The sequence below is a fragment of the Lycorma delicatula genome, chromosome 10, assembly GCF_047948215.1.
Source record: "Lycorma delicatula isolate Av1 chromosome 10, ASM4794821v1, whole genome shotgun sequence".
Lineage (NCBI taxonomy): Eukaryota > Metazoa > Arthropoda > Insecta > Hemiptera > Fulgoridae > Lycorma > Lycorma delicatula.
Window position 1 is genome coordinate 1,821,714 of NC_134464.1, and position 1,153,433 is coordinate 2,975,146.

A 1,153,433-nucleotide genomic window follows, 5' to 3' on the forward strand; every position below is an offset into this window, starting at 1 on the left:
CACTCTCGAACTAGATCACGGTTATTCGGAAATGCGTGTATATATATGTATAAAGTTTGTTCACTATCGCATCACCCCAGAACCAACCAACCGATTACTTTCAAATTTGTAGGATACATTCCTGTTATCCCAAGGAAGGTTCTAAGCCATCGGCCGAGGCCCTAGCTGCCTTGAAGGATAAGATACGTATTAAAAATATATATTATTTCTTCGCCCCCAAGTTGGGTAAAGTTGTGAATTAAACATATTCATTAAGAAAAAATATAGAATAATTCTTTTACTTCATTATTATATTTCTGCCAACATCGCACAGAAATCGGTTATGAATTTTTCGTCGTTAAAGGTGTGTGTACTTTAGTTACCATAACTGCTATCATTCTATCTTTTGTAATTTAGTTTCTTTTTGGATATAATTATTATTTACCAGTATTATTCTCACAACCGTGAGTATAACTTATAGTGTGCAGGTCCGGGAACTAGAGCCCTCTGGGTACATGGGAATGGCGAGCTCTGCGGCCATAGGGTAGGCCCCATGGCTCTGGGAGTCCCTGAGGAGCCTCTGAGTTGGCTTCCGGTTTCGCCTGGGCTGATCTGAGCGCCGAGGGTCCAGGTTCTGACTAGACGGACCGGCTAATATATATATATATTTACTTAATGAATTTCAAATAATTACCGATATGTTGCAAAAACTATTTATTTTTTTCTAGGTATTGAATAGTAATTGATGTTTTTATTTTTAATATCATCTTTTAAATGTTGAACTTAATGATTTAATGTTTATGTTAACATAAATATTAAATGAGCGGAAAGTAGATTTTTTATGTAATTGTGGTAAATAAAAACATTTAACTCCATAATTTTTCATACTGATCAACTTAAGCATACGAATTACCATATGAATGTATCACTGTATCTTAATACAGTAATATTGAATTATCAAAATATATATATATATAAATAATTATATTGGTAATATTGAATTACCAATTGAATACAAAAAAAAATTGAATTAGGATTAAAAAAATATATACCACTGTCAAAGGAATTCAGTTATCTATTGTACACTGTAAAATATAGCTTTGCTAATCTAAATATACTACATATTAAGTATAAACAATGATATAGAATGTTTTGCTAAATAAAACAAAAAAGTAATATCAATTAAGTTTTATGGTTGGAAAGATGGTAACTGCTGTTCATTATTTTATCTTTTTCAGATCAATCACGTACCAGTTAACGACCAATTGCAAAGTTAAAAAAAAAATCATTAAATATCAATAAAGTGAAGTTAGTATAGCTTACAAATATTTAAATTATGTATTATGTTAATTTAACATGTACTATGAAAATTTATAACGTTCTATCTAATATCTAGTGTAATAATAAACAATTCAATAATTTGTTAATGTTTTTTATTGTTATATTCAAAACTTCTCTCCAACCCCTTTACAGTCACAACAATTAGTGGCAACTGTAGGAAACAAAACAGACATAACTTATGGACATTACAGCACGGATAAAAATTCAGAAGTTTATTTTTCATATATTTTTATTTTCTTTATTAAATCACTTATTATGTCCCTCTCACCACTTATACCAAAATTTGAGATATGACCTAAAATCTTGGTGAAGTCCTTGGGACTTGTTCATCCAGTTACATGAAAACTAGTTTAAAAAGATAAATCGTATTAAAAGAGAACAACAGTTGGATAAATAAGGGAGACTTAGTACGCTGAATGCGACAGCAGTAATCAAGAGGTTGGAATGTCAACAGGTCGGTGATATTATGCTCCAAAATTAATTAATCCTAGAAAAAAGCCCTTTGCCCACGGTTCGGAATTAATTATGAGGACCAAGAAATCACATAGACCTGATTACTTACGTGCACGACTAGGAAAAATTAGCCAAGAACGGGTTTTATTATTCTTCTAACAATTTAGGTGTAAAATGTTATCGGTCCAAGACCATTGAATCGCACAATTTGGAATGTATGAACTGCATTAAGGAAAAACATACTGCTACTATTAGAGTCCAATGTTCCACGAGAAAATTTTTTTAAAATGCAATAAGCATTTCTGATGTAAGGTCTAATCAGCGCATGTAATATAGCTGTTTGTATTCATTATATCGCAGTGAACTTCAACAAATAGTTGAAGTTTTTCAAAATTGAATCAAATTCGTTGGAACCGCAGAAAAAATACATATATAATCTGTGACTGCATACTTTCCTTCTTGTCACCAATCTCGCACTAGGTTTTTTTTACAGTGGTAAGAGGTACATGGTAATCTGCATCTAGTGTGGAAAAAAGTATACAAATTGTAAGTACGGTGCAGAAGCAAACTGGATTTGTGAAAAAAAAAATTAAATTAAAAAAAACATAAAAAATATAGGAAAAAAACTGTGTCTAAGCATTAAACCCTTAACCAATACTGTTGGATAGAAATTCAACAACAGTCGCAAGGCGATTACTGAATGCAAAGATCCCAAGGGATCTATTATACAGTATGACAAATGATGAGGGAGTTGTAAGTTGTTTGACCACTGTCACATTTATCATCCTGAACCATCGTAAGGAAGACACCCTCTGCCACCCCGTCCGTTCTGAGCCCTTATGGACTTTGCCAGAGGTCATCTTCAAAACCTTGCACTGTTAAAGCATAGCGGGGAGGAGCTCCATCCTGCTGGTAATAGAACTCTTCATTATCCTATTGTAGCATGTATTGCCCCACGGCATGTTAAGATAGACATTGTAACAGTTGCATGGAAAAACGAGGCCCAATGACCCCTTCATATAAAAGGTATGCTCAAATTGTAACCCCAGGTTGATTCAATTGTTTTTCAATCATTACATGGGGGTTACCTGTTGAGTAACAGACACAGTTATGCCTATTAACAGCGTCTGAAAGTTTAAAATTTGCTTTGTCAGATCAACACATTTTTTGAATGATGCCATCACATTGTCTTTCTTCATTCAAAAGTATCTCCCAAAATTATAAATAGAGATCTGGATAATCCTCTATTAATTCATGAAGTAATATACATACATACATACATTTACATTTGCAAACCTAAACATTTCATTAGACAACCCAGAGATCTACAGAAAATGTCAACAAAAGCTCTCTTTTTGTATTTCTTTGGGCTTTAACTAAATGCCTGAGCAACTAACATTTAATTTTCACAGGTAGTAACACTGTTGGTCGACAACTCTTTGGCATATTACAGATGGACCCAGTTCTATCAAATTTAGCATGCAATCTGTAAATTGATAGTCTACTTGATGGAGGTTTAACAAATTCTTCTGCCCATTTCTGTCAAACCTGTTCAGCATTCTCTGTCTTCCAGAGAATGCTGTTTGGATAATCTGTTTGATTATCCACTTATGTTGGTTGTTGCTTAAATTACCAGCCATGATTCGAAAAGAAAAGAAAAGAAAACAATAACATTTAGAGCATAGTAACTACACCTACTTTTGCACTCTTCTGTATTTGGTAAATGGTATATTCATATGTATGATAACATCAGTATTTGTATCGTGGAAAGGTATACTGGAATTGATGCCAATGCTTTCTAATTACATAGAGAATACAGATCGTGATGGAACACAACATCATTTTTGGAAGGCAAAGAAAATATTCCAACTGTAGTTCTGAGTACACTTTGCGCAGACCTGTTGTAGATGAAGTGAAGCTGGTTACAGGTAAAGTGAATTTGTAGTCGCATATCATATCACAAATAATGAGGAAGGTGTATGATGGTTGATGACAGTTGCAGTTGAATGATGGATGTAGGTAAAGAATTATTGGTGTGGTTGGTGTCTACTGTGGTGGTGTCACGTGACCAAAGTACTGCAATCCTATTGGTTAGTGCCACTTTACCGTTCAATATACTAATCATCTAGATACTATAATGGATAAATTTTTATGGTTTTTAGAAACGTTGTCCTACTCAATATAATACTAATCATTTACATACCATACTAGTATAAGTTTGTGTTTTTTAGAAAAGTTGTGCTAATTAAATAGAAATTTGAATGTTAACAGTGGTGCAATGCAATGCATACCGGCAACATACAGCGCGCAGGTGGGTGCTAGCCATAATGCATTCCTGCTTCCTTTTACTGAGCACATCTTTCACTTACATCTTGAGAACGATGAATTTTTAAAAAATAATCAGATTAGGCAAAAGATGTTTCCTTTTCATTGTTTTACAGAATACCATCATTAAAATTTGTAAATATCCTAATCTTTTAATCTTGTCCCCCAAGGTAACATCCTCTTCTTTTTGGTTAAGACAATTTAAGATAGCTTTTATTACGTCCAGACCAAAGACCTGTTATTATTCAGAAGTCGGATCAGTTGAATCTGTGAAGCTACAGAAGGTAACAAACATATATTACAGAAACACATTACCATTCCTCTTATCTACGTAGTCAGGGGAAAAATTGAAAAACTTTAAAAATATTACAAAGAAAAACCAATTAAGTTTAGAAAAAAGTACAAGTCTCATAAAGTTTAAGATTAAGGCCAATTAGCTTCGAGAAAAGGAAGTTGAAAAGAAAGCTTTGCTTGAATAAATTCTAGAAAAAAAAAAGAAAAAATTTAGTTTAAAAAACTTAGTTTAAACTTTAGTTTAAAGAACTAAACTAAAGCAAAATCCAAGCGTTAAAAGATCTTCGCTGCCTAATATTACTATTCAATGAGGAATTTACAAATTAAACAAAAGGTGATTAATTTAAGTAAACAAAAGAAAAACAGAACTAGCAGAACAATAATGTTAGGTTTTTGGGGGTAGAACTAAGCGAGGTAGGATAGAGGGCCCCACCTATAATAACTTTCTTGCTTTTTTTTAAAATATTGAAATGGTCATTTAAATGCTGAAGTAAAACTGTTTATTTTTGAGATTTAATAAAATTCTAAAACTTAATGACTTTCTAATTACATTTTTTTTGTACTTAGCATGTAGAGATAAAGCTGAGAAAATCTTACACATATATAATACATGTATTTAATGTACAGTATTTTAGTGCATTATTTACATTTTAATCATTGAATAAAATTCAATAAAATTTTTTACCATTTTTTATTGAGATTAAAGTATAAGTTACTAAAGAACAAAGCTAGTTTTAAATGTTGAAATGATATTTGAAAATTACTTAAAAATGGTTTAAATTTTTTACATCATCATATGCTTTCCTATTAATTTTATGGTAATGAAAATGTGATCTAATATGGGATCAAATGTGGATTGTAATTTTTGTGAGAATGCAAACAGGTTTACATTCATATATTATCGTATATTACATTACCTTATTGCAAATTCTTGTATTATAAGATTATAGTTTAGGCATACTCATTTAAATCAAACACATACTCGCATAAATATACTATTAAATTATATTTATTGCAAGGACTCAATGAATTTATTGAGAAAGTATAACTCTAACATACAGGTAAACCAGTAGTGATCTATCCTACAAATAGGAGTACATCCTATTAGGTTTTATCCCTTTGCCAGCAAGGATACAATGTTGTCAATACTGGTATTCTTATGTCAATAGGAAATAACATAATAAGTAAGATGAAATAATAAACTCAATAGTAAAATAAGACAATATTTTAAATTAGTAAGATGAAAAAATACAATTTATCAATAAACATTTAATATTAATTGATATAAGAGAGGAAAAACTATTTGTAGAATTCATGTTCAGATTCATCCTTTTTGATATTATTTTTATAGCCTTTTTCAAAATCTTTAGCTAGTACAATATAACGATTTTCACGTACTGCATGCATGCCAGCCTGAAAAATAAAAATAAATTACATTTCTTAAAAAAAATTATGAATGAAAATTAGATAATCACTGTTTAAAGGAAAAATTACTCCTGCACTCGGAGAGGATTGTTTTTATCATTCAACAATATTTAGGTGGTACCAGCAGTTGGAAAGAGGAAATTTTAGCCTTGGGGACACTAATGTCAGGTCAACCATCTTTGTGTGTGACTTTACCACCAAACAGAGGTGTTCTTGGTCATTAATGCACCAGCAGTTTGTGCTATTCTGTGAGATCACCTACAAGTTAGAAAACTTTGTACCCTTTAGCTGCCGCAAAACTTGACCGACAACTAGATGACACAGCTTGTTTCATAGTGCCATGAAATGCTGGAAAAGTCTGAAAATGGGCAGTCTCCCTTTGTGAACAAAATTGTGATAGGCGATGAAACTTGGCTGTATTATTATGATATCCCGAACAAAGTGTGGGTGTTTGAACATACTGCAGCTGTTTTAAAATCCAGATCTGTGAAGAGAAAGATAGCTGTATTTTTTGTATTTTTTAGTGCGAGAAAAGTTTTAGAAACTCTCAGAAGACAGTTACACAGAAGTGATATATTGACGAGTGCCTGCCTAAAGTTGTCAAAGCTCTCAAGAAGCTGCGCCCAAACTCGATGATGAGCAAATGGTTTCTTCACCACAATAATCCTCCTGCAGACCACTCAAAACCAGTATTTGGCCAGCACTGGAGTAAAACTGTTAGAGCATCTCCCTACAGTCCTGTGCTGTTCCTCAAACAGTGCTGTTCCTCTAGGCAAAGAAAGAGTAAAAGGAAGGCATTTTGTGAGTGATGATAACTTCGTAAGGACATTTCTTTGAAAACCAATTTTGATAGAAGGAGACGTGCATAATGTGTGTTGAAAATTATTAGAAAATAAAGTCATATAGCAAAACTTTCTTAGTGTTCATGCTTAGTGCTTTCTTGGGCAGATATACATCTGGTCCTTGAAATACTCTATTTGTTAGTCATGTTATTATTTTCAAGTTATTGTTATTAATTTATCATTTATACTACATATGGGATCAGTTAGTTAACAAACTTATTTATATGTAGATTTTTTAATACAAATAAATAATATTACAGATTTTATCACACTGAAGACATATTTATATATTGATACACTATATGTATGTTATAACTATGCATTACAATTAACTATAAAAGGTATTGTATATTTATTAAAATAATACTAAACATCACATACAATTCAAAATAGTAAGAATGTTTATTTAATTTTTTTCCAGAACTGTTTTCATGAATTTTATATAATATTTAGAATAGAATATTTTAAAAATTAACCATGTAAATGATTGTAAAAATTACAAAACTTCCTCTTCTGGTGTGATATCAAATAGTGGAATGAACAAATTTTTCTCTAATACCAATTTATCAATATTTTATTACTTAAAACAGTTCTCCCAACTTAATCAAACAATTATCTTCATATTGAGTTTGTATTTGCTTCAAATTTATTATACTTGTAAGTATATTTCATTATAATAACAATTTCATTATTATTGTTACTTTCCAGATTATTTTCAATTAATAATGGCAGGATTAAATGGTTTGAACAATGGAGGAAAACTTCAAAAAAACAATACACAACTATTTTACAGGGAACTTAAGAATCTAATCAACAGTTACTCAGCTCCAAGTTTTAACTTTAAACAAGAAAATGACACAAGAAGGAAAATTGTAATATCATGGCTGAATATTTAAAAAAATTATTAAACTTTGAAACACCCAAAGAAAAACTGAACTTAAGCTTCACAAAACAAAATCCTAAATTTAATCCACCAGACAAGGAAGAGATTAAAAATGTGATCAACTCGCTCAAAAATAAATAAACATCAGGCGAGGATGGTACAATAGCAGAATTATAGAAGCTTACAGATGAAAATTTCATAACAGAAACCAAAACTCTTCCTGAAAATTTGGATAGACGAAAAATTCCAGATGATTGGCTTGCCGCATTAATTCATCCATTGAATGAACATAATAATTGCATGTGATTTACTAAATTTTCACGTAATCTATACCCAAATATTTTCAATGAACATACATACCTCTTGGCAAATAGCATTAATATCAGCTCCAGATATACGATCGGGTCGGGCGATATAATCTTCTAAATCAACTTCCTCACTAAGATTCATCTTAGCAGTTATAGTAGAAAATACAAGACGTTTTTGTCTGCGATCAGGAAGTGGGAATTCAATTTTACGATCCAGACGACCAGGACGTAATAATGCAGGATCTAATGTATCAGCCCTATTTGTAGCCATAATTACCTAAGAAAACATTTGAAAAAATAATAAAGGAAAGAATATAAAAATTAATAATTATTAATTAGCCTAACTTATTTAGATTAGGGTTATTAATAAGTGAAATTATGCTTTTACAACAATAAATTCAGCTTTTACGAAAATTTTGAAATTTATTAAAATTATTCAAATGATTAAATTTTAATGTTTAATGTTATACCATACACTATTATATTACATGGACACCAAATGACTTCCTTGTATGCCTATTAAATAATACATACACATTTTTTTTAAATGAAAAGTACATAAAATTTTATTTCATTAATAACTTCTGATATGTTTTCATATTTTTATTTTTATTGTTATTGAATTATTATTTATTGTAATTTTTTTACAGTGAGAGGTTAATAAACTATTAATAAATCAATATATTTAAATTAAAAAAAAAAGTTACAAAAAAAAAAGAAAATGAGATGTCGAATTTGAACCGATGTAGCCATTCCCTTGTAAGATCTAAATATTTCATTAATTAAAATTTTATTTGGCTATAACAATGAAACCAATGAAATTACGTACCACTTATGATATATGTCATTGAAAAGCTCTCAATGAGGGCTTATTACTGCAGTTAAGAAAAGGTCCAAAATCTAATGTTTTTGGATTTTGCGCTTTTTTGGACACTTTTTCCAGACGATTGCAATCAAAAGGAGATGCTAAATGTTATAACAGTCCTAAATTCAAAATTTCAACATCCTACAGCTAATCGTTTTTGAGTTATGGGTGATATATATGTATGCACGTACAGACATCATGCCAAAACTAGTCAAAATAGATTCAGGGATTGTCAAAATGGATATTTCCATACTTCCCTTACTTCAAACAAGTATAAAAAAAAATTAAATTATGTGTATAATTGAGGAAATCAACACATTTTGAATTATAGAGATCTGAGATGGGTATTACACTTCTGGCTAGCATAGTATGATCATATGTGACATTCAATTTTTACATCTACTTTAATGAAATGCAATTCTTTTTTCAATTTTCTTCACTAATTTTTCACTAAAACATTAAAATCATTGGAAAATAGTATAATTTTTTGTAAAAGGTTGTTCTTTCATTCCTTTTCTCTATATTTAGACTTGACTTTTCTACTGTTTTTATTTATTTTAACTATTTTTGAATTGATTTATTCATTTTATTTTATTTTTTTTTTTTGGACGATAAACATTTCTGCGTTCTCATTACACAGACACGATTTATTTGTTGTAATAAAAAAAGATACATCACATAACATATCTCAATTAAAAAATTAAAATTTCCAACTGCATAAGCAATTAGCATGAAATATCTTAAAACACTACAGAAATTTAAATATTTGAGTATAAATGATCACAGTAATCTGGTAATATATAAACAATTATTGTACTGTATAACACTATTCAATTTTATGATTCAGCCTGTTGAGAGGATACAAGAACTGGACCTTCTTGAAAGTAAAGGATTCACGTATCCATATCATTCCCTTTCTGGAGGTTTCCAATTACTTAAAAATACTTTGAAGATTTCTAATTTATTACAACCCCTCATTGTTCATATTTACAGAAAAATCAATTTTTTATTTTTTTTATCACCTTATTTACAAATTACCGAAAAATAAATATTGTATATATTTGTTAGAAATACTTAATTGTGTAAAGAAATATCTCAAAAAAGCAGCTCACTAAACTGTAATACTTTCCTAGTATCTATTATTTAACGTTATTTAGTGGAAAAATAATTAAACATGAAAAAAGCTACCTAAGATTTCTTTTTTGGGGGTACACAGTAATTTAACATGAAGTTTTATTTTAAATTTATTTTATTTTTTCTCCTCCCTCATCCCAACAAATCCACCTTCCAAGAAAATCTTTTTGATTTTCTATGTTTACTATGTTACATGGAAGAAACTAAAAAACGATCACTAAAAATAAACTAATAAAAATGAATAAACCATCTAAAACTCAACCAATAAAAAGTTACCTAACATATCTTTATTTGTGGTGGGGGGATGAATTATAATACAATTTTATTGTAATGTTATTACTAGAAGTATAATAAACTTTTAATAATATTAAAAATTCAAATAAACAAAGTTTTTTTTTTTTGTTTGTGACGAAAAACGCTTGGGCGTTATCATTGCCTGGAATTTTATTAATAAAAGGGTAAAATAATTCCAAAATAATAAAACTTATAGGGTGTAAAATCAATATTAATCATATAATAAAAATTTATTAAAACTTTTTTCAAAATCAATATTATTAAACTTTGGTAAGTTCCCCAACCCCAATATTGTCCCCAAAGTATTTTTTGGAGAGTTGCTTGCACTACTACTGTCTACGAAGACATTAAAAAAATTTGGTTAAAAAATATGAAACAAATAAAAAGATAGCTTATTAAGATTTTTGAAAGAGAACTTTTGGGGCAAACTTTTTTGTAAATAGTAAGATAAGTATGCACGCATGCAGTGATAATGTGGAGGTTGCTTGCAAAATTTTGAGAACATTGACCCCAAAATGTATCTACCCCACCCCCTGGAGAGATATAGACTCCAATCGTTCACAAAAAAAAAAATTGTCCCATATATACAACTCTTTGTACAAACTTTTATCAAAATCAGTTTAAAGTTAACCAGTCAAAAGTTATTAAGCTTCAAACACATCAATGCAAACTTACATATGTATGAACATTACCCCCTTTTAGATAGATTTCATAAGAAAGCTATCTATTGTAATGGGTAATCATGATTCGACTTCCGGAAAATTTCAACATATCTTCATGTTTCACATCACCAAATCTCAAAACCACCATCAGTTAAAAAGTTTATTAACTTAGAAAAAGTTAAAAGTTTATTATAAACTTAGAAAAACCTAATATACATAAATAAATAAATAAATATAATAAATAAACGCCTTTTCAGATCCTCCGGATCCATCATCAGTTAACACAATTAATAAAATATTAGGTAATCGGTCGCTAAGGTAAAACCAATTAAAACTGTAGCCAGACGTCAATGTGCAGATGTTTTAGCCAATTTAAATAGATTGTCATTTTCAAATGGTTCATCAAATTGAAGTTCTTATATTTATAAACCTAATATTTCTCTAAATTCTTTAGTTTGTTTTTTAACGTTACAAACTTCTAATATCTCCACATTATCTGCCAAGTTTGTAATTACGTGTTTATTTGAAATCAAATAATTCGCCATGTTTGAAAAGCATTTCTTCTTATTCTTGAATGCCCTCAGATATTCTGAGAACCCTAAACAATCTATTAGTTTTTCCAATATATATGGCATCACAGTCTGTGCACCTAATACTATATATGCCGCTAAGGTTGAATTTGTCAAAGATGTAGGTTGAGTTATAATTAAAGAACCTTGTTGAAACATTATTGACCGGTTTGTACGTGATTGTATACTTTTCCTTACTATAAACATTCACTATGTTATATGTGTGTTCGTTCACACAGCTGTAAAAAATATAACTTTTACTGTAATTTTTAGACTAATTTATTGGGACAAAAGTAGTGTTTTTGTTATATTTATTTTTCAAACATCATCTGTAAATACCTTTAACGAAAGATTTATTATAGCCATTTTGCAAAGTTATACTCCTTGTATGTTCTTGTTCATTATTTAAAACTATTTTATTATTATGTGAATAAACCATAGCTCTATGTATCATAGCATAAAATGTGTTCCTTTTATGTGACCACGGGTTATTTGAATCCCTGTGGATGGTTTTATTATTACTTGTTGGTTTTCTGTATATGCTTGTTTCAATCTAGTTCATTTGTTTTTATGTTTATGTCCAAAAAATGTATGGTTTTGTCAATGTCAGACTCCATAGTAATAATCTTATCAAACGAATTTACTTGTGTAATATTAATTGGTTTTCTAATGCTACGTTAGAAGTAAATATCATAAGTATGTCATCCACATACCTCACCCACGTTATTATGAGCGCATAATATATCATGTAAATTGAGTTTCTTAAAGTTCTGTAGAGAAATATTACATTTATAAATATACGAATTTCAATTTGGTGAACCATCAAACACATTTTGAAAACGACGATCTATTTAAATTGGCTATAACATCTGCACATTGACATCTGATTAACAGTTTTAATTAATTTTACCTTAGTGACAGACCTAATATTTTATTAATTGTGTTAACAACTGATGATGGATCTGAAGGGTCCAAAAAGGCCTTATTGAAAAAAAAGGATTTTAACACTTAAAGGTGGAATCAGTCTTATTTTTGTATGTATGTGTAAACATGGTGGTTTGTAAGCTTCTATACTATACTATACTACACCAAATGAAAATTTTTTACAAAAATAAAATTTTTAAAGAATGTTTACAAAAAAAAAATGGATTTACTAATGTTGCGATATGCGAAACAATGTATTAAGACAATGCTACTTGATAAGTTTATATCCTAAGATTAACATAAAACCAGTTACAGTAACTCAACACATCAAAAAATGTTACTAACAGTAATGAATATACATTATTTATTCGTTATGAAAAAAACTTTTTATATATACAAAAAAAGAAAAATAAATAATAAATTCATAAAAGGAACATATAAAACAAATTCTTTTGCCTAGTGGATATTTGACTCGGAACACCCATTAAACTATTTGAAACTCGTAGAACCCTTATTTTATTTATCTACTTGAACTTTGATATTTGCATATCAGAATTTCACAAATTATCTTATTAATACTTATACTAATACAGAATTGGCCAATCCAAAATTAATTCTAATTATAATTTTGAACATAATTTATCATTATAACAAGTAACATTTTTAATAGTTCTTTATTAAATAGTCAACAGATTAGTAATATTGTAATGGATCCATTACAAGTATTTTTGTGGAGAGGCCTTTAATAATAGTTTCTTATATCTTTACCCAGAATAAAACATTAATTGCAAACCTCCTAAACAGCTTTCCGAACAAAGTCACAGCATTCAAGCTCACACAGACGAATCCAAACACGAACTGCAACTTTCGATGGTTTCCCGGTCTAACCCCCACCACCAATCCTGAGTCAGTCTATGTTAGTGCATGTATGCAAACTAACGTAACACTTTCTATGGGAAACGTTTGTTCCCATTGTGGGCATGATTTCATACTATGTTAAATTTTTTTTTAGCAGGAATGTGTGATAAGAATTCAATTATGCGGTGATTATCCACAATCAGTCTTAGAATAAATCCATTTAACCTTGTATTTTAAAATCGTCCGTCAATGCAATACATAATTTATAAAATAAAAAGTATATAATACAAATAAAGTAACCAACTTAATTAAGCCCTATGTATTTTAGTCAAAATTTATAATAGTTACAGGTTCTTGAACTATATATAATTAATATATATATATTTCACACATTTTCTTGTCAAAACAATAACTGCCATAATTTTGCGTCAATCACTTTCAAATTGATACATAAAATATAACGACCCAAAATCTCGGTCGAGTTCGTTACGGCAAAATCATCGGACCATTGGGGTGGAAATAGGGGGGCTTTTTCAAAAAAACAAAATATCACTATAACTTTCTTATTAAGTAAAATATTGAATTCGTTTAAAGTTCCTACTATTCTTTGGATAAGGGCCTAAAACATATCTAAGTAAAGTTTTTTGATATCACCAACCATTGGCCCAGGGGTGGTAAACATGGGATTTTGAAGACAAAAAAAATTATACCTCCCTTAATAGGACGTTATCGAATCTGTTAAAGTGGTTGTTAGATCTCTTAAACCTTATGTAAAACTTCTGTCTGAAACAATTTTTGATATGGCTAAACCCTTATGGCAAGGGGTGGCCAAAATGTTGCTGAATTTGTAAGAAGATGGGGCTTGTTGCACGCTAAACATGTGAAATTCTTTTCACGTGCAATGTCATATTTAGTAAAATTTGAAGTTTTTCTTATCTTTAAGGTGGAAATCTTTTTATTCCCTACTTAGAATCAGTGAAATCTACCTCCGCCTTCCAGCGTGCTGAGAGATTTTTTTTTGTTTTTTGGGGTTCCTGGGTCATGAAACATCAAGAAATGCAAAAAAAAACCCATACCCATTTTTTGACTGATTACCATACTTCCTTCTTGCAGTGTAGCTCTAGAAATGCTAGGAAGTCAAACTTTAAATAACTTTGATAAAATTTTAATATATTAATTATTACGTAAAAGATTACATCTCTGCAAATATTTTAAGCACAAGCAAACAATTTTCATAAAATTATCAGAGGACATTTCTAGTTTATGTTCTTCACACTGTTTGTGTACATTTAGGACATATGGGGACGAGAACTTCAAACTTTGTATTATACAATAAGCCACTTAGAAAAAAAACATTACCAAAACTTAAGCTATTCAAAGAATTTGATTACAGAGTATTTCTAAATTAATTAAACAAAAGTGACCTTTAATAATGAAAAAAATAAATAACTACAGCAATGTTTGATACAAGACTGAATACAGTATATCTTCCAGTTTCATTTACAAATGTTCCGTATGGCTACCTTTAGTAACATGGCAGATGTCCCATCTGTAATCCTGCCAAATCCTATGAAGCACATCTTTATCTATAGTGACAACTGTTTGTTAACTGGTGCCGCAGCTCGTTGATATTTCCTGAAAGTGGAGGAACAAACACTCTTGTCTTTAATGCAATCCCATACAGAGAAGTCATTGGAGTTAATCAGGTGATTATGGTGGCTAGGAAATTGCTCCACCACATCAGCACTTTGCTATTGAGATGTGTGACAACTGCATGATGATAATGTGGTGGCACGCCATCTAGCTGGAATATGTGCCCATATCCTGTTGTATTTATGGCATTAGAGAATGAACATACATAAACCAGGACATGCTCAAGCGTAAATTTTTTGACAGCCAACAGCACAAAAAATCCTAGACAAGTCCCGTACATGTTCGATCATGTGATGTGGATTCTGCTCACCTCAAATATGAATATTATATTAATTCACTTTACTGCTGGTATGGAAGTTTGCTTTGTCACTGAAACAATTTTATTAAGATAATTATCTTCAGCCTCAGTTTTGTTTAACATGTTTACACAAAACTAAGTTAATTTTCTTTATCACCTTCACTCACAGCTTTCACCAGTTGTAATCTGTGAGGTTTATTAAATGGCAGTCGATTAAACGATATCCTCCATACTATAACCCTTGGAATATTGAATTCTAAGCTGGCATTTCCCATCGATTTACCTGAACTACAAATGATGTCTGCCGCACTTGTTCAATTGCCACATCAGAAACTGAAGGTCTACCCTGACCTGGTGCCCTATGTGATACACAACGTGTTTTAATGAAACGATTAAATTGTGCAATAACAGACTGTCTTTGAGGTGGTTGTTTGCAATATTTCTAAATAGTAGTAGCAGATAAAGAATTCACGAAACCATAAACAACACTGAGCACCGGTGTATGACTCCATAACGACTGAAGGAATTACACATTTGTGCGTGCCACCTAGCGAGAACATTGGGAACTAACCGTGAGTGTTAGCTGGGAATGAAACTTGAAGATATACTGTATTCAGTGATGAGTCAAACAATTCTGTAAGTTATTTACTTTTTTCATTACTAAAGGTTACTTTTTTATAACTAATTTAGAAATACTCTGTACTGATGAATATCAGGAATAATTTCATAAACATATGGAAAATCTATAGGTTCCCCCAAGGAATGTTCCAGATTACCAATGCTAATTCTTTTTTCTTGGAACTAAGAATTTAGAAAAGTTTTAGTAATCCTGAAACTTAAGTCATCAATTAATATGTACACAGTGGTCCAACCACTATTCAAAAATGAAGAGACGAAGTCAATATCTATCAATCACCACGAAGTCAAAAGAAAGTGTTTAATTAAGAGTTATTATTCATAAATTAAGTAAAAATGTATTTTAGTGATCATTGAGTAGCTTTGATAAAACATTTTAAAACAAACATTTTATTTCATTAAAAAAAAAATACACACAAAATGCAATGTTTTATTTTCTTTAAATTAATCAAAAGTGAAATTAATACTGAAAACTCTTAACACACTACATAGAACAAATAAATACATTTAAAAAACAGCAAACCTTGACATTAGTAGTTTGGTCAAATCCATCCATTTGATTAAGCAATTCAAGTAATATTCTTTGAACTTCACGATCTGCACCGGTTTGAGCATCAAATCGCTTTGTAGCAATAGCATCAATTTCATCTATGAAAATAATAGCGGGTGAATTTTCTTTAGCCAATCTAAATACATCTCTAACCATACGAGGTCCTTCACCCAAATATTTCTGTACGAACTCTGATCCCACAACCCTAATAAATGCAGCTGAAAAAAACAATTAGCTTTTTTTAGATATTTACTGAAAATCATTCGCAAGTACCTATTTTTCTTTTCATTAATCATGTAAAATCTATAATTAAATATAATTTATTTTTAGAGTACAAGATAAATGTAGCAGAAGCAACAGCAACAATAATTTAGAAGTTATAACAGAATATATAACAAGACAGATTTAAAATGTCAATAAAGTAAGAGCCTATAAATAATCACTAAATACAATGTAATCTTGTTAGATGGCACATGCATGATTTACAATAGGTACTTTAAAAAAGACTGAAAGCAATTGCTGAATTCGTGAAGAGAAAGAACAAACTGGTTTCAGAAGAGGCCAATGAACAACAAATGCCATTTCTACAATTAAATAGCCGATTGAAAAGAGTAGAGTATTATTTGGAAACATTATTGCATTAATTGATTTTCTGAAATCTTTTTACAGCCTAGATAGAACGAAGATATACAGCATTTATTATACTTTTCACTTAATCAAAGCAATTAAAAGTTTGTACGATGATACTTCAGTCGTTACTGAGTAGGGATGGATATAGATCAATAATAGACACTGAGAGACCAAGAAATTAGTTTGGCAAAGTACGATATCTGGATGATAAACACAGGTAGATAAATTTTTAACTCAGGGATATAGCTTAATCTGGAAGCACAACTCAGCATTACATATGGAGATGTAACTCCATCTCCAACTCAGCATTACATATGGAGATGTAACTCCATCTCCAACTCAGCATTACATATTGCATAATTACAAGTGGAATCCATGTTAGAGTGAGGAATATATTTACTATAAGATATGACCCCCTCTAGGAATCATGAGACCTTGCCGTTGGTGAGGGGGCTTGAGTGCTCAGGGATACAGAGTAGCTGGATCGAAGGTGCAACCATATCGGAGAGGTATCTGTTGAGAGCCAGACTAAGGAATGGTTTCTGAAAGAGGGCAGCAGCTCTTTCAGTAGTTGTTAGGGGCGTGAGTCACAATGACAACGGCCATATCAACATCACTCAGTCCTCTGAGTACTGCGCAGCTGAAAGCAATGGAGAACTACAGTTGTTTTTTTTCCAAGAAAATGTGGCTCTCTGCATTTTCACACAACAATAATGGAGGCGCCTTGGTAAAATATTCCGGAGGTAAAATAGTCCCCCGTTTGGATCTCCAGGTGGGGACTACTAAGGAAGGGGTCACCAGAAAACTAAAAAATAACATTCTACGAGTCGGAGCATGAAATGTTAGAAGCTTGAAAAAGGCTGGTAGGCTAGAAAATTTAAAAAGGGAAATGGGTAGGATGAAGGTGAATATAGTAGCAATTAGTGAGGTTCGGTGGGAAGAGGAAGGCGACTTTTGGTCAGGTAATTTTAGAGTAATTAACTCAGCGTCAAATAATGAGCAGGGAGTAGTAGGTTTCGTGACGAACAAGAAGATAGGGAGGAGAGTGGAGTATTTCAAGACGCATAGCGATAGAATCATTGTAATAAGGATAAAATCAAAACCTAAACAGACAACGATTGTTAACGTCTATATGCCTACAAGCGCCCATGATGATGATGAGGTAGAGTGTGTATACGAAGAGATTGATGAAGCAATTAAACACGTAACAGGAGATGAAAATTTAATAATAGTTGGAGATTGGAATGCAAGCATTGGAAAAGGCAAGGAAGGAAATATAGTGGGTGAATACGGGCTGGGCAAAAGGAATGAAAGAGGGGACCGACTTATAGAGTTTTGCACGAAGTATAATTTAGTAATTGCCAACACCCAATTTAAAAATCATAATAGAAGAATATACACTTGGAAAAAGCCAGGCGATACTGCAAGGTATCAGATAGATTATATCATGGTTAAGCAAAGATTTAGAAATCAACTCGTTGACTGCAAAACTTACCCTGGAGCAGACATTGATAGCGACCATAATTTGGTGATAATGAAATGTAGATTGGGGTTTAAAAACCTAAAGAAAGGGTGTCAGATGAATCGGTGGAATTTAGAGAAGCTTGAGGAAGAGGAGGTAAAGAAGATTTTTGAGGAGGACATCGCAAGAGGTCTGAGTAAAAAAGATAAGGTAGAAAATGTAGAAGAAGAATGGGAGAAGTTAAAAAGGAAATTCTTAAATCAGCAGAAGCAAACTTAGGCGGAATAAAGAGAACTGGTAGAAAACCTTGGGTTTCAGACGATATATTGCAGCTGATGGATGAACGTAGAAAATATAAGAATGCTAGTGATGAAGAAAGTAAAAGGAACTATCGGCAATTAAGAAATGCTATAAACAGGAAGTGCAAACTGGCGAAAGAAGAGTGGATTAAAGAAAAGTGTTCAGAAGTGGAAAGAGAAATGAACATTGGTAAAATAGACGGAGCATACAGGAAAGTTAAGGAAAATTTTGGGGTACATAAATTAAAATCTAATAATGTGTTAAACAAAGATGGTACACCAATATATAATACGAAAGGTAAAGTCGATAGATGGGTGGAATATATTGAAGAGTTATACGGAGGAAATGAATTAGAAAATGGTGTTATAGAGGAAGAAGAGGAAGTTGAGGAGGATGAAATGGGAGAAACAATACTGAGATCTGAATTTAAGAGAGCATTAAATTATTTAAATGGCAGAAAGGCTCCTGGAATAGACGGAATACCTGTACAATTACTGCGCAGTGCAGGTGAGGAAGCGATTGATAGATTATACAAACTGGTGTGTAATATTTATGAAAAAGGGGAATTTCTGTCAGACTTCAGAAAAAGTGTTATAGTAATGATACCAAAGAAAGCAGAGGCAGATAAATGTGAAGAATACAGAACAATTAGTTTAACTAGTCATGCATCAAAAATCTTAACTAGAATTCTATACAGAAGAATTGAGAGGAGAATGGAGGAAGTGTTAGGAGAAGACCAATTTGGTTTCAGGAAAAGTATAGGGAGAAGGGAAGCAATTTTAGGCCTCAGATTAATAGTAGAAAGAAGATTAAAGAAAAACAAACCAACATACTTGGCGTTTATAGACCTAGAAAAGGCATTCGATAACGTAGACTGGAATAAAATGTTCAGCATTTAAAAAAAATTAGGGTTCAAATACAGAGATAGAAGAACAATTGCTAACATGTACAGGAACCAAACAGCAACAGTAACAATTGAAGAACATAAGAAAGAAGCCGTAATAAGAAAGGAAGTCTGACAAGGATGTTCCCTATCTCCGTTACTTTTTAATCTTTACATGGAACTAGCAATTAATGATGTTAAAGTACAATTTAGATTCGGAGTAACAGTACAAGGTGAAAAGATAAAGATGCTACGATTTGCTGATGATACAGTAATTTTAGCCCAGAGTAAAAAGGATTCAGAAGAAACAATGAACGGCATAGATGAAGTCCTACGCAAGAACTATCGCATGAAAATAAACAAGAACAAAACAAAAGTAATGAAATGTAGTAGAAATAACAAAGATGGACCACTGAATGTGAAAATAGGAGGAGAAAAGATTATGGAGGTAGAAGAAGTTTGTTATTTGGGAGGTAGAATTACTAAAGATGGACGAAGCAGGAGCGATATAAAATGCCGAATAGCACAAGCTAAACGAGCCTTCAGTAAGAAATATAATTTGTTTACATCAAAAATTAATTTAAATGTCAGGAAAAGATTTTTGAAAGTGTATGTTTGGAGTGACGCTTTATATGGAAGTGAAACTTGGACGATCGGAGTATGAGAAGAAAAGATTAGAAGCTTTTGAAATGCGGTGCTATAGGAGAATGTTAAAAATCAGATTGGTGGATAAAGTGACAAATGAAGAGGTATTGCGGCAAATAGATGAAGAAAGAAGTATTTGGAAAAATATAGTTAAAAGAAGATACAGACTTATAGGCCACATACTAAGGCATCCTGGAATAGTCGCTTTAATATTGGAAGGACAGGTAGAAGGGAAAAATTGTATAGGCAGGCTACGTTTGGAATATGTAAAACAAATTGTTAGGGATGTAGGATGTAGAGGGTATACTGAAATGAAACGACTAGCACTAGATAGGGAATCTTTGAGAGCTGCATCAAACCAGTCAAATGACTGAAGACAAAAAAAAAAAAAGATATGAATAGAATATGGCTTAAAAATATCTTGATCGAGGATTCTGTGCAAAATACCCGATCAGACATAGAGATAAGTAGAATGATTTTGAAACAAGTATCTAGCTTCTATTACTTAAGGTATGCAGTATTTTTTATTTACGATTGGGGTGTTACAAGTAAACTTAACTTGTACAAGTATGTTTTTAAAATTATTTACAGAACTCTAAAGCAGAAGACCAAAATAGAAATAAGTTTGAAGTTCTGAAACACTGGCCATTTTTTTTGTGTAATGTGGACACTTAGTAAAAGAGAAATGAGATTCCTTATAGCAATGAAGGGCTGCAGACTGTTGGACAAAATACCAAATGAAAATATCAGATCAATTAACTGCCACTTTAAAATACAACTACGTATTGGGACATGTTTGAGAGATATGCAATACAGCTAGAAACAACTATCTATCAGTACATTATAATAACTTAAATTTTTTTTTTATCAGCTTAGCTCCATGTTCCTTCTTGCATTGGAATCAGAAATGAAGAGTTATCTAATTTTCAAAAAACTTTCTAGAAAATGGTTACTGTTGTTCTTGTTTCTAATACGAGCTAAATCTCATTGAAATATTTTTGACAGACACATTCTGCCTTTATAGAAGTAGATAAAATGCCATGTTTGTGCAAAGTCAAACAAATTGTTAGTATTCATTACACCGCTAGATCTATATAAATTATTACATAAATAAGCCAATTTAGACTAAAAAGAAAGATTATATCATTAAAATTTATTCAAACCTGTTGTATGATGAGCAACAGCTTTTGCTAACATAGTTTTACCACAACCAGGAGGTCCATACATTAAGACACCTCTAGGTGGATCGATACCAATTTGTTTATACAATTCAAAATGTGTAAGAGGTAATTCCACAGCCTCTCGTATTTCTTGTTTTTGCATATCCATACCTCCTATGTCTGCATATTGCACATCCGGTTTTTCATCTAAATAGAAAAATAAATAAATAAATAAAAATCATCATTATTATTCAAACAAAAGTAATTAAATTTTTAATAGTTAAATTAATAAACTGATGAATTAGAGAGAATACATAATCAATTTTAAACAATAACCTACTACTGATTTAAATGGCTATACTATACATCTAATTAACATAAAATATGGTTAACACTTTCACAGGGTACAAAAAAAGATTATAATTTACATTTAAGCATTAAAGTAATTATTATTGCAACATTTACACTAAATCTTCATTATTACTTACTTGCTTGAAGCATAGATATTGAAGAATCTGCCTCTGGTGGTAATACATCGACTAAAGCATTACTGTGTTTGTGAAGAGCAACACTCGCTGAAGGTTTTAATAACTCTCTATCGATTGTAGACAAGATACGAACATAATAATTTGAACCTGAGGAAGAAACCAAACACATTAAATAAAATATTAGAACTATTTTAGAAAAAGCTATTAAAATACTTACCATAACATTAACGATTATCCTACACATTAAATACTGAATGGTAATGGTATCATTCTTAACATATTAATATAGAGGGTCTATTAAAAAATAGAACTAGAACTATAGAGGGTCTATTAGAAAAATAGAAATAGAACTGATGCAATACTGCAATATCAGATAACCGGTGCTATTATTTCTCCTAAATCCAACTTGCCATCTTATTGCCAGCGACACCAAACTGACATCCCAAAGCTACGTGTTCTAATGCTTATAGAACATGTGTTATGTTAAATTGAGAAGATTGATTTTAATACTTCAACCTAGGGGAAACGTATTTGAAGATTCACAAAATGATTATACAAGTTTATAAAAACCAGTACATTAGCCTTTTACATAAATTAATAAAAAGTAAAGCAATTTAAGGAATATCAGCAGTTAAAAGAAAATCAATAACGGTAGAGAGGTGGTCTTCAATATCATCTGACACTGCTCGTGTTAAGAGTTTGTGAAATTAAATGTTCCAATCACTGTTTGACAGGTTTGGAAACAGCAGAAGAATTTAACAATAATATGACAATATTCTCACATTAGTAATATATTGAAAACATTTGGGGGAAAGTTAATCCGATAACCTCTGTCAAAATGTCATCGATCTGAAACTTTAAAATTAATCCGAAGACAAAAACCTTTGAAAAAAGATTATAAAGGTCAATTTCAAAATATAAGGATACACTGTGGAAACAATAATACATTTTTCACATAATGTTGGTAAAAATATCTTCAAGCTACAAAAATAATATAGCCTGTCAGGTTAAACATTATTTCAACAGAGAATTTTGAAAATAATGAGGAACACAAGTGATAATCATTAGTTACAAAAAAGAAACTCTTTTGTTTTTGATCATGAAAATGCAAAACAGCTAAGGTACCTCGATCAACTATACTCATATCTGGCTTGAGTTTATCTTTTTCTTCTTTCCAAAATTGAAATTCATTTTGCTAGAAAAATAATTCTTGATCAGTAGCAAATTATTCAATAATAATGGCCAGGATCAAACAACAATGCCAATGTGAATAGAATGATTGCGGTATGAAAAAAAAAAAAAAAAATTATCACATGTAGTCCTAAAATATTACAGAGAATAAAAACATTTAATTAAAACCATCCATCAGAAAATGCTATTGATGTTTGCTTGAAATCAGAGTAGTTCCTAAAAAATTAACCCACTGGGTTGGTCTAGCGGTGAACGCGTCTTTCCAAATCAGCTGATTTGGAAGTCGAGAGTTCCAGCGTTCAAGTCCTAGTAAAGCCAGCTATTTTTACACGGACTTGAATACTAGATCGTGGATACTGGTGTTCTTTGGTGGTTGGGTTTCAATTAACCACACATCTCAGGTATGGTCGAACTGAGAATGTACAAGACTACACTTCATTCACACTCATACATATCTTCCTCATCCTCTGAAGTATTATCTAAACGGTAGTTACCAGAGGCTAAACAGGAAAAAAAAAGTTCCTAAAAAATTAAGAATTTCAAAATTAAAAGGGGGGTGATAAAATAAGATAAAACCTTTCTTCAGTATTTCTCAAAAATATTTTAAAAAGCAAGGCCAATAAGGTTAAAATCTCATCTGAATAAAAATTAAACGTTAATCGTTGAACAAATGGGATTAGAACAGCAATATCTGAGTGAAAATAGTGCGTTACTAAATTAGCTAGAAAATTTATAACTACAAGGTGATTCAATGAATTCACAAAAAAAACTACATGAAGTTTGTTGATGACAGTAAAAATTTTGAGTGTGCAAATCTGATTTCTTTCAATAAAGATTATTAGTCAAATATTGGGTACAAAAGTGTAGATAGCTATTTCATACATACATTGCAACCAGAAAATAGAAAAGTTTTAGAAGTAAATAGATAAGAGTTAAAAAGTAGCTTACAAGAGTTTATCAATACCAATAATAATATGTATGTTTCCTGGAGTACCACAAAATCAATAAAAAAATATATATATATATATTTATCCAATCAACCTAAGTACAGATTAATAAAATAAAATGAAGTAGTAGACACCTACCTTATTCCATAATTCAAGCAAAAAGCGTTTTCAAGAGTCCCTCGCATCATCAGTTGCTCTATATAATTTTTCAAATCTTCTGTACCAAACTACACATTAAAATTAAAAATCTTATATTACACATAAGATTTAAAATGTAAAATTATTAACAGATCCTTTACCAAATTAAAATCAAAACATAGATTAAAACTAAATATTTTCAAAATTTTTTTTAAATTAAAATTAAAAATTGCAGATATATAAATAAAAAAATATGAAGTCATTTAATAAAATAAAATTAACATCAATAATAATAATTTTTTTGAGATATGCAATTTTTATTTTTAATTTTAAAAAATTTTAGTTTTAATCTCCGTTTTATTTTAATTTGGTAAAGGATCTTTTAACAATTTTAGTGTGTAATTTGGTACGGATGATTTGAAAAATTATATAGAGCAACTGATGATGCAAGGGACTCGTGAAAGCGCTCTTGCTTAAATTATGGAATAAGGTAGGTGTCATCCTATTTTATTTTATTATTCTGTACTAAGGTTGATCGGATTAATATAATTTCTATAGTGCAGAGAAATATGATTCTTGAAAGGATCAATTTTCTAAAAAAAAAAAATGATATATACACACATAACATTATTAAAACTGGTTCACTATTATTAAACATTATAAACTGATCTAAACAGAATTGAAAAATAAAAACAAATTTCAGAAATTTTTGAACAGATCTACCTCCTAAAGGAAGGTCTGTTAAATTCCTTGTCACACAAATTTTCAACATTAACTTTAGTGTTTTCAACAAACTTAAATTCATTTCCACCATTTAAATACAAACAAATTAGTATATATGTCATAAAAATTATATGAATGAAATTTCCAGCATAATTAAAGTTCTGTAAAAATAATGAACACAACTGATAGATTGTACAGGGTGATTCAAAGAAAAGGGAAATTTAAAAAAATTAAATAACGTTAATGAAAAATTTCTTTTAGAAAATGAATTTTATTTCATGTAATTGTACAAATGTTGCCATTTTAGGATACATACATTTTAGTTTATTTTTTAAAGATGACATCTTCCAGGTGACCTCCTCTTCTATGTAAACACTCACAAAGTCTTTTCATTAAATTGTTCGTGGTTTGATGTAACATCTCAACTGGAATTTCCGCAATTGCTTCTCGGATCTTTGCCTTCAGTTCTTCCGTTGTAGCAGGTCTACTGTAGAACACTTTGCTTTTAAGGTGACCCCACAAAAAGTAATCGCAAGCTGAGAGATCAGGCGATCTGGGAGGCCATCTAATGTCACCATTTCATGAAATGACACATCCAAGCAATCGGCGTACAGCTGCCATCGATATTCATGCAGTATGTGACGTTGCTTCGTCTTGTTGAAACCAGGCTGTGTTAAGAATCAGTGGAAATCTCATTTGTTGTTCCACAACAAAGGTTTCAAGCACGGCTACGTAACGAGCCGAGTCACTGTAATCGCAAGACCGTTGTCATCCTCAAAAAAATAAGGGCCTATAACACCGTAAGATGACATAGCACACCTATTATTTATTGAAAAATAAATAATTGGTCACTTTATTGAAAAATATTGGTCACTTTCTGGCTGTGCAACGGATGCTGGTGTAGCTGCGTAGGATTTTCTTGTGCCCAGTATCTGACATTTTGCTCGTTAACAAATCCACTGAGGTGGAAATGCACTTCGTCTGACATCCACAGTTCGTGAACAAACTATTTGTTATCATTTATCTTCTAAAGCATTACATTACAGAATTGTGCTCGCACAACTGCATCGTTCGGTTTCAGTTCTTGGACGATCTGCAACTTGTATGGATGGTATTGAAAGTCCTTCACTAACATTCTTCGAACAATTGAACTATGCAACTGTAAAGATGCTGAGAGACGACGGATTGACCGATGTGGACTTCGTGTGACAGCATCTTGTAAAGCTTAAACATTCTCTGGTGTACGGACGGTTCGCTCACGGCCTGGAGGTTTCTTTTTCATTGCCGAACCGGTTTCCTCAAAATTAGATATCCATGTTTTAATTGCATGTGCTGATGGAACACGGTCGTGCCGTCCCAGATTAAAATGACGGCAAAATTCTCCACACTGTCTGTTTTTTTAAAACGCTTTGATAGCAAATGCACATTGCGCACCACTCCAAGGATCCATGAAAACTAAATGGCAGGTTAGGTTAGAGAGGCTGGCGCCACTTATCAAGTGGTACCAATCGCCCATGGCTACCAACACAACTTTCAAAATTTCCCGTTTCTTTGAATCACCCTGTATAATTCAACCAAAATGACTTGTACGTAGGACACCAATTTTCTGATATCAGAAATTTTCAACTACATGGACCGCTTAAATCTGCAGTAAGCAATTAAAAAACAAATTAATACATCACTTAAAAAAATTAAAACAGGAAATATATTCTTATCAATTTTTGTTTTTACCGTGTTTATTAACTGATATTTCTTTCTGAAGAGTATTTAATTTTTTTAAATACATTTATTTTGTTCATATTGTCTTTTTATTAAATGTGATATCAATTAGACATTACAATGATATTTACCATACATATGATAAACAGTTTTTAATTTTCCTATTATTTGGATTTCTGATTATCCAAATTTAGCCTTGCAGATGTCAATTGAATATAAATATAAATATTATTTTATTGAACTTAATCTTTTTAAGATTCATATTATTCCTCTGTACTGCTAAATTATATTTTAAATTCTGTAAATATAAACCACTTAGAGAATATTGGGATAAGACATATCTTAACTTAATTTTATCACGATAGTAGTTTTTTGTGAGATCCTGCAACCTGTCATGATTAAATTATTTTATTAAACTGCATATTAAATAAAAATATTAAAAAATTAACAATATAATCTGTTACTAAAATAAACCATGCACATTCTGTAATGTTTGTTACAGTACTACGGTTAATAAAAAAAATTAACAACATACTATGTTACTGAAATAAACAGTATATCTCTACACTATTATATAAAGAAGAAAATGTTTTTTCTATTAGGGATAAACAAAAAAACTACCCAATTAATTGCAAACAAAATTTTTACCCATTTTTCTTGGCATAACTGAGAAGGTTTGTAAATATATTTGAAGTCGAAAAATCTTAAAAAAACAATAATAAGAAAAACATGTTAAAAAGATAATGCTTCACTATCTCCATACATAGTATGTTGACTCTCCACTAGGTGACATATAGGATGTGCTCTGGCAACTTTTTACATAGGGGGTCAATCAATCTGAATTGTTCCAAAAAAACATAAGCTGGTTGCTTGACCAATTAAAAAAAATTGTAACTTACCCACTTCTTTCCTACATGTTTCAGAATCTTAAAACTATTTTTTTTTTTTTTTTTTTTTTTTTTATTTAAGCAGTTTACATGTGGCGGCCATTTTTGTTATGATGCGCACACCTATTTTTGTAATTGTTAAGGGTTTACAGAAAAAATCATAAATAAATTAACTATTGGTCCTGGAAGGATGAAACAAAAAGCAATCTTTTCATATTTTCTCAAGGTAAAAGATTGGTTCAGCAGTTTATTTAACTATCTATCTTCTTTCTATGAGAAAATTACCGATAAAGTTGAACATGAAAAACAGTGAAATTTCACTTTTGATAATTTTTTTCTAGAGGCAGGTTGGTGTACACAGTTTGAATTATGTTTTTATATGTAGGTATACGTTAGTAGTTTTACGATAAATAATATTAATGGTGATATACTTACCCCTAAATTTTTATGAATTTTTGAATACTAATTTTTTTTATAAATTCAAATTTTGGGTTCAAGTAACTCTCAGATGGTGAGATAAATTACTCAATCTGCACAACTTAGTGTTTTTGTAGATATTTATGGCAAATAAAAAAATTTCTTGTGTACTGTACTAATAAAATGTTATAACCTTTCAAAAATCATGAAAAACTTGTTAAAAGTGATACCATTTTGACTCGACTAATAAATGCTCCAAGGCAAGAAGGCAAGAAGCCTAAAGGCTTCTTGCCTTCTTGGCACTTGAATATTTTTATACTTATTACTATAGTTGAAACAGACTTGTTTGAACCATTCAACTGCAGTGATCATGTAATAAACAGGCGCTTAAAGTCATTTCCAGTCATCAGGAAAATTCATGTTGCAACATGCTCATTTATGCATAATATCAATATTACCTGCAATATTATCTGTTATATTCAATAATATCAGACAATTTTAATTTGTTTCTTTGATATACGTATAGTAATCAGCATAATGCAGTTGTATTAGATTTCTCAGATAATATGATAAATTGGTTCTGTGATAGGTGATAAGTATTTGATCATTGAAATGTATAAAATTAATAAATAATAAGTAAATAAAAATACAAATATAAAATATAAATAAAAATAATCTACACTTACAAATTAAATTAAATAATCTGTAAATTAATTGACAACGGACTGCTTCTAGCAGGAGCAGTGTGCAACGGCTCTCTCACACTAAATAAACAATCCTTTTTTTTTTTTACTGGTAAATATTACCTAACCCTTTATTTTATTAATAAAATTAAATAATTAAAATTAATAAATAATAATTACAAAAAAATACAAATAAAAATAATCTATGCTTAGAAATTAAATTAAATTAAATAAACTGTAAATTAATTGACAATGGACTGCTTCTGGAGGGAGAGAGCATAAAGTAAAACTTTGCTTTTAGTGTGGAGGGAGCCGTGTGCAGCCACCTGGAGGTGTATGCATCCACCCGGCGCACCACCATTGGTCCCCTCTGTGCCAGTAGCAACTAAAATAAAAATTTGAGCACATACGACAACAAACTAACAAACCCATGCGCATCATTTTTTTTTCAGAGAATGAATTTGGTAGTAGTATTTGTTTAGCGATAAATATTTGATTCAAACTTATTTTTTTTATTTATCTACCTATTTTGGCAGTATTTGTAGAGTTCTTTTTTTAAAATAATACTGAAACGGAAGAGATGAAATATTGGTAGAAAATCTAGATGCGAGGCAAATGTCTATATCATGTTTACATGAGACTTTGGAAGAGCATGAGGAATCTATTTTATGATGCTGTACAATATAGGAAAGCCACTTTAAAGTTTCAAATTATTTTTGAATATGATCCTCATTTGCATAATATTAATAGTAAAGTTTACAAATTGGTGCAATGATTAAAATATGTAATCATTGGTTTGCTTAAAAATGGAATAGTGAAGCAGCCTTGGCATGTGTTGTTCTGGTGGGAAACTACATATTCAATAGATCTAGGCTTGCAAATACTGTTCAAATAAATATTTCAAAACTATTTTAGGGTGTTTTTAATTCCGATTTTTTTAAGTGGTGCGAAAGTATACAAGTGCTGTGGTTCAACCAACACAGCCAATGCCACTATAACTGTATGTGTATATAGCTGCACCTATCTTTGGTTACTTGACTAAAGAACATAAAATAAAAGAATTGACCGCCAAGGGAAACACAAGTAACCATGTAGCGCATGCGAAACTGTGATGGTGAGCTAGTGTTTTGGTGGTGTGTGGTGTTGGATGTGCTGCAAACGAAAGGGGTGAGCAGATACTTGTTGGCAGTCATCAACAGGTATCTGCACAAACGAACTCTACTAGTGGATACAGAGGAAGGACGGGAAGAGTTTAATATATTCGGTGGCATTCCACAGAGATCGGTCCTCAGGCCAATACTTTGGAACATGGCATGTAACAGCCTTCTGCCCATGGAGTTACCGAGGGGGTACTCTGAGATGGTCGCTTACGCCGATGATTTGATCCTGTTGGTGGCTGCAAATATAGAGAACCGGGTTGAAGAGTTGGCCAACGAAGCTATAAGAAGAGTCAGTGGCAGGTTCAGGGAAAAGGGGATGGAGCTGGCTCCCAATAAGACAGTGATGTTGCCAATGGTTGGCCGACAATTGATGGATATGGCTACTGCAGTAGACAGAAAAATAATAAAGGAGAATAGGGTAGTTAAGTACTTAAGGGTGTACTTGGAGAGATCCAGGAAATTTACTACCCATGCCTGGGAGGGTGTTGCAAAAGCTGAGAGGTCCATGATTGCTCTAAGGAAACTGATGCCGAAAAGTCTGGACCCAGAGCTAGTATAAGGAAGCTTATTTTATCAGTAGCAACATCTGTACTGTTATATGCGGCCCTGGCCTGGAGATAAGTTAGAAAAATTAACAGGAGCTGTGGGCTTTTACAGTCATTCCAGCGTAGACTGGCAATTGCATCAGCTATTGCATACTGAACAGTATCCAGGGAAGCAATCAAAGTAATAGCTAGTGTGCCAACGATCAGCCTCAGAATTAATTTCATTTCCAGAATTCACGATGGGGTTCCCAAGAAACAGGCAAGCCAAATACTGCTGGAAGAATGGCAGGCATCCTGGGAAGTCTCAACTGAAGGAGTCTGGACCAGGCATCTAATTCCCAGACTTGAACCTTTTGTCTGGAGGGGGTGTTGGTTGGGGGGGTCATCCCCCCCCATCACCCACACGAAGTTCCTTTCACGCCACAGGGGATTTGTAGCATACCTAAACAGGTTCAAAAGAGGATCCTCACCTGACTGTATATATTGTGGAGCAGAAGATACTCCGGAACATGTGTTTTTTGTTTGTGACAGATGGAATGCTTTTAGGGTCTTGCCTGCTTGTCACCGGAAAATGTGATAGAATTTATGGTGAAAGAAACTAGACAATGAGAACTGGTATCAAGTATGGTAGCAAATATCCCCAGTATGAAGGAAATAGAAGAGAAAACTGGAATGATGACAGACTGAGCTGGGTAGTTTGTAGGATTTCTACAGTTTCTGGGAAAAGTCCTCTGAGATAGGCAGAAGAGCACAACCAGAGGATGGAAGGTAAAAGGCCAACTCCCTGCTGAGCTGTCACTGCGCTTGCGTCAATCAGCGACAGTGATGATGCACAGGGACTCTGAATCCCCTGAGCCCAAAGGCTCCTGCTGGAGCTGCGGTAATGCTTCAATGCCAGTCTTGCCCCAGACGGGGGAAGTTGGTGAGGGGGTTTAGGTTATTAGTCGGTAGGGCGCAGGAACACATACACACTTTAATTAACACCTTGCAGTACTTGTGACAAGTCTGATACTGCCCCTTAGCATATGTAACTGTTATTCCCCTCCTCACAAAAAAAAATATATAAATAATAAAATGATAACTAGAGTCATCCCTCTGTGCACGCATTATAAAATAACTACTAGACAGATTTTAATAAAACTGCAGATTTAGGCTTGGTTTAATTACCTTTAAAAATTATCAGAATATTCGTAATAAGAGTTAAGATATTAAAGATATCATTAAATAAAATAATTAATTTTTTCTTTATTGAATATCTGTAATTTAATATTTAAAAAATGTTATTAGTTTATTATATCTTAAATAAGCACATTTAGCAAAGTTTTATTGATTTTGATTGTTATTTTGGCTATCGATCAAAGTTAAAAAAATACATAAACCTTTCTTATTATTCAAAGTTTGCTTTATGAATAATAAGAACACCTTGGTCTTCTAAAACATGAAATGTGATTCTAGATGAGCTGCTGACAGAGCACTACACCCACTAAACTTATAGCTTCGTCTACAACAGTTGCATATTAGAGCTTCTACAATGGGAAAAACATTGGAAGAAAAAGAGCTTTTCAGACTTTAAATTGTTATTCATTAGTATTATTCTCACAACCATGAGGATATCAAACACTAAACAGGAAGGGTGAGAAAAGCAAGCCCTCACCGACTAGTTTTATATATAAAAAGAAATAGATAAATAAAAAAAATTAAAAAATACATTTTTTAGGAGCTTTGTAATCAAAAGAAAAATTAAAATGATTTTTTCAAATTTCAGTTTTTTCAATTTACACTATGGACTATTATAATAAAATAAAAGAAGATTACAAATAAAAAATTTACTTTTCTACCAAGTAATAAATTTGTCACATCAGGGTAAAAAAAATTTTTTTGATGTTATTGAATTTAGGTACTTTGGCTTGAAAGTTTTTTTACATATTTATTTAAAATATGTAAATTATTGTCACGTTTAAATATTTTAAAATTTATTGTTGCAAATTTTTAAAACTAATCCATTAAAATTTTATTTCCCAGATAGGAACGCTACTCAAATAATTCTCTTATTGAATTTTCAATATTTTTCGTACAAAAAGAATAACTAGTTCATGAAATACAATATTTAAAAAAAAATAAATACCAATATTTTACTTAAAAAAACACTTGTAACGACTCAAAACAGCAAATAAAAAATACACACCAGTTGTGCTTCCAACAATGCCAGTATTCTGATCTACAGCTTCTAAAAACTGGCCAATTACAAGCGGAACACTCTGAATACGTTTCACTTCTTCTTGTGCATGTAAGTACTCCTTCTTTAAATTTCTTTGTTCATCTTTGATGTAATCTTCTTGAACTTTAAGAAATTCCAGCTGTCGTTGCAGTTTCTAAAAAAATTTAGATATTTTCATACATTACAATTTGTTTTCAAGGGTAGTAGACTTTTTAATACACATCTGAACTATGATTTCATACTACCACACTAGTAGTTTAGATCTTGATCCAACCCTAGGCAGAGGAACAAGAGCCTATCTCCAGGAAACCAGGCGTGTCATTTGCAGACAGAAGAAAGACCATTAATATATAATAGCAGTAAATAAGAAGCATTTGAATATGTAATCACAGACAAACAACCACTGTATCTGACATGGTAGGTGGGCTGTTGCACAACTGAGAGAATAGTACATCTAAAAAGTGCCCAAACTAATAAGATAATCTGCCAAATATAAATATATCCATATCTAAATACATTGACACATCCATCCCATAGAAGATACCAAACTACATCTCCATAAATAATTTACACGGATGCGAGCATAAACTTACTGATGGTTAATATGGCCTGAATAGTTAATCAGTTTTAATCTTTGAGTATTACAAAGCTGAAACCAATAGAAAATTACAGCAGTATTTTCTGACGAAATAATTTTCCTCATTCTGTTTAAATTAACATAACACATTCTCTTTTGTAGCAATAGCCTACAATTCAAAGACAATGCCCTAAAGACATACTACACAAGAGATCATTAGATATCATAAAAATAATAGCATTCTTCAATCAGAATATGGAATGTTAGAAATTTAAATAAGAATAGTCTAGATAATTTAAAAAAGAACAGATGGCAAGATAAATATGATTTTTGGACAAACATTTACAGAAATTAACACAAAATAAAAAATTAGCAAAGGGATATTCCATTTTAATTCAATAAATTTTCAAAAATTTTACTGCATCACTATTTTTTATTTTGATGATATTTGGTATATAACTACCCACCTTGTAGTGGCCAAAAAATATTTTTTATATTTAAAAAAAAATTTTTTCTTTAGTGATAGACTATTTTCTAACTACCAACAGGTAAAAACTGCCATTTTCAGCACTTCTTCCAGTTTCTTAATAAAGTTATAATTAATAAAATAATCAATTACAAAATGATACAAAGTCAATTACAGAATAATAAATAATAATTACAAATTGATAAATAATTCAAATAGATTTACAAATTGTTCAGTTCATTTTTACCTTAATTTACTCTTGCTAATGGAAGTTATGAATAAATCCTGCACTTTTTAATAACAAACTTAACACTAATATAACTTAGTGCTCCTGCCACTTTTTTATTGAGTAAAACTGATAAATCCTCATTCATCTTTGGTGTAATATTGTGTCCTCTTCCAGTAGTTGATAGAAAAAGTTCTGAAGGTGTGAGAATCTTTAAAATATTTTCCAGTTTAACCCTTGTTTGATTATCCCTCAATGATTTCTTCAATGAAGTACCAGGACTCTGCGGATGGAAATTGTGTATTCAATATTTCTCTTCATTTTCATGTACTTTGACTTCAATGACTTCGCCTAACCACTACTTGTCATCATATAAGCAGCAGATATAATTTTTACATTTTGGCTTTGGTAAACCTATACAGCAATCAGAAACACTAATGTCCTTGTATACCGATACTAATGAAAATGTTTCTGATTCAGATGTTTTGCCCAGACCTTTAGAAAATACATTTCTGACTTGTTGGAACATAACTATGAAAGGTTATTGTTTCTTGGACATTGTGATTACCTGATAATGAGAACTGTGGTATTCTGCAGTCTCTTGAACATCTTTATTAGAGCAGAAAATAAATGTTATATTTTTAATATTGTCTTTGCAATAATTGTACAATTCAGAAAGTAGAACAATTTGATTGTTGACTGTCCTTTGAAGGTTTGCTTTAATCACTGTTCTTTTTACAGTTCCACAAATACCATTGCATGGTCCTTTTCCATGGTATGAAGCAAAAAATCGCCATTCAGCTGCGATTTCAAAATCTTCTTTTGGTAGCACAAATTTATGAATTTTTTTTTCTTTTTATACTGGGCTGAGAGCCCATCAGAAAAATAAAAAAATAATTTAACTTGTGGTAACAGTGTTTTTACTTTATTTATAACTTGCTTTTGGAAGCAGAAGAACAACCTATTATTGTGATACTTAACAAGTATTCACTAATCACATAGTAGCTTTGGCTTTGTAATTTCCCTTCTTTTTTAAAATATGTGAGAAATGAATGTACTGTGGCATAAATTTTTGACCAGTGATATGACTGGACTTCATCCTGTACTGTAAAAGGAAAATTTTGAAACCTTTTATGATTATGATACGTTTTTAGATTATTTAAATTTTCATTAAGTTTATCTAAGTACTCATGAAACGGAAGAATTTGAGTAGTTAGTTTGCAACATTCAACATAAATCCACTGTTTGAATTACAGAATCAAAAACATCCCAGCTCTCTTGTAGTAATCTGAGCATTACATTTTTCACACTGTGACAGCATACACGTTTCAATTTCTGTTATCATATACCATGACTGAAAGGAGAATTTTATAATCAAATTTTAATTTTTAGAGCAATAACATGAGTTATACATTTTGGTGGTGACAAACACACAAACGGAATGTACTTGACCCACCAACCAGAACACAAAATTTAGGTCTTAAATCAGAAAATTTTGAAAAGCCAATTTTTAAATTATGTTTTTCTTTGAAGGCTGTGTACAATTCTTTTAAGTTACATAAGATAAGGCATTTGAATATTAATTTTCTTCCAGTCAGCTCCCACAATCCTTCTTGCCTGGCATCATTCCGCTGTGCTTATCATTCTAGTAAAAGTCCTGGACAAATTTAATAACATTTTTATCAATTACATGACTGGGTTTCTTTTTGCCGATTTGTGGCAAAATTCCATTTGTTTTAATTAATTGTTTGGATTGACAGGCTAAATACTGACTAACACTAAACTCATTTTCAATTTTTTGAATGCTCCAGCTGTTTGGTAATAAACTTAATTTTTTCCTGGACTATGTAACTGTTTTCATTTTAATGATTAATTCTTTCCCTACCTAAGTCAGCATAATTTTGTGGTAAACCTGTTTTCTTCTGTAGAAATATTTAAATCAAAGGAATAGTTTAATTTACTGCTAACTGACTTGGCTATTTTGTAACTTTATTTTTTTAAATTGGTTCCTTTGAGCTGATTGATAATTTTTGAATCTTAACGGAGTAAATGCCAAGTGCTGAACAAGCTTTATTCACAGACTCTACTACAACACATTGAGGCTCAAATATATCTTAACATTCCAGCTCACTTTCTGTATCATCTTGTGGTTTTTGTATTTTGTACACAGTGCTCTGCCTGGAATTAATTTTAAATTTGGATTGCTTGTTGATAGTGTCAAAAATATTTCTCGAAGAGATTTCTTAACCAGTTTAGTGCGATAGCTAAATGGGTCAGAGCAACTTTTCCTATTAATATGAACATATTTAAATAATTGGTTTTATGAAAAGTATAGATTTTTTTTCAGTACAACCACTTCTTAAAGATATCAATGTTATTTGCTGTTCAGTAAACTCTAAAATATCATGCAATACTGAAGATCTAAAGTCAATTTGTGACATACTGTTTCAGCATGAATGCAATCTAAACACTTCATAATCTGTTTTTATAAAATGCAAGGGTTTTTACAATAACAATACAGTAATATAAATTATAAAACTACCAACTGCACCTCACTCTGGCTTATCTCAGTTTCTCAAAAGCTAAAATAAAAATTTCTCCAATTAATAAAATTAAAAATAAAAGATATCGCATAAAAGAAACATTCACTGCTAATAAAATTACTTTTAAACAAGTGTACACTACCTAACCAGTATTAACACAAGCAATAATACAACATATCACATTGAAATTTATACTTATTGGTTAAAAGTGTTCCATGAATATTTCAAAAGGATAAATACATTTACATACTAGTTAAATTAATAATACTTCATAACTACTCTTTTTAAATTATTATTGAAAATACATACCTTGTATTTAGTGTATAGATCTTTTGTATCAAGATCATCATCATTTCCAGTTGTTTGACCAATTGCAGGTTTCAAATCCTGTCCATTTTCATCCTGTAAATTTTCAGAAATATAAATCAACGAATTGATTTTGGGAAGAAAAAAGTTACAGACATCTAATAACACCATGCATAGATAATATTAACTTTCAGATTCTAATTTCCCATTTAATAGTTCACTAAAACCATGCAAAAATATAGTGAAAAAACATAATATACAATAACTTCCACAATAAATAAATAATTCATCTCGTGTTTTACTTTATTTGCTTTTGTATATAAATCTGTTTATACATGTTCATAGTAACGCAAAAAAACAACATAAAAATTAAATAAAACATGAAGTATATAGAGTTTTAACCAACTGATAATTTAAAAATTTCGTTTAAAAATTGTGAAAGCACAGTTACTGTAAATACATCTAGAAGAATAATGATTAAAGAATTCTCGTTTTCAATAAATAAAATATATGAAGAGGTTAGGTATCACAACTACTGTTAATACCTTTTGTTAACTTTTGTAACTTATTTCAAAGCTGTAATAAAGCCCTTAAATACAAAGAAATGTCAAATTAAAGAATAAAATGTAATTGGATAATAAAAATAAAAGAAATAATATACCTTCTCTGGTAAAATAATTCCTATTTCCTCCATAGCTCATAACATAAAACAGCGAAGTCACTGGCTCGGTGGCACTCGCAGCGGATTTATCATGTAATTTGTTAAATTATATGTTAACATGATTTAAATACTTAGCATTACTTTTATTATACCTAGTATTATTTTTAACTATTATATTCCAAATTAAAACTTAATTATATTAAGATCAATTAATATAAAAGCCGTTGTTTGTATGTATTAATTACAATAATAAATAGAAAACTGGCAAATTGCAAATGATATTCCAGAAGTAGAAATCTTGTAAGAAATGTATTATATAAAATATATTCGCATAAAAACTAATACGGTACTTCTATTATTGTTTTTAGGAAAGCGTGAAATTAAAAGACTGCATTTTTCTGCCTTCAGTACATGTATTTTTTACATACGTTTAAAATGTATGTTAAAATATATATGTAATATTTACGAATTTTCAATCACAAGATCATAAAGGTCGTGACAGTGGATTAAGTTCTTAGATTACTGCTACGAAACGTATATTGATGTTTCTTCCCGTTCTGGAGAACGAATAACAATAAGGAATAGATTAACGAAAGGATTACATTGTAACCACAATGTGTTTTACTTTATGATTTACCATATTTTACTTTTTTTATGTTTACTTGTAGCAAGTTAGATGTAGTCCCTTAATTTGTTAATAATGGATTCTATCTTGCATTATATAATTTACACTCAACAATGTTAAGATAGGATAATATGATTAATTTGATAAATAAATAAAAAGAGAATATTCTTTTATAAATATATAATATTTATGTTTTATATTTTATAAGTAGTGGCAGTGGGTATGCGGCAATCCAATAAGAAAAAAAATCATTTGAAACTAATCATTTTTTATATTTTATTTATTTTAATTATCATATATATATATATGTTAGGTCATAAGGTAATCATCTTTGGTAATTAAACATGAGTCACAAATTGCTCCTGAAAATGGCATTGCTATTCTCAAGAATAACAAATATCTCATCCCAAGCTTATTGATGAAAATGAAGGGTGAATTGGTATTCTGTTGCCTTATTCAATAATGAACTATCCACAAACAATAAAATTGTAAGTGAAAAATAAAATGATTAAAGTAGAAAGAAAAAATATTTTTATGTTTTTCTCTCTACATTAATGAATCTTTTTTTACATGTGAAGAAATGAAAATGTACATGAATCAATGCTGTAATTAAATTGTGTTTGGGTCTATAATGTTTTAAGGGCAAGTATGATTTCCAGATGCTTTTTATTGCATCATTTCACTTTATTATTTTATTTACATTTTTAATTTCCTGCTTATGGTTAACGACTTTCCTTGAATCGCCAAGAATTGCAATTGTTAATAGTGTTTGATGTAGTAAATAATTACTGAATTGTAAGCAAACTGAAACCATGTTTATTAATTTGAACAAATGCATTATATTTTCTGATGATAGCCGTTGAAAGCGTTTAGATAAATTACAAATACACTTATGGACGAGATTGAATTTGATTTGAATATAAACCAACATAATTGTAATAATTGAACATGTTAAAGAATTGTTATATGCAAATAAATTAACATGACATATTGCCGTAAAGGGAAGAGAAAGCCTATCAGCAATATTTTTTTCCAGATAGAGAATGAGAATACCTCCACTAAGTGAATTATTGTTTTGTGGTGAAAAACGATGGACCTAACGCTTGCCTCCAATTACGATAAAAATCTTATTTTTGGATTGTTGTGACAATCTCACAATTCAAAATTGAGAGTTGTTTGAAAATGTTTTTCCTTGTTCTTCTGTAAATAAATGAGACACCTACCCACCATAAACTTTTTGATAATTCAGATGATCAGAGATGGTATTGTGGACTTGAACGCTGGAACTCTCGACTTTCAAATCACCTGATTTGGGAAGATGCGTTCACCTCTAGACCAACCTGGTGGGTTACAATATGCCTGATTTGGGTGCAATTTTGTCCACTTTGATTTGCTTACTCATAAGTCACAATTTGTGAATGGGCTCAATGTTGTCATCCACCATCACAGATTGTGAATTTGACTGCTATAATTATCTTCTATATCTATTTTTAAACAACTTGTACTATTTGGTGATCACCTGAAGTGAAATCACCACTTATCTTCACTAAACTAGTGATGCATTCATTACAGAGGTTTAACTTGTCCTAGTCGAATTGGCACAGATCAGATCTAGGCGATGATTGCTTAGTGTGGGGCTACAATATACTACTTTTTTTTTTTTGAGGGTGAAAAACGCCTACTCGTTTTCATCGCTCAAATTTTTTTTTTTTATAAAAAATAAAAGAAACTAAAGCTAATCTAAAAGATAAATAAAACTTACAACTAATATCACAGATAAAATCTAAAATAAAACCAAAGTAAATAGAATTTAACAAAGTCCGAAATGGGTGTAAAGGGCTCATTCTCGGATAACAAAAGTACTAAAAAGAAAACTCTAACAAAAGAAAAAACATAAAACTTAAAACAAGGTTAAAAACTAAAATAACAAAATTAAATAAAACTTAAAACTAATATCATTAAAAAACTTACAACTAATACCACTAAAATCTTACAACTAATATTACAGACGATCTTTAAAACATAAAAGCAAAAATAATAAGAAACTATATAAAATTTAACAAATTCCGATAGGGAGTGTAAAAGGCTCCCTACTCGGATAACAAAATCAAAAACACAGAACCACAAAAATTAAAAGTAAATTAAAAAATTAAGTATTAAAAACTCTTTCAGCACAAAAAATATACGCGACAATATTATTCTTTTTTAAATTAACCCAGCACTATGAAAAAATAGAAACATCCCGTTTAAAACTTCATTATCATTGCACAAGACACCACAGATGTTTCTGGGCAGATTAAATTTACAACGCAACGCCGCATAACATATGCAGTCTATAAGTATGTGGCTCACAGTCATGCACCAGTTGCATCGTGCACAAAGGGTTGCGTGTCCTCCTGACATCAGGTACTCGTGTGTGACTCTCGTATGTCCTATCCGCAATCGACAGAGTACTACTTCCTCATGACGATTTTTTCTGCATGAGGAGTACCATGGCAACACAGAATCTTTTATCTGCCGGAGTCTATTATCAATGGTAGCCGTCCAGTCACCTTGCCACTTTGCTCTTAGAGATTGTTTTACATAAATAAAATCAGAAGTAGCAACTCGGGTGGTAAAAGGAGGTTGATTACATGCTTCTTTGGCAGCAGAATCTGCATGTTCATTACCTGGAATCCCTACATGGGTAGGGACCCAGCAGAAACTTACTTCTGTGTTGCGATTATTCAACTCGGCGATTACGTTGTAAATTTCGATGACGATAGGATGTCTGGAATAAAAGTTTTCTAAGCCTTGGAGAGCACTATACGAGTCACTGCAAATAAGTATTTTTCTATACTTAGGGTTAATGATATTTAGAGCCTTATTTATAGCGTATAGTTAGCGGTAAACACACTCGTAATACCAGGTAGACCAAACATATAAGTTCTATCATTGACAACAAATGCACAACCAACGGTATCGTTTTGTTTCGATCCATCAGTGTATACCACCGCGTCTGGGTTCATCTTGGAGAGAACATACTGAAACAATTGCTGGAAGATAGTAGGTAGTGTTGATTGTTTATTGTATATCATAAGGTCAAACGTAAAATTTATAAGGTTTATTCCCCACAGAGGATATGAGCACGGATACGTTGGAAAGAATAACGGTGTGTCAAAATTTATATGCTGCAGTAGACATCAGGTACGGACACCTACAGGTGCAGTACAACGTGGATGGTCCTCATACCTTCCTAAATTAGAATTTCTAAGGACTGAGTAAAAAGCCGGGTGATTTGGCTGTCCTTTGAGACAAGAAAAATTGGATAATAAAAGCTGGTCTCGTCTATCCCAAAGTGATAGTTCACCACAGTCTATAAGTAAGCTTGTCACAGGGCTTGATTTAAATGCGCCTGTGGCAAACCGAAGGAAAGCACGATGTACAGCATCCAGCATTTTAAGTACGGTATGACGAGCTGAAGAGTAGGCAACACAACCATAATCTAACCGGGAACGAACAAAGGAATAATAAAAACGTATTATACATGACCGATCGGCTCCCCAATTGGGCATCATATCTAAAAGTTTGGATCATTTTGTTTTTAATTCTTTTATATGTTCGACCCAAGTAAGACGGCTATCAAAAAATAAACCTAAAAACTTAACGTAAGGAGAGATAGAAATAATCTCTCCGTTCAGAAAAAACTTGCGGAATAGAACGGTTTCGTAGCCGAGAAAGGACTACACATTTTGTTTTGTCGGATGAAAATGTGAAATCGGCAACCAAGCTTCAAGGTGAGATATAGTGTTGTGTAGAAGAGTCTCTGCTGTGGGTGTTGAACGGCTCGCAATCTAAATAGCAAAATCGTCAACAAATAGAAAACATGAGACAGGAGCCTGCACACAATTGGTAATACTGTTTTAGGCTACAGAAAATAAGGTGGCACTTAATACACTACCTTGAGGCACTCCATTCTCCAAGATGACACTACCTGAGAGCGAATCGTCTACACGAACACGAAACGTTCGGTGATTTAAGAATCCCCGGATAAAAGCAAGCATATTGGCCTTGATTCCCCATTCTTTGAGGGTGTAAGAATACCACGTCGCCAGGTCGTGTCATACGCCTTTTTTATATCAAAGAAGATAGCGACGAGGTGCTGGCGGTTTGGAAAAGCGTTATGTATGGCTGTTTCCATTGACACTAAATGGTCAATGGAAGATCGTCCTTGTCGGGAACCACACTGTTCTGGAGATAGAAAGCCATGTCTCTCTAAGTACCATGTAAGCCTGCGGTTTACCATTCTCTCCATTACTTTGCACAAAACGCTTGTTAAAGAAATAGGGCGGTAGCTTGAGGGGTAGGTTTTAGTACTGGTATAATAAATGCTTCCGACCAGCCGGGTGGGAAGACTTGTTCGGAGAATAAACCGTTATAAATATTCAAAAGATGTTGTAGTGCCGAATTAGGAAGGTGTGAAAGCATACCAAGGCGAATGTTGTCCGGTCCAGGGGAAGTGTCAGGTGAGTTTTTAAGTGCATGTAACAATTCCTTAAGTATGAACGGGGCGTTTAATTCACCGACCGAATCACCAATGTTTAACGATAATATTTCTATCTGTATCTTGTACCGTTGAAAATCGTTGTTATATGATGAAGTGAGAGACACCGAGCGGAAAGATTTTGCTGAAGTATTTGCCACAGCCGAAGATGATGAAAGAAGTTCTCCTTCATCAATAAGACCGAGAATAGATTGTTTCGGTGATCCGAAAATTGGACGAATTTTTTTCTACACAGTAGACGTGGGAGTAGTGCGTGAGATAGTGTTCACGTATTTCGTCCACCACTTCCTCTTAGCCAAGTATTCAAGAATACTCGACGGCATACCGCTCTAGCCCTGCGGTATAAATTTAGATGTTCAGTTGTAGGCCTACGATTAAATTTGCGTAGTGCCTGCCATCGATTCCTAATAGCATATTTGCAATCATCATTACACCATGGAACGGAAGGACATCTAGGATTACTCCATGTTTGTGGGATACATCTGTTGGTATTCTCAAGTATCATGGACGCTAAAGACGAACATTGGTCAAGGATGTTCGCACCATCGTCATACTGTGATTGGAAGGCTTTATAATATCCATTCCAATCCGCCTTTTCAACAATCCATCTCCGTGGCCTTCGTTTCACCTCACGGTCTACACCGAAACCAATAGTAATGGGTCTGTGATCACTGCCGTGAAACTCATCACAAACAGACCAATTAAAATGAGGGAGTAAATTCGGTGAGCATATGGAGAGATCGATATTAGATACAGTACCAGATGATAAAGACATGAATGTGTGTGATCCATTATTCAGTATACGAAGGTCTAAGTCTTGTCTCACTCTGCTTATCATATTTCCTCGAGTGGAGCAGAAGGTTGAGCCCCAGGAAATATGGTGGGTATTGAAGTCTCCTACTGTTAAGATGGAGATGGTATTTGAGAGAGAGAGAGAGAGAGAGAGAGAGAGAGAGATTTGAGATATCTAGAGCACTGAACTCAGTGTTCGGTGAGAGATACAAATTGCAGATATGCAATTTGAAGGGGATAGAGACATTTACTGCAACAGCAGGAATGAGAGTGGTTAGTTGAATCCTTGTAGCCGACACCTCATTCTTCATGAAAATAGCCACTCCACCACTCTCTCTACTGTCTACTAGACAGTCGTATCTCTCGCAGAAGTACCCTCTGAGTGTTATTTGGTCATGTTGTAGGAGATGTGTTTCTTGGAAACACATGATTAGTGGATTATGTGCGTGCGCCAGTACTCTAATATCTTCAATGCAGGACCGAAGACCCCTAACATTCCACTGAATAATGTTCATAAGTGTAAAAAAATAAATTCAGGAAACTATATAAAAATTAGTTGTACATGATTCGGTTTTTATTTTTTTTATTTTAAAGAACTCCGATGCCTTGGGGTCGGGTTGTTCTTTAACCATATCCTCCAGTATATGAAGTGATGGTGGAGGAGATTTATTAGAATGGGATGCCGCAGATGACATCCCAGAGGGGGTGGTTATGTGGGTTCCCTTAACGGAGGGAGAGCTTATTAGGTGGCTTACTGCCAGCTGTGATAATCCCTGTCCGCACCGGTAAAACTTTGGGAACAGGAACTTTCATAGGGATCACACTGTTGGTTGGATTCACTAACTGCGACGAAAGACTTTTTGTTCATCTTTGTCAGCTCTTAAATAGTGACTGTTAGTGATGCAACTTGATCAGATAATATCTGAACAAGTTTTTTTAGCTCACTGCAGGATCCGCATGGCTGATTGCTTAAATTTGTAGGAGTTTGTTGTGATGCAACGGCAGCAAAAGACACGTCTGATTTAACCAGGTTTCTTACGTTAACAGTTATTTTATATTCTCTGCGTGCCGCCGGAAAAGATAGTTTCTGCTCGGTAGAGATTCTGAGAATTGCCTTTTCTTCCTTAAACGTTGGGCAATCTCGGGAGCGAGCGTATGCGAACCACTGCAATTAGCACATTTTTCATCTTCTCGGCAATTAGTATCATTGTGGCCTTCCTTAGCACATCTACCACAGATCTCTGTTTTTGACCAAGATATTGTAGTGTGACCATACCCTTGACATTTGAAACATCGTCGTGGGTTGGGAATGAAAGATCGTACTCGAACAGATAACCAATTTTTATTTTTTCCGGTGGGATTGGAAGGTTGAACGTTACTATAAGAGAAGGTGTTGGTTCTTCCATTCCGTTTTGCCTTTTCATTTTACGCTTCACTTCTACAACGTCTTGAGCACGAAGCTCATCAGTTATTTCAGTCACCTCTATATCCATAAGATCTCGACAAAAATTTACCCCGCAACTCATATTTAGGGTTTTGTGGCATTCCGCACTTATTTTTATACTGCCCATATTACGGAGACGTAAGATAGATGACTCTGTTCATCGTTGAATGTTTCAATCATAATCGATCCGTCACGTAATTTTCTGATGTTCTTCGGGAAACCACTTGCACCTGTTATAGTTTTGTTTATTAAGAAAGGTGAAACCTTTTGGAGGGGGCCACCTTCCTGTCTATTTGGGAGAACGAATCTAATATTTTTAGAATTCAAGTCTAATGATTTGCGGTTTTCTTCAATAGGACTTTTATCCTCGTCAGACAAAGCTGACCGAGGTCTCTTCATAAGACTAGGTTTGGTGGGTTTTTCAGATGGGCCACCAACCATCGTAGTATTTATTATTGGAACTAAAATTTTGGCCCCACGAGTACCGGCGAAAAAACGGACCAATCCAGCAGAGCGCTTGCGTACTGTAGCTAGAGCTTAATTCATCTGGGTTCGCCCTGGTGCCCAGAAGACATCGTTTGAGACTCACTACATTCACCCATCGGCACGATTAGTTCCCACCTTGGGTTACGGTTGCGTTTCGTAAGATGTCGCAACACCACCGAGTATAAATGTAAGAAATATCAGTGTAGGATGTTGTTGTGTAAGAGTGTATGTTGTAATTTATGTAGTGCTGCTCGTGGTGTAGTATATGTGTATAGTGTAAAGTGTTCTACAGCTCAGTGCATATTGGGAAGAAAAGCTGCAGAGGCTACGCCCGTGGGGAATAATATACTACTACTCTTGGAAGACATTATATATACGGTGTAATAAATTTTACAATATAAACATAAATCCATATCATAAATTTTTAAACTATTCTTAGTCTTATATTTATGTAAAAAAATAAATTCAAACTGAATAAAACCATATATTATTATTTACCTAACTTATTTTTAAATACTTAAAGTAAAATAAAAATTAAATATAATTATTATCTTGACATGTAGGTATTTCTTCTTTTTACTTGTTCGACAATCCTTTATTCAGTAGAAGTTTTACACTTTAGATTTTTGGTTTGCTTGGCATTTCTCCTGCCACCAACCTAAAGCACAAGACCAAATGTCTGCACCACAAACACTGAGCCTTGAAACACTTTAGTCACCAGTGTCCTAACTAGCTCTTAGAGCTAACCTAAAAAAAAGCATGAGTGAAATAATTGTGGTACCACACACACTCGCTTGCGTGTTCCATCGCTCACTTATTATATATATCATTAAAATGGGTAGGCACACCCTGTCAACTACTAAAACATATATGACAATCAATAATTAAATTTATCTCATCAAAGACATCCCAACCCCATAGGGGGAAGACACCCACCTTGTGACGTTACCGGTCGCCACAACATCCCCTTCCAAGCCCTGAGGGGCTTTACCTGAGGTCGTCTTTAGACCCTCTAACTGATTACATCTCACAGTCATCAGCCAGGCCTGTGTCGGGATGCCACTGATGTAAATGCCTCGGCAGACATTTGCATCAGTAAAATACAAATCAAATTTCGCCTTCACGTAGGCCTCAAATGAACATCTTCACATCCAACCTAAATTATTCCCTCAAACTAACTGACCGAAACCGCGTAAGCGTGAACCCCATGCCTAGTAAAGATTTGACAACACCGTTCATGACTGTGACTGTCTCAGAAAATGAAAGAGTTTAAAGTTAAATCAATGCTACACTCATACCAATCAAAATTATGTTTTACACAATATAGAAATTCAGACCTACACCCAATTAAGGTCACCTAACAAGGGGAACGCAACCTCATTCCGGTCCGCGCAGGAGCCGGGGACAAACCCCGCACCCCCACGGTCTTATCATGGAGTCTCGTGTGGCATTACCAAGTCACAACCAGGACCACCACCAGCGGAAGGAAGCCACGCCCCCGGACTACCATACCCCGGCCACCCCCCCCACCAGTGGGAGCCCCAAATTGAATCACAAACAACACCAATATAACTGTGGCACAATGCCAATGCACCTACCTCCAACGAATCCAATGCCTAGGCCAGAACCCTAGGCACCCAGGATTCTACCACAATCAAATACCCCGATTAAACTCCTGCACCTTGTGGTGTGCAGACCTACACACCACAAGGGCGTGAAGAAAACCAGCCACTATAGACCACTCCTCGCAGATCATCCAGTTAATACAGAGATCCAAAAAGGGATGCATTCTCTCAAGTTCCCTAACAGCTCGTGAATGTTCCACCTTGTATCGGGGACAGATGTAAAGAATGTGGTCCACTGTATCATCACAATCCAGGCATTGATGGGAATCCACCAACGAAGCCTAGCCAAACTCGCCCAAATGGCACCATGCCCGAAGAGAAACTGTATGATGTACCAATAGGGGGAAGCCCATCTAATGGCACCTACATCAGACACTATAGGAAATACACCATGCGTATAGTGACCTGTGGGGGATTCGTTCCACCTGACCTCCCAAGACGAAAGGCCCTGGTCCTCAATCCCCTGCTTTCATTCTGATGTCAGTAGGTGATTTACCTTAGAAATGTAGCGTTCCTTACGCTCATTAGCTAAGATACCTATTGGTTTGTCTCGGCCATAACACAGACGCCTCCCTTGAAACTGTTCTATAACCATCAGCAAGAGGAGTCGCTGGGCCCGCAGCAAAATGTCCGCGTAACACCTAAAAGCCAAGCGGTGAGCCCAGACAGGTGCAGCATATAGCATAATAGCTTTGCTGACATCTTTGTAAAGGATATGCATGAAACCTAACAACTACCACAAGATAGGTGAACATTCGGCTTAGTTACTCCAAGTAAGGCTGCCTGTTCTCACGCAACCCCGCTCAAAAAAGTCAAAGCTTAAAAGCTCCTAATATAGATCACAGACCACCAGTGAGGTCAAAGCGAAATCATTTGCTGAGCCTGCCAGAGGATCAGAAAAATTTACTGGCCTCACGAACCTATGAAAATGGGGACACGATTCAAACAAAGGAAATGTCCTTATTTATCCAACAGTAGCACTACTTAACACACTACCCAGCTGTGTTGCCTAAACCCAACAGCAACATAGGTTGACTGACAACCACTGATCATTGTCAGCCCCGATGATGTGAATGTAAACACATTGTACTTGTTGAAGCAATATATTGCTACAGTTAGCAGTATACGCAGTTTTACAGCATGGGGCCAGAGGCTGAGAAGCAATCATGCTTTACGTTATAATGTATTTTGAAATTAATTTTGTAACTAGCACTAACACAATACAAGTAACTGATGTAAAAAAATTACAAAGTTGCCGAATATGTAGCACTTCACTCCCTAATGCATGTTCTCATCTTCTTCTGACGATTCTGATGAACTCTTGCTTCACAAATTGATGATGACATGTTCAATTTGTTGTTCTAGAGGTCCTTGCAGCTTACAATACTGATCTTTATTTTTTATAACATGTTCACAACATTTTATCCAGCCCTCTACAGAGATCTGTAAACTTTTTATGACAAATTTCCATTGTTGCAGCTATCATTAATTGTACATTTTCAACTGCGATCCAGTTCTTCACTTGTGCCCATATCATCTTGATAAGATTCAAATCGCTAAGATATGGGGGGTAGGTGTAAATCAGGGAACCCACCTTCCTCCAATATCTCTATCTTATATGTTTTCAGATGATATTTATTTTTTTAATGGTCTCATGCAACTGAGCTTTCATCAAATTTTCATGGAATTGTAAACTGTTAGTTTGTAACCGGTCAATCATTGATTCTGAATTCAGTGCTAGGCTTTCTTCAGCATTGTGATAAAAAGCATTATTTGAAATAACGACACTGTTTACTGGCAAGTTAGACATTAATTTTTCTCTTATCTACTTTAAAAACATGTTGCAGTTCATCTGAGGAAGATTTATTTTATACATTTATAAAACTACAAATAAATACATTTAGGCGTAAACACTAAGCAGTAACAGCCGATTAGTCTGTATAATACTGCAAAGCATATCTCTATTTCAGTATCTAATAAAGAAATAATTTAATAATATAACTCAGGATTAAATAAGTAACTAATAAATATAAGACGTAAGTTTGTTTATTGAATGGAATAAACAATAGTCATACTGAATAAATACTATAATTAATCGAGTAGCATAATACACCTGTGCTCATTAGGCAGCAAGATATACAGCTATGCTATTCATCAGATTGTGCCCATTTGGCTTGGACAAGCGATACACATCTTTGTGCCCACAGAAAATGAGTCGTCATATGGACTTGTAATTTGGATTCTACCTTGCAATTGATGCAATATTTATTGCTAACTGTTCCTACCATATGTGCAAAAAATTAGTACAACTGAGGTGGTGGAAGCAAAATCAGTGTTGTCAACAACTTTCATGTCACAATACCTTTTCTAGAAAAAAAATCTGATGTGGGAACCACATGACTTCCTTACGTGCTTATTAAATTACATATACACATTTTTTTAAAATGAAAAGTACATAAAATTTTATTTTTTTAATCACTTCTGATATTTTTTCATATTCTTTTTTTTATTATTACTGAATTATTATTTATTGTAAAATATTTTTACAATCAGAGGTTAATAATTAATTATTAATAAATCAATATATATAAATTTAAAAAAATGTAGAAGTCTGATTTGAACCAATGTGCCTTCCTCTTCAAAGATACAAATATGTATTAATTAAAATTTCATTTGCCTGTAACTCTGGAACCAGTGTAAATAAGTACCACATATGATATATCGTTGAAAAGCTCTCAATGAAGGCACTTAAGAAAAAGTCCAAAATCCAAATTTTTTGGACACTTGGTTCAGTCGATTGCAATCAAAAACAGAGATACACAACTAGATGTTACAATAGTCCTAAATTCAAAATTTCAACATCCTATGGCTAATCGTTTTTGAGTTATGCAAGATACATTACGTATATATACACAGATGTACGCACAGACGTCATGCTGAAACTAGTCAAACTGGATTCAGGGATGGTCAAAATGGATATTTCTGTTGAAATCTGAAATGTTTCACGATCGCAATACTTTCTTTACTTTGTACAAGGAAGTAAAAACAGGGGAAAAGAAACTAATTTCTTGACTGTACATTTATCCTTCCTTATACTTACCTTGTAAATTTATGACTGAAATATAAAAGGAACAGTCCAGACTGATGTCTAAGCTAATAATATTACTAGTTCTTAATCTGAAGTTACTGAATTTGTAATGGAGTATTGTACAGACCCCACTACAATAACCTAATTTGTTGCTGGGAGGTGGTCATAAATTGAGCCCTTAGCATCACACAGTCATATTAATGTAGGTTAGATGCATGAAGATCTTCCTTTAAAGTACTTTTTTTATTAGTAATTTAATGCAATTAAAATACTGGAGTGGCTTATCTACTAAATCAATCAAACCACTCTGTCAAAACCATGATCAAACCACGCTGGCACAAACCACTACTCATTTCACATTACTGTTGTTTTAATTTCTTTAAATACTGACAATGCCTTTGAAGAAATAATTGCCTGATGAAGATACATAACAAATGATAATCAATTCTGTTAAGATTTGTTTCAACTTCTGATTTGTTCTTTTATTTATTAATTTCTTTCGATAGTAGTATTGTGTCATTTCTTTCTTTTTTCATATACTTATCCTTGTTTTTTATAATATTACTTATTTCCGAATGAGGTATTTCTATTTTGCAGTTACTTCATACTTTCATACTTGAATTTTAGTTTTAAAATTTCTTGTATTTCTTCTAACATAATCGGGTCTTTATTGGATTTTTTGAAGAGGTTGTTCATCTACTTTCTGTCATTTTATCTCTAAAAGCTTACATGGCTAAGAAGTGATTTATACTTAATACTTAATAACTGATTTGAGTAACTTGATTACTTAATTAGTAATTTATTTGATGAAAAATAATAATTACAATTATAAAGTATTATGAAAATGTAAAATACTATAATAACTACATAATGCAATGGAAAAGCATGCTAACAGAAGTCTCAAACTGAGTGTTAAAATAAATTATTATAAAAAGGGTACACTAATAAGGTCAGGCAACAAGAAAAATAGATATTTTTAAAATTTTAAATCCCCATTGTAAAATATATTCATAGTATAAACAACTGTGTATGGGGATATAAAATGAGAGTAAAACTAAAAGAACATCAAAAGGCACAAGCATCCATTTAAATTTAGAGACAAGGAGGATTTGGGTTACTGCAAACATGCAGTAATACTGCTACAAGAAGTTTTAAATAGATAATAATAAAAATTCACTCCTTTTCTTTATCCGCTTTGTCAACCAGTTAGTTTTAATGCTTTGTCAATCGGTTGACTTAAATTAATGGAGCTGTTATAAGTTGGTTATTATAGTGAGCAGATAAAATGAACAGGTCTATATATATTATTCAAAACCACCTACCATTAAAAAAATATTTTATTTTGCATCCTTTTCTCCCCTATCTGTTCTTTCCAATCAAATCTACTGTTTCGCTTGTACCTAAACCGAGCAAAAAGATAAAACCCTTCTATTCATAAAATAAGGAATATACAACAGCAGTAAAATAATTAAAGAGAAGAATGGCAACAATAGAAAAACTACTTAATAAAATTAACTGAAACTATCTAATTTCAAGTTGGCACTCCTAATAGAAAATATCAGAAGTTTAAAGGTGTTATTTTAAAAATATCTCCATTATTACAACCTCACAGGTGTTACAATAGTACAATAAAAAGTTTAGTATCCGTGCAAAGTTTCATAACTGGATTAAATAGTTTAAGTTGAGCGGAACAAATGTCACTAATTTTCTTCATAGCAGAAGACCTGTAGAAGTTTTGAATAATGCTTTACAATATCATATTAATGATCTTACTTGCAAAGACAGACACATAAAAATTTGGGAAATTTGTTAACAGAAGTATCATTTTTTATTATCATTCACAGTCCATGATAAATTGAATTAATGCAAAACATATGGATGGGTTGTTTTCATGACGGTCGACTCGAAATTACAAAAACACCTGAATTCACATTTGTATGGAACAATTTTAAAAGAAGTATTAGTTTTTTAAATCGCAAAGTAACTAATTATGAGTTACTTGTGATTATGTTAGTGAGTAAATGGGATTCATAATTTTGAGCCGGAAATCAAATATCAGAATACGGAGTGAAAATATCTGAGAACACCCGCTAGGAAACAAATTTGAAACCTACAGGTCGGCAAAAAAAATAATGCTAACAATGTTTTGGGACTATAAAACCCCTACTGAAATTATTTGGAAGAGCAAGTACTACTATGACATGCTAGAAAATAAAGTGAAGCCCACAATGGGGAGAAAACATCCTGGTTCTTTCGTAAAAGGTAAATTATTGTGTATAACAATGCGTCCCCATACTGGTTAAAAGACACAGGAATCTAAAAGTCAGATTGGGAGTTGTTACTACAATCACCTTACAGGCCTGATCTTGCACAACCACATTTTTTTTTTACAAGGAACCGAGTTCAGTAAAAATGAGTGGTTCAACTATGGCTAACCCACCGGGTTGGCCTAGGGGTGAACTCATCATCGCAAATCAGCTGATTTTGAAGTTGGGAGTTCTAAGATTCCAATCCTAGTAAAGGCAGTTACTTTTATTTGGATTTGAATACTAGATCGTAGATATTTGGTCTTCTTTGGTGGTTGAGTTTCAATTAACCATACGTCTCAGGAATGGTCGACTTAAGACTGTACAAGAGTACACTTCATATACATTCATTCATATCATCCTTTGAAGTAATACCTTACGGTGGATCCAAAGGGTAAACAGAAAAAGAGAGAGAGGTTGAAGAATGGCTCAGACACCGATATCAACAATTCATTACCACTAAAATAAGACAGTTGGAAAGTGTCTAAATAAAACCGAGTGTGGTGTTGAAAAGTAGCATTACTTTCACTCTCATAGGATAAATAATAATTTTTCTACAATCATTTGTCTCTTAATTACTAAACGATCCTCGTACAATAAATGTATATTTTACACCTTATGGAATTACCCATTGGTAAAGTATATTTTATTTCTTATAAACATACAATACAAGTAAATAATACAAATATAACAATAATAACTATTATTACAATACACTCATGCAAATACAAGAGTACTGCTAAAAACTTTTATTTTATTTTTACTTACATTTTGTAACTGAAATATAAGATTATATATATGTTTATACAGATTAATAATGATAAACAATATTAAACAATTTAAATGTAATAATAATGAAAACCATTTCTTTAATTATTTATTTAATAGTAATAATAACAATGATTAATTGTCTTTAAAACCTGCTATACCATAAAAACAAATAATGCTGTCATATAATTTTAATTGATCATGGTTTATAATAATAGTAACAAATGAATTATATAATTGACAAAATTTATTATATATTTGTATAAGTATTCATAAACATAGCGATATATATATACCTACAGGTATTATATATATTATAATACCTAGAGGTGTAATGGTGTTTTCTCATAGTTAATAAAGATACAAACTAACATTGATAATATGTATTCATAAAAATAGAACATTAATAAAAATATATATTAATAATAACAGTAATAATAATAATAATAATAATAATAATACACTTTACAACTGCTTTCTAAATTTGTAATTACAAAATCTTATAATATTATGTATTATAAAAAAAAATAAATAAATATAATCGTGCAAACAGAATACAAATACATTGTTTCTTTTTCTAATAATATGTCTATTTAAAGATAAAAAAAAGAATTGTAATCAAATTATAATTTACATCAATCATTAATTTAATAGATAAATAATTTTAAAAAATTCTATAAAAAAATAAATTCATTTAAATCTTATTATTGACAAAGTTTAGTGGTTTCTTCATCTTAGTCTTTAAAAAATTAGAACCTCTCACATATAATATAATAATGTTTCTTATACTATTAAAAAATCTTATAAATGATCCAAGAATGAATGAATTACTAACCTTTGCTTAAAATAATAAATTGTCTAATTTTTAAATAAATTAAAAATAATTAAATTGCTTATTAATATACTTGCATTTAATTAATTTTACTTTTAATAATAATAATAATAATAATGATTTCATACATATATAAAATATATTGTGTTATAATTATATAACTGTATTTTATTTTTATACTAAATAAATTTATTATTATTTTATAATACAACAAGTAATGATTAATTATTTACTATTAATATTACACACTATATATATATATATATATATATATATATATATATATATATATATATATATATATATATATATATATAATTAATTATAAAAGGCATTGATTCATGAGTAAGTGAATAAATAAATATTTACAAAAATATAAAATAAAAATAATGTATATTAAAAAAAAAGTATATATACATTCACATATACTTAATTCTCAGTTATACTGACATAATCATTATGATAATTAATTTGAAAATAAAGAATAAAGAAATAAACAAAAAAAAACCTGAAAGGAATGTTAAAATAATAAATATACAAAAGGCAAAGTTAAAAAAATGTACATATATATAAATATATATATTATAACAATATCATAATTAATATGATAACTGGTGTATTTAATTTTTATTATACCAATAAATTTTACTACAATACATAATAGATTACAATTTATATATATATATATATATATATATTTTTAAACATCCACAATAACTATTAGATAAAATTAAAAAAAAAAAAAAAATATTATAACTGTAATATGCTATTATTGCTATTTTCATGCTTATAAAATATGTTCTTTACTTCAAGGCCACTTCTCTTATCTTTAGCAAAGTCTTAGCTATCATTTCTTTAATGATGTTTGAGAAAGTTTCACAAACAAATCATCTTAACTGCAGTAATTTAAGGAATGATGGTACAAAACTAATCTGTTATGACTAACTGGTGAATATATTTTAAAATATATCAAGACATAAAAAAGGAAGGAAACATTCAGGACAAGCTAATTTCTTAAGAATAACACTTTTAGCATTAAAAAAATTATAAATAAGTAAACAACAAATAAAACGAAAGAAAGAACATATTTCTTTAGGTAGAGCTTTATACTTTTAATTCTGTTATTTTTTTAAAGTCAAAACAACAACCTCTGACTTACTTTTTTTCAAAAAGAAAAAATGTAGCTTAGAAAAAGTTGTTTTCTATAAAAAAAAAACCTAATTAATTCATTTAATTAAGAGTTTTTTCTTCTCGTTAAAATTTGTTCATTATAATTAGCAGAAAGAGAAATTTTGAAAGAAATCTAAGAAAAATATTGCAAAAAGCTTTGTAATAAATACATCAATGTATTTAGAGCAAAAGTTAGAAAAATGAGCAAAATTGGGATAACAAAATTTGAAATATTGTTCAAGAATAGAGTTATCTAAGAAGGAGATGTCATATAAACGTTTCTAATAAAAGAAAAGAAAAATGAAACAACTAAATAATAACTGTTTATAAACCAGAATTTATAATCTAAAACATTTAGGTACTGGTGTGCAGTTATTTCTATAATTTCAATAAAACTTATAGTTTCTATGTTTACATGTCAACATGTACTTCGATAGAAATTGCATGTAATTACTAATATCATGTACTTTCAATGTAATATATGTTTTTACCACCACTAAAATTATTTTAAATAAATAATAAATCACAACTCTACAATTATAGTAGATTAGTAAACCAACAAAATACAGACATGATGCCACATAATATTTGTTATAAAACATAGAACTTATTTATTCATAAACTATCCTTTTGCTAAATCTTATATTGCATGTTTGTGCTGTGTCTTAAATCCATTACAAAAGGTATATTCAAAATGAATGGTTTAGAGATCAGTATAGCAGGGAGAAAATACTGATATTCCTAATCAACACTTAACTTCTGAATATTCTCAAATTTCTTTTTGATTACCTCATAATTCAATCGGTTTGATCAGTTAACTAGAATACTACTATGCAAAAGGGTTACAGAATTTAAAAAATTTTTTTTAAAATTAGTATAACAAATTATTATTTATAATTCAACATTAAATAAAAAAGAAAGTTATTATTTTATTTATGATTATTTAGAAGTATTACAGCACCACAGAGGAAAATGTAATTAACAACGTGTCAATTAATATTGTAATATAAAATTACAACAATTATAAATAAATATACACATTCTATTTATAATATTTAATTAATAATATAATACAACATCTGTATTCTTTTTATAACCTATTATAATTAAAATCCTGTCATAAATTTTTCAGATGGATGTAAAGTACACAGGTTTATTACTTATACATGCTTTATTGTGGTTTTTATGATTAAATATTTTTTCTCAACAAATTGTTATAGCATCAAATTACAAAAGTATAACAATTTTTCATAACAAAAATTACACTTATGAAAAACATACAGCGATTTGTTTGCATACCTACTTACAAGTATAAAGAAATTAATAATTTTTAATTATTTTCTCTTTTTAATTACAGTTACAAATATACTAGCATTTTTATATCGTATTAAGTGTATATTAAAAAAATGTAATTTAGTAAAGAAATAAATTATGTAAAATAATAATTTACTTTCTATTATACTAACTGAAGCTTCATTTAATTTAAATTACTGTCTTAACCAAGAGATGAAATTTATAGAGTGATGATAGTCGGATAGATTAAGAGAATTCATTTTAGTGATAACTTATTGTACTATCTGTATCGTAATTAAACTAACTGGCATTGAACTGAAGTTAGCAGACAGGAAAGAGATCTAAGCAGTCCAGAAGGTCATATTTAGAAGAAAAAAAGGCTCATAAAGTTGTAGAAGATAACACAATTTTATTTCTTAAGAGAGAAAAATTTTAGAAGAGACTGTAAATATTCTAAAAATAAATCAAATTTCAACAAAATTTCTATTATTTAATTGTTTATTGGGAACTGTAATTGGTCTTATCGATGGATATTGCTAAACAGAAAATCTGGATATAATGTTGTCAAACATTCTCATAAGAAAATTCATTAAAGAATTTAATGGAAGACTGCTGGACTCAGAATTCAGAAGAATTTAATGAATAAAAGAAAAATATATGCTTAGAAAATTAAATCAAAAGAAGAGTAGAAGAATTTTTAATAAATGTTCTGTGTTGCAGACTAATAATATGATGACCAACAAACTACACAGCAAGCTTAAATAGTTTACAGGCATTTGTGTTCCTTTCACTTGGTCTACTAGTTTAATAATTTGTGTATTACAGTTTTTGATAGTATCAGAAGCAGTGAAGTTTCTACTATTAATATTTTCCAATGCTTTTGTTATTTTGTATAAAAACTTCACAATCAGACAAAAGTAAACTAAATAATACTTACGATTCCCTAAAACATAGCCATAGCAACATTTAACATTCCATTTCTGAAATTTAAGAACATCAATGTTAAGTTTATTTAACTGGATACTCTAGGCATTTATGAATAACCTCAATGTTCCTGTGAAAGGTTATGCGTGCCATTTATGTATGATGTTGTGTTGTAAAAATTTGTAATTTTTAATAACCTATTTACAACAATACTGTTTAAAAGTTTTTTTTATAAATACTTTTTATATATCTTGTATTGTTCCTAAGCATCAGACTGTATTCAGTAGTGAATAAAGAATGGATTGGCCTAATTGTCCAGGTTATTCTAATTTGAAAAATGATACTAAAGCTATTTTGTTTATGCTGAATGATGATAGTGGTGATGATAATGATGATGAGGCTACGGCTATGCTATGAAATGATAGTTCTTAAAGTGAAAAAATGTAATGGAATCTTTGGTAAGTGAAACATTAAGTACATCACAAATCAAGGTATCCATTGACAACTGTATTGAAGTCGGTGAAATCGATAACAGTCCAGTATTTATCCAATTATTATTAATGAAAATCTAGGCCCTGTTCCACCAATAAATTTCAATTGTGAAATTGATCCAATTCACTATTTCCCATTACTTCTTGATGATGATCTGCTCAACCGCATTTGTAAAGAAACCAATTTATACACTGAGAAAAAGATTGCTAGCTACATTTTTCTGCCTCTAGGAGTTTAACATGGAAAGATATATCTTTGTATGAAAAGCTTTTTTTTTGTGTAATAATAAATATGGGCCTTCACTCCCTTCCAGATATATCAGATTAATTTTTGATTCAATGGGAGAGTATAATCCCTTTTTTCTGTGATGCATTTGGGTGGTATGAGTTCTTCAGATTATTTTTGAACTTGCATTCTAACCATGAAGAGGGTCAGGATGATATGATTCGTGGTAAAACTTTTAATTGCACCTATATTGAAACAAATCAGAGAAAAATGTGTATCATTTTACAATGTTACATCAAGTAGCTACTGACAAAAGTACAATCTCTTTCAAAGGAAAAATCTCTTTCCAGGTTTACAATCCAAACAAACCCTCAAAGTCCAGTATAAAAATATTTATTATATCTGATCGCAGTAACGTTATATTTATAACTTTCTTCCTTACTTTGGTAAACAGTATGTTACCCCTGGATACAAGTTATTAAAAACAACACAAATTGTTAAAACATTGTTTCAATCTGTAATAAAAGGTTTGCACAATCTGCCTTCTGGGAGTCAAGTACGCATTGACAGGCATTATAGCGGCCTAGAAGTGTGCAGTGAACTAAATTCAATGAATTTTATGACTTCTGGTACTGTAGTGCCTACCAGAAAAAGTATGCCAAAAAATCTAAAAAAACATAATTAGAAAAATGAAAAAGGGTGATATAAAATCATATTCTTGCTTTGTGCTGGAAAGATAAAAGAGTGGTAAACATAAGTGCAGCACATAAAGGAAGAAAGAATAATGTTGTAGAAGTATCAAGCAGGCACAATAAACCTCCGGTCAAAAAACCAGAATTAGTTCAAGATTACACACCTAACATGAGGGCTCTTGATTGTAGCGACCACCTACATATCACCACTTTCAAATGGTCAGAAAATTCTTTTTTTGGATTCTTGAAGTGAGCATTATAAATTCTTATCTCATATATATAAATCTGTTTAGGAAAAAAATGATAAAAAAACCCTCCTCACAAGATGTATTGAAAGAGTTTAGTCAGGGAGTTAGTAAAAGAAGTTGATATAAGAGAGATTGGAAAGAAGAGGCGAGGCGACTACCTCAAGAACCAAGTGAGGAGCACTTAGCTAAAAAAAAAAAACAGAATTTCATGGTACAGAAACCAAGGGGGTTGGGATGCATTATATGTGCTAAAAAAATATATAAGAAAAAAAACAATATAATTCTATAAAATGTGCTGAAAACAGCCATCTCTTCATCCTGATGAGTGTTTTGAAATACACCATATCCAAAAGAAATTTTGACCATTTAGTCTAAAATCAATGATTAATTGTAAATATTTTTACAACCTCTGTTTCATTGAACTAATTTAAAAAAGTATTATTTAAATAATTTAAAAATTGCATGTAAGAGTGAAAGTTATCGAGAACTAAAAAGTTATGAAGTTATTAGGGGATAACATTTTTTATTTTAAAAAAAATGTTCAAACATTAACTCACTTTTAAAAAATTGTAGTATTCTCTTCAAAGAAAAGTACTAATGAAATTATAGATTAGGACACCAAAACAACATAAAAAAGTGAATAACTTTTATTTGCATAACAATTAACTTTTGTGTATATTTTTACAGCAAGTTTAATGCCATTTAAGATCATATAAAACAAAAAAAAAACAAAATGTCTATTTTCATAATTTACTCTGAAAAAAATTTGGCTGAGTTAAAACTAGGTCAAAAACAGGCCAGCAAAGGAATGGTTAAAATAAATTATAAATAACAGTAATAAAGTGAATTGTTTTATACGAACATAGATAAAAACTTCTTTTCCGTTAAATTCAACACTTATAATTAATTAATAACTTTAAAGAGACATTTTTAAATTAAATGAATAATGAAAAATCCATCAAATTAAAATTAGAATCACAAATCTTTCTCTAGTTTATCAAAAAATTAACACAATTTTTAAGAAAATATAAAAAATATTCTGAATCTATCTTTATATAAACTACATTGAACAACAATCTTAACATAAAAACTATTAAATTTTATTAATTTAAAAAAAATTTTTAATTGTAAATTTTATATTTTAAATAAATTCTGGAAAAAATGTTTTTTCCTAACTTTCTACTAATACAAAGATTCACAATTACTCAAATAAGAATAAGCTAAAACTATTCTAGATAACATATGATATTGAACTCCATTACAGCACTTAAAATATAAAATGTATGTGCAAGCAAATAGCCAATGACTGGAAAAAACTAAATCAGGAATTAAAGAAATACAATTTTTAATGAAAGGTACATAAAATAAAACTGGTTTAGGATAAATTAAAATATAAATAATATGAATACTCAGTTATCAATTATTTCAGATGAAAGAATAACTTAAAATTTGAATAAAATTCATAAACAATTTAAATATCTATAAATTTAGAACGATACTGCAAAAATGAAATCGACATCTCTCTTAAAATAGTAATATATTAAAAAAACAAGAAAAAAAAGAAAAATAATTCTCAGTAATGTTTTTTTTTTAAATTAATGTTATATGTTACTAATATTTATCAATTACACGGTACAGTATGAATAAAAACTTACAATATTTGTTTAATTTTCAACTGTCATATTTTATTTCAATTGTTGTTTATAGATAGAAAATAATTTATGAATATATTAATATTCATTTATTTATTTTTAATTTCTGTATACAATGCTTCTAATATAATTTTTCCTTACAATACAGAATCTAATATTACTCATAAAAATATAATATAATAATTGAAAAAATAAATAATAAATACATATATTTAAAATGTTTCATATGTGTATACTGCTACTGAATAATTAGTTATAACAAATTTTATTCTAGGTTAGGTTTATCTGCTTTCCTCTGAAATATAGGTTTCTTTCTCACGAATGTATATGTCTAAAGGGGAGTTGTAGAGGAAAACTGTGTATTTTTCTTCACCCGTGAATTAGTATATCTACCATTTCTGATATAACCTATATAACGTGTAATTGATTTGAAAAAAATATTTATTTTTAATTTGACACCTGATTTGAAGTTACTTGATTTGAGTTACTAATTTGAACAATATAAATTAAAAACATTAACATAGAAACATTTTTCTGAAAAATATGCATCAATTATCTGGCTAAAGCAAAAATTTGGACTCAATATTGTGTTTTGGTTATGATCAGTTCTCAAAGTTATCATGAATTTAATCTGTTTCTGGTTTTACAAATGCCAAATATTATAACTGTACTAAAATAAAATAACACATGAAATAAAATTAATTTATTAAAAAAAATATGTTTATTTACATATACCTAATATAGGTATTTCCCAAATTACACAAAAAATATATATATATATATATTTCTAAAAAATCCAAGTTTTAACAAAAATCATGTAAAGTCCAGGACATTTAATGTAAGTGAATAAAATTTTATATTAATGGATACTAACAGATTATTGAAAAAATTGTCTTTTAGTTTAATTTTTTCTGTATCAATTAAAAAATTGATAATTTTTTAAGGTATATTTAACAATCAAATAAAAGTTCCTTTTCATATATGTTAAGTTACAATGTTAACATGTTTATATATATATATATATATATATATATATATATATATATATATATATATATATATATACACACACAAGAAGAAATTTATGAATAGTAAATTTAAATTATTTACCTTAAAATACTGTTTATTATTATATCTATTCAAATCACACAAGCACTTTCACTGTGGCTTCTTCATGCGTTTGTTAAATAGAATCTTAATATCAAGTTAATATCAACAATTTTTATAAACTTGTTATTCTGTTGGTCATTGAGTTAAAACTGAATTGCTATTACAAGATATTACATACTAAAACCTGGTGGTGTATTAGAACTATTCTAATATTTTTAAATTACCTAAAATTCTTTAGAGGAGATTAATATAAAAAAATACACAACTGTTATTAATAGTTATAAAACAAAACACATAGATCCATTAATCAATAAAATAAAAGAAAAACATAATAATAAGATTAATAAATTTACGATAATAATCAATATTTTCCGATTACATATAATATAATCAACAAGAATGAGAAAAAACATTTAATTAAAGAATTTAAGATAGCATACAAAACGAACAACCAAAGGTTGAGTAAGAAATTAAATGAAAATAAATCCACAATAATAAATATAATTAGCCAGGTGTGTGTAAAACAAAATGTGGTAAAGAAGATAAAGTTATAAATAGGCTATGTCTAACAGAAAGTTTTAAAAAATATACCAAGAACATTTGCAATCTTATATATATTCAAAACAAAGTCAAATTATGCAGAATGTATAAAAAAAAGCAACACATATTTAATGATTTAGACATTATAAAAATATTAGAAATAGAAATAAATATAAAACATTAACAATGGAAATATTATTAAATATAATTAAAAATAGTGACAATAAAAATGGTATAAATAAACAATTAGTTTTTGGTAAAAAACAGATTGATAAGGAGAATTTTAGATAATTTAAAGATAATATATAAATTATATAATACACCACCAGATTGGGTATATATCTTGTCAATAGCAATTCAGTTTTAACTCTATGACTACTGACAAAATAACAACTCTAAACAAATGCTGATATTAACTTGAGATTTTATTTAACACTTGAAGAAGCTGCATCCACAATGAAAGCATTCGTGTGAATTGAATAGATATAATAGTAGGCAGTACTTTAAGTTTAAATAAATAATTTTAACTTATTCATAAATTTATTTTAAAATTTGAATTTTACACTGCAAGATGCTTATATATATATATATATATATATATATATATATATACACAACACATACATATATACACTTTCTTTTTGAAGTAATTTAATTCAGCATTACATTTGGTGCTTACATGTATGTATATTAGTGGAATAAAACAGCAAAAAAAGTACTCCTTTGAGGTCTATAGGAAACGTGGATTTAAAAGACACCATATTTCTTTAGTATATGAAGTATCCTCAGCTAAAAACTACTGATAACTGATACTGTTTTTTTTAACACTGAATAAGTGCTCTTCATTTTCACAAACATATTCAATTGTATTAGAATTGATCTCAGACAACAAATTGCATAATAACGATTAAAAGTTCTCAAAATATTGAATTTACATTAATAGACTTGTTGTGTAACATAGAGGATTATCATATCATTAAGCAACAATAGGATATTATTACACAGAAATACTAAATAATACCATTTTATAAATTAATAGATATTACATAAGTTGTTATGGTATTATGGAGCGTAATTGATTACAGATTTAAAAATATGGTATAAATTATATTAATAATGGATGATAAAATATAAACATATTATTTATAAAAGAATTCATTTTTACAAAGAATAACTGCAGCATATTTATTTTAATACATTATGTAATACTAATAATAACAACAATAATAATAATAAAGGAAAATGTAACAATGAGATCAAAAAGTTTTTTTACTTAAAAATTAAACAAATCGCCTAAAAAATTTTAACTATATTATTTTTATTTAATTTTTATTAACCAGAGATCACATACAAAAAGGGTTTTTTAGTGGTTTAGTAGTAAATTTTATTAGTGCACATTATTTTAAAAAATCTACATTACAATTATATACAGAATGGAGCAAAGGAAACATGTTTTTTAAACCACTAGTACTCAGCAGCGAGTGGAGGTGACCTTCGGCGACCTCTCAGACTATTCAGTTTCAATCGCTATGGAGTGATGGAGTGTTGGAGCATAGAACATCAGGTGTTTGCTGTCTAGCAGATTTTTAGCAACGTGATTCTGTGGTCATGGTTCAATGTCTTTTCTGTCAAAATTTTAATGTCGAATGTTGAGGTGCAGTTCGAGACACCACACTCCAATGGGTTAAGGTGTTTAGAAGTACTGGATTTAAGAAAAATAAAAACCACCTGGCCTTCCCTGTTTAGTCTGAACTCTGGAAAATTTATATAGAGTGAGAAGGGCAGTTCTTGCTAGTCTGAAATGATCCGCTAGGCATCAGGCTCTAGCCATGATGCCATGATGATGGGTATGTCACGTCATTCGCTTCACCGCATCTTGGTATGGGCATTGGAGAACCTGCATGAACTATACCAAAAACCTCTCCACAGCTCAAAAGTAATAGTGTGGTGGTGTCTCCAAGATAGGAATTGTTGGTCCTTACTTTCTTGAAGAGGGGGAACCGCAGTTACAGTGACATCAGTGAGTTATATCGACATGTTAAACAACTTCCTGCATCCAGAACTGGAAAGGCATCGGGTGAACATGAGAGAAATGCGGTTCCAACAGGATGGTGCCACAGCTCACATGGCTAGAACATCAATTAAAGCGGTTTGACAAATGTTTCCTGGAGATGTCATTTCACGATTTGGTGATGTTTCTTGGCCCTCACGGTCTTTCGATTATCAATTTGTGACTTCTTTTTGTGGGGCTACCTGAAATCAAGAGTGTATGTGAACACACCAACGCACAATCAAAGACCTGAAAATTTCCATTCGTCAGGAAATTGAAGCTGTGTCAAGTGAACTGTTGGAGAAAGCTGTGCAGAGCTTTGAGGAGAGGCTGTGAATTTGTGTCTGAAAAGAAGGATGTCATCTTACTGACATTATTTTCTGAACCTAATTAAGGGTATGTTGATTTCAAAAATTCAATAAAAGTATTATTATTTAATGTAAACAAATTTTTTCTATAATTAAAACAACTGAAGTTATTCAGTAGTGAATAACATGCATTTCCTCTGTTCCACCCTTTACATATATATATGTGTGTGTGTGTGTGTGTGTGTGTGTGTGTGTGTGTGTGAGCATGAGCGTGAGTGTGTTGTTACCACTGGGTAAGTGTTCTTAACATTTATTGACTATATTTGGTGGTTTTTATAATAAAATTAATTATATTATATATATATACTTTTATAAAATATTTTTCATTAAAGAAATATAAATTTATTATCATAAAATTGTACATATTAATCATTAAAAATTCAGTTCAGTAATTATAATTATCTCAGTTTTTCATGGAATGTGTATTAACCCTTGAGAGGATGGTAAAAACCAAATGAAAACTTTAATCTACTTTCAAATAGAAATTTCATTCGTTCAGGTTTTTTCAGCTTACAGTTTAAAAATGAGAAAGGAAGTGTGAGACAGACTGATTTATTATTTGTTAGGTCTCTAAAGATCTATTGCAGAAAGAGTTAACGGTTAAGGAACTAAGAAAAATAATCTGGCCATCAAATTAAAGATTCCATTAAATATGGAAAATAGAAAATACAATGAATAATAAATATATCAATGAGTATAAAAGTTAAAATATATACAAGTTAAGAAACGAATGTAACTTCTGGCAAAAATTTTAATAAGGCAAGTTTATCCTTTTGAATCAATATTAAGATAAATGCTAACAAAACCAAGAAACAATGATTTATTTGGAATGATTTATTTTATCAGAACAAAATTTTAAAACAACAAAAATAAAATGTTCATAACATTTCTTAATTATGTACTTATTAAAAAACAAGTAAATAGTTTTCAAATTGAAGTATAATCAATTAATTTCAAACCTTTACTAAAACTTTTATCTACAAAACACTCATCCATTACACTTACTGCAATAAACAAAGTACAATTATTATAATAACTAACTCAAGGGTTAAATTTTAGTAAATAAATAACAAATTAAAGGTATTTAAGCTACCTATAAAAAAGTGATAAGATGTGCACATTTATACATAACAGCTTTTTTAAAATTATTAATTATAGTGTAAAATTTAAAAAAAAAATTAATATTTCATCTTTGGTTATTAATTTTGTTTTAATTAATAAAAACTGAAATAAATTTTGTTTACATATAATTATATAAGATAAAAACAAAATTTAAAAAAAATTACATTATTTTTCTAATTGTTACTTGCATTATTATTATTATTATTGTTAGTATTATTAATATTAGTGGTCCCAGGTCCAGGAGGCGTACCTATATTATCTATATCACGTTGTGCACGTGATATTTTCACTTTATCACGTGGAGTACCATCTTCACCAGTTTCCATGGCAAACATTTTCATTTTTTCTTTAAAACTTAGTTTTTCTGGTACAGTACCAACTTTGTTTGCAATAAGTTTTTGATGTTGTTCTTGTAATCTACGCTGACGAGGATCCCTATAAAAAAAAAAATAGTATTTTAGGAAAATTAGCTATGATTATCATTCAAAAAATTTAATAGCTTTTTCTGTTGCCTCGCAAAGTTTCTATGTTAAAATGATGTTTACCAAATAGAGATTCTCTTTTGTAAACAAAGTTGCTTTTATTGTGGAATTTTAATGGGTTAGCACTGATGTATAATTCTAATTATAAATACAAGATCACAGTAAAAGAATGGTAGGGTTTTATTAAATAAAAACAAAAATACGAGGTATTATTGTTTTATTTGCCAATTTTTCCATCTCATATTTTTTTAAATAATGAAACAATTTCAATATGCATGCCCTTCATCGCTCTGCAAATAAGGACTAAAGGATCTTCTGTTTCTCCCCACACACAATGTAATTAATCTTTCATTGTGGTTTAAATTGCTCCCTTAATTCTTTCCATTAAGTGATTTGTTTCAGGTCACACAGTTTTTGTGAGTAACCAATGTTTTTTAATAACTAACCAAAAAAAAAAAAAACAAGTGGATTAGTTCTGGACCTTTTGGAGGCTAGGGTGGAGAGCATTTTCAGTCAACCCCATCTATCTTCAGATGTTTCTTCAAAACCCGGATAATGAATGCATTAAAATTTGGGTATGAAAATTTTCAGATAAAAATTTTATCTATTTTTTCAGGACCAGTATATTTTTATTCAGGACTTTGGGGTTTAATAAAAGGCCTACTAAATATTTTTCAAATATAAAGATTTTACTAATTTTGTATTCTCTTTACTGTTGATTAGAATGTAGTCCTTCATTTTGGTTACAGTATATTACTATAAAAAGAAAAATTGTTAAGGGTGTAGAATTGTTTTCTAAGGTTAATTATTTAATTAAAGAACATTAATTGCTCCACAAATTGGTCAAAAATACTATTACAGACAATGTGTAGTTTTAATAGCTTAAATTAAATAAAAAAAGGAAAAAATTATCTTTATTTTGTATGTAATACAGAATTTGTAACAATATTGCATATAATAGTTATTTATTGTATATATTATTTTAGTTATTCCACATTCTTTTCATAAAAAAAGATGACTAAAATTTTTTTATTTACAAAGTTTAAATCCCATCAACCTGCAAATATTCACCTTTGTATAAAATTTTATACGTTTAAAATAATGAATTGAATTTTTCGTCAACAATGATAATTAACAGAAATTAAAAAAAAAAATTATTAAAAATTAAACACTGCTGTTTAGTTTTATTCTAAAAATCTTCAACTAAATGAATGATAGATGGATGAAGTTTTTACTTGATAAAAATCCATATTACATATTACAGTAACAGCTGTTACAGTACACAGGTATTCTGTTTGTTACAACTGAGAAAGGTACTGTGTACCGAAACACAGCTATTGTGGTTTTTTTAAATAAATTTTTTGTGAAAATCAAATATTTTATTTTTGGTAAAATGAATGATTATTTTGTTTTCTTTTACTTCAATTAACTGTTATATAATAATGTATTTGTAATAATAAATTATGTACAATATATTCCTTATAAGTTATTTAATTTTAAAGTTTATTCGATGTGTGAATCCTTCTTCTCGATGTACTGGAGCCTGGACAAATTATACAAATAATTTACCTTCAATATTCATATTAAGTTTATGTTAATTTAAAAGATACAATTTTTTGACTAACAAACAAGCCATGTGTTCTTAATGTAAAAGTAACAGTTAAGAAGAAGTAATTTATAACAAAATAATTAAATAAGAAGAAATAACATATGCTTCCATGATTGAACAAATCTATTCAAACAATATTTTTTTTCAAATTTCATCTAAATAATAATTAAGATTAATGTAATATTAAATTGTTAGACATCACAAAAAGATAAAAAAAAGGATCAACTACTTACTTGTAAACTTCTTGTGCACCAATTACACCAGGAGTTGTACCAGTAAAACAAGGAGTGTCTGGAGTTATAGGAGAGGCTAATAATGTTTCAGCCTCATCAATGAAATGCTAGAATAAAAAAAAATTCATTGTGACTTCCTACATTCATGAAGACGTTAAAAAAAAAAACAAATTATATAAGTTTTACTCATATATATGAGTAAAACAAACATATATATAAAATTTAAAAAAAAACGATCAATAAGACTAATAAAATAGAAAAAGTCAATAGATTCAAATACTTCATGAAATAATAGAACAAAATGAGATAGAAAAGAAAGCTCTAAAAGAAAAAAATAATAAAACTAAATAAAGCCTATGCACTAACCAAAAACGTTTTTAACAAAAAATGCTTATCCAGAAATATAAAATTAACACGATAGAATTTCATGATAACATCTGAATGCTTATCTTTCCATAATAAAAGTTCAGTAGAAAAAGTATGAAAAAAGAATTTTGCAGAAAATCTTCCCACCTAAAACCCGCAGAAGGCAACAAAATTCAACCTAATGAATAAACTAAAAAATTCTCAAATACAATTAAAAGGAAAAGACTTTAATTTTACAGCCATCTTTGTAGAATGAATAATAATAGATTATAAAAAAGATTCAATAACTTTGCAAATGAAAAAGTGTAACTAAAATGGTTTATAAAAATCTCATAGGATTAAAAAGAAAAAAGTACTTGTAGAAGATAGAGAAAAATTATCAAAAACATGAAAGAATTCTGGAAAAAATATTTTTCCAAAAAAGACGATAAAAGTGGATACAAGAAAGAAAAGAAAAACAATCAGAAAGAATGAAATAAGCGAAAAAATTGAAAAAAAAAAAAGAATCTGAAATGAAACCATAATGTTCACATTTATATATATAAACAAAAAATATTTTTAAAATACTTGTAACAATTAGTAAAATATTTTTATTTCTGTAATCATGAAGATTTTCTGGTAGTAAAAATGAATTATTGAAGAAAGAACTATAAATAACATAAAAGGAATAAAGAATATATGATATGTAAATGATCGGGTTTGGCTTTGTTATGCAACATAACAAATTGCCATTAGGAAACTCTTTCATATATACCTGCTGAAAGAATAGAATAGCAACCAGGGTAAGGGCAGAAAATTTAACAGAAGAATATTACACTGCAGAGATCATATGCTCTCCGTGCAACCAAATGGACTGAGCAATCTTTCCTTTTTTTTTAATAATTAATTCAGGAGAAGATTTAGAATCATAACTAAAACTGACACGTCCAAAATTCTGCTCCATTTCTTTCCATTTTCCTGGCGTCAGGTAAAATGTAGGAAATTTTCAACAATTTAGTCAATAACCGAAAAGATTTTTCCAGCAAAAGCTGTCTAATGAACACTACGATCACTTTAAACTGATTCGATACTGTGCCTATTAAGGGAGGTACAATTTTTTTGTCTTCGAAACCCAATTTTTTCCACCCCCTGGGCCAATGATTGGTAATATCAAAAAACTTTTCTTAGACAACTTTTAGGCCTTATCCAAAGAATAGTAGAAACTTTAAACAAATTTGATATTCTTTTTAAAATAGAAAGTTATAGCAATGTTTTGTTTTGTCGAAAAAGCCCCCATTTCCACCCCCATATCCGATTTTGCCCATTAACAAACTCAACCGAGCTTTTGGGTCGTTATATTTTACGTATCAATTTGAAAATGATTATTGTAAAATTACAGCAGTTATCGTGTGCACAAGAACATGAAATATATAGATATAAATGTATATATAAACTTTTGAACTGACGGTAGTTTCGGGGTCTGGGGGATGTGAAACGTGAAGATATGTCAATATTTTCTGGAAGTCAAATCATGGTACCCATTACAATAGGTAGCTTTCTAATGAAATCTACCTAAAAATTATACAAGATCTTTTTCACACCAATTTTCCAGCAATATAGAATGAAAGGATCTTCCAATTGTATGCCTATGGTGTGTTCAAGAAGTATCCATCCATACAGCATTAAAATAAACAACATTTTACACGTTTGATCATCGATGTACAATTTAGTCTTTTGATGAATGATTCTTGAGACAGATAACAACATAAACACTATTAATAATCGTGGATCCATATTCCTTATTGAAATCTGCTTAAAATGCAGCAACTCTAAGAATAAAAATTGAAGGTCTGGGAGACAGACCTTCATTGATATCAAAAATCAAGTTAGCCACAGGTTTAGAACCAAAAAAAAAGTTATATAACTAAACATAATTTTTAGAACAAAAATATTTACTTACATTAGGATCTTCTCTAATATTTTCTAATGGTGGTATAGTAGAAACAGGAGGAGATGGTGGAGTCGGTGTAGCATCTTGAAATGACACTCTTTTAGCAGTACCACCCCCGCTTGGTACTGTTGCACCAGAGGAATTAATATTTGAATTACTATTATTGTTATTAATATTATTACTGCTATTATTGTTATTAGGAGTAATTTGGCCACCACTAGATGATATGCTACTAGTACTGTTGCTAATACCATTATTAATATTATTAACACTATTATTATTACTATTATTTATATTTGTCTGACTTGTAGAAACAGGGCTTCTTAATGTACCTGAAATTAAAAAAGAATAAAAAAAATTAACAGAAATTTAATAATGTTGAATAAGACAATTATTTATGTAGCATAAAAATCACACAGTATCCCAATGTACAATGAACACATCCAGGATGAGACTACGGAAATTATCTATTTTGAACTCAGCAACACTAGTTTTTAACGAGAAAATTAGGTTAGGTTTTTTAATATTGTTAGAATATGTTTTGGATTGAATATATAGAATAATAGGTTGATATTTTTAACACTGTGTACTTGCAGCGATATAAAAGTGTAGTATAAATTCAGTAATCATTTCAACAAACTTTGGAGGCTGAGGTAGAGAATCAGTTACAACTCTAAACATTATTCTGTAGCAGAAAGTAGAACAATATGTGAAGCAATAAAAGAGTGAGCCTTTGAAAATTAAAACACTGAACATGTTAAAAAATATGTTGCACTAATTCAGTAAGAAGATATTCATCCATCTTAAATTTATCAATCAAAATCTTTGTTATATTCTTCATTTACAACCCTGCTTTTTACTACTACAAATTCAAACTGTTAAATAACTAATCAGTCAAAATAAATTAAATTATATTCATTTTTTCTTTATTTCTTAAAAATATCCAGACAGCCATTGTTTTTTTCAAATAATCCAGAAAAATCAATTGCTACTAGATATAACATTGATATCTGATGAGACACTGTCGAGCCTCAGAGCTTATAAACAGATTTTCTTTTTCAAACTCAAATCTAAGAAATTTTTACAAACGACTACTGTATCCAAACAGATACAGTTTGGTATCTGCTGGAGTAGGCAGCATTATCAGCATTTTTTTTAAGCAGAGTAAATCATTGACCAATGCTGCTGATGAATGATAAGTCAAGTTGAACAAGATTTTCTTTCAATGACAACTTGGACTATGACTGACAATATTTGGTTCCAACAGGATGGCACTATGCTCAACCGCAAGGCAAAGCATGGCAGTTCAAAATGAAATGCTTGATCTCTCAGTTTGGTGATATGAAATGACCTACAGATTCCCCGGTCTGATATACAGTGCCTTTTTTCTTGAAAAATATAAAAGAAAGAGAATACTTGCAGTGTATCATAAAGACTGGAAATCACAAGAGAAATGTGTGTGAAGTAAAGAACAAATTTGGGAGACTGAAATAATGTACAGAAAAAAAAATGGTCGCATGAATGAAGACATTGCTTTTAAAATAGAATATTCGATTTTTTGGATGTTTATTCAGTTTCATAATCAAAGAAAAAATCCTTTACAATAAGGTTAGTAAGGCTTTTGAGCTTTCAAAAAAAACAGTATTTAATCACTCAGTCTTTTTCTAAATTTCAGAATATTATACATTTAATTTTCCTGATAGTGTAGTATTAAATTGACAATTTTTCTATTAGTATCTACATTTCATGAAACAGGATCATAAATGTAGTGGTCTTAAATCAGTGTTACATGAGGACAGTTTACATTCATCAATCGCTTTTACATTCTTCAGAAAATTCACTCAGAAAACTTTCTCAATAGACTGAATTTTAGGTCAGAGTTGTTCAAAAGGCTACAACAAATAAACTAAACTCATTTATATCAAATTAGACTGATGTAACAACTTAAAGAGCCTGATCTTAACTAACAACTTCAGTACTGTAGGTGGTTCAAATGTCTCATTCGTGGTAATGTACGTGTTTCAGACAATGTTAATGATGCTGATGAACCATAGTCTCATCTTTCTGGATGAATTAACAGCCAAAACAATAGCATACGGAGTTCTGAGAATCCTCACATTTATCATGAAAGTTCATTGCGTTCTCAAAAAGTTGGTATTCGCTGCACAATTTGGTGATGAAGAGTTGTCAGTTATATTTTTCCATAGAAAAACTAACTGCAGGGCTTTATTCATAAATTATTACATATTTCATAGTACTGCAAAACTGCTAATTACAGCTCAGATGGTGCTACAAGCCTAACTGCAGCTATGGAGTTTACTGAATTTTTTGACGACCATGTTATTTCTTATGGACTATGGATTTCACACCCTCTTGGACTTCTCACCACCACATTCTAATTTATGGGGTCATCACCTGAAAGATACTGTTTTCAATAACAACCTGCATCTTTTGGATGAGCTGAAAGAAAATCAACATCTTTAACATCAAAGCAGCAACTCTTAGGAAAAACAAAATCACACTGAACATGAAGAAACAAGTTGACACCTACATCAATGCTCAAGACAAACATTTTGATCATTTACTGTGGCATGATGTCGAAAAAAATTAAAAATTCAGTCCACTTAGTATCCTGTATCATATAATTAAATTACTCTTGTCATTAAATAAAGATAGTTTGTTTTATTTAAGGACTGTGTGACTTTGTGAACACACTGTATTAATAAATAATATGTAATATTGTAATATAATACAATAAAACATAAACAGAACTACAGAAAAAAAAAACAATCCAACTTGATTATATACTGAACAAACTACTGCAAAAAGTTTCAATAAAAACTATCAGTAAATTTATTCAAAAATTGTACATACCACAGCTAATGAGAAATTACTTTTTAAAATTTTAACGTTATGTAAATAAAGAAAAGTTATTAAAGAAAATTAATGATTCTATTTACTGTACACATTTTAAGACAGCAATAATGTGAAGATTTCTGTTATTACCATCTTTTTAAAGGCACAGACCAATTAATCAATAATGAACCAACATGTAATTTTTTTTCTGTTTAGCCTCCAGGAATCACCATCAGGTATTACTTCAGAGTATGAATGAGGATGATACATATGAGTGTAAATGAAGTGCAGTCTTGTACAGTCTCAGGTTAACCATTTCTGAGAAGTATGGTTAATGAAACCCAACCACCAAAGAACACTGGTATCCACGATCTAGTATTCAAATCTGTATAAAAGTAACTGCTTTTACTAGGATTTGAACGTTGGAACTCTACGTGTTGAAGCAACATGTAATTATCCAAATGGAAATTACACCCAATATACTTTTCACTTTTTACCTTGTATGATCTACGGAACCAATTAACTTTAACTGTATTTAATCCTTATATCACATCCTTCAGTTCCTCAAAGTAGTACTGTTTCACATTTTGTGAAATTATTAGGTTGTAAGGATAGTTATTATTCTGTCTAGGAACCACTATTTTGTAAAATGTCAGAGGTTAACAAAGCTTCAGAGCATTTACTTTGAGAATAAGAAAATTATATTTGGTTAGATAAAAAGTGTGCTTAATATAAATCATCTGATTAAGTATAATAAAATTAAATAAAATAAAAAAATATTCTTTTATTAAAATAAATCACAATTTTAGATTTCATTCAATGATTTTAAAAATTAGTTTCATACATGGACATAGCCAACCGATGTTGCATGCAGTCTTTGCATATTATACAATAGACCTAACAAAATCAATTATTATACTCATTGTTTACTAATGTTATATAAAGAGAAGAGGTGACATATAGAAAATACAATAATTAACAAAATAGAAATAAAAAGTATTAAAAGTTCAAATGAAGTTTCAGTATATTTATTCAGGAAATCTCCATTAGACTTAGTGATGTTCATAAAATTAAAATCATGTAATTAAGAGAAAATTGATAAAAATCAATTTTTTTTAAATCACTGAACCAAATTGTAAAAACAATAATTCTTAAATAATTATAACTATTTTAAACATACATACCTAACTGTGATTGTGACATTATAGCATAAGATGAACCTCTTTCAGGAGGCTGAGGTGGTAAATTTTGTCCGAGTAAATTGTCCAATCTTTGTTGAGCAGGACTACCATAACCGTTCGGTGTATTGCCAGGTGATGGTATACTGGGTGATGGTGAATTTATAATAAGATTATCAAAACGTGTCGGCCGCTGATTTGAATTTGCATTCGCATTCGCTTGGTTCATTAGAACTTGCTGTTGCCTTGCATTATTTTGCCTAATTTCATCTTCCTAAAAAAAATCACATTCAAAGTAAATAAATGAAAGAAACATAATTACAAATTAATTTAACGTAAAATGTTCATGATCAGACTAAAAGGTTACTGAACCACCCAAAAAATTAGCAATACATGAAAGTAACATTTCTAAATGCATTGAAAATAAACATACAATATTATAGAACGTTTACACAAAAAACATTATCAACTGATGGTGTTTTGCTTTAATGCAGACTACTGAGATTTACTATTTCTCATTTTACTCTATTTCATTATTTCCTATAATTTTTTTTATAAATCATTTTTTTAACTGTTTTCTTTTATCTACTAAAACTGATCCTACAAATTATTTTAACCAAAGCTCATCTCCACATTATAATACAACTACAGTAGTTGCTTTTTTTTCTATCAACTATATCAAACATTATTATTTTCTTATCCTAACATCTTTATTTATTTATTAATAAATTTTTTCTAATAATCTCTAAACCCAGATCTCAAAGCTTCACTTTACCTTTTCTTCTTTCACAAAAATGTGGGTCTCATTGACATGATCCAAATATATACAAAAATTTATTTAAATTTGAATTCATTTCTCTATCGGATAACTTAGGATAACTACTGGGGTCGTTTCTGTTACATCAGTTTACATTTGTCTATGCTATATTTATCTTGTTTTTATTCCTTTTCTAATTAAAAAATGTATGAACAAAAATCTAGCAGAAGGGACACATGTTAAAATAAAACTACACTGAACCAATAAAAACCCAGATAAACCAGTGGAAAAGTAACTGAAAATGGTATTTAAACTTAGTTATCTAACCTAGAAAATCTTGCAAGAAAATAAAATTAACACAGATTTCAAACAAAAATTATGATAATTTGGGTATAAATGAAAAATGCAAAATAAATAATTAAACTTATACTAACTCTTCTTTTTAGCCTGCCTTCAGCTTCCATCTCAGCCTGCTTCATTTTGAGATCCTTAAGTCTTCTTAATCGTTCTTTCTCTTCAGCTCCAGGCCTATAAGCAGATGAAATATACAACATTAAAAACAATAACATAGAAACATTAAAACCCAACAAATATATACATATATATATTTAATATTAGTTATTTTTCTAAAATCACGTTACTAAATTGTATAATTATATTAAAATATATTTATTTATGATTCGCTAGTTTACTAAACTGTTTAGTAAAAATTTTGAAATTTATTACACATAAATTTTACTGTCCTTTTGCAAAACCTCTGTATTTTCCTTTGTTCTACTGTCATTACTGCCAACCATTAGATTGATTTTTATTAGGTTTTTAATTAAATCATCATCTTTGAATATCACAGTCTGAACACATAAACTTTCAGAAAAAGGATAGATAATTCTGAATTTCCAGAAAAGTAGGAGAAGTAGGAAAACTGTAAATGGAGTGATGAGATGAAAAAAAGATGAGGAAAAGGATGAAGAGTTTTTGGGAAATAAAGAAGACTGTGTAAACATGACCCTTAGAAATCAGATCAAAAGAAAAAAAAGCAATTTGTACTCCCTACCATGGCTTGAAAGAGACTAATTTTTCTTACTTATATAATTTTTTCAATATTATTTATCAGTTTTTCCAACAATATCAGAGTACCCCTTTCAAACAGAGTTTAATACATTAATACATATATTATTAATATGAGTAAGTCATATTATTGCTTCTCGGCCTCTGGCCCCATACTTCAAACTTGCATTGGCATTACCGGTTACGATTTCTGGCAAGAACATTTCCTTTGTTATTGCATCACATCCCCATTCTTAGGTTCGTAGGCCAATAATCTTTACGATCCTCTGGCAGGTTTGGGAAGCGATTTTGTCCTGACCTTGCCAGCGGTCTGCTCAAGGAGCTTTTACCTTTTGACTTTGGAGCAGGGCTATGTGAGAACAAGTGGCCTTGCTTGGACGTTCAACTTGTCTTGCATCTAGGTGATAGGATCTTTCAGACTGTTACTATAATGCCTGGTGGTACATTCAGTGTTTTTGTTCTCTTTGAGACACTATGGAGCAATCCGGGGGAGATTGCTTGGAGTACCTTGTTGGCGTAGCCAAGGACCTGGTTGCCAGTGACCTCTTCTTGCTGAGAAGGTCACTCGGAAGGTCTCCACTGAGACCATGGTCCTCTGAGAAGAAGGTCTCCACAAGGGCAGTACTGCGCCCACGTGCACTGGTGGATTGCACTAAAAATCTTGCTGACACCTTTGCCATGAGCTGTGCGAGAAGGCTGCAGTCAAAACTATGCAGGGAGTAGGCGACAAGCCAAGGCTGAAGGGCGACTCCCCACGCAGTTGAGGAAAGCAAAATCTGATGATGTGGAGATCGGCCCGGTGCGGAAGGTCCCCGAGGTAAAGCCTGCTGTGAGGCAGGTGAGCTCCTGATCTGACTGTATCGAGGAGATGTGGTCTAAATGGACCAAAGTCTCCTCAAAGAAAGAGTCGCGGATTGCACTGTAGTTTCAGGAAATGGTTGACACCTTTTTAAGTGAGTGTAGTTTGATAGTTGCGGGTCTGGCATTAAAATGCAAGGTGCTCCAAGGCACCAACCTTGGACTCAGTCATTTCGCGACTGTCAGGGAAGGTCGACCAGGTTGTGAATGTTGTTCGGGGTTTCAAACTCGTGACGGCTGAAGCTCCGGGTGAACTCCAGAAATCTATTAAGTGGGTGGAAGAGAAGACTAAGAAGCCTGCCTCTTTCACCTCAGTTGCTGCCGCGCATGCGCCTAAGTGGGTTGGTGCACTGCCGCCAGTTCAGGCGTCGGCGGCCAAAATTAAATGGGCCACTGTGAAGGTGGTCCCGCGTAAACCTAGTTCCGGGGCTTTGTTGGTAGCGGCAGAGCTAACCCTTAAAAAGGTTCTGGACCCGAGGAGAAAAAGGATTCAGTCTCTCGGGTTACGAAAACAAGGGAACATGGGTGATCTTGCAAGTTGTTAGTGAGCGGCAGGCGAAGCAGCTGCTAGAGGCCGACGTTCTGCAGAAGAACGAGCTGAAGGCTCAGTTGCTGGCCGAGCGAAGGCCGCAGATTTTGGTATATGGTATGCCAAGGGCGACAAGGGAAGAGGAGCCCGAAATCCTCAGGACCGTGCACGATCAAAATCCTATCTTGGATATGGCCGTCGAGAAGTTCCTTAGGGAAACCAAGGTGGTTCGGCAACAGGGGAGGACGGAAGCCCCAAAGAGTTACTGGGTTTTAGAGACCTCGCCTAAGTTCCAGCAGGTCTTGGTGGTCGGTGGACCTCATGTGGGGTTGTCGGCCGTATAGAAGTCGCCCGATTCTTCAAGTGTTAGGGTTTTGGTCATACCTCTTTCCGCTGCAGTCGGAAATGTGTGGTCACTTGTGCTCTTCCGGAGCACAGGGCAGCCAATTGCCCTGCCAAGTGCGCTGCCTATACCTTGGTGAAAGACTACGATGCTGAACACCGGGTCGCGGGTAGGCAGGGTAGGACGTATGAGATTGCTCGGGCGAGAGCTGCATAAAATACAATTTATGGCGATGCCTGAATTGGGGGGAAGCCTTTGGGGGATGGACTCCACCATGTCGAATGCTTGCGCCTGGGGCAGTTAAACTTGCATCATTCCCAGGCGGCCACAATGAAACTATCAGGCTATGTGAGGAGTACAATCTCGAGATCCTCTTGGTACAGGAGCCGTACGCGGTCGAGGGTAGATGATCGGTTTCCGGGTAGTGGATGTTATTCATTTCTCGTGGGGGACGGCCGCTCTCCGCGGTCGTGGTTGGCTCAGATTCGTTGAATGTATTCTGGATGCCCCATTGGTCTGATGAGCAATTCACCGTCGTGCGAATCACGAGGGGTACGCTCGATATCATACTAGTGTCGGGATACTTCCAGCCTGGAAGAAGTATCGATGACTTGCTGGCTAAGTTGGGCAGGAGTCTGGACGGTCTCCCGGGAAACAGAGTGTTGGTTGCTCTGGACGCTAAAGTTAAGTCTCCCGCCCGGGGTTCTCCACTCACTGACCCTAGAGGCGCTGGTCTCGAACTGTTCATTGAAGCCAGGAACCTCTACTTGATTAACGACGCAGAACTACCAACTTTCTCTTCCGAACTGCGGGAAAGTTACACCGACGTCACTTTGGTGATGGGCGACTTGCTGCGAAGTACAAGTAGTTGGACTGTCTGGCTCGAGGCTAGTGTGAGCGATCACAGTCTTATAACATATGAGATCGTTTACGGAGGCGGTCTAAGAACTCCAGATTCAGGAGTTAGCTACAACCTAAGGGCTCCGGAACCTCCGATACATTCGCCTAAATCAGGACAGGCTGCGGCGCGAGTGCGCAGCTGCCTTTCAGGGGTTGGAATGGCGCATGGAGGATGTGGAATTGATGGCTGAACAATTTGGCCGGGCCATCAAGACAAGCTGCGATAAGGTCGTACGGCGGCCGCGGCCAATGGACGGGCCCTTAGGTAGTGGCAAGTCCGTTGATTGGAGAGAGCCTGGAGCCATCATGACCTCTGCTTCTGTGAAACATCTGTTAAACGCAGGCAGAAACCCGGGAAAAAGTGGTGATTCTCTGACCTTAGCGTGCTGGGTGCAAGAGATAGATCCGCTAGGAGAAGATACCAGTGTCGCCTCCTAACGGGGATTATCATTGATGACATGCATGTTGAGCGTCTGCGACTCTACCGGCGAGTCCGTAATGAGTATCTTCATGCCATCAAGGAAGTCAGACTCAAGTTACGGCAAGACTTCATGTGCGAGTTGCAGCACAACCCGTGGCATCTCACAAAATCATGCTACCGGCCAAAGCCATTGCACGTGCTGTCCAGTGTTTGATGCGGGTTTGGTGTTCGAGACCACACTTTAATATCTGTGGCAACTTACCCGGCGTTCCCGCAATATTCTGTTTCCAGATGCTTTGGAGGGTGAAGAAGAGGTTGGCGTTTGGGTGGGGGCTATGACCTTCCCTGGTGTACGGGTTGTGGATCCCGTCTATACAGACCGAGTGGTTTCTCGAATGGCACTGAAAAAGACACTGGGGATTGACCAACTTGACCCGGATATATTCTACCATCTGCTACCTGTCATAAGGGAGTCACTTGGCAGGCTGTTCTCGGGGTGCCTAAGCTGGGGCTGCTTCTTGACTTCATCAACCTCTTGCCGGTAATCGGCAAGTTGCTTGAGAGGCCGGTTGTGGAATGGCTCTGGGAAAGCATTGAGGTGAACTGTTTTCTAAATCAAGGCCAGTATGACTTCACGAAAGGGGTTGGCACCGAGGATTGCATCTTAAATGCTCTTGCTAAGGTGGAAAGTGTTGACTGTAAATATGTTTTGGTAATTGTTATAGACATAGAGGCAGCATTTCCTTCCTTGTGTTGGAATTCTGTCCTCTATGAGTTGGAATGCCACAATGTTCTCCTAGCCCTGCAGGCCGTGGTACGTGATTATTTGTCTAACCGTACAGTTCTGTTTAAGAATGCAAACCTAGTTGTGGAAAAATCTGTTACCAGAGGAAGCCCACAGGGTTCTGTTCTCGGTCCCCTGCTGTATTAGCTGGTATTCGACGGATTTCTGGGATTGATATTTCCAAAAGGGATCAAGGCCCAGGCTTTTGTCGATGACTGTCTCCTGTTAGTTGATGGTAATTCACGACCACAGCTAGAAGATCAGATATAGGCAGCCTTGTCAACTGCAGAGGGCTAGATGGACATTTAAAAATTTCTGTGCCCAAGATGAAGTTTATACTTCTCAAGGTGCAGACAAATTATCGTACAGTTGTAAACCCCATAATTAATATAAAGGCTGAGTAATCAGCCGAGTTAGGGTTCGAAAGTACCTAGGTACTTTGTTTGATGAAAAGTTACTGTTTAGCAACCACATTAGGCAACTAGCGGTGGACACCGTCTCAGTGAATCACAAACTTAGGAGGATTACTCGGAAAGAATATGGGTTGTCGGGCTGTCAAATGTACACGGTTTACCAAAGTTTTTTTGAAAGCATGACCTCATAAACAGCACCCGTTTGGGCGCATAGGTTGGATATAGATAGAGCACTTCTTCAAAATTTAAGGAGTGCCTAGCACAGAGCCTTAATTGTATGCACTGGTGTTTTTAAAACAAACTCCTACGAGATTGTTTACCACCATGTTGGGAAAGGCTCTCCCAGTCGATGTAGTGGTGAAAGTTTGGGCAGCCATATGGAGATTGGGAAGAGGGTGGGAGGCCGAAGTATTTGAGATGCAGTTTCGAGACGGGCCAGTACTAGAGAGGTACAGTGATCACAAGGCACTGCATCTAAATTTCATTCAGTTGCCCATCTCCTGCCTGTAGAAGAGACTGCAGAGCCTCGCGATGGAAGACACCACAACTAAGGAAAGATCCTTGTATAAGTTTATACAGGTTCTGGGGGATGGCATGCCTCGAGCTCATTTTTAAGGGCAACGGGTGCCTGGGTGCTCACCAACCGTGTTAATGTAAACTGATATCTGTTTCGGTTCCGCCTGGCAGCTGATGAGCTAAGCGTCTGGGTGGAGGTCCAGTCAAATGAGTAGGGCTATCAAACCTGATGTTTGATAGCCCTACTCTTGGGGGGGCCAGAGACCGGGCCACCCTGGAACTTAGAGGTCAAGGGGAAAATTGGCCACTCAGAAACAGTGAGTAAATGTGGCAAAAGCCGCATTGTCGGACAGTGTGGGAGTTCCTTGATGCAGTTGCGTCGTTCAACCGACATCAGTTGTTTACCTAAGGTAAAAGGCTCCTACCGTGCTGCTGCGGGAAGCTAACCTAGAGATATATATGGCTGACCACCAGCCAATTAAGGATCCAAGCACTTTAATACGGTGGACAGGTACTTGCTGGAATTCAGTGACCTAGACGTGGCAACAAATTGCTGTCTCAATGAAATGAATTTTAATTTATGAATGTCACATAGGGTGCGCCTACCCATGTTAATAAATATATGACAAGTGAGCAATTGGGACACGTAAGCCTATGATGTATGGCACCATGCTTAGTCCGCTCACGCTGTTAGGTAAACTCTAGGAGCTATGTTAAGATACTAGTCGTTAAACTTTTCGAGGCTTAGTTGCCGTTTGTGGCACAGACATTTGGTCTTATACGCTTTAGGGTAACTGAATGGGGTGGTGGCGGGAGAAATGCCAAGCAAACCGATGTGTAAGTCATATCTAACTCCTTGTTATTATACAATGGAAGTGTGACATCACTGAATTTTATTTTATTATGAGAACATCATTGTATGACTGCAGTAAACATTAGCAGACCTCTTACTAGCTGACAAGGAGAGGTGCATATTTGAAGAGTTTATGAACTACTGCTGTGTACAGTCATGTTCCAGTGTTACTAGTAAAGCAATTACGACTTATGCCGTGAGATTAGATTGCTATTTTAAATATCATTGTCTGTGTGTATCGCATATCATGCGCACATATATAATCATGAAAATGTTACATAACATTATATTATTTACTAGGCTTTATTTTATATTAATGGATTAATTGAGGTCATTTTCATTTCAACGTTTAATAATAAAACATCAGTTTTTCTTCTGCTTAATTACAGCTATTTTTGTATAAATAATGAATTTTATCTTACAGGGCAATTGTTTTCTTTGTCAATGTCCTTTAAAACACAAGGATGATGAAAATATATCGTATTAAAAAAGTATATACAAGAAAATAAACTATAAATGTCTTACATCAAATGTTTTAGTTTAAGTAATGATAATATACTCCTCATAATAAATTATTTCGACAGATATGTTATTAGAAAAGAATTTCTTAACCCTTTGAGAACCAGACCTTTTTTGGAGATAATTAAAAAAATTGCATGCTTACATTATTGTTGGTAAAAAAACTGTAGTGTTTTACAGTGATTATTTGTAAGCTGGTGCTAAAAAAATTTATAAAATTCTTTATTACCAATATTTTTAGCAGTTTTTTTTAAATTTTAGGAAAGCCAATGCACTATCAACTAGGAATGTTTTTGTGGTCATACCTTATTAAAAAATATTTCTAAAGATTAAGAACCCCAAAGAAAATGTATTTTCATGTCACTTAAATCAAAATCAAAAAACCATTTTATTGTGGGAATCATAATTTTTAGAATTGTTGCCTTGTTTTGTGATAAACCTGAAAATTTCATGATTTTTGGCAAGAAATTGATAAATTTTTGTCAGATTTGTAAAATTAACGTTTTTTAGAACCGTCAGTACATACCACTATCAGACTGAACATACCTAAGTTCCCTATAATTTTCACTCGGTGTTTGAAATACACCGCTCATTTTGAGTATAATAGCAACTCGCTAATAAATATTGCCGGAAAAAAGAAAACAAAACAGTAAGATGAAATAAATATAAAATAACAATCCGTACATCACAAATAACAAAAAACAATGATAAACGCACAATGTTCTCAGCTAATCTACATAGTATGCAACATATCAACAAATAGTGTTGTAAAAAAAGTAAAGAAATAAAATAAAGCATTCCTTTGCACTCAGAACAAACTATGATTTCACGACCAACTCAACAATAACAAAGGAACAACACTCGCATATTATGTAAAATAAAAACATAAACAGTTGTTAAGATCAAAATAGTAATTATTTTTATTTATCATCCGAATATTAATTGTGATATCATGTGCGACTTTAAACAATAACAAATGTAATCTCTATCAAGTGGACTGTCATGTCTGCCATGAGAACCAAACACGTGATCAGTACAAACGTCATTTTGATACTGACAAAATTTCGCCAAATCATATTTTTCACATAAAATGAGACTGATGAAAAATCAACAGCTGGTCTTTTTTAGTATAAAACTGAACCTGATGAAAAATTGTTAAGCGGTCTTCAAAGGGTTAAATATTTTGAATTCTATATGGGAATACTTACTATAAGAAAATTACACAATTTTTGTCACAAGGAGCTAAATTTTACCACTAGCAAGGAAACACTAAGGAAAATTATAAAACCTATGGGTTTTCAATTCAGGAAGTATAAAAATAATAGACTGATTTTGTGGGAATGAGATGATGTAAACACAAAACGTGCATTTTTTTCTTACATATTTGAGAAAAAATGCAACTTGTGAACAAAAGAGACCGGGTTGTAAACGTAGATGAAACTTGGCTGCACACACATTATACGGTAAAAAAGTGTTGGCATAGTGATGATGAATCAGGTGTTTTTGTTGTTAGTAATGCCGGTGACCACTTAATTGTGGCACATGCAGATGGAGATATGGGATTTATAGATGGTACTTTTATAATGTACAATTTCAAGAGTAAAACAGAAGCTTATCATAAAGAAATGAACAATGAAAATTTTTTGAGGTATATTGAAAAGCAAATTATCCCAGGGCTACTAACAGATTATATGTTAGTCATAGATATCACATCATACCATAATAAACAAAAAAAACAACCTCCGTCATCCAATTTATTGAAAAAAGATATTCAAGAATGGCTCCAAAAAAATAAAATTAACTACAACCCAGATCTAACAAAAAAAGAGCTTTTAGAAATTTTCAAACTACACCACCCAGAACCACAATAAGAACTGGATGAAATACTAAATAACAAAGGAATTATAGTGCTTACATTGACACCTTACCATCCAGATTTTAACCCAATTAAATCTAGTTAAAAAAAATTTGAGACCATAATGTCCCACATGTCATTAACAGAACTGAGAGCCATTATATGAAATTTTGTCAATTACTGTAGAAGACTGGAAAAGATCAGTGTTGAAAGTTCAGGATAGTGGATTCTTACTGGAAAATAGATGCGTTAATGGAAGATACCATTGAAAGCATAATTATTAATATACGGATGGACGATGATGAGACATTAGGTAGTGAAGATGAATTGGAAATTAATTCCAGTGGAAGTGAAATGAGTCATGTTCAGAAATCAAAGGTTGGTGGCCTATCACAGAAGATAGTTCTACAGAAACTGCAGATGAAACTGGTTAAGGACTGTATTAAGGTAATATTGATCGTTTAATTATTTAGTTAATTAATATAAAAATATTATTTTATTTTTTATTTCAAAGCTATACCCAACTTGTTGCAATTCTATGACATATATGTCTTAATTATTATATTCAGCTTTGAACATAATGTTGTAAACTATGATACTATTTTAGTGAAAACATTTACTTAATTAAATTATTATAATTAATTGCAGGTTAAATTTATTTCATTTATGAATGCAGTAATGTAAATTAATATTTTTAATCGTGTTATTACCATATTCAGAAATAACTTAGTTCCAAAAGGTACAGTAACCTGTACCTTTTGGAACAAAAGGTAACAGACAACATTTCTTATTTAGAATGGATTGAGAAGCATGTCACTTTGTTCAGCAGGACTTACGCCCACACTGTACGTTGTTAAACCTCCATCTGTCTATAGCCAAACAAAACGACAGTCCTGCTGTCCTCCACGAATATGAACTTCGCCTTGTCCACTTGTACTAGTCATATCTTAGCTATATAATATTATACCTACTATAAAAATATTATGTTAATATAAAAATTGGTAGACACTGCATGATTTGGTTTTTATTGATAATATTGCAAACATTCAAAAAAATATTCATAGCAAATGGTAGTACGACTCGTGTATTTTAATAAGAAATAAATTTACCCAGATGGTGTGGTAGTCATTGCAGCATTAGGAGGTACAGTTGTTCTACCCACAATACCATTTACTTGTGGAGTACGAGGTGGCGCATTACCTCCAACATTCCCTCTTCCTACTCCACCACCTGATATTCTTTTATCATCTGGTGATTGAGTTAGCTGTTGTTGTTGTTGGAGCTGCTGCTGCTGCTGTTGTTGTTGTTGTTGTTGTTGTTGTTGTTGTTGCTGTTGTTGTTGTTGCTGCTGCTGCTGCTGTGTCTGAGCTACTCTTAACAAGCCTTGTACTCTCTCAGTAGTTTCCTAAATAAATGCAGTAGGAATAAATAAATACAAAAAAATCATCTACCTAAAATTTCTAATAAAAATACAAATTAAAAATAATACCACTAAAGAATTATAAATTTCTTATTTTGGTATTTTGGTTACGTATTTTTTACTGCAAAAAAAAGCATTAATGGAAAAAAAGTAATTTATAAGAACCATGTTATTTATATTATTAAAACTGAACGTAGGTTTAAATTTAGAAAAAGTAAAATTATTATTAACCATTTTATTTTTAATTATTTTCATTTAAAAGCATAAATAATTTATTTTTTAAATAAAATTATTTTATTCATCTAATAAAATTAGATGAATGATACCTTACTTAATATCCACTTAAATCGAAATGAACAAAGTAAATGACAGCTGAGCTGATAAGAAATAGCTGAAAAATTTAAACTTTGCAACATATTTCACGTAATAAATAAATACTGTGGTCTCCAGATATTATTTTTATAGCAGCAATTAATTAAAAGGCAGTTTTTCTACAGTTTAAAAAAATGAGGAGAAAAAATTACACATTGATGTTCATGCAATAAATATGAATTAAGTTAATAAACATGAAAACAAGTATTACAAGCTTCCTCTCACTTACTCTAAGAATACCTTGCTACATTCAAACTTCTTAGTCCAATAGAAGTTGCTGATTTTCAAATGATAAATTAATGTTACCTCTAAAGAAGGATGTCATATGAATATACCAGCATTGTTTTCCTTTTTCAAATATAGGTTTTTTATTTCTTTGCTGACCATATTTTGAAGCTTGTTTTCCATATAGTGTAAATATTTCTTTGTCCTACTTAGCTAATTATTTCAAAAAATTAAAATATTTTAATTTGTTTATTTTTCTTTTAGCCTGCTTTTTGTATTTTGCAATTTTGTATCAAAAAACAAGATTTTTCAGAAATAAACCCAGAATTTGCAATTTTCTACAAATTTTCTCAACTTTAAATTATATCTGTACATTTCATCACGTATACTGGTTTATATTAACATTTAGAAATTACAATTTGTGTCATTTTGACAAGTCTCTGCAATTCGTATATATAAGTTTTATCTTATATCATTATGGTCATAGTTTGTGTGATGTGTTCTTATTCAAATAAATCTTCTTTTAAAATGTTCATATCAAATGCAATTGCTTCTTGTAGATTCTGAATTGATTCTTCTTTTTTTTTTATGTAGCTAAGACAACTTTTCTTAATTCACATTTAGTTATTGTAGAGGTGTGGTAGAAGTACAACATCCATGTTTGAACTTGCCAAGGAAGTTTACTTGAAAGAGAATGCAGTACAGTACTTTCAGCAATGCAGAATTCTGTTTTGGAAAAAGAAGTTTTCTAATGACCATTAAATGGTCATATTGTTAGGAGCACAATCTGATTGTTGAACATGCAATAGAACAAAATGCCGAATGGAAATCGGTCTACTAAGGGATACATAAATGGAAAATTGTAGGTTATTGTTACGGATAAGATTACATTATTTATTTACCGCTGGTATAAGGAATACACCATGACCAAATTCTGCGTAATGAATTTGATATGGAACGGAATCAATCACAGATTGGAAGTGTTATTTGCAAGAAGTTTTGTGCTTATTCCTTAATTATTACCTGGTCAAGATCAGTGGGCCTGGATGCACAAGAAAAATCAATGAATTGCTTTCTTCTTCTGCACTTCATGGGTTAGGTAGATCTGCCTGTTCTGGAAACCATCTTCTCCTCCGGCGACCTACACACCTGCAGCCTCTAGGTTTGTAATCACGGGCTAAGCGGGGAAAAATGTCATCTTCCATCTGTTCTAGATGACTGCACCAGTTCCTCTTGTACGCCTTCATTTTATCTTCCAGACTAAATATACCAAGCTTGTTTCTTATATCTTCACTTATTCTGTCATGCAATGCGCATCCCTTGACTGCTCTTAGAAACCTCATTTCAGCAGCTGTTACTTGGTCTATTTGTTTCTTGGAAAGGGTCCATGTCTCACTCCTGTACAGCGCCAATGGTGTCACCATCATCTTATAAAACTTTAACTTATTATCTCTCTTCATTCTGTTTCAACACTCTCTGAATCGTCCCAAAGATATTCGTAAACTTATTCAGCCTATTTGTCACATCAGTATTATCTAGAAAAGATACTTGATCCTAAGTAGTTAAAGTATGATACTTGTTCCAGGATGTCCCCATTCACCTCAACGTTTGACTCGCTGCACATTTGCCATAAACTTTGATTTCCCAGCAGAAATCTTCAAATTGTATTCATTGCAGATGTTTTACAGTCTGAACATTCCTTTCTGCAACATGTTCTCAGATTCTTCAATTACGGTGACATCATCTGCATAAGCTATTATGTCTTATATAAGATAAGATAATATTATGATTATTATGATATTATGATTATATAAGATAAGATATTAAGTCTTATATAAGGACCGAGTTGTATCCATGAGTCTATACTTTGCTGCCATCTCTGAATGACATTGTCCACATAAATGTTAAAAAGTGTCAGAGAGAGATCAATGAATTGTACTTCTCTATATGAAAACATAATGGAGGTTGATTTTATCCTACTCATGGGTGTTCAAGAATGTTTGCAGAGAAAAGAGTATTATTTCTTGTATGCTGTGCCATACCAGTCTCTGAAACACTTACAAAGGTGATCACAGCCACAATTCTACACAGCACAATCATTATATCTGATAGATGGAGGGTATACAAAGCAACAAAATATCCTTGGAATACAGTATGAACAGTAGTGTCATTCATTCAGAAAATTTTGTTGATCCTATTACTAGTGTGTATACTCAAAGGATTAAATCAGCTTGGGCTGCTGCAAAAACATAGAAACAATCAAGAATGCGGGACAAACAAAGAAATGATAGATTTATATTTATGCAAATTTACAAGGAGAACTAGAAACAAATGTGTGAATCTACATGAGCAAATGGTATAAGATATAATGGAATATATCCCTCTTAACTAACTGGTGAGTGGTATGTTCAGTTATGGCATTAGTAATAGTTTTTAAAGCTGCAGGGACATTCCAAAAAAGACCCTATAACTTAATAATTTAGGAAAAATGTCAATCAATTTCTATTGATTGAGGCCCTACAGGCTGTTACATCCATTATTTTTTTAATCAATCTACATGTAGTTTGTTACATGTATGGATTACCACTACCATATGAGATGTGATGTTAATTACAACAAAAGAATGCGGCTAGAAATATTGATGGTTTTGAAACTGAATCAAGGAACTGATAATGTTAAAGTCCACCTTAACCTCTTTCACAAAAAAAATTTAGTAGATTAATCCTGCGATTACACTGGGACTCTAGAGAAAACAACAGTCTTCATTCAAATAATTTAAAATAAAAGATGCATAAAACTGTATACAGCTCATATAAAGTGTATGGTTAGACAAATGTCTTTGACAATCATTTCTAACATTAGAGAAGTTATATTTCAGAAAGTTAAAAATTTACTTGATCTTCATCATCATCGTCATCTTCTTCCATTGCTGCACGTCTCTGGAATTCTTTTTCTAAACGTAATGCTCTTAATTGTTCTTCTTGTTGTGCATTACGATTAGGCAAAGCTATCAATTCTGAAATTTGCTGATCCCTCCACTGTCTAGCTGCTTCTCTTCTCCTTAAAGCTTCCTATTGAATAGAAAAATATATACATTTAATTTATAGAAGCACAACTGAGAGTTCAAATATAAAATTAAATTAAATTAATTCATAAAAAATAACTGGAATTTTAAAAACATGAACGTTTAATTTTATTATAGATATTATATACAAATACAAACAAAATACCCAAAAAGTCCTTCAAATATGGATAACTTATTAAATATGTCTAAAATAATTATACGCATGACAAGTATGTTAACAACAAACTTTTAAAAATCACTATGAATCTTTTAGAGTCACTGGAAAATAATAAACTTAAAAATTCAAAATTACTTTTAAATGATCAATTAGACCTGAATAGTATACTGTTATTAAACTTATAAATGTAAAATGGATGGGATTTTTATCTTATTGTAAGTGCAGCCCTTTTTCTGAATTAACTGGTATTTAGTGTTAAATTTATAGATTACTGACACATGTGTACACTCCCTAATGTTGCTCTTTATCTTGTGTATGTCTAATCTTTATCTCTAATGTATTTTATTTCTTTTGTTTTATGTATTTATCTTTTTCTTTGTATCATACTTTTAAACTTTTGTAGTCTGTACATCTGTAACATCTGAAGACGATTCTGTGTACTGAAATAGCTGTCATTTTTTAAATAAATTTTGTGAAAATCAAAAAATATACTTTATTTTATTTTTGTTATGATGGTTTCATCCATCAATTATTTGATAACTTATTTAATCTCAACCGTTTCCCAAAAATACATTTGTCAAATATTCTTCAGTGTTCATCCAACAGTGATCTAATTTGTTGGGCAGATTTCATATCATTGCTTGGACTATAAAAACTATATAGCCATAATATGGCTACAATATTTTTGTTACAGTGACCTTGAGTTCATTGATGTTTCTTAGTGGTTATGTATTTAACATCTTTTACTCTGGAAATTATATGGTCTGGCAACATTTACTGAATGATCACCACGGATGCTTAGATTCTACTTTGCTGGAACTGATTTGAGATAGTTTCAACAACAACAATACGAAATGCAAGTCATATGACCACTCACTCGCTCTCACCTTCAAAGAAATAATGGACTTTATGAAAAAGTCATAATATCTGCAAGAAACTGAGTCCAAAACTAGTTCATTGCACCAACAGTCACTTAAAGGCAATGAAGAAGCTGTATTATGAACTATTAAGGATTCAAATCAGAGCAGTAATGATAATTTTGTTATCTCACTGTGATGTAATTTATAAAACAGGGTCATTTTATTGGCAAATAAGTTTTCTCAGAAAATGCCAAATGATTTACAACACATCTGCATGATCATTTATCACTGCATTTTAGCCCTTGCACCGGTTCCATATTATGTGAATGAAATTGTAAATCCTTGAGGTGAATTCTTCCTACAATGTGGTTAATTTTTTCATGCAGTTCTGATCAATTCCTGTTCTGAAAACATAAATTTAGTATTTATAAGTTTTACATATTTTTGCTTAGACTAGTACTATAACATGTATGTTGTGCCAAGTCTGCTTTCTGCTAAATTTCAGTGTTATCAATTTATTGCTAAGGTTCTTTTGGATTATTCTTACTTACAAGATTGTTCTATTTATTTATGTAATACCAGGTTACGAGTAGCAGCACAGTGACATGATGTCAAGGCATCTGTGAGCAGTCTGGTGTGTAAATGTATCAGTAAATGTGTAGTCTGGTACAGACTCAGTCCGACCATTCCAGAGACATGTGGTTAATTAAATCACATCAAAGCATATCTGTATCCAAGTTATTTTATTTTTATACATTTGCATGCTATATATTTCATACAAGTCTGTAGTACTAAAGTTTCTAGCATTCATTTTATCTTATTAGGAAAAACCAGTTTCAGCTGATTGATAGATTGACAGACAAAATCAAACACAATTTCAAAACTAAAATTTATTAAATAATTTTTTAGACTTAAAAACCTTACATTTGTGTGAAATGTTAAAGATTTATAATATTTTTGCAAGCAAACAACAAAATTATAAGGGAAAATATTTTTGTCAATTTAATGTGCTTCAGTTTATCTGTTGGCATTTAAAAAATATTATTCAGAAGGACTTTATTTTGATCACTGTTAGTGCTTGCTAAAATTCACTCACTAAAAAAACTAGGTGGTAATTTAAAAATTAATTAAATAAATAAAATTAATTTTTTTCTTTAATAATGATTATTTTCAATTTTTCATATTTTGCAATTCAGGATATTATAAAGCCTGTTCATAATGAAATTTAAAAATGAAACAATATATATGTATATGTTTACCTTTTCTCTTTCTTCTCGTTCCCAAGGATTAGTTCCTTGAAATTGGTAAGGCCTAGGTGGTGGTTGATTGCCTGGTGAAGATGGATAATAGCCACCCCGCGGAGGTTCACCCATACTAGCTGTATATCTAGTATTATCATTCCTCTGGTATAAAGGATGCGTAGATGTAGGTGGTGGTGGTGGAGGGGGAGGAGAATCTCTGTATGAAATATCATCCCCTGCTGTACCAGGTATGGGTGCACGTGATGGCTGTTTTGCTACTCTGTTGAGATATGCTGGATTATCTGGTGTATGGTAACCGTAACTACTCGGGGTGGGTGGTCCCTGTTGCTGTAATGGTGGTCCTGGATGTGGCAGTCGGCCTCCGCTATTTGGTCCCATTGCATTAGGAGGCATTGATCCAATATTAGGACCATTATTCTGTACCTTCAATAAGAATAAATGATTACATAAATAATGCATAAAAATTGAATGGCTACTTAAAATTTTAAGTGATATTTCTTTTGTTTTTTTTTTTTTTTACAGAATCATTCTTTAGAAATAAAGAATTCTTACATACTTCTTTTTCAATACTTACATTAATCTACCAATTAACTGAAATTATAACCATATTTCAACTTTTTTACAGAAAGGTTTTCTATGTCTAAGTACAAAATGCTCTTGAGGTAGTAGCATGCAATTAAACATAAAAAGTCAGTCTCAAAAACAACTACATGTTTATGCAGGGTATTTTGTTTATCTCATTATCTTTTATCTCATTTTCAATTGCTATCTATTCAAAAATGTAATATTACATTTTACATCTACTTCAAATATATCATAATAAGTTTTCACAGTATAAAAATATGATAGCATCTCAGGAGTGGACTGTAATTGCACTGGATGATGATTTTTCCCAGTGCAATTACAGTCAACTCCTGAGAGTGGACAGTATAAAAATAGACTGCCAGATCTTTATACAACACTAATAAATCTTAAACAAGTAGTTTGATATTTTATAAATTAAAAAACTGTTATATTTTCACAAATTTATATTTATAATTGTTCTCTTTTTAAAAAAAGTCATAAAAAATAACTACAAAATAACAATAAAAATACTTTTGTGCTACAAAGTTTCTACCAGCAAGAAAATTTTAATAATTTACCTAACATCTGTAAAGATCTATCAATCAAGTTATTTAACATCAAATTAAGATATCTACTAAAACAACAACATTCTGTTGACAAGCTATTTTTAAAATAATACTAATCAGTAATGCTTGAATTTTCTGAATACTTATTAATACTTAATTAAATACGTACTCAAATATGTTTTAATTAATGTCTTCAATATTTTTGCTCTGTAAAGATTTTATTTACTTCTCAACTTTATATAACTGCATCAAATTTCAATTAGTTTTATTTAATAATGTGTTCTTATTAGTTATTAAATTAATTAATTTTATACTGAAATAGTGTACTGATCAAAGTTTTTCCTTTGTCTTTCCAAATAAATGCAGTTACTTTTTGTAACTAGAGTTGAAAAACACAGTTTTTTATCTATAAAATCTATTTTGTTAAATAGTCAATAAACAAATAAAACTTATTTGTTAAATTGATAGAGAATTTAATTCTGAGAAAATTGACGTAAATTATCTATCAACAACATCCCACAACAGCAATTATGATGTACTTTCATGTGAAACAATAACAAAAAAAATTACACTAATACGTATTTGTCTGTCTGCAGTATTATGATGTTATTTCTTAATTATTAGTACATTATTTGCCCACTAGGAACGCTATATTGCTGTACAATATCAGTAATCTGTGTTTAATCTCCCAGAGAGCAAAGCTCTACAAACAAAATTTTCAAACACTATTGTGATTATGACACAGAATCTTTCTTCAGTGACCTTTATTTGTTATTGAGAAGTTAATTTTCAGTATAAAATTTTATTTAATTTGTGAAGCGGGCATTTGTGATTTAAGTGTATTTAAGTAGTTCATTTGACTGATTTTAAAAGCTACTGATAATAATTAATAAGGGATTTGTTCTGTAGTAAAAGAGAAATGCTGTATAAGTTTACAAATCAGCAATATGCCGACATTCATTTCATCTATAGTTTTTACAACAATAACGCTACACAAGCTGTTGAAGAATATTGAAGATTTCGCAATCAAAACATTCCTAACTCGCAAGTATTTGTAGATACTCACCAGCACCTAAGAGAAAGCGAAAGATTTAATCTAGCATTTGAATGGGAAAAACTGTGAATGAGCAGATTTTATGTATGATAGAGTGAAGTCGAACTACTAGTAATCATAGATTATTTGCATGTTTGGTGATTCCATGCAACAGTATACAGCAGACATTACCCAGAGAAGGTTACCCTATCAACATCATCATCAATCAGTTCAATGTTTTGAAAAAGGTGATTAAAATCTGTGAATGAATTATTGTCAGTTATTTCACAACGTGAATCCCTTGCAGATATTATTTACAGATGAAGCAACAATTATGTGAGATGGGATAAACTTACACAAATAAAAACATTTTTAGAAATATGACAATCTTATGAAACCATTGAAACTAATTTATAGCACTATATTTCATTAAATGTTAAGTGTGTATGGGATAATAGATAATGTTCTTATTGGACCTCACATTGTCAACAGTAGACTCACAGGTAATGGTTACCTTAACTTTCTTCAAAATGAGCTGTCAATACTTTTAAAGGATGTTCCACTTGGTGCAAGAACTAATATGTATTTCCAACACAATGATGCAACAGTTCATTTTTATTGTCATGTTATTCATTATCTAAATGAAACATTTCCTAACCGCTGGATTGATCGAGGTAGACCTCAACTGTGGCCAGCTAGACTACCTGATATGAATCAGGATTTCTTTTTGTAGGGATATATGAAAACATTAGTATATGCACAAAAATCAGAAAATGCAAATGAACATTAAGAAAGAATCACATGAGCCACTGAAGAAATAAAAATAACCCAAGAATGCGAGAAAATGCTTCACATCTGTAACTCGCTGTGCTGAAATGTGTTTCCAAGTTGATGGCAGACATTCTGAACAGTTAATGTAATATAAGAATAACTTAAGTTACTTCATGTGGTTTTAGAAGTTTAGTTTGTTTTTACAATTTTATCCAGTAATAGAAGGTTGTTCGTTTTAATCTAAAATTGTAATTCAGTATTTTCCACACTGGTGTTCTGCATTAAATACAATATTTTCTTGCACTATTATTTATTTTTTATTGACTTTATTTATATCATTTTTTTCAGAATTAAATTCTCTATCAATTTAATCAATAGGCTTTAATTGTTTATTATTTGGTTATTGACAATTTAACAAAGTTATTTTATGCCAAAGTTATTTTTAAAGTTAAAACACTGTGTTTTTCAACTTAATTTGATTGTTTATTAATTTAGTAAAATATAATGGTGATACAGTTATGGGACTCATTTTTTAAAACTTTTCAAGTCAAAAACCATAAGAAACCACTAAATTCGCCCCTTCATTTACCTTCCCAGAATTTCAATAGGGTGTCATTTTAACAGAGGAGCAGAAATTGGGGTGAAATCTTTCACTAGCCATAAATTGCTAATGAAGTGTTTTCAGACCCATGTGTATATCAACTTTTTTCATTGTTTTAATGAGAGAAATACATCTATGAAGTTTAGGAATTCCAGTACACTCTGTATATTATAATATACAGGTGTATCATAAAGTTCTCCTGGGACTTTCATAACCTATTCTATTCGTGAAAATAATGGAAACAATTCATATAAACATATGTCCTAAAATGCTTCATTTGTAAGTTATGGCTAATGAAAGATTTTGTTCAGATTACAGCTACTCCAGTAAAATGAGGTCATACTGAAATTTTTATGATATTCATTAAAGAGAAAAATGAGTTATTTCTTATGGTTTTTGACTTGAAAATCAAATAAAATAGGTCGCAGAATGTATCTGTTGTAGTTTTTGAGAAAGGAAAGCTGTAGTTTTTGAGAAAAGGGGAGAAAACCAATAAACTGGGGTAATAAACCCTGTTTTTTTATGTTTGACATGCAATAACTTTGTTAAATTGGTAATAAAACATAAAACTTTTGAGTAAAACTAGTAGAGGATTTAATTCTAAACAAAATGGTGTAAGATAAGTTGAATAAAAAAATTCAAATTTTATTTAGAAAGTACAGTACACACAAAGTGCATTCATTATGTGTACCAGTTTATATTACATATGCTCAAAAATGAGCCTGCCATTTCTAACAAATTTCTTAGCATGCTTTTGTACTGTTTTTGTTGCTCTTTTAAGTTCTTCAGGGCTGTCAAGTTGCTCAGCCGTATCCATAATGAGGACAATTAATTACTGATGAGAATATAATTTTGTTTCATATACAATATTTTTTACTCATTCCCATATGCAAAAATCTAAATGTGTTAAATCAGGCAATCTTAGTGGCCAGGAATGTAAACCTCCACAACCAATCCATTTCTCAGGGAAATAATAATTTAAGTGAGTGGAAGGAGGCATAACAGAAGGGGGAGGCGTGCAATTGTGCTGAAAGTATACTTTGCATCTCAGCACTAGAGGAAGATCTTCAAGCATCTGTGGCAATTCTCTTGAAAAAAGTGCAAGTAGACCTCACCATTTAAGCTGCTATGAGTACTCCAAATAGCCGACTATGAAGAAGACTGCACACTGATGATCAAATTGGTGTTGAAAATGTCTTCTACCGTTTCATGAGGATTTACTTCTGCCTGTGTATGCTCATTGCATAAATTGTTGAAGCCATCGTGAGTAAAATTTGCCTTGTCAGTAAACAAAACATACTTGTAGAGTTATTGATTTGTATCCTACCATCTGCAGAACAAGCAAAGCGGACCATCTCCTCCATGTAAATGTTGAGCTGGCTGTTTATGATAAGGATAAAACTTGTTTTATTTAAGTGTATTCCAAACCATAGACTGCAAAACTCCGATCTGCTTATAAAGACATTGTGTACTGATGCCTGGACTACGCTGAACTGCATCGATAATAATTTCATCAATAACATCGTCATGTTGGACAGATTGTTCATAGCTGGTACGAATACTACATGCAAATCTTTTCCTAAATATTGCAAAAAGTTGCGCTAATTGTTTTGGAATCTGGAATCCTGCAATTTGGAAAATACATTTAATGTTCTTCTCCAGCAGTTATATCATTACCATTACACACACTCAAAATGAATACTATATCAGAATATTCCTCTGTTGTAAATAAGTACAGCATTACTTCAATGACAAACTGAACGTGTTCAAACTAAAATTCACATAAAATCTTTGCTAATGACAGCTCCGTTCACAGTACCCGATATACTCAATGTACCTTACAGAATGATTTAAACACTAGTACAGTATTGAACATTGCTGATCGCTATTTTTATTTTATTGCCAACTTTGAAATAATAATTTTTCAAATACGTTATTGTATTTCTGTCATTAAAAAAAAATTATCATTTACATAATTTTTATTTATTTTTTTTGTTTTACAATTGTTGTGTAATTTCCAATTTTTTTTTTAAATTTTTTAACAGCAATTTTTAACAGTAAATCTTGTTTATACAAATTTTCAGATCACCAAAATGAATCTGACTTTTGTTAACATTAAATAAGTACTTTAATGACAATTGTAGTAATGTACTGTTTCTAAATAAAATCCAATTCTTCTAACTGTTCTTTACCAGGAGAACTTATCTTACCAGGAGAGAATTTTGTGATACACCTTGTATATTATTATTAAATAATTATATATTAAAATTTAATTAAGAAGAATAAATACTGTAAAAAATTAGGGAATTCTAACTTACAGGCATACGTTGAAGAGGATAATGTTGTGGAGAAGTAACTCTCATTTCTCGACGTCGTACTTCTTCTGACATTTCTTGTAGTTTTGCTTCTTGTCGTAACATATCCCTTGAAGACTGTGATCGAGGCACTAAGTTCTAAAATAAATTTCAAGGCAAAAAATTAAAAATAGTTTTAAAAATCAAGTATTATTAACTACAAGATCACAGGTATTCAATAAATAAATCTTCTCAATACGTCAACCATTAGCTTTTCTCTTAAGAGTTAGCTCTTCTCTAGGCAGGAGTAACTACGACTCTCTTAAGGCGGGCTTCAAGGCTGTTTAGCCTTTGCTGGGAGCTGGGCAGGCCGCCTTCTGTAGGTTGTGATGCTCTAACTATGGCCTTGGCCGTAGTTCAAAAGTTCTTACGAATAAGGAGAGGATGCAATAATGACAGTCGAAAATCTAGCTTTTGACTGCACCAGGTGCTTCAGAGGGGTTGGCCTATGTTGAATGCTAGCGTAACTGTGAGCTGCCCAATAGGGCTGGGACCCTGGCGTCTTTTTCAAGACGTTGCGTGCTCAGTCCCGCTGGAGGTTTTTCAGGCAGGTCGTGAGTGAGGGATGCCTCCACATGGCTCCCCGTGGGTGCAGTGGGCTTGGGGTTCCTCACGTGGATCGTGGTCACTTTTTCTAGGGTACTGTTAGAGACTTCATTCCCTGTGTGGAGTCAACTGTCTGCTGTAGCTAGGATGCCGAAGACATCTTGGCTAGAATTGATAGTGGTTTTGCTTGATTCTTCCCTTTTTTTTCTATTAAAAATGTAATTTTTCTAAATTTATTTTCCTTTTCCTTTTCCTTTTTGCTTCCCACTATCTCACCAGAGGGCTTGATACACTTAACTTCTAAATTATCCTGTAGTGGTGTATAACAGTGTTCCTCTTCCTCGGAATGAAAAATTTCTTTAAACCTTCTTTATGTACATTTCTGATCATCTGAGGAGCTCTTTAATTCACACAGCCTATTGGCAGGTGTGATAGGGTTGATGCTAGTCCCTGTGAAATATTATTTTTCTATTATGAAGAAAGGCTAGCTCGGTGTGAATTGATTTGATTGCTAATGTGCAAGGTTCAACAAAATGTTATTTTGATATCTATATTCTTACTTGTAATTTCTTTATCTATATTTAGTTTATAACCTTGTATTATTAAGAAACGAGACTCACCATCTCGAATGCTAATGGCTAGGAGGGGCCAGGACGCTGTTCATACATATTCTATCCCCTTTGAAGAACAGCAGTTAGCAATGTTAATTGCTATTTCAAACTGCCAGGGGTAGAAACGACCTTATGGACCACTATAATTGTACTCATCCCAAAGTGGCAATTGAGTGGTCTTGCATCAAATGTGGCACGATCTAATATTCTACTTATATCGTGGCACGTATGAACCAGGCTAAGTGTATAAGCCCAGCTCTTCCTGCGGAAGGTGAACATCGGTGCCCTGCTGATGGTTGTTCCTGGCATTCACTACCAAGAATGGACTCAGGGTGCACATCCAATGCTAACCAACTGAAAGGCCGCTGGAAAACCTGAGTCTAATCGAGCCTGCTAGTGTCCGTCACAGGATACTAAGAAGCCTGTGCACCATCTGGTGTATGTTGAGGACGAAGGGAAAGGTCTGTTGATGTGAGTTGCTCCTGAGCCTATGAGCGGTGTGAATTGCGAGGACTGAGCCGGAGAGTGAGTGTGGGAACCCACTGCTGCCCAGGTTATCAAAAGTACCCATTGTTGAGGCAGGTTATGATGGGAACGACCATCTCATCTCGATGGCTTGGAGGGCTAGAGAGGCCAACTCCCAGTTCATTGGCGATAAACTCAAAAAGTTTATCAACCAATTTAATGTTTTGCTGGACTGTACAGTAGTAAGCCATAAGTTCGGCTGTGAGGTCATCAACGGGTTAATTGAAAAACTCATCAATGCATTAAAATCTAAAATTCCTAATAAGAAATCCCATAATTCCAAATTTAATTTTTTGAATATGGGACGCACAAGTGGTAGAGGTCATAATAACAGGAAAAAGTGTTGTTATGTTAGAACCTAAGAACTCTACCGCAAGGCGCCACACAAACTTGCTGATATGGTACTTGCAGGCGACCTTTCCCTCTTCAAAGACACAGAGGAGAGGATAAATGCCCTGCTAGCTTGGATGAAGGAAACTTACACCAAGCTATGGGGGAAATCAGTTAAGCCAAAATTCAATTATCCTTCTTTTGGAAATATCCTTTCTTTTGATTCAGTCCTGTCGTCGTTTGAGGTTAAAGAAATTAGGCAAAGGGTAAAGCAACTCAACGTGAAGGGAGCTGTTAGCCCTGATGGCTTGCTTTGCAGTGATGTGCTCATTGTGGGCTTTGAGCACCTCCTGCTAAAGCTTCTTACTATTTTTTTTGTTAAAAATTACTACCTTGTGCCTTGAAAAGTAAATAGAACCATATTTGTTCTTAAGCCTAATAAGGATCTAAAGGATCCAGGGGATGGCGGCCAGTAACCATAAGTTTGATTCTGGCAAGGAAGTACGCCGGGGTTCTTGAATCCCATATTTGGGCAACAGTCCGACTGCATCCCTCTCAAGAGAGAATTTGTGTCTGGGAATGGATGTTTCACGAATTATTTTATATTGAATGAAGCAATTTGTGGGGCTAAATCAAGGAAACAAGCGGGAGTAGTGGTCACAATGGTTGATCTGGAAAAAGCCTTTGATACTGTCCCGCATGAAGCCATCTGGGTTGCGCTGAAGGCGCACAGTTTTCCTGACTTATTTGTCAGAGTCAATCAGGCCATGTACACTTGGGCCCAAACAGTATTCCAGTCCAAGGGTCAACAGTTCAACCCTGACCTTCTTAGAGGAGTCAAACAGAGTGATTCGCTATCTGTCTTTCTTTTTAATTTAATTAGTGACCCCATCTTTAATTTAACTATTGGTTCATCTTTAGGTGAGCTTGATGGAATGACTGGTGACATTGGGTTTACCGATGACTTGGTCCTGCTGTCTTGTTGCCCAAGGGTTGGGCAAAGGTAGTTAAATGTGAGAGTCCTTTTTTGAAGACATCGGCTTAAGTTTAAATTTTAATAAGTCTTTCACTGGGTATGTTAAATATAAAAATAAGAGCTACGTGTGCACCAATCCCAAACTATGGTTTCTGGCTGGTGTGGATTTCGGCCTCTGGAAATTGATGAAAAATTTAGATATCTTGGGGTTGCCTTCAGCTTAAGGAAGGCAACGCTTCCTGAGCAGCAGATCAGTGATATGCTGGTCACTGCGGTTACCATCCAGAGGCTGAATTTCAAGCCCAGACAAAAGCTAACTTTTCTTTAAAAGTTTGTTCTCCCAAATTCACTTGTTGGTAATAGCATGGCCATTTAATAAAACTCTGAGCGGGGCCGACAATTTCCTTTGTCATATAATAAAGGAAATTCTCCACCTGCATCAATCCACCACCGACGAAATCTTATATTCTATAAAAGTGAATGTAGGCCTTGGCATATCGAGATTGAGGAACCTAGTCAAGGCTGCAGGTTGGAGAGCTATGTCCCACCTTGTGAAGCTAAATACTCCCACAGTCCAACACTACATTCTTGTTTCTGGCGCTAAAAACAAGCTCCAGTCTAAATATCAGAATTTGATGTTCCCTGGTCCCCTTCAGCTGGTGATTTTGACCGGCTGAAACTTAAATTCAAGACAGAGGAGCTAGATCAATGGGAGCGCCTGCCAGTGATGGGTATAAAGGCATCACATACTTTAGAAACAATCGGTCAGGAAACTCCTGGCTTTATGAAGAGGGTCTCCTCATGGATTTCTAATTCATAAATGTCTTTAAATTGAGGTCGGACACACTCTGTACCAGAATCACATGCAGATGGGCCTCAGAGCTCAGAAGTGATACAAGTTGCAGAAAATGCAATGACGCCATTCAGACTCTGGGTCATGTCTTCGGCAGCTGTGTGAGCAACAAGGTAAAGCATATAAAAAGGCATGAGATAAAAACATGAGATAAAACAACTTCTTATCGATGCCTGGTCTTCTCAGGAAGGGACTGTGGTGGCTGTGGAGCAGACATTTTGCAGGCCCACTGGACCCAGAACCGGCGGGAATGGAGACCACTTGAGGCCGGATGTCGTTGTGAAAAATGATTCCGGTCTCTTCGTGGCTGATATGACCGTATGGTTTGAGGAGGCTTTATTCATGAGGCTTGTGGAGGAGAAAGCCATTAAATACCAACCCATTCTCCTTGAGGCATCCTGGGTTTTCAATTACTGTGGTGAACAGTGTGACATGGTTCCAATCGTGGTCGACAGCAGGGAAGCGTTCACAGATTTTACTGCGTAACAGCTGCAGTCGCTTGGGATTTATTCTCCAGCACTGGTTAAAATGATGTTACTCATCGCCCTTAAGTCCTCCCTAGAGATCATACTCTGGTACCTAGAGGCTGATCGCGGCTATTCAAAATTCATTTTCTTACATTTATAAGTCAAAACTCCTTTTCTAGCTATAAGTAAAATTGAAAAAAAGGCAATTTCATTTTTTAATCTGTGGTGAATTCTATCGCTTTTGTGAGAAGAATGTACAAGTCTTTTTAACAAGGCCCTATGGCCCGCAATTTAAGGACTCGCCACGCCTTAGTTTTAAGTGTAGTTATAAGGACAAAGCAATCTAGAAAGCTCTATGAGCTAGTCTGCTTAGGCAGAGTACCCTAGAAAGAAGAGCACCCTCCAATTTAATTATTACAGTTCTAATCATAGCAGCCACTATTCTAAATTGGTTCTATACTATTCTACTTGGTCCAATCTAGTTCAAATGAAATGACACTGTTCTACATTCCATTTCTATTCAAAAGTAATACATACAAACATAAATTTTTAACAAAATATATATACATACATATTGTAACAAGACCAGTATAGTGGGCCTGAGTAACAATTCCTGCCAATTAAGAAGAAAATAGTAGAAAATATAATAATGGGAGGAATCCAGAAAGGGACTAAAAGGAACCCTTTTAGTAAAGGTAACAGGTTCGTTTAACAATCATCTTTTGTTATACTGCTCGTTGACACACAATAAACCAATGTTTATACTGTGAGAAGAGTTACTGGACCAAGGTTTGGAACGCATAGGAACGAAAAGACTCGGTTGAGCGTTCTCACGCTTCAAGTTGGGTCCAGTTCAGCAGATAAAGAGGCTAGGAGCATAAATACCCCTTAAAAGACCAGTTAAAGATCAGTTTTGTGAACCAGTCCAACGAGACATTATGACATCAGTCCAGTGAGGAGAGTCTGTGGTGTAAGTCTGCAAGATGAGAGTGTGAAATACTCTCAGGGCATCAGCTCCATCATCAGCAGACTTAATTTATAAAATACACACAATTAAAATATGAAAATTAAAAATATTTCTATTAAAATTATATACAGAGCGTATCAAGAAGTTCTCCTGAGACTTTCATAACTTATTCTACTCTTGAAAATGATGGAAAAAGTGCATTCAAACATACATCCTAAAATGCTTTGTTTGTCAGTTATGGGTAGTGAATGATTTCGCTCGATTTCAGCAACATCGGTGAAATGAGGTACTGAAATTTTTAGAATGTTAATTAAGAAACAGAATTAGCAATTTCTTATGGATTTGACCTGAAAAATCAAATATAATTGGTCCCAAAACTGTATCTGAGTAGATTTGAGAAATCTGGAGTGAAAACCAATAAATTGGGGTAAAAAAACACTGTTTTTTATGTGTGATGTACAATAACTTTGTTAAATGGAAACGTATAAGACTTTAAAACAAAACTTGTATTAAATTTAATTATGAACAAATGTTGTACGATAAGTTAATAAAACAAAGGAAAGTTAGGAAAATTTTAATTTTTTTTATCTTTTTAATGTGTGGAATATAAATTCAAATTAATTAAACTTTTTTTGAAATATATCGTTTTTATTTCTTGTTTAATCCTATAATTTCATATATTTTTAATTGTTTTTTACTTCCTTGTACGAAGTAAAGAAAGCATTGTGATTATGAAAAACTACGGTTTTCAGACTTCAATGGAAATATCCATTTTGACTTATGTATGTATATCGCATAACTCAAAAACGATTAGCCTAGGATATTGAAATTTTGGATCTAGGACTGTTATAACATCTGGTTGTGCATCTCCCCTTTTGATTGCAACTGACTGAACCAAAAATGCACCAAAAAAACAAAATCCAAAAACATTTGGATTTTGGACTTTTTCTTAACTGCAATAATATGATAATCAAATCTAACAACTGTGAACATGTATAGGAAAAACCACCAGGTCAGTTCATGAAGAGATTTACTGAGTGCTATAATAATTACAATAAAACTATTACTGAATTTTCAAATGTTACAAACACATAATAATAAATAAACATAATATTACTGACAAAAAAAAATTAATTATTTAGAAATTTTAGAGGTAATAATAATAAGGAAATTGATACATTGAACAATATTATATTAAAAATAAAAAAATAAATATAAACTTATTAATAGACAGACTGAATTTGATAATAAATTGATAAATTTGGTGAACCTGACATTACCTGATATAATTCATTGCCTGAGAGTACTTCAGACAAATAAGTAAGTGTTCCTACTTTTTATGAACTATATCAGATGGTATAAATATTGTTATTATACTGTGCAATAATTATTTGATACAGCACTTGTAATGTTCAATAAATAATTTAAAAAAATATATATATATTTATTTATTTATATATATTTATATAAAGTATAATTTTGGAAGAATTGAGTCCAGACGGCACAACAGTGAATGCATTATTAGGAAGTTTTGATAAAACTGAGAGAAGGTCAGAAAAAATGACCAGAACTGTTAAAAAAATGGTTTTATTCTTAATCAGGGCAATACTCGTCCTCTCTGAGCGCTTTCTGAAAAGCAATTTTTACTGATAAACAAATTACTAGTGTACTGGAACATCCTCCATATCACCAGATTTGGTGCTGTATGACTTTATTCCTTTCCTCTTGAAAAGTAAAATTTGTGCTTAAGGATATGTTTTGAGTCAGTTGATGCAGTAAAGAAGAAAATAACAAATGTGTTAAAATGACTATCAGAAACTGGTTTGCTCCATGTCTTCTACCAAAGCAAAACAAAATTGAATCATAGTGTATGTGAATAGAGACTATACTAGAGCAGACATTCAATAAAATAGTAACACATGATGAGTTACTGTATTGGTTTTGTAATTTAATAGTCGGTTTTATTAAAATAGAGGTCACTGAGATAAATGTAAGACGTTTTTTCTTTTAAAGAAAAAGTTTAATTAAAGAATTGTTCAGGATTAAAAATGTAATCTTTAATGCAGAGCTTCTATGAAGAACTAACAAATTTACATAACTTAAATTTTATGACAATTATATTTTCACATTAGTACTTCTGAATTTTATTTGCATAAATAAATGGAAAAAATGGTCAAAATTGGTCAGCGAGCACACAATGATAATGCAAATCTAATTTTTCTTTCTAACTTAAAGATTATTTTTTCACATAAAATTTAAAAATAAGGTGTTCAGGCCGCTGAATGGGTTTCATATCTAATTACCAACTCTATTTTTCTCTTAATAACTGATAGGAATGTTAAATATATGAGAAGGAATTAAATAAACTTTTTATATCACACAACTTATTTAACAAAGGAAAACTATGTACTCAAGTGCCCCACCACATGACTATAATTATGTATAGCCCTATTGAGATCTAGACTTTATCTCTCATTTGAATTATAACAATTAGGTTTATTTAATTGTTAAAAGTAAAACAATTTGCTATTCAACTATTTTTTAAACCAAGATGCAGTACAAAACTGAATAAAAAAAATGTTTGAAGGCGTTAATATTCAGCAGTTTATTTCTATAACAATCCTCCTCATTTAAAAACTTGAAAAAGGACTTAATACAGTCAGAGAATTATCAATCTAGTAGACTTTGATAGCCTTTTTTTTAAATTATCTCCTTATTACAACTTATAAGCAGTTTAAATAAATAAAGACAATGCGCATGGTACACACCTGGTTTAGATGATGACTATGGGGAGGTAAATATGCCGATAAAGGACGATCTCGCGGTCCAGCACCTGGTGCTTGCTGTTCAGAAGGAGTACGACTACTTGTACTGAGAGATGACTGTGATCCACGAAAACTTTTATTATTAATATTATTGTGACTGCTATTCAAAAGATTTGGACTCCTAAAACAAACAATGAAAAATAAAATATAATGATTCTATTATTCTAAAAACTTTAGGGTAACCAATTAATTTAATGTTCTCAAAATAAATTATACAATTTAACTAAGAAATTTATAATAGGGAACCTGGCTTTAATGTAATACATACCTCAGCATTTGACTCTGACTTTTTTCACATTTTTTGATAGAAAACCTTGGACAGTTCCACAGGCATACCATCTTACTGAGCTTCAATAAAGAAGCGACTGACCTGCTGATCATCACAAGTACAAGCACGGCACCACAGATGAAGCAGGAGAGCCCAAGCCTCAAAGTTATTCAAGGAAGAAGAAATAGAAAAGGATTAAAAAATATAAGGATATAAAAAGAAATGACATTGATCAGGGTCAGTTGGAGTAGAAAATTTTACTGATAAATTGTATGGAAAGAAGTTATAATAATGAGAACACCACAGAAACTTCCTCAGTAAAATAAAGAGTGTATCAGTTAGCTGAAGAGTAAGGCTTAAACCTGCATAAAAAATATTAATAAGGTTAAATTAAGAGTTTGCTCTTAATTGAAGTCAATTGTTAATGTACAATTTTTATAACCCTAGACTACTAGCTGACCTTCGTGACACAAGTGGTAGCATCTCAGCCTTTCATCCCAGGTTTGAATCCCGGTCAGGCATGGCATTTTCAGATGCGCTAAAAATCATTCATCTCATCCTCTGAAGAAATACCTAATAGTGGTCCAGGAGGTTACAAAAAAAAAACCCTAGACTACCTAAACTACTAAACTAAAATTATGAATTTAAAAAAATTTTCTAATACTATTTTCGCTCTTACATTATCCTGCTGTTAACTGAAAAATAACATAAACTTCAAGTCATTATCAATAAAAATGTACATCAACATGAACAATATTTTGTGCATTTTCAGATAAGGTTAATTTACATGAAAAGAAAATTACATTTATTATTTTTTTAAAAATAACTTCAAAACTTGCATGTTTTCAGTACTGTGTGTATACCACCAAGTAGCCACATTTCAATGGATTAGAATTAAACACACACTGGTAATTTTATTCTAGTAAAATTGCAATTTTTAGTTTAAAATTAAAACACATAAGTTTTAAGAAAAGTTTTACCAAATTTGGTAAAATTACCAAATTGACTAATTTTTAAGTAAAAATTAGTCAATTACTAATTTTTATAAACTTTAACAATACAATAATAGTACCTGTCATCCTGAGGGCTGGGGATCTTTCCACGGCCAGATCCAGGATGATTTTGTGGTAAATAGCCATTATTTATTTCTTGATTACGATATACACTAAGATTTTGATAAAATCTTTCACCCTCTGGACTAGTAATTTGACCACCAGTAGGTGACTGTTGATACTGTTGCTGCATTGCCATTTGTTGTTGGTAGGGGAGATAAGTAGGAGATTGTTGTTGTTGCTGTTGTGGTTGTTGTTGATGTAATTGTTGGTGCTGGTGGTGTTGTTGTTGTTGTTGTTGTTGTTGCTGCAATAAGGAGGGATTTGATGCTTGTCTAGATACTAGGTTACTGCTAGGAACTTGTCTGTTCTCGGCTAAATTCTGACTTGACCTGTAAATAAAAATTCAATCATCAGTATTTTTCTTAAAATGCAGATTAAACTGGAAAAAAGTAATTATATTACGCTTTTGAGGGTAACAAGATAGTTTAGTCAAAGGGTAAAAGTGGTCTTTTTCACTCTATAATTTGACTCAGATAAATTGTTAATTTTGATTAATTTTTGTCAATCAATCTCTAATGAGTAGTTATCCTTACTAACAGGAGATGTTAAAGGTTATCTCTGAAATAGAACAAAATTATCCTCTAGCACACCATTGGCTATTAAAGGAGCTGAATTCTTCTAGTGTGTTTGTAGAGAATCAGTTCATAGATTGCTGTATCACTTTGTAACGTTTTGGTTACACTTTACAATTATGTTTTAAATCTAGAAGCAGCAAATCTCAATTAATCTTTTGTTCTACCACTGGAAAAACAAGATTGCTATTTTTATAATACATAACTTTTTCACTATGAAATACAATTAACAGTGGTTGAATTTAGAAGCTCATGTGTTCCAATTTATATATATGTCTTAACCTGTATATATATATATATATATAAACAATTTTGTTGAAAATTTTATTATAAATACCACTACTTCTTGTAATATTATACAAATTAGCAAACATGCATAGACAAGACAGTTAATCAGCCTCTTTAGTGCTAATTAGGATCTATGCAATAACTGATAACAGTATTTTAAATCAATCTCATTTGATTTTATTTAGTTCATTAACTGATAGAATTTGTTTCAATTACAAAAACGTTTTCATAAAATTATTTATAGTAAAACTTATTAGATTTATAGTTGACAGTTAAAAAAATATTTATACATGCAAAAACAATACACGATAATACGAGTACATTAAAAAGATAAAATAAGTTTTTTGTACCTTGATCGAAGTGTGTTCGGCATATCGTTTGTCTTCTGCGGAAGACTGTTTGTGGAAGAAGTCCGACTGTACCCAGGATTGAACACTTCGTGCGGTGCACGACCTCCACTGGCTGTTACTTGGTTCGGACTTAATGGCAACTGAGGACCACCACTCCCAACCATATTGTTGGTCTCATGGCTTCCGCCTTTAAAATAATTAAATTAAAATTGTTTATAACAAAAAAGAAAAAAGTGACCTAATTCTTAATACACACATAAATATAACAGTAAATGTTGATTTTAATTGACAGAAATGAGCAGATATTTGATCTCTGTGAGGCGTATTTTTAAAGTAAGGTCTGTTTTGCATTTGCCACCTACCTATATATGCAATGTAAGCAAATGGTGCTTGTATAGCTCAGTTATTTCAATCAAAGGCCAGCTGACAGCAAAATTAGTTTAGACATTTCGTTGTTAGTTGTTGATACTAATCCATTTATAATGATTGCCATATTTGTGATCCCACCAAGTCTGAAGTATGAGGAGTAATCTGATTTTTCTATGGCAAAAAAAATTCTACAGCTGAAATTGACAGGCAAATTTGTGACATGTACAGGCCATATAGGATGAGCGACACTAAAGTAAGACAGTGGTGCCAATCGTTTCAAGAAGGGTGAATGAAATGTTCATGAAGAAAACCATAGCTGGCCGGTCATCAGTGATAACAGATGATTTCATTGAAAAAGATGACAAAAAGTTCAAGAAAATTGGTGCGTTATCATGTCATATTTTAAGATTTCCTGGTAATTCATGTTCTTTGATATATGAAGTGAAAAAAATTTGTTATGAATAAAAAATTGTGTGTCAGTTGGGTGCCAAAGATGTCAACCAACACACACTAGGAAAATGTCTTCCTGCACAGCATGAATTTTTACGGCATTATGAAAGTGAAGGTAATGAATAGATTATTACAGAGATGAAACCTGGATTTCTTATTTGAACTTCGATATAATGCTTCAGGCAATGCGATAGCGGCATTCATCAATTCCTAGACTGAAGAAGGTTAAACAAGAATGTTTGATAAAGAAGCTTACGGATACTGGGACAAAAAGAGTGTCTTGCTTGTTGAATTTAGTGATCTCAGAATTACTGTGATGCTGATACAAATTGCAAAATGATAAAAAATTTTAGAAGAGGTATAAAAAAAAATTGACGTGGGATGCTATCACCCAAGGTTTTGTTTTTGCATATCAATGCTCAGTCAGACATGGCAAATCAGAAAGTGAGGCAGGTGGAAAATCTTCAATCATCCACTCTAGAACCCTGACTTTGTTCCCAGAAATTATTTTTTTTCATTACCTGACACAGTGGCTTGCATCTCAAAGGTTTGACAATGATGATGAACTGAAAAGTGTTATTAACGCCTGGTTAAAGTTACTGGTAGTAGAATTTTTCCAGTTGTTCAGTTTCGTATCCAATATCAATCCATCTGAGTTATCCTCAAGCACTCAATCTGAGGGTATTTTTCATTGATGTATTATGCTATGCTATTTGTTCTATAACCTTAGAAGATATATTATTCATAATTATTTCAGATATGAAGCGCAGATTTGTATCATTAAATAATTGCTGAATAGGTTTAATTTATAACCAAAGTGACTCTACCCGATTCAGAATTGTATTAAGATTTATTTCAACAGAATTGGGTGTAATCTCAGGATCTTATACTGCAACTTATCACTAATCGTTGTCGCTCAATTGGTTGTGATTTTGGTAAGCAAGACAACTTTGGCTTGTTGTTTTGTATTTCTGAAAAGATCAGTTAGTGGCTTGTACAAAATTGAAGAAAAAGGGCAGAAGTAATTTTCATGCTTATCTGCAGAGCATTGTTATGCAGTTTTTTAGGCCACTGAGTAGAGTAGCTGAATAGTAAAATATAACAAACGCTTTACTTCCATATCATGCCTGGTTTTACATACAATGGGTATTGTATTCTGATAATTTACCCGGATAGCTCCAGCTGAACATTTACAGAAGATGTAAAACCATTCAGGTTATTCTATTTTCTGATTAAGCTAGATCTGTAGGATCATACTTATTATATGTTCTGTATTGTAATGGTCAAGTATAAGCAATTTTCCGTAAGAAATATGTTATCTATAAATCATCAATAGAAAAAATACTAACTGTTCAGAGATGGGACAGACTTTGAGCTGTGTATCTGTGGATGAAACATCGGACCTGTTCTCGTCAACCGGTTGTGATTCTGTTGTTGTTCGCTCAGCACCCTCGCAGGTAGATCTCTCTCGCTCATCCTCCGTGGTCCTACCACAACATCGCATAAATATATCATTATCTTAATAAAAACAAGTACATAATTTATAATTGTAATTATGTTCAATTTAAGTATGCAGAGAAAATATACAGTATATAAAAAGACTCCAACAAATTGCACAGCAATCTCTCGGGAGATGATTCTATAGCCAAAAATTAGAAAAAAAAAGTTCATACAAACATAAGTCAGAAAACAGTTTGTTAATGAGTTTTGGCTTGCGAAACATTTAGCCCTATTTTCTGCTCCCTCTGAGAAATTAAACCATAATAAAATCCTTGGGGTAGGAGATATGTATTTATGTATATAATATATGTATTTATATATTTATAATATATATGTATACATATAATATTTTATATATTATATATATAAAATTTAATAATTCTTCCTTTAATTCTGCATTGTTATTTTCTATTTGTAACTAAATTCAATTACTATAAATAAATAGTTTATACTCAAAAATTCCAGTAGTAGAAAATACTGGCTGGATATTAAATCCCAAGTTCAACTCCCAGTTTGAATTATTAACTTTTCTATTTATTATCATCTCATTCTTATAAGATTAAGAATGCTGAAAAAGATTTTCTCTACTTTTAAGGATTCCTTAACCATTACAAAAAAAAAATTCTATAATTATTATATTCTATAATTATAATTTTATAAATCAATTATACATATATTTTATTATTGCCTTGCACATATATACAAACACTGTATATTTATAAACACATCAAATGAAAATTTAAAACAAAAATGAAATAATTAACATTATTATCACACACAATCATGCACATGCTATTTTTATTAGTAATACAATCTTAGACTTATTAATAAATTTCTATAAATGCATAAAAAATTCGCATTCAGTTAAAAACAAAAAATAATTATTCATACAAACATGCAAATCAAATCTTTAAAAAAATTAATTTTAATAGTAATGCTAATCAATGTTGGAGAGATTAAATAAAAATTGTGAATGAAAGATTCACAGCAATTGACACTGTCATGCATGAAACAATTTATATATGGCTGTTTATGGCAATAAACCAGATGAATATATGACATATACTCTGATGAATTATATGTATAAATATTTTTATATTTATATAAAATAAAAGTAAATAAAATATTTTTTTTTAGTGTTTCAAATGTCTTCTATCAATTTACAAAAGGATATGACTATATCTAAACAATAAAATAAAGAAAATAAGAGTGAATTGATGCTAGATATAAGCTCTGCTTTTGTTTGTGTTGTCTTGATCCTACACCTAGATTGTCTAATTTATTGCCAATCTTTATCTCGGAGAGATAGCATCTCAGCCTTTCATCTGTAAGGTCCTGGGTTTAAATCTTGATAGGCTAGAGATTTATTAAGTACCATATGATTTCCACACACAACCTTTAAGCTTAAAACGGTGAATTACTCATTACAGAAAAATTATAAATACGAGGTGTGAAAAAAAATAACAAGAATTATTTAATTCTGCCTGCTACGCCTTTTTTGGACTAAGTTCATCTTTTTCTTTTGTGATGGCAACACTGTCTATAATATATATATATTTGACCATATTAGTTGTTTAGCTCACCGGGCTGTTATAGTGGTTAACTTGTCGTCATAAATCACTTGTTTAACAGCTGATTTTCGAAGTCGAAGGTTCTGAGGTTCAAATCCTAGTAAAGATTAGTTGCTTTTTTACCGATTTGAACACTAGACAGTGGATACTGGTATACTCTGATGGTCAGGGTTCAATTAACCACACATCTCAGGAATGGTTGGCCTGAGGAGTCTATGCAAGACTACACCTCATTTACACATCATACATATCATTCTCATCTCATTGGGCCATAGGGATATTGTTTATTGTTCGTTAGTTAAACAGACTGCAACGTACACATTAGGAATAATAATAATAATATTAGATGCTTAGTCCAAATCTGGCAGCCAAGTAATTAGAATATATTTTATTACAAGTAGTGATTTATTTTGTTTGAAAATTATGCAACAAAGGATTTACAATAAATTTTGCATTAAAAATGGAAAAGGTGCAATGAAAAGGTAAAGATGTTGGAAAAGGCTTTTGGCGAGGATGTTACATCGACACCAAGGGTTTAAGAAAGGTACAAACTATTTCAAGAAGGCCATAAATACAAAAAAAGGGTTTGAAATCAACAAATAGTGAAAATATTGACAAAATAAAGGGCATTGTAATCAAAAATCATCGAATTACTACCAGAGAAATTGCTATTACAGCTCATGTGAAACATTTTGGCTGACATTGGATATGAACTTCGAATTAAGAGATAATTCCTGTCTGGCTTTTTTATTACTCTTGGTATAATTCAACTGCTGAACATTCAAAAGTAGATTTCTTGACAGTTACTAAAGCAATGTCAAAAGTTTTTTCATTAAACTTTGTAACTTCAGAATCCCTTTTAATTTCATAATTCTTTCATAAAAAGCATACATTATATTTTCAAAATACAAATATTTAACGTTATTTTTGCATCAATTTATTTAATACTTACAATAATTTATCATACATAAAATAAAAAGTCTATTATGCACGTATCCCTTATTAAACATCAGCGTGTGGTGTTATTGTTGAAAGTAAATATTTTTATATCTTATTTTTCAAATTATCCAAATGTTTGGATAAAATATCCATGTAATATTACTTAAGTTTTACAAAATTTTTGTTTTATTGTTAGTTTAAAAGTTTATTTTTTGTTTCGAGGATAAATGAAAAAAGTTCTGTTATTTAGTTTAATTTATTTAAATTACAAATAAATCATTTCTTTTTCTTAATTAAAAGGATTTTTCTTAAAAATATATAAATATTAAAAATTCAATGAAAATATTTTGATTATTAATAAAATAATATTAATAAAGCTTTCACATAATTCATTTTTTAATGATGTTAAATGTTAATTGACTATTATTTTTGGGAGTGACTTTGACTCGCATCAGGTCCCCAACAACCATTTTTATTATTTTCCACTTATATAAACATTAAATAAACAGACATTAATGTATTAGTGGATAATCAAGTACAACATTATTTTTAATTTCAAGGAAATAAAAGAATATATTCTTATATCATACATATATATATATATGATTTCTATACTTAGAAAATTATCCTACGATGAGATGTGATACCAAAAGGTCTTAATAATAGTTTTCCAACTCCAGGAATTATTACTGTACATTTCTTTCTTTTGCAACAATATTTATCACCCATTTATTAAATAAATAAATACTTTATTCAAATCATAACAAAATTATACATTTAATAGATGCATCAGAAATATTACATTGCATTAGAAATGTTATATATTTTATTTATAGAAATGATAAATAAAAAAAAGGAACTGCTTCAGAATTTGTCAAGAAAGATCAAGGGAAAGTACAGAAAAACCTTGATAAGAATAGGCTTCCGAAGTATAAAATAGTCTAAAAAAATAGACAAAATTATATAAAAATCATTACTTGATGAAATTAAACTGATGTAGTCAGGTAAAAATAACAACTAAATAAAATTTATACACAGTTTAATATGTTAATTCCTAAATATTTAAGTATGTATTAAAGGATACATTAAACAAAGTGTGCCGGTTTATTAACTATTACTTAAGTACCCATCAACAAAAAAATTCTTTTTTTCAAAAGAATTGTTTAATTTATTTTAAAATAAATAGATGGGAGTATCTTTTAAGACAGCAAGATAATTTATTAAAAATAGAGACTGAAGCAAAATAATATCCTTCTATACATATGTAATATTTGGTCTATAACATATAGCAATGCGTTACATTGGTTTGATGCAGAAGAATATTAATTTTTTTTTTGTTAGGAATAAATGATTATCTTTTTTTTAGAATATACTGTAAATTTGAAAAGATAAATATAGGGCACAATTTTTTTTTAAATTTACTAAAAATCCATCTTCATAAATTATATTATATTTATTTATATTATATTTTGTAACCAAACAAAGATCTATCTGATAGAAACTACATCCTGAAAACTTGTTCTTCAATTTTAAAGTAGCCCCAAGATATAATATTATATTTTAGGCATAATGAATATTTACCAATGAAGCTAAGTTTAGTACTTTATTAGAACACTTCAAGGGAGAAAAGTTTAATTTAAGCTTCTTTATTTATTATTATGTTTATTTTGTTATTTAATTAATATGATTATAATTTTGTATTCAAGTGTTATACTTTTGTTTTTATTAAGTAATTTTTCTTGATGTAAATTGTTATAACAAAACCATTTTTTTAATATTCATTAACCCAGTCATATTAATATAAAAACAGAAAGCAGAGTCATAGCCACGAGCTGCAGTGTAACTGCAAACAGACTTCTGTGCATCTGTTGGGAGTATAAAGTGCTGTAATTAAATTTGTTAAATACAACATAATACAGAATATCGTTAAACTAATTGATCTAAATATAAATAAAACAGATAAAATGATACTTAGAAAAATAAAAACTTAAAAGTTTTTTCTGTTGTAATATAATGCAGAAAATAAACTAACTTAAAAAAAAATATATTTATTACATTCTGGAAAATATAATTTAAATATTAACATAAACACACCACCACCACGCCTTAGAAGTCTTAAGTTCAATTTAAAATTTGTTTCCATAAATAAAAAGTTAAGACAAGAAGAGACAGTTTATTCATAAAATCACAATAAGCGAAATTATTTATGAATATCATTCTTACATACCTAAAATGGATAATAATAAAAAAAATCAAAGCTACTAGTGTCGTGCAATAATGTTTAAGTGATTTTTATATAATTAATTTTTGTACATTTTAATAACGCTAAAAATTACACTTAAATAACATTTAAAAAGTGATAAACAATTAATGAAAATAATAGGTGATATTTTAAAATATAAGTGCAACGCGTGCTACCATGTGTAAGAAACAGAATGTTATATATGAGGGCCACTCGGAAAGTAACCTCCGTTTGACTATAAATAAAAAACCTGAATAGATAAAAATGTTTTATTATATTCAACTTAAAACTACAGCTTTAAACTATTTTTAAACATATTTGCCATTTAAATTCAAGTATTTGTTATAGTGTTTCTCTAATTTACAAATACCTTCATAAATTTCAGCCGATTGGATTCCTACCCAACCTTTCGTGGCATTTTAAAGTTCATCTTCGTCACCGAAGTGCTGCAACACTAGCCATTTCTTCATGTGAATAAAGAGATGAAAATCACTCTGCACCAAGTCCGGACTGTAAGGAGGATGATAAATATGTCCCGTTGGAATCGATTCAAAAGTTTTTGAGTTCTTCGAGCAAGGTGAGAACAAACGTTGTTATGCAACAACAATGGATTGCTTGCTTAAGTTTCTTCAAAGTTTTACAGTAACCATGTGTCAAATGGCTTGCATCACAGCACTTCAATGACAAAGACCGACTTTGAAATGCTGTGAAAGGTTGGCTAGGTACCTAGGCGGCTGAATTGTAAGAAATTAGTGAAACCTTATGACAGATGCTCTAATTTAAATGGCAACTATGTTTAAAAATAGTTAAAAGCTGTAGTTTTAAGTTGTATATAATAAAATATTTTTATTTATTCAATGTTTTAATTGTAGCCAAATGGAGGTTAATTTCCAAACCGCCCTCGAATTTATACTCCTAACAGGTTTTTGAATAAAATTTTTTTTTATTTTAAGATTTCTACATAAAATGAACTTTTTCTAATAAATAAACTTTTACTATTTTGTTTAGACTTAATTAAGTTAAACTTCATTTTTTATTTGTAAACAATCAGTAATTTTTTTTTAATTTTTAAACTTACAACAATTTTACAAATTATAATAAAAATTCATCTTTAAGAAACTGCAATATTAACTAATTCCATGTCCTGAATTTATCAATAAAAAAAATAAACCTTGGTTTATTTTGTTAGTTTAATAAATCTAAATTTATAAATATTTTAAATAGATTCGACCAACTAATAAAACTGTATATTTTCATTTAAGGTTAATTTATTCAGTCAGTTTTGTATAACAAATTTTTTCAATATAATATTTTAATTACAATAATTTTGAAACAAATAAGTCTCTTCACACAACTTAAAACATAATTTTAAAAATTGTCATGTGCATTAATATTATAAACTGACTTAATAAACTGAACAGATTATTTTGATTATCTTGGAAAATTAGAATGAAAATAAGAAGGATTCTACATCCAGTGCATTTTAGAAGTAAGTTTACGATACTATGGATATCAGAATACTACTCATAATTGTCTACTGACAATTAACTGAGCAGGAGTGAAGTATCTTAATATGTTGTTTAAAGTAAACAGCTGTACACATTAGTATAATACCATGTGTACACTCTGTTTTCAACTATGTCTAATATTGGTCCTGTACAAGATGGTACAAACTATCCCGATCTGAGATGGTCTCCTTAAATTTGATCTTTCCTTCCCTTAGTTTATTTTATTATTTCTTTGGGAATGTGTACAGTGGAGGGGGAGTACAGCAAATGGAACTTTCTCGGTTCCATCTGTGGTGTCATGATAGCGGCAAGTTGGTGAATTTATTTATTGAAGCTCATCAGTGAAATTGTGTTTCTGTGTGTCCAAGATATCTGTCAAAGGACTCTGTTTCCTAAATGGTGGCTATACAAATAGCCAAATTAGTTTAGCAGCTGAGATATTCCTAACGGTAATGCCAGGCTTTCTATTTGTATTCCTAATCAATCAATGTTAATATGCAGAATCACAACCTAACTCACCACGGTTTGAAAATTACACAATAATTATTAATTAATGATGATTTCATTAATTACTTTAATAATTTTAAAATGTTAAATACAAATAACTAACATTTAGTCAATGAGTATTACAACTCTCAAAGTAAGTAATATAAATTATTTTTTGTTCATAAAAATGCCATCTAAATTTGTAAATTTTTTTCTAAAATTTCATTACATCTAACATAAAATTTCAGAAAACATTAAACTTGAAAAAAAAAAAATATATATATATAAAGCTGTAAAAAAACGATAACTGTAAATACAGTAAATAAAGTTGTCTATCATATAACTACTGCCTAGAGAGAAGTTTGAATGTGTGATAAGAGTAGTTTTATGAAACACCATTTTATAAAGAGAAGACAGTTTGTGTAGCATTGCCAATAGAATGCAATACCTGCTGGCATGAGTTCATGCTCAATAAAGCTTAATGAAGACATTCCTTAACAATGTTAAAGTTAAACGATAAAGATATTCCTTAACAACAAAGAATTAAATGATGCTGGCACTTATTAGACAGCAATTATAAATAAAATAAATAAATATTATATTATATATTATATTTTTTGGAATAAAAAAAAGACTTAAATAATTTTATCTTTACAAAACAATGGTATTATAATCTACCCAGTAAAATTTTACTTTCCTCAACAATTTAGGAGTTATATATAAATTATATGCGTAATTTTACCCGCATTTCAACTCTCTAATCACATCCTAATAGTTTCATTTCCTTCAGTACAAAGAAGAAATAATTAAACATTTAAACAAAAAAAAAGCATACACACAATAGTAAATGTTATAAAATGATATACTTAATCTCATGCTGAAATATGATAATACTGTAAAAAAATTAATAATACAGCGACACATGACTTAAAATAAAAGAATGCGTGCTAAAAAAAACAACAAATTAATAATTTTAACCAACTATGCTTGCAGTAACATCAATAAGCAAAGTGGCAGTTCTCACAGCTTACGGCAAGATGGCTGGTCATCGAAATTGATTGACATAGAAGGTTTTTCAGGAACAGAACTACGTCGTTTCCACCAAGAAGACGTACTATCAGAAGAAAATGAACTATCAGTTGAGATATTGAAAAACTGTTCACCGTCGACCGATTTAACAGTATCAGCATATCTAATAGGCGTTATAACAAATGATTTATATGTATCAAATTTTTTGCATCTTCGTAATTTTCTGCTTCGAATTGCATCTAATCGTTGTATTCTTCTTAAACTACCTTTATCTTCACTTTTAGTAGAACAAAAACTAATGCGAGGACGATCATTAAAATCTCTTGCATCATCATTTACAGCTGCGCTATCAACACTAATCCATCTTTTCATATTTCCAATAGATGGAACATCTTTTTGTATACCACCGCTAAATGTTCTATTTATTTCTTCTGAACTACAAAATCTAGCGCTAGATTTTTTAAAACTTTCTAATTTAGATTTACCACGTTCACTTATCATATCACAACTTCTTCCGATAACAGTATCCATTGAAGCGTTTTCACTACTAATGCTATCACTAACAGTTCGCATCCGTTTTAAATCAAATAAACTATTATGTTTTTTTAACTTTCTTAAATCAATTTCATCAACACTTATTGCTTTCTTTTTCAAATCGATTTTTCTATCTTTACTTTTGAATTTATTATAATCATCAAGACTAGAAGAACGCAACTCAATTTCTTGTAAATTTTTAACATATGGGCATTCTTCAAAAAAGATTTTTTCATTAACATCGGTAGGTGTGTTACACTCTGATTCAGATACTTCATATATTTTACTCAGAGGTTTGTTTTCAATTTCTGGTATGTGTGGCTTAAAATTATAAATTTCATCTTTAAGCACTTCTGAAGAACAAGAAAGACTAGTAGATTCATCTGGATCTTTATCCTGATCATTTGAATCTTTATCGTTTTCTTCATTTAAATTTTCAAAAATATTACTTTCATTATTATTAATTGTTTCATCAGATTTGCTTACAATTTCTTTATTTTCATCAGTAATCTCTTTTAATATAACACCTTGCCCGATATCTAATAAACGATCCATACTAAAGCCGATCGGTTGTATACCAACACTAGTTAAAACCATTCTAAACTGTTTATCACCGCTATTAAATGTAGTTGAAGCTGGTATATTCCAATTATTATCTTGTAATGATGATATATCTGGTTCAGAACGATACATATTTCTCATTTTATACCTTGGTCTGCCTCTACCGCGTATAATACCCGCTTCACCCATTTTAGAAAAATGACGAGCAAGTGCTGCTACTCTACCGCAACCAAACTGTAATATTTCATCCTCAGATGAATCATTTTTATTAATAAGAGTACCTCGATAATTATCACTTTCACTAGAAGAATCTTTTAGACCCGATAAATCTAATTTTAACATAGACGATAAAAAATCAGTCATTTCCTTTTTTTGACTTGTCGATTCCGTTTTTAAATCCTGACTACCAAATTCTGTGATTTTTTTAAGAAAATTACCGGATGCCATTTCATCTAATTCTTTTAATACTTTCACATATTCTTCGGAAGATAATTTATTTTTACTATTATTATTAATATTCGTTGTTGAATCGTTTAAAGAAATATTGCTTTTTTGAGGAGAATGATTTATTTTTGTTTTATTTACATCTTCTTGTAATGATGAAGTTGAAGTTGATTTTGGCGAACAGGATTCATTATCACAACCGCATTCCGATGAAGATGATGATACAATTTTTTCAATAATGGCATCATACGATGCTGAATGTTCTTTCGATAAACCTTCTTTAACGACGTAATCATGAATATGATGAGATTCGTCATTTTTAACAGACATTTCCCATTTACCGCTTTTAGATAAATAAATATCACTTTTACACCTTTTCATACTAGGAATTGGTATCCAACCCTCTAATCTTTTATTATCGCTTAATTTAACATCATCTAAACTTGACTTTTTCCAATCAAATCTCATACTCATAACATCATTATAATAATCATTTTTATTACGAATAACATCACACTTTGCTGCAGAAATGAATGATGTACCGATAGGCATAGATCGTGATGTAGTCATTTTTCTTTGATTTATTGCATTAGCATCTTCAGAATCACAATTTATTAATCTGGCTTGATGTTCTTGAAAAATATCTTCACACAGACATAAATCATTATCTGGTGGTATTTTATAACACTTAACACGAGCTGGAGGTACTGACAATAGATTCATACTAGATGACGCAGTCTGTTCATCGGATGTAACTTCTAATCTAATTGTTGGTACTGGAATTGATAGTGATGGAGGCTCTGGCTGTCCTAACAGATCAATGGATTAAAAAACAATTTTCAAGTAATAATAATTATATTAGAATAAAATTGAACAATATTACTTTTTATTCTTTTTATATACAGGAACCACTTATTATTATATTGTCAATAGAATGCATCATAAAAGAAAACAATTTTGTTTTTAAAGAGCTATATCCAACAAACTACTTCATGGGGAAAAATTTGAGTTTTATACAATGCAATTTCAATTTATTTGAAGAAAATTTGTAGAAATATCAATTCTGCAAGTTTATTTCATGTAGTAATGAATATACACAGTAATATTTATCACAAAAGAAAGTTCATTTCTTTAAATTGTTATACTTTATGAACTATCTTGAAAAAAAAAATAAAACATATTTTATGCTATATTAATCCCTATTCTATATACATTATTCATGAGCGTTTCAATTTATTTAATGAAAACCTGTAGAGATTAAAGAAACTTGCGCATTGAAAATCTCTGTTTTTGTATTTTTTTCGTGGTAGTACAGAATTATAGTAATTTAAGCATAAAAAGTAAGTAGCTATTCATTTGTCTTCCAGGTAGAACAATTTTAATATTCCATAATTTTGTTTAAAAATGACACAAATGATTAGTTATACTTAAGAACAAAGAATTATATATTTTTTAATAGTGATTTTTCTTTACGGCAGCGATTTTAAAAGAATCTGCTGTTTGGATTTCAATGATGTAGGATTTTTTTTATTAAACTATGAGTTTTAACAACTTGTGTGCACCACATAGTACAAAATTTAGATATCATGTTCTAGTCTCTACAGATGATTTGTTATGGAGCACTACAAAGTAAATCAGGATGTTAAGTAAGAAATGTTAATATTGTACTACCAGGAAAAAATACAGAAATGGAGATTTTTCATCAATGGCAAATTTCTTTACTCAGGTTTTCATTAAATAAATTGAAACATTCAAGAATAATGTATACAGAACAGGAATTAATATACTATAAAATTTGTTTGTTTTTTTTCAACAGATAGTTCGTTAAGTATAACCCTTTAAAAAAATAAACTTTCTTTTGTGACTAAAATTGCTGTCTACATTCATTACTACATGAAATAAATTGCAGAATTGATAAAAGATTGTAACCATATGGTAAGACACACTTTTCAAGTAATTCCTTGACTGCTATCCCAAATCTTAGCTCTTATCTAACCCAAACTACAAGTGACTGGAAAGAAAAATAAACAAAACTTATCATACAAGAAATGAAACTTGATATCATCCAAGATAAATGTACAGCAGTAATAGTGAGGTTGAAATAGAATCCATAATCCTTTGATATTAAAAAATTTAGTATGGGGTTAAATGAAAGACATTTCTGTAAAAGTATTACAAACAACAAACATGAACAAAAGGCCTCAAACTGAGAAAAACTCAAACCAAAATTAACAGAATCCTGCCAAAAACAGAATAAAACATTCAGATTTTAAGAGGTATTCAGCTCACAGTCACTGAAGAACATTGGAAATATATTATAGATGTATAGGTATATTCTGTAGATAATTGACTACTATATTATATAGATGTACGGATTATTTAAACAAAAAACCTTAACAAAAAAACTAAGACTCATAGTGCATATACATATTTTTAAATATACACTGTTTTATTAATGAACCCAAATTCAAGCAAATAGGTTGCTGTTATTGCAGATAACTGCATAATACATCAAAGCATTTAAGAGCCCACACCAGCATCACAATAACATCTGTTAATAATATAACATAGATGTGTAAGCTTTTAGCAAAAAACAGATAAAAAAGGACTGAGAAAATTTAGCTTGTTAAAATTAATTAACTTATGTACCACAATAACAGGCACAACCTATATACTCATGTGTCCTGTAAACTGTAGTGCTTGACTCTGACCTTAAAAAATAATTTAACAAATTAACATCTAACAATAAACTGAGATTCACTTTTTTTTTCTAAATGCTCTCCATTACGCTCAGTTAACAAGATTTCATATAATTCATACAGTAATTTCATAGACTGAATTGTCAGTGTTAAACAAGGGAATCTAGCTTACAAGTTTAGTTTACAATATAACTATATAATCCTTATTTAATAGGTACAATCAAAAAAAGAAATTAGCTATGAGAAGTTCACGTATTTGAATGATAAAATTTACAAAGAAAATAGAATAAGAAAATTTTAATATGAGTAATGCGATCTGGTACAGTTTTGCCATGTGAAACATAACCTTGAGTAAGGCAACATATTCTTAACACATATAAAAATCATAACAAAAAAGACAACTTTTTATTTATAGGTAAATTTTTGTGAAAAAGTTTATTTATTTATAATATTATACCGATCAGATCAGTTAAATAAAAAATTAAGAACACTCCTTCACCAAAATTTAAAAAAGGAAAAACTTAAATTAGCAAAAAGAAGAGTTATAAAACACAGAATAAAGGAAAAAATAAACCTTAAACCTTGAAAAAATTGTACATGTGTGAGTGAATTGGTTTCACAAACAACAGAAATCTCGCACCTGGATCAGTTCTAAATGACCAATCAATTAAATTTTCATCAAAACAATCAGAAAAAAGAGTAGAATCCTGGTATCCTAGATTGAACATCGAGCGACTTGAAGTAAGCTGACCACCACCAATACCAACTTGATTATGGTAATTTGATTTATTTGTCGATTTACTGCTGGTATTTTCTGCTGTAATTATTTTAATTAAGGCAAAAAAATAAAATAACAACAAGCCCCATAAAATTTTATTTGCACACACATTTATTATTAAAATTAAACAAATAAAAAATTTTTTAAAATTGAAAAATTTAAAACAGCTGTTAAATGCATAATTAAATAAAAAATATACCATTACAATACCAGCTAATAAATTTCAAACAAATATCTATATTTATAAAATTAAGATCAAATTTTATTCTTATATGAAATGATCAGCTGTTTCTGGAAAGTCCACAAAATTTACAGTTTTTTTTTTATAATTGTATAAGATCTAAAGCAACATTATTTACAAAATTTTAAATTGCTAAAGATAACCCACAATTTCTAGTCTTTCACTAGATTATAATAAAAGAAAGAAGATTTTAAAAATGGTGTCTACTGTCAACGCTTCAGTATAAAAATGAATGTTCACTAATCCTATCTGTAACAGCAAGTACAAACCAATAGAAAATTGTATCAGTCACAAGGTTAAAATTGTAGAACTAAGAACTTTCTGGTACATCACCTTATTGACTGATCAAATCTTTCATCAGCATACCAACTTCTAAATTGAAATAGTTAGGTGAATACCAAATATCTCAATGATTTTTTCTAGAAATTTGATAAAACTAAATAAATAAAAAAATTATTGCTGTTAAAAAATTGTGATTGATTTATAATATAAATTTTCTGTAAAAAATATAAATGTAATGGAGACTTTCATAAACCTATAAGATGAAATAGAGAGATACCATTCAAGAGAGCTGCAACCTTCATAACATGAAATTTGTTTCGTGATGTTTGGAAAAATTGATAATCTATATATATAAAAATCAATGTTTGTTTGTCTGTCTGTTCCAACTTAACTCGAGATCTACCAGACAGATTTGTCTAAAATTTTGCACACCTACAGTTTGAAGCCCTGCGGCGAACATAGGCTAATTTTTTTGGACCTCCGACAGAACAAAATTTTACAACGAAATTTAAAACACTATATTTCTTCCTTAAAGCTTATTTAATTTTCAAAATGACTTTGATTTTCAAGAAAAATTAAATTTTTAGCTAACATTTTTTTTTTTAACATTGAATTGATTAATTTTGAAAAGGGCTGAGGTTTTAACGTACAGTTATTCCTAAGTTTCAATTGATTTAGCGCACATGCATATGTAATTTTTACAATTCATTCGTTTACAATTTTTTACAGCTGTTTAAAAACATAAATAAATAGCTGCTGTTGTTTATCATGTGTGTGTTACTAATTTAAAGTGTGTAAAGTATTTAACTGCAATCTTTTAAATTCGGTGATCTTTTTGCAAAACATCATACCATGCCTAAAAGACATTCTTCAATTGGGAGAAATACAAAAAAAGCACGTATGATGAAAACTGTTCGTGCAACAGAGACTGAAGACAAAAGACAGTCAAGATTGGAAAGCGACCGAATACGCACAGATCAATCCCGCTCGACTGAAACAACTGAGTAACGGGAAATGCGATATGCCACCGTTACTGTATGTGTGACTGACTGCACCTGCCTCCGGTTACTTGACTAATAAATATAAAATAAAAAGATTGACCACCACGGGAAACGCAAGTAACCATATAGCACGAGCGAAGCTGCGCCTGGGAGCTAGTAGAAATATAAGAATTGGCAATAACTACAAAAAAAAGCATTTTGGTTTAAAAAAAATGTTCCAACTGAAATAAGATTGTCTTCTGCTGCTAGCAAGTAGTGTACATTAGTAGCGTAAGCAGTAAACTAAACCAAATATGTTTCAATTTTATAATACCTTGAATTCTTATGAGTAACTAAAAGAATAAATTTAAAAAAAATTGATTACTCAATCTCATTTGATGCATGTCAAAACTGAAATATAGGAGCAAATAATATACAAACAAAAGCTTCTAAAGAAACATATTATTTATACATTTTTATAGATGAAATAAGCTATGGTTTTAATAACATAATAAATACATACAAATAGTTATACAAAAATTATTTTAAAATTAAAAATTGTCCATTGTAAAAGTACCATGCTAATTTTTATAATAGTTCATAACCAACAAAATTTGTGTTTAATTTTTGTAAACCAAATCCATTACAAAGTTAGTAAAATGTTTATTATAACATCAAGACAGATTATTTACTCATAAAATTAAAAATTAATTTATATATATATATATATTAGTCATGCTATATGCCTTTAAATTAAACAGTATTTGGTCGTAGCTGCAATATAATCAGCGATTTATAGTGTGCATCATCAAAGTTAATATTAAAATTATTTTAACCAGAAAACAATGTCATACAGCTATTACATTCACAAGTACCAATTGTTTACCATAAATATAATAACCACAGAAAATTATTTTCCGTATATAATAACAAAAACATTAATTTATCAGCTCATACTGCTACACAACACTCATAGAATAGATATAGCCCTAATAATAAATACCAAAATATAAATTTATTATTATTAAATCTACGAATTTAGAAAGAACCTATCATAATCACAATGTTCTATTATTCAGTAAAACAAAAATTCATAATATATCTAAACTTTTTTAAATAAATTCTGAAATAAAATCATGTACAATTATTCAAAATATTACTTCTTTCTGGGAAAAAAAAAAACATTTACTGAATGCATTCAGAGTGATGAGTTACAAAAATGGATATTGTATTAAAATATGAAGATGGCTTTAGCATCACATAACCTCGTAACATACATTAAATCTGTCAACACTTGCATGCTTTTGAAAGGAGACATATAACTGAGTATTTTTAGAAAGATTATGATAACATTAGTTTATTTAATTAAAGGTTATTGCATCTTGAAAATGAGTGAAAACAGAAATTTCATAAATTTTGAAATTGTAATAAAAAAAAGAAAGAATGCAACTCACTCTGCTAAAAAACAAATGTGATTTTGATGGACTATCAGTACATGTTGCACAAAGCTGGTTCAATCATTTTCAATCTGAAATTTTGTGTCAATGATGCACCACGTGGGCAGCTGATAACATCATGGGAAAAAATGGGCAAGACCAGCACATTATCTGTTGTGATATCAGTAACAAATCAAATATCGACTACAAAACAATTGTAAACCATTCAAAGAAGGCAAGTTCAAAAAAAAAAACTTGGTGTTTGGTCGATACAGGAATTAACAATGAAAATTGAATGGATCGAAATCCCATCTGGGAATAATTGCTAAAACAGAACAAAATCAAACTATTTTTGAAATGGGTGATTACAGGCAATAAAAGAGTGAATAATGTACGACAATAGTATACTGAAAAAATCATGGTCGAAGCAAGGTTGAAGCTCCGCAAACTGTAACAAAAAAAGGACTGATGCCAAGAAAGTGATGCTGTTGTGCGTGTCTGAATCAGGAAGGAATGGTTCAGTATTAGCTGCTGCCACCTGATCAAACATTTGATTCTAACTTCTATGTCAACAACTGGAAAGATTATGTCAAGTGTTCAAGATAAAGGGACCAGACTTGATCGATACAAAAAGCACTGTCTTCCATCACATCACACTCATACATCTTTGGTGACAACTTTGGATCAAAAATTGAGGGATCTTGGCCAGGAAGTTTTATGATGCATCAACCACATGGTATGTGTACCTTCTACCATCAGACCATTTGCTTCAATCTTTACAGAATTCTCTTAACAGTATAAAGTTGGCTTCAAAAGAGGCCTGTAAAAATCACTTAACACAGTTTTTGATCCAGAAATTACATAAGTTCTGCAGCGACAGGATTATGATCTTGCTTCAAAAATGGCAAAAGGTGATTGATCAAATCGGCATATATTTGGTTTAATAAACATCAATTGAAATTTAAAAAAACTTGTTTTACTTTTGTGTTAAAATACAAAAAACCTATCCCCAACCCAGTATAAAAAAAATTAAAAACTATATATGAAAGAAATGATATCAGAATATTTTAATTAATGAAGTTTTACCAAAACTAATTTCATGGTAACTAGTCATGGTGAAGCTATATTATACTAAATATATATAAATAAAAATAATTTATAAATATAATTATTATATTAAATATACGATAAGCTATGTTTTACTTTGAGTTGCATATCAAACACTATAATATGGTAGATTCTTTCTGAAATATCTAGCGTACAAATATTAATATAATTAATATTATATAATTTTTTCTTAAAAAAATTTCCTTTTTGTAATTTATAAATTAATTCAAAAATTGAATAAAGAAAAAAGAGAAGCAAATATCAGATTGAAGGTAACAGATTTCTATGAAGTTGAAAGGAACCAAATCAGAAAGGATTAGGTTAGAAATTAATATACAAGAAAAATATTAACAGGAGCAGGACTTAATAAGTCTACATTAATGAACTAAACAGATAATTACTGTTGAAATTTCTTTTTATAATTTTAAAGGTAAAGAGTAGGTAACTGATTATTATTGAGATGACAAAGGAAACCGTAAAATGTAAGTAATGTTTTCTGAAAAAGTTGGTATATATTGGCTATATATAAATATATATATATATATTGGTTGGCTATATTTTGTTCAGTTTGCTTCTGCAAGCCAGTCAACTGGTGACTGAGACAAAAACGTTTGTCTGGCTTTTTGTTGTTCATTGTGTATTTGTTGCCTTTGAATGATTAAGATCGAGTCTTTCTATGTGTACTCAGAACGGTGTTAACTTTCAACAGTATGAATATTTCTTATTCAATACATCTTCCATGAGTATGGTGAGTACATACAAATTGTGAAACACCAGTTTTCCATTAGATTTTGAGGTACGCTGCTGGTTCCTAATCGACATTATTTAAGAGCCCTAATCTAGAAATTTCGGGAAATGGGATCGATAAAGGACTATGAGCAAAATGGTAGTAGACCATCAGTACTTGATGAAAAAAAGTATAGGACAAATCAGCTGCCATGCAATATAATCTCAACAAGTCTGTGCAAAAGTTGGCTCGACAGAAAAACATTGGTGTTGAAACTGCAAACAAGGTGTTTGGAGACTGAATCATTTCTAAGAGCTTGCTGCCAACTTGTCTCTGGACTTAACCTCACTGGATTTTTACTTCTGAGGTTTTGCAAAAAGTAATGTTTATAGAGGAAACTCCTAAACCTATAGAAACTTCAAACTGCTATTCATAATTTCACCAAGTGCATTATATATGAACAACTTGTAAGTTTTCAAGAACAAGAAGAAATGCATGTAGATATGTCTGGATGTTCATGGGGACCATCAACTACTCTAAGTTAAGTCAATGTTGCATATTGATATACTAATGCAGACTGATGTTTAGTTACCTTTTGAAAACACTGCATATCGTTGAATTTGTTGTAAAGGAAAGTCACTGATAACACTAAAGTACAGAATTGTAATGATCATATTCATAATTCATACAAACAAATTATACATAAAAAAACCATGTTTTCTATTATAGAATTAGGAGTTCTCACACAGAAAGTAAATTAGTCATAGCAATAAGCATATTAGAATTCAGATGTTAATCTTAATTGGTTTGAAAATCAGTAAAATAATTTGTTTTATTTTAGCCAAACTGCTCTTTAAAACAATCTACTTTTATGCCAATTTGAATACAAGACACATATAGTGGGAGATTTCTTTTCAAAAGAAATAAGAAAATAAAAACATGTGATGTGTGAGGAAAGTAAACAATTCAGGAAGATCTCAATGGGATAGATAAGCAATAGATTTCAAAAGAAAAGTTTGGATTCACACACACAAAAAAAAACCTTTTTTTATAAAATGACTGTATTAACAAAATAAAATATCAATTTTAATGCATGAATACAGATAAGTAATGTCTAGTAATCAAAAAACTAAATGAAATTTTATTAATTAATTACTCATATCAGAAGTAAAAATAAATATAGGACTGGCATTCAGCGTACTTCATGGTTTTAAAATGAAAAATGAATTATAAAGCTTTAAGATAATTTATAAAGCACAAAATTTTAATAATATAGCATAATTTTAAGTTTGAAAGCATATAATACTTAAAAAAAAGTAATATTAAAAAATAATGAGACTAGATAAATAAAAGTATTCAAATTTATCAATCTGCTGCAAAACATACTACAAAAAAAATTATGAAGCTGAAACAGACAAGATTAATGTGAAAAATAAATAAAAATTATTTAATGCCAGTTATAAATTTGTATTTACTTAAAATAATAAAACTTGAGGGTAAAAATTAAAAACAATAATAATTCATATTTTTAAAATAAAATTTATTCCTTCACCTCAAATTTTATGCAATACATATATTAATATAAAAAATATACATATATAAAAATAATCAAATAATTTAATTGTTATATAATAATAAAATCCATAACAATGTTAGTAACAGAATAAAGCATTATAAAATTTTCAAGTTTTCTCTATGTTTTTTTTTGTTAATTCCATCGATCAAATTATAATTTGATTACTTACCTCTGCCCATAACAGGAGAAGGTTGAGAAAGCAATGTTGCCAATCCATGAAATATTGCACCCTGTTTAGCAACTTCTAACGTAACAACTGGCCCAGTTCTAACAAGGTACTCAGCAGCCCTGTAATTGTAAAATGTAAAAATTAAATAAAGAAAGATAATGCAATACACATTCTTGATGAAACCTGAGGATCTTTGTGAGAGGTAGTATTGCTTATTGTGTCAACGGTAGGGTCAGATTAGTTTTTGTTCATTGTTTATCATTTCATGTTTTTAGTAAGCATGTACACTAAATTTTCCAATAATATTTTACTTTTTTTTTTATACAATTTTGCTACATTTTTAAGACTATTAATCTCACTGACTGTTCATTAGCATTTCCATGCCACTGCAATATCGGTCAAAGAAAACATTTTTATATACCCTTTTTTATTTATTTATTTCATGCAAACATTACATATACATCCCTATATTTATTTTTCCTAGATACTGAATGGTTTTTGTCAAAAAGAACTTAAATATGAGATATTACTATAAAAAAAATTATTATCTATATGCTGCCCATCAAAATATGTAACTGTATTACACAAATGTTAATGGGTTTTAGATTCATTGTTTTGAAATCATAATTCCTCACAAAATTAAACAGAACAAATATTTAAAAATTAAAACTAAGTAGCTAATTACAAATAAAATAAAAAATTGGTGAAAAACGTTTTTGCCCAGAAATGAAAAAAAAGAAGATATTTACATCTATTTCCTGCATATAAATAAATATACAAGACTTTCATTAAAATAATTAAAAATATTTATTTACCACATTTCAAATAAAAAAAATATATTTTCATACTTACAACATAAAAGAGACATTATGTACAATAAGAAGGTAAAAAAAACACACTGTGACTTCGAAGTCCCTGTACAATACTGTTTGAGCATTCAAACAATATTATATACTTTACATCATCACAAGATGGAAGCACATCTCAGAAACTTAGAAGTGTTACTTTTATTAACCAAAAACTACAGTACTACAGTAGAATAAATTAATGAAAGAAGAAATAATTAACAGCCACGCTACATTAAAATGAAATGCAGAAAGAAGATTTCATTGATTCCACTAAGGTTGAGTAAATCAGTGAAAGGATAAGTAATGTTTTTTTGTGCATTGTGTCAATTTTATTTAATATTTATACAAATAAAATGTGATTATTTTTCAACTGTTTGTATTAATTTCTTCTGAAACATATTAAAATTATAAAACACTACTTTATCTCTGAAAAAATTTCTTTCTTTCACTCTATATTGCCTTTCTGCCTTCAGATTTTCTGTTCTATTTATTTCTAGATTAATTCATTAAATATAAATATAATGTATTGTAATCAAAATAATTATTAATATTTATAATTATTTATTCCTAAAATTAATAATTATTTCTGTCCAATTTTTGTAGTTTCTTTCCGATTTATATAAGAATTAAAACTATTGTTTTACAGAAAGTTTTTTTATAAAAAAAAAATATTCTCTAAAAATGTAGTACTAATGCTATACAATTTTTACTATTCATTTGAGAAAATTTTTTTCTGACTTCATTTAAAAATCAGCAGATAACCGATAAACATAATATTTTATTTTATTCTCCCCGTGTGTACTTCGCAATCTGTTTAACTAACAAACAATAAGCAACATTCCCTTCCATGGCTCGATGAGATGAAGATGATATGTGAATGTGGTGTAGTCTTGTACAGACTCAGGCCACCATTCCTAAAACATGTGAACCCTGAGAACTAAAGAATAATGGTATCCACTGTCTAGTATTCAGATTCTTATAAAGAATTTGAATACTACACAGTGGATTAAAATCAGAAATAATTTAGGGAATCTACCAAAGAATAAATTCACATATTTTCTTTTATATTTAAAGACTTTTTCCGCATATTACCAGCCAGTCATTGTTCAATCATAAAAAAGTATCTTTGAAAAAGTGTGATAAATAAGTTAATTGTTATTTTTGAAATGTAATCTGACCGCTACAGTCATTACTCAATAAATGACAACATGTAATGGGTCATCACTATTTAACAGTTTTCAGGAAATTATTCCTTAAGACTTTCCAAGCCTAAATATCAGTTTAATCCTCATTGATGCTATAACCAGCCATTATACAATAGCCTAGAGAGCAGTTGCAGAGTACCTTAAACCAAGAGCTATAAGGTAAGTGGCTACTTTAGTACCTATTCTACAAATGTCTACAATCAGATAAGAATTGATCATTCAAAAGTGAAGAATGTAAGAAAAGTTTATAAAATAACAATTTAAACAATAATTAATTTTACTCATCGCCTACATATTTTGAATAATGAAACATAAGAGTAAGGAGATGAATAATCAAAATTAATAATAAAACAGAAAAGACTGTAAACTGAAATTTCTAAAATTCACTTCATACAATTAACAGGCTGAACAGATTATACAAGAAGCTATATGAAAAGAACATCAAATACTGCAGATTAACATAAAAAATTAATATTCAAAATAATTTAGAAGTTCAAGTAATAAAATGTTTTCAAGAAGATTATAAGATAAAAATCATAGAATAAAAATAATAATAATCGACTTTAATTGCTTCAAATTAATAATAAAAGGAAGGAAATGAAATAATGTAAAAGAAGGAAAGAAGAAAATCTAATCTGATTTCTAATAGCAAAATTCTGAAGACCAATGGTATAATATGTAAGTTGTCATATATATATACATACACGTGTAATGCTATAGTCGTGACTTGTGATTATGAAATAATAATACTTGTTAAAAAAAATCTTTGAATTTTTCAGTACTCAAAAATCTGCAATAACATTATTTAAAACACAAAAATTTATAGAAGTAACACATTTTAAGTTTGGATAAATCAAGACTCTGTGAACACGTAAACAGTTTTGTACTAACAGGAAGAAGAGTCCAGATGACCGTTGAAGCAGTGAAATTCAGACTGAAACTTAGATAATCTCAAAGAAAGTCTTCTTCCTTAATAACTTTTGTAAAGTGAAAAAAGTATTTTATGCGTAATCCTTGATAAAACCAAGAAAATTAGAAGATCGTCTGCTACTATAAAGAGTACAGTTGTAGCTCATCTAAGTAATTCTTATAATATTAATTTCTCAGCATCAACTACACATCTTAATGGATCAAGAAACAAAAAATGAAACTTAAGCAGAAAAAATTAAATCTACTGTATCACAAAATATACAATTCACAGTTCTTTTGAATATTTTTATCACCTGAAACTATGTTGTTTTTTTTTTTTAATCTGACCGACATAGCTTTAAACAATGAAATAATTATTCTTAATAAAAGATAATTTTTTTTCAAAACAACATTTGTATGAAATAATACTAACTTTTCCTGTGTAATTCCAACTAGGCTCTGTCCATCGACTTTCAAAAGCTGATCGCCGGCTTGCAGTCTTCCATCCTGTAAAATTTATAAAAATTAATATTAAAAATAATTTAGAAGTACATGTAATAAAATATTTTCAAAAAAATTATAAGATAAAAATCATAGAATAAAAATAGTAATCGATAATATTTACTACAAATTAATAACAAAAGGAAGAAAATGAAACAATGTATAGGAAGGAAAGAAGAAAATCGTATGTGATTTCTAATAGCAAAATTCTGAAGACCAATGACATACTATGTAAGTAGTCATATATATATACAAGGTGCTACACAAAAGTTCGGGGAATTTTACCATAAAAAAAAATAGCTTACCATAACTTACAATTTCCACTGTCTCCTTCAAAGTAATCCCCTTGGACATTGATACAGTGATCCCAGCGTTTTTCCCATGATTCCATGCATCCCTGGAAGTCTGCAAGTGTAAGTGTTCAAAGCACGTTCTGCGTTTCTTCCTGAATCTCCTCAATTGTGTTAAAACGACGGCCTTTCAATTGAAATTTTATTTTCGGAAAGAGAAAAAAGTTGCACGAGGCAAGGTCGTGTGAATAGGGTGGGTGGGGAATCACTATCGTCTTTTTGGAAGCCAAGAAATTCTGAACGGCTAGCGATGTGTGCGCAGGGCATTGTCATGGTGTAGAACCCAGCTGTTGTTACCTCACAGATCTTTACGTCTGCGCCTAATGCTTTCACATAACCGCTTCAAAACTTCACAATAGAACATCCCATTGACAGTTTGACCAAGAGGAACAAATTCCTCATGGATAATGCCTTTGATGTTGAAAAAAACAATCATCATGGACTTCACGTTGCTGCGAACTTGGCGACTTCCAGTGCAATGACTGCTACTTAGTTTCAGGGTCATACCCGTACACCCATGTCTCATCACCGGTTATGATGTTGAAGATGAAGTTAGGGTCATCTCTTGCTGAATTTTTTCAATTCACTACAGACAGCTATGCGATTTTGTTTCTGGTCGCTGTTCTACAGTCTCTGTATGAATTTTGCAGCAATGCGTCTCATGTTCAAATTATCCGACACGATGCGTTGCATGGACCCGTATGACATTTGTACGATTGCACAAACATCATGGATTGTTTGTCTACAATCTGCAACAATAGCCTCTCGCACTTTCATGATGTTTTACGGTGTTGCGCTTGTTGATGGTCTTCTTGAACACTCATCGTCATCTACTGTCGTTCGTCCATCTTTGAATCGTTTCTACCACAAAAAAGTTTTACTTTTACCCATAACATTGTCACCAAATATGCTTCCACAAGCATGCGATGGGTTTCTGCACCGGTCTTTTTTAAGCATGAAGCAAAATTTGATGCAGATTCTTTGCTCTTTAAAATCTGCCATTTAGAACTTCGCCGAAGCAGTAAAACACAACGTTACACAACCGCACAAAACTCAAAAATGATTCACCAGTTGTTGGAACACTGATTCACAAAAAGTACTGTTAGCCACATCTAGAGGCAGCAGGTCGCACCAGCAATAATTCGTGCGCGAAATAAAAATTCCCCAAACTTTTGAGTAGCACTTCATACATACATATCATGCTACGGTCGTGACTTGTGACTATGAAGTGATAATACTTATCAAAAAGAAATATCTTTGAATTTTTCAGTACACAAAAACATTTTCCAAAAAACAGCATAACTCATTCAATTAAAAATCAAAATCAAATCTATCAACTGTTAATAATTGCAAAGGAATACACAAAAAGCTAAATGTTCATGTATACTGAACATATTATATATATATATACATATTAATGTATTTAAATTAAATTTTTTGTAGTCCATATTTCCTCTGTACGTAAATTCTAGCTAATTAAATAATATAAACTTATTCAGCTACTCCACAAAGCAAAGACTTAAAGAACACTCTTACCTTACTTTTTTTTCATTAAAGCGCTTTTGGGCCTAAGCCCATCTTCAGTAATGTTTTTTTTAATTTTTTCTTTTTTACATTTACACATTAGAATACATACGATACGTTAAAATGTTTAAAACAAATATTTGTTGTCAATAGAAAAAAAAAATTTTATTGACCGAACAAATGTTTTTTCTAAAAATTTCAACGTATCATATGTATTCTAATGCATAAATGTAAAAATGAAAAAAATTTAAAAAATATTACTGAAGATGAGCTTAGGCTCAAAAATGCTTTAATGAAGAAAAAAAAAGTAAGGTAAGAGTGTTCCTTAATTCTGTACTTTGTGGAGTGACTGAATAAGTTTATATTGTATAATTAGCTTATATATATATATATATATATATATATATATATACACACACACACACACATACACTGATATATTGATAAGAGTAAAAAATTTTGTTTAATTATTAAAGAACAGTGATTTTAATAAACCTTGAGTGAAAGTATATACATATAATTAAAATAAAACAATTATTTAATGCATACAAGGATAAAATAACTGATTGGGGAAGCTGTTAACTATATATTAAAGTTATTTAAAACTTAACTTTAAAAAAAAATCAATGATATCTGTCAAACAATAAGTGAATTTGTTCAACATAAAGAAAATAAACAAAATAAAAAGGGAACGGTTTTAGTGATCACTTCCTTCCCTTTGTAGAAGTAATTTTTTAGTTTCAAAATAAATTTTCAAAAGCTGAAAATATGTTGCTTTATTGCACAGTAATTATAGTTTAATAAATACAGATTTAGCACTTTAACTATTTACTGTAATCTTTATTCTACAAACACTTAAATAAAATTTAATCCTTCATAAAAACAAAATTTTCAATAGATTCTTGAAATATATTAAAATTAGATGATGAAATAAAAAAAATAATTTTAATAAATAAATTATACTTTAAACAAGCCTAGAAAACTAAGTATTTAAAACTATTAATTACTGGCTTATTTCAAAACCCTGTAATAATCTAAATTGGTGGGTGTGGGGATGATGTGGTTACTGAAATGAAAAATCCAGTGAGTTTCAGTAAGGTAAAATGTGGTCATTTTTTGGAGTTTCTTATTTATACGCCGACTTAACAGAAAAACATTTCACTAAATATTATCATTCAAACAGGTTAGGTCAATAATTTATTAAACAGATAACGATTTTGCAATATAACTGCTACAATTAATTACTATAATTATTCATTATGTATGGTTTTTAACAGTGAATTTTGTAATATCTCCATAACTCATATTGAAATGATTTTTTTTTCTTTCATAATTCTGTGAATTTCAATACTTACAGCATCAGCAGCTCCTCCTTTAACAACTGATTTTATATATATTCCAAGCCTATCTTGACCGGCACCCTAAAAAAATAGAAATATTTTAATAATTTATTTTTTTAAATTATATACATTTTATAACATTTAAAATATGAGTATTATACCAATCTTTTCTTAATGTAACACATGTGTAATAGTTGTTTTTATACAAACATAAATATTAGCATACATACAAACTTTATTTTGTATATACTTTATTTATGCCATAATATTACAATAGTTTTTTTTTAAATGATTGTTGTATAAAATACATTTCATAAATACTCATTCAACTGGTTTTGAGTTCTTAATTCATAAATAGGATACATAAATAACTTTCTCGAATAATTTCATCGTATTCCTTAAAAAAAAATCATAAATTAAACAACCCCTCCCCACTGAGAGATCAGAGTTTACTATTCTAAGCTCTGTTATATAATATTGTTATAATGGAGATTAAATCCAATTAAACATTTAACATTAATTTTTAAATGGATTTGAATATCAATGATACTAGAACAGTTGGGATTTATGGGTTTTTATTATTAGTATTATATTAGTCACAACTTATCTGAAAAGATGGACTGGTTTACTTCACTTCACTTTAGGTTACAACTTATTGTGAGGTAATTTAATTTTTAAATAATTAAGAAAACTAAAAATTAACGGAGTAACAAGTGAGCACAAAATGTTCGTGTTCACATTAGTTATAATTACATCATAGATTCTGACGAATAATGACATAAATCAGGTGGATAAGCTTACAGTGAATAAAAGAACAGAGTAAGAAAATGCACAGAGAGTAATGAATAACTGTAGATTTTCCATTTAACAACCAAATTCTTTCAGTAGTGTAGAAAATTGACATTGCATACTTCTTTTAAATAAAACATGTTGTATAGAGTATTAGATAAACAATAAAACAAAGAAAAAGCTACACCAAGTAAACAAAAATGTTTCTTAATTAAATCAAAGTAAGATAAAATGTTGTACAACAATAAAATAATAAAACTTGCATCCTCTTTAAATAAAAATTAACAATAAAGAGATATTTTAAAAAATCTAATAAAATAAAATTATACAAAAGTAAAATCAAATAAAAATCAATAATAAAAAAAGATTCACCTTACATGTAATTTAGTTTAATGTCCTTTGTCCTTGAACGTGACTTAAGAGTCAGTGATGTGCGTACATTATATGTTACGTATTGTTTCCTGTGTCTACAGTAAGTTTATAATACATCAACTACATTACTTCCTTTCTTAGTTCACATTTCCCCCTTTAAAGAGAACTAACTCCCTACTACTTCAACAACATATATTATAATAACCCTGGGAAAATCATTTTAACTGATGTTAATCGCTTACTTCGTCACGGTCTGACAAACTAACTGACTTTATTATTATTTGAAAGAGATAAAACAAAATAAGATTGAATTACACATTTGTACATTTACGTTTACATGATCGTTTGCAGAATTAAACTTTAGAAAAAATCAAAACAAAAAAACACTAAAAAGATAATAATACTGAATAATTGTAATAGGTTAATACAAACGTAAACCACAAAAAAAGTTAAATGTTTTAAATATCAAAAGTTTTTCATACGAAAAATTGAATTGTCAATAATACTGTGGTGTAAAAACCAGTTTTAAATAGGGGCTAACCCCTATGCAAATTTTATATAAAGCTACCCCAATAAACTGAGAAATTCTGTATAGGGGCAGAATGCCCGCTACCAGGAAGGGGACTAAAGTTCTCTTTCAGGTCTTACACATTGTCTTGTTTCATAGTCCTTATGGAAAATACACAATCCTTTATTACTATTTACATCTTTTCTTTATCATCAATACCTTCCTTCTCGATGGTTTTGTAGTTTTGGTCAAACGCTCACAAAGTCTGAGCTACGGATATGGGAATTTTTAGAAATGCACATTGTACAAATTTTCATCATAACTGTACAATTGTGTTTGCATACAAACCATACAAATACCATCCTCTGTATTTGCACGATTAATGTAAAGTCTGTAGTCTTGTTTGAGTATGGTTAAATAATTGTACTTATATGCTATTTGTCTAACTTCTAGGCTGAGCAGTAGTTACAATTTATGTAGATCAGGCACATGAGTGTCAGCTACAAGTATCCCATTGCAATTTGGATAATTATAATCATTAATAATCATCATTAATATTATTATTATTATTGAAAAAATTACTTTTAAAACAAATAGTAATCTATAAGATATTAACTGTACATTCACATAATTATATGGAATAATTGGAAGGATCCATAAAATTAATGGATCAATTTCTCTGCCTAATAAACCAGTAATAGTAGAAATTATATTTATATTTAAGAAGAGAGCCAGGCCAACGTTCACTAAAATCTTTTTTTTCATACAGTTTGAAATGTACTCTAAAAATATTGTTATTGTTTCACTAACTTTATACAAAAAACTATTATCTCTTGAAAAATTTTGGTAATTTTTACAAATTGAAACTGAAAAGTTCAATTTTCAGAAGCCCAAGAAACTAAAAAAAAATGTTCAGATAGTAATAAAAGAAAATATAAATTTATTTTTGTACTTTATCATATTATTGATATGATGAAACTTACTATACAATCAGCAAAAACTGCTGATGCAATTCAAAAGAAAATGCCTGAAGGAAATTTACTCAAAAAATAGTAATGAAAACCCTGTGTGTGAAGAGGGAATGTAATAAAACCAGAATTGTATTAAAAAAAAAAAAAAACAAAACAATTTGAAGCAACTGTTACAGAAGCAGAAACTAAATACAATTTTTGTAATATTCAGTTTTTCATCCATGAAAAGAGTATGATTATCTTAACTCAGTGAGAGCAGTAATTTAAATCATTATCAATGGATAAAAATGAAAATTATATAGTAGGAAGATCATCTAAAATGAAATAAAAAAGAAAAGTATTGCTAAAAATTAAAAAAAAATATTGAACAGCTAAAAAGAGCCGGCTGAACGTGCTGATGAATTTCAAATAAGTGTGAACGTAGAAATTTATCTGTCAAATCTTTTTTGTGTGTTCAGTACTTTTCTGTTAACTGTACCCCATTCCTGAAAAATTCTACTAAACAAATAATATTGCTTAAAAATAAACTGTTTTATATTTCTTTATCGTCGATTCTAATTACTTAAGTTTGTAATACTAGGGGACCAATATCAGGTAAGTCGTTTCAAGTAATACAATTTATATGTTTATATTTAGAAATAACTGTAATTTTTAATCGGATATATATTCATTAATTGGAAAAATATATTGAGCGGCTGAAAAGTAACTTATAACCCCCCCTCCAACTTCTTTTATAATTGAGATAACTGGATGTGGTTTGCGGCATTCTTCCTTGTAATGAGAGGTTACTTCAATCAAAAATGATACCATTCTTTAATGAGAAAAATGATACCGTTAAAACTAAATTCTGATGGCCTGATCCGCAATGATGGCCAACAATGTGTTTGTTTCAGATAGCTATAACTACCTACGATTATACGCTCCCCTTTAATTTTTTTGTTATTTGAGATATCTCAATTCTCTTTTTGGAAATCTTCTCTGATAAGAAGGCAAACTCAGTAAGCTCCAATTTAGAATATTTGGCGGTGGGGGGAAATTAAATGGAATATACGGTCATGCAATATCATATTTTAAAGGTCATTGCAAGACAAGCAAACCGATGTCAAAAAAAATCAAATTGTACACATTGCTGGCTGCCATTTTGGATTACACGATCAGAATTTAGTTTTAATCGCATCATTTTTCTCGTCTCACAAAACTCTTTAAAATTATATATCAAATGACCGACAATCCTATTTGAAATTTTTGAGTAGCTCCCAACCCTGCCGCCCAAAAATCAAAAAGAGTAGCCCCTCGGTACAAAGAAGAATGCCACAAACAGCATCCCATTATCTCAATTACAAAAAAAAAGTTAGACGGGGTGTAAATTACTTTTCAGGCGCCCCCGATATATTAACAATATCTAATTGGAATATAATTTATTTTTCCATTAAATAAAATTTTCTGAATATAAATTTAGGTTTACTTTATTCAACAACGCGTTAAGAGGTACAGCAGTAGAATTACATCAACAATTTTCAAACTCTACGATTCTGCTGCAAAAAACTGATGCTATCGATTCGATATCTGATTAACCTATGCGAATTATTAAAGGACTGTGAATGTCGGATAAAGTTCAACAAACAAATGTTACGACGGCACAAAAAATGTTATGTTAGACAACTCCTTATGTGAATTTCTATGCGACTACCATTTTCTTCTCGATGTCGACTCATTTAAATAAATCTTACTTGAAATTAGCAAATATAGGCTTTCTCAACAGGAAAGTTTATATCTTTCAATATTAAAAGTGTTACAAAGGATTTCACAGCGGCTGGAAAACTACCACCATGTATTTTTCGTAAATTCATTTTTTTAACTTATTAATTGTTTATTAATACGAGTAGAAGAAAATCGATAACTTTTTAGTTTTTTGCGCCGGTATAACTAATCTATTTTTTAAATTGCCGATAAACTTGCTTCATTAGTTGCAGAATAAGTGTAAAATCAAATAATAAAAAAATATAGAACAATTATTTAAAGTTAAAAAAGCGATTGAAAAAATTATAAAAATATTCACGTTAAAAAAAAGAGCGATTGAAAATAAAATTATTTAATTTTTTTCATTTGATTTTTGTCTGAATTCGATTACTTCATAAAAAAAAAAACAGTTATAATTTTTTTTCTTGTAACCATCTCACCGTTACTTAATAAGATAGAAGTTGAAATTGTTGATATTTCATTGAAAGAATAAATTAAAAAAAAGATAATTGTTTGTTTTATTCGCCTAAGTTCCCCTTAACCAAGAAAATTTGTTATATATTACACCAACATTTTTTATTTTTAATAAATATTTTAATTTTGAAATCGTTTATTTTATTATTGTTTTCATAATGCTAAATAGTAAAAGAGAAGGAAAGAAAACCGGGAAGAAGGAAAAAACAGTAGGAAATTCAAGACTTTCTTTCTTTCTTTTTCCTGTTTAGCCTCCGGTAACTACCGTTTAGATAATTCTTCTGAGGATGAATGAGGATGATATGTATGAGTGTAAATGAAGTGTAGTCTTGAACATTCTCAGTTCGACCATTCCTGAGATGTGTGGTTAATTGAAACCCAACCACCAAAGAACACCGGTATCCACGATCTTTTATTCAAATCCATGTAAGAATATCTGGCTTTACTTGGACTTGAACGCTGTAACTCTCGACTTCCAAATCACCTGATTTGGGAAGACGCGTTAACCACTAGACCAACCCGGTGGGTTAAGGAAATTCAAGATGATTTCTTTTCACTCCAAGACCCATTCCATCGGATTCGCAATTGAATTTCACTCCACCGTACGCTAAATTTTATAAAAACCCCAGCCCGCTGCCTAACCTTCTATTTTATTACTTTTTTATCTAACAAAACAGTCTCATTTTTAATTAAATCTTAAAATACTTAAACAATTTTATAATTTGTGTTTTAAAACAAATAAAGTACGACAAAAGAGAATAAAGAATCGACAAAAAGATTGGCGTTTGTCGATTTCGACAAACGCCAATCGGTTCGACTTTTCGAGACGATTGTCTTTTACGGCGTTCTTTTACATCGTTATGTTCGAGTGAAAAGCCAGCAAACAAGTCGACAAGCAAGTAGAATTTTACGACACTTTATACGGCTTTAAACTTCAGTTACATCAGCCGAAGTTATAAAATGATTTTATAAAGTTAAAATGATTCTTTGATAAGTTATTAAAATAATAAGCTGTTTTTTTTCCACATATACGTCTAATAAGTTTCCGCTAAAGTACAATAAGTTTAAAAAAAAAAATTGAATAAAAATATTAATAAAATTATTTGTAACATTTTCGATGAATTTTTACGTAAATAAATAATAAAAAAATGTATATATATATATATATATATATATATATATATATATATATAATGAACATAAATATAACAGACAAAACATGAAAAATAGCGCAACAAAATGAACTATTAAATTATGTAATTAATCGCGTAAAAACGCTTTCAAAAGGAAGATAAAAAAAATATAAGTATAAACATCTTAAATTTCCCCTCCGTAAAATAATGCGTACATTATTTCCTTTGTTTCTTTTATTTTACTTATTTACGCTAAACACCGTTTCTATTTATAAAAAATTATGGAGAAAAGGTAAGTATTAAGTTTTCATTGTTAAAATTTTTTAAAAGCGTTTAAATTTTTGTAAGTTTTTAAAAGTTTTAAATTTTTAAAGTATGAAAATTGGCGGTTTTTACTCGTTTAAATGCGGTAAAAAAACACGCAAAAAACTTTTCAGAACGCAAAAATCTTTTCAGAACGCAAAAAACTGTAATACAACTTATTAAACTGTAAAATCATTAAATTACTAAGTTCTTATTTAGAAACTACATTTTAAAGAACCCTATAATTAAAACTATAAATAATATTCCAAAATAATATTTAAAAATATTTTCTTAACGATAAGAAGATAAAATATTAAATTTAATTTACCTTTTTCGAAAAAAATGATTTGGCCGCTAAAAGGAATTTATTTTTTCTAACTGCACTTTTATCGGTCTTCATTATAAAATTAGAAATTTAATAAAGATATATATTTAATGCGAAATAAAATATAAAAACTAATACGTATAAATATAATTCAAAACAAACACCGAAAAATAAATTTATTGAAAGAAAAACCGTTACAAAAAATAAACGAAAAGAATACACCTGTTGTCCGCATAAGTGACTGCTGTTAACTTCGTAACGTTCCGTCATTAGTCAACCGGAGAAATGTAAAAAAAAATTAATAAAAGAGGGCGATTAAAACACAACCCTCCCCACCACAACGCAAAACCAGGCCTACCACGAGTTTCTAGTAATACGAATTTTTTATTATTTATAAAAAAACATACATTATGTGAAATGTAAAACAATTTTAACAAAAAACAAATACAAATTATACGGTATTTTATTTGAAAAGGAATTAATTTACGGATAACATTTTCAGAAATAATCCGATACTTTTTGCCGCAACCGGGTTTTAAACCACATATTTTATTACGTTAAAAAAATAAATAAAAATAAAAACAGAAATAATTAATTTCAGTTGTTGAAAATTTCACAAATCTATTAATACAAATTTTAATTAAATATTAAAATACACAAAAAAAATTTTATTAGTAAAGATAAAAAAGTGTTATTAAAATGATAAATTAATTATATTTAAAAAGATAAAAATTTTATTCGCCCTCATTTCGGATGACGATAAAGGGGCATACTTAAAACTACGCTCTACGACTAAAAAATAAAACTATGAATAGCCGTAGTTTTCCGCTATCTATAGGGCAGAGAAAGAGATACGAGAGACATGAAAAACTTAACAGGCTGAATAACTCGATAAAGTATAATTTAGTGTTATAGAGTAAATTAAAAATTTAATTTTTATAAAGTTTTACTAAAATTTCCATACTGGAATTGTTTGATTCAGTTCGATGGCTTTTAATAAATTAGAGACAATATTTAATTTTTTATTTTTAAAAATCGTTTAAATAGCACCACTAAATGCCAACAGCATGAAATAAAACTGCGATTTTATTTAACTTTGATGATCTACAGATAAAGGTTTATTAAACATGGGTTCGGCCGTTTTACGTTTGTAGCCTCGCTTCAAAATCTTTACTGTCCAGTTTCTTGCTCTCTGAAACATTGCAGTATAGATCAGATTATACAAATTCAGTTTACCGTCTTAAACTTGTTTTTTTTTTTTTTTTTTTTTTTTTTTTAAGTTAGTCATGAAAGTGAAGTGTCTGAAGGTCAACAGTTATAACTCTTGAATTATTTTAAATTTTATATCATTTTAAATTTCCCTTATGAGTGAAGGCAGGGCGCATTATTTTTCCTAGAGAAAGGGACATGTTAATTTGTTGCTTTATATTACCCATTACAGTCTTTTTAGGTATGTAATGTTTATAACGCGACTAAGGCATAAGTTAACGATTAATTTCTCTGAAAATAATGATGTTAATTATATAGCAACTACTAATAATGAATCGAGTGAAGGTTGAATATCATCTGCATTTTGACGGGCTTGTTATGCTGAAACAGATCAGTACATTCATATTCATTAAGCTAAATAAGGAAGGGCATAAGGAACCGTTTAATTTCTCATTTATCTAATCAACCTGGCGTGGAACTTGTTATTCTTGGGAACGGTTACATCATTTACTGGAATGACTTTTGTCATGTCAGGTCGCTCTACAAACATTAGTTTATACCTAAAATAATACATACATACTTTTTATTGATTAACTTTTCTTTAAAACGCACTACACTAAAAGCATTGAGTAAGATACTTCTTTGAAGTACGAAAGGAAATATTTAATAAAATAAGATAACAGGAAAGTTTTCTGACAATTTAAAATCCAGTTTCTATAACTTCTTAGTTAGGATTTCTAATATACTCTGTCAAAATTTGATAAATTTTTTTATTTGACTTGACAGTTTTTGATAAATTAATAGAACAATCTGTAAAATCATTTTTTTAAATAAAAAGAACTAAATAAAATAGAATACAAAATATATAAATGCTGTTGATTTTTTAATTGTGTATATTTATGAAACGAACACGTAGAGGTCACTTTCTCATATCAATATAACACATAAAATAAAAGAGGATAATTATCCTTTCAAACATACCAAAAAATTACTTTGTATTATGTGTGTATGTGTGTGTGTGTGTGTGTTTAGACATGATGTGAGAGAGGATGCTTTGTTTATGAGAGTGTGAAGTAAAGTAAAAGTTGAAAGCGATTTAATAATTAAATAATGGTAAAATAACATATGTATATCCTATTTTTACAGTGCAATATAATTAAATGTAGTCATTTTTTTCTATTGGCCTGTATAATTTTAAAAATAAAATTAAATAAAGCATTAAACTGTTAAATTGTGATTATAATGAACGTATGAACTCAACAATATTAATATTGTTAATTAGACATACTACCAAGCCACAACATGTTTAACATATATTAAAAATTTTTTTTAAAAATAAATAAAAAGAATATAATCTAAAAAAAATGTTATAAAAAAATGAACAAAATTACTGAAGAACAAAACTAACTAACTTCATTTATTGAAGTTGTAGAACATAGCAAAAAAAGAAAAATGCCAAAATGTAAAAAAAATTATATTTTTTTTATTAATGCAAAATAACAACTACAATAGAATTGCAATTCAAAAATTTTACTCTCAAAAAAGGAAAATCTTCTTAAAAATGAATTCAAAATTTTATCAGAAATATATTTATGTAGCTGGAAATACATCAAGATGACCAGGACATTCAGAGTTGATATCAATAACGTATTAATTTAAATTCATTGTGGTAGATTTTGGAATAACCGTTTTTCCCATTTTCGGAATAAGCTATTCTGTTTTGGAATAACAGCTTTACCTTGATCATCAAGTTAGATGGCAGTCCGCAATCATAATTTATGTATTACTGCAGTGTATTTTTAGAGTCACAAATCAATAAATTAATCAGTTAATTTTTTTTTTATAATGCTTTCTCCAAACAAGAATGAAAGAATTATTGATGTAAATTCAATAGTGAATGAATATTTTATTTAGTACTTTCCTGACTGTACAATCAATCATTACCGTTAAGCCTTTTGATTTATATTCTAGGAGGGATTAGAAGACTCAATTTTAACTCAAAACCCTGATGACTTTGATCATTAGGCTTTATTGTATAATCACCACCGGACAGGAAATTGTCTTAAGATTATATTCCAGCGCTTCATTAGATATAAAGGATGCCGGACTACGGCATCCTCACGAAGGAACGAGTAGGGTTTAACCTGCAGAATCTACATGGAGAAGAAGCAATCTAGGTTAAGTAAAAGAGGTGGATGGTGACAAAGGATTATCTACTTACAGAGGAACTGCAGCACAAGATAAAAACATCCCGTTCAGAAGGTGGCTCAAAAGTACCTCCAAGCAACAGGCATCTATCTTACTAACAATCACTCAGATGATCAGGGGATTTTTACCAAGATGAGAGCAGAAGATTACCAATAAACAATTTTGTGTTTACCGGTTCAAATATACAATGAAACAAAACTTGCTTTTCCTTCAGAAACTTAATTGCCGTTCAAGAAAATGTTCTGGCTTTCTAAAAGAACCCTCCTATATTGGAATTAAGTGGTTTATAGAAGTACCCACGTAAAACACATAATAATTAATCAGCCAGAGCTCCTTGGATGATATAATTTTAGATAAGTTAAAGAAATAAATTAAAATGGAATTAAAATTAATGTACGTATTAGATTACAGATAATAGAGATAAACAGATAATAGAGCTGGGAATTAACTAATAGATGTAAAATGGTACTTGATGTTACGTGTAAGTAAATAGGTAATAACCTTAACGAAAATAAGTAATAATATAGAATATTTATCATGGATTTCAGAGGCTATGTAGAATCAAGTCATCCCAACATATCTTACGAATCAACATATTTTTGATTCCTAACATTTTCTTAATTCCTTTCATCCCCTCCAAGGTAATATGATTAATACATTAAAAATAACAACAAAATAACTTACAGTATAAGTCCGCCACCAAATCTGGGATTCTCAGGGCCTGGAAAAGGAATCATTGATAAACTAAAGGGTACAAACAACTACAATTTTCCCTACAGAACCCCTCAATTAACATGAAAAAAAATAGTGATATTTGAACTATTCATTTCTAAAAAATGTCTACCTTCATGGACAAATAAAAAACAAGCGGTGTTAAAAATGTTCAATACTCCATTCCTCCCAGAACCCTTGTCACGCACAAGTGGAAAAAAAGTGAATACAATATTTGAACTAATTGTTTAAAAAAAAGTGTTCATAGAGAGCCGTAAAATGCTTCAAACTGACATTTAAAGAAGAGTTACAAGACCCACTTACTCTCCTTCCAAAACATTATGAAACCAAAAAAATAAATAAATAATTCGGTTCGATTAACTTAAGTCAAAAAATATACATATAAAATACAGGTGTAAAACAAGTTTTCATTCCTTGTACCTAAATTACCAAAAACTGAAAAATTGTAATAAATAAAATTTAAAGGCAAAATTCAAGCAAACAAAATTTATGTAACTTCTGTTAAAATATACATAAATAATTATTATTACTTTCATCAATTTAAGATAAATCTTAATGTCTCCCCCTCCTATTTAACACATTTTTTGTGATTTAGTCACTTAAGATTCTTTTTTTTAAGGAAACAATTTATGCAATTTTTTTTACATTTTTACAGAAACTTTGTTTTTTCATTTTGATCTATGCATAATAAAAATGATTAAAGACTGTATTTCAAATCTATTTGGCCTTGTAATTTAAAAAGAGTAAAACACGTTTAGTCGTTCATATGACAGTAGAGAGTAATTGTTGTGACAGATTTACAAATTTTTGTTTGGCGTAAATTTAATTTGAAATAAAAATTAACGACTGTTATTCTCATATTGTGTTTAGCATATGTAGGTATGTATCTGACAAAAGAATAAGTTAATTACATTATAGTAAAGACTTAAATAAATAAAAAAAAACTACATTGAAAATTATGTTACATTATTTAAATTTTCTTGAAAACGTAAATATACATAAGGTATTAAAATATAATAGTAGCAAAAGATATATCTACTTATAATACATATATAACAAATATGAGATCATATAATGAAAATTTACATTCTTGAAAAATGCTATCAGGTGATACAAACAAATAAATGAACTTTTAAAGACCGATTCCTTAAACTTCAGTGTAAAGAAATTATAAAAATTGAATGTAATTAATAACAAATAATCCTCTAAACTGATACGATAAGGCTTTGTGATGAAAATATGTTTTTACTATTCTCTGAGTCTCAGGCAGAATGAAGATTTTTATTTCTAGTTTTATTATTTAAGTTAGGGTTTTAACTGAAGAAATAAATATTTTTCTATTTAAAATTCATATAAGTCATTAAAAAAATATATTTATCATGGGATCCAAGATATACATGAATAATAGCAGTAGTACAATGCTGAAATCTTACAGAGTTTGACATCAGATTTGCCAAACTTTATTTAACACCAACACTTGTTTTGACAGAAGCATTTACCGAATTGATAACAGAGTCAATATAATTCAGCTGTTCTGCAATATAATTAAATGGTTGACAATGTTTACCAAGACAATAAATACAGTGGTGAGTGCCACCAAGTAGATTTTTAACGGACTTGATGGGTGGAGAAAATGACTGCTCGAGTTGATTGCCACTCAACTTACTTCAAGCAATTCATAGTTGCTTTGTTGTAAGTTTGTTCTGACAGAGTAGTGTATAGGCTGTTTTCATTATTTCAGTATATTTATTTAATTTTTACTTTCCTCGCATATAGTTACGCAGTATAGTTATACAGTATACTTCATAAAGAGAAGTATGCTAATTGTATCAGATTTTGTTGTCAGAAACTTGATGTTTCATGATCCCCTCTAACAAAAAAAAAAATGTTGTACTGAAAAATTCTCAAAAGATATATATGTATGTGTAATGTACATTTTGTTAGCCTGTTTTTTGCTCATTATCTCCGGTCTGGATGAACCGATTAGGATAAAATTTGGCACTATGATTTCTGTATATGGCACATTGATGCCATTTAATTTTGTCACGACTGATCAACAAGGCAGGGATGTATGGACTTACGGTTCCTGTATTTCAAGATTTTACTCGAATAGAATAATTTTTTTACATAATTCTTTACTTACATACTGACATAAGTGTTCCATTTAATTTTTCTACAACATTTTTTATAGGTTAACAACAACATAAATTTCCTGGTTTCGCTGGAAAAGTTACTCAATTATTTGTCCGCTTTTTTATGTAGTTTATTATTTTTTTGTAATTTCTTTTGTTAAAATTTTACTAAATTTGAGTGTATTTTAAATTTAATTAAATTATAGTAATTAAAATAATTGGAATAACAGTTAAAATTAAGCTGGAATAATTAATTAGTAAAGTTAGCTTTTTGCTTTAATAATCATGAGTAATTTGTGAAAGTAGCCTTTCACATCCAAATAAATTTATAAAATTTTTCTTTGTCTTTTTTCATTCAGGAGAATAAATTATAAAAGAACCTCTCTCTATCCTACCTCCACAATTGAATGTACCCTGCATTCATCGTTGTTTTATTCTTTTCCAATGACAATAAATGATGTTGGAAGTATTTTCGCTTCTGCACTGTTGTACAGCTTTTATATTTTTTCCTGAACTTAAACACCTTCTTTCCTTCTATGATCAGATTGACATTGTAATCTGACATGTTAATCATAATCATAATAGATAAATGTGTCACTGCTATTAAAGAATGACAAATCCTTCGGTCAAAGCAGCTGTGTGTGTTACGTCTACAGCTTAATAAAAATGTTATCTCACATTTCTAATATGAAGTGCAATTAATTACTATAGCTCATGTATTTTTTTATAATAATATTAAAACAAAAAAAAATTGTGTTTTATGTCATTAAGTTGATTGTAAGGTGTTTGACAAATATTATGATGTAATTTGTTAGTAGAAAGCTTTTAGTAAAATACAGTTTAGAAACAAGTATATTCCCTTTTTTAATCAGATGCGTTGCAAATAGTTAAAATAAAAACATCACAAGAACGTATAACCTTCTAAAAAGCAAACACAATCAAAATTAAACAGTAATGTTAAAACTCTTTTAACTGTTCTACATCATGCAGTTAATTATATCTTTGGTAACAGACTCCAACTGAATATTACTATGAAATAATTTATAAGTTACCAGTCAGTTAATACAGTAAAATATTCACTAATCAAACTATAAAAGTATGAATAAAATCTGATTCAGTAAAGTTAACTTAACTAATTCATACTACCTGATGCATTTAACACATCTGAATTACTTGTAGTGTTAACATTCATGTAAAATAATATATGTAAATAAACAAATTTAAGGAAAGAAAAATAAAATTACTTCATAATACGAGGGTTATTTTTTTCAAGGTCCGATCGGTCACAAAATAAAAACCCATGCAAAAATCGGATGAACATTTGCGAATATGTGTTGCGCAGCGTCTCTAGTATGGCCTTCAATCACGTCACGTCACTTTGTTTAGTTCTGAACACGCAGCTAGTATGTAAACTTGTCTACAACAATAGCATCTCCCGCCAAGTGTGAAGTGCGTGCGGTAATTTGATTTCTTCAGGCTGAGGGGTGTAATGCAACTGAAATTCATCAATGAATAAGTAATGTGTATGGTGAAACTTCAATGAGTGACAGCAAAGTGCGACAATGGTGCAGGAACTTTAAAGCAGAACGTGCAGACGTTCATGATGCAGGCGATCAGGGAAGGAAGCAAGTGTCAACCCATGATCTCGTTGAGCGAGTGGATGAGGCAATTCAAGGAAATCGTCGGTTCACAATTTCTGTATTGAGCGATTCGTTTCCTGAAATTTCAAGGTCAGCTCTCTACACCAATGTGAGTGAGAGACTTCAGTACCTCAAACTGTGTGCGAGATGGGTTCCCAAGATGCTGCCCAACCATCACAAAACAATGAGAATGGACGCCTCCCTAACGTTTCTCCAGCTCTACCGCAATGAAGGAGAAAATTTTTTGAACAAAATTGTCACATGGGACCATTTCAAAACTGAAGAAACAAAAGAACAATCCAAACAGCGGATGCATTCTCATTCTCTCAGTAAACCAGAGAAGTTCAAGCGAACCGTCTCCAACAGAAAGTGTATGCCTACTGTGTTATGGAATGGAGTTCTCTTGGTGGAATTCATGGAACGTGGCACGACCATCACTGCAGCCTCATACTGTGACTCTTCAATGTCTACGAAGGGCAATTCAGAATAAGCGGAGAGGAATGTTGTCATCAGGCATTGTTTTTCTCCATGACAATGCTCGGCCACACACTGCTGCTGTAACAAAGAAGCTCCTGCAGCGTTTTCATTGGGAAGTGTTTGATCACCCACCATACAGCCTGAACTTGGCTCCGTCTGATTTTCACCTCTTTGCTAACATGAAATGCTGGCTAGGAGGACAACATTTTGGCACAGACATCAAGCTGCAGACCAGCGTAGAAACACGGCTGAAAACACAGGCAGCTATGTTCTATGACGAGGGTATTGGAAAGTTGGTACCACGCTACAACAAATGTCTAAATCGGAATGGCGACTATGTAGAGAAATAGTGTAACTATGAAAGTACTTGAAAATAAAAATTTTTTTTATTTTCACTGTGATTTTAATTTCGTGACCGATCGGACCTTGAAAAAAAAATAACCCTCGTATAATGAATACCTAACATAAAAAGAAATGTATGAGAAGAAAATTACTAGCATAAAGTATTAGGAAAATGATTTCTACCGCAGGAGTTGCATTAACTTCTTTCCACTAACTACACCAAATGAATTTACAATAATTTCTTACAGTGTATGCATTGAAATTAAATGGGAGAGATTATGTTTAGATGGCTAGAAAGAGGTAGTTTTTATAATTTGTAGGTTTTTTAGATCACTTTTAAAAGGAGTCACTCAAAAGTTTCTTAAATGTGCTTGTCAAAAGAAAGAAGAATATAGTACAACCAGATACTGCAATGTATATATTACATGAATCAGTCCAATAAGCAACAACACACTAAATAATCCATTAATAAAAACTTAATTTGGTTAGTGTCTTTTTGCAAATGTTAAGATGTTTAACGTTTAACAAAAATAAATGCATGTAATGTAATGTTTTCAATTTGGTAAAATATCAGTCAGTGGTTACGTGTAAAATAGTTAAACATGAATTTATTAATAGCACTAATTTAACTGCTTTAATCATTATAAAAACAGGTGAATGATCTAAATTGCAATTCAAGCAGTATTACATCCGATAATCATGTGAAAATGTGTACAACTATTCTTGTAAACTGCAAGAGGGCAATCCATAATGCTCGTAACATCATACAACTAACAGATAAAATTTTTTTTAATGTACTAAATAAATATGGCATTTATTTCTAGATTTCTGATTATTAAGCATTAGCAACACAAAATGAAAGTCAGTTTAGAACTTAGAACAACTCAAAAATTAATTTAACTTAAGTACTAAAATATATAGTACTCAATCAAAATTACAAAAAACTCAATAGAAGAACTATGACTTCTCAATTTATTGAATAAATATGTTTCTTACACTGATGATAATCTCTATAAGAATTTGTTATTTTATAGAAGATGAACAATTTAATGAATCCATTATGTCATTTGAATAAAGAGTACAGTACAGAAAGTAATTTCATTCCAATATTAACGCACCCATATACACTGGCTCAGGTGTTAGGTAATTTTTGTTTGGAAAAGAAAAAGGTTAAAATAAGAAGATTTGATATAATGAAGAACTAACAGAAATTACCAGAGATTGCACATTTTCTTAGCGTGACAGTATCATACTATGACTTCAGAATGTAAGGGATCAATATACTCGCTTCTAAGATAAGTTTTAAAAGAAAGAAAGGCCAATAATGAATTTTAAGGTAGACAAAATTTTTGCTCTAAATAACTGTACAGAATTAAACAAAAGATATCTTCTGAATACAAAAACTTAAGACAATTTTAGTATAAAAAAAAATCCAATTTGGACACCACATGACTTCCTTTATGTCTATTAAATTACATATACACATTTTTAATAGTATCAAACAATTTTATTTCTGATTTTTTTTTTATTATTGAATTATTGTATTTTTTTTATAATCACAGGTTAATAATGACTAATAAATCAATATATTTAAATAAAAAAAAAAAAAGTTAAAAAAAGAAATGAATTCGAATTTGAACCTATGTGCCTTCCCCTTGTAAGATCCAAATATTTCATTAATTAAAATTTGATTTGGCTATATCTCTGGAACCAATGAAAATCATCCTTTTATAGAGAATTGAACATGACCATCAAAAAGTATCTTAGCTACTAGAGGGAAATTAAATTATGTGAGAAAATTATTTACTCTTTAAGAAACATTTTGAGATATGGTACCTCCTGTAAGGTCCACATCTCCCCTTGACCATTTGTGAGCAAAATTAAATGGCATCATAATTCCACCAAAACAGAAATTATCATCCCAAGTTTCATTCAAGTCTGTCTATCCAGTCTGAAGTTAGCAAAAAACAGGCCAACATAAACATACATACATCCTTCTGGAATTTTTAAAAACTAAAATTATGTTTTTTTTTTTGTTAGAGGTCATGAAACATCTCGATCTGCAAAACTCCTGACATGCAAAATTTGATCTGACTGGCTTGCCTTTTCCTTATATATTATATAATATAAATGAAGAGTATAACTATATCAACCAAATAGTAAGAAATAACATAGCTGTAATCAATTAATGCAGATTATAAAAAATTAAATTTCTTATTCTACATTATCTTTTTTTGTTTTTAATTATCTATTACTAAACATGCAAATTAATTATCGATATCTTATTTAGAATATATGAAATGAAAATAATAGAAAAAAATTAAAATGTAACTCACCTTAGCAGCTACTATGCTGAGGCCCATTCCATTATTTGATTTATGCAGTTTAATAATCTGTACATCAGGTTCATGCTGAGGTCCAGCACATCCACCCGATCGATTACTCATTGCACTTGGACTACGAACCTGAAAAAGAAATGAGAATAAATAATAATATTACAATACCTGTAAGACCATAGATTTAGTTTCTCTATTAAAATAATAATTATTAAAAAAGTAATAATAAGCTACCTAACCTAAAAGGCTTAAAATGATTAATTATGCAAACGATTAGCTGATCTATTCTTAACTAATATAATTTGACCAGAAATAATTTCCTATCATATCATTCAGCTATCATTGTTTTCATTTAATAAAGAATAATACTCTGATATGCAATAAACAGTCTTATAATTCGTCTATTGCCATTTTTTATTGATTACCAATAATTTAAAATATTTCCTATCAAGCAAAATTAAAAAAAAACTTTCTTTTATAAAAATAAACATAGATATGGATAGTATTAAAAACACGCACGTGCGCACACACACAGTTTATTTATTTATTTATTATGCAATAATGCAGTTATTTCAATCATAACTGATGCAGAATCCTGTGAAAGTACCTTCATAAAAAATTAAAGTATGACACGTTGGGGGTAAAAATCAATAAATTGGGGTGAAGAACCCTGCTTTTTATGTTTAACTTACATTAACTTTGTTAAACAGGTAATAAATACATAAAACTTTTAACAAAATTTGTATAGAATTTAATTCTGAACATAATGTTGTAAGACAGATTGAAACAAAAAAAAGGATAGGAATAAAACCAAGAAAAGTTAGATAAATTTGAATTCTATTTAGAAACAGTATACCAGACCAAAGTGCATTATACGTACCAGTTTATAATAAAGGTTCAAAAATGAGCCCGCCATTTCCAAAGCATTTCTTGGCTCATTTCTGTACCGCTTTTGTTGCTCTTTTTAGTTCATCAGGCTGTCCTAAAGTTGCTCAGCTGAATCCATAATGCACACAAGTATTTCCTTATGAGAATGTATTTTTGGTTTGTATACAATATTTTTCATCCATCCCCTGACACAAAAATCTATTAGATCAGGCGATCTTGGTGGCCAGGAATGTGGACCTCCATGATCGATTCATTTCTCAGGGAAATGATGATTTAAGTAAATGAAAATTGCACAAGAGAAGCAGGGAGGCATGCCATCGTGCTGGAAGTATAGTTTGCATGTCAACGCTAGAGGAAGAACTTCACGCATCTGTGGCATTCTCTTGAAGAAAGTGCAAGTAGACCTCACCATTTAAGCTGCCCAGTAATATGAACAGTCCAAATAGCTGACTGTGAAGAAGACTGCTGCACCATACATTGAAGCTAAATTGGTATTGAAAATTGCCTTCCACTGTTTCATGAAGATATATTTCTACCTGTGTAAGCTCACTGTAAGTTGTTGATACTAACTCAAGTGAAATCTGCCTTGTCGAAAAACATACTTGTAGAGTTGTTAATTTGTATTCAATCAGTTGCAGAACTCCAAGCGAAGCGAACTATCTCCTGGGTATAGATGTTGATTTGTCTGTTTATGTAAGGATAAAACTTGTTTTGTTTAAGTGTCCTCCAAACCATCGAGCGCAAAACTCTTATCTGCTTAGAGAGACATTGTGTAGTGATCCCTGGACTCCGCTAAACTGCATCAATAATAATTTCATCAATAACAGCATCGTGTTGGACAGACTGTTCATAGGTGGTACAAATACTAGGTAGTGAACTTGGTTCTCGAATAATGCAAAAAGTCATGTTAATTATTTTGGGATCTGAAATCCTGCGATTCAGAAAGCATATTTCATATTATACTGCAACAACTGTAGCTTTATCAGTAATCATACCCAAAATGTACCAAATCAGTGTATTCCTTTGTTGTAAATAAGTACAGCATTACTTCAATGGCAAACCAATCACGTTCAAACTAAAATTCACAGAAAACTTTCGCTGACAGCACAGTTCACAGTACCCAACATACTAAATGTACCTTACAGAATGATTTAAACACTAATACAGAATTTATATAAAAATAGAATATCCACTTATCAACAATTGTGAGTATTGACTACCCAAGCACTTTCGGATTATTCCTCCATTATCAGATATTACTGATTAATTATGAATTTTATAGTTGTGCAAATAAATTTTTATAAATGGGAATTAAAATGAAAATAAAATTAAAATTATTAACAGTTGATTGTCAATAGTTAAAATAAGTCAACATTAAAAGAAAAACATCTTGTCAGTAAGATGTTTACATCTGTTATGTAGTATAAATTGAATCAGTTAGCCAACCTAATAACTAATAATTATTGTATGATTTTCTTGAATAAAATATCATCAAATCGGATTTGTTGATTAATAAATTTATTATTATTCATATATATATATATATAATCAGAATGTCCAGAATAATCTCAAAAAGATCGATTTTAGAAAAAAAAAATATATATATATAGTTTATTCCATATCATCAGTCTGTACATAATTCTAAAATTGCATCAACAAATAACAAAAAAAAGAAAAACCTAAGAATGTAGAAAATATAAACACTACAACCACAAAATTTGTAACAAAAAAATCCACCGCCATTACTGGAGGTTTAGGTTTTTCTGTAACTTTGTTTGATGGTTAAGTTGTTTTTTTTAATTTAATTGGCACAGTGATCAATATGTTGATAAATTATTTGAATCTTCAAATAAAAGTAAATCTTAAAAGTAAATCATAATATATATATATTATGATTTAAATTTAACTTTATATATATATTATGATTTTCCACATTTTCATTTAAAGTACGCTAGTAATATTAAATCATACAATTGCATTTAAATAACCATTTTCTAAATGGTTATTTTCTTTTTATTTATTTACTTTATTTATGTATTTTGTTTGCTATTGTTTCATATGTTTATTATTTTTATGTACTAATGTGGACTAACCAATTACATATAATTTTTTTAAAAATTAACCGTGTATTCTATGACGCTTATCTGATCATAGGTTGTTCCATTCAATCAAATACTGGGGCAGTTTCCTTTCTTTTTAATAGTATAACATAATTCCCCATTTATAACATGATCTACATAACGCATAACTATATTATAATCTGAATAAAATATTTATCAGGTGAATTTATCTTGTGACAGTTATTATAATAAATCATATGCCAAACTGTGATTCAAACAGTTGTTTGCTGTATAGTCTTCAGCAATGCTATCAACAAAGTCACTAAAACAGTCACTCGAACAGTTAAAATTGATCAACATCTGAATAACTTTTATGTACCGGTTGACATAAAAAGCTAAAACGATGAGATTACAAAGAGGTGTTGCCAGTTCTGGGAATTGTACAACTACAAAAAATGAAGAAAAAAACTTTAAAATATTTCCATTGATAAGCATGAGAAAAATGAAATTCTCTGGCACAGCCATGTAAGAAGAATGAATGACAATAAATTACCAAGGAAAAGCTACACATCAACTAAGTAAGAAAAAACGAAAAATGTTACAACATTTCTGAGTAAGCAATATGAAGAAAAAACTACTTGATTTATTTTATAAGACAGAAGTCAGGTACTGAAATTTACCTACATGAAACCTTTCATTGTGCTGCAGAATTCTTTTCATCAACCAGTTTAATTTTTTCTGCATCATATATTTAAAAAAGATTAAAATTAAAAAAAAGAAGAAATTTAAGAGAAACTAACTGACTTTATTTTATAGCTTACCATATTTGTATTTGTAGGTCCCATATAAACAGTCCAAAGTCCATTAGAAGATGGCTGAGCACTTAATCTGCATAAACCAGCATGTTGAAGCGGTGCAATGAAGTCAACCAATCCCTGAGGTACTCCTCGTACGACTTCACAACTATAACCATCTTCAGGTAAAAGAAAAGGTAAAGCTAATTCAGGATCTTCTTCCAATCTTACTTCTCTACCATCAGATCTAGCTAACTCATCAGCCAAATTCTCTGCTACCTAAAAATCAACAATTAAAAAATTAATTATTTTTTTTAATTAATGAGTTTAAAAAACAAATTAAAAGCACACAACTGATTGCTAGAATTATTATTCTAAAATAATGGAAAAACTTCAAAATTTTTACTGTAAAAATTGAAGTTACCCGGTTTGTTACCATCTTGTTAAAAAAAAACTCTTTAAAAGAATCGTTAGTTATAACTATTACTCGAATTAGCTTTACATCTTAAAATTAATATAAAAATAATAATAAAAGTTTTGTTCTATATTATTGTTATTTTTATTATAGATATATCTTTATAAAATATTTTAATCAACACACTACAATAAATATTAAAAACAAAAAGTAAAACGTACCCTCACCACATTTTCTATCATCTCATGTGGCAGTCTCGGTTCATCAGGAGATGGCTGATATTTCTGTAGCAATGCTCTTAACTGTAATGAGTTTAATTTAAAACACGTTGATGATAATGTAGCCAGATCATCTGCATTATATTTTGGTGCCTATATTCAAAGAAAAAATAAAAAAAATTGTAAATGAAATATAAAAAGTTAACATAATCTACATTAAATGACATACGAGGGTGGGATGAAAAGATCTAAGCCTCACACATAGATGGTGAGGCACATGAGATGGTGTTATTACACTTAATTTCTTGAAGGTGTCACATGATTCCATTCTTCATTAGTTTATGATAAGAGTTTCAAGCGCATCACTTAGTATAATGTTTATAGTTTGTCAAAGTGGAGAATTAGGACGTTTTTTGGAAAATGGAAAAGTTGGAAATTCGTGCAATGATTAAATACTGTTTTCTAAAAGGCTTAAGCGCAAAGGAAATTGAAGAACAGCTTGATACGACATTGGAAGACTCTTCTCCATCAAATACAACAGTTAAACACTGGGTCGCAGAGTTTAAAATGGGTTGAACATGCACTAGCAATGAACGATGCAGAAGACATTTTCTGAGGTGACTAGGCCAGAAATAATGGAAAAAGTGCATAAAATTATTTTAGCAGATCGATGATTGATAGCAAACGAGTTAGCAGAGTCTGTATTATTATGTATAATGTAAAAATAAATTAAAACAATAAACATTTTATCTTGGGAAAAATCCTAAGATCAATAAAAATAGGTGGTGGAAACAAATATTAATTCAGAACAAAGATCTTTAATAATACAACTTAAACTGAAAAAATATTAGGTTCCATCAGAAAAAAAGAATCAAATTCTTCAGCCACCTTATGAAAATGAATGATAATAGGCTCATAAAACAAATATTCAACCATATTTACTACAAAAAGAATGGAAATCAATGGACAACAATGGTTCAAAAAGACCTCAAAGAAATTAAAATATTTGAAGAAATAGTACAACACAGAACAATGCTCACAAAACTGACAAGATTTCAACAAAAAAGAAACTACCAATGTTTGGTTAGAAGACAGAAGGCAAAAACAAAGTGAAAGACTGAAGAACTACTAGAAGATCCGAAAAGAAAATTTCCCTTCCAAAAGGAAGGGAAATGAATGCAAAGTGTAGCTTCATATAGCCTTCAGTCGGCCAAAAAAAAAGAAAGTACGATAAAAAGAAATTTTTCAATTTAACATTGTATATTAGTATAGAAATAAGTTAAAATATATGAAAAGAATATTAAATAGTAAACAAACCTGTAATAAATGGGCAGCTTGCTTTAATCTTGCTAAATGGCAATCAGCAGCTAATTCAAGTCCTTGTCTTTCAGCCCAAGCTTCAATCTGCCCTAATCTTGCTTTAATTCGAAGACCCCACGCTCTTGAACAATATATCGAATTAGGTGCTACAACGTGGTTAAATGCCCAAACATTAACAAAATGAAACAGCTGTGAAAACAGCTGTATTGTCAGTGCAGCATTTACTCTACATCTTCTAAGTAATGCCATTGCAGATGACATAACTCCAAGTACCTGTAAAGAAAAGACAAATAATATAATTTTTACTTTCCTGGCATCATAGCTCTAAAGCTATGCTGCAAGAAGGAAAACATGATAATCAGTCAAAAAATGGGGTCTCTCTTTTTTTCAACATTTTATTACAAAGGAACCCAAAAAAAACAAAAAAAAGGGATAGGTAATGTTTGTACATATGCACATGGATTGGCATGTTTGAAGCTTAATAACCTTTGACTTTTAAATCAATTTTGATTATATTTTGTACAGAAACTTATGTATATGGGGCAAATTGGTGGTAAAATTTGGGGTGAATATCTACAGGAGATAAGAGGGTTTTTTGGGGGTCAATTCTCCCACTTTATATTAAGCTCAATACATATGTGTATGCTTATCTTATATTAAAAAAAGGTTTTGCCCTAAAATTCCCTTTCCCTAAAAATCAAAAGAAAAAAAATTATCTTTTTATTTGCTGAATATCTTTCCACTGATTTTTTAATGTCTTCCTACGTATAGTAGTAGTGCAAGTGACCTAAAAAAATACTTTGGGAGCGATATTTGGGTTGGGAGAACCAATCAAGGTCTAAAAATATCAATTTTTTTATTTTTTAAAACTTTTTTGGTTTAAATAATAAACTTTTAGTAAAAATACTACAAAAAAAAAATTTCATCATAATTCACACCCCCCACCCACAAAAAAAAAAAATTTCGGTAACTTTCTATTAGTTATATATTTTATATAGATTTTTTTTTTAGTTTTTTTCCATTTAACATAAAACATAGAAAAATCAAAAAACATTTTCTTGAAAGGTGATTATTTAAGATGGGGAGCAAAATAAAATTAGTGATTTACAGATTAGAGATTACAGATTTTTTGAATTTTTAAAACTTTTTTTGTTTTACTTAAACATATAATGATAATTTTACAATAAAACTTCATCATAAATTACCCCTTTCCCAAAAAAGAGATCTTGGTTAACTTTCTCCAATATTTTTCCACTATATAATAATACATAACCAATATCAGGAAATTACATCTTTGTTACCAGCTTTTTTTCTGAATTTAAAACGTAATATAGTCAGAACATTTCTTGAGTTGAATACATTTTACAGTTTATCAGATCTATTTTTAGCATCTTTTACAAGGATAAATCATACTAAGGAAACATGTATTGTAGTCAAATCTGCCAAAATCTTTATATATTGGGAAATGAAATTAATAATAAAAAAATTCTATTAAAAGATAAAGGCATCAATGTAGAAGGAAGGAAAGTAAATTGTGTAAAGTTGTATTTGGTGTTTTTAAGAGATATATAGGTTATTCACCAGATGTTTTTAGATTAGAAGACACTATAACACAGTATCAAATGAAATTAAATGTTAAAAAAATAAAAGTGAGGACAGCAGACTTATCAAATGAATGATACATAAATATAAAGATTAAAACACATAAGAAAGTATGGGTACTAATATAAAATGTTAAAAAAAATTGAAAAAATTAAATTTAAGTGTATTGTAAAAATTAAGCAAAGTTTTTTTTTCTTTTCTTACAATTACTGTTAATTACAATAACTAATAATAGAAATTATTAATTATTTGTTATTTAATTAATAATAGATGAAATAAATCAAATTAAAGACAAGACAAATTATTTTATTAGCATCAAAATATTTTCAACTAAACTGTAAACTCGATCACCACATGTAAAAAAATACTGAAAAATCATTAAAAATAGAAATTACTTACAGATGCAGTGGAAGAATCTTCAGATTCATGACCAATATCATCTCTTTCGGAAAGAAAATTGGGCATAACTGAAGCCAATTCACGTTGCAGACAACCAACTAAATGCCTGAAAATAAAGCATACATTAAAATCAAATGTTATATCTGCTATTTCAATGCAAAAGTACAACATAAATACAAAAACCATTTGAATGTAAGTCAGGATAAACTTTCAGAACAATCATGCTTTTGCTTTACTTTTTTTAAAATTATTTCATTCATCCTATTTGAATACTTTTACTTAAAAATAAATAAATAAACAAATAATTAAAGCACATACCTATATGCAATCTGAACAGAATCAGCTAATGTATCCTGAGCATCAAGACTAAATGCAGATACATGACGATCAGACTTTAAGAAATGTAATAATTCTGATGAATTAGCTAACCAAAATGCCAATGATTTTACTTCACAATATCTCTCCTGAAACAATTAACAAATAAATATATAAAAATAGAAATAAACACGATTTCAAAATTAAACTGTTAACTAAAAATTAAATGTTTGAAATTTCATTAAAGAAATATTGTAACCATTTATGAGCTGTTGGTTGCAATGTGCATCTATAGATTAACTTAATCTTTTTTGCAACTAGAAGCACTGTAAAAGGATACATTATCTCTTTAAAAACTTATGACTGAACATTTTTATATTCTTCATAAAAGAATATACATTTAATTTTTTTTTTCAGATAAAAAATCATTCGCTTTCTTAAGACAGAAATAAAATGACAAAATTTTTAGTCGGTAATGTTTACATTCTGTATTTTCACAATGAAAAACTTTAATTTTAGATGAATTAATTATTTTATTCCGATCCTGTCAGGAATAAATTGGTGAACAACTCCCAACCTCAGAACAGCATTACAATATAAAAAAGTAATAATAATTAGAAGAAAAAAACAGAAGCGGTTAAAGTTTAGTGTAATACAAGAAGTATTAACAATATTTTTAATTATTAATGTGCTACCTGAGATTATATAATACTACTTATTATGTTATGCAGTAATATGCGATACAGAAAATAATTACTATTATTTTTTTATTGTTTTTGTAAAAGGATTCTCCAATTACGATTTATTATGGTAGGCAGATGTCTCCAATTACGATTCTTTATAGTAGACAGGAGTCTAAGATCTTGTTTAAACCTTATATAGCACTTCTTATAAACATCTCGACTAAGGTTATCATTTAAAATTAGTTTTTGATTGACTCCACAGTTGTTGACTGTAATATTCTAAGGATTTATTATACTTAAGGGTATCTCTACTCAAGTCTTCTTTAATAACAGTTACAACTTCCATTTCGACAAAAATGTTCTTTATAATATAATTCAAATCTTAACTTCAGAAAAGGCAGACATTCAAGTACATTCATCTGTACAAGGCTATTATTATGGTTATTCGTTCTTCCCTCTTTTTCCCATTTTAATGGTTCATGAAAGAACGCATTCAAAGGCGGCAAATATTATATGTCGCGTAATAGGACAACAATACTTAATTTGAGGAATTACATTCAGTTTTAATCCAATAATCCAAACTGAACCTGACTCGTTAGCAGTCCTATTTAGTTATTTACAGTACCACAGAAATTCAGAACCTCTATCATCACAACATTTTCTCATTGTATGTCCATTAATTTTGTTCCTTAAATCTAATTACCTAAAATTTCCAATTAATTACTTACACTACTTCAACTACTCCAAAGGTTAGTGTAATCTATTTAAAGATGTTTTTCTAAGATTTATTTACATTATCCTCATCAATACAACAAGACTTTTCCTTTCTGTAACCTTTACGTTAAAGACTTACTATTGTACATATTTATTATATACAGTGATTTCCCAAACTGTGTGCCATGGCCTCTTCACAAGGGCACCGTGAAATTATGTAAAATCTTCATAATTAATTGAACCAAAACATTTATAATTATTAATTTAATGTTAATAAAGTAAAAAAATAATGAAGATCACGAGTTTTATTTATTTTTATCTTACTTTCTAGTAGTCATACTTTTCTCGGCCTTTCGTCCGGAGGTCCCGGGTTCAAATCCCGGTCAGGCATGGCACTTTCACACACGCTACAAATCATTCATCTCATCCTCTGAAGCAATACCTAACAGTGGTCCCGGAGGTTAAAAAAAAGAAAAGAACAACTTACTTCGGGTAGGGCGTCATGGAAACATTTTAATTTAAAAAGGGTGCTATGGCTCGGAAAAGTTTGGGAACCACTGCATTAGTAAATATTAAATGAAATTTCTTCAACCACGCAATATATACATGACATTATTATCCACGTTTATTCAGGTTATGACAGCCTAGCGATGGTTGTTGATGTAATATTTATTGGTTCATTAATTGTTTATTAACAATCTATGTGATTGAATTAATACTTTAAAAGAAGTAATAACATATTTTTAATGTATACTAACATTTTTTTCAAAATAAATAATATTGTGAACGATTAAAATATTTATATATTATATTATTGTATTCTCATTGATTTGTTTTCTCACAAATATGATTAGTAGAATCCAAATAAAGATATGTGAGATTATATAATTTATTTATGCATAATTGTATGATTCAATTATATTATATTATGTTATTTATTCATTGCCTGTTTTGTACAATATATTTATTCATAATAACATTAGAGAGATTACAAATCAAAGATTGTTATTATTACTTTTCATGTTATTACTTGTAACATTTTTATTACAATATTGAAGGAAGAAAAAATCACCCGATTTTTTGGAGGGTTGTTATGGTAAATTCCATGCATCACCTCCTCTCTATAAATAAATAAATATACGCTGTCACTTTCTTCTTACTCTTACAAGGTTGTTATATTATGTAAGCTTTGACCAGCTCATATTTATAATATATTATTAATAATTACTGAATAGTTCAGTACTAATTTATACATCATGTCATCACCATTATACAGTTATTAACACATTAAATTAACAATATAATAAAATATAATATTAAACATGTATCAGCATTAAGAGATAATAAAATACTTTTTTTAAATAGAAACTGAACAGTGACTTTAGTCACTGGCAAGTAAACATGTAGGGAATAGTGAAACCTAACTTAGGTACTGAACCGAGGCAGACACTGTTCTATGTTACATCTTATTTACATATATATATATATATATATATACATTGTTACTGTAATATGTTAATTAAAAGAGTGTATAATGGTGATGACATGATGTTTAAATCAGTAATGAACTATTCAATAATTACTAATAATGTATTATAAATAGCAGCTGGTCAAAGCTTCCATAACAACCTTGTAAGAGTAAGAAGAAAGTGACAGAGTACATTTATTTATTTATAATTAGAGAGGAGATGATGCATGGAATTTACCATAACTGCCTGCCAAAAATCGGGTGATTTTTTCCTCCTTTAATATTATAATAAAAACATTACAAGTAATAACATAAAAAGTAATAATAACAATCTTTGTTTTGTAATTTCACTAACATTATTATGAATAAATATATTGTACAAAACAGAAAATGAATAAATAACATAATTGAATTGTACAATTATATGTAAATAAATTATATAATCTTATGTTGTATTTTAGAAAATAACAAACAATTTAATCATGCATATTGCTTAATACCAGTATAACTGAAAAGGTTGATACATTTATTTTTCATTTAATATTAACAGTGATCATTCAATTATACAACGAATAATAATGAGATTAATAATAATAATAATAATCATAATGATCACAATCAAATAATTTGTGTTATTAAGTATGTATATATAAGCATGCTTGCATAATCTTGTACCTATATAGACTATATAATATGTTGTTCGTGATGCCATTGGCAAATTAAGGTGCAATAAGTTAAAAACTTACCACACCTTATAACGACTTATTGCATCTTACACATAAATGATTACTTGCTGCACCTTAAATGATTTAGTGCATCTTTATAAATAATCATATATAATATCTGCTGTCCTGTTTCTTCATAATCATTAACGTTTATATATATGTTATAAGTGTTGTATATATGTATTTGCGTTATGTGCTTGTATGTAGTATAATAATTAGTCTGTAAATTGTTTAAAGTGTAGGAGCAATATGCGTAAATACATCAACATAAATATGCATTACATTATAACAATAATATATAACATTTATGCGGATACTACTAATCATATTTGTGAGAAAACAAATCAATTAAAATACAATAATATAATATATAAATATTTGAATCGTTCACAATATTATTTATTTGAAAAAATATCAATAATATATTAAAAATATGTTATTACTTCTTTAAAATATTAATTAATTCAATCACATAATAGTTAGTAAACAATTAATGAACTGTAAATTGATGGGATTTTTTTAAAATTTTTATATTTAATTTATAATTAAGGTTTCATATTTATTTATTTGTTTGAGACCTAAAAAATAAAGAACTGCAAGTGATGTGGCCTTTCATTTAAAATTTACTTTTTACAAGAGTTAGAAAAGGTTTATTAGAAAAACTGTTTATCAGATAAAAGAATCTCTAAAAATTAGTCTGTTGCTTTGCATCCATGATAAAATAAACAAAAACAGATTGGAATAAACCATATGAAATGGATAGACAGAGGACTAAAAATTCCCAAAACATGTCTTAATTTACATGTCTGAAGTACAGAAAAGCAAGGACAAAAATTGTCAAGGAGAAACTTGCATTAATCAAGGATTAATGTGAAGTAAATGAGAAAATAATGTGAACTGTACCCATATATTGTAACATAAAAAATTTTAAAGAAAATATTTTTGAGTTAAATTTTATGCTGGAAATTTTTTTGACAACTGTAATTAACTAAAAAACTAATATATAATCTTTATCAAAAAATAAAAATGTATAAACAATAAATTAATGCTTACAAAATTATTAACACAGTTAGGATCACTCATGCAAATGAGTAATAAAACAATTCTCCTGGGTGCAATTACCAGCATGGAACTTGCATTTGTTTTTATCATATCAAATAATTTAAAAATTTAAAGTTCACACGAATACATTCTACCTAAAATAATCAATCAATATTTTCATTTGACTAGTCTATATTAAGTAGTTGACTTAATGGTTCTTTTACTTTCCTGGCATCATAGCTCTAGATATATGGGGCAAGAAGAAAAGTATGGAAATCAGTCAAAAAATGGGATATGGTTTTTTCTTGATGTTTCGTGACCCAGGAACCCCAAAAGAATAAGAAAAGGGGGGATAATGTTTGAACATATGTATGCGTTCTGGCAAGTTTGAAGCTAATAATGTTTGACCAAATAAACAGATTTTGATATTTTGTACAGAAAATTGTGTATATTGAGCAATTTGTTGGTAAAATTTTGGGAGTTAATATCTCCAGAGAATAAGATTTTTAGAGGTCAATTTTGTCAAAATTTTGCAAACATAACCCCACTTTATATTAAGCTCAATACATGAGTGTATGCTTATCTTATAATTTTAACAAAATTTCTTTCCAAAATTCCCTTTCACCAAAAATTAAAAAAAGGTATCTATCTTTATTTATTGCATAATTTAACCAAATTTTTTTAATTTCTTCCTAGGCACAATAGTAGCAGTGACCTAAAAAAAAATATTTTGGGAGGAAACTTTAAAAATATTAATTTTTTTAATTTTTCAAAACTTTTTTTGTTTTATTTAAACTTTTAATATAGTTATTATTATTATTATCATAATAAATTACCCCCACCCCAAAAAAAATAAATCTTAGGTTAATTTTTTTATGTATAATTACTTTTCCGTATATAAGAATAAATAACCTGTGCCAGGTACATATTAAACTTTGTTGCTAGCTTTTTTTTAATAAAATATTCAATGACTTACAAATTAATGTACTTTTCTTTTAAATGTCTTTTGAAGTTAACTACCAACAACTTTCTTTGTTAAACTATCTAATAACTTTACTAAAAAATACTGCTAACCTGTTCTGAAAGGTGTTCAGCACAATAATTTCCATTAATTTAAAAGCAAACTGTTTAATATTCAATAGTTATAAAAATGTTAGCATACTGTTTATATATTTTTTTTAATAATATTAATGTTGACATGGAAAAAATAATCTAAAAGCTCTGACTACATTTATATTCAGTTATGTTTTATGGCTCTGTTGCTTGGGATGAGATAAATAAAATATTATCATTCCAAAATAACAAAACTCTTTTGAGAAACATGTTATTGATCATTTACAAAAAAAATATTTGATATCATAACCCTAAATTGAACAATTTATAGTATAACATTTTAGTTTTATGCAATAAATATTTTATTCCATAATCTAAAATAAGATTTTTTTAAAAAGACCTGTTTCTGGTAATTATTAATAAGAAGAAATTCAAAGAAAAATCATTTTTTTACATTAATAGTAGTATATTATATAGCTGCAAAAATTAAACAAAAATAGATGGTAGTATACATATATACACACACACAAGAGATATTCAATGGAATACACAAAAAAAAATTAAGGAGTAAATTCTTCATGTAAAAATAATTAAAAAATAGTTCTATGACAGTGTGTTTGTCAATCTGTAATTTGTGCAATATTAATTTATGACATTTTAATAAAATTCAATGTACGATTCGTACCACACTCAGTTGCTTTTAATCATGTTTAAGCAAATTAGATATCTTTTTTGTTCATAATAAAATAATTGGGATTTTTTCTAATAAAATAAAATTTAAAAAAAAATAGTAATATTAATGATTTAAATTAGTAGCCATTCTAAAATTTGTTTAATGAAAAATTTTCATATTGTTTTTTTTTCCAATGAGAATGTCCGTTTAACCGTGCATCACACCATCCACTAATTTTAGATTCCATATTTTATATAATACACTTCTTCTCCCAGGCCAATGATGGATTTTTAAAAAAAGACAAAAGAAATTTCAATATTTTCTAATAACCTGTATAGTACTTTAAATTCCCCAATGATTAGATCGACCTGATTAAAATTCATTAATTTGAATTCTGTCTTTGTTCTTTTGTCATTGATTTAAACTGATGTTGAGAGGTGTGCTGTAGGCACACCCTTCAAAGCTAGGCCCTCTGGGCAGGTTGCCCTGGTGGGCGGCGTCTCAGAATGAGATTATCAGGTGTTTAAAATTGATTACATCTTGAGTAAAAATATTTTTTTTGGAATGATAACGATTGATATAAAAAAAGTTAAATTAGAAATTTAATTCTAGAAATTGATAATAACAAATTGAGATTTTCTGCTAGTGACCGGTACATTCAGGTGCCTTTTTGTTATAGTTCATTATTTTATGAAGAAAAACAATCACATAAATAAAAAAATATATTATTAATATATATTTTGCATATATATCGATATATAATAATAAAACAAGTAAACACCTGACCAATACAAGACATGTACTAACAAATCGGAATTTTCTGCTAGTGATCAGTACATTCCGGTGCTAAGCTAAGGGGGACAGACACACACACACACAGACCCACACGCAATGCCCTTTAGTAGGATAGGATTATTGAGTATTATTTATGTTCAAAATCAGCATAAACTCTTTTTTATAAATATTTAATTTTGTTTATAATCTACTTTGTTATTAATTGGTTTAATATTAGATGAAAATTAAAATAAATGCAGATACATTATTCTAAATTTTGTCCATTGTTTTTTATATATGAATCCTACACTATCATTTTTTTCATGTAATTCTTCCAGTTTTTTATTTAAAAAATGTTAGATAGCTTTTAAAACTACATAACCAGATGATCCTGGGAACATATCAGGCAATAATACCCTGGAAAAACTGAAGCGTATGAAGCAGGTAAAATGTCAAAGAGCCTAATCAGTTCCCATAAATCACTGAAGTTAAATATGATATTGTTTTACGCATGTTGTTGGCATTTACTACTGGTTAATGATAATAGCAGTGAATGCTATCTAAAATTTAAATAAATAAATAAAGAAAACTGCATATTTAAATAAATAACTAAACATTTAACTAAATAAAGACAATAATAGAATTTACCTGTATAACATTATGTATCATAACTGCAACACGAGCTAACATCAATGTTAATTTATGAGCACGTTCAGTCGGTGTTAATTCTGGTCTGTAGTGTGTAGAAGCTCGATATCTAGCAGCTAAATATAACGTATAAGCAGGTGCTAGTTTAAATGTTGGTGTGTTCGGTTCCATATCTGTAATAAGCGCATGTAATAATGCTTCTTCTGTTTCTTCACGTATTTCCAATACAGCCGGTAGTATTGGATCGCTACCTCGAGGATATCGTTCGTAATTCGATAATCTATAAAAAAAATAATAAAATGTATTTTACGTACATGTAAAAATGACACGTATATTTTTTGAATGATTTTTGTAACAGTTGTTAGTCCAATTACATCATAAAAGTAAATTTATAAATTCAAACATTTAATGCAAGATAATTACATAATAGAAATTAAACAAAAAAATTTGCTGATTATTTTGGCTTCCTCAATCGTTTTACAACAGAACACTTATCTAGTATTAAAGCGATCAAAATTACCATTTTCATTCGTTAAAAATAACTACAGAATTTTTTTAAATAAAATTTAAAACATTAATTTTTAAATATGAAATTATTTATTTACTTCCACATTCAAAAGGAAAGGAGATGTAATATAATATGAGAAAATAAAACCTGAAATGAATCAAGTCAGTTTGAATAACTACAACACTTAAAAATTAAAGAAAAAACTGTTTTACAACTATGTGCTTTACATACCATCTTTGTAAAGGATATGTATCAATATTTTACTTATGATACTACATGAATCAATTAATATTGTTGTAGAGAACATTTTGGATTTTTTTATGTTCATTGTGTAATTAATCTTCACAATAAATAGGAGTTTTTCTCACCACACAGAGAAATGTGCTTATTGATAAAGGTTTCTTTTTAATGATATATAATTAGACGTAGCTGCATGTATACAACAAACAAATAGCTTTAATGAAAGGGAACAAACACATTTGCATACAATAAAAATGACATAACTTGAAAAGTTACTTCCTCTGAGAACAATGATGTTCACTTCACAGTATTTGACATCACCTAAACATTTTTTTGTTGACTTATATGCCTATACATGAAGGCTTTACTTCTCAATTTCCAAAGTAAGCAAAATACAGAATGCTTATTTTTATTCAGTATTGCTTGTTAATAGGAGTACTTTTCTCAAGAATAACTGTTATCTTATGTCTATTCACCTAAAACTGTTTGATTAATCTATAATAAAAAATAAAAAAAGATACTAGTATCTAACAAATACATTTCTTTAGTTTTAATTTTTTTAAATTCAGTATGACATTTTATTTATATTTATGAACTCTAGCGTGCTTCTGCATATATTTTAACAAGAAAGATAAGATAGATGAAATATATAAACAATTCCAGACCAGTAATTGAACCTGAAACCAACTAATCTAGAAGGCAGCATGGTATATAATATCTATGCCAAACGACCACCCATTTACAATTCAGATTGCACAAAGATCAATAATGATGCAATACACTATTCTTTACTGGTGTAATTAACAGATTTCAAATGGAGTTGTGCTGTTGAATTTTATCTTTGAGTTTAAATATTCTCCTACAAAATTTTAGTTGTAGAAATGAAAAAAGAAATGCTAAAAAAATCAACATTTACAAAGCGAATAAAAAAATCTTAAGTTTAAAATAAAAATATGGAGATTACTGATCGAAATTGAAGAATATAATTTATGAAGGAATTTCAATTAAATTTTACTTACATTACAGAAATGTGAGAGTGGTAAAATCAAACATTTTTTATAGATTTGCATGAAGAAATATCTATCAAACTAAACTAGAAAAAAGAAGGAGGGTAAGAGAGAAGATAATTAATTTTCTTTTTGTAATAAAAAAGTTCATTTATAAGTTAAAAGTCTTCTTTACTATATTCAAACAGATTAACATAAAACAATGAAGCTCTTAATTTAACAAAATGTGTACTATACACATCATATGATTTGGGGTATATTAAAATTTAACTCCTTACCTATTACCATCACGACTACTGCTAACAGATCTTTGCGATCTAGTATCATCACGATTGCCTTGGCTAGATGTCGATCGTGTTTCAATATTACCATCGACGTCGAATGTAGTTTCGTAATTAACAGTACTTCCTGGTGATGTTACTTGTTCAGATTGTCCTTGAGGAGTAAGTCCAGGACTTGAATCTTCTTGTGTCGATTGTCTACGTACGAACAACAATGATACAACATACACACATGCAATTTAATGCTGATAGTGACATTCAAAAAGTAAAAAAAAAATAATACATCAACCAAATACATGCAAACCAAAAATTAAACTCTTTAAAAAAAAGTCTTGTACAGGCATAAATTAACACATGTATTGACAAAGAAAAAAAATCAGGTAAGTGTATATTATAGAGTTAAATGCAAATTTTAAGAAAAATCTTGCCCATTTTACTTCTACCTATACAGATCTTAACTCCTTGAGCATGATAGATATATAAGGCGTTCCATAAAACTATTGGACTTTTTAAATTTTAGTAGAAAGTACTATTAACAGGATGTGTAATTTGCTATGACCTAGCAACACTGGCTAGCAGCCCAAAGGAAATCACAATATAACAATTTGTTTATTAATGTACTACGCCTCTTTGTGTTGACAAGTGTAATATGCATCGGGCAATATTTATTGCATTTAAAAAGAGTGATTTTCATGCGCAAACAAATTAATGTGAAATTTTATGTTAAACCAGGAAAACCTTTTATGGAAACATCTAAAATGTTTAAAACAACATACAGGAATGAGCCTTTAAGCAGGACTCAAACATATCTAAACATTTCACCATTCACATACATCTACATACACGTATGGTGATCATACATCGTGTACATAATTTTACTGTTTACTGTTTACGAGGTAGCTGAAGAAATTACTATGCAAAATTTAGGCGTAAGTTGCACCCTAGCCAAATTTGTGCCTCATGTTTTGATTGACAAGCAAAAACACAACCACCAAACTTATACAAGTCAAGGGCTTCTGAATTGAGCTAACAAGAACAAACACATTTTTTAAAGCAATATCATTACTGGAGATGAGACATAGTCTCACAGAAGTGATGTTATAACAAAAGTTCAATCACCACAGGTTCTCCATGACCGAAAAAAACAAGAAAAATGCAGGCAAATATTTGTCATGCTGACAGTTTTTTTTAATTGCGAGAGCTTTGTTTACCATTAATTTTTACCAGAAGGCAAGACAATGAATAAGGAGAATTATCTTGATGTATTATCTCTATGAGGCTATCGGGGAAAAAAAGACCCAAAGCTTGGAATCAATCGGATTGGTGCTCCTTACTGACAATAGACACACACATAAAATTAATTAATCGGTCAGCCTTCAGTGAAACATAAAAGTTGTTCCACATTATCCTTATTTTCTCGATCTAAACCAGAAAACATTTTTTATTTCCCACATTAAAAAGTTTAGTTGAAAGATCAACAACAACTAACTAGGCAAACATCTATTTGCCAAACTGCACAGTGCTTGAATTAAGAGTTCCAGAAATATTTTGAAAGCTTGAAGAAATGTTGGGATTGATGGATTCAAAGTCAAGAGGAGTAATTTAAGGTGACAAGTTTGGATAGCTTCAAAGTAAGCGAAACATCTTTTAATTAAAAAGTTTGGGAATTTTACCAAAAAATCTAGAATGTATTATATACCATTGATAGGTGTATTGCGAGTCAATCAAGAATAAATAACTTGCCTCTCTAAAATAACAGTTCTTAAACATAGAATCAGAGTAATATAAATATTTGAAATCAAGTTTGTAAAATACAATACATTCAGAAATTTTAATCATGTTATGGAACAATTTCAGACAAATTGACATTGAAATTAATTTAGAAAATAATAGCGTCTCTTAAAACTGTTAAGTTTGACTGCTCTGTATTTTTATTACACATATGACAAACAGCAGTAGTATTTTTTAAATGTAATATTTGATATATTTATGAAATATGGCTGCTGGAGTTAGATTTTCTATCGGCGATTTAACTTAAAAATGTTAATTTTAACACATATCAGAACACCAAAAACTGTATTAAATATTATAAACTAAAGATTAAAATTATAATTGAATACACGGGAATTGAATACAAGGGAATAATATCTAAATACAAAAATTCCAAATTAGTATCTGATCTGACCCGTAAATGAAAATTTCATTATAAACTTCTATAAAACTTATTAATGTATAAAATTTTACAAACAGGTTTTGTAACTTACATTGAAAAAAATTATTTTAAAACACATTTCTAAAACAATAATGGATATCAAATGTGTTATCTATATTTTAAGATTTTAGCTATGTTATATGAGGAAAAAACAAAATACAGTAACAAAGTTCTGATAGAAACAATGATTATTAGGTTAAAATAAATTACAAAAATACTATATATTACAAGAAGCATTTACCACATTAAAAACGAAAAAAAAATTAATCATTAGAGTTTTTAACATAGAATTGTTCGGTGTAATATAAATTAATTTAAAACTAAAACATGAAATATAATTCGGTTAAAAATAACATTATTAAAAAAAAAACGGAGTACAATAAACAAGATAAAAACAAAAAAAGAACATTTAATTGTTAATATAAATAAATTATAAACAAATACAACACAAGATATAAACGTAAAAAGAATAAAGTTTTTTTACAGGCTTTTCATAAAAAAGTAACGTATTACTTTCAATCACACGGTGTGACTGAGAGGTGAAAATGATTTTTCTTTATGTTTTGAGGTATGAGGAGTGAGAAAATACCATTCATTAAAATGGGGTTTCCTTACATACAAGATCTGCAAATAAAGTGAGACTGGTTCAGAGAAACTTTTTATTTACAATCCAATTATACAAGGACTATCACCTTTGAAATAGTTCCTTTGGGAAGTGACACAACGCTTCAGACGGTTTTCCCACTCTTCATAGCAGTGTTCGAACTCAGAAACCAGAATATCCTTCAGATGGCCGGTTACATTTTTTAAAATGTTTTCTACTGCTCCAAAATGGTGTCTTTTGAGGTGTTTTTTAAATTTGGGAACAGGAAAAAATCGCAGAGACTCAAGTCAGGTGAATAAGGTGGTTGAAGAATGTTTTTCTTTGCCAAAAATTCATTAATTGAGTGCAGTGTATCATTTTTGTAATGCACGACAAAAACTTATTTTACAAAAAGTTTATTTATGTCTCATGTGGCAACATAAACTAAAAATATTAATACCTAATATAAATCAGCTGTTCATATAACCATATATTTATTAGTAACTTTACAGTGTTGCCACTTTGGCTGTCAAAAAAAATAAAAATAGTCTCATTACTTTAATTATAAACCTTGTAAATAAATAAATAAATAAATAAAAATAAATAAATATATATATATATATATATACAGGCCTATGTTAAAATTTTATGGATCAAAAATCTTGAAAACTACTACATCGATTTCACTTAAATTTTACATATGCTGAAGTAGTGTACCTGAATTTGTACACGTAAAGATTTGATGAAGACTAATTGAGTCATTTTCGAGTTACACTCAATTTAAGGCCAAAAAAATTTTAGTGAGGCAAGTTAGAAGAACAATTCGTTTCGATGCTGCAAGTCAGAACAGTGACCTTTTTTTTATCTGCAGTATCAATTGTTACCAATATTGTTTTGCAAATTGAAGTAGCGTTACCTACTTTGAGGCTCATTATGACCAGGTATGCGAGTGAGAAACATTGAAACAAGATAAAATAACAAAAAGTCAGTTCTTCTTTTTTTATTGTCAGTTACTCAACAGGTATGATGCAATCCTCATTTATTTACATTTTGTACTAATTTTTAAATTTAATAATTTTTTTATAATTTGACACGTATTTAAGCAAAGTTTACTTTTCTATGGAGTTAACCCTGAATGCTTAGGAGAGTAAAATGTATGGTGCAAATAACCTCATCCTACTAGATGTGCTATTATTGCTGAATCTATTAAAGAATAGGTGTTATTTTCCTATTTCTGACAATCGCATAAATATGAAAGTTGGAAAATTACCATAAAAAACTATGTAGTATGAAATAGTTGTGGATTTCCATTAAGGAGCGAAAAATGAAAAATCTACAAAATCAAATGTTTCTATCTCCTTTTGTCAAATAAAATTACTCATGTATAACAGAATGATTTTTATATTTAAAAAACTGAAAATGGAGTGGGAAAATGATTTATTTTGATGAATCTCATGTTTTATTGGTATATAAACAGCAGATAACTGGAAAATGTGTGGTATACTTACAAATTAACTAAGACTGCTTGATAACACAGTAAAAACAAATTTAGATAATCTTTGAAGATATAATTTTGAAATTATAACATTTATCGGTACATACAACAAATTAATATATACTGATCTAAATTCACATATTCTCTAGATTGAGTGTTTCATCTATAATTTCTGTTGAATAAAGAGATAACTAGATGGATGACCAAAGGTATATGAATGAACATCAGCTGTGTGTGTGTGTGTGTGTGTGTGTGTGTGTGTGTGTGTATGTGTGTTAACAAAAAATACTAAAAATTAAAGGAGAAGTATTAAAACCTAATATAAAATCTTAGCAAACAAAATTTCAGCAAATGAACAATTAAATTCAATGAAGAAAAACATAAATTAAGGATATTAAATAACAACAGAAAAAATAAGAACTGAAAAAATTTTTTTTAAAATTATATTAAAATAAAAATTCATGATTTATTTAAAAAAAATAATAATCTCTGCTGACTAATCACAAAGAAAGTATTTTTGCAAATAAAATAAGCGTGTATAAATAAATATGTCAAGATCTGAGTGAATAATAAAAAAGAGAGTAAATAATAAATATGACAAAAAGCGATCAAATAGATAGGACGATGTAGGTGCTTAGTGCCAAAAACTTAAGAAGTTACTTATACTTTCTGAGTAGCTCTGATCATTGAGGGATGAATAAGTAATTAATTAAACAATATTTCATTAAAGCTGAAAGAAAAGAGGAGAAAGCATAAGATCAGTGAAGCATATGAGAGTGCTTAAATGAGGGTAAATGTAGGGAGAGGAAATACATCACTACAAAATTCTCTATAACTAAAGGTGATAACTATGGAATTATATTTATAATGAAATATTTATATTTATATCCATAAAAATGTATAGTTTTAAAAATAAATAAAAAATTCCCATTTAAATACAAAGAGTGCAAATTAATTGTGAGCACACTTAATGCAATTAAATCAATCACATCCAAAAATTCACCATTTGATCGATTAATAATAATAATAAATGTTATAGTAATACATAAATACAACATACATTACAACCACAAAAAATAACAACTTGTGATTAATACTGCAACAAACAGAATTATATGTGATAAAAAAAAATTAAAACAAACATCCACCTGTCATATGAATAATCATGTAACGGTCTTGATGAATCTTGCCTTAATCTTCTGTCTTCTTGACATGGATCAAGAAATCGGAAACTATGTATTCTACCAAACTGAACAATCATACCGCTCTGGGAAAAAAAACAAAAAAAAATTAATATGATATAGCACGTACAACATTTAAAAAAAATTGTATATTGTTAAAGTCTAAAAAAAACCCATTTGAATTCAAAGGCTGTGAAACACAACTGGTACATTATTATGAGCCCAAAACTCATTGTTTTTAGGAAGAAATAAAAAATTATTTCAGCTGTACTACCTCTCAAGAACCACTTATCCCATACGTACTCTCTCATAGACCTACAAATGTTGCAATATACAGGAAACTGTCCTAAAGATATTTGAGTACTTTTTCACATTTTTAAAGTTAGTACTGCTGCATGTACATCCTAAACACTCATGAACTATAATTATCCATTTAACAACCCCTGAAATGAATGCTTTTAAAATAATACAAATACAATAAAGCTTGACCACTGAAATCTATAGTGTAAATATTAATTTTAATGGTCACTGAGTTTTATTATTAGACTTGAGTATATATAAGTGGTGCTTTTTTTAGTATCTTTAAAAGACTGGACCACAATCAAAACAGGTGGCTGCAAAATAATATGTAAGACAAGTCGTACACATAAAAAAAGTTCACTATATCTTTAGATATACTGAATAATGATGCCACACACAGTGACCACCAAAATTATATTCATCTATCTGTTAAGGTTATAAGTAATTAGTCTGTAATTTTTTTTAGTAGTATCTCGTATCAACAAGCTGACAATGTTTTAAATAGATGCAATTATAATTACATCTATTATATTTTAAATTGATGTAATCATAATTTACAAAAATTAAAAAGGAAATACAATAATTAATTAAAATTATTTAAATATTCCAATAAAATATATTTAAAATAAAAAATATATAAGCACAGCACTTTTAAATTAAATTTATACACAAGGGAACAAAAAATGAAAGGCACAATCTAATTACAATATTCTAGTCACTAGTCATAAGTCAATATATTATTTTTTTATTATACATTTACTAATCAATTTAAATGTGCAGAAAATAAAATCAAACATCCTCTTCTGCTATCTCCTTTGTATACTCTACATTTAGTCTTCTTCAAACTGTTTCACACAAACTTATAACAGAATGTGCTTCAGTGTATGCCAAAAATTACCAGAGATAATTTTTCAAATGAATCTGTTTAATTGTGTGGTGCCTTTCCATACCAGTTATATAAAGTTTTATTAAAAAATTTATACTGCATTTATAAGATCTGGTAACCATATAATTAAAATTTTAGGAGTAAATGACTGACTATTATCAGCTGAAAAAGGTTAATCAAAAATATCAGAATAGAATTATTTATTTTTAACATGCATTACATATAATCCATACGAGGAATGAATGTACTTGTGTGTATGAAGTAATGAAGTACAATACACCATTTTTGTATGGATGTCAGTTCAAGAGAGTTTAATACACAATATTCCTATTAAAGGGTAATTAAAATGTATAAATACCTGCAAAATAGTGGTTTCATAAATACGTTGACCGTTGACGTAAGTTTCGGCATCTCTACTACAAGGTGTAACCGTAACAATTCCTTCAGTATGTGCTATAACGCAATGTCGTGGTTGAACGTTTGGTCCAAAAAGTTGCAACGATTGACTTTGACTATGCGGTGAAGCTCTTTCACTACCGACTTCCGTCACATTAGGATGTAAACGATGTCTTCTTGCAGAACCACTAGCGACATCTGTACCATCTATATGATGCAAAATATAAATTACAACGGGTATTTTAAATACCTACAATTACTGATAAATTATAAAAGGAAAATACATATAGAGATAAAGGACAAATCTTGCTATATAATTACATTTACAGAGAAATTGCTAATCACACGATTTTTTATAATTTGTTTTTTGGATAATACAACAATACAATAACAGGAAAATAATATTTTGTTATTTTATCTGAAAAGACTGGATTACTTTAGTCAGAACAGAAACAAAAACATCTATAACTTTGATTTTACACTTTAAAAACACCCGCCGCTAAACAGATCTAATGTACAATCTGCAATAAGTGAATGTTTCTGCTATGAAAAGAATTTTTAACAATATCTTATCTAATCAATTTGAGACAAGCAGAAGACTTTAAAAAACAGGAACAAAATAATCATAGAACCCGATATGATTTTAAAAACAGTTGTAAAATGGAGCAGAATTTTAAGAATAGATTATTTTTAAGTGGTGAGGAAATGACAAAGGAATAACTAAGTCAACTCTAATGAAAATTACCTAAAAAGTACGTTTTAAGGCAGTAAAAACAACTTTTTTTTTTACTTTCCTCTCTATTACAGCAAAAAATACAGTATTCAGTATAGTACAAGGAGATATTATAAAAAGGGGAAGGAACTGTTTTTTTTTGCATTTCTCATATTCTGAGGTGTCCTGAATCCAAAAAAAAAACCAGGGTATAATTCTGTGTATATGTAAATATCTGTATGCATCTATTTTCTTAAATTCTCTGAGAAGGAAGAGGAAAACATATAATGATGATATATGATGACTCATTTAAATTACTCATTAATATTATTAAACAAATCTGAACAAGGGTATGATGTAGTTTCTTTCATACAGTTTAAGTTTATTCCTAACTGTTAAGTTAAATATAGCCAGGAAAATTAAACCATCATGTTGTCAGGTTTCCTTTTTTTTGGAAGGTGATGAAGCCAATAATATTTAAAGTACTGGTTCTAAAATTATGCAATAAAAATTGAATATCACTATTTTATCAAAATAATAATTTTAGCTTACATATTAATATTAATTTCTGAATAATAAAAAATATCCTTAGCGTAAGTCAGGAATCAAACCTAGAGCGATATTTATTTATTTAATTATTCTCAACTTCTTTATTTAGGTTGTTAAGTAAGATATAAAAAAACAGTAAACGCAACATGTGTCAATTTTTAAAAATCTCTAATAAAATGTCATAATTGAACTTGGCATATCACTACTTAAAATAACAATGCACTAGAATTCTCATATTAATTTTTCTTTTTGTAAGAGATAACCTGAGGGAAATAATAATTTTGTCTTTAAACAAAAATACTTTATTTTCTTTGCGACTCAAAGTATACAAACCGGTTCAGATTTTGTTGTAAAAAGAATTTTGTTATTTAGAACAGTATAATATCTTGAGTTTTTTTTTATACGGCTAACACAAACCTACATACTTATCAATCATTCTAAAAATATTTTAACACTTCAATTTTTTTTCAACTTAAATACAAAAATATTAAAAAGACCAATTTATATTTTTTCTGCACTACAATAAATGTAATAATCATTATTGTGCATAATTAAATTTTTTTTTCTCTTTTTCTCTACATTAATGATCCAATCTTTTATCATCTATAATTTTTACTCTTTACACATATTTTATCGAAGTCATTAAACCTGAATACCGTAAGATACAACAACCAACCTACTTTATCTTTATAGGATTCTACTGTAACTAATCAAAAAGCTTAACATTTTAAGCCCACAATTATAAGATAACCTTGTAAATAAAAACAATCATTAAGAATTATAATTCAGTATTTCAAATAATGTTAGAAATATTTTAACGGTGTTATTAGTTTTTCTTAATAATATAATAATGCTTTGATTCTAATTCTGTAGGATTTATAGTTAATTATTAAGCATATTTCCACATTTGAAAGAGGATGAAAGTCTGAAATAGATGATGGTCTACCGTTATGCATGAAGGACTATACTGTTATTTCTATATTATATATATATATAATATAAAATTATATAAATATATATATAAAATTATACTTTATAGTTATATTATTATATAAATATTTCTGCAACCAGTTTTCCAGCTACAGCTGGGTCTGGATGTGTGTGTATAGGCAAATGCAATTACATCTACCGGCATGCCAGCCCTAACATAGCTGCGGATGTAATGCAATGGAAGTGTAAATGTACCAATAAAAATGTAGTCTAGAACAGACTAAGGTCGACTGCTCCTGAGATGTATGGTTAATTGAAACCCAACCTCCAAAGAAATTATTACGATAAAACTAGTCTTTTATGGAATTCCTTTATTTTAAAACATTTACTATGTTGTTTATTGTGCAGTTTATTTCTATTTTCCAATTGAAATGCATACATGATTTATAGTGGCTACTTTGGATATTTTTTTCAAAATCTATCACTCATTTTGATAGCTTCAACAAATAAAACTAAAGAATTTCTCATCTAGAATTTAATGTAAAAGCATAATAATACAGGACCATTAATCAGGAGTACATATAAATTGATTTTAGTATTTTCAAGGTCAAAAAATGGTATTTGTGCAATGAATAAAAACTACAGTCACTCTGTTTCTTAAAAAATATATAAAAACTCATATACTTCTTAATGGAAAGAATTTTTTTTCTAGAAGGGAATACCATAGGTTCATTAAAACAATCAGTATAATTAATAATTTAGTTGTTATTAAATTAAACTCAAAAAAACACTTTAAAAATGTTTAAAAGAAATAGCTTCCTCTTTGTTCTTGGTTTTTTCAAATATTTTTACTTCAAGATATTTTTTTTCTCAGTAACATTTTTTTAAAATCTATTTCTATTTATAATATATTTAAAAAAAGTTATACTTTGCATCCAAAAACACCTTCTTTATTTCCCTTGAAAAATGGAAATATAACTAAAAAGGTGATGAAATCAACAGAAACTGAAGTTTCTTTTAAAAAAAAGTGAAATGAGAAATAACCCCGATAAATAATTATATAATTTATAATTAATTTGGTAATTTATGAAACTAGAAAAGTATAATTGTTGTTAAGAAAAGAATTGTATGCGATTAAAAAAACAGATTAAATTATTCATAATGAGAAAAAATAAATCTGAATTCTCAATCTTGTAAATAATTAAAACCACGTACAACTTTACCAAAGAAAACGTTCTACTTAGGTAAATAAACAAGCCATTAAAAACAAAAAATAGAATTATTTTATATATACTGTCAATACTTTCCATAAAAAAAAAATAAAAGAAATAAAACAATTTGATTATTTATAGTGTCATTTAAAAGAACAAGTAAGACAAAACAAAACTGGGACACAACAGAATTTCTTATTATGTAGTTAGACGGTCTACGTAGAAAACAACAATAAATGATAAGTAATGTCTCTGAAAACTATTACTGTTTAGTTAAACTTTCAACAACTGAAAAAGAAAAAACAACCAATAAAAGAAAAGTTTACTCGAACAATTTTTACTTAAAACTACAGCTTTTAGACAAAAATACCAATATTCATGATTCATCATATAAACTGAATACATCCGATAAACCTATAGTAAAATCGACATGCCACTTTTAATATATTTTCATATGGACCGGCACCTTTGTTTATTAAGAAATTAAATAGCTTTATGTTAAATACAAATAAATACTCTTCCTAAAATTAATTATTTAAATTATTTTAATCACATTATTCAGATAAGCAACACAAATTTAACATAAATAGACTAATAAATTACTGCATAGAAATACATAAGTAAAAACATAAAATGAAACATCTTCAGAAAGAATAACAACAATGAAATGTGCGGATGACTGAATGGAATGGATGGAATTAAAAAAGGAACTGGTTGTAATGATGAAGAATGTTTGTTTGTAAAAATTAGGAGAGTTCAAAATGAAAAAAAGGGTGACCAGAGTTAACAAGGAAGAAAGTTCCATTAAAATATCGCTATATAAAGTAAGATACTAAAACAGTCATTATGGGGTCTATGAGAGAACCTGGAAATATGTTTGCTAAATGTTTTGTATTGAATATTTTATTATATGAACAATCAGAAAGAAGGAAAAGTGGTACCTGGATAGTATTCAAATGTCAAAAGGAAATGGAGAAGTAAAATGGATAGGCAAAATTAAAAATGAGTAAGTACTGAGAAAAAATTAGAAGGTGCAGAAGTTAATGAAGATAATAAGAAAGAGAAAAATATTTTGGTTAAGGTGTATCCGACATGGAAATTATCTTTTATGAAAGATATATGAACTCATAGAAGATCTCTGTGAATTCATAGAGGGAAAATGGTAATGTAAAGGAAGAAGAAGAAGGACTGGAATGGTTGGAGACATCAGGAAGATATAAGGAAATGAATAAAAATAATTATGATAGATAAACAGTGGAAGTTTAATTTAAATCTATTAGTAGATAGAATCAAAAGAAGAATCAAACATCCAGTTTCTAATGAATGAAGCCAGCCATAAAATTATATAGGAAATTAATCACTGGCAAGGCTAAGAATTTTGATAATTATTTATAATATAAAAATAAAATAAAAATCAAACTTATCAACAATCAATATTGAATCTCTAGCGCTTTTGGTCATTTGACCATCCACAGGAGAAAACATTTTTCATAATTTAAAACATAAATTAAAGCTTTTATAAAATATTAAAAGCGTAACAACCGGTTGGCATAGTATAAAAATAATTACGCCAGTTCACTAAGAGAGAACAACAACCGGTTGTTATGAAACAACGTTCATAACAACTGAACATTCTTACTGAACTGGCGTAATTATTTTTATACAATGACAACCGGGTTATTATACTTTTAACATTTTAATAACATCTTTAATTTATGTTTTAAATTATGAAAAACATTTTCACCTGAGGATGGTCAAATGACTGAAGCGCTGGGGATGGATGTAACATAAATTGTTGGTAAGGTTGATTTTTATTTTATTTTTATATCATAATTAATTTTATATACCAACAGTGCCATATTTGAAAAATTTAACTTTGATAATTATGTTCAAAACAGATACTGGTAACTAATATTTAAGAAAATCATCTTAAACACTGTTTTCTAAGTATTATTTTTACTGCAACAAAATAATATGATTAGGTTTCTTTATTAATTATTTGGATTTTTACAGGAAATCATGTCTACAACCTAGCATAGTTTAGGAATTCCGTATAAACTGTAAATTAATTATTAGCAAGTTAAAAACGTAAAAATTATCTATTACTAAATTAAAATTAAACATTGATTATTAGAAAATTAAAAAGAAGGATGAAGTTAATAGATGAAGTGAAAATTGGAAACTTCAAACAGCAGAAGAGAAGGCTTGGGACAGAAATGGATGGAACCAGTGGCGGTGTAACGGACCTGCCACCAGGCAGAATACAAAATAATGAAATATAATAATCTTTACCACCTCTCAAAAAATTATTCCTTCCTCTTCTCACAAAAAGAAAATTTTGATTTGTTTATCTTCATTAGAATAAGTTAAACAAAGTTTTTAATATAAATATTTACCAACAAATTAAAAATTAAAAAAAAAAAATAATAATATTACTGATAAAATAAATTACTAACCAGGATTTAATTCAAGAAAATATGGCAATCTATCAAGCGAATCATAACGGTGATCCAAATCTGCCTGCTGATTCCATTTTTGTTGTGGTTTCTTCTTTCGTTTCCTTGGATGATAATCAGCAGGCCTTCGCCGGACATGAAACATAATCGACCCTAGAAAAAAAAAACAAAAATTAGAAATTATCAAAATAATATATACATACATTAAAGGAGTGCAAAACCATAACATAAATTAAAAAAATCAGAAAGTCAGGAAGAGTAAAAAAATTGCGATGTTCTGGCATAATTATATATATTTTAATAGACTTATTAAATTATATAAAATAACAAAAATGGTTATTTATAAATAAAACCTACCATCTACTATTCATTATGACAGACAGGACATTTCTGTAAAAACAGACAACTGAAAAAATGAGAGAGATAAATCTAATGAACAGGAAAAAACTTAGTTTTTAAGTAAATTCTAAAGGAATCATAAAAATAAAAAATAAAAATCAAGTTTATTCAGCTTTGCATTTATTACGAGTTAGCATTTAAATAAGTTGATAAATAACAAGAAGCCAGAAAATGGATGTGGATTTCAAAAATTGGATACAAATGTTTTTGATATTCAACACTTAAAAGTTTAGCTTGAAATAAAACCTGATGTTGAGAACTTTTAAGTGAAACACCGTTCGAGAATGAACAAAAGCACAAAATATATTATTCACATAATTACTTTGAAACTAAAGCATTCTACAACTTTCATGCAATAAATAATAGAAGTAAAATAATGATTTTAACATTGTTACATTAATAATTTAAATTAGTTAATGGAATTGTCTCTTCTTAGCATAACAAATATATTATAACCGAACATGAATATTTAAGTGCATACAAATTGAACTTGTATACAGTGTATTATTATACTTCACCGAGTTCAACCACAAAACACACACACACACAGAGATAACTTTTCTTTGTTACAGAATGAAAATTAATGTAACAAAAATGGAAATTTGTAATATAAATTAGCATAATACTGTTACAAAACTTCTATTCTAGTATAAAAATTTTCCCGTGTGTTACTAATAAACTTAATTTATACTTTATTTTATCATTTGTTTCTGTAAACAATGTGAATAAATATAAAAATGTAAAACTCAAGAAATAGATTGTATTAGGATAGAGAGATTATAGAAATGTAAATTGTTAATATTAAAATTCGAGGGAAGTGTATTTGAAGCAAGTGATGTGAGGTAACAATGAAGCTGAATGAATATTTTGCATAGTATGTTCGGAAACAAAATAATGAAATAAAAGCTCTCCAATAATATAATAATATAAGTAATTCAACCACAATAATAAATGCAATGAAAGTAAAGAATGATCATCCAGATGAACCACCATTTAATATATAATAAAGGGATTTGCTCCCTATATGAATCAGGAGACCTTGCCGTTGGTGAGGGGGCTTGAGTGCTCAGTGATACAGAATAGCTGGATCGAAGGTGCAACCATATCGGAGAGGTATCTATTGAAAGCCAGTCGAAGGAATGATTCCTGAAAGAGGGCAACAGCTCTTTCAATACTTGTTAAGGGCATAGGTAAAGATGACTTAAACAGCCATATCAACATCACTCAATCCTCTGAGTACTGCGCAGCTGAAAGCAATGGAAAACTACAGCTGCTTTTTTTCCAAGAAAATGTAGCTCTCTGCATTTTCATATAAAAATGATGGAGGTGCCTACCTTGGTAAAATATTCCGGAGGTAAACTAGTCCCCCGTTCAGATCTCTGGGTGGGGACTACTAAGGATGGGGCCACCAAAAAATTAAAAAATAACATTCTACGAGTCAGAGCATCAAATGTTAGAAGTCTAAAAAAATTTGGTAGGTTAGAAAATTTAAAGAAGGAAATGGATAGGATAAATATAGCTATAGTGGGAATTAGTGAGGTTAACAACCGACAACGATTGTTAACGTCTATATGCCTACAAGTGCCCATGATGATGATGAGGTAGAGTGTGTATACAAAGAAATTGATGAAGCAATTAAACATATAAAAGGAGATGAAAATTTAATAATAGTTGGAGATTGGAATGCAAGCATTGGAAAAGGCAAGGAAGGAAATATAGTGGGTGAATATGGGCTGGGCAAAAGGAATGAAAGAAGGGGCCGACTTACAGAGATTTGCACAAAGTATAATTTAGAAATTGCCAACACCCAGTTTAAAAATCATAATAGAAGAATAAACATGGAAAAATCCAGGCGATACTGCAAGGTATCAAAGCAACTCTGCAAAGATACAGAAATCAACTCGTCGACTATAAAACTTACCCTAGAGCAGATACTGATATAGCGACCATAATTTAGTGTTAATGAAATGTAGATTGGAGTTTAAAACCTGAAGAAAAGGTGTCACATGAATCAGTGGAATTTAAAGAAGGTTGAGGAAGAGGAGGTAAAGATTTTTGAGGAGGACATCGCAAGAGGTCTGAGTAAAAAAGATAAGGTAGAAAATGTAGAAGAACATTGGAAGAATGTTAAAAAGGAAATTCTTAAATCAGCAGAAGCAAATTTAAGCGGAACAAACAGAACTGGTAGAAAACCTTGGATTTCAGACGATGATGGATGAACGTAGAAAATATAAGAATGCCAGTGATGAAGAAAGTAAAAGGAACTATCGACAATTAAGAAATACTATAAACAGGAAGTGCAAACTAGCGAAAGAAGAGTGGATTAAAGAAAAGTGTTCAGAAGTGGAAAGAGAAATGAACAATGGTAAACTAGACGAAGCACACAAGAAAGTTAAGGAAAGTTTTGGGGTACATAAATTAAAATCCAATAATGTGTTAAACAAAGATGGTACACCAATTTATAATACGAAAGGTAAAGTCGACAGGTGGATGGAATATATTGAAGAGTTATATGGAGGAAATGAATTAGAAAATGATGTTATAGAGGAAGAAGAGGATGAAATGGGAGAAACAATACTGAGATCTGAATTTAAGAGAGCTTTAAAAGATTTGAATGGCAGAAAGGCTCCTGGAATAGAGAGAATATCTGTAGAATTACTTTACAGTACAGGTGAGGAAACGATTGATAGATTATACAAAATGGTGTGAAATATTTACAAAAAAGGGGAAATTTCATCAGACTTCAAAATGAATGTTATAGTCATGATACCAAAGAAAGCAGGAGCAGATAAATGTGAAGAATACAGAAAAATTAGCTTAACTAGCCGTGCATCAAAAATCTTAACTAGAATTCTGTACAGAAGAATTGAGAGGAGAGTGGAAGAAGTATTAGGAGAAGACCAATTTGGTTTCAGGAAAAGTATAGGGACAAGGGAAGCAATTTGAGCGCTCACATTAATAGTAAAAGGAAGATTAAGGAAATACAAACCAACAGACTTGGCGTTTACAGACCTGGAAAAACCATTCGATAATGTTGACTGGAATATAATATAATATAATGTTCAGCATTTAAAAAAAAATAGGGTTCAAATACAGAGATAGCAGAACAATTGCTAACATTTACAGAAATCAAACAGCAACAGTAATAATTAAAGAACATAAGAAAGAAGCAGTAATAAGAAAGGGAGTTCGACAAGGATGTTCCCTATCCCCGTTACTTTTTAATCTTTACATAGAACTAGCAGTTAATGACGTTAAAGACCAATTTAGATTCGGAGTAACAGTACAAGGTGAAAAGATAAAGATGCTACGATTTGCTGATGATATAGTAATTCTAGCTGAGAATAAAAAGGATTTAGAAGGAACAATGAACGGCATGGATGAAATCCTACGCAAGGACTACCGCATGAAAATAAACAAGAACAAAATGAAAGTAATAAAATGTAGTAGAAATAGCGAAGATGGACCACTGAATGTAACAATAGTAAGAGAAAAGATTATGGAGGTAGAAGAATTTTGTTATTTGGGAAGTAGAATTACTAAAGATGGACGAAGCAGGAGCGATATAAAATGCCGAATAGCACGAGCCTTCAGTTAGAAATATAATTTGTTTATATCAAAAATTAATCAAATTGTAACTTCAGTAGACAGGAAACTTATAGCCAATAAAATAACAATTCATAGATAATCAAATTATTCTTGGTCTCATAAAATTAACTAACATATATACAAATATAATTAACAGAGCTATCCGTTATACATAAAATAATTTAAAAAAAATTAAACATTGAAATATATATCATAAAACAAATTGCAATTCAAAATGGATATTGTGCTTTGTTAATTGATAGTATGTATAAAAAACAAACATCAAAATTTAATAATACTATAACTTTAAAACCAATACATAGCACACGGAAGACTGATAACGTTTACTTAAAACATTCATACACTAACAATATTGTTGAAAATATAACTAAAGTTTACACAAGGATAAATTAAAACCTGCAAATAAAACTAAAGCCACATAATAAAATAATCAAAGAACAATAAAATTACTGATTTATACAATTTATGTGGGGTTTATAAGATAGTGTAATGATTGTGATGATATTTATATAGATAAAACCAATAGATCATTTAAAGCCACATTTTATGAATATTTTAGGCATTATAAAAATAAAAAATTGGGCTTCTCTAATATTTCAAATCGTCTTATAAACAATAAACATTCCATTTCTGATGTTAATATTAATTTAGAAATATTAGAAATTAAAATAGGAAACAAATAAAAATCTAGATATTTTAGAAAAATATTATATATATAAACAAAGATTCAACTTAGACAGATTTTGAAGGAGACACACTCATAAAAGCTGCAATAGATAGCAGCACTTTCATAGATATTACATAAAATATTTATTTAAATAAAATAGTACAGTACTGTAGTATTTGGCTAGCTATATACATGTTATTAAATATTTGTTTTTATTTTATTTAACAACTTCATATATACTCTTGTATGCGTAATTACAATTTTAACCTTTTTGTCCTATAATTTTATGTTTAATATGCAATTTTATATATATTATACACGACTGATGATGCGGGATTCCGCGAAAGTACTTTTGTGAAAAATTATATAAATATACAAATTAGGTAAGAGTTGCCTTATATCTATACTTGAGTGGATTAAGTTGAATTGTATATATTTGAATATATATACTATGCCAAATTTGCAAGCTCTTTGCAAAATAAGGAAATTAGGGAAGAGTGAGTTGGTGAAAAATACAATGTTTAACATATTTTTTTCTTATTCTTAAACTGAATTTAAAAAAAATAAAATGGGTTAAAAGAGAAGTAGTTTTACAACTAGTAAAATAAAAGTACTAAAATGAATGAATAATATTTGGTGTACACACTAAAACCTTTAAATGAAATTACTAATTCATATATAGTATATTTAAATGGATATTTAAATATACTTATCAATATGTTACATTTTAATTTAATTTGGACAACTTACTTTCTTACACTCACTTTAAATTTCTTTATTTTCTAACTGTATCATGTTTTTATCCATTACTCCTACAAATATATTTTTTTCTCTTGACTATCCTCTCTCTCTTTATTAATTTAAAAACAAAGAATTACTTCAACTAGTTATAACGTTTCAAAAATTCAATAAAAACATTTTATTTTTTATTTAAATTCATAATTTTGTTTACACAATTTCAGGATACTTCAATACACTCTGCGAGAGGATATTCTTAACATGTTGCCCTTTATTTATATGCGGTGTTGTTTTTATTGTAAGTAGTAGAATTATCAAAACATAAATATATTTAGTTTATTACCTTCTTCTATGATAAACTATTAACGTTTATAATCTTTTGTTTTAAAAAATTTACGAGTTTCTTACTTTTATTTATATGTACAACAAATACCTCTTATAAAAAATACGTACATGTAACAAAACGCTATTGCTGTAATGGTCGTAGACCTAACATAAGTCATAAACTACTTCAGAAAATGACGCAGCTACCCTAACAAATAACAAACATCCCTTGCCCGACTTAATAGGGAAAGCAAGGAGTTAAGCGATTCCCTGTCAGGAACCAAATATACTTCGCATATCAACATGCCTAACCGCTGGACTGCAAGTAATATTCATCCCTACAAGTGACATCATTCTACTAATCAAACAGACTAACTACATATGAACAAAATTACTCTCACAGAAACAGTGTCACTCGCACCTCAGGTGCTTTCCAGGTCATATGAAAGGCTGGAGAAGTTATAATATCTTATGTTACAACATAATAAAAACTAAGTATTTATATTATTACTTTTCAATAGTGTAATAATTCAGCCTAAATCGCTGAGCACAGAGTTTGGTTTTTGTAACTGTAAAAGTAAACAACTATTTATTATTTTCCCTGACTGTTATAGTGTACAGATGAAGTACAGAAAAAAAGAATTAAAAAACTTACCTTCCTGTCAATCTTCATGTGTATCAAAATTTTGAGGTGAAATTTCAAACTTTATTACTGGTGGAGGAATTAAATTTTATATTCTAAACAAATACAGGTAAAGTTTAGCAAAATTGAACCGGCTTTTTTTTATAAATGTCTTCTTACTTAATTAACATTAAATAAAATTGTTCTAACTTTATATTTATATTTAATCTTTTCTTATTCGTCATAATTATATCATTTTTTTAATGAATAAAACAAAAACCAGATTAAAATTTTACATTCATTTTAATTTAATTTTTATTTTATTTTTCTACCTCAGACAAGCATTTATTTAAGTAATATAATATTTTAATGGAAAAGGTTGGATAGATAAAATATGAAAACATGCCAGACCATTATCGAGAACTGAAACTGTAACTAGCTGATAAAGAAGTCACGGTATTAATCACTATGCCAATTTGTCATTTTTTTTGGTTCATTAAAACACACCGTTTTAAATCAACATGTTTTGTCCTTAAAAAAATAAGCAAAAAAATTGAATTATATAATAAATATAATTTTGAAAACAAAAATCTGAAAAAGAATTTTTTTAAAGGAGTTGAAGTGCCATTTCTGGAAATTCACTGAATGTTTTTATACAATAACAAGATGTATACTCATAAAAACCAAAAGCTCATACACTCAAAGAAAATAGAGTTTTCTTATACAAAGTAAAGTGGCTTCAACAATACTTTGTAATTACAACACTCTACCATCTCGTTATTATGAAGAAGTTACATTTTTTCTACTTCATACTTCACAATGAATCAAAACTGAAGTTGATTCATTTATATGAAAACCCAATAAAAAAATTCTATTATAAGATTCAGCCTGATAAAATATTACAATGTTATTAAATTAGATAATTATTTAAGAAAAATAATAATACTGCTCGTTAATATACCTGATGGTACATGAAATCAGAAGGTTAATTACTATATATAAAACCAAATCTGATAATTTCTATGCTCATGTCGATAAGAACTATTTAGTACCTTCTTTCTCTTTTTGAGGTGGTACATCTGTTGAACAAAGTATTTCAAAGAACAAAAAGTGAAGAAATGTATATTACAAGGGACAAAATTATTGCACAAAACTATCATGAAATTCTTTAAGTCAAATTACTTAATTCAAAATTGGAAAAAGGGATGATGAAGATAATATAAATCCACAATCTAAACTTTTAATGCATAATTTTTCTGCAAAGATTTGGACAGAATGTTCTATAATATTCAATCTAAACTTAGGTCTGAATGTCTGGTTGAAAAGTTGAAGTAATTTTTGAATAGCGAGCGGATACCAGTCCTGGTAGATACCAGGACTGGTAGCAAAATAATAAAATGATGGTACCATGAAGCTCACAGAGCATTACATAAATGCCTCAATGTCAGTGGCAGTGATTATTTAGAGAAGTAGAGATAAAGATATGTACCCACCGGGTTGGTCTAGTGGTGAACGTGTCTTCCCAAATCAGCTGATTTGGAAGTCAAGAGTTCCAGAGTTCAAATCCTAGTAAAGCCAGCTATTTTTACACGGACTTGAATACTAGATCGTGGATACCGGTGTTCTTTGGTGGTTGGGTTTCAATTAACCACACATCTCAGGTATGGTCAAACTGAGAATGTACAAGACTACACTTCATTCACACTCATACATATCATCCTCATTCATCCTCTGAAGTATTATCTAAATGGTAGTTACCGGAGGCTAAACAGGAAAAAGAAAGAGATAAAGATACGTAGTTATGAAATAAAAAGGTTTATTTACAATATTTTAAAATTAAATAAAACTTTTATAACCGAATAGTTTTTATTTTTAAGACTAGAATGACTGTCAACACACATCAATTATGTGTTAAGTAATGATGAAAGTCTGTAAAACTAAGATTTTTAGTGGATATTAAAACTCATTTTGTATAGAAAGGAGATATGGGTAATAAGTTGAGCAGAAATGACCAAGATGAAATTGCTATGATCGATGGACATTTTAAGAAAAAGAAGAAGCAATAGAATGAGAAATACAGAAAATGAGAAACTTAGATTTGGAAACTAAAGTAGAAAATGAACCAAATGGGACTGAAGTAGTTATGTAAATGCTTAGAATAAGGAAAGAAAAATAGGAATGGAGAAGATAGATAACAAAAGCTATCTTCAGGCAGGAAATAAATAAGAAACGACTGACAGGTAGACCTAGGAGGAGATGGCTAAAATTGGTGCAGAAAGTAACTTCACTTTCTGAAATTGAGATTTTATTAAATTTATACCCCCTATCGGTTTTTGAAACAAATTGAATCACCTTTTAAATTATCTTATGCTGCATTCTTCAATTTAAAATAACCATGAAACTAAGAAACCTCGCCTCTTGTGTATCATACAGATTTAAGACAATATGATTTTGCAAATCTAATAATGATTCAAAAACGGATTAAGATACAAATTTGAAATTTTCTAAGTCATAAAGTAATAGAATGGGCTAGATTTTGTAAAAATTTTATCATAATGGTCCAGTAGTTTTTTTTTTCTTTAATAACACGTGATCAAAGTTAAGGTACAGAAAGCTTGAAAATGTACCTTTTTGTTTTTACCAAGATAACATACATTTGTCCAACAAACCTCCTTGACAAACTGCCTGACGGCAAAATTTATTGGAAGGCAATTTCAACCAAGAGCTGGAATGGCAAGAAAGCTGTCAACAATGACTGCTATTGGGTTGAGTGGGGATAAGACACCCTGGGCAAGGATATTGCTGGGACCCCTACCCCTAGAGGTTGCCAGTACTGTTAAAACTTCCAGGACTCTCTGAACCACTCATTGAAGCCCTGCGGGAAGTATACAGCATGCGTCCTAAGTAATGCCAGAAGATGGGTATCAGGGCGTGTTGTACCACAGGTAGGGGTTTTAGTTGGTGAGAGCCCAACACTGCCACCTGTGCAGACAGGCAGCAGCTGAAAGAGCTTTCCCCCCCTCCAGCTGGGGAAAAAAAAGATAACATCCTTAGAAAATTATTAAAAAGTAAAAGTTTAATATCGCACCAAAATAATTCTAAAAATACTACAATTATTTTTAAATGATGAAAGGTTTTATTTTTATAAACCTCATAGTGCACATAAGTGCAACCTCATAAGTGCACATAATTTCTATGCCAATGATAATCAGAATGTGTTATGAAGATAGGATATGATAACAGTTTACAAACTCAATCAGAACTGATGATTAGAGAAATTAAGTGGATTATAACTCATTTTAAATTTGGTTTTCATACTTAAATACAAAGCCAAAATTGAAAAAAATAAATTACATCATGGAAATAATAGCATCACCTACCTCTTGTAAATCAAAAAATAATATATAGTCTTCTACCAGAACAGAAAATGAGTTGTTTTTAAATTCAGTGAGTGAACGAATGTGAACGACTCAATAATCCACAAACATCGGTTTACTACAGTGTTTTGGCCATTTATCACAGAAAATGAAAACAATTATTTGTTTCTTTTATTTAGGTTAGTTTTTATCACTCATGTCATTTCACTTTACATTAAAGGTGATTTTCTCTAAAAATGTTTAGTACAGAGGAACCATAAAAATACAAAATGTATCATGGCACCATTTCGGCCCATCGCTTATCATCTTAAGATCAAACCGGTATTGATAATGCAGAAATACTTCTATAATTATTAATATAACTAGTTTATAGCACATTAATCTGGGCAAAAAATGATGTAAAATTATTTGCTATTATGTCTCCTTTAAATTTTTATATCTGATTTTGATAAAAAAATCTAATAATGTCAAAAAATAAATTAAAAAAATTTATTAAAATCTTAAAAAACATATTTTGCTTGTTAACAAGTAGATTAAATTTTTGTATTACATAGAATTTCTGTAAAAATATTGGAGTGATAAAATGCAACCATATGTGATATGATACGCTGAAAACTGAATAGTTACACTATAATATAAGAAAATAGGATTCAAATCTTGAGGGACAAACTTCTACACTCAATTTGGTTTTCTACTATTGAATTATTTAAAGAAAGTGATATAAGGATAGACAGGTTTCATAGACTCATGAGAATATTGTAAAATAAAAAGAATTTCAAATATAAATGAATGTATTTGTCATCGCATATATGCATACAAGATCAATTTTACATGAAAAAAGGACAAAAAACATCACAAAAAAGAGAGAAAATAGGAAAATAGATTTGTTTTCTTTTAAAGTTTTGTAATTTATACAAAAATATAAACTGATTTTTTTTTTGCATGTATTCTTTCTAAATTATATGTTATATTAATATTATCATTTCTTTATGGATACATAGTAAACATGATTGAACATATAAAAAACCAGACAAATTAAATAAACTATTAGTAATGCAATCAAAAATTATCAAAGATGATAAAATAAAGATTAATTAAATTAATTTAATGAATAATTCTATTACAAAAAAAAAATTGTTTACATTAAAATAACAAGTCAATATCAAAATAAAGGTAAAAACAGGTATTATTAATAAATATATAAAAGATCATTCATTTAGACAATTGTACTGTTGATATCAACAGGGCATCACAGTATAAGTAGGACCTCAACTTCTATGATCACAAAGTTCTTTCTTGTAAAATTTACAAAATAACAGGAGAAAGAAAAAATCCATTTAGATTAAATCATAGTTGTCCTGGTACATTAATTAAACTCTGCTAAGGACTTCATTCATGCCTTTTATTGTTTCTTCTAATTCTTTTTTATTTTCAGCAAGAATTAATATATTATCGATAAATCTTTATCTTTTCACCTTGCACTATTACTCCAATTAGATAGTTCTTTAACAATATTAAAAAGGAAAAATATTTAATTAAGGCAAATTTTAGATAACCCAGATTCTTTTATTAATTTATCTACTTTTTAAGGTTGCCCATGAGTTTAAAAAGCTCAGGAAATAATTACATATTATGCGCATGCATAAATGTATAAATCCTAATGTGTGTCTTATTAATATTAATTTATTAATAAGACACAGTTTTATATTAATAGTTCTAGAAGAGGTGAATTACTAAATCTATTTTACAGTGACTTGTATATACAATGCTTTGATCAAACTAAATTTTAATGAACATTGGACAACGGTTGGAGTTAAATACGGTCTAGAAAGTTTTGAAATCGTAATGTCATCTGGTCCTGAAGGGCAATTTGGAGGACTGCGCAAGATCTGTCATATAAGGCAAGTTTAAATTACTCTTGTGATGACTATACTTAATTGACTCACACGGTATAGATTTCTGAGAACTTCTAAGTCATTGTTTCTACCAAGCTTTGTAGACTAATCGGTATATAATTTAAGTATTTATTTATCTGTTGTATTTAAAAAATGAATACACAAGAACAGTGAAAATAAAAGAATTATGATTCTTCATTCAAGGTATGATTTGTGTATTTTTGAAAAAAAAATTAAAACAGTGATCAGATGTGGTGTTACCACATTTAATAGAAATTTTATGTGCAGGTGTTATCTACACATAATCAATAGAATGAAAGAATTATTAAAAAATGCCTCATTCAAATACACTATACAATCAGGCAAACCTTGAATTAGAGAACTGTACAGAAAAAAAGGGTTTAAAAAACAAATGATTGACTTAATTATTGCATGCTATGTTAATCATCTCTCTACACTGAAATGAGAAATAGAGAAAATTTCAGAGTAAGTATTAATATGTATTCCACAAAACCTATACCAGAAAACTTATAACAAAAAAAAAACATTTTTTTCAGTTGGTCTTTTTTTTCATTTTTCCTTTTAACAAATATAATATACATTTCAATTTACTTTTTAAAAATTAATTTAGAAAATAGAAGCATATTACTTTAAGCTTAGAGGTATAAGTCATAAGTCAATGCTTCCTTACATTTTAATAATTATACATATTTGTAATTAGTTCCAAAATCACGACTTTGCGGGAATTTAATTTTTTATATATATACATGTTGTTTGTGTTTGTATGTGTATAATGTACATTAAAATAAAATAATTATTAAAAACTAAAAAAATAAACCTGATTACTAATTGTACACATTTACCTAGAATAATTTTTTTCTGTCTTTGGTCATTTGACTGGTTTGATGCAATTCTCCAAGATTCCCTATCTAGTGCCAATTGTCTCATTTGGGTACACCCCCTACATCATATATCCCTAACAATTTGTTTTACATATTCCAAACGCTGTCTGCCTACACAATGTTTCCCATCTACCAGTCCCTCCAACATCAAAGTGACTATTCCAGGATGCCTTATGATGGCCTACAAGTCTATCTCTTCTTTTAGCTATATTTTTTCAAATGCTTCTTTCCTTATCAATTTACCACAACACCTCTTCATTTGTCACTTTATCCACCCACCTGATTTTTAACATTCTCCAATATCACCGCATTTCAAAAACTTCTAATCTTTTCTTCTCAGGTACTCTGATCATCCAAGTCTCAATTCCATAAAAAGCTACACGTACAAGCTCCTACACTATACAACATATACTATCAAAAATGTTTTCTTGACGTTTAATTAATTTTTGATGTAAACAAATTATATTTCTGAATGAAGGCTCGTTTCGCCGTTTGCTATTCAGCATTTTATATCGCTCCTGCTGCATCCATCTTTGGTAATTCTACTTCCCAAATAACAAATTTTTTATTATCTTTATATTCAGTGGTCCATCTACTTTATTTCTACCACATTTCATTACTTTCATTTTGTTCTTTTTTATTTTCATGCGGAAGTTCTTGCGAAGGACTTCATTCATGTCTTTTATTTTTCTTCTAATTCTTTTTTATTTTCAGGTAGAATTAATATATTATTGATAAATCTTTATCTTTTCACCTTGCACTATTACTCCAAATTTAAATAGTTCTTTAACATCATTGTTAACTGCTAGTTCTGTGTAAAGATTAAAAAGTAACAGGGATAGGACGCATCCTTGTTGGACTACCTTTTTTATTACTGCTTCTTTCTTATGCTCTTCAATTATAGAAAACTTATTATGAAAAAAAAAAGAAAAGTAGTTAAACAAGTTTTTCTTTCTTTTCTTACAGACATTTTTTCAGGATAAAGTAAGTTAGTAAATGATGTGAAATTTAATATAACTTTTGTACGTTTAATGTTGTAATCGGGTACCTGTTAGTTTTAATGAAGTGGAGACCATTAAAGTCACCATCTCATATAGCCTTAACAGGCACCCGACTGCAACATAAAACGTAGAAGTAATGTTAAATTTCACATCATTTACTAACCTACCGTATCCTGAAAAAATGCCTGTATGAAAAAAAAGAAAAAATTGTTTAACTATTTTTTGTTTGTTTTTCACAAACAAAAAATGTATTTAGTGCTTTTTTTGTTGTTTCCATAACTTTAACATTCAATATACTACACAATAGTCATCTAGATGCGATACCGGTATACATTTTTTGACTTAGAAATGTTGTACTTCTTAATATAAATTTGAATGTTAATGAATGATTTTGTGCGTGTAAATGCATTTACGTGCTAGCCTCAATGCATTCCTGCCATCTTTTTCCGAGCACATTTTTCATTTTAATCTCGAGAATGATGAATTTTTAAAAAATATTACAAGCAGCAAAAGGTGTTTCTTTTTTTATCGTTTAATGGAATACCATCATAAAAATTTGAAAATGCCCATAATTTATTAATTCCGGCCCCCAGTGCAGCGCTCCTTCTCTTTTCGGTTAAGATATTTTAAGATAGCTTATGTTATTTCCAGACCGAAGATGTGTTACTACTCAAAAGTTGTAATTGGTTGGATATGGGGACATTATAGAAGAGAACAAATATACATAAAAGGTTTACCATTCCTCCTATGTATGTAGTAAGGTAAAAATTATGTTACTCAGTTGACTCGTGACAGCTGTCCTACAAACTAATGCAAAAGACCTTTTGCGTTAAAATTGTTTATCGTTATGCATCAGTATTTTTTATTTCTTTTAAATTTTTAGAGAAAGGCAACATATATTAACAGGTCAAATACTTGGAAACATTTTGTCATACAGAGGTTAGACTACAAAATTTATAATAATTCTAAATTAAAAAATGTATAGTTTTGGGTAGATAATCTGCCAACTTTTTAATTATATAGTTTTCTGAAATTCTCTTATAAAATTAATAGATAACTATCTTATTTAGAATATCAAGTTTAATTTTATAAGAGATTCCAACTGCATTTTTGGTGAAAAATGTTCTTCATCATTTAAAATGATTAAAAGACAGTAAATAAAAAATGAAATAAAATCTTTACACAGGACATTTTCCTTTCTAATATTAAAGAGAATTCCGCTCCATTCTTTGAGAAATAAGTTGTTTCTAACAATAAATAAATAATAAAATTGATGAATAACAATGTCTGTTGATATAATGTCTAATATGTTTTTAACATTAAGTAACAGAATTAAATTTAGTATTAATCAGTTCAGAAATATATATATATATATATATAAAATCACAAAATTCAGCTAATAACACTTTATATAATAAATAATGAACAATAGTTTTAAAATTATAAAATAATAATAACAGATTATATTATTAAAACTATTTCCAGACTGATATAATACTGAAAGTGAATAAAGAAAAATCAATAAGTGACAAAAGCAAAACTAAAACCTGAACAAAGGAAGTGTATAAAAAAAGGGGGCAATGAACCCATGAAAAATCCTTTACAAACTTTAATGTTTATCATTTAGGATACAATTCACGGAATAGATATTTTCCATCTCTAAACATGAAATATTTATGACTCGATAAACTGGAGTTCTAAAACTTAAATAAGATCTTGAATAAACCCTACGTAAATCTTTGTTCAAATTTATCTAGGTGAAAAGATATAAAAATATCAAATAAAAATAAAAGTCTATTTGAAAACAAATAAGTAGCATCGTAAAATATCATTATCAGATAAAAGTAATAATATTATTAAATAAGTAAAAAAATTTAAAATACATTAAAATTGTATATTTTTATATAAACTTTAAAAACATTGTAAATAAATATCAATTTCATTTTATTTAAATAATAACTACAAAATGTTTTTCATAAACATACTTTTATTCCAATATTCTCATGAAAAAATGTTCATAAGTAATGAGTCGGGAAAGTATAGCAGTTCACCTTCCAGCCTTCTTCTTCTTTTGAACAATATGTGTATAACTAACAAACACAGCAAAAACCAGGCATTTCATAAATTAAAACTAAACCGTTTTGATATGAGATAAATTGATTTATGTTTTTATTTACTTTTTAAAGAAAACAAATTGAATTTGCTGACAAAATGTCAAATATTGACAATAAATTCTGCACAAATGCACTTAAATAAGTGCATGACCATTCTTGTAGAATTAGTTATCTATTCAGAGTTGTTTTTTATTCTACAATTTTTTTTTACATTTTTTTCAGTTGTGTGTGTGTGTGTGTGTGTGTGTGTGTGTGTGTGTGTGTTTTCTCTCTTTAGTGTTGATTTTTCAATGCTGTTTTATTTTAGTAGTTTTTAAATTTTTTTTGAGCATTTTCTGTCGAGTCATTTATTTAAATAACAGTTTTACAAAGTGCTTGATTGACTTATGCTTTTACTAATAAACAGAATAATGAAAAAAATAATACTTTTAAGCTAAAGGAAAATAATAAATTTCAAGTCAATAAGGCAGTTAAATCAATAATCAGACAAATGTGAAATCTAATAAATATTACTTACTTGTATTTATACTAACAATTAATAATAGAAATCTTACGAAATATTTTTCACACACATATGACAAAGAGAGAGAGTCGTGCGTAAATTTAAACCAAAAAGATTACTGTTGAAAAATTAAAATTAATTAAATGTATGTAACTGTACTGCGTAAAAATTTCACATATTATATTAAATATTAAATTAACACAAAAATTACGTAAGCAAGTTATAACAGTTCATGGTAAGGTAGCAATTAGAAATAAATTATGAAATAATTACGCTTAATTACTAACGGTTTGCGTGAATTAAAAAAATTACATTAAATATTAATATTTTCATTATACTTTTTGTCCTTATATAAAACCAAGAAAAAATTAATGCACGATCTAAATGTACAAGTGAACTAAAATTTTTGTTATAAATAAATATAAGAAAGACGTTATTTTTTTAGAAATTTCTTTAAAACATAAAAATTAAGAATTTAATAAAATAGACGAATAAAACAATCAACTCTTACCAAAATTCCACATCGCCCATTATTTAGCGCTAAACAACTAATTCTTTTATATTCTTTTTAAAATTTCCGTTTTTAAAGTCGGCGCCAAATCAAAAACCGAGTGATTCTTAATTAATCAAAAGTTAGAGATTTGAAGAACTTAAAACTAATTTGCTATAATTGCTATAATATTGTTAAAAAAATACTTAAAAAAAAGGAATTTTTTAATAAAAACTGTGTTTTTGAGGTTATAAAAGAATGAAATTAAAAAGTTGCGTATAACCGTGTTTGTCATTAAAAACCTACAAAAATAATCTATTCATATTTTTGATAAAACTTGTTACTCAGAAAATCATACTTTGGAGTCGAGCCTTTTTCAGATTTCCTTCGTTTTTCGGTCGTACAAAGTCGAACAAAAAGAAATTGTAGAATTGAAAACTCTACTTTTATTTGAACCATTTTCTTTTAATGCGAAGCTTTCTTAAAAATTGCGAAAAATGAATGTGAAAATATGACTTTTTTCAAAGGGTTCAAAAACGGTATTAATACTTTAAAAGGGCTATACTCGTTCGATTCCGGTCGTAGAAAGTCGCATCAAAAAACCGTTTTGTCGAGAATTTGACCTAGTTAAAAAAAAAATACGTGGATAGTCCACAATTTATAAAGTTTCAGTTATTTACGAAAATCCTTTTTTACCCTTCAACACAATAAAAAAAAAACCATTCCTAACTGGCAGTCCGAAGTTCTCAGTTTCTTAAATTACTTGTATTTACCAAAAAAATTTCCTAAGGTTTGATTGTGCCCCTAATTAATTCCTCGTTAAAAGTTTATTTTTACAGAAGTACAAAAATAGTTTTTTTTTTTTTTTTAATATCTGTTCATTGTTAAGAGTGAGTTTCGTAAGGAACATATGCGGTTCAAATTTGGAATTTCGTCTTGTTTTATTAAATATTTTTTTTAAATCGATCTTTATCTTACGTAGATTAATCTACGTAAATAGAAAATAAATAAATTTTATCAACGAGAGATGAGAAACAAGACGCCCATGTAACGCGGCAAGATACTCTAGTTCGAGAGCAAAAACGGGTTCATTTTGAGGTATTCGCGATTATTAAATTATTTATAAACTTTTGTAAATTATGTTAAAGAAGAATTTAAATTCAGTAATATATTCGACCGAAGGAAAAGTAAAAAATAAATTTATTCGATGAATTAAACCGCAGACCAAGATGAAGTCTAACAAAAAAAAAAAAAAACGTTATACAAATGAACTTTAAGAAAGAATATTTTTTATACAGCACAGAAAAATACAAATTACCCCGATTTCATAAGAGTTAAGTAGGTCAAAATATTTAAATTAAAAATACCGATTTTACAATTATAAGTCGGCACGATTCTAGATTCATCAACATAGAATGTAAAAGACTGACATTAATACCGTACATAAAATACATATGAAAATAAATTAATACTCTGTTTGGAAAAGGAATACCATTTCACGGTAAACGGTTCAATTTACGTAATAGGATACAGATAAATGAAAAAAAAAAATACTGAAAATAAAACATTTTATTTAAATAAATTGCGATTTGTATTAACGGTATAAAAAACACTTCATTATTATCAAAACTCTAATTTCATTGGTTTTTTTTATTAAATTAATACTAAATGTAAAAAAAACAATAGGAACTGTACAAAGAAGTAAACACACAAAAAAACTTGTAGAATTATTTTAATCTTATTAAAAAAAAAAACAAATGAAAACATTTTATTTCTAATAGAACTTCAAAAAAATAATCCAAATTCGCCTCCCAGCACAAAATTATTTCCCGTTCAAATAATAAAAACGTTTATTCCATTAATCAAAAACAAAAGAATTTATATAAAAGTACAGGTCGATTGAAAAGCTATACAGCTTATATGGGCACGCGCACTCGTTACTGAATGCCGCACGGCTCTCTGGCTCTACAATCTAAAATATATCTCGTGCAATAATAACCGAGTAAGACTTTCCCTTTCTTTCTTTCTTTTTTCTTCTAGTAAGTTTAGTAAGACTTTTTTTAAATGTTCTGACAGAACATTTTTTCTTTTATCTACAGGTGGCGCAAATGTCTATCGGGGTCATATACGAGGTGCGACAATAAAGTAACGAGACTGATTTTTCTTTGCAAGATGTGGCAACCCTGCAGCTTGCGTAGGCACACCATCTTTAACCTTGGTCTATAAGCTACTTCTAGTCCAAGCGGCACATTGATGCAACTGCTCGGTCGTGAGTTGTGCTGTAATAAGTGAACACGTGTTTGTGTCTCTCGTCGCAGAAATGAAACCGCAAAATATTGCGCGACGGTATGCCGTTTCGTTTTGCGTTAAATCGGGTGAAAACGCGACGACAACTTACGGTAAGCTTCAGAAGGCTTTTGGAGAGGAGGTCAAGAGCTCAAGTTTTTCGGCGGCATAAAATTTTTAGTGAAGGCAGAACGAATGTTGAAGATGAAGTCCGCAGTGGACGACCATCAACCTCACGGACAAATGTCAACTTGACCAGGGTGCGTGAAATCGTACGATCTGATCGAAGATTATCCGTGAAAATGATTCCAGAAGAACTCAACATCGATCGAGAAACGGTTCGTCTAATATTAACTGAAGTTGTTGGTACGAGAAAGATTTGTCCAAAAAAGGTCCCCCAAAAATCTCACACAACAACAGCGAGAAACACGGAAAAATGTGGCAGCCGATCTGTTAGAGCAAACGGAAATCTATCCAGATTTGTTGATCCGTGTTATCACTGGCGATGAAGGTCGGTTTTTTCAATACGATCCAGAGACAAAACGCCAAAGTTCGCAATGGTGCTCAAAGGGGTCACCCACACCAAAAAAAGCGCGCATGTCAAAGTCAAAAGTGAAACGCATGCTTGTGTGCTTCTTCGATTCCAAGGGAATTATTCATAAAGAGCGGGTGCCTCCTGGACAAACAGTTAACCGATATTTCTACAAAGAAATTTTAGAAAGACTTCGTAAACGAGTTCTTCGTGTCCGTGCCGACATTGCTGATAATTGGATTCTGCATCGCGATAATGCGCCATCCCATACTGCTCTGTTAGTACAGCAATTTTTAACCTCAAAACAAATTTCAGTACTACCACAGCCAGATATTCACCAAATATCGCTCCGTGCGACTTTTTTTCTATTTCCAAGAGTCAAAATGGCGATCAAGGGACACCATTTTCAAACAACACAAGATGTCCAAAAAGCTGTGACGAGGGTCTTGGAGGATATTACAGAAGATCAGTTCCAGAAATGTTACCGTCAACGGCAGAAGCGCTGGAATAAGTGTGTGCAATCAGAGGGGGAGTACTTTGAAGGAGACAACACTAAACATGACTAAAACGGTAAGCAAAATTTTTTTTTCATATCAGTCTCATTACTTTATTGTCGCACCTCGTATATTCCGAGTTAACATAATTTATTTAGCTCGTGTTTCGGTAGTTTTACGGCGTATTAGTCTTCCGTCGTTTTGGGGTCTAATATCGATTTAAAAAATCGATATTTATATATTTTATGCGATTTACTAAAACCTTACATTAGCGTGTTTCAACCGACTAGATAGCTTAAAACCGTTATTGCGTAATGATTATTACAAAATGTTAATCTTGGCGGCCATTCGTGTATTTTTGTAATCTTCTAAGGATGCGTAATCCGAGTCCGAAATCGAAATCGAAATCAAAATTCGAGACAAAAAATGTTCACACACACACATATTCAATTCGTTAACGAACTGTCCGTTCGTTGAAAATAAGACTTTAAAAATATAAGATAATGAAACGCAGTATACACGTGTTACTATACTAATTACCATTTTCAATCGGCGGTTTTTCCCACCGCCTGACAGTAGCATCTATTTGCCTTGTCCCCCCACTATGACCCGACTCTCCTACTCAGCGTGATCGTAAACAAGTTACCGCAAAAACAGTACCGTGCTTTTGCTGCGAAGTGAACGTGTACACAATGAACTGTACAAAAATTACCCGGTGATCAAAACATTGCTTACTTTTTAAACGGCCTGTGTACGTAGAACATATTTGTGCACGAATCGAGATCCTATGGACTGTATTAATGGTAACGAGTATAACACGATAACAACTTTATATATTTTAATTGTGTCGTAATAAAAATAGAATTCGATGTTTGAGCCGACTCAAATAATAACTATTTTCCATTTCCAGTACTTATTAAATTTCTGGCTGGCATCTTTCACCGATTTTTTTATTTCTCTTTTTTAAATAGTATATCTTTCCTTTAACAAAACGGATGAATAAAAGAAAAAACAAAAGATTTTACGCGTTGAAATTTACAAATTCTATTTCTATTTTTTATGTTTAAAAAAATGTCCTTTTTAATGCGAAAGCGCAAACAACAAGATTTATGGAAAATAAATTTAACTAAAATAATAATAGTAAAACCTTTCGACGTAAAATATTCTTTTAATCGTAAGAAAATGTATATTATAACAACCTTATAAAACATTACCCCGTTAAAAATTATTATACATCATTTACGATACGATAATAAAATGTAACGTTTTACGAAATAAAATTAATAAAAATAAATTCGTTTTAATAACGGGTCATAAAACAGATTTTAAAAAAATTAATAAATAATGTTTTTTTTAATTTCATCTTTTACTAGTCGGTAGTTTCAGTGTTAAATTAAAAATAATTAACGCTTTAATTTGATATCAACTGCAAAAGGTACAAATTAAATCATAATTGATATTTTTCGCTAAAATTTTAATTACAGACATTTTAATTTTCGCTAAAATACAGAGGTCCCGGATTCGAAATCCGATCAGATACGGCATCTTTTGATACGCTACCGATTTCCACCGGGCTAATGGCCGTAATTGTCGATTCCCTCTCCTTTGTAACAAAAAAAAGTCCGGTTCCTTTTCCTTTAAATTAAAAGTATAAAGACATTCAAAATACCGTAGCTTACGTGAAAATAAATCGTTTAAAAATATACTCAGAAAATGAAAAACCTACGTCTCAGTAAAAATAATTTAAAAAGATATCTCTGAAATAGGGGAAACAGATTTTTACCTGATTTTCCAGTAAATTTTCTCGAGTTTTCCCGTGAAATACTCTCAGTATAAGAATGATATATTGACGAAAATGTAATTTTTCATTTAAAAGATTTACCACTTAATTAGCGTTAAAAAACATACGACAATGGGACTAACAAAAAAACTTTAAAATAAATGGAAAAATCATCGAAATCAGTCATTTTGAAATGTATAACTAACGATCATCCGTAAAAAAAAATCAAAAATCAAATCGGGAACCTTCTTTTTTTTATAAATCGGTTAATATAAATATAAAATTATGTCGCAGTAACCGCGTCAGAAGGGCGGTTTTCGGTTTTAGTTAACCTTGAAAACGAATTCAAAAAATTCATGACCGGGCGCAGTAGCGATTTATAAATTCTTCGGAAATTCACTAAAATAAGAACATAAGCTGTATCAAGAATCAGGGATTATATTAACAACCTATCAACAACCAGAAAGCTAAACAAAAGTTCAGCAATCGTTCCTGGAAAATCTTAACGAAAAGCAGTTTTGAGACGGTGATCCCCTTATCCAAACTATCCGTGTGGTTAATACAAAAATTTAATTCCCGTTAACCGATTTGAATCCAGAACTTATTACCGAACACCTTGTAGCAGAACATCTGCAATAACATGCGATCAATTATCTTAGTATATTCGGTAATTTTTTATCTTAACCAACGGGCGGAAAATCGGTGGTTATACTTTGTGTAACTAAATAAAAATATTGCCGTTTCAAATTCAGATAACAATTAAGTTTTAACTTTTTAAAGGAGAAAATTTTAGGAAATTGATATCGATGATGTACACGTTAAATGTGAAAGCAATTTGAGATATTTTTTGGTAAAATTCATTTACTAATTCTGCGCCTAATTTACTAAGGATTTGCGTAGTCGTGCTTTTTTTTGTATAATTCCAGACTTTTAAAGTGAAATTTAATAAAAACAATATTATTTTTGAAATTATTTCAATAATTTTACGATACCTACATTGCATTATGATTTAAAAAATATTCATTTAGATTCAATTCCGTGATCATTTGTTCTTTACGCGTCTCCACTCTAAATGATAAATCAAAAAAGAATTATAAAACTTAAATAATTCACAATGGGTAATCGAATTAACTACCGTTCTGGTTCCATTATTCTGACGCTAATTCGCTAGTTCAAGATTAATAAATTAATATGATTAAAAATATCAGATTTAATGAAATATCATGTCGACTCTACGAGCTCTTAGTTAAAACTGAACAATAAAGAAATAATTAGTGTTACATTATTAATGTAAAATCTCAACTGTTAACAAGGCTAGCTGAATATTGACTTCATTTATTTTACAAAATAGTAAGAACTATACAGATTAAATATTTAGGAGGAGATTAAATATGAGTCTGACACACAAGTTTTCTTTTTCACCCAAAATTATAAGGTATTAAAAAAAAAATCCCTTTCGGCACGCCGGAAGGCGGAGGTAGGTGCTACGTAGGGGATAAAAAATATTTCCACCTTAAAGTTAAGAAAAACTTCAAATTTACTCGATACGACAACGGTTGCATATGAAAAAACGTTTCACGTGTTTAGCATACGACAAGCCCCATCTTCTTACAATTCCAGCAACATTTTGGTCATCCCTTGCCGTAAGGGTTGGTCATATCAAAAATTGTTTAAGATATAAGTTTTAGGTAACGTTCAAACGACTAACGACCGTTTTAAACCTATTCGATACTGCGCCTATTAAGGGAGGTATGATTTTTTGTGTCTTCGAAACCCCGTTTTTTCCACCCCCTGGGCCAAGGCCAAGCCGAAACTTAATGTCTTAAACGGCCTCCCAAGCCGGTTCATTTCTCCTTCTGGCATAGATTTCTGTTTTCTCTTATTCAACAAAGTCCTCTTCGTTTTGAATTTTACGAACCCGTTTAATTTTCCACATTCTGCAGAGGTTCAAAGGCTTCTATCCTTTTCTACTTCGTTTTTCCCTACCGTCCGCGTTTCACTACTATAAAATACCGGCTCCACAAAAATATATTAGAAGAATTTTTTCTAATCTTTTTATCTACCAGAAGTATATTTCGCGTGAAAGCTCTTTTTGATCGCGCCGGTCTATTTTGGATGTCTGACTTATTTCCTTATTCCTTTGTTATTTTATTCCTGAATAAAAAATTGTGTAATCTCCGGTTTACTTTTTTCATCTATCTCAAGACGTAAACTCTCATTTTCTGTCAGGATTTCATTAGTTTTGTTTTATTTTTCAGACTGAGGTTTTCCTACAGCGATAGATCCACGGACTGCTCATCATTTCGTCCGATTCATCTTCGGTTTTCTACCGAAAGAACAATCTCACCGACGTTTTAAAAAAGTTGACAACACAGTCGTAGGACTTACCCACCCGCACAACTTAATTTAAAATATTTATCATTTTATTTAAATATAATTTTTTTAAATTTAATTCAGTGATTCTAATTAAAGCGCGCGCGCACACCGTACTTCATTCGCGCGAGTGTGGCGGTACTTTTTTTCTGTTTAGCCTCCGGAATCACCGTAAGGTATTATTACTTCAGAGGATGATACGTATGAATGTAAAAATGAAGTGTAGGCTTGTAAATCTCAGGTCGACCGTTCCTGAAATGTGCGGTTAACCGAAACCCAACCGTCAAAGAACACCGGTATCCACCGGGATCTAGTATTCAAATCTGTATAAAAGTAACTGCCTTTACCAGGATTTAAACCTTGGAACTCTCGACTTCGAAATCAGCCGATCAGCGATGAAGAGTTAACCACTATATCAGACCGGTGGGCTGGGTGTGGCGGTACCAGCGGCCACTTAAAAATACTTTTTTACGCTTTAAATATTATTCATTTATTTAACTCTACCGCTCACCTGTGACGATACGACACAGCTGGTGCCGGAAAGAAAAAGAATGAAAGACGACTACTGCATCTGTAAGTCAGTGCTACACTAGCGCTCCTTGTGGTGAGAAGGGGTAATGATGACACACTGTACCCGCTTAGTCACTAGTTTATTTAAAACATTTTTGGTACTAGGGGTGCGACTTTTCAAAAGATTTTTTTTAGAAATATTATTATTCTTTAATCGTTAACAAATGTACCTAAGAAAAATAAGACCTTAATTAGGCGAAATCTCAAGATATTGAGGGTGATCTTGCTCTACAGCTTAACCTCTTGACCTTTTACGTTGAAAGTTTAATGGCATCAATGCTCTACATATAGAAGTAATTTGACAAAGTTTGGTCAAAATCGGTCCAGTAGTTCTGAAGATGTAAGATTTTGAAGCCAACACCCCCAAGTTCATAAAAAATCCGGAAAATTTCCATCCGGTTTTCTGGGTTTCTTAGGTATCAAAACGTCAAAATCCGGTGAAAACCGCATATGTACAAACCGGACCGATTATCATACTTTACCTTCTAGAGCTGTAGTCCTTCTATAACGCTACTCGGGAAAGTAAAAATGTATGTATATAAATAAAAAAATTTCGGTTTTGACGGTTTCGATCGACCGAATGAAAGTATTAAAATTAATATTTTCTAAATGAGATGTAATTATGACGGAAATAGTTCAGAGGAACTGTTAAAAATTAAAGGTATGCAATCTCCTAGCATTTTACACTTTCGACCGATCTAAACGTTTCATTTTTTTCTAAACGAGGCATATCAGGGGAGAAATAAGTTGCACGTTATATCATAATAGTTAGAAAGGAAAGTTTTAAATTCTTTTAAAAACTACTTTTTTGTTCTATAATATTTTTTCCATATCTCTACGATTTAAATTTATTTAGCAGTATCTCAAGACAGAGGACCTCGGTAAAAAATTGAATTTATATTTTTGAGGTTAATTTTTTATGTTTTTGAGGTTATAAACTGTTTAACAAATCGTTCTAAAACTACTTTTTTTCGTAGCAAAATTAAATGAAGAATTAAATTTGAAAAAATAAAGATATAAAAATATACTGATAACTTTCATCTCCGGGAAGAAAGATAAAAATACTTACAAAGATAAAAAGGAATACTTTTATTTCTTCTTCTTACATGAAGGGATTAAAATAGATAAAGTGAATTCCATTCCGTTTGAATAAGCTTTAGGTTTAAGCTTACATGAACTTTAGCGTACGTTAATATGATAAAGTTCAAACCGATCGAGTCCGGGTTTTGAAATTCACTAAATACTTCCTGACAGTTCCCTCTCCTCGATGCTGCTCTCGCTCCCACTGTAACTAGCGAATCGATAAATCCTGATAAAGTAGTGAATCTCTCTCGGCGACGTAGAGAAACGTATCGATTACGCCGATAAACTAACATATTTCAAAAATTTATTTTTCGATGAAACAAAGAGTTAATTTTTAAAAGGTTTTCCTCGTAAAATGTTGTACCGATTAACTTTTAATTAAAATACAGACCCGATAAATTAATATTTTATTTATTCGACTAACGATTACGCAGAAGGATAATCCATTTAGGTGGATATGTTTGACTTCCAATAACATATACATAGTATCTAACGATCTTTACGAAACGGTATCAAATAGTTTTTTTGACCCCGGGTTAATAACGAGATCGGATACGTTAAAATTTGAAGACAAAGCTACAACGGTAGACGGTATACCAAACAATTTTTCCGAACAGATTAACAGAAAATTATTCGATTTTATGAATCGTGTTTATTAATTTAAACGCTAGTAAATATATATTTATATACGGCACCGGAACTGTTGTATTATAACGGCACCTCTTGGAATTCTGTGTTTTTCAAATTATTCGAGCTCGATATAATAAGCGATTCTTAAATACTTATCGTCCCGTAATTTTACGATGAAATTTTCGATCTCGAAAAAATTTCTGTATTTTATTGCGGCTACTTAACAACGTAAATACAGGCCTGACATTTTTCAATCGTGACGGCCGGCGCCGGCTATATGAATCGGTAAACTTCTTCATAACTTCATTCGATGCGGTTGATTACAATATCGGACTGTCAGGAAGCGTACATAAAAAATTAGACGGAGGAGACCGTTTAGAAAGGATGTGGGAGTCGGATAAGCGGCCCGATAAAAGGCATCGAATGAATCCGTGCGACATCACACGGAAAGTTACTTTGTTGAATTCATATGGCGCTGTCAGATCGGAAACAAAAACCCTTTCTATGAAATATTAACGACTATAAACGACGTCTGTCCGCCGGAAGTGGATATCTGTTTACTTAACATAAGTAACGAAATCTATTTGTCCAATATAAATTTTCTTTATCTGTAGAAAGAGAAATGTGCGTGTACTTGCTAGTAAAAATCGTTTCAAACCCGCAAATTTAATCTTAATCTTTCTTCCGTTTATTATTTACAGGCTTCAAATAATTTATTCCAGATGTTATAATCGTGAAATATGACGAAAGAGAGTGGAACGCTATAAAACTAATGTGACTTTTGAAATTGAAAACTAGCAGGCTCATATTTTCATTATGACGGCGCGCATTCATTTCCCAAAACGTCTGGAATTTTTAATTTTTACACTATAAAAACCGACAGTATATTGAGCTCAAACACAGAATTCCGAGAATTACACGGTTTTAATGGAAAAGTACCAACTAATTAGACGAGTGAGAAATTCTTTTAAAAAAATTAAATAAAAACAGGATTTTGTTTTTAATAAATTAAAAGTTGCGAAATTGTTATTAAAAACAATTGTAAATCGAGTAAGAGAAAATTGTTAGAATAAATAGCTCAGAAAAAACTATAAAAACTAAAATTTATAAACAGTTGGAATATATCGGTGTAAGGAATACGAGTTTTTACAGGTTTGATGCATACACTACCAGTTACGCGTGTATTAGATGACGTGTACGTTTTCTTCTATATCCCATGAGAGCCTATTTAATAAAAAAACAATTTGAAAAAGCATTCAAAAATATATACTTCATTTTCATAAAACATCCGCAGCACTTTCTATAATAAACAAATGTTTTATGCGCATTTTTTTGTCCACATAATTTTACAGATCGACTTATCAAAACGAGGGCATTTTCAACAGTCTAATTTTTCTGTAATCTTTTTAGGTTCGACTTATTAATTTTTTCGTTAAGGTTTTCTAACGACCGCGTTAAAAAGTCTTCGATTCGAATTTTGTTTTTCGGCTTTGAAGTTTTGTCAATAATTTTTCATTCCTTCATTTTAAAGTTCGCTTTTGTTGTTCTAGGTTCGCCTTTTTTTGTCTTGAAAATTCTGTTAATTTTTCTATCGTTTATTTCTTCATTCTTTACGACTAATTCTTTTAGTTTTTCTATTTCTTTATACCGATAAAGTTTAAGGAAAATTCTTTAAGAATTATTATTTTATAATTATATTTTACATTATATCCGGACATTTAAGCTACTGCTACAGGCTGTGTTTAAAAACTACAGCACAATTATTATGATTTACAATAACATAACTAAAAGCATTGGAGCAAAAATAAAATTTCATTATAATAAATTTTTATTGGAGCAGAATATTATTTATTCTGAGTTTTTAGCCGACACACACATCAAAAGAAAAAAAGGACGATACTTTATAGATACGAGAAGATCGCTTATTCTTTCAAAATGAATCGTACATGTGCTACCTATTTTTTCAGAGCTAAAACTAGTCCTTTTAATAATTTACTTGTAACGGCATTCCTTCTTTCTCAAGAAAACGTTCAAATAAAGCGGTTAAACGTCTACAAAATTTGTTCTAAAATAACAGAGTTTTTTTTTTATCAGCTAATAACCGTTTTAGCAGCTACCGTTTTTGAATTCAATTTATCCATTTTTATCGATGCCAGGATTTTTTGGTCGTACTGTTCTCTTTTTTTTCTTACCTTTTTTACTTATAGTTTTATTGTACGTTTCAATTGCAATTACAAATGAAACAACTCGACAATGTTTCATAGTAATTACAAGTCTTCCAGACTACTACTTCGATAATTTACTTTTTCTCAGTTTTTACTAAATTTTTTTGGCAACAGTTTGAGGTTATTGTTTAAGCACAGATTTAGTAAACGTATAAATTGTCACAATATTTTATATTTCCGCTAACATTATCATAAACGATCCGAGTGTTATTTTCTGCCCTTCCTAGCAATGTCACTCAACATTCTTAGTTGACGTGACGCACAGCATAGCACTCCGGAGTGCTAAAACTAGTTATGACAACGCAGCTACTACGAAACTATGAATGTTTAGAGTGACAATTCTAAAACGGGCAGAAAATAACAGTTAAATCGATTAGTTAAATGTTTAATTCGATCGAAATATGTTTTTCAAAAGAGATTAATTTTTGACGCTCGCTAACGCTGGAGACTTAATTGTAATTTTCAAGTACATAAAAAAAAAGAAAGAAAAGAAAAATTAAAACGAGCGCGTCGGCGCGTGGACACACACACAAACGAAGCTTCTTACGCGATATTATACGAATTAATAACGGTAGAAAACAATGTATACTCTATATACACAAAATGATAAAACGTTTTATTAATAAAAAATATGAACTAACAATGAAATGCGATCTATTAAATCTGTCAACGGATAAATCTAATCTACGATTAAAATATTTAAATAAGAGTGTGATCAAAAACCGTTCACAAAAGCATACTTTCAACACGATTCTTGAACGAACTGTGTTATTGGCTGCGCGTGACGCTCATTTTTTCTCAGTTGACTCCCCATCCCGAAGTCTGCGTTAAGAAGCTTCGGTTTAAAAAAACTTGTAAAAGTTATTTATTTTTATTATTTACCGTAAAAATAAATATTCCAAGATAATAATAACAGTAAATATTAGTAAGACTTACATCATCGGTGGGGATATTTAATTTTACGAACTTTATTTATATTTTCCTTAAATTTCTAATTCTAGTTTGTTTTTTTTTTATTTTGTTATCGGATTATTTACGTTCTTACTACTGAAGATAGAGGGTCTACCGGTGGGGAAAACATCAAAAAGGCGACTGCGGCTCTCCCCACCGAGTGCGGAGAAGAAAAGAAGCCTTGGGCAGCAACTGTGGGCTCTTCTGTGGTTGGGAGTCTTGGTCTAGCGAACCGGTCCCGATGGAGGAGGCAACAAAGACCGTATCCAGTACAGAGGAGGATCCACTGGCCAGGAGGACGAAGAAGAGGAAATGCTTTGCGTTCAATGTGTCCTGTCTTCTTAGACGTGTTAAAGAACCGATCGAGTTAGTTGAATTAACGATCGTTAACCGAGAACCCCAACGTTTGTTTTTGTTACTCTCAAGGGAGGGTGGGACTCCACCTCCATAAGGTGGCCGAGTACATGGCTCGGAGGAATTCTACTACGCCCGGGTACACATAGACGTGACTTCGTTGGCCGTTACGAGGAGTCGGGTCCCGGTGAGGAAGCCGGTGGGGACCCTAACCGCGATAGCCGTAGTGAAGACGGCGGGACGGTCGTACGGATCTTCTCCGACAGTGAGAAATACCGTATCGCCGGGAGAGGCCAACATTCTGTCTACACGTAAGGGTCAGGGAGAAGACTTCGACATAAGAGTTCAGGATACTGGTGACGTTGCTGTCAAGTTGCGATAACAAATACTGGACAAGGTGGAAGGTTCACTGTCACAGCTGATAGGGGCTTTTTCGGCGGGTCCATTTGCTGATAAAGGACGTCGACGCCCTTACCTCGGAGGAGGAATTGTAACGTGACATGAGGAAGACTACTGGGGATTCAGTCACCATTGATGCCATCTCCCTGCGGTGGTTGTATGGGGAAACTGTGGTGGCGACGGTGGCGGTCCCGCCATAGCTGGCCGAGTAACTGCTAAAGGTCGGCCGACTTCGTGTAGAATGGGTATCTTGTCGGGTTTCGGGGAGGTCCGGCGAGGAACGATGCTATCAGTACTGGGGCATAGGACACCGGGCAGGGTTCTGCAGCGGCCCCGAAAAAAGGCGGCGTTGTTTTTAATTGTGGAGTTGAGGGTCACCTCCGGAAAAACTGACAAGCGGAGGCTAAATGTTCGCTATGGACATTCACTAGTTCGCGGGCATTCACTTGGGGTTCGGGGCTGCAGGGCCAGTAGCAAAATACAAGTCCCGTCGCCTTTGCTTATAAAGAGCCTAAGGTTGGAACAGCCCCGTCACGGAAGATGGGCCGTTTAGGTGTCCCACTATCGTTGAGTGGACGGGGACTCCCTTGTGTCTTCAACATGGAGAGGGCAAAGTAAGACCGTAGTCCCGTTGGGGATTCCTTTCGGGTTCCCCGTTTGAGGCGTGGCGTCAAGATCGGAGTCCCGGTGGGGGAATCCCTTCGGGTCCCCTCATTTTTTTAATTTTTACTTATAATATTTTTATATTTGTAGCGACTTTTCCGAAGTATGCTGCTTTATAACAGTTTTTTTATTTTTACTCGGAAAAGTTTAGAATTTAATAAAGCTCTTTTATCACTATTTACCGACCTATTCATCAATTTTTTTAACCGAAAACAATATTAAAACGCACTACCGTAGAATACTCAGGCAAATAAAAATTAAAGTTACAGGATTGGTAAACGAATAAACGGGAGGAGCTAGAACTATTACACGTCACGCCAGTATGTTATTCTACCCGATCGTAAAACACATAGAAGACGGTAGCAGAGGTGAACAGGCGGGAGAAATAACAATCGATAACATCGCTTTCTACCCTAAAATAGCTATTTTAGCGATAAAATTATGTACACATTAATCGAAATTATAAAATTTTAAGCTCTAAGTGTTTTTCCAAGGTGCAAATAAAGTCAAAGAACAAAATTTCACTCGTAAAGTATCAAACGGAGAAAGAATAATCACAACCGTATAACTCAGCAATAGGTCAATCGACGAGTTATAATACAGAATATAAGAGGAGGACGGGGGGGCAGAAATGACTGCCTAAACCGATAACGTTTAATAATACACAAACTCGCAAACACCAAACACCCGACGTGACACGTGTAAATGTTATTACAGTATCATCGTTTCTATTCAGTAATAAAAATAACAAAACAACAATCGCATTTATTATTACTCAGTGGCAAGTCCTAACTATACTATTATTATATAACAAACTGTAATTTTCACCGAATCCATTAATATTTCATCAATATAATTCGTATATAAAGCTTTTACACAATATACAGTATGAAAATAACTTTGTACCTAATATCATAATCATTTCATCGGTTATCGATCCGCTGAAAGATGAAGGCCTCTTCAGCACGTTTCCGACTCGGTATTGTGCGATTTTCTGCCGATTCGGTCCAATGTACTCGAAATATCATCCATCCAACGAGCCTTTGGTCTTTTTCGTAGGCGTTTAACATCTAGCGGTATCGATTCAAATGCTACTTTAGACCATTTTACAAAAGTACTAATTAAAAAAGCCGTTGACTCCTTATCGGATGGAGTCTTGTCCTTCCTGCCTTACGGCAATAAATTTCAGTGTGTGTCTGGCAATGGGCATTCTTAGCCATCCAAGAAAGAGATTGTACGAAAAAGAAACACCAACCGTTAGGGTCAGTAAGTTCTTCAAGGCGGGTCTCTCCCTCTCTTCTTTGGGGTAAATAACAAGCAAATAGTTAAATTAAATTATTTGATTAAATAACGTTTAAAATCGTTCTCTCTCCCTCATTACGAAAATATTTTGTGTAGAACCTTCATAATAAAAAAAAATATTGGTATTTTTTAAAAGACGGAATAATTTTGTAATAGCAAGACTAAAAAGCTAAGCAGTTTATTTTAATTATACATGTTCACTTTTTTTAAATATAATAAATTAAAAGTTAAATTTCTTTATTACAAAAAATAAACGAGAAATTCCAACAAACTTTTAATAAATTATTTAATCCTGTAACAAAAATTGTTCATTCGATTTCTAACAGCAATTTTTTTTAAAAATATTACTTATTTCAACGAGTAGATCAAATCGCAAAAATTACCTAAAGAATAAAATGAATTTCAAGGAGCACCATTTTCGTAAAATAATATACAGAATCCTAATAAAATAAAGGTACACATGATAGTTGGTCTCCAAGGCAGAACGAAACGTCTTAACCTTTCATCAGGATGGTTCTATTATATTTGAATACCGGTCAAAATTGGCATTTTTCCAAAGCTAAAAAATTATTTTTTTCTTTTAATATACAAAATTAAATGTAAAGTCAAACTTTAACCGTTACTTAACTTAATTTTAACTATATTGATTTTTGATAAATCTTAAATCTATCTACGCGGCGATAGTAAAGGATGAGATATAACCGTTATCGAAAAGAACGAAATTTGCAACGAGATAAGGACCACGATAGATTAAGATTTAATGTAAAATATCGAATTAAATTTTCACGGATTAAACCACAAATACATTTAATTCTTTTTATATTTGCTTCGGTAAAGGAAAAACTTTTAATTTTTAATAAAACAATTCGGGACACATTTGATACCGATGTTCGACAGATAACTCGCACAACATTTTTAATAACAGTCACGATTTCAAAAACAGAAAATGTAACATTAATTCTTAATTCCACATATTTTTAAATGTTTCCGTGTCGTCTACATTAATACTTGATAAATGTGAATTTTCAATAATGAAAATTAAAGTTTAAAGAAAATTTATATTTTAAGTACGGTTCCATTCGACTCTCTGGTTTACGGGGCTCAAAAAAATTATTTTTTTGTAGTAAATATTTACTTCGACAAGTCGGTGCAATGTTATTCAATAAGACTAAAAAATGGTGATTTACAAAAAAAATAATAATAAACGGGTACAATGTTGCCCTCTTGCCCGTCGAGATCGACAATGAGGCCGATGCTGGGTTATTAATTAGCCAAATTTCAACTTTTTTTTGCCGACGGCTTTTTAAGATACAGACAAACCGTTTAGAAATAATGTTGAATATCTTCCCACCCCTAACCCGACGGAATTAAAATCTTGGGATTTTAAATAACTAAAAAGTACATTTATTTTAGCTAATCGGTTTATTTATTCAAAACGGCAAAAAACATCCCTTCCCCTTTAATTTTGTACAAAATTTAAAGCCCCGTACACAGAAATGAGTCTAGCCGTTTTCGAAGAATTTAAATTAGGCCGGTCCACCGATTAATTAAAACACAGAGGCTGGCACACGAACATAGTCCGTACATCTTCGGAAATTTCAATAACTTTTTTTACATACTTTGCACAAAGGGTCTTGAAACGACATTTGTAAAAATCCTGATACCCAAAATTGCGGCCGGTCGCTATACTTTCGCTTTTTCTGCAAGCTGCTGCAACAGCAATAGCCAGCAAATAAAATAAGAAAAAAAAATATATATATATACATTTAAATTTCTCCCACAATGACAGCTGTTTCTTTTTCACCAAAATATTAATGTTTTATTAAGAATTCATAATAAAGACGTAAAATAAGAAAGATATTAAATTCGTTAATTAACATAAATTAAAGATTCATTAATCGGTTTCAGTTCCGGACATTATAAATAATATTAAAAACCAACGGATAAAATATAAAATACTATTATTTAAAAAATAATTTTATACGTACTTGTCCAAAAAACAGGAATAGTTCTTTTATTGATCTATACGATAATAACAAATTCCGAGTAGATAATATTCGAAAAGGTTATCGCGACAAGACTTCTAGAATAATACTGAATGATTCCCTCGACAATACCCTTGAATCTCTCGGTTTTTTTTTTCTATTCAGAGGAAACAGAATTAAAATATATATACAAGAAGAATCGATATAATTGATTTACTCCAAGCACTTTGTAAAATTACTTCGCTAATAATATATTTACAAGGGATGAAATCAAATAGGTAGGGGAAATAACTAACTTACATATAGATTTTTAATTTTCGTTTGAAATAAAACTATCAATATCACGTTAATAAGTAATCAGGGACCTTACCTTAACTTCCCACTCGTGTACTATACATAACAGTCGCGTTATATTTTTAAACTACCACTACACTCTCATTTTACCGTGTTAAAAGAATTGTTATTCATCAATACAAAGCGTAAACACACAATGCGCAGTAATTCTGTCTTAGATATCTAACATAGTACAGGTGTCCGAAAAAGAACTCCGCGGTTTTAAATTAAATTTACTCGATTACTTTTAAAATTACAAATGTATGAGTTTTATTACATGAAAGTACAAAGCCTATAGTTTTTTTTACCTATTAATGTAATTTAATACGACCACCGTTTGCATCCCTGAAGAGGTCCAACCGAAAATCCACAACATCCACACTCTGGCGAGCACGTCTGCAGGAGTGGCTTCCACGGCTGTTGTTATTTACTAGAGCAGGGCTTCTTAAACTGTGGGTCGCGACCCCCAGAGGGGTCGCGAGACTACTGAAAGGGGGTCGCAAAGATCTGATACTTTTCAATCATTATAAATAAAATTTTAAAATTAGTATACACACTACGTACAAATATAAATACAAATAAAAATCATACAAAATACTATTGTAGTTTTATTATAACTATTTTTTGAAAAAAGTGGCAATGCAAAACTGTTATGTAGGGCCTATAAATGAAAATATGGAAGTAGCATTTAAAATAATAAATACAACGCGCTCCTCGATTTTCAACTGAACGTTCGACATTGATGTCTGGCCGCCGGCGTCAGTGTTTGCAAGATAACTTAGTGATTATAAGTACCCAGACGCCGCGTCGCCTTACAGCTTACACATACAATACGGAAGCATAATCAAGCTAGGCTAGGCGAATCGGCATATTATTTTTATAAAAGAATAATAAAAAAAAATTAAATGAAAGCTTCTTTTTCGGCGTCTTTGTGATACGGTGCCTTTGTGCGCTGCACACTTTGAACACGCCATGCGTCGGGGTTGATCTGATCGTAATTTGTTGTCATTGCACTGGTAAAGATTCGAGTGTAGTTATTTTTCTGTTTGTACTTCAGTTTGGACTAAGCTTTGTCTTCGTAGTGACATGTGTGTATTTACTGTGTAATTTTCAGTTGGTGTTTTTAATTATTACGTTAAAGTTCAACTACATTTTGTTTAATTATTTATTATTATTTAACCATCATGGATAAATGGCTAATTAAAATTCCAACTAATAAGTCTGCCACGCCGTCACAACCAAGTTGCAGTGCTTCAAATCCGACTTCTAGCAAAACAAAAAAAAGAAAATATGACGAATCATATTTGCAGTATGGCTTCACATGCTCTTCTCACAACAATGAAGAACAACCAGTGTGCTTAATTTGCAAAGAAGTTTTGGCTGCAGAAAGCATGAAACCGTCAAAACTGCAACGACATTTGAATACTAAACATGCAACGTTATCAAAAAAGCCAATAGAATATTTTGAGCGTCTTTTGCAAACATCAAATATGGAAAAGAACACTTTGGAGAAGTATGTTACTTTGAATGATAAATATCTATTGGCATCGTATGAAGTTTCGTATTTGATAGCAAAAACGAAAAAGCCTTTTACTATTGGAGAGCAACTTTTACTACCTGCAGCTATAAGAATGTCTGAAATTGTTCATGGAAAACAGTATGCTGCTGAAATTAGTAAAATTCCATTATCAAATGACACTGTGTCCAAAAGAATTTCAGACATTAGCAATGATCAATTTCAACAGCTTCTTATGAGGCTTAAAGACAGCTCAAAGTTTGCAATACAACTGGACGAGTCGACAGACATTTCAAAAATGGCACAGTTGTTACTTTTTGTAAGATATATTTATGAGAGAAGCATTCATGAAGATATACTGTTTTGTCGTCCTCTGGAAGGTCATACTCGTGGAAAAGATATATATAAAAAAGTAAATGAGTTTTTTGAAAAAGAAGGATTAAATTGGAAAAATTGTGTTGGTGTGTGCATGGACGGTGCTGCAGCAATGACCGGACAAGATCTTGGTTTTACAGCGTTTGTTAAAGCTGGAAATGATCATATTACATTTACACATTGTATGATTCACCGAGAGGCACTTGTTGTTAAAAAAATTGCACCAGAATTAAACACTGTGTTTTTTGATGCAGTCAAAATCATTAACTTTATTAAAAGTCGAGCACTTAATAGTCGATTGTTTAAAAATTTGTACATTGATATGGATTCGGATTATACAAGTTTATTGTTACATGCTGAAGTTAGGTGGCTATCAAAAGGTCGAAGTTTGAAACGATTATTAACTTTAAAAGATGAAGTTCTTATATTTCTAACAGAGCAAAATTCTAATTTGGCCGATTATTTTCAAGATAATTTATGGCTTCTCAAGCTATGCTATTTGGCAGATATTTTTGATAAAATCAATGATATGAATTTATCAATGCAGGGAATCTGCGTTAATATGTTTATGTTAAAAAATAAACTTGAGGCCTTTGTTAAAAAAATTCTTATATGGAAGAACAGAGTGGAAAGTGGATCGCTCGAAATGTTTCCATTTACTGACGAGTATATAATTAGTAACAATATTTCAAAAAAAGATACTCCTATAACAAAAATTATAGTTAATCATTTGAAGGATATGGAAGTTTACATGCATAGGTATTTTCCCAATGATATCGATACACAACAATGGATTTGCAATCCATTTTCAATTGAAATGGAAGAAATTAATTTTTTAAACTTAAAAGCACAAGAAGAATTTGCCGAATTAACAAGTGATACTACCTTACGACTTAGATTTTCTCAAGTGCCTGTGCATGAATTTTGGATAGAAATCAAATCAGAATATCCCCTACTATCGGAAATGGCAATGAACAAATTACTGCCATTTTGTACAACATATTTATGTGAATCAGCCTTTTCCACATTAACTTACATAAAATCAAAATACCGATCAACTTTAATAAACGTTGAAAATTTATTACGATCTGCACTAACTCAAATTGAGCCTAGATTTAATTATTTGTGTAAAAATAAACAATCGCATCCGTCACATTAATATTGTTTGATGTTAATAATATGTTTTTATTAAAAAAATTGTTACAAAAGTTTATTTTTTCTATTGAATATATAGATATAGTTTTATGTTTTCTTATAAAAAAATTGTTACAAAAGTTTATTTTTTCTATTGAATAAATATATATATAGTTTTATGTCATTCTATTTATTGTGTTTTATTACGACCGATATCCCGTCAACGTTTCCAATTATATATATGTGAAATGAATGGGTACGTATTCTTTAATCCTTATTTTATTTACATTGTAAAATAGTGCGATATTACATCTACATCTACGGTTAATATATATTTCATTATATGGAGCAGGGGGTCGTTTAAAATTTCTTAACCTTGAAGGGGGTCGCTATATAAAAAAGTTTAAGAAGCCCTGTACTAGAGCATGAGGTCGAGCGAATTTTTTCTTGTTATGCGATGTCCTTTACGTAGCCCCAAAAGAAAAATCCCTCGGATAAAATCGGGAATTCGCGTCGGCCAAGAGGTGGGAGCTTCTCTGCCTACAGAGAAGCTCCCTGCTTCTCTGCTTCTACAGAGAAGGTACAGATTTTAGGAACCTGTCTACCAGCGCAGTCGGCACATTTGTATGATGCGGGGGTCTCCATTCTATCGTAAAATTTGGCTCTCCGTATTTTTAATCTGCGTCCGATTATATAACGCCCGTAATAGAGTCTGCATTTGGAAAAAAATGGCCAAAAAATTTGATTACGCATCATACCGCACCAGGCGATCGGTTTCGGACAGTTAAGAACGGATTTCACCGATTATTGTGGATTCTCTGAGTTCCATATTCGACAATTATGGCGATTCACGATTTCCCGAACGTGAATATTACTTCATCAGAAGACAAAATGAGCTCCGGGTAATTTTCATCAGCAGAAATGAAATCTAACACGGCCATTAAAAATTGAATCCTTTGTCTCTTATCGAAAGTTTAATTTCACGGCGTAGCTGTGGTTTATAAGCGCGAAGTTTAAGTCGCTCGCAAATATCACGAACAGAGTGCTTTTAGGAATGTTTATACATTCGAACGGGTGTGTTAAAGGGACACGTTTATATTTTTAAAATTCAATTTTACTAAATAGTTGAAATTAAATTTTTCAAAAAGTTAAAAACATTTATTCTTTTATAAATATTTATTTTTTGTCAGGATATTTTTGTAAAATATATTCTTTTATTAAATTCAATAATAAATAAAAACGCAAATAATTTTTGCATAAAAATATGAATAAATAAATAAGTTAACGTAGTAATCTTATTGAATTTAATTAACAGAAAATTAATCGGTTATTTTCTTTTTTTCTCGGGGTTCATCAGCTTTTATCCTGCCCCCTAAGCATGAACACAACTCCAGGGGGTGCCATCGCCTCAAACTGCCTAGTTGAGAACTGAAGTTCCCCCAGACAGCCGGGACTCGGTCTTTAATTAGTCGCCATGACTCTAATGAGCGGACCTCGTAGAGATCCCCCCCACCGGGACACCGGTCTTGACGCCACGCCTCAAATGAGGAACCCCAAAGGGATCCCCCACCGGGACGACGGTCTTACTTTGACCCCTCATCGAAATCCAATCGGAACACTAAAGGAGTCCCTGTTCAATCACCGGCAGCAGGACACCTAAGCGGTCCGCCCTCCTGGACAGGGCTGTCGCAACCCAGGTCTTCCCCAAAGCACAGGTAATGCAACTCATTATTTGGTCTTGGTCTTGCAGCCGCGTCCCCTGAGAGAATGCTCCCGAGAATTACAAAGGGTACATTTGGCTTCCGTTGGGCAATCGTTACGTAGATGCCCCGCAATTCCGCAGTTGAAACAACGGTAATTTTTGTTTGTTTATGTAAAACAGCACGGGGTTTATTTCTTTTTAGCTTTACCGAGTGAAAAAGGAAGTAAATTAAACTTTAATATTTTCCTTTCATTTCATACGTGTTACAATTTAAGACCATTAATTCTTAATGCGCGTGCGTGCGCGTGTGATATTTTGATACCAGAACGGCTACAGTAATTTTTATGAAATGTATATAAATTGATCGAATGATGTTCGTGAGTAATTTAGTATTTAACGATTGGCAATTCCAGATCAACAGTTAACCGATGTACTAATGCAGTTTGAAATTTATCAAATAACGAGTTAAAACGGGTTCAAGAAAAATTTACACATAGAATTTGTTAAAATTTTATTCGTACGAAACAGTATTAAAAACTTATTACCTGAAATAATTACGAATATATAATTTTAAAAAAATCATACCGCAAAATCGGATCGAGGAATAAAGTGTAATATTTCACGCGTTCAAAAATTTAAAAATTGCGGTCGCGTAAAGTTTTAATAATAATGGCGCTGATTTTAATTTCACACGGTATAAAAATATGAATCGTTCAATTAAGCCGTAAAGCGGCAAGTAATATTTATCGATACATATTTGATGGATTGAAATATATTTTTTAAAGTAGAAAATATACACGATGAATGATGAAGTTAAACTAAATTTAACGGTAAATTTTAATCGATTTCTTGTTACAGAACGATTTTATTTTTTCCCCAGAAAACATCTACAGATGTAAAAATCGAGTTGTCGAACAAAAAATTATATATTTCCTTCCGGTCTGACAAAAACTACTTAGAAAATTTTTTATAATGCGCTCCGCCGCTTTTACCCCAGAAAAAATTTCTGCAATCGGTTTGTAGAGAATAGATTAAATTTCAAACGACAAAACATTTAAGGGAAAATCATTTTTAACTACTTCTGAAGTAAAAATTTACTTATGAGACCGATGCTTATTTTATTGGCAAAACCGTAAAAGTAAAAAAACAGAATTAAAATAGATTTGAAACAAGCTAAGAGTGATTTTCCGATATTATTAGCCGAACAATAAATAGTTTTCTTGTAGTAGATCTGATAAAAAATTGATTAATTGAATTAAATTGATTTGTACGCTAAATTACACAGGAAGAATAAAAATCTAACGACTCGATTACTCAATGTCAGTCGGTTCATGAAGTCGGATTGAACGTATACAATTTTAAATTATTTGTGAATCACTAACGTAAATCAATAAACGTATCTAGATACAAATAAAGCTGTTTTTACTACCACATCGATGAAAAAGAATAACAAAAACAATACAACACAATAAAAAAAATAATAAAACCAAATAACATTTCGAAATATTAATATCAATTTATTTGTTAAAACTATAATTTCTGTTATAACAAATTAAAATAGCAATTTATTAAATAAATGGATTAACAATAAAACAAAAAGGGATTTTAGAATAAAAAAAATTTCTAAATAAACACAACCTTTCTTTCTTTTTCTGTTTAGCCTCCGGAACCACGGTAAGGTATTACTTCATAGGAATGTAAATGAACTGTAATCTTCTACAGTCTCAGGTCGACCGTTCCTGAGATGTGTAGTTAATTGAAACCGAACCACCAAATAACACCGGTATCCACAATCTAGTATTCAAAACCGCATAAAAGTAACTGCCTTTACTAGGATTTGAACTTACAACTCTCGAATTCGAAATCATCTAATTTACGATGGCGAGTTTACCACTAGACGAATTGGTGGGTTAAATAAACAACCAATTTTTGAACAAAAAAAAAATATATATATACAATAAATTACATAATACATTAGGTTATTGTGCTTATGATTATTATTTTTGTTTTTTACTTTCATTTTTTGGGAATTAAACAGATTAGATTTTTGGATATTTTTAATCACACATCTTTTCTCATGTCAATATAATAGGATACGGTGAAAAATTTCATTCCTAACCGGTAATTGAATTTGAAACGTTCTGTTGAAAGAAAAGACTTTCTGATAAAAAGATTTTTGTTATTATTTCGCCAAAGATCTATGAAAAAATTAACTGTTTAATCAGAATTATTGATCGTAATAAACAGTAACGCTATTAAATAAACCGACAAAAAAGAATATACGTTGTAGGTGACGCAACAAGATTTTTCCCAAGATTAGCGTAGTCATTCGTTCAACAAGATCTGTGCCAGGCTTACTAAGAAAACTAAAAAGTTGAATATTCATCGTTACTTCTTCCCGTAGCAAAAACGTACTATTATACAACGACATGTCGAACCTACCGCTACAAGAAACACTTTTACCGTGTATCACGCAGAGATGGATGCACAGTGAACATCATTACTCTCACAAAAAGAAAATTCGACAAGTTCCTTTTATACCTCATGCGCCTAACACGTTTAAGATAAACAAGTACCAACAAGAAAAAATTATGAAATACAAAATTTCTTCTATATAACGACCATCTAAGGATTTTTGTACGGGTGAATAATAATACAATTCTGTACTAAAGTATTACAGTATGTAACGCTCATAAAAATATGTAATTCACATAAGGAAGTTTTATAAGCGGTAAATTTCACTAGTTAAATTAGGATTTTACATGTTATGCGATGTTTAATCCTAATTTATTACGGTTTAAATATTCTACGGACCAGAACCTGACGATGCGCTATTAATTTTATTCCGACGTGTACACATCGTCTGAAAGATTTTCTCGCTTAACCGTATTTAGCAGACAGTTACGATTTCCTAGTTTCAAGGGAAATAAAATACGAACAGGATAGAAGCAAAACATGCAAGTTGGGAATACGCTTTTTTTATAGGATTACGCATCAGCTAAGTACATCCATTTGCCAAATATTAAGTGAGACGGGGACCGCGGTGACAGAGGACTTGAAGGGCGAAATGAAAATAAAAGGAAGGATAATAATAGTAAAAGAAGGCTTCGGTAAGAAGAGGGAATAACTATGTAATAAAAGGAATTACCGTGTACTTGGTGTACGGAAGTGAAACGTAGACGATAAGAAAAAGTGATTGAGGCTTTTGAGATGTGAATACGAAGAAAAGACGGACGGATAAAGCGGGGGATAAGGAAGTAATGAATAAGACTAAAGAAGAAAGAGCTCTTACTCAAAAAGTATACGAAAAAGAACCGGTTAGGACATAAGATTACGGGAAGTGGAATCTCGACAACCGCATCGGAAGGGTCGATAGAAGGAGAAAGGAAGTAAGGAATTTAAGAAGGATCAAATTAATAGATAAGGTGAAAACTGCAAAGTACACGGGGACGAAGGAGAAGGCTGAAGGCAGGGATTGATGGAAACAGCGGTGGCGTAAGGGACATGACGCCAGGCAGTACACCATATGATGATGATGATGATGAAATAAAGGCGGATAATCACGGATCCATTTTTGATATATGCGTTAACAAATTACGATAAATAAATCGCCAGCAAGAGAAAATAAAAAGGTTTTTGATGAAAATTCATACAGGTTTTACGAGTATATAGGACCGGTGAAGGATGTGCGCCGTAATATTTTTGTTTACCCGTAGCCAGAAGAGTTGTGGAAGGTACTTTCATAGAACGACTAGAAGCCGACTTTTAAAGGGAGAAAAGAACTCAAAATTTGGCTTAAGTTCGTAGGCTTAAGTTTGTAGGTTTAAATTTGGCTTACGTTTAAAAGGGGCGGATTAAAGCCTGCGGTTGAACAAAATAATCGGAAAGGAGCGCTGGACGTAGGCTAACTAAAGTTTTCATTAAATAACGGATTAATTTCTATTTTTGTATGAACGAACTGGAAATTTCCATTAACGGATGCCATTAACGGAACCGTTTATGTTCGTTCTGTTGACGGAGAAGAATTTCAAGCGTACCCTAAGGGCTAATGGTTTATGTATAACCGATCTATGTGATTTAACAAAACTGCAAGGAAAAAAGATCTTTCAAAGAAAAAATACGACTGCTTTAACGGACAATACGATATACGTATAAAGAGAATGGCCGGAAATATATCCTATATGAGCATCTTCCACTCTAAGATAAGATTGTATTGTCTTATAGTCTTGATAAAATTATACTGTTCTACAAGTAGAATAGTATAAATACAAAACAGCCGATAAAAGTTAAAAAAAAAATTATTAATCGTGAAGTCAACTAATAAATTGGTCTTATTTAGTAAAAAGAAAATAATAAAAAAATGTTTAGAAATATATAAGGAAAAAAAATAAATAAACCGCATAAAATAGAAAACTAAAATAAAGATTTATACTTGTCAATAAGTTAAGATAACTCTGAACTTCTATGAATCTGTTTTTCAATATCGGCTCAAATATACAAACAGGTACGAATATGAAAAAAAATTGAAAAACATCGAAGATTTTATGTTCTTGTCTGTATAGATATTTATCTGATAGATAAGTCTGAAGATAAGTCTGTATAGATATTTCCTGTAATGGGAATCTCACTAAAAGAAATAATTACTTCCCCGTCGTTTGTACTAAAAATAATTTATTCTTTCGATACGTTGACGTACTTCAATAAATACAAAGGGAAAAAAGCATAACCTCAAATGAGGTTATGCTGTCTGTTGTGGACTTTATATTGACCATAATTCAAGAAGTACTAGACCAATCTTCATCAAATTTTCACATGCACAACTTCGGATGCACTACTACAGCATATATAAATTTCAATCAAACTGATCAAGTAGTTTTGTAGATTTACGAGCTACAAATTTTATACACAGGCCTATATATATATATATATATATATATATATATATATATATATATACACATAAGGAAATTAATTTTAAATGAATGGTATTTTTGTACTGCCCACACCTCAAAACGTAAAGAAATATCATTTTAACCCCCCCCCCCAAAAAAAAAATTACCGGGTTGGTCTAGTGGTGAACGCGTCTTCCCAAATCAGCTGATTTGGAAGTCGAGAGTTCCAGCGTTCAAGTCCTAGTAAAGTCAGTTATTTTAACACGGATTTGAATACTAGATCGTGGATACCGTTGTTCTTTGGCGGTTGGGTTTCAATTAACCACACATCTCAGGAATAGTCGAACTGAGAATGTACAAGACTACACTTCATTTACACTCATACATATCATCCTCATTCATCCTCTGAAGTATTAACTGAAAGGTAATTACCGGAGGCTAAACAGGAAAAAGAGAATAATAAAAATAGTACGGTCAACGATGAAAAGGATCGCACAAAAAAAGAATCGTACAATAATAACTGCACATCTAATTTAATGTAATACCGATGCAATATACATTGAACCACTAGTTAACGATTTTTTTAAATTAAAAATACTTCTAAATTAAAATGTTTGTTTTTGCAATATTTGTTTATTGAATTATTAATACTAATTACGTAATTAGCATTAATAATTCACGAATTATTATTAGTTTGATATTAGTAATTATTATTAGTTTATGAATTATAACTAATAAACCAAGAAAACAGTAATAAATTAAACGCGCATAAATTAGGCGGGTGTAAATGTTTTCAGGTTCGGTAGTAATACAGTCTCGACCTTCTCCAGAAGATTCTGTCAACGTTTGATTAATTTTTCGGTTATACCAGATATCGTAAACGATAAGAGATACAACAGTATTAGATTTCAAGCAAAATAGCAAGTAAGAAAAAACGTATTAAAATGTACGGTTTGTTTTGACATTAATATTATGTAAATTAAAATAATTATTATTAAAAGCTACCACCCCTACTTTTGTATAAACAAACGTTATTAAACCGTATAAAATTACAGAGAATAATATTTACTTCCTCTGATGACAGATTTAATATCAATAAATAAATACGCCCGCTGAATTTGCAGTGTACTCAAATCGAGCGTACAAAATAAAATTTCCCGCATTATTCCGCTACCGAGCGATCTAATAAATCGTAAATTATTAGGTATAAAAATAATATTTGTTTAAATTTACAAATTTCAAAAATCGATGAAAATACCGACTTCCATATAAATTTTTCTTCCCTTGAGAACTGCGATTTTTTTAATCAGGAATACTCACCTGTAACAGAGAATAAGACTGAATAAATACAAATTGAAAACGACATCGTTAGTATTATAATTTACTAAAATTATACAAAAAAAAACTCGTTAATTAAAAATATAATAATTTAAAAATAGGAGATCTTAAAATTACTACTTATTTCAAGGTATAAGTGAAATAACATCTTTAAGAAACTCGATATCTCCCCTTCAACAGATCCGCCTCGGTGCATGTTACTCGTACATTACATCAGACGATGATGATGAATAAAGAAAGAGAAATATACTCGTAGAATATGGGTTTTTTAAATTTAATGTATTTAAAAGTTTAGAATTACCACCGAATATAAAATAAACTAGGAGCCGTTTAAATTTTAAACTTAATATAACTCTTCCTGTACTTTTAAAAAGTTTATTTCCTTTAGAGAAATTTAAACTTTAAATAAGATTATTTCTTCACCGACGTGGAATCGTTAAAATTTAAAAACCGTAAACATAATTCCAATAACGTGAAATCCTTAACCCGGTCAGGATAATTCATTAATATTAATAAAAACAGAAAAGAAACGAACCGGCTAAAACCAGTTCCAGATAAAGTTATGTAAACCAAGTGTAAGACGTAAATTTTCATTTACGCATGTTATTTTATAAAATAACTAAAAATTAAACGAGACAGAATAAAATAATTATCATTCGACATAAAACTGACATAGTTTAAATTAATTTCGAATGTAGAAAGTTCGTCGTATAAAATAAACAAATAAACCGTGCTTAAAATTTTACTTATTTTAACTTTATAATGTAATTAAACATCTATCTGATTAAGGAGTTGATTTAGAAAATCAACCCGATTAAGTCGTAAGACGTCAAAATTAATATAATAGTAAGTAAAAGTGACTGTTTAAAAGATAATTTATCTAAGTTAAATATTTTATTGTTATTTTACAACATCGGTAATTAATTAATAATAAACGGGCATAATGAAATTATAAATCAAATTACTCAAAATATTTTTTATAATACAATATACGAATGAAAAATTAAAAAAAAAAAAAAAAAAAAAAACATTAGAAAAGTTTTGTAGGTACTCTGACAAAAAAAAAGATTACTCTAAAAATTATTACTGTTTTCATGTTAAAAAAATATTTTTTTTAAATTATTAAAATAAAAGTCTGATGTGGACATCGCATAACTTCCTTGTACGCTTATTAAATTATATATATACTTTTTTTTTTAATGAAAAGTACGTAAGATTTTATTTCATTAATTACTTCCGATATTTTTTCATATTTTTTTATTTTTTGTATTATTATTGAATTATTATTTATCGTAACAGTTTTTTTTACAATCGCAGGTTAATAAATTATTAATAAATCTATATATTTAAATAAAAAAAAATAAAAAAAAGTTAAAAAAGGGAGATGAAGTCAGATTCGAACGGATGTGCCTTCCTCTTATAAGATCCAAATATTTGATTAATTAAAATTTTATTTGGCTGTAACTCTGGAACCAGAATAAGTACCATTTATTATATCGTTGAAAAGCTCTCGGTGAGGGCTTATTACTCCATTTAACAAAGAGTCTAAGATCCAAACTTTTTTGATTTTGGGATTTTTTGGTCACTTTTGGTTCAGTCGATCGCAACCGAAAGGGGAGGTCCACAACTAGATGTTACAACCGGTTCTGAATCCAAAATTTCAACTTCCTAGCTAATCGTTTTTGAGTTATGCGAGATACGTTCGTACGTAAAGACGTCACGCCTAAACTAGTCAAAAAGGATTCAGGGATGGTCAATATGGATATTTCCGTTGAAATCTGAAAACCGAAATTATTCGCGATCGCAATACTTTCTTTACTTCGTACGAGAAAATATAAAGATAACTAAGGATTTTGGGCAAAGTAATTAATTACATCCGCTTATAAGTTCATCGTAGTAACTGCGGTTTTAGGGATACACAACAACAGCCGGTTTTTCTAAAAAAAATCTGTATTTCCAATATCTTCATTCTCTACGATAATCAAAAAGCGTCCCTCGTTTGATATTTTTTACTATTATACGTCTTCGGACATGCAGCTGCACGTACTTCAACGAGGAGGATGAATAAATGCAACGATAAAAGAAAAAAATGTTAAGCTCGTGCTGAGAATCGAACCAGAGACCAAATGATACACAGAATGTATCAAGACGTTCTCCTGGGACTTTCATAACCTACTAATCGTGAAAATAATGGAAAACATTCACGTAAACGTATGTCGTAAGATGCCTCGTTTACGAGTTACGGCTAGTGAAGGATTTCGCTCGGATTTCAGCCACCCCGGTGAAACGAGGTCGTATTGAAATTTTTAGAACGCTAATTAAGGGACAGAATAAGTGATTTCTTAAGGTATTTGACCTGAAAAATCAAATAAGATAGATCCCAGAACCGTATCTGCAGTAGTTTTTGAGAAATCTGGGGTAAAAACCAATAGATCGGGGTATAAATACTACCATCGGTTAAGTCGTACCTTGCAGAAACAAGTAGCTGAAATTTCAACTAAGACCAAAAAATAATAAAATTTAGGTTCTCGCTTCAAGATGCAGAACGCCGAGTTCCTAACAATTGTTTTTGATCCGTTCCTTTGTTATTGTTTATCACTGACCTACCTCAAAATCCTGAGCCGTTCATTGTAACCCTTTTCGCAGACGACACATCTGTATCTATATCTGAAGATAATTATATAAAAGAGATTAAAAATTGTACCTTAACAATTTAAAAATTATTCAACGAGTAGATTGTAACCGTATAATTTTAAATACGGATAAAACCATCGGTAAAACCGATGTAGACAGAAAGGAAAACATTAATTTAACGCTTTTGACACACGTAAAGACTCTTGAGTGGCATTAGTCTAGATGATGCTTTCACTCTAGTAATGATGATCGTTACACTGTAAGAAAAGAATTTCTCTGTAATGAAAAGAATAAAGGATCCGCTTGTAAGGATGAATTTCGAAGGGGATTTGGCATTTTGATATGATAAAATTATTTTCGGATCGGTAAAAAATTTCACTCCTCATTTTTCCTCGCATTAGAACGCAAGGTTTACAAAGTAATATGGAAAAATTAAAAAAAAAAAAACACAGGAAAAGAAAATTTACAAATAATAAAAATCATTCAGATTTTCGTTCGAAAAACAAGTTTTCAAAATACAGTTGAAGATACTCAGCGCCGGGACAGTACAACAAACTTCGTTGACAGCTTTTTTTATAATATTAAGCGACTTTTATACTCTTTCAATAAACATATAACGGTTTTTTATAAACTGAAAACTTATAAAATCAGACGTTTTCAATTTAAAATTGTTATTCTTGTTTTATTCGTCGAGGTGTAATAATATGTTATAATTACTGTTTATATTATTTGAATGCGTATCTTCATCCGGTATAAATAAACATGTACGAAAACGCAAAGAAAAACGTGAAATATTTCTTTGCCTTGATAAAGAACGAATAACCATTTATCAAGCGAGGCAAAAGTAAGAAAAGAAAAACATTTAAATCAAAGGGAAACATAAAATTACGAAAAAGAAACTTAATCGTGAAAAATGTGTTAAACCGAATTAAAAATATTAAAATAAACAAAGCGTTAAAAAAAATAATAAGAAATTCTAAAACAATAAAAACAAAACAAATGAACCGTTATGATGAAACTAACTAATATAATTTAATTAATTTACGAAACAAAGTAAAAGTAGAACTAATGTAATGTAATATAAAATTATTCAAAGCTATGACGTCATTAAGGGATGAATACTCGTTCCTTAGGGAAAATAAAAAGCAAAAAGAAAGAGGAAGAAAAGCGTAAGTAAATGTCACGCGATATAAAATGTTACAGTCATCGCAATATTTTTATATATTAATCACGTCATTCTAACGGAAAAAAATTGCGATTTACAGAATTTATTTATTTAAAACTTTATCGACAAAGCGTATTAAAAAATTTAAATTAAAATGCGCAAAGGTGATTGTAAGGCGATATAATAAAATAGAAATGAAAGGCTTCGTGAAGTGAAGGAGGAACAAAAAGGTTAATAAGAGTAAAGAAACAAGACGGCAATAACCTTTACAAAGCGCTAAAAAGGCAATCATCTTAAAAAGAGAGATGATACTTGAAGAAAAATGATATAACGCATAGCATCAACTTAACCGACTTTTCTTTAAACGTAAGTTGTTTCCGTTAAAAAATATTCCGATAAAAAACCTAATAATGATAATTCAAACCTCGAAGAGAAGAATCAAATTTTTGTAAACCTTTATTAAAATAACATAAAAAATCATTATACATTTAACGTACTTTTAAAATAAATAAAATAAAAAACAAAACAATATTTACATCGAATAAAAAATACATAATGGAAAAATCAAAAAAAAATATCCCGAAGAAGTCGAGGGGAACAAAAAATGGAACGATCCATCGTATAACGCAAAACGTGTACAACAAAAAAAGTCCAAAGCATGCGTTTGAATGAATACAGCGATTCGTCCGAAAGAGATGTAAGATGAAAACTTCTGACGATGACCGACACCGGGTCTTTAAAAATAGATCAAAAATAAAGAAAAAGAATTTTACGGATATTTGGTTTTATAAAGGACGACAAACTTATAAAATGTAGAATCCGCTCCGCAAAACGGTATATCAGCGGTTTAAACGAATAACATAAATAATGCAAGAGAGAAAATCGGCTTTAACAGGTCATAAGAATCCGAAGAAAATCTTCTTTTACCTAGAAAAACAAGTAAAATCCCGTATTGTAATATAGTAAGGCTTAAAAAAACACAAATAGAAAAAACCGCTATTACAAAATCGGAAATTAATGAAGAAAAAAGCCGATATCTCGAAAAACGGAAAAAGGGGTTTCTACAAAGAAGAAAAACGTGGTGATAGAAGGATTCAGGAAAAAGGCCACCAGATCGGTCTAGTGGTGAACTCGTCGTCGGAAATCAGCTGATTTTCAAGTCGAGATTTCTAAAGTTCAAATCTTAGTGAAGGGAGTTATACAAATTTATTACAGATTTGAGTACTATATCGCGGATGCCGGTGTTGTTTGGTGGTCGGGTTTCAATTTACCACACATCTGAGGCTGTACAAGAAGACTACACTTCATTTACATCCTCTGAAATAATACCTTACGGTGATTCCGGAAGCTAAACAGAAGAAAAAGGCCGGTCAGTCAAAGGCTTAAAAAATATTGATAGGAAAATACGCAGAGAAACTGCTAAGATGAGTGTTAAATCTGGTTCACAGTCGGTCGAAAAATGTTGTTGCTAGTCAGCCACGCATCTCTACAGCTTATAGATGCACGGCTGACTATCAACAACATGGAGGTGTCCCCGGCCAAAAGCAGGTGTATCCTCTTCACGGGCAGAAGAAGACTTCGTAGCGTTCTAGTTACGATCCGTGGAGAGGATATAACAGAGGTCAGCAGCACTAAATACCTTGGAGTAACCGAAGATAAGAGCCTCAAGTTTGGCGGGCACATCGATAAGGTGTGCAAGAGAGTTGTTCCTACTATCAAAGCTATAAGAAAGTTATTTACAGAACATACAGTACCGGGGGCATCTAAAAGGAGGATGATAACATCTGCAGTGGTGTCTGCAGCGCTGTACGCGGCGCCTGTCTGGGCAGAGGCGATTAGAGTGCAAAGGAACAAAGAGAAGCTAAGAAGTTCGCATCGAAAGGCATTACTAGGAGTGGTGGCCGGCTGTAGAACATTGTCATACGAGGCGTCGTGTGTTTTGGCGTCGGTTCCGCCGATAGACCTGCAGGTCAGAAGTAGGAAACTAAGAGTGGAAGGGCGCAGTAGGGCTGAGGCTGAAGCGACGACCAGACAGTGGTGAAAGGAGGCGTGGGACGGGGCCGATGTGGCGGCCTGGACCAGAAGGCTCATACACGATCTGGATGCTTGGTCGGACCGCCAACACGGTGAAGTAAATTTTTATATTACACAAGTTATGTCCGGTCACGGGTGTTTTGGATACTACCTTAAAAGATTTGGCAGAAGAGATACGCCTTATTGCGACTACTGCCAGAAGGTGGACGATGTGAATCACACGGTGTTTGACTGCTGGAGGTGGGGACAATATAGACGATTTATTGCAGACAACAATTTGGATGCTAACAATATAATTGAGTGGGCGCTAGTCGACGAGCAATATTGGAATGTTTTCAAAAACTCTGCTAGCACAGTTCTTCGAACCAAAGAAGAAGAGTCAAGACGGGGGAACCGTAGGCGTATTCGGTGATAGGGAAGGGTGGACAGCCCCGTCTCTGAGAGCCTGCATGCCTTGGTGTGCGGGTTTCAATGAGGGGGCGGGGACTCCAGGGCAGAAATCGCGGGGAAAGAAAAGACCTAGACCCGGCCGGCGGGGCTGGTTCTGGGGGTGCGTGCGCTCCTGTGCTGGTCACGCCGGTTAGAGGCGAAAAGGCATAAAGACCGAGACCCGGTTCGTCGGGACGTGGGGGGGGGGGGTAACGGTATAGCCGGGCTTGGCCCCCCTTGGTGGGAATTAGAGGCAGGCAAACAAAAGATCTGTACCGGGGCGGTTGACCTGCCGTACCGGGTGTAAAACCGGCGGGTGGGAAGACCGCCTTACAGTCAAAGACACGTCCCTGGGCCGAGTATACTTAACTGGATGTCCGGCCCAGGGATGTAGGAAAAAAAAATTCTTGTTTTTTTTTTTTGTTCATTTAATTAATGTTATTAAACCTCAGTTAATCTACACCATGTTACCTTGTCCTAATGTTTTATAAGAAAAAAATAAAAAAATAACTCATCTCCATTTGCCCAGACATCGTTTAAGAACAATTGAACCTAATCAAAATTTTAAAAATCTTGCAAGAAGAATGGTGATCGAACTTTTAGAATGCTAAATAATATCTTCTAATTTAAAGTATTAGGCCTAAATATTGAATATTTCCTCCTAATAATGTAAAATTAATTATACTATATTCTCGCTTACGATGAATAATTATACTGTAATTCTGTACTTATTTTGAACGAAGGCTTGGCCCATTTAAAAAATAAAATACATATTAATGCAAGGAAATATAAATAAAGAAACATAAAATATATAATTATATTTTAGAATTTTTTGTTATTTTTTAGCCCTTCAAAAATTTTCAAGTTCAGTACACATTGGGTATAAAATGAGAAAGATACTCGTTTTTATTGTTTTTTTAAATGAGAGCACAGAAAGAAGAAAATTGTCCGTTATTTTAAATCTTTTTTTTCCCCTACTTCCCCGGGCCGGGTATCCATTCAAGTATGCGCAGCCCGGGAAAGTGTCCTTTAAACTCAAAGGAGGCCTCCCCATTCGCCGGCTGTTCGTCCGGCACAGCAGGTCAGCCTCCCCGGGTGGATCTTTTAATTTAATGTGCCTGCCTCAAGCCCCCCCGACAGAGAACCAGGTCCGACAAAGCCGTCCCTAGCCCCCGCCGAGGGAACCGGGTCTCGGTCTTTTCATTACCCAGTTGTTATGATCCCCAAACGAAGGAATGATCTTCTCCTCGTAGCTGCTTGCCTTAACGAAAATATTAAACTACTAAGTTACCACGGGGCCTCAATGGCGTCTTAAAAGGGCTACATCATCTTTAGCCTTTAGCACTATCTTGGCAAACTCCTCCATTTTGTTCCAGTTGTCAGTGGATCGCAGGAGAAAAAGAAGCAGATTCTCCGGATTTAATTCTTGCAGACCTGCAAGTCGTCTATGTATAGTCAATCTATAACAGTGGAACAGAGTATGTTCGGCAGTATCCGAATCCTGGCAGAAAATGCAAATAGGTGCTGGTCTTCTATCGAATAGATGTAAATAATATTCGAAGCTACCGTGCCCAGAAAGTATTTGAGTAAGATAATAACCGACCTCCCAATGTCCTCTATCAAGCCACATGCCCAAGTCGGGTATCAATCTCCTGGTCCAGGTAGCTTTAGTGGAAAGATTCCATCTGTCCTGCCATATGTGCCTGATGTTGGCTTGGACTTCTTGTTTTGGCATGCCACGATACCTAAGTGATCGCTCTTTAACAAAGAGGTCGATAGGGGGAACCGATGATAATACACAAGCCGCATCGTAAGAGATGGTGCGGTATGCAGAAGTGATGTTTATAAGAGCTTGCCTATGCAGAGTTCTAAGTCTTACGACATTTTTTGCAACACAAAGTGCTTTTCCCCATATAGGTGCAGCATACAATAATACACAGGTTAAAGTTGAGGCGATGACCCTCCGCCTAGATGCACGTGGAGCTTCATGTCCAGCCGACAATCTTGTTAAAGCCTTTACGGTATTCTCGACCTCTTTACATTTCTGTGCGAGATGAGGACTAAACTTTAGAGCCGGGTCTATAATGACACCAAGATATTTTGTTACTGCCACACGGTCTAGTCTGCGATCGCCCACGCGGAGATTTAGGTCTCTGAGTCGCCTTCTTCCAGCCAGAAAAATATAGTGACATTTATCTAAAGACAAAGATAGTTCTCGGTCCGAGAGCCAGTTATTAACCGATGTTAGCACTTCATTACCGGTAACTTCAAGGTCACGTTCAGTTTTGGCTTCAATTAATATAGCCAAATCATCGGCATAAGCAACTATTTCCGAGCCTTCAGGTAATCTCAGTCTGAGTATTCCATCAATTACTATTAGCCAAAGCAAGGGGCCTAACACAGACCCCTGCGGCACTCCTCCATGAAGCTGATATCTAAATTTACCTTCGAGCGCCTCGACCAAAGTCCACCTATCAGTCAGATATTCTCGTACTTGTCTTTTGATATAGGAACTAATCTGTTTGTCCGTGAGAGCTGCCTTTTAAATCTAATAATAATCTTATGACCATTCCCTTCAGAAAAAAGGAAGAAGCAATCGATTATTCTTTTTTATATACAATATTTTGAAACCGTACGTATACAAACTAGCTTTGATTATCAATAATAATAATAATAATAATAATAATAATAATAATAATAATAATAATAATAAATGCGCATCATGTATTAATTATTTACGTTTCATGTATTATCCAAAAATCATAATTAATTAATACCTTAGATTTTAATAAAATAAATACACACAAATCAGAAGAATTATTTCCACAATTAAGCAAAACTTCGAATTAGAACTTTTAATTTATTTATTTTGTGACTTTAGGTAGTGAAATTACCTTTTCATGTAAATTTCATTTAAATAATAGAGTAAAATATAACAGAGTCTCATTGTCAGCCGATCTCTGTATTTTGCATTAGTTTAAACAATCCTACCTACACAAAATCGTACGTAAATATAGGACGAAACAGACAGAAACAGGCCGTCGGTTCGCTAACTCCAACTTATTACTTTACGAGTACTTATACTATATCAAAACTTACGTATACCGTTCGGCCATAAAATATAAATTTACTTTTACACGCTTAATAACGTACTAATCGTGTAAAAATTAAAATAAATAACGCTAATATTTATAATTTAAATAAATTAAATACAGAGTGGTACTAAAGAAAAACGCAAAAGCCGATAAAAAAATTTAATTCCGAGGGTGAAAATACACGATCTCGTTATAGCAAATCTAACATGCTATCGCTATATAATTTCCTCCTTCGAGAAATCAATAGATGCTTTCTCCGAGAGTTATGTTTAATGTTACTTTACATAGTGCAGCGAACAGATTTATGTACGTCAAATTATTAACGATTATATTAATAAAACCGGTAATTTTATCTGGTACCGACCGGAAAAAAATAATATTAAAAAGAAAATTAATAAAATCGGCTAAATGAAAGACAAAATTTTATACGATACAAATATTATTCCTAAGGAGAGAACTATTTCTAAACGACTGCCGAAAAAATAAAATAATGTATTTAGGGTGTATGTATGCATGTATATTCCACCGTAACAGTTCAACGGCTGAACCGATTGAGATGTATGACCCCGCGTTGGAATCCTTACGTTACCGGGGGAGTGTCATAGGCTATTTAAATATGTAGTAGTGGAGATTTGCCGTTTGAACCAGAAATTTTAACAAATTGAATAAATGAACTGTCAACTTCGAGCTTCTATCAGCGGGTGAATCGGGTTTGAACTGCACGATTCGAATCGATCGAACGAATAACAATACAAAAACAGAATTAAATTAACGTCAAATAAAATAATATAAAATAAATTTAAAAAATTTCTGTTTAACAATAATGGGCTTCCCGAGGAGACTGCGTGTGAGACTGGGTGAGGTGATGCGAGCAACTCGTGGGAGCTACACCGATCCTCACCATCGACCGGTAACAAACGGGGTGTCCCTCGGGCGCTGATTTGGGATACGCAATGGGGTGCTCTTACAATATCTCGGCGAAAAATCGTACGATTTTCAAAATTCAAACGCGGTATTTGTTAACAGGTTTAAGGCTAACTTTTGCACGCATCAGGTACACTATCGATCTAACACGTCACGATTATTCGGAAATGTTGTTATATCTTCGCAACCGATCTTCCGATTTTCAAATTTCAAACGGGGTATCGGCTAGTATAATACAAAATCACGACCGAAATAAACCGGAACAAAAAGAAACCGATTTACTCAGAAATGGGCCTTATTACACGACTGTCCAAAAAGGAGTGCAATGTATTTAGGGTGTACGTATGTAAGTTTGTTCCACCATAGCAGCTCAACGACTGAACCGATTTAGATGTTGACCCCGCGTTGGAATCCTTACGTTACGGGGAGTGACACTGAATATACATAAATATATGTTTAAATAAATTGAAAACAATTATACTATATACAATACTATAAACAAAATTGTCACCCGCACGCTCTTTAATTATCCTATAGTAGTAACTATCCTACATTAAAGAGCAATGTTATTTTTTAGCAATCATGTTTTTTTTAATATTTATCTCTTGTTTAATTACATAAAAGCTTCTTATAATACATTTCTATCACATTTAATTTCCTCCAGTAGAAATTATTCCATTTTAGGAGCATCAAACGATTAGAATCGATTTTACCAAGCGATTTGAAACGTTTAAAATTTTACAAGAATCGGGTGTTTGAACAATTTGAAATCGTATTGAAGAAAGATCTAAGAAACTTCTCTTTAGATGCGCTGTATCTATTTTTCATCATTAAATATTTCGAATATGTAATTAAAAACATAGCAAACACCAAATACAACAGACAGACAGAGGAAAATAAATACAGAGACAGAGGAACAGACAGAGGAAAATAAATAAATTTATTTAAAAATTTAATTAAAAAAATATATTTACCACAAAGAGAAATATAAAAAACGATAACTAAATAATTAATACACAAAATATGCGGTTATACTGTTAAACCGGTTAACTTTAATAAGTTTACTAAAGCCACGCGATTCCGATTAGGTACAACGACTAACACACAAATCACAATTGAAAATCGATTAGATTTTAGGTGGTTTTCAAATTACGTCGTTCATTCAGCATCGAGGCACACAAATTAACAATGATTCGTCATAATTTGCAGAAATTTAGCAAACAATAATCAACGCGCGCGCATGTTTATACACATATCGATGTAATAATTAAATATATTCCAAGGGCACATAAACATTGATTGTACAGGTATTAATGCAAATAAAGAGAAAGATTAATGCGGTACCGTTCCGCTTTAAAATAAGATGAAAATATACGTAAATATTTCCAGCGAATAGAAAAAAATATTTTACGCACAAAAGGTCACAGAAATGAGAATAAGCAATCCGTGATTAGTATTGTTTTTAAATTTGAAAGAGAAAAATGAATATTGTACATAGAAAAACCGTAAATCCATCGACGACCCTATCGTTACTAATTCTCCGAGTTCCCAACCCTCAGCTAACTGAAAATTGTATAGTTATTCCTAATGAAGTATAATGAAAACTAAATTAAAATTGTTTCGGAATGTACCCTTAAGTAATTAAATTAAAAAGGAAATGGAAAACGGGATTACGAGTTCGAAAAAACAGAATATTTAAAACTCGGCAAGGAATGTTTTCCTTAAGATTTATCGACCCTTAAAGTTGAAAAAGTAATTTTCCCAAACCGACGTTACATCAAGTTATAACACCGTGAATATTCCCATACCGTTAAAAAAGTCAGTTAAAACCATTCCTAAAATGATTAAACCGGATTGAAATTGCATTTGCTTACCTTCGATTATCATCTGAAACCGATTTTATAATACAAACTTGAAATTTATCAAAGATGACGACTCCAACAATCTTTGAAAATACAACTCGGAATTATTCATTAATCCGTACCTAAAAGTATGAATCTGGATGAGGATAGCTTTCATAAATGTCGTATGAAAATAGATACCGGTTCTACAAAATAACTCCAAAAATATACGGAACAAATTTGAAACTCCTTTTAAGAAAACAACAAGATAAGTTAACCCGTTTAACCTAATTCCCCCTGTATATTTCTGACGCGTTAAATAAAAACTAAATATTTTGTAAAACCACCCGCTCACTTAATTCTACGAAAACTTATTTCAGTATTTCAAAAACATTCTTAAGCTTTACGTAAAAGAGTTATCGTCATGTAACTCTTCAAAAAGTCCGTTTAGAAAGAATTAAAATTTGATCGTTAATTTCCAGGTATAACATCTTATCTTAAGCTTCAAGGAGCAAAAATATTTTTTAAAAATCGTCAAAGTTAGGCGTTTTGGCATCGAGCCCCGGTTAGCTAGATATTCGCTGTTAGGATGAGATGGATGTGCGGAGAACTCTGTGATGGGGCTGCGGCGCGGGACGGTAGGCATCGACCTCGCTCCCGAAAGCGGACCACAGCAGAGAGAGATAGGGCATGTTTTCATTAAGTTTCGGTTAATTTTATAGTTCAGGATTGTAAGTTACGGTATGCGGGCGTGGTCGGAAGGAACCATACGAAGGCGATAGTAGGTTGTGAACATACACCGATGAAAATGTCTGCCAGACGTTTGCATCGGTGGCACCCTGACAGAGGCCAAACCGATGACGGTATTGTGTTATAAAGTTTGGAGGGTCCGGTAAAGCCATCAAAGTTAGGAAAGGAGGGGATGGTGTGGCGATCGGGATCGTCACAAGACGGGTGGATGTCTTCTCCTACGGGAATCTAGATGCTGCATTTGTAAATACAATCCACACTTTGATATTTATTTACCAATCCCCATAACGTGCGACTTGAATTGTGCGACATGAATTGTCATTGTCAGTTATAAATGGTAGACGAAATTCCATCGGAGTCACAACTACTACTGTAACCTATTTCTCTCGGGTGGTCAATAGCAAATTAGCGAATTCGACCGATGGACAAATACCGCGGTATAATATCGACAGGTACGCGTGCGAAAGATGTCGTTGGTATCCGTATTTCATAACGGTTGCCGGACGAGCCGACGCCTTGCCTGCCGCTGGAGTCGCGTCAGCCCAAGTAATCTATTAGTTTAAACGTTTGAATCGATAAACACAGCTCCAGATAAAACGACGATAATTGAATTGTAGTCTCGATGGTAGTCACCGTAGTCTAACGGTGAATAATATCCGCACGAGATGAAGTATTATTTGCGACGGATTTTTCTTCTAACTTTCCCAGCTTTGCAGAAAGTTCGTCTGCTATCGCAGTATCTGCGGTACAGCTTCCAGATATTTTCGGATATAGTACTCCAGTAAGGGATTCTACAGCGTAATTTCCTGTAAGATATATAGCACCGACGAGGCTGTGCCGATTTTCAATCCTATAATAGTCCCTGGCAAAACCGCGGATAGCCTGTCTATGTGCTCCAAGTATATGATCGCCGGCGGGGACTGAATCTTTTGTTAAGAAGATCCTAACCGGTAATCAGACTTTTGTTTTTTTTTTTTTTTTTTTTTTGTTCCCGTCAATGAACAATACGTATATATAGGGCGGGAAGACTATATTACCGCCAATATGAATTTTCCTGGATTCCTGGACAAAATTACCTTTCTTTCTTTTTCCTGTTTAGCCTCCGGTAACTACCGTTTAGATAATACTTCAGAGGATGAATGAGGATGAGATATGTATGAGTGTAAATGAAGTGTAGTCTTGTACATTCTCAGTTGGACCGTACCTGAGATGTGTGGTTAACTGAAACCCAACCGCCAAAGAACACCGGTATCCACGATCTAGTATTCAAATCCGTGTAAAAATAGCTGGCTTTACTAGGACTTGAACGCCGGAACTCTCGACTTCCAAATCGGCTGATTTGGGAAGACGCGTTCACCGCTAGACCAACCCGGTGTCTTTGGACAAAATTACCTGGGTCCCGGTAATCCTATCGATAACGGCGATCCGTTCGAGGTAGACAGACAGGCTATCCGCGATTTTGCGGGCGTAATTTTCAATCTGCCCACCTACAGGCAAACGAATAAGACGGTCCCGATTTCAGATCTATTGGCATCTTCTGAAATCAAACTTGGGGAATCCGCGAGTGTAACCTTTGAAAACTTGAAACAGGCTTATGAGGAACATTGCTCATTAAGAGCACAAGTTTTCCGCCGCCACAAATCATTTTTGGAGAGCCGAGAACACGTTAAAGATCGATCTCGCTCAGGGAGACCTTCAACTTCAAAATCTGACGAAAACGTTGAGCGTGTGAGGGTTCTTGCGAGATGAGACCGTCGTTTAACAATAAGGGTGATGAGTGAACAGTTAAATTTAAACACTTTCGCCGTACATCAAATTTTGACGGACGATTTGGACATGCGAAAGGTTTGTGCGAAATCGGTGCCGTAAAAGCTGACAACGGAACAGAAGGACAATCGTAGAAAAGAGTGCGTTGATCTTCTAGAGAGGATTGACAACGACCAAGAATTCTTCAATCGTATGATCACAGATGATGAATCCTGGATATTTCAGTACGACCCTGAAACAAAGAGGCAAAGCGAAGAGCGGTACACTCCGTCATCTCCTCGACCGAAAAAATGTCGAAAGAGCAAATCAACAATCAAAACCGTGCCGATTTGCTTATTTGACAGTAGGGGTATCGTGCGTAAAGAATTAGTTCCTCCAGGACGAACTGTCAACCATGTGTTTTACAAAGGTGTCCTCGAAAGGCCCAGGAAAAGACTGATTCGTGTGAGACCAGACATTGCAGACAAGTGGATGCTTCATCGTGACAATGCCCCGTTTATATCAGGCCATTTATATCAGGGAATTTTTGACCTCAAAACGCATTCCTACGGTTCCTCGATCCCCCTATTCACCTGATTTAAGTCCTTGTGCCTTTTTCCTTTTCCCGAAATTGAAACGTGTCTTAAAAGGACTCCGGAGAACATTCAAAAGATTGTGACCGACCGGTTAAAAGCCCTAACAGTAGAAGCTTTCCAGCGCTGCTACCAGTAGTGGGAACAACGACTCCGCCGGTGAATAGCTGCCCAAGGGAACTACTTTGAAGAGGATAATATTGTTGTTTGAAAAAAATAAAAACTTTGGTAAGTAAAAAGTCAATCTCATTACCTTTCTCACACACCTCGTACAAATGATTATTAATTTTTATACAAGGTAAAATTGTTACATTCGTTATCGCACTAGATGAAGTACCGCCAGAATCTCTAGGGAACAGTTTTTAGAAACCGATTTTTAACATCGTTTACAAAATTTTTTTATCAAGAATCGATTTTCAACTGTATTCCGTAATTTATTTTATCGATTTTAAGTAAAAATAATGAAATCATCAATACTTAAAAATTCAATAAATAAAGGTCTGTCGACCTTTAAAGGTGTATTTTAAACAAAGGTCTGTCGAGAACGAAGCCGGTGAAGTTATAAAACCCTTCTCCGGCTTTTTTTAATTTTATCTTTAGTATTATTATTATTAAAGTTTACTTGCGACTAAGGATTACACCAATTACTTTCCCGATGAGGGTTTTTAAAATAAAACCAAATAAATAAAACGTACAATATTTAGTTTATCTTTGTATAGATCGAATAAGATTAAAGAGAAGCAGACGTCATTTCTAGAGCTGTAGTATGAGAGGCTGTTTGACCAGCACAACCCTTTAACGACCACAAACGCCCTTGACAAAGGAAACAAAGAGAGGGAAAATAACACAATACACACAATATCTAGTCCAGAGTACAGTGAAATAGGACGGAATCCAAGGCAAACAGAGAATAGAAATGCAGTATCAATGTAACGATAGACGTTCGCTATTTAAAGCCTTCTCTTTTAGTTATCATCGTACCAAAAGGATTTTGTTTCATTTAACAGTTTTTTTTATCATTGTTTTTATATATAAATCGCAATCTCCATATACATTTTTTTATCTATGTGCTAATGAATGAATCGCAGGGCTGATTTGAATAATTTTTTTTACCATTATATTAACTGAATTTTAACAAAAAGTTAAGGGGAAAATTTAGAATGAAATTCAAATATAATGCAAGAAGTTGAACGATCGGTGTTTCTCCAGAACAAAATTTTATTTATTACAGTAAACTTCTAAGAAAAATTGTTTAAATTTCATTTGTTTTAATTATGATCCCCCTATAAATCTATTAATAAAATTTATAAAAATCACGCCGATCAATTTTTTCATACAACGGTTAAGTAGAAGGAACCCGTGTTTGAAATATCAAAAAGCTTCTGTGAAAGTTTTATATATCGATTCTACTTCCTTTAATTAATTAACGTTCCTTTAATTATTATTAACTCCTGTTAACGAGTAATTGCTATTACTCACTAACAGCCTTCGCTGTTAATTAGCGAATCTAATATTTTTCCCCTAATAATTCTTTAGTAATAAGTACATTCTGAACAAGGAAATACAAAAAAAAATATTATTCGACAAAAGGAATCAACCTAGTACAGCTATAATAATATTTGATGGTAATATGCGAAAATGCTAAATTTTTTTTCATATAAATTGAAATAAAATTGGTTTGTTACTTTCGGTTAAAACGAATTACGTCGTTTATCCGTAATCCCGTAAAAGCAGTAAAACAAATAAAAATCACGACGAGAACAATTTAAAATAAACAATGGCACTACGTTTATGAATGCACCATGTTTATTAAAAAGAATAGTCATTTAATACTAAAAAATAATTAAAAATAATATAAACCTCTATCGAACCAAATAAAAAAACGTTTTCGTATAAATTAAATCGATTCTTTGGCTTACGAGGAGCTTCCTCATTAAAATTCCGTTGTCGTTCTACCGAACGTTTTTTAAAAAATTCCATCGATTTAAAAAATAAACTTAAAAGATATTCTTTAACAGAAACAATACTATTCTTCGGATGAATGTTTAAATAACCTTGAATTTTCTGATCTCCGTTTTAACAAATACATAAAGACGCGCTCAAATAATTTTCATAAACGCTCTTCAAGATTCGTGATTTTTTTTGTACTTACAGCTTAACATTAATCAGCGTATTTATATTTTCATTTGATATAATACGGCTTTAACTATATAAATTTATTTTTTTTAAATTACGAATTAGTTGTACATTCTATTATGCTATCCTGATTAAGGTTTTATCAAGGTTTCCTCTGATCCATCCAGAAAAATGTCGGGGCTGTTCCTTTTTACACCCGCGGATTAGCATGCCTACCCGTTCCTGACGCGATCCGTATAATGCATTATTACGTATAAACAAGAATAAAAAAATTAATTATTAATCGAAGCGAATGCCCGTTTGTTTTGCTACGAAATGCAAAGATAACGCAGAACGCATCTTTGTGTTCTTATTTTAATTTTTTACATTTTGTAATTTAAAGTAATTTACAAAAATTACTTTTAGCGACAAAAAAAAAATTACGTCTACTTATTTATTAAAATCATATTACAATAATTTTTTCAAATTAAACACTTGATATTTTGAAAACCGGTCAACCCGATTTTTTTAATAAATGAAATACTAAAATAAATTCGGTCTTTTTTCTAAATTTCATTCCGAGAAACTATGTAGTAACATCTCTTACGAAACGTAATTTAATCGACGACTCAAAATATTAATACAAGAAACATTCACGCTAAAATAATTCACGCTCTATAAGCGTTACTACTCGTCTAAAGAATGGAGTTACCTTAATAAATTTACGCCTTAAACCGTCCGAAAAGTACAATAAATATAATTTTATTTAAATCATTCAGATCGGTCCAACAGTTTTTAAATTATTTAGCGAGCATAAGAATCAGATAAAATCTATATAAAAAAATAGTAAATAAAATAACCGGATTTTAAGCGCTGACAAATATCTTTTAAAAAAATTATCCCGTTTCTCAGCACCGACGCTAGAAATTATCTTTGAGAGTAACTGTAAATCTATAAATTAATTACTGAAATACGTGAAATTATCAAAACTTTTATATAAAAAAAAAAAAAATAAGGTAACTAATTCTATCGCATACCCGACGTTAGAGGAGAGGCACCAAACCTTACATACCGGTATTTTTCTACCGTAATGTGCTCCAATCTGTCGGAGGAAATATCAACATTTTCTGTTGTGCGCTGCGTAGCTGGAGTTAACGTAATACGAGGGCTATTCAGAAAGTAAGGAACGTTTCCACCTGACGCCGCCAGGCGCACGCCATCGCGTATATATTGGCGTGCTCGTGCTCGGCACTTCAGTCAGCGTCCAGCCCTGACAACGGGAACTTCTCCGCACTGCCCGTTTTTTTTTATATACAAATTTTAAATGTGTGCTGAAATCGAAAATCCCGCCAGTTGTGAGGTGCGGTCTGTGATTCGTTTTTTGTTGGCAAAAAACTTAAAACCAATAGAAATTCATCGGAAACTGTATGAAGTGTACGGGAACAACGTAATGAGTGAAAGTTCTGTCAGGAAGTGGTGCATTCAGTTTAAAAATGGCCGAACAAACGTGCACGATAAAGAGAAGAGTGGACGTTCGAGCATTGTGACTGACGATCTGGTTTTCAAAGTTGACGAAAAGATTCGTGAAAACCGCCGTTTCACAATAACTGAGCTTTCTCTATGTTTCCCACAAGTTTCACGGGCTTTATTGTTTGAAATTGTTTCACAGAAGCTAGGCTACTACAAATTTTGGGCAAGATGGGTGCGTCATTGAGTGGTTGAGATCACAGGCGGCAGAATTCTACGACACAGGAATTTCAAAGCTTGTCCACCGCTCTGATAAGTGCCTGAATTTGTATGGTGATTATGTTGAAAAGTAGTATTTTAGTCCCTCTTTCACATGTATATAATAAAACGTTTTTCTTGTACTTGGTTTTTTAAAATTCCAAAACTTCCTTACTTTCTGAATAGCCCTCGTAGAAACCGGTTCCCGGTTTGTATTGTCGTGCAGAAAGGTGGGGTTGGTTTTTGTTCGCGCTGAATTTGTTGTTCAATTACCTTCAAGAGCTTACTGTTGGTAGAAATCAGAGGTAAGAAACTTATTTCTCTACGCTATTTTGTCGCTGAAATATTGAACTTTTCAAATCGCTATAGTTTTTTTACTAACTACCAATCGTTGCTAGTGAAACAACCGTAGTAGTATAGGATTATGATGTTCTATAAACCGACAAACCTGAGTATACTACTTATAATCAGGCTACCGTATCGTCAGAGTAAATGCAAAATCGCACAGTACGATTAAACTTCGTTTGACTGATTTTGCTTTATTTTTTATTGATTTAGCCGAAAGACGGTTGGAAACACGTCACGGAATTCACCTCCTCATAATAAAGGAACTAAAATCCGTCAATGGTACCCGAGTAATACGGATAAGCGATAGCAGCTGTTCGAAAACTTGAAATGGATCGGTTGAATGCTTCAAAGACATTCCAGGCGCCTCGTAAAACTTTAAGAAGGCTAGCTGACGAAAAATACGGTATTCCAGAAGAAGCAGTTAATTGTAAACACGGAAGACCATCTGTCTTCAGCCCAGAATCGGAGCAGCAACTTGTTTGACTATGAAAGCCGGTTTCTTTGGTTTAACTAAAAACGATCTACTTAGAACGGCATTAAAACTTTATGTAAAAAATAACATCAAGTATCCTTTCAAATGACATTACGGCAGGAAAATCTTGGCTTAGCCTATTTTTACAGAGATATTCAGAATTACGTGTAGCAAAACGAAGAGAACCCACGCGGTCAGAAGGACCTAAAGCTAAATCATGTCCCAGGAAAAAACTGCAATTCTCAAAAAATAATGATCGTTCATCACCGCTTGAAGAATTCGTTGCGAATGCACCTACAAGTAAGTAACGATGCAAAATGCTAATCGATAATAAATCTTTTTACCAAATTTACATTTTTTAATAAATCTTTTGAAATTCGATAAATCTTTTTACCGAAGATTTTATCGGCAAGACAACAAAGGAGAGGAAAGGGTTCGGTGCATATCTTGTGAGGACTAGGCGCACACAGAATGTGCCGGTGCTCAGAAAGACATTTATATTTGTGATTATTCTAAGTAGATGCCGTTTAATTACTGTAAATTTTCTTTTTCGTTGTTCTCTGTTAATTTTTTTGTGAATATTTCCACCGTCAGAAGTTTCATTGTCATTATAATAGGCCGTACAGGCTTATATCTCAGAAATGTAACTTTCGAGATATAAAAGTGATTGTCGACGAACAATTTTATGTAATTATGATTTAATGAAGGAGTGGTTTCGGTGTCTGCCTGAATCTTTAGATAATTTTAGTTGGTATGTCGGTTTTGGGGTCTCATTTCTAACAGCAAAAACTGTAAACAAATAGAAATTCGCCAAATATATACCACACTTTTCACATAATTTGACATTTTGGCACAAAAAAGGTTCTTACTTACACACGTGCATATACTTATTAATTTCGGACTTCGGTTTAGAACCCAAAAACTAAATGGTATGTCGGTTTTGGAACCGACATTATTATCACTTTCCTCTACAAAAAGTGTTTATCACACACGTTACTTCAGTAATTACTTTTTATACATCATTACAAAATTATGTGAAAAGTAAGTACTTTTGTGCGTGTGCGTGTGTGTGTGTGTGTGTGTGTGTTTGTTTGTGCGCGCGCACCGAGTTATGAATGAACAGACATAGTGAATGTTACAAATACACAAAAAAATATACATACATAACTCAATAACAACACACAGGTTACGTCACGCCCAAGAGAAATATACGAGAATAACAAACTGCAGATTTAAAAAAAAATTAATCGATAAAAATACACAAATAAATAGTAAACTAAACTGTTGTTAATAAATTGCATTACACAGCTGTACAAAAACAATAGATGTAAAAGAAAGAAAAGAACGAAATGTTACCAACAATAAACCGATGGACTACGAATAAATATAAATTGAAACAAAACAAACAATTTCCATAACAAAGAATAACAAAACAAATGTAAATAAATAAATACGCACGCAGTAAGGGAATTCATTAAATACAAAAATAATTTGTTTCAGAAATACAGTGGGCGTTGGTAATTAAAAATCACTTTAGGATTTCGAAAAACCGATTCGATTAAATGTTTCGTACAAAAAGCCTGGAACGTTATAAAAATAAAAAAAATAAAAATAAGCAAAAAATACAGCGAGTGAAACCTTTTATACAAAAACCACTGCGATAAAAATGTGAGCTACGTTATCGGAAAATTATCGGTAATTTGATAAAAAAAATTTAATTATAGTATTTCAGAATTTTGTAAAAACGAAACGCAAAAAATAATAAAAAATAAAATAAAAACTTAGTTCGAAAGTAAAAAAGAATCGCTTGTTGCACGCCGATAGGTGCAGCGAAGATACAAGACGGTATAATAAAACTAATGGATTCAAAAGTTATCTGCAACAGGTGGAATACAAGAAAAAACAACTAAAGACCAAGTTTTTATCACCCATTTATCACAATAAGTATAGCTGAAGTTTCAGTAATAAATTCATCCGATCACAAAAAAAAATTATTTTTTACGTATACATAGGTAATAATAAATACATTTAAAAAAATTGTTATCGCTGGAAACTGAATCTAGGATCGACCGATTGAAAAAACAAAAACTGAACATCATATCCAGTAAAAATGTGATATGTCTCTAATAAAACAAACCCAGATAGTCACCAGGAAATTAATAGAGGAACCAAATTAATATAAGAAATTTATGTGAAAAATGAAATACGGGGACAACGGTATAAAAATTATTCTAAAAATGTACCCGTATAAAAACCGCACTGGATTACAAATCCAAATACGGGGTAGAAAAACTCAAAATTTATTATCGTTTACGGAAGTCGGATGTTTCAAAAAGGACGTAACCCTAAGATTAAGAAACTAGAAATCACGCATAGGTAAATCTTAATTCTCCCTAAATAAATAAATAATGAATTTTATTTCTCCTACATGTCAGTCGACAACACTATACTTGAGGTTAGCAGCCGAAATGTCCTTCTTACGCACTAGTGCTGTACCGGTATAAATTCGTTTCTATTGTGTCATCTATGATTATAATATTGTTTTCCAAGGACAAACGTGTGTTTATTATTCAGACTTTTACTGCGCGTATAAATTTTACAAACGAGTGAAAGACAAGTTTCGGATAAAATTTCCTGATCCTTCAGTTCCAAATAACACGTTCGGAGAAGCACAGATCGACCGTCACCGTTAACAGTAGAAGTTCTGAAGGATGTTAGAGAACGTCTGACTCGCTCGCCCAGAAAGTTATCTTCAAGGCCGGGCTTTCACAATCGCATGCTTATCGCATCGATGTCGTTCAAGAACTGAAAAAAGTAGACCGCGGAAAACGTTTACGTTTGTCGTCGGTTTTCTTCTCTAGTTGAGGAAAACCGTATTGAAATTTTGGTTCGTGTTTATTATAGCGTCGAGGCACGGTTTCACTAGGATGGCTACACCGACAACCCAAACTGCCGAATACGGAGCGCTGAAAATCCTCTCGCTTTTCATGAACGACCATAACGCGCACGTAAAATTGGTGTTGGGTATACGATCTCCCGGCGTTCAATTTTTTGACAAATCTGTAGACGGTGCGGTTTATCGCAACTTCATCTAATAGTTTATCGCCGTGTTAGATTTACACGAACGAGAATGTCGGTTCCAGCAGGATAACCCAACGTGTCATACCGCTAATGAAACGCTGGATACCAGTATATTACTGGAAGTTTTTGGCCGTTTGATATCAAAAGGGTCGTAGCCTCCAAGATCCCCAGATCTTACATCAATAAACGTTTTCCTTCGAGACTATTTAAAGAGTGTACTTTTTAAAAACATCCTCATCGCTTGACGAATTGAAGGCTAACACTGAAATTGAGATTTCAAACATTAACGGTAACGAGCAAATATTACGAAAAAGGCTGCAAATGTTATGAAACGTGTATGAACCTGCATCGCAATCACAGGAAATCATTTTGAATATCTATTGTCATCAAATTTATCAAATTACCTTTATTAAAGGCAATTTGAATATTGTTGAATAAGTATTTCATAAACATTAACGTTTTTGTAACAAATCCAAGACGCCAAACAAAGGGGTTGCGTCTTTTTTATATACTTCAATTTCTAATTATGTTATATTGTATTATATTACATATATATAATGTAACAAGACCGGTATAGCTGGCCTGAGGTACGGAGTCCTACCAATTATTATGAAAGTAATAGAAAATATAATAATGGGAGGAATCCATAGAGGGATAAAAAGGAAACCCCTTTCCGTAAAGAATAGGTCCGTTCAACAATCGTCCTTTGTTATACTGCCCGCTGGCACACAATAAACACCTGTTGTACCGTGCGAAAAGCTATCGGATCTCGTTATGGAATTCTTGGGAACGAAATCCTTCGTTGTCGCGCTTCGACTTGGGTCCGGTATGGTAGGTAAAGAGGCTAGAAGTATAAATATCCCTGAGAAAACCAGCTACAAATGAGTTCGGGCGAATCAGTCTAGAGAGTCGTTACGACGTCAGTCCCTCAAGGGTAGTTCTGCGAGGAGAGGCTGCGAGTAGTGTGTGTTCGGCGGAGTTCTGCAAACCAGTCCGGCGAGACGTTACGACGTCAGTTCAGCGAGGAAAATCTGCATTCTGTCTGCAAGACGTCAGTCTACGAAAGCATTCTGCGGAGAGGACAAATGAAGGAGCCAATTTCCAGTGTGAACTAAATTTAATACAATTCAGGTGACGCCACGAGGAATTTCAGTAAACAAGAAACACTATCGGTGAGTTACAGTAAAACTAAACAAAAGTGTAAAAAGGTAATGTAATAAATTTCATTCGTAAATTGTTAGGGTAGACAGCAAAGGTATTTGCAAGTGAACTTTATACGACGGTTTGTTAATACAAGACTAGCGGTTTCTTTTGCTAACGGGTCGGAATTCTGGTCTTCTATTTTTGGAATAAATTAACTTGGAATAAATTACGAACAATTATTTATTTTAACTCCGTCTTATGTGTAAATTGTATTAATTATTTACTATAGACAATTATGACTATTTGATGTGTAATATTAAGATTGTTATTCTTGTTGATTACGTTATGTATTACGGTCTGTTTTTATGTCATGTTTACTGTTTTGATTATGTTATGTATTAATTGTTTCATCTGTTTTTATTGAAAAGTAATATTATTATCGCTTACTACTATTATTAATACTATTATCCTGATTATTACTGTGGTTGTAATTACTATAATTAATATTTGTGTTCGTTAATTGTTTAATTGTTTTATTATTGTCACTTATTATTATTATTGTAATTATCACCATTGTTATTAATACTGCTTTGTCTTGGTGTAACTATGAACATCTTAAAACCATTAAAATGTAATCATATAAACATTCTAAATTGTTAATCTCTCAATATCCTGATCGAACCGCGAACCACGCGACAATATACGTACTTGGAATATTTAAGTTTCAAATTTCTATTTAGTATTTGAATGGTATTGATATACTTTTACTTTCTATGCAATAGCTGCTCTGTAGTAGCTGTAGCTGCAAAGGGAAAATACGTAGATCGGTCGAAAATTATGATATCCGGTTTTTTTTTTAAGTCGACGTTTCACAAATCCCCGAGTCCAAAAAAAAAAAACGTAAAAAAATGGCCCAAAAGATTTCTCTATATGGCGTATTAATGGCATTACAGTTTTAGCTAAATTGAAATATTAAAAGGGGTAATATTCGCTATTTTTAATTTTTTACCTTTTTTTAACGGTTGAAAAAAATTGAGGTTAGTACGTTGAAAGTATACATTCAGTTATTACCATTTCTAAGGTTTTAAATTATGGATTTAGGGTAGTGGGATATTCAACATTATTTTTAAACAGTTTTTGCCTCATATCTACCCGTTGACCAACAAAATTTAAAAAATTGAAATTTGATAGAAATATTTGGTTAAATATATCCATCCCAGTATCGCCCTAAGGATATGAGGCACCACGGAACACACACACACACACACACAGGTGGGTTCCATGATTAAAAAAATAAATGTATTTAAAAGAATAATACACTCTTTTTAACCATCAATATTTTATTTATATATATATATATATATTTGTTTTTTTTAACAATTATAAATACAGTAAATTTTCATGATAAAATGCAGGACACAATTCTTTCACAAATAATTTTGATTTGTTTCTCAATTTACTTTTACTACCTCATAATTTTTAAGGTAAAAATTACATTTGATCAACGAAAACAAATAGGACCCAAATTTTTTTACTGAACAATTAAATCTTTTAACTCTATACATTGCGTATTTAAATGAATAATATTTATATATCCTACGCGTATTTGAATTAAAAATCAGTCGAAGGAAAAGCCTGCAAATCTATGCAAACCTTTGTGCATTTTTTATCGCTAATGTTAGACATTATCTTTAGGAGAGTTAGATATCGATAACCTCGGGGGAAAAGACTATCTTCTCGGGGAGCCTGTATCTCTAGAGAACGCGTCCCCAGCTGGCGGATAGGGGGCGCACTCACCAGTAATCATGCAGCAAGAGGTGACTGGAGGGAAATAAAATACCTCCCGCGGACCACACAGGCCGGAGGACACTCATTATCAAACCACGTCTTCGGGCTTCTTCCACATATTCGGAGTAGAGACTGCAGGCGTGCTGTGCGTTCAAGCTGGAATGAATAGAAGGATCGACGGCGGTAGAATTTCGAGAAGATCAACGGCGGCGACCTAGTGTTCGTGTAAGGTTGCAGTCTTGGCATCAGGTGGCAACCGGCCGTAAAACGTCAAAGCCTAAAAGATTCTCTTGATCCAATATGAAAGTGCACCACAACAGTGAAGCGATAAATACTAAGGCATCGCGATACTAAGGAAGCGACGGTCAGAATTCCCGAACGAAGATGCAATTTATATTAGGGTATCCCTCCTATGCGACGTATTTAGACACAACGCTATTAATATGCGTATAGCAACATGTAACATTGGTTCACTGACCGGACACAGTGAAGAATTGGCTGAGATCTTATATAGGCACAGTATAAACACATGCTGCACCCAAGAAATTAAATGGAAAGGAGCTAAATCCGGGGTAACGGTCATGACCACCAACTCCTGCACATGCTCATCAACTTCAAGAAATGGCACGGGTATAATTCTTGACGCATACCTCAAACAGTGAGCTAATAAAATAAATACAATTAATGACAGAATAATGTGCCTAAAACTAGCATTAGATAATCAACCTGCCATTAACATTATCTCTGCATATGCGCCCTAGACAGGTCGCGATAAGGAGAAAGAGACTTTTTGGGAGGACTTAATACTTGGGATGTACTTTTGGGCATACGTAACACAGAAAGAAAAGTAATTGCGGGAAACCTAAACGGACACGTTGGTCAAAAGGCCCCCAAGGATACACATAGCCATGGGAACTTTGGATCTGGCAACCCAAACGATCAGGGGAAGGATATTTTAGAATTCGCTGTTAATCACGACTTGCCAATAGCGAACACTTTTTTCCAGAAAAGAGCAAACACCTAATCACTTACTGGAGTGGAAAAGCTCAGACTCAGATAGACGTTTTCCTGTGACTTTTCGATGCGCACGTTGTTTAAGGACTGTAAAGTCATCCCAGGAGAGCCTCTGACCAGCCAACATCGAATCCTCGTAGCCTGTCAGCGAAAGCCCAATCGGAACACAAAACGCAAACCTAAACCCTATCCTCGAATTAAATGATACAACTTGAAAACATTGGAGGGTTATCAGGCCGTAAAAAGAGTCGAAGATTATCTCGCTGACTTCATGATGACACCCAAAACGCTGACCCAACATAGAACGAGCTCCACGTCCAAATTAACAGCATTGCCAAGGAAGAACTCGGCGTACCTAAAACCAAACTGAATACCGGAAAAGATGCCAGATAGTGGTCTGATACTGTCAAAAAAAGCACGGAGAGAAGAAAAACAGCTTTAAGGTATGGCAAGAAACAAAAGCATCTTTATGCGGCGTAAAGATGCATATAAAGGTGCTTAAAGATGCTTATAACATTGCAAAAAAGCTGCTAACAAGCCTTTGCCATCGCCAAAGACTCGGCCAGCAAGACTCTGATCACCCTACTAGAAAATGCAGAAACAGATAAGGAAATATTCAAAATAGCCAAACAACGTTACAAACAAACACAGGATTTTAAAGAAAATAAGTACATCATCGATGATGCTTCAGCAAACTTACTAACATCGGACGATGAAATTAACAACAGATGGCAAGAGTACGAGTATTTCCAACATCTTCTAAATGAGGAGTTCCCAAAAGAGCGGCCCGCACCACACTCCCTCACGTACTTGGCCCTCCTGAAGTTATCGTACCGTCTGAAGTGAGAATGGCTATCTCTGGTATGAAAAATGGTAAAGCCATCGGTCTGGATGAAATCCCGAAGAACCGTAAAAGAAAACGGGCACAGCTGGAGTTATGTGGCCGACAAACCTTTGTAATCTCATCCGTACGTCTGGGAAGACGCCAGATATATGGAGTCTCAATAACATGATACCATTTAATAAGAACAAGGGGAACATGGCAGAATGTGAGAACTATAGCGCCGTTAAATTAGCCTCACATACCCTGAAGATACGGGAAAGAGTCATTATCGGTAAGCTAAATAAACTCTCCACCGTAACCACAAACCGGTGAGGTTTTGCTACCGGAATGGGCACCACGGACGCCATACTCTGCGTAAGAATACTGATGGACAAATATAAAGTCCTGAAAAAAGATCTCCTCTCATCTTCATCGACTTGGAAAAGGCTTTCGACCGAATGACACGCAAACTCGTATCGCAAGCGCTAACAACCCGACTAATAACAGAGCAATTCATCAGTATCGTACAAGACATGTATAATAACGTAACAACACGAGTGGTGCCACCGGCGGGTAAAAGCGATAGTTTTCAGGTAAAGGTAGGGTCCACAAAAGATCCGCTGTGAGCCCTTGCTTTTCAACATTGCCGTGGACTAGATCACAAAAGATTTCCAAAAAATAGCTCCACGGACACTTTTATAAACAACTTACGGTAACGAAGGATTAATTTTTCGTTTATATTATTTTTAAGTAACAAGATTTTAACGTTTTACTTATCGAACTACACTCGTTTGTTTATAGTATAACGATTAAAAAATATAGTTTTTTTAGTCCAAATCTAATCTAAATATACGAATCGAATAAAACGCGGGTGTTTTATAAGGTATGACCTCGTATAACAACGTACTACAATAATAATACGACATCGATTCGTAGTACGTATTAATGTTATCGATAACAGATTAAACGGACTAATATGATAATCGCTTGTACACACATATATACGCTGCGGTGAAACAATAAATGTGAAACGGTAGTAACACGGTATAGTGAACAACTGAACCGGTAACAGTGGGACGTGGGTAGTTTGGGACACTCGCAGATCGGTAATACTGTAACACAGTACCGACACATAATAAACTATAAAATAAGAACCGTTTTCGAATACCGGTATTAATTTTAAGAGACATAAACAAAAAGCGGAGCGGTAACGGGTTAAATACAGAATACAGAAGGGATACATCATTAAGATTTATGATGTATCGATGATAGCAGCAGGCTTTTAAATAAGCATGTACACAGGATATATAGACGTCAATTGTATTAGAATGTAAACCGTTCGATTGTGGTATAGGTTATATAAACTTTACTAGGATAAGGTTTGATTAATTATACATACATATTGACCGACGCAAATAGCAAATATATATGCGACACTGATGCTAAATGTCAACGGATGAGATAAAGCACATGACACCCGCATACATAATTTATCCACAGATCAATTGTATAAACTATAACTGAAAACTGTACAACGATAGACTGTATAACGACGTACGAAACGATAAAACTGGCCGGCCGGTTAATGTAGCGATTAGAATGTGACTTTTAAATCTATTAGTTTTGGTTCGATTCCTGGTAATCGCACGGTACATCGCTTAACATTTCAAACATGATATTACTCGTTAAAATATATGCGCGTCATGTCCATCGGGTAACTCTAAACGATAAAATAGAATTAATTTTCTTTTTCTGTAGGTTAAAAGGCAACACGTAATAGTACTTGTAAAAATAGTCGATAAATCATTTGGGTAATATATTAATGTAGTATAACTAAATAAAAATATGCTAAAAATTTTAACGACTGTAACGATGTTGAAGAGAAATTTGATTGTATTATATTATTAACAAATAAATTTCCGGGTTAAACTCTCATTCGGTGCTACGTCAGTGCGAGTAATTCTATTTAAACATACGAATGAACGCTTACGAAGCGATTCTTTGAATAATTTCTGTCGATTATAACAATCTGTTTCTTAATGGAATATTGTAATACGCGATTTATACACCGTATTAGAATAAATAAAAAATCCGATGTGGACACCACATGACTTCCTTTTACGTCTGTTAAATTACATATACGCATTTTTTCTGCACTTCATTTAAACTTTTTTCATTTGTACACGAGTTACGATCCTCCAATTCTTTAATAAAGTAAACAGTTACATAATTGCGTTGTGGTGGACAGCATATTGCATCAAATTTTTTTTTAGTACCCGTATCGGCATTTTAGTTTATATATTAATTTTGTTTCACGTGGCTTAAGTAGTTATGTGTTATTAGTGAGAACGTATCGAATCCGACTTCATATATATATTTTTTAACTTTTTTTTAAATTTAAATATATTGATTTATTAATAATTATTAACCTCTGCAAAACTTTTGAATTAAAATGAAAAGTACATGGAATTTTTTTTCACTAATAACTTCTGATTTTTTTTCACATTTTTTTTATTGTTATTTTTGAATTATTATTTATTGTACTTTTTTTTACAATCAGTGATTAATAATTATTAATAAATCAATAAATTTTAATTAAAAAAAAAGAGTTAAAAAAAGTATATGTACTCGTATATGAAGTAGAATTCGAACCGATGTGCCTTCGCCTTGTAAGATCCAAGTATTTCATTAATTAAACTTTTATTTAGCTATAACTATGGAACAAATGAAAATAACTACCGCTTATTCGTAAGCTAAATCGTAAGCTCGCAATTAGGGGCTTATTACTGCAGTTAAGAAAAAGTTTAAAATCCGAAAAATTTGATTTTCGGCTTTTTTGGACGCTTTGGTCCAGTCGATTGTAATCAAAAGGGGAGGTGCACAACTAGATGTTACGACAGTCCTAAACCAAAATTTCAACATCCTACGGCTAATCGTTTTTAGTTATGCGAGATACATACGTACGTACAGACGTTACGCCTAAACTAGTCGAAATGGATATTTCCGTTGAAATCTGAAAACCTACATTTTCGCGATCACAATACTTCCTTTACTTCGTACAAGGAAGTAAAAACAAATAAATCCATCGGTAACATCCGTGATAACATATTTTTTTCATATTTTCGATTATCATTAACATATTTAAAAATAAATGCATAATGATTAAAAGGAAATAAAGACATTTCTGATGATTTATAAAAAAATTAACTCTTATCCTAGTATAACTAAAATTGTTTTACAGGGAACGTTTGTAAATAGGTATAATTGCTGTTGACGCTTATACAAATTATTGCGTCGCATAACCGGTCACAAGATGGCCGTTACTCCCGCGGAGAAAGCTTTTTATGTACTCGAATTAGCCAAAAAAAAACTGCGTTATTACCGAGCGGAGAAGTTACAAAAAACCGATATCTACAAGGCGATCTACTTTTCGCAGGAAGAAACGATAAAAAATCACAGAGTGTGCGAGTATAAAGAAAGAATTTGGAAAATCTCCTACGGCGGAACAAGTCGATCGTGTTCTTGCCAAACGCCGACGTAATCCAGGTAAATATACTACATCGACGAGTTAAGCGTTAAAAACTGCACAATCGACGGTGTGGAAAATTTTGCGAGAACGATCGAACACGGTGCCTTACGAATGACACTTAAATGAAGACGATGAAGTCTTACGTGAAGATTTTTGTGCGCTCGTGCAGAAGACAAATTATCGAAGACGGTTTCTTTCATCGCCAAATCTTTGTCGACCGAGTGTTCGTTTAACATTAGGGGAAAGGTCAAACGACACAAGGTACGAATTTTGGGGAAAGAAAATCCTAAATGGACTGTGAAATAAATACGCTCTTCGCTTAAAGTGAACGCATTTTGCGCTATTTTCAGCAAAAAGGTTAAGGATTTCCTTTTTTCATAAACACACAGTAACTTTATTTAAGTAAAAATGTTAAACGAACGGTTAATATCTCGACTAAGAGCGCTGAGAACGTACAACAAGAGGAGGCTTCTCCTATCCGGTACATAAAGGTTCGAAATTATCTGGATAATTTCACCTTCCCACATCGTCGGATCGGCCGTACAACCGTGAAAAATGGCGTCGATACGTCGACTACCGAGAAATCCAAACTTAACTTGACCAGATTTTTTGTGAAAGTCATAGTTTTTGTCCCTCTTCCTGTTGAAGTAGACGAGCTAAAGAACGTATTATAACCGCTGTTGCTAGTATCGAGCGGGATTTTTAGCTTTACATGGTTTCGAATGAGTTCCGACTACCCTGTTAAGATCCGTCGTACGAATCACGATGCACACGTAAAAGTTGTAAATATACAAACTTTAAAAAATCTCCTTTAAAACCATATTTCGCAATAATCCTCATAATTAAAAAATATTTATTTTTAATCGTCAATAGTGTCTATTTCATTTGTAATCACCCTATTCTACAAAAATATCATCGTTTTATCATATGTAAGTATACATATATATAATATATATATGTGTGTGTGTGTGTGTGTGTGTGTGTATACAATTTCCTATAGAATATTGGTTCATAGCTCTAAGATTCCTGGTAATCCCTCCTATCTACCCTTAAAAATACTGGAGAAAATTGGCGTTAAAAAAAAGTGAAAGAAATATATATATATAAGTAAAGAACCAGACAGCCAGACAGACTGGAGTTAGATGTAATAAAAATGAAGATATATATATATATATATATATAAAACTGTCACCACCATCCTTTTTTTTGTAGAAAAGTAGTACAGAACACGTACTACGTTACTCACTGCCATTAATCTACAAGAGACATTTTCCATCTCTTGCAGCAGTAGGACATCTCAAGAGTTATTTTCTGTAATACAGGAATATACATTCCAAGAGTTATTTTCTATAGTACGGAAATAAAGTATGTACAGTCGAGGACAAAATAGTCTTGTAATAACTAAAAAGATACAAGGCAAAAAGAACACCGCACATCGTAAACAATATTCTTCAATTTTAAATTTTATATCAAAAAGACGTCATCCGGTTTAGAAATACGTCGATAAAAGCTAAGTAAAAGAGAAAAATGAAATAATAAAAAGGAAAAAAGAAAAAGGTTATCGAACGCGTCATAACTGAAATCTTAAATCGCACGACTTCACCGTTCGGTAAGAAATTATCTATATTCCGAAGGGTAAATATACTTGTAGTTATAACAGCGAAGAAACTTTAAGAAAACTTTAACCTTATATAAAATCAATAAGAACTTTGATATTACGCAAATAATAACGATCGTTTTAATTATGAGCTTTAATAAACAGTCCTATTGAAAATATAAATAAATAATTTTATTACGTAAGAAAAGAAAGACGAAAACCAAACAAATGACTTGAGAAGCGGGATTCATCGGTCCAGAAACGGATAAAGGGGATTTATAAATAATATTTAAAACAACGTTACGCTATTTTTTAGCATTAACAGGTTATTCGAAGAAAGAGACGAACAATTTAATGTAAAAGTCATGAAAATTGAAAACGTCGCTGAAATGGAAACATTCAGTATTTAGACCGCACCCATATCAATTTATTATTACGACTGACCGTTTTTCTTTCTATATTAATTTCCATACTTTTTTATTTACTAAACGATTTATTTTAATTATTTTCGATAAGAGTTTCGTACTTTTATAGAATCGTACGATATTATTACATCGATACAAAGTCGAGGAAATCGGTTTCTTAATAACAAGGGACAGATTAATCTCACGCTTTACATAGCGGTACAGAGCGAACAACTAAGAAACAAAAAAGAAGCGCGTATCGTAGAATATCGTCTTCTCTGACGTTAGTAATGTTCACTGTAAAGCCTGCGGTAAACAAAAACGAAGGAAAACTTAATAACAGCATTATTTGTATTTCCAAGAGATCAGAATGCCGACTGTACGAAAGTATATTCGGTTCAGCGAACGAGAAACAACTTCGCTCTTCGTTTTAACTAGTGTAGGACGCTTGTTGCGCTTAAGAATGGCTTTTCCGTTTTCGGAAGCGACTTAGAATTCCCGGTGTCAGAGCGTTCCAGATGTCCCGGTAACGGCACCTAAATAACTTTATTTTACGGTACGTAATTACGGATCGTTTACAAGTTAACAACGGATAGACGTATTAACCCAAGGATAAAAAAAGGAAACGGCGAAATTCCCTGGATAAATTAAGGGAAACCGGTAAAATATTGATTATTTGGAGATCCTAAATATAAAATTAACATATTTATTGAAGCGGTCTAATAAATACTAGAAAAATAAAATTTAATACAAAAAAATAGCAATTTAAAAAGTGTTAATGTAAATTATTCGAGCGCGTATTATTAAAACGGGTTAAACGAAGATGCAAAAAATAACGTTTTTATAAAATTATTATTATTCAAACCTATTAACCGAACGATATCGGTTCAGCGATATAGAATCTTCTTCATTTTTTTTATTATATAAATTACTGAAAAGTTCTTTAAAATCTATCGGTAAATACTTCGAGATAATTTAAATAAATCTTGTGCGCCGATGTATTGCGCTTAATCGCACGGATATACCGAGTATTTCAAAAAGGACTCCGCAACTTTAAAAGCATATAAAAATTTATTAAGATAACTTACAGATTAGGTCGTCCGACATTCACTTCGGTTCGACGCGGCATCCGTTTGTAATGCGACACACATCCCATCCGATTTCATTCCAGACTTCAGCCGGCAAGTCGGGCTTTATTTGTGCGGCTGCAATCTTAATTCGAAACCTTAGCTCGACAAGATCGGCAGGCGAAGGCGGTACATAAATCCCTTCCCTAATGAAACCCAGCAAGAAAAAAATTCAACAGGATCAAACCCGGAGAGCAAGGCGGCCGTGCGATTGTACCGCCACGACCGAACCACCGGTTTGGGGATCGAGTATCGAGAAAATCTCGGACTTCTAAATGTAGAGATCGCTACCGTCGCTTCCATCTCGGTCATAATCATCTAACCGAGGAATCGAACAATTTTGAAGTACGTCCAAATAAAAGAAACCATTTACGGTCGCTTGCTGGAAGAATAACCTGTTTACTAGGAGGCTCATACCGTACTCTTAAAAAATAACGTTAAACTGCAGTTGCTGACTGCAAATCGTAAAACCAAAACGCACGGCGAGCACGTTCCGTATCAGTAAGTGAATCCATTTTTAACACTGGTAACAGCGCTGGTGGCCAATTTAGGTACTAATGAACCACGGGAGCCAAAAGTTGTTTTTTTGTTATGAAATGAGACCGGTTCGGTAACATTTTTCAGAAAAAATTAAGATAATTCGTTCCTAAATAATATAAACATATATGATACTGAAATAATATAAACGACCTTTTAAATATTTTTATTACGTTCTGCTATAAGAGTTTCAAATAATTTTAATTTTTCGGCTCGTATAAATTAACTGTCGCTTTTTGATTTTTTTCATATATCCATCGTCATTAGCGCGTACAGACGAACCGTTTCGCGTTTACTTGATGAAATTCAGATCGATGCAACCGTTTAAACCTATTACCGGGTTAAAATACGATTCCGATTCTCTGAAATAGTCCAGTAAAACAAATAAATATAATTTTTCAAATTTTGAGATTTTAATTTTCGAACAACAAAGCTTTAAAAATAATAATCGGAGAACGCACAAAACTAAAACGTCCAATTACAGAAAATGAAAAATAATAACGTAATAAAAGTAATTCGAACGCTCCAGATAAAAGCTTCACTTTTATCGCTATATATAATTAAATATTAAGAAATTTGTTCCAGAAATACGATTTTATATATCCGATAAAACTTCTAAAAATAATTTTTATACATCCTTCGTCTTATTCGATAAAATAAGAAGAAAAAGGATTAAGCGAGCAGTAAAAAAATCTAATGTAGACAGAAAACGGTCGGTGACCTTAATCTACCGATCGTCTTAAAATTATTAATTTAAGTAACGTAGAAACCGATTAGAAAATTAATGAAAAACACACATCAGGAGCCGGGTCCGGCATAAAAACCCGATTATATAGCGCCTTCCCCTCGGCGATTTCAAAAAATCTAAGGAAAACAGTTGTTAAGATGTAGAATATAATTCTCATAAAATTACGGAACAAAAAATAAATTAAATAAGCGACGTTTAATTTCAATTATTTTCATCGTAAAATATTAATAACGATTTATTTTTTATTCCGCAATACAATAGCCGTAAATCTAGTACAGTTACGGAGGGAATATTGTCCGGTTTCTGAACAATACTCGTGAAACGAATACGATAATTAAACGTCAAATAAAATAGATAAATTATATAGCGTTATTTAAAAATAAATCCTACGACAACAAACTAAATCGGTTTCAAAAAAAAAAGAAAAAACGTTTCGGAAATACTTAATTTGTAATAAATAATACAACCTTTACTTTGCGACAAGAGACGTAAAGGTATTATGTGTTTAATTACAAGTAGAATTATTTGGAATCTCTTTCATTATAATTTTATTTATTTCTATATAAGAACGGAAACTACCGACCAAAACTTCGAAAAGAGATTCATCTATAAATTGTTTTTAAAATATTATTAGTTAATATTTTTCTTTTACAATTTTATTTTTTGAACATTTTTCCTGAAAACATAATTAAAAAAATAATAAATTAAATTTAGCTGTTTAAATCCTTAAAAAAATTAATAGTTAAAAGTTTGTTGGTTGAAAGTTTTACCTTCAGCGAATTAGTCGTTTATTAATATAACAATAACAAGCGTTTTACGCTTTTAGTTTATTTAATGTAAACGATTCGAAATATGTAAATTAAAAAAAAAAAACTTTTATATTCTAGTTGAAAATTTCAAAAATTATTTTCTAAAAAAAATTAATTTTTTTCCGATTAATTTTCTTGTACATACTCATTCATTACGAGTAAACGTTAAAATAATATATTTTGTTAAACAAACAACCAGATGCAAAAATAAAAAGTCTAGTAAAGTTCAAATAATAATAAAATAAAATCCGACAGGTTTTATTAAAATCTGTTCGAAGCGTTCTTGTGTAGTATACGAAAAAACTAACAAATATAAACCTAAATAAATATATATATGAGATAATTTTGCTTTTAATAGAACATAAGAAATATAATGAATGATAATTGTATGTGTGTGTGTGTGTGTGTGTGTGTGTGTGTGTGTGTGTGTGTGTGTGTGTGTGTTGTGTAAATCTAAAATTGCCTATTAGTAAACCTTAACTGGAAACTCAGAGAAAAACATAAAAAGTACGTATGTTATAAAGCATCATAAACAATAGTGAATATTAAAAAGTTCATTCGTATCCAGTAGTTCGTGGAAGAGATCCGCATACGCTAACACACAGCACAAACACGTGAAATTGATTTGAAGGAATTCAGAATTCAGGGATAGAAGACGGCAAACAAAAAATTAAAAAATCGAATTTTTCATCCGTAAAACACTTTATTCTGTTATAAGGAGCGCTAAAAGAATTCATAAGAAATTCTCACAAATCCAACAACTTATGTTTATATAAGGATAAACAAATACTTTCTACATTAAAAGGAAAACTCCTCACGGAATAAGGAAACACTAGAAACGGTCGTTCAAATAAGAAAAATAAATAACAGAATGAGAAATTTAAACAAACTAAGCCGATAAAAATATTTAAGAATTATAAGACAAAACCCGGGTATATATTTTCCTTCCCTTTTAGGTTAGTACGATGCCTTACTTCAAACGTTAAAGCGAGAGAAAAATATTAAAAATTAAAAAGCACGACTGCCAAAAATAAACATCGCTCTTTAATTTGGGATAACTAAAGAGCGTACGGGCGACAATTTTGTACATAGAAAACCTTTTTTTCAAATTCATTAATACATACTTATATATTCATATTTATATAGCCTGACACTCCCGGTAACGTAAGGGGTCGTACATCTAAATCGGTTCAGCTTCGGTAGAACAAACATTCGTACATAAAAACTTCCTAAATACATTACACTCCCTTCTGGACAGTCGTGCAAGGAAAAAATGATGGCGTCTGTTACAAATACAAAATAAATAAATTACGAAATAATCCGGGAATACTTTTTTATTACTCAATTCTTACTCTAACCGTCAGATGAAACTATAGTATTTCTTATCGAACATATCTAATGTATATAACGAAATTCGCGTAAACAAAAATTGCCAAAAAAAAGAAAAGAAAATGCAAGTAACTAATAAATTATTAAAATCAAACTCGGAAACAGATAATGAATAGCATTTAAAAAATTAAAATTTACAACAAAAAATTAAATGCGCATTTCGATGATGTATAAAAAATCATCATCGGTAGATAAAAGCATATTTGCAAAAGTAAATCGTAAGTATATAAACAAAATATAAAAAATAATTAATAAATCGGATGTACAATAAATAAATAAAAAAATATTAACGATAAAAACAATTAGAAAAAACCATATGAAACAGTAAACAAAAAGATTATTTCTACATTTTTATATTAAAAAAAAAAAAAAAACTTGAAAATAAAAGTATGAAGTTGTACCGATCATGAGCTCTTTAAAACGTACGTCTAATTTAAAATTTGTATACAGTTCTTATTCAAATGTCCTCTACAAAATAAAATAAAAATTACCGGAATCGGGACATTCGGATTTAAATGTATATAAAAAAAGTATTCGTGGAATCCAGGATCTCTATCGATAAAAAACAAAGAAAATATAGTTTTCAAAATCTGAACTTGGATTTGCGTATATAAAATTTCAAACCTAGCGGGAGAATCTAACGTCTACGTCGGGAGAGTCTACGTCGTACAACGAAAACCGTAAATTTTCATCGATGACGTATTCGTTTCCCTTAGACGGGAAAGGTATTCCGCTTTGCTACACCACTCTATTGTACAACTTTCACGTATAAATAGAAGCACATTATTAATAAGTTTGTATCGTCGATGTTATAATTTTCTCATACAGAAACTGAAGTGTTTTATTATCGATATTTAAAAAACTAATTAAATAAATTCGATAACTTCGATTTTTAAGAGACATATTTAAAAAAAAACAAAAGTAATGGAACATATTTCATCCTACTTGTTTGGGTGAAAAGGAGGAGCACACGTTAAACACGCAAAGAACGAAATGTTTGGTCGAAATTTCTCAAAATGTTGTTGATTTTAGGAGTAAATTTTTATGATCGTTTTAAAAAATAATTGTTATTTACATAAATAAGGTTACAGGATACAAAAACGTTGGTTTTTTCACCGGAAGAGATTTGAAAATTTTTAAAAGTTTAACACGATTCCAATAACTTTCTTTTTGTAAGAAATACCGCGTGATCTATCGCACAGTTAATTTGTTTCTTATAAATTTCCTGCTTCTTCTTCCTTGTTAAGTTACGTTTATCCGTAACATAAATTATTCTTCGATAAAGGTTTACCGATTATCCTCCGCTCGTTTATTTCCTTTAACCTTCAAAATAAACTTTTTTCCTCGACGATTAAATTATATATATATAATATATATATATTATAAATAATAAATTTAATGTTTACACGTGAGAATACGATACGTAATATTTATAACGTATCAAAAAGAATGCCAACCTAACCGGGGATTCGAACCTAGAACTAATCGGATGAAATACGAAGATGTTACCGCACCGCCATCTCAAAGAATTTCTTTTAAGGTAAATGTTGATGAATTACGCGAAACTGAATTACCTTTGTTACGTAAATAACTTAACGAATCCACGTACGCGTCATTAAACATCGACAATATGAAACGGGTAACATCATATACCAGTACAGTAAAGATATTTTATTTTACTAACGTGTACGTTGCGATCTGTTCAACTAGTGAACGATAAGCACCCCCCCCCCTGCAGGTTAATGAGATGAGGATGATATGTATAACATGCAAATGAGATATTTTGTACAGACTCAGGCCGACCGTTCCTGAGACGTGCGGTTAATTGAACACCGACCACCAAATTACACCGGTATCCACTGTTCAGTATTCAAATCCGGATAAAAGCGACTGAATTTTACTAGGATTTAAACCTCAGAACCTTCGACGTCGAAAATCAGCTGTTAAACAACCGATTTACGACCAGTTAACCGCTAGAACTATGTTAACTGGTGGGCTATGTTCAAGAGAAAATTTAATTCCGATCGACACTGTAATGTCGCTCGATTTATATTTTCGTGGTTGTACAGTTTTAACTGACACGTGCGAAAAGTCGATACAGCCAAGTAATAGTCGATTATTGCAAATATGCGTATTAATTTTTTTAGTAAAAGTGAACGATTGAAATTTAGAGCGGCGTGTTGATTTCATATTTTGTGAAAATTTGATTCGACCGAGTCGCGAATTATTAAATTAATTAATTATTAAAATCGGCAAAACAGCTATAGAAATGTTGTAGAGTTTGAAAACGGTAAAAGGTGACGATGTTCTAAAAACGTCGAATGTCTGTCCCGTTCGAAAGACGATTAAAAAAATTCATAAATACGGCAGAAGATGTGATCTTTATAAGATGGTTGTTATAAAGAACGACACAAAAAACCACAGAACTTTTGAAAAATGCAAAAAAATTTATCTACAGAAATCTAACCGTTACGATCAAATAATATATATAAAAACATAAAATATCAAATTATCAAAATACCTAATATCAGTTTTTTAAAAAATTAAGTCAGGTAGATAACGTCTTCGACTACGTATTCACTCTGTAGATATACGGTTAAGGTTCCCCGATGTTCGCTCTAACGAACGTGGAGGGATGCCACGAATTTCGTCTTGAATCGTTTGTTTCGATTCACACAGCGTCTTATATACCGCACTCTTAAGGTATGCTCACAAGAAAAAAACACAAACTGACAAATCCGGTGATCCTGGGGGCCAGAGAATATCACCGACTCATGAGATGATAGGATACCGAATTAATTCTCGCAAAGCTGCCACCGACTGCCTTGCAGTGTGCGACGTCGCACCGGCCTGTTGAAACCAGCCTTCGTGCCGGTAAGGGAAATGGTTCAACACAGATGTAATAAAAACCCACCGGGTTGGTCTAGCGGTGGACTCGTCATCGCATACCGGCTGATTTCGAAGTCGAGAAATCTAAGGTTCAAATCCTAGTAAATACAGTTACGTTTTTATGAATACTAGATCGTGGATGCCGGAGTTCTTTGGTGGTCGGGTTGCAATTAACCACACATCTCAGGAACATTCGACCGGAGACCGTACAAGACCGCACTTAATTTACATGTCATCCTCTAAAGTAATATCTTACAGCGGTTTCGGAGGCTAAACAGAAAACAGGAAAAGGTGTAATAAAAGATTGCAGCATGTGAACATACCGATCCGAAACGTCAGTCATCGTGATCCTCTCCTCATTTTCGAAAAAGTAAGGTTAGATGACCCTTCATAACGATACCGCACACCTTACCGTTATCTTGCTGCTGGGTAAGGCCGTTCATGAACTTCATCGGGGTTGCTGTCTGTCCGGTAACGACAGTTCTGCTTGTTACGTAACCTGTGAGATGGAAAAGCGCCTCATCCGACGTCCACAGCTTATCCAAATGTTCGTCGTCCTCGTTAATGTATGCCGTAATTTTTTGACAGAAATTAAAACGGAACTGGTGATCGTACTCCTTCGATTATTACACGATCTGTAACTTGTAAGGATGAAAGTCGAAGCCAAAATGAAGAATTCGGCAAACGCTCCTCGGGAAAACCCGACCGCAGCTGCTTGTTACGTATTGAACGCCGTGGGGTCTGTACGACTGAAATGCGTACAGCATCGATGTTGTATGGAGTAAGAGAGCTTCTTGGTCGTCCTGCCGGTTTCCGTTTCACAGCCGATCCGGTCTCTTCAAAGTTTTTAATTCAAATTTTTATCGCATGTTTTGACGAAACACGGTCTAAATTGTAACGCCGTCGGAACTCCCTCCGGGCACTTTCCAAACTATCGTTGGTTTTGTAACACATTTCTACGGCGAAAGCACCGTTCCGCTGTTCCATGACGACTTAGCGGCAAGGTTGCCTCTCCATAACGCATTGCTGCCAACTGTACATGGCTGCCAGTACGCATTTGAAGTTCCAGTTTTTTTTTTTTGTGTGTTACTTGTACCAGCGGCCTTTTACACAAGCTTAACAACCCAAAAATTAAGATCTATATGCTAATAGAGCGCAAGTTCGGTGCCGTCTGACAGATGAATAACGCGTCGATTATTGGACAATCAAAAGATTAATATAGTTGTGAAAATTTGACAAAAAAAAGTTTTTTTTTCACAAAAAAAAGACCTGAATGGATCGTTTATCTTATGCCGAGTCACGGTGAGCTGATCGTGAGAGTTTCTGACCGATTATCTAAAATTAGGTCGTCCTTCTTATTCCACCCGACGTTACAGAACGGCTTAAGACTATCCTTCTGGCCGTTACCAAAAGTAAAAATTACACTAAAAGGAAAATGATTTTCTGTTAACTTCGTTAACATCTAACGCATCGGAATAAAATGAACTCGACAGCAAAAGGAAAAAATGTACTACCAGGCCTGTTTCCAGAAACGGGAACCGTTTACCTTTTATACAAACGCACAAGAAGAATACTACACGGGCGAAAGTAGCTATCGTACATCGGTGGCTACTGAAGTATGTCTTTGGTGAAGATGTATTTTGGGAATTAAACTGTCACTTCTCGTACATTTTTATTTTATATTAAAGGAATTCAGATGAAATATAGTGAAATAAATCGTATCGGTATATAATCAGGTGTCGTGTAAAGATTTTTTAACTTTTTTGTTATTTTATAAAAGTTTAAAGTAGTAAATTTTAAACTCGAAAAGTTTTTCGCAGATGTCAGTGTAGAGTTATAACACGATTAAAATTATAAACTAAGATTGATTGCAAAGTCATTTTTACCCGGATAATTTAATAAGTATAATAAAAATAACGGTCAAATACAATTAATCTTGATTATAGACAAAAAGAAGAAAACAATATATATATAAAACAGATCAAAGATTTATTAATATAATTTCTTTTATTATCACAGCTATATACGATTGAAACCGGTTTTTTTACGCATAGCTTAGTCTTATTGGTAAAAATTTATTTACATATTTTCTAATTTTCAACCACGATCATACTTACTACGGTGAAAGATTGCCCGGAAAAGATTACTTATAAAAAATTAATTTTCGTTTTTTCTTCTATTAAAATTAGCAATAGGAAATTGGATAATTAATTAAGAACTGAAATTCTAATACCCTTGTCCTAGAAACGCTAAAACGAAATCATTTTCGGGTATATATTCTACGCATAACTCGAAAAAAAATTACGATTACAAAATTGTTTACCCTTTACAGGAATAAAAAACTTGTATACAAGTATAGTACGATTTTATAAAAATAACTTTTAGGACGACCCGCATCTCTTTTCCTACACCGTTAAAAATTGTACGTTTACATAGGGAAACTGCAGGTAAACAAACTGCTCTCCGATAAAATTAAAATTAAATCGGGTCGTTCAGCGATTTAAGCATTTTTGGCCTATTTTATTTAATCTTTATTAATTCTAAGTGTTTACGGCTCCTTTTTACGTTTATTAACTGTTGGATAAAGTTAACAAAAAACACACAGCTCGTATTTGCCAAAAGAAATTGGACTTTAATTATGTAAAACAACTGAACTTATGTTAAAATCATAATCTTAAAACAAAAAGGAATTATGAAATTAACATGACTTAATGATACTTAAAATATCAGACATATGAACAATGATGTTAAATGAAAAAATACATGAATATACATTTTTTAAATACACAATGTAACAAAGCCTGAAAACAAGAGAACATAAAACACCCTGTTTTCAACGATATACTTAGAAAAACAAAACATCAATAAACATAGTCTGACTGGAAAACTATTACATTACTGACATATGCTGTAATATTGAAAAATTAGCAATGAACAGATGTCATTAACTTAGAAAAATAAATTACAATAATTTCAGCATAAAAAAGACTTAATTACAATATAATCACATTAAAGTAAGTAATAATATAAATAGAGTTCATTTTGGTAAATAAGCATTTTTGAAAACATAAAATTACAAAGTCCTACAACATAACTGCACATCAGGAGTAACTTGCTTTAGGTTAATTTACGAGAAATATTATGAATACAGTTCACGAGTAGAAAAGGAATAATCTCGGCGATTAACAAGTTACAAGAATAAATTATAAAGTTAATTACAATAACAAATCGTAATAATTAAACGCGTAAAATAGGTAAGTCACCTATCATGATTGCACTTAAGTGAATAAATGGAATATAAATTAAACTTGAAATCGAAAGGCATAAGGTATGATGAACTGAATGTTCCACAAATTTTAATGATAAAATAACTGTTGAATGTAATAAATAATTGAACTTGCCTGTAGCACACAAATATTAGCAAGAGACGAACTCGTGAATGAAGGTAAATGAATACATACAGTAATCCTGGGCGTAGTCTGCAGTGGTGTATCAGGAATGCAGGGGTGAGACGTGGTTTAGAGATAGAATAATACGTAGCATCTCAGATATGTAGCAACGAGTTTGGAGATTCTGCATCGATGAAAATATAATCAGCAGCTAGAGAAGATTCGGCGTCGATAGAATTGGTAGTATGTAGTGATTGAAGAAAAACATAGACGTAATATAGTGAATTTGAAGAATAACTTAACAAAGAAACGAGGCTGGACGAACATAGAAAACTGTGAAATCACGAAAAACTGACGAGTAGAACTAGGGAAAATTTTGACAGAGAAATACGTAACATTAATGAAGACGAAGAAAGTATTAACATTATACGAGCGAAAGAGAACATCGAAGCCTGGTCCTCCAAGTCTGGAGGACCAGGATCCGCACAGCGTGAAAGTCAGGACTAGAAAAACCAAAGCTGGCGTGGTGAGAGTAGGGGAAGCAAACAAAAGCAATGGACAGAAGAGTGTGTGTGTGTGTGTGCGTGTGTGTTGATAACAAGAGTAGTGTCTAAGTGTTTTATGAGAACGATTAGAGAAAACGTGTGGAATTCGGGAACAAAGACAAAACAAAAATAATTTACAAGCAAGCAGACCACTAAAGAATTACGTAAGACAGATAAAATAAATTCTGAATACGCAAGTTGAAGAAATGACATCAGGGCAGACAAAGAGAAATAGACTCCTAGGAACTATGAAAATATTGAAATCGGTTGAGAATAAAAAACACTTAAGACTAATATATACATTAAGACCAAACAGCAGTAAATAATGCGAGATATGAAATAAGCTAACACCAATATGATGATGCAACAGTCAGACAAGCTGGAGCCTGAAAGAAATGATATCGAAAACAAACCCAAACAACCTATTTTAAAATACACGTATGATAAGCCTTATAAAAATGCAAAATAAAATTACCAAGCCTGTAAACTATAAGACTCGACCATAACCTTGAATTCATTGGAATAAAACGACTTTACGCAAATGGCGTAAACATTAACAGCAAATGTCATAAAAAAACGTCTCAAATCTCTTTGTAAATAAGTAAAATAAATACCAAGACGTCTACAAACAAAAAGAAAGATTATTATATAAACGGCTGAAAAATATGAACGTTTACTTACATGTCTGGAGAAACAGCGAACCGTAAAAAAATAATCGATAGACACAGAATATCAATAAAACTAAGTGTAACGATAGTTAAAGATACTTAAACGCATAAATTACGAAAAAAATCTTTTATAAATAAATAAATACAGTTTTTATTCGGATCGGCATTAGATCGTGACAGGAACGGCTAGTTATGCTATTCCACGGATAAAAAAAAAACAGCGACTGCACCAGAAGTTCCCCGCAAGGATCGAGTGAAACCACGACAAGATCCGAGATCAGAGCGGCATCACAAATCGCATAATTAATTATAAAATAAAAAAATACACGCGATTAAAGTCCAAAAGTAAAACCGTATGAAATAATGTTTCAGTACTACACTAAATATAAAAAAAAATAATTCACCGTTCAGAGAGAATGTAGAAATTATTTACGCGGAAAGGGATGTAGAAAATTCAGATTTTATTTTTATATTTTTAACAGTATTATTCAAAAATAAAATTCTTGATACATATATTTTCTGGAAAAAAGTACTCTTTATTACAAACTTTAACTTTAGTATACAAAGATCCTTTCTTTGAAGCGTAAATATTTAATTTAATTAAACGGTTTTGCTACAATCATTAATATGTTTTTGTCTTCAGTCATTTGACTGGTTTGATGCAGCTCTCCAAGATTCCCTATTTAGTGCTAGTCGTTTCATTTCAGTATACCCTCTACATCCTACATCCCTAACAATTTGTTTTACATATTCCAAACGTGGCCTGCCTACACAATTTTTCCCTTCTACCTGTCCTTCCAAAATTAAAGCGACTATTCCAGGGTGCCTTAGTATGTGGCCATAAGTCTGTCTCTTCTTTTAACTATATTTTCCAAATGCTTCTTTCTTCATCTATTTGCCGCAATACCTCCTCATTTGTCACTTTATCCACCCATCTGATTTTTAACATTCTCCTATAGCACCACATTTCAAAAGCTTCTAACCTTTCTCCTCCTATTTTCACATTCAGTGGTCCATCTTTGTTATTTCTACTACATTTCATTACTTTTGTTTTGTTCTTGTTTATTTTCATGCGATAGTTCTTGCGTAGGACTTCATCTATGCCGTTCATTGTTTCTTCTAAATCCTTTTTATTCTCGGCTAGAATTACTATATCATCAGCAAATCGTAGCATCTTTATCTTTTCACCTTGTACTGTTACTCCGAATCTAAATTGTTCTTTAACATCAGTAACTGCTAGTTCCATGTAAAGATTAAAAAGTAACGGAGATAGAGAACATCCTTGTCGGACTCCCTTTCTTATTATGGCTTCTTTCTTATGTTCTTCAATTGCTACTGTTGCTGTTTGGTTCCTGTACATGTTAGCAATTGTTCTTCTATCTCTGTATTTGAACCTTAATTTTTTTTAAATGCTGAACATTTTATTCCAGTCTACGTTATCGAATGCCTTTTCTAGGTCTATAAACGCCAAGTATGTTGGTTTGTTTTTCTTTAATCTTCCTTCTACTATTAATCTGAGGCCTAAAATTGCTTCCCTTGTCCCTATACTTTTCCTGAAACCAAATTGGTCTTCTCCTAACACTTCCTCCACTCTCCTCTCAATTCTTCTGTATAAAATTCTAGTTAAGATTTTTGATGCATGACTAGTTAAACTAATTGTTCTGTATTCTTCACATTTATCTGCCCCTGATTTCTTTGGTATCATTACTATAACACTTTTTTTGAAGTCTGACGGAAATTTCCCTTTTTCATAAATATTACACACCAGTTTGTATAATCTATCAATCGCCTCCTCCCCTGCACTGCGCAGTAATTCTACAGGTATTCCGTCTATTCCAGGAGCCTTTCTGCCATTTAAATCTTTTAATGCTCTCTTAAATTCAGATCTCAGTATTGTTTCTCCCATTTCATCCTCCTCAACTTCCTCTTCTTCCTCTATAAAACCATTTTCTAATTCATTTCCTCCGTATAACTCTTCAATATATTCCACCCATCTATCGACTTTACCTTTCGTATTATATATAGGTGTACCATCTTTGTTTAACACATTATTAGATTTTAATTTATGTACCCGAAAAGTTTTACTTTACTTTCCTGTATGCTCCGTCTATTTTACCAATGTTCATTTCTCTTTCCACTTCTGAACACTTTTCTTTAATCCACTCTTCTTTCGCCAGTTTGCACTTCCTGTTTATAGCATTTCTTAATTGCCGATAGTTCCTTTTACTTTCTTCATCACTAGCATATCATTAATATAAACAAGGATAAGTTAACATTTGTAAATTTCTAAAGGTGGGCGTACAGTGTTTCAACGGTGTAGACTATAAACGATCCGAGAGCCTATTTCTGTTCGTGAAAACCCGTTCTTACATATAAACACTACAAATACATACAGATGTACGAAAAACAACCGTTACATAATCGCGTTCAATAAAAGGAAGGAAGAACCGGGTATCATGCGCCTACAATACTTAACTGTCGGGCAAAAATATCGAAATAAAAAATTATCTTAGCTTATCGTATTTTAGTGCTTTTTTAGGCTAAAATATTCCACACATAAACAAGCACATTTACACTTATTTATAAGTGCCAAACGGGTACGCCCGTAGAAAGAGCACAAAAAAAAAATGTTGTATTTTTAACATAATAAATGTTTTTTTTTTTAATATTAATCGACTTAATTAAACAGAAAGTTAACAGATTTTCAAGAGTAAAATTTACGGAAAAATCTAAAAGAACGCTTTTCTTTATAACAGTTTTAGACAAAAATATGGCGTACAAAATTAAATGAAAGTAAAATAAATTTTATAATTTGGCGCTGGAAAAAAAATAGAATCGATTATATTTGGTCTTTGCGAACGATCTTAAAATTTTAGCGAACGACGAAAAAGAGGCCGAAATTCAAATCAATATTTCAGAATAAAATGCAAACAGGATTACAAATATCATTTGAAAAAAAAATGTTTCTCTACCGAGAAGATTCACCGAGTTTCTAAATACAGATACGGAATAATTAAAAAAGTAAACGGTTTTAAATATTTACTAAAGAAGTAACAATTTAACAGAACGTTAAAAACAAAAAAATAATGTAATGGGGACGATTAAAATGTTAAATGCGTAAAACCTAAATTTAATTTGCGTACCCGTATGAAATTTTGTGACGGTCGTAATATGTAAACCGAATAATCGTTACCAAATCTAGCGCGTATAAATTTCTTAAATCTTATAGACTGTACCTCACCTATTGACAAATTTCAAGAAATCTATGTTTTACAATTACGATACATTACACAAATATCTAATAAAAAACTTAAAGAAAAGTATTATAAGCTTACCTATACAATAAACGATATCCGACTTACATTAAGTGTCGGTATCGTTTCCGGTTTCGTAGTAATTTATTACACACTACGCTTCCGGGTGGGTATACGTCCATTCCGTCTTACCGTGTCTGTTAAACGTCTTTTGCACTCGCAGCAATACAAGCGTCCACAAAAAGGTTTTCTACTAGCTTTTCACCCGACACAACATTAAATGAGTAGTTAATAAATCTTTTCGTAACACCGACACAAATTAAATTGACGAGTTTCCTAATACCGTGGAGGCCATTTACCGCTTCAAAGGAAAGGCTACCCTCGATAACAAAAAAAAAACTCGTACAAAATCGTATATGTTACATATTCTGTAAACGATCCAGGAATAAAATGCGTATCGGCTTAACACAGCTGTAATTAAACTTCGAAGAACCAGATATGCGTGAACTGATAATTAAAAAAAAAAAAACAACCGTCCGGTAAACAACGATTACCAACTTTGTATTTGTTCATCGCTTTATCTATAAGTTTCTTTTTTTTAATTTTAGTAATACATATATTATTTTCGTAAACCAAATTAATTATTATTCGACGAAATACATTTTAAAAAATATAAGTACAAAATATTCAGTTTAAGATACGGAAAACGATCGTATCTAACCGTTTAAGACAAAACAAAAAAGGAAGAAATAGAATTAAAAAAAAAAATGAAACCGAAAGTGAAATAAGGAGAAAATAAAGAGTTTTCGTGACTACAATGCAAAACAAAGTTCATTTATTATTCTATAATACTGTATAAAGTAGATATTTAATAATATTAACTCCTGTGTGTTTATCAGTGTATTAAATTAAAAGTAAATTAAATTATAAGGAAAAACTTGCTAAAATTTAAATTAACTTATCAACAGTATATATATATATACACACACACATATATAATATAAAATGTAATAAAGTATGAAAATATATTTATGAAGGGCTTTAAAAATAAAAGTGGAAGAAGAATAAATGATTTCTTTTTTAAAATAAAACCGACAAATATATTTGCAAGTAAATGAGTTTTAAAATATCAACAAAATAACCCTGTAAATAAATAATTACGTGAAGATATCGTCCATTAAATCAAGGACAAAACTACGTAGAAATCTAAATAAATACCGCTGAAAACGAAACGCTAATTTTTGTTATTTTCATCGGCGAATATAAAAGGTATTCGTCGAGTAACAAAAGGATGATTTTGAAATATACTCCACTCGTAAGACATTCGTTTTTATTCTCCAACGTTTGATTTTCAAATATTAATGAGGGCATATAAACGGTAAGATGACGTGAAAATTTAGGCCACGGTATTAGTTATTAGCGGACGTATGCGCTAGTCTTTATATCGTGAAATTTCGCGTCTAACAACAAAGTTTGTTATCTAATGATGCTATCGTATCGATACGATGTCGATAAATATCGATGTTACACATATTAAAAAAAAAAAAAAACATATATATTTTACTAGAACCTTTTTACGACTAAAAAAGAGAAAATTGATCTAAAACAATTACGTTAAATAGATTTCACCGAAATTCAACAATTATACGATTGTGTTTTTTTTTTAAACCGACAAGGAAGGTATTAAAACTGATTAAACAAACAAAAGTTACGTTAGAAAATCCTGTCTAATTTTCTATATTTTGCTTATATTTATATTTATACTATACTATACTATACTATTTATAAATCTTCAAAGAGGAACACCGAAGATTAAAATTAACTGTACGTATAAACATACGTTCCCCCACTTCTAAATTTCTAATTTATTTTGTTGAAAGTTTCCATCGTTACCGTTATTAAAAAAAATCTTTTGTAGGTGGTAACAGTAGGTGTAGGTGGTAAAATCTTTTGTAGGTGGTAAAAACCTTAGGTTCTGCATCAAAAATCGTACATTGTTATTTAATGCATTCTTTAATGTATGTTTTTCAGTACATCTCAAACAATCTTTTACTATGCGTTTATTTATTTATTTTACTAAATCACGTTTTCACTATGTAAATTTGTCAATAAACCTATTTTTAGGGCCTTTATTTTGTAACCGATGTTTAAATTGTTTTTCATCATGTCGACATAACTTTGTAACGTTAAAAAAACCTGTTTTGTATTGATAATTAGCTTAAAATGATCGAAAACACAGGATGAATAGTCATCTTTAATTTGTTCGTAACGTACATTAATTAGACTCATTTTTATAATTCTACTGGCTTTTACCCGCGGCTTCGCTCGCGGTGAACCTTTACACGAAATACGCGAGCAACTATGTCATGTCGATCAGTGGCTTTTTACCCGGGCATTAGCTCATTAGTAACATCCTGCCACGGAGGATTACAGGTAAAAATTACAAAGAGGTCAGGCCTGCCGTAAGATCGTACATAAGCGAAAGCGTCTTGAGTGTATTCATGCAGATAACGGGGACTGTTCACAAAAGTAGAAGGCAGAATAACCATCTTGCCTATGTCGTTAGTTCGTTAGGTCTAATATTACCGTCTGCGCTAATCGCATCTTGTAGACGAATGTAATTTTCAGCTCGTAATTTCGTCTGGTTTATAGAAATGTAACGAAGGCGTTCGCTCTCTACTGTAATATACATATCTACCAAGAATTGATGAAAGAATCGCCTTGACCGCGAAAGGAGATTGAAGTCGTGCTCTCGAAGCATCATGTGATACGCATAAAAATCCATGCAGGAAACTTTTTTATCGGGAACTGGCTGTCTTGTGGTTGGATTAATAACTGGAATATTGAAACGATACCCTGGTTCACCTTTACTGAAAATTAACGGGTACTACAAAGCATCATAAAATTTATGATTATCGGCTACGCTTTTCAGCGTATTATCATGTACCAGTAACACTATGTCTCGTGGAGAGTGTGGGTCACCGGTAACCAAAACAGCAACTTCATTGATCATCCGCGCATTATAACGCCTCTCATGTTCGCCACGTGGAGTCCGATCAACATGAATGACCGCTATGTAATTATCTGGAGGCCAGTTTTCTATTTAACGGGAGTCGTCTTTCGTCCTCTATCTTTTTACATCTCTAGTAATAAGCCAGGCCTCGTTGGGATGCCACCGATGTAAATGCCTCGGTAGACATTTACATCGGTAATTTTTAAACTCGGATTTAAACTCGAATTTTTAAACTAGGACGAGGCCTACATCGTCGCCCTTTCAACTAGCTAACCGAGCTCGTGGAAGCACGAACCCTGCGCCTAGTTCTACTTTTCCAAGAGGTCCAACACTTTTGTCGATTAAAATATATGAATGAAGTTACAATGCAATTTCTGCATATAAGTTGTAATCTCTAGCCTTCCGCTTCCGGTACATATATAAGTTATTTAACTTATACGGTAAACTAAAGTAATCGACAAAAAACTGATAAACGCATTAACAACTGTAGTGTATTTGTTCTTATCTTTTACACGTTTCATTTTGGTTTCAATTAGTTATCCGTCTTCAGTTTTTTTACCCAGGACTGGACTTGCAATCAAGCATCACGCGGTCCTGGGAGGTGACTCGTCTCACCAGTCAGGACCTGCCGGCTATGCCGTCCACGCCAGAGCGACGCAAGTGACCGGGGCTCCGTCTTCTACTCCTCGCCTCAAGTGAGGGAAACCGAAAAGGGGCCCCCTACCGGGACTACAATCTGCCATTGCCGTGACTCTAACGGGGACCCCCCAGGGGATCCCCATCGGGACTATGGTCTTAATGCCTTGCCTCAAGCGGTTTAAAGTATTAAACGGTATTAAAGTATTTACAGTTATTTAAAGAACTACAGTATTTAAATCGGCGTTTCATAATTTCATAACTTTGCCTTTCTTTTTTCCTGTTTAGCCTCCGGTAATTACCGTTCAGATAATACTTCAGAGAATGAATGACGATGATATGTACGAGTGTAAATGAAGTGTAGTCTTGTACAGTCTCAGTTCTTGAGATGTGCGGTTAATTGAAACCCAGCCGCCAAAGAACACCGGTATCCGCGATCTAGTATTCAAATCCGTGTAAAAATAACCGAATTTACTAGGACTTGAACGCTGGAACTCTCGACTTCCAAATCGGCTGATTTGGGAAGACGCGGTCACCGCTAGACCAACCCGGTGGTGCTCATAACTCTGCCGTCGACTTAGTTAATCGCATGGTCTTTTTATCGCCGTGTGTACCAGTTACCGAAGGCGGCGACCAAGTAACGACCTTGGTTAATATGTGCGTGGAAATAAATGCAGAAGTTGACGTGGTTTGTCGGATAAGCACCTCGGTTCTAAACGTTTAGAAAACGGAGAAAAAAGAAAAAACCTATCTAAAGGAGCGCTTCATTCTTCAAAGATCCTCCAAATAACGGACACGAATTCCAGCAACATTTCTGGAGAATATAAATATATTTTTAATCGAAATAAGAACAGAAATGATATTTTCTCAACCGGTTAAAACGTACGCGCAATAACTAAATCGTTTTCCTCCAGATACTAAAGAGCCATCCGAAACGCATTTAAACTTCTTTAAGAAAAACTACCGATCGTTCTTTGAATCGAGCGGCAGGTGGACATATCGATAATTATAAATTATTTAGCTTGATTCACTTGAGATACACATTAACACATAGAAATCTTCAAGAACAAAAAGAATTGACGGTAAGAAATCGAAGAAAACGGACAACTTTATATAATTTTATAATATAAATTTACGATAATATAATAAACAATGAATTTTGTAAGAATTTGCAGACGCTAATAAACGCTAAAGGATTTTTTGTATACAAGACTAAAAGGAACACGACTGAGCTTTTAGCATCAAGATACTGGACGGAAAAGGCAGACGAATAAAGGAAACGCGAGTTAAAGAAGAAAATGGCATAGAAAGGGTAGGGCAGCGTACGGAGCTTTTAGTCTAGAAACTAGTGCGCCTCATTTAAAGCGAAACGGGAGAAGAAAGAGAAGGCGCGTGTGTTCCGGCGAAGGGGGATTTCAATGAGAGAGGCAAAGAGATAGAGCAGGCGGGTGAACGAAGAGAAGGGAACAGTGTTATTAATACCAAAGCGTGTTATATGAATTAACAGAGGGAGCGTTACGCCACAAACCTCCTCTTCCTCGTCGACTACTCATACAACCGCCTCATTCGATACACCCCGCTACCTAATCGAAAAACGCTTCCCCTTCTACCAAATCGACGTACGTTCCACCAACCGCAACACGACTAGATATCAAAGCTTTATCCGTAGCACAAGTCTCGTCCTACATCCCCGTAGTACGAATGCCAATGGCAAAATCCGAGCAAAGGATAATACGTCACAGTTCCGTTTCCCACGTCATCGTAATTCTAAAGCGATATATGACGATTAAATACTAGAATTAAATCTTTGAATCGGCTCTAAAATAGCCGGCGAACACGATACATTGAAATGCGGACAAAAGTTCTACGGCGACGGAAAAGTATCGTAACCAAACTGAATCGCCTTAAATAAAGAGAAAATTTTTATTTTATCCGATTTCAACAGAAAAAATATGAAATTACAACAGATCCATCTTTACTTTAGTTATTATTTATCAGATAAACGTAATACTGCCTTAAAATACGGAATGACATTTTTATAACGAATAAAAAAAGGTATAAATGATCGGGATTCAAACCTAGAACGTACATGATGAATAAACAAATTCACGTAAAAGAATGTTGATATATGATATTACAACAAGTTATAAAGCGTTATGATGCACAGCAAATTACGAATTGTATTAACCGTTCGTAATGCTGCACACACTTCAGAAAGGTTGTATTAACCGTTCAGAATCACAAATCAAAAAAATACGTAAAATATTCGGTACCGAACAAAAAATTTCTGTTTCTATTAATATGCAACACGGTTCAAGAATTTTTACGCCGCTCCCGAAGTTTATTTCTGGAAATAATTTAAAACGCTAAGTTCACGTAGAAATGTATCCGAATAACTTATACAAAATTTTTATAAAAAATGTGTGCGTTTTAAAAATAAGATCTTAAATTTTACATATAGACTTATGCAGGAGATATAAAAATAACGAACGGATTAGGTCAGCCATTTCAACAGTGGCTACGGGCATCTGTAGTTGTAGCATCTGAGTTTGCATACAATAGCACGAGGAAAATGATTCGATTCAGAGGATGTTCGGTAGTTTTCTTTAAAGAAGTTTAAATCTGTTTTTCGGGGACTCTTTACTAATCTGGTGGAAAAACACTTTGTTGTTGCCTGAGAAAAAATTATTTCTGTTCTTATCTCAAGCAGCTAAGTGCATCCGTAATAGTAGCTTTTTACTAAACAGCTTGAGTAAATTAAACAGGCGATTAACAAATCGTGAATAAGATAATAAGCCAGATCGTAAATACCGGTGTTCTTTGGTGGTTGGTGGCTTTCAATTAGCCACACACCCTCAGGAACGGTCGACCTGAGACCGTACAAGACTACACTTCGTTTACATTCATACATATCATCCTCATTATCCTCTGAAGTAATACCTAACGGTGGTTCCGGAAGCTAAACGGAAAAAACATATAGGCGATTAACAAAAACAATGAAACGTGATATATATAAAATAAAGGACTGCCCGATGTTTGTAATACGAGTAGCGATAGTACTGGTATAGTACATCACCAAAATTATACAAAATTTAATCTAAAATCTGCGTCAATGTAATTTACTGATGCTATTATTATTTTTTTTTTTTTTGTAAATAAAGTTAATCGTCATCATATATATATATAATCTATAAACGGTTAAAATAATTCTAACGATAATCTAACTTAAACAAAAAAAGGAAAAATTACGAACACGGTAAGGGAAAATAATCGGCCCCTACCAGACTACTTTGTAAATCAAAAAGATAATTTAAAAAGGACGATGATCACTAAGATGAGATTGCGTGCGGTCATTCGTCACATACTAGGAAAGCTTTCAGTGGTCGACGGGTTATAAAAACGCAACTAAATTACTATTTATTGTTATTTATATTTATAACATTATTTACTCCAATCGTTAACGGTAGCACCCCTATCGAATATGTTACAATGTAATATACTTCAAACACAGCTTACAATATTTAGCGTCCACCAATTTTTCATTGCGTAATACAATATTCGATTATTATTACTATTATATTAATAGTAAATTACAACCTACACGGTCGACCTTATACGATGACTTAAAGTAACAATATATAAATGAAGTTCGTATAATCAAATTTTAATGTACGTAGTTATCGGCGCGAGAGTCGTCACAAACGTAGTAATCTAATCGCCAGTATTCTCTAAATATCAGAAATAGACTAAAATTAATCGTAGAATTAATATCAGACCTCATAAAATTAATTAATTATTAATCAATTTTGTTATTATAGCGGACGGCGTATGCTGTGTACATAGGCTGACGGCTGGCTTACCGCGCTATTAACTATGCTGAAAATATACTAACGTAATTGCTGTTTTTGCAATTTATTAATGTAATTATTATTACTAATTATAATTACTAACATCAATAGCTTATTACCGTTAATATAATCGAATTACCTTGCATGTATGAGACATCCGTCAGATTTCTTGAAAACCACTTACCGATTCGTCACTATTAGAGATATAAATGTCACAATCACTATCTTTAATTATAAAGGATTCTAAAGCATTATCTATTATATAAGACTCTTTCGATCGATATTCATTTTCGATGTCTATCGCGTGATCGTATTTTTATGGATCCAGTCTTCCCATTAAATCGGATTGTTCCTCGGACTTTTCACTCTTTCAATATTAAATTCCGTATTTTGATCGCGAATGTATCGTTTTATTTCTGCCGTTTTATTTTCTATCGGGTTTAAATGCGGGGTGATATGGAGGCAGACGTAATACATTATGGCCTTCTTTTTCTAACATGTCGTCCAAAAAGTAGTGCACGGATCTCTTTTTTTTAATTTTATTATTTCATATAATTGCGGTTTAAGGAAGCTCCCACAAAATCCTATTCCTTTTTGTTTAAGCCAAGATATCATTTCATTTTTTGTGCTGTTAGATGTCGGTGCCTTTTCAGTTAAAACGTTGCGGTAAGAGGCATTATCGATTACAACAACAATTTTTTGGTTCTTTAGCAAGGTTAAGTAACAATTTTTCACCGATCCATTTCATATAATTAATCGTGTTCATTTAATTGTGTTAATCTCCTGAACCGCGTCTAGCCTGCCACATAGCGAGAATATAAGGAACAAATCCTCTTTTTCCTCCGGCACGGATAACGATCAAACGCTCTCCCACAGAGATCGTTGTCGAAGGACCTTTCCTGAGCACTATCCCTCAGGACTTGCCAGAAACATTATTATTCAAGACGTAACTTTCGTCCGTGTAAACAACGTTACGGCCGGATTCTCTGGAATATTTAACAGCCTGCAAATACTTTATCCTTTTGTCCCGTATATCACTCCTTTCCACCGATACAGAACGATTATTTTGAGTGTTTCGCCACTTAAAACCGAGATCTTTTAATATAATTCCGATATTCTTTCCACTAACGTTAAAATCAATCCTGTCTTTTAGTGCTGCGCGATAACTCGGTTGCTGGAAGATGATTTTCTGTTATGTGAAAGTTATACACCGATCTCCGAACAACACGTTTATCAAAATCGTCCGATACAATTACCGGCCTTAACTGTATAAAGTGTAATGCTATTACACTTCAAATTCATGACATCATCGTGCCGTGAAATATTCAGCATTTTTTTTTTTCAAATAATTACAAGTATTATATCCTAATAACTAATGACAAAGTTATTAAACTTTAATCGCATACAAGATTAATTTAAAAAAAAAAACTATTTATGAAAGTAACAACTTCCCAAACACAATAGTGATGTGAATTTGGTCACATCCCATAAGCTAACTTATCAACTGACTTAATAAATTAATAGATTTGTGTACTTTGAATAAGGTACGATTTACCTTTTTGCTATTACTAAACGTATTTTTTTAAATAAAGAAAATTAAATGGAATTATTTAAAAATTACACTAATTGAATTATTAATTGATTTCGATGTTAAAAATCAGAAGTTCTTGTAAAACGTTAATGTTTTTAACGATAACTATAAAAAAGTGAAAAAAATAAAATGTTTTTACACAAGGTAGGAAACTCTTGATAATTATTTTTATTAAAAATTTTCATATATAATCGAAAACAAAAATACAAGCTGCTATCGTATACCAAATTGTATGTACATTTTAGTTTTGTATAACAAAACAGTTACCGATCAATAAATACTCGAAGATTACTTTCACAGTTACAACACGAATGTCCATCGTCACTAACGCAATGTTTTTATTATTCCGATCTATTTTATAAGATGCTACTTATTCACGCATTACAGACCTGGATTTTAAGATTGTAAAAAGCGAGATTGTTTTATTTTTAATACTAGTACGCTTTTACTTATAATGATCGTGCAAGGAATAATTCCGAAAAGATTTTATCAAAATCCTTTATAAATTTAAACGCGTTCATCGATTTCGTCGATTTTTCATCCGGTAAAAGAAGATAAAAATCTAATTAAATACGAGTATGTAAAAAAAATGATAGTCTGAACAAAAATAAAGCGATCAAAATGCGTACTGAAAAAAATGCGGGGAGAGCAAAGTAAAATCTTTTATTCCGCAAATGAACAGTATCGGTAAAATACGCGAGGATATATACTAGGGAATTTCAATGTAACCGGCAACCGACCTTTAAATTCCAATACCAAAACGGCTAAATCCGCAAGGTCAGTAAAGTCATTAGAGTCAAAGTAATTTATCTCGATATTATTCCTATTACCAACCGTAATACTTCTCGATCGGACTTTAACATTTAATCGGTAAAAGGATTATAAAACTTCACGAGCTCTTAATCAGAAATTATCAATACTTTACTATTCGAAGCCTTTTTAATAATTAAATTACGATTAAAAATATTACATAATATTGTAGGAAGATTACTTACAACAAATTCCAGTAACAAAAATAGCGATTTGGAATTTTTACTTACCTGCAACAGAATAGAAAAAATTAATTAAATAACATCTATCTAAAAATAAAGTAATAATAATTTAAGCGATAATAGTACAAAAACAAACCTTAAAAGAAAACACGAGTAAAAGCATTTGGACTCGATAAAAAATATACGTACACAAACGCGCGTGCACACACATAATTTTTGTCGAGAAGTTAGAATTATCTGAATTTAAGATTTTACGATCGACCGGATCAGGAAGGGGAGTTCAAGTCGTCTTATATCCAGGTGAGGTGACTTTCGAGACGGAGGTTAATTGTATCTGTTACATCATCGATTATTTTCTACGCGGTTCCGGCGTGGACAGAGGCTTTTGAGAAGAAGAGGAACCTTGACCGCGTCTCGGCGCTGCAGAGGAGAGCTGCAATTCGTATTTGATCGCGCTATAAGACGGTATCCAAAATCGCCGTTGAGGTTATAGCAGGTATACCCCCTGTAAACTAGCGAACCCACATGTTGCGGAGAGTTTACGATGGAATGTCAAGGATCGAGGCAAGGAGACAGATGATTGGTAAACGGCAAGCTATGCGGGGGACATCTAGAACTGGCATCTGGACCAGAAGGATCATTCCGCAAGTCGATGTGTGGATTAACAGGGGTTACGAAGAGGACATGGTCACTTTGAAGCCTACCTCCACCGGTCTGGCAGGCGTTGCAATTCCAGAGTACCGATATTGTAACGAGCTGGATTCGGCTGAGCGCACGGTTTACTGGTGTTGCAGATGGGATCAGGTGAGACAAGCATTGCGACTGAGCGATCTGATACCTGAGAATACAATACAGTATGCGATGAGGGGGAGACATGAATGGAAGGCAGTAGTTACGATGGTAACTAGAATCGTAAGAAATAAAGAAAGAGACGTCAGGGAATGGAACGGGGTTTGATTTAATTTAATTCTGTTAGTAGGCGTTTACAAGGGCAGCCTTGATCATGAGAGGGCGGCTCGCCGAGGCGGGCCGTCACTGCTGACTGATCGGGGACCCCTTGCGTTCGGGGGAATAAATAAGCGACCGAAACCCGACTGGAGCCCACCTTCACGGGAGGGCACCGGTTAAAGGCGTGGCACAAAAAAAAGGACAAAGTCCCGGCGTACCGGGTGAGCGATCCCCGTAGGGCACGGCATAGAGAATCCTGCGGGATCTCGGGAGGATAGACGCCAAGGTACCCGCTGAAGATGCACAATGGTAACTGCTGGTCCAGCCTCAAAGGTAAAAAAAAAAAGTGGCAGACATCCAATAGACTTTTGCTCGCGGGATCTTATAAAATCCTACGTAATATAAATTGCACGCTAACAAATGGTAAACGGAAAATTAGAATTATCGACAAGAATTTTCAACACGGCTGAAATTAAACGAACAATCCTGACGCATTAATTACAGCAACCCAAGGAATGTTAAATCTAGCGGAATATTATGTAAATAGCGAAAGACGTTTTGAACAATTTAATAGAAAGCGGGTAATCGAATTATATTTATTTATTTTTAACGAACGATTTTGTTTCTAGAAATTTTCCAATATTGAAGTAATTCACGTTTCGATTTTAAATTATAATAAAGTATTTTTCTGCCGCTTTTCATTCGGTTTTCTTTTTCATAAAAGTCAAATGTCTAAACACGTCTTCAAATTCAATAGATGTTATACAGATTTTCTCGGAATAAATTCTCTACAAATTCTGATCTGTTTACTGGCAATTTAACGAAACTATAGTACGTCAAACCTAAAAAATTGTGTTTTTTGCGGTACCGATTTTGCATGTTACACTAATTTTCTCAAAAATTAGTAAATACAGTACGGAACCTGTTTTATTCAATTTTACACATCGATAAACCTTAGGAAACCACTAAATTTACCCTGTATTTTAGTTCTAAGAATTTCAGTACGGCTACATTTTAAACTTGGGACAGAAATATTTCGCAAGCTGTAACTCGAAATCGAAACGTTTCTTTATCCATGTTTACAAGAACTTTTTTCTTTACTTTTATTTCTAGAACGTGCCTTCAGATCCTTTTTATTTCTTCGTGAGACAATGTATATATAAACATACGAAAGCGCGAGAGCACGCGAGCACACACACAAACCGTAAATTAATGTTTTGAAATATTTATTTCCTTTAATACCGGTAATCTAGAATCTTGTATTACAATTTATCTCCAGCGAGTAAACCACAATAAACTAGTTTTAATACCGGTTGGGGAGGGGGGGGGGACAGACGACACCTTATCTATTTGCTTTAATTTTAACGTATTTTTTTTCGCAATAAGTAATTTTTGGTAGATTGTTCATCTACTTACTCGTACAAAAAATGTTGAATAACAATATTAAATTTCCTAGCTTCAAAAGGATAATTGGATTTAATATAGGGGTAAAAATGGAAGTCACGGTGTAATTTAGCTCGGTTCCATTCAGTTGTGTTCAGTGATTTAATTACAGAGTTATTATTTACCGCTATACAAAGCTTACAAGTTTCACCAAACCGACTTACTGCCATATTTTTTTTCATAAATTTATGAATAATACTTCTCAAAGTTCAGAAAAAAAAATCATTTTTTTTTTTATTTAATCGAAAAATTATCAAATTTAATTCTTAGAGTAGAATAAGAGTAGATAAGAGAAAGTATTTTTGTGTTCGTTTTTCAACCGACTCCATCGTTTTTAATACGGACATTGGATTTTGTAGCGTATTCAGTTGTAAAATACAACTAAAATAAAGTAAAAACCGTATTGAAAAATCGCACCGATTATAAAATACAATTTTTTTTCAAACTTTTGAACCGAAGCCAAATAAAGGGTTTGTAAGTTCTTGGTAGTTGTCAGTTTTAATGCGGCCCCAACTTTAAAAACTAAAAAAAGGACTTAAAATCTTAAATTTTGAAGAGGAAATGAAAAAGTATAATTTTTAGTGCGGTTTTTAAAATCGGTTTGTTATTCCTTTAAAGCTCATTTTATTTAAATTTTTTTCAAGTGTCACGAAGGAGCGAAAATATATTTTATTTTACATAACAAAACTGTTGCAGTAGTATGGTTTTTATTTTTGAATGAACGCTTCGAAAAATGGGAGAAAAAAGTAGAAGAAAATCGAAAAAAGTAGCTTCACAAAAAAATTATATGACAGTAAGGACGTTTAACAAACGGTTTTAAAACGAATCTCAGAAAAAATCTTTTTGTTACGTAAATCACGAAATTAATAATTCGTATACCGCTCGGGTTTGAGGGATTTGGTAACGGAAGAAGTGTAGCATTGAAAACCTGTAAGAGAAAGAAAAATTAGAATAAACAAAGAAAATAATACGGTACAGGAACGAAGAATGTTAAGATTAAAAGATTAGTGAAGAAAAAATCACACCTAAGTATTCTATTTTAACAAATAACGAAAACAAATAAAAGAAAAAAATTTAATTTACTTTATTTGAAAAAAATATTAAACAAGTCAATCGTTATTTATTATTATTTTTTTTTATTTCATTAATACAGAGTTATTTTACCCTTGAGATCGATTAGATGAAAGTAAGTCCGATCCTATCGATCTCAAAAACGAGGACACCCTGCCAGGAATGGTGGTGAAACCGCGGGGCAGAACGTCCCCCTTCCACCTGTTTTATCCCCGTTAAATTTCCCCTCTTTTTCTATTCGATTCGGTTAGATTTAAGTTCGATTAATTGCGGTGCAGAAGTAGAAATAGAGGAAAAATTTAACCTCGATAAAGTGGAGCCAACCGATCTCGTCCTGTAGTATTTGTAACGATCATGAATTAAAATTTACCTTCCGGTTATATTTAACTTTGAGACTTAATCGCTAAAACGTAAAACTGATTTTAATATCGTTCGAATAATTCGTACAACTCAAATTAAGTAAACGATATGACCGTTTAAATTAATTAAATCTACATAACTGAACTCGTGAAAAAAAAAAACAATTAAACCAAAATTAAAAAAAAATTATAAAAGCGTATTTAGTCCTTAAACTACGAAACCAGTAACTTCATAAAAGATAGACAACATTTAAATTAAAGTATACTTAAAAGTTATAACCTAAGTACACGAAAATTTAGCGATTTAACCGGACCAATTTGATGAAAATAAACTCTCTTCTCTTTTTTTGTAATCTTCTATCTTAACATTCTTTAACCGGTTACACTTATTCGCCTTATTTAAAATTTTCCTTCCCTTACAGTTTTCACCGCTACACTTTCCTCCGTTATTAAATCCACCAAGCCTCCTCTGATAAGGAATTTACAAATATTCCAACTCTGATATTCGTCTTGTAGAGTAAAATAAATTGAAAAAGCAAAGTTTAAATCCTCTGATAATTAGAAAATGTTTATAATAAATCCGTTAATAGATAAAATGTTTTTTTTTTTTTTAATTACACGGAATTTGTTTTTCCAGAAGATATTTCGTAGCTCCTACATCGACGGAGGAGTTTTATCGATGCCAATTTTTTTTAATAAACTTTCTAACAATAACAAGAGAGTAATTCCAATTAAGAAAAACTTGCAGTTTGAAATACAGATTGCTAATACATTAGAAATATAAAAGAATAATTTCAATGTTATCATATTTAATAAGCTATAATTAAATGAAAGAAAGCGATTCCGTGGGTGAAGAAAAGCAATTGCTAACGGTATTGCTTCACTATTTTGTTATTAATATTATTTTTAAATAAGCTATAAAAAAACAAAACTTTTCGTAAAATGTAACCGCATTTAAAACGTAGAACCTAAGGATTATTTTCTATTCCTAAACCGCGGTTAAATTTTAAACATATCAAGTCCAGCAAGTAATTTTTTAATCGACATTTTAGTATTTTTAGACTCAAGGGCCTTCATAACGTATTCGGAACAGTTACTGAGAAATGTTTAATAGTATTAAGCGAGTGAGATATTAGAACAGATCTTTTTTTCACGAGCCAAAAATCGGTTCGTATTTAATAAGGGTTTTACTTTTATACGAATTTTAAAAATAGATTATTACCGGTGATGTTTGGCGGTCGGGTTTCAATTATCCACACATCTCAAAAACGGTCGACCTGAGACTGTACAAGACTACACTTCATTTACATTCATCCTCTGAAGTAATACCTTAGTGGTTCCGCAGGCTAAACGGAACAGAAAAGAGAGGGCTGTTGCGTAACACTCGGTAGCAAAACCGACTAATAAACGGTGATGAACGGTTGGTTACATCAACAGTATAGCATCTTCACGCGATAAATGTAACGCTATAGAATTTTTTATACGTGATGTCTTTGATATATTTCATCAATTTTAATTTTTTTTCTTTCATACGTTTACTGTTATTTTTAAATAATCAACTTATTAATACTTTTATATCATTATATTTTACATAACATGTTCCTGTTATAATAATAAATTACGGATTAATAACAAACAAACGGCTAAAATAACATATAGAGTGATTCAAAAAGTACTTCACGACTTTAAAAGCATATACAAATTATTTAGATAACTTACAGATTCGGTTGACTTCTCGTTAAATAACAAAACATATCAAGTAAATTTTGATTCGCGTAGTTCATTAGTACCGAATTCGGCAACAATTGCTGCACCAGTGTTGTTAAAAATCGATACGTACACCAGTGCGTAACGTGCTCGCTGTGCATTCTGGTTTCACGGTTTGCAGTCAGTAACTGCAATTCGAGTACGGTAGAGACCCTCCCGATAGGCATAAAATTTCTCGGCACCAAACCTTCGTCGAGACAGGTCGTTCTGTTAAACATACAAAATCACCAGGACGCCCACGCATCCCTGAAGCTGCTGGGGAACAACCCGAAGGAAGCTTTGCGCGTATTCAGAAGAAATTAAATCGACGAGCGTCACATGAGACCGGCTTACCGTAAACGAAAGTTTGGCGCGTAATACGTAAACGACTGCATTTGAAGCGGTACAAAGTAACCGCGGTTCAACACATTACAGATGACGACAAAGTTGCTCGGCTACAGTTTTTTTGTGAAATGAGGGGTAGAACTGCAGACGACGATACATTTTTAGTGACGATTCAACGTTTCACATCAGCGGCAAGGTGAACACCCATAACTGCCGAATATGAGCTAGCGAAAACCCTGATGAAACTTTGCAACGCATTCGTGATAGCCCTAAGGTCACGGTTTTTTGTGCCGTAAACAAACAAAGACTGTACGGCCGGTTCTTCTTCAAGGAGGCGACCGTAAACGGAATCGTCTATCTGGACGCGCTTCAAAATTTTCTAATTCCTCAGTTAGACGATACTGACCAAGATGAACGCCATTACTATCACCAATACGGAGCGCCATCTTACTACCGCCTAGAAGTCCGAGATTTTCTTAGTACTCGATCGGGTTTATGTATCGCCTTTGCCTACCGATTTCGTTCGGCTAAGACATCGAATTAACGCTGTATCCCAACTCCGCAGGGGAAGAAGACACCCGAATTGTGACACTTCCAGCCGCCACCCCCTCCCGCCGTCAAAGCCTTGATGGGCTTTAACGGGAGTCGTCTTTCGCTCTCTAACTTTTACATCCCGTAGTAATGAGCCGAGCCTCATTGGGATGCCACCGATGTAAATTCTTCGGTAGTTATTTACACCCGTGATTTATAACTCGACTTATGCCTTCGCTGCAGGCCTCATCCGGACATCTTGAATGTTCTATATCGCTGCCCTCTGAACCAGCTAACCGAGTTCGCGGAAGGACGATCCCCGCGCCTAGTTCTACACTTTACAGAGATAATTTGTGCGTAATTGTCTCATAATATTCGAGGCGATTGAATAAATAGCATACCACCAAGAATTTTATACGCAAGAACGAAGTTTATTTCTAGTTCTCTCGGTGAACTCGACTTTCAGTTCACACCCCTAACTTGGTTTCATTTATGGACTCCGGTCTAGGACCACGGAGAGGCTGAAAGAACTCCTAATTCCACTCAGCTTCATCGCAGAGTCCCGCGTGACATATATTTTTACTTACTACCATCGTCGAGATACCGCTAAACCTCACGGCTGCATGGGAATCCACGCCCTCGGCAGTGCAGTCGCCATCCCGCCGACAGTGTAGTGTCGTCAAAACGACACTACACCTCACGGCTGCATGGTCACCCCAAATTCTCGTCAGTTCAGTCGTCGTTCCGCCGAAAGCTAACATTTAACAATAATCATCATTACTTTTACTAACTGCGGCTCGATGCCGCCTAGCCACCCGGGGTGCTATTATACTTACACCTCTTCAGTCGTTCTGCTCAAGACGAGGAAACGAAGGAAGCCGGCTACGATAGTCCATTCTCTGCGAGTCTTCCGATAGCAGAAAGAAATTTACTCTCTCAAGCTCCCTAACAACTCTGGTACGTTCAACCTCGTACCGGGGAAAAACATAAAGGACATGGCCCGCAGTGTCATCGACCCTAAAGTCCTGCCGCAAGCCCGAATCAGTCAAACCAAACCTAGCCAAACTATTCCTAAAAGCACCGTGTACTGAAAGGAATTGAGTTGTGTGCCGATTAGGGGAGATCCACCTAATTGCTCGCGACTCCCTAACCTTTGGAAATATACCGTGCGTGTATCGACCGGTAGAAGAATTGTTCCACCTCACTTGCCAAGAGTCAAAACCTTCGTCTTCAATTTCTCGCAAACGTCCAGAAATAAGAAGGCCTCCCTTCTTAGAAACATACCGCTTGCTACGTTCCGTAGCTAAAATGTCAAAAGGTTTTATGCCGGCTATTACAGAGAGTGCCTGTCTCCACACAGTCCTGTAGCCTCCGACAACAGCTGCGCTCGCAATAAAATGTCCCTATAACATTGGAATTGTTAACGATGAGCCCAGAAGGGTGCAGCGTACAAGATTATGGCCTCGCAGACACCTTTGTAAAGAATACACGGTACGATAATTCAACCCCCGATCGGGATGGATACGAATACAAAAAAAGGCACCTTCAGTTTCCTTGCGAGAAACTGAAGGTGCTCCCTGGATTGAAGCCTCTCATCAAGGACGATATCCAGATATTTCTGAACGGTGACATACTGAATCGGGAGGCCTTCCATCACAACCCGCGGCTGACGGATCGCGGCTAGACGACCTTTACGTAACATCATAGTGGTTTTCTCCCCATTGAAAACCATCTTATGCTGAAGACTCCACAACCTTAGTACCTTGCATGCCTGTGTCGCTCTGAGTTCTATAATAACGCCGCAGCTGAAAGAACTATAGCTCGACTTGCTGGCTGAAGTCTGAAATGAATCGACTTCATATGGGATGTACGCCGCATTACAAACGGAAGCCATATCGAACCAAAGCGAATATCGGGTAACAAACTCGATGTGTTTTTCTATGGAACGGGAGCTCAACCGAATCTGTAAGTTATATCTCGATCAATTCTTATACGCTTTTAAGTTTCTAATGTAATTTTTAATCAGTCTGTATTACTAAAGCGTATAAATAGATTTCACATGACAGATAAAGATTTTTTTTCAATAATTTTTGTAGTCTGTAGTACATGAAAACGATAGAAATATAATTTAATCGTATACATTCAGTGAAAATGACTGTAACACTCTTATTTTTTTTTTTAGTATGATCTAAACAAATGTTTATTTTTATTATTTAACTATAAATGAGATATGGCAGTTGCTTGTTATGAAATATAGAAATTATTTTACAATACGTTCACTTATTACGGACAACGCCGAGGTTGTATTTATTGACGATACAATAATTTTCCTAAAAAGCCTGGTTTAGAATTGAAAAGATAATTTTTTTAAATTTATAATACACGGTACTACAAATAAATAAAGGTAGAGACTTCAGAAACGTCCAGAACAGAACGAATTAAAGAAATCTGAAGTACACTGTTAATCAACAAGGCAGAAAATAAAAAATCCGAATCGATAAAAAAAGACTTTAAAGCAATATAAGGAAAATGACATTAAAAAGTTACTACAAAATAAAAAGGTATCAAGAATCAAATCGGTGACTGACAATAAAAAAATCTACTCGATTTATAAAAACATTTCGTTACTTACCTCCACCGTCCTACACGCATCAAGAAAAGTAAATTTTTAATCTTTTTAATATTTTTAATTTTATAATACGATCTAATTAAGAGTAATTTTGATAGTATTATCAAAATTTATAACGAACACTTGAAAAACGTGTCGCGAATTGAAACCCTATGAAGGTGGACTTATCTTATATCAGTAAAACATGAAATGCTAATCGGGTGTGATGATATTTAAGGTATTAAAATCGGTACTTTTTTAATGTATCTTGACTGATGTTATAAAAGGAAAATTTAGCAACGGACTGTGTTTTTTTTCGTTTTTTTTTTGTTAACAAATAATCACGGAAAGTAATATGTCAAATATGTTTACCTTATAGAACATAATAAATCTTTAGCTAATTTAATAACATTCTTTTTTGTAGAGTATTCCTTTTTTGCGCAATTTATTAAACCGTCTTGCGGTTTAAACTGTATTACAACAAGATTAATGGATTTTCGTATACCTGTTCTTGAACATAATTTTCTCCCTTTTCGAATATGGGCGCAAGCGCAAACATATACACACAAAAAAGATATACATTCACACACACATATCACCTATATTGATTTGTTAAAACGGTAAAGAATTATACATCTCTTAAAAAGATTCGGTCCCTTAGTAATTTAATATATTTTGGAGATAATGAGAATATATTTAAATTAATTTTGCGATAAAGGTTGAAAAATATACACCCGAATTCATTTTGCCAAAAAAAATTTGAAATAAATAACTAAAATATCATCTCTTACTTGCATTTATATTTCGAAATTTTTATCTTTTTTTTTTTTTAAATGTATCGATGATATTATTTACAATCATATTTTTCAATAAAAATTTCAAAACTAAGTTATTTCTTGTGAAAAATAGCACGAGTATCGATAGTAAAGCCCAATAAAATCTCGGTTCGATCAAAAGAATTATATTTGAATATTTTTATTCTACAAACACAATAGCGAACCAAAATTAACGTCTTCTCTGTTATACCACCGAACACGATAGAATAATTACGGCAAGTAATATGTCAAATATATTTACCACCCTAACCGCTACCTCAGGGTGGGTTTCGGGGATCGGCTCAATCGGTCCGGCCTTGTTTAAGACTTGTGTTAAGAATAGGATCTGTATAGGCGTCTTACACCGATGGAAATGTCACGTGTGGCATTCGCATCGGTGGCATCCTGACCGAGGCAAACGGCATATGTCTTGAGGCCTTTGAACCTCCTTAGGACTAGAATACGGAGGAGATGATGTGGCGTTTAGTTCCGTCGCAGGTTGATGTCTTCCCCTTCGGAGTCGGGATGAACGATAGAATCGGTTCGTTCGTATACGCCGCGGATCAAATTCAGGTTATAAGATCGTTTAGTCGTTTCTCTAGCTCTGAAATCACAGAGTCTCGCGTTAAAATATGTCTGCCGTAAAGCATTTCAAGACTTAATGAAATAAAGTATGCGGCGTAATAATAGTAAAATACGATATGTCAAACGGTAAAACTACAATCGATTGCGACTTCGGTCCAAGAGCATTAGGGTTATTTCATAACTTAAACCGATTTTAATGTTCTGGTAGTAAAGATAAGGAGCGGAATACCGTTTTGAGCTCCCTGTATTTTAGTAACCGTTCAATTATATCAAAAGAACCGAAAGTTTCGGATTTGACCGGAAGGGAGTTTTTTAAAACGGTAAAAATAACATTAAAGATGACAATTATATTACCTACAATTCAGAGCAAGTGTGTACGGATTTTATTTTGATGCGATCCGGTAATTTCGCCTAATTTGTTTTCTTTTTTTTTTTAATCTATTCGGATAGCACTTAGAGGTTTAGTATAATACAGTAATAGCAATGTAAATATGAAATTTAGGTCAGCCTCTCCTTTGTTCTCTGAACTGTTTTGCCGCTTCTTCGCTCCAAACAGCACGCACGATATCCTAGTTCACGCGTGGATCAAAGGCGATAAGAATATTTTTAAGGATGATCGAAAACGTATTTAAAATATGTTTTCGATAAGAAATAAAACAGGCAGAAGTAAAGTTTTCACGACGGTGTACTCTTAAGATTAATATCGCTTATACGATTCCGCTACTATCGGGTATAAATGATGTTCGGAACAAAAATACATCCGCTTTTAATATTTTGAAAACAAGATTTTAGTAATCATGAATCCAGGCGATCTAAAAAAAAGTTGAGAAATACAAAATCCAAAGAGAAGTAATCTTTTTTCTACGGTTACATAACTTTCCAGCTGTTTTACGAGTAGAAAAATATGAGAAAATTCAATTAACATAATTTGATTAATTTATATTACACTTAAAACAAGACAACAGAAAACAAATATAAATTTAAAAAATATATATACATACCCAGTAAAACCTCGCATTCCTTATTCCGTAAACGGAAATTTGTGTATGACCAAAGACCGATCATATTTTTGACGCTAATAAATGATTTACACTTAAAAAGTTTTTAAATCTTATCGCAACAAAAACAAACGACACTTACAAAACGTTTTTGTTCCCGTTATACATAGTATAATAATAATAATAAACAAAAGCGACACTTAAATCATAAAATACATCAAAATGTTTTTTTAATATGCACACAGATAATTTTCTTCATCTCTTTTTTTATAAGTCGGTCCTTTATAATATTTTTATACATCATAATTAAAAAAAAAAATTACGATTACCTCAGATTAATTCATTTAAATTAAACATTTCTAAATATCGCTAATAATAATGCGATAATTTTTTTATGAACTTTTAAATGTAACGATAGGTATATAACTAATGTTCTGTATAAAATATTCACCGTTGTTAGATATGGAGTATATATATTAAAAAAATATATATATTTTGATTTATTAATAAACAAATCGTTAATAAGTAATTTAAATAATTAAAATAAAACTTTCTACGTTAGAAGTACTCTTAATTACTTCTGCTTATACGAAAAATACTTATAATCATTACATTGGCAGCACAATAGATTAAGATTTTATCGTCTTTTATTATCTTTTTATAAACAATTTTTAATATTACACGGATTGCAAACTAGATTGCCGATCGGGTAGAATATGCGGAAGTTTACTAACAAGTGCGCACGCTCAGACTAGAGCTCATAGCAATTCGACCAAACTGTACATTTTTTTGTACCGAATCCTACTTTTATTTACTTTCTGTATTTATAATTCTTCTTATTAATTTTTACAGACGAGTAAATTCGAATGAAGATTATTTAACCATCAAAATCTATATCTTCTTTTAATATTTTTACTTTTTGAACAAAAAAGTCATTCGTTTTTTTTCCTTTTACTAATAACCGTCCGGCACAATTCAAATTTATCGAATAAAAACACGAGAAATAATTGTTTCTAATTGTTTTTTTTTTGTAACAGTTTTAAATTTTTTTTTTTAAATAACTACAGACGTAATAATAATTTGTTTTCTGTAATTATAACCGATCTCCAATAAACTATCACTAAAGTTAGAAATTAAAACAAGCATTATTTCGGAATGAAATTTTTGTATTTCTAAATGGGACTTAGAATAATTATCATACAACAAACAGTTCGCGATCACTTTTAAACTGTCTTTAGAAGCAAAAAATAAAAAAATGTATATTATATTAGTTTTTATATTATATTATATTACTAATGAATGGAAAGCAACTTTTACATTAGTAAACAAAACATATTTTTTTCGTGGAAAATTCTAAATGTACGATTTATATCTTTATAATGAGAAAAAGAAAACCTTAACGTTTACGTTTAACACCTATTAATTAATTAAGAAAATCTGATGCGGACATCACATGGCTTCCTTGTACGCCAATTATGTTACTTACATATACACATTTTTAATACGTGAAATTTTATAATAGTACATAAAATTTTATTCCGTTAATAACTTCTAACATATTTTCTTTTTTTTTTTTTTTTATTACTATTACTGAATAATTATATATTGTAATTTTTTTTATAATCACAGATTAATAATTGTTAATAAACCAATATACTTTAATTAAAAAATTAAAAAAGTTAAAAAAAAAAGATGAAGTCGGATTCGAACCGATCTGCCTTCCCCTTGTAAGATCCACATATTTTATTAATTAAAATTCTTTTCGGCTACAACTCTGGAACTAACGAAAGTAAAAATCACTTACGATACGTCGTTGAAAAGGTCTCAATTGCGGTTAAGAAAAAGTCCAAAATCCAAATGTTTTGGATTTTTGGCTTTTGTGGACACTTTTGGTACAGTCGATTGCAAACAAAAGGGGAGGTGGTGCACAACTAGATGTTACAACAGTCCTAAATCCAAAATTTCAACATTGTACGGCTAATCGTTTTTTAGTTATGCGAGATACATACGTACGTACAGAGTCAAATCAAAACTAGTCAAAATGAATATTTCCGTTGAAATCTGAAACCGAATTTGTTCACCATCACAATACATCGTTTCTCATGTACAGAGAAGTAAAAATTTCTCGCGTATTAAACAAAGATACCGTTACGTACGTTTAAATATTTAAAATCTTCATAAAATTAAGTGTAATATACGAAATATTTATAAATGAAATATACTTTATTTACGAGAATAATAAAAATAAAAATTTCTCTTTACGTAATTAAAAATGACAGTTTTCTTTTTCTTTTTTCTTAAATAAATAATAATTAAGGGAACTGTAATTATAAAAACAAATATAAGTTTACATTTCACGAACTGTACGCTACAAATTTTACCGGCATTGTTTACATTTTCTTCCGCGAGAAAGCATTTACATAACCAACAGAGCACGTTTCAGTAATCTCTACATATAACGTTCTCGAAAGTAAATTTTTGAAACCCTAACTATCTCCGTCTTTCTTTTATACACGGTCTGTCTCTCTGTGTGTGTCGTCTTTCAATACTCTTATATCAATATCTGACGATATATGACGTCATATTCCATCCGCAGCGTTAATGTTATAGCATCTATAGAACGCCTTTCATCAACCGCAAGTATAACCCCTTAAGCAAATATAACAGAATAAGATGAAAGCTCTCTACGAATATCAAAGAGTAGTACGAAACAATTTTACCAAACTCTTATTTAAATTAACAGAAAATATAAAATAATACTGTATTATTGACGATAAATAATCGAATAAATATCTTAACCCGATTAATTCATTAATTATATAAAAAGAAAACATCTAAGAAATACGAATCGCAAAATTAAAAATTATTGTTCTCATTAAAAAGTCGCTAAGTTAAATAATCTGCAATATTTTTTTAACAGGTGATTAAATTCGCTATAGACGATCCCGTAGTAGTAAAAATAAAAAAGAAGATTTATAAGCGGTATAAATACATTGAAATTATGAATACATTTAAAGAGGTGTCTGTGGTTCGAATCTCGGTCATGCACAACATTTTTCATAAGCTACAAATTTCCATCTCGATAATGAGCGTAGCAGTTGAGTCCGTAATATCATTAAAAAAGAAAGAAAAAATCTGATGAGGACACCACATGACTTTTTTGTACGCATATTAATAAATTACATATACACATTTTTTGCTGCACTTGATTTAAATTTATTTAATTTGATAGCGAGATACGATCTCCAATTCTTTAATAAAGCGGACGGTTACACGATTGTTGAAATATTAGTTTTTATTAACGTCAAATATTTATACGATTATTAATTAAACAATCTTGCGTGAAATATTAGGATAGAGTAAAAGTCTCTTTATTACTCGTATTACTAGATCGGTATTATTCGTGTCTTCGCGAGTTGCCGATTAATATAAGTTTCAGATTTCTGGTGAGTCGTATAAATAAAATTTAATAATTACACTATTCCGTTTAGTGAACTCCCGTATACCGACTACAAATGTTAATTTCGACCTTACGGTGTAAAATATTCAGTTTTTATTATTGGATTATATGGTAAATAATCAAAAATGAAAAAGTTATTGAATTTAGGTCTTAACAACATCTTCAACAGGTAAAAATAAATTTATATCCGCATAAAAGCTCATATGAAAAAAAACGTAAACTCTTTTTTTTAATAAAATGAAACAAAAAATAAACACGCTTAAATAATAAGAAATTACAAACGAAAAACATATTAAAATGTCATGCACGATGTTCAACGATGATGGCAGTTTTTTTAATATATAATTTACCACCGATTGTTAAAAGTAAATATCATTTTCGTAATAAAATATTCAGTAATATAAAAAATCGTAGTATAAAATTAAAATCGACCGCTGTATGAATACAGTATCGTCGAAGTATAATTACCGCCCTACAAGGACGTTTAAATATTAAAAAACCATCGTGCCCGCTACAAATTTCTCTTACATATAAAAAATAGCAAATAATTAAGGCGTTACTACTCAGAACCGATTTAAATTTAACAAACGTAATCTGAAAACATTACCGCTATCATCATCGTTGTATATTAATTAATTTATTTTATTTAATCTTATTTACGAGAATTTAATACCTTAAATTATACTTAGTCGACGAGAATTTTACAACCGCAATTCTATTTCTAAATTTCCTGAAAAATTTAAAATTCGAAGATGTACTTTTATTTTAATCATCTCGAGTAAATCGACAAAGAACAATGTATACGTAGTCGATGACGTATTATTTCTGTGTGTATAAAACTGTTGTCACGAATTATGGCGTTATGTCCGCCACCGATATGTCGTAAACAGAAAAACAATTTGGCAAGCTAATCTATGCGTAACGTATAAATAAATAAAAGAGGAAATAAGATTAAATGTGTTTTAAAGCGATAAATCCTTAATTTTGATGAGATAAAATAACTTGATTTTACGATTAAAAATGTACATCACGGTTACCGTCGGATAAGGCCGTTCTAGATACAGTCTTGTACCGAAGCGACTGGAGTACAGAGTAACGTTTTTAGATAATAACTAAATTTTATTAAAGATTTTTACAACGTCAACCCAACTCGTACAAGCGCGTGAAATATCGACCGGATGAAACTACTTTTAACTTTACCGTTACGGTTATCGAAATCGGATCGTTGCGCTACTAGTAAAGATTAATTTGTTATAAATATTTTTTAAAGGTCGTATTAATTATTCGATAAATTGTAATGTATTATACTGTAAATCATGCGTAGTGTAATAAAAAAAATCCCGCAGGGCTAAATATACAACCTATACATTTATTTTATATTTAAATTAAAAATTTCACACTTTGAATTAACTAATTAGTTTTTACTTCTGCTATGCATTCATTCAAACGAACCCTGTTGATATTAGTGCCCGCATAAAAACAACAATAACAAATTAAATGTTTGTTGTACTGTACAACGCGCGCACGCATTTATATAACACTAAAGCGCACTACCTTACGTTTTTACGGTCTACTTTTACACGGAATATACTACAGATTTAGAGTCCCGAGAAGCGTTGCGGGGTTTTAATAACTAGAGCGCACGCTCAGACTAGCGCTCTTAGTAATTCGACCCGCCTTTAAGCTAATCGCGCTGACCTATCGCATCACGAGCCGGTAACGTTTATTTTCATCCTAAAATTCATTGTAGACTACAATTTTATTCTTCCGACTAATACATCAGTCAATACGGTTAACTAATCGTCTTCTGACGATTTGTTAACGCAGAGTGTTAAAAAAGTGACGCAACCTTATGGGAAAACGGGTAAGTTACAATAGCGGTTAAAATGGCCTCCGCTATTCGATTCTCATAATTGAATTGACGTTTCACGCTCTTAAACGCACGTTGCAACGTTTGTTGAGGAATCGCAGCGATACATCGTTCGATTTCAGTCTGCTGTTCGAGAACGGGTTAAGGATGAATTGTGTAAGCGATATCCTTAAGGTAACCCCGCAAGAAAAAGTCAGAAGGGGATAAATCAGGAGACCGAAGGGGCGATAACCGCTTCGTAATCACTTGTCCGTGAAAATACTGATCTAAGAAAGTCATAGAGTTGTCGGCTGTGCAACCCGTATCACCGTCGTGCTGAAACCGGTTGTGCTCTGGCCGGTCTGGAGTGTTTACAAATCGTTGCACCATCTACACGTATCACTCATCGTTCGCTGTGCGATGGAAGAATGTCATGAAGATTCGCCTACGCGACATCGCACACCAAATACCCGCTTTTTGTCCGCGCTTCGTCAGACCGAAACCGATCGACGAGTTCTTCCCCGTCCGGCGTTACAGATGACACGAACCGCTGACAGAAAGCTACACGTTTTCCATTGTCTGTACACGACCGGCTAGACAGGCGTCGTACAGACTTGGGAGTAACAGAATACGCATCTTGCAAGTCGAAAAACTTTGCTGATGTTGGCGTTTTCGGTCGATCGCTTTTGGCTGCATCTGCCGCATTCCGTGTCTTTTGGAACTTGTCGTACGCCCGCTTGATGGAGGAATTGTTTGGTGCGTGTACACAAAAATTTTCTGTGAAGGCATGTCGGGTCTGTTCGTAAACGGCACATCTAATGTATCGAGAGAAAATTGCCGCATTGTGTAATCCGTTTTTCCTCATTTTCCTCAATTAAAGGCGCAACAAAAAAAGGAAAAATTCTTTCATAAGGTTGCGTCACTTTTCGAACACTCTGTATAAAAGAGAAATTAATATATAAATAAAACAGAATTTGCTAGAATAATGAAAATATAAAGTTATAAGAACTAAACATTATCGTCATTTTTTACCTTGCCTTTCATTTAAAATCGGGCCGTAATTTTTTAATATTAAACTTGTTAAATGCTATTTTTACCATTAAAATCATTAAAAATGAGTCGCAAGTTTAAATATGTAGCACTACAAAAAAATAAATAAATAAATAATTACCGAATATTTTTAAAACGTTTATTAAAAAACAAAACTAGGTTCAGTATACGCAACATATAACTTAAATAAGAGACAGTTTTTATTTTCATTAATAAAATTTTGGAGTGAATTTTTGAAAGAATTTATATTTTGTTTCTACTTCGCCGATATTCAAACAAAATAAAATCGTGTCGATTACATTACATAAAATCTATGTTTGATAAAAACACCTACTGCAGCATAACTAATATAAATAAATAGATCGATTAAATTATCATTATTTATTATTTGCTAGAATAATAACAAAATTTACCTTGAAAAACTATAATAAAAAATATCTTGAAGCAAAATTTTTCTTCAGATCAGAACAAATCGAACAATAAATAAAAATTGGGAGTTACGTGACAATATAATATCGCTAATACGAGAATAATATATGAACTGATCTTAAAAACGGAACTGAGAACTAAAACAGACATTAATCAAAAGGTTTCAAACAGACAGAGATTTGAAACAGCGACTATCCGATAAAAGTATCGAATAATTATATAACAAATATACTAGCGGCGAAACAACTATTTCAACAATTTAAAATTAAAAAGAACGATAATCAAACACGGGGGTGGAAATAAAACATATCGCTTGCAAACAGTTAGAGAAATAAAGAATTTTTTTAAATATATTCGGTATAAATTACTTAATTGTCAGTATATACGTAAATAATTTAAATATTTCAAAACGGAACAACCGTGTTTTGTATCGGATTTATATTATTAACACATCCAAATAATTCGATAAAAGTTAACTTCTAAGCCCCGTATTCCCCAACGGAAGTTATTTTGACGACGTAATCAATTAAAAATTATTATACCCAAAATACATTAAAGAAAAGACAATTTTTTACCAGCCGTTTTCCTCTTTTATGGAACGGTTTAAAATTTGTATATTTTAAGAAACCGATGTACTTGCGCTAAAAAGAATAACAAAAACTATTTAAAAGATAAAAAAAACAAAATAAAACATACAATATTATATATTTAAATGAAACATAAAAACACACGTTTATATAAAGAAAAAATATAAATACAAATTTTACACTATTTTTTAAGGAGAAGATAAAACAATATAAAACAAAAATTACATAAAGTCTACGTTTATTGATTACGTTTGAAGGGTACTAAAGGGGAAAGATTTTTTTTTTTTTTAATTTTTTGAAGTTTTATAAAAAATTATTTTACTACTTTTTTCTTAATTTAATTTAAAACATATTGTTGTACAAGAAAATACTTAACAAAAAATTAAAACCAAAATTAATTTCCTTCAATCATTAACCCGTCATCGTACAAAGTTCAAATGTAACCGTTTTAGGCGACCGCACGAGTCAAAAGCTACTCCAAAACTTAACAAAGCCTTCTCTTTAAAAATAAGAAATACCGCCAAAAAACGGGCCGTAGAATAATTAATTACCCGTAGAATGTTGAAATTTTGTATTTAGGACTGTTGTAACATCTGGTTGTCCACCTCCCCTTTTGATTGCGATCGACCGGGCCAAAAAAGACCAAAACCTAAAAATGTACGGTTTAGACTTTTTATTAACTGCAGTAACAAGCCCTCGTCGAGAGCTTTTCAACGATATATACTTTTTTCCATCGGTTCCAGAATTAATGCCAAATAAAATTTTAATTAATGAAATATTTTTATCTTAGAAGAGGAAGGCACATCGGTTCGAATCCGACTTCATATATACATTTTTTTTATTCAATTTAAATATATTGATTTATTAATAATTATTAGCCTGTGATGGTAAATTAAATTTTAACAAGAAATAATAATTCAGTAATAACAATACAAAAAAAATATATACGAAAAAAATCAAAAGTCATTAGTGAAATAAAATTTGATGTACTTTTCAGTTTAATTCAAAAAAATTTTACAATCAGAGGTTAATAATTAGTAATAAATCAATATATTGAAATAAAAAAACAGTTAACATATATAAATATATATATATATATATATATATATATATATATATATATATATATATATATATATATATATATATATATATATATATATATATATATGAAGTCATTTTAACCGATGTGTGAATGGTTACGGATCCTACACGTTCTCACTTACACCACATATCTTGAGCGACGTGAAACAAAATTAATATAAAATGCTAAGGAAATTTTTAGGGCCCTTTTTTTCGAGTATAATTGAATACTGCGTGTTACTATTTCGTGATGAAGACACGTAAACAGTGTACTATTCACACGCGCAATACGGTTCAAATCGGTGTTCCGAAGCCCGTGCCTTCCCCTTTTGGCTACAGTAATATGGATCTTGGGTGCCAAGTATATAAAAAAGTTATTTTCTTTCGGAATTAGAAATAATTTGCGTACGAAAAACAATTTCTTTCTAAACATTAAGCACGATCTTAGTATATTAGAATAATTTTATTTCCAAAGCCTATGTCGTTTTACCTTTTACACATTCTCAAAAACGATTAGCCGTAGAATATTGAAATTTTGTATCAGGACTATTGTAACACCTCATATGCGTGTTCGAGCACGACGCTCTCACAGCGAATATTATGCAAGTGACCAAATTACAAGGAGCAAGTCACGTTGAAATCTGTAAATCGCTCATGTCTGTGTACTCGTATACGTCGCTATCAGCGAGCAGAATAGTTTTAACTAGGTTTCATCGGGTTGTGGTCGGGAGGTCGCGAAATATTCATTATAATTTATTTTTTACTTTTTGGAGGTCGTGGAGCTAAAAAAGTTGAGAATCACTGCTATATATTTAAATAAAACATAAAAATACGTGTTTATTTAAATAGAAACATATAATAACCACAAATTTTATACGGTAAGAACGAAAGAAAACAATATAAAACAAACATTACATAAGTCTACAGTTATATTTATTTCCGTTAAAAAAACGTCTAAATAACTAACCGAAAAGTAATCGACGTCGATTTTCCTAACGGTAAAAAAAACATTACACAGTACAGTACCCTAAAATAAAATGAAGCTTTTACGTTCAAACTAAATCGAATGTAGCCATGAAAACAAGCTATTAACCTCAAACTCCTCGTTTTTGTGACGCGTAAACAAAAACCCTGCTACAGCAGGTTAAACGACATAAATTTAATAACAAAATTTAAGTTGAACTTTGTTAATGTACGTAAAAGGAACTCGTAATTAGAAGCACAGTAACAAACAATTATAAATACAGAGTAATTTTATTAAAGATACATTAATAATCTTAATTACTTAACGATAAATTCAAAGAAAATATTATACGCAGTACAAATCTACCTTGAAAATTTTCGCCTGAAAATCACCTCGTATTTTATACCAAATAAAATGCATTCTTATTGAAAAGTATTAAATACATATTTAATTACACCGTATTAATCGTTACGTTCAAAAGATAATACTTTTTCATCGATGCAAACATTATTTTTTTACGTAAAAATATCGTTTGAATACGGTTAAAAAGTAACATATCGACCGTTATAGATTTCAAAACGGTTTCCTTTACGCGTTAAAATAAATTACCCGATTAATAATTCAAATATTAAATGAGATATATATTTTCATACACGCACACGCAATGTATAAATAAATTATTATAAATCGACCAGAAAAATAGTTCAAGGAAATACTTCTTAATTATGTAAATAAATTTAAAAATATTTTTCACAAGAAGATCAACTATCGACTCGATTTAACCACAAACAGTCGTAAGATTATTATAATAGAATATCGTTATAACTTTATATATTTAAGTCGTATAATATTTATACATAACTCTGAAAACAATATACCGGTAGAGACACGGAGAATTCATAAACGATTCGATATAACAATAATAAAAAATACAAAAAATAAATATAATTTATTTAGACTGTAAAAGAAATAAATTAAATTTTAAGGAAAAATGATAAAAAACCTGTTACACAATTAAATGTACAAATCCTTTATTAATAAAACGTTAAAAATTGCCGAATTCCATCGCAGAAGGGTATTTTTTTCATCTTGAATATTTGGTTGTTATATCGATCGAATCGATATTTTAACAAAGTTAATATTTGTTTTATAATAAAATGCCAACGGTAGCTTTAACTGAACATCAATACGCGGTTAAATAAAGTGTATTTTATTTTTTGTACATATTATTAAAATAGGCGATTTGTTATATAGAAATTATTCATGATGTTAAAGTAAATACATTATATATATATATATATATATATATATATATATATATATATATAACAAAAACGGTTTCAGAGTACCCAGAATTCGAACCCATAGACAATTTAACGTAACATTAAGTTAATACACGTAATTATGTATGATAATCACATTCGTCCTATTTTAAAACAATAATAATAATAAGGAATAAAATGAAATAATTAATCAACCCAGTGATAAATATTTTTTCATTAAAAAAAAATTATTTTAAGAAAAACATAACCTACAACATAAAAACAATATTTTAAATATAATAAGTACAAATTCAGTCAAACTTTTACCCTTAACGTCAATAACATACACATAAATCTCATTAATAGTACATATATAAACAATAAATTGTTTACAGGTTATTTGAAACTATGAAAAGTTTATACGATTAGATTATAAAAACACACGCGTTAATAATTAATACGTAAAATCTACTAAAGTATATTATTTATAATAAATAACTACAACGTAACGATGTTCACGCACCGATCACGGTTTGACATCTGAAAATACGCGGCGTCATACCGGCCGGAATGTAATGCGAGTGTTTTGTGCGCGGGACAACCAAACACAGTGTAACAGAGAGAAAGATGGTATAAACGTGTGAGTGAGTAAACAGAAAATAACGCTTGCGCAGTAAAAAGATGTACAGACATTACATCTACCGCAAGTAACAACGGTAATAAAAATAATAATAATAAAGTAATGACAACTATCAAGAAAAATTACCAGGTAAAATTGTCACCGACCGACTAAGTTAACCTTAAATATCGATCGTAAAAACTATAGAAAAACTTTTTACACTGACTCGATAAGCCGGAATCCATTACAATATAGATAACAATATCACAGATTCGTGGACTTTTTATTATCAAATTTTATCAAACACGCTCTAGTGGATATACTTTATACTATTCTGTTCACGACTGTTCTACTTTTTCGATTATAAAGTACATATATATTACATGTAAACACCTAATTTAATAGTTTAAACATTAAACAGTTTCCTCTATTAAACATTTAATATTTAAAGCATTCCTATGTAAAATACGATTACGATCGATCATGAATACAGCAAAAATTAAACATCCACCTAAAATACAAAAACCGAAGTTAAAAAAGAAAGAAAAAAAGCATACATAAAAAAGGAAATAAATTTCACAATATCTCAAAACAGAAAAAAAGATTTAAACCGCAAAACAAATTTTTTCATCGGACAGAATCTCTACGTAATATATTGCTAAAATAAAATAAAAGTAATTACATTTCAAGACTAATTTAAAAAGTTTAACGAATATAAAGTGTTTTAAAAAAACCTAAAACCGTAAGTTAAAGGGAAACCGGAAATTCTCACAAAACATGATTTTAATTTAATCATTTCATCCGGTTTTGATTTGGTATTAAATAATGATAGTACAGGAATCGTTGCGTTATTATTCAGCATCGATAATTATATCGTAATTTTAACTTAAAAACAACAATTATAATTTTTTAAATTTACATTGAATTTTAAGGAAAAATTTGAAATTATAAATACAGATTCTAAACTATGGAAAATTGTATATTTTGTTTACGAAAAAAAATCATTAAAATATAAAAATATTTACTTTAATAAAATAACGTCATTCACAGGCGACTTTTAATTTTAAAATATTTTTACAGTACTTAACTTTAAAGCGGTAACGAAACCACAAGTAGTACTTCTAATGGTGTGCAAGTCTACAGCAAACTGATTTCTTCTTTAATAGAACGAAAGGGAGCGATGAGACAATCAATATAACAACACATAGATTGTCTCCGTAATAAATTCATATATATAGAATCTTAAGTATTCATATAAATTTTAATAATTCAATAAATCGTTAACAAAATTTTCAATAACAAAATGAAAACAAAAACTAAACGGCAGAAAGTTACTAAATTTTATGGCGATATTTATTATTAAGTAGACTGAAACAAATGCAAAAAAAATCTGATATAGACATCACATGACTTCCTTGTTCGCCTATTAAATTACATATACACATTTTTTTTTAATGAAAAGTACATAAAATTTTATTTCATTAATAGCTTCTGATATTTCTTCATATTTTTTTTCTTTTTATATTGTTATTATTTAAATATTATTTATTGTAATTTTTTTTGCAATCAGAGGTAAATAACAATTATTAAGTAATATATTTCCCTTTAAAAAAAAAAAAAGTTAAAAGGAAGGAGATGAAGTCGAATTCGAACCGAAGTGTCTTCCCTTGTAAGATCCAAATATTTCAATAATTAAAGTTTTATTCGGCTATAACTCTGGAACCGTTGAAAATAAGAAGTAACATTTATGAGCATCGCTGAAAAGATCTCAATGAGGGCTAACTACTGCAGTTATGGAAAAATCCAAAATCCAATTTTTTCTTTTGATTTTGGGCACTTTTGGTCCAGTCGATTGCAATCAAAAGGGGAGTGCACAACTAGATATTACAATAGTCCTAAATCCAAAATTTCAAGATACTACGGCTAATCGTTTTTGATTTATGCGAGATAGATACGTACGTATAGACGTCACGCCGAAACTAGTCGAAATGGATTTAGGGATGGTCAAAATGGATATTTCCGTTGAAATCTGAAATTTTTCGCGATCACAATACTTCCTTTCAGGGAAGTAAATATCAATAAAACTACTAGGAGCTAATGACTAAGAAGAGTACAAAGTATTTAAAAGACTGTACGTAAAATGAAAACAAATTATAAACGCATCGCGTACTACGATGCAAGGTGCTCTTGGCTAAAGAGAGTACATTGTCATGTACATACAGATTTTATAATATAGTTGAGTATATTTTGACAAACAAATCGATTAGGTCTGTGTTTCTCAACCTTTGGGGTGCGCTCTCCTAGCGGTGTGTGATAACACTTAATGGGCGTGCGAGCATATCGAAAATAAAATATTATTAAAAACATTTATTAATTTATTGAAAGGAAAGCAAAACAAAATAAATTCTGACATAATAAATAATAAAATACACATTTACACTGATATATAATACACTTAAAGATACGATTGTATCTGTACTGTACAATGTATTTAACAATTAAGTCATCGATACTAAATTAAAAACAAGTTTAATAATTATTAGTGACTTCCTTGGGCCTGTCTTGCAGAGCAAAGTAATTCGAAGGAAGGTTTAATATTAAAAATAGACACTTTGAGTTCTTTTTCTATATTTAGTCGAGATCAATATTTTGTCTTCAAAGCAGCCACCGCGGAAAATCCGGTTTCGCAATGTTGAAAACCGTAATAGTATACGAAATGGTTTGTTTTCAGTGCGGAAAACTCATCATCTACCCCTGCCCAAAATTCAAAAATTGATTTATTACTAAATTTTCTTTTGATTTCTCCACTTGCCGTGAAGGATATGAATATTTCTTCTAAGGCAGCCGAGAGCACTTGGGAGTATTTTGAAATGGATCACTAACCTAATCGTAACTTGCTACCAAGTTGTTGTCAGGAATAAAATACGTTTTAAAATTCTTTGCCCGAGTGACTTAAAAGACTTTCAACGGTTACAAAAACAAATTTCACATGTTTTTCTTCAGCCTTTAAAGTTTTAACATTCATCCACATTTGCAAACATTTGTAAATTTTTTGCTTTAAATTTCTGCTCCACAATTCCAATTTTCTGCAAAAAGTATTAACTTTATCACTCGTATTCGACATATGAGTATCTGCTACATGTAGTTAATGATTAAAGGTATTTAATTTCTCGAAATATCGTCAAAGTAACTCAATTACATCACAAATAAACCATCTAGAAACTTCTCGGCTTCCGGTCGGTTTTTCTCTTCTAGAAAAATGGCGATTTCATCTGTTAATTCGTAAACACGTTGTAAAATATTTCCCACGTGATAACCATCTTGCCTCGCAATAAAATAGTAACGCTGAATGTACTACACCCGTGTCTTTAAAGTGCAGAAAAGATTCTTGATTTTAGGGATCTCATTTTTATATAATTTACTACGGTTACAACCGTCGTTAGCACAATATTCAGATTACGGACTCATTTCTTTGGAAGCCAGAGCTTCTCTGTGGATAATGCGATGTGTCCAGACGCACTGTGGAGATTTTTGTTTCACAAGTGCTTGTACGCTTTGGAATCTTTCAGACACTGAACGAGCACCATCGGTGCGTGCAGATTCCGACGCAATTTTTCCACTCTATGTTTGCCTCGTTTATAAAATCGTTTAAGATAGCAAATAATGCAAATGCTGTTGTTTTGAGTTCTATTGGTTAGAAGAAAAGTAGTTCTTCTACTACTGACATACCATCACAAAATCGAACATATGCAATGAAATGAACGTTTAATTGCTATCTGTTGCCTCATCAAGCTGAATAGAAAACAATTTGTTACGCAACTTCCCGAAAAACTAATGCTGTATATCTTAGGATATATCACCGATTCGACGGCAACAGTATCATTTGATGGAGGTATAGACTGTAATTTTTATCAAAATTATCTCCAAACATAGTTTCTGCAATCTCAATTGCAGCTGACAAAATAAAACCTTCACCGATGGTGTAAGTCTCTTTAAATCAGGCTATTTTATATTAAACTTTGTAAGAGGCAAGTAAAGCTTTTTCATACAAAAATTTAAAAAAATGATATTTGCTTTTCATATAATTTTAATTTTAATTCCAAGAATTCTCGGTGTTTGTTAACGTACTGACTGTGAAGCGTTTCCAAATGCCGTTTAAGTTTATTAGGTTTCACGCTTTTTACTGGCAAACCTTTTGAGCAAATGACATACTTCATTTATTTGAGTACTGGTAAACCCAAAATTTAAATATTCTTGACAATATTTCCTTGATTTCGTTATCGGAACCAGGCTCGTCTGTGTACTTGTTGATGCTTCACTATCGTCTAATGTTCGCTTACGCCCGCTTAAAAATTTAACCACGATTCAGTATAAATGTACTGCCGTGAATATTTAATACCGTGAATTGCAATCAACACGCGATTTACAACATACACATTCACGATAGATTCGATAACGATCGACTCGACTGAGACTGGCTGGAATCGAACGAGGTGCAGCATTTACACACGTTTGCGTAGACGGTCGCGCAGTCGTTACAGAATGTTCGAGACAAATCGGAACTTCTCGCAAAACCACGAGAATGTCCGATATGATGGACGTAAGACACAGAGCAATAGAGAGGCATCGATTGTGGTTTTGTCAATGCACCGGATAGGTGTTGCCAAATGTCAATAAATTTACTTATTCTTAGTAACTTGTAACGTCTGTAATTACGGTCGTAGAGTAGATTTAGCGTCAAAATACATTACTAATGTACGACAGGGGGACGCGACAGTTTTCAATTATGATCAATAGGTTTTCAATTAATTTCAATTAGGGTCAAAAATACTGAAAGGTTGAAAAACGCTTGATTAGGTCTGTTGTGTAAAGTAGAGCGGAAAAAATGAATTCTCAAGCTCCATACTGGAAAAGATACTTAACGTTAGTTAACTAACTATTAAACTTTACATTAAATCTTTAACCGTGTTTTGAAAGCTTTAGTAATGACTAAATTAATTATTATTAACAGTTTTAAATACACATAATATCGACAAAAATAAAAATATTTAAATGAATTTAAGCTACACGACGTTTAAGTTATATACTTTTTTAAATTTTAAGCGTAAATCATCTATTTAAAAAAAATTCTCTTATCGATAACAATGGCTATCTGATTTCATAAATGGAGATTTATAAAAATTAAATATTCGATATACAAGTTTTAATCTCCGACAAAAATAAAAATAAAAACCTAATGGATAATATATGATGCAACCAATTACTTAATGTTCGATGAAACATTACATGGCCGCGTGGATTTTTTTTATTCTATAACAATAATATGCGCACGGAATGCAATTTTGTTTATTCGGAAGCGAAAGATTTGTGAAAACGGTTAGGTTTGAAAACCGTCACTGAAGGACGCATGCTGTAATAAAAAATAGTTAACGAGACAGAAACATTAAGCATTTTACGTTATTAATAAATCAAACGTTGAGAGTGTAGTTATTAATTTAAAAAAGAAAGTTAAGACAAAGAATTTATCCGGTCTACGCACAGAAGGGTTATTTAATTAATTTTTTTTCCCCATAATAGTATATTAACACAATCGCCTACTTAAGTAAGTAAATAGTTTGATAATAAGTACGTGATCGGGGTTCTTAAGGAATTCCCTTAATAAGTCGATCCGTAACAAAGTTTATCGGTAAGCAATGTTCTTCAAATTCATTAGTAAAATGATATACTATATAATGTTACCTTCAATTCACAGACCGTAAAAAAAAACCGATAAAATAAATAATCGATAAAAAGAAACAAAGAAAGAGAATCAAGCGATAGCTAGTCGAACAAAGAATAATACAACTTGTAGCTAAAAAAAAAAGTAAAGGAGTAAACAAAAATAACAATCACTAGATTTGGCGGTGGTAATTGCAAAAGATCATTCACTATCCCCTAAGTGAAACGAACGAAGATGTTATCTCCGTTGTTATTGAGCATATCGATCGCTAGGTGGTTGAAGTGATTTTCTACACGCTGTGGTTAATTAACGTTGTGCTCCGTCACAACATCACTAACCGTCGGAAAATCTAGATATTGGTAAATCTCATCGTTCCGCGCCGACCGTGGCGCCTCTGCAGTCGTCTTCGTTACCTTGTTTTGGAAGCGTATTATACTATCTACATTACTACTACTTGTTGTCCGCACAACTCCACACCTTTCACCCTCTCGTGATACTTTCAGATCAAACGCCGATCTAAGTGCAGTCCCAAGTATCTCGCACTCTCTCTGTCGGATCAAAACACCATCCGTGTTCACACCGCTTCGATTTATCCGGATAAAATCTTTTTTAAATGTTTTTTTGCCGTGCGCAGAGAAGGTCCGATGCCGTTTACAGTTCCTGCGAGGCTATTTCACGGCCTTTGTTAACAAAGGGGATGGCAGTGTCATCGGCAAACACGGCGACGATGTAATCTTCCAGGGTTGGAGGTCTGCAGTAAATATTAAATACAGCACAGGACCCGGTCGATTAAAAAATAAACTCTTAAAAACTAATACCAAGTATTCTTTCTATTATTGCATATACAAACTGGAAATCCCATTGCCGACCCCTTTATCCATATCTTTCTGCCAAATAAATTCAGTTTAAATGCGTATCCGGTTACGAGCCGAGTTGTCTGTCTGCAATCAGCTTACGTGAGTTTGCACAGCGAGGAAAAATAAGTGTATTCTAGGAAAGACGACTACCGTTACGGCCAATAGAATACGAATGAATAGATACGAATGCGGGGGTCGCAGTACATCTCCTACCGTGGATGTTTATTACAAATAATTAATTAACGAATTTATAGGATTATTTTATTTAAAAATAAAATAAATGGAAAAAAGATGTACGATGTGTGTGAGAAAAGTAATGAGATTGGTAACACTGAGAGCGATCTGGCAACGCTGTGTCTACCTGTCTGTGCTAGACCGGTTTGTTCATCCTTTCCACATGCTCAGTACGAGTTTCTACTCCATTCAGCCAACATTATTTTTGACAGCTTCATCAGTGAAGTTGTTTTTTGTTGTGTGTTATGAAAATGGAGCATCGGAATTTAGAGCGACGTTGTGGAATCAAGTTTTGTGTTAAACTTGAGAATCCGCGAGTGTGACCTTTGAAAAGTTGAAACGGGCCTATGGGGAACATTGCTTATGAAGAGCACAAGTTTTCTGCCGGCACAAATCATTTTTGGAAGGCCAAGAACACGTTGAAGATGAACCTCGCTCAGGGAGACCTTCGACTTCAAAATCTGACGAAAACGTTGAGCGTGTGAGGATTCTTGTGAAAGCAGACAGTCGTTTAACAATAAGGATGATGAGTGAACAGTTAAAATTTAAATACTTTCACCGTAAATCAAATTTTGACGGACGATTTGGACATGCGAAAGGTTTGTGTGAAATCGGTGCCGAAAAACGTCACGACGGAACAGAAGGACAATCGAAGAAACGTGTGCGTTGATCATCTTGAAAGGATTAGCAATGACCAAGAATTCTTCAATCGTCTGATTACAGGTGATGAATCCTGTTTGAGTACGATCCTGAAACAAAGCGGCAAAGCGAAGAACGGCACACTCCGTCACCTCCTCGACCGAAAAAATGTTGAATGAGCAAATCAAAGATTAAAACCGAGCCGATTTGCTTTTTTGACAGTAGGGATATCGCGCGTAAAGAATTTATTCCTCCAGGACAAACTGTCAACCAAGTGTTTTACTAAGGTGTCCTTGAAAGACTCATGAAAAGAGTAATTCTTGTGAGACCAGACGTTGCAGGCAAGTGGATGCTTCATCGTGACAATGCCCCGTGTCACACGGCCATTTCCATCGGGGAATTGTTGACCTCAAAACGCATTCCTACGGTTCCTCAACCCCCCTATTCACCCGATTTGAGTCCTTGTGACTTTTTCCTTTTCCCGAAATTGAAACGTGTCTTAAAAGGACGTCGTTTTGGAACTCTGGAGAATATTCAAAAGACTGTGACCGACCGGTTAAAAGCCCTACCGGTTGAAGCCTTCCAGCGCTGCTACCAGGAGTGGGAACAACGATTCCGCCGGTGTATAGCTGCCCAAGGGAACTACTTTGAAGAGGATAATATTGTTGTTTGAAAAAAATAAAAACTTTGGTAAGTAAAAAGTCAGTCTCATTACTTATCCCACACACCGAATATAATAAGCAAGGCAGTTCTTTACATCAGATATTACAGAACTTATGGGGTAAAAAAAATTACGTAATAAAACAATTGAAAAAAATGTTTGCTAATTTGTAAAACGTTTCAAAAATCAATAAAAAAAGTTAACGGACTGATATCTCAATACTTTTCTTAAACAATGGAATTTATAATTAAGGAAAACGTATAAATTTAAAAATCAACGATAAACAATAGGACTAAATGAAAATAATAGTAGTAATAAAAAAACTTCAGCCGAAGAGTTTATTTAATCCACGTTAACGGATAAAGAACTCGTTTATAATTAAAATAATTTAAAAAAATAACATTTTATGTAATGTTAAGATGCATACAAAAGAAGTAAAAACCAGTTTTTTTAATTTTACAGGAACAATTTATAAAAATAGATTTATTCAAATAAATTAACATTTAGATTAAAATAAAAAAAGGCAGACGCGATGAAACTTTTAAGAATAAAAAGAAAAAAGTACACTTCAATTAATAAATTGTTAATTTTCACCCAATAAAATAATTAATTTCCTATATCTTTAATTTCTTTTCGAAAATAATAATTCAAATAAAAAAAAAGCATTTTTACTGCTCCAATAATCCTGAAAAAAATCCAAGTAGAAGGAAAAGAATTGAATGTATAATTCTTCAACCGTAATTTTTTTTACAGGAACGAATTCTTGCACAATAAAAAAAGAAAAGAATATTTAATAGATTTCACCTTAATTAATTGTAAGGCAGTTTCTTTCATATTAAGTTAAGATTTGTAGGTAAAATCGTGACTATTTAATAATTTTTTTCTAACTATATTTCTCTATCGAAGAAAAAAAGCAGATCTCCTACTATTTAAATCTCAATTCTTTATTTCATCGTATCGTGTTTAACGTACGCATACATGCGTGTATATTTCTTATTTCAATTGAGCGAAAGAAATAAAAGAAAAAACTGTAGAAGTAAAGTTAATAAAGTAAGACAGAAGGAAAAGAATTAATGAAAAAGGTAACAGAACAAAAGGAAGACGATTTAACAAAAAAAAAAAAAAAAAAAGAAAGAAAGAAGTGATAAAAAAAGAACTCTGATTTTTCTTCATCAAGAATAGAATGACATAAGCTTAAAGTAGGTTTAATGCAGTTCTTTTTATCTCTTTGTTCTACTTTACATAACAGAATATAAATGCTAGTATTAAGGCAGAATTTATCTTCACTTTTCTTAGAATTTAAAATCTTTACTGAAATTAGAGTACGTAATTGGTACTTTTTTTATCCAGTTTTACGCACTATTAATTAAAAAAAAAAACCTATTAATTTAGTTTAAATGACAATAATTAACTAGTCACTCAGAAGAGTGAATTATTTACCGATTATCCGCGCGCACCTACACACTTTTTATAACCCAAGAGACGTACTAAAATAAAGAAGAAAAAATCCTAATCCACCGACCGGAAATAAATATAAAAACCTAAAATAATACCAACAAATACGATTTAAAAATCCAACAAAATATTAAAAACTGTATAATTTAGATGAGATCTCAGACAGATAAATTCAAGTAAACAACAATACGTTATAATATGATGTTGGTATAGGCATGTTTCAAAATAAAAACTGGTAGTTTTTCGTTTCTCACCCCAAAAGTGTGCGGGTTTTTCACCTGGAGATAACTGAAAATAGTAAGAAATGTTAATATTAACAATAACCAGGTTGAGAGAAATAACCCAAAAACCAGATAAAACCGTTTATATTACAATATTCTTATTTTTTTTTTTGTCTTCAGTCATTTGACTGGTTTGATGCAGCTCTCCAAGATTCCATCTATCTAGTGCTAGTCGTTTCATTTCAGTATACCCTCTACATCCTACATCCCTAACAATTTGTTTTACATATTCCAAACGTGGCCTGCCTACACAATTTTTTCCTTCTACCTGTCCTTCCAATATTAAAGCGACTATTCCAGGATGCCTTAGTATGTGGCCTATAAGTCTGTCTCTTCTTTTAACTATATTTTCCAAACGCTTCTTTCTTCATCTATTTGCCGCAATACCCTCTTCATTTGTCACTTTATTCACCCGTCTGATTTTTAACATTCTCCTATAGCACCGCATTTCAAAAGCTTCTAATCTTTTCTTCTCAGATACTCCGATCGTCCAAGTTTCACTTCCATATAAAGCGACACTCCAAACATACACTTTCAAAAATCTTTTCCTGACATTTAAATTAATTTTTGATGTAAACAAATTATATTTCTTACTGAAGGCTCGTTTAGCTTGTGCTATTCGGCAATTTATATCGCTCCTGCTTCGTCCATCTTTAGTAATTTTACTTCCCAAATAACAAAATTCTTCTACCTCCATAATCTTTTCTCTTCCTATTTTCACATTCAGCGGTCCATCTTGGTTATTTCTTAATTTTTGTTTTGTTCTTGTTTATTTTCATGCGATAGTTCTTGCGTAGGACTTCATCTATGCCGTTCATTGTTTCTTCTAAATCCTTTTTACTCTCGGATAGAATTACTATATCGTCGGCAAATCGTAGCATCTTTATCTTTTCACCTTGTACTGTTACTCCGAATCTAAATTGTTCTTTAACATCATTAACTGCTAGTTTCATGTAAAGATTAAGAAGTAACAAGGCTAGGGAACATCCTTGTCAGACTCCCTTTCTTATTATGACTTCTTTCTTATGTTCTTCAATTATTACTGTTGCTGTTTGGTTCCTGTAAATGTTAGCAATTGTTCTTCTATCACAGTATTTGAACCCTAATTTTTTTTAAATGCTGAACTTTTTATTCCAGTCTATGTTATCAAATATCTTTTCTAGGTCTATAAATGCCAAGTATGTTGGTTTGTTTTTCTTTAATCTTCCTTCTGCAATTAAACTGAACCCTAAAATTGCTTCCCTTGTCCATGTAGTTTTCCTGAAACCAAATTGGTCTTCTCCTAACACTTCTTCCACTCTCCTCTCAATTCTTCTGTATAAAATTCTAGTTAAGATTTTTGATGCATGACTAGTTAAACTAATTGTTCTGTATTCTTCACATTTATCTGCCCCTGCTTTCTTTGGTATCATAACTATAACACTTTTTTTGAAGTCTGATGGAAATTCCCCATTTTCATAAATATTACACACCAGTTTGTTTAATCTATCAATCACTTCCTCACCTGCACTGCGCAGTAATTCTACAGGTATTCCGTCTATGCCAGGAGCCTTTCTGCCATTTAAATCTTTTAATGCTCTCTTAAATTCTTACATTCTTATAACCGTTTATATTTATTTATTTATTTTATAAATATAATCTAATGAAACTTAACCTACGCTCGCTAACCTCGACTAATTAACAGTAATTTTTTGAATATTTAAACAATAAATTCAGTAATTACTGCAATTATTTATTATTTAAATAATCAAAACATTACTTAATAAGTCGAGGTTAGCGATAGAAGCGAGCATAGGTTAAGTTTGGTTAGATTATTTTTATAATTATAAGCAATCATGCTTATATTTTTAATATGTAAAATGTTAAATACGGAGAATGTTTAAAATGACCGATATAAAAGAGCATGTTAGTGTGTTATCTCCATCCTGGTTATTGTTAATATAAATATTTTCTGCTATTTTGAAACATGCGTATTCCCTTCTAATTCTTATTGGATATTAAAAATACATCGATTTTTGGCCCATTGGTTAAAAAATTAAGTGCTTTTTTTTTTGGGGGGGGGGGAATTCTGAAAAAGATCCATGGATTTCTTCACGAGAAATAATGATATATTTATTAATTAAGGACACTGTCGTTTCCCTTACTGTAATAGATGTAAACAACCAAAAAATAAAACTTGAACGCGTCACAAATAACAACGTCATATACTATACAACCTGTCCGTCTTGAGAACAGACTATGTTACTCTTAGGGATGAATGAAACGTGCATTTAGAGGTGATATCTGAAAAAACTCGGCTCGATGAAAAAGGAAAGAAGGACCCCCATCGTAACTCACTTTCTTTATAAATCTGCACGGATAACTTATTTAAAACAATACTTACTTTCGAAAATACGAAAAACGCGTAACGTCACTTACGACTGATGTGTTGTGGCATCTAAGAAAAAGAATAAAATGACGTGTGATATAACAGTGATCAAAATGGGAGTCTAGTGGATATTAACCGGTACCTGAAAAACAGTATATCGTTTTTTATATATCATTTGAAAAACACAACTTAACTTTATGATACATGTGTGTGTGTGTGTGTAGATACAGACAAAAGTTCTTAGATGATTTCTTTTGTTTCGAATCGTAAAACAAGTCTAGGGGATGACAAAAAGATACTAATTTTGAAACGGTGACCGAAAAGTACGGTTTTATTTCGAAAACAATTATGCAAAATTTGAGTGTATAGCACATTCTAACATCTGATTTAGGCGAGTCGAAATGATTATACGTGACGTATCCTATTTTTAGCAGCACGGCTCTGTTTCCGATTAGACTTGTTCTAACAGATGGCGGGCTGATTTTACAAACGCTAATATTAAACGCCTAGAACAGATGACCGAGAAGCAACCCGAAACCGTTACCCGATTGAACATCGAAGCGACACAATTTAAGGTCCTTGTGCCCAGATCGATATAAAATTTAGCTTTTTCAAACTATCGGTAAATTAAGAAGATATACGGCGTTTTTCAATCCTTCTTTTTAGTTACTCTTAAGACAATTTAATTTCCTGAACCGCTTATTTATCGACGATAAATACGATATAATTTTTAGTTAGAGATTTCTGAAAATAAAAAAAATCGATGGTTTTGGAGCACGCATAATTTAAAGACGATAAATCAGTAATTGTACAGACAACGTTCGAACCTTAACGCGATATAATACCCGTTATCGAGCAAAATAATGTAAAACTGAAGACATTTAAACGACCTAATTTTTATAACGCACGTAAAAAAAAAATCTTTATCGTTCATAATTTTTTTCTAAATTAACATTTCGGACTTCATACAAATCGATAAAATATTATTTATCGACTAGCTTTCAAGCCGATACATGGTGAAAACAGGTTGAATATTTCAGACCTTTTGGCAGGTCAAAGGGTCAAACGTAGTTTTGAGAATGAAGGTACTCGGAATCGCGTCGAATACAAACGTTAGAGTGACGACGCTTGGAATTAGAGCGACGCAAAAGCAAGGGGACTCTTATTCGAAATAAATCACAGAAATCTTACTGAATTTGAAGCCGAGTTTACAACCTTAAGTTCTTCGATTTAGATTATTATTTTATTATAAGATACCCAGTCGATTAATATATAAAATTTATAAGTTAATTGTAGACAATATTTTATGAAAAATTAAATAAAATTGAATAAATTAATTCTGTTTTACGTCAAATCTGCTAATTTCTTTTACAGTAAAATAAATAAAAGTGAAAAATTTTTTTGGGATTTTTGTATACATCAAAACCTAACGATAATCATCACAAAAGTTAAATACACTGTGATTTACAGAATAGCACGTTATTACATCCGATAAAATTTATCTCGTAATTTAACATCCAGGATCAATTATTTCATTATTAATAACGCCATCGTTTCAAAAATTTAAGAAAACGGACAACCTTTCGTAGAAAGAATACCCGAGCACCAGGAATATAACTTAAATATTAATCCTTTCTACGTCGATTAGCAATAGGAATTGCGCTCCGAATACATTTAACTTAACGTCTTTTTTTACGACGAGAAATTTATTTTGTAACCCGTAAAAAAATATCCAACCTGACTGAGATTTGAAACCAGATGAAGGAGAGAGAGCTATTATACTGCGGCAGAGGTCGTGTATGTATATATATATATATATATAATTTTATCCGTCAAAGTTATATAGATCACAACAGGAATCGATAGATGGTACTTAAAAGATATACAACTACCCTAGCGTTTATACGAAACAATCAAGGAAAACCGGACAAAACCTTGATCAGAACATTGCAGATTTTTGTTTAAATTTTTTCCTTTACAATCGGTTACATTTTTGTAGAAACCTTAGTAAATTATATCTCACACATACGCTTTAAAAACAATTCCGATTGAAATTCCTCAAAAATTATATACTCGTACTATATAGAACTTGTTAAGGTAGAACGCAGTACACAAGATAGTTTTGAAGAACTGTTGCGTCAGTGGTACAGTAGAAAACAACCGTAACAAGAATGGTAAAACAGTACATCGATGAAACAGAAAAAGAAAAGTTTACAAACGAAAGCGAAAACAAATCGGCGAGGAAGGGAACGAAGGACTGATTAATGCACATCTCAGCGGGTGCGATTACACTATAGAGTTATTAAAGTCTAAAAGTGCAGCCGCTTTTTCTAACATCCTCACCGTTGTCTACGCGGTCGCTTAACCGACGTTCATATTTCAAACTGAAACGTCGTATTTTTTCCTTGACGTACCGCGGACCCAAATATTCGTAGATTTATCTGATTGTAGCAAACCACGGCGTCTTATCTATACACCTCGCCGATTTGTTCTGAAACCGCTGAACGATTTCAACATTTGACCTGCTCGCCGTGCCCCATAGTCGGACGCCATATATCCACAAAATGAAAGTAAAGATAAATAAACTACACTAAGTAAATTTAAATTAAATAATAGAAAAACAAATCGATCAGAAGGTACGACGGTGTAGACAGAATTAATACTATTGAAAAACACGTCGGTAGATTGACAATCGGTATCGTACCCAAGTCTTATACATTTTATTTGAAATAAATCTGGAAGAGGATATTTTACACAGGTCGGTAAATTAAAAACGGTAACCGAAAAGTTACAGATCTTTTACATGTACGTCGAAGTATCGCGCTAAATTACACTAAGAACGGTTTAACGTTCCGGTTCGATAGATGTAGTTATTTCTTTCAGGAATAAACGAACGATATCTTACGAGCGCAACACGTAAACAATACTAACTTCAGAAATTGAAGCGATCGAAAATTAATCTGCAAGTCTATAGATTACGCGTATCGAAACGATAACCGCAACGAGCTGTATAATGCACATCAAATTACCGAGGAACATAATATCTGGATTTAATTAATACTACGATCTTAATAACGCTTAAGGGAAATTCACGCTAATATACAATTTCACTAATCTAATATATAAGCTGTAAGGTGTACAAGAGAGCGCCATTAGACGCCGATATAAGTGTAAATAGGCGTATATACGATATAGCTGTGTTAACGCGCAATTTCAAACTGTAATTAGTACGATGGAATAGGCAAAGCTACGGAACACATAAATCAAATAGAACTTGTAGCGCGGTAAACTATTCGGTTAAATTTTACGCCGATAGAAATTATTTAACGGAAAGGGTATTCGGTTAATAGAACTCCGTTAATTAATAATTAGTTTATCGAACGGAAACGTATTATGTACATATAACTTCATTATAAAAAATAAGTAATATTTTTAAAAAGCTGGCAATGATGTCGCTTAACTTTCTGTGCATCAAGTTGAATGACGTCAACTATTCAGTAATTTTTTTTTTAAATTAGTTTTTCGTATCAAATCAAAACACTTACGATTTCAATTTCTAAAAAAATTTTTTTTCTCTAAAAGTAAAATTTCATTACAAAAAGAAAACAAGAAAAAAATATAATTAAAAAAAACTCGATTTATTATTTTTTTCTAGGGCTGTATTATAACGTTTAAATTGCGCGGTTGGAACCTGTATCATAATAAGGGTCATTATGAAACATATTTTTATTACGATTCAGTCGCTCAACCGATCAAAAGCCTACTCTTTTCAACCGCTGACCGATCAGAGGCGGTATTGTTTAATGTATCGGTTGTTTTTTTTATTTCGATTTTAATCCGATTTAGTAGTTAGGAAGCAGAGGTTAATTTGAAGGTACACAGATTGGTAACCGAGTTTCTATATTACACTGTTTATCCTTTTGGTAATTACGTCGGATTGCGAGGAATAAATGTCTTTAAAACCGATCGATATTAGAGAAAACACAGCACTTATTACTAATGGCCTATCGCCACAGAAATGTATCGTTTTTTAAAAATGAAAAAAAAAAATTCCGTAAAAAATGTATTCATCATCGATTTTAATTAATAATCCCAATATTACTTCAGCCGTAGAAAAAAAAAGGTATGCGACTAACTCTCTTATATTCACTCGCTTAGGCCGTGTCGTAACTTTTTTCGCATTAACGGCTATCATTATAGGCTCGTTGCGTAATGTATTATTACTAATCGAGCAGAAAATTGTTTATTTTAATCAGAATTTAATATAAAAATTTTCCCGAGAATGTAACAAAAAATAATAAAAATCGAAATAAAAAATTATTACGAGAGTAGAGAAATTCACGTACCTCCGAGCTCTATATGAAAAATCGCAAATCGGGATCGCTTAATCGAAATAAAACGTCGAATTGAACAGACGCAAGTCGCCTTTATCAAAATAAGTCCTACGACGAAATGACACCGACTAAGTTTTGAAACTACGCTTCTGCACGGAAGATACTATCATTAAAACAAGTTTCGATATATATAAAAATACACGCGCGCGCATACACACACACATATACTGATATGAATATCGGTAACAATTATTTTCATCCGATACGACACAAGATGGCAGAATCTTTTAACGTGATGGTTTATTACAGAACAAACCGGATGACGCTTATCTAGAAGCAGATTAATGAACTTTAAATGAGTTCACTAGTGTTACTAGAAAGATCATCGACAACGCTCAGAGGAGCACGGATATAAAAAAAAATTAAATAAATGAAGCAAAACAATAGAGAAGAAAGTCGGAGAGAGCTTAGATAAAATTTGTTTATTTTATGGCGGTAAGGTAAAAAATATTTCTAAATACCACAACTTTAATGTCTAGGAAATTGGCCTCTGTCTTGGAAACGCTAAAGATAACGCTAAACCCGTCGAAGTAGCGAGGATTTATAGATCGATCGGTAAGGAAAGTAAATGCGATTCAGGGTAAACTAAAGGAATAAGTGAAACCAGAATAGAGAAAATGGCATTTGGCTAATTGTTAAATATACAAGACCAGAGAAAAGGGTGTAGCCCAGAAACAAAATTACTTTATTATAAAATGTACTTTTTTAAAATATTCATAATAAACAGGAATTAAGTAATTACCGATAACGGTGTAGAAACTTCATTTTATAGGGTATCGACATCAGCGATTTTAAATTTATCGCTTTCGTGAAAGTCTCCTATCATAAGAATACTAAATAGCTATCATCAGTGGTCCTTCCCTCATCTCTTAGAGCCGATGACCCGACTGATATCCCGCTGATAATTTCCCGCCACAGCTTACAGTCGGTTTCTTCAGTCGCCTCTTCAATTCGGTCCAGCCATCTTTTCGGCGGTCTTTCCCGTGATCTACTGCCCTCGCTTTTTCCCTGTACGACCAGCTACTCAAGATTTTCGCCGGGCCTAAGGACTATATGGCCGAAAAAGCGGAGGATGCGCCGGGAGTATGTCGCGGACAACCTCCTCTGTACAACCGGCTCGTTTGGAGTCGTTCTTTTCCGTCCGCGCGATGCAGTGTATTCTTCTGCAGGCCAACAACAATTTTCCTCCGGTCTCCTTGACGGTCCTGGGCTCAACGTCGTACATGACTGCTGGGAAGAATACTACCTGAAGGGGCTCGGCTTGTATTCCCAGTGATCGCCCTACCCCTCCGAATAGCTGTCGACTTCGTAAATCCTCTTTCACAAAGGTAATTCTTCTTCGTATTCCGGCCGACGAGCCCCCATCTTTATCTATCGTGGATCCTAAATATACGAAACGGTTTACCTTTTAGAAATCACACAGCGCCTCACCGACCGGAAAATCGATGGATCTGTATACGATCATAACTTTTGTTTTTCAGCAAAAGAGCCTCATCAGTTTCTTGCCGAACACGGTCGAGGATCTCCTTCGTTTCAAGTTCAGAGCCTGCGAACGAAGTCGTATCGCCGGTACACCGTAAATCGGTTACATACCGGCCTCCTATTCTGTTCACGAACGAGGATATCTCTTTAGTTAGTTTAAGTTTCATCAAGCCTTTATATTTTTTGAGATAGGCAAACCCATCCCACCTAAAAGAGGTGTTCGGTAAGTGACGGGAAAATCAGGATCGGACGTTTAAAAAGTTTAGGTATTTCTAAATTAAACTTACGCTTCTAGTATTAAAATTTCCGAGGCCGAAAACATTAATTTATTTTTATTAATATAATTATTTTATAATTCCGGTTAAACATATTTGTTTTCTCACCTTTCCTAAGTACTATTTACTTGCCGATCGATATAATTTATTATTTTTTTGTTATTACTTTATCTTTAGTTTTCATTTTATTTATTTTTTATATATTTTTTTTTCATAGCGTCTGCTGTGACCCCGTTTCACGATCGAAATGTTAGCGACGTTTAAATTTGAAATAACTTCTAATTCGATCGATCGATCAATTTTGGTATTATAATTTTTATTTCGTATATACATCCTTATTTATTAGTACTGCGTAAGAAAATATTTAATAAACAAGATTAACAAAATGAAATAAATAAAGATATACGACAAAAAAAAAAGTTAAAGAGTAATCTGGAACGGAAAGTTGATCGATTTTTTTGATTCGAACCCGGAGGTCCCGGGTTCGAATCCCGGTCACGCATAGCATTTTCACACGCTACAAAACTGTCACCTCATCCTCTGAGCGATACCTAACGTCGGTCCCAGAGGCTAAAAAACAAACCATAAAACATTTTAGCAGGATTTATATTGCCGATACACAGAAAATTAACGACTGTTAAATTAATAACAGTCTTCGTTACTTTTTTTTCTCTCAATTTTCTAGTACATTTAACAAAGATTTAATAAATGAATAAAATATTTTGCGCATATATATATATATATATATATATATATATATTAAAAACAACACATAATAGGGTATGGAGAATATCATTGCAAAAAGCAAAAAGAATCTAAACAAAAACAGATTGATTTACATCAAATCAATTTAAAATCATCGTTAAATTAAACGAATAAATTATCCGATGGCCAAAATAATAATAATAATAATTTATAACAACAATAATTTTCATTATTCTTTTTTTAAATGAAATGACAGGAATGCACGTGCACAAATACCTTTAAAATTATACCTGTCAAAAGTATATATATAAACCCACGAATATCTGGGTTTGCTGTATACTCGAGAAGCGATACAGCAATTCGTTACTAAGTATAAACTGCGGCCGAACAACCGCGTGAATTGTTAAGCTATTCTTCTACCTTCTTCACAATAGTGAAGACGTTAAAAGGCTAAAACGACTCTAAATATTGGACCTCGGCGACTTAATGCCATTTGAATTCGAGCTGCATTAACCGTGTGTTACCCATCGATTCATCCTTCGTCATTAATTATAGTTTTATTTTCATTTTTTTCTCGTCTATTAATTCTTATCGTTACAAAACAAAAGGATTTTAAACATATCTTTGGAACAAAGCGTAAATTTTCTCTAATTTTTAATTCCTAAGCCGAAAAAGATGGTGATTTTTCTATATCAGCGGATTATAATTTTAAAGAGAAAAGAACTAAAAACTTAATACGTGAAAAAACATTAATTTAAACGCTTTAAGATCAAATACATTTTTAAACAGACCTTTTAAAAAAAATAACAAATTTATACCGAAAAAAAGCGGATGTAATGACGGGAAAACACAAAATTACTAATAAGACGTAAATTAAATTTTTACAAGCTATAAAAAAGACAACAGTCGTCTATTGGGAACAATACTATATATATATATATATATATATTATATACGTTAAACGAGGATAGAAAATATTGATGAAATACGGTTTCGAAGAGACAAGAAAAGATAATTACATTTACAACAGAGGAGAACGAACCAAAGTTAATAATAAAAGAAAACGAGATAAAATATTAGATACATACAGAGCCGAATAAAATGAAATATATAATGCATTCCAACATTAAGTAAAGTATAGATAACAAAACTATTATTATATAGTAACACTAAACTGAAGAAAACACTTCCTGTTTAACGACATCCATCAAACAACGCTATGCGTTTAGTTTTACGATAACTAAATATTACAAACATTCTATAAATTATCAAATTAATAACTTACCTTTATCGTCAACTACACATTTTTGAAATATTTCTATACAACTTTTTAATTTTTAAAAAAAATAAAACTACGAAGTGGTTTATAAAAATGTTATACAACCTAATTTATAATAATGATCTGTTTTATTTTTTAATCCTTAAAAGTCCCTCTTTTAAAAGACCTAAAGGTATTTTTTACACCGATTCGTGGAAAAATTTAATAAAATTATTTTAAATCCAAAACGTAAAATAATATCAGGTCTTAAAGTTAAACTATAGTCTAAAAAAAAATAATCTCCAAGTACCGAAGGGGCGAAAAAACGTTCTACTGACGAATAATTGGCTTTAAACTACTGAACCGACAGCGAACTGAATTATCATTCTGCAGCCGATTATATATATATATGCGTGCCTTACACAAAGCGAAACAGGAAGTTACACCATTTTATTCACAACTAAATTCTCTAAAAGTTTCGTTCTATTTAACAAAGTTACTGTACGTCATACGTAAAAAACAGGACTTTTTACCTCAAATTTATTAATTTTTACCAGGAATTCTCAAAAACTATTGCAGATACGGTTCCGGGACCTATTTTATTCAATTTTTAAGGTCAAAGACCATAGTAAATCACTAATTCTGTCCCTAAATTAACATCCTAAAAATTTCAGTACGACCTCATTTCACCGGGTAGTTGAAATCCGCGCGAAATCTTTCACCAGTCGTAACTCGGAAACGAAGCATTTTAGGACATACGTTTTTACGAACTTTTTCAATTATTTTCACGAGTAAAATCCAGGGAAAACTTCGCGATACACCTGTATATGTAACTGCGCCAAAGTCTAGAAGACAGAAGGAGTAAAATAAAAATTTTGAAAGAATATTCATAAATTATTGTAGTTTCATTTATTACTGCATCTTCTTTTGGTTTCTTTTATTCTTGTTGTGGAAGAAGGCAAAAGAGACGATAGAATGATAATTTTAAAAAATTGTGTACAGTCTTATATATATATATATATGAAAATTCTACTAACAGCGAATATTCTTAAAAAAATAACAGTCATAATTGAAAATTTACTTTTATGTAAAACATTTCATTTATTTTATAACTGAAAAAATTAAAAAACATCTCTTTACATAGTTTTATCAAAAGAATCGTACTTACAAAGTAATAACTTTTTTCGTTTTTAGAATATTTTTTTAAAACATCATACAACGTCATTCGCAGGGCCAAACAATAAAAAATCTACTACAATTTACAAAATTCTCGAAACAGAATATCAAAGCCGCTTAATAAAAACCTAGTAAACAGTAGTTTTGTTATAAAGACAAAACTAATATATACGACGTAACTGACGGATATAAAATGACATTTTTTAAACTTTACTACATTAAAAATTGTTATTTAAAACCGACAAATGAATTGAAAAACCAAAGAAATGTTAAAATTAACTTCATCGAAAGCATAATTTTATTTTTTAGCAGGACTCAAAGGTATTTATTTTCTTTATAGAATACCTAGTTAGTATTCAAGCGACGTCGTAGGATAGCTGAATTTAACCTATCCTACGTACGATATAAGTACTATATAAGTATATAAGTATCTAGTACTATATAATACTAGTTTTAACGAGTTTGTTTGCAAAAACAAATAAACAAATCTGTTTCCAAATTTATACCGACTGTTAATTAAAATAACTTTTTCATTAAGTTTCGAAAATCGGACAAATTTTTTTTTTCTCTATATAGCCGCTTTTACACAGCAAAATCTTGCAGAGGAAGATAAGGCAGGTAGATAAAATTTGAATAGGAGACGACAGAGAAAGATTTTTTTTGAAAGCGATAAAACAGTTTAGTGAACTTGTATTAAAGCATCCTGATCTAATTAATTTCGTGATGAAGTAATGTACACGAGGTAAAAAAATTAAACGGATAACCGACGAAATAGGATATAGATAAAACGATGAAATTAAGAAATTAGAACAGAGATTAAAGACAAACAGCGTAAAATTAAACCGTCTCCGAGAAGTAGTAATATTTTCGCCAACCATCCGGAAAGTTCTGAGTTTCAATCTCGATTTGGCTTGAGTTGTAATTGGACAGCCAGTTGTTAAGATTAGTCGGCAGATAAAAAAAAGGGGAAAAAATTTCACACGCATGTAGGTCTATTTAAACTTAACAACCTCTGAACCGTTATAAATAAATCTTTCACGAATGCTTTTAATTGAAATTTCAAGTCGGTTTTATGTCGATAATCATACTAGGCGAGTAGTAGAACGTAAAACAGAATCGTTCTAAAATTAGTGTCGTTTTCCGTGTATTTTTGAAACGCTGACTAAATTAAATTCTGTAAAAGACAGCCCGACTGTTCCTGCTATCGAAATGAAGAAAAAACTGAATTTTAGTCTTTTATTTATCGAAATCGTGAAAACTATTTTCGAGATAGCAATTTATTTATTAGAAAATGTTATCGCCGTTAACTTTTCGTAACGTAAAATTAAAGCCGTATCTATAAATAACCGCTAAGGCGGATTTCATTTTCATATTATATTAGCATTCCGTACAAAACTAAAACAAAAGTTCACGGATTCTGTTTGTCTAAATTTCTTCTTGTATTTCAAAAAAGGGACTTTTTTTTAAATTTAAAGTTTGCATCTAACAAAATATTTCAAACGATGAAAAATTAACCGAGTTGTACAAAACATTCAAAAGTTTTCCTTCCTTCATTTTGCGGGACAGTTTTTATTAAGTAAATAAATGAATTTTAATACAAGACTTCACGCACGATACACTTCATCCGATCTCTTCAAAAATTTATTCTGACGTCGATGAATTCTGCTAATATACATGTAGAAAATTACACGATACACTAGGTTTTACCGTTCCGGAAATGTAAAGTAGAATATACCACCCGCACACAAAAAATTTACATAACTCAGACCTAGATTTTAGAATTTTTCAAAAAAAAAATGTTTTTTAGAAACATCAAAAAACAATACTTAGTTCTAAATGCCAATTTTCTCGAAGCTTAATAAACGTCTACGAAGAAGATTACGCCGTGATAAAACATCAGCATGAATGTAAGCAATTTTTTAACGATAAAAAATATCAGAATCGATTTTTATAAATTTGTTAAAAATCATATAATTAAATAATTCCGCTGAAAAAAAATTGTTTCATTAAAGTGAATTATATAAATTAAAAAAAAAAAACGAAATATTTTATTATATTTTTTTCAATAATTCAAAATTCTATTGTTTTATTTCATTATTTAGTAACAACATGAAACTACTTTTAGGTGGCTAACGGAGCGAAAAAACAACACGGTGGCGGTACCTGGCGTTACGTAAAAAAACTAACCAGAATCAACAATCGATATACGCTACACACAGTACACTATACACTGCACACTAAAAACCGTATTATAATTTTTATTATGCTGTAAATTTAAAAAAAATAATTATTATTATTATTAGGGCCTAAAGATCGAAAATCACTGAAAGCTAATTAAACTTTGATTTTTCGAAATTACTTTTGCTAAATGTATGTTTAAAATCGCATCATATAAAAAAAAAAGAATCTAATTATATTTCGTAAAGCTTAATTAATAAAAAAATTTGTTTAATAAAAAAAGAAATATATCGACGATAAAAAAATATATATTTACCATTATTTTAACATTTCAACTTTTGCGGGCGAATCGTAAAACTAGAAAATCGGTACAGCGGTATAAATAAATGGAACCGTTTACAGTATTGAAATATTAAATCGATCGTATTCAGGAAAGAGGATACACAGATTTTTCATATTAAAAGAGTTCTCATCACTCATTAGTTTATACTTAAAGCATATTTTTTTTAAATGCCTATACCGGTGAGGGATGGAAAAAATAGTTTGGAAGATGATGGTACGACTGGAGCCAGAGCGAGAAGGGCTTTTAATTGCCAGCACATTTGAGTATCGTCACTCTTGTGTCGAGCAACCCACCGGGTTGGTCTAGTGGTTAACGCGTCTTCCCAAATAAGCCGATTTGGAAGTCGAGAGTTACAACGTTCAAGTCCTAGTAAAGCCAGATATTTTTACACGGATTTGAATACTAGACCGTGGATACCGGTGTTCTTTGGCGGTTGGGTTTCAATTAACCACACATCTCAGGAACGGTCGAACTGAGAATGTACAAGACTACACTTCATTTACACTCATACATATCATCCTCTGAAGAATTATCTAAACGGTAGTTACCGGAGGCTAAACAGGAAAAAGAAAAAGAAAAGTCTTGTGTCGAGCAGTGGTTTTTGAACAAGGTTACGTAATACTGTATTGTTATTGTTCGTTAAAATGAAGTTTGTGGAGACGAAATCTCATGTCGCGTCTCGGCGAAAGTTCACGGAGAAATCTGAAACGGAAGCTCCAGTGAAAAGCGTTATTCAGAAGTTAGCGAGTTAAAAAATTCGTGAAACAGATTCGGTGTTAGACCAGAAAGGTGCCCGACACACGTCGTACAAGATGTTAAAGCACCGGTTACAATATCTCGTAAATCTTTGGGGAAACTAAGCCGGGAAAAAACGTTTTACTAGGTTCACCCCGCACTGGAGCGAGGAGAATGCTGAAATCTTATCCGAATCGAACGCAGGTTTTCCACGAGCTAACTAATGCCGATTACGCTAATCGGGTTCACTATTGTCAACGGTTGAAGGACTTCCTTAAAGGCAACACTGGCGTTTTAAATCGAGTGTTTTCACAGATATCTCGATCGATATGTTAATAGTCAGAACTACCGGACCTGGCGTACTGAAAACCCACATATTTTCTTTGAATCTATCCTACACCCGCAAAAAAAGCATATAACGTGCGGTTTCATTGCGACGAATAATAGGACTCTTGTTTTTTGAAGAAAAAAAAACTGTGAATGCTGTCGTCTACTGAGAAATTATCCGTCAGTTCATAGGCTACTACAAGAGAATGAGCATGAATACCGGTTGCAACATTAGACGCCGCTTGTAAAACGGCTCGCTCAACTATGGAGATGCTACAGGATTGCGGCCGCAAGATCTCCTGATCCGACTATTCAGACTTTTTTCTGCGAGGTTACTTAAAAAGAATTGTCCACACACCTTGGAGGAATCAAAGACAGACATTACAGATACCGTCCAACAGAAGAGTAGCCAGGAACATAGTCAAACGTATTGACAAGTGCATAGAAGCGGATGGACCGGTTTCAACACCCGCAAATTATTATGCAATTGTTTGCCGATAAACTATTATTTATAGACTAAATTAAGTGACGGGGCCCCTTTTATGTTAAACACCCTGTAATTACGTTTTTCATTTTGAGTTTTCTGATATTTTTCTACGAGTTTTTTTAGATATTTTCAAAAACGATTATTAAAATCTCATTAAGCTTGAAAAAAATACTCATTTACACGAACATTTTGGCATCAGACAAAGGGGTAATGTAATCAAATATACAGTAATACATACGGTATACGTTTTGTACAATAAAGTATTTTTTTTTAATTTCTGTTATATAATATTACAATATTTTTAAAAAACTTCTTCGCACGTATTTTGAAGTCAAGCCGAAATAATTATACGAGGTATACACTGCTACATTCGGCGCCTACATACTCTCATCTGGTGAAATATATCCTAAGAATCTTTAAAAATAACGTGCAGAAAACGATCTGCATAGTCGTTTTCAAAAATCGTTTAATAAATGCGTTATCTAAAATCAATTTCCAAAATTATTTTTAACGTTGTATTTTTTAATTTATTCGATCGATTTTTAAGAAATAATAACGACGGTGATTCCAAAAGACTGGAAAAAAGAATAATAATCCCCCGTATTTAAAAAACGGAACAAGATGTTACGCAGTAATTACAGAGATATTACAGTACTTTCACCCAGGGAGAAGTTGTTTGAAAGGGTATTGGAAAAACCGCATCAAAAGGAAGATCGGAAGAGAAGCAGATGGGATTCAGATACGGTGCACAGGCAAGCGGACTACAAAAAAAGTGAGATTATAATAAGAGATTAGTATAGCGACGGCGTTTCTGAACGTAGTAAAGAGATGAGTAGGGAAGTCGTAAGGCAGGCGCTAGAACAAATAAATGCGGCACCCAAACTGTTAAAACTGCGTGTGAGGAAAGCAAGAATCGTGTCAGGTCGAGGCTGAGGTGGTCAGATCGGGTTGAGATAGAGAATCGGTTGAGATAAGGAAGCGTTATATCTCCGCTTTTGTTTACGATAACCGCGGATGAAATCTTGTTGAATCTTAAGAAAGTTAAAAAGGAAATAGCAGAAGGAACGAACGACTTGTTATTTGCAGACGACCTGGTTATACGGAGAGAGTCTGAAGAGGATCACTGGACGATCTACAGATTGTGCGGTAAACGTGTGGAGTGAAAAGATTCAGAAGTTTGGCGTGTAGTTTAGCTTTAAGAAGAAAGCGATCGTGCGATACAGAAAAAAGGGAAATTCAGTGGACAATAGAAAAATAGAAACGGTACAAGCCTTTACTTTTCCAGAGACGGTTTTTTTTCTGAGGATGGGAGAACGGTTAAAGAAATAAGTACAGGAGTACAGAAGGAAATTTGTCTAGGACAAATGGCGGTTTTTTTAAAAATAATTAGCCAGTATTGTGGAGCGACGTGATTTTATCATATAATATTTACGGATTAATAAATTTAAAGTTACGCAGAAAAATTTAAAACGTTAAAAATAACACAAAATTAAAAAACTTTAAATTCCAGAAAAAGCTTCTTTGAAATATTAATTTACTAACGATATTTCTTCGGCGGGTTAAACATACGTAAAGAATAATTTTCACGATAAGGGAAAATTTCCCGATAATATCCATTTGTTTAAAGCAAAACCGTACCGAAATCGATCGATCTCTTAACTTTACTAGACGTACAACTTTTAATATTTTCAAAATGGCGGATACTTTTTCTAGAATCTAAATCACAGCCGATCATAAATTTCCATATTATATACGAATGTTCACCGATATATTACTCACCATTTTTATATCGAGATTTAATAGCATATACATCATTCGCAGAGATAATTTTGCATTTATGTATTTTACCTAAACGTATATATTTTATACATGTATGTAAATATTTTTTTGTCCGTCATCAAGACACGCGTAAAAAAATTAATTGTTTTAGTTTAGAAAAATAATTGAACAAAATCGACAAGCTTTAACGGGAGAACAATACAGAAAATTTTACGATAATTAAAATACTAACCCTGACGGGATTCGAACCCGGATCTTACTGATGAAAGGGTAAAAAAGACGTTACCACACCGCAACCTAATATGCCAATATTATCTATTATATATTTTCTATATTATCTATTTCAATAGTCAAATTACTATCCCACCTGACCGGTCTAGCGGTTAACTCGTCGACGCAAATCGGGTGTTTAACGACTGATTTTTCTGTGGTTCTGCGGTTCAAATCTTAGTAAACGTTAGTCGCTTTTATTCGGATTTAAATATTAGACGGTGTATTTTGGTGGTCGGGGTTCAATTAACAGCACGACTTAGGAACGGTCGGCCTGAGTCTGTACAAGACTACACCTCATTTTACGTGTCATTCTCATCTCACTGGGCCGTGAACGGGAATGCTTTTTGTTCACAAGTTGGACAGATCGCAACGTACACATTAGGAAAAAAAAACTGCGTTTTATACAAACCTTTTAAAAAACACACGACATCTTTAATTGTGTATATATGTCCAGGCGATAGGCTAAAAGGCTGAAATAGTTATTTTTGAAATGGAAAATTACATTTCTTTTAAATCGTATTTAACTGCGGGCTAAAATTTAGTAATACGGTATTTACTCTTTAAGAATAAGTTTTATTACAAAAAATCTGTACTGTAACAATCGTAACCCCTAATACTTGCAGTAATCCTGAGAAATATTTTATTCCAATTTTTCAATAAATATTCCGACAATCTTTAAGAAACAATTTTAAAAAATTTAAAGAAGTTTTAAATAAAATTAATGTAAAAATTAACAATAGTTACGCATTCATTCTCACCGACGTTAAAAAAAAAATATTTCAGACACCACAAAACCGTAGATTTTAAACTAACGATAAGAGTAATAATAAATTGCATTCTTCCGAAATTCCAAGATAAGTACGGAAGTGAAAAATTGTAATAGATAACACACATAGAAATAGGGCAAAATAGAGTAACTGGCAAAATTAGAACTAACACGAACACCCTCCTCCACCATTAAATCAGTAAGTTACCGAATTTCAATTATTTTTATTTGCGGCGACAAATAAATCACTAAAATCACCGATGATTAAAAAATAAGAAATCGTAATTTATATACACCCCTTATAAATAATAAAAAATATTTAATTAAAGTAATTATTAGAAACCGCTTTAGGATAAAAATCAAAACATATGTACCCGGATAATCGAACGATTATACTTTCTGATGCGTTAAAAATCTATCCTAAATTCCCCACTCGGTTGAACGTTTTCAGTCCTTAAGAAAAAAAAGAGCTTCAGAAGCGATATTTTCATCCTGAAATTTTCTAGGACAGGCCGGATAACGGAAATAGCGTTAAATTTATTAGAACGTCAATTAAAATATCGTAAAAAGGAGTACGGCGTCTTCCGACAAGGCGGAGCAACGTGTCGCGCATCAAAAGATTCACTAGCGCGCGTTCTTGGGGCTTTTAAAAAACGAACTATCAGGAGAAGAGGGTGGCTTTCGCGTTACCCGGATTTGTCTAGTAGCGATGTTTTATTTCGGGGTTATTTTTCGAAGGATAGTTTACTAATCGAATCGCCACACCGTCGATGAACCGATGGCGAACATTCGACAAGAAATGGCGGTATCGACGAAAAGGTTTTACGTCGGGTAAACTACTACTTTAGGTCGATACGATTACTCGAGCACGGTTCAAAATGTCAGCTTATGCTTACGTAAATACAGAATTTAATTTAGGTTTTTATCTTTTTTCACTTCATCGATAAAGTTTTAACCGAGTTAGCGATTATTTTTAGTCTGTAGCGGGTCGGTTTTAAGTAGCTCACCGGATATAAAAACATACAATGGCAAACGGTCGACTATATACAAAAAGTAGAGATGTAGCTGACGATATTCAAACGTAACGGTGATGTAGCTGGAGAAGAGCTGGTATGTCAAGACGGCTGGACACCGTCAACTATTGCAAAATTTATTATTATTAAGCGTTAGTCCGTCCATCCGAGTGTGTGTGTGTGTAACGCCATGAAGGTAAAGGGACATACCTGGCATGCATTTAAATAACTAAACCGCTATTTAATGCTAGATTTGGTAATTATAATAATCTGGCATTAAATTTATTAGTCGTCTGAATTCAGTTTATTATATTAACGGTCCACACGGAACGGATTATTATCTCCGCTAATTGATAGAACATAGAGAAGAGATAAAGATAGACTGAGAGAATAGGTCGTGCCATATTGTCAACAGCTTCGGTAAAGCTTGACGGATAATTAACTATAAATTATGCCGATGGCGATAACTACAACCTGCAAATCTCCACTAGGGGTTCGTCATTAAATACACTGGATAATACGATTGCAATCTTCGACAATACGTATTCCAGGGTCGAATAGATTTTACTCGATTATATATTACAGGATTAATCCATAATGCCGCCATCGATATACTTTCTAATTAAACGTGACATCACAAAATAACGATACGTATATTAAAAAAATCTATTATCTCCTTAAGAATGAATAAACTAAACTATTTTACAACAGATATTTATAAAAAATTACTCGTATACTGTAACTAACGTTTGCTTTCCTTTTGGCTTAACTCTACTGTATATTCAGTTTAACTTCGCGCTTTATTTTCTAAACATGTTAATTTTCTTATTTCACTTTTCAGTAACTTTGTCTGTCGTTCTTTCTTATTCTTATTTATATTATTTTTTAGTAATTCTGTTGATGACGGAAAATAATTAGAAAAACTATTGACCGTCGTTTAATAATCGAATACGAACTTAAATCTGAATTATTTTTTCATATAAACGGTTCTTAATTACAAATGATTAACCGTTTACTGTAGATTATTATACGCGAAGGACTTTAAAAAAAAAATTATAATCCAAAAATTACGTCAAAAAGTACGAACGAACCATGAAACTGTACTTATGTTTGTTTCACGGAGGCAAAATAAAGTACGGAATAAGGAAAAACATTTAGAAGATAAGAGAACAGAAAAAAGGAAAGGTTTGCATGAGATTAGACGGAATAGGTTTGAATCGCAAACGGTTTAGAAAATAGAGAATATCTCGTTATTATAAGGCACTTAAGGGAGCGATAAAGACGATGAAAGTTTTAAATATTTACGAATATATCTTTTGCAAAAAGTAAACCTCCGTACTTTTACGTTATAAATAAACAATTTGCAACGTATACTGATAAAGCGAAAACTTAATTACAACCAAATAAGCCGACTCAAAAGTTTCAATTTAATGATGAAGTGCAAAGGAATAATTTTTTTTGCACGTGTGAATAACATAGATTCGGTATTTATCCGATGAAATCGAGATACGGTCTATACACATGAAGACATTTATTTTTTCCGACGGAATAGATTTTCTATACAAAAAAATCAAATTTTTTAAGCAAAGTAAAGATGCAGTCAAATCTTACGAACAGATCGATATACATAAATGCATCGGATCCTAATTCGCAGCATATATTCAGAATTTTTTTCGAAAATGCGAAATACTATTAAAATGTTTTCAAAGAAAAACCGTGCTCGGTAAAAAAAAAAAATGCAATTACGGTCTACAATGTAAAACTTTTAATAAATAATCAGGAAACACAAAATATTTTAAATAATTTATCACGATATAAAGAAAATAAAATTTAAAAATTTTAATTTTACGTCGATATATCTAAAAAAGAGAACATATTGAAACTGAAAAGACGTTTTCGAAAACCCACGATCTGTTACAAAAAGTTACCGGATCTTTTTTTAATTACATTTCAAATTACAAACCGAAATCTATTAGATACATCTTGTGTCCGTAGATTAAACCCCGACTGCTCTAAAAAAGATAACAAAAAGAATTAAATTTCCATTTTAATTTTGAAACCGATACAGGATCTAACTTAGGAACGTGCCGCGATCGGTAAAACGAACGGTTCTCCAAAGTTTTGTCTACACTGAAATTTTGATGTCCTCTAGCAGACTAAAATTAAAATCTTGTACACGCGTATTCAACCGTCTTTAATTCGACAACGGAGAGATTTCTATTTCAAATACTCCATAAGGTATTTAAATATTAATGATTTAATTAGGCAAAATTAGAGTGTAATTTTAGGTAATATAAAAGGGACCGAACGGATAAATGTTTTGAAAAAATCGCATAACGGATCGCAAAATTGGCAGGAGGGAGTACTGATATCGAATGAAAATATAACTCTGAGTGTAATATTTACATAATATTAACGCGAAATTAAATATTCATGAAATATCGCGAAAATGAAAATCAATAGGAAAACAAACGCTGAAAAATTTATTTATTTTTTCCAACTTTTTAATCGATTGTATCTAGCGACAAGATCTTGTTTTGTATACGATTAGTCCTTAATCAGGATGAGCGTAGATTTCTAATCTTATCGAAGGGTTCATTAATCGACCTTTGGAATATACACATTAATAACTACAACACTTTTATCACCGTTGTTTTAGATCTTTTATTATCTTTCATTTCCACACGCGATATCCTTTATTAAGTACAACATACCGGCAACGGTTTAATCTAAAATTAAGATTAAAAATGGAAATGAAGTTAGAACTCAAAAGGGGTAGTAGATTTATTGAATATTACAAACACGTTTTTAACACGACTAACGTTTATTGGTCGTCCACGAAATCGATTTTTTTCTTAATAGATATGTTAAAAAACGTCAACTACATCGTTGAAAGGTTATTCGATATTCTACGGGAAAATGTAAAGTTTAATATGTAATTTTCAAAGAATCCAAGAAATCAGAAAAACAAAATTTTTACCGCTTAAAAATACAAATAGCATACGAATTTATTTGAAATCTAAAAAAAAACAGTTATTAAGAAAGAGAACAAGAAATAGAAGAAAAAAGAAGTAAAATGAACAAAGGGATTTTAAAAACATTCCAAAACCTAATCGTATCAAATGCAAATCGTATTCGCTTTAATGTACCGACTAACGTTCATTACTGTTAACAATATTCCGTTACCTATGGCAACCGATAAACATTTTAAAATTAATATTTATAATGACTATTAATTTCTCTCACGACTTAACAATATAATTTACGTAAAAAATAAACGAAGGTTATTATTCATATTCAGTCCGTCGATTTAATTATATACAGTTACCGTATCAGATAATCGACTGCGTTCGTACTACGTATATATAAAAAAAAATTAATTAAACCCTTTTTTTATAACAAAATATACGATATTATTAAGAATATCGTATTACATAATTACAAATTTCTACATTCTCTTTCCGGGAAAAAATAATACGCTTTTGAATCGAAATATCTTTGATTCGAGTCCAGGTCAGACTTGTCTTTATTCATACGTTAAACGTAAAACGTGTTCCTAAAAGAATCATCCGATTCGAATCGTTTATATTTTGAAAAATACCCGGTATAAAACCTTAGATTAGTTTTATATTAAAGGTTTATTCGTGAACGTTTTTTACATACCAAGTAATAGGTGCTCGATATGTCACCCTTGAAATGCACGGCGCAGTTCCACACGGTAGTTGATTCTCCCGCACCCTAGCAAGCGTTTCTCTATTCGCTTTTGCCACGGTTGCAGTTATGCGGTTCCGCAGTTCGACCGCTATAGCCGGAAGGGGAAGCGCGTAGACGAAATCTTTTACAAAACTAAAAATCGCACGCTGCGAGGTCTGGCGATCTCAGAAGTCGGCGATGTAAAGCTGAATCGTTAGATCCCGAACGGCCGATCCATCGTTGAGGAATCCTACGGTAGGATTCATACCGTTCAAAAATTCTCGAACGTACAGACTTAAGCGTAGTGTTGCTCCGTCCTGCTGAAAAATTAAATCTTCCGAATCGGCCTCTAACCGAGGGGAAACCAACTTTTCAAGCGTATCGAGATGCGTTGTTCCTGTAACAGTGTTCTCTAAGAAAAAAGTACATCTTTTCCCGAGAGATCGTACAAAACACATTAACTTTGAAGAATCTCTCCCGAGCTGTGTAAACTTACGTTGTTACTTCTCCGTACTTCACGTTCTAACATTACGGAGGTTTACTTTCCGGCTTAAATGAAAAGTAACTTGGTCACTAAACACTAAGCGCGTTACAAAATTGTCATCTTCTAACGACTCTGTTAAAGACGAATTCGCATAACTCCACGCGTCGTCGTTTGACATCTTCATAAAAAGCTTGCAGTACCCGAATCCTGTACTGCTTCGTAAGCCAAACACGTCATATAGACTTGTGGGAATGTTCAGTTGTCTACCGCCACGACGGTTGATTTTCGGGGGCTGTGTGAGAAACTCTGGCGGATGCGCTCCTTATCTTCGTCTGACACACAGGGTCGACCGCTTCATTTCCCCTTACACAAACGACCGGTGTCTTTAAATCGCCTTTACCATCGCCTAATGCTCTGAGCGGAAGGATGTTCCGTACCGTATTCGCTATAGAAATCAGGCCGAACAGTAATTACGGACTCGCACTGCGCGAAGCGTAGAACGCAAAATTATTTCTGTTGTGGTATCGCCGTTTTCTCTAAACCGAAGCGAACGAAGTTCTGGTGCTGCTTAGCGGCAACGCGTGAAACTCTAGAGTACCCTCTTTCTAACAGCATTTTGCTCGATCAAAACGAATTAAAATTCAAATAGTTATAAATTTTTTAAATCGGATGATTTTTCAGCGACACACCTAATTCTAAACTATTATAAAAAGAAGAAGACGGTTTTTGTTTGTTTGAGATAAACAAAAAAAAGTACTCGATCAATCGCAACCAAATTTTTACCCAGGCTTTTTGGCACAACCGAGAACGTTTTTGGATATATTTCATCTCGAGAAAAATCTCGGAAAAAAGTACATATACACGGAGATTTGTCGGTTGAAGCGCAACCTTTAATGAATTGAGGTAACAGATTTGTAACTACGAGTCTACCGTTATGCGAGCCGGGCTTGAACTGAAAGATTCAAATCGATCGATCGAATAATATCACAAAAGTAACAGAATTATATTTTTAATTTAAATAAAATAATATTAAAAAATTTCTGTTTCATAATAATCGGCTTCCCCGATTACCAGTCGATTGGTAAACATAGTGGTCAACTGTAACAAACGCGGTACCCTTGGGGCGCTGTTTTGGGAGGCGCAATGGGTTGCTCTCATAATATCTCAGCAAATAACCGTCCGATTATCAAAATTCAAACGGGGTATTTGTTTGTAGGTCGAAGGCTAACTTTTGTTTTCATCAGTGCATCCTCAATCTAACATATCGCGGTTATTAGGTAATGTTATCTAAAAATGAAAAATTATTTATTAAAATGTGTAAATAATAAATAATCGTTTACAGTGCTGCACTTCTCATTCGAGCCGTTGAGTGGCGAACCGCTAAATTCTCAGGCTTCTTTCTCACAGCGAGCCGCTCCCAAGTTACTTTTCAGTCGAGATATTTTCAACAGAGGACATATTAAAATTGAAGATAGCGTATCGTGAGCGATTCATAATCAACGCCAAAAAAACTACTGAAGTTAAATCATGAAAATTTGTACACGCGTCCTTCTTACGGTGTAACTACACATTAAGAAGGGACTTCTTGAAATTCCGAGTTTAAAGAATTAAAATGGAGAACCGATGAAATTTACAATTTTTTTTTTTTATTTGTCTGTAACAATGAAGATGTCAGGTTGATTTCTTTGCGTCTGTAATCTTCATGTAAATATCTAAAAACCAAATTCTAGATTTGTTTTATATTCCGACTTTCAAGGGTTTAAAATAGATTTTTGAATTATTTTGAAACCCTGCTACGTTTTTAATTTTTAGGTAACAAATGAAGAAATCGACCTGATTTTTGGCGAGTTTAATCTTCATGTGAATAAGCCGGTTTCTAGATTTTTGAAATTCGATCTGAAAAGCGGATGAAGAAACGTAAAACATCAAAGATCCAGCGATCTTTCCTTTAACCTATAGTTCATCTCTCTACAACGCTTTGTTCCGACCCCGCTATTATTTTACGGGTACATTATATTTAAAACACAATCTTTACTTTAAAATAAACCAAAAAGAGATATTCTCAAAAAAAAAAAACTAAATTTATAATCTTGCGTGCACATAGAACTGAAAGAAAAGTAAAATATCAAAAGGTAAAGTTTTTTAAATTACCAACGATCGATAAGTCGATTAATAAATAAAATATTTAAAGTAAACGTTAAGTGGAATTTAAAAGTAATAAACCGAGCTTTATTTATCGCTAACTAATAACCAATACTTAAAATTTAACTAATTTCAAGAAAAAAGAACTTTCTTAACGCGGGAAGTAAATTATTTTTATTAAAAAAAAATAATAATAATAATATAAAAAACATATTTACAATTATTTTACGCGTAGAAATAGAAAAAAAATTGAAATGTTAAAAGTCAACGCACTATTTGACGACTAAATCAATACATAAAAATAGAAGTTTTCTCTCTTTTTTATTAGAATATAAATATAATCGCATATAACCTAAGCTAGAAATTCTCATTATAACATTACCGTACGTTACAAATTTAAAACTAGTAAATTCCAAACACAAACGAAATATTTTATAATCAAATAACAGTAAAACCGTTTTAATAAAGCTGCCAAAAAGATTAAAAAGTGAATCCAGTAAAATTTACGAACAAAAAAAAATGTTCATCGTAAATATAAATAACACTGGTAAACATAATTTTTGTTTAATAACATGTCATACGTGATTTTAATCTGTTTTTTAATGCTGAAAACGAATATGAACTCAGAATCTTTTTATCACCCGCTATTTTTAAAAAAAGTTTTACATTTTAATTAAGGGATTTTTTTCATTTTTCAACGTATAGTTAGAATTTTAAGCTCTTATAGTATATTTTGTATGTTAATTCATTTTTTATAATTTAACTTTGTTAACGTAATTTGTAAGCTACAAATAAACAACACTAGACAAAGAATTAAATCATATCGTAGTCGCATATCTACTGAAGAGTGAGCCTTCATGAAAGAGATTAATCATGTCTGTGCAGATCAAAACATGTAGCTGAAAAGACAGCTGTGTTGTTTGTAGTAAGCACTGGGTTTAGGAATGAATTAATTTTGTTCAGTCTTATTGCCGTCTTAAGTTAGTTAACAGTGTAGTGTCGTAATGTCGTAACGCCTCGAAATTGTGTAAATGACGTGGATGCCTTTTGTTATGTATGTGGTGGTGAGTTAACCGTAAAATTAAATTAAAAAAAACATTACACCTTTAATTAAAAAAGCATATCATTTGTACTTTCAGTGTAAAATTGGTGATCAGGATAAGAAGTGGGCTACTCATATAGTATGCACTAGCTCTTCTGTATATTTAAGAGGATGGCTGAAAGGGTACACGGAAGGATTTGCCATTTGGTGTACCTGTGGTGTGGCGTGAACCAAAAGATCATGTAACCGATAGTAACTTTTGTTTAACAAGTGTGCCTGGAATTTCTAAAATATCTAAACGTACTGTAAAATATCCTTCGTTGCAATCTGCAATCAAGCCTGTACCTCACAGTGAAATTATTCCAGTTCCCGAGTCACCTGTGAATGCACGTTTCGAAAGCAGCGATGAAGAATCAGGCAGTACTGAAGACAACAATGATTTTGGTTTTAAATTATCTTCCAACAAGCCACATCTTATATCACAAGGTGAATTAAATGACTTGGTTAGGGATTAAAATTTATCAAAAAATCAAGCTGAACTGTTGGATCAAGGATCAATACTGCAAGGTTGAAATTTACTTCCAAAAAATACAAAAATTTCGGGCTTTCGAAGCCGACAAAAAGAACTTTCTCAGTACTTTATAAACAGAATAATTTGGTTTGTTGCACAAATATTGATGAGCTTATGTTGAACTTAGGACAAGTTCATAAATCTGAAGATTGGCGCCTTTTCATAGATTCGTCCAAGTATAGTTTAAAAGTGGTTCTACGACACAACGGTAACAAATATCCTTCGATGTCAATCGTTTGTGGTATTAATTTGAAAGAGACATAAGATGTGATGAAAGACGTTCTTGAAAAAATAAATTATAAAAAACATAGCTGGAATCTACGTGGTGATTTAAAAGTTATAGCTATTTTTTTAGGCGTGCAGTTAGGCTATACTACGTACATGTGTTTTCTTTGCGAACGGGACAGCCGAGCTAGAGATAAGCATTATGTTACCAGAGAGTGGAAGAAACGAGACAACTTAACTCCGAACGGGAAAAATATTATTCACGAGTCCTTAATTGAACCCAAAAAAAAATATTTTTACCCCCTCTCCATATAGGACAAATGAAAATTTCTGTAAAAGGAATGAAAAAGGATAGTCCCGAATTTTTGTACATAAGGCAGAAATTTCCGAATGTAATTGAAGGAAAAATTAAAGAAGAGAATATTTGTCGATCTTCAAATAAGAGAAGTTTTTCAAAGATGACGTATTTAACTCGATGTTAAATAATGTAGAAAGTGCAGCTTGGGCTTCATTTGAAGATGTTTGCAAAAATGTTTTCGGAAAACCAAAATTCGACAATTACCACGATTTGTTAATCAACTTCTTAGTCCATACAGAGCTATGGGATGCAATTTGTCTTTGAAAATACATTCTCTCCACTCACATCTGGATTTTTCCCCGGACAACCTCGGAGACGTAAGTGACGAATACGGTGAACGTTTCCACAAAGACATTTCAGTGATAGAAAGCCGCTATAAAGGAAAATTGAATGCTAACATGCTAACCGATTACTGTTGGACATTAATTCGAGATGTGGCTGAGGCTGTTACAAAAAAAAAGCAACAGCGAAATCACTGAAACACAGTTATGATCGTGCAAAATTATAAATTTTATACATTTTAATTATATTTTCCCTTAATCTTTTTTGAAGCGTAATTTATTTAAAAGTAAGGGTGATAGAAAAATTGTATTTACAGATCTGTAACGTACGCAAAAAAGCAATTCAAGAAATGATATCACACTTAAAGAAACATTAAGCTTTTTTTTATCTATCACTGATAATTACCTTCACATTGTAATGTATTTAACAGTACGAAGATCGTTCAGTAATTAAACAGACAAACAAGAACGGTGGAAAAACTATCTAATATAATAAACTGAATCTGTCTGACGTTCGTTTAAGATGCAGCCGTGAAATAGAAAATATCAGCCGTTCGAAAACAATTTCCATTATTATAAACTCTTTTTTTTTAAATACCCGCTCCGCTTGAGATGTACACCGTGAAAGAACAATGACAAAATAGCTGAAATTTGTAGTGCGAGTATCGGTACCGTCCATTCCATTATCGATGATAAGCTAAATTTCCGCAAAACCTGTTCGAGTGATATTCCGAGACGATCGACTAGAAATGAAAAGTCACCCGGATTTCGTAGTCGTACGGAACGTAAAGAACGGAAGATTTAAGATCGCATAATAATTCGTAATGAAGCCAGGAATCATGATAATGAAGCCATTATCATTAACATCAGAGTACGGAACGGAAAAAACATTCGAGTTAGACGGCCAGTAAAAAAATTCAAAACGTACACGTCAGCCGGTAACAGCGGTGCTAACCTTGTTTTGTGACCGTTAATAAGGCCCGATCGTAAACGCTGTCCATTTGTATTCATTTTAATGCCGTAAGTAAAATAAATCACCGTATTAAACTTTACAAGATAAACTTAACAGATAAAATGCACATAACCGTCCACATATACAAACAGTACAACGACTATGGCGAATAAACAAGACGACGATGGGTAACAACTGAAACTGTAACTGTAGTATTATTAGAACCGGATGCAGCCTATACAGAATGAATCGGTTTTAATAAAAATATCGTAACTTCGTTCCTACCGATAATAAGAACAGGATGTTAATAATTAAGGATGTATTCTGTATAAGCGGCATCCGGTATTGATAACCGAAATTCTAATATATATTTATGCGATTGAATTTAGGTACTTCTAAGAAAACGTTCACTTTACATAAATTATCCTGGCTAAAGGCTATCTTTCAAGTAAGCCCGCACCCTTATTTTTTCTCGCCAATTCCAAGAAAAAAAGTGCGGGGGATACTCGAATAAATACGGTATTTTACTGCGAATCTTGTTTAAAATAGAACAGAGAGAGATTAGAATCGATAATACGAAGCGCGCGGTCGCGTAATAATGGTAGTATTATATAAAATGCAACGCGTATATTATAAAAATATAAACTTACCAAAAGTTATCGCTTAAGAATAAACATTTCCTAATATTTAATTAAAATTTTATTAGAAGCCTGGAACCAGCGACGTTAAGAGTTCGCTTAATAAGAGACAATAAAATGTTTATTGCCGGTGGTAAGTTAAATCAAGCTCAATGAAAATGCTGGAAATTATAGCGACATCGTTGCCGGCTGATTCTTTGATAAATTTATCAATATATTAATTTACCGGGTAATTTTTCTTCGTAAATAAATTTCACTTCAGTACTAAACTTATAACGAAGAGTGAACGATTTGTAAATGAATATTAGAATAAAAAATAAATACAATTTTTGTTTGCTTTTATCATTAAACTAATCTGTTAATTTATCATTAAATAATATTATTTGCGATAATAAAACGCGTAATATATATATATTTTCTAAGATTTTATACAATAGTTGTTAATACTAAGCAGTAATTTTATAACCCCCAAGAAATTAAGTCACGCGATTCACGAATTTTAAAGCTTATTTAAGAAAAAAATAAACTAGACACTATATATTTACATAAAAAGAATTAGCGTAATAAAAAAATTAAATATGAACAAAACGAATAATTTAAATTAAATTACAATAATCATGTTACACGTTAGATTTATCAACCCGCACATGTTGCGCCTGAAAATAAAACCCGGTTAAAAATATCTTCAAAAAAACTTCATTATGTAAGATCAGAAAATTTTACGACGTAAACAAATAGTACATCGATAAAATGAAATTACATTATTGTTGCCCGACGATCGGCTTCCCGAAAGAGAGGAGTTTAAAATAAATAAATCTTTCGGAAATAGAACGATTATATACGAAAAAGACTCTCATTGTTTATTCATTTATTTTCCATTACAAGTTAAAACAGATTTCCTTATCTCGGTTCAAAACATCAACATTATGAAAGGGACGAGAAAATAGATGTAGAAATGAGTGACAAAAATATTACAGACGTTACAAACATTTGTTACCTTTTATAAGCGACGCGCACACAAAAGTGCATTACAGAAGGTTGTTAAGCTAACTTAGCGGGTACCAATGCTTAGTAGCGGGTACCATTACAAACTAACAAGTTTTCTTTGTAACCTAAGTAACGTCGTATGTTTACAACGTTACTAATAATAAGGAACTCCGTCTATACTGCAACGAGAGTCGCTGGCATTTCTTTCAATTACTTAGGAGCTTGATGGAATCAAAAGTATTTTTTAATTTGAATTTTGTATAACTCTGTTTTTAAAATTTATCATTTTCTTAAATACTTTTTTCGTCTCATTACATAAAAAATTTTTTTTTAAATTAATGAATCAGAAGATAAACTCCTTTCACGTTGAGAAACAGTTTTCTTCTTTTAAAAATTAGATTAAAATAATATATTAAATATTATAATGGGAATCGATCTGAGCAACATCGTTTATATTTACCGCATTTTAAATCAAAAAAGAGATAACGCGGTAAAGTACGGATGGTCCGGGTCAAATAAAGTAAAAAGCTAGAAATTCAACAAACAAAAAAATCAGGTTAAATTAGCTTAACTTCCGCGATCGCTTACGCGGGGAGGTGTTCAAAAATGTCTGCTTTCATATATGTGAATAGACCTCAAAAAGAATTATCGTGTTTAAAACGTTCACTATCTTAAAACAAAAATGAAACAAAAAACAAGAAAAACAAAACGAAATATAAAGATATGACTGAACAGAACAGAATAACAATATACACGAGGAAGTGTATACATACATAGTAGCGATAAAACGCATTCTTGGTGATTTTTTTTAATATATAATCTAGAAATCGGATCGATGCAGGTCGAATCGTGAACCGCAACACGACACAATGTATATAAAGAGCGCCCCGTTACATGCGAAACAACATTAACATGAAACTGCACTTCGGAAGCAAAGCGACTTATCACCGACACACCCGTACGAATGACGCATTACAGAACAGCAAAATACAGAAACGTATTCACGGCTAATAAACCGAAATGAGCTGTCACACTATTCTACATTATAAATATTTAACTCAAAAAGTACAGCTCGCGTGTCGATGGCAGCAAGTCAAAAAGTTTCGTAAACTTTACTTTTAAGCAAGATATATACGTACGCACATGTCGCTCTACAATATAATATTTACAAAATTAATTATAACCGTTAATTAAAATTACGTGCAAACGATTTCTTAATCTCTCTAAAGTATTTCTTAGAAGAGTCTTCTGTTATAGCGCACACAATATAACTTGGCGCCAAAGAATTTTACACCGCTAATGCGTTATTACAGAAATCTAATAAGAGATGTAATTATTTAGCTCTAAAATGCGTATTCATACAGCTACGTCACCGATCCCACAAACCGATTCGGTTCGAATTAATCGGTATAAAAAGATAAACCGGTGACTTTTAAATCGTCCGGTTTAAAGTTACAAAAATTAATACGAAAAAATCATAATCTTTTAATAAGAACAATAAACCTTAAATAAAAATAAATTTAAAAAAGATCCATTCAAAAAAGACTACGGAAAATAACCTATCTTTTCTACGTTATTTTTTCTCTACGGTCGATATAACGTAACTTGATGGAAACTATACATTTTTCACTAATCCGACCGAACCACCCCTTAACCCTTAAATATAAGACGTACACATACAAACAAACGCGATCTGACACGCTGAAAATCAAATTATCAAATACAATACACCTTTAATTTTTTTTTTCGCACGAACGTGAAATAAATAAAGGGTAACCGGAGAGTATAAGTGGTTTATCCCGGCTAGAATCTAATACGATAAAGAATAAATCGGATTTTATTCACGACTTTTTTCAGTTTGTTTTTGTCTTTCTTTCTTCTCTCACACGTAAACAAAAATAAAAACCACAGTCCAGAAAAAAAAGCATTTATTTATCTATATTTTGAACAAGGATCTTACATTACGCGAACAGATGACAGTTTCTTTTGTTTAAATATGCAATGATTTTTTTCTCTCCATTATTATTATTATTATATAGCATTATATTTTTGTCGTTTGCATTACTTCTGTTAACCGAACAGATATACTTATTTGCTTATTTTTTATCGAATAGATATTTGTTTACAATATTCCAGTCAGAGGTCGATAGTCGATTCATATTTTTCTTCGATATCTTCCCGTTTTCAGTCTGAAAGGTCAAGAAAAATTAAAATATTCTCCCTAGACAACGAACAGGAATTTAGAACGAAACAGATATTGAAACATAAATTACCGTATGATATTACACACTTACAACCGAAAACAAAACAAAACAAACTCAAAAAAACGCATGTAAATAAGAAATAAATTAATTTCAATTATCTTTAATAGGGCTAATCGAATTAATTAAAAATCTAATACCGAAAATCCAATGAAATGAAAGAACTCTGGGTATTACGCGATCGAAAGTATTCTTATAAGAAATAAAGACAAAGTGTGAATCAGGCCGGCGTTTGTGTACGGAGCAAAAATCTGACGAATTAAGAAATCAGAATATTGCGACGGACCTGGAATAACTAGCGAGATTAAAATCAAGAACGAGATAGCCATATTTAACACAAAAGCGGGGGAAGAGAAGATCGGAATGATGTGGACACATAATAAGAAGAAAGGAAACCTACCTACGGTGGTGCAAAGGCGTAGGGAATATGTAGACCAATAAAAAAAAAAAAGACTACCTGACTGCAAGAGAAAGGCTTTGAAAAAACTGAAACCACTTCTGGCAAGAAATTTTACGAGAAAACAAGTTGTTCTCTCGTAAATTTTAACCTTCTTCATTATTGGTTAACTGGCATTTCTCCCGCCACCACCCCATTCGGTCGCCCTATAGCAACCAAATGTCTGTGCTAAAAACGGCTACTGCGCCTCAAAAATAGTTTACCACCAATAATCTAATAGCTCCTAGTGAGTTTACCTAACAGCGTGAGTGGACTAAGCGAGACCACCTGCTTACGTGTACCAACCGCTCACTTCTCATACAATAAAACTAAACCGGGTAGGCGCACCCCTTGTTATTATATTAAAAAGACAGTCATTTCCTGTCACGCCTCGGTCGCTGAATGCCAGCTAGTATCTGTCCACCGTTTAAAAAGCTTGGAACTTTATCTGGCCGGTGGCCAGCCATTATCTCTGGATTAGCTTCCAACAGCAGCACTGAAGGAGTCGTTATACTTTACCCTTAACTAATCTGTCCATGTCGGTTGAATAACGAAACCTCATCGAGGAACTCCCACACGGTCCGACAATGCGGCTCTCGCCACACTCGCCGTTTATGATCGGCCAATTTTCCCCTTGATCTCTAAGTTCCAGGGTGGCCCGGTCTCTGCCCCCCCCCCCCCTTAAAGAGCAGGGCAGTCAAAAATCATATGCTCATTTGACTGGACCTCCCCGCAGACGCACAGCTCATCAGCTGCCTGGTGGAACCTTCTTCATTAGAAGGTTGTCATCAATCAGCTATCCCGAAGATAGGAAAATCTCCTGAGTAAAAGAAAATTGCTGTGAAAGATGCCATATTTTAAGCAATTTTAGGAAATTTCCAAAAAATTATTGAAAAAAATGTTAATACGTTTTTTCGGTATAAAACAGCAACCTTCGCGGTTGCAAAATTTAATATTCATCGAAGGGACTTCAAAGCGGTTGAATATCGGCTTAATACTAAAACGCTTCATCCAGAACAAACCGATCCAGATCGGGCCGTAAGACTTGCTGCAAGAGAATACGTTTAACAATCGCTCACGCGACTTAATAGTCCGTGCAAAGTCAAGAAATGGCTCTCGTAGTAAACCGATCAGCCCATTCTTAGTTTTCTGCGCATCCGCTAGGAGCGAGCACCGACTTTCAGTCAGATATATTTATAATTCTGTTGTCCGGAGTCGTTTCAGTCTACCAAATAATACGATGAGACTTGTAAAAAATATACGAAAGGAATTTCGCGGGTGATAACACGTTATCTTTGGAAAGGAAAAACCCGACGGAGAACAAAAGCCGAGCCGGATAAACACTTCGCGAGTAGGCGCCATCGATTAAAACGATTTACAAGTTATTACTTATTTTCGGAGCGGTCGTTCGAGGACGAACGACGCTGAACATTCCGGACGGTCTGTTGAAGTTTTAACTGCAAGGAATATCGAGAAAATTTGCGACATTGTGATAGAGGACAAAAGATTGAACGGGCATGACATCACAAAGGCGTTACGCATCTCGATCGAACGGCCGCAAGATATATTACACGAATATTTACGCGTACGAGATGGGTGCCCCACTCGCTCGCAATCGATCATAAGCGTAAACGAGTAAATATTTCTATACGCGGCTCGGGGATGTTTTAATGTAATCGAGAGGAATTTTTGAGCGGTCTCATAATAATTATGAAATTTAAATATATCGCTATCGACTGAAACCAAGAAAGTCAAAAACATGGGTTGCACAGTGGGGGAACTGGCTCCAAAGACATCGAAAACCGTTTTATCATCAAGATGATGCTCGCTATCTTTTGGGATGCTCTCAGCAAAATCTTAATTGACTTTCTGGAAAACAGTAATACAATCATCGGGCGATATAATACGTCTTTATCGGATCTATAAAACGAAGTAATAAAGAAAAGCGACTGCTCTTGTCGAAAATAAAAGCCGTTCTTAATCAACAAGATGCACCAGCTCATTTTTTGCGGTCGTGACATCTGAACCCCGAGGGAAAGCCCTGTGACAGGTACGACCGCCACGCCGCCCCCTTCTTTCCTAGCCCTTAGGGGTTTTATCGGAGGTCATTTTCAATAGCCTCAAGACATATTTCAGTCAGGCCGCTGTCAAGATGCCACCGATGCGAATGCCACAAGCGACATTTACGTCGGTATACGTCGTAACAAAACTAACTAAACCCTAATAAGAAGACAAGTTACCAAACAAAGTAATAAATCTACAAAGAAATAAAAACTATAAAAATATTCAAACAAGAGAACAACATTTATAACCATATCAAAACGTATAAAATAATAAACGACAAAACACAATAACAAAACCGACTAAACCCTAACAAGCAATCGGCCAAACAAAATAATAAAAACTACAACAAAATAACAAAACTATAAAAGCATTCAGACATGAGAATAACGCCTATAAATATATCAAAACTTGGAAAATCCCGAAGCAAGAGAAGCAGGGACATCAACGAAGACAACAGAAACAAGATGAACAGTCGCCCGTATTCTTACCGCAAGTGGCGTGTATTTTTTTGTCGTATCTAAAAACCCGGAATGTCAAAAAGTTAACGTAAAACAGACGTCTGGTAATCAGAGCGCGTTAACATTTTAAAGTCAAAGTATATTATTACGGGAAATGATATAATCGCTACGAGTAATAATTTTAAGGTCTGAAAATTAATTTACGGGTTCATCTTAGAAGTACTATCAAATCGATGAATTCTCACAGAATTTCTCATCGTTACAATACAATTTAACTAATGAATAAATACCTCGATGTATAATACGATAAAACAAAAAATCAGGCTACAACTACCCTAAATATTCGCATTAGTTTCTAGACAAAGAACATATAATAAACAAATGAATAAAATATAATTTTAAAAAAAATAAGGAAGATTAATAGATTATTTTCAACAGTTATCTATATTTATCGCGTACTTTAAAGTGAACTTTTTAATACAACTCGCATACATATTTTAATTAAATTTTAATAAAATCGCTGACTCGTAATCAAAATCTGTAACGAAACGCAAGACGATAAGCATATATATATATATGAACGAGAAAAAGGCACAGATCGAGAACATAGTATATGTAGTAGCAGAGGATGGGAGGCGGGAGAAAAAACTGCCGGTGATTCACAATAATTCTCTATCTCTATCGCGCTCTTTCTCTCTTTCAATATACATGCCCGTACACGCGTATACGTATAGATTAGTATACGCTAAAGATAGAACGTGAATTATAGTTAGCCGTACCACGTTGCTTCTGGTTGTGCTTGTATACATATATACATTGAAATATTTGTTTGTTATATGTCAAAGTGTTTGTTTATATGAAAGATTTCAATATGTACTCGTAATAATAAAAAAATAATTGTTTAAATTCGGTGTAAGTGTAACATATTTTAATATTTGTGAAGAATACTGGATAAAAAAGTGAGTACATCAAAAATGTATTTCATGTTCATATTTTATATTTTTTTATTATAACGTGTGCACGTGAAACATTCAAAAAGCATATACGGCATAATATTATGTATTATATATATATATATATATATATATATATATATGTGATGTGCGTGTGTGTGGGCCTGCATGTGTGCAATACACATTTTAATGGCGATTTTTTCTCTTTCTTCTTCTTTCTTACACAATATTATAAATGGGTTAGTTCTCACAAAATACAACAGATGGCGCCGATGTGTTACCGCGTACTTTAAAATAGTTTAATGAAGGTTTTTTTTTAAAATTGTTGGTTTCAGCCAATTGTTAATTTTTAACAATTAAAAGTTAGTCTGAATCGATAAAATATTTATTTTTAGCAGTAATAATTTATTTTAATTAAATAAATACCTGCTTAATGATTTTTAATTCTATTCAAATAATCTCACATCAATGAATCCATCTCCTGCATTTTAAGAGAACTAACCGAGACCGGCACTATGTATATTGTACGTTCTAAAATTCAGCAGATTCAAACATTTTCTGTTTTACTCCGCGTATTTTTAAATTTAACAAATTAATACATAATAAAAATGTCCTTTGTATACATTTAATTCGCGTAGATTTCAGTATGTAAAATATTATAATAGGTTATAGTATATATATATATATATATATATATATATATATATATATATATTCAGACCGAGCTTTATAATAATTTTAGAAAAAATATTTTATTAGGATCAGTTATGGAGGAAAATTAAGATAGATGTTAGAGTTCAAAAACAGCCGCAAAAGACGTACTGACGATGAAAGAGAAAAAGAAAATTTGACTTAAAAAATATTCAAAAAAGGAAAAGGTCATGAAGAGCATGACAGTAATAATGAAGAAAATGATGAAAAAATAGTGACGAAGTAACGGCTAAAAATGAACATTTAAAAGAATTAAAAAGATTACGAAACCAGCGTTATAGAGAAAGACACGACAGAAAATTTTCTCAAAAAAATGAACATTCTAATATATTAACCAGATTGCGTGTTCAGCGATATAGACAAAGGCAAAAGAGCAATTCTTCACAATCAAAAGTGTCTGATGAAAAAAAAAAAAACACGAAAAAATCAACAAAATTACGCGTACAAAAACATAGAGAAAAAAAATTGAAAATTTCTAACGAAAAACAAAATAGAAAATAATCATTGCAAAAAATTCACACAGATTTAGAGATAAGCACAGGATGGAACGATCGCATACAATTCACACTTCACAAATTGCCGGGCCATCAACCGTAGATGTTCCTTTTATTTGAAGTTTTCATTTCTGTCGGCCAGTCCCGCGACCGACACATTTTATTACGTACGAGTATACTTCATTTGTATTATGATTGTACTCTCTAAATTTGTATTAAAACATTTCTGGCACTTAATAACTAAATAAAATAAATAAAGCGACGATATCGATGTAGTAACACGCGTTTTCAATGGCAAATTAACTTCTTTTAAATCGGTAATCGTTTTTAAATTTTCTGTGAAACGTGGATATATACAGAAAGAAAGTATGAGTCCGAATAAAAACAGACCCGTACCCGATCACAATGTACGGTAATAGTTTTTTGAAATCCGTCTAGTCGTTTAAAAGAAAAAAATCAAACAAATAACGACATAAAAAGTTTTGATGAAAATTAAAACCGAACAAAAAATTAAAAAATGAGTAATTTAGAATTAAAAAATATTGTTTAAAATTTTCGAATGACTTACACGAATATTTTTGAGAACCTTAATCTTATCGACAGGAATACTCACCTGCAACACAAAAAACGTAAATAAGTATGTATATTTTTTAAATTATTAAAAGAAAATAAATACTTACCACCAAAAATACAATTTTCTACGTTAATAAAAAATGTAGAAATAATTGCTATTAATATTTTAAATAAAAATATACTAAACGTAATGTAATATCTATAAATAACGAGGATCGGTTTTAGCTGATTTTGTCAGTTGCTAATAAAGAAAATTTCCGGTTCGAATTCGGTTTCGAAGCGATAAACGTTTAATTTTTTAGGCTTATTAGTCGACCGCTATATTATTTTCCGGAAGCGACTGACGACTCATATCAAGTGGTCTACAACCGTTTCGATTATACCATCTCGTACCGATTTGACACGAGATATCAGTAACTCCCGAAAACGATATGTAGCCTTTTTCAAGAATAACCAGAACCTCATGCCAGGCTTAGTAAAGAACATTATTAGTGAAACAGTCTTTTCGTTTTCCTGTTTAGCCTCCGGTAATTACCTTTCAGATAATACTTCAGAGGATGAATGAAGATGATACGTATGAGTGTAGTCTTTTACAGTCTCAGTTCGGCCGTTCCTGAGATGTGTAATTAATTGAAACCTAACCGCCAAACACCGGTATCCACGATTTAGTATTTAAATCCGGGTAAAATAACTGACTTTACTAGGTCTTGAACGCTGGAACTGTCGACTTCAAATCAGCTGATTTGGGAAGACGCGTTCACCGCTAGACCAACCCGGTGGGTTTTAGTGAAACAATATACCGTTATCGTTTTCAACGAGTTTATTATATTATTATAGTACGACAGATTCTGTACATCAGAGTTTCTACAATGCAGCAGAGATATTCAGCCCTACGAGTAATTTTTAATCGATCGTACCGGATGTACTGTGATAGTCATTACTTCCAGAGAAAGTAAGTTTAGTTACATTTACAACTCAGCCCGCCGAGCCGGTCTAGCGGTTAACTCGTCATCGCAAATCAGCTGATTTCGAAGTGGAGAGTTGTAAGGTTCAAATCCTAGTAGAGGCAGTTACTTTTATACGGATTTGAATACTAGATCGTGGATACCGATGTTTTTTGGCGGTCGGGTTTCAATTAACCACACATCTTATCTGAGACTGTACAAGACTACACTTCATTTACATTCATACGTGTCATCCTCTGAAGTCCTTAAGGTGGTTCCGCAGGCTAAACAAAAAATTAAGAAAGTTATATTTACAACTCTTCTGTTTTAAATGTGTAACAACCACAATGAGACCGATAAAGCCGATGTGAAACAACAGCAGTAATGTTTCCCTGTTCATTTTATAAAACTGTAATCGAATTAAGCGTATTGACAAGGAATGTAATAATATGCAACGTAATGATACGATGAAAAATCACATCTAGAATACGCAAAATGAGTTGAAATAATTTCGATGAAAAAAAATCACTAAAATAAACTTTGTATGTAATAAATATACAGTTTTAAAGATACTCATTAAACGAAAATTATAAAACGTGTTTCAATTTATGTGTTCGAGTGTGTACGGATGTTATATGTATTATGTGTATGCGCGCGCGTGGGCGCGCATGTGTGTGTTGTAAGAGTGAGTGAGAGTGAATGCGCACCGCAGTATATGTAATGTCTATTTCTGGAGTAAACTGTAAGTGGTTTAGTTGTTAACGGAACACGAAACGATTATACCGAACGATAACCGTAACAATGAATGCGTATGTAAGTCAAACGGAAATAACTAGGCTAAAATTCGTTACCGCTACATATAAGTACCCGCAATTCTGTTCTACCAAAAAATTTAATTAATTAAAGAAAAGTTTGTAAAGGAAGAAAAAATACAACAAAATTTAATTTTTTTTTTTTAACAATAAATTAAACGTACAAAAATCCAAACAAGAATTTTATGTGTATGTATAATAGTCAGATCCTGTTACATCGGCGCGAAAAAACGGGCGCATACCGAACTCCTAGACAATTTAAATTTAAGTCGGTACATTACGATTATTAGACGATGGTGGAAAAAATTCAAATAAAATCTTCAGGTTTTGAACGAGGGCATTAAAGGGATTCCGAAATTTCTAAATTCCCTACAACGGATCTTATTTCGTAGTCCAAAAAGTTAAGATTTTACTTGAAATGTACACTTCTAATCTAAAATCAAATCTGTAATACCAGATATAATAAAAATACGTACGAAAATTATTTTATAAAAACAAATAGAAATAAATTTCTTTTCATACATACATCGTTAAAACACATCATTAAAAAAATATATATATACTATTTTATTAAAAACTGTATATAGTTTTAAAAAATCTCTTTTACAAACCGTTATCGTAGATATCCTGTTTTATAAATATATCAAATTATTTTGATTTTCCTATAAAGAAAACAACTTTTTTTTTAATGCGCATATCATGAAGTTACTCGTGCGATCAAGAGAAATAAGATCGATTTCATAAAAATCGATCCATCCGTTCTTAAACGCAATAAACATATACAAACTATATAACCGTTTTGAAATGAATTTTTTCTTAATCGATTTCAATCTTTCTTTTTGACAAACGATTCAAATTTATGAAAGATTACATTTTGAATATCCGCTGAAAAACTGTTTATTAATGCGAAAAAATTATTTCGATGCGGCAACCGATATCAAGACAGCCGTTTTGTTTTTCAAAGATACGCTACTTGATGATTAAGATAGGAGTTTATATTTTACCGTATACAAATAAACCACACATTCTATAAAATATTTTTGACGAGTAGTAGAAGACGGAAATAACGAACGCAAAGATCGTTTTCCTCGAGAATAAAAATGTCGGATTTATTGTCGTTTCAATAAGTTCTTTCTTAATTAATATAGAAAGTAACCGCAAGCTGCGGTTTGCCTATAAATTGCAATTTTTTCGGCGGTTTATTGAGAAATTATTGCAGTCTTAAGTTCAGGCGCATTATTTTAATCGACAGATTATAGTACATAAAAATACATCAGTACCTTCTACCTCCGGTCGCAAACATTAACCTGTTATCTGTACGGCGCCTTAAATGTAGAGGTATTAGATGACCCGATAATGGTCTCGAACCGAAATTCACAAACGTCGTAATAATTTTCAAGAACGGTAAATACTCCGTAACTCAGGATTTCTCGGGTAAATAAAAAGCGAAGGTTTCCCAACGCCGAACGGAATTCACAGTTGAATATCGGCAAGCCTTTCTCGTCAACGAGCACGTGTCATTCAGCCCTATTAGTGCGACACTTTACTCTGTTTACCGCAGAGATCGGCTGTTACAGAACATTTTTTTATCGTAAAAACAAATTGTCTAATTCCATATCGACTAACAAAAAAGACCAGAAAAGACAGAATGTAAAGCGGTAGAATAAATATGCCTCTTTCTGATGAGAATTATATATATATATTGTTTTAGTTAACTCGGAACGGGGACTTTTACATCAAGTGATTTTATCATTTAAAAAATAATAAAGGTAATATGAAGAGAATAATTTACTGAAATGTGCCGGAAAAGAGTAAGCAAATGAAAAAGGTTTTCGAAATTTCTGTTTTTATATATACAAACGTATTATAAACTACAAGAGATAGATTATTCAACAAAAGATTTCACAGATGTGAACGATATTAAAATATTATTTTATCGACCGGAAAAAACAAACTTATTTAAAAATAAATTAAAATATATATATACAAAAATAAAACGGTAAAAAGTAATAACAGAAGACAGAACGCTAAACAAGAGAAAAACCAAGAAAACTGAAATTTTACGACACAGAAAATCAATTCTGCCGGTTATAACGCGATAAAAAAACACATACACTAACAGCGCTTGACTGCCGGTCAGCTGCTACACAATAAAAAAACTCCAATAGATCGGTCAAGAACTTCAATTAAAAAAGGGGGTGAAAGAGCTTAAATTTTAAGTGCGTCTTAATGGAAAAAATCCTCCATTAATCGATTAAAATATTTAATAACTTTATCTTAACGGAAACTATACATAAACGCGAGCAAGTAATTCTTTTTAAATTGTATTTAGCCTACCGAGCCAATCTAGAGGTTAACTCGCCCTGATGTTCAAATCCCAGTAAACGTTAGTCGCTTTTATAAGGATCTGAATACTAGACGGTCGGATTTGAATACTAAATCGTGGATACCGGTATTCTTTGACGGTTGGGTTTCAATAAACCACAAATCTCAGGAATGATCGACCTGATACTGTTCAAGACTATACACTTCATTTACATTACCTTACGATGATTCTGGAGACTTAACAGAAAAGAGACAGTAGATACCGGTGTACTTCGGCGTTTTTTTATGTTGTTTTTTTTTTAACCTCCGGGGCCACCGTTAGGTATTGCTTCAGAGGATGAGATGGAATGATAATTTTTGTAGCGTGTAAAAAATGCCATGCCTGACTGGGATTCGAACCCGGAACCTCCGGATGAGACGCTACCACTCGCGCCACGGAGGCCGGTACGGTACTTCGGCGGTTGGAGTCGCACGTCTTAGGAACAATCGACTTATGTTTGTACCTCATTTACGCATCAGACATATCATCCACATCTAATTGGGCCGCGAGGGAGGTTGCTTTTTGTTCACAAGTTTAACTAACAGATTTTAACGTACGCATTAGGAAAATAAGAAAATAAAAACCGCGGTATTTTCATAGATTTTTACGTTGAAATATTTTAATAAAAGAAAATCCGACTCCCGCAGTGTGAATCATAATAGTTTAACCGACGGACGGTTTTTACTCCAGTAAAAACGGTAGTCAAAATGGTTTTTTTCTCTAGCAATATTTTTCTCGAAATACTTCGCTCGGGTTGCACTAAAGAACAAAAAAATAATTAACTAGACGGAAAGTAAAAAACCTAGAAAAAAAAAAAATAAATAAACAGTAAAAAATATAAAATATTTGATATATATATATTGTTGAAAATGTTATGAAATGAAATTTTTATCTAATTAAATGATATTTCGATAAACTGCATGTTTAACAGAAAAACTTATCATTTTTTAAGAGAAAAACGGGGTAAAATTGCTTATACTTGAGATTAATATAATTTTTAATAAAATTATACATAAGAACGTCTAAAGTAAAGTTTAGTTAAAGTTATTCCGTTTTTATATACCGTAAACTTACGCTACAATATAAACACAAAGTCTGCCCACGACTTGGTGTGGGCATCGGCGGTTAAAGATTGAGTTATCTTCGTCCTTATTTCTGAACCCAACAAAGAACGATTTTCACCGGTGACTGGTACACGGATGCGTACGGTGATGCAGCTATACGGGGAGTTTCCGGTCGCTATGCGATACTGGAGAAAAGACCAGGAAGGGGTTCATTGCCTTGACTTTGGATCCCTGTATGCTCATCAGTGCTTATACCCTCATCGGTGCTGTATATCACCCGATTGCGAAGATGTCTGTTTCGATGAATTTTTGGCCGACCTCGAGGAAGTTATACGTGTGTCAAGATGTCCGGTCGTCTTGACCGGTGATTTTAACGCCGAGTGTATCGAGTTAGGCGGAACGAGATCAACCCGTAGGAGTTACGTGCTGGCGACGTTGCTCGCAGCACTGGATATGGTGACGTTGAATATTCAACATTTCAGGGCTTTTGCGGCTAGAGGTGCGGGATCAAAGATTAACAAGACTTAGATTCCTGGAAGGTTGCTGTCAGGGGTTATTTATTGCAGAGTTATGAACGAGGAGTTTACCAGTGATCATCGTGCAATCCAGTTTAATTTACAACTCGTAAATCCGGTACATAGGGCTGCGGGACGAAACTGGAAGCCGACGATCGCTCGGATTTCAGCCTTTTCTGGAACGTCAATAGACAGGATAAGGAGCGAAAAAAACTTGGATCCGGAAGATTTTCTTCAGACGTTAAAAGAATAAAATGATATCTTGCGCCACAGTCCAATCAAACGAGACGCACAGTACATTGGTGACCTGTGTATAGCAACGCTTGCAGCACGACGCAAACTTCAACGTGCAAGAAAGAGACGCCCGGACGAAGTCAAAGGAGCGGGATCGGAATATAAAACGCCCAGAAAGATACTATGTACTAACATTAAGAATGCGAAACGGGAGGCGTGAAGGAAATTAGTACTGGACCTAAATGATGATCCTTGGGGGAAAGCGTACCGTATCTTGATGAAAGAATTTGCTACGCCTCTTCCCCTATTAACCAGAGTGTAGACGCCGCGAGCCATCCGCAGTCTTTTCCTGACGGAAGAAGTGATCCTCCTAAACATTCCAAGAGCGGTTATAATGGAGGAGGTAAAAGGGAGGAAGTTCTTCTTAGCTCTAGGAAGAAGTTCTTATTTGGTGACCACGATAAGTAGTTTTTTACACGACCGAGAACTGGTAACAGAGACAACAGACGGAGAGGTCCGGTTCCAGATGCAGCGGGGTGCCACGAGGATCCGTATTGAGCCCGCTGCTCTGGAGTATCGCATTTGATGGGATATTGAGAATAGGAATACCGGGAAATGTGTCCCGATTGCATACACGGATGACCTGGCACAATCGGCGTCAAGTCATTTAGAAGAATAAGCTGAGTTTGATGCAAATAAAGCGGTTAAACGGATAAGCTTCTGGCTAAGGATACGGGTATTAGAATCGGCTCCCCAGAAGACACAACTTGTTTCGGTGGTAGGCCGCTGGAAAATACACCAAATAGGTATAAACGTTGATGGAGTACGTATCGGCTTAATGCCCCGTATAAAATATCTGGGAGTACGGACTGCGTAGTCAGGACTATTCAACAAACATTTGGAAGAAATCTCGACGGAGACGGACGAGTCGTTAATTCACTTGGGCGCCTTATGGGATGCAAATGGGGACCGATGGCGGCAAAGGGTAAGCTCCTGATGGCAGCCGCTACGGCTATAATTTTATATGCTATACCGACGTGGTGCAGCGCATTAGACAACAAAAGGAATGAGAAGCGATTGACCTCACTGCAAAGGAGAACCATACTACAGATAACAACAGCGTATAGAACAATGTCGACAGAAAAGGCGAGTGTGTTGGCAGGAATGCCTCCCGTTCATCATATTGCCCAACACAGACAAAAATATAGGAGGGTAAGATAAGAGAGGTTGCTAAAACCCTCCTACGGCTATTATTTTTCGGATTTACTTATTATTATTTTAAATTTAATTAATTTCTGTCATCGATGTACATACATTAAACACCATAATAAAAACGATTGAAAGTGACCTTTTTTTTCCTGATTAGCCTCCGATAATTACCTTTCAGATAATACTTCAGAGGATGATGTGTACGAGTGTAGTCTTGTACAGTCTCAGTTCGATCATTCCTGAGACGTGTAGTTAACTGAAACCCAATCACCAACAAACACCGGTACCCACGATTTAGAATTGAAATCCGTGTCAAAATAACTGACTTTACTAGGACTTGAACGCTGGAACTCTCGACTTACAAATCAGCTGAATTGGGAAGACGCGTTAACCGCTAGACCGACCCGGTGGGTCGGTTGAAAGTGACCTGAAGTGAAGTACACGCACTCCCGAATACGGCACAGTCGATTTCAAAACTTTTTGAACATTTGTTGTCAAAAGATACGATGCGATACGGTATAAGGAAAAAAGTGTATACGTATACTTCCTCCACACAATAGAAGAGGTTTTTAAACGCATCGAAACGTAAAAAAAGAAATCGCTACAACTTAAATTTAAAATAAAAATCGAAGTAATAAATTCAAAAGACCAACAAATTCAGAAAATAAAATAAAAGGAAAATATCTGTTTACAATACGTAAAAAAATAATATACAAAATATATCCGAAAGAAACGGAAAGAATTTCAATAAGACGTGTTGTTAAAGTGAAAGTAAACACGGGTTCGGAAACGATTCGTTTTGAAGTAACGCTTGCGAAGAATTTGGTCGTGATTTTTCTCCGAAGGAAAACCGAAGGCGAAATTAAAAGTTTAGAACTTAAAGCGTATATTTGAGGTTTTCGACTTGAAAAATCCAATAAAAGGGGTCCCAAACTAAACGTTTAGTAAATTTTTAGAAAATTATTATAAAACAATTTTCTACGTTTCATGTAGATTAACTCTGTAAAATTGTCGTTAAACAAATAAAATTCAGAAAAAAAATTTGGAGAGAATTTAATTCTGAAAAAACTATGTAATTAACATCAAATGAACACGAAGGAAATTAGGAAAATGTGACTTATTAAAAACGCAAGACTAAAAAAAAAAAACACTGGACGAACCCTAAAAAGAATCATTAAGATATCGAAAAATATCAGAAAACAAAATGATTCTTCAAAATAAATTAAAAAAACATACTGCAAACTTACCGTTATAATAGTTGTACAAGACGTTCTTCACTGTATATACTAAAATGACCTGTTTTATTTAATCTTTCGAAAGAAAAACCATATTCCACGCCAAATTTCACGATTTTATGTTTCACCTTTCTAGAGAAAATACACAAACAGAGAGAGGCAAATGCAAATAATTACAACGTAGATAAGCTTTTTTTTTGTAATTTTTAAACTTACACGGTCTCAAAATGTTGAGAAATAAAAAAGAACAGTACCCAAAAACGTTACCCTTGCCGCAAAGTAATCTACAATATCAAAACCGTTATAGTATTTATTAATAATGAAAATATATAATATAAAAATATAATTATACAAACTAACGACGTAAAATCGATATCTTGTAAATAATAACTAATTTTTTAATACTAAATGCGTTCCATTTTCTAAACATAAAATAGAAATATATATATATATATATATATATATATATATATATATATATATACACACACACACACACACACACACACACACACACGTAAAAAATTAATTAAGTAAAAATGTTGTTTATAAAAATGGTGAAATAACAAAAAGTAAGATTACACAATATATACTGTGTTAATAAGTTAATGCGGCCTACAATGACGATCGATATATCGATTTAGACGACGAACAGCACCAAAAATATATATATATATATATATTGACACATCTGTCAAATGTTACCACCTGCGACTCACGTCAAAACTAGAAAACACAGATAATAACATAAGAAATTTACAGTTAATAATAATGATGATATAAAACCGAACCGCAACGTACACGTAAAATAAAAACAGTTTAACTTTAAAGTCGTAATTTTTATAAATGCAGAATAATTTTCTTATTATAAAATTAAAAATAAAACGCATTATACAAACGTTAAACAATAACAATAATAGAGAAAAAGTAAACGATAAAATTATCACCGAAAAAGGATAATAAAAATAATATTGTTACAAAGAAAAGATTATTCGCGTAAACATTGAATTCGCACGATTCTTTCCGTTAAAAATAAAAATCCTAGGGTAAATATTACCGGATTACGACTTAAATGATTAAAGCCCTTGAAAAATAATATCCAACGTCGAAATAAATCGTCGAATAAATTAACAGAAAAAAAATTACCGACCGTATTGAATTGTAGTTCAAAAATTTATATAATAATTGAGGTCACCGTTAGGAAATGTAATTTTACCTATTAGATTTTAGTTAACAGAAGAGCTATTCTACAACGGTCTAAACCACCGGTTAAGATTTTTATCCTCGTTTAAAGTAAAAGAAAGAATCGTCAAATCAATAAGTAGCAAATAAATAAAAACCTCCCCCCAGCCGGTAGAAGTTGCCTCCGTGACGCCGACATTCCGAATCGGATCGGCGGTTAAGTCCCGTGGAACCGATCTAATCTAAAAAATAGAGTAAGAAGACCATCCCTGATCGGCAGTTCTAATAAAATGTATATAAAAACACTCAAACGACGACAAACGTCGATACATCCGTTAATTAAATTTATACGATTAGAAAATTTAATAAATTTCGAGAGTAGAAGTACTCGGACGTAAATGCAAATGAAGAATTAACATTTACAATACATCATAAATACCCTAACAAAAATATTAGTTTATATATCGTGTAGAGAATGGATAATGTATTTTCAGTATGCGATGAAGGGCGCTGTATCGTAGATTTTGTAAACCCGTATCGTTGTAAGGGATGATTTACTAAATTTCGCTAGGCAGTAGGCGTTTTACGCGGTACTAAAAAGTCAATCCTAATTTCAGTTTTCGGCTCTTTAAGTATAATGTCTGAGGATGCGACACGAGTTTTGTCAAGAAATGCCTATCAGTTAATATAACAGTGATTTCACATAAGTGTATTTACTATTATAAAAAAAATTACAAAAAAAAACCAGGAGTTACTATAACCGTGGTTAATGTTACGGAAAACAGGAAATGATGAAAGCACGATATGAAAAATAACAAATCGCGTAAAACCATCCGTTTTTTTCAAATGCGGGTGGCCGTAGGCTATTTTTTGACAGAAATGTTGTCAGCCCGTACGAGATACTATGAAAGATAAGATGAAAGGGGAAGGCACATCGGTCCAAATCAGACTTCATCTCCTTTTTTTTTTTTTTAATTAAAATATATCGTTATATTTATTAACCTCTGATTGTAAAAACATTTTTACAATAAATAATAAAAAAAAAGAAAGAAATCAGAAATTATTAGAGAAATAAAATCTTATATACTTTCATTTTAATTAAAAAATTGTTATAGGTTAATAATTATTAATAAATCAATATATTTAAATTAAAAAAAATATATACGTATATGAAGTCGGACTAGAACCGATGTGAGCGTGGTTACGGATCCGACACGTTCTCACTTACATCACATAACTACTCAGCGACGCGAAACAAAATTAATATATAACCAATACAAAATGCCGATACGGACAGCGCAAAACAATCCACCGCAATGCAATTGTGTAATTGTCTACTTTATTAAAGAATTGGAGGATCGTACCTCACTTTCAAATGAAATAAGTTTAAATGAAGCGCAACAAAAAAGGCGTGTAAGTAATTTAATAGACGTACAAGGAAGTCATGTGGTGTCCGCATCAGATTTTTTTGGCTTTGGCTTATAATATCTTTGTTAAATTGCCAATAAACAAAAAAAAAAAATTATTTGCTAAATCGATGAGAATGTAATTCTGAGAAAACTGAAGTAAATAAAGACAATAAAAAATCAATATTTTAAGAAAATCATGTATTCTTAAATGCAGAGCAATACGTACCTGTGAAATACATATCGGTTCTTGTACTAAAAGGAGCATCCTCTAATAGTATTGACAGTTCATTTTGAAAAAAGTTCAAGTAATCATTACCTGCGAGCGGGACGTTGAAAATGTGACGTCCGTTAACAACATTACCTATTATCCCACACCCGACGTTTAGTGATAAATAGTGCTGGAAAGTAGTTTCACGGCTTCACCGAGGATTATCGCGTTTCGAAAAAATGTTTGTTTCGTGTATTGTTTATCCCATCTCGCGTAAATGTTGCTTCATCTGTAAATAATGTCGGCGATGGAACCACGTTGTTTTGCAATAACCGTCGACAATAATTCAGTCGCATATTGTAATCACCTTCTTCAAGATAAGGATGATATGTATAGACCTTCATCGTGTAATGTCCACCGTTTACTGTTGCGTGGAATCCGCAAACGTACAGATAATCTACGAGTACTAGTAGTTGGACTTCGCTCTATCGTAGAACGAAATTCTGAATCAACCGCAACCGTGTTTGAAAATTTTGTTTGCAGAGCTTTGTTCTCCGGGAGATTAAACGCAGGCTACTAATATTGTACGGCATTATAGCCCCCCCCAGCGGGTAATTAATGTACTAATAATTAAGAAAAAACTTCATAACACTGAGGCAGACAAATACGTATTAGAGCAATCTGTTTCACATCAAAGTACAACTTTGCCGTTGTGAGACGGTGGTTGATAATTTACATCTATTTTCTATGAATTAAATTCAGAGTTTTATTTCTTTATTAACAATTTAACAAAGTTACTTTAAACCAAAGCGAAAAAAACTGTGTTTTTCAACTTAAGTTTTTTGTTTAATACACCATTTTCGTAGAAAATAATGGTAATACAGTTCTGGGACCCATTTTTTTTTTATGTCAAAACCCATAAAATCCACTAAATTCGCTCCTTAATTTACCTTCCTAGTAATTCATTAGTTATTCATTTCGGAGGAGCAGAAATCGGGGCGAAATCTTTCGCTAGCCGTAATTCGCCAACGAAGCGTTTTGGGACCGTGTTTATATGAACTTTTTTTATTATTTTATTTTAAAGAAATACGCTTATGAAGTTTAAAAAAATCCTCCCGGGTATCTGTACACATACGGAAATCATAAAATTTCATCTATAAATGTGAAAACGTTTACAAAAATCTTTTCTTTATTACGTGTAATTTTATAAAGAAATAACATTTTTTTAAGTGGTTTTATTTAATAAATAAAAAATAAACTAAAAAAATCCTAGTTACAAAACCAAAGTCATGATTTCCGATCGTCTAGTACAGATTAGATAATCCTTCATGAAGGTGAAATATATTTGTAACGATTAATTGATGTTTTCCCAACGTAATTGAGTTTGGTTTGTCGACCTTCGCAGTCGGCGGAGTACAATAAACATACTGTATAATTTATAACCATAAAATTTAATGCATAATGTATAAATAATAAAAACGTATGAAAATCGTCAATGTTAGTTGTATTCAGTCCTATTTTATAATTTCCACTATTCTTAACGATTTTTTTTTAAATTAAAAATAACTAAAATATAAACGGGATATAAAGTCTATGTAAATACTTATAATCGGGCGATCCACGTTAGGTATATTAAGTTTTTTTTGTCTTCAATCATTTGACTGGTTTCATGCGGCTCTCTAAGATTCCCTATCTAGTGCCAGTCGTTTCATTTCGGTATACCTCCTACATCCTACATCCCCAACAATTTGTTTTACATATTCCAAAGGTTGCCTCCGTAGACAATTTTTTCCTTCTACCTGTCCCTCCAATATTAAAGCGACTATTCCAGGATGCCTTAATATGTGGCCTATAAGTCTATCTCGTCTTTTAGCTATATTTTTCCAAATGCTTCTTTCTTCATCTATTTGCCGCAACACCTCTTCATTTGTCACTTTATCCACCCGTCTGATTTTTATCATTCTCCTATAGCACCGCATTTCAAAAGCTTCTAAATCTTTTCTTCTCGGGTACTCCGATCGTCCAAGTTTCACTTCCATATAAAGCGACGCTCCAAACACATACTTTCAGAAATCTTTTCCCTACGTTTAAATTAAGTTTAGAAGTAAACAAATTATACTTCTTACTGAAGGCTCGTTTCGCCTGTGCTATTCGGTATTTTAATATCGCTCCTGCTTCGTCCATCTTTGGTAATTCTACTTCCCAAATAACAAAATTCTTCTATCTCCGTAATCTTTTCTCCTCCTATTTTCACATTCGGCGGTCCATCTTTGTTATTTCTACTGCATTTTATTACTTTCGTTTTGTTCTTGTTTGTTTTCACGCGGTAGTTCTTGCGTAGGACTTCATCCGTGCCGTTCGTTGTTTCTTCGAAATCCTTTTTACTCTCGGCTAGAATTACTATTAAATATGTAATCGTAAATTCTTATCCGTTAACTGAATTTTATATATCCAATTTAGATTCCATAGCCGAACATATTCTGTAAGGAATATAGTCGGGTACGACAACTTTATTTTTACGTACACCCGATACGATTAAGACAGGAACACAACATGATATCGTTTATAACAGATAAAAAGTGCGGCACCTTGAACACATTACAGTAGAAAATATTACACACCTCTACGATTACCGAAAGAAAACATTTTTCCCGTTTATTGTGTTCCATTATTAATTTATTTTGGAGATGACGGGCAACGACTGTTTTTATCATTATACCCTATGAGAACGGAAATTTGTAGCGTATGAAAAATTCCATTCCTGACCAAGATTCGAACCCAGAACTTCCGAATGAAAGGCAGAGACGCTACCACTTCGCCACGGAGATCGGCGGAGATTCCATTATTATTATTATATTCCATTTAACAGTATTCCACTATCGTTTTCTTTATTTTTTTTTAATATAGATAACGATAGGATTTTTGATTACGAATTAAAACAAAAATAGCAATTCAGATTAAAATCTCAAGTCGCAATCGGTGATTAGCTTTTACCTGTCATTCAAACCTAAGTGAAGATGAATATAAATTTAGACATATAACATGAGATCGAGGCGTTCAATCGGCGAACGTATGTCGTCCTACACTCAAATTAAGATTCATACAAATCGTTTAGCGATACTTTGTCATAATTATTAAATTTCTGGAAGAATTAACGATTGAATATCACATTTTTCTAATCGGATCTCTCAACCCGCGGAACCGCTGTCCGTCATATTATATGAACAGGAATAGTAATTTTATTTTCTCGCTTCAGTAACAAAAAAAACACTTAAATTCTGATATTCGTCTCGATATTAGAAATCCAAATTTTGTATACGTCTGTAACTTGAATATAAGACCGATACACCTTACTTACGTTACGATTAAAGCTTGACTTGTCATCGGTTAGTAAAATTTTATCGTAACCGATAATTTTGTAAACGAGTTAACAATTGAACGTCATATTTTTACAATTCTAATGGATATAAAGGCGCACTCGTATAATCGGTGTCCGATATCCTGTATAAATGATAATAGTAAATTTATAATTATCAATCCTACAGTTATTACACCCACGAAGGAAAATGCTCGTCTCTTTTGTATTCTGTCGATTTTATAAACGCACAATGATTTGTGGTCGGCCGAAACTTGTGCGGTAAGTCAAGATGAAAGATATAAATGTAACCTACGTACGCCGAATAACAATATCATAAACGTAGTTAATATAAAATTAACAGCCGAATACAGAGGCCGCGCCAAACTAACCCCGACCGTTTCTCTCTCGCTCGGACAAACAATTGAACGTCGTTTCGTTTCAGAGCTTGACGGATCAGACTTCTTCAACCCCCGTCCAAAGGTCCGCGGCGGATCTAAAGAAATTTTTACTTCAAAAAACTTATGTTTGTACTCCCAAAAATGAAATCTTAATACCTAAATCTAAATTTTATTTAAAATAAATACGTATTCAGGAAGCGATTCAATAACTGTAATCGATATACAGCTTTTGTATTTTACTGAAAAACACGAAAACGAATAATAATCACGTAAAATCGATCTACAAGACAACGATGATAATTAAACGGGTTTAATCTGTGGCATTTTAAGACGATAGAATCTTGTAAAAAGAAAAAACATTGCGAGAAACTCACGATATTGAATTCGTCTCGACCAAATAAGCAAGTGAAATTTAAAAAATACGGGAAAACAGAAACGCATGAAACGTAAGAAACAAAACAAACGATACTTACAAGATAATAAACTGAAAAAAAGAATAAAAACGAAAGCAATGAAAATAGAATGAAAAAGATTAAACAAAATGGAAAATGACAAAACATCGATGCGGAGAAGTAGAGTTACTGTCGGCAATAATACAAAAACAGAAAAGGGTTGAAACATTTATTATAATAATAATAATAACGAGTATAACTTAACATGTCAAAACATACTATCCCCCTTACATTAATAATACAGAACGTTAAATTATATATAACTAGAAACGGAGGTAATCTCAACGATTTATAAAGCTTTGAACTGTACAGTCCGTATATAAAGGGCAGCATCAAAATAAGTGACGTTATCAATTAATCACAGAGGACAAAATTGTGCACTCGCTAACCGTCCTTCATCTAAGTCGGACGCTTAAAATCCTACTTATTTAAGTTATGACAATCGATATAAGTATTATCTAACTAACAGATATAACTGATATTTGATCGACAACAAAGCCTTTCTACAAACCTTTTTAAACCGAAGTCCATAACAACCAAACATCAACACATATAACATATAACAAACCGAACATCATAAGATCATCGATCTTATTGGTAACAAAAATATTCCACAATCTAAGGATTATCAAACATTTAAAATTCTGTAGATAAATGGTTACAGTATATTAAAAAAAAAAAAAATTATTTAGACGAAGGTATAGAGGCGATTTAAAAAAAATATTATTAAACGAGAGTTATAAGTCTAACATTAACTGCGAATGAATTTACATAATATAGTTTTAATATAACCATTCCCTAACAACTAGTTATTTAGTGGTGAAAGTTCGAGTAGCCATGTGGAAGTTGCGAAGAGGTCGGGAAACCGCATTTGGGATGCGGTTTCGGGCCGGGCTAGAACCGACACCGAACGGCTATCACAATGCACCGGGTCTAAATTTCGAACAGTTGCCCATTTCCCGCCTGCGGAAGAGGCTTTGGAGCCTCGCGGTGGAGGCATGGCAGCATGAATGGCACACCACGACTAAGGGAAGATCTCTGTATAGATTTATACAGGATCTGGGGGGATGGTATGCCTCGAGTTCATTTTTAAGGGCGGCGGGTGCCCAAGTGCTCACCAACCATGTGAATTTGATGCAATATCTGTTTAGGTTTCGCCTAGCGGCTGATGAGTTGTGTGTCTGCGGGGAGGTCCAGTCGAACGAACATCTAATGTTCGACTGCCCTGCTCTTGGTGGGGCCAGAGACCGGGCCACCCTGGAACTTAGAGGTCAGGGGGAAAACTGGCCGCTCATAAACGGCGAGTCGATGTGGCGTGAGCCGCATTGTCGGACCGTGTGGGAGTTCCTCGATGAGGTTGCGATGTTCAACCGTCATCGTTAGATTGTTTAATTTAAATGGGATTTATTGATTCCTGTAGCGTGTCTGTGGGAAGTCTTCCTTGAAATAATGGCTGCCATCAGCCAGTAATAAGCTCCAAGCGCTTTAAATGGTGGACAGGCACTAGCTGGCAAACAGCGACCGAGGCGTGGCGGCTTAAATTGCCGTCTTTTTAACTTATAACTTTTTTAGTTTTAAATTGTAACAAGGGGTGCGCCTCCACGATCTAGTTTTAATGTTACAAGTGAGCGGTAGGGACACATAAAGCGGGTGCTGTACGGCACCCAGCTTAACCGCTCACGCAAGATAGGAGCTCACTAGGGCATTAGGAATAACGACGTCGCAAATCTGTTTTTGGGGCACAGTAGCTGTTATTTGGCACGGAACATTTGGTCTATGGTCTAGGGCGACCGAATGGGGTGGTGGCGGGAGACATGCCGGCTAACCAATATATTTCCCTAACAACTAAAAGAGTTTATTTTTTTAATAAAGAATGAAAAGGAACTGTCTGATTAATAAAAAATACGAATATTCTAAACTTTTCCTAGATATTTACCGATAACTTCTACATCGGTAAGCTAGCTATTTATTTAATAATGTAAATTTGAAACGCTAAAAATTGTATTATATTATTTGATTATCGATATTCTGTTTTCATTTTAGCGATAATATTACTTAGAATCATAAATCGATATGGTTTTTTAATAATTAAAAGTACTGAAGTTTTCGGTCGAAAAAAGGTATTTTAAAACTTCATATTTTTTTAAGTTTTACTATAATTTACTGAAGGGAAGGAAATGAATTTAAATCGAAATGCGAAACAAAAAATTCATCGACTTCGTCGCTTGTTTTTATTTATTTTACAAAGCTTTAATTTTTAATGAATTAATACGAATTACATACGAGTATCTAATAAAATTTAATGAAGTTGTTTAAAGTTTGATTTGAGAAAGGAACAGAAATAAAGAAATAAATTATAAACAAATTAAAGCATTTCACCGTATAAAGTTTATACGTATACATATGACGTTTATTAAATTCCCGAAAGTTCTATTTTGAAATTTTGACTACATAAAAGTATTACTGCGTTCGTTTTAGTTAACGTTTAAGCGGATATCTGTACAAGGTAGCAGCAGTTAGGAAACAAAATTAAAATAACAAATGACAGCATCACAAAACTCTTCGGTTCAATTCGACCGGCACAAATGCGTTTAGAGAATAACTCTTCTAAAAACAAAGCAAACCGCTGTAAACATTACATAAAAAAATGTAAAATTATATTTTTTAAATAATTTAATACTAAAGACAAAATGATAAATGGCCGCAAAAAGGATTTAAAGGTAAATGAAACCCGTTTTTGCTCACTAAATAGATAAATAAACGCTATTTAATTTATGTACCGTATTATCATTAAGAACAAAACAAAAGTAATGAAATGTAGTATAAATAACAAAGATGGACCACTGAATGTGAAAATAGGAGGAGAAAAGATTACGGAGGTAGAAGAATTTTGTTATTTGGGAAGTAGAATTACTAAAGATGGACGAAGCAGGAGCGATATAAAATGCCGAATAGGACAAGCGAAACGAGCCTTCAGTAAGAAATATAATTTGTTTACATCAAAAATTAATTTAAATGTCAGGAAAAGATTTTTGAAAGTGTATGTTTGGAGCGTCGCTTTATATGGAAGTGAAACTTGGACGATCGGAGTATCCGAGAAGAAAAGATTAGAAGCGTTTGAAATGCGGTGCTATAGGAGAACGTTAAAAATCAGTTGGGTGGATAAAGTCACAAATGAAGAGGTATAGCGGCAAATAGATGAAGAAAGAAGCGTTTGAAAAAATATAGTTAAAAGAAGAGACAGACTTATAGGCCACATACTAAGGCATCCTGGAATAGTCGCTTTATTATTGGAAGGACAGGTAGAAGGAAAAGATTGTGTAGGCAGGCCACGTTTGGAATATGTAAAACAAATTGTTAGGGATGTAGGATGATGAGGGTATACTGAAATGAAACGACTAGCACTAGATAGGGAATCTTGGAGATATGCATCAAACCAGTCAAATGACTGAAGAGAAAAAAAAAAATTATCATTAAAATGTATAGTTCCGTTATTCTAGAGAATAAAAACGACATTACATAAATTACCATTAAAACCGCTAAATAAAGAAGTAATTCCTTTAAAAAATGGTTGTACTCCAAAAATTTAAATTTTTCTTTACGTTTACTTTATTTCAAAAGTCATACGGTTCAAATTATTTATAAATATAATTTTTAACTCTTAAAAAAATATTCATCATATCTGATGATTGTTTTTTTTAATAGCTTTTTATTTAAAGTAACATCAACTATTAAAGTTGTTAGCGGTAAAGTCTTAGGCCGACTCAGTAAAGACTCGGTAAAGTCTTAACGGTAACAGACTCAGGCTGACAATTCCTAAAACGTGTGGTTAACCCCGACCGCCAAAGAACACCGATATCCACGATCTAGTATTCAGATACGAATAAAAAACAAAAACAAAATCAAAACCTTTATTACGATTTGAACCTTACAACTTTACGATGATTTTAAAATATATAAAAACTGAATAAACTATTTAATTTTTAAAAAAATTATCGTTACATTAAATATAAATTTCACGTCTTAATATGAAACGTAATAATAAAATACAACATTATTTTTTTAATTTCAATAATAACCGTATTTATAGAAATCCCAAGACGGTTTAATACAACAGTACTAAATATTGCATTTCTTGCCATCTTATCTTGTTATCCGACTTGGTTTTAAATGTCAGGAAAAAATATTTTTGTTCTTAAAAGAAAAACAAATAAAAAAATAAATTCTATTTTTGAACCAAAAGACAAAAATTAAAATAAAATAATTAACGTTAAATTAAAACAATATTACCGGATTTAATCGAAACAAATAAAACGTAAAGACAAATAGGGGAAGATTAGCGTGTTCGTACCGCTACCGTGGATGTTGCGCAGAATTACGATACAACCCAGCGACCGTAAACATAGAGGTTGAAATACGAGTACTACTATAGCGAGCATAAAAATTGTTTATTTTTACATATATTTTACTTACGAACAAACCGGTTCATATTCGAACGCGATTGATAATATAAAATATTAAAATATGTAGAAGATTCTGTGATAATCAAAGGAACTCTATTGAAATTATCGAGTAATGGATATGGAATGGAACGGGTATGTTGAATGTAAAACCTTTCACGCGATACAACGAACGGCAAAATGCAACATCGGCAAATGCTCTTATTTAATTTATTCCTGATCGAAGTACAAAAAAAGGACCTACTTTTTTAATACGCTTTCTTTACAGATTACACTTCGCTTCGTTCATATTATAAAACTCATTTCGTCTAGGATTCCATAGTAGGCTTTCAGATAACTAAAACACATTTTTTTATTATATAAGGAGTTTATATTTACGGACATATTAATTTTACGCGAAGATGAATCGAATAAGCGTCCCCGATCTCAAATTTAACGGGTAGGAAGTTACTTATTTCCAGTCGGAAGTAATCGGTAATATAATTACTATTGAATTTTGTAATTGTTATTACTAGTCGAATTCATTTATGTATTTGCATTAAGAATGAGGCGTTAAAATACACAAAACAAGAATGAATTTTTACAATTCGATTTTAGTGAAAAAAAAATCACGATACTATTACTGCCGACAAAAAACTGCATTCGAGATATCCTAATTCATCACTACGATTCGCCAGTTAGTTAGTTGATTTTCTGAACGCGGGTGTCATCAGGTGAAGTCGAATGCCTTCCCCGTCGAGGGTCATCGTCGATTGATTGAGGATCACTTTTAAATCGTGAAAACCATTCGTATCATTGCGTACGGCCCAGAGCATCGTCTCTGAAAGCTTGTTTCAAACGCTGAAACGATTTTGTGAAAGTTTTCCCCGGTTTTACGCGAAATGTTACATCGCATAGTTGCTCCCGAAAATAGCGCGTTAAAAAAATCGCTACTAACACTTAAACGCGTCGCACTCAAATAACAACACGAAAACTAATCGAGATATCAACGATCCGAGAACACGAGGTTACCGAGGAGGTTATACGAAACACAATGTTTCCAACCGCACGTCACTAAATATCTCCGTTGACGCGTAATTAAAAACGTTCGGTTATTTTCTGAGCAGACCTCGTATTTAAATATAATTAAATACGGTTTAATAAATGCATTTACCACGACGTATTTATGGCATAATGAAATATATATAATTTGATATCGCTGTGATTTTTTTCTCTTTTTCTTCTCCAACCCTGGGCTGGATCCTGCAGTTAAGTATTGCACAGCCCAGGGGAGTGTCCTTTACTCTAAAGGGCCTCCACATCTCGGCCCGCCGGTCGGATCTCGCTTTGCGCCCGCCTCAAACCTCCAGAGTAGGATCCGCTATGCCGTCTTTGGGTCCCCGCTCCGGGAGCCGGGACTCGTTCTTTATGAATCCTTATAGTTTTTATAATTATCAGACACCGATTATTAGTACCACCTCTGTAGATATAAATATGCCGATTTTACGCGAATATCGCTGCGATTTACAAAATGTATCCTCCACAAAAAATCAGTAGAAACGATTAGAAAAATATGTAAGAAGAAAAACACGATTCCCGAGTTTAAATCGGTCGTACTTCGATCGATAGTAATTTGTTTACGTTATTTTTCTTATTTTATCAAAAATTTGGTTTGCCGCCTTTTATGAACCGTTTTACTCGCTCCCGGTAAGACCAGGAACAATTTTTATAGACGTACACATTTATTAATAAATAATAAAAGTAATACTTAAAACAGCCAATTTCTTCTTTTCTTTAAGTACGAGCCAAAATTAAGGATTAGTAATTTATTATTAATTTCTTGAAAACCGATTTAAAATAGAATAGAAAGACGTTAACAATTTTTTGAAGTAGGGTTTATTTATTTATTTTGTATTATCATTAAATGCGCTGGATAAAGAACCGTTAAGTTCGATTAATATACCAAAATACATAATTTATGAAAAGTACAATTTTTAAAAAACGAAATAATAATTAACTAAAATAATATTACTCTAACATAGTAAAAATATTTGTGCAGTTCATAATACAATACTACGAAGAAAACTTGCTGAAGCACTGATTACGGTTTGTATAATTATTTCTGAAATTTTGCGATTAAAACAATTCGTAAACGGAAAAATTATAAATCAAGTTTTTAATTCTGATAGGTAACAGCATTCAAAATTTAAAAACTCTGATGTGGAGACCATATGACTTCCTTGTACGCCTATTAAATTACATATACACTTTTTTTTAAAATGAAAACTACGTAAAATTTTATTTTATTAATAACTTGTTATTACTGAATTATTTATTGTAAACTTTTTTTACAATCAGAAGTTAATAATTATTAATAAATCAATATATTTAAATTAAAAAAAAAAGTTAAAAAAAAGAAGATGGAAGTCGGATTCGAACCGATATGCCTTCCTCTTGTAAGACCAAAAATTTCGTAAATAAACATTTTATTTGGCTATATAAATCGATGAAAATAAGTACCGCTTATGATATATCGTTAAAAATCTATCGAGGGCTTATTACTGCGGTTAAGAAAAAGTACAAAATCCAAATTTTTTTTAGATTTTGGTTGGACGCTTTTGGTTCAGTTGATTGCAATCAAAAGGGGAAGTGCACAACTAGATGCTACAACAGTACTAAATCTAAAATTTCAACATCCTATGGCTAATCGTTTTTCAGTTACGCTAGATACATACGTATGTACAGACGTCACGCCGAAACTAGTCACAATTGATATTTCCGTTGAAATCTGAAAACCGAAATTTTCCGCGATTACAATACTTCCTTGTTCTTGGTACAAAGAAGTAATAAAAGTATTTTGATTTTCTATACGCCAGGTTAATATATATATATATATTTTTTTTTTTTTTACTTTTTCACTGGATGATAATGGAGTAATAAAGTAAAAACTTTTAACATCTGAACACTCTTAGTCATTAAAATGTTTGCGTGTTATCTTAGTATGTCATCGCATAAGGTCAAAGTTACCGTACAACTAATATTCCGTTCCAGATGCACTCTAATAGGATAAGTGCTTATATATGCAGACCGCTCTCTTACTTTTATTACCCTAATGGGAAACGAATTATAAAAATAGTAATTTTATAACTGCTCGATTAAAAAACAAAAAAATTAGCTTAATTAAAGGAAAATGTAACGTTGTAAAAGAACACAAATACAGATATTCAAAGAAAGGAAAAATTTGAAAAAAAAGAATATTTAAAAATCTATAACTTAATGACTATATCGATCGAATACAATTATCATCGGTAGTTAATAAAAAAAAGCTTCTATAAAAGAAAATAAATAAATTAAAAAAATATTAATCGACAAACAAAGAACTAATATTAACTTTTTTAAATAATTTATTAAAACTTATTTCAGCTAATACACGCCTACATCACGTGTTCTTTTTAGCCTTTGCCATCGTCCATCCCCTCGAAAATACCTCATCGCGTTTCAGATTTGGTTTACTTGGCATTTCACCACTAAATCGACCGGGTGAACCTTTCCCAATACGGTGGTAGCCTCGTAGGAGGTTGTTTTAAAAACACCAGTGCATACAATTAAGGCTCTGCGCTGGGCACTCCTTAAATTTTGAACAAGTGTTCTATTCATATCCAACCTATGCGCCCAAACGGGCGCCGCGTAAGAGATCATGCTTTCGAAGACACCTCGATACACCGTGTACATTTGAAGGCTAAACAAGTTATAGTCCTTCCGAGCAATCCTCCTAAGTTTGTGCATCACTGAGACGGCGTCCGCCGCTACTTGCCTAATGAGGTTGCTAAACAGCAACTTCTCATCAAACAAAACACCTAGGTACTTATGAACTCTCACTCGGCTGATTACACTGCCGTAATTACACTGCGATAATTTGTCTCCACCCTTGAGAATCATAAACTTCGGCACAGAAATTTTGAATGTCCATCCAGCCCTCGGCGGTCGACAAGGCCGCTTGCGCTCGATCTTCCAGCTGCGGTTGAGAATTTCCACGAACTAAAGGGAGACAGTCATCGACGAAAGCCTGAGCCGTGACCCCTTCCGGGAATGCCAATCCCAGAAACCCGTCAAATACCAGGTTCCACAGCAGGGGACCGAGAACGGAACCCTGCGGGCTTCCCCTGGTGACGGATTTTTCCATAGCTAGATACGAATCTTTAAACACAGCCGTACGACGAGACAAACAGTCACGTACTACGGCCTGCAGGACTACGGGAACATTGCGCCGTTCCAACTCATAGAGGACACAACTCCAACACAAGGAAGGAAATTCTGTCTCTATGTCTATAAAAATAGACAAAACATATTTACAGTCGGCGCTTTCCACCTCGACAAGAGCATTTAAGATACAATCTTCCGTGCCAACCCCTTTCGTGAAGCTTTAGCGACCTCGATTTAGAAAATAGTTCACCTCAAGGCTTTCCCAGAGCCGTTACACAACCGGCCTTTCAAGCAACCTACTGATTACCGGCAAGAGGCTGATGGGCAGACCTCGCTCGGATCCTTTACTGATTTTAATAGCATCCTCACCAAAGCCACTTTCCAACAAGTCGGGAAGCAGCCCCAGCTAAGGCACCCCGTGAACAGCCTGCCAAGCGGCTCTCTTCTGACAGGCAGCAGACGGTAAAATATATCTGGGTCAAGTTGGTCGGTGCCTTTTCAGTGTCATTCGAGAAACCGCTCGGTCTATATCTACGGGATCCACAGCCCATACGCCAGCGAAGGGCGTACCCCCGCCCTAACGCCGACTTCTGCTTCACCCTCTGGAGCATCTTGAAACAGAGTATCCAGGAACACCTGGTAAGTCGCCACAGATGTTAAAGTGCGGTCATGACCACAAAACCCGCATCGAACAGCGGACAGCACGTGCAACGGCTTTGGCCGGTAACATTTGCGAGCTGCCAGGGGCTGCGCTGCAGCTCGCGCACGGAGTCTTGCCGTAACTTTAGTCTGGCTCGCGTTTCAGATATTGCTGCTACCTGTAGGCGACTTCTTATTTAGAATGTCTATAATAATATACTTCCTCCATACCTAGCGATCACCCGAGATTCCCGCAGCTAATTTATCGATCCTTACACGCTACATGTTCGTACGATTCAAAAAAATGACCGGAAAAAATCTGGATTTGTTTTTACAAAAAAAAACCTTAATATTTTTGTTGACACTATTAAATATCTACTACTACTTGTACCATCGGAACAAATTAATAATACGTGTTGAATGTCTACAACCGACTGGAAGGAGATAAAGCCCAACAGTAATTAACATCTCCATATTCAGTTTCATTCTGGCTGGCACCCTCTAACGGCTGCCCATGTACGATAATGAAATGAATTTTTTTCAGCGAGTGAAAAAATGCCACGCCTGACGAGACTCGAACCCAGAACCTACGGATGAAAGTTAGAAACGTTATCACTACTCCACGGATATCGGCAAATAAAAAGTAATAAGGATTTTTTATTATTAAAGGAAAATCATTTTAAAATAAAAAAAAAATAATTTCCTTAAGGGTAATCCCGATCAAATTTTTCTTGTATCGCTCTTTTAATTGTCTTTCTCAGCTTTTGCTGCTCTTTCATCCGATCAAAAGATTCCAATCGAGAAAATATTTATTTAAAAAGAATTTTTGGCCGTCTTAAAAATATAAATGAACTAATAACATCGTTTTTTTTTTTCATTTATAAAAAAAAAACTTAGTCTTCGGACAAGTTAGTAAGTTTTATTATAAATTAAAAAAGCTTATTAACTTATAAGAACTTAAGAATTTTCTAGATACAGTTAAGTAAAAAAAAAATATTGAAATAAGAAGGAAATTATATTAAAAAATATACCGATGTACGCGAAAACAAAATTAAATAATAATCGACAAACGCTTAATTAACAAGAATAACTTTTTATTAAATCTATAATTACCCGATAGTTCGTAAAATAACGATTAATTACATCGATATTAAAAAAAAGAATTAAAACCTGTAAAAAATAATATTAAATCGGTAGTTCAAAAAATTATCATTATAATTGTAATTATCATTATTGATAATTTATATTATCGTTAAAAACAAAGCAAATAGAAAAAAAAGTCTATGCATAACGGCTATTTACAAGAAAGAAAGGGAAATAAAGCGTACAAATTTAAATAAAAGAAATTCATAAATAAATAAATTGATAAACGGGAAAAAGAATTATTTTTCCAAACAAAGAGACGTAAATCGACAAGTTACATAGAAACATATAATTTTGAAAAAGAACATTACGTCGTTGAAATGTCTAACAGCTTACTATAATTGAGAAATGCTGAAATAATATAATAATAATAATACGGTAATTTTCAAAAGAAAATAAAATTACAGAGTATTCGAAAATGTTGCTCAAACGTTCATAAAACAAATATTATTACAGTTAAACGTAATCTAATATAGGGCAAAAAGAGAATAATTAAAATATTTATTTTAAATACTTAAAATACAATTATAAGCTTAAATATTCTAAATTCGATTGTTTATCATATAAACAGCAATTTAAATCGTTTTTACCCTATTACGAAATAAATTTAAACAAAATAAAATTCCGTAAATGTGAAATCAATCGTTTAAAATATAACGGGTTTTAAATGTCTAGAGAATTTTGAAGTCGTTAATTACTTTAAGAAAGAATTAAAAAAAGGAAAAAATAAATAACATATATATTTCTACATTTAACATATTTTTGATAATATGCCTCCACATATGCTTCAAAAAAAAAAAAAAAAAAAATATCGAATAATTTCAAAAAATCAATAAAGTCCCAAACATTAAATTATATTAGCGTATATATAATTTTACAGTTCACTTATTTCTGAACTTTAATTATAGAGTATTCGATAGAATACTTCAATTCTCTTGTTTCTTATTAAAGAGTAAAAGAATCTTAAGAGTAAAGAGTAAAAGAATCTTATTTCTTTTGTATCGACAAAAGAAATAAAAAATACCACAATAATTTGATATGGAAGACATACATTTACTTCTTTATTGTTTTTCAATCCGAGAAAGTGTTTACCGCTTAATCTAATCGTAAACATTTTGAGATTTTTCTTTGAAAAAAAAAAGTTATATTAATGAAAGAAACAAGATGATTTTTTTTTTTATATAAACTCGATTGTGAAAAAAATCTTATCGCTGAACGTTCTACTTTAGCATTAAAATTACACCGAACGAAAACTCAAAAAGAGATACGCTAAGAAAGAATTAACTCTCTCAAGTCTATCTGCGAATTGAAATTCTCGTACTATAAATTTCGATCATAGAAGATCTTTCGATGACATCAGTAAGGGAAGTGATTCTACCGGATTGAACCCGACGAACAATAAATAAAGGACGACGAAACGATAATTTTTCTAGATCCTGATAAGTTGTAACGACCGATCGTTTAGAAGAATGAAAACACTAAAGGAGTTTTGATAACCGCGTCGAACCCGATCCGAAGCCCGTCTTGACAAAGGAGACGGATAAATAACAAAACGTTTTCGAGTTTTAATAAGAAAGCACCGATGACGAGAGGTACTTCAATTACACGTCACGAAATGTTCCAGTTTGTTTACACCACCGGTAAATCCTATCCCGATACGAGAAGGTGGCGAAGCATTAAATCCCAGTTTCTCGACTAAAGTACGGTTACCTGATAAAAGGGTCTTCCGGTTTGAGGATTAAGGGTCAAGGTCTGAACTCGTAAAAATTTACATCCGTTGTGAATCCTAAAATACAGTTCCGGAATCGGACAAGTAAAACCGACATTGAAATGGATCAAAAGAAAAACCGATAAACGGAAAACGGACCGGTTAATTTCTACAAGAGATATTAAAACTTTACGACGGGCAGTAAAGGGATTAAAAAAGAAAGTTACAGGGGGGAAGGCCGGAGACAGATGGTTCAACGCGTCTTCCCAAATCAGCTGATTTGGAAGTCGAGAATTCCAGCGTTCAAGTCCTTGTAAAGCCAGTTATTTTTACACGGAATTGAATACTAGATCGTGGATACCGGTGTTCTTTAGCGGTCGGGTTTCGATTAACCACACATCTCAGGAACGGTCGAACTGAGAATGTACAAGAATACACTTCATTTACAACTCATACATATCATCCTCATTCATCCTCTGAAGAATTATCTAAACGGTAGTTACCGGAGGCTAAACAGGAAAAAAGAAAGAGATGGTTCCATAAACTAGAAGAGGATCTCCGAACGAAAGGAAGTTAGAAGACGGTTGGAGAAACGTAATAAAGGAGACCAGAGCTCTTCAAGGGCTGTAGCGTCAGCATAAATATGTCATTAAACGGTAGCTTTCAAGATGAGGTTTTTTTTAATCGGACTTCCACCGGCGCGCTGACGTGGATTTTTCACCAATGTTTTTCATAATATTTTTTAATATAATCTTTGTACCGGGGACGAAGCAAGGCCAATATTAGACTTTGTTCTGCAGTACTGAGTTGTTTTATATATATATAAACACCGTGTTATGAAAACATCAGTTAACTGAAAATAAAGATAAACACGCAGCTAAAAATGTAATATACTTCATACCGTAAGTAAGCTTCAGTATGGATACGGACCTCTAGACGACGGTTAATGACCACAGTAATCGATTCATCATGTCCCCTTCTACCACCAAAAGAATAACTGTATGATTTTTTTATGGAAAGAGTCTACATCTGTACGTAAGAAACGGGTTTTAGGTCTTCAAGAACAGTGGATAATTTTAAGTTTTTCTAAAGATTTACTCCAACCGTTGTTTATATCCGTAAGAAATAAAGCAATCGCTTTTTATATGAAATTCACAAATATTTGTTTTCTCGTAACTTTTTTAAATTAATGTTTAAATAACAGATAATATTTTGTTATTGGTATTTTTTGTTACTAATTTCGAATTCTTTCTCTAGAACTTTCGATTATTTTTTAAATACTTCAAATAATAATAAATAATTTGAACGTGTATATATTTAAATATATTTATTTAAAATACTATTACGAATTATTTCATATATATATATATATTGATCGGCTACTGTATATTAGCCGATCACGGGTCTGCCCCCTGGACCCCTTGTGTTCATCAAACTCACTCACGCTTGTGAAAATAATAATGATAAATACAACTTAAAGCCTGTTCGATTTATAAAAATTCTCAGTATATTGTAATTTCTTCAGAGCACTATTTGGTCAGAACAGGACCCGAAACTTTAAGTGATCTGAAGAATGCCGGTTTCAAAACAGTCGGCCTCCATCACAAAATAGTTATAGATGGTTACCCGTCCTTAGTACGGATAAAACATTTTTCGCACGGTTCTTAGCGTTACCCGACAAACACTGTACTTCGTTTCTAATTTTTTTTTTTTTAGTCGAGTAATCGGCGGCAGTGTGCAGCCAGTCGTGTCGCACAAACAGTAACGGTGGCTGTGTCGATTGAGCAGCTGCATTCCTTAAAATATCGAAATTAAAAAAAATCCGAATACGGGTTATAGATATTTATTTGAAAGTATTTGTAAGCTCAAATTTACTGAATATATGGTTTAGTATAGACGGAAATTGAGAGGTTTGCAACCGTTTTTGACGCTTTTTTACCTTTCTTCACCCCTCTCAAGTCGAATTTCATAAAATTTAGAAATTGGTTTTTAGATATTCTAGATATTCACTTACAAAAATCAAGCTGATCTCTTCATTCGTTACCGAGAAATTAAAAAAAAATTGAATTTAATTGTTACTCCATTTTAACCCTTTTAACTCGAAATTTCAAAAAATCCTTTCTATTAATGATTACTTAAACCGTAAAAAGAACATTTAAACAAATTTTCATCAATTTATCTTCAACAGATTTTTCCCGGCGTTGATTACGAGTCGGGACATCTTGTTTTACAGATAAGAATTTGAAAACCGCTTTTGAAATATTTTATTTGATATCTATTTCGATTAACGTCAAATAATATTAATTATGCAAAATAGATAAAAAATTAAACCGTCTATGTCCGCATATTAATTACTTAAAATCGTACACTCGGTTTCACTCGGATGATTTTTTTTGTTATATACTTTTTTGTATGTTCTCATTTAAAAACAAACACATCAACCGGGTCAACATTTCTCCGGCAGATTAAGGTAAAATTAACAAACCACTAGAACGATAGATATCAGCAATTCTCTCGCTGTTGATTCTCACAAAACAGGGGGCGGAACTACGTTACAGTATTAAACAACGCGTACTGAACGATCAGCGATAGAAAATCAATAAATAATGTTTTGTAGAGTTACAATATTCAAAATAAAACTGAAAATTAAGTCTGAATATTAAGCAGGCATGCGACGTTTAATGAGAGGAGGAAACAGAAAACAAATAAACAAAGATAGATTTAATTGAATAAATTCCAATATCGGCTAAATACAAAAAAAATTTCAATCGAGAGGAGAAATGAAATGAAAATCACTTGTGATTGCCGGATACGTTTGGCCTCTTAAACAAACAGGACTTATCCCGTACCTTGCAGCATTTTAATAACAGGAACACCACAAAACGAAGCGTTAATCGCCGATCGGCTAATCCTACCTAACGATGACATAGCTACTAAAGTACGAGTACAGAGAAGAGAATTTACCCGTAAAAAAACCTACCGCATTCCTCTCAACCCAGAAAAACCGTGCAGAGGACTACAGTAAACATAAAAGAAATTCTTTTCCCTTGTTTTCTGCCATAACGCGAATTTTTCATAGTGCAGCAATGTTTTATATTTTATTTCATAGATACTTTTTAACAAGAAATAAAAAAAACGTTCGGCGACTTTCATAGTAAGAACATATTGTAGAAAATTACTACGAATCCGACTACACAAACTACAGAAATACTCGGAAGAAAAATATAATTAATAAAAAAATTTGACATTTCCACATTTCATCAAAAGATTAACGGAACATTATTAATAATAACCGTTAGATAGATTATTAAAAATTTATTCTTCTAAGTAGTTATTTTTTTGTTTTAAATAAAAATATATTACGGACAATTCATTATGCATTAGTACAATCCGGCGATTGAGTGCCGTAAAATATTTTATTTTTATTTTTTAGATGATTAATTCATCTCATAGGCTTGAAGCTTATGCGTAGGAATAGGAAATGGAAATTTCTGTAGCATTTAAAATGGTCAGACGTGGCATTTAAAATGCCACGTCTGACCGGGATTCGAACCCAGCAACTTTCGGATAGATGGCTGGGACTACCGTTCATCCGAGGATGTAGACCTATTTTGTGAGATAATGCTTACGATCGTTACATGAGATTTTTAAATATAAATCCGAATTTATTAATAAAAATTATTCGTAATAAAAAAGGCAATATTCTATTGAAATAGTATATGGAGTTAGGGATACTTTTTTATTTTAAATGTCTTACCGCTGTTGGACAACGTGAGGGAATCGATCCCTCGACTTCTCCCATCTTTGTTCGGATGATCGATACCGACATCCTAGACACGTGTAATACGCCCGTTCGTTCTACAGCGTAGTCCCTGTGATCTCTTGCACGCCTGATTCTTTCAGAACATCATTCGGAAGGTACGACTACGTTTCATCAGAGGTGTAAAACTATTACCCTCCGGCTTGGTCTAGTGGTGAACGCGTCTTCCCAAATCAGCTGATTTGGAAGCCGACAGTTCCAGCGTTCAAGTCCTAGAAAAGTCAGTTATTTTTACACGGATCTGAATACTAGATCGTGGATACCGTTGTTGTTTGGTGGTTGGATTTCAATTAACCACACATCTCAGGAACGGTCGAACTGAGAGGTACAAGATTACACTTCATTTACACTCGTACATATCATCCTCATACATCCTCTGAAGAATTATATGAAAGGTAATTATCGGAGGCTAAACAGCAAAAAGAAAGGAGTAAAACTATTAATTAAATACAATATAAATATCAAGAATATTGATACTACCGACGCCTTTAAATGATATTTCACTACTACTACTACCGATAGTTTTTCTCGATTTATTGCATCGGCCTGGTTTCGACACGTTTTTGATCTGTTACCGCTTATTTAACGATGATTATCATCATTTTACTGGCTAATGCGAATTTATTTGATAAATGTTTTTTTTTACAGCGGGCGGCGTATTGCTGTGCACATAGGCTGACGGCTGAGTTACCGCGCTATTAACTATCCTGAAATTCTGATAATGTACTGCAGACAATGTAATACGAGATGTTTTCGAAAAGGAATGACTATCTAACTGTTCCACCCGTCCTGTCGATCTATCTCTCTAGCACGCAATGCGCACAGCTATACGCCGCGCCTCCAGCTACACATCGTCTAAAAGTATTAATTACGATTTTTAATCGGATTTGTTATCCGGCAACCGTCGTATGACTTTATGTAAACGCGTGGTACATTATATTTTTGTAATTCATTATGTAACATCAATAAACGAATAAAAACAAAATAGCAATTTTTAATAGAAAGTGTAAGCGAGATGTATTAGCTTTACCTAAATATTATAGTTCAAAATGACATGGAATAAATTGTATTAATATATACAGTGATAATGTATTAAACAAAATAATAAACGGTTGTAAAAAAAGTACAGTGAAAAGAAGAAAATGGAAATCGTTGTAATTTGATAAGAAATCTGTGTAGAAGATTGCTCCTTAAAGTTAAGAAAATTGGTAAAGTATGGCGTGATATAAGAAAAACAATAACGCCCATTATAAAAGACAGAAGGAAGGAATTGAGGTATCGTCGATAAAAAGAAACAGAAACCCCGTAATAAATATTAATTATAATGTAAGATATTACAATCCAAATAATTTCATTTTAAAATCGTATAAAATTAAAAAAGGGAATACTTTTACTACCAGCTCCTTTTTAATTTTATTCTTACTTTAAATAAAAAGACGATTCGATTTAATTTTTTCGCTTATTAATCATCATCAACAGGTATTGCCTTTAACACGATCGATAATTTTCCCGCTTTTCTGTCCTCTTTTTTTAGCATCTTCTGCTAATCTTTCTAGTCCCGTTTTAATCTATTCTACACTTCTCACGATATATCCCGACCGGTTGACTTTCCGATTCTGAATTTTTCTGATTCGCTGTCCTCGTTATAACTTTCGTAATTCACCCCGTTCAATGTTCTTCAAGTCCAGATTTTAATAGCTTAAGAATCCTTTTCTTTCATCGTATTCTTAATTTTGACACGAGAGATAAAATAAGACGCTTATTCGTATTTAACGTCATCTCGCTAAAAAAAGAACTAGAAAACCACGAAATTTTGAAAGTTATAAACCGTTCTTGGCCGCAGAGAAACAACTACAAAACTGAAATTAGTACATCTTGATTACTTATTAATATTTTACGCGACCACAATCAATCGATACAAAAACATAATACGAGTATTAGACAGATAGTAAAAGGATGTCGCAATTCAAATATTCAATATATTGATTTACCAATATATTACAACAATTCATCTTACATTAGATTAGATGTCATCTGACATTAGATGCTTTTATATATATATATATATATATATAAAGAAACATATATTTAAAACTTTATATTAAAATAAAACATAATACTTAAAACAAGTTACGGAAAACTGATATAACATTAAACATTTTGAAAAAAAATATTAGTCTCAAAAATGAAAAGAAACTGTTAAAATTAACCTTAAATACCAGAAAAATTATAAAAAAGCTTTCGTGAATTTTTTATTTATATAACAAAAAAAAAAAATATTTTTTATTTTACGGTTCATAAGAATTGCTTTTAGCGGGATGTAAAGGTACAATAGAAAAGTTTTAAAAAGGAAAAACGCAAGGATTCTAAAGAAAAGAAAATATCGGGTCCGATTATGGAAGAAGACTAGAATTATAGGATACGATAAATCTCTGAAATGTACAACTTTTCTCCAAAAATAATAACGAATAATACCAAGAAAAGATGTTTTACGGTCTCCTTCAGAGAAGGGATGAAATAATTAACTAAAAAAAAATAGTTAACTTTTTGGAAAAAAGGAAAACCGTCCAGGTAAACGTTAGGAAGGACAAATCGGAAAATAGTTTAAAAAAATAGGAATTAAACGAGACTTAAAATCTGAGAGAAACAACAAGAGAAAGAAAATTTAAAAAATTTTAAATTTTCCAGGAAGAAAAATCTGAAATAAAATAAATCTAAAGGGAATAAAACTTCACAAGAAAGGAAAAAGGCCTTATACGAAGGTAATGATAACACCGGAGGAAAATCAAAGAGAATAAAAAGAAATAGTTATCTTTACGCGGTCCATAGTACACCCGCAACGAAAAAATAAAAAATGTTTGTCGAACGGCGGAGCAAATATTTCTCATCTTAACATTCCACCGCAAATACATATTCTACATACAAGCAAATACTATAAGAGTTTAAACGTAAGTTAGGTGCCACACGTCTACCGTGACGATTACTGAACCGTAAAACAAATGATTTTTAATTCGATTAATATCGTCTTAAATATTAACCGCTTAAAAGTATTTTAAACGATAAAGGACAAAACAGTTATAAGGTAAAAAAAGCATGTAACAAACATATAAACCGCTAAAATTTATACACGTAGAAGAGTAGTACTTCAAGTAGCTTCGGAACTGGTTATAGGAAGTAGCGGAAGAGTTTGTGTATTTCAGCAGGACGTCGCTCCACCGTATCCACTTCATCACAATACTGGCACGGTTCTGTACGCCTCTTTCCGATCCTGCTGAGGTAGACTCCGAACGACCCATGACCCGACAACCGCTGAGCAGTCCCGAAGTCCACCCCTCCATGCAGTCTATCGACCCAGGCAGCCACCTCTGGGATCAAGGTGTAGGGTCCGGTGCCCCTCCTTCGCACTCCGCCACCTCACCTGCCAGTCAGCCAGCAAGCGGCCCCTCGCCGCTTCGCTACCGTCCGTATCTATCTCTCTTTGGTCAGCAGGTTCAACGGCGGCATTCTTTGTCTACCCAGATGGGGGACAGGAGATACCACGTGACGATTGGAACTCGCCGGGGGAAGTCATGCGTTGATGATCTCTTCAGGTGGGGGGGGGGGGGGGGTTTGGAGTGCATGTGCCCGGTAGTTTAAAAGGGTGATACAACAGAAACCGATAGAGGAGGACCGCGAGGCGAACAACGATGTCAGTTGAGGGCAGCGATGGGCGCCAGCCTTCAAGGGCGGGTGGCGGGGGTGCCTCGGCATTGTCGTCACCAACGGCTCCCGCGGGACGCGTTCCTGTTGTCTGAGGCCGGCATAGCTGTGGGTATGTATTCTGAGCTGTATAAATTATCGATTGCAAATGTCGAGTGTAAACGGTGTCTGAATGCGTTCAGTAGTGTACGAATGAGAATGAGAGGTGTAAATATTTGTACGAATGTGAGGTGCTGAGGTTATGCCATCGACGGCGATTCCAGCATCACGTCGCGTGAGGGAATGGTTTATTAGCGGGTCCCGCTGTAGTAGGCGATGAACCCCACACACCCGATATGTACGGGCAGCTGGGCGTTTGGTTGAGACAAACTTTCCCACTTCGGACGTAAAAAAAAAAAATCAGGACGTCGCCATAACAAGAAACCGGTAGCCGATCCGGCAATCCATCCCAAACTTACGTGTCAACTGAGCTTTCTAAACTTTTTGACGAGTAATAAATAAAAAATTAGTTATTTTAATTTTAATGTTTCAGGTAAAGAGTCTGTTAATCACGTTTTCCTAACCTAATAAAGAATTATCCGGCCTAAGTTTTTGAACAAATTTTATATTTTAAAAGAATACAAGGAAAGATTCAATTTAAAGTGACTTTATAAAACACGTAAAACAAAAATCAACAATAACAAATAATTTATAATAAAATATTTAATAATCAATACGTATAAAAACTTTCACGATTCAAAACGACAAGAGTGAACAAAAAACTAAACGCGACCGAAGATTATTTTATAAAGTAAGCCGATTATAGATTCTCATCAATTTAGGGAGATAAAATAAATTTATAAAATAAACCCGGGTATAACAAATACAATATAATCCTACTAAACAAACGATCGACTAACTGTCATTGAATGTGCTAAAAAAAAATATTAACTTCAAACGAAAGAATATTTACAATACGTAAAATTAATGCTTCGAAAAACAAATAATCTAATAAACCTTTTAAAACTTTGTACAAACCTATTCGAACGATGTTTATCGAACCGATAAATAAAAATAACAAATTATCATTCGTAAATTTACGAAACGAAATCAAAATATAAACTATTAACCGTTCATCCTATTATATTATTTCATTTTTTTATTATTTTTTTTTTTTTTTTTTTTTTTTATTACACGTCTCTTTATTCAAATTGTTCGTATTCGATTTATATCGATATCGATGATTTCGAAGAAAATTACTTTTAATAACTATAAAAAGATCAAGGACGGTCTTAGTTTATTCCCTGGATGGTTGTTCTGTTAATTTCGTCCCGATTTTAATTTTCTGTCCCTAGTCTTCTCCTTTAGCACCATGTAGTTTCCGATCTTCATCTCATCTATTCCTTCCTCTTCCTCGCTTCCTTTATCCTTCTGCTGACCCATCCGATGCGGTCATCAAGATTTCATACCCTCTAACCGCATCGATTAACTAGTTTCCATTTCTTCTGCCTCTTCTGTTCCATATCTTCGTATTCCTCATCGTCCACGCTCACTTCCGTACTAACCTCTTCCTCACTCTGAGTTCAGGCTTTTACTTTATAGTATTTTCTTCTTATATTAAAGGCTTCCTTTCCCATCGCCGTCCTACATTTTATTTCCGTTGCGCTCTTTCAGTCCTCTGTTATCACAGTCCCCAAATATATGAAATGTTTTATACTTCGCCTATCCTTACCGCAAAATCTTCTTTGTTCTTTACTTATATTTATTTTCATTCCTTCCTCCAGGATCGTTAACGATCTTTGAAACGCGTTTGCGTGCCGTAAGGCAGAATAATCGGCTCGATAAATAAAACGATTAATAAGTTATTAACAGTCGGCGAATGATTCTTGAATTTTTAGCGAGTACGAATAAAAACGTTAACGGGACATTCTAATTTGTACGTAAAAAAATGGAAGTTTTACTTTATTTCGTTCCACTTATTTCACTTAAAATCTTAGCAAGAAGTTAAAAATTTCAGACGAAAATCGCAAAAATTATCGCTTATTTTTTTGAAAAATACAAATTCAAAAAGCTGATATTTTTACAAAAATAAATGTATTTATCGCATAAAAGAACAGAACACTATCCAGAACGTTTGTTGAAGAATAAAAATTCTACAGATTCCCGCCGAATAAAACTCTGAATGTAATTATTAATTCTGAAATCGCATCTCCTCAAAATTTTTTTTTTTTTTTTGTCTTCAGTCATTTGACTGGTTTGATGCAGCTCTCCAAGATTCCCTATCTAGTGCTAGTCGTTTCATTTAAGTATACCCTCTACATCCTACATCCCCAACAATTTGTTTTACATACTCCAAACGTGGCCTGCCTACACAATTTTTCCCTTCTACCTGTCCTTCCAATATTAAAGCGACTATTCCAGGATGCCTTAGTATGTGGCCTATAAGTCTGTCTCTTCTTTTAACTATATTTTTCCAAATGCTTCGTTCTTCATCTATTTGCCGCAATACCTCTTCATTTGTCACTTTATCCACCCATATGATTTTTAACATTTTCCTATAACACCGCATTTCAAGATTTCTTCTAATCTTTTTTTCTCAGATATTCCGATCGTCCAAGTTTCACTTCCATATAAAGCGACACTCCAAACATACACTTTCAAAAATCTTTTCCTGACATTTAAATTAATTTTTGATGTAAACAAATTATATTTCTTACTGAAGGCTCGTTTAGCTTGTGCTATTCGGCATTTTATATCGCTCCTGCTTCGTCCATCTTTAGTAATTTTACTTCCCAAGTAACAAAATTCTTCTACCTCCATAATCTTTTCTCCTCCTATTTTCACATTCAGCGGTCCATCTTTGTTATTTCTACTACATTTCATTACTTTTGTTTTGTTCTTGTTTATTTTCACGTGATAGTTCTTGCGTAGGACTTCATCTATGCCGTTCATTGTTTCTTCTAAATCCTTTTTATTCTCGGCTAGAATTACTATATCATCAGCAAATCGTAGCATCTTTATCTTTTCACCTTGTACTGTTACTCCGAATCTAAATTGTTCTTTAACATCATTAACTGCTAGTTCCATGTAAAGATTAAAAAGTAACGGTGATAGGGAACATCCTTTCGGACTCCCTTTCTTATTAGGGCTTCTTTCTTATGTTCTTCAATTGTTATTGTTGCTGTTTGGTTCCTGTACATGTTAGCAATTGTTCTTCTATCTCTGTATTTGAACCCTAATTTTTTTAAAATGCTGAACATTTTATTCCTCCTCAAAATAAATACGAATAATATTAGTTTGTAATTCAGCAGTTTGTATTATCCATACTCGAGCCGACATACCTTACAGTGTCAATAATTTAAATCCGATGAAGAAATTACATCGAATACACGGTTAAAATTAATAAGGACACCGAAATATACGTAATACCGGTTCATTAAATACCCGCCGAGATAAATTTCAACGGTTCAACGACGATGTAAAACAAAACTTTACAGAATGTTAAAGTATACTTTATTTTAATCAACAGATAAACCCGAACTATACAAAAAGAATAGTAAAAAAACCACCTCTTAAGAAATAAATGAAATAAAGAAGGGTAGATTAAGATAATACAAATGATTAATTTCAACATCTTTTGAATTCGAACAGGCAAGATGTAACGAGTAATACATCCCTTTTAATCAAAATAAATGATCCGTTTTCTAATTTCCAAGCTTTAGAATACAGGGCGTATTATGTAATCCGATATAACAGGAGGTCTAACGCAAGCGCTAACGTAACACGAGCTTTATCTAAAATTTACTTAAACGGGGTATATACAATCGATAATACAATAAATTAAAAAAAAAAAAAATGCAAACTTTAACGGCACTTTTTTTGTTCGTTATTAATTGCAAAACTGCAATTCAATTACGAATAATTAGCCGTACCGTTACGCTTAAGCTTGATGTAAGATATATTTATTTTCTTTGCAAAGATAAAAGCGTTTTGAAACGCAAGTTCAAATCGCAGTGCGTTCTTACTCGCTAAAATTTCTTCCCCTTTATAAGGCAATATTACTTCCGATACGTAAATTTCTTCCTGAGACAGATATTCCAAAAATCTAGCACGTTTCGTCAATATATTTTAATACTTAGAGATTATTTTCGTAAAGAAATAAAATGTAATCTTACAGAATATTAGTTTATACAAGAATTATAATTATTATTACTTTTTTTTAATTTACGTAGGTAGTACGGGTATTTGTTAATAAAAATACAAACTTAAACAGAACGGCAAACTTTCTAAAAATCATCTAAGCTAATAAATACATTTCATCATTTTCTATAGGGGGAATATATACATCAAGTAGATTAAAAATGGCAAAAATATTAAAAAGAATATAAAACTATCTGGAAGTTTTCTTCGACGAATTAAAATTTTATCGAAACACAAAAACGATAAATATAAATAGAGGAAAACGAGAAAACATTATTAAACAAAATAAGACATTTTTTCATAAAAATAAAAAAGAAGCTATATCCAACAGAAAAATACCATCTACGAGAGGAGAATAGTCTTTACTTAAGATCGATAAAGAATTATTTTAATACGATTAAACAAAAGCCCGAGCGCAGACTGCGAAAATAGAATTGCAAATCTAGATACGCATCTAATTTAGATTTTTAGTTTATTTTACAAACTATTCATAATATAACATGTTAACTGCACTTTCGTTGTATATAATAAATTTAAATAAATACGCATTATACATATAACAAATACGCGTACCTATACATGCAATAGGAAAATAATATTATACAGTTATATATATATATATATATATATATATATATATATATAAAGTATCAAGGTAAGAATTCAAATCGCTCTTATCAAATCTGCCAAAATCTATAAGACGTAAAAACGTTATGCGCCACTAACGGTACGGCAGATCGTATAAGGCGAACCCGGTCGCCGGTCCGATCCACCACCACACCGAGTAATTCTAAACGTTGACGAGTAATAAAATATAAATTCAAGGTAAGCAACATAAAACCTAACCCGTACGTAGCCGCTGCAGAATCGGTAGGTTGTGTTGGAATGAAATTTTATGAACGATACGGATAAATTAAATAAGAAAAACATAAAACGTCATTTAAATGTTGCATTTATTTACAAAAGATGTTCAAAACGACCACCCTGGGTATCGATGCAGTTTGCGCTCGACCGATCGATCGTATTGAGAGTCGTCTGACGCAAAACGTTGTTATCAATCGCTCTGATTTCTCGTTGAATGTTCACCTTCAATTCACCAATATTGCGGGTATTAGATGCGTAAACTCTCTCCAAGCAGCCCCAAAGGAAAAAAATCGCAAGTAGACAACTCTGTCAATCCACCGACAATGTTTTCGAGAAACCGGTCGCAATAATCAAGTCGTTTCGGTTTGTTTGGCTCCTTCAGTTGTAACGCGGTACGGCTTCGATTTTAATTCGTGAGGAATTTTACGACAAGATATGTATTTAACACCGGATTGTCGGGATAACTTGCGTAGTGATTTTTTTGGACCGGCAGTAATTCTCCTTTCAATATCGGCGATGGCCTGTGGAGTCCTAACGCACATTTCGTTTTGCATTTGAAACCGAACCTGTTATACGCCATGTTTAACTAAATGGTGTACGCTACTCTTCACTGGGATACAGGCATTCGGAAATTTTTCTACGAACACTTGACGAGATTCTTCAAACGATCCAGAACGAATGTAGGACTCGACTATAGCTATTCTCTCCTGTACTGAATAAGGCATTTTACACAAACACAACTGCAGTCGCAATACCGCACCGCAACAAAACAAAACGTATATTGCACTGATACGTAACCACCTGACAAACGGCAGGAACGATTAGTAGTAACATATAATACATCCGCTCGTCGGAATACTTGTGCGAGTCTTTCGTAAATAGCGTTAAGTAGCGGTTTAATTACGGGTTCGGTTTTACGTTGCTCACCCGGTATATTACTTCAGCCTTTTACAGGATTTAACACTTTTCATTGAATACATACTTAATTAACGGTAGAGAGTTATTTATTAACGAATCCATCCGCGTTATTAAAACCGATAATTCACAATTACAATTTATTGATCGCGATACAATTTTGAAACGTATGAAAACGGCAAGCGCGAACGGGATCCGAATCGAGAAACTTGAATTACAAGTATAAAGTCTTATCGAGTAAACTACCGTAAGAAATCAAATATTTGTATATCGATTTATACAGATTAACAACCAACAACAAATTGACGGTAGAATAACGAGTTTTTTAATTTAAACAAATATTAGGTTATAAAGTACCGATGATCAAAGTAAAATTAACGAGTTAAATCGCACCGCACAACAAAACTCGGTAATAAAATAAAGACAAACAAATACACAAAAATCAAAGCGGTAAAAATATGAAAAAATAAAACGAGACGTGAGTGTCACCGCTTTCGATACGTTGAATTACTGCATTTATAAGACGGTATCGGAAGAAATTCACGCTCTGACTTGTCAGTATACCAGTAAACCAGAGTGACGTGTGACAAATGTACTTGCCGCAATAAAACGAAATATAGAAGGATTCGAATAGAATTGCAAAAGCTAAAACGAACGAAAATATAGCGACAGCCGGGAGAAAAGATTACATAGGGAAACAGCACTGTCAATAAACGGTAGAATATAATAAAATTTTCCCTTTGCAAATATGAAGACTTGTTATCATATCGATATATCGATTACAATATTCTATCTAGACTGTCTACGACCGCAAAAGTAATACGACGCTTCCGTTGATGTTTTTAATAATTAATTATCAAACCGTTTAAAATAAAATTACACGTTTTCTTTTAAGAAGCGATATGATTCTGCCGATGAGTTTGTAAATAATTCTGATTAAACATTTTTTAATCCCGAACTTTCAGCACCTCCATTTATCGTGTATAATATGCGCTCAAATAATTTTCATCGATGCGTTTTGCGTTCCGAATAATTTTGCAGTCATTAAAAATATATATTTAGCGCCTTCGCGTATTTATTTTAATATTATTTTACGCGTTTACAGGTTTAATTATTAATACGGACTTCAACCGCTTCCAATTATTCCTGAAAACGGCACATCCAATATCTGGAATAACAAACATCCCTTTGGCTTCTTAAAGAATGAAGTATATTATTATTATAGTATACGCAAAACTAAAATCTTAAGCGGGTTCTGCGCGTAGAATATTTTTGTATTGCTGCGAGCGTAACGGCCAAATAAAATGCCGAATTATAACGGATACAGAATGTCGTAGTACCGTATAATAATAGTCATCCTCCGCAAAAGTCGAAGTAGTTCCCAAACATCTTTCGATGAACGGCACGGGCTGGGCCGTTTAGTATTCCTATTCCCCCCTCAAGCGCCTCGTAATAGTAATAAAAAATCGGCATAAATTTTAAAACAGCAATATATGACAACGATGAATGAGAGCCGAGCTTTGGCGCGTATTCCTAAGCGATTAATTCTTGCTAAGCGAACTAAATCTGGAGGAGGAATTTGTTGTCGACGGCGTTTGCAAGCGGTTCCATATTACGGGCTTACAGAACATTCTTCTACAATGTTGTGGGATTTATCGATTCGTTTTAAAAGGTCCGTATCGTTATATTCGATTTTCTAAATTTCGATATTTTTGTCACGTTTAACGTACACTCGACCCGACAATAAATAAACGGTAACGATAAATAAATAATTTCGGAATATATTAATGAAGTTTTAAAAAGCCAATTCTTCTTTAAAAGCGGTTTTTATTTCGCGAAAATCTGTTAACAAAATAGTGAAAATATTAATCAGCGCGCGAAATATGTTTTCTGCTTCTGAACGCTTAGGTACAGAACCCTCTTTACAAAAGCTATAATTTATAAGGTTTTATGAGTAAGTAAAATTTAAATATTTGTAAAAAAAAATTTAATCGAAAAAATACTGTACATTTTTATAGCTATAAGTAAAAATAGTTCCGCTTTTTCTTTTTTACAGAGACAAAACACGACTTAAAATTAGTTTTTACACAAAGAAAATTATAAAATAATAATATCTACGTAACTTAAAAGAAAAATGAAGGCGCACCATATACATAATAATTTGTTTTAAACAGAAAAAAACACAAAATAAACTCTATTAAATTTATCTCTTTAAAAAAATAACACCGACATCAACGTCATCATCTCTGCTTCTCATCAGGAAAATCCTGAATTTGAAAAAATACAAAATTAATTTTTTATAAAAAAGGGAGACCGAGCGACTGTAATCGGACGTAAACTTGTGTAAACAATCATTAAATAAACGTAACTATTTTACGACCGATTAAAGTTTAAAAAATGTTTCACCGCTATCGGTAAAAGAAAGGGCGTACAAAAAAATATAGAGGAATTAACGAGGACCTTCGATTGTTAATAGATCGTTAAAAATTATTCAAAACTAAATCTTTATTTAAAATGTACGTTAAAACGTTGTAAAATTACTTACAATCGGCACATGCAGCAGCAAAGATTCAAATGATACTCACCTGTAAAAAATAAAAATAAAACTGTAAAATTTACATCAACACAAAATAAAACGTCTACATCGACGATAAAAATATCATTAATATATATATATATATATATATATATATATATATATATATATATATATATAATACGATTAATTTTAACGATTTAATTAATTTAAAAGAGAACTGGTAATCGGAATGAAATTACGTTGAATTAATTCAAATCCGACAAAAGATGATGCGGTGAGCTTCCGTTTGAACTACCCCTATCGACAAAGAGAGGAAATATTTATGTCAGCGAAACGAGTCAGATTACAGGTCAGTAAGACGTAAAACTTAAAACGTTCGGTCGCAGTTTCAGAGTTAATATACGTAATTTAAAGCGGTATATCCGAACGATTGTAAGCGACACCTGACAAGATTAACAAGTCGTTTAAGAAAATGATAATAGCCGCTCCCAAGAATAACAAACATTCCGCGCCGTACTTAAAGAAAAGACGGGAAGAATAAAGCGATTACCTGTTGCCTTTTCGCAACGAACCGGATGAACAGTTGCGCATCGGCGTAAGCGAAGGGTTAATTGTATTTGAAGCGTAATTATTTCTGTACGGACGTGAAATAAGGTAGGGCTACTAAGAAAAAGGACGGTAAAAGTGAGGATCGAAGAAATAACGAACAGGATTAACAAAGAAAGCGCACTTATGCGGGAAGTATAAAAAATAAAAAGAAACCGGTTAGGACATCCGGTTAGGAAGCGAGGAAGAAGGATGAAACTGAAGACGGAGTAGATGAGATGAAGATCGGAAACCGCAAGGGAACGAAGGAGAAAGCTCGGGACAGGAACGGATGAAGTAGCGTCCCCCCCAAACAGAACATCAGATGATGATGATGAAATAAAAGGGACAAAACAAAGCTTGAAGGGTCCGGTAATCGGGCACGGAGACGGGATCGGTGAATATTAAATGAACGGACAGAGTGGAAATTAATAAAGAAGTAACGAGACGAGCAAACGAGAATAGAAGCTTATCTATAACGATACAATACGGGAAGGTCGAGTCACGGCAACAGAGTAGAAGCGTCGATTAAAATAAAGTTAGAAAGACAAGGAGAGGGCGGAAAAAAGGCAAAGTATTATAATCGATCTGCAAAGAAATGATAGCGAAGAGGAACTCAAAATTTTAACCGGAAGCAGAAGAGAATAGAGATCTGTCTGAAGATAGACATCCGCATATTAATGATTAGCATGCCATCATCGACCAAAATGCAGATTGTCAAGTATAAAGCTGTCAAGTGACAGCTTCATACTGTGAATTATAACCACCATTATCAGAGCGAAAGCGATTATTAACACCGACTTGTTTACTCGCGTAACAGCTGCAATAAAAAATAGGATATACTTTGTAAACGTTAAATTAATAATGTAACCGTTTCTATCGTAAACAGTGCAATATTATGGGCTACAAATGTATAAGGGAATGCAAAAAAATATATAAAAAAAAATTTAGTTGTAAACTACTTCGACGATAAATTTCAACCGACGAAGATGATCGGCGAGAAAAGCGCGATGAATTGTATTTTATGTTATATTTTGAAACAAACAATTCAAAACGAAAAAAAACTACGACGTATTTTACAAACAATAATGTTTTCAAGACGACTTGCACAAAGTAGCGACAAAGTCGCTGTGGGATAAACAAAATGATAAGGGACACTACGAAAGTAATTAGGGAATGCTAACTAAGCTCAAGTCGTATTTCTGCACCTAAAGTACGAACTAACAGAGAGAGAACGACGGGAGGAAGTAGGAAGGAAGGCGAGGAATAGTACGGAGGAGGAGGCGTTCCCGACAACACATCGACCCCACCATTACACTGTAACCCGAATAAAATGACGTCACAGGAGACAGACTACTCTACTATACTACATACACGCACCCCTCTCCTCTTCTAGTGGCTACACAGTTCCAGTAATAGGGTACTTGTATCTTACCGACCGCTTCTCTTCCTAATATCAAATTTATTTATTTCTAGAGAATCAAAAAGAAAGCTTGTTTACAAAAATATCCTGCTAATTTTAATCAATAAAAAAAAACACGAGATAACAAGATGTTCGGGGTAAAAATAAAAAATATAAATAGTTTATTTCTCGGAGAAAAAAAAATTGTTCGAATAAATAATACGCTGAAATTCTCGATTTTGTCTTCTGGAAGACAATATCGATAAAAAGATGTTGTACTCGTTGGATAATACGATTTTTAAATTATCAATTCGTAAAATCAAGTCGGTTTTTTTCATAGCAATAATTTACAGAACTCAAACGAAATAATATTTCCAACAACCAAAAGATGTAAGTGTTTATAAAACTTGATCGATGAAATAAAGAAAGCCTCCAATAATTTGTCATTACCTTTTGGCTACAACGCACGTAAATCTTATTTTTATTTATGTATCGCGTACAGTACCGTAAAAATGATCGGCTAAAAATATTTATCTAAAACTATTACCGTTTTAAAAAAAAAATATTATGAAATAAAAATAAATACGATAACGAAGTTGTAATACTTTCCTGGCATATGTTATTTATTAGTTAGTTATTATACGGTGGAAAAGTAATTATACATGAAATAATTATCCAACATTACTTTTTGGGGATGACCCCATCCCCAAAAAGAAATTACAATAAACAGAAAAAACAATAAATTATCATTATATAATGAAAAAATAAAAAAATAGTTTTAAAAATTTTTTAAAACCGGAATTTTTATATTTTTTCTGCTCCCCCGCTTACAAAATCATCTTCTAAGAAAACTTTTGATATTTTTACCTTTTACTATGTTTAGTGGAAGAAGTTAAAAAAACAAATCCACTAAAAAATGTACAATCAATATAAAATTATCTAAGATTTCTTTTTGAGGTGGGGGGTGAATTACGGTGATATTTTATTTTAATATTATAACAAAAAGTTTACTATTCTAACTTTTAATAATTAAAAGTCTAAATACATCCAAAAAAGTTTGGAAAAATTAAAAAAGCTATGTTTTTAAACTCTGAATAATTTTTTTCCCCTCAGCTTTACGGTAAGGAGAATTTTGGGGCAATGTTTTATTTAAATATTAAGATAAGCATGCACTGAATATAAAGTGTACACCTCCAAAACGTCACCAACACTTAAATATACTGACCCCAAAATTTTACAAACAATTTGATCCATATATACGAGTTTCTGTACACAATTTCATCAAAATCAGTTTATTCAAAGTTTTTAAGCTTCAAACACACCAACTCACGTACATACATACGTACGTACGAACGTTACCGTGTACGTTTTTTTTTTGGGGGGGATCCCTGGGTCACGAAAAGTCGAGAAACACAAAAAACCTCATACCAAATTTTTTGACTCGTTATCGTACTTCCTTCTTGCAGCTCAGGAGCTCAGTACAAGGAGAGTAGAAGGAAAAAATTCATTATCGATACCCTACAACAAAAGTCAACGCTTTAGCGTTTAAGATCAAAGAGTAAAATTAAAAGAAAACGAACAAGAAAAGGTAACCGTACAAATAAAAAATACAGTTAAAAAGTGGCATTTTCCTAAAGATTCGTTATCATATATCGCATCATGATACAACTTCATGAACAATTTAATATAAGTCGTTTCACCGGGCAAATAATTCTTATCATCATTCATACAAGTTTAGAATAAACATTTTGCGATTTTTGGGTTTCATTTCCCATTTTATAACTTGTACTTTATTCAAAATTATTAGTTTTTAGGGAAAAATTAAGTCTACCAAATTGCAACCTAGCGATACAATTTAATAATTTAAAAAAAAAATTAATTTATCACCCGATCATATCTACTTTATTTTCTTCAAGTTAACGTACGCAGAGATGTCTACTTCGTCAGATACATAAAGAAACGTTTAAATATACTTTAAAACGATAAGAAATCTGATTACGCTTATCAAATTAAAAATAATAAACAAACATTTCCAAGTACAGTGAACGTATAAATGTTAGAAATAGATTTGTATACGTTACTCTCGAAAAAATAAATATTTTAAAAAAAACAGTAAGAAAATATAATTAATGAACAAATAAAGTTTGTACGCGACTATCAGACTAGACAAACAGTACATTTAAATTAAATTATCCGATAGATACAATATACTAGATAATGGTTCTACGGACCTTTTCCGTTAAGCGGTAGAATTTCCGATTTTGTCGGGAATAGTGTAAACGCGCCTCGGTATAGGTTGGAATGATACTGTTGTATATTGCCGGCAACACCGCAGCGACTGCCCGAGATTCGACTGCACCCTGTACGACTGTATTGTCTAAGCCAGTGATTCCCAAAACTGTGCGCCACGGTGCCCCGGAGAGCCGCGGCCTCTTCACAGGCGCGCCGCCAAATATTGTAAAACCTTCATAATTAATTTAAACAAGACATTTATAACTTTTAATTTAATGTTAATAAAGCAAAAAAATAATTAAGATACACGAGTTTTATTTATTTTTATCTCTTACTTACGAGTAGTCGTACTTTTACTTAGGGTAGGGCGCCATGAAAAAATTTTAATCGAAAAGGCCGCCGCGACTCGGAAAAGTTTGGGACCCACTGGTCTAAGCAATAATTCAGTAGTCGATCGATACAATGATTTTTTAAACGGGTATTTTTAACTTTATTTAACGGTATTCGATAATGATCAGCGTACGCTATACAAAATTTCATTTTGGCACGCAGAAGGCGAAGGTAGATTTCACCGGTACTAAGTAGGTGATAAAACAGATTTCCACCTTAAAATAAAGAAAAACTTCAAATTTACTCAATACGACAACGGTTGCATATGAAACAAGGTTTCACATATTTAGCATACGACAAGCCTCCCGTATTCTTACAATTCTAGCAACATTTTGGTCATCCCTTGCCATAAAGGTTGGTCATATCAAATATTGTTTCAGATAAAAGTTTTAGGTAATGTTTAGAGGACTAACGACCGCTTTAAACCGATTCGATACTATGCCTATTAAGGGAGGTATAACTTTTTTTTGGCTTCGAAACCTCATTTTTTTCACCCCCTGGGCCAACGGTTGGTGATATCAGGAAACTTTACTTAGATAGGCCCTTATCCAAAGAATAGTAGGGGAACTTTAAACGAATTCGATATTTTACTTAAGAAAGTTATAGCGATATTTTGTTTTTTTTTCGAAAAAGCCCCCCAATTTCCACCTCCATGGTCCGATTTTGCCCGTTAACGAACTCGACCGAGATTTTTGGTCGTTATATTTTACGTATCAATTTGAAAGTGATTGGCGGAAAATTACTGGACACTATCGTGTCCACAAGAAAGTGGAATATATATATGTATATATACAAACTTTTAAACAGACGGTGGTTTTCAGGTCTGGGGGATGTGAAACGCGAAGATATGTCGAAATTTTTCGGAAATCGAATCACGGTACCCGTTACAATAGGTAGCCTACTTATGAAATCTACCTAAAAATAAACATACGAATGACAATATTGAATCAAGGATTCCACTCGCTTCAATCAATTTAGGAATGGAATACTGTAAATAGATTAATTACGGCGCGGTGGCGGCGGTAAGATTTACCATGAAGCTATGGTGTCACCCCATCCTATACCACGGCGTGTTTAAAGTATTCCAACAAAATGCAAATGCTGCCGCTTATCGGAAAAGATTCGGTTCTATTATCCGTCAGATTGCAAAATGCGGCGGAATAATTTATTTTATATCAGTAACTACGATAATAATCAACATACGCCCTTTATATTTAAAATTAAAAGTTTCTTCATTATTTAATTTTTCAAAATATCTTTTTAATTCATATATATGCGATTTCACATTTTCTGACGAAGCACAATTTTACGAAAACGCTTGATATCAAGAAAAGAGAAATAAATAAGAACATTAAGCCGGTAATTAATTTTAGTAAATATTAAATTTACGTCGGTCAACTGGATTATATAAATACTAAAAATTATGAGCTTGAGTTGAAGAAGGTTTTCATTAATAAAGATTTCATTTGTTTATTAATTAGTTAAATTAGTATAGATGATCCATCATTATTAGCCACAAAAATAGATTCCAACAATACGCACTCAAACTCCAATCACCGTTGGTAATTTTTTTAATCGGTTTATATGAATGCGGTTTAAACACGTTCAACAAACACTGTTGAAAATATAAATAATTTCAACGAGATAAAATAACAAATTCCAGGCTTTTAATAAAAGAAATTTAATAAAATTCGGTGAATTTTTTTATTTATTTTTTTTTTTAAATCGACTTTTTTCACTAGGTTAACTTTTATCGATATGAAATAAACTACGAAATTTATATAATATGTACTTATTAAAGAAAATGAAAAAACAAAAATAGAATGCGATAAATAGTAAAAATATTTAAGAGAAACCGGTGAAGAAAGAGGAACAAAAATTAAGAGATAAAATTTAATGTTTTTAGGGATACACGTTTAAAATGTTGAAATCGAGAAATTTCCTCGTAATAATTCTGCATCATATACGACAACAAATAAAACAGATACCGATAGTTAATTATACGTATCGATATAAATTTTTATTAAATAGCTACATCCGACAGTTTGGTAAAACAAAACGATAAAGAAAAGAAGGGAAAAGATAAATTTAAAACAAAACAAAACGTCACGACAACATCGTAGCTTCTTCGAATCGAAACGAAAATGAATTGTAAATCAGATACAATGAAACGACAGTATGACAATTGCAAAAGGAGTCGACATCCACACCCAAAAATAAATGAATACAATACGAACAAGTTCGAAGAACACGATGACGAAGAAGAAGTTTAATGTAAATATAAAAAAAAAAAAAACAATATACGTAAAACGTTTCATCGTTATTATCGCCACAAATTAAGTGAAAATACATATTTTAATACGATAAATATGGAATGAAACCAAAGTAATTCTTTCATTTACCTTTTGTTCTTAGAAAAAAAAACTTCGATAAAATGAATTATTATATTTGTATTGAAAAAATCGGCGAAGAAATTCTGCGGCTTAGATGTCAGACTAGGCGTAAAATTAGGCTGAACGTTAAAGTACATAACCGTGCGATTAAGAATTACGTAAAAACATTATTCTACTCGTTAAGTAAAATTTTGAGAAGCTGTACCCACGGTGACCCCTAAAAGTTAAATCCCATCGACGACCTCGATACAGAAGTCATCGTAGAAAATTTCATAAAAATGAGTTAATCTAGACCGAGGATATCAAAGGGGTGGGGTCAAAGACCCCACCCCTTTCTCGAATTTTTAATAAGATCGAACAGATCAGAAAACATCTTACTTGTCTAAGGGACATTAAATTGCGTTAAAAAAAAAAACTAACTCCGGAGTAAAATTTTGAGAATCAAGATAATAAATATATTCCGTATCTCTTTGCCCCGTTGACCGATCGTAACAGAAACTAAACAGAATCGATATACAATATTCATAAATCATCGTGCCAAATTTAATCCGAATCGGTTCATCCAGGCTGGAAATATTAAGCAAAAAATGTCAGGCCGACAAACATTCAGTCATAAACACATGCACACAGTACTTCGAATTTTTGAATACATGATTGTATTCGTGTATTCTAATAAAATATAATTGAACCCAATTATGAATACATATAATTTCATGAAATGGGCGCGTGAAAAATTGATTCCAAATCTTCCACCAAGGTCAGTAGTAGTTGTAGATAACGTCCCTTATCAGAATAAGGTAAATATAATATATAAGGTAAATAAGATAAAGCGCCAAATTCTGACACCAGAAGTAAACATATGACCGATTGGCTGCAGAAAACCCATATTCCGTATAGTTCAAAAATAATTCTGAAACCACAGTTATATGAATTAGTAAAGTTATATAAAACCAAAGCACAAAAATATCACTTTGATGAACTTTTGACAAAAACATGGGCATCGTTTTCTTAGACTCCCACCGTACCGTCCTGATTTGAATCCGATCGAGGTGGTATGGTCGGCCGTAAAAAGACATGTGGCGAGTCATAAATACAACATTTTCTATCACAAATGTTGAAAAATTAATTACGGAAAAATTAATTCAACGAATGAAGAAGACCGGAAACCCTATTGTGAAAAAGTAAAAATATTGAAAAACAATATGAACAATTGGAACCGCTGATAGATGAAATGATAGAACGTTATATACGTGTAGACTCATAGTGAAAGTGAAAATGAACGTGACAGTGACAGTGATTCTTTTAGCGCGGATGGTGAACTCGCTAGAAGTCTGAATTAGATGCATGAAGAAAATTCAAGTAATCTTTTGTTTATTAAAAATTAATAATTTAGTACAAATAAAGGTTATAAAAATATTAATTACGTGACGTTTATAATTATTAAATGTACATATGATAGTTATTACGGCGTACAATAATACTAAGTAAGCAAATACTTCGATTTGCTACGCAGAGTCGATGTTTTCAGGCCGAGCAGTAATACGCAGTCTGTTCATGACGTCACAAGCTCGTACATTGGCTATCTCTTTTCTCTTTTTCCTGTTTAGCCTCCGGTAACTACCGTTTAGATAATTCTTCAGAGGATGAATGAGGATGATATGTATGAGTGTAAATGAAGTGTAGTCTTGTACATTCTCAGTTCGACCGTTCCTGAGATGTGCGGTTAATTTCTCCAACCACCAAAGAACACCGGTATCCAAGATCTAGTATTCAAATCCGTGTAAAAATAACTGGCTTTACTAGGACTTGAACGCTGTAACTGTCGACTTTCCAAATCAGCTGATTTGGGAAGACGCGTTAACCATTAGATCAACCCGATGGCTTTCGTACATTGGCTGGGCCAATTGCACTTCACCGGATCTAACTTGGAATCAAAATAAAGCTGTTTGTATTACAATTATGTACGGAGGATTGATTACTATATATATATATATATATATACACATACGTTTAAAGATTATATAATCATTTTTATAATACGTGTGTGTGTATATATATAAATACACCCATATGATTTCTTGAAATTTGGTTTAGTGAATATATAAAAAAAATAATACGTACAAATAACAAGGCATAATTACGTATGAATTTTAATATTTAAAATGCACCACTTTTCTCTATTATAAGCAGTAAAAAAATAAAATCAGTAGATCTGAGAAAAAAACTCTATTATTATTTGTTTACTATTATACTAAAAACAAAATAGCGCAGAACAAAATACGATACTTTTAGGGGGAAAAAACAAAATAAAAACGATTACAATGAACACAACGATACAAGAGATAAAAATATTAATAACGTACAGAACTTAAAGCAAAATTGAGACAAAACCAAAAAAAAAAAACCCCGGTTAAAAAAAAAGTAATAATTTCATTTAGGATTAACAAAATAATCGAAAGAGAGAGGCGAATACAATAAAGAAATAGAGAAAGAAATGTAAGTAAATAAATCGAGTTATAAACAGTTCAAGAAATCTGAAAAAAGAAATAAGATATCGAATACGTGTCCTTATACTCGCGAACAACTACGGGAAAAAGTTCATTACATTTTCCTTTATAACTTATTTTAACGGAAAGTAAGTGAAAATTGTATGAAAAGTAGAAAGAATGCGATAAGGAAAATCTGATGAGATAATAAAATTAATTACAAAATTTTGATGGCCAGTGCATGATTTACTTCGTAAAACAGATAAATATAGATAGGTTAAATCATTTTAACGCAAAATGTCATTTTCTTTTTTTTTTAATTACGTACAATTTTCTAAATATCATATCACTTAAAATTATTTTAGAATAATAAACAATTAAGTTTTATTACTTTTTTTTTTGTTATTACTGACTAATAGGTGTTGAAGAGGTAAAAGGGTCGCTAATAAGAACCGCTTTCCTTGATAATAATTTTACAATCATTGCATCTTCAATCTTTGTGTAGAGCTAAACTACACCTCTATTTCGGTCGGCTTGGCATACCGATGTGCAACAGTTAAGTTCGGCAATGAAAACCGCTTTTCTCTTTCCCTTTTGAGTCTGGAATGGAATGTCTGTTATCTTACGAAATGCTTTATTATTTCAAAAATAGCTTGTATCTCGTTTCGGATCGGTTGCGATTAAAATAATTTTAGTTATGGAATCTAACGTTTAAAAAATAACACGGTATTATTAAAGGTTTAAAACTCTCAAAATATTTTAATTTCTAACCTCTGGAGAAAACCACTTATCTCTCTTATATCTGAATTCGTGTAAAATTTACGTAAATTTAACCGTCTAGAAAAGTTTTACTTCGGTTGAGATAACAGATAAAAAAATAAAATATCATTTTAGGGTCAAATTAAATATCATAGAAGAAGAGGTAAATTTAAAAAATCTACGAAAACCCTTAGTAAGTGAAACGATATAAAATTTGTCAGCATTTTTCTCGTTCTAATTCAGGCGTATATTGTAAAGTTTATCTTTTTTTAATATAACGAGAATTTTCACGAATAAAACAAATTTAAGGCGTTTATACATAAAAATAAAGATAATAAACGACCATTTTTATATGTTTTTGCCGCTTCTAATGTACAAATACATTATCTTATGTCATTTTTTCTTAATATAAAAAAAAAACTAATAGTAGAAGAAAAGAGGAAGCTTTACATTTACAGAGCACAGATCACAAAAGATAAGTAACGGCGGATGATTTTGCATATTGGCGGAGCATATCTGTGTATAGTCAACTGAACAACGACAAAGAAAAGCGTATAAACTGGCGATATAACCGAGAAGAAGGGCGGAAAAAGAAATACGGACCGAGGGAGTACGGAAGTGGAAAGTTAAGAAAATCAGACATTAGACGTTTTATCCTATCGATGATTTATGAAATTCAGCTCTAGAGAAGAAAATATTTTTTTCGTAAAAACATTTTAAAATTAAATTTAAAAGGAAATATAATCTGTATTGTTATTAAATTAAAAAAAAAAACTCGTAAAATCGATTAGTCCCTACTGTAATTGTAGCAAATCGAATAAGATCTTTAACAAGAAAAAATTAATTTCTAGACGTACATTAATCTTTGCCGATTAGTTTGAAGCTTAATAACTCGCTGTATGATAACTTTGTAAAATTTAAAGAGGTTTCATTTTCTTCGTTGAATACTTTCCTGTTAATATATGCGATTCCATTACATCATTTTTTTTTTTTAAATTCGATAAACGAAAATCACCGGTTAAATGATTTGACACCGATAATGAAAATCACCGGTTACCGGATGAAAAATAGAAAATAAGTTTAAAAAACCAAAAATACTTCCATCCGGTTCGACAGTAATAGCTAATGAAAACTATTAAGATATTTTAATTCTTACACCGACATACAAACATACATACAACAAACGGTTTTGGTGTGTTAACTATGGGAATACTTAAATTACTTTTCGATTGTCAAACGTAAGATGCGAAATTTGGCTAACGTTCCTACATCAAAACGACTTATTTTTCGAAATGACACCGCTACATCACCAGACACCGTGGAAAGCGACTTAAAAATTTGAATGGAAAAAATTAGGGTAGCGACATGATTTTAAAGGGCTTTAAAAAACCAAAAGCTTCTGACGTAAAACCAACGTGTAACGACAACCCTAACCAAAATGTAGAACAAACAACACGAGTGCAAACACGACACAACACTTAACACCAGTGCGATGCCGCTTTTGGAAATATTAAATAGCCGCCGATCCTGTTAGAATTGTCGTAGCTCAGACGTTTAGAGCATCAAAAGTTTCCTTTTTTAAAGAACTTTAAAATGATACGTCACAACCTTGATCTTTCCGTTTAAAATCTGTTAGTCCCTCTCCGATGGGGACCGGGGATGCGTCGGTCTCATAGCGAAAAATAAACCGTTTCAAGGTAAGATAATCTGTTAAATTTCATTTTTTTACGTTTAAAGGTTCGAATACTTTATTAATTAACAATCTACCTTCAACGCATTTTATCTATAGTGAAGTCGCCGGATGAAAAGAGTCCTTAGTTTCCAAGATTTTGGTCCGGTTTATGCCTCGGTTTAAGAATCGATTTGTAATTTTCTTTTTAAAACGTCTGCTTAACAGCTACACATTCGATTTGCATTTATTATTTAAGAATTAGTAATTATTTTACGTACTTATATTAAGCACCACTACCGCAACGAATGTAGACAACGTGACAGAATAAAGTTACTCCCAAATATTCCGTCGATTATCGGCAAAATAAGCCCGCTGAAATGCAGATGATATTGAATCCTATAACTGATAATTTAATCCGGTTCACCAAATGGACCGACTGTATAATTAACATCGTTATTCTCAGGAAAGCTTCTCAGATTAGCGGTAACCGAATCTCGATCGGATCATACACAAAGGTAATAGGAAAAAATATATATATATATATGTATATGTATATGTATAAAAAAACTGCCCTCATTTGAAAAATAATTTTACAACTGTATAGAATAAATACGTTAAATTTAATACCAAAATATGCCTGTCGCTTATTTCAATCGTATTACGAAAAATAATTTTAAAAAATCTGTAGATGATAAAGAGAACATCCGTAACGCATTAAAAACAGGGTAAGATATTAAGTTCTAACTTACGCTGCTTCCATAAGTAAAATGCATATAATTTACGCTTCTTACGTACATTCTCTACTTCTATTTATTTATTAATTTTAAATCTCCCACTACCTTAAACCCCCTCTTGCGTGAACTCGAACCTACTCGCTAACAAATTTACACCATCCTCGGAAATATACCCCGGTAGACGACTATGTTTTAACATTAACATATACATATTTTGAGCATATCATAGCGAATAGAAATTATAAATCCCGTAACTTAAAACGAATATTTAGTCGCAAGCGAAATACATAATGTATATTACTTCGACGTCATCGCCGAACCGCGAACAGAATGAGAAATCAGAAGAACGTTGAAGCTATATTTAGTAAATAATGAGAGAACGTCTACGTTACATTTTATAAAACGAGTAAATAACGGATTGAATTAAATATCAGGGTTCACAGAAAATACACGTACTAATGTATATAACTATTTCTAGTTTCCGAGTCGGGTCGCAATAAATAAATTATTCGAAAGACCAAGTGAAGTACAGATGAGACCAGAAAGGTAGGTTAAAATGTTACTTACCTAAAGGATATATACTCGCTATATATATGAGCATCTTAAAAAATCAATTTCAGCGTAAAAGTCTCTCAGACTAATCAAAATTTTCTACAAATTACAAATACAACCAATCCTTTTTCCGATATCAAATTACTTAGAGAAAATTAAAAAAACAACTTTTTTAGAATAACTGCTGTATTCATATACATGGTATTTCATTATTTTTACTAATTAAACAATAAAAAAAAAAGAAAAAACTAAAAATAAATTAAAAAAATAAGTCGATAAATAATTCTGTTAAAAATCTGAACAATAAATTTCAAGCACGAAAATGGAAAATCATAAAAAATAAGTAATAGATTTAATTGTAATTTTAAATTTCATTATCCATTAATTGTAATTCATCGAATATTAGGGTCGGTAACCTCTAAACCGCTTATCTTGGGAAAATATTTCTATTTGTTACATCCCTAACGGTAATTAGAATATATTATTTTAAAACGATTCAGCATATACGGCTAACATAAATTCAGTCGATCGAAATTAATACGAGGGCGTATCGAATATAAATGAGACTTTATTTTTTTTTTAAAGTTTTATTTGGTGTAATCAAATAGCCATGCGTACACATCATTTATAAACGTAATCTCCTGCTTTGGAAATGAATTTTTCCCAGCGGATCGGAAGGTTTTTGATCCCGGCATCGTAAAACGAAGAGGATTGTGTCAGGAGCCAACTGTACACACAGGCATCCACCGCCGCATCGTCTTGGAATCGTTGTCCTCCTAGTGCTTCTTCAAGCGCCCAAAGAGATGAAAAAAAGTCAGGGCTACAGGGAGGATGGTCAAGCGGAGGCCATTTCATTTCCTCTAATTTCTGCAAGTTAGAGCTGCAGTATCAGACCGAGCCTCACGGAGGAGAATAACGTATCGAAACGGTCGGTCACGTCATTTGGAACGATAAGAAACCTTTAACTCGTTCAAAAACTCACAGTAATGAGTAGCATTTATTGTGCGAAGCTAATGAAAAAATCAACTTGCAAAACGCCTCTCCGGTCGAAAAAAACAATCGCAAACATCTTGCCGGCTGACAGCCAAGTGGCTGCCTCCCCCTTCCACCGCCACACCACACCGCCTTGTTTGTTCGGGCGTGGACCCGAATTTCGTCGTAAATGACGATTCCATTTAAAAATGCATTCCTTCTTCTCTAAACCGTGCTGAAAGCTCCTGACAGACCTGCAAACGTCTCGACTTGTGTTCTGCTATCAAAAGCCGAGGGAACCGCCTGGCACACACTTTACGGAAACCTAGGTATTTTGTCGTGATTATTTGACAGCTACCGTAACTTATTCCAACCTGCGATGCGATTTCGGAAACTGTCAGACGTCGATCGCCTTCAATAAGGTCACGAATCGTGTGAATATTCTCCGTAATGCAGATACAAGGACGGCGATCGTGTTCTTCATTTTCAACCCGTTGTTGTCCTTCCTGGAACTCCTCATGCCAGGCAAACACGCAGCCCTTGAAAGTGTTTGATCCCTGAACTACGCAGTCAACCTTTACAGAATTTCTACTGGTTTCACACATTCATGAGCGAGAAATTGAATGGTAATGCGTTCCACAGCGGAAAGAAGCACCTATTTCTCTGATATCGGGAGCGCTACTGTACTGCCATACCGGTCTGAACTCGTCTTCCCACTCGTGACATCTCCACCGATGCAGTCTAGAAGCGACCGTCCGCTTCTTTCAGACTTACGCGCTCAGAATGAAAATTTTCGTTTATATCCATCTCCGTAACTAAAATGAAGAAGAAAGATGATGGAAATATCTAAAATAGCAATTTGAACGTAAATTTCAAATTACGCCAGGTGAAATATCGATTTTTTTCAAAAATAGAGGTTACATCGATTTAAAGATACCTACTAGCTATTTTGTAGCGTAAGACAAATACCGAGTCTCGATCATGAATCGAGCCCGTTAAACTTTCGGATGAAAGGCAGAAACGCTGCCGCTCTAAGGTAAAGATCAACAGATGAGGAAAAGGTTTTATAGTCGCCATTCAAACCGGTTAAACGCCTATCTACTACACATCTTTCACTCCACATCATCCATTTTTGAGGAACGTAAGAGTAAACTACATTCATAAAGAAAATGTTGAGCCAAACTGAAGATTTCTGAAATGTGAACTAGCGGAAGGATTTTGAAATCATCACGGTTCAGTCCGTAAATATACTGAAAACACACGTGCACATACATCTTCCGAAAAATCTATACCTTTTTGGGTAGATTTCATAATAAAGCTTCCTATTGTAATGGGTACCAAGGTTCGACTTTCGGAAAATTTAGACATACCTTCGCGTTTCACATCCCCCAAACCCCAAAATCATTGTCAGCTCAAATGTTTATATATACGTTTATATATATAACACTTTCTTGTGGACACGATAGCTGCCGTAATTTTGCGCCAATCACTTTCAAACTGTTCCCTAAAAACAACTCGACCCAAAATCTCAGTCGAGTTCATTAATGGCCAAAATCGGACCATGGGGGCGGAATTATGAGGGCTTTTTCGAAAAAAAAAAATATCGCTATAACTTCGTATTAAGTAGATATCGAATTCGTTTAAAGTTCCTACTATTCTTTGGATAAGGGCCTAAAATTTATCTAAGTAAGGTTTTTTTTATATAACCAACCACTGGCCCAGGGGGTGGAAAAAATAGGGGTTTGAAGACAAAAAAAAGTCATACCTTCCTTAATAGGCCCAATATCGAATCGATTTAAAGTGTTCGTTAGTCCTCTAAACATTACTTAAAACTTTTGTCTGAAACAATTTCTGATATGACCAACCTTTACGGCAAGGGATGACCAAAATATTTCTGGAATTGTAAGATAGGACTTGTCTATGCTAAACATGTGAACCTTTTTCCACATGCAAAAATTGTCATATAGAGTAAATTTGAAGCTTTTCTTAACTTTAAGATGGAAATCGTTTCTATCCCCTACTTAGCACCGCTGAAATCTACCTCCGCCTTCCGGCGTGACGAAAGGTTTTTTAATTTCACTTCACAGTCGAGTAGTTATTTAAGAGGTATATAAACAATTTTTGAGACCGGTTGAAAAAAAACCCATTATATTTTTGTTAGGGTAGTTGAATATATTGCAATTTATTATAACGGAAAAATATTCATATATTTAAAAAACGTAAAAATTGATCGAGTATATTATACGCTTGAAATTCTTGTAAGAAAATTCATTATGAAAATTTAGAAAATAAGAAAGATATATAAAATCAATGCAGTTAATAATCTGCGTAGTCATTGTGAATGTAAGTTAATATATTGATTTAATGAAAAATATTCACGCATCCCGAGCGATGTTTTTCACGTAGCATACAATCGTACAAAAACAAATAAAAAATTTTTTTACCGGTTTAAAAAAAAAGTTATTTTTATTTATTAATAAATGTAACAAGATTCACGAAAATTGTTACAAAAAAATTAAAATTAAAAACAATTTAAAAATCTTAAATAGAGGCGATTCAAAATAGAATGAAAATTTCAAAAATTATTAAAACAAAGGTTCAATAACCCAAAGTTAAATTTTTATATGTAAAAATGTTAAGTTCGTTTGTGTAGGCTTCAAAAACTCAAAATGTTCAGCACCGATTTAGCTCAAATTTTAGCACGATATATAAACCCGCATAAAATATTGTTTTCATCTATTTTTCGCATCAGTCACATACCCGCGATCGCGAGAAAAGAGTTTTTTAATAAATAAGAGGCTAATAAATCAGATGGAAATGTAAACAAAGGAAAACCAATCAGATCAATTCAAGATGGCCGCTGTCAAACACAACGACCAATCACAAAGAGCCCGTATGGCCGTCTTATACATCTTATTATACAGAGTGATTCAGGAGGATAGGGCAATACTTTGACAACTCATTCTAGAGGCTAAAAATAAGAAAAACGTTCATATAAACATAGGTCCGAAAACGCTTCGTTAGCGAGTTATACAGGGTGAAAGATTTCAACCGAGTTTCAGTTCCTCCGGGTAAATTACGGCTTTCTGAAATTCTGGAAAGGTCAATTAAGGGGCAAATTCAATTGTTTCTTACGGTTTTTGAGATGGGAAATCGAAAAAAATAGGTCCCAGAACTGTATCTCTCTTAGTTTCTAAGATTTCCCGTGTAAAACGCAAAAAATAGGGTCAATTTGATTACGTTTGACGTACAATAACGTCGTTATATTGACGATAAATCGTACATTTTTTAAACATAAATCGTAGAGAATATAATTATAAGAAGATTGATGTAAATAATGCCAATAGAAAACAAATAAAATTTTTAACATGTCGACTCTTATTAACAACAAAACCGACGAAAACTTAGAAGAAAATGTTACAAAATGTACTAATGTATCAAAAAAAAAAAAGTTTTAATTTTCATAAAATCATTCCGGTTCGATACCGAAAAAGATTCTATTCAAACATATAATATTAACGGGCAGACACGGATAGCTTCGTAGATTTCAAGGCAAGATATAATCTATCAGGGCTGCAACATTTAAATATTAAAAATCCCAACTGTAAGCGAACGGTTTATTAAGTAATTTATTTTATATTAGTTACACGCATTACATTGAGCTTGAATAGAAATATACAATGAAAAATTAAACTTTATGATTTAACTACGTAACAGAATATCTAACTAAAATTCTATAAATTTATAAAAAAAATTTAAAATTATCTAATATCGAAATATTAGAGAAAATTATCGGAAAGAAACCAAACTATTAATTTGTTAACAAAGCTTTTATGGTTAAACTATCGATTATAAAATTAAAAATATATTTCTATTCAAATATCAATTTAAAATTATTACATCTATTTTTTCTCAATTTATTAATATTATCGTAAGTTTTTTTCAAATAAATGATGGAACGGATGATGATAATAATAACCCGTTCGGTATTTTCCCATAAAATCTAAATAATAATTAAAAAACACGATAACGATATAATTAGTTTTAATTAGATCTGATCGCCAGTGTTTACTCTTTTTTTCGTCGGAGTGTAATTAACTGAAGTTGAAACGACCGGTCGATCAAGACTGACCTAACCGACTGCCAAAGTGTAAACTGACATCCAACAGCGCGTCGTGAGAAAATATACAATAACTGAATTAATTAAACACATACTAAAATTAATTTAATTTTTGTTGAATTCTTGTTAATAAAATTAAACGATAACGTTTTAGAAGTTTAGAAAAATTTATACGCAATATATTAACGAAAAAACATCCTTTAAATAAACCTATTGAAATTAAATTGTAAAAAAAAAACGACTGCTGTTACTTTATAAGGTGAGCTCTGAAGACGACGAACGGTTTAATCGTTGTATCAATTTTAAAAAACAAAGAAGATAATTATTTCTAAGTAACACTTAGAAAATACATTTTATTCACCCCTAAATTAATTATTTACGGCACAAAAAGGGAAGATCACAGTTTTTATTTTTTAGCGATAAAAAAAATAAAAATAAAATCTAGGGGGAAACGTAAATAACGGATAGTAAAGACAAATCAATTTTTTAATTCTGTTACTTTCTTAAACAGTTTATTTGGATATTTTTAAGAAACAAACCGGTTTTTTTTTTTAGTTTAAACATTTTACTTTTACGAGAACAGAGCCCGATAACATTTTAATAATACTTAGCAGAAAGATCACTAAATTAAATAAAAATCAGAAAGTAACGCAATTTTAATCGAAGAAACAGGTGAAAAACAATAAATCAAATATTAAAAAAAAAAAAAAATTATAATTAAAATAACTGAAAAAGATTCATTCGCAAAATGTTTATTTTAGATAATAAAAAGCTTTAGGATATAATAAACAACTTACGAACTATATTTTAATTAACGATTCTTTTATTTTAGGAAAATGAAAATAAAACGCAAGTAAAAAACCAATCATAGTTATACTTTATTAAAATATATTTCAACCCCCACCAGGTTGGTCTAGCGTTAAACTCGTCGTCTTAAATCAGCAGATTTCGAAGTCGAAGTTCTCAGGTTCAAATCCCAATAAAAGTATTTAGTTTTATACGGATTTGAATACTAGACCGTGGATACCGGTGTTCTTTGGCGGTTGGGTTTTCAATTAACCACACGTCTCAAGAGTAATCGACCTAAGTTTGTTCAAGACTACAAATTTACCCGTACATTTACATTACACCCTCTACAAACAAAAATATTGAAAAAAAATTATTAAAAAATAAATAACAATTAAGTTTGAAAATTTCATTTGAGAGAAAAATTGATAAGAGTAAAAATGTTCCATCTTTTTTTTTTTACTGCTTAAATTATGTTTAATGTTGAAAAAAAAATTAAAAAAAGAACATAGTCTTATATGCTACGAACACCCTACTTTTATCGGTTAAACTTTTTTACTTTTCTAAAAAAAAAAAAAAAAATAACTGACAACAATATATATATATAAAGAAAAATAAAAAAAAGATTTATTGTTATTCTTTTACCGTTAACGTACGAAGAGAGAACTCTGAGAAGAATAAAGCGGCTGAAGATAGCGGAAGCAAAAGGTTAAAGACAACGGTATGAGCAGCGAACAAAAACCGAATGAAAGATAAAATGAAGAGTACTCAGACGACTAAAATCGGGGATGGAAGATGAACCGAAGAAGGTATTCGGGGGATGAAGAAGTGCCGGGTGGAAAACAGTAAGGTTCAATAAGAGAGGGGAGGATGGTGCAAGGACTTTACACGGTAACCTTTTGTATATCGTCATCCAACTAAACATCTATCCTGTAAGCAGCCGTTGAATAAAACATAGCTTCTGAACCCGAATCGCTCCTTCCATTTAACTCATCCTCCCCGCCGGCTAACAAACTATTACTACATAGCCTATATATAAAACGGAACCCTACTTGATGAAAATTCAGCGTGCTGTGTCAGCACAAAACAGAAAAAAGCGCTACTTTATGAAAAACGGGGAAACTTTTGTTAAATACACAAAACATTTTGTACTAATAAAAATAATACAAACTATCATTTTTTCTTTTTAAGGAGCGTAAGTTCGAATATGAAATTAACACGACGAATAAACACACAACAAATATAAACCTGCTACAGTTTCGAAACAAATACCGAATAATTAAAAAATATACAAACAAACTGGAAAAAAAACGCAGTAAAAGATTCATAGGTTGAAATTACATTACTCATCAAATGTGATAAAACGTGCATAAATTTGATAATTTCTAAAAATAACAAACAATAAAATAAACTCGGATATAAAGAGGGTTTATTTTATATAGTCTGAAATTTTTCAAAAGTATTAACCAAAATTATTACTTTTATAAAATCTTTTGCAAAAAAATGTACATTCTAAACGCAGAATTGCACTTACAGAAACTATTTTCAGAGTTATTAGCCATTTCCCATAGGTATTTAAAACGTTTCTCTTATTAGTCGCCCTCATTAAAACGGTACGATACCCTCTTAGATTTTCACTGAACTTCACGTATTCGATCCGTAGTACCGTTTATGTTAATTTAATATACACAATATAAAATTTAGTGTAGTTTTAATTTTTTTTTTCTTGTCTTCAGTGATCTGACCGGTTTGATCCAGCTCTCCAAGATTCGCTATCTAGTGCAAGTCGTTTCATTTCCGTATACCCCTACATCCTACATCCCTAACAATTTATTTTACATATTCCAAAGATTGCCTGCCTGCACAATATTTTCCTTCTACATGACCCTCTAAAAATTAAAGCGACTATTTCAGGATGCCTTAATATGTGGCGTATAAGTCTGTCTCCTCTTTTAACTATATTTTTCCAAATGCTTTTCATCTATTTGCCGCAACACCTCTTCATTTGTCGCTTTATCCACCCGTCTGATTTTTAACATTCTCCTGTAGCATCGCATTTAAAGAGCTTCTAATCCTTTTTTCTCAGGTACTCTGATCGTCCAAGTTTCACTTTCATATGAAGCGACCCTCTAAACATATACTTTCAAAAATCTTTTCTTGACGTTAAATTTAATTTTTGATGTAAACAAATTATATTTCTGACTGAAAGCTCGTTTCGCCTGTGCTATTCGGAATTTTATATCGCTCCTGCTTCGTCCATCTTTAGTAATTTTACTTCCCAAATAACAAAATTCTTCTACCTCCGTAATCTTTTCTCTTTCTATTTTCACATTCAGCGGTCCATCTTCGTTATTTTTGCTACATTTCATTACTTTAGTTTTGTTTTGTTTAGTTTCACGCGGTAGTTCTTGCGTAGGACTTCATCTATGCCGTTCATTGTTCCTTCTAAATCCTTTCTACTAACTGATAGAATTACTATATCATCAGCAAATCATAGCATCTTTATCATTTCACCTTGTACTGTTACTCCGGATCTAAATTGTTCTTTAACATCATTAACTGCTAGTTCTATGTAAAGATTAAAAAGCAACGGGGATAGGGAACATCTTTGTCGGACTCCCTTCTTATTACGGCTTCTTTCTATGTTCTTCAATCATTACTGTTGCTGTTTGGTTCCTGTAAATGTTAGCAATCGCTCTTCTATCTCTGTATATGAACCTTATTTTTTTTAAAACGCTGAACACTTTATTTCAGTCTACGTTATCGAATGCCTTTTCTAGGTCTATAAATGCCAAGTATGTTGGTCAGTTTTAAATAAATGATATTTAAAAAAGATGAAATTGCGCTTTTTATTTTCTAAGAGTAAAATTTAATAAAACTGTGCGCTATGAGATCTGTAAGGGTCGATTCCGTTGTCGTATTCTTTATTTTAAGTATGTACGTTCAGTCTGCCCGATGTAATACTTATTATAGTAATCGCAGTTGCAAGATTATACAATTTTTTTTTCTTTTTAATTTAATTAAATTTCATCATCACGATCGATAAAGAGAATATTATATTTTTACTATTAGATTTTAAATATTACGATTTTAAATTAGACAAACGGAAACGTAGATTTTTGCTTCGAAGGTAGAGAGAAAGACAGTAGATTAAAACCCATTATTGCTACCGTCAGCGCATTAATTTTATCATACGTTTCGAATTTGAAGCTTTGTAAAATAAAATTAACCACCCGATTTCGAAACAACTTACAACACCGTTTAATAGTAATCGTTGTTTATACAAACTTTTACACTTCCCCGCCCCTCATTAGATCTCCAACTGTCGGTTTTCAGCACAAGAATTAAAGAGCTAGGTAATCATGATTAACCGATACTGTCAAGGCAGAAATTACGTATAAAAAAGTTTTATAAAATAAAAACGATTTCAAAACAAGTCGCACCACCTTTTAAATAATTTTGTTGTGTTTAACGGTGTAAAACGGGAATTTTTAATCTTTTAAATAATAAATTGCATTAAACGAATCGAGTGAACGAAGATACAAAAAAGAATTTTATGAAGTCCATACTGTATATACATAACCCGCATATCGTACACGAACATTAGAATCAAAGTAAGGAATTTATTTCTTATAGAAATATAAAATTACAAAAACAAATAATTAATAAAAAATATATATAAAAATAAAAACAGCTCAGAAATATTAAAATAAAAAAAAAAAACCTATAAAGAGAATATGCGGTACTGAACAAACGTGTAAACGTACGGCAAAATTCGTAAAACGATAATGAAAATAAAAAGAGCACGAATGTAAATAAACAATTTACAGTATTCGAATACGGATGAATGAATTTCAGTAAACGTAATATAAATGTATACAATATAAACCGTGGAACCGAACAGCAGCATTTTGTTTTTTCCATTTCGATACGAAATTTCATATACATATCCGAACGACAATAATAACATATCCAAAACTGTTTAAACAGTAACTGATAACCGTGTAATTAAGCTTTTGAAATAGATTATATACAAAAAAAAGTAAAAATGGAAATTTCCATACTAAATGCAACAATTCTCCCTTTAATTTGAAAGGTATATTTTTGTTCCACTCTTGTAAATTAGATTATATTTTTTAAATCGTTAAATATTATTTTGCATTTGCTTCTGAACAAAAGTCTAGTAATAAATTATTTTCGTTCGTTTGTTTTTTACGTATTAAAATAACAAAAGAAAATAGATTTTGCACGAATGATATTATAGAGAAAAAAGGTTACGCGCAACAGAATTTACAATCTTTAATAAGAAAAAAACTTAACCGAAGAGCTAAAAAAAGAGAAAGAATATCTTAGGACACGAGAAAGTAAACGATAACTAAAACCTCACCTTAGATCGAACAAAGAACCTAAAGAAAAATTGGAAAACTCACAAATTACAATCGACATAAGAAGACTGAAATTTACGTTATATCTACAGATGAACAAGGACAGAATCGCAAAAACAATCTTGACTTTTTTTTTTTTAACGGTTTAGGCCCTCATTGGAACAATTCTCTAGTCTATGTTGGGAAGATTATTTCTGGGAATTATTCTTTAATGCCCGATATTCTTTCATTCTTTTAGAGCTCTGGAATCTCTCTTCGTCAGTGATATAGTAATTTCTTTGCGGCTAAATGGCCTAAACAGTGGGGTTCCGCAGCACCCCGGTCTAATGCCGTTCATCACGCGTATGCAATAATCGGCAAAAACATCAAATTTTTAATTTTAAGCTACGACTCGCACGGTCTTACATATCTCAAAGCTTATTGTCAAATCCGTTCGGAGATACCATCCTAAAATTATTTTTTACCTTTTAGTGCGTTTAATTTAATAGTGGCGTTTGAAAATTTTTTTTTAATTTATGCGATTGTTTTCCTTCATAAAATAATGAACTATAACCAAAAAGTAGGCACCGGAATGTACCGATCGCTAGCGAAGAATCCCGATTCGTAAATATCAATTTGTGGAGTTAAATTTCTAATTTAACTTTGGTTATATTAATTTTCATCATTCAAAAAAAAATATTTTTACACAAGACGTAATCAATTTTGGACACCTAATAATCCCATTCCGAGAAGCCGCCCGCCAAGGTAACCCACGCGCAGGGTCTAGCTGCAGGGTGTGCCTCGGCACGCCCTGCAGCTGGTTTAAAATAAAAAAAAAGAAATAGTGGGCTTTTTAAGGCATTGTGGGTCGTAAAACCGGCGTAATTTTACATGAATTATACCAATATGTTTCTGTTTTTACACAACTGACCCGACTAAACGGCTGCTTCGAATGACCCGGGGTCCTGATTAATCGGGAATCACCGTAATACAGCCTTAAAAAAAAAAAATTGAAATATAAAAATAAGAACAACACGGTAATACTGTTTTTTTTTTTTTTTTGTTTCTTTTGAGGTATCCTTTAATCTTTTTAATATTTATTTTCTATTCCTAATATTCTTATTTTCGGTAAATAAATAACTTTATTACGGCATTACGAAAAATTGAAAAGTATTAATTTTTAAGGATTTTTCGTTTTTTTTAATTCGGTTTCATTTTTAAACAAGTTTCTTTTATCGTTAGATCGTTTACAATTATTTTCGTTTAAAATCGTCAAAATTTATAAAATTTTGATGATCTACATAAAAAGACTATTTTCTTAATAAGGTTGCAAACGTGAGAAATCTGTATCTTGATAAAACTAAAAAGAAAAGAATTTAGAATAACAAAAAAAAAACTGCTACTGAGCGTAAGTCACATCTCTCGAATACCGGAATATTTGCTAAATTCTACATTTTCCAAAACGATTTTTCTCGAAAATACGTGTTTTGGATCTCTAAATTATCTCCAGAATATATATATATATATATATATATATAATTATACTGTACCGTACGATATTATTAAAAGTTATAATTTTAAAAACTTTACAAGTTTTGGTAAATAACTCTTTTTTTGCAAAATAGTTTATGTAAACATCTTATTTTATTTTATTTCTTCTACATAATTATCTGGAACAAATGTCGCGACCACCAGAGGAACTTATTTACCTCATCTGCGAAAGAAATTTGAAAATTTATAGCCGCACTAACAAAGATCCGCTATTTTTGTCTACATTGAGCAGACCTTAGATAATCGCGGTTCCTATACTCGACTTTCCCCAGAATAAACCTATCATCTTACCGACGATCAGAGTATACGCAAAGGTCTCCTACCGTCGCATCGGGTCTCCCAAGTACTCTTTCGTTCCCCGATCGCCCGACGCGCGCCATCCTGAGAATCTACGACTTTCAATCGCTCCGACCGAATATAATGTACGAACCTCAAAGTTGTGTCGCTTCTTCTATAATTACTTTCGACAAATCCATCGGGGCAAATATTTTTCTAAATATATTTTATCGTCAAAGATTCTAACCTTTCTTTCATAAATTGATCCCATCGACCGCATCTTTAAAACAAATCGACCGTAAAATTATTTTGTTTCATACAGATCTTTAATTTTTAAATAAGCTCGATCACGGAATAAAAACACGCGTTTCCGGAACATAATCTTTTCTGAATTTTTTTTAAGATTTTTTTTACGAGTTCCTTTAGAATATTCCCTATTTATTTAAACGCATCGACTCTTTTTCCAAATACTCCCGTACGCGCAAAGACTAACTCCATCATTTCAGCTTCTAAGCATCTGTCATCGTAAACTTAGATTTCTCTTCGTCCATACTTACACCGATCTTTACCTCGCACTAGATAATTCGATTATGATTTTGGCGTAGTTTCCGATTACACAACTACTGCTGCCTATTACGTTCACCAGATAAACTGTTTTTCTTTCAAAAATAAAAATACGAAATCGTTACGTTCATTAAAGAGGAATACTTAATATATATACACACATCCGCATAGATATTTCTTGCTATTTTTGAAGTCTTAAAATGACAAATCGTACTGTTAGATCGACAGTAACGTATTTTCAGTAAAAAAACGGTTTATACATAGAACGAAAAGATCGAAACAAGAATTTTTCCGACAAAAAATTCATAGATACTTAAATATATATCGGTTTAAGATTTATTTTAACTATTTAAACAAAAAAGAAATATTTAGCGCTCGGTAGAGCACAAAACATTATCGTGCGCCTGAAGCAAAAATCACTTATATTACAAAACCCGATTTATTAATCCGATTAAAAAATCGACAATTAATGCAAATTATTTGAACACGTACATCGACAACGTTTAAAGGTTTTCGTAAACGGATAAAGCACACCGTATAATTCGAGTGAAAAATATTTTATTTTTACAAAACAGTAACGCGACAGAACGTTACATTAACGTAACAGAATTATACAGAATATAGATAGAAATATAATAATACTACTTGCGTCGCTTCAGTTTATATAAGAACTTAATTACAAAATACGTAAACGTACGCGCACGACAATGTTTGCGATACAAAACAGATACAACGCGTAACCGTACCGTATTTGCGTAACAACACTATGCCGGAGCCGATTAATATATCTCATACAAGTTTACAAGTCTACATTTAACGTATGACGTCAGTAAAAGTAGCTAATATTATAGGCGAACGCTAGACAAAACAATGGCGCGAGCGCTATTTGTTTATAAGGTCTAATTAAACACGGTTAATAAGAATATGAATAGAATCGTATAAAATTTTCGTGACATTACTTTCCCCGCCGTATAAAAAATCAAATCGACGGAAAGTACTCCGCTTCCCGTTTATATAACTATTACTGCCACCACCATTCCGTTCATCGCAACCGACTAATCGGTTTTAAATATAACAAATGCACTCGTATTTTTTCCATCCGTTGGGACACTTAAAATGAATATGCGATGTAAATTTTAAAATAAAGTAATTTTTTTTACGTAAAATATGAATTTAAATTAATTCCTTTAAAAAATAGTTTCTAAATGAATATTTTTTTATAATTTAAAAGCGTAACCGTGTTCTATTATACTGTTCGATAATCCCGAAATCAATCTAAGATAAAACGTACCGTATAAAGAGATATTATCGATGAAAAAGAGTCCCGAATCTCAGAAAATAATATCTTTTCAAGAGATGAACGATGCACTTAAATCGAGCACGGTTCGATTTAACCGATCTTTTAGATAGAAAATATTAACTCGATAATCTGAAATAAATTTACAGTAAAATTTAAAAAACATAATTAAAATCAGGTATGTATGTGTGTGTCCGCGCGCGCGTATATGTGTGAAAAAGAAAGCTCTACTTATCGCAGAACTTGGAGGGACATCTTTCCCGTGCTGCTAGAATTTTTAACTTAAATTGTATTTATTTTTACTCTTACGTATACATTTAGTCGACGTTATTTTTAAAAGTTCGGAGTTTGGGATTGCGTTTCGATCTTTTTTAGATCGTTAGTATAATAAAATTTAACCGAGGGTTACTTCTCGGAAATATTGCAAAATATTTGCGTCCTTCTCCCGTTGCGCGATTCCCCGTCGGTCGGACCTCTGAAGGCCTGACGATCTAGAAGGAACGCTAGACGCAGAACGCTAGGGTGGAGGCCCTAGTTTAGTTGCGGGTGTAATGTACTCCACGGCGGAATCGCACACATTGCCTGGAGGCATTAATATTTTAAGGTTTACCTTTTAATATTTTAAGGTGAATGAAGGAAGAATCTATCGGTTCTTAGATTCGTATATTTTCTTAGTCGGTTCACACAGAAAGCAAAACCGAGCTAAGATTTGCTGTTCTGTTTAGCTAATAACAGTCCTATATATTCAAGCGTGTTGATTTGGATAAAAGGCTAAGTAAGATAACTTAACGCTTTGTTACGCGGCGCTTTTTATTTCCTTCTACGAAGTAAAGGGAAGTATTGTAATCGCGAAAAATTTCGGGTTTCAGATTTCAACGGAAATATCCATTTTGACTATTTCGGGGTGACGTCTGTATGTATCTTGCATAACTAAAAAAAGATAAGCCGTAGGATGTTGAAATTTCGAATTTAGGACCGTTGAACATCTAGTTGTGTACCTCCCCTTTTGATTGCAATCTACTTCACCAAAAATGCCCAAAATAAAAAAAAAAATTGCATTTGGACTTTTTCTTAACTGCAGTAATAAGCATTCATCGAGAGCTTTTGAACGATATAATAAGCGTTACTTATTTTCATCCGTTCTAGAGTTATAGCCAAATAAAATTTTAATTAAGGAAATATTTGGATCTTATTAGGGGAAGACACATCGGTTCGAATTTTAAAATTAATATTAATATATATTTTTTTAATTTAAATATATTGATTTTTATTAATTTCCGATTGTAAAAAATTTTTTACGATAAATAATAATTCAATAATAAAAATAAAATAAAAAAATTATGAAAAAATTTCAGAAGGTATTAAGGAAATAAAATTTTATGTGCTTGAATTTTATGTTACTTTTTTTATACACATGTAATGTAATCTTTTTTTATACATGTGTATATGTAATTTAAAAGGCGTACAAGGAAGTCGTGTAGTGTCCACATCAGGTTTTTTTTTTTTTGTTTTTGGACCAGGGGCTGATTTTCCATTTCTTACCTTCACGTAGAATGCCGTAAGTAAACAACCAAATTGAACCGGATCGAAACATACGGATTCCGTTGTGGGGGGGGGGGGATATAACTTAAATTAGCAACGATTGTTAAAAATCCATCCGAAAAAATAAAAATAAAGAAGCACAGAGTAGTATAGTTTAGTTTAGCTTAGCTTTCTGTGCGAATCGCCCTTAAGACAAGTACAAATTTGTATTACCAATAACATTTATTTGTTACAAGAGTCGACAAAATTTAAGAAACGAGCGTTACATATACACATCCAGTACAAGGGGGTAAAATGTGACGATGACGTTCCCCATGTTTTTGGTCGTGCAAAACGACCCTAGCGCATTACAGTGTAACCCCGCTATAAAGCGGTTATCGGGATATTTACGTGACAACCGCGTTACAGAGAAGTAAATTTTAAATCGCAGAGGATATCGATTAAAAAAATAGACAAAAAATCAAGCGATAATAATTTAATAGAAAATGCCAATACAGTATAATGTGTACTTGCATAAAAACAAGTGCTGAAGATACGACATTTTTTCTTTGAATGTAAATTATTTTTTTAAATAATTTACATAATGCCATTTTTCTGTAACAATAACAAAGTTATTGTTTTTTGTTTCTTTTTTTATAATATATGATATTACACTTTGTAAATGCAATAAATGACGATCATCACTATTAGTTTGTTGCTCCCTCATGTTATTACACTATTCTATTTTCTAGGTCTTTTATTGAGGGTGTAGACCTCTGCAACACCTCCCTCTTAATTCTCAGACAGATTATTGTCAAGTTGCAGAACGGAGTTTACAATTTCCTCGTCGGTCATGTAATGAGTAACGGGTGTTTGATTATCTTCTTGCTCCCAGTCACTGAGATCACTTACATATAATTCTTGTCCGGTTGAATTTGACAATTCCAGTGCGTGTTCGTCAGTAGAAATATGAACATTTCCTGTTTCAATGTCTTCTGTATTACTCTATGACAATACCGACCAACAATTTTTAATCATAATAGAATTTCCGTTACTCCATGCTGTTGCAGCGCTGTATACAACACGTTGACACGGTTCTAAGAAATTCTGTTACTTGTAATTCTGAATTAACGATAGCGGTCAGTAACTCTCGTCGGTAATAAGCCTTAAATGCCCAAACTTCTCGATCTAATAGTCGGATTAAAGATGCGGTGTTCTTGGGTAAAAACATTGCGATTATTTTCCGAACTTTAGATTTCAGCAAGTCAGTAGGCGGATGAGCAGGGCGATTGTCAAGAATTAATAACGCTTTTTCTTCCGATTTTCGAACTCGAATAATTTTTAACGCAAGACACATTCGTCGTTAAAGCACGTTAAAATATTACCCGTCATGCAAGCATTTTTACTAATTTAAAAAATAACCGGTAACGAATTCATATTAACGCGTTTGAAGCAACGCGGGCTAGCGTACTTGCCGATGAGCAACGTCTTCAATTTATGATTTCCTGACTTATCGGCACGTAAAAGGAAAGTTACCCTTTCTTTAATCTTTTTTACACGAGACTTATTTGGTGTCCGGTCGCATCTTATGTTTTTGTCGGCGATAGTTTCTAATACAAAGCAGTTTCATCACAATTATACAACTTTTCGCCGCTGAACTTATCGTCTTCCGTAACCGATTGTAATATCGTTTGTGAAAGATGTTCGGCTGTCGTGGCATCTGCCGAACGAAATTCTCCTTCGATATTTACTTGGCATATGCCATGACGGATTTTCCATCGCGATAACTAATCGCTAGAAGCGCTGAATTCTTCTTCTGCGTTAATTTGTTCGCGAAAATTTAGCGCCTGAGCTTGAAGTATCGGCCCTGATAGCGGTACAGCGGTACTCCTTCGCTCCGTTTTTGCAAAAACCAAAGGTACATACACTCATCTACAACATTAACACCGAGTCTAACCTTTTTGCGATCAAGTCCGACTGTTTAATCTACCCGATCGATAAAAGAATGCAATTTATTTTCTTTCATCCAACCACGTACAGTACCTTCATGCACACCGAATTCCCGGGATAAACTGCCCTACGGACGACCTGTCTCAACCTTATCGGTAATTTCCAATTTTTCTTTTACAATATACGTTTTTTGTTTAGACGACATATTAGGCAAATACGAACGAAAAGAAATACTACAAAATCTAACACGGTAATAAAACTTAACGATACCGATAAACACAGTAAAAGCAGCTAATAAATCACAATACGTAATAACATTCAGATACCGTATATTGCGCCTTGTATAGGCAGCACATTGATGGTCTTACCGCTGTTACAGGAAACGAGTCATGTGCAGCATATCATAAGAATTTCTCCTATTACTGTACTAGAATCGTAGTTTAGTTTTATTGAATCGTGTTTTTGATAATTCCAAGGTTTTAAAATTGGTCACGACTAACTGACAGAGGTTACATTAAGAAGCGTATTGTTGACATTTTCAAAGGATTCGTGGTGGGTTTTACACCGATATCGAATACATTGGTAGGGTGTGGCTAATATTTCTTCATCCTATTTTATTTTTTCAGATATTCGGATTTATTTTGGGGGATAGATTATAATCCACGTTATATCCGTATCCGCGGTATATCGAGCCGCGTTATGGCTGGGCTGTACTGATTATTATCGTACCCGATATATTTATATGCTAGTATCGGGTTTTGCAAGTACTATTACTGTAGTAAATGAGATAAGGGAAAAATTTCACAATATTTTATATTTCCGCTAGGATTATCATAATTGCTTTGACGCGTTTCGGAGTACCTCCTTTCTCAAAAATATTTTAGCGTTTAGTCTTCCTGAGTCGGGATCGTCGAATAAATAGCGATGTTAAGCTCCTCCCGCTCACTATCCCTACCGTGATGGCCTTTTCTGTTTTGTCCCTCCCGCTCTAACGGTTATACAATTTCTTGAAACTTATGCTTTTTTAAATCCGTGAAAATTACATTACGCAGAAAAAAGAAAACGTTTAAATATTTCATAAAACATAGAAACATTAAAGCTAAAATTAAAAGAACAGGACACGATTAATGAACAAATAAACACTCGTTCCGATGTAAGGTTTTAAAAATGTTTAATTGTTAAAATAAAAAATCGGCAGGATTAGTTTCAAGAAATTGTATAACCGTTACTTATTCATTTATATCGATGTTACTGTATAACGTGCTATTAATTCGAGGATCCCGACTCATTAAGACTCGATGTTAAAATAATTTTGAAAATTGAGGTACTACGAAACGCGTCGACTACGAACGTTAGAGTGAAGCGCTAGGAAGGGCAGAATATAACACTCATATCAATTAGAATAGGGGAGGTACAGAGAAAGAGAAACTTCACGAGTTCTCATTAACCGCTAACAAGAACGGTGCAAGATCTTTTGTCGGGCGACAAGAGAGGGGAAAACTTATCTATCACGGGATACCAAAAATTCACGTACTAAACTTACGTATACGGGTGCGTACTGGAACTTCACACCTCTAAAAATCAGTCGTAGTTCTGAAGTATTTTCATTTGACAAAACATTTAAAAAATAGAGGTCTATAAAATTACCTCGGAGACTTCGCCGGTAGAACAATAGGCTGAAATATAAAGTTCTAATCCCATTTTTCATTTACTAAAAAATTCATTTTATAATTTACAATCAAACAAAAAGTATAATTAACAAAATCGTTTTGAACAATCGCGAAAGTTTGTGGGTCTATCTATTGTTTGTAACAGCATCTCGAAGGAACCGACAGACCGATTGCTTCCAAATTTCCAGGATAATACGTGTTATCTTAAGGAAGGTTTTAAACCGTAGATCGACACCCTAACTCCTTGGGGGTTAAGACATTAAAGATATTCATTAAAGAAAAAAAATAATCCTTTTACTTCATTATATTTCTGTCATCGTGGCAACAGAAACATAACAAAGTAAAATTACTAATTTTTTTCTTCTAATGGTTTCTGTAAAGTACTTAATATTCTTACAACCGTGAGGATAACGAACGCGTCGGGGATCCTGACTAATATATATATATATATATCTTTTAACCAACGTTTTACCAATACCACATATTTCAGTTGTAAAAGCGTAATGATTGTAGGCAATTTAACGTAAAATAAGAATCATTCCGGAAAACAGCATAACCATTTTTTTAATTGATGCGGTTACCCGTTGTCCCAGCCAAGCTAATCGAAATTCAACTGACACTTGGCTAATCCTAAAGTAACATTTTCACATCGGTCATCACAGGGGAGGCATCCCCTGCGATGTACAAGTACATCGTTATTCTCAGAGAAAATAACTCCGACTAGTATCGCTTGTATCTAAAGAAGCGTCATGTTATAAAGAAGAATCGGGATATATTCTAAAACAATAAATTACTTATCGGTTTCGTGCTAAGAAAAAATGCATTACGATCGTACATAATGTTTCCAATAAGTAGGTTTTCCCCTACGGTGGAGTAATTTCTTATAGGAAGTAGTAACAGAAATCGCTCCAGCAGTTAGAATTTTCTAACCGGTTTAACTTTTACGTTTTAAAATCGTTAACGTTTTAATATCAGATAACTAAAGCGATGAAAAAATACATCTTGGGTTCGATTTTCTTCCAAACATTTCTTTCAAAGGAGATATTTATGAATTTTTACAAACCGCTTTGAATAATTTTGCATAATCCAAGTCAAGTAATAAGTTTATCTATAACCCTATCTGAGAGATCAGATAATCGGTATTACAGCTAATATTACCTATTTAGGTGAAACTGAAATACTGTGTAATATAAAGGACCCAAACATACACACACACACCTATAAAGGACATACACACACACACACACCCTCGGAACGGAACAAACGCAAGTGTGACGGAGGATGATTTATCCCTCCTAGATATCGCACAGCCTGGACATTTGTCCCTTGTTACCGGGTCTTTCTACTTAGATGGCGGATAATTTAATTTTATTAGCGAGTATAGATTGTGTTTTTAATCGGACTGAATTCGGGATCGCGTTTCGATCGTTTCCTAGATCGTGAATTTTATAAAATTTACAAGGGGGTATTCCTCGAGAAAGTATCATATTATGCATCCTTCTCTCGGTGCGATTCATTTTTGAAGGCCTTTAGTGCTAGCGGCTTTCGGTCTAGTTCGGTAGGAACCCTAGGTTAGCGGTGGGTGAAATACACCGCTTCGCGCGCGCCTAGAAGAAATATTATTTCGTAGAAGCTCTTATCACTTTCACTTACTCACTCTCTCTCTCTCTGAATAGATTAATAAGGAAAACTCCTAAGTTTATTAACTTTTGCGTTATGCAGAAATAGTCCGCATCTAAGTTATATAAAGTACTTCGACGATAGTAATTTGCTAAAATTAAAAATTTAATCGTACATAGAGGTTACGTCGAGGAGGGAGGGTAATGCATGTCGAAAGGGGGTTTTTAAAATGTCAAGGACGAACAATACAAGCCAACCCCTCTTCGCTAACAGTCTACTGCGTTTATTCATTCGCTAATGCTATAAAACCCCATTTAAAATGCGGGATAGCGGTTTAAATATGACCCTTCTCGCTACAATTTCACGCTTTTATATTTCTATTATAAAGGGCATCGCATTATAAATTTATCTATTATCAATTTACTTTTATCATCCCCTCTGTCTGTCTGTCTACATACCTGTCGCTCTGAATTTTGTTATGATCGGACGTTTTTTAATTTTAAATTGATTTCGTCTAAAAAAGAATAATTAATTTCTTTCCTTTTTTATATATTATAACCGATGGAAATTTTTCTCTTTTATTCACGGACAATTTTCCTCGTTCTGATTACAAAAAAAAATTGATTAGGTATTGAAATTATTAAGGTAGAATATCTTTATTTTATTATTAATTTAAGGAACTTTACAAGTATAACCGTAAATTACGGTATCTGTACGACAATCGACCGTACAACCGTGTAAATTGTAACCGATCACAAAATTGGATCGGCATCGATACCGCTAATCTTCGTATTTGAAAAAGATCTAATAAAAACTAAAGTAGCAGGATTTTTAGGAGGATAATAACTACCTACAAATCGAAAACATTCAACCTACAAAATTCGAAACATAATCTCTCAACAATCTCTGATTTAGCCTCTGGTTTAGCTGGAAAAAAAAGTAAAGAATTACAAATTTATAGTGAAGAAAGCAACAAGAAACACCTTTACTCATTTTCTTTCGAAAAAATGCAAATATGTGAGAATAAGTGATCGTTTTCCCAAAAAAACTTTTCAATTGTTTTTTTGCTTTTTCATATTAAAAAAAACCTTAGGAGTACAGTCTTTATATAAGGTTCAAACCCATTTTGGGTTACATCATCAATATCATTTAAACCTGTAATCCTAATACTTTTTTTACATATTTGGTACAATCAGTCCCTTAATACGCATTACATTGTATTGTATCAAAAAGGAGTAGGCGTCCCGTCTTTACTCGATAAGCTCATCGGCCTCATATCGGGCATTTTGTAAACCCATCGGATAGAACAGAAATGCCTATAGACAGAGCCGCCTCTACAAAAGGACAGAAATATTCTTATCAGAAATCTGATCGGCATCTAAATAAAAACCCGAACCGGCAAAGTAAGTTATCGAAAGGAGCGTTTCTGTTCGTAAACAGAGGTGACATTTCATTCCGTCCGTAATCGCTCGGAAGATAACTTTACTCAGGACGGAAGAAGTATAGTTAGTAATCAACAATTTTGCTCGGATCACCTATTGTCGCTGCAACAAACCGGTTTTGGCATTAAAGTTTGGACAAAATTAAAGAAAAAAGAAAAAAAAACAGGGAGAGTTTTCGCTATTTTCAACTTTTTACTTTTTGTATAGCGGTACCAGATAACTGAGATTTAACACGATTAAAGTAGTTATTTAACATTTCAAAGGTTGAAGACGTCAGTCGAATTTAGGGATGAAAGAAATTCAACTTTATTTCTGATAAATTTTTGCGTCGTATCTCAAAAACCCAAAATCTGGCTATAGCGTGGGCCTGTTTTAACTCCATCGAACAAAGGAAGGGCATTAAAGGGGTGGTGGTATCAAATCGGACCCGAATTTTTTTACTGTAGGTTTTGATCTTTTCCGCAACTCTAAATATTAAATAATTTGGTCATTAATATTTAAGAACAATATGGCGTATTTGAAATAAAATCTGTCACGAGCAATGCCGGGAAAGACAAGCAAATCTTTTAAACTGTTTTCGAAGAATTTATGTAAATCCAGTACCAGATATAAACGAAAATACAGGCCGATACACGTACGTACGCGTTCCGGAGATTTATACAATTTTTTTCTGTTTTTTTTTTTTTTTTTGGACTAAGAGGATCATGAAAGCATCGATATTTATAAAAATTCCGAAACCCAACAAATTGGCCGATCGTTATACCTTTCCTTCATACGAGGTCTCTAAAGAAAGTAACGAGACTGGTTCAGAAAAACTTTTTATTTACAATCCAATTAAACATAAACTCTTACCTTCGAAACAGTTCACTTGGGAAGCCACGCAAGCTTCCAAACGGTTTTCCGACTCGTAGCAGTGTTGGAACTCAGAAACCGGAATATCCTTCAGACGGTCGGTTACATTTTTGTTTTCTCTTGTTCCAAAATGCTGTCCTTTGAGGTGCTTTTTTTTTAAGTCGTGAACAGGAAAACGTCGCAGGGACTCAATTCAGGTGAATAAGGTGGTTGAGGAACTACAAGAATGTTTTTCTTTACCGAAAATACATTATTAATCGAGAGCGCAGAGTAACAAGGTGCATTGGCTTTTATGATTGGTCTCACGCGGGCAACTCTTTTCCGCAGTATTTCAAAAATTTCTCTGTAAATATATTGACTTACAATCTGTCCTGTACGCAAAAACTCCTTATGGACAGTGCCATTATATCGAAGAAACAAATTACCGCGGTTTTGATTTACTCATTTTGGCTTTTTTTGGGACGCGGTGAGTTTGAAGTGTGCCATTCCTTGCTCTGGCGTTTTGTTTCTGGGTTGTACTCAAATAGCCAAGATTTATCACCAGTAATAACATTTTTTAGGAAATCAGGATCGGTTTCAACTCGCCCTAGAAGATCGCGGCACACTTCCACCCTGTTGTTTTTCTGTTCAACATTGAGGTATTTTGGACCGATTTTGCAAAAACTTTTTTTGTGTTTTATTTTTTTAAGTCAAAATTTGATAAATTGCGGTACGGTTCAAATTCAATTGTTCTGCGATCATTCAAACAGTTAATCGCCTGTCGTACCGCATCAAGTCTCTGATTCGTTCAGCATTGTCGTCACTTTTTGACGTTAACGGTCTTCCAGAGCGTGGATCGTCCGCAACCGATTCCCGGCCGTATGAAAATGCTTTAAACCATCTAAAAACTTGAGCTCGTGACAGAGTGTCGTCTCCATACGCCCTTTTCAATTTTGAAAAAGTTTCAAGTAGCAATCTGACCGATTTTAACACAAAACTTGATCGCAAAACGTCGCTCATAATTAGTATCGCTCGTTTTTGTAACGCGCAACAAAAACTCGTTTCGCGAAAAGTATGTTTACGTTTCACGCGGCGACACACGACATGTTTACTAGTAACTTAATAGTGTTGCAACGGATGCCAAAAAAATAATCTCATTGTTCATTTACACGTGTCGTAGCTATAAGTAATAGATTTATAGACGGGAAAGTAACAATTGTCGGGGTAAACACATTTTTTTACGGTTTCATTAATTTTTTTATTTTCCAGAAAGTGAAATGTAAGTAATTCTTTGAAATAATAAAAAAGTAGAAACAGACAGACAAGCCAGCTTCAACGCGATAATCAAGGCGTTAAGGTGATTATCAACGTGTTAATTACACAAGGCGGTGGCTGATTTGAGAGATTCGAAACTAAGATGTCAAAACCGTAAAAAGAAAAGAAAGGAAAGAAAAGTAAGAAATAATTTAGGACGATAACCTAAGAAGTCTATAAAAGAAATATAGAAAATGAATAAAAGGTAGCTACCCTACGACCTTAATAAGTCACCGTAGACAAGAAATACATTTCACCGGTTAAAGAACAGAACTGACGTCGCTCACAAACTAAAGTACAAAAAAAATACAAAACTAAATTTCCAGTTAAATCCTAATAAATAAAAATAGAGTAACTTAATCGAAAGTGTAATCGGATTAATTTTTTACGAGTGCCAAATTAAAAAAAAAATAAAAACCGATTCAAAATTTCAATCGATTCAAAACATCAGTTCTGTATTTTTTAATTTTTTTTTTAATAATAAACTTAATATTAAAAACATTACGCTTCTTCATATATATATATATGTTTAAAATAGATGTAGGTAGTATGTAGATGTCTAAAGAAACTTTTTCGAATAAGTCTAAAGCATTAAATATTACTATTTTTTTTCTTTTATTTCACTAAAATATTCAAATTACTTCCTGTATAAGTTACACCATTACTTTTCCGGAATAGGCATACGTTAAACGATTTCAAAATTTTTAGATAAGGTAAACATACCGAAAGTTTTTATGGGATAGAAGTTTTTTACTTTTTTTTTTATTATTTAATCGTATTATTGATCGCTATACTTAATCGCAACGAGTCGGATATTTTAATATTTACACTTAAACAGAAAACATAGCGTACATTAAAACGCAAAGTTTTGCGGAAACAGAAGAAGGGATACGTTAACTTTATTACTCTATGTTATCGACCCTAAATTTTCTAATATGAATAGCGACGTACAGTAAAGTATCTGAAATAAAAAGCACACCGATCAAAGTTTTTTATAATATCTGGAGGTAGGCGATCAGTTCCGTAAAAATAAATTTTAAACCCGTTTCATCACTGCTACGTCAATAAAATGCTGACGTAAGTTGCTTTTACTCTTAAGAATGGTTTAGGCGATTTTTTAACTATCGCTTATTAAAAATCGTTTAATTATTACAAGCGAAAGGTAAAGCTTTTATTCCCTCAAATTTATCGACGTAAACTTTATTTTTCGAAGAATTTCAATCTATTTTAAATTGTATTTTTACCTGAAAATTTACCTTAATTCATTTATTAAATGAAATTTTTTCAAGTTTTTTAACAGTTCGTAATTTATTTAAAGAATTTCTAAATATAATTATTTAATATACGAGTAAATCTAAAACTTTTTCCAGCGATTTAATTTTTATCGCTATTTCAGGGATTAAAAAAAATTTACATCTTTTTAAAGTGAATTTTTAGGTGCGCGTTATTTTTTTCATATATCATTGTAAGTTAAAATTAATCGTACACGTTACATTATTATTGTACTCGTACTAAAGAAAAAAAATTAATCGAATATAATATTTTTTTGTAATAAAATTATAAAACTCTTCAATAAAAACGGAAAAACATTTTTTTTTATCGTAAATATTTAAGTCCTTTTGGTACAGATACAAACTTCGTCTATACTTTATAATATGTTTTCCTTCGGTTTATTATAATCGAAAGGCTTTTACTTCCGACAAGATTACGCTGTATTAAGTAATAAAATCGTAGCGCTTTTCTTTTAGTCTTCTATATTTTTTCGTCCAGAACGTTCGGTTTCATCCGACGAAGTTTTGTCTACTTGGAAAATAATTAAAACACGTACATCTAAAATATAAAATGTCGCAAAACATAATATTTTAAGTTTTCAAAAGGTTTAAGAAACGTTTAAAAAGTAATGAACGTGGAATTTATCCCGTATCTAGAAGTAGATGTATTAGAACTACTAAACAAATTAAGAGTGATTTTTTTAATTTAATCTTATAATAACAATAGAAAAGGGGTGGGTAAAAAACAAAATATATTTATAATCCGTAAAAGAAAAACAATTTTTAATCTGTTGTACGTAAATAAATAAAAATTGAAATAATAATTATTTAAATAAAAAAATAAATGATCGAACGAACAAAAATAGAAAAAACAACATATTACTAAGGTCACTTCGTAACAAGAGTGAAATACTTTCCTGAAACACGTAGACCATCTCAGAAGACCGAAGCCACGTTTAACATAAAAGGATTTCTAATGATTAACTAACTTAAATACAAGAACAAAATTTCACTACTTCAAAAACAACAAAAAATCTCTTAAATTATATATATACATATATGTTTAAAATGTTAAAAGCTTTTATTTAACACGCTTTAGGAATAATCAAATCTTGCAACTGCTATATCTTTTGATCTACGTATTAAAATCAATGAAATTTGGTACACGTACGTAACTTCGATGACAATATAGCACTACGGTGTCGGAATTTGATATGACCCACCCCCACGCGACCACGCGTTACCCCTACGCTAAATTCATGTATTTAGTTGAAACTTTGCATTTCTCATGAACTATCGTATGAAAATGATTGAAATTTGGTTCACGTATGTAACTTCGATGTGTAAAAATAAATATTTTTACTTTTTTAAAAGCTTTTATTTTTAGACTTAAAAAAAATACAAAAAAAAATTACAAAAATATATTTGATTACATATAAAAAATTATTTTTTAAAAAAGCTTTTATTTAACTAATATTAATAAAAAAAGGAAACAAATTAGAAAGACGCTCTAAAAAGTAAAAAATAAGAATTAAATCAAATTGAGAATTTTAAACAAAAAAATAAAATATATTAACAAATATAAAAATACACTGAAAAGTAAAAAATAAATTATAACCGATAAATAAATGTAATAATTATTAAATTTTAAAATTAAAAGTAATGAAAATATTTAGTTAAAAAAAGCGTCCGATTAGTATATTCAGAACGGTATCCAATAACAGGGGAAAGTTCTTTTACCGATAAACTAGACGTTAAGTTTTAAACGTTTTTAAAACTAAAAAGATTTAGAAAAAATTCTATAATTTTAAAATTAAAACCGATTGCAAAAACGCACTAAAAAGATGTTAAAAAATTACTTAATTTTATTTTAAATTTTGACATTTTGGAGTCGGCACCGAATTAACAAAAAGCATCTAATAACAAATAATTTGATACGCGGACTTCAGAATGTGAAATTCAAAGAATAAATAAATAATATTATAATAAAATAACTACAACCGAACATAAGCGCTAAGGCTGTATGAAACAGGGACATATATTATTTTTAATTTCAGTTTCTCCAATAAAGTTTCTTGAATTTTCAAGTGAACATTACAATTAAATCAAGATATATTCTGACAAAGCAATTGTAGTAATGCTGACCAAAAAAATAAAGTAAAATTATCATATCGTCTACGGAACCGCAATTTCACATTAAAAAGTCATTCGGCTAAGTTATTTGTAAAATCTACGCAAAACTAAGGTGAATTTCTTTTATAAAAGAAAAGAAATCCTCAATATCAATCTATTTGGTGAGCAGTAAGACTTGAACTAAATACCAACTGCGGGTCGAATTAAAAAACTGATTTTTTTTTTTACATAAAAAAATGTATCACCACCTTATTATATCTTTTTAAAATATTGTTTTTATTTTTATTTTCAAGAAAACTCAGTTTTTTATAACCCCGACATTAAAAGACGCTGGAACTTACAAAACAATTAGAAGAAATTTATAAAACCGATAAAATAATCATAATGTATTAAAAAAGTATTTTGCTAGTTTTTAAATGATAGGTAATCTTTTGTGGTTTTTCAAGAAACTCTTATTCCGAATCTTACAAAAGAAAAACGTAATTAGTCAATTACAGTAAGAAGTAATTTAGAAAAAGAATTTTGGATAAAATCTATTTATTATAATCTATCTGCTGCAGGTGTTAAGGTATTTAATTCAACAGCAACGTCCACAAGCTTTTAATAGAAATCTTCAAGTTTTTTTGTGCCACGATAAATTTATAATTTATTAAGAAACCGTAAGACTGTCGCGGAAATAAATTAATAAAATTTACTACCGTAATTCATTCATTCAATATCGTAGCAGATCTTAAAACGCAACTATTTTCGTTACAAATAAGTCGATTCTGAAAATACTATCGATAATCGATTTAGAATCGTACGTATGATTTTTTGTGACCTTTCAGTTACTAAACTGAAGGACGTAAATAATGATCGGCGAATATTATTAAAATTTAATGTTTATTTTTATTTATAACCGAATGCAATGTTCTATCTTTTTCTTACCGTTACTATTATTATTATTATTACTGTCCCTATCGATGATGACTAAGCTAAAAACGCTAAATTATTACAAACAACACTGTTTTCACCCGCCGAGTAATTTTTTCCCCGATTCAAAACACGCAATACTAAAGGTTTTACACATATAATGATTAAGCGGTTTGTGTTCGATATTGACATTTTATAGTTTTTTACAGCGGTCATTTTTCCCTATTAAAAAGAAAATAGAAATAAATTTCAATAAAACAACGTTTAACATTTACGTGTTTAATCGGTAAATAAATACACTTCATTTAATTTTTTTATGATCGCTATATCGTTATTTTAACATTGACAAATGTCAAAAATGGAAAAATGGAAATTTATTTTTACGTTACAATAATTGAAAGGCGTTTTTCTACGTGAAATCTTTTATTTATTTTGATATTCTGAATCAATTTCTCAAGTTCGGCAACACCAGTCTGCATACAAGTCATATATTTAAATATATATATATACACACACACACACACACAAACACGAATATATGCAAGAGCAGAATAAATAAATTCAACCTCCGGAATATATAACATCTTACAGCCGATTAGATTAACAGAAATGGCTTTTGCTGATATTTTAATTGTTTTTAATAAAATGCGGAAGAACTGCACAAAGTAGGAATAAAAATAAATATTGCGAAATCCAAAACAACGATAGATACAGCAGCAGCTAAGAATTAATAACATTTAAATTATAACACCAAACTAAGTTCCAGCAGCTTGAAAGACCGATAAAGCACGACGGAAGGATGGAGGATTAGGAGGTCGGCACTGCGGGTACGGCTATTTAATGCTTTTACAAAATATTTCATTAAAAAAGGGAAATACAACAAAAAATATAAAGCCGTTTGTATTTCAGAAGCATCGCAGCAAGATATAAACGATGGAAATACAATATCTCTGGGAGTATGATAATAAAAAAAAGACGTTTCCGGTTAAGAAAACCGCATTATACGAGTAAGATAGACGGTAAACGTAGAGAAAAATAGAGAAATGTTTAAAAAAAGGTCACGGTTCCGACGGTTTAGTCGTTTACAAAACATAGACTCATAGACGGCTATCAAACCCAAAAGGTCATCAGATAAGTAAACGGGCGTGTTCTAGCATTTTACTGAATAATCAACGATTACATTAAATGAAAACGATCTAAACAAGACGCGTCTAGTTTTCGACCTTATTGAATAATTCTTACGTTTTTATTCTGAAAAATTTCGTATTATTCTGAGAAAAAACAGTAATACACTTCGTACTAATGCGAATATATAATTAATTAAAACGAATAAAAATTTAACATAAAATCCGCATTAGTGTCGTACCTTACGTTTTATTATCAGACCGATACTCAAAGGTGGTTGTAAGCAATTTTATACGCTTTACCAGATAAACGAATTTAGAACAGCTAGAATTACTGTATCGATGAGGTCCAAGGTTTAAAAGTACCTACGCGTATGAGGTTCACGAATTTGTTTAAAGTAATATAATAAACGACAAATAAAAAGGTAATCAGAAAAAAGAAAAAACCGAGCGAAGAAAAGAAAACTGGAAAAGAGTTATAGGGCCAGAGAGACAAAGCCTCTCGTCATCGTTTGTTCGGCGTTTGCAGACGACTACGCGATCCTAGCGGAAGATTTAAAAACGGTAAAGGAACAGAACAACAGGTGAGGAAAACGGCTGAAAAAAGGGTATAGAATATCTTTCGTAAAAAATATATCACAACATAGAAAATGCACCCGAACATCTTATTAACAAAAGATACGGTAAAATCAAGAGAGCCAACTTCAAGTACCTCGGAGCAATAATATAACCCGACGGACTAAACAAAGAAGCCGATAAAAACGAGATCACAAAACTTACAAAAGCCTGTGGAACGACCGAGAATGTACATAACAAGAACGGGGAAACCCCTGTTTCTTCAGATTACACGACAACGCCTTAGGAAACCGAGGTGTTACACAACGACGGAAAGACTCGAGGAAAATATTCACTCCGTATGCGACTGAACGCACGACTTTAGACCTGGAAGAAGTAAAGAAAATTGAAACGTACAAAGGAAAACACTAGCACCCAGAAAACCAGAAGGTCGGAAACTACAAAAAAATGATGAACTTTACCGTAAGATAGACAAACGATCGGACGCGATTAGGAAACGCAGACTCGCCTTCTACTACGGTCGACGAGACCGGAAAAACAGATTGACCGACATAAAGACGACTACCGAGAGGTTCAAAACCGTCAAAGAAGATATAAAGGGAACGAGGATAGAAACACACGAAATAAAAAACAGAGACACGTTTAGACAAACATTTAAAACGTGAGAGTTGCAGAAGAAATGAACAAAAGCAAAACGGGATCTACGGAAGACGAGAATACTCAAGCGAACTAAAACGGCTTCACAAAAAATAAAAGTATTAAAATAGACGTGAAACCGTTTATCGTACTCCAATAGTGACCGGTGCCGCTAGAAAAAAATGTTTTTTTCTAAATCATTATAAATTTAACGTAGATATAAGTAAATTTTACTGGCGAATAAACGAAGACAAAACAAAATAAACCGTTTTTTCTCTTTTTACTAATAACTTAAAAAAAAAAAAAATGCGGTAAAGAAAAAGGTTATACGAAAAAGTTCTCACAAAGCAAACCAAATTTAAAATTAAAAAAGAAACTTTACGCGCTATTTAAACATCAGAGACCCTTTAAATATTGCAAAAATAACGATTTATTAAGTTTTCCCTTTTAAAAAATTTACTTTATGCCCGGCAACACTTAATTACGAAAGTAAAATAAAAGAAACTTCTGAAATAAAACTGCCGGTATTTATTCTTTAATACAAGAAAAAAACAAAATGTTTTATTTTTACGAATAGTTTTTCTTGCTAATATAAACGGAATAAATAATAAAATATTAAGATAATTAAAATTAAAAAACTTTAAATCATGTGACCGCCGATCGATCGACAGTATTTTCTGTCGAATAAAAATAAATAATGTAAAAGTACGGAATAAATAAAATAAACATTAAAAATATACGAAAAGCAAAATAATATAAACACAAAACGCCATTATTACGATCGAATCTTGACATTTTGCCACGTTAAAAGTTATAAATAGCGGTAAAACACTACCGTTCCAGCTGTTGCTGAAATACACCAGGAACATATAATACGGCATAACTACGTTATACTATGAAATTTAGGTAATAAATATGCAAACTCGTATACTAACAGAAAACGTAAATCATTTTATACGACGAGTAATTAATCTATCTAATTACGTAATTTAACCGATTTAAATCGAATTAATAGATAATAAAATAAGAAAATAAATAATTGAAAAATATTAAATTCGTAGAATTCAATACCAGAAGAATATTCAGCCGACTCGCATACGAAAAATCATAATACATACAGGTAGTAGTATTGTGAGTAGTAAATAAATAAGAATGAAATACAGTAAATTAATTTGGGGTGAACCTATTTTAGAACGGCCTTTCAATTTTTAAAATAATGTAGAATCGATCTTCAGTAATATATTCCCGATCCGATCGCAAAAAATATCCCGATTTCTCGTGCGTCTGGAGTTTATTAATTTACATACGATGAATCCAGCGGTTACTAGTTTTGTTTTTCTACGATTCCTGCGCGCAAAAGGTAAACAGACCCGCAGTAGGACCTCGATGAGGATGTAAAAATACGTAAACCCGTTAAATACCGAATACGATTACTCCATGAATAATTTACGGGATTATTTCGTTTCCGAGCCGCCAAATTCTTCCCGAAATACAAAATTCAATACGTTAATGTAAAATAGATCTTATTTTAGGACTACGTAAATTAAACGATTAAAAACGTTTTTTGAATACCATAAATTACGCCCCTCTACGTTTAATCTACATTGAAAAAACCTAGGGATCTTTTTCGGAATTTCCCCCCCCCCCAAAAAAAATAGTTAATTTTTTAACTAATCGGCCAAAAATCGATGTATTTTTAATATCCGATAAGAATTAGTGGGAATATGCATGTTTCAAAATAGCAGGAAATATTGATATTAACAATAACCAGGTTGGACAAATAACCCGATAATCAGATATAAACATTTATATTACCATTCTTATAACCATTTATAATTATTTATTTTATAAATATACCAACGCTCGCTAACCTTTTTTTGAAAATGCCGTGCCTTACCGGGATTCGAACCCGGGACCTCCGGAAGAAAGACTGAGACGCTACCACTCGCGTCACAGAGGCCGGCAATTATTGATTATTTAAATAGTCTAATCAAAACATAGCTGTTAATTTGTCTATTTAAGCGATCGAAGCGAGCATAAGTTAAGTTTAATTAGATTATATTTATAATTATACACAATAATGATTTTATTTTTAGTATACAAAATATGTTAATATGGAGAATGTTTAAAATGAGGAATAAAAGAACACTGTTCCGTTCCATGTTGAGCCGGTTGGTGTTGCACTCTAGCGTCTATTAGCGCTGGCCGGCGAGTTAGTCTCGTACGATTTCATTCCGGTCGAAAATCCCACAGAGTGCGGTCATGTACATTTAGTACATAGTTTCTCTTTTTTGCTCTTGTTCAATCCTCTTATTTCTAAATCGTCCCTAAATTTCCTTCTATCCACTATTTCTTTTTCCGAGATGTCCAGTCGTTCCAGGTCGTCTTCTGTTGCTTTCAACCGAATGGACTTCACTCGCCTTGACGAAGTTGAAAATTTTCTTAGCGAGTCTGTCTTCACCCATCTTGCATAAGTGTCCGTAGAACTGTAGACGTCTTTTCCTTAACTTGTCGGTGATGGAGTCTGTGTTTTCATACAATTCCTTTACGGGTCGTTTGATCCAGATTCCGTCTCTGAGGACCGCACCGTGGATTTTCCGTTCTTGCTTCTCTATTTCATAGATCTTGGTCATTCCACTGATTACTGTGGTTTCTGCCGCATACAAGGCCTCCAGGAAGACGACTGTGTTGTAACGTCGTAGTTTCGCATCGCGAGACACTGCCCTTTTGTTACAATGATTCCACGTAAGCTTTGTAGTTCGCCTTTTGTAGTTTGAGTATTCTGTCTGTGTCGGATATGCTATTCGGTCCCGTAGGTCGGACGGTTTCTCCCAAGTACTTGAAGCGGGGTGCTTGTGAGATTTTGCCGTACCGTTTGCAGCAGGAATTTTCCATTCCATTTGGTGTCCATAAGGAATTTGGAGTCCGGTTTTACAGGATATTTCATGCGGATTCTCCGATGCGAAAACGGTTACATCTTTGTTGTTCCATAATATAGCCAGGTCACCTGCAACGACCAAGCGTTACACGGTAATTCTATTTCCGTTCCGTTTTCCGATTTGGATACCTTTGACTTGTTTCTCCCGTTCCTTGATAATTTTCTCCAACACGATGCCGAACTAAAGTGTCGGACTCCTGTGTGAACTTCGAACGGGTTTGAAATTTCTCCCGTAAATTTGACTTTTGAGGTGGTTCGTGATAATGTTTCCTGGATGATAGCTCTGGTCTTTCTATCGATTCTCAAATTCTTGTAGGTATTAAGCATGGATATTAAACTCGTCTATCGACAGAGTCGTAGGCTTTTTAAGTCGACAAATGCGACTGTGGTGTTCCGAGATCGTCTGGTGTGTAGTACGGTGTTCAGATTCCAGATTTGTTCGATACAGGACCTTCCTTTTCTGAATCCTGCCTGATATTCGCCAACCTGCGCGTCCGTTTGAGCTTCGAGTCGGTTCAGCAAGGCTCTAGTGAGGGTCTTATAGCTGTTTTATATATATATATATATATATATATATAGTCCCTTAATTTATACGGATTTAGTTCTACAAGATCAAATAATTACTAAGGTCCATATATTCAATGCATACAAAAAAATTTTTAATGCGTTAGAAAGGATACGTTCTTTTTTAGTTAATACTGCGAGTCAAATAATTGTTATTCAAAAATTACTTCCGTAAAAGAATATTAATATTAATATGTAATTAATTATTATTTTATTATTTATATTATTACTTTTCTATGTTAGTAAAAATCGTTTGAAAATATGGGAAAATAGAAAAAATTAACATCGAGTACGTAGTAAGAATTATCAATCGCCGAGACAGCGTAGAACACAAAACAACCTCCCGGTAAATTAAAGTTCAATTTTTTTATTATTATTATGAAAGAGCGGACATCAACGGCTACGGTCATTAACCCGGTGAAAATCGGTAGCGTATATAAATATATCGTGGCTGATCGGGATTCGAACTCGGGATCTCTACACGAGAAGCTACCGACTCACCGCGGAAACAAAAAACGTATCGAAAGATGGTTAAAAAAAGAAGGAACAGCTGAAACAGAAAAAAATTACTAGGAGATGATTTTTGTACTATAAACGCAATAGAGATAAAAAAAACTACTATGCTACGCGATGTTGAATTTCAGACGAAGTTTTCAACGAATAGACAGGAGGAACGTACGAACGAGAAAAGTGACGCTATTTTACCCGAAACAAACCGCTTATTACCGCTATTTATCGATTCGCAAAACTAATACTTTTAAATATATACATGCGATGTACATAAAAAAAATTAAAAGATACATTACCCGACAAACTTAATAGTGATAAAGAGAAGCGGGAGAAAAAAGAGGGAACGACATAAAGAAATAAAACACGTGTTATAAAAATATTAACGATTAAAAGAACGATCTTCTTTCCGAAATAGAGCGGTTTGATACAAAATTGTCCTAAGTTCACATCATTTACATGTACTCTAATTTTTATCGAACCTGTAGTCGTCTGTTAATCTCTTCCTACTTCATGTACAGGCCAAAAATCTATTAAAATCCACTCTATGATGCAGCCGTATGCTTTTTTTTAATTAGTCATATAAATATTAAAGTATTAAAGCGCATAAAAATTCAATTAATTAAAACTTAAAGTAGCGAGAAAGACTGATTATATTAAAAGAAAAGTTTTTATCTTAATGTTTAGCTTTACTACACTTTTTTAATTTACTGTAACGTAAATATCTACATAATACTTCAATTTAATTTAAAATTTAATAAATATATGTCAGTTAGTTATTTTTTTTTGCACTTAAGCCATTTCTCTCGAATAATAATGAACAATTCATAACGCTACAAGGAGGCTAATAAAAAATATATATATATTATTATTATTATTATTTAAACAGAAATACGAACCAGCAACGAAAATACACAAGGCTAGGACAAAATTTTACATTAAATTTATTTAAACGTTTCCAAAAAAATTAAATTTTACCGGTAACACAAAAATTATTTCAAAATTGACAAAAAAAAACAACGTTACTAATAAAGACCGCGATAATCATTGGGCTTTACAATTTGTAAACGATGTAAACAATACATCGATTAAAATTTAATGTAATAAATTTTGAAACTTTAAACGAATTTTTAAATAAGTTTAATAATTATGGAAATATCGGGGAATAAACATCTTAAAAATTTACCTAGGTGATTATTAATAAATTATTTCATAATTGAAAGAAACTTTCGCGAGAATTTTTTTTTTAATTAAAACAAAAAGCTTACTTGAAAGTTAGAATTTATACGACAAGAAACCGTTTATCAAAAACAAATTAAATACGGACAATTCAGTACAATTTTAAAACCGGAAGTCCTTTACTATTCGGAAACGTTACTTTTGTCCGACGTAAACTAGTATTAGAAGAATCTTAAGCGAAATCTTAATTAGGATCAAAAACGAAAATTACGTTTTGCGATGGAACAAAGAACTCTTTTATAAATTCTCGCTTAAGATGACCGACGGGATAAAAAAATTAAAATTACCTTTTACGAATGTATATAGAGAATGGATATAGACAGATTAACAAAAACGAAAAAATACATACTTTCTTCCGTAACAGAAAAACAGATACGAGTAACGGTCTGGGGGAAAACTAAACAAAAATTCTAAGAAATACAACAGGAACAGAAAACGATAAACGATACGAATTAATTTGTAGAATTCGAAAAATTCAAAAGGTTTTCAAGAAGACAAAAACAACAAGAACTAAACAATTAGAAAAGAGGAAAAAATTAAGGAAAATAGAAAGAAGTAAATAACCGTCATCGCTTAGTCGTGAGCCGCCCTTACGAATTCCAAAATCTAAATTCGTCGTTATGACATACATTACTTTTTCTTTTTTCCTGTTTAGCTTCCGGTAATTACCTTTTAGATAATACTTCAGAAGATGATATATATGAGTGTAGTCTTGTACATTCTCAGTTCGACCGTTCCTGAGATGTGTGGTTAATTGAAACCCGACCGCCAAAGAACACCGGTATCCACGATCTAGTATTCAAACCGTGTAAAAATAACTGACTTTACTAGGACTTGAACGCTAGAACTCTCGACTTCCAAATCGGCTGATTTGGGAAGACGTATGACCGACCCGGCGTATTTGGACCCACTAGACCGACCCGACGGGTTAAGGTATGCATTACTTAAATAAATATAGTTTCACACGCTTATGTATCGGTAAAAAAATTAAATTTTTCAAGAAAAAACAGCTAAGTACTGACATTTTTAAGTCGATAAGATAACTTTATTAGCTAAATATCAGTAATACACTTTACAAACTTAATACTTTATTAAGTTTAATAACATCAGGGAGATGTTAAAGAAGAGGAAAAAAATAGTAACGAACTAATTTCTTGTAAGAGAAGATATTTTGTTTGCCGGATAAACGATTTCAACCAAAATCGATAAAAGAGGTTTAATAACCCTCCTCGATAGCTTTTAATATAACACGATTATAAAAGTTATATTAAATAATAACCCTTGTTCAAACAATACTTTTTTTAATCGGTACCGGATGTAATTAAAAAAAAATTAAATTAAAATATTTCCTAACTTTATGAAAAAAATGCCGACGCCTTGTATTATAAGCAAACCTATAGAAAAGTGTAGATAATGTACATAAAAGTTCAAATAAACGGTTTAGAAAAATCTAGTAACTTTTTGCATAACTTCCCCGACATTTGCATGGAGCCTAACGTTTAAGCCGTTCCTCGATAATAAATTCGATTATATTATCGGGCTTATAATCTAATCTATTTCATTACTTTACTTCTAAAAAATAAAAACACTAACGATAAAACGTACTGAATATGTTAAGGCAGAAAAAACTAACTTTCTCTTCCCTAAAGATAATTTTAAAATATCTTTTCTTACTATTTTTTCGCTACAATTAAAACCGATGAAATATATATATATTTACGGTTTTAAATATAAACAAAACCATATAAAGCTTCTCTCGAATAAAACAAAAGAATTTGAGAATGTTTTTACGAGTGCAAATAAAGAAAAAAGTTCATATAAACACGATCCAGAAACGCTGAAACTTGCTTCTAGATATTTTACGTTGAAACGATTCTTGTTTCGGTTTAAAATTTTAATGCGGTTTTTTTCTGCCCTGTTTCTATAAGTTTTGTTTTTAATAAAATTCAAATTTCTTAATTCTTCGTGTCGGTCGACGTACTTAAACGCGTTTTCTCAGAATTAAAATCTCTACAAATTTAGTTAGAAAATCTGATTTATTTACCGGCAGTTCAAGGATATTGCTGTAGGTCCAACCAAAAAAATAGTGTTTTATTAAACTGATTTTTCGTTTTACAATAACGATCTAAAAAATTAAAAGCATATAAAAATTTATCTACATAACTTAAGATTCGATTGAGGTCTTATTTCGTAACAAAACACACTAGTACCGAATTCCGCTACCGGCGCTGTCAACAGTGTTATTAAAAATGTTACGTTTGATGATGCGGAAGGTGATCGCTGTTTCTTTTTTTTCACGATTTGCAGTCAGCAACTGCAAACGTAATTTTCAACGTAGTTTTCGTCGAGAGTAGGGTAGGGAGGTTCCTAGTAAGCGTACAATTTACTCTTGACAGCAAACCTTCGTCGAGACAGGTTGTTCTGTTAAACATACAAAATCCCTCGTTAAACATAGCGAAAACCCTCGTGAAACTTTGCAATATATTCGTGGTATGTCTGAGGTCGATGTTTTTTGTGTCCTAATCGAACAAAGACCGTTCTTCCTCCAGAAGGCGACCGTAAACGGTGCCGTTTATCTTTTCTTTCTTTTTCCCGTTTACCCTCCGGTAACTACCGTTTAGATAATACTTCAGAGGATGAATGAGGATGATATGTATGAGTGTGAATGAAGTTTAGTCTTGTACATTCTCAGTTCGACCGTACCTGAGATGTGTGGTTAATTGAAACCCGACCGCCAAAGAACACCGGTATCCACGATCTAGTATTCAAGTCCGTGTAAAAATAGCTGGCTTTACTACGACTTGAACGCTGGAACTCTCGACTTTCAAATCGGCTGATTTGGGAAGACGCGTTCACCACTAGACCAACCCGGTGGGTTGGTGCCGTTTATCTGGACGTGCTTAATAATCTTCTAATTTCCCAGTTAGACGATGATGACTAAGATGGACGCAATAGTATCAGCAAGACGGAGCAACGGTTCACTACCGTCTAGAAGTGAGAGATCCTCTTGATACTCGATTCCCACGTCAGCGGATCGGTCGTGAAGGTCCAATCGTATGACCACCTCGCTCCCCATTGCGTCGTAAATTTAAATTAGGAGCTAACATCCAAGATACTCTAGGAAACAATACGATGATGCTATCGAATATCTAACCGTTTCTTAAAACCGTGCATCTGTATTCGACTGTTTAATAATTATCGAAATACGTTTTCTTTTGTAATATTGTATTATGTTTGTTCCGGGCGATGATAACGCGAAAGCGTTTTTCGCTCTCCCGAAAAAGCAAACCCCGCTCCCCAGATTTGTTCCCGCTAGAGTTTTTCTTATAGGGTTTCATTAAAGATCGGGTTTGTGTACCGCCTTTGCCTGCCGATCTTGTCGAACTAAAATTTCGAATTAACGCCGCAGCTGCAGAAGTAACAACCGATTTGCCGGCTACAGTCTGGAATGAAATCGACTTCGGCCGGTATGTATGACGCATTGCAGAACTTGATGTGTTTTTCTACGACACGAGACCGCAATCCGATCTATAAGATACCTCGATAAATTTTTATATGATTTTTAAGTTGCGAAGTCCTTTTTGAATCACCCGGGTATACATGTAACGGCTGAAACCATTCCCGTCCGAAAAATTCTCATTTATTTACAATAACAAAATAACAAATAGATTTTCAACTTGATAGATTAGTAAAAGAGAAAAGTTAGAAAACGTTTTTAACGAGTAAATCAGAGATTTATTAAAAGGTGCATATTTAATACATTTTTTTAAATCGATAATTTTTTTTTTTAAATCTCAAATCGACTCAAACATAATACGTTTAAGCGTCAATCCCTAATATGTGTATATATATATATATATATATATATATATATATTATATATACTTGTATATAAACCATAAGCTATCGTACCGGATTTCACGATAAATACATTAATAGTAAATAGATTATAGAAAAAATACATTCAACATACATTTTTCATCAGAAAAAAATTTAATATTTTTGAATCCAGTGGACATTAAAAAAACTGAAATATATAAATATTTAAATGGCGCTTAATATTTTTTGTCGAAAGCAGTACACTCAATCGATACAGTACTACAATATAAAGTTCTTTTTAGGGTACAAAGTATATACGTATCTTTCGTTAAATTTCGACTTATTGAAATCTAAAACAAATGAAGTAAGGTTTTCGTAAAAGTTTTTAATTTGGTGCCGACTGCTAAAAGTAAAAATTTAAAGTAGAATTAAAAAGTATTCTTTTTAGTGAGAATTTTTTCAAAACGATTTTATATCGAACATTATTTTTATTCAAAACACGGATGGATCATAACGTGCTACCGATTTTAAAAAGAACCGTTTATAAGAAACGGAGATGAGAAACTTGGATCTTACAAAATTTTAAAAAGGGATGCAAAGTAACTAAATTAAATAATGTATAAACTAACATAAGCTAAGGTCTCTGGAATCCGAGAAAGCAAATTATTTTTCTACCGTGTTCTTAAAAAATAAAATTAAAGTAAATCGTGTACGAAAGAAAATTTTTTTTATATAAATAAATAAAATAATAAATCCATCTGAAGTAAATTTTAAAAAGGGACCGTAAAAATACCTGTAAAGTTAAGATGTAGATGTACAGATTGAATTAGGAATCATTCTCGTTTGAAGTCTGTAAAAAACCAACAAACGTTTCAAATTGTAACTGATCGTTTGTATGCAATCTAGCGCGAAAATATTTATTATTACTAACTGTACAAAATCTCTATAAATAAATAAATTATAATGCCTAGGATTGATTTAGCAAAAATACTAAATAAATATATTTAAAATGTAAACAAACTTTTCCTAATAAAAACCCATCCGGTTTATCGCTCGACTTCTAATAACTTTAGAACTTTTTAACTGAAAAACGGTCAAATAATAATACATACAATGCATTCAAATCGTGAAAGTTCCAAAATTAAAACGTATAGGGACATGCACAAATTAAAAAAATACTTTTTTTACATCACGTTGTGATGTAAAAACACGTTTGTGTTGTCTATTATGTCATTTCTTAAAGTATGGAGATTCTCTGTTGAAAATACAAAAATCTCGGTATAACTCTGTATTTTTAAATTGTAACCGCTAAACGTAGAAGTTTAAAACCGTTAATGTTTAGGGTACACAAATATTCCTTTAACATTTGTTTTTAGTTTTTCGACTGATATTCAGAAATTATATAATAGGGTTTTTAATCCCGATCGAATGCAACATTTTTTAAAAACTGAAAAATTCCGTACTTCATTTCTTGCAGTAGATTGAGCTCAGGCGGCGGATCGGCCATCGTTATCGCTACGTGATAACGACTTTATCGTAATCTATCTACTCGGCTTGAAAGAAAAAATACACAGAAAGTAGAATTTTTTTATTAATTTATAATCGTAAAAGATAAAATTTTAATCTTTTATAAAAAGTTTTAAAACCGATAAACGTTAAGTTTACCATTCGAGAAACGACCCCCTGACCTACCTGTATATCCCCACCGGTTTAAAACCCCGGTTCCAAAATCGAATAACTTCGATCAGTTCCAACCGCATATATATAAAAGACACCGGGCCAAATTTGAATATTTTTAAGCCTGAAGCCGGTATATCCCGATTTATAAATTCATACAGGTGCAAATATACACGTGTTTGCGCGCGACCAGAATTTACTCTCGGCTTCTTTATTTCTCGACATTTCATAAACCTTTTGAGTAAAAAGAAAGACGATTTTTGACAAGATATCTAAACCGGGTATAGTACGTACTTGTACCTAGAGAAAGTAAATATTATAATACGCAATCGCTACAATAACGAGAAATAGTGTAACAGATAAACATTTTGGGTACTCGAAATTTTTGTTTCTCGACGCTTTGAGGTTCCCTAATTAAAAAAAAAAGCTCTTGCGCAATTCTGCGCTAGAAGACCGACTTTTCGTTTACGACGCCCTCACACGATGACGTTCACAGTACAACGCACTACGTAGTTCGATTAACGAGTAAACCCTACGCACAAGCGTCGAGTTTAAACTCGCTCGACGCTGCTACTCGCTGCATAAGCGCATATGAAAAATACACAGATACAAAGTCAACATAACCTCAAATTTTGGTGACGTCTGTTGTCGACCTTAGCTTTAGCGCGACTGAAGAACGACCGAACCGATCTTCATCAAATTCTCACACGCACAACTTCGGATACACTACTACAGCATAGCTAAATTTCAATGAAATCGATCTAGTAGTTTTGGAAAGTTTCGAGCCGCATATTTTATACGCGTATAATTTTCCTTATAAATACAGGAAATTAGGTTTTAAGTAAACGGTATTTTCATACTCCTCGTATCTCAAAACGCAAAGAAATTCAATTTCATGCCACAACCGCACCGTGCAAGCGAAAGTAATATCGTACGTTTTTCCAAAAATTCGGTAATGAAAGTCTAATTCTTTAATTACGGTTGATCAACTACTATTTTGCTTAATTTATCTCTAGAAAGGGAAAACTTGCAATCATATGTACCCTGATGTTACAGTGACATGTGTATATACTAATAATTTGTATAAATAAACGTATATTACGTATACAGATTATTGACCGTTTAACATTTTTATAAAAATCGAAGAATTGAAAGGTAAAGTTCCTCTTTAATCCACGGTGGATTTAAATTCCGCCGGAAAAGTTTCTATACTACGTACGTCGCCTTTTTTTTTTAAACGAAGCCTTAAAATAGTTTCCAGCCGTCATCGCATCGGATAGAGAGTAAATAGTTTTTACTAAACTCAAAATATTTTTATCTGAGATTTTTTGTAGAATTACTCTTTCTGATAACGATAGCTCAGGATTGAACAAACTTTTAATGATTTGTGGAATAAGTACGTAATTCTAAAACTTTTGTTTTATCAGTATTTTTTGTTTTCGCATTAAATTTACAAGATAAACAAGATCATAGGAGTAAAACTAATTTTCAACTTTATTATTATTCTATACGGAAAGGTAAAGTTTTATGCATACCCACAAAAGTTCCAAAACATCATTATCGGCCTTTTCAACTCGGAATCCAACTATAATATTACTAAAATTTTTTCAATATAATAAAAATAAAGCAAATAACTAAAAATCAACGGATCTTAATTTATTAATGTAATATAGACCGATTATTAATACGAGTAAATAGTAATTTATATTTTAAATATTCATAAAAAAATCAAAAAATACCGCAAATTTTGGATATCTCTTAACTGAACTTATTATTATTGAACACTGTTTCACCGATTCTTTTTTTATCATTATTTCTTTTGGAATAGCGGTAGCGCATCTTCTAAAGGCATAAACACAATTAAAAGGTAAACAAGTACTGCCAAGTCGTTTATTAACGCTAAACATAACTAACATCAACAACACGTATCAATACGACACATATCTAATGTAAAATATTAAGTTGAGTTTGCGGTCGATTAGTCGAAAAGAAAATTTTTAAATACTTTTTAGCGCGCGTCCTAAATTTTTCATTCCGCTTTTGTAAACGAGCAAACAATATTTTTGATTTTAGTTATCCGGAAAATTTTCTTACGATTAATCTTCGTAAATTTTTAATTTATTTTTTTACCGGACAACCGAGCCGGATTTAGTATCGCACGAATATCAAAATTATTGAAAAAATTTATTAAAAAAATCCTATTTTAGGTGAAAACAATCTAAAAAAGCTTGTAATACGATTAATCAAAAGCGATAAAAAAAAACCGGGCCTTAAAATGCATTATCAAATAACATAATTTAACAAGCGATTAGTAAATAAAGCGAAAAAATTAATCGAGAAAAAGTAAGTACGCAAACCAATAATAAAGAAGGCGACTCGACAATTCAAAGCGGTTCATTATGAAATAATATCTGAATACGAAATCAAAATTAATTTTCAAAAAAAATAATTAAGGACAAATACTGTAAATTTTTTTCTTTATTTTTGCAAAATAATATTTATTTACAGTTCTACATAGAATAATCCTTAATTAAAAAACAATATTATAGTAATAAGTATTAAATATAAAAGATGTACGGTTTAATCGATGGAAATCAGGATCGAAACTAAATGTTCTTTAAACGTTTAGGACGACCGATTATGTTCTTTACATACAGTCAACAACCATATCTGCATTACTACTTGAATAAGAGCCAGATTAAACGTAACAAAAAAAAAACAGATGAACTTAATATTACATTTATACATTAATATATTGAAAAAATAAATAAATTTAAACCCGGCAGAATTCGTTCAATTTATTCTTTAATTATTATAATTAGTATTATTATTATTATTTAATCCACTAATTTAAAGCTAATTAAATTATTTGATTAGCCAATTAGCAAATTTAAATATATTTTTCATACTTCACAATATGAAAAATATATTTTTTCTCTACGACGTACTTTATCCGGTACTATAACTTTACAAAGACGTTTTTTTTATACAAAAAGAACGTTATTCGTGAAAATAAATTTTATTAGGATTAAGTAATCGGTTATCTTATAAAAAAGAGAGAAAAAACAACACTATAAGTCGTATTAAAATACTACATATTATAAAATAAATTTTAAAAATGTATATATATTTTTACATAATACGTATATTTTAATGAACAATATGCAAATATAACAAAACGTTCCAGGGTTCGACCTCCGGTTTGGGATTGTCTCATAATGAAAAAAAAAAACCTTATATACTATTTATCATTACAAGTAAAAGATTATTCGAAGTAAATAATTAAAATAAAATAATTATTAATTATTTCCTTTTTAATCAAAACTCAATAAGAAAATTAAACGAGACCGTAACAATATGAAAAGTAGCATAACGATGAAGACATTTGTATCATTTACTTTTATTTATATTTAATACCGCTATTTTTTTATCGCTTTTTAATAATTATTTCGTTTTTATTAAAACGATTTATTTATTTTTTATTTCGCGGTTACATAACTTTAGTAACCGTTTAAGGATAGGCGCTTAAAATAATTTTCATTAATGTTTTCTGAATTGTGAATTATTTTTTATTTTTATTATTGAACGTATTTATTTTACGAATTTATATTTAAAAATTTTTATTTTTTTATATTTACGATTTTAATTATTAAATAAAACGCGATTTATAACATTTATTATGTTCCGATCAGAGAAGACATTTATTTATTTGTAAAAAAATCAGTTTTCTTTTTTATAATTTTAATACTTTATTAAAAGAAGTTTTCTAAAGACTTTTTGATAAAAATAATAATTACAATAATAAACTAATAAAAATCACAACGTAATAATAAAAATTTCAGGCGATATAGTCAATTCAAATATACATTTTAAAAATAAAATTAAAAAATACGTACTTCTAATACCCCAGTCCATCATTTTTTAATCTTAGTCGGAGACGATCGAGTCGTATGACGATCGCGCGTATGCGTGTGCGTGCGTAAAGACGTCGTGCCGATGAATGCCGTCTGACCCCCGCTACCGTAAAATGTACCTGCTGTAACTACCCATCCCCACTACTTTCCCCCGTCAATCAATCGCATTCCACTCGCTATATACTTATTCTTCCTCGATTCAAACTCATCCCTACCGACTACTACGTCGAAAATTTTGTTTATGCGCGCGCGCGAGCTGTCGATCGCTTAATTTAGTCGGAGAGGTGTAAACAAGATTTCAAAATACAATAAGGATTTAATGAGAGAACATCTGCAACACAAATAACGGAAAACGTCGATTTTTACCGCTATAGTCTCGGCGTTTAATAACAGTTTTTAAGTCGATATATCAATCGGATCGACGGTCCTCTTGTAATTAAAAGAAATTTAATATCAAATAAAAAAAAAATGTATTAGTTATTAAGTAATTTTTAATTAAAAATCCTTACTTCTTTCTTCGATCGTATAGATTATACATTAAAAATGGAGAAAACATTAATTACATTTTGCGGGTTTTTTTTTTTACTCGATACTAGGATTATTATTAATGATGTTTCAATTTTATAATACATACCTCCTGTAATAGTAATCTCTTAAGTAAGGGTATATTCTTTAACGGAAAAGACTTAAAGGGGAAAAAATTAAAACTGTCCGAAGTAACCGATCTAATATTTTTCATCATTTTATATACCGTAAAGTACCGTAACCGAAAAGGTTATATGTTATGTGGCGTAAGTTACGACTTGAAAATTACATAACGATTATAAAAAGTAGAAAATATTCAACCGAGGTCCATAAGAGAGGCGATGAGAAAAGTAGTTTTCTATTATGTTTTTCACAAATTGTGAAATACATGCGACAATCACCCTATTCACAAGAGGGGCTGACCGCACAAAGATCTCGTTACTCACGAGAAAATCGACCATCTATGTCGCATTCGTAACAACGACGGAGACGGATAGCGCTTCTCAAACGCAAAATTTATACCTTTAGAAAAAATAAATAAATCGACGTAGACGAAAATTACTTTGTAATAAAAATATATGTTTTCGGTCGTGAGTAAAACGGTAAACTGAATTCCCTTAAAAAATTATTATACCGTAACGTCTCAAACATCTCCATACTACACTTATTTTTCACGGTTTTTATTTTCTAACGACACCCGACATTTTTTTCAAGTAATAGGGGCCGAACCGTTTACCGATCTAGAATAACCGCATCGTGTTAAATTAATAAAATTATAAATTCCGGGAGGAGTTTCTCTACCTTATTTTTATACTCGTCGCGTTGAATCATTTTAGGGTTTGAACGCTTAACCCACCGGGTTGGTCTAGCGGTGAACGCGTCTTCCCAAATCAGCTGATTTGGAAGTCGAGAGTTCCAGCGTTCAAGTCCTAGTAAAGCCAGCTATTTTTACACGGATTTGAATACTAGATCGTGGATACCGGTGTTCTTTGGCGGTCGGGTTTCAATTAACCACACATCTCAGGAACGGTCGAACTGAGAACGTACAAGACTACAATTCATTTACACTCATACATATCATCCTCTGAGGAATTATCTAAACGGTAGTTACCGGAGGCTAAACAGGAAAAACAAAGAAAGGGTTTGAACGCTTGTTTTTCTGCAAAAAAAGTCGACAGATCGATGTCAAAAAATATTCGCTAAATTTTAATAAGTACTGACGGTTTTGTATTCTGTTATCCGGTCGGTGTTTTGGTATCGCGTTCGATTTTACGATATGCAGGTCGGCTTGCAAACATTCAATGTAACATAGCTAGAGGCCATTCGAACATATTTTTGTAGAGCCGATTAAACGGAGCGCATAGTACGATAAAACATACGTCGAGATTAAAAGATTGAGGGAGAACAGGATCCGATCCGCCGACCGACATCAAAGAATAACGACGAGAAAAATGCTTCAATTAGAATCGAACGAGTCGAACGATATCGCAGTAAGGCTAATAAAACTGTTATCACCGGCCTATAGACCGATTTGTGCATTATAAGATGCTTTAAAACGTTAAACTTGTCGTCGTTATTATTATTATTATTATTATTATTCATTATATGCGAAGTATAATATCATCTGTTGAAACTCCTTCAAAAAATAAAAATAAGTTTTCAAGATACAAAAAATGTTTTCGTGTAACACAACAAGATACTTCGGCTTTAGAGAAAGGCGTTTTTTTCATTCGCTTCCATTGCCAGCAATAAATTACCGAACCGTTTTCAAAATATCATACCGCCAATTTATTGAAATATAATTAAAAGTTTTTCTTTTACAGAAACAATACAACTCCGCCAATGAATTTTGCAAAAATAGTAATTAAAAAAAAACTTTTACAATCATTTTTGTTATCGTATATATATATATATATATATGTGTGTGTGTGTGTGTGTGTGTGTGTGTGTGTGTGTGTGTGTGTGTGTGTGTGTGTGTGTCGCGTTTACATCAATACCTTCTAAACTGTGAATTATTTTGTAGTTATTTTTTATACTTAGTACTTTCATATATTTAGCTTAATAATTTTCACGCATTTTAAATAATTAATATCGTTTTCATCACAACTATTTTTTATTTTAAAATTATTATTATGCACTTTGTGATGGGTTTTTGAATTTTATGATGCTTCTGTAACCAAGGTTTTACCACGATTTCCCTAAATCTATTCAAGTAAATGTCGGGCAATTCTTATTTTACTCCCGGGTAGCATAATACTAGGCCCAGCCGATGTCGAGCTTGCGACGTCACGAGCAGACTGCGTATTACTACTCGGCTTGACATCAACTCGGCGTAGCAAATCGAAGTATTACTTATTATCGTATTGTACGCGGTAAACTACATATTCACACGTTTACTAATTACAAACAGTACTTAATTAATTCTTTTATAGCTTTTCCTTTATTTGTACTAAGCTATTAATTTTTAATAATAAACAAACTTACTTGAATTTTCTTCATGCATCTAATTCAAACTTCTAGCGAGTTCACCGTCCTCGCTAAACGAATCGCTATCACTATCAGAGTCTACACGTATGATATAACATTCTGTTATTTCATCTATCGGTGGTTCCAGTTTATCACGCACTTTTTCAATATTTTTTTATTTTTTCACAATAGGGTTTCCGGTCATCTTCATTCGTGGAATTAATTTTCTCCGTAGTTAAGTTTTCAACATTTGTGAAAAAAAATGTTGCGTTGATTCGCCACATGTCTTTTTACGGCTGATCGTACCATTTCGATAGGGTTTAAATCAGGATGGTACGGTGGGAGTGTAAGAACACCGTGTCCATGTTTTTACAAACGTTCATCCGAGTGATATTTTTGTACTTTAGTTTTATGCAACTACTAATTTATATAACCGTGGTTTCAGCGTTTTTGAACTATACGGAACACGGGTTTTCTCCAATTAATCGGTCATATATTTTCTTCTGGATTTAGAATTTGACGCTTTATCAATACCTGTATTGCGATAAGGGGCGTTATCAACAACTGCTACTGACATCGACGGAAGATTTGAAATCAATTTTTCACGCGCCCATTTCATGAAATTGTACGTATTCATGTAGCGGTGGAGTCGCCGCTTTTCGAACTGGCTTTCCAAATTATGCGTTCAGAATAAAACCTATTTCTCTTCCAGCAAGAATTACTATTAAACGGTCACCTTTATAAAACTGCATATGAAGTCCCTCAACAATATCATCAGACCACGACTATCTCGAACAATGGGAAACGTACGTTTCATCCGAATAAACGATTGTAGCACTGCTTTGACTGTACTTGCCCACTGCCTGTAAATATTCAATTCTCTTCCGCCTGATATCGGATTCTTCAATTAAACATTTTCTGCTATTTTCAGCTTTACGCCAATTGAAACCTAACTCTTTAAAAATAACAGCTAAAGTTGATTCACTGCCTTTAAGATCAATAGGTAACTGAAGTTCTTGCCTTATTTTTTTTTTAAAGTAGGTAATTCATTCTTCTTCGAATGAAATTCATTAACCGTTCTTTTAACTACACCTAAATCAAACCTGTCCAGTCCACTGACAGGTTTCGAACGTCGTTTATACTTTTTCGGCGTGCTGAAAGTACACGATTGGGAAGTCGATTGAAGAATCATGTCTTTTTTCTCTTCTGAGTTTTTGAACCTGTGTTCTTGATATTCCCCAAGCAGCGGCAGTTCCTTCTTCGCATTTTTGAATGCCAATTATACGATTGTCGTCACCTAATTTACCTACTTTTAGAGCTTCTATTTTCATAAAATCATACGCATTATTGATAATTTCACATCCTTGACTGCAGAGTTTTTTTCTTAACTACGGATTTAAATTCTGCCATAACAAACCGCATCAATAAATACGAACAAAAATACAATGCATTGCAATAAATTTGGGGGAAATAATAAGCAATTATAAAATAATATGACCGCACAAAAACGCTATCCGAATAACTTTACCGAACACGATATAAACTGGAATAAAGTTTACTTCTTTATACACACAGTGTACTACGAATGACGGATCTAAATATAATCGTGACGAAAAGGAATTGTTATTGTTTACAAGTCGAGCCATTGAGCATTTTTATATATGTTATCGACTCAAGCGGACAGAATTGAACACACAACAACATAAATGTATTGTCTGGGCCCCCGTATTGTTTTGTAAGTCGAAAAATGAAATAAAAATAATAACTACGCGCAAAAATAATGTTTTGGAAAACAATAATATAATGAAATGTCAGCACACGACGTCACAAGCTCGTAGATTCGCTGGGGTAACTATACCCGTTCTTAAAGCGATCTATTTATGTTATCTGCCGATCGTAGTAAAAGATCTACTTATTTATACGATGATATTCGACCTCAAAATTTTTATTTTTATAAACAGTATGCAAAATGTAAAATCGATTTATTGCAATAAGCTATATAACTAAAAATCAGACGTTTAATTTGTAAATAATATTTTTAAATAAACGCGGCGACCGACCGACACTCAAGGAAAAATAAAGGTACTTACGTATTAACACCACCGCATCAAAACAGGAGTGTTTTGATTATTTAAATAATAAATAATTACAATAATTACTGAATTTATTAAATAAATACTCAAAAACAATTACGGTGTTAATTAGTCAAGGTTAGCGAGCGAAGCGAGCGTAGGTTAAGTTTGGTTAAATTATATTTATAAAATAAATAAATAAATATAAATAACCATTTATTAAAATTAATACAGAGACTGTTCATTTTCCACCGAAATCCGATCGACTACTTTGTTTTTAAATAAAGCTGTAGCTGCGGTGGCGTTAATAAGTAAGTACCAAAATAAATAAAATATGTGCCGAATCACTGTGCTACAACGATGTAAAAAAAAAAATCTCATTAAACGACTAAAATTAAAGTCACCATTCCGAAAAAGAACAGCAAGAAACAAACAAACAACTTTAGTTTTAACTCGACGTTGAATTATTAACGAACAAATAAAGTTAACAAATCAAACAGCTATTCGAGGACAGACTTAGATCTAGGGTATTAAACAAACTAATGAACTTAAGCGCAAACCGCAGCGCTACCGACACATGTATACATTATTAAGGAGAACCGTTACCCTGACGTAATTCGTAGAAAGACCATTACATACGTACCCTCAAGTACAATAACCTTTTAGAATGAAATTTAAGCCGCTTTTGCGGATCGGTTTACTTTAATGTAAATAAACTATAAATTTAATAACCTTAATTATTAAGAAACCTAAAATTATGACTGTAATAAAACTATCATTAAATTAACGATTTTAAACAAATTATTTAATTTAAAATTACGTTTATCTCCACCGATAACAGATAATATTTATTTTATAATATATATATATATATCTATTTGTTTGCAAACTTATTTTCTAAAACGTTCAACAGATCTACGAAGAAAAAATAAATTTACATTCATACACTAAAATCAAACAATTGTACGCAAGAAAATTGTAATAAAAAATGTAATAAGATGCTGTTATCAGCACATAATCTAGGTCTTCACGATTTCAGACTTATGCCGTTTAAAAAGTATAAAATTACAAGTTTAAATAGAAAAGGATATAAAAATTATCAAACGAGAATAGTCGATAAGTAACGCACCTTCTAGAATTCACGAGTACAACGATGGTATGGCGTATTTATGATTTACACCGCATCTAGCCTTACGCAGTCCTCTATCAAGCCCTGATCGCATCGCTGCTATCACCGATCTAATGGTGAGTACGATCATTCTTACCGATCGACAGCATAAGATGAATACAGTATAAGGCTATCTATCATCTTTGTAAGTCGTAGGCTATCCCTCTTTACTTAATATTCCCGACGGCTATAAAAAAAGTTAACGCCCCGAAAGGAATCGATCGAAACCGATTTTTAACATAAGTAATATATAGCTGCGCAAATAAAAGTCCATCAGATTTTCTTTTTGGGGACAAACCTGATCGAGGGACCGCCGTAAGCGACAGAAACGGCCAAACCTATCTCGAGCTAACAAATATTATAGGAAACATGTCCAAATCGGCTTTCAGTTCTCTTTGAAGATCTCACATGTGCAAACATGACATTTTTTCTTAAATTTTTAACGTAATGACTGCTTCATGGCATTATCTTTCATCCTCCTTCTTGTTTCTCATTTACTTTATATATTTCTAATTGTCACGGCTTCGATAGTTTTTTCATTCGTAATCTAACGCGATTAACAATTAATCGCGCGCATTCATTTTATCAGTTCATCTGTATTTAATAGAGACCCTTAAATAATTTGGGAAATCTAAATTTCCAATTTCTTCATTAGCCGGCTACCTCATACTGACGTCGATGCAATATTATATTACGCAAGTATTTTTTTTTAAATTGAAAATTCATCTCACGGTACTGCTGCATTATATACAAAATTTTGCAGAGGTAAAATTGTATAATTTTACACAATTTTTTATCGAGGTTTACTTATTGTTTATAATAAAGTTAACGATCATACAAAATATTGTAAAAATTAAATCAGTTAATCAAGAGAAACGGTCAAATGCAGCTCCGGTTAGTCCTGCTTGACTAATAATAATGGAACTGTATTTAATAAAATTAATAAACGATGATTTACACGCGAAACAGATGAGTAATTAACGATTAGAGAGAAGAAAAAATTAAATCAAACATTACTTACGATTAAACATAAATAGAAAATTACTAATAATATAGAACATAAAAAATCTACAATACCTTTTAAAAATTTAACAAGTCGAACAACATTCTTGAACGCTCTTGAAAATATATCGTTCAGCAGAAACTCATCGACTTAAATTTACTTTTTTAAAACGTTTCCAATAAGTACATTATACTAAGTTCTTAACGCTTCAATATTATGTCAAATTCTACAGTATTAACCGTCCGACTGGTAATGCATTTTCAGTAACTTCATCACCCCGACAAAAAAATAAGATTACAAACTGCACTTGTATTATAAATGTGCCAAATCGCATATCGTGATTATCACAAAAGTTTGATTATACTTCTAATATAAAAATGTTTTTTGTTTTCCTTAAAGTTATAGTCCTTTGAATTCAATTACGAGTATTACATTGTTGTTTTTATACATATTTATACGTTATCTTTACTAAAAAATCGTATAATAATTTAAATGTAGTCATCTGTTTGAATGCAATATATTATTAAATTAAAAGTTATACTGAACGATTTCATATCGAAAGATCGATACATGATTACTATTCATCGGTAATTAAAAAAAAAGAAGAGAACCGAATAGTTTTAATGAACATATTTATGCAAATTATATCGTATAACTTTACGGAAACTGTATTATGAATAAGCCTTTCATAAAACAGTTTCCATAAAACAACTTTTACCTCTAAAAGTACCATAGTCTTTTTCAGTTAGTTTTAAGAAAACAATGATTTTAAGTTTTGCACCGCCGGGAAAAATCAGAATATTCATAACGCTAAATAAATATATTGTTTATACAATCCCTATAACTAATGTTTTCCATTACTGCAACTACTTTCTTTAGATTCTGCTTTAATTTTTCATTATTTTAGAAAGAAACACTCAGGTAGTTTTTCTACAAAATTCACTTCGCTTACGACTTCATAGAAATAATGAAGAATAAGAGTAAAGAACAAAGTAGCAACTCTTTAATTACTACAAGAATAAAGAAACCTGTCACAAAACAAATCCATAGATTTAACATTAATTTAAAAAAAAATTAGAGTCTGCAATACTCATTAACTGATTTTACTTATTCTACAAAAATAACATTAGAAGGAACAGCAATGAAGAACTTTCTTGTGATTATTAATACCACACTACAGGAGTTTAGTTTTTGCTTACTGCAAAAACTAAACTTCTTTAAGGAAAAAATAATACTCTGAATAGTTCACAATATAAAACCGATCTTACAATACGTATTTAAATTATTTTTTTTCCTTTTTTTTTTTTTTGGTTAGTGGGCAAAAAACACCTGGGCGTTATCATCGCCTGGTAGCTATTAGTAAAAGGGTAAAATATCTCCAAAATAATAAACTATACAAGGCGTAAACGTAATACCAATCGTATAATAAAAATTTACTAAAACAAGCTAAGAAGGCAAAATAAAACTCAAAACTAATACCAAAGACAAAGTTGATAAAATATAAAAGGTAAAATAATAGATTAAAGAAAGTATATAAAACTTACCTAACTCCGATGGGTTGTGCAACAATCCCCTCCCCGGACAGTAAAATTAAATACATAGAACCAAAAATCAAATTGAAAATAAAAGGTTAAAATTATTAGAAAAACTGTCCTTACAGAAAAACATATATGAGGCATATAAATCATTATTGATGACTATCAAGGAAAATGAAGTCTTACTACTTTCTAACGTACTCTTTGCCTCATTAACACCTCAACGGTTCTTTATTTTAGCAAAAAATCATACTGTAATGCCCTTTTGTTTTCATTAAACCTTTTTTATTTCGCCCATTTTTAAAAAAATATTTTTGATCTATGCAGTGAAATGAAATATGAAGAAAAAAATAATTTAAGGACCTATTTATGTACTTTTCTTCATGCAATATAAAAAATAATATTTCAAAGTTCAATTACATTGTTTACACGTGATGAACGAATGCGAAAGCCCATTTTGTACTAATACAGTTCACTTACAATACCTAATTGTCATATCAATAATATTACAAAACACTAATAATTCAAGTAATAACTCAAAGATCATTCGCTCGCATAACAAAAATACTAAAGTTAGGTTATAGTAAACAACAATGTTATTTTTTATTTATGTGTAGTCACATCCACAGACACAAACAGTTGTAAATAAAAATATGACTAAATATTACAAGAAAATAGTAGTAGAATTATGACAACGATAAGAGAAAACAATAAATAAAACAAAGAAATAATAAAACTAACACATACGCAACTTAAGGAACAATCAAAACAACAAAAACAAATGCATGGTAACAGCTGTTCAGAAGGATACGATACAAGACATAGAATAGAGAACCGATACGACAGTAGCACTTCACCGTTAAATTAAAGTAAAGATGGAACTAGACTCACACAAAGTAACTCGTCAAAAAAAACAGGCCAATTCATAATGACAAATTATTTCGTCTGAGGCAGTTTTCAGCAGAAATTGTATGACCAGTTATTTCATTAAGGGCGATTTTTATCAAAGTAATTAATGACAAGTTATCTTGTCAAAAACCAGTAAGGGGTTAATAACCTCTGTTTCTGCAACAGTATTCATTATGTCATCAATATCATCATCATTAATTTTTCTATATTGAAAATCAGTCTAAAGTACAGTCCCAGAGGAGTTTTTATTACGTTTTTCAACATCTAATGATTCACTCGATACATAACCTCTAAAGTCAACTTTTTTTCGTCTAATATTAATGTTATTATTCATAAATTACCCGGATTTGGTTCTGACACTTCTCTGACTTCATTTCTTTCAACTAATTTCATCAATAATTCATTTTGATTCATTTTTACTTTTGAAAACTGCTACTCATTCTTTATAAAAATACTTACACGACACGTTTAAAAAACACAATTAACAAAACCATGTAAAAGTAAAATTACCCGACCGCCATCCGGTCAGTCAGTGATTGAATCAGCTGAGTGTTGCCATAAAGTGAGTGTTATTGAGAGTGTTATTGTACAAAAATATAAAACAGTTGTAAATTAGTTTCATTTTTTTTATATCATAGAGTGAGTTTGAAAACTATACAAGTTATGTGTAAAGGGAATATTTATTGTATTTTTTCCTCGATAAAAAATTTATTGTTTTACACCACTTGTTTCATCTTTCTTAAGAGTATGAACTTTAGTTGCGAGTGATACTATTCAGAGATATTTTTTCTTCAAAAAAGATTACCTTTTGACTGATCCCTAAGATCAACAGAGTAAATGTGTCTCTTTTAGGCCTTGTTACATTGTATATTAGTACAAATAGTTTTTCATTTTAAATATGAAGTAGAAAAATTTAGCATGATAGCATAAGCAAAAAACTTCAATTAACCATACTTTATAAGTATTAAGTAAAATGATTGTTTAATTACAATTACACACGATAACTCTGACCTATAATTATATGATTACATATAATTAATAGTTCAATCTAATTAGACTCAAAACATCAAACACGTAACTACTGTCCAGTTAATGTACATAATTTGCTAGCGTGTTATTCAGTAACTCACTCACAGAATATCTCCCGTTGTAAGCCGATCTAATCTGAACAGAACCCTATACCTTTGAATGTCAATAAGGATTAATTTATCACAGCAACAAAATTACAGTATTATACAATTACTCAAAGTTACACCTACAGATAATCCACGTAATTTCATAAATCAATTTTTTTCGTTTTTTTATTAATTTTTATCTAATCAAAAGTTTGAATTAAGATTACTAATCTGGTTTTTCGAAACATACTTTTTTTAATTTATTCATTGTAATGACACAGAAATCTAACTACCAATTATAAAATTATTTCATTTATAACACTGCCATACCTGTATAAAATAAAATAAACTTTTATTTATATACATAAAAGACTATCTTTGTTTTGTATGCAGCTCAAAAACTACTCAACCGATTTCACTGAAAATTTCACATTAATTGTTCCAGGAGTGTTAATTTAACATTAACACATTAATGTTAACATTAATATTAACATTGTTAATATTATTAACAATTAACGTTAATTTACATTAACATTAATATTGTTGACATTGTTAATTTAACATTAACTGTTCCAGGAGTGTTTACATGTTATTATTTCTGTATGTTGAAAACTATTTAAAAGAGATACATTCAAGATTTAAAAACACAGACCATTATTTTAAATCGAGTTCAAGTTTTTGATCATTATAGACAATGACAATCGATATAGACAATATCTTTCAACAGAAACAACGGCATTATATTTAGTAAAAGAACTTTTAGGTTACTTATTTATACATTTTTTATTTTTATTTATGACATATATATATGACATTATATATAGAGTAATGAGATCGGTAGGGTTTGAACTGTGATAAAAACTCCTTGGGTCATAATAAAAAAGAAAGAAAATTAATAGTGAATTCATATTGTACAATTTTTACTATTTTCATCAGTTACAAAAATGTTAAAAAAAAACATAAAATAAAATATTAATATTTATATAGAACATAAAACTTTTATAATTTAAAAATAAAACAGGAGCACTAGAGCACTAGACAGGAAGGGTGAATGAAGGAAGCCCTGACCGTGATGGGAAACACAAATAACCATACAACACAGGCAAAACCGCAATGGGTCTGTTAGTAAAACATAATAAAACTAAATTAAAAATTACATAAAAAAGTAAAACCGTATAAAAGTAAAAGTAAAAAAGTAATGTTTCATTTTTTTAATCTTTAAATTCTGATTTTTTTTTTTTTTAAATCGGTACCAAATTACAAATAATTACTAACAACTTAACAACCCTTAATTTTTATAAGTTAATTTAATTTTTTTAATGGCTATTTAATTTATATTTCGAACAGTGTTTCTCAACCACTACCGCTGTCCCTGAACAAATTGGCTCACAAAAAAAAGAATTAAACTTTAAAAATATGAGAAAAAATGATTAAAAAATTCAAATAACAGCAATATAAAATTTATATATTATAATTTTTTAACAATGTTCTGTACTAATACATTGGCGAATACTGATGCATGTTTAATTTATTGAATGCATTGTACTCTTTGCATAATCAGCTAAATAAACTATCCTGCGACGCATAAAGTGTAGTAGCAGAAGATATCAAAACAATACTGCATTAAAGAGCATGGCTTTGACGCTACCTTTGTTTTATGACTTAGCTATGGCCATGTTCAATTTATTGAAAACACTACATTTACAATTACATTCTTTACTTTACGCAATCGACTACTAGTATTATAGTGAAGCGGTTTACTTTTAATTATTGCATAAGCACAAATTTTTATTCCTCTTAAAATGAGTAATAAAAGACAACAAACTTTACATAATTTTTTCTGCTCTGAAAGTTCAACTCATGGAAAATAGAAAAATCGAGCGAAACAGAAAATGAATGTCCTCCAAACAAGAAAAATAAATCTGCTTTCATAAGACGCTACAATAATGAATACTTAAAATACGGTTTTATACTTTGACCAGATTCTACGGAAGACGAAGTACATCCAATGTGCATATTATGTAAGGAAGTTAAGAATAATGATACCATGAAACCGTCCAAAATGTTGCGATATTTAAAATCAAGACATCCCAAACTAGAACAGAAACCACTGGAATATTTTGAATGACATAAACAAGAATTTAATCTCCAAAAGAAAAAAATTTACAGAAAGTTTTATTCAAAATAAATCGCAATTGAAATTTTCATATTTAGTTGCACTACGTATAGCCAAAACAAAAAAATCGTTCACAATTGGAGAAAATTGAAATAAGCAAGCGTTAAAAGATGTTTGCAATGAAATGTTTGGACCCTCGGCTGTAGATCAGATCAGATCAATTCCTCTTTCAAATGATACAATTAGTCGTTGAATTGAAACTATCTGAAAATACTGAATACCAGTTAATAAAAAGTATTAAGAATCACCAACTTTTGCCATCCAGATTGACGAATCATGTGATATTTCTAAAAAAACATTATTTTGCTCTGTTACATACAGTAAAACTACTCTTCTGAAGAAATTAAAGAAGAATTATTATTTTGCAAAGATTTAAATCCCAACATGACAAGTTCAGAAATTTTTGATTCACTGAATTTGTATATTAACAGCTCATATGAAAAAAAAAGTTGCAATAAATATAAAAAAGTACACACTCTTAACTTGATAAAAATAAGAAAAAGGATGTAGAGAAATGATGAACAAAGATTGTGACTGAGTGTGAGTTAAAGTTCTGTGTAATATGAAAATAATGTTACTTTTTTCATATTCCATTAATTTTTTTTGATTTTTACATGATGATATTTATGTATATCAAAATGACATGACATTACATATTTATATCATTATCCTATATAAACTCAATATTAAGCAACAACGATCACCAAAAGAAATTTTTTTAAATATTTTTAAATTGTAATTTTACATAAAAACAATCTTTTACTTAAGTTATGTGGAAAAACTCAGAACAAGATCAAAGAAACTTTCTATATAAAATAAAATGTTATCAAATTACAAAAAGAAATATGAAAATTAAGTGGCCAAGCAAAAAACATGAGTCTTTAAAAAAAATCCTTCCTTTTTTTTGAAGAAAAGCTAAAAACAAATGTACATTTGAAGTATTTATATAACAACCACATAAATATTTGTTTACTTCTACAGAAACACCTAGCGGCTGATGCCGTATAACAATTTCCAAGAGATGAGAATGAATTTTTGTAGCATGTGAAAAATATCAAGCCTGGGTATCAAGTTCTGGGTACAAACCCAGAACCTCAAAATGAAAGGCAGAGACACTACTACTCCCCACAGAGATCAGCAAGTAAATATAGTAATAAATTAAGTAGTAACACCAAAAATTTGATGCTGCTGTTAGGAATTTCTTTTCTTAAAACTTAAAGGGTGAAAAGCGCTTTGTTTAATCTTACAGTCATATTCCTACATTAGTATATATTCAAGCAAAGAGCTAAATAGAAGCAGCACTTAAAATGTTGATCCGGTTCAATTAAATGGCAATAGTTCTTACTTAATTTTTAATACATTTAATTTGCTAATCCAGCCAAACAGTAAAGATGACCGAAGTGAAACTGAAAATGTGTAATAAAATTAGTATTGACACACGTCAAGCATCGTATCATTAACCTTTTATGTTAAACTTTTTTGGATCTAAACCTGTTTGAATGCTCCCAGATGCTGATTTTTAGCTCAATTTGATTCACATTGATGGAATAATTTATACTTGAAAACTGAACATAAATTAATGCATAAAAGCAAATTACATGCGATAATGAAATCCAGTTAAAGTAAAAAATTTTAATTTCATTGTGACAAAAAACTTCAAATCGACAATCGTTTAATATTCAACAACAAATTAAGTTAATTCTACAATTTAAAAGTAAAATTTTAAATATAATATTTTCTAATATTCCAACAAAGTAATATAGAGCTAGACAAGAGCCTGAATATAATATGTGCGACGAGTAAGTAATTTTAATAAAATGAATATGCAATGGACAATACAAGAGAAATCTCCTAGCAAGCAAGCACCAGCTATATGAGTGGGGACATAAATAACACGCAGCGCATTCATTCTTTAAATAAGGCAGTCTCTTTTGTATTACTATAAATATTCATAAAGAAATTTAAATAAATATCAATTTCCCTAATGGCTTTATTTAATCAATATTACAAAAACTTTTTATGCATTTCAATTAATTAATTAAAGTAAATAAATTAAAATTTAGAGAATTGTGTAATCGAAAACGTTCTTTACACCAGCTTATGAAATATTTTAAAAATTATTTAATAAAAACCAGCACAAGTTATTGAACATTGCTGAAATTCATTAACCATTTAATCTTTAAAAAGGTAAGATTTAAATCAAAGTTAAGCACAGGCAAAACAATAAACTGTTCTGAATTATTGTGATGGGTAGATCGTCCTTTCTTACTACTCACTTTTATCCTAATCTTTATCCTGATTATTTTTCACCTTTTTCAGTTCTGTGGGGTTGATCTGACCCTGCTACTTTACTCAATATTGCAGGTGCTGGCACTTGAAGAAGCAGGGAGTCCTTAATACCTAGTAAATGACTGAAGTACTTGTTGGTTAAAATCAGTCTCGTAATTCAAAAAACAGAGCCAACAGCTTATTTTTTTGAAGCTTTATCTTGTTTACTTTTAGTATAATTTTTATATTTAAAAATATAAATTTAGCTTTTTTATCAGCCATATGTTACTAATTATTTTATACATTAACATGTATAGAGAAACATAAAAAACTGTTATTGGATTAAAAAAAAAGACAACACATTTTTATAAATTTGTTAGTAACAAGTAAAAAGATTTTCTTAAATACTTTAAAATTAGGTAAAATATTTATAAAAAGGAAAAAAGAATTTAAAAAATAAACATTCTTCTTAGATTGGCAAATGCTAACAGAAAGAATTGGAATGAAAACAGCAATGTAGTTAAGTAAGAAACAACTTACAATAAGATACGACAGAACTTAATATATTATTAGATAACATTACTGATAATAAAACAGAAGAAAGTGGGTATTAATTAGCCTTCTGAACAATAAATTACAAAACAAATCAATATACGAGGGTGTTTAAATTTTTTTTCTGATGCTTATAGAAATATTCTGAGATAAACAGTCGGCATTAATGTATAGTGTAGGAACTAACAAACAATCCCTCATCATATGTGTAAGACGATGTTTGATGCCTTTGGCGAGTTTTGCTAAAAGTGACTTACATGAACATACAGTTGCAGTAAAATTTCATGTAAAGCTTGGCAAAAATTTTATTAAAACACACAAAATAATTCAAGAGGTCCCATAAATGATTTCACGATCTGCATTGACTAAGTGAACGATCTGGTAAGATCAGACTGACATTTAACAAACAGTTAACATGATAGCAGAAGTGTCTGGGATTTTGGAGGGTTTATGTAAAAAATCCTACCCAAAAGATCAGATATATATTCTGTCGCCAAAAAGTTTGTTCCAAAGCCGTTGACATAAGACCAGAAAGACAATCATCTAGCAATTTTTCAGGAAATTTTGAATTCTGCAAGCGATGATGAAACCTTCTGGTCAATGATAATTACTGGAAGTATGATGTTAAATTATACTAACACAAAATTCTTCCAGATTTTCAGTAAATAACCTAAAATATGTTCAGAAATAATATTCAATTCGATAATTTTTGCTGATGTCTGAAAAGTCTGAATTTTAGTATCTACATATATTAATGTAATAAATATAATGCTGCTTTCTTTTAATGAATAATCATCACATACTTTTTTATAAATATAATAAACACAATTTAATTAGATCCAAATACTAAGACAACTTTGTACACAGAATTAAAGTTAGTCTGCACCACTAACACCTATTTTAGTTAAGATTTTCAAGACATCAACACATAAAAATACATTAATAACAGAACTAAAAGTAGCCAAGAATATCATATGATATCTAACAATGTTCCTTAGAAATTCTATAAATAGTAACGCTTTAAAACAATTACTACTTTTAAGTGGTAAAAATCTGACTCTTACTTCTTCCATGGTTAACTTAATTTTATCTGAAATAATTTACACAAATCACGAACATATCTTATAATAAACAAGAAATACATGGATTCAAGTTCAATTACTAAAGCTCCACTAACTTATACACAAAAACAAAATACATTTTTTAAAGATAAGAAATTACGTGTACAGAAAAAACGAAACGACGTACCTCTTGATTGCGGATGATTCATTAATATGGCAAGCGGACATTCATCATCATCCAAAATGTATTCTCTATTATTAATAGTATTGCTATTTGCAGATGCTGAATCTTTATTCTCAGTGTTGCTATCGACCGCAGTATTCACCTGTTAAAAATAAAACATATATATTTATATATGAAGGAAATCAAATATTGACAGTTTCACTGATTACTTTAATAAAAATTTTCAACTATAAATACACATACTTGTAATTAATTAACAATAAAAACAAATTTTTGTCATACTTATAAAAATGCAAACGATATGTTATATTTATTCACAAATCCTAAACAAATTTGTTTCGAGGTAATCGGCAACAACTCTATGTAAATTAATTCTTAAAATTTATTGTCATTCATATCGTTAGAAATAACGTTAGTTTTTTATCAAACTGGCTTCATTAACCGTTTATTTACGATAAAAAAAATTTATTGCGTGAAAATTTGATATCAATACCTATACTAACTGTGATTAAGTGCAAAAAAACAAAAGTATAAAATACTGGTATATTGCACTTGATTTTAAGGAATTTTGTTTATAAACTGGCAAGTCAAAAAAAACTGAAAAATTACAAAAAACATAACTATAAAAATATAAGCAAAAATAAGTACAATTTATTTAATCTTAATAATGTCTAAATTAAAATTCCCATATAAGGAAATTTTTTTACAATACTCTTTTCTTCAAGAAAAGAATATTTTTCTTAGCAATCGTTTCTGAATTCCATCTGAAGTAACTATAAAATTGTTGATATTATCTTTACACTCTTCTTAAAAATATAATGCATTAATGAAAACATCAATAAAAATCTTTAATCGCTATGTTCATTCTGTCAATGGATCTATACTACCAGATAGTATTTCACCGCTTAGTAGTAGTAAATATTTAATTCAATACTGGTTCTTAACTGAGGTATTTTAACCCAGAAATATCAACATCTGGCCATCTAAATAACTTTCCATAGAAACACCTTCACATGAAATGCCATCTTTTTTTTTTTAGAACTGTGACACCAGAATGCCTGCATCACTCTAAACATGATGAATGAGTATGTCGCAACGGTGTAAATTTACCCTGCTATACAAACGATTATTTAAAATTACAGAACAATACTCTAAAATTAAAATTTTAGATTTTAATTTTAATTAATCTTCACAAAAATAATAAGTAGACTGTAGCTTAAGTAAAGAAAAAATCTAATTTTTAATTTTACATTTAATTATTTATAATAGTTACAACCACAGTAAAAAATCATTAGTATTCATCAGTTTTTTCACACATTTACTGGTTTGACTCCTTGTCTAATTACTCATGACCCGTTCTTGATTTATATCTATCATAGAATTTGACAGTTAATCGGACAAAATTAAAGCAGTACCGGAATAAAATGACAAGTTAGCCGAATTGTAATCAAGATATTTCTCCATTAGCCGCAGACAAATAAAGTGAAAGTAATAATTGTCATAAATATCTAAATTTAACACCAAGTGTATAATAACATACCTTTTATTTAAAGTAATATAGAAGAAACAATAATAAATATAGAGAGTAAAAATTTAGAGAAAAAATAAAATACAGAATATACAATAAATAATATAGAATATAGAGAGTAAAAATTACAGGCCAACAGGAAACAAAAATTTGGAAGTAAATGATTAGATTAAAACTATGCTCTAAAATAATATAATTAATTCTTTAGCCATTAAGCTATTAATACATAATCACTACTCAGCAATGCACTACGTAATTTTTATAGATATTTACAAATTCAAAAAAATATATATATACATATAGTGAATTCCAGTTAATAGGACCACCAGTTATTCGGGGTAGCCATTTAATTGGGGAATTTTTGTTAAAACAGAAGCATATTGGTATAATTCATGTAAAATTATGCTGGTTTAACAGTCCAACATGGCGCTTATAAGGCCCACTAGCTTGTTCGTTTCATTCTTTTACTTCTAAAATACCACAATTTTATTAGCGATTTAAATCGCTTGACTGTTGTTCAATGTTGTGTTGAGGGAGGTAACTTCCGTCTATCATTGGTCTGCAGAGTATGTAGTGCGTGACGACACAGATGACATCCTGCAGTTATGACAAAGCAAATGTTTTTATTTTCTTCATTGCAAGTCCGTTGTTCAATATGTATGGTGCTGTTATTGTTTTTCCGTAATTATTTTTAGTCACGGGTATCTCTGTTATAAATACATCACACTATCTGGCACAAAAAACTAATGGATTGAATTACTGTGTTTTGTTTCACGAATACGTCTGGTGGTGACAAATTACAACTTCTTGTTATTGGTAAAGCAGGTAAACCATGATGTATTAAATAGGTTACAATGGAGAGTTTACCTGTGTACTTCTATTTCAATAAAAAAGCCTGGATGAAGAGTCTAATTTTTCATGATTGGCTGAGTGCTTTGGACGAGTTACAGAAAAAAAATCAAGATTTGCCTTTTTATGGCAAATTATGCAATTCTGCTGCCCATCCTAATGCAGATTTATGAAACATTCAAACTGAGTTTCTGCCACCAAATATGAGTTTAATTCAACCGCTCGGCATGGGAATAATAAAAAATTAAAAATTTATTTACTGAAGTAAACTAATAAGTTACATTTTACAAGAAATTGAAGGAAAGACGTTGACTTCCTCAGCTACAGCTAAAGATGTTAATGCACATGTAAATTCATTGCAGGCAACTCAGTTCGTAGTCGATAGTTGGGATGAACTGAAAAGTAGCACTATCAGTAATTGCTTTGCCAAAAATGGTTTAAAAGTCAATGCCATCGATGATACTGAAACAATCTATCCTGATGACAGTGATTACATTTTTTTGCAGCACTACGTTCAAAATTTTGAAAAGTTTTCAAATACAGACAAAAAATACTATGCTATGATCCGGTGATGAAAAAGTAATTAAAAACATTACTGGTACTCAACAACCGGATGAGATTAAAGAAGATGAAGATGAGCCCGATGTCAAACACGAATCTACACAAGATATAAAAAAATTTATTGATGGAGTTCAGCAGTATTTTATACAAGAAGGCAGTGAAGGATGCTTGCTAGAACTATGAGTCTGTGTGAAATTTGTAGTACACCAAGTATTAAAAGGGAGACGACAAAATAAAAGAATTCTTTCAAAAATTTTAAACAAGAGACATTATCAATTTTTTTTATTTTACTGTTCATAAATAGTAATTATTACTACTATATTTTGTACCTCTATTTTGTTTATTTATTAATCATTTTGCTTTACTTGTTTTTTTTTTTATTATGTAAGATAACAAAAACTATTCAATAATGCATTGTACCAGAACAGTAGTACTTTTTTAAATGTAATGGCCTGTTTTTATATGCAGCTATGTAATGTAAAAGGATAATATATAATGTATTGTATTTTATTAGACACGTATTGTACGGCAGAGTATTTAAATTTTTATTATGCTGTAATTTACAATATTGTTCACGTAATCTTAATATTAGAAATAAAATTTAGAATAGTAAATCGCTAATTCAAGTTTAATAATTAGAATACACCCGGATACCGTATTTGTGCATAGCTCCTCATTTTTTATTAATGTCGCTTAATAGGGCCAGCCATTTAATAGAGCCATTTGGCCCTGGTGTTGAAGGGTTCCAATTATACAGAATCTACTGTATATAAACAATGATAACTACCAGATCATATTTGAAGATGATGATTTCATTAAAAACATAGTAAAAAATATAATCTAACAGTTGGCAATAATGACAATAGAGAAAAGGAAAATAATATGTTTTAAATATTACATCGTTCCAGAATTGGACAGCCAAATTTACTGTTAACAAATTTCAAAATTTAAAAACTAAAAATTTTGACAAATTCACAAATTATAAAAACAGAATGTTTTAATATAATTATAGAATTCAATACCAGCTGAAGATGCTGGATCCAGCAAAAATCGATTATTGGAATTAATGTGCAAGTTTAACTAATATATTTACTTTGTTTTGGTGGTTTATATTTTGTATTAAATTTATATAAATATATATATATATATACACACACACACACACACACACACACATTTTATTTTTTCTGTTGAAAATTGTAACGACTATAATGAACCAGCATATCATGATGCTACAGACTAAATTTATGATACAAATGTGGAAGGTTCTTTCTACCCTATTAACAAAGGTTAGGTGCTAGTACTAATTAAAATAATGTTTATAATGTTATATAGAATACGTTGTATATCTTCATGTTTATAAATGAGCAGAAATAAATTTACCATTAAACACTAACTTTTATGTATATACGCAAACACACTGTAAGTGTTCACATATAGTTTATAACGCTATTACAGAACAGAAAGAATCCTCCACACATGTATCACAAAGTTTTCACATAATAAATCATACATTTACCAGCAGGTATTTAATAACTGTATTTGTATACCGAGAAAGGCTAACAATTTTTTGTAAATCTATAGATTTATCGTGCCATCAAATATTATATATATTGTTTTTAAAAGGTGCAAGAACTGAAAAAGCTTTATTCGTTTGTAGTAATGAGCAAGTAAAGATGAAAACAACTATACTTGTTCAGCTCCTAATAATATGCGACTTGATTCATTTACAGTAGTTACAGTATTTGATCGGTGTATTTTTCACTAAACTCATTTTAATACCATCAATTATGAAAGACTTCTGTAATTTTTTGAAATTAATTTGCATCAACAAAACTTATGCTAATAATGGTTATTTAACTTGCAGAGAATTAAAAAACTTGAGTTTTTCCATTAATTTCAAGCAGTAAAACTGGAGTTACATTTCTCAATAATCACAAATAGTGAAAGATAAAAACCTGACAAAGTAATATTGAACAAAAAAATTGGCCACGTATATGTATGTACATATATGAATTTCTAATTTAGAATCTTAGTAGTATACAATTATTGACAATAGCAAATATTAGCAGGAAGTTATCAGTTACTTCTTTTTCTTTTTGAAAATTCACATTAGCACTTTTGCAGTATGGACTGCAATTAGTAAAATCAAATCTTCCTTTATTGTTGTCCATATCTTCCTCTGTACTAATTATATTAAAGACTAAAAAGTAAAACTCTACAGCAGTCCACCACAGTACAGAATCGAATAATATTTCTTACTTTATTATTACCTCTTCATTTGTATCTCAAAAGCGCTTTTTAGGATTTTTCCTCATCAGTTGATAAAAAATTAAAAACTTTAAAATCACACATTAAAAAATCATACATCAAGAAATTAAAATTATCGCATATATGGTGTAAAATATGCAATAAAAAAATTTTTTTTTGTCTTCAGTCATTTGACTGGTTTGATGCAGTTCTCCAAGATTCCTTATCTAGTGCTAGTCGTTTCATTCTACCTGTCCCTTCAATATTAAAACGAATATTCCAGGATGCCTTAATATGTGACCTACAAGTCTGTCTCTTCTTTTAGCTATATTTTTCCAAATCCTTCTTTCTTCATCTATTTGCTGCAACACCTCTTCTTCATTTGTCACTTTATCCACCCATTTGATTTTTAACATTCTCCTATAACACCGCATTTCAAAAGCTTCTAATCTTTTCTTCTAAGATATTCCGATCGTCCAAGTTTCACTTCAATATAAAGTGACACTCCAAACGTATAGTTTCAAAAATCTTTTCCTGACATTTAAATTAATTTTTGATGCAAACAAATTATATTTCTGACTGAAGGCTCATTTCACCTGTGCTATTCAGCATTTTATATCACTCTCGGCTTTTTTTTTTGTTCTTCTTTATTTTCATGCGGTAGTTCTTGCGTAGGACTTCATCCATGACATTCATTGTTTCTTCTAAATCCTTTTTACTCTCAGCTAGAATTACTATATCATCAGCAAATCGTAGCATCTTTATCTTTTCACCTTATACTGTTACTCCGAATTTAAATTGTTCTTTAACATCATTAACTGCTAGTTCTATGTAAAGATTAAAAAGTAACGGGGATAGGGAAAATCCTTGTTGGACTCCCTTTTTTATGTTCTTCAATTATTACTGTTGCTGTTTGGTTCCTGTAAATGTTAGCAATTGTTCTTCTATCTCGGTATTTGAACCCTAATTTTTTTAGAATGCTGAACATTTTATTCCAGTCTACATTATCGAATGCCTTTTCTAGGTCTATAAACGCCAAGTATGTCGGTTTGTTTTTCTTTAATCTTCCTTCTATTACTAATCCTAGGCCTAAAATTGCTTCCCTTGTCCCTATACTTTTCCTGAAACCAAATTGGTCTTCTCCTAACACTTCCTCTGCTCTCCTCTCAATTCTTCTGTACAGAATTCTAGTTAAGATTTTTGATGCATGATTAGTTAATCAAAAATTAAAATTAAATATTAAAAATTAAACATTCTTAATAACAAAAAATTTGTTAAATTTTCTGATACGTGCCTGTAGCCAGCCACTACATACAGTACTCTACTAATATTTTATGAATTTTACTTAATATTTACTAAAGTACTGCTATCTATAGCAGCTTTGATAACAAAATCATTATAAAACTCTGTCTGCAGATTAATCAAGCTGAATTATTGTTTATATATATATATATATATATATGTATATAACATTTTTCTAAAGGGTCCAATTTTCTGATCATTATCATTTTCTTTTGTAATTTCAATTTTTTAAATTTGTTTCTAACTCGGTAATGGAATGTTTGTTAACTATTAAATGTTCGGCAACATTAGTAAGTCCTAACTTATTGTTTTTATAATGTCTAAAATGTTCTGTAAACCTTGTCCTAAGTAATCTATTAGTTTTCCCAATATAAATTTTATTACAATCATTACATGTTATTTTATAGACACCACATAAATTATTAGAATCATAAACATCATTAAGGTATTTTAAATATATATTACACGGGTGTTTGGCTTATATACTGATTTATATTTTTCATCATTATAAACATTAACCAGATTTTTGAATAACATTATTAGTATAAGAGTATTTTATATATATATTATCACCGCCATGTTTATTATTTATAGGTTTCAGTATTGTTGTGTTACTAGATTTTAACCTTTGTTTTTTTATAAATATTATCAATTAATGAGGTGCTATATCCATTTCTTACTGCAATACTTTGTATGATATTTATTTCTGTTTCTAATTTTTCCTTGTTGTTCTGTGTGTAATGTATCGCTCCATTCAAGATGTTTGTAAATATATTAATTTTGTGTGGCCAATGGTGATTTGATCTATTAATAGTTATTTTACTTTCTGTTGGCTTCCTATATACAGATGATATAATTTTCTGATTCTTATTAATTTCCATGTTTTGAATGTCAACATTCAAAATACTATTTAGTGAATATACATGAAGTTTTTCAGGTAAATTTGATAATAATGACCTTGTAAAGCTAACAAAAGGTAAGTTTACTGATTATGAAAAATTAATAATGGCAAATATTTTTAAATTTAATTTATCAGATAATAATAACAATAGAATTATTAAGAATATTGGTATTGATTCTGAAATCAAAATTAATGGAATTTACCATACTGACAAAGACAAAGAAAGACTACGCAATATTATTGGTAATAAAATCTATAAAATTAGACATATATATATATAAGAAACCACTTTTTAATAAGAAAGCAATAAATAATTTAAAAGAAAATAAATGTATTGTACTAAAATCAGATAAAACAAATACACCAGCTGTTATGTTAATTGATAAATACAATAATTTAATGAAAAAATATATAATTGATAATAATTTTAGACAAATAAAAGACAAAATAATAAATGCATAAAGATTACAAAAATTTAATCACAAATCATAAAGCAATTTTTAATTATAACAAAATCACACTAGATTATATCCATTTAAACCATTTGCCCCAAAACTTACTGGTCTTCCTAAAGTACATAAACAAGATAACCAAATACATCTATTAATTAACTTTAAATCTGCACCTTGTTATTTCATTATCAAAATAATTGAAAAAATACTCAGATCAAAAATTGTTTTACCCAACAAGTATAAAATAAAAAATGGGTATGATCTAGTTAACAAATTAAATAATTTAACAATAAATGAAAATACTAGAATGATAAGTTATGACATATCTAACAACTGCCCTAGTATCCCTATAGATCAAACTATTTTTATAGTAAAAAATAAACTGAAATAGAATAATGAGGATCCAAAATTGATCGATAATATTATTACCATCATTAGGAATATATGTCAACAGAATTATTTTGAATTTAATAACGTACATTACATACAAGAGAATACTTTACTGATGGGATTTCCTTTATCGGTCGTTATGTCTGAAATTTATTTACAGGAATTCAAAAATAAAATATTTTATGGTATTCAAACATACAAAGTTCAAATATGGGCTCGATATGTTGATGACAGTTTGGTAGTATTTGAGCCTGTTGTAAACTATGAACATCTTATAGTTTTGAAAAAACTAAATTCATATTATGATAATTTAAAATTTACATTTGAAATGGATAATTGCAGAAAAATAAGTTTTTTGGATGTTGACATGGAAATTAGTGAAGATAACAAAATTATAATGTCCGTATATATGAAGCCAACAGCAAGTAAAATAACTATTAATAGATCAAATTACCTTTGGTCACACAAAATTAATATACTTACAAACATGTTGAATAGAGTGATACATTACACGCAGAATAACAATGAAAAATTAGATACACAAATAAATGTCAATTCTTATTGCTATAAGTAATGGATATAGCACCTCATTAATTGATAATATTTATAAAAAACAAAGGTTAAAAATCTAGTAATACAACAATATTGAAACCTATAAATAATAAACATGGCAGTGACAATATCTGTATAAAATACTAATAATGTTATTGAAAGTTTGATTAACGTTTATAATGATGAAAAATATAAACCAGTATATAAGGCAAACAACCATATAATAGACATTTAAAATTCCATAATGATGATTATGATTCTAATAATTTATGCGGTGTCTATAGAATAACATGTAATGATTGCAATAAAATTTATATTGAGAAAACTAATAGATTACTTAGGGCAAGGTTTGCAGAACATTTTAGACAATATAAAAAAAATAAGTTAGGACTTTCGAATGTTGCCGGCCATTTAATAGTTAACAATCATTCCATTACCGATTTAGAAACAAATTTAAAAATAATTGAAACTACAAAAGAAAATGATAATAATGATAAAAAATTGTGGACATTTTAGAAAAATATTATATATATATATATATATATATACAAAAATTCAGCTTGATGAATCTGCAGACAGAGTTTTGATAATGATTTTGTTATCAAAGTTGCTATAGATAGCAGCACTTTTGTAAATAAGTAAAATTCATAAAATATTAGTAAAGTACTGCATGTAGTGAGTGGCCAAAGGCATGTATCGGAAAATTTAACAATTTTTTTGTTATTAAAACTGTTTAATTTTTAATATTTAATTTTAATTTTTACTGCATATTTTACATTATATATGCGATAATTTTAATTTCTTAATGTATAATTTTTTAATGTGTGATTTTATCGTTTTTAAATTTTTATCTACTGATGATAGGGGAAAATCCTTGAAAGCATTTTTTATGTAAAAATATTATATAATTATATATATATATATATATATTTATAGAGAGGGAGAGAGAGAGAGAGATTGAGAGAGAGCATGATTGTTACTGCTCTGCTATTTTTTGTTCACAATTTAAATGTAATTTCTTGCCACATCATAATTCTTAGTAGATTTACTTTATAATCTTAATATTAAACATTAAAAAATGACTATTGTCACTAATATACAATTTGTTTTATGTAGAAAGTTAAAGAAGTGCAATGATATTTCATATTGTACACAAAGCACTGATAGAGCCTTACATTTAATGTAGAAGATATTTATAATAAATGCATGTTACATCGCATTAATTTTTTTTATTATTATTTCCATACATGAAAGAAAATAAAATGTAATACACTCACATAATGAACACAGTCATTAATTAAAAAGAAAAAATGTTATAATTTTTAAAACATATTTTTTAAACGCATTTTGCATTCACGAACTGTTTGATTTAAATGTTCACTCTCGTCAGGGAAATATATAAAACAGATTGTAATTTATACATAAATACAGGAATCAAATGACAGATTAAATGAGAAAAATATGATGCTATCAACAAACTTTTAAACAAGTACTTAATGGATACTTTTACAGATTTAATGGGCACTTTGTGGGTAACAAATTTCTGTTTCTAGACCACAGTAGTGGGTTTTTAAAACTATACAGGGAAAACAGCATAATAAGATATTAGTTTCTCCTTCACAAATCTGCTACAGGTTTTCAAGTTCATTAAGAAATGAAAAAGAAAGAGTTTTCAAAATCCAAAATTGGGCTGTCAGACCATTGTCTATTGCCCATAAGTTATGGACATAAAGAAATATATGTTTATTGCCATCAGCAAGCTATTTCAATAATTTGACGTAAACATTTGTCTAGCGTCTTTCTGAAGAAAATGATTAAGTTTATGCCACAGTCTTTAAAGAACTAATGTTTCGAGTAAGGTGATCTGAAAAACCTGAGGAGTGATTTTTTCCATAAAAATAGATTCATCCAAGTGCAGCTCAAAAACAGTTCTGCTCCACAATAATAAAAATTTTGTTTAGTTCTTATTAATCGGTTATATAAGTATTAGTATTAAAGAAACATATAACAGAAAATTTTTTTACAAAAAAAGAATTATAGAAAGTATAGTAGGGATATGTGTGTAACGATTTTTAATTTACAGCCTTTCTTTTTAACCGTGAGACTGGGAAACAGTTAAGTAGTTATTCTTCTGAATGGAAAAATCAGATGAGATGAATACTTTGTCATAAAGTAAGAAAAACGCAGGAATTTAATTTCACGCAAAAGCATTATTCATGAGCTCCTATCTGAATCAAACAAAAATATTTTTATTACCGCTGTACGTAAAACTATGGTAAAATTTTTTAAACGTTACGTGGAGGAAAACTTAGGATTCTAATACAAAAATTCCAAACATAAGTGATGGAAAAATTTAAACAAAAGGAAACAGTAAAAAATAAAGCATTCAATTCCGCGTCGTTTTATATAGCTTGAACATCATTTAAAAGTTAATCTGAATATTTTCCGGGCATCAATAAATTATCAGAATACCAGAGAAAAACTTATCAGTTCAAACAGGTCCAACAGGGAATTTACTTCCCTGAAAATCGATTTCCTGCATTTTTATTTGGAATTCCTGTCTACAAAAAATTAAAAAAGGAAGCGATGAATTAACTGAATATTTGTTTGGCAGTGTAAAGCCATATGAAGATTAACCGAGTGCTTACATGGTGGTGAATTATCTTGATTCAAGATATATCTAAGGCTGCTTAAAAGAAGATTATCGGTTAGGAAATTCAGTACTTTTTTGTTAACTGTAAAAATAGTTTTTTGTTAGCGTTGAATTACTTAGACGCATATACTAAAAAATTCAATTATTTAGGGGACCATTGTCGGACAAGCTTTTCAAGTAATGAATGTTGTGCGTTTAAGCTTAAAAATTATATTCAGTAAGAGAAGTAAATAATTTACCGCGTAAAGTTGTAAGTTTGTTGGTGTAACAGTGGATTTATCATCAAAAAATTTTTGTACTCTACAATTTATGCCTGAATTGATAATGAAATATTTGTTCCTCAGTTCAGTACCTCATTACAAAAAAATGTGTTCATGAATTAACCTTAATTAAAAGGTTTAAAAGAACACTGGAAATCTCATAAATGTACAAATGTTCATGAGTGATTGTGTTCAAATTCATATTTAGAACAGTCTAGATTGGCATATTTGATCGTTTTAAAATTTATATACAAGCTGTCCTTCAGACAGACAATTATTAAATTCTGTGAAAAGGATCTCAGCATCAATCATAAAGTTGTAGGCAGGAACAATTATACAAGCAAGTTCATATGTTTAAATGTTCGCATATCCAACAAATATCAAAGATCCAGGTAAAGTGTTGCAACAGACAAGTCACAATTTACAAAAAAAAAGAACAATATAAGCGATCCATCAATGGATGTTTGGCAATGGAAAAAAGTGTTAAAAAAAAATTGATAATAGCTTAATAATGATCATTACTTGCAATTATGTCAATAACTAGCATCATATAAATGATGTGCTTATAATGGCGTATATAATCATAACTGATATCAATATTTTACAATAAATCATGCTGAAAATTTTGAAAGATTGTAGAAGTCTGCCAATCTCAATATAAAAAAAGCAATGGAACAGCAAATGAACTTTTAGGCAGCTGCTTACGTGAATTTTTATGATGCCATCATCATCAATCTATTCAAAGAAATTTTGCATGATTTAGCAATTATTGGCCCTCTCAACATTTTACTACATTAATAAGATTTATAACTCTAAGAAGAAAGGATTTCGTAATGGGGGACAATCGAATGAAAAAGTAAAGGAAATTTTAATGTACAATAAATATTAACACACATACATCTTATATATAAAGCTGAAAGTTTGTCTGTTTGTTCTCACACTACATGAGAACCATGCGACTGATTACTTTAAAATTTGTAGGATACATTTGTGATATCTTGGGTTGGCTCTGGGGTTCAACTAGGCCACCTCAGCCCCAGGGGTCCTGGGGGCAAAGCCCCAATCGACTAGTATATATATATATATAAAACATTAAATGGCATTAATTTTATGATTTTAAAACATTTCTGGACCATTTTTTTTAAACTAAGGATGATGGAAAATGCTGTTTATAGTTCTATAATCTAAGCCAAAGTAACAAATTTAAGAAAAAGATCAAATGTAAAAAACAATGAAAAATTGTTATTTTGTACCACTGTAATAAGATATATAAATAAAAAATCCATGAGATTTTAACTTTTAAAAGTTAATAATATTTAAAGACATTTGTCAGGTAAAAATTTTTATTATACTAGAAATTTAAATCAAAAATGAACAGATAAAGGAAAACTTAAGTTAATTTATAAATACCTTAGACATATTGATGTCATTTCAATTTATAAATTAGTAAGAAAAGTGTATGACTTCACAATTTCTACCCGACCAGGAAATGAATAAAACAGCGACTGAATGTTAAGCCGGTATTAATGCATTAGTGTAGGCATATGGTAATTTAAAATAAAAAACAACTTTGAAATCATTAATTCCTATTTTACCATTAGAATAAAAACCTTTTATAAGTCATTTATCTATTAAGATAGACTTCAAGACAAACTATTTACCTTAAAAAAAAAAAAAATAACTTATACATATCAACTGAAAGCCATAGAATTGTAACCAAAACTATCCGGAAGGTAGGGATTATTAAAGTCATTAACACAAAATCAGATTTTATTCATAAAGAATCGCCGAAGTACTTTAGAAATGCAACTTATCCTTTTTATGATACCCGGTATAAATTTTCCAAAAAGTATTATTAGAAATGCAATAAAATTAAATGACAGTATAGTAAGGACTCGGATTATTATTATCAGTAATTAAGTTTATTTTTGATATTATTCTGTAAACCTCTATTTATAATTACATTGAAATGGTCATCATGGGGACTTTTAGCTGCTGAATTTCCTTAGTGCCAAACAAGTTTTGTGGGCTAATCTTACTTCTCTTAGCTAACCTGGCCATCTCTAATTGCCACAGAATGCCTGTGTTAATAGTGAACTTAGTGCAGTCATCCGGTCAATATGGGTCACCTTATAGCAAAATTCTTGTCTTAAACAATCCATAATGCCTGACTCCTGAGTAGGTATATTACAGGAGTATATAAGATATCCTGTTCATGTTAGTCGATGTGAATATTTATAAATAAATAAGTATTATGATTATTTATTTTATTAAATAAATCGTAATAAAAAACAAAAACAAAAAAATAATACTTAAATGTACCTGAACAAGACAGTAATTATGTGGATCTTCTCTATCCAAACCGTACTTAACGAGCATTTCTTTGACGACTTGTGTCGCAGAATCTCTAACGCTTAACAATAATGTTTTATACGGAACATCACGACATAATGATTCACCATATATTTTTAGTGTACCTCCAGTATCAGGACCACCATCTTTACTACGAAACTGTTGTAATTTTCTTTCTAACTTTTGTTGTCTTCTCCGCCTCATAACTGCTTCTGGATTCGATATAGATCTTGTAAAACTTGTTTCTGGAAGCTCTGTAATTATAAAATAATAAAATAATACTATTAATAACAATTAAAAACCAAAATTGTTTGGGTGGACATTCATGTAGAATATTAAAACAGTTTTAGTGACAAAACATTAATCCATGCTTCTCTAGTTTTTTGAGTCACCTTTACTCATTAATCTTTTTGTAGATATTAATTTTATATACACCAATTTATGCAAATTATGTTTTTTACAAGGGCAGGTTTCATTAACTTAATTTTTTAACCTACATATTGATGTCCTGTTCATTTGTTTTAATCTTCTGTGAGAACTCACAAAGTACCTTAAATTAAATCATATCATTAGTTTCGGTTTTGATTTTTAAATATATCGCTCAAATATATTGAGTTTTCTGATTCTGGTAAAAAACATTTCCTAGTACAAAGTACAAGTATTGTAATCTTGAAAAATTTCGGTTTTCAGATTTCAACGGAATTATCCATTTTGACAATCTCTGAATCCATTTTGACTAGTATCGACTTGACGTCTGTACATACATACGTATCTCATATAACTCAAAAACTATTAGTCGTAGAATGTAAAAATTTTGGATTTAGGAATGCTGTAACATCTAATTGTACACCTCCCCTTTTTATTTCAATAGACTGGACCAAAAGTGTCCAAAAAAAGCCAAAATCCAAAAAATTAGAATTTTGGACTTTTTCTTAACTGAAGAAATAAGCCATCATTGAGAGCTTTTCAGCAATATATAATAGGCGGTACTTATTTTCATTGGTTCCACAGTTATAGCCAAATAAAATTTTAATTAATGAAATATTTGGATCTTACAAGGGGAAGGCTCTTTTTTTTTAATTTAAATACATTTATTTATTAACCTCTGACTGTAAAAAAAATGTATGACAAATAATAATTCAATAATAACAATAGAAAAAAAGTATGAAAAAAAATCAGAAGTTATTATTAAAATAAAATTTTATGTACTTTTAAAAATGTATATACGTAAGTTAACAGACGTACAAGGAAGTCATGTATTGTCTACACTAGATTTTTTATCTTCCAAATTTGGCTGTACTGATGTTTTTGTGTGGCACTAATCATCCTCTGACAACATATGGTGGAAGGAAAACAATGTTTCAGTGCTCACCAAACGCAACCGAGGAACACAAAACAATTTTAATTTAAAAATATTAAACTTTTTGTGACTATAAACTTACCAGATTATGTAATAAAACATTTTCAAAACTTTACTTCAAAAAAGTTCCAGCTGTCTTTGTATCATTGAGTAATGCTGCCGTTCTCATAATGGCAGTTATTTTGAATTAAGGGCACATGTATTTAACAAGCGATCAAAAAATGGATAGACTACATTTTAAATAGTATATATCTCCCTAATTCACAACAATTGCCAACAGTAATGTCACTCTTATCAAAGTGAGAGCAACAGCACTAGTTAAGGACTGTCGCAAATACGGCTGAAAACTTTAGTTAGGTTTTTTAAAACATTTTATTAAAAAATCTGGTTCAGTTTTAAGTTGCAGAAGTTCATATTTTTAAATTAATATCATTGCCCTCTGACATGGACAAAAGTGCAACAAAATAATAGTATTTGGCCTAAAAAATTCAGATGTCAACTGTAACACCAGTACATCTGTACAAAATTTATTTCATAATTTTATATATTAAAAAAAATTGAATTTTTTACCAGTCAAATAAGAGAATAGAGCATGTTTACCAACTTGTCAACCAGTATGGTCTTAGTTTACTTTTGGTTAACTCTACTGAAAGACTCGCTAAGGAAAAAAAATTTACATGAAATTGTGGTAACAAAGCAGTCTGCGTAGTGAATCATTATAAATGCTCTGATAACTTTACTCACACATATTATAATAAAACTGTTCGAATCATTAATGATTACATTTAGAGCAAAAATAAATAACGCTATATGCCATTAGATACAGCATGGATCTAAATGCAACTAACTAGTAACTAGTAAACTAGTAACTAGTAAACTAGTAACTAGTAAATGCGACTAACTAGTCGCATTTACTGTTATCAAATTTTGCATAACATATGATTGATTTTTCATCAGATATATTACAATAATTAAATTAAATTAATTAAAAACTGTGTGTTTTTAATTAAAAACTTTCATTAAGGAATTTCTCTGAGTAAAACCGATTATATTGGACAAACACAATTCTTTTATCGATTACAATTAATAAACAAAAATTTAATTTTTTTTAATTGCAATAAAAAACTTTTTGTCAAATAACAGCAGACTATTTTTCGCATATCATATCTCATTATTTTTCTTATTTTCTGACTATTTATACATTTTTAGATAATTGACACTATTGTGATTGGTTCTTCCAATACAATAAAAAAATGGGAGCCAATTAAGACCCATTAAGAACATAGGCCAATTAATTAAGGACACAGGCCAATTAAGAACTACATCGGTAGTTGGCATATACACAGTCATACAGTTCAAGAAGATAAGCTAAGACAAAATTAAAAAAATAAGTTAACAGAAGTATTATACAAAGAAAGAAGATTACAAAACGCCATTATAAACTGTTATACACAATGAAGGCAAAACCACCATAACAAATATGAAAAACCCAAAGACATAGCAGATCAATTTCAAAAATTAATTACATCTAACATATCTTCAAAACTATACAGGAAACAATAAAGTTAGCTAAAAAATACAGTTCTTCTCATTCATCAGTATTTTAATTAAAAGATGGAATTAATATATTTATTCCTTAATATACTTTTACTTTGGTCAATATAATCACATATTTGACTTAGTAAAAAAGACAACAGAAATAACTTCTTAGTTCATTTACTCTAGTACTTGGCACAGACTGTATGTTATTCTTAGGGGTGAGTATGTCGCTCACAAGCATTAAAATAATGGCACTTAATATACATGCAAGATTTTTTCTAATGAGTCAATCGCTAATTAAAATTTTATTCTTGTAAGTAAGAAAGAAATAAACATCTAGTCGATTACACTCAGGCCAGTATATCTCTTTTAATCTAATAATATTTTTTACAATAGAAAATGTTATAATCTGAATGTCAATGACAATACAAATGGTATGATAAGGTATTCCTATAAACAGTGATGTAGCCGCTTTTACTGAATTAATGCCATTAGGTTACGTTTTCTTTTTGTGATTGTAACCAGAGACGACCCCAATTATTACAATAAGTATGTAACATAACATTAATCTGTATGCTGCAGGGTTATTTACTTGAATCTACGATTACTAAATTTTGATCTTAAATTACTTTATAATAATATTAGAAGTCATTTTATTTGTTAAAGTGATATTTAAACAATATACAAATAAAGTAGTTAACATTAAAACCTAAGAATAAATCAAATTACATTTAATATTAATTAAAATGTAATTTTTTGAATAATAATAAAAAATATTGCATAATAAATAGTTAAAATTAGAAATAAATGAAATTAAAAATCATCTAGTAAAAAAATCTTTAACAATTTATTTATAAAATTTGATTCCATGTCAAGTTTGATTCGATAGTAATTTAGAAAAATACAATACCTGTGTATAACTTTTCTGCCACCCCGGCATCATTCTCATCATTATTAATTCCTCCAGTACTTTTCATTCGATTTAACTTTTCTTGCTTCTTCAATTGTTTCTTTTCACGTTTTGATAATTTTCTACGGAAACTAGATCCACCTTCTTGAAACGTACCTTCAGGCATCTATAAAAAAAAAATTGTAAAATATTTAAAACTTTTAAACAAATCATTTATAAATTTCATAAATATCTGAAAATTGTACAATTTCAAATAAAATTATAATCGATTTTGTTACACCTTGTTAAAAATATTTACACAGTTTATTGTATAACAAAGGAAAGTCGAAGGTAAACATAATTTTCATGAAGTGCACAATATAGGTTCATTCAGTAAAGGTCATGCTTACACATCGAGTTACTTATTTGCATATGATTATTAGATTGTAGAAAATAACTAGTACTGAGATATCAGTCCATCACAAGATGAGCACAAAATTTAATACTAAAAACTGTTTTTATTTTTTTACATTTTCTTTTTATACATTAAAACAATAATAATTAAAGCTACAAATCAATTTAAAATAAAGAAAATTGCTCATTGGAAAAAGAAATTGGATTCTAACAAAAATAAAAAAATATAAAAATACATAGCAGAATGTTGAATCGCTTAAATTAAAGAAAAATTTCATTAATTTAAAATACAAGATCTTTGCAACCGGTCTTTATAAAAAAATTTATTATGTTTACTGCTTCTTTTTAAGAAAAACTTTAGAACTTATGAACAAATTTACCATTTTTACATAAGAAAATGTAAACCTTGGTATTCCAAACGTATACCAAAAAGCATCATATCTTAAGGCCCATCAACATCACATAAATTTACAAAAGATTAGAAATTAATAAAGTTTATCTTTCCAAGATCCAGTATACCGATGAAGGTAAAAAAGAAGATTATATTCAAACAATTACAAAAGTTAAAATGAGAATTAATAAAAATTGTAAGCAGTTTAAGATATCCAAAAACTGTCATAAAAAACATCATTCGGTCGTTTATATAAGCTGTATTGAATTTAAAAAAAACATGATTTGATTAATATTATTTTTTATTTCTAAAAAAATACAAACTGTAAAACATTTTATATTACCATTTATTTTTAAGCACAGTTTAAGATCGTTTGTAACATATCTTATGTACTATGAATACCATTAAGCTTGGCAGACTTGCAGGAAAAAAAGGCTTAATAAATAAAAATTCTTTTCTTGTAAAAGTAAACAAATGGATGTTTTGCTACACCGAATTTGTTATATTCTAGAAAAACCATTAAATTTAACTGATACTAGGTTAAAATATGTTTTTCCTTGAACAAAACAGCAGAAATGAAACTGTGATTGATGAATAACACTTACTGCTGATTATTATACATAAAAAATGTATTTTTTTCTTACTAGTGGCAATAAACAATGATATTCAGTACCGTGCTCTATTATTGTACAACAGCGATCATAATTACAGAAAACTAAACAAAAGAGCAGCAAATGAAAATAAAACGTTACTGCTTTTGTCTTTTTATTTTAATTAAAGGTTCATTTTATTCTGTTTTGCTATTCACTTGGATTACATCATCACAGTAACAGTTCGATCGATTTTGCAAATATGAATTTCAACTCTTCAAAAATAATACTTCATGACAAACGACATAAATAATAAATCAATACGATTACAATTTAGGAGAAAAGTACAAATCTATACGAAAATATTATTGCTTAATCTACTATCATCAATGAAAGTAGTTTGAAAGAACAGTGATCAGCAGCTAAAAACAATTTCCAAGATGACAAAAATATCATACAATTACTTTGCAACCGAACAATGAACAACAATGGTGCTTTTTTTTATAAAAAATAAAATTTGGTTTAAAAAGAAAAGTAATTTCATGAAAGATTTTTTTCCAATAAGTTTTAAAGTTACAGGATCAGTAGAGCTGTTTTAACCTTCAAATCAAAAATCAAAAATCAAAAATTGATAGAAAAATTACAGTTATGGAACATATACATTAATTAATACTTTTATCACTAATTTACATTAAACTGTCTCAATTAATAGTCTAAATTGAGACAATATAATTTGTTCTTTCTTTTACACACATGCGCGCGCACGCACACACACAAACTAAAGCAGCCTGCCAACACGGAAATAAAAGCCCACCGATTCAGAAGTTAATATTTATTGTTTCTTACGTATATACCTAACAGGCACATGCCTGATGGCACCTAAACCAATTGTTTATTTTTACAATATGAAATGAATTGAAATTTTGTAGCCTGTGAGAATATCCTAAGACTGACTGGGATTTGAATCCAGAACTTTCTTGATGAAAAGCAGAAACACTACCATTCCACTGTAATAGATGACAATAATAAGGTAAAAATTATTTTTTAAAGGTTTTGAAAATAAAATCAACTGAATTTTTCTGATATAATTAAAAGCATATATATATATATATCAAATCACTACAACCATTTGAGAATATAATATAAAATAATGCAAATTATCGTTAATTAGTAAAATTATTAAAAGATTAAAAAAAATGAAAAAAGTGACATTTACAATCAATAATATTTAATTAAATTATATAATATATAGCTGATATTTTCCTTAGTTTTAAAAAAAAATTTTATAAGATATTAGGAATTTCAACAGATAGTAACTGGTTTTTAATAGGTCATTATAGTGTTATATATGATATCATATGAGACAAAGAGTATCTATTAAAACAACCATTTTTAAAAACTATTACAAAATAATTTATACCGACATGATAAGATAAAAAATAAAACACACAGTTGAAAATATGTTAAGCAAGTAATAAATAAAAGAAAAGTTTTACCGAACATTAAAATATCTATTTAAAATTTTTATGAACAGTGGAATTTAGATTATTGAGACTAACCTTTGCAAGTCTAGATTTCAATAATCAGGAATCCTGATAACTGGAAAATTAAAAAAGGTGTATCATACATACTGGAAATATCATTCTAATGTTTAACGGATATAATGGGTAATAAAAAGACGACAGTATAAAAATAGATATATTTTAGTAGCATCTCGACCTTTCACCCAGAGGTCCTGGGTTCGAATCCCGGTCAGGCACGGCATTTTTCACGCAAGCTACAAAACAGTCATCTCATCTTCTGTGGAATGAATTGCTTGACTGCGGACGTGGAGGTAAAAAAAAGAGAAAAAAAGGATGTATTTTAGTAAAATTAAAAAGATACTTCAGAACTCAAAATGCAAAAACTCAAATCAAAAATCCAGTAAAAAGCAAAGACTGATAAAATACACTTCTAGATGAAGCAAAGCTTTATTTGAATAGCAGTTTAGATTCTTATAGCAGGATGTATTAATTATTTTTTTAATTGCCAAGCCAAATGTAAGCAATCATAACAATTTTCTTTTTTTCTAGAGTCCGTCCCACTTTTTCTTATGGAAAATATTCCATAAGAATATTTTCTATAAGAATTATGTCGGTAAACATCATTACCTCTGATATATATAGTGAAGGTAAGAATATTGTATTACTTTTACAATTCACTTTACGAGTGATAGTAAGGTAGAATAATAACCACATTTCAAAGGTAATGGCAACAGTACGCTTGACCCGGTGAAGAAGCGATACGAAAACAGTTCACTTCTCATTTTCCTAGTAAATCAGACAGGAAATACTTACTTGTTATTGCTTAAAATAATCATGCTGCATACAGCAATGGTTTGTGTATAATTTTGAGTTGTCTTCAACTGTAATAGTTATTGTACATAACATACAAACAGAATAATCAATGATTAATACAGAATATCATTATGAAGACACTTCAAAAACATAATTTTCATTAAGAGAAAACAAACAAAACATAAGATGTAAATGCATGTATTACTACTTTAAAAATATGTTTATTATTAAAAAAAATTACAGAAAATTTAATTTAGATTATTTATTTTTATTTTATGATCAAAACAAACAAAACAAATCAATAAAAAAAAAGAAGAGATTAATTATATTAATATTAAAATAATTGATTCTTTACACATTCAAGAACCTAATAACAAATACCAAAACATTTCTTATTTAAGAAGACTTATTCAGCCAGTCTAATTCTGTACACTCTTCTAGGAATCATAAATCTATTATGTAATTAATAATGGAAATCCAGAACTAGAAATATACATTCAATAAATATTTCTTTAATAATAGTAATACAAAGAACAACAACAAATTGTATGAAATTATCATAAAATACATTGCAGAATAAAAATTAAAATGAATATATTTATTTTTTAAATAAAAGAATAAAGCAAATGCAGCTTTTATAACAATGATAAAACCTTTGAGTAAAATAAAAATCGTACATTATCATTATCTAATTACTACTTATATTGTCATTTTTTTAAACTGTAATAATGCACTGAATTCTAGGACTATTATTACAGAAAAATATGATGTGAAATAAAAACAATTCTAAACTTTGTTGCATGTACATCTGCATACATATCATTCAAATAAATGGAAAATTCTTTTTAAACAGAGCAACCATAATATATGTAAATAGTATATATGTGTGTGCGCACACGCGTGCGCAAGCATATATATACTGGGCTGTTGAAAAAATATACACTCGCTTTAAAATAGAATAACTGGTATATTATTGTGAGTATTACAATAATACAAGGGAAAAGTTACAACACAGACACAATTTCTTTGTTCTATTTCAATAAGTGCTCAAACTGTAAATCCCCAGCCTGCAAAAACTTCAAGCACAACGCTATACATTCCTGGTGACATCTTTTAGAGTAGCCACAAGACTGCTTCACAAGCCTTTTCAATTTCACAGCATAGGTCTGCTTGTGACTGTGGTTTCTTATTGCACACTACATCGATGATGATCCTCAAAATTAAAAATCTAGGGGGTTAAATAAGGTAAACAGAAAGGTACTCGATCAGGCCCCTTTATGTCCTATCCAACCTCCTGGTACGATGTTATCCAGGTAAGTACGCACACTGAATAAAAGTGCAGCGAGGCACCACCATCTTGTTGAATAAGAAATGGATTGTCACCGAACAAAGCCCTAACAGATAGTAAAATTAACGTGTCCAGCATCTCCAAGTACCTTGGTACTTGGACCAAGGTACAGATAACCGTACAGATGAAGTACAGATAACCGTACCTTGGAAAAAGAACAATCGAATTAGTCCCCTTGATGATGGCCTATATTATCATCTTTGTATTGGCATCACTATCTATCACACTTTGTCACTATATGACTTTGAATCAGCATCACAAAAAAACTAACTAACCGATCCCTCTCAAATTTGCAAAGTACATTTGTATAATCCCAGGAAAGGTTTTAAGCCATAGATTAAGGCCCTAGCCTCCTTGGGGGAGAAGTTGTGAATTAAAGATATTCCTGAAAGAAAAAAAATTAATGCGTTTAATTTATTATTATATTTTTATCACCAAGGCAACTGACATAGGTTGTTGAGTTTTCCTTGCCAAAGGTCTGTGTACTTTAGTTATCATAGTTATTACTACTGTGTCTTTCGTAATTTAGTTTCTTTTTAAAGTTGCTATAAAGCCTTAATACTTTATTTGTTATTTATCAGTATTATTATTCTCACAACTATAAGGGTAACGAACAGTGAGTGGATCCAGAGGCCTCCATCCCTGGCTAGATGGGAATGGCAAGCGAAGTGAGTTCTGTGGTCCTTGATTTGCAACTGTGAGATCTGGACTGAACTGTCATTACGTTAAAGTTGCTGTTGTGAAGGCACAAAATCGATTCAATAAACTGAAGAAATTGTATTCATATAGTAGATAAAAGTAACTGTTTGCCAAGAGATGATCTCATATGCCCTTTTTGTGGTGAGGAGTAATTTCAAAAAGCTAACGTTTGAGGAACATTCATCGATTGATGAAATGATTATAACTTTTAAAGGCAGATCTGCCTTAAAACAGTAAATAAAATCAAGCCCCCAAATAGAGGACAAAAGTTTTTATAGTTGCATCATCTACTGGAATCATGCACGATTTCAATATATATAGGAAATGGTAGTATACCTGATACTGATTGGCATTAGTGGTAACAGTTTTCAAATTAGCTGAGAATATTCCAAAACATAAAAATTATAACCTGTTCTTTGATAACTGGTTTTGTTCCTACACAATCCTCAATAAACTGAAAGAGATAAGACATTTTTTCTGCTGCTACAATGCGAATGAATAGATTGCTAATTGCAAGTTTACGAGAGACAGACACGAAAAAAGGAGGTGATGGTACATTTGACAGGAATCAGTTGTCTAGTAATAATATTTTTGCAGTAAAGTGGTTTGATAATAAATTTGTCCACACAGCATCATCATATTTGGGAGTAGAACCAATTGAATCGGTATGTTAAAAGACAAAAGATACATAATGGTTGAACAACCACATATTATCAAAATTTACAACAATTATACAGGTAGTGTCAACCTGCATGTTATGTTGGTAAATTTGCATCACACTGATTTCCATGTGCATTGATTCTACAGAATGTTCGGAAAGTTGCTATACACTGGAATTATGAAAATGTTGATAAAACTTTGTTAGTTTTGATCAATAAACTTTCTTAATTTATATTTTTATTTCATTATTTTATAGAATGATATTATAATAACGGGAATAGTTTATAACAGAAGTTGAAAATTACCTCCAAAATCAATACAAACTACACGTATCAATTTGTTTTCAAACACTTTAACTAGCTGATGTACTGGAATGCCTCATATGTATGCCATTACTGCGGCTTTTAGTTCGTCAATTGTGCATGGTATGTTGCAACACATAATCTGAGGGGTCAGATCAGTGATCATGTAGGCCACGAACCCCTCGAAATAGTTCATCCACCAAAGATATTTTGTAAAAATGTCATCAACCTGTTAGCTGTAGTGTCATCTCATTGAAAGTTGTAATTTTTTAAATTATTATTGGTTTTATTTTACATTGCGAGTCTTTTCATTTAGTTGATTTTTATTATTTTCAGTTGGATGTTTGATTTTTTCTTTTCTTTTATTTTTTATTATTCTTTCTTGTATTTTAAATGAAACTAATTGTTCTTCTGATTTTTCTGAGGGTGAATCTGAACTTATTTCTGGTTTTAATGTTAATCGGTTTCTGTCATAAATGATTTCCATTTCTATTCACAGACTACTGAAGTTTGTTAAAACAGCACAATAATGGTCATTATTAATTGTATTTTCAAAAAAAAAATTGGATCCATAATGGGCATTGTGTTCTACTCATACCAATCCAGACACCAATTTTTGCTTCATGGAAAGATTTTTCATGTAATTCATGAGGGTTAGTTGTCAACCACAGTCGTGTATTTTGCGAATTATTATGCCCTCCCAGATGAAACCATGCTTCATCTGTAAAAATTAAAATGTTGAGAAAACCTACAGAATTTTGATCACTAGAACAACAATAATTTAGTCATTTGGCATGATCTGTAGGTTTCAGTTCTTGAACACACATTACTTTGTAGGGTAAAAGTTACTTCTTTTTTTACAGTTTTATGTATGGTAGCAAGTCCGCTATATCTTTCTGCTGTACATATATGGTCTGATATCTTTAGCTGTGAATTGACTTTGATGAACTTTCAGCCATAGCATCCGAAATATCAACCAGCTTCTGTTTGTTTAGTTTAGATGGTCTTCCACACCCATCAGCTTTTTCAACAGACCCTGTTGCCTGAAAATTTTCAATAAGAGTTCGAACTGCACTGCGGTGAGGAACAGAAGTATTTGGAAACTTTTCAGAAAATTTGTGCTTCACTAAAGCTGTATACTTGTCACCTTTACGGAATTGTTCAATGAGAAAAATGCATTCCTCTACCAAAAGAATCATTACGTTTCTCACAACTATCGATTCTGATATACAAAGTAACACAAAATGAAACGAAGCACGTTCAATCAGAACTCAACAACTGACATCTTGTTTATTAGTCAGCAACACCCAATGAACCCATAGGGCAACCAACCTAATGCCGAAAGAACAGAATTCACCACATAATTCTAAAACTGACTGCACAGCGACTTTCCAAATGCAGTGTACTTATGTGTAATATTTTATTTGTTCGACATGTATGCAGTATAAATGCACAGTTATTGTACTGGAGGCAAACCAAACAAAATTGTATAAAGTATCTTTCATTAGTCAATTTCAAGTCTGATACAGCTAACGCTTTGCTTACAGCAAGGAAAGCAAAAGACAGAGACCATCATGTGGAAATAATGACAATGAAATTATTCCAAAAAAGAAACCAAGGGCACCTCTGTCAATTCAAGATATTCATTATGATGGAATAGGTCACTGGCCTGATCATTGAGCACAAAAATCAAGGTGATTAGGATTCTGTCAAGTCTTACTCAAGGATAAAATGTTTTAATGCAATCTGGCACTTTATTTAGAAAAAAAAATTGTTTTAAACAGTTTCATATGATATAATGTCAAAGTAGAAACTACATATATATATATATATATATTTTAATAAAATAATAAATTCCAAAATTTTATTATTCACACTTATTTCAATTATGTTGTGACTAGATTTATAACATTTTTAATTATAACATTTTTTATAAATATTATTTGTTTTGTAATACAAAAACTTATTTGTATAAGTTATATTATATTATATATAATTATGTAATATTATTATATAAATATTATATATATAAAATATATTATATAATTATATTAAATAATAATATTACTATTATTTTTACTTTATTATATTTTGTACACCATTCATACTGCACTGTGATTTCAATTGGAATTAAAATTTTATATTGTTTTTTTTTATAGAGAAAAATAAATGTTTTATTATATAGCTGTGTTATTTTTCTATAATAATTAAAGAATTGCAAAAACGTTTTTTTCTGGCTGGAACATAATGTGGCCTAGGAAGGGTTAAATAATTAGTAAGGGTTTTAATTACATTTATTTTTTATCTTATAATATATGCTTTTATATTTATAATCTTTTATAATCTATCTTATAATGATGCGATCTACACAATGTATTAAATATGTATCGGTCCCAATTTATTAATTTATGTAGTCGCACATCGGTATACACTGACATGCAGATAATATTCAATGTTATATAACTTCATAGAACAAAATAACTTCATTCTGTTCAACGTAGATACTGAATGTATAGCGAATATCTTGTAGTTGAAATTATTTATATGCATTATAACTGTAAGAAAGACCGGGATAGAGTGTAAAGCGATCAACTAACGTACTTCTTTCTGTAATCAAATAGTGCATTATACACACAGATTCAATTTAGCAAGGGAAAAACAGAATATTACCAAACAAAATAATAAATTAAAAACTAGTTAAAAGTAATTTAATAAAAAAAAATGTAAATACAACTAATAAAACAAAATAAATTTATCTTAAATATTATAAGACAAAATCATACTTTGTATTGTACAGGATAATTTTATAATGCCACATATTTACCTCAGTAGTTTTGTTGATGGTAGAAAAATAATACAGATAAATGTATTTGATTAAAGATAAGAGAAAAACAACAATTAATTATTACAAATAATATTAATAATTATAATTAAAAAAAAAACATGTTTTATAACAATGAAAAGCTACTGTTAAATAATAAGTATATTATGATTAATAGAAGAAAACACAATTTTTTGTGTATTTGTTTCTGTTTTTATATGTTACACTGGAAAGAAAATTATGATTAAAGTACATCATTTAATTATATTCATTACACAGTAAGCTTAAATAGTAACATTTTTATATTTATATTTTATCTGGTTTATTCTAATGTACGCAGAAGCAATTATGCTAATTATGAGGTCCAAATCAGAAGGAGGATGCACAGCTTTACAAATTCTGACTTCCTTGACACAGAACCGACCTAAAACGATCGAGGCCAGGGGAAAATAAGATGTATGATGAGGAAGAATAAACTAACCCGAATAGGAACTACTAATATAAGACTAATCCCACCCATTGAATAATTCACGAGGCACATCTGAGTACTGAGAACCCATCCCACCTGACCGCTTTGAAGATAAGGATATCATTATCCAAGATGGGATTCAAAACACGATCGATCAAAGATCATTCACTGAAACATGAATAGCTATGTAAACTATTTTTCCTTCAAATATTAAAATAACTACTCGCATCGGTTTCGTAAAAGAAAAACTTACCAGACGACTAGGTTAAGTACCTGACTGAATTAATTACTAACTATTCAATCAAACTCTGGTAAAAGTAATTTTATGTGTAAAAAATAACATAACCTTACAAAAAAAAAAACCTATAGTTTTACCCAGATTTATGAACTGTTTTTATTTTTAAACATTTCTGAATATTGTAAAAAAATTTGCAAAATATGGATATAGCAATAAATCTTCAAAAAAGATGATTAATTTGACTCAAAAAAGTAAATGAAATTAAAAGGTACAAGCTAACAAAAAATAAATATTTGAAAATAAATGATTATATTTAAACTAAGCTTTAAAATAATAAACTTCTTGATTGCTAAGCTAGAAATACATCACCAGTATTATTACAAATTTATTTTACTACAAATTCAAATATATATATATATATTTACATATGGAAAGAAAACCTCCACATATCTATCATAAATTTTGTACTTACTAAAAGTAGAAACTGGATTATTATAGCCATCATAATTTTCAAGAGAAAAATTAGTAGAAACACTTTCGCACAATAAATGATTCATTTAGTAATAAGTAACAACACCTTAATGCTCAGAATTTTAGGAATTGCATTTGTATACCAACAAAGACTTCTTTTTGTAATCTAGAAATTTATTTTGCCATCAAATAATGAAGTTAAGATAGATTACAGTTTTATACATTTTGTTAAAAGATGGAAGAATTAAAAAAACTTTTGTTGTAGCAATAAGCAAATAAAGATAAAAACAACTATACTTGTCAGAACACAGTGCTTAGTAATATGTGACTCGATTGATACAAAGTAGCCGCACGGTTTTAGTTTGTGTATTTTTCACTAAAATAATCTGATAGACCATCAATTTTGGTATATAATTGTATTCTTTTTTTCTTTTTTTTTGTTTAACTTGAACATGTAAGTTTGAAATGAAATAAGTCTACATACAAAAACTTTACCAGCATAGGCTTTTAGCAGGCTTTTGCTTTAATCAACCTTTTTCAAAACTGCTGTAATGAGCGCTAAATGCTACTGTGCCATCATATGTGGAACTGATGTCTGGATTAAGTTTTACAGGATCTTTGTTGCCGGTGATATAATCAAAGAAATGTATAAATTAAGTTTTATTTCTTCAATTAAATGTTTTTTCATGCGTTAACAACTCAAAATATAAAAAAGAAACATAACATTATAAACAGATAATAATCACTTTAAATCACAGGCTCAATTTGAATACATCTTGAAAACAAAGATCCTTCAAAAGTGAATTAAAACTACGGTACCAATCTAAAGACACGATAACAATCAAAATTTCCTGTAGCATTCTCTGGAAAGCTTGATTTTCATGGAAAAGCGTAGATTCAGGAAAGTTTTAGCATTTTTTATCTTGAATTACTGTATTTCATTTAACACTTGTTCTATTGTAAAAACAGATTTTGATTATAAGTTCATAATTTGAGGTCAAAAAGAAAGATTTGAGAAAAAGGAAAAATCTGAAAATAGGAAACTGAAATAACTGTTTCTGAGAATTTTACTTCTGTATCTTGTAAGAAATAGATAGTAAAAAATTGAATGAATATATAAAATTTATGTATTTCATAATGTAAACTAATATTCTGATTCTCAAAAAAGTTTTCGGATTAAAATAATTCTGTAAAGGGAACAACACTCTTGACATAGAAAATAATACATCTAAGTAACCATTTTAGGACATAATAATCACTATAAAAAAAATTATACATTAACTCTAAATTTTATAATATTTGGTAGGAAATGATTAGTTTATCAAATGGATTAATCAAGCGGTAATGGATTCATAAATCCATTACCACAGTAAGCCTACAGTGACATATAATTATTAAAACAAAAATAGTCTTTGTAACTTTCATTAATAATCACACGACTCACTGATATTAACAAAAATAACCAGAAAATAAAAATGAATCCGATTTCATTAAATAAGAAAAAATATTAACAGAAAAAAAGTACGATAATCAGTTCAAGAAAATTGTTACAACATATATAACAACTTACATTTGTTTTATCATCGATACGTCGTAATAAAAATCTACCTTCTCGGTCATCTTTATGCCAATTTAGTTGTACAAGAAGAGGTTTTTCATCTGTACTTAGTCGTCTCTCATCTAAAAATAAAAAAAAATAAAAATGTTCAAAACAATGTATAATATATTTAAATAAAAACAATAATATATAATGTAAAAATAACTTTTTTTAAATTTTGTAATACAGAATCTGGCATTTAAGTGTTCTCAAGAAATTTTTCTTAATAAAGAGGAATATGAACAAACCTTTAAATTAATTTTTTACTATTATGAAAAGGCATATTAGTTAAATGCAAAATTCAAACTTTGAAGAGAATCATGGAAAACTAAATGTCAGGATATTGTTCATAAATTCAGTCGAGTAATGTTGGTTCATGTGTGCTTTTAGAGAATAAATAATGGAGAATGAAAACTAAACAAACTAGGTCGTCGAGTTTTGGTATGCATTTTGTACGATTATTAGAAGATAATTAAAAAGGAAACAAATTCAGAGGAATGAAGACATCTTAAATTTTTTTTTTTAAGTTTAAAGGAACAATTGAATCATTTGTAAAAAACTGATTAGTCAAGATCACAGAGGGAAAATTCTTGCTTAACTTGTCCAAGGAAAGATTAGTTTTAATTTTTTATAATTGCTTACCGGGTAAGACACCTTAGTACATGATGGAAAGATGATAAATAAATGTAGAATCTAGGTTTAATCTTGATAATGGTTTTATTTTAAGTATTATCTTAACAACACTAGCATAAAGCGTAATGAATTACTACCAACCCTTCTTGTGTACAACTTAGCTACTCCTTGCTCATCAGCATGATCATCATGCATCAAACATTTAATGTTTTTTTTTTTTTCACGTTATTATTTACTATGATAAAAAAAACAATTTTAAGGCAACAACAGGGAATTTTTTTTTTGAACGCTTTCTCATCATTACTTTCATGCAAGCTCTTATTGCTGTGCTTCACATGAAAATAAAGAAATAAATAAGTTTTTTACTATCTAGCATTTAACATTTTTAAAAATTCTTAACATTTTGAACTGCTTTAATTCAAACCATAATTATTTTGTTCAATTTTGTTGTTTTTTTAGCCGTGCTCTTAGCTCAATATCTGTTGAAAAACAAAACAATGTAGACAAGATACTACTCATTCAGATATTTGGATTACCTAAATCAATTCAGCAACAGAACATTTTAAATGCATATACTAATTATCTTTTACATCAATTATTTTGTATTTTATTGAATTTTTAAAATTTTCAATTTGTTACAATGAATTTGTTTTCATCTGTTAAGAAATATGCAGGCTGAATCAATGAATTTATTATTTTTAGAAATCTGGAAATTTAATATTTATTCATCAATTAGCCATGTACTCGATTCATCTGAGTTGTCCCTCACAACTATCCCAAATGTTACTATGAATTCATAAAACATTTCCGATTAACTTTTCTGATCGGAGAAAAATATTTCACGTGTGATAAACTGAATATTTATATATATTATCTATGTATAAGAGCAAATCAACCGGTCTGACAGTTTTTTTTTATTTTGAAACACCACCTCCATGATGTTGGTTCCTGAAGGATTTGATATGTTTGAAATGTAGGAATCAATGATTAAAGTCGTACTTAATAAGTATACAAAAATAAGATCGACCCAGTAGTTTTTCACTTTATGTGAAATTTTCAAAATTTTGAATGGCCTAAAACCCATCTCGGGTTAAGATAGAAACAACTTGCGAGTTTCATCAAAATTTATCAGGCGGTTCAGACATGATGCTCTAACTGAAAGAAGTATTTTCATTCTTATAAATATGAATAAACGCATAAAGCGTATGGTACAGGTCACACATCTAACAGCTATATTCATCTGTTGAGTATAAGCTTTTGTAGTCTCAACAGCAGATAAAATTCATAGCTTGTTTGAAGAAATTTGGGTGAGATAATGACCTTAGTGTAACTTGATTTTCTTTATAATAGATCAAATTTATGTAAAAATGTTATTTAAAATATTTTTTTTCCTACAAATTTCACAATTACTTTGATCTCAACAATTTAAGTGACATTTCCAGATTATCTTTCACTCATCCAGACTGCATTTAGTCCCGCCAGATAAATAGGATAATACAACACATAAGTATCTGTAATCCGAGTTAAGATATAGTAACATTAAATTATAAAGTGAAAAAGAAAATGTCACTGCAGTAAACTGTTGGCGGAATTCAGATTTAGAGATCATTAATCAGAAGAATAATCAATTTTATTATTATTATTATATAATTCCTAGCACGACTTTTAAAACATTAATCTACACTTAGATCTAGTAGATTACATCAAATTTGCAAATAATAGTCAAGTCTTTAGGTTTTCATCCCATCAAACAATAATTTACAAATCACAAATTATTATTATTATTGGTAAAACTGAAATGAAAAAGCAAGAAAAACATGATAATGTTCTTGTACAACAACTACAAATAAATATGAAAATGAAATGGGGTGTGAAAAATGTAAGAAAATGAGGTATGAAAATGTAAGGTTATGAAGTTGTTGATGATGATGATGACTCGTTAAACTGACTGCTAATATATGAAGAGGTATGATGCCATATCATGCAACATCTACTATGATACCTTTGCATTCATTAAATCATTATATGAATCATAGCTCCAAATAACTTGTATTTAATTCATGAAATAATGTACTATGATGATCATTCACAGAAACGTTTTAATTTTGATAAAAAAAATGCGAGTTGCAATAATTATATTAATTCTTATAACTAAAATACTTTGAAATTAAAAGTTGTTAAGTCTTCTTCAACAGATATGAAAGCAGCATTTGAAATATAATTATGTATCTTTTTGTTCTGTAGATAACAAAAACATTTTATAGTTACTCCTATTTCAACTTAAAAAAACAAAAAAAAACAATGAGGCTTAGATTACAGCCAACAAATGACTATTTAACAGTTTATTAGTAATATTACTAACATAAATATAGTTGTTTTGATTTTTCATCTAAGCTAAATTTTAGTGAGAATAAAATATTATTAATTATAGTTGTTTAAATTAAATTTAACAAATCAAAAAGTAACACAGTTAAGAAATGTAAAAAATTATATTGTATAAATTGTACCGATATATCTGTGTTTTTGGTTACAATTTTAGGAAACACATTTATGTACTGTAGTATTACTTCTGAAGTAAAGCGATATAAATAAAAAAATAAAGATAGTTTACTTGCAGAATCACAGTTTTGTTTTAATAAAACTATAAACTACAATGTTATATGTTAACATAACTGTAAACTACAATTAACATTAAATATTAATTACACCTACATTCATTTGCATCTGAAATATAACATCATCTCTTGGAACGTCTTTTAAAACCCATAAAAATTTTTCAAGTCATAAATGGGACAAACAGATCATTCTTTATGATCAATAAATATGATTGGTCTTTAATAAATTCTTTTTTAGATCATATATATATATATATTTACAAATGTGCTGCTAATAAAAAAAAGTAATTTATTCATAAAAGATAACAATAACCACCTCTATCTGACTAGGCAACAGAACTATTATTGTGTAGCACAACCCGTTACATCAGTATATGAAAGGAGCCTTGTAATATTTACAATGCTGCTTTTAATAAATTTCCAACCTACTTAAATAAAACCCATTTTTTTAAAAACAAAATTAAAAAGAACCAATATTATACTGCCGATTAGTATTTAAGTAATTTTACAAAAAAAAATTAAATATTCAGCATATTTATCTTATGTGTAACATATACATACAAAATAATTTCCATTAACTTCTCCCATTTTTTTTTTGTTTTGTAATTAGTGACTACAACTGATCTAACGAAGAGAAAAACCAACATAAATTAATTCCTTTATATTCAGTTTTATTCTGGCTAGACCCCTTAACGATTGCCAGTGTACGATAACTATAATGTATATATAAGGTATAAAATATAATATAATGTATATATAAGGTATTAATGAAATGAATTTTTCCACAGCCGGTAAAAAAATGCCACACCGACTGGGAGTCAAATCCAGAACACATGATCGGAATGAAAAATTTATTTATGTTACATATTTGATTTATAATTCAAATGGTACTGCACGGTTGGCAGTAAAATGATGAATAAGGTATCTACTAACAATTAAAAATTTTTTTTTAAGCAGAAGTATTCTACTAATTCAAATTACTTTTTAAAATATTTACAAGGAAAAATTCCTTTATTTCAAACAAAAATGTCAGAACAAAATGTAATATCAGAAACCACGATTAAACACATATTAAATTACAGTATTACAATCATGGAATAATGAACAGTAATTAAATTACACTTTTATTTAAAATATATGTATGTGTATATATATATATATATATATATATATATACTTAAATTATTAAATAATTAGCCCACATTCAAAGATACAAAATGCAGTTTATAAAACATTTTTTCTTTAATTTTTACTGTTGAGTTTAATGTAAGTAAATAATAATTTTGACTGTACACAACTATTTACAAATCCTAAAAACAAAATGAGGAAAGGCCACAATAATAATAATAATATTTACAACTGTTTCATCATAAAAGGTAATGGACAGACAGATGAAAAAAAAAGTAAAACAACTTTATAAATTTGAATAAATTAAACACAAGAATAGCTTAAAACAATCAATGATAGATAAATTAAAGAAAAACAGATTGGTAGTTTAAAAAATATATCTATTATAAATAAAATTAAAAAAAAATATATATATATATATAAACTGATTACGATCAACTTTTACAAATTATTTCAGCATGTCAGATAAAATGAACAAATAAAATATTTTTGTTACAGAAACTGAAAAAGACATCATAGAATTTTTGATGGTGATACTTCAAATAAAAATCTGTTATGGAAACTTCTTAGCTATTTAAAAAATTTGTGGGTCTCCAACTTTTTGAGTATAAAAGAAAAATATAACAAAACTCTATGAACTTATGACAATTTAGGAATCATATTAATATATTTATGTACGATGGGCAGCTGAAATGTAATGTACACTGAAACAAAATTTCACACTAAGCAAAAGGTGCTGCCAAATTGTATTTTCATTCCTCTACTACTGACATCCTCTTATTTTCTGTCAGTCACCATTATTATGAAGCTGAGTACACCTGTACATCAATGCAACTAGAACAATGTGTAGCGATTGATATATTGATCGTCATCTAAAAGCCGCTTATGGTACTGAAACTGTTGATCTAAGTACTATGAGTAGGCGAGCGATAAAATTTGTGAATCAGAAGCCGGTAAAGCAAATGTCAAGGATAAAGTTGCAGCTGTTGGCCGGTTTCTTTGAGCGATGAGAAACATCTAAAGGAGATGTTTCTACCTCCTTTTGATGCTTGCTAAAACACCTCAAGAGATGAATATATTGTGTTTGACAATTCATGGAGCTGATCGATTCTGCAACATCATATTGCTCGGCTATACGCATCACAGGCAATCGCCAAAGCGCTTATGAAGTTGAAATTTGAACCTACTCCACATTATGGAGGTCATGAGAGACCTCCTTTACGCTATATTTGTTTCATTTGATTATTTCTTTTCATCTGCGAGTTATTAGTGACTGTGCATTACAGTTCAGCCGCCACTGTTATAATTACAATCAATCCAAGCATTTAAAATTTAGCGGGGTGCATATTTACAATACATTATTAATATTCTGATAAATATATAATTCTCTGCAACATGTTAGAGTTTCAGAAAGAAATAACAGACATATGTATATAATATTATAATTAATCTTTCATTGAATTACTTAATTACTACATCCTGAAATTAGAAAGTAATTATTCTAGAAAATATCGTTAAAAATTCATAAAAATCTAACAAAATAAACTATGACTATACAGGTTGGTAAATTTTTAATTATAAATGAAACGGAAGTAAAACATTAATTTATTTTTTACATTACGTTTTTAATACAGGGATTTATCATTAAACATTTCAGACTATGACAGAAAACACAATGATTATTGATATTCTTTGACATTTTGGGTAGGCAAGACAAATAACATAAAATAGGTAGGAAAGAAACACTCCATCAAACCAAGGAGTATTTTTATCTAAAATACTTGATGCCATAAAAAGCACAGATCAACTGAGTAGTAAATAGTCACAACCTCTGTTTACAACAACTGTTCGATGGTGAAAGTTTCATTCCGATTACAAAATACTCTAAAATATATTGTGTTTATTTTTTTTTTTTTGGTTTGCATTTAAGCAGATAAAATCAAAAGAAAGCTCATGATGTAAACCAGAAGCAACAGCGGGATAGAAAAGGAAAAACAAAAGTATAATAAAGCAGTAACAAATAAACGGTTTAAAGAGCTTCATAAGTATAGGGATTACACAAACACTATAAATTATATGAAATTAATTAATTAGATGAGATATACTTTAATAATACTCAAAGGATAAGAAAGAAATTTAGATAAATAGATTTCAAAAACGAAAAAAATAAAACAATAAGGAATAAAAATTGCTGATAAACCAGTTGCAAAGAGGATACTGATATCTCCCCATGTTCAGTTGTAAATAAACTTGCTCTAAGAAATAATAAATAATTACCTTTTGTATGATACATAATTAGCATACCTTTATTGTGAAAGTAAAATACATAAAAATCTAATAAAGGAACTAAACGAAACAATAAAATAGAAATTATCGTTAAAAAAATTACATTACCTCCATTTTCATGTATTTCATATAAGGCATATTCTGGTATAGATAACATACGCATATCTGGACGGAATTTTTCAATAAGCGTTTCAATAACAACTTGAGCGGTTGCATCTGATGCGACACGGATGCATTTTGTAGCTACCTTTTGACCTGAATCTTGGAAATAAAATCGCATTACTCCATGAAACTCCAGGTCCTGTAAAACAAATTAAATTAAAATTGTAAAACAATATAGAAAAACATACCTTAATCTACTTTTTAATGTTAAACATTAAAGATTTAAAAGTAACTAAAGGAAGAGTAAAAAAAAGTTTAGCTTAAAATGATACAAATAAATATTGTTGTTTTATAAATGTTGAATAAGAACATAGAAAATTATTAACAAAAAAAGAAAACCAATTGCAGATCACAAAAGTAAATTTACGTCAATCTATGTATTGAAGTAAAAATGTCTAAAAATAATTTTCATTTCTCTGAGATAAGGGCTACAATACGAGGTCTGTAAATAAAGTAATGAGACCGGTTCGGAAAATCTTTTTATTTAGTCCAATTATACATGAACTCTCTCACCTTCGAAATAGTACTGTTGGGAAGACATGTGACGCTTCAAATGGTTTTCCAGTTCTTCATAGCAGTATTGGAACTCAGAAACCGGAATATCCTTCAGATGGTCGGTAATGTTTTTTTTTAATGTTTTCTACTGTTCCAAAATGATGTCCTTGAGGCATTTTTTTAAAGTCGGAAACAGGAAAAAGTCGCACTCTCAAGTCTGGTGAATAAGTTGGTTGAGGAACAACAGGAATGTTTTTCTTTGGCAAAAACTCATTAATTGAGAGTGCATTGACATGATGCAGCATCCAGTTAGTTATCTTTGATGGCTGGTCTCACGCGGGCAATTCTTTTCCGTAGTCTTTCAAGAATTTCTCGGTAAATATATTGATTTACAGTCTGTCCTGTAGACAAAAATGGACAATGCCATTACTATCGAAGAAAAAAATTAGCGTGGTTTTGATTTTTCATCTGCTCATCTTTGGATTTTTGGAACTTGGTGAGTTTGAAGTGTGCCACTCCTTCCTTTGGCGTTTTGTTTCTAGGTCGTACTCAAATATCCAAGTTTTAACACCGGTAATAACATTTTTTTGGAAAATCAGGATCGGTTTCAATTCGCCCTAGAAGATCGCGGCACACTTTCACCCGGCTATTTTTCTGTTGAGTGTTCAGTGAGGTTTTTTGGGACCAATTATGCACAAATGTTTTTCATGACCAATTCGTTTGTCAAAATTTGATGGACTGTGGTACGGTTCAAATTCAATTATTCTGCAATCATTCTGACAGTTAATCGCCGGTCTACCGTATCAAGTCTGATTCGCTCAACATTGTCGTCACTTTTTGACGTTAACGGTCTTCCAGAGAGTGGATCGTCAGCAACTGATTCCCGGCCATCTGAAAATGCTTTAAACCATCTAAAAACTTGGGCTCGTGGTAGAGCGTCATCTCCATACGCCCTTTTCAATTTTGAAAAACTTTCAGTAGCATTCTCACCGAATTTAAAACAAAACTTGATCGCACAACGTCGCTCATAATTAGTATCACTCATTTTTGTAACGCACAACAAAAACTCGTTTCACGAAATGTTTGTTTACGTCTCGCGTGGCAACAATAGACAAAAAATATTAATACCTAATATAAATCAGCTGTTCATATAACCGTACGTTTACTAGTAACTTTATACAGTGTTGCCACTTTGGTTGCCAAAAAAACTAATCTCATTTAAATACAATTTAAATAATCGTATACTTATAAATATTTGTACGGGGTAATAAAAAAATAGATTTAATTAAACAGCCTGATTTAAATAAACAGACGAACAGTCGTACTAAACCTCAAGTATCAAAATCAAGCTATAATTCATTTTTTATCTTTACCTGCACAAAAAATGAAATAACACAGTGTAATACGAGAAAGAAACGATAACTAATACTTAGCCCGAAATAACAATATATCAGACCGCAGTATTAACAAAATAATTGTATATATCAACAGGTCAAATAAGTTCTTTACCGGATACAAGTAAAGAACTGCTCGTTCGGGTAGAAACAAAGTTCGGAAAAGTACAATTTTTCAGTCGATCATGAAAACTACAATCGGTACACGACGGATGTCCATGTATTCAAGTACCGTGTCGAACAGATGAATTTTTTACGTAGCTTAAGTCATATGAAAGAATCGTTCTCGTGCTACGACAATATTCCAGGCTTAATAAATATTGCTGCTTTCTGCGAATGGAGAAATATTTTGAACTCTTTTGTTCAAATAATATTTCATTCCTTGTTTGTTTTCTATAAAAAAAAGGATACTGCCCGTTTACCACTTAGCGTACTATTTCTCGTAGCGCTACAATTTGTATAGCGCTAATAATAATATCGCTTGAGGGTCAAACAGATAACACAGATAAATGACAGACTCATTTCGAATCGCATTTCTTAACGCGAATCCAATATAATGATGGAAATGATATTTCTTTCAAGAATTTTGATTCCAAATAAAATACGGTATTATAATCTTATAAAAATTTTGAACCGTCGCTATAATTACAGAAATAGCGAAACAAAATCTGTAAATGTTTCATACTCATCAAAAAATCGATAGCATTTTTCCAAAATACAAACAATAATTTATGGTTATACACTAAACGGCAAGAAGAGACGACCTACAAAGCAGTTATTACATAAAAAGTATCTGATAAGAATACTCCGTATATATTTATTAAATGACAAAATATAAAAACGAATATGAAAGATGTAAAAGATTACTTTTTTAAATCATTCAGATAATTAAGTTATAAAAATTATTATAGACGAATAACACAGGGGCAGTCAGACGTATCGCACGTACGGTAACATTGCCAGCGGCTGTGTTGTCTGAGCCGCCGCGCCGTACACCTTTCCGGCGCGGCGGCTTAAAAAAAAACCGAAAGCAGTTTTAGATATTTAGATATTTATCTAAAGAGTATTTATAAACTCATATCGAATGAATATCTCGTTTAATACAGTCGGAAACGGGGAAAATTTACTATCATTGTTCACAATTTTTTTACCTTTCTTCATCATTTTCGAGGTCGAATTTCAAAAAAACTAAAAATTGAAGATTACAAAACCAAAAATCAACTTTATATCTTCATTTTTTACCGAAAAATTAAGAAAAAATTGCCGGTTATCACAAAAAATTCAAAAATCTAAAAATCGTTTTTTTTTAAATATCCGCATGAAGATTACACTCACCGAAAATCAAGTTGACATCTTCACTTGTTACCGAGAAATTCAAAGAATAGTAAACTTCATTTTAACCCTTCAAACTCCGAATTTCAAAAAATCCTTTCTTAGAATGCACTTATACCGTAAGAAGAACGAGTATACCGATTTTCACAGATTTATCTCTAAAGGTTTTTGCTGGGCGTTGGTTTTGAATCGCTCACGACATGTTCTTTTATTTACACAAATATATAAATCTTCTATCCTCGCGTTCTACCTTTAATAAAAATTGCGGGTTCCTTCTAGAACATGTCTAATTCTGTCAATCGAAAAGGAATTTTCAAAGCGCTCTAAAACTTGGACAAAGAATTTATTTCAGTTAGAAATAAATCACAGAAAAAAGATAAGGTTATATACGGAATCAAATTTCGAGCCGACAGTAAGTATTTAACGTTAACATTCTTTGCAGAACGTTTTTTTTCCGAAGATAAATTGAAACTTCAAATGTATTTTATAGTGCAGTAAAGCAGCAGTCATATGAAAATTTAATTTAAATTCATATTCGATAAGGGGTTTCTTCTTCTGGAACTTCTGAACGGAAAACAAGTAGAACGAAGCGAATATTTACAGATCCTTAAAAAGAATATTAGTTCAAAAAAATATGAAACGGAAGGAATACGAACTATCGGTGGGAAGTTTAGAAAAAGAAGTAAAGAATAAGAGCATAATATATATTAAAGAAGTAAAAAGATATCCGATGATGATATTTAACGGAACTATTAAAACGAAGGTGAAAAGAAAATAGAACAAGAAACACGATAGCTAAAGCTAAAAAAGCATTAAAAGAAAAAGTTATATTAAGTATTTCTGTAATAATGTGAAACCCGCATACTCAGACGAGAAAGGACATGTCTCAAGGCGCACGATGATGCGATTAATATATTCGGCAAACCCTTTTTTGTTTACTTATTCCGAAGAATCGATAAACTTATTTTCTTCGGAATTACGATTAAATTGTAATTTATTATTAAGAAATAAACTACATATCTCTCTCTTAATAATAAACAGCGAAGTATAATGTTCTATAACATTCCCGTATTTACGATGGAATATCTTAAGATATGCGGGTAGGTTAAGTTGACAGAATTTACACCCCCTTCAAGGTTATGGAAACTTAATTATAATACCGATATTATTTCTTAATTACTTAGCGTTAATAATAATAATACCAATTAACGACACAAAGCTTTGACGTACGTAAGGAATTTTATTATCGAGTAGTAGACTGAATATAGCTGACCGTATTCTACTTCCTTATATACACTAGTATTTCTTTTAGCTATCACGATATCCATTATTTCAAGAAATAACAAAAACAGCTCTGTTAAAGTACGTAATTAACGGGGTATTAAAAATAGATTAACTTGTTTGTTCGCGTTAATTAAACCGTGACGACTTGAATAAACAAAAATCAATTAGAGATGAATTTTTAATAAATAAGAGAGAACTGAAATACTCAACTATTTTCATATCTACAAGATAAACGAGTAGCGCGTTTATCAAAGTAAATCGTATACACGCAGATTAAATTAAATCGGTGTTATCCCATCGATTTTATAACGATTGGAAGTCTTAAAACTACAGCTCCGACTAACTATTAAAGGGGATACTCCGTATATTATGAGGAAGTTTGTTGTTATCGAGAGGTAATAATAATTTGAAAAGAGTACCGAAAAAAGCTTTTGTCTCGAAAGCACTACAAACCACTACTTTTCACAGATTACAATATTCTAAAGGCGATAAATTTTTATATTTTAAGATTTCACGCGATCAGTGAGATATGCTTCAGACACCCTGTTAACTGTGAGATATTATTTCTGAAATAACTTGGCGAAACACGGCTGTATTGGAATTTCAGACGATGAGCTCAAAGACAATGCGACCGAAGATCAATTGTCTTTAACTTTTTTTTTTTTTTTTTGGCTGTATATATGTAATTTTTTTAAATTATATTTTATTTATTTTTTTATTATATTTAATTTTTTTTTTTAGTCTGTATTATATGTAATAATTAATCGCATGAGCCATAAACGGAATAGTGCGTCAGACGCGTTTCCGGGGTCGCGATTGAAAAGTTTGCGCGAGTTATATAGTTTGAAGACGTCAAACACGGTAAGTCGCGCATAAAACAAAAACGCGGTCTAAATTTAAAAAAACTTACAGTAAGACAAAATATCCCAGTAATTGCGACTCCTCCGGAAAAGGGGACGCATTGCTCCCTCCTTATAGCTAGTGCCCCGTTGTGGCGTATTCCTGCTAGCCTATTAAAGAGTTAGCACCGAAAGGACTTCAGTGGACGGTCTGAAGGGGAATTACGTCGGGAGGACAGGCTTTATAAGCCTAGCCTTCCGCGGTCGGCCCATGAAATGGGTTCGATAACGCTGGTTTAACAACGGATTGGAATGCAATTAAATCCGTCTTAAATTCACTAAAATAATAATAGACAAAACTTGAAAAATTAGATCCGAGATTAAAAAAATAACCCTTTTAAAAACAAGCCCGATTAGAATGATCCAGCAGCAAGGGACTCTGTCCAGGTTCTGCGATAAAGTAGGGAGTAATAGACTCCTGCCAACTTTGCATTCCATTCCATTCCATGTAATAATTACTGTAATGTGTTTTAAAGTTTTACAATTTTGCCTGCGATATTGTACGTTTTATTCTTAACTTTATTTGTTATATATTAATTTTATATAGTTTATTGCCGGTACTAGTTTTTCTATTGTAGAAGCATTGCTACCAGGCGCTTATAACGATTCTTCGTTGTGCGGCCCCCCAAAAAAAATGTATATTTTATACATTTAATTTTTATTTAAATATTTATTCTCTTCTAAATTAGAAATACAACAGCTGAAAAAATAAAAGCAGAAGGAAATTTTACATCATTCTCCTAATGATTTGACTTTAAAACGGTACCTCTGAATCGCACGATAGATTTTTTAAAACTACGATCTCCTTTGAAGCTTACGACTATTTAATAAACCGCCAAACAAGGTTTACCTTTACTTAAAATTCTTCAGATAAAAGTTTCAAAAACGGCTCGCCCTACGATTAACAGTAAATTCTTTTACGGTTTCAATAAATATTTTTTTAAAATTAATAATACAGGTAAAATGTAACCGCTTACGGGTAAAATAACCTCGCTGTTGTTTATTTAAACTCGTTACAGGCTAACTGCCGATTAAAACTGGCGTACTTAATTGTCGGATGAGAAAAGAATTTTGTAACGCACCGGGTCAGTGGGTCTAGTGGTAAACTCTTCATCACAAATCAGGTGATTTCGAAGTCGGACACGTCTAAGGTTCAAACCCTTAATTTTTTACGGCAGTTACTTTTATAAGGACTTGAATACTAAAAGGTGGATACCGGTGTTCGATGGCGGTCGGGTTTCGATTAACCGGACGTCTCAGGAACGGTCGACCTGAGACCGTACAAGACTATACTTCATTTACATTCATACATATCCTCGGAAGTAATACCTTACGGCGGTTCTGGAGGCTAAACAGAAAAATAAAACGCAAGAAAAAATGCCACGCCTTCAAAGTAATCCCCTTGGGTATTGACACACTGATCCCAGCGTTTTTCCCATGATTCCATGCATCCCTGGAAGTCTGCAGGTGTAAGTGTTCGAAGCACGTTCTGCGTTTCTTCCTGAATCTCCTCAATTGTGTTAAAACTACGGCCTTTCGATTGAAATTTTATTTTCGGAAAAAGTCGCACGGGACAAGGTCAAGCGAATAGGGTGGGTGGGGAATCACTACCGTCTTTTTGGAAGCCAACAAATTCCGAACGGCTAGCGATGTGTGCGCGGGCGCGTTGTCATGGTACAGAACACAGCTGTTGTTACCCCACAGATCTGAACGTTTGCGCCTAATACTTTCACGTAACGCTTCAAAACTTCACAATAGAACATCCAATTGACACTTTGACCAAGAGGAACAAATTCCTTGTGGATAATGCCTTTGATGTCGAAAAAACAATCATCATGGACTTCACGTTGCTGCGAACTTGGCGACTTCCACTGCAACGACTGCTACTTAGTTTAAGGGTCATACCCGTACACCCATGTCTCATCACCGGTTATGATGTTGGAGATGAAGTTAGGGTCATCTCTTGCTGAATTTTTCAATTCGCTACAGACAGCTACGCGATTTTGTTTCTGGTCGCTGTTCAACAGTCTCGGTACGAATTTTGCAGCGATGCGTCTCGTGTTCAAATTGTCCGACAAGATGCGTTGCACGGACCCGTATGACATTTGTACGATTGCACAAACATTATGGATTGTTTGTCTACGATCTGCAACAATAGCCTCTCGCACTTTCGCGATGTTTTCCGGTGTTGCGTTTGTTGATGGTCTTCCTGAACGCTCATCGTCATCGATTGTCGTTCGTCCATCTTTGAATCGTTTGTATCTCTAACAAGTTTTACTTTTACCCGTAGAATTGTCACCAAATTGCTTCCATAAGCACGCGATGGGTTTCTGCACCGGTTTTTTTAAGCACGAAGCAAAATTTGATGCGGGTTCTTTGCTCTTTAAAATCTGCCATTTAGAACTTCGCCGAAGCAGTAAAACACAACATTACACAAACGAACGAAAATCAATGCAGCCTCTCACCGTCACAGCTGTTGGAACACTGATTCACAAGGAGTACTGTTGGCCACATCTAGCGGCAGCAGGTCGAACCAACACGGTTCGCGCGCGAAATTCAAATTCCCCGAATTTCTGGGTAGAACCTCGTATATTACAAGGGCTAACAGTTTTCGGATAGTTTTCCTATTTTTCTTTTCTTATTCTTTCTCTCTTGTATCTACGTTCTGATTTTTCGTTTATTTTTAAATAATTGTTTTCCTAACTCTGCTTAATTACCTCGACGGCACGTAAGCAAATTCTCTGCTAATGGTTTTTACCGTACGAAACGAGACATTTTTTACAACGAATAATGTATATATGCGGTATATAATGTGTATATGTTATTTCTTACATTTCGTTATCTTTTATTCGTTTATGTATTTCAGAAAATAAGTATAAATAAAAATAACAAGATTTATAGCGAATCGTTGTAATTAATCCCATACGGAACAAGGTAATTTTTAAAACAATATCCCTACATCCAAAACAAGTATCATACGGCAGGAAATGAGGAACGTAGTAGTTTCTGCACAGAGCTTAATTATCATCCTACATGAACACAACACATCTGGCAAAACAGTGATATTCGGCCCTATAAGAAACAGACAGCTTCACTTTTTACAGCGGGAACCGGTCGTACAGTAAGCATCATTACGTTCGGAGAAAGCTGATGACAACCGGAAGAAAAGCTGTGGCGAAAGGAACAGAGCAAATTTTAATTTATCTCTTTCTCATAAGAAGTAACCGATTATATATAATTTCTCGACTTCGTACGGGTGATAAAAGAAACGATTGAAGAAACTTTTACAGTTTTAATGAAAGATAAACGACATCACGTTAAATATAGTACGAGCAGTAAGTTAAAACTGCAAGTAATAATCGTAATAAGATAAATTCCGTGTAAAGTCTGCCAGTTTTTTAATTTAAAATGAAAACTCTATGAAAATCAAATATTATTACCAAAACTAAGATACTGCGATCGATGTATATGGTAATAAGTAGAAAGCTGTATAGAGAAACAAGACTATAAATAGGAAAAAGCTTGCGATCGTAACCATATGTATCAATTACTCTTTTAAATAAATAAATAACGTTAAAAAACGCACGATAAATCATAGTCTAAACAATTCTTGATAAAAAAATGGACATTGAAACAAAAAACAAATTGTGTTAATTTCTTCATAACAATTTGCAAATTACGATATGCTTATTTACGTAAATATATTTTTATCATACGTAATCGTAATAAATAGACATTCACTTGTGAAATAAATCGAGATAAAATTCAAGGGGAATAAACAATATAAATGAATATACAACAGCACACGCAAAATTCACGCGGGCTGAAACACATATGCGCGTGAAAACACGTACAAAATGTAAACATTTTTTTAAACTGTTATTATTATAAACGGATTACAAACGTAGTTTGGCGTACAGTGTACACAGCCTTACAGTGTCGCTGGAGGAATGCCAATTATGCGATCGGAGTAGTTCAGGACACGCTTCCGGGAATTCTTTTTGCGTAGGTCGAATCACAACAATAATGTGTAAAACAATGATGCGACAAATATTTTTATAAGTACGTACGTACGTACACATGTATACAGACAACCTCGCCTATTATTAATAACGTATTACAATATTATTACTACGGGATAATTATACGATAAATCACCTCCGTACGGGTCACACACAACATAATATTTATATATTTCTTATATACCATAAAAACACTTTTTACGAGATCATTTCCGAATAAAATTACCAGCTCTTTCTTTTATTATACGTATAACATAATCGGTACGCTTATCTCTTCTATATTAAGAGAAGGCGATTACATCGTACGATAGGTTAATCGGTCAATTTTTGGTTCAACTTGGCAGATTTTTATTTAATTAATATACCGCCGAATTAAATGAAATAAAATAGAATTAAAAATCTCGCTTAAAGGAATCGATAAGTTTATACGGAAAGGGTAGGATCTTATTCATTTTGAAGTGCGAAAAACAATTTATTTTAACCTAAAAAATAAATGAGATTCTACAACCTTAATCAAAATAACGGTAATTATTTTTCAAAATCGTTTTTAAAAGCGGCTTTCGGTACATTCCAAGTAGGAATTATAGAAAAATATATCGTTTTCAGGAAAAAATTTTTTTATAGTATTTTATTGACGGTCATTATTTCTACAGCCGATGTAGATCAGCTTTGAAATTTGCGGTGAAAAATATTAAAACGGCAGTCACTTTGGTTAGGACTGTTGTAACCCAAAATTTTTAAAACAATATTTTGTTTGTTTTTATATACTCTTCAAAAATAAGTCACACCTCTACCCTTTTCATTAAGCATTATTAAGTCGTCCCATCACAAGGACTTTGGGTACGGTGGTGGTGGTGTCGTAAATTAATCTGCTAAATTTTATTTTTGTACGTTTAACGGTCGAAAAGTTAATACTTTATTAACACTCCGTATAAATTTTTATTATAAAATTTCAACTTACACACGCCAGGACTTTCAAAAGGTAATTTATTATCGACAAAAGTTTATAATGCTGTATAAAACGCTATCGATCGACGAATTAAAAAGGGTAAATAATATATTATAAAATAGGAATTTTCTAATAGGTTAAAAAAAAATTATTCATTAAATATCAATAGCCCTAAAAAAAAAGATATTAATGTAATCGCGTAAGGCTATTAAAAAGGGTACCGTATATACGTAATTTTTTTTTCGATGAGCAAACGTTAATCGGCTTAACAGAGGTTTCATTGTAATTATATATACACACATAGAACTACAAATATCTAGAAAGTTAATGACGTACATAGACGACTGAAAAAAAAATTGGAAAGGTAATCGAAATAAAAAAATGTAATATAAGGAACGTTAAGATTAGTTAATAGAAAGCAGAACGTTTTTACAGACGAGCTGAATCGGTATGCAGACAAAATAATAATTCTAGGTAGACGGTCAGTGAATGAGTCACACGTAAGCCATTCAGAACCGGTTGTGTACGAGTATGTTGCATTAAATCCGAAGGTGGAGCGATGGGGGAAGACGGTTAAAGAAATGAGGGACATTAAGATGAGTTCAAGAGTCAAGGAGATGTCATATATATATATAAAATACATAGAATATTAGTAATAGTACTTACAAAACCCAGCTGGGCAGTCGGAACACAGTCAAGCGACTCGAATTTACCGCTTCAATTATTATTATTACTATTCTACATTAACTATAGAGTCAGAAGTCAAACGTTTATCACAAAAGTACCGAAGGATTAAAAACCGCTCATCAATGAAATTATAAATTAAACTACGCTACACTACATGAAACGGACATCATTTAACGCAACAGTAGATCATTTTTAACAAAATTTAACGTTTCGCTGTTAAAAAAAGAAAAAATAGATTTCTTTAAATATTAAAGCGCCATGTAAAAAATTAACGCACGAATTTCATAAAAAAGAAGAATTTAATACCGTACAGAGAAAGTATTACGTTACGCAAAATGAACTTAAGAAAACGTTTCGTATAACCTCTGTTTATAATGAATTTGTAATAAATTAATATTTGTAATGTATCGGTATACCGCTTTAATTTCATTAATATAAAAAAAAGAATACGATCGATTACCGTATTCAGAAATGACTGACAAAAGTAGGTTTTAAATATTATTTTAAATTCAAGAAAAAGGTGACGGTATTTTATTATTATAAGTCATAAGAAATTATTCAAGCAAGGCATTAAAATTTGACCGAGATAAACATTGTACCGATATAGAATTAAGAGAATTTTTTATATTTCTACCGGTAAATTTGGACCGCATGCAAACTAATAAACTTCAAACTATCGCCCGACTTTTAAAAATATTTTCGGTAACAAATCCTTTACTAATAATGTAAATTAAATTGAATTAATAATAAATAATAGTTAATATTTATATTTAATAATAATAAGAATAATAATTTAATTTAAGTAATGCTGTAAATTTCTAGTAACTAATGATTTCAAAAGTACTTATCTGAAATGTAGTTCCTTTAAAAAAAAGCCTTTAATCTACTGGTACTGTGTACTTAAAGGGTTGTGAAGAAATAATAGGTAAACTGTTAAAAATTAAGATTAAATTCAGTTTTTTACAAAGACTAAAAGAATTTTAGAGGTCATACTCCAAAAAGTGAAATATGGGAAAACATTCGTACGAAAATGGATCCAGAAAATCTTCCTTTTCAGGTAATAACTCGAGAAAAATGTCATCCTGATTTAGTTTTTTAGAAAATTATTATAGTGTCCCACGAAAAAACGGAGAAACTTTCAGGACATATTCTGCCGGTGAAAGGCAGTTTTTACTACAAGCCTAAAAAAAATACTTGTTTTTCGATACCCAGTTTTGTTTTTTACTTCGGATATTTTAAAAACTACTGGAGTTACCGTTCTGGGACTTGTTTTATCATATTTCCCGGCTTAAAATACATAAGAAACCACCGACTTTACTCCTCAATTTGGGTCCCAAAAATGACAGTAGGGAACGTTTTTTTAGAAGAGCTGAAGTCTGGGCGAAATCTTTTTCTAGCCGTAAGCGTTTCCAGAGCTATGTTTATATGAACTTTTTTCATTATTTTTATTAGGAGAACATGTCCTGAAGGTGTCTCCTTCAGGTTTCGTGAAAAACCTCACGTGGTATCTCACGAAAAAGTTTTCGTAAGATACTGCGTGTAACAAAAAAAATTGGAGCGGTGAAACACAATAGGTTTGTCGTACGGTAAACAAAATTAATTTTTGATTAAGATTATGTAAGAAACGTTATATGAACTCGCAGAAGAGTTTAAGACATTCGACTTAAATTTTAAAAAATAACAGAGAGGAAAACGCGGAATAAAAATACTGCATTATAATTTAAAACCGAAAATTAAAATTTTTCAATACTGGAAAATTAAATAACTAAGTAAAAATTAAATAACTCAGTAGTTTAGTTTAATAATATTATTTAAATTTTTAACATGTACTAGTTAAATTAACGATAGTTTAAATAGCATTTTTAATTTTGTTCCAAAATTCTAATACTATTCTGGCAATAGAACGAAGTTACTGTCGATTAAACATAAAAAAATTGTGTTTTGCGACGCCAATTTTTTCTGTTTTACAATAAATAATTTTCTCAAAAATTTCTCGGTACGGTTCCGGAATCTATTTTATTCAATTTTTTAGATCAAAAAACCAAAAATTTAGGTATAATAGTACGAAACGTTTAAAACGATAAATATACCGATAAAAAAGGTGAAAAAAAGAAGCAGTACAAGAGAGGGAGGGAGGAAGAGCGTGTAACAAAGTAGGTCAACAAAAATCAGCATCGGTAATTCCTAACCGTCACTCTTTCATTTATCAAAGAAATAAGACATTAAAACAATAAATAAAACGACAAATAAATAACAAACACCAACGTAAGATACGAACGAGTTGGAAAAACAAAGATTAAAAAGAAAAGAATACGATAAAAATTAAGAGAAATTTGAAAATAAGAAGAGTCGTATAGAAACAGGTGAAAGTCGAATCGATGTCAACAACCACAATAAGGACGGTTACAATGAACAAGACAAAGACAACTAAACAACGACGTGGATGAGGTGTATTCATGTAAAGTATACATTTATTTAAAAATATTTAAAAAAAAAACAGCACAAAATACCTTTTAACATTCTTCTTAATAAACATTTTAAATAAAAAACGCACTTGAAAGATTCTAAAAATGTTAGAATATAATAAAATTAATCAAGAAATATCAGAGGATTGATTTAATAGGACGGGTTTTTTAAAGAAAAGAAAAATACAATTATTTTAATTATTATGAAAAGTAATCGCTACGTAAAAAGGTTATAGTTATTTGAAAAAAGATCACAGCCGTACCGGACAAGAGCCGCAAATTAAATCTAATCTCAAAGTCAGATTGAGCCCGCTTACCGAGAAATGATTATTTAAATGTTGTCTTTTTTCTTTTACTGAATGCCTTCTGCATTTATTAGTGCGCCTAATCTTTAAACTCGATTTATATATCATAATAAACCTTTAAATCGACCGATTTGACTTTAAGGTCGATTTTCTTTATTTACTTTAGTAATGTTAATATCGATTAGAAAACGTAAATGTATTGAATGACGATAAAAATAAAAAAGTTGTTATTCTGTACTATATAAAATAAATTACGATTATTAGCAATAAATATCGAACGTATTAAAATTTATTCTTATTTTCCTAACGCGTACGTTGCAATCCTTTCGACTAGTGGACAATAAGTAAACCCCCCCCCCGCCACGATGGCATGAGGATGATATGTAAATCAAGTACAGTGTTGTACAGACTCAGGCCGACCGTCCTAGTACGTGTGGGGTTAATTGAACCCCAACCGCCAGAGTACATCTAACGTGACACACGCATATAGAATAACAGGATTCCCACTGCCCCGACCCTACCGCCGGACGGCTAAAAATAGGTAATAAGTTATACGCGAACAAACATAAAAAATATACGGCTCGAATATATAACCTCCTTTTTTGAAATCTGCGGCTAACGCTCCACAGCTTGAAATATAACCTCGGTTGTCGGTTAATCGCAACTTATAAGGTCGTATTTGGATATTTATTTAATCGCTTTTTCGAATGTATTTATTATATTAATAAAAAAAATTTAGTCGCGATATTTCAGCTAATAAACTTTTATTAAACATTCTTTTGAAAAATAGCAGAAATTTACTCATTTCCTTGTTTTCCGAAAATAAACTACGGCGAGTTGCCGTATATTTAACAGGCTAATTAACAAAAATTCCCTTTTAAACATTTCACTTCTGGGTTCGAGTAAACGGTAATTATTTGTTTACCTTACATTTGATCTTTTTATATCGTCATTTCCGCTTCTAATTCAAGGACGAGCAACCCTTTATTAACAACTGGCCAACAACAAATTTAAAAATTTTGCGCGAGTGCGTATAAAAAACGTAATAAAATTTGAACACCAGACGATAAACACGAATATGAATATAAACGAAATGAATAAAATAAGAATCCCATAAAAAAAACACATAAATAAAACTTATAATAGAATTACCATAAAAAAGAGCAAAAGATAAATTAGCGTGGGAAAAATCTCTATCAAATTTTAATCAGAAGTTTGGCATCGCTTCTTTGCAATCAATCGATCTATATTTGCAAGTAGACTACGCACCAACTCGCACGCAGCTTTCCAATCGTACGTCACACAGCCTCGATCGGTTGTCGCTTTTAATTATATTCATTACGGAAAATAATTTAATTGCTCGCAAACATAAGTACTTCAAAAAAGTGTTCAGATTTGCATCGCGTGCGTGACTAATCGCGGAAACTTTTGGAAAATCATGTAATTTTGATAAAACTTTTGGATGTCCGCATTCAGAAATTTATTTCTCAAATCAGTGTTGTTTTGTAAATCTATCGATTCCATTTGTAACTCGTCCAGAACCGTTTCCACGTTAATATTAAATTGCGAGGAAAATATATTAAAATTAAGAACGGTTCTTTCCGATCTAAATATTTTAAATCGCGATTCATATTCGGTTATTTTCATTTCGGTATTTTTGTATTTGCCGGCCGTATTTTCATGTTTTCGAAGGAGTTTCTTTTCTCAAGTATCTATTATCTGACGACAGATGTTTGTTCCGAATTTTGTATTTGCTTTCAAAAGCTTTAATTTTATGAAAGATGTTACGAATAAACTATATTTTTCTTTCAGTTCCGTATTTAAATCGTTCAGATGCCGAGTTATATCGACGAGAAAGGCAAAATCACACATCCATTCTTTATTCAGAAACAGCCGAATATCATCTTTTAAATCATATACCTCTACTCAACCGACGTATTTCTGTTCTGTGTAATAAATTACGTTACCGTAAAAATCCTTTAAATTGGGGGTGATTTAATGCTCGATATTTGAGAAAATTCGAAAGTTTTAATATAGGCGAGGTGACATTTGGCATATTTAAATTTTTCGCGCAAAGATTCTGTCGGTGACTTAGGCAACGATTAATAAATATTTCTCTCCCTGTCATGTTTTTTAATTTTATTAAATATCAATCCCGCGACTCCTACATTCATTCTTGCTTTATCGGTTGATATGCCGACAATCTTTTCAAATGGAATCGATAAGTTCTCCAACAGCGATTTTACTTCACGGTAAAGGTCTTTACGTGTTGAAGTTTCTGTCATCGGCATTAATGAACCGGTTGTTCAGTCATATTAAAATCGGAATCGATTTCTCTTACAAATATCGCTAGTTGTGAAGCGTCACTGATGTCATAGTTCCCATCAAGTGCCGAGGAACACCTTCAAATTTTTTAACGCGTTCACCTAAAGTTGCAGTAATGTTTTCGGACAGGTCTTCTTCCGACTGTAAATCTTGATAAACTAATTTTGGAAATAACGTCTATTTTATCGGCAAAAACTATTTCTGCAACAGCAGTTAAGCATTCCTTAATCAAAGATTCGCCTGTTATATGCAAAAAATTATTATCTTTACAGATCAATTTACGAATGGCCGCTCTTTCAACGGGTTTAGTTTTATCTTTAGTGTTATCGAGGACAAAAGCAAATCTCAAACAAAATTTACGGTAACGTTAAAATGTGTATTTTAAAAATATCTTTTAACTTGTCGCGATACAGAACACGACACCCAATTTTTATTCGCTTGTTTGTAGTGAACCGCTGAAAGGCTTTATCTATATTAATAAGAATTAAAGCCTATCTTTTATCCGGTAGAGCATCACACCCGACCGAATCTCAATTTTCTGTACACTATCGGTAGTCTTTTTAGTAGTAAACCGTTGTATTCGGTCGTTTCTACATTAATTAAATTTAAAAATTTGTCTTTCTGTCTGTCGGGAGCATCACAACCGATCGAATTTAATAAAATTTCCAAGTAATGCCATCTTCATCCCGCTTCGGGGTCAAAATTTCCAAAATATATTCAGGGTCCCAAAAGAGGATGGAGATTAAAAATTCAAAAACCGGATCGAGTGACTGATGGTATTTTCTTTTCGGTATACGTGATAAGTCCTAAATTTTGAACTTTCTGGGCCAACAAATTGGGTAGGGATATTTTAAAATTAAACAAAAGTTTTTATGAATTTACAGCAATATTCGGGACAGAAGTGGGAATAACCCGGGTAAAGTCAGAAACGCGACTAATAAAATGCATTTCTCTTGATCAAGGGGTACCAGGGTTTCTCCGCAAACCGTAACTTTAAAAGCAGCCGTAGGATGAAATGAATCGTCGGTTATAACGCACATTAACGTATTTCCTCCCGGATATATTACACGTAATTTTTTTTCTTTTTACCAATTAATTCTACATCCAAACTGGATTTGAGATTCTCCCTTAAAATATTTTTTACGGACGGTGATATTTGTTAGTTTGGTTTGATGTTCATACTGCCATTATCTTAATAATGATAAGTTTTATCTACCCGACACGACTTATAAAATTGTATGTATTAAATCACGGTCGATCTGAATTGCAGATTATTTTTTTTTAAGTTATTTTTTAATTTTTTCTTATTCTAAAATTCCCGCCGTATTTATTAAGTATTGCGTTTAGCCATCAATAAGTATTCCTTTTTTCGTTTGAACTTTCTATAGACCTCTTTAAAACAACTTCACTTGGCATTATTTTACGCCAATATTTTTTTTCTTTCGCATCGATTTCTTTTTTGTACTTGTGTCCTAGGTTAGCATTTTTTTGCACTTGATTTTCTGAAAACCGTATAGTTTTTTCATTTTGTTTCTAGACATTCCTTTCTCCATACCTTCAAACCGATTACGAAGTAATTAAATATATTTTCTCGGTCGATCTGTTTTCACTCAATTTTTTTTTAATGTCAAAAAATTGTTTAATCTTCTTTTTCCTACCGAGTCTGTAAAATGTCTGATAGAGCCTTCATTTGACTTACATATTTTTTTTTTTATCTTTGCAGCTCGGACCTAATATTTTAAGAATTTTTTTCATTCTTGATTTATTTACTAGCGGTATTATTTCTATCAAATACAAACATTCAAGTTTTATTGTTGTGTTGTAACGCATAAATTTTGGGCTATAATTTTTTTCGTCACTTTTTGAATTTTTAACAATTTTTCAATAATAACTACTGACGATTATTAGTTAATCGAAATAACGTTTTTGGAGCGTTTTTTGATTTTCAATTTATTTAAATAACCGTTTAACGTAGCTAAAATTAATATAATATTAATCGTTACGACATTTCTTGGACTGGACTTCATAATTAACGTTAAAGGATTAAGAAGCAAGGAGATCCAAATTTAAGCCTAAAAGTATTCTTTTTTATACGAATAATTTTATTACCAGCTATAATGTAGTAATATTAAGATATCAAAACAAAATTGTACGCGTAAATAAATCAAACGAATGAATACAAATTTAAGTTACGTAACACTATTATACTGCAAAGCGACAACCAAAAGTTTCTACGGAATGTAATAGAATACAAATAACCGGGCCAAGGGCTATGAAAGTTGCGTCAGTAAAAATCAGAGTACAGGTGTTTTAAATTACAGTCAAACAGATAGACGACTTGAAATCATTGAAATGATTTTATAATAAATAAACAAACGAATACATAAAATTAGGTTTCAGCTATTTGTCTATTGATAAATAACAGTCGAGATTTAAATATTTATTCGTCTTTCTTTTTATAAACAGATAAATATAAATATTTATTATCGCCGGTTCTTTTAAATCACTCGATCGACGAAATAATTCTTTTTATAATAACGCAGAGCGTAATTCAAAACTCTCCCTTTTACGTTAAAAAAATTGGCTCGTTACAATTACAAGATAGCGACGGAAACAAGAGTTAAAGGATGGAAATAAAATACAAATCGAATAGGATTCATATAGACGGACTACGTCAGATAGTCGTTAATTATACGATAAAAAATCAAACGTTTTATTCTTTTGTATGTAACGGCATATCGCCCTTGTTTCGCTAGGTTAGAATTCCTCGGCCGGACTTATCGGCTAAAAAATTAATTTCTAATAACAAATAAAGATAGCGGCTGTAACCGAATATCATCCCGTATAAAGCGAAACTAAATAGTTAGGTAAACGAAGAAATATTTTCTTAAAATCTTAACCGTTTCTGGAATTTCATTATACCTTATCGTTTTTGTCGAATAAAACTTACGTTGTAATAATTCGATTAACGTAAAAAGATGTAGCGGTTTGCCGATTTGCGGGTAACGGATTTATTATTTAATTTTTCTTATTTTAAACGGTGGAGATGAAAGATTGCAAGTTTACATTACTTTTCATAGAAAAAAAAAGTAGCGTATATTTTTAACCGCAATAAAAAGAAACTTACTGGAAATTTAAATCCAAACATCCAAATTCATCGTAGATGTAAACGTCGGTTGGCTGAAACGAGTAATTTACTATAACAGCAATATAATTATAAATGCCGGGTGTGTTTGCTTCAAAACGGAACCCGAGGAAAATATTTTTTTAGAAAAGTTAATACGATAATTTCGGATGATAAGGTCAGCATTTATTTTTGGTTATCTACGTTTTATATCGAGAAGAAACGGTTTCGAACACGGAAGAAATCATTTTTATTGTGGAAAAATCTTGTGTTTTGTGCAAGAAGCTTTTCGACTGCGGTTCCCGGTTAAGAGTGTATCGAATAAATCTTCAGTTTGTCGATCGATAAAGAAATATAGAAGAACCGGTTCCCGTTTGCGATCAGAACGCAGCCGGAAACGTTCAGTACTTAATAACGAAACATCGGGTAAACTCGCCTAACAAATCGTTACGAAAATTTGCGTAAGAAAGAGGTAAGCTCTGTATAGCGCCTTTAACTCTGCCCGGCTACTTAACTTTAAAGCCGTACCCGATTCGTGTATCATAGGAATCGCACCCGGTCGATTATGCGGCTAGGTTTAAAGAAGAGCAGATTTTTTACAGATGAGGTTTGCTTTTATTTGAGCGGTTAGGTTAATAGTCGGAACGATCGCTACCGGAGCCCCAACAATCCTCACGTCTCCGTTTACGACCTATACACCCGCAGAAAATTAGTGTGCGGTGTGCAATCTCCAGGAAAAGAATAATCGGGCACGAATATGATAAAAGAGGGGGAAGGATTGCATCGATAAAAATGGTAGACGCTTTCCACATTCGATATAAAAAAATTTGATTTCTATATTGTTTCGCATAAATAATCGTAATACTTATAACCGATTGCATTAAATAGCGCATTATTTTTCTTTAAACCGAGTTGCGGTTTTAAAACAAACACCTGTATACAGACACACACGCGCACACACTTTCTTTGACCGGTGACAATAAGATTCTAGTTTTTTACACATTTTCAGGTAACTTCTATTCGATAAAAAGGATAGTACTCTCGTACAAACGAGATCGATCTCGTTTGAATAAATTTTCAAATATAAAAAGAGAATGAAAAGCCATTTCGGATCCGTTAAACGATCGCATTTTGAAAGCGAGGAATTAACTTTTTATCCCGTACAGATGTGTTTCTTCTTCTTTTTTTGTCAATTTACTCTTACGTTTGTTTCATTACTCACAAAAACGTCGATAGATTGAAACTTTTCGTCGTTAAAAGTTCATAATATTGGATTTTTAATCCGCTCTTGAAATAACTTTACCCTAAAAATAAGTTACATTCTTAAAAAAAAAAAGCTTTCGGATTTCTACTCGTTACCAATTTTACTGTATTAGCGAACCGTTTAACAAATTTTCCCACCGATTAATTTAAATTAAAATGAAGAAAATTTCTTGTTCTGCAAAAAGTCGGTCGTTTTAGTTCACATCATTTTATTGACTAGGCCTTAATTGTTTTGATTTCACAGAATTTGTTTCAAAATGTTTCCTAATTTTTTTCACGGTTGTTCCATATCACCGATATCGTCGAATCACCTACGCCTAATTCTCGGGCGATGTCATTAGTTTCGCCGTTCTCTAACCTCCTGCTAATTTGTGCCTTTTCTTCTATCGTGAATGTTTTTCGCGAAGTCATAATTAAATCGCTATCGAATGAATACACAGGATAAGTAAAATAAAATACTGTACCCGCACGCATACGATACGCTCGCAGCAAAAGATTAATAACGACAGAATGTGACCGCTTCGATTTACAATATTGTGGTACACGAAGAAGTTAAAAAAAAAAACAAAAAACTACAGTACATATTTAAGAAAAAAGGAACCTTCAAATTAATTATGCGGCTACAATTAGATATACTGTACTACGTTACTGATGATCACTTCTGTCCGTCACTAAAAACGATATAATGTTGAATCGCAGTATAGATTATAATAGCCGATATTTCGCTACAACCGATATAATTATAAGCAATATACGTACTGTATTTATGTATTAACAGCATACCAAGAGACAAGTCTTTAGTCGCTATATCCGATATCACTATAAACGATACTTACTATATTTTTAAATTTATAGTAACTGAAAACGATCGCTTAACGATAGAAATGCGCATTTAATTTAAATTGTTTTGCGAGGTTAACGGTTAACCAACTATTTTCTTGTTATTACTTATTTAAATTATATAAGTTAAAAGAATATTAATGAACAGTAAATTTATAAAAAAGTTAACTTTCAATTTAAAAAAGGAAGAAATCGATCGATTATAATTAACAAAACCGTTAAATGTATTTTTAAAAATAAATATAATTACACAAATGAAAAGTAAACTAATAACTTATAAATTGATTTTTAATAATTAAATACGACGTTATTGAAATATGACATTTACTTTAATTAAATTAATAAATAATTTAATCGCGTAAAACTTTGTTTACACTCGTAGTTTAAATATACGACACGTACTTTGAAAAAAAAGATTAGTACATATAAACGAGTATACAACTTTATTAGAATATATTGCGCGGAAGAAGTAATTTATACGGTGACATACATTTTTGTAATAAACTTTTAGAAATATTTATTTCCTCTTTTAAAAAGTATATAATTAATTATAATAATATAAAACTTAATAAACTTTTATATGCCCGCAAACACAAACGCACCGGGTAACTGTTAAATAATTTTTTACAGTTAAACTCTGAAAAATTAAATTTAGCAAATAATCGTTCCTCAAAAGGATACATTATTCGGTATATATACTGAAAAATTGGAGGAGCAACTCAAAACTTTTAACGAAAAGATTGTGAAAATAATTTTAAAAACGCACAAAAAACATCAGGCTACGACAGCCCTAACTAAAATGAACTACAATACATCAAAAGCGGCGATCACATACCGAAAAATAGATCGTACTGAAGTACAGCGTTTTTTTCTTCATAAGTGGTGAATATCCCTTTTGAAATTAACTGTGAAAAATTATGGACGGTCGTACACGGAAATTTTTACGTCAAAATTTTTATTTATCAATTTACAATGTTGCGTCGCAATCTAAACGTTTTTCAGTTGCTCTCCCTCACGTGTGCTTCTGCTAAGCGGGACTCAAACTGAAAAGCTAAATGATTTCCAAGTAGAAGCGATCGCTTAAATCTTATTAGCAGCTGGTGTTTGCGATATATATTTAAACATATTATTTTTACGTAACGTAAAAAAAAAATAAAATTATAATATAATTAAAATTTACAACCCAAAACTTAGGATGATTAGACTTAAATTTACCTTTCACGGCTACGTATAATAAATAGAAGAGAAAAGTAAACTTTGAAGATAAGGTTAAATGACGTAGGCCATAAACTTAGAAGCGGATAAGAGAAGATACTCCAGGAAACGGTGCGTTTAAATTACGACTCGTTAATATATCCTACTACATACATGTATACTGTATACTCAAATTTTATTAGATTACTGGTACTATGTTTTTCGATACTTTAACAGAGTACTTGTATAAATCATTTTAAAGAGTTTTTAATCTTTAAATTACTGGACCTTCATCTTTATTTAAAGATTTTTAATTTTGAAATAATCGGATTTAAAAGGACGTTTAAGATGAACCGCATTATTTTTACTTTCCCGGCTGTTATCGTCGCCGAAATACGGAAAGTAGAAATAATATCTAAGCATCAGGAATTAAAAAATACTAAAATTTAACTTAAAATGAAAAAAAAAAGATGATAAATCTATAGAAAAGAACGTTATAAAAGTATAAATCATCTTCAGAGAATTATATTAATATTAATACCGATCTCCATGGCGAAATGGTAGCGCCTCTTCTTTTGCTGAAAATTCGGATTCGAATCCTGATCGGGCGCGGCATTTTTCACACGCTCTAAAACTCATTGTCATCTATCAGTAATTATTACCGGACGTCACTCTGTTGTTATCGTATGAATAAATAAATTCATTAATTACTTTCTTCAACTATTTATCATGAACTCGGTTTTGGATGAAGGAAAGTTAAATTTAAAAAATCAGATCGGTAAATAACGTGGATTTTTAGCGGCGATATGAAACATCGAAAATTCAACTAACGATTTCAAAATTAAAAGACGTTACGACAAACTCGGTTCGAAGATTAATATTAAAAAAATAACACGCGAGAAAGATAGAAAACAATATGCCGACGAATACGTAAAAAATCGTACGAGAATATTTTAAGTGTTAGAGATCCTTACGTACGAGGTTAACGTAAGAAAACGAAAAAATAAAAGTAATAAAAACACGATTAGCAAAGACTAAGAAAACGGTTATTAAATAAATAATAAGATGAAGCTTCTTTTGAAAAACCGTCCTCTAAAGTTTTACGTTTGGAACCTACTTATGTTTGGATGTGAAACACGGTCGCGCTAAGAAAAGGATAAAATAAAAGCCGGATGAATATGAAATGCGGGTGTGGAAGGATTGGAGAAAATGACAGCGTAACGCTGTTTTATTTGAATCGATTCGGCCTCTGGGTATTTTTTAAATACGTAATCCTGCTTTCTTTTTTTTTAAACTTCAGAACACCCGATTTACTTTTGTAACGTTTGTCCGATTTTTTAATTTCAACTCTGCGAACAGTATCATTAAATGCAATTTATTTATTAAAATTGCAAAATTGTAAATTTTGGTCGTCGCTAAACGAAAACCATCTAATAAGTAGATCTCCATCAGTCAGATGTTTATTTTTACGTGTAAACGTAAACTTTAGTATCCTCAGAATATAGCGTCGTAGAGAGCTCAGCCATCCTCTCGTCGGAACAAATTTGAGTGAAGTAGTGGAAACCGTGAAGTACGTTATTTTACGTTTTGTAATCCTACTTTTTTTTTCAAATAAAATAAAATTTTTTTCATTAATACGCATTAAGAACGAATTCAAAAAATCTCTAAATTTTATACATATCACTAAGATCACGATAGCCGAATGACATTTTCGACTATCCCAACATTTACTCAACGGTTCCCGTCTGATCAAACGTAATAAATTTTTACTGTAAATGTATAAATAAACAAAAATAATGAGAGTAGAAGCTTATAAGAAGAATGCTAACCGACCGAAACATATGTCATGAGAGGAAAAAGACTGATCAAAACGGTACTAGAAGATGCGAAAAAGACAGGTCGGAAAAAAGCAAAATTTTAGACCGTCTCAAAAGGAAACGGAAGTTATCAGAAACTGTAAAAATTACCCGGGAATCGAGAAGATTAGAGATGGATAACGTCAAGAGACCTCCAACAGGGCAGATGATACGAGAATTCTGTAGTTTAAGATATTTTTTAACTATATTTTATGGTTATTTAAGAAAATTTTGTTATTTTTCTTTCGATAAGAAAATAACCAAGGTCGTACGGGTAATAATAATTATAATAACCGATACGAGTATTGTTTTCTGCCTTTCCTAGCACTGTCATTCTAACATTCGTAGTTTACGCGTTTCGGAGTACCTCCATTCCCAAAGCTACTTTTAGTACCGAGTCTTCCCGAGTCGGTATCGTCGAATAAATAGCGACGTTAAGCTTACTCCCGATTCGCAACCCTACCGTCATGACCACTTCTGCTTCGTCCCTCCCTCTCTAACGGTTATAAATTTTCTCGACGCTAATCCTTCTAAACTTTACGAATCTTCTTGAAAATAATCCTTAGAAATCGCATAACCGTTAGAGCGGGAGGGACAAAGCAGAAGAGGTCTTGACATACTGATGACAACTGGGAGGAGCTTAACACCGCAATTTATTGGACGATCGCGACTTAGAAAGATTCAGCTGTAAACGTAGTTTTGAGAATCGAGTTACTCCGAATGTTAGAGCGGCGATGCTTGGAACGACAGAAAACAACACTCAAATTAATTACAATAATCCTAGCGGAAATATAAAATATTGTAAAAATAATAATAATTTTGAACTTAATTACCGGGAAGGAAAAGTATTTGAGATTTTAGAAACGTTACTTCTAGCGCTTCAAATAAACATATACGATATTTAATTAAAATAAAATTTGTAATCCGAAAAATAACTAATAAAAATCTAAATTATAACACCTTTAAAATAAAATACCTTTACAAAATTCTTAAAAGTAAACTATTTAAATTTGGAACTAAGCTATCAAGATAAAAGGTGCGAGAAATTACACTTAAGATGCATCTATGTGTCAGCGTATAAAAATAAAGAATAATAGGGTTAAGTATACGTGTGGACACGGGCCAGAAGACATTCCATCGTGTGAGGAGAACACACGTCGCCTTCATTCTTCGACGTACGGGTAATACGAAAGTCTTTTGTGTACCAGTAAAAGAACAAAAACGACTACGACCACGGCGGACGGGGGGTCTTATAAAATAAATATTACAACGAGCTATTGTTTAATATTTTATTATTAATATACGTTCATTCGTTCGTATATTTATTATGTGCAACGTGTACTCGATACTCGTTTAATTCGCAGGCGTGAATTGTAAGTACATTATAAAACGACCGACTTTTATGTTCGACTGAACACGAATAATCGAACATCAAATAAAACAACGATTTAAGGCTAAAGGAATGGGCTTTTAATACGAACAATATTATCGCTTAATATTTAGCATTTCACCGACGTTTGAATCGTAAATAATACTTTGACGTTCGCGAATTACATCAGCCTAAAGAATGTTAAAATTTTTACCTAAGACCACGAAGAATGGATAAATAACAACAATCAAAACAACATTCTACGGAGATCGTAGAAGTTAGATGTAGATTTATCGAATACCGCTAGATACAGAGGGAATTTTTAATGGCTAATGATCGCACCGGTTGATCCCAATTTAAATTAAAGAATAAAAAAATATACAAACTTCGCCGTTTTAGACAATTTGTCGCAGCAATTTTTACAGCTTTGACGTAAGATTCCGATGTACAAGCAGCAATAGTCGTAGTTGATTTTTCTAAGAGTTATGATCTATTCATTAAGCGCTCGGTCCCCGTGGTAAAAAGAATAAAAACGTCACTTGTATTGCCTATATATACACAAAACAGTATAATTCTCTCCTCGCAAAAGGCATTGGGAAGCCATTTCATTCCTCTTTTTCCTCAATATACCTGACATGTGATGTTATTCTTGAGAACGATTAAGTTATTGATTTTCATCAGTGATTTGTAACTTACAAATCACTGATGAAAAACGGTTGTAGGTAACCTACAACCGTTCCGTTACACTACTTAAAATAACAATTTTCGATCCTCATAGTACGTCAGAGAGAGAGACAGAGAGATTGAATGTGTGTAAGGAAGGAGAGAGTTCGGTTAAAGAGGACCATACCTATTTCGATCCACAAGTTTCTAGTTTATGTGATCAATTAAAAATCGATCTCGAAGAAAATATTTGAAACGAAAATTGAAAAACTGAAATCAATTATTTACGAATAAAATCGGTTAAAATGATGACAGATTTGTGAAAAATAAAAAGACTGTACCATAAAGGAAAATTAAGAAGTAGTTGGAACATGACGACGAAAAGATTGGATAAACGTTTTAAAAATATACTAACATTCAATAAACTGTTGTGCATTACTGCCAAACTTGAGATATTGAAAATCCTTGTATAATGTTAGACGTTATATATACGAGGTCTGTTCAAAAATAACCGAACTTTTTTAATTACGCGCCAACGGAGACATTTAGTGATATGCGGTTGGCAGCATTGTGTTCCGCATAACCACCTCTGTAACCATATCTTCTTGGATTGTTGACGTCTCGTTTAATTTTCGTGCGACTGTTATTTGAGCGCGACGTGTTTAAGTGTTAGTAGCGATCTTTTTAATGTGCGATTTTCAAGAGCAACGATTCAACGTAAAATTCTGCGTGAAACCGGGGAAAACATTCACAGAAACGTTTCAACTTTTAAAACAAGTTTATGGAGATGATGACCCGGGTCGTGCGCGGTGTTGCGAGTGGTTTCCACGATTTAAAAGCGGTCGTCAGTCAATCGAAGATGAACCTCGACCAGGAAGGACTTCGATTTAAAACTGATGACACCCGCGTTTAGAAAATCAACGATCTGCTGCGTACAAATCGCCGATCGACTGTCAAAGAACTTGCAGAAGAGGTTAGCATCACGACTGGATCGTGCCATAACGTTTTGATTGAAAAACTGAACATATATAGAGTTGCAGCAAAGTTTTTTCTACGTTTGATTACCGAACAGCAGAAGGAACATCGAGTGGACGATCGCCGGAACTCCTTGAACAAGCCGATGGCGATGAAACGTTTATGCGAAGGATCGTAACGGGAGATGAAAGCGGATTTACGGCTACAACATCAAAAAAATCGCTACTAACACGTTGCACTCGAATAAAAGTAACACGAAAACTAAACGAGATATAAAAAATCCAAGAACATATGGTTACAGAGGAGGTTATGCGGAACACAACGCTGCCAACCGCACGTCACTAAATATCTCCGTTGACGCGTAATTAAAACAGTTCCTTTTTTTTTTGAACAGACCTCGTATTTATATATATATGTTTTATTTATATATATATAAAACTGACAAAAAATCCTATAAAATAATATATAAATTAAAGAATTTTATTTAATAAAAAAATTTCACACAAATTATTACAAACTATTTATTACCATTACATATTTTATACAAATAAATATTACCTTTTTCTACTACTCATATAACAAATACATAAAACAAAACAGATTTAAAAAAAGGAAACAGAATTTATGATAATTTTAAGAAATACGCACTATTGAAAAACTAAAAACGTTTTGTTTAACACAAATAGTTACTGTGTAATTTATTTTTTTTTACAAAGAAAATTACACGCTCGGCATAACAATCACACTAATTATAAAGAAAAAATATGATAGCTATAAGGAAGGAAAGATGCCGTATAGAATAACAAACGATATACTTAACAACATTTGAAGGACACAAGAGCATCCTGCCGTAAAAGGAAATAAAATAAGAAAAAAAGGATATACAGCGCTAAACTAAACACAAAAACTAAATGCAGTCAAATTACAAAGCAAAATAAATTTTGTATCAAAATACTAAGGACATCTCTTAAAAACAAAGAACAAATAAAAGGAAAAGCTAACAGAAATAATTACTTAATAGCTTTAACCTTTTTTCCACGCTATTCTTATACAGGAAATGCACTTACATTCGCATTAAATAAAATGATAACAGATTTTACTTTGAATATACCAAATGATTGAACTATGTATATTTTCATAGTATATTCGTTTATCTATAACGTGCGTGTGGTGGGGGTAACGCACCCGACCTAATATCGACTGTAGTACCTAGCCTTCTGGTAAATGCATAAAAAATGAATCTTAGACGAAATGTAAAATATATAAATTTTTTCACTGCAGGCACAAATATTATTTTTCTTACGGCGGTAGGTGAACTCGTCATCGCAAATCAGCTGATTTTGAATTCGAAAGTTCTAAGGTAGAAATCCTAGTAAAGACAGTTAATTTTATACGGATTTGAATTCTAGATCGTGGATACCGGTGTTCTTTGGCGGTCGGGTTTCAATTAACCACACGTCTCAGGAACGGTCGACCTGAGACTGTTCAAGATTAACACTTCATTTACATTCATACATATCTTCCCATTATCCTCTCAAGTAATACCTTACGGTGGTTCCGGAGGCTAAACAGAACAAGAAGAAGTTTCAATCCTGCATTTCTGAAAAAGGAACCCGAATATTTTCATAAAATATTAGCATAATTATTTCGGTAAACTCATCGTCAAAAAGTTGCAATCCCGAGAGGGATACCGTGTCCATCTCCTCTATTCCTAGCTAAACTTGTAAAACCCTGATAGCTTCGGTTTCCTTTTATATCATCTAAAATCTTTACTCTTTTCCAGCCACTACCTTTTGCAGCTCGTACCGATCCTTCTAGCACAATTTTAATCAAATCTTCTCCTCTAGTGATATATCTCTCTCGAAAAACTACATAATTCCGACTATATTTTTATTTCGATAGCTTTCCTCAAACCTTCTTCATCTCTTTTCAGTATTTATCTTTTCAGTATTCTTCAATCTCCTACACGCCTTCAATTCAGATATTTAGATCACTTTTCTTCAATTTCTTAGCGTCCGTGTCTCAAACCTACACTAAAGAATACTCCAAACTACTTCTACATAAAGCTATTTATTTTTTCATACGCTTATGATCTACGAAAAAATTTATACGGGTCTACGCGATTACCTGTAATATGATACAGCTACTCATATCGAATAAAAATGCCTCTACCTTTCGAAAGACTGTGGGCGGAATAGAGGTCTGCAGCCGTGGAATCTTGAGCGATCATCAGAACACCGGGATAGTTCTTTTATTCTTATTTTCACGGGTAGATCGTTCATTTTAATATATTTTACCTTTTTACCCGATTTTGAGTTCTGTAGATGCAGAACGTTGACCTGCGGTCTTACAATACTGAAGACTGAAACCCACCGGGTTGGTCTAGTGGTGAACGCGTCTTCCCAAATCAGCCGATTTGGAAGTCGAGAATTCCAGCGTTTAAGTCCTAGTAAAGTCAGTTATTTTTACACGAATCTGAAAACTAGATCGTGGATACCGGTGTTCTTTGGTGGTTGGGTTTCAATTAACCACACATCTCAGAAACGGTCGAACTGAGACTGTATTAGACTACACCGCTTCATTTACAACCATACATATCACCCTCATTCATCCTCTGAAGTATTATCTGAAAGGTAATTACCGGAGGCAAAACAGGAAAAAGAAAAATGAAGACGCTGGGACCTATACTCGATACGATCCGATGAAGAAGGATTAAATGTGCACCGATCGGGAAACTCAAACATTACCATAAAAAAAAATTTTTTTAGGGAGAAAATCGCTCACCGTATGGACAGTGAAATAGTCTGCGGTGACTAGGAGGTGACAATGATAACGGTTGACTGACAAAAAGTCACCGGTACGAGCGCCTATTTAACGGATAAGAGGGCCTATCGCTTGAAAGCGGATCGCTTAAGCTCTTTAATAAAAAGTTATTAAATGTAAAATACAACTCGGAAAATGCAATAAAAGTATAAAACGAAATGAATTACAAGTCATAATATAATAAAGCTTCTTGTTTATATATATATATATATATATATATAAATAGCAAAACGTAATTTCAGGTTATAGCGCCACAAAATATAGATCAATTATTAGAATAAAACAGGAACATTAATACTAAAAACAAAGAGGAACAAACAAGGTATGAACGAAATCGCCTAAAGGTCACAATTGTAAATTAGCTGTTCACGATATTAAAATGGAATCTTGGTAGGAATGAAGAACTTATAATTTATAACCGTTTAAACAATGATACTGTGTGTATGTGTGTTGCTTATATACATAAGCAATCGACAAACTGAATAACATCAAAAGAGAGTGTAACGTAAAACGTACGTTGTAATGAGTAGCAGTAAGAGTGGTGGCTGCCGTGGCAGGCTGGTTTCGAATGATACAGTTTGGTGACCCAGTTAACCACTTAGCCAGGAAACTGGCCATACAGCAATACTATATAATATTTTAATACGTATATCTAAAATACTACGACTGTACTACAAGAAAATAGTACCTTAAAATATTGTATAAAATGGTTACAAAAATATCGTGAGACTTTTCCAGCATTTGGAAAGCTTAAATTTTAATTATTTCGTCATAAAATTGTATATAATTGTGATATTACTCTGTTTTTAAAATATTTTTTTTTATTTTCTTACTGAAGAAAAATAATACGATAAAAAATTCTCAAAAATGATACAAGAAACTACGAAAAAAGTATGAAAATATATTGCGCAAAGGTACCTATAAAATATAGTATTAAAAACTCAAAGTAGAAAAATTGACGTAAAATACGTCAGTACCTTTTAAGCCGGTAGTAGGTCCCCCGACTAGAAAATCGGAAATTACGTTTTCGTGTAACGTTTAAAACTGCGAAATCTTCTAAACGACAAAACATCCACGGTTATATGATATGCCGTTTGATAAATGAAAGGAACAAAGATTATAAATTGCACAACACGAGCGCACTATTGAATCGGTCAACGCGACGAGAGCGGGTGGACAACTTAAGCTCGTTTAGCGCCGGTCAGTGCGCACTAAAATTAGTATACGAGTATCTCCGTATCGTGATAAATAGTCGAACGAGGTGTCGTTGAAATTGTCTCGTCGAATAGTATCTACGTTTTGTACTGTAATAGCGACAATATCCTTATAAAATCTTAATATTCTAAAGTTCTAACCGATTAAAATTGTAAAAATTATCTGTTTAAGACGAAACGTCGCAGCATACCGGTGTTAACGTGTTCATAAGTATAGCAAACGGAAACGGGAGTATCGCCTACGGGGGACTGAAATAGATCGTCGCAAAACCAAAAAGCATAAACGACCGATGCCGAACGTCAGAAGGTTTACCGACAACGTCTGAACCATAAGGGATTATCGGTTGAGCGCCGCGCGTTGCAAATAGCGCATTGAAATTCATGAATTTCATCGAAGAAACTTCAATTTATACCGCCCGGCGACGCCAGAATGTGAGTAACACCACATCCGTTTGACTTTTGCCCGAAAAATCAGCGTTGACCTCTGGCTTTATATATCGGCTACTTCTCGTACCGTAGGTCCGCTGTAAATAAAAGTCTTGCTTGAACCGATTATCTCACTCCTGTGAGGACCAATAAAATTTTGCGCTTTTTAAAACCGGATTTGTTATAGTTCACTTTCTTTCACAGCATATTAGCGATCCTACACCACACGTGACGTATTCTACGTTCTAAAGGCTTGCGGCCGTGGCTCCTAAACAAATATCCGCCGATTTTTTTAATAAGAGAGTTCTTATGAGAAATAAAATTTAAAACATTTATTTATAATAACAATAAGGTTTCTATTTCTAGCTAATTATTTTTAATTTATTTTATTTTATTTACAGCTGCGTGAACATCTGCTATATTAAATAGAATATCGCATTACCGATGAAAAAATAATATTTTACGGAGAAATTAATGCAGATAACGTTTCAGTAAAAGGTTCTTTTCATCGTATTTCTTAGTACCGTTAACAATTTTACTGACGGTCATTTCTTAGCGCTAATAAAAAATATTATATTATTTGGCTACTCTTTTGTTATTTTATTGTGTAAATATCTGTAAAAATATTACTAAAAAATATACAATTATAACTATTATAGAATTTTTCCCTGCTGAATTGAAGCAGTGCATACACGATTTCAGGGTGACGTTGGCCAAAATTAAGGGAACCATTCAAAATAACGAAATAAATAAAAACGTTCATATTGACAAATGACCTATCTAGTTTTATTCGCCCTCTGTCCAACGTTTTGCTTCTTTTTTTAAAAATAAAATCTTAAGAACGGATTTTGATATTTTAGTAAATTTTGTGTACGTATACATAACAACATCTGCAAAATAAATAAGTTTGTAAATTTTACCTTAGAAAACGTTTAAAACATCGGCCATTTAAATCTGTTAATCGATCGTTAATAGTTCCGTAAATATTATTGTTATTTATAATTATAATTTTTTATTAGATAAAACTTTCAGCCTTTTAATGAGATCAAAATGACACTTTCGTTCAAATCGGTCGATAAACAGCTGAAATTGTTAAAGTGTTTCGAAAAAATTAAGCAGCCTGACGATTTTATGCCCGTTTTCACTTCCTTCTTCAGTAATTGATTTAAAAGTTATTAATAATTTATATTATTAATAATAACACAACAGACACATAATTGTCCGATTAAATAAATTTTTTCGAGACACTTTTAACATTTTCAGCCGCATCACAGGTGTTTATCGACCGATTTCAATGAATTAGGTATCGCTTTTTCACAATTAAAGACTTAATGTTATCTAATAAAATATTATTCCATAAAAATAATTTTTACAGACCTATTAACGATTAGTATTTTTTTTAAATCGAAGCCTTTTTTAAATTTTTTAAAAATTTATTTATTTTCGTATTCTGTAGAAGATTTTGAGGATATATACATGAAATTTTTTGAGAATATCTAAACCTTTCTTAAGAAACAAATTTCTATTAAAAAATACAAAAGGCGGACAGAGGGAAAACTATGTGAGATACGACATTCGTTCGCGAGAGATTCTTTGTTTATTTTTTTGCCCCGAATCGGTCCCTTAAGTTCGGCCAATACCTTTTACGACATTCGGTACAACGCGATGTTTCACTACAGATCGGTACGTAAATTTACGGCTTTTTCTGAGAGTAAGGATAGAGATTATTATACAGCCACTCCCTGCGGTAAACAGAAGGAAGGTGTCATTTGTGCGACTAAATATTATCTACAGACCGAAGTACAATCGTTTATTCGGTTCGGTGGAGACAGTAGAAGTTCACTCCTCACAACCCTAATAAGTCCGATACGGGATTTTTTTGTTAATAATCACTTAGTAATTTATTTTAGAGTCACTAACGGCACGCCACTAACAGCATTATTTTCGTACTCCTATTTCATAAAATTTTATCTTTACGTAAAAAACTTTTACACATTTACAAAGATTTTTTTATATATATTTTTTTTAAATACGCCAAGAAATACAAATATTTATAGACGAGGGACTTCCCGGATTTGTTAACTTTAATGATTTTCTTTCTGTTATATTCAACATCAGCCGGAAAATTAAAAACGACATAGATATCGACACAGCATATTTGCAATTCTTTACAATTATCGAAGTAGTATATAAAAATTATACATAGGTATTTTTTTTTTTTTTTTTACCAAGGAAATATAAACGGCGAACCTTTTTTCGACCGACGTACTAGTCTAAATCAACTACTGTAAAAGACATCAATCGATGGCGCTATTACTATTATTTTTATAGAATGAAAAGCTTAACGAACAGACAAATTTTTTATTACGTATTCGAAAATAATACAATACATTAGCGTTAATTTAGGGCAAAATACTAAAGAAAAACTGCCCTTTTTTATAACAGTAACAAAAAACATTTCTCGGTTCACAGTAAGTGTACCGAAACACGTACGCGTATTTTATACGTTTTCCTAACAGCTACACACTTCAAAATCGAGACAGATTTTTTAGTAGAAATATCATAATAATAAAACACAAGGAGTAATAATCATATATTTATTTATAATATACGGCAAACCACATGCTGTTGCCCGGTAACAGTTACCGATGAACGATAATGAAATGAATTTTGTAGCGTATAAAAAATAGCACGCCTGACCGGGATTTGATTCCGGAACGGCCGGATAAAAATCAGATTCTTGTACTTCGCCGTGGAAATCGGCCGTATCGCGTCGATATCATAATAACAATAATTTCAAAAATAGGTGAAACTAGTTCCTTGGAAGCGCTTCAAAGACTTATTCGCTTATAAAAAAAAAACAGCTGAAATTGGAATTTGCAATTATTCGTATATTTTTAACTATATTACGCTCGCGTAAAAATAAATCACGATTAATTAATTGTACAAGACTTATATAGATAATTATTGTTTTAAAGTATACAAGGGTGAGAAATATTATGAAAGTTTTGAATTGCGATTACGACACAAAATGAGGTAAAGTAAATAATGAAGACTCGCTAAGAAAAACGGGGGAAGAAAAATGTATTTTTAACGATATTACAAAGAGGAATATCAAAGATTTAAAAACGAACTGATTTTCAAGGAATAATACAAGGGAAACGAGAAAGAGTAACAAAAGGGAAAAGGAAATATGTTGTTGTCTGATACGATGAGAGAAAGAAGTTACGTTCGGTTTAAGAAGAACGCATATATTGGTTAGCTGGCATCTCTCCCGCCACCACCCCATTTGGTCGCCCTAGAGCATAGACCAAATGTTCCGTGCCAAAAAACGGCTACTGTGCCTCTAAAAAACGGTATAGCGACCTCGATCCTATCTGCTTGTACTAGCTGCCTAACTTGCGTGAGCGAATTAAGCAGGGTGCCGTACAGCGCCCGCTTAAGTGTTCCAGTCGCTCACTTGTCAACAATAAAACTAAATCGGGGAGGCGCACCCCTTGTTACAATTAAAACTATTGAACTTCTTATATCTAAAAGGCAGCAAATTAGGCTGCCACGCCTCGGTCGCTGTATGCCAGCTAGTACCTGTCCACCATTTAACAGCGCTTGGAGCTAGTTTGGCTGGTGGCCAGCCATTACCTCAAGGAAGGATTCCTACAACAGAGCTTAGGAGTCATTATTACGTTACACAACCCTTAAAATGAACGATGACAGTTGAACATAGCAACCTCATCGAGGAACTCCCACACGGTCCGACAATGCGGCTCTCGCCACATTGACTCGCCGTTTGTGAGCGGCCAAGTTTCCCCCCGGCCTCCAGGGTGGCTCGATCTCTGGCCCCCCCAAGAGCAGGGCAGTCGAACATCACATGCACGTTCGACTGGACCTCCCCGCAGACACACAACTCATCAGCCACCAGGCGAAACCGAAACAGATATCGGTTCAGGTTTACATGGTTGGTGAGCACCCGGGCACCCGACGCCCTAATAACGAACTCGAGGCATACCATCCCCCCAGATCCTGTATAAAACTATACAAGGATCTTCCCTTAGTCGTGGTGTGCCATTCAAGCTGCCATGTCTCCATCGCGAGGCTCCATAGCCTCTTCCGCAGACGGGAGATGGGAACTGTACGAAATTTTGTTCCGGTGCATTGTGATCACCGTTCCGCTCCGGTTCTGGCCCGGCTCAAAACCGCATCCCAAATGCCTCGGCCTCCCGACCTCTTCGCAACTTCCACATGACCGCACGAACTTTCACCACTAAATCGATTGGGAGAGCCTTTCCCGATACAGTAGTAGCCTCGTAGGAGGTTGTTTTAAATACACCAGTGCATACCATCATGGCTCTGCGCTGGGCACTCCTTAAATTTTGAAGCAGTGCTCTATTTCTTTCCAACCTATGCGCCCAAACTGACGCCGCGTATGCGATCATACTTTCGAAAACGCCTCGGTACACCAAGTACATTTGGCGGACCGACAGCCCGTAATCCTTCCGAGCAATCCTCCTAAGCTTGTGCATCACAGAGACAGCGTCCGCCGCAACTTGCTTAATATGGTTACTAAAAAGCAACTTATCATCAAACATAACACCTAGGTACTTATGAACCCTCACTCGGCTGATTACACAGCCTTTATATTTAATATGGGGGTTTCGACTGCATGATAATTTGTCTGCACCCTTCAGAAGCATAAACTTCGTCCTGGGCACAGAAATCTTTAAATTTTGAATGTCCATCCAGCCCTCGACGGTTGACAAAGCCGCCTGCGCTCTACTTTCTAGCTGCGGTAGTGAATTGCCACGAACTAAAAGGAGACAATCATCGGCGAAAGCCTGGGCCGTGACCCCTTGTTAACCCCAGAAATCCGTCAAACACCAGGTTCCACAGCAGGGGGCCGAGAACGGAACCCTGCGGGCTTCCCCTGGTGACGGACTTTTCCACAACTAGGTGCGCATCTTTAAACAGAGCCGTACGGTTAGACAAATAGTCTGTTACCACGGCCTGCAGGGCTTCGGGAACATTGCGGCGTTCCAAAGCATAGAGGACAGAACTCCAACACAAGGAAGGAAATGCTGCCTCTATATCAATAAAAATAGGCAAAACATATTTGCAGTCGGCGCTTTCCACCTCGGCAAGAGCATTTAAGATGCAGTCCTCAAGAAGAACGCACAGGATAAAGAGCCGATCTTAAGAAGAAAAACGTTTAATTTGATTGTTATTTTCTGAACTTCTTAGTAATGTCACTCCTAACGGTCGCAGTTGACGCGTTTCGGAGCGCCTCCATTCTCAAAACTACTTTTAGGAAGGGCAAAAAATAACAGTCGTATCAACTATGATAATCCTAGCGGAGATGTAAAATACAATGAAAATTTTAAGAAAGATCTACGGCAAAATAATTTACGAGTCAAGAATCTGCACGTATTATAGAGTCGAGGTTTTTTTAAGGTATGAAAACCAATGGCTGAAACGCGTTATTTATTTTTGTTTCTCGTAAGGGAATTAAAAAAGGCGAACGTAGTAATCGCGGAGGCGAGATAAGAAACATTCGTGAATCGGATTTTACGTAATATACTAATTAATTCCTTTATGTGTTATAATTCAGTACAACAGACGAGTTAAAAAGAAAAAAAAAATAGTCGAGGTAGTTAAGCGTTTATTTACGTACTATATATTAAAATCTACTTAAATAGGAGAGCAAATAAAAAGAATAGAACTCAAGGGCGTCGCTTACTATTAATTTTTACACGTTAACATTAGTCACGCGCTACAGATCACCGTCGTTAACTCGTAATATTTCCGTCAACAATGACGTCATACTTATCGCCATATTTTAAAATACAGATTTAAATGGAAAAAAAAAGTTTAGGTGTTATTGCAATTTTTAAAATAATTTTTTTACGCGATAAACAACGCGGCTTTCAAAACCGATTAAATTTAATTTTTTTATTACAAAATACAACCTCTGATAAAAATTTTACTTTGTTTATTTTAAACTTAATTTGTTTTAACGGCCTCGGTCGGATTCCCGAAACCGTAACCGTTTTAAAACACGATTTGCCAGAGCGCATCTAGAAAATTATTTCGAGGAGGATCAAAATGGATATCGTGATTGTTTTTATTAAAACGAGAAATTTCTCAATTTAATTCGACGTAAAATACAAACTTTTAATATAATATACAAACAAACAGGTTTCTAAATAAAAATACACATCGGCCTTTACGAAGAAAACGTCGCCACCGTAATTTTTTGGATTGCACATGGACATAAAAAAAAATGTTTTTTTCGGTAAAACAAAAATATAATGATACTAAACCTCTTCTGATCTCCATTCCTTTCTGTTCTGTGCAAATCTATTAACCTTAAAATAATTACTGTATTCTACATGCTCAATAGTGTCTCTTTACGAAACCTTAACAAAAAAGTTCTGTCCTCTCCTATTCGTCTTAAGACGAATATTTCGCTTCACGTTTTATCGACCCATTTAATTTACAGCGTCCTCCTGCAACACCGCGTTTCAAAGGCATCTCTTTATATTTCTTTTCGTGTCTTATTAGAATTAAGTGTTACACTATGTACAAAAATTTTAATTCTTAAATTAATATTTTATTAACTAAGAGATTTCTTTTCTGCGTGAAATTTCTCTTCGCTTACGCCGATTAGCTTTGGGCGTTTATTTACTTCGTCCAACTTCTATAAATCTATTACGTAAACGTAAAAATTATTCAAATTCTGCATACAGTGTTGCCCTCTCGTTAATTCTATTATCTTTGGTTTATTCTTGTTTATTTTAGACTAAACTTCTCATCTAGTAATAACTCTCTGCCGTTTAATATTTCCAGCAACCGATCTTTGGTTTCTGTTAAACAACATGTCATCAGCCTTAACATTTTCATTTACTTTTAATGATTATTTTGAAATTTTAATATTTTTGGCGTCCTAACTTTGAAAAACTAACAAAATTAAGATACAAAATAATCATTTGGGTTTTAGGTTTCTCCTCTAACAAAGATAACTCGCGATTGTTAATTCTGCGAAAAAAGGAATGGAATCTGAAATGCAAAATTCTAAGATAAATTACAATTTGAGCAGTTTAAGTAAAATTTGGATAAATAATTTCAAAAATAAACAAAACTGAGATTTAAATCGTTATTTCAGTTGCGAATAAGTCGACAGAGAAATCGACTTATACAACTGAAGATCGCAAGTTTAAATTCGGGTTGTAACTGATAATGTTTGTAGGGTAAAGTTTAATTTTGTTACAGATGCGCGAACAAAAGCTTGTCCAAGAATCGCTAGTAAAATAAATTTCTGGGAATTACGTTATAACAATAGTCGGACATTCATATAAAGAGTAAAATTCAAAACCCTTCCTAAAATCAAAACGTTCAATTTTTTATCCTTTAACTACCTTACTTTCTTACAAAAATAATAATATAATAATAATAAAAAAAGGAATAATACAAGAACACAAAAAAACCATTCACCACTGAGAAAGTGATTATAAAAAACGACAAGTTTCCAGGAAAGTATACGTAAACAGAAGAAGAAAGAAAAAACACAGAGAAAGTTAATTAGTTATAAGATATTCCACAGCGGATAAAACGAAAAAAAAAATTAAAAATTGTTTAATTATTATTTCAGTTTTTATTATAAAACTTACTTTAATAGGAAACCTAAACGTCAATATTTTGCATTATTTTAATAACAATTAATTATTAAAAAACCACAGAATTTAATTTTCAACTCCGCTAATAAATATTATAAAAAAAGTACAATGTCTACCCGAGAAACATTAGAATTACAACAAAAAAAAATCATTTTAAAATTCTGAGGTCGACCGTTTGATACTATCGACACTTTTTAAAAGAAATTTACAAAAATATTGGGTAATTTTAGCATTGAGATTTTTTTTTAATTATTCAAAGTTACTTTCTATTAGATTATTTATAAACAAAAAGAAAAATTTCGGAAATCCATTTTCCTCGAAATATAAAGACGCCCAATATACGTTGGGTTTTGTAAGCAATTTTGACAGGTACCAAACGGTCGATGTTAATTATATTTTAATTTTTTTTTATGATAACGCCTTTTTAGTGAGTTTGATTTGATGAGGGTAACGACTCTTCCTTTGATTGAGGTTGTCAACCGAAATTTCAGACGCTTATCTTGTAAAAACAGGCTAATACTTCTAAATATAATAAAATACATATTTTTTTTTTTTTTGTGTTCAGTCATTTGACTGGTTTGATGCAGCTCTCCAAGATTCCCTATCTAGTGCTAGTCGTTTCATTTCAGTATACCCTCTACATCCTACATCCCCAACAATTTGTTTTACATACTCCAAACGTGGCCTGCCTACACAATTTTTCCCTTCTACCTGTCCTTCCAATATTAAAGCGACTATTCCAGGATGCCTTAGTATGTGGCCTATAAGTCTGTTTCTTCTTTTAACTATATTTTTCCAAACGCTTCTTTCTTCATCTATTTGCCGCAATACCTCTTCATTTGTCACTTTATCCATCCGTCTGATTTTTAACATTCTCCTATAGCACCGCATTTCAAAAGCTTCTAATCTTTTCTTCTCAGATACTCCGATCGTCCAAGTTTCACTTCCATATAAAGCGACACTCCAAACATACACTTTCAAAAATCTTTTCCTGACATTTAAATTAATTTTTGATGTAAACAAATTATATTTCTTACTGAAGGCTCGTTTAGCTTGTGCTATTCGGCATTTTATATCGCTCCTGCTTCGTCCATCTTTAGTAATTTTACTTCCCAAATAACAAAATTCTTCTACCTCCGTAATCTTTTCTCCTCCTATTTTCACATTCAGCGGTCCATCTTTGTTATTTTTACTACATTTCATTACTTTTGTTTTGTTCTTGTTTATTTTCATGCGATAGTTCTTGCGTAGGACTTCATTTATGCCGTTCATTGTTTCTTCTAAATCCTTTTTATTCTCGGCTAGAATTACTATATCATCAGCAAATCGTGGCGTCTTTATCTTTTCACCTTGTACTGTTACTCCGAATCTAAATTGTTCTTTAATATCATTAACTGCTAGTTCCATGTAAAGATTAAAAACTAACGTTATGATTATAAACCGGTAGAAAATTTTAAAATGTCAACAGTTGTAGAGTAACGTGTACAATATTCGCAGAATATTAATACAGTACAGTACGCGCAATCACTCTAGCGCACTGGTTCCCCAATTTTCCCGAGTCGCGGCGGCCTTTTCCGATTAAAATTTCCCATGGCGCCCTTCCCTACGTAAAAGGATTACTACTCGTAAGTAAGAGATAAAAATAAATAAAACTCGTGTATCTTCATTATTTTTTTTACTTTAATTAACATTAAATTAAAAATTATAAATGTCTCGATTCAATTAATTATGAAGCTTTTACAATATTTCGCGGCGCACAGTTTGGGAATCGCTGCTCTACCCAAATGTAAATGCGCCTAAAATTATACTGTATTATGAAAAAAAAAATCTAATGTAGACACTACATGACTTTCTTGTACGCCTGTTGAATTACATACCTTTTTTATACGTTCATATTTTTTATTACATTTTTATTCACATGCTTTTATTATTATTTTTTTGTCTTCTGTCAAATTTGACTGGCTTGATGCAGCTCTTCCCTATTTACTACCGTCGTTTCATTTCGGAATACCCCCTACATCCTACATCCCTAACAATTTGTTTTCCGTATTCCAAACGTTACCTGCCACCACAATTTTACTTCTACCTATCCCTCCAATATTAAAGCGACTATTCCAGGATGCCTTAATATGTGGCCTATAAGTCTGTCTCTTCTTTTAACTATATTTTTCCAAACGCTTCTTACTTCATCGATTTGCCGCAACACCTCTTCGTTTGTCGCTTTATCCATCCGTCTGATTTTTAACATTCCCCTATAGCACCGCATTTCAAAAGCTTCTAATCTTTTCTTATAAGGGTACTACGATCGTCCAAGTTTCACTTCCATATAAAGCGACGCTCCAAACATATACTTTCAAAAATCTTTTCCTGACATTTAAATTAAATTTTGATGTAAACAAATTATATTTCTTACTGAAGGCTCGTTTCGCCTGTGCTATTCGGCATTTTATATCGCTCCTGCTTCGTCCATCTTTAGTAATTCTACTTCCCAAATAACATTGTACTGCTGATATAGTACAACGTAAGAGTAAATGTATCGGTAAACATGCAATCTAAAACAGAATCAGGTCGACCACTTTTGAGACGTGTGGTTAATTGAAGCCCGACCACCAAAGAACACCAGTAATTAAGAAGGTAAGTAAGAACACGTGTCACTTTACGGTAATTCGTTTTAAATTACTTTTATCGCGATACGGTATATTATAAATTTAAATACGTTTATTTATATTATAATTTAGATATCACAATAGAAATTAAAGTTTAACTAAACCGCACCAAAACCGTTTGTCATCAAAATCATAAAATACAAGTCGACATCAAGTGACGAACAAATAAAGTGTCACCACTACACTTTTAATAAATTTCTTTTTAACAATTACTATTGTTTATACTTTTTAATTTATTTATTTATCGTACAGAAAAAAATTTTTAAATCTTATTATAAAGCAATAGTAGAAAATATTTATATAACTTTCACAAATATGTAATTTATGAAAGTTTACTTATTTTACAGAATTTTCTTTTCTTAGCGGTTTTTAAATCCTTTTAAAAAAAATTATTTTCACCAAACATCACGATTTTTTTTTTGTGTGTATGTGTATGTTTTTTTAATAAGTGAAATTATTAAATATATCTCTTTATTTAATTTTAAAAAAGAAAAGAGATTTATTTATAATAAACAGAATAAAAACTTTCACAATATTACGTGAATCGATCGACGAAATAGATTGGACAAAGAAGCAAATTTCAGAAAGCCTACCTCTTGGTAGAAAACTTAAGCGATTAATAGAAAACGTATCTATTAATTGCTTAATAGTTTAAGATTTACAACCGGGACCTTCTTCGATCAGTTCCTCGTTACACAACTTGAGATTGTTGCATCAAAACGAAAAAATTTCTTTTAAAAGTGTCTTGAGTCTGACACGACCAACCCTTTCCCGTTCCTATTAATAAAATTTAATATCGTTAAGAAATTTCATTTATATATATTCCTTCCGGCATTAATATACTTTACCGTTTCGACCAAAAGAGTGTGGACTAGTTCAGGACTCAAGTCCTGAACTAAGTCTTCGTTAGTTCATTAACAGGAATCTCAAGAAAAGAAAAACATTTTACGTGAAATGACTTAGCGCCTTCGATCGATCGGCAAAAAATTATGTAACATACAAGGTGTATGAGAAAAGTAATGAGATTGGTAACACTGCAAGCGGTCTGGCAACGCTGTGTCTACCGGTCTGTGCTAGACCGGTTTTTTCATCCCTTCCACATGCTCGTACGAGTTTCAAGTCCGTTCAGGTAACACATTATTTTTACAGCGCCATCAGTGAAATTGTGTTTTTCGTGTATGTTACGAAAATGGAGCATCGGAATGTAGATCAAGACGTAGACGTTATGCGATCAAGTTTTGCATTAAACTTGGGGAATCCGCGAGTGTGACCTTTGAAAAGTTGAAACAGGCATATGGTGAACATTGCTTATCAATAGCGCAAGTTTTCCGTTGGCACAAATCGTTTTTGGAAGGCCGAGAACGCGTTGAAGATCAACCTCGCTCAGGGAGACGACCTTCAACTTTAAAATTTGACGAAAACGTTGAGAGCATGAGGGTTCTTGTGAGATCAGACCGTCGTTTGACAATAAGGGTGATGAGTGAACGGTTAAATTTAAACGCTTTCACTGTACATCAAATTCTGACAGACGATTTGGACATGCGAAAGGTTTGTGAGAAATCGGTGCCGAAAAACCTCACGACGGAACAGAAGGACGATCGAAGAAACGTATGCATTGATCTTCTTGAGAGGATTGACGACGACCAAAAATTCTTCAATCGTGTGATCACAGGTGATGAATCCTAGATATCTGAGTACGATCCTGAAACATAGCGGAGAGCGCCACACTCCGTCATCTCCTCGACCGAAAAAATGTCGAATGAGCAAATCAAAGATCAAAACCGTGCTGATTTGCATTTTTGACAGAAGGGGTATCGTGCGTAAAGAATTTGTTCCTCCAGGATAAACTGTCAACCAAGTGTTTTAGAAACCTGTCCTTGAAAGACTCAGGAAAAGGGTGATTCACGTGAGACCAGACATTGCAGACAAGCGGATGCTTCATCGTGACAATGCCCCGTGCCAGACGGTTATTTCCATCAGGGAATTTTTTACCACAAAACGCATTCCTACGGTTCCTCAACCCACCTATTCACCCGATTTGAGTCCTTGTGACTTTTTCCTTTACCCGAAATTGAAACGCGTCTTAAAAGGACGTCATTTTTGAACTCTGGAGAACATTCAAAATATTGTGACCGACCGGTTAAAAGCCCTACACCAGTTGAAGCCTTCCAGCGCTGCTTCCAGGAGTGGGAACAACGACTCCGCCGGTGTATAGCTGTCCAAGGGAACTACTTTGAAGGGGATAGTATTATTTGAAAAAAAAAAAACTTTGGTAAAAAAAGTCAGTCTCATTACTTTTCTCACACACCTCGTAAATGATGCGGGCTAAAAAAAAACTCATAACAAAAAACCGATAAGCCATTTAAAAATCCCGAAAATCAGAATTTATTCACCCAGTAGTAATGAGATAAGCCGTTTTTTTCTATCGCAGAAATAAAATAACGGGGATCTAATTCGCTAATCCTGGGCAGATTACAATCCTGCAAATCTTTGAACAGTTTAGATTTTAACAAAACAAAATGACAACAGTTTTTTCTACATTCCCTAGTTTTTTTTGTGCGATGAAAATGTTTTTACCGCTAGTCCAACTATAAACGTTAATCCCTGTGTAGGTTACCGGACACGATACGATCGAAATAAAAATTTTAGGTGACAGTGTATTTTTTTAACGATCGAGAACCGATTATTTTTTTTTTTAAATCCAACCCAAACAGGCCGGTCAATCGTATATATTTTTGAATTGGATTTTATTTTAACGGTTAATAGACGATTACCCTTTTAAACCTCAAACCTCAATATAGAATAATGAGTTGAGGAAATAGATTAGGTGAATAATCTGCAACAACATTTTACCACGTGTTATATGTTATAAAAAATTTAATATTATAATATTTTCACCAAATACGAAGTAAAATCGATCAGCTTTAAAAAAAATTCTGCAGTTCAATAAAGCGAAAGAGAAAATGATGTAAGGAGAAATCTAAAAATTTAGGTTAAATTTTTAATGACTTCATTACCCGAGAAACTGACCGAATAAAACTTCCATTTCGACTAACTTGAAATAACGATAACAATATAATAAAATGTAAAGAGAGGTTGTTATAATAAAATAAATTAAAAGCCGAACCGGTGAACCGAAGAAAAAACGTTTAAATATATTCACTTACTAAACAAGAATAGCAGCGCGGTAATTTTAAGTGTAGTAATCTGGTTTCCGCCTCCCGCATGACGTTACTCTATAGACCAGGCGGTACGCAGCAGCAGCAGCGACGATATAAAAGAAAGGCTTATCTGTCGTTACAATGAGATGAATAGACTCTGAAATCGGGTGTAATAAAGCAGGAGTACACGATACTATTTGAATAACAAAGCCCTTCAGTTATTCCAGGTGTATCGCATATCGAACCGTACCGGCAAAGTGCGATACTCGGGCGTATAAAAGACGAAGATAAAGATATTTTGAAAGAAAATTAAGTAAAATCATACTCGACGTTAATTTCAATCACAAGAAACAAACGTACGTTATACGTTACGATTGATATAGCGGTATAATCTATCGTTTTTTTAATTTTTTTTATATATATTAAAACCACCCTTCAACCCTAACCTCAGGCGTACATACGTATTGAATAACTCTCCCTTCTCGACTTAACCGGACATAATACATACTCTATTAGCAACAATGTCTCATTGTTTGTTGTTTGATTAACATTTCGTATTGAAAATGATAAATCTCGTGTAATACGATATAACAATCTAACAATAAAAAATAGTTTCTATTCAGTAAAATTACATATGTATAATATTCGACTGATGTTTATAATACGTAGATTTCGTAACATAAATTTCTCTTTAAGCGTACTACAATCAACAATTAATTATTCGACTTACAAAAGAGTTGAATTTTTACATTAACGTTAATTAATTAACGTTAAATAATTACACAATTAATAGAATTGTTATCGGCAGAATTTAAAACCTAAAATAAGAGGGGGGAATAAATAAGCCTACTAAAGATTGCATTATTTTAGTTTAAAAAAGATTTGTAAGGTTGTACTCGATGGGAACTTCAGTCGTTACGCTTACGCGTAGCGACTAATTAGAAAAATAGTTCCCACATCGGTGCAGAGGACGTCGATCTATTACCGGCATCAGTTAATCACGCAAAACATCTAATATGGTAAAACGATCGCAGAAACGTCAAATCAAATATCGAGTAAAATGCACCGCGGTTAAATGTTCTTATAATCGATTCCCTCTTCCATCAGATCGCTCCGAGGGAATAGATTCTTCTCTCATATATGCTTAGCGTCGTCTATAAGCATTTCGATTTACGATCGCAGAACCTTGAACCGGAAAAAGACAAATACAATGAGAACGGACGGTGTACCCGCGCAACGATTAGCCTGATCCAGATGATCGATCGAAGCTGTTCCCTCGAGACAACAAGGACCTTTCCACTACAAAATCTCTTGGGAGATCGGGATATTCTTAAATCAGGCAGAAGCACATTATCGATCGACGATTTTGTATTAACGAGCGAACAAGAATTCCTGCTTTTAAACGATTACTAAAATTAAGATATTCTTAATCCGATCCATATTTATTATTTCTTTATTTTTTCACTCGGCCAATTACGGACACTTAAACACTTTTCTTGGCGTTTATCATATTCTTCCTCTCCTTATCAGACGTTTTAAGTCACTCGATTGTGTTTTCCCTCAATTCTTCTGTAATTACTCTTTTGTCTGTTGTAGAGCTTCTTCTTCTTATAAAACTTTCCGTAACAAGATTTCTTTTAATTTTTCACGATCACAGTTTTATAACCCCGGATATTTTCTTTCTGTTTTGTGTAAAACTTTGTTAACTTTATCGCAATATACGCTTTAATTTTTTTCAAGATAAAAAGAGTTTAATTTACTATTTTATTATCACTCGTTTTTAAAATGGGGCCACGAATGCCGATCTCCTCTTACGTTGTGTTTCTATTATTTCTTTAAATTTCTAGTATAACATTATACGGGGACAAAGTTTATACGTATTATGCGTGTCGGATCTTAATACGACGGAATATTTTTCTTAAAAATTTATTTTCTAACAAAAAATATTTGTCGATCATCGTCAAACAATCTGCAGCGTACGACGCGTCTGAGCAAATCACCTTATTCAAACGCATTAATTTTGCATTTATAGAGATAGATTTTTTGTTGTACACGTTTTGAGTCAGGCCGCCGATACCGCTTTGTTCACCCGATTTCTTACGGATATTATTTCCTAAAATTTCATTCTTTAATTTCTCCGTGGTATTTAATCGTTTAATTTTTTCTTTTAAGAAAGTAGAGCATTCTTAATATTTTTTAAAATATTTATAAGTTCTGTTGCTATTTTGGTACCGTCCGGTAATATAACCGAATCGTTTGTGAAGGCAAAGACAGTCGATAACTATACGTCTTCATACGGTAATTTTTAAGGGAGTACTGTTTTGCTCTTCCGGTTTGTTTCTCCACTCGTGGATAACATTTCCCAAAAACACAAATTAAAAGGATCGCTTAGACTCCATTACCTTGTCTTACTTCCGTTTTACGAGGAAGATTTAGAAAATTTACCCAAAAATTTGACTTTACATTTGCTTTAATATCCTCGCCGAATTCTTCTTCGCGTTTGAAACAGAAATAAATATTACAAATTAAAAAATACTACTGCCAAAAAAAAAATTCCTCTTTAAGAGAGGATAATTAAAGAGCGTGCGGGTAACAATTTTGTATATAGTTTTTTAAATTTATTTAAACATATGCCGCTTCCGGTAACGTAAGGATTCCGACGCGGGGTCGTACAACTAAATCGGTTCAGCCGTTGGGCTGCTGCGGTGGAACAAACACATATACTACATCCTACATGCATTACACTTCTTTTTGGGAAATCGTGGAAAAAGGATTGTCGGTCTATAGAACCGTAAACTTTTTTAAAGTTAACAAAGAAAGATTGCTACATAATTTTCAGCTACTCCTGCTTCACAGATAAGAAATTTAACAGAAAGAATGTGTTGCGCACAATTAAATAATAATAATAATTAAATAATAAACAATTAAATAAAATTACTCAAATTAGGGATAAAATCCTCCGTTATATTAGTTCCCGCATTGAAAATATTCACCCTCTTAAGGAATTCAATAATAGGAAATATATAAATTTTTACTAAATTAATCGATAAAAAAAGCGATATCGAATCGCATAACTTTCCCGGGTTCGTAGAGAAAGTATTTATACAAACGCAGTCCGCAGATATGAGCGATAAATACATTTTTTTAAATCTAAACCGCTAGTTTTAAAATTAAAATATTTACCTCGATAGGACTTTTAACGTATTTTACGCTGGTGACTATTAAATTAAAATAATTCCTACAATTAAATTATAAAAAAAATTATGAATTCCTGTTTAATTTATTAGTATTAAATTTAAATAACAAATACTAATACGTAACCGCTCTATCGCAAACGAACAAAAAAGTACTTGTTACAAAGGAAATAGCTCTTCACAGATCGAAGAGAAGTTTAGTACTTGACGTTCCTCCGAACTAAATTTTATATATACGGACTTAACAAACGTATTAGACTTTCTATCTGTCATCGATTTCAATTAACACCAACTTACTTAAGTAAAAAAAAAAAAAAAGCTTAAGCAAATAATTACGTTACTACATCGGATAGATCGAGAAAAATTACATCGATTTGAGTTGAAACCGGATAACTGAAATTTCGGAAATATGTTCCTCCGGTTCTGAACCGACGGATATAATTTGAAAACAAAAAAAAAAACGAAGCATAATTCACTGTAATTCAAATATTGGAATTTTTGGAGAAAGCTAATTTTTTTTAAACGAATTATTTCACGCTTAAAATAAATATTTTGTACAGGAAAAAGGTAATAAACTGATAAGATAAAGTATTCTTCCCTCCATTTTTATCGAGATATGACAACTCCTACAGATTTTTAAAAAAAACTGAACGCCTCATATAAAGAAGTCATCCTATTAAATTTGATAAAATAAATTTTTTTGTTAAACTATTCCTGAAGTATTAAACAAAACAGATAAAGTTTTGTTAGCGTTTTTTTCTTTCATCTCGACATTTCAAGGTTTCTATAAGTAAAAAAAAATTATAAAAAATATATATATGTCAGTTTCGACAAGACAACAGTACTTTCTTCCTACGATATGAAGTAAAAAAACATTATTAAAATTGTTTATGAAGGTACGGCTTTTAATTTTGATAAGTAAATTCATAGACGGTTATTAAATAGAGAAATTCAAAAGAAAATTCCCGGAACTAAAATTTAAAAAAAAAAAAATTGAGGGTACTGAATCGCGTTTTAAAGATTGTAAAAATCTGCATTTTTTCAGCGACACAAAAGTTATATACCGGGAGTCATTTTTACATTCGTATAATCGCGTTTTAAAAATTAAGTAAAATTAATAAATAATTTGACGGATATATAATTAAATTTAAAAATAATTTACGTAAATATCCGTTGCGATAAACAATAATGCGGTATTGTTATCATTACGTATTTCTAAAAACTCGAAAAACAAGGCGGCACAACATAAGCTGAAGTAACTGTCGGTTGCGGGACTTTATAGTACACTGAGTATAACGTGTTACGGTTGATGTAACGTAAACACCACCGGCAGAGCGAGTCGGTGAGCGCACTAGTCGACTGCCGATCAGTAGTTTACAACTACTTCTACTACTGTTACGACTACAGAAAACAGAACACCTGTCGGTATTTTCCCACGATTGCCAACTTCACACGACTCGTTTAATTAACGTAAGCGGCATAATGCGGTTACCTATCGATAACAAAACAAAAACTCGCACTGCAATCCGGTAACACATTTTTTAGATGTGTATCTATCATTCATTACTTAAATCGTTCACCGAAACTAATAACCGATTATTGAACGTAATACAGAATCGATTAAAAAATATCCTTATAACTATTTTTTTAAATATAAACGGAATATTTTGTTTTTTTATTTTCTTATATAACTTATTCTACAAACGACGTATATTTTTAATTTCAATTTTCGTAATAAAATAAAACAAAATATAAAAAATGTTTTTTTGTAGATTTATTTGCTCGGTACGATAATTTATTTACATAAATATAACAAAAAATCTTTAAAATATTTTTTACTTTATTTTAATAAAACTAAGTTAATCGTTTTAATTTTTTTTTTAATATTTTTATTTACAGTCGCATCAACAATTAAAGTCATTAGCGACTTATCAGTATAATGTAACCGACCGGCAAACGAGTGGTCTTTAACTAACTCACGCCGACCGTTCCTGAGACTTGCGGTTAATTAAAACCCGACCTCCAAAGAACACCGGCATCCAAGATCTATTATTCAAATCCGCATGTAAGCTTTATTAATAGGATTTGAACCCGAGAACTACCGACTTCGAAATCAGCTGATTTACGACGAGTTTACCCATAGACCGACCCGGTGATTTTAAATTTATTTTTTTAAAGGCGTCATAAAATTGAAATATTTTCGGGTAGAGAAATTTGTGATTAATTAATTATTTACTGAACATTTTATTCGTTTGCTTTGTGTTTTTTTTTAATTGATAAAATTCACGTAAAATAAATTGAAAATACAATCCCGTTATTATCGGATGTATAATAAAATTAAAATAAATAAAAAAATTATAATCTATAAATAGATGCAGACCTCGATCGCTAAACAGTTATCAAAAATATAAAAAAACGTTAATAAATTATTCAAAAAGTCACCGAAAACAAAAAAGCGCCTACGAAAATTAATAAAAAAAATAAAAATAAAAACCGACAGAGTATCTTTATATAAGGATAGCTACCGAGGGGACGCCCACGATAAATAGGATACTATTTAAGAAAAATTACGTGGAACATTAAATTATACAAATACGAAAGTAAAAAATTACGTAAAATAATTCTTCTACTCTTGGAATGAAAGTTTTAGATGCGGGACTCGTGGACCGAGTGTAACCAAAATTAGGAGACATCTGTGACCCGTATTCAGAATAACACCGAACATCATCACAAAGTATCTAGGTAGGAAACGGAGATTAAATTACGGGAAAAAATTTATCTACCCTTCCAGTGAAATTTTACGGTACAGAACGCATCAGTCCGGTATTTTCGTCCCAAATTTTCTTTCAAATTGGAATAAATAAGAAAGGATAAACATTTGCGATAGAATCTGGCGATACAATTAGTTAACGTATATTGTTTTTATGTTATTCATGTTCGATTAATATTTTAAAAAAAGGATGTGTAGAAGTAAAAAATACGCGTAAAAACGAGAAAGATGACATATATGGAAGATATAATTCAGGATGCATAAAGTAAAACTTTTTAGGGTATAATTTGATAATATAACAACCTGAATGTAATCTTTTCTTTCTTTTTCCTGTTTAGCCTCCGGTAACTACCGTTTAGATAATTCTTCAGAGGAAGAATGAGGATGATATGTATGAGTGTAAATGAAGTGTAGTCTTGTACGTTCTCAGTTTGGCCGTTCCTGAGATGTGTGGTTAATTGAAACCCGACCGCCAAAGAACACCGGTATCCACGTTCTAGTGTTCAAATCCGTGTAAAAATAACTGGCTTTACTAGGACTTGAACGCTGTAACTGTCGACTTCCAAATCAGTTGATTTGGGAAGACGCGTTAACCACTAGACCAACCCGGTGGGTTTTTGAATGTAATCTAAATCGACTACCCCTTACGTCCTTGACCGAAATATTAGGAAAATCAACGCTTACAGGTAGCAGTTAATTTTTTTTGTATATTTTAAGTTCTATTAATTTAATACAGTTTGAAATATGAATTAAAGCGTGAAAAATGTACAAGTTAGAGTAGAAACAAAAAACTTATTTAAAAAAGTCAATATACAATTCGGTGAATAATAATAAAAACCGATCTACAAAAGGAAGCAGGAATCGGCGTAGGAGAGAGCAAATAACAAAATTTTTCTACCTCCATAATGTTTTTTCTTCCTATTTTCACATTCAGTGGTCCATCTTCATTATTTCTACTATATTTCATTACTTTCGTTCCTTATTATAAAAAGTCAGTTTATCTACACGCAGGAGACGATCCGCTTCGCTCGGAGTTCTGCAACCGGTGAAATACAAATGGAAAACTCTACATGTATGTTTTGTTAACCGACGAGGCAAATTTCACACGAAATGATGTCGACAACTTACGCGATGAGCATACACGAGCAGAAATAAATCCTCGTGAAACGGTGGAAGGTAAGTTTCAACACCGATTTAGCGACAACGTACGGTGCGGCCTTCTTTACAATCGGCTGTTTCGACCGTTCATATAACAAAGACGCTTAAATTCTGAGGTCTACTTGCATTTTCTTTAAAGAAGAATTGCCGCAGCCGCTCGAGTATCTTCCTCTAGCGCTGAGACGCAAAGTATACTTTCAGCACGATGGTGCGCCTCCCCGCTTCTCTTGTGAGGAATTTACCTTCCGCATTATGGACGCGGTAGCACCTTTGAGACTTAAGGACAGACCTAAAGAACTAAATTAGGCTCATTTTTGAAGTTTATTATAAACCGGTACGTATAATAGATCCTTCGGTCCAGCGTACAGTTTCTAAATAAAATTAGAATTTTTCTAATGTTTCTTTAGTTTATTCAACTTATCTTACACCATTTCGTAAAGAATAATAATCTTTACAAGTTTTGTTAAAAAATTCAATATATTTATTACCCGTTTAACAAAGTTATTGTACGTCAAACAAAAAACAGGATTTTTTACCCCGATTTTTGGGACCGCATATTTTTGGAAATATGCGGTTTCCACCCCATATTTCTCAAAAACTACTGCGAATCCGGTTTTGGAACCTATTTTATTCGATTTTTCGGGTCAAATACCACAAGAAATCACTAATTCTGTGCCTTAATTAATTATGTTTTTAATCGGTGTAATATTCAATAAAACTAAATAAATTTTTTAAAAAAGGTACTGAAAAATGTAATACTTGAAATTCTATAAGGCAGAAATGTAATTCATTATTTACTTTATTAAAATAAATTAGATAAGCCTAGATAAAACCACAACCACAAAATATTTTCATTATCTATTTCAACCGCAAACCACATGTAATAAATACATATAATGTCTTCCAAATTGTATCAGATCAGAACGAATATTTTAATCGACATTCCCAATGAATATTAATATCGATGAAAAGAATAAAAATTTCTTATATTATTTAAGTTTAAAAAAGATAAACGATGATAAAGGAGTCATTAAAACAAATAAAACGAACGCAAATAAAATCAAAATAAAAAGCGATAAAGATTATAAAACAACGACCGGCATCCATACTTTGAACCTTTAAAAACATGATATCATCATTTTCTTTTTATAATTCAACCTTTTTTTTATCTTTTATAACTATTTAATTAAAAATTGTAATTGTTCACGTCCATTTACAACGAAAAACATAAAACTGCTTGACGAATGTATGTTTAAAATCGCATCATATAAAAAAAAGAATCTAATTATATTTCGTAAAGCTTAATTAATAAAAAAATTTGTTTAATAAAAAAAGAAATATATCGACGATAAAAAAATATATATTTACCATTATTTTAACATTTCAACTTTTGCGGGCGAATCGTAAAACTAGAAAATCGGTACAGCGGTATAAATAAATGGAACTGTTTACAGTATTGAAATATTAAATCGATCGTATTCAGGAAAGAGGATACACAGATTTTTCATATTAAAAGAGTTCTCATCACTCATTAGTTTATACTTAAAGCATATTTTTTTTAAATGCCTCTACCGGTGAGGGATGGAAAAAATAGTTTGGAAGATGATGGTACGACTGGAGCCGGAGCGAGAAGGGCTTTTAATTGCCTGCACATTTGACTATCGTCAGTCTTGTGTCGAGCAACCCACCGGGTTGGTCTAGTGGTTAACGCGTCTTCCCAAATAAGCTGATTTGTAAGTCGAGAGTTACAACGTTCAAGTCCTAGTAAAGCCAGATATTTTTACACGGATTTGAATACTAGACCGTGGATACCGGTGTTCTTTGGCGGTTGAGTTTCAATTAACCACACATCTCAGGAACGGTCGAACTGAGAATGTACAAGACTACACTTCATTTACACTCATACATATCATCCTCATTCATCCTCTGAAGAATTATCTAAACGGTAGTTACCGGAGGCTAAACAGGAAAAAGAAAAGAAAAAGGTTGGATATCTGAACCCACCGGGTTGGCCTAGTTGTGAACTCGCCATCGCAAATCAGCTGATTTCGAAGTCGAGAATGTTAAGGTTCAATTCCTAGTAAAGGCAGTTATTTTTATACGAATTTAAATACTAGGTCCGTGGATACCGGTGTTCTTTGGTGGTTGGGTTTTTCTATTAACCACAAATCTCAGGTCAGACCTTACACATCTATCAGGTCATAAGATCTTAGTCGACTTGGGACTGTACAACACTACACTTTGTTTACATATCATCCTCATTCATCCCCTGAAATAATACCTTACGGTGGCTCAGCACACGGTTGACCAATACGATAAGGGTAATAAAGGGAATAAAGAAACTTATTTCTAAAACAAAATTACGAATAATTATAGATGTTATTATACCAAAACGTTTGAAATCGCAATATTTGTTCTTAATGCGAACAAATTGGCTGTACTTACTACAAAACCCAGATTGTTTTTAACGCTATAGAAATTGTTTTCAAAATAAATCTACAAACCGATTCGGTAATAGTGATTCTTTTAAGAGTATTTCAATTTTACTTTAATCCCATCACCGCTCTTTAAGGAAACGGTCTAACAATAATTTATTTATTAAAGGTTATTTTAGGTTTCCAAAGAACCACTTAATGAACATTACACAAAGTACTGAAAAAATTAGGGTTCCTTATTTATATATTTTAAACTTGTTTCAAATCGCCTACACATACACACATACACATCTGAGAAATTTCGACGGAAACGGTAAACAATTAGAATAAAAAAGAAAAATATATATATGTATATATATATAATAAACCCATACAAAACATGTATAATAAATTAAACACTAAAATTGCGCAAATGAATAAAATTTTATTTACTACCAATAAGAAAAAAACAACTTCATTTCTTGCCTGTCACCACAGCAGTTAGCTGTTACTACGTATAAATATTAAACATTTATGGAATTTCAACGTGTTTATGAGCTAACATTTCAATAACGTGTCCTACATATTTTTATCACACCATATGTTTTCATCAATTTAACATATGTGTAAATAAAGATTACGTTTATCTAAATTTATATTAAGTTTAAAAAAACAAATGAAATAAATAAAAACGACGACACAAAAAAACAAGTTTTTCAAATTTTGTTTAAGTTTTAACTTTGCAAAAGTCGGCGACAATTAAAAACGACGACCTGATACTTGAATTTGGATAAGACTTCAAATGTTCATATTTAAAAAAAAATAAAAATTATTTTTTATTTTTGTTTAAAATTGGATAGGCTAAAAAAAAAAAAAAAAAAAAACCACTGGTTACTTCGGGCTTTGGTCTCGACAAACTGAAAAGTAGGAGAAAAATTAGGTGGAATATGAAAGTAAAGAATTTTGTTTAAAAAATAATTCTACTATTTCAGTTAAATTTTAAAATGCGGAAAAAAAAAATCAACCACAATAAAATCTAAAATCAAACAAACCATCAAAACATGAAAACAAAAAATATAGAACCTAGACAAAGCTGTAACCGTATTCTCGACCAAAATTAAACGTCATCGATGAACAATATTGAAAAATTACCACGAATAAGTTTGCAAAAATTTGATTAATCCGGTCAGAAAATAGCAAACAAAACAATAGCTTAAGAAAAAACAAAACATCAGGCTTATCATCCTCCCCTGAATTAAATCGCCCAAAAATACAACCTAAGTAATATACTAATATAATGGGGTCATCTAATTAGGAAGAATGTGACTTTGAGTCCAGAACCGAAAACGGTTATTCGCCCCACCTCTTTAAAAAAGGTGAATAAGACGAAACACGATCAGAAAATATATTAGATGCCTCCTTAGGCATCTAATATATTTAGGGCTCCTTAGCCCTAAATTGTATGAACAGATTTACCTACCCTTTGAAAAAAAATTTTGAGATACGGGATCCGTAAAATTCGTATTTTCAGCCCTCTTGACCGATCGTGATCAAAATTAAATAGTATCGATACCTCATATAAAAAAAGTATCGTAAAAAATTTTATTCAACCGGCCGTTTCAGACCGACCGTAGGCCGTTCGAGCGGTTAATTTGTCATCGTAAATCGGTTGTTTAACAGCTGATTTTCGAAGTCGAAGGTTCTGAGGTTCAAATCCCGATAAAAGTCGGTCGCTTTTATACGGATTTAAATTCTAGACGGCAAATACCGGTGTACTTTGGCGATTGAGGTTCAATAAACCTTAGTCTCAGGAACGGTCGGCCCGAGTCTGTACAATACTAAACCTCATTTACAGTCGTACATATCATTCTCTTCTCATCGGGCCGCGAGGGAGTTGTTTATTGTTCACTGATTTTACAACGTACACACGAGGAAAATAAAATTTCATTGGAATCGGTCCATCTAATCCGGAGATTTCGAGGTTAATTCTGGCCGACTTTTATAAATGCGTAGGTTAGAATCGGGAAAAGTCAAGATCTGCAAAAATCCTATCTATTATCACTAATCGCAGAAATGATTATCGATTACTTTTTTTGCTCTTCAATTTTAACAATTTCAACCGCATCTCAGCCGTTTAGCGATAGACGCGTTATTTTATTCACGATAAAAGGTTTTACGTTATTCGATAAAACTAATATTTACGGACTCATTAACGATTAACAAATTTAAATAACCGCCGGTTTTGAATTTTTTACGATAAAATTTACAACTTATTAATTTTTTAGATGCTGTCGGGTACACGAACAATAAATTTCATCGAACAACTCAATCCGTTTTCAACACAAATCGGCGGACAGAGGATAAACGAGGCGCAGTAGGGCATTTATCCAAACACTTGTTTGGATAAATGTTTTGTTTATTTTTACGTCTCGAATCGGTCACTTAGGTCTAGACAACACGCACGGGACGCTTTGAATGTAAAGGCACCTCTTTTTTTAACTAATGATAAATTTAAAAAACTTGGGGATTTTAAATTAAAACGGGAATCCTATTTTACGATTTGTTAATATCGATGAAACCGTATACTCTTACTCATAACAGTTTCCGGTACAACGTACCGGAAACGGGGATTTCACGGGTGCTTTACCTAGCCTACGATAATTTTCTACGATAGATTATTACGCGTATAAAACATTACTTTGATCTGTAACCTATTATTTAAGCTTAAGTTCACCAAAAAAGGAAAATAATAAAAATTGGACTTTATTTTTATATAATATACATTCGAGCATAAAAAAATGGAATACCGCATGAATTTTAACTTCCATAATCAAGTAGATAAAAGAAAGTAATGAAATAAAAAAAAAAAATCGTATTAAAACATATATAGCAAATAAAACTGCATTAAGAAATAGCTTTCAAATGTAAATTTAAAAAAATAATAATAAAAACTGAAATAAGTTACTTACATCATTAGGTTCAGATAGTTCAAAGAGGTCGAGGCGATTGGCATTCCACGCTTGAATTAAACCACGTAATGCCTCTCTATCCTCGTTCCTCTTCACAACCATTGCCATTTCCGGATTCATTTTGATAACCTGTCAACATACAAAATAATAATTGTAATAAACATATAAATACACGAAAATCGGTTATAATTAATCCTGACTGTGTTTCTTTCCTCCTTACAACAGTGATAACTCTCGGTTCGACTATCTATAATCGAGACTTCTTAAACGTTTAATATAGCATATTTAAGTAACAAATATATAATAAAACTTCGACCGTTTATTTTCTGAAAACCATTCTTCTTATAACTAAATATTTTCCGATCGATTATTAAAAAATAAATAAAACCTATCTCTAGCAAATACACACACGCGCGCGCACACTAACATCCTTGCCTCGGCTTCGCCCGCTCTGTATGGTTATTTGCGTTTCCCGTCGCGGCCAATTTTCTTTCTATTTTACATTTTTTACTCGAGCAATCGGAGTCTGGTGGAGCCATTCGCGACGCGCATACAGTAACAGTGGCAACGGCTACGTTAGTTGAGCAGTCGCGCCTTTACCGTCGCACCCCCTCCAAAAGGATTTAAGATATTTATCTAGAGTATTTGCAAGCCCAAATCTTGTGAATAAATCGTTTAATATAGTCGTAAACGGGGGAAATTTGCAATCTTTGTACAAATTTCTTTTTACCTTTTTTCTTCACTCCCTTGTCACGTCGAATTTCAAACATTAAGAAATCGGCTTTTAAATATTTACGTGAAGATTACACACCAAAATTCACGCTGATATATTCAATTGTAACCGAGAAATTGGAAATATAGTAAACTTAATCGTTACTCCATTTTAACCCTTTAAACAAGTTATTTCAAAAAATGCTTTCTTAGTGTGCACTTACACCCTTAAGAAAAACGTGTACTGAAATTTTCATCAAATTATCTTCAGTAGTTTTTGCTGGGCGTCGATAAATCGGTCAGGACAAGTCGCTTTACACACACACACACGACTGCAATGGTAAATATGAATCGTAAGAAATTCGTTTTACATTAGTTGTAAACGAATATATAAAAAAAGTCACTCTGGAAATATTAATAAACCAAATCTATTCGTAGAAATTTAATAAAAAATATCATTCGTTACACGCCTACATTCAAAATAAATTTTATTAGTTCGGTTTTTTAAAAAATTTATATGCATCCATTTTAAATTAGAAATTCTGTCAAAAAAAATCGAATGATACAAAAAAAATAAACCTCAGACACGAGTTTTCCTCTTGTCTCGCTTTAGTTATAAAAAAGAAAAAAAATGACGTACACAAAACTACTGCACAAATGAGCGGGATTAATATAAATAAGGTTTCTAAAAAGTAACTTAAGACGACGGAAATCTGTCCTCCCACAAAAGAGGCTTTAACTGCTGATGTAATCGTTATTTCATTGATCGTACGTGAGATTGATGACAACTGCAAAGCTGTCGAACAATGCACGATCGCACTCCAAGAATTATAAATAATATGTAAAAGAATGAACAATATACAACCGTATATTTTTAAGATAATCGGTTCAGCTTTATTAAATGTTGTGTGTGCGAGACTTCTTCGTGAAGCGACAAATCGGTTTAGTCGTATTATACTGATTTTTTGGTATTACCTTTACATCAAAATCTAATTCAGAGAAGATATGCGAATTTGGCGATCGATATGTTTACATGTTCCCGATTTACGAACCGCTCCATATGTAAATAGGAATTTTTTTTTACACCTCAACACTATTTTTATCGTATTCTTTTTTCTGTCCCGTTTTTTATTAATTACTATTCGTGTAATCTTTAATATTTCCAAATTAGACCCCGTTAAATTAAACGATAAAAAAGTATACTTAAGAAGATTTCGATAGAAATATTTTCTGTAAAAACATCGATTGTAAACGATTCGATTACACGTTATTACAGATGAAATTAAGCATTAAATCGTCGATTACTTAAAATATAAATCCGAGTACTTACGCAAAACACACCGTATGCTATGTAGAAAATTGTAACAAAAATCTGATCAAGTAATTTTACAACGTTCCAAACGTACAGCGTTTGTACTTATCCGAATACATAATTAGTAACAACGCCATATGCTACATAAACAACCGGCTCAAATTTTGCATGTCGGTTATTTTTGTGGATCTTGAAGTTTCATGACCCCCTCTAACGAAAAAAAAAAACAATTTTAGCATTGATCAATTCAAAAAGTAGGCGTACGTATAAACGTATATCATTCTGGTTTTTGCTTGATATCTCCGGGCAAAATGGACCGATTTGGATGAAACTTAGCAAGATTATTTCTGTATACGGAACAATAATGCCATTCAATTTCGGTTATAAATCGATCAAGGTGGCGAGAAAAGTATACGGTCTCCGTGAATCTCATAACTTCGCGGGGAAATCGTACAACGCTTTGCCGGCTTTTTTGACGAGAGTTTTTATAAGAGTTACATAAGAGATATGTTTATTACTTCGCAAAGGGGACCGTTTAACCTGATGAGAGCAAAGTTACGTACCAGAAAGAGATAGTCAAAAGGAGCGGTAAAGTCGTTTTTACTGCGTCTATACGATTAAGTTTTATGGCAATTTTTATTGTAAACCACAGTAAAAGAAGCATTATCATGCGAAGTACACGCTCGAAGATGTATTCTTAATATTTAATTGAGTTTATAATTAACGAAAAAAAATATCCGAGAAATCACTAAACGAAGCAAAATAATATCTTCCTAAATCTTAATATTACACGCTATACGCGATAAAACTATTTTAAAACGAATACCGTAAAAAACATTTTCTGCATTAAAAAATATAACAGCTTAATTTATCTACATGTACATTGTAAGTGGTGTTATATTTCCTGAAAACAACGAATAAGTTATGTAATTAAATATAAATTGACAGAACAGTATCGATTGACTTCATGTCAAAAAAAAATTATCAGGAACAGATTCTGTACTTACTTTCGATAATATTTATTATATAAACAAGTTTAGGTTTAACAAGTGTTAAATAAAAATACATTTACGTTGTTATAACCGCACGCATATACAAATCACACACCACGCACAAAACAACCGAACACCCAGAACAAAAAAAATTATATAAAAAATGTTCGACTATAAATGCGTTCGAACGACGCGATACAAAAACTGAATTCCAAAAATACAAGAAGCGGTTCCTTCTATAATGAATCGCTTTTGCACGATTTATACTTTACTCGAATAGCTAAATTGCGTAAAATAATTATACAAAATAATTTTAAAAAAATTTACAGTTATTTGTCAACGTAATATTACTATATGTCATTTGTAAGGAAAACAATCATAATTACTAGAAAGATTATATTATATTATACAACGAAACAAACAATTTATTCAGACTCGGAAGTAATAATGTAGCTGTAAACGTCACGGAAAAAAAGAGATGGAATAAGACAAAGTAGAATCCGTTAGTATTATTTAAACATAATAATAATAATAATACGTAATATACATTTTTACATAAAAAAAAAACAACAAAGATTACATATCAAAAAGCAGAGTGAAGAAATATTCAGGCTGTTATTAATGCAGAGAAAAATTTCTCGATTATTTAAAAAAACTCATGTTTAACAACATAGAAAAAAAGTGGAAAAGTATAGTTATGCTAAAATTATAATCAGTACTTTCCAAATTTGAATAAATAAAGAATCTACGTCAATATAAAAATTTATAAAATCGATTACAATTTAATTAAATTTTTAGGTTAATAAATTTAAGTTTCCTCACAATTCAAATCGGATAAGAACAAAATTTTTTTTGTTCAAAAAGTGACGCGACCTTATGGAAAATGTTTCGTTCTCTTGTTCCCGGTTTAATCGAGCAAAAACGTGTTACACAATGCAGCACAGAATATTCATTGTCCCCCAATACATCAGATATGCCTGATACGCCCGGACTCGGAATGCCTTCACAAAAAAGTACGGTGCGGATGCACCAAACAAGTCCTCCATCAAGCGGCTGTACGACAAGTTCCAAGTAAAAGGGAAAGCGGCAATTGCAGCCAAAAGGTGGCTGCAAAGGTGCAGCCACGGTATCGCTCAAGCGTTTAAAGGTGAATCTGTGTAGAATCGTGTTCGCCGGTTGTTACCTGTGTTTTTATTGCGAATTTGGATGTTTCGATTCCATACTCTGCCGTTTACTCTCCGACTCGTAATAATGGATCCGAGTTTCGTCACCTGTAATGATTCTGTGTAAGAAGATGTCCCGTTCGTTACCGTAGCGATCCAAATGTTTTTGGCAGATGTCCAAACGCGTTTGTTCATGCGACTGTGTGAGTTGCTTTGGGTCCCATCTCGCACACACTTTATGAAACCCAAGTCTGTTGTGGATGTTTTCGTAGGCAGAACCGTGACTAATTTGCAGACGATGTGCCGCTTCATCGATAGTTACTCGTCTGTCTACGAAAACCATGTCACGTGCACGCTCAATGTTTTCCTCATTTGTGGCGGTAAACGGTCGTCCGGCTTCTTCGTCGTGCGTAACACTTGTGCGACCGTTTTTGAATTTTTCAATCCTTTCCTAGACACTCTGTTGCGGCAACACACTGTTCCCGTACTATTCCGAAAGTCTTCGATGAATTTCGGCACCTGATACACCTTCCGACCGCAAAAAACGGATAACTGAACTTTGCTCTTCTTTGTTGCAAATAGAAAGCGGGGCAGCCATGGTTAATGGCAGGGCAGCGATAATGAGACTAACCTAGCAGCATCAAACCTGCACAGACATAACAATTAAAACACGCATGCGTGATGCTTAGGGCATGCGTCAACACGACAGTACTATCAGCATAAACAAAAATAAAACTAAATTGCGGATAATAATTGACTTACCCTCGTAAAATGAAACCTATTCAACACATTTTAAAAACAAGTTACACTAACTTTTAAGTTAATTCTTATAACTTTTGGACCTCATGAAATAACTTTGTGCACTCTTTTTTCTGCTTTTCTCCTCCTACTCCTTTAATATTTTTTCATTCTTCCACTAAATTTTTTATTTCTTTCATTCTTCTAATGAAATGTCGGTCTTTTTCTCTTCCATCTCCTGGGAACCCTATATTTTTTAATCTATTGTCTAAAATGTTTCCTTTTTAAATACCTTTCTTTTACTACGTCTTGTTTAACTTAATTTATCCGTTTCTTAACCGGATTAGATTTATCGGTTTGAAACGTTCAAGTATTTTCTTACTTAATGTGTTCTCGTGCATCCGGACTAAGTCACGTTATTCTTTTTTCTCATCTTGTTCCGATAGCTTTTCATTTTTCAAATAAATTTCATTGTTACTTCTTTTTCTCTATCCGTCTTCTTCTATTTTAGGTCCGAGATCTTTTCTAACTATTTTCCTTTCTTTCATTTCTAATTTCTCTATTTCTCCTAACCTCATCAAGGATAAATATTCTCTTGCGATTCGTTACTAACTGTATCGAAACGCCTAATTTTTGTTTCGAGAGACTTTTTTCGCGATTGTGGTCGCGAAAAATTTCGGTTGTCAGATTTCAACGGAAATATCTATTTTGACTAGTCTGTACGTACGTATGTATCTCGCATAACTCAAAAAGGGTTAGCCGTAGGATGTTGAAATGTTGGATTTAGGACTGTTGTAACATCTAGTTGTCGACCTCCCCTTTTGACTGCAATCGACTGGACCAAAAGTGTTTAAAAAAGCCCAAAAATCCAAAACATTTTAATTTTAGACTTTTTCTTAAGTACAGTAATAAGCCCTCATCGAGAGCTTTTCAGCGATCTATCTCAAAAGATACTTATTTTCATCGGTTCCAGAATTATAGCAAAATGAAATTTTAATTAATTAATATTTGGATCTTATAAGGGAAAAACACATCGGTTTGAATCGGACTTCATTTCCTTTTTCTTTTTTGTAACTTTTTTAATTTAAATATATTGATTAATTATTAACCACCGATTGTAAAAAAAAATCCGATAAGTAATAATTCAATTACAACAATAAAAAAAATATAAAAAATTATCAGAAGTTATTCGTGAAATAAATTTCATATACTTTTCATTCAAAAAAAGTGTATATGTAATTTAATAGTTGTACAAGGAAGGTATGTAGTGTTTACACCAGATTTTTTATTGTAATAAAAAGTCATCGTCAATCAAACGTTTTTCTAGCTCTGTTAGTTAACTTTCCCCTACATATTTACGTTTTTCTGCACTATTGTCTTTTCATATTTAAAATTTTTGGTGGATTTTTTTTATATAGGACTTAAATTTTCTTTTCTAAAATAAATATTTCTTGCTATTTCCTTTAATAATGTAATTTTTTGTATTGTTGTTTCTACATTTTACGGGGGAAAAATCCTGCATAACCATCTGCAAACACCAAACAATTTATCCACAAATTTGAATGTTCGCACCCAGACTTAATTTATTTTCTCCTATCTCTTCTCCCGTTCTCCGATCACTCTTTCCGATACGCAATTAAAAAGGGCCGGTTAAAATCTATCTCCTTACCGTTAATAAAATCCACCTCCGTGGCAATAATAAAGTTAGACTGAAAACATTTTTCATTTAATCTTTATTTCAAACGCAGAGTACATCGGATCAAATTACGTTTGACAATTACTTGTACTTTCGGTTTTTTTCTTTCATTTGATAATAAAATAAATAAAAAGTTAAGAAATAATTTTCCAATAAGATAGATTAGAAGAAATTTTAACCTCGATATAAACGACGGGAATGTTCAACGACGTCGTTTCCTAAGCGGAATCTACAACAGAATAGTACTCATCAGATTAGGCTAATTAATTATAATCGTAGCTTAATAAGTAGCAAAAAAAAAAAACGTACACAATAATTAAAATATTTACTTCGACGGATACTTTTTTTTAGAATATTCCCCCAGAAATTAAATAAATATACAAATTTTTCTGGTTAAAATGTACAATGATTAATTTTTTAACTACAGACAATTCATCGTTTAAAAACAACATCGCAGGAAAATTATGGGGAAAAAAGTATTTATTTAATTTTTTTTAAAAAGACGAACGACTTTAATTTGGACGGATAATAAGAATAATAAAAGCTAAAATTTCTTCCGGTAGTAAAATTTATTCGTTACGGTTTATAAATTATTTTACGACTGCAAGAAGAGGAGACGTTTCAAAATAAAACCTATCTATTAACTATTATATTATATCCTAACCTAGTCGAGACGAGAAAGAAAGCCGTACGTAAACTCTTACTATAAAACGGCTTTAAACACGATATACAGATGGCTACGATTATGCCACGAGTATTGTAATATTCTATTTAATTGTGAGGGTGAAAAAGTCTTCAAAGAGCAAAGAGGAAAAAGGGGCGACGGATGTTTCAAGTACATAAATATACATACAGTATATTTCTACGTACGTGTGTACATATACGCATGCGCAACTTCCGGTTCATTCATATTTTTTTTTTTTTACTAATAGATAATTTCTCAACTATTCTATACAACTGACAGACAACGATCATCAAATATATTCTAAATAAAAGGGCAGTTTTATATACGGAGAGAAAGAAAAAAAGAACACAAAATGCGTCGTAATAAAATTTATTTAAAAAAATATCAGTTAATACAAATTATTTATCTTTAAATTTATTGAAAAATTAATAAATAAAAACTATAATTAAATTAAAACCATTACGAGAGGTCATTACTATATTTTTATTTTCTACGGAGCGGGCCGTAAGTAGTATACCACAGTTTGAATGGCCATTAACTTCTAGAAGAAGCGCATTTTCAGACGGGTTTAATCTTTAACATATACCAGAGAAGTCATATTGTAATGTTCTAAAACGGTTTTTTTTACCGGTTGAACTTCTGTGACGGCGACTTGTACAATTCCTCTGGAACAACGAATTCGGTGCGTACGCTTGCGGTTCGCAACCGGCAACGTGCAGGAAGTTCATCGCCGTATGCGTATGGAGTTCGGGCCGGATGCACCGAAGACGAAGACCGGTGCGCATTTAAATAAACACTTCGATGCGACCGGCACGGTACCGATATGCCGCGTGCAAGGAGACCAAAAGCTGTCGACATAAGGAGCGGCTGCAGCAGGTGTTAGTGTCGTCACCCCAGAAATCCAAATCGACACGCCGTCTGTCCGCGGCGCTGACGATTCCCAGAACATCATTACAGCGAACCATATGAAACATATGAAATTGAAAGCGCATCGTCCGAGACTCATCGACAGGTCGAACGAAGAGGATCCTGATCGCTACCTGCAGTTCGTAGAAGAGCGGCTCGACGAGTCGGAAGAAGACCCGCAGTCGGAACAGAGTGCGGTGTGAACTGATGAAGCCTTACCTGTAAACAGACATAATCGTGTTTACTGGCGTACCCAAATGCGGTTGTCGAGTACGACGATAAAATTCCCGGCACAACGGTCCAGGGAAGTGTCACGTACCAAGGAGTCATCGGCCCTTTCTTCGTCGAAGAAGCCGTCGACGGTAACAATCATCTGGATCTCATTAGAGACATTGTTTATCCTTTTCTCCTACAGAGAGACCTCTTTGATCGGTTGCGGCGGCAGCAGGATAGAGCTCCCCTCATTGTGTCACAACAGTACGGAATCGGTCGGACCGGGCATTCCCTGGACGTCGGATCGGACATCGCGGGCCGATCGAATGGCCGGTCCTGACCTCACCCCACCGGACGTTTTCCTGCGAGGTTATTTAAAGGATAAAATTTGTTCCCGCAACATCAGCACCCTACAGGACCTAACGTATGCGATACAGAGAAATTTATCCTGCTGCTGTTCCTCATGAACCGCGTACAAAATCGTGTGAAAATGTGTCTTAGGCCATTATTAGACACTGGTGGCGTGCAAGTCGATCAGTGACAATGGAAAACCGATATTAAAGTGTTAGTTACAAAATAAACGATCTGTTTTCTTTTCACGTCTACATCGCTAGAAGTTACGGCGCGTTAAAATGCGGCTTACTACCGCTCTCATTGTTTTAGTAAATAATGGAAGAAGTATATTGTTGTCCACCCGCTGTGGGGGAATTTTTATATTTTTCAGTGTTTTGAGATCCCGTAATGAGTCCCAAAAATACTAAAATTTACGTTACATAATTCGATCTCTCTATCTCCTCTACCCCCTTGTGCGTGTATGTGCGCGCGTTTCTTTTTTGTATGCGCGCGTATGAATAAATGTTTGTTTTTATTAGCAGGAACGGTTAAAAATTATAATAATGATATTGAATACGAACGCATTGGTATGAATAACATCGATTCAACCCGTTTCCACATTTTTATATATCCTACAAGCAAGAAGTTTTCCACAAGATGAAAAATCTGTTAACAAACAGGGCGCTGTAAAAGGAGAAAAAATATTGTTAAAAGCTTCGCATCAAAAATATTCTATATATTAAAGACACTGATACCTAAAAATGAAAAATAAAGAAGCTTGTAAAGTTATAATAACGAAAGAATGTTGAAGTCGCCAAAAATATATTTATTAAAGTAAACGAAAAGAGAACATCGATAATAAATAAAAAATTAAAATTAAATAATAATAATAATAAATTAAAGTAAAATAAAACATTCAAGCGATAATGAAAAGGAATGGTATATTCATTTATCTATTTGACCGAACGAAACGAGGTCTTGCTACACGTCTATCATAAAGTATTCGCCTGTTCGTAACATACTTACGACCAAATATTTTAAATTTTAAATTCGGTTCCTTACTATTTCACGGAACGATATATGAGTAATGTAAAATAAAATTGTCAGCTTTAAAAACAGTGACCGTTTGAAATATCATCGGACTACGAGTCGTCTATCATTACCTCGTCACAGAGTGGATACTCTTAATAAATTATTAACTCTTTTGTACATTCGTTAATTCATCAGAAATATTTTTTTTACAAATCAAGTCGGTTTTAAAACAAAAATTTTAATCGGATATAAAAATGCTTTTAATAAAATTAAAGGACCTTTTCCGCAACAGGACTGTTGCACGGCTAAAAATCTTTTCTCGAATAAAAACAACTCGACTATAAGCAGTAATTACTGAATTAACAAAACTACAGGATAATGTTAATGAAACGAGGTTAGCGCACGCAGCGAGCGAAGGTTATATTTGGTTAGATTTCGTTGATTTCGTGTACCGACGAATCGTACGTACATCAATGTAACCTAACCTACGCTAGCTTCGCTCGCTAACTTTGCCTAATTAACGTTAAATATACAACCTAATATTTCATCGAAATTATTTTGTAACTCGTTAATTTCATTATTAGAAAACGTTTAAGCCGTAAAGTCCCACGGTGTAAAAGGTCTAAATTAAAAAAAGTAGTTTCACAAAAAAACTAAAACCTTCATGATGAATAAAAAAATTAGGGATTTTAAGCGTAGATTAGTAACGAATAAAGGTCTACGCAAGCGTATGAGGAAAACAGGGTTGACGTTCAGATTTTCATCAAATTTATAATATAAATTTTGTTTTAATAAATCATATTCTTATCCATACAAACGAAAGAAAACTTTTTTTTTATTCCTACATTTCAATCCAAATTTTTTTGTTTTTTTAATTACTGTTACTAATATAACTGTCATTATTATTATTATTAGGGTGAGAAAAATTAAAAAAAAAAAACTCCCACTATATATATATCCTATCGATAAAATTCCGACAAAAAAGATTCCCTCCCGGCTAACCCCAGAATAAAAATAATGGAAATTGAAACAAAAAGAAAATTCTTAATTTAAAACGGACCGATAAAAAAGCCAACACAAAAAAAAAAATATTTTCAATTGTTTTTTTTTAAAGGAGTAAGGCGATAAACGAATGTCGGTGATAAAAGAGTGATGATAAATTTATACAGTGAAAATAAAAAGAGAGGATATCGAATTGTGTTATGTCCAACAATATAATACGTAATTCACATGAAAAATATTGTATAAAAGTTTGGTGAAATACCCGTCAAGAGGGAAAAAAAATTATATATATATATATATATATATATATATATATATATATATATATATATATATATATAGAGAGAGAGAGAGAGAGAGAGAGAGAAAATGAGATAGTAAACGCATATCTCCGGTGTGACAGTTCATTACAACAGTCAACAACCTTTTTTATGACTTCATATACTGGTTTAATGTAGAAAATACAACTTAGTTTTTCTAAAAGAATTACAGTAAGAAGAAATTAAAACAAACCGTGTTTTAACATACAAAGAGACTAATTATAAAAATAAACAGAATATCTATACACACCACTTATGTGTGTGTGGGGGGGGGAATATATATATATATATATATATATATATATATATATATGTGTGTGTGTGTGTGTGTGTGTGTGTGTGTGTGTAAAAACCTTTAAACATGCAAATAACAAACAAAAAAAAAACTTGGAAGTTTTTTTAAGTTGAACCTAGAATTGATGCGCGTCATTTATATGACGCGATAGTTACCACGAAATACTACTAATGATATCCGGATAACTAATCTAATCTTGTTTACGAGATACAGAAAATCATCATACAAACGAAACGCCCAAAAATGTTGTTTAATTTTAATTATTCCTGCATAAAATTATTAGTTTCAATAAGTCACAAATTATCAGAATTGATTTTTTTTATTTAAAAAAATTTACTAACCGTTCTACTTTCTCGTATATATAAATAAATATATTTTGTCGACACTAGCCAGACGGGTTTCATGCGATACATTAATTTCCTTATTTAATATTACGATTAAAACGACGATACAAATATCTATTACCTGGAACTTTAAATAATGTAACTCAAATAAAATTACGTAAGATAAATTTAACGGTAGCGGCACTGTAAAGAAATATAACCCGTTCGTAAAACTAATAGGATCATTTTTAGGACAAGAGCTTTTAAAATATCGCTGACCGTTACGCATATTATTATTATTTTATACCTTATCACGAACCAAATGTTATTACTTTATTCATTTATTTTAGCGATTACAGATTAATCCCTTACTTACAGTTATTAACGAATAAGGATAAAATTGTTGATTACGAAACAAGAACCGAGCCTGACCGGGATTCGAACCCAGAATCTTCTGTACTAAAGGCGGAGACGCTGCCGCTCCAATAAACGATAACAAACGTTTAAAATAAATAATAATATATCGATAAACTTCAGCGCTAAGAAAACAAATTCTTTTCTTCAAATATAAGTATAAACACACTTACGTACTAACAAGTAAAGTTTTAACAAAAACTAAACTGTTACATCTATTTAAATAGTTAGCTTAACTGTAACCGACAATTAATTCGATCGGAATACAATAACTACTTTTACATATAAAGATGACGATACGTTTTACGATATAATACTTTATATAATTAAGTTGCGAATACGTAAAAATCTGACTAACACTACTCCGCAGTCGTTCGTTACATTGTTTTAATCGCAGATCATCTCTTTATATATTATCGTTTTCAGAGCCGGAAAATCCGGAGAAATTAACATAAAAATTAATATATACGTACGTAAATGATATCGTCGGTATCGATAAATATCGCTTCCGGATATAATATCAGAAATATAAAATCGTACGATTACCCGGGCTTCCTTAAAAATAACACAAGACGGTATAAATCTATATGAAAGCGGCTTCATTTATTAACTACGTTTAGAAATAAGTAAATAAATTCGACGTTATATATTTATTTAGTCCGCATCGTAATGAAACGATTAATTTATTCAAATAAAGAGATATATTTATCGACCTTCATTAATTTTTCACCGTTACAATTCAATTTAATTTATTTTTCTTATCGAATATAATTAAATAATAATTAAAGAACGAATTAACGATAGAATTACCATCTTATGAGTAAAAATAAATAAATGAATCGCACACAAGTACCATTGTAATTCTGAAAACAATAAATCCTTTCATTTATACGAATAAATACCGTTATTATTATTTTTTTTTTAATATAAATATATAAAGTAAATTTTCCCTCGAAAGTGGAAAAATATAATTTTTTTGTTTTGTTTAATTCCCACCTCAATTTGGATCTTGAAATTTATTATAAATTTAAAGTTTTAAACTTCATTTTCCGGAACAATTTTTTTTTGTTTTTAAGAAACAGAAGATAATAAAACCGCTGTAGAAAATAATAATTTGTAATATTCCCTCCTACGAAAATATAATGAAAAGTTAATTTAAAATAATAAAAATTCAATTTATAAACCGATAGGACAATACCAAGATAACGTAACGAAGTTTTATCGTGCGAAAGCGGGTTAAGAATATAATAAGTTATAAATTAAATGACGGGTAAGTTTTTAATAAAATAAATATTTTACTAAATATTAAACCGTTACAGGTGTTTTTCCTCCTACGCCACCCGCGTGAAAAATGGTTATTATTACGTAGTCTGTCAATAATGGAAAAAAAATCCGATTCTCGTTTAAAACTTTCTAAAATTAAACTATATTGCAAAAGCTCCTTTCGGCACGGCGGAAGGCGGAGGTAGATTTTACCGGTGCTAAGTAGGGGATAAAAAAGATCTCCGGCTTAAAGTTAAGAGAATCTTCAAATTTACTCGATACGACAAGCTCCGTCTTCTTACAATTCCAGCAACATTTTGGTCATCCGTTGCCGTAAGGGTTGCACGCAGACTGTTCGGGAGAGCGGCTGTGTCCGAACATGGCCACCTCCGGAACATCTGCCGAGAGGACCGTACTCCACAGGATATAACAAAACGGCCTCACGACGTATTAAACGAATCACCGTGAAGAGGCGGTACGAGAGCCAAAAAATGACAAACCAGGATTAGGAGCCTCTATATCGCGTAACCTATAAATGGAAACCGCGCGAAAATTCCGGCCGCGAAAGCGACCGTTTTCGCAATTAAATTTTGTTAAAACTATAAAAACCTAGAAAACACCCCACACCGTCCCACGAAGAGATCACGATTTCATTCGTTAAGAACGTGCGACCTCCTCCGGAGAACGGGGCGCATTTCTCCCACCAAATAAGTAGAGCCCCGGTAGGCGTATTCCTGCTAGCCCACAGGTGCCGGTACCGAAAGGACCTCAGCGAACGGACTGAAGGGGAATCCCGCCGGGATTACTAGGCTCAAAAGCTGTCTCCCACGGTCAGAACCGGTAAATAAATTTTACGCCGGTCCGTACGGATAGGAACGCAAATTGCCAAATCCGTCCGCAAATAAAACTTAAAATTTATAATCGCCATTAAATAACCGATGAAACCCGCCCGATAATAGAAGATACAGCAGCAAGGGACATCGTCCAGGTTTTGAGATCTGTAGGGAGTAATATTGAAACTCCCGCAATTCTTGCGTTCCGTTCCGATCCGTAAGGGTTGGTTATATCAAAATTTGTTTCTAACAAACGTTTCAGGTAATGTTTAGAGGTCTAACGAACACTATAAACCGATTCGATACTGTGCCTATTAAAGTACGCTTTTTTGTCTTCAAAACCCCATTTTTTCTACCCCCTGGGCCAACGGATGGCAATAAACTTGTATAAGTTGTAAAGCTCGACTAAGAGAAGCTATTTTGGCAAAGAACCGAAAGGTAGGTAGATAGAAAAACATCGAATAACACGGATTTGTCGCTAAAAGACAGAAAAGAGGATCGCGAGGTATTAAGAATTAAGTAAGGGCGACATAACACATCAGAAATAGAAGTTCGTTTTATTTTTAATTAGGTAACAAAATTAGAAAAAGTAGATGAAATAATGTAGACGTTGAAAAAGAAAGCTTTAATGGAATAAAAGCAGAAACTGTAAGTATCAAATACAGATCTAAAACTAGCGAGAAATTTTTTTAACTGTGGCGCTTCACAGCAGTGAAATAAGGACGTAATGTTATAAATGATACTGAAAATCGACCGGTCGATAAAACTCGAAAAGAATAATAGAAGAAATTCGATAAACTATTAAGAAAACCAAGTTTAGTTAACCGAGTAAAAGAGGTATATGTAAAAGGAAAACCGTACAGAAAGACAAACATCTAAATATATATTTTTTTAAAACTCAGACGTAGTAAATATATTGAAACTAAGATGTTTGAATAGAAAAGAAGGAAGCGGGGAAATACCGCCTTTAATGAAACATAACGACTATAAAAATTATTACTCAAAATTCTATTTTGTTTTCTATAACTTGTGATTCGCACAAAACCGAAGTAAAATCACAGTATCTTGATTTTACTTTGTCTTTTTTCCTCGCTGATTTCGTAACAACGGGTGAACTGATGATACAAGAGATAAATATTAAAAATTAAAACATACGACCGCCGAAAAAAAATTGCTCTTATTGTTCCGGTTCGGTTCCATAGTGATTCTGTAGCCCAAATACCCCGTCTGAATTTTGAAAATCGGTCGCGAAGATATAACAATAGTTACGAATAACCGTGATCTCCTAGAACGAGAGTGTACCTGATGCGTACCGAATTTAGCCTTCGACCTACTAATAAATTCCTCGTTTGAATTTTGAAAATCGGACGATTGTTTACAGAGATATAATATGAGCGCTCCAGGGGCACCCCGATTGTTACCGGTCGATGGTGACGATCGGTCTAGCCTCGCACAAGTTGCCCTCATCACTTCGCCGCGATTAGTTCTTCAGAACGGTGGGAAAAGAGAGAAAAAAAACCGTATCAATAACATACGTAGGTAATTTTATTTAAAATTTTGAATCCGTCGAAAACAATATTTATTCACTAAGAAAGCAAATTTTAAAAGAACAGTATTTTTTAACCTCTACTATTCATTTTTGCAAAACACGGCTGAAAAAGTGAACTTAAAAAGTAAATATTATGAATATACACTTAAACGGCCGCGTTGTAATACCCCGATCCACCCGAAGTTAATAACTTAAATAACGAAATGAAGCGTCAAAATATTATTCCAAATATACATTTTTATACTGCAATTATTAATATTTTATCAATCGATAAAAAATGCCAACAAAATACGATAAAAAGATAAACGATTGAAATTTTCCTTCTCGTTGCGTAATTAACCAAGATTACACCACATATTATAATAAATATTACACTATTTTTACAGACATTAATTTTATCATTAGAACTGAATTAATAAAAAATAAACACTGTCTGATAACAAAATATATAATATTAATAAAATATGATAAAAAAAAAAACTGTACTCAAAGTTCAACGACAGATGTGTTCAAGTCAATTAATATTGATTAAAAAGTTTAATTACATTAATTTATTTAAATAATTACAACTATTATTTTTTTTAATTATCATAATCTGACATATTACAACGCATTTTATATACGGTATTAAAGCGGGATAAACTATAAATTTTATCGTTACAAGAAATTCATAATAAAATGAAGACTTCACAAGTTTCCACTTTTGATGTAACTTTTCTGAAGCAAACATTTGTGACATTAAGTAGGTAATCGGTTAACGAATTTACATTTAAGTATAAAACTTATAACGAATAAAAAAAAAAAAATCTGTTTCCTAAATCACCTCACCTAAAGCCAATGGATTACTATCTGTGTAGACAAATGAAATCGTTACTATACAGGTATGTCGTGAGTGTAGAAAAGACAGTTCGTTTGACAAAATCATTCGATAGACGTTATATAATATTCTTCAAAATAATAAAATAATTCTTGGGCATCGACACAGCGAGCCCACAGAGTTTTTCACTGTTTGTAGACGTCTTGGAAATCCTTTTCTGGAATCTCGTTGAGCACCTTCGTCGGGCGTTGTATCGGTGTCCTTTCGATGCGCGTTTCATCCTCGGAAAGGGGAAGAAGTCACAGGGAAACAGGTCGGGGCTGTACGGTGGCTGGGGAAGCGCGTTTGGCCATGTCCGGTCTAAAACTGAGCACGACCGGGCGGGAGAAACCGATTCTGTTTATGATTCTCGACGATGAATCGGATGGCGATAGGAAACCAAATCTTTCTCGGTTACGATTCGATTCGATTCATCGCAATCTTTTTAAGGAGTCAAATAAAGGTTGAAAAGAGAAGAATCGAAGACGTTTAGTAAGTTTGCATCGGTTGAGTCGAACAGAAATACGAAGAGAAATGAATCGCTAAACACGGGTGAATAAGCGAAAGAAAGCATGCGCTGGAGAAAGTTTATAAGTAGTGGGAGCAAGAAAAAAAAATCGTTGAATCGGACAAACGATTCTTTTTTACGAATCCTTTCTGAGAAACGATTGCTGAAAAGAATAGTTTATCCCGCCACTATTCGAAGCCAACCGAGCTCATCGCGTTGTGAAGCTGAAGGTTCCCCCGCCAACGGTTCCCGATCAAGAGCAAGTGCGCGCAACGCCACGACTTGTCTCCTTACTTTTAGGACAGATCCTGTACGAAAGAATTAACTAGAAGGTAAGAATTAGTGTCACGACTTTTCAACGCGTGTAAAAATGAACGAAACAATCCTGATAGATTAAAAGCGACAGAAAAATTTGTAAATCCAAAGGAATATTAGGTAAATAATAGGCATTTTAAAAAATATTTCTAATACGATTTATTTGTTATACGTAATAACCAATTGTGTTTTTGATTTGATATTGATAACCGATTTTGTTGCAAAATTTTATTTGTTTATCAGTAATATAATGAAGTTACTGTACATTAAACCTAAAAAAAAATGTATTTTGCGACACCAATTTTCATAGTTTTTTCTCAAAAATTTCAGAGATATAGTTCTACGACCTATTTCAGTCAAAAACCGTGTAATACTTAATTTAAGTTACATGAATTTAAGATACGGCTTCCATTTTTCGTTGCACCAGAAACTTGCTGCGATAAATTTGCTCCAATACATAACTAAAAATACCATGCGTTTTCGGATGCACTTTAATGTGAACTTTTTTCTGTATTTTCATTATTAGAACTCGTCCTGAAATTCTTTCTGCTTCTTCTTTTATAGCTCGGCAGTATTAAACTGATATAATAAAGCGAACCGAACTCAGTCAAAGTACACTCGAGTGAATCACTGCGTTTTTTAAAATCCATCAACGCAATTTACTATCTGGATTAACCTTGAAAAATATTTTCAATCTTCCTGCTGAAACACGAAGCGGCCGGATTTGTCTTTTTTTGCAGTAATTAATTGAATGTGAAAATAAATGACGAAAGTGCCCAAGGAGATATCACCTAGCGGACATTTCGAGATTTATAAGTAGAAAATTAAATTGAAAGTAAAATTAAAAAAAATATATTATACGGCATATATAAAAGCGGCAACGACTTCATTGGCTCTACCTCTACCGCGCTGTAGTAAGTTAAACCGGATGTTCATCGGTTCATCTCCGCGTCAAAAACCACCCGCCGATCGATAATCGAAAAACTACGAACGAGTAACGCGATCGGTTGGCGATAAAGATTTTAACAGAAGAGAGCGATCAGCGGTAGAATTACAAATAATTTGTCGTTTCATTTCCTTTTAAAACCAAATATTAACAGCAAACAAATTTATTCAGGCCCTCGTTATTTAACATTATAATATTTAAAAAATCTGATGTGAACACCACACGACTTCCTTGTACGCCTATTAAATTACATATACACATTTTTCAAAGTATACAAAATATTATTTCACTAATAACGTCCGATTTTTTGCCGATTTTTTTTTATTGTTACTATTGAATAATTATTTATCGTAAAATTTTTCAACAATCACGAATTAGAAAAAAAGAAAAGGAGATAAAATCTGATTCGAAGCGATGTGCCTTCCTTTTTAATCTCCAAATATTTCATTAATTAAGCTTTTATTTGGCTATAATTGTGGAACCGATGAAAATAAGTAACACTTATGATATATCGTTGAAAATCTGTCAACGAGGGCTTATTACTGCAGAAAAAGTCGAAAATCGAAACGTTTCTGGATCTTAGGGTTTTTTGGACACTTTCGGTTCAGTCGATTGCAATCAAAAGGGGAGGTGCAAAACTAGTTGTTACAACAGTCCTACATCCAAAATGTCAACATACTACGGCTAATCGTTTTTGAGTCGTGCGAGATATGTAGGTACAGACGTCACGCAGAAACCAGTCAAAATGTAGTCAGGAATGGTAAAAATGAATATTTCCGTGGAAATCTGTAAACCGAAATTCTTCACGATCACAATTCTTCCTTTACTTCGTAGAAGGAAGTAAAAAAATTATTTTATTTTCAACCGCTCTTTTTAATAAATAAGCGGTACTTATTTTCACCGGTTCCAAAGTTATAGCCAAATAAAATTTTAATTAATGAAATATTTTGATTTTACAAGGGAAGACATATAGGTTCGAATCAGATTTCATCTCCTTTTTTTAATTTAAATATATCGATTTATTAATAATAATTATTAACTTCTGATTGCATAAATAAATTTACGATAGATAATAATTCTATAACAATAAAAAAACAAACAAATGAAAAAATATCAGAAGTTATTAATGAAATAAAATGTTATGTACTTTGAAAAATGAGTATATGTAATTTAATAGGCGTATAAGGAAGTCATCTATTGTCCACATCAGATTTTTTTATAACAACTTTGAACGAATTTACGAAATTTCTTATAAATTTTCGAATGAATCGCAAGCGGTCATCATCCCATATGAAAATGTTATGAAATTAAAAAAAAAAATGAAATAATTATAAATTTCTATTATTAGAAAGAACATTTTTTAATCCTTATTTTTTACCTAATAAAACAAAGTAGACGTGAATAAAATATAAAAATAAATTCGTCGAAGATTAGGAAGAAAGTCTACGTAATAAAAAATAGATTTAAAAAAGCAGGTGCAGAGAGACAGAAGCAGAGTATTATCATAGGTCGTTTCAACTTATAATATGCAAGCAAAACAGTACAATACACGCATCCATTCATCAGTTACCTGACACCATAATAAAATATAATACGATAGCCCCACGATATGACGATGCGATGATAATGTTTTATTGTTTTACAGAACATGTGGCTGGACGGACATGAATACACCCTTCTACTGCAGTCTAACCGTTTCTTCTTTTTTTTACCCGTAGAAAACATGATACGACATGCCGGTCGGACAGCTAAATCTAATCTTACTCAAGAAATATCTTTTTCATCGTTATAATACTGTATTTAAATCGTGTACCTATTTAAAACGATAAAAACCGCCCGGGCAAGGAGAGGTTAACAATAACCGTACACACACGCATCGATCCCAATTATTTCTAGGACTACGTTGTTAATTTCCGTACACTGTCACACGCATACGTCCCGAGAGTTGTCAGCCAAACTTAAGAGGACCGAGATACAAACATCAAAATAAACAAAAAATGTTCACGCACACAAAATGCTCATCTCGTTTCATTTTCCCTCTAGCCGTCGTTTTACGTCTTTTCAATAAAAATTTATATTCTAAGTACTTGTTAAATTAAATTTGGCGTATACGTACCTAACAACATCTTCTACGATTTAATTAAATTTGAAAATTCCAAAACGGCGGCCATTAAAGATTTTTAATCGTTAATAGCTCGGTAAATACTAGTTTATGGAATTTGATAAATTTAAACCTTTCATCGTGAACAAAATGACAACCGATTTATTCAAATCGGTCGAAAAACAACCGAGATACGGCCGATATTAAAGTCGACGATAAAAATTATGCCGTCAGACAATTTCACTCGCTTCAATAATAATCTCCACTGACAGTAATCGAAAGGACGGAAAACGCAATTTTGGAATCCACTTTAACAATTTTAGCTATATCTCAGCCGTTTATCGACAAATTTAAATAAATGAAGTGTAATAAAAAAAAAAAAAATACTAAACATTTTTTACTTACTTGTACTAAGTAAAGGAAATATTCCGATCGCGAAAAATTTCGGTTTTCAGATTTCAACGGAAACATCAATTTTGACCATCCCTGAATCCACTTTGACTAGTTTTCGGCGTGATGTCTGTACTTACGTAAGTATGTACGTTACATACGTATGCGTAACTCAAAAACGATTAGTCATACTATGTTGAAATTTTGGATTTAGGAGTGCTGTAATATCTAGTTGTGCACCTCCCCTTTTGATTGCAATCGACTGAACCAAAAGCATCCAAAAAAAGCCCAAAAACAAACACAAATTGGATTTTGGACTTTTTCTTAACTGTAGTAATAAGCCCTCATTGACAGCTTTTCAAATACGTATCATAAGTGGTAGTTATTTTCATCGGTCCCAGAGTTATAGCCGAATGAAATTTTAATTAATGAGATATATGGATTTTAGATGGGGAAGGCTTATCGGTTCAAATCGGACTTTATGTCCTTTTTTTTAATTTAAATATATCGATTTATTAATCTCCGATTGTAAAAAATGTCTACGATTAACAATAATTCAATAATAACACAAAAAAATATGAATAATGTCAGAAGTTAAGAATGAAATAAAATTTTATGTACTTAACAATGTGTACATGTAATTTAATAGGAGTACAAGGAAGTCGTGTAGTGTCCACATGAGATTTTTTTAAATTCTAGGAAACAAATGAAGATATCAACTTGATTTTTGGTGTGTGTAATTTTCATGTAAACGTCTAAAAAATACTTTATAGATTTTTCGAAATTCGATCTTGAAAGGTGTAAAGAAAGCTAAAAACGGTTTTAAACACCGACTACAAATTCTCCCCTAATTCGTTGGAAATTCTGACAAAAAAAACACGAGATATTCATTAAATCGGGACTTACAAATACTCTTCAGATAAATACGAGGATCTAAAAACCATTTTCGAGTTTTTTGAGTTTCGATTTTGTAAGGGGTAGGTTGGTGTAAGGCGCGGCGGCTCAACCCTCACGCAGCCATTATCAATGTTAGTGTATGTGCGACGCGACCGATTACTTTAAAAAATAATTTAAAAGATATTTTTTAAAAAGAAGAAACGTCGTACGGTCACTTCCTAGCGGTGTTTATCGGTTAACGCTCACAACCGGGGAAAATACATATTTAGCCGTACAAAGTACGGACAACCGGTACTAATAATTTTTAAGATGGAGGGCGACTGTTTTGAAATCCATATTCTTAGATCGGTCAAAGCTTCGAGTTCTGTACCGATCGGTCTTGCTCTGAAGAAATTGCAATACACTGATATTCATTTGTTTATTGAATAGGCTTTAATTTTTATTTATCATTATTATTCTCACAAGTCAGAGTTTAACGAACACAGAGAGATGCAGGGGGCAGAGCCCTCTTGCTAGACAACTCATGAACGCGACGGGGATGTTACTATACATATACATACACTTAAAAACTTTAGTCGTAGTTTTAAATTTGACTAATCCGAAAAATCAATCGAATCGTTTGACCGTTCAGTTCTATCGATTATTACCGATCAGATGATATATATACCAGTATTTTCATTCTCAGATAAAAGCGTAAATGCTTCTTCCGATCTAATTAAAATCGAATTTCAATGCCGACTTTCTTTAATATTTAATGTTTAACGGTACTCTCTGAAATAATTCTTATCGTGAGGGAACACGTGGGGTATACTTATTTTATTTTATTTACGTTGCAATCCGTTCAAATACTGAACAATAAGAAATGAGACGAGGATGTTATGTAAGACATATGTATATAATGCGTACAGTTTTGTACAGAGTCAGGCCGATCGTCCTGAGACGTGAGGTTAATTGAAACCCGACCGCCGAATTTCACGTATTCACTGTCTAGTATTCAGATACGTATAAAAGCGATAAATGTTTACCGATTTTTAACGAGTTAACCGCTTAGACCGGCCCGGTGGACGAAATAATCTTAAAATAATCAAACGGGGAAAAAACGAAACCGTGTCGATTGTTATGATACCGAATTATATCTGCGAATCACAGAACAGCCGTAATGAAGAAAAAATTACAACCTAACCGTTGATTTTCGTTAATGACCACGGGTAAATTCGAAACGATTAAAACAAATCTATTTATTAAAATCAAACTTCAAAGCAAAGTTTTGTTCTTCGAATTAATGAATATTAATTCATTTTGGCAGACAGTTTTTTTTTTTTTACCGTAGTACATAATAATAAACAGAAACCTACAACATAACCTTGTATAAATATAATAATAATAAAAAGAAATACAACGGATATACATAAGAACGGAACAAGTTAAGTGCAGAACACGACGTTAGCCCTTCACCTATATTTTCAAGGTTAAAACATAGATATATCCTTTGATATTTTATATTATTCTTATTATCAATAACGTATGTAATAGCATTTTGTTAAGATTTAAATCAAAGTCTATCGGTAACTGTAAGTTTATATTCAATAAATACGCGAATCTTAATATTTTTATTCGCTTAAAGTACTTAAAACTTAATCTAGAAAGATAAGGAATGTTTTCGGTTTCACATTCATAAAAGATGACAAATTAAGAGTTTTAAATAATAAAACTATAAAAAGAAAATATTTTATTACAAAAAACAATTTAACACTTATTTCGTTAAATAAAATTCTCCTTTTACTGGTAAACTCGTCGTCGTAAATCGGCTGATTTCAAAGACTAAATCCTCAGGTTCAAATCCTAATAAAGATAGTTTACCTTTATTCGGATTTGAATACTAGGTCGCGGATACCGGTGTTCTTACGGCGGTCGGGTTTCGATAAACCACATGTCTCAGGATCATTCGACCTGAGTTTGTTGTTCAAGACTAAAAATTTTCGTTACACCGATAAGTCGCTAATGACTTTCATTGTTGATGCGACTATAAATAAAAGTATAAAAAAATCTCATAATTTAGAAATTTAAACGAATACAATCAAAAATAAATATTATAAAATATTACGGACGTATTTTTAGTCGTTTGAATTTCGACTGATACCGGATTACAAACGTATTATAAATGTATTTTTTTTATGACGATTTCAACGAGCTGAACCGTAATTTTTTACTTCTCAGCAAGTTTTTTCAGGTATATTCTCCATCACTGTCATCTTTAAGCCGCTAAACGATGCAAAATCCATCTTTCTCTCCGTTTTCTTTAAAGAACGCAGTTCTTAGATGACCTTTATGCTTCTTTTGTATTAATTTTTTTTCAAAATATATGTAATTAAGAATTGAATATGATGTAATCTATTCTGCCCTACTACATCCGATCGAGTTTAACGCGATTTATTTTCATTCGCTTTTAGAACTCGTCCGTTACTTTTTCTACCGTTCCGGTATCTCGTAGACCCGCATTTCTATCGCCTCAATCTTTTCCCTTTTACCTTTCACATACGAACGTTAACGCGCTCGACACAAACGTTTCAGCGAACTTTTTCCTGATCTCTTAAGTTATAGGATAATTTATAAATAAATTAATTTTTATTCCGCAGCGCTTTTTTATTTAGGGTTATCTTCTATTAACATCTGCGTACGATACTTACGTAGCAAACATTTTCGATCGGATCCGTTACAATCGTATAGCCGCGTTTTATATGATTTATTTTCTTTTTTTTAAATAAAACATTTTTTAAACAGTTTTTTTCGATGTTAATCTTCGATTAAATTCTTTAACCGTTTCAGACTGTTTTACCAGCATTTTTCTTCATTTATTTTTCAGTCTGCATCAAGTTCTATATCGTCAATACAGTGAATACATCTTTTATTAATTTTTTAACGGGCTTGATATGCTCTTCTACAGGCAAGTTAATGACTAAATAGCGACTGAAAATATAACATTTCTTGTTATACATTTATTTAAAATGTAGATAGGCAAACAAAATACTTATTTTCAAAATCAGTAAACCGGTTCGATGCTATTTTCCATTCTCTTCTCTTCTGTGAAATCTTTTTCTTCTATTGTGTTTATTATATCCTACGTACACCAAACTTTGAATTTTATCCGTATCCCTCTTTAATCTAATTAATTAATCCTGCTCGTCTTAATCCTCGATCCTGCGCAAATTTCTCTCCTCTACTATCGGTTTTAAAACGATCTCTTCTTCATCTCGAATTTTAACTGCCGGCCTGATTTTCAAAAGCTTCTTACAGAACGGTAAAATAAGAAAAGAAATTAAGAGAAATAATATTTTATTTTTTTAAATGGCACCCGAAAGATGTTTTAAAGGTGTGATGCGGGAAATCGTATAACTTAAATCTTCAAATTAATTTTCTCTAGTTAATCTCCTCGAAAAAATACTTAACGTATTAGAATAACATCGGGATACATTAAAAGGACATAATCATGCAAGAGTAAACAGCGATACAGATACAAAAGTTACAGATTTAGAAATCGGTCCCTTAGGTGGAGAGAAAAAAATGGATTTATAAATACCAGAATAAAATAAAAATATTCCAACCCGATTCGGTGACGTATGTATTCGTTGCAGCTGAATAAAATGCATAATTCTGGACATTAAAAATAAAATAAAATATCAGATAACAAAATTGCAAAAACCTTTCTGCCATCGGTTATATATTTCTATACAACGGAAAAATAATTATACATGAAAAAAGTTAAATAAGATGGGGTGGGGGCAGTTTACAATGAAGTTTTATCGCAAAATTATTATTATATGCTTAAATAAACCAAAACAAATGTTTAATTCAAACAATCGGAATTTTTATTTTTCTGCTCCCCCCACCGCCATAATCACAACCGAGAAATTTTTTTTTATTTTTCTACGTTTACTATGTTAAATAAAAGAAGCTAAAAAAAAAATCAACTACAAAATATTCAACCGATAAAATTCACCTACGATTCTTTTTCGGATACGGGGTGTGAATTATCGTGATTTTATTGTAATATTATCACAAAAGTTTATTATTTAAAGTTTTGAAAGATTCAAATAATAGATATTTTTAAACTTTCCCACCACACCGACAACATTGCCCGCAAGTATTTTTTTTTGGTCATTTGCACTACTACTATCTCTAGGAGGACATTAAAATAAAAAATCGGTTAAAAAAATATGCAACAAAAAAGATAGCCGTTTCGATTTTTAGAGAAAGGGGAAACTGGGGCAAATATTTTTTTAAATTGTAAGATAAGCATGCGCGCATGCACCGAGCTTAATTAAAGCGTACTGAGCTATAAACGAGTCTGTACAAAATTCGATCGAAATCGGTTCACCCAGCCGAAAGACATTATTAAGCTTCAAACAAGCCGACGAAAGTACATACGTACGAAGGTATGAAGAATATTACCCCCACTTTATTTTATTTTTTGAGGTTCCTTGTCATGAAACATCGAGAAATTAAAAAAAAACCCGTACCCCCATTTTTTGACCGATAACCGTACTTTCCTTTTTGCAATAGAGCTCTGAAACTACGAAGCCAGGAAAAGTAAAAGTAAAACGGAAAGTTACCGTAAAAACGATAACAACACCTAAAAGCGACATAATAATGCGTTAACGGTATATATTATAACAATAACGTTGTTATCAATCCGACAAAAACGTTCAGCAAATACACGAAGGGTGATATTAATTTCCGTACCAGACACCTCTATACTACACTAATAGCTGTTACTATTAAAACAAGATTTACGATAAATCAACCGTATTACAATTCATTTTAGACCGATTAGACATCGTTTAGACTATTACTGTACATTTTACAGAGGAAATATTGGACAGAGAGGAAATTATAAGAGGGAGAGAAAGACAAATGCACGATAGCGCGTAATTAATAAAAGTATACAATCGTAACGCGAAACGACCCATCAAAATTTGAACGCGATATATCATATACGTGTTTTGTCGCTTAAACTCTTTACATTAAGTAGAATAGATCCAGACTTCTTTCATCGTTGCCATTTACGCGATAAAAAAATAACAGCACCCAAGCATACGTAAGATTATCTATCTGACATGCTAGCGGCATCTGGAGAAACAGCAATGTTTTCGTATAAACCGTATGAAAAGATAATTTAATTTTATAAACTGTACTATATTAAAAAAAGGTCAATTTTTTCCCTTTTTTGTAATAAAATTAAACATTTAAACGGTTTTTGACAACTTAATTAAAATAATAATAAAATTAAAATTGAATTTTTAATATTGTAGTGTTATTAAACGCTGAAACGCCCAGGAATGAACGAATAAATTTGTCGTTTTACAGAAATGGTGTACGTCCAGTAGCCGTCCTGTCACGAGAGAAAAAAAATGACAGAGGTTTTCAACTCTTCAAGCCAGGCTAACTAGAAAAAAAGTGAAGTGGTTTCCCAGGGCCTTCTGAACTAAGCCGCACATGTACGATTCTATATAAGGATGATAAGCCGATCGAAACGAAGGAGATATTAAATCTTACAAATGTCACCGCACTCTATGTTTACCGCGTACGGAGCCGGTTTTCTAGTAAACGTAATAACTTTATTTTCTTTTAGAGAGCGAAAAAGACTTTCGCGTTATCATCGCCCGGAATAAAATTTTCAACAATAATAATGGAAAAAACCTAAATAGGCTAAAAACAAAAAAAAAAATTAAACAAACAAAAACTTACAACTGATATCACAGCTAGAATATGTCCTAAAACACATTTAAAATTAATATCACAGTAGTAAACAAAATTAAAATAAACGGGAAAAAAATAGAATTTAATAAATCCGAGAGGGGTGTAAAGGGCCCCTTTTCGGATAACAGAATAAAAAACTAAAACCAAATTAGAACAATTAAAATAAAAAACAACACGTTAAAAAATTCTTCCCGGTACAAAATACGAGGGTAAGTCAATTATTATCCGCAATTTAGTAATATTTTTGTTTATGTTGGTAGTACTGTCGCGTTGCGTAGATGACGCATGCGTGGTTTAATTTTTGTTATGCTGTGCAGGTTTGATGCTGCTAGGTTAGTTCCTTTATAGCTGCCCTGCCGTTAACCATGGCCGCTCCCCGCTTTTTTTGCACCTAAGAAGAGCAACATTCAGCGAACCGTTTTTTGCGGTCGGAAGTTGTACCAGGGGCCGAAATTAATCGAAGACTTCCGGTTCAGTACGGGAACAGTGTATTGCCGCAACGGAGTATCTAAGAATTGATTGAAAAATTCAAAAAACGGTCGCACAAAGGTTACGCACGACGAAGGAGCCGACGACCGTTTACCGCCACAAATGAGGAAAACATTGAGCGTGCACGTGACATGGTTTTCTTAGACAGACGAGTAACTATCGATGAAGAGGCACATCGTCTGCAAATTAGTCACGGTTCTGCCTACGAAATCGTCCACAACAGTTTTGGGTTTCATAAAGTGTGTGCAAGACGGGTCCCAAAACGATTCGCACAGTAGCATAAACAAACGCGCTTGGACATCTGCCAAAAAAATTTGGATCGCTATGGTAAAGAACGGGACATCTTCTTAGACAGAATCATCACGGGTGACGAAACACAGATCCATCATTACGAGCCGGAGAGTAAACGGCAAAGTATGGAATGGAAACGTCCGAATTCGCCCTGCAAAAAAAAGTTCAAGACCTAACCGTCCGCAGGAAAACTGATGCTTACGGTTTTTTGGGACTCACAATGCCCGGTACTGGAACATTATGAGGAAAGGGGCACGACAATACACAATGCGCGTTACAGTGAGATGCTTACTGCCAAGTTGAAGCCTGCAATTCGAACCAAACGTCGAGGACTGCTGTCGAAAGGTGTTGTGTTGTTGCACGACAATGCCCGTCCACAAACTGCTGAAACGCTCCAGAAACAACTTTTAAGCACCGGCTCATGCTCCGTATAGTCCTGATCTTACCCCTTCTGACCGCCGCTTGTTTGGCCCACTGAAAGAGGCATTAAGGGGCCGTCGATTTACCTCGGACGAAACAGAGAAAGAAGCGGTGCATTCCTTGCTCGCAGCTCAACCGAAAACCTTCTTTTATGAGGGGATCAGGAAGCTTGTGCAACAAAGGACCAAGTGCGTTGAAATGCAAGGGAACTATGTTGAAAATTGAAAAGTAATGTACATATAAGTTTCCTATTTGTATTGCGATAAAATTTATAACTACATTGCGGATATTAACCGACTTACCCTCGTATATACACAAAAATATTAAATTTTATGCATATATTAATACGTCGTAAAAATCGCAACATCAGGTCCTAAAACTTCCTTATCATTGCCCATAATTCGACGAATGTTTCTGCGCGATTTAAATTTACGACTCACGGGAGCAAAACATATGCGATCCACAAGGATGTGGGGTACTGTTAAGCGGCCCTCGCATCTCTCGCATAGTCATGCGTTTTCTGCTGACATCAGGTACCCGTGAGTAGCTCTCGTAAAGGAGTATTCAAAAAATTAACACGACAAAAACTGTTTACTTTGAAAATCAATCGGTTATTAAAAAATGAAAAGTAAATAAATCGCACTTTCTTAAGTCTACATAATCGAAAAAGTAAATTACTAATTACCGTCTTTCAAAGAAATATTTCGATTAATTTTTAACGGCAGAAGACTTCTAGCCCAGAAATTGCTGTAAACGTTTCATTTATGTTTTTTTACGTCACTCGCAGTACAAACATTAATTACTGGCGGAAACATACTGTTGGGTAAATTAAATTATTTTAAATGTATGTTTAAATCTACAATGAAACCATATATACTGGGCGATTCATATAGCCTGGTGTGATTCACCACCTGCGGAACGAATTCCTGCGATACAAAATGTTCTTATAAATACGCATTCGAAAATGTTTTGTTTTCGATTCTCGGGTACCGAAAAATTTCTCTAATTTTTGAATTATAATTTTATAATATTAGAAATAAAAATAGTAAACGTAGTAATAGAAAAATAGAAAATGCTACGCTAAAATGTTTGGGATAATTTTAATAATTTGACTAGATAAATTTTTGAAAATTGGTCATAGAACTGTACCTTTAACAATTTACGATGTAATATCATAATCTCAAAGTGAAATCTAAAAAAAAACATAACTTTTTAGGTCGGCACGTAAATTACTAATCGCTTTATTTAAAAAGATTTTATTAAAAATTAATTATCAACAAATATGATGTCGCAAAGTTTTTATTTATCGACTAATAATCTCAAACCTGAAAAAATGTATTTTTCAACTACAATCACTTAACCTTTAAAATAATTTTCTCGGAAATTACTACGCGTACAATTCTGGGAATCGGTATTTAAAATTTGTGATTTTTTAAATAAAATACAGATTTTCAAATTCTCCTTTAAAAATGTCCGACAACGTAATTAATTAATATTTTATAATTATACGAATATTTTTTCTAAAAATATCAGGTTACAAATCTTACTTCTTTTTGTTATCGTCAGAATTTCAATATAACCTACCAAACCGACCCAGATAATTTTGATGTATATTTTATTTGATACATCGACTCAGCAGGAACTCCGAACATATTTCCAAAGAAGTCGATTCAGAATTCCAGGAACCGCAGTCGTATCGCATTAGCCTTGAAACAAAGAGGGATGATGAAGAAGAAAACGTCCTTATTCTGGTCGAATTGTATCAAGCTCTTTCGCAGGAACCGAAGGACGAGTAACGTCAAAAAATCCTTACGATGAAATATTGTCCGTTCCAGGATCTCCGATATCCATAATTAGGTACAATAAAGTTTTTCTCGGTAAATTAAAACAAATATAATCCGGTTTCATCGACAGTTTGCGGTAGCGTTCGTAACCGCGATTTATTAGCGAGTTAGAAAGCCTAATTTGGGCGACCGACAGTCCAAATAAAACCTCTTTACTCGCCGCGAAATAACTTTGAAGTACTTTCATCCAACGATTACGGAAGTAATCTCAAAACAGTCACGGTTCTTTAATATCCGATGGAGTATTCGGAGGTTTTAAATCGACTTAAAAAGACATGCGGTATCAATTCCTTTGCGGTTTCTTCGTTATCGGTGATTGTTTTTGCCGAATTTTATTAACCGTAATTTAATTAAGACTTTTTCCTTTTATATCACTCGATATACTAATGCTTCTAATCGTCGTTTTCCAAACATCGTACAGATGTTTTCACGCATTTCATTTCAATTCTAATCGTCCGTCATTCCAGCGAAAGCAATTTTACGGGTAAACACTGACTGTTGACGGTGCAGAAAATTGCGTAGTCGATGACCGGATTTGTCGGTCAGTATAAATCAGTTCATATTATCTTAATACGTTAAAAGTTTCTTCCGTTTAAACAACGATGCTCTACATTCTTAGAGAATATTTATGCGGGACCCTTCGGCTAATAGTCGTATAATAAATAAATCTAAGGGAATAAAACCGTAAAATTAAATTAAAAATTAATTAATTACAACAATATAAAGCCAAACGATGTACACTTACTTTAGTTTAATTAATCGTTAACTCGTTTCATTAACGACACCATCATATGGATAAATTTGCAAGCGATTTCGTTCAGATTAAGTCTAGTTAATAGAGTACAATAGTCACGTTAGGTTTAAAGAACAGGAAATACTCCTGAAATTAGAACAAAAAAAAAAGAAGCGAACAAGAAAGAACATAATAAAAAGTGTTAAGAAAATTTAATGAATTGAGAATTTTTTTCTACTTCATTATTTGTGAACAGTTTAACGAGCGAATTAATTATTAAAGGTAATCTGCAATTAAGACCTAACAGAACATAAAAAGTACTTGTACAAGTAATTAAACGCGATTCACATACAATAATACAACTGGTACGGTCGGGTTAATAATAATGCAACACCGTTTATAATCCACCGTTTTATTAATTTATACAAAAAAGACGTAAGGTTTGGAAATATTTGAAACTTAAGTACGTTCGTATGTAAAATATATATAAAGAAATATTAAGTTCTTAAAACGCAATCTTTACGAAATTAAATAAAACACGAATCTTGACGTTTCGAAGAAGAAGAAGGTTTCAGGAAAACGTTTAAAAACGTTTTACGAAAATTTACAAAAATGTGGAAAAGTTTATTTATTTTGAAAAATTTCAACATCGATTTTCTCCGAACTACTACTTGTTCGTAGAATACCGAAATATTATTCTTCGAATAAAGAATCTGATAAACGATTCGTACAGTTCGATCTGATACTTCCGTACGCCACGTAAATCCGAAAACGGGTAAATCGGAATAAACCACATCTCGGTCAGTTCTTTAGATCTTAAGGAAAAACGATATGTTGTAGCGTATATTTCAGACGAAAGAAGCAAAATCATCGATCGATAACGTGGTAATGCTTCGATCCTCAGGTGAATTTACCGCCGATTTACAGAAAGATTTCGGGCGGAATAGATATACACTATCCTAAAGGAGACTTAACGTACTTACTCGTACCTCGTACTTTACTGTCTCTTTCCTTTAGTTTTTAAGATACTTTTCGTTATTTCCGCGGTGGCGATTACAGAGACCTCTTTGAGTTACTGCGTTCTTGATTTAACGGTGGAGGGCTGTAGATTTATAGGGGAACTCTTCTTTTCTGCGGAGACAGTATAAAAAAAATCCAACCTGTGGTTTCGATACTAATCGGTTAAAGTCGAGCTTCTTAATAAAATTCACAACGGGTTGGCGCTATAGGCAATTTAAAGAATAATCTCGACGTTATACATTCAGCGGCTTTTATAAGATTAACAAAATTACACGATGAAAAATAGAACGCCTTCAGAGATGACGTAACATCAACGTAATTAAAAAAACACTAATCGTCAGGAAATTTTATAATTTATAACTAAAATTAGTTTCCACGATTTGAAATTCAGTTAAATGAAAAAAAAAACTTTGTAATAACAATATCGTGAGAAAGGCAATCGCCGATGTTCCCTGTCGTAATGTTATTAAAAAACTAATAACCGTACTAAGAAATAATCCTAAGTATTATGACGTCATAACAACGATTAATTGCCGTTAAGTTACTATTCAAACCGATTACGAAATAGTTTAATCGTCAGATCATTACCTAATAAAGCTTTTGATCGATGTAAGAATGCACTTAATTACCGAATTATAGACGATAATCAAGTTACTTTAAAACATATTCATAAAAAAAGATTTACGACGTTTACCTGGTAAGAAATTCTACCGTGAAATTAAAAAAAACCCTATAATATGCTTTTTCTGTTAACCTTATTAGAAATTTAATTAACGGGAAGAGGAATTAGTTGACCTTAACGGGAAATAGTACTTAATTTTGTCAACATTTAATTTCTTATCTCTTTTCCATTCCGTTTAAAATAAAAATCATTTATACGTAGACAAAAATAATAATTTATAAAGAAATAACAAAAAACAATCGATAAAAAGTAACAATAACAACGATAACTTTTATTTATTCTATTTTAATTTCTTTTTTTGTAATTCTGACCGGTTTATCTGATTTTCAAGTTCTGGTTGTTATTAAAAATGTTATACGAATTAACTCTCGGACAAGGGGTTCAAACGGGACTTAAATTTTCTACTCGGTAATAATCGCGGTTAAACAGGACTGAAAATATTTTACCGAGAATTTTAATTTTTTTCTAAATTATAGTTTTTAACTGCTAATTTTTTTCAAGTAAAATCGTCAAAGGCGAAAAATCGGTCCTGAATGTTTTTACTACTTATTACGATCCATTTCGTAATCGTACTTAAAATACCGGATAATTTGTCATTAATATTTAAAAATAGTACGGCGTATTTACGCCAAGAGCAAAGCCGAGAAAATTATGCAACTTTTCCGGATATTTTTTTTTACTGTAAATGTCGATTCAATAATTTATCTAACCGTAAATTTTAAAACTATATGTTTTTCCCCTACGCGAATGTACGGTAGAACGAGTTACGATTTATATGCAACAATAACAGTTATCTTATTTTAAATTACTACGTACGTAATGTAAGTAGTGTTTATCGCAAAAAACAAAACAAAAAACCGGTAGCATCATCTTATCGAATGCTTTCGTCAGCCGTGAAATGTTGGTCATAGTCACGGCCTCTTGCTAAACGATACGTAATCTTATACTTTTACCGTATTCCATTATGTAGCGCAATAATTGTACAGCGATCTAACAGTACGCGAAGCGAAATGAACTTTCTTGTGTTTTTTGTACCGATGTACGTTTAATTGCTATCCACGCTAAAATAGTTTTACGTAGAGTATTAAAAATTAAACATAGGAATAAATAACGATTCTGTTAAGTCACTACTGTAATAGTAATTACAAATGTCGTTTAATTGAGGGTAACAACTAGACAGACCGACACAATTATTTAAATTAAATATATAAAATTAGGTTAACGATTCATCTTTTGATTATTCAGAATTGTTTTTACGGTATTTTACAGACTAATTAGAAAAAGAAGATCACAGATGAGATCTTATCCACGAATCTGTACGATTCCGATTCCCGATAATTTTCAATAACAAAAATTATCGAAAGATCTAGGACGGTTTTTGATTTAGGTTTAAAAAATAAACAATAAACTGAAATTTACGTTAATAAAGTAAAAGCGTTGTACGGTGATTCGATCTATCTAATACTACTATCGGTACTGACGCAAAGCCTAGATAATACTAAAAAGGATATAACATTACACCGGTCGGTTCCTTGGCCGGAAGTTAAAATTTTAACCGGTGATATAAACGTATACGATATAGCGATCCTTAACAATAACAATAATTCCGCGCCAAGCTTATCGAGGAAAAAAGGTAAGGGGTTAAGTGTTTTTCCACAGGTTTCATTATCGAATCAAATATACGATTGTGTATCGGCAGGTCGAGCCCACCCGTTAAAATGACAACCGATTATCAGCGGTGAATCGACTATATAATGATTACTCGAAGAGAAAGCTATTCTGGCCGTTTCTTTTGTATCACGGCTGCTTTAAAATACACATCCAAGTAATAGAAAAACTGTAACCGTGAAATATTTCTAACGTGAAATAACGTTAATAATCCCTTAGTTCAGCGAGGGAAATTAAAATCAAAAATCAGAACGGCATTACGAACTAATAGATCTTTACTGCTAGTCATTCGAACGCGCACAGAAGGCCAAACGTTATATTTAATATACAGGAAAAAATCTAAAGCCGTACAAGAACGGCCTAACACACTGTATCGCACAGAAAAGGATACATTAATCGTTATTTACTTCTTTACGGCTGTAAAATTTATATTCGCGATTCTAGAAAAACAAAGAGCAAACGGATCAAATCGGTTCGAGATCTAACAGAACTAAGCGTAACAAATACGCCGACTAGCTTCTGAATGCGGTTTCGGACTAGGGACGACGAATGCTACTTTTTAAAAAAATTAAAGAAACGGTTTCTCTTCGCCTCAAAGGAAAGGCAAATGCAGCTGTAAAAGAAAAATTACTCCGACACAGGATAGGTTACGCGAGAGAAAAAAAAGTAAACTCGATCCGACATTATCTGCCGTGGACTTAAATCGAAAATTAACGGCCGGCAGATCAGATTTACACGCGACAAATATTAGACGACTACTTCATGCATTCGGTCGGAAAGCTCGTCGGCCGGCTCGCCGGGTCTATCTTGCGGTTAAACTCGTGGTCGACTGATTTCTAAGTCGAAAGTTCTCAGATTCAAATCCTAATAAGGGTAGCCGCTTTTATTCGGATTCGAATACAGATCGAGGATACCGGTGTTCTTTGGCGGTTGTGATTCGATTAACCACAAGTCTAAGGCACGGTCGACGCGAGTCTGGGTAAAACTGCTTTTCGCTCTCACGTTACGAATAAGGGCTCGGCCGCCTAAGGCCTCCGAATCCACAAAGCCTCGTAAATCGATCCAAAATGATCGTCTTTAAAAATCGTTTCGTAAATTTTACTTTGTTAAAATTTCGCGCGTAAATTTATGAAAAAGATATCGGCGAATGGAGAAATATCACCGCCGTGTATTACGATAAAAAGAAAGATATCGGTTAAAGATCTGTTGTAGAATAAAATTGCTGCAGGGCTTGCCTACGGCAGGCCTGCGCAGCTAGGGCCTTCGCGGACCGGTTACATGCGGGCGGCGTCTCGGAATTGGATTATTAGGTGTCCAAAATCGATTACCTCTCGTGTAAAAGTATTTGTTTTTGAATGATGAAAATCGATATAACTAAAGTTAAATTAGAAATTTAATTCCAGAAATTGATACTAACGAATCGGTATTTTCCGCTAGCGATCGGTACATTCCGGTGCCTACATTTTGGTTATACTTCATTATTTTATGATGAAAAACAATCACAAAAATTAATACAAAATATATAACAAATTTTTTTAAAGCACCACTCTAAAATTAAACGCATTAAAATGTAAAAAATGTTAGGACGGTACCTCGGAATGGATTTGACAACAAGCTTTGATAGTAATATGTAAGATTATGTGAAAGTCAGAGCTTCGAATTAAAATCTGATGTTTTTGCCAATTTTAAAAGATTGAAGAGCGAAAAAATTAGCAGAAACATCAAATTTTATTTGAAGCTCTGACTTTCGCATAGTCTTCTTATATATCACCATCAAAGCTTGTTGACAAATCCATTCTGAAATACTGTCGTAAAATTATTTTTTTACATTTTAGTGCGTTTAAATTAAGAGTGGTGTTTTAAAAACCATTTTTCCGCATCTTTTATTTTCTACTTTTTAGTGCGTTTAATATAAGAATGGTTTTTAAAAAAAATTTGTATATATTTTTTTTCTACTTTTTTGTCTTTATAAGTTTATACTTTACTGCTGCGCTAGCGCTCAGGTTTGAGCGTATTTAGCGAAAGATCGGATCGGTACGTTTTAAAGCGGGCGAGTGCAGTCAAAAAACAGGGCTAAACGATTTAATTTCCGGTTTACCAAGATCCGGTCGATCAAGAATGTACCCGATGCGTTAAATAGTTAGCGCTAAGACCGACCGTTTTCGAGATATTTACGATTTTCGTCCGAAAATTTGGATCCCGTTAAAAAGAACTAAATTTTCCTAAAACTTCAATATATATTTCGAACATATATTGATATATATATATATATATATATATATATATACGGTATATCGATATATATATATACGGTATATCGATATATAATAATATAACAAGTATACACCTGATCACCACGAGACGTGTACTAACCGAATCGGAATTTTCCGCTAGCGATCGGTACATTCCGGCGCTAAAAGGGGACGCAGACACAGACACACATACAAATAAAAATTACCCATTTAAATGTTTTAAATAGAAATAAAGGCAATTTGAATACCCGGATTAAAGAAATAATCATTAACGGAAACATACACCGATTCTTTTCCTACAGTATATATCGTATTTTTTTACAATCGCAATAAATATTTGTTAAAATTATTTTTGCTAAAATTTTATCATTTACCGATTAAAACTTGGTAACTTATCATTAAACATAAGTTATCGTTTTTCATGAATTCTAGTCTTAATAATATGGTGGGCGCATAGCATATAAATACGGTAAATAATCAGAATAAACAAATTATTTTTTTTTTTAGAATTAAGGTACGAAGTATATATATAAATATTAATTTATATCAAAATGAATATCAAGGAACATTAATACAATCGTAAACAATATGTTCCTATTTAAATTAAGTACATAATATATATATATATATATATATATATATATATATAGAAAGCAAGCGAATCTTATATATATGTATATACAATTCGCTTGCTTTCTATCCTAATAATTTAAAAATAAATATATATATATTAAATGAACAAAATAAAACAATAGCCGTAAACATTTTCGCTTAATATTTAATATTATTTAACCGATTCCCTCGATCATTCCAACGTTTAAAATAAATCTTAAGTAGATAAGTCACAAGCTGTTTACAAAAGTAATAAACCTTGAAATATTCTGTCAAGTAAATACGGTATACAAACTAAAAAAAAACAATCGACTGTATAGTACATTTGTTATATTAAATCAAATAATAATTCTGAATAACATCACGGTTCTAGATAAAATTAAATAAATTTAATCGACATTTAATATTCTTTATTTAATAAACACGATATTAGTTTTACAAACCGGTTTTTTAAGTATAAATATTTACTTATTAATCCAACCGCCACGCGAAATATAAAAATTAATATTGAATAATACAAAAATATTGTTTAAAAAGAAAAAATCAGCGGTAAAGTAGAGAATAAAAACGAAATTCAAATAAAGCGGCGATTGTGTATTACATGTCATCTTAAAGTAAAACCGGAAATCACTGGGTATTATAATAGCGGGAGTAATGTATAAAGCGAGAACTAGAAATACACGGTTCGCGATTAGTTATTTCAGTATTTTATTTAACGGAATATTATATCTTTTAAAAACGATGCGGTCATCGTACAAGTTCCCTTAAAAAGGAAAATACCATCCCTTATTACGTTTAAAAAAGCATATTCTCTCACCAGTATTACAGCCGATTCCAAAAAAAGACCGATTTGATTCGTCTCATATCAATATAAGATGCTATTGAAAGCCTATTTAACACTAAAGAAGTGTTCTCCGTGAAAAATTATACAGGTTCTGTACTTCATAAAAATAATATACTACGAAATAATTATCGGTTTGTTGTTATAGCCAGAGCGAACAGGTTTAAATTTGTTTATTTATATTTTATGAGGATAGGTAAATCTATTCTTTTTAAATTCCTACATATAATAATTTACTAAAGATAATATTTTATATACGTAAAAAACAGTAATATTAAGAAAAAAGCTACACCGTGCCCTATAAAATAAAAAAAAAATAAATTATGAAGGCCGTTTATAACGGTAAGCGGCTCGTGCTTTATTTTCAACCGACCGGTTGAAAGACGGTTCTCAAACGATCTACGGTTTTATTTTATAGGAAGCTACTGTAGGTAACGTTAACGGGTTTTCGTCAAAAAATAATATCGTTTTAAACGAAAAATTGTTAACGTGAAATATTCGATAAAAAAAATTTATATATTTATTTATTTTTTGTGAAAGACATCGTTGGATTTTTATAATTTAATGATAAACGGGCGATATAATAATAAATTTAAAGTGTTTTCGTGTGAAAGATAAAGAAAACCGGTTCGGAAAACTTCGGGTAACAATAAAAATAAAAAACCTACGCTCATGCTAAATCGCGCATCTTTATACTCGTGGTTCTCTGCATTCCTTTAATTAATTTTAATAAAGGAAAATATAATATACACTTCTGCGTTCCAGAGAACCTTATACGTTGTTTCTTTACGTTCCCTTCCCCTCAACTTTGCTTCGCGTTTCTTTCCTTTCCTGCCGTAACTCTTTCGACCTTTGATCGACATCGTCTCTCTTGTTAGAAAAATTTGTTCGTTTTATTTGTGAAAACTCTGAAATCTTTTATTTCTGAAAGTATTTCGGACAGAAATTACTCTAATATTTAATTATTTTACATCTTAACGATTTCTTGATGCAAATTATTTTTCAGTTTTTAATTTAGAAAAATAATTTAAGATTCTTTTCGTTAATCTGTTTTCCTCCATTATTTTTTACGAGTCTATAAATGTCTTTTAAGCGACTAATCGTACTTTTTTCTCATAATTTCCTTAATTTTTTCCAAAATTTTTTTCATTTCTCGTAAGATAATTTGATTATTTTTAAATCGGGTCCTAAAATTTTCCTTTCTTTTTTAATTATGTTTTCATATACGCAATTTGTATTTTTTAAATTTGATAAATGCTAATGCACTCGGTACAATTTTGAAAAACTACTTTTTTTTATTTTAATTTTAATTTTCGGTAACGATTGATTATTATCGACAATAAAAATGATCCTAAAAGCAAAATTTAGCCGATCTGATAACGAGAAGCGGGTGAAAAATCGTTGTAAGAATTTATCCGTAACGAAAGACACGGGATAGAAGTAAACCGTTTAGTATTAAGAAATAAGACGGTTAATTATCCGATCCTTAAATGGACACAAACGGTTGGAATTTTCAAATTGCAAGTTCTACGTTCGAATCCCTGTCGGGGTTGAAATTTTTCACATATTGCAAAATTCATTTCTCATTGTAAAAATAATGATAACAGTAAAAATATTAATAAAGTACTATTTTGTAGTTATTTTACGAAGCCGGAGTAATAATATATTTTTATTAAGCGGTAAAAGAATAATAAACAAAACGACGAAGACATAATTTAACATAATATTATAAATAACACCGTTCAGTTATCCACGGTTGTTTAGCGCTAAAGGAAGTGCAGATAATAAAATCTCAAATACTAGGGAAAAAAGAAGAAACATAATTTCAGGATGCAGGAAGTAGCGCGTATTTTCAGACTGACAGATTACTAAAGAACTCAAAAGCGACTGAAAATTTCATAATACGAAATAATAAATCAGCAAAAAAATAATTTTAAACAAAAAAGATTGTAGCGAATACATACATATTTTTAATTTTCCAACATTTTTTTTTTTTAAAATAATTGCGCAGGAAGCGATTAAGAAAAAATAAATTAAAATATTATATTTAAGCGAGTAATATTCTCGCGAATTAAAAAACAATTCAAAACGCATCAACATGCCACCCTCACTACGGTTACTACTTAAAAATTTGCCGAGCACCCTTAATATTATTTCTTAATCGAGAAATAAATACATAATGAAGAAACATTGATACGGTAACAATTTAATACAAACGTCTGTCGAGAGGGATATTAAATAATTTTTTTTTAAATTTCAATACAAATAAACCTTAAATTAGAGTCGATATATATTAAATTTCATCGACGCATCAATAGCTTAATAAATGTAAAACCGTATTTCTTTATTACAAAGACGAAGATAAAACCGAAAGAATTACGATGACTTTTTCTGTAAACCGGAAATAGATCGGGGCTTTCCAAATAGTTAATAATAAAAATAATTCGTGAAGATTTAAAATTATTATTTTTTTTTTTTTTTTTTATTTAAACAAAAAAAAATTATTCGTTACTTTTTTTAATACTATGCCGGAATTACAGTTTTTTTTTTTTTTTTATTTATAACGTGTTTTATTTTTCCGTTTTTGTAAATCCAAATCGGTCTGTATTGATTTTTATAAAAAGCCAACGATTCAGTTTTCAATCGCATTAGCGGCAATGAACAAATGAGATTATAAATAAACTATTGAAATGTCGAAGGATAAACGCCGTTTTTTTTTTTTTTTCAGAAAATTATCCGGTATAATATGAAATGATATTGCCTGTAAAGAGGGTTTTCTTTTAGACTAGACAGTAATAATAAAAAAAAGGAAGGAAAGAAGACATGTGAAAAATTACAAATACGGTTTGAAAATTCCCTGTTAGCTGTTTAAATAAACTTCATTAAAAAAAAAAAAAAACGCGTAACAATTTGCTACTCGATGGACTCGTTTCAACGAATTCAGAACCTTAATTCAATAATTATGTAAATATTTAACGATGTATATTTAGCGATGTATATGCGCTATACATCGATACTTACTGTCCTTTTAGTAGAATAACATCAGGAAGAACATTCGGCTACAAAAATACCGCCAAATCATCCAAAGCTTATAGGGGAGGGGGCGTAATAACAGGCCTTAAAAAATTTTTCGATCGGTATAATCCAATAAAACAGACTGTAATAAGGGATTTTCCCGTAGTCCGGTATTTTTTTTTTTTTTTAGGTTAAAGGTTTTACGATAATTTGGCGCTTAATGTAATTTATAAAGTACTCGAAAAATTAAATTTAATAAATAAAAATTTACTTAATAAATCCGATAAATTAACATTTGTTAATAAAGATCCGAATACAGACTTTAAAGCAAGAAATTTTAATTATACAAAAAGGGTTTGTTCAGAAGAGGATCGTAAAGCAAGATCATTAAGAACGACTAAATGTCGGGAGAAAGTAAAAGCTAAGAACTTAAGGCCAAAAGATCGGCAAAAAAACTTGAATTATTCTGACTAAAGTGGTCCTTTGCGGCCTTAAAAGTAAAAAAAAAAAGTACTCGAAAGATTTTTAAAATATCAATCGCTTTTTACAGATGTAATTTAAAAAGATTATTCGATTTAAAAAAAGACTGAGTAAATACCAACGATTACAAGCGAGATTAACAGCAAGAGTTTAATTTATATTTAGCGAAAATTACGTTATCGCATCCAACAAATTATCTTCATACCGCAAATAAAAAGAATAAAAGTATAAAAATTACCACAAAATGACAAACCGATTAAAAATAAACATATATATCACACACAAAATACAGAATGTTTCAATAAATACCGTATTCAGTATAATGCGTGCGACAAACACAAATGACAAAAACCATTGTAAACACCGACTCGGTACGATAGAAAAGAAACTTACCCGTTTATTATTACTACAACTAGAAAAGATTTACACCGAACAGGAAACAAACGATTTGTGGGTAACGAATAGCCCACCGCTTTCAACCTGAACCATTCACGATGCGAATAGGGGTTAAAACACCCCGTTATTTAACTACTAGCAGACTTACAACTACTACGGTATACGGGAATGAGGTAGAACGGTTGATGAACAAGGAAAAGGGGGGGGGGGGAAAGAAGAATGAATATAGGAAAAAGAGTACGTGAAAAGAAGAGGGAGGTAACATCAAATACGTAGCGGCGCGGCGTTCACAAGCAACTTGTTTCGTTCGGTACCAGTAGGAGACTGGTCTTTAAATACGATATACTACGAAATATAAGAGAATAGGGTAGAACTGCACTGTTTTACATATATAGCCTATTACAATAATACTATAAGATTGTTAATACAAATCGATACGACGTGTTTAAAACACGTGCTTTTTGTATACACTGCTAACTTAACGGTTATAAACTATTACGGATACGCCGTAACAAAAATATCGATATAAAATGGAAACTAAATTAAAACCGTTACAACAAATTTACCTGAAATCTAAATCTAGATGGCAACGGCCATTTTGTTTACTAAACGATCATCTTCACTAGACGCTGAAAAAAAAGTATAAATAAATAAAAAACAAGGGTAATAAAAAAATATACATTAACCGACAAAGATTATTTATAAACACGATAAAACGACCGGTTTAAAACAAACATATGACCGAAAACGCTTTGTTATCGAGTTAGAGCTAGCGAAAAATTTCGGCCGGATATTACTTCTCTCGTATGAGAATCACTATGAGGGCATAATGACATTTTTAAGGCGTTATATAAGGATGAAACTTGATGGTCTCTTAAACGGAATAAAATAGGTTCCAAAAACCGTATCTCTAATAGATTTCGTGATATCCGACGTAACAGAACAATTCGGTGTCGAACAACACGTTTTTTTAGGCTTAAGCTATAATAAGTTTGTTAAACGACTAATAAATACGAAAGTTTTATTGCCAGAACTGTACGGGATTAATTCTGAAAAAAGTGATGTTATGAAGCCTACGCAAACAAAAAAAAAATTTTTTTTCAGCATATTCTGCACGAGTAAAGAGACGCGTCAATTTTCAAAACTGAATTTCAATTTTTTAAATTCATATTCAACGGTAAAAATGTCGGTACAGTTTAGAGTACAAGAAACACAAAGACAATAAGTATCACAACTCGATTTTCAAAAATAATTAAAACAAAATTATTCAAAAACCACACCGCCGAACGTTTATTGCTATCACCTAACAAAAATTTTGACAGTAATGAGTAGTATTCGAATGAACTTCAAAGGATGCGGTTAGAGTTGCCGACCTAACTTTTTAAAGGTCTAAGTTTATTGAACTAAACACAGCGGTCTTTAATTTTTACAAATTAGTAACAATTTTCGGTTAAGTTTTGCATAGTTTTGTTTTAATAATAGTATTTTTTCTTTTGTTCTTTAATCGATTTTCTCAGAATTAAATCCTCTACAAGTACGACAATACAATTTACCCGTTATTACTCGTTTAATAAAAATTACCGTACTTCAAATCTAAGAAATGTTTTTCGTCACCGAACCTTGAGCGATAGGGGTCCACCGTAATATCTCGGCAACCCCTCATCCGAATTTTACGATTCTCAAACGGCATCTGTATCAGCAGGTCGAGCGCTAACTGTTTAACCCATCGGGTACACTCTTGATCGACCGGATCTTGGTTATTCGGAAATTAAATCGTTTAGTCCTATGTTTTGATTGCACTCACCCACCGTAAAACGTACCGAACCGATCTTTCGCTAAATACGCTCCAACCTGTGCGCTAGAGCAGCTATTAAGTATAAATTTATAAAACTAAAAAGTAGAAAAAAATGTATAAAAAAAAAAACAGATTAAAAACCACTCTTAAATTAAACGCACTAAAATGTACACAATAAATTTACGACGGTATTTCAGAATGGATTTGTTAACGCGTTTTGATGATGGTTTGTAAGATACATCGATATGATTATGGAATGGAATGCAAAAGTGGCGGGAGTTTCACAAATTCTCCCCTTCCAATCGCAGAGCCTGGACAGTGTCCCTTGCTGCTGTATGATTCTGAAATAGGGCGTGTTTAAGGGTTTATTTTAATCACGGGTCTAAGTTTCAAATTTTATTATATTTTATGGGCGGATTTATGATTAGCGTTTCACATCCGTTTGGACCGGCGTTCTCAAACCGATTTCTGGGTCAGACCGCGGGAGACTAGGCTTTTAAAACCTGTGCCCTCGACGTAATTTCTCTTCAGACCGTCCGCTAAAGTCCTATCGGTGTTAGCGCTTTAGGTTAACAGGAATTCGCCACAACGGGGCCCTAGGTTTTGGAGGGAGAAATGCGACCCCTTCTCCGGAGGGAGTCGCAATTGCTGATTTGATTTAATTAATTGTAAGTATTGACATTTTTTTTAAGGTACGGAAAAAGGAGAAGAAACTCTTCATCTACTTTTTCGGTGGCTGCCCTTCACGTTGCTTCTCTGCCGGGCTCCAGTCCGTGACGGCGGGTCTCTTTCTTCTTTTTTTTCTTCAGATGACCTCTTCGTTCTTCTTTGGCCTACACTTTCCGAGACTCGGCAGTAATCGAAATTACATGCCGTTAACCGTGTTGTTCCCGCGGCCCTGAAGGGCTGAACGGGGGAAAATGCAGGTTTCTTCTTTCTTCGTTCTCCTATGCCGTCGGTGGCTGATTGGCTGGCGACTGCCGGGTTCGTTCCCTCTTCTTCGTTCTTGAAAGAAAAGGAAAAAGGGGAACTTACAATTTGTGTAAAACATAATTCGCGATCCCGGTTTGAGAGCGGCGATCGCCTTTTGTCGAAGAAGTAAGAGCGGATTACGAAATGATTATGATTTCTAAGTTATGACGTGAAAGACAGCTTCAAATTAAAATTTGATGTTTTTGCCGATTTTTTCACTTTTCAAATTGGCAAAAACTACAAATTTTTATTTGAAGCTCTGACTTTCACATAATCTTACATATTACTATCAAAGCTTGTTGTCAAAACCGGGGAGGTTGACCTGTCGTACCGGATGTTAAGCCGGTGGATGGTGAGACCTCCTTAGAGTCGGAAGGACACGCCCTGGGCCGAGTATACTTAATTGGATGTCCGGCCCAGGGATGTGGGGATAAAAAAAAAAAAAAAAAAATAGTACGTTTAATTTAAGAGTGGTGCTTTAAAAAAATTTGTTACATATTTTGTATTAATTTCTGTGATTGTTTTTTTTCATAAAGTAATGAACTACAACCAAAACGTAGGCACCGGAATGTACGATCGCTAGTGGAAAATCCCGATTCGTTAGTATCAATTTCTAGAGTTAAGTTTCTAATTTAACTTTCGTTATATCGATTTTCATCGTTCAAAAAAAAATATTTTTACATACGAGGCAATCAATTTTGGACACCTAATAATTCCATTTACAGACGCCGCCCGCCAAGTAATCTGCCCGGAGGGCCTATAGTATATATAGTAATTGTAGCACCGATTCGACTTCATTTAAGTAATTTTAAAATTTCTACTAAATTCATCATAAAATAATCGTTAATTACGAGTCGAGTATTGAAAAGTAAAGAAAATTACCGATCAACATCTAAGATAGGTTACTGTGCTAATAGCGTTCTTGCGTTATTATTTTAAATGTTTGCTGCTTCCGAATGAGATAATCTAAAAAATAAATATAAAATTTGTGTTTGTAAGGAATTTTTACGTTTTATAATCTCTCAATATCCTTGTTGAAACGCGAACACGCGATAATACGTTTGAATATCCGAACGGTTTATCACGGTTTAGTTTCTTTCCCTAAATTCTTAAATAAAAAACCCTAATTGTGACGGCGTAGATGAAAATTTATATACCATTATAATTAAGAGTTAACGACAAAATCCCGGTCAAGCATGACATTTTTCATACGCTGCAAAATTCCATTTACATATTCCACGCACAAGCTTCAAGCTTATGTGGAGATATTATCAAGCAAGACAAAAAAAAAACGATTAAAGTAACACATTATCGTCAGTAACAATTATTTTTGGTATTTAATTTTTTCTTTTTTTTTAATTCTTATTAAATTATCTCGAAACAACAGATCGTTTCTCTTACAAAAGAAAAAGGAACAAATTCACATGATTTCTCATAAACGGGATTATCCCGGAAACGGCGACAGAAGAAACTTTTTTATTTACATCGTTTTTTATTCTTTTTAACATCGTAGGCGACCTGACACTAATTTCCACAAAAAAAATATATCTGTGAAAATTACAAGCATCCGACACCGGGCTTATTAAGCGACTAAACAAAAGCGGTTTACCGCCGCCTTTTTCTCTAAGATGAAAAAACTACTTCAGTATGTGATGACCGATGAAATTCGGTATATTCAGCTCTATAAATGGTGAAAAATTACATTCGATCGACACAAGAAACTTCTCGGAAAATTAACAATACTACTATCGACACTTTCTTTTTCCCGTTTAGCCTCCGGTATCTACCGTTCAGATAATACTTAAGACGATGAATGAGGATGATATGTACGAGTGTAAATGATGTGTAGTCTTGTACAGTCTCAGTTCTTGAGATGTGCGGTTAATTGAAACCCAGCCGCCAAAGAACACCGGTATCCACGATCTAGTATTCACATCCGTGTAAAAATAACCGGCTTTACTAGGTCTTGAACGCTGGAACTCTCGACTTCCAAAGCGGCTGATTTGGAAAGACGCGCTCACCACTAGACCAACCCGGTGGGTTAACAATACTATTATCACAGAAAGCAATTAAAACTGTCACTTGTAGGTGAGGTGTTTTATATGTTTCAGAGCCGTATGAAAGATTCGGGCAGGTAATTGTAGTTCAACAAATCAATATATCCATACCTACGGGGAAAAATATTTAAGTACGGTTTTTTATTTTATTTTTATTTGGTTTATTATGTTTTTTTTTCGTGTTCCGATTATTTCACATCAGAAAAAGATACCCTGTTGTATTTCTTATTACGGTCGAGACATACATAAAGTACCCGAGGTACAAAAATAATCGGTTAGAGTCGCTTTCTCAGATAGTAATGATACAATCGATCGGATCGATGAATAGTGTAAAGTGGCATTTCATTTGACAGATTAAATACGATTTATATTTCGGTACGGTGATACGTAACAGGTATATTTAGTTCAAGGAAAACCACTTTGCTCCTCATTTTATCGAGTAAGCGTGGCGTAATAAGGTGTTAGTTATCCTTGAAAATAGTCGTCATATTTTTGGAGCGATTTGTGATTTGCCTTTAAACAATAAAGAACATTTATTTAATTCTACAACTAGGGAGTTTCGATAAATTTATAGCTCTATTTTTAATAAACTACCGTATATATAGGAAAATAAACGCCGATGGAGATTATTATTTTAATTTTAATATTTAATGACAACCGTTAAACTGTTGGACAGTTACCGGAACTCAGAAAAATACGTCGATCGTCTACATTAACCGCCTTCTGACGTATTCACATCAAAATAAGTTGCGTTTTAAATATCTTATTAATATTTTCTTCAAAATTCACGCAGACTTAAAAAAACACCAAATCTAAAACTACACTCAACGTTATTCATTTAAGAAAAGAATACGATGTATAAGAAAAAAATGAAAACGTATACTAAACACCGTTATTCAGAACGGATAGTTTTATAAAAACATTTCCGGTGGCAGAATAAATAAAATGAAATATATAGAAAGAAGGCCGATAGAATATAATAAACATCGGCGGAAGATACCAGATACACGACGACTAATGTGTAATTTTCACTCGAACCTTCTCTACTGAATTAATCTGGTTTCTTCTCTTAATCTTTAACTTCGTTTCTGTTATACGTTTTTTTTCTGCTTCAACTAAAGCGGTTAAGTGTGGAACAGGAATCTTTAAATTAAATAATAATAACTGTACTAAGAAAGATAAAATTAGACTGCGTTTTTTTAATTTGAAAAATTATAGCGTGAAATCTACACGATACAGAACCACCGCACGTCTCCGTATAATATATATATATATATATATACGTATGCTACCCAGCATAATATAAAAATTACCTTTTTTTATCGCTGTTGATTACTAATTTAAGTTGGACTAACACAAACAGATATGCGACTGGATTTCCATATCAAAATCATGTTATTTTAATATCCATCGATCCTGTGTCCAGTGGCTATTATAGTTAAATATTTATTAACCTAAGTATAATCCCGCCTAAAATATAATATTTCATCCCTGGACAGTTTAGAAAACAAACAACAAATTTAACGATATATTAAGATTTTTGTTTGGTGTCGGTAAATTAACCGATTTTAGATAAAAATAAACGATATTAGGATCGACGGAAGGGAAACAGCTACGGGTAAGACAAAGGATAGGTTATAAAGCGAATTTCTGAACGGATAAAACCTGAATAAAAAGGAAGACGCAGAGAGTTCGATGTAAGCAACGAATGGACTTAGCAAAAAAATGGAGACACGGTCGGCATCTCCCGGGAAGATCGGGAAAAACGTGGCGTATAGGGTGCGAGAAGCGAAAGGATATTGTTACGTATGTTTGCTATAATTTATTTAAAAAAATAAAAAATAAATAAAAGTTCTACTTATTAGCTATAACTAGGCATATTTTCTGTTTCCCCCGCAGTGGTTGTTTTTATGTTACGTATTAGCATTTCAAGTCTAAAGGTCAAGGAATGCAATACTGAAGCTCTACAAGCACAAATTAAATAGTTTTTCGGAATCCGACATCCACTTTTTTCTTCCATATTAGTGGGTATTTGCACAAAAATTAAAAATATAATTTAACCAAACTTAGCCTACGCTCGCCAGTCAAGGTTAGCGAGCTTTCAATTCAACGCCTTTCTCCTCTGAATCGATTCGCCAATCTAAAAGAAACGACATCTTCACGGCACAATAACTAGACGCAGACTGATGACAGTAAGCGACAAATATTGTGCAATGTTGTACTAAGAGATCGGACATGTTTAAACATCACTTATTACCTAATGTAAAAAAATAAAAATAAAAGGCCCGTAATTAATTTCTATAATTTATTAAAAAAAAAAATTATTTGTAAGGAGCTGAGGGTGGTACACGGTAAAGTATTTCGGCTTAGGAAAAAGCGTAATTTAAACAATACCCGATTTATTTCAATTAAAATAAAAAATTTTTTTTATAAAAATAATATTACTGAACCGGTATGTTTTTAATATAAATGTTTTGCGTTTTAATACACAAATAATATTGAATTTTTTTTTATTTCTAAGAGTTCCATGCCGATAGGATTAAAATTTAATAATCATTAACGTTTTGAAAATTATTTTACTCTGGACCGGTTTACTTACTTATTTTTAAAAAATGCGTCATTTTTTACTTCCTTGTACGAAGTAAAGGAAGTAATGCGGTTTTCACATTTCAACGGATATATCCATTTTCACCATCCCTGAATCCATTTTGACAAGCTTTATCGTGACGTCTGTACGTACGTATGTATAACTCAAAAAAGATTAGCCGTAGAATGTTGAAATTCTGGATTTAGAACTGCTGTAACTTCTAGTTGTGCACCTCCTCTTTTGATTACAATCGACCGTCCAAAAAAGCCCAAAATAAAAAAAATTGGATTTTCGACTTTTTCTTAACTACAATAATAAGCCCTCATCGAGAGCTTCTCAACGATATATCGTAAGCGATACTTATTTTCATAGGTTCCAAAGTTATAGCCAAATAGAATTTTAATTAATGAAATATTTGGATCTTAAAAGAGGAAGACACATCAGTTCGAATCAGATTTCAATCATTTTTAAAAATTTTTTTTTTAATTTAAATATCTTGATTTATCAATAATTAAAAAAAATATGAAAAAATATCAGAAGTTATTAATGAAATCAAATTTTATGTACTTTTATTTTTAAAAAATGTGTATATGTAATTGAAAAGGCGTACAAGGATGTCATGTAGTGCCCACATCAGATTTTTTTTTGATTTCGAAGAGTTCCAAGCCGATATTTCTTCGTTGTTTATTTCCATTACTCCTTTATTTTCTCGGTACGCATCCGTTTTTCTTTCTTCTGTCCGTATTTTCAGGTGCTTTTCTAAACCTTTTTTCACAAAAAGAACTTCTGGGTTATAAATTATTTCTCTAAAATTCATTATTTCCAAACCGTTCTCCTTTTTTATCCAAGTTCATCTAAGGTCTGCTTCGTATATCCTGTTTGGCTCTTTAGCTATCAAAGTTTTTCGAATATTTATTTATTTAACGTTATTGGATTCATTCTGTGATTTTAATTTTCTGGGATTTTATATTTCCTTATTTGATTTCAGTCGGTACTCTTCTGTTGATTTTGTCAGGTCGTAGAATTTTTTTTCCCGTTTTGAGGAAATTATATAAACTAATCAAATTTGCTGTTTAAATTCCGCCGGTATGAGTACAGTATTGTAAGCCTCAATTGTGCAGTTATAGAAAGATTCTTTGTTGTATTCTAATTTGGATTTCCAAAGCCCGTTTGTCTGTTTCATTGATAATGACTGTTTCTTCTTTAACGCTTTAATCTGGATTGCGACAATAATTTTTCATACTTGGCCTCTATTGATTTTTCAGGATAATTATTGAGGTTTGACTTGAATTCTGTTTTTGAAAAGGAAATTTGCAAGCCTGTTATTTCTTTTAGATCGTTAAACGCTTCATAATTATTTCTTAATTATTAATATAAAATCAAACTATAAAAATGGTGGCGCGTGGATTTTTTTGTTTGATTTATGTGCTCACACCTTTATTTTAGCTGCTACTGGCGCAGAGCAGACCACGTGGTGCGCCTGGCAGCTGGGCATCTGCGCGCAGCGCACGAAGAATTCATTCGTACGAACGATTTATCTAAAATTATATTTGTTAAAAAACTACAACTCAAACGGCTAAAAATGTTCAGATTTTTTAATCTTTTCGTTGCAAAATTTTTGTTGATAATACGCTAAATTCATGAACGTTATTTTGCTACAATTGGCAAAAACATTTAAAAAAACTCACGTGTAATGAAACATACCAGTTAAAATTTTCGCGCCTTTTTTCTAGTATATTAATATAAAATATTACCAGCTTTTCTTTTATTTATAATTTTGTACCTTGTTTGTTTTGTACCCGTTCTGATGAAGGTTTTTACAGGGTTTCCCTTAATCCTTCCAAGCAAATACTCAAGCAGTTTTATTTATTATCCAAGGAATAAAAAATTTAGCGTTGCTGATGTAATATATAAATCTGTAATATTAACAAATTTAATACGATCTGAAAATAAAATATAATTTTTTTTTTTTATTAATTTGTTTCTTTATTAATAAGTAAATTAAAATTAAAGTTAAATTAACAAAAGAAAATACGTTAAGGTGATTTAGAAAAATAAATAAATAAAAATAACTTCACTGTAAGATAAGTACCGTAATCCTACCGTTATAAGCGACTTGACACAAGACGCTATCAGTCGCTCCAGAGAACGGTACTGGGATTCCAGTAATAATAACCGCCGAGCGTTAGGGCCATTAAGGAAAATGTGAAGTGAAGTGGTTTCCTGTTACCTTCTTCACGGAAAAGAAGATACAGATGTAGCGCATACATGACGACCGCTACTGAAACTCAAGCGTATTCATATTCAGCCCTACAAATGACATCTTTAATCCGTTCACCAAAGGACTGCTTGTTCAGCGAACATCATTAAAATTTGAAATTTTACAAAATTTTAAACGATGTGTAATGGATTTGGCAAATTATAACCATTCAAAGTACGATTTTAGGAATCGTACCTCTAAAATTAGATCCTCTTTGTTTGGATTTTGCAGAAAAATTTCTCAAACAAAGCGTATAGTTATAGTTAGTATTTAACAGCGATGATCAAACTAAACTCCTAAGTTTCATATTAATTTTTAAAAAATATGATCGTCCCCGTGTACCAGATATTATTTTATTCTTAAATTCGACCGCATATAACGTTTAGACCGATCGATTATTCGTCGAATAAATCGTTTAGTCGTGTAGGTTAGAAAAAGCAGAGTCGATCGACTAAACAATTCGGACGATTGGAAATCGCGATACACGAAAACATACCATCGATTTTGCTAGTCGTACTGAAGCGTGCTGTATTCTTTGATTGCAGCTTATTAGTTCGAAATATTAAAGGCATTATCGCTTTCGTTATCGTAATATATTAATAAAAATATACTCTTCAAGGCTTTGCACATACAGTACCGGAAGCGGTTTTATGTATATATTTTTCGACATCGTGACTTATCGAGTCCTTTATGGAATTTACTAGAAATTATTTATTCAAAATAATATATTTCTCGGGTACTAAACAAATTTCACAAAATTAAACAGCGAATGAATTTTAAATAAAGTAAAACAGTATATTTTCACGTAAAGAACAAGCGCGTTGCTAGAAGTCGAATAACCGAATACTCGATCACCAAATAAACTGTCGACCGTCTGCACGCTCTTGTCTGTTGCTGTTAAATTACATCGGTTGACCGATAACTACTTTATTATTTACTCGTATAACTCATCGACCGACCGCTTACGGCTAAAAACTAGAGTCGAATTAAAAGTCGTTTTCTGTATACGTCTACGTCAAACTCGATAAGTTTATAGAGAGCGATTAAATTACCGATCTAAATAAATCTATGTTACCTCAACCTTAATAAGACGGTAATATTTAACTACATCGGATGGGAGAAGGAGAAACGGTTCAGCTACATCACCGGGCCCTCGACGAGGAATGCAATGAGGAGCGGATGTTACTCTCATAGAGTCCGGTTGGAATGCCGTATCCAAGATGTTACAACATTCTCAAAGCGAAGATGACTAAGAAGACCGGCATGGACGTCTTCCTGCATAAAAAGGATCGGTCGGACCGCTTGAGGGGACAATGCCTGAGGCACGGGGATTCCTACAGGGTTGCCTCTGTCGAAGAGGCTGTCGGGACTCCACTGAATTCGGACAGAAGACAACCACGATGCGCATGAGTGTACGGGTGTGCAAGCGTGATGCAGCACCGACCACCTTTAGCCTTCTGTTCGACTGCGGTCGAGCCTTACTGGTCGTTATTCTTTCGGTAAAAAGGCTTTTAAGCCTATACTGAGCCGCGTTGAGACTTAGACTGTTTAAGTTCTGCGTCTGTAACGGAAGGTGGGCTTATTCAAGTCTAGCTGTTAAGATGTCTAGACTTGTATTGCGTCTGGGTAGTGGATTGCCTGGTCGCCGTAGTTGGGGATCATCGTGGTTTCTCTTCTTTGTGGCAAGGCTTCCCTTCTGCTGACGTCTGCTAACGAAGCGAGGCGGCATGTTCCGAAACGACGAAAGGTTGGTATCTGGCATGTCGCTGACGGGGTTTTTTTTTAGTCGTTCCTGGCTTGAGCGACCCGGGTCGGTCGGTTTGGGTGGAACCTGATATAACCATACGGGCGCACTGTGGTATCTGCGGGCAAATTTTTTACTTCCTCTACGTAACCCCCCCCCCCAAAAAAAAAAAGAAAACGCTTTCCCACGTAAACTGAGGCAGTACATACCTAACAAGATGAATCACATAAAGACTGAATATATTAATTTGTTTCTTTACATAGTTATGTTAGATTTTGTCACGGATGAGACGTAGTATATAAACCGTACGAGGTACAAGCTAAACTTATTTATTATTTTATGTGAAAGTAATGATACTCATCGAACTTCTTGTTATAACAGAAAATGAATGTTCTATATTCAGGCCGATTTATTTTTCACGTCGAACGGCTACAACCGTTTGATAATGACATTCACAAACGTTATTTGTTCATCATCACGACGTATTTCGTGATTAGTTTTGTAATCTCATTACGATACTTCAATACGACGACTAAAAATTATATTTTAAACTCAAAGGGAGAAAAAAACATTTACGTGAGCGACTAAAATTGTAAAAGAAAAAAATACAAAATAAATTTATTAAATAAAAAAATTACCTACTAAAAGATATGTAACGACTGACAGTGACCGCGAGCGACCTAATTCTATTGTCCATCTAATGGACTAAAGAATGAAAATGAATCGTTACTGAACAAAATTAAGCGGACAAATAAAAAAATGTATGTGGTATTTTTTTACACACGTAAATGCTCTCTTCAAATTTCATACAACATTTTCTCCTGGTTTTATTAGAAAAAAAAAAGGATGCAGTCTGACGGGAATAAAAGACCTCAATAATACTCTCTATTATAATAAATGCTACCTTTTTAACCGGTAAAATTATTTAAATTTTCCAATACTATCTCTCTCTCTCTGTCTATATATATATATATATATATATATATATATATGTTAACTGATTCATTGTGTTAGATTTGACAGTAAAATAGAAAATTGCATTAAGTACACGCTCTTGACATTGATATCATCTTATCACCTTCATTAAAACGTTTACAAGAAAAAATTAGTAACGGCATAAATAAAAATAAAACTTCTATCTGCACATTACTCACAATATCGTATTTTTATCAAATGTCTTCTTTTAACAGAAATTTCTAATATTTTTTTATAAATACATCTCTAATAACGTACGTGATGTAAAAATACAATGTCATACTACTATTAAAAAAAAATTAATAAATTAATTTGATTAATTCTATTACACTGGTCAACAAAATTTATTATTTTTTTGGTTAATCAGAGTGAATGGCCGATTCTTATAGTAATTTTTATGCTGATTTCATATACAATAATCGAATTTTTCTATCGGGCTCAGTATTTTTCTAACTGAAATTTCTTTTGAAACAAAAAATGTAAGGTGAACATAATATGACAATACATTAAATACATTTTGTAGTCGCGTAAAATCTACTTCTTTTGGATTTTCAGCTGCATGTAGATCTTTCTTTAGATTCCAACAGTAGTCGGCTAACATTTTTGGGTTCTTTTTTCCCGGTATAATGTTTCCATTGTAGATATCTTCTGGTGAAAGCGTTCTCCACCGATAGCGCCGAGGTTGTTAGGGAAAAAATCCAAATCTGAATGTAAGAAATGGATTTTGGGTGACGTGTTACACCCAACTTCTTGGTAGTTTTGAAGGAGTTCAGTCACAAGTTCTATCTAGTTATTGGTCTTACGGTTTTCAAGGAAGTCGCTTACCACATTTTTGAAATGGATTTGGAGGTCGCTGCATTAAAACATTCTTCAAACGCCGGATTACGCATTAGTTTTCTTATTTGCGGTCCGACAAATATACTTTCCCTTATTTTAGCATCGCTTATATTAGGGAATTTGTTTTTTAGAAACCGAAAACCAGCACCGCTGCGATCCATCGCTCTTTTGTGTAATGGTTTTTCCTATCTCGGCTGTTCCACTCGCACAAAAAACCACAGAACTTAAGGTATCCAAATTGCAGTCCAAGTAAAGGCGCTATTACTTTCAGATGTCCATAAATATTTCTCATACTGACTCCTGCTCGTTACAAGTTTCATATTTTCATAAGACTCCTTCATGTGAACTGCGTATGCTAACAATACCGTTAGCATACCCGTCAATACCGACGGGTATTTATTTCCAATGTTAAATCAAACTAAGCTTTAACAAGTCAGTAAAAGGTAACCGTTCATCAGGATGGTGAATATGTCCCAAAGCTTTCAGTAAAGAGTCCACATCGATACAGTATACTACGATTTCGTACCGAGAGAAGAACTCTTCAAATTCCGGCTGTCTGTCACGGAAAGCACTTATTTTAGCGTTTGGTTGTAAAAGATACCATCCTCTGTCTTGATGCCAGTATTTCTGCTTGATTCTTTGATAAATTTACATCAAGAACCGGATCATTTAATTCCGACCGAGTAATTAAACGGGTGTCAGTATATATATTTTCTAAAATGTTTAGATCTCTTTCTTCATCGCCCGTTAAGTCAGTACAAAATTCGACATTTTCATCTTCTAAGTTCCATGTTTCTGGTGGTACTGGAATTAGAAGCTCTTGGCTACGCGGCACTGACCACACGGCAGAGGAATAATATCAGGGTATTTAACAGCACGTCTAGTTTTAGCTGTTATCCCAGATATCTTTATTACACAAAAATAAAAGTCTGTGGTGTAATCCTTCGGTTCTCTTCAAACCATTGAAATTGAAAATGGCATGTGACGAGATACATTTAGCCGACAGGTCGAGAATGTTAACAAGAAGCGCAGCAAATACGAGGAACCCAAGAATTGTCCTCATCACCTAATTTATAAGAAAATACAGTTCATACGACTATTCTATCAGTGGAGTTATGTTTATTTTCTGAGATTTCTGATTTTCCCCATAGATGTAGCAGATTGTGTGGATAATTAATGTAACTGAGAGGCACTGTTAATACATTTCAGTAACTAATATCGTTTAAAAAGAAACGCTTTATAAACACGCGAATTTAATAAACATACACTAGCTTTATCGAACAACATATACCCGTAAATACGAAAGCCAGCTGCAAAATTGAATGTTACACGCACAAGAACTCGCACTTGAACGGGATTTAAAAATATTTCTCTAGTCTGCACGACAGTTTATACGTAAATAAGGAACTGTAATAAACAAACTAAAGGTTTTTAGTTGATAAATAATGTAATAAAGTACGTTCACAAAATGCTATGGTTATGGAGTTCATGCATGATACTGCCTGAAAATTAGAAGGGTAGTTACAAAAAAAAGTAAGCCCGATAGAAAAATTCTGATTTCACATTTGAAATCGGCATGAAAAATACTCGTACTATAAGAATCAGTTGCTCACTTTCATTTATCAAAATCATTGTTGATTAGTGTTATTACCAAAATGAATATCACGTGAATTAATCGATAAAAATGGCGAGAGGATAACGGAAGATGACCGAAATTTGATTAATAAACTTTGTTACAAGATTAAATGTTTTTTGACTTTTTAAAAATTAACCGGTCGATAAAAAAAATAAATCTACAGTTATGTTCATCTTATTGATAAATGAGGATAGCATGTTTATTTTTATAAATATATAACAGTAGAGTTTTCACGTTTTAACTGGAGTAAACGACGAGTTGTAACTAATTTAGACTGACGGATAAGACGGCAGACGGTCGACCTTTCTAACCGAAGTAGGATGCTTTAACTTATCTTGATACGGCTACATTTGTTCCAGTATTTACTTTTGCGTGTGAGGTACAAGAAAAATAAACATAAACTGAAAATGCTGGCAACAAAGCGCTATACTTACCCGGCGCAATTTAGATTTCAGGATTTTCCTTTACGGTTTTTATTTAATTAAATATAAAATAAATACTTGCTATCAAAACGTTGCATTTTTTACTAAAATATTTTTTCTCAAGAACGTAAAAAATGCTGAAAATTAAAAATTCGCAAATTTTCACGACCCTCTCGGAAAAATTGCGCGGAATTTTAACGCGATAAATACCTCATATATACCTACTGACAAAGAAAATAGGTTCGACTAGTCTGAAAATGTTTTTCGAAAAGCAGTACGACAAATGTTTGCGTTTTTTCATTGTAATGGACTCTTTACGGGTATAAAACGTCTAGATTTGTTAAAAACCCGATAAGTTATTTTTGTGCGAACATCGAACTTTATCTTATACATACACGAGAAAGAAAAATCAGTTCCGAAATTAATATCTAAACGTGCGGTAATCGAGACTTAAAAGTATCATTTGCAAAGCAGATATTCGGTTCCATGAAAAAGACAGTAATGAGAAACCGCTTAATTTCTTATATTCCCTAATAATCTTTGTCACGAGACGTTTATTACTCTAGAAAACGGCTGTCGTTTTCGATAATCTCACATGAAAACCATTTAGGATAATAATGTAATAAAATTTAATCGAATCTGAATTTATTTTCTAGAAAGTATATTTTGATATTTCAAAAGAAAAAATTCGTTTACTTCTAAATAAGTTTTTTTTTTAATACTGATTTATATATACAAATGACCACACCTTTATATGCAAATTTAAAAAATATGGCTAAGAAGCAAAACAGTTTAACTAATAGTAACTGGTTTGCGGGGGGGAAATCATTTATAATAGTTTCATAAAAGGTTTTTTGCAAATTTCTGTAAAAAAAAAATTTTTTACGGTTTAATATTGCATTTATCAAAGAATTTTTAATAATTAACTGTAACGTGCATTAAAAATTACATAATTCTAAATAACGTTTGTAGAATTTATGTTAATTCCAGACGAGACAAGCGTCTCATAGGGTAAAGGGATCCGTTCTAGGGAACGATTTTCGGTAGATAAAAATTAAAGCAAATAATAATTGAAAAGAAGAAATTCTTTTTTCAAAATTTTAGGAGCGGGTAGATTTAATTATAGGAAATAGATCGGTGCTCGGAAAAACACTACGGCGGGTAATCTAATCGTTCATAAAATTTTACGCTTACCGATTAAATATATATTGTATAAACCTACCGTAGATCCATCTCCAACAAATAAAAACTACCATCCCGTTCAAATTATTGGCAGCCAAAGCGGCAACACTGTAAAGTTACAAACATATGGTTATATGAACAGCTGATTTATATTAGGTATTAATATTTTTAGTCTATTGTTACCGCACGAGACAAACAAACTTTTCGTGAAACGAGTTTTTGTTATGCGTTACAAAAACGAGCGATACTAATTATGAGCGACGTTGTGCAATCTTGTTTTGTGTTAAACTCTGTGAGAATGCAACTTAAACTTTAACAAAACTGAAAAGGACGTATGGAGATGACGCTCTGTCATGTTTTTGGGTGATTTAAAGCATTTTCAGATGGCTGGGAATCAGTTACATCCCAAGAAAGCAAAAATGAGCAAACGGAAAATCCATGCTAATTTGTTTCTTCGATAGTAATGACGTTGTCCATAAGGAGTTTTTGCCTACAGGATAGACATCAATATGTTTACCGAGAAATTCTTGAAAAAGAGTTGCGGAAAAGAGTTGCCCGTGTGAGACCAGTTATCAAAGACAACCGGATGCCGCATCATGTCAATGCACCTTGTCACACTGCACTCTCAATTAATGAGTTTTTGGCAAATAAAAACATTCCTGTAGTTCCTCAACCACCTTATTCACCTGACGTGAGTCCCTACGACTTTTTCCTGTTCCCGACTTTAAAAAAACACCTCAAAGAACACCATTTTGGAACAGTAGAAAACATTTTAAAAAAATTTAACTGACCATCTGAAGGATATTCCGGTTTCTGAATTCCAACAGTGCTATGTAGAGTGGGAAAACCGATTGAAGCGTTGCGTGGGTTCCGAAGGGAACTATTTCGAAGGTGAAAGAGTCCATGTATAATTGAATTTTAAATAAAAAAATTTTCTTAACCACCTCATTACTTTATTTACAGACCTCGTGTGTGTGTGTGTGTGTGTGTGTATGAGTTTTTATATATATATATATACATATATATATATATATCAGCAATCATTCTTCTATATGTTTTCAGTGCAAGAGTATCGTATCTCAAAAGTTATTTAAATTCATTAAGAAATATAGCAGTAAATTTGGGTTTTTGTAACTTAATTAGTACAAGAGCTGTGCAGAGCTAAAGTTATGATAAACACTTCAATGTTACAAAACTTGAGATAGCCTTACATCAGGGGTGCGATATATATATATATATATATATATATATATATGTATATATTAAAAAAATCGGCAAAACTTTCCTGACTTCGCCTATGACAGATTTTTATTTCAAATACGTCTAACAGTTTTCAAATATTTGTTATTGTTATTAGTAAAGATCAATCAAATCGATAATAAAGTATAAAATGGAAAACGATTTTGGAAATCAAATTCACGAAACGAATTTAGAAATCGATTTCTACAGAGCGTTTTTAAGGTTTTCGGGATATTTTCCTAGTCGATAGAGGGCGGAGAATGTAGTAATGTTTACCTCAAAACTTAATATCCCATTTAATAAATCTCTTATACGGAAACATTTAAATTAAATTTCACCCTTAAATAGAAAAATCTGTATAATGATATTATGTGCCGCCTTACCCGATAGTCTGTCGGGGCCAAATTTTGTGGTTAATGGTTAAGCTGTTTTGGAAATAATAAAAATCTAAAACAACGATTTTTTAAGTATGTTAATTAACATCGAGGCGAAAATTTAACAGAAATTCGAATTTATGCAGACGAATACTAACGTTCAAAATTTCACGAGTTTTTAGTAATCAATTTCGGAAGCGTACAACAAAAACGGTAAAACAATTAAGCTAATTATATTCGCACACCTAACTTAAAATTTCAGTACTGTAAACAACTCGGTTAGTACTAACACTATCGAATTTCAATTTCCTACGGTGTCCCCACAAAAAACTTAAATTTTAAAACGCCAGTAAATATACCACCCCTATTGATTAACTTCAAAATTTAATGGCATCAACGCCCCTAATCGAAATATTTGGATAATTTTCAACAAATAATGTCGAAGCGGTCCAAAAATAATCGTAGACACAAAGGCCGAATAAAATCCTTCCGGAATTTTCTGCGAGCCTTTTTATGAATTTTTCGGTTACAAGGGATCATGAAACGTCGAGATTTAAAAAATTCCAGCCCCAAAATTTTGACCGATCATTCATTCTACTTTCCCTTATTAGCAACAGGTGCTGCAGCAGCAGATTTATAGCCGGAAAATTAAAAACAAATAAACAACATAAATAAAAAGTCTAAAAAAAAACAGTTCCGTTAATTTTTGCCGAACAAAGAAAACACGCTTCAGTAATAACTAAAGCGACATGAAGCTAAAAATAATTTTAGCTACAAGTACTTATATTTACTCCGCGAGAACAGATAAATTTAGTCCGAGTGTTTAACAGAACGATAAGCAGCTATTTTTGGAACCCTACCGTTAATTTTCTTTTAACTGGAGCGCCTAAATAAATCGTGTTCTTAAACGCTAAAATTTAACAAAAGAAGCTATTACGTTACGAACAATTATTTTCAAAATAAAATAAAAATAACGGTAGAAATGAAAAATAAATATAACGAGAAAGAAAAACTACTTAAACTGAAAAATAATATTTAAAAAGTACACCTCGTTGATTTCAAGGTTACCGGTGTATTCATTAAAAAAAATTATACAGGAAAAAATCTAAAAGAAAAATATCGATAAAAATGACTCCGGTTTATTTTCAATTACAATTATAAATATTATAAATATTAAATAACACCGTTCATATAGGTTAAATAAATAAATAAATATCCTCTTAACTACAAGGACAAGTAAAATTTATATACATATAAATAAACACAAGAGAAAATAACAAACTCCATCGACAATAAAAAATATTTAAAATAGATAATAGCGTAAATTATTACTGGAAAACAGATGAACATATAAAACCGATAAAAACAACATAACAATAACAAGAAAAAAAGTTTTATAATAATACATATTTATAATAACAATAATACAGACTGGTACTACCTTTCGTGCTTGGAACAAAATGGTCCCTATAGGTTGGCTATCTATGAAAAAAAAAATATGACACGTTTCAATATAGTATCAAACCGAATTAAAATTTGATTAATCGAGCAGTCTTTTTTTTTGTTTTTGTTGCACATTTTCGATAAAATAATGCAAAATACGGCGATTTTTGTTATGTTAAGAAAATTAAAATCAACTCGTAACATTAATCTGTACTATAATCAATACTATAAATACAATAATACGAAAAGTAAAAAAAAAAAAAAAAAAAAAAAAAACACCAAGAGGTAAAATTCAAGAAATCGAATTAAAACACCGTCAAATACGCGGTATATCAAACATATCCTAGAGTAAACTATAGTAACTAAGATATTGCGGAGGCCGGCATTTCTTCTCTACCTACGGTGCAATCGTGCTAGAATGACCTTGACGAATAGTACATTTTTTGTAGTCTATTCGAGAAGAAATATAAAACGAAAAGAACGAGAAACCGCTAAACTCCTCGATTTTTTCGAGGAAAATAAACGTATACGCCAGTAGAGAGTGTGCTGATGGAAAATAATCCAGATATCATCTACATAAATAAATGCTCGTTTGTTCAAAATCTTAAATCTCCGAAACTTCTTCACCGATCGCTTTGAAATTTTGACACAACGTTTCAATCGAATACGCGCGTGTTTTTATATACCTAAGTTGTCACACCTGTGACAGGTGAAAGATGATTTTTTTTTAAAACCGCGATATTTGTTGGACGTAAAAGCAACACACGCTTTACTTTAGTATAGCGTGTGTTGCTAAATGGAATCGTAAATTATTTATACTTTACGATTCCATTTCGATGTTTCCGCTATGTCTGTCCGCTACAGACTAAAAAACTACTGGACCGATTGACGCGCGGGTAAAAAGGGAGAAAAGGAAAATTCGGGAAAAGGAAATAGGGGTGAATGGAAAGGGATAAGGAGAAAAAATAAAAGAGGAAATGGGGAAAGGGAGGGGAAAGTGAAATAAGGAAAAGATAAATTGGGGGAGGAAAGGGAAAAATGGCGAAGGGAAATGGAATATGGTAAAAATGAAAAAGGAAAGTGGAGAAAGGGTAAAAAGGAAAGGTTAAATTTTGTGAAGTTCCGTAATGTTCATTTTGTAAATGTTTTATCAAACTTTCAATTGTGTTCATTTAATATATATATATATACGAGGTGCGACAATAAAGTAATGAGACTGATTTTTCTTTGCAATATGTGGCAACCCTGCAGCTTGCGTAGGCACACCTCTTTGACCTTGGTCTATAAGTTACTTCTAGTCCAAGCGGCACATTGATGTAACTACTCAGTCGTGAGTTGTGCTGTAATAAGTGAATACGTATTTGTGTTCCTCGTCACAGCTTTTTGGACATCTTGTGTTGTTTGAGAATGGTGTCCCTTGACCGCCATTTTGACTCTTGGAAAGAGGAAAAAGTCGCACGGAGCGATATCTGATGAATAAGGTGGCTGTGGTAGTACTGAAATTTGTTTTGAGGTTAAAAATTGCTGTACTGACAAAGCAGTATGGGATGGCGCATTATCGTGATGCAGAATCCAATTATCAGCAATATCGGCACGGACACGAAGAACTCGTTTACGAAGTCTTTCTAAAATTTCTTTGTAGAAATATCGGTTGTCCCGATAACTGTTTGTCCCCAGGAGGCACCCGCTCTTTATGAACAATTCCCTTGGAATCGAAGAAGCATGCATTTCACTTATGACTTTGACATGCGAGCTTTTTTTGGTCTGGGTGATCCGTTTGAGCACCATCGCGAACTTTGGCGTTTTGTCTCTGGATCGTATTGAAAAAACCAACCTTCATCACCAGTGATAACACGGCTCAACAAATCTGGATTGATTTCCGTTTGCTGTAACAGATCGGCTGCCACATTTTTCCGTGTTTCTCGATGTTGTGTGAGATTTTTGGGGACCATTTTTGCACAAATCTTTCTCATACCAAGATCTTCAGTTAATATTAGACGAACCGTTTCTCGATCGATGTTGAGTTCTTCTGCGATCATTTTCACGGATAATCTTCGATCAGATCGTACGATTTCACGCACCCTGGGTCAAGTTGACATCTGTCCGTGAGGTTGATGGTCGTCTACTGCGGTCTTCATCTTCAACATTCATTCTGCCTTCACTAAAAATTTTATGCCGCCGAAAAACTTGAGCTCTTGACATAACCTCCTCTCCAAAACCCTTCTGAAGCTTACCGTAAGTTGTCGTCGCGTTTTCATCCGATTTAACGCAAAAAGAAATGGCATAACGTTGCGCAATATTTTGCGGTTTCATTTTTACGACGAGAGACACAAACACGTGTTCACTTATTACAGCACAACTCACGACCGAGCAGTTGCATCAATGTGCCGCTTGGACTAGAAGTAGCTTATAGACCAAGGTCAAAGATGGTGTGCCTACGCAAGCTGCAGGGTTGCCACATATTGCAAAGAAAAATCAGTCTCATTACTTTATTGTCGCACCTCGTGTATATATATATATATATATATTATAAAAAATTACATTATTATTTTACAGATCACTGTCATTTAAAGTCGACACTAGAGGAATTATTATAGATGAGATCACTTAATTTCTTAGTAGTCATTACTTCTACGAGATTAAATGACCTCTTTCCTAACCGCTTGAAACATGTTCCTAAACAAATCGATTTAATAATCTTTTAATAATTTATTTCTGAAAGTATTTACAAAAAGAAATGTAATTTAAAGGTGTAAATAAAGAAAAGCGTGAGATATTCTTTTGAATTTCTTTTTTACTCTGGACAAAATAAGACCTTCATTTCATCCATTTTGATAAATATTAGCAATATTTCAACAACAACCTTAATTAATTTCCTTCATTGGAGTTAATCCCAAGTGGGCTTACAATAACGCCATGAAATTTTCTCTCCAATATTTTCTGTATTACATCTATATTGCGTTAATGCATCTAAATACGCTACTACTATAGATATAAGCATTGCATTGAAAATAAGTTTTTTTTTAAGATTTAAAATTTTATTATATATAATAACGTAACATTATCAATTATAATACAAGCAAGAAGGTCATCTAGACTTTTTCTTGTAAACTTGTTAAAAGTCTACTTGTTTCTAATAAAGCCTTCTATATCGGAAGTGACAAAATGATGTTTTCATCGCGATGACTGCGGTAAATTTAAGGTATATCGTCTGACATAAACGAAAGAGGACTCATCGTGAGCCCGATCGAATCCATTCGGTTTAAGAAGCAAGGATACCGTCGTAAATAAGGATTTGCGAAATATTGCAAATCGTACGATTACGACCATCCAAAGCGCACCGTAAAACATATCGCAGAAAAATATCTCGTGAGAAAGGTAAACGGTGGCTAGCTGGAAATTCAAGAAGCGAGACGTGTAAGGGTTTAAGAAGTAACGTCTAACTTTTAGTCTTAGCCGTTTGACCGGTTTGATCCTTTCAATGTCTTTCTTTTTTGTGCGACTCTATTCATCTGATTCTGCCAAATATTTCTTTCCTCTCCTATCCGTTTTAAGAAGTCTACATTTTAAGTTTTATCGACCCATCTAATTTTCAAAATTCTCCTGCGACTAAAAATTTCTACGGGCTCTTTTCTTCTCCTTTCTGTTTTTCCTTCTACACATATTTTCCACAATAACTGCACCCGTATAAATATTTTTACGTCGCTATAAAAATATTTTATTACGAGTTACTATTTATAAAAACTATAATAATAGTAATAAATAAAGTAAACCGTAAAAAAGTATAACGGCGATGAAACGTTAAATTATATCGCAAACCATCTACGCGAATAAAGATTGGACAAAGATAGTAATTTTTATGTAATTTTAAATGTCGATACCCTAATAAGATACATAGGTTGTCGATCACCAACTTTGATAAAGAATACGTCGATTTTGAGCTTTTAAACGATTTTATTTATTAAAAAAAAAAAAAACTGTAATCAAATTTTATATATGAAAAGAATCGAAATGTCAGGACAGAGATGTCAAACTATAATATTTATTTAAATTCCAGACTACACAAAACGAATGACATTTTAAAATAGTTTAAAATACTCCGCGATATTAAAAATACTTCCATCTCGTTTCAAAGATAAGATAAAAAGTGTTTGCAGTAAGTTACCTAACCTGCCGGGTATTATATAAAGATCGAAAAAAAAAATGAAAACGTTGAAAATCAAAAATACTGTTTTTCTTAACACAATACTGTGCCTGAATGTAGGCTTATTTTAAAATATAGAAAAATCTTAAACCACGATATTTGGAATATTTTATAAAAATAAATAATAATAACGACAATTTATCTTCTATTTCTTTGATAAAAAAAAAGTGTAAACTGTTTACACTCTGATGACCTCATTGAAGAAATATTTATAGAAATTCTTGTTTTTATTTGTTTTCGTGAAGCGGGTGGAGTTTATCACCTGTTAACCGTCAGATACGCTTTGACGACATATTCGGAGAAAAAATAATGAAAAAAGTTTCAAATCAGTAGGTCGATAGAGTAGTAAAGAGAACTTCTATTTTATTAACATCGGAAAACGTTATTATCCCCTTAACGCTGAGATAAAAGATTGAAAATTGTTTTCACAATGATAAAGCCTCACTCAGAATAGAGAATAATGAATAATAATAACGATCGTACTTCCAGCAGAGCGGCGGAGGGAGTTAATGAACTTTTTTTTTTTGACTGACCGAAACACCCGTAAGCAAACTTTTCATTAAGTCTAACGACCTTAAGTCGAACCATGCCTGGTTCGAATCCCGGTCAGGCATGGCATTTTCACACACGATACAAATCATTCATCTCATCCTCTGAAGTAATGCTTAACTGTGGACTCGGAGGTTAAAAAAAAAAAAAAAAAAAAAAGTCTAACGACCTTCGAAGTATTGCATCCGGTCGACTTTTTCCATCCGGAATCGATTAATTTGAAACGATTTTTAAACAGACTGATCTTCCTCCAACAAACGTCCCCGCACTAATTATTTGTTATTTTTGGATATATGGGAGCTCACACGTAGAGAAATAACCAAATCAGAAAAAGACGAAGGTTCAATACTTCAGACCGAAAGTTCAATACTTCCCGATAATTAGTTTTTGAAAAAAAAATGCCAATTACAAATTTTAAAATGAATAGCTTTTACACCTTACTGTGACGATAATTCACAACGCTCATACTAATTAGCTGAAAATTATAATGAAGATATTATTTTCTAAACAAAATTACATACAAAAAACAGCCCAAAAAGGTTTAAGAGCGGCAGAGGAAGAATGAAACTGTGAAGTGCAGAAAAAGTAAATCGTCGCAACGAAACACAGATTTATGCAATAAAAACTGGAATGAAAGGCGAAGGAAAAATGAAATACGCCTACGAAGAAATAAATCTTCACAAACGTATAAGAGTATTTTTTTATACGACTAATAGCAGCAGCGAGTATTAGAAGTAGAAACGCTAAGAGTACAATATTAAAAGAAATAAAAAATAAACCAAAGGATCCACAAAGAGGTAGTGAATAAAGGAAGGCATTCTTCAAACGAATGATTTATGATATATTGATAAGGTAAATTTAATATTTAAAATTGCGACTACGAATTTATTTTCGCCGAACATTTGAAAAAAATACAACTTTTTATTAACGCAAGTCGCTAACTACATTCCGAGGGCGAGTAATTTATTTTATTCATAACTACATTAAAAAAAAACTGTCTTTATTAGGCGTCAGTGATTCATCTCGGGAAAAATGTCGTGAACAGTTTCATAACACGAGTTTTTTTAAATAAAAAAAATCAAGACGAATTTAAATCGCGCGATATTATCCACGAATAAAAACAAAATAAAATTACAGTCAAAAATCTTTGTTGCTTTTTTTTAGCTTGAGATCTGATCAAGTTCGACTAAAACCAGTCAAAGATGGTGTCCTGAAACTTTACGCGATATCAGCGCAAGAGGAGAATTAATTTTCACCGCAAACAACATTTTCTCCTAACCTAAAAATGGACCGAATCTGCTTAACGCCGCAAGCAGAGGTAATCGGAGTGTTTAACCGCTTATCAGCGGAAAGAGAACTAACGAACCGCCCATCGGTCGCATCGCTCATCAAATACCTTTCGCCCGGCGAATGCCTTTGACATCGTGAGCGTAGACCACGATTTACGTGACTGATACCGTATCAGGAGTAGGGTGACTCGAGGCCTAAACTTTCAGGCCCCAATATTAATAGTTATACAAATACGTTTTGTAATGTTCACTTTAACATTAAGATTTTTGTTGACTTATTTTAAGTAAACAAACAATTAAAAATAAACTATTTCATCATACATTAACTTCCCCCCACCACAAATCTTTCGTTACATTTAGTTTCAAAAACAAGATATTCTCAATACTAAGTAGACAGTGTATACATAATACAGGGGGATTCAAAGAAACAGGAAATTTTGAAAGTTGTGTTGGTAGCCGTGGACGATTGGTACCACTTGATAAGTGGCGCCAGCCTCTCTAACCTAACCTGCCATTTAGTTGTCTTGGAGCGGTGCGCAACGTGCATTTGCTATCAAAGCGTTTTACAAAAACAATGACAGTGTGGAGGGAGCGCGTAGAGAATTTCGTCGTCATTTTAATCTGGGACGGCACGACCGTGTTCCATCAGCACGTGCAATTAAAACACGGATATCTAATTTTGAGAAAACCGGTTCGGCAATGAAAAAGAAACCTCCAGGCCGTGAGCGAACCAGACCGAACAATTTAACGAAGAGACTTCGTGAGTGTTTACGTAGAAGAGGAGGTCACCTGGAAGATGTCATCCTTAAAAAGTAAACTAAAACGTATGTATCCTAAAACGGGAACATTTGTACAATTACGTGAAATAAAATTCATTTTCTAAAAAAAATTTTCATTAACGTTAATTTAATTTTTTTCCCGTTTCTTTGAATCACTCTGTACTTCCTTTCCGATTAAAAAAAAGGATGACATTTTATAACGCATTACACTATCTCTTTCGGCTTTTGTTAAGAGCTATAACGCGTATAGAACATCTAAGATTCAACAATCACCGATCACGAGTCGCTTTCTCTGAGAGTAACTAAGTTTATTATACGGAATTTCCCACAAAGAATCGGAGAAACTTTCAGAACATCTTCTACCGGTGATAATAATGAAAAAATCATAAAACATAGGTCAGGATACGCTTTGTTTTCGAGTTACGGCTAGCGAAAGATTTCGCTCGATTTCAGTTCTTTCAAATTAGGGAGTAAAGTTGGTAGTTTCTTATGTAATTTGAACCGGGAAATAGGATAAAACAGATTCCAGAACTGTAACTCCAGTAGTTTTTAAGATGTCCGACGTAAAACAGAAAATTCGGTGTCGAAAAATATTTTTTTTTTAGGTTTGTAGTACCACGGTTTGTTAAACGACAAATACGGAAGAGTCAGTAACAAAACTTGTAGACGGTTTAATTCTGAGAAAATTAATGGAAATACAGCCGATAGAAAGTAAATAAAAACTTTAAAAATCGGTTTTTATTGAAGCTAAACTGACGAAAAATAGACAGAAAATCGTACTAACTGAATAATAAATTGTTCTGCTGATGCGCAACAATATATTCGACAGGCGACTGAGAATCTCTTACTTCGACGCTTACGGACTATAGGAACCTAGCTGCTATCCCGGTCGGTTCTCGCTCGGACTTAACCGGGCCCGGTGGATCCTATTCTGGGAGTCTGAGGCGGGCGCAAAGTAAGATCCGACCGGTGAGCCGAAACGTGGAGGCCCGTTTGAGTAAAGGATACTCCCCTAGGCAGTGTAATACTTAACTGCAGGATTCGGCGCGGGTCCTGAACCCTAAAATTACATATTATTTACTGTGTTATTGTATGTTATTAATTTTTTGACAATTTTATTTTAGCACAGTAAAAAATAAAAAAAGCTCTCGACATAGGATTACAATAAAACTTGCCGTTAAAATTTATATACTAGGAGGATAATCGTAAATCTTTCGAAATTTTGAATTTACACACGGGTATTTTCTCTATTCGTATAGGAAAGAAGTGGGAATATTTTCATATTATTTTAATCCGTTTAACCACGAAATGTACATCCATCGAAAATAGACAACAGGTTTAAAGTTAATTAGACGTTTAAAAATAAAAAAATATTTTCTAAATTGTAGAAACAAAAAACGATCGGTAGTAAAAACTTGGCAAACTGAAAGCGTAAATTTCTTTACCCGACACTTTCTCAAAACTAAAGGATCGGTTTCGATCGACAGTTGAACTATAGATCGGATCTTGTATTAATCGACTCTTTCTCGATATTTCAAAATTATAACAACGCATAAGATCATTTGGGGAGAAAAAAAGGCCGTGTAAAGTTTTTTACGATTTCCAATTATGAGATTTAGAGAAAAAAAATACCCCTTCTCTCTACGACCCGAGTAAGGAGTCGTAGCATCTGCACCGATTACGTGGATAAATATATTTGTTTCGTAAGGAAGAGAAAAATGATCTTTAGAATAAATAATGAATATTTTCGTTACATTCCAGGCGGGCAGGGAGAGTAAACATAGATCCTAAAAGGGGCGCACTAAAACGTCTAATACTATCTACCGAATAAAAACTCAATTTAAATAGCTTTCCGATTATAATTCATAACTTTCTAATTATTATTTTTCGATTACAAGTCCGAAGCTTATGCGATATGTATATGAATACGAGATTACGGAATTTTGTAGCCATGCCCCCGGCTGCAGTTCGAACCCGGCCTAGTTAAAAAGAAAAAATGCTACTAATCCATTATGTAAGTCGGTTTATGAAGTCGGTTTTGAACGTACATCTGTTTGTAACAAATTTACAATACTTTTTTTTTAAATTAATTTGTAAAGATTTTTGATATTCGTCGATTACTACAACGCTTTTCCTTATTGTACAGTATCTACCGGAAAGTAATCTATTAAATAAAAATTACAAGGAAAATATTCAAACCGATCTAATTAAAACCGATTAACTGATAAAAATATTTCATCAAAACCGATTAACGATAACGATACAAATCGTTAAAATTACATTTAAATATTTAAAGAACGACCCGAACTTCGTGATATTCAAATGTAAATGAAACGGCATTTATAATCGTCCATCGGTAATCGTATACGAGATAACAAAAAAAGTAAAAAAAAAATAAAAAAGGAATTTGTTACGTTTCATTTGTTGTAAAAAAGAAAAAAACCATTAACAATTATCTTAATTTAAACAGAGTGACGTCATACATAATTAAGATATATTCTCGGAATCTCTAAAAGCGTATTGGACGAACCGAATCGTTATTAAATTTGTTTTTGACGAACAACATCATTTCTTTTCGTTGTAAAACGAACGACTAGTCAAACCAAATGTCGATTTGCAATTTGTAACTATTATTAATGAACGATGCGATTTAGTATGAGAATAGGAAACTTCATTTTACGTCATCCGTTTAAGATTTCCTGTTAGTCATCAAATACTTTATTAAAAATATACGATAAAAAAATTCGCTTAAATTATTATTATTATATATTTGTTAATTTTTAAGAATAAACTTTTAATAAAAATTAATAACGGAATTGTAAATGAGGATTACCTTGACATTTTATACTAGTACAAAAACATGTAAGTTTCGCAACAGTTAGTAATAAAAAATACATATTTCCACAAAAAATACCGCTTGAAAAGTTTGAAAAATTTTCTTTGTTTTTGTAAAGGCAAAATAAAATGTAAATGTTTATTTAATAATCTGAAGATTTACCGTTAGAAAATTTAATCGACAGAAACTAATTTTAACTTTCCGTAAATTATTATTATTTTCCTGAAGTGTACGTCGCAAACCGTTCGACTAGTGAATAATAAGCAACTTCTACCGACTACTACCCGATGAGGCGAGGATAATGTGTACTTGTAAATGAGGTTTTAGTATTGTACAGACTCAGGCCGACCGTCATGAGACGTGAAGTTAATTAACTCCGACCACAATACGTATAAAAGTTATTAATTTTACTAGGATTAAAACCTCAAACCTTCGACTTCGAAAATCAGCCGTTAAACAACCCATTTGCGAGGAAGAGTTAACCCCTAGACTAGCCCGGTGGGCTTAAAAAAAAGATTTTTACGTTAATCTATGCGATTTCATTACTGAAATTTCTTTTCAAGATACTAAAGATTAGCGTTCTAGTTTTGGCAAACTTTTAAATGTTTTATGACATTCGAAGAAAAAACTGAGTTTTCCCTAGTAACCGATAATCTAACCCTTACCGAACCGTCTTCGCTCGATTGGAGCACTGTTTTTTTTTTTTTTTAATTAACAGTTCACCGTTTACGGGGAAATTTTTCACGTAATAGTTGTATCGGCAAAAAATTATCGTTATTAAAAACGGTTTATACCTTTGGGAGATCCCGTAGCGGATTATTCTGTGTAACTCGATCGGGATATTAACGAACAAAAAATTACACGTTCTTAACGGACAAATTGTTCTTATTTCTTTGCGTCGTTCTTGGTATCGGATTATTCGTAACTAAAAATAGGAAAAGAAGATGAAGGCAAATGCCGATTTTTAAAAGGAACGACAACGTTGAAGTCTATCCCCGTTTCTTTTTGATAATTTTCTCAGAACGATCAAATCAATTTCATTCAAAATAAAATCAAACCGTTCCTTTTTTTTGAATCAAATATTTATTACGCTTTCATATATGCACGTCTGAATCTGATTGAAAATCATGACTGAAATCTGATTCAAAACACAGAATTGTTGAAGCTGTTCTCTAATAACGCCGCAGATGCTACTAAATACCAGGCAAGAGTTAGATTATCGTTTAGACGTCTGCTGAGCTATAAAAGGCCATACATTGAACTCGACTAACCTAAATTAAAACTCGGTGACTTTACTGTATTTATTAAACAATATATTAGCTGGTTCTCTTAATACAAGCTGTTACTTTCGGATACCTTTAGCCCGGACACCCTGCTCTTCGGCTTACGAGAAGGACCTTATTATGCTTTCACCGCCATATTTAACAAATAATCGAATCATGTAAAAATTCTTCCCACGCATTTATTTAAAATACTGTAAAAAACCTTTTCTTTTACACAAAGAATATTGATCTATTGATACATTTTTAAATAATGCTAAAAAAAAAAGTTAATCTGAATCTCCTTCAAATTCTTTTTAATTGTTATTATTTTGCAGTCATTTTTTACGTTCAGTATCTTCGAGTATTTAAATTTAATAAAATAAATACGGTTTTTAATAATATCTATTTTATATTTTATAATTGACTATTTTGTGATACGCCTTCTGATCAAGGATTTACCACGGTTTCCCTTGATCTATCCACACGAATGCTGAGGCAGTTCCTTTTTTTTTACCGTAAAGTAGCAAACCTATCTACGCCGATTTTTTCCACGTAATACATTATTATGCGGTGATCAGAAGAAAAGATTTATTTATTTACAAGTAACAAATACAAATATTACAGGTGACAATTACAAATGATTTGCAAATCGCATCGTTATTTTTTGATAGAAATCAAAAATGAGTCGGAATGAATCTTGTTTATCTCAAAAAAAATTCAAATCGAAAATCTAAACTAAAGATCTTGCGATGAGGCAAAAATAAATGCGTGATAGTGAATAACATACCCTAAAAATTCCAGAAGATGGTCATTTAAATAGTAGCATTATACCGTACGGACGAAGGACGGTCGATATAAAAAGCGGATTGGCACAAGCGACAAAGCTTTTATGCAAGAAGTCGGCTGATAAATGCAGATCTAAAAATAAGAAAGCAATTTAGAAAGATTTGTACGGAGTATAGTATTTTTTGGTAGCGAAATACGAGCGATAAGATACGCGGAAAGGAAACGACTTGAAATACCGTATTGCAAGGTCGACAAAATTTTAAATGAAAAGGTCTTAACATGAATAATCTACGAGGAGAGCGATTGGTAACAAAATCTTATTTGAAGGGCATAACAGTAACAACCGAAGAAGTCCGATATTATGAAAAAAAACAAAAAAACATTATTAATCGTATCCATTACTCGGGTCTCATAACAACCTCCAGAGTTTCTTTGCATTGTTTTTTGTATTTTTATCGATTCGAGATTTGTCGGTTTTTACAAAAACATATTAACAAAATAAACCTGAGTGTAAATATAACGGAACGAAAAATACCTTGTTCAACATGTCTCAAAAATTTCGACGTTTTGAAGTTGTGGTCGAATTAACAAAAAAAAACCGATAAATTACAAATAACTAAATTTCACGCCCTCTTTTACGAGTTAAAATTTAAAGAATTTGAATTTTAATACAAAAATATAATTTAACTATCGAATTTTTTTTTACGAATAAAACCAATTAAATATAATCGCGTAGCTAAGTAAAATGAATTTCAAAATTCTACCTATACGTTATCGAACAAAAATCTACTTCGATTACGAAATAACCAGAAAAAAAGAATTACAAAAAAATGCAGGAATTTACAACAGAAACGCGTCTTAATTCCGAATGAACACGCAAGTCTATTTAATGTATAGTATAAAAAACAATCTTAAAGAGAAAAATCCGCTTCAGAACTGAATATTAAATAATGATACTACGTATCCGTCCACAAATCTACCCCGTAAATAATTTATTAAGATAAACGGCTAAAACTAATTACTTTCTGGAAATCATTTTTATCAGAAACCGATTCTTAAACAGTAATAGATAAACATACCTTATACGAGGAAAAACAACTCTTTATTAATAACAACAATAATACGAATTAACTGAATAAATCAAAAACTTAAATGTTTTAAAGAATGTAAAATAGAAGTGTTTAAAAATGAAACGAAATGTTTAAAAAATTAATTTCTAATGTTACCATTTTTTTAAGAAAATAAAAAAAACACCCTTTAATAGAATCAGTATTCCTAAGCGGCAGAGCGTTCTATAAAAATAACTCTATAATAATAGGAACTCGTTCGAACTGTTTAAAAAAAAATAGTAACCGCTTTTAAGATACACATACATAATGAAATATAACTGAAAACGTTCCAGCCGACAAAATGCAATAGAACTACATCTACACTATTAGCCTACATTACAAAAGGAGAAAAAATATTTTAAAAAGGTCTTACTGAATAAGGAAATTCTTCCTCATATATCTACGATTATATATTTCTAGTCAGATACGCTTAACGACTCCTTTTGATGCGTATACTTTTATACAGATGCTCTTCCAAAATAAATGAAATTTATGAATCGATAAAGGATTCGGTTGGATTTTTGTATATCCGGTAGAAATAAGAGACCGGCTATTTCAACACTTAAGTTTTATTTTAGCAAAATTTCCGGGATCGGTCAAATGTTTCCTTTTCGCAATATATCACACCAAGGCTGTACTAGAGTACACAGATCCCGGTATTCTTATAGACGTATCCACAACTACAACCGAAGAACCTAAAACGGGGAAGAAGGGATCGAGGACAAAGATAAGCTTGTGCGATGGAAAAGGACGATCTACCTTAAGAACCGAAGCGAAAGACAATTAATCCTATCAGAGGAAACTTTAAAGCTCCTTCGAAGTATCAGTAAATCAACCGACATCCCTCCCGCTAATCACCGAGGAGATTAGAGCGCTTTTAATCAAACGGAAGAAGAAGATAAGATCAACATTTTTGTATTCACAATCTTAAAAATACGCAGCAAAAAAAAAAAAAATACTTTTTACCGACAAATTAAAAGATCCAGTAAGAAGAAAAGGGTTTCTAAGGTAGCAGTATTCGATGAAAACATTTTATTGTTTGAGGATCGTTCAACGATCGAAAAGACAAATAGCAACAGCGAAAAAATTACTCGACAAAATAAACTGAAACGGTCAAAGTCGGCACTCCTGACGTATAAAATATCAACTGTTCTAAAAAAATTTTCATCATTATAACCTCTTTTGTTTATTTTTTAAATGTCGGCTCGGCTGGAATAGTGTACCGTGGAAAAACAGCGCGCTGTGATAAAATTGCTTTTTTCTTAAGGGGTAAAATAGTCGAAATTCACTCTCGCGTGTTAAAACAGTAGGAAAAAGTGTATTTAGTGTGCAAATTTTTTTAAGCGTATGGAACATTTTAAATAGGGCACAGAAGGAATGTTACCGATTTTCATCGTAGCGGAAGACCGGTAAAAATTTCGACTAACGCTTTGCAAAATTGCATTAATGATTTTATTCTCAAGGACAAATTTGGGAAATTTTGCTCACGATCACAAAGACTTCCGAACTGACATTTATACGGACCTTTAAAAAAAACGATTTTTTTTAGCGAAAGATAACGCTTTTTAGAGCGGATAATAATCTCTGATAAATCTTGGATTCGTTATTTTGATCCGGAATCCGCACCTCAGGGTAAAGAAACGTCCGAGTTCGTTCGCTAAGGAAAAATTCAAAACCTACACGTCACCCGGAAAAGCGATTTTAACGGTGTTTTTGGGACTATAAAGGCCCAATTTATTGCGATCATTTGGAAGAGAAACGATGAGTAACACCGTGACATGCGAAAAAATAAAAGTAAAAAAGCAATAAGTAGGAAACACGTCCGGTTCTCTCTCGAAGGCGCAATTCTTCTGCAAGATAACGCTTGCCTCAAACCGCTTAAAAGACACGGTATGTTATATTCCAAAGTCGGGTAGGTCGGAGTCGCCGCATCATTATAATTTTGATCTCGAATCATCAGATTCTTTTTTCTTTGGTTCTCTAGAAGTTTCTACGTACCACCTATTTCGTCAACAATCAACGAATAAAGAATGCGGTACGATAATGGCTCAGACACCGCAATTCATTCTACTGGAATAAGAAGCTCGCAGAAAGATCAAACGCACTGAGAAGTAGCTGCGGAGCAGTTGAATATAGCGTTAGTTACAAAGTGATCGAATAAATATTAATTTTTCTACACGGCTGAACGACTCTCGTACAAAAAAAATCCTTGGTTTTATTATCGCTCAAAATCACGGATATAAACAGGGGAATCAAGCTCATCATTACTCACAAAAAAATACAAATTTTTACACCTCCACCTTCAAAAGTAACAAAAAGAAATCTTCATGAAAATTCTACCGATATTTTTTTGGCGCCGTCGCGTGCATTTCAATTATTAATATTAATTCTTACATAAACACAAAATTTCCCAAAAGTATCCGTTAAGCAAGTAAGTTTTACTGGAAGTAATTGTGAATTCTATATAATTAATTAAATATATTTTTTATTCAGAATAAGACTAGACTGCATCCATTATAACCTAACGGTTTCATAATATCTGGATATCTCAGAGATCGGCTAAGAAAAAAAAATGGCGCGGTTCGTCGGATAAGTTTAATAATATAGCTTTGGTTTTCTTTATTAAATAGTTTTGCTTTAACTTCACAGACCGCGTAACTCTTTTTCGCCTAATGTAATTTATTAATGAATTACTTTAATAGGCGATTACTTCGTTATGTCTCTAATTAATATATTATACTTTTAATAATAAAATAACATTTACGCAGTATCATTTTTGCTTATATTTAAGCGATATATGAATCAAAATGCTTATAAATAATTAAATATTAATTAAGATTTTCGTGTAAACAGTGCGGCAGTACGCTGTATAAATAGAACAGACGTCTGCATTACATCAGAGAGTTTAAATATTAAAAAGCTTTCGTAAATATTTAAGTTAAATAAGCCAGGAAATAAGCGATAAGAAACAGCTGCAATGAATATTAGCTTAATACATCATATGTTGTAATATAAACTCCGTATTAAAACTTTAATAATCTTCTGCATTGCAGTTAATACAAAAAAAGAAAATTAAATTATTTTCACTTCATAAAATTTCACACTGTTAATTAACTTATAAAGCGAGGACGGTAATAAGTTCGGAAAGGCTTGTTCGTCTGAGAACGTTTTAATTTTAAAACAGCTGCACCGAATTTAAAGCGGTATCAAAAGATCGTCTAAATCAAAAGAGCGGCGTTAATTAAAAGATTTTTTTTAAAACTACGAACCGTACGCAACATTTTCTCCAAATGTAAAACCCGATCGAATTAACGCTGAATTGTATTTAGAGGCCCAAATTAAGTACGTCGACTCCAGGTCGGTCATTTTTTTGAACGGTCGTCGGAGCGGATACGAACTTCCCTAACGGGTGCTGCCAAAACAAAGTTATACAAACAGCGGGGAAATATAATTTTAAACGATCTGTAGATCCGTAGCGCGGATCCAGCGGCTATTAAACCAAAAATCGTAAGAATTACTTCAAAAATCGGAAAGGAAAGGGTCAAGATTAATAGAAAGCGGCGAGGAATGAAAAAGAGCGTATACTCGCAAAAGGATTACGAAACCGAACAAGATTAAATCTTGGCCGGATCGATAGAACTATTCTTTAAGAACCGCATTTACTAAATTTTAAGAAAGACCGCAGCAGTACCGTAAATTTATTTAGATATAAATACATAACAGAGTAAGCAAGCCTTAAGCCGATTGAGAGTCATATTTTACGGCGTAGAAATTTTTCGTCTTAATAATATTTGCGAAGACTTAAATCACACCCGATTATTTTCTCGGTCGAATATAATTACGAAAGATAAAGAGGACCGGCTTTTCCTGAAAGTACCTAAGCTCGAGTACAGCTATCGAATAGCAAATAAAATAATCTTCGGCTAGTTCTACACGAAGATCGGATCCCGCCGAAGCACACAAATTCTAAAAATGAAATAACTCAAAATGTCCGCGCATCCTTAACAAGAATCTGGCACGAGTATCTATAAAAAAAAACCTACAGACGCCCGTCGAAGAGAAAAGAGTTAACTAAAAGAAGTAGAATACGGTAAAGGGGCGATCTACCCGTAGAAGGACCGTGAAGCGAACGAACGATCGCATCCGAAAGAGTATTTCACGAGATCTCAAGAAAATGGGGATCGTTCTAGCCCGCAGTTCTTCGGACGATCGGAGTATACAAATTTCACAATGTTCGGAGGAAAGCGCTTCTGCGAATCGGTTAATTTGATAGTCCAGGGTTGCAAGTTACGGTAGCTGATCGTGGTCGGAAGAGGCCGTACGAAGGCGATAATAGGTCGTATAAATACACCGATGGAATGTCTGCCGTTTGCAGCGGTGGCATCCTGACCGAGGCCAACCGATGACTGCGTTATGTTTAGAGGGTCTAAAAGACGACCTACGGTAAAGCCCAACAGGACTAGGAACGGAGGGCGTCGAGTGGCGATCGGGATCGTCACAAGGCGGGAGTCTTCCCCTACGGAGGCCAAGATGTTCTTTAATAAAATGATGCGCTACAATTCTACTCCTTCCTTTTGTTTCCAGCGGGGGTTTGAAGTGTGATGGTAATCTCTTACCGAAATATCATTCGTTTCGAGTAGGAGCGTGGAAAAAATTATTTTTTACGTTTAACTGTTGAAATGTAATTTAAGGGTTCTCGTACTTTATTAGCATTACCTAAATTCCGTAATGGAAATTGCGATCGAAGTTTAATTTAATAATTAAAAAAATCAACGGAACGAAGCGTTTTTTGTAAATCTAAAAAAAATCCAATAAAATAATTTACAACAGATCAAAAGTAAATTGTGTAAACGATGAATAACTATGAATCATGCTAGACCTATGCGGTCGAATCGGTTACAAAAATATTACAATAAGAATACCAACAATAGCACGCATTCCATTCCAGTGTTGAATGACTGAATAATACTTTTAGGTTAGGCGGGATAGGATAATTATGTGGGCTTCAACATAGGTACGGAAGAGGAGTGCGGCGTGGTAGTGGGGATGGTGGTGGTAGTAATGGTGAAGAATCGAATGGGGGACGCTGCTATTTTCCAATAAATATATATATATATATGTAATTTTTACAGCATTGTATTTTATATTGCATATTGTTGTTTCAGTTCGTGCAACTAATTACAGGAAGCGGGACGACTCGTTCCATTGATTGTCCTACACCGTATTATTTCTCCCCTCTACTAAACAAATACCTGTTTAGTGTTTTCTCGTCTGTTTTTGAGCTTCATAAATAACACGGTAATTGATCGAAACAAAAACAAAATAGTTTTTAAGTAGTACAATTTTCAATTTTTTTTTACTATTCTTACAAGCACCTTGTAAACTAGATCCTTATTATATTCAGAACAAAGGACAACAATTAATCTATCTCCTTTCCGCTAGCTTAGAAATTATAAAAATATTTTATAAACAAGAAAGTACAGGTATATAAGGGATTTTTCTAGTCGTTAAAAAAATAACTATAAAATTTTACACGTAATCGATAAATATAAGAAATTATAAACTTATTGCCCGTAAACCAAACCGACTGATGTGGAGTAAAGATAAAAATAAATGTCCCCGAACTACTTGTAAATCACAACAGAGTGATAATTACAAGAGAAAAACTAGTCCATTATATATTATAATTCCGTAAATAGACATCTTTTTTCATAATAAATTCAGAAAACAAAAACGTGACGACGAGTTGCATAATTTTTCGCAATATTTGAGGGAATTTTTCAACCCTAACAAAAAAAAATGTTTAAATATAAAATTCAACGATAACAAATATCAAGTTTTTAGCGTCTATAAATTACGTTTTAAGACAAGAATTAAATTGCAATAGTTACTAAAAAGGTTTTTCCCAAATATTTACTTCGAAGAGACGATAAAACCAACTTGATCGTCCCTAACACAAGACTACTACTACCGAATCCGAATCGACTGAAATTCATACATCTGAAATAAAGGAAGGGATCTTTTTCTCAAAACGTTTTTTTTGTAAATAGAAAGAAGAAAAAATGTACTCTTCCGACATAAACCCCCACCTTCCGTATTTGCTGTCGTATTTCAAGCACGTATATCAAAACGAAACGAGGACCAAAGGCAAGCGTGCGATTTTTGCTGGTTCTTCCCGGAGTCAGAAGATAAACCTATACGTAAACAAACACACGAACAATCTCAATAGGAAATTTTTAAGATTACTGTCAATCTACTATTTTCCACAATAGTTGTCGGGAAAGAAAAATTGAAAGTGAAAATTTAAATAAAGAAAAGAAATTATTTTTTGGAACCGATTAAACCTTCATCGATTAATTACGATCGATAATTCTGATTTATAATTTATTTATACTTTCATTTCATTAATTAAAACAAATACGTTAGGGCTGAATTTGACATTTCATCACGTTATAACGAAGTGTAATTTAAAGTTCAAATAGTATTTATTTAAGTTTTTAGTTATGAAAACCGAAATTTTTTTTTAAATTTGCTCCTTTAATTTTAAAAGACCACCGTGCGTCGTACCAAAACTGTTTTATTTCTATTATTATTTAAGTATTAATTTTAGAAATATCTTTAGACAAATAACGTATTAAATTAGTTTTTTGTAAGGGACGATTTTTGAAATTTCAACGTTAAATTCTGAACGCATCAAGGGTACAACGATTTCTCTTCTTTTTTTTAAATTAAACCGTGCGAACAGATTTACACAAATTAAAAAGACCACAAAATTTCCTTAGGAATAATATTTTTCGGAATTATAACAGTTTCCTTGCACGTAACTGAGAACCGGAAAATGACAAATATTTCTACGGTTTTATTCATAGTAAAAAAAGAAGCAATCAAACATCTTGAGAAATTACATATTTTATTACAGGCATATTAAGAAGAAAAAGAATTCACGGACACAAAAAAAACACCATTTACTTAAATGATAAAGATAAAGAGGAAAAGACAATAACAACTTACAAAATAAAGTTAGCTAATTCTATTATCCATTATGTAAACCTGATATAAAAAATTATTATTATTACGATAAAAATAAGAAGGCGTTACCGTATGATGAAAGTACATAGTTACAATAACAAGACGTCCCACCTAACATTGAATTCTATAACTTCAGATAAATTAAAGAAAAAAAAAATAACAGAATAAAATCAAAGGTTAAGACAAAAATCCAACATCATCATAATTCAGATCAATGATGTAATAATGACATCACCTTAATTCCTCGCCTTATTTATCTTTTTTAATTTTCATTCATTATTATCCAACCTAACAAACAAATTGTACCAACAATTTTATAAAACTGTCATAATTATTAACGGCTATAAAAAAAAAAAAAAAAATACTTAATAAAAACAGCATTAAATCATCAAATATAACTTGACGAACAGAAGAGATAGCATAAGTAGCGACTGTAAGTCTTACTAAAGAGATAGCAGTGGGTGCAGTCCTATTTACTGAATCTAAATTAGGTTATGTTTAATATTTTTACTTCTTTCGACGGAGAAATTACGTGTACATCGAATTTGAAACTTTATAAAATGGAAACTAATCACCCGATTTCAAGTTAACAAACTTTTACACGGTTTTGTTCTGCGTTTAACGACGTTCAAAACTATATTTTTAAAATTATCTTATTCCGGCAAGAACGAAAATAGAACCATTTTTTCTGAGCCTTGTATCGTGTAGATAACTAAGCCGACTAGCTACTAAATATAAATTTATAATTGAATAAATTCGGTAACGTCTTAGAAAGAACCGATCACCTTTCCCTCTTTTTTTTCACGATTTTTCCCTCTTTTAGTACTCCTCTTTTAACAATTCATCTCTTCATAAATATAAATCTCTAAAAAAAAAAAAAGGCGGATGATTACACTGATAAACATATTTTTTTTGTTTCCTAACATGCGTACAAGATTTTAAGCTGTTTCTTGATGCTAAAAACGAATATGAACTCAGAATCTTTCACCACCCAGCATTTTTGAAAAGGTTTTATATTTAATTAAAGGATTTCTTCTTTTTTCAACGTATAATTAACATTTTAAGCTTGTGTATTGTATTTTGTTAGATCATTTTATTGTTTTTTGCTAACGTAATTTTTAAGCTATAAATAAACAATACTAGACAAAGAATTAAATCATATCATAGTCGCATATTATGAGATCATATCTAATACTGAAGAGTGAGCCTTTATGGACAAGATTAATCATGTCTGTGCAGGTCAAAACATGTAGCTGAAAACACAGCTGTTTTTGTATTAACCACTGGATTTAGGAACGAATTAATTTTGTTCAGTCTTATTGCCGTCTTAAGTTTGTCAACAGTGCAGTGTAGTAATGCCTCGAAATTGTGTAAATGATGCGGATGCTTTTTGTTATGTATGTGACGACTAATCCATTCGTTGAATCAAATAGAAAAAACATTACACCTTTACTTAAAAAATCATATAATTTGTACTTTCAGTATAAAATTGGTGATCAGGATAAGACGTGAGCTACTCATAAAGTATCCGCTAATTGTTCTGTATATTTAAGAGGATGGCTGAAAGGTACACGGAAGGTTTTGCCATTTGATGTACCTACGGTTTGGCGTGAACCAAAGGACATGTAACCGATTGTTACTTTTGTTTTTAACAAGCGTGACTGTAATTTCTAAAAATCTAAACATGCTGTAAAATATCGTTCATTGCAATCTGCAATCAGGCCTGTATCTCGCAGTAAAATGTTTCCAGTTCCTGAGCCGCTTGTGAATTATGTTTCGAAAGCAGCTATGAAGAATCAGGCAGTACTGAAGACAACAATGATTTTGAATTATCTTCCAATAAGCCACATCTTAAATCACAAGGTGAATTAAACGACTTGGTTACGGATTTAAATTTATCAGAAAATCTAGCTGAACTGTTAGGATCAAGACTGCAAGTTGGAATTTATTTCAAAAAATACAATCATTTCGGGCTTCGGAAGCCGACGAAAACAACTTTGTCAGTACTTTATCGATGAAAATAATTTGGTTTATCGCACAAATATTGATAAGGTTTTGTATTTAGGACAAGTTCATAAACCTGAGGACCGGCGCCTTTTCATAGATTCGTCCAAGTATAGTTTAAAAGTGGTTCTACTACACAACGGTAACAAATATCCTTCGATACCGATCGCTTATGGTATTAATTTGAAAGAGTCATACAGTGTGATGAAAGAGGTTCTTGAAAAAATAAATTATAAAAAACATAGCTGGAACATATATTGTGATCTGAAAGTTATAGCTATTTTGTTACGCGTGCAGTTAGGCTATACTAAGTGTATTTGTTTTCTTTGCGAATGGGAGAACATTCTTTGCTAGGGATAAACATTATGTTACCAAAAAGTGGAAAAAACGAACTTAATTCCAAACGGGAAAAATATTATTCATGAGCCCTTACTTGAACCCAAAAAAATATTTTTACCCGCTCTCCATATCAAACTAGGACTAATAAAAATTTTGTAGAAGCAATGAAGAAGGGTAGTCCCGGAATTTTGTACATCAGGCAGAAACTTCGGAATGTAAGCGAAGGAAAAATTAAATAAGGAATATTTGCTGGTCCTCAAACAAGAGAGTCGGTCAAAGATGGTGTATTTAACTCGGTGTTAAATAATGTAGAAAGGGAAGCTTAAGCTTCATTTAAAGACGTTTGCAAAACTTTTCTCGGTAAACGAAAATCCGAAAATTACCACGATATTGTTAATCGACTTCTTATTTCATACAGAGCCATGGGATGTAATATTTCTTTGAAAATATATTTCCTCCACTCACTTGTGCTTTTTCCCGGACAACCTCGGAGACGTAAATGACGAACACTGTGAACGTTTCCTCCGAGACATTTCGGTGATGGAAAGCCGCTGTAAAGGGAAATGGAATACTAACATGCTAGCCGATTACTGTTGGACATTAATTCGGGATGTACCTGAGGCTATTTATAATAGAAAAGAATCAGCGATATCATTGAAACACAGGTATGGCCATGCAAAATTATAAATTTTACAGTCTTTAATTATATTTTCCCTTAATTTTTTTTTGAAGCGTAATTTATTTAAAACTAAGGGTGATAGAAAAATTGCAGTTACAGATATGTAACGTACGCAAATAAGCGATTCAAGAAACTGTATCATACTTAGAGAAACATTAAAAAAAATGTTTTTTTGTCTATCAGTGTTATCAAATTATAAATTAAAATTATTCATCGATTTAAAGGAACGATGAATAGTCTAGACCCCGTGATTCTACGTGGAATAAAGATAAAAGGTTTTACAAATTGAATAATAGCTCTAAACGGTCGAAGAAATAAATTTGAAATTTAAGGGACGTTAAGCTAATAGAATGAATGGACTATCTTGTACATAAATTCCATCGGTATCGGTGGAGAAGTTTATTTTTAAAAACGGTCAAAATTTTTCGTTTCACACTGTTAAAAGCAGTAGTATATAAAAAATTATTCGACTTTTCTTAAAATCGGTTAAGTAGTTTTCATTTTATAAAGCCTGGTAGTCGAAAGTATGTGTTGAAAATTTCTACGACGACAGTAATACTGTGAATGAAGAAATGTAAGCACAATTACCTTGGTATTACAATTTTGTAAAGATTTTTTACAGTATAATACCACAAAGATGTTTAATTTGATTTAAAATTATACCACAGTTTTGGTACGTTATAAATAATATATATATATATATATATATATATATATATATATATATATATATATATATATATAACTTAATAAACTTTCATGTTTCCAGTTAACTTTACTTCAAATTAAAAAAAAATAAATTCTTTGTTTATTACCGGTTTAACAAAATAAAATTAGGCGAAACCAAAACAAAAAAAAAGACTGGTTTTTCGACTAACAAGTTTTGAATGAAAACAACGGGAGACATTTCTAGATACGGTTTCTTTCTCGGGTCAAAACTACACGTAAAACCACAAACTTTGCTTCATCGTAATTTGTAATCCAATATTTTCAGAATACCTCATTTTACTACCGCCGGAGAAAAATATCAGATCGTAAGTTTTTCACCAACGGCAATATATTACATTATAAACTTTTCTCTTTTATTTTCTTTATAAAAGATATACGGAAATTCCTTACATACCTTACATCAATATCTGTATATATATATTTGTTAAATGTAAGGCACACTGAAACGTATCGCACAAAGCGATAAGCGGCTGCCGTCATGTAGTTTAATCCCCTTTCTACTAACACTCTAAAAACTCGTCGACCCTCGCCCTCTCATTTTCTTTTTCAGTCGCCATGAAGAATAGTACGCTTATGAAGTCTTGTACGTCTGATACATCGACGCGTCTAAACAACGCCCGGCTACTGAATTTTTAACAGCGAAAAAACCGAACGCTATTGACATTCATCGTCTCGTAAAAACCATTTACGGTGATGATACGGTCGATCTACATACTGTGAATATCGGGTAAAGCGAATATCGGGGATGAACATCGCGTCGATAGCGTTCTGAGATTCCAAACGGGTGTACGCGACCGACCCGGAAGCCGGATCTCGATCGTAGATTCTGTCCGGTACACAGAGAAGTTAAATCGCCTTAGGAGAAGTGAACGTCGTGTTTGGCGATCCGCGGAGCCAATAATTCTGCAACACACTATAATACTCGGCCGCATGCATCGCGTACAGGTGACGAACTTCTCGTTAAGTTGAAATTTGAACTTATTCCACACCCTCTGTGTCGATTGGATTCGGCTTTGTGCGAAGTTCGGTTCTTCTACGATTAAAGAGGGATGTTAAGGGTACTCGTTTCACAATCGATAATGAACCGAAGCGTGCAACGATGTCGGAACAGAACGCAAGGATAGCGGGAGATTTATGTATCTCCCTACTGATCGCAGAGCCGGACAAAAAGTCCCTTGTCGCTGTGCCATTCTTTTTATCGAGCGGATAATATTTATTCGGCGACTGTATGTTTTAATTTCTCAATATTTTTTTTAATTTTCGGACGGAATAGCGTTCCGATTCCGTAGACCGGATCGAAAACTTTTTCCGGGGCTGACCTCGGTTTGATAGCCGCATATGCGCTTCGTTCTCCTTTCGGTCCGGCAGGAATGCGCCTTTCGGGGGTTCTAGTTGTCGGAAGATGCGATGCATTCTCTCGCCGGAGGGAGTCGCATGTGCTGACGGCAGACTAACAATGATGCAGTGAGATCGAGGAAAGAATGCGATCTTCTTTGGTGGAATGAGAAGACTGGTTCACCGTCGGGAGAAATGAGTAGCTGTAAATCGGTGACTACGTGCAAAAATAAATGTAAGTTTCTGTAGCAAATAAAATTTACTTTTATACCATACTTGTTTCTTTAAACTACATACTTCTTTTCATAAGAAAGTTATGAGGGACTGTGCATTACATTTCAGCCACCCCCTCTCGTGTACACACACACACACACACACACAAAACAATATCCTCTACATCCTACTACTACATCTTCCCTGATTTAACTTATGACGATAATATCCAGATACTGAATACCTAAACACAAGGTACGTATGGTACAACTTATTGAATATTAATATGTTTTGCAAGAAAAACGGATTTATAAAAAAGACAAAAAAATTCATAACAACGGTACATTTTCAAAAGTAAGCAACGTCTTGACACCAAATTCGAGTGTTTTGAGTAAGCGCGCAATTAATACGCATTTATATTTACCGACATAAATCAAGGTACCTTTGAATATCAGTTTTCTTCAAACACTATCGAAATACGACTTCATGAGTTTCTAAAAACATGAACTGGCAATTCACCTGAAAAAAAAAAGTATTAATTACAGATAGAAAAACAATGTAAATAATAAGAAATAACTATTACACAAACAAAAATCAACACGATCGACAAATTTGTTTAATTTTTTATGCGACTCATCCAAAATTTATTATAAAAAAAAACAATACAAAAAAAGAACAATCAAAGCATAATACAAACAAATTTGGGATTTATAAACGACGTTCGGAGATTAAAAATACTAAATAAAATTTAATATTATTACGATCAGGTTTAGCTTGAAATATAAATAAATGATTCTATATAACTACCAACCGTTCTCAATAAAATACATTACGGTAAATAGTTACATAGAAAAGCAAAACAGTTAAATAAATACGGCGAAAGAATAATGAATATAAGAAAACTGTTGCCAGAATACGGTGAATAAAATAGGAATAACATTATATCTAAGAGGTAGATACATAGTGCCAATGCGGTAATATAGATGCAAACAACGTAAAAAGTATCGTATATATTTGACTTGTAAAAATACGGCCCGACTAATAGAATCGTAGAACATAAAAGTAAAAAAAAAAATATACTGTTCAACATCGAACAAGTAAATAAGTACAACATATCGATCATGATTTTTATACACCTCGGCTACTACTACTACTACTACTAATGATAACGGCAGTAAAAAAGGTAGAAATGCGAATAAATAAGGATAAATTTTTTTTTGTTATTACTGCTCAAAGAGGGAAACGACTGTGTTATTACAAGTAAAAAGAAAAGTAAAATTTAAAAAAATTATAAAAAAGAATACAACAGAAAACAGCAGAATTCCGAGACTGATGTCTAGCCTTTGGGGACGACCTGGCTTTGTTATCGGAAACGGAGGAAGAAACTAATCGACAGGTAAAGGATCTAAAACTAGCGGTTGAGAAAGAAAGCCTACAGATATCCTTTAAAAATGAGGAAAAAAAACAGTTATAAAATATGACTCAAAAAAAAGAAAATTAGTACAGAATACGGAAATCATACTAGAGTGTAGAAAGATCGGAAATAGAGGAGAGAAGAAACAGATTGAATAAATTACTTTTCCCGACCGAAGGTATCCAAAATAAAAGGAACCTCTCAAAAACGGACGACTCAAGACATTACACCGCATCCTGCCCTCCGTAGGGGAAGACACCCGCTTTGTGACGATCCCGGTCGCCACGAATCTCCCTCCGTTCCTAGGCCTGTTGGGCTTTACCGGAGATCGTCTTTTAGACCCTCTAAACTTGATAACGCAACGCAGTCATCGGTAGACCTCTGCCAGGATGCTACCGATGCAAACGCCTCGGCAGTCATTTCTATCGGTGGACTTGCACGACCTAATATCGCCTTCGAACGACCTGTTCGGACCACGATCACCTACCGTAACTTACAACCCTCTAGTATGAAATTAACCGATTCGCGGAAGCGCGATCCTCGCGCCTTCCTCCAACAGCAAAGATTTCACAAAAAACTCTGATATTACACGGAAGTGAAACTTTACATCTTACCGACCTGGAACCGTTAAAGAAAATACAGAAAACGCTGAGAAAAATCCAAGGCCCCAAAAAACAATAAAAGGGTACAGACACAAATGTGACCGAGAACTGAATGAAGAGATAACGAAATAATATATATATATATATATATTATATATTATATATAATATAATAGATAATGATGAGGATAACGAAAAAGGTTTGAGAAGAAGGAGACCTGGGCCGTGTGTAAAGAATGAACGAACAGGCTTAATAATTAAGTATTCATTAAACTCTGTAAAAAAAGAGGGGCCGCGGATTCCTACTACAAATGAAAGGATTTCTACAAAATGAATAATATTCTTTATTCTTTCCGATATTGGGATATAAGAAAAAGAAACCAGAAAAAATGAGATATGCGTGATTCACAATTAGCCTGATCGCAACAGCAGGGAATTTTTAGAAAAACCTCAAAATATTCTTAAAAGAAGTAAAAGTATGAAAAATACTTGTTCTGCAAAATACTAACGGTCAGGTAATTGGGGAAAAGAAAGAAAAAAACAATAATTATGAAAAACCTAAATTACTTGCTAAACCCCTTCATAAACAACGTTAGAAGTTTAGGTATCAAAACGGGAAGCTTATAGTTGTGATGCAAACGTATGGAAACCTAAAAAATCTACGACAAACTTTTAATACTTTCCTGTCATTATATTATTTTTTCTTATATCGTGAAAAAATAATGATACACGACAAAAGTTACCAAAGATCGCTCTTTTTTTGGGGTGAGGAAATTTATGATGAAGTTTTCCTGTAAAATTACCATTATATGTTTAAATAAATCAAAAAATTAAAAAAAATTGTTGAATCTGTATTTTTTAATTTTTCTACTCCCCCACCTCCAAAATTACCTTCCAAGAAAATTTTGATTTTTCTATATTTACTGTGTTAAATGGAAGAAGCCGAAAAACATTCCGCTGAAAAATGTACAAACAATAAAAAATTACCTAAGATTTTTTTTTTCGGCGATAGTAGTGAATTATGATGAAACTTTATTGTAATATTATTAAGTTATATCAAAAAACGTTATTAAAGATTCAAAAAAATTTCTTTGATCGACTCCTCTACCACCGATACTATGCCTTTGAGAACATTAAAAAATACGGTTAATAAATAAAAAGAAAGCTTATTTCGATTTTAGGGGAACGGGAATTCTGGAGAAATTTTTTTCCTTTAAATTTCTATTAAGATAAGCATGCACGCATTTACCGCGCTTAATATAAAGTGAGGTTATGTTTGTAAATTGTTGAAAAATTTCGCCCACCCTATGGAAATTCTGGTCCCAAAAATTCACTAAAAAATTGACCCTTATACCCGATCTCTTTACAAATTTTCATCAAAATCAATTAATCCAGTCAAAAGTTATACGCTTTAAACACGCCAATACACGTACGAACATTATTCCCACCTGTTTCTATGTCGGGGTGCCTGGGTCATGAAATGTCGATAAACGCAAAAAAAACTCCATACCCCATTTTTTTACCGATTAACATACTTTCAATCTCGCAGCATAGCTATGATGCCAGGAAAGTAATCAGTAATAAGATCAGCGCTTCTAGCTTGAGCATTTTTCGACCGACCGACTTCATTTCACTTTAACCTCGTGGTTTTAATAATAGAATCGTAATCCATTTTTATGCGTTGTAATAAATCAATCTCTGAGCGGCAACCAGAAAGAATGCGCCACAAATACAAAATCTGATGGATTCCGCATAAACTTTTCTGCACTCAGAAGTACAAGGAGAGCAAGATTTTCTATTTCACGTAACGCAGGATTCACAATATTTTGGCCGTCAGAATAATCGATATACTTTCTAAACGGATGAGGTTTTTTAAAAGTAAAAAATTAAATTTTTTATTCATTATTTTCATAAATTTATATCATCTTTAATGTTTTCTAATAAAATTTAACGTGCTTTTCATATAAATATTCATAACGTGTAAACTTCAATAAAAGATAATTTAATGTGTGGCAGAAGCGGTTGTCGTATAACAAATAAAACTAAAAAAATCAAGTAAATCTAAAATTAGTAAAACTTTCCAATCAAATACATTTTCAAAAATGTATTTAAATCGTTTATACGTCGTCTACCTTTCTCCGATGTGAATCCGGAACAATGGTTTATAATTAAGTCGGATCCATTCACGTCTCGAAAAATAGTACATATTAGCAAAAGAAAATTCTCGAGGCATATATATTCTTAAGATTCGGCCGATAACATTTTTTTTTTGGTAAAAAACGAAAAATGTGTAACAAAAAATTCCGAATCGCACGGATTTAATTACTAAGAGGGAAATTTAATATATGTAAGCACTGATGTAATGAAATAAAGAATTACATAGATGATAAACACCAAGATGCAGAATTTCGATTTATAGTAAGTAAAATTACAAAGGATGGACAAAGTAACGTAGATTAAACAAAAGAAAAGCAGACCAGACCACCCCGAGCAAGCGAAATTTTCTGTATGTTTTTTTTTTACAAATTCCCGTTCTGATCCATCGGTGATTTTCAAAATCTTCAATATGACAATGAAGAAGATGTGCGATGTATCCACAAGAATCAGGAATCGAATCGAAACCCTAACATCAGATTTTTTATTGTTAGATCCAACAATAAAAAAGATATTCTAAAAATATTTACGTGAATTGTAATACTTCCTTAAAATACGATGATACACTAGTGAAATACGGACGACATCAAAACTACAACGGTAAAGAATAGACGTAGCATAGAAATGGGGATTCTTGGACAACCTTGACCTTTAATTTCGACCTTAACCTCACCCCCACCACCGACCTCTCAATCACTTACACCCTGACGTCACAAAAAAAATGTTTAATTTAAAAAAAATTTTTTTTTTTAATAAAGAACTAATCCCTCGTGTAATGTTGTACATGTGCTTGGTGACTTTGCATAACCTTGTTTACAGATTTTATAATTATCTGGTGATAATTCATTTGCGTCATATCTGTTTACTTGTTATTTGAAAGTTATCTCAATGACAAGGCCAACTGTTTTATATAAATAGTGGAAGATTATCATCATTTTTATATTACGTCTGCTTTGCTAAAGTGATTTTTATTCTTCTTTGCGTATTATCTTCGATATCATCTTTTTCAATCAGGTGAGTCTTAATCAATTATAAACTTCAGTGTAAATATAATTACTAATAACGCACTCGAAATAATTTGTAAAATATCTTCCAGTTAAATAGTACGTTTAAAAATTAAATGCTCAGTTATAAACTTTAAATGTTAAATATATTTATTTATTACACACTCTAAATAATATGTAAATTATTTTTGAGTTAAATAGTGCGTTTAAGAATTAAATGAAAATGTTTATTTTAGTTTTAATTACGCGCTGATTGTAATTTTATATTCCAGTTTTTATTACGCATTTTTAATATTTATAATATTTTTCCAGCTATAATATTTTATTTTAATTAATATGATCTCTAGAATAAAATAACGATATTTATTTATTGGTATATTAAGTGTATATTAGTTAATATGTTTATTTGTTTATACGAATAAAATATTTTGTATAATAGTAGTCAGACTAAAATTCATAAAGTTAAAACTGAATTGAATAAATAATATATCCCATGCTAGGATAATTAGTATTAAACACTTTGAATATGTAATAGAATTTTCATTGTATTTATTAAATAAGATGTAATTTCTAAACTTTAAATAAAACAATATTCTAATGAAAAATCAATTGATTGGTTTCAGTGTTAACATCTCCAGCAGCAGCAATAATTCCGTTTTCCAGCCGCTTTTAATTCGATTTTTTTCTGAATTTAATTGTAAGTAAAATACTTCATTTTAAACGCACTATAAATAATATATAAAATACTTTCCGGTTAAATAATGCGTTTAAGAATTAAATGTTCAGTTATAAACTTTAAGTGTTAATAAATTTATTAATCATACGAATAAAATAATTTTTATTAGTAGTTAAAATTGAATCGAATAAATAATATGTCCAGTTCTAGAATAATTAGTATTAAATATTTTGAATATGATAAAAGAATTTTCATTATATTTATTAAATAAGAATTAATTCTACATTTTGAATAAAATAATATTTTAATGAAAAATGAATTAATTAAGCACTAAAACAATACGTAAAATATTTTTCCAGCTAATTTTATTTTAATACAATCTGGAATAAAATAAAGTTATTTCTTTATTGGTATATAAAGTATACAGTAATTAATACGTTTATTTATTGGAACATACGAATAAAATAATCATTGTTTGTTTCAGTATAATTCAAGTTTTAAAAGACGCTGGCTTGTTGGATAGGAGTATTCCTGTATATTCGTCATCTTTTTTAAAAAACGTAACTCTAAAATTTATAGAACATTAACATAGATTTTATCCGGTATTTTGTTGAGTTCAATGCAAATATTGTTTCGCAGATGTCTCAATAAATGATTCCCAGTGACAGCCCGCAATTGGAGGATATTGTAAACGAGAATGAGGTGGAGAGGACTCCTTCAGCCGAACGGGGTTAAATACCACAAAGGTTACAGTTTCACCGTAACAGCGATGACTTCAAATATCAGAGATTACTAGACGATGAAGACGACGTTGACTTAGTAGAGATAGCTGGCATTGCGGAGGCTGCCGCAAATATAGAGGTATAATATAGAGATATAACGTCATCAATTACTACATTATTCTCGGTAGAGCGTCGCAATAAATTTCAAAAGTAAAGTGTTATTCATTTATATAATCGATTAAAAAATATTTAACAGTTTTATAGAAAAACTAATTATACTTTTTCCAATTTCAGTTTCGTGAAGAGGGTGAACATTTTGGGGTTGAACAGTTTAAATACAGAAGAAACGGAGATACAAAATATCAATGAAAGAAGATAATACTCAACTGCAAGAGGTAAAATTTTGCGCTGTGACGATTTTATCGGGTGATGATTCGTTAATAAAAAATGTACTGGGTTTTATTATAAATTAAAAAATGGAACAATCTTGCAAAAATATTTAAATTTTGGCTTTGAAGCTTCAAAAACCGAAGGAAAACCTTCCAAAAATAGTTTTCAGACTTAAGTTTTTTCCAAGAGTTAAATAGCATGAAGCTATAACTTTTCAGTTTTGAAAAAAAAATTTAATTCAATTTATTGTGGTACCATGCGGACGGACATACGTTTGTCATAACTGTAAATTTAAATATTTTTTAAACTTACCAATCAAATGTTTACTATATGAAACTTTATTTTAGTTTTAAATAAATGTTTTTAGTTTTATTATAAATTGATACATAGTTTTATTTTATTTATCTTTTTCAGCCAAACGAATCAATTACTGAGGACGGATTATACACAGTATATTCATTTTCTAATGATATAAAAGAAACAGTAATACTTATCGTTAATATGATAAAAATGCACATTCGCAAGGCCACGAACCGGAACAAGAAATACCTTCTTAAGGTGAAGATGAAATAAAAGAAAAAAACATCTGTAAAATTTGTTTTAGTAATTCGATAAAAGTAATTTACGTACCGTGTGGACATCGCGTATGCGACCCATATAACAAAGTTTAATGAACATAGAAAAAGAAAAGTCGTTTTTGTAGGCGTTTAGTCCAGTTACAGCTTGAAACGAGGGGTAAAAAGATATGTTAATTATTTATTGAGGTATAATTTTTCTTTAAATCTTTCATTTTTAATTATAATTTTTTGTTTTTGTTTAAGATCGATGTCGCAGCCAGGTAAAGAAATAATAAGAAGCTACTGTGAGAGACTGGACAATTTAAAAAAAGAATTGGAAGCACTACAACTTGATTTACGACTATATGCTATCGGAAGTGGAATCAAAAAAAATGTTTGTCCCGTTTGCGGCTCTGGACAAAAGGTTAAATACACTTTCATTCAAAATTATTAGATTGTTTTAAATCGTTAAGAAAACGATGGGTTCGTTTCATGTAAAGATTGTAATTGGACTGTAATCTCCGAATCTAATTTATTTCATTGTGGTAAAAATATAACGAAAAAAGCGAAGTTGCTGATGAATTATACAATTGCTGTGTATTTTTTAAAGATAGTATAGTTTGCTTTGACTTAATGATGAATACCTTTCATAATTGGGCTCAGCTTTTTCCGAAGGTTGAATCGATGTTAGAAGCAGGATTTTAATGCACTGGTGTGCTGGATTCTGTGGCTTGAATCGAATGCGGTGTTGAAATTTTTGAATGGTTGGATGACGACCCATTTAAGGAGCATAAAAAGGTTTCACCTAATTGTAAACTGATGAAAGCAAAACGAAAGGTGTGTTGTATTTATAATTATCATACGCACAATTTTATCATTAATTTTTAAGTAGTTGTATATTAATATTTGTATTATTTGTTCAAGACTGATCACCGATGGAGTGCTTCGAAGAAACAATGAGCTCATCTTCATCCGAGGGAGTATTTGAGCTGAATGGAAAAGAATTCTTCTGATGGGACTGCTTGCGAATCCGAGTCTGATATCACCAGAGATTCATGGATCATAGGATTCGTACCCGGAGGACGAATAAAATCAATAAATCATCTGTTATGTATTTTGAAGAAATACAAAACCTTATTAATACTTGAAGTAATAAAGAAAGGAAAATATTTTGGTAATAAAACTGAAGTAGTGAAAATGTAAATTCCAATTATTATTGAATATGAAAATTTAGGAAACAGATTAAATGAATGGAATTTTTGTCTTGTTTATTATTTGTAAAATTAATATATTTTTCTTTTATCAAAAGTATTCAATAAACGATTATATTGAATTATGCATTGAAAAAGAATTTATTATTTTATCCTTATTACAACCTTTAGTATGTAATGAAAGATATGAAAAAATCAGTTTATAATAAAAGATGAATGTTAAACAAGGAATAGCAAGACAGCTTCACAAGCCGGCTCGTAGAAGCTATTGGACAAGAAATGTCGAATTGAAAGGCATGATTTGTGTTAAGCTAACCTAGTAATGATACAATATTCCAGGTTTAATAGAGGTTATAAATATATTCTTACAATTATAAATTGTTTCTCGAAATTTGGTTTCGCTTTTCCATTGAAGAGCAAAATAGCAGATGACGTTGTAAAGGTTCTCCAGCCTGTATTTAGTAAATCTAAAATGAAACATTTTCAAACCGACAATGGAAAAGAATGGTTTAATTCAAAACTGAAATCTTTATTACTAAAATTTAATATAAATCATTAGCCAACTTAGCCAAAGTATTTATTTCTTAAAAAATTACTGTCTGATGTTGAAGGTATAGGTTACTATTCTTTTAGTGATAACGATATTATTTTAGAAGAAACAGAACCGAATTCAATAATGATATTTGATGATGTAATATGCGAAAAACAAAATAACATAAAATATTTTACTATGCATCGACATAATAACATTGACGTGTTTTATATGAATTAAACTTATAGCAAAATACCTAAACAATTAGTCCGGGATAATGGTAATTTTCTTATGGTTTTTCGTCAGGATGAAAGATACCTAACACATGCCACGATCATGTGACTCCCTATATATCGTTTGAAATGTTTAAAGAAATATGTAATGAGGCTTGGAACCGGACAAAAAATGGGTTCGTAGGGATTGATAAGGAACGGGATATTAATAAGGGTCAATACAAATTTAATTTTGACACATTCACTGAAAAACCGGAGATTAGCCAAAAAAAGCCTCAAAAAGCGTGTAGGCTAGCGCGCACTTTTAAAAAAGCATGCAGGCTAACGCGTAAGTTTCTAAGCCATACTTAAGCCGCAACGAATGATTGAATGGTACATACAAAATACGAATGGCTACCCTGGAGGATCGCGAGCGGGTTTCCACGAAGATAGCGGAGATCTAGAGTATTAAAAGAAAACAATGAATTGGTAAGAGCAAGATTCAAGTCCAACCTGAAGCTTCATGGAGAATTTAAACCTCTTACCGAACCCTTAATTAAGCTTGCTGATAAAATTAGTTCAGAAGGTGAGGAAAAGCAAATAAAAAAAGAAATATACCCGAAGGCAAGACCGCCACCGTTGGTATCAGCTGAAGAGCTGAGGGAAAAAGAAGAGGAATATTGGAATTTTGAAGAGACTCGACAGGGCTCAATGTATGATATACTAACCGAAGAAGATAGAATGAAGCTTGCTAAACGTTCCGTAATAAACGAAGGTCCAACTGAAGGAAGTAAACGGTCTGTTAGTGAGTTACACGAAAAAATGGATATGTCTATTATGTTTCCTTTCGGGGTGCTCAACCGTCCGATACGGTTGACGAGATGGATGGGGTAAGGAAACGACAAACTGCAAAAAGATTTATTCCTTACATGGTTCGACGACGTGCCGAAAAAGATACCGAAAAACATGTTGATCCGCAATCGAAAAATGAACTGGAAGAATCTTTGAAAACCCAACCCACCATTGAACACCTACTGCAAACACCTGATGAGAAGATGAAGGCAAGTATGACTGTAAGGACTAGCATTCGAGAACGGTTAGTGCAGGAGTATATGTTGGATGCCATTAGAGACGTATAAAATAACATGGATAACGTGTACGGTGTAGACTTTGATGGAAACGAACTAAAGATTGGTAATGCAATAATAGACTTTGACAGGGACAGTAATATTCTTATTAGGGAGGATATATATCCTGCGACTCGAGGGTTGTATGAATTGGTTTTTAAGAAAACCCCAGTTATACACAGAAGAGGATTTGGAAGAATACAAGAAAATTCTGATCGCGACAAACGCACACATAAGAAAACAACTCCGCTATAGAACGAGTAAATACAAATCCAGGATTCAAATATGTAGATAATAAGCAAACTTTTTCCGCCTCGAGCTACTAAAAAACCAGGGGAAGGACTCCTGTTAATACCTACTAAGAAGACTTTAAACGAAGATCGTAAAATCGATTACGTTTACTTCGATGAAAACAACGAAATATGTGAGAGGTTGAAACTGCTGATAGCATCTAAAAAGGCTGGAAATACGGCTCACGATAATGAAATAATATCGATAATTGAGGAATTGAAAGAACGAAGGCTAATAAAAGGAGACCGAGCTGTAGTCGATTCATTCGAGAAAATGCCAATCAACAGGTTAGGTCAGACGGAATTTAGAGCGAGGATCCCGTTTGGGATTACCGACGAAAGCAATATCGACCTTTGCGAAAAAAGAATTTGTAATTTGGCAGGCGCGGCAAGTACTGATGATGCTGTTAACATGGAAGATTGCTTGTACTTCATCGAGCAGTACTTTGAAGATCGAGATACTATAACGTGCGAAGAGCAGAACAATTTTAATGTCTTCGATTTTAAAGGCGCTCGTGCTAAAAATGCCGCCCATCCAGACGATGAAAATGACCTGATAACCATGAGATATGCAAGGTTCCTTATTCAGCAAAAATTCGACAAGCATCACTTGAATCGAAAACATGATCAAGAAAAGTGGTAAATCCTTTCACAAGTACAAATACGAACGATCCCGTTGTTGAACAGAGATTACGTGAAACAGACTGCCGATTGAGAATTGAGATTAGGAAAAATGCGGCAACCCAAACTGAAGAAGACTCAAAGTATAAAAACAGATGAACCATCTGAAGAATTTTAGTGAAATATAAAATGAGAAACGCGAACAAGCGATTAGTTAGTAAGGAAGCAGGACGCGGCTTATTAAGTTCTGTTGCAAGCCTTCCAGGTAAAACACTCGACATCGCAAGTGGAGTTGCAGGAACTGTACTCAATCGTGCAGTAAACTTGCTCCCTTTTGAAGCTCACATACCAGGCTATTAGTATTGCGGACCAAAGTAGAAAAACGATTGCAAAGGAGATCCGGAGATTAACGCGCTCGATAAAGCCTGCAAAGCACACGATATTGCGTACAGTACCTACAACGATTCTCGACGGGGGGCGCAGGCTAATAAAGAATTAGCAGAAAGAGCCTGGCAAAGGGTGTCGGCATCGCTGAGAAGGCTGCTGCATGGGCCGTAACAAACGCTATGAAATTTAAAAGCAAATTCGGTGGTAGACTAAAGAGACCTTTTGGCAGAGGTACGCAGAGAAAAACCATAAGAAAAAAGGAAGTGGTGTTTACCTCGAGCCATACAGTTCCAAGAAAGGATGCGGTTTAAAAACGACGATCCGCACGCCACCAGCCTGACGTCGAAAACGTGGGAAAAGAAAACATTAGAAATGTTGCGCAAGCTCCCCCATTTGTCCTTTGACGGGTATGAAGCTGATGCAATTTGCACGTAAAGTGAAAATATCACAATTCAGGGGAATTTTCATGCGCGATACTCTACCGACTAGAATAAACAGATTCGAATCAGGAATAGTAAATCTAAACAGCGTCCTCAATCCGGGCACACATTGGATTTGTTATAGAAAAGGAGGTGTGAACGTGGTTTATTTTGAGTTACGGAAATTTACGTCCTCCTAAAGTGTCGATTATCTTAAATCTGACGGAGAGAAAGTCGATATTAAGTATAATTTAGACCGTAAAGAGGATTTTGATTCAGTTTGCGGGCACCTGTGTTTGAAGTTTTTAATATGTTCTGCCTGAATGGAAATCGTCCGTGCTGACAGCAGATTTTTTTCCGCCGATAGAACTCGACAACGCTGCGTGGGAAATCGGTGTCGTTGATTTCATGTCTTACAACATTCCTAACGTGAAATAGGGAGAAAATAATATGTTTTATTACGACGATGACAAAATGGTAATGTTAATTCCGGGAATGTACAAGATCGAGGATGTGAAGGTGAAACTGAAACACGTGATGGGCGATTGCAAGGACAAAGAGGAAAGAGAACGAAGATCCGAACGTGGGCGATGATAAAAAACGGAAGCTATTTCGCAGTAAAGCTATTCATCCAAAATGCCTATTAAAGATTTAGTCGATCCTACGACCATGCATTCGCGGCTCTTTTGCGCTAAAATAGTAGATTTTACAAAACCCTATTCCATCCTTAGGATTTGACGAAGTGGTCCTGCAGGCAAACATGTGGCATTTATCTCACAGATCAGTCAGTATTTCATCTCTAAACGCTATACGCATAACCTGCAACGTCGTTTGGGGTTCGTACGTGGGCGGAGGTCATATAATTCACGATTTTTTTCCGAAAGTTGTACCAGGATATAAGATAATTGAAGTGCCGCGCAGTATCATTTATCTGCCAGTCAATACCAAGTCTATACAAAATATAACTGTGCGCGTTTGTAACCAAAACTCTGAACTGATAAAGTTCGACGAGGAAGTGACCGTAAGATTGCATTTGAGACGAAGAAACGATGGGGTTGATTTTCATTGATGATGTCGAATATAAGTCTCCTCCTACAGCCACGCTGTTCGACAGTCGATCAAGAAGCTTAAACGCTTAACATGAGAGAACGTGCGTTTTCTGGAATCTTTAGGTTTCACGGTCTTACAATAATGAGTGGATAGATAATAAATGTAAACTCTGTGAACGCAGTGTTTGATGAAAGCATTACGGGTAAAGAATACCATACTCATTACCCTTATGCGGCAACCACTTTTAATAATAGCGATGATAAGAATACCTATTCAGCAACAAGACATACACACTATCATGTGATAGTTAACCTGCATATCTCTGGAAAGTATGGTGATGCTAATGGAGCGGCTGAAGCGACGCTAAAATTGTGTAATAATTTCGGTGCTTTTCTTTTTGATGAAATCCGGTACGAGATAGCAGGACAAGAAGTTGATAGAGTGAGAAATGTAGGCGTGACTTTGACGATGAAAAATGCCCTCTCTCTGAGGATGATGGAAAAAGATGATATTTTCCGGCGGGTTGGTAATCGACTGGTACAGATGACATACAGCAAGCCAATGGCGCATATATCAGCGGTGAATCTGGAACGTTTAGTGTATTGCTTCCACTGAGATTGCGCTCAGGTTTCTTCGAAAATTATAACAGAATACTGCTGAACGTGAAACAAGAACTTATCCTGCTTCGGGCATCCACTGATAATAATGCGGTTGTTGTTCCACCCGGAAAAACATTCACTTTTAGTATCACGAAAATAGTATGAAAAATTCCGTAGTTAATGTATCAGAAGAAAGGCGGTTATCATTTCTTAAACTTGTCGATAGAGATAAACTTATTCGATGGCTTTCCGAAAGTGGAACCTGTACGAATATCCGTCTTTACCTAACAGTAAAGATATCATTTGGACGGTAAAAACAACCACGCAAGCGAAAAACCTTGTTATTTAATCTCGGATTTCAAACCTCGAGAAGAGAAGATGCAACTAAAAGCTCTTCCAATTTCGATTCAGTTTCAATTCACAACATCCGTCTATATTTGAATTCGATTTACTCTCCGTACGAAAACATTCAAGGAAATACACTCATAATGCATGAAATGTTTAAAAGTTTTTATCGAGCTTACTATAACATGAAATCCGAAGGAACGTTAATTGTACCGAGTAAATATGTTTCAATTCCGTTGATATTTATAGACTGTACCAAACAGAACGATTCTTTAAAAAATAGCGCAATACCGGCAATTCTGTTTGTTGACGAAGCCATTCGGATGAAAATGGGCTTCGTCACTCATTAACAATAACAAATTTTCATTTTCTTCAAAAACGATAAGCATTTGTCGACAAAATTGTAATCGCTGCGTGAAATCTTGTAAGGATGGAAATTAAGGTCTGTATGCAGAATTCGTCTTACCGTACTTGTGCTCATTTGAAGCGCTGCTGAATGCCTCTGAATAGAGCGGCGTGGGATTCTGACAATGACTTCCCTTACTCGTTCGATGTTCTCCGGAGTGCTAGCAGTTCGTCGGGGACCCGGTTTTTTTTCTTCAATATTGAACGGCTTGTTTGAAGGTTGTTTACCCATCGCAGTATTGTGTTACGAGAAGGAACACTTGCATTACGATGGATATTAAATTGACGGCGGAAATCTCGCTGAACAGCAGTTACGGATTCGTCATTTCGCACAAAACTGTCATGCGTGTACAGGCGTTCGTCTAGCGCCCACGGCTACATATCAACGACTAAAATGTAAATGCTATGAACAAAGGAAACGCCAGACACCAGCCACGTGCCCCTCCCGCCACGAACGCCCGCGTACAACCCACTTCAAAACATCCGGTTCCCGTGAATGACCCTGTACATCAAAAAATATTTCAGTAGAAAGAAGAGAAAACAATGAGGTCTCGTTTTCTTCATTCATTAAAAAGATGTACAATATCCTACACAAATGTACCCATTTATCAAATTTTTTAAACCCTCTGAATTAATCGTAAAAATTTTTTTTAAAACAATCATACCAAATTTCAGGATTAAACTCCTTACTAAAATTAAACTCGCAGTAAACATTAACATACAAATTAAACTTTGTTTTATTCAATAATAAAAACAGATGATTTAATTCATCGTTAATTTCGATCACACCACTCATATTATTTACAACCTGCATGCATACATATGCTACTAAGGTTAATAGGATATTAGCTTTATGATACACATAATTTGATATGAGAAACGTCTTAACTGAAAAAAAACAAAACAAATCAAAAAATTTTCAATATAAACCTATTTATTTCATATAAATAAAATACCTGTTTTGAAAATTTATTCAATATGCACTATAAAACAATTTGAAAAAATATCAGTCAGAATTTTTGTTATATTTTCCTGACATAAACGACCTTAAGAAAAGTTTTTAGAAACCCGAGACTTAAATTCTAAAGAAAAGTTCGTAATTTTTCCAAAATATGCAACCATCTGTTTGTATTCCGCTGGTAAATCACTTTCTTCCCACATCATATCCATTGACAAATCTTTTAACACATTATACCACGAGATACTTTCTAGAGGGCACCATCATACTCTTGAAAATCATCAATTAGAAACTAAATCGACAAAAACAATAATTAATTAACAATTTTATAATTAATAATTTAAAAAATTACTCCATACAAATATTTAAATAAACAAAACTATAAAAACGTTAACATTCAGATTTATTTTAAATTAATTAATTTCTTTTAAATAACTGCTTTAACTCAAGCGGAGTATTTATATGATCCCAAGGAATAGTATGAATTTTATCAATAGCGATACGTTTATCATCGTAATTACAAAGCTAATTTATTCATTTTAATCGTTTCAATTAAGTGTTTTTTAGATTCGAACATTTTCATAGATTTATAAATAACTACTGTGAAGTAAACATTTTTTTATAATCAAGTTATTTCAATTTTAATCACGTTTTTTAATCCCCTTTGCTTTTTAAAATCAGAAAATTCGGAAATTGATTTTAAATTTAGAAAAAAGTCGAATTAAAAGTGGCTGGAAAACGGAATTATTGCTGCTGCTGGAAATGTTGTTAACACAGAAACCAATCGATTAATTTTTCATTAAAATATTATTTTATTTTAAATTTAAAGTTAATATCTAATTTAATAAATATATGAAAATTCTTTTATCATATTCAAAATATTTAATACTAATTACCCTAGAACTGGATATATTATTATAAACTACAACTAAACTAAACTAGAACTACTAATATAAAAAATATTTTGTTCGTATGATCAAATAAATAAACATATTAATTACGATAACGTAATTACGGATTACCGATGATAACGTCAGTTGGGCGGGAAGACAATGTTGGATAGGCGGTGGGAGTGTGAGGTCAAAGGTCAAGGTTGTCCCAGAATCTCCATTTCTATAATGAAATATGACGTTTAGGTGGACGTTGAAAATTAGCTAGGTCGATAAAATGAGGGGAGAGAAACTTGCGGCGAGTAGTCTTAAAGACATTTAGCTTAAAGACGGCTATCCACGGATGTGCAGCATGTAAAAACTGTAAAAAAGGCAATGAATAGGTTATAGTGTACGAAACCGTAAACTGTGGATGTAGCAATAAAAAATAACATACAATGCTATTTTTTAATTGCTACAAAGGATCTGAGTAAAGCGTCAAGACGATCTAATCATGAATGAAACAAAAATTGTTGGAGAAGAAATTTTGATCCCTAAGAAATACTGGAAGTGGTGGTGGTCTTAGGATCAAAATGTGATCTTCGGTTAACTTTTTCGACTCGCTTACCGATTTACTGCAAGTATATAAAATATTTTTTCATTATTATATTTAAGATTTTGAAAATCCACCGACGGATGAGAATGAGAATTTCTAAAAAAAAAATTCCTTTAATATTTCGTAACAATTATATGTAATAAATACAATTTAAATAATTTCTTTATGACAATTAAAGTAAATAAATTATTATTTATAACGCGCATAAAATAAATTGAAGTAAAAACCCACTTGGGACGAAACTACTTATAGTATTATACCGCATGGAATTCACACGTCATACTTCAATAAAAACGCACCAAGAAACAGTACGGCTTCATGTAAGTTGTGACTTACAGTTACCGACTTGCAGTCTTATGTCAGTCGATATTATTAGCTTTCAGTACTACGGTATTCGCTGTACTACTACGTGTTTTGTGAATCAATAAAAACAAAACAAATTAGAACGCGATCGCACAAACAAGTTGCATAACGAAACGTCTTCAAAATAACAAAAATATAATTACTTATTATTTATGACAAAATGTTAATCGGCATAATAAATTATTTAATAAAAGAAAAATTTTTTTTTCTATTAACCGCAGATAGAAAAGGATTTCTTATGCCTGAGAATATTAAGATTTGAGAAGATTTACCTCGACTGAAATATGAACACGAAAAAATCCTGCAGTTTTTAAATACAAGTCCCCTCCCCAGGATAATAACATTTTTTTTAATCTATAAAATCTTATTTTTTATTATTTAAAATTTCCTTTAATTTTTTTTTAAAGTGAGAAAAACGTGATACGAAATTTAATCAGGTTAGTTTTTGACTACATAAATAATTTGATTATATAAAGGTCGTTTACAGGGCCCACATTTTAAAAACATTTGATCTTCTCGTTTGCTTTTTTGTACCTCTAACGAAACGAAACAAAACGCTTTCCTTTTTACTTTCTTGTACGAAGTAAAGGAAGTAATATTGTTATAGCGAAAAATTTCGGTTTTCAGACTTCAACGGAAATATTCTTTTTGACCATCCCTGAATCCATTTTGACTATTTTCGGCGCGACATCTGTATCTCCATAACTCAAAAACTATTAGTCGTAGAATGTTGAAATTTTGGATTTAGGACTGTTGTAACATTTAGTTGTGTACCTCCCCTTTGGATTGCAATCCGCTTCACAAAAAATGCCCAAAACCCCAAAAAATTGGATTTGGACTTTTTCTTAACTGCAGTAATAAGCCCTCATTGAGAGCTTTTCAACAATATATCATAAATGTTGCTTTAATTAATGAAATATTTGGAACTTACAAGGGGAAGGCACATTGGCTCAAATCCGACTTCATCTCCTTCCTTTTTTAGTTTGAATATATTGATTTAATAATAATTATTAACCTCTGATTGTAAAAAAAATTTACGATAAATAATAATTCAAAAATAACTACTACATATATATATATATATATATATATATGCATGAAAAAATTCAGAAGTTATAAGTGAAAAAAATGTTATGTACTTTTCATTTAAAAAAAAAAGAAGTGAAATGTAATTTAATAGACGTACAAGGAAGTCATGCGGTGTCCACATCACACTTTTTTAGGTTACGTAACTTCTATTTCTTCCAATGCTAAAACAAAATTAATTTTTTTTTTCTTATAGCAGCCCGTATTTATAATTAACGACAGTTCGGAAAAATATTATCTCCGTTAACTAACCGACCAAATTTATATCTCTTCTATAATTATGAAATCGGTTAGTCCGTAAGTATGTTAATACTAAATAAACGGCAGTTGACATTCAATATCCGCTGAATCTAAACGGTATAAAATATTCTTTTACCGAAATTTTTTATAGAAATTTAAGGATATTCAACCCGATAATAAAATTATTGAATTAACAACAACGCGTTAAAAACAGAAACGTACCGTATTTTACAAAATCATTTTTAACTTAGTGATATTTTTACTGGCCGACTAAATCACGTTTTGTTAAAAATTGCTCTTGGAGTTTCCGCGAATGTAAATTAACAAATTTTCAATTTTATTTTATTTCATGTAAATACAGCGATAACATCTACTTAATAAAATAATTTTATCGTTCTAAAATGTTCTAACGTAGATGACTGAAACGATTGTTCGCGACGAGTACACTATATTGAAACAATAAAGGTGTTAACTCTCGGTCGACGTGCCGACGAAAGAGAACCAATACGATTTTTTATACGGCCTTCTACAAGGCAGTGAATCATCCGAAATTTTATTTATTAAATATGTAACCGACTAAATACAAAAACAAACATTTGTACTACAGAGTTCTATTTATTATTAACACTGAATTACAGATAACACTGAATTAATATTTTCAAACAACTTTTGGGAACGTGCAAGTGGTACGCGCACATTAAAGTCAAAAATAAATATTTTAATCTATAAAAAAGTTTTGTAAGCTTAATTTTTTCATTGATGTGTAACTGCCTGGACAACTGCACTGGATTCTCGCATCCGTAAATTATTCGTTATTCGAAGACACTTTTTAAAGAGCGACCTTTGATACACATTTCTTAGAACTCTACGAAATATCAAAAACCTTGGCGATTCGAACTTTATTCGTAACGCTTAATTAACCTTACTTATTTAAAAAAAAAGAATATATTTCAGTCTCATCACAAGAATTATGACTTCGCCCTACTACAAATAATACATATGTAATTCCGGAAAACCTTTTAACGGTCATTAGAAGACAAACTGTGTACTTTAGTAAAAAATGTATAAACTTAATCCCAAATAATTATTTTATTAAATTTTCGGTTAACAAAATGAAATATTAAAATTATTCAGGAGCGTATTAAGGAAGATTTTTATTTTAAACTAGCTGTACCCGCCACGCTTCGCTGTGGCACATTGTGGTTGCATGGATGAGAAATGAAAAACAAAACAAAACATACGTTTCATAGAAGTTTAATTTTGCAATGATTGTGAATATATAAGAATTTTTTGTTTTTCCACTGTCTGCGTAGATATAAAGGCTATCTGGTTTGCCGACTCGGGAACACGCACATAAAGTTGTCCGTGTGAGAAGCAATCCGCATCTAAATCTAAACCACACAATTCTAAAGATTGACCTTTAGCTTTATCGATTGTGATTGCAAATTCCAATCCAATTGGGAATTGCAATCTTTAAAATTGAAATGGTGTATCGGTCGGGATTATGGGTATTCGAGGAATGAGGACATCTTCACCTTTGAAAGGCCTCGTTAAAATCGTCGCTTCCACTACGTTATTCATCAATTTCTTAACTGCAAGTCGCGTGCCGTTGCAGAGTTTTGGCCGATTAATATTCCGCAACAGGATAATTGGCACACCTATTTTCAATTTTAATATGTGTGGTGGCATCCCTGGCAGATCAAGTGAGTTTAAAAATTCCGTCGGATAATTAACTACTTGCATCTGCTTCCACAACGGTGTCTATCGACATATATGTAATTTCCTCACTTTGAATGCTGGATTGAATAACATTATTAAGTTGATAGATGTTAGGTAAAGTTAACAAAAAACACACAGCTAGTATTTGCCAAAAGAAATTGGACTTTATTGAAAATAAAACAAATGAACTTACGTTAGAATCATAACCTTAAAACATAAAAAGAAATTATGAAATTAAACATAAATCTTAATGATACATAACATATCAGCTGAATCAACATATGAACAATGATGTTAAATGCAAAAATACATGAATATACATTTTTTAAATACACAATGTAACAAAGCCTGAAAACAAGAGAACATAAAACACCTTATTTTCAAATTAGATACTTAAAACATAACATCAATAGAAAGTGGAACTGGAAAACAGCTGCACTACTAACATATACTGTAATATGAATATTAGCAATGAACAGATGTCATTAGCTTAGAAAAAATAAATTACAATAATTTCAGTATAAAAGGCGTTAATTACAATATAATCACATTAAAATAAGTAATAATATAAATAGAGTTTATTTTGATAAATAAGCATTCTTGAAAATATAAAAATTACAAAGTCCTAAAACATACCTGCACATCAGGAGTAATTTGCTTTAGGTTAATTTACGAGAAGTATTATGAATACAGTGCATGAGTAGCAAAGAATTAATCTCGGCGATTAACAAGTTACAAAAATAAATTATAGAGTTAATTACAATAACAAATTGTAATAATTAAACATGTAAAATAGGTAAGCCACCTATCATGATTGCACTTAAGTGAATAAATGTTTTTTTTTTTAACTAAACTTGAAATCGAAAGGCATAAGGTATGATGAACTGAATGTTCCACAAATTTTAATGATAGTTATTTTATCATTAAAATTTAAAGTAATAAATAATGAAAATTGAACTTGCCTGTAGCACACAAATAATATCAAGATACGAACTCGTGAATGAAGGTAAATGAATACATACAGTAATCCTGGGCGCAGTCCGCACTGGTGTATCAGGAATACAGAGGTGTGACGTGTTTAATGGTAGAATAATACGCAGCATCTCAGATATGTAGCGACGAGTTTGGAGATTCTGCATCGATGAAAATAAACTGCAGCTCGAGAAGATTCTACGTCGATAGAATTGGCAGCTTGTAGTGATTTGAAACACTATCCACAGAGACGTAATGTAGAATTTGAAGAATAACTTAACGAAGAAACGAGGCAAAACAAAACATTGAGACTGGTGAAATTACGAGACACTGCCGAGTAAAAGCTGGAGAATATTTCGACAGAGAAATACCGCAACGTTTATGCGGGTATGAATGCGATGAAAATATTATCGCAAAGTTTGAGAGAGAATGGCCATAGGCGACTGTACAGGAGGAATGTTGGATCTACTCTGCCGAAAAGATGGCGTCAAAGAAAACAGGGGGAAACCAGATCCAGGTAGTGGACAGGAGAGTGTGTAAAAAACAAAAGATGTGTGCATGTATTAGTACGGGAACGAATGAATAACGGGTGTGTGAAAAGGGTAGCCAAAAATAATTCGAAAAATGAATACACGTGGTCACTAAGGATGACGGAAGCAGACAATCTGGCTGGCGCCAGAAGTGTCGAACACGAGAACAAATAATCAAACAGGTACAAATGACCAGCACAAAAATACGAAACAGTAAAATTTAACATGCCTGTAACAAACAACAGGACCCAACCCTAGCTTTGAATTTATTAAAATAACGGAACTTTACGCATGGCATACACAATAGACATCTTTATTCTTTGCGGCAAGGATAGCTCGTTCACTGAGCCAATCGTGATTTCTATGATTAATTTGAATATCAGGAAATACTTTTTCGATCAGTTCTTCTTTCTATGTTACTAAATTACAAAAATTATCAGGAAATGATATTCATCTAGACGTCTCATCGACTGGCAGCTGTCCGTTTCCAATGTACAGTAACTGTCGTGAGAATACCTCAGCTGATCGATCGTTCTGCAACTGAACACGCATATTTGTAGTCGACTGCATTGTACGTACGTGTCGCCACTGTGTTGAATATTTCAGGCAAACATTTTTTTCTTCTGCTGGTGTCGATCGAGAAATTACAGGCAATGTTTGCCTAAAATCTTCTGCGAGCAATATCAAAGCATTTCCGAACGGTTTCCACGCAAATCTCGTAACGATCGATCAAGAGCTTTAAGCGATTTTTTATGTGCCATCGTGCATTCATTCCAAACAATGAGTTTACATTTTTGTAATACTTTTCCCATACAGGATGATTTGGAAATATTGCACGTGGGAGTCTCGACGATTTGCATGTTCAATGGCAACTTCAGAGCTGAATGCGCAGTCCTTCCATATGGTAACAATGTCGCAGCTATTCCAGACTAAGCAAGAGCTAAGGCTATGTCATTTTTTGATCGAACCGTTGCTAGAATCAATCTAATGAGGAATGCTTTCCCAGTTCCTCCTGGCGCATCCAAGAAGAAGGTCCCCCAACTCCGTCATTTATCACTTGCATTATGCGATCATAAATGCCTTTCTGTTCACGCGTTATTTGGGAATGTTTGATCGGACATATGACTGAAGATCACCAATGTTGTAACTCTCTTGACGGCGTAAATCCACATCAAATGAAGCAATCGCAACTGGGGTGGGTGCTGGCATTCCTAATTCAGTAAGAAGTTTATTTGCATTAGCTAAGCGCTTGTCTTCAATATTTACCAATGCTTCGTTGTAAATTCCTTCTGTAAATTCAGACAAAAGTGAATATTTACCCCAACAAAGGATTTTTTGGTCATTATGTAGGGATATTATTTTCCGTGTATTTGGATATTTCGACTTTTTTTGTTTGCATAGTCTTAAGTCTATCTGGGCTATAAGAAAGTTAGGTGTTTTAATTTATTTACTGTAAGTCATCCTTCTTGGTGGCTTTTCATTTGTTTTGGTGTTTTTTTATCTTTTTTTAATAAAATACAGATGTTTTAGTTGTTAAATATAATTCAAAGAAATCTGTTACTTAATCAGTTGTGATTTTGTTTACATTGGCAACGGCCATACGGGCTCTTTGTGATCGGTCGTTGTGTTTGACAGCGACCATCTTGCATTGATCTGATTGGTTTTCCTTTGTTTACATTTCCATCTGATTTATTAGCCTCTTATTTATTAAAAAACTGTACAAATTAAAAACAGATAGATAGAATTATTAAAAATAGATGAAAACAACCTTTGATGCGGGTTATGTATCGTGCTAAAATTTTTTTTATCATATTTTTTTAAAAATAAAATACAGATTTTTAGCTGTTAAATATAATTCAAAGAAATTTGGTCGTTGTGTTTGACAGCGGCCATCTTGCATTGATCTGATTGGTTTTCCTTTGTTAACATTTCCAAATTAAAAATAGATAGAAAGATTTATTAAAAATAGATGAAAACAATCTTTGATGCGGGTTTATACATCGTGCTAAAATTTGAGCTCAATCGGTGCAGAACATTTTGAATTTTTAAAGCGTACACAAACGAACTTAACATTTATATATATATAGATTGTATTATCTAACCTAGTAAATTCTATTTAAGTAATATATATACGAATAAACCGCCAGGTTAGTTTGCGTTAGTCTAAACGCGTCATCGCAAAATCACCAGATTTTCGAAGTCGAGAGATCGAAGATTCGAGACCTTGTAAAGGCAGTTGCTTTTATATGGATTGAATGCTATACTGTAGATACCGGTGTTATTTTGGGACCGGGTTTCAATTTACCACACGTCTCAGGAGCGGTCGACCTGAGTCAGTTCTTGACATGTTTACCGGTACATTTACACTTACGCAGCACTACGCCAGGCCTGGCAAGCCGGTAACGGTAATTCCACTTACCTACCTACCTACACACACGCGCGCGCACACAGACCCGTAGTAGCTAGAAAACTCGTTAATGGGGAAATATATATATATATATAAATATTAAAAAAAATTATAAGGCCTAACCATTATTTGATAGTTTTCCTCTTTTTCTTACATTATATTATGTTCCATCTTATTTTGTTTTTTTTATCATCTAGGCTGCTGAACTACCTCGTTAATGCATGAGCCAGGCTTCTACCATTGGTTTTCATCACATGAAATCGAATTCTTTACAGTGACCAATGTATGCAATTATGATGTCGAAACTTCTATTTCTTGTATTTTGTTATTTTTTGTTAATTAATGCATTTTGGTAAATAGGGATAAAATAAATTAAATAACATTACGTTAGGCAGCCTCCGTGGTGCGATTTGTAAGCGTCTCGGCCTTTCATCCGGAGGTCCCGGGTACGAATCCCGGTCTGGTACGGCATTTTCACACACGCACAAACCATTCATCTCATTCTCTAAAGCAATACCTAACGGTGAATCCGGAGATTAAACAAAAAAAAAACCCGTTAGGTCTGCGGTTAATATTCAACTAACCACGATGTTTTTTTTCATGTTATATTTGCGTTCCGTACAGCGCTTAAGTAATAGATAGGGCTTTTGCTTCAACGGCTTGAATAATTTCTTATACTTAGATTTGAGTATGTTTTATTTGCTTTTTCACGACCGCGATGAATGAAATTCTTCTAACTCGACGAATTTAATCGTCACGATTGAAAATGATATCGATGCCTTATTTAGAAAAGTATTTTCTAACGGTCCGCCACAGTTTGCTAAAAAAATTTGCTATTTATTCCTTAAGATGCACGTGACACCGCTTGAGGTTTTTATTCATATAAAGGGTGGTTTCATCATCCTTATGGTTAAATTAGCGGCCAAACGATCGATTATGGAGTTCTGAAAAACTCGCGTTCATAATGAGATACCATATCAATACTAAAAAAGTTGGTATCTGGTGTACGATTTCGCCGCGTAGAATTGTTGAATTTCTTTTTTGGTTTTTTTTACAGAAATATTAATTATAGAACCTTAATCTGCAAATGTTACGTTTTCATCGGTAGCTTGAAACTGAAGAGCGAAACTACTAGTTACCGCAAAATTGAATTTTTTATAACCGCGTAATTTTCCGCGGGTATGTCCTCAACAGTCCCTGGATCTCGCACCATTAAATTTTTTTTAATAGGGGATTATCTAAAAGGTACAGTTTCCTAGAAAAAAACCCGCATACTTCGAATAATTTGAAAGAAAGATAGCATTTCTATATCATTGCGGCAACCCTAAGGAAAATTGCAGCGAACATGAAAAAATGAGTTCACGCCCGCATCACCCCTTAAGGTGAAGATTTTATCGAGTCATTTAAGTCTGTTTATATTTCCTTGTATTATATAATTAAATAACTGCTGTTATTAAATAAATAAATATAGTTGTTCTTCATGAGAATCGGACAACTTTATCAACACTGTATTAATATAGGGTATTGTACCTTACTTCACTTCCATCGGTTCAACCGCGAGAATATTTATTTAAATTTGTCTAGATTATATCATTTTTCTAAGTTTCTTTTTAGTTTTTAAATTAATTACAAAAAATAAATAAATTTAATTATATTTTTTAACGGTAGAAAAATTAAAATGAAGGTTTCCGTACGCTTAAAGCAAAAGAAGTAATACAAAGTAATTAAAAAATGAGGTGCAGCTCACAGTCGATTTAAATGATACTTTAAGTTTTAAATGGATACGACTGTATGATATCAACGGACCAGTATGTAACACAAGCAGCAACGCTGTTGAAGTACGCGGTACTCTTGCTACTTAATTAATTGACACTTGTAAGTGTCAACCGCATACAATTGGTTCAACCCTCTGCTATTTACTTTAATAATAAACAATTTGTATAACCACAAGCGAGGGGGTCATTTAGTTATTAAATGCCTTTGACAAACAATATTTTCCATTTAAATACAGCATAAAAACTAACAAAAAAAAGATCATTTAAATTATGTAAATTAATAAGAACATTAAAAATTCTATTGTGTTAATAGTTTTGCCGATGAGTTTGAATTTTAATAATTCGCGTCATAATTACGATAAAAAAGATGGTTTTATTTTAGTCCCCGATATTTCTCTGAACGGTTTCATTTTATTGCTGCAATTTTTTTCTCAACCTTTTTCGGTCTACTTTTTAAACTTATTTGATTTATACGTGAATCGCGCATAATATTAATTAAATCCCCTAATAATACATTGCGTTCGGGAAGTCGCCGTGCAGTATGCTTTAGAATTATGAGGTGAATTCTGTTCTTTTGTCGTTAGTTCGGTTGCCTTGCGGGTTCGTCGGGCGTTGCCGAGTAATATACCAAGACGTCAGTTGCTGAGTTGACACTGAACTTTCTTCGTTTCGCTTCGCGTTTGTTTCGTTTATCGGAATCAATAGTTGCGACAAACGTAACGGTTCTTTCAGTAGAGGAACGCAATTTTCTCGTTAACACGTTTTTTGGTGACGGCGATAAGTATACTGATTATTTGATCCACAAGTTTTCTAAAAAAATTCCAAACACTACTGTCCCTCACCGCAATGCGGTTCGAACTCTTATCGAAAAATATTATCTGTCTATAATATTTTATAAGAGTTATAAAAATATAACTCTTATCGTCAATTGAAAAGAGCTGTTCTCGAGCAACCAGCAGTCCGTCGAAACGAGCCTTCACCTCCAGTGCGTCCATTACCTTATCATACCGGCAAACCGCGACCGCGGCCAGCCGGACATTCGCCAAGTATATGAGCCAAAGTCTCAGGACGACAGCGGCAACAAACAAGATCCGATAAACAAGGTCTACACGATGCAAATAACTCCTACTGGGGAACACATCACTCGCATCTTCAACAGGTCGATTTCTTCACCCGGAAAAAGCACAGGGTGCTGCAACCACGCACTGCCCGGCCTATTCCCTTTGAACATCTTAACGCCCTTCCCCTGCGACGGCTGGTCTGCCCGCGTAACAAGTTTACGAGATTTCTTCCACCGATCCAAATAACACAAAGAAGGAGGCCAAACCAAATCCAACGATCGAGCGAGAGCCTGAAACCTCAAACGATCAGGGTCAATCAAAACAGCCCCTCACTGCTTCATCAACAGTATCAGTCAAAACACAGTATGAGCGCAAAGCAGAGACCTGCACCCAATCGGTCAAGCGGGGCACGCCCAAACCGTCGTCGATACGACGACAGAAAGCAACCCATTTGAGGTGCACGTCGGAAGATGGTAGAATTCCTTAGCCAGCCGCCGAACCAAGACATCCAAGGACTTGAATTTGTTCAAAGAAGGCGATTGTAAAACAAAATGATAGAAATATCCAGGCAAGACATAACAGACCGACAAATCTACCTTCTGTCTAGGCTTAAGAGCGAAACGACCAACCCGCTCACAAGCAGCAACCATCTCGTACAAGCTCCGAGGGTTAGAAATCCCCTTAGCAATACTAAAGAAAGCTCCTAAATATCGCCATTCCTCATTCGCAACCAAATTCCATAAAGGGGCCCGTTCACCATAACAGTCACAGGAACATCAATTCAGCTCTTGCTTTTACGTTGTACGCCAAACACCCTACACTTGTCCGAAGACAACTGCAATCCAACCATGCGAAGATAAACCGTGAACTCGAAGAAATTCAACCCCCATAAGTGTAAAATAAATTATAATCAAAAGGTTGTAATGGGTCGTTTGAAATTACAAAAATAGTGAGCGAGTGATAAAAAAAATTTTTATTAATTTTCGCAACAAAAGTTTCGGTACAGTTGTAAGCCGGCTATACAAATGTAAACTTGGCTCGCCGAGCTAAGATCGGCGAACCGTGCTCGGGTATTATTTTTCTCCGTATGCTGTAAAATAAAATCGAAAATCGACGATATTTGTCCGAGAAGTTCTGCTTTATTTTTAAATATTGTTCGATACGACCTACACGTTGGGTTTATATACTCAAACGCACCGGATTTGATAAATTCTTTCACATTTCTGATTCCGTATGAAAACTCTGTTTCAGTCCTAGACTACAAGAAATTAAAATCCGAATTTTTTATTTTTTTCTCGAGTCACGAATAAAGTTTAGTTTAACGCTCCATCGCGTCTTGTCCTGTCCTTGGAATAATCATTTTTAACTTTCCACAATCACGGCAGTTATCGATAGGCTTCGACAAATCCGTGATGAAAGATGGATTCAGGAAAGCTGCGTCGTCTGACATCGTGAAATTAAACCTCCAAGAGGGCGACAGCAACCGCTCGTGACGAACTACGGATTGCTCCGTCCGAATACAAGACGAACCGAGTACCCGACTAAAATTATCGGCGAACCGAACCAAAATTAATCCGACCTGAAGGAAGACCCGAGTTCGTTCACGACTCCGATCGCTAGCATCCGTTCGCGGTAAATCAGGTTTGAAAGAACAAAATTCAACGGACCAGGTTTTCGTTATAACCCGCTTTACGAAGAATTTTGTAAATCAGCGTCACACATTCCTACATCGATCAGACGCCGAGGTAAAATATATATTTCAGAGTTTTGCCGAATCTTGCGTATAAATATAAAACATCTTCGGTTTGATTCCGCTTTGAAGGGTGTAGCATCGTAGGCGTTTAATTCAAATCCGGAAATAAGCCGCGTTCTTCTTTAAAACTCATGTACAAAAATTGTACAGCGATATTAATTATTTTTATTAATCTTTTTTTTTTTAATTAATCATTTTTATTGTAATTCAACGAGTTACTTTTTTAGTAACGACTGAAAATTGAAAACAATCTAATTAATTATTATTAAGGATGACGATCAAATTTGTTTGTCGCGTTTCGTAAAAGCGATCTCAAAACTAACATAAATTTTTTGGCGAACAATTTTTTTTTATAGTTGAATTTATATACTGGAGTTAAAAATTTAGTTATTTTCAGTTTATAAATTTGTTCGTCGCACGAACACGATGAACGAAAAGTAATTCGATCCGATAAAACAACGAACTGAACCGGACGACAAAAAACTAAAAAAAGAACGTTTAAAATAAAAACAAAAATATACATAGAAGAAAAAACGATTACTAAAATCACTTAAAAAACTACTAAACAAAAGAAATAAATAACAATTCTATCGGATTAATGGAATGTAATTCAAAGATAAGTAGAACTAGGTAAGGCTGAAGGAATGTGCGAGATGATGACGTCATCCTTTAACCAGCCACTTCACCAGACACCATCCGCATACGCTATAGACGTTACAAACAAGTTAAATTGAACTAAACTCTTATAAAAAAAGAAGAGCGAAAATTGATTTTTTTCAAGATACACTGGAATAAATAACATAAATAATAGCAGAAGGTTCGGTTAGGTTTTACTTCTTTTTTTTTTTTATTTGTATCCTGAAATGCACGCCATTCCGCAGTTCAATAGGTTTTCAATCCCAAAACCTAATTAAGAATATTTATATTTTTGTTCATACTTTTAACGACAATAATATATACAAAATTCTACTCTTAATTATCGAAGCTATTATATCTTATTTTTTTAAATGTATTAAAAATAATCTTATTAACTCCGGGCTCACTCAAAAAATCAAACTGAGTTTTCAAGACTAAAATCGTTCATCATATCACTGTTGGGCGCATTATTGTTAACAATATTTCTATTTGTACATATAAAAATAGTCTCTATCAATTAAATAATACTGAAAAGCATAATTATTCTTTCCTCACACGCGATAAATTATTTTAATTTTTTTTTGCAGCTGAAAACAAATAAGAATTCGGAATCTTTCTATCACCCATCGTTTTTGAAAAATGTTTAATTTTAATTAAAGGATTTTTTCTTTTTTCAACGTATAGTTAGCATTTTAAGCTCCCAGATTGTATTTTGTTATCTCATTTTTATTGTTTAACTTTGTTAACGTAATTTGTAAGCTACAAATACATAATACTAGACAAAGAATTAAATCATATCATGGTCACATATTATGACATCATATATAATACTGAAGAATGATTCTTCATGGAACAGATTAATCATGTCTGTACAATGAATTTTTAAAAATAAGTATAGTAAAAAAAAATCTGCATCTCACTCAACGTGTACGTAGAATATGCGCCTCAAATAATATTCATTAATGCTTTCTGAATTATGAATTAATTATTTTGTAATAATTATGTATTTTGTGATCCAAGGTTTTACCCGTTCTTCCTTGATCCATCCAAGCAAACTGGTGGGACATGTTTTTTTTTTGTTTTAAATTGCGTACTAGCATAATTTTACACTTCCGTGACGCGATGTATAAAATGAATTAGCATTATTATCGATCAAAATAAAATATTTTATTTTTTCTTAAAACGCATGAAGATAGATTATTGCTAATCCATATTAAATATTTTCCATTAAATAATAGATTATTCTTAGTTTCCTAGCTATTGCAATACAAAACGATTAAAATACAGAGCGAGCAACATAAAACCAAACCCATAATGAAACCGCTACCTACACTATTTATGAAAGACTCTCGCACAACTAGCGCGACTAGTGGATGTATATGTGACTATCGATTGTTGTTGCCGTTTGTCAGGTGGTTACATGTCAGTGCTGTATTGTTGCAGTGCAGTTGTGTTTGTGTAAAATGCCTTATTCAAGCATACACGATTTAGTTAAAAAATGGCGTACAACACGTTCGGTTTCAAATGAAAAACGAAATAGGCAACCTTCCGTTAGGATTCCACAGGCCATTGCCGATATTGAAAGAAGAATTACTGCCGGTCCAAAAAATCACTACGCAAGTGATCGCAACATTCTGGTGTTAAATACACACCTTGTAAAATTCTTCACGAATTAAAATCGAAACCTTACCGCGTTACAACTGTGCAACAACTGAAGCAGACAAACAAACCGAAACATCAAAACGGGTTAAATAAAATGTAGGCTGAATTTTTTTTAATAGCATATTAAAAAATTACCTCCTGAAAGTGAACTTTATCATTTTTTTATTTTATTTTTAAATTTAAGTACACAAAACTATTGTCAAGCGAAAAACTAATCTGAAGTACATCTTTAGAATAAATTCCAAGTTTAGATTTTTTAAATACATTGTTACGTGAATAACAACTATTCCATGAGTGTTTTCCACACCTATTTGTTATAGTTTTTTTGTATACGAAAATAAGTAACACTATAAGAATATTTATAACTTTATCGGCGAGGGAAAAGTCAAATATACGATTTATGAGACTTCCGGGAAAGATAAGTCACTGTTACAATAGTTGTTGATTTTAAAAAAAACTTCAAATTATCGATATTTATTATATTCAACAAAAGTGTTGCAAAATAATATAATAATAATTTCAGCCGTTATCGATCCGATGCAGGATGAGGCCTCTTCAGCACATTTCCAAGTAATACCGGTATCGTGCGATCTTCTTCCGATTCGGTCCGATGTAATCGGTAATATCATCAATACAAGGAGGCTTTGGTCTTTTTAGTAGGCTCTTAACATCTAACTGTATCAAATTAAATGCTAATTTAGTTCATCTGCTGCCTTCAGTTCTTCTCGCTACATGGCCTGCCTACCGACTTTCACGATGATTTCCTCCGTTTACAGGTTGTTGGGTAAAATTAACAAAAATAAAATGACACAGCTCGTATTTGCCGAAAGAAATTGGAATTTAATTGGAGAAAAAAACAACTTAACCTTTTCTTAAATCATAACCTTAAAAAATTAAATTAAATTATGAAATAAATTTAACTTAATTCTATACAGAATTTAAACAAGGAATATCAGCTGAATCGACATATCAATTATAGTAATACATGACGAATACATAAATACACATTTTTCAAATAATTATTTTGAGAGTCTTTTGCATTAAATACGAGTCTAAAAACAGTTTAAATAACTAAATACATTATTATTCAAACTACAAGATAAAATACAAAAGCAATAAATATTGCTAGAACAAAATCACGATATTAATTACAAAGAAGTCCAGAATCATAACTTCACATCAGGAGTTATTTTCTTTACATTAAATAAAGAAAATTAATATGAATTCAGTTCATGAATAGAGAAGAATTAATCTCTGCACTTAAAGTTAAATTAAATGAAATGTCAGTATTTAAAAACATTTCAAGTAAAAAAGTAATTTACCCTCAGTAACTGACTTTTGAACATAGACTTTTGATGAACAACCAGAATATTATTAATAATAGTTATCATTAATAACATATGAAATATGTCACACATGAAAAATAATAACATAACCTTTATCTAAGCCAACTTGCATGACTACACTTGAGTGAAGAAATGGTTGTTTAAACCGATCTTGAATTTCAAATTCATAAAGTACAATTAGTTGTGTATTTCACTAATTTTAATAAAAACATAACTGTTTAATAGAATAAATGATGAATAATTTGAACTTGCCGTAATCGCACATAAATATTTGTAAAAAAAGAACTCGTGAAATTAAAGTACACATAAATACATACAATTTATCCTTGGCGTAGGCTACAATGGCGTATCAAAAATACAGAGGTAAAACTGTGTTTAGAAATTGAATAATACGGAGCGTCTCAGATTTGTAGTAATGAGTTTGGAGAGAATTCTGCATCGATAAAATTGGCTTGTAGCAACTGAACCACTTTCAGCACTAGACGATATTTACTGAATTTGAAAATTAACTTAACAAAGAAACGAGGAAAAACGAAACATAGAAATCTGTAAAATTCACAAAACACCGACGAGTAGAGCAAGAGAGAATGACGACTGAGAATTCCCACAACGTTTATGAAGGCACGAAGACGACGAAAGTATTAACACACAAAGCGAGAGAGAGAGAGCATCGCCGGCTGGTCCTCCGGGCCGGAGGACGAGCTGTGCATCCAAACAACATGAAGATCAACATGAATGCAGAAAGAAAAAATGGCGTGATGAGAAGAGGGGGAAACAAACTAGGCAGTGGACATGAGAGAGTGTGTGTGTAAATGACAAGAGATGTGTGCATGTATTAATATGGGAACGAAACAGCAATAAATCATGCGTGATATCAATACACTGACACTATTAAGATGATAAAACAGACAGTCTGGCCGGCGCCAGAAGTGTCGGTAAAGAAAACAACCTATCATAAAAGTACACAAAGTACAAGCCCATACGAAAGAGCACAAATTTACCAAGCCTGTAACAACTACAAGACCCAACCCTAACTTTGAATTTATTGGAATAAACGATACTTTACGCAATGGCGTAAACACAGGTCTTCCTATCTCGTCTGGTAACTCCGAACAAATATAAATATATATATATATATATATACACACACACACACACACAGATCGATTCAAGAAGAATGTAATAAATTTTCAGAACATGCTCTACCGGTGAAAATAAAGAAGAAAGTTCGTTTAAACCGGTTCGGAAACGCTTCGTTAGCGAGTGTCGGCAGGCGAAAAATTTTGTCCTAATATTTGCGGTAACTGTATTTTTCGTAGTTTACGAAAAATCTTAGAGTAAAAACAAAAAGAGTGTTCGACTGACACACTAGATATTAACGAAAAAAAATTTCAAATCTAATTAAAATCTGCCGCTTTTTGTTTTTAAAAAACACTTCCAAAATTTTACATTTGTATTTAGTTTCTGGGGGCCTCATTCGTACCGTTTCGATAGAATTTACTTGTAGCGAATCGAATCTGCAAGTTTTGTATAATACTTCTTCCCGTTTAAAAAGTTATTTTACGCTGAACATAAAATAGTGTGTTTTTCGACCGTAATTTAATTCTGGTCGGAAGAATTACCATCTTTCGCCGGCGGACACTCGCTAATAAAGCATTGCCGAACCGGTTTATACAAACTTTCTTTTTTATTTTCACCGGTAGGGTCCTAAAAGTTTATTACATTCTTCACAAATCACTCTGTATATTTTATAACAAAGAATACCGATCACAACATAATTTTTGAACGCGTAAAAAGAAAGTATATTGTTTTACATATACTGAAAAACGGTATTATTTTAAGTATCAATTTTTACTGCAGGTAAATTTTTTTTAGTAGATTTGAAAAATATTTCTTTCGAAGTTTTTTTCTAATTTCTCGTTCGACCTATTTTATTTCTTTTTTTTTAGCAGAGGACCCACAAAACGTTTCAAAATTATCAAACGGCATTAAAAAATATTTTTGTCTGGAGACACGGAATTCTATTGATTTTTTAAATAGAATTTCGGATAAATAAAGACGCTCAAAAGAAATCGAGGCGACGCGTTTAACTAAAAACGAAATCTCATTAAAATTGTTTTTCCAATAAACATTTTAGATCCGGTAATAGGTTTTCTAGAATTTTCTAGAAACGTTAAGAAGGAGTATACTACTAAACATTAGAACCGACGTCCGTTCTTTTCACCGTGAAATACTCGTGCAAAATTTTAAATTTTTGCATTCTAAATGCTCCAACTCGGAGATGATTTTTAGGTCATAAGTGTAAAATGATGTATATTACATCATAACATGCAGTAATTTTTGCGTAGAATACAATGATTCCGTTTCGAGTCGCTAAGTCGATTAGTTTCTGAGTTACTGAAAAAACCGCAAACGCCAAAAATGTAAAAATTGCCGCGCGTGGGGCGCTGTAAAATTTAACCTAGCGCGTACAAACGATTTTTAAAAAATAAAAAAACTTAGTTTTTGACTCTACAGAAAATTACAAACGTCAAAAACGGTCAAGTTAAGACAACTCTAAACAAAATGGCGACCGTTCAATGTTTTTCACAGCTAGTTTCAGAAACGATCCACGATACCCCAAGTAGTGGTGACATCAAAAAACGGATGGTTTAGATGTAAAAGCATCTGCTAAATTTTCATTTCTTTTCATTTAACGGTGGAAAGTCATTTTAAGATTTTCCACACGTTATTAACACCCTATATATATTAGAAAACCGTGGTGTAGGTCGACCATTAAATACAAAATTTATAAATTTTTCCGACCACTGTACGAAAAATTATTCTCATCTTGTAACCGCTTCCCTTTAAAAAAAAATAATCACCTAACTGGTAGATCAAAACGATAAAAATTTAGAAAAACTCACGTAATTTTGCTTTTTAAAGTAGAACAAGTCTTTCTTGAGTTAGAAAAACCTTTAATATCGTTTCCAACGGAATTATTACTATTAATATTATTTTTAGTAAGCGATTAACAGTGCTACAAGCGCAACAAATAAAAATTGCTTTCTCTGACAGTAACGATGTGAAAAAACTGAAATTATTATTTGTAGAGTTGAATATCGGTAACAGGGTAATATACCGACAGTACATTTAACTTAGAAAAGAAGATATAGGAAAGACTACCTTACTCCTAAATTAATTATTAAATCTATCGTGAAATTCTTCGGAACGGATATACCGTTTTCAAAACTTTATTGTTACATCAAATCACCGACGATCATTTTGTTTAGCGTCGTATTCGATTATAATCGGTCGAAAACAAGCGAGTATAACATTTGAATAAGGTTGTCGTCGATTTATATATAAAAACCTGTCGATCTATACCCGTTCGTTAATCCGGTTAGAAAACACATTCACGATGGTAGGAAACCGCTCGAGATATAAATCAAAAAATATACCCGACACGTGTAAGCGTATTTTCTGATGAATTTACAGACATCGTACGATGAAGATATTTTGAAAGCTTTGACGAAGTTAATATCATCAAAATGCGTTCCGTGTATATTAAAAATGTCACCGTTAATCAACATTTACAAAAAATAAACAACGTTTGTAAGATAGATTTTTTATTTTATCATTAAAATACTCCACCTATGTAGACCTACGTTAACAGCAATAATTGAAAGCCGTTCGGCATAGATCATAAATCACTTTAGAAAGCGACATCCCAGTCAGATAGGGGGAAGACGCTCACCTTGTGACGTTACCGGTCGCCACACAGCCCCCCGTTTCCAGACTTGAGGGGATCGTCTTTAGACCCTCTAACTGATTACATCTCACAGTCATCGGCCAGGCCTCGGTCCGGATGTAAATGCCTAGGCAGACATTTCAATCGGTAAAATACAAATGAATTTTGCCTTCACGTAGGCCGCAAACGGACATCTTCACATCCAACCTAGCATGATTCCTTCAGAATAACTAACCGAGTTTAGAAAGCGACGGTCATTCCCAAGAATAACAAAAATCCCGTATTAAGTCTGCCGGACAAAGTAAGCAGCGAAGCATTAAAAAGAGTTTTTTTATCGAACCAAATATAGGATCGCATAATCGTTTTGCTGTACCCGCTGAAAGACAGTTTGTTTTATAAAAACAAACCCGTTCTATTATTTAGAAATCTAAAGAAACCCGTGAGCGTTACGATTTTAAATCGATATAATTGGAAATCGATTTTTTAACACGACGAAAAAAACTAAAACAATAGCGGGAATTTTATTAACGATGAAATTATCGCAGTTTTATTATTTAAAAAAAAAAACAAAAGTAATTAAAACATTTTTTTCTAAATAACTATTTTTAGAGAATAGAGATGAAAGTACTCGAAAGAATTTTTTAAATCTATACGCTATCTTAAAAGCCGCTCCTTAAAATAATCACCGATAATCCCAGCAACAGACATAAAGTGACGGTAAAGAAGTTAAACAGGCGTCTGGTATGGAATGCATTTTAAACTTTAAACATCAAACAACATTTTTTAAGAACGTTCCCTAGCTAAGAAGAGAGCGGGCAAAAAAGGGTGTACACCTATAAATCCATAATCGCTACAACTATAATAATCACTCCAGCAACCAAAACTTCGTATATAAACAGTTAACTTATATTTAACGTAAACTTTACAAATTTATGTATTTTACAATTATAAAACACTCCTACATATTTATACAGAAAATAACGATGAGCTACTTAAAATTCCCACGTGTAAAATAACATAATAAACCGTTCCTTAAAATTTGAAAACTTTATAAAACATTATGGAAATTTAAAGTTACGACAATTTTATAATTCTATATATAGGGGAAAAAACACAAATAAGATGGAAGAAACTACAAACACTTCATTCGTAGTTATTATGTTTTATTTTATTTATTCATCGTTAACGCAAAAGATACATGCATATTAAACAGTCTACCGTGAAGATGTCAGAAAACGTCATCGACATGCTTAGACGATTTTTTAATGAATCTTTTTTTTTAAAAATGCATTCTTCGTTTTTTTTAACATTATTACTAAACACTTAAACTAGATTTTTCAACATAAAAACCAGCAACGGAAAAAAAAAATTTCCGTTGAGGTTTGTTTAAAATGATTTTGTTGTAATTTTTTTTTTAAATGGACAGCATACAAAGTATTTATGAACCGAATATTTAAAATAAATAATAATACTTAACAATAATACATTATATACAAAAATATATGATATACCGATGCTTAATTAATAATAAGGATAAATATCACAAAAGAAGAGAGCTTTAGTTTAGTCAACCGCAACAAATAATGCAACAGAGTGGAATTTCATCTATTAGAAGTAATAATCTCTGAATAATAGATATCACTTTAACCTAAGCTTATAAACCCACAGACAGTAATAAACAGTTATAAAGCAACAATGCAAGTGGGCAATGGATATGACCGCTGAATGTGTGTTATATTAACTCTGACCGTAGCGTGATATTCACATAACACTCGACTAAATAATAAAAATCTATTAATTACAACGAAAAAAATTAAAATACAGAGTTTCATATAATGTTACCGGTGATTCCCGAGCTCATTCTATTGCCGAAAATAATGAAAAAAAAATCATATAAACGTACGCTCCGTTAGCGAGTTACGGCTACCGAAAGATTTCTCTCGATTGCCGGGCAAAGAGTGAAATATAACAATACTGAAATTCTACGTATCCAAATTAAGGGGTAAGATTGGCGGTTTTTTATAGTTTCTGACCCGAAAAATTAAATAAAACAGGTTCCAGACCCTTTATCTGCAGCAGTTTTCATAATATCCGAAGTAAAACGGAAACATTTGTCGTCTAAAAACACGTTTTCGTTTAAGTTTATATAACAAAAACTTTGTTGAATGACTAACAAACGCGTAAAAATTTATTATCAAAACTAGCAGTAGAGAATTTAATTCTGAGAAAATTGATGTAAAATAAATAGGCGGATGTAAATAAACAGTCGGTAACAGAAATCAGACGGTCAACGACGCATTTTACAGCGCGTCATCAGCGCATTGCATTTTCTGCGTTACTGCGGTGAATTGTTGCCAGTAGAATAGTTTAATTAAACGTGTATGTTTTAATCGGTGTCGTACAGCTGCAATGTCTTTTATTTACGATCGAGGAATACGCCGACTGACGGTGTTTGATGAGAATGCAACTGCTCCCGCTGCAGAATATCAAAGGCGTTTTCTTATTCGCAGAGCTTCAAATACTAAAACAATTGGTGGAACGTTCGGTACGCTAAGAGACACGGGTACACTTCCCGGTATTGACATCGTTCTGCCCGTACTGATGAAACCATTAGTACACGACGCCTTACCCGGCGGTTCGGAGTTGCCAGTTTACGGTGCGGAGGACGCTTCGTAACAATGAATTCTTACCGTAATCTAGTACAAAATCTTCAACCGGTGCTCTTCGTTTGCAACACTGTAACCGGTTCGATATGAACCGCCGATTGCACAGGTTCATTTTATTTTCCGAGGAGGCTTAATTTACTCGGGACGGGATCAATAACCTTTCAAACGAACGTGGTGAGAGGTCAATCCGCAATCGACAGCTGAACGTAATTTCCAATATCGATTTAGCGTCGATTGGTGGTGCGGTCTAGTTACGTTGGACAATTTGTTCTACCACGACGTCTAAATTTTGACTACGGAACGATTGCCGCTGCTGTGAGATGTTCCACTAGCATCAACATACAACATGTACTTTCAATACGATGGTGCGCCTCACCGCTTCTCACGTGTCGTATCGGCATACTTGAATGAACAATTTCCAGAGCCACACTCCGCACCGAGATCACCCTATATCTAACACCGTTAAGTTTTAGTGTGGGGTTGGATGAAAAGTACTGTGTACAACAGAAAAGTTCGCGCGCGTGAAGAGTATTTTGCTCGCCTTACAAATTTCGGAGAGTCGTGCAGAATTGCGGTCAACGCTAGCAATACGAAAGCGTGCAGCCAAATGTATCGACACTATTGTAATGTATTGTAAGGATAGATTTTTGAAAATTTATAGTAAACTTTATTAAATTAAATTTATCGATTACATTTAAATTTTTTTCATATCGTATCGATTTTACGTTAACTTCATTTTCTGTAGTCGATAACATTTAAAAGTTTTCATAGGTAAGTGTTAGAAATAAAACAAATCTCTTGAAATTTTGTTTGTTTTTTACCGTTTACATCAATTTTCTCAGATGATCTACAAGTTATGATAATAAAATTTATCCGTTTATTAGTCTTTCAACAAAGAAAAAAACGCGTGTTTTTAAACGATTAAAGTTTTCTGTTTTACGTCGGATATTATGAAAACTACTATCTGTCAGGCAAATTGAATAAACAACCGTATGAAACCATCAAGTTTACCGCTTAATTTGATTTTATAATATTTCACTACGGTCTTATTTCACTCTTCGTCCAGAAATCAGGGAGACCTCAGAAAGCACAGATAACATTACGTGAATCACCTTTATACTGATATTAACTAGTCCCCTAGTTAACAGCGGTAACCAAATTATTATTAAAAATAATGATTACTCGATGTAATATATGTATATTACAAACAGGGGGTAATACGTATCTTCAGTTGCTTCCATAATAGTAATAATAATAAAAAAATTATTTACATTAAATTTTATACTTACATATATTTTTAAAAATACTTCTATTTGACTTATAAGTAACCGTTTGATGTAAACGGCAGACGTTGTACAAATATTTAAAAATATTTCGTAACGAAAACGAGTAAAAATTGTAACTTTTTCAAATTTTGAATATACAGACGAGTTACTGAAATCCCTAACCGACCGAAAACAACGATATAAAGGGCTTTTCTCCCAAGAAATTCCCTTTCGTACAAATCTATATACTCGTATATTTGGAAACTCATCCGTTTCCCCAAAAAAAGAGTTCATCGATTTGCTTTTTTCGCACGAGCCGTAACAGACGTCGTTACGATTTTAGTTTATTTAAAGGAAAGGAGTAATAAATCAAAGTTGATTTTTCTGGTAAACAAAATTTTAATTATACATCCTGTAATTATTAATAATTGCAGCGATTAGCTTCGTTTCTTGTTTCTAATTTAATTTAAAACTGTAATTACATGCGGCTGTTTATTTGTCTTAAAAAACGGCTATCGAACCGTTGGCAACAGTTAAGGATACTTTTGGTTCACTCGATTGCAATCAAAAGGGCAGGTGCGAACTAGATGTAACAACAGTCCTAAATCCAAAATTTCAACATTCTACGGCTAATCGTTTTTTGAATTATACGAGCGAGATACATACATACATAAGTACGTAAGGACGTCACGGCGAAACTAGTCAAAATGGATTCAGGGAAGATCAAATTTTACACGTGAGGTTTATATTAAATCTTAAGTTTCATGACCTCCCTCTACCCAAAACAAACACAATTTTAATAGAATCCGAAAGGATGACTGTAGTCTGCCTCTTTTAGGTAGACTTCATAAGAAAGCTACCTACTGTAATGGGTACCACGATTCTACTTCCGGAAAATTTCGACATATCTTCGCGTTTCACGTCCCCCAGACCCCAAAACCACCGTCAGTTCAAAAGTTTATATATATATATATATATATATATATATATATATATCACTTTCTTGTGGACACGATTTTGCGTCAAAAACGTAATTTTGCGCCAATCACTTTCAAATTGATACATAAAATATAACGACCCAAAATCTCGTTGAAGTTCGTTAATGGGAAAAATCGGACCACCATATGGGTCCGAGTTTGGACTCCTATGGACCATGGGGTCCCATTGGAAATGGGAGGATTTTTCGAAAAAAACAAAATATCGCTACAACTTTCTTAAGTAAAATATCGAACTTGTTTAAGTTCCTAATATTCTTTGGATAAGGGCCTAAAACTTATTTAAGTAAAGTTTTTTGATACCACCAACCATTGGCCCAGCGGGTGGAAAAAATAGGGTTTCGAAGACAAAAAATCATACCTTCCTTAATAGGCACAGTATCGAATCTGTTTAAAGGGGTCGTTAGACCTCTAAACATTGCCTAAAACGTTTGTCTGAAATAATGTTTGATATGAACAACCTTTACGGCAAGGGATGACCAAAATGTCGCTGGAATTGTAAGAAGATGGGGCTAAAAGGCCCCAGAATTTCAAGATTGTATGCTAAGCATGTGAAACTTTTTTTCACGTGCTACCGTTGTCGTATTGAGTAAATTTGAAGCGTTTCTTAAATTTAAGGTGGAAATTTTTTTATCCCCTACTTAGCACCGGTGAAATCTACCTCTCTGCCTTCCGGCGTACAGAAAGGGATTTTTTTAGTTTGGTACCTCCAGGCCGGTTGTTGGACCGACTTGTATTAAATTTGACACGACTATTTCTGATAAGGATTTCATATTTAAAAATTTTTCTAAAAGGATAAGTACATCTTTTCATACAAGTGAATGTCCGTTAGGGAGCGAAGATAATGTATGATAGCGTTTGAACTTATTAAACTCCAATAAAGGGGTCGCGGCAAACGCCCGTTTTTATTTGTCATCGTTTCTAGAGTAAATACAATTCTCCAAGCGCCGCTTTTCTCGTCTGTTGACTACATACAGTGGAAACAGGCACACTCCGATCACTAGTATTAATGTACTACTATCGATCTACAAGGATTATTCAATAAAGAAACAAACGGTGAAGGTGGAATAGCTATTTAACAGAATAAACTGAAACCGCCTGAAGTTCAAATTGACACCCCTAAAATATAAAGTATCACAGATTAGAAAAGAATGTGTGTTACAACCTCTTTGGTTTATTTAAATATGTCGGCTCAGCTTGAAACGAATGGTGTTAGATGAGCGTGCTTGATAAGTTTTATTTTCTGAAGGTGTAAAACCGGTTAAAATTTACGCGGATGTTAAAACAAGTACACGGTATAAAGCTTATAGACTGTGAACATTTGTATAAACCGATTCGGCAAAACATGCGTCACCGATTTTCATCGTACCAAAAGAACAGTGGAAGTTGGAAGTTTCGACCGACGATTTTCCAAATCGCATTAACGTTCTTATTCGCGAGGCGCCAGTAGCAGAAATTTTTGGTGTGGAGTATCGGTGCTGTCCATTCCGTCATTCAAGATAAGCTGAATTACCGTAAAACGTGTTCGCGATGGGTTTCGAAACTGTCGACTCAAAATTATGGCTCCCAAATACATACGTGTACTGAACTTAAACGACGGTTTTCAGCGGAAGGTAACGAATAGTTTTATTGATCGCATACCTCGAGAGATGAAATACGGATTCATCATTCTGAGCCGGAACCCAAACAATCCAGAGGCAGATTGGAAACGCAGAGCTTTTACAGAGGTGAATAATTAATTATTTTCTACCAGAATAAAAAAGCTCACAGAAGACAGGGCGAGTGTCTGTCTATAGTCTGGGATTACGTCGAATGTTAGCGTTATTTATATCATCTTCGAATAAATCATTTTCCACAGCTGTTTGTCTAATTTACAACATTGTAACCGATGTAAAATATTTTAGTTAATATTACCGATTCTATTATCGATCGCTATACATAGATATCGAAGAAACTACTCCAAACGTACAATCAAGATTTATACGCGTACGTATACACCAGCCGATCAGCGGTCGGGGAACATAACGGAGATGGAACGATTATAATTTGAATGCGTCATGTAAAAACGAGAAGGAAATTCGACGAGAATACTTTCAATGTACTGGTATAGTACAGTACATTTTTTATAATTAAAAAAGATAATATACCTTAAATAATTAAGGTATATTATCTTTTCTTTTCTGTTTAGCCTCTGGAACCACCGTAAGATATTACTTTATGGATGATATGTATGAATGTAAATGAAGTGTAGTCTTGCACAGTCTCAGGTCGACCGTTCCTGAGATGTGAAGTTAATTGAAACCCAATCGCCGAACACCGGTATCCACGATGTAGTATTCAAATCCGTATAAGAGTAGTTACTCTTTACTAGGATTTGAACCTTAGAACTCTCGACTTAGAAACCAGCTGATTTGCGATGACGAGTTCACCACTAGACCAACTCGGTGGGTTAAGGTATATTATCTGTTACAGAAATCTATATGAGAAAAAGGAAAAAATACAACTTAGAAGATAAAAATGGATTTTGGTACGAAGATTAAAATAAATAATAAAAACAAATTTAAAATTAATACAAACGAAATAATAAACGATTATAAAATAAAAAATGAAATAACATTCGTCCAGATAAAAAAAAAACAAGTTTCAATCGGATGTCGTCAATTAACCGAGGCCAAACGAGGGAATGAAATAAATCTAATTATATATCCTTTTATCTAACAGTCATAACTAACAAAATGGTATGGAGAGACCGATAAATAAATAACCAACAATAAAAGGGGGAACAACTAAGGCGAAATAAAAAACATTACTAGCGCGATCTAAATATCATTAAAAAACTGTATTTGATTAAAGTAATTTAAAAAGTAAAATGCGATATGAAAATCGATTTTAAACAAAAATAAATTGCAAGATATCGTGCAATTTAATACAGAAACTTAGAATTGGAATACGACGTATTTAAATTCGACAATTTACTTTTAAAAATTTTCATAACTTTTAACCGCCTAGTTTTGCAACTAGGAAATCGTTCTTAAATAACCAGTCCCGTTTCGATAAGTCGAGTATGAAAATGTAAATTACCCGCTTCGTTTAAGTCTTTCTTAACTTCATCATAATAAACGCTTTTAGTTTTTATTTTTAAATAGAAAAGAGGTTCTTTTCTTCTGTAATACTAGTACTTAAGAACCGATCCGGGCAAAACAAACAAATTTTCAATAAACCCTGGAATCATAAAGGTCAAGGCGACTACATTAAACAGATGAAAGAAGAACTCTAACCGCTCAACGTTACAGAAAACGATCGTCTACGTCGAAGAGAATACAGAAAGAAAATGTTTTAATTAAAGGTTCTGTTACGCGAAAAGAAAAAATTCAACAGAGGAGAATGGACTGATGCAAGAAGAGCTAAACGGTCCGAGAGAAAGTACTTCTGTAAGAAAAAAAAAACGAAGTACACCAAATGATATTTGCGTGGTCCTCGAAGGCCTAACCGCGGAGAAAAAAAAACTCGTACTTAAAATATGGCCTACAGAAGCCAAATTCACCTCGTACATTATTTTTATTTCTTTAAATTTCAGATATACCGGTTTGTGGGGGCACAGTTTATACATATAGACAAAAGCGCGTACGTGTATAAATGTAATTTTAAGCAAACGTAAGCGTAAACATAACGTATTTACGCGTTTGCTTAAATACGTTACATATAACGTATAACGTCGTTCTTTATAGAACCGAATACGAGTACTTTCTTTAAAATTCATTTTTCTTTCTTTCGATATCTTTTTTAAAAGGCTAATTCGGCAGTGTAAACGCTTTTGAATGAATCAACGTATTTAAACTCGTTAATTTTGTCACTACAGCGATAAATTTTGTGTTATTCGACAGACAATAAGATATAGGCTAAAAAATACAAAAATAATCCTGCTACTCGTAAACGTAAACGTTTACGATAGTTTATATAAATTAAATAAATGGGAGACAACAAAGAGTAAAAAATATTATATAAAACCACTACCAGCCGGTTTACTCCTATTTCATGTATAATATTATTTAAGGTAACAAAAACTGAAAATTAAAATTTTACTTAAATAAATTTTATATATATTTATTTTAGGTAATTTTACCTATAAAATAATTTCATATTTAATTAAGGCGATTAAAATAACATTTAATTAAAAGCGAGAAAGGGGATAAACAGAAGGCAAAGTTGACATCGCGTAAGGGAAAGTAAAGCTCTATTTAACAAGGTATAATCTCTACTCACGGTGAATTCTGAGATAATAGCATAAAAGGAGTATACTCCTGTACCAAACAAGATAGTGAACCTCAAATTAAAAGAGACATGTTATCAAAGAACATGTCACAATCTACATTAATGATAAAATAAATAATCCACTTTATGCGTGTGTGTGGTGTTGTCAGCAAAATGTAATATTCTTGCATTTGTTCATCAATACTTGTTTTAAGTTTAGATGATATTAATATCAACAAACAAGCCGCTTACAAATTAATCAATAAACTTTTTATTTTAAATGATAAACGTTTAAAAAAAGCCGGGGACAACAGACTTGAATTTTATATATAAAACTTTCTTTCTTCAAAATTATCTTAAAATAAAACTGTACGTAAAAAAAAAATCAGTATACTCGGAAATTAAAATTAGAAATAGCTGATAATTTTCTTCTTCTACTTCTTCTTTCGATTAGATCTTGTTGCATTTCCTTTCCGTTGTTTCCGATACTTTTTCATTATTTTTGAGAGTGCTTGTTTTTGCTCTTTTGTAAATTTACTAGAGCTGTTCTTTGGTTTACCCTTTTCACCTAGTTTGAAAACGTTTACCGTTTTTCGAAATTCTATTCCATCTGTTATTATTTTTTCCACTCTTTATTTTATTTCTCGGTGCCCCCCTATTTTTGTTTTTCTATCTTTGTTAAATAATCGTTTTGTAAGTGCATTCACCCGTTCCTTAAATACGACCAAAAAACCTGATTTTTCTTTTCCGCATATAAATTTCTACATTTTTTATTTCTCGGTAAATTTCAGCCTATAACTTCCTGTTCTTTTGGGTCCAAAAATCTATTCTTCTTTTAAACAATTACTTACTTTAAATTCTCCTAAACGCTCGCTTGCATATAAGGCTTCCGGGCAAATTACTGTTTTGCAGGTCGTAGTTTAGTTTTACGATTTAAGGATGCCTTATCGTAAAACATCTGTCGTCGGTCTATAAACTATTTCCATTTTACAAATCTTATTTTTAATTATTTTTTTCTTTCGAGAACAGTCTGTGTTATTTTCTCCCCGAGATACTTAAATTTGCCTACTTTGTGTATTTTTTGTCCGTTTTCGAAGATCGTACAAAAAGATTCCTATAATCGACGTAAACGTTCTAGAATCATTTAGAATACTAATTTCTTAAATTTATATCGGAAAAGGCCGGCTACCGTGGGCTTGTACCTCGACAGATAATCGCTTAGGATGATAATGAAGTCGAAGATTATTATAGAAATCGGTCGATCCGATCTTAAGATATCGAACAAAATTATAAATGACAAAAAAAAATTAGGACTCGAAGTCACACTTCGAGTCCAGGAACGATACCAAAAAAAGGGGGGTTTGCTCCCCGTTTTATGAGATTCTGAATGAGATCAAACATCATCTAAGGGAAATGAAATTATTTGAAAAACTTTACCTACTGTTCCGGTAAAATTTTGAGATAAAATATCGGCTATAATATCCGTACCTAATATTATAATTTTTAATGTTTCTTTTTACAGTAGTTGGGAATTTTTACTCGGTCTAAAAAGTAAACCCGTGTAAATACTTTCGTTCGGTTTACACACTCGATTAGCTTTCGCACTCGGAAGACACTATTTCGATGAATGAAATCCTTGAATGCAGTGGGATTTTAAATAATCTATTACCGAGAGCAAAAGAAAATAGGTCACGAGGACGAGCGATTCTTCAGACCGAGAAATATCATCATGACATGATCGTAAACCGGGAAAATATCTATGGAACCTCTTACCGTACGGGTGGTGGTACAACTCTATCGTAAATATATTTTTCTATCTCCAAATTCTGGAAAGTTTAAAATCGAGGAATGTCCAACATAACGATCAGAATAACCCTGCGACATACGATTGTCCTCCTTTAAGAATAAAATCCCTACGGTTCTGAATTTTTACACAAGATACCGTCCTTTTTTGAGGCTATCTCAAAGATAAATTCTTTAAAATTAAACAGCAAAAAGATTATTGATCTCGAGGCATAATTAAGCTAGAATTGCAGCGATACCGAAAGAATGATCCATCGAAGACGCTTCAGATGGATTATAATTACAAGGATTATGCAAAAAAGGCCTGTTATGACTAATCTCATTTTATAATCGACGAAAAAATTCCCAGATCATTATACCAAACCCGTATGTAAATCGATCGATGGGAAATCGTCGGGGTAGTATTCTGCTGCGCGTATCCGGAGGCATCAGTTTCCCGCAATCTTTCTGACGGGATCGGTTGTCTTGAATCGCGGTTCCTCCGAAGATAGATCGTCCATTCTTAGGGCACCACCTTATATTATACGTCGACAATTTTTCCTCGTTTTAAGTCTGACGGCTGTACAACCAGATCTGATTTCGCTAGGTCCACGGTGAACAAGCCGGGAATTAAAGAGCCCCGAAATGTGACTGTACGGAGAAACTGAACGCATTGTGGTCTTTTTTTTTGTCCCGGGCTGCTCGATAAATCTCGACGGTTAAAACGCCTATCGGGACGAGCAAAGACGTGTAATTTGCTCTTCAAACACAAAATTGTAAAACTATTATAAGAAAACTGCGGATTTTTCGTACAGAACCTAATTCGAATTCGATTTTCTTCACTCGAAATCACAAAACAATTTGATTTTGGATATTTTTTTCGAACGACTATTTCAAGAAAAATCCATATTTAGCGATTCAAATATTATAAAATATTCTTTGCGGCGGGGAAAACTACGTAATATCAGTCGACTAATGAAATGTTTTCGCGTAAAAGTTTTAAGGGAAAAATATATCGCTTAATATCTTCCGTTAAGGTTTACCTACAAGAGACGCCGTCTTTAAACACGGACGGGTAAACCGTTATCGCTAATATTTCGCGGCTTTGTGCCGGAGTGAATCTCCTATTCATAAATTGAAACACCTAAAATCAAGATATATTTACAGGTAAACACAATGCGCTTTTGTTCAATAAATAGGCTTAATTTTCGCCCGATCAGTGAAAACTATTAATATTTTGTTAGTCGGTATTTTTTTTAAGTTAAAAGAAATAATTTGTTCTACAAATTAAAACGATAAATTTATATCAATTTTGTAATTATAATCTTCAATTTTGGATGAAATAAAAAACAAAATTTCTAAATCTACCGATTGAAATTAAATTAGATATGCTAGTTAAAGTCGATCTATATTGAAAAACTGATTTCATAATATTTGCAGTCATTTAAAAATTTATACCACTCGATCGTCAATAATTACATTAAATTATTTAGGTAATAGAGAATATGAAATTGGGTATTTTTTAGAAGGGATGTTTAAAAAGGAAGTAATAATAATAATAACAAAAAAAGGGAATGACTCAATTTTAATTTCGTTCGTTCTTTTAGTAACTCGATTAAAAATTCTACCCTTACGTTAGAAACCGTCCGGTGAATAACACTACAAATGGAATACGTATAACCTTAAGAGAAATCTTCCCCTAAAAAATAAAATCGATCGAAAGAAGGGTACAACAAACAAATCTTTTACGTCTATCTATTCAAGTATAACTTAAAAAATCGGACTTAAAATTCTATCAATATTTTATCAATTCAAAAAATTAATCGTCCGTCAACACGCTACAATGATTTCTGCCAAAATTAGCTTGTTTCAAATGATATTCGAATAAAAGAGATGTCAATTTATTTTTTTTATAATAAGCAGTTTTTAATTTTATTTTATAAAGCGTAATTTGAACGAACTAATTATTAATGAGGCATCTCGATGAATTAAAAAGTTGAAAAACATTTTCAAATTTAAAAACTTAAAACAACACGAAATTTATTTATTTGTAAGAAATATCGGATTTTATTTTAACTAGATGTTTTATAAAATTTCCGAATGAAGATGATAATATGCTAATCGACAAACGAAGGAAAAAATTAAACCGATTCACAGAACAAATAAAAATAAGAAAACCGCTATGGAACAATCGTTTTCCGTTTGGAATGTAAAAAGTTTTGTACGATTAAAAAAAAAGGTTAGAGGTATTTAAAGTGTGGATGTGGAGCGGGGAAACTTTTTTAAAAACGGGCAGAAAATTAAAAATGAAGTAATGAGGAGAGGTAACCGGAAGTAAAGTTTAATCAGAAACATTCAAAACGAAGAAACTAAACGGGTGGGACGTATGCCAGAAGAATCAATTAAAACAATGCTCAAACGATAAAAAAAAAATGATTACAGTTGATATAAACTAAATGAAGCTAAATACATCTTTAGTTTGGTACACAATAAAAAAGGAAATTAAATAATGAAAGAGATCTGTCTCGGGGCAGATCTCAAATCATTTCAATCGGTTTTTAATATGTGAAAAAAAGTTTTTTCTCATTTATGTGTATTTATTAAAGATTTTTTAATGACCTGAACATTCCCCGATGGCATTAATTGCGTAGCGATCTCTGATAAAAATACGGTAGGAAAATCAGAAAACAATTTTTAAACCGCGGTACAACTGAAAAACGTAAAACGTTAACTCGGTAATCCTTAGCATCGCATAACCTTATCGTTACAAACGGAACGGTCGGTCTCGGGTTTGATTCTCGTCAAGGCAATTTTTATTATCCTTCGCGTGACCTTTTTTAATCCGTAATTATTACAAAACTGCCCAAAAACAAGTGTAACGTATTTGGGGTATATGTACGTTTGTTCCACCGTAGCAGTTCAACGGCTGAACCGATTTAGATGTATGACCCCGCGTTGAAATCCTTACGTTACCGGGAGTGTCATAGGCTATATACAATATGAAGACCTAAGGCATAGAACAATCTAAGTTCTTTTTTTCTTTAATTGGGTTAGTGGTACCGTCTATTAAATTTTAATGGTTTTACAAGTTAAAGTAGTAATTTTGAGGGAAAAAACAGTCCATCTTCATGATAATCACGTTTGAATATTATGCATTCAAGGAAGTATCAATCATATTGTTCTACTAATATCACTGTTTTCTAGAAGAGCCAAACGTGACTTACACTGTTCTTTCCCTGAGGTCTTCATATATATATATATATATATATATATATATAAATAAAAAAATAAGTAAAAAAATTATACATTATACTATATTAAACACAAAATACTATAACAAAATTGTCACCCGCACGCTCTGTAATTATCCTATTAAAGAGCTAGCAGTTCAAATGCGTGTGGCGATTTACTTAATATGTACGACGGTGATATCAGTACCACTAGTATAATACCGATTGACAACGATATACCAAATACGAACTCTGTTTTACCTGATGTGACCGACGACCATCCGAGATCTATAAATCAGTGGAAGCGGTAAAACAGCTCCTACAATCAGCGCTATAAGAGAACAAAGGTTAGAGGAATCGGCACGGGTCAAACAGTTTCCAGACGGTGGGAACGGGTTCAGAGAATACCGGTCATTGCCCATAATTCCACTTGACTACTTCCGATGAAGTGGAATAACGAAAGGATACTGCAAATCGACGAGTATTTGTTTTACGCCCTCTCTATTGTAGAACATACAGCTCGACAAAATTTTTTTGTTTGTGGCTACTTACGCCAAAATGGAGTACTGTAATGTTGTTCACCTTGTGATGCGTAATATTCGAGGGACTCGGTCATAATGGCATAAAGCCTTCACGGATCTAATGATAACGGTCCGAAATTTAGAGACCATTCATTACACTGGCCGGACATTCCATTTTTTTTTCAGCAGTCCTGTTTTTTAATTTTAACAGATTTAAAATTTGTAAATCGTTTTGAAACATCTTCTGTAATTAAATTTATTATCACTAAGTAATTTGTCACAGTATTAATATATTAGTAAGTAATGATGTTTTTATTTACGTATATGGTGACTATCGAGTGTTATTTCTGATAAATCTATTGGTTAATGTATATTTCGAAACGCGTCATTTTCATGAACTTATCGGTAAAATCACACGATGTATAAAAACTTCGGGCCTTTACTGTTTTCCCCCACAATGGTTTCTTTTACGTGTTAGTAACTGCTCATGTTTAAACAGGAAGCCTTTTCTGTTAACTACTCGTAGGTTAAGTTTGGTTAGATTATACTTATAATTTCTCTGCAAATACCCACCGATTCGGAAGAAAAAACTGTAAAAAAGTGGCTGTCGGATATAGAAAAAGTACCCAGATTTCAAATACAAGTACGTAACGAAAAAAAAACCATTGTTGGGGGAGAAACATAAAAGAAACAAAACTTCCTACTTTCAAAATATCTTTTACAAAATAATTTTTATTAGTTACAATTCATTCAAGGCCTGTAAAAAAATTTACACTAAACATTACGTAGGGGTGAAAAACGAGTTGAATTGGTTCATTAAGTAACTGGTGTATTATCCAGTATGACAAATACTCGTAAATAAAAGAATTACTGGAAAACTATGAATATGCTCTACATTTAGTCGTTTATACGCTTTTTATAAACAAAAAAAAATTCTTACAAAATTTATATTGGAATAAACTAAGAAATCCAACTATTTAACACGGTAAACGTTTAACTTAACCCTGTTAGAAACCAAAATATATAAAGTTACAAGTTCATACGAGTTATAGTGCAATAATAAGGACAAAAAACTTTTAGTACCATTACGTCAAAAAAGTAAATGAGATGAAAAAACCTAAAAAAATCCGGCGATATTACTGTAGAACATACAGATAACAAAATACATTTTCACTGTATTATAAAATCAACATAGATTTTAATTTAATGTAAATTAACATAAACAAAACAACTGTTAAAATTATCACTTACACTTAAAGTACTTTAAAGTAAATAATTTAAATAACTTCGACTCTATGATATAAACAAATAATTTTTTTTAAAATTTAAAATAAAATAAAAAAAGTATAAACTGAAGATAATAACCTTTTAAACAAACCCTTTAAAACTGTTTAAACAGAATACGACTGATCTGGATATGAAACTTGGATTCCAGCGTTACATTTGAATTAATCAAAATAAAGTACGTACACTGGAAAACATATTGGAAATATAAATAAGTAATTTCGAGTAGTTTTACAAGAAATAAATAATTCTATTATTATGGAAAATAATTTAGCAAAATACTAAAGTAAGCTCAAACAAAAGAAGTTGAAACGTTGAATTTAATCACAATCAGCTAACATATCTCCTTAATAAAAGCAATATTTTAAATCGAACAACATAAATTTTCTTGCACAATTCGTAGCGATAAATTTAATAAAAAAGCGGCAAATATTTCTTACAAATGTTTAGAATCATTAATAATATATGTGAAATTTACAATTAAATACATAAATATTAGGTAAAATTTTGTATAAAATATGTAAATGTTAGATCATAAATTTACTGAATCAAATCAAATCAAATGAAGTTGAAATGAAGAATGAAAGTTAAATAATTTTTTTATACCGCTATAGTTTTAAATTGAGAAATATTCTATAAATTAGGATATATATTTGTCGTTAAACACTGTAATTCTGAAGACGTAATAATTTTGAAAGATCTGTTATTTGAAGATTATAAACATAAGTTAATCTGGTTATTAGCAAACGGTTTACTTTTGATTACTCATATAAAATTACCGAATAATTTTCTGAAATTCACGATTAAATAAAATAAAACTAATATAGAATATTAATATCCAGTTGAGGATAACTTCGTCCAGGGATCTGAATCTCTAGCACAATAATACAAACATAACATATACGTAAAAAAATTCAAAAGGTAAATAACCTGACGGCTTTATCAAGGCGCTTGCTCTAAAAGCGGCCATCTTAAACTTTCAATCCAATCCGATGCAGTTTAACCTTCAAAAGGTTCCCTCGTCAGATTTAAAAGTAATAGAGTCCAACTTAAAGATTATTTGGAATGACGTACTTCGTAAATATTACGAATGAAACTAATATAAACGAATAATATTTAACAACGAATTAATTTTAGGAGAAAATTTAATTAAATTACCTGTTGTTGCAATCCCCTCAAACAGGTAGCCGTAGGCTAACAGAGTAAAAACACAACGTCGCACTAAACACTATACACAACTTTTTAAACTTCATGTTCCCCACTCTAAACTAAATAACATTGCACTTATTTCACACGTTTCGAAGAATTTACTTGAAAGTGAAACATTATAAACAAACAAAGTTCATAAAAAAATATTTTAGTTAAGAAAACAAAATTATATACAATACAACAACCTCTAACGAGCAACCCACAAAAAGCACTAAACAAAAATCTAGTCCTTACATGGCGCATGCGCGTTGCAGTTGGACAGGTATGCGATGCGGCCTTGTGGAAGGGGAAGGGAAATCAACTGACAGTATGCACATACAATACGCTACCTGGTGGGTGCTATGTAAACCTAAAAAAAAAATATAATTCCTAGTAACACTACTGACATCTGGTGTCACTTCATTGAAGTACTGTTGTAAATTTGTTTGCCTTGCGTTAGAGTTGTTGTTAGTCGTAGGTTATGTGTTTCGCATTGTGAATTAAATAATGTAGTGTTGATAATTGTCTGTTTAGAATTACTAGTGTACGTAAAATGAGTGATGATGAAAAAAAGGATGACGATGATTTCGATATATATTCAAATCTACCAAATTTTCGATATGATGATTCCCTGCAGAAGGTCAGTTACATTTGTTACGGTAAAAAAAAAATGTGTTGTGCGTATGAAATTTATGCGTTGTAATAAAAAAACGTAATTATTGCGGTATTTTTTAAGGTATTTAACATATATTTAAGGATCTCTGTAGTCGTTCTATTTCGGTTTTAGGTTTGGTGTCATCATCTACATCTTTATGTATGAGTTACATTTTATTTTTTTGAATATCAAACCTTTTTAAAATTTGTTAGATTGCAATAATGAATATAAGTTTAACGCCTATTCTTTTATGTTTGTGGTGTTACCCAATTGTGAGGTTATCTTTCCATAACCTAAAATTGCAGTGTTTGGTTGTAATCTACTGTTTTGGTATTTTCACTTGGAAAAAATCTGTTTTTTAAGAACTGCGTTTCTATGAATTAAGTGTATTTATATTATAGCAGCATTTACATCATATTACATCATACCATTGTTGGGGTCTTTTCTGTTTTCCCCTGCACAGGTTTTTTTTTTTACATTATGTAATTGCGTATGATTATAAATATAATGAACCAAACTTAACCTATGCTGGCTTTGCTCGCTAACTTATTTTATATTATTAATTCACAGGTTATTATATTAAAATTCACAGCAAAGCTTTCTCTTGTGAGAGACATATAATGACCAACATTAATTGGAGTTCAGGCTCAAAACTATCCAGGTAATAGCCAAGGCAGTAATATGCACATATTAGTTAGGTGCCAAAAGACACCTACTAGTGTGATGCACGTAAAAGCATGTTCATTTAAAAAATATATATATTTTTACACTTCTGTATGTATGACATCAATTCCTATCATTTTCTTACGCAATTGTTTTATTTGTGATCTTCTCTATTAACTGATGTGTATTGTGTTTGTTATTATTTATATTTCAAAGTTTTTAAACAAAATTATAAATCATTTTGACTTTTGGCAGTTTGATAACTTTAAATATGTAGTGCGTTATTAATTTAGACCTGAAAGGTAATGAAAAATGAATCATTGATTATTATAATTATTTTTAAGGCTAAGTTTCCGTATTAGTGACTTTTCTCATGCTTCATAAATCTTGTTTGTTATTCATTGTAATTATCACAGTTCCTTTTTATATCATACAAAAATGTTTAATTACTAATTGCAATTTATTTCTACAATTTACCTTGTTTATTTTATTTATCTTGTTACAGTTACAGGTATTAGTTCATTATCCGATCGACCCCCCCAGTTTTCCATTCAGAATAATACTTATGGAGCTTTTGAAATATTTTTATCTTTATTGGATAAATTACACAAATTACGGTTGAATGAAAGTTATTGGCTAACTAATATCTTTGATAATAAACTTGATGCAATGTATTCTTGACAGTACATATTGTACTGTAATAAAAAGTGATAGTGTAGTACTGTAATTACAAGTAATAAGCATACTTGTTATCTCTTTTATATCTTAAAGGTAGGCCAAATAATTATTTTTCCCAATTATATTTCACTTAGTAGCACATTGTTCTGTTATTCTCAGTTTTTATCTATGCTCCAGTTTGCTTGTTTTCACATATAGTATGTCTAAAATCTTTGATTCACCCATATTGAAAGAAGATGCATGCAAATTATTACAAGAGAATAGCGATATACTGAAACAAATAAAATGCACTAATAATCATGAGATAAAGATTTATCTCACAAAAAAAAAATGTTTGGTTGTGCAATATAGCTGTAAACTACAAAAGGGGGTACGGCCAAATAATTGACTGAAAGGTCCTTTGTCAGCAGTAGTAATATATTGGTAGATGGAAAAATTAACCAACATTTGCTGGTGTGAGCGTCAGTTAAACTTGTGTAAAATTACCACTGTAGATCGGAATACTTATATGAGAGAAGTCTTTTGTTTTCACTGTTGAAAAGCTATCTGTAGAAAGTTTGAAGAAGCAGACAAAATTGCAGAAGTTTATGAGAGTATGTTCACCAAACAGAAGAATAATACCAGACAGGTTCTCCACAAGTTGGTTGTTTGGTGGAATTTATTGTGACACAAAGAGATCTTTCTGCAAAAGTTCTGGATAGGTCAGCGCACACTTTGTGAGCCAACATTAAAGAGAAAGTTGTTTAGAGTACAACAATAATTACAACTGCTGGAAAGGTTACAATGAACAAGAACTTGAAGAAGTTGGTTTTCACGAAGGTAAATCATACGTATAATTTTGTTGATCTCACTGCAAATATGCAGCATGTAGAAAGGGTGTAATGTTCAACTATGTAGCAAAAGAAAAAACATAGAGGAACCGCATGGCAACACTTGGACAGCTACCTAGTAGAGTTTATGTGGTGACAACATGCTCATCTAACAATGAAATTTATTTTATGGTATTATAAAAAAATAACAGAATTCTGGCCCTCATAAAATTGAATTGTAAGTGGTTTAAAAATCTGTATTAAATTCATTTTCGTTAAATATTTTATTATGGTCAATGAGTAATCCTCCTCTATGAATCATGAGACCTTGCCGTTGGTGAGGGGGCTTGAGTGCTCAGGGATACAGAGTAGCTGGACAGAAGGTGCAACCATATCGGAGAGGTATCTGTTTGAGAGCCAGACTAAGGAATGATTCCTGAAAGAGGGCAGCAGCTCTTTCAGTAGTTGTTAGGGGCGTGAGTCAGGACGACTTAAACGGCCGTATCAACATCACTCGGTCCTCTGAGTACTGTGCAGCTGAAAGCAATGGAAAACTACAGCTGCTTTTTTTCCAAGAAAATGTGGCTCTCTGCATTTTCACATAGCAATAATGGAGGCGCCTTCCTTGGTAAAATATTCCGGAGGTAAAATAGTCCCCCGTTCAGATCTCCGGGTGGGGACTACTAAGGAAGGGGTCACCAGAAAATTAAAAAATAACATTCTACGAGTCGGAGCGTGGAATGTTAGAAGCTTCAAAAAGGTTGGTAGGCTAGAAAATTTAAAAAGGGAAATGGGTAGGACAAATGTGGATATAGTAGGAATTAGTGAGGTTCGGTGGGAAGAGGAAGGCGACTTGGTCAGGTGATTTTAGAGTAATTAACTCAGCGTCAAATAATGGGCAGGCAGGAGTAGGTTTCGTGATGAACAAGAAGATAGCGAGGAGAGTGGAGTATTTCAAAACGCATAGCGATAGAATCATTGTAATAAGGATAAAATCAAAACCTAAACCGACAACGATTGTTAACGTCTATATGCCTACAAGCGCCCATGATGATGATGAGGTAGAGTGTGTATACGAAGAGATTGATGAAGCAATTAAACACGTAAAAGGAGATGAAAATTTAATAATAGTTGGAGATTGGAATGCAAGCATTGGAAAAGGCAAGGAAGGAAATATAGTGGGTGAATACGGGCTGGGCAAAAGGAATGAAAGAGGGGACCGACTTATAGAGTTTTGCACGAAGTATAATTTAGTAATTGCCAACACCCAATTTAAAAATCATAATAGAAGAATATATACTTGGAAAAAGCCAGGCGATACTGCAAGGTATCAGATAGATTATATCATGGTTAAGCAAAGATTTAGAAATCAACTCGTTCACTGCAAAACTTACCCTGGAGCAGACATTGATAGCGACCATAATTTGGTGATAATGAAATGTAGATTGGGGTTTAAAAACCTGAAGAAAAGGTGTCAGATGAATCTGTGGAATTTAGAGAAGCTTGAGGAAGAGGAGGTAAAGAAGATTTTTGAGGAGGACATCGCAAGAGGTCTGAGTAAAAAAGATAAGGTAGAAAATGTAGAAGAAGAATGGGAGAATGTTAAAAAGGAAATTCTTAAATCAGCAGAAGCAAACTTAGGCGGAATAAAGAGAACCGGTAGAAAACCTTGGGTTTCAGACGATATATTGCAGCTGATGGATGAACGTAGAAAATATAAGAATGCTAGTGATGAAGAAAGGAACTATCGGAAATTAAGAAATGCTATAAACAGGAAGTGCAAACTGGTGAAAGAAGAGTGGATTAAAGAAAAGTGTTCAGAAGTGGAAAGAGAAATGAACATTGGTAAAATAGACGGAGCATACAGGAAAGTTAAGGAAAATTTTGGGGTACATAAATTAAAATCTAATAATGTGTTAAACAAAGATGGTACACCAATATATAATAGGAAAGGTAAAGTTGATAGATGGGTGGAATATATTGAAGAGTTATACGGAGGAAATGAATTAGAAAATGGTGTTATAGAGGAAGAAGAGGAAGTTGAGGAGGATGAAATGGGAGAAACAATACTGAGATCTGAATTTAAGAGAGCATTAAAAGATTTAAATGGCAGAAAGGCTCCTAGAATAGATGGAATACCTGTAGAATTACTGCGCAGTGCAGGTGAGGAAGCGATTGATAGATTATACAAACTGGTGTGTAATATTTATGAAAATGGGGAATTTCCATCAGACTTCAAAAAAAGTGTTATAGTTATGATACCAAAGAAAGCAGGGGCAGATAAATGTGAAGAATACAGAACAATTAGTTTAACTAGTCATGCATCAAAAATCTTAACTAGAATTTTATACAGAAGAATTGAGAGGAGAGTGGAAGAAGTGTTAGGAGAAGACCAATTTGGTTTCAGGAAAAGTATAGGGACAAGGGAAGCAATTTTAGGCCTCAGATTAATAGTAGAAGGAAGATTAAAGAAAAACAAACCAACATACTTGGCGTTTATAGACCTAGAAAAGGCTTTCGATAACGTAGACTGGAATAAAATGTTCAGCATTTTAAAAAAATTAGGGTTCAAATACAGAGATAGAAGAACAATTGCTAACATGTACAGGAACCAAACAGCAACAATAACAATTGAAGAACATAAGAAAGAAGCCCTAATAAGAAAGGGAGTCCGACAAGGATGTTCCCTATCTCCGTTACTTTTTAATCTTTACATGGAACTAGCAGTTAATGATGTTAAAGAACAATTTAGATTCGGAGTAACAGTACAAGGTGAAAAGATAAAGATGCTACGATTTGCTGATGATATAGTAATTCTAGCCGAGAGTAAAAAGGATTTAGAAGAAACAATGAACGGCATAGATGAAGTCCTACGCAAGAACTATCGCGTGAAAATAAACAAGAACAAAACAAAAGTAATGAAATGTAGTAGAAATAACAAAGATGGACCTTTGAATGTGAAAATAGGAGGAGAAAAGATTATGGAGGTAGAAGAATTTTGTTATTTGGGAAGTAAAATTACTAAAGATGGACGAAGCAGGAGCGATATAAAATGCCGAATAGCACAAGCTAAACTAGCCTTCAGTAAGAAATATAATTTGTTTACATCAAAAATTAATTTAAATGTCAGGAAAAGATTTTTGAAAGTGTATGTTTGGAGTGTCGCTTTATATGGAAGTGAAACTTGGACAATCGGAGTATCTGAGAAGAAAAGATTAGAAGCTTTTGAAATGTGGTGCTATAGGAGAATGTTAAAAATCAGATGGGTGGATAAAGTGACAAATGAAGAGGTATTGCGGCAAATAGATGAAGAAAGAATCATTTGGAAAAATATAGTTAAAAGAAGAGACAGACTTATAGGCCACATACTAAGGCATCCTGGAATAGTCGCTTTAATATTGGAAGGACAGGTAGAAGGGAAAAATTGTGTAGGCAGCCCACGTTTGGAGTATGTAAAACAAATTGTTAGGGATGTAGGATGTAGAGGGTATACTGAAATGAAACGACTAGCACTAGATAGGGAATCTTGGAGAGCTGCATCAAACCAGTCAAATGACTGAAGACAAAAAAAAAAAAAGAAGAGTAATAATAAGTTTATGTTGGGGTAAATTACATTTTCAAAGAGATCTAAATTAATTTATTATTCTTAATTGCAACCGCTTTCTCCCATTACTTTTACTGAACCCAATTCTGAAAAATTGCATTTCATAGAAATTAATTTACAATTTATATAGCACTAGGAAAAAAGTGGGCCTATGGCCCGCCGCAAAAGTGTTACATGGTTTATGTTTCATTATACATGATTTTGTTAAATGCTTTTTCCACTTGAACTAAATAGGTTTATGAATTTAGCGTACTAACAACAACAAAAAGCTTCAAAATCCTGAACATTTTTAGCTATTTCTTGAGTGTTGAGTCTTGAGCTTCATCAGTTTGGTATCTCAAACCCTGATTTATGGCTTCTTATGCTATTTACCACTATTAGATAGAAAACTAATCCAATGCTGGCCCACTCACTCCTCTGAAGAAGCAGCAGCAGTTTTCCTTTTAGCTACTAAAAGGAGTAGCTGACTCAATTCCTATTGTATGTACCTAAGCAAGTGGAATAAAAGACAGTTTTTTGAATGCCCAGAATGTAAAAGAACGTTGACTCTAATAAGTTTCTCATACGAAAGGATGAGAAACATCATTGGATAATACCCAATGATGAGATAATAACATCAAATGTTACTATGTTGAATGAATTTTTTGCTTGGAGTGGTTTCTGTAATGGCTGGGTCAATTCTATCTTCAGTTAGATGACCCGTTTAAAATAAAAGATAAAATATCACACGTAAATAAAAAAATAATATAAATATAAAAGTTTATTTTAGTGATCTCTTACTTCTGTCTTAGCTGCAGTTTTTAATAGTAGCCTAAATAAATGAAAAATTCTGTTATGAGTTTATATTAAGGCTATCATTTCATAAGAAGTATAATTCATCTAGCAACAAAATTCATATTTGTATTTATTATTACGTCTGTTTAGTATTATTGTATATTACTGTTACGATTAATGAATATTTCTTTTTGTTGTTTGCTGGTATGTAAATTGATTACCAGTTGATTCATTATGTCTTAGTGCTTACTTGTAGAAAATGAAATGAAATGAAAATGAGTCATCACTGTAAGCTTATATTTCACAATCATATAGTTGAAAATAATGAAATTGCATTACTGATAACAAAAAATTGTTATGAATAATGCATTTCATATATTAATCTGTTGTATAAAAACTAGATTATCAATATATATTTTGTAGATTCATTTAATCCCCCCATTAAATTCATTAAACTTAGTCGTATTTTATTTGCTCTTAGTTCATTGTTTTTGTCCTTAGTTCACATTATATGTGTTCTAACAAACAAAAAAATGTTCAGTTAACAGTAATATATAAATTTTATTAAATTAAATTTTCAGTTGACAATAATGATGAAAAAATTAAGTTCTTTGTAAAATAAAATTCCTTTTACAGTCACGTTCATTTCACATAGCCCATTGATAAATGCAAATGTTCTTTGTAAGATAGATAAATTTTATTATTTTTGTGTAAATGTTTACTTTTACTTCAAATTTAATTATAAGGTTTCAAATAATGAGATTACTACCGATCTGTTGCCATCTGTTTGACGCACAATAGAAGTGTTTGTTTTCCTTTAGCATTTTGGCAGAAAGGAATGTTGGAATTTTTATTATTATATATGCTGATGTACTTCTATCTGCATTTTAATGAGGAAAATGAAATGGTAGGTGAAAATTTGCGAGACCCTTGCTAAAAATCGAAATATCAGCTGATATAATAGAAGTCAGAAAACTAACTGCTACAACTGAAAAATATTTAATTTCCTAATTCTGTGTATGTTATTTCCATATTTTATACCGTATTATTATATTTCACTATGAGTGTAATTATTGTATTCTTGTATTATGTAGTGATTTTAATACGTTATTTGTTGGTTGTTGATTTTGTATTAGTTGTGGATAGCTTAGTAAATTGAATTTCAGCAGCAGAATATGATAGAAATTTGTGTTGGAGTTTGTATATTGATGTTCTGTTGTATACATTTCCTTCAGAATTCTAATAAGACAAATGCCTTTGCAAATTTCAGAAAATGAAATAAAAACAACAAACAAAATCACAAAATTCATTACAATAGCTCTGAAAACTCATGTCAAATTAATAAAAATATATGCTGTGACTGCAAACATATATCAAAGTACTAAAAAAAAATTGCCCAAAGATATGAGAAAAACTCCTGTAAATGGTGAAATAAATTTGATTAATCCGAAGTATAATAGCTTGACACCGGACTGCAGTATGTTTTATAAAGTTGACAAGTTGCAGTTTTTTGCAGTAATTTAAACAACAAATGTAAAAGTACTCCACTTTACCGATGAGTCTAATTTTTTTAAAGATTTTATTGAAAAAATTCAAAAATAAACATCAGTATTAAATCTTATGCGTAAATAATTAAGGACGCAAACTAGACATACTTGAGCAAACGAAAAGGTACAAACTCATAAAACAGCATTTTAAATTTAAAAAAAACATTCGGAATGAAACTTTTTAAAGGCATTGAATGAGAAAAATAATTCAAAATCCATTTCAGATAACGTGGAATCATGACATTCGGTGTTCCCAGTTATAATCCAAAAAATGTTTTGTGTAAACTAGCTCAGGCAGAAGTAAACTTTTTATAACGTTTGCTTTAAAATAAAATCTTACTACAGTTGATTTTAAAAAAGTTTTGCTTGTAATACTTAGTTTTACTTGGGTGTTGGTATGTTGCAAAGACCATTAAAACTGATGTATTCCTTGTCACAGATACGGTTGAAATTTATCCATCGTGAAAAAATTCTGTACGACCAAGTAAATCATCTCAGTTTAATACTTAATAAATATCTTTTATTTGTAGGTGTGCCTGTATATGTATCATATTATCAAAGTATTTCATTGTTGTGCAGTAGTGAAAATAAAAATAGCTTACATTTTACATCAATTCATGTTATTCCATCATTTCATCTTACTGTATGCCAAATGTCCATTACTAATATACGCCATATTTTTTCATTACTTCCAAGAAATTATATAAATCAGATATATAAACATTTTTATATGAATGTACAGTGTTATTCGTTTTCTCCCTTTCTGTTTTGTTCCTTAATTTTATTAGAAGACTAAGATTTTGGGAATGCCAGAATAGAATATAATTAATATTTTGGATGAATTCAGTTAAAACTTTCACTTATAACATCAGGTGATATTCCTGAACTAGAGTTTCTCTATAAACCAATATTCTGGGAATGAAGAGTCTATTTCATCCTTTTTTCAAGTGTAGGTTTTCTTTTCTATTTACAATATTACAATAATTCCTACATTTATCGATTGTATTATATAGATTCTCTTTTTTTTTCTATGAAATTATTAGTTTAGAAATAACATTATTTTGTGGATTGGTAATATCACTTTTGAACCTTTTTTTCTGTGGCACTGAGAAAAAAAATTGCACTTCTTTGATCAGTAATTTAAACACATTGGTTTATTTTTTGCAACTGGAATACAAATTATTTTGTGTTTATTGTACTATAAATGAATTGAAAAATTACGAATCCCTTTAAAATTACAAAAAAAAAACATCATCACAGGTGCTTATAAGTTAGCGGATGTTTAGACGGCCCCAACCTGGACTATAGTTGCTTTAGTCAATGTTCCGGTATCATTTGGTATATAGTTGTGTTAATGAAAAGAGGTAGTGATGTTGAGGTTGGAAACTGAATACTGGGGAATTTTGACAAAGGTTAAGTGTTGATCAGTATGTAAAGGAAAGACTCCTGTGCTTGGAGAGGATTGTCCTTGTTGTACAATAATATTTAGGTAGTACCATGACTAGGAAAGAAGAAATTCTGGCCATGAGGACGCTCCATGGTAAAGTTGATCGTCTTCATTTTTGACTGACGGAAACATTGCTGCAGTATGAAAAATTCTTTGGATAACAGGTGTGTGACCTACCACTAAATAGAGATGTCCTTGGGCATTAATGGGATGAACAGTTTGTACTATTCTGTGAGGTCACCTCTATGTTAAAAAGCTTTGTATTCTTTGTATGCCACGTAACTTAACTGATAATCAGGTGGCACGTCGAGTTTCTTAGTGCCATGAAATGCTGAAAAATTTTGAAAATGGGAAATGTGAACAGTATTGTGATAGGTGATGAAACGTGGCTGTACTATTATCATGCCCCAACCAAGGCCCAGAACAAAGTATCAATGTTCTAAGATGAGGAGACCCCCGTGGCTGTTCGAAAATCCAGGTCAGTGAAGAAGAGAATGGTGGCCTTTTTAGTGATGTATTGTAGTGGTGGTATTTTTCAGTGTGAGAGCAATTTTAGAGTGAGGTGTGTCAGAAACTCAGAGGACAGTTACAGGGAAGTGGTATACTGAGAATCTCTGCCTAAAGTTGTCGATGTTCTCTAGAAGCTGTGCCCAAAGTCAAGGATGAACATGTGGTTTCTTCATCACAATAATGCTCCAAAGTTTGTTTCCAAGAGTGTTTTGCCATACTGGATTAAAACTGTTAGAGCACCCTCTCTGTAGTACCGATCTCACTACATGTGACTTCATGCTGTTCTCCCAAATGAAGAACCGACAAAGGGAGGCATTTTACAAACGATGATGAGTGTGCCCAGATATCTGATGTAACGTGACAGGGTTTCTTTGAAGACTGGTTTCAAAGAATGGAGAAATGTATAATATGTCGTGTAAATTATCTTTAAAAATTATAAAAAATAAAGTCTTATTGTAAAACTTTGCTATTGTCTTTTGTATGAGTATGTGTACACCGGAAAATATGTATTTATGCTGCTGCCCTACATACATATTTAAAAAGATGTATATTAAAAAAACTAGTATTTATTATATTTTTTTAAAACAATTTTCCCTCTCTTATCTTTGTAAAGATTTTTCACTATGGCAGTTGCTTGGGCCTGGCCACACCTAACCGTAAAAAAGATTGCAAACATTTTGATTTTGTCGCTTTAAGAGGGGTGTAGTGATCCCAAACAAAATGGAAAAAAATTCTTCTTGTTATCCACAAAAATATTATTTATATTTATATTACTATAAAGATTATTATTTGAGAAGGTGTTGTCACCAACAAGCTGACAGATAAAAAGTAGAAAATGAGATTAATTTTTAATTGCAGGGTCATAGTCCCCATTCGTAATCTTAAAATATTTTTTAATGTAACTTATGGTAGTTGGTGAAAATTTGTGTATGAACAGTTTATACTAAACATAATAGAATTTATTGAGTTCGTGGATACTTTGCTTAAAAATTAATCTATACTTTTTTTTTCAGTTGGAAACAAAAAATAAGCAACTGTTAAAAGAGATTTTGTTATTAGAAAAGCAGGTTGCAGCATTAACTAAAGAATTATCGAAATGTAAAGAAGAAAGAGATTTATTAGGGAAAAACATTTCTTCTCTATATTTGTCAGCTAAACAAGAAATCAGTAGAAAAGATAAACAGATCAAGGATTTGACTGAAAGGTAAGCTTTTTATTTGTAACATTTTAAATTAATAAAAATAGTTAACGTGTTTTTAGATAAAAACTTTGTACATCAAAATAATTTACAAATGGAAATTTAAAACAAGCGAATCTTTCATAATTATCCAAGGCATGCAGAGAAAAAGATTAAGATATATTGTGATTATAATTTTCTTCTTGATGACATGAGATTTGTTGAGTAAATTTCTAAATACTTAAATTTGTGCAGAGATAAATGTTATATAATATTTAATTTGATCATTATACATTGTTAGTAAGGTCAAAAAAAGTAGACCTGGTTATTTTGATTGATTTTAGATGAGCACTTTTCATGAGCAATGTATTTTGTGTTAAATTAGAAAAATCATTTACGTGGACATTTGAAATGTTAAAAGTAGGATTTGAGAACGAGACAATTTCAGTAAATTAAGATTTTTTTAATTAAAGAATTTCTTTAATCAAAATATTAAATATCTCATTGAGTACCAAGAAGATAACTATGATAAAAGAAAAAGTGCAAAATAAATTTAGCCCAACATTAACACGCAAAGTACGATGATGTTTTTTGTGATTTTGAGGTGGTTATTGTTCAATAAATTTATATCGTAAAACAAACTGAGCGAGGAATTTTATCTTTCGCTTATGGAATGTCTTCATATGAGGTATCAAAAAACTTCTGTTTGTAGGAAAATCTATTGAAATCTGATTCACTCGGTTATTGAATAACGACAGATTTTTTATTCTCAAATTGCAAATAACATTTAAAGACTAGTATTTTGATTCAAAAGGAAAATTCACTTGAAAACTTCATAGTTTCTCAAAAGAAAATATTCATGTTTCTTTTGAAAGTGATATTTCAAAGAATGAAAAAAATGCCCGCAGCAGTGTGTCAAAGGGTAGTGCTTTAAAAGGTTGGCTAGATGGTTTCTAAGATACAGTAGACACCGTTGAGGTATAATTTCCTAAGTTATTAAGATTAAGCCTTTGATAGGTTACACAAAGAAGAGAGGTATTTATTGATGTCGATATGTGTCCTTATACATCTATAAAATATGTTTATTACTTCCATTGATCCAAAAGTGATTTTTTTCTTCCAATAAAATTCACCATTCAGTGCTGATGTAATTTCATATTTGCTGTATTTTATATCCTAGTACGGTATGTTTTAACATGAGTTACTTTAGTGTGAAAATACATTAACATTTTTTGGTTTTATAATCAACAGTTTTACAACTGGGATTTATGATATTTTTTTTATTGTAAACTTGAAAAATATCAATTTTCTCACATCAGCTGGGATGCTTAGAAACCCTTTTTTATTGCAACATTTAGAGATTTTTGTTACTGTGCTGTTGCGTCATGTATGCGTAATTATACAAGTTATTATAGATTCATCTGTGATGTACATATAATGTTTACAAATATGAATACCTATATATTTATTATATTTTTCACTTTTAATGTTAATTTTATCTTAATTATTACTTTTTCTGAAATAAATTTTAATTATAATTAATATATTTTCATTAGTACATAAGTATATGTTAGCGATTTAAATTTCTGCCATTATATAATGGCACTAAAAGCAAATGTTCAAAAAATTTATGGAAGATAATTACTATAGAAGAAAATATTTTGAAACTAAGCGAGTCAGATATTCAAAAGAATTAAATAATCACAAAATTTAAATTATCACATTCATCTACAAGTAACCTACTATAAAAACAAGGATGAGTATAAGAAAGATGTAAGAAGTGGTATATCAGCATGAAGTAGCACATGCTTAGCTTATATGCTTCTTAACCAGGCAACAATTTCTGCAGACATTGTCAACTTTTATTATGTTAAAGCAGAATTTAGTCGAAACCAAAGAAATGTTCTGTATACCAGGAAAGGGTGGTTTAATCAGTTTAGAAATTTAATCAAATTATATAAGTATTAGATGACACTGCAACTGTAGATTTTTCACTGCCAAAGACTACCCTAATATGTTAGCTTAGTTAATAAATCAAGTCAAGTAACATGTGTACTAGATATATTAGTCATCACAAAAGTAACATATCATCATATCACATATTCAGAAGTCTTATTTTAAAAAGTTGGAGACTGTTCTGGATAAGCCTTGTAAGATGAATAATAAACACTTTGTTACTGTATTTGAGCCTACTTCACATAAAGTAGGTGAGTGTAGAAAAATTTTCTGTTCTTATATTAATTAAAGTTATTTACATAAATTAATCCACCAGTTATTTAATTATTAATCCACCCTTTACATAAAAAAGGTGATAAAACCAACCCTGACAACTGTAGGGGAATTTCCTTACTAGATTGCACTTACAAAATTCTATCAAGAATAATTTACAACAGAATCAAAGACCAACTGGAACAAGAACTAGGGGAATACCAAAGGGAATTTAGACCATGGCAAGGCTGCCCAGAACAAATTCTAAATTTAAAATTAATTATAAGGTATCATAAACTAAGGAATGAACAACTGGTAGTGACTTTTATTGATTTCAAGAAAGCATATGATTGTGTGCATCGAGAATCTCTGCTAAAAATCCTTAGAAATTTAGGGCTTCACCCAAAACTAGTCAAAATCATCAGACTAACGGATACCAAATCCAAATTTGGGGGAAAATGAGATGGACTGTCACCGCTTTTATTCGACTGTGGGGAAGATCAAGAAGAAGAAGACAGAAGAAGTTCTTTGGCTGCCTCAACGTGCAACCTCCCAATGGATGCCAACATACCCGCCGGAGCAGCAGGTCTGGCTGGCCCGCTGAGGGAGCCGCTGGATGTGTACACTACCTTCCTGCTCCAGCTTGCCAGGCTTCAATCGCCCTGGCCGGCAGATGCAGCAGCAGTAGTCTGCCCAGTGTAGGATTGCTTGGGGAGAAGCGCCGGCGAAGGACGACTGACACTGACTCGACACTGGGGGAATCTGGGGGCCACCACTGGCACACTGTAGTGGGGACCCAACTGCCGCTCTGGTCTGACTTCAATGGATGAGTCAGAACTCCCCAACTTCGCCAGAGACCAGCTTTCAGACTTAACAGCACTTCTTAGAAAAACGCAAAAAACGGCCCATTTCAGGGCCACCACAAGGTTATGAATTAGAAGCTGTTGAAACCATTCAACAACAATAGCCCATCTCAGGGCTATCATAAGGTTAGTAAATACAATGAGCTGTCTAGCCAATCTACGAAAAAAACGACCCTTTTTAGGAGTACCATAATGTTAAGTGCCGTCAAAGCCATTTGGTGACAGTGTGTGTGGGCGCACGCGTGCATATGTAAAATGTTACTGATGACTAGAATGCAGTTGCAAATCTATCACAGATAGGTATCATTTTTATCATTTACTTATATAAAGTCAGCGACAATTTATTCTTATGAAGAATAATTACAAATTTCATTACAAATATATTTTCATTACAAATTTCTGAAAGAATTTGGTTTCAGGAAATTATGTAACTCTTCTATAAGGTCTTTATAGTTTTTATTTTGACTTATCATAAATACATCCTGCTCACTGGTTCAATGAAAGAGGAAAGTATTTGATGAGGAATCACTTTTTTCTATCCTTAGCCATAGACTAGTTTGTTATATTTTTTACCTTCTAATGAGTTTGAAGTTTAATATCTCTATAATAAAGTTAAAAAACTGAGGGTTATGCTATCATATTCCATGACCAATTTTCTGCTGCAAACGTTTTTATTATTTTGTCTTCAAAAGACTGAAGGAAAATTATAGTAAAGTGCCTTTTACTAGTTCTTAACCTAACTCGCCTTTACATCTGACTTTCATTTAACATTAAACATTTTTTTTATAAATATGTTCAATTACTAATATGTCTAATTGCTAAATATTTTAGCTTTTCACATTGTGTTTTGCCATATTGGTGTTTTTCAACCATACGTTTTTACACATTTCACAGAGATATAAATTTGAGTCATATTAAAATCTTATCAAAAATCTTTCTTTTGTGTTTCTTCTTTTTTTAATGAAATTTTTGTAATGAATTGAAATTGTATAAAGTTGTAGCAAGTAGATAGTAGGAGAATAAAGTAATACTGTAACGCAGGTTGTGAAGCTTCAAACTCATCAGCAAAACCTTAACGGAATGAGTCTGATAACTAAAAATAATCGGTAAAAGACTAATTCATTTGTCTAAACTGTTTTACCTGCTAAGTTGAGTCGCTTCCTCTAATCTCTCTAAAATGGATAGGGCTTGATTTTTATTTACAATATTTTTTTGTTTTAAAGCTTTAATCTATCTTATTCTTTAATTACAGGAGTATATCTTATGAACAGAAATACTTTCATCTTAGAAAAGAAAAAGCAGCTCTACAAAATGAAAAACAATATGACATTAGTTTGATTGAAAGTAAAAATAAATGTACATCATTGAGAAGTGAAGTTATTCGTGATGATAAATTAATTGCTGATAGAAAATCATCTTCCTATCGTTATTGTACAAGATCTAGAAGTAAAAAAGAAATAGAATCTGTTAAAGAATCATCAAAGCGATTGAAATTAAGGAACAAGTCAAAATCAAAAAATTCTGAAAACATTGAGAAAGCAATTTCCTTGAAGGAAAAAAAAGGTTCTAGAGCGTTAGTCGATAAAGGAAATACGAGCGCATCTAAAGAATTAATTTCCGAAGAATATAAATCAATTAAAGAAGATATGATAATTCATCGAGAAAGTGAAGTGAAAGACGATGAGGAAAAATCAGAAAGCATTGTTATTAAGAATGAAAATGAATCTTCTGTTTCAATAAATGATACTCCTAGTACACCGGTTGGGAATACACCTACAGTTTTTACACCGCTCACTGTGTTACCGAAGTTTGTAGGACCACAAACGACATTTTCCATTCGAAAATACAAGCAACTTTATGGTGTTAGTCCGTTTAAAAAATGTACAACGGCTCATCCTACAAAAATAGTTTCATCACCGGTTTCACAAAAGTCTTCTGCTGATAATACAAAAGAAAATCTTCCTAAAGTGAAACTCTTCTGTGATAATAATGTTAGTGAAAAAATTGATGTAACCTCGGTAAAAGTAAATGTTGGCCAGGAACTGCAAATAGTTTCTGAAAGTTCTGAAAAGATCAATAAACCTAAAAATTGTTTAGAAATAGATAACTGTGTTATTAATAAAAATTTAATTAATACTTTAAGACTGACAGATGAGAAAGAAAATAAAAATAGTAAAAAAAATACAGATATTTGTGATAAATCTAATAAAAATTTAAAAAATATACATGATGAATCGACAGTCTCTATGAATGAAGAAAATACTGATATACCAGATGTTAGTAAAGATAATGAATACTTAACAGTACATTCAGATGTTAATAAAATTTTATCTATACCTGAAGAAAAAGAAAGTAAATATGAATTTAATGTATTGGAAACATCAAAAATTGGAAACAAAAATAATGAGAGTAATACTACAAATGATCTAAAAGAAAAATGTGAAGAAATTCAACAAAGTTGTGTTCATTCTAAAGATTCTGAAGCAAGTGTAATAGAAAAAAGTGTCGGTAATTTTAATATCACAAAGGAAAATGTCGAAGGAAATGTCAATAAATTTATCAGTGGAGCATCTGAAAATCGTAATGATGTATGCTTACTGGACAAAGGATCTTGTGAAATATATGACGGAATTAGTGAGGTTTGTAAGAAAAGTGATGACAATGATAAAAAAGTAATATCTAACATCTATAAGAAAAATAATAAAATTGGAATAAATCTAATTAAAAATGTTACAGAAAAGAAGAAAAGTGTCCATGATATATCAGATAAAATAAAAGAAGTAAATCACAAAAATTTAGGAAGTAATATCATGGAGTTTACTTCTAGTCCAAATTCATGTGATTCATTTACACTAGAAATTACAAATTCTCCTTCACCTTCAATTCCCGATAAGATGAATGATGATGATGATGAACTCAAAGACGAGTTAATAGAAATTAATAAGCAGGAATTATCTGCTGATAAAACTAATACCGATCATTTTTCGACTATAAAATCTGATATTCAGTCGGAAACTTTTGCTTTAAATCTTATGTTAACACCAAATAAAAAAATAATTCCTTCTATGACTAATGATAATGTTTCAAGCGATAAAGATGGTAAATCTCTAGTAAAAGTACAGAATAATTCATCATTGTTAAGTATTAATTGTGTTTCCAAACGAATAATGCATTCAACAAAAGTTAACAAAACAAAACCAAAGAATAAAGAACTACAATTGAAAGAGTTATTTGGAGACAGTCCGTTAAAACCGGATGATGTTTCGTCTTGTAGTGAAAATGCCAGCAGTAGTTTTAATATATTTAATAATATTAATCCTATACTTTCCAAATGTGTCGATTCAAATAAAATATTAAGTATTTCGACATTTAATTTAAACGATAAAGATAAGAAAACAGATATATCATCTCAAGAACATAATGAAAATATTTTAATTGCACCGGATATTTCAAAACATTATGTAGATTTTAAAGAAGCCTTTCAAATTAGAAAAAATGAAATAAAAATAAGTGAACATGATAAAGTGTTGCCTGAAAATGAATCTGTTTCTTTTAATAATCAGTTTAATAAAAATAATTCTATAAATAAAGAAAATCCAAATCGTATTACAATTCAAAAATTAAATTCATCTCCTCCAACGAATTTAAAAAATATATTATGCGATAAAATACAGAATAGTAACAGTAATATTTCCAACTCAAACGATAACCAACACGAACTTAATAAAAAATGTAATAATGAAAACGACAAAGTTTTGAGCAAAACGTTTTCTCCAGATATTTTTGGTTCTGAAATACATAAAACGTCATCTTCGGAAACCAATAAAAATCTACCGTCTACTATTAACGCTTTAAAAATTTCTGAGAGTAGTATAATAACTACTTATGAAGATAGTATGATACATATGATCAAAAAATTTTCTAAAGTCGGTGATAAAATATCTCCAATTAAAACACCTTGTAAACAAACTGATGATTCAGCAGAAGAAATATTACCGACGAAAACAAATATTATATTTGATATCTCAGAAAATAAAATTTTACATTCTAATGAGGAAAATGACATAGAAGTAAAATTTACTAAAATCGATAGCGGTATTTCTTTAAGTAAACCATTTGATAAATCAAATGAATGTAAAGTAACTTATTTAGAACAAAGTAATTTTAAAAATATTAGTAATATAAGAGGTAAATTGTTAAAAGAATCTAGTGAAAATGATATAACACCACCGACTATTATTAGAAAGGATGGAATATCAGTCTGTTTATCTAGTGAGCATTGTGAATTTAAAAGACCAAGGCGTCTAAGAAAAATTATTAAATTTAATAATATTGAATGTGGTGAAAGTTTGGTCGGCAAAAAATCAGGATTCGAAACGAATTCTATACGAAATGCTGTCAGTAAAAGAAAATGTGAGGAAGATATATCAAAAAATAAAATTAATGTAGAACATACAGAGAGAAAGAAAAGAAAGCTTATAGTTTCTACTAAAAAGAAAGAAAAGGACAGTCAAGAAGTTAATGATAAAGAAAAATCTGCATCATTATTACAGAAAAGAACACGAAACAAAAAATCAAGTGAAATCACCGGTGATCATAAATCATCTAAAGAAGAAATAATTGACAAATTAAGGTCGAGTACGTTAAAAAAAGACAAAGAAGAAATAACAGAAGATAAGAAAAAAGAATTTAACGAAAAAAATTTATTTAATAAAAAATTAAACTTACAGAGTAACAGTTTTCATTACGATAAGAAGAGAGGTTCGATTAAATATAGTAATATTTGTGAACGGCGTTCACCTTCTGAATATTTTAATCGGCAGCATAAAAGTAGACTCAGGCAGGAAAATTCACCAAACAGACGTACTAGTAGAAGATCAGTGAGATATAGTACTCCTGTTGGAATTCGATACAGCAGTTGTAACAAACGTAAAACAGAAAAAAAATTGAATTTAGATACTCAAAAATATAACTTAAAAAAGATCAAATTTCACGATTATAATTTAAAATCCGGTAAAGAAGAAGATAATAAAACTGAATGCAGTAATAATAAAAATAAAGACAAGAAGTTAGTTCATAGTTCAGGTAATAGCGATATAAAAAAAAATAAATGCCCTGTTTCGGTAGGTAATTCAATGATAAATTCAAACAAAAGTTTATGTTCATCTGTAAAACGACTATCTGAAAGTCCAAATGTTATCAAAGATGTACAATCTTTATCGTCTCTTAAACAGAATGTAGAAAGTCGTATGACTTGGAAAATCATTCCTCTGAAATTTGATGAATTACGAAGTAAAACGAGTCTATTTAAAAAATTCGTAGAAAGTAAAAAGATACCTGAATTTATTTCTAATAATAAAGATAAAAGTAGTACTCTTGAGGTAATGCAAGAACCTATTAGAAGTATGAAACCTACATGTTCGATCGTCATAAGAAAACGTGCTAAACGTTCAGGAGAAAGAAAACTAGAGGATTCACAAGTTTTATCTGATAATATAACAACAAATCAAAAAATAATAGAGACAAATAGTTTCGATGAACAAATTAATAAAAGTTTAACATCAGAAGACAGTAAAAATATAGCAAATTCTTCTATCGATCAAGACGGATTACTGAAGAAAAAACAACTTGTTCAAAAAACACGATGCATTGTAAAAACACCATTAGATTTTAAGAAAGAAATTGGTGATATTTCACTTAGTAGTGACGACGATCAAGATGTAAGTGTTTCAAATAGTTCAGATGATTCACAACATTCTGATGAATCGTGGAAACCGACGAGACGATGTAAGACGTAACATTTATTAATTTTATAATCTAATTATGTGCATAATAATCTTATAATATTAACACATTCACTGCTGTTCCAGTCCCCGGTGCTAGGAAAGGTTATTCTATCAAGTTTGATGTTATAATTGTCTGCCTTGATGGTAATGCGTTTCCCATCCACAGGTTGCAGAACATATCTTAGCTATAATGCGGCTCTGGTTGCCAGGTACTTATAATGTTATATATTGAATCAAGTTGTACTTTTATGCTATGTTTAGTTTACGAATCTGTTTTTTTTTTAGGTTAGTTTTAGCATATTTTCGCGTAGTTCGTGTCACCAGCATCTGGAGTAGCCCTGCTGATGTATTTAATTTTCCTAACACCGGAGTCCAGAACAGCACTAATAATTATGGGCATAATCAGAATCCATTTGTAAATAAACTCGCTGTTTACCTTTTAACACTTTAAAAGAACTTTCCTTTACTTTTAATAAATAACATTAAAATAGTTTAAATGCAAAATAATATATAATAGTTCATATTATAAAATAAGATAAAAGTAAAAATATTTCTAGTATATTTAGTTTATAATAAATAATCCTATTGTTTGTTGTTAATTTAATTTTATTCCACTATTCTTTCAATAATTTATTAATAACATTAAAAAAAATTGCGTATTAATAATTCATGAAATAAAAAACAAAAAAAGAAACGTACAAAAGTCATTAAAAAAATCAAGTAATATAAGAATTAACTAAACGGTAAAATTCATTAACACTTTAATAATGTTCCAACAAAACTTAGCTTTTTAAAATTTTCACATTTTAAATAGAAGTATGGTACGAATTAAAACACTCAAGACAATAACCTGGATTGCCATCACACTCATGGCAGAAAGATGTCACCTTATGCACTTTCATGTCTGTTTCTTTGTTATTACTTGATTCCATAGATTCTGGTAGCAACCACCACCTGTTTTTCTTTTTTTTCGCCCCAGACCTTCGAGCTTTACAAACATGTGACAAAGTCTCTTGCCTATGCCTTCTTCTATATCAATCGTTTATGGTTTTCTGACCAAACTATTTGCTAACACCCTCCTAAATTCTGTTATTGTCGTTTTTTTGTTGTTACTTGGTATTTTTTTATAAATGATCAGGCATTAACAACTGAAACACCAAAAATTAATTCAGGTGCGACCTTGTGGTACCTATCATTTTATACTATTATGCAAAACGGAATGGTAGAATGACATCTGGTCACTGCATACGCCTTTTTTTTTGCTTTATTATAATGAATAACACAATGTGGTTTCTTCACTGGTTTACCTTTTTTGTTGGTCTTTCCCATGTCAACTAATTTTGTGTCATCAAAATTAGTCAACATCAATACAAGGCCGTTTGTCTTGCCATTTTATGACTAATTTTTTTCTTTTCTAGACCGAAGATTTTCCCACGTTTTAATTTCAGTTGTTTTATTTCTTTGGGACTCCTTTTCTATTACTTCGCAATGTATCACAGTATGCAATTTTTATTTTTAATAATTTCTCTGCTAGAGATATACCAGAGTAAAAATTGCCAGCGTTCAAGGTTTCTGACAATCGCATAAATAAGCAATTATGCAATATATTAATCAGAACCATAATAAGCATTTTTTTTATTATTAGGCCTAACCAGATACTGATTATTATTGAAAAAAATAATCTTAACAAATAGAAAATAATTGAATTATTTGGCATTCATAAGTTACAAAAAAACTTAAATAGTTGATGGATCTTTACCCCGGAGATAGGAACCTTAACTAAGTAATGTGTTGTAACCACAGTCAATTTTGTACCACCAGTGTCCAGAAGGTAAATATTTATAAAAAACCTGTAAAATTACTTATTCGTTGCTATAACATTTTGTAGAATAATTGAAAAAAAATCACGTTAAAGAAAAAAAGCAGTCACACTGTGGTGAGTTTTCAGTGAAATCCAGCTACACTAAACGCAAGGTAGGTTCTAGTCTCTGGGAACTGGGACAGCACGCGGTAAAATGCGATTAAAATAATTCTGCAGAGAATGTGGTAAGAAATGTTTGCATTAACTGACTAGTTATCGATTGAATTCTACATTTATTAATATAATTTTAACATTAAAAAATTTTTATTTTTAACACAGTTATGAAAGTATTATTGGATGAATTACACATTTAGGTCCAAAATATATTAGCAACATTTTTTATTAAGGTTAGAAGCTACAAAATATGGTTGGGATAAGTGATAATAGTCATCCTACATCTTGCTCGATAACTTGTTAAATTAAAAATCATTGATTCATACAGTAATTATACCCATCTATCACTAAAAATCCCAGTTAATGGTTTTTTTTTGCATGTAGTTTCTAGTTAATAGCTAATTAAGATTGACATTTCATCAGTTAACAAAACAAAAAAAAATTAATCATTGAGAATCTTTTTTAATAAATATAATCTTTCTTCACCATTCACGTATTTAATTTTACATGGGTGCACAAAATAGTAGAAGTAAATTAATCTATAATTGCAGGGAGTTCTGTCCTATGCATATTTTGCAGATATTTTTCTTTCATTTCACTAAATAATTTTTTTTTTAAATATAGCGTGTATTTAAGATATTAAAGTTGTGTATTTATTCAAAAAAATAGTAAACTATTGAATTTAATTTCTAAAAAATATCACAAATTACACATTTTTTCACTAATCAATCTAGTATTAATCTGTTATATACTTTAATCACTTGCATGTGAATTTAATAATCGATAACAGTCAATCGTAATGAAATGCTTTTTGTTTGTAAGTTATGATATGACTTCATATCAGTAGTTGCAAAAATTATCCATTCTGAAAATTTGAGTCTGTAAATATATTAAATGACAAGTTGGAAGTTAGACTAATTGAAAACTTTTGTTTTCAAATGCGTTATATACTGTATATAATTGTGTAGATTTTTCTTATTAAATGTATACTTATTAGATTAAGTTAACAATATTGTTTATTATTTTGTAGTTATTAGATTTATAAAGTTCATTTATTTACTTCGTTATTGTGAAGTATTTGTATTATTGAAGTATTTGTGAAATACTTCTAATGTAAAATAATTTTATAATTGATTACTATACTGTTTGAAATGATATATATTAAATCAATTTTGTTTAATAAATAAAATCAAATGTTTTCTTTATTTTATTGTAAGAGTACATGTACTATATGTTCATTCTTTTTCTTTACTTTTTATTACAGTAATAAACTTGTTCTGATCTCATGTTTTTTTTAATTTTTCATCAAAAAAATTTCACTTTTAATCTGTTAACCATCCATTATATGGCTGCTAATACATATATTTGGAATGCCACATATTTATTTTTACAATTGCAATTCGACATCTACAAACATAGTATAAAATTGATGTACCAAACTTGCACATTTGGACAGGAAAATACTTGTATGTAATTTATAGATGAAAAGTTCACATTTTACACATTACAAGAATGCACGCCAAGAATTTTGTTCGATTTACAATACTAAGTGTTTGGCGTGCAATTATTTTTATTAACTCTGTTTTTAGCTTTGTGTAGTATAAAATTAATTGATACCATTAGCTTATTAAGTAGTACCTACAGCGGTTTATTCAATATTACAAACGTGTAAATAAAAAAAAAATTATTAACAAATGAGTAAGTTATAAGTATATTAATTTTCTAAAAGAATTTTGTGAAGGTAGTGCTGAAGATTCAAAAAATTACAAATTACTTGAGAATGAATAGTGCTGTTTTTGACAATTTATTAAATTTACTTGAATCATTAAAAAAAAAAAATGCAAACACTCGTTTCACATATTGGTTGTTATGCCTTCTTAAATTCTTTTCAAAAATTAAAAAAAAAATTAATTTGTTACTTTTAATTTTTCACAATAAAATTTTTATCTGCTTTATCAATACTTTTTTTTCATAACTACCGATCTTTGTACGCTGATTTTTAAATTTCAGTTCATATAATCTTTATTGCCTGCTTCTCGTAAGCGTGGATGTCATTTGCAAAGTTTTATAACATCCATCATAAATTCTTTATTCCAGTATTGCTTATTCGTAATTGTAATTGAAATTATGAAATATATTATAAAGTAGTTGATGTAACTATATATTGAAATTATGAAATATTAATGTTGCTTGTAATACATAAAACAACAAATAAAATATTAAATACGGTTTGAATAAAATAATGAAACAGAAAAAAGAAAAAAAATGTGAAATGAAACAAAGCAGGTGCCGCACTGAAAGTGTGAAACTTGTACTGCTGAACTGATATGCAACATTCAAAGTCTGTGCTTCAACTGTTTCAGTAATAACAACGCTCCAAGTGTGCGATGTGTGAATTACATAAGCACATATTCTTGTAGATTTGCTTGATATCTGCCGTTTTAGTCATTTCTGGTACTTATTTAAGGGAGGAATTAATTTTAAATTTAGCTTGTTGGATCTCAAAAGATTTCTATAAAAAATGCTATAAAATTATTAAAAAATTATTTCACTGTAGATTTTAAGTCTTAAGACTTAAAATCTTTGAGGAAATAATTTTTTAATAATTTTATATACCATTTTTTATAGAAATCTTTTGAGATCCAACAAGTTAAATTTAAAATTAATTCCTCCCTTAAATAAGTACCAGAAATTGCTAAATCTAGTTTATTTGTTGTACTCTTTGAAACAACTTTATATGAATTAATTTGGAGGTCCGAATTCGGGCCACCAAATGATTCTTAATTCTTTAGATTGTTTATTTTGAAACCAATTTTTAAATTGTTTCCCACCATATTTACATAATTTTGTTGCATTAAAAAACCTGTAATTGTATCAATAATTAGCTTAAAATCACCAAAGATACCATACGAATAATTGTCTTTTATATGTTCATAACACACTTCTTCTATTAAACTCATTTTGTCTGTATAAAAATGTAAATTTTTTCAACGATAAAATGATGATTTTAAATATTTTTACTTGTGTTTTAAATTTTCATCTTCAAGTCTGTTATTTTCAATTCTCAATTCTTCTTGCTTATTTTCTACATATTGCAACTTTGAATGTAACTGAGCAATATCATCTTTATATAACTTAAAATCTTTAGTAAAATAATCTTCTATTATATCATAATATTTATCATAAAACTCTTGATATCCACAAATCAATATTAAATAAAAATTTTTATAAGCATATGTACCAGAAATTAGTAAATCTAATTGATTTTTATTACCTTTTGGACTAATTGCATATATAGTGTTTGGCTCATCGGAATTCTGAGTAGCCAGAGTTTCTGAATAATAATGGATTAATTCTTTAGATTATTTATTTTCACGCCAATGAAAAAATTATTTCCCACCATCTTTCATAATTTTGTTGCATTCAAAAAATCAGCAAATCTAATGGATTTGTACCCTTTGGATTCACTTTATATAGGATATTTTGTTGGCTGGAATTCGAACCGACTAATTTTTGTGAATAATAATCAATTAATTCTTTAGATTCTTTATTTTGAAACCAATTTTTAAATTGTTTCCCATCATTTTGATATAATTTTGTTGTATTAAAAAACCTGAATTTTTATTGATAACTAGCAGACTCGGCAATGCTTCGCTATTGCTATATATATATATATATATATATATATAGAGAGAGAGAGAGAGAGAGAGTGGGATAGAGAGTTTAAATGAACACAATTGAAAATTTGATAAAAAAATTAAAAACTGAACTTCACAAATTTTACCTTTCACTTATTCTCCTTCTCCTTTTCCCTTTCCAACTTCTCCCTTTCACCCTTCTCCCAGTTTCCTTTTTGCCCTTTCCCGTTTTTCCATTTCCCCCTTTTCCCTTTTGCCCACGCGTAAATCGGTCCATTAGTTTTTTGGTCTTTAGCAGACACACATATGATCATGCCTTTTATATATATATATAATGAAAAAGTTTGCTTGTTTTTTTGTTTTGTAAATATCTCGACACCGGCCCCACCTAGCGGGTATAGTTTTTGCAAAAATATTTCTTTTCACGTAACTAATATTCATATTCTGAATATGAACCAAATCAGTCCATAAATATAATTTTTCGAAATATCTCAACCCCAGTGCCATCTAGCGGGTTCATTTTTTGCAGAGATAATTCTTTCCATGTATATAACATGTATTCTGAATATGAGGCAAATCAGACCGTAAATACAATCTTTTGAAATATCTCGATGCCAGCGCCACCTAGCGGGTCCAAACTAATTCAGAAACCTTCCCTGGCATGCGTCCAACCATTCCCCAAAGTTTCATCTCTATTGGATGAACGATTTAGGAAGGCATAAGAGACATACAGACAAACAAACAAATATTTTTATGTATATAGATTAATTTAAAATCAGCAAAGAAACAATATGAATAGTTGTCTTTGATCTGTTCATAACACACATCTATTAAATTCATTTGTCTCTATAAATACGATAATTTTTTAACAATAACAATAAAATGATGATTTTAAATATTTTTACTTATGTTTTAAATTTTCATCAAGTCTCTTATTTTCGATTTGCAATTCTTTTTGCTTATTTTCTACATATCTCATTTTCAACTGCAACTGAGATATATAACTTAAAATCTTTAGTGAAATAATTTTTTATAATTTTATGGCATTTTTTATAGAAATCTTTAGAGATCTAACAAGCTAAATATAAAATTTATTCCTACCTTAAATAAATGCCAGAAATTACTAAATCTAGTGGATTTGTACCCTTTGAAATGATTTTATATAAATTATTTAGGTTGCTTGAATCTGAATCACCAAATCATTCTATTATTTTTGAGATTCTTTATTATGAAATTAATAATTCTAAAGAAGTTTATATAACATATAAAGGTATGAAAAAACTGTCTAATGGTCATAATTATCATGATGTAGAGTTTACATGCGGTATTGGTATTCCATATTAAGTTTGATGTAATGTAGATTAATATTTTTACTTATTACACAAAATTGTAAAAATGTCTATTATTTTCAATAAATTGAATTCCAGTAATATTAAAAATATGTATTGATGTTGCATATTAAATAATACACAAAACATATGAAACTAATTTCTTTTTATCATATATTCATCAATTTCTTTATCTCCATATGGAAGTGTATCTATAAGGTTTTCTAACACGAATCTTTTGTCATCATATGGAGAGAGAGCTTTTTTACACTGATAATTTTATTATGATGTTTGGTCATCATTACTTTCAGCGATAGTGTAATATAGCATTGATTATTTTTTAATGTAAACAGTAATGATTATTTAATGTCTATAATGTCAGTTTAAAGTTCAAAATCATTGTTCTTTATTAACTATTCATCACATCATAAATAAAAAAAAAGGGTTTATCTCGAAAACGATGCGTTGTAGGCCAGTTCTAACGCGATTTTGAAAGGGTTGTAGAACTTTCTAACTTCTTGGAACGATAGCCGCTAGTTTCATGCGTCTAAGGCCAACCATTCTCGAGATACGCCCTTTTCCCACAATATTTTTGTATTTGATGATGAAATAAAATAAAAATATGTATTTATTATCTAGTAACCACTCGGTTAACAGTTATGATCACTTTTAAATTTAGAACAATGTTTTGAAAAAAATCAGACATCATTATTTTCAGCGAAAGCGGGATGATAGGTGATAAAGGTTGTAGATTGTTTATTTTTTTTTATTGTTGAGATAGCTAGTTGCATATACAATTTAGATGTTGGGAACTTCATCAGAATCCAACAGTCCCGCAACAAAATCTATGACTTGAAATGTAAAAACATCATCACAATTAGACAAACTTCGATATGTTATTGTAGGCTTTCAAACCGATAGATTAAATAAAGCTACAAAGAACGCGTCAGATTTTGATTCGTGTAACGTTAATAATATTAAAGTATTCATGAATTCAAACTGTTATCCGTTTGAGGATTTAGAGGGGGATCGAATATTGATGTACAAGAGGTTTGTGGATTTTAAACAATCATATTATAAATTGACCGATTCACCATACACATATTCAGGTTATAAAAACAAATATCCCCTATATGTGGTTGATTGTTCACAAGATGAATCGATAAAAATGGGTGTTATTGATCTGAAAATTAATATTGAAGTTGAAGAGAATTTTAAACCCAATACAATTGCATATTGTTTATTAATGTATGAAAATATAGTGGCTTACCCACCGTTGACCGGCAAAGTAATAAAACAACCTTCATAATTAGTTTATTTATTTTTATTTCATAAAATTTTAAATTATTTGATTATTTTTTTTCTAATACACCCTTTCGTGGTGAAAATTTAACTAGAAAGAAGGGGTTGCTCTCGTGAAAAAAACCTGAGGTTCAAACACAATCATCTTTAATATATTGATTTATTGACTGAGGTTCAAGCACAATCTTTAATGTATTGATCTATTGAAGGAAACATAGTCGTGCTTTTTTGTAGTAGGTACTCTCTTTTGTGGTGAAAAAGAGGAGGTTGCTCTTGTGAAAAAAACCTGAGGTTCAAGCACAGTTGCTCATACTAGGAGTGTGTTTGAACCTCAGATTTCTAAACTACTTACCTTTTTGTAGTTCTGTGCAGTCACTTGCTATTTCAATATTAAAATGTAAAGAGAACATCTGAACTAAACAAACTGATTTAAAAAATAATGTTAATCAATTATTTAAGTATTTTTAAATAAAATAATAATGATCATTAAGTAACAGTTGTCAGGAGCATAAAATGGAAACTAAAGTAATATAACATCATAAATAGTGCTTATACTTACCGAACTGACATTTTAAACAGACTGAACAAAATTCTATTTCAAATATTTTAAAAATATAATGGGGTTGGTTATATCGTACAATAATTTAAATTTTATTTATTTGTAAAACATTAGATAAATTTAACACATATAACTGTAGTGAGATTTTTACCTGCATAAATGATAAAATTATGCTGTATATTCAGTTTGTATGATGATATAGGGGATTAAAACTACATGAAATTAAAAAATATACTGCTGATTTTTTTTTCTATGCTGACAATGTACAAATTACTCCATGTTCACTATTAATGTTAATGCAAAAAAATCAGTATTATTTTAAAAGAAGAATAGGATGCCTCAGGGCTCGCTTGATAAGTCATATTACATACTCATAAATCAGTCTGCTCACTTTTGTATTGTTTGCTTAACCCCATACTTTCAGAAAGAAACGCTCTAAAGCTATGTTTAGGCTTCCATTCAAAGTTTTGTATACTAGAACATGTTTTGTAGTCTTGGGGATTGATGTCAAATATAACCTCAGATTAAACCCTTAGTATTAAGTTGCTGCTAAAAATGAAAAATCATATTAATCCTGTTGAAAGAATAGGTCCTTCTGAAGTTTCTCTTACCTAGCCGGATCAGGAAGTCTGAAAATACCCTCCTAGTTTTTTGAAGTAGCATTTTTCCTTGACTTTACACTGTGTATTACTGATACACACTGTGTATTACTGATGTGCTTATTGTAGGCTCACAAAAAAAATGTGGTTCTGACCACATCTTAATAAAATCTTATTCTTAACATTTAAAGTTATAGATAGTTACCTGTATTACAAGTATCAAGAAGCAATTTCACATCACATGCCTTTAATTATGAAGTGTGAAATAGATTAATAAAATCATAATAGTTTTTTATTTCGCTTATAAAAGAATGAAACAAAGATGTTCTTTTTTCCTTCAAGTTTGATACAAGATCTAATAAATAATACAGATATGCTCTTGAAGATTCTGTGCTCTTTACTGTTGGGTTACAGTGTCTTTTTTTACTTCTTATTTTGAGTACAGAAACTGATTTAATCAAACCAAATCTTCAGGTTAATGACCATACACATGCGTGTGTGGGTGTACACATATACACACACACACATATATCTTAAAATTCTTTATTTTACACCTTTTCTGTTGTCAAGTAATGTACATAAACCCTCGACAACAAAATTTACAAATTTATAATTTAAAAAAATTATTTTGATAGTTGAAAATTTGTTAATATCTTATGTATTAAGTACTGTATGCTGTGTCAAATAAGGAATTTCAATTCTTCTACATTTAATTTAATTTCTTTTATACGAGACAGTACAAAATCTCTTTTATAATTTTGTAATTATGTAAATCAACTAATTGTTGATTTTCTCTATTGATGGGTATTTGTCACATATCTAGAAATGTGTGTATATATATACTTTTTTTTGTTCAAGAATAATTTAGTTGTTTTATAACATTTGTAAATGTATATTTTATACAGATATAAAATAAGATCAGGGAAAATTTTAATTAAATCATAAGTAAAATAATGTAATAGTTAATTCTTCTGATATAGTATTTGTATTTTTTAACTAAAATTTTCATTATGAATAAATTCGAAAAAACTTAAAAATTGAGACTTTTTACCAAAGTAGTTTTTTAATGTGCATTTTTCAAGTTTTTCTGGGCTTCCACAGTATTTTTTTTTTATCGTCAAATACCTCCAGCATCCTTTGAACACTGTTTATTGTTAAAATATTTTTGTATATACAACTAATGTTAAATAGGCTGATATGTTAAAAATATTTATACTACTTTTGAAAATTGGTGTTACATTAAAGGTTTTTTGCCTGAACTAATTGTAATTTTTTTTTTATTTGCATCTACTTCCACGTTTAATTTTTTAGTCACGATAAGGTGAGGTGTTACTATACAGAAAGGAAAAGTTATCTGATGAGGTATGAAATACTGCAAGAAAAAAAAAATTGTAATTTCAAGAGTTAATTCTCTGAAATGAGACTCTAAATGATTTAAACAAGAATAAGGCAATAAAGGTAGATGGTATATCATTAAAATTTTTAAAAGAAGCAGGGTTATGTTAAAAATTAATTTCTCATAACACAGAAGAACTGCTGACAGATTTTAAAATGACTGTAATTATTTAACTGTATATAAGAAAGGAGGAAAAAGTAATTGTACATTATTGTACTCCTACATTATTAATTGAATTATCTCATCGATTGAAATAATCCATTAGGATAGTTTACAAATGATTATATGACAGATACATTACATGAAGTAGTAGATGATGACAAATTCAGTTTTAAAGGTAGCATGGATATTAACTATGTCATTCTAAGATCAATTGTGGAAGGTAAAAAAATAATGCTACCTATATGAGATTTGTATAACTCAAAAATTCATCTGGAATAATGATTGATGGATTAAAATCTTTCGATAAAAATAGGTGTGAAATATTTAAAAACATGACAAGCATTTCAGAAAGGAGAGAAAAAGAGACAAGATGTATACTATTTTGTTTTTGTGCAATCTTTATTTAGATAATAATAAAGTAGAATAGTGTGAAATTAAATATTGAAATGGAACATAATACACCAAAAGTTTTGTTAAAAACTTATCTAAATAATAATATTACTTAATCTACCACTTGTATGTTATATTATAAAATAACTTAATTAAATTATTAAAAAAGTACAATTTTATTCTAGGAATGCATTTCCCAGTCATAATCAGCTGGAAATTAAATATTTATGTTGTATAAAATTAACACAGCATTGAGTACACATTATTCATTGAAACAGTATGAAAGCACCGATATTTTCTCTGAGTTTTATTTATTATTTATTTCATTTATTTTTTTATCAGGAATTGCAGAATCTTGTTATTTTGATTGTTAATTGGATAATGAAAAAATCAAGACCAGAGTAGCACCATCGATAAGAGATTTCATGCAGAACTAAAATCTGATGATATCAAATATAGATTATAAAATTGTTAAAAAATTATTGTATGGAGTGAGCCTGTATTGTGACACAATAAAGAAACTAAAAGGAAAAACAAAGACTTTTGAAATAACTTTTATAGGAGAATTTTGAAAACAGGATAGTGTATTAGAATGAAATTACCGTTTGGACTGTTAGGAAAGGTCATTCCAAATTATTAAAACTACAAATCGATGAAACTCGAGGCATTAGTAATTTAACCTAATCATACGAGTAAGAGAATACAATCACAAAGTACAAATATTCAGTAGAATAAGTGGAGGCTGCTTTCCTAGATTAAATTATAATTCCTTTGTTCAGTACGTATTATCGTAAAATTTACACGTTCATCCAACATTCTAATTACTTAGTTATTAATATAGCAATAAAATATGGAAAGCTTAATATAAAATTCATAGAAAGTACAAAAACTGAAATAAGTGTACATGTGACATCAGTCAACAGATTAGAATTGAATTTTCTTATAATGTATCTTTCAAAATTGACGAATTTGTGAAAGCGTTGTAAAAGACCAGCAATACAGTACCTGACGGGACAAAATACAGCACCGCTGCAAAACTTAGATTGCGCTAGAATTATATAATCAGATACGGCGGGATGGAATGTACTCGCGGCAGTGGAAGAAAGCATACACTGTTCCAATTCCAGAAAAAAAAATCATAAAAATCTGTCCGATTCTACTAGATACCGTCCTATTTCCTTGACGGGTGTTATTGGAAAATTTTCGAAACAATGAAAAATAATCGCCTCATTTGTATTTTAGAAAGAGAAGGTTTTTTATCCTCGCAAAAAGTGGGATTTCGACTGTAACATCCAATTACTGTCCAAATGATCAATTTAGAAAATACTATATACAACAGTTTCATCACTAGGTAACACTGTGTCGGGAGTCTTCTTCTATCTGCAGAAGACTTTTGATATGACTTAGCGTCATGAAATAATGCTTCAACTACATGAATGGTTCATTTGCGGAAATTTACCGGAATTACTTTGCATGAACGACCGTACTTTTCAAGAACGGATTTACAATGAGAACTCGTCAGTGTGCGTTTTGTTTAAATGTTTCACGTTACGTTTATTTTTGTGTTTTATTAAAATGTAAGGCCCTATACAATCTTATATCTGACGATCCTGCTGGTGATTTAATCCTTTTTTAAACAATGTGATGAGGACTAATGGCTTTAGAAGTCGATGTTAATATAACGTAAAAAATAATAATTATAATAAATCTCCGGACAAAATCCAACCCCACACCCGTGCAATTACATCTACGCACTGGTCCTTGGCGGGCAACGACATGGTACTTCTGTTCTTTCACTTGTGTCAGCCAACAGGACAAAGGTATTGCTCAGGAGCTTCTCTGTAGAGTACGGGATCAGCTGTCCCGTTCTGTCCGAGCTGGTCGCGATTGTGCTCGCTGCTTGCAGCGAAACCGATGTCGGGAGAACATCGATGGAGCGGAATCGATGTCGATGTCGGGAGAAAGATCACAGTCATGTCTCCCGACATGACTGTGATCCGCTTATCCCTCCTTCCGGTGGTGGAAATCGGGTCGAGGATGAGCTGATATGAGTGTTGTTTGCCAAAGTCTTGCACCGCTCAACGGGTAAATGTATCAGAGTCCTTACTGCTTCGTGCGAGCTCTGGGTTGTCGGTACAGCGGGTTATGTAGTACCCGACTTTCCGGCCCGGGTTAAATCAGTGGGAGGCGGCTGACGGGGAGAACCCAGGCAGGATCAGTGATCCGGGGCATCTTCAACCGTCTTTCCGCCCGCAACTTGCGACATATTGATTGGCGTCACTTCAACCGTGGAAAGTCAACTTCCATGATTTCTGTGGCATAGGGACCACACAAAAACCCTCGTCCAGGAGAGCCTTTGTTTTCGTAACCGAAGCTAAGGAAGAGTGTAGAGCTTACAAATATAGAAAAGACGGTTCGACCAAAAGGCAGCGCAGCTACACCAAAATATTTGGTAAACAAAAGGATAAAAGGAGATTTTGGCAGGATTAGTCCATTTGTAATAGCTTGAGTCATCACGAAAAATGCTGGACAACTGGTTATTGGACTGTTTGTTGAAACCATTAAGAATTTACAATTTTCACACTTACTCAAGGCGAAGAAAACTGGAGTGTTATTACATTGAAATTATTCCTCAAGATATGTTAAGGATGCTGTTACGTGTAGGGACTTGCAGAACTGTACCGAAGAGGAAATCGTTGAAGAACTTCATGAACAAGGAGTGGTTGCGTGTCAATGATTAAACATATGATGAGTTGTAGAAGTTGTATCCTCCGCAGCACATGTTCTGACCTTCAATAAGCCAGTGTCTGGAGAAAATAAAGGCTGGATTTCACAGATTAGGTGTATGTCCATTTATCTCAACTCTGTTTTGATGTTTTAGATGTCAAAGATTTGGACATACAGTGGTATGTTGTGCAAGCATCTGTACTTCTGGTGATCCCTGCATCCAGAGAATCCGCATAGGGATCCACCTGTTTGTGTAAATTGCCATAGCCATCACTTCATTATCTTGTAGAACTGTCCATCATATAAGGAAGAAGTAAAGATCATTCACCAGATTAGCTTCTTTGAAGCTAAGAAAATTGTTCAAAGTAGATTGTCGAAGGTAATATCTTATGCATAGGTTGCTGCAGCTCCTGCAACATCTTTCAAGACAAAAAATGTGATTTCATAGTTAGCACCAGCTTTAGCCAGTATGGTTGAGCATATTATTAACGAGAAATGTAATAAACGACCAATCAGAGAAGACAGCCCAAAACCGGTAAAGAAACAACAATGTGAATAAACAAGTGAAGTGTTCTTCTCTACTGAGGATTAAGGTGAAAGAAAGAGAAACCAAAACAGTCAAAGTAAAAATTGAAAAAATCCCTGATCAGGGAACTGTTAAGAAAGAGATATAGGTATTAGAAAAAGAGGATATTTTATAGTCAACAATGAAGACCCTGAAAGCACAGAGGCCTTTAAGTGAGAGGGGGATATTTCAGCTACCTTACATGTTATAGTAGGAAGTACACAGTCTCGATTGATGAATGCTCACCGTACCATCTGAGCTGGTTTCATCTGATGCCAGCAGCAAAACATCCTCTGTAATTTACTGTAGAGAATCAGAAATTATCTATGAGTCCTCAGATATCCTGGAATTCGAGGTGGGGGCCATCACGGAGATGAAAAAAACGGTGTCCTAAGGGTAATTTTAGGTGATAGAAAGTCAGAATATAATTTTATGAGCTCTTGATGAATTTAATGAAAGGATAAATTTTTTAATAATGTATGATTTTTGCAGCTGTTTTGATAGATTTTACAAAATTTCTTTAGAAATGGATTGTGTGTTTTTGAATGGCAATCCATTTAAAAACCATTTATCACCTTATAGAGCCTTGTCATCTTGTACTCTTTTTAGATTTTTTGATGTTCTATAAGTCTATTTTTGGATGATCTGTCTAACAAAATTAGTCTTCTGACTAGTTCGCTAGCGATTTTATCAGGAAGGAAAAGAATATATTTTTACCTTTTTTTTGTTTGGGAAAAGGGCTAATGACCATAGCAGTTGATGCCCATAACCCCTCTCAAAAAAAAATATATTACTATTATTTTTTATTTTAAATTAAATATATATTTTATTCATTTATTAGTTATAAATAACCGATAAAATGCATTTTTCTAGTCATTGCTTATATAAAGTACCATTTTATAGGACCACAATTTTTTTGTGTAATTAATAAGTTAACTTTATTTCTCCCTAACATAATACAGAAAACTGAGGTTCGTATCATAAATTGTTATGATGAACTATCGCAACAAAAATTATAATCTTTTGAAAGGTTATCTGTCTTTTTGAAAGGTTATGTGTATCGATTAAGTGTATGGATAAAATTATTTATATATTGGTTTCTTGGAATAAGATATTATATATGCGTATATAGTGTAGTTATTGAACATATACATACTGGTTGCTTCAATTTATGTAATATCATTCATAATTTAAACAGTCTATTAATTAAATTTAAAGCATTTATATATATATATATATATATATATATATATATATAATGATTTTGTATAAATTCCTTTGTATTTATTTCGCTTTTCATTTTGAAATTTTCTGCATAAAATGTGAAGATGAAGATTCATATTCGTAAGTAAATAGTACAATTGATTTAAAAATCTATTTAATAAGGATGAGAAGGAATTCAGATTCTTTCTAATTTTTAATTAAGAACTGTATTAGCCTTTTTATAAAAAATTATTCAGATAGTAATTTCTCAATGAGCCTTAGCCCTATATAAGATGACTTATTACTAACTAGTTAATGATGAAGTAGACGATGTATATAAATGTATTTTTTTGCACAGTGAATTAATTCATCACAGAAGTATTTGAAGCTTGTACAGGAGAATATGGAAATTTAATTTTGTAGTGTACGAAAAATAGCATGCCTGACCAGGAGCTTTGAACCTGGAACCTCTGGATAAAGGCTGAGATGCTACTAGACTCAGAGATTGGCTAATTCAGTAATTCCCATAAAAAAAGGATACATTAATTTATACTTTATATGCTCTTATCTTTTTTTAACTTTTTATGGCAGATGACATATGAAATGCATCTGCAGTAAAAGAGAATTATTCAAACTTACTTTTTTGATATTAGCAATATTCATTATACAGAGTGGTGTACAGACAGTCAGGTGAATTCTTTAGGAGTGTTAAATAGATTAGACCGTCATCTTTAATGACAAATACTCTTTTTACATTACCTTTGTAACCTCCACAACTGAAACTGAAACTCTATTAAAAAGTTTAATTTGTAATTGTTACTCATGAGTAACAACAATTACCTGTTATAATTGTAACAGTTTTAGGTAATCCAAAACAAGACAGTGATTGCCCTTGAAAATGACAAAGCCATTTCCCAATTGACAAGTACCATGTAACAGACTCATTAGGAAAAGGAACAATGAAGTGGTTTTCCATTGTCTTCTTCACTGAGTGACTACTGGGTAAATCGGCATGGTAAATCTGTTGAAATGCTGATTTAAAATCTTTTAACACTAAAGTAATATTTTCTCTCTGTTGCACAGTGAGAATGGTTGTATAATGAATGTCTCTTATTCATGAATGACTTTCAGGGAAAGCATCTCTGATCAGTGCTGCTTATACCCCAGATGCTTTACATGTGTCCTGGTCATAAAAAAGTGTAATGTAACACTTTTTTACATTGAAAGGTATTAATTTGAAAGTAATCAAAGGGAATATTATTCCTTTTTGTGTAAAATAAAGAATTGTGTAGTCTGTCTTCACAGAGTAGCAGAGATTTTGCAATGTCTTTGTTAAAAAGACATACCAGAAAAAATTCAGTTTGTAGGAAGTTGAATAAAAAAAATTTTTTTTTAATTTTAAATATTAATGGCATTCAAGGAAATAGTTTAACTTCAGGAGTCTACAAAAACCAGTTCACGAAACTAAGTTTTTGTATCTTTTACGTTTGTATTTTTTCTTTTGGCTGACATTCATACACTTCAATTTTCAATGATAGTACTTTCTGAGATTTTCCCGATGTTATGGAACCATCAGGATCACATTGTGGCTCAAACAGTTTTAATTTAAACTGCTTAAATCATATAAGAGAAACTGTTTCTGAGAAATTTAATTTCAAATAACTGTCGATTTTTGTCCCATTTTTTTTGTGAAAGCTTAATAATCTGATTTTACAGAGCTACCAGAAATGTTTACTTCCAGAATTGTATTATAGGATTTTGTGATTATCTCAACAAAAAAAACTTGTATTTTGCTGTTCCAAAGATGATTGATGACAATTTTTCACTTCAATTTAAAAGCAGTGAAGAAATGCACAGAAAATAAAATTGTCAATAATAAAAACAATAGTAATCAGTAGATTTTGTGATTTTGATATTTTTAGGCCAGCATTTGTTAAAACCACTAAGTTTGAAATTCCTGTTTTTTGCAGCATCATTATTAAGTTCTTACCTTTCATAATTGTCTTTCTTTTGTAATTTGGATTCCACTTCACTGTAATGTTTCAGTCCAGACAGTCAACAATAAAAATTACATAATTATTTTTAATGATGCAACCAAATTTATTGAAAAACTTATGTTTTTATTAATTTATATTAATAAAAAAAATGTAATACATTTGATCTGCTTTGTTGATTTTCATTGATCAGTGTTGGTGTATCCCTGTCTGATATTACGTAGTATTATTTGAGTTAGGAAGACTCCATACTATGTGGAACTTGGTCAAAACAAATAAATTTGAATTGTGTTAATTCAGTTAGTATATTTTGTCTTTGTATATTTCATAATTCGCATGTACGTTAAGATGTGGTACTTTACTACAATGTACTCGTATATGCAGATTATCAGGGCTGTTACTATTAATGTCAATGGATTTATGATATGCTTTTACAAGTAGTTAATGAAAACAAACATAAATGCATTTCATAAAATAAAGTCATAGAAGTTGATCACAAATCTAAGAACAACCGTGACATTCTACGTTTGCATAAAGGATTCTTGAATAAATGAATTAAGTTATTCAACATACAGAAACACTAGGTATAGTAAATAAATTATACAATTTAAATTAAATGTACATTTTGATCACATCTTAATTTTCTACATGTTTGCCTATCAGCTGGAAATAAGATCATGGAACATTAGAACATCAGAGTGGAACATTAGAGTGGGAAAAAGCAGCACCAGTCACTAAAGATGACTATAAATCAGCTGAAAATGTTTTATGAATTTTTGGAGCATTATATAGATTGTTTTAAGTAGACTTAGGAGTCATGGTAAATGTTATTGGGATAACTGTGAAACAACCTTTTGGATCAAAAATGTTTTAAAAAGTTTTATTTGAAATCTAAAACTGAACTACAATTTCAATTTTTAAAACAATCATCATCAGTAGGCACTGAGGAAAAAAGTACATAATAATTTCATATTAATTAAGTCTTTTCTTAACAAAGTTTATTTTCTAATAAAACAAACTTTTATTTTATTTACATATAAAATTTACACATATAGGTATTCTTTTATAATATTATTTTGGATATATCTTCCAAATACAAATTTAATAAATAATGTAATGTGTACATGCTAACGATGCGAGTTCAAGAACGAAACTTACCTTAGATGTTCCTTCTAATGTGGAGAGTGTAAGACTTATATTAGAAGTTCATTCTAACAGTGCAAGTACAGGACTGAATAAAAATTATACAAAAGACATAATATTTTCAACACAATATTTAACTGGAATTACTGCATTTCCAAGAATACATTCCAGTAATAGTGCCTACATATGCTAATACTATATTCTAACTCCTCCTTCCTTCTAACTCTTCCTTCAAATAAAATATCCAGGAACTGTTCATTAGTAGGCTCAGGTGTTCTTTGTTTAAATATTTTACAATACAATACACAAATAATAACAATTATCGAAATTGTGGAAATTAAGTGGAATAAAGAAGTCCATATAGATATTTGATTAGTAATAACATTCTGTTTATTGTCGCTTGTTATTCTAACAGGTGACAAATTACTCAAATTAATTTTTCTAAATCTAATGTTTTTATGTTTAAAAAAAATTTTGAGTGTTGAGCTTTATTCAAATTTAATTCACTGGTCTAAACATTTTTGATGCCCATAACTATCACTTGGATATTATAGTGGGTTATTTCTATATTTAATTTTACTATTATTAGGATTAATAAGGTATATTCCTTGAAGTGTTTTCATTAATGGTTCCTTATAATTTACAGATTTTATTTTTTCCTTTTGGGGTTGTATCCCCAAAAAAATAATGCATCTCTAGTATCCATTTAATTACATATATTTTTTTATTTTTAATCAAAAATTCGTAGTGTTCTGTTTCATTAGAGAATGTCGTTTTTTCTATGCTACTCGTGTCTGTCTCTATTTGAGAAAATCTCCTTCTTTTCTCCTGATTACTAAGTAATTTAGAATAGATCCGCTGCTTTTCAGTCGAAACTTGGTTCGATCTGGCTTTCTATATTCAAAAACTCTTCGCTCTTTTTTTGCTTCACTTTCGAAGACAAAGGCTCTCCAGAACGAGGAGTTTTACGTGGACCCTCTAGCATGAAAGTTGTGGGTGTTGAAATATCCAAAGCCTATATTTTTGCTAGAATCAATATGTCACATATTGAGAGAGATAGTTGGGCATGCCCCAGATCATTGAACTTGTCTGGGTGCCCAGTTAGCCGCCTCCCACAGATTTAACTTGGAACGGGAAGTGAGGTCCAGCCTGACCCACGATACCGACATCCCAGTGCTTGCACACAGCAGTATGGGCTCTGATACCCTTACTTATGGGACAGTTCCTACAAACGGCCAAAGTGACTGACTCACACTGGGTGGCTCAAGACTTCGGCAGAGCAAGCTCACAACAGCCCACTCTCAACCGTCTCCACAACCAGGAAAAGGGATGGGCACTCCCCATCCGCACTCCACCCTATGTCAGCAAAACAGATCACGGTCATGCGTCTATCACTGCTATAAACAGCGAAACCAAGAAGCACAACTGCAACCACCTAAGACAGGTCGGGTCTGCCAATCCCATACTCTACAGGGAAGCTCCTGAGCAAAACCATTGCCCCATTGGCCGACATAAGAGTAGGTACCGAAGCACCATGTTGTCGCCCACCCCAGATGTGTGTGTGTGTGTGTGTGTGTGTAGATGTTATTGCATGGATGTTAGATTGGATTTGTTTAGGGCATTATTATTATTAATAAAATTAAATTTACTTATTTTAAACTGAAAATCATTTTTTAACACGTCAATGCCTCTTCAAGAGAATTCAGATTTTTCTTTACACTATTAATTATTATTTCTCTACTTACAGTAAAACTATTATTTTGTACACGATGCAATGATGTAAGAATAAAATTCTTACTTCATCTCTCTACATCAATCCAAGATGTTCTCTTGTTTTATATATGGAAGGAAACTGGTTCCAAACCCTTAGCGGAAGTCTCTCTTCATTGAAATGTCTTGTGTGTTCATACCTCTAAATTGTTTCATTTCCAACACATTAGTAACTTACTCGGTGATATCCATCCTTCTTACTACCTTTTTATTCCACATCTTATGCGTTTTGTCGCCTTGCAACACCTTCTTCAAACCTCTTCCCACAATATGTAATCCTTTTTTTTCAGTAGCTTCCTTAATTTCTAAATCTTTGACCATAAGTTATGGTACTCTTGAAAATGTTTCTACATGTCTGTTTTTTTAGTGTTGTTTCTGATATTTTTATTCTGTAGCGTAGACTGTAGTAATCGACTGTTTCCCTTTAATTATCTTATTTAACAAATCTTTATCACCCTGTCCATCTGTGGACAAAGTGTCTCCAAAGTACTTAAATCCATCACGCATTCTATAGCGCCCCTTTTTCTATCGTAATGTGTTGTCGGCCGTTTAGGTTAGTAACTAAAGAATACATATGAATCTTAAAAAGATTAACTTCAATAAAATAATAACTAAAGGTATGTAAAATAAAATGTAAAAACAATAAGGCAAATATATGATGGAGGTTAAATAATTTCTAGATAAAAGAAAATGAAACATATGTTATGAAACTTTAACGGTACCATTATTGAGTTTTTCTTCAAAAACTGTTTGAACTTCTGATTTGCTTCTATTACATTTGAAATCTAAAAATAGAATTTTGGGAGTTCTCCCTTCAACTTTATAATCTTTCATCTCTCCCTCTATCTGTTCACGATTTAGTCGCTTGACGGGGGAATCTTGAAATCAAGTAAAGAAATACAGCATCATGAAGCTTGAAAATACATAAAAAATTTCAACTTATACGGTTTTTCCTTAACAATTATAGACATGTAAATAACCAAACAAAAATAATTAAGTTTATTTTACGCCGGACAATCGTTTAAATTTATTTATTCACTCTAGTAACCACAGGCTTACTGCAGTTGTCCTCTTTCTACATTAAATTTTATAAGAAATCAATTTTGCTTAGCAAGAAAAATCCCAAATCTGACTGGGATTATCCATATAACTTTCACCATCATAGCACAAACACAACTAAATTTTGAGAAATATATTCTGAAAGTTGAAAATTAATAAAATCATGTGGTAAATCATAAAAAGAAAGAAAATTGACTGAGGGACTCAAAGGAAGTTCTTTTGCAACTCCTCAAATGTTATTGTATGGGATTTTTTGATAGAAATGTTTAATTTTGTATTTTGTAATTAATTTACCGCAGAAGATTAAAACTTGTGTATGGACATATGAAATTTAGTTTTTTAACTCATAAAAAAACTACTTTATTTGGTTTTGAAGTCAGCCAAAACTAAATTGAAGATTTTCATTCTACCGTGGAATTCACTTCTTACTCTTGCACATTTTAATTCTAATTTCTGAGTTCTGTTTTTACCTATAAATATTCTATTAATAAATAAAATGATCGATCGGTTTGAAGTACTGTATTAATGTACAATAATTAATATTACGCTACCGATGAATTTTTATTGTAATACCGATTAGAAAATTTAAAAACCCCTGAAGTTTCTCCATCCCGTTCAATATGTGCAAAATTTGTGCTCAAACTTTCAGTAACATTTTTTGCATGGTGATTTATTTTATTATTCTTTATACCTTTCTTTTCTTTTTTTTTCCTGTTTAGCCTCCGGTAACTACCGTTCAGATAATACTTCAGAGGATGCATGAGGATGATATGTATGAGTGTAAATGAAGTGTAGTTTTGTACATTCTCAGTTCGACCGTTCCTGAAATGTGTGGTTAATTGAAACCCAACCACTAAAGAACACCGGTATTCACGATCTAGTATTCAAATCCGTGTAAAAATAACTGGCTTTACTAGGACTTGAACGTTGGAACTCTCGACTCTCAAATCAGCTGATTTGGGAAGACGCGTTCACCACTAGACCAACCCAGTGGGTTTATTTTTTATACCTAGTAACTACATACGTTTACTTTTATATTATTTCATTTTTTTATGTATTAAGTAATTAACGTGGGTTCTAAATCACATTTATTTTATATTTTTATAATAATTAATCATGTATTTTGTGATACTACTCGGATCAAGGTTTTACAACCATCAAACAGGAATTAACAGAAATCTCTTGATCATCCAGATAAGCACCATGGTAATTCCTTTTTTATTACAAAACTAACATATCTACCTGTTCCTGATAAGATGTATATAATACATTATTATGAATCACTTGCAATAGATTATTTATTTATTTATCTATTCTATTTGTCTTAAAAATGTTATTTTTTAATCTTTTTTTAGGTACAGCGGTAGTAAAGTACAAGCTTCTTTCAAGCATAGTTTAAAGAGATCGACTGGAATTGTGTTTGATTCATTAAAAGAAATTGAGGTTTGTGAAGTTGTAAGATTTCTTTATTTTATCTGACTACAGTAAGAAGAGGATAATATATTTGAGTAGGATGTTCGATTACATTTCTAATGCATATTCTCAATATCTGCATTAGTTTGGTTTAAATTTATTCTAAATGATTCCTAGTTACTAAGTAAAAATTTGATGTGAACAGCATATGACTTCCTTGTATGCCTATTAAATTACATTTACCCCCCTTTTTAAATGAAAATACATAAAATTTTATTTCATTAAAAACTTCTAATATTTTTTCATTATTGAATTATTCATAGTAAATTTTTTTTTACTACCTACTAGAGGTTAATAATTATTAATAAATCAATGTATTTAAATTATAAAAAAATGAAGTTGATTTTAACCGATGCGCCTTCACCTAAGATCACCTAAGATATTTCATTAATTAAAATTTGATTTGACTATAGCTCTGGATCTACCGAAAATATATACCAATTATGATATATCGTTGAAAAGCTCTCTCTGAGGGCTTATTACTGCAGTTAAGAAAAAGTCCAAAATCCAATTTTTTTTTTATTTTGGGCTTTTTTGGACATTTGGTTCAGTCGATTGCAACCAAAAGGGGAGGTGCACAATTAGATGTTACAACAGTCCTAAATCAAAAATTTCAACATCCTACGACTAATATTTTTTTTAGTTATGCATGATACATATGCACATACATACATACTTACATACGTCACGCCGAAACTAGTCAAAATGGATTCAGGGATGGTCAAAATGGATATATCCGTTGAAATCTGAAAATCGAAATTTTTCACCATCATAGTACTAACTTTACTTCGTACAAGGAAGTAAAAATCAGAATGACGTGCTCAAATAACAAGCTTTAAATGTTTTTGATAAAATAAAAAGCTTTTCAAATTATAGATTCATCAACGGTCATAAAATCAGGTAACATATTATCGTTGTTACAAGTAATAACTAGTTATCACCATCGTGACGACTTTCTATAGCGTTATTTTGTGACAAAAAAAAACTTTTTTTCCACTAATTTATTTATTTATTCGCTACAGTAACTCCGCGCTTCGGCCCGGTTATAAAAGCAGGTTTTCAAAAACAAAACAGGATGTTTCATAAGAATGAAATGGAATTTTCGGATCGCACAGCGATCCAACTCGCCCAAAATCCTACGTAATTAAGTCGCCGTTGAGGTGAGATAAAGAAAATAAATTTCTTTCGAATCGACGCGCTTGGGATAATATTTATTCCTTTTTAAACGGTGGTGCAGCGGATGAAATATTTTTGTTACAACCGTAAAAAGGGTGATGTAGATTAAAAACTATGATACTTTACATTTTTTTACGACTCGCATTTAAATGCGGGTAAGAGAAACAGCATCGTCGGCTCCCTAATTTTTTTTTCAAAAAGAGAAAACATACAGTTCAGATAGAAAAGTATAATTTTATATTTTCAACACTTATTTTTACAAAAAAAAGAAGACTTTTGTATGATAATTAAAATTATCTGTTTTTCAGTAGATGTTGAGAATTTTACCCAGTACTTTTGTAATACAAGTAAATACACCTTAACTTACACTTCACTAACGAATATCATAAAAACAAAACACATCGTAGATACAAAATTCAACATAGTAAAACAGCAAAGTCTAAAATACAATGTCAACGTAAAAAAAAAAAACAATCGTTCCTACATTTGCGTATATAAGAAAAAGATTTAATCGTTGATTTTTTGGAAGTAAAATATTCGATTTATTTTCACATTTTTTTATCGATTAATAAACTTATCGGCTAGATATCAGATGAACTGCTTATAATCGGTTAGTCACGGTTAACCGACCGTAAACAAGTAGTTGAAATTTCATCTTTTCATAAGAATACGCGTGTAAAATTTAAGTTCTTGCTTTAAGATGTAGAACGCGGGGTGCTCCGACGAAACAAAACACTTTGCGTTGTTCTGCGTCGAGCGCTCGTCCTCTTGCTTTTCCTGCTGTTTGTTAATGTCTCGCCTCAGAATCTTCAGCCGTTCGTTTTTATTCTCTTCGTAGACAACACAACCGTATCTACATCTGAAGGTAATTATTTAAAAGAATGGAAGATTCTACGCCGGCATTTCAAAAACATTATTCACCGGATGGATTGCTAACATCTAAGTTTAAGTACTGATAAAACAGTTTCACCGTACTTCTCCGACAAATTTAATATAGCCGATCGCGTTATAGAATTTACATTAATGAAAACGAAGGCGCTTCGGTTGTCCTTAAGGTAAAATTTGTCGGTCTTCTATTAGATAACAAGTTCTCGTAGAACGATCAGAGCGATTTCGTTTGTAACCGAATCGAACTGCTGTTTTGTTTTGAAGCGTCTTAATAAAACTTTAAGCTTGTCGTCGTTAGTAAATTTTTATTACGGCTTATAAAAAGGGGCCCATCTCTTGGGGCTCCCTCGAAAGGACAAAATCGATTTTAAAGATACAAAAAACGGGTTGTCAGATCGTTATCTGGCATCGGTAACTCTGAATAGTGTATATTTAAAAAATTAAATACGTTTACTTAGCCTTGTATTTATATTTACGAACGAACAACCTTTGCTAAAATGAAATCGCTTATCGTTAAAAAAATAATAATATCCATCCTTACCGTACCGGACAACGGAACGCCATACATCGGCTTACGTGAAAGGTCCTGGTTATGCTTCCGGTGGCATTTTCAATAAATTAACGAAACGTCAGAAAAATCTTACTATCGTTTTACTTAAAGTACGGTTAGAAGAGTTTCTTTTACGGAAACATTACTGCTCTGTCGATGCGTTTTTAGATTATACTAATTAAAAATAACGATACAGAAACCCACCCGGGTAGCCGGGACACAGTCTTTATTTGCGTGCCACGCCTCTAATGAGGGGACCCCTCACCGGGACTCCGGTCTTTACGCCCTGCCTCTGATGAGGAACCCCCAAAAGGGATCCCCTACCGGGACTACGGTCTCACATTCCCTCTCCGAAGGTGCTGCGAAGGAGTTCCCCGCCGATCGTTGATGGTGGAACGCCGGAACCTCCTACCCCTCCTGGACGGGGCTGCCCCCACAGACATCCAACAGCGCTAAGCAGACGCCGCATTTTACGGCGCAGGTGAAGTCTTACATACCCGTCCACCGGGTGAATGCCCGTGCGATTTGCAGAAAGGACACCGAGCTTCCCGCCGGCAGTCCTTCCGCAGATGACCGGCCGGTGGCCGCTACGGTCTGGCCAGGTACAGGAATTGGTTCTACGGCCCGGCTTCCAGCAGCGGAAACAAAGGTCGTCAACTGAGCAAGCCATCCATCCGATACGGACACGCCCGTCGGCCGGTAATTATAAACAGTATTTACAAACGATAAATATAATATCAGAATAGACTTCAGAAAATTCCTCGTGGCGACAAAAGGAAAGATTTTTATATACGACTGTAACAGGCACAAACTCGGTAATAACCGATGTCGACAGCGTAAATTTTCATATTAACTTTGGAGAGGTTTACATCAAAAAACTACCCGAGAAAGCCGACGTATAAAATAAAACAAATAATGCAGAACGAGTACGTTATTTGATTACATATTAAGCGTGACATGAATTCCATTAATTAAAGGGCCGCCAAGAAAAGGGATCGGATAAGAGCCCTGTAAAGCTCTTCAGAAAGCATACTAATAACTAAATCGTAATACTATTAAATACGTACATTAAGTTTTGTAAATTTTTTTTGGAGGTCGGAAGAAGGGATGCTGAGGAAACTATATTGTTCCGGTGCCAGAGTAGAGCGGAATACACACGTAAACTCATCGCGCGTGTAATCTTTTACTTATTTTAATTTTATTTAATTATTCATTTTTATTTTGTATTTGTACAAAACGTAATAAAAGTTACATTTATTTCATTTAAAATATTTAGCTTACGCGTTTATAATAAGTATTCTGTAAGTAAGTTAAAAGTTAAACGTATAAATAATCACCGGTCAACAGTGATTTTGTTATACGGTTAATATTTGCTGAATCATATGCATTTCGGTGGCTGATTCTGAATATGAAATCAAAATTTCCCTATCGGTCTCAGATTTTTTGTAATCGCTCTTCCTATTTTCCAGCAACTACACGCGTATGGACGATTTAAGCGCAATATATTATTTATTTATCGCAGCAGTTAAATTAACTATAATTTATTTGAGTCGATAAGTAGCCACAAAGAATAAGAATTATTATTATTTACACAGTAATTAAAACCGTTACAAACGATGCCCGTACGATTCATCTCGTATTTTTTCTAAATATAATTATGTCACGAGTCACGTGTTGCACAGCGTTTATAAATTTTGTTTCGGTGACTCGGTCCTGCGTGTTATACCGAAACGATGTATCACGGTGACTAAGACAAATCTCAACTACATCGGTCAAGTGCGAGCTGTCATGTATGAACCGCAAATAAGAAAACTAAAGAATGTGTTGTAGAAATTTGAAGACGGTTTTTTTTTACGGGCGAAAAATATTTTTGTTATCATCGCCCGGAAAACAAAAATATAAAATCAAAAAAACAGACGCTTTTAATGACTAATCCACGGTTGTCGCGTGGAAATCTTTTAAAAACGTTGGAAACAATTTGGAATTTATAAGGCGGATAATTTAAAAGAATTTATAACTGAGCTTCTTAAAAGCTATAAAGTGTCTGGATGTAATATATCGTTAAAGATTCACTTCTTTGATTCTCATCTGGATTTTTTCCCTACCGATCTTCGGGCTGTGGGTGACGAACACGGACGACGCTTTCACCAGAAAATATCCACCAGGGAAAGCGCAACTCAAGATTGCTGGCAGATTACTGCTGAAATCTCAGAACGATGTACCTACAGCAAACTAGACCTGAAAATCCAAAAGAAGTAATTTTAGGCATTTACGAGTAGAAATTGTAGTATAATATCGTTATACCGCCATGACAACGCTTCTTTCTTACAATAAAAAATAGTAATTACAAGACAACTATTGCCGAATAGAAAGAAACTATTTATATATTTGAAATCGGTATCAAAAATGCTACTATAAGATTCAGATATTAACATTCTTGTAACAAACAAAAAATAAGATTATGTTAACAATTTATTAAACGGTTCAAACCCATCCGATTCAAACGACGCAGATTACTTCATTACTACAAAATATCAAAATATTGAATATTTTTGGTAGTAATGAAAAATAATATTCTAGTTATTAAAAAATTCTATTTATTTTAGTATTGAAAAAATAAATCCGGTCAAAATGCAAATAGATATGACGGTCAAACGACTATAGATTGAACATTGTCTTATACAGCGTGACGGTTCAGTCCTTATATAATCCAGTGGGACTATATAAGCAGGTAAAGTGACCTTCTCACCGACACGACACGTAATCAGCGGCGAGTCACTTCAACATTACTTATGAACAAACGAAAAATGAAAAACTTGCATTCTCGTCTCGTTACGCTTCGGTAATGTACAGAAATCGGTTTATTAAATGTAAATGTCTTACTTTACATCATTCGGCTTTTTAGGATCCTACTACCCGAATTGTTTCGGGTGTCGAAACAAATTTGGAACGTTGTGAAACAGAATAACATTTAAATTATTTAATACTCAAAAATAAACATTTTTATAAAATTATTACCAGCGACCTTCTTTAAGCCTGATTTACATGAACATCGTATTCGGTTTTTAGTTGAATCGCGCTGCACCAATCAACAGTAATCGTAACGTATGACCTCCAACTTGTTCAAAATCACACGGATTTAGGGAACAAAATAAAAACCAAAAACTAAATGAAATACTTTTTTATTTTTTTTTAAAGAGGTGGAGGAACCGCATTTACGGGCGCCTAGGCAGTGTCGGGCTAGCTAACAGGTTCCGCAAGATTTTATTAAATGCGTATGTGTTCCTGCGCGCTACCGACTAAACCTCCATTCCTGGCGCCTCACCCTTCCTGGTAAAGCTGGTGTGCATTTCAGGAAGGGGGTAATACGCCCTCAACACATTCAGACACCGGAGTCAATAGATACCGACCTCTCACACCCACAAGGTACCTCATATCATACTAAAAATACACCACACACTTCACGACATCCGATCATCGCTCCAGAATACGTACCTCACGCTGCACACTCCACACATCCGATCGCATAAACAAACACCTAACAGGCGATCGAACACTACAGCATACTTACCTCACGGGCACCATCGACGCGGGAGCGGAGTGCCCACGGCCTCATCGCACCCAGGCGACCCCCACACGTACGGGAAACCCCCTAGGCTCTTAGCCGCGTGCTTGTCTGCCTCCGCACCCTCCGACGACCCTTTCTTGGTCTACGCTTTTCCTCGATAATGCGTAATTTCGCGATTACCCCTCTTGCAAATCCGGAAACGGCAGACCAATATTCTTCACCGTACAGCATAATCCCCGTAATTTCCTCTAGTTCAATCATTACTTCTTTTCCAACGGCGTCCATCATTTCCTCTCTTTCTGTGTTGAAACGAGGACAAGAAAAGAACATATGGAACGCCGACTCCTCAACCTCACAGTCGGGACATCCATCCGAGTAATACAGCCCAAAACGGAATAGATATTTTCTAAATCCCCCATGGCCCGCCGGCAACCGAGTTAAATTAAAATCCAGCGAGCCACGGGTTCTTCTGGACCATCATCCAACATCCTTTATTAATCTATAGTTCCACCTTCCCTTCTCACATCCGTCTCATTTTTCTTGCCGTGCCCTCATCGACTACTTCGTGATCACCGAATTCGCCTCTCTCTTCTCAATCGGATTCAAGGTACCAAGTTCTCGTAGCTTTTCCTACGTGCGATCGCTAAGTCTACGGGAAGCATCCCCGCCAAGATCTCCGCAGCCTTCAAAGAAACAGTTTTGTAGGCTTTTGCAATCCGGAGGCAGTATCTTCTACGTAAGGCCTCAATCCTCCCTCTGTACTTTCTGTACCGCACCACGTCCGCCCAGATTTCTGCACCGTATAGCAGCGTGCTTGCTATATGCAACTCCTGTAAGTAACCTCCTCCGCAGTCGCTCCGGACCCCCATAGCCAGGTAGAATTCCTGCTATATGGCGCATGACTCCCTCCGCCTTTTCAGCAGTCTCAATAGCGTGTCTTCCAAATTTTAGCCGGGAGTCGATCCATACGCCTAGATATTTTATTGAATTCTTTGATTCTATTCTTCTCCCACCCACCTCGACCGACAACGTAGGTATACGCTTGGCTGAGGATATAACCACAAAATCAGATTTCTCCGGCGCCAAGTTGAGTCCCGCCTCAGTCATCCAGGCTCCAACAGCAGTGTAGGAGTCTCTGATTTTGCTGGCGGCCTCCCTCCGGGTATCGGCCTCTATGACAAGTGCTATGTCGTCTGCAAATCCAATTATCGTTACTTTAGGGGGCGGTGGGACGCTAAAAACCTCATTATAAGTAATATTTCAGAGGGTCGGTCCGAGGACCGACCCCTGAGGAACACCCCTGTCGACCACCCGCTCAATCAGATCCCCGTCCGCCTCGCATATGAATCTTCTATCTGCAAGATACGAACAAATAATTCGCAATAATATTGCGGTACGCGAAATCCCTGCAGCGCACGCCTGATCGCAACACGGGTTACACTATTAAACGCGTTATGCACATCAAGTGCGACAAGGAAGCACATCCTCCCTTTGCAATATTGACGACTCGTAACGGTGCTCTCAGCTATGCTCTGTACTTTCGCCACAATGTCTAAAGCAGATCTGCCGGTTCTGAAGCCGTATTGATTGCCATGGAGTCCCCCAGTCTCCTCCACGGCCCAGGCGAGCCGTTGTATTATTCTTTCGAATATCTTCGCCAACGTATCAATCATTGATAATGGACGTTAGGACGACGGGAGCGCTAAATCCCTCCCCGGCTTCGGTATCAAAACGAGGCGCTGCCGCCTCCACCTCGCAGGGAAAACGCCTTCGCTCAAAAGCGCATTATATACCCTAAAAATACCTCAGGCTCAGCTACAAACGTCGCTTTGATAACTGCATTTGGTAGGCGGTCAGGACCAGGTGCCTTCTCTAAGGGAATTCGCTGCACGGCTGCCTTAAGCTCCTCCATTGCGAACATCGGTATTGTCCCTACATCCGTCTCCTCAAGCTCCAGTGCAACATCCGCAACGGGAAAAAGCTCCTCGATTATTCTTGAAACCTCTGACGCATCGCGGGCAACCGGGGACCTCGCTTTCAGCACCTTCTTGACTACGGTTTCCTCCAGGGGTTTTTCTCTATCTTTTGAAGTCAGCGCTTCCAACATTCTCTCTTCCTAGCTTTAATCGTCCTGAACAGTTCCTTCTTCTTTGCCTTGTGTACAGTCATGTACGTTAACCTAGCTGAGCTGTAGCGCGTCCTTATAGACGCCTGCCTATCCGATAAGCACTCCCTACGTTTATGCGAGTTTTCGACCGTCCACCAGTGACGGGCAGCCTCTCTGATATTTTCTAGGGAGCCGCCTCTCACGCGCACGCACCAACGAGTCCAATAAACAATCGACTTTGTTCTCAGCGTTACGTACCTCGTGTACCATCCGAAAATCCAGGCTTTCGACAAAGGCAATCAAGTCCCTGCCTTTAACAGTCCAGCCGACAAAGCAGACGTATCACCTCCGCGTATCCCGTTTCGGTTATCTTCATGGTTATCGCCGAGCGGTCGCTAGCAGGTACCGACTTTTTTTTATGCGATTATACGTAAAAAAAAAAGTCAATTTTCTTCGGAATTTTTTCGTAACGCTCGGCTCTTGTATTCTCCAATATATTATTATATTCGTACCTTATTAAATCCCCAGAAACGTTGAAACATTTCATTTCAAAGAAAATTTACTTAGCGGTATATTTTCAAAGTTAAACGCAAGAACTTTTTTTTTGTAGTCGGAATAAACCTTTTCTGTTAAAATTTTTCAACACTAAAACGTTTAATTTTTAAGATCTTATACCGATATTTTACTAGTATTTAATACTTTTTTTTTTTACGTTATTTTACAGGGAAGTAAAATGTCGCATCTTGAAGAATGTAATAAAACGAATGAATTGTTTAAAGTAAACGAGAGTTGTTTAGAAACGATTGAAGATTTTGCGAGTAAATTTGATCCGATGATGAAAGCCATGGAAAACTTACCGAATAATCAAAATAAAATGGACGCGATATATTTTATCGGAATGACCGGCTCCGGTAAATCGACATTAGTGCAAATATTGGGAGGTGATAATTTTAAAATCTATTCTAAAAAAATTACAAAAGGTGAAGAAAACGATGAGAAAAACAGCGAAGAAGAAGAAGAAGAAGAAACGGAAGATGAAAATGAAGGTAGTGGTAAATATATTATCGTTGATAGTCATGACAAAATCGGCGGAGAAACCGTCGTTTCAAAAACTTTGTATCCTGAAATTTTATTTGACAGCGAAACAGGATACATCCTAATCGATAACCCAGGTTTTGAGGATACACGAAGCCCGGTCCATGAATTAGTAACATTATATTCTATGAAAAAGGCTCTTCAGCGTACCGGCAGAATTAAAATAGCGATCGTCGAAACGTATGCTTCGTTACAAACCGGTATATATAGAGAGAATTTTGTACGTTTATTGAAAAATGTTGCAGGATTTTTACATAATATACGAAAATTTGAGAAAAGTATTTATTTGATCGGAACGAAGGCCGAAAATTCAGCTTATTTAAAAAACGGCAAGTATACGCTTTCTTCGGATAAAACTTTAATAAAAAATGTCGCTGAATTTTTAAAAAGTATCTTACCTGAGTTTTCCGACAGAAGTATTATGAAAGCGACAACGGATGAAAATAATTCGTTAAATTTTAATTCTTTAGAAATTACTAAAATTCTATTAGAAAAATACGGAAAGAGTTCATATTCTAGAATAAAAATATTAAGAACGCCTATGAAAGAAGGACCGATCGCAAGTATTCCAGAATTACAAACGGAAAGACAAAAAATTAGGAACATGTTATTAAACAACCGTAATTTTGTAGAAACAGATATAAATGATTTCGGTTTTACTTTGTCTGCGGAAGCAAAAATTTATCTGGGAAAATTATTTAAAAATTTTAATCTATTTGTTTCGGAAGTATCAAAAGTTATTACGTTATATTTTTTAAACCGTTACGAAACGTTAATACGTTCTGTTTCGATCGACGAGGGATTAAAAATGTATAACGATTTTAAAATAGATTTTAAGTTATTAACTAATGAAATCGGATTATCGGAAAGCGGTACTCATTTTGTAAAAATAATGAACGATTTTTCAAAAAACAACAATTTAACGATATACTGTTTCGATAGTTTTGAAAATATTTTGAAGTTCGATGCGCTTTTATCCGGTTTGGAAGGTACGAATAATGTAATTAACGCTAAATACGATCCGCTATCGTGGAATGCGACGATGAACATCGCCGATGATATAATCGAAAACAAAATCGAAGAATATAATCTCCTAAATGAAGCTATTGAAATTTTATCTCTTTACGAACACCAAAAAAATAGGAAGTTACTTGCTTTTCGAAATACTAACGATTCCGATATCGAAACGAACGTTAAAACATTTTTAGGAAACAATACGTTTAAAACCGATTACAATCGTACAAAAATCGATCGAATTTTTATCGACAAATTTGAATTGTTATTAAACGTTTTGTTAAAACACGAAATCGAGTACGAATGCGGATACGACACGCTTGTAATTAAAAGTTACAATATACTGCTAAGCGAATTAGACGAAGCGTTTAATAATTGTCGCGATACAAAAAGAATTGTAATATTAGCGCGGAATATTTTATTTATCGATAAAGATCTAACCGGTGATCGCTTCAAAAGTAAAGACTTAATAATGATAGCGCCTATATGGAACGTTATAGGTAAAAGAGCGATCGATGTTAGCGGAATAAACGGGCAGCAGACTCCTTCGCAAGCGCCTTACGGTACGATCGGAATCGACGGTTATAACGGAGAAGATGCAGGAAATGTTTTCGGTATCGGAATGAATTTTAATAACGGAATTAATCTTTTGATTAAAGCAAACGGGGGTGATGGCAGCAAAGGTCAAGACGGTGGCGACGGTCAACAAGGAATTGACGGGGTCGACGGTTTTCATCCGTCGGAAAAGTTAGATAATAGTCTGCTAGTCACTGTTATTTTCAATTCAGTTACAGACGTTTATATAGAAAGAGGGTCGACTGGAACGGCCGGCGGTAATAGCGGTGTCGGAGGAAAAGGCGGCTCCGGTGGAAAAAGAGGATCGGTTATAATTTATAGTACAAAACCGATCGATAGTGAAGTTTCTATAGAAACAAGCGACGGAAAAGTCGGACAAAACGGATTAGACGGAAAACCTGGAAAAGGGGGCAAAATGGGTTGCGATGTAATAAGAAAAGAAAAATTAAAATTTGTACTTTCTATTCCGGTATACCAATCGGAGCCTAAAGAATTCGTACAATGCGAAAGATTTAACCCGGACGGGATCGTAGAAGGCGCTACTGGAAGTCGGGACGCGAAAATAAGATACCCGAAAAAGGAAGTTTGTGTCGATATTTCGAACTACGAAGAATATTTTAGAAATACACTGACTTTAAAAATTAAAAATAACATCGTACTGAGTTTTATCGATCGACTGAACAAATTAAAATATAAGCCCTTTTGCTTCTAAACTGTAGAGTAGTTATCGTATATTATTTTGCCGAACTAAAAAAAAATTTAAAAATACGCTTTTATTTTTAAATTATAAAATAAAATGAAAAATTATAAAAAGTAGCGAAATTTCACTATTTCTTCTAAATACGAGTATAATGATGTAGCAAATCGAATAACCGACTCTGAACACATTTGTGCGTAAATCTAAGAGCAGTGATTCACCGACTCCAGTCGTCCGTATATTCATTTTCTTGCGCAGCAGAATACACAACCGACTGGCACTCTGCGTCAAATCCTTCGAACATAAAATTTGTAAAATGTTCCGTCATATTAATGATTTTCTATCAAATTTCGGAAGGGAATTATATTATTTATATTATTATTATTTGTTTATATATATATATAAATCCGTACATTATAATCGTTATTTGTATTTTATAATGTAACATGTAAAGAACAGTCTAAATTTAGATGCATTCATGTACTAAAGTTACCTTTAGTAAACTTAAAATAATACTTAAACTTAATTTAAGCTTAAAATATTTATTTATTTTACTGAAATCTATATAATTTTATAAATTAATTTCATATTTAATTAATTTTTATTTTATTTTCTGACGCCACCTTAATTAATTATTCGATAGAATTTTAACTGTTTAAAATATATAAGTAAGTATAAGTATATTTAAGGATATAAGTATAAGTATATTTTTTTGCGTTGCACTGTGTAAATAGATCGTATTCAAATTATGTTAATACGGGAACCTGCCGATAAGACTTAGGTCTTAGCGGGACCCTATGTTGTACCGTTATATGAAAATATATAAATAAAAAATAAATAAAATTATTATTATTATTATTATTCCTCGATCCAAAACTAATAATAAGGATTTTTTTTTTGTCTTCAGTCATTTGACTGGTTTGATGCAGCTCTCCAAGATTCCCTATCTAGTGCTAGTCGTTTCATTTCAGTATACCCTCTACATCCTACATCCCTAACAGTTTGTTTTACATATTCCAAACGTGGCCTGCCTACACAATTTTTTCCTTCTACCTGTCCTTCCAATATTAAAGCGACTATTCCAGGATGCCTTAGGATGTGGCCTATAAGTCTGTCTCTTCTTTTAACTATATTTTTCCAAATGCTTCTTTCTTCATCTATTTGCCGCAACACCTCCTCATTTGTCACTTTATCCACCCATCTGATTTTTAACATTCTCCTATAGCACCGCATTTCAAAAGCTTGTAACCTTTTCTTCTCAGATACTCCGATCGTCCAAGTTTCACTTCCATATAAAGCGACACTCCAAACATACACTTTCAAAAATCTTTTCCTGACATTTAAATTAATTTTTGATGTAAACAACTTATATTTCTTACTGAAGGCTCGTTTAGCTTGTGTTATTCGGCATTTTATATCGCTCCTGATTCGTCCATCTTTAGTAATTTTACTTCCCAAATAACAAAATTCTTCTACCTCCGTAATCTTTTCTCCTCCTATTTTCACATTCAGCGGTCCATCTTTGTTATTTCTACTACATTTCATTACTTTTGTTTTGTTCTTGTTTATTTTCACGCGATAGTTCTTGCGTAGGACTTCATCTATGCCGTTCATTGTTTCTTCTAAATCCTTTTTATTCTCGGCTAGAATTACTATATCATCAGCAAATCGTAGCATCTTTTACTTTTCACCTTGTACTGTTACTCCGAATCTAACTTGTTCTTTAACATCATTAACTGCTAGTTCCATGTAAAGATTAAAAAGTAACGGAGATAGAGAACATCCTTGTCGGACTCCCTTTCTTATTATGGCTTCTTTCTTATGTTCTTCAATTGCTACTGTTGCTGTTTGGTTCCTGTACATGTTAGCAATTGTTCTTCTATCTCTGTATTTGAACCCTAATTTTTTTTAAAATGCTGAACATTTTTTTCCAGTCTACGTTATCGAATGCCTTTTCTAGGTCTATAGACGCCAAGTATGTTGGTTTGTTTTTCTTTAATCTTCCTTCTACTATTAATCTGAGGCCTAAAATTGCTTCCCTTGTCCCTATACTTTTCCTGAAACCAAATTGGTCTTCTCCTAACACTTCCTCCACTCTCCTCTCAATTCTTCTGTATAGAATAAGGATTAAGTTTCGATAAGTTTATTTAAAAGTAGCAAAGAAAATGGTCATCAACCGTTTGCAGAAACTAAAACGATATAACTGGACCTACATTTTAATTTAAAAAAATATCATCAGTAGTTTAAAAGAAAAAAGAAAATCGAGTTAAAAAAAATAAAAAATAAACAAAAAACAATACCTAGCGATTTCTGTTTTTACCATTTATAAAATGAAAAAAAATTAAAACTAAAAAATAGTACGATTTCACCAACAGTCGTAATTTGAAGCAGAAGATGAATTTACTGTGTAACTTAAGGGCAGAGCTTAAGTTGTTACTTTTTCTTTTTAATTTTAAGGTTTTATTAATATTTTTAGCGTTGTTTTATAAATAAGGAACGCTTTATCGGCGTTTCTTTTCGTTTATTTCATTTTTTTTCTTTTCGAATAGCCCATTTAGAGGGCACGCTTAATCAACTTTTTAGCTCGTGCTTCTTTCATTTTTCTAGTGGTGTCCTTTGACTTCTTGAGTCCATTTTCTCCCTCTTCTGCAAGTGAGTTTTTTCCTCTCCTGAAACTCTAATTCCTGTATTGTTTTTCTGAATGTCGCTCTGTCTTTTAAAATGTCTGAGTCTATTGAATTTTTTACTAGGTCATCGTCTATTTCTTTAAGCCAGGTTATCTTGTTCTTGTGAGCGTTTAGTAGGGTGAAGATCTGTTTTGTTAGTCTGGTGTTCTCCATTCTGTTTATGTGTCCGTAGAACTGCAGTCTTCTTTTCCTGATTACATCTGTTATTTTTTTCTATTTTGGAATATAGCTCTTGGTTTGATCTTTGTTTATAATCTAGTCCTGTGTTGTTTTTTGGGCCTAATATTTTCCGTAAAATTCTTCTCTCTATTTTCTCTATTCTCTCTACGTCCTGTACTTTATGTAGTTTCAGCGTTTCTGCCGCATATAGTACTTCTGGTCTAACTACCGTTCGGTAGCGTCTTAGTTTGGTGTTCCAGGAAAGGGATTTCTTGTTGTAGGTATTCTTCGTGATATTGTATGCTTTTTCTATTTTGAGTAATCTCTTCTTAGAGCTATTTTTTCACTATTGTTTTGCGTTATCCATTCTCCTAGGTATTTAAAGCTGTCAGTTCTGGCTATTTTATTTCTGTTTATTTTAAGATGTTGTGGCGCGTTCTTGATGTTTGTAACGTATTGTGTTTTCTCAAAGGAGATCTGTAAGCCAGTCTTAGCCGCTTGTCTTTGGAGTTCTGTTATTTGTTCTTGCGCATGTTCCATTGTATCGGCGATTAACGCCGTATCATCAGCAAAAGCTAAGCGGTCTATAACAACTCTCTTGTTTTTTTTTCCGAGATGTAGGCCTTTGGTGTTAATCGCCTTTCTCCATTCTGTAACTACCTTCTCTAAAACGCAACTGAACAATAACGGTGATAAGCCATCTCTCCTTGTCTTACTCCTGTTTTAATTTTAAACGGCTCTGAGAGTTCTCCCGTGAATTTAACTTTGGAGGTGGTGTTTCTTAATGTGGTTTCGATCAATTCTGTAGTTTTACTGTCCAGTCCCGGTTCTCTTAAAATGTTTATTAATGTGTCTCTGTCTACGGAATCATAGGCCTTCTTAAAGCCAATGAGAGTTATGACGTACTTTAAATTTCTGATTCTTTTAATATCCATCAGGCTTCTAAGGTTTAGTATTTGTTCCACGCATGACCTGCCCTTCCTAAACCCTCCCTGATATTCACCCAGTTGCGGGTCAAGTGTTGTCTCAGCCCTGTTTAAGAGTGCTTTGGAAAGGATTTTTTAAGTTACGGGTAGTAAGGATATTCCTCTGTAATTGTTTGGGTTTGTTCTGTCGCCTTTCTTATATAATGGATGTATTAAAGCCGTAGTCCAATCATCTGGAAGTTTGTTTTCCAGATTTCCCGTAAAATTTCCGTCAGGCATTTTATCATACTGTCACTGGAGTGTTTCCACAGTTCTGCGACTATGTTATCTTCGCCTGATGCTTTATTGTTTTTTAATTGTTTGATGATGTCCTTGACTTTTTGATTTGGTGGTTTCGAGTCAGGTGGACTCTTAATTTCTTGGAAGTCAAAAATCTCCTGCGGTGGTTCACAATTGTGTAGTTTGGTGAAATATTCTGCGAGTATTTTTCAGTTTTCCATGTTATTGTAGGCTATTTTGAAAGTTTTAGGGTCTTTGAACTGTAAACTAGGTGGTTTGTATTTTGTTAAGTTGGTTTTGAATGTTCTGTAAAAATCTCTTGTATTATTTTTCTTGAAATTGGTTTCTATAGAAGCGAGTTAGTCTTTAAGGTATTGCTGTCTTATTTTTGAATCCCTTTGATGCTATTCTTCTTATTTCCCCAAAGGTTTTTTATTATCATCGGTCTTGTTCGCATTCCAGATGTTCCATGCTTTCTGTCTTTTGATGAGTAAGTCACTGCACTCATCATTCCGCCAGGAATGTTTGCGCCTTTTGGTGAGAGGGATTGTGCTTTATGCTATTTCTATTATGTCTTTCTGTAGTTCTTTCCAGTTCTTTGGTGTTTTCTTTTCTAGGAGACTTTTGAAGCTATTATCTTTTGTCGGTTTTTGTGTGTCGAATTTCTCGGGTCGGTATTGTTTTTTTTTTCTATTGACGGGTCTTATCTTGAATTTAATTATTTATATGTAGCGATCAGAATCCAGATTAGCGCTCTTGGCAACTTTAACGTTCAGTATTTCTTTAGCAGAGTGTCTGCTTATAGCCACATGATCTAGTTGTTTCTCACCGTAGAGCGAGTTAGGTGAAACCCAGGTGGTTTGTTTTCTGGGAAGTTTCTTGAAGAACGTAGACTTCATTACCGTACCGTGTTCTCTGCATAGACTTATTAGTTTATCCCCGTTTAACGTGGTTCTTTTGTGCGCAGGATATTTTCCTACTATTCCCCTACGTTTGCGTTCTTTGCCTAACCGTGCGTTAAAATCCCCAAGTAGTATTATCGTGTTCTTCGTTGGAATCTGTTGTATAGTGTCTTTGAGTGTTTGCCAGTAATTTTCTGTTTGTTCTTGTTGCTACTTGTTTTTGTCATCGGTCGGTGCGTGTGCATTAACTATTGTGTATATCTTGTCGGTTGATTTAAGAGTGAGCGTTGACAGTCTCTCGTTAATAGACTTGAACTCCAATATCGAGTGTAGTATGTTCTTACTCACAACGAACCCTGTGCCAAACCGCGGAACGTTTCTCACGACTCTTTTTCCCGGTTTGCTTTTGAATTTTCTAAAACCTTCTGAGTCGAAGGAGTGCTCATCTGTGTACCTTGTTTCCTGTAATGCTGCGATCATAATGTTTTTCTTCTTTAAATAGTCTGTGAGAATTTTGATTTTTCCAGTTTTAAGAGCGAGTTTACATCGAATGTAGCTAAATAATTGATATTTTTGTGTTTGATTTTTAGTATTTTATCTAGAGTTTCAGGATGCTCCGGCTCATAGGCCCCCAGAATCCGAACGCCTGCTTTTCATCCTCTTTCAGCGGATGGGTGGTTGGTTACTCCCTGGGGTAATATCTCTTACATTGTGCACGTTCATCTTTGTTGATTTCTTGTTTTTGAAATGTTAGGGGGACGAGCCCCCTAAGAGTACACTCGGGGTTGTTAGCCTCGAGGTCGGGTTTACAGCCGCACCTCCGGTGAACAGACGCTGACCATCCACCCGCTTGATACAAGACAGACACTAATGGATTTGTTGTTAAATCATTTTGGTTCGCGGGTGGTATTTTATTTCCCACCTACCCTGTATATCTACAGAGCATTTCCTTATCCGCCACCTGGGGACGAGCCAGATTGAAGTTGATTAAAACTCCGGTTTCTGGGTTTATTTCATTTAATTTACTATTTTTTTTATTTTGTAACTTTTTACGATTCATTTATAACCGCTTACGATAACTATTTAATAACTGAAATCTACATCTAGTTATAGAACTCGGTATAAGTCTTAATTCTATAACCGTTTACCATTGTCGGTTTTCTGAATTTATCGGACTTTGATAATTATTTTTGCGTATAGTTTCTTTAAACACTTTATATGATGTTTTAGAATGTTTTGCACGTCTGATAACTTTTAAAGAAGTTTATATACGATATATTCTTTAAATTCTCATACGTTTTGCAAAGATATAAAATTTTCTTTGGATTAAAAACGTTATTCAAATTTTCAGCTTCCCTATGATACAATTAAAAAGTGAATTCGAATTAACTCGTACAACAGTTAAAAAGTGACCGCTACGTAATGCTTAAACAAATAAAAAAATTATTCGAGGAATAAAGCCAGCTACATAACACTAAATTCAAAATAATTATATTTTTTACATTTTCTAAAAAAAATTAACCGTACAAAAAATTAAGCGTTTAATATTTCACTTTTCTGTTTTGATTAGCCGAAAACGGGTATGTTTTACGACACACGGTGAAGTTTACTTTATAATGTTTGTGTTTCAGTTATGAATTTTTTTTTAGTTTATATGTAAAATAAAGTCGCCGTTTATGTTGATGGATTATGATTTACCCCTGAGAAGGTTCAGAAGTTTTATGATGAAAGGTTTTAAATGTTCACGGTATCTTTGTTTAAATCTTCATTCGTTTCGACCTGTGCACAACATTGCAAAATTAGAGAACAGCTGTCCACGTTACGGATTCCAAGAGAATCGTGTTTAGCGTTCCGTAAATAACCGTTTGTTTTGTTTTTGTTCTAAAGGCTATATTGCACCCTAGATTTTTAACTCGACTATTTTCTCTTTGTCCGGGGTAAGACAGTAAACCGGGTGTCCCTAAAACACGATGGTTCTTTAACGCCTGGAATATTTCATCGAGTAACACTTTCTTTTCGATTGGATTATCGAGTAGGAAAGACGGATAGTCGGAACGCTTTGGAGTTAGCGTCGATGCCTGTAAGTGTTGGTAGTAAATACAAGGCTTGGCGACAGAATTTTGTGACTTGAAATGAATCGTGTCCTTTTTGGGGGCGAATGAAGATTTACCTTCGCCTTGGAGCCTGAAATCGAGATCTATTAGCAGATAAAAGTTAAGGGTAGAAAATTCATGGCAGAGAAACCCTAGTCTAAAAAATTATCTTGCAAGCCAATTTTTTCTGGACCGGTGTTGATCGCTTTCCCTGCTGTTCCAGTCGCATAAGAAACATGAGAATTTAAAAAATCCACTTTGGGGATTTACCAAAGCACGCATAACGCTTCAAATCGCCACATATCATCCAACGATAAACGGAATAGTTTATTTTACGTAAAATTATATCAAGGTTTTCATAACTTTCCTTCACCTGCATAGGATGAGTAACATGTAAAGATGTATAAGTGTCGCCATTGTGTAATAGAACAACCTTTAAACTAGCTTTAGAAGAATCTATGAACAGCTTCCATTACTTCTTTTCATGTACGATTCCAAATTCATTCATCAAACTGGCAGTATCTGAGCATTATACTAAATCATCTTCATGTTTGAAAGATTTAGAAAATTTCTGCTCTCTTCTCCTACATATGTAAATGTTTGTTCCTGCTGCCAGCATGTTCTCTTTTTTGAGTCTGCTGTCAAGCGGTTGAGTTTTCTCCTTTGTTAAGTCCAAATCCCTAAACACATTATTTAGCTCAGTTTGAGTAAACAACTTTGGTTTCTGTAATATCTTGAAACTTATCATCCGCTTGTTCATCTGCGTAAGACCGGGCATCACTATATTTATCCAGGATAACGTCATCAAAAAACCTCTGGTGATTTAGGGAGGGGAAAATTTGGACCATGGCCTACTGGCTGAATGGCAGACGGAAGGTTAGGGTGCCTTATACTTATTTATTTTTTGAGTTTTAACCGGTAGCATTAATGCTTTAAAAGTAACAATCATTAGAATAGTTTCTTGGCTCCCTCCAAATCATTGGGACAGCAAATCTAAAGGCTTGTTTCTTCATTTTAGACTGTCTTTTAAGATCTTCAACTCGTATATAAAAACCTCATCTGATGCCCACAATTTAAAATCCGATCATCAAGTTTAGTTCCAGAGTATGAGAAGTAAACTTTTTTAACAAACTCCATAATGTTCCTTTGTTGTTTTTTGATCACAAACTCACCACAATTATAAAAACCTACCGGAAAAGTTTTTACAACCACGACTAGCCATTGTACTAAATACATCCGTAAAGGTGGAAAAGTTAGGTTCAGCTGTTTGTTTCATTTCATATGTTTTTTAAATTTCAAATAATTCTTTAAATATTTGAGTTTGGAATGTGAAAAAAACAGTGGTGGGTGATGGCTTTTATATTGCCATATTTGGGTTCACCATACTAAAAACCACAAGAACAAGGTAAATCATTTAAAGGTTTTTTATCATTGGCCTGTGTAAAACTTTAGACCAAATTCAACAGTGCGATCAACAAATCAAAATTGTTCTGACAAATTATTTTTGAACCGAGGAGGAAATATTAATGTTGAGATGCACAAAACTTTGGGAGTTTGTTCAAAAGAAACACTTTCGATTGTTTTACAAAATAACAAATGAAAGTAACCTACTTGTAAAATCTTCTTTTAATATTTTTGTAATGCATTTGCTGAAAATGAATTTACGATTAACATTCTTAGCTTATACTTTTGAAACGAAGAGCGCTGTAGCAGCTCGTTATTTTTCTAGGACATCATGCATATATATATTGTACATTGACTATTAAATTTAACACAAAAAAAGGTGAGGTGAGCTCATTTCCGACATTGATGAACATGAAATATAAGTTGTTTTTAGTAAAACTGTAATAATAAAAGCGAAATTATTGTTACAAAAGAATTGTGCCAAGATATTCCTTTCATAAGTTGACAATAATGCTAACTGTAGCTTATATTGACTTCACACTTCTGGCTCCAGACTTAAAATACATACTAAACTAAAAATAAAACAATAGAAGTGAAATTAGTCTAGCAGTAGCTATGTTCACAATCATGTGAGTCGGATGATAATGATAATTGTTTTGTTTTTAGATGATTAATATACTGTATAAGCTTGAAATTTGTCACGGGAATATAGAATAGAAATGTCTATAAAAAAGACATGTCTGAACCTATATTTACACCCAGAATCTTCTGGATGAAAGGGTGGGACGCAACCATTCCAGAGGTCAGAAACTTTTGCAAGGGATATGTTATAATGAGCTTTGCTTACAGTTTCTCTCTGTAGATGATGTCACTCACGAATCCTTATCGCGCCAAAATAACACACTTCCTATCAAAGATACGTCTTATGACCGCTTTTGGCTTATCAATTTTGGCTACTTCCTTTCTCCAACTAGAACCACATCATATTAAAACACAACTTTCACCAGAAGTTGTATCAAAGTTATTACACATTTTCTGAAGGGTGTATCCTGGGCATATGGTTCAACATGACTATAATTTGTTTCATGAAAGTGTGCAGCAGACTAAAACATAAAAGTATTCTATCCACCAGGTTGGTCTAGTGGTGAACGCGTCTTCCCAAACCAGCTGATTTTGAAGTTGAGAGTTCCAGCGTTCAAGTCCTAGTAAAGGCAGTTACTTCTATACGGTTTTGAATACTAGATTGTGGATACCGGTGTTCTTTGGTGGTTGGGTTTCAATTAACCACACATCTCAGGAATTGTCGAACTGAGACTGTACAAGACTAAACTTCATTTACACTCATACATATCATCCTCATTCATCCTCTGAATTAACACCTGAGCGGTAATTCCTGGAGGCTAAACAGAAAAAAAGGTATGATGCTTCTAATTTAATTTAACTCAGCACAATCCATCTGAAAAAAAACACTTCTCTTTACTTTAACACAAAAATGAATTAAAAATAAGTTGTAATACAAAGATTATTAAATTGTGATAAAATTATATATTTATCTAAAAAATAAAAATTTTAAGAAAGAATGTTATTGCTATATTAAAATTTCAAGCAAAACAGAAAAAAAAATTGTTGCCTAAATATATTTCTTCAATACCCGATAAGCTACTGTGTGTTGAACTATTGTCATCGTTTCCCAAATTTATCACAATATCTTCAATAATATTTTCACACAAACTGTCTGCTTCCCATGTTTTTTTTCTTCTTTAATTACATATTAAATATAACTTTTCCAAGCATTTGGATCTACTCTATTTAACACCTATCAATAAATTTTTTAAATCATTTAACTTAAGTGTTATGTTATTACTCCCAATGTAGGCTTTGATTTGTGCCCATATAAATTTTATCAGGTTAAAATTGTAATGTTATGTAGGAAGATGTAACACAACACAGATTTTTAATTTTACTATTTCATTTAGTACATAATGAATATATTTTTGTTGAACTGATTCTACGAATCTTATAAGTTCTACTTTTAACATGTCTTCGATTTACGAGATTTGATTTGATTATAATCATTCTGCAATTTCCGATTTTCGGTCGAAGCGTTTCGAATTTTTCATTTTTCAGAAAATGGTACGGCGCATTATTCTTAATATGACGGATCCTTCAGCAAAATTTCGATAATTTCTTAAACCACAATATAAAATTATCACCATTCATTTCATCGTGATACTTTTGGGAAGAACTGAATTCAAATACCCATAAACCTCCGGTCAAAAACCCATTTTGACTTCCTACGTACGTTACTATTAATCATTTAAATTTTCCAGCCAGGGTTTTCACTTTAGTTGACAAACCTTTCATAAAAGCTTTTTTTGTGCCATGTGTTTCTTTATCCACCCATACCTTTTCCTGTACATGCCCCGTATTAACCCAAGTTTCATCTAGATAATAAATTTCTAACCCTCTTCACGAAATCGTTTAATTTCTCTTAAATATGCTCTACGTCATGAAATAATATCTTCGCGTTCAATCAATAAAAAATTATTTTTTCTGGACATGAAACGAAAATTCATTGATTTTAAAACACGATGTGTTGTACTTCTAGAAAAAATTGGCAATTCAGAATCGGTATTCACGGCATTTAATATTTTGTTCAACTTAGGAAGTTCGTTATTAAAATAAAACGAATGAACTTTTTTCCCAAAACGGTTTCAGTAAAATCGTTCAAATTTTCTATAGTTTTAACACGCTTTCGAATCTTTTTAGGGCTAATATGTTTACCATCAATTTTGTGTTTCTTTATTATATTAAAAATTGATTTTTCGCTAACGCCTGTTGCACTACTTGCTTTCCGAGCGAATCGCTCATTGTTAAAACCCGACTGGCACAATAACACATGTAAATTAAAATTAATGCTGAATAAAGTACTACAAAAATGAATAATAAAACTGTATCGTACCGTATGCAGTAACAAAATAACGCAGACTGCAATACTTTCTTTCACTGAATTGATGTAAAGCATTACAAGTAATGTTATTAAATATTAATAAAAGATTCAACAAAATTTTTAATTGCTTATCATCGGCATGCCATGGAGCCGGAGACAGGTAATAGCTTACAGTACATTGTTATATGCATAAAACAATAATTGTACTTGCATGTGGTTTTGGGACAGAATGATTCAGCCTAAATTACCAAGATATAACACATACATGATGAATTCATATTTATACCTGATGCATCGTTTTGTGACACAAGGATTATTTACACCATTAATTTATTTCGACAGTTAATAACGTATATTTCAAATATAATGCAATCGGAGGTAACCATATCTAATTCGTGTTGGTTACCATATCCCACAATTACAGAAAAAATTAATAATGGAAATAAATTACCATTTTTGGTACTTATGTTTACAACGGCGCCACTTAAAAAGGCGATCTGTAGTTAGTAAGTTAGTTGTCAGATGGCGCTAAAAGTACCAATATAAAATTATAAATAATCTAGCCAAACTTAGATGTTGGTTAGATTATAATTTTATTTATTTTCTTATTAAAATACAGCTTTTCAGTGGCACCATTTAACTACAGATCGCCTTTTAAGTGGCGCCGCTGTAATACATAAGTACCGCATTTTTAGTAAGTGTGCAGGTTATCAAAACATTGTCGTATACGTAATGATATTGTAAAATTACTGTTAATTTACACTTATACCAGAAGTTGTAAACATTTTTCCCTTGCTAACACACCAATCATTTTCGGGTGTGTTTACTAATTGTGGAAAACATGACTATAATTCTAGGACTAAAACACCTTACTGCATAGGTCATCAGTCCTTCCATATGCTTTGAATAATTGTTAATAGTAATGAAGGAACCAAACGCCTTCAGGTTGATAACTTACAATTATAAAAGATTTCAGGCAAAAGAAAACATCATAAAAAAAGTCAAAGTGTAATCTGAGAAAGAAATTACTTAGTAACTGAAAATAAATCAAATGTTTTATATTTTACCAATTGCGTGACATAAACGGTAACACTCATAACTATTTATGAATTAAAATTTCATAAATACTTTTTAAAAGTGTTTTCTCGAGTTTACGAAACAGCTATAATTAATTTGAGACGGTACTAAATTGGTTCACTTATTTTTCAGATTAGAATTTGTTTGGTCTCAGTTGGGAAGCCTGTTCTCTGTCTGCTGTCGTCTGCTTACTTTAATTTTGCATTTATCTGAAGTAGATCATTAGAGAAAGTCAGCGGTTAGTGGTAGAGTTGGATAGTAGTTTACAAGTTCATTCGATTTAAGTTTAGTTAAAGTTTAATATTTCTTTTATTTTTGTACTTAGCGAACTGTTTACTGAATTAAAAAAGATGCCAGGTGATCACCAAGAAATTATTAAGCGTCAGAAGACGGTAGGTTTATATTATATGAAAAATATGTTCATATTCGAAGGGTCTTGTACTCTTCTGTTTAACGTTTATTGTTTCTCTCTTTGTGAGAATACTTCGAAATTTATTTTTAGCGTGTTAATTGGTCGATTTCCTTTTTTTGAAGTTAGTTTCTTTGAAAAATTGTATAATATAATTAGGCAATCGTGATTATATTAATGTACTCGTTTATATTAGTACACTGGTTTTCTTTTAGGTTAAAAGATCAATGTTTTGTATTTTACATAATCGGTCTTGAACTTCGTAATTGATTTTAATAGAAATGCCAGTTATAACATAACCTAAGATTTGTGTGAAATATTTACCAAAAGTATTTATATTTTCTCTTATACTGTATACAACCAAGCTTTAGGCAAAATTATATTTTGTTAGCATTTAAACCCATTTTAATGACTGTCATAAAAATTATCATCTAATAGTGGAACTCCCATTTTAAGATGTAAAATCTGGCTGGTAGTTTTATTCTGTTATGTTGTTTTTCAGTTCATTGTTTATATTATAAGCTTTTTTTAAAATTAGATGTGAATTTACAAAAGGTAACAGTCTTTCCTGAAAGTGGCATATTCATTTTCAAGAATAACAGATGTGTCATGTCAGGCTTATAGGGGAAAAATGTTGCCTTCTTTATTGTACTAAATATACTATTGCGCATCAGCATGCCACAAATCTGAACTAATGATCAGCCATACAAACCTTGACTTTGTTCACTGAAAAGACTGGCTGTTTAGTTATCGTTGTTTCTGTCATAGAAGATGACTACTGTGTAGACGGCTCAGTTTGTGTACAAGTCAAAGTACCCTTTCTATGGGAAATAGTGGTTTATACATTGCTATCACTCATTAAGGGAGATAAAAACTACCAGTTTTGATGAATTTTTTCATTTCAGATAATATCAGGGTAATTATATACACTTACGGACTCACCTTTAGTTTTGATAAAATTTGTAATATACCTTATTTAGGACTTAAGTTATACATTACAGTTGAAATTATTTGTCAGAAATGCAATTCACCCAAATTATGTTCCTCATAAGTTAGTTACAGTGTCCGCACCCAAAATTTTATTTTGACTATATATTTATAATATGCATGTGTATAGTGCAAAATAACCTGTATTCCCTGACTATATAAGAAAGGTTAGATTTACTTTAGGTTAAGTTGAGCAGAAGTCTTGAGCTGTGACTTCATCAGATGAATGACTGTAAGTTTCGGTCAAATTCATAAATTACTTACAAACCAGCCTAACCTGACCTTAACCTTACACCTACCTACCTCAATTAAATTTCACTTAAACCAAGTTATTTACTCCATAAATAATGTATATTGCACATTTACTAAAACCCACACCTTACTCTTTATTTACCAGGATGTAACTCGGGTGAAAGAAGTTTCTGATGAATAATTTCAGTTATAACAATTAACTTAATAAGATCGTAAATAAGGTATATTCCAAATTTCACCAAAATCAGAGTTGAAACATAACTGTATATAATTACCAATATCAGATTCGTATTTTAGAGTTTTGTTTCTTTACATTCTGACCACTATGGATCATGTTACATAGTTTTTTCTTTTCCCTTTGTTGTTGTTGCCTTTCTTCTATTTATTTAGGTTTATACCTTTCATTTTCTTCTTTCTGGAAACTTAGATTCTTGAATCACTTTTCTAAATTTATCTTTGTCTTTACACATTTCCTTAGAAATGTTTAATATTTTTAGATCTGTTTATATTTCTTTAAACCAATTGGTCATTGTGGCTCTGTTTATATAGAATTTTTTTGTTTTGTCAGACTGGTTGTTTATTCTGTATAAACGTCCGTAAAACTGTAATCTTCTTTTCCGGATTAAGTCCCCTATTTTTTCTGTACGTTTGTAAATTTCTTTTTCACTTCTAAATTTGTAAATTATATCTTCATATTTTCCTCCATAAATTTTTCTTAAAATCTTTTTTCTACTTTTGATATTTCTTGTTTTGAAAAAAATTGTAGACATTCTGCCCCATACAGTGGTTCTGGTAAGATTACAGTTTTATAGCGCCCCAATTTGGAGTTACATGACAGGGATTTTTTACTATAAATGTTCTTCATGAGATGATAGGCAGTTTCCATTTTTTGTACTCTATTCTTCATTCAATTTTTTTCAATTCTATTTGATGTTATGATTTTAACCAGATATTTAAATTTTTGAACCGTACTTATTTCTTTGTTGGAAATTTTAAGGGTTTGAGCTCTGTTCTCCTTGTCTTTGGAAAACCAGTTAGTTAGTTTTTTCATAAGAAATTTGAAGATGACTTTGATTGCGGGTTCGCTTGGTTTGTAAATTTTGATTTTACCATCATCTATATCTCTTGCAAAAATTACAATATCATCTGCGAAGACCAGAATGTTTGTATTTATGAATTTACTTTTAGTGTCCGTTTTCATGTACCTTTAACTTTTTAAGTTCTTTCGCCCATTCGCTTATATCTTTTTCAAGGGAACAATTAAAGAGGATCAGAGACAGTCCATCTCCTTACAACAGTTTTAATTTCAAATAGTTCTGAAAGTTCTTCTAAGAACTTTAGATTTTGTGTTTGTTGATGTTTCTTTTATAATGTTTATTGTTCATATAATGTTTATCGGATCCATCTTAAATTCTTCAAGGATTTTAAGTAGAGATTTCCTGTGGATGGAGTTGTAGGCTTTCTTAAAAAGTTTAACTAATTTTGGCTGTTCAATTTTTTGGTGTAATAAAATTTGTTTTAGATTAAAGATTTTCTCCGTACAACTTCTTAAAGGTCTAAATCGTCCTTTCCAGTTTCTTTTTCCGTTGTCAGTTGTATTTTACTTAACAATATTTTAGACAAAACTTTGTACGGTATTGACAACGGTGAAATTCCCCTGCGGTTATTGAAGTTTGCTTTATTAACTTTTGTGAAGGGGATGTGTTAAAGCATTTTCCCAATCTTTTGGATTCTTTCTGTTTCTCAGATTTCTTTAAAGATTCTTTCCAGTTTTTTTGCACAGTTATTCATTGGTATATTGCAGCATTTCTGCAGCTACACTGTCTTCTCCACATTTTATCATTTTTAAGCGATTTTATTATTTATTTCCTCAGCATTTGGAGGTTGGGAAATTAGGCAATTTCGATTATTTTTCTGAAAGTTAAAAGTTTCTTTAGGGTTGGGGCAATTCTGCAGGTTTTAAAAATATTTAGCTGATTATATTAAATTTTTTTGATTATTCATTAATAGGTTACATTTTTCATTCCGGATGTTAGTAAAAATTGGATTAAAGCCTGCTAATTTGGTAAAAATTTCTCATTATTTTTAACAAAATTTTCTACTAAAATTTTACATTGTTGTTTTTCATAATTTATTTCTTGATTTAATGATTTTAGAAATTTCTTTTTTTTATTTAATCCAGATTTCGGTTTTTTCTTTTGTAGGGTTAGAATTATAATTTTTCAATATTTTTTCTCTTCACAGACATTATTACACCAAACTTGTTTTTTTCTTTTTAACTTTGGAGAAAGTCTCTTCTGCCTACTCTATAATTTTGTTTTTAAGTTTATTCCAATCCTTATTTTTGATCCTTGCAATTTTGTTTTTAAATTTTTCAATAGTTTCTTCTTTATTTAGCTTTTGGATGTTAAATGTTTTAAAATTGTTTGGTTTTCTTTTAATTATAATTTTATTTGGAACAAATAACGGTCTGAATCAAATTCAAATTTTCTTACTTTTACATTTAAGATTACTGTTAGGTTATCTTTAGAGATTGCAACGTGATTTACTTGAAATTCTCCAAGTATTTGGTTTGGAAACTTCCGTATTTTACATTTTTGGGGATTTTCTTTAGTTTTGTTTTTCTTTAGTTTAGTTTTCATTAGTTTCAGCCAAAAGTTTTACAGGTACTTAAGTATTAACGCCACCGTAGCTACAGCTTTATTTAATAACGAAGTAGTCAATCGGATTTCGGGGGAAAATGGGCCGAAACAGATTCAAAACAGAATATAAATGGTTATTTATATTTATTTATTTTATAAATATAATTTAACCAAACTTAACCTATGCTCGCTTCGCTCGCTAACCTTGACTAATTAACACCGTAATTTTTTGAGTATTTATTTAATAAATTCAGTAATTATTGCAATAATCAAATTGCAATCGGTTACGATGTTACTGGAATTTCTGGTATTTGCAAAATTTAATCTTTCTGTAAGCCAATAATTTATTAATTACTATTACTAATAATAATTATTATTAAGAGTGTTAATAAATTAGCGACCGGGGAATAAAATACCCTACGTATTTGTTAGTTTTAAAATATCTTATCCCGTAAATACTTATCGCATATAACCGTTTCGAAATCGATGTAAATTAACGGGTGGATCACATCATTCCTATCCCAACGTCATATTAATGTAAAATATAGGACAAGCATCTTAGGATTCAAACAGGTTAAAAAGGGACTCTTCCAAGGGTCGATACTCTGATGGAAAAATCGCGCGTTACAGAAACCTTACTTTATGTTGACGACTTGGTAATCTGGAGGACCAGCAGCAAGATCGCAGCTCTTGAAAAGCGGACTAACTGTATGTTAAAGATGCTAAAGGGCTGGTCAGAAGAAAACGAAATGATCATCAACCCACAGAAGACAGTCTTTCAAGTATTTACGCTGTCTAAAAGCGACATAACCTCGAATCGATAACCTTCTATTGAATTTAACGATCAGCCCGTAAGTAGGACTAACGAAGCGAAATATCTGGAACCGGTGCTTGATAACAAACTGACCTGGGCTAAACAAAGCGAACATCCTGCAGCGAAAGGTGAATATAGGCTGCGACTGATAAAACAAATAGCGGCCGTGAAATGGGGAGGTTTGCTTATACGTCGTATGCAAGACCAGTTCTGGAGTACGGATCCGGAATTACGATGAAAGCCACTGACCCGGCCTTGAGAGGTCTTGATTTGGTTCAAAATAAGGCGCTAAGAATCATTACCGTTGCGGCAACCCCGATATTAGCCGTGCAATTACACGCCGAACTTGAGTCCGTAAAAGACAGACGAGAAAGGAATGCCGTCCTCCTTTACGAGCGCGTTCTTAGAAATACAGTGCCTGCCGGGCAAAGAATTAGGGATACAATCCAGCGGCTAAAAACGCAAGCGACATTTAGCCGTGTGACAAAATCTATCGCCTCAAACCTAGGCCTGAACTTTGAATTAAGAGAGCCTCTGCCAGACCTATCTAAACGTGGTTTTGGATGTGTCTGTTTACGGTCGCTTTGGACTTAATAATGCCCATCGATAAATCTTTGACTCTTGTGGAAGAACAAAAGGCGGTAGCGTCGGCCGCTATAGCTGAACGCTATCCCGAGTCAGAATGGATGCGAATATACACAGATGCATCAGCTGCTGGAGCAAATACCGATGCAGGCGCAGGTGTGTATACCGGCCTGTTTCAAGTTTCAGCAGCTGTTGGAAAAAATGCCACAAATTTTGACGGAGAGGTTGCCGCTATTACACCGGCCCTAGAAAAAATGACGGATGCTGCCGAAAAAAGATAGTGCTGTTGTGGGATTCGAAGGCAGCACTGTTTGCAATCGCCTCTACTTGTGGAATCCTAACGCGCCGAAAAAACGTGGTCATCCTGAGTAAAACAGCAGATGGGCTAGTGATACGATGGTTTCCGGCCCGTTTTCGGTATCCGTGGAAATGAACAAGCGTGTCGCCTTGCGCGGTTGGGTGCGTGCCAACCACAGCCCATCTCGCTTCTTAGTGCGAAACGAATGATCTTCAGTGCTATGGAGAGAGCAAGAGGAGCAAATTTTAGAGATTGTAGTGACAAACCTTGGGCGTTGCTCAACCCTAAAAAACTAGCTCCACTGACTTTACAAAGAGCGGTAGCAGTGGCATGTTTTAGACTAACCGTTGGACACGATTATTTGCGATACCATCTAAACAGAATAGGAGTAGCTGAGACTTCACTGTGCGTCGTAGGCAACGAAGAAGAAATGACAGCCGATTATATATTTGTATGTCCGGCAACATTACCTAGGGTAACTGACAAGAGCCGCGTTAATATGGCGGCTGTATATTGGGCTGTCAGGGATAAAATGGCAGAAATGCCTACTCTGGCGTAGAAATAAATAAATCATGTAACCATTTCTTGCTCTTAATGCCTTCTTGGCGAATATTTCTATATCCCTTAGTACTATTATCGGTCATCTTTTGAGTAGGAAAATCAGTAAATTGTGAGATGCTCTGATTTTATTTTATCTCTTTGTATTTCATATTTGTTTTTAACAAATTTATTTCAGGTATCTGCTTTTTATGTTATTTATTTACGGCATATATTTATAGATCTGTATGAGTATTGTAAACGATTAGAGAAGAAAAGAATGCTAGTTGTAACGGCAAGGGTGAATTTACTCGAGGGAAGATTTGGGTTATAACCAAAAGCGGTTGCAACGTCATAAATGAAAGCAACGGTGTAAAAAAATGTCGTGAATATTGACGTTTTCCAGGGTTGAAAAAAATTGTAAAAGATGTAATTTTAGGTGTTTTCGCATATTACCAAATTTTTATTAACAAAATGAAATTACGACACTAATTATTTTATGTAATGAAAAAGACTTGAGCTATATTACAGCTCAGAAAGATGAAGAGAGATTAAAGATTTAACGAGGTCAGACGTTTTTGTTTCACGCGAGTGCTATATTTGATTCGCACGGAAAGTGAAAATTACACCGGTATACTGGAATCGTGAACAAATGACAATCTAGTACGATCGTTATTAGAATCTATTGCGGTTTGAAAGGATTTTATATTTGTTCGTCATCATCCGGTTTCTGCTTAACGACAGGTCTCTGTTTCCATCCGTTTCTGTCTCGAGCCGACTTCGTCTCATCCGTTAAGGTCACCCTTCTTCCTCGCTTCCGATGCTGTCGTCGAGATTCTGCCTTCTCTAACCGCATTTCCTAACCGGTTTACTTTTTATTTTGCGCGCTAAACGCATAAGCGCTTCTTCTTTAATCCTGTTCATCGCTTCCTCGTTCCTTACTTTATCTTTCCGTCTTACTCCCTCTGTTCTTTAACGTCCGTTCTCAAAAGCCTCGATCCAGTCCCTCTACCTCTTCCTCGTTGACGGCGCGTATTTTTTAAGGCGTATAAAATGCGAAAGACTTGGGAGAAGTTAAACGAGAAACGGATAAGCGGATCGAATCGAAATAGTTCTTGAAACAGAAATAGTAATTTAAATATTTTTTGAGTTTATGAAATTTTAAAACGACGTATGAATGACAGAAACCGCAGAAAACTTACCGTAGATTTTTTCTACTTGGAAAAAGCAAGAGGGAGGAAATTTTACATTATTTTTCTTATTAGAAAAGTATCCGTTATACTTTTCCTCAAACTCGTCTGTTTTAAGTATAATCGTAGGTTTCAAACGGGCCGCACAGTCTTTTTGTTTGATTTTGTTTTTTGTAGGAGAGAGGAGAATATTTTTTTACTTTATGCTAACGGTCTTTCAATTTTTTCTGGCGATGTTTTTACTCCAGTTCACCTACCTCGAGTTAGTAGTCACGGGGTAAAGGTGAATTACCCCGCTACTTTGTCAGATTTTTATAAAAATATAATAAATTTAACGTATTATTGAATGCGATGAACGCGATTCATCGACCGGATTTTACGATAATATGTCTATTTGTTCTGCAGCTATTAAATATAAATATAATAGACATCGATAAACGCCAAAAAACCTCTCCTCATCCCATTCTCACACACGCACACGCATTCATACGTACAGAATTGCATATAATTTTGTTTTTTTTTACACTTTGGATTTAAGGGAAGACAAAACGGCAAGAATACAAAAACCAGTATATTTTTAAAAACAAAACGAAACGAACAGAAAAACATATTTTAGTTTTTTTGATCGATGAAAACCTAAAATAATCGTATTAATGTATGAATTTTTAAAATTAGTTTCATAATATATCAGAAACGAGCCGGTCTAAAAAACGTCTCTAGTTTTATTGTATCGACAGTAATATAAGTTTTTCAATTATTACGATTAGGGATTTTTAAACTATTGAATGAAACTTCTTATCGTCAAAAAAAATTCAGGTTACAAGATAGCCTTGATACAGCATTTAAAATCGAATGAGGTTAGTTTTTAAATCCCAATTTAATCATTACAATTTCGTTCTCGTTTGATCAATTACATATTTATAACTGGTTATTCGTGATTATTATTGAAAATTGTGTTAATAGTAGAGTTAAATTGATTGTGCTGTTAGCACCAGTGTTATAAGTGATTATTTCTGTGAATTGATACAAATTAATATATATATATAGGCGCGCGCGCGCACACACACGCACATACACACACAGTTGTCCCAAAAGATGTGAAAATGGCTAACTTAGGGTCTGATTCAGGAGATCAAAATAAAAAAAAAAGTTTACATGTATAAATGCCCTAACGTATTTTATTTTCCCTTTGTCAGCCATTTCTTACATTTTTTCAATAAAAATTTAAATCTTAAGAATAGATTAAAATATTTTAACGAAGTTCGGTGAACTTTTGCCGAACAACATCTACTAAAAAATTAATACACGTTTGAAAATCCAGAATTATTAACGTTTTTCATCGGCGAAATTACGTTTAGATTTTGGGAAGTCGGTCGCGCTGAACTTTTCGGTGCCCCTTATTTTTTAAAAATAAGGCGATGCAGCTTGACAGTTCCGTTACATTTTTTAACTCTGAATAGCATTCTAAAATATTATAAACCGATAATTAGATTCGCAATTTGTTTCGCTATAATTTTAATAAATCGTTGTGTTTCACAAACGTTGTGAAAGATTACCAGAGTATACTGGCCTTTTTGTATTTTTAGCTAAGTATAGCGTTTCTAGTTTAATATTGAGTTACGTATAATTTTATCTTCATAGAAGCGGTAAATTTTATTATGTCCTCTTAACGATCGTGAAAGTAACGATAATTTATTATGAGGATGCGAGCAGTAGTTCGGCATCTCCAGATCTAATTAACAATTAGGCTAATCTCCGAACGAGGTTAGATAACTGCGTTTACTATAAATATAGCATCTTAGTTGCGTATCGTTATTATTTAGGTCACTTCTTTTTTTATTATAACGATTAACTTTTATCTCCTGTTTGTTAAGTATTTCTTTGTTGTGTACGACTTTTTAGTGGAAATTTGATAAGCGACATTTTAAATTTTATTATATAATACTGTCGTATTTTACGATTTAGTTAACTTGTCTAAGTTTTAAAACTATTATAAATTTCTTTTTAAGTATTAAGCGACGAGGAAATTAACGGAAGCGGTAAGAATCTACTTTTGTTGAATTACATAGCGACAAATTAAAGTTCGGAATTACGTTTCGTAGAAAGAAATATACTTATTATTATGTAAAAAAAGAGTAAAGGACCGATCATTCAAAAGAGATATTCTATTTTTGTAAAGGGACACCGTTTCGATGGCCATGATTTTAAAAACTTTTAACGTAGCGTAGATTTTAGGGGAAAGAAAGCGTGTAAGTAATCGGTTTGGCGACATAATTTTTTTACCGTATAATTACGGTAAAAATGCCTATATAATATAAGCGGGTATATTTTTAAAAGGTGAAAAACAAATGTCAACGGAATCTGCGTTCCTAAAGCTGGATTTGCAGATGCGGTAGTACTGTGCGTGAACCGTACCGCTACCGCGTCGTGACTGTTTCAAATGAAAAACGGTCTAACCCGTTTGAAATGCTTAAGCCGTTTTCAATTTACACGTTCAGGACTGTACGCGTACCGCGCTCAGACCGTACGCTCTTCGACTGCTTCGAAGACAATTCATCAAGGTCGTGACAGACGTCTGTCGTGAATCGGTAAGTTTATTTGTAAATAAAAGGGAAACGAATAAAAATTCAAACAAATTAATAACAAAAAAAATTAATCGATTTTCGCGTCAGATTTGTAACGTTTCCGTTAATCTTTGGTTGGGCTAGGGCTTTTTTTATCGCATCGACTTGCCGTGGAACCTTTCTTGCTCCTTCGATATAATCGCTGAATTTTCTAAGAATTTCCACGGCCTCTAAAATTTGGAATGGAAGTAAGTAATGGCTGTACGTCAGACTCGGAATCGTCAAAGAAAAATTCAGAATCGTATCCGTGAAGAAAATTATGTAGAACGCGAGTAGCGTGTGTTTTTTTCCGCATTTTCATATTTATCTGAAAACGCCCGTAGAATAGTCGGAATCTTTGCACCGTCGGTCAAAAGCATTTTCTGAGGTACGCCGGGCTCTTGATCGGCTGTTATTAAATGTATTTTCGTTACTCTGCGAAGAAGATCTTTGGCGATAAATATTTCTTAAAAGGGAAACTTTCTTTCCCCACCAGGACAAAAGGCGATGGATCTTAAGTTCCAGGTAGTGATTTTGGCGGAGGTATATGCAGCGTCCCTTGTTCGAGATGTTGAACTAGATTCCAGGTTCCCAAAATACCGCCATCACTAGATTTCCCGTACCCTCCTACATCCACGACTACAAACTTGTAATTCGCATCGGCTGTAGCCGATAAAACTATTGAAAATTAACCTTTCTAATTAAAATACAGTCAACCGCTTTTTGGAGGTGCTTGTATCACTATTGCTTTCCGTCAATCGGACCGATGCGGCTTGGGAATTACCGATAATAGTTAAATTCTTCTGCGATTCCTTTACATATTTTCCGATGGAGGTGGTAAAAACGATGGTGACAGCTTTGCCCAAATACATTGCATGTTTCCACGATGATCTTATGAATGGTGCTAGGGGACATCTGTAACTGTACCTTAAAGATGCTTGATTACTTCCGGACGCTAAAAACCTGAAATTAATAAAAAAAAAAAAATTAGTAGTTTAGTATTATCGCGCGTAAACGCGATAAAATAATTCATTGTTATTTTAATAAATAATTACGCGATATAAATTTCTATTCTCTAAAAATTATGTGTTCGGCTACTCTTTGAACAATATACGGCCTAATCCTATAAATAAAGTGTCGGTAAGAAACTTTTTTGTATTTAAAAAATTCAACAAACCCCAATACCGGGCATCTCTCTTCTGGTGAAATGCATCGCCGCCATTTGGTATTTTGCTTTGTAAGCTCAGGTCTTAATAATTCCGCTAAAAATTCAAATTTACGAGCACTCATTCGAAAATAGTTTATGAACTTAATCGAAACTTCTTTCAATTTATTAAATATCGTATGGAACTCTCCTTTTTCTCTTGCCCTGTGTAAATTACGAGCCCGATAGGATTTTTTTTTGTACGAGCTCATACAAGCAGGCAATAATTACGTCCTCTTCGTCTGGATCCGTGACACTACTCGGTTTCAATCTACGAACGAGATAGTACTAATGAGCTGAAAGAAAATTAAAACGGCAGTAATATGTGCATAGTGTTTCAACAAGAGTAATCGGATTCGGTAGGAGCACAGTGTACCCATATGTGTAAATTGAGACCGTCGAAGACAGTTGCGATTCGGTAGCGGTACAGTACTACATGTATACATCTTGTAAACCTTAACCGACTTAAATGTACTCGTTTTATTACTCTGTTGATTTTTATCATGACAGTTCTTTTTTTCGCTTCTTTCACTGCTGTTTGCGCTAAATAACTTCTTTATTAATATTTAGTCTTTTACCCGTTTAATCTCTTAATACGTGTATCTTTTAACGTTTGTAGCAAAATATTACTCGTCGAACGCTTTTGCCAGATTGATGTAGCAAATACATTTAAACCGGACTACAGATGTATCAAATTCTTGAGCTTATATAGTCCATAACGAAGCTTAACAAGCGACTTTCGCTAAGTCAACATTTCACTTTGAAGTTCGACCGTCTAAAGCGATTGTGATCATTTTTTAGGCGACAATTTTATCGTTTTAGATTTATTTATTAATTTTTTACCGTTTTAACTTTTATAACGCTCTTTTTTATTTCGTTATAACGTTTATATTTTATTAACCGGTTTCCGACGATGATTATTATTTAAAAAATTAAATCGTATATCTGGTTTAAGATTTTTAACTTTTTTGTAAACGGTTGAATATTTTTTTTACGATCAGAAAATATTATTAAAAACTGTCTCTCTCATCGATTCATTAGCCTTTTGAAAGTAAAGTAATTAAAACGAATAAATGTTTTATTTTCTTAGAAAAAAATTTAATTCAAAGCGTGTAAGAGTGTTTTTTTCTTTTTATGATTTTTTTTACGTTTGAATAAGCAACAACTTTACGTATAAGTAATGAAAATCCTTAATTAATTGTTATATTTTGTTTCATTAAATTGGAGAATCGTGTATTACGGTGTTTAATGATTGCGTTAGTTTTTTTTAATGCGTTTAACAATGAATTTTCTGTATTCTTTTTAGTTTAAAGTAATTTCGTAATTTGTTTAATGAGGAACGATGATGTTAGCATAATTAATAGAAGGAAAATTGGTTTCTTATTCTGTTTTTTTATATTTGATATCGATATCCTTTATGTTAATTATAAAGTTATCCTTGCACACACACACACACACACACACACACACACACACACACACACACACACACACACACACAATATATATATATATATATATATATATATATATATATATATATATATATATATATATATATATAGTTAATGACCCTTACATCCTGCTATTTCTTAATTAACAGTTGATAATTTTGAGATTCTCACCTCCTTTGAATTGAAAAAATAATGAATTAGAAAAAAGAAGCGCTTTCTTTCCAAATGTTGTACGTTTTTTTACTTGGAATTAATTGAATTCCTAGTTAAGATCTTTATCTTAAGTGTTAGCGGGAAGTTGGCTGTTGACGTTGTATGTATGCGCCCTGAAGTAGGTTCCGTGCAGCACATCTGCTCGACTCTTTTTTTCAATTTTCAGTAAAATAGTTTGAGTTTATAAGAAAGGTTTCTCTGTTTCGCATTCAGTATTGTCGTATTCGTGCGGTCATTACTGTGGTCGTTTACTTATTCAAATCGTATTCGATTATCGGTGATAGTTGTCGTTATCCTTCCTTATTATTCCCGTAATATATTCTTTCTTCATTAGTTTTTTTCTTTTCTCCCTTCGTATTCGTTTTCGTAAAGTGCAGCCTATCGTCTTTCAAATTTTGTTTCCCCGATAGTAAAAGCTTACGGTGTAGATAGTCTTTGACAGGCTTTTCGTATGTTATATTTAAATCGACAGATATTTATCGCAAAACACCCCTAGAAAGTTCTCAATTTCATCTGGAATTTTCTTCATTTCGTGCAGGCATTGTATTTTCTTTGTGTTTTTAAGTCGCTTGCTGTCATCAGAACAGTAATAGTTTCCGCTTACTTGAACTTAATTAAATTAATCGTAAAAACAAAATTCTTGAATTATATTATTTCAATATTTTGGTATGCTTAAACCAAAATCTGATCCGGACCGTACTCGTTTTATTTTTGAACACGTGTGCAGTTTAAGCATCACGTCATCCTGTTAACGGCTCATATTTTATGACGCTTTCATTTTGTTCCACCGATCTCCATCGAGAATGTTATTTGCTTACCGATATTTTATTTACTTTTTGCGGATTGTTACCTTTGTATCGAGCAGCCTCCGGTTTCACTTTGTAAACTGTTAGTCTTTACGCGAGTAAATGTTGAGTTCCCTTTAATTTATGCGATACTTCATCCTGTGTATCTTAACGTATATGTTTTTTGCGGTTTTATATGTCTGTCGCAGGATAAGTTTTATTAGTATTAGTATTCTATCCTTTTTACTTACACGTTTATCTGTTCGTAAGGTATCGGTTTGCGACTTGAATTTTGAAATTCTTCTTTACCGACTAAACTTTTTCCTGTTTAATTTCAACATTGAATCGTAATCCCTCGTCTTATCGTGTAATGTCGTAATGCGCTGTAATATTTCTATCGCTTCTGATAGAATAAAAGTCATGCAAAACCGTAAACGATAAATCAAATATATTTTTAAACGTTGAAAATTTTAATCTTGTAATGTTTATATAACATTTATGTTGCGCTTTTGATGTTTGGAATGTAAAAATGATTTGTTCCTTAAAATCAGGAATTTTTTAGTACTTCGGTGCATCCCTTTTTTCAGCATCGTTTACGTTGTGTTACAGATAATTAACCGTTCCTTGCATCGATGTTGCGGCTCTGTTTTTAAATCTAATATATTCAAACAGAGCTAAGAAACGTCCTGATAAAATTTATTATTGTTGAAAGAAGTTATTTTTTACACGGGACTGTACAAATAAACATAGAGGCTTATGAGATTCTAGCGGTTGAGCGTTAGTCCTACTTCTTCTCATACGCTATTGAATTTTCATGAAAATTGCTGATGTTATTTTTATCGCTTAATTTTTTTTCAGATTGAATTTGGAAGTTATAAGATAAAAGCCGAATTGTCAAATCAAACTTAATTAAGCTTAGCTAAAAACCGTTAACCTAAACTATAATATTGACAAAAAAAGCATTAATTTTTGCCTTTATGTGAAGGTACTTAATTGTAATGTGCGTATCTAGAAACGTACAATCGTAAAACATTGTACGTTTTACATTGCACAATCGTTTTACGATTGTACCTCGTCTCTTTTTATCTCCGGTGTCAATATTACCGCACTGAGAGTACAGTTGGATATTTCTACTGCGAACAGCTTTAGGCTACGGCCAAGATTTTCTTTAGATTCTTCGTGTGTGTTTTTTTAGGAGAAATAGCAAACGTTTTGTTGCAGCATCTTCATTATCCAACTGGCGCTGCCGTCTGCGGTTAAAGCACGTATTATTTGTCGTCACAGGAATTTTGTCCGCGTATATAATTTTTTGGTAGTGATCTGTCTTGTTTGTTTCTTTAAATTTAGTATTTTCCTGATTAGATCGTCTTACATCAGATTTTTTCGAAAAGAAGGCTCTCGGTTCAATCCGTATGTTTTATTTTTATTTTTTTGTACTTAAGTCGAGAAGAATTCTATACAGAAGAATTGAGAGGAGAGTGGAGGAAGTGTTAGGAGAAGACCAATTTGGTTTCAGGAAAAGTATAGGGACAAGGGAAGCAATTTTAGGCCTCAGATTAATAGTAGAAGGAAGATTAATGAAAAACAAACCAACATACTTGGCGTTTATAGACCTAGAAAAGGCATTCGATAACGTAGACTGGAATAAAATGTTCAGCATTTTAAAAAAATTAGGGTTCAAATACAGAGATAGAAGAACAATTGCTAACATGTACAGGAACCAAACAGCAACAGTAGCAATTGAAGAACATAAGAAAGAAGTCATAATAAGAAAGGGAGTCCGACAAGGATGTTCTCTATCTCCGTTACTTTTTAATCTTTACATGGAACTAGCAGTTAATGATGTTAAAGAACAAGTTAGATTCGGAGTAACAGTACAAGGTAAAAAGTAAAAGATGCTACGATTTGCCGATGATATAGTAATTCTAGCCGAGAATAAAAAGGATTTAGAAGAAACAATGAACGGCATAGATGAAGTCCTACGCAAGAACTATCGCGTGAAAATAAATAAGAACAAAACAAAAGTAATGAAATGTAGTAGAAATAACAAAGATGGACCACTGAATGTGAAAATAGGAGGAGAAAAGATTATGGAGGTAGAAGAATTTTGTTATTTGGGAAGTAGAATTACTAAAGATGGACGAATCAGGAGCGATATAAAATGCCGAATAGCACAAGCTAAACGAGCCTTCAGTAAGAAATATAAGTTGTTTACATCAAAAATTAATTTAAATGTCAGGAAAAGATTTTTGAAAGTGTATGTTTGGAGTGTCGCTTTATATGGAAGTGAAACTTGGACAATCGGAGTATCTGAGAAGAAAAGATTAGAAGCTTTTGAAATGCGGTGCTATAGGAGAATGTTAAACATCAGATGGGTGGATAAAGTGACAAATGAGGAGGTATTGCGGCAAATAGATGAAGAAAGAAGCATTTGGAAAAATATAGTTAAAAGAAGAGACAGACTTATAGGCCACATACTAAGGCATCCTGGAATAGTCGCTTTAATTTTGGAAGGACAGGTAGAAGGGAAAAATTGTGTAGGCAGGCCACGTTTGGAATATGTAAAACAAATTGTTAGGGATGTAGGATGTAGAGGGTATACTGAAATGAAACGACTAGCACTAGATAGGGAATCTTGGAGAGCTGCATCAAACCAGTCAAATGACTGAAGACAAAAAAAAAAAAAAACTTAAGTCGAGAAATGACATTTACTTAACGGTGGCCAAAACTGAGCTTTTAAGCTGGCATATTACTTATTGGAATTTCGTATAAAATGCTAATTACGGAGCCGGTAGCTTCCCCGAAACTCTGTAATCTTCGAAAGAAATGTTTGAAAAAGTTATCTTTTTCATCACTTGTTTTTTAGGAGGCGCTTTCTTATAACGGTTTATTCCCGTTATTCTGGAACGTCATCTCTTATTGATTTTCTCGTAAAATTTCAGATGCTGCAGAAATCATCTTTCTAAAATGTTAGCGTTTATCTTACCCTTTGAAGCTTGTCTTTCTGAAATCTCCGGTAAGATGTAGATACCGAAAAGGATAAGCGCGATAACGTTTTGGTGCTTTAGCTTTATGAAGCGTTTAGATGTTTGTCGCTGCTTTTTATATTATCCGAATTAAATAAATAAATATATTCTATTAATTAGAAAAGAACAGCTATAACAACTTAAACTTCATATTAAAATTTATATTATTAAAACAAGAAATAATACGGTTTTTGCAAAATTAAATCAAATAATTACAAATATCGCGATTAAAGTAAAGATTGCTTCAAATTTGTGTCGCGCAACGACTTCAGAAAAATGTGCTGAACGTTTGCGCGCCTTCTTAAGCGATTTCTTTCGTGCGAATTTTGAGTGTTCATATGGGTAAATGTCACAGTTAGATTTGTTACAGCAGAGGAAAAGTTGCATATTTTTTTGTTAGAAATCTTTATTAAACTCAAGACGGACGTTAATTAACGGTAGGTAAATTTATCGATACTCACACCCGTATACTTTGATCGTTGCAGTCTCCAGCCGCCTAATTTTTCTACATCTTGACCGCTTTTTTTTTGCGATCGCATTGTGTTTCCTCGCTCGGCTGAGTATTTCAAGAGTAATCGTCTTAAAGGTGCGCCGAATCTTCTTTTAAATCTCATTTATTGTTTATTCAAATATTACAAACTTTTGCCTTCACATAGGATAGCGGTCGGTCCCCATTCGTTTTTGGATCAAATTTTTGGTAAGGCCCCTACGAGTTTCGCCTTATACGATCCCAGACCGGAGTCTTACCGCTAAGTCGTACTCTAATGAGAATCCAGTAACGCCATGAAATTCCGTTCTATCGAAGAGTGACGGATATGAAAATCGACCCTATCAAGCTCTGGAGTCAGCCGTGATGAAAACATACGGAAGTACGATATACCAAGTCGTAGTCTGCGGCCTGTTTATAACAAGGAACTGCGTCCTTTAATGTAACTTGTACTTTAAAAGTTTGGTCCTAAGCGTACCATTTTTGTTTATAAAGAGTATTTACTGCAGCATCTGATCGTGACTTTCGGTATAACTTGTGAAAGTCATTTCCTGGTTCTTTGTTAATTTTTTTTTGTAAAATAATATGCATATATACAAAGAAAAAATTAATTTCTTGGTTATGTAGAATGTAGTCTATATAAGTGGTATTCAATCGGTAAACGATATAGATTATATATCTGTGATTACAGTATTGCACCGATAATTATTTTAACGTATTTTATTTTATTTTCGTGTTAAGTAGCGATCGTATTTTGAAATTTAAAAATCGATTAAAATAAAACCGGGTATTGCTTATATTCAAATCCTTTTTTTATTACACGCGTTTAACCGGTTTGATACGAAAGGATGTTTTAGGTGCGATCGAATGAAACTAGGGACAAGCCAGTCTTATATGAATTATTGGCCGTATTCCAGTAAGTTGACAATGTCAAGGTATTATATATTCTTAAGAGTTCGTAAGAATAGTGCATAATATCGAGAGAGAAACAGCCTTTTAATAGAAGATTGTTCTCTTGTATTATAATCGTTGTTTTTATAAAAATATTGAGTTTTACAATTTTGAAAATAATTTTAACCGTTATGTTATATCGATTGGTATTACGATGAAAATTATTAACCGTTATTTTTAATTTTTAATCGTATCGGAATGAGGTTTTCTCGTAGAATAAATAATGGACGTAGTATCATATAATAACATATACCGTATCATTTAACACTAATAAAAATAAGAATCCTGTCTTACAAATTAAACCGTAACGACTGAAATGTATATATATCGGGCAGACAGGACGTGCAAATTCATTTAAAAAGAACACACGCAAGCGTTATGTTATATTATATATTAATTCAGGCTTTATAAACCGAGTAATAGAAACAGAACACACAAACAGACGCACACATGCACCGAATATTCACACGAAATGGAAATATTACGCGGAACACAAAAATACCAGAACTTTTCGCCCCGTGACTCCCTAAATAATATGAAATGTACAAACATAATAAATTTGAATAACATTTTTTTTTCCTCAGTCGTTTTACTAGCGAGATCGTCTTTTAACTTCAACGTAATTACTACATCCTACGTCATCGGTTATCCGTTTCGCCTATCCGATTTTTGTCTTCTTTTTCGGTTTTTCTTTTCCGGATCCCCTGTGTTCAGGTTAATCAAACTGAACGTCCAGATATACGCCTGTCGATCTACTTTCCCTCTTTACAAGATTTTTTGTTACAGATCGCGATCGATTTTTATTCCTCTTTTGTTTGTCCTTAAACTTCTTTGTTCGGTACTTAATCAGCCGTCCTAATTATTAGTATATTCCTGTAACACCGCATTTCAAACGACTTTCTTTTCCTTTCTGTTTTGTTACGCTACGGACTCCCAGACGTCTTTGTTGAACGAAATCTGTCTTTGCACATGTGCTAATCCGCCTTTAGAATTCTACTTTTTTCTCCGTCTTTCGTAATTCTACTAATTTAAATGAATTTCTACGTTTTCGATGTTTTATTTTCAAAGTACTTTAAAATAGAGGCGGGGGCAAACCTGCTGTTAGTATTTTAAGTTATGTCGTGAAAAAGCGGCTAAGTTAAGTCCGATTAACAAAGTTTCGTTAAACCGTTCCATTTATTCGTAAAAATTTGGTTCCGGGTTTATAAAATTTTAATAGCAACGATGCTCCGTTTATACGAGTCGTCGTTTAAGCGAAACAGATGCCGATGTTTATAAATAAATACAGAGATACGGCCTTTTTTGTTCGATTAATCGCAGTCTATTAACACGGCTGCGAACACTTATAATAACGTACGCTTGTGTAGAATATTAGTGTTACGAGTCTGGGAAGCCACGTTATTTATGAAAATTGAAACCGAATTTTTACGAATAAATGGAACGGTTTTATTCAAACTTGTTAATCGGGCTTAACCTAGCCGCTTTTTTATGTCTTAACTTAAAAGTGTAGCAGCAGGTTTCTCCCTGCCTGTAGGTAAAAAATGTTTTTTAAACGTTTTTTCGATCAGGATTAACTTAGAATTTACTTTCTGTTATAGAGGAGAATACTATACAGAAAGTATTATAACCGGGCAAAATTTTGGATATTATTTTTTACATTTTTAGGTCCCAAAATAACAAAAAAAAAAATACGATGCAATTTTCTATACGTGCTATATCTATAAGTGCACTTCCATCTGCCAGGTGAATGTATAATTATGACATTTTACATGTCGACTCGTGTAATTGAACCGTTGATAAGAATCACATTCGGGTCGGAGGAGCAAAAATTTCTGCAAAATTTTATTTATTTTGCAGATGTTGTAGAAATAATTTGTATCTCTTACCGTTAAATCCGATAGTCTTAAAATTTAGGATTTTAAATAAGTTATTTTATCGTAGTAAAGTTCATATTTTCTAAAACTGTACAAAAATTCAAAAATAAAAAACTACCTGTCCCCTTTTTTTACTTTTGCCCAAAATTTCACGGGGTCACTGCATTTGCATATATAATTTTTTTGAGCCGTTGTCGGGTAAAATTACAAAAAATAAAATGACACAGCTCGTATTTGCCGAAAGAAATTGGACTTTAATTGGAGAAAAAAAACAACTTAACCTTTTCTTAAATCATAAACTTAAAAAATTAAATGAAATTATGAAATAAACATAACTTAATTCTATACAGAATTTATACAAGGAATATCACCTGAAATTAACGTATCAAATTATAATATTAAATGAGAAAATACATAAGCATACATTTTTCAAATAATCATTTTGAAAATCTACAATTTATCACACAAATAAACTGCATATAGGCTAATAATATGAAAATCTGCAATTTAACAAAGTCTGAAAACAAGATAACTTAAAACACCTTTTTTACAATTATATACTTATCAACATAACATCAATAAACATAGTGTAACTGGAAAACTGTTGTATTACTGACATATTCTGTAATAGTGAAAATTAGCAATGAACAAATGTCATTAACTTAGAAAAATAAACTACAATAATTTCAGTAGAAAAAGGAGTTAATTACAATATAATCAAATTGTGAAGTAATCATATAAAAAGAGTTCATTTTAGTAAGTAAGCTTTCTTGAAAATATTTGAGTTTCTTAGCCATTCTCATGTTAATGACTTGTTTTTTGTAATTTGTAAAAATAATATAATACTTGATAGAGCAAAACAATATTTAACATCGATCAAAAATATTAACAACAGCAAGAATCTAAAACATTGAAATTATGTGAAATATAAGAAGTAAATTTTAGTACTTAAAATAAACAAAGAAACAAAATTATAAATAATTATTGTCAAATGACTATAACCGTCTCATTGAAATTGTTATTTTCCAAATGAAATCTAAAGGTTGTGCGGTTACAAGAGTCAATGGAGTACAATAGAAAACATTCTTGAAAGTTGCTAAAATGTATATAAAATGTTATTAATCAACACGTTCATGTTCACTAATGTTTGTGACATACATATTTTTATTATTGTGAAGTAGTATTTAATTACAAGTAGATTTGATAATAACAATAGTTGGCATTAATAGCACGTGAAATATGCTACAAATGAAAAATAATAACATAACCTTTATCTAAGCCAATTGCATGACTATACTTGAGTGAAAAAATGGTTTTTAAACCAATCTTGAATTTCATATTCATAAAGTACAATTAGTTGTGTATTTCACTGATTTTACTAATAACAACATGACTGTTTAACATAATAAATGATGAATAATTTTAAATTGCCTTAATCACAGATAAATTTGTAAAAGATGAACTCGTGAATGAAAGTACACATGAATACATACAGTTTATCCTTGGCGTAGTCTACAATGGCGTATCAAAAAATACAGAGGTAAAACTTTGTTTAGAAATTGAGTAATACGGAGCGTCTCAGATTTGTAGTAACGAGTTTGGAGAGATTCTGCATCGATAAAATTGGTTGGTTTGTAGCAACTGAACCGCTTTCAGCACTAGACGATATTTACTGAATTTGAAAATTAACTTAACAAAGAAACGAGGCAAAGCAAAACATAGAAATCGGTGAAATCACGAAACACTGACGAGTAGAACAAGAAGAATATGGTGACAGAGAATTACCAACGTTTATGAAGGTACGAAGACGACGAGAGTATTAACACATTAAGCGAGAGAGAGAGAGAGAGAGAGAACCGCAAGCTGGTCCTCCGTGCCGGAGGACCAGCTGTGCATCCCAGCAACATGAAAATCTGAACTGGAATGACAAAGGTGGCGTGGTGAGAAGTAGGGGAGGCGAACTAGGCAATGGAGAGAAGAGTGTGTGTGTGTGTGTGTGTGTGTGTGTTGACAACAAGAGTAGTGTCTAAGTGTTAGTATGAGAACTATTAGAGAAAACGTGTGAAATTCGGGAACGAAGACAAAACAAATATAATTTACAAGCAAGCAGACCATTAAAGAATTACGTAAGACTGATAAAAATAATTTCTGAATACGCACACGTTGAAGAAATGACGTGATCGCAGACAAAGAAAATTAGACTTCTAGGAACTTTGACAACATTAAAATTGGTTAGAATAAAAAACACTTAAGAATAATATATGTATTAAGACTAAACAGCAATAAATAATCCGTGAGAGAAATATGCTGACCGTATTAAAGATGACGCAACAGTCAGTCAAGCTGGAGCCGAGAGAAATTGATAACTAAAACAACAAACCAAACTATAATTAAAGTACACATAAGATAAGCCTTACAAAAATGACGAGATCACCAACAGCAAGGTTGGGTTGGGATTTGTTCCATTTTGAACGAGAAGTGAGCTCATGTAGGTATTCTTTGGACCATTGATTCCGAAAATGTTGAATTTGTTGCTGTAGAAAAGTCCAGCGAACACGAAGAGAGAGAGTTTTCCGGGGATGAAGATGCGGAGTTGAAAGAACAGATCTGAGGAATAGTTGCAGCACAAAGGCGACGAGTGTGAATGCAATAAGGCGACAAGTGAGAATGCCCATAGGCATTCTCAAAAATGCAAAATAAATTTACCAAGCCTGTAATAAGTTTTCTTTCTTTCTTTTTCCTGTTTAGCCTTCGGTAACTACCGTTTAGATAATTCTTCAGAGGATGATATGTATGAGTGTAAATGAAGTGTAGTCTTGTACATTCTCAGTTCGACCGTTCCTGAGATGTGTGGTTAATTGAAACCCGACCGCCAAAGAACACCGGTATCCACGATCTAGTATTCAAGTCCGTGTAAAAATAGCTGGCTTTACTAGGACTTGAACGCTGTAATTCTCGACTTCCAAATCAGCTGATTTGGGAAGACGCGTTAACCACTAGGCCAACCCAGTGGGTAAGCCTGTAATAACTACAAGACTCAACCATAACCTTGAATTTATTGGAATAAAACAACTTTACGTATTGGCGTAAACAGCCGTGTTCGAAGAATGTATGTCGAACCGGTCCGAAGATATTAATCAAAATACCGATTGACATATACATAGTACATTTTCTGGGAATTTTTATGACTTTTTATAACTCAGAGGGTTGTGAAACGGTAACGTAAAAATAAAATATTTACGTAGAAATGTTGGACCTATCTCTATTATTTCTCTTTACAGCTATACTTACCACAAAGCGGTAATAGTTATAGCCGGGAAGGTAAAAGTAATATATAAAAAGGAGCTCCCTCTCGTGAATTTAATGGAGAGGGAGGTAATTAAAAAAAAAAGCTTTTTTCTGTTTTATATCCCGGTTTTTGTGAAAGTCGGACGATTGAATGAACGAGATCCATCAGAATATATGATTTATAATACTGTCTCTTTTCCTCCTCTATGAATCATGAGACCTAGCCGTTGGTGAGGGGGCTTGAGTGCTCAGGGATACACAGTAGCTGGACCGAAGGTGCAACCATATCGGAGAGGTATCTGTTGAGAGCCAGACTAAGGAATGATTCCTGAAAGAGGGCAGCAGCTCTTTCAGTAGTTGTTAGGGGCGTGAGTCACAATGACTTAAACGGCCATATCAGCATCACTCAGTCCTCTGAGTACTGCGCAGCTGAAAGCAATGGAAAACTACAGCTGCTTTTTTTCCAAGAAAATGTGGCTCTCTGCATTTTCATATAGCAATGATGGAGGCGCCTTCCTTGGTAAAATATTCCGGAGGTAAACTAGTCCCCCGTTCGGATCTCCGGGTGGGGACTACTAGGGAAGGGGTCACCAGAAAATTAAAAAATAACATTCTACGAGTCGGAGCGTGGAATGTTAGAAGCTTAAAAAAGGTTGGTAGGCTAGAAAATTTAAAAAGGGAAATGGATAGGATAAATGTGGATGTAGTAGGAATTAGTGAGGTTCGGTGGGAAGAGGAAGGCGACTTTTGGTCAGGTGATTGTAGAGTAATTAACTCAGCTTCAAATAATGGGCAGGCAGGAGTAGGTTTCGTGATGAACAAGAAGATAGGGAAGAGAGTAGAGTATTTCAAAACGCATAGCAATAGAATCATTTTAATAAGGATAAAATCAAAACCTAAATCGACAACGATTGTTAACGCCTATATGCCTACAAGCGCCCATGATGATGATGAGGTAGAGTGTGTATACGAAGAGATTGATGAAGCAATTAAACACGTAAAAGGAGATGAAAATTTAATAATAGTTGGAGATTGGAATGCAAGCATTGGAAAAGGCAAGGAAGGAAATATAGTGGGTGAATACGGGCTGGGCAAAAGGAATGAAAGAGGAGACCGACTTATAGAGTTTTGCACGAAGTATAATTTAGTAATTGCCAACTCCCAATTTAAAAATCATAATAGAAGAATATACACTTGGAAAAAGCCAGGCGATACTGCAAGGTATCAGATAGATTATATCATGGTTAAGCAAAGATTTAGAAATCAACTCGTTGACTGCAAAACTTACCCTGGAGCAGACATTGATAGCGACCATAAATTGGTGATAATGAAATGTAGATTGGGGTTTAAAAACCTGAAAAAAAGGTGTCAGATGAATCGGTGGAATTTAGAGAAGCTTGAGGAAGAGGAGATAAAGAGGATTTTTGAGGAGGACATCGCAAGAGGTCTGGGTAAAAAAGATAAGGTAGAAAATGTAGAAGAAGAATGGAAGAATGTTAAAAAGGAAATTCTTAAATCAGCAGAAGTAAACTTAGCCGGAATAAAGAGAACTGGTAGAAAACCTTGGGTTTCAGACGATATATTGCAGCTGATGGATGAACGTAGAAAATATAAGAATGCTAGTGATGAAGAAAGTAAAAGGATCTATCGGCAATTAAGAAATGCTATAAACAGGAAGTGCAAACTGGCGAAAGAAGAGTGGATTAAAGAAAAGTGTTCAGAAGTGGAAAGAGAAATGAACATTGGTAAAATAGACGGAGCATACAGGAAAGTAAAGGAAAATTTTGGGGTACATAAATTAAAATCTAATAATGTGTTAAACAAAGACGGTACACCAATATATAATACGAAAGGTAAAGTCGATAGATGGGTGGAATATATTGAAGAGTTATACGGAGGAAATGAATTAGAAAATGGTGTTATAGAGGAAGAAGAGGAAGTTGAGGAGGATGAAATGGGAGAAACAATACTGAGATCTGAATTTAAGAGAGCATTAAAAGATTAAAATGGCAGAAAGGCTCCTGGAATAGACGGAATACCTGTAGAATTACTGCGCAGTGCAGGTGAGGAAGCGATTGATAGATTATAGAAACTGGTGTGTAATATTTATGAAAAAGGGGAATTTCCGTCAGACTTCAAAAAAAGTGTTATAGTCATGATACCAAAGAAAGCAGGGGCAGATAAATGTGAAGAATACAGAACAATTAGTTTAACTAGTCATGCATCAAAAATCTTAACTAGAATTCTATACAGAAGAATTGAGAGGAGAGTGGAAGAAGTGTTAGGAGAAGACCAATTTGGTTTCAGGAAAAGTATAGGGACAAGGGAAGCAATTTTAGGCCTCAGATTAATAGTAGAAGGAAGATTAAAGAAAAACAAACCAACATACTTGGCGTTTATAGACCTAGAAAAGGCATTCGATAACGTAGACTGGAATAAAATGTTCAGCATTTTAAAAAAATTAGGGTTCAAATACAGAGATAGAAGAACAATTGCTAACATGAACAGGAACCAAACAGCAACAGTAACAATTGAAGAACATAAAAAAGAAGCCGTAATAATAAGAAAGGGAGTCCAACAAGGATGTTCCCTATCTCCGTTATTTTTTAATCTTTACATGGAACTAGCAGTTAATGATGTTAAAGAACAATTTAGATTCGGAGTAACAGTACAAGGTGAAAAGATAAAGATGCTACGATTTGCCGATGATATAGTAATTCTAGCCGAGAGTAAAAAGGATTTAGAAGAAACAATGAACGGCATAGATTAAGTCCTACGCAAGAACTATCGCATGAAAATAAACAAGAACAAAACAAAAGTAATGAAATATAGTAGAAATAACAAAGATGGACCACTGAATGTGAAAATAGGAGGAGAAAAAATTATGGAGGTAGAGAATTTTGTTATTTGGGAAGTAGAATTACTAAAGATGGACGAAGCAGGAGCGATATAAAATGCCGAATAGCACAAGCTAAACGAGTCTTCAGTAAGAAATATAATTTGTTTACATCAAAAATTAATTTAAATGTCAGGAAAATATTTTTGAAAGTGTATGTTTGGAGTGTCGCTTTATATGGAAGTGAAACTTGGACGATCGGAGTATCCGAGAAGAAAAGATTAGAAGCTTTTGAAATGCGGTGCTATAGGAGAATGTTAAAAATCAGACGGGTGGATAAAGTGACAAATGAAGAGGTATTGCGGCAAATAGATGAAGAAAGAAGCGTTTGGAAAAATATAGTTAAAAGAAGAGACAGACTTATAGGCCACATACTAAGGCATCCTGGAATAGTCGCTTTAATATTGGAAGGACAGGTAGAAGGGAAAAATTGTGTAGGCTGGCCACGTTTGGTATATGTAAAACAAATTGTTAGGGATGTAGGATGTGGAGGGTATACTGAAATGAAACGACTAGCACTAGATAGGGAATCTTGGAGAGCTGCATCAAACCAGTCAAATGACTGAAGACAAAAAAAAAATACTGTCTTTTCGGGTGCGATTGGTTGAAAATTCACCCGGTCATTTTTAAACGCCGTTAACAAAATTAAAAAAAAATGTTTCCGGTCTAAAATTATTTGACAAGTTAATACCGAGAGTAAACTACTAGTCAAGACAGCATTCGAACTCTCCTTCTTCTGTCCGGTGGAGAGGGGTAATTTCTTCGTGAAGGTCAGTTTTTGTAAAAATATAAGAAACGGCTTTGCACGTTTACTTTTTCCACTTGATCTTTACCGTTACTGTTTAAATAAAATCTTGTGCTGTTTTGATAACATTTATAAAAGCGGCGGTGGAGTTAGTTACAGTCGAGAACGTTTCGCACCCGAGTTGTTGAAGCTTTTTACGCAATACCTATTACACCTTATCTAGATAATCTAAAAAAAAAATGAGTAAATTAAAGTAATTAAATATAGGAATTAGCTTTTTATCGCTAATAATTAGCAATAAATAGTGGAAGTATTTAAAATACTTATATTTGTTATTACTTTTAGAAAATTAATTTTTTTGTGATAATTTTTCTACATATACGTGTATATTAAGTTGTGATTATTCTTTGAGCGATAATAAATTACATCGATTGTTGTTAATATATATATATATATATATATATATATATATATTTAAAGTCCTTGAAATGGTTTAGTTATGCTTTGAAGAATAAAATTGAAAAAATAAAAAATAAATTGGCTTTTCAGTAATAACTGAAAAGCTTTTTATCTTCTAGTTAATACGTAGAATACATCAAGGTCAAACGTATTCCTTTTTAAAAAAATTAATAAGTAACGCTATGCAATTTATTTTTTATTTTTACAATCGGCAACAATAATTTACATAATAATACACCTATTATTATATGTATTATATAATGTGTTTTTTAATTTTATCTTTCGGATTGTCTACTATGAATTATATTCTACTTCCATTTAAATATATATATTTTTTAATTATTTCAGATAGTAGTTTTGAACATACAAGATCTGTAAATAAAGTAACGAGACCGGTTCAGAAAAGCTTTTTATTTACAATCCAATTATACATGGACTCTTATTACCTTCAAATTAGTTCCCTTGGGAAGCCACGCAACGCTTCAAACGGTTTTTCCACTCTTCATAGCGGTGTTGGAACTCAGAAACCGGAATATCCTTCAGATGGTCGGTTAACATTTTTAAAAATATTTTCTACTGTTCCAAAATGGTGCACTTTGAGGTGTTTTTTTAAAGTCGGGAACAGAAAAAAGTCGCAGGGACTCAAGTCAGGCGAATAAGGAGGTTGAGAAACTATAGGAATGTTTTTCTTTGCCGAAAACTCATTAACTGAGAATGCAGTGACAAGGTGCATTGTCATGATGCAGCTCCGGTTGTCTTTGATGGCCGGTCTCACGCGGGCAACTCTTTTCCGCAAACTTTCAACTTCTCGATAAACATATTGATTTTCAGTCTAAACGTAGGCAAAAACTCCTTATGGACAACGCCATTACTATCGAAGAAACAAATTAGCACGGTTTTGATTTTTGATTTGCTCGTTTTTGCCTTTTCGGGCGTGGCGAGTATGAAGTGTGCCGCTCTTTGCTCTGGCGTTTTGTTTGTAGGTCTTACTCAAATATCCAACATTCATCACCGTTAATAACATTTTTTTTAGAAAATCAGGACCGGTTTCAATTCGCTCTAGAAGATCGCGGCACATTTCTATCCTGTTGTTTTCCTGTTCAACAGTGAGGTTTTTTGGGGCCGATTTTGCAGAAACGTTTTCGATGACGGATTCGTTTGTCGAAATTTGATGGACAGTGGAACGGTTCAAATTCAATTGTTCTGCAATCATTGTGACAGTTAATAGCCCGTCTACCGTATCAAGTCTCTGATTCGCTCAACATTGTCGTCACTTTATGACATTAACGGTCTTCCAGAGGGCGGATCGTCCGCAAGTGATTCCCGGTCCAAAACCTTGGGCTTGCGACAAAGCGTCATCTCCATACGCCCTTTTCAATGTTGAAAATGTTTTAGTAGCATGGTCACCGAGATTAGCACAAAACTTGATCGCACAACGTTGCTTATAATTAGTATAGCTCATTTCTGTAACGCAAAACAAAAACTCGTTTCACGGACAGTTTGTTTGCGTCTCATATGGCAACAATAGACTAAAACTATTAATACCTAACATTAATCGGCTGTTCATATAACCATATGTTTACTAGTAACTTTACAACTTTACAGTGTTACCATTTTGGCAGCCAAAAAAAAAAAAAAAAAAAAAGTCTCATTACTTTATTTACAGACCTCGTATATCTCTCGTTAATCGACCTTTAGAAAAGATTATATTTTAACAGCAAAAAACAAGTAATGTAATCTGATTCTGCGTATCTTTAAAAAATAAAAGAAAAAAGAGGTTTCAAAATTAATCTTTTTATAATCCATAATTCCTCTGTACGTTAATTTTACCTATATATATTGAATTTCAGCCAATCCGCCAAGTAGAGAATTAAAGAAACATTCTTACCTTTAATTCCTTTGTATTATAGCGCTTTCGGGCAAAAGCTCATCTTCAGTAATGTTTTCTGATTTATCTTTAGTTCCATTTAAACCTATAACTACCACGCAACATGATACACTTGATCACTTTTTTATAACTTTAGTTGTCGAGCAAAATATAAAAAAACTTTAAACATTTACAGAACATACATTTGTTCGGTCAAAAAAATCTTTTAAAAATTGCAAAACGTCTACTGATATTGGAATTAAAGAAAACTGTAAAGCGGCATCGAAAGAAATTTTAATGATTTTAATAAAATAATTAAATAACGATCTAGGGAAACTATCGTAAAACCTGATCGAAGATTTATCGCAAAATAAAAAAAAATAGCTATAAAATGAAAAAGATAGAGGTTGTTAAATCCTTTATTAATATTTAAAAGAACTGTGCATTAAATTATGATCTGGCCAAAAAAGAAGTACGTATTTTATTTTGATTCGAAATATAATAGTAAGCATCTTGTAAACGTAGAAATCTTATTTTTTGCATTATTTTTTAATGCAGTTTGAGTTTAGTTTATGATATATTAACAAAACGGTGACCTACGAAAAATTCAAATTAATCATTTTACGATCGATAAAAAATCTTCATCAAAGAAGGATAACATTATGAAATTCATGCAGAATTTTAAGACGTTGTTATTGAAATAACATGCGATAAAAAGTCCATTTTGCAGTATACATATTTAAAAGAGATTGTATATAACTATAAATTGTAAGTTTACGACTATGTATATGTATACGCCTAAAATCAGAAAGAGCTTTAAGAACAAAACCCAATAGTTTATATGAAAAGTAAAAAAAGATTTAAATTTTAAAGAATCGTACCTGTTGATAATTTGCAGAAGTTTAATATCGGTGAAGTTTTTTCCAAGCGTTAAGGTTTGCGGTAAATTAATTTTTAATCTAACCGTCTAAACTAACTGCCGATTTCTTAATCGTATCTCTGTTGCGTGTAATTTTCATCGTTATATAAACTTAAGAATACAAACTACTTTTTATTTCTTTATTTTTTGAAAATAAACCTATTTATATAAATCGAGCCCGTAAAAAGAAATGAGTGCTATAAATCTTATTGTAGTGCATTTTGATAGAAAAAATGCAAAACACAATTCCGAGGTTAAGTTTCAGAAACCGTTAAGAGGTTTATGTTGTACATTGTTTATAGTTACTTAATTTACCTACTGATTTTACCCAAAATTTTGCACGGACACCAAAATGAAATCAAAAAAATATATTTTACACAAAAGAATGTCAACTTCTCACTACAACTCTGGTGTTTAGTAGTTTAGGAAGCGTTATTTTGGATTTAAGAAATACCATTACTTCAAATTTAGAAAATTAATAGTTTTATATATATATATATATATATATATATATAAAAGCTTATCTACTAAAAAATGAAATTGTTTTCTCCTTGTATAATTCTTTTGTAAAACATCAGCTCTTTATATAATGGAAATATGCGTATTTCTTCAAATATCATCTTTAAAAATAAAAGACAAAGTAAGGCGATGTCGGTAGCCGGGTCGCATAACATTTCACTTCAGATTTTCAAAATCCTATAGTCCGGTCAAAATATGTCCGCTCCGTCGATTCATTTGTTTACCGACATCTTGAGATTCCTCTCGGTCGTTCACAAATTTTATAAATTCTAAATTTAGTAATTTTTAAATAGCGCCTGATTATTTTCAGTCGATCTTGTTACCGTCTTCAATAAACCGTTGTCATCGCAGTTATTACCGGCCATACTAGAATGTTGTGGAAGAGCGTATTGAATTAGAATTGCATTTTTTTTTGTATCGATATTGTGTGTTTATGTATTTTGTAGCAGGTCCGATGTTACCGAGTGTCAAATGCGCAGAGTCGCACAGTTTCACGGATACATATGATAAGGTTTCTTTACAAGTAATGTTTTTTAATATATAATAACGTAAATGTACGGGCCGACGGTATACTAAACGGCACAGTTCAAACTCGAATACGCTATTCTACCGCATTTTAATGTACGTTGTGAAACTCAAAAACAGAAAAACCTCGACGGATTAAAATCTTTATAAGGAATCTTTATACGAATCGCGTCAAGCGAAATAAAACTACCGATGTTACAAATAACGATAACGAATAACAACTGTACTTGAGCTATTTATTATTGAATTAATTTTTAATCCTTCTTTCTTATGAATCGTTTTAGGTGATATACGAGTAATAAGCGTCGATCAATCTGTAACGGGCGAAATGGAAGACTATTTTAATTACGCCGATCGACAATGATTTTGTTAAACGAGTGTGAATAACTGATTCTTACAGTATTTTTCATGCCTATTTCAAATGTGAAATCAGATTTCCTCTACCTGGCTTGGTTTTTTTTGTAACGACCGTTCCTATTTTCTAGGTAGTCAGTCATACGATGAACTCCATAAGCGTAGCATTTTGTGAACGTATTTTATTATATTATTTATCAACTAAATAGCTTTCGTTTGTTTATTACAGTTCCTTATTTACTTATAAACTGTCGTGCAGACTAGAGAAATATTTTTAATTCCCGTTCAAGTGCGAGTTCTTGTGCGTGTAACATTCAATTTTGTAGCTGGCTTTCGTATTTACGGGTATATGTTGTTCGATAAAGCGAGTGTATGTTTATTAAATTAGCGTGTTTATAAAGGGTTTCTTTTTAAACGATATTAGTTACTGAAATGTATCAACAGTGCCTCTCAGTTACATTAATCATCCGCATAATCTGCTACATCTATGGGGAAAATCAGAAATCTCAGAAAATAAATATAACTCCACTGATAGAACAGTCGTATGAACTGTATTTTGGATGTAAATTAGGTGATCAGGATAATTCTTGGGATCCTCGTATTTGCTGCGCTTCTTGTGTAACATTCTCGACCGGTCGGCTAAAAGTATCTCGTCACATGCCATTTTCAATTTCAATGGTTTGAAGAGAACCGAAGGATTACACCACAGACTTTTATTTTTGTGTAATAAAGATATCTGGGATAGCAGCTAAAACTAGACGTGCTGTTAAATACACTGATATTACAAGATTCAATATGAGAAATACTTATGGAGATCTGAAAGTAATAGCGCTTTTACTTGGACTGCAACTTGGATACACTAAGTTTTGTTGTTTTTTGTGCGATTGGGACAGCAGGGATAGAAAAAACCATTACACAAAAGAGCAGCGGCCAAAGACTGGCTCTAGGACAGAAGAATGTTGATAGTCGGGCTTTAGTAAAACCAAAAAGAATTTATCTTCCGCCGCTACACATTAAGCTAGGTTTATTCAAAACGTTTGTTAAAGTAATGGATCGTAATGATGCAGGGTTTCGGTTTCAAAAAAACAAATTCCCTAATATAAGCGATGCTAAAATAAGGGAAAGTATATTTGTTGGACCGCAAATAAGAAACCCGAGTGATCCGGCGTTTGAAGAATGGTTGATGACTTGGAGGTTGCTGCACGGAAATCATTTCAAACTGCGGTAATCGTTTCCTTGGAAACCATAAGGCCAGTAACTTCAGAGAACTTGTTAGTGAATTCCTTCAAAACTACAAAGAACTTGGGTGAAACATGTCACTGAAAATCTATTTCTTACATTCGCATTTGGATTTTTTCTCTAACAATCTCGGCGCTATCGGTGGTGAACTTTCACCAAGAGATATCTACAACGGAAAAACGAGACCAGGGGAAATGGAACCTAAAAATGTCAGCCGACTACTGTTAGAATCTAAAGAGGGATCTATCCGCAGCAAATTACAGCAGAAAATCCAAAAGAAATAGATTTTAGGTGAATAAAAAGTGTGTGTAATGTATTATCATATTATGTTCACCGTACGTTTTTTGTTTCAAAAGAAATTTCAATTGCAGAAAAACTGAGCCCGATAGAAAAATTTTATTAACATATATGATTGAAATCAGCATAAAAATTACTGTAAGAATCAGCCATTCGCTCTCATTTAACGAACAAAAAATTAAATTTTGTTGACAAATATTATTAAAGAATCAAATATCTTTAAGCATTTCAATTTCTTTAATATGAATATTACAAATCATACTAAAAATCAGGATAATTTTCTTTCTTGTGTGTATAATATTAACTTAATTTTGATTCGATAGTCTTTTAATATAGACGTGGATTTCAAACGATTAGTCATTCGACTATAATATAAACGTCTACAGAGTAATCAATATGGCCTCCAAAATAATTAAACGTGATTGTATCTATATATATATATATATATATATATATATATATATATATATATATATATATATATATATATATATATATATATATTAAGGTGATTTAATCGAAGCGAATGTAGTAAATTTTGAAATAAAATTTGATAAAAGTTATACCGATTTATCGATTACCAACAATTAATATATGCAAAAATTGCAATGCAAAAATTTTTATTATTAACTAATGGCCCCTTGCCGCTCCGCAGCGTTTTTATTACAAAGTAATGTTATATTTTTTAAAAATTGACTAAAAACCTATTCTATTTACGATATCTCTCGCCCCCCAATTCTTTGTGTTTCTCTTTACTTTTCTATCGCAGGTAAAACACGTGCTCAAAACCTCGGGCCGATCGTTTTTTATTCTGCTCGGAATGACCCGCAGATACGTCATCGAGCATCGACGAACCTTCAGAGTGATTTTCCTGCGAGTAATTACCTCGCAAAGTTCCTCGATTAAGTAATAAATGAGAATTTCTCAGAGAAACTCAAGTTTGGGGTCCGATGCGGCTCGATCACATATCTGCGGGTCATTACAAGTAGAATGTAAAAAAGGTCGGCCCGATCCGTTTTGTAGAACGCCCGGACGGACTGGAAATAGGTTTCCGGCCCGATCTTTTTTAATATAGAAGATTTTAGGTAATCGTTTAAGCAAGTCGGCGAGAAATAAAAATTTGTTACAGATCGGTTTTATGAATATTAATATATAAGATAATAATCCTGTTGTTATGCGATTGATTTATATCTAACATTAATAAACCTGCTAGAATCGACGGAGATGTAGTGTCGTATATCGATCCCATATTATTCAAAGATTCGGGTAGCTCGGTCGAAACAAAAGTTAAGACGGTTTTTACAGTTTGTTTCGCGACTGCTTTGCACTCTGTAAACGAAACTAGCCTATAATCCAAACCTACCGTAAATAAAATTTAAAAAATCGATATAGACAAACTCAAAACTTACCTAGAACAAGAAAACTGGGAATTTATATATAATTCTACGGAATATATATCCGTTCACACTTCGATAGAAAACTTTGTTTGAACTTTAATCTGTATACTAAAGCGATCGAAGAAACCCGTAACAAAAACCCCTGAAACCGCGGATCACCTGAGGGCTCGTAAATTCCATCGTTAAAAGGGTTAAAATCTTAAACACCGGACTAAAACGACATTACGTAAAATATTGAAATTTATTAAATAAATTAATTAATCGGATTGAAACCGAACACTAAAAACCAAACCGGATAATGCGGTTACGACGCTAAAAAAATACGGTCTTGTATTAACGAACTTATTAACGGTAACGCCGTTGAAAATAAAGATATCGATATGAATGCCGATAATTTAAATACTTCGTCAAAGCGGGGGAAACGTACGCCGATAAAACATGAAAACATCATGATCTTTGTACATTTAGATATAAAAAACGTAGAAATAATATCGTAAACTCTTTCTTCTTTCGCCCTATTACCGCATCTGATATAAACGCAGCGATCCGCAACTTAAAAATAACGCCGGTCCAGATATCGATGGTATTAATAATTTCACGTTAAAAGAAATAGCCCCTTTTATTACGATACCGTTTTCTATTTCGTTAATACACGTTTTGCAAACTGAATATTTCCAACTATATTTAAACTAGCCAAAATTCAACCGTCATTTAAGTCGGGTGACCCGAAAAATCCTGAGAACAATCGGCCCGTCAGTATTTTAATAGACTTATCGAAAATTACGGAAAAATTAATGAGGCGACCGGTTAAAATTTTAGAACCGCACAAAATCGTAGAATTTATTCGATTTAGCTTTCAAAAAAATAAAAATACCGATGATGCCTCGATTCTTTTTACGACAAGGTTTCGAATTACTTAAACGATAACAAAAAAAACATAAGCGATTTTTCCCTTGACTCGACCGAGGCTTTTGATATTGCGCCTCGTATTTAACAGATAACCTAGAATAAAAGGAATAGCGTTAAATTATTTCGCGATTATCTCGAACGCAAATCCCAGATTCTAATTTTAAACGTTTCACATAGTGAACCGTCTTATCGACTTACGGACTACCGCAAGGAACCGCATGATCGCCTATTCTGTACTTATTGTATGCGAATGACCTCTTAAATTTCTATTGAACGATTGAGAAATTATCTTCTTTGCAGACGATACGGTTGTAATTTTTAATAATTAATTGCGGCATGAAGTTTACGTTACGGCATCGATAGGCATCTACTTGTAACCGACCTCAGACCGATTCACAATTAATATTCGAACAAAAAATTACAATAGACTCAACTTAAGACCTAATACATGTAACCGTCCAGAGATTGAAAAAACAAAGACGATAAAATATTTGGTGTAATCGTCGACGAAAACCTTAAATTACTTCTATATGCGGAATACTGAAATTTATATCGTATAAGTTATATAAAAAAAAGAATTACGAATGTCTCAGTGCGATTGTGGAATTCGTTTTTCAATTCGGCTTAGTAATATAGGAAGATACATATGATACACGTACGGCTGACATATTTTCGAAGCAGAAAATTATTATATAAACAATTTTGAATAAATCCAGAACTTAATATTTAAAGAATTCAAAATCGTGAGAAGATATCAAATATTTGCACGTTTATAAGTATAAAAATAGTTTTACGGTAACCGATTACACAGTTTATACTAGAGAATATAAATCACGTAAATCCTGCTGTTACGAATCTGATTTGAAAGCAAACAATTGATATCGGCCTTAAAATAATTAATATTTAATCTACCGTTTTACCAGCTATCAATATAGCGCTAATTTTTCCACAGATATGAAAAAATGGACTATCGACAACCTTTTTTCAAATTAAATATTGTATAAATTTACTTAATGTATTCGGTAAGTATTATTATTTTTTTTTTTAATTTTGTATTAATAAAGGATTTTAAAGGGTTTATTCTTATCTTTGTATTTCTCTTTTTAAATTATATTCCATCGGCGAACAAGTTTTTGACAGGTCGGTTGGCAAATCACGTCGCATTTTATATTTAAGCATATACATGTCGTAGGCGAATTGAAATGTAAAGAGCCTACGACATTTTGCAACGCCCCTGGCAGATTGGAAAGTTATCTAGCGATTTCTAATTAGCTTGATATTTTTCTGGTTTATTTTAACGAGCCCGTACAACTTTAGGTTGATTAGAAAACGTGCAATTGTTTGCACTTTTTTCTTCCAAATAAGGTGGGTATTTGCAGAGAAATTATAAATATAATCTGACCAAACGTAACCTACGCTCCCTTCGCTCGCTAGTCGAGGTTAGCGAGCGTAGGTTAAGTTTGGTTAACCATCGGGTTGGTCTAGCGGCGAACGCGTCTTCCCAAATCAGCCGATTTGGAAATCGAGAGTTCCAGCGTTCAAGTCCTAGTTATTAAAGTCAGTTATTTTTACACGGTTTGAATACTAGATCTTGGATACCGGCGTTCTTAGGTGTTCGGGTTTCAATTAACCACACGTCTCAGGAACGGTCGAACTGAGACTGTACAAGACTACACTTCATTTAAACTCGTACATATCATTCTCATTCATCCTCTGAAGTATTATCTGAACTTTAATTACAGGAGGCTAAACAGGAAAAACAAAAAAAAAAGATTGTATTTATGATTATAAGCAATAATGCTTATATCGGACCTCTATTTACCTCTGTTTCTGTGTAATCAGGAAACAATTTCACGTTTTCTAATTAGCCTAGAGTTTTACGGGCTCATTACAATAAGCCTAAAAAATATCAGACCGATTAGAAATCCCTAGATAATTTTCCAATTTTATCGAGCGCATTGCAAAATAACGGGCGTTTTACAGTAAGCCTGATTTTTCAATTCGCCTACTTCGGGAAATAGATCGATCGTATTTTATCGCATCGTCCATTTTTATTTTTGCACATTTTGAAGAGTACTGTTGAAAATTCGATGTATTGAATTTAGTACTCTTTATTTTTAAACGGTAATAATAGCTGTTCTGTATTAGTCGGTTTTTCCTGTACTTCATGATTCTTCGCTGAAGAATTTTAACGTAGAGTGAAAGCTAGCAGACACTGGAAAAGTTTTTGTCATTTTTAGGTTAAAAAAACCGTGTGCTGCGATGGAATTAAAAAAAAATTTCTATTTTTAAAACAGAGTTTGTCATGGACATCCGAATTCAGACTATTAAATAAAGTAATTAATTTTTTTTTTAACTGTTTAATCAGTAAAGGTATAAGTTTTTTACTTTCTTTTTATTATTTTTTTTTATCGTAAACTGTGTGTATGTAAAACTAATCTCGACTGTCATGAGCGAACGCTTCTTAAATTCGTTTGCTTGTACTCAGGTGGGTTTTCTCATTCCAGGATTCCTCTGAGGGTCGATCGTTCTTTATCGTCGTTCACCGCTCTATTTTACTACTCTTAATCCCTTATTCTTTGATATCGGTTTCGGCTAGATAACGTCTGCTTGGCCAGGCCTGTGTACCCGTCCGACGGTTCTATACAAAAAGCCTGACGTATGACTGCGGTTGCAAGCCTTAACGGATAAAGCCGGGTTTTTTAATCCCTCCGTTCTTGTAACGGTAGTATAAGAGTCGTGCAAGTAACACGCAGATCAAGACGATGTTCTACCCGCCGGGTCGGTCTAGTGATGAACTCGACATCGCAAATCAGCTGATTTCGAATTCGAGAATTCTAACGTACAAATTCTAGTAAAGGCGATACAGTGCTATACGGATTTGAACAGTAGATCGTGGATATCTATGTTCTTTGGCGGTCGGGTTTCAATTAACCGCACATCTCAGAAACGGTCGACCTGAGACCGTACACGATTACACTTCATTTACATTCATTCTCTGAAGTAATACGTTACGGCGGTTCCGGAGGCTTAACGGAAAAAGATAAGCGATAAGATCAAGATATTCTGGCAAATTCATGACAGAACGGTGAAGCGCCTTATCCCTTCATTTATATGTATTTCCACACCCGAATCTCATTAACGATTATAACCGCTAATGAAACGTGAAGTTTTTCTTTTGGGCGCTTGAATCTTAGGAGAAGGTTGAGCTCTGGATGAGCTTTGCCTGACGTGAACGGTTAAGTATTTCGTATGAAATAACATTCTCTGTTCGCTAGACAAGTGACAGTGCAGATTTCTCCGTAGCTGGTTTCCGATCGGTCGGGTGTTATTAAATACAATAATGTAACGGCGTAAAGAACAGATAATGGAGCGGTTTTTTTCTTACGATATTATAAAAGTGTACGATGCTATTATTTAATGTAATCGGTGGGGGAAAAGGAAGGTCGGAGATGTTGAGGAGATACATTATGTGGGATTAGAAGTGGAGTGGCTCTGTAGTATTTGCGTACGCATACGTGTTTATCGCGCCTTCTTTCTTTACGTATACGTCGGTTGTATTGTCAGTATACGAGGAACTAACGGGGAGTTTAGTTTTAATATTTTACGATCAAACATCATCCGGTGTTTTCGTTTAAAAGTTTTCACTTTTATTATTAAATAATAGTTTTTTAATTCATTCGCGTTATCTCGTTTAATGTTTATTATTTATTTATTTGTTTGAATTATTAAATAACAAATAATTTCTACCGATATGGATAGAAGAATTAAATACTATAAAGAAGACTGGAAGGTATTTTGAAATTTGTTTACTTTTATCATTTTTATTAAAACTTTCATAGTATATCTACTAACATAAATTCAAAATTAAATTAAATTTAAAAAATTAAAATTTATTAGAAAAAAATACTGCCTTAAACCGTTATTAAAATAAAGCAGTAAATCAAAACGGTCGAGAAATGTTTACTAAAAATTTATAACAAAAATGCATTTCGATTGTTAAACGATAATAATCAGTTTTTGTAAAATATATAATTATAAATTAAATAAATATACAAAGCAAACGTGAAGAAAAAACTAATAAGAAATCGTTAAAAAAGTTTACCTGTATTTATAAAAGAAAATTGAGAAGTAAAAAAGCAGTAAATGTTTCTTGCGGGGGCATCGTATAAAAAGATAAAAGTTGACTTACGACATAACTAATGTTAAATAAAACCGGATTTTTTTATAATGCCGATATAAATTCATTTTCAATTTGAGCGAGGAGTCGTATTATTTTTTTAAGGTTTTTTCAATGTATGTAAATTTAGGTAATCCACCTTTTATAAGCTTAGTGTTTTTGTAAACTTTTAGGTTTTTTTTTCATATTAATTGTTTTATTGCATTTTTTTTTTCTTTCTGTTGTGCTTTTGTATTTACATTTATTTAAAAACCTATTTCCATTTAATCCACCTAATCCACCGATGATCATTTAACTATCGAAACGCGCGTGTATTTATATATTTTTTTTTACGTTTCTGTATTTTACTTTATTTTGCTCTGTTTTTTTTTTTTGTGATCGAGATTACGTTTTATCTTCATTTGAATAATTTGTAGCTATTTTAATGATGGTTGTTAATCATTTCGAACCTACATTTAGTTAGACATTGTTAATTTATTTTTAATTTTGTAAACTAACGTTTTTCTGTTCCGTCGTTTTCATTTTATATCTGTGTAAATGATAACCAATTGTTCTCAATTTTTACGAATAACACAGTGTATTATGATATACCTGAGTTTTTCTTTGTACAGTTCATTCTTTCTCTCTCTCTCTCTGTCTCTCTCTCTCTCTATGTATATATATCGTACTCTCTATGTGTGTATATAAACCAAGAGAAATGGATATATATATATATATATATATATATATATATATATATATATATGCACGATACGTTATCTCTAATGTAAAGATCGTTTCACTGTAAAAAATTTATTCTGAAAACTTTATAAATATTTGTTATTTCTTTTAAACTTCATACCTTATACTACTGCTATACATAATCACCGTACGAATTAAGACATTTATCGTAGTGTTACACCGGCTTCAATATACCGTCGTCGTATTCTTCTGCCGCCATTCCATTGCATTTTTAAGTTCATCGTCACCCGCGAATCGCTTACCGCCCAAAACTTCTTTCAATTTCCCAAACGAATGGTAATGGGTGATCTTAAATTTCCCATCCAAATGTTCTTAGTAAATCACGTGTCGGATCCGCAACATGTGGACGTGCATTACCGTGCGGCTAGATGACGCCGTCGGTCAGCCGTCCACGTCGCCGATAACAGCTCTTGAAACATCAGGAAACAGAAAGTCCTGGTCGGAATCGTTGAGCGACGATCTTTTCTGATTTCATCGTCGACTCGTTTCAAGAAGTCCTCGGTGATTATCGAGGGCCTCCCCGAACGTTAATCATCGTGCGCATTAATTCTATTATTGTAAACCCTTCGTGCTATTTTCGGGCGTTTCTTTCATTTGTTACATTATCACCGTACACGGCAACCGAATGTCTATGAATTTCAGCCGGCTTAACGTTTTGACGGTTTAAAAAATGAACGGCTCCACGTATTTCACGATCGGCGGCAACATCGATTTTTCTATTCATTTTATAACGTAATAACTCACACGAAATCAAAGATACTACAACGCGACAACTTACAGACAACAATGCAGTCTGTGCATTACTACCTTGGCCATGAACGATACAGGTTCGCTAACCTTAAGGAGAGAAATTTCCCAGTGGTCTTTACTTTAGAGATGATGTCCTCGTGTATATATATAGAATATATAAAGAAAGAGAGAAATGCATATATATATATATATATATATATACACATACATACATACATTCCATCCCCAACGGAATGTACGATCGGTAAAGATAATGTCTTTGTTCATATGCGTTTAGTGTTAGGCTTATTTGTGTTTATCGATATAAATTTATTTATAAATGTCGTAGGATCGATATCTATTTTTTGACCCGGTAATGATCCTGTAGTCGATCGTTTTTTGGTATGTAAATTCGAATATTAATATTTAGTTTGAATAGATTATATTTTATGTCGCCTATATCCATGATTTTCACGGTGGAGTTGAACAGAAAAGGTTTAAATTTATTTTAGGTTGTGCTGTATTAATCGGTATGACACAAAACATCGATAATACGGAAGGCAATAATGGTGCAGACTTAAACATTTCATTTACTTTATTATTATTTTCAATTAATATATATATATATATATATATATATATGTATATATATTTAAAATAAGAATCGATCGGAAACTCGTCTTAACTTGACTCAGATCGGCCGATTTCGAGCATTTGAATTCATCAGGCGTTATTTTTCAGTAGAATTTAATTAAACCCACCGGGTTGGTGTAGCGGTGAACTCGTCATCGCAAATCAGCCTATTTCGAAGCGACGGTTCTAAGTTTCAAATCCTAGTGAAGCTTACTTTTATACGGATTTGAATACTTTTGGATATCGGTATTCTTTAGTGGTCGGGCTTCAATTAACCACACCTCTCAGGAACGTTCGACCTGAGGCTGTACAAGACTATACAGTTCATTTTCGTTCGTACTAATCATCCTCTTAAGTAATACCTTAGCCTATTTATTTATTTAATTAAATATTTATTTAAATAGAAAAAAAAGATCGATAATGAAGCTATTTTTGTCGTTATATTAATCCGTACTTTATTCGTAAATATGTATTTTGTATTTTGGATTTTTATAGCTTACTACTGTTGTAATTACTTTATTAATAAACGACTGGATTTTAGTTTATCGTCGTAAGAAGTACTCTCACAACGTGTAATTAAACTTATCCGAATGCGTGCAAGTGAGCGCGCGCGTTTCTTTGTTTGTTTATAATATTAATATTATTGTTGTCCCTCTAGGAGATGAACTGTTAATGCAGATACGGTGAAAGTAATTACCGTAGAATACTATTAACTATTTTATTTAAAGAGAAAGTATTTACGTAATGATCTTTTAAAAACGTAATTTTTTATTTGTAGTATATTAATTTGTATCTGTAAATATTCGTCCTTCGTCATTTTATAACGGTCGCGTGAATGAAACGATATTTATCGCTCAAGTTTTACCGTTACTAAAACTTATTATTTAGTAATTATTTATTTTAAACGAATAAATAGTTTCCGAAAACATGTTTCCATTGAAAACGCGTTTTGCTAGAGTAAAAACGGGTGAATTATAGATTTAAATAAGGTAAAATTTCATCGCTTCCAGGGAACATTATCGAGATCAATTTTTTCCCTTACATAAACTGTGTTTCACGTAGGAACAAAAACAAGTTCGTACAAACACGGGTCCGGAAGCGGTTACTTTTGCAGTTATAGCATTCGATAAATTTCGTTATGATTTGTGCTTCGAGGGTAAAATGAAACCGTAATTCTTAGAACCTAAATTAAGGTGTAAATTTGATCGGATTCGGCTTTAAATATCGAATAATTTTCTCCTACATTGCTGCAGAGCTTTATCTGTAGTAACGTTGAAGAAAGTTATTGTGAAACGTATAAAATTGGTGTCGCAAAACACATTATAACGAGTTAAATTGTCGGTAATCGGATAAAATTTTGTAAAAACATTTGTACCGAGAAAACCCGCGTAAGTAACGTCGAATTAAAGAACATTTTTATTCCGTAGAAAATATTATCCGGTACGCGTACACGAATTTCAATCTTTTCCTAAGATATACGCTTTCCTCCATCGACACAAAACGGCGAACAGGGGAAAAGGAAGGGATTTGTTCGCACGAACTTCATTCTTCATCACGGTGTTCTAAATCGTGATCTTTAACTTCGGCCGACACCTCCTGGACATTCTGTGTATACGGTTTGGCTAGTCAAACTTTATAATGTTAAATTAATTTTATGTAACTCGTAAAGATAAAGAGTTTTGCCAAACGGTTATGAAAATAAAAATTCTATTTTTTGTTTTTTTTTTAGGATTTTCTGCATTCGATTTATAAACACGAACGAATTCAGTTTTCCTTTTATTTTAATAAATATTATTAAAATTAATCGGTTGAGGTCGACGTTTACGGTCCGGTTATGAAAACCAAATACTTTTTCGGGATCGCAATAATCGTACAAAATTTGCATTAATAAGTTTGTTATTTATGATCGCCTTTGTATATAATGATAACACTTATTTGTTGGCAATCGCCTACAAAAATAATTAGTTTTCGCTATCTCAACAATTTTTTTCTATTTTATTCGTCGGTTCGATTAAAAAGAGGAAGAAATATTATTGTTATGAAAACATTTGAAATAAACATTAGATGAGAATATCGTGCCGATCAAATCATTCCTTTTTTTATTTTTAAAAGGATGTTTCTACTTTTACTTTTAGTAGCCGATTTGTTAATATATGATAAAAGATTTAGAAATTTTAGCCTAAAATTGGTCGTAAAATAAATTATTTTATTTAAACCTGGCGTAGTATTCGGTTATTTAAACTCAACGGTTTTCGATATTTAGTTTACTAAAACTCTTGAACGATTTTCGCTTACAGAAAAAAAATTTATATACGTACATTTTTATTCTGTAAGCGAAAATTCTGTATTTTTACACACACACACACACACACACACACACACACACACACACACACACACACACACACACACACACACACACACACACACACACACACACACACACACACACACACACACACACACACACACACACACACACACACACACACACACACACACACACACACACACACACACACACACAATGTATTAGAAAACACCGCCCAATATTTCGGTAGTGTGTTCCTAACATTAGAAAATAGATTCCTATAAACATAGGTCTGGGAATGCCTGTTTATCCGCTTGTCCGCCGTTCTGTGTTTCTTAAATAGAAATTTATATCTTCAAAAATTATCGAGTTATTTTAACGAAAAGTAGGATATCTATTTAATCTAATATTTTCTACGAAACAAATATATATTTTTTGTAATATGAATAAATTTAAAACGGGGTCCATCTTAATTTTTTACACCGTAATAGTTAAAAAAATTGTTTATTAATTAAAATGTTAAACGCTTCGTAGTGAAAAAACCGACATCTTATTATTATATAAGGGAAATTATGCCGACCGGGTGTAATTTTTCACGCGGGGCGTTAGTCCCGTTTAAAATCGGTCAAAATCTGTCAAGGGGGCAAAAACATACGGTTTTTGACGGGTCCCGTATATCAGAATTCCGCTTACAAGGTAGGCAAATTTTTTCACACGGTTAATTGCCATTTAGATCGCGATGATATTTTCTGACGGTACGAGGTCTTATTCGAACTCTTACAAACGAGTGGAAGTAAAGACCGTTTTTTATCTTCTTGTCGTTTCTGTACCGTCGAAGTCGCAGTGTTGTACAGATTAGATGATTTTTCGCCGGTTAAGTATTCGGGCAAAATATATTTACGGGCGGAGATAATAATTCTAATTTTTTAAATTTTTTTCTCGGTTATCGTTTTGTTTGACATCTTCAGACCGGATAAACCGAAATCTATGAAATTTTGTACGGCTATTTCTGAATACGGGTCGTCGATATTGTTCGCTTACGGTTGCAGTCGATCGAGGAGGCGAGTAGATACGTTCATCGTGGATCTCCCGTCTTAAAATTTACAAGAGCAGAATAATCCTTTCTACGTAATTCTTTACTCGCGTAAAGAGTACCGAATTTAATTTTCTGCTAAATCTCCTTCTAAGTAGTACCAGTGTGTTGAAGTCGAAGGCCTCGGTAGCCGGAGAAACCGGGAAAGTTTTACAATTTTGTCAGTTTTTTCCAAGTCTTGACTTGGAAACAGCCGTATTAAATTTGAAATTGTGTACGCTGAAAATTAAAAAAATAATTCTGTATTTTTAAAAAAAATTTAATATAGACAAAATGGCGGATAATAAAGAATTTCTGCATTTGTGTTAATAGCAGCTCTTTTTTTTTTACTACGGTAGAAAGCACTTTACCGAAATATTGTGTGTGTCTGTTGCATTTATTCTGGTAAATTACCTATAAAGGAATTCCTGAAATTTGACCGCCCTAGTTTTAATAAACATTTTTGTTTCGGAAAAGTAATAATTTAATTTAACTTGTATAAAATTCGTTTTAATCTTGCGGTTGCTAACTTGTTTATTATTTTTCAGTCAAATTTTAAGTCCTTTTTTTTTTTTTCTCTTTTTACAACGACAGATTATCGTTTTATTTGAATTATTTTGTATTATTCGTAAATCAGTTTAACATATATTCATTAAATTATTTTTATCCCCTCCTGGACGTTTTACTTGGCGTCGGCTTGTTATATATACACATACACACACGCGCGCGCGGTTCCTTAAAAATATTATACCGTTCGATTTCCTTCATAAAAAATATCTCCGCTAAAAGAAATTACGGTCAGTGAAAGTTGTTTGTTGTTTTTATTATACTTTTCTTCATTTCTATTCTAATGATTTTTTGAATATTTTACTGTTCAATGTTCGTTACTGTGGCGTATTGATTTTGTAATCTGTTATATTTCAGGTCTTTTTCTCTGGGTTTTTTCACGTGCGCGCACGAACGCACGCACGGGGATATATATATATATGTAAAAGGCCTTACATTAAAAAATGTACGAACGTAATAATAATGATGCATTATTAATATTAATAATTATAAATTATAACTAATTAATCCTTTTTTTTAATAAATAAACAAATAGTTTGTTCAGTTTAATATGTAATTTGGCAAATATTTTATGTAACTTAGAAATATGGAACAAGCGGTTGTAAATATGTTAACTGAAAAGCGGTAACAAAGAGAACCGTCCCACCGTTCGCCTTTAAGGGTAGATCGCAAAACTTTTATCAGAGAATTAAAAGTAATAAAACTTATATCGACTTCGTACTGAAAATTGAAAAATAACTCTTTTCCCAATTTTTTCATTTAAATTTAAAATTTTTAAGTCTACAAGTTAAGAACAAGTAACTTTCGTTACGGTTCTCAAAAAACGCTTAAAAAAAATTGGGTCGTAATTTTTTAATTTTCAGTTAATTTTTTTAAATTTTGAATTCTTTTCAAATTTATTTCGTTTGGTTTTATTTTTATTTAAAATTTAGTCGGATCGAAAAAAATACTGTCCGAATACAAATCTCCGTTCGTTTAAAAGCAAAGGCGAGAAAAACCCGTCTAGATGAATATAAGAAAAGGATTGGAAAGAAACGATGAAAAAAATGCTACCGATTAAAAGCTAAGTTTCCCCTATAATGCGGCAGGAATGAGTATTATTTCTTTATCTCCTTGAATTTTCAGATGAAAACATTTTAAATATTAAATGTTATCGGCTTATATCGTTATTGTTATTACAATCCCATACGATACTAGGCGATAGTGGCCAAAAAAAAAAAAAAAAATTAAAAGCGTCTTATCGTAGTCTCGTAGACGACACAATTTGTTGTTTTAATAACTAGGAAAAAAATTGCTTTAAAAAGGAAAAAGGTTTTTTACACCGCGTTCTCGATACAAACTGAAAATTATTTTTTGAAGTCTACTCCAAGTTTTAAATGAATTACTAGCGACCAGAAACCGATAACGAAATTTATTTGAATCAAGGTTTCAGGCTAATTCTAACATTTGGCACAGACTTTAAAATAAGTTTCAAAGATTGGATGAAGGGGCTAGTGAATAAATTAAAATTAATTTTTTGTTTGCAATGGAATATTTAAAAAAAAAAATTTCTATCTTTTTGCAGTCGATTCGATTGTTTTTAAACATTTTTTTAATTTTATTCCTCTTAGTTTTGTAAGATCTTCGAAACGGGTGTAAGGACTGGCCTGCAAAAGAGACTGCTCGAAGTAAAAAGAACATTTTGTTTGAAGAACGTCTTGAAATAAAACCGGCTCGTTCGAAACGACTTGAAGATTCAAGGTAAAATACGCGTAGAATTCGGAGTCAAGAGTCCGACTCGTACATAAATGGATGCTGTCTAAAAGTAGAGGGAGAAATACGTAGAATATAAGATGCGCGCCTACTTGTGAAAAATCCGTAACCAGGGGAAGCCGGCAGGGTTCCGTTCTCGGCCCCCTGCTGTGGAACCTGGTTTTTGTAGGATTTCTGGGATCGATATTTCCAGAAGGGGTCACGACCCAGGCTTTTGCCGATGACTGTCTCCTTTTAGTTCGCGCTAATTCACGACCGCAGCTGGAAGAAAGAGCTCAAGCAGCCTTGTTAGCTGCAGAGGGCCGGATGGACAGTGCAAGTTTAAAGATTTCCGTGCCCGTGACGAAGTATATGTTTCTGAAGGGCGCAGACAAATTATCATACAGTCGGAACCCCCTTATTACATATAAAGGCTGTGTAATCAGCCGAGTAAGTTTTCATAAGTTCTTAGGTATTTTGTTCGATGAGAAGTTGCTGTTAGCAACCGTCTCAAACAAGTAGCGGCGGACTCCGGCTCTGTGGACAAGCTTAGGAGGATTGCTCGAAAAGACTGTGGGCTGTCGGGCGGTCAATTGTATGGTTTACCGTTTTAACAAAATTAAACGGATATACAAATAGAGACAACTTTAACTTTCTCACGACTAGAAAAAAAATCCATTGTATACAGTTGTATCACGAGGTTCTCCCTGGACTTTCATAACATTCTACTGGTGAAAATAATGGAAAGAGTCCATATAAACATATTTCCTAAAACGCTTCGTTTGTGAGTTACGGCTAGTGAAATATTTCGCTCGGATGCAGCTTTCCCAGCGAGATGAGATCGTACTGAAATTTTTAGGACGTTAATTAAGGGACAAAATTAGTGATTTTGTATGGTTTTTGACCTGAAACAGGAGAAAATAGGTCCCAGAACCGTATCTGAAGTAGCTTTGAGAAATCTGGGGTGAAAACCAATAAATTGGGGTAAAAAACACTTTTTTTATATTGTGCAATAATAACTTTGTTGAATAGGTAATAAAAAAATAAAAATTTTGGACAAAATCGTGTAAGATGATAAGCTGAATAAAACAAGGAAAAGTTAGAAAGATTCGAATTTTATTTAGAAACAGTAAACTAGACCGAAGTGCATTATACGTACCAGGTTGTTCAAAATGATTTTCAACGCATTTCTTGGTACGTTTCTGTTGTTTTTTTAATTCTTCAGGGCTGTCTTTTTCTCAGGAAATCGATTTGAGGTCCTTATCTTCCTGTTCCCTTGGTCGGTCGGTTATTAGCAAAATTTAATTTTGGTTATTATCGATTAAGAGGTGGTAAGATACGATCACGGTGGATCCTGCATCACGACTTTTTTTTATTATAATGTAAAATAATTTTTTACTTGCATACTTACATACTTCAATGTTCCACTTAATTTTCCTCTTAAGTAGCAGTCTGCCTATCGGTTACAAAGTTTTTTTGGGAAGTTGTTCTCAGCTTTTTATTCGTTCCAGCTTATTTAAGTTATTTCAGCGTATTCGTTCATTAAGTTATACACGAAGGACCAAGAAACCTGCTAAAAATAGCAGGTTAATTTTCAGTGGCGTTTATCCTATTCTTTTTAAGTCGAGGCGAAGTTTTTAGTACGTGAAAAAACGGTAACCTTGACCGGGATTCGAACTTAAAACATTCTGGATTAAAAGTAGGGATGAGGGATGCTACCGTTCTACCGTACGGTCAGCAAAGTATATTATACAATTATCTACTTCTGTTTTAAATAATATTATTAAAGTTGTGTAATTACAGGTTAACATTAAATATTCATTACATCAAGTGTTACTTGCCGGTTACGTTAAATACGATTAAATACAAGATATAAAGGCGATACTAAATATACTCGTATATTAATAAACATATTACGCCGTATAAACTATAGATTGTACATAATAGAAAATAAATTGTATAATAAAAATACCACACCTGGCCGGAGTTCGAACCCGGAACCTCCGGATGAAAGGCCGAGACGCTACCGCTAAGTAGGTCGGCAATAAATTAAAATTTATCGTATTACTAAAAATATATTGTAACTTTTTAAGCGAAATTACCTGTTACTGTAATGACTTTGTCCTTGCGGCTGTTTCATGAGTAACTGATTTTTTCTTAAGGTTGAAACGATTATAAAAGTTAATAATTTTACTTTAATTATATAAAATATAAATATAATTTGAATTCGTTACGTACTGAAATTACTTATAATATTATCCTGTATCTTTCAGATTACGATTTTTAATGATTTTCAATTCGTTTTAATTAATTGAAGTTTTGGTATTCCGTGTTTAAACTCTCAAGAAAATAAATATACATTTTTGGTAAAATTCTACTTAACATCGAGCGTTACTGCGGTAATTTTCTCTTCGATGTCAACGATATGTATTTAACCACCTAAGGGCAAACTGTATCTTCCTGACCCGACGGTGTATTGAATTCTCTTACGTCGGCATCTTATTCGTACTGTAAAAGTTTTCTAATAAAATGATATTTCACGAGATAAACCGGGTGTTGTCATGAAATTTATTGTTTTAACTAGGATTCGTGAATTCTTCGGCATTTATTATAACGTAAAATAAGGCAGGTTATCCGGAAAGTAAGTTTCGAAGAGCTCTTAAAAAAGAAGAAGAGCGTACTCGCCTAAAATTTTATCGCTCTTCGAATACAAATCTTAGTTTGTTTTTCTACGTAGTACATAGTTGCCGCCGTTATCGAGTGGCTTGTTGAGAGACGTTAGAAGTTATATTCCTTCGTCGTAGAACGATGCCGACTGCGACGCAAGCCGCGGATTACAGCCGTTCGGCGCAACGTCTGGGTCGTATGAGGGATGATCAAACGTCCCGGATAAGCGAATCGCACGGCGCAATAATTTCAACGTTTCGCAATAGACATCTCTATCGATCGCTTGATCTCGAGGCAAGAAGTCTTCGAGCAAAACTCTTTTTTATTCCAAAACAGTGTGCGCGTGACCTTCTAGGTGTAAAACATCGGCTTCCGCTTTGTATTTCTGGGCGACGAAGTGCGTCGCCATTCCGTACGTTGCGGTTTCGTTTCAAGGGTTACTTGCCGCACCCGTGTCTGGTCTTCGATGACCGAACGGCTCGAGAAATCATGCCGCTCTCTGTGCCCGGCCAAAAATTCAACGCGCTGCCTGATCGGTTGTTGGTTTTGTAATTTTCCCTTAACATCTTAAGCGCTCAGCGTGCACGCGGTCGACGATAATTCATCTTTTCAGACAAGATTTCGTGTAGAAGCCAACGTGAAACTTCTGGAAAATGCACGGAAAGAGATGCGATTGTGAGCCGTCGTTCTTTATAATCTTTTCATCGATAGCTCGCACCGATTCGTCGAAAATCAAAGAGAATTGTCGGCTCCGTTCGTTACGGTGCCTTTCATTAAACGATCGCATCCGTCTCAGTATCGGTCACTCGTATTTTTCCACAAACATCCATGCGTTCAAGCAACCGATCGCGGTCGGAATTTCACGAGCGGCGGGTGTCTGATTTTCTTAAAATGTATAAACGCTCACTAAGAATCGTACAGACTAGGCAACCGAATAAAAATAATGTCAATCCCTTTCTAATGTATCATGCGATTCAGCACGCACGCTTAAAATCGCGATCGTAGCGCTGCAGCGTGAATATTTAGAGAACGAACGTACTTTCTGGATGTGCCACGTAAAAGTATACTTTACGTCGCTGTTATTACTATTATATGCCGTTTAGAATGCAACGATGCAAGCAACAGTTACAGATTTAAATTTTATTTTTAAATCAGTTTGCCATTTTTTGTAGTTTTGTTAATTTTTTGTACAATTTTATTTAAAAAATTGCGACTAAAAAGCGGAAATAAAAATCAATTTCTAGAGGAGCTAGACTAGAAGTACGGAAAGTCAGCACGACATCTTGTGCATTTTTGAACACGGTTTTTACCACCCGTATTTTAATTTTCGATCTGTTTGGTTACACGAAAGAAACGATTTGCTAAATGATATTTGGAAATAATTATTATTCTAGAACACAATATTAATTAATTAACACACGATGAAATGCTTGAAGAAAATAAATTTTAACAAATACCGGTTACCGGTAGGTCAAAGATCGGCGTCGTTGCCGATCGGCTGTTACAACAGTAATGTGTTAAGCTGCAAGGTTACTTTAAATCCAGATAAAGGTGTATCGGCAATTATTTTACGATCAGTAATTTCTCATTATGGATTTGAAATGGTTACTAAGGATTCCTACACTTTTTACTACAATAAAATACTTTCTGTAACAGACTGTAAGTCTAATTAGATTTCAGCAATCGGTCTTGGCAATAAGCACCGTATGTGTTATATATATATATATATATATATATATATATATATAGTGAAAAGGCTTTCAAGTGTGTTAATCTTTAGGTTTCGTTGACATATGAGAAATTCATGATCGGTCGCAAAATAATTATATAGGCTGAAAGTGATTCTGTAAGTCGGGAAGTTAGTAGGGGTGTAGCAAGTGAAAGTATAGTATCGGAAATAATGAAAAAACCGATCTAATGAACTGATATTTTTATCCCTATCAAAATCTATTTCCAGGCTTTATAATTTTACTGTATGGCGATTATGTAAGGGATGCGGGTACTATATGCTAATCGAGTGCATATCTTGAAATTTATGACCTCCTCTAACCAAAAAATACAATTTTAGCATTCGCAAATACCGGATCGATCTATATGTGTTGCTTGTTTTTTGCTAGACGGATCCGTTTAGACGAAATTGGACCCGATGATTTCTGTGTACGGGACATTAATGCCGCTTAAACTGTGCGAAGTCTGTCAAGAGGACGGGTAGCTATGGACTTTGTGGATCCCGTTTATGAAAATTTTACACAAAGGATACGTAAATTATTTCGCGTAATTAAATGTCCCTTAGGTAGCCGAGATATTTTATGACGGTTTGCGGTCTTATTCAAACTTCCGTAAACGGATGGGGTAAATACGTGTTTTCTTTTTTATCACATTCTTGTAGTAATTTGGTGATTCCGTTACATCATGCGGATACAGATTACACTGATTTTATTCTGAGGTGAGGGAAACGAGTTTATTTTTTCGTCGGTAACCGTACTCGACTGTTCGACCGGGCCGGCAAATTTAAACGAACGCACGAAGAAAACGAGAACGATAGGCGTTCGAGAACGAGCGTGACTGTCGACAACGTTCGATCGACCCGAGACCTCGTCGATGACGATCGGTACCTTAAGTTCGATGAAATTACTTCGAAAGCGGGTGTCGCTCGTGGAAGTTCCCGTTCCGTTATCGGAAAACACTTCGCGTTCCGCAAAGTATGCGCTAGGTGCGTTTCAAAACTTTTGACGCGAAATCAGAAAAAGGCCCGACAGGAAATTTACCGGTCTCCTGAATCGACGTCGACCGGACGGAAATAATCTTTTGCGTCGAACAGTCAGACGTGTTGAAACGCAGGTTCATCGCTGCACGCTCGACTCGAAAACGGCGAGTACGGAGACGGCATAGGAGTGGAGAACCTCGGCCTGCATAGGCGAAAATCTTCGCGACCGTCTTTTGGGACTCGAAAGACGTATCGCTCTTCGATTCTCTCCACGAACGTCGCACTGTGAATTCTGCGTACTACCGCTAGCCGTTGAACTATTCAAATGCGGCTTACAGGAGCAAAAGGCGTCGTCAGCCGATCGTCGATGTGATTTTCGTCCAGGCCTCGCACATCCTGTGAGCGCCAGGCCTCGCACATCCGTTAGCGCTCGGGATAAATCGGACAAAATTTGCTGGGACGCCTTGGGATTTACCGGGACGAAAATTACCGGTCGAGATTTATCCCCTTGCGTTTTATTTTTGTTCGGGCCGTTGAAGGAGTTAACGGCAGGACATCGACTCCGTAACGAAAACCGAGTAGAGTAGTTTTTGCACGATTCGCTCGTGGCACTTGCACAAACGTTTTACGAAGAAGGGATTCACAAGCTTGTGGGATATCAGAAAAGCGATAAATACGTTTCGTAGTTTTGTTCTGTAGTAATTATTGTTAAAAACAAAAGTCAGGTTTATATTTCTTCTATCCTGTTACGTAATAAGCAATCGCCTAATCGGTTTTTTAGTTTTAAAAATAAATACTTTTTATATTTTAATGCGGCTTTAAAATTAAGCAATTCGTTCTCAATCTCTTAATAATTTTATAAAATGAAGTCAGCGACCTACTTGTTAACTTTATTGGATAATTACGCTGTTTGACAGTGACGTACGCTGTCGCTTACTGCTAAACGATACTATATGTACGTTCATGTAAATGATTGTCTAAAACTATCTTTTTTCTTACAACTTTTAACGTTGTATTTTATTATTATTATATTTACGAAAGAGAAAATATTTTGCTAGTATAACCAAAATATTATTATGCAGGAAAGCTTGCTGTTTTTATTTTTATTTACGATTACAAAGAGTTATCGTGACCGAATCGTATGCGTGTCGGAAAAGATTCGAAACTCTTTTGAAACTGTGAATTTACTTAAATACGACTGGAAGCTGTATCGGGATTTCTGTAAACTGTCGATATAAAATTTTACGAATTTGTTATCTTCGCTTAAAAAATTGATCGTAATAATAATATTAGTAACGATATCAATGTCTATTAAAACAAACATTATTTCCTTGAAAGACAGCACGATAACTTAGCGTAAAACAAAGGCTTTGTCATCTTCATTAATAATTTATCTGGTCCATTTAAAACATCTTTCCGCCGGCTTATTTGAAATAAAATTTAAAGATTTACTTTTACAGAACCGATATTAACTTTGTTTATCGGTTTTTAAATAATACTAATTCCTTTATCGTATAAAAATAAAATGCGCTCGAGCAATTTCCATTAATAACTTTTGTTACAATTTTACTGTGGAATTTCGATTATCCGGATTGACCTTTGCAAGGCCGAATTCACATATAATTGGAAAATTAATAAAGGCTTATCGTATACTGAATTTATCGTTCTACATGTTATCGGATATCGCACGTAATAAAAAGATGAAAGATAAATCCGTTTTAGTTAAGTTAAAAAGATGCTTAGAAACATAAGTACGGTGTAATAAATAAAAATAAAAAAATACAGATACGTTAATACGTTACGAAAAATTCAATCTGTAGATATTTTCTAATAAAAGAATCAAAATTTAGAAAAATTATCTTCAAGTTTATTATCCTACTGTTAAAATAAAAAATTTCGTTTAAAAAACTTAGAAAAAGCATATTGAAGGGAAGATAATATGTTTAATTTACCGTCTTTATAAAAAATATAATTTCTTAAAAATTAAAAAAAAAATTACAGTACCCTTAATAGAATAAAATTTAGTCGCAGTCGGTAAGCAAAACATTTTTCCTTAAAAAAAAATTTGTAATCCGTACTCGATTTAATTTTAACGACCGCGAAATCGTTTTAAACGAAGAATCTGTGTAGAATCGCATTCTTTTTGTCGCTCCAACCCGTTCCCAAGCGATATTGATGCGCTTTTTCGTGTGACGGCCGTGGACGCAAGTCATTACATCGTAGTTCACGCTCGACCGATTAACGCGTTTCCATCGATCTTTTCAGAAGTTACTTTTAGATTAGTTTAACGCAGCTCTAAATTTACGTATTATGCGGTGTACGAATTAGAAAAAAGTCAATAAAAACCCGGTAAAAACGAAGGTCGATAAAGTTAAAGCAAAGCTCTTATATAAACAGTATATTAGATTTTTTAAAAAGTGTTATTGGTTTTTTATTGCGGATGTAAGCGATCCGGATAGTCGGACTTCCCGAAATTCTGAGTCAATTTTTAGGCATCAACATGGATTTTAATCTTTTTTTTCTGTTGTCTACTTTTACGATGCTGTTCCGATCAAAATTTTGCCTCCGTTTTCATCGATCGTATAGATATTTTGGTAGTTTCTTTATCTGCAAAGTACTACACGTATGCGTTTCTGATGTAACCTATTTAACGAATAAGTATGTACGGACCGAATTAAGAATCCGTTTTACATATGTACAAGCGTCCGGTTACGTACCGATTTTTTGAAACCTTAATTTTTAAATGAGTCATTGTAAGAAGAATTTATCATCGAATCATTATGGTTCCGATTAATTTAAATTGTATAAACACTTTTTGAGAAATTTTTAATTTTTCGGAAATATAAAGAAAATTTTGTAAAAGTCGCGCTACGGGAGCTAAAAATTTCTGCGAAATATAATATAGATTTTAACATTTTATCGAAATCATTTTAACTTTTCTTGAAAAAATAATCGGCTTTGAAAATTTTAAATTTTAAATTCGGTAAATGTAACGAACGAGTTTACCGTAGATAACTTAAATCTCATAACGCCGAGGTAGTTCCTGCGCATTTTGTAGGCATTTATTACGGGCTAATATTAACGATAACAATAATGATGATTATCAAAAATGTATTTTTGACAAAATTAATAATATATATTTTAATTTAGAAAAAAAAAGTTAAATAAAAAAAAGGAGATGACGTCTCATTGGAACCGATGTGCCTTCTTTTAAGATCCAAATATTTCATTAATTAAAATTTCATTCGGCGATAACTCTCGAACCGATGAAAGTAAGTACCGCTTATGATACATCAATGACGGCTTACATCTTCAGTTAAGAAAAAGTCTAAAATCCAATCGTTTTGAATTTTTGGGCGTTTTAGAACACTTCTGGTTCAGTCGATTGCAATTAAAAGGGGAGGTGCACAATTAATGCTACAACAGTCCTAAATATAAAATTTCAACATCCTACGGCTAATTGTTTTGAGTTATGCGAGATACGTACATACGTCAAGCCGAAACAAATCAAAATGGATTTAGGGATCGTCAAAATGGATATTTCCGTTGAAATCTGAAAACCAAAATTTTTCGCGATCGCAATACTTCCTTTACTTCGTAGAGGAAGTAAAAATGAAACTTTATTTAAAAAAAAAACACCCGATAAAGTTAATCGTGTTTTGGGCGATCCAAACTTACGTGTAATAAAAAAAAAATAGTAATTTTTTATACGTTTACAAATAAAAAATTAATTTCTCTGTAGCAATATATTGAAAATATATTTTCTATGAATCACGCTGAAGTAGCTTTCGCATCTATCTCGATCTGGTTTAATGTTAGATATAAAGTTAACGCGAAATTTCTGGATGTAAGGCTGGGACACTACCTCTCTGCCACTGGGTGGCAATATTTTTTATTAAAACAATAAAGTGCTGTTATTCCCTTACAACTCGCCTTAATGTAAAAATATTTTCAGACGTATAATTTAATTTAAATAACATAAGATATTGTTATATACGATTTGCATTCTATCTTGTTAAATATGTAATTATAAAATGAATCGCGTTCTACCAGCAGAACGTAATTATTTGTAAATTAAATTTTTCGCACTTGCTGTTGTTTTGTATTTTCTTTGACGTTTAACGGTTGAATAAAGACAGACCTCTGCTTTAACGAAACGATTTCATTTTCTTGTATACCAAGTTTAATTAAAAATATAGTTTAGAAAATTAAGATTGTTAAGGATGTGTTACCATCTCGTGCGATAGACAAACGTTTAACCAAAATTAGTGCCGCTGTTTTGATTTACTTAGCGCAAACAAACGTACTGTTTAAAACAATACCCACCGGTATTCTTGAGTAATGTATATTGTAATGCATTATTACGTATGTATCGATCAGAATAAACAATCTTTATATAGTGAAAACAAAGTATACGTTGATTTTTATTCTTCAGTTTCAGTTAATATTGCAAAATCTTTAAGAAAATAATAATACTACATATATATACACACACGAGTATATTGGCAAAAAAAAAAGAAAAAAGATAGTGTTAGTCTTTTAATGTTTATTATTGATTGTATAATATGTATTCATCGATTGTCATTTACTCATTGAAATGTATGGAGTAATTGATCGATTGACTGTTAATGTTGTTGCGATCATAAATTAATAATGTTATAAGTCGCTGTTCGCTGTCATTTAGTAATGTAATAAATGTTAATAGGTTAAGGTAAATGATATCTAATCCCTTTCTATTCGATCAGGTAAATGATATCTAATTCCCTTTCTATTTAATCCGAGTACTATCTGCGCGCTTGTGTTTGTTGTACGCTGTTTGGATCGTACAGCTCTCCACGACGCGGTGAAAAAACGTACGTTTATTGTCGGGATACAATACGTTATTGCTTTCAATGTAACCTGTATTTATACACGAATTAATAGAGAGTATCTGTTATTGGAAGTGTCAAAAATGTTTAAACTTAAACGGTATTTTAATCTCTTTGTTAACCGTTACGCCTAACGTTCCTGTTTCTTTAAAAATAATAATTAGACGTCGATAAATATTTGGAATCAAAAATCGTAAGGGATTTCATTCCTAATAGTTTCCATCCTCTCTGTTCTTTATATCTTAAAATTTACTGAAATATGGCGCGGTATAAAACTTTTGGAATTTTCAGTCTCTTGTAAGTCTTTTTATTTAAAGATTTTTTTTTTTTTTTTGATGAGCTCTTTCTACAATCTCTAAAGCTATAAATGATCGAATAAAAAGTCAAAAGAGACAAAGCTTCTAATAAGAAATTTTCTGATCTATCGAATGGTCTCATCAAATCTAAAAATTTCATTTTAAAATTAATAACCGCTAAAAGCGCACCCCTTTTTTATGAAAAATGTGCTATTTTTTTTTTTTTATAAGGTTTTCCTATTTCATCGTAACGATATAATAAAAAAATCCAAATTAAAATTAAATTTATTTTCTTTAACTTTCTATTCTGAGTATTTCTACAAAAATCGATGTCGTTAATCTATTTTGAAAAAAACTTCCAATCGCCCCTCCAAAATAGCGAAAGCGAAACCAGACTGATTTTGACCGATATTAAAAATCTTACTTTCCTAATCCCTTCCCTATCGCAGAGACTTAAAATACGATCGGTGTACTTAAAAAAAAAAAAAACCACGATCGTTCAATTTTTTATATTAAATCGTATTTACGTTATTAAACATACGAATAATTTATGAAAATATTGAGGAAAAAAAACAATTTCAAGTCTGGGAAAAATGAAACCAAATTATTTAGAATTTAAACCTGTACAATTGTTATTTGAAATATTTTTAGATCTGAGGCTTCCTTAAAAAATTATTTGCGAAAATATTACTTTTTCAAAAAGTTAAGAAGGCGGTAAATATTTCAAAGAACTATAACTCGGTTTCGGTCTTAAAAAGTGGCTTCAAAAAGGTTTTGAGAAAAAGTCTAGTTTTCAGAAAAAATATTCGGATGGACGAGTCCAATAGTTTTTTAATTATTCATGAAAAATCTATTTTTGACCCTTCGACCCTTAATAAAAACATACCGCCCCTATTTGGTATTCGGGGCTTATAGATTTCTTCATGCCGAAACAAACATTTCTGCCGTCCCGCCTCTATTTAGTTTCTTATTACACCTCTGTTTTACACTAATTTTACTATTCTAAAGAGGTGAAAAAAAAAATACCGGTGATTTACTTTCCCTTACGAGGATCGTGAAGCGAATCGAACAAACTTATCTCAAACGCTTCGAGGCCTCAAGGAAGAGAACGTTCACTCGATCTGTAATTCGCCGGGAAATCAGATATTTTTTACAAAATAGGAGAACGGTACTTTACTGTTGATGATAAAGCGTCGACAAGCGTAAATATATTATATTACTATCGGTTTTCTTTTATGTACCAAAGAGCCGCTCGATAATCGTTTCAGGCGATCCGTAAGAAAAAAATTCCCACATCCCTAGAATTATGCAGGCGAACTATATACTGTTCACCGAACGTCTACTGGTTTTTTATTTTGTGTTAAAAGTTCAAAGCGCGTTAAGTTTGGGTTTTGAACCGTGACCGTATCGATATTTGGTCAACTTAACGTTAAAACTTGTTACGTATTACAATTTATCGGAGGTATTTAAATAAAATTACGATAAATTATAGTTTAAATTTATTAATTTTTACTTGTACGAAGTAAAGGAAGTATTGTGATCGCGAAAAATCTTTTTCAGATTTCAACGGAAATATCCATTTTGACTAGTTTCGGCGTTATGTCTGTACGTATATATCTCGCGTAATTAAAAAACGATGAGCCGTAGGATTTGAAATTTTGAATTTAGGACTGTTGTAACATCTAGTTCTGCACCACTCCTTCTGATTGCACTCGACTGAACCAAAAGTATTCAAAAAAGCCCAAAATATAAAAAAATGGATTTTGACTTTCTTAACCGCAGTAATAATCCCTCATTCAAGACTTTTCAACGATATATCATAAGCGGTATTTATTTTAATCGGTTCCAGAGTTATAGCCAAATAAAATTTTAATTAATGAAATATTTGAATTTTAGTGGAAGGCAACATCGGTACAAAATCAAACATTTTTTCTTTTTTATTAATGTAAATATATTGATTTGTTAATAATTATTAATTCGTGATTGTAAAAAAAAAAAAATTACATAAAAAAATTATTCGATACTAACAATAAAAAACATAGAAATATGACAAAAATAAAAAGTTATTAGTGAAATCAAATTTTATGTACTTTTAAAAATGCGTATACGTAATAGATTTGGTGAAACATCTGATTATTTAATATTAATTGAAAATTATAATTCAGAATCGTATTATTTTTGGATTTTCTAGTTTAATTTCTGTTTAATTTTATCTACATAAACGTTAACTACAGAGTGACTGTAAAGTGATCCTCACAAGAACAACATATACGCTGAGGCATACGTGCCCGATCTTTAATAAATTGCAAAAATGTCTCATCTTTTAGTTAATTACTCGTCTGATATTGTCGGACAATATTCTCCCTAAGTCGGAGTTGATCATCATTTCGTTCATTTGTTCTTTGTTGCCGATAATTTAATCGCTCTTTGGTTTGATATAATTCTTCTGCTCTTAATTTTTTTATCGCTCCCTTGTTCTTCCTCTTCATATTCATCTTCTTGTGGTTTTTTGAGCTATATTTCCTGATGTTGTCCTTCTTTTTCCTGTTTGGTTGTTTGTGTTTCGTGTTTGATTTTTCACAAAATAATCCGATAATAAAAACCGGATATTTTACACCGTAAGGTAGAAATTAAGATTTGTAGCCGGTATACAGGAGTTCACTAAACGGAATAGTTTAATTATTATTAACTTTTATTCGTACGACGCATCAGAAATCTGATACTTTTGTTAATCAGCAAGTCACGAAGGTAGGAATAATACCGATCTAGCAAAACGAGTAATAAAGGGACTTTTACTCTATCCTAATATTTCACGCAAGATTGTTTGTTTAATTAATAATCGTATAAATATTTGACGTTAATAAAAACTAATATTTCAACAATCGTGTAACCGTCCGCTTTATTAAAGAATTGGAGATCGTATCTAACTTTCAAATAAATTATATTTCAGTAATTATTCATATAAGTTTACTTTTGACCTCCGTACAGCATTTTTAAACGATGGCTACAGCGATTAAAAATTTCCACGATAATTAAAGAAAGCTATATTAATTATAAGTAAAATAATACGATAGTTACCGGTAGGTAAAATAAGGATATAAAATTCATTACTTGTCCAAACGTCGAGTTAAATAAATATGTAGATATTATTTTATTGCGTGACGATTTGATTTCTTCGTTTTAATTTTTTTCCGTAAAGTTTTAAGTTATCGGTTATTATAATTTTTTTCTTATTTCAATAAAACTTGTTGAATATTACTTTATAAGACTGTCGGTGTGGGTATTTCACAACAAAGCCGACAAGAAACCTATGTGCTTTAAAAAAAAACAGATTACAGCCGATATTTGGTATATTATGTTGTTTTTTCAACCGGTGGGTTTTTCTTTTGTAAAAATCTATTAAACGACACGACTTTAGTTTTCTTTGTAGGCCCGTCTTTACTTTTTATAGGCTCGTACGACATCAGAAAGGTTCCCGGATCGGTACTCGGACCGCCGGTTTATCCCCGGCGGGATCGTGCCGAGAACGAAGTCCTCGTACAAGTTTCGGCATAAGAATTCGTCTAGGATCCGACCTACACCCTCAACCTCAGAGAAGGGAAAAGAGATTAAAAATAAGAGAAAGGGACGGGTAGCGAGAAAGAATCGTTCCGCTTTCGCAGTAATAGCCGGGCGAATCGTAGCAGATAAAAAGCTCCGTCTCCTCCGTAGGGTAGACGCTCGTCCTACCCGTAATCCATCAGCGTAGCAGATCATCGGTAACCGGACAAAACGAGGGCGTTATCCAACGGAATTTTGCTTCGATCGACTGTAATACACTAGTATGTCGGGGGAAAATTGTTAACCGCTCTTCTTAAGAATAAAGAGCCGTCCGAAAAAAGGTACAGGATTCCTAAAAGAACGACCTCTCCCCTCTTACGGTTTGTCTTTTAAAAAAATATAGTACTTAATGAATTTTTTTGAAAAAAAGGTTTATTTGACGAACGTAACGGATTTGTAAACGTTAATACGTTTAATTAAATCGAACCGAATATTACGTATTCTGCATCGGGAAACCGAAATTTTGTGAATTCATATAATACGTTTATTTTAATCCGCTTAGAAAGTATAAGTTTAACTCCATACCGACGATAGAAAAACCGGTACGGGTTTTTGTCACTGAAATAAGTACATCGTAAGAATGTCGGTGAAAGTAGAAAATTGTTTTTAAGCGAAAGTACAACGTAATAATCGACGTAGAAAATTATTTAATTTTCAATAATTAAAGTTAAAGTACATTTTTTTTTCAAAACGTAATTATCGATGCGAGCAATTCAGTTTTTCACTGCCGGAGGTCTATGCTTTCGCTTGGGATGTGAATTTACTAGCGATTGTGCAAGTACTATTTAAAAAAAGAGAAGAAAAGTAACAGTATTTAATTTGAAAATTTTAGCCGAGAAAGTTTTTCTTCTTAATTTATCCGGTTTTTCTAGTTATCACAAAAAGGGTAATTTTGAAAATTTATTTTCGGTTAATCGAAATGGATTTTTCGAATCGTTTAACGATGGCATTCGTTATGACCGTTTTACGTTAATCGTCGTACAGTAAGTAGTTTATCATAACAGTTTTGTGTCTTGCAGTAACGCGTTAGAAGTTCAAACCGATATTAAATGTCCGTCGCGTTTTACATAATGTTGTAAATGAAGTAGACTAAACCTCTAACCTTTTGCGCGGTTGATTTTAATATTATATTCGGGTAGGAATAAATTTAAAATGTTCAAGATAAAATTCTTGTAACGGTGTGATGTCTTCAACGTGTTTTTTTATTCTGTACATTTTTGTATTTTAATTCTTCTTATACAGAATGTTTGTTTTTAACGATCTTATTTCTGTGTGGATTTTATTTTCTTTTATAATTTATACGTGCAGTGCGAGTCGAGTACGATGAGTTTTCGCTGTCGTAATTTCTGACTACTTTTTTGCGGGGGTTCCTTTGCAACCGCATACAGTATATTGCATACATGCCGCATACGTTTAATTTTTTTTCTCTTTTGGCAATAATTATTTATTTATTATGAAAATGTAGATATATTTTGATTTTTGCTAGCGAAGGTAATTTCAGTACGATCGATTAGACCGCGTAGTTCTTTCTCCTAACTGCATCTTTATTTACTCGCGACTTGTAGATAATAACCGTGTGTCGGTCGAGCGTGTTTATTTTTATATTACGTGGCGTTAATTAAAATTCTACAATAAACGAAGACCGTATACTGAACCGAACAGACTGTGGATTAAACTATTTTTTGGTCTGTTGGAAGTTTTACTCGGTAGGCCGATATTTAAAAATAGAATTACTGTGAAATCGATAAAATTTATTATTTATACTATCAAAAATTTGTTATTTAGTAAAATTTTAATTTGATTACTAAAAATTATCTGCAGCGTTTTCCTTTTTTTGAATATATTTTTGTGTGTGGTTGTAAACGTATATTTTGTTACGAATAGTAAGTAATTAAGGAACCACTTTTATATGTTTAAAAAAATATTAAAAAGTTGTATATTAATCGATTATTTTCTTCTTCTTTTAGGACTATCATTCTTCATTATCTCCTTGGGTAAGAGTATAAGTAAAAAATTCTGTAATCTTGTTTTTTTTTGTTTTTTTTATTTGTGTTTTTACAAATGTTTTTTTTTTTCTTGTGGTTTTTTCGTTTGTAGTATTACATTAAAAATATATATTCAAATTAAAAAGTGCATTCGTAGATTGTCGTAATACATGTTTTTCTATTTTGTTGATTTTTTTGTCGTATATATATATAATTATATTGCATTATACGTATATGAAGGCCTTCTACGGCACCATTATTTTATTCTTCTGATTGCCACTAGTTTATTTTTATTATTTTTAGAGTATATGTAATTTGCATGTCGATGTGTAATGCACGTTTGTAAATGTATCGTTAATGAATAGCGTTTAATTATTTAATTTATTTTTTCAGTTTTTTTTTCGTTGAACTTAACCAGCTTTTTTAATAATTATTTGATTGCGAAAACTTTAATTAATATCTGCATGCGTGATAATTTTGTATTTTATGAATAAATGTGCCTTTTTTGTATCAAACGGTCAATCGGCTGTTTTCTTCATTTTTTTATCCTTCTTCTATTTTTTATTTCAGTATGTTTGTTATCTCCTTCATGATTCTACGTCGATACTTGTTTTCTCTATTTTAATCGATTTTCCCGTAATATTTACCGATTATGTTTCTTTTCGTTATAGAATTTACTATTCTGAACGTTTGACTGTACAGAATACAATGCGTTATTACTTTCTAAAATAATATATTAAATTCAAAATAACGTAATAGTTTATATTTATCGACCGATCGCATTTTAAACGTTATTATTCTTCGTATCGATTTTCAAACGGGTTTATTATTCTACTGTTTTTTCATTATTTATTTCCTAGCGTTCTCGATACGCGTTTCCGGTCGTGTTTGTCTATAAGTCTTTATTTCGTTAAACATCTGTACCGCTACTTCTTTTCAGATGCGTTCGCTTCTTATCTGTTGTTTTGTTCCGCACACGACCGAGTACAGATAACTTATTTAGAAGGCCTGAGATCGTGAATCTTCTCTCGGGAATGCTAACCGCGTCTCTCTTCCGTTCACTTGTAAATTCTGATCGGTGTACTTCTCTCCTCGTAGTAAACCGAATCGTTTTTTGGGGTTCTGCCGATCGTATTAATTTGCGAATTTTTTATATCTACATCCTGATCCGCGTTGCGTGAAACGTTTCATCCCGGATATATATTTGCGCTTGCTTAAATAGCACCCGGTTTCCTCGGGCTGTTTTAGAACTAATCGGTCGTTTTCTTTAAGGTTATCGTTTTCAACTTTCACCTGACATTTTTTTATGAAGTTTTATTACTTTCTTTTACGACGATTTATCTTTCGTGCGGAGAAAAACGTGCAAGTTGAAGTGTATCGAGGTAGTGGCCGCTGACCCTTCCGCCGAGGGAATAGTATGTCGACGGTAAGTACGAAGTAGCTTCAGAACAGGATTGGAATTTAAGGCGTCGTAAATGCGGTAGGTCAAAAATTAGAAAAATTAAGAGTGCGTTGAAACGATTTCTGTAGTTACCTGGAATGTTAGAGGAAACATCAGTAAGGAAAACGGCAAGATTGTTGTAGAAAATAAACTAAAAAAACACACGCACAAAGAATATGAAAAATAATACTTTTCAATTCTTTTATAAATTTTGACTTGTTGCAGTCTACACCGAATCGAATTTTGATTTTTTTCCCTTTTTTTTCTTTTGAGTTACATGGACAATGATGTCTAAGATCATCAGCCCTCATTACATTCTATCAAAGAGCGAATAAAATTACAAATAGGATCGTCAGATGTAATATTGTATATGGCCGTTACATTTTTAATAAAACAAAATAAACGCAAACGTGAAATACACAGCGTATCACGTTCAGGGTGTAAAGGACCCTGACATTAGGTAAAACAGAAAGGTTAAAACGTAAACATTAAACGCACATTAAAAGAAAGTACACAAAAAAGTGTTGACAACACCGTGTAATTTTGAGATAAAATTGTGTTGAAGTGTAAAGGTCTTCGCGTAGGGAATTCATAATCAATTATAACGTCGTCAATATTACGAACGCGTATGTAATTCGGTGATTTTTAAGTCGGCAACTATTTTTCGTTTTTTGCCATTATCTAAATCGGTAACAGTTCCTCGTTGTTTAGACTTTCTTATATTTTACACGCTTCTTGCTTAACAATAAGCGATCGGTCGCATACACTGCACATCGGCCTTTCTTCTCCGATTAAAAAATATGAATTTGGTATTCACATGTGACCGATTCTAAGTCTGATCGACACCGCTTGTTCCCGGCGAGTCATTTTGCGCCGCTCTTCCATTTAAATGGAGTAATTTAATCGCATTTAGTTTAGCTTCGGTCTTCTCCATTCGTTATTCCGCGATTTTGATAGTCATTGTTAGACGGTTTTTAACTTCTGTCGTTCGAGTAGGAATCATTTCCGTATTCTGACAAATCGTTTTCGTTCTGGCAGCTTCCTGTGCGCTTTCCTTTCCCGAAATACCAGCATGCCCTAGAGTTCGTACAATACGCGTCGCTGTCTCGTTCGGTTTAATAAATGTAGAACGAACAGGACGTTTGAGATAAAGTCATCCTCAATGTTATCGTTCCGAATAGCAGTTAGTGCGCTTAAAGAATTGCAACGTGTAAGCGAAGAGATTATATGCGTAATCGGCGAACGGGTATACCCGTATACATAATGAGCGAAACGCTTGATGTACAGCGATGAGCTCTACCGTGTAAACAGTTGCCGTACCTGTCGGTTTCCACGAATGAGCTTCTCGATCTGTATATATATATATATATATATATATATAGAGAGAGAGAGAGAGCATCCAACAATACGTTCAGTTTTAGAATCGTCAGTAAACATTTTTTATATCCGTCATAGTTACTGATTATTGTCGAAAATTCCTGTCGGATGATCACTACTTTTTCCTTTTTATTTCCATAAGAGAGATCTAATCTTGCGCTAATATATTACAAAAGCCGTGAAGGTATTTCTGTCGTTAAAATTGCTAATGTATCCGTCAAAGCGATTTCGTGTTTTGTTACCGATACGTATACGTTTTACTTACGATACGTATTTCAGTTGAACCGAAAAGGTAGCGCGTTGTTCATATAAAGCAGCCAAAGGATTATTATTAGATGTTTTATAGTTTATACGGGTAGTAAAGTCTATGTTTTTTTTGCGTTTCATAATAGTAAGATCTCTCTTCTATAATCCAATGGCATTATACCGGCTTCAGACATTAAACTAGTCACCGGGCTTGCACGGAAAGTGCCTGTGGCATATCTGATTCCGATACCCACGAATAAAGAAAGTGTGACTTTCTAGCAGATGAGTACGCAATACAACACCCGTAATCGAGCTTCGATTGAACCGATGCTCGCAATACTGTCTGTTTTCTCAGCCCCGATTGATGTTTGATAAAGGTTTAAAAATATTTTGGGCTTTCTTGCATCTAACACTCAAATCCTGTACGTATATTCCCCAAGTTAGACCTAATCTAACAGTAGACCTAAAAAGCCTACATTTTCTTTGTACTGATTAGGATGGCCATCGATGGTCAAAACAGGACTACGATGAGGCGTTCTCTTCCTACAGAAATGTACACAGTACGTTTGGTGAAAATTTAAACCCGTTATTCTTTACAATTTTGTTAAGGGCGTTTATCGCTCGTTGCAATTTATACTTCATCGTTACTGTACTGCTTCTAGCGTATGCGATTGCCAGATCGTAGACGTAAAAGCTTTTTCTAATTTCTCCTGGAACGGTTAATATCAGTTTACTGATGGCGATGTTAAACAAGCTCAACAACGTGAGCTTGTGATATGCATTTTCCAATCTTTTTGCTGACGAGTATTTACTGTAAACCTGTACTTGAAAAGTACGTTCGTTTATGTAACTGCATGAACTAGATGTAACCGCATTCTATCTTACCGCCAAATGATACCGATAGATTGCCGCGAATGATTCATTCGTATAGTTAAAGTATTATTCCTTGACGCCAAGTCATATCAAAAGTCTTCTACAGATCAAAGAAGACTCCGAAACAGTGTTTCCTTGTATTGAAACTGTTGTATACAATATTTCATAAATTAATCATTTGATGAGTAGTTGAATGGTATTGTCGAAATCCTGCTTGATGCGAGGATAAAAGACCTCTCTTTCTAAGATCCCAACGAATCTATTAGAATTACAATTTAATTGTAATTTTTGAAGATTTTTCCAATAGCACACGTCAAGGAAATAGGACGGTAACTTCAGATTTTTATATTTTTATGCAAATGAAACAGCGTATGCTTTCTTCCATTGCCGCGGGTACATTCCATCCCGCCTGCCTGATTATATAATTCCAGCGATCTAAGTTTTGGAGCGGTGCTTATCTGTCTGATCATGAAGTAATGTATTTTGTCTCGACCAGGTACTTACTGTATTTCCGGTCTTCTACAACGCTTTCACATGTTCGTTTATTTTGAAAGATGCATATTAAGATAAATTCATTTTGATTTCAAGATTTAGGTAACCCGCAAGTTCTGTTTCTTAAAACAGAACATTCGTCATAATCAGCCGTGCTACTGACTCGTTCAAATTGATCGACTAAAAATTCAACAACTTCGTTTGGCGAATCGTGATCGGGCTGAAAGCAAGTTATGTGGAATAAAGTTTGTACGCCCCAAAAGGCCTTCACTTTCTTCCAAACGCAAAAAATTGCGATTTTCAGATTTCAACGGAAATATTCATTTCGACCATTCGTGACTAGTTTCTGCGTACGTATCTCGCCTAACTTGAAAACGATTAGCCATAGGATGTTGAAATTTTGTATTTAGGACTGTTGTAACATCTAATTGTGCACCTCCCCTTGTGATTGCAATCGACCGGGCCAAAAATGCGTATACAGTCAGACCTTTAAATAGAGCGGGGTTTTAATTTTGAAACATTTGGAGTTTAGACTTTTTCTTAACCGCAGTAAGTCCTCGTTGAGAGTTTTTCAACGATATATAATTAGCGGTACTTATTTTCATCGGTTCCATACTTATAGCCAAATAAAATTTTAATTAATGAAATATTTGGATCTTACAAGGAGAAGGCACATCGATTCGAATACTTCATATACATTTTTTTTCTTTAATTTAAAAGTTGATTTATTAATAATTATGAACTTCTGATTGTAAAAAAAATTTAATAAGCAATAACTCAATAATAACAATACAAAAAGTAAATATGAAAAAAAATCAGAATTTATTAGTGAAATAAACTTTTATGTACTTTTCATTTAATTCAACAATTTTTACAATCGGAGGTTAATAATTATTATTAATTCAATATATTTAAATTAAAAAAAAAGCAAGTTAAAAAATATATACGTATGTGAAATCGGATTCGAACAGATGTGTGCACGGTTACAGATCCGACACCTTCTCAATTACACCACATATCTACTTGAGCGACGTGAAACGAAATTAATATATAAACTAATAAATGAAGTGCTGCTAAAAAATGTGTATATGTAATTTAATAGGCGTACAAGGAATTCATGCGGTGTCCACATCAGATTTTTTTCTAATTAGAATGCTGTGCGTTTAAATAAAACTTGTTAACAGCTGTTCTCAAAAAATCCTGTGAACAAACCCGACCGTAGATCTGTTTTAACCGTTAATGTGGCGTTTTTCGTACGGTGAAAAGTTCCTTTCCGTATTTCTATTCGCAAGCTTCAAGCTTATCCGGTGAATTAATCATAAAAAAATTAGTTCGAGAGATTTTTATAAAATTAATAAGGGAGTTAAGCACGACGAATAACCTACTGTTTCTTTTAGTACACGACGTCAGAAAAGAAAGATGTCGAATACATAACATATTAAATGTACATCGTTACAATTCTCTAATTCCTCCGTTCCAATTTTGTCTTCGTTAATTCCTGATCGATTCTTTTTTTTTATGAAGTTCCGTTACACAATCGGTCGCGTTACAGAAAGTAGTGTTAGAAAACGATCTGAGTAGATGCGACGTCTATAATTTGTTAATTATTGTCAAAAGGGTGCCGAGTGATTTTCCACTCGCAACGTATCAGTTTTTTACGATGGAGGTAAAGCGCTTAAGTATAAGAAGCGCTAAACAGAGTTTTTTCCTGAAGTAACGGTACAGCCGGTTCTTGCGACGAACAGAATGAAGCTATCGCTTGTTAGAGCCGAAGATTTCTCGCGTTTAAAAATGTTTATTTACTTATTAATTTGTTTCATCGCGTTTTATATTTTTTGACTTTATCGAGGACGATGATAAATCCTCTCGTGTTTTTTGTCCCTTAAAAAGAAATTTTGCATTTCAGCATTTCACGTGCAAGTGTTGAGCGTTATGTTCGATTCAGAAGACGATGAGATTCCACTTGTTTGCAGTTTTCTGAACGTCTTGTGTTCTCCTACAACTTTTACGATTATGACATCTAACATACATGCGTATAAATGTATTTCAAAGTTATATAATTATCAGTTATAGCTATATTTCAAATAAAAATACAGAAAAAATAAAGTGTTATTTTTACTTAAATTGCATGAACCAATATATACACACACAACCCCCCCCCCATCTACACACACAAACAGACACACCGCATATATATATGTTAGTATTTCATTACATATTTAATAATACTTAAGTTATATCGTGGAATTTGAATGTACTGTGCATATTTATCTGACCTTTCAACTAGGACAAGGTTGCGTGCATTAATAACCAGTGTGTATTTAATTTCTAGTACGTAGTTTTGTTTGCGTGTGTGTTAAGTTACTTGTAAACGTGACTTGTGTAAATGTATTTTATACTCTGTTTTTAATTTATTATTGCGGTTATTATTTTATTCAAATGGTAATTTTCTTCTTGTTAAGTTTTTAATGTTGGGTTTTTTTTTTAAGCGACATCGACTACGATCGTTAGCCGATAATAAATGCAAATAATTTCAGAGGAGCAAGACTCGTTTTAACTTCGGTGATCTACAGCGATTAATTTATTAAAATTTAACGCAGCTTCAGCCATCGGCCGCCGAGATCATCTCTCATTACACCTTCCTTTCGCTTTTTATTTTATATCGTAATTTACAGTCACATTTACAATTTATATATTATTTTTTATGGATTTTAGTATTATTACTCGTAAACAGTTAAGGGGTACGTTTTAGATGAAATAAGCATTGTTTTTAACTTTTTCTACCGTTACAGGTTACAATATTGAAACTGGATTCGCCGATTTATTTATTCATTTTTAGATGTTACATATGTTGTAATAGTACGGCTTGAATATTTCTTTCTTTATTCAAAAAGTGCGTTTCTTTGTTAGAACGATTTGAAAAATAAAATTTATATCTGCTTATACGAGTACATCGGTCTATCCGGTATTTATACAGTTATACCGAAAGGGCTATTCGTATAGTCGTTAGATCTTTGTTGAAACATTCATCATCGACATCTCGGTGAGATTTAAAAGTAGAAAGAATTTTCCGGTTTAACAATACGTGTAACCTCATTACAATCCTGCGTAGGATTGTATAAGCTAGCGCCGTTTTAGTTAATGTGGAAAATAAATTACACTCTGAAACCGTATTCTTTTGTGCCAGTTAATAAAACATATATTTGCGCACGATCGTAAGAAAAATAAACTTATTTGTATACTCGGTAGAAGACGCTACCTTGACGCAACAATAATACTATTCAGGCTTCCGTAACAAAATTTTGCTAGTTCTCTAACGAAAAAGCTTGCGAATTTACCGGAAAATTTAATTAAATACGGTGAATGCCGCTTATAAAGTAGCTCTTTGATCGTTTGCAAACTAGGAAATTAATATTTTAGTCGTTAGGATTCAATTCTTGTTACGGCATCAGAATTTTAGTACGGGTTTAGACAGCGGCATTCATACTTCATATTCTTTATAAGTTAAAATACATACAGTTTATGTTTTTTTTTCTGTTAATTCATCGCAAGAAAAAAAACGGTCAATAAATATTATTCTGCTTTGATGAATGTTTCTGGACGGTTGGTCCGCTTCATAGCTTCTTCTCTTCGTAATACTTTCGAGTATCCCGATCGTTTTTTATTTCTTCTTCCTTCTATCATTCTCTGTATGCTGCCGCACCGAAAGCGATTTCTCTGCAGGATGTCCCCCAAACAAGATATCTGTTTCTTCTTTATCGCCTCCGTCAAATTCTGACCCTCTTCTTTTACCAGTATTTTCTCATTGCTTTTCTATTTCGATGTCTTGATTCTTCTCCGCGACCGTAGTTCAAAACTATTCGAGTTTCTTTTTGATCGCTAAACGATAACATCCTTCGGCGGAAGCGTTTCACAGATCTCTTCCTCGGTTAGATCGTTATCCTTCGCTATTACGAGTACTAACGCTTACGATATTCAAAATCCCTTTCGGTATAGATATTCTACGTCTTACCTTCTGCACGGTTTCCGTTCGCTAGATTTCCCGATCTATGTTCTATCTTGTTCTGCAATCCTTCGTCGATATATTAATGTAGTCTTTTTTCTTATCGAGCCTTTTCGCTTTCATTTTACCGCTGCTTATCTTCAAAAACTAAATTCTTACTTCATTTTCAGTATTTAGCGTCGTGTGAACAGCGGTTCCTCCTCTTGTTCTTCATCGCTTAGTCATCTGCGTACTCGATCGGCTTTATTCTTTCCTCTTCCGCTACAGTTGTAAAAATAAACGGGATTTATATTCTTTTAATTTAAAAAAAAAATATGTAGCTCTCACTGAATTCCAAGAATTCCGATTTATATACTCAAAATGCCCGGTATTAGGTAGAGACACGTACTGGTCTACGCGAGGAGAGCGATTTATTAGCGGTTTATGTGTGCGATCGTATTTATGTACCGTTTTGCATCAGGGTTTATTGCGTCGCACAAAAATATTAAAATTAAAAATTTCAATTTATAAATAATTTTTTTTCGGATATTATGTGTCGTATTGATTTTAAAAAATTATCGAAGAGAATTTTAACGATTTATTTCTGTTTTTAAATTATCATTAACCGTTAATCTCACGATAACTTAAAAAAAAAAAAACATAAATTTTTATAGAGGATGTTCAGTTACTATTTTATATCATCTCTCAATGTAATACAGGCAAAACGATACGTAAATTATATCGCACTTGACTTCGATTAACCTTAAAGAAGTAAACGGTTTCTTTTGGCGGGTCCAGATCCTTGATTTTAATTTATCTCCATTTCCTTCATTTTTTTTTTGTACTCCGACCGGTGCCGCTTAGAATCGAACGGTAACCCCGGTGAAGGTTAGTTAAATACCGGTGAAAGTTTTACTGCGACTTGGTGAAATTAAGAAAATATCCGACTGTTAACCGGTAATCAAATCTTAAGGACGGTCAGTATTTTTTAACGTTCACCGAAACGAATAACCCCTCCCAACCGCTACCGGACGGTCAGTTTATTAGAATATATCGACAGATTTTTATATAGTGTTAAATTTTTTAGTAATCGTTAAAATTATTCAAAGATTTACAAAATACAATCGTTTCTTCGTCTCCTGCTTTCATTATTCTGTCGTCGGTTTTCAATTTATGAAGGTTTTTTGTTGCGATTCCTGAAAACTTTTCAGCGGTTACAAAATAAATTGTCGTTTACAGAAAATGCGTTTCGCTCTTTTATTTGCTTAGATCAAATATTTGGGAATAAAATAATAATTTTTTTCCTTTTTACATAATCCAAAATTTAATTTTCAAAAATTATTTTCTTTTAAGTTAAATCGGGCTGCTGTAACTTTTAACGGTGGTACTATCGATTAAAATTTTATCTTTGTCTGTGGTTTTTTTTTGTTCTTATTAAAAAATACTTTCAGTTTATTTTACTTCTTCAAAACGGTATTTTTAATACGAAAAATTAATAAATAAAACGTAGTTTAATTGTAAAACTTTAGAGAGTTGTTTACTGCTGTCGCCGTAATAAAATAAGTTATAACCTCTGCTAGATAATGGAACTAGTATTTTGGGTGCTTATGATAGATTATTTAAATATATTTTTAAATGTAAATTACGAATTTTGGGCGATTGAAACTAATTATCTAAATAGCCGTGTTAAAATTTCATTCTTGTTCGTTATAATTTTTTTGTACGTTTTTGCTTTTTATTAAGAACGGAAGGTTTAAATTTTTCAGTATTATTTCTAAAATTATCAATGTTCTCTTGATCAGAAAATTTATGTTTGTTTCTCTGATACGATCGGTATCATGTACTCATGAAAGTTATGACCTTCAAAAAGGTCATAACTTTCTTTCCTACGTAGAATTTCTGCAGTTTTACTGTCTGTTTTGCTTTATTATAAATAGTATAATTAAAGTTATCGCCGCTAATAAATATTGTTTTATTTTTGCGATCGATTCCAAATAAAGTTTGCTTCATAGAAATTTATATTATTGAAGTAGATAGCTTTTTTTTTAGTTTGTTACATTTAATTTAATTCCGATTCCTTTTCTTTGTACGACAAATATCGGTCGCATTATATAAAAAATCCCACTTCCCGTTTCTTTATATTCGTGAAAAAAATATGTCGTAAAATAATAATCGTTTAGGACCAATCACTGCAAAAAAAAATAAATTATTTTAACATAATTTCTTGATTATTCCGCCTCGGGCAAATAACTGTTTAACGGTGCGATAAAATTCTCCATTTCATTTTAAGTTCTTGGAATACAAAAATGTAACGCATTTATCACTCAAAAAAGTTAAATAATTTCCAGATCTTTCAACACAATATTTCCCAAATCGTTAGGCGTAGAAACCTTTAATTTCGTACAAGTTCCGATTACGTTCACGGCGCTTTATAAAAAATGTAAAAAAAAGTTGTAATTCCAAAGGGTAAGCTCTGCAGTTAATCTCGTTTCGCTGGTAGGAAGACGAATGGCATACAAGGAGGCTGCTTCTTCTCGGCTATTATTTTTAATACGTAAAATTTATATTTATCTCTAATAAACGGCATTTGTATGTGTGTCTGTCTGTGCGTTCCCCTTTGTTTAGCACCGGAATGTACCGATCGCTAGCGGAAAATCCGATTCGTTAGTACTCGTTTCTTTGTGGACCCGTGTATACTTTTTATATTATTGTATATCTGTCGGTATATATATGTATATATATCTCGAAGTTTTGGGAAAATTTAATACTTTTTAACCGGATCCGAATGTTTGGACGAAAATCACAAATATCTCGAAATCGGTTGGTCCTACCTCTCTGAAAAATCTTTTCGATCCCCCTGGATGATAAACTCTCCTCCGCTCCCAGCGATACCCGTCAGATGAAAATATTTTCGAGCGCCCCCGGGGCGCCGTTCGGAAATTGGGAAGGGGGTGCGATGGGGTGCCACCGTAATATCTCGGCAACCGCTATTCCGATTTTTACGATTCAAACGGTGTAAATTTAGTAGATCGAGCGCTAACTGTTTAACTCATCGGGTACACTCTTGATCGACCGGATCTTGGTTATCCGAAATTAAATCGTTCAGCCCAGTGGTTTCCAAACTTTTACGAGTTGCGACCCCCTTTTTCAATTAAAATTTTTCCACGGCGCCCTACCCTAAATAAAAGTACGACTACTCGTAAGTAAGAGATAAAAATAAATAAAACTCGTGTATCTTCATTATTTTTTTACTTTATTAACGTTAAATTAATAATTATAAACGTCTTGGTTCAATTAATTATGAAGCTTTTACAATATTTTTCGGCGTTCCTGTGAAGAGGCCGCGGCGCACAGTTTGGGAATCGCTTGTTTAGCCCTATGTTTACGTTGCACTCGCCCACCGTTAAACGTACCGATCCCGTCTTTCGCTCAAACCTGTCCGCTAGCGCAGCTGTAAAGTATAAACTTAGAATACTGAAAAGTAGAAAACAAAATTTTTAAACACTACTTTTAAATTGAACGCACTAAAAAGAAGAAAATAAAAATATACGTAAAAAAATGTTTAAAACACCGCTATTAATTTAAACGCATTAAAACGTAAAAAATAATTTTAGGACGATATCTCAGACCGGATTAGACAAGCTGTAATGGTGACATGAAAGAATGTGTGAAAATTACAGCTTCAAATTGCAATTAGGATGTTTTTGCCGTTTTTTTCATACGCTTGATGGATTGTCTAAAGAGTGGAGTACCGCCGGCACCCCACTCTTGTGTCAAACCCGTAAGCTTGTCAAATCCATTCTGAGATACCATTCTAAAATTATTTGTTTAATTTAATAATGTTATTTTAAACGTTTTTTTACATATTTTTTATTTATTTATGCGATTGTTTTTCATCATAAAATAATGAACTATAACCAAAAAGTAGGCGCCGGAATGTACCGATCGCTAGCGGAGAATCCCGATTCGTTAATATCAATTTCTAGAGTTAAATTTATAATTTAACTTTCGTTATCGGTTTTCGTGGCATTTCTCCCGCCACCACCCTATTCGGTCTAAATTTCGCCCTAAAGCAGAAGACAACTGAGCCTCGAACAGTTTAGCGACCGGTATCCTAACATAGCTCCTAGAGCTTACCTAACAGCGTGAGCGGACTAAGCGTGGTGCCATACACCATCGGCTTACGTATCCCAACCGCTCACTTGTCATATATTTGCTAAAACGGGTTGGCGCACCCCGACAAGTACTAAAAATATATGTGACATCCATAATAAAATTTATTTCGTCTAGGCAGCAATTCGCTGCTACGCCTAGGTCGTTGAATGCCAGCAAGTACCTGTCCATCGTTTTATTGCGTAGCGTATTTATTTGATATATATAAGAGGTAATCAATTTTGGACACCTAATAATCCTATTCCGAGATGCCGCCCGTCAGGGCAACCCGCTCGGATAGCCTACCTGCGGAGGCGTGCAGTAAGCACGTCCTTGCGTAGCTAGTTTTGTAATAAAACATAGTAGAGTAAAGCATGGATATAATAGGTGATCAGCACCTTTTATATATATATATATATATATATATATATATATATATACACTCACACTTAAACGTATATACAGAGTGATTCCTAATTGCACGGAAGCTTTAGGAAGATGATTCTACGGCCAAAAATAAGAAAGAAGTTCATATAAACGTAGCTCAGAAAACGGTTCGTTAGCGAATTTCGGTTCGCTAAATATTTTTAATTTTCTCAGAATTAAATTCTGTACAAAGTTAACTAGTAGTATTCTTATGTTTATCGGTAAATTAACAAAGCTATTTTATTCCAAACCTAAAAACATTGTATTTTCCGAGAAAAACTTTTCTTGTTTTACCCCGTCGTTCTTAAAATCTAACCGAGTTAGAGATCCGGGACTATTTTTATTCGATTTCTTAGATCAAATACCTGAAGGAATCACCAAATTTACTTCTCGATTTATACCCAGAGAATTTTAGTACGGTGTAATTTCATAGAGAGAGCAGAAAGCAAGCCTAACTGTTTTGCGTGCTGAAAATCGCTAACGAACCATTTTCTGGCGTACGTTTATATGAACTTGTTTCTTATTTTTGGCTATTGAATCATCTCCCGAGAGAATGCCATGCAGTTTGGAATCGGCTGTACATATACGTATGTTTCATTTTATTACTTACTGTTATCAATTATTTTTTATATATGGATGTTGTGACCCGTTTTGGACAAAAAATGATACACTTTGAAATTAATGAACATAAGTAAGCAGAAGCCGGTTAACCTTTGAATCCTGCTTAATATTCTACATTAGTTCTTTCAACGCCGATAAATTTTCCTATTGGTTTTGATTGACCCTGAAATGTTGTATTTTGCACAATATTACTAGTCTAGTTTCATTTGATTCGAACGAATAGTTCGTTATCAAATTCAATATGTACGTGCGCGGACTCGTTTTGTTCCGGATTTTGATTTCGGATTCGATTAAGCGTCGGTGAAGGATTGCAAAAATACACGACTGGGCGCGATCGGCCGTCGGGTTCGCCTCAAAACGGTCGCTAAAATTTTAATTTGTAATAACATAGGTCAACAAAATTAAGGAATTGTTAAGTTTGTAATCTGATAACTGATTTTTATGTTACTTTGTGCGCCGATTTCAAAATATAGCCGCCGTTTTTTTTCTACTACGTAAGAATTTTTCACAATACTAAAAAAAAGAAAATGGAAAACCTTTACTTATAAAAACGTAATAGAACTTGAAGAAAGAATTTTTGCACATTTCCTTACCTCTACGGAGACTTGTACTAGCACCAAGATTTTCGGAGAAGTAATCGATAAGAGAAAGCGGAAAATGTACCTTCAAGTTCATCGAACAACGCAAGTCTTGGAATTTCATTAACGTGTTTTCATATACAGTTAAATTTGGGTCCTTATTGTTCCCGAGAAATTTGTTTACGACTTCTTCGTAATGTATTGTATTCGTAGTGTATTCTTCGTAGTGTATTCGTTGCCGTTATGAAGAATAACAGCTTCGAGGCTTCTTTTGGGCAAATTAATGAACAGCTTCCATTCATTTACGTCGTACTCTATTTTCAACTGCTCCGATACACCAGGGACATTGTTACAATAAATTAATCTTCAATCTTCAGAAAAGTACGGAGCAAAGACTTTTTCTCTGTTTCTGTACCACGAGAAAGAAGTGTCAGGGGCCAGTAAGTTTTTTTTCTATTTAATCTAGATCCTAAAAATCGTGCTAAATTTTTAGGAAGACTTAAATCTCTGAACAAGTCGTTCAGTTCGTTCTGTGAAAAAGGTTGTTCGGAACTACCGGAAGTAAAATCAACATCATCATTACCGTCGTAATCATCCTGCGACTCTGTTTCGGAGTTGTTCAGTATATCTTCTATTTTTGCTGCAACTGAAGGTACCCTTCAGCTTAATAGCTTACACGGTATTGCCGAATAATAATTTGGATACGCGATTTTATTTCTTATCTTTTAGATCGAACAATTGTACATTAAAAAAACAAAATTAGCAATCGTTACTGTTGAGTTCTCTTCGGATCATTGCTACTAGAAACCGAAAAAACGTTTTCTTACCTTTTGTCCGTTTGCGTAACTCTTCCGCATAAGTAGAACAAACTGTACGAGGGGCCCGCGTGTTATCTTCATTACCAAGTTTTATCCCAAAATGGATTTAGTACACTTTTTTAACAAAGTCTGTTTATTTATTTCCTTTTTCTTCACCACAAATTTTCCGTAAATGAAACAGAAGTTATTAGGTGAATTAACCCAACCCCTTGAAGCCGTTTCGAGATATAAAAATACAAGGACAGCGCAAATAAAATAACTTCTAAAAATAAAAGAAATCTAAAACAATGTAGGTTTAGAAAACTATTTTACACTAGCAAAACCTTTCGACAGAATGTTCTAATCGCAACTGAGTTGTTTTTATTTCAGTAGAGCGAAGGGGAGGAGGAATTAGTGAGTCATCACCTTAGCTAATAGCTTGACAAAAATGACTCGTAAAGTCACTCTAATTAATCTTGTTAGTCACTCATCTTACTGTTTGGAACCAAAATTATGTATGGACGCTACTTGTATTCATTCCGCGTAACCAAACTAATAGTAAAGTATCAAAAATAATTGACGGAGGCCTAATATTTTATTCAACGTTTTATAAATAAAATATATTATCGATTTTGAGAATATTAAAAAATTAATTTATTGAAAAAACCATACGTGATGGAATTTTCTGACTATTTTTACTGAAACCGGCACACAAAAATTTCTAAGAATTTGTTATTAGTTTTCAAACAACTTTTCTATTGTTCACATGTGTAATCATTTCGCAATAACTGTGTAAGCTATTAAGTCGGTTCAAACGCACTTTGTAAGGTTTACTAAAACGCGTAAACTATATAAATATCCTATTTATAAATCGAGAATAAGACTCAAAAATTGGCGTAAAAACTAACTTTTTAACGATCGGAAAAAGAATTTGCCGCAAAATCGCCAAAACACGAGATAAGTAAATTATTATTAGCTTAGAATATGTAGAATCCCGACAGAGATTTGTTAAAATTGTAACAATTTCGTTTCGCTGCGTACATTTTGTTAAAAAAATGTTTAAAATTTAAAACTAGAAAAACGGGTTACTTTTTAACCGTAACAGATACTAAAAAGGAACCGACTTCGTATAAGACTATAAATTATGATGATGAAATTAACTACAAATTTTGAAGCTTGATCGTGGAATATGGAAACGGAATTTTGTAGGGAATGAAAAATGCCATGCCCGACTGGGATTCGAACCCGAAACCCTCGGATGAAAGGCCGAGACATTACCGTTCTGCCACGGAAATCCATATTATGCGAGTACTGATTTGATCGGCAGCTAAATAACGGCCACGTTTAAAACAAAATAGTCTTAAAACATAACGATATAAGAATATTCATTAGGTCTTTGATTTCATTTACTTTTTATTTATTACATTTGGATCTATCTTATTTATCTGTTATGATATTTGATTTTTATGATCATCACCGATACAGTCCTGCATTATTCCTGTTTTTTTCAAAGTATCTGCTCGGATTTAAACCTCTCCCTGAGTATCGATTTTATCCATTCATCTCTATTTAACTCTCTTAAAAGAGTGATTTTTTTTTGAATAAATTAATCTTTCTTACGTATCGTGTTATTAATAGAACGATGTTCTTAAAATATTTAATTTAATTAAAAGGTTCAACGACGAATTTTTAGATAAAAAATTATAAGTTTATTTTAATTTTTTGTATTTCTGTATCTACAAAGCGTACTTTAGAATTACATATTTTTGTCAACAGGCGGTACAAGTTGCTACAAACGTGACTATACAGAAGCATCATGTATCAAGAGATAAACGCGGTCAAGTACTCGGTAACGTTAGAGGATTCAGAGGATGTACGGTCTGGTTCACAGGTATACATCGATTTTATTAATTGTACGATAATAATTATTATTGATATTTTTTATTATCGGTTAAAAAAAGTTTATTTTACTAGAATAAGGTAATAACTAATATTTAAAACATTCTATTTAAAACCGCGATTACTGTGGTTATCATTAACGTTAATTTTTTTACCTCGCTATTTCCTCATATTTCTCATCGTAGCATGCGATTCGTAGATTAGTCGTTATTACTTATCGATATTTTACGTCCGTGATCTCTTCTGTTTATTATAAACTAGGAAACGACTACATCTGTTAACAGTCTCTTCCGATTTATTCTGTAACGTAGAATATGTTTAATTGTATGACGAGCTCTCATTCCAGTCCATATCATGAGGTGCGGTGGATTTCTTTCCGACTAATAAGGATTTAGGGTCGCGTAATAAAGAATTTTTGTTTGCTCAAAATTAAACATTTCTGGTACGCAAACCGCGATAGATTGCTCATTCCTCAGTAAAAAGCACCTTTTCACGGTGCGTTGCAGCGACGAAATTTTCTAATAAAGCTCGGCAGGATGCAGTGCGACATTCCGTGTCTGTATCTGACAGTTCATTAATGATCGTCGGACGAAATGGCCTAACTTTCAAGTCATTTTTTATACGGTCCTGGCATTGTCGTTCGCAGTATACAGTAGTGTATAAATGAGGATACGACATCACTAGTTTGAGCCGCATTGTCGGACAGTGTGAGAGTTCCTTGATGCCGTTGCTTTGTTCAACCGACATTAGTAGTTTATTTAAGGGAAAGACTCCTACCGCGCTGCTGTAGGAAGCTAACCGAGAGATGTCGCTGGCTACCAGTCAGATTAAGGCTCCAAGCGCTTTAATGGTGGACAGGTACTTGCTGGCATTCAGCTGCCTAGGCGTGGCAGCGAATCGCTGTCTTTGACGAGATAAATTATTGATAGTCATATATGTTTTAGTAGTTGACGGGGTGTGCCTACCCGTTTTAGTGATGTATGACATGTGGGCGGTGGGACACGCAAGCGAGTGGTGTATGGTACCACGCTTATTCCGCTCACGGTTTTAGGTTAGCTCTAGGAGCTAGTTAGGATACTGATCGCTAAACTGTTTCGTGGCTCAATAGCCGATTGTGGCACAGACATTCGGTCTTATGCTTTAGGGCGACCGAATAGGGTGGTTGCGGGAGAAATGCCAAGCAAACCAATCGACTAAAAAAAAAACTCTTCTGTCCTACATCGTTGCCCTCTGAACTAGCTAACCGATTTCGCGGAATCATGAACCCCGCGCCTAGTTCACACTTATCACTTACCTTATACTTATCACTTATCGACTCATACTTCGGAATTGAATGAGTGTATTTTGAATATTAAAACATTCCATAGAACGTGTTGATCGCAACAACATTAATATGAAGCTAGTTTCCTTAATTGATCGCAACTGATTCAAGTTTGAGCCTCATAAATTTATTTCAACTACTACGGACTGGTCTGGACTACCAGAGAATCGAGGACAGACCTCTTCCCACTCTGCTCCATCACAGTCTCTCGTGACATTTACTTTATCTCATCTAGAGACCGTACTCGGCAAGACAGTGCTATACCTCACGACTGCATGGACTACCATGTACTCGGCAGTGCAGTCAGCCCCTCGCCGACAACGGCTCTGCTACTTGACTTTAACAATTTATCTTCAAATTAACCGAGGCTCGCTGCCAATACACATACCTCCGGCCGGCCAGTTAACTGTCTAGGTGGAACCCTAGCCACCCGGGGTACTACTTTGCGTAGACCCCCTCAGCTGTCCTACGCAGTGCGAGGAAACGAAGGAAGCCAGCTACAATGTTCTACTATCTGCGGTTTTCCAATTGGGTTTTCCAATTGACCCTCAGATCTAGAAAGGAGTTAACGCTCTCAAGTTTCCTAATAACCCTGGTTCGTTCAGCCTCGTACTGGGATCAAACCTAGAGGACATGGTCCACAGTTTCATCAACTATCCAGTTCGGGCAAAATCCTTGTTGAACATCCCTCCCTCCGAAGAAGACGATCAATTCCCCTCCCCGTTAGAGACGAACACCCGCCTTGTGACATGTCCGGTTGCCACACCACCCCCTCGTTATAGCTATTATTGGCATAATCGGTGGACATCTTCTAGCTTTCAAACTGATTAAAATTCCACAGGAATCAGCCGGCCTCGGTGAGATTTCACCGATGCGAATGCCTCGAAAGAGATCCCCATCAGTAATAAGTAATTACTGATGGGGATCAGTAATTCAGCCTTATCCTAGTCTTCTCCGAAAGCATCGGACACATAATAACACTACCATGTAGCACTCTGGAATTACTTTGCTCTACCAAACTCGCGGAAGCACGAAGACCCCGCGCCTAACTTTGCTAACACCTAAACGTTCTACCGCATAAATATGTTACTGTAGAGCCAGTCTTTCAGTAAACCGCCGATATCCACGATAGCAATAATTAATAGATTGTGTGATTAGAGTGCAAACAAACCAAAACATAATCCCAAAGAACCTCAGGTCTGGTCCGTCCGGAAGTTGAGTATAACCTCTAATCTCCCACTTCAGCTTCAATTTTGAGGCCCGCTTGGATAAACTAAAACGTTGATCGCAACTACAGTTCGTTAATTGTCCGTTAATAGTGCACTCCAATTCAACCAAAAACTGCAATGCTAAGTCAGTAAAACCGCGCCCGGAAGAGTGAAGAACACACTCCCTAGCACGACCCCCATTGATACGGAGGCTGTTTAGCCTCCGGTAACTACCGTTTAGATAATACTTCAGAGGATGAATGAGGATGTTATGTATGAGTGTGAATGAAGTGTAGTCTTGTACAGTCTCAGTTCGACCATACCTGAGATGTGTGGTTAATTGAAACCCAACCACCAAAGAACACCGGTATCCACGATCTAGTATTCAATTCCGTGTAAAAATAGCTGGCTTTACTAGGACTTGAACGCTGGAACTCTCGACTTCCAAATCAGCTGATTTGGGAAGACGCGTTCACCACTAGACCAACCCGGTGGGTTGGTCTCGTGGTAGGCCAAGTACGCCTACCTCCGGCTAATCAAACTGTCCTGGCGGCGCCCTAGCCACCAAGGTAACATTAAATAAACCCACAGTCGCCAGTGCAAGATGAGAGAGGTAAGCTAGCCGAGTAAAATTGCAAAATACAGACGTAGAAACTGCCAAGAAAATAATCTGTACCAGGTCCCCCCCCCTACACCTCAAACAGCATTTCAGTCAAGACCGCAACTCATACTAAGAAGATTTGATCAACCCATCCATGATGCAAAAGCGTCAAACAAATCCCTGATGCAAGCAGGAACAAACACCCCGCAGAAAATGGCCACCGATCCTCACCTAACTCGTGCCAAAGAAGCGATTTGGCAATCGCAATAGACGTAAACCAATAGTCTCCTGCATCGAACAATGGGCAAATCATCACGCATGTGAGAAACCATAAAAACCGCATGACCTGGTAGATCTCCTGTTAATAAAATAAAGACGTTGTCGGTACAAGACCTTCTTTTCCTGAAGCCAGATTCTTCTTTCAATTAATACCTGTAATCTTTGAGTAAATATTGAGAATATTTTATAATCTTTATGTAGAAGGCCGATGCCCCGATAATTCTCGCACTGACTTATGTTTCCTTTTTTAAAAATAGGCACGATAATTGCTAATCTTCATTCATCTGGTATTTTGAGTTTAATCCAGCATAAATTTAGAAATCTCAAGAATATGCGTTTAAAATTCTCAAAAGAGTACTTTCTTAATTCTATCACTAAGCCGTCACTTCCTGAAGCCTTCCTATTCTTGACTCTCTTTAGTTCATTTTCTAACTGAAATTTCCGACTTGTCGATTTCCTCTAAGTCATCAACATCTTGATCTTCCAAATTTTCCTTATTAGAATCGTCCATTAACCAGATCTGTTGGAAATAAGTCAGAAATTCTTTGTGTACCACAACTGGAATTTGGGTATAATCCTTCTTCCCACTTCTTAAGCATTTCATAATTTTATAAGCAATATTTTGATGCCCGTGGAGATCTTTGCGGTTATACTTATGAGTGAATCCCACTTCATACTTCTGCTGTTCTTTAAAAATTTGTTTAGCAATTGCCCTCTAATATATATAAATTTGTTTCTTTCTTCCTCCTTTGTTGTTTTTAACCACTTTAAATATAATTATTTTTTATTCTGTACTACCTCTCTCAACTCTTCACTCCATAAATTTATCTTTTTCCTCTGAGACTCTCGTCGACATCCAAGGGCTTCATAAGTTTCTTTCTTTATTATTCTAGTTAAATTTTCCCATTCTCACCAATATTATCATTATTTGGAATTTTTCATCAGCAGTATCATCATCATCCTGTGCCTATAGAGATTCAGTATTGACCTTTCATTGAAAAGGTTACCTTTTATTGATATTCCTTATTTGGATAAGATCGGTTCTTTACCTATCGAGCCTTATTATTAACTAATGCCACTAACAGAAAATGATCCGAATTGACATCCGCTTCCCTAAATACTTTGACATCGTCAAATAATAATGCTATTTTTGGTTCACAATGAAGTAATCAACCATTGAGGATTGTCCTCTAGCAGACCAGGTGCATTTGTGAATCCTCTTATGTTTAAAATATTGTCGCATGTTCGTGGCACGATCAGGATATTGAGAGATTGACTAAACACATAAGTAAAATAAGACAAATCAATAATAATAATAGTAAACGACAATAATAAATAATAATCATAGTAATCACAAACACAACAATAATCAGAATATAAATGACAACAGCAAACAATAATAATAATAAACAGTGATTATATACAACACAGAATTTAAAGTAATCGTCAGGATTTATTCATTGATAGATAAATACTGAAAAGCAGAATTCACTCCCATTGACAAATGACATTAGCATGACCTCTAGTCTTAACACTTTTAACCACTAGTCTTGTATTAACAATAGTACAATAGATAAGACAGGTATAAAGTTCTTTTATTGCAAATATTTTTGCTGTTCACAAATAAAATTACCCTAAAAATTTATGAATGAAATTTAGTACATTATCTCTTTCATTATAGACTAACAGTAACTCACGAAACCATTTCTTGTTTTCATGAACTGTCTACACTGGAATTACTTATGACATTACCTTAATCACGCCGAACTCGCGTAATAATTCCTCTGTCATAGCACTCACATCTCACCGAACTCATAAAATCTTGCTTAGACTGATTTAGCAGTACTCCATTCAGCTGGTCTTCCCCGGAGTATTTATACTCCTATCCTCTTTACCTGCCAGACCAAACCCAACTCAAAGCATGAGAATGATCATCCACCCTCACACATTCCCATGAAATTACTATCCTGGTCCAATAACTCTTCTCATGGAACATCTGTTTAGGTGTGTCAGTGGACAGTATTACAAAAGATGAGATTGTTAAAGAGACCTGTTATCTTTACTAAAAAGGTTTCTTTACCCCCTTTCTGGAATTCTTCCATTATTATATTTTCTACTAATTTCTTTTTAAATGGTAGGAATCCGTTACTCAGGTCCGTTATACTGGTCTTGTTACAATATATATTCATTACTCTTATGTTGTTAACGCTTGAAAAATCCTGTAGGAGTCTTCCATTATAATTCACATCACCTTCCCCATTACATCCAATAATTCCTTCTAGGAGTACCTTCCCAACATGTGCATTCAGATCACCTCCTATAATTATATAATCATTCTATTACATCTTTCAATAGTTTAATGTACCTTCTCATAAAATTCTATCGTTTCCTCTAGCTTTCCTTTTTCTGGTGCATATACACAAATGAAACACATGAGAGACACTTTGTATTTTACATCGCAGGGTCATGATTTTTTCATTTATCCATTGATATGAATGTATTTGGTTTTTCCATTTCCTCTTCATCATAATAGCCACTCCTGCTTTTACACGTATATTCTGTAGTACACCAATATATATTAATCTGTATTTCTCATAATCATAGCTTCCCTTCAGTTTCTTCTTCGTTTCTGGGCCATGTCAATACTTCTTACCTGCAAAACCTCCTCTAACAGATGCAATTTATTGTTTATTCCTCATACATTCCATGTCCCCAAATGCAGTTGATCCAAAATTCCAAATTTTTTATTTCTTTGTTGAAGTGTCCTGTTACTCGTATTTACCATTAAAGCCAATCCACCCAAGGCTAGTGATTGTTCGCCAATAAATAAATTTCCTCTTGCTACGGTATAAACGCTATGCAAAGTAAGACCAGCGATAAAGGTGCCACCTTACAGAATCTAGATGTGCCCTGAGTTTTCTTCGGAGACCCACCTCTTAGGCTCTTCCACCCCCTCTGCTGTTGAGAAAACTACTTTTCCATCTTCGACTCGTTGACCATTTCCTCTTCATCTCAGTTGATCCATTGGTGCTTATTTGAGATTTTCATCTTATTCACACCTGCCCTGCTTATCTACAGGATCATTTTGTATCAGCCATTGGGACATGCTGTATTGGATTGAGGCCCCCATCCCAGTTTCTCATGAAAGATTATGCTCAACTCCTACTCAATTCAGAGCCAAATCCTCACATAAGCTTACCAGGCATGGTGTAATTTATTCATTATTGTTATTATTCTTATTGATGTTTGTTGTTTATTTTTGTTTATTATTATTATTATTGATTTGTCTTAATTTCTATATATTTAAACTAATAAATTGTATTTACATAAACAGTTGCATTTGTTACTCTTTCAATATCGTGGTTGAGCTGTGAACACACGACAATATCATATATCGATATTCTTACTCCCACCATAGGCCTAAAATAATATTTCTACGCGTGCTTTAACAAATGCAATGTCATGGCAGCATGATTTTTGAATTATTCCTGTGTTAAATCGCACAATTACCACTGCATGTTTTTAATTATATTAACTGTATGGACCTGTGAACAAAGGGTTTAAGAAATGAATAAAGATGCTTAATATATGGTGTGGCTTTGTTCACAGTATAGATTTAGATGCTAAAGAAGAAGAATGAAAGTGGAGTAGTTCATAAAGACAAGTGAATGATACCATCTAGATGAAAAGATTTGGGAACAAGTAGGTGCTAAAGAAGACAGGGTAGGAGAAAAGAAACCGTAGGGACACCAGATAAGATCGGAATATGTCACGGAGGATACTCTGGAAGAAGTAATTCAACATAAAAAATTTGATGACATAGGTGACAATGAGTGAAATAGTGTGAAAGGAAAAAATAGAAAAGTATGAAAATGGATAGCAAAGATTAGAGAACATAAAAAGCTGCCATGTGAATACCTGGCTAAATGAATGAGGACTTTTAAAGCACAGCTGGAGTTCCTTTTTTAAGAGTAATGATATTAATCCCATCTAGTCTCTTTGCTGAACATAAAGAAGTAACACTTGGAGGTTAATGAATGCCCCCTTCATTTCACTGGTCTTGGCAAGGTATTACAACTTTAAATAAATAAAATGTATAGCTTTACAAATATCCTCATTACTTCATTAAAACAAATCTTAGACTTATAATAAATATTGATAAGTGCTGTTTCTAGTAAATATTATTAAACGTATTACCAGCAATATATTAATAACTTTTTTTTTTGGGGTGGTTAATGAAGCATCTGATTGAAGATCTGATTCTCTTGAGCATCTTGATTTGATATTTATTAATTTAATTATTGTATTTTACATTTACTATATTTTTGTTATGATAGGTCTCTCAGGAGCCGGCAAAACATCAATTTCATTTGAAATGGAAGCGTACTTGGTATCACAAGGTATACCAGCTTACGGACTTGATGGAGATAATATTAGAACCGGTTTAAATAAAAATCTTGGTTTTAGTAAAGAGGATCGTGAAGAAAATATTCGTAGAGTTGCTGAAGTCGCTCGTCTTTTTGCTGATAGCGGTGTTATTGCATTATGCAGTTTTGTTTCACCATTCGCGCAGGTAATGTTATCATTATTTGATTTTTTCTACGTGATGCTCATTCATTATTGAAAAGAAAGTAATGGCCGCATGAAAAAGTTTTGCGTTTACTGAGTGATGTGAATAAAACAAAGTAGTTACTTCATTTTTGAGATTCATTCATGAAAATTACAAACAATTTTCTAAATATTATGTAGTAAATAAGGTGAATAACAGTATTAATAAGTGTGTCATATACAAAACTGCAACTGCCTACTGACTTGAAAGAATGTATAGATAGTAAACTTTTCATTAATTTGTAACACATGAATAAATTTAATTTTCAAAACTAACTTAATTACTTATTTTTAGTATACATAAGAGATTTCATGTATTTTTCTTCTATGTAAACTGTTAGGCCTTGTTTAGGTTTATCATTTACAGTTGATTTTGCCAGATTTATCTTTGCCAGATTCCATTTTGCAAAAATGTTATTATAACTAAAACATCACCAATTCCGTGTGCTAATTTAAATCTTGACTCAGTATTGCATACACAATCATAATGAGTGTAAAATTTTTGTGTACACAGAGACTCTGTGTAATTGAATTATTGTATTACATTGTTTAATGGGTTTACAGGATCGAGAAATGGCAAGGAAGATTCATAAAGATAATGATTTACCGTTTTTTGAAGTGTTCATTGATACGCCTTTAAATGTTTGTGAACAAAGAGATGTGAAAGGACTTTACAAAAAAGCAAGAGAAGGTTCTATTAAAGGTACACTTTACATTCACTTATAGTATTTCCCTTCATTTTTATTTGTATATGGTATATCATATTAATGATGAATTCTTTTTCTAGAATAATGCGATTGATTGCTAATTATTGTCAGTCAGTGCACTGTAATACCGTATCAATTTTTATAATACAATTTGTCCAGTTATATTATCAATTGCTGGTGGTAGTACATGCCTCTGAGTTGTAAAGTAATCAGTCACTAAATAAATAAATATTTTATTCTGACTGGTTTATAATGCATTATATACATCACATTATAAAATAAAAAATAAATATATAATAACAAATTATAAGATAAAAAATAAATTTGTTCATATTAATTATTTAAATATAAACATATTAGTAATGTTAAGTATTCCATTAATATAAAGAATTATGACAAAGTAATTCACAATTCAGAAGGCGCTATTGAAAATTATTTTGAGCAGCACATATTTATATACTTGAATGGGATGCAGAAAAATAAGTATTTTTTTTTTAATTCAACTAAAGAGTAATGCTGTTTCTGTAAAAGAAAATTGTTTAATTTTATTTTAAATATATTTTTTTAGAAAGACTTTTCAAACAGTTCAGTAGTTCACTAAAAATGGCAATGGAAGCATAATTAGCCCCATTCTTTTAGGCCAAAGAGTTGTGTTGAGTTATTTAAAAACAGTTTCGTTGTCTGATTTGGTAGAGGTGGATGTTGTTATTTTTTAAGAATAACTGACTATTCTTTTTAGCAAAGATTACATTCATAACTATAAACACAAGTATAAGTTACCATATTTAATTTTCTAAATATCTATGTACACAATTCATAATATGCAGGTGGGTGTCTTATAGTGATCTGACATCCCATTTTCGCCTTAAAAACTTTTCTGACTTTTTGATGGAGCCCCAAGAGATGATATACTTTAGATGAGAATATATGTAGTTGTAATAAATATCTTATATTAGCTTATAGTTTTATTAAGGTGTTTCAAAGCAACAGTAGAGTTTGATTTTGTTGCAAATTAAATCGATTTGATGATCCCACGAGAACCTTTCATTGATTAAAACACCTAGATAGTTTACTTTATCGGCAACAGAAATGTTATTGTTATCATTAATGGGAATCCCATTCAAACTACGAACAATGTTATGTTTACGAACAATGTTATGAGAAGCATAGTTGAACTGTTTTATCCACATTTAAAGTTAGTCGGTTTTAATTGATCCAGTGAATAATTTTTTGAAAAGTTATCATAAAATTTTCAATTCCTTTTAAACAATTTGCTTCAGACCTAGATACACTGTGTTGTCTGCAAAAGGGTTACAATGAATGGCTCAAGATTTTTGAGACAGGTCATTAATAAATAATAAGAAAAACAAGGGGCCAAGAACACTTATAAGGTACTCCAGATTCTACATCTTTTGAAGTGAGAACCTAAATTTTATATGTGTCTTATTAAAAAAATTAAATTTAAACTATTTGGTTTATAGCTGGTACCGATTGTAACCAGCTCTGATATCATACCCGCTAAGTTTTGACACCAGTAAAATATGTGAAACTGAATCAAATACTTTACTGAGATCTCAAAGAAATTTTAGATGGAATTTTTTTGATATCTATGGAATTTAAAATATTTTCCAGAAACTGGGAAGTGGCTGTGTCTGCGGATAATTTTTTCCTGAAGCCTTGGCTTTAGAAAAGCTTAAGCTTTAGGAAAAATTGTAGTAATGGTAAAGTCTTAACTTCAGGAAACCCTAAAGCTTTATATTTTAAAATAGGTAGCCCTGTTTTTGTTGCATTTTTTATTAGACCAGTAATTTTAGAGCATTATTTTTACAGTTACTGTTTGCTAAACTTTTTTGTGTTTTGAAGATTATGTTGAGGTATTAGTTATTTTTTTAAATATTGTGTAACCTGTATAACAAAATTCTAAACTTCATATCTGTGGTGATTGTCTTCTTATTTTATAGGTTTTACCGGTGTAGATCAAGCATATGAAAAACCAGAGACACCAGATCTTGTTGTTAAAACCGTTGAACAAACTGTTGAGGAAAGTACTTTGCAAGTCGTTCAGTTGCTTGAAGATCATGTATGTAAAATATCTATTTTATTTCTTTGATGTAGATTTTGTTGTCCGAGGTAGATAGAAGTAAAATTGCTTATTTTTTTCTTATAATAAACTGAATGAAAAAAAATCTTATTTAATTTGTAAAAATGCCGTCATTAATTTCAAATCAAATTGCTAGTCATTGATGGTTGCTTTACTTCATGTAACATAGATTTGGAGTAATTGTAGTTGGAGTATTGGAAGTAGTAAGTAACATTGCTAATAGAACAGTGAAGGAAATAGCGTATATCATTAAGATATTATATGTAACAAGAAGCCAGTAGTAATCGGTCCAGTAATCCATCCTTACCCTGCAAATCAGCTAAGCATTCCAAATTTTGACGAGCAATGTATTTTGTAATTTCAACATGGTAAAAATAAAAACGTATTGTGGCAAAATTTATGTATATCCATATGTTGAATTAAAATATTTATCAATTGTATAATGAATTACAGATTCTTTACACATCCTAGAAACTTAATCTATTCTAGAACAGCATGACTGAACATGGTAACGCTTAAAATTTTAAAGGGATCTCTTTCAGAATATGTAATTTTTTTTCTGAAACACTGGTAATGCTATCAGAAGAAAGTGCTATTGGTAAGCTCCAGAACATTCTTTATAAGAAAACTCTGAACTATTTTGAAATCAGGTCGCTAAATGTTTGATAATTTTTATAATTAGTCTAATCGACTAAATAATGATGAAAAATTAATGTCTGAATAAGTAGTCAAACCAGGAACTGACTTTCAACCAATTTCTTTATTGACTGGATTAAGAAGACCAATACTGTGATATTTTTCTTTAAGTTTAAATAAGAGTATGTAATAGATAATCTAGAGAACAAAACTTGATTTAAAATTAAAGAATTTTAGTTCTTTGAATCAGGGTAAAGACCGAGTTAGTTTTTTTATTTGGTGTGTGCCTTTTCTAAGACAGTCACATTATGCACAGCATAACATTAAACTTGGTGAAAGATGTGCACTGTATGATTAAACCGGTTTGTTGTTTTTTATTCTTTGTCATTAGCTCATCTAATTTGAGGTTCTTCTTCATTTATCCGTTTTAGAAACCTTGTTTTTTTTTAGTATTTTCTGTATATTTTAGTCGACATTGTTACATATTTATTGAAATTTTTTATCCTTACTTCCAATTTAAACATTTCATTGTTACCTACACTGGTAATAGCTACATTAGAAAACTTAACCTTAAAGTTTAGGTGCAATAGAACAATAAATTTATTATTATCAACTAATTTAAAAATACAATAATTTTTACATTTGAGTTATTAAGATGTTATCTCTTATTTGTGTACTTTCTTTGTAGGTCAGAATTTATACAAATAATACAAGTTGCAGAGTGAAACGTTTTCTGAACAATATATTCATATCTTTAAGAGTTTTATTAAAATATGATTTATGTTTGGAATTGATGAAAATAAGTACACTTCCTGGATTTTGTCGGACCACCTCTTTAAACTGACTGAAATGTTTAGCCTAGCGTGTGCCGGCGTTATAAGATTTTATTCATAATATTAAATTGTATATCTTTTTCTTATTCTTTGCTGCTGAAACATGGTTATATCAGGAGATGGATGATATGTCGTAAGACATATCCATATAAATGTGGACGATAAGTCGTAAGACTGTTTTTATATTTCAGCCTTCAATATATAAAAATAAATTACAATTTCACATAATGAACATGCATTTTAGTTTTGTAGGTACAAGTTATTTCTCTGATATTCATTCTGTATAAAGTTGTTTTTGTATTTTTAGGAAATCATTCCTAAATCGGTTAGAAAGAGTGATACCATTCCAGAGTTGTTTGTGTCAGAAAATAGATTAGTGTCTGCTATTCAAGAAGCATCACATTTACCAAAATTAGATATAAATCAAGTAGATTTACAATGGATCCAAGTGTTAGCTGAAGGTTGGGCTTATCCTCTACGTGGATTTATGACTGAAGATCAGTATTTGAAGGTGAATTTTAGTTAATGCATTGTATAATTAATGTACTATTGAACTATTTGTAGTACTTTAAGAAACATATTTATTAATTTTTTTAGTTTAATTTTAATAATATATTCCTTGATGACATGCTACAAGAACAATTATGTTGTACTATAAAATCTCTTGACAGGAAAAACATATTCTTGCATACATGTTTATTGTTGTAATGAGGTCAGGTTCCATTTTTTAATTTTATATATTTCTGTTTATTTTTTATCAGATAGTACTGAGAAATGGAAATAAAAAGTATTTTAATTTTAAAACAATATGCGTACAATAAAAATAAAAGCTTATTTTTGAGAAGGTCGAGACTGCGTTACTATCGAACCTGAAAACATTTACATCCATCTAACAGGACAGCAATAATAATCGTACTTTTATATATGCATGTTTAATTTATTACCATTATCGTGTTTTATAAGTTATAATTCATTATTATTTAATTAGTATTAATAATTCAATAAATAAAGATTTAAAAAACAAGAATTTTTATCTAGGTGTATTTTTAAATTTAAAAAATCTTAACTAGTGCTTGAATGTATATTGTACCTGTAATTACACTAAATTACATGTACGTTTTTGTTTGTACAATTGTTTTCATTATTGATTGTATTATTATTAACACTTGCTTGAAATTAACATTATATGTTCAGTTCCTGTACAAGTTCACCATCTTCTCTATCTTCATATGAACAGTCACTTCACTACCACTGTTTAAGTGTATGATAAACTTATCTGTCATTTTGTCGATTAGTGTTAGTATCTTCTTATACTCAATTTCAACTTTTTTTACATGTTCGCAATATGGTTTCCAATCATCCTTTGTTCATTTTAATAATTTTTTAATATCTGACATTAAAAATGTTGTATTATTAATACTACAGTAACTATAATATCTTTTTCAGAGCCGACCATGATCTTATTTAAATCAGGATGGTAAGGTGGAAGTCACAAAACCTTATGCCTGTGTTTTTTTAATAGTTCATCAAAATGGTATTTTATTGTTGTTATTAAAGTAATAATTATTATATTTTTTGCTAAGAACTCTGTGATGGTATCTTTTAATGTGATTTAGTTACATTATACAGTTGTGGTTTTAGCATTGTTTTATTAAATGGAATGTTGTTCTTTTCTAACCGATTAATCATGCTACTTTTCCTATCAATTGATTTCAAAGGCTTCTGAAGAAGTGAATTCTGGTACAGTTCATTATCGATAACAACTACTGACTGGAGAGAAGACCAGGAATTAATCTTTTAGATGCCCCTTTCATGAAATTGTTATTGATGCTGTCATGATAGTTACACTTTTTGAACTCATTTTTCAAGTTATCATTGCATCAAAATGTACCCCATTTCTCCTCCAGCACAGATTAAGATTAAGCAATCATCTTTTTTAATCAGCACTTTTACTCCTGCACCGCTGTCATCTGACCATGATTTTGTTGTCGTTAAAGTATACCAAATAAACAATCTACCAAAATAAACAACCAAAAAAGTCTACCAAATAATTTTCTTTTTTGTAATTGTTCATTTTTCTTAAATATTTTATCCTCTTCCATCGGATGGATGTCTTCTTCCTCAATCAAAAGTCTTCTATTATTATCAGTTTTACAACACTTAAACCCTAACTCTTTCAGAATAGTGTAGTTCTAGAACCTTTAAATCGATTACTCTTTTGAAGTTCTTCACATAATTTATTTATTGTAGGCAGTTCATTATGTTTTGCTTGAAACTTTAGTGAACGAGTTTCACTAACTGTTCTTTTTATAAAGCCTTAATCTAATCCACTAACCGGTTGTGAACGTTGTTTATACTTTTTTGGTGTGCTAAATGAGCACGACTGTGATTTAGATTTAAGAAGATCCAACCTTTCTTTTCAAAGTTTTCAAACTTGTGATCTTGAAATCCCACCAGCTACAGCAGTTCTTTCTTCACATTTTTGAATGCGTATTAAATTTTATCATAATAAATTAAATGTTTATATATAATTATATATATCTAATTATATATATCTCCCTCTATGAATCATGAGACCTTGCCATTGGTGAGGGGGCTTGAGTGCTCAGTGATACAGAATAGCTTGATCGATGGTGCAACCATATCGGAGAGGTATCTGTTGAGAGCCAGACTAAGGAATGATTCTCGAAAGAGGGTAGCAGTTCTTTCAGTAGTTGTTAAGGGCGTAAGGTCAGGACGACTTAAACAACCATATCAATATCACTCAATCCTCTGAGTACTGTGCAGCTGAAAGCAATGGAAAACTACAGCTGCTTCTTTCCAAAAAAATGTAGCTCTGTGCATTTTCATATAAAAATGATGGAGGCACCTTCCTTGGTAAAATATTCTGGAGGTAAACTAGTCCCCCGTTCGGATCTCCGGGTGGAGATTACTGAGGAAGAGATCACCAGAAAATTAAAAAATAACATTCTTTGAGTCAGAGCATGGAATGTTAGAAGTCTAAAAAACAGGTTGATAGGTTAGAAAATTTAAAGAGGGAAATGGATAGGATAAATAGATGTAGTAGGAATTAGCAAGGTTCAGTGAGAAGAGGAAAATGACTTTTGGTCAGGTGATTTTAGAATAATTACCTCAGCTTCAAATAACAGGCAGGCAGGAGTAGGTTTCATAATGAATAAGAAGATAGGGAAGAGAGTAGAATATTTCAAAATGTATATTGAGAGAATGATTGTAAGAAGGATAAAATTGAAACCTAAACCGACAACGATTGTTAACGTTTATATGCCTACAACCACCCATGATGGTGAGGTGGAGTGTGTATACGAAGAAATTGATGAAGCAATTAAACACATAAAAGGAGATGAAAATTTAATAATAGTTGGAAATTGGAATGCAAGCATTGGAAAAGGCAAGGAAGGAAATATAGTGGGTGAGTATGGGCAAAAGGAATGAAGGAGGGGACCGACTTATAGACTTTTGCATGAAGTATAATTTAGTAATTGCCAATACCCAGTATTAAAATCATAATAGAAGAATATACACATGGAAAAGTGATACTGCAAGGTATCATATAGATTATATCACGGTTAAGCAAAGATTTAGAAATCAACTCGTCAACTGCAAAACTTACCCTGAAGCAGACATTGATAGCGACCATAATTTAGTGTTAATGAAATGTAGATTGGGATTGGGGTTTAAAACCTGAAGAAAAGGTGTTAGATGAATCGGTGGAATTTAGAGAAGATTGAGGAAGAAGAGGTAAAGAAGATTTTTGAGGAGGATATCGCAAGAGGTCTGAGTAAAAAAGATAAGGTAGAAAATGTAGAAGAAGAATGGGAGAATGTTAAAAAGGAAATTCTTAAATCAGCAGAAGCAAACTTAGGCGAAATAAAGAGAAATGGTAGAAAACCTTAGGTTTCAGACGATATATTGCAGCTGATGGATGAACATAGAAAATATAAGAATGCTAATGATGAAGAAAGTAAAAGGAACTATCGACAATTAAGAAATACTATAAACAGGAAATGCAAACCAGCAAAAGAAGAGTGAATTAAAGAAAAGTGTTCAGAAGTGGAAAGAGAAATGATTATTTGTAAAATAGACGGAGCATACTGGAAAGTAAAGGAAAATTTTGGGGTACATAAATTAAAATCTAATAATGTGTTAAATAAAAATGGTACACCTATATATAATACGAAATGCAAAGTCGATAGGTGGGTGGAATATATTGAGTTATACAGGGGAAATGAATTAGAAAATGGTGTTGTAGAGGAATTAGAGAAAGTCGAAGAGGATGAAAGGGGAGAAACAATACTGAGATCTGAATTGAAGAGAGCATTAAAAGATTTGAATGGCAGAAAGGTTCCTGGAATAGACGAATACCTGTAGAATTACTGCGCAGTGCAGGTGAGGAATCGATTGATAGATTATACAAAGTGATGTGTAGTATTTATGAAAAAGGGAAAGTTCCATCAGACTTCAAAAAGAGTGTTATAGTCATGATACCAAAGAAAGCAGGAGCAGATAAATGTGAAGAATAAAAAGAACAATTAGCTTAACTAGCCATGCATCAAAAATTTAACCAGAATTCTGTACAGAAGAATTGAGAGGAGAGTGGAAGAAGTGTTAGGAGAAGACCAATTTGGTTTCAGGAAAATTATAGGGACAAGGGAAGCAATTTTAATGCTCAGATTAATAATAGATAGTATATTAAAGAAAAATAAACCAATAATGTCTCCATAATTTAAAAAAGAAAAAAATGCTGTCAAAATAAGTAACAGTTTACTATAGTATTGCTGTGAAATGAAACAACAATACTGGATTGTAAAGGGATCCCATGAACTCAAGAAAAGAATATAATAAATATGGGAAAATTATAAAAAATAAATTCTTAAATCTGATAAAAATTTAATAAAAATCGATCATGGAGAAGGAGACTTGTGTAGAGTAAATTGTTTGCACTCAATTTTTTTTATTAGTGTTATTTAACATTGACACTTTCTTAACAGATAAGTTCATATTACCTCTTTTCTTCCTTTCCTGTTTAGCCTCCAGTAACTACCGTTTAGATAATTCTTCAGAGGATGAATGAGGATGATATGTATGAGTGTAAATGAAGTGTAGTCTTGTACATTCTCAGTTCGACCGTTCCTGAGATGTATGGTTAATTGAAACCCAACCACCAAAGAACACCGGTATCCACTATCTAGTATTCAAATCCGTGTAAAAATAACTGGCTTTACTAGGACTTGGAACTCTTGACTTCCAAATCAGCTGATTTGGGAAGACGCGTTCACCACTAGACCAACCCGGTGGGTAAGTTCATATTACCTGTATTATAATAAGTCCTATCATACAATCTCTGTTTTCAGAAAGACACGGATGTTTTTGCAAGAGTTGTGTACCTATATTTTACTCTCTTTAGTTTCAGACACTAGATCAAACTGTAGAGTAGATTTGACCACTGTTTTTCAAACCCATTTAATGAAAGAAGAAAAGTCCAAAGAAAACCAGCAAAAAGGAATAAAATATTTTTCTTTATATCAAAAGAAGCTGATACTGAATGGGGTAAAAGTTATTGTATTCATATTTTTATAAATTACAGTCAGCAGATATAATGTTAAAGATACTTAAACGATGATATAGAGTGTTAATAATTGATAGATCTCTATTCATTTTTTGTTAGTAAATTAGCATTTTTACTATTAACAGAATGAATTTTTTAATCTTGAAATAAACCGGTAAGTAATAAATATTAAAAATACGTGGTAGTTTACATTAATAGTAGTGCTACATTGTAAAATTATATGATGATGATATTTATTTCTAAATTAAATGTTTCAGACATTACATTTTAACTGCTTATCAGAAGATGTAAATCAATCGATACCTATAGTCCTAGCATTAAATATGGAAGATAAAGAACGATTGGAAGGTGTTTCTGCTTTAGCTTTATCTTATAAAGGTCAACGCTATGCTATTCTACGTAATCCACAATTTTATCCTCATAGAAAAGAAGAAAGAGTTTCAAGACAATTTGGTACATCGCATCCAAATCATCCTTATATTAAGGTATTCAGAAAATGTAGCTTATGCAAAAAAGATGTTTACTAACTTTATTAGAAATATCTTTTCAGTAAATTACCTTTTGTTATATATTACCTTTTGTTCTGTATAGCTATGTGTAATGTGAGTTATTTTTCTATTTCCTGATATGAAGTAAAGGAAGTGTGATTTTGAAAAATTTCGGCTGTCAGATTTTAATGGAAATATCCATTTCGACCATCCCTAAATTCACTTTGACTAGTTTCGGCATGATGTCTACATATGTATGCATCTCACATAACTGAAAAACGATTAGCCGTAGGATGTTGAAATTTTGATTTAGGACTGTTGTAACATCTGGTTGTGCACCTCCCATTTTGATTGCAATCGACTGGAACAAAGTGTCTAATAAAGCCCAAAATTCAAAAAATTTGGATTTGGACTTTTTCTTAACTGCAGTAATAAGACCTCATTCAGAGCTTTTCAACGATATATCGTAAGTGGTACTCGTTCTTATCGGTTCCAGAGTTATAGCCAAATAAAATTTTAATTAATGAAATATTTGGATCTTACAAGGGGAAGGCAGATTGGTTCATATCCGACTTCATCTTATTTTTTTTAACTTTCTTTTTTTAATTTAAATTTATTGATTTAATAATAATTATTGACCTCTGATTGTAAAAAAAAAATATAATAAATAATAATTCAATAATAACTATAGAAAAAAATAAAAAATAAAATAAAAATATCAGAAGTTATTAATGAAATAAAATTGTCCACAATTTACATGAAATGTACTTGTCCACATAAGATTTTTTTTTACTACAAGTATAACTTCTTAAGAGTATACATTATAGATCATTTTGTTTTGGCAGAGAAAATATCACTAAAAAAGAATTTTAAGTGAAAAACATGAGATCAGTGGCAATTATTTGTACACTATGCAGTAAAAAACAGAGCTTAGATTTCAGTTCCTATCCTGATTGTGCCAAAAAAGAAGGTTTTAATTTATTACTAAAGTGTGTTAATGTCATACATGAAAGGAAAAAATATCAATTTGTTTTGAACTGCTATCTTGTTATATAAAAAATATACCTAAGAAAAGCTTGTTTGCAATAAAGCAAATGTTTTTATTTCAGTTTTCTAAAAGAATAAGAATGAATCTTGTTATTATTTCAGAAGGTTTATTTGTATATCATGCATTTGGCGAATTAAAATTGGCAAAAAATGTCAAATTTGACATAATTTATGAATATATGTTTTCCAAAACTAGAAAGGTTTTCTGGTATCAGAGTTTTTAGCTGACAGGCTGACTAGCTTTTAGTCAGTATTTTAAAGTATTGTTAGCATTTTACTGGTATGTTCTTCATAAACTCTTAGTGTTGTTCAATTTTTTAATTGCAATCTTTTAAAATTATTATTGGAGGTATACAGTTTAATTAATGATAATTGTAAAATCATGTATCATGTTAATTATGGGTTAAGGAATAACTAGAACCGTGAAAGTGACACAACTTTGTAGAAAGTGTTATGGTGAAAATGACCATAATTTGCTTAAATTAAATACAGTATTAAATATACATTTTATAAAATGTGTTACAGTAGTGTATGCAATTAAATGGGCCAACTGTTTCATTCGTGTTTAATTTTTAAAAGGAATGAGAAGGCCTATCTTACACAATTGATACTTTAGTCATTAGATTTATTATATGGCCACCTGTCAGGAATGGAGTCATTAAATCGGTCTGCAGGCAGCCTTTTTACATTTAACACTATGGGCGGCTCTAAATGTTCTGGCACCCTTAATATGGAGATTTTGACAGGGTCAGATCTACATCCACAGAATTGATAATGGGAAAGAAGGGTGGCTGCAAGAAAGAATTTATTATTAGAAGAACTATATGGCATAAGACAAACAACTGCAAAGATGAAAGCCCAGGTCCCTTCCAGTAAGTGGGTGCTCCGTCGATGCATAATTCCTCAGGAATTCAGGAGATTTTTACACAATTTTGAAGGAACATTTTAATAATAATCAGTGATTTTATGTGGACTGGCTTAAATGTGTACTGCAACAGAAATTTATTTTCCCTGGAATAAAGGCCACCCAGAAAAGGTACAGCGTTCTAATGAACAACCTCGCTGTACCCGAAGTCCTATATTTGCGTATTAATATTAGATTGGCCATTGATAATTTGCTAATGGACAACCAGTATGGTTTCTGACCAGGCAAGAGCACTGAGGATGCAATACTAAAGGTGATGGATATAGCTTCCTGTAGTTCATGTAAATATGCATTAGGGATTTTTCTGGACATATCGGGGTTATTTAACAACTTATGGTGGCCCTGTGCTCTGTTTCAGATGCAGAAGCGTAAGTGTACATGAAATTAATTAAAAGTGCTCTCAAGTTATTTCATCCATCGGACTGTTTCCCTGCATTACGGCGACTCGGAGGTTCATAAGACCTTAACTAAAGGGTGCCCTCAGGGCAATGTTCTGAGTCCCTTTCTTTGGATCATAGAATTTGATTCCATGTTGCGTTAAAGGTTGCCATGTGGTTATCATGTCATTGCTTATGCTGACGACACGCTGCTACTGATTGAAGGGGATTTGCATAACGAGGTAGAGTTCCGAGCTGCTCATCCCTGTGAGACACTTCGACTGTGGAGTCTCCAACATAAGATGATTTTCAGCCCAAAGAAAACCACAATGATGTTGCTTAAGGGCCGATTGGCTGCTTCCCGATGAATCGAGGTTCGGATGGCTGGTCTCCCCATTCGGTACATTACGGCTCAAAAATACCTGGGTGTTATCGTTGATGACAATTTTCGGTTCAAGAAACATTTACAGTATGTAGCAAAAAAGGTCGCTGATGCTTTTTATGGAATCCGTAGTCCATCCCGATTGGGGGTTGAATTACCATACCATGCGTGTCCTTTACAAAGGTGTCAGTGAGGTTGTTATGCTATATACTGCACCTGTCTGGGCACACTACTTGACTTTTAGGTGTGACATTTTGCTGCGGGCCCAGCGACTTCTTTTGTTGGCTGTTTTAGGCGGTTATAAAACAGTCTCACGGGAGGCAATCTGTGTTATAGCCGGAGTCAAACCAATAGATATCTCTGCTAATGAGTGTAAGGAGCATTACATTTCCAAGGTAAATAACCAATTGACATCAGAATGAAAGCAGGAGATTGAAGACTTGCGCCTTGCATCTTGGCAGGTCAGGTAGGATGAATCCGCCACAGGTCATTACATGCATGGTATTTGATTGGACCTCCCCGCAGACGCACAGCTCATCAGCTGCCAGGTGGAACTGAAACAAATATTGGTTTAAATTTACATGGTTGGAGAGCACTTGAGCTTCCATTGTCCTTAAAAACGAAGGAGAAGCATACCATCGCCCCCAGATCCTGTATAAATCTATACAAGGACCTTCCCATAGTCGTGGCGTGCCATTCTTGCTGCCGTGCTTCCATCACGAGGGTGTAAAGCCTCCTCCACAGGCGAGAGATGGGCAACTGTTCGAAATTTAGAACCGGTGCATTGCAATCACCGTTCCGCTCCGGTATAGGCCCAGCTCGAAACCACATCCCAAATACCTCAGCCTCCCTACCTTTTCGCAATTTCCATATGGCTGCCCAAACTTTCACCAGTAAATCGATTGGGAGAGCCTTTCCCTATACAGTAGTAGCCTCATAGGAGTTTGTTTTAAAAACACCAGTGCATACAATTAAGGCTCTGCGCTGGGCACTTTTTAAATTTTGAAGTGCTGAATTTCTTTCCAACCTATGCACCCAAACAGACACCACGTAAGAGGTCATACTTTCGAAGACACCTCGGTACACCATGTACAAATGACGGCCTAACAGTCTGTAATCCTTTCAAGCAATCTTCCTAAGCTTGTGCATCACAGAGATGGCATCCGCCACTACTTGCCTAATGTGATTGCTAACCAGCACCTTCTCATCAAACAAAACATCTAGGTACTTATGAACTCGAACTCGACTGATTACACAGCCTTTATACTTAATATGGGGGTTCGAGTGATCTTAAAAGATCGAGTGATATTGATATGGCCGTTTAAGTTTTTCTGACCTCATTGAGCACTCAAGCTCCCTCACCATCAGCAAGTTCTCATGATTCATAGAGTAGATATTAGACAGCTATAAACCAATCAGACAGAACACTGCTGAATTTGAAGTTGACTGTAGGAAAATGTAAAGTATCAGGTTATAGTAACATACATATACTAACTGTAGTGCTTTTCCGCTATATTTTGTAACTACCTTTCTTAAATTTAATCTGTTACTATAATACAAAAACTATTTTATTTTTATCTGGTGTTCTCTTTATATAATTTGTATCCTTTTTGTTTGTAGTTGATCAATGAAGGCGGTGATTGGTTAGTTGGTGGAGATCTTGAAGTGCTTGAACGCATTAGATGGCACGATGGTCTGGACAGTTATAGGCTTACACCTAATGAGTTACGTGCTAAATTTAAAGAAATCGGTGCTGATGCTATTTTCGCATTTCAGTTGCGTAATCCAATTCACAACGGTCATGCCCTTCTTATGCAGGTAGGATTTTTTTTCTATATATTTGATAAAAATATGGTTGGTATTTCTAACTGTCCTATTATTTTAGACCTTAGCATTTGTGATAATTTGTTCAGCAAATCATATGTATAAAAATAATGATCTATAACTATCTAAAAACAAGTTGACATTTTTTCAGTTCATAGTTAACTATTTCATAAGTTAATTTATATAGTTTGTTGTTACAAAATGCCGGTTAAGATTGCTTTATAAAAAAATATTTTTTTATAACTTTTATTAAATGGATTTCTTGCTGATTTACAAATATTGAACTGACAGATATCAAAGTTATCTATGTGTAGATTGAAGTCTTATGTAGATTGAACAGTCTTATATAGATTGTCTTATTATTGTCTTAGTGACTTCTTTGAACATAGCTCATCATATGAAACCAATAACCGATGAAGTATTTAACCCTTGAAAGAAGAAATCTGTAGAACTTGCTGTTTATGTTTAAGATTCTCTATGGGTCTTTATATGTTTGAGGATAGAATACATACAGAAGACTTTATGTGAGAAATAGAAGCCATTTCTTGTTTAAATATTTCAAGAGAACTGGGTTTGTATCTGTGACAATATAAGTAATTGATCGAGTCATTACACAATTATTTGGAAATTATGTGTGATAAAAATAACAATGCCTTTAAGAACATTGGGCAGTACTGGATGACCATGAATTTTATTAAATTTTATGTTATATATTATTTTTAATAAAAGAATTTTATGGCAAAGTATAATGGAATTTTAACTGATTTTACTTTTATGTTATAGGAAGTTTGCACATTTTAATTTATTTGTATAAAGTTTCTTTTTTTCTAAGTTAGCATTCACTGTTTGTTCCCTAATTAATTGCACATTTTAAGGTTCCAATACTGTTTCACACTTGTTTTATGTTTTAGAGAAAGTTTTATGTTTTGTTGCAGAAATTTTATTTCCAATTATAACAATGGGGCAAAGGGAGGCTGAAATATAATACAAACTGGAACATAATGACAGAACAAAATGTCACACAAAACAACAGGTGTTGTCATTTTGTATTTTTATTCCCCTACTACTAATATTTCAAAACCTTTTGACCCATATCCTCTCATTTTCTGCCAGTTGCCATTGTTATGGAATCAAATGCATCTGCTATGTCAACCCATCAAAAATAATATGCAGCGATTACATTTTTAACAGCAGAAAAAGTGAACGGTAGTGACATTCATCGTCGACAAGGAGGTATTTCCACCTCTTTTTGGTACTTCTAAACCACCTTAAGAGATGTGGGTTATGTTCAACAAACCGTGGAGGCGATAATCAATAATTCTGCAACACGATAATGTTAGCCACGCACATCACATGCAACCGCCGAAGCTCCTTGAAGTAGGAATTCTACACCCTTGTAATCCCAAAATCACCAGATTTGGCTTCGCATGATTATTAATTTTTTTTCATAATTAAAGAGAGATATTAAAGGTTAATTTTATTTAACATGGCCTGTTGGTATTTATATATATATATATATATATATAAAATCATAAATATAAATATAATCCGCTTATCAACAAATATTTGTATAAATTTACATCCTAGCACTTTCAGAATATTATTTCCATCTTCAGGGATGTATCATAACTAATTATACATATAATAATAATACTTCACATATTAAATGAGTTAGATAAATAAAAACATATTTGTATAAATATAACAATATTATTTCAATAATTGACGTTTCGTCAATTATTAAAATAAAGTCATATGTAACAGGTCTTGTCAGTTGGTAGTCACAATTGTTATATTTATTATAAGGAAATCAGTTTGGCCAACATAACAGTTATTAATTTTCATTTAAAACTTGCCTGAATAAAATATCATTTTCAAACTTGGTTTGCTTGTTTATCAGTTTGTTGTTATTCAAGTATATTTGAAATTTTTCTAAAATATTTGCTTTATATATATTATTGGAGTAATCAAGGATATTAATAAAATTGTTACGGTCATAATTATGATTTAGATCCAGGATGTATTTTGCAAAGTTAGATTTTTGTGTGTATCCTTTGTTTATACATTTTATGTGTTCTTTATTCTGATTGTGAAGGATCGATTAGTCATACGACATATTTCAAATCGCACCTTGCACATCCCAAACTGTTTACTCCCTATTTGTCTAGATTAAATTTATTATTGTTTTTTCATGATCTTTATTATGTATTAGTTTATTATTAGTTATGTAAGCAGTTTTTAATCCAAATGATTTAAAAATTTTATTGAATTTTTTATAATTTATATTATATTCAATTTAAACATACTTATTTCCGTTATTTGTTAACATTTTTATTTCTTATTTTAGTATATAATTTATTTATTAATTGTTCATTATATCCATAGTTGTAGCGAAATATTTAATATTGTTTAATTTATTGTTTAAATTTATACTATTATGTTTTAGATATTTTATTGCTCTATAGATTAAGGTATTAAGTGTTGCTATTTTATGATTCCAAGGATAAAAAGAGTCATGATGAATTATAATATCATTATTAATTATAATAGTATCCTATATATATCAATATCAAATTTATTATTGTAATTTTTATATCCAAAAAATTTATACTATTGTTGTTTTCTCGACTTAAGGTAAATTCAATGTTATAATGTAAAGAATTCATTTCTTCAGTTATTTTTTTGTTTTCTTCATCATTCTGTTCATTTAGTGAAGAGCAAGACTTTAACGGGCTTAAAAAGAAGAGTTTTATACATATATCTTATATGTTGAAACTTTACATGTTTATGTTGAATTGATATCCTACATCTTCATTTTAAAATTGTTAAAAAATGTCTACCTGTATATCTAAAAAAAAATTTGATAAAGTATAAAATTTGATAACATCGATTGATAATAAATAACATTTTATACATTTTGCAGGACACAAAACGTAAACTACTTGAGCGTGGATATAAAAAACCAGTATTATTGTTACATCCTCTCGGCGGTTGGACTAAAGATGATGATGTACCTTTACCTGTTAGAATACAACAACATGTTGCAGTCTTAAAAGAAAACGTGTTAGATCCACAATCAACCATTCTCGCTATATTTCCATCTCCTATGCAGTATGCCGGACCAACTGAGGTATTTCATGTATATTTTAAGTGCGATTTATTTTTGTTAACTAAATAATATCAATCCTGTAATTTGTTGTTATAATGAGTTATAAAAAAATTAAATGACTTGTGCGTACGATTCCTGTTAAAATAGTTTTACTTTTAATTTACAGGCATCCATTTAACCATTTAACCATTATTGACTTTTATTTAAAAATCTGAAAGAATTTCTTCTTTTTTTTTAAATGTCTTAATAATCATTGTGAATTAAGGTCAGACAAATGCAAAAGTGTTTATTGTATTCAAGAGATGAGTCATTTTATATTTTTAAAAAAATTGAATGAAAAAACAGTAACTAGTTCATAAATTTTCAAGTAAGTTTTATTTTTTTTTGTATTTTAAAGACTTTTTAATCACTTTAAAAGACAGGTTTCATTGAAGAATTTCTTATAGTTAAAATTTCTACGATGATGATTTTTTACCAAAAAATATTGAAACAATAAAGTTAAAGGATACCTTAAAAAAAATCAAATACCTTTCTTTTTTTTAAAGGATACCTTTAAAATCAGTAAGAAATGCACCGTGTGTAAAGCTTTGACAAATTTTTTTTTATTCATAATGTATTGAAATTCTTTTTCGCATTATAATAGGTTTCTAAAAATTTTACAATACTATATTCAAAATATTTGAAAAACCTTTTTCAATTATATATACTTGTAAATTTTTCAGAAAAATAAATGACTAATTTATAACTATTAAAAAAATAAAATAAAAAAGAATAAAAATTAAACTTTTTTTTTCTATCGATTAAAACATAACTTCTATTGAATCATCACACTTTCATTGCCTATTACTACAATCTTGTTGAAAAATTTGTATTGTCATTACCCATTTTAATGAATTCATGAAAAGATGTAGCTGTTTTTCCAAATCATACATCAAACATAAATCGTTAGTCTTTGTTCCATTTTTAAACTTAAATATAAAGCCTATCACAATGATTTTAAATGTTGAATCTGTCAACCGAATTGGTTAGTGATTTCATAGTATGTGCTACTTCATCAGCAACAATACCGGTAATATATATATATATATATTTAAAATTATTAAAATTAATAAGTAATAAGTAATTAGTAATAATAAGTAATTAGTAATAAGTATTCAATCAAATTTAATTTAAAACTTAATATTATTTATTAGATTATGCTGCTCCTAATAAAATCATTTGTTTTTGTTAGTTATTATTTTTCTCTTTTAAAACTATTTTAATAAAAGTAAACTGAATATTACAGATTTTAGGTGTGAACTTCTGTGATCTGATTATTATTTTTATTTTGGACATTAAAATTTTAAAATTTATATTTTTTATTATTAATTGTTAAATCTTTTATTAATTTCTAAAATACACACGTTTATATTTTAGAAGGTATTACTTATTAATAGAATTACTTTTTATGATAATGTAGACATCAGTTTATATTCTTTTCTGATCGTTTCATTTTGATTAGTGATTTTATCTTCCAAATTATTAAATATTTTGTTATAGATAACAAAGATGAGGCAATTTTGTTCCTGTTGCCAATGCTGCCATTTTCTCATATAGATACTATGTGTTATTTCCTACTTAAAACTTCTGCATCGATTGAAGTCGTTAAGTCAGTTCTATTACAACTGCAATGTTAAATATGACACTGCACTTTCCATTTGCACCAAGAAAGAGCAGCATTCAGCATCCATTTTTGTGGTGTGAAGGTATCGGGGACTGAAATCTGCCAAAGACTTTTAGCACAATTGGAAAACATTGTTTTGTCACGGTGGATTTCTATGAGCGGATTGAAAAATTGTAAAATAGTTATTCAAATTTTATTAATGCACACCTCTGCACAGTTATAAGATGACAACATCGAGCGCATATGTGTCACGGTTCTGAAAGATGGAAAAGTGGCTATCAATGAAGTGGCAGATGATCTAAAAATTTGTTACCAAAATGCCTAAGAAATCATTAACGATAAACTTAACTTTCATAATGTTTATGAAAGATGGTCCCAGATCAACTCACTGTGTTGCCTAAACAAATATGCTTGAACAGCTGTCGACTAAATTTGGCTTGTTAAAATAATCGTTTCTTGATGGATTCATCACTTGTGATGAAGATAAGTCTATTAAACGGCAGAGTATGAACAGAATCATTCATGATCACCTATCAGGAGAAAGTTGTAAAGTTAACCAAAAGAAAATTGATGTTAACAGTTCGTTTGGGACGAAGCTCAGTACATGAAAGAAAAGGGATTCAACAGTGAATAGTGCTTGTTACAATGTAATGTGTTCTGGAAAGCTGAAGCCTGCAATTCAAAGCAAACATAAAGGAAAATTGTCAAAAGACATTGTTTTATCACATGACATACCTGTCTGGATACCACTAGCCGCATAGTTGAAACCTTCCAGAAAATCAAGTTAATAAGATATCGGTAAAGTAGTTCTGTATAATTCTGATCTCGCTCCTTCAGAGTATCACTTGTTCCACGCAAACTGACATTAAAGCATTGATTCAACTCAGTTCAAGAACTAAAGAGAGTAGTGCACACGTGACTTGCTGCTCAACCAAAAACAACTTTTGCTGAAGGCATAAAGAAGCTTTTGCAATGATAAAAGAAGTGCGTTTAAAAATAAGGGAGGATGTTGAAAAATTTTAAGTTTTTTGTTTTTACTGAAATAAAGTTCACAGCTCCATTATAGATAATTATTGGCTGTACCTTCAATATTAATTAGTATTTTTGTTAATAATTATTTTTATTTTAATTTATTTCTGAAGAGATATTATTTTTGTTAATTTTTTTTCATTTAAACTATAATTATAATGTATGTTATCAGCTGTTATGTAGTTTCTAATTCATTTATTTTTAAATGTGTATTAAAAAGAAGGTTCACATTATTAAATTAACTTTCTAGCGATATAACTTTTAAAACCTAATAATAATAGTTTTTGACCAAAAAATATCGTGCGATTGAAAATCAGATGAATGCTAGCAGTATATGTGTTAAAGTAATACTGTATTAGCAATATAATATATATCATTTGTCATTGAATGATATGTGAGTTAAGCATCATATAGCTGCTGTTTTGGAGCATGAATAAAGCTTGCAGTTGTAAATAAATAATTTTTTTTTATTTATATACTCTTTTTTCATTAATTTATATTTAGTAAATCAACCCTAAGTACAGAACAATTGAAACAAGTGACTTAACTTATTTCATTTCATTACATAACAGATACATAATCAGATTTGCTTTCACAAATCTGATTCGCATCATCAGATGCTTACATTGCATATACATATATATATATATATATATTACAAAAACATGCAATCCATGACAACATACCGCCCATTCACATTTATTTTACGTAAAAAAAATGTTTAAACTAAAAATTTGTAAAATTAAATTTAACTTTCATACTGTAAAATCATACAAAACTAAAAACCCCTTTTATTAAAAAAAAAAGTTTTAATTATAATCCCAACAAGAGATAAAAACATAAAATACAAAAATTGTTTAAAATTACAAAGATAAAAATTACATAATTAAAAATTAAAACTTTTAAAATAAAAACAAAAACTTAAGCAAAGCAAAAAATCATGTGCTAGCCATTTCACCGATTTTACTTTACTCAGAAAAGTACTGTTCTTCAAGTAAAGTTATACTTGAGTAAAGTAAAATCAGTGAAATGGTTAGCACATGATTTTTTGCGTTGCTTAAGTTTTTGTTTTTATTTTAAAAGTTTTAATTTTTAATTATGTAATTTTTATCTTGTTTTAATTACTTTTTAATTTTGACTTGGTTAATTTTAATTAATTGTTTATTTTTAATTTTAAATCTTTGTAATTTTAAACAATTTTTTATAATTTTTGTATTTAAATAAAAGGTTTTAAGTTTTGTATGATTTTAAAGTATTGTAAGTTAAATTTAATTAGTTTAAAAATATTTTTAATATAAAATTATGAGAGAGTGGGCAGTATGTAATCATGGATTGCAAGTTTTTGATGGTTTTGTAATATATTTATACATATATAATGTATGCAGCTGATGATGCGAGTCAAATTCGTGAAAGTGCTTCTGTTTTGTAATGAAATAAGGTAAGTCATCCTATTTCAAATGTTCTGTACTTAGGGTTGATTTATTAAATATAAATTAATTTGTATTGGTACAGAGGAGTATGGTTATTAAAATAATTGCTTTTAAAAAATAACTTTTTTTCATTATATTAATTATCTGCCTTTTTTTCCAGGTTCAATGGCACGCTAAGGCAAGAATGGTTGCTGGAGCAAACTTTTACATAGTTGGTCGTGATCCAGCCGGTGTTCCACATCCCGATCCTGCACGTAAATGTGATCTCTATGATCCAACACATGGTGGTAGGGTTTTATCAGTCGCTCCTGGACTTAATCAACTTGAAATCATTCCGTTTCGAGTCGCTGCATATGACAAAACTCGTTCAAAAATGGATTTCTTTGATCCTAGCCGCAAAGAAGATTTTGAATTTATATCTGGAACAAAAATGAGAGGTACAAATTTATCTTTCTTCAGTTTTATTTTTATTGTATTTCTGTTCAGTTTGATGTAGATTTATATAGCCGGTAGAGTTATTTTATTATGTACATCATCAGTATATTTTTTTATTCATTCATTTAACCTAACCTACTGTATTAAAACATATTTATGCTGAATATCTTCAAAAATGAGAAAAACTTTGAAAGCTCTGAAGTTGGAATCGTGATTAAAAATCAGCTTTATTTCTATAAATTTAATAAATCTACTTTGCATAAAAATTGCGGTCATTTGATATTTTTATTGCTTGCCTTGATATTTACAGACAAATATAGCCCTTTGGTTGCTAGGGCTGTTTTACAAATATCATTTTGCATATAAAATAAATTAAACTAACTTCACATAATTTGCATCAAATTTTCTTGATGTAACCCTAAATAAGATCAGATTCATCTGGTGACACAGTGATCCTAGCCGATGAGTCTGAATCACTAAAGGATAATAACAATATTAAAAGTAGTGATGGAAAAGTATATAATGAAAAAAATCCCTTTCAGCATGCCGGAAGAAGGAGGTAGATTTCAATGGTGCTAAGTTGTGGATAAAAAAGATTTCCACTTTAAAGTTAAGAAAAACTTCAGATTTACACAATACAACAGTGGTTTTATATGGAAAAAAGTTTTGCATGTTTAGCATACGAAAAGACCCCCACCTTCTTACAATTGCAGCAACATTTTGGTCATCCTTTGTGTAAGGGTTGTCATATCAAAAATTGTTTCAGACAAAAGTTTTAGGTGATGTTTAGAGGACTAATGACCACTTTAAACCAATTCAATACTGTGTCTATTAAGAGAGATATGATTTTTTTTGTCTTCAAAACCCCATTTTTTCTCATTTTTGAGAAAACTGAGATTTTTGGTCATTATGTTTTATATATCAATTTGAAAGTTACTGACGCAAAATTACAGCAGTTATTGTGTCTACAAGAAAGTGAAAAAAAAATATATATATATATATAAACTTTTGAACTGACTGTTGTTTTGGGATCTGGGGGATGTGAAACGTGAAGATATGTCAAAATTTTCCAGAAGTCGAATCATGGTATCCATTCCAGTAGGTAGCTTTCTTAAGAAATCTACCTAATAAAGGTAAGGAAAACAAACAAAGAGAATCCAGTAATGAAGACAAAGGATGAAGGAATAGATGAAGTTGAAAACTGCATGCATCTTTGAAGTATGCTAATGGAAAAATCGAAAGAGTGAAGTAGATGACAAACAGTTATTATGCAGTGGTATGGATTTAACTGAGAAAGGCAATCAAATGCTACATGCAGAAAGTTTTGTATAATGTAAAAAAAATTAATGTTTGATAAGAACAAGAAGGATAAGATTGACGCTTTTGAGATGTGGGTATAGAGAAAGATGGAGAGAATAGAATGGGTGACTTGAGTAAAAAACAAGGAGATAATTGTAGGATTCTTGTATTACAATATTACTGTAGTTCAAATGAGGAAAGTAAATCGGGTTAAATATGTTGAGGAAAAATAGGAACGATTAAAGATAGAAAAAAAGATTTAAGAGATGCAGAATAGGTAGTCAAATGTGGAGGATATAAGATCAAACAACAGATAGAAACATTTAGATATAATGATTGTGTAAGGACCCTGCCGCTGGTGATAATAATCACAATTATTATCATCGATTCAGATAGTCTGTAGTTTGTAAATCTTTTGATGTCTTTAATTTCATATAATAATTAATATTTAAATTGAATATATTTTCAGGTTTGGCAAGATCTGGAACAAATCCTCCTGATGGGTTTATGGCACCATCTGCATGGAAGGTTCTAGCAAGTTACTACAAGAAAATATCAAATAACTAATGTACCTTTTACATTGATAATACAGTATATTGATTGATTATTATTAGAATCAATAAATCTAACCGTTAATAGTACATATGTATTCAAATTGAATGAAAATTTTATAAAAAATTATTACTACAAACCAATTTTTGGATTCATTATTCAAGTATGTTTTACTTGATTTAATGTACTCTTACAATAAAAAATGTATGCAACATCTTTACTTGTAGAAGGTAAAAAAATTTAGGATATTAATTTAGATAACAAAAATTCATTTATAAACATACATTACACATTTACAACATTAATATTACTTTGTAATGTAATATAATATTTTGTTACCTCAACTTAACAATTTTAATTGTTTTACTTGTGTGACTCACTAGAAAGTCTATTTAATTTGAGGTAATTTTATCAATCTTTAAATTAATTTAATTTTTTTTATGGCAGCAATTAAATGGATGTAACAGCTTAAGGTGGTAGTTTTATCACGTTGTAAATATATTTTTATCTTTTTTTTTTTAATAAAAAGAAAAAGAGAATACCTTTAGAAATGTTTAATATAATAATTAGATTTGTTTTGAATTCTCATTAAATGATGTAATTGTTCTCAGTCTTGGTCAGTTATGTTTTGAAAACATTTTGCATATCTAAACTGCTTTATACCATGTTTTAATAATTTTATTTATTTATTTATGTGGAAGGTATCAGTTATCAGTAATTTTTTAAGCTGTTTAGTGGTATTTCCATTGTGTAGTTGCTGATGTAGCAGGGGTCCCATGTTTTGTAGTGAGCAATATCTGCTGTGATCGCAACAATCCTGCTAGAACCGATTGACAAAAAATTAATTTGTCAGTCACAACAGTCAATTGAAAGAAAAGAAATTTGTCAAACCAATCTGTAATTCAAAATGTTTAATTTCTCTGAATTTTCATTTTCTTTTCCTTCATGTAGCAAGTAAACAACCATAGAAATTTATTACTTAATTTTAAGTTGTTTCTTTTTTATTTTACGAAATTTGGTTTGACCAAATTTCCCAGACACCCAAGAAAGATATTTGATCGGTTATTGTAAGAATAAAATATAAATGCATCTTAAAAATAAGATACTGTTAATTCAATCCTATTAAGGTTAGTCAAATACGCTTAATTATTCTTAAACTTATTCAATGAAAATCTAAAAAGGGTTTTATTTCATATTTTTGATAGTCTTCTGTGTCTTTAATTTAAAATTTTATTTGATTTTATTTGTATTATTATCTTCTGTTGTATAGTACAATCAAAACTTCTTTTTATTTATTGTTAAGGTTTTTGTAATAGACATGCTTATAAAAAAAAAAAATCGCTATTATTTGTTGATTTTTCACTCAACTCGTAATTATAAGGCACTGACTAGATCAATTCATGTAATGAGGGAACCAAATAGTGAATATTATTGCTTTCTACTTGTCAATTATCCTTGGATTATTTACTGATGTATTATATGTGTTCTAACAGTGTGGACTTATACGTCTAGAAATTTAACTTAGGATTTTCGTAATATATAGTATTGAAGGATTTTTTTTGCTTAAAGGATATCTTCCTCTACTAAAAATACGAAAAAAACGTTCATGATAATTAACATACTAATGATATTTCAAAATCTTGCAGTTACTGATTAAAATCATAGACATTATTAAATAATGATTAATATATCATCATCAGTCATCAACTTCTAAAGATGGCTCAATAAAATAACCACAACTCTCTCCATTGTTGCCATCTTCAAGCTGCTGTACAGTGTGAAATCTAGCTCCCTCTCCTTGTTCTTAAAAATTGCAGCTCTGGGATGACGTTTTGGTTTGTTCCCTATTTCTTTTCTTTTAAATATATTTATTAAGAATTCATTTTGCCATAACAAATGGGCAGTTAGTTTCCCCTTCTTCATCCAAAAGCTTCATTTAAAAGCAATCTGTTTTCATTCACTTATAGAAATTTTTCTTTTATCCTCGGCTTGCAATCATCAGTCTCCTCTGATCCATCTTTCTCAGCCTAATTTGTACAAATTTAAAATCAAGTCATCCATACCACCGATCAAGTCCAATTATTAATATACATAGCCATTGAAAATCATTTTTGGGATTGAGGGACAACTACAGTACTTTAAGATCGGCATTGGAAATTGCAGTTTTAAACTCATGTATATAATACACATATTGTATTATCGTGTATAATGCACATATTTACAAGCATTTTACTAACACCGTTGCAGATAACTGTTCTATTATCATAAAATTTATTTTATTTGTTCTTTGCTGTAATTATATTTAAATTTTGTTCAGTCATCTACCATCTAAGCGATTACATCCTTTTCTCTATAGAAGAGTATATAATGAGTATTCAATGTTCATATAGTTAATATGTCGATAAAGAAAGGAATTGCATTGACTGATAGGCTACTATTAACATATTTATGAATATTTACCTGTATAAGTTTTGTTTTTATAATACAAGTATTCCATAATAAGTTAAGAATATAACAGCAATATTAGTTTTATTTTCATTTTTATTCTTATCTTATATATTTACATTTTTGATGTTGTAATATTTCATTTTACTATTATTTTATTTTATTTTAATTTATTTTTTGCTGTTATATTTTTATTAATTATCATTTAAAAATGAATTCATTGATGCACAGTATTTTAAAAATTATTTAGCGCATTTCAGTTTTCTTTGTGATAAATATGTAATTTGTGCTATATATTAAACTATATACTATTTATTTTATATTGTTTTTAAAAATTTCCAAAATGGAATGTTTTATGTATTTTTTAAATTGTTATATTGTTTAATTATTACCTATATTTTATAAATTTGTTATTGTTTTTTTTTTAATTATTATTATTTTTGTTTTATTTTCATTTATTAATTTTGTTAAATGTTATCAATTGTTGTTATATTTTATCTACATAGATGTTTATCTCTGACTATATATATTATTATTAGTTTATTTTATTGTATTTAAAGTTAATTTAACAATTCCCTTTATAATAAGCCAGTGGCCTTTTTTCATATTATATGATGAAAAGGTAAAAAAAAAAAGGTATGCCTGTTTACCAGCTGCCTTACTTAGATATCACAGCTTTTTAATCATTACATCATCTTATTGGAATTTGATTATCAATATTGCATTATGTATAATGTGCTATATATGAAGTGTACATTTTCTTTACTGCTTATTACTCAATATGTCCATATATACTTAAAATTCCAGTTTTATATAACAAGAAGTTTTCAATCAGAATTCATTAATTTCCTAATATATTTATTGTTGATTGTAGCTGACCAGTGATGATAAATAAATGTTTCCATATGTTTTATTCACATAATGCAATCTATCTGTAGATTTCAATTCACTAATATTGTAGTTTTTAAATCTGCAAGATTAAGAATAACTTGTGAGAACTCAATACAAAAATGCAGAATTTGTAAACTTCAAACTTAAACATCAGCTTACTTATATATTGGCCTGTAGTATGACGTATATGTTGGTGTACTTAATAGCATCTTAAAGAATTTTGAAATGGCTCTGTTTTAAATTTCAAATCATTTGACATTGCTTCAAAGTGAACTTAAAGAATTATTTAGGGATATTTATATTCATTGGCTCAATAGGGTTTAATATGAGAAGAGACCTAACTCTTATGTTATCTACTTTCAATTAACAAGTATTGTATTGACTTCCAATGCGTCTGCAAATTCATTTGACTTGAAGATGGTAATATACATCCATATATGTATACACACACACACACACACACACACACACACACACACACACACACACACACACACACACACTCTCTCTCTCTCTCTCTCTCTTTTTTTCTTTCTGTTCAATGAAACCTGTTACAAGAATTACTGAGTACTTCTTAGGTATGAATGTACACCTTTTTTTTTTTGTTGGTGGAAAAATTATCAGATCTATCTGATAATTTCCTAATCTTATTTTACTTTATAGATCAGTTTCCATTACTGTTTATTATGAATTTTATGACTTTCTTTTGTTAATAATGATTATTTAAAATTCATCTTTATAAATAAAATGTATTTTTTTTATTATTTATAAACAAAATATTCATTAAAGAGATTGTATGTTAGCTTTTTTATGCGTAAAAGATCTTAGAACTATTTTGTTATTCAGTATTTTTTAATTTCATTTGTTTTCAATGTAAGTAAATTTATTGTATTTAAAAAAATATATATTTGGTTATTTGGTAACATTCCAAAGAAAGTTTTTTTTAATAAATAATTACTTAAGTATTTGCTTTTTTTGCATGTAATGCACTAATTCCGCACAAATGTATTTTTATTTATTTTAATCATCTGGCTAAAATGTGATAAATATGTATGATTAAATCTACTTATAATTGTTATTATTATATTATAATATTATTTGGACAATATTTTGTCTATAATTTTATTTACTATGATACATACATATATACAGATTGTAATGTATACAAATATTATATATATTTTTAGTTTATATTTGTTATTTTATATATTATATTAGTATAATAATCTATTTTATTGTTTAATATTAGTTGTACTACAATATTATCTTGTAAAAAAATTATTTTTGTAAAAGTCTTACATTTAATATCTTCATTATATTTCCTCATAATTTCAGAATTTTTTTATGAAATATGCTTTTGTTAGTTATACTGCATTATATTTTTAGTTTTGCTATGTAAATGAATAAACAAGAATATTTTTTTATGTATTTTTTTTTTTTATTTTGTCATGCATTTTTTATATTATGGAGGTTACCACTCCACTAATGTCTACGGCAGAGAGATAGCATTAAAAAAATCCGGGGTTCAAATTCTAGTCAGGCTTGACATTTTTAATATGTCCTACAAAATTCATTACTCATCAACAGCTGTAATCAGGCATTAGCCTGTTGTTTAAAAAAACTAATAAATTTAAATTATTGTTATTTTACGAGAAGAAATAATATATTGCAATTAACATATGGAGCAGTAAAAATTAAGTGTTTGAGGGAAAAATATATAGATACAGCCTCTCAAACATATTTATTTATTAATAACATACGAGACTCGGCTGATAAATTTTTCACATGTTTGTGTAGCATGGGAATGAAAAGAGATATTGGAATGAAATAAAAAGTACAATACCTTATCTACAACATGCAGTATTTATTTTTTCAATATAATCTCCATTTACATTGACATACTTCTCCCAACATGTGACAAATTTTTGCAATCTGTCGCTGAAAAATTCTGGTGGCTTTCTCAGATGCAAGTGGCCACAGCTTCCTTCACCTCATCATCAATGGTGTAATGATTACTTTTGAGATCCCTCTTGAGATGAGGGAAGAAGTAGAAGTCACACAGAGCCAAATCCACCGAGTATGGCAGATGCAGAATAGGCTCAAACTTCAGCTTGCAGAGAGCATCTTTAGTGGCATGCAATGTATGAGGACACACATTGTCATGTTGCAAGATTACGAGTATGGTGGTCTTTCAAATGCGACATACTCATTGTGTGAGGTGTCTTAATGTCTCAATGTACCATTCGGAGTTCACAGTCATCCCATGTTCCAGATACTCAATCACATAAACATGTTTGGCATCCCAAAACACCGTCAAAAGAAGTTTCTTCGCCGCGGCTTGAGTTTTTTGAATTTTTTGGGTTTTGGCAATTTGTAATGTCTATATTCCACGCTTTGCCTTTTTTTCTTCCGGGTTGTAATTATATACCCAACTCACATCCCCAGTCACAATATTGAAAACGAAGTCGTTTCCTTTGGAACGATAGTGCTGTAAAAGTTGTTCGCAACATTTGATACGACGCTGCTTGTGTTTGTCCATCAGTTTACACGGAAACCATAGTGCACAGATTTTACAGTTACCCAGTTGCTTGATAATATGGCCTACTTGTTCTTTAGATATGCCTAACTGAATAGCGATGCATTGCTGGGTGATTCGCCGGTCACTTTGAAGCAAATCCTCCACCTCCTTTCAATGTTTCTCATCAGTCACAGAAACTGGTTGTCCAATGCGAGGTACATCCTCAGTTGTCGCTTCACATCAATAAAATTTCAACACTCATCTATTCACAGTACTCCTGTGAGCAGTTTCACTATCATAAACTGTTTTTAAACAATGAAAAATATTCATAGCATTCTCATTTTCTGCTGTTAAAAATTTGATTATTGTGTGCTGTTTTAACCATGTTGACATATTGACAATACTCAACTCCATTTTATGTGTTACTGAAAACAAACCGGTATATGAATTTCAACATATTATCGCAGGTTTGTAGAGGGCGAGTTGTCTCCATGTAACACGCTAGTGCGCAAAATTTATCACTTTATCAAGTGAATTTGTCTATACAATTTCAAAATACATTCAGAAAATTTTAAAGGAATTTATTCACATCTCCAACATTAATAAATTAATAAAATTAAATTTTCATATTGTGTACGAGGTGTGTTCATAAAGTAATGAGAATTTACAAATTTTGCAGATTGTATTAGTCCAATTCTCGGAATTTTTTTGTTGTATTGGTAAATATGTCTTAAAAGTATCTGTACATTTTTAGCCGTATTGGATATTTAGTCTGTTGTCAGCTGTCAAAAGGATAACACATGGTTTGGTATGATCGGCGATTTTTTATTTTTATAAATAATGGATCAGAGAATTTGTATTAAATTTAACGAGTGGTATAAGCATTTCCAAGAAGATCATGAAGACATTGAAGATGACGAGCACCCCAGACACCCCAGCACATCAACAGCCAATGAAAACGTGGAAAAAGTAAAAGAAATGATTATCAATGATTGCCAAATCACAATCAGAGAAGTCCCTGATGATGTTTGGATATCAATTGGCTCGTGCCATGAAATTTTTTCAGATGTTTTGGGTATGAAACATGTGAAGCAAAATTTGTTCCAAAATTGTTGAATTTCAAACAAAAACAATGGCGAATGAAAGTTGCTCAGGAGTCACTAAATGAAGTCAACAACAATGCAGAACTACTGAAACGTGTCATAACAGGTGATGAAACAGTTTTACGTATATGATGTTGAAACTAAGGCTCAATCATCCCAGTGGAGGTATTCTGGATCTCTAAGATCGAAAAAAGCTCAACAAGTACGGTCGAATGTGAAGGTTATGCTCACTGTGCTCTTCGATTTTAAAGGCATAGTGCATCATGAGTTCTTTCACAAGGTCAGACGATCAAGGAGTATTACCGCTGAAGGAGCTCAATGCCGTTTGAGTGAAGCAATCCAAAAAAAATGCTCATATTTGTGGCGAAACAATTCATGGCTTTTGCACCACGATAATGCCCCTGCTCACACTTCATTGCTTGTTCGTCAATTTTTAGCCAAAAACAACACTGTAATGATACCCCAGCCACCATATTTGCCAAACATGGCCCCCATGTGACTTTTTTCTATTCCCAAAAATAAAGAGAACCTTAAAGGGCCGTCATTTTACACGCATAGATGAGATTAAAAGCGAATAGCTGAAAGAGCTAAACACTATTCCAAAGATCGAGTTCCAGAAGTGTTTTGGAGATTGGGAAAAGCACTGGAATAAGTGTATAATATCTAATTGGGACTATTTTGAAGGGAATAACATTAATATAGACTAATAAATAAAATTCTTTCCAAAAAGCAAAAATTCTCGTTACTTTTTTAACACACCTTGTATATGTTAAAAGTAGCTGTGAAATGCCATTGTCAAATTTTAGAACTATTTTGTCTAAAGATAACAGATTAAGATTCTCATTCTTTAAAAGAATCAATCTTTCTAAGAAATCTCATTTCACTTGTGTTTAGAACTGAAACGCTCTAATCCAAATAACCATTACTACTGCGGCCAATAGATTGCATTATATACTGCCTAGGTGTCAATAGTGGTAAGAAAACTAACATAATTATCGATCATTTAGTTAAGTTATACTCATTTCAGCTAATACTGGAGCATCACCAGGCGAAGAGGAATCTGTATATTAATCTAGTGTGCTCTAAAAGTAGATTACAAAAGGCAGCATTTTCATAATGATTTTCTCATATTGATGCCTTCTGAGACAGTGCACTGGATTTAATATGGTATAGCCAATCACTTACAACTGCCAACCATTCGTTTTCTCAAACTCCCTTTAGCCAACATTTGATAAAGCATTTATAGTCAGAATAGATATTTTTTAAAACTGGGTGGTGTCTGTAACTCTATGTGACTAGGTTCCCAGCAAAAACTGACACATGTATTGCAAATGCTAAGAAAAAGAAAGAAATTCATGAGAGTCTGAAGTTATTGAATTCATAACCCACCGGGTTGGTCTAGTGGTGAAATCATCATCGCAAATCAACTGATTTTGAAGTCAGGCATTCTAAGGTTCAAGTAAAAGCAATTACTTTTATATGGATTTTAATACTATGTCGTGGATACCAGTATTCTTTGGTGGTCGGGTTTCAATTAACCACACATCTAGGAATGGTTGACCTGAGACCATACAAGACTACACTTCATTTACATTCATACATATTATTCTCATTAATCCTCATTATTATCATTATCCATATTATTCTTTAATCATTAAGTTATACCTTAATGGTGGTTCTGGAGGCTAAACAGAAAAAGAAAGTTATTGAATGCATAGTTATATCAGATACAGTGCTTGAGCACGTACTGAATCACAGCACAACAGAATGTGGTGGAATTTGTATCTAAATCATTATTGCTTATCTATTTAAACTGTTTATTGCTTATATGTAATTGTAATTTTCCTGCTTTGGACAATTTTTCCTTTATAACACGATGTGGTTTTCCAGTGTCGGATATGTTCTGTTAGCATACAATTCTTTGCTTATTTCAGCGTTTTGCCAAAATAAAACTTTTTAAAATAATTCATCTGCTACTAAACATGAAATACTTCCAGTTTTTTTAAGCAATAGAGAATATGCTTGAACAAATTCAGATTTCACATTACTAGCTTTTGATCAGGTATTAATAACTAAACTAGTTTTTCAGCTTATAAAAGCTGAAAAATTTTGTCACTGCATGTAGGACTGGAAAAACTACTTATTACTCCATAGATTAAATTAAAAAAAAAAACGATGATCTGTAATATTGTTCGAACGTAACTAATACTTATATTTTTTTAAATAATGATGCTTCTTATTAATTTTTACAGTCAGGCTAATTTCTGTAACAGAAAGGTAATGTAGTTGTCTTTTATCCTAAAGATTCTGGATTCAAAACTGACAATCTTGTTTTTTTTCATATTTTGTAAATATTACATTTTACACTCCCATATACAAGCACATTAAGTTGTTTCCCTGCAAAATAAAATTCAATCTGAATCACTATGACTAAGATCCAGATAACTAGAGAACTATAATATGACAGTGCTTTTCAGCAGCAGAACTCTAAATACTCAATATACTGTACTTTATCTAACGGGAACGAAATTTATTAGAAACGTACATAAAAGGAATTTAAATCATCAAACGTAGATCTATTAAGGAATTTATTATTATAAAAATACTCTGTAATAAAAATTGTAAACAACGAATGGGAAAAAAGAAAAGCAAGAAGAGCTTTTAGGTAAGCTAGTATGCAATATAAATAAAAGAATTAGGAAGATATTTTTATGGTACGTAGAATACATTCACAGTCATCCAGGTTTAGTCAATTTGGTGATAAATTGATGTATAAGATGAAATCTGCAGAGCCAGTTAAAGATTGAAAGTTATAAAACTGATATCTGTTTTGTAGATTGTTATAATTGTTTACCACACATAAGACTAGCACAGAGTAGAAAAGGATGGAGAATAGCACTAAACCAGTCAAATGATTGCCCAAAAAAAATCTGATGTGAAAACCACATACTTCCTTGTACGACTTGCGGAAAATATTGTACGACAATATCAGAGGAGTAATGAACTAAAAAAAAGAATTTTTTTTTGCAATTTATCAAAGATCGGGCATGTATGCCTCTGTGTATATTTTGTTCTTGTGAGGGTCTATTTTTCAGACATTCTGTAATTAACTTTAATGTAGATAAAATTAAACAGAAATTACAAAATAATTAAATAGAATTAAGACTAGAAATGTTAAAAAACATAAATAAAAAAAGAGATGAGTCTGATTTGAAATGATGTGCCTTCCCCTTATAGATCCAAATACTTCATTAATTAAAATTTCATTTTGCTACAACTCTGGAACCAATGAAAATAAGTACCACTTATGACATATCATTGCAAAGCTCTCAATGAGTGCTTATTTATTACTGGAGTTAAGAAAAAGTCCAAAATCCAATGTTTTTGGGCACTTCTGTTTCAGTCGATTACAATCAAAAGGATATCTATTCCTATCTTGGAATAAAAAAATAATTCATAATGATGCAATTTAAGTATCATCTGAAAGCCAGTATAAGTAGCATCTGGAAGACACCTTCCAAATGCTACTGTAAAGCAACAGGAAGAGTAGTGTAAAACTCATTGAGTACATGAAAAATCAAAATTTGTTGACAGTTTTTCAGTTGTTTCTTAATCAAAAATCCAAGATTAAAAGAAAATCAATTGTTAATAAATGGTATTTGGTAATGTATATATTGCCCTCTTAAACCAAAAAATCTTACCAACAAAAGCAAACTTTTAGAAAAAGTAAAAATTGTTTTTTTTGAAGTGTATTTTTAGTTTGTCTACATTTTTAACCAAATGTATTCATTTTATGTCAGAAAAATAAAAATTGTGTATAAAAAATGAGATACAACCATTTTGCTTAGAAAATCTGTTTTTACATTGAAATGGTAAGACTTACCTGCTTATGGTGCAGTATTATTATGGCTCTGAGCTTTGATTGATATGATAATCAGTAATAAATAATTAATGCCTGTCAAACTATTTAAATTGTGTATTCTTTAAGATTATCTATTAAAAAAAAAAGTATTATTTAACAAATAAGATTGCTGCTCTTAATTAGATGGCAAATTGATTTAATTGTTATAAATAACAATACACTAATATATTATTTTATACACTGAGTATTTTATTGAACCGAGAAAACATCTAGTCACTCATGTAATTAAAATTATCTTAAGATTTTTACTAGTAATGAAAAATGAATTATATAAAACAATGATTTTATTTTAAATAATATTTATGAAATCATTATATTATATAATTCATTTTTCAATAAGCGATTACAATAAAAAAAATATGAATATAATATTATTAATGAAAAAAATATAATGAATGAAATGAATTAGGTACAAAGAATTTCATTAAAAAAAATAAAAATTTTATTTTATTTGACATCAAAGTTTATAATTTAGTAAGTCACTTTATCTTCAAGAACACCTTTCACAAAGTTTATCTTGAAACTGAAAAATTCTCCCAAAACTTGAGTTAATTCTTATTAAAAGGTTACAAGAACTTTAATTATGTTTCCCTTTTGTTATGTGGCACACTTTACAATTTTGTTTGTTGTTTAAGTTTGAGTAGCTCAGAAGACGTAATTTTTGCAGTTAAAAAATTTGTTTCTATATAATCTTTTGTGCTAAAGTAATTTTTAATTTAGTACTATGACTTCCGCAAATGCAGGCTAGAATTCAAATGATCCAATGATTCCTTTATTTAGCCAGAAATATAGGAATGCTTTAGTTACATTGCAAGAACTAAAGTGTGAGGCGATGCTTTTTGTGTACAGCTTCAATAAAGTCTGAGAATCATGCAATTCGTTACCTATACATTGCATTAACGACTCTATTTTGTGGTGGAATAAATTTCCTGCCATAAATGTATGACCTGGCTCAAAATATTGTAGGGCAATTTCTGTAACTACTATATCATCTGAGTTTATCATGTAAACAAAAAAAGTAAAATAGACAAATTCTTTTTCTGTGACATTGCCACTTATTGTAGTACTCACAAGGAGCCTCTCTCTTTTTCTATTTAGCCTCTGTAACCACTGTAAGCTATTACTTAAGATGATATGTATGAATGTAAATATGTTGTACAGTCTCAGGTAAACCATACGTGAGTTGTGTGGTTAATTGATAACCAACCACCAAAGATACCGGTATCTACGATCTGGTATTCAAATCCGTATAAAAGTAACTCTGCCTTTACTAGTATTTGAACCTTAAAACTCTCGACTTCGAAATCACCTGATTTGCGTTGACGAGTTACCGCTTGACCAACCCGATGGGTACTTGCAAGTAGCCTGAAAGATTTTCTTTTATATGAGCATCATCATGTAATTTAAATTTCTTACATGACCTTGTGCTGAACAGATATTCACTGTTTTTGCAACTGTTTGATATTTTTCACAGCACTTTAATGGATTTTTGTATATGATATATGTGCCCTCACATCTGCATTGTATATTGCAATCGCGATTTGTATTTACTATCAATTTGCAGCGTATGACCGATTTGGTGCCAGAGTCGACAATAATGAGAGATTGAAGCTTGAAAAGAATTGATTTTTACGTCGAATCGGTTTATCGTTTTATTTCATTGTGGGGTTCTTTGAAGACTCAGTATGTTTGGAGAAATATATAGTTTTTGCTATTTTTCAAGGCCGAACAAAGAACTATGTCAATACTCTTTTCAACAAGTGTTAAGAAAAATGTTTTGCATGCGATGTGTACAGTAGTCATCTTTTAACTTGTGTTTAAAATTAGTAATTACCAACCACTTACTTTACAACACAAACAAAAATGTGTATCAACTGATTGAAAAGAAATTTTCTTTCGTAAAGTCGCCGTGTCCTTATCCCTTGTTCTTATGGTCAGATTGGTAAGCATGTGGGATCTCAGAGATATCTCTAATGTTTAGGAAATGATAGTTTATTTTGCGTAGGATTAAAATAATATTGTGAGATACGACAAACTTTCTTAACGTTTTTGTAATAATCCAAATAAGATACGGAACTTTTACTTAGGAATAGGCGGCATCACTCCTTACTACTGGTAAGATAAACAAAATTAAGATGTCCTTCACTGAGGAGTGTAGTACAGGTTATGTTGACTACAGTGTTGTATTTCGGAATAACAGTAAATTAGTTTTAAACATTTTTGGTACATTGCTAATTTTCTGACTGGTGAAAAAAGTGTGTGACAACATTTGTGTTCGCTTTATTAGTTATCTATTTTACGTTGCGTTGTTAACTAGTAAATGTATAGTAACAAATAATTGTTGGTTGAACAGATTCGAACCCCGGTTAGGCTTGATAATTTTCATACGCCTCAAAAGTCTTTACTTCTGATGATGATTACTACTTCTAATTTAGACTTACTAAAGCTAAAGTAATTTTTATTAACATAATTGTATGAATAACAGTTTATTAATTATGGTTTATTTGCCTTTTTTTATTCCCAGCCACATTAGCTTGTTAAAACTATTAATTTTCATTCTGTAATTAAATTATCATGATCGGAAATTCAATAACAATGACGTTATAATTCTGTGATATACATGTGAAATTTCAATACAAACCACATAAACCATACTTTTATTCTTTTATCAACTAAGATTCCATACAATTAATACATATACAAGAACAAATTATAATAGATATACGAGAAATACAATATTATCCAACAAGACTTATCATGCATAATCTTCAGTTTATATAGAATTTGTAAAAAAATATTAAGAATAGTTACCCATCTGTGACTTAATTTTATCATCCCTTTGTGGGATTCTTTTGTAGTTCTTGCTTTTTGGCCAGTTATGAACTGTGCTTTTGTTAAAAAAATAAAATAAAAAGAAACCAGTACGTACTATATATTCTACCATGCTAAATTTTTTCTAAAGATTATAGTAACATAAAATATTTTCAGTTATGTAACACCCTAACCCACCGGGTTGGTCTAGTGGTTAACGCATCTTCCCAAATCAGCTGATTTGGAAGTCGAAAGTTACAGCGTTCAAGTCCTAGTAAAGCCAGATATTTTTACATGGATTTGAATACTAGATCGTGGATACCGGTGTTCTTTGGTGGTTGGGTTTCAATTAACCACACATCTCAGGAATGGTCGAACTGAGAATGTACAAGACTAACACTTCATTTACACTCATACATATCATCCTCATTCATCCTCTGAAGATTTATCTAAACGGTAGTTACCGGAGGCTAAACAGGAAAAAGAAGAAGAAGTTATATAACACCCAATTTTAGGTTTTCTGTTATAGTAATTTATTATGTTATTGTATCTGTTAAACAATAATAAATGCAGGATCCTTTTTAATTATTTTTTGTCTCCTTTTTGACATATTTATTTTACATTTGGTAATCTGTTAAGGTTACTGTCTACAAAGTGATAAAGCCCAATATTTTATTATTTCATGAATAGGTAAAGAGACTCATGAATATGTTTTTAATTCTAATAGTGTTGAGTTTCTTATGAGTAATGAGTCTGATTTCATTATTACTGGTAAGATGCCTTAAAATCGAGTTTCCATGAACAATTGAGTGATGTGTAGCAGGTATGCCTACATTAGTAAATAAATTATACATAAGTAATATAATGTATCAGTAAATATAATTTTTTCTGTTGTAAAGCCACTTTCTGTTTCACTGTAAATAAGTTTATATACAAGTTTCCGGAGATGTAGTATTCTTTCAAAGTTCCCCTAGAAATCTTTTTATAAATACTTACCATAATTTACCAAATAGTACAGCAATACTTGCCCTTGATTATTGGGTGATAGTGTACAAAATATTTTAACCCCCCCTGAAAGAAATTCATTCCCCAGTTTGGTTGTAAGTAACACTTTCAGTCACATTTAAACTAAAAATGTGAATATTTTTATCATATTTCTTGAATAACTGGGAGTAGGTATTAAATGTTTTACAACCTCTGAAATCAGAAGTCTTATCAATGAATGCTGTTTGTCAAAAGTACATATTATAAAAATACTAGTGACCTTTGAATCATTGTTAACCGTTTTGTACAATAATGTAGTTTTCAGTCAGCCAAAGTTAAATTTATGATTAGACGCCAGTCATGATTTTAAAATAACATACTTTGAGTGGTTTTTTTTTACTGTTAGTAGTTATTATATAAACAGCCATATACAATTAGGATAAATAAATTTTGCAGAATTTCCTCATGTGTAGTATATCACAAAATTTTTTTGCGTTTCTTTTCTTTAATATTTTAGTGTGAATATCAGCAGTGAAAATAATGCAAAACTATTAACTTTCATTAGAGAAAACCCAAATCTATTTTAATTTAAAAAACCTGTGGTACAACTGAAATAGAAGTAGTGTGTATAACAATAAAAAGCAAATCTAATAATAAAATTATTTTCACATGTACTTCAGATTATGTGTAAAGAAGGGAAGCCATTTTAATTTCTACATTAAAATAATTATAGCAAGATATAACTTATTAAATTAATTTTTTCTATTTTATTTCAGTTGAAAAATGAATGGGACTTTAAGAGAAAATAGTGAAAAAAATGATGGTGATGATGAAATTGGAAATATAGAATTTATAGAACCAAGTATTAATGTTTATGATTTTCAAGAAGCAATAACAGAAACATTAACAGTAAAATATCAGGTATTAAAAATGAATAACAGTGCTTTAATATGGATCGGCTCAAATAATAGTCCAAAATTTTCAGATTTATCATTAGCTATGAAGTCACCTTATGATACCTTACCGTTGACTTCAAAAATATTAGGACATTCAAGTGATTCACCGTCATTAAATCTTGCTAATAAATTAACAAAGAAATTAAATAAACCGGTTTATATCAGTTTTAATATTCCATGTGATAGAATATTACTGACAGATATTGAGAAAAGGTTATTGATAGAAATAAAAAATAATCCGCAGGTGTTTTAATAAGAATTTCAGTTAATATCATTTGTTTATTTTCAGTGTATTGTTTTCAATATTTTATTTAAATAAATAAAAATGATTTTTATGGTTATACATTTAGAAAACTTGTTTGTTTTTTGTTTTTAACTCAAGTATTGAATTGCAATTTCAAATGAATTTGTAGTTGCGTAGATGCATATACATATTATTATTATTATAATAAGTCTAGAACTTCCCAATGGAAGACGTTAAGCATTCATGATTCATATTTCTTTCGTTTGGCATTCTTCTTTTGCCTCCAAAATTCTTTCAGAAAAGGCCTTCTTCTGTTCTTCAGACCATTTCAGATGTTGTTGTTTAGGCTTCAGCGCTTCTAGTTTAACTTCCCATCTATCTATTTTGTTTCTGTCTATGATCTCTTCCAGCGTAATTCCGGCATGTTCTAAATCTTTTCGTGTTTCTGCAAGCTAGGGGATTGCAACTTTTAGTGATGTTAAGTATACGATTATTCTTTTTGTCAGTTGGTTTTCCAGCAGCCTGCAAAGGTGTCTGAAGAATTTAATTCGTCTTTTCCTTATGTTAGTTTCAATGTTAGGGTATATTTCATTCGGTTGTAATCTGTATCCTTCTTCAGTTTGTCTCGGTCCCAATATTTTCCTTATAATCTTCCTTTCCTATTTCTTTATTTCTTCTATTTCGGTTTTCCTATTTTAGGTCAGTGTTTCACTGGCATATAATGCTGTGGGTTTAATAACTGTGTTGTAATGCTGGATTTTCATTTGATGTAAGAGGGATTTCTTGTTGTAGAGATTTTGTACTAACCTAGAGCTTTCTTGACCTTCTGCAGACGGTCCAATTGACGTGGTTTCTCAGAGCTGTTCGGTGTAATAAATTCTCCAAGGTATTTAAAGCGAGGGACTTTACTTATTACTCCATATTTTGTGTTTAAATTTGGGATTTCTATTCTGGAACAGGTAATACTGTTTTTTCAAACGAAAGTTGTAGTCCCACTTTTTTGCACATTTTTTGAGTGTTTCTATTTGTTTTATCACAGTCTGTTCATCTTCCACAAGGATTGCCAAATTGTCTGCAAATCCCAGGTAAGGGATAATTAAATTTAATTTCATAAATCCCAATGAGTTTCCAGTATTTTTGTTGTTTGAGTGTATCTTTCTACTCTTTCATCACTGTCCAATGTGATGTTAAACAGCAGGGGATAGAGTCTAGAGTCCATCCCCTTGTCACACTCCCATCTTAATTTCAAAAGGTTCTGAGATTTCACCCATAAATTTTATTTTAGATATAGTTCCAGTTAATGTTTTGTTCTGTTAATCTTCAAGTTTTCTGATCTAGTCCTTTCTCTTCTAGAATTTTGAAAAGAGATTGTCTGTCTATGGAGTCGTAGGCTTTTTTGAAATCTACAAATGTGCAGATCATGGGTTTGCTTCTGTTGTTTTTAATTTTGATTATCGTTTTCAGGCTTAAGATCTGTTCTGGGCATGACCTGTTAGGTCTAAAGCCTGCTTGATATTCAAATAGGTATGGTTCCTGCTGTTCTTGTGCTCTAGTTAAGAGGCCGGATGATAAGATTTTGTATGCGACCGGTAAAAAGGAAATTCCTCTGTAGTTGTTTACGTCTCTCCTGTCGCACTTCTTGTATAATGAGTGAATTAAAGCGGTTTTCCAGTCTTCCGGGATCTTTTCTGTCTGCCAGATGTCTTGAATAATTTTTGTGATTTCCTTTAGAGAATTGGGTCCTAAATTCTTCAGGAGTTCGGCTATTATTCCATCTTCTCCCGGGGCCTTATTATGTTTGAGTTTTCGATGTTTTTTATGGGATAAAATTTTATTGAGTTGGGGCAAGGGAATCTTTTTCTGTGACTCTCGGAAATCTTTCTTTCAGTTCGGTGCAGTTTAACAGTTTCTCAAAATGTTCTGCGAGTTCCCAACAATTTTCTTACTACTATTTATTTACTATCCATTTATAATTAGTTTCTGATCTGACTTCACAGTCGTTTATTGCAGCATTTAAAAGATTTATATCACATAGGGGTGTTCCCACTCAAGTCTTTAATAATAACAGTTCCAATTTCCATTCTGCCAAAAATATACTTTATTATAACCTGGTCATTTATTCCTCCCTCTTCACCCCATTTTGGTGGTTTATGGAAAAGTGCAATCAAAAGTGTTCAATTTCATGTGTTGTGTAACTGGACAAACGATCCTTAATTTTGAGGAATTATATACAGTTTTAATACAGATTGAAGCTTGTCTCAATTCCCGTCCTATCTTCATTATTTCAACAGATCATAGAGACCCAGAACCTCTACCTCCAGGACACTTTTTCACAGGATATCCACTCACTTCTTTGCCTGAACCCATTTACCAAAAAATTAAAATTAATCGCTTAGGCCGCTGACAATTACTCTAAAAATTTATACAATCTATCTGAAGACGATGGTCTAAAGACTATTTACAGCATTGCAATAAATGGCGTTTTCCTTCCTGTAATCTTTGTGTTGGAGATTTAGTATTAGTTACCAACCAAAATTCTTCATCCATGCATTGGAAACATGGAATTGTCACCCAGGTTTACCTGGGTTCTGACAACCTTCTAAGGGTTGTTAATTTACAGTTAATGGTCCATTAAGAAGACCTGTGTATAAGCTATGCCTATTACCAAAATCAATTGATTGATTTAAATAATATTTTTAAGAAATATTTTTTATTGATTTAATTATTTTCATACTATTGTTCTTGTAATTTACTTTGATTATATTATAATATGATGTTAATAAATATTGTTTTAATATTTATAACCTAATTTACATATTTGTATTAATTTAATTATGATTTCACTTTTATAATACATTATATGATTATGTATTGATTTATATATACATATTTAGGTGCAATAAGACACCAGTAATAATAGACTGATTTTGAGATTTAGGATTCCTAGATTTATTTATTATTTAAGATTAATGTGAATGTAATTCCAAACTGTTTTAGATTAAATTATTCAATTGTACTATTATTTATTTAGCAATATGCTGACGATTATTATTAATCAAAATGTATTTACAGGTTAAATTTATTATGAGCTTTTAATTAATTTATTATATGTTTATATGAGTACTATTAATTTTATATCTATGAATGTAATTACCATTTCAACTAATCATAAATGTTAACAATTTCATTGTATCATGTATGTACTTATTGTAATTGGAAAAATCATATGATTCATATTATTGTTTGTAATAGTTTCATTTACAATGTTAAACTAAAAGAAAAATCATATGATTTTTGGTGGGCAGTTATGATAAGACTGAGGTTTCATTTCATGTTCTTTAAATTTTATTAAAAGGTGCAATTTTAAATTTTATTAAAATGAGGAACTTTAAATTTTATTTAAAGAAGGACTTTTAAATTTTAAAAGTACTTCGGATGGCTGCACTCGGCTCCTTCTACACTAAAGTTTAAGGTTTACTTTACGCTGGCTCCCACTAGAATAGTCAGTCTAGTATCAGCCATCAGGGATTCAACATATATTTAACAGTCATGTATAATTAATTTTACATATATGAAGTATAAGTTTGAATATTATAATAAAAATAATTTTAGGTGTAATCAAAACAGACTTATTTATTTCAATGAACCAGCGAATAAAATAATACTTAAAAAAATTTCCACCTAACTGAGGTATTAAATCAAAGCTGCAAATTATTCAACAATTGTACTTCAAATTGTTTTTATTTTTCATTACATTTAACATTTGAACTTTTTTCTGAAAATTTGCTGATATATGGATTCATTTCTGTGTTGATTTGCAATATTAAAAAAATTTACATATTTAAATATTTATAAAAATTTGTTTTACATTATAAAACAATTTTGATATCTGTTTGGAATACTACACTATTACAAAGATACATAAGATCATTAAATTTTTACAGAGATGTGTGAGATGATAGCAAGGTCCCTTGTGTGCAAAGTTGTTAGTAACTAATTTAAATTTTATAATTTTTTTCTTGAATGAGCTTCAATATCTATATTTATAAGAAATTCTTCAATGTAATTGTATTTAATGAATATTGTTGTCGGATGAGTACAGTTAACTACTATCATTTGTACCTTCTATCACTTATATCATTTTCTGATACACTAAATATATCATTTCACTGTATAGAAAAGCTAAAATTCTTTTATATTTCAGCGACATAAGAGTTGTCTTTTGCATGTTGTTATTACCACCAAATACCATTGTTCAGGTACGTAAAGGAATTGGTTTTTTGATCCTTTCTCTTACACTGTGGACACTGTCCTTTTTAACAAAAAAAATATATTATCTTTATTTCCAAATATTCTACTAGAAATAACTATATGACAACAATATTTCTATTTAAATATTGTCCTCCACATTTCTCAGAGAAAGAACAAAATTCTCTTTCCCCTCCTTCACTTTACTCTCTTTTAAAATTTTTAATATTTTTCGTTGAAATATATTAAAATGGTATTTCATTAGAACCTCTGTGTTATGTCACTTCACATCTACCAATGTTCTTTTTGGTTTAGATTGTATATATGAAGTGTGACAAAGTTTGTGGAATCATTTTATTGTGAGCGTGATAGCGACAATGGGAGGTTGGCAGCCGTAGCACTGTGATCATTAACATTTCATTCAGTCAATTGTTTTCAGTTCTCTTGACAACATTGTATTGAGTGAAGCTCTGTTTTTGTGCATGTATGTTTTGTTATTGAGATGATGGAAATCAGTTTGAAGAGCAGCAAGTTGTGATGAAATTCCTTATGAAAGCGGGGAAAACAAACTTGGAAATTCTTGAGAAATGGTGAACCCTGTTTACAGAAATTGTCTTGTGAAAAGAAGTTTGTGCAAGTGGATGGTGAGGTTCAGAGAGAGGAGATCCTCAACAGAGGGTGATGAATATTCAGGGTGCCCTCTACTGTTCAAAATGGTGTTTCTGTGCAGAAAGTTGAACAAGCCATTAACTCAAATTGTCACCTCACAGCCAGAGACGTCATTGAGATTACTGAAATCAAATAAGAAGCTGTGCATTAATCAAATAAGAAGCTGTGTCTCATCCTCACACACAAACATTGGGGATGTCAAAGTGTTCTACAAAGATCAATCCAAAACCCTTGTCATGTGAAAAAAGGAAAATCATTTGTGTATTTGTCAAAGTTGGTTGGAGAATGTAGACATCTTTCAAAACGTGATTACAGAGATGAAACTTTGATTTACGAGTATGATTCTGATAAGAAGAATAAGAGCATGGAATGGATAAACCAGATTAGCCATAGATGAGAAAAGCCATGATGTCCGAATCAAAAAATCAAGGCAATGCTGATGGTTTATTTTGATTCAGAAAATGGAATTGTGCCCAAAAATGGGTTCCTCAGGGTCGGACAGTTAATTCTGCTTACTACCTGGAAGTAATGAAATGTCTGGATGAAAGAGTTTATAGAAAGAGACTCAATTTGTGACAACACCAGTTCTGGGTTCTTCACCACAACGCACCCTCTCACACAGCCATCATTCATTATAAAACAGTTTTAGCCTAAAGAGCCATTTCATTCCTTGTAACCCCCCCCCCCACACCACTAAAATTGGGACCCTGTGATTTTTTTATTTCTAAAGATTAAAGAAAAATTGAAAGGTCATCATTTTCAGACTCTGGAGGTCGTTTTCAGTGTCAGAAGTGCTGTCAAGGTTAACAAAATACCGCCACACCAATTTCATGAGTTCAATGGCTGGAAAAGGTGAATGGAGATGTGCATTACAGCTCACAGGGAGTACTTTGAAGGATGCAAGTGTAATCCATCAATGATAAAGTCATTTTTCAATAAATGATATTTACAGCATTAGTCTGTGAATTTTATTGTCATACTGCGCAATTAAATTGTATACTGCCAGCTTTCTTTTCTAATAAACTTGAGCTAAATAGGTAGTTTCTTTATCATGCCTTTGCTTCTCTAAAAGCTATTTAATTTTTCAAATATTCATTTGTTGTGGCTTACATTTTTTGTTTTTTTTTACTTTCACAAATGTTACGTAAACCCTTCTTAGAGTGAAAAAAACTTAAAATTAGTGTTAGATGCCTATACACTGATAAAATAGCTTAGTTCTATGTACTTTTTTCTAGGCAAAATGTTTGGTATAATTTATACATTTTTACTATTTTCAGATTTGAGTCTTAGATATTCCCCGTTCAAATTTTTTCTACAATAGTGGCTGTTGAAATGAGGAGGTAAATTATGTTGTTTAACAGGCTTTTTTGCTAATACTAAATCTGTTGTTGCATTGCGCTTTGCATCATCAGTCATCTGTAACCATATTTGTAGTAGTTTCTCTTTTCTTTTACAGTCAGTTTTTACCATTCAGTTTGAAATAGACAAAAGTGTTGAGAAAAAAATTTTGCCATACCCTTTTCTTTCTATTTTGCACTGTAAAGTAGTAATAATATGATACTTTCTTCTGAGCAGTTTTCTCTTGTTTTGTTTCATCCTCTTTGGTATAATTAGAAGAATTTTGCACAACACAAGAATTTGACCTTACTCTTGATCATTTTATTGGCCTCTTCTTGAATATTATTTATAATGTAGACTAGTATTTATAATACCAATGTTACAAATTTCTGTAAAGATCATATTCTTATATTATTTATCATCTTTAATAAATATTTATTAGAAAAATGTAAGAAAGTTATTACAGAAGAAAAAAGTTAAAAACTTTTGGGGCATAAAGTTCTGGAAAAAATCACTAAAAAATTAGGAGTGGGGCAAAGCTTTCACTGTTTGTGACCGGGAAAAGACTATAACCGAATTACAAAAATAGTTTTCTATAAAATGTGTGTCTTCTGGATTTTAAATGAGAAAAAATCAATAACTATAGTTCATAAAAGCCAATAAAGCCTTATTTGTGTAGTTTCTACAGTGAAGGGAAATTAGTTCCTTGATTTCTGGCATATTGCTTTAAGAAAAACCAACAAAAAATTTATAGAAAAGTTAGAAAATAACAGCTGAAGTTATCTACATAATCAAAGTTACGATTAATTAAAAAAAAAACAATTACCAAATTGACTTTATTTTCAATAAGCAGTCATCTTCAGTATACCTGCACACAGCAATTTTGGGTAATTATTATGTAAAAGCATTAGTTATTTATTTTAATAAATGTTTGTATAAAACTTTATTATTATTATTATTATGCTTTTACGGCCAACATGGGACTACTTAAGTCAATTTTAGTTGGATCTTTTCTGAGAAAGGCGTGTTATTTTACTCTTCCGAGCTGCCCAGTATTTCTTCATCCGTTCAGATCTTGCTTTCTTTTCTTCATCCGTTAACACCCTCTTCGTTGTATTTTGTTGTTTGTCTGTCTTTTGTTTAAATGTAATGCTTTTGTCTTTTAGCTTTGTAATTTTTCCAGTTTTATTCTGTAGGTCAGTCAGGGAAATTCCCAATTCTTTCATATCTTCTCTAATTTCTTTGATCCATCCTACTTCTAGCTTTTGGAACCAGAGCTTTTCAATGATATTTCTTGACGGTCTTGTTTCTGGTGTCCTTATGAGATGACCAAAGAAAGAGATTCTTTTTTTCCGCATAGTATCAGTAACGGGCTCTATTTCTCGATACACCACCTCATTTGGCACAATCCATCATTGGCCTTCTTTTTGGTGTTTTTTATTGATACACGTTCTGACAATTCGGTTTTTTTGAGTGATTTTGAAAAGGGTCTCGCTTCCGTAGGTGACTTCTGGCTGAACTACAGTTTTATAATGTTTAAGTTTTGTTTTAGCAGAAAGGCATTTTTTGTTATATGTTCACCAAGTTAATTTTTGGGATTTAATCATTTTATTTGTCCTGTTTTGCCATGTCACTTTTTCATTTAAATTATAAGTTATTATTTCCCCTAGATATTTAAATTGTTTTACTATTTTAATTTTCTGATTGTTTACCGTAATGTGCTCTATTACCATAGGATCTATGGCCATTAGTTTAGTTTTTTCGAAAGAGATATGAAGCCCTATCTTTTGTGCTAGGTTTTGAAGGCTCATGATTTGTGTTTTGGCTTCTTGAATATTATGTGCTAAAAGAGTGCGGTCATCTGCAAATCATAGGCAATTTAGTGTGATTTTCTTAGTACCAATTTTTATATTTTTGGGATTTATTTCATACCATTTTCTCATGAAAAATTCGAGGGCGCAGTTAAACAGGAGTGGTGAGAGGCCGTCTCCTTGCCTCAATCCAGTTTTTATGTAGAAGGGTTAAGAGTTTATCTCTCTGAATTTCACTCTGAACTGGGTATTGTTAATTTTATCATGTTTACGAGGTTAGGGTGAAGGCCCAGGTTTCTCAGAATATTCAGCATGGATGGTCGGTGTATACAATCATAGGCCCTTTTAAAGTCGACGAAGGTGATTATTAGTTGTTTTTTCCGTCTTTTATATAAGTCCATCATAAGTTTTAGGGACATTATTTGTTCCGGGCAACCTCTCCATGGCCTAAGTTCTGGAAGTTTTTCTTCGTTCCATATTTTCACGAGGCATAGATGTAGAGACGTTTTGACTGAATAAACTGATGAGTGTTTCCAGAGTTCTGGGAAAAGCTGGTCTTCTCCGCTTGCTTTGTAGTTTTTTATTTCATTTAAGGCTGCGAGAACTTCTTTAATTGTTGGCAGGTTGATATTTACCGGTGAAGTTTTAACTAGAGTTTCAGTGTCAATCTCAAAAAGTTCTGGGGGGTCGTCACAGTTGAGGAGTCTATTGAAGGTTTCTGCCAAAATTTTAGTGTTTTCTTTATTGGTGAGGGCCATATTTCCTTTTTTCCTCTCATCATAAGGGTGGGTGGTTCATATCTTTGAAGAGCCTGACCAAAAATTTTATAATAGTCTCGAGAGTTAGTTTTCTTGGAACTTTCTTCTATTTGCTGAATCAAGTTTTTTTGGGCTTGTCATTTGGTTCCTCTTATAATTTTCTGAGTTATTTTCCTTTGTTTGGTGAATTCATGGTTAGATTCTTCAGTTTTCTGGGTTTGGTGGTTGATCCAAGCCCGGTGTCGGTCTTTGAATGCTTTGTCACATTCTTCATTCCACCATTGGTGTTTTTTTCTTGGGTTTATAGGGGCTAGTTCTTCAGCTATTTCTTTCAGTTGTGATGTCAGTTCTTTTAAATTATTAGTTAATTTGATTTTTTTTGCTGTTTCTTCAAAGATGATGAATTTATGTGGATCATAAGCTCTTTTGTTTTTAGGTTGGGATTTTTTCTTTTTACGCGGGTGGATTTTATTTTAACTTTAATTAAGTAATGGTCCGATCCAGTATCTGTTCCTTTCTAGACTTTAACATTATAAATCTCCTTGTGATAATTCCGGTCCATACAAATATGATCGAGTTGCCATTCCCCTTTTTTCCAATCTGGGTGTTTCCAAGTCTTCAATTTGTTTGGTTTTCTCATAAAATAGGTGGATTTTGAGATCATATTATGGTTTCTGCAAAATTCGACAAGTCTTTGGCCGTTCTTGTTAGTTTTCTTCTGGGCAGGCCAGATAATCCGATAATATCACTATATCTTCGTTCTTTACCAAGTTGGGTATTAAAGTCCCCTATTAAAATCTTGGTGTGGGTCTTATTTATGTTGTTTGCAGTTTGGTCAAGAAGTTCCCAGAATTTGTCCATCTCTTCTCTATCTTTTTTAAGATTATTTTTGCCATTGGTGGGATCATGGACATTTATTATGGTGTAGAATTTATTGGCTGATTTTAGGGTTAAGGTTGAAATCCTGGGGGGGTAAGACTTAAATTCTACGACCGAGTCAATTATTTTAAGATTGATTGCAAATCCTGTTCCGAACTGTGGGCATTTCTTCATCACACGTTTCCCGGGGATTCCTTTGTAAATTCTGTAACCCTGAGATTCAAACGGCTCTTGATCAGTGTTTCTCATTTCTTGAAGTCCTGCGATTAGGATTTTTTGTTTGTCCATTATGTCTGTTAGAGTTTTTAGTTTGCCAGGTTGAGTTAGAGAATTAATGTTGTGAGTGGCAATGTAGTTTATTTGCTTGTGTTTTATCCTCAATTTTGAAATTGTGTTGTTTTTGGGTGTTTCTAAACGCTCCGATTCATTGTTATCTTTTAAGCAGCTGCCCACTGGATCCGAGTGCAGCCTTCTCTGGTATTTACCAGACGGTGGATTTTTTCTTAAAAGACCTTCCATATTTGACTTTCAAAGGCAAGTCAGCCTTGGGTGGGAATAAATTCCCGAGTTACAACTCTGGATGTGATCCAGAGAGGTGATTCCGATTTAGTTCACCAGTAGAAATCTCCACGTTTCTAACTGGTTATCCGGACGAACCAACGTGGAGGCGCGAACCGATTTTCTTAATTGAGATTTTAAGTATGGAGAAAAGTTTAAATCGGTTCCGGAATCATTTCGTCCGCATAAAACTTTACTATATAATAAACTGCTATTTTGTTAAAATATGCTATCAAAAGTAAAAATATATAGTTTTTCAATGAAGTTTGTGTTTTTTTTAAATTTTATATTATCTCAATTACCATTTTGTTCCAATTAATTCAAGTAATAGGGATTTACGCTCACTTTCAGCCCACATGTGTGCCTACAATGAACTTCAACAGGTATATTTTCCTACTGAAAATGTTTGCATGATACATAAAAATATTTTCAATACATTTATTTACCAGGTTAAGTTAAAAAATATAACTTTTTTGTATAATTTTTTTAACTACAAAATGTTTTAGAAAAAAAATGATTGTCATCTAGTAATTCTGCAAGAAGTTATCGGATGCCCCAATATTTGAATAAAGTAGTAAGTCAATTTTGAATAAAATTATTAAGAGAAAAATGTTCATTAACTATGCTATTATTTATATGCATATGCTATAGCTATTGAGAATAATATGCCCAAGGCATATTATGCCTTGGGCAACAGCTATTGTTGCCTCAAGGCTTCACTTTGTGGATTTTTGATTTGTACCTAGAATAAATTTTCATAAGAAACATTAAAATTTTGTTAAAATTCTACCATAATTTAAAACTTGATGTTTTAGGGTGTATATTGACAAATCTGTCTATTTACTTTGGCGAGAATATTGGTCTTGTCAAATTGTTTCTAATGGTTGGCTTTTCCTGGGAATGTTTATATACTGCAGATTTTGTTGACTAGCTATGTGCTCTTTTAGGTGAATACAAAACACATACAAAAGATTTTTTGAGCCCTTTTATGTAAACTACATTAGCGGTTGCCTTTCAGGTGCGGGAATAGCTAGACTAACATTTTAATCATATGCCGATCTCCATGGCAGACTGGTAGGGGTCTCGACCTTTCATCCAGAGGTCCCGGTCAGGTATGGCATTTTTCATGTGCTACAAAATTTCCATTTCATATTTCCATACACAAGTTTCAAACTTATTTGGTGAATTAATCATACTAAAAAGAAAGAATATATAAAATTTGAATATGTTCAGCAATCTTTTAACCCACTAAACTAAATTTTTCTACTGTTTCAAGATGTAGTGCAAATTTTTTGAAATTCATTCAAAAATGCAATGCAATATATTTCAGCTAAAGAATGGAAAGCAGTGACTATAACATAAAAAATATGATTTGTTGTTAATGCTGATGTAATCTAGCATTAACAACCGATAAGTATATCTGAATATTAATAACTTTTATTAGATTCTCAATTTATGTTTTATCTATTGTCTGATTTGATTTAGTTAATTTACATATTATCAAGTAATTAAATATTTATATAATTTATAATGTGTTCAGAAAGTTGCTGTGCACTGTAATTATGGAAGTGTAATGAATGAAACTTTAATTATTACTTTGTATTTTTATTTCATTATTTTATAGAAACAGATATTACACTAAATGAAATAGTTTATAAAAGTTGTTAAAAATGATCAATACAGCACTGCACACATTTCAATCTCTTTTCAAACAATTTAACCAGCTAATGTACTGGAATGTCTTTATCCTGTTATTGTGGTTTTTAGTTTGTCAATTGTACGTGGTCTCCGCCATAGAAAGTGATCTTGAAGAGTCAGATTGGGTGATTGTGCTGGCTACAATCCCCCAAAATGATTCGTTCACCAAAGACATTTCGTAAAAATCGTAGACCTATTAGCTGGCATTATCTTGTTGGAACCGACCGCGATTGATTTCCACTTCTGTTAACTAACTAATGAAGTTTGTTAAAACAGCACAATAACGGTCACTATTAACTTTTTATTTTCAAAAAAAGATTGGACCCACAATGCGCTTCTACACACACTGACCCAGACTCTAATATTTGCTTCGTGCAGTGGCGGCTTGCATATAGGCACTGTGGAACTGCAGCACCCTGCTATTTCATTTGATATTATCGATAACATTTAATATAACAAGTCCTTTTTTCCTTAATTCTTTCTTTACACTTATACAATATATAATCCTTAAGCTTAATGTCAGTAGTCATCCCACAGTTTATGAAAAAGATACAAAAATCTTTGTATGGAACGGCATGGTGATTGGTTGTTGAGCGCATGCACACATGAGGGAGAGAGAGCACTGTCGCTCCTGCAGTGCTGACCCTGGTGTGCTGGTGGAAGTTAGTTTGTTTTTTACTTCATGTGTATATGGAACGTTCCTTGTTTGTTCCTTTTCTAGTTTAGTCGGTGGAAGTAATATGAAACTGGTTTAGTTGGTTTTTTAGTAGTAATAAGAAGATGGAGGTAAGTAAGGGCTCTTTCATTGCCATATCTGTCCAAAAACATGCTGGAAGGGCAAAAGAGAAGGTAATTAATAAAAATTAATTACTTATTTGTTTCTGTGTACATAGAAATTTAAATTAAGCACCATTGGACTATAGTGTTTTTAAGCAGACGTTTTATTAAGTTATTATCTAATAATACAAAAAAATACTATCTGTATTGACATTTTATTAGTTATTCGGTTAAACCAAATATGGTCTTTAAGCACAATGTGCTTAAAGACTTTGTACCATATTCTTGAATGTGATAAAGTGTAAAATTAGATTATTATCCTGCTTCCAGGATAATAATTTTTTTTTTTTTTTATTTCATTTTTTCTGTTCTTTTATTTTACAGAAAATTTTAACCATGGCCTTGAAAAGGCCCAGAAAAAATTTTCTGAAGCAGCACAGCCCCCCCCCCCCCTAATGAGCCACCACTGGCTTCATGTAAAGATTGTGTAATTCATGGGGGTTAGTTGTCGACCACAATCGTGTATTTTGTGAATTAATGTGCTCTCCCAGATGAAACCACATTTCATCTGTAAAAAACGTAATGTCAAGAATACGTATGGAATTTTGTTCAATATAATGTTTAAATCATTGATAATAACTTAGTTTTAAGGCAGAATCTCTAGGTTTCAGTTGTTGATCACACATTACTTTGTTTCAGTTCTTTTCTTACAGCTTTATTTGCGGCAGCGAGTCCGATATCTTGCTACTGTGCAAGATCAACTTACACATTGACTTTGATGGACTTTCTGCCGTAACATCTGAAATATCAAGCAGCTGCTGTTCGTTTAGTTAAGGTGTTCTTCCACTTCGATCACTGTCTTCAACAGAATCTGTTGCTTGTTTTTTTTTGATAAGACTTCTAATTGCATTGTGGTGAGCAACAGGCGCATTTGGAAACTTTTCAGAAAACTTGTGCTTCACTACATCAGTATACTGATTTAGTTTCTCCAAAGAAACTGAATAATTATAATAATAACAACAATAATTCTACCAAAGTGATATTGAACTAAAAAATCTCTAATAAATATAATAATAAAAATAATAGAAAAAAAACTAACTTAACTTCACCTTCATGAAGTGTTCAACAAGAAAAATGCATTCCTCTATTGAAAGAACATTTACATTTTTCGCGGCTATTGATTTTGATAAATGAATTGAAACAAAGCACTTTCAATAACAACATGCAATCAACACTCAATCATAACAACTGATGTCATGCTTTATTACTGAGCTACACCCAATGAGCCCACAAGACAACCAACCTGACACTGAAAGAACAGAATGCATTACATAATTCTAAACCATACTATACAGTAACTTTCCGAATGCACTGTACACGGTATATTTACTTTTATTCGTAATTGATAATAGAAAAAAAGTACAAAATCAGCATTTACATTACGAAAATGAATGTTGTCAATTTATTATTTTTATTCATGTTTAATAAATATTTTTATCATCCTTGAACACTTATTGACTGATTTGCAATCGGCACTCTGTTTTATTTTTCTGTTGGGATAAATCTTGCAGTATGAATTCAGCAATGGAGGATTTCTTTTGTATGGATTTGATAAACGTTTAACAAAAATTTACTCGTAAGACTTAACTACTGTGCGACTGCAATTTGACTAACTTTTCTGTTTTTCACTAAATTCAGAATGTACCTTAACTTTGTTTAGGGTAAAATCTATAAATCTTTCACAGTTATGAAAGGCTGTTGGAACACTCCAGAAAATAAATATGATGAATCTGTTACGTGGTATCCAGTTCAAAAGAGTAGTTATTTAAAACTGTCTGCTGGTGTTTGAACTCTATACACACTTAACTTCCAAATTCCCTATGAAGTAAGAAATTGATAAGCACAGCCAGTGACAAGTCACTTGATATAAAAATTTGTAACAAACTACAGTAGAACAAAAAAATGTAGAAAAATTAATATTTTTTCAATTTTCTAATCGCTGTAAACATTTTATTTAATTATCATAACATAACATTATTAAATGGCACAGTTGCTAGAATCATTAAATTAAAACAAAATGCGTATACAGTAGAAATAAGTTTGAATACATATATATAAATTCTATACTAATCTTACAGGTTTTTTAATGTACAAATTATGTTTTTTGTGTGCATGTTCATTTGAGATTTTCTTCAATTTTTTATTACATCGCTAAGATGTAAACAAAAATTAGTTTATGAATTTGCGTTAAGAGTAAAAAGGAAACAAAAAACATCATTTTTCTCATATTATTTGAATTTATATTGTGATTGGAAAGATCATGAGATTAATTTTTAATTATATGGATTATTTGTAAAATAAAAGGAATAGTTAAAAAATCTGATGCGGACACCACTTGACTTTCTTGTACACCTATTAAATTACATATACACATTTTTTTTTCAAATGAAAAGTACATAAAATTTTATTTCATTAACAACTTCTGATATTTTTTTTTCTTTTATTGTTATTATTGTATATCATAATTTTTTTTTTTACAATCAGAGGTTGTAATCATTAATAAATCAATATACAAGGGTAAGTCAATTATTATCCGCAATGTAGTTACAAATTTTGTTGTAACACAAATAGGAAACTTACATGTAGATCATTTTTCAACATAATCCCCTTGCATTTCAACGCACTTGGTCCATCGTTGCATAAGCTTCCTGATGCCCTCATAAAAGAAGGTTTTCGGTTGAGCTGTGAACCAGGAATGTACCGCTTCTTTCACCGTTTCGTCCGAGGTAAATCGACGGCTTCTTAATGTCTCTTTGAGTGAACCAAACAAGTGGTAGTCAGAAGGGGCAAGATCAGGACTGTATGGAGGATGAGCCGGTGCTTAAAAGTTGAGTTTCTGGAGCGTTTCAGCAGTTTGTGGACGGGCATTGTCGTGCAACAACACAGCACTTTTCGACAGCAGTCTTCGGCGTTTGCTTCGAATTGCAGGCTTCAGCTTGGCAGTAAGCATCTCACTGTAACGCGCGCTGTTTAGTGCCCCTTTCCTCATAATGTTCCAGTACTGGGCCTTGTGAGTCCCAAAAAACCGTAAGCATCAGTTTTCCTGCGGACGGTTAGGTCTTGAACTTTTTTTTGCAGGGTGAATTTGGACGTTTCCATTACATACTCTGCCGTTTACTCTCCGGCTCGTAATGATGGATCCATGTTTCGTCAACGGTGATGATTCCGTGTAAGAAGATGTCTCGTTCGTTACGTTAGCGATCCAAATGTTTTTGGCAGATATCCAAGCGCGTTAGTTTATGCGACTGTGTGAGTTGTTTTGGGACCCATCTTGCACATACTTTATGAAACCAAAGTCTGTTGTGGATGTTTTCGTAGGCAGAATCGTGACTAATTTGCAGATAATGTGCCGCTTCATCGATAGTTACTCGTCTGTCTAAGAAAACCGTGTCACGTGCACGCTCAATGTTTTCCTCATTTGTGGCGGTAAACGGTCATCCGGCTCCTTCGTCGTGCGTAACACTTGTTCGACCGTTTTTGAATTTTTCAATCCGTTCGTACCCACTCCGTTGCAGCAACACACTGTTACCGTACTGTACCGAAAGTCTTCGATGAATTTCGGCCCCTGATACATCTTACGACCACAAAAAACGGATCGCTGAACGTTGCTCTTCTTTGGTGCAAACAGAAGCGGAGCGGCCACGGATAACGCCAGGGCAGCGATAAACAAATAAACCTAGCAGCATCAAACCTGCACTGACATAACAACAATTAAACCACGCATGCGTCATCTACGCAACACGACAATACTACCGACATAAAAATATAACGAAATTGCGGATGATAATTGACTTACCCTCGTATTTAAATTAAAAATAAAAGTTAGAAAAAAGGAGAATAAGTCTGATTCAAACCGACGTGTCTTCCCTTTTAAGAAGCCATTGCACGTGTTGTCCAGTGTTCGGTGCGGGTTAGGTGGGGGTTAGGTGGTCGTGACCACACATAAACATCTGTGGTGACTTACCGGGCGTTCCTGGATACTCTGTTTCCAGATGCTCCGGAGGGGGAAGCGGAAATCGGCGTTAGGGCGGGTGAAACACCATTCCCTGGCGTTCGGACCGTGGAACCCGAAGATATAGACCGAGTGGTTTCTAGAATGGCACTAGGGAAGGCACCGGGGATTGACCAACTTGACCCGGATATTTTCCATCATTTATTGCCTGTCATAAGAGAGCCACTGGGCAGACTGTTCACGGGGTGCCTAAGCTGGGGCTGCTTTCCGGCTTGCTGGAAGGTGGCTTTGGTAAGGGTAATCCTGAAACCTGGAAAGGATCCTGGTGAGGTCGGCAGTTATCGACCCATCAGCCTCTTGCCGGTTCTCGGCAAGTTGCTGGAAAGGCTGGTTGTGGAACGGCTCGAAGAAGGCATCGATATGAGCTGTATTCTAAATCGAGGCCAATATGGCTTCATGAAAGGGGTTGGCACCGAGGATTGCATCTTAAATGCTCTTACCGAGGTGGAAAGCGCCGACTGCAAATATGTTTTGGCTATTTTTATTGATATAGAGGCAGCATTTCCTTCTTTGTGTTGGAGTTCTGTCCTCTATGCTTTGGAACGCCGCGATGTTCCCGAAGCCATACAGGCCGTGGTACGAGACTATTTGTCTAACCGTACGGCCCTGTTTAAAGATGCGCACCTAGTTGTGGAAAAATCCGTCACCAGGGGAAGCCCGCAGGGTTCCGTTCTCGGTCCCCTGCTGTGGAACCTGGTGTTCGATGGATTTCTGGGGTTGAGATTCCCAGAAGGAGTCACGGCCCAGGCTTTCGCCGATGACTGTCTCCTTTTAGTTCGTGGAAATTCACGACCACAGCTGGAAAGTAGAGCGCAGGCGGTTTTGTCAACCGCCGAAGGCTGGATGGACATGCAAAATTTAAATATTTCTGTGCCCAAGACGAAGTTTATGCTTCTAAAGGGCGCAGACAAATTATCATGCAGTCGAAACCCCCACATTAAGTATAAAGGCTGTGTAATCAGCCGAGTAAGGGTTCATAAGTACCTAGGTGTTTTGTTTGATGATAAGTTGCTTTTTAGCAACCACATTAGACAAGTTGCGGCGGACGCCGTCTCTGTGATGCACAAACTTAGAAGGATTGCTCGGAAAGACTACGGGCTTTCTGGTCGCCAAATGTACTTAGTGTACCGAGGTGTCTTCGAGTCTATGATTGCATACGCGGCGCCAGTTTGGGCGCATAGGTTGGATAGAAATAGAGCACTGCTTCTAAATTTAAGGAGTGCCCAGCGCAGAGCCTTAATTGTATGCACTGGTGTTTTTAAAACAACCTCTTACGAGGCTACTACCGTATTGGGAAAGGTTCTCCCAATCGATTTAGTGGTGAAAGTTCGAGCAGCCATGTGGAAGTTGCGAAGAGGTCGGGAAACCGAGGTATTTGGGATACGGTTTCGGGCCGGGCTAGAACCGGAACGGAACGGTGATCACAATGCACCGGGTCTAAATTTCGAACAGTTGCCCATTTCCCGCCTGCGGAAGAGGCTTTGGGGCCTCGCGATGGAGGCATGGCAGCATGAATGGCACACCACGTCTAAGGGAAGATCTCTGTATAGATTTATACAGGATCTGGGGGGATGGTATGCCTCAAGTTCATTTTTAAGGGCGGCGGGTGCCCAAGTGCTCACCAACCACGTGAATTTGATGCAATATCTGTTCAGGTTTCGCCTAGCGGCTGATGAGTTGTGCGTCTGTGGGGAGGTCCAGTCGAACGAACACCTAATGTTCGACTGCCCTGCTCTTGGGGGGGCCAGAGACCGGGCCACCCTGGAACTTAGAGGTCAGGGGGAAAACTAGCCGCTCATAAACGGCGAGTCAATGTGGCGTGAGCCGCATTGTCGGACCGTGTGGGAGTTCCTCGATGAGGTCGCTATGTTCAACCGTCATCGGTAGCTTAAGTTTAAATTTATGGGGATTTATTGATTCCTGTGGCGTGTCGGTGGAAAACCTTCCTGGAAATAATGGCTGCCATCAGCCAATAAAGCTCCAAGCGCTTAAATGGTGGACAGACACTAGTTGGCAAACAGCGACCGAGGCGTGGCGGTTTAAATTGCCGTCTTTTAATTTGTAACTTTATTGTTTTAATTGTAACAAGGGGTGCGCCTCCCCGATTTAGTTTTAGTGTGACAAGTGAGCGGTAGGGACACATAGGCGGGTGCTGTATGGCGCCCAGCTTAACCGCTCACGCAAGATAGGAGCTCATTAGGAGCAATTAGGATAACGAGGTCGCAAATCTGTTTCGAGGCTCAGTAGCCGTTTATTGGCACAGTACATTTGGTCTATGCTCTAGGGCGACCGAATGGGGTGGTGGCGGGAGAAATGCCAGCTAACCAAATTCCCTTTTAAGATCCAAATTTTTCTTTAATTGAAATTTCATCTGGTTATAACTTAGTAACCGATGAAAATAAGTACCACTTATGATATATCGTTGAAAAGCTCTCGGTGAGGGCTGATTATTGCAATTAAGGAAAAGCTCAAAATCAAAATTTTGGGGGGATTTTGGGCTTTTTCGGACACTTTTGGTTCAGTCGATTGCAATCAAAAAGGGAGGTGCACAACTAGTTGTTACAGCAGTACTAAATTCAAAATTTCAACATCCTACAGCTAATCGTTTTTGAATTATGCGAAATACAGACGTCACGCCAAAACTAGTCAAAATGGATATTTCCTTTCAAATCTGGAAACCGAAATTTTTCACGATCACAATACTTCCTTTACTTTGTACAAAGAAGTAAAAAAATATATTATTTTACCGAAATTAATCTTTTTAAGATTCTTTTTAAGTTTTAAGAAAAACCTATTGCAGAATGTATAGTTTATTTGTTTCTATCCTTTTCTGTATATATATATATATATATATATATATATATATATTTAAATTTTTTAATTCAGAGGAATAATATGAATCTTAAAAAGATTAATTTCGGTAAAGTAATATAATCCACAACTTTTGATTTTATTATAATAAAAGTTGAAGGATATAAAGAATACTTCATCGCATTTTTCAAAAAGTATTTATATCTTTCCACTTTTTATTTAATTTTACGAATAAGTACCTTTTTACTGGTTGTTACGTGCATTTTACGAAGGAATACGCATAATGAATATTGTTTCAAAAAAATATTATGCATGTCTCAGATACATTATAAAAGTACATGTCTTAGGACAAAGAGGATTAAGTGGAACATACAATTGTACAAGAGTCAAATTTAGTTTGCTAAATTAACTAAAAATTCCCTAAGCTAAACTCCCCGGTATGTGGGGAGTTCGACAGTTGCTCTCCTATTCGTTATCGTGGAATCGATGTCCTTCCGATGCCTATTTCAAGACCCACACCTAAAATAAATTGCAGGTGAAGATATTTGTACTGAACGGGGATGTCTAAGGTTTCCCAGTAAATTTCATCTTGTTTATCTCGGCTGCTAACAGCTTTGTGAGGCCTGGCGTTATCGTGAACGAGAGTCATATCAATTTGATTGATGGGAAATTTTGTTCCCGTAGGCACTTTGTCCAAGAGCTGGCAGCAGTGCAAAGCATTAACAATGCGACGATCGTGGAGAAAATCGACGAACCATACGTCTTTCTGGTTCCAGAAGACGGGTTGCGAGGACTTTTCGCTAGGTTGACGGACGCGTTTTCGCCTTTACAGGGCGATGCTTTCCTCTTCTACGGTACTCCATACTCATCGACTTCACATCGGATGTATCATCAATACATCAGTCCATCAGACTAATGTCTCATCACATGTGACTATTCGATGCAAAAATTTATTTCTCTGAAGTCGAAATCGATTTAGGATCCTTTGGCAAATTTCCTGACGGGCCTGTTTCTGATTTCGAGTCAAAAGTCTTAGGCTACGTACACATAAAAGCGATTGCGGTAGTGAGTTACACGGAATTGCATGAGGCGTACACATTCAATCGCACGTTTTTGCCGATCCCCCGTTCTGTCGCGCGACTCGAAGTTCTGGCTGTTGCCGCGCGACTACCGCGCGTTCTCAAGTACACTGTGGTATATTGCTTTGTACATGTGATCGCGCGTTTTGAAGGTAAGGTAGTAGTTTTTACTTTTTGTCATCCATTTATATTGTTTTATTTCATTGTTGCTATTGCAACTATGAAATAATAAATAATGAAATATTGTTGCAATAGCAACAATAAATAACAATGAAATAAATCCAGCTCTCTCGGAACGTACAAAGTGCGAAATATAAAAACAGAAAAAATAAATAAATTTTGAGAAGAATTGGTGGAATTGTTCAGTGAAGATGACGATTCTGTAGAACACAAGAAAGTTCTCGGTAAGTGAATAACTTCTATTTTATGTATAATTACGTAATAAATTTTAATTTAAAAGGAATTAATTAAAGGGGGTTACGTTTTTAAAATTATTTTTCCTACAATTTTGGTACCTAATTTTCATAATATTCACTGGAGAAAGGTTTATCAAAAAAAAATTAGTCAGGTCTTAAAGGATACCGTCACCAGCAGAAAGCGTAAATTCTAACCATAGTTCTGAAATAGATATATGCAATTAATACATCTGTATAGTTAACTCAACTCTCACTTGAATAATGAGAATTTATTGTTTTACTGTTAGTTACTAGTTATTACTGTAAGTTTATTTCGTATTTCAAGATAACATTTTTTCTATTTCAAATTGTCTTATTCCTCTTTCATTTTATCCACGACTACAAGAATGTTTGTTTTCATTCGGGCGTGATCAGGTACATTAAATTTTTTTTTGTATTTTCATAATTTTTATATTAATTGTATTCTTATTATTTATATTTAGAATCATTTTGGTTTTGTACAACATTGATTAAAATAATATCTTAAATATTAATAAAGTAAATGACTTACCTCAGTTATTACGAGTTTTTCTTCAGCTCCAATCGTATGTCTCACATAATTCATACTCTGAAATATCGACTTTAATAAAGCATCAAAGGTTTTTGTGGACATTCGGAAGTTATCGAAGAATTTCGGTTCGTATTCCCATAATTTTGGATACGGTGTTACAAATAAACTATGCGTCAATTTATCTCTTAAAACTAAATGCACCCAGTGTTGACTCTGTCTTTGCCTGCGGCGACGGTATCGCTGGTAACAGAGCCGCAAACTCACAACCTCTTCGACTTTCATTTTTATTTAAAAATGACATGAAATTCCCAGCTCTGAAAAGCTACAGTAGTATTTCGCAGTCGCTCGATTTACGCTTGAATGTGTTCGCACGTCTTATTTTGCAGTCGCGAAGATAACGTGGCAACAATCGTCTCATGTGTACGAGCCCTTAGAATCCGAAGTTGTTTTGTAGTAATGGAACGGGCACTTTCACGACCGATACCCACTTCCGATGCGATTTCATCGATTGATCGTTTTCAATGAGGTCACGGATCGGTAGGATGTCCGTCACTTTCGTTCTTGAAGCCTCTAATGACTTACTTTCTATAGTTTCACGTCCTTCTTAAAATTTGCCGGCTCAATAATAGACACGGGTACGTACAACTATATATCCCAAACTGCGCAGGCAGTCTATCCAAAATTTCGGTCATTGCGACGCCCAATTTCGTAAGAAACTTCACGACAATATGTTGCACAACTAAGCAGAGAACGCCTCTCTTTAACATGATGTAAAGTGACCAGACAGAAGCTAATGTCGAAGCGTTGGTGCGACCATACCATCCCCATATCACCATACCGTCAACATCCTTCCGCGTCAGCCAACTCATTTCGAATGAGCGAAGACAAAAGTCCGGTTTATGTTTGACTGACCCTAGTAGAATTGTAGTTGTATTTAAATTATATTATGCATTTATTTGATTAGAAAGAACATATCGAACATCAATTTAAAAAAAAAAAAATGTTTGTATCATTCAATTGTTTAATAAGTAATGATTTTGTTTCGTGCGCCTTAAAATTTTAAACTAATCTGTTGCAAGCTCTCCAACTCCGGTTTAGCATAAATAAAATAACTATTTGTGGTATTAATAACAATAAATTAAAATATACGTACAACTAATGTGAACGCCAGTAGTTATATTAAATATAGCTTTTTATTTACGATTGCATTTTCGTGAACATCTGAAGAAAATGTTTGTAAACTTAAAACTTGTTTCTCGGTGTTTCATTCAATCTACTCTGTATTTATAAATCCTTATAAATATATACGTCTTTTGTCGTATACTGGATTTTTTATTTCTTTTTCTTAGTTTTTAGGGTTCTGTAATTCACTAAAACGTAATGGACATTGTGAAACATAATGTTCGCCGGTTTTCATTTGATAAGTTTGCAGGGACTTAAAAAAAATGTTGAGTCCGACATCATGCGGGTTAGAGGCCATCGCATTCATCATTTCGTAACGTCACTCGTAGTGTTCACAAATTTAACGATAACGCATTTATCAAAATTGGTCCGGCTGTTAGCTCTATAATGGAAGTAATGATCACCAATAGTATATTCATTCAGACACGTGAAAAACATTAACACCTTTGGGTTTGCCATTATCGGAAAAAAAATTGGAGCAGTGAAAATTGTATTGCGCGAGGCAGTTAGAAATATGGAAAGCGACCGTGTAAGAGAAATATATTTACCGTTGTACTGCTACAGTCATTAACAATGGGAAACCAACACCTATGCCTCCACGTGCCATTCAAGTTCAAAAAATTTAGTATATTAGAATAGTTCCAATTAGTTCGAATAATTAATTAATTAAACGGTAATACTTTTAATGAGCTTAAGGTCACAACACGACAATTAATTAAATAGAGCATTTGTTTTCTTCAGTTACAAACGTTTTTTACGTTACGTTTTATATTTTACTTTTTTCCAAAATAAGTGGGCATTTGGAGAGAAATTATAACTATAATCTAACCAAACTTAACCTACGCTCGATAACCTTGACTAGCGAGCGTAGGTGAAGTTTGGTTAGATAATTTTCTGCAAATTTCCACTGATTTGTAAGATAAAATATAACGGAATGTAAAAAAAAAAAAAACATTGTGGGGAAAAACAGAAAAGACTCATGAATTGTAATCTGGCATGTTGTTAATAACTTCTGTCACTTAAGTAGAAACTCCTACTGTAGTATGTAGTTGAATGATATACTTTTTAATATTATATATATTGTGTCCGCTTAATGTGGTGGTTATTTTTGTTGTGAATGTCAAATTATTTCAGCTTCTTCAGATGTTGGTTTTTAGTGCTGTATGTAAAATTTTCATATCTTTGTATCCCGTTTTGTTTAGGTGATTTGGAAATGTTGATACTGTGAATGTATGTAATTTTTGTAAATATTCTTTGTAATCTAAGTATGTAATGTACGAGAAAAAGATCCGTACTGGCAAAACTACTTAGTAAAATGCGCGCCAAGAATAATGACATTCCTCTACCGACCAAATTAATCATTACTTTTCCCTCACAAGGCGCTACCTTTTAATACTGCTAGTTAACGGTAGAGTAGAACTAGGCTTCCGTTAACCAGTCGTCGTTCGGTGTTTTGTTGTCATAGTTGGGTATGTGTGAATTGTAGTGGTATTTTGTTCGTTTAGGGTTAGCACGTGTTTGTGTTGATTCGCGTGCATTGCTGTTATATTTTCAGATTTACGTACGTAATTTGTTGTAGAAATGGAAAGCAATACAGATATAAATGCAGTTTTTGATGGATTCAAACAGCTATCTAGTAAAGAAGCAGAAATCCCATGGGTAAAGGATTTTGAGGTGTATATTGCGTTGAAACATGAGGTTTGTGTAAGAGTTACTACTATTTTGCAAATAATTATGATTTTTATATAAATATTTTGCGTATTATATTAGTTTTTTACATTAGATTACATGATGTTTAGAGAATTAAAATAATTAATTTTAAGATAGCGTTTAAGTTACCGGTTTTGACAACTACCGTAATTCTTTATTATTACCCTTGTATTTAAAGTTTAAAGGGAAGCCACTATTTTGCGATCAGATTATCAAGTTTGAATTTGAATCCTTAAAAAAAATTGTTGTTTTAGTTTGTAAATGAGCATTCATACAGATGAAATATTTAAAAAAATAACCTAGTATTTTTTATAAGAACTACTATTCTTTAATCACATGTCTTTATTTTTATAGAAAAGTTAATTAGATCTATTTTTCTTTACATGGGGAAGGAAAATAATGGAAACTTTTTCACAAAATTAGGAAAGTGTTTTTACTATTTTCAGTTTTCAAATTATTTAAAAAACACAAAATTCTGATCCACTCTGGTCATCATATGCATACTAATCGTTGCTCACCATCTCGCTTATATTTCTAGATTATGGAAACTTGTTAGGAAAAGAATTATATGTTCCTTGTAGAAACCTTTTACAAGCTTGAAACAGATTTACAATAGTGAACTTTCAGATATTACAGGATTCTTAATTTTCAACTTAAATATAGTCTAGCTCCAATTTAAACTAGAAGAATTCAGAATTTTGAAAATGAAATATGAGATTGAAATCTAAAATGTGTGTATAATTTATCGATTTCATGTTTTGAATTTTTTTTTTAAAGTTATAACTTATGCTGAATATGCATGAAAATACAAATAATTATAAGAACATAGTGAAGGTATGCTGTAATCTGGTGTTAATATCAAATACATTCTAATGTCTTAACCTGATATTACATGTTTTAAACTGTTGTAGAGTAGCTTAGGTAGGCTTGAGAATTTTCACTGGCAAAAAAATAAGATTGTAATATGTTTTTTTTGGAAGCATTAATGCCGACTAATAATGAGTGCATGAGTGCAACTAGCTTACATTCTACTTTCACTCTGTTCTGATAATTAGCATTCCAGATTGATAGCTGGAAGCTGAATTTTAGTCATTTTAGGTTATAATTTATCAAGAAGAATATTGTATCTAATATTAATTTAAATATATATTGTACATTCATTTTGTTTTAGGAGTGGTCAATCGATTGGTTAAAGAAAGCATTCGATGATTTATCGATTTACATTCTACGTCCTCATTGTACGTATGAAATCACTGCTTGTTTTCCACGTTTTGTTGTCTTGCTTTTATTACAAGCTTCAAATGATAATTATCCTAAACATCATCAACTTATGTGTGTTGCTTTTTCAAAACTTATTCCTCTTTATCCTGATGTCTTAAAGTAAGTACACTTTATTTTGTTGATATATGTATTTATGATTGTCAGCTTTAAACTTATTTTTTATAAATTTGGTTGTGATATATTATTGGATTTATATATATATTTTATTTTCTCAACCATAGCTCTATTAAAAAAAAGAACAGCTTTAAAAACACTCACACACAACAAAACACTCACACAAAGATAAAATTAAATATATATTTTTCTTTTTAGGGTAATTTTTTGTCAGTTTTATCTGTGTTTTTCCATTTTTTAATTTGTGTGACATTGTGACCAGAAAAAGTGTCAAATATTTTTCTTTTGCTACTATTCTACACATAGTAAAAAAGGGGATTATTTATGTAATTTTGTTAAAAATTATTAAAGGCATCGACTTTAAATTATAATAGTATTGTATGAAAACAAGTTTTTATTTCTCAGTTTTTCTTTTGATCTCAGAACATTCAGTTAATCTATTAATTCCTTGTCTAGAACCTGATTTTATATATCATAACTAGAATTTTGTATTATAATTAAATGAATATTTATTTTTTTTTCAAGTAAAGTATTTCTCCCTTGATATTTCTCCTTCATATTAACGGTTTGATTTGGTTTTTATACATTTTGTTTGTTTTGATTATACCATTTGTCTAATTTCATAGCTTAACATTTTTTACCTTTCTATTCATTTTTTAAAATTGTTTATGAAACTACAAGCTAATCATCCAATTAAAGACACTGATGATGGATGAATATTTTGTTTGAAAAATACCAAGTTTATGATTTGAATAGGCCAACTGGATGAAAGGTGAGATGCCACACCAATCCGTTACAATACAAGGTGGGCAGAATTGTGACCTTCACTAGCCTCCAAAGAGGATAAAAGTAGCTCATCATACTTTTATTCTTTAATGGTTGTTATTAATCAAAATTATTCTGCGTCACAATAAATTTTAAGCTTGATTTAAAGTTGGGAATTGTTCTTTTACAGTTGTCGGGCTAACTGATCCAAAAACAAAATCGTTAATTTAATCCCTGTATCCAAACTAAATTTGAAAATTATATTTTCAAATCCAATTTAAAAGTAATATTAATATTCGGTTAATTATGTTCATATATTTTTAAAAAGTAGCTGAATAAAAAAACTACTTTTCACTGTGTTTGAGCCTTGATCCTGTAGAATCACTGACCAATCAGTCAGTGGCGATGCTAAAAAACTCACTCAATGGGTTATTTTGTTTTATGCCTTTAATTACTTTTTTTCTTAATTATACTTAATTTAGTTCTTTTTAATAATACAGTTAGTATTATTGTTAATTTTTTTTAATAAATTTTCTTTAATCTCTTTCTGCCTCATCTGTTTGTCAGCATTCTCATAATTAATTGATGAGACTGCTTGTGGAATATATTTTAACAGTTTTTTCATTCATAGTTTTATTTATTTACATATTTTAGATATATGTACTTATTCTTGTGATGTAATTATTTTTAAAATTCTAAACTAGATAAGATCTTTAAAAAAACAATGTTTTATCATTTGGCATCGAGCTTGAAAAAAGTCGCTCTTTAAAGCAGTGTATAGTATATAATAATTTGAATAAATCTTGGATTTTAATTTTAATAAGAGTATTTTTTCATTTTAAGAAAGTTTATATTTTAATTAATTGTAGGCCTCTATATAAGTTTACTAAATAGGAACAATTTCTAATTTTTTTTATATTTAATTTTATTATATTTTGTTAAGAAATCTTTATTCATTGTTTATTTATTTATAGGTATTCATTGATATATTTTCAAAAAAAGCCACCACCTTGGATATCTGTTTCATCTAATAGTAATGAAACTAAAAGAAGAAAATTATCTGAGGAAGTTGATTTTACAGATTTAGATTTGGCTAAGTGTTGTTATGGATTTCTGCAGTATTCTGCTGATCATTTTCGATCTTGTTGGAACTGGTCTGTTTTTATTGAACATTCTGTAAAACATGAAAACTGTGAGGTTCGATGGTGAGTTAATTAAATTTTTGTAAGCTATTTAAAATTTGCGATTTTTATTAGGTTGTCTTATGAATATTGTACTTGGTATATTTTCTGCTTGCTGTCATGTATAAATTACACCAGTCTGAATTTTGAAATTTTTTGTCAGATGATTTTTTTAAAAACTTCTTATATCTATTTTTTATGCGATTCCAAAAATAATTTTCATTTTTACCTTTCATGTCAGGATTTTATTTAACAAGAGGATTATTTTTATGAATCATTTTAACCCTTTGGGGGCAGTGATGCTTTATGTATGGCTGTGGGCGGAAGACATTTTCAAAAAAAAAAAATTTGTGGCAAAACTATTTAAAGTAACTTAAAACATACATTCATACATATAAACAACATATAACTTGTATTTTTGCTGAATTCTGCTGCTAATCTGGTTAAGGAACACTGATTAATTATCTCGCTGACAAAGGTTATGCGAATATGGCACAAGTCTCACTGAGCGCACTAGAATTTGCAAACTAAGTTGATTTTGGTTATCTCTTACATTGAGTTCTTTTCATTTAATAGACAGTGAATAATAATAGCGACATTGATTGTAATAAAATAATAATAATAATAGCAATTTTAAAGAAGTAGTGCACCTGGGCAGGGAATAATATAATATGGTTTTATTATAATAATAATATAAATATTTTTATTCATATTCTTGAATTTTTGTCTCAAAAATTTTGTTTGAATTTAAATGAAGCAATCTGAAAATGAAGTTTTGGAAGGAACAGTTTGTAAATAAATTGCTTAAAAAAGAGTGAAAAATACGAAAAAAATAATGCACGCAACTTGTTACATACGCACAGTCATTGAACTCATCTGGTAACTGAAATAAAAATGGTTCTCACCATTACGTTGTATCAGGAATTCCCATCTCAAAATGACTGAAAGAACATCTCCTGTCATCTCTTGGAATTTATGTGTAACTACATGAAGACAAATAGCCGGTCACTTTCTGAGACTCACGTATGCGTTTCCACCCTCCAGCATAAGTACAGGTAGCCCATATATGGGTTTTCACCCGCTAAGGGTTAATTGATAAAATAATTAGTATATTTAAACATCATTATACATAGAGATAATTATCTTACAAATATTGTTGATAAATATTATTAAACATTGTCTTAATATTTTGAGAACAGTGAAACAAAAAAAAGTTCATTAATTTATAAATTTTTTCTTAAGTGACTTCCTTTCTTCTTTTGCTTTTTCTGTACTGTCTCTATATAACATCCAACGTAGTAGTCAGCCATCATTGCTTCATTCCATTTTCCTTAGTACTGCTTTTCCATCTCCCTTATATCTTGGTGAAATTGTTCACCTTGCTTGTCACTAAAATGCCTGAGATTTTCTGGAAAGTAGTCGATGTGTTTGTACAAAAAGTGAATTTTAACACTCATTCTACAACCAAGCTTGAAGTTTTCCAACATTGTGTCAACAATTTCTTTGTAATTGTGATCGTTTTTATTCCCCAGAAAATTATCAGTAACAGATCTAAAGGAAATCCAGGCATCTTTTTCTCTCCCATTCATCGTATTCTGAAAATTGATGTCCTTCATCAATTTGCAGATTTGAGGTCTAACAAAAATTTTAGCTTTCAATTTCTCGTGTCTGGTGAAAGGAAATTTCAATTGATAGGTGTTAAAAGCCCAATATTGTTGTAGAACTGTTACAGACTGCTTCATTAAGCCCAATTTTATGTGTAATGGTGGAAGTAAAACTTTGTTGTCTATGAGCGGTTCATGCAAAATATTGTTGCTACCAAGCACTAAATGCTTTCTCTCTGGCCAAAATCTTACAATTAAAAAAGAGTTAAAGTAGTCTTCCTCAGTTAATTAGAATGAGGTGTGGGGTTCACGGTTTCACAGAAATGGTTAACAGTTATGAGTACTGCGAAGTAAGTCATGAAATTGAAGATGTCCAAAGAATCATAAAGCGAAGGTAAAATGTTGTGAATATATCACCAGTGGAAATGTCTACCAAGGCGCTTGTGCTAGTGGTATCCTGACAGCAGCCTAGCTAATGACTGAAATGTTTGAGAGTCAATAAGACAATCTCCGGTAAAGCCCGTCAGAGCTTGGAATGGAGTGAGTGTGGTGACTGGAATCGCCACAAGGCCAGGGTAGGATTTCCTAGAGGGGATTAGGATGTGTTTGTTGCTTAGATCCATTCGTAAAGTAACTGTGTACCTGAGAAAGTTACATTAATTTTAAAGATATTATTTAATTAATTCATTAATATTTATTTTAAATGATTTCAGGATGGTATGTCAGTGTGTTGCTGTAATATCATATATGAATGAAACCGAGAAGAATATTTTGATTAATAATTATTTAACAGATGATGAATTAAGGATGTGCATTTTAAAATACAACAGTTGCAAGTACAATGACAAACATTTTATTGGATTTATTTCTAGTGATGGTAATTTTGTTTACATTTTTTCTTTCATGTATTTTTCAATGACTAGTTTTTTTTAGACTAATGATTAATAGATAATGTATACCTTAAGGTTTGCAGTTGTTGCTTTTGTTTACATTTTTTTAACTATTGGTTGTTATTTTCAGAATCCGATTGTGATGAAACTATCAGTAATTATTCAGTTAATAAGGTTACAGAATCTGTTATTTCTGTTGCTGGAGTCACATTACCATTATTTAATGCTAATGTAGATAAGGTATTTATGTGTTCATTCTTTATTGTATTTGTTTATAGATAATCGCTAAACTTTTTTTTTGGAAAATTTATTAATAGTAAGTACTGTTAGAATTTTAATGATTAAATATTTTGACTTAGTATTAAAAGTTTGGGTTCAATTTATAGGGACCATAGATATAAAAAACATTAAATTGATTCTCCTTAAAACCCAGTCCTACAATTCTGATTATTCTAACTACGATTACTAAAATTTTAATATTGTATCTATTGTAAATTTCAAATGGCTCCCTCTTTTTCTTAAAGACAGGTAATTGATGATTTAAATCTGTTTTTTATAGATAAAATGTTATATAATGTTTTATTTAAAGAACATTAAAATTTCATTGCATTTTTATTATTTATTAGCAGACCTGGCAATGCTTCACTGTTGCTAGATTTGATTATATATATATATATATATGTTCTTTTAATCCATATATACATATATATATATATATATATATATATATATATATATATACGGATTAAAATAACACAATTGAAAGTTTAATAAAACATTAACAAAATGAACATTACGGAACTTCACAAAATTTACCTTTCCCTTCTCCTTTCCCCCTGTACTACCCCATTTTCATTTTTACCATATTTCCTTTCCCCAATTTTCCCTTTCATTGCCTTTTTCTTCCCCACTTCTGTTTCCTTTATTTCCCTTCCTAATGCTCTTTCCCCCTTTTCACTTTTTTCTACTTTTCTTTCCATTTTCACTTTTTTCTCCTTTTCTTTCCATTTTTAGCTTCTTCCCTTTTACCTTTCTTGAATTTTCCCTTTTCTGATTTTTCCTTTCTCCCTTTTCTCTGCACATAAATTGGTCCAGTAGTTTTTTTAGTCTAGCGAACACACATATTGGAAACATTGAAATGGAAACGTAAAATATTTAGTCTAGTATGTGTTACTTTTTTGTCCTACAGATAGCACTGTTTTTCAAGAAAAGCATGTTTTTACCTGTCATAGGTGTGTCATCTTAGGTATAGTAGATATATAAAAACACGTGCGTATTTGAATGCAGTGTTGTGTCAAAATTTCAAAGCAATTTGTGAAGTACTTTTAAAGATTAAGATTTTGAACAAACAAATATCTACCTGCATTTTTATTTATATAGATTAACTTCATTTTTTGACATTCTTTTATTTTTGTACCGATTAATTTACTTGTAGCAGATTTTTAATTTTATTTCCATATTGGGTTTGAATTTTTTAACAACTTTAGTTTTAATACAGCAGTATATTATAAAGTTTTTTGAGTATTATAGGAATTCCTGTATTAATTCATATTACATTTTTCTTTGTAAATTTACTTTACAGGTGGATGAAAATAATTTGATTCTTGTTCCATCAACATTGAATAATTTAAGAAATATTGCTCTTGGTGTAGCTATTGGTAAACCAATTTGTTTAACTGGACCGGTTGGTTGTGGGAAGACTGCATTAATTGAATTTTTGGCTACAGTAACTGGTGAGTGTTGAGTCACTATCATATTTTTTTGAGAGTATTTTACAGTTTATGGTTTTTTTTTCTCTTGTATTGATGTTGCAATGTAATGAGTGTTGAAATTTTTATCAGAGGTTGTCAGAGGCAGTTTGAGTTCACTAAAGTAGAGAAGTTTGTTATCTGTGAGAGGTGGCTGAAATATAATAATGCACATTGTATTTTGACTGTCTGGGTGGGAATGTGTTGTGTGATGTGACATTCATTTTGGATCACTTCATTCATCTCCTGGTATTTCTCATCGGCTACAGAAACTGTGAGGTTTATCCTCAATATTCAGTTCAATATTCCGGCTTCTGATGTACAAAATTTTATCGCCTACCTACTCATATTAATTTAATCATAGTTTTATCAACGTAAAAGGGTTTTAGATGATGAATGTTCCAAGCGTTCATTTTCCCACTGTTAAATTTCAATCTCTGCATATTGTATTAGAAGTGTTGAAATAGCATCACTGACAGAAAGTGAGAGGACATTGGTGAATGAGTTTTGGGATGTTAGTAGTAGGAGAATGAAACTACAAGGCGTTAGCACCTGTTGCTTTATACAACATTCTGTTCTCACATTATGTTCCAGTGTACATTATATTTCAGCAGTCCCTTGTAATAATGACTTCCTAATTTGACCATTGAAATAGTTATTCATCTTTTTTATTATTTATGTGTTCTCATCTCTCGGTATACTGTTGTCTGTTACATGACATAAGGATTGATTCATAAGGATATTTAGCTCAAATTAACATTTTATTTCTTAAGAACATTGTGTATAATATGGTGTTTGTATCATCATGTAATCCAGAAATTCTGGGTTGAGTACCAGTCAGGTATGGTATTTTCACATGCTATAAAATTCATTATTATCTATCTCATAGTAACTATTGTTGGATGTCAGCCTTGTTGTTATTGTATGAATAAAGAATAAGTTAACTATTAAGGTGCCGCAGTTAAATTTAAAGATAAAATCTCTTACCTTGTATTTTCAAAACTTTTTTCACAACTTCCTCATTATCAGTCTACATTTTTCATTACTGCATAATTCAATTTAAAATTAAAATATGAGGAATTATTTCCTTAGTCTTGTAAATTTAAAAATTCTTCTGCGTATTGTAAGCGGGTTTATTTTCACGTATTATGAGAAAGTTTGGGTACGTATAATTTTAATTACCAGTAGCCTTGAACTACTTAGAGAGCACTAAAATATTTCTCAGTATTTCTCATATATTTGTTTTTGTGATTATTTTGAATAATCCTTACATGATTTTTTATTGAGTACTGATTACTTACTGCATTGAGGAAACAAAAAGTGAACTGAAAAATACATTATCTTTCATAGATGTGTTTCTCATATCAAATAATTCACACGTTTTATGAGAGGGCTGTTTAACACAAACTCAGGGCATTCAACTTAAAAGAGGCCCCATCACTTAGTTTAGTCTATAAATAATAGTTTATTGGCAAATCTTACATAACAATTTACAGAAGGTATTGATAATGATGTCCATCCACTTCTATGCACTTGTCAACATGTTTGACCATGTTCCTGGCTACTCTTGTTTGTTGTACCCTGTCTATTTCCTGTACGGCATAAGTAATGTTTATCTTCAATTCCTGCAGGATGTGGATTACTCCTACAAATAATTTCTTTTAAGTAACCTCACAGAAAGAAGGCTGGATTAGTCAGATCAGGGGATTTTGGTGGTCATAACCCTTTAGAAATGATTCTTCTATTGAAAAAATGCTGCAGCATCTCCATAGTGAAGTGCGAGCTGTACAGCAAGTGGCACTGACCTGTTGCAACCAGCAGTCACACTTATCCTGTTATAGTAAAGCTATGAACTTAGATAATTTCTTGGTGCACGGTAGCATCCACAGTTTTTTCAAAAAACAAGGGTTCTATAATTTGTCATCTTGAAACTGCACACCATATTCCTGTTCTTTTGTGGGTGTAGAGGAGATTCAAACAAAATATTCAGGTTTTCATTACCCCAGATTGGGTAGTTCTGGCTAATAACACATCCATCGAGATGAAACCACACTTCATCCTTAAACACTTGATAAAAAATCCCAGTATTGCTTCTAATCAGTTCTAATCAAGTTCTTGAATCATTGGCAGTAGTGAACCCTTTTTGCATAATCAGCATTAGTTTGATCATGGAAAATGTGTGTGATACATAAAACATTTCAGCATTTTCCTCACTGCAGTATGGGCTGAACCTAGTGAAATGTTCTTTTTCCGGCTTAGCCTATGCAAAGATTTATGAGAACTTGTAATTGCCACATTAATGACCTGTACAACCTGCATCATTAAAACTGACTTCTTTGGGCATCTTTCTGGTCTTACACCGAACCTGTTTCACATAATTATTTAACTAACAAATGAATAACAATTTTTTTTGGTACTTCCTTTTAAAATTTGTCCCTGAACTTTCACTGACAAATGACATGAATTTTGTCACTAATTAAGTTTCTAATTAAGCTAATTTAAGTTGTTGGATTTCTTGAATACAACATGTTCTTCAACGGTTAACTGCACTTTAACAAACAAAAACATGATTGCGCACCTTGTTCAAAAGCCAATGCTCAACACAGACTGGCAGTACTTAATTGTGCACTTCAATGCAGTCCTCCCCACTTCAGCTCCAGTCATACCAACATTACATTATTTTACTCATCTCTTACCAGTATATACATTTTAATAGAAATATGGATTTAGTATAAACTATTGAGTGATGGGGACTCTTTGAAGTTGAAAACTCTGTAGTATTTACATCCTTCATCTTTCAGGTCATTTTTAAGTTGATTACACTCCATTGATTATTGTAGTATATGTAGCATACTTTTTTATATTGTGTGGTATAAATTTAGATTCTATGTGTATGTATAAAAAAATGTTGTCAGTTTTAACAAAATAAAGGATTAGCTTTTGCTTTGTGTGGATTCTTGTTAATCTAAGTTATAAACATCACATTCTTTTCTCGGTCTTAAATTGTTCAATTACAATATATCAAAGATAATGTAAGATCCTTTTATCTAGATTTTTCTTGTAATTGTATAATCTAAAGCCTGGTACTTAGTCTGTACAGCTTTAATAACTCGCCTTTACAGCTTTGTTATACGATTTGAAAATTATGTTCTCAAGCATTGTCATCATTAAAAGAGTTGAGATACACATTTGAAAGTGGTGATTTTAAAACAAAAATATTTTAAGCTATTTGTAAACTCTTTATTGTGTAATATACTTTGACTATATTGACATAAATACACGAGTAAATAAGTACAGAATGTTGTTTCCTGAAATAAGGACAAAATTACATGTTTTTGTGTCTCTTAGCTTGTGTTTTCCCCTTAGATTATATTTTTTTGAGTATTAGTCATGGATTAGATATCTTATCTTCAAGAGACTATTCAGAATATCTTTCTGTGAATTCAAAAACAATTGCAGTATAATAAAGGGAAGGATACTACGATCAATACAAAAGTAACTTAGTAGTACATATCATGAAACCGATGAGGAAAGTACACTTTTATCAGTTATTTAAAATAACACAAGAACAGGAATTTTGAATTCTTTTGATAAATCACAAAACCCAAATAAAATTTAGAATTCTTTCAAAATTTCCTTCAGTACTTCATTGAAGTTTTAGTCTTTATTTTTTAATAAATAACTCTTAAATCAAATTGTAAAATTTAACAAGCTTTAAAATGAAGAAATTCCTTTAAAAATCATTAACAGAACTTGATAGTATAGAATTAAAATTATGTATTTTGTTATGGTAAATGATTGAGAAATTAGAAATTATTCTAATTTATAATTATTAAAAAATTAATATGTATTTTAATTAAAACCTTGTTTTTTCTAGGATAAGAACCTTTTTTCATAATTATGCATTATCATTCACAGTGTGCAAGATTTCTGAATATCACATGTTCTCAATTGTACCTTTACGCAATAGATATGTGGGTGTTGCATATATATAGTATTATTGTTTTAGTTTAAGGTTTTTTATTTTTTTTTCTGCAAAGCACGTTTCATGTCCTAGTTAGTTCTTGAAGGCATTTTACTGCTCCATAACTTTTGATAATTACTGATGTTATGTATTCTCCATCTAGCTGAATCTACTCTTATATTGGGTTGCACTCTATTTATTAATGTGTTAATATGGTTTTTTTATCGTTTTATTGATCGATTATTTTTCTAAAATTATTAAATATAAATTGCTTACTTACAAAATATTGGAACTTTTTCTTTCATAAAATCTTTCAGAGCCGATCAACAACATCTTCTTTCATGGAGTTACTGGTAGTGTTGATGTTAATAGCAGTTGTATCAGTAATACTAATAGCATTAACTCTACTGAAGAAGGTGCTTGCAATTAGCTCTGAAAAGTTGTATGGAAGAAAAAGTTATTTAAAAGCAAGTCATTTAATTAATTTATATGTTATGACATTTCATCATCCTTTTTAACTAATGAATCTTATTATAGTAGCAACAGTTAGTTTATTCTTCACGTGACTATTTTTTTTTTTTTTTAGGACGTATTGGTGTACCAGAGCTGTTAAAAGTACAGTTAGGTGAAGAGACAGATGCTAAAATGTTGTTGGGTGGATATTGTTGTTCTGAAACACCTGGAGAATTTATTTGGCAACCCGGTGCATTAACTAGGGTAAAGTTCTGAACACTTATTTAATGCATATATTTTGAGTGTGTGTATTACTCATCATATTGAAATTATTTTTCTGTTTTAAATTATATTTTTGATTTAGTAGGGTCAATCCATTTGAAGTGACCCAAGGGTGGTTGCTTGAGCAATTAAAAAGAAATTGAAATTTACCATTTGTTTCCTATATGTTTCAGGATGTTAAAACTATTTTTTTAAAATTCTTTATTTAAGCAGTTTACCTGTGGTGGCCATTTTTATTTTAGTGCGCATCCTGTTTTTGTGATTGTAAGGGTTTCCAGAAAAATTGTAACTAAAAACTTATTGATTCTGGAAGGATGAAGCAAAAAGCAATTTTTTCATATTTTCTCAAGGTAAAAGATTGGTCCAGTGGTTTATTTACGTATCTCTTCTTCCTATGAGAAAATTACCAATAAATTTGAACATGAAAAACTGTGAAATTTCACTTTTGGTAATTTTTTCAAGAGGCAGGGATGGCATACCCAGCTTAGACTCATGCCCAGGTTGGAGCCGTGGCTGGGGAGGGATGTCCTGGTGGGATGGGGCCAAGTTAAATTGTAATCTTGAATGGGTGACACCTGAAACCGCTGTCCAGTATCCAGTATGTGTTGCAGAGTTTAAGGGAATGGCTAAACATGGAGAAGCTGATTGCAGACATTCTAAAGGGGAAGGAAAAGGATTACAGGGAATGTGGGGGGGGGGCAGATGCCCGAATGGAAGATGTAGGGGATGAATTGGTCAAGCAACCAGCTTATGTTTTTTTGACCCTAAATTAGATTGAATTAGATTTCACTTAATTAGATTGACCGTAAAAAGAATTAGTAATTGACGTATATTAATTTGTCAGTTTAATTTTATTATCACTAATTGTTTACATTTTTTTTACAGGCTGCTATGGAAGGTCATTGGTTAATATTAGAAGATATAGATTCAGCTAGCAGTGATGTGGCTGCTGTATTATCATCGATGCTAGAAACTGGAATATTAAATGTACCTGGTTTTAGAGACAGTATTACTGTAGCTCCTGGTTTTCAACTGTTTGTTACATACAGGTATTAAAAATAAATAATTTATTTTTATATATGTAATTATATGTTTAATAAATGACATTATTAAATTAACGTACTTAAAATTTCATAATCGGTTTCTCAACTGACTTTTTGTTTCATTAATATGTTTTATTTATTTTAATAGTATAACGTATTCCATTTTTTTAAAACTTTAAATGTTACAAGTTAAGTTAGTTTTCATAAGCACAGTTATACCAAGTAACTGAATGCAAGCATCTGAAACTTTACAACACACCGTCTATGGATCGTACTTGACAAATATCGTAGTCATTTGTGTCAGGCCAAAAACTTTTCGAATGGTCAAAGTACAACTATAACTAGTATTTTAGCAACATTTTTAGAAAAAATGTGCAACAATTGTTGTCTTTTCCGAAGATCCCAATCAAAAATAGTAATCGAAATATAAATAATATTACAAAAATTTTTAAAAACTTGCTTTATACTTTTAGTCATATTTTAATTAAATTATTATCATACATTGGATGAGTTTAATTAGTAGGTCAATTTGGATATATCAAAAGATATATATATATATATAAGTGATGACTGAATGTCAAATTTGAAACCACAAAAACTCCTGTACCAAGTAATTTGTAATTTTTTTTATGTCTTAACAGCTATCAGTTTTGTCAACTGTAACCCCAAAAACCCCACATAGCCGTTTCGGAGATTTTGCAATTTTTACACCTGTACCCTTGATTTCCACCCTTATTTTACCCCTATATGGGGGGATGTTTGCAAAAGTAATGGTGAAATATTGTATTGTCACCCGACCTTAGTAACTGTGCAGAATTTCATCAGTCGACAATGTTAGGAAGGATGTTAAGTATGCAAGATTTGGGGACAAACATGAAATAAAAACATTGTGAGTTAAAAAAAAGCTAGTAAAAATTGTAAATTTTAAAAAAATAGCCTTTTCCTGAAAATGGAAGACATCAGTATGTTTTGTGTTTTATCATTTTCATCGGGGTTCAAAGAAAAAAATAATGATTTATTAGTTATATTTAATTATAATTTTTTTTTGTAGGTCAGTTACTACTTCTGCTGGTGAATATAAGAAGCAGACTACAGCGACTGAACTTCTTAACAAGTTATGGCTACAGATTACAATCGAACCACTGTCAGAAGATGAACTCGTTACAATTGTACAAAGAAAGGTATTATTTTTTTTTTTTTTCGCTAATTAGAAAAAAAAGTGTTTATTATTAAAGTTGTTTGAGAAAACAACTAACCAAAACTAAGTTACGTTGTAGAATAAATTGAAAACAAACTATTTAAATTACTTTTATTGATAAAAAGAGGAAAACATTTTTTTGATTAAAGGATACTTGTGTAATCCATAATTATTAACATCTCAGGTACCTTATTTATGAACCAGTTTTCACTTTTAAAATTACATTATGGATTTTAAAATTTGTGTCTTAGAATATTTACACTAAAGTTAATGAGTGACTTTACTTATCTGTTTGGTTCATTTTCACTGATAGACATTTTTTAACACATCATTTATAGATTTTAATAATTTGAAATAAAAACCTCAAATCATGCACAGCATGGCAGGCTGGCCACATGTTATAGTTACATCTCATCATTTAAGAATTAAAGAGAATTTTGATTGTCAGCAATTTAAGTAAAAATGTTAACCTTTTTAAAATTAAAAACAGAGGGATTTTTTGCTTAATAGTAATGGTAAAAATTCAGTGAAGCAAAATAAAATAAAAAGTGCTGTCTGGTTAGTTTTTAAAAAAAATTAACGAACAAATGTTATATTAATAGAAAATTGACTTATACAGGGTGTCCCATATAAAACGCAAGCCAACCTTATATTGGTAGGTATTGAAATAATAAAAAGGCATATGTTAATGTAATTTTTATTATTACCATCCATTTATTTGGTGAGGCGAGTAATCGGTCTTTGATTTCAGTGACTGTATCTGTATTCAACACTGATGCAGATATTTTGTGTTCCTTGTTATTAACAGAACCGGTCTCACTAAATTTTGCAACTAACCTTAATACTGATGTTTTGTTAGGAGCTGGTTTATCTGGGTACTTATGGCGAAACAAATCTTGCACTGCAACCACTGATTTCGTACTGAAGTACGGCTCAACAATCAAAACACGTTCATCTAGCGAAAACACCATCTTGTCTCTAGCAATACAGTGAAAGTTATGATTGCATTGTTGTTACTGTCGGTAGTGTTCTACTGCGTCGCCGCGATGTTCAGATGTTGGACGAGTCCATTTCAGTAATGAGTAGGGGAGTAAGCTTGACTTTTGAAATTTCATGGATAAGTGTTTGATGGGTTGCGTTTTATATGGGACACCCTGTATATATATCACTATACCAACTCTTGAATCTGCAGTAAACAAAATAAAATACTGTACTATAGTTTCAGATTTATTCAGTAGTAAAGCTAACCAGTCATAAAAATTGTTATTTTTTTATTTGTCAACAAATGTAGTTGAAAAAATTGTATTTTATATTCAAAAGTGTACAGTATTGTATTTTGTCAAGTTGAAACTCATCTTTCGCATCATATATTATTTTCACTGTTTGCAAATGATTAATATCACTTGTTTTTAATTAAATAATGGTATTTACGTTTTGATGAAATTACATAAAGCAGAAGAAAAAGATACAATCGTTAAGACAACTCAAATAAAGCCAAATGCACGCTGAAAAAACTTTAACACTTAAAAAAAACAATTTATATATTTTTCATTAATTATTTACTTAACAATTAAACAGAATGAATAATCATGAGAAATGGATTTTTTTATTGGTTTAGCTTTCAAAAGTTCTCATAAAAGAAGAACCCCTTTAAAACACTTACTTTTTACTTTGTCATATCCTTGGTAATACTTGAATTTATTTGTTTCATTTTTTCTTATAACTTTAAATATTGTGTTGTTTTTATGTAATAAATTAGATTTTTGTTAAAATTTTATTAAACATTTTCATCCCACTAGAATCTGTTCTTTATTCTAATGTTCATGTTTCTCAGGTTACTCCTTTGGTTGTGTTTGCCTATAAAATTAAAGAAAAGGAAATAAAAGATTGAATAAAAATTAAACTGAAAGATTGAAATTAGGGTCTTTTGAAAATGAACAATAAGAAGAAATCTGCCATTTTCTTTGGCATGGGCCACTGCTCTAAAGATGGTGGATGTAGTTTACCCACCATTCATTTATTCATGTGGCTACAGATGTGTTTCTTTCAAGCCCTGTGGTAAGTCTACTAGTGGACAGTGGTGAGCCATCTGTTTGGAATAGATGAACCAAATGATCTTCTATGTAGCCTGCATTAAAGCGCAACCAAATCATCCTACCTTTCATTTGGTGTTCTCCAACCAGCATGTTAATTGTTATGAGGAATGGCCAAAATTTATTGATATGCTAGCCATCAGAGCCATTGCTTTTTCTTATTTCAAAATATTCAGTTACCTCCAGTACCACCAGTTCCTCAACATTATCATTCCACTTCTTGGTCTTTGCTTGTGAATTATTGCTTTATTCTTGGTCAATATCAAAAAAGGACACAAACCCTGTTATCCTTCGAAAAATGTTTTGAATATTGTAAATGGCTTCAATCCAGATGCTATAATTTATACAGACAGGATAATTCTGTTGTGGTTTTGTAGTTGGCAATTGTTTTCGGCAGTAGCTGTTTGTGATGAACAAGGCCTTTAATTTACTTAGCTCAACATTCCGACACTACTTGTCTGCTCAGATTCCATGAGTGCCTTCCAAGCCATTATGATATTTATGCCAGACACTCTGTTGTCTGTGATATACATCTATCATCTCTGAAATTATTCAGCGTATCACAACTGAGTTTCTGCTGGATCCCCAACCATATTGGAATTTCAGGCATTGAGAATGCTGATTGTGCAGCAGAAGAGGTTTGTTTGCAGCCTCGTTTTACTAATTGCATTGTTTCAAATAATCTTGTCTGTGTTTTTAAAGAGTGTGGTTCATGGTAAATGGAATGCTACAATCCATAATAAACCTTGACCAGTTAAGGTCACTGTGTCACCCTGCAGCTCTTCATGTAGGAATAACCATCATGAGAAGGTTATTGTTTGCCGTTCATGAATAGGACATACTAGGCACGCTCATGGATATCTGATGACTCAGACTGATGCACCCGTTTATGTTCAGAGCAACTGCCAACTCTTAGTTCACCACGTGGTAATGGACTGTGTATCTTGTGCGGTTTTACATCGGAAATTTAATTTTGGGACTAACATCAAAAGTATTTTAAGAAACGATTTGACTATGTTATTGAATGTCTAAGAATTTCTTAAGACCATACATCTGGATTCAAAAATTTCATTATTCATACAACCTTTTTGTCTATTTATGCCATTTGTTGTATATGTATATTTAATATATACATTTATATGTTTACATATTACTTGTATATAATCTTTAGGTTAATCTCTTAAGTTAAATTTTTTATTATATAAATATTATGATCAGATGCTATTGATGACATTTTGTTTTGCGCCCAGGAAAAAAAATCAATATGTTAATATTTAACAAACATTAAGATTTTTATTATTTTTTCTAAAGGTGAATTTGAGTCGTGTAAATTTTGCTTATGTTGTCTAGAAAAATTGAAACACTCATTTGAACTGTGGTTGCACAGTAGGAAAGTTTGGAGAGGTTAACAAACCTGAAAGTGAATGCTGATATTTGACAGTACATCAGACATGTCCATATTTTTCTAAACATTTTCTTACTTTTGTTATTCTGCTATGTCATTTTTATGACAGTTTTGTTGTCATTTTGGATTATTTTATTTAATTTTAATTTTTAATATTAGTGTTATATTTTTTTGTTAGTACACTCTGACTTGTCTATAAATACTTTTTTATCTTCAGTTTCCAGTGCTGAATACTGTTGCTACTCGTTTCGTGTCAGTCTTTTTGATGTTTTCATCTGGAAGTCATGAATCTTCATCTCAGGATGATAATATGTCTACTGAGGATGATGTAATTGATTTAACTATATTAAATGGTCGTCTTGTTTCTGTCAGGTATTTTGTTATTTTTGTTTATTTATATTTTTTCAAACAATTTGTTGAAATCTGTGATTTATTGAAATTACAGGGGTGATATTTAGTGATTAAAGAAGCAAATGCAACAGTGGAAAAACTATTAATAGAATAAACTGAGACAGTCTGAAGTTCAAGTTGGCATCCCTAATGTAGAAAATATCATCCTTTCAATAAGAATTTCCATTATTATAACAGCACCTCTTTTGTTTATCTTAAAATGTTGGCTTAGCTTGAAACATTTACCTTAGAAGAAAGGGTGCTATGGTAAGATTTTTGTTTTCTGAAGGCATAAAACCGGCTTAAATTCATTTATGATCTTTAAAAAAGTATGATAAAAAGTGTTTTAACTATGCAAATTTTTATAAGTGGGTCGAAAATCAAGATCGGGCAGAACAAGTGCCACTAATTTTCATTATAGCGGAAGACCAATGGAAATTTTGACTGACGCCTTGTAAAATTGCATTAATGATCTTATTTGTAAAGACAGACACATGAAAATTCAAGAAATGCTGAAATTTGTTGTATGAGTATTGGCCCTGTGTTTGTTCCATTATGTATGATAACCTGAATTACCATAAAATTTGTTCAAGGTGGGTACCGAGACGATTGATTAAAAATTACAAAGGAAGACCCCCCCAATTCACAATTTTCAAAATTTAAACAACGGTTTCTACTTGAAGTCAGTGCTATTTTAGATTACATAATAACGTATGATGATTTATTTTTGAGCTGGAATCACAATGTTAGAATATGGAATGGAAACATCCAAATTTGCCTGCCAGGAAAAAATTCAAAACCTACCTTAAAATGATGTTAATATAATTTTGAACTATAAATTTCCAATTATTGCGATTATTTGGTAAAACAATATACAGTCAACAGCGAGTACTATTATGACGAGATAAAAAATAAAGTAATTCTTGCAATAAGGAGGAAATGTCATGATTCCCTCTCAAGAGGCACAATTTTTCTGCTTAATAATGCCTGCCCCGTATACTACTTAAAAAATACAGGACGCTATTAATAGTTGGGTCAGGAGTTGTTGCTACATCCACCTTTCAGTCCTATCTTGCACCATCAAAATTTTTGGTCCTCTCAAAAAGTTTATGTGGCAATAAATTTGGCAACAATGACTGGATCAGGAGTGTGGTACAAGAACAGCTTGGCAGTGATGTGAACAGTTCTGTACTACTGGAATAAAAAAATGCTCACAGAAAGATGGGATAGGTGTATGAATGTAGCTAGGTATTATGTTGAAAAGTAGTGTATTAGTTTCATTGTTGTTGAATAAATAATAATTTTTCTTTAATCATTTGTCTCTAAATTGGTAAATTCTAAATCGTTGAAATATATTAAATATGACTGGCTGTTAGCATTTTTAGTTTTATTTCATACCTTTTAATTTCTACTGTACTTCTTAAGTTATTTTAGTTGTTGAGTGGACTATCAGGTTGTATGGTGTACAGTTCTAGATCCACTTGTCTGGGTCGTTGAGTTCGACTCTCTAATCCAGTTGTGGCTGCCCAGTGGCTTCTGCATTGTGGCATATGCCGATGATGGGTTGCTGCTGATTGAGGGTAACTAGCGTGCTTAGATAGAAATCAGAGCGGCACAGGCGTGCCAAGGTTGTGAAGTCTTAAGCATAAGATGGTTTTCAGTGTGGAGAAGACCACTATGATGTTTCTTAAAGGTCATATAGCTGCGACCCGTCACCCATGGGTTGTGTTGGACGGCCTACCGATTAGATATGTCACCGTTCAGAAATATCGGCGTCATCCTTGATGAGAGGCTTCAATTCAGGGAGCACCTTTAGTTTGTTGCAAGGAAGGCTATTGATGCCTTCTTTGGTGTTCGTAGAGTCAGCCATCCCGATCGGGGGTTGAATTACTGTACCATGCGTATTCTTTACGAAGGTGTCTGCAAGACCATAATGTTGTACGCTGCGCCCGTCTGGGCTCATCATTTACATTTCCAATGTTATAGGGACATTTTGTTGCGAGTCCAGTGTCTTCTATTGCTAGCTGTTGTCGGGGGCTACAGAACTGTCTCGAGAGAGGCAGTTTCTGTGATCACCGGCATAAAACCCATTGACATTCTAGCTACGGAACGTAGCAAGCGGTATGTTTCTAAGAAGGAAGGCCTTCTTACTTCTGGGTGTTTGTGAGAAATTGAAGATCAAGATTTTGACTCTTGGCAGGGTAGGTGGAACGATTCTTCTACTAGTCGATACACGCACGGTATATTTCTAGATGTTAGCGAGCTGCGAGCAATTAGGTGGGTCTCTCCCAATCTGTACACAACTTAATTCCTTTCAGAGCATTGTGCATTTAGGAATAGTTTGGCTAGATTTGGTTTAGCTGATTCGGGCCTATGCTCGGACTGTAGAGTCGATAACACTGTGGACCATGTTCTTCATGTTTGTCCCTGGTACAAAGCGGAATGTACCAGAGTTGTTAGGGAGCTCGAGAGAGTGGATTGATTCCCTTCTTGATCTGTGAGTCAACTGGGAAGACTCGCAGAGAATGGTCTACTGTGACTGGCTTCCTCCATCTCATCTCGCTAAGCAGGATGAAAGGGGTGTAGTAGGCCCCGGATGGCCAGAGACCTCCTGGGCAGTTTATTGGCTGGAGGTAGGCGTGTTGGCATCAAGCTGCAGTTATTTAGTACAGAAATGGTGATTATTTATTGTTGGCAGAACGATGACTGCACTGCTGAGGGTATGGGTTACCATACAGCCGTGAGGTGTAGCATTGCTTTGTCGAGGGCAGTTTTGGAATGAGCAAACATCACTGTCAGCAGGATGACGACTGTACTGCTGATGGCATGGACTCCCATGCAGCTGGGAGGTGTAGCGACATCTCAGTGGTGGTAGTAGTGAAAGTAAATGTCATGTGGGACTCTGCGATGGAGCTGCGTAGTAGGTCTGTCCGCTTCTCCCTGGTAGACCAGACTGGAGTCCATAAATGAAACCAAGTCAAGGATATGAACTGAAAGTCTGAGTTCACTTAAGGGAACTAGGAATAAATTTCATTTTTGAGAACAATATTTTTGGTGATATCTTATTTATTCTTTTGCCTTGAATATTATGAGACATTTATGAAATTGGCTCTGTAAAATGGAGAACTAGGTATGGGGTTCATGCTTCGTGAACTCGGTTAGCTAGTTCAGAGGGCAATGATGTCGGACATTCTAGATGTCCGGATGAGGCCTGCAGCGAAGTTAAAAGCGGAGTTTAAAAATCAACAATGTAAATGTCTACCGAGGCTTTTTCATTGGTGGCATCCCAAAGAGGCTTGGCTCATTACTATGAGATGTAAAAGTTAGAGGGTGAAAGACGACTCCTGTTAAAGTTCATCTTGGCTACGAAGGGAGGGAGGAGGTGTGGCAACCAGAAGCGTCACAAGGCGGGTGTCTTCCCTACGGGGTTAGGATGTATGATGTACTACTATTTTACCTTTGATAAAGATGTTTGTTATGTTGAATCTTCTTTTTCCTTTTTTGGCCTTTGTGGGCAAAATGTATTAAAAATTCTGTTGATAGAAGTAGACATGTTTGTATTTAGTAAATTTTAATAACGTCAACAAAAAATCGGCCCCGTGTGTATGTATTGTAATTGTAAATGTGTTTTTTATGTTATGGATATACGAATTGCATTTAAGTAGAAGGTGTATAAAAGGAATATCAGTAAGAAAATGTTGGAAGGCAGTTTTTTGCTCAGTGTTATTTACAATGTGTACTGCAGGTAGTCTATTAAGTGTCTGTGATAAATGCAGATGTACAAGAATAGAATAGTAAAGCTGCAAGACCAGGAGAGGACAAGAAAGGAAGAATCAGTCAAGGGTGTAGGCTGTCCGTATTGAATTTCTTTATAGAAAAAGCAACAAAAAATTAATAGAAATTTCTGAAATTCACAATTTAAAACCAAAATAATCTTATATTTTTATTGTTTTTTTACGTAAATCTAAAGAAAGTCAAGAGAGTTACTGAAGAGTATGGATTGGCTGCGGGAGGTAGAAGAAATTATGTGTTGTGAAAGTAGGAAAATAATGAATATTGAATAACCAGAAATTAAAGGAAAGTAATGAATGATTTGAAACGCAGAATAGCACAGAAAATTTTTATCAACAAATTTTATATTCGATTAGAATATAAAATTTTATTAGGTGCATGCCATTATCTTTACAATTGCAGTTATCTAAGGCAAATGAAATTTCCCAAAAACTTCCCACTCACAACATAACCAGCATGCTACGCTTAATGGAGAAAGAGAAAGTAGAGAGTAAATTTATTTTCAGTTTATTAAGTATACTGTTGTGAATCAGTGAGCCAAGCCTACCAAAATGCAGGTGATACCTACTCTACTGACAGATTCTTGCTCAGTCTAAATAGGGAGTGATTGCAGCCAGTTATACAAACTGAACGTTGTTATTTTCAAGGAATAACCTCTGGTGCCACCTCCCTTAAATTTAAAAAATTTAAGTAATAAATTTGTGTATCTATGTATATAAATTCTATGGAAAATTGTAATATATATATATATATATACATATATATATATTATATCATTATAATATTACAGTACTGCAATGAACATTACACATGGTTTAATTTCAATTTTTAAACGTTAATTTTTATTTTAATTAGCAATTTAATAAAATGAATTAAATCATAACCGAAGATGCGGGATCTCGTGAAAGTACTATCATGATAAAATTAAGTTAAAAAAGTCTTATTTCAATATTCTGTAGTAGAATTTAAAATATATGTATTCTGCCTCATCTCAGTTGGATAGTATAAAGTAATAGAATGTTTAAAAAAATATGTGTGTATGGATTCTAGTCTTTTTGTGGCAGTGAAAATTGAAAAACCAGAAAAGAAAATTACGGTTTTTAAAATGCGCTTTTATGAAATAATGTTGAAAATTGAGTTGATAAAGTTCAAAATAGAGTTTTTAATCTAAAATGGAATTAAAGATTCCGTTTGGCAAGTTGTTTACAGAACTAATGACAGTAAACCAAAGGTTTGAGAATATAAATTGTACATGTAGCAAATAAATTTTAATCTTAAGATTTAGTATAGAATGGAAAGGAATGAAGTACCCGTCATGTTACTCTTTGATGCAGTTGCAGATTTTAGACGGGTTCCCTTATGACATTAAGACTAAAAAATTATTTAAAGGAATATGATTTCTTAATGAGTGCATATATTGAGAAATGCATTATCTTCTGATTTGCTAAATTATTAGATTCTGCTGATTTTTAAGAATAAATAAATTTTATACTATTTTATAAAAAGGTAAATGCACTTTTGAAAATGTTATTATTTTTTCAGGGATCTATTAAAATGGTGTGTACGTTCTGTGATAAACTTTGATGTATCTTCAAAAGAATCTGCTCTAAAAGTACTTCAAGATGCTATTGACATATTTTGTTGTAGCATTTCTGATTCAGGTAAAAGTCGTTTATAAAAAAATAAGCTCATATACCGTTATTGATGTTTGTATTTTATCGTTAATTGGTTATTTTGTTGAAGAATTAGGATAGTAGAAAATGTATCAACAGCTCCATACAGCTTGTTCATAAATTATCATGGTGAAATTATTGGATTTTTTCATCATGTGATTTTAGAATTTGTCTGCAACTTAAATTACCTATTCTGTGCCTGTAGTCGCACCATTACTTTATTTGTGTGATGCTCCTAATTTTAAGATTTAAGTGATGACTGCAAATCTCTTCAGTTCTCGTACATTTATTTAATAATAGAATTTTTGAGTAGTTGAACCTTAATGTGATATTCTTTTGGAACACTTTTGAACATTTAGTTTGAAAAATTTACTATTAACATTTTCTTGATTTTTGATTGTTGAAATTGTTAAGGCAATATTTTGGATTTCAAATTATCCCTTAATATTGTGAATCTTGTATAAATTATTTGATTATATAATGCAGTATTACATTGCATATGATTGTACTGAAACCATGTAGTTGAAAATAATCTGACATGAGATAAAAGTCACTCTTGAAATTGGTGGAACTAAGAATAATAAACATCTTGTAGCAAGCTGATTTGGGATAGTAATACCCTTGTTTACTTCTTTATCAAGCTGAATATACAATTGTCTGTCAGCGTGCTGAGCCGTTCAAAATGCAAAAAATATTTAGTAGAATCTTCACTCTGTTCATCTCACAGATAGGCTGTGCAGTGAATATTATTATTCTCTGAGAAAACAGTTTGTTCTGATCAGTATTTCTTGTACTTCAGTTCTTTTAAATGCGTCTTAGCCATTAGACAGACAGCAGCATATTTTGTCAAACAAGTTAATGTATTTCTCTTTGCTTGAAAAAATGTGCTGTTTAATATAAGAAGTAAACAGAACCCCAAAACAAAGATTTCTGGGAAGTAAAATCATTAAACCAATCTGATCCTAATGTTGTAATTATTATTTAAAAAACTTTATTCATTATCACCAACTAAAAATAGAAGGATGTAAAACATACTGTAAATATAATATTTACACTTGCATAATATATTCATTCTAGTGTAAATAATTACATTTTCTTTAATAGAATAATTACATTTTTCTTTATTATAGAATAATTAATTGTTCTGTCAAATTTAGAATATCTTTATATTGAATTGTTTTTAAGCATGTTATTGAAAGTAATGATGTTATGAAAGTTGTAGTTGACAACTACGAGTTACAGTAATTACATTTTTATCTATTGTTGATAACAGTTGAATATAAAAAATATCTTATGTATTAATTTTCTGATAAAAAATTCTTTCAGATTTTATATTATTATTGTTGTATAATCTAAGTAGTTATTTAAGAGTGGCACTTGAAATTCATACTGTATCTAATCTTATACTATTTAAATATTTATTGTAAACTTCAATTAAAAAAAAAAGACAACTCGTACTAAGACAGCTTCAAGCTACTGATATTCAATTTTTTTCTTGACGCTTCATCAATTGGATTTTCCGGAACTTTGTTTCTGCACATGTCAACTCCAGAATAGTTTATTTTTCTTCAGCTTGTTTGCACCTTCTTCTTCAGTCCAGTTCAGATCGGACTATCACGACATGTGGATCGTCCTCGTCACTCTCTCTCTCATATAGGTTCAGTTCAAATCGCCACGATGTGTGGATGCTTGCGACTCACTCTCATTTGTCCCCCATGGACATTCTCTCTCTCGCCTTTGTGCATTCTCATATATCGCCCATGGACATTCTCAGTCGTCGCCTTTGTGCCTTCTGACTCGTCGCCTTTGGGCATTCTCACTCGTCGCCTTTGGGCATTCTCACTCGTCGCCTTTGTGCATTCACACTCGTCGCCTTTGTGCTGAAACTATTCGTCAGATCTGTTCTTTCAACTCCGCATCTTCATCTCTGGAAAACTCTCATTTTGTTACAAATCACTCCTCTTCCATCTCATTATTGTCTAGTTTTCCTCCTGCTGATTCGAAATCCATGATTTAACTTATGCTCATTTGTTTTCTTTCTAATTAGAGTCCAATTTCTTTTGGCAAATACGAGTTGTGCTATCGGGACTGCACTTAAGTGAATAAATGGTTTTTTTAAATTAAACTTGAAATTGAAAGGCATAAGGTATGATGAACTTAATGTTCATCAATTTTAATGATAAAATAATTGTTTAACATAATAAATAATGAAAATTGAACTTGCCTGTAGCGCACAAATATTAGCAAGAGATGAACTCGTGAATGAAGGTAAATGAATACATACAGTAATCCTGGGCGTAGTCTGCAGTGGTGTATCAGGAATGCAGGGGTGAGACATGGTTTAGAGGTTGAGCAGGACGTGTCATCTCAAAAATGTAGCAACGAGTTTGGAGAGATTCTGCATCTATGAAAATGTAGTAAGCAGCTCGAGAAAATTCGGCGTCGATAGAATTGGCAGTATGTAGTGATTGAAACACTTTCCACAGAAACGTAATATAGTGAATTTGAAGAATAACTTAACAAAGAAATGAGGCTGACGAACATAGAAAACTGTGAAATCACGAAAAACTGACGAGTAGAACTAGGGAAAATTTTGACAGAGAAATACCGCAACATTTATAAGAGTATGAAGACGACGAAAGTGTTAACATTATACGAGAGAGAGAAAGAGAGAGAGAACATCGAAGCCTGGTCCTCCACTGGAGGACCAGGATCCGCACAACGTGAAAGTCAGGACTAGAATGACCAGAGCTGGCATGGTGAGAGGTAGGGGAAGCGAACAAAGTAATGGACAGAAGAGTATGTGTGTGTGTGTGTGTGTTGACAACAAGAGTAGTGTCTAAGTGTTAGTATGAGAACTATTAGAGAAAACGTGTGGAATTCGAGAACGAAGACAACAAAAATAATTTACAAGCAAGCAGACCACTAAAGAATTATGTAAGGCTGATAAAATAAATTCTGAATACGGAAGTTGAAGAAATGACATCAGGGCAGACAAAGAGAAATGGACTTCTAGGAACTATGACAATATTGAAATTGGTGAGAACAAAAATACTTAAGAAAAAAAAAAATATATTAAGACTAAACAGCAATAAATAATGCGAGATATGAAATACGTTGACACCAATATGATGATGCAATCAGCAAGTCAAACTGGAGACTGAGAGAAATTGATATCGAAAACAAACCCAAACAACCTATTTAAAAATACACGTAAATAATCTTCCAAAAATGCAAAATAAAATTACCAAGCCTGTAAACTGCAAGACTCGACCATAACCTTGAATTCATTGGAATAAAAACAACTTTACGCGTTGGCGTAAACAAGCATCAATGAAAAAAAATTTTATTTTAATATTAATTTTACCAAACCTTTTCTTTTTAAATTGCTTCTTTTTTATTTAGAAGCTTAGACGTAATGTGTTATGATCATAACAAAGCTTTTATGTACAAGTATTGTGTATAGAATTGCACACAAGTAATTTATTTAGAGATCCTGAGAATGTATTAAATAAAATCTTTCAATCATCAAGTATTGATAACGAAAGAGAATAATATCTGTTGTTTGCTGTATTTTTTTTTTTTTTTTTTTTTTGTTCACTGAAACTAATAAAAAAATTAATTATTTTTTCAGATAAACGTGTGACACTTGCTGGTTCCATTGCTGTTCGTTTGGGAATTGTTAAAACTAAAGCAGATTATTTTATAAACGCTTACAAACCTGTTATTAATTTTTCTTTAACAACTTGCGGTGCTGGTAGAGTTAATATACATGTTAAAAGTACATCTGACAGTCCTGTCTCTCTTGACTTGTAAGTGCATTATTTAAAAAAATATACTTTTTCATTAGTAAGTTACAATCTGTAGTTAATTGACAAAATAAATAAAACATGTATTAACCTTTCAAGTTATTTGAAAATGATTTTATTAAAATTATCTTGTGCTGTTTCTATTTTCTACCTTCTCAGTTTTATATGGTTTTATTAAACCGATTAAATAATTATAAAGTAATAACAAATGCTATAAAGTTAAATGGTACCAAAACTTAGATTATAAATTAAATTACAGCTTTATCCTTCCTACATGAAATGTTTGTTTAATAATGCTATCAAAACAGATTTATGTTTAAAGAATTATATTAAAAAAAATCATATATATAAGTGGTCTGTTAACAGTCATTACATTTCATTGACCTCTATTGATGAGTGGTAACATAATTTTTCATCCAAATGATTGTGGTTCAAATTCTACTCAAGCTTGGCATCTTTTTGGTAAAAAAATTCATTTATGCTTTATAAAATTCATTTCTCATCATTAAAAAAAAGAAGTAAAAGTTTAATAAAGAAGGCAATTGGATGTCAGTCTTTAATTTTTAAGTGATAAATGAATAAATTTTAAAATACGGTTTGTAAAAGGTTCAGCTACATGTTGTAGTCGTTCTGTAAATCCATTATTTCATTCATAACTTATTGACATTTAAATGTAGATAATACATTTTGAAATTTTAATGTCTGAATTCTTCATTCAGCATTGTAACTTGGATGTGGGGATTAATCATAATAAGGTTAGTTAAAATTAAGTAATTTCTAAATAAATTTTGCCTTAATTTTTTAAGCGCACATTTCTTAATTTACTTTTTTCACGTAAATAATGATTATTTACTTAGTATTAAATTTCTTAATTGATATTAATACAGTAATTAACCATTTATATGAAACTGACAAAGTAAGATGAAGAAAAATGTTGATTATCCAGAAGTTTTTAAAAATTCATTATGGTAAAGATTTAATGAATACAAACGTTCGTAAATAAGCACATCATTTTATTAGTAGAAAATTGCGTAAAGAAACTAGTTTCTTTGAATTAAATTATGAGAAATGTGAATTTATTCTAGTACTCCAATGTATCCTCTTTTGATGTTCAAAGAATGCTTCAGTGATGTGCAAACTCAAAGTCAATTTTTCATTAGCAGTTCAACCAGTGATGTGTTCTAAACACACATTCTTAATGCAGTGGTGATGTGATCTTGTCCTAAATACACCATCAGTTATTTAAACGTACTTCTGATTTCACTGATTCACTGTTTTTAAATTGCTTGAAGAGTTATAACTTATAAACCAGTTTTAATTGAAATTTCTTAATTATGTTTGTACATTGTGTAATAATCTTTTTAAAACGTGTAGCACTTAGTTTACAAATAAAATTTCCTGCAGTTACTAAGTGGTAAAATAGTGATGTTTTTTAATGCTTATCGAAACCCTTGTCAGAAAAATTTAAAAAAGTATTGAACTTAAGATAAAACCCTGTCCCTAAATATAATTAAATTTTAATTTTTAATAAAAATACATTTAACCTATTAGTTTTTGCTCAAAGACAGTTCATATAATTGATTTGAGTGTTATTTTCTGCCGTTCCTAGCATTATCATTCTAACATTCGTAGTTGATGCATTTTGGAGTACCTCCAGTCTCAGAACTACTTTTAGCACTCAAGAAGTGCTGAAGTAATGCTAGTGACAGAAAGTAATGCACAAATCAATCATGATAATCCTAGTGAAAATATAAAATATTGTGAAAAAAATTCATATAATTTAGAAATTCTGGAATCATGTTTCTAAAATTTATGTTTTAAAAACTGTTTTTTAATTTAATTAACGTACAGTGCATGTTAGAAAATTTACAAATATTCTGTCAGTTGTTCTTTATAAACAAAGAACTTTTTAATAACTGTTTATTAATAAAAGTTTTTAATATATGTATTTATGTGTGGTACATCTTGGAATATTTATAAATATTCTATCATTTGTTCTTTCGTATTTCCATAAAAAAATATGAAGACAAAATAAATTTTTCAGATTGGCACAAACAAAATTTGCATTAACACGTCCTTCATGCTGTCTTTTGGAACGACTTGCAGTTGCAATTTCACAGAAAGAACCAGTGTTGTTAGTGGGTGAAACTGGTACTGGAAAAACTTCAACTTTACAACTTTTAGCAAAACAGACTGGTAACAGCTTGGTTGTACTTAATATGAATCAGCAGAGTGATAGTGCTGATTTATTAGGAGGGTAATTATTATTTTTTTATGTAGTTATTCATTCACCTATTTATTTTTGAGTGTTCAAGTAATGAAGTGAATTTTTTTAGATTGATTCAGAATGCTAGCTTTGATAGTTTGTATTATGTATATATTTTTTAATGTGCTTTTACTAATTTTTCTTTCAAGAACTAGGCTTGTTGCTCTGCTTCCAGTGTATGTGTGTAAGTGTGAGAAAAGTATTTTCAAACGGTGATGCATGTTGCATGTGTTAGCAATAACAGCATAATCATGAATATATTTAACATTTATTGTGAAGTTGTTGGCTCCTTATAATGCAGCTTAATTTAGTCATTAATAGAATCATGAAATGGGGATCAGTTAATGGCTCTGTTTATAACAGCAAATGTTTTTAATTCCATTTTTCTTGAGGTCTGTGCCTTCTAAGCAAGGCCATGGTTCCCATTCATATAACTGATAAAATTCATTCATTTTCTTATTATTATACACCTTTCTTTAATTAAGCTGTAAATTTTTTCATTTTCTACATGTACTTTATTCGTATTTTTATTTTTTTGTTTTATTGCAGTTTCAAACCAGTAGATATGAAATACGTGTTATCACCTCTAAGAGAAGAATTTGAAATATTGTTCAGAAATTTTTTCTCAGTTGAACAGAATATAAAATTTTTAGAACATATATCGGTATGTTAACATATATGTATTTTTTATATTAATATTTAAGATGTAAAATTAGAAACTAAGTAAAGGTTCATTTTTAAAATGAAAAAAAGTTTTAATTAGTTTTATATATATATATATATATATATATATATATTATAAACCAAACTGATCCACCCAAGTTCAGAAATATACATTAAATAAGATGACACTTACCTTTAAGATGGTATTGTGGTATTGTTTGTAAAGTATTTTGATAGTTTTTGATAATGATATACTACTTTAATTAATAATATTCATAAAAAACAGCTAAAAGTAAAAATTAAAAACAGTTGTTTTTAATGCAATAAATTTAGACCTTAGAACAATTAAAATACTTTTAATTTACTTTATAAAAAAAAATACTCATTGGTTTATACTGTATTAATTGACAATAAATGTTTGAAAATTCCACCATTGACATTGATGCAACTCATTTCTTTACATTCTCTGTCACCAACATAATGATATCTTCACTTTGCTTGATGAGGACAACAGTATCGGGAATGCGAATGATCAGTTCATCGCGTGTCTATTTTTTCCTTTATATCTTGCATTACATCCATCCTCATAAAATGTAATCTAAGGGAGTGAGGTTTGGTGATGTAGATGGCCAATTTACCAGCCCTTTATGTCCTATCCATTTACCAGTAAACCTTTTTCTAAGAATTGTCTTACTTCATTTGTGAAATGTGTTGGTGCTCCATCAAGCTGATAGTACAATTCAATTCATTTCACCAGTGAGAAATTTTCAAGCACTGTAAGAAATGAATTATTTAAAAATTCCAGATAATCTTTCCCGTGACATGTTCTAGTATGAAAGGGTCTATTTATTGCTTGCTGATCATGTCATACCAAGTCATTGCTGGAAATTTGATTCGATTACAGCGTGTGGGTTTTTCTTAGACCACCGATGTGAATTCCTTGTGTGTTATGGATTAAAGTAGCTTCATCCAAAAATAGTATGAATGGAATTAAGTGGTAATTGTTGTTATCCGTTGAAAAACATCAGTAGTTAGGCACGGTCACCGAGCTGGTGGTGTTGAACATTCTGAAACATGATAAGGACACAGTCGATGAGCATGTAATTTCCTCCTTACTGTACTTTGTGGAATGACTGTGAAAAAGTAGTGTAGAAATTCATCACGTGTTCGTTGCAGGATAAGCTGTACCACCTGGAGAATGTTTTCCCTTTCATCTCTATGTATCGGTTGATGTTCAGATGAAACATCGGGAAGTGTACCGTTCTCATGAAAATTATTAAAAATCCTACAAAATGCTTTATAGTTAGAATTACTTGTCCAGGATACCTACGTCAGTATTCTTCCACCACACCTGGAACACTTCCATCGTAAAAGCTATACATAAAAATCGTATCGGTTTATTCTGTTTGAGTGAAGAGATGCAGTATTTTTGAAAACAAAGAATTTAAAATGGAATTTTACTCTTTTGAATTCAGATTCAGTTGGAAAAATGTAGGTTCAGTATGGAGTACAACTAATATAAGTGGAGTACACTTCATACATTGATTTTTAAAAATAATTAAACACATTCAAAATTAAGTCAAAAACAACGAAACCGTCTAAAGTTTATTATTAACATGTAACCACCCTTTTGTGACAACAGTGAGTAGTATTCAAATTAATTTCAAAGCATACCGTTACTGTTGCCAACCTAATTTTTCAAAGTTTTAAATTTATTGTACTAAAAACAGCTGTTTTTAATTTTTACAAATTCAGAACATTTTTCTCTTTTGTTTTTAATAATAAAAATCAATTTTTTTTTGTTTGGTTTTGTAAACTTTATTATATAAATTTTCTCAGAATTAAATTCTCTACAATTTTTGATATTAAAATCTATATATTTATTAGTTATTTAACAAAGTTATTGTACTCCAGACCTAAAAAACATGTTTTGTCACTGAAGTTTTCTGTTATATATTGGCTGTCATGAAAACTATAGGAGATTCAATTTTAGGACCTCTTTTATTCGATCTTTCAGATCAAAAAGCATAAGAAACCATCAAGTTACAACTTATATAATGCCTTAAAAATTTCAGTTTGTTCTCAGCGGGAAGAACTAAAATCTGTGTGAAATATTTTTGTAAGAGATGTTTGTATGAATTTTTTTGTTTATTTCAAGCTCTAAAATCAGTTTCCAAATTATTTCCCTTTCCCCTGAATCACTTTGTATGTATTGCTTTAAAATATGAGTATGTAAATAAATAAAAATGTAGCATAGTTTGTTATTATTTTTTGGTCTTTATGTGAATTTGTCTTGTCATTTTAATGAACTTTATTGAAAAAGTTTTGGTTTCCACTTTGAAAAAAAATTGTTAAAGTTGAAATACCTACAGGTACATAACTTGTGTGATTTTTAATTTTTTGAATAAAGGTACAAATCTTAATTTTCCTTTTTTTTAAAAGTGTTCTATATGAACTTATGATAATAATTGTGTAAAAAATGAGATTTTCACTGATTGTCAACCAAGAGCATTTTTTCTTTTTTTTTAAATTTTAATCCGATTAAAAAATGTTTTTTTTGTAATGCTTCAACATTTTTTTTTTTTTTTAGTCGTGTTTTAATGCTCATCGTTGGTCTACATTATTACGATTGATGGAACACAGTCAAACTGCAGCTATTAGACGTTTATCATCTACCGGTGAAAAAGAGAGGTTGGCACAGTGGCTCGCTGTTGGAGAGAAAATATATAAGTTAAAGTTACAAATAAAACAAGGACAAGCTGCTCTTGCTTTTTCATTTATCGAAGGAGCTCTTGTGAAAGCCCTTAAAAATGGTATTTTAAGTTTTGATATTTTTATAAATGTATATTCTTTTATAAATTTATCCTCTTAATAGGTAGTTGGACTATCTCATTCCCTTTGAATCCTGTTCGGGTTTTCTGTCTGACCATCCATCTCCATTTGTACTAACATCTTTCACGATTTCCTTTTAAAATGTCTGGAATATGCTCCTGATTGAGTTTGTTAGATTAGATTGTCCTTATAAAATTGAAGCATTATTCTATATACATTTCATAAAGAAGTGTTTCACTTAATCGCAAAACAATTTGCTTCCTTTTTTATTTTTCTTGTTTTTGTGTTTTTTTTAATAATTAGGTAATCAAACGTTTCATTTAACAATCGATTAGAATTTACTTATGGAAAGCACAAAGTTTCATTTGGAATATTCTCTTTGATCTAAAAAATTATTTTTAGTCTAAATTATGAAACTTTAGGAAAAAAATTAATTAATTTTAAGTATGTGGGAGAAGGGTTCATTACTAGGATTTCGGGTAACAGGAAGAAGGTTTCATTTTAAATAAATGAAAATTATAAACATTTCATTTGTTACTTTATTACAAGTTACTATAGTCAAAGACAAAAAGGTATATTTAATTTAACAGATTAAAATACATACTGTGACCAATTTTAAAATAAAAAAATAGAGACTAATCTTAATTTAAATTGTCCAGGCGCAATCATTTTCTTTAAATTATGACTAAAAAATAGTCTATTTAAAAAAAAAAATAGACTTGGATAGTTATGCGCTTAATGATTTCCAGACCGGTTGACTCCTGTTTAAATGTTTTATGACTATTCAATCACTGCTATGTTTTAGCTTGATTGTTATTTCTCAACTGTCTGAACTCCGCTATTTATGAACTTAACTACTTGATAGTTAACATATTACTAATCAGAGAATATTTGAAAAACATAAATTGAAACGTATTATATTTGGAATAAAACATTACATAACTTAAATAGGAAATAAGAAAAAAATATATAAATTCCCTTTTTGGATGGTGCTACATATTATGCTAGACAATGATAAAGAAGAGTAATAATAATAAAAAGATAAATTTAAAACTTATCGATGACTCAAAACTGTAGATGATAGAAATGTATGGTTGTTTTTTACTGCCTCCTGTAATAAATGACTTAAATATAAAAATATAAGTTAATGATATTTTTATTTAATTAAAAATATAAAGAGAAATATGAAAAAAGGAACAAATTAATCTGCAGAAAATTTTTAAACTGTGAAATTTGAATTATGCAAATTGGTCCTGAGATTTTTGAGAAATTTGAAAAATAAAAATAATAATTAAATAATATCTTGATCAAAGTAGTTAGTATTTTGAAGAGAAGAGCCCTAAAATTCACGTACAGAAATGTATTTATAGCAAGGAAAGGTATTTGTGGCATTAAGGAAATCATTATCTCTGATTTCATTCTTCACTACTACAACTAAAAAAAAAATATCAATTCCAAAAGATGACCTTGCAATGGGCAAATCTACCTTGAGAAAAGGGAAACCTGAAATTTGATAATAGGGCCATTGCTTTAAGAAATGTAAGCATTTAAAATTTATAAAAGAAACAATAATAATTTTGTTCATTTTTTATTAAGGTAACTTTGATTTTATCTCTGTATTTCTTGGTGAATGTTGTTATAATATAGAAATAAAATCAAAATAAAGTAAAATTATTATTGTAAAATAGAAGAGAAATTACAAATATAAAAATGCCATTATGAAACTGACATACCATTTTATTTTTTTTTTGTTACTGATTCAGGTTAGATTTTGTTTTTATCTGCTTATTAAAATCTAAGAGAATTATTTTCCAGCTGAGCACAGGTGTGAGAAAGCTTATACTTATAACTTTAAGAAGTAATTATGCTGGATTAAGATATGAAATTTTGCAAGATTAGAAGCCTGTTCCTAGATTTTTTCTTGATGTCTGTTACTGTAACTTTATAGGTTGTTGGGTTCTTTTGGATGAAATAAATTTGGCATCTGCTGAGACATTGCAGTGTTTATCAGGTCTCCTTGAAGGTGGAGATGGTTCTGTGTCGCTTCTGGAGAAAGGTGAATTTGCTACTGTTACTCGTCACCCAGATTTTCGTTTATTAGCCGCTATGAATCCTGCAACTGATGTTGGTAAAAAGGATCTACCACCTGGTATACGTAACAGGTAATATTGTTGTACATGTTTAAAACTTATTTTAGTTTTTCATTTCTTGAGTGATATTTTAATTGTATTATACTGGGTGATTCAAAGAAACGGGAAATTAAAAAAATTAAATAACGTTAATGAAAAATTTTTTTAGAATATGAATTTTATTTCATGTAATTGTACAAATGTTGCCATTTTAGGATACATACATTTTAGTTTATTTTTTAAAGATGACATCTTCCAGGTGACCTTCTCTTCTATGTAAACACTCACGAAGTCTCTTCGTTAAATTGTTCATGGTTTGACGTAACATCTCAACTGGAATTTCCGCAATTGCTTCTCAGATCTTTGCCTTCAGTTCTTCCGTTGTAGCAGGTCAACTGTGGAATATTTTTTTTTTAAGGTGACCCCACAAAAAGTAATCGCAGGTTGAGAGATCAGCGATCTGGGAGGCCATCTAATGTCATCATTTTGTGAAATAACACGTTGTCCAAACAATCGGCGTACAGCTGCCATCGATATTCGTGCAGTATGTGATGTTGCTCCGTCTTGTTGAAACCAGGCTGTGTTAAGAATCGGTGGAAATCTCTTTTGTTGTTCCACAACAAAGGTTTCAAGCACGGCTACGTAACAAGCCGACGTCACTGTAATCGCAAGACCGTTGTCATCCTCAAAAAAATAAGGACCTATAACACCATAAGATGACATAGCACACCACACGGTCACTTTCTGGCTGTGCAACGAACGCTGGTGAAGCTGCGTAGGATTTTCTTGTGCCCAGTATCTGAAATTTTGCTCGTTAACAAATCCACTGAAGTAGAAATGCGCTTCGTCTGACATCCACAGTCCGTGAACAAACTCTTCGTTATCATTTATCTTCTGAAGCATTACATTACAGAACTGTGCTCGCACAACTGCATCATTCGGTTTCAGTTCCTGGACGATCTGCAACTTGTACGGATGGTATTGCAAGTCCTTCACTAACATTCTTCGAACACTTGAACTATACTATAATAATTGTAAAGATGCTGAGAGATGACGGATTGACCGATGTGGACAGCATCTTGTAAAGCTTGAACATTCTGTGGTGTACGGACGGTTTGCTCACGGCCTGGAGGTTTCTTTTTCATTGCCGAACCGGTTTCCTCAAAATTAGATATCCATGTTTTAATTGCATGAGTTGATGAAACACGGTCGTGCCATCCCAGATTAAAATGACGTCGAAATTCTCTCCACACTGTCATTGTTTTTGTAAAACGCTTTGATAACAAATGCACGTTGGGCACCACTCCAAGGATCCATGATAACTAAATGGCAGGTTAGGTTAGAGAGGCTGGCGCCACTTATCAAGTGGTACCAATCGTCGATGGCTACCAACACAACTTTCAAAATTTCCCGTTTCTTTGAATCACCTGTATATACTAGAAAAATGGCGAGCCTACGACCCACTGTGAAAATGTTACGTGGTTTATGTTATATTACACATGATTTTGTTAAATGTTTTTGCTTATTGTAACTAAATAAAGTTCATGAATTTAGCATAGTAACAACAAAAAATTCTTTTAAAAATTGCCACTGTTATTTTTATAATACTCATTCGATTGATTTGAATCATTCAGTTCAAACCTAGCTAACACAGTGATAGAGGCTCACAGTTCACAGTTGATTAATTCAACTCATTAAAGTTTGTGCTTCAACCGGGAATAAAAATGTGAGCACATACAGCAAACAAACCAACACATCATACACTCTTTTTTATAAAGAGATATATATATATATCTTTTTTAAATCTTACATCACTGTACAATGATCAGTCATTATCTGTATAATACCAGTAGCAAAGTAGTTAATTGAAATGATCTCTAGAAACAAGCAGATCAAATATTAGCTGTTTGAATTCAAACCTTAATTTTTCCAGCATGTTGTCATAGATGTAAAAAGTTTTTTGGAAGTAGTGAATAAGCAAAAATTTAATTTAAATTTGTTAAAATTTTTACACATTTAATTCTTAGCACAACCTCTCATTTACTGTTATTTTATGCAGCTTCTTTTTAATTAATTTTGTTTAATAGGTTCACAGAATTATTTGTCGATGAATTGAATGAACGTACCGATCTTGGTTTACTAGTTAGTTGTTATTTACCTGATTTATCACCAGCAAGAGTTGATGCGGTCGTTATGTTTTATTTAAAAGTTAAGACTGAGGCGATGAATGTGCTGGCTGATCCAACAGGGCATAGGCCTCATTACAGGTAATATAATGTACCTTTAAAATATATTGAATAATTCAATTTGGATGTATATGCTAATTTGTACTTTTTCATCAATACTTAAATAAGGACAAAGAATAGAAAGTTTTTTGGAGGGATTATATCAATCATCAATTCCCTTTTTGAATAATTTTTATTATGCTTCAGTAACAAATCTTTTTGCTGAAAATTAATTGATATAGACTACAGAATCATATATGAATTTGTTTTTGCGGTTATTTGTATTTATTCATCAAAATTTGATGTTGTTTTTGTTTTTATTTGTTTGACAGTTTACGTACATTGTGTCGAGCACTTGCGATCACATCTAAAGATCTTTGCAGCTCTATTCAACGATCATTATATGAAGCTCTATGTTTAAGCTTTCTTACTCAGCTTGATTCGCCGTCTCACAACATTGTTAAGAATATGATTTCTGAGTGAGTGTAATTTACTACTGTTAATTTAAATATTTTCAATATTATTGTTAAACTTTTTTTTTTAGTAGATTGTTAAGTAAATTGTCATTATTTTGTATTTTAAAACAAAAGTGATAATTGTATGAATAGTCAAGCTACCTAATTCAGTATTCCAATATATTATAAAAATGATTACTTTTTGATGTTCATTGGCAAGTTTGATAAAGTTTGTCTACTTTAGTCTAATTCTTGTATCTGTATACATAATTCAGCATTATACCTTAAGTGAACTGAAAGTTGCATGTAACAAGGTTATTGAAACAACCGATTGTAAGCTCCTTCATATCACAACTAATTCGCATGCTGGCATTTCATTAGCTGTTCTTGTTTGATTCCCAGCATTGTTATAGTTCCTTTACACTAATGACTTAACATCATCATCATCATTCTATAAAAAAGTTATTTTTATGTTTAAAATCTTATTTGTTCAGATTAAATGAATTATTAAAAAAGTACTATAATTATAGTGTGTGTATGCACATGCGTGCATGGTTTTTTTCTTTTTTTCTCCCCGTTAGAGTAAGTAATACTACATGCCAAGTGTTACTTACACTAAATCTTAGTACATAAAATAATCGCTTAATGTAACTTATTCTATTATATTTTTTTTACACTGTCATTAACATTATATCTTAATTATATTTATAATATTTAAGAAATATTTTAGCTTAATTGTTCAAGTTAATGAATTTTGTATCAAACTTTTAATATTTTTTTTAAAACTACACTTTTAAGTAGCCTATATACAGTACATCCTATTATAATGCAATTCTTAAATGTTTCCTGTCCTACAATTTAAAATATAATATTTTACATGCTAATTTAAAACAGAAGTTTGTACATATTATGCATACTTGTTATAATAGTTAGTATTAAATATATTGTCATACTCAGTAGTGAGGTTAATTTGTTTACAAATTCCCATAATACATTTTTAATCATGTAAAATATTCTAATATGCATATCAACATATAAACTGAATTAATCTGAAAATGGCAATACTGCCAAAACAATCTACATGTGTTGAACAAAGTAGTATAAAGTAAGTAAGTAGTAGTATAAAACTCCAAATTTTTTTTTTTTATAAAAATGATTTAACATGCACTAGCATTATTCTACTATTATTCTAAAAACAAAACCAAATTGTAAAAACAATACTATTTTACAAACTAATCTGTTTTCAAAAGATCATTAAAATACATGGACAACATATTCCTACAAATGCTGATACTTCATGTAGAAAGAAATTATTAATTTACGACTTGCTAATTATTTTTTTTGTTTTAGTATATAGGAAAGCACTGTGTTAACATAGGAGTACAAGCACTGTTTTACAAGCTAGTCTACTTTTATATAATATTGACAAAAAACCAACTCGCTCTTTTATAAAATCTTTTTCAATTTACAAGAAAAACTTAACTCTTAAATCCCTTATAAAACACATTAATGTACTATATAAAAACTAACGGTCAGACTAGTTTAGTTTTTAACGAACAAAATGTAGACAATATTATTCACTAATATTAAGTAGAATTTTTTAATACAATCATCTAATTGTAATAATGTAATATGTTTGGTTTTCTGAATTCTCATAGAGCCATATTTTCAGATGAGCAATAACACATTTACTAATAAGATTGTAAGTTTTCAAAGTCAGTAGATTATGTAAGTCTTTTAAATTGTTTTAACCTTTTCCCATCACAATGATCTTTGGTTGATTAGCGCTGCGCGAAAATATGTTGGTCTGATTGCGTCCCTTCATAGTCTTATGCTACCCTCTTGAGAAAAAAATTTAAAAAAATTACAGTATATTAAAGACATTTAACAAATTTTGACAAAAAAAAAAACCATTACGATTAGATATTTTTTATACCTCTAACAAAAAAAAAATAGAACAGTACAAAAATTACGATAATTTAATTGCAGAATTTTTTTGCGCATTTCTACCACGTTTTTTATTAGCGAAATTTTTTTTTGCTTTGTGTTTATGAAACATAGTTTGCTGATTTTAAAAATAGTACTTTCAAGCAAATCGGTTGAAAATTAGGCAAAATATGATGAAAACCCCATGTCATAAATCACAGATTAGTAACATATGTTAGTATAAGTGAAAGTAGATTCAGAAAATTACGTTTTATAAAAATTCCCACCACTCAAAAGGCTATTCAGATTGACAAAAACCATTTTTACTGTATACTCTTATTCATTATGAATTGATATGTGTTACATGTTTACCGATATCATTTGTCTGAAAAGATATTTATAGACCTGAAGTAAAAGTGATGTATTTGTAAAAGTGAAGTAAAAGTGTCAAGTGAAGTCAAGTAAAAGTGACATGTTTATGACCACAAATTCGTTCTTTTTTTTTGTGTGCCGTATATCATAATTTATTATGTGTTTCAATACATCGATATGTTGCTAGTAAGATAAGCTATTTTTGTAAATAATAAATAAATCCATAACCCTCATAGCAATTATAATACACAAGTCACACACACATACACAAGCACATTTCTGAGAAAAAAATGGTCATATTCTTTCTAGTCTAAATAAAACATTTTACATTGTATAAACGTCATTCAAATTGTGTAATAAAACTGATTCCTTTGTGAATATAAAACAAAATAACCGACGTAGATACCATATAAAATCATTTTCTAACAGCTTTATAAAACTGACGCCAAACATAGCCAGTTTCAAGGCTACATGATCTGAAAAGGTTAAGAACTTCCCAATCATCTCACTCTCTTGTAAATACAATCTTCCTCTTCCTTAAAAAGTTTGATCTTTCTGCATTTAATTTAGAACATTCATAGATTACAAGATAGACGGTTTTTTCTGTACTGTTGCGAGAACATTTCATGTTATACGAGGGCTATTCAAAAAGTAAGGAACGTTTTGGAATTTTAAAAAACCAAGTACAAGAAACACTTTTTATTATATACATCTGAAAGTGGGACTAAAATACTACTTTTCAACATAATCACCATACAAATTCAGGCACTTATCATAGCGGTGGACAAGCTTTGAAATGCCTGTGTCATAGAATTCTGCCGCCTGTGATCTCAACCACTCACCGATGCACCCATCTTGCACAAAATTTGTGGTAGCCTAGCTTCTGTGAAACAATTTCAAACAATAAAGTCCGTGAAACTTGTGGGAAACATAGAGAAAGCTCAGTTATTGTGAACAGTGGTTTTCACGAATCTTTTCGTCAACTTTGGAGACCAGATCGTCAGTCACAATGCTTGATGTCCACTCTTCTCTTTATCGTGAACGTTTGTTCGGCCATTTTTAAACTGAATGCACCACTTCCTGACAGAACTTTCACTCATTATGTTGTTCCTGTACACTTCACACAGTTCCTGATGAATTTCTATTGGTTTTAAGTTTTTTGCCAACAAAAAACGAATCACAGACCGCACCTCACAACTGGTGGGATTTTCGATTACAACACACATTTCAAATTTGTATATAAAAAAAAACGGGCAGTGCGGAAATGTTCCAGTTGTCACGGCTGGACGCTCACTAAGGTGCCGAGCACGAGCACACCAATATATACGCGATTGGCATGTGCCTGGCGGCATCAGGTGGAAACGTTCCTTACTTTCTGAATAGCCCTCGTACTTTATTTTAAACCTGTAGAAGTAAGGTCGCAGCTTTCCTTGGCCAGTAGTCAAGGTTGTAAAGGAGTGTTGGTAGCAGGAATCTTAGCTGCAAGTCTGCGTTTTACATTATGAAAGAAGTCAACAGTTGAGTCAACCACTTTGACAGGACGTTTACGTTGACTTAATTTTAAATATATGACAACCGACCAACTGCTGTAATTAGGTAAATATTAAAAATGCAGAAAATAATTAACATATGAAGTTTTGATTATGGTTACAAATATGATAAATTACATGAGTTCCTGAGATGGAAATTAATTCACTCCATTTGTTGATTCTTCCCCCTTCTCTAATCTTATTTTTCTCTCTTCAGCTAAGATCAGGTTTTTTGGTATTCTACTGTACTTGATTGAATCGGGTCATTGGATACATCTTTTGTTAGTTGATTTTTTGCTAGTAGATAGTATATTAATGGTATCTGATGGTTTAAAGTTGCTCGTCAGGCTAAATGATTTTTCAAATAATACCATCGCCTTCTTGTTCTTCATTTAAAATTACTCCACAGAATTGTAAATAGTGATTTGTGTCATTCGCTAATTATACATGCATTAATCTTGGCAAATATTTCAAACCTAAATGATGCATTTTTAAGAATAGTAATAATGACTGGTCGACCATTCTTTTGCACATTAAGATCTACTCGGTCCAATTAGATTTAACATGTAATTTTTTTAAATGGTTGGCGTAGATGGTGGATGTGTAATAAAGTGCTCATGCTGTTTTCTCTAAATTTTTTTCAAATTCTCTATTTCAGTAATTCTTCAAAATGCACTTTTATTGGTCGTCGCTTAAATTACTGGCTGTAATGAAAACAACAATTAGAAATGCAAACGTTATTGAAAATATTATTTAAATAATTTGCAACTGATTTATATCAGCCAACAAGGCAAAGTAATTTAAAAAAAAATACAACTGCCTGGGGAATTTTTTTGCACTCCCTGGGGAAGGAAAAAGTTCGTAAGGATTTATTTATTTGTGTAAGTTTTTCTTCATAAATGATTTAAATTGCTGTTAGATTTGCGGCTCCTTCTTAAAACATCTTATTTGTGATTTGTAGTATATTTAAATTTTTTCTAAAATAAAATTTTTGATTTTAATCAACATTCCATGTATACTATATGATATTACATATTCACCATTTTCAGAGCTGTGGTTGATAAAGGAGATATAAAAAGCATCTTAGGACAGTCAATTCCAGAGCCTTTACCAACAGACACCCATGTTCAGTTTGAAGATTATTGGGTTACTAAAGGTAGCCTTGAACCTCATGTTCCAGAAAAGGTAATTTTTTTTTGTTAAAGAAAGAGAAAATAATTTATTTTAAGTGTTTTAAATATATATTTTGTTTATCAGTTAACATGATTGCTACCTACAGAAATCATTTTGCTGGAGCATCATAAAAACAAACTTAGGTCTGTGCTTGATTTTCAGTCATTAAAAGAAAAAAAATTGATTGAGTTTCTTTATTAAAAAGAAAATTCTTTGGTTTCCTATAACAGTTTATCGCTGTTATAGTTATGTATTTTATGGGGGAAAATAAAAAACTGATATCTGCATTTGCCGTGTGATTGAACAATTCTGGAAATTCTTTGTTTGTTGTATTTTTTTTTCTGTAATTTTTCTCTATGCTATTAAACTTTTTTTACTTATTTTCATCTTTGGTCTGAAAAAAGTTGCGGTGCTGAGTGATTTTAGTAATAGATTGTTCGATGTTAATATTCTGAGTTAGTCGGGTGCCATATTTCTGAAATTAAGAAACATGGAACAATGGGGGTGTTATATTCTCCCACTGTCTTTCTGCAGATCCAGCTGTTGAAGTGCTAGTTATCATTGTATATATTTCTATGTTTCTAGCAGTTACCAGTTGTATGATATGAGGTTATAATTTTTCTCTCTATACTATCAAATTTTTTTTACTTATTTTCATGGACTGAAAAAAGTGCGGTGCTAAGTGATTTTAGTAATAGATTGTTGATTGTTAATATTCTGATTTGGTCTTTGAAGATTCCCACTTACCAGTTGTACGATATGAACTTACAAACCCATCCTTATAAGTCTTTTTAAGGCAGAGCTGTAGTGTTTTTAGTAGACTTATGCATTTTGATCTAATTAAATTTAATCTTAACAAAGAATGTATCCAGTTACTCATTTTTGATACTGTTTCAGTAAAAGGTTAGTAGAAGCCACTGATTGTTTTCTTCCACAACACAATTTTGGAAATTATTAGGAAGAATTTTCTGTTTGTGATGTTAGAAACATGTTACAAGTAATATCCTGGTTCCTATTAGAAATTAACTTTTCATATAGTTTATTTTAAGGTTCAATTTAAATTTGTTTTGTTTCCACATAAATAAAACAAAGTTAAACATAAAAGAAATAGTTGTTATTTATAAATTTAATTCATAATGATTTTAGGAAAGAATCAAATGATTTTGATTGGGCAAACGTTGTAATATCTGTTTATTTTATGTTGAGGCCTGAAGTAAACAAAACATATGCTGTGCGAGGCAGTATAAATCGGGTATACACAAATTTGTGTGACAGTTATTGCACACCTTATTTAGTTACTACCCCGATAACAATAATACAGAAGTAGTCGCCTATTGCCCAGTATATTCTAAAACATTTAGTTTATTAAATTAAGAAAATGTTATAAATTGTTAAATATAGTAAAGTTATATTTGATTGTAATTTTGTTTTACTGTTACAGCAGTAGTTGTCATATGCAGTTAGTAGCTATACAAAATATGGTTTAATGGAATGATAAATATAAATAGGTTTGTAAATAATTTAAGTACTTTACAGACTTTTTTTTTAACCTCCAGGACCACTGTTAGGTATTGCTTCAGAGGATGTGATGAATGATTTATAGCGTGTGTGAAAATGCCACGCCTGACTGGGATTTGAGGTCCCGGGTCCGAATCCTGGTCAGGCATAACATTTTCACACATGCTACAAATCATTCATCTCATCCTCTGAACCAACACCTAACAGTGATCCCTGAGGTTAAAAAAAGAAAGTGCTTTACACAAACAGTGAAATATTATTTAAATGCATAAAATAAATTAAAAAAAGATTTTATGATTTATTACCATTAAGGGTTTTCCTCAATTTATTATTGTGAATCGCTATAAATAATCACATCCACTCAGCAGCTCATCTTCATCTTCACTAAGATTAGATTCCAAGGAGTCATTTTCATAATTAATAATGAATTTATCCACCTCAATATTAACAAAAGAATCCATCTTTCGCATTTTTTTTCTTGCAGTCCTTGTCTAACCATTTTCTTTTTCATCCAGAAAAAAAATAGTTCCACCAATTATTTGCTGATATTTTAGTGATACCATTTTCAAGTAAAACCTTTACATCCACCAATTTATAAGTTTTGTTATTCCGAGCTACAAATCCTTTTACTTGACTCCACATTAGTTCTAGTGAATTCAGATGTAAGCTCCTTCTAGTTTAATTTCTAAAGTTGGGCATTTTTCTTGAAACTTATTGAAAATATTAAGAACTATTGTTTTTTGCCCGCTTCCTAATATTTTACAGTTTCTGTGTTTACAGCAAGAAGGACTCTCATAGTTATTAAATTGCACAATACTTAAAAATACTTATAAATAAAAACTTAAATTCTAGCGCTGTAATAAAACAAATAAATTTCAGCATACTTATTTAAATCAAATTAATGACAAAAATATCCTCACTCATAGTAACTTCAATCAGGAGCAGTTAACAACGCCACAGTTAAAATAATGAAGTTTCACAAGACTAATTAATCGTTTTTAAAATAGTGTTGCAAATGTTGCAATTATAATTTAACTGTGTCATAAAACTATAAATAGCTAAGAAGAATTGTTGTTTATATAACATCATATGTACCAAATTGTAATTGTAATTCAAATACTTGCACTAATGCACAGAATGTTTGTTTACTCTAGGTCGCAAGTAGTAAATAATATGAATATTGTAAAATTAAGAAACTAAAATTAGTATAAATTTTTCAATAATAGTGCATTGTTTACGTTGCTGTAGACCTAACATATTTATAATTACATAATAATAACTAATAATGTGAGATTAATAATAGATTAACGTTCTTATCGTATGGTAGCTATTCTAAAAGTGACATGTCATTTTTATCTACCCGGTGGATTGCATCAACTGGTTAAAGGTTGTCATATGTACAAGATCTCTTCAGAAAATAACCAAACTTTTTAACTATTTTTTTAATCTTTATTACTATTAATTTTACAGATGATTGGTCCTTGTTCTCTTTAAACTACTTCCCTCCCCTGCTCACACACTTTGCTCCCAGCAGTGTTTCTACTTCGTAAACAGGCCTGGATAGCTTCATTTGAAGTGGCATTTAAGGTCCTTGACAAATTTACTTTAATGCCATCAGTAATCTCAAAATGGCGTCCTTTCATCACTGATTTTAATTTATGAAATAAGAAAATGACAAGGAGTCAGGTCTGGAGAGTAGGGAGGCTGAGGGAGGACAGTCATCTGATTTTTGGCACAAAACTGATGAATTAACAAAGCTGAGTGTGTGAGCGCATTGTCGTGGTGAAGGAACCATCACGTAACTGTTGTAAAATGCCTTAATACGCATAGTTCACTGTTTCACCTTGAGGCAAGAATTCAGAATGCACAATTCTATTAAAATAAAAAAAATCTGAGAGCATCACTTTGACATTGGATTGAGACTGCCATGCTTTCTTGGGACGTGGAGATTCTTTGCCAATCCATTGTGATGATTGAACTTTGTCTCAATGTCATAGCTCTAAACCCATTAATGATCTTTGCATGAATGTTTCATCATCGCTGGCTTGTTCAAGAAGCAGCCGACAAATGTCCACTTGTTTTTTTTTCTGCTGTTCAGACATTAAATGAGGAACAAACTTTGCTATAACTGTGCATGTTCAATTTTTCAGTCAAAATGTCACGGCATGATCCAATCAAGATGCTAATCTCTTCTGTAGGTTCTCTGACAGTCGGTCAAATCAGTGATTTGCATACACCATATTGTTGATTTTCTGAATGTGGGTGTCATCAGGTCAAAGTCAATTGGGTGTCAAGTTGAGGTCGAGGGTCATCTTCAGTTGACTGACAACCACTTTTAAATAGTGAAAACCAATTGTAACATTGCGTACAAACCAAACCATCATCTCCATAAGCTTGTTTCCAAAGTTGAAACGTTTCTGTGAAAGTTGTCCCTAGTTTCACGCAAAAATTTACATTGTAGTATTGCTCCTGAAAATTGCACATTATAAAAATCTTTACTATCACATCAATGCATCACACTCGATTAACAAAATCTAATAATAATAATAATAAGAAATCTTCCTCAAAATTTCTTATTAGTATAATTAGTGAATAAAATTTTTTTATCGTCTCAATAAAATCAGTTTTAGTTTAATTGACAAAATTATAGTGATTGAGAATGCTTTCAGGGGAATAATTAGACTAAAAAAGTGTATCTAGCTTTCTCTAATGTAGATTAAAATATTAATAATAGTAATACATTTTTTTCTTATAAATAGTCGTTATTTTGTACAGTTATAACTATTAAAAAATTCATTGAAATGTTTTCATTTGCAGTGCACTTTTAATTTATGTTGCAGTATATATTAACACCATGTGTTAGAAGGAATTTACGCGATGTTGTACGCACAGTGTCTTTGAGTAATCATCCTATATTGATTCAGGGTGATACATCTGTTGGAAAAACATCACTCATTACATATTTAGCCCAAGCATCTGGTAACAAATGTTTACGTATTAATAATCATGAACATACAGATTTACAAGAATACATCGGTTCATATTGTGTTGATCCTACTAGTGGAAATTTAGTGTTTAAAGAAGGTTTGTTTCATTTAATTTTAATAACTATTAATAATTTAATAACAAAATTCATTTAATTTAGTTAATAAACCTCTATAATTAATCCTATTTTAATCCTACTTCTCTAGCTACTCCTACTTTGATAAAAAAAACCGTTATTGTCAAAATTCCACAATTTCCTTCTTTTATAATAATGCATTTTGGTTCATGCAAGTTCACCAAAAATTAATACTTCTATCTTACTGTAATCATTATATAAGATTCTGCCTGGCAAGTTTCAATAGCTAATCATTGTTTGCCTATTATTTTCCCAGTATGGTATTTTCTTCAAACTCTTTCATCTAATTCTCTCTCACACACACACACTCACTCTCTTTCTCTCTCTTTTTTTTTTGTATAAATTTAATTTTTGGTTTCTTAATCTTGCTTCTGTAACATAGAATTTTTTTAAAGTAATCTTTTTTCTCCCGTTCTAGTATCCTTTTAGTTTGTCTTCCTAGTTTTATATAGCTAGCAAAGCAATTCCTATTTTTTTTTTTGACGGATTGCTGTATTCTCAAAGATTCCTCCTGTCCTGTTTCAGCTGCTTAAGGTAATATAATAAATTTATACATTTGCATAAAAAATGTGTATACGAATGCAGAAAACAGATGAGATTTCTTTCTGGATATCAGAATAAAATATTATATCAGTGTAAAGAAACCACTTATTTTGTTCATTCTTATATTTACTTTTTCTACTATTCTGTTATATGTTGAGTGTTTTCTATAAAAAGCATAGCGCATGAAAATTTAGAACAAAATAGAGAAAAAATTAATGGGATGCATGACTGAAATATTATTTTTTGTTTTTTAACTTTGATGAATAATTATTTGTAATTAACATTTTTTTATTACAGGTGTTTTAGTTGAAGCAATGCGTCAAGGATATTGGATAATATTGGATGAATTGAATTTAGCACCTACTGATGTTTTAGAGGCATTAAATAGAGTTTTGGATGATAACAGAGAATTATATATACCTGAAACGCAACAAACTGTTAAAGCTGATAATAAGTTTAGATTATTTGCTACACAAAATCCTCCTGGATTGTATGGTGGACGTAAGGTCAGTTAAAATATTTTACCATATTTATAATTTTTTATGTTTAAATTCTTTACCGTAATTTATTTATTCTCTCTTGGTTACGCCTGATTACAGGTATCCTTTTCTTATGATAAATTCTTTTTGTAGCTTGTGTAAGATGCCAAACCTGACTGGCATTCAAATGCAGAACCTTATGGATAAAAGCAAATGCTACTTTGTCATGGAGGTTGATACAGTGGTAAATTTTATATATGTACTAGCATCCCCATCGCAGCTTCGTCCGTGTTGTATGGTTACTTTTGTTTTCTATTGCAGTCAATTTCTTTTTTTATATGTTTTTTAGTCAAGTAACCAGCAGCAGGTGCAGCCTGATTTATCACACATATAATAACTCATGGCAGTGGCTATGTTGATTGAGCCAGTGCGCCATACACAGTTGCACTCCTTAAAAAATCAAAATTAAAAAACTGAAAATGGTTTTTAGGTATTTGAAGAGTATTTGCAAGCTCAAATCTACTGATATCTTGTTTAGTATAGTTGGAAACGGGGAAAATGTTTAATTTAAATACGTATGTATATAAATGGGAAAATTTATAAATAATCATGAAAACCCTAAATTTATTGATAACATCATCACCGTTATAAGGAATATATGTCAACAAAATTACTTTGAATTTATCAAGAGTTATACACAGGAAAATATTTTACCTATGGGATTTCCTTTGTCAGCTATTATGTCAGAGATATACTTATAAGATTTGAATAAAATAATTTATGGCATTATTCACATACATAGGTTTTATTATGGACTCGTTATGTTGATAATGTTTTTGTTGTTTATGATCCAGTTATAAATAATGAACACCTCATAATTTTAAATAAACTTAATTCATATTATAACAATTTAAAATCTACTTTTGAAATAGATATAACAGAACAATAAATTTTCTAGATGTTTTCATTGAAATTAACAAAAATAATAAAATTGTAACTTCAGTATACAGGAAACCTATAGCCAATAAAACAACGATTCGTAGAAATCAAATCATCCTTGGTCTCATAGAATTAACATATATATATAAATATGATTAAGAGAGCTATCAATTGTACACAGAATAATAAAGAAAAATTAAACAGAAATAAATATAAAACAAATTGCAATTGAAAATGGATATAGTGCCTTGTTAATTGATAATATATATAAAAAACAAACATCAAAGCTTAATAGTACAAAAACTTGAAAACCATTACGTAACACACAGGAGATTGATAATGTTAACTTAAAATATTCATACACCAACAGTGTTGGTGAAAATATAACAAAGTTTATGACAAGGATAAATTTAAACCTGCACATAAAACTAACAACCAGATAATAACATGTTTAAAAAACAATAAAAATACAGATTTATACAATTTATGTGGGGTTTATATGATAATGTGTAATGAATGTGAGAATATTCATATAGGTAAATCCAATATATCGTTTAAAGCCAGATTTTATGAACATTTTAGTCATTATAAAAATAAAAAATTGGGCTTTTCTAATGCTGCAGATCATCTTATAAACATTCCGTTTCTGATGTCAATACTAGGTTAGAAATATTAGAAATTAAAAAAGGAAAAATATTGTATATATAAATATAAACAAGGATTCAACTTGATCAACTTATTGACAGATTTTGAAGGAGACACACTCATAAAAGCTGCATTAGATAGCAGCACCTTCGTAGATATTATATAAAATATCATTATTTAAATAGTACAATACTGTTGTATTTGGCTAGCCACATGTGCTATGTAAACATAAAATGTTTATTTTAATTTTATTTGACTTCTTGTACTCTTATATATGTAATCACAATTTTAATCTTTTAATTCTTTAATTTTTTGTTTAATATGTAATTTTATAAATATTATACATGACTAATGATGCAGAATTCTGCAAAAGTACTTCCATGAAAAATTATATATGTATATACAAATAAGGTAAGAGTTGTCTTATAAATATGTACTTAGGTGGATTAAGTTGAATTATATATATTTAAATTTATATAGTGCAGAGGTGATATGGGTCTTGAAAGGATTGATTTTAGAAAAATTATATTTATACACATATATGTATTTTTTTTATAATCAAAAACCAACTTGAATAGCCCAAGTGCAGAATTACAAAGTAAATGAAATGACCCTTACCTTTTTTTATTCCAAAAGCACTTTTGTGGGATCCCACATCCTCATTTGTGTATAAGATGTATTTATTTAATTTAATTGACTTCATATGTTTTTGTATATATGATTGTAATTTTAATTTAAAAATTTTTATGTTTGATATGTAATTTTATATAAATATATCTTATGTACAACTGATGGTGTGGGATCCTGCGAAAGTGCTTTTGGAATATAAAAAAAAAAGTAAGGTAATTGTCTTTTCATTTACATTGTAATTCTGTACTTGGGTTGTTCAAGTTGGTTTTTGATTATAAAAAAATACAATATATTAGTACAGAGGAATATGGGTCTTATAAGTATTGACTTTAGAAAAATATGTGCATATATATCATCTATATAAATACCGATGAAATTTACTTAAAATTTTTAATCTTATTTATTAATCATTTCTTTATTAATGTGTAATTTATATTTTGACTGATGAGTAGCACTGAAAGCACTACAGTTAGCTAAGTATAACCTTTTTATTCTCACTAGTCAGAATGGTGGTTTTAATATTATCATTATTTAAACTATTATATACATTGATCTTATTTGTATTAGTAGGTTTTTAATTTTTATTTGAACAGATATTGTCCAGAGCATTCCGTAATAGATTTGTTGAATTACATTTTGATGAAATACCTCCATTGGAATTAGAAACTATATTACAGCAGAGGTGTGATATGCCTGCATCATATTGTAAGAAGTTAGTTGCTGTTATGAATGAACTTCAGGTATTGCTGGTTAATTATACTTTTTCATTGATTTTTTTTAAATTTGATTTATACACATATTTTTGTTATTACAGTAACGACTACTGGAAAATAAAAATCTGATGTAATATATGAGTTGATTCGCAGATGACCATCATCTCTGACTGCTGAAATGACCACCCACCAAATTAACATTTTTAAAGAACAGGCTGAAAAAACAAGACTGCAAATCTCTTTTGAAAATTGAAAACCGAATGTATAACTGATTTAAATCCAGCCCCCAAAAAACTTGAGACAATAAGAAAAAGTTGATAAATTCAAATACTTTGGTAAAGTATTAAAAATAATGTTTGAGAAAAAGAAGCAGTAAGTTTAAGAATCAACAAAATGAGTTTAGCCTACTGGCTTGCCAAACATATATACAACAAAAGATTTTTTTATTTCAATACAAAATTAAGATATTATATAACAATATAGCAGAGGGCATGATATTTGAAGCTTGTAATCGAGCAGCAGATATGCTGTATATCAGCAATTCTACAAACATTTCTCATATTGGTGTTTACAAATCTGTAAACTAAGTCTGTTGATGATTCGGTCTTAATCATTTACAATTTACATTAAAAGTAAATCTTATTTAACAAAGAAATTGTTATCTCAAGTCAATGTTAAATATAATTTAATAATTTATTTTATAATATTATAAAATAAAATTATCCTGAATTATTTCACTTGTAATTATTGTTTGAAAATGTAATAAATATTTCTAAATCTAAATTATGATAATTTATTACCCAGCAATTAAAAATTGTAAATGATGCATATATATGTTGACGTAGTTGATAAATGTAAAGTCAACAAATATCTTCCTTTTAATTGAAACAATTTTATAAGTATGACTTATTGTAATAAATAAATCTTTCTCATTAGCTGGCCAACAATAAATACATACATCGATAGGAAGCATCATATACAAAATAAAAACGACTATTATATTTATAATATATATTAAAGTTGAAAACTTAGGCAATAATAATGTTCATTTTTGGTCATCTGTTGAGTGCATTTCGTCATTGCCACGTTTTGCTTTTCTTGATTTATAGTAATGCGTATATAGTATAGTTAGTTTTCTATTTGATTTTGCAAGCAGATGTTGCAAGCAGAATGAATGAATGAATGTAAATCCACTGCGAGTCATAAAAAATTAAGTCGGTAAGCTCAGGAGTTAATAGTGTCAGGAGTTAATTCATGATAGAAGAAGCAAGTAAATTTGGAAAGTCTGAAAATGATGACAAGCATATTATTTAGATTCAAAAGTGTGAAGAAAGAACAGCAGCTATGCATAAAATATCACGATTGCAAGTTCAAAGAGTAAGAAGACAGAAAAAGGATATATTAAAAAAATTACAAGAAAACCCATCAGAGGTCTCATTGAGGCATGAAGTAAACAACCTGCATGAGTATGGTACAAGTAGATACACAACAAACATACCAGATCTGTTCAAAAAATAATTCTTGGTGTTCTCTCTGTACACCAAGAAAATTTAAAATCAGTGACAAACCGGTAACAAGCCTAGATGATTTTTGACATGTGTGCAGTGAGAAGAACCGTAAATGAATTTCATCTCAAAGAAAAACAGCTGCCCACCATTCCGAAATTGCTGGTTCGTTTGAAAGATTCAATAGGATTCTCAGGAAGCAAAAGAATTCTAAGAAGAGTACTACAACAATTGAGTTTGAAATGGGGAAAAAACTGAAAACAATAGGAAACTTGATATTGAACATCATAACATTATGATTAAATGAATACAGTACATAAACGCGATAAAAAGAGTCAGAACTGAAAACAAGTCTCTTGTATACATTGAACAATGTATATTTTGTCAAGTCATCCCTCAACAAAATTATGGAGGAGTGCTTCATGGGGAGGACTTCTAACTCCAATTTCTAAAGGCAGTAGATTGCATATTATACCTGCTATATTAGACGCATCATTAACCTGGAAAGCAAATGCAACAACTGGCGACTACCACAAGTCTATGAATGCAAATAATTACTTAAAATTGGCTGAAGAAAAATTAATGAAAAATCTTCCTGAAAATTCTGTACTAATTCTAGATAACACATCTTATCACAGAGCATGGCAAGAAAAATTACCCACATCCAATACAAGAAAACAAGAAATGCAGGACTGATTACATTATTATTGAATTCCATTCTCATCTACTTTGCTGAAACCTCACCTAGATAATTAAAAGGAACAAAGAAAAATACAAAGTGTTTTTTTTTTGTTGAATTTGCCAAGAAAAAACATACGTGAAGTATTGACTACCCCTGTGTCACCCAGACTTAAACCCTATTGAAATGGTTTGGTCTGAAATAAAATGATGTGTTGGATGCCACAATGTCACTTTTCACTTTAACAATTTTCAGTGGATTGCTGAAGATAAATTTGTGTTGCGGATAGTGTTGATAAACTGATAATGAATTCTATATGACATATTGTTTAATTATGTAATTTTTATGTAATGATGTGTATTTATTAGTAATATTTTTGTTTACCTAGATGAGGCGACGAGGCAGTGCAGCATTTGCTGGTAAACAAGGTTTTATTACTCTAAGAGATTTATTCAGATGGGGTGAACGTTATCGTCTTGCTACTCAGGTCGAAACTACGAAATATTATGATTGGGATCAACATATTGCTGATGAAGGTACTTTTAATAGCTTTTTCCATTTTATAAATTAGATTTTTTTATTAGCTACAAGCAAAGATAATGCAGTAAATTATTACCATTATCACCGAGTGAGTTGTTATGACAAAGAAATTTATGTAATGAACAAAAAGTAACTTTGTTTAGGCGTAAAAATAAAATGTATTGGGTCGTTGATTTTTGTTCTGTATTGACAGAATTTGATGCAGTTTATATTGTATAATTTGTTACACGTGCTTATTTCCATTTATCAGTTTCACTCCAATAAAAATTGTTAAGTTATATGTTAACCGCCTCGGTCATTGATATAAATTGAAATTTTTCTGCTGTTTTTCCAGTCTGTCAGTAGATAATAAAACTCTAATGTTTTGCTACTGTGTTTGAATATGTTGAAACATAAATAACAAATTTTTTATTGATTTAAATTTTATTTTTCCCTTAGCCAGTTGTATTAAGACTTAATCCATTCACTAATTATGATTTCATTGCACCTTTTTTTTATCTTTACAGTAATTTTAATTATTTTTTTATGCCTTTAAGAAATAGAGATCTCTGAAAGTGCTAAACGGTAATTAAATAAAACTGTAATACATATTTTGCTGCTAAGATTTAATTTCTTGAACTATTATCATTTGCCTTTAACTAGCATGTACATAGTTTGTATTTTTTCATTTACAGCATGGCTTCTGAAAAGCCATTCTTAGGGATACTAAACATCTTTATTTTCAATGTACACTGCTGTATTTTTTTAAACTGCAGAGATTGTGTTCTCACCACCTTTATCATTGAGCTGATCCCTCATATAGGGTGTTAAATATATGACATAAAATATTTATTTTAAAATAATTAACTGAAATTACCCAATTCTATTATGAGCAGAGTGGGATGATAAAGAAACAGAGGAGTTCTAAATAGTATTCTATTATTTATACAAATTCTGAAAAATAATGGCAAATTAATATTTTGAATAGCTGTCTGTTATTGTTATAATAAAATTGATCTATGTGTAGTGAACTATAATTTTTAATTTTTATTTTTATTGTAGTAGATTTTTAATGCTATAAAACATTGAACTCCCACGTTCGGATCTCCGGGTGGGGACTACTAAGGAAGGGGTCACCAGAAAATAAAAAAATAACATTCTAAGAGTCGGAGCGTGGAATGTTAGAAGTTTAAAAGTTGGTACTTTGGAAAATTTAAAGAGGGAAATGGATAGGATAAATGTAGATGTAGTAGGAATTAGTGAGATTCGGTGGGAAGAGGAAAACGACTTTTGGTCAGGTGATTTTAGAATAATTAACTCAGTTTCCAATAATGGGCAGGCAGGAGTAGATTTCGTAATGAACAAGAAGATAGGGAAGTGAGTAGAGTATTTCAAAATGCATAGCAATAGAATCATTATAATAAGGATAAAAATAAAACCTAAACCGACAACGATTGTTAACGTCTATATGCCTACAAGTGTCCATGTTGATGATGAGGTAGAGTGTGTATACAAAGAAAATGACGAAGCAATTAAACACATAAAAGGAGATGAAAATTTAATAACAGTTGGAGATTGAAATGCAAGCATTGGAAAAGGCAAGGAAGGAAATATAGTGGATGAATACGGGCTGGGCAGAAGGAATGAAAGAGGGGACCGACTTATAGAGTTTTGCACGAAGTATAATTTAGTAACTGTCAACACCCAGTTTAAAAATCATAATAGAAGAATGTACACATGGAAAAGGCCAGGCGATACTGCAAGGTATTAAATAGATTATATCATGGATAAGCAAAGATTTAGAAATCAACTCGTTGACTGCAAAACTTATCCTGGAGCAGACATTGATAGCAACCACAATTTAGTGTTAATGAAATATAGATTGGTGTTTAAAAGCCTGAAGAAAAGGTGTCAGATGAATCGGTGGAATTTAGAGAAGCTTGAGGAAGAGGAGGTAAAGAAGATTTTTGAGAAGGATATCGCAAGAGGTCTGAGTAAAAAAGATAAGGTAGAAAATGTAGAAGAAGAATGGGAGAATGTTAAAAAGGAAATTCTTAAATCAGCAGAAGCAAACTTAGGTGGAACAAAGAGAACTGGTAGAAAACCTTGGATTTCAGACTATATATTGCAGCTAATGGATGAACGTAGAAAATATAAGAATGCTAGTGATGAAGAAAGTAAAAGGAACTATCGACAACTAAGAAATACTATAAACAGGAAGTGCAAACTAGCGAAAGAAGAGTGGATTAAAGAAAAGTGTTCAGAAGTGGAAAGAGAAATGAACATTGGTAAAATGGACGGAGCGTACAGCAACGTTAAGGAAAATTTTGGGCTACATAAATTAAAATCCAATAATGTGTTAAACAAAGATTGTACACCAATTTATAATACAAAAGGTCAAGTCGATAGGTGGGTGGAATATATTGAAGAGTTATATGGAGGAAATGAATTAGAAAATGGTGTTATAGAGGAAGAAGAGGATGAAATGGGAGAAACAATACTGAGATCTAAGATTTGAATGGCAGAAAGGTTCCTGGAATAGACGAACGAATACCTGTAGAATTACTGTGCAGTGCAGGTGAGGAAGCGATTGATAGATTATACACTCTGGTATGTAATATTTATGAAAAAGGTGAAATTCCGTCAAACTTAAAAGAAAGTGTTATAGTCATGATACCAAAGAAAGCAGGTGCAGATAAATGTGAAAAATACAGAACAATTAGCTTAACTAGTCATATATCAAAAATCTTAGCTAGAATTCTGTACAGAAGAATTGAGAGGAGAGTGGAAGAAGTGTTAGAAGAAGACCAATTTGGTTTCAGGAAAAGTATAGGGACAAGAGAAGCAATTTTAGGCCTCAGATTAATAGTAGAAGGAAGATTAAAGAAAAACAAACCAGCATACTTGGCATTTATAGACCTAGAAAATGCATTCGATAACGTAGACTGGAATAAAATGTTCAGCATTTTAAAAAAATTGGGGTAGAAGAACAATTGCTAACATTTATAGGAACCAAACAGCAACAGTAATAATTGAAGAACATAAGAAAGAAGTCGTAATAAGAAAGGAAGTCCGACAAGGATGTTCCCTATCCCTGTTACTTTTTAATTTTTACATAGAACTAGCAGTTAATGATGTTAAAGAACAATTTAGATTCTGAATAACAGTGCAAGGTGAAAAGATACATGATGCTTTACTATATCATCATTTGCTGATGATATAGTAATAGTAAAAAGGATTTAGAAGAAACAATGAATGGCATGGATGAAGTCTTAGGCAAGAACTACTGCATGAAAATAAACAAGAACAAAACGAAAGTAATGAAATGTAGTAGAAATAACGAAGATTGTCCACTGAATGGGAAAATAGGAGGAGAAAAGATTATGGAGGTAGAAGATTTTTGTTATTTGGGAAGTAGAATTACTAAAGATGGACAAAGCAGGAGCGACATAAAATGCCGAATAGCACAGGCGAAATGAGCCTTCAGTCAGAAATATAATTTTTTTACATAAAAAATTAATTAAACATCAGGAAAACATTTTTGAAAGTATATGTTTGGAGCGTAGCTTTATATGGAAGTGAAACTTGGACCATTGGAGTATCTGAGAAGAAAAAATTAGAAGCTTTTGAAATGTGGTGCTATAGTTGAATGTTAAAACTCAAATGGGTGGATAAAGTGACAAATGAAGAGATGTTGCGGAAAATAGATGAAGAAAGAAGCATTTGGAAAAATATAACTAAAAGAAGAAACAGACTTATAGGCCACATATTAAGGTATCCTAGAATAGTCGCTTTAATATTGGAGGGACAGGTAGAAGGAAAAAATTGTGTTTGCAGGCAATGTTTGGAATAATGTAAAACAAATTGATAGGGATGTAGGATGTAGGGGGTATGCCGAAATGAAACGACTAGCACTAGATAGGGAATCTTGGAGAGCTGCATCAAACCAGTCAAATGACTGAAGACAAAAAAAAAGCATCTTTGGGTTTATTTTATTTTAGGATTTTTTGAGAAATACATAGTTACATTGGTGTATAATTTGATGAAGTCAAATGCATATTATATTTAAGATTTTTCTTTTTGTTCCATTTTATAGGTTTTCTAGTATTGGCTGGACGTGTCCGTAAACAAGAAGAAAAACAGACGATTATTGAAGTTATAAAAAAACATATAAAAAGAAAAGTTGATCCTCAGAGATTATTTACATGTAAGAATTTTGTTTTGAACTCGTTTTTACTAGTTAATTAGGTTTTGTTTCAGTTATCAACTCTTAAATATAATAATCTTAAAAACTATAAACTTTTGATGTAAGCAATAACAAAAGGTTTTAATGAAAAAAAATCACATTTTAGTTCAGAAAAACTTTTTATTTACAATCCAATTATACATGGACTCTTCACCTTCAAAATAGTTCCCTTGGGAAGCCACGCAATGCTTCAAATGGTTTTCCCCACTCTTCATAGCAGTGTTGGAACTCAGAAGCCAGATTTCCTTCAGATGGTTGGTTACATTTCTCTTTAATGTTTTCTACTGTTCCATAATGGTGCCCTTTGAGGTTTTTTTTTAAATTCAGGAACAGAAAAGATGCAGGGACTCAAGTCAGGTGAATAAGGTGATCCAGGAACTACAGAAATATTTTTCTTTGCCAAAAACTCATTAATTGAGAGTGCAGTGTGACAAGGTGCATTGTCATGATGCAACATCCAGTTGTCTTTGATGGCTGGTCTCATGCGGATAACATTGTTCTGCAGTCTTTCAAGAATTTCTCTGTAAACATACTGATTTACAGTCTGCCCTGTAGACAAAAACCCCTTATGGACAATGCCATTACTATCGAAGAAACAAATTAGCACAGTTTTGATTTGCTCATTTTTGCTTTATTGGGACGTGGTAAGTTTGAAGTCTGCCACTCCTTGCTATGGCGTTTTTTCTGGGTCATTCTCAAATATCCAACATTCATCATCAGTAATAACATTTTTTAGAAAATCAGGATTAGTTTCAATTCGCCCTAGAAGATCTAGATCTAGAAGTGAAGTTTTTTGGAACCAATTTTGCACAAACTTTTTTCATGTCCAATTTGTTTGTAAAAATTTGATGGACTGTGGTATGGTCTCTTATTCGCTCAACATTGTCATCACTTTTTAACATTAACAGTCTTCCAGAGCATAGATCGTCTGCAGTTGATTCCCAGCCATCTGAAAATGTTTTAAACCACCTAATTTCTTGGGCTGGTGACAGAGTATCACCTCCATACGTCCTTTTCAATTTTGAGAAAGCTTCAGTAGCATTCTCACCAAGTTTTGTGTTAAACTTGATTGCACAACATTGCTCACAATTGGTATCATCCATTTTAGTGACGCACAACAAAAATCCATTTCACATTAAAGTTTGTTTACGTTTCACGTGGCAACAATAGACTAAAAAATTAATACCTAATATAAATCAGCTGTTCATAAAACCATATGTTTACTAGTAACTTTACAGTGTTGCCACTTTGGCTGCCAAAAAAAACTAGTCTTATTACTTCATTTACAGACCGCGTATGTATATTCTGTTATTAAGCAATTTTAACTGTTAACCAAAGTTTGGTTGAAAAGAGTAATTACGTAAATGTAATTTTGCTAAATGTTTATATAGTTTTAGAAATATTTAGGAATTATATATTAATTATTAATTTAAGCAGTGAGTCTGATAAATTCACAGAAGTTCTAGTTTTAAACATTTGTTAAGTGTTTTTATTATTTTTTACTGAATCTGTTATTACTAATTAATTAGGTTATTAATTAAATTAACCTAATAATTTACATAATTGTATTAAAAAGCTAAGCAGTACTTCATAAATTAGTTATTTTTCCTTTCTGTTTTAATCAAAAGTTTGGATGCAAGAAATCATTACGAAAAACACCAAATTAAATTGTAAAATTTCATTATAAATAATTTGTGATTTACAATATAATAAATAGGTGATTTAAGAAATTTAATTTTTATTATTTAGTTTTTTAATTTTTTTTTTTGTAGTGAATGATGATTGTTCACCAGTTACAAGACATATACTAGAAGCATTAGTTGCTGTTCCACTACCTTCTGCATTTAAACATGTTGTCTGGACTTACAGTTTAAGAGAAATTGCTGTTCTTGTTGGTGTGTATGTTTGATATGTATAATATATGGATCTATGTTAAAATCAATTTTGAATTGAGTGAGATAATAGATAACTTCATTAAGCTTCGATAGCTCTATAATTGGCATTATCCTTGTATCCTTGACTTATAATGTAAATCTGTTATGATCACAAAAAAGCTAATTATAGTAATCCTCAGAATTGAATATTAGTAATATAGCTTGTAATTACTTGATTTTCTTGAGAGACTACTGCATGCACCAACTGTCACCTTACACCATTCGGCTATACCAGCTTTGTTTTCTTGAGAGACTGCTTGAGCTTGTCTGCTCTTTGCAATTTTTATCAGCACTATTGGTTGGTTTAATTGAAGGAGGTATTGTTAAGGTATATACACACCCTTCTGTGCATTAAACCTCTAGAATTAAAATTCAATATTAATTGAATTTTAAAAATATAACAGAACAAATTAAAGTGGAAGTGTTATAAAATTTAATAAATTATGTCATAATCATTTGTTATTTATAAATTTAAAAAAAAAATTAAAGAAAGGAGTGAATTGGCTTAGTAATTAAAAAACAGTACTTTTTCCCCTGGAGGAGGGGAAACCTTTTATAGGCACTATGTGATCTCATACCCCATAACAGTATGGGGCTCTCCCTTGCAGACCTTCCTACTAAAATCCCTCCCTCTCTACAACATGGGATGTTGGGCTCATCTTACAGTATTATCACAGCACCCATGTGTCTTGTCTCGCATCTGTGCATTCATTGCTGGTCCCACACTTTGAACTCTTCAGGATCCTATGGGTTTTTTTTAACTTTGACCGCTTGGGGCTGGGAACCTGGCCCCAACTGGGTAGTGGTCTGCCTCAAGAGTGACTCAGAGGTAGTTATTCACCCCCTGGACATCTTCCACTTACTTGGTTTGGATGATCTTAACTACGATTGTTCGGTTTGAAGCATAGGCCTAATGATGTTCTCTGAGGGTAAGCACGCCAAATTTTCTCCTGCATGCTTCTTCCTATGCTGCAGGAACTGATCGTACACAAACACCATGTTTTCTGCATTGTTCCCCTCCCCGCAGTAATCACAATCCATGGAGGATCTCAGCATCTGTGTACACAAATATGCCATGAAAAATCTGTGACTGGTAAGGAACTGGGTCAACTTGAACCCTAGTTTCCTGTGTTTTTGGCACAGCCATCGCCTGAGGTCCGGGATCAGTCTAGGTTTATCTGTCTTTTGTCAACAAATCTCATCTCTCCTGCCACCTGTGAACAAGCGATGCCTTCACATCTACCTTGTACATCTCCTTCCTCTTCTGAATGAGGTGATCCAGAGATGCAAGTCTGGCCACTATACTTGCAGCATTGCCTGAAATGGTTCTGTGCCTGCAACATACCTGTAGGGAGACAGCTCTGTGGACCTGACTAAGAATTGCATGAGCTCTCCCCATCTGCATCATGATGGACCATACTGGGGCTCCATACAGTACTTTTGAGAGGTCTGTCTGAGACATGATCCTCCGCTTTGATGTCGGTTATTAACTGACTGATCACGGTAGCCATTTTTTTTGGCTTTGACCAGCACTTCTACGTGTCTCTGGAACATGGGGTTCTTGTCCATCCACACCCCAAGGTATTCATTGCAGGGGTAGGGTGGACTACTGTGACACCAATCTTAAATGAAATTGGGATTAGCTTATGCCTACCCGAGACTATATGACCACTTGGTCTTCTCCAGTGAAAGCTGAAGCCCGATCTTCTGCAGGCGCAAAACAGTAATGTTTATTGCCTCATTCGCAGTGTCCATTACCACCTGTTCTGACTTCACCATCAGTGTGCCAAGTTGTCGGCGAACCCAGTTAGGGTTGCCCCATTGGGAAGCACTATGGAGAGTGCTTCCCACTGATCATGATATTCCACAGTGTTGGCCTCAAAACTGAACGCTGTAGAATACCACAACTCATCCTGATCCAAATCTCTCCTCTGTCACCAATCTTTCGGAGAGGTAATTCTAGATTATTATTCTTAGATATGAACTGACACCATGACTTTTCAGTCCCTGGAATAATGTGCCTCACGATACGCTGTTGAATCATAGAACTACAAAAATAAAAAAAACAATACTAAAATAAAATTATAAATAACGTAAAACGTTTAAAAAAATATAAAAATAAAGGAATAAACATAAAACCAAAAAACAAAATAAAAAAATAATCATCATGTATTTTTTTACATGAAACAGGATCACTGCTGATCAAACACATTTGCTTGAGCCCAGTCTGGCCCCCTGGGTGTTGGTCATGACGCTAGATATAGCATCTACAGCTGATCTGATCTTACTGAAGCCAAATTGGAGGTTGCTAAGACCGCAGTTTGCTCCAGCTCTTGGTTAAGCCTGTTAAAATAGCACCCTCTCAAAAAGCTTACTAAGGTAACTGATGAAACAGAATGGCCTAAAGGATGCTGGTTTCCTGCCTTGTCCCCCTCCTTCCTGAGAAGCATAAGCCGGGCAGAGTTCCAGGAATCTTGGAACCATACCTGGGTGATGGCAAAGTTGAATTCATCAACCATGCACCCACAGGTTTTACAAAAAGCTCTACTGCCTCCCAGGGCATGTCATCCAAACCAGAGCTCTTATCATGCTTGATTTTATAACTGGTTTCTTCTGTAGTAACAAGTGGGATGTCAACAACATCTATTTCCTTGCAGTTCATCTCATCATATCTAGGAAAGAGAGACTCCATGCAACTCAATAGAGTAGCTCTATTGAGTACGGGAAGATGCTTACCATATTTTTTGGTAACAATTTTGTAACCATATTTCCAGATATCCTTGTCAAGATCATCACATTGTACCCTCCACTTCTGCTATTTTGTCTTGGAGATATACTTCAGATTCTGCCTAGTCCTTTTGAGCTCATCCCACTGATAGGTGGATAGTTTGATATCATCCCTCCTAATGGCCCTTTGTAGGTTTATCTGGCATTCATGCAAGATTGTCGTAGTCTATCCACCTCAGCAGTCCACCAATAGGCCTGTTTCCCATGGTGATCTACCTGACCTATTGATTAAGTCTCCTTGAAGTGAGGTTTAAGTCTCCCTTGGGTTTGTGGTTCATGTTGCCGAGACACACCAGGAATTTGGTCTGGAAGGAGGCCGAAACTTCCTGACTGACTACAGGAAGAGGGGTCTTTTGCTACCCCTCTAGAAAGGACTGATGGCACTCAGAATCGTGTTGTGATATGAGATCTCGTTCCACTCCTGATTAACACATGATTCCCTGAGTCTCAAGAATGTTAATCAGTGAAGAAGGCAGACTCATCTCTGTTGAAGGTAGGAGCGCTTGATTAAAGAAGATGAGTCCTGTGAGTGGGATATTAGCATTTAAATTGCCTCCTACTAACATGAGTTTTGCCAACTGTCTACCTACCTCCATCATTAAACCATCCTGGTAATGCTCGAAAGCATTGAATGAATAGTTCAGCGAGATATAGCAACTAAACAACAGGGCTGTCGCGAGTCTCTAGCCAGGCATAGCCTGGGCTGCTGTCAGCATTGCAGAGCCACTAACTCTTAGTGGCTCGCTGCACAGCATTAAGTTGGTTTTTTTCCTGTCTTGCGACTTCTGAGACCAAGTCATAGACCCTCCGGTTCCTGTTTGTATTGATTTGGAGGATTTTCATTTGCTATTTTTATGGGACTTTTTACTACCAGTTCTATTGCTAGTAGCTTCACAGGCTGGGCATCTTTGTGCTTCTTTGCACTTAGACCTTTTGTAGCTGGCCTTACCACAGTTGAAACAAAGTGCCAAGCGGTCAGGCCCTTGCACTTAGAGGCAAGATGATGGCCCATATCCCAGCATCTAAAACACTTGTTTTCTTCCTCCCATCTGGTGACATGGCAGCTGACTCACCTGATTTGGATCTTGCCCAAAGCATGGAACTTACGAGTAGCATCCCCAGGCAGCACCACAATCACCTTCTGCATATTGCCAAAACCCGGCCTGAGGGATGTAACAACACTGAGGTTTTGTCTGTAAAGGCATGTGAGATGCCTGCTTACACATATCAGGACGTAGTCTCAGCATCTAAGTCCTTCATACGGATGAAAGTCTTCTTATTGACCTCTGAAGATCGCAACCTTTTTCTTTATTGTCTCATGTACCATCTTGCCAAAGTACATATCTGCGAATCGACCAGATCTGTTTGTCATTCCTTATAGACAGGATATCTTTCACCTTCTTATCGGGGACCCACCCTGCTTAACTGACCTCAGGAGGTCAGCAAAGGACTTCTCACAAGACTTGATAATAACAGTCTTAGAGGCTTCTTGCTCGGTTGGTACTCTGGATTTGTTGAGCCTGTCTTTATCCAGCCCCTCAACAAAAACCATAAACTTCCTGTTCGAATGTCGTGCCGGGTATTCTATGAGGCAACAAACACAAAGTCCAATCTTGTCGGAGGGGCTCCGACACTAAGCCTAGCCGTGTCCGTGATTTTGGAGAGCTGTATCTGCACCTCCCTGACAGTCAGTTCCTCATCCCCCTTGGAGTGTATAAAGACTACAGATATCTGACACAGTGTAACCTCCATTGCATTTCCTGGGAGGAACGGGTCTGTTTCTAAGGACCCTCCCTTTAAGGGGTTAGTTTCAACTGACCCCCCCCAGGTAGTGGCCAAAGCCAGGGGATCCTGGTGAAAGCCTTCTGCATGTAGATTTCCTTCATACCGGTTTTTAGGTCAATGACAGCTACAGTGTTTGCCTCATCGTAGCTGAAAACGGTTTGCTTCACGAGCTTCGCTGGCAATGTGCTGGTCAGCTCTTACAGACAAGGCCTGTCCTTAATCTCCCGCTTGATTTTGGTGTTAGTTTGCACCAAGTCGTGAAGGTCCTTGATCTCAGATATAAAGGTAGAGATAGCAGTATTGAGTCCTAATGCAGGTAACATCCTGGTTTGGTCTCATGTGGAACATTAGAGGCAATTTTATTATACGTTAATTTAATTAATTAGTTTATTTAGTTTGTTATTTTTATTAGGTTATTTTATTTTATAAAATTAATTTAAGTAGTTTAGTGATCGTATTAATTTTTATTAAAGTTAATTATACTTCTTTAAATTAGACTTTACAAATAGCACTGCTTTAAAACAGCTACTGATGATCTAATTAATCCTCAATCTGGTGCCATTGTGAAAAAATCACATTTTTAGAACAGAAATTAAAAAACTTTCATATGCTTTTTTTTTAACTCAAGTTTAATATCTTTTTTCTTGTTTAGAATTACTTTAATTTTACTTCATTTAATATAAGCATAAGCATTTAGAATATGTTACTGGTATGAAAATAAGCTGTTTGCAAGAAACGTATGTCTTGATAAAGATATGAAAAGGAATACAGAGAAGTATCATGTTGAGACTGGCTTTAAACATGAGCAAAGGCTTTGGTATGAGGAATAAATATTTTTTTATTTCATGTTTTCCTGCCGACTTTCATGAATTTTTACTCAAATATAATTCAGATTTTATACTGACATTGGACAATACATCATAACACAATCCAGATCAGATACTATTACAATTGAATGAAAAATATCTTCATATTTTTTGTTTTATGAATATAATTTTACGTTTAAAAAATTTTTCACTTAGGTTATGAGCAATAATGTTTAATAGGACCCGTAGAGAATTACTTTTGTTATAAAATAAAGACTCATTGAAATCATTTTGTGTAGAGGAATAAGATTTGAACATATTGTACTTAAAATTCATGACATATGGATGAAATTGAGAACACCCCCTTTTTTAATTGAAGTCTGTTAATAAAATAATGTAAACCGGTTTTGATGTATGTTTATAAAGTAGTAGTTTTATTTATTTCTTTAATCTGTCAAATTTTCTATTAAATGATTTTAATTGCTTTATTATTAGGTAAGGCGTATGAATTTCATGAACCGGTTTTGTTAGTTGGAGAAACTGGATGTGGTAAAACAACTGTTGCACAATTATTAGCAAATATTAATGGACAAAAATTATTATCATTAAATTGCCATCAGAATTCTGAAAGCGCAGATTTTCTTGGAGGACTTAGACCTGTTCGTGATCATTCTGCTAATGTAAGTTGTCAGTTATATATCATTATTATTACTTTTTTAATCAAATGAAATATTTTTGTAGGTGCTTATTAAATCATACATATTTTTTTTTCCTTTAGGATTCAAGGTTATTTGAATGGATTGATGGACCACTTGTTGAAGCTATGAAACACGGCCATGTTTTTCTTGCTGATGAATTATCTTTAGCTGATGATAGTGTTCTGGAAAGACTTAACTCATTGCTAGGTTTGTTTGATGTAATTCTATTATTTTAATTAAGTAGCTGTGTAAAAAAAAATGTTGATATATTGCTTATTAACAACAGTGTTGAGTTAAACTATTGTAGGTTCAATGATACCCACCGGGTTGGTCTAGTGGTGAACGCGTCTTCCCAAATCAGCTAATTTGGAAGCCGAGAGTTCCAGCATTCAAGTCCTAGTAAAGCCAGTTATTTTTACACGGATTTGAATACTAGATCATGGATACCGGTGTTCTTTGGTGGTTGGGTTTCAATTAACCACACATCTAAGGAAGAGTCGAACTGAGAATGTACAAGACTACACTTCATTTACACTCATACATATCATCCTCATTCATCCTCTGAAGTATTATCTAAACAGTAGTTACCGGAGGCTAAACAGGAAAAAGAGAGAGAGGTTCAACGATGCCCAATACTGTATAAAGTTGACTACAGTATTATTAGTATTTATATGTTTTTCCAAATGTGTCACCATATACAACATTGATTGAAAGGTTTTGTCTCCATTGTAATATTTTAAGTTAGATTTGTAATATTTGGATGAAATCAGTTGACGCTTTTATTTTCCCTCCATTATAGGTGATGTTGAATATGCACATGCTTTCGGTTACTGATTAGTATATTTTGAAATGGCAAAGTATTCAGACATTGGATTTAAACAATGTCGTGTTATTTGTGGAGAAAGTCCCGATTAAAATTCACAGACAAATGCAAATCATTTACGATGATCAGTGTGTTGAAGTAATTACTGCAAGATGCTGGGTAAGACTGATGATATGATGGTCTGTTGATATGGAACTCTGAAAGAGTTAGGATTCCTGGAGAAATATTGAAATATTTTGAAGATAATGCTAATTATAGAAGATCATTATTGATGATGAAATTTGGGTCCATCATACGATACCCAAGAACAACAAAAAAAGGTAATCGATAGAATACTGTCATAAGGGATTACCTCAACCGAAAAAATTCTGACCACTTTAGATGCGGAATTTAAAAAAAAAAAACCAGTATACTCTGAAGATTAGCATTGAAACTCTTACTGTTCTAAAGAAAAAAATCAGATTCATTAGCATAATAAATAGACAGTGAAAAACCTCACATAAGTCCAACAGGAGATGCAATTCAGCACCTGGATTTTTCAGTACTGCGCTGTATCCACTATGTATCCCAAACCTGGTTTCTAATGATTTTTCATCCATTTCCAAAACTATACAAACTTGATGGGTCAGCGCTTCAGTTGTGTAATCTGCAATGAAGAAATATTAATAGTATAGCAGCTATACTAACATATTTGTTTTGGAGCAGTGAGGAAACTGCGAAAATGTAGAGGATTAGGGATCATAGGCAGTAAAACAAGAGAACTAGACTAGGAACGCTTAGTTGTGGGTAGTGAAAATTATTGAAACCGCAGTGGAAATTGAAAAAATATAGTTGCTACCGTAAATAAGGTAACAAACCATTATATATAATTTTAATAAATTTTATTATAATATTTTTTTCTAGCTTTCAATACATATACCTATTGTATTATTATGTCGTCAAAGAAGAGTTGAAGATGGGAACACGCAATTTCAAAAAGAATGGGGAGACTTATATATTTTTGTTCTAGTAAAAAATAAAAGCTGTAGCCTAATTTGTCTTGATTCTATTTCAACATGAAAAGACATTTTGATCTGAAGCATGACAGAACTAAAGCATTTACTGCTGGTGAACAAAGAGCTAAACTATAATTATTTAAAACTAGTTTGCTCAAGTAAATGTATTTCAGAAACGAGCAGTGCAGTTGTTCATGCCAACATACAAATTTCTCATATTATTGGCAGAAAATTGAAACCCTTTTTAAGCAGCGAGTATATCAAAGAATGTTTGATGGCTTCATTAGTACAAATTACTCCAGATACAATTGTAGCTTTTATGTAAAGCAGTCTGCGAGAGGTACCAGGATCAAATCAAATTGTGGTATGCAGAATTAATGACATATCAACTGAAGTTTCTGGAACGCTTAATGAAATTGCAGAAAATTTTCTTCAGTATATCTGGATGAAACAATAGACATTAAGGATACCATTCAACTTTCTATTTTTATTAGGGGAGTCAACAAACAAATGAATGTGACAGAAAAATCTCTTGATTTTGTAAGTTTAAGACACACTACAAGTGGAAATGATATTAAAGATGCAGTCATAAAGTGTGTACAATATTATCAATTTAATTTAAAAATTCTAATTGGCAATGAGCTGATGGAGCACCTTCATTGGTCGGTAAAAACATCACAGCTGTTACTTTGATTCATAAGCGTATTGACATTTTTGGACAAAGTTTAACTTTTTGTTTCTCGTTTTTTAGATCCTGAAAATTTATATCATTGGATCTGTTCCATGTGATATCTATTGTTATTAACAATAATTAATATAATAAAAAATAGTTCTCTGAAACATCATCAATCTTAAGAGTATTTTCAGGAATACAATCTTGACTACAGCGATTAGATTTTTTATGCAGAAATTTTATGGTTGTTGTTCGGCAGAAAGTGCTTACAAAGGTTTTGAACTTAGAGAAAAAATTTCAATTTATGAATGAAAATGGACAAGATATTCCGGAACTCCATGATGAACAATGGGTTCTAGATTTATATTTTCTATACAAATATTACAACAAAATTAAATAAACTTATTTAGCTGCTTCAAGGCAGAAATAAATTTAAGTACAAATTGCTGTCATATAAAAAAAGCACTAATAGTGAAATTAAAGCTTTATAAAAATCAACTGAAGTCAAAAAATTTAATGCACATTCTGCTATTAAGTAATTTTAAAAGTAACCAAAAACTCTTTTATAAATACTAAAATGATGTAAAAAAATGAACACAGAATTGCTTATGTTTAGAACATTAAACAATATTCAATATTTTTATATGTACTTTCAATGTTGAAGCGGACTCTGCTTCAGAAAACTTACATTTGGAATTGATAGACCTCCAATCAAGTGTTAATTTAAAAATATTTGGATGAAGTAATAAACTCAAATTTTTTATTAAAATTATTTATCCAAGAAGGTAAGTTTCCTAATATGAAACAGCTAGCAACTCCATGTTACAACAACTATGGGAACCACATATCTTTGCAACATTTTTTTTTTTTGAGATTGTGAAGTCCAAAAATCGCAACAGAGTAATAGATGAGAATCTGACAAATCAACTTCATTGTGCCTCTTCTAAATTACCTGTGGATATTAAAAAATTAGCAGATAAAATTGAAAAACAATTTTCGCATTAATTAAGAATTACAATATAATGGTTATGTAAGTATATTGTGTCATTATTAAAGTTTAATCTTATAAATTATGTAACATATCGCATAATATAAAATATTAAAGACATACTTATATAATTTAATTATAGTCGGATGCAAAAATATTTGAGTCGAAATCTTATTGGACCTAACATTTTCTGAAGAATTCCAACTATTGTTGTTATTAATATGATTGAATTTAAATTTAATTATTCCATAGATTTTGATTGCAGATCTCAGAATTATATTGGCCTGGTAAAGATTTTTGGTTGGATGTAGCTGGTATAGCCATTACATGGCCTCTTTACTGCAGTAATAATAGTCTCCAAAACACATTCAACAAACAAAACATCTTTGTTTCAGAAAATTCAATATCTTCTATATTACAAAAAGTCCATTCATTGAGTCGAGTACTTTCCTGTGATGCAGGTGAACGTAGACTTAATGCTGAATTTTACCTAAAATCAAACTCGATTAATTCTAAATAACATGAAAAAAATTCAGTTAGTCTAACTGTACTTCATATATTTATGGCATTCATTAAAGTCAACAGAACCATTAAGTTCTCTCTTTAAGAAAATATAGACAAACTTGGTGAGAACACAGGAAAAGCTGGTAAATTTGAGGAAACTTGTACCTAAAACTTTCCCATATATGACATTGATCCATCTTTCTAGATATACGTGACAATTTAAACCGATTGCCTTTTTGATTTTGGTTAAAAAGTTATAATCAGTTGTAATGTCTGTTGTAACTATTTTTTTAACTAAGTTGGCTGAAGAATAAATAAAGTTCCTAAAAGTTTAAAATATTTTTTTAAATTAATTTTTGAGGAAGCTAGTTATAAAAAATTATGTCAAATTCTGTTTACCGATAAAAAATCAGAGTAAGAAATATGCGTTTATTATATGTTTAAAACAATTATAATTTGAATTAATTTTTTTTTTTTTTAATAGAACCTGAGCGTAAAATTCTTTTGAGTGAGAAGGGAACTGACGTTCAAGAAGTTGTTGCTGATGATAATTTTCTTTTTATCGGTACAATGAATCCTGGTGGTGATTTTGGAAAGAAAGAGGTAAAATAAATAAAATTTTTTTTTTTTTATTATAGTGTACTTTTGTTAAAAGTATTTGTAGAACTTGCTTATGATTGCCTGGAAGAGACTTTCACTTAGGCCGTGTTCCCAGTTAAGTGGTTAGCGATCCTAGACCTCAAACAACTTTCTGTATTTTTTCTTTCTTTCAGGAATAGAAAGTTTGCTTGTATGCTTTTTTTTGTTTTGCGTGTATAAAAAAAGAGATTTTAAATCTTGAAAAGTTAGGAGTTTGAACAATAAAATGCTTAAACAGAAAAATTATCTATTTGAGTACTTGCACAGAGGATAGTTTGTGTAAAAAATATATCCAAAAAACTGTTTAGCTAAGGAAACTTCACCGCTTAGGAAATCAACTGGTTTTAATTCACTAAATTGATTTAGGAATTAGAAGTATATTTTTTAAATTTTTGTGTGGTGTAAAGAACTTTATAACAGTAAAAAATCACCATTAAAAAACCTGAAAAATAAATAATTGAGGATTTTAAGTAATTTTTACAAAAATTTGTTAAAAATGGAAGTGTGTTGATAAAATTTTAAATGAAAATTTTAAACACATGAAAACAAAAAAAGGCTAGTTATTTGTCACGGCCCTCATAGTGCCTTAGTTGGTTAATTAATTTAGTAATTCAAGAAAAAATAGGTCAAAACTGAAAGGGTGGATTAAAATTAGAATACGTGAAGCAAGTAACGTGAAATTAATGACATGGCAAATACATAGAATTTACCCAGGTTAGTGTAGAAAAGAAAAGTAGAAAATCACATTAAACTGATCGGATTAATGATAACAAAAACAAATCCTTAACATTCTTTGTCTGTTCTTAGCAATTCTGTCTTGTTAGGTATGTTTTATAGAATCATCCTAATCATTCATTCTTAACAATAGTGTTATTAAGAGGTTAACACTATGTCAGAGTATGTCAGCGTAGATTTTAGCTTTCGTTTGTGGGAGATTGTTAGTTTGAGGCTAGCTTAACCGGTTGAGAGCTGTTATATTTTAGTATGATTCTTTAGCAACACATATTAGCTACAACGGTAGTCAATTTTAATTAAGAACATATTCTTACCTGGAGATCCACGAAACTAACTACAAGTGCACTTGTTGGGATACAACTGCTTACTGGCCCCAAATCAAGAAAACCAGTAGGATATTACTGGATTATCATATGAATCATTCAGTTGCCAACTTTGCTAATTAATTAATCAACCGATTGCAGTCTTATTTATGAAGAATATTTATTGCTCTTTCTTTATGGTTCTGTTATATGTCCTATTTCTGTTACTTATTATATTTATTACTAATTTATATGTAAATATTTTATTATTAATTTGGTGTTTGGTATTTAATTTGTTACAGTTATCTCCAGCTTTGCGGAATCGTTTAACAGAAATATGGTGTGATGGCGTGACTGATCATAATGATATGATTTCAATTATCGAACATAACGTACAACCCGGTTTATCATTAGCCAATCAGGAAGATGGTACTTCTGGTATTGGACATGGCATTGTTAATTTTATAAATTGGTTTAAAACGATTGATATCGGAGTAAGGTAAGCGATTCGTTTAATTTTTATAATTTCACTTTATTAGAAAATTTTTTTTGTTTATAAAGTTAATTGTTTATGAAATATGCAAATAATGAAAAATTTATTTTTATTTATTTACAGACATGTAATAAGTATTAGAGATGTGTTGACATGGGTGCAATTTATAAATACATCAGCCGACTGGGGAACAACATCTAGTTTTGAACCTACTATGAAACTTCCAACCGCTTATGTTTTTGGTGCTTGTGTTATATTAATTGATGGTTTAGGCACTGGAGCGATCGGACTCGATAGGCAAGTATACAAAATATATCTGTGTAAATATGTTTCTATACAATAGGTCTGTGTTCAGTTAACAGTTGATCTTTTTATTTTTATGTTATCTCTTTTGTATTTCAGTATCTTTACATTGTAACGCACATATCAGAAATTATGAGCAATTTTTCTTAAAGTAAAACATGTTATCGCTAATACTTATTTATTTAGTCGATAATTATTCACAAGAGACCCCAGATTGCAATAATTCTTTTTTCTGGATCATAGTATTAATGAATAATTTGATAGTTTATTGCTCGTATTAATAGTATTGTTCCTCGAATGTCATTTAAGTTTATAATAAATCTCACTTTATGAAACCGAGGGTATTTTTATTGTAGAATTACAACTTCATTGACGGCATTATAAGTAATGCAATTGTTACTCTTTTAATTTTCATGTGTGTGTGTCAGTGAGATTTTGTATTATTACTATTATGGTTCATGATTTTGCTTTGAAATGTATTTCATTTAGAAAGATGAAAAATTCCTAACCCTTCTTATGAAACAAATCTGAGACCGGTAGATCTACAAACTATTATACTAATTATATAAGCTTGACATCTTAACTTTGATAGTGATCTGTCTCAATTGATCACCTATGTGGTATCTGATATAAAGTATTGCATCGAAACACGAAAAAAGTAACTGAAATAAAGGTGTGTTTATTTTTTAATTAAATATTTAGTGTTTACTTTCATTCAGCGCCTGTTGCCTAAGTGTAGTTGACAACACACCCTGCAATCCCATCACATACTGATCTTCTACTATAATCGATCATGAAGTGTTTATTCTATCTGCCACAGTTTTTTTTCAGCATCTTCCACTCAGTTTATCTGCCTTTTCATCTTTTTCTGGGACGTTACACTTTAGTTCTTTTTGTTCTCTTACTCGCCAACTTATCACAACTTATCATCCTTTGTACCTTACTTTTTAAGTAAATATTTCCTTCTTGTAACAAAATACAAAATAAGATTTAGAGAAATTTGATTTAATTAATCAAAACTGAAATTACAAAAAATGTACAAATGACTTTTGGACATGTTAAAAAAACATTTGTTACTTAAGAGTAAAACTGCAGAATTATAATTAGGTTTTGAGCTGTGATAATTCACTGTAATTTTGAGTTAAGAAAAGGAGAGATTTTTTTGTAATTTAAAACAAGAAGTTTACAGTTGTATTTAAGATTACTTAGGCATTGCTATAATTGTCATAGAAATTAGATAATTTTTATTCTGTTAACACGTATGTTATTTTAGTTTTAGTTATTGATTGTATTGCATTCTTTTTTGTAATATATTGTATTTATAATCTGTTGATATTGTTTAATAATTTTATTTATATTATGAATCAAACGTTTATGTAGTTTATTGAGATTTATTTCTGTTACAGTACTACATTATACAATTATAAAAAGCAGTGTCTTACTTATTTAGTTAATCAAATGAAGGAGATAACCGGTTTAAATTTATCGCATTTAGCTGATCCAAAATATATACCAAAAATGACTATATCTGCTGATTCATTTCTGATGGGGCCTTTATCAATCCAGAGAGGTTAGTTAGACAAAATTTCTGTTTTGAAGCAGTTCCTTAAATTAGCGACTTAGTTTTAAAAATACATTTTGCGGTTGTAAAACTGTTTTTAAAATTTTAAACTGTGTTAGTTATAATCTAGATTTCCACCAAAATTTTTGTAAAATAAATAAAATTTTGACTGCATATATTATATGACAAATTTTTTTTTTTTTAATTTTAATGTGTAATTTTTAAAACAAGAAATTTTTTATTAATTGATTATGACGGAAACTCTCAAAAGCGCTTTTAATATGAAAAAGCAATAAGATAAGGAAAGAGACATTATTGAATTCTGTACTGTTGGTGGAAAGCTACATTATATTTTTGTCTTTGGTATAATTAGTACAGAAGAGGATATGGACAAAAGAATTAATTTTACTAAGTTAATTAGTTATAATATGTATATATATTAAATAAAATATAAACTACCAAAACAGTATAATAGAAAACAGTGTAATAGGGAAGTTAAGTTAAACTTACCATATTAATTCCAAGAATCAGTTTTTGCAGGATCTTCAGTTGTTATTAAATTCTGTAATTATATTAAAACATATTTAATCTTTTTATGATTCATATTATTACTCTGTTTCGTTAGGCGGTTTATTAATAAAATTTTAATATAAAATATACTTATTTATGATTTGTAAATTTTGCTGAAATCATTTTCTTTTTGAAAATTTCATAATTTATTATGGACAAATATGCAAATTCTGCTGTCCAGTACTAGAATGATATAATGTTTAAAACGTCATATTTTTCTTTCCCTTTGTTGTCTATCCTTCCTTATTTTCTCTCGTTCTATTGTCATTATTCCCATCAATTAGATTGTATTTTTATTATGTTTTTAATTAAATTATCATCTTTGAATATGATTTGGTGATTCATCATTTTATATTTTTGTTTATAAATTAATATTTTTCAAGTATGTGCATATTTTTATGATTATTACAAATTTGTGTTTTGGTGGTTTATGTTTCATATAACATTAAATTTTATTAGCACAGCAGTCAATATATATATATATATATATTTTTAAATTAAAGTTATTCTGTTTTATCTACTTTCTTGTGTTACAGGAAGGTATCCGCTTAATGAAGATCCAAAATATTTAACTTATGCTGAAACAGTAAAACGTAATATATGGAGAGTAATACAATCATTACAGTTACCACGCAGAGCTATATTGTTAGAAGGTAGCCCAGGCGTTGGAAAGTCTAGTTTAGTTACCAATCTAGCTAGATTAACTGGTCATAATGTAACGCGCATCAATTTATCTGAACAAACTGATGTGTCAGATTTATTTGGTGCTGATTTACCTGTAGAAGGTGCACCTGGTGGAGTTTTTGCTTGGCGTGATGGCCCATTCCTTAGAGCACTGAAAAATGGAAACTGGATTTTACTTGATGAGGTCAGTATTTCTTAGATTAATATTAACAGTACAGTTTGTATTCTCAATTCATTACCGGTTATTTGTTGTCTCCTGTTTATGTAGTTAGCACAGAATTATAATTGGACTTAGGCTTTTGGTAAACAGAAAGAAAATAAACAGTTTAGATGTTTATATAAATCATTATTGTTTTTGTATGTACCCCTTCTTTTGTTTCATGCATTGCAATTTTCTTTGAATTGTGTAATTTTATTTTGAAATTATGGATAATTGAAATAAAAAAATTACACGCTTCTAAAATTGAACTATTTTTCTGCGCTAGGATAAAAAAAAAAAATATGGAGAATAATTCAAAATACTTATGTTTTTTTATTGGTCATGTTTTTTTATGTCGATGAGTTATAGCTGGTGAATCAGCTTTGTTCCAGTATTGAATTTACTAGCCTAACCCTAAATTTTTGTATTACCTAAATGATGAAAAGTTTCCAAAAAAAATTTCAGACATAACTTATTATCATTCTGCTCTTGATAAAAATTACTGCGTTTTGTATAATTGTTAGTTCAAAATTTCATATGTAAATTAAAATATGAAAATATGCGTAGCTTTCTTTTTTTAATGTTCATCATTATCATTGTTTATTCTTGTTTTGTAAAACGTAGTGCATCGCATCCAAAGCTGATTACACATAAAGTTTTCAACCCCGACTTCCAATTCTTCTTTGAGTTGATGAAATTAATATATTCATGAGGTGCTTTAAAAGAGATGAGGTCCAATATATCATTTGTGTTGACTGTTTCATTACAAAATATAAGCGAGATCTAGCATCGTCTTGCAGGAGCAACCCACCAGAACATCCTACCTTACCTAACAAACAGGTATGGTAATCTGCTCCAGTTTTATTTCTTTATGATGACAATTCTTATGTATAGCTTCTTTGAAATCCTAAAACATAGAAAGAATCTTACTTTTGCGATTGGATTTTTGCTGATATTGGCTTATTTGAACTCCAAGATATAGTGATGCTTCTGTAACTGCTCACACTTGATCAGTTTTATATTTTTAGACCAAGTTGATAAACATAGCCCATCTGCTTCATACCGAAGTAACAATTTCTATAAATTTTCATGATAATCAGCCTGATGACTAGAGTTCAGTACTTGGATAAACCAGCATTACAAATTTTTATTTAGTTACATAGTATACAATTTTTTTCATTAACCTGTTGAATCATATGAAAAGGAATTTCTTTTAGGTTAAGATTTCATCACATCTACAATTTTTTTTCTTAAATATAAAAATCAGTTCCTGTTTTAGAACAGTTACTGTGACAGAAATAATGATTTAAGCAAAATAAATTTATTCTGAATTCTATTCGATTCATTGCATTAGTCTAAAGTCGATATTGATGATAATTTGTAGATCTCCTTTAAAATTCCTAATAAATTTAATGTCATAGTAAATGGTGATTTACTTTCTGTACATCGTTAATTTTCTTGACGATTCTAATCATCTGACAAATGTCTGTTTGAGTTAGGAGAACTAATATTTCAATCTTTCAGCTGATTAGAATTACCAGTACCTCTGCTGCTTGAATTGAAAATATTTTTATAAATTTAAGTTAAGGTAAATCAGTCCTTTTATGCAGTCTTTCAGGTAACCGTCAAATTGCATAATACCATTTGTTAATGAAAAAATGCACAGAAATAATCATTACTTTTATTCTTTTAAAAAGGTAATCGATAAAGACTCAATTACAAATTTGGGAACCCTATTGACAGAAATGGATTGGCAAAATAATAACAAAATTAGCTTTGGTAAAAAATTTAAATCTTCTTAATGTTTTTCAGAAAGTCATTAGCTTGTACTTTAGTAAGAAAAGAAACTGTTTAACGTAAAAAGGAAAATTCTTAATTACTTAAGGAATTGTAAAATCTAGCAGTGTGCTAAGGAATTTTATATAATGCCCAAATATAAATTCTTCTGATAACTTACATAATCTTTTACATAATTTTTCTAAGATTATTATATTGCATAACTTAATATCTAATTTAATCGATAAACCTAAAACTATAAGAGGAAATAAAAAGTGAATTTGGAAATAAAATAGGTCAGATAATTTCACCAAAAGAACAATACTCAACTTTTATATTATCTCATCCCATATTCAAGTAGCAGAGGAATATAAATTATTTTCTGGTAACACTAATATTGATCAGTTTCAAACAGAGCCGTATGAATCTGTATTTTTATTTTACGTTTGTATCAGAAAAGTGAAAACTCTAAATCAATGTACATCCTATTTTATTTTCAATCTTTTATAACCGCAAAGGATCACTTTAGTCATTCTATTAAACAAGTCTCTTCGAAAAGACTGTTCAGGCCTTGTGGCCCTCCCAGTATTTTTTATACGTTCTGATCTCCATGCCTTTTCTGGTGTTGAAAATGTTCGTGTCGTGAGTTTCTTTCTTGTGAGTGTGAAGCAAGTGTTTCTGCCCTACATTCATCTCGATATATCTAGCATTCATTGATGCAGTGATTAATTTTTTGGGGTTTTATTACTTCTGCTTGTTTCAGTTAAACTTGGCATCACAATCGATACTGGAAAGTTTAAACGCTGTTTTAGACCATAGAGGTGAATTGTTTATATCCGAATTAGGGCGTTCATTCGCTGTACAGAGCGATCAGACAAAGTTGTTTGCTTGTCAGAATCCTCAGAGACAAGGTGGTGCTAGAAAAGGATTACCTAAATCATTCTTAAATAGATTTACTAAGGTACGTATTAATTTTTAACTAGCTAGTGTTTGTGTGAAATAGTTATTATATTCCAGTTATGTTCTGAATGATGCTGCAGTTATAAGCATTTAAAATTTACTTCTTTCCTCTTCTACTTTCTTCTGTTGCTGTGCAGACAAAACGGGTAACACATTAAAGTTAACATGTCTAAAAATGTTAGATTTGTTGAGAGTTCTGTCTAATACCTGTTGAGGAGCCGATCTCGTGTATGCATGTTGTGCTTCTACTGAGCTCTAGTCTGTTTCTGCTTGGACTACAGCTGCATAGCTTATTCGTTAGTGTGGGCCACCATACTAAAGATGCTCGGTGCAGTCCATCATTCTTTCACCTGTCTTACACAGGTGCTTTTCGCTCTAGCCCTGTGGTAAGTCTGCTGGTGGACAGTGGTGAGCCATCTTTTTTGAATAGATGAAAGCAAATGATATGGCTTGCATTAAGATGCAACCAACTCACCCAGCCTTTGATGTGGTATTCTCATACCAGCATGTTAATCACCAGGGACAGCTGAGATCTACTGCTCTGCTAGGCATAAGAGCCTTTTCTGAGCTCTAAGTTTATAATTGCCTCCAGTCCTTGCTGTTGCTCCATGTTATACCCTTCTTGGCTGCCCTCTCATGTTAATTATTGCCTTGATCTTTGTCAGTATAAATAAAAAGGAACACAAATCCGGTTAAAAAAAAGAGGTAAAACAAATTTTATAGTATTATGGATAGTATGAAATCCGATGTTACAGTTTATACAGATGGCTCTAGAAATGTTAATTTTATTGATTGTTGGCAACAGAACATACAAGTTTGGTCTTCTCAACATCACCAGTATTTTTGTGGCAGAACTGTATGCCATTAAGAAGGCCTTACTATAGTTAGCCCAAAATGTCGACATGTTCTTGTTTGCTCATATTCCATGAGTGCCCTACAGGCAATTAATGACGTGTACTCTAGAAACCCTTTTGTCTGTCAGATTCATTGCATACATTGTGTTATTTCACAAATAACTAGACATAATACAACAGTGAGCTTTTGCTGGATCCCCAGCCATATAGGAATTTCAGGCAATGAGCACGCAGATAATGCAGAAAAGGAGAGTAGGATTGTTGTCTCCAGCCTCTTTTTACTGATCATGTCGCTTCTAACAATTTTGTCTGTTTTCTAAAGAGGGGTGGTTAAAATGAATGGGATGCTATCATAAATAATAAACTTCACCCATTAAGAACACTGTTTCACCATGGAGCTCCTCATACAGAACATACAGAATTAACTGTCGATAGGAGGTTTATTATCTGCCGTTTGCGAATAGGGCACACTAGGCTCACTCAATGATATCTGATCACTCAAACAGATGGGGCAGTTTGTGCTTGCTGTGACTGCTGACTGACGGTGCACTATATCCTTGTGGATTGTACCTGTTATGCAGCATTACGTTGTAAATTTTAAGCTGGGGACTAACATTCAAACTATTCTAGGGGATGATGAAACGAAGTTATCTTATATTTTATGATTCCTTTGGGCCATCTATTTACATTCAGATATTTAAATTACTGTGTTTCAGCTATTTATACCATTTGCCGTAAAGCAGGTTGTAGTTTTATTATCATAATCAGATATATAGCGTGATTTATGTTTGTGTTTTTATTTTAATCTTAGCACATGCTACAGGTTTTTTCATTTTAAGATATATTTTAATAGCTTTTAAAGATGCTTTTGTTTTTTAATTAATTTTTAACTTTTTTTTTTAAACGCATACATTGTGTTTGCGCAGTGATAATGTTGAAGTGTTTTTCATCCAGAAAAAAATGCAGACAAAAATGTTGCATTCATGGACTTGTCTTTGAGTTGTCTCTAAAAATAATATTTTTTTGCTATTTTAAGTGAGGAGTAATATAAATAACTAGTATGTATATCTCTATTGTTATTAATATGTAAATATTTTAATTTGAATAAATAATGGCAACTCATATAGTCATGGTCACTATTCAGATTCAGAGTATTACAGAGCTTCTATAGAAGTCAAGACATTCCGTTGATTTTTAAAAATATTAATACATACACCGCAGTCAATAATTTAAAAAAAAAAGAAGAAAAATGGCACTAATCATAAATATTTTTGCCTAATGTCAGGTGCACAGGCTTTAGAATGCTAAATTATAATCATCATAAGAGAAAATGGGACAAAGGAATTTTGGTTTAAAGTCCACGTTATTGCAGAATACTTGGGCTGTAAAATTCTAGTAATAATATGCAACTTAAATGAAGAATAAAAGTGTATACATGAGAAAGGAAAGATTGTTAAAAGGATCTATTCGGTTAAATTCCTTTGAAATACCATCTGATCAGCAACTGCATACAGTTTCATTTCTGAAATGGATTTATTACGCATTTAATTAATGCGTAATAAATAACCTGTTAAATTTACATGCTGGATTTATCATTGATAATTTTACACATTTATGCCTTCATTTTTTCTACAGCAACTGTACTGATTCTTTGTACGCTTTAATTTTTAAATTACAATTTATATATTTTTTATTTCCAACTTTTCTTAGTCATAATGGCATCTTTACAGCTTATGAATTCCAGCATAAAATTAGTGTTATTGTATATCCGTAGTGTTAAATACTTTATGACATGAAATCATGAAGTACTAAGTATGAGTAATAAAATATAAAATATTAAACGCGGTAATTTTCTGTAAAAATTTACAGTAAAGAAAGAAAGAAGAAAAATATGAAATAAAAAAGTGTTTGCACATACTAAAAGCGTGAAATTTGTTACTGAACTAACAAATGTAAGCTCTGTGCTCAAATTGTCTGAGTAATACTAACAACAATATTACAAGAATTTGACACATTATTCACCTTAATAACACACCAATATTTGTATATAATAATAAAATTAATCATAAATAACAGCTCAACAGGCATTTTGTAATGAAAGGAATTTGATGGTTGCAGTTTTTAATTTTGTAATGTTCACTATCATATTCAAGTACTGATACGTGAACATTTTTTTTTTTTATTAAATCAACTATTAAACTTGTTCATAATATTAACATTTTATTTATTTTTCAGGTTTACGTGGAGCCATTTTCTGATAAAGATTTAAAATTTATTATAAGCTGTATTTACAGAAGTTTACCGACATCGTTAGTCGATCGTATGGTTAAATTTAGTTGTGCTTTGGAAAAAGAATGTAATTCATTTAAAGGAGGACCTTGGGAAATGAATTTAAGAGATTTAACTAGATGGGCTGAATCTATATGTAATAATCCAAGAGATGCTGGGCGATATGCATTACTTATTTATGCCAATAGAATGCGTAGTGAACAAGATAAACAAAAGGTACATTTTCAGTTGGTATTAATTAATGGATTTTTATTTATCACAAGATTTTATTATAAATAATAATAATAATAATAAATAATACTGGAGTATTCTCTTATTAGATCGATCCGTTACATATTAAGAAAAGCTAAATATGCTTGCTTAAGCAAATTTTTGTAAAAAGAGGCTTAAAGTTGTGGTGGTACTATACTTGTGTGATTTAAAACTGTACGTTTTTATAAAATATTTTTCATGGAATAATTAAATTTTGTGAATATTCTGATGTTTGTCATCGTGTTATAACATCATTCCTGGACATGAAATTTCATGTATATACTGAATTGTTACACATATTTTGACTTTATAATAAACTAAGCGTTTAGTTCACACTAATTTCTCCTAAAGTAGGCTATTGAAAATGACACTAAGGAAAACTTTAAATTTCTTTTTTGGATAACTAATTTTCAGATCACTAATGTTGTTCTGTAACCAAGTACAGTTTTTGGTAAATGTAATTGAAATAAGATGAAAAATAAAAAACCCTCAAAATCTTTTTAGAGAAAAAATAAAAAGTAATAACAATAAAAATCTAAAACTAGATGAGTATTTAGGTAAATAAAACAAAAAAAAAACTGATTTTAAAATGATATACTGTTACTTTAATACAATAGAAAAGCAGTATTTCTACAATGGACTTTTCTACAAGTGGGAAGTTTTAAAAAGTTTTGTCTAACTTCAAGTTTAAGTTGATCACTTATAAATGAGTATTTTTTCCTAAAATGATTTTTATTTTTTTGTTGTATAAAAAGTAATTATTGAATATTCTTTTTGCTGTTTCATAACTATTTTATTTTATTTTTTCTCATTTGAATGACAGAACTAAGTGAAGCAACATTTTGCGTTTATTTTTCTTTCTTTTGGGAATCTTTTCTCCTTGTCTTCATTTCTTTGCTTTGTTTTTGCCATCTCTTTGAAATTCTTGAATTCTCTACCAGTTTTCTGAATGTTATTCTGTCTTGTAATATTTCATCAGATATTTTCTTATCTTAGAATTTTTTGAACCCCTGTGGTCCATTGATTTCCATTCTTTTTGCAGTAAATGTGACCAGTGATATGTTTTATGAGACTGTTGTCATTCATTTCATAAGGTGGCCGAAGAATTTGGCACTTCTTTTTCTGGTGAAATCTGACATTTTCTCAGTTTCATTGTATTTGTGAAGCTTTTTATTACTTCCAAATTTATAATTATTTTCACCTATTTTTATTTGTCTTTACATTTTTCTCAAAATTTCCTTTTTTTTACTATTGCATTTACTTCATTCGATTTAAAATTGAAGATGCATTCTACTTTGTACAGGTCTTTTGGTTTGATAACTGGTTCGGTTATTTTACTAGTTCGCTTGTATCTACTGATGTGATTGTTTAAAAATACAATCATACTTTTAAATATTTTTTAAACTGTTTTAAAACTAATGTTTTTTGTAACTGTTAACCATATTTGAGTTTAGTAATTCAAAAATACATAGAAATAATTATGTTTCTAAGTTCATTATTTATTATCATATAATATATCTATTATTCATTTGAGTAAGTTTTTAATATTTGGTTTTTAGGTTATTGATCTTTATAAAAAAGAATTTGGCAGTGATTATCCGCTTATTGAAGAGTACAATGTATTAGTCACCCGGAAATCAGTATTGTTTGGTGATATTGTAATACCGCGAATCGGTACAGTTGATGATACTGTACAAGACGACAGTAATAAATTATCTTTGAATAATATAATCGATAAGTCAAATGATTTAATTATTTTAAGATCACAAATACAAACACTGCACTCTGTATCTGCTTGCATTAAAAATAATTGGATGGCTATTTTGGTAAGTATTTATATTATTCATTATTTTTATTATTTGATGTGGTATTAGAATTTAGCTTTTTTAAAGTTTGTTATAAAATATATATAATGTATTATCGATATTATAATTTAAATTTATTGGTGTATTGTAACTTGAAAAAACGTTTAAAATTGTATATTTATTTTTCAGATCGGTGCTAAAGGAACCGGTAAAACTAGTGTTGTTCGTTTGTTGGCTCAACTTTGTGGCCAAAAGCTTCAAGTGCTTGCTGTCAACTCCGCTATGGATACATCAGATATTGTTGGAGGATTTGAACAGGTAAGATGTTCTGTATTTAATGTCAAAAAATTTATTAAATTTTAAAGTAATTTTTAAATGCATTTAAATACTAAAGTATGAGTTGTATAATAAAAGTAAATTGTATGAAAGTCTATGTGTAATAAAGTAACATGATTTCACAAGTTTTCGTCACAGTTAAACTATATTTTGCCTTTGTATGAATATTTTAAAAATTACCCTATAGAATTACATCATTGTAAAAATAATGTATTGTAATGCAAAAATACAGTGAAATTAAAATATTGAGGGTTGTGTTGACCAGTAGTAAAGAAGAGGGATGTTTTAGCTCAAGGGAAGTAATGAAAAAAAAAATGTTAATACTACTGAAAGGATATAAAAGAACAGAAGTAGTAACCTATTTCTTTTTGTAATCCGTTGATCATTATTTTTTAATAATTAAAGGGTTTGTTATAATGAATGATCATAAAGCAGAGGTCAGCTGTGTACAATTTAATATTACATAAAAATATACTTAAATATTTTTTACAATATGTTTTTAATTCTGTTTCGTATGTGTATAATGAGTGTTTTATTAACATGTCTTCATATTTCTTAAACTGCTATAGTTATGTTTTAAAATAATTTGCTATTACTCTACACATTTTTGTATTTGAAAACTTACGTCTTATTCTATATCTGATTTAATTTCAAACACAAATTAGGTTTTTTTTATTTTGTATAGTTACACATTAAAAATAAGTAGTTAATTGAACATGAAATATAGTATAATGGAGTAAGAAAAAAGGTTTTTTTGATGGTTTTACAAAAAATAAATATAATGTTATCAATACGATTAATAAATTTAGGAGTTGAAACGATTTATACAGAGAAAGTAGACCCTTTATAATTATCAAAAGCTATTATGTGATCAGTACGTTGTTAGAATTTGTAACTTGATCGGGTTACTCTGTATTTTGTTAGGCTTATTCATGAATGTAAGAATAATTATATAAATGTTTAATTTAGTAGCTGGTGGAACGTGTTGAGATCTTTAGTGTAATTGAAGTTGTGGTCGGAAACTAGGGATGGGAAACTAATTTGCACTGGGGATGGAGATTCCTCTACTTGTTCTTATTGAATTGAACACATAAATTCTCTTTCCCTTGACTCATGTCTGAGATTCAAACGATGTAACATGAGTTATTCATTCACTTGTCTTTTCTTGTATAGATACATTGTCACATTTACCTCTCTACACACACATACACACATATGTGCGTGCATGTGTGATAATGATTCTTGCAATTTTTACACTTGTAATTCATTTTTATTATTTTTGTTACAAAAAATACTCATATATATATATATATATATATATATATATATATATTTATATATATATATATATATTTATTCTTTTTTTTTTTGTAAATTGATGTTATTTCAATTTTTATTAAATAGGAATTTTTCTATTTCTTTCAAGGGTTAGGTTTTTCTCCCTATTCTAAATTTCTTAAGTTTGGCCATCATCTTATAGGAAGTCCTTATTCTCTTTTATACTGTAGTATTTATCGGAATGATATGTCTTTACTTGTTTTACATGAGCAGTTTGTTTCTATTCTTTATTACTCATTTGTTTACAGAAAATTCCCAAAGCCTGATATTTTTCCGTTGATAATTTTTTTCTCATATTTAAAAACCTTTAGTACTCTAGTCTGTTGATTTATACCTATTTTGTTTTAGTAAAACATATCATATATATTAGTGATTTGTTTGACACAGTAAAGAATACAATGGAGATCATTTCATCCTCACTTTCCCCTCTAGCCTGTATTTGTAATTTGTATCATTGTTATTCTTGTACGTGACTTGTGTCCAGTCAGCTATAACCTTATAGCTTACACGTGCTTTATAGTTGCAAAGTGCTTTTTATTAAAAAATTTGCTAAGGTTATCTTTTACATTATGGTTCATTTTACATGTTACTGATATAAATACAGTAATTTGAGAGTTAAGTTTGCAAATAAGTCGTTATAAAACAGAGAAATAGAAGGATTTCTAGAATGCTATCTAAAAAAAACCTCCTTGACTGATGTTTGCAAATCGAGTGTTTGTAGATTGAGAACCTGCTGTATGTATTGTATTGTAACCAATTTAGTATTTTACTTTCAATTAAATTTCATTTGGATTTCATTTTAATTAATTTCGGTAGAAAGTACTTTTTCAGTGTTTGTAGATTGAGAATCAGTACGTACTAAATTTAGTATTGTATTTTCAATTAAATTTTTTTATTGGCTATGATTTTAATTACTCCCAGTAGAAAACACTTTTTCTGGTCCGTGTAATACCATGCAAATTAACAGCTCGCCTGCTTAATAACATGCTGAATGACGGAATGTTCCAAGTTATCATGGGATCCGATATAAGCTCAATAAGGAAACTCAAGAATGGCCTGCCACAAGGGTCGGTACTTGTGCCTGTCCTTTTCAGCCTCTATGTTGCAGACGTGCTGGAGACAAGATCAAAAAAGCATGTTTACGCTGTTGACTGGATGCTAACAACAAAATGTTGATCATTTGACGAGTCGGAGGAGGTTCTGATGGCCGATCTGGAGAAACTGGGAAAGTATTTCTGAAGAGGTGCCTGCAACCAAATGCTAGTAAAACATAGATGTCATGCTTCCATCTAAATAACAGGTTCACTAATAGGGAACTTAAAATTCTACTCGAGAATACATGGCTCTTTCACAAGACACCAAAATACCTAGGCATGACACTTGATAGAACGCTTTCATTTAAGGAGCACCTAATGAAAACTGCAGAGAAATTGAAAATGAGAAACAACATTATACATAAGATCTGTGCGCCAGTGTGGCTTAGCCCCTGTGTTCATAGAATTGATACTCAGCTTAGTAACACTATGAGAATGAGAATGATTACAGGGGTTATCAGGTCTACTCCTGTGGAATGGCTCCCAGTATTGAATCACATACCACCCCCAAATATGCGCCGTATGAATGCCCTTATAAGAGGGTACAAGAAGATTATGGACAATTGAAACTTACTAACACATGAGGACATTGAGGATGACAAACATGGTTGCCTCGATCTAGAAAGCTACCTATGAAAACAGCAATTGTTGCCACAGAGGAAGAATCCAACCTGACTGACGCCTGGCGTCAAGAATGAACCACAAGGCAGAATAACCAAGTTCCATGTATTACTCAAAAGCCGCCGGGTTTTGACTTGCCATGTAAGACATGGTCAATGTTAAACAGAATACGAACTCATCATGGTAGGTGCGCCTATTTCTTATATAAACGGGGTAAAATAAATTAATAAATGGAAATGGAATTTTGTTGCGCATGAAAAATGCGTGCCTGATTGGGATTCAAACCCAGGACATATTTCATGAGCCTCTGATTCACATTTTTCATATAGTCTCCATTTACAGTCTAACATTTCTACCGGCAGTAATTGGTTTTGTAATCCTGTTAATGAAGAATTCTGGGTTTCTTTCCTTTATCCAAGACCTCATTGTATTCTTCAGTTCATCATCTGTGGTGAAATAAATGTCTTTATTATCCCTCTTTTAATTTCTGAAAGAAGTGAAAGTCACAGAGCGCCAAAACAGTATGGAGTCTGTTCAAATTTCAACATCATGTGGCATCCACTGCAAACAGATTTTTCAGTAATCTAGTTGTGCAGCAGTGTATTGTTCTTTCGATTTGCCTATCTGGGTAAAATGCATTATGTGATACAGTGGTTATTTTGAATAAATTGATTCACCTCTTTTTGGTGTTTCTCATCGGTCACAGAAACCGGTCAACCATTGTGAGCTTCATCCTCAATATTCACCTTACATCTTCTGATGCACAGAATTTAATTGCAATTTACTCATAGTTTTTTTTTTTATTCTCTGGGACCACTATTAGGTATTCCTTCAGAAGATGAGATGGATGACAATGTAGTGTGTGAAAATGCCATGCCTGACCGGGATTTGAACCCGGGACCTGTGGATGAAAGGTCGAGACGCAACCCCTTGTGCCATGTAGGCTGGCACTCATATTTAATTGCAATCTACTCAAAGTATTTTGATTGATAGTTTCATCACCATAGATGGCTTGACAATTAACCCACCAGGTTGGTCTAGTGGTGACCGCATCTTCCCAAATCAATTGATTTGGAAGTCGAGCGTTCCAGTGTTCAAGTCTTAGTAAAGTAAGTTATTTTTACATGGATTTGAATACTAAATCGTGGATACCGGTGTTCTTTGGTGGTTGGGTTAACCACACATCTCAGGAATGGTCGAACTGAGACTGTACAAGACTACACTTCATTTTCAGTCATACATATCATCCTCATTCAGCTTCTGAAGTATTATCTGAAAGGTAATTACCGGAGGGTAAACAGGAAAAAGAAAGAAAGATGGCTTGACAATGAATATCACTACTGTTCATATTTTCCGCTATTAAAATTTCAATTGCTTCATGTTGTTTTAAATGCGTTTACATTTCTGGGATATATGAGACTCCATAACAATGGTGATTGAAAAAAGTAGTGAGAGGATATTGGTCACAGAGTTTTGGAATTAAAGTAGTAGGGGATTGAAACTGAAGATGGCAATACCTCATTGCTTTGAATGCCCCCCATTGCATTCCAGCCACTCCTCATAGCACCCACACCTAAATGTAGAATTCAAAACTTAAAATTTGAAGAACAGAAATTATCTTATTTTTGTATTTTTCTTTATTTTGTGATCCACTCTTGAGTCCAAATAGTCATTTTTGATATGATCACTATTTTTCTGATGGTGTTGTTATAGCACTTATTTGTTATAGGTTATCTATAACCCATGGTGAAAGTAAAATGTTTAAAAAACATGTATGGATCAAATTGAGAAGTTTGTTTAAAAAACCTGCTTTGTCAGTTTCTTTTAATCTTATAATGGTTTTATGTAAATTTATTATCTGTGGTATCTAAAACAGAATGGCATATTTTTAAAAAACCTTTCTTTTTTGATCAACCATATTTAAAAAAAAATTAATTTATTGTTAATACCTAATACATGTTTATATAACATGTCAATTGTTTTTTTTTCACAAAATTATTTTCATTTAATCTTTGTTAAATCCAAAAACAGATTTTTTTACTGTAGTTTATATTCATTATTATCCATATTGTGATGATGATAATGATTATGATGGTAAATCATTATTATTATTATTATTATTATTATTATTATTATTATTATTATTATTAGCATAATCCATCATAATTATTGTCATTTCCATAGCATTAGTGTTGTTCACATTCTTTTTCTGTTACCTTTTTTATGACCTTAATTTTTCAGGTCATTTATCATTTTTTTTTTTTTTTTAATTATTTTTATCCTTATTTCCTTTCTTTTATTCTCAACTTATCCCACCCTCCATTATTGTCTTTACAATACTTTTTCTTTCATAACATTACAGTCACTTCTTTTCTTTTGAACAGTTTTAATTAGCTCTTTTATCTCATTCATCCCTCTTATATTATCAACTCGATTAAATTCCTCCATTTGTTTATTCCCATATTTTTAACACCTAGTTAAATTTATTGCGTTTTTGTGACAGTTATTACGTTTATCTGTGAAATAATATTCTTCAGATGATGTTCCAGGAAGTATATTTTGCAGCTTCATTTTGTTATATTAAATGATTTTTCTTCTTGTACTATTTAAAATTTATCGTTTTTATGTTATTTTCCATTTTGGTAGTCATTATTTTATTTTAATCATTTTATATTTTTAATTTATCCGTTACATTATTCCTTAAAAACGTGTTTGTGACTTGATGAGATGTATCGCTTCTGAAAATTGCATAACCATTCATTAATTACTACAAGCTTCCTAAAGCAGGGTTTCTAAGGAAGATGTGGAGAAAAGTGGTTTACCACTGCTTTCTGAATCGATACATAATAGCACACTACGCCTGTTTAAGTGTAGGTCAATACCGATAATACGCAGCTCTGCCTATACCAGGTTGGTCTAGTAGTGAACGCGTCTTCGCAAATCAGCTGATTTCAAAGTCGAGAATTGCAACGTTCAAATCCTAGTAAAGCAGTTACTTTTATACAGATTTGAATACTAGATCGTGGATAGCGGTGTTCTTTGGTGGTGGTTGGGTTTCAATTAACCACACATCTCAGAAGTGGTCGAACTGAGACTGTACAAGACTACACGTCACTTACGCTCGTACATATTATTGTCATTGATCGTTCCTGATGGCTAAACAGGAAAAAAAATATGCAGCTCTAAAATTGTCAATCTCCACAGCAGAGTGGAAGCATCAACCTTTCATCTGGAGGTACTGGATTCGAATCCTGCTCAAGCATGGCATTTTATGTACAGTATAAAATTTCCAGTTCATATTCTCATGGCACACACTTAGAGCTTATATGACGAATAATCTAAAAAAGTAACATCTTTGTTCACTTAGGTGCAGGTTTTATAGAAAAAGTAACTCTGAGCAGTTGAATTGAGTTAAATTGCTACTTTTTGTCGGGCTGAAAGTCATTTATATTTCAGCGGGCTTAATATTATTATATACAATAAATAATTTATTTGGTTTTATGAAAAAAGACATTGAGAAATTAATTCACTCTTCTCTTTTTTTTGGCAAGCTTGGCATAGCATTATTATTATGTTTGGCCATCGGTATACAAGAGTATTCTTCCTATTTTTGCAGTTAGGTTGTGTCTTTTGTAAGCTTATAACTGTTTTAGTATGGATGGCACTTTACAGGTACAGAGTTCCTTTTAAAATCCAGTGTAAATAGAAATGCTACCCTAAACTGTTAAAAGAGGTCTGAAATCATATAATACTTTATACGTTTCTGAGGTTCACCCTTTAATTAAAAACTGGAAATTTTGTTAGAAAGAGAATGTTGATATGATTATTCATCTGAAGATTTAATGCTTTCGTATTAATCGTGTAATGTAGACTTAGCTCTATTATCCAGTGTTTGTAAAAATACTGGAATTACTACCAGGACAGAAGCTCTGCTAAGCTGTGTTTCTAAAAATTATTTAATTATAAATTGTTAACTATTTTATCAGCTTTCACTTTTGATATAATTTTTTTCCAAAATATGCACTTTTAAGTGAAAGGCTGTAATCTGTTTTTCATCAGATGAATACAAACCGTTTCAAATAATACTAACATATACAATTAAATTAAGATATGGTCCTGGTAAGACAGTAAACAACTCCTGATTGAATGCACACCCTCTTTCAGGTTGATAATTTCCTTCACTTTTTTACATTTTATGTCCTCTTCTTGTATACAAGCGTTGAGACAGATTAAACTACGATTCCATCTGTGGTTTCATGCTAGCGCTTTCTGATAGCCGGCAGGCGACCAATTCTCTGGTGAAGTTTTATACGGTAGTGAACCTGTAGAACCGTTTATGAATTCTGCCTTTCCTTTTTGATGGTTGCACAAAAACCAAACTAACAGACGAGTTACTTACCACATCTATTTCTTATCAAATATAAAGAATAAAAAAAGTTATTTTTTTCACTACTTGTTCAAACGTTCAGGTGGTTTAGAGTCAAATCAGAAAAATAGTTGGGAAAGTGTAATTATTCTTTAAATTATTGAATTTTTTTGTGTTATAAGAAACATTTTTTTATTAGCAGGATAAATTTCTAATTTTATCCTTAATTTCATTTGGGTAGTCTGGGTGTTAATTACACGATTGGAAATAGCATTTAATACGTACAGAAATTAATGCGCTGAATAAAATTAATGGATTTGTTTTTTAATTATTTCTCAACAGATTTTAAAAAAGTTTTTTAAATTAGTTCTTTGAGTAATTTAATTGTTTAAATTTATTCAGAATAACCTGTGTAAGAATGCTGCTTGCATTTTTGTAATTTACTTTAATCTTAACGGTTTTTTTAATTCATCTTATATAAATTTTTACAAAGGTAATTTACTAGAATCGATAGGACGTGGAATACTTTAACTTGTACTTTGTTCCTTTTTTCTTTATCATTTATTTTATCTTCTTTGTTATTTTTCATATTTTTTTTAAAATCTTAGTATACATTTATTATTAAAAGCTTCATTTTATCACTTCAGAGTTGGAATCGATTCAGTTGTTTATCATTTTTTTTATTAATCAGTTGCTTGAATTAAAGGGGGAAGGAAGTGATTTTTCCTTTTTTTAAATAAATATAACCTTCAAATCTTTGTTATGTGTTAAATCATCAAAATTACATTTATAATGCGATAAATTAAAAATTTTATTAGGCTGTAGTTTGTTTGCATGCAAGAAGGATTTTTCTTTACGAATGGTTATTTGATCCTTATAGCGTCATTCTTTTTCCAATTTGTCTTCATATATATCTTTTCTTTTTTCTTTCTCTCCTTTTTTTTAATATTTGTTTGTATAAATTTTCTTAACTTCTGTTGTACTATTGTACATCCTCTTTGAATGTAAAAAAGGTTTTATATTCAAATCACGTTTAAACTGTATCCAATAATATGAAGTAAAAACAGTAGCAAAAATTCTTTTGTGTTATTATTATTTTCTGCCTTTTTCTCTTTTATCATTTATTCAATGAATTTTTTTGTTCTATTTTATATCGCTTATACATAGGACTTCTTTCTGTACGTCGCATGGTATATCGATATTCTTATTTGTTACTAGAATGTTTTTAATGCTTTCTATTTGTACTTATTTATTATAACATTTGTATAGAGTTAGTCTGTATATGATAATTCGTTTTTAAATAATTTTGTACTTGTAATATGTGTATCCTTCTTTTTTTATTTTTTTTAGATATATTTTATAATTACATATTACTGATACTTAATACTACTACTGACTAATCCTTAATTACCGTCTCCATATTTCATAAAAATTCATGAATTTTATTTTTATTATATGCAACTTAAAATTACAACTTTTACCAATTTTTCTACAGTCTCCAGCAAATCGAGACAGTTTTATTACTTTGTTAGATTTTTAATTCCATTTTAAAATTTTGCCTTTATTTTGAGTCACCCTTCCGTATTTTTTTGCTCCTTTCAAATTATGACCTGTCATTAATAACTTAAAAAAACTGTTTTAAAAATATTGAAAACATCAACAACATAGGGGCTGAATATAAAAAATGTAAAGCGCAAAGAAGACAAGAAGCACTTATTTAGCGAGTGAAAATGGTATCGCTTTTAACAGGTTTTTCATAATTTTTGAGAGGTTATAACTTTTCTATTAGTACAATGCACAAGGAACGTTTCTGTTTGCCATAAAAATCTACAAAAACGCTGTAAATTGTGCAAATTTGAGATTTTTATCATCAGAGTTATTTGAAGCCAAAATTTGAATTTAAAAAAAAAAAAAATAGTTTTCAAAAATTCATAAGAATTTAGGGATAAGAATATCACCATTAATATTGTTTACGGTTAAACCGCTGACATACAAAAAAATACATATATAAATTTTTATATGACATATATATAAAAAATAATTCAAACTGTGTATGTCATCCCTGCCTCTTGAAAAAATTAACAAACGTGAAATTTCACCATTTTTATGTTCAACTTTATCCGTAATTTTTTCGAGATAGGTACATGAACCGCTGGACCGGTCTTTTACCTTGAGAAAATATGATTAAATTGCTTTTTGTGTCATTCTTCCAGGACCAGTAGTTTTTTAATTATGATTTTTGCCGTAAACCCTTACAATCACAAAAATAGGTGTGCGCACTGTAACAAAAATGGCTGCCACAGGTAAACCGCTTAAATAAAAAAGAAAAAAAGAAGAAATAGTTTTAAGGTCCTGAAACATGTAGGAAACAAGCGGGTAAGTTTCAGTTTTTTTTGAGTCGGTCAAGCAAGCAGCTTATGTTTTTTTGGGACACTTCAAGCGGATTGACCCTATATCAATATCAATTAAACAGTTTTTGTTAAACTTTGAATTGAAATTTTCCAAAATTATTGGTCTTGTCTGTAATAAGGCAAGACTTAACCTGTTGGCCTTAAGACGTGTGGATAAGTCGGTTATTTAAATCGGTCGGGCTAAAGAATGTTACTGACATTATTTTTTGTGTATACACGGAATTTGTGTTTGCGATTGAATTCGAATTTCCGCTTATTAAATTAAAATTGGAAAAACTATAAGAATTCAGCCGTATGATTACGCGGAAAATATTTTAAAGCGTTGATAATTTTCTTCCTTTTTTTTAAATTAAACAAATAGAACTATACGTATGTGTTTTTTCGTGATGATTACTGTTAATCCCACTTTTTCATAGATAGCTGTAAGTTATTTTGTTAATAGGTTATAGATATTTTTTTATTCATAGTAAACCTATATTATCTTAATTATTTATTCGACAACAGTGTAATTAACTCTACTTTTCGACGAAATTCCCAATTTTATTTTGGCAGTTTACCGTAGTGCGAGCTTTCTTAGCAGACTCATTCTAATCGAACTCTGTCTCGTATAATCTCTGCGGGGACCGAAAATAAATCTGACGGTGCGAGATCTAGACTGTAAAGTCGAAGCGATAACATTTCCTAAAACGACTTTTGAATACCTTCCCGTGTCTTTTGAGCGGTATGATGACGGGGGGTTATCGTTTAGAAGAATTGAACCTTTTGACAGAAAACGGGGATATTTCCTCTTTTTTGGAGGCTTCATTTTATTTTCAAGTATGTCGATAATACTCGCTGCCGATTATAGTTTCTCTTCCAGATGATCGCAATGAATAGGATCTTTATAGTCTGAAAACACCGTTAGCGAAGCTTTACCGGTCGATCGGTAGATTTTGAGTTTTTTCCTGGCGATCGAACTCCGATGTTCGGATTTTGGCTCGAAATGAGAGAATCCACATTATTTTCCGTTCTAAAGACGCATTACCTTCCGCAAAAATCGTTATGTTCAAACGCGAATTCGGGTTTGTTTGTGATTTTGAGTTAGCCGTCTCGGAACTCACTTTGTTACACGTTTTGCGATAATTGAGATTACGGACAGATTTTCAAAACTGACAGTTTCGATACCCGCACTACAATTTTCAGCCATTTCCCACATTTTTTTCGGCCGTCCTGTATTTTGAAATAAACAAAAGAGCTTATAATAGTGGAAATTTTTTCGAACAGCTGATATTTTCTACATCGGGGTTCTGACTTGGAGGTCAAACGGTTTCAGTTTATTCTATCGAGCAGTTTTTCCGCTGTTGCCGTTTGTCTGTAATTATCGAACGATCTTGATAACTTCAACGGGAAAATTGAAGAAAGATTTTGAAAAAGTTATAGTTAAAAGCCAGTACTTTTTAAGGAGATCCTTAGCTTACGTTCAGTAATAGTCTCTTTGTGTCGTTCATGTACGTTTTTTATGAACTTTATTAAGACAGGTTTCTTACAAATGAATTTTTTTTACGTGCGGACAGTGTTATTTTTTGCTTACACAAAAAAAATTAATTTAAAAAATGCTTATTTTTTTCTTTATATTTTTCACTCGTGCAAAATTAAGATTTATTTTGGTAATATATTTTTTGACGTTTTCGAAATGTCAAAATTCAAAAAAGAATTTTAGAACTTTCTTTTTTGGTGGTTTTAAGTTTATCAAATTACCTGTTAATTTTTTATCCGGCAAAATCTTTTATTATTTTTGAAGGATGTGATAAATGAACGATATAAAATAACGTTCGATCGTCGGCTGGTGGTGTGTATTAATAAAATAAAACTCGTTTTTAAGAAAACAAAAACCCAACAGTCTAACGCTTAACCGGAATGAAAAATTTCAATTTTTAAATTATAAGTAACGGTTACTAGCGACTTTTTCTGCCTTTTGTAATGAGCGCTTAAAACTTTCAGGTCGCATATCTCTAAAATCTGCATGCGTGCTCGCACGCATAAATACATACCGGCAGAAAACCCGTAAAGAAAGATAAACTAGTTCTTCACTTGGCGTATAAAAATCTATTACTCTTAACAGAGAAAGAGCGACGGAGAGAGAAAAGTAGGTCGATTGATTTTTTATTTACTGTTACACGGTGAACGTTAGTTGCAATATTTTTATAGTATAATTGCTTTTAAAAATTGTTTTAATATACAATTTTTACAGATAAGAAAGGTTTATTACGTATTATACTTTACTCGTAATAAAATTTAGCGTATGAAATTAATAAAAATTTTAAAAAGTAGATTGTCGGGAAGGTGAAACAGGAGGGAAATATGTATGTTTTATTTGTCAGGCAAATACCGGGTAAAAGTCGCATAAAAATGAGTTTATGAATAAATAAGGACGGTATTGTTATAGCGGTGAAACGGGAGGAGGATACTGACAACGGACTTTCGTTAACGCTAAAAATTTATCAACGTAATTTTCTTTTGTATTCTAAATAAAAGTGGAAGGACGTGCTTTTTTAAAATTTAAAACATGTTTTTCCTAGGTAAACTTTTTTTTTAATTAAACTATTTTGTAAAATAATAACTTTTTTGTTTGTTTTTTCTTGTTAAGAAAGAAAATATAAATGACAATTCGTTTTACTATTGACCGTAATTCACAAACTAATTTTATAATGCCCTCAAAAATAAAAATAATTACAAAACTTTTCGGTAAATAATTAATCTTTTCTAATTGCGACTAAAAATAGACCCGTTTGAAAACTCTCCGTCAAGTTCTAAAGTATCCAGAATGTCTAGCGAATTTACATCGTTTAATTTTTTCCTGAGGATTAATAGCGTAAAGGTAGTCGTTTTAAAACTCGGTGAAAAGTTCTTTTCGGAACGCTTTACGCCGCACGACACTTACGCTCTGATTTTTACGGGCTTCTCTTCTAACTTATCCGCACGGCTTCGGCGATCTGGACGCGACCGCTTCAGTAGGCCGTCCGTTTTTCTGAGTCGTTCGTCTAGTCGGAGAATCTTATTTTCACGCGGTTGTTCATTAAACGCACGTTGCGGTGTTCATCAGCTGACAGGTGCAAAACACGTCGAATCTTCCTCTGAATCGTAATCGTTACGACTATCAAGCTTTGTGCGGTTATTATCTTGATGTAGAAATTGTATACGTATAAAAAAATTCCTTTCGGCATTCCGGAAGGCGGAAGTAGATTTTACTAAGTAGGGGATAAAAAAGATTTCCACCTTAAAATTAAGAAAAACTTCACGTTTACTTAATACAACGGTCGCGTCTGAAAAGAAGTTTCACGTGTTCAGCAGACGACAAGCTCAGCTTACGATTCCAGAAAAAGTTTGGTGATCCCTTGCCGTAAGGGTTGGTCATATCAAAAATTGTTGCAGACAAAGATTTTAGGTAATATTTAGACGACTAACGATCACCTTAAATCGATTCGATCGATACCGTGTCTATTGCGGGAGGTATGATTTTTGTCTTCAAAACCCCATTTTTTTTCACCACCTGGGCCCCACGGTTGGTGATATCAAAAAACTTTACTGAAATAGGTTTTTGGCCTTTATCCAAAGAATAGTAGGAATTTTAAACAAATTCGATATTTTACTTAATAAGAAAGTCGTAGCGATATTTTGTTTTTTCGAAAAAGCCCCCACAATTCCATTCCCAGGGTGTGATTTTGGCCGTTAACTAGATCGAGATTTTTGGACGAGTTATTTTTAAGAAACAATTTGAAAGTGATTGGCGCAAAATTACGGCAGTTATCGTGTCCACAGGAAAGTGAAAAAAAAAAAAAAATATATATATATATATATTATATAAAATTTTTAGCTGACGATGGCTTGGGGTTTGGGGGATGTGAAACGCGAAGATCTGTCGAAATTTTCTGGAAATCGAATCATGGTACCGTAACAATAGGTAGCTTTCTTATGAAATCTACCTATAATATAAGATTGTCCAAAAATATAATGAAATAATGTATTTTGTAATTTGGGGGATTTTACCCGTTTACAACCCCTTAAAATTGGATAATTCATTCGGTTTGGAAAAGAAATATTTAACGTAAAAGTAAAAACAATTATTTTATCTTTGATTATTAAAGATCTTTCACCGACTGTGAATCAAAGTCCATTTAAAATCATGACCTCGTTTATATAAGAATCAACATCGGACACATTATTTTCAAGTCATTAAAATATGAAGTGATTCGTCGATATTAAACTGTAAGCTTCTCTATCCTGTTCGTATTGTATTATAATATTAAATTTAAACTTGTTTTCATATTATAATTCATTATAAGCTTGTCATTACACGTGTATTATTCGTATTTTATTATAAATTTTGTTTTTATAAAATAGGTATTTTTAATATTATTACGTTCTATCTAATTTTTAAACGGATAATTTAATTTATAAATAGCAAATGTAATAATATTTTTTATTACTTGAGCGCAACACTAGTTTATAATTCTATTTTGTAATATGTCGACATTAGAATATAAACTACAATAAATATATATATGTAACCTTTTACTTCAGGGTTATCTTTTTTTTATGTTTAGTCTCCGGAAATACCGTAAGGTATTACTTCAGAAAATAAAATGAGGATGATATGTATGAATGCAAATTAAGTGTAGTCTTGTAAAGTCTCAGGTCAATCGTTCCTGAGGTGTGCGGTTAATTGAATTCCAACCGCCAAACAACAGATCATCCACTATCTAGTATTCAAGTCCGTAAAAAAATTATTGTTGCCTTTGCTACGATTTGAAACTTAGAACTCGACTTGGAAATCATCTAATTTGTGATGACGAGTTAACCGCTAGACCGACCCGGTCGGTTTACCAATTAAGCCTGCTACTCTTTAAAATCTGCGAAATCGAATTATTACAGCAGTGAATTCAATAACCAGGGACCAATTACCGATAAAAATAATTTGGGGCCCGTTAAAATAATTAATTGTCGTTTATAAATATAGATTTTTACATCATTCTACGAAGTAAAGTATTGTGATCGCGAAAAATTTCGGTTTTCAGATTTCAACGGAAATATCCATTTGACCATCTCTGAATCCGTTTTGATTATTTTCGGCGTGACGTCTGTACGTACGTATGCATCTCGCATAACTCAAAAACGATTAGGTGTAGAATATTGCAATTTTGCATTTAGGACTGTTCTAACATCTAATAGTGCACCTCCCCTTTTGATTGGAATCGACTTGATCAAAAGCGTGCAAAAAAGTCCAAAATCCAAAACATTTGGATTTGGAGTTTTTCTTAACCGCAGTAGTAAGCCCTCGTTGAGAGCTTTTCAACGATATATGATACGCGGTACTTATTTTCATCGGTTTCAGAGTTAGCCGATTAAAATTTTAATAATGAAATATTTGGGTTTTACAAGAGGAAGGTACATCGGTTTTAATCCGACTCCATTTCCTTTTTTAAAAAATGAAAAGTACATAAAATTTTATTTTACTAACTTCTGATTTTTTTTCATATTTTTTTATTGTTATTATTGAATTATTATTTATCGTAAAACTTTTTTTACAATCGGAGGTTAATAATTATTAATAAATCAATATAATTAAATTTTAAAAATGAAGTTGAAAAAAAAATCTCACCAGCGCTAAGGAAGGAATAAAAAAAAATGTCCATCTTAAAGTTAAGTAAAACTTTAAATTAACTCAATACGACAGGGGCGGCAGGAGAAAAAAGTTTCACATGTTTAGCATACAACAAGCCGCCCCATCTTACAATTCCAGCAACATTTTGGTCATCCTTGCCGTAAGGGTTGGTTATATAAAAAATTATTAGACAGAAGTTTTAGGTAATGTTTAGAGGACTGACGGCCACTTTAAACCGATTCGATACTGTGCCTATTAAAGTAGGTATGGTTTTATTTTGTCTTCAAAATTCCATTTTTTCCACCCCCTGGGCCGACGGTTGGTGATATCAAAATACTTTACCGAAATAAGTTTTAATCCCTTATCCAAAGAAATAGTACGAACTTTAAACAAATTCGATATTTTACTTAATAAGAAAGTTATAGCTATATTTTGTTTTTTCGAAAAGGCCCCCGCATTCCATTCCCACGGTCCGATTTTGGGCGTTAACAAAATCGACCGAGATTATGGGACGAGTTATTTTTAAGAAATAATTTGAACGCGATTGGCGCAAAATTACGGCAGTTATCTTGTCCAAGTGAAAGTAAAATATATATTTATAAATGTATATATAAAGTTTTGAGCTGACGTTGGCTTTGCTGTCTGGGGGATGTGAAATGCGAAGATATGTCGAAATTTTCCGCAAGTCGAATCACGATACCCGTTACAATAGGTAGCTTTCTTATGAAATCTACTTAAAACACGTACAGTTTCTCTTCATTTTGATCTTATATTTTACGTCTCTGTCGGTCGTGTTTCGGTCCTAAGCTATGATGTACGAAACCGCGCAATTATTTAAGGAACGTATCGCGTATATATTAAGGTATATATTAAAGGTACTTCTGTTTTACGTATTTTAGTTAGAGCTTGTTTAAAAGGCAAGAAAGGCGTTGCTTATCGCGCAAGAAATAAAACTGTTTTGTATCCTTTTTCGTATATGCGATTTCCGAGTTTAACGACTGCAATTTAATAAAAGATGTAATTAATAATCGTTATGGTAAACGCGTATACTTTTATCGATATAATCGTCAAATTTAAGATAGTTTTCGGTGATAGCAGCGAGTGTTAAGAATAAGAACTATTATATTTTTACCTTTCAGTACAGCAAGTATCGATATTTTTTTTTGAACATTTGTACACTGTTTTATTACAGAAATTTAAAACCGACACCGGTTATAAATTTGAAAGATTAAAGAAGTAAAGTTAACGAATACAGAATTAATTAATAAAACTTTTCAGTCACCCGATTATTACGTTACAACAATTTAGCTTATTCATGCGTAAAGTTCAGCAACTGCATAGCGATAAAAATGTTAGGTACTACTTTTGTTATACCCATTAACCGTGATACATTGATACGTTTTATATATACTGTCCGGTATATAACTAGTAGCGATTTTTGTGTTGATATAAAGTGCGTTAACATCATTTTGGGAGTTCATATATATATTTACAGGTTATTTTAGCGATAGCTGTTGCTTTTTCCACCATCTTATCCCTACTGTGCTACATATGAATTTATATGTTGATCTACATGTACGTTTTTTCTGCTTACATGTATTATTATCGATAGGCTGAGTGTGGAGTACGTGATAATAGAGTTTTGTTTATTTTATTGTATTTGTTATTTCCTCTTTTTACTGTTATTTTTAGTCGTCGAATTTTAATTTTTCATTTCGATTAGTGTTTGTAAGAGATGTTACGGATAATACGACATACTCGTGTTCAATTAGCATTTATATTATCCTACATTTATGTTTTGTATATTTTGTTAACGTCTGCGTTTTTCTAACGTAATATTTTACACGGTGATTTTGTGTAGAATGGACACGAAAAGTGAAAATAGGCACGTCGTTACTTAATACGACGTCGATTTAATAATTAAAGAAAGCAATGGCGCTAGAAGAAAAAAAAGATTATTTATTCAGCGACGACGAAACTAAAACTGCTTTTATAACCACCGGCTATATTTAGGTGCTTGTTACGTCTTTCTTATTCCATTAGTAAAGAATTGTTCACGTCGGTGTCCGAATCGTTCTAGTTCCGCATTATTTGTTGTTGCAGAACTTCGTTACCATTAAAAACCGCTTTGAGAGGAACAAAAAAAAAAAAATCTGTCGGTGCTGTGTAAGGACTATGCACTGGATGTGGCATCACCTCCCTACCCGGCTTTTGAGTAGCGCCCGTGTCTTTTAGCGGTTCGGGAACGGGCGATATCGTGCAGAAGAATTACGCCTATCGAACGAGAACCGGGACGTTTCTTCTTTATTCTGGATTTCGTTTTATTTTCTAACACGTTACAATAACACTCGCTGTTGACCGTACGTTATTTTTTCAAATAATCTCGATAAATTTGGCCTTTATAGTCTCAAAACTCGGTTAGCATCGCTTAACCGGCTGTCGTGTAGGTTTTGAACTTTTCCGTGCGGGATAACTCGGATGCCACTCCGTACGCTGACGTTTTCGTGCCTGCTGAAAGTGTTGAATTCAGGTTTCATTACGGGATCTTTCGCTAAAACCCGTCGTTTAAGTTCCATTCAGATATAGATTCCGATGTCTTCATATTTCGAGTCGCGCGTCTCCCGGCTCGCTTCGAACACGTTTTGCGGTAAATTCAGCTTATTGTGGGTTAGCGAAACGGATGATGCCGCCGGTACTTACCCTACAAATCTTAGTTGTAAAATTTTACGCTTCTGTCCTCGCAAATAAGATCATTCATGGAATTTTGCAAAGCGTAAGTCGAAATTTACACCCGTCTTCCGCTACGATGAAAATCGGTGAGTCTTGTTCTGCCCGATTAAACTCTTCGTTCCGCTTATAAAAATTAGCACGGAAATACGCGTTATACCGTACCGTTTTAAAATTCGTGACTGAATTTTGACGTGTATACTCTTAAGTTTTTACTCCTTCGGAAAATAGGAATCCCAGTTCGCTGTTCTTTCACGGTAGACGTTTTAAGCGGAACCGATATTTTGAAAAAAAAAACAAAAGAATTCGTAATAATGGAAATGCTTTTCGAACAGCTGATATTTTACTTCTGTGGTGATAACTTGAACATCTGCTAGTTCTCAATTTATTCTCTTAAATTATTTTCCTCTGTCGTCAGTTGTTTGTTTAATTATCGAACGAACCCAGGTATTCTGTAGTATTTCACAATTAATGGAGTAGAGACGAAGTCGCTGAACAATTTGTCTGTAATCAGCTCTATTTGTTTCTGCATTTATTAACGATGATAACAGTTGAAATATAAGCGACCCGAACGTTTTATTTTGAAAATCGATAAGCCTGCGGACTATACAAAATATTTTTTTAAAAATAATCAGCTTTCGTATCCACGGGAAAATTTAGAATTCTATCGTAGAGTAGAAAATATCCGGTAAATATTCACAACTTGAACTACGGACAACACAATTTACACCCGTCTTTTTTCTTGGAGAAAAGCTAACGATTTCAGTTTTCTGTTTTGAATTTAGCGATCGAGCTCGCAATAATTTTTGGTGCGGCATAATTAAGGTTATTTGAAAATAAATTGTTCTTCAGTTCTGCTTCTGCTATAAAATACGAGAATAATTTTTTTTTTACTTAAACGCGATTAATATGTTTTTCTCCAACGATCTGACCGCTTTAGGACATCTATGAGGTAAAAAAGTACACCTTGATTCTGCCAAATTAGGGAGAATTTGTAATTTAGAACTTTATTGACAGTATTTGCATTAGACTATTTTAAAACGGTAGTTACAGATTGTTTTTTTGAGCGCAGCAGCCGATCAGAGAGCAGCATTCTGATCACGTGACTTAAGCCACGCCCACTTCATTCTAGAGAAAATTTACACATTATGCAGCCTTTTACAGGCAAAATTCACATATTTCGCACTCTTTCACGAGTTTCATTAATGATTCTTTATTGTATATACCTTCAGATTTGTGAGATGTCGCAAAATACATTATATTTATAGATCAAACAGCTGGCTTGATGATAATTGTATCTATATGTAAGTCATTCATACGAATAAAAAATAAACAATTTACACCTTTTATCACCCATCATCCCTCTTTCGCTGAAAATAATGATGCCCGGTTGGTTTTTTCAATCATTTCATCATCAAATACAAAAAAATATTGTGAGAAACGGGCCTATCTCGAGAATGGTCGGACTTAAAACGCATGAAACTAGCGGCTATCGTTCCAGGAAGTCGGAAAGTTCCGTTTCGGTTAAGCTTTTCAAAATCGCGTTAGAATTGGCTTAGGACGCACCGTTTTCGAGATACGCCCTTTTTTTATTTATGATGTGATGAATAGTTAAAAGAGCTAACAATGATAAAGTTTAAACTGACATTATAGACATTAAATAATCATTATTGTTTACATTAAAAAATAATCGATGATATATTACACTGTCGCTGAAAATAATGATGACATCATAATAAACATCATAATAAAATTTATACTTAATCGTGGTGATTGTAGTTAAATTTCACGATGAAAGATATTTTCACCACGAAAGAGTGTAGTAAGCACAATTCTGTTTCCTTCATAAAACAATACTCACTAATTTCAAAAGAATAAAAATAATTGATGTTAATGGGGGAATCCCCAATCTTTACACGTCTATAACACACGATTAGTAAATGACGTCAATTGGGAATCGTTTCTCGTTAGCTGTCAATCATTAATTACAAATAAAATAAAACTAGATAGATAAAAAGAATAAAAATAAATAAATAACCATTAAAGACTTAAGAGAACATAATCACTCCTCTTCACTAGAATAAAACAACTTACTTGATTTTTAGTTGTAAGGGAAAGATAACGTTATATTATCACCACAAATAATTGAAAGTTGCACATATTTAGCGTATCCTTTTTTCAACATTATTTGTGTCTGGGTAATGGAAGATTTAACGTTTTTATGTCGTTTTGAAATTATATTTCGATATTTGTATGAATTAATGGAATTTTTACGCTTTACAAATTTCTAAAAAACTGTCCCATTAAGATAGTCCTTTTGTTTTTTTTATAGTTGTATTATATTTGATTTGGTAAATAAAAATTATGAAAATAAATATGATATACGTTTTACTGAAATAACATCGTAATTTATTTGTTATTCTTTTTGACGATGATTATAATATTCTAATCTATCGGACTATGATAAATTTTCAAGATTTATTTGTTTCAGTACAACCACATCAAATACTATATTAAATGCTATTATCATGTTGATCTTTAAATGTGATTAACAAACATTGTGAATTTTGTTTAATTGAAAAATTTAATGGGTGTGTAGAATAATACAGATCAATTCTATCTATGTTTATGGCGGTTGATGAAAAACATGAAATATCATTAGGTTTTAAATTGTCATCGGTTTGTATTATTGTTAATTTGGGTGTATATTTTTTATATTTAATACAACAGTAAATACGTAATATTTCACTCATTAAAGATTCATAATCTTTATCTTTAAGTAAATTTGTAAGCGATAAGCTCACGTTTTGTCTATATGTTTCTGAAATGCCAATTTTGAAACTATTTTACATACACCTTTCAATAAATCTCTAACAACAATAGGCTCTGTACCTTTAATCATTTCGTTTTTTTTTAAATTAATAAATTTTCTAAATCTAAATTTAATAAAATATTCAAGTATAAAGCGATCATTATTCTCAATTGTTTCTTTGGAGTCTGTATATTGTTGTTTGTTTTATCTAAAAACCAAGATTTCAAATATTCTTCTTCAATGGATATCAAATCTTGTGAATTACTGTCAACATAATCTATCGATGAAGAATATAAATGTATTAATATATTTATTTTAACATAAAGTGAATATTTCTCGTAAAAAAATAATATAATACGATTAAGATTCTTATTCAACGCAAATACCATTTGAATTGAATAATCTCTAGATTTATTACACGTTAAAAAAGAGTCTCGTTTCAGCAATGGATTTAAATCATTAAAAGGGTTTGTTTTATCGTATAGGAATTCTGTTGCAATATTATGTATTATATTTAAGGCTGCATTTTTATATTGAAAATTTCTTATAGTTATAAATTCTCCATACATTCTATATTGTTTTTTGTTTTATTTTTTTTTAATTTGTAATCAATAACTCTGACATTTTCATGCAATTTGTTGTGTAATAATTTTAAATACGGTGATAATTCGTCTACAGAAGCATCGTAATTTTTTCAAATTTCATTTATATTTTTATTCGTATTTTATATTCTTTACTAACTGCTAAAATATAACACTTACGATATTTGTTAATTTTTAAAGTTTAAAAATTCGTATTTTTTAATTTTGTTTTTAATATGGAACACCAATACCACATGTAAACTCTACATTGTGATAATTATGACCGTTAGACTTTTTTCATACCCTTATATATTATATAAACTTCTTTAGAATTATTAATTTCATTCAAATCTGATAGTGTAAAATAATTGAATCTTTGAGGTAAAAATATTTTTTTTTAAATCCTTCAATCGATGCAATAATTGAATCACAATTTTTTGTCTTTATAAACTCTGCTTTTTCAATTCTATATCGCCTATTGTGTATCATTTCAGTAATCTTTTTAATATTATTACAATAATTTGAACTATTCAAATTATCGAAAATATTAGACGTTTTTATAATCTATATAATAAGTAAAAATATTTAAAATTAATATTTTATTGTTTAAAAATTTTTTTATTTTTATTTAGACAATAGATGGGTGTTATGAACAGATGCCGTAAGGGAATTCTTCTCATTATATATGGCTGTCAATCGTTCATTATAATAGTTGTCTTTTTTATTTTCAATGAAAGATAGATATTATCAATAGCATAGACTTTTGATCTCTATAATATCATTACAAATTTAAAAATTTCTACTTATCGTAAATTCACAACCTCTATATTCGAGTAATAATAACGATAAAAAATAAAATATAATCGTCATTGTGTGAGAATCTATATATATTAATTGAAAAAGAGAATCGAATAAAATATTATAAAAACACATCGCTCAAATCTAACCACGAATTGTATGTTTTATCAAAACCTAACCGTTTTACATAGGCTTTGTCACCTCTTCGTCTGAGTATTTTCTCAAATTGATATACATCTTTGTGTTTGGTTTTTGTAGTTCGTGTTGATAACCTCTTTTTATGAGTTCATTTCGTGAATCGATCGGTTCATAGGTTACAGGATTGGATTCAGATTGAACTGTATGTATTTTAAATATTTCATTCGTCCAATTTGGTCGATAACTCTTTTCAAATACTTTTTTTTGTTTACTTACACGAACACGATCACCGACATTAAATTTAATTTTTGCTACCTTTGTTCTATCGTATTTTTTATTTAAATTTGCCAACACTTGCGATTCGTTGTTTTTATTCACCTCTTTAGGTTTAAATAATATAGCTGAATGTATAGTATCGTTGTATTCATTAACAAGGGTTTGTAGTATATCAATCCGTTTATAGTTGCCGTATTCTGTGAATTTAGTCCACATTTTTGTTTTCAACGTTCTATTAAAGCGTTCATTAATAGCAGCTTTTTTATCTGAATATGTGGAATAATGATTTATGTTGTATTTTTTCAACAAGACTTTCACTTGTGGATTATAAAATTCCTTACCCTGATCTGTTTGAAAATATTTCAGTTTATGTTTTTTCAATATAGGTCCAAAACAAACGCAACCTCTTTACCCGTCTTGTTGTTTAAAGGCACAGCATATGCAAATTTAGTAAAACAATCGATTACGGTTAACAAATATTTATAGCCTTTATCGGTTCTAGAATAAGGTATCGTTTGAACTATATCTGCTTGCACAAGATCGTTTAGACCCTTTAATTCGGTCTTTCTAGTAGAATAATTACGTCTAGCTGAATCGTTTAATTTCGCTAATCGGCAAAAAAGAAAAAAATAATAAATTGTTGTTGTGATTTGCAAAGTATTAAAAGTTTTCATACAACAAATCCAACTTTTGAATAAAATCATCAAATTCCATATTTATATTAAAATGATTATGTTTTCTTTTAAAATAAAGATCTTTAAAAACAAGATTAAAAAAATCTTATCCTATTTAGATCTTTTAATTTTTGATAAACAATTTTAAAACCGGAATATATTTTTCTATATTGAACACGAATAGCGTAATTATACTCTTCATCGTCTTTATAATATCTAAAATCATAACGCAATCATCACTTTCATCGAGCGGATAAAATGAAGATAAATATGGGGTGGCCATTGTTTTAATTTTTTTTACGTTACCATTTAATTCGTTAATTTGCAAATTACGTTTTAAATTTACATCTACAAGTCTATTATTTTCAATTTCTATATATTGCAACTTTTTGAATGCGACTGAACAATATCATCTTTATACGACTTAAAATCTTTAATTAAATAATCTTTATAATTTTCAACATTTATCGTAGAAATCTTTTGATATCCAACACGCTAAATTCAAAATTAATTCATCCCTTAAATAAGTACCAATAATCTAATTGTGGTCAAGCAGTTTGTAAATGCGACACTGTTTTTGATAAATATGATATTGATGATGTCATTTAGAAAAGAACTTGAAAATGATTTATCAAAACTTACTTTTAATATGACCGCTTTTTTCTATATGTGTGTAACTTGATTAAATTAATTTATGTCGGTGTGATTGTTTTATTAATTTTTAACACATGTACACATTAAATAGTTTATTGAAAAATCACTTGTTTATATATATATATATATAATGATGCTTCGTAATAATAAAATTGCCGATGATCTATATAAATACGATTCTGTTCCTTCAAAATTTAAGTTTAAACATTCTTTCCTTGTAGAATATGATGATTATAAATATAGGCTAATGGAAATAGATTCTAAAATTAAATCTATAATCGATTCGTTCTATTCTATTATTAATGATATAGATAATGATTGCGAAGAAATACATTTGAAAATAGATTATCGCTGTTATCATATTTTAGATAGAGATCATCTCAATGATGAGTCATTTATAAAACAGTTTGATTATGATTTATTAAAAATTATTTTTGATATTGATACAATCACTGGAATCGATATAAGTTTTAACTTTTTTATTTATTAATTTTTAATTTTTTTTAATAATTTGAGAGATATGAAGGAAGTACAACAGAAAACAAAATTCCCCATTGTGAACGCAATGAGAGGATACGCATTCAAAAAACAAAGTAGACACGGTTCTCTTTTACCAAACACTATTAGATGTATTGTATGTGGTCAATCGAATTGTGGTAAAACAAATGTAGTTTTTAATCTTTTAGTTTAAGAGAACGGAGTACGTTTTCAAAACTTGTACATTTTCTCAGTCTCTTCATCAACCTTTCTATAGAATGTTATCAAATTTGACGATGAATCCTGAAACGGGTTATTATGAACATATTGAAAACGAGCAAGTTCCTCAGAGTCGATTGAACCCCATTCAATAATGATTTTCGATGATGTAATCAAAGAGAAACAAAATAATATCGGTGCTTATTTTGCAAGAGGCGTCACAATGAAATTGATTGTTTTTATCTATCACAAATATATACTAAAATACCAAAACAACTCGTACGTGACAATTGTAATCTTTTAATTTTATTCAAACGACAGTTTGAATTTGAAACGCATTACGATGATCATGTAAACGTTGACATGTCTTTTGATGATTTTAAATCGATGTGTGATCAAGTTTGGAACACGAACCGATATAGTTTCTAGTTATCGATAAAGAGAAAGATAAAAATAAAGGTCGATATAGAAAGAATATAGATAAATTCATCATTGTTGAACGTAACGTTTAATATCGCTAATAAAATAATCGTTTTTAATTTCTTTTTTTTTAGAACAATCAAGAAGGAGAAACAAATGATTGAAATCGATACGCTTAATAAAGATTTTAAACGTAAACATGCAGCCTTTATGATGGGTTTGGCTTCAAACCGATAATAGATCCTATAAATGAAATTAAAGAAAAAGTAGATAAACCAAGACCACCTGCATCATCTCCAACCGATGGAGAAATTGATATAGAGTAGGACGTGAACCGGGTGATAGATTGTTACCTCATTTAGAAAGACATCAAGATAGGCGTGAAAAGAGTTTATTGGAACAAAATTTAGAAATTTTAGATGACGAAGAAGTAGGTGTAGGGCATTCAACTATGTTATCAGAACAAACTTAAACCGTGTATACAATGCCAGACACTCCATTTAGACAAGTTTCTGACACACAAGAAACAATTACAAGCGAAGAATATAAACAAGTTATAAAACCGTGTTTAGGTATGTTAAAAACAGGCCCAAAAGTATCAACGGATCATATGTACGGTGTAAAGTACGATAAAAATGTAGATACGAGCGCTTTGGGTAACATTAAAATTGAATTTATAGAAGATAAAATTCATTTGGGAGGTGTAACCTGTTTGGCTACACCAGGTCTTTTAGAGTTGTTAATTTTTAAAAATCCAAACCTAAAAAAAATTCGCACAGCAGATATGCAGACTTATAGTGAAATGTTTAAACGTACCGGTGCAGGCTTGAGCGATGCCGATACAGTAAAAACGAATAAATCTTTTAAATATAATGAAGTAATCAGAAATTCGTTTCCTTAAAAAGACCCGTTAAATCAATCTCACCATATAAAACTCCATCCGCGTCTTTTAGTGGTTCTGGGTTGTTACACGCTCAATTCAATTACAATCCAGTATATTTATATCCGGACGATCCAAACGAGTTAATGGGTAGATTGTATACACTTGTGGGTGAATATGACGCTGGAAACAAGAGCGTTTCAAATGAAATCATATCCATAATTGAAGAATTGAAAAACGTTGAATTCGAATAGATTTTTTAATATTTTTTAAAATTTTTTTATATAGAGAAACGTCACGAAAAAAATTAGGCAAAGGTCGTCGTCGAGGAGGACGAGGTCCACCAGGTTTAGGTTTTTCACTCGCACCGGATGGAAATTTCGATATAAAACATCATAGATTATGTAACGTATCTGATCCTATCGATGATAAGGATGCGTTGAACTGAAAACGATGTAAACGTATGTTTGACGAATACACAAACGGTCTCGGTGAAAGGTTTGTGGGTTTAGAACGATTAAATCGGTAGGTAACAAATCACGATGTACGAAGCGTTAAAAAATATAAAGAGGATGAAAAAATGAAACTTGCAGATGCAACTGTTGAATTCGTGAAAGATTCGCTCGAACCTCTTAAAGAAAAAAATTAACAAAGTAAACGATTGAAAGTTCCACATTTTAGAGGTGTTTTTATATCGGATACTTTACCAAAAAAGATTAGAAAAAATGAACGCGCTATAATCAATTTGGACACGTCAAAGGGTCGTGGTACTCATTGGATTTGCTTTAGAAAAGTCGATATAAAATGTAGATTATTTTGATAGTATAGGAAACATACACCCACCTCCAGAATTGATGAATTATTTTGGAAAATCTAGTGTAACGTAACAATTATAACAGATATCAAGCCGATGATGATGTAATTTGTGGTCGATTGCGTTTAGAATTTTTATCCGAATAAATTATATATTTTTAATTTTAATTTTTTTTATTTTAGATATGCCGTGTTTGTTGTCGATCGGTGGAAACAAAAAAGCATTGTTTCCTCCAATAGACCTTTTAAAAAGGCCAATATGACTCTGAATTAAAACGGTTGATGACGGCCAACGCTATTCCAAATGTTGAAGACAACAAATATAATAAACTGTGTTATGCGTTCGATAAGGACGTTAAAAAAGATGAAAATAATAATTATGAATTTACAAAGAAAAATTACATAACAAAACCGACGGGTAGTTATGAAATCGAAGATATTGGTGAATATATACAAAACGAAATGAAAAAAATGAAAAAATCCATCACCTTGCCAGCAAACACCAATACGTTACAATGTGAAGTTAAAAGCACTGTGCGGATCGATTTTTCAGATAAAGATTCAAGTATCGGCGGTCTCTTGGGTTACGGGTCGAGAATTCTCAAACCAAATCTAACACATCATTCTGATCGAATAATGAATATCGCTTCTGTAAATGTAATACGTGTAAAATGTAATATTATTTCGGGCGGGTATAAAAACGAGAAACAAGTAGCATTTTGTGTGATTTCCCACTAAGTGTAGATCCTGGTGATACGATTGAAGAATATCCATTTTATATTACATTTCTACCAGTAGATGAAAAAGAAATTAACAACTTAATAAATTGACCGATGAAAAAGATCAGTCGTTAAATTTACTTGGCAAACGAGTAAGCGTGTCGTTGGTATTGAGAGAATGTAAATAAATTATTACGATCTGATTTTTTTTCTTTTTATTAGAAACGCCATATAAAAGTGACGATGACGATGATGACAAAACATATAAATCGACAGAGAAATTAAAATCTCTAGGATTTGAAATTGTCGGGGGGAAATTAAAAAATACCGATAAATTATTGAAATAAAAAAATAATTTTTATTATGTAGATTGAAAGATTAATTATTTAAATGTTAAAAAAGTCACATCTACAGACGAATCGTTAACATATAAGCAAATACACAAACACACTCCGTTTGAAAATGAATTTAAAACGGGTGATAAGATTATAATAAGAATAAATCAACCGGATGAGTATAAAGTTCCGGTTGATATTTGTCTACGTATTCGTGGGAAACTTGTAGGTGAAAACAATAAAAAATCGACCTCAGAATCAGTTAATTTTGCGGGTGCCTTTATATTCGATGAGATAATTTATAAAATAAACGGTCAAGAGGTGGCCAGCACGAGAAACGTAGGTAGGTGTGACCTCTATTATGAAAAATGTGATTTCGCTAACACGTAATTCGATTCTATTGTTGGAACAAGCCTGTTAACACAGCCTGTTCCAAGTTGGAACAGGCTGTGTTAACGGTGCAAATAAAATTAATATGGACGACGATGGTGCTTTTACTTTATACATACAGTTATCAATGTTGTTGGGTTTTGTTGAAGACTATAAAAAAATAATTATAAACGACAGACAAGAATTATTATTGAAACGTACTAGTGATTATGTGAACGCAATACCGGCCGCGGTTTCAGATCGTAAATCTAAATTAGAAATAACAGATATTTAAATAACAGGCTTGTACCGTAATTAAAGGTGTCGAGTCAATATCGATTGGAATCGGCTAAATTGAGAGAAAAAAATGAAGAGTTGCGTATACAATTTAGAAGTTGGGAACTTCATCAGAATCCAACCGTCCCGCAAACAAAATTTATGACTCGGAATGTAAAAACATCATCACGATTAGACAAACCGTTACGTACGTTATTGTAGGCTTTCAAACCGATAGATTAAATAACGCTACAAAGAACGCGTCAGAATTTGATTCGTTTAACGTTAAAAATATTAAAGTATTCATAAATTCAACTTGTTATCCGTTTCAAGATTTAGAGGGGGATCGAATGTTGATGTACAAGATGTTTGTGGAGTTTAAACGATCATATTATAAATTGACCGATTCACCGTACACATATTCAGATTATAAAAACAAATTTCCCTTATAGGTGATGGATTGTTCACCACAAGATGAATCGATAAAAATGGTGTTATTGATTTGAAAATTAATATTGAGGTCGAACAGAATTTTAAACCCGATACGATCGCGTAACGTTTATTAATATATGAAAATATAGTGGCTTACTCACCGTTAACCGGCAAATTAATAAAACAACCTTCATAATTAGTTTATTTTATTATTTCTGTAAAATTTTAATTATTAATTTTTATTTTTTTTTTTTACACGCGTAGATTATTTGTTTTGTATTATTTCTTTTTCAATATAGATATTTAGAAATTGAAGTTTTTAAAATTAAGAAATTGAAAAATTTCGTTGATTTTCCTAAATACGCTACCGAACAATGCGCCGGTTTAGATTTAATTTCAACAATCGAAACGATTTTAAAACCGGGTGAAATAAAAATAATCGCAACCGGCACTGCTATATCGCTGCGTAAAAAGTACGAAGCGCAAATAAGACCTAGATCGGGTATGGCGATGAGCTATGGCGTTACAGTTGTGAATTCGCCGGTCACGATCGATGCTGATTACCGAGGAGAAATTAAAGTCGGTCTTATTAATTTGGGCGATAAAGATTTTACTTTGCAGAGGAGGATGAGAATAGCGCAAACGGTAATATCTAAATACACAAACGCATATCGTGGACGGAAACAACGTAACGATAAGGGTTTTGGTTCGACCGGTCTGTATGAATGACCTACGTACAGCTAAATTTATCATCAAGGCCGCGTTTTTTTAATTTTATTTAACATTAACAACGCATATAATGTTTATTTATATAAAACGATGAATATATTTTATTCGCAAATGTCGTTCAGTAACATATACGATAAAGAATCATTAATGACGCTCGCGAAATATGTGAATTTTACCTGTAAAAGGCTGCAAAATGTGTAAATTTCTCTCTAGAATAAAATGGGCGCGGCTTATGTCACGCGATCAGAATGCTGCTCTCTGATCGGCTGCTGTGCTCAAAGGAACGATCTTTAACTACTTAAAACGGTTTGGAAAATACGTAACCGTAGGAGAATATCCTAATTCTTGCAACTTTCCTGCAGAACGGTTTGCCGGAGATTATTCTACGTTATAAGTATTTACCTCCTAAGGATTTAAATGCTTTTGGTTTTTCTGCAAAGGATATTTTTTGGATTCGATTTATTGGGCGGTTGTTAAATTTAGCGTCTTCTAAAATCAAAATGAAAGGTACGATTCGCATCGAATATATCTCTAACGTATTTAATCGTTCGCGTAAATTTCAAATCAGTTTCTGTACTTTTAACTGAGCTGCTAATGATTTTTCTACTATAACTTTTATTTACGATCTGAGATAAATTGCGTTTTCAGATACGCCTACCGTTAACACGGTGATGGTCCTTTAGTAATTTATTACCGATAGAGATATGTAACGCATCCGATATGCAGATATACTGTATAGTCTACTGACAAATTCGTAAACAAAATTTTCGCATTAACACTATTGTAAACGATGTAATTTAAAGGAGTTTTGCGTCGTATGATTTTCTACGTGCATTTCGGATATGAAATATCAACTGCGATCGTCGCCGTCACCTTGCGTTGTAAAAATCAAGTTTCTGTTAAAAACAGTACAAAATACGAATTCCGCGACTTAGCTGTCGAGATAAAGCACGATCGTTCTTTTGCTTATTCCGACCCGTATTTGCGAAACATTGCGTTTCACTTCTTTAACGTTCGTCATTATCGCTAGAGTTTAAAAAACCTTTGCCGCACAGGGAACTTTCCACCGTCGAAATGACGGATTTTTAACAACTCCGAAATTTTTTTTTCCATAAACCGCTATTCTGTTTATGAAAAATATGAATACTCCGACTATAAATTCGGACGGGTGATCTTACTTCTACTACACCCCACCGAATTTGCAAAACACATAGATACATGCGTACCGCGTAATTCCGTGTGCAACGGTAGGCTACACAGAGTCCGATTTTGACCGAGGTCGTACAACGACCCCGGTGATCTCGGTCTTAAAGACGGGTTGTCAATTTACCGCCGTACTAACCACTCGAATGTGGAATATGCTTTTGAATAACAAAGAAGAGGCTGAGATTTTTTTTAAATATTATATTTGTGTTCTAAAAACAGTTTATATCATCAATATTAACTAAACCGTAGTATCCTTAAAAGAAATTGCGCTAACCGCAGCTCCGTAATTTACGTAGCAGATCGGTAGCGATTACGGGTAATCCATAATCGGTCAGAACGCGTGCGTTTTTAATTTTACATCTATTTTAACGATGGAAGAAACTCAAAATCGTATTGTAATAATTTTATTACATCTTTACTCTGAGTGTAAATAAATTGTGGCGGGTGACCGGGTATGAGACGAATATCGCTCCCGAAAGTGGAGTAATGGTTCCTAACGATAACGAGGACCCGTTGCAGGCTCGCTAAAGAAAATGAGGAACGGCTGCGTTTTCCGGTCGCTTTTCTCCTCGAGCCGGGTATACTTTTTTACTCATCACGCTGCGCCTGCAGAAACTCAGGCGATAATTTGTACCGCAGTCGATAAATTCACCGTACTCGTACCAAGATTTGGCTGTAAATGAACACCGTTACCCTCAGAGAAGTCTAATTTGAATAACGTAGCTTATACTTCAAACGCCTTACTCGCATCGCAACCGTAATAAACAAGTAGACGGCTGATTTAAAGGAACGTATCGGTGTAACCCTTTTTTTTGTATTCAAAACCGCACGTTAATTTCACCGTCTATAAGCCCCTACATCCACATCACCGCTCGATCGTATTATAGTATGCCTTTATTTTGATTTAAGTCGATAAAAGAAATTGGTACTCGTGGCGCTCGGTTTTTGGGAAAGTTAAATATTAATGCGTGCAGTTATATTTATGTAAGTAACAATGGATATGCATACACGCAGGCACACAAAGAAGTATTTACGTCTTTGTTGTAACACTATGTATAATAATAATAATAATAATAATAATAGTATATCGTAACGTTTTAGAACAGCTTCTTTTTAATGTATTCCCTTTGGTGTGATTGATGTTGATTCTGAGATAGTGTGTGAGATATAGCGGAAGTATATATTTATTGTAGTATTAGTTTTGGGAGGGGGTATGTGAGAACTGCAAATGGCAGCAACAGCAATAATAGATGATAATGAAGTACCACCTGCAACATCTATCTGTCTGCCTGTCGGTCTTTACTCCCTCTACACTCTCTGCATCCTATCTAAGCCTTTAATTCAGCCTCATATCTCATTCTCCCACATCCTTTTCTGTTATTACTTTAACATCATTCACGTCCATTTGCACTCTCTTTCTCTTCTCTGTTTACTTTTTTTTTAACGGTAGCGAATACTTGAGTTAATTCGCTTCACGAATCGATCGGATAACATTGACCGGTAAACAGTTTCGATTTTTTTACTTACTCCTCCGATACATACGGTATCAAACGGATACCGTTAAAAAAAAAACGAGAAACTTTTTTAAGGTTTTTCTTGATGTACGCATTATAAAATTCCTTAAGTTGAAATGTCATTTTCCAAAATTGTGTAGAATTTGCTTTAAAGTTTATTTAAAAGAAAACATACTTTAATAATTTTTTAACGTATTCCAAAACGTTTTGTATTTGAAGAATAGTAATATTTTGCGAAATAAGCTTTTATTTTTGAACTCGATTAGTAGTAACAAGTGGAAAAAAATTAAAATACATACGTCACCAATAGATCCGCCGGTGAGAAACATTTGCTTTCCTGTTTCTTCTAAAAACTTTTCTCTTACTCTTAAAACGCTTCTGTAATTCCCTTTTCTCATCTGTTCTAGGGTCTACCTTATCCTTTTTCCTCGATCGTACGCTCCTACACTCTTTGAGGCGGTCTTTTCATACTCGTTCTTAGAATATTGCTATGATTAGGTTCATCGTTCAAAATCCTTATTGTTGATGTGTATCTTTAGATTAAAATTCTGTACGCAGTCCTATCTACTCTCCGATAATTTTCCTGAAGTATCGCACCTCTTGAGCTTAAAATTTAATTCTACTTTTCTGACAGCGCCCAGGTTTCGCTCCTGGACATCGGGAACGGGCATTCCACCGTACTAAACTAGCATCGGAACCTAATGATACCCGTTTTTGTTTCTACATTTAGAGTTAGTAAGTCGTTTAATAAAGTGTAGTACTCCTTGCCTTTCGAAGCTAATTTGTTTATTCTCAATCCGGCCGATCGTCCTGTTTAATATTAGCGACCCGGATATTTAACGCTATCGACCCGTCACGAATCCTGATCCTCGGTCAATATTCTTAGGTATTTGATAGTGTCGTAGTGCGTGATCGAGGACAGACTGAAATTAACATTTTTTACTAATGAAATTACGAACGAGGTAGACAATCCTTTTACTATTCGTTCTGGATTAAACGTGTAGAAATTAGCGACTGTAGTCGAAGGAAATTAATGGCCTCGATGACATTCCGTGTACATTATTATTCGAGTACGATATATCCTAACGAGTTTAGACGATAGAATGATTAATTCGATGAAAACCGGTTTCATGAAGACTGTTTTTAGTATTTTGGCTGGGTTTTTATTTTGTTGAAAATAATAATTAACGTACAAACTAAGCGAGTCATTCAAAACTCGGTGAGACATACGCCGACAGTGGAACAACTGTTTAGTACGTAGAATAAACTGAACCGTACGATGTCCAAGTCGACACCCCTGACAGAAGGTATCGCTTTTTCGTTTAATATATGGTGCGGTCTTCTCAATGATAATCTCATAGGCCCTTTTTCTGTTACCGTCTGGGCTCAATCGAGATCGGTACTTGCTTTTTTTTTGCAAACAAATCTGATGGAACTCTTGGAAGTTATTCCGCTTGCAGATAGAGTACAGATATGGTTTTTCAGCGATGGCGCACCTACCCACCGGGTTGGTCTAGTGGTAAACGCGTCTTCGGAAATCAGCTGATTTCGAAGTCGAGAGTTCCAGCGTTCAAGTCCTAGTAAAGGCAGTTATTTTTATACGGATTTGAATACTAGATTTGCATACCGGTGTTCTTTGGTGGTTGTGATTCATTCAATTAACCGCATCTCAGAAACGGTCGACATGAGACTGTACAAGACTACACTTCACTTACACTCGTACATATCCTTATTCATCCTCTGAAGTAATACCTGATGGTGATTCCCGGAGGTTAAGAAAGAAAGAAAGAAGCGGTTGCTCTCCTGCTCATTATTGTCGTGATGTTATGAATCGTTTAAATAACACCTTTGGTAAGGATTGGGTCAGTCGAAACGAACCAGTAAAATAGCCACCTCGATCTCCCTATCTCATGCCAGAGGAAATTTTTCTTTGGGGTTGGATGAAGGCGTTAGTCTGTTTATTACGCTTGTATTGGCGCAAGAAAAATTGAGACATCGAAGATGGAGTTATTGTTAGCAATAATAATGGTGCTATTAGATGTGCCCGGCCAGTATGGATTCACCTAGCTGAACTGTGCGTTGAATAGAATGGCGGCCATGTTGAGCAACTTTTTGTTTTAATTTACATTATGTTGTTCAAACATTGATGAAAATTGTTCTGTTTAAAATTATATCGTTTTTTATCCGGTTTATGCGTTTTGTTTCTAATTAAAGTTGAAGTTCTAAAATTTGTGTTTAATTTTAATAGTCTTTTTTACTTCGCTTTTTTCATAATTAAATTCTTTACAAAGTTAATTAGAAATTTTTGTTTTTTAATCGGTAAATTAACAAAGTTATTTTATTCCAAACCCAAAAAAGTTTGTTTTCCGACAAAAATTTCGTGTTTTACCCTGTTTTTCTTAAAACCTAACCGAGATAGAGGTCTGGGATCATTTTTATTCAATTTCTTAGATCAAAACCCGTAAAGATGCAGTAAATTTACCCCTCGATTTATACCCCAAACATTTTTGCACGGTTTAATTTCATAGATGGAGGAGAAAGCGGAGCTAAATATTCGTGAGCCAAAACTCGCTAACGAACCGTTCTTTTTTATAAATGTTTTTTCTTATTTTTGGCTATAGAATCATCTCCCGAAAGATCGCTCTGCGATTTGATATCACCTATACAGACGTTCTCCCCGGACTTTCACAACTTCATTTTGCTTGAGAAAATATTTAAAAAAGTTTATATAAACATATGCCTTAAAGCGCTTTGTTTGCGAGGGCTAATGAAAAATTTCGTTCGGATTTCAGCTTGCCTGGTGATATGAGGTCGTATTGAAATTTTTAGGACGTTAATTATTGGGCAGATTTAGTAATTTCTTATGATTTTTGACTTGAAAATAAAATAAAATAGGTCCCAGAATCTGCAGTAGTTTTTGATAAATCTGAAGTGAAAACCAATAAATCGGTGTAAAAAAACCGTTATTTTATTTTTGGTATAATAACTTTGTTAAACGAATAGTAAACACGTGAAATTTTGAAACAAATCTTGTACAGAATTTAATTCTGAACAAAACGGTTAAGATAGGTCGAACAATAAAACAAAGTAAGGTTAGAAATATATGAATTTTATTTAGCAACAGTACACTAGACCAAAGTGCATTATACATACCAGTTTATAATAAATGTTTAAAAATGAGCGCGCCATTTTTAACACATTTCACGGTAGACTTCTTTACCGGTTTTGTTGCACTTTTTAGTTCTTCAGGGCTATCCTTAAGTTGTTCAGCCGCATCCGTAAAGCAGGCAACCAATTTCTGACAAGTGTATAAGGTTTCTCACAAGCGACATGTTTATATGAGGTTTCCCATTATTTTCACGGGTAGAATAGGTTGTGAAATTGCCAAGAGAACCTTTTGATAAACCTGTATATATATATATATATGCACACTTGTTTTTTTGTTGATGTAGTTGCCGGTGTTATTTATTTGTATTCAAATAAATAAATAAGTATACGTTTATTATATTATGTAAATACATATTTAATTATCGAGAGGCAAATGTTGATATGAGGTTTTCTTTTCTCCTATTTATGCTGGGTGTATTTTTCTCATTGTATTTTTCTTATGTGTTAGTTTCTCATATTTAACCTGAAGCCTTTAAAAAAAGTAATTTTATATGTTTTTGTGTGTGTGTGCGCGCGCGCACACACACACACACACACACACATACATACGGATGCGTTGCTTACTTTTGTTTTTATGATGCTGTTATTATTTTGTTTTTTTCATTCTTTGTTTCAGGTAGGTGTAGTGCTTTGCATTTAATACATCTATGTTTCTATTTGCATACAAATTTTTAACGGTAAGTTTAATTTTTATAAGAGTAGTTTAAAAAATGTTATTTATTTTTTTAACCGTTAAAAAAAAGTTTGGTGATTAGTGAAAAAGTTACACTTTACCGAGCGACTCAAACAAATTGCTGTTAGGTGTAGTATTTAATATTATTCAGTGGTTTTTGTGTGCTCATCTTCGGTACGTGAAGTAATTGTGTTTTATACTGTTGTATGATAGTAGTTTACTATTTCGAACCGTTAAGCTTTTTATATTTTTGATCGTAGTTATTTTCTTTTTAATATGTTAAAACGTATCCTCTTTGTTGTGAAACGATGTTATATACGCGGCTTTAACCGAATAAAATTGTATTATGTATTTATTTTCTGTCTTTTGAGTTATTTTCACTATAACTGATGGATTTTAAAGCGTATTCTGGTTCAGGTTTATTTTAACGCCCTCTATTTATTGGGATTCGGTTAATATCACCTTATCGATAGCGGTTGATCTCGTCCGCTACATATTCATTTCATTCGACAGTTAAAATATATTTACGTAACGAAGATCTGCTTTTTGGAAATGAAGTTAGATTATTTATCGATCTTCTACTTAGAAAATTTGATGCGTTTGTAAACTTGTATGTAAAATAAAGTTGAGTTTTCCGGGTAGTTGAAATTATAAAGTTATATCTTATTTCTCCATTAGAGAATTCAAAAGATGTTAGCGATTATTTCTCCGTATGTATAAACGATGTTAACGATTACTCCTGTGTTCCTTCTCTTTTCAAACGATGATCTTAGAAGAAACTTTTAATAGATTCTGTAAATAAGTTTCGCAGTCGTACAAGTTTAACTTCTTGTACTTTGCTTCCATATATTTTCTTTTTTTTCACTTTATATTTCAGTCATCAGTTTATCGTGTTAGTATAGTATATTGAAGTTCACTCTGCGTCTGTATTTTTTCCTCTTTAATTTCCTGAATTTATTATTATATTAATAGTAATAATATTTAAAAAAAATTAGAGCATAATATCTTGTAATAAATCTTGTTTTATATTTGTGTGATTTAGGTTTTACAACCGTATATATACTCATGCACGCACACACACACACACACACACACACACACACACACACACACACACACACACACACACACATATATATATATATATATATATATATATATATATATATATATATATATATAATATATATAAGCGTATTTACGGTTGTGAAACCTAAAAACCTGCTTTGATCTATTCACGGCTACAATATACCTGTTATTTCAGTTTCCAGATAAAATACCGGTTTCTGCATAAAAAATGTTCACGATAAAAATAATTATACATCGGTGTATTAACAACAACAATTAACCTCGTTCAGTACCGGAGCACTTTTTTCTTTAAATGTACAGATGTTCCTACATAAAAAAAGTGCTGTCTCTTGGATTCTCCGTGTTTTAAAAGGTTTTTTGAAAAAATCTTCATTTGTAATTTTTCTGTGGAATTTGTCGGATTTAATTTTACAGGTTATTTTTGTTAAATTCAAATAAAAAATTAATATAGCGTGCGACTAATTTGTACTGTTATTTTTAATTTTCCGTATTACAGATATATTTTAATTAATATTTGAAATTATACCAGGTATCCCAGATGGAATCTCCTCTCAAAAGAACCTCCTCGGACATTGTATAGACTAATGGAAACAGTAAAGCGTGGTTTTGTAATAGTTTTTCTTCAATAATTTAAGAAAATAGTAATGCATAGGGTCAGGTTTTTTTTTTAATTTATTAATTTTATCTCACTCTGAGGTTTGGTAGCTCTGATGAGTCTAATTTAAAAACATTGAACCTTTTTTAATCATTTTATTTGTGTGTATATATATATATAATCGCTTTATTTGTACGATTTTATTTTTAAAAAAATGTTTGTAATGGTGGTCAGTTATTGTTTGCTTTAAAATTTACTTCAGTTTTTTGTTTGCTTTTAAGTATTCATTTATTTATTAGCATAAAATTTGGTCGTTTTTAAAATGGGAATCGCATTTTTTATTTAAGAGTAATCGGTAATGGAATCTGTGGACTTTATATTTTAACATAAAATACTGCAAGATCACTTCCGATTGGTTTTTGTATATCAGATCGGTAGATGGATTTGTAGCGTTAAATTTTTTATTAGCAATCTTGTTAATGTTTTTTTCTACCCGTATTTAAAGTTTTGATGAGTAATGGCCCTTTCCTACCCCGTTTATTGTTATTCTCCCTTTTTATTGTTATTACTATCGATTTGTTATCGTTTCCATTCGCGTAACATTTGTAGTTAATTTTAAGAATGGATTTTTTATTTCGATAGGCTTTGTAATATATTATTTTTTATATTAGTAAAACCGGTCGAATATAGGTTATATATTACTAAAGTTAATAGAAATACTATTAATCGCAATTTTTATTTACCGTTCGTGATATTTGTTAGTACAGTGTTTCTCGAACTGTAGGGCGTGCTCCCTTAGTAGGGGCATGCTAATGCTAAATGGGGGGCGCAAACGTAGCGAAAAGAAAATATTAAAACAAAATTTATTAATTTACTGAAAGGAAGACGAAACAAATACTTTCTTACATAACAAATAATAAAATACACGTTTACACTTATCGATACTAAATTAAAAACGAGTTTAATAATTATTAGCGATTCCCTTGAGCGTTTCTTGCAGAGCGGGTTTTCAAAGGAAAGTTTAATATTAGAACTACGAGTTCTGTTTGTGTATTTACCTGATATCTAAATTTTGTCTTCAAAGCAGCCACCGCAGAAAATCCGGGTTCACAAAGGTAGGATGTTGTAAACGGTAATATTCTATGAAACGCTGTTGTTTTCGGTGCAGAAAACTCATCGTCCATCCCTGCCCAAAATTCGCAGAACGATTTACTACTAAATTGTCTTTTGATTTTACCACTTGCCGTGAAGTTTATGAAGATTTCTTCTTCGGCAGTTGGAGCCCTTAAGGAGTATTTTGAAATGGATTCCTAACCCGCTCGTAACTTGCTATCGAGTTGTCAACAGCGAGAAAATACTTTTCAGAATTCTTTACCGGAATGGCCGAATGATTTTCAGCGGTTAGAAAAACAACTTTTACATGTTGTTCTTCAGCCTTGTATGTTTTAACACATTCATCCGAATTTGCAAACATTTCTAGGTAGTTTTGCTCTAATTTTCTGTTCCAGATTCCAATTTTCTACAAAAAGCATTAACTTTATCTCTCGTATCCAATATATGTGTATTTGCTCCCTGGAGTTGAAGATTCAAGGTATTTAATCTGTCAAATATGTAGACTCAATTCCATCACAAATAAACCATCTCGAAACTTCTCGGCTTCGCCGGTCGGTCTTCCTCTTCTAGAAAAATGGCGATTTTAATCTCCTAATGTTTAAACACGTTGCAAAACTTTCCCACGTGATATCCATCTCTCCTCGCAATAAAATAGTAACGCTGAATGTACTGCACCTGTGTCTTAACAAAGTGCAGAAAAAATGCTTGATTTTAAGGGTCTCTTTTTTATATAATTTACTACGGTTGCAACCTTTGTTAGCACAATATTCAGATTACGGACTCATTTCTTTGGAAGCCAGAGCTACTCTGTGGATAATGCGATGTGTCCAGACGCACTGTGGAGATTTTTGTTTTGCAAGTGCTTGCGTACTTTTGAATCTTTCCGACATCGGACGAGCACCATCGGTGCATATTTCGATGCGACTTTTCCACTGTATGTTTGGCTCGTTTATAAAATGATTTAAGATAGCAAATAATGCGAGTGCTGTTGCTTTGAGTTCTACCGGTTTGCAGAAAAGTAGTTGTACTGCTGACATTCCATCAGAAAATCGAGCATATGAAATGAAACGAGCATCTTATTGCTATCTGTCCTCATCAAGCTAAATTGAATACAGTTTGTCACGCAACTTCCTGAAAAGCTGATGCTGTACATCTTCAGTTATATCACCGATTCGACGGGCAACAGTATCGTTTGATAGAGGTATGGACTACAATTGTTTGGCAAAATGATCTCCAAGCATCGTTTCTACAATCTCAATTGCAGCCGGTACACTTCACTAATGGCATTAGGCTTTTTACAGCTTTCTTTCTTTTTCCTGATTGGCCTCCGGTAACTACTATTTAGATAATACTTCAGAGGATGATGTGTATGAGTGTGAATGAAGTGTAGTCTTGTACGTTCTCAGTTCGACCGTACCTGACATGGGTGGTTAATTGAAACCCAGCCGCCAAAGAAAACCGGTATCCACGATCTAGTATTCAAGTCTGTGTAAAAATAGCTGGCTTTACTAGGACTTGAACGCTGGAACTCTCGACTTCCAAATCAGTGATTTGGGAAGACCCGTTCACCACTAGACCGACCCGGTGGGTAGGCTTTTTACATCTGGCTATTTTATACGAAAATTTGTAAGAGGGAAGTAAAGCATTGTCATTTACAAAGTTTTTTTTAAAAATTATGTTTGTTTTTCTTACGATTTTAATTTTAATTCAATGAATTCTCGGGGTTTGTTAAGGTAGGTACTCGCTATGGAGTGGATGAAATTTTGTCAATGCAGAGGATTGGTGTTGCCAAATATCAATCGGTTTACTTGTTCTTGATAATTTATAAGGTTTGTAATTAAGGCCGTAGGTAACTTAGCGTCACAAAACATTATTATTGTATGAGAATGCGTGCGCGATGAAGATTATGATTGAAAATTGGGTCGCAAATACTGAAAGGTTGAGAAGCGCTGTGTTGGTACACTACAGTGGTATCTGTACGTAAGATTGTTTTAAGGACATTTTATTAACCGTTTCGTATTTATTTTCTTTTGAGCGTAGCTTCTCGTTCTGGGAATTGAATTTGAAGGGTTCACGGCCGGGCTGTACAATCGATTGTCGATTCATATGCAAAAAACCGACTGCGGTTTTTATTATTGCGAGCAACAATAGTTCTATCAAAACATTAGTTGTGGATGCCGCTTTAGGTTTCAACTCTTGCGGGTGTGTAGCGGCTTTAATGGGTCGGCAGGCGGAAAGGATATGTTTTCAAATCCAGTTTGAGCGCTTTTCAAAAAATCTGGTTAAAATATATCGGCTGTTGTACGGTCAGACCGACATTTTATGCCGGTAGAATTACGCGGTACTAGGAGGCCGCGATAAGAAAAAAAATGCCTGAAGGTTCACCCGATAAAATTGGTTCGGCACAAGAATACGCCAATTTTTCAAACGCTCTGAATATGATAAATTTGACGATTCGTATAGCTATTGTAAAGATAGACTGTTTCACGATTTCAGAACGCTGGCATTCATGATTTAGATCCATTAGGCTTTTAATTTTACCAACCGATTAGAAATTCCCGTTTATCCCTCGAACTTTTTAAGATAGGTTTTTGTTAAATCCAAGAGTCATATCGTTATAAATAGTAAGACGGTTCCTGAATAATTAAAAAATATTCTGAAAGCAGGTTCTTAATGAAACCGTAATCGTATATTTTTTTTAAACCGAGAATGTCAAGAGATGCATCGTTAATATGTACGGCGGTTCTTGGTATCTGACTTTATCGTTACTTAAATGCGCTATATTTCCTGTTTAATACTAATTTTTCGCCAAAAATTCTAAATATTATTTAATATGGAAGATAGCTGTAACAGAACTTCGTGAATCGGCTACGGCAGAGCTTTTTTAATAACAGAAAATTAGGGAAAACTGAGATCGGATACGTATTGTTTGTAAATTAATGGCAAAGGAATTTTTCTTTTTGATTCTTTCCTGTGAAAAAGAAAGAAGTTTGTTTCAATTCGGCATTATATCGTCGATAAATCATTTTAATAATCTTTCGGTAAATCCAAGAAAAAAGTATTAATAATTGAACAAATCAACAGTAATATATTCTTTAATCAAATCGATAAAGAACGCATTTAACTTTAAATAAAAGAACAAAATACCTAGCTCAATATAACCTAGCTTATCTAGTATGAACAAAGCGATGAATATTTCACTAATTTTCTAAACACTACGGTTTTAGAAAGTTCTTTTTTGACTCGTGTTTATACAAGTTTTAGATTGTAAAATGTAAATTATTTGTAATTATCAGTAAAAATGTAGGAGATGCAAAGGTATGCTGAGAAAAAAAGATTTATCGATTTGTGCACAGACTGCGTGGAACACATAGATTCCATCGTCTCTACTTTGCGACTGTCCAAGTAGTTAAGTCTATTAATTTTATTTTTGTCTTATATTTAAAAATGTCGTTTTATTATTGATTTTATAACTTTTAATAAGTTTAAGAAAAGATATTCTTAGTTAAATTTAATTTAATTTTCTTCTTTCTTTTTAAAAATTAAAACTTAAATGTTTGCTTTAAAAAAAGCAAAGAGTACGAGCGAAGAATAAATATAAATCCACCTGTGTCTTTTTTTAGTCGGCAATATTAAGCGGGAATACTCGCTACGGTTTGGATCACAGGCTCTCAAAGAATGATTTTTATACGCTCAATTTGTAATCACGGGTTCATTAATTTCTTGAATTTTCACCCGAGTACTTAAGAAAAAAGTGCAAATAAAACTAATCGTTAATGTAAAACAAAGTATTATCATTCGACAAGAGGTAGGTAGTAAGTTATAGGAAGAGTTTGTCGATCGGGCTTATTAAATAAACAATACTGTATATATTATAATATGATATTTAAAGTTTCATCACCAAATCGTAATGTCTCTAAACTTTAAATTTTTCTATTCCATCTTTTTTTTAAGTTAACAGTATTTTTTCTTAAATTTGGCTAATCTGCACAACATTATAAAATTTTGTTTATTTTCAAAGTCCTTTTTTGAATTCCAAAGTAGATTTCACTGATCTTTCACACACAGGTTCGCATAATTATTATTTTCAGCGTTAGGTTCCTGTACGATCCTTTCTGCGATTTTATTTCATTTATAAATTTGCAAAATATTTTTTCCGGTTAGGTTTGTAGATATCGTATCGTAATTTTATTAGGAATAAATTTGAAATTATTAATTAATCTTTATTATTTTTTTATAATTATAATTCTCTAATTACTTATTAATTAGAGAATTTATTTCTTTTAAATTATAACATTAAAGTATAATATATTTCGGTAAAATTTTATACGTTGTCGTTATTATAGTATCTTGTTGAATTTGTTGTAAACTGGAAGTAAGCCAGAATTCACTTTATTTATCTTTCAGCAACAGACTTGTCATACATTATAAACTATTGTGTAGCCTATTTATGGGTCGTAAACTTAATTAATTCGTTGTTTTATGTTACCGCTTCTGTTTTACGATTAATACTTTACGGGTATACTTGTCGGGGTTATTTATTTTGTATATTTTAAAAATGTTTACGGTTCGTTTATTTATTTTATTATTTATTCGGTTTAGATAAATTGTAAATTAATCTTTTTTCAACGTTAGTTAAGACGATTATCAGATTTCTTTTCTCATTTTCTTTTCAAACTGTGCTTTTTTTGAAAATTATTAAATTTACGACTATCCGTAAACGGATAGACATTTGAAAGACTAAATCTACAAAATAGTTTGATTCGAATCTCAGATTGCCGGTGTATTTGTTCAAGGGTTAAGGGTGACACGATAAAAAAAAAGTAGAATTTGTTTCGGTTTCTTCATAATTCTGTCGTTTTAACTTAACGGAAAAGAAAAGAATTTTATTTGTTTCATTTTATCCGTATTTTTGTGTTAGCTTCAAATATTTTTTTGTTTAATGATTTTTTTTATAAATACTGTATTTAAATGCGATAAAATATTAATTTGCATGTAAATATTGCCGTCCTCCGCGGTGGAGTGGTAGCATCTCGGCCTTTTATCTGGAGGTCCCCGGTTCAAATCTCAGTAGAGGTGGAATTTTTCATGCGCTAAAAAATTTTCAGTTTTATATTCGCTTTGAACTTATGTAGCGAAATAATTCATCTAGAAAGAATAAAATTTGTATATGTACCTTTTGTATTTATAAAACAACTTGTGCCGATCGACCGATTCATAAACGCCCACGCCCGGCAAAAACCGTTTTTGATGAAAATTTGTATACACGTTCTTCTTACGATGTAAGGACACATTAAGAAAGGATTTTTTGAAATTCCAGGTTTAAAGGGTTAAAATGAATTTTGAAACGCGGTTTTTTTTAATTTCTCTGTAACAAATGAAGCTAACTTGATTTTGGTGTATGTAATTTCATATAAATATTTAAAAACCGGATTTTAGATTTTTCGAAATTCGATCTCGAAAGGGGTGAAGAAAGGTAAAAATATGTGAACAACGATTGCAAATTTTCCCCTCTTTCTGACTATGCTAAACGAAATATTCGCTAGATTTGGGCGTGCAAATACTCTTCAGATAATTATCTAAAGTTCATTTTCAGGATTTTTTTTTAATTTCGATTTTTACAGGTTTTTACACCTGCTTCCGGTTACCTGACTAAAAACATAAAATAAGTCATCGGGTCCTCTACAAACATAAATAAGTCTTAAGAATTATTTAAGTACTCATTTCATTTACATCTACGCCATCTACATAATATATTTTTCTGTATGAAATTAAACGGACGCGTAGGTTTATGTAACTTTATATTAACAGGAAAGGTTTTTCGTAAATTTTTACTTAAGAGATTCATTAATATGTAAAACAAACTCCTTATGTCTCCCGTTCGTTATCGACTAACTTAGAAAGATACTTTTAAATACTACTTTAAGATACGTTTAAAATCTGAAACGGGTTAACCGGAATTAAAAACGGACGTTGCAATTTTGTAATTTAATGCGTTGAACCCTTTCTTTTTTAAGCATCGATTAGATGAGTTTTCCACGCCGTACTAACGTATTGGCGCTTTTGTAACTTTTGAACCGCTCTATTTTATAAAGTGCATCTAAAGTATCGAGGTTCAAGAAGTACCCTGAGTTTTCTTTCCGTGCACGTAATACGGTCAGATCTTGCGAAGAATTAATGTATTCGGTATCGCAGTTTTATCCGTTTCAGTGAGTTTGACGCGTTGATATTTGTCAGCGTATCCTAAAAAAGGGAAATCGCTTACATTAGTTCGCATCTCATTAATGTTCTGCTACGATTTCTTTTTCGGGTTTACTTTGCGTGTCGATCCTTTTTCGGTAAAAAATTATACGAACCGTAAGTCAGAAAGTTTTCTAACCGACTTTCTAACGGCACCGTAATTAAAAAAGTACCTAAGTACTTACTCCCTCGAAAGTTTCATACCGCAGTCACCGGTGATTTTTAGAAACATCTATTTCAAGAAAGTTAAGAGGTTTATCTTAACCCGATATGCTGCTTTTCCGTCAAGGTCAGCGTGCGTTACCGGGCAGGAAACAAAATTCTTAGATCGGTCCGTAGGCGGTCTGTCCTTCCGGACAGATTTTTTTATCTCGAGATCGTACATACCAAAATTAATTTTTCAAGTAAAACCGGATTTTGTACTGTTAAAAATCTGAATTTAAATTCTTATATTTTTCAACCGGAATTGTAACCTTAGATAATATAATCGCAGTAGTAAGTAGACCGAGTCGAAGTAGATATTTTTACGAGTTTAGAGTTTGAATCGATCGCGCTAAAAGACCGTAAAAGACGGTCGTTCTGATAATATTAAACGGTTAAATTCTTGGAAACGTAGCATCATATCGTATCGTTACACGGTTACAGAGGAAATTTTCAGTATTTCTCTCTCATCGCTAGTACTGCTTACACGTTCCATTAACTTTGATTCTTTACTTTTGATCGATGCTGTTGTCCTTACCGGAATCTACAGCTTTTATCGCAAGACGTTTTAGTAACATCTTGCGATAGAAAGGGAGTTTCTTGTCTGGAAAAATTATTCGTTAAAAAAAATTCATAGTTTGACATTACGAGTTTATCGTCCAATATTTTTTTCTCGCTAAACCTTGAGTGAAGTATACCGTTTTCTGAATTCTAATATTTTTGCAGGTTTTTTATCGAACTTGTAATTCTCGCGATTGAAATTTCACGTATAACAATTAACGGTAATTGCATCGCGATAATTCGTTAATAATAATTACAAGTGCGATTCGTTTATAGTATCGTCTATCCGTTCACGGTTCATTAACCGATCGATGTATATATATATATATATATATATATATATATATATATTTTAGCGTTAATCTTTTTTTTCCCTTACTGATGTAGGCAAAAAGCTTTTGCGGAAAATTAATTTTTTTTAAAGAGATAAAGGTTTTCTAATCTGTGTAAGTATTAATAGACATCAAGTCGTCAAGCTGATCGTTACTTGTTAACTGCAACATTGCAGAACGGTCGTCGTATCGGGTAATCGGTGGTTTTATCTGTTAACTTAGCTCTGTCGCAGTACAATTTGTTTCTTCTGATCTTTCATGTAAATGAGCTGTATAATCGGACGGTTATTTTCTGCTTTTTTTTAATGAAAAGTTTGATATGTTTTGTCGATTTACATTTAGAAACGTGCGGTTTTTTAATGCCGAAAGTAAAGTTTACATTTAATGCCGAAGTAAATCGTACTATAGTTGAAATTATGTGTGTATTCCAATAAATAAGCTGGAAGAAGTTAGAAAAAGTTTTAGAGGAATTTTAAACTTTTTCTGCGCGTTTTGGATTGTATATCTGTATTAAATCAAAATATTTTTTTTCTCCAGTAGCAGAAGATAGATCGGTTTTAAAATATTGCGAAATAACGTATCGCGTTGTTATCTGTAGTTTACCGGCTTCATGTAAAAAATTTGTTTTTTATATAAAATTTGGTCCGGGTTTTTTTTATTTATTTATAAAAATTGTATTTCCCTTCGAGGATTTTAGCTATTAATAAATTCCCTCAAAAAAAAAGCGGTGAAACTGCACCGATATTAAATAATTTAAGCGGTTCGTGTTTAATCGTAGAGAAAGAATTTATCGTTTAATATACGTTCTGTCATCTTAACTGTTACTCGACTGTAATTACGAGGGACATTCAATAATGGCTACGATGAACTATTTTTTTTATACCTGATGCGACGAAGTCTTTGTCTTGTTGTTTCAACCGCTTTCCCACAAATTCTTTGACTTCCTCGTTTTTACTGAACTTTTTTTTACGCAATGCCTCCTTGAGTGAACCAAGCAAATGAAAATCCGAAAGAGCCAGATCTGGACTGTAGGGAGGACGGGTTAGTATCTCCCGATCCATTATTCCAACGGTTTCTTGGGTCGGCTGGACTGCGTGAGGGCGAGCACTGTCTTGTAGCAATATCACGTCTTTTCTTTGAGATCCGCGACGTTTGTCTCTCGTTGTTGGCTTTACTTTTTTCATCAGCGCGTCTGAGTAGTAGACGCTGTTTATTGTACCCTGATTTTTCAAATAATCACAAAAGACGACACCCTGGGCATCCCAAAAGACGGTCAACATGATTTTTCTCGCTGACGGTTGCGTTCTGAATTTCTTTCGGACTGGTGAGCCGGTGTACTTTCATTCCGTGCTTTGTCTTTTGGACTCCGGTTCGAAATGGTGAACGCAAGTTTCATCGCGCGTTAAAATCTTGTTTAGAATAGCTTCACCTTCCCTTTCACAGCGTTCTTTCAAGTCTGTACACGCTTTGAGTCTTGTTTCCTTGTGTCGGTGCGTTAACTCTTTCGGGACCTACCTTGTAGTCGTTTGAACTGTGCCGACACCTACTGCAACTGTTTTTGTTACGTTCGACTATAATACGTCGGTCTTCAGGAATAATGTCGTCAATGCGGGTTTCAAGCGAAGAAGTTGACGCTTCAACCGGCCGGCCAGGACGTTGCTCGTCAGTCGCTGAGGTTCGACCGTTTTTGAACCGTTCTACCCGCTTATAAAAATTTCCCCGGTTGATGCGACTTTCACCTTACCGTAAAATCATTCGAGAAAAGATTTTAACCGCTTTTTCACCTTCAGAAAGCAAAATACGGATCGCTGAACACGTTGTTCGACTAATGCGGAAACTTCAAGCGGACAAGCCATCGTTAAATGTAATATTTAGGTTATAAACAAAATAATTTTTATTCATCGGCTGTTCAGTTTATCCCAGTGATGCCAACCTAAACTATGAAAGTAAAAAACTCCTCCTATAAACCGTTTCGTTTCACATAGATTTATCTTTTAATTGTTGAATGTCCCCCGTATTATATAAGCGGTATAAATTGTTAAAATCTGTATAAGTATTATACTCCTAAAATATGTAATTACATACACCCGCGCATTTTTTTTTGGATACTTGTGTATTAAAGAACTATTTTCATTAAATTTTTGAAAAAAGTTTTTTAAATTGATCGTGTAATATAATATTACTTTGTATCTCGAAAGAGTTTAGACTTTTTCACGCTTGTTTGTTTTTTTCTCTCGTGAAATGTAATGAAAATAATCTCATCCTTTTTATTTTAAATATTCATTAAATTCACCACCACTACGTCTAAATTCAGAACGTTTAATATTTTTCAAACTTAACTTTTGTCGTCGTAATTTTTTTTCTTTAACGGAGGCTTTATACATATGGAGGTGGTTTTTCCAATCGTTATCAGTAAATGAACTTGTAATAAAGTTCTATCTCTAAAAATCGGGTTTTATAGTTTTCTTCTTTATTTACTTTTTCAACCTGTTCGATATACTCGTAATTTATTGGTTTTATTTTTCTAAATAAAACGTTATAAAAATTAAAGTAATTTTCAATCTTTATTAAAGAGGTAGAAATCAAATTGAATTTTTTGTAGACTTTTTTTTTTAATTTGAAAAAGAAAAATTGTTATTTAAAAATCTTTGAGTACGAAAGGTGACGTGAAACGTAACGGGAGAATCAAATGTCGCGTAAAGCGACAGGTGCTGCCATCTTATAATTTACTACGACAATCCAAAACTCGTTGACCCCCCACCGATTCATTTTCGGTAAGTCGCCGTTCTTATGGAGTCGAGTACATCCGATATGTCAGCGCATCTTGATAAGATGCAGCGGTTTAATTTTTAACAGCGGTAAATGCGGACGGCATTCATCGTCGTCTAAAATTCGAAGAAAAACGGCAGAGTATGGAAATTGAAAAAAGAAACAACCGTCTACAAAAATATTCTCTTGAGCGTTATAGGACTCTAAACCCGTGACCGGTCGGTCGCGTGCACGTATCGTCCGGAAGCCGGGTCGACTGTTAATTTTGTGCGATACACATAGGCATTAAAACATCTTAAGAACGGGACGTTCGACGATATGCGGAGCCGATAATTCTGCAACACGGTAACGCTCGGCCACACACATCGCATGCGATCGCGGACGCTCTTCTGAACGCAAAATTTGAGTCTATTCCACACCCTCAGAAGTTTCTGATAGAGGCCAAATTCTATCCTGTCCTTGCGTTTTTTTACACCGTTTAGCGAATTTACTGTCCTAGGCGTGTATTTTCTTGATTTTTATACACGGTCTAAGATGTGATTTTACCAAGTTTTGTAAATAAAATCTTCTTTTAGTCGATGAATTTTTTATTCCGGGTCGGATCGACTGATGTCCAACGAATATACGGGCTGTATGCAGATACGTCAAGCTTTTTGTAAAAAATAAGTTTTGCGTTTGCAAGTGTATGAGGTTACGAGTCGGTCAGGAATATCTACGTCGCCTTTAATAGCGTTATAATCTAAAATGATTTGTGGTTTTTTGTCAGTTCTAGCGCTTACCTGTACTTAAGTGCGTAAAGTACTCACAACTACAACCCTTTTTTTCCTTTTTTGACACGTAGTTCACTGCTATTGTGTTATTAGGGAAAAAAAAGAAAGATGAGCTTGTGTCGTCCTTATTGTCATTTGCACCGGCAATTCTTTCGTATTTTTCTTACGTTACCAAGCGTAGTTATTTTACGCCTTAGAAGAAGCTGCCGCAAGGTGTAAAAATGTTATCTCCGGTGGCCACCTTGTTCTTTTCCGGTATAAAGCTGCAATTTCAGCGCTTAAGAAATACTACTATCGCGTAATGTCCGTATCGTTATACCAGATTTGCTGGGAATATATGTTTGAACGGGTAAAGGTCACGAAAACCGACCGATCGATTCATCAGTTGTTAAAAACTTTTGTTAACTTAATCGGTTGTTAAACTAATCGGTTCATCGGTCGTTAAATTTTCTTTTCCCGTACTTCAAGCACAGGAGCTAATTTATCTGTACGCCTTCGTTCTTGACGTGTCGATATATTATTCATAACGTAAACTCGAGATATCGAACGAAACATTTCAAGGGATATTGTCGTTTGCAATACGGGACGACCAGTTTCTGGTTACCGTAAGCTTTTTGTCAATTCCCCGTAAGATGTATAAATTCCCACCGGTAATGTTAAACCTCATTATGCCTGAAATGAAATATCGTCTAAATTCTTCCTTTTTTCCCATAAACTCGAGACCCTTCCACGTCAGTCGTTTTTATTACTTCATTTTCGATAGAATTGAAAATTAGACCGCACGAACTCATCGTACGTTTTGGGTAGCTTGTTCGTTTTGTCCCAGAGGCTCCATCTCCCAGTGAATCGCTCCATCCTTACAAAGTAAATTGTGCTTGATGCAGAATATTTTTGCCTTGCTCCACTATGTTCATCGGTAATCATTTATCGCTTTCTCTCGTGCTTCCGAATTTTCCGACGCTTCGGCATTTTCAATCTTTTTCATTTTCCTGTTTAGCCTCCGGTAATTACCTTTCGCGTATTACTTCAGAGGATGACATGTATGAGTGTAAATGAAGTGTAATCTTGTACAGTCTCAGTTCGACCGTTCCTGAGGTGTGTGGTTAATTGAAACCCGACCGCCAAAGAACACCGGTATCTACGATCTAGTATTCAATTCCGTATAAAAGTAACCGTCTTTACTAGACTTGAACGCTGAAACTCTCGACTTCCAAATCAGCTGATTTGGAAAGGCGCGTTTATCACTAGATCAACCCGGGGGTTGGCATTTTCAATCTGTAACGTTTTTCTTCACTCTCGGAAACCTCTATACTTTCTTGAACTTCGTTTTGTTCTATTTGATTTGCCGTACTCATATTGTACTATATAAAGCTATGAAATCAGACTAAATGGACTAAATCGGTTGCAGCGCTATATTTACAGTACGGTGCATGTGATGTGCCCAGGCGTGACAAAAGTTCATTTTCAGACTTGCGTAACAGTCTTGTAAAATTTGTAAATATTCGATTACGTAATTTTTGTTTTCTTTATTACGAATCGTTTTTTCATTTGAGTAGTATTTCGTAATCGACGACGATGTAATAAAGCAAGTTCGGACAAGTTAAATTTACAGGCAAGCAGGAATATTATATTGTACACACGCAACCTCATCCTCAGCGGGTAAAACGTAATATACGGTTCTGTTCTGTCACATCGACCCGAACAGAATGGCACGGTGATGAAATAGTTTTAATCTAATGTGGAGCGGTCTTTTTTATTTACTTTTACTGTAACTCAAGAGCGGGTGAACGATACAAAACCGATGATGTTTTGTCAGAAGGTGTATAACGAACGATACTGTAGGATTATGGCGGGTTTAAAGGTTGTAAGTTAGCATACCGAAAGACATATTCAGTTCATTTGTCATGCGAAGAGGAAGAGTTAGATGAACGGCAAAGGATGAATAGCTGGAGGGTTATAGTTTCAGTCGGGAAATGGCGGTGGATTTTAGATATTTTAGGAAAGATGTTATATAGCGTTATCTCTTCTGTTTTCGGTTCTTTCCTCTCTCTTGAAGCGATCAGCACCGTTCCGGCCCGACTCGCATTCGTTCAGTTTCTATCTCTCTCTTTCTGTCTCTATTTAGACGCTCTCGTAATCCGCGTGTATCTCTTGACCTCCCTTTATAACGGTTTCCCCCTCGCGGTTAGACGCTTGACGTTGATGGATCGTCTAAAACGGCAATCCTCTTCTCTCTAAACTTCTCTATATACTTCATCCGTTCGCTCTTTACTTTCATAATATCTTCTCCTTCATCGGTTCCCGTTTCACCCTATTTTTTTTAATGTAGTCGGTTTATTTTTGAAACTGCATATAAAAAAAATCACTTGTTTCTCTTTTCCTCTATTCTTTAATATTTTAGATTTGTTTAATTTTACACGCAAGCGCGCGCGCGCGCCAAGACACACATATATACGTAAAACGGGTTTTGTGAAATATGTACATTAATATACCTCCTTACATTAGGCAACGGTTTTTCGTACGGCTATGTTGCACATAAAGCGTTAAAAGTTTATAATTAATCGGCAGTTTCATTTTCTAAATAACGATATATATCGGTTTTGAAGCCAGCGGTTTTGTTAAACGTAATGCAGGTAGGTAACGTTCAGCGTTGTAAAGCAGGAGGATTATGCACGTGGGTTTCGATGTTTGTTTATACTCCTGTAACTGTAGAGCGGCTTCGCCGATTTTTACATTCAAGAATTTGTCTCGGTCGTGCGAATGGCAGTAGGTGTATAACGATTTGATGAAAGCGAAACGGCTGACTGTAGGCGTTGAATCGTTATCGACCGAGGCGATAAATCCTAATTTTTTAAACCGAAATAATAGCGCTTCAAAACCGGATTTAAAATATCTATTTTGTTCTTTAAGTTTCTACAGGTCAGCTGGGCCCGATCACAGTTACCAACAGACTGTCGATGACAAGTCGATTTTGTAACGCGTGAACTATTTCGAATCCGATCGGGTTTCGAATTCAGAACTTCCAGGATAAAAACGTTAGACGCAATATTCTGCTATCGGATACCGTTATTACGTTAGAGACTATTCCGCGTACCGTATTATATGTTGTTCCTTAACGCTACGAAATACGAAGTCGAAACGCTTTTTATTTAAAGTTAAATGAATCGTATAAACTCTGTAAATTATCACTTAGAATGAAAGTTAAGAACATACGAGTAAAGGATTATGTAAAAACTTAAAAACGATTATCCGAGTAAACTTTTCAGATACGGGACCCACAGGGATCGTACCTCCCAGCTCGCTCGACCTATTTATTGTAACCGAAATTAAATGGCATCGATGACCCGTATTCGGATGTTATCGTACTAAATTTCATTATACATAATCGCTTCATCCGGTCTGAAGATATCGAGCAAAATAATAACCGACGGAAAAAAAGAGAGAAAAGAAATTAGTTGTCCTCACCCCCTCGTAATTAAATTAACCAAACGGTAACCGAAGTGACATTAGGTAACGGAATCGTCCGATTAGTACAAGAATGTGACTTTTCAGTCCAGACAATAAAATAAAAAAGGATTGGCCTCGCTTTATGAGGGTGCTAAAGAAAGCCGAATACCATCTGAAAGTATTTTTGTTAGTTAAGGAAAGCGAAATAGAGCGTTTATCAGATAACATTTTCTAAATTTATTTTGATGTCGTGAATCGATCGATCCCCTTTAGTACTGAATATAAACCCGGAATTTCTAAAGAAAATAATAACGAAAAAATATATATATATATTTTCATCCGAAGATTTATTTATCTTTTACTTTGAAAATAGAATTGAGAGTCGTCTGATTATTATTATTTCACTGTTATTTTCTCAATAAAAATTCGAATAGCGAATAATTTCGTAGTTCGTAATTATTACGAATAAAATTATTCGACGAAGGTGTTTGTTGAATAATAAAAAAGTAACATAATTTACCGTAACTATTTAAAAGATTTCTTTGTACCGCTTTTAGATTTTTGATCGCTCGTACGATCGAAGGACAAGCTAAAACGACTTTGTGTCTGCGCGGATATCGTAAAGCACTTTCTTTATAGGTCGCACGTCGCATATATATCGGATAGAAATGAAAAAGATTTGTTTGAGGAGCTCGTAAAATTTTCTGTTAATTTATCACCGTGTATATGGTATGTTTATTTTATTACTTATTCGACCCTTTTTTTAATCTGCCTCCTAGTTCCGCTTAAGTTTCGTTCGCTTTTATAATCCTTCCCTTTTTGCAGGGTAATTAATCGACGTTAATATAACGGATTAAATTAGTTTTTAAGCGACGATAAAATTTATAAATTTGTTTTTTGTTTATTCTGTTATAAATTTATTCATCGCAGTGTCGTCGTATAAACTTTGAAACGTGTTTTTTTTGCGTAGTTATTTATTACGGTAATTTTGACGTACGTTAAAACTTTATTTATTAAATTTTTTTAAAGTTTACATAAAAAGGTTGTATATAAACGTTGTTTAAAAACGTTGTATTTAAATAAAACCCCGTAAAAACGTTTCGTTCTTAAATCTTATAAAAGCGTTTATTTTATATTAATGTCGTTTAAAAGTCGCGCAAATATTACCTCGGCGTACACTTCGCGCGTACAAGAACCAAAAGCCGATTGTTTCTCCGCGTATCGGACTTTGTATTTCTTTCGATTTAACTTTTCTCCGTATTTTTTTTCTTTTTCTTCTCAAAAGATTTATTTTATCCGGTTACTCTTGCGACTTCTCGGGATGGATTTTTTCATAGTACTGTATTATTAGCGTTAAAAACTAATACCTTACCTCGTAGGGATTCTTTCTATAAACCGTATCGTCGTACTGCTATACCGCCGGTACACTGCTTTTAGCCTAAATGCGAGTCGAGAGCTTCCTAATAAATCGTCTAAAATTCTACGAGTATTTACCTAGCGTCGATATTATTTTGGCCTAATAAATACGTAAAAAATATTTTTTCCGATAATTATTTTCGATTTAGTAATAATATAGATTTTAATATTCGTTTTTGTTTCGACGGGTAATATTAATCCGTTCCTTCAATTTTTGTACGACTGGAATAAATTTAAGCGGTCGGTCGAGATCGTTTATAAACTGTCGCCGCGATTTTATCGTTTATATTATTCGTTCGGTAGATAATTTATCGTTTACCGTCGACCGATGTTGTCGTCGATATGAAATTTACAACGCCGTTTGAAAATCGAAAATTTTGTGAAATTACGGTTTTTAATTTTTTCACGCTACAGCGTTCCCTAACTTAAATTAATTCCTACTTTAAACCTTCGCGTATCGATCTATATGTAGTTTGAAAAATTAGGCGATTTTTTTTAAAGGTTTAGTTTCCTGAACGTGACAAGCAGTTAGACCGATTTGTATCCATTTAGTTGTTTAGAACTGAGGTTGCTTGTTTGTGTGTCGGTATGTGCGCGCGCGATTATAATTTAACGTACGCCGTGTGATTCGGCAAGATATATCGGTATTTAATCCGCTTTGACAAATGTCGTGTTGAAGCTTTAATCGTTTTGTTTTCTTAGTTTCTTTTTACCGTACGTAGTATTATTTTTCTTAATAATAGGTGTACAAAGCGTTAGAATTTCTTTAATTTCTTAGCGTCCTTCCGTTATTAAGTATTTAAGTTCGAAAAACCTTTACCTCAAGATTCGTTTTAAAATTATATTAAGATAATCAAAAAATTATAGCGGGCGAGTAAAAACGCCTTTATTTATATTTTTTATTATTATAAAGTGACTGCAAAAGTCCGATGATCGCTTCTAGTTACTTTTCTGTTTTTACGATCGATCGTAAACGGATAGCGTGTGAAAAATATCGAGCCTGACGGGAATTCGAATCCAAATCTTACGAACGAAAGGCAGAGGTGTTCTCGGTGGAGTAGCCGCTCCTGCGAAGAGGTGTAGCGGAGGGTTTATTTATATTTATACTTAAGCGGCATCGAAGTACGGTTAAAATCACATCGATTTTAAAAGCCCTTTTTCAATTCTTCGCGTCTTTAAATTCTTGTAATTACTAGTTAATTTAATCGTAGGAGAAGGCGGTAGACGTTGATCGAGAAAGGTCGGTGAGAAAAGGAAAGCGCTCAGATTTCTCTGTAAATCGTTGCGACCCTCGAAATATTAGACTCTCTGTGTTGGGTCCAGCTTTTCGTTTTTTCTTTAACGAAATCTTCAGTCGGTCGATGGACGGGGTGCTACACGTATTTTCCATTCCGTCTGTTCTGCTGTAACCCTTAAATCTAAACGTATTTATTAAATCCTATCGCGCGTCCGAACCGTATCTTCTTTTCCTCTACTCTACTGTTTTTACCTTCTATGCGTCCACGACCAAAATAAAACTACTCGGACGAACCGATACGTTTAGTCCGTCCCCCGCCGAACTAGTCGATTCCGATACGAATCTTAACCTTTACTGTTCGTCTTAAAAAACTTTTCGTTTTGAATTTCATCGACCTACCTGATTTTCTTCAACGACTTATCTGTCGCCAAATTTCGAAGACCTTTGTTGTCTTGTCGTCTGCGTTTCTCTTTTGTTAAGCGCAAACTTCACACGACTATTTTAAAAACTTTCGTCGTGATTTTATATTTGTTGCGAAACTATATAAATCGCAGCCTTTTCCGGATAAAATCTTTTTCGCTTACTTCTTCCAGCCTTGTAATTTTACTACCTCGGTTACAAATTTCTCTCGATTCTATTATAATTTGCTTCGTCGTCTTAATATTTAATCCTCGGTTAACCTCGTTTCTGTCGCGTTTCGTTAGACTATTTTAACTTCACCGAAGACGAATTTTCTTTCCTAGATATAAATCGACGGGATTTATTATTTTTTCCGATTCGTTTTCTCTGTCAAAAGTTTTCTTCGATTTGCGGTTACGCTTCTTTGTGCAAGTCGAAATTAACGGATACAGGTCTTCGTCTTATTTCTTTCCGAACAAGAATTCGCCTTTCTTCAGCTTTTACTGTTACAGCCGCTACCTTGTTTAGGTTATAAAAAATTTTTTCTGCCGGGATTTACGTCCGAATTTTCGTAATAGTCGAGCGTTATTATACAAAGAAAAAAATAGCTATACTGTATTTTTGTTTTGTGTATTCTTTCAAATTCTATTCGTATTAACGTCTTCTCTAAGCCAAGAAGTTCAAAAACAAAAGAGATTCTTTCGATTCCCAGATAACAAGTAGCATACAAATTATATGACGTTACGTGTTATATATTTTTTTTTTACGCCTCGGAAATGTCGAACGCATCGACAGATTGATTTTTACGGTGTTGGAATACGATATCTTTTGTAAATATTTACCGAGATTTCTGTACGTTTTGATAGCGCTATAAAAATATTCGAGCCGAAATTTAAAAAATTACGTTTACTCATCCGTTAATACTCTCAACCCGTAGCTGGCACGCAGGTTTCTGTAACCTGATTTTGTTTCGGTCAAATATAATTTTGGTGAAAGTATATTTGTTTTGAACCCGCTTTTGAAATTAATTCGGTACGATAAAAACCGTGTTTATTTTGTGTAAGTTTTTTTATACGTATAAAAAAAAGAAATTTATAAAGTTTTGAATTAAAGAAATATTTTTTCACAAATAATATATTCTACGAAAGTTAATAAAAACGGTAATAAATAACGCAAACGTTTTTCTTTTTTCCTTATTATTACTCAAAATAGATTTTGTTTACCTATTCCGAATTTTTAAATCGTCTTGGAATTTCTTTCCCGGCTATTGTATACAAATAATCTTTCGGTAAAATGGCCCCCTTGACCCCTAATCAAATTTTTATTTCCCGACATTTTTAAAATGGAATTCGCAATCTTGAGATTTAGAAAAACGTGTACGGCAGCGTTTGTTTCTATTTGTATTCATTTAAAACGTATTCACGGTCGTAAAATTTAATACGAGAAGGTTTTGTATTATATTAGGGTGGATTGTATTCGTACTCTATAAACTTTTAAGGAATCGATTATATTAATTGTGTGTTTTATCGTTTATTTTTGTGTCGTATAAACCCCCCTCTCCTACAAAAAAGGCCGCTATTAAAATTTGAGCGAGTTTTTAATAAATAAAATTTAAATAGATTTTAAGCTTTGTAAATAAAATTATAAGCTCTCGATAACGTAAGTTCAGTTTTAATGATAGTGTAATAAAAAAATGCTGATCTTTAAGGTTCTTATTTAGTTTAAGGGTTAAATTTCAATTTTCTACGATTCAGAAAGCGCTTTTTTTATCCGGATAGGTAACAAGAGAATCGTACTGCTATAACAAATGTAAAGAAATTTATTACTTTTTTTTTTTTTTTTTTGTTTTTTGTTTGTAAACTTCTGTTCGATCGGTCTGCCTTTACCGGGGTTCAGAAGGTTAGGATTATAACGACGATGCGTTTTGTTTGTTTTATTCGACTGACGAACTCTGTCATGTATTAAGTTTTTACTGCGACTTGTTACGTATGCAGTGGAAATAATTTTTTTTAAATTCATTTCGTAAATGTACGGTACTATCTTTATACGTATAGCAGCCGTATTCTTTTGTCCGTTGGATACAAAATATTTTAATGATTATTTTGCTCGTTACAAAGTTTACAGAACATTATTACGCCTTGATAAAAGAAATGAAAAGGGCTTGAAAACTAAAGGAGTGTACTAAAAAAGAATAGTACGGTACGTTTTGTTTTGCTTAGATGAGGTGTATTGTTTTTAAGCTCGTAGAATCGTTGTACCGTTCTTTACTACTTTTACGTCTGCTTTAGGCGCTTTTTAAAATTTTAGCTAAGCTTTCTTTTTATTTTTTTTTATTCTGTTTGTATAACGCGCAGTAGTTTTATAATTCGTACGATAAATGGTTTTTTTTTTCTTACGTAAAAGAGAAACAAAACTATATTAAACAAAGGGAATTTTTAGTATTTTTTAAACGGTTTTATTAGTATTCTTTAATACTTAAACACTTGTTTTCATATTACAGTAAAGATTTATACGTTTAAATATAGAAGTGAATTTACTCGACGTGACTGTATGTTTTATATTTTTCATTAGTATTAGTGTTTTATTCTCGGATAGGGCGTTATCAGATTTCAGCAGAGCACTACCACCGTTTTCATTTTATTCTTCGTTAGTTAACTTTTCGTCCGTTTATTTTTTCTCTATTTATGTTTTTTGTTATTTGACCTTACTTTTTTTGTTGTATTATACTTTTACTAATCTTGTTTTACCAGTGTTTGGCGTTAACTGCAACAATTTTTTTCTCGTCCGAATCTGATAGAATAAATCCGGTTTTCTTATATTTTCCGTACGGAGGTGAGTTCTCTATCGTTTCTTATTTCATTTCTATAAAATATTTAAGTTTCTTTAGCTCATATTGCTCGATATCGTTTGAATATCCAAGGACGGTTGAGTTTTAACGAAAAAGTTATTATTTAGGTATTTTGTATTCTTTCTTTCGCCTTCCGTAGAAAAATGAATTTACGGTATTTAATATAACGATTGTACTTATTATTTTATTTATTTATGTATAAAGCGATTTAAATATGAAACTCCGGTCGAATAATTATATAAAAATTTGCATATTAAAAGTAAATAAATCCGAATAGTAGTCGTTCGGGCGGTAAAATGTTTTAAACAATGTCCAAGACGGTTCCTTATTTTAATGAAAAATTAAGTTAATTAATATTTATTCATCGAGAGTACATTTTAATAATAAAAAAAAAATGAAGAGAAGCCCAAAATATAATATATTTTATTTCTTAACGTGTACGTTACAATCCGTTCGACCAGCGGCAATATGCAACTCTCCCGCGGTCGAATGACATGAGGAAGATACGTATGACGTGTAAACGAAGTGTAGTCTTGTACAAACTCAGACCGACCGTTCCTGAAACGTGTGGTTAATTAAACACCGACCGCCAAAGCACTCCGGTATTCACCATCTAGTATGCAAATACGTATAAAAGAAACAACCTTTTACTAGAGTTCGAACTTCAGAAATTTTAGCCCGCCGGGCTAAAATTTTATATATAATATTAAATCTTTAGTGCATATTTTTTCCATATTATTTATAGCAACAAATTATGGAGGGAACTTACGACTTTTACCGCTTTTTAAACATAATTTACACCCTAAATGTATGAGAGTCGTTTAGATAATTAAAGAAACGAACGGTTAGAAAAATTATTACTTTTTCGACGATAATTAAACCAACGCTACTTTTCAACGTAATCCCACAGTTAGGCACTCGTCCAATTTTTCTGTGAGCTTTCTTAATTCCAGCAGGAAAGAATCGATCACCACTATGTCTGATTCGTTCTTGAACCGCTCATTGTTGCCGAATCGGCGCCACTTAAAACCCTTTGAGAGGACCTAATAAAAAATCTGACTGTGCGAGATCGTGACTCTAAGGTCGATCTCGCACCATCCCCGCCCGGATTTTGAATAGCTTTTCGAGTCTGTTGAGCTTTACGGAGACGGACGTTATCTTGCAGAAGGATTAGCCTTTTCAGAGACGTTTCCTACTTATTGTTAGTTTTTCTGTATTTTCTAGCGTATCAAAATATTCGGTTTTGATTTTATATCGTTCTTCCAAATAATCCCGATAAATTCGGTCTCTGTAATCCCAAGACACCGTTAACATCGCGTTACCGGCCGACGCGTAGATTTGAGTTTATTCTTGGAGAGCGAAGCGGAATGTTTTCGTTCCGTAACCTGACGTCTGGATCGCAAGCATTTTTCGGTAAAAACCGTCGTTTACGTTCCATACTGATGCGTATTCGAGAGTATTGATGATTCTCAGACGTCCATTTCGGAACCCACCGTTTTACGTCATTATTATGTATTTTTGTTTATAATATTCAATTTAAGTAATAATTATAACGATGTAATCGCTTGTTTTTATTTGTATTGTAGGGGCCCGAATCGATTTAGAATGCATCCAGAAACTGTAGATTTATAGTTTTGTAACGTGGATCGCAATTGTAGCGATTACAATGAACTTTTATCGCAAACTAGTCGAGTCGATAGACGTTTTAAATTATTAATTAAATGTATACAACATTTTTATATATCTGCTCGTAATATTAAGCTTTCGGTATTTATTGTTTTAAATAAAAGGATGATCGTATTCTATTACAGATTACGCGATGAAAATTCGAAATTCGATGTAATATTTAGTATAATTATTTCTAAATTATTTAATCGTAAATCTTTGATCGGTTTGGGTTTTAAATTAAAAAAGACAGTAGAATTTTACCGTCATTACCCTGGAATTTATTTCTAGAGCTCCTGTGCGGAGTATAGGCATCGATATACAATTAAAATTGTATTTATTTCCGCCAAAGGTGTACGTACATCTTAATATTACACTGCGATCCGTAACGGCCGAGAATCGTATAACCGGCTGTTTTTTGTTCCTTCGCCGATTAGAAGGAACGTTAATCGTACGCAAAGTAGATTTCGTTGGAATCGGAATAATGATTCGAAATAAGGTGTTGGGGTCGCTAAACCGAATAACGTAAACGTTCACTTTTTCTTAAAACCCGGCGTAAATCTTGTTTTTCAACGAGCACCTGAAATTCGAGCGAAATCTTTAACTACCCGTAATTCGCAACGGACCATTTTATGATATGTTTATATGACCTTTTTCCATAATTTTCACAATTAGAATAGGTTTATTCAAGTCCCATGCGGACTTCGTGATTCACTCTATAGCAACGTAGGAAGGCTCTTTTTCATCCATTTTTGAAATAGAACTTACCTTTCTTAGTCTAAATTAACAGCTCCCATTTTTTATTTTATGGATATTTGTTAAATAATTATTAGGTAGAGTCTATTACTTATTCCATTTAGTAATGATTTTATTATTCCATACTGTAATACTTTTGTAAAATTTAAGAACTGCCTTAATTATTGACTCTTAACCGTATTATATAGATTTTTTATTTTATATAGAGATTTTATGATTTTCTGGTAGTTTGAAATTTAATAGAAACGGTAGGTTTTATTAACGTAAAACTCATAAACTGTTTTCGTTTTTCCTAATCGGATTAAAAAAAGGAAAAATTAATTAGCATTTTATTTTGAATTTTTTAACGGTCGTACACAGTTTTTCTTTATAAGAATATTTACCGTACAATAAAATAAAACGGTCCAGTTTTACGGTGTTTAACTTAATACGTAATGTGAATTTCATTGTCTCAAGAAATGGCCGTTAAAATAATTTTTTTGTCAAAAAACAGTTATAAAAAAAATTAGTTATTTATTACATTAAAATAATAATTATTGAAAATCATTATATTCTGTGCTGTGTTTTATTTTTTTTTTCGGGTTAACGGTTTTGATATTGATTTGTTGGATTGTGAATCGACGATGAAGAATATTCGGAAGTGTTTTAATATATTTTAGTCATTTTTGGATACGGACTTACCTTTTATGATGTTTTTTTTTTTATCCGAACAACCTTATTACCTCGGCAATAAGGTTCATAGTTGATTGCTGGTCGCAATAGTTAGTAGTGGTGTACCTTGAGTTGTTTTCAAGTCCAGTGTAGCTTATCTCTAGTGGATCGCACAGACAATTGTAACTGTTATCAGCTGCGGATAGTATTTATTATACCTGGAATTGATTAACTCTTGATACAGATTTAAGTAATTTCAATCGTTGTTATCTCTTGATAAGATAGACTGTTGTAGCTTAAGCTATCGTGTTGTTATACGGTTTTTATTGATTCTAAGGCGGGCGACAGGATAGTCGTTGAAGATCTCAGAGCTTATAAGAACATTGTGGAGTCTAAGGTCAAAGTGGCTTTTGGTGTGGGAACCAGGTAGGTCGGTATCTTAAGCGGACGCTCGAGTATTATGAGAGAAGGTAGGGGAGAAGAGAACTCTTTATGCGGAAGTGGATACTGGGGTTAAGTAAGGGGGAGGCCTCAAGCACGATTGTGCTTAAGGCTGAGCGTACTACATATGCCCGTTGCTGAGGAAGATTAAAGAAGGACTGCCGAAGGAGAAATTGGGAGATATTCTTTCGATCAAGAAAGCATCTTATCCGCGTTAAAGGGCAGGCGAAGAAGTTAGATGGGATCAAGCAGCAACTGCAGTGCAAGTTGGCAGGTGTGAATGTTACCCGCTCGGTAAGGGGTAAACCAGCTTATGTTCTCATTAAGGATGTAGAGAAGAATACGATAGAGGCTGAAATTGTTGCTGCGGTTAAGAAGGGGATAGAACACCCTGATGTAGAGCCGAAGGTGATGTCGATGAGGCCTGCTTTTGGCGATACGAAGTACGCCAAGGGTCAAGATTGTGTTGCCGTATGTTGTGGCGTCCCGTTTGGTGGCGAAGTTGAGGCTGCAAATCGCGTGGGTGTTGTGTCCCCACCCACGCAAATTGCGTGGGTGGGGAGCTCAAATATCCTCGGTGCTTGGAGGGAGGGCACCTTGTCTCGAGATGTATTGGACCCGATAGGTCACAAGTTTGTTTTATTTGTGGCGGCGAAGTGTAGAGAAAAGCCGGTATGCCTGACTTGCCGAGGGGTCGGGCGTAGAACAGGGAGTTGTGGTTGCAAACCCGTTAACGGTTAGATTCATTCGAATTAATGAAAGGAGTGTTGCGTCTCATGACGCAATACTTGAGATTGCCTCGCGAGAACGTGTGGAGAAGTTGATGGTATCAGAGCCAAATGTGCGGAAGGCTACGGAGACCGGTTGGCTTCCAGACGGCGGGTCCAAAGTAGCGATCATTAAATTGCGTCCCATCCCATCAAATTGTTGTCGCATGAATCGGGGGACTGTTATGTGCGGACGGAGCTGCCGCCAACGTTCTTATTTGTTGTGTTTATGTGTCTTCTAATTGTTCTATGCAGGAGTTTGAGGCTGCTTTAAATAGTATAAAAAAGGTGGTATTTGGAGCCAGGAAGGACGTGCTAATTCCAGGCGATTTTAATCCCAAATGTGTCTTGGGAGGGGGACCGTATCATGAATGCCATAGGAAAAGGTTACTTGAAAAAGTTACATGGCCGGGTTGCAGCTCACCTGCCTCAATGACGGGATGGAGCCGACGTTGGTCGGACCGACGGTGATCAGTCCCCTATTATGTAATGTAGCGTATGATGAGGTGCTGAATTCGGAGTATTCTGAGGGTGTATCGGTCACCAGCTTTGCTGATGATCTGTTGTTGATGGTGGCCGCTAAAACGGAGAAGGAGGTTATTGAGAAAGACGATGCGGCAGTTGGTCTTGTCGTTGGATGGCTGGCGCCAGGGATCTGTCTTTGGTTGCGGAGAAAACCAAGGTCATAGTTATGGCTGGTAGACGGAAGTTGCGACCTGTTGGGTTTGCAGCTAGAGGGATGCCTATCGAGCCGGTTAGTCAAGCCAAGTACTTAGGTATTCGGCTTGACAGAAGGTGCTCTTTTAGGCGGTACCTAGAGGAAGTCGACCTTTTCAAGGTCGAGCGAACTGTCCCCGCAGTCTTCGGCTTATAGTAGGTGGGCGGTCCGTGTTATTCGCTGTTCCCGTACGGTTTAGAGTTCTGTGGCAGAGTACGGCGGTGCAAAAATTGGAGCGTCTGCAGCGTAGACTAGCTGTAGGCGTGGCTGGTGTTTATCGGACTGTGGCTAGAAAGGCGATTTTTGTGGTGGCCTGTGTTCCTTCGATGCAGTTGTTGGCGGAGGAAGCCGCGTGAAAAGCCAAGGGTCTTGCCCGCAAGGATTTGCTGAACAAGTGTAACGGAGGTGGGATGGTGTCAGGCCGGACAGCCGGACTAAAAGGTTGATTCCTCAGGCGGAGCCGCGGATCGGTAGGAAATATGGTGAGTTGAGCTTTGCCTCATCCACTTTCTTACCGACCACGGTATTCATAATGAATATCCGCACCGGACGCATAGGCGTGCGTCTGATCGATGCATTTATTGTGAAGAATTAGTTTCTGTAGAGCGTACCATATTAAGGTATGCGAAGTGGGATTATGCCAGATTGGAGGTTGAACGGCTCTTCGGATGATCGATGCCGGATAATTGCTCGGGCGCTATGTTAATTTAGCCCTCGGAATTGAGACGTAATAAGCGCTATGGTGAGCCGAACGGGCGGGCAGCCCTGTTAGGTGCGGTGGTGATGCTCCGGCGGCCCACCTCGATGAGTGAACGGGGTCTCCGGGGTCCATAGGATGGGTAAAAAGAAAAGACCGGAGTCCCAGGTGGAGGGCCCTCTAGAGGGCTGCCACTTAGAGGCAGGTGCGGTGGTGATGCTCCGGCGGCCCACCTCGATGAGTGAACGGGGTCTCCGGGGTCCATAGGACGGGTAAAAAGAAAAGACCGGAGTCCCAGGTGGAGGGCCCTCTAGAGGGCTGCCACTTAGAGGCAAGGCGATTTAGAGAAGACCCAGTCCCGGCTGACGAGCGGTAGCCCGTGCTGGATACGGCATAGTCCGGGAAGTTTAGGCTACGGCACCCCTAGGACGGAGTAATGCTATCGTAGCAGGGTGCCGGTCCTAGGGAAAAAAGGTTTAAAAATCGATTATGAATTACGCTAGAATTAGTATTTTTTAGCGATATTAGCTACGATCGATATTTATACTCCTATAGTTATGACTAAATAGCATCGAGGAAAATATTTATTTATTTTCTATTTTCTGTGGAAGTCAAAGTTTTGTCTGAAGTACGACCTTCAATATACGCAGGATATTTGGGAAACATACCGGCAACACTAATCTTAAAACAACTACAGACTAGAAAATTCCAGTACGACAAACTATTTTCTGCGATTCTAGTAAACGGAAAGAAAGTCATTACAGATTCGTTAATGATTTTAAGAGTATAAAATATTTCACTGTAGCTTTAGCGTGTTTATTAGCGATTAATTACAATAATTATCTTAATAAATAATATTATAAAAGCGTTTTATTATTTTGCTTAAATTCATTTAAAAGATTCTTTTTTACGTTAGCTTAATTTATTGTCGTACGGTTTTAATAAAACAGTAAAATATTGTTTTAGAAGGTTGAAAGATCGATCCCTACGCACCCCTTTTTATCTTCACTTATTTTCTTTAAAATCCACCTCCGCACCTCTCGGTTGTAATGCTCCCACTTTATAAAGTTAATTCTAATTCAGCCGGCGTACCGTCATAACGATATCGACTGTACGAGTGGAAGGGATTTTGTGGTTAAACAGAAATAGGATGCGGGAATCTAGCGGAGAGATAGGATGGAAATGTCGGTAATGGCGCGAGACGCGGGGTGTATCGGCCAGACACCAGGTGGTTTACCGCATTCACCTATTTTCATCCGTAATGTTATTATTATGCCGTATCCTCCGGTGTTCTTTTATAGTAGTCGTAGTCGTTTAAAAATATTTCTTCTCGTCGATAGATAAAATTATAAAACGGATTCGTTCGTTTTATTCAAAAGTAATATCGTTAAAATTATATAAACATATATAACATGTACGAATTTGTATATATACGGGTGATTCAGGGAGAAAGGGAGGCAAGTCCGAACCCGTAATGAAACCGCTACACAATATTATTTATGAAACTCTCGCACAACTAGCTCGACTAGTGGATGTATACGTTACTACTGATTGTTGCTGCTGTTTCAGGTGCCGGTCGTCATTGCAGTATTGTGAGTGCAGTTGTGTTTACGTAACAGGCACGGCATTTTCACACGATACAAATCATTCCTCTCGTCCTCTGAAGCAATACCTACCGGCGGTCGCGGAGGAGGTTAAAAAAAATATAAAAAATTCCTTATTCGATCCAGAAGAGGATAGCTATAGTCGAGGCCGATATTCTTCTGGATCGTTTGAAGAATCGCGTCAAGTATTCGTAGAAAAATTTCCGAATGCTTATATCCCAGCGAAGAGTAGCGTACACAATTTGCTTAAAAAATGGCGTACAACGGCTTCGGTTTCAAATGCAAAACGAAATAGGCAACCTTCCGTTAGGACTCCGCAGGTCATTGCCGATATTTGAAAGGAGAATTACTGCCGGTCCAGAAGATGCCATTTTCGAAGAAGTGTATGCGCAATTAACCGATAATGAAAAAGAATACAGCTTCTTCCAACAAGACGGGGCAACGTATCGCACATCAAACGTTTCATTGAATCGCGTTCTTGCAGCTTTCACAAACGAACGAGCTATCAGCAGAGGACGGTGCCGCGCTCCACGTTCCTCAGAGTTGTCCGCTTGCGAATTTTTCCTTTGGGGCTACTTATAGGAGAGAGTTTATTCATCTAATCCCCACAATATTGATAAACTGAAGGTGAATATTCAACGAAAAATTAACGCGATTGATAACAACGGTGTGCGTCAGACGACCATCAATATGATCGGTCGAGCAAAAAAGTGCATCGATACCCAGGGTGGTCGTTTTGAACATCTTTTGTAAATAAATGCAACATTTAAATGACGTTTTACGTTTTTCTTATTTAATTTATCCGTATCGTTCGTAAAATTGCATTCCAACATAACCCACCGATTCTACAGCGGTTACGTTACGGGTTCGGTTTTATGTTGCTCTCTGTGTATCAGCGGTAAACTTGACGGTTTCTTATGTTTTTTGCCCTGTAAAATCGAATAAAACAGTTCCTAGAACTGTATCTCCCGTTGTTTTTATGATATCCCAACGTAAAACAGAAACATTAAGTGACTGTTAACTCGTTTTATTAGGTTTGAAATGCACGCTAAGTAATAATTTTATCAAAACTTGTAGAGAATTTAATTTTGAGAACATCGATATAATAATGTATATAGAACAAAAAAAATCAACATTTATTATTAGAAACAAAACAGATAATTAATGAATTTGTACAAATTAAAACAGCCGTTTTTAGTACAATAAATTTAGGCCTTCGAAAAATTACTTTTAATTATTTAAAAAAAAAAAAATACTCGATGAGGACAGCAGCATTGAGGATGCGAGCGCAATTAGTTCATCGCATGACTCTACTTTTTGCTTGTGTACCTCACATTTCATGCATCCCCATAACCGGAAATCTGAGGGTAGAAGGACCGGTGAACTAGGCGGTTAATTAACGGCCCTCTACGTCCGATCCATTCACCGGTAATTTTGTCCTTTAAGAATCGTCTGCTTCATTCGTGAAATGTGTTGGTGCTCCGTCAAGTCGATAATACATTTCAATTCGTTTCACCGATGACAAATTTTCAAGCGCTGTAAGAAATTCATCGTTTAAAAATACCAGATAATTTATCCCCGTGATAGGTTGTTCTAGTTATTTTTACACGGATTTGAATACTAGATCGTGTATACCGGTGTTCTTTGGCGGTCGGGTTTCAATTAACCACGCATCTCAGGAACGGTCCAACTGAGAATGTACAAGACCACACTTCATTTACACTCGTACATATCATCCTCATTCATCCTCTGAAGAATTATCTAAACGGTAGTTACCGGAGGCCAAACAGGAAAAAAGAGAGGTTGTTCTAGTACGAAATGGTGTATTAATCGGTTGTTCGTGACACGCCAAACGTTCACCGAAAATCTTTGCCGGAAAATCGATTCGACTACAGCGTGTCTGTCGGTTTTTGTCAGACCGTGAATCGATAAAAAAAGGAACATTAAAGAACGATGCCTTAACCGATAAGTTTTCATTTATTTAGCTACGACATCAGGGACGATTCTGATCTTTCGTGCAAGACGTGTACGACGTTATTGTTTATTTAGAACTGATATTTAAGTCGTAGAAGATCAGTTATAATCGTGCAACGATTGTAATCGACCAAGAAAAAATGGAACTGTCTTGTTTCATTTTTCTCTTGTACTTACAACGTCCTGATTATGAATGCGTATAAGATGTTCACAAATTAATTCAATTTTTTTGCGCGCTTAATTAAATCGGGCAATATTTTATTTTATCGGTTCGACTAATCGACAATTATTTCATAAGAAGGATTAAGAAAGATCGAGGAAAATCAACGACCGTCTAGTAATTTTCCATAAAATTTTACATTACGGTTGTTAATATTGACCTTTGCTTTTACGTTTAAAAGATACGTCGTTTACATGTCAGTGTTTACGTACGTTCGACGGTGTTTTGTTTAAAAAAAGTCATATTACATCTTACTTAATGCAGAGGTATATGTTGACGTTCGACAAAGCCGATAACGGAAGACCGCAAGTAGAAATTTTTTTAAAGTTTCCAACAACGATGAATCGATTACGCGTCCGTCAGATATCAAACGAGGTTACGTAAATTCTTCGTGGACTCGTACTTTTCAGAGATGAAAATCGTTCTCCGATGTAGATATGTTCCAAGACTTTTAATGGATCGTCGTCAGCGCACTTAGCTAGCCAAAACGCTACTGCTGAACTCCTGAACTGTACGCTCGGCCGAACGCGACGCTTACCGAGCTCCTTACAGGCTTCGTTGAGAAAAAGTACATTTGAATCGTGCAAAATAATAATTTTGCTAAAACTATATATATAGCTCCGGTTTAATTTTCGACCTCGTCGAACAAGGATGAATCTCGGTTTCCGTATTTCTAGTAAACTTTAATATTTTAGCCCTTGTTAAATAACAAATTGCACCGAATCCGACCGACTTATTGAAGTAAATAATTACTCCGATAAATAAACTTTTAAGCTCTCAAAAAATAAGGGGTTTTGAACAGGAGCCGTACTTTAAATATTAATATAATGACGCGTGAACTTTTTTAAAAATAGGGACCGATAGTATTCGATACCTGATGCTTTGTCTGTTTTTTAAGTCGTGGCAGTTATTGAAAAATATTATGAAGTAGCTGTCGAACGGGAACCGAAATTTTCTTAGTAAAATTTTGATTCGTTTAACATTAATTACTCTAAATGCAGAATGATTTTGAGGATAAAAACGTTATTCGGTCGAGCGGGTTAACCGGACCCGGTATTTTGTACTGAAAATTTTGATCTTTATACGCAATTATACTTTTAATACGTCATAATTTTTAAAGTAAAAACGTAATTTGACCGAGGAGGTCAAGTCGGACACGAATTTCTTAATTTAACATTTTGATTTTTTCACAGATATTTTCAATATCGCATAATTGTGTCGTTAATATTTAAAAATTCTACGATGGCGTGTTTTAAATAAAAAATGTCAAGCGTAAAGCCGGGAAAGTTACGCAACGCTGTTTTTTTTTTTTTAAATTACCAACTTACTTTCTGTCCTTGTTCTTGATTTAATCGGTCGTATGCCAGATAATTTGTTTAGTTTACACTCTATGAAGTGTTAGAAAATTTTGTTGTCCGATGAAAAACTTACAACGCATTCAGGTGACAACTATACACTATTATGATGTGCACTAATAAAGAAAAAAAATAAAAAAAAATATATATATACATATATAGAAATGTGTCGGGAACAAATAAATAAAATATAAACAAGATTTTTGAATATTTATTACAATAATATTAGTGCTTGTGATTTTTTTTTGTTTACATTAGTTGTAACTAAAATTTGAGGACCTTATGCCATATGCTTTTTTTTACCGTACTTAAAGAATAATGATTTCAATAAATAGATTATTATTTATTATTATGTATTTTATTAAACATTTTTTTCCTTTTTAATTAATACAGTTTACGAGTTTGATTAATTCTATTTTATGTTTTGCTCTTATATTATACCCCTGACCAAAATAGTGGAAAGAGTTGTGTTCGAATTTTATGTCTGCACATTGGGTATATTATAGTTAAACTCATGGGCTAATCTTCTTTGTTGCCTTTTTATATTTCTTTATTATATATATACACACACACACACACACACACACACACACACACAAAATCTTAAGATTTTTATTGCAATGGTTTTAAGTACATTTGTTTGGCAATTAAATTGTTATCTTTTATAAATCGATCACCGTAACGAATTTTATTGAAACTGGAAAAATCAGACTTAAATTACTTCGTTTCGGTAATTTATTTTTGGGTCAGGGTATGAAATTAATCGATATTCTTAAAAAAAAATGATAAACTTCATTACTGTTTTTTTAGCCGTTTTTCATTGCATTTAGTATAGAATTCTGGTCGCCGTAATCGATTAATTTCGTTTTATTTTACGTTAAAAAATAATAGGTAAAAGTTAAATTCGGTCGAAGGTGTTAGTTATAAATTAGTTTTTTATTACTTTTTTTTAAATACCGGTATTATTATCGATCGCCCTTTTATTTCAAGCATTTAATTTTTATACGGATCTCAGCATGCAGAAAGGAGATAGATCGTGTATAATTTCTTCTAGTTGCGCTCTATAACTTTGACGATGAGTTTGAAGGATTATAATTTTTTCACGATGGAGGGTGTTCCTTTTATATATATAGAAAAGATTTTTTTACGAAGAAAAGTATCGAATATAAATGCGACTACGTACGACCGAAACGTGCAAATTTTAATACGTGTTCTATCGAATATTAATTTGTTCGGTTTTTATTAAATAAACTCCTTTAATTTATCTTTTTTATTAAGAACGTCTGATAAAACTTTCTTTTCGGGTACTTAAAAGTAACCTGATTTTTATCGCAACAGTTCATCAGATTTAAAAAAAAACTTAGAATGTATAAATAAAAAGTTCTTCGGTTCCCGACGTGTCTTTCTGTTCTTCTTTTTACATTCTTTTAGTTCGTGTGGATAAGTCGAATTACAATATACGTTCTTATCAGAAGATAACTTTTGTTATGACGAAGACGAACTGATACCAGAAAAAAAAACGGGGAAAATCCTTTAATATAACCGATGCAGGGAGGTTATTAACCGGTAGGGATCGTGTAACAAATTAACACTACACGGCTGTACCGCTGTTTATAAGATGGCATCAAGTAATTTAATAACGGTTGTTTTAATTTTATTTTGTATTCGGTTTATCGGCGCAAACATTTTTTTTAGCCGTTGTCGATAACCGGTTATAAAATACATCGATTATTTTAAAAAAGTCGATCGAAAGATAAATATCTATCGAGTGAATACAGCGGGAAAAGATCGGTGTTTAATTTAACGGATAGTTTGTTTATTTTTTAGTTTTTAAACCGGCGCAAGGTCGAGTTAGGTTAAAAATATTTTTCCGTTTTGTTATATTTTATTTTAGAGAATAAAATATGAGCACCCCAGATTTTTTTTTTACTTATCAAGCAGAGTTATTTTTATTAAGCGGTCAAACTCATCGGCAAATATAAAATGCAACATTAATGGTCGGTTAATTATAATTACATTTCAATTTGTAATATTACAATTCGTAGCCGCCGTTAAAATTTTATTATTATTTTGTTTTATAATAATATTAATACTGTATTCTACATAATAATATAATTATACTATAATAAAATTATACCGAATATAAATTCCTGTATTACTCCGTTACCAATATTTATTTTTATTTATTTGATAAATTGTAATTTATTTATAATTAATTCGACATCGTAAATATTTGGAGGGACAATAAAATTTAAGATATATATATATATAAATTGCAATTTTTATATGTATAATCTATTGATTTAAAGAATATTTTTTATTTACAAAAAAAAGTTTTAAATGTTTTATCCTATTTTATTATTAATTTTTTGATAAAAAATATACGAATTCTTAAGTTTTAATTTGGTTAGATATAATTATGCGTATTAGATATATATATATATATTTTGTGTATTAAAAGAGCAGATAGTAACCGAGTTAGTTTAGTTTTATTTTAAGAAAAAAAAGTTTATAATGTTAGAAGAAATTTGCTTTTGAACAATTTGTCAAAATAAAACGCATATTAATCGAATCCAACTTATATTTCGGCTATGTATATCCGCGATTATTTGTATACCAAACGGATGGGTAATCTAAAATATTCTACCGAATTCGTGTAGTATCGGGATAAGGTTTTAAAATCCCCGATTCGTATTCGATAAAAAAAAGAAATCTGGGAAGTTTGTCGCGAAATATTTTCAGGTATATTTAATCGATCCCCGCCTCCTGTTATTTCCTCATCCGTAACGTTTTCCTTTCGTCGTACTTTCTCTGTCGTTGTCTATATCTACGTCTCAAAACCTTCAATCCAGTCCTTCCTTTTTTTCATCCACCATCCTTTAGTTTTATACAAGATCCTTCGTACATACCGTTCGGCTAAACCGTTCCTTAATCCTAAATTCAGACTTTTACCTTTTAGTAATTTCTTCTTTTTACTGATGATTTCCTTTTATTTCCATGGCGTTCTTTCGATCTCTTATCACCGTAACTTCCGATATCCCGTATATTTATTTTTTCTAATCTTCCTTCGCTTATCCTTACCGCTAAATTCTCTTTGCGGGTTACTTTTATTATTTTAATTTTACCGGTATTCGTTTTCGTTTCTTTTATTCCTTTCTACAGAACCGTTAACGATCTTTGAAGCGTGTGTGTAAATCGGGTAAGCTTTACGAGTCTTATTTTTCATCTTCCTACGCGCGTTCCTTCTTCTCTCTATTCTATATATTCCTTATCGTATCTTAAACGTTCATGTAAATGTTGAACAGTGTCGTTGAAAGGCAGCATCCTCGACTTAGACCCAAACGGTCAGTCGTATTCGTACTTTCGTCGCTGCTGCTTTTCGCATGTATAATCGTTTAATTAATCTTCGGAAACCTGTAAATTCAATTTTTGTAAGCGCTATTTGGTTTTAGAAGTGAAGAACGGATATTTGTGAATGTCGTTTGCGAATGAATATTCGATTATTTATTTTATTCTTTTAACGAAAATCTTCGATTTCCTAAACATTTTACCGGTGCGATGTAATTTATTTTATACAGAAATTATAAAAATAATATTAGAAATATACGAAATTGTTTTTGAAAAGAAAATCTTATCCCCGTTTTCCACTCTTAAATGAAATTAATTTTTTTATAAATATTGACGGATTTGTTAACTTACCGACTTGAATATTGAAAAAAAAAAGTTTTTATCTTACGTCGGTTGGCGTTAATAGGGTTATAATAACTTTCTTTCGTTCTTTATCGGAGAACGAAGAAGTAATCTTAAACTTTTACGTAATTAACATAAGTTTTATAAACTTTTACTTTTTTCTGCGAACGGATTTCAAAATTTGTCAAAAAAAAGTGACGTTTTCAATGTAAAAAAACATATTTAGCATTCGTCAAAGAAATTTTTAAATTTTTATAAAACTTAATCGTATAATTTATATTCAATAGTCGTTTGAGGTATAAGTTTTATGTTATCTTAAACCTGTACCTACGTGTACTTAAACAAAGGATTCAGATTGTGAAAATTTTACGGGTGGTTTAACGAACCGTAATTTTTTTTAATTTACGCGAATACGGTTGTGGGACTTATTTTATTCGATTTTTCATGTAAAAAACTGTAAGAAATCACTAATTCTGCCCCTTGGTTAACGTCCTAGGATTTCAGTGCGATTTGTCTTCGATTTCAATAAGATCTCTATTGAATATACGAGGGTTATTTGTTTTTCACGGTCCGATCGGTCACGAAATTAAAACCGCAGAGAAAATAAAAGATTTTTTTATTTGTACCGAGTACTTGCATAGTTACGCTATTTCTCTACACAGTCGCCACTCTGATTTAGACATCTGTCGTAGCGCGGTACCAACTTTCCAATACCCTCGTCATAGAACGGAGCCGCCTGTGTTTTCAGCCGTGTTTCTACGCCGGTCTGCAGATCGATGTCTGTGCCAAAATGTTGTCCTCGTAGCCGGCGTTTCAAGTGAGGAAAGAGGATATCGCATGTAATTTAAATTTTATCTTAGCAGGATTTACAGAGATCGATTCGCTCGACGTTACACGTGAATATTTATTTGTATTTAAAGGATTCATACCGTTAGAAGGTTATTAAGAAGCCGAAAAGTCGTGTACGTGTTAAAATTGATTTTAAAAACTTTTGTAACGGAGTGATATTTGTTCAATGATTTATTTTATTTGTGTATTTGTATACAAGTCGTAATTATAAAATACGGTTTTGCTTATATCGACTTTTATTTAGAAAAATATTTTAATGGGTTTTAAAAAAATGTATTCATCTATATAAATATATATACAGACGCACACACTCATAAATATCGTATTATATCGCGTTTCAAATTTAATTTCGCTAAAAGGATTTACATCTTTAGTCTTGTTTAAAAATTTGTTTTATTTCATCATGTTTAGATAAAAGTTTTCACCTTTTTAAAAAGATTATTTTCGTTTATAAATATTTAAACATTTCATCCTTTTTTGTGTATTATTATTCTTGTAATAGAATTTTTATGTATCAGACTGTTACTAAAGTTTTCTTGTTATTAAAGTTTAAATTGTTTGCGGTCGTTACATTTATGTTTGTTTTTAACATACATTTTCGTACTATGCTTTATTCGACATTAAAAGAAATGAAAAAGTTTACGTCGATCAAATAACTTGAAAGATTTTGTTGTCAAAAATGTAATATATATATATATATATATATATATATATATACACATCGTTAATCGTTAACTTATCTTTCATATCCTTTCTTTTGTTAAATTGTTGCGTAGGAAATAAAACTATCTTCAGAGGTATTCAAAATGTTGAAATAATATTAGATATATATTTATGATTTTTTCAAATTATTAAACGTATTAACATAAAAAAATAATAGAGTTAAAAAAACATTATCTTAGTACACACGTATTTTTTTCACCCATCACAGCCTTTTCTACGTCCTCTGTATGTATTACCGATAAATAAATGTAAAACGAGTATTTCTTTTTTTTTTAAAGATGGTCCGATCAGCTTTCAAAATTTTCTAGTTAATCGGCTTTTCTTTTAACTTCCTTTAGTTTACTTACCGACACGGTACGCGCATTACTGCACGTAAAACTTGAGTTATCGCGTTTGCCTTTTATTACTTATGTATTTAAAATCTTCTTTCTTTTATTATTATACCTTATAGCTTTTTGTGAAAATTTTATTAAAGGTTTACCTAGTTTAAAGCGTTGTGTCGTTCTATATTTTGCCTTTCTCATACTATAATAACCCCGTTTGTGTCTTCTATTTTTTACTTTTTTAACGTTTTACTCGTTTTTTTCTTTTAATTTTGTTTTTGGTGTCTTATTTGCAATTATTACCTGAATACATTTTAAGATACATGTAGATTATTTTTAAATATTCTCATAATAATTGGGGATTAATAATTTGAAGGCTAACTTAGATCGCCTCGTATTCGATAGTTTCAAAATACCCGAGACTTCGCTCAACACTTCTTTCCGGAACGATATAATTTCATCTAGCCGAATTTAGTGTCGCTTACCGGCATTTCAGATTTACTGAAAACATGATATTTTCCTTTGCAACTATACTATATTTCTGTGTACTTTTTATAAGGACTGATTGTTCAGTCTATTATTACTTTCAAGAAAGGGTGCCGCTTGTACAACAAATTCTTTACTCGCTTTACAATCGTAAAGATAGATCGTAAGATTGTGTAAAGCGAAGAATCGATGCCGTTTTTTCTATGGAAATCGGCGAGTTATGTCTACATTCGAATTATTACGCTTACATAATACATTATGTTGGAATTATTATGCTTACATTGGAATTTGCCGCTTACATTATTTAAGAAAACGCAGTCGATAAGGAAATTTGTGCAACAAGAATTAAACACTTAAAACCCGAAGCTGGTTTTTATATTTTGTAGATTACTGAATTAAACGACATTAATTGCGGTTTCACTCGATAGCGTTTATTACAGCGAAAGGTTTTTTAACGTTTCTCTAAGTGTCATATCATATCTTGAATTGCATTTTTGCGTACATTACGGACCTGCAAATACAATTTTCCTATCACCCTTAGTTTTAAATAAATTACGCTTAAAAAAAAATTAAGGGAATATATATTAAAATCTGTAAAAATTATAATATTGCGTGGCCGTACCTGTGTTAGAATGATTTCGCTGATGCTTTTATTTTATAAACATTTTCAGCCGCATCCCAAATTAATGTCCAACAGTATTGGGGTAGCTTGTTAGTATTCCATGTTCCACTATAGCGGTTTTCCGTCACTGAAATGTCTTTGTGGAAACGTTCACCGTGTGTCACTTACGTCTTTGAGGTTGTGCGGGAGAAAATCCAGATGTGAGTGGAGGAAACGTATTTTCAAAGACGTATTACATCCCATAGCTATGTCTGAAGTAAGAAGTTGATTAACAAATCGTGGTAATTGTCGGATTTTTGTTTGCCGAGAAAAGTTTTGCAAACGTCTTTAAATGAAGCCCAAGCTGCACTTTCTACATTATTTAACATCGAGTTAAATACATCATCTTTGACCGACTCTCTTATCTGAGGACCGGCAAATATTCCTTCTGTAATTTTTCCTTCGCTTACATTCGGAAATTTCTGCCTGATGTAAAAACATCCGAGACTATCCTTCATTGCTTTTACAAAACTTTTCATCAGTCCTAGTTTCATATGGAGCGAGGGTAAAAATATTTTTTGACGTGACAACGTCTTATAAATCTATGAACCCCGGCAGCACGCACGAAAAAGCACGACTCATTGTCCTGTTCCGCCTGAGCCGAGCATACGAGCGAGAGCGCGGCACGAGCAAGAGAGAGGCACGATCGGCCTACGGGTTCGGTTTGTGCCGCATCTATCTCTCTTCCACTCGATTTCAAATTAGCAATTTATTGTCATTGATTTGATTTCAGTTTATTTCTATAATTAATTATTCACGATTATATTTAAACAAATTATTTAAGTTAAACTTGCAAAAAATATAAATAATATTTAAAAATTGAATCTTAATGTTTTTTAACCAGAATTTTGATTTACGTAACACGAGTTTTAAAAATATTTAGAAGTTTTATTGAACCGCCTAACCGTCGTGCAATGGAATATACTATCATGTCAAGCAGGTTTTGGCGGGCTTTTCAAAAACAGCAATTTCATGAATTTGATTTATGATTTCAATTTCATCGTTTTAAATTGACACTTTATCAACATTGATTTGATTAAAGTTTATTTCTATAACAAATTGTTCATAATTATTTTTGAACAAATCATTCTATATAAACTAGCAAAAATTATTAATATTAATTATTATTATTATTATTATTATTATTATTATTATTATTATTATTATTATTATTATTATTATTATTATTATTAAATGAAATGAAAAATGGAATATTAACGTGTTTCATTAGCTAATTAAACAATCACTTCGATTCAATTTGTTTGTTTAAACAGGTAATTTTTTAAAATATCCAAATCATGGATGAATTTAAATAATTGGTATTTTCATCTAGCCCAACGCCAGTTTCTCAAAATACATGTGTTAACTTCATAAGGATAAAAAGTGTTTTTTTTTGTGACATTACAATCAAAGGTCGACGAATATTGCGAGCCCGAAGCGCCCGCGACATTGTCGTTCTTTGCAAGACGTTGTCACGCTCAAATCTCGAGCGAAACGTAGTTCCACACAAACCAATTTTTTTTCGGTTCAACTAAGGCTCATGAATAATATTTTTTCCGTTCGGAGTTAAATCGTCACGTTTCTTACCCTCTTTGATAACATAATGTTCATCCCTAGTCGGCTGTCCTATTCGCAAAGAAAACACATGTACTAAGTATAGCCTTACTGCATGCCTAACAGAATAGATATAACTTTCAAATCATTGCACTTGTTCCAGCTATGTTTTTATAATATATTTTTTCAAGAACTTCTTTCCAACACATCGTATGTCTCTTTTAAATTAATACCATAAGCGATCGGTATCGAAGGATATTGTTACTGTTACGTAGTAGAACCGCTTTTAAATTATACTTGGACGAATCTATGAAAAGACCGTGATAAAATTTTTTGACCTGCACGACCTGATTAATCTGTCCAAGAAGGCTCACTCTTCAGTATTACATATGTCATAATATGCGACTATGATACGATTTAATTTTTTTGTTTGGTATCGTTTATTTATAGCTTACATATTACGATAAGGGAAAGTTAAACAAAAAAATGACAGTATATGAGCTTAAAATGCTAACTATACGTTCAAAATTAAAAAAATCCTTAATTAAAATTTAAAAACTTTTCAAAAATGGTGGGCGATAGAAAGATTCTGAGTTCATATTCGTTTTCAGCATCAAAAAACATTAAAATCATGTATCGCATGTTAGAAAACAAAAAGTATGTTTGTCAGTGTTATTGGCCGATGACCTGCCAAATTATTAGAAAAATAAAATTCATTATTTTATTTTAAATCTTTACGGAACGTACTGCAGGTCATACCTACCAGAGCGATTCGAATTATTGAAATCTAAACCTTAAGAAATATTCACGATCAGCTGATTTGAATTTTATTTCATTATTTAGTATTTTTACACGACCGCCCGAAAAGTAGTGTAATGTATTTAGAGTGTATACGTTTGTTATACCGTAGCAGCTCAACGGCTGAACCGATTTAGATGCGAGATCCCGCGTCGGTATTCTTAAGTTACCGGAAGTGTCGTAGGGATACCGGGTATGCTTAAATAGATTTACAAAATTATATACAACATTTTCACCCGCACGCCTAATGCGCGCGTATGAAAATCAAATGCGAATTTCAAAATTCGTGCCCAGAAGTTTCCATTTTTGACTGCTAAGTGGCGTACTCTGTTTTTTCGTTAGTCGTGTTTTTTAATTTTTAACAAATTAAAATTATTTTTTTAAAAATATCCTACGCTTTTTGTCGTTTCGCTTCGTGTTTGTTGTCTTTATTTATAAGATAAAAGAAAATAATTTCACGGTGTCCATAAAAGATTTTTAAAACTTTATTATTCATAATTACATATAATTCATTAACATTTAACACATTAATAGTAGATATATCTGTTCCAAAAAATATTTGTTGAAATGCAAAGATGAAAAAAGAAAAAAATATTTATTTCTTATATTAAAGTTACTAACCTATACTTCTTATTAATATTATTATTTTAAAAAATAACGCAAACGATATATATCTATATATACCTAAAAAAATACTTATTAAATCGCGTATTACCCTAGCTATTTGGACCAAAGTTTAAAGTAGGAGCAAATACTTCTTTAGTATAGGGGGATACTTATTGCAGTTTTAACATGAACCAGTTTTTTTTTACAGTTTTAACAGCTAATTTCACTTTTTATAATAATTGAGTTAGAATAAATTTAAATATTTTTCATTTAATGAATTTTTTCAACTTCATAAACATTTTTTTTTAATATGCGTTTTTTTTCAGACGACATTTTATTTCTAATATTATAAACTTTTGATACATTGTTGCACTTTATTTCAAGTTAAGTATTACGATAGAGAGAGATGTATTATAAAGTTATAAAAATAATGGTCAAAGAATTTTTTTTGTACATTTTTTTTTAATATTAATTTTTTATTAAAAGGAACACATATATGGAATGATTGGTTTGTTAATTATTTCACAGTACGATGAATTCTGTTTAATTATAATATATTTTTCAGTAAAATTTCGAACAAAATAATCGAGTATTTTGTTCGATATACGCTGTAATTTTTAATTAAATTAACTTTTCAGTTAATTTAACTTGTGTTGTTAAGTGCAAGTGTTGTTTTAAGTAAAATCAACACCCGGCTCGTACAATTATATTACATTAATTTAAGTAATTATTAATTAATTAATCATTCATTAGTTTTGTAAATCAATTATTTAATAATTATTACAATGACTAACTAATAATATCGATAAAGGTTTTTTTTAATAATCATATTCTTTAAATTAGTTGTAATATTGTGTATCATTATAATTAATTGCATTCCACATAAATACTTGGTTTATTAAATTACAGCACCACATATACTTATCACTTTTTTCCACATATATTTACACGTGCACTTTTCTGCTTTTTGTATTCGGAAGTAGGTTTTTATTACTTATCTGTTTATTAGTAATATTTCTTTAACGATCTGGAATAAGGAAATTTATTCCAGATTAGTTGTCGAGTTAAAATGTGTTGTTGTATCCCTTCGTTTAGATTTAGTTTTTTTTAAAATTATTTTTCTTATCTTTCAGGAAAATTTAATACATTCAAGTGTCTTTGAATATCGTTATAACATTCTTATTGTTACTATTTTTCTTATGGGAAAAAGAAAAACTATCGATTCGAGGGTCGTCCAGAAAGTAAAAACGTTTTTATTATACAACGGATTTATTGTACTGTTTTAACTTTCATATACGCATCGTTTACATTATTTTAAGCAATTTTCCACATAATCGCCTCCTAACTTCAAACATTTGTCGCATCGTGCCATTAGGTTTTGTGCGCCGTCGTCAAATAAGTTTGCCGCCGGCCCGTTAAGCCACTCACGAACAGCTGTCTTCACTTAGTCGTCGCTTTCGTGGCGGTTCCCGTTTAGAAACCGCTTAACGTTTGTAAACGGGCGAAGTTTTTGCGAAGTTCACAAGTATTTTTGCATCACGTGGACCTTCGTTGTCGAGTAACAAATACGCTCCACAAGTCAAAAGACCACGTCGGAGATTTTGAAATTGCGCGACGAAGTTTCGTAAAAATTTCCGAATAAGCGTCACCATCGATCGTCTCTCCGCGAGGTATAAACTGACAGTAAGCTCCGTGGCGATCCCAAAAAATTGCGGCCGTCTCTTCCTTTCGTTTTGAAAGCGTTTTTTTTTTGGGGGGGGGGGCTTTGATGGCGATCGAGAATGATGACACCGAAACCATCGACGTTTTCTATCCGGCGAGTATTGCGAAACACACGTTTCATCACCCGTCACTGTGCGATGCAGCGTTTTAACGTCGTCCCTGTTGTACCGCTCCAGGAAGAGAGCGGCAGACGTGAGTTTTTTTGTGATCGTCTGTCAACATTCTTGGGAAACGACGGGCACAAATTTAACGGTAATTTAGGCGAACGGTCGCAGTTTCACGTACCACAGACCTAGATCGTACGGGAAATTATCACAGAGTTATAACGTAAAACGCGGTTCTTTTTAATACGTCTGTCGATGTGCTTTTTCGGCGGTTCAGTAATTAGAGTAGGGCGTCTTCAGCGTTGCTCGTCACGGAACAGATGTCTCTGCCGTAAATAAACGACCGTAACCGCATACGCCAGTAATTTAGCGATAAATTTCTACAGAACCGACTCCTTGCGCGTTCAAAAACTATAACCGATCGCGTCTCGCATCTTGACTCCGGTAGGTTCGTCTCCCCCTCGTGACGATCGCCACACCATCCCCTCCTTTCCTAGCATTGATGGGCTTTACCGGAGTCTTTTAGACCCTCTAAACTCGATAATACAACACGGTCATCGGTTTCTTTCAGGATATCCCCGATGGAAATGCTTCGGCAGACCTTTCCATCTCTGTATCCGGTCGGCGGGATTTTCAATTTTTTTATTCGTTACAAACGCACGCAAAATCACTCCGTGTGGCAGTACAGCTACGAAATTTCGTACAGCGATAACAAAATAACTGAGACCGGCTGGCCTTCACCCGTTGTTGTGAGTGAAGCTGCGCGCATGTGTTGTGCAAACGATTCTTACTTTCTGGACGAGGATAGTATTTAATTAATGAATTAATAAATTTTACATTCTGATAATGATTGTCGCTATAATTTTTTTATATCTTACAAATTATGTACACATTTCTGATATTGGAGGTTCTGATGTGCAATAACTTTTAAATGCGGTCTGCGGTTTTTGAGATAAATTTATTTTTATATCGTATGCAAATATATTAGTAATTTTTTTTTCCTGTAGTTCTCTTATCAATTCATATATACATATATATATATATATATATATATATATAGAGTTAAAAGAAATCTTTACAGTTATGAATATGAAATTTATTACCGGGTCTCTCGACTAGCAAGCTTAACACTTCATCCTTTGCGTTTTCGGATGCTAAGGTATTTTAAAAACGTCAAATCGATGTGAAACACTCGTTATAAGTGAAAACGCTTTACGATTTCGAGTATATATTTTTTTCTTCGTATACCTTCGAGAAACTGATGGTAATAATTTGTAACCGGCGAACTGTTAGCTTTAAACGATAAATGTACGTTTTAATATATTTTTTATTCTTTTTTAAACGGATTTTTAAAAAAATAAAAAAGATATTAGTTTTTTTACGATAACAATTGAAGTTGTTAATAGTTACGAACGAATCAAATTTTTTATCGATAGAAATTTTCTACATTTTCTTTGTATACAGAGCGAATTCATTAGAGTCGAATGGATTTATATAGGAATTTCCTGGAATAAATCCAATAAAAAACCGTATAACAATAATCCTACAAAATTGATTTGTTACGAGCAGATTGCGAACCGGATTATAAACCCTTTGTATATCGTTTACTTTTCTGCGGTAACATTAAATTAGTATTACGTACCGCAAATTTTTACATTTAAAAATACAGTTAAAAAAGAAAAAGCAAATGAAGCCTGTATTTCTTTATCGTTATTGAAATTTAAGAACAATAAAGTAGTATTAATACGATTAAAATGTATTTGGTTTCGTAAACATTATGCGGTTTACGTTTTATAATCTATAAACTTTTTTTTCTCTGATTATTTTACTTTAGTTTTTCTTGTTCCCATTGTATTATATCTATTAAATATTATTTACTCTGTGTGTTATTATTATTATTATTTATTTTTGGGAAATTTTTTCGTTACCCGTTTCGTTTTAAGTAATGTGTTAGAAGACTTTCATTTGAAATATGTTTACCGGTTACACCTTCCACGTATATATTATTTGATGCACTTCCTTTTTAAATTTAAGAAATAAGTTGTAATTATTCGATTTTTCCGCACCAAAACACGGTTTTGTCGTGTAAAATATTAAAAAAATCTCAATAGATTTAACGATGTTCATAATTTCTGTTGTTACGTTACCGATTATTCTTATTCTCTTTGTTTAAAATCGTTTTGTATTATTACCCGTCAAAGTTTATAAAGCTCGGTAGATTCGCAAAGCAGTGCTAGGTCACCGGACCGAAACCGGTAGCTTCTTGCTATCTACGTCGTCCTATGTCGGTGTACTATTAGCGGCGCCAGTACTATTTTCAGACGCTCCTGTGCGTCTGCGTGTTTACGCTTTTTAAACTTTAATGCGTAATAATAAAATACCGTATAGAGGAAATGTTCTTCTATCTCGCAATTATTTTCACGTTTTTAATATATTAAATTGCGATTTACATGTACTTATAAATTTTTTCCAAAGTTTTCAAGTCTTAATCGTATACAAGCGGATTTTGGTTAATCGAAATTTATTTTTAGCTACTTTTTATGTATTTAGATTTTCAAAGATCTCGATTTATCTTCACGATACGTTTACAAATGTACTTAATCGCGGTACTTAATTACAAATCAAGTGTCGTGATGTGAAAATTCTTTAATTGAAACGTAGATGTGCGCGTTAACTTCTCGAGATTTATGTATGATGTTGGACGAGATTGTTGTAATCAAAATAGAGGATATAAATGTAAGGTCTTTGTCGATCAATAGAAAATGACAGATAAAAAAAAAAATTGTCGGATCAGATTGCGGTACTGAAAAAAGGGGTTTAACATCTATTACTTTAGGCGATTTAACGGTTATAAAATGCACAGTTGCGCTGCGGTGCACCAAATTAAGTGATTAGAATAGAAAAACAGGACAAGCTATATTTTCAAAAAAAACATTGTACATGTTTAGTACGTGTAAAATAATGAATGAGTTATTGAATTTTACCTATTATTTATTTAACAACATTAATGTAATAATATAGAAGCTGTATTAGGTTATTGTACGTTTATAAAATAGTTTTTATTAGTTGTTCTCGTTATCCGTTTATATTCAACTGAATATTGATTTATAGACGGAAACAAAATTCTACCCGATAATATTTTTATTTGAATCGGTAAATAAATAATTGTAAAATGGATACGCGCAAAGAATAGAGCTGCGCTAAAAATTAGTTATTTTAAATACTTTATTTTTTTATGAAATCGTTACGGCTATAGGCTGATTTCTATGTTTTTTTTAATGAGAAATGGATTTTTGTAGGTGTTAAAAAAAATACCAAGTTTTTTTTATCGGGATTCAAGTCCAGAACCCTACGGATGAAAGGCGAAGATACTCTCCCACGGAGGTCGGCAGAAAAGTAGCGGCAGGAGAATAAACCCGTATTAGTAAAAGGATATTAAATAGTATTAGGTTGTCGGAATTTTAAATTAAGAAACACGCACTCCTTCGATGACGTAGGCGGTAGCGTTTCGCCTGTTGCAACCGAAGGTGCCGGGTTCAGTTCCCGGCTCGAGTCAGGAGATTAAGTCGGATCGATCTCGACAGCGTAGTCGCTGATAACCTTAAAAATTGATGCGACCTAACAGAAATAAGTATATAAGAAAAATGTTATAAATTTACTATAGTTATCTATCAAATAGTTTTTGCCAAAATTTGTTTATCGTAAGAGATATTTCAATAAAATATTAATAAAAGGTTTCCCGGTAGCGACACGTCTTAAGATAAACCCGTATCTTACGAAATATTGTAAAAGATATGAAAGGGGCTGGCTACCGTTCCGAGAAGAAATTCGGTTCATGATAGACCGATAGCTCTGGCATGCCTTTTTTGCAATTTTTACTGCCCGCAGTTAGGTTTATTCTATTTAAATATATACTTTCACTTTTTTTTCTTCTGAAGTTAGGAAGAATTTTAGTTGTCGGAATCCGTCCGTGTAATATTACGATTTATTTTTGTTATCTCCTGTGTCTATTTAAACGTTTTTTGTAATTTAATAAATATTATAAATTACAGTCGAAATGTAAACATTTTTTTTTCTAAACCGATTCGAAACTTTTTCTTTTACTCGTATGTCGATACGATTTATAAGTAGGTTAAAATTAAACTCCGGTTTCGATTAACCGGGTTTCCTGTAACGATATCCCAAATTACTTTCGACGATCGAGGTTCTAATTTACCTACACGTAAAGGAGTTTTCTAAGGAATTTGGGTATTTTAGGGAAATTGTGTATGCGATTGTATTTAAAAATTTGTCTAAAAAGTTATATTATTTTTTGAATGATTTTCTGTACACGAAAATATATTTTGTTGACTCTGTTCCTTACATTTTATTTCTTAAATTTTTTGTTAACTACAGCGAACGGATTTATAAATTTTTATTTATCTTATTTTACTTTATATATTAATTTCCGTATTTCATTTTACTATCGATACAAAAACATTTTATACGTTTACTATATCCGTGATTTTTTTTTATTTTTTTATTACAAATGTGTAACCGGTAAACAAATACTTTTACGAAACGGTTTTTTGTTTTCCATTTGTTTAGTCGGTGCTGGTCGAACTGTGCCGACTGTCATCTTCTTCATCGTCATCGGGAAGATTTGTCGGCGAATACCTCGCCAGATCGCCTCCACCGTTGCGTGTTAGCACCGGAGTCGTCTCTACTCTTACAGCAGCTGCCGCGCCGGGCGGTAGTGTTGTCGGCGCTCTGGGCGGTTTGGCTTTCACCCAGTTCTCCTCTCCGTACATCAGATTCTCGTCTCCCTAAAAATCAATATTTAAATTAGTAAAATTGTTATATTACATAAAAATTATCTATAAATATTTTTAATACGACTTAACTAATTCTTAATATGTATATATATATATATATATATATATATATATATGTGTGTGTGTGTGTGTGTGTGTGTGTGTGTGTGTACAAGATTTGTTTATTCCAACGCATTATAAACCGGTTAAAAATAGTAAAACTTTAGATAATGTTAAAGACTATAAGACCTATCGATAGTGAGAAATTAGCTTTGGATTATTATCGGAGAAATAAGTGAAACGTTGATGCGAGAGGTGCGTCACAGTGGCCAACTCTACGGTAACTTGTTTCAGAAAAATGATAGGACGTACTGCTTCTTGCAGAAATATAGTGAACGTTAAAGTTTTCAACGGTTACAATACGATGCGGTATAATTTTTTAAAACTTTGTTCCGTTACATTGAAATTGTTTTTAAGTGTATTTTAGCAGAAATTGTTATTTTTTACGGCTGTATTATTATAAAGTTTGAATTACGCGGCCGGAATCTGTATCATAATTTTATCTGTTTCCTGTTTTCAGTAAATTGAGGTTCCTGAAAAGGACATCCGATTGATTTGTGATTTTTTTGTTTACGATCGTTTCTAGAACCTCGGTTTTTCGAAAACAGGAAATAGATAAATAAAATTAAAAGATAAGTATAACCGTTAATAACATGTAAAGAAGAAGAAGGCCGGATAAGGCATGCCGTCAAATATAGGGCGGGGCGTTGAATAAACGTTATGAAAGAGTAACAGAAATTTAAAGTATCGATACGATAAATTTTGACAACGGAGCGATTCTGAAACGCGTCAACAAGTGATGAAAGAATGAGGTTGAGAAAGATAAGCGGTTCCAAACGTTAAACAAAATTCGATAAAACTAATATTTACGGAGATATCAACGATTAACAGTTTAACGGCCGTTAAAAATCTCGATTCGTTTTTAAGATATTTTTTTTTTTTGGAGAAATACAAAATGGCGGACACAGGGAAAAGAAACCGAATCCCACGAACTTTTCTTTTCGTTTGAATCTGTCCCTTAAGTTCTGTTAATATCTTCGGGGATATATTTATCGTGCACTGTGCATTGTATGTACGAACAATATTTTGTTGTACATATTATCGATATTGTTGTACATCGACTTGCAGAAACGTACATTAATTTTGTCCGTTTTTCGCTTTCCGACGCGGTATTTTCACGTCAGTGGTGCACTTAAAGCCGTACTAGACAAAAATAGTACGTCTGAAAATAACGATATTCGATGTATATCCGTTCTTTGCGGTGAACAGAGTTAAACTATCCTTATAAGGCTGATCATCGCTTGAATTTCGATCGATTCGGTTTATCGATATGAAAAAGTATATTCGGATTAGCGAAAGAAGGCGACCGAGAAATCATTTGGGTCTTTATTTACGTGAAATACTTGCGCTCCGGTTACAATCCGATCGAACGATCGTATAATTGTACGAGGACGACTTCTTGTCGTAGCGGCTTGGATTAAAAGGAAATAGAAACGACTTAAGATCGTATCCTATTTGTACGCCGAGACGGTTATAATTTTTATTTTTACGGAGAAAAGGTATTACGATAGAAGAATATTAAGAACCGATTATTTAATATCCGATGCTAATATTAGACAATTTATGCGATATTTATAAAAATTTCCGCTAAAAATGTTGAATAAAGTCTAAACTTAATTAAACGGATTTTAAACTCTATCGAAAGTTTCAATAAAGTTTGAAAGTTTTACGACCCTCTTTATCATCGTCATTATTATGATTGTTGTAGAAGGGCGTAAATATTTTAGAGACAGTGTCTTTAACAGAATTTTTAATGGGATTTTTTTTTCTCTTCGTTCTTTTTTTGATCATCACCTTGTTTTAGTGCAGCCTATTCGTATTATTTACCGTTATTAACTTCTTTTTTAAACGCTAAGTTGTTATGAAATTTTTTTATTGTAAATTTTCAGGAAATACAGGACGGGGTTTTTGTTTCTTGTTTTGTGTATATTTTGGTATCATTAGCGGTATTCTTCTTCCTTTACCTTTATTACGATGCTTTTTTGTCTCGTTTTCATTTTTTCTTCCTTAAAAATCTACAGGATACATTTTATATCTCTTTAAAGGACTCGTTTTCCTGTATTTTTATCCTTTCGTTATCTTTTTTTCTTTGAATCCTACAACAGTATCGAGAAGGGTATTAAAACCTGTAGATAAATTTATTTCCCGTAATTTATTATGTTTTTAAAAGGAAGAATTATATTTGTTTTACAAATAGTTTTTTATTAGAAATTGTTTTAATAGGTTTACGCGTTTTTATGAGTAAAGCTTTAAAAAAAAAAAAAGAAGAAAATTAGCTTTTCCATCGGTTTATGTATTTCTGGATTTCTTGTAAGAAAAAAATCTTTACTTATAAATAAAAAAAAAAGTCTGCTTTTTGTTATTTATATCGAAATGAAATCCTGAAATTTTGGTATTGCTTTTAAGTGCCGGTTGCTGTAATTAATATTATTAATGTGAGAGGTGGAATTTAACCGATCGCAACGTGAAAAGTAATTCGATTCGTTTGCGTTTTATTACATTGTGTAATTTCGACGTAAGTCATTCTTACCGGTCGATCGTTCTCGCTTGTTTATTTATTTAATTTCAGATTAAGTTGTTTTATAAATTTTTCGAAGCCTACAGTATTAATTTTGGTCGCGTATGGAAGTGAGATGTGAAAAATGAATTTTCTCTACATTTTGAAGTTTGAGGAGTACGAAAATACCATTCATTTAAATAGTGGTTTATATATGTGTAGGCCTATATGCAAAACTACTATATCGATTTCATTGAAATTTAGATGTGCGCTGTATGAAATACTGAAACCAAATTAAATTAACGAAAAGTAGATTTTCTTGATATTTTAAAATCTCAATTGACGTTTTAAAATACGTACTAAAAATACACTATTCCTGTATAGACACATTACAAGTTGTAATGTGTGCGCGCGCACACACACACACACACATTACAATTATACAGAGCAAAGATGACTAAAAATTAATAATACCTTTTAATGATTACTGTAACGTAATTTAAAAACGATTTTTCTGGAAAAATTATACTAGGACTACTACCGTACTTTCTTAGCAAAATAAAAATAGAATAAACAAAATCAATCGATTTCATTAATAAGCCTTAAATGTACTATATACACAGTCCGTCCCACGTGAAAGGCGACTGATTTTATATTAGCTTAACTACTAATGCGATCTGTGAACGGATGCGTGAATTAACTAGCGCGGTATTCAGACTACCTTTAGTTTTAAATTTAACAGCGCTGGCGTCACAGACTGCTCGTAATTACCAAAACTTTAACGGTATGTTTTGAGTAACGTGCAAACATTAAGTTTTGTTTTAAATCGGGTAAAAGTGCCGCAGACACTTTTTAAAATGATACAAACTGTTTATTACGGTAGTGAAGCGACGAGTCGTAAAGTCGTTTCAAGTGGTTTGCAAGGTCTCGTGATGGTAGAGAGAGCGTTGAAGATTATCCGCTTCCAGGAGCATCATCGAGAGCTGGAGTAGAAGAAAACGTTCAATTATGAAATTATCCGTAAAGAATTCGATCCAGAAGGTCAAATGGTGAATGCAGATTACTACTCGGGTGTTTTAAATCGTTTATGGGCGAGGATTTTTCGGGTTCGAACAATTTTTCCAACCCTTCCGTTTGTGTATTGACTCACGAGGTGCCTATTTTGAATAAAAAGTCATATAAATAAAAATAAACAACGTCTTGTATTTTATTTTACACGAGTCACCTTTCATGTCGGACGCACTGTGTAAATACACTAATCCTACGGATGGAATCTAGTACCTCCGCGTTTTTTGGCTGTTTAAATTTAATCTTTCGAACTTTTTTCCCGACGGTAAGTTTCAATCGGCCGTAATCGAAAGGGGTTTTCTCGGCAATAAGTTATCCGATTTAACGATTTTAATGCGCGTACACAGTTTCATAACTATAATTAATAACGCGATGTAAAAGGACTTTGAAGGAAAGAATTGTTTTCCTTAAAACTTCTGAGAATGTTTGCTATCTGCTCGGTAAGCGTGCAAAAAGCTCACTATGTCGCTAAACAAGGAGACAGTCGTACTGTTTTTTACGCGTGTTTAACGGTTTGAAAAATGTTGGTCATTTTTTTTCAAATCGGCCGATCGGTAACACGTTTATTAATTACGTGAACGACCGACAAAACAGTCTTTTCTTAAACACTACACTATCTTTTTTATTAACATTTTTAAAAAATATTATACGAAACGTTGAAATCGCACTATTATCTAGGAAAAAAGCGAAAAATGATGTAATTTTTAAGCGTAATTCTTTCAAGTTTTCTTTAAATTTGTTTGCAACTCACAGCAGTGTCGCAGAAAAGACAAATTTTAATAATTCGTCAATTTTTTCATCGGTTATCCAAACAAATGCTTTTCTTTCACGATATGTACGGCTAAAATATATATTTATACACGAGCTCATTTTTACATTTTAAATTATATAATAGTACATTTTGTAATTTAATTACTTCAAAAAAAAAAACAATTAAGAAAAAAGTGCTAAATTTTAAAAACGTGTTAATTAAATTGATTAATTTACTTACTATAAATATGCTATTTACATAAGCGATTAAACTAAATAATTATTAAATAGAAAGAAAAAAAAGTAGCTAAGTGAAGTGAGAATTAAGAATTAGTAAAATTTTGATTAATAATAAATCGTGTTAAATGATGAAAATTAATAGTAAATACTTAAGAACAGAGATAACTATTGAAATTTTCAAAATAACGTACCGATTAACAATTTTACTTAAATAATTCATTTTATACCTGAATCCAAGAAGAGTAGATTTTAAAAATATACATTTAAAAATCAAGATTTAATAAGTAGGACTTTGTGAAAAAACTTTATAAATGGATTTATTGTTTTCTTTAAGAATTTAAAATTAGAACGTCCTACAAAGAAAGGTGAATTTTATTTTTTTGTTATTTGAATAGAGTATGTCCTTATACGTACGTATCGTTGAAAGTTATAAATCTTTAATAAACGTTCGGTCGCACGAATAAGTATTTCCATTTAAAGTAGGATATTTTTGTATACTTTTTTACAAATGAAAAGCCCCATAAGTCGATAACTACGTTGAGAAACATGTTTTACCTTCGACCGATTTATTTTTCCCTATAGAGCGATGTTATGTTAGGTAGGACTGTGGTCGTTTTCAACGGTTTTTTTTTTTACTTTCATATTTTGTCTTTGTTATGTCTTACATCTCTATTTTTCTGTTAACTTATTGTACGTTTTTCTTTTACTCGTATTCCTGTACTCGTTAACAGGACTGGATCGACCTTTAAATTTCATCAGAGATTGTGAACTTTTGGGAATTTACACGTTATCTTGTATTTATGTTTTCTTTATACTTATTAGAAAAAATCAGTCTTATTACATAAACATTTCAGTCGATTAATCAATTCGGTTTGGTTTATAAGTTGTTCGCTAAAGTATTTATATTTTTAAGAAATTATATTCAAGAATTATAACGATACGAATCGACTGCTATTAGGTCGATCGCGGTTACGTAATTTGTGTATCAAAAGAAAACACCGAAGTTTGAGCTGTTTTTATTACGATTTAGGAGGGTTTAGGAGAAAATAAAATCCCGTATCGATTCATAAGCAGACTTGGATAACGAAAGGACGAACAGACATTTGACGTCTCGTTGAGAACGGGATTCTTCACGCTTAGAGTATCGTGAAGAATCACGCTAAAGTCCCGACGTAACCGTACGACTGCAGTCGGGAAAGAGGTCGAGGACAAAAAAAAAGTATAATTTGGCAAAAAAGAATGTTGTACCTTCAAAAAAACCGCAGTACGAAACAAAGCGTATATGCAGGAATATCTCCCTCTAAGAGGGGGTGACCGTTCCGCTCAGGATACCCTGGAGGATGTTCGCTCCGTTGCGTTATTGAACTACGATTTTGCGTCGATCGGCTTTAATATTTTTTGTTATAAAATTGCTCTCCTCTTGGATCTAGAGAGTCGTTCTCGAACGCGAACGGAGTTTCTTAAATCCTAACAAGGTTCCAGAGTTTCTAACGACCGCGCTTGTGACGTGAAATATTTAACCGAATTATAAACGGTTCGGACCAAATTCCGGTAGACGTTTACGATATTCCTAACTCGTTAAACTAAAAAAAAAACTTACGAGAGTTCGTGTTGAAATATGGAGTTATATACCGTGTGTTTCAAAATGCATATCGGGATTCTAAAGCTATGTAATATTTCTCAAGTTTCACGTACATCGATTAATTGTACGTGAAATGAGAAAGAAACTCAAACAGTTTTAGCTGTGCGGAAGCTCTAAAGCTTACAAATTACCGTTTGCGTGCTAGCTTCGCAAATGAAATGATACACCTTCACGATGAAAACTTGCTTTATCGCGTCATATTCAATGACCAATCGACAATTCACGTTAATGGAAAAGTAAACACTTATAATCCGCGTATCTGGGGATCAGATAATCCTCAAAAAATATTGCAGTGGGGACGAGACTCCCCAAAACCGATTGTTTTTCGTACCGTATCCCGACGACAAGTTCTGTTTCACGGAGGTAAGTGTGTCGGAAACGAATTGTTTTTATATCCTACCGCTATGGCTCTTTCCTGAACTGCAGAACATTATTTGGCGACAAGGCGGTGCGCCCCCTCGCTGTCGTAATTCAGTTCGTGTTCGGTGGAATGAAATTCTCCCCGATCGCTGGATCGGTCGCCGGATGACCAGATGACAGGGCTTGTTTGCCGTGGCCTCCGCGTTCGCCCGATATGACGCTGTGCGATTTTTTCTTTGGGGATTTATAAAGGATCAGTTGTAAGCGCCACCGTTACCGGACCGATTCGAAGCACAATATCGAAGCGGTTGTCGTCGCATCGATTACTCCAGACTTATTCGTTAAATTAAAGGATGAACTCTCCTGTGGGGTGGATATGTACTGTGTGATCAATGGTGTTTGTATTGAACACTTACAGGAAAACCTGTTTGAGATACTTTTTCGCTTCAAGTATAATTTATCGATATAAGTAAAACTTAAATAATATTCTGTAGCTTTAAAACCCCGATATTTCACCTCATTTTGTATACGGTTTCTACGAATTTCGAGTAAAAATAACACCCGTTTCCGTCTGTAGATGTGCTGTCAAAGCTCTTTTTTAGACTAATAATGGTGTAAAATATAATTAAAAAATATTTTGTTCGCATTCTTGGCTTTATTTATCACAAATTCATACACTGTTACAGGTTAAAGTACGGCGATAAAAACCTCTGAAACAGGCCAGTGCTTGTTTGTAAGCGATATTTATTATTGTAATTAGGAAATACGGGAGTAACTAAGCAGTTACGAGCAGTATACGTAGTGCGCAATCGAATGAACATTTGTAATTAAATTGTTCATATTACTGTCATTTTTACTTTTCGATTACGTATGTTTATATAAAGTGTTAGTTTTTTTATTTCTCTTGTAAAGCCGATTATTAAAAAATATATAAAGAAGTAATTAAATAAAATAGAATTGATTATACATGTAATATTTCGAATAGATTTAATAAAAGTAATTTTTAATGAAAATTGCGTCTTTGTCGCTTTTCTTTTTTTTCCTCTTATTACATTTATGTTTTGCTACGAATAACGCCGATAGACAAAAAAGTTATTTTTTAATGTTTCTGTAAGTGTCATATCATTTTTTAAATTGCTTTTTTGCGTACATTACACAACTGTAAATACAATTTTTCTATCGCCCTTAGTTTTAAATAAATTACGCTTAAAAAAAAATTAAGGAAAAATATATTAAAATCTGTAAAATTTATAATTTTGCGTGGCCATACCTGTGTTAGAATGATTTCGCTGATGCTATTCTTTTATAAATATCTTCAGCCACATCCCAAATTAATGTCCAACAGTATTCTGCTAGCATGTTAGTATTCCATTTCCCATTACAGCGGTTTTCTATCACTAAAATGTCTTTGTGGAAACGTTCACCGTGTATGTCGCGTCTTTGAGGTTGTCCGGGAGAAAATCCAGATGTGACTGGAGGAAATGTATTTTCAAAGACGTATTACATCCCATAGCTATGTCTGAAGTAAGAAGTTGATTAACAAATCGTGGTAATCGTCGGATTTTCGTTTGCCGAGAAAAGTTTTGCAAACGTCTTTAAATGAAGCCCAAGCTGCACTTTCTACATTATTTAATATCGAGTTAAATACATCATCTTTGACCGATTCTCTTATTTGAGAACCGACAAATATTCCTTCTTTAATTTTTCCTTCGCTTACATTCGGAAATTTCTGCCTGATGTAAAAACATCCGAGACTATCCTTCATTGCTTTTACAAAATTTTTCATTAGTCCTAGCTTCATATGGGAGAGGGTAAAAATGTTTTTTCGGTTCAACTAAGGCTGATGAATAATATTTTTCCCGTTAAATTGTCACTTTTCTTCCCCTCTTTGATAACATAATGTTCATCCCTAGCTAGCTAGGCTGTCGCAAAGAAAACACACAAGTATCGCCTAACTGCATGCCTAACAGAATAGATATAACTTTCAATTCGTTGCACTTGTTCCAGCTATGTTTTACATAATTTATATTTTCAAGAACTACTTTCTTCACATCGTATGTCTCTTTCAAATTAAGAGATAAGCGATCGGTATCGAAGGATATTTGTTACCGTTATGTAGTAGAACCGCTTTTTAACTATACTTGGACGAATATATGAAAAGGCGGCAGTTCTCAGGTTTATGAACTTGTCCTATGCGCAACATAAGCTCATCAATATTTGTGCAATAAACCAAAGTATTTTCATCTATAAATTTCTGAGAAAGTTGTTTTTGTCAGCTTCGAAAGCCCGAAATGTTTGTATTTTTTTAAGTAAATCCCAACCTTACAGTCTTGATCCTAACAGTTCATTTAGCCTAGTCATTTAATTCAGCTTGTGATGTAAGATGTGGCGTATCGGAAGATAATTCAAAATCAAAATCATTGTCGTCTTCAGTACTCCCTGATTCTTCATCGCCGCTTTCGAAACATACATTCACAGGCGGTTCAGGAACCGGAATAATTTCACTATGAAGTACAGACCTGATTGCAGATTGCAATGAAGCATATTTTACACTACGTTTAGTTTTTTTTAGAAATTCCCGACACACTTGTTAATCAAAAGTAATAATGTGTTACGCGATCCTTCGGTTCACGCCAAACCGTAGTTACAGCAAATTCCAAAGCCTTCCGCGTACCTTACAGCTATCCTCTTAAATATACAGAACGATTAGTGCATACTATATGAGGAGCCCGCATCTTATCCTGATCACCAATTTTACACTGAAAGTAGAAACGATGTGCTTTTTTAATTAAAGGTGTAATGTTTTTTCTATTTTATTTTGCGGTATACTCACTGCATACATAAGAAAAGGCATCCGCATCGTTTACACAATTTCGAGGTATTATCCCACAGCACTGTTAACAAACTTAGCGCAGCAATAATACCGAACAAAATTAATCCGTTCATAAATCCAGTGCTTAATACAAACAACACAGCTGTGTTTTCAGCTACATGTTTTGACCAGCACGACATGATTAATCTTGTCCATAAAGGCTCATTCTTCAGTATTAGATACGATGTCATAACATGCGACTACGATGTGATTTAAAAAAAAAAAAAATTATTATTTGTGTAGTATTGTTTATTTATAGCTTACAAATTACGTTAACAAAGTTAAACGATAAAAAATGAGCTAACAAATACAATAATAGGAGCTTAACATGCAAACTATACGTTGAAAAATGAATAAAAGCCTGAATTAAAATTTAAAAATGTTTCAAAAATGGTGAGTGATATAAAGATTCTGAGTTCGTATTCGTTTTCAGCATCGAAAAAGATTAAGATCACGTATCGCATGTTAGGAAACAAAAATTATGTTTATCAGTGTAATCGGAGAGTATATTCGGTGAATTTATGTATAAATTATACCGGCGTACGTTTTGAGTAGTTGTATTAAAGTTGTTAAACTTGCAGCAACGACAACCGCTGTTATATTTTGAAACCCGCTGTACAGCGAAGTTTTAACGATCGACATTATTATATTTGTTTGCTTGTCTAAATGTTCTACGGGCGTTATGTTTGAGTTTGGCACGTATATTTTCACGATCGTTTTAAGACGGTAACCTTTTAACGACTAACTTTATTATAAGTTTCGTATTATTTTGTAATATATTACTGTTTTAATTTGTTACGCTAAATATTATATTCGGTTGTACTAGGAACCGTTACCGACTCGAATCGGGGTTAGGTTTTACGTACGGCCACAAAGGACTTGTCCCTGGACGAATCTAAGGCAGAGCCGCTCTCATTAAACCCTTTAAATTACCGACGACTCGATAACTAAAATAGGTCGCTACATCTTCAACGCGATCTGGTAGGCGTCTAATATAAAATCGGAGTCCGTAATAATATATGAAGGGTTGGATCTCGATATAAGAACGATCTGTCCGTAAGGCAGCCGGGAAACGGGGCGAATGAGGTTTCCGTCACCTTCGTCTAAAGAAGTATTTAACCGATTCCAGGCGGTGGACATTTATTTCTCGGGTATATATACTCGGGATGGAAGTACCGCGTTACCGATCGACTGTTCCCTTATATATTCCTTCTGCTTTTCCTCGTGATAGTAAAGCGTCTCCTGAGGAGCGGGTAAAGATTATTTAAAGAAACTCGCCGGTTCTTATAATCGCATCGCGTCTGTAAGTCGCCAAATTATCTTTATTTACTGTTTTGGAGTTAGATTATGCGACGTCGAGAAAGAAATGCCGTTTGCAATCTTCTGCATGTCGTTTGATTTCACAGCTGCGGGTTTTTTTTGTGCAGGACAGAGCCGCTGACTTCCACTCCGATCCCCCGATCTACAGGCCCAAGATTTTCTGAAGCGGGTTTCCTTCGCGGTCCGAGAAGGTCGGGTTTTGAGGCGCCGGTCGTCGGCTGCTGACGGTGACGATTTTGACCGATACGGAATTTACTGTCGACATGATATCGCCCCCGATGTCGACTCTTGAAACATTCAGACGGCCGTTTTCCGTACATGACGACCGGAATTATCGCAGGCTGCTAGATATCGGATCGTAAGGAGATGCGTTCTACCGTCTTAGCCGGGACCTCGAGGAAAGAATTGCTATTTATTAATAAAGTGATTTCTCCGCGTGTTGTGTTTTCGTGTTGAGTTTTTTGAACTCTTAAAAAGTACTGTAATGTATCGATTATACGTTATACTGTTATGTCTATGTGCGCGCGGGTTTATTATAGATTTTATTAAATCGGATGACGGGATAGTAAAATCGGATGATCTACGTAATACGGATTTTGTTACACTTTTTTTTTTTCTACAGTTAAGTGATACCGAATTAAACGTTTTATTAATTTTAATAACATTTCCTCCTTTAAAAATATTCGAAATTTTTTAACTTTTCACCGTTTAATCTATCGGCTTGATATTTTTTTCGTTCTTTAAGTTAATATCTGGGTGGCAGTATTTTTTTGTTGTTATTATATAAGGGAAGATAATAATATTCCATCTCCTTTAAAAGTAAAGGTGCTATTAATATCTGTACGAGATGGATTTTCATGTATGTTTACCTTTAATTCCCGTACGTCTGTTTTATAGGTTATTTAGCTGCAATCTATTTATATCTCACTACTCGAAGGTACTTGAGTGTATTTGCTTCATTTTTACTACACTTCAGATGATTTTTTACGTATTTTCGTACAACATTGTTTTTTTTTTGTAGATTTTAGTTAGTTTTTTCGTTCTTTTGATTTCTGTTTATCAGGGAATTATAACTCCTTCGGTTGTTTTGTAAATAAGATGTAGTCAGAGTGGATTTATACACACCCGCATATGAGGTGTTCCTGGACGTATTCGCCGAACTTTAGAAACCGATTCAGGACGCAAAAAAGTTCATATCGTAAGTATTATTTTGCTTTGTTTTCCTTCGAGACGCCATTATGTGATTTTCAACAAAAAAATTATTTCTCAGGAACGGATAAATTTACTTTAATTAAATTTGGCGCATCGAAGAGTAGTATCTTGTTCTACAAAATTAAAAGAATTTCAAAATGTCAAATTTGCGGCCATCTTAATTTTTAATCTTCAATAACTTTTTTAATTATTTGTTCGATCAGATTTTTACTTATTAAAAAGATTAAGCGTTTTATTTTGAACAAAATGACACCTAATTTGTAAAATTTAGTGATTTTAGAGTAGATAAAAAATTAAAATTATTATATTTTACCTCGATAAATAGAGCTGTAAAAAGGAAAATCGATTAATTCTTATAATTTATTTGGTCGTAGGGAAATATTAGCGTATTATATATTTACACCGGGTTATAAAGTCAAGCTTTACCTTTCCTTATTCCCTACACGATTTGATCTTACCTCGCCCCGTTATCATCGCTCGGAATACGAACTTAATAAAGGGTGTAATTACAGAAAAGGTTAATCCCAGGTTTCAAAGGAAAGTATTACGTATCGTTACGTTATATAATTATACGAGTTTAAATGCGTAAGTCTTAATTTTAATAAGTCCATAATATATTTGATTTTCGATTTTTGTAAGTTTTGTCCGACGTTAATTTCCCTTTATTGTTTTTTTAAGCGCTACAATCGAAATATTGAACCGTTTTTAAAGAAAATTATCCGAAGCGTTTCTAACATCGCACCGGTAGTTTTAGTGTAAAAATAATAAATCTTACGAGTGTCAAGACGAATGAAGTAAAATTTTATTTCTAAGGATAATTTATTACCGTTCTTAAGATGTACGTGTGTTGTGTTTTTTTTTTGGTTCGTGTCAAACGGACGGACGGTCGGTCGATTTGCGCAGAACACTGACTGGAAAAAAGGTGTATGAAGAGGTGGACTTCCAAGTGATAAATTATTTGTCTAATAAAGTTGTGGTGGTTCGAGTCCGTTTCGCTCCGGTACGTCGATTGGATGTAAGGAGTTTGTCGACCGGTTAGAGAGTGGGGTTTAATAGTTTTAAGAGGAACGTTTTGTCAGCCCAAAAGGTTGCGGGTGATCGAACCGGTGCAACGTTCATTTACCTAAAAGGATGGAGGGTGTAATTTAGTTTTCCAGTTAAGGGTCGATTGTAGATTATATTTTGCGTAATATTACTTATATTATTTGTCTAGGGACAGCCCGTTACTGAATTTCTTGTAATAATGTATATTATTTTTAATACGTAAAAAAAAAATTATTAGTTAAATGTAATTGACTTTAGTTTTCATATTTTCTACCGTCACGGTTTAAAAAAAAATTATCTAAATGAGAGCCTTTTTTTTACATCATATTTGAAATAAGAAATTCCTGCGACCCAATTTTACATTTTTTAATAATTAGGTGTTCCTCGATCGTGCTAGAGAATACGCTCTAGAGAGTGTCTGTGGCTCTGTGTGTGTATGTTTCATATTATTTTTATTGTGGTAGTTAATGAAAGAAAACAATTAATTATTATCGAAGATGGAATTTAGATGGATTTTCATACTATTCAGTTTTGTCACATCACATCATTTTATCACATTAAATAATTTTAATCGAATTCGATTAAAATTTCTAATCGATATATTTTTAATTAAATAAATTTACGAACACCGATGTACTTTCAAAATTACGTTAAAATTGTACTTTCCTCGGGTGCCGATTATGCAGCTTCTTCAAGTTTCCTGTAATACTGTTCTTAATGACGCCCATTTTTATGCGATTAAGAAAAACACTTTTAATTTTTATTTTTTCGAATAATATATTCGACCTGTATTGTATGTCGTACCGTTCGATCGTGCCGACGTCTGTTTTTAAATGCGGCCGCGTAAAATGACATTACACGTTTTCCGTTCTGTTAAGTTTACTTTGAAAATATTAATTCTGTTTTACGTCATATAGAATATGTTCTGTTTATTTGTATGCGATTGTGCTCAAGTCTGTCCGATGTAGTACTTAGTGTAATTTACTTTGTAGTTGAATTCCAATACTGGGTAGTTGCATATGCTATTTGTTATGGGCGTTGTATGTTTCGTTATTTTCTCTATATTCTGTGGATTTAGTTTTGAAAATAGCCTTAACATGTTTTTACATCATTCGGACTGTATATTAAACTATCGATAAATATGCGATTAACTGTTTATAAGATTTTGAAGTTTTGAGAGAAATATTCAAATGTAACAAGGTTTTTTATATCGGTTATTGTGATTATATAAATAAAATTAAACCTATAGTTTATCTACGTTACTTGGATTTACATTAAACGTTATCGAATTGTAATATGTACTTTTTTAGGAATTGGTCATTTAGTTTTTTCACGTATTTTTATTATTATTGGCGTGTAATAATAATAATAACAGTTATGTTTTTTTTAAGCGTATATAAAGTGTTCAGAGTAAGCTTTGAGTTTTTTATTTATTTTTTTTTGTCTTCACTTATTTGCCTGGTTTGTTGCAGTTCTCCAATATTCCCTATCTAGTGCTGCTAGTTGTTTCATTTTGAATTAATCCTACATTCTACATTATTTATGTATACAGATTGTATTTCTGACTGAAGGCTAGTTTCGCCTGTGCTATTCGGCGGCATTTTATATCGTTCCTGCGTCTTCCATCTTTAGAAATTCTACTTCCCAAATAACAAAATTCTTCTACCTCCATAATCTTTTCTCTTCCTATTTTTACATCAGTGGTCCAGCTTCGTTATTTCTACTACATTTCATTACTTTCATTATGTTCTTGTTTGTTTTCATGCGGTAAATCTTGCGTAGGACTTCATCTATGCCGTTCATTGTTTCTTCTAAATCCTTTTTACTCTCGGCTAGAATTACTATATCATCAGCAAACCGTAGCATCTTTATCTTTTCACCTTGTACTTAGCATCTTTATCTTTTCACCTTGTACTGTTACTCCGGATCTAAATTGTTCTTTAACATCATGAACTGCTAGTTCTATGTAAAGATTAAAAAGTAACGGGGATAGGGAATATCCTTGTCGGACTCCCTTTCTTATTACGGCTTCTTTCTTATGTTCTTCGATTATTACTGATGCGGTTTGGTTCCTGTAAATGTTAGCAATTGTTCTTCTATGTTTATACTTAAAGAACCCTACATTTTTTGAAATACTGAACATTTATTCCAGTCTATCTTATCGAATGCCTTTTCTAGATCTATAAATGCCAAGTATGTTGGTTTGTTTTTCTTTAATCTTCCTTCTACTATTAATCTGAGCGCTATAATTGCTTCCCTTGTCGCTATACTTTTCCTATAACCAAATCGATGTTCGCATAACACTTCTTCCACTCTTCTCTCAATTCTTCTGTATAGAATTCTAGTTAAGATTTTTGATGCACGACTAGTTAAACTAATTGTTCTGTATTGTTCACATTTATCTGCTCTTGCTTTCTTTGGTATCATGACTATAACACTTTTTTGAAGTCTGACGAAACTTCCCCTTTTTCATAAATATTACACACCAGTTTGTATAATCTTATCAATCGCTTCCTCACCTGCACTGCGCAGTAATTCTACAGGTATTCCGTCTATTCCAGGAGCCTTTCTGCCATTCAAGTCTTTTAATGCTTTCTTAAATTCAGATCTCAATATTGTTTCTCCCATTTCATCCTCTTCAACTTCCTCTCCTTCCTCTATAACACCATTTTCTAATTCATTTCCTCCGTATAACTCTTCAATATATTCCACCAACCTATCGAATTGGCGTTTCGTATTTTATATCGGTGTTCCATCTTTGTTTAACACATTATTAGATTTTAATTTATGTACCCGAAAAGTTTTACTTTACTTTCCTTTATGCTCCGTCTATTTTACCAATGTTCATTTCTCTTTCCACTTCTGAACACTTTTTCATTAATCCACATTTCTTTTGCTAGTTTTTACTACCTGTTTATAGCATTTCTTGATTGTCGATAGTTCCTTTTACTTTCTTCATTACTAGTATTCTTGTATTTTCTACGTTCATCCATCAGCTGAAACATATCCTCTGATATGCAAGGTTTCTACCAGTTCTGTTTGTTCCGCCTAAGTTCGCTTCTGCTGATTTAAGAATTTCCTTTTTAACATTCTTCCATTCTTGTTTTACATTTTCTACCTTATGTTTTGTATTCAGACCTCTTCCGATGTCCTCCTCAAAAGTCTTTACCTCCTCTTCCTCGAGCTTCTCTAAATTCCACCGATTCATCTGACACCTTTTCTTAAGGTTTTTAAACCCCAATCTACGTTTCATTTATGGTCGCTATCAATGTAAGTTTTGCATGATGTAATCTATGTGATACCTTGCAGTATCACCTGGCTTTTTCCGTATGTATATTCTTCTATTACGATTTTTTAAACTGGGTGTTGGCAATTACTAATACTTCGTTGCAAAACTCTGTAAGTCGGTTACCTCTTTCATTTCTTTTGCCCAGCCCGTATTCACCCACTATATTTCCTTCCTTGCCTTTTCCAATGCTTGCATTCCAATCTCCAACTATAATCATCTCCTTCTACGTGTTTAATTGCTTCATCAATTTCTTCGTATACACACTCTACCTCATCATCATCATCATCATGGGCGCTTGTAGGCATGTAGACGTTAACAATCGTTGTCGATTTAGGTTTCGATTTTATCCTTATTACAATGATTCAGTCGTTATGCATTTTGAAATACTTTACTGTTTTCTCAGTCTTCTTGTTCTCCATAGAAGAGCCTTCTAGTTTTCCATTGCTTTCAGCTGCGCAGTACTCAGAGGATTGAGTGATGTTGATATGGTCGTTTAATCCGTCCTGACCTACGCCCGTAACAACTACTGAAAGAACTGCTGCCCTCTTTCAGGAATCGTTCCTTAGTCTGGCTCTCAATAGATACCTCTCCGATATGGCAGCGTCTTCGGTGTAGCTATTCTGTATCGCTGAGCACTCACCAACGGCAACCCTCTCACCAACGGCAAGGTCTCATGATTCATAGAGGGAGTTTTTATTAGCGCTGTTAAATTTTCGTGCTACCGTACATCTTCCGTTTGCACAGGTACTTTTTATTTAATATATTATTTACATTATAAACTCTCGATGGATTTATTTGGTTTTATAAAAACATTAATCGTCGTATATTTTGAATTCACGTTTACCCGATGTACTCTCTTACACTTTATATACCTCTGTGTTTTATACAGCGTGGTGAAGTTCTCGAATCAAGGCCATCGAAAACGTACACCATCACGATAAAAGTTATTACCTTCATTGAAAATTTACTCCTCATCTGGTTCTATATATCGTTTTCACCGCGCTCTCGGTTCTCTTTTTTTTAAGTCTGAAGTACAATAGCTATGTTAAATGACTAATAAATCTGGAAGATTTAGAAACAAAATTTGTAAAGAATTTAATTCTAAGAAAATTAATGTATATTTAGCCGATAAAAAGTAAAAAAAAAAAAAAATTTTTTGAACGAAAATAGACAGAAAATCCTATTCTTTCTGTACCTAATAAACATTTATTTGAAAAACAAAACGCTAATTATTGAAAATACGTAATTTTAAAAAAATACAAGTTTTATAAAATAGTATTTTAGCTGCGTATATTCGATAATTTACAAGGTAAAACAAAATACTTACGTAAAAAAACTAAATTGAAATGTACGTTAGTTTAGAACAATTTTTTTTTTTAAATTATCGTATAGGTTGGCGATACTAACAGCCGGTCAGCAATGAAAATTGTGTACTTCGTTTGAATCTGTTGTCGTAAATTATCGTACGAGTAGTAAAGGAAGTGTAGTGTTATTATACGTAGTGTAAAAATGCCGATATCAATTTTGTATGAGAAACGATCGATATTGTTTTCGCTTTCGAATTTTGCCGTCTCCCATTCGGTTTCAACAGAACGGACGATAAGGAAAAGGGAGATGGACGGGATCGAGGCTTTTGAGATACGGATAGTGAGTGATAAGGAAGCTATTAACAGGACTAAGCAAAAAAAAAAAAAATTATGCGGCAAATACACAAAACAAAAGGAAACAGGTTAGGATATGCGTTTACGGTTACGGAAAATGTAATTTTCACGATCGCCCAAGAAAGTTCAGTAGAAGGAGAATGGAAGCGAAGAAGGTTGAAGTTTATCGGCGAGTTAAAGATTAGCTCGTGACAGGGATGGATGGAAACAGAGGTGGCCTAAGGAACCTGCCGCCAGACAGGACACCGGACGATGAATATTAAATGTTAGGTTTCCGATTTTTTTCTCGCGTTCCGTAAATTCGATTCTCATACGACGCTTCTCTTTTTTTCAACGTATATCATATCTGTTACATTCGTGTCCTAATTTACGACTGTTACATTTCTTCGTTATTTTTGCTAACTATAACGGGGGAAAATTACCTTTTTCTGTATTAATTCTTCTTGACCTTTCATCGTTATATTTTTTTAATTCGTATAATTAGATTTTTTTGTGTGTCGTGTATGTAAGCGCACCGGCGTGAATAGAGTGGAAAAAAAAGGTTTTTAACAAGCTCTTTTGTAGGCGGGAAATCTTGTTTTTTTCTTTTGTATAGTATTCGGTTGCTCTTTTAAAATCCTTTTCTGTCTTCCTGCTTTTTATAAAGATTCTAAAGTGACCCTTCTCTTGGCGGTAACATCAGCGTAATTGCCTTCATTAACGTTCTTTTTTTTTTTATATTCGTTAAATATTTCGTTATACGTTTTATTTATTTTTTAAAGAACGAATGCACACTTATCTTAATTGTTAGTTTTAAAAAAATAAGAATTTCTTTTAAGAGAGTTTAGGACGGATATATTTGTCTACGTGAACCGTATTTAATAAATACTTGATCAAATTTACGCGAATAGTATAAAATATTATTTACAATCGGGTTAAGAATAACATACTCCTGTATAATTCAGACGCGGATGAGAGAACGTATCTTTCCTTTTTTAACCCTATCGTTCATATTATATGTTTGATTGCACCCGGTTCAGGTATCTACTACTGCGGCGATCATACATACGAGTATAAAACACGCTTCTGGCTATTATCGTATCGTGTCCGATTTTTCTCGACTTTTAAATTTTGTCGCGTCGTCTTTCTCTGATCTTTTATATCTTTTAACGTAATAAATTACGTTTTTTCACTTAGTTTTTTTTTAAATTTATATCTGATACTCTTTAGCGTATTAATTAATGCATTTTATATTATGTAACGTCGATATTTATTATCCATATCGATCGCGGTTTAACGTACGCGTTTATTTATGTCCGCATATAAACCAATATTTTGCTTCAAAGGATTCATAAATATCTGTACTTTGGAGATCGTAAGCTAGGTACTAAACACTCGTACGCACGCGTAAATTTGCCCCGGTATATTATAGGAATATTCAGAATTTTCGTTTAACAGATTGATTTTTTATTTACGACATAGTTAATAAATATGTGAAAATTTCGTAACGATTTTATCGTAATTATATTCGTTTCGTTTTCCGGATTCAGCCTCACGACAAAAACAATTGTTAAAGGAAGGTTGATAAATTAAGTTTTTGAATTTTATCATATATTTCTGAGTTTCAAGTTTTTCAGATCTTTATTTGAGGGTCCGTGATTTTCTTTAAACCTGTTTATTCGTAATTCAAATTTTTAATCGTTTAGTTCGGAGTACTAGCTTACCGTTTTATTTTTTTTAACGCTGAAACTTTTGGTGAATTTTAGCAAAATCTTTCTTTTTTCTTAATTTTTTTTTGGGGGAGATTTTACAACGTATCATTCTGTTACCGAGTTACCGGGATCGTGGATTTGATTTTATTAATCGGCTCGGATTATTACTGAAGTAAAGACTGCAGTACAAGGAGTACGAAATATAAATAATTTTGTGCCGATCGCAGAATTAGGTAGTTCTGACAGAAATATCACCGTGTCGTTTACCGGAGGTCGTCTTATTGACCCTCAACACCGATTACTTTTCAATCGTCGGCTAGGCCTCTGTCAGAATGCCACCGTAAAACGCCTCGGTTGACATTTTCATCGGTGATTTTAACTCGGCTTTTGCCTTCGCTATAGGCTTCTTCGGACATCTCTCTCTATCCTACTGCGTTACCCTTTCGACCGTTTTATCGAGTTCGCGAAAAGACGATCCCCGCCCCTCGCCGTAATACCGAAAAAGACTAACCCCGATTAAAACCTTAACGGCCGGACTGTAACGCCCGACATTAGATATACGAGTCTAAAAGTCCGGGTTTCTAATCTCATACCTCCAAAAAGTTGTAACGCACCAACGGCAGTTTTGACCCGCAACTGCTCCGAGATACACAGATTAATTTACAATTCAATAATAATAAACGACGGAACTGAAACTCCTTAACTGAAAATAAATAAATCTCCGGTCTGGTCTGCTCTCGGAAGCCTATTCGCCACCGCAGAGTAAATGTGAAAACGGAAATACTAGATCTAGCCGGTGCTTGATCGCCAACGCAGGCAACCTTCGGCCAAATATTCCTGGTTACGCGAGCATTCTAATCTATCTGACAGAACATCAAACCCCTTCAGCTACCCTCTACAGCACCAAAACTCGTGGGAAGCCGGTACCCTGCGGGTTTTCCGATCGACCCGCTGGTCCGATAAGGAATGAGTTCCATAACCGCCTTGGTTCGCTGGACTTTGTCACTTGGACGTGCACGATGTTTTCACAGTCTTCAATTTTACGATCCACGCCCTCTATATTCTGTTTTATTCTGATCGTTACCCTCTTAACGGCTGCCGACAGTCGATAATGAAATGAGTTTTTTGTACCCCAAAATGCTAAGTCTGATCGGAACTCGAACCCAAAACTTCCGGGTGAAAGGGTGATGATTTCGATCGTTATCCTTTACTGTTAATTTTTTAATTTTAGTTTTCGAGTTACGTGTTCGTGCGGAAAAGAAGCTTTTAAAGAGTGCAAAATTACACGTGTTTTCTCAAATTAAACGAACAATTCTTGTTATTTCTTTAACGTTTTAACTCCGACAAAAATAGCGTAAAAATTTCTCGCTTTTTTCTTTAAAAATTTTAATCCGAGTTTTCGATGAACGTGTTAAAACAGCGTAAACGACCGACCGAATGTAGAGAAAATTTTCTTTTTATCGAAAATTCTTTAAAATAAAATACTACCGGCCTTACAATTGTCCGAGCTTTTAATTGTTCTTAAGTAGTTATATTTATTTAATATATATTTTCTATTAATTTAAATGCAGGTTATGAAATACATTATAATTTGTTTCATTCTCTTAGTTATCTTTTACAAAAGAATCTTTATTATTTTATATAGCGGTTGAACTTAATATTTTTTTTTAGATAAGCGAAGGATTATGTAATGAAAATAGAATATATTATAGAGAATCTGTATATACGGAGCGTTCCGGAACGTATTAGCCTAACTTCAGCAACAGATTCAGGACACCAAAATGAACAAAACAGTTCATTCGACGTAAATCCTATTTTGCTTTGTTTTCTTTTGGACGTCGTTTTATAATGTTCAACAAAACATTTATATCTCAGGCCCGGGTAAAGACTAGCATCTTATTCTACAAAATAAAAAGTTTTGAAAATGTCGCTTTCAAAAATTTCAAAATCTTAATTTTATAATTTTCATTATCTTTGAAAAATTATTTGTTTGATCAAATTTTTACCTATTACAAAATTTATTAAGCATTTTTTTTTTTTTTAAACAAGACACCTCATTTGTAAAAATATGTTGACAAACAATCGAGTTATTGCAGACAAATAATCCGGCAGTACGCTTTCGCACCGTAATGCAAGCTGATGATTTTCCCCCTGTTTTAATTTGCTCCACTAAATGCAATAAAAATTATTAATAACAAATAATAATAGTAAATTAACGAAAAATATTACTAAGTACTGAAAATCACAAAATGGCATCCAGAAGGAAAACAAGGCAAAATAGGACTTGAGTCGATATTAACGTTTTTGCTCATTTTGGTCTCTCGAATCGGTTTCTTAAGTTCGGCGAATACATCCCGGAACACTGTGTACTGTATATCCTCGGTTTCGGTTATTAACTTTTTTTTTTTAATTTGATGAATCGCTTTATTCTATTTTTTTTTTTTTTTTTTTTTTTTTATATCAACAACGTTGTATATTTCAAAAAAAAGCATTCGAAACAAAAGGTTTTTAATAAATATAAAATATAAAAACGAAATCTGCTCTTTTTAATGGTAAACGATATATTTTTATTTTTTTAATACGCGCGTGTAGTAGGTATTTTCAGTTTAAAGTTAATTTGTTGACTTTTAAGAATATTAGTGTCGGTATATTAGTCGCTAAGTTACGTAATCGTGGTATCGCGTTAAGGTTGAGAAAATTCATTAAAAGAGCTATAACACTCGTAGGTCACCCGAATCTTGTTACTCGAGTTAACAAACTTTTTAGTTTTATTATTAAACAAACTAAGTGGATTTTATAAACTTAACAGAGTAGGTTATCTTATAATACAAACGGTTTATACTGTAATCGAACAGAGTTTTGATCGATTCGACGATTACAACAACGTGACGTTATCTGTTTCTCGTTTTCCTCGACGAATCTGTACGATTAATTATTATTTATAATGCTGCGAAACTTTCCTTCGTTATGACGGTTGCTTAATAGTTATCGGATGAGAAAGATTAAAATTACCGTAGGAAGTTTTACAAGTAAATCCCGAGAAGAATTGCGGATTAATGAAGAAAAAACATCGTATTCTGTTCGTATATTTTTTTTGGCCGAGATATGTAATCGCCTTTTATCTAATCTATTCTATAAGTATTACTTACTTTTTTTTTTGTCGATTAATTATTTTCTTTCTGATCAAATTACGCTTTGATGAAAAATAAAGAAGATGCATGTATCGGGATATGTTTGAAAGCTAGCGTGTTTTGTATAAGGAGAGGAGTTTTGCCAGCTTTAAAGACATTTGTTCATCGTTGAAAACGTATGCGGTTTCCTAGTCTTTCAAGTCCTTTCTAGCCTCTATTCCTCCCTTTCAGTTTTCGTATTTATATACCGGATGACCCGGAAGCTTACCGTGCTGGTCTAGCCCGATTTAGAAGTCGAGAGTTCTAAGGTTCAAGTTCATCTCAGAAACGGTCGACCTGAGACTGTACAATACTTCCGCTTACATATTATATATTATCTTCTGAAGTAATACCTAACTGTGATTCCCGGAGGCTAAACAGGAAGAAAAAAAGGCAACAGTTTCTGTGTTTTTATTAGCTGACCGGCTGCAAGCGTATTGTTTTCTTTTAATAGTGGTAAATAACACGCGCAATATACAGTAGAGCGAGTATAAAATATCGTATTTGTAGATTTAACTATGTCGACATTTAAAAGTAAGCAAGACGTAAACTGTGCGTTTTGTGACTGGCGCGGCAGATGCGATAAATTCGGAAATCATTTTATAAATAAACACCCAAGAAAAACCAAGAACTAAAGATCAAGCTAGCTAGTGTTACTGTATTTTTTTAATAAAAAACGGGTGTCTGCAACCCGTGTATTTTTATTACTTCTTTTATTATAAGTCATCACGTATAATAAATCGGTCGGTAAAACGTAATTAAACCTCGCCTTAGTTTTGGGGAAATTTCTGACCGAAAAAAATTGTGTTTGGAGATTTTAGGGGTCTGAAAATTTTCTGCTCCCCTGAGATGAACCTTTACAGATGGATTTAAAAAAAAGAAACTTAAACGGTTTACTTTGCTAAAAACTTTTTTTTTTTAAAAACTGTAATGAAATAATTAAAAAAAAAACAACAAAAAAAACAGGAAAACAACGTAAGACGACTGATAAACTTTAATTGTACTGTAAACTGTAATTTCAAAATTGGATTAAAAAAAAATCATTTTTATAGCTGGTTTTTTTTAAATGTTTGTTATTTTGCGAATTGTAAATTTTTTGCGTATACTTTTACCGTCATTCGTATCTTTACGAAGATCTTCGTAAAATTATTGAGAGTAAAAATTTCACTTTTTGTTGTGCATAACTATATTATTTGGCATTCCGTAAATATTCGTCGATAATTACATTTACAAGATATTACGCTTCTAAAAGAATTTCATCGTGACCATACATATACAGGATGAGATTCTAGATCATCAAAAATTACTTTTTTTTCAACGGTTTTCTTACGCTCTAAATCCTGTATAGGTCAAATTTAATAATTGAAATTTTGCAAACGGCTTTGGTTCTGATGACAATATAATATAGCATTTTTAATATCGTTCTAAATTGTGAAAACATATTTCTTTGTTTACATACGGTTAACAAATCCTACGTTTCGGTAACTAATAGTTTCTTGTGGCAGCGAAACGATTTTGTTCCGAATACAAAATAGATTTGTTTTACTATAGTCTATCGTTACTGATTGTTACTGTAAGTTATCTGATTTTCTTACGACATACGGATTTCTTTTCGCAAGTAAATGAATTTTGTTACTATAACAAAATCATTTGTCATCCGGTCTTTTGTTATTTTAACAAAATAATTTTCCTTGTGAGGGTAGTGAAGATTCTCTTGGGAACAGAAAATGAAACCAAAGAACACAAAACAAAAAGAAAATGCAACACAACGTAAAAGACGGTTGGAGAAAGCGCATCAAAAATACCGTGAAAAGCGAGCGAATGAAACCGATGAGGCGAAGCGGGCGAGAGCTGATGAGTTGAATTTTTACGCAGCGCTAGTAGAATTATGTAGAATGAGAAAAAATTATAAACCGATGTGAATGAACAAGTACGGGCGGCATACTAAAAAGTAAAAAAAAAAAAATATATATATTTGATTACATATAAAAAATTATTTTTTTACAAAGCTTTTATTTAACTAATATTATTAACAAATAATCATTTTTTATTAACATTAATAAAAAAGGAAACAAATTAGAAAACCCCTCTAAAAAATAAAAAAATAAGAATTAAATCAAATTGAGAATTTTAAACAAAAAAATAAAATATATAAATATCTAATAAATAACCGATAAATAAAAAATAAATAAATGTAATAAGTATTAAATTTTAAGATTAAATGAAAATATTTAGTTAAATAAAAGCGTGGCGCAATTTTTATAATTTATTTAAAACAATACAAGATTTATTTTTACAACGATTCGTCTTCATTTTCATTTTCAATAAAGACGCGAGGAGGCGGAAAGGTCTGCTGGAACCTCTCCAGTTGAGACCGACTAACTACAAGTAACAATCTGGGAAAATGCACCCGCTCGCTTTCTTTGTACGTGTTCTCACATAGTTGAAGTTCATCTTCGATCTCTGCGTGTAATCTAAGCCAAATTGAACGCACTCTTTCCGATAAAAGTTTTATTTTAATTAATTATGATTTTTTTATTTAACGAATTCATAATTTCGATTACAATTATAATAATGATAATAATTAATAATTTTTTTCAGATTACCGTCAAAATGTAATAACTTTTGGCAAGATTTCTAAATTAAATTTTTATTTTTAATCTTAACCCTTATAGGTCATCTCGGTGCAAATTTGAACCGTCAAAGAATTAAAACTCGAGTTAGTTTATTACAGATAAATAAAGTATATACATATACCAAACAACCTCTTTAAACAAAAATTATTTATTTTAAAATACAGCATTTTCTCTAAATACTTATTGGAAAACATTGTTATAAAAACTGCGCCACGCTTTTATTTAACTAAATATTTTAATTACTTTTAATTTTAAAATTTAATAATTATTACATTTATTTATCGGTTATTTATATTAGGTATTTATATAATTTATTTTTTACTTTTAAGTGCATTTTTATATTTGTTAATATATTATATTTTTTCGTTTAAAATTCTCAATTTGATTTAATTCTCATTTTTTACTTTTTACAGGTGTTTTCTAATTTGTTTCCTTTTTTTATTAATGTTAATATTAATATTAGTTAAATAAAAGCCTTTAAAAAAAATAATTTTTTATATGTAATCAAATATGTTTTTGTAATTGTTTTTTTTTTTTTTTTGTATTTCTTTCTAGACTAAAAAAAAGTAAAAATTTATTTTTACACATCGAAGTTACATACGTGTACCAAATTTCAATAATTTTCATACGATAGTTCATGAGAAATGAAAAGTTTCAACTTAATGCATGAATTTAGCGTAGTGGTACCGCGGGGGTGCGTGGAGGTGGGTCATATCAAATTCCGACACCGTAGTGCTATATTGTCATCGAAGTTACGTACGTGTACCAAATTTCATCGATTTTCATGCGATAGATCAAAAGATATAGCGGTTGAAATATTTGATTATTCCTACAGCGAGTTAAATTAAAGCTTTTAAAAATAAATAAATTTAAAAAAGTTTAGGACAACGGTTTTTTTTTTGTAATAATTTGCAAGAATGTTCAATTTTTAGCGTTTCTTATCCGTCATGTATAAAATTGTTCGTAGAGTACTGAAAATATTTGCTTTATTTCTTGCAACAGAAAGAAGAAATATTATGAAATAAGAAAACGGAAAAATTCGAAGCTTTTGAAACGGGTACGGTGTCGGTCGAATAGAACAAGAAATTAAGTCGACGTTCGGAAGAATTGATTTTAAAAGAAATTTCAGGGAGCGATTATCGGTGATAATCGCTGCCCGAATTATCGCACTGAGTTAAGAAAATCGGCCGATGTCGGTTTAGGTCACATACCGATAGAAAATCTTACCGGAGAGTTTAAATATAAAAGGACAGGATTTTTTGAACGCGATAGATCGATGTCGTCGAGAAGGAAACTTTGGAAATATTAAGTCTTGAAGGAGATTTCACTCGAATAGAACATGTAGGGAACGCGTAAGGATGATTTTAGTAACGATCGATTACGTTAAAAGCGGTCGAGGAAACGAGATAGTTTGATAGACAAGTAAAGAGGTATTGAAGTTTTCGGTTTATATGGAGTAAAGTAGTTTTACACTGACGGTGGTGGCATAGTTTGTCGGTAAAGGTTAAAGCGCCTCCCGTTCAGGTATTTCAAGTACTCGGTCTCCTTTATCGCTCTTTTCATTATAACTTTCTCCCTCTCCTCTGTACAACGCGCGCAAGTGCGCGCACTCACACACACGTACGATTTATTTTGCCACAAAGACTTTATTTACTTAATTTATTTCCTTCGTTAGACTGTAATACTAAACCGCCCCCTTCCGTCCACGTAGTAACATATCTCGCTGTACTCTTCTCCTGTAGCATCCGCATAAAAAAAAGACATACTCTTTCTGTTCCTCTACTAATATACTAAGCGCTTAAATGTAGCTCCTTATGCGGTTTTCTATCGTACAATACGTGTGCTAAAAGTTTGCTCCTCGCCAGCCGCTGTGTCAAGTGTATACTAGTCATTGTATTGTACCGGTCTGTTGTGTTTGCATTTTAAATACGCGTATAAAAAAAAAAACAACGTTGTATAATGCGCATTGCATTTTTAATCGCCTATTTCACATATAAAATATATTATTAAATTTATTATGTTTTCAATTTATTTTGTTCTACTTCTTATTGTTGAGAAATATTACACGCGTCAACAAAAAAAGATTAATTTGGAACCGCGATAAAAGTAGGTGAATTAGAATTTTTTACGCCGAATTTTAAAATGAAACCTGTTTTTCTTTATCGCTCTCATATTTTTAGCTACGATCCTTTAAACTGTTTAGAAAATTCGTAAATAGTAGAATAAAAAAATTATAATTATTACTGTTAAGATTGCTACCTTTATTTTACAGACATTAACGTTTATGTTAATTAGTTTTTTCTATTTTCCTTTTGTGTTCGGTGAAGTCTTCTCTTTTTATTATACAGCAGTAGTCGCTCGTCGTAGATTCATCCCGTCTGCCTTGATAACGTCGTTCCTCTCGCGATATATCTTGGTGGAACCTTTCTCCTTGTTCGTCGCTCCTAGTTCACTAAGCGTTCGTTTATTTGCCTATCGTGGTTTTCGGTTTTTTTGTTTCTAAGAAAACCGGTAACGACATCTTTGAACGACTTGCATCTTTAGGATTCGGTTTGCTGTCGGATATATTTTCTCGAATTAATTTTCTTATTTGCGGCCCGATGAATATATTCTCTTTTAATCTGGCTTCACTTATCGTGGAAAAACCTCAGCTAAATATTTAAAGCCGTCTGCGTCTTTATCTAACGCTTTTAAAAAATTCTTCAGGCCCAGTTTTACGTGTAGAGGTGGTAAAATAATACGATCTGCTTCGACAAGGGTAATATTTACAACATTTTCTTTTCCTGGGGTAAACCGATTTCTTTTCGGCCGCTCTTTAACCGCGTAGCGTTCATCTGTAGCCCGACTATCTCGTAAACGCAAGAAACAGTCGCTTTCAGGTCGGCGATGAAGTGTTCATCGTACTTGATAACTTTTTAACTTTTTGACGTACTTTTATGTTTCTTTCGTTCGTACAGCATGCGCTACCGGTAGAGAAGAAAGCTTATTCGAGTTACGCCTTTAAGCTTCTTTTTGATGAGTTTATAAACAAATGCCCGTCACGAATAATCAGTGTTCGGTTCAGACATTAGTCCCCTAACATCATCGCAGGAACAAATTAAACCGTCTCTTCTAAACTATTTTAGTAAAGTTTCGTTAGGATTTCTATATACAGAAATTTTAGCATCCTTGTTTAATAAATTACATTCTTTAAGAATTGAACCTTAGAGCTCTGCGTGTTTTTTCGACAGATATAAGTCGCGAATTAGGTCGCTTAGTTCTGCTTGTGCGACGAGTTGAGGCTCACTATATGATTCTTCTGGAATGTAATTAATATCGGTTGAAGTTGAGGATTCATCGGCCGAGCTTTCCGGGGAATCAGAAATTTCTTTCCAAGAAGTTGGAGCGATCGGAATCGGTAAATCAACACAATGAAGTACCGGTTTCGTAAACGAACGAACGTTTGGTTATGCAGTACCGCTTTTATTGTTTGAATTAAAACCGGTAACGTTTGTTAAGAAAAATTAGCAGTCATCAATGATCGGTAGGCTCTCGCCAAATCATAGCTACGCCAAAAGGCAAATGCTCTTTTTTTACTTTTAACCGCCGGGTTAGCGCACTCGATGCGTGCTATATGTGGAGCCCAGGGTCTCCCAAGGGACAGTCAAAATAATGTTTGTAAGCGGTTTTCAGCAGATTCGATACCGGTTTTCGTGGTGAATTCTCCGCAAACGTAAAAAAAAATATTTGGAAAATTTTTACAAGCCCGATTTTTATTTATCGTAAAATCCAAAACGTTTTAACGAATGAAAGTAAACCGAAATATTACAGAAATACGTAGTTAATTATAAAAAAGATTTAAATTTATAAATAATTAATTACTTAAAATACTTCGTAAACCCGTTTCACCGTGGAGTACAATAAAACAGCACGAAACACGCGCGCACAACTTAACAAATCTTGAGGTTCAATAAAATAATACCAAAAGTTGTGTCGTAAAAATCTTTCGCTAAATTTACGGCGTCGCTTATGAAACGATCTTTATAATATGCGTATGATAAAACCGCTACCGCAACTAAAGAACACGGCAAGTCAAATCAAGAGCTGAACTCGCACTGAAGAAAATTTCATCGCGTTGAATTACTCATTACTTGATTTACTGACACGCCTATACATGCCTGGCTCGACATGAAATGACATCGTTCGACTGTTATGTATCAAGTACGGCTCTACAGCACGCATCACAATATTAATCGCACGGAAATAAGCAAACATACAGACGTACTAACTTATTTGTATTGTTTGTTCCACGAACGATGGAACAAATAAATTTAAGTGGTTGTAACTTAAGAACGTTACGTGACGGCTTGTTTCGGTATACATATCCAGATTCAGCATATAAAATACTATTTAGAACACCTACTCCCTTTTCAGTTCCGAATTTTAAGTCGACCGGTGTTATTAACGATTTTTATTTTATTAATCGAGGTAAAAAAAAAATGCGTGAAACCAGGTTTTTTTTATATATATTTTGCGTATTTCAATTATAATCGGTTTCATTTCAAATCGATTATTAATTATTATCGTTCTAGATTTCTCCTTTAGTAAATTACTCCGAGTAATCACGATTTGAACCCTTCTACTTCTTTTTCTAGTTAAGATTTTTTTTAATGAACGAGTTGTTCGGTTTTTAATTTTTTTTTTTATAACGATATTTAATCATTATTTATTTAATACTTCTACTTAAAATCATTAATAGCTTTATTATTTTTTTTTAGAATGAAATTCACGTCTTTAAAAAAAATCAGCCTGATTTCCTTGTAGCGATTAATATTTATATATATATATATATATATATATATATATATATATATATATATATATTAAGTTTATAAGATAACATAGTTATTATAATATGTACACACGATTTCTCAATCTGTATACAATAAAAAAAATTCTTTATATTAGTTTTACTACTGTGCGCAGTTGTATTTAGTATTTTTTTGTTATCGGTGGGTCGAACTTAAAACGTGAATTTTATCGGCCGTTTGGTCAAGTATCGATTTCTACTCGCTTAATGAACAAAAAATGAGAAAAAAAATTTTAACTTGAGCTCGTGAACTACGTCGATTTAAACATTTTATAAGTTTACCCCGTAACGTTATTGTAAACCGACCTTAAATATTTTATTTTTGATGTGTTGACTTTTTTTACGCGCTCTTCTGAGTAGAGCTATATGCGATAAACATTTCGGTCGGTGCGGACGGGGGATGTCTTTATAACCGCCGCACCGTTTGCGATACTGTACGAAGGTATAATGAATCCGTCTCGTTTTTATTTATATGCGTGAAGGTTGTGTTATTGTTTATTATATATAATTTTTTGTTTTTACGTCCTTCGTGGCGTTTTTTAAAAAAATTTCGACAGTTTTTCGTAGTTTTAAGCGGTGCGGTATTTTGTTCGATTTTTCGGGCTATTATTATAACCTATTTGGTTGTTCTCTTTCAAAGAAAAAAAATATGATTTTTTCGGTGCGATGTCGTAGTTTATTTAAGGAAAGGAATATTTATCCCGTATTCATAAAATTTGTATATCGGTACGAGTTACAAACCTTCAGTATTAAATGTATCGATTAAGAACGCTTAGTAAAAGGTATCGCTTATAGATGCGGTTACTTATTAAAACGAGATTTCGTAATTTCGTAATTTTCGTAATTCAATAAAGTTTGAATTCGTCGACGTAAATAAATCAGTTTTGAACCGGGATGTCTTACGATCGGGTTTTAAGGATTTTTAATTCTGTTAACGTTAAAATAACAGCGAAACGTTTTTACTATTTTAATGGCGTTATAAAAAAAAAAAAAAAAAAAAAAAAAAAAACACTTTTTTTATGCGATACGTTATAATTGTATTTTTTTTAGAGAAAACTGTATTGGTTTAAGAATTTTAAACTTTCTTCAACGACGATGATGAGTTACATCGATTAAAACTTTTATAACAAGGTAAAGTCGATACGAGTTCAAAGAGCGTTTAAAAGGCGATTATTCTCTCGTGAAAGTTCTTTAATCGTACGTTAAATTTGTAGCTAATTTTCTGAATAATTGATTTTTTAAAAGCCGTTTTGCAAAATGTTTTCTTTTTACACGCTGCCCAGAAAGAAGTGTAATGTATTTAGGGTGATATATGTATGTTTGTTCCACCGTAGCAACTCAACGGCCGAACCGATTTACATGTAGCACCCAGCGTTGGAATCCTTACATTACCAGGAGTGTCATAGGCTATATAAGTATGTACACATATATATTTGTTTAAATAAATTTTAAAAATTTGGAAAAAATATACTATATACAAACTTGTCACCCGCACGATGGTTAATTATCCGATATTATACAGTGCTTTTCAGTATTATTTACTTTTTGCAGTCGTGTTTTTTCAGTTTTTAGTATTTATGTACGTAACTTCATTACGCATTTTGAAAAATTGTTTTGCTAACCGATTTTTAAAAACCGATACCCACGGGCCCTTGTACATCGGCTCTTAAGTAACATAAAAAATATTCATAACGGGTTTGCCGTTAAGAAACGAAAATTCGATAAACATAAGTCCGTTGTAACCGCTTGTAATCCGGTTTCGGTTAGAGGAAAAAACACCCGTTTGATTTCTGCTCCGAGAGTAAAACGAGAGACTACTGAAATTTTTGAGACGTAAATTACGGGAAAAAATTGGGGGATCTATATGGGTTTTTTTACAAAAAAAAAAAATGCGTCGGATATTATTTCCATTAATTTCTAAGAAAACTGTTATAAAGCTCAAAAAAGTGCACTCAAAAATACTTTTTTTAGTTTTGGTTAAATTATCGGTAAACAAATAAAATTTTGTAACAAACTTTTAGAGAATTTTATCAGAAAATCTACGTATTTGGAATCAAATAAAAACAATTTAAAGTTACTTTAGTTGCGTAAAAAGGAAATCATTAATTTTTTTTATAGCTCTGTAATCGGTACCAGGCAAGCTGTACGTCCCGTTACGTTAGCGATTGTGTTTTCCGTTGTCTTCTTCACTGTTTTTAAATAAGAGTAGAATCTTTTACTTCAGAATACAGAACCCTCCGAAATGCCGTAGAAAGTACCTGGTATTCAAAAAGTGATCGTATTGTCAGTACCTCTTCTACGTAAACCGTTTTTACGCGTTAAGCGAATAAACAAACCGGGATCGACAAACGTAAAGAAACTATATATCCTTTTGTTTTTGTGAAAAGGAAAGAAAAATTCGACTCGATCGGTTGAAAATTAAGATCGCAAAGAGTTTGTAAATTTAATAATATTAATTTCAAGATTTTTACTGGAGCAACGTATAAATTTTAAGCTTAAAAAAATGACGCGAACGTTCAGTAACATCGACGCCGGCTCTTTCTATTTTAAGTACATTATCTTTTGTAAATTATCGGTTTAAAACTGAAGAACCAATTTATTTTTGCCGACCCGGAATCGTCTTATTTTTTTTATCTTATTTTATTTTAACTCCGTAATCTTTTTTGTTAGAAGATTTTCCTTACTTATATAATTGTCGATCGGGAAAATTTTCAAACGGAAATATCTAAATACGAAAGAAAGATGAATAAATAAAAAAGAAAGAAAGAAATGCAAATTTTATTAGCGTTGAATTTGAAACGATGTAGGCGTTCGTCGGTAGAGTACGTAAGATAAAATTATAAGAAATTTTTTATGGATATATTTCGGTATAGGTATCTATTTCTGTAACGTATAAAAAATAAAGTATAAGAACTATAGAGTTCGATGGAGAAATAGAGGAGGAAGAAGAAATAGATTGAATAAATAGAAAAGAAAAGGAAAGCTGACATTTTCAACTGAAATCCTTTTTTTTCTTTTTCGCTCTCTGTTCTTTGCTGTGTGAGGGGTTCTGCGAAAATTCTTATCCCTCACTCGACATTCTCTCTAGAGCCTTTGATAAGTTGAAATTTCGATCGACTGTTTTCGGTAGTAGGGTTTAAAGAGAGAGTTAAAATGAAATGTATATAACTATTATCGTTCGCGAGAGATTCTTTTGTGCGTTATCTAATTGATTTTTGTTATATTCTGTTCGCTTAACGTTAATTGTGTTCCTCGAATAGATTGTTCAAAGTAAATTAAATATACTAAATATTCGTTACTTTAGATTTTTTTCTTTTTTCCGTAAAACTCAAAATCGATTCCATTCGATTAATTTATCTTCGTAATTTAAAGAAAAATTCAAATAACCGACTCCATTTTTCGATCGAACTTTGTTTCCTTTTGTTTTTCTTTTAATTTACTAACGGAAATAGTGTACTTGTACATAAGAATTTAATACTCGGTTTAATGTTTAAGCACGCGCTTAATTAACCCTAACCGTCGCAGAAAGTATATGTTCTGGAGTTTGAGCATTATAAAAATAAAATTGTCGATCCAATTTCGAAACGCAAGTCGAGGTACCGTTTATGTTACTTTATGCTGCGTTCGATGATATTAAACTTGGGTTTTTATGATACGTTATCGCGTCGAAAAATTATTAATACATTTTTGAGCTTTCTTTTCCGTATCGTAACTGCGATCGCATTTTACTGAAAACTACTGGAGCGATCGCGTTCAAATTTTCTACTCGTGCTACCTATTCTATTACGTTAGTTTATATGAGATTTCAGATCGGTCTCGTTAACCTTTTTCTGTTGTTAATCGATTTGTAAAATTATGTTTTTCTTTCTGTACGACGAACATACGTGAAACAAGGTTTGTTATTTTCACCGTAATTCTAAATCGATGAATATAACGCTCGATAAAAGTTATCGCTAAGCGTATGTTTGTTTAGATACATTTTGTTGAAACGCGTTTGTTTTTATAAAGAGTACATTCAAATACGTTACATTTTTTATCCGGTTTAACGGAACAGTTTTTTCTCTATCGCCTACCTGATCGGCCCTAAAATGTAGCTGTATCTTGCGCTTTGAACTAGAACTCCGTATTGTAATTTTCATTTATCATTACGAAAACTTACGGATCGTCGGAAAGTTCTCGGCCCGTTTCAGAAATGGCGCAAGTATGACAGAACGGCTACGATATTTGTCAAGTACGATCGTTTAGATCGTACCTAAAGACGTGCTGCGAAGTTTCAGATGCTTGTGTTTAGTCGCTTGTTAATCGGTAAAGCGAACGAGTTTTGACGTTAGAAAAACGTATAAAATTTACGTTCGAGCTATTGTAATGTAAAAGGTTTAACCGCGACGGACATACAAAAAGAGTTAATTCCACTTTAAAGTATTCCTCTTCGTTTACGACGGTAAAAATAAAACGGTCTAATGAATTTAAATGCCGTCGTTCAAGTTCTCTCGATTTCTGACGGGTAGTATGCGACACCCCTTCTGTTGACAGGTTCTGGCCATTTTCTTTTGAATCGCTCGGTGCAATCGCCCTAATCGTCAACATTACAGGTCTGAGTCTATCGTTTTGTCTGAAGGCAGTAGCTCGTGATGGACAATGCTCTTCCGATCCCACCAGACGTGCATAACCTTCCTGGGCGTCAGCGCATTGCCACAGACTGTGGAGCTTCTCCTCGCTTCGACCGCGATCTTTTTCGTACGCGGTTGTCGTACGTTACCCGCTTCTCGTCACTCGTGATCAGTCGTTTCAGAAACGGCTGTATTTCGTTACGTTTCAGTAGAGATTCGTAGATAGAATCCTGATCGAATAAATTTTTCCGAGTCGGATCGTGCGAAACCTAAACGTCGAGCTTCTTTTTTTCACCGGCTTTCTCCAAACCGTTTAACACTGGTGATCGATGTTTAGGTCATCGGCGATATCATGACCGCTTACACGCCGGTCTTCCTTTACTTTTGCCAGAATATCATTCGCTCTATCTGTGATCGGTCGCCCGCTGCGAGGAGCATCTCGGACATCGAAATTTCCAGAACGAAAGCGACCGAATCGTCTTTTGGCTATTGCTTTTGGTAACGTATCTCGCCCGTAAACAGCGTAGATTTCTTCCCAGGCCTGCGCAGCATTTGCGCCTTTATCGAAATAAAAATGTAAAATGTAGCGCAGTTTTGCAAAACGTTCACTCACCTTCACGGCGCAATACCTAACGCCCGAGTATAACAATTCATACGCTTTTTGCACATCAACAAGAAAGGTTGAGCCTCCCGTTTGAAGTAATTTCAAAAACGGTTTTTTTATTAAAATGTATCCTTTACTTGTAAATAATACACCGAAAAATTCTTCCTTATATCTTAATCGTGTATCGTTTTTTATCCTATTAAGTCCACGGTGGAATTAGTAAATACCGGAATTCTCGTTTTCGTCGGTGTGTTGATACTTATTTTAGGTGGATACGACAGTAATTTAGATTACTGATCGTTAGTCCGTTTACGTTGGCCGATAATTTTTTCCGGTTGTCAAATTTGAAGGTGAAACGAGAAATATCCCTCCACTATTTAATGTTTTCCGTAAAAAGGATTTTACATATTGATATATATATATATATATATATATAGACAATAATTCTGGAGATACATCATCTATCCCTGTTGTCATTTTTTTTTTTAAATCTTTCAGTAGTAAGTTTTTTTACGTTCTAATATTACGTATTATGATAAATTTGTAATAATTTATTATTAAAAAAATAATCCATGTAAAGATGACAGAATTTTTTCACGCATTAATTTTTTCCCGAGCTTCTTATACAAACTTCCTGTTTATTGAACGATAAGAATGATGTAAGTTGATTTATTTAATCGTGTCGACCCGGGTGTTGTCATCTTTTCTGTCATTTATCTTAGATAATGCGCCTTAATAATAAAGATATATCTCTTGAAAGTTAACTGATTTTTTGTTCTTAAATTTCTTTTCTTATTTACATACCGTAAGTAATCGTTAACTTAAAAAAAAAATAATAATACCAAGTTATTTATTTTTAAGTATTATATCATCAATGTGATTTTTCATCTTTTTCTTCCTTAGTACTTTGTCCTTAGATATACATATAAGTTTCATAAGTACCACAGATCAGTACGATAACCTATTTGTTCAAGGTTCGCTACCTAAACTTTTTAGGCGAATTTCTTCTATTAAAATAAAGAAAAAATGTATAAACGCCGGTCAAGAAACTCTTTGTTTTCGATTACCCCGGTGAACAATTTTTCCCCTTTTTTAACCCTGGAATTGCATTTCACAAGGTTTTTTTTTAATTTTAACGTAGATTAACCGTGCCCCTACCGGTAAAATCACCTATTACTAAATCTGTAATAAATTTAATTACTGCAGACAGACGAATAGTCAAACTTTATAATTTTCTTGCGATTTATTTCAATTGAAAATAAAACCTTACGTATTTTTATGGCGTGTTGACTGTTGATTTTATTTTAAAAATTTGTTCAAAATTAAATAATTTACAAAATTTTTTCCCGCATTTTTTTTGTAATTTTTCATTAAATCGCCAGAAACTTCAATTTTTTAATATTCTTTACGATAATTTACAGGGCTCTCTGAAAAAGTATTCTGTGTACGACGTAGAGACCGTTTTTCTAAAATAGTAAAATTATATCGAAATCGTAATTTTAGCTTTATAATTGCGTTTCGTAAGTGCGACCCCGCATTTTTTACTTTCGGACAAAGAAAGAGATTAATTACTCTTAGTAATTCGAGAAACACCGTATCTGGACCTACGTTTGTTTGTTCTACCGCTCGATTAATTATTATCGCTAACTCGTTCCGAAATTATATTTTGATATTAGAGCTACCAATTCTTTTTTAAAGGCCGAAAAATCCAATACAACTGGGCATCTGTTAAAGGTAAGAAAAGTCGGCGCTTTCGGAATTTCTCCCCAACATTTTCTTTTTTTTTTTAAGTAATATACTTATAATATTGTACGATATCATAATTCGTTAAAAATGGGTGTATTTTAACGATGGATAAAATTATTTTTGAGAACAAGAGGTTTAGTTTTGTCTTCAGTCATTTGACTGGTTTGATGCAGCTCTCCCAAGATTTCCTATCTAGTGCTAGTCGTTTAATTTCGGTACACCCCTACATCCTACATCCCTAACAATTTGTTTTACATTTTCCAAACGTTGCCTGCCTACACAATTTTTTCCTTCTACCTGTCCTACCTGTCCTTCTTCCTGTGAGCGACTTTTCCAGGATGCCTTCGAATCTAAATTGTTCTTTAACATCATTAACTGCTAGTTCCTTGTAAAGATTAAAAAGTAACGGCGATAGGGAATATCCTTGTCGGACTCCCTTTCTTATTACGGCTCCTTTCTTATGTTCTTCGATTATTACTGTTGCTGTTTGGTTCCTGTAAATGTTAGCAACTGTTCTTCTCTCTGTATTTGAACCCTAACTTTCTTTAAATGCTGAACATTTTATTCCAGTCTACGTTATCGAATGTCTTTTCTAGGTCTATAAATGCCAAGTATGTTGGTTTGTATTTCTTTAATCTTCCTTCTACAATTAATCTGAGGCCTAAAATTGCTTCCCTTGTCCCTATACTTTTCCTGAAACCAAATCGGTCTTCGCCTAACATTTCTTCCACTCTTCTCTCAATTCTTCTGTATAGAATTCTAGTTAAGATTTTTGATGCATGACTAGTTAAACTAATTGCTCTGTATTGTTCACATTTATCTGCTCCTGCTTTCTTTGGTATCATGACTATAACACTTATAATATATTATATTTCTGTTGCAACGGTGAGAAAATAAAAACGTGAGCACGTAGAGCCAACAAAACCAACGCAGCATGCTTTTTTTATTTTACTAAAGGATAATTATACAACGGGTTGAAGTATCATCAAATTGAACCAATTTTCCTCATCCTTATATCGGTGACGCCAACGAAATTCATATAAATAAGAATCCTACAGATTTTATTAGTCATTATTAAAGATTGCCTCATTGTTGTATATAATTTGTATGTTTTACGTTAATTAGACGAGATTAGTGAGCGTAGTCTATATTTGGCTAGGTTATTTCATATATCGTTAAAAAAAATAGAAACATTTTAGTGGAGAAATTCTGAAAGAGTACCGATAAGTCCTTATTTTGACGTAGTATTTACGATTCACAATTGTTTTGTAGAGCTTTAAGAATTCACACGTACGAAAATAAAAATAGTCATAAATAAATAGTTTTTCTGTATCGTCTCGGGCTTTTCACTCGGAAGTCCCGGGTTTGAATTCTAGTCAGGCACGGAATTTTTCATACGCTACAAGATTCCATTTTCATATTCCAGCGTAAAAGTTTCTTTGTAAACTTCTGCGGTAAATTAATTCATCAGTAAAAAAAACAACAAAAAAACTGTTTTTTTCTGTTAAGCCTAATTACTGTTTCTAACGCGTGTAATGAACTTTTTAAATCTGCCTTTACAATGCGTTATTTTTTATTTATTTTAAGACGCATTTTTCAATAAATATTAATTTTCTTGTTTTTACGAGAGTCGTCGGTAAGATTTTTATTTTCTGGCTATTAAAATCCGGCCGAAATTCACTGTGGATTTAGAAAAATTAAAAAGTATATTAACAGTAAAATTTTTATTAGGCGATCGAACAGTTAAATTTGGTCAGAACAAGCGTCACCCGTTTTCAGCGTAGCGAAAGACGAATGGAAGTTTCCACGGACGCTTACCAAAATCACATTAATGATATTAACGAGGGCAGGCGCAAAAAAATTTGGGAAATCGCTGAAATTTGCAGTGCGATATCGGCGCTGTCCGTTACATTATCCATCGTAAGTTGAATTACCGCAAAAGTATTCAAAGTGAGTTCTGAATCACTCAAAATCTTAAAAAACATCCGAATTCGCATTTGTTCGGAACTTACACGGTCGTTTTTAGCGGAAAATAATTTTATAGATCGCATAATAACTTGCGGAAAAGTTGGATTATTATTTGGAGCCGATATTCAAAGGTCACAGAAGTACAGAATGGATCCTCCAAAATCGCCCGCCAGGAAGGACAGAAAACCTGCGCGTCACCCGATAAAGCGTTGGTAACAATGTTTTGGTATTTCGAAGGCCCAATTTACCGGAATTATTTGAAAGAATAACGGATAATCGACAGCTAGTATTATCGAGTGACGCGCTAGAAAATTAAGCAAAACCCGCAATAAGGAAGAAAGGCTTCCCGGATCACCATCAGAAAACCTAATTCTTCACGATAACGCCGCCCCGTACCGCTGAAAGGTCACGGGCTAAGCTGAAGAACGGTTAAGACACTTAGGTGAACGATTGTTTATTATTGGATTAAGAAAGCTCACAGAAAGAAGGGGTGAGTGCCTAATTATAGCCGGGGATTAACGTTGAAAAGTAGCATTAGTTTCACGGTCATTAAATAAATAATTATATTTAAGTCCGTTGTCTTTTTATTTATCGAATGGTCCTCGTATATAAGTAGTTAGATTAAACGGTTACTAAATAGTTTACCCGTAAAACGGTTATCCGTTGAGCTATATTAAAATTTGACCGCTGCACTAAGGTTTCTAAAAAAATTGTTCGTGATTCTTCTGAGACGTTTGGCGATATCGATGTGAATACGATATCCGATTCACGACCGGTTCATCGGTTTTATTAAAATGAAATATCCTGTTCGTTATAAAAACGCGTTTTTTCTTCCCTGTTTAGCCTCCGGAACCACCGTAAGGTATTACTTCAGAGGATGAATGAGTATGGTGTGCACGAATGTAAATGAAGTGTAGTCTTGTACAGTCTCAGGTCAACCGTTCTTGAAATGAAATGTGTGGTTGATTGAAACCCGACCGCCAAAGAACACCGTATCCACGATGTAGTATTCAAATCCGTGCAAATGTAACTGCCTTTACTAGGATTTGAACCTTAGAACTCTCGACTTCGAAATCAGCCGATTCGCGTTGACGAGTTCGCCGATAGACCAACATGTTAGAGGTATAAAAACTCTTATCAGTCAGAGAGAAGTGTAAGTAACATTCTGTGAAATTGTAACGCGCGAAGAAATAATAATATTAGATTTGTACTCGCCGTCTTATAATTTTTTGTTTTACAGGTTAGATAGTTTTAAATTAATCGGATTTGAAATATTAACATTTTACAATAAAAAACGAGTGTTAAATATCTCGTCTAGCACAGCGTAAATTGCTAGTAGATAAAACCCCCTTACAACAAATAAAATGAATATTATGTAACAAATATAAAGAAATACGCACACACTCCTTGATCGTGGTTTTCCATTTTAATACGATTATGGAAACGTAAAAATTTTTAACGTGTTGAGATTCTGTAATATAATTCGTTGTTTTTCACCGAAAAATAAGTATATCAATTTGTTTCTTTAAACGTAAAGATAGCGGTCTGTGCGGTATTTCTTATGACTGTAACACTTTCAAGGCGTACAGGGAATTACGTATATCAGAATTACGTTCTCTGAGAATAATGATGATACGGCATGCGATTTAAATAGTAAAAATATTGTAGGATCTACGTGTTGATTTACGACTATAGATATTCGACATTGTGAAAAATGCAACGGGATATTTCTTCACCTTTTTTCCAAGAAGCCTGGCACGGTTATTTTTTATAATGATTATAAATTCAATAGCGGTTGTGTCTTACGTCAGGTCGTAATCGTAAATATAAAATAATCTAGAAGATTTAATTCATTTCTGCTAGTTTTTTTGTGTACCACTGAAATCGGGTCTTATTTCAAAACCGGACGTTCCTTAATTTTCTGTATCATAAGATGTTTCTAATAACTTTACGGATTAAGTAATTATATACCGTATTAAATCGCTAATGTTTACCTTATCTGTCGTAGTAATTATATTGCAACCCGTCTTTATCTTATCGTAGTTATATTCTTTGCCGTGAAGTAGTAGGTTCAGTCGATCGTTTCAATCGCTATCCCTTATTTTCATCCGACGCGGGTTCGATCGCCTTAATCCGTGAGGTGCCAGATAAACAACCTGATGTCATTTTTTGTACAAGCCGAAGGGATTTTTCATAATCTTAGGTTTTTTCGTATATAATCGTAAAATGCTTTCGTTAAGCGACAAGGAAGATTAATGACGCTGTGCAAAGGCGAGTGTTCGCGATTCTGCTCGTTTAATGTGCGGTGCGTTGTTGTTTATTTTCTGCACGTTAAGTCGGGAATATATCGGTTTTAAGTGTTGTAACAAAGAATTTGCTACGGGTAGTGCCGCTGTGACCGATCGGTAAAATTTTGTAAGGGAAGCGTTTGCGGACTTGTTAATCCGTAACCCGGTAGTATTAGACGGAAACGGTCTGATCGTGGGAATAGACCGTCTTTATTTTCAAGGCGAAAATACAGCGCGGGGACGGTTTAGCCTCATCATTGGGGTGTTTGCAGGAATTTTCAGAGAAACAAAAGAGCGTTTCGTATATACGTTCCCCGATCGAACGAAAGACACGTTATAAAGGAGCGTATTAAACTTGGGGCGAACATAATTTCTAGAAGTTACGATGATATACCCGATTTACAATTTTACCCGTCAAACTGTTAATAGCTCGGGTAACTTTTGAGTCCAACTACCGGAGCGCATACAAACACAGCGGAGTCGGGAAGCAGCGAAAAAGACGGAATCGTCAGGAGTCTAGTACATCGAGATGTACGATAAACTCCTATTTACGCGAATTCTGTGGCGCCAACGTAACGTCGACAGAAACCCGTTCGATCAAATTTTGCAAGAAAGCACCTTGTTTTGGCCTTAACTTCGGTGAATTTAAGCGATACTTATTTTTTTACTATTGTAATAGCAATTTAGGAAACGTGTCCGCATTCGAAATAAGACCCCTGGAATTTAAAAAGCTTTGATAATTTTATGTACTGAATGTACGTACATCGTTAAACATTTGTTATGGTAGTAAATATCAATTTATTTGTGAACTTCTGTTGCTAAATTTGATTTGTTTTAAGGAACTGAAGTGTACTCGATGTTTTTATTATATCGTATTCGTATTTTAGATTTTAGTATAATAAAAAGCAACGCTAACTAGAAAGATAGATACATTATTCGTTTTTATGTGTAAGCACTCATCCGCACACATTCGTATGTATTCAATTTCAACAACACTCGCACACATATACGTAGATCTGGGTTAAGGAGGCCTCAACTGCAGTGCCGGGAAGGGGTCGTCGAGTCGGTCGAGCGGCGGGGTTAAAGGAGAGTGAAGCGCAGGTCAATACTGGCAGCTATACGACACTCGGTTTAGTAGCGCCGTCCATCTCTCTCCCACTCTTTCTCGATCTACGTTACACCCTGCTCTTTCTGTAGCTTCTCTTTTACGCACTTCCCTTTCTCTTAATTTCTTCAGTTTGTGATTTTTGAAATTTTTTTATTCGCTTTCGAATTTTTGGCATACGTCGTGTAGTAGCCGTATGAGATACGAATATTCCATCAGACTTCGGTGGTTAAAATGTACGAGGGTTATTTTTTTCAAGGTCCGATCGGTCACGAAATAAAAAGCACAGTGAAAATAAAACATTTTTTATTTGTAACAAGTACTTCATTGTTAGTCTATTTCTCTATATAGTCGCCACTCCGATTTAGACATTTGTCGTAGAGTGGTACCAACTTTCCAGTACCCTCGTCATAGAACGGAGCCGCCTGTGTTTTCAGCCGTATTTCTACGCCGGTCTGCAGCTCGATGTCTGTGCCAAAATGTTGTCCTCCTAGCCAGCGTTTCACGTGAGCAAAGAGGGGAAAATCGGATGGTGCCAAGTCCGGGCTGTATGGCGGGTGATCAAACACTTCCCGACGAAAACGCTGCAGAAGCTTCTTTGTTACAGCTGCAGTGTGCGGCCGAGCATCGTCATGGAGAAAGACAACGTCTGATGACAACATTCCTTTCCGCTTATTCTGAATCCCCCTTCGTAGACGTTGAAGAGTCACGCAGTATGAGGCTGCAGTGATGGTCGTTCGACGTTCCAAGAATTCCACCAAGAGATATCCATTCCGGTCTCAGAACACAGTAGCCGTTCACTTTCTATTGGAGAAGGTTCGCTTGAATTTCTTTGGTTTACTGGAAGAATGAGAATGCATCCTCTGTTTGGATTGTTCTTTTGTTTCTTCAGTTTCGAAATGGACCTGTGACAATTTTGTTCAAAAAATCTTCTTCATTGCGGTAGCGCTGGAGAAACGTTAGGGAGGCGTCCATTCTCATTGTGTTGTGATGGTCGGACGGCATGATGGGGAACCCATCTCGTACACAGTTTGCGGTACTGAAGTCTCTCACTCACAACGGTGTAGAGAGCAGACCTTGAAATTTCAGAAAACGAATCACTCGATATAGAAATTGTGAACCGACCATTTTCTCGAATCGCCTCATCCACTCGCTCAACGAGATTATCGGTTGACACTAGCTTCCTTCCCTGACCCCCTGCATCATGGACACCTGCACGTCCTGCTTTAAAGTTCCTGCACCGTTGTCGCACTTTGCTTTCACTCATTGAAGTTTCACCGTACACATTACTTATTCGTCGATGAATTTCAGCCGCATTACGCCCCTCCGCCTGACGAAATCGAATTACCGCAAGCACTTCACACTTGAGAGGAGATGCTATTGTTCTAGCCATGTTTACGTGCTAACTGCGTGTTCAGAACTAAACGAAGTGACGCGGCATGATTGAAGGCCATACTAGAAACACTGCGCAACACATATGCGCAAATGTTCATTCGATTTTTGCGCGGGTTTTTATTTCGCGACAGATCTGACCTTGAAAAAAAATAACCCTCGTATTTAGAAATACCGTGTAAGCTTTGACGGGATGAAATTAAATTTTAAATAAACCGTTACGTAACAAAGCAGGCTCTGAATATCGTTAGCTTGGTGTTGGCCCGACTTACATTTATAGTACTAGAAATTAGGAGGGAGTATTAAAAAAACTTTGACATGAGAAATGATCCACCAACACACCGATGAATTGCCGTGCGAGATGAACAGCTCTATCCAGATTAAAGGTGCAGCACCTAATATCTTGATAGATCGAACTATTTTATACGGTTGGGATTAACCTGTGAACGATTTCACCTTAACCGAGTCAAATAAACGCTTTAACTAAGATACGTTTTCTTCTAATACGCTCAATGCAGTCCATCATTCATTCATCCGTCTTGGCACGGGTGCGTTTCGCCCAAGCCTCGTCTCTTTGGAATAGGCAGAAGCAAACGATATGCTCCTACGTGGAGCGTATTACACTAGGCTCACTCGTAGACATCTGATGACTCAAACGGATCCACCCGTTTGAGCTCGCTGCGACTGCTAACGAGCAGTGCACCACATCGTTGTGGATTGTATCTGTTATCCGGCATCGCGTCGCAAGTTTAACTTAGGGGCTAACGTGCGAACTATTCTAGGGGATAATGAAATATCGTTATCTTATGTTTTACGGTTTCTTAGGGCCGTCCGATTACATTCATGTGTTTGAATTACTGTAATGAGTTTCTATTATTCATGCCGATTGCCGTAAAGCAGATGGTTTGGTTATTTTATTACTTTAATTGAGATTTGGTATACAATATATCATTCTTTATTACAACAAATATATCGTGTCCGGGCGATGATAACGTTTTTGCTCAGAGCAAAACAAATGTAAAGGAACAAATCAGCTCATCCTCTCTTAGCCTAACCTTGTGTACAAATTATCCGATTTTGGGAGTCTCTATACTTTCCGATAAAATCCTCG

The 1,153,433-nt window shown here is 32.1% G+C and overlaps 8 protein-coding genes across 13 annotated transcripts in view; 5 read left to right on the forward strand and 3 right to left on the reverse strand.

Moving 5' to 3' along the window:
• Positions 1-5,599: 5,599 nt before the first annotated feature.
• LOC142331170 (26S proteasome regulatory subunit 6B) lies at positions 5,600-37,423 on the reverse strand. The gene is made up of 8 exons (XM_075376879.1): positions 37,269-37,423; positions 36,611-36,703; positions 32,457-32,643; positions 21,862-22,008; positions 21,377-21,580; positions 16,267-16,511; positions 7,903-8,127; positions 5,600-5,805 (listed from the first exon to the last, which is right to left on the reverse strand). Exons 1-8 carry the CDS (start codon positions 37,299-37,301, stop codon positions 5,692-5,694), a joined length of 1,248 nt encoding a protein of 415 aa, XP_075232994.1. The 5' UTR covers positions 37,302-37,423; the 3' UTR covers positions 5,600-5,691.
• A 28,186-nt stretch (positions 37,424-65,609) lies between these two features.
• cno (adherens junction formation factor afadin) lies at positions 65,610-715,609 on the reverse strand. Of its 3 annotated transcripts, none has more exons than XM_075376810.1 (34): positions 715,362-715,609; positions 574,813-574,941; positions 516,856-517,048; positions 510,059-510,168; positions 497,771-497,936; positions 493,932-494,215; positions 479,915-480,053; positions 184,830-184,982; positions 178,934-179,178; positions 177,357-177,475; positions 171,916-172,116; positions 169,883-170,162; positions 162,107-162,252; positions 161,789-161,894; positions 159,785-160,060; positions 158,477-158,620; positions 157,862-158,113; positions 154,093-154,221; positions 136,417-136,482; positions 133,120-133,193; positions 129,725-129,843; positions 110,265-110,402; positions 108,097-108,283; positions 106,844-107,215; positions 105,447-105,624; positions 97,368-97,502; positions 91,512-91,937; positions 89,045-89,221; positions 85,243-85,538; positions 75,509-75,602; positions 74,324-74,591; positions 70,293-70,615; positions 67,988-68,094; positions 65,610-66,098 (listed from the first exon to the last, which is right to left on the reverse strand). In XM_075376810.1, the coding sequence occupies exons 2-34, from the start codon at positions 574,930-574,932 to the stop codon at positions 65,837-65,839; spliced, it is 6,285 nt and encodes a 2,094-aa protein (XP_075232925.1). In that variant the 5' UTR covers positions 574,933-574,941; positions 715,362-715,609; the 3' UTR covers positions 65,610-65,836. The 3 variants fall into 3 exon arrangements, with proteins under 3 accessions (XP_075232925.1, XP_075232924.1, XP_075232927.1); XM_075376809.1 differs by having other exon boundaries at positions 158,471-158,620; XM_075376812.1 differs by lacking the exons at positions 479,915-480,053; positions 493,932-494,215; positions 497,771-497,936; ... (2 more) ...; positions 574,813-574,941; positions 715,362-715,609 and adding an exon at positions 462,860-462,953 and having other exon boundaries at positions 158,471-158,620.
• A 210-nt stretch (positions 715,610-715,819) lies between these two features.
• LOC142331814 (uncharacterized) lies at positions 715,820-739,373 on the forward strand. The gene is made up of 3 exons (XM_075377947.1): positions 715,820-716,031; positions 727,092-727,282; positions 731,579-739,373. Exons 1-3 carry the CDS (start codon positions 715,945-715,947, stop codon positions 736,122-736,124), a joined length of 4,824 nt encoding a protein of 1,607 aa, XP_075234062.1. The 5' UTR covers positions 715,820-715,944; the 3' UTR covers positions 736,125-739,373.
• A 12,600-nt stretch (positions 739,374-751,973) lies between these two features.
• On the forward strand, positions 751,974-771,909 carry LOC142331672 (uncharacterized). The gene is made up of 3 exons (XM_075377702.1): positions 751,974-752,097; positions 759,278-759,365; positions 768,409-771,909. The coding sequence occupies exons 1-3, from the start codon at positions 752,012-752,014 to the stop codon at positions 771,079-771,081; spliced, it is 2,847 nt and encodes a 948-aa protein (XP_075233817.1). The 5' UTR covers positions 751,974-752,011; the 3' UTR covers positions 771,082-771,909.
• An 11,849-nt stretch (positions 771,910-783,758) lies between these two features.
• Positions 783,759-901,444, forward strand: Papss (3'-phosphoadenosine 5'-phosphosulfate synthase). Of its 3 annotated transcripts, XM_075377909.1 has the most exons (12): positions 783,759-783,935; positions 847,338-847,364; positions 864,117-864,231; positions 871,986-872,221; positions 872,821-872,959; positions 874,925-875,043; positions 876,841-877,044; positions 882,378-882,605; positions 886,960-887,157; positions 890,087-890,293; positions 894,555-894,831; positions 896,598-901,444. In XM_075377909.1, exons 1-12 carry the CDS (start codon positions 783,894-783,896, stop codon positions 896,693-896,695), a joined length of 1,890 nt encoding a protein of 629 aa, XP_075234024.1. In that variant the 5' UTR covers positions 783,759-783,893; the 3' UTR covers positions 896,696-901,444. The 3 variants fall into 3 exon arrangements, with proteins under 3 accessions (XP_075234024.1, XP_075234025.1, XP_075234026.1); XM_075377910.1 differs by lacking the exon at positions 847,338-847,364; XM_075377911.1 differs by lacking the exons at positions 783,759-783,935; positions 847,338-847,364 and adding an exon at positions 822,769-823,061.
• A 7,741-nt stretch (positions 901,445-909,185) lies between these two features.
• On the forward strand, positions 909,186-916,746 carry LOC142331062 (proteasome assembly chaperone 4). 2 transcript variants are annotated; one of them, XM_075376710.1, is made up of 2 exons: positions 909,186-909,501; positions 912,131-916,746. In XM_075376710.1, the coding sequence occupies exon 2, from the start codon at positions 912,138-912,140 to the stop codon at positions 912,561-912,563; it is 426 nt and encodes a 141-aa protein (XP_075232825.1). In that variant the 5' UTR covers positions 909,186-909,501; positions 912,131-912,137; the 3' UTR covers positions 912,564-916,746. The 2 variants fall into 2 exon arrangements, with proteins under 2 accessions (XP_075232825.1, XP_075232824.1); XM_075376709.1 differs by lacking the exon at positions 909,186-909,501 and adding an exon at positions 909,511-909,674 and having other exon boundaries at positions 912,131-916,741.
• A 20,104-nt stretch (positions 916,747-936,850) lies between these two features.
• The window catches only part of LOC142331549 (midasin), a 640,891-nt gene continuing 424,308 nt past the window's right edge, over positions 936,851-1,153,433 (forward strand). Inside the window, exons 1-36 of the mRNA XM_075377535.1 lie at positions 936,851-937,098; positions 938,282-938,490; positions 940,245-940,475; positions 942,769-942,932; positions 943,076-943,185; positions 944,528-944,678; positions 949,244-949,374; positions 950,278-950,441; positions 951,487-951,616; positions 955,349-955,503; positions 960,856-960,974; positions 964,621-964,798; positions 966,840-967,052; positions 967,611-967,725; positions 970,315-970,537; positions 972,505-972,718; positions 974,773-974,952; positions 975,243-975,389; positions 980,242-980,377; positions 984,724-984,967; positions 985,845-986,053; positions 988,834-988,980; positions 991,526-991,673; positions 995,753-995,863; positions 997,675-997,797; positions 1,003,710-1,003,894; positions 1,003,993-1,004,119; positions 1,008,380-1,008,498; positions 1,009,874-1,010,070; positions 1,010,188-1,010,361; positions 1,011,774-1,011,937; positions 1,013,035-1,013,366; positions 1,015,921-1,016,118; positions 1,019,207-1,019,476; positions 1,021,072-1,021,338; positions 1,021,507-1,021,635. Coding sequence (XP_075233650.1) covers positions 936,982-937,098; positions 938,282-938,490; positions 940,245-940,475; positions 942,769-942,932; positions 943,076-943,185; positions 944,528-944,678; positions 949,244-949,374; positions 950,278-950,441; positions 951,487-951,616; positions 955,349-955,503; positions 960,856-960,974; positions 964,621-964,798; positions 966,840-967,052; positions 967,611-967,725; positions 970,315-970,537; positions 972,505-972,718; positions 974,773-974,952; positions 975,243-975,389; positions 980,242-980,377; positions 984,724-984,967; positions 985,845-986,053; positions 988,834-988,980; positions 991,526-991,673; positions 995,753-995,863; positions 997,675-997,797; positions 1,003,710-1,003,894; positions 1,003,993-1,004,119; positions 1,008,380-1,008,498; positions 1,009,874-1,010,070; positions 1,010,188-1,010,361; positions 1,011,774-1,011,937; positions 1,013,035-1,013,366; positions 1,015,921-1,016,118; positions 1,019,207-1,019,476; positions 1,021,072-1,021,338; positions 1,021,507-1,021,635 — 6,231 coding nt within the window. The 5' untranslated portion in view covers positions 936,851-936,981. The remainder of the gene's footprint in view (positions 937,099-938,281; positions 938,491-940,244; positions 940,476-942,768; positions 942,933-943,075; positions 943,186-944,527; positions 944,679-949,243; positions 949,375-950,277; positions 950,442-951,486; positions 951,617-955,348; positions 955,504-960,855; positions 960,975-964,620; positions 964,799-966,839; positions 967,053-967,610; positions 967,726-970,314; positions 970,538-972,504; positions 972,719-974,772; positions 974,953-975,242; positions 975,390-980,241; positions 980,378-984,723; positions 984,968-985,844; positions 986,054-988,833; positions 988,981-991,525; positions 991,674-995,752; positions 995,864-997,674; positions 997,798-1,003,709; positions 1,003,895-1,003,992; positions 1,004,120-1,008,379; positions 1,008,499-1,009,873; positions 1,010,071-1,010,187; positions 1,010,362-1,011,773; positions 1,011,938-1,013,034; positions 1,013,367-1,015,920; positions 1,016,119-1,019,206; positions 1,019,477-1,021,071; positions 1,021,339-1,021,506; positions 1,021,636-1,153,433) is intronic.
• LOC142331604 (uncharacterized) overlaps positions 1,107,979-1,153,433 on the reverse strand; it is a 152,859-nt gene continuing 107,404 nt past the window's right edge. The window contains exon 6 of the mRNA XM_075377620.1: positions 1,107,979-1,108,200. Within this exon, the coding sequence (XP_075233735.1) occupies positions 1,107,979-1,108,200 (222 nt within the window). The remainder of the gene's footprint in view (positions 1,108,201-1,153,433) is intronic.

Excerpts from the sequence above, each read along its gene's own strand:
- LOC142331170 (XM_075376879.1), bottom strand. The coding sequence starts at position 37,301 with ATGGAGGAAATAGGAATTATTTTACCAGAGAAG. Across the intron at positions 21,581-21,861 it reads AATATCTATGCTTCAAGCAA|ATGAAAAACCGGATGTGCAA; the intron begins GTAAGTAATAAT and ends TTTTCTATTTAG. Across the intron at positions 8,128-16,266 it reads ACCAAACTACTAATGTCAAG|GTAATTATGGCTACAAATAG; the intron begins GTTTGCTGTTTT and ends ATGTTTTCTTAG.
- cno (XM_075376809.1), bottom strand. The coding sequence starts at position 574,932 with ATGAATCCGGAAATGGCAATGGTTGTGAAGAGGAACGAGGATAGAGAG. Across the intron at positions 160,061-161,788 it reads AAGATTCTTCCACTGCATCT|GTACTTGGAGTTATGTCATC; the intron begins GTAAGTAATTTC and ends TTTTCTTTACAG. Across the intron at positions 110,403-129,724 it reads TTCTCCTGTTATGGGCAGAG|GACCACGGAGGATGAGCGAG; the intron begins GTAAGTAATCAA and ends ATGTTGTGGTAG.
- LOC142331814 (XM_075377947.1), top strand. The coding sequence starts at position 715,945 with ATGAGTGATGATGAAAAAAAGGATGACGATGATTTCGATATATATTCA. Across the intron at positions 716,032-727,091 it reads ATGATGATTCCCTGCAGAAG|TTGGAAACAAAAAATAAGCA; the intron begins GTCAGTTACATT and ends TTTTTTTTTCAG. Across the intron at positions 727,283-731,578 it reads ATCAAGGATTTGACTGAAAG|GAGTATATCTTATGAACAGA; the intron begins GTAAGCTTTTTA and ends CTTTAATTACAG.
- LOC142331672 (XM_075377702.1), top strand. The coding sequence starts at position 752,012 with ATGATTTTGTATAAATTCCTTTGTATTTATTTCGCTTTTCATTTTGAA. Across the intron at positions 752,098-759,277 it reads GAAGATGAAGATTCATATTC|GTACAGCGGTAGTAAAGTAC; the intron begins GTAAGTAAATAG and ends ATCTTTTTTTAG. Across the intron at positions 759,366-768,408 it reads ATTCATTAAAAGAAATTGAG|GGAAGTAAAATGTCGCATCT; the intron begins GTTTGTGAAGTT and ends GTTATTTTACAG.
- Papss (XM_075377909.1), top strand. The coding sequence starts at position 783,894 with ATGCCAGGTGATCACCAAGAAATTATTAAGCGTCAGAAGACG. Across the intron at positions 872,222-872,820 it reads TTGTTTCACCATTCGCGCAG|GATCGAGAAATGGCAAGGAA; the intron begins GTAATGTTATCA and ends ATGGGTTTACAG. Across the intron at positions 875,044-876,840 it reads TTCAGTTGCTTGAAGATCAT|GAAATCATTCCTAAATCGGT; the intron begins GTATGTAAAATA and ends TTGTATTTTTAG.
- LOC142331062 (XM_075376710.1), top strand. The coding sequence starts at position 912,138 with ATGAATGGGACTTTAAGAGAAAATAGTGAAAAAAATGATGGTGATGAT.